The sequence below is a fragment of the Episyrphus balteatus genome, chromosome X (genome assembly GCF_945859705.1).
Source record: "Episyrphus balteatus chromosome X, idEpiBalt1.1, whole genome shotgun sequence".
Taxonomy (NCBI): domain Eukaryota; kingdom Metazoa; phylum Arthropoda; class Insecta; order Diptera; family Syrphidae; genus Episyrphus; species Episyrphus balteatus.
This window is the reverse complement of record NC_079138.1, coordinates 2,705,012-3,858,444: the sequence shown is the minus strand read 5'-3', so window position 1 is coordinate 3,858,444 and position 1,153,433 is coordinate 2,705,012. Positions and strand designations below refer to the sequence as shown.

At 30.0% G+C, this 1,153,433-nt stretch overlaps 40 protein-coding genes and 1 long non-coding RNA gene across 87 annotated transcripts; 21 read left to right on the top strand and 20 right to left on the bottom strand.

The window, feature by feature from the left end:
- The first annotated feature begins 15,242 nt into the window (after positions 1-15,242).
- On the top strand, positions 15,243-32,682 carry LOC129920581 (fibrillin-1). Its single transcript, XM_056001949.1, has 11 exons — positions 15,243-15,817; positions 24,641-25,081; positions 25,165-25,366; positions 25,454-25,650; positions 28,704-28,853; positions 28,920-29,018; positions 30,293-30,913; positions 30,981-31,118; positions 31,180-31,813; positions 32,169-32,399; positions 32,477-32,682. Exons 1-11 carry the CDS (start codon positions 15,715-15,717, stop codon positions 32,637-32,639), a joined length of 2,979 nt encoding a protein of 992 aa, XP_055857924.1. The 5' UTR covers positions 15,243-15,714; the 3' UTR covers positions 32,640-32,682.
- Positions 32,683-42,464: 9,782 nt separating this feature from the next.
- Positions 42,465-75,824, bottom strand: LOC129920473 (uncharacterized). The gene is made up of 5 exons (XM_056001685.1): positions 75,713-75,824; positions 49,231-50,674; positions 48,952-49,166; positions 46,832-47,716; positions 42,465-46,747 (listed from the first exon to the last, which is right to left on the bottom strand). The coding sequence occupies exons 2-5, from the start codon at positions 50,130-50,132 to the stop codon at positions 43,968-43,970; spliced, it is 4,782 nt and encodes a 1,593-aa protein (XP_055857660.1). The 5' UTR covers positions 50,133-50,674; positions 75,713-75,824; the 3' UTR covers positions 42,465-43,967.
- Positions 75,825-84,102: 8,278 nt separating this feature from the next.
- LOC129920656 (adapter molecule Crk) lies at positions 84,103-91,425 on the top strand. Of its 2 annotated transcripts, none has more exons than XM_056002093.1 (7): positions 84,103-84,217; positions 84,595-85,140; positions 87,478-87,600; positions 87,681-87,885; positions 90,351-90,479; positions 90,754-90,996; positions 91,060-91,425. In XM_056002093.1, the coding sequence occupies exons 2-7, from the start codon at positions 85,109-85,111 to the stop codon at positions 91,324-91,326; spliced, it is 999 nt and encodes a 332-aa protein (XP_055858068.1). In that variant the 5' UTR covers positions 84,103-84,217; positions 84,595-85,108; the 3' UTR covers positions 91,327-91,425. The 2 variants fall into 2 exon arrangements, with proteins under 2 accessions (XP_055858068.1, XP_055858069.1); XM_056002094.1 differs by lacking the exon at positions 84,103-84,217 and adding an exon at positions 84,255-84,470.
- Positions 91,426-95,056: 3,631 nt separating this feature from the next.
- LOC129920621 (uncharacterized protein K02A2.6-like) lies at positions 95,057-100,201 on the bottom strand. The gene is made up of 4 exons (XM_056002033.1): positions 100,037-100,201; positions 97,970-99,460; positions 97,692-97,892; positions 95,057-97,445 (listed from the first exon to the last, which is right to left on the bottom strand). Exons 2-4 carry the CDS (start codon positions 98,780-98,782, stop codon positions 95,070-95,072), a joined length of 3,390 nt encoding a protein of 1,129 aa, XP_055858008.1. The 5' UTR covers positions 98,783-99,460; positions 100,037-100,201; the 3' UTR covers positions 95,057-95,069.
- Positions 100,202-102,097: 1,896 nt separating this feature from the next.
- Positions 102,098-109,078, top strand: LOC129920695 (BLOC-1-related complex subunit 6). Its single transcript, XM_056002189.1, has 6 exons — positions 102,098-102,404; positions 102,465-102,587; positions 102,656-102,766; positions 108,497-108,690; positions 108,753-108,913; positions 108,975-109,078. Exons 1-6 carry the CDS (start codon positions 102,215-102,217, stop codon positions 109,018-109,020), a joined length of 825 nt encoding a protein of 274 aa, XP_055858164.1. The 5' UTR covers positions 102,098-102,214; the 3' UTR covers positions 109,021-109,078.
- Positions 109,079-116,839: 7,761 nt separating this feature from the next.
- On the top strand, positions 116,840-128,110 carry LOC129920582 (plasminogen activator inhibitor 1 RNA-binding protein-like). Its single transcript, XM_056001950.1, has 5 exons — positions 116,840-117,496; positions 126,823-127,218; positions 127,283-127,494; positions 127,565-127,897; positions 127,962-128,110. The coding sequence occupies exons 1-5, from the start codon at positions 117,046-117,048 to the stop codon at positions 128,046-128,048; spliced, it is 1,479 nt and encodes a 492-aa protein (XP_055857925.1). The 5' UTR covers positions 116,840-117,045; the 3' UTR covers positions 128,049-128,110.
- A 15,993-nt stretch (positions 128,111-144,103) lies between these two features.
- On the bottom strand, positions 144,104-187,632 carry LOC129920507 (uncharacterized). 4 transcript variants are annotated; one of them, XM_056001790.1, is made up of 13 exons: positions 187,307-187,632; positions 152,563-154,711; positions 152,307-152,449; positions 152,014-152,170; positions 151,126-151,224; positions 150,922-151,064; positions 150,468-150,860; positions 148,088-148,238; positions 147,711-147,996; positions 147,484-147,624; positions 147,149-147,439; positions 145,580-146,124; positions 144,104-144,989 (listed from the first exon to the last, which is right to left on the bottom strand). In XM_056001790.1, exons 2-13 carry the CDS (start codon positions 154,658-154,660, stop codon positions 144,322-144,324), a joined length of 5,115 nt encoding a protein of 1,704 aa, XP_055857765.1. In that variant the 5' UTR covers positions 154,661-154,711; positions 187,307-187,632; the 3' UTR covers positions 144,104-144,321. The 4 variants fall into 4 exon arrangements, with proteins under 4 accessions (XP_055857765.1, XP_055857763.1, XP_055857764.1 ...); XM_056001788.1 differs by having other exon boundaries at positions 144,105-144,989; positions 145,580-146,130; positions 187,307-187,631; XM_056001789.1 differs by having other exon boundaries at positions 144,105-144,989; positions 145,580-146,130; positions 187,490-187,631.
- LOC129920508 (uncharacterized) lies at positions 167,405-170,385 on the top strand. Its single transcript, XM_056001792.1, has 2 exons — positions 167,405-168,002; positions 170,237-170,385. The coding sequence occupies exons 1-2, from the start codon at positions 167,482-167,484 to the stop codon at positions 170,274-170,276; spliced, it is 561 nt and encodes a 186-aa protein (XP_055857767.1). The 5' UTR covers positions 167,405-167,481; the 3' UTR covers positions 170,277-170,385.
- Positions 187,633-233,994: 46,362 nt separating the features above from the next.
- Positions 233,995-735,656, top strand: LOC129920542 (vacuolar protein sorting-associated protein 29). Its single transcript, XM_056001862.1, has 5 exons — positions 233,995-234,006; positions 731,663-731,854; positions 731,957-732,028; positions 732,098-732,261; positions 735,471-735,656. The coding sequence occupies exons 1-5, from the start codon at positions 234,004-234,006 to the stop codon at positions 735,586-735,588; spliced, it is 549 nt and encodes a 182-aa protein (XP_055857837.1). The 5' UTR covers positions 233,995-234,003; the 3' UTR covers positions 735,589-735,656.
- Positions 390,308-400,092, bottom strand: LOC129920531 (neprilysin-3). Its single transcript, XM_056001838.1, has 11 exons — positions 399,979-400,092; positions 398,265-398,381; positions 397,086-397,245; positions 396,804-396,990; positions 396,627-396,730; positions 396,321-396,531; positions 394,822-395,084; positions 394,415-394,643; positions 393,120-393,949; positions 392,490-392,632; positions 390,308-390,563 (listed from the first exon to the last, which is right to left on the bottom strand). Exons 1-11 carry the CDS (start codon positions 400,012-400,014, stop codon positions 390,387-390,389), a joined length of 2,457 nt encoding a protein of 818 aa, XP_055857813.1. The 5' UTR covers positions 400,015-400,092; the 3' UTR covers positions 390,308-390,386.
- On the bottom strand, positions 414,270-473,047 carry LOC129920527 (voltage-dependent calcium channel type D subunit alpha-1). Of its 8 annotated transcripts, none has more exons than XM_056001822.1 (32): positions 472,745-473,047; positions 454,976-457,840; positions 453,234-453,465; positions 452,959-453,064; positions 452,730-452,869; positions 452,529-452,635; positions 452,287-452,439; positions 449,987-450,171; positions 449,376-449,892; positions 448,015-448,240; positions 447,724-447,934; positions 447,450-447,656; positions 447,277-447,383; positions 446,988-447,058; positions 446,599-446,716; positions 442,434-442,563; positions 442,200-442,366; positions 440,434-440,521; positions 439,566-439,673; positions 435,533-435,640; positions 432,319-432,371; positions 432,109-432,255; positions 430,786-431,257; positions 430,565-430,714; positions 429,574-429,645; positions 427,877-428,065; positions 427,532-427,786; positions 426,762-427,421; positions 424,378-424,766; positions 418,356-420,160; positions 415,744-415,877; positions 414,270-414,985 (listed from the first exon to the last, which is right to left on the bottom strand). In XM_056001822.1, the coding sequence occupies exons 1-32, from the start codon at positions 472,812-472,814 to the stop codon at positions 414,518-414,520; spliced, it is 10,710 nt and encodes a 3,569-aa protein (XP_055857797.1). In that variant the 5' UTR covers positions 472,815-473,047; the 3' UTR covers positions 414,270-414,517. The 8 variants fall into 8 exon arrangements, with proteins under 8 accessions (XP_055857797.1, XP_055857799.1, XP_055857800.1 ...); XM_056001824.1 differs by having other exon boundaries at positions 430,631-430,714; positions 472,745-473,046; XM_056001825.1 differs by lacking the exon at positions 429,574-429,645 and having other exon boundaries at positions 414,271-414,985; positions 472,745-473,046.
- LOC129920539 (protein gurken-like) lies at positions 483,494-489,915 on the bottom strand. Its single transcript, XM_056001856.1, has 3 exons — positions 489,506-489,915; positions 487,982-488,674; positions 483,494-483,939 (listed from the first exon to the last, which is right to left on the bottom strand). Exons 1-3 carry the CDS (start codon positions 489,558-489,560, stop codon positions 483,809-483,811), a joined length of 879 nt encoding a protein of 292 aa, XP_055857831.1. The 5' UTR covers positions 489,561-489,915; the 3' UTR covers positions 483,494-483,808.
- On the bottom strand, positions 495,927-510,470 carry LOC129920529 (ubiquitin carboxyl-terminal hydrolase 7-like). The gene is made up of 8 exons (XM_056001832.1): positions 510,156-510,470; positions 499,274-502,665; positions 499,094-499,201; positions 498,854-499,019; positions 498,508-498,697; positions 498,177-498,424; positions 498,010-498,103; positions 495,927-497,153 (listed from the first exon to the last, which is right to left on the bottom strand). The coding sequence occupies exons 2-8, from the start codon at positions 502,144-502,146 to the stop codon at positions 497,053-497,055; spliced, it is 3,780 nt and encodes a 1,259-aa protein (XP_055857807.1). The 5' UTR covers positions 502,147-502,665; positions 510,156-510,470; the 3' UTR covers positions 495,927-497,052.
- On the top strand, positions 525,045-534,543 carry LOC129920543 (uncharacterized). Its single transcript, XM_056001863.1, has 3 exons — positions 525,045-525,235; positions 534,039-534,159; positions 534,231-534,543. Exons 1-3 carry the CDS (start codon positions 525,088-525,090, stop codon positions 534,406-534,408), a joined length of 447 nt encoding a protein of 148 aa, XP_055857838.1. The 5' UTR covers positions 525,045-525,087; the 3' UTR covers positions 534,409-534,543.
- On the bottom strand, positions 538,528-555,331 carry LOC129920540 (allatostatins MIP). Of its 2 annotated transcripts, none has more exons than XM_056001858.1 (3): positions 545,813-545,974; positions 539,497-540,112; positions 538,528-538,865 (listed from the first exon to the last, which is right to left on the bottom strand). In XM_056001858.1, exons 1-3 carry the CDS (start codon positions 545,813-545,815, stop codon positions 538,738-538,740), a joined length of 747 nt encoding a protein of 248 aa, XP_055857833.1. In that variant the 5' UTR covers positions 545,816-545,974; the 3' UTR covers positions 538,528-538,737. The 2 variants fall into 2 exon arrangements, with proteins under 2 accessions (XP_055857833.1, XP_055857832.1); XM_056001857.1 differs by lacking the exon at positions 545,813-545,974 and adding an exon at positions 555,278-555,331 and having other exon boundaries at positions 538,676-538,865.
- LOC129920537 (chitinase-like protein Idgf4) lies at positions 555,518-564,046 on the top strand. Of its 2 annotated transcripts, none has more exons than XM_056001853.1 (3): positions 555,518-555,725; positions 562,728-563,279; positions 563,345-564,046. In XM_056001853.1, the coding sequence occupies exons 1-3, from the start codon at positions 555,602-555,604 to the stop codon at positions 563,989-563,991; spliced, it is 1,323 nt and encodes a 440-aa protein (XP_055857828.1). In that variant the 5' UTR covers positions 555,518-555,601; the 3' UTR covers positions 563,992-564,046. The 2 variants fall into 2 exon arrangements, with proteins under 2 accessions (XP_055857828.1, XP_055857827.1); XM_056001852.1 differs by lacking the exon at positions 555,518-555,725 and adding an exon at positions 558,985-559,168.
- Positions 567,988-583,899, bottom strand: LOC129920532 (lamin-C). The gene is made up of 4 exons (XM_056001839.1): positions 583,406-583,899; positions 574,922-575,516; positions 574,181-574,861; positions 567,988-568,355 (listed from the first exon to the last, which is right to left on the bottom strand). The coding sequence occupies exons 1-4, from the start codon at positions 583,789-583,791 to the stop codon at positions 568,218-568,220; spliced, it is 1,800 nt and encodes a 599-aa protein (XP_055857814.1). The 5' UTR covers positions 583,792-583,899; the 3' UTR covers positions 567,988-568,217.
- Positions 593,453-612,078, bottom strand: LOC129920541 (ras-related protein Rap1). 3 transcript variants are annotated; one of them, XM_056001859.1, is made up of 7 exons: positions 611,386-611,687; positions 603,679-603,950; positions 603,214-603,384; positions 599,832-599,939; positions 596,143-596,271; positions 595,900-596,052; positions 593,453-593,913 (listed from the first exon to the last, which is right to left on the bottom strand). In XM_056001859.1, the coding sequence occupies exons 3-7, from the start codon at positions 603,286-603,288 to the stop codon at positions 593,824-593,826; spliced, it is 555 nt and encodes a 184-aa protein (XP_055857834.1). In that variant the 5' UTR covers positions 603,289-603,384; positions 603,679-603,950; positions 611,386-611,687; the 3' UTR covers positions 593,453-593,823. The 3 variants fall into 3 exon arrangements, with proteins under 3 accessions (XP_055857834.1, XP_055857835.1, XP_055857836.1); XM_056001860.1 differs by having other exon boundaries at positions 603,214-603,337; XM_056001861.1 differs by lacking the exons at positions 603,679-603,950; positions 611,386-611,687 and adding an exon at positions 611,990-612,078 and having other exon boundaries at positions 603,214-603,337.
- Positions 613,944-627,070, top strand: LOC129920533 (TAR DNA-binding protein 43). 7 transcript variants are annotated; one of them, XM_056001846.1, is made up of 7 exons: positions 613,944-614,057; positions 621,864-622,158; positions 622,224-622,534; positions 623,860-624,067; positions 624,327-625,066; positions 625,126-625,281; positions 626,511-627,070. In XM_056001846.1, the coding sequence occupies exons 2-7, from the start codon at positions 621,918-621,920 to the stop codon at positions 626,586-626,588; spliced, it is 1,734 nt and encodes a 577-aa protein (XP_055857821.1). In that variant the 5' UTR covers positions 613,944-614,057; positions 621,864-621,917; the 3' UTR covers positions 626,589-627,070. The 7 variants fall into 7 exon arrangements, with proteins under 7 accessions (XP_055857821.1, XP_055857820.1, XP_055857819.1 ...); XM_056001845.1 differs by having other exon boundaries at positions 613,966-614,083; XM_056001844.1 differs by having other exon boundaries at positions 613,966-614,199.
- Positions 629,850-631,515, bottom strand: LOC129920535 (protein yellow). The gene is made up of 2 exons (XM_056001851.1): positions 631,077-631,515; positions 629,850-631,011 (listed from the first exon to the last, which is right to left on the bottom strand). Exons 1-2 carry the CDS (start codon positions 631,331-631,333, stop codon positions 629,865-629,867), a joined length of 1,404 nt encoding a protein of 467 aa, XP_055857826.1. The 5' UTR covers positions 631,334-631,515; the 3' UTR covers positions 629,850-629,864.
- On the top strand, positions 638,179-643,660 carry LOC129920538 (odorant receptor 45a-like). Its single transcript, XM_056001854.1, has 3 exons — positions 638,179-638,328; positions 640,040-640,754; positions 643,317-643,660. Exons 1-3 carry the CDS (start codon positions 638,179-638,181, stop codon positions 643,658-643,660), a joined length of 1,209 nt encoding a protein of 402 aa, XP_055857829.1.
- On the top strand, positions 660,447-689,999 carry LOC129920530 (G-box-binding factor). 4 transcript variants are annotated; one of them, XM_056001837.1, is made up of 4 exons: positions 660,447-661,116; positions 667,603-667,633; positions 685,418-685,636; positions 686,579-689,997. In XM_056001837.1, exons 3-4 carry the CDS (start codon positions 685,438-685,440, stop codon positions 688,696-688,698), a joined length of 2,319 nt encoding a protein of 772 aa, XP_055857812.1. In that variant the 5' UTR covers positions 660,447-661,116; positions 667,603-667,633; positions 685,418-685,437; the 3' UTR covers positions 688,699-689,997. The 4 variants fall into 4 exon arrangements, with proteins under 4 accessions (XP_055857812.1, XP_055857811.1, XP_055857810.1 ...); XM_056001836.1 differs by having other exon boundaries at positions 667,600-667,633; XM_056001835.1 differs by lacking the exon at positions 667,603-667,633 and having other exon boundaries at positions 686,579-689,998.
- LOC129920534 (acetylgalactosaminyl-O-glycosyl-glycoprotein beta-1,3-N-acetylglucosaminyltransferase) lies at positions 695,552-716,632 on the top strand. 3 transcript variants are annotated; one of them, XM_056001848.1, is made up of 5 exons: positions 695,552-695,932; positions 696,075-696,338; positions 712,319-713,546; positions 715,418-715,537; positions 715,597-716,632. In XM_056001848.1, the coding sequence occupies exons 3-5, from the start codon at positions 713,057-713,059 to the stop codon at positions 716,613-716,615; spliced, it is 1,629 nt and encodes a 542-aa protein (XP_055857823.1). In that variant the 5' UTR covers positions 695,552-695,932; positions 696,075-696,338; positions 712,319-713,056; the 3' UTR covers positions 716,616-716,632. The 3 variants fall into 3 exon arrangements, with proteins under 3 accessions (XP_055857823.1, XP_055857825.1, XP_055857824.1); XM_056001850.1 differs by lacking the exon at positions 696,075-696,338; XM_056001849.1 differs by lacking the exon at positions 695,552-695,932 and having other exon boundaries at positions 695,988-696,338.
- On the bottom strand, positions 717,566-728,583 carry LOC129920528 (contactin). Its single transcript, XM_056001831.1, has 7 exons — positions 728,408-728,583; positions 720,252-722,813; positions 720,025-720,185; positions 719,092-719,964; positions 718,730-719,032; positions 718,484-718,667; positions 717,566-718,299 (listed from the first exon to the last, which is right to left on the bottom strand). Exons 2-7 carry the CDS (start codon positions 722,704-722,706, stop codon positions 718,184-718,186), a joined length of 4,092 nt encoding a protein of 1,363 aa, XP_055857806.1. The 5' UTR covers positions 722,707-722,813; positions 728,408-728,583; the 3' UTR covers positions 717,566-718,183.
- A 1,628-nt stretch (positions 735,657-737,284) lies between the features above and the next one.
- LOC129920474 (apolipophorins) lies at positions 737,285-751,541 on the bottom strand. Its single transcript, XM_056001686.1, has 8 exons — positions 751,415-751,541; positions 751,189-751,282; positions 747,969-747,995; positions 746,394-747,478; positions 740,374-746,328; positions 738,001-740,304; positions 737,813-737,933; positions 737,285-737,741 (listed from the first exon to the last, which is right to left on the bottom strand). Exons 2-8 carry the CDS (start codon positions 751,271-751,273, stop codon positions 737,416-737,418), a joined length of 9,903 nt encoding a protein of 3,300 aa, XP_055857661.1. The 5' UTR covers positions 751,274-751,282; positions 751,415-751,541; the 3' UTR covers positions 737,285-737,415.
- A 7,523-nt stretch (positions 751,542-759,064) lies between these two features.
- Positions 759,065-787,933, bottom strand: LOC129920549 (Na(+)/H(+) exchange regulatory cofactor NHE-RF1). Its single transcript, XM_056001869.1, has 2 exons — positions 787,865-787,933; positions 759,065-760,571 (listed from the first exon to the last, which is right to left on the bottom strand). The coding sequence occupies exon 2, from the start codon at positions 760,513-760,515 to the stop codon at positions 759,523-759,525; it is 993 nt and encodes a 330-aa protein (XP_055857844.1). The 5' UTR covers positions 760,516-760,571; positions 787,865-787,933; the 3' UTR covers positions 759,065-759,522.
- Positions 787,934-793,240: 5,307 nt separating this feature from the next.
- On the bottom strand, positions 793,241-806,597 carry LOC129920518 (protein suppressor of sable). Of its 3 annotated transcripts, none has more exons than XM_056001810.1 (11): positions 806,198-806,597; positions 805,259-805,489; positions 799,290-799,829; positions 798,414-798,616; positions 797,961-798,350; positions 796,903-797,903; positions 796,375-796,625; positions 796,215-796,303; positions 795,345-796,143; positions 795,179-795,279; positions 793,241-795,109 (listed from the first exon to the last, which is right to left on the bottom strand). In XM_056001810.1, exons 3-11 carry the CDS (start codon positions 799,684-799,686, stop codon positions 793,730-793,732), a joined length of 4,611 nt encoding a protein of 1,536 aa, XP_055857785.1. In that variant the 5' UTR covers positions 799,687-799,829; positions 805,259-805,489; positions 806,198-806,597; the 3' UTR covers positions 793,241-793,729. The 3 variants fall into 3 exon arrangements, with proteins under 3 accessions (XP_055857785.1, XP_055857783.1, XP_055857784.1); XM_056001808.1 differs by having other exon boundaries at positions 793,243-795,109; positions 796,375-796,664; XM_056001809.1 differs by having other exon boundaries at positions 793,243-795,109; positions 796,375-796,664; positions 806,429-806,597.
- A 4,358-nt stretch (positions 806,598-810,955) lies between these two features.
- On the top strand, positions 810,956-820,973 carry LOC129920626 (myotrophin). Of its 3 annotated transcripts, none has more exons than XM_056002040.1 (5): positions 810,966-811,071; positions 811,354-811,426; positions 811,519-811,629; positions 811,817-811,900; positions 820,238-820,973. In XM_056002040.1, exons 2-5 carry the CDS (start codon positions 811,358-811,360, stop codon positions 820,322-820,324), a joined length of 351 nt encoding a protein of 116 aa, XP_055858015.1. In that variant the 5' UTR covers positions 810,966-811,071; positions 811,354-811,357; the 3' UTR covers positions 820,325-820,973. The 3 variants fall into 3 exon arrangements, with proteins under 3 accessions (XP_055858014.1, XP_055858015.1, XP_055858016.1); XM_056002041.1 differs by having other exon boundaries at positions 810,988-811,006; XM_056002039.1 differs by having other exon boundaries at positions 810,956-811,426.
- A 23,095-nt stretch (positions 820,974-844,068) lies between these two features.
- LOC129920743 (plexin-A4) lies at positions 844,069-896,739 on the bottom strand. 3 transcript variants are annotated; one of them, XM_056002341.1, is made up of 15 exons: positions 896,510-896,739; positions 895,697-896,227; positions 866,773-866,888; positions 850,765-852,041; positions 850,153-850,695; positions 849,897-850,059; positions 849,632-849,840; positions 849,221-849,551; positions 848,833-849,114; positions 846,394-848,436; positions 846,126-846,321; positions 845,660-846,046; positions 845,455-845,585; positions 844,368-844,513; positions 844,069-844,286 (listed from the first exon to the last, which is right to left on the bottom strand). In XM_056002341.1, exons 4-15 carry the CDS (start codon positions 852,022-852,024, stop codon positions 844,098-844,100), a joined length of 5,880 nt encoding a protein of 1,959 aa, XP_055858316.1. In that variant the 5' UTR covers positions 852,025-852,041; positions 866,773-866,888; positions 895,697-896,227; positions 896,510-896,739; the 3' UTR covers positions 844,069-844,097. The 3 variants fall into 3 exon arrangements, with proteins under 3 accessions (XP_055858316.1, XP_055858315.1, XP_055858317.1); XM_056002340.1 differs by lacking the exons at positions 895,697-896,227; positions 896,510-896,739 and adding an exon at positions 880,916-881,128; XM_056002342.1 differs by lacking the exons at positions 895,697-896,227; positions 896,510-896,739 and adding an exon at positions 880,916-881,127 and having other exon boundaries at positions 844,069-844,265.
- Positions 896,740-906,047: 9,308 nt separating this feature from the next.
- LOC129920653 (MATH and LRR domain-containing protein PFE0570w) lies at positions 906,048-919,717 on the bottom strand. The gene is made up of 4 exons (XM_056002091.1): positions 915,709-919,717; positions 913,528-914,130; positions 908,735-908,979; positions 906,048-907,301 (listed from the first exon to the last, which is right to left on the bottom strand). The coding sequence occupies exons 1-4, from the start codon at positions 919,010-919,012 to the stop codon at positions 906,063-906,065; spliced, it is 5,391 nt and encodes a 1,796-aa protein (XP_055858066.1). The 5' UTR covers positions 919,013-919,717; the 3' UTR covers positions 906,048-906,062.
- Positions 919,718-932,944: 13,227 nt separating this feature from the next.
- On the top strand, positions 932,945-949,104 carry LOC129920558 (sialin). 4 transcript variants are annotated; one of them, XM_056001880.1, is made up of 7 exons: positions 932,945-933,634; positions 944,227-944,459; positions 944,553-944,691; positions 944,759-945,162; positions 947,413-947,502; positions 947,572-948,555; positions 948,667-949,104. In XM_056001880.1, the coding sequence occupies exons 3-7, from the start codon at positions 944,628-944,630 to the stop codon at positions 948,856-948,858; spliced, it is 1,734 nt and encodes a 577-aa protein (XP_055857855.1). In that variant the 5' UTR covers positions 932,945-933,634; positions 944,227-944,459; positions 944,553-944,627; the 3' UTR covers positions 948,859-949,104. The 4 variants fall into 4 exon arrangements, with proteins under 4 accessions (XP_055857855.1, XP_055857857.1, XP_055857856.1 ...); XM_056001882.1 differs by lacking the exon at positions 932,945-933,634 and adding an exon at positions 937,564-937,750; XM_056001881.1 differs by lacking the exon at positions 932,945-933,634 and adding an exon at positions 937,854-937,983.
- Positions 949,105-952,527: 3,423 nt separating this feature from the next.
- Positions 952,528-962,247, bottom strand: LOC129920577 (uncharacterized). The gene is made up of 7 exons (XM_056001933.1): positions 961,907-962,247; positions 958,069-958,227; positions 957,629-958,001; positions 954,940-955,160; positions 954,692-954,862; positions 952,901-953,470; positions 952,528-952,828 (listed from the first exon to the last, which is right to left on the bottom strand). The coding sequence occupies exons 1-7, from the start codon at positions 962,157-962,159 to the stop codon at positions 952,587-952,589; spliced, it is 1,989 nt and encodes a 662-aa protein (XP_055857908.1). The 5' UTR covers positions 962,160-962,247; the 3' UTR covers positions 952,528-952,586.
- Positions 962,248-978,202: 15,955 nt separating this feature from the next.
- LOC129920576 (putative uncharacterized protein DDB_G0277255) lies at positions 978,203-995,412 on the top strand. Of its 2 annotated transcripts, none has more exons than XM_056001931.1 (4): positions 978,203-978,367; positions 983,205-985,284; positions 989,961-990,388; positions 994,966-995,412. In XM_056001931.1, the coding sequence occupies exons 2-4, from the start codon at positions 983,385-983,387 to the stop codon at positions 995,338-995,340; spliced, it is 2,703 nt and encodes a 900-aa protein (XP_055857906.1). In that variant the 5' UTR covers positions 978,203-978,367; positions 983,205-983,384; the 3' UTR covers positions 995,341-995,412. The 2 variants fall into 2 exon arrangements, with proteins under 2 accessions (XP_055857906.1, XP_055857907.1); XM_056001932.1 differs by having other exon boundaries at positions 994,970-995,121.
- Positions 995,413-1,008,576: 13,164 nt separating this feature from the next.
- On the bottom strand, positions 1,008,577-1,024,480 carry LOC129920575 (protein Gawky). 2 transcript variants are annotated; one of them, XM_056001929.1, is made up of 12 exons: positions 1,024,264-1,024,480; positions 1,019,342-1,019,593; positions 1,016,682-1,017,171; positions 1,015,181-1,016,601; positions 1,014,744-1,015,106; positions 1,014,395-1,014,685; positions 1,014,142-1,014,326; positions 1,013,933-1,014,080; positions 1,013,627-1,013,832; positions 1,013,257-1,013,548; positions 1,012,589-1,013,153; positions 1,008,577-1,008,837 (listed from the first exon to the last, which is right to left on the bottom strand). In XM_056001929.1, the coding sequence occupies exons 2-12, from the start codon at positions 1,019,381-1,019,383 to the stop codon at positions 1,008,692-1,008,694; spliced, it is 4,149 nt and encodes a 1,382-aa protein (XP_055857904.1). In that variant the 5' UTR covers positions 1,019,384-1,019,593; positions 1,024,264-1,024,480; the 3' UTR covers positions 1,008,577-1,008,691. The 2 variants fall into 2 exon arrangements, with proteins under 2 accessions (XP_055857904.1, XP_055857905.1); XM_056001930.1 differs by lacking the exon at positions 1,008,577-1,008,837 and having other exon boundaries at positions 1,012,483-1,013,153.
- Positions 1,024,481-1,052,892: 28,412 nt separating this feature from the next.
- On the top strand, positions 1,052,893-1,071,621 carry LOC129920574 (protein BCL9 homolog). Of its 7 annotated transcripts, XM_056001922.1 has the most exons (11): positions 1,052,893-1,053,028; positions 1,053,623-1,054,053; positions 1,060,598-1,061,563; positions 1,062,710-1,063,423; positions 1,063,485-1,063,793; positions 1,063,865-1,064,149; positions 1,064,226-1,066,544; positions 1,066,677-1,066,830; positions 1,066,935-1,067,179; positions 1,069,070-1,069,482; positions 1,069,549-1,071,621. In XM_056001922.1, the coding sequence occupies exons 3-11, from the start codon at positions 1,060,804-1,060,806 to the stop codon at positions 1,071,178-1,071,180; spliced, it is 6,831 nt and encodes a 2,276-aa protein (XP_055857897.1). In that variant the 5' UTR covers positions 1,052,893-1,053,028; positions 1,053,623-1,054,053; positions 1,060,598-1,060,803; the 3' UTR covers positions 1,071,181-1,071,621. The 7 variants fall into 7 exon arrangements, with proteins under 7 accessions (XP_055857897.1, XP_055857898.1, XP_055857902.1 ...); XM_056001923.1 differs by lacking the exon at positions 1,053,623-1,054,053; XM_056001927.1 differs by lacking the exon at positions 1,052,893-1,053,028 and having other exon boundaries at positions 1,053,069-1,054,053; positions 1,063,082-1,063,423.
- Positions 1,071,622-1,072,864: 1,243 nt separating this feature from the next.
- Positions 1,072,865-1,073,940, top strand: LOC129920522 (collagen alpha-1(X) chain-like). The gene has a single exon (XM_056001816.1). It carries the CDS (start codon positions 1,072,867-1,072,869, stop codon positions 1,073,938-1,073,940), a length of 1,074 nt encoding a protein of 357 aa, XP_055857791.1. The 5' UTR covers positions 1,072,865-1,072,866.
- A 3,621-nt stretch (positions 1,073,941-1,077,561) lies between these two features.
- Positions 1,077,562-1,102,743, top strand: LOC129920578 (uncharacterized). 2 transcript variants are annotated; one of them, XM_056001936.1, is made up of 5 exons: positions 1,077,562-1,077,617; positions 1,099,657-1,100,427; positions 1,100,501-1,100,648; positions 1,102,221-1,102,373; positions 1,102,444-1,102,743. In XM_056001936.1, exons 2-5 carry the CDS (start codon positions 1,099,673-1,099,675, stop codon positions 1,102,558-1,102,560), a joined length of 1,173 nt encoding a protein of 390 aa, XP_055857911.1. In that variant the 5' UTR covers positions 1,077,562-1,077,617; positions 1,099,657-1,099,672; the 3' UTR covers positions 1,102,561-1,102,743. The 2 variants fall into 2 exon arrangements, with proteins under 2 accessions (XP_055857911.1, XP_055857910.1); XM_056001935.1 differs by lacking the exon at positions 1,077,562-1,077,617 and adding an exon at positions 1,091,618-1,091,808.
- A 10,408-nt stretch (positions 1,102,744-1,113,151) lies between these two features.
- On the bottom strand, positions 1,113,152-1,125,933 carry LOC129920573 (uncharacterized). The gene is made up of 3 exons (XR_008773267.1): positions 1,125,780-1,125,933; positions 1,113,930-1,113,970; positions 1,113,152-1,113,866 (listed from the first exon to the last, which is right to left on the bottom strand). It is a non-coding gene; the product is annotated as an uncharacterized LOC129920573 (long non-coding RNA).
- LOC129920571 (uncharacterized) lies at positions 1,117,588-1,122,413 on the top strand. Its single transcript, XM_056001920.1, has 4 exons — positions 1,117,588-1,119,750; positions 1,121,195-1,121,710; positions 1,121,790-1,121,926; positions 1,122,017-1,122,413. The coding sequence occupies exons 1-4, from the start codon at positions 1,117,606-1,117,608 to the stop codon at positions 1,122,282-1,122,284; spliced, it is 3,066 nt and encodes a 1,021-aa protein (XP_055857895.1). The 5' UTR covers positions 1,117,588-1,117,605; the 3' UTR covers positions 1,122,285-1,122,413.
- Positions 1,125,934-1,128,990: 3,057 nt separating the features above from the next.
- On the top strand, positions 1,128,991-1,133,766 carry LOC129920570 (uncharacterized). Its single transcript, XM_056001919.1, has 4 exons — positions 1,128,991-1,129,240; positions 1,131,953-1,132,019; positions 1,132,075-1,132,263; positions 1,133,498-1,133,766. The coding sequence occupies exons 1-4, from the start codon at positions 1,129,099-1,129,101 to the stop codon at positions 1,133,658-1,133,660; spliced, it is 561 nt and encodes a 186-aa protein (XP_055857894.1). The 5' UTR covers positions 1,128,991-1,129,098; the 3' UTR covers positions 1,133,661-1,133,766.
- A 7,776-nt stretch (positions 1,133,767-1,141,542) lies between these two features.
- Positions 1,141,543-1,150,337, top strand: LOC129920569 (osmotic avoidance abnormal protein 3). Of its 3 annotated transcripts, none has more exons than XM_056001918.1 (7): positions 1,141,543-1,141,625; positions 1,144,168-1,145,966; positions 1,147,007-1,147,107; positions 1,149,275-1,149,354; positions 1,149,424-1,149,517; positions 1,149,580-1,149,840; positions 1,150,047-1,150,337. In XM_056001918.1, exons 1-7 carry the CDS (start codon positions 1,141,554-1,141,556, stop codon positions 1,150,160-1,150,162), a joined length of 2,523 nt encoding a protein of 840 aa, XP_055857893.1. In that variant the 5' UTR covers positions 1,141,543-1,141,553; the 3' UTR covers positions 1,150,163-1,150,337. The 3 variants fall into 3 exon arrangements, 2 of the variants coding, with proteins under 2 accessions (XP_055857893.1, XP_055857892.1); XM_056001917.1 differs by having other exon boundaries at positions 1,149,424-1,149,529; XR_008773266.1 differs by lacking the exons at positions 1,149,580-1,149,840; positions 1,150,047-1,150,337 and adding an exon at positions 1,147,694-1,147,934 and having other exon boundaries at positions 1,149,424-1,149,448.
- Positions 1,150,338-1,153,433: the final 3,096 nt, after the last annotated feature.

Sequence of the window (1,153,433 nt, the reverse complement as noted above, 5' to 3'; positions counted from 1 at the left end):
TGTGAGTCGATATCCTTCGCATACAATTCAATTGGAGTTGAAAAATTCACGTTTGGAGAAAATCACTTTTAAAAATGTTTAAATCGTCATATCTCGTTAACCGAGCGTCTAAACACATCAAAACTTGCAAAATTCAAAATTCTCTAAAAACAAAACTACAAGTCCAAAACTTATAGAAAATACATTTTTGTGCTCTGTGAGTCGATATCCTTCGCATACAATTCAATTGGAGTTGAAAAATTCACGTTTGAAGAAAATCACTTTTAAAAATGTTTAAATCGTCATATCTCGTTAACCGAGCGTCTAAACACATCAAAACTTGCAAAATTCAAAATTCTCTAAAAACAAAACTACAAGTCCAAAACTTATAGAAAATACATTTTTGTGCTCTGTGAGTCGATATCCTTCGCATACAATTCAATTGGAGTTGAAAAATTCACGTTTGGAGAAAATCACTTTTAAAAATGTTTAAATCGTCATATCTCGTTAACCGAGCGTCTAAACACATCAAAACTTGCAAAATTCAAAATTCTCTAAAAACAAAACTACAAGTCCAAAACTTATAGAAAATACATTTTTGTGCTCTGTGAGTCGATATCCTTCGCATACAATTCAATTGGAGTTGAAAAATTCACGTTTGGAGAAAATCACTTTTAAAAATGTTTAAATCGTCATATCTCGTTAACCGAGCGTCTAAACACATCAAAACTTGCAAAATTCAAAATTCTCTAAAAACAAAACTACAAGTCCAAAACTTATAGAAAATACATTTTTGTGCTCTGTGAGTCGATATCCTTCGCATACAATTCAATTGGAGTTGAAAAATTCACGTTTGAAGAAAATCACTTTTAAAAATGTTTAAATCGTCATATCTCGTTAACCGAGCGTCTAAACACATCAAAACTTGCAAAATTCAAAATTCTCTAAAAACAAAACTACAAGTCCAAAACTTATAGAAAATACATTTTTGTGCTCTGTGAGTCGATATCCTTCGCATACAATTCAATTGGAGTTGAAAAATTCACGTTTGGAGAAAATCACTTTTAAAAATGTTTAAATCGTCATATCTCGTTAACCGAGCGTCTAAACACATCAAAACTTGCAAAATTCAAAATTCTCTAAAAACAAAACTACAAGTCCAAAACTTATAGAAAATACATTTTTGTGCTCTGTGAGTCGATATCCTTCGCATACAATTCAATTGGAGTTGAAAAATTCACGTTTGGAGAAAATCACTTTTAAAAATGTTTAAATCGTCATATCTCGTTAACCGAGCGTCTAAACACATCAAAACTTGCAAAATTCAAAATTCTCTAAAAACAAAACTACAAGTCCAAAACTTATAGAAAATACATTTTTGTGCTCTGTGAGTCGATATCCTTCGCATAAAATTCAATTGGAGTTGAAAAATTCACGTTTGGAGAAAATCACTTTTAAAAATGTTTAAATCGTCATATCTCGTTAACCGAGCGTCTAAACACATCAAAACTTGCAAAATTCAAAATTCTCTAAAAACAAAACTACAAGTCCAAAACTTATAGAAAATACATTTTTGTGCTCTGTGAGTCGATATCCTTCGCATACAATTCAATTGGAGTTGAAAAATTCACGTTTGGAGAAAATCACTTTTAAAAATGTTTAAATCGTCATATCTCGTTAACCGAGCGTCTAAACACATCAAAACTTGCAAAATTCAAAATTCTCTAAAAACAAAACTACAAGTCCAAAACTTATAGAAAATACATTTTTGTGCTCTGTGAGTCGATATCCTTCGCATACAATTCAATTGGAGTTGAAAAATTCACGTTTGAAGAAAATCACTTTTAAAAATGTTTAAATCGTCATATCTCGTTAACCGAGCGTCTAAACACATCAAAACTTGCAAAATTCAAAATTCTCTAAAAACAAAACTACAAGTCCAAAACTTATAGAAAATACATTTTTGTGCTCTGTGAGTCGATATCCTTCGCATACAATTCAATTGGAGTTGAAAAATTCACGTTTGGAGAAAATCACTTTTAAAAATGTTTAAATCGTCATATCTCGTTAACCGAGCGTCTAAACACATCAAAACTTGCAAAATTCAAAATTCTCTAAAAACAAAACTACAAGTCCAAAACTTATAGAAAATACATTTTTGTGCTCTGTGAGTCGATATCCTTCGCATAAAATTCAATTGGAGTTGAAAAATTCACGTTTGGAGAAAATCACTTTTAAAAATGTTTAAATCGTCATATCTCGTTAACCGAGCGTCTAAACACATCAAAACTTGCAAAATTCAAAATTCTCTAAAAACAAAACTACAAGTCCAAAACTTATAGAAAATACATTTTTGTGCTCTGTGAGTCGATATCCTTCGCATAAAATTCAATTGGAGTTGAAAAATTCACGTTTGGAGAAAATCACTTTTAAAAATGTTTAAATCGTCGTATCTCGTTAACCGAGCGTCTAAACACATCAAAACTTGCAAAATTCAAAATTCTCTAAAAACAAAACTACAAGTCCAAAACTTATAGAAAATACATTTTTGTGCTCTGTGAGTCGATATCCTTCGCATACAATTCAATTGGAGTTGAAAAATTCACGTTTGGAGAAAATCACTTTTAAAAATGTTTAAATCGTCATATCTCGTTAACCGAGCGTCTAAACACATCAAAACTTGCAAAATTCAAAATTCTCTAAAAACAAAACTACAAGTCCAAAACTTATAGAAAATACATTTTTGTGCTCTGTGAGTCGATATCCTTCGCATAAAATTCAATTGGAGTTGAAAAATTCACGTTTGGAGAAAATCACTTTTAAAAATGTTTAAATCGTCATATCTCGTTAACCGAGCGTCTAAACACATCAAAACTTGCAAAATTCAAAATTCTCTAAAAACAAAACTACAAGTCCAAAACTTATAGAAAATACATTTTTGTGCTCTGTGAGTCGATATCCTTCGCATACAATTCAATTGGAGTTGAAAAATTCACGTTTGAAGAAAATCACTTTTAAAAATGTTTAAATCGTCATATCTCGTTAACCGAGCGTCTAAACACATCAAAACTTGCAAAATTCAAAATTCTCTAAAAACAAAACTACAAGTCCAAAACTTATAGAAAATACATTTTTGTGCTCTGTGAGTCGATATCCTTCGCATAAAATTCAATTGGAGTTGAAAAATTCACGTTTGGAGAAAATCACTTTTAAAAATGTTTAAATCGTCATATCTCGTTAACCGAGCGTCTAAACACATCAAAACTTGCAAAATTCAAAATTCTCTAAAAACAAAACTACAAGTCCAAAACTTATAGAAAATACATTTTTGTGCTCTGTGAGTCGATATCCTTCGCATACAATTCAATTGGAGTTGAAAAATTCACGTTTGGAGAAAATCACTTTTAAAAATGTTTAAATCGTCATATCTCGTTAACCGAGCGTCTAAACACATCAAAACTTGCAAAATTCAAAATTCTCTAAAAACAAAACTACAAGTCCAAAACTTATAGAAAATACATTTTTGTGCTCTGTGAGTCGATATCCTTCGCATACAATTCAATTGGAGTTGAAAAATTCACGTTTGGAGAAAATCACTTTTAAAAATGTTTAAATCGTCATATCTCGTTAACCGAGCGTCTAAACACATCAAAACTTGCAAAATTCAAAATTCTCTAAAAACAAAACTACAAGTCCAAAACTTATAAAAAATACATTTTTGTGCTCTGTGAGTCGATATCCTTCGCATACAATTCAATTGGAGTTGAAAAATTCACGTTTGAAGAAAATCACTTTTAAAAATGTTTAAATCGTCATATCTCGTTAACCGAGCGTCTAAACACATCAAAACTTGCAAAATTCAAAATTCTCTAAAAACAAAACTACAAGTCCAAAACTTATAGAAAATACATTTTTGTGCTCTGTGAGTCGATATCCTTCGCATACAATTCAATTGGAGTTGAAAAATTCACGTTTGGAGAAAATCACTTTTAAAAATGTTTAAATCGTCATATCTCGTTAACCGAGCGTCTAAACACATCAAAACTTGCAAAATTCAAAATTCTCTAAAAACAAAACTACAAGTCCAAAACTTATAGAAAATACATTTTTGTGCTCTGTGAGTCGACATCCTTCGCATACAATTCAATTGGAGTTGAAAAATTCACGTTTGGAGAAAATCACTTTTAAAAATGTTTAAATCGTCATATCTCGTTAACCGAGCGTCTAAACACATCAAAACTTGCAAAATTCAAAATTCTCTAAAAACAAAACTACAAGTCCAAAACTTATAGAAAATACATTTTTGTGCTCTGTGAGTCGACATCCTTCGCATACAATTCAATTGGAGTTGAAAAATTCACGTTTGGAGAAAATCACTTTTAAAAATGTTTAAATCGTCATATCTCGTTAACCGAGCGTCTAAACACATCAAAACTTGCAAAATTCAAAATTCTCTAAAAACAAAACTACAAGTCCAAAACTTATAGAAAATACATTTTTGTGCTCTGTGAGTCGATATCCTTCGCATACAATTCAACTGGAGTTGAAAAATTCACGTTTAGAGAAAATCACTTTTAAAAATGTTTAAATCGTCATATCTCGTTAACCAAGCGTCTTAACACATCAAAACTTGCAAGATTCAAAATTCTCTAAAAACAAAACTACAAGTCCAAAACTTATAGAAAATACATTTTTGTGCTCTGTGAGTCGATATCCTTCGCATACAATTCAATTGGAGTTGAAAAATTCACGTTTGGAGAAAATCACTTTTAAAAATGTTTAAATCGTCATATCTCGTTAACCGAGCGTCTAAACACATCAAAACTTGCAAAATTCAAAATTCTCTAAAAACAAAACTACAAGTCCGAAACTTATAGAAAATATATTTTTGTGCTCTGTGAGTCGACATCCTTCGCATACAATTCAATTGGAGTTGAAAAATTCACGTTTGGAGAAAATCACTTTTAAAAATGATTAAATCGTCATATCTCGTTAACCAAGCGTCTTAACACATCAAAACTTGCAAGATTCAAAATTCTCTAAAAACAAAACTACAAGTCCAAAACTTATAGAAAATACATTTTTGTGCTCTGTGAGTCGATATCCTTCGCATACAATTCAACTGGAGTTGAAAAATTCACGTTTAGAGAAAATCACTTTTAAAAATGTTTAAATCGTCATATCTCGTTAACCGAGCGTCGAAACACATCAAAACTTGCAAAATTCAAAATTCTCTAAAAACAAAACTACAAGTCCGAAACTTATAGAAAATATATTTTTGTGCTCTGTGAGTCGACATCCTTCGCATACAATTCAATTGGAGTTGAAAAATTCACGTTTGGAGAAAATCACTTTTAAAAATGATTAAATCGTCATATCTCGTTAACCAAGCGTCTTAACACATCAAAACTTGCAAGATTCAAAATTCTCTAAAAACAAAACTACAAGTCCAAAACTTATAGAAAATACATTTTTGTGCTCTGTGAGTCGATATCCTTCGCATACAATTCAATTGGAGTTGAAAAATTCACGTTTGGAGAAAATCACTTTTAAAAATGTTTAAATCGTCATATCTCGTTAATCGAGCGTCTAAACACATCAAAACTTGCAAAATTCAAAATTCTCTAAAAACAAAACTACAAGTCCAAAACTTATAGAAACTACATTTTTGTGCTCTGTGAGTCGATATCCTTCGCATACAATTCAATTGGAGTTGAAAAATTCACGTTTGGAGAAAATCACTTTTAAAAATGATTAAATCGTCATATCTCGTTAACCAAGCGTCTTAACACATCAAAACTTGCAAAATTCAAAATTCTCTAAAAACAAAACTACAAGTCCAAAACTTATAGAAAATACATTTTTGTGCTCTGTGAGTCGATATCCTTCGCATACAATTCAATTGGAGTTGAAAAATTCACGTTTGGATAAAATCACTTTTAAAAATGTTTAAATCGTCATATCTCGTTAACCGAGCGTCTAAACACATCAAAACTTGCAAAATTCAAAATTTTCTAAAAACAAAACTACAAGTCCAAAACTTATAGAAAATACGAAATTTTTTTTTATTAAAAAATTGTTAATTTTTTTTCAAAAATCGATTCCTTCAAAACGACTTAATGGATGTACTTTAAATTTTGTTTTTTATTGTAAATTAGTAGTGTCTATGAAACAAATAAGTTAAAGTAGCCATTGCACTTAAATTAAAGAAAATCATTTTTTTGGGTTTTTTCGCCAAAATTTAAGTTTGATTTTCAAAATTAAATTTTTTAAAATCGGCTCGTGGAAATTTCATATAATGTTAAGATGGATATTATCTACTAAACAAAGAATAGAGCTTAAAGAGACCTTTCTTTTGATGTCTCACCCGTTGGATTTGGAGAAAATTTTTAGAAATGTAAATTTTTTAGGAAAGGGGTTAACATTGATTTTTTCTCGAAAATCCGAAAAAAATAAAATTTAATTTTTTCTACCTTAATGCATAGGCCTAATTACTATGTACTCATATCAACACGAAGGCCTGATAGTTTCATTATTTTTAGAGGAAAAAAAATAGTACGCATACACCACAGTGACTTTTTTTTTTAAATCTATAATTTGGAAAAAGTAAATCCGCTGGTGTTGGCAATACACCTCAGATGTTATTTATTTGACCTAGAATTCTTTCTTGATTGCATGTAGTCCATATAAAATTCCTGTTAAGAAGTTAAAGCTGATTTGTTTTATTTTTTCGTAAAAACAACAAAATACAAATATTTTTTTAAGTGTAAAATCATTGAGGACCTACAAAAGCTACATACTTAGTATAATCTATCCAAACTATTCAGAAGGACAAACAAAAAAAAAAATGGAGTTTTATGTAGCTATTTCTTTTTTAAAATTTTCTCAACTAACCATGGCAATTCCAACAAATTCCATCATTATTTTTCGCTAGCCCATCCTTAACAAAAATACTTTTTTTTCAAATTACCAACCTCTTAAAAATTAAAATTTTTTTTTTTTAGTGTAAAAATTGTCCTTTTTACACATTTTCTCAATTAACCATGGTTATTTCAATATTCAATCAATTAAGAATTCTAATTCAAATAAATAATATTTGAGGCGCAGTGCCCACACCATTGAATTTACCTTTTCCAAATTGTAAATTAAAAAAAAAGGTCACTGTGGTGTATGCGTACTATTTTGTTTCTAAACAATTACTGAAACTATAGTTGGCCTTTGTAACAAATTATAGTTGGGTTTACGAAAATAAATGGTCGTTTAGTCTGGGCTAACCTTGGGCAAACAAACCAGATAGGTTTGAAAAAAAAATAACATTTGGGGTTCACATACCCCTACTAATATCAAGGGGCACGGTAGTGCCCAGCCGAGTTCTCCAGCAACTTTGGCACTACACCCTTATTTACAGGAAACAACTCAGGCCTTTTTCGACCCCCCTCTAACTTCCACACCAAAGATGCTAGAAATTTCAAACTCACTACACCTCAAAAAATTTCAGCCTCCTACGATGAGTAGTTTTTGAGATATAGGGCTTCAAAAATCGCAAAAACCGTAACTGACTCACTGACTCACTGACAGATCATCAAAATTATGGAGAACTTCCCGATATCGTAGAAACTTGAAATTTTACACGGTGATAGGACTTGTGGTGTATACAAAGGAAAAAATCGAAAATTTGAGATTTTCAATTCAATGGGCGTGGCATCCGCCCATTTCCGCTGAATTTTCATAAATTATTATAGAGCACTGCTGATTATCGTAGAATCTTGAAATTTGGTAGAATGGTGGAGCTGGTAGTTTACACAAAGGAAAAAAATTAAAGTTTGAGAATTTCAGCCAGGGGGCGTGGCAACCGCCCATTTCCGCTGAATTTTCATAAATTATTATAGAGCACTTCTGATTGTCGTAGAATCTTGAAATTTGGTAGAATGGTGGAGCTGGTAGTTTACACAAAGGAAAAAAATTAAAGTTTGAGAATTTCAGCCAGGGGGCGTGGCAACCGCCCATTCCCGCTGAATTTTCATCAAATATTAAAGAGCACTTCTGTATGTCGTAGAATCTTGAAATTTGGTAGAATGGTGGAGCTGGTAGTTTACACAAAGGAAAAAATTTAAAGTTTGAGAATTTCAGGCAGGGGGCGTGGCAACCACCCATTTTCACTGAATTTTCATCAAATAAAGATATTTTATATTCTACAGCCATGCCTTGCAAAAAGTAGTGAAATCACAACAAAAACATTGCTGTTAAAAAAAGAGCCAAGTTCTCCTATGTTGAAATTATGCTGGCACAAAAAGTACTGAGATGTAAAAGTGTACCAAGTTCTAAAGTTTGGGTTCAAATTCGTATCAATAAAATTTTGATTGTTTACTTGGCAATTTTAAAAATAACTTTTAAAATCGGTAATAAAAAGAAAAAATTGCCAGGAGAACAATCAAAGTTTATTGATACGAATTTGAGCCCAAACTTTAGAACTTGGTACACTTTTACATCTCAGTACTTTTTGTGCCAGCATAATTTCAACATAGGAGAACTTGGCTCTTTTTTTAACAGCAATGTTTTTGTTGTGATCCATTTAACAGTAGAAAATCATAACATGGATGATAGAAGCTAGGTTTATCAAAATGACAAAATTTGTTATTCTTGAATATAACAAACTTTACATGGAAAAGTGCAAAAAGTGCATGTTGTAAATGATTTTGTTAACCAGAATTCCTCTTAGTAAATTACCTATCTACCCGTGCCTCAAGGAAGTATGTTTTATTATTTTTCTTAATTTTCGTTCTTTTTTAGACCTAACATGTTAATAAGAAGAAAGAATAACATTAAAGTCTATGGCGTTATTCAAACAAACAAACGCATCGTGCAAAAAAGAATTATAAACTCAAACCATTTTTCAAGGTGAAATGTGACTTCTTCCGGAAGTTCTACTATATCGTATTGTCGAGGCCTTAAATGCTTGAGAGGTTTAAATTCAAATCCAAGGTGGGACAATAAAAACATACAAGAAAAAAAAAACTCAAAATCCGAGAGCAAACAAAATAAGATATTAATTACCTCCAGTAGTGTAATTTTAGATGGTGTCGTGCAAACCAAAAAAAAAAAAAGGAAAAGAAAAGAATGAAAAATATGTTGCTCTATAGGGATAGGGTAGAGGTACAACAATGATGCCTGAGAAAACATAGAGTTTATTATTTGTACAATATAAAGGTCTAAGTCTTAGATAAGCAAAGGTGACAACTACAATGCCCTGGATTGTTCTCCTCCACAAACTGCGCAATGATGTGTACGTATAGTTTACATACATATAAGTTTGCAAGTACAAATTTTATGATAAGTTTTGCAATCGTAAAAAAAATTTTATTTTGTTCAAATTTACAATACTGCAAGATTTAAGAAATTAATGGGAAAATTAATGATCCTGAACTTTGCAGACAATAATAAATGTTTGGTGTTTTTTGCGTTTTTTGGTCATAACTTTTTAGTTTTGACAAATAAAAAAAAAAAACTAAAAAATATCGCCCATAGATTTTGATTAATCAAAGTGATTGCCATTTATTTCTTAAAAATGGGTCCATTATTACAACAGTGGTGACGAAAGTCCAAAAATTTTTAAATTAATTTTTTGGTGTTTTTTGCGTTTTTTTTGCGTTTTTTGTTAAGACAAATAAAAAAAAAAACTAAAAAAATATCGCCCCTAGATTTTAATTTAACGAAGCGATTGGCGTTTAATTTTTCAAAATCAGACGAGTTTTGCGACTTTGGTGGCTGTCCAAACCTCAGCAGACAAATTGTCTTCAAAGTTCAGGATCATGAAAATTAGTAGGTACATTTCGATGAGATTTGAAAGTTTTTACCCAAAATCTAGATTTGGTAAAAAGGACATTTCTGCCACTTTTAAATGTTGATAAGCTACTAATTGCAGTATTCCGGAGCCATATTTCTACTTTGTTCGTTGTCGTTTTTTGTTTTACTTCCTTTGGAAGTTGTAGTTTACTCAAGAATAGATAAACTAGTACCGACGATCTAGATGACAATTATTGCATTGATTCCGTTAAAAGTGAATGCCATCTCCCACACTCAGGGAAAAAACAAATTAAAATCAACGAAAACCACATTAATTCAACTATTTTTTGGAATGATTTTGCGTTGAAGACGAAAATTTTAAAATCAAAGTAGAACATCGTTAGTTTAAAGTGATTTGCCGTTATAAAACAATTTTTAAATTTTTACAATGCGCAAAAAGTATAAAAATAATTTATTGAAAACAATCATTTTCATCAAAAATAGCTAAAAAAAAAAACATGAATTTTTATCTTCTCACGTCATTAATTCTATTTTTTTCCCTAACAACCTATACAAAATTTTATACCATCTGAACGCTTATTGTCTTGTCGATCAGGTCTATGAGACATCTACAAAAAGAGCTAGAATTTTTTGAACTCGGTCAAATTACATTAAAAAAAGCAAAAAAAAAATATTTATTTTTATGTCTTCACGCTATGGAAGCAATTTTTTTGTTTGCCAACCTATTTTATACCATGTGAAAGCTTATTATTTCACCTTTCATATAACGTATCAATCTCATTTCAAAGATGCCTATAAGAGAAGTTAGAATTTTTTAAAGTCAACCATGTCGAATTTCTAGACTGAGATAACGGTACTTCCCACACTGGTGGCTGTTCGGGGGGCAACAGATCTCCACTGGTGTTTTCAGGTTTTTAGCAAGTTTCTTGAATTAACATTGTGTAGCTTGTAGTTAGTCTATCGTTATGTGTGATATACCAAATGAAAGGTAATTGTATCAGAATGCTCATGAAAGTTTAATAAAATTTCTATCTGCTCTTGGTCGAAAGTTATAACCTATTGAATTCTAAAATCTTCCCAAAACTTTTATTTACTGCCATAATAGAAAACACACCTTTTATCTAAAATATACTCGTATTTCGTATATATTCTCGTATTTACAAATTTTTTTTTTAAGAGCAAATACATGCGACCTAGCAAAGTCGTTTAGTTTGATGAAATAAAGAATTCTTGAAGAGATACTTCCTGGCCAAACAACATTATCGCAAGATACCATTGCAAGCTACCACCAATTTGTCAAGGTGAACAAAAATAAAAATTCACAATGCATTTTATTCATCAATATTTGTGTTTTGCCAAACAATCAAATCAACTGTTTCATTTGAATTAAAATTTTATCACTTAAATCTACAAAAACTTCACCTTTTTAGTTTTGTCAATTATGAGTCTAAAAATTAGGTATTTTAACTGACAAAATTCGAGGTTAACATACATAATTCAGAATATGCTCGGATCATTTTTGGGCCCCTGAAAAAATGAAATGTATGGGGTTTCAGATAAATTAAATGGTGCAAAACTTCTATAAGACTCCAAAGGTGACGTTTTTCAATCCTATTGCATCTATAAGAAGTGCACTCTAACACTCCGATAAATATTCTTATTAAGTGTTATTGGATTAGAGCGTAGTGATGGGAACTATAGATAGTTAGTAACTGAATGATTTGAACTATCGAATAGTTCATTCATTAAATCGAATAAAACCTGACAAATAAAAACTATCGAATAAAAACTATCAAATAAAAACTATCGAATAAACTATCAAATAAAACAACTATTCGAATGAAAAACTATGGTTTAAAAAAAACTATTTGAATGAAAAGCTATTCGAATGAAAAAAACTATCGTATAAAAACTATTTGAATGAAAAAACTATCGAATAAAAAAACTATTCAAATGAAAAAAAACTATCGTTTAAAAAAACTATTCGAATTAAAAAACTATTCAAATGAAAAAAAAACTATCGTTTGAAAAAACTATTCGAATTAAAAAACTATCGAATAAAAAACTATTCAAATGAAAAAACTATCGCATAAAAAAACTATTTGAATGAAAAAACTATCGTTTAAAAAAAACTATTCAAATGAAAAAAAAACTATCGTTTGAAAAAACTATTCGAATGAAAAAACTATCGAATAAAAAAACTATTCAAATGAAAAAACTATCGTTTAAAAAAACTTTTCGAATGAAAAAACTATCGTTTGAAAAAAACTATTTGAATGAAAAAACCTTTTCGAATGAAACAACTATCGAATAAAAAAAAAACTATTCAAATGAAAAAAAAACTATCGTTTGAAAAAACTTTTCGAATGAAAAAACTATCGAATAAAAAAAACTATTCAAATGAAAAAAAACTATCGTTTAAAAAAACTATTCGAATTAAAAAACTATTCAAATGAAAAAAACTATCGTTTGAAAAAACTATTCGAATTAAAAAACTATCGAATAAAAAAACTATTCAAACGAAAAAACTATCGTATAAAAAAACTATTTGAATGAAAAAACCTTTTCGAATGAAAAAACTATCGAATAAATAAAACTATTCAAATGAAAAAACTATCGAATAAAAAAACTATTCAAACGAAGAAACTATAGTATAAAAAAACTATTTGAATGAAAAAACCTTTTCGAATGAAACAACTATTGAATAAAAAAAACTATTCGAATGAAAAAACTATCGAATAAAAAAACTATTCAAACGAAAAAACTATCGTATAAAAAAACTATTTGAATGAAAAAACCTTTTCGAATGAAAAAACTATCGAATAAAAAAACTATTCAAATGAAAAAAAACTATCGTTTGAAAAAACCTTTTCAAATGAAAAAACTATCGAATAAAAAAAAACTATCGTTTGAAAAACTATTCGAATCAAAAAACTATCGAATAAAAAAAACTATTCAAATGAAGAGAACTATCGTTTGAAAAAACCTTTTCGAATGAAAAAACTATCGAATAAAAAAAAACTATCGTTTGAAAAACTATTCGAATGAAAAAACTATCGAATGAAAAAAACTATTCAAATGAAAAGAACTATCGTTTGAAAAAACCTTTTCGAATGAAAAAACTATCGAATAAAAAAAAATATCGTTTGAAAAACTATTCGAATGAAAAAACTATCGAATGAAAATAGTAACTAAATGAATGAATGAATGAATGAATGAATGAATGAATGAATGAATGAATGAATGAATGAATGAATGAATGAATGAATGAATGAATGAATGAATGAATGAATGAATGAATGAATGAATGAATGAATGAATGAATGAATGATTTAAAACTATCGAATGAATGAATATTTTACAACTATCGATAGTTTGATAGTTTTTATTCGATAGTTCCCATCACTAATTAGAGGATATTTATTCCATATAATATGGAACTATTAATCCTTTCCAAAGAAGACGTAAGGAAGTGAATGAATGTCCTAAAAACACAAATTTTGCTTTTATAAAGCCTAACAGAATCTACACTTTTTAACTAAATAGAAGCAAAACTGTTATAGTAGTCAAGGTCACTACGACCATAAAGAATTGACCCCACCGTAAAGATATGCGGTAGCGGTAAGGTAATTAATTGTATGAAAAAAATTTCAAACTGAAACGTCAACGTTCAGATTTGGAATTTTGTTCATTATTTTATTTTGTATGTACACAAAATTTATCTATCGCAACACCGCTGCAGACGCACCCGCCTGCCTGCCGGCATTTTCATGTAACAACACAAACAATAACAAAAAAAAACATCAAAATCAGGATGCATTGTTTAAACTATACTTAACACCTTTTGCAGCATTCTTGAAGACCGACGCGACACAATCATGGAATATGTGGTAAGTAAACAAGGTGGTCATTAATGCCTGTGCACACAACCCATCAAGAATAAAATGCTGTTCAGTTTCGTAACTGCAACCGTCACTCAGGGACACAGTGGCCTAGGGCAGGGGTAGTTTCCGCTTTTGCAGTACAGTAGACAGCATTAAGTTCTTACGGCAAAAACTTGTGTGTGTTAATTTTATATTTTTTTTTTTTAGTTTTTTAAATTTTAGTATAGTCAAAAATACTAAAATTTTATCCCTAATAGGGACCAAATATTTCTTTGTTTTTTTTTTACTAAAAAAAACCTCATCATCAAAAAATTGATGTGTTTAACTAAGAAAAAAGAAGAGGGCTAAGTTGACATCCATGTTTATTTCCAGTCAACAGACGTTTTAAATTGTTAAGGTGAGTTATTTTCGACTGAAACTTCGGCGTTACTTACGTGCTGGTTTTCGGAGCAAAAAACTAGTTCTTCGAACTCAAAGAATTTCTCTCATACGAGGAACAGTAATCCTCTAATTTACCTTATATTGTAAATTTTTTTTTAATTGATAGCCCTTGGTTGGGGGGAATAAGTTATAGACAAATGAATAGCTCCAAAGTAACTGAAAGAGATGCAAGTGCTTATTACGTGACCACTAAGTTACCTCAGTAGTGAGATAAGTTTAGACGAAATTTTGTATTTTTATTATTCTTATCAAGAGTTTTTATGCTAAAAATGTTGACAGTGACATATTTTTTGCAGTTTATTTTGTTTTTAAATTCATATTTACCATATAAAAAGATATTTAAAATTGCGTTACTGATCCACTGCGTTACCCTATGTCACCAGTTTTTGAAAGCATTTTTGACTATTTTAAAAATTCACTTAACATCACCATAAGTTGATTTGTTTTGCTATTCTTCCTCCGTTTTTAGAAAAGTTGAAGCTTGTAAGTAAATTTTTTGGTTACGCAATGATACAAAATATTATGAATATTTAATTGAAATTTGTGTTTCTATGATTTAACTTTACGTTATTAATTTATTATTGTTTAAAATTGCCATATTTAAAAGTTTTATTATATAATTTAATAAAAAAAGAACTGAAATTTGTAGTAAAGTAACGCAATTTTATTTAGTATTTCGATCCCTATACTATCAGAAATATAGAAATATCATAGAAATATCAAATTTCACTGCTTTTATTAAGTAACAAAAAGTATTTTGGCCCATCTGTTTAATAGCTTAATTAGTTTTTTTTTTAGCCGTTTGTTCATACACCGGGCGCCACTGTGAACCATAGCACCGTTTGGCCACTATTACTTATCTGAAAAGGGTGAATCAAAGAGAGCTGTGGATACTTTTGTAATGAACAAAGAATCATATCTACATTATATCACTCCAGTCTGTCTGTTTGTCTGTCAGTCTTTCCATTAATTGTAAGAATTATACCAAACATATCATATAGATAGAAAGACACTGGCTTTGTGATCAACACTGTCGTTTTTTTTTTTTTTTTTTTTTAGTTTTAGATTTTGCTGTAAGTCTTCGTCTTCATTTCACTTCGTTTCAGTATCTTAAATCCCCGCGTGCGTTATCTATACCAAGTACAAACAAAAAAAAAAAAAAAAAAAAATACTCATATCCAACCCACATGATAACACATAGTCAGTTAGTGAACCAAATTAAAATCAAGACTCTAGATAGTGTCATTGCTATCGTAACGCTTCCCGAGAACACCAAGATATTCGGAAACACACTATATACGAAGGAAACAATCGACGACGTGTGTGAAATAACTGACAAAAAAAAAATTGCAAATTCTTCTAATTACAAAAACTGAAAAACACAAAAAAATGTCTAAAACGTAAACAAAAAAAAAAATATTTGAATAAAAATTTTAAAGACAACTCTGATAGAGTGATTTTTTTTTGTAACTCTTCTTGTTGTGTGGGACAAAATTAAAAAAAGTTCTTTGAAATATTTTGGGCGGCAAAAAGTATATATTTTTTTTTTGTTATTTTGATTTTGTGCGCTGCGTTGTTTTTTTGAAATTTTTGAAAAACTGTTGAGATGAAGCTGAAAACTTACCATAGTAAAAGCTGGATTTTTGTGAAAAAAGATGTAATTTGTTATTTGGGATTATTAGTGTTTTTGGATATAACTTTGGCTAATGGTGAGTTTTTTTTTTTTTTTTTCTTTAAGGTCATTATACCTACTTATCTCTTCAGAAGTAGGTAGATTTGTTCTTTAAGAGAAGTTAAACAAGATATATTCAAAATATTTAAAACTAGTCTTTGGAAAATGTCAGATAAAAAATTTGTATCAAAAACTGAAGGATTTACAATTAAATGAAATTAATTGCAAGGTTGAATATTTTCAAAAAGAGGTCAATTTTGATTTTATGAATGGGGTTTATTTTCCTTGAAATCAATTTTTCACTATCTATTGGAGATATCAAAAGTTTAAAAAAGTTGTATTAAAAATCTTTGGGAATGATAAGTTTCTTCTCAAGCATAGGAACGTACCGAAATGAATTTTTCGGTATTGGTATTTATTTTTCCAAAAGGATTTGACTGTCATTTCAAGCGACACCGATGTACGTTGAGCTGCTGCACAGTGCGTTGACCAGTGGACAAATGCAATACTGATCTCCTAAGCTTTCAGCTGGTCTAGCATTAAGTTGAATCAGTGTTTTCTTTAGAACAAGGTCAAATCTTTAAAAATCTAAAAAAAAATTTATAAAAATGGATTTTCGTGGACAATAATTAATTTTGTATGAATCGAAGATACCTAAAATAAATGTTCCATGCAAATTAAAAATGCTTTCAAATCCAAAATTTAGTTTTTTTTTTTGCACTTAAATTTTGAACGACGATGTTCAAGAAATCATGGTTTCTTTTAGAAGCGCCATTTGAAGCTAATCTTAACCCTTTGTTAAATTGTCTTTATAAGGGTGAAAATACATTTTTTTTGAATTGTGAATACCTACAATATTCGAATTCCTTGGAATATTCTACATCAGTTTCATATATGATTCTCTATAAAATAGTGGGATCAAAAAAAAGTTCTAGCGACATGAAAAATTATAAACCAAATTCGCAAAAAAGAGGTGTGTTTACAGAGGGTTTGAAAAAAGTTTTACACTTCTTGTTACCATTTTTAACTATATCTGCTTGATGATCCAAGGAACTATTTAGTCGAAGAAGACCCTTTACGCTATTTTTGAAGTTATAATTCTTTAGCGGCGTTTGGGTATATGCAAATTTTACTTTATTTTATTAGCAAGTAGCTCACTCTAGTCCTCATTATTGTATGTTGTATATAAAAAAAAATCCCCTAATTTTTTCAGATTTTTATTTTGACGCCAGATGGCGTCCCCGATAGTTAAATTTTGAAATGGGTAAATATTGACTTTTTTAAGAAGTCATTTTTTTCAGATATAGTTTTAAAGGAAAAAAGTTTGATGAGATCCTTTTCTACATTAAATACAGTTTTCAAAAAGGTATAAACTATTTTTCTAGGACCAAAAGTTCAGTTATATTTCATGCTTCTTCTAGTTTGTTTTAATAAAACCCAAAATAAACATGCATGTCCTGACTTAATTCCTGGTCCTAGAAAAATGGTTTATACCTTTTTCCAAACCCTATATACAAGAACCTTATCAAACTTTATCTTCTTAAAGCTATTTAAAATTCCTAAACAAATATGGTATTAAACTGAACCAAATCCTTACGTAAATACAACAAAAAAAATTCGTTGAGCCAACGAAAATTTAATTAATTTATTTGGCTCAACGAAATGGCTTTCATACGTTAATGAAGAAATTATCATCAATTGACGAAAACTGTCGTATTTTATAACGAAATTCTTTCATACAAATGTTTGATCGAGAATTAATGAATTTTTACATCAATTTACGAAATTTTTTCATCAATTAACGTAAAATTTAATTAAATTTCGGTGATATTTTTCGTTGGTCAATGTAATTTTTGATTAATTTATGCAAGGAACTTTCGTAAGATTTTATGAATATTTTAATTAAATTACGAAAATATATTCGTTAGCTAACGAAACTTTTCGATGTAGGTATTAATTATTCTTTTATTTTATTTTCGTAGACCTATGAATAAAAAACCCTGAAATTCAAAAAAGTCGAGTGGGGTGAAAATTTTTAACCATAAAAAAAAAAAAATATTTTGAATTTTAATTTTTGAATTTTTATTAATGGGGATATTCTAAATTAAATACATGGAATAAAAAAATCGAATTAAAATCATGAAAAACCTGGAAAAATATATCTACTCTTCTTAAGGAGGTACAGGAATCTGAAATAAAATAGAAATAAAAAAAAATTAGAATATTGTAAGAGACAAGAATACTTTATTTTATGAAATATAGAAAACAATAATAGAATGGTTATACATACTTACATTTCTCAATCTCATCGTTCATCCACTCTTCCCATATATTTGAGAAGGGTTGGGTTCGATATCCCGCTTTTTATATTCCCGTTTTTTAAATCCCGCTTTTAAAATCCCGTTTTTCATTATCCCGCTTTTTATAATCTCGCTTTTTAAAATCCCGATTTTTATAATCCCGTTTTTTATTTTAAAAAATCGCGCGATTTTTTTAAAATAAAACAACTAGTTTTGCTCGCAAAATCGGGATACTAAATTAAATTAAAAAATGAGAGATTGTTCTAAACGCATTTAATTAAAACCTTTAACAAAAAATATAATATATAAAAAGAAATGGTAACGGAGTTACGAATAACAGAGTTACGGCCGTCAAAGTTACGCAAAACCGAAGTTACGAAAAACTAGAGTTACGAATTCTAAAGTTATGTTAAGCTATGACATGTGATTTTTGGGTTGGCAACAATTGCGAGGAACGATATGGAATTATGGAAACATAAATAAGAGAATATCGATACGTAGGTGCAATATTAGTTGGACAAATAAGAAGTTAATTTCAATTATGTCCCCAAAACTTACATAATGTATATCGATACATATCCAATCAAAATTTTACAAGATTAAATGACACCCATTTTCGCTTTACTCATTTAGTTCTGACCAATGAGAAAAATGTTAATCTCTTGTTTCTATTTCCATAATTCCATATCGTTCCTCGCAATTGTTGCCAACCCAAAAATCACATGTCATAGCTTAACATAACTTTAGAATTCGTAACTCTAGTTTTTCGTAACTTCGGTTTTGCGTAACTTTGACGGCCGTAAGTAAGTAAGGAATGTGATACTAAAAAGAAATCAATATTTACTAATATTTACTTTAAAGTTTCAGAAGAAAATCAAATCGTGATAATCCCATAGATTAATTATAACATAAAATGATCACAACATCTTAAATTAAGTACACACTACATAATCAAAAGAAATTTCATATAAATATATTTCAACTTATATTTGGTATTTGGATGCATTTCAACAATTTTGATATTTAAATAAATGAAATTTCTTTTATTTGTGAACTCAATTTAAGGCTTTAATCATTTTATGTTTTTATAAAAGAAATACCGTTTTCATAATGTGTTGTGAATTAAGCATGTATTTTGTAAAAAAAAAAATCGGGATTTGACGGGATTTTAAAATGCGGGATTTCAGAAAACGGGATTTAAACAAGCGGTATTTTAGTAAACGGGATTTTGAAACTTTTTTTTCGGGATTTTCGAAAAACGGGATTTTAAAAATCGGGATTCCGATACGCTCCCATTTGAGAACGTTGACGTTTACCTTTAAATATTTTTGAAAAGATGAAGCGGAATCAAAATTATTGGAAGTCAGTTTACAATTTTACTTACCTATAAAATGCTAGAGTAAATGGCCCAAGTACAAGCTAAGAAGAAGTTTTTTTATGAGATTTTTGAGCGCTTGGTAATAAAAACACCACTTTTTTTTCTTACTGTTTGCAAACAATATTTTTTTTTATACCGCTTAATAAGTCTTCGCCCTTTCGAGGTTAAATTTAAACTACCAGAAATGCACGCAAGAAAAGAAAGTACGCAGTGCTCTCGTTAGTCTACTTTTTTTTTATGTAAGTTAACGATTTAATTTCGTTAACTAATGTATTTTTGCGTAGGCCGATGTAATTATTTCATTAGTCTAGTCTATTTTCATAAAACAATTATTTATTTTCATAAACTGATGAAAATTTTTGTTAGCTAATGTTGAGTTTCATAAGTTGATGAATTATTTCGTAACTGAATGAAAATTTTAATCAAAAAACGAAAAAATTCTTTTTTTAAACAATTTTTTTTCCGTAAAAAATGAGTATGAAATTTTTCGTTAAGTGATGAATATTTTCATTAAATTGGATTTCTTGACTCTAAAAAGGGAGGAAAGGTGTATAAAATGTTTTCATTACATATTTTCGTTGAGCCAACGAAAGTTTCGTTGGGCCAACAAAAATGTAGTTTATGAAACGATTTTCGTAATTTTACGAAATTTATTATTTTCAGTGTACCTTTTTATTACTTGTATAAGCTTATAAAATAACTCTATCGGTGCCAGTTTGACGACTACAATCGCAAGAGATTGTTAGGTCCTTTTCTGATTACGTCGATCGAATAACCTCTTAAGGAGTATAGGTACTATAGCGGCAGCTGAAAATATAGAGAAGGAGCCATCAAGAGACGCCAAATCTGCTATGCTGGATTTCAGCATAGCAGAAAGCTTACAAAGCGGGTCTGCAGAGAAAGAGCAGGGCTACAAATGATGAAAATCGGCTCTCATTAGAAAAAAGAAGCAACACGAGAGAGGAGCGATTAAGGAAATAATGGGATGCTATACCCGTAATAAGGCTCGGAAGATTTACCAAAAGGTAAAAAGAGCATCTCTCAAGGCTATCATGTCGAAACTTTTGAGCCCATACGACCATTCAAATTCAATAAATTTTCAAAATAAGGAACACCCTAATGTATAAACATACCTACTCGATTGTTTCGCAATCAAAACTACGAAAACAAACAATGTAGCAATATGAAACCCAAATCAATAGCTTGATCGCCCAAGTAATAAAATCATTTTACAAAAGTTCTAGTACAATGATTTGACATTTCTACAATAAACCTTTGCTATTCTCGGATCTCTGAGTAAATTCTTCTATCAGTAACTATAATGCCACCTTGAGCTAAAATCATAATTAGGTATGTGTCTAAAGGTCATCTAAAAAAATTCAAAAAAATTTAGTCAATACTTTGATATCAATCAACTTTGTTTATCAATCAATTCGTTAAGTACCTTACTTATACATACGTCACCAGTTGAGCGCCACTGCTTGGAGACAAGATATAGGTACAATTGAAGAAATACTGATTACAAAAGTAATACTAAAATTTTGAATTCAGAAGCAGATATAATAGAAAAACACTTAATTTTAAAATTTCATTTAAATAAGATATTAATATAGAAAAATTGAATTTTAATTCCATTTGGATAATTTTTCTATAGATAAGCATCGTTATTTTAGTACATTCAAGACACAACACATCTTAGGTCCAAGATATATTTAATTGGTCCCCACAGTTAAATCTTGTGGAATAAAAATGCTAGTGAAGATTTTTAAATGAAATTTTATATTTAATTTGGCCATAAGGAATACCTGTGCGTACCCGAAAGTCTATAAGCGACCGCTTTACAAGTTATTCAAGGTCAAACAAAATTCGAGGTTTTTATCAAAACCCAACATAGCTATGGTTACGGTGACCATCCGTCCCGGTTTACCCGGGACTGTCCCGTATTTCTACAGCTTTTCCCGGGTTTTTATTTAAGAAACCCGGGACGTATAAGTTTCCCGTATTTTGTAATTTGTCCCGTGATTGTCCCGTATTTTGGATATTCTCTGATTTTTGTTACCTAAGCTGCTTATTGTGCAACGAAAATCAAAATTGTGTGCTGGTTTTGTATGAAAATTTTCGTTTCGTCTCTAGACTAGTCTTAGTTTTTTTTTTTTAATTTTCGAAAATTATTTAGTTCCAGCTTCTGTTTGTCACCACGTAAAATGTTTTCGAATAAAGAACAGCATATGGAAGAGTAAAGAACCCAGATAAGTTTCAAAACTTTTAAGGAAATGTTAAAAGTTGTGTTAAAGATCATAGGTACAATTTCAAAATCATTTAAATAAAACAAAATTAAAATGTTAAAAAACAGCTCTCCCGATTTTGATTAAAAAAATATATTTTTAGATGTTATTAACGGACATTATTATAAAACCATTTTCTTGATTTCTGATTTCGTAAACGACTTAAATTATTACAACAAAAACGCTCCCATAAAATTGTTTAGGAAATCTTGATATCAAAATAAGGAAAAATTATGAAAACTCATTTAAAAAAATAAATTTTTTTGAAAAATCAATATTTTCAAAACGATCAAACGAATTTTTTATCTGTCCCGAGTTTTGCTTCGAAAAATAAGGTCACCGTAACTATGGTAGATAAGTTAAAAAAAAGTTTGGTTTTCGTCATGCCATGCGGGGGCCGTATGTGCGTTTAGGCGTCCATTTGTACATTTTCCCATGAGACATTTCCCGTGAGACATTTTACGTGAGACATTTCCCATGAGACATTTCCCGTGAGACATTTGCCGTGAGACATTTCCCGTGAGACATTTGCCGTGAGACATGTCACATGAGACATTTTCCGTGAGACATTTACAGTAGAACATTTGCCGTGAGACATTTACAGTGGAACATTTGCCGTGAGACATTTCCCGTGAGACATTTACCGTGAGACATTTGCCGTGAGACATGTCACATGAGACATTTTCCGTGAGACATTTACAGTAGAACATTTGCCGTGAGACATTTACAGTGGAACATTTGCCGTGAGACTTTTCTCGTGAGACATTTACCGTGAGACATTTGCCGTGAGACATTTGCCGTGAGACATTTCCCGTGAGACAAGTCTCGTGAGTCAAGTCCCATGAGACATTTCCCATGAGACATGTCTCATGAGACATTTCCCGTGAGAAATTTCCCGTGAGACATTTCCCTTGAGACACTTACCGTGAGACAGTTCAGCCAATATTTGAAGATTTACCAATCGTGATCGTGAATGAAGCTTTAGTAATTCCTCAAAACAAAATAAAAGTGATCGTTTTATCAACCACTTACATATGTCGTTTTCTTTCACTCCAATGAGAGTACCCTTTTAGTAATTATTTTTGCACATTTGAAGGTTTCGTGTTCTTTGACGCCACAAAAGTGTAAAAAAAAAATTACTCCGGAGTAATTTTAGTACTACGGAGTACCCCGAATTTACTCCACATTTTTAGTCAGATTTACACCGATTTGCACACACACTTATGAATTTGAAGTTTGACATTTTAAAATTTATTTGAAAATTGAAAAATGCGAAAAGTTTTTCTTTCAAACTCTTTTGTTATTAACAGAAAACAACCATTATGAATATATTTTCTACTGTATTATATTCCGTCAGATATATTTCTTCCATTTTTTCGTTTTTCCAAAATGAAATTGAAAACCGAATAAAAAAAATTTCCGCCAGTGTTCTTCATCAATAAAAAAAAATCCTGTGCCATATAACAAAAAAATTCCATTTTTTTCTGCGTTGATGGGATATTTTTAGTTTACAATTATAAAATCAAACTAAGGGTGTGTGTCAATTAGGCTGAAAAACCGATCAGAAGCATAATGAAAAATATACCAAAAGTAAAACTAAGTCCGCTTCTACACGAAGACGCAAAGCGCGAGGCGCACATAAGAGCAAAGGAGAAATAAAGTTCGAAAAAAAGGGAAGGAAGATTTTCTACCGTGAGTCTCCGGTAAAATATTTTGTGACTCTTTTTGACGTTTCCCTTTGATCTTGTTCTTTTTTTTTGCTGTTCTGTTTTATTTTATTTCATCGGTTGCGTAATCTGCTTCGTCGGTTGTGTATTATTTGCGTGTATAGTAACGTTTTCGTTGCAGATAGACCCCTCAGGTGAGTTGTTTTTTTTTTGTATATATTGGTGTTTTTTTTTTGGAACGAAAATACATAGTCCGCTTCTACACGAAGACGTAGACGCACAAGATGCACATAACAGCATGGGAGAAATCGATCTTTCTCTCTCTCTTGTTCTTATGTGCATCTCGTGCGTCTACGTCTTCTTGTAGAAGTCGTCATACGAAAACAAGAACAAAATAAAACCAAAGAAAATAACTGTCAAATTTGCGTCTTCAAAAAAATAATACGTGTAGAAGCGCGTTACGCACCGAAACGAAAATCAAAAAGAAATTGGAAGATGATTTCTGCTCCTTCCGTCTTCGTGTATTATGCTGCATATGTTCTTAATATTAATTTTTCTTTTCAATTCATAAAATGTTTTCCCTAGGCCTGTTATCACTGTTTTTTTTTCAAGGAAATTATCCATTTTTGCCTTGTCACACACACAATTAGATAAAAAAAAATTACTCTCATTATGTTCCTTCACTCCAGAAAAAGGAGTACAAATTTAGAGTACTCCTTGATAGAGTGAAAGAAAACGACATTGGATTTGGAAATATCCTAAATTTCTAATTCCAAAAAAAAATTAATGATCAAAAATGAGTATACAATCTGCATAAGTATAGTTTTGCAAAAACAAAAAATTTAAGTGTGATGCAATTCGAAGTACCCAAAAACCACGTTTTCGACCTGTTAATATTTCAAAAACGTGACATTTTGACCTCGGAATTGAACACGAAAACCCTTTAGAAACGTATGATTAGGTTCAAAGCCGATTTTCACTGCAGACCACAGTGTTATTTACAAAAAAAAGGACCGAAAATCAGCCTTCCCGAGATTATTTTTAGAATATGCGACGCAGGCAATTTAAATCTAATACGCTGATGCCGATATATTATATTTTATATTTTTTTTTTTTTTTTTTTTTTTTGAGAAAATTACAAAATATTTAATTCAGGATCCCTAAGAACAATTTATTAAATTAATTTCGAAATCATATTTCAACATTTTGAAAAATTTAATTTTACTTTAGCAAACATATCAAGTCACATAGCAAAGTGCTGTACAGCCGGCACCAATTATGCCAAAAAACTTGGCCACTGCAATGATCAGGACTACGAAGTTACAACAATACCACCCCTGTGGCGGGGTCTATGCCTATCAGCCCTTGGACTTTGTTGTTCTCGCGAAGAGGAGCACTTACATTGCATAGCTGGTCGTGAAGCGGCCAATATGGGATCAAAATGTGATGGCGATGGCAAATATAATACAGCTGCATACACGTCCTGTTGTAAATCATGCCAGATAGGGCTTGCTGTATCAGCTGGTGGTAATAATTGCAGTGATACTATTACCGATTTCTTTGCCAAAGACGAATCCTATACAATATGTTGTAATCATGCTCGTTCTGTTGCTGTTGCAGAAATTGAGGCCGAAGCAGATGAAGAGGGTACACTTGTGCTAGCAAATGATGGTAAAATAACAGATTTGATGAATTCTTATCATACACATGAAATTTTTTATGTTTTTTTTTTTTTTTTCTGGGGGCCATTATAGAAGATATATGTGAAAAATTTGGGGTAGGAAAACTTTGTGAGCAAATTTGTGAGAATACCAAATCTTCTTATGTTTGTAAATGCAACAAGGGCTATCAATTAAATGAAAACCGTGTGACTTGCTCTAAAATACCAACGGTTGATGAGTACGATACCGATGATGATGATGATCTCTTGGAAGAGGAAGAACCGGAAACACCCTCGTAAGTCCATTTTATTTATTTTAATATTTTTTTTTTTTTTTTTAGGTATCTAATAAAAATGAGATTAAACGAATTATTTTTACGTAGAAAGTGCCTACGAGGATTTGAAAAGGACAAAATAACTGGAGAATGCAAGGATATTGATGAATGTGCTAAAGGAACAACTAGCTGTTTGGATCATGAGTATTGTTCAAACACTCCTGGCAGCTACAAGTGTATATTTGTTAAGACATCACATTGTCAACGAGGATATCGTTTTAATACAAATACAGAAGAATGTGATGGTGAGTTATTTTGAGACGTTAAATTATCGATATCAATATTGTTGTCATCGACGCGATGACGACCGACCGACGCGACGCACGACAGGTCAGGTCAGAAATTTTGATCGGTAGTCGTTGGTTTAGGAGAGCATCTAAACCACACACACACACACACACACACACACACACACACACACACACACACACACACACACACACACACACACACACACACACACACACAAACACACATATACACACACACTCACATGTTGCACACATAAATTGTTGTGTGTACAATTAGTAATATGTGTACCAAATTTCATTAGTTTCTATTATTTCACAACTAAGATACAGTCATTTTAACAAAAAAAAGTACAAAATTTCATTTACTTATAACTTTTAACAAAATTGAAATTTTTCAAAAATACGTTGGAATATTGTTTTTAACATATAAATCATTCCATGTATGCAAAAAAAAGTATCAAATTCGAAAAGTCGGTTTTATGTGGCCCACTTGAGAAAATTTGACTCTTAACGAAAGTTGAACGAATCACGCATATGTGTACCTATTTGTATTATAGCTAGTCACATAAGACTTTTGTGGGTTCGCTTACACGCACATTCAGAGACCAGAAATAACAGTCAACCTTTATTTTCAATCGGTTTCTCTCTGAGAGTTACCATATTGCTTGAAATACGTTTCGGTTAAGGTTTGAGATTTTATTTTAAAAATCAAAAATAAAGGTTATCGGTTGAGATTTTTACAAAAAAAATAAATGGAAAAGGTCAACCTTTAACCGTTTTCGCTGAAAATAAATCAAAATTGGTCAATTCAAAGGAAAATGTCGAATATGTCAAGAATGTCTTTATTATTGCAAAAATAAATATGAAAAGGATGTTTTTTCTAAATTTATGTATTAAATAATGTTTGAACTAAATAGACTCTCAAAGTTCTTTAAAGTAAAATTTTAAGACCAAAATGTGTTTTAAACTGTGATTTGAGTCGCTGGGACCACAAGCACAACCAATGCAATTTCTAATATTTCAGGAGACCGGTGTTCTAATATCTAGGTCAAAGCGTTCAGCTTCCAGAAGCGTTTTCGCCCGCCCAACTTCAAACGGCTATATCTCGGAATTTTGAAAAAAAATGAAAAAAATGTTTTTGATGCCAAAAGGTAGCGGGGACTCCAACCTACATTTGGGTACAACTCTCATCCCTGTAGGTGCACGCGTTCTCAAACCGGGAGCACTTAAAGGTCAAAAAAAAGTTAAGCCCGATTCTGAAAAAATAGGCATGATGTGGCGGTTTAACATGGGAGATGATTTTTTTAAAATCTGACAATGTGCAAAGCGTAGGCCCATGACACAAGCTATCATTTGGCATCACTCCCAAAAATTGCTCTCAAGCGGTTTAGCTTCCATAAGCGTTCAAAGATTCGGGGATTTTTCGAAAAAAAATTTTACCCCAACTTTCAAACACGATTTTCTCGGAATTTTGACAAAAAAAAACCAAAAACCCGATTTTACCACTATCGGGTAGCTGAGAATATAAGCTTTCATATGGCACCACTCCCATGTCTCTAGGAATTGATACATTTGCAGATGAGATTTATGTTTTTCTCTCAGCGATAAATCTCACTGGTTGACCGAAACATAAAAAAATACAAAATAAAGATTTCTCTCAGAAATGAAAATGGCGACAAATAAGAGTTATTAAGGAACCTTTCAAAAGGTTGAGATTTATTTCTGATCTCTGCGCACCAGTGGCGTAGATAGGGGGGGGATCAGGGGGATATATCCCCCCCCATTGGGATCGATATAAACAGTCATGAATAAATAAGTTGAAGAAGTGCACTTTGAAAAAAAAAAACGCTATGGATTTCGAGTTCTTGATTAGCTTAAAGGTTATAAATATGGTTTACCAACTTTCGTTGCCATTAAGTCGGTGTTTCAAAGAGTGAATTTAGACTTGGTCCAAGCAATGGAGCTCGCTAAAGATTTAAGGGATCAACTAAAAATTAAACGGGCAGACTCATTTTCGAAAGTTTTTTGTATATGGGAAAAATTAGCTGAAATCCTTGACATATGCGTTAAACATAAGAGAATAGTGAAGCGACAAAAGAATCGTTCGAACCCTTCGGTTCAAAGTACAGTAAAGAATATTTTCGTGTTACTGTTTTCAATCTTTTTCTCGATTTCTATGTAATGGGCCTTGGAGAAAAATGTACAAACCATGAAAACACACTAGAAGGGTTTTCGGTTCCTTCTAAGGATTCTTCGTCTGAAATAGACAAAGCAGCTAAAAAATTTAATGAAACTGTTGAGTTTTACCAAAAACTAGACCACATAAAATTGAACAAAAACAATAAGATTTCCTTATAGTTTTCATCCAAGAAGGAAATATTATTTAAACAATCGGGATTTCCTAACTGTTTTACCGACTTCCAAAAAGGAGGAGTTATTCAATTCGTCTGTACTTTTTTTTGTGTTTGTCACCTCATAACTTTGGACCGAGTGAACCAGTTTTGATAATTCTTTTTGTAGGTATTGAAAAGCTGGTGCCTGTTCAGTACTATTAGAAAAACCATAAAACCCAGTTTTGATCCATGGAAGTCGGTTTTGTTTTTTTAATAAAAAAAATACGATCATGTACGGGATCACCTATTCCAACTTACTATAGAAATATTGGTCACAATTTTTGTTCTAGTGCCAAGTTGGAAAAAATATGAAATTTTTACAAAAAAAATTTGAAAGAAAAATACTTCCTCTATGAACTCATTGAAAGCGCTCGAAAGCTGCACCGAAAAAAGTTGTTATGGTATTTATATTTTATTAAAGATATTAGCTACACTGCTGGTTTCTACGTCAACTACCGAAAGAACTTTCTCCAATTTAAAGAGAATAAAAACAATACAAAGAAGCATTATTAAAACATAAACAAAAATTTGCGAACTAGATCTATCCCCCCCCTTAGCAAAAAGCTATCTACGCCACTGCTGCGCACATCCCATTTTGACATAAGACTATAGATTTTAAATATTTAATAAAAAAAATGCATGTTTTTTTTAAAGATATTAACGAATGTCTTGAAGAAACACATAACTGCAAGAAAGCTGATGAGACATGTTTCAATACACGTGGTAGTTACACATGTGAAAGCAGATTTTTGAAAAAGTGTGAAGATGGTTTTATATTTTCTGCTGAAACAGGAAAGTGTGAAGGTATGCGATATGTTTATTATTATTTTTTTTTTTCAAAATTTTGTACTCATTTATAATTTAAAACAGACTATGGACTTACTGAAGACAATTTAGGACGAACCGATTCAAATGGAAAAGCTGAAAAATGTGCTTCTGGATTTCGTTTGAAACATGGCAAATGCATTGGTGAGAATGATTCTTTAGCTTTATTTTATTCTTGTATTTTTAAACAAAACACAAATGCAGTCAATTCTATCTAAGTCAAATATTCCTCTAACCAGTGTTGCAAAAATATCAATTAAAAAAATACATTTGAAATTTAAAAAAAATATTTATTGCAAATAAAATAAATTTGTATTAAAAAAAGGATTCAGTAAAACTGAAAAATATTTACATTGAAAAAAAAAATTTTATTGCAAATAAAAATATTTAGCATTAAAAAAAATTTATTGCAACTAAAAAATATTTGCATTGAAAAAAAATATTTATTGCAACTAAAAATATTTTGCATTAAAAAAAAAATTTTCTGCAAATGAATAAAATTTGCATTTAAAAAAAAAAATTTTATTGCAAATAAAAATATTTTGCATTAAAAAAAAATTGTATTACAAATAAAAAATTTTCTGAAGTAAAAAAAAATTCCATGCAAAGTGTGTGCATTAAATATTCTTTTTTAAAATTCGTCCATTTTTCTACAACTTTGAATATTTGACCATACATTAGGTTCAATGTTATAGTTGAAATAGCAATATAATGGTCAAATAGTCAAAATTGTAAGAGATTCGACGAATATTAAAAGAAAAATATTTAATGCATGGAATTTTTTTCAATGTAGAAAATTTTTATTTTTAATACATTTTTTTTTTTTTTCAATGCAAAATATTTTGTATTTGCAAAAAAAAACTATTATCAATGCAATTTTTTTTTTCATTTGCAATAAATTTTTTTTAATGCAAATATTTTTCAGTTACAATAAATATTTTAATTTCAATGGTTTTTATTTTATTTCCAATAAATACCTTTTTTTATTTGTAATGGAGAGCAAATGCATTAATAATAAAATGATTTTTTACAACCCTGCCTCTTACACGATTTATTTTCACTATTTTCGATGAAAACGTTTAAAGAAATAAGATTATAGTTAGTCATCTAACTCGACCCAATTTTTGTGTCCCGCGATAATTCGACTTAGAGGGAGTCGACTGTATATATTAATAATAAATAATAATAATAATAAATTTATTATTTTTTTATCGTTTTCAAAAATAATAACCGGGTTCAATGCAAGCCACCTTAAATTAAGATCTGAATTTTTTGAGGCTCTGATTGGTCAAAACAAATGTCATCTAACATCTGACCAATCAAATCCTCTAGTGGTCTGTTGTGGTCTGCTCTGAACCTGAGGAATTTCCGTTGAAACCGGCAATTTCTAATCATGCGTGTCATATATTTCGTTACAGACATTGATGAATGTTTGACAGATAAAAACGCATGTGATAGCAATCAAATATGCACCAATGATATAGGCGGCTATCGATGCGATTGTAAAATAGGCTTCAACATGGACACAACAATGAATGCTTGCGTTGATGTAAACGAATGTGTAATTAATAATCATAAATGCTTGCCAACCCAGCGGTGCGATAATAGCATAGGATCATATCATTGTGTTAGACTGCAAAGCTGCGGTACCGGTTATACTTTGAATTCAGAGTTGGGCATTTGCGAAGACGACGATGAGTGTAAGTTGAGAATTGACACATGTACAGCTGGATTTGAGTGCCGAAATACAAAGGGCTCTTTTCGTTGTGACCGTAAACGTACAACAACAACAACAACTACAACTCTTGCCACGACCACAACAACAACTCCAGTACCAACAACTTCCACAATACCAAATGGATTCGTTGACCAGAGCCAGGGGCAGGGTCAAAGTTATAACTATCCAACGTATGTTTCATCCCAAACTTATAGTCAGCTTCAAAGATCCATTCCAAATTATCGCCCGAAAAAGTATTCAGGTGGCACAGATTTGCCATGTGGACTGGGTTTTCATAGGAATCATGTGGGAGCTTGTGTTGGTATGTATGATAATGTATCTGTATGCGAAAAAAATTGGCTTAATGTATAGTGCTCTTAAAAAATAAGACATCAACGAATGCCAAATACCATCCACATGTGGAACCCATCAGCGGTGTTTGAATACTAATGGTTCGTACCGATGTGAGAATCGTTTAAAATGCCGAGGAGGCTTTAAATCATCACCAGATGGAACCGCTTGTGTTGGTAAGACACATTTTATCTTTTTTTTTTCGCCAAATTTTACCTAAATGTTAAATCTTTCTAGATATTGACGAATGCTCAACAGGCGAACACAACTGTGTCAACAATCAAAATTGTATTAATCGCTCTGGTGGCTTTATATGCACTTGTCCTGCCGGCCACAAGCTAGACTCCAATAATCGTTGTGTTGACGTCAACGAATGCGAACAAGATAAGCCTCCAGTTTGTCCGATGACGTCAACATGCTTAAACACTATTGGATCGTTCTACTGCGAATGCAAGAACGGCTTCAAAAAAAATCACGCCAATTGTATTGACGTAGACGAATGCCAAGAGATACCCGGCTTGTGTCAGCAAAAATGCTTAAATTTCTGGGGTGGCTATCGCTGTACATGCAATCCTGGCTACGATTTGAGCGTTGATAATCGAACTTGTAGTGACATTGATGAGTGTGAAGTGCACAAGTCTTATGCTCTGTGCATGGGAATTTGTGTAAATGTACCTGGCTCATACATTTGTAGCTGTCCAAGGGGCTATCAATTGTCACAGGACAATCGATCTTGTGTAGATATAAATGAGTGCGAAACCGGAAATTATTGCACAGGACGTCATGATATTTGTACGAATATTCGAGGAAGTTACCGATGTACAACGATTCGTTGTCCTTATGGTTATGTCAATGATGCCGAACAAAAAAAGTATATTCATATTCAGCCCTATTGTGAATTTCATGTGAATAAGATTCCACCCGGAAAAATTGCATTTCACTTTTTCCCTATTGTGAGTTCCGGGCGAAAAGTTGTTCACGTTCGGACATCTTCCTTTTTTTCAAGTAATTTGAAAGGTATTCGACAGCTCTTCTCTCACTTAAATTTTAGTGCCGAACAAGAAACTAGTTTAGCGGAAAATGTAAATTCACTTCGGGCGAAACTGATGATAGTTTTTAATATTCCGGGCGAACAAAAATATTCCACGTGAAACTCACAATAGAGCTGATTTCAAATGACACAACGAGGGAGTATAATATCAATTTTTTTTTTTATTTACTTTCAGTCGATGTCGTTTAGCTAATAATATTTGCGAAGGTGATGAATGCTTTAATAAGCCCTCATCGTACAGTTACAATTTTATTACTCTTGTTTCGAAATTACCAATTGTACCTGAAGGTAGAGTCTTATTTACATTACGCGGTCCCGATTGGTATGAGAATATAGATTTTGATTTGAAAATTGTACGAATTCAAGCAGCAGCTAATATTGAAAAGGCAACCGAAAATCATTTTTCGTAAGCAAACATTTTAAAAAATAAGATCTAATTATTTTGCATTTATTATTTTTGTTTTCTATTATTTTCATCAACAGAACTAGAAAACTTGGCCATCAGGTTGAGTTAAGCCTAACCAGAGAATTAGAAGGTCCAACAGACATTGAGCTAGAGCTTAGTATGACTGTTTTTATGAATGGTCAACCGAGAGGCAAGAGTGTCGCAAAAATTTTTATAATTGTTTCCCAGTATACATTTTAAATAATAAATATAAAATAAAATAAAATAAAAAAAAAAGAAAACTAAAAAAAAAATTATACTTGTCTTTAAAGACTCTTCTTAACCATACGCCCGGTTCGTCACAAAACGAGACCAAAACAGGTGATTCTAATCTTCTTTGTAAGTTTGAGTAAGCCACCAAAATGCAAGAATTTAAGAGGCAGTAATATAGTAAGTTCGGGTAATGATTCCAAACCTTTCAAAATTTTCAACGGAGGGAAAGTAGAGCCGATTAATTCTTAAATCGTTCATTTGGCATCAAGGAAGAAAAAAATCAATTCCGGACTCAAAAACGAAATCGATAACTGCTTTGTTTTTTAAGACGAAATTTTTCTCAAACACTTCTTTTGATAATTTTGTTAAGAGGTAGAATACATTTTTTTTTTTTTTTTGTTAAATTCAAAGAACTTTTTATGTTCTTAAATAATTTACATATGTTTCACACTCATTAGTTTTGCTACTATCAGTCATTATTTCTACTTATTGTAAATTACATATGTCACTTATTCTTATGATCTAATTTATTTCCACATTCCACTTCTAATTTTCTCCTAGCAAACATTGTTATTTTGTCTTACAATTTTTTTTTAATAATTGTTTTGTTTTTTTTTTTATCCTAATTGTTGGGTTATCCTTATTTTTCGGATTATTGTCTTTTTACGACAAAAAAAGTATTTTTTTTTTATTCAAAAACATAGGTCAGCGAGAGCCATAGTGGTCTAACCGATTTTTGAAATGCAAAATTAAATTAATGATCTAATGAAATATCCATAAATATAACACTGCCCGACACAGAAAAATTTCCAGATCGTTGTTTATCATTACTTAATAACTGATTCCGAAAACAACATTAGTTTTTTTCAAGCAGCTCTAGTTTTCAAATTATTCATACATGAAAAGGCATAGAATTCTTAAATTTTTTTTTTACTTACTGAACCGAAATACATTACATTCGAAATAAAATTTTCCAGCTAAACTTAAAAAACACTTGTAATAACAAAATCTAAAAAAAAATAGTATGAAATTACCCCCAAAATTTGAAAAAGAAAATATCTAAAAAAAAAAAAAAAAAATAGAGCTCCTAGAAAGCAACCATGATTTTAAGACTTAGTGAACTTAAATCGGTACAAAATTGTTTGGAAACTGTTAACAAACAGTTAAAATAAACATAACTTTAAAATTGGTATGAAATTACCCCCCAAATTATGAAAAAATAAGATATTTCAAAAAATAGAGCTCCTAGAAATAAATGAATATAATTTTAAGATTTACTGACCCTAAACTAAACTAAATATTTCAAAAAACTAGAGCTGCTAGAAAGAAACCAATATGATTTTTGAGCTTACTGAACACAAATCTATAAAATGTGATATAAATCATTCTCGAAAATTTTAAAAAGTTCAAAATTGTTGGCCAGTATAGTCTTTACAAAAAAAAAAAAAAAAAAAAAAAACAGAGCACTGGCAGACTGGGACATTGAATATTAGATTTGGTGTGATAAAAATGAATGAAATTAATATATAGGTACCTTTTCAGTAAAAATGATTCTATTTCATAGAAACTACATCGATTTCAGCCAATGTATCATCGGTTTCAAAAATCAGTAGTTGAATGCCATTGAATCTTTGGAAACAATTTTTTGGGCAAATGTTCTTAAAAGTGGTTCTAGAAATCCAATAGACGAGATCTATTAATAAATTTAAGTTTAAGTGTAGTTTTAAATGAAGCAGCTTTGAAACAGGCCCCAGGTCATTTGAATACATGACTACAGCATGGTAATTATAATTTTTGTATAGTTAAATGAGGATTCCCTTTCTATTCCCTTTGTAATTTTTTAAAGTAATTTAAATAAATTAGAAGTTGACTAGATCCTATTTATTAAATTTTATCTTTGTTGCCAAAAAAATGAAATATTCAAATAGGTAGTTTAACTTTTTTGTTTGACAGATTTTAAACCTAACCCCCTCCGAAACAAAATCCTGGCTATTTTTTTTTTCTTTTTTTTTACATAGTCAAAGACTTAAAGATACAATTCGTGGATTAAAGTATGATAGAATTGAACAAAAATCATGAGTTACGTAGTGTCATACCGGAGGAGTCTATTAAATAAAACAATCAAGCGCGAATTTACATATTTTTTTTTTATTTTTACTTTTTTTCTCCGTGATTCGTCTTTTTTTTAATATATATATTTCATTTTGTCGATTTTTTGTATCCACACATTTTTTTTTTTTATTTTTATTTGTTTTAATATTAAACTTGAAGTTTGGTTTTCACTTTTTTTTTTTGTTGTAATTCAATATATCCTTATTTTTTTTTTTTTTTTCTTAAAATTGTTATGGATAATAATTATATTTATGATAATAACCAAAATAATGAAATACCTATGTAATGATAAATATCCTTTTGTTTTTCATTATCTATGAAACAATTCATTTTTTTTTTTTTTTTGTTTTTGTTATTTAATTTTTTTTTCTTTTGTTTTTGTTCGTAGCGTATTCTTATTTTTTAAATGTGAGTGTTTATATATTACCTAAATATATTTAACTTTTAAATTTAGATATTTTGTTTTTTTTTTTTTTAATTTAATTTTTGATGTATCAAAGTTTATGCTTATATAATTCATATTACATACAATATTTTTATTTACATACAATATTTTTTTTATAATAAAAGAAAAAAGAAATCGTTTTTTTTTTTTTTATTTATTTTATTTATAAATTTTGTTTTATCAAGGGGTTTTTTTTTATTGTTAAATAAAGAAAGAGAGACAGGGATGAGGAATATTTTGTTTGTTTTTAACGTATTTCATACATTTTTTTTTTTATATGCATGTTATTTCATTTTATAACATTTTTTGTGTCTTATTAAAATTGTGAGCATATGCTTTTTTATACGAAATATAAATAATTATAGATCAACTATTTTTACAGATTTTTGTCTTCTTGTAATCCAATTGATTTGACGTGGATGTTTTATTTTAATTTTTTTTTTTTTGTTCTTTCATTATTATTTTATATTTACAATGAGATTGTTTTTTTTTTTTTTTTGTTTTCTTTTGTTTAATACCAAATTTTTTAAAAATTAGAAACTACTCAGTTTTTGTATACCTAAAAAATAAATAAATATATAGTTTTAAAGTTTAGTGTGTAGGTACTTAGGCTTTTTCATCATATAAAATTATGTATAGTTTATTTTGTTTTTGTATGTAAAACTTTTTTACATTTGTTTAATTTTATTTTATTTATTTTATTTTATTTTTTTTTTTTTTTTGTAATTTATTATTATTATTATGCATTAGTGAAAAAATAAATTAAAAAAATTTAGAGATATATTATTTTTTTATTCAAGAATATATGTAAATAAATATCTCTTATATTTATTATATAAAAAGCGCATATTGATAGATATATATATATATATTTATATATGTTTATATATCGAAATTAATTTTGTTTGCTCTTTTTGTTTATATTTTTTTTTTTATTATTATGTTATTGAACAAGTGAAGAAATTCATGATTTTTGAAAAACTATTTACTATATGTTTTTTTTTTTGTGTGTTTTTGTATTATTATTTTTTAGTATTTATTTGAGTTAAAAATGTACAATCTCGATTTTTTTAATTATTATGTTTTTTTTTTATTGTACGAGTTTTTTTTGTGTTGTTTTTTGTATCTTCCACCATGGTTTTAATGGTGAACGATTAAGAGGGAAAGTATAAAATAAAATAAATAGACATGATTTTGTGCTTTATATGTATGTTAGTCTTAATTTTTTTTTTTTATATTCTTTTTAAGCAGCACTCAATTTTAAGTAAATATTTTTTTTTTTTTTTATTTATCGATCTTCTATTTTTTTTTTTTCTTTCATACAGTTTTGAAAAACTTTATATAATTTCTTGGAATATGTTTGTCAAAGTCTTAGAATGTTCTAAATAAAACCATGTTACACTTATTAGTCTTATTATTATTTATGTAGTTTCTTTAAGACTGAGAGAGATGTTTATAATAGAATTGGGCTGGGTGAGTGAATTGAATGAGTTGAATTGTTTTTTAAAAAGTTTCTTTTTTATGCTTGTACTTAATGCAAAGTTTTTGTTATATATTTTATTAAATTTTCTTTTTCGTTTTATATATATACATATATATATATATATGTAATTTAGATGTGTGAGAAAAGGCAGTTATATTTTTTTTTTTAGTTTATTACAGATATTTGTTTAAGTATCAAATATTTTCATAGTTTGAAAGAACTTTAATTACAGAGAATTTACATTAATACGTTTTAAACATTATGTACGTTTTTGAAACATTGACAGAAAAAAAAAATTAAATAAAAAATAAATTAAGAACGGATAACTTATTATAATATTTTGTAACTTTTTGAAAAAAAAAAAATATAAACAAGGAATCTGTTACCCAATATCCACTTTCCATCATTGCTTGCAATGATAGGTAATATTACAGCGGGAGCGGGAGTATAAATCCCAAACCAAATAAAACAACTCGAAGAAAGCTGTAATAACTCACCAGTATTGCGAATGTCAACTATCAAATTGATAATTGGTCAACTTTTAAATGGAATTTTTCAATTATTTTTCCAATTAAAAACGGTTGGCATTAAATTCTTTTGGGGGCAATCCTGATAAAAATTCCCCTGAAAATGTTCCCATGTTTTAAACATGGGAACGAAAATGATCATGAAAAGTTTCCCTCGGAATTAATTGGTATCGACAACAAAATTTTCAGGGAAATTTAGCTGTCATTTCATACGATTTTTTGTTTCCTGGAAATTAATTCCAAGGGAGATTCACGATTTTCAAAAAATTCCGAGGGAAAAAAATATTCCGAGGGAATTAAAATTTCCCTGGAGATTCAGGATAGAGCCCATTATGTACATATGTTGTATGTACATCAGAAAAAAAAAAATTATAAAGATGTTATTTCGATTTTTCCAAAGCTTTTTTTTTCTACGAATACTGTTGTTTATTCTTAGTAACCGTTTGTAATTGTTAACAATGCTACACGTATACATTTAGCAATGAGACACGGATTCTAAATGCAATAAGTGGGCCAAATTAAATTCATTTATCTTGGAAATTAATTAAAAATAATCTATACCAAATCTTAAGCAAAACAAACCGTTTAGGCCATAGGTCAAGGTACAGATGAACGTATACGGACAAACAGACCCACAGACACGCACGAACGGACGACCTACGCAAGCTTTATAACGAAAATCACGTTTTTTTTAACTTCTTCATCATTGTAATGTTAGTTTTGATTAAAACCTCGAAATTTACCAATGAAATTATAACAAAACTTGCAGAATAATTGTAATGAATTAGGTGACATTATTATTCTTATTGCATTTTACAACTATCAATAGCTTATCTATTAGTTATAGTTATAAAAATTAGATTTCGGTATGTTATTATTATAATTTACTAAGGTTGTATCTCAAAAACGGTTGGTTATATTCATTGAAATGTCATTGAAAAACTACATTAAATAGTTGACTAAATGTCTATCGTCCATCAATTGATAATTGACAATGATTGCAAAACGGGTGTAAAAGAAAGGTTCCATGATATATACTAAACATTTGAACTACAATACAAAATTATTAAATAAATATGACAAATTTAATTTTAAGAAAAAATGAAGGAGTTTTTTTTACAATGGTGGCTGAAATAAAATAATAAATCAAATAATTTTTGTAATTTTAATATCTTACCTATTCTTGTAACTGAAATTAAAAAAATACATGTTTGTATAAATTTTTTGAGTTTCTTTACTGATACTTTTACGAAAAAGGATGCTTAGTGTTTTCTGTGGACAAAAATGTTAACGAAATCTAATAAAAACAACTAGCCGACAAAGCCCGACGAAAAAAGAAACAAATTTAGGTATAATAAAACAGTTTGGTTTTTGGATGATCAATTTTTAAAATCTACCTCAATCTATCAAATTTGTCGTCTGGATATTAGGCGTCGAATGAAATGATTCGGAGATGCTTACAAAAAAAGAAATTTACACGGACACTCAAATGAAACATTAAGCAGTGCTATAGAATTTTGCGACATCAAAGCTTATTACATTGTAAAATTGTAGCTAAATAAATGTTTTTAGAAATATTTACTATTTTTTTTAATATTTTTGTTAGAAGTGTAGTTGTTTTTCACTATAAGTCGACAATATAAAAAAGTAACAAAGAATAAATGCAAATTAAGAATAAATCTTAACTCATATAATTTCACAATAAGGTTAAGTTAAATGAAGAAATAATGAAACGCTTAATAGGGGTGTCTAGGTCTACTTCCAACATTTAGGCAAGAAAGTCAATTTTTTAAAAGAAAATCAATTGTTTTAAGATAATGAAATGCAAAACTGGGTCCAATTACTTAATCTTATTTTAAAACTTGCTTAGAATATTATTTATTTTTTTTTTTTTTATCAATTCACAAAGAATTTTTTCAAGAAATAAAAAAAGGTTTCTCTTTAAATGATTTTGACCTACAAACAAAATACTATTTCATTTGATTTCTTGTATAACAAAGAATTTTTGAAGAAAAAAAAATTGAAAATCGTTAGAGCTGTTCTATGGCAAGCATAAATAAAAAACCCAACAAATATTTTTTTTTATTTCAAAAGTATTTTATTTGCAAAATTACTTTTTATTACGTTTTTTTTTTTTAATAAAAATCGTTAGAGCCATTTTTGAGAAAAACAAGCGTCTCCATTTGGTTGCCATAACAGGTGCTGTTAATTTTGGGTCTAAGAAAATTTCAATTTCCTCTCTAGGGAATCACAAAAAACTCTTAACTACCAAGTTTAAAACAAACCGGACCCACTTTTTGACATTTCCATCATCATAATCTCATATCTGATTATTATCTCGAGTTCGAATTTTTTTTAACGAATCCTAAACTTGCCCTAAAATCGCTTGACAACACTATTTTGCAATTCACGTAAATATCAGACCCAATACACTCTATCTTTTCCATTGGGTTAACTACACTATCATTCATTCTTTTTCTGCTATTCACGTGAATCTCAAGTTCGATTCACAAACTGAATTCACTTTTGACTCCACCTTCTCATATTCTTTACGCTTTGAATGAATTTTTGGCAATTTAAAAATGTGATGAATCAGACTCAGCCAATTATTTATTATTGTTATTTCTGTTTTTAAAAATTTCTGTGGATGAAATTAATTTTTAAATTAAAAAAAAAAAACAGTTGATACTAAATTAATATTAAGATATTTAAATATATCTTGTGTAAAAAAAAAAAAAACTTTAAAACAGAAAAGCCGTTTAGGAGAAATCTACACACTACACCATTATGATCATTCAAACCTAGCCCAATACCAGACTTTTTATTTATCTTTTATGATATATAAATGACTTTATTATATTTCTTGATTTATTATTTTAAAATTTTTTTTAAATAAATAATTGAAACCCAAAAAAAATCTTTAATAATTTTGTCTGGTTTTTGAGGTCAAATTCTCCTTGGTAGTTAGGCAATAAACGAAGTATATACGTTTTGTTTGTATGACAACATAATCCATTATTTATAATTCTTTTGCATTAACTTAAAAAAAAACTACGTTAAGTATTAATTACTTTGGGACATGCAGTAAAAAATAGCCAAGGTAATTAACCAACTACACTAGCCCAAAAAATTAGTACATACCAAATATGATTTTTCAAATGACGTAATTGCATGGTCATAAGAAATTTCCCAAAACCAAAATTTTCAAAATTGTTTTGTTTTTAGGCCTTTTAATGGTTTTTGCAAAATGTATACGACACTATGGACGATAAGATTAAAATTAGGCTTGATTTTGTAAATATAATCCACCTAAAATAAATCTACAAACTTACAGATAAAGTGATAGAAGTATCATGTAAGTAAACTGTACAACTCCAAAAATGCGGTGTTTAATTTCATCTAAATAACTTTATCATTGAATAATTACAAATAGAACTAACATCGCAGATTACTCATGCGCTAAAAGCACCGGAAGAAAGGTGAACTACATTATAGGATTGCGCCTTAACTAATCATTTTTTTTAACCTTCATTAAAAATTCCTTTTTTTTTTATTTATTTAATACACAAACCTCATCGGATGACACTTACGCCACCAACATAACTAGCGGCTGTTTTGCAGGGTGTCTTCTTCTATTTGTAATTATTCAATGTTTCTATCCCTCAAAACAGAAAAACTATTGCATATTTGCAGATTTTTTTTTTTTACCAAATGAGTCTTTTTTTAATCTTATCATCCATAGTTATGAAATAACTAATGGTACATTTTGCAAAAAAAAAAAACATAAAAAGTCCTATTTCTAAATTGATCTCAAATGTAAGAAACAATTTATGTATATATGACAAGAACAATAAAGAATGGATTTGCCACTTTAAAAAAATCCGTTGTTTTCAACAACTTTTTTTAAATTAATAAGTACCTAATTTTTTTTTTAAATAAATCGCCTAGACCCATATCATAAACTTTTTTTGTTGTTTCAACCCAATCTACACGCTTGAGCTTTTTGTCGCATCTCATAAAAATCACCCTGTTGATAGTTCAATTCGGCGCAAAAAAAAAAGAACGAAAAAAAAGGAAACAAAATTTAAAAAAATACTTAATAACTTTTATGTAGAAAAAAAAGTATAAAGTTTATTTTTTTTTTCTATTTTCTATGTTTGTTTTTTTTTCAGTTTTATACATACACTTTATTTAAAACATATAAAATAAACTGATCGTAAAATAAAATTAAATAAGCATTAAAAATAGCATATTAAACAGCGAATCAATATAATGAAATAAAAATATAAAGTATTATTAAAGAAATATATATATATACTTTCAGAGGCATGCCCGTTATATTTTTTTTCTTTTTTATACTTTTATATGTTATTAGCTTGATTTATTGTTATATATATAGATATATATATATATAAATATTATTTATTTTTTAATCTAAATAGCTATATATATTTGTCTTATGTTTTGTGTATTTTAATGTATATATTATCTCTAAAGCGAATTGTGTACTAAAAATTGTGTTTATTTATTTATTTATTTTTTTTTATTATTATTTACTTAATGCTAAGAATTTTTTTCTTATTTTTTCTTACAGTTGCAATAGGGGTTTTGTTCTTCTTTTTTTTTTGTATATATCAATACGTATAAATGCACTTCAAAAATATATATAAAAAAAGGATTTAAAAAACAACACAGTTTAAGATTAAAAAATATATTTTATAAAATAAGTATAAAAGTCCATAATAAATTGTATTTGTTTGTTTTCTTTTTTTTTTTTCTTTTTCGATAAATACAAAATAAAATATAAGTCAATTGCATCCATTTGTGTTTTTGTTTTTTGTTTTAATGTGCATTTTTGTATTCGAAAATCAACGGAAAATATACAAAACAATAATACCGGTGATGCCTTAACTAATCAGTTCGTTTATTTTTTTTTACCTTTTTTGTTTTTTGTTTTTTTTTTACCTCATAATAATGTTTATGTCCACCCTTGGATGATTTTATTTTATGAACATTTCTCTGTCTTCCCTGTCTCACTTTTTTTGTTTGTTAGTTTCTTTTAGAAATAATTTTTATTACATTTTACTTTACTGTAGGTGGACGTATGTATATTATTCCATAACGGTTTTTTTTTTTGTGGCGGTTAATACTGCAATGATAGGTTTATTTTTTGTTATAACATTCTTTTTTTTTTAACACTGCATTCGCGCGAAACAAATTTAAGCAAGAGATTTTTATAGATACGATTTCCTTTTTTTTTTTTTTGTAAAATGTAAATTAAAATAAAATTTATATAATGTTATTTTTTAATGGCAGTTATATACATTTTATTTACAATATATAGGTACTAATTAAAAATAAAATACGATTTTATCTATAATGAAGACGACGTATATGAACGAGTTCGAAAGATGCTTTTTTTTGGGGGGTACTTTCTTATGTGAGAGGAATCTTGTATTATGATTTTTCATTATTTTTTCCATTTAGGGCTAATTTTTCAGTCTTGAGCTTACTCAGTTAGTTAATCCTGCCAAATAATTCTAGTCCCAAGACTCAAGTAGTTTTTTTTTTCAGTTAAGGATGCATATGGAATAAGAAAAGGAAAGAAACAAAAACAAAACACTATCAATAAAAAATCAAAAGCACCTCTTCATCCTAACTTTAGTTAAATAATCAATTTTGGCAAGTTTAAATTTATCCTTGCATTGAAAAACTAAGCCTTTGTGAGTCTGAATTGACAATTTTGGTCTTCTAAAGTGCTCAAAAACAAGACCAATGATCAATGGACACTACATAAATTGAAATTGTTGTAATTCCTTCAAGCAATTTTCTATTGTTAAAACAATGACATGACAAATTAGCATATTCAATTGATAGCTCTAAAGTTACTCAGTGTTTTGGCAAAGAAAAATATCGCCTTCAAATGGAAGACAATTAATATTTTCCAACACGAAGAAGCACAATTGTTTATATTTCAAGTTTTGTTTTTAAAATGTGAAGCAATTCGCCTCAAATGTTGCTTTAAGAGCTGTAATGGAAGAAAAAAAACTTACAATAAGATTTGGATATGAAAGCATATTGGTTTGGATAAAAATCTTTCCATGAAACAACTTCCATTTTAAGGTACAAATAACTATATGCAGTTTTTTTTCAAATTCAATCACAACTGCACAAAATTTCTTGTTTTATCGATTTTGATTGATTGTCATCTAATTTTTCTTAAATTTAATTCTGATGATAAAAGTATTTGTTTTGATAAGGAGCATAAAATGTATATATATCCATGCGGGACTTTGACAACACTTACAGTTGGAATTAGATTTCAATGAAAATTAAATAAAGGTTTAAAACCTTGCATAATTTGGGGGAAAACTGATAATCTTGTCTCTAAAAATATAACACAGTTAGCTATCGCCAATTGTTATGATGTTCAAACAATATTGCTTTTTTTATGTCTTTAAAATAACATGCACCTTAAACATGTACAGAAAATTAATCGAATAATAAAATCAGTATCTCTATTAATTTTGTATCTTGTTTCACATAATCCGACCGTCTACACTACCAAATGATCTCATATTTTTTTTATAAATAAAAATATTATATCAACAAATAAAAAAGTATTCCTCTGTAAAAAAAGAAAGAAATGAAACAATGATTTCATACAAAAAATGTGTGTGTAAAAAAAAAGAAATAAAAAAATTAATAAAATATCCCTAAAACTAGTAACTAAAAACTACTAACTCCGACTATGTATTACTAGCATAACGCTGCTTTTCTTTACTCCTGCCGCCACCAGTCTTTGTTGTTCTAATTGATGCATTATGAATGCCAACACCTTGAGCATTATTTATATCATCTAATGCTCGAAAACGAACAAATCCATGTTCGGCAACTAACATACTACCACTATTGGCACTTTCGCCACTGCTGCTGCCCATACCTGAGCTGCCAGTTGTGCCGGTACCACAGTTATTGTTGCCACGATCGCCAGTAACTAGATTAGCGCTGCCATTGTCTGTTAAATTACCCCCACTGGTGCTACTTGTTATCCCAGAGGATGAACAGCCACCGCCACCCCCATTGCCACTGCCTCCCCCCGATGGGCCAATGCCCATATTCATGCCCATACCATCAACCCCTCCACCGCTCCGCGAACCACTGCTGTTTATCAAATTCGTACGCTCTGCATTACTACCAATCACCATGTCGTCGTCAGATTGTAAGATATACTGCTGCATTGCGGCACTATTGCTTCGTTCCAATTGACAATCGCGGTAATAATTCAAGGCTTTTATTGGTGCACCTCCACCACCGCCACGATGAGGATGAGATGGCATTTCCCGCTGGTCATCGGACGAATCACGTTGATGGTGGTTATGCGACGAATGGTTAGGATCGATCATCATTAGTTCGGCCGCACCGCCAACACCTGTTCGCAAGATGCGTGCCGAACCATTGATAACACCACCTCGAGGATGATGATTTGCTGTGCTTAGCGTCTGTACACCTGACGGACGTGACGAAGACGAAGCAGCTGATGAAGAGCTGCCATTTCGACCGGTTATTATACCACCAATATTGTTCAATGTTCCACTTTTTCGCACAACACCATGACGATCGAACGAGTTATAAGTTGCATAACGTGCACTTGTGCAGGAATGTGTTGAATTTGAACTTCTTCGTTCGGGATTTTCATAATTCGTTCGATCCAAATTCGCGCGATGGTGGTTTCGGCTCGAATTCGAAGTGCGATCATTGTTCCTAGACATAGGTCTGTCAAGCATCATATCGGCTGGGACATTGCCCTCACGAATTCCACCGCCGAATTTTGGTCTCTCAAAATTGGAGAAGTCGTAGCCGCTTGTGCTGCTGCCACCGCCATTCAATGGTTCTGAATAACAATTGTCTGAATACTGATGCTGGTCAGAAACTCGATTACCTGTTGATCGCAACTCAAAATTCGGATTCTCATAATGATCGGTTTGTGTTTCAGTTAGAAAATCAGAATGGTGGCCACTCTGGGCATCGATCTGCTGCCGTGAGTGCATGTGGCTGCCAATGCCGCTACCTGACTGCAAGGATCCTGTATCATAAGGACGCACAAAATTATTTGTTGATTGCAGCTGAAAATCGTTGCGTTGTGAGCCACCACCCATCGACCCTTGACCGCCTAGAGAATTTAACGCAAATGTGTCATCGTATATGGGCTTGCCCGTACGAAGTGTATACGTATGCAAATTTGTGTTGGCGTTGCAAATTGCTGGATAGTCTGTTTCAAATTGTTCTTGGCTAGAACTCGATGTGCAAGGCAAGAAAAAGCCGGCCACATTGTGACCACTGTCAGCATTTTTTTCACGCTGCATACCACCACCACCTGGAGCCATTCCGCCGACGCCAACACCAGCTCCGCCACCGCCACCACTAGTTTTTAAACCAGCCACCCACGACATTAAGGTGATTATGGCGATTTCTATTAAACGCAATGAAAACTGATAGCCCCACTGCAACCAGTCCATGTCAGATGATGATGTGATTAGCGGACGTGTTGTTGAAATACTTATGGCACCAAATATCTGCAAGGCTGCCAACAACACAAACAACAATGCCGTTGCAATTGTTATATGAATCGCATAAGAGAGATTTTGAAATCCATGAATATAATTTTGGCTTTTGCTTCGAAGAATTCTCTTCAAAATTCGATAAATGTACAAGTACAATAGTCCCAGGCTGAGACATATAAAAATATAAATGATCTGACATATAAGCGAGAGTACCCTGGGTGGTGGAGGCGGCGGAATGGTCAGCTGATGATGGTGATGCAGTAAAGGCTGTTGTAAATGATGCTGTTGTAATACCATATTGTTGGTGTTTGCCACTCGATGATACAGCCCATTGCGATAAAGTTGCTGATAGTAAAATTGTTGGCTGTGACTGGTTGTGTAGCTTTCGACATAATGTAGTGTAATGCAGAGGACGACATGAACGCCACTGCCAACAACCACAGTCAGTGGCCGAATCAGAGCGGAATAACGATTATTCTTATGATTGAGACTCTTAATCAGTAAAAATAATATTAAAACTGAAAATGAAATTGTCAAAAAAGTTGCCGGTAAATTGAGCAAAATTTCTGAGACGAATATATGAAATGTCGAATGAATGTTGTATGCATCATAGCACAAGTAGAAAATACGCGAACTACAAATAATTATCAAAATCAAATGGATGCAAATGAAATAGGATTGACTAAAGAGATGAGTAAGCTTATTATAAAAGATCATTTTAAATATTGAATAGACGCCTAAGATGGTGAAGAGAATTACCGACAGGTAGACATGGATATTCCATGCCACTGACCAGGTGGCTGTGTTGTGTTTTGTCGATGATGACGACGAGGACGAAGAAGATGATGAAGCTGTTGCTGAAGATACTGTTGTCGATGAAGTCGATGATGACGATGATGATGAGGACTGGCCATTTTGATGGAGGTGATGTTGCTTCTGTTGTGATTGTTGTTTACTACCACCACCTGTACAAACGGACACAAAAATTAAATTACATTTTTATTTGAATGTTGAATGAAATAATACTTATTTATTACTAAATTACTTACCACCGGAATTTGGTGTATCTGTCGACTTAGTACTCATTTTGATTTTGGGTTGTGTTTTCGGTTCATCTTGATCTTGACCGAGATCATCGGGTTCATTGGAATCTTCAATGTCATCACTACTATCACTTCCAACGCCACCCCCTGCCAAGTCGAAATTCTTACTCTGATTTATATTCGGATTTTGGCTGTTTCCACCTCGATTATCATCAGGCATATTCTCCGGAGAAGTCTGCACAACAACCACCGGCGACGATGGTGGCTGTGGATTATAAGCTGGTCTCGAGGTAACTTGTTTCAATAGTACCTCTGGAATATCTTCCTTTCGACCATTCGAACCGGATAAAATTCGCCTTATGCTGGGTAGATGTTCTTGTCTGGGGTTATGAATTGCATCGCTTATCTCAGATAATGGTACTGTATTAACCACACCATCACCATAAATATCAACACCATTGCCCAAACGATTATTTCCACCTTTCTGCGATGGTGTATTCAATGCCTTTTTACGCTGTCCCTCTTGGTCCAATGGTAGCTGTTGTGGCTTGTGACTAGTGGCTGGGAAATCACCACTACCAATTGGATTACTTGGAATAGCTATTGAACCACCACCAACGCCACCACCCAAATCAGGTGGTCTAAATGGTATTCGTTCGTGTCCAGGCATTAAACTAGGTGGTGGAATTGGACGTCGATTGATGTAAGTTCCTGTATTAACAATTACACCTTCGTTATTTGTGCCACGTAATGTGGGCTTATCAGCAAATGGATTTTGATATTCTGGCGGCAATGGCGGTGTAAAGAATGATCGTGCTGGTGGTGAATATGATGGCATATCTCCAGGATACATTGGAATTGTTGGTTGGCTCTTTTTTAGTATGTTTGGTACTTGAGTAGATTGATTATAAATAAAAAAAAAAAATAAAATAGAAAAAGGAATTTGACGTTTTTTTTTTTATAATATATGTTAAACAATAAAAATAAACCATATCGGAAAAAGCAGCAACTTTTGTTTTGATAATGCGAAAAAAACGATGATATTTGGCCAATTTCACAGACAGGTAATGACCGGGTAACCGATTTGGAGGTTTTATCAAAAAATGAAGATTATTTCAGGCATATCCGGCAGCCGACAGCTAAGAACGCGCACTTAGCAATACAAGAGATGAAATATATTTTTCAAATAACACAACCTCTCGCATGTAACAGATTCAAGGAAACTTTGAAAACTAAAATATGAAACACAAAACAAACCCATCTTGACTTAAGTGAAAAGTTTTGTTTTTAAATGGCTAAGTTAACATAACTTTATGTTTTTTTTTTATTACTGACGAGAATTCGGTCTCGTTTGTTGGCTAAGTGAATTAGTTTTAAAGATTCTCTCTTTACTCAAGAAGTGAATGGGGAAGAAAATAAAATATCGAGCCCTTCCTGCCAAATTATCATAAGCGACATGGCGCTTACGATGTTTTTGTTTACAGGAAGTTTTTATTATCTTTTTTTAATAGACTTATTAGAAACAAATTTGATGTACATATATCAGCCTTTTTGTGATTTACAACTATCAATCGATAGATTTGGGATTTTTAAACCTAGTTTATAGGAAAACTGGCCAACTTTTTAATGGAATTTTGTAATTAGATTTCATTTAATAAAGGTTAGGACCATTCTCGGCTTTCAAAACATTTCTTAATTAAGTAATAAGATATCGAAATTTAATTTTTATCAACCACCGTTTAGCTGAGGCAGTTCCGTTAAAGCCATAAATCGTTACAGAAGTATTAACTTCTTTTCAATGCAACTCCTCGTAGATCGAAAAATGAGTTACAATTTAAAACGGCAAGACACTTTCATGGCAACATTGGTCAGCGGGCCAATCGAATTTAATCGAATTTTGTAGTAGAAATATACAACTATTTTTAAAAATAGAGCTGCCAAAGGAATTGCCAAATTTCCATGCTGTAGGTAATCTTGTTTTGACTTTCCAAGTAAATGTTATAAAAGGTATAAAGAAGATAGAACAAATTACATAAATAGAACTGAAAATATTTTTTTGTATGCTGACACTTTTTTTTTTTGTTGTTGTTTTAAAACAGTAAGAATATAAAATATAATCAACTTACGCGATGGTGATGGTGTTGAGTTTAATAAATGTCGATGCCTATCACGATCATGATTATGATGTCTGTTGGGATTTGGATAAGTGGGATTACTATTGCTTTTTAAGATATCGGCATTTGGAGCTGATGTCGGAAGAGCATGATCCCGTTCCAGATCTAATTCATAATTCCGATGATGTAAATTGATTTGCTGTTGATGTGCTGATTTTTCTAAATACCTACAATTGAATAAAAAAAAAAACATTAAATTTTAATACAATTAATACAAAAAAAACAAATTACCGCAAAGTTGTTAATGGCGGTGTTGCAATAGTTGTTAGACTCGGTACATAGCTATTATCGGGTATGCTACGTTTTGTTGTGGATGTTGTACCATATGCAACTTTTATCAATACTGCTGCCACGCTGCGTTCCAAATTGTCTAATTTATCTAAATAATGGCCACCTCCACCTCCACCTCCTCCTGCATTGTTGTTATTATTACTGTTGCTACTACTACTGTTGTGAGAATGATGATGATGATTACTTATTCCACTACTGCTACTGCTGCTGCTGACAATATCACTATTTGAATTTGCAACGCCATCTAAGCTGATGGGATCAACAACTAGCAATCCACATACCGGCCGCACCGCATACAATTCGATAAGGATAAATATTATGAAGAAAAAGTTCAACGTTAAATATTTTCCTAAATACTTTGAAATTTTCAAATTTAATGAATTTTTAAATTTGCTCCTGCGAATTTTTGCTGTTGCAAATTCGTTTTTTGTTTTTGATATCGACATTGACATCGACGACGATGGTGCGGATGATAGTAGTAATGATGGCGTTGATGATTGGGGATTTCGGTCATTGGGTAAACCAGTAGTGGCGGCAATTAATAATGGCTGAAGACGCGGGGTCACTTCTCTTACTGTTTCGGATGTTATTGTTGTTGTTCTTGTTGTTGTTGCAAGTTGATTTTTATCATCATCCTGTATTATGGATTGTATTCTGAAGTTTGGTAACGCTGAAGAAGTTGCTGTTGTGGCAACATTGGGATTCTCATCATCATCGTCGTCCTTTTTCTTCTTCACCACCAACAGTCTGAGGCGTTTTTTAGCAACATCTCTTCGCTGACTTATACCACTAGTAGTACTATAATAATTGTTAAGATCACAGTTGATTTTAATAATCGACATTTTTGTTCAAGTTTTTTTTATTTTATTTTGTTTTGTTTTTCTTGTTTGCTTTTATTTTAACTGCTAGAATTGTTACTCTTGTATTGTATTTTTATGTATGCTTTATCTAAACTTAAGTTAAGCAAAACGACATTTTTTTTTTAAATTATTTTTCTCGTTGCATAACAATCTTTTTATATGATGATGCTGTCATTAAAGATGTTGATTGCCAAGGAATCACAGTTTTACTTCGTTGAAGAAATGCCTTCGTGACGAAGCTAAATTTGGAGCTGCTTGTAATAATAGTTGTAATATTGGTGATAATGGATTCAATAACAGTGCCTATTTGTGGCAATGAATTTCCTTTGAAAATTCTTAATTTTAGATGCATATTTTGAGAGTATTTTAGATTTTAATAAGATTTTTCTGCTTATTTTGCCATTAAATGTTTGGCTCTACATAGTTAGAGGCTTTTTTTTATTTCAAGTGTGTTGTAGAACTATTTTTTTTTTAATTTAAATGTGCAATATTAACACATTGACAATTGAGTTTAAAACGCGCATCTGCAAAAAGAAAATAAGAAAATAAATAAATGTTAATTTAATTGAAAAGATTTGAAATAACAAATTACAAATAAAAATAGCAAAAACTGGAAAAGCTCCAGGGGAAGAGCTCAAATAACTACTAAATTTTTGATCCCCTTTTCTAACTCCTATGGCATAACGAAAAAATCTACGCATTATTTGTGGATTTTAAAGCTGCTTTTTATATGCGTTAGATCTATCTAGGTGTTTGAACAAGATTCCTGCAAGTCCACGTTACAAGGTAAAAAAAAAATAAACTATATAAATCATTACTTCTATTATATTGCTAGACATATCAATACCAACATAATGCTGGCTAAAGCTAGCCCTCTTAGGTCATGAGCGCTCATTAGTTTTAAAGTATCAGATTTTGTAACATTTATTTTCTGATGATACCGTAATAGGACTTGACTTACAGTTGGAATTTGGCTTAAAAATGATTAGCCCACAAGATTTTGACTGCCAATTGAACAAATTCTTTCTTTCTTTCGCGTTGAATAACTCATTTTTTATTAATAAAAAAAAAAAAATTCAAAAAAATCAATTTTTCGGAAATGGGCATGTGCCTAGAACAGTATCTAATCAAAAACTTTGAACTTGTTGAGCGCCCAGTTCCACCTCAGCTAAAAAGCTGATACTTTACATGTTTAGTACAAAAAAAAAATAATGGAACAAGTTTTTAGGTGAGGAACAACGGAAATGTTAAATCCAAAAAAAAATGGACCACCCTTATGTATACAGACACAAAAGCAGAAGTTTCGGGTGCACCAGTCTTTTCGCATTGGTTTGGAACGAATTCTGGTGTTAAGCAAGGCTGTGTGTTAAAAGCCTTTCTTTTTTTAACGACAATATAATTAATCTTTCTGAAGGGTTTCGAATCTTAGGTATTTTCATTAATAAACTGTTGTAGCCTGATGATCTATTGATTGCACTTGTTTTTCTAAAAGTTTTCGGTGTGCTAAACTCGAATCCAAATTCAGAAATATTCGATGATTAACATAAGTATGGCAATGGTGACGTCCAATCCCTGAGTATAGATCTGTGAGCTTTAGAAAGGAGAGGGGTTCAAGGTTACACATTTTGGTATTCTATTAATATTTTGAAAAATCATGATGCACAAAAAAAAGAGGGTATAAAAATATTAAAAAAGTAAAGTTAGTTTTGACTCGGACAAACTATTTAATAACAATCTTGTGGGTGGGAATTGTTGACTTTTGGTCATATCCCAAAAGTCCAAACAAATCTCATTTGGCGTTTTTTATAACATTGTTGGTGTCAACAGTCAGTATCGAAGGATCGTATACAGAGAAATTGACGCGGGCTCTCGGAATTGATTGGGATCCCGGATTGGATCCGAGATTGGATGCCCCAGTTTCAACAAAATGTTTCAAAAAGCCACACAAACGGTGTAACAATAGATTTCTTTAAAACGCAATTCAATGAACCGTGTGTTATGTTTAAAAATGGTCCTGCCGATTTTTTGATAGTGTGGTTTCACACCTATAGATTGTTTCAATTAGACGTTATGAAAAGAGCTCAGAGCGGCCGTTTCCATACATACATGTTCTGATTATAATTCCAGATATATCAAGTAGTGTGTTTTTTTCCGAGCGACCAAAAAAAAAAATAGAATGCAGGGATTTAAATGCGAACGAACAAACATAAATGCAAAAACCATGTATGTTCTCCAAATTCAAACTTGTGTGTTCTATTTTTCGCGACTAAACTGTCATGCGACATAAATTGCATGTGAATTTCTAGTCTAAGAAGAGAGTGTCACCGCCCTGGATATATTCCAATTGAAAACAAAGCATACGAATATTTATTATTTAGGACGTATAGATTGAGGGCCGACTATATTACTTGCTTCTTAAAATACAAAACTAGAAATCAAAAACAATACGTTTTTTCTGAGGCAAGCATAAGCACTATGCTACCCCTTATACAACCCCACCTTACAAGTGATCTCTCTCTCATTTTGCCGTCAACTTTAATGCACATCCTTCACACATGAGCTGCACTTTTCTTTAACCCTTCCAATCCCAAACCCTCCCCCTATTATCATTATCATCGTCTTATAAGAGTTGTCCTTAGAGAGAGGTGGAGATGCTGGTGGATATTTTTTTTTGAATCCACATGAGCTTAAAAAGATTTCATTTTCTATTTAGTAAAAAAAAAAAAAAAATACTTGGCTCTGAACAAAAGTATTTTTTTTTTTGTCTCAGCTGTTGAAGATATACACGTTTGACAAACATTAAAAACGATACACAATGTGATGCTTCTCGAAGCGTGTGTACTTTTCGTGCACTCTTTTTTTTTTTGAGAAGGGTAGGTTGTTTGGAAAACCGTCATCATCCACAAAAAAAAAGGACTTTTCATTTTGCCTGTGGCGATGATGATAAACGTCTGATTTTCATGGAAATATGTGTATGTTAAACAACTTTTTAGAAAATGGTCGTTTCGTCGAAACAAAATTAATTTCAGATTATTTAAAAAGAGAAAAAATCATTTCCAATTTCGTCTCGAAATGTAAACCTCTAGAACTTAGCCATATCAATCTACAGAGTTAAGATGTATAATGAATAATTTATTAATAATAACAAAAGTGGCTGACACTACCAGAAATAAAAACAAAACAAAGAAGTAAGAAAATTAATTTCTCCTCATAATATTGTTTATTATTGCCTTCTTCTTTCCAAAACATGTTTTTATTTATTTTTCGACTATTTTGATTGAATTTTTTTTTTTTTTTGTAAAAATCTTTAAGAAAATTTGTGAATAAACCTGACTCAGTGACATCGATGAATCGTTCTCATGCAGCAACAAAACACACTAATTTAATTTTTCGTTGTTTAAGCAACAACAAGAACCACAAATTTATTTGTAGATGGGAGACTCTTTTCATGCTGCAGCAAAGCATCATCGAAAGCATTTTGATAGAATATAAAAAGATGATTTTAAAAAAGTGTTATATATTTTTTTTTTTTTAGATTCGATATAAGGATACACGATTTTTCATCAACAGTTGCTACTCTTGGACTTGCGTACAAGACTTTTGTTCTAAATTTGCGAAAATTGTCATCAAAGGCAATATTTTGCAAACTTAGTGAGCTAGATGAATACATAAAAGCATTTCATTTAGACACCTGTATCAAGACGAGCATTAGTTTGATGTAGATTATTATGAAGGAACATTTTTTACTCGCTAAGGTGACACTCTTAATAAATTAAATTTATGGTATTTTTAAACAAAATTTACAAAAAAAAAAATGTCACAATTTGAGTACACGATATTGCTGTGAAATGCCGGTTAATAAAGCCAGACAAATTTTAATTTTTTCATAAAAACTGAATATACAATGATAATGAATTATTTTCATTTTCTATGTATATAACAATACACAGTGCACGAAAAAAGTGTTGAACCAGAAGGGTAATTACATGAAAAAGTGAACACGAAATGTGAACAAATTATGCAGGTTTTTTTTGTTACTATTAGTTTTTGGAGTATTAGTTATTAGATTCACTTGTAAGCTTGTAACTAACAAACAATAATGTAATAAAATCTTGGAACTAAATTTTGACCCACTCTCAATTGAATCGTCAGTTGTAAGAACGGAATAAGTCCATTTTGCAAAATTGTTGGGAAAACGCAAAAAAACTGAATAGCTTCTATATTTTACTGTTTTCAGATGTTTGACCATGAGATAAAATAAAGATTATGTGGATTTGAGTCGAAGGAGGTTAAAATTTCATGTCTACCGGTTTCCGATAGACAGGTATAACGGTTTAAAAACGTTGGACTTATTCCGTTCTTAAAACTTACGGTTTGAAATTTCACTCAAAAGCCAAATTTTGAATGAAATAAACATATAATTTATTTAAAACAAAAGTTTTATTGATAGCAATAGATTAACTATTGATAGAGTTTGAGTAATCAAAACAAAAAAGTGTTATACATAGTAAAACAAAAAAAATTTGTTATGGTCTGTTTTTTACTTGAGTAAAACAAAAAATGGGAAAATAAAGATATGTTCGAATGGTCATTCTTCGGTTAATTTTGTAATAAAAAACTATGACTATATGACCGTTAAAAAAGCAAAAAAACTCAAAAATCGCTTTTCTTGACTTTTTTCGTGTTTTATTTTTAGACTGTTTTGGTATGATTTTTTTTTTTCAATTTTGAAAAAAAAAAACATATTTCCGATATTAAATTTGATTCTGTACAACAATTTTTAAAATCAATTTATCAAAATTATGCTTTCTTTACGAGATATATTTAAAAAAAAAAACAAAAAAGGGGCTTTTGCACCCCTATCTTTAATTTCAGCCCTCATTTAATAGCACTCCGCGGTTTTATCTTCCCTTATAACCCTTGAACATAATCAGTTGCCTGAAATCCTGGATCAAGCCCTGTAACTTCGACACCCAAAATATTTTTTGTTTTTTTTTTTCATTTTAGAAGATTTGTCTACGCCTAATGATAACATTTGCATCAAAAAGTCAATTTCGAAAAAAGGTGGACTGATTCCGTTCTTAAAAATGACGATTCAATTATCGTACTGAACTGAAACCTCGTACATGTATGAAGTTCGGAAGACAACACAATATTTTAATGGTCCGGACCCTAGGGGGAGGGGGGGGGGGGCATTGGGGGGTCGAATCACCCTAAATCAATTTTGGTCTACTACCAATTACCGTATCGAAATGAAACTTTGTAAATATATGTAGCTCAGATGACTACACAAAATTTAAGTGTCCCGGACCCTGGGAGGGGCTTTGGGGGCTAATACAACCTATGTCAAATTGAACCTATTTTCAATCATGATAACGAAAGAAAAGTAAAAAATAAAATTATATATTTTAAAAAATTAAAAATACGCCTTTATCACGCACTAAAAACTATAAAATAATTTAATTGACTTATTGGAAATGGTTAGATCAAAAAGCGTAGAGCGCATTTTTGTTGCGTGTATTTTTCAATAAAGTTTGAACAAAGTGCTCGGCGCTTTTTGATCTAACCATTTCCAATAAGTCGCGATAAAATCGTATTTTTAGTTTTTTTTAAACTATATATTTTATTAAAGCATAAACTCGGCAACTACTGAAGAATTCTACATGACAGTGATGGAAAAACAAGCCCACAGAAAGCAAGATGAATCTAATAGTGACATAATTGCTAAAATAAATTCATATTTTCTTATAACATAAATGGTTAAAATAAAAAAAAATTGTTTAACATTATTATAAAAGTAATAGGAATATTACATTCATGGAAAGTATTTTCGTATCAATTTATATTAAAATTGTATGTATTAGAAATTTTTTCTGAATGTAACATGAGTTATGGCCCATGCCCAAAAGTATTTTTAGAAATAATGAATGACTATCTTGAAAAGTTGTTGATTTTACCACAAAAAGTTATTAAAATTAGGTTATTAATTTCTTACAAGCTTTTCAAATTTTGCCTCTGCAAGTGCGAAATAAGTTTAGATCTAACCACTCAACTTTTTGTGCTAAATGTAAAGTTTTATTGAGAAATGAATGACTTAAGCTGTTTTCTTTTATTTTGCTTGTGCAGTTTTACAAGACCTACGACTCAGTTGTGTTCTTCAAATCAATCGATTAGGTTGCGGTAAACCATTGACTGACGATCTACGATCAGAAGAAAATATTTTGAGTAAATGCCAATCTAGAGAAGGTTCAGTCATGGTTTTTAAGGCGCTATTGGTTACGTGAAAAAGATGCCTTTGTCATTTATTACCACCAGATTGAAAGCAATACAATATCAGGATATCTTATTTTCCAGCACATCGGTACAAACGTGCTGGATTAAACCGGCAACTTAAACAAGATAACGCTGCAATTCACGTTGCCAGGTTTTGAGCATCTTGGAATCAATATTTTCACCAATTGGCCTGTCCGATAACCTTATATGGATATCATTGAAAATCTCTGGTCGATTTTAACTCGAGAAGTCTACAAGGAAGGTCGACAATAAAACAACAAAGTAGAATCGAAGGAAGCCATATTAACACTCTGGCAAAAGATCCTCAAGAAATAATCAGGTCGCTTTAGAACAGTCTACTACCACGAATCATTACATTACATGATGCCAAAGGCAAGTAGACAAAATATTGATTATGATCTTTCAGAAAATATGACTTTAAGACCAATAACAGAGAGAGAGATTCTAACTTTATTTCGCACTTCATTGAGTTCAGGGCAAAAATAAAACTTTAAAAAACGTTTTCTTATTTAAATGCAATAAACCTTTAATAAAATAAAAAACCAAGAAATTTACAAAAGTTTTATTCACATCATTTAAATTGTTATGTGGTTTTAATCTTTTTTCGTGCACTGTATTGAACGAAAATGTAAGTAAATTTAGTCAAATCTAATCTGTTTTGGCTCATAAGCAAGAAAAGAAAATTCTGTTTAAAACTATTAAAGACATTTTCAATGAACAGAAAACTAGAACAGTTCAGAACAGTTCAGAATAGACAAAAACCTCAATGAACAGCAAAAAAGTTGTAATTTCGTTTTCGGAATAGTTCAGAAGGAAATTTATAAATATTTTTTTCGTGCACTCCTTTTAGTACTTAAGACATTTTCAAATTTGTATTACCTATCAACTTTCAGTAAAAAAAAATTAAAGGTTTTTTCCTATATTCCAACCAATCTGCTTTGAAAGAATGCATATCTTCGAATTTGACACATTTATTAAATTTTCATTACAAAATTAATAAAAAATGATACATACAAAACAAAAAAAAACTTGTCAAATAGTCACAAAAAAAAAAATAAATAAATAAAATAATGATGCGTCAGCTTCATACATGCTTATGACACAAAAAGAAGACAAACAAAAATTACAAAAACTCGAAAGTTTACAAAAAAAAAAAAAATGTTTATGCAAATACATATACACGAAGAGAGAAGAAGAGGGAAAAGATATTTAAAAGCAGTAATATTTAAGAGGAAATATTTATCCAAAATATCTACAACTTGTAGCAAAACAAAACCTGTCAGATGAAACATATTCCAAGCTGTGCTCTGCCTGCCTGCCTGACTGCCTGCCTTATCTCTTGGATACTTATGTGTATTGTCATTATCAACCACGGAGAGCTAATGTTGCTCTTTTTTTTTATTTCTACCTCATAGTGTGGCCAACTGACGGACAAACGAAGGAATACAACGAAAAAATTATTATATGCGCTTAGTGCAGAAGAAGAAGTTAGTAAGACAAACATCCAGGTAACCCAACACGTTCATCTTACACTGTTGTGTATTTTAATAAAAAAACTTGATTAAACTTGTTTTTTTTTTTAGTTTTTTTTTTTTTTTAATTTTTAATCGTTTAATGTTTTCATTTTTATTTTAGTCAAAAAGCAAAGAAAAGAAACAAACAAAGCCATTTGCTTTAAAATATTGATTTAATTTGATTCTGCAGTTAATGCATTAAGTTTCCATGCATACATACATTCATGTCAATATGTGCAATAAAGACACATATTCAAAGCAATTCTTGAACGGCTAGGAATTTACAGTTATTAATGTATTGTTTTTTTTTTATTTTTTATTTTCTATTTTATTTCATTTTTTTATTTTTAATTTTTTTTAATTTTCAATTTTTTTTAATTTTCAATTTTTTTTAATTTTCAATTTTTTTTTAAATTTTTTTAATTTTATGTTTTTATTTTATTTATTTTTTATTTTGTTACTATTTTATTTATTTTTTAATTTTATGTTTTTATTTTATTTATTTTTTATTTTGTTACTATTTTATTTATTTTTAATTTTATGTTTTTATTTTATTTATTTTTTATTTTGTGACTATTTTATTTATTTTTTATTTTGTTATTATTTTATTTTGTATTTATTTTTTTTTTTATTTTTATTTTTATTTTTTTATTCTTTTTTTTTTATTTTTATTTTTGTATTCTTTTTTTTTTTTATTTTTATTTTTGTATTCTTTTTTTTTTATTTTTATTTTTGTATTCTTTTTTTTTTATTTTTATTTTTGTATTCTTTTTTTTTTATTTTTATTTTTGTATTCTTTTTTTTTTTATTTTTATTTTTATTTTTGTATTCTTTTTTTTTTTTTATTTTTATTTTTATTTTTGTATTCTTTTTTTTTTTTATTTTTATTTTTATTTTTGTATTCTTTTTTTTTTTTTATTTTTATTTTTATTTTTATTTATATTTTTATTTTTATTTTTTTTTTTTATTTTATTTTATTTTATTTTATTTTATTTTATTTTATTTTTTATTTTATTTTTTTATTTTATTTTTAAATCTATTTATTTTGATTTTTTTTTTATTTCGTTTTTTTTTTCATTTTGATTTTTTTTTATTTAAATTTTATTATATTTTTATTTTATTTTTATTTAAATTTTATTTTATTTTTATTTAAATTTTATTTTATTTTTATTTAAATTTTATTTATTTTTATTTTAATTTTATTTATTTTTATTTTAATTTTGTTATTCTAATAATTCAAAACAACAAGGTATCGATCCCAAAAATTTAATTACAATCGACTACATAGCAACGCAACGCACCATATCGCCTATAAGTTTGTGGTTTTAAGGATTTTATTGAAATATTTGTATGTCTCTTTTAGAAAATTTGACTCCAACATTACATTTTTTGGTTAGAAATTTTTCTTGAATTTGACTAGTCATAGTCGACTATTTTTCTTGTACTTTTTCTGCTTTAAATCTCTTGAAATGTTTTTTTTTTTACTAATTTGTAAATTTAAATTTGTATCAAGTTTTTAATTGAAATATCCCAATGTACGATGACGACCTCTTACCTTCGCAATCCCACCAGTGTGTAAAAAGGTTCTTTTTTTTTTCCTCTTGTTTTTTTTTGTTTTATTTTTGGTTCGTTAGCTGATCTTTTTTTTTTGTTTCGTTGTTGTATCTTATAATATAACAACTGTGAAAGTATAAAATATTAACATATACTGTTTTATATTTTTTTTTGTTGTTGTTCTTCATTATTTTTTTTAAGAATACCTATAACTTAGGTATTGAGGCGGAGGTCTCAGTTGTCATTTAAGAAACCTTATGTGCAATTTTACAACAGGGATTCACAGCACAAAATTAATTTTCAAAGATCGACCATCTTTTCAAAAAAAAAAAAAAAAACAACGTGACATCAAAAAAATGTTATAAATTCAGACAAAAATACAAATCTCCTTTGTTTTAGGCTATCATAATCTTTTATAGCTATATCTGTATTTTATCTTTTCTTCAAATTATGTATATTCTAAAAAATTGCAATTTCTGACTACAGAGAGTTTTGTTTTTTAATAAGTTTTCATCACATTTTGTACACATACATAAATCATCTTGATTTTCTATGATCGGCAAATATTTGAGGTGCAAGAGTATTGCACACTCTGGATGGTTTAAGTTGGTATTAGCAAAAGACTAGCTTAACAAGATTGAACTGTCTTGTTTATAAAGTTGGTACCTAGTTACTTTTTTGTCAAATGATGACGATTCTTTTGTTGAGATTATTTATTTAGCGATAGTTAGAGTAATGAACTATGATGCCAGAGGACTGGGTTAGGTTCCTAGCTTCCTCAATTTTTAATTGACAAAGTCTCCAAGAGCAAGTATCATTGTGATGAAAAAGTGCATCTCTGCTCGAGTCGTTCGGACTCGGATTGTAGACGCTCGATTCTTACAAATTTATTACACGCACACCAGAATGGTTAAGAATTCTTAGTCATTAAGTATTGCTCCTTCATGGGGTTTCGCATGTATAACAAGTTCGATACGACTTTTTGTACATCTTATGAGTCAGTTGTAAAAGTTATGTTGCCTAAATTGTTTTTATTGTGAAGGGCGTCTCTGATATCTAAGAATTAAATCTTGAAACTTAAGAACGAATGCGAATACGATATCATCAAGTTCACAAGAAATGTTAAAGTTTTTTCTCATTGTGACTTGATTATTTCGAAATTTCATTCTGAAAATAATTGCCAAACTATTAATAATGGCAAAATATTCTATCGAAAAACGTTACAAAGTAAATAAAACCCATTACAGCAATTCCGAGTCGATGACGGTAACACAACGCTAATTTTTGTTAATAATTTTCGGGAAATCTGGTAGGTAAATAAATTTGAGTCTAAATTTTATTGAAACTCGTTCTAATCCACTGATGGAAAATATAATCAGTAGCCCAAGACATCCAAACTGTCGATACGACGACGAGGACTTGATAAATTCCAATGACGCATTTTCCAAAACATAAGTTTTTGATTTGTACCGTTGCAATGCTTTTCAATGGAAAATCTTAAATTTGTTCCATCAATGTGCCAAATTACAATTTTTTACAATAACGAGAAGTTCTTCATAATTTTGATGATCGGTCAGTGAGTTAGTCAGTCAGTTATGGTTTTTGTGATTTTTAAAGCTCAGAAACTACTTATCTTAAGTAACTCAAATTTTGTAAAGAGTTTTTTTTTTTGCTTATCTAGCTGAACATATGAAGTTTGAAATATCTGGTATTTTTGGTATAGAAGTTAAAGCGGTGTCGAAAATGGCCTGAGTTATTTCCTATAAATGAGGGTGTAGTACCAAAGTTGTAAAAGAGAACTTGGCTGGGCCATACCGTGTCCCTTGATTACACTGGTCGGCAAAAAAAAACAAAAAAAAAGTCGGAAGCAAGAACTCTGTACGGTGAACGAGTGTGCTGAATTCAAAACTGTTAACAGATTTATTCCATCACGTCTAGTTTTTGAGCTCTGCTCATCACTATTTTCGCTATAAAGTCCCAAAAACTAATCTTGAATGAAAATGTTTTTTGACGTTTGATCTAAAATATATAATTTTCCGTAATATTTTGCTTCAGGAGTCCAAAACTGGAATTTACTTCAAATCTGCTTCAAAAAAAACCATAAGTTACCTTAATTACCAAGATTTTGAGATATCAAACATTTCTATACAAAAAAAAAAATAGTTTAAAAAAAAATAAAAATATTTAATACGATAAAATATGGCTTTTGGAGATTGCATAAGTAGCTTTGCAAAAAATTTAACAGTGATGAAATTCAACTCCAAAAGTACCAACAAAATGCGTTTTTGACCTGTTAAAATTTAAATATTTCGAAAACTTGTCGTGCCAGTGAAATTTTGACTTCGGAATCAGCACACAAAAATCCTTTAGAAATGTATGGTTTGGTTTAAGCTGTATTTTCGTTGCCGACCAGTGTTATTGAAAACTATTAAAGCGGTAACAAGTAAGATTTGCGGCTTGATATATTCGAAAATCTGTATAATGCATGTCCAAATAAGTGTAAATCTTGCTAAAAATTGAGATCAGGGAAATTTTATCTTGAATAAAATTAGATACAATTCAATCCTGTTGTTCAAGGCCAGAATCCTTTAGACAAATGAATTTCAAGTACATATTTAAAAAAAAATTTAAAAATATTAATAAGCATTTCAGTATTCCAGCAAAAGTCAGCCTTTCAGATTCATTCAGTCAAAGATTATAGGAAATTACAAAAAAAAAGGAATGCAAACAACAGACTAACTGTAATAATATTAACTTTCTTTAATATTTAAAATACAGAAATCAACTGTTTTTAAGTAGACAAAATACCCAGAAACAAAAAACGCCTAGTGTAAGTGTATTTTTATTTTTTATTTTTAACGGAAGTTTGTCCATTCCAACAATAAAGCAATATGGTGCCAGCCTTTATTGCAGATGTAAAACGTCTACTTAACCTCAAAAGCTATTTTAATTCTGTAGTCAGTCCTCTTAATCTCCATCCTGTTTTAGTTGCCTCTTGTAGGTCACTTTGGATCTCTTCATGTTCATTTTGTATGTTCTAAAAACTGCTAACCTATTTAACTTAATAAAACATTCAACCGAATATTATTTATCGTATTGCTTACAATATTCCATAAGCTGATCTATATCCTTTGAACAAAAAGGAAAAAAAAAACGAAAAAAAAAACAGACCCGGCTTTTGTTTCTAGTTCTTCTATTAATATACAAATGTATACCACCATGCTCTAGCTATTTTATTTTTAGTTCATGATTTCCATCCATCCATCCATCCATCTACTCTACTACTAGGCTCTGTAGCTGCTGCTGCTGCTACTGCTGTTGTGATATGTGTAGCACTTTTTCTACACAAAAGGACATTTCACAAAAAATAATTTACACATCCCCACCCACCACCATCTCCGCATGATGTGATGATGATGTGAATACATAATATGTGGGGAGACTAAAAAATGCTCAAGGGAAATGTTCCTTAGAAGAAAGGAAAAAAAAAAAAAAAAAGTCGATGGATAGAACGAGGACAAAACACATTTTTTTTTTTATAATGGCCGAAGAGAAACAAAAAAGAAAACACTTTTTTTTTTTACATAATAATTATAAAAAAAAAGAAGAAGAAAAAAAAATCTGGTGATTATGATTACTTAAAAACGAAAAATAATGAAAAGAAAGGAGTTTTTGGCATTTCGGTGTAAAGGTAGAAAAAGAAAGAACTCAATACTTTACCATCCGTCAAAACCAATCAAGTCTCAGCTTTCATTCTCTTTTGTCATATGTGTTGCATAGTTACAACAATGACAGGAATATTACCGTATGACCAAGGTGGTTTTTTTTAGTAGCTTAAGGTTTCCATCTATAATGACCTATAACTTTGCAATAGAAACCTAATTTTCCCCAATAAAAGTATCCAGAGTCTGTGTTTTATTAATCAAAAGAAGCGGTCGAGTCTATCGAGGGATGTTACGGCAAGGGGTTACATTAGAAAATTTCATTCAAATAATGTAAAACTATGTATCTACACAAGGATATAAAAATATCCAAAATAGAAGCCTGCCGTGATGTAAACGGGAATATAATAGGAGAAGTTGCTGAGGATTTGGAAAAAAAACCACTTTTCCCAAGTGCTTAACGGCCCACAATTCCGCTTTAGGGCAGAACAATCCATACTTCTTGAACAATGACTGCCAAAATATCCATCTACCCAATTTACGGTACAAGATGTGAAAACAGCGATCTCAAATCGCATGTGTACCATCAAAAGTTTAAAAAGTCTTTAGAATCTCTCAAATTTTGTTGTGATTTAATACTTCTTAAAATGTCCTTGACCAATTTCAATATGAAAAAAATCTGAATCGGGTCCCAAAAAAGATAAAGCGTATTTTTAGTTGTTTTTTTTTCGAAACTTTGTATATTCACATGAACTTTAGAATCTCCATGCAAATACAAATATAAAAAGAATGTTTTATCAATTTAAAAAAAGCATTTTAAGATATCTTTTCATTTAGAAATATGAATTGATAATAACTGACAATGATTACAGAGGATTTTATGATACTGTTAATTAAGGAACTGTTAGGAGACACTTGTCACACAATGAATATAGGCTGACCTTGAAGAACTTCACAAATAGACTACTTCAAAATAAAACGATTATCCCAAAAAAAACCCTTACAAGTCATCTTCGGACATAAAAATAGAACTTGAATTTTTCATTTTTTAAAAAAACGGAGACTAGAGGAAGAACATCTCTGCGGAAGAAGCCACAGGGAAGTTATACTCATCAGTCATCACCAAAAGGCATCACGTTTATATTGGAGTTGCCCAGACAGTGAAACAAAATGGTCAAGAGATGAGTTAGATGTCGAATTTTTTAAACCCTAATACACAAAATAAACAATTAAACATGGTTGTGAAAATATAATGGGGGTGAAACGGAAAAGGTTTAATTTTTTTTTAATAATAGCGAATTAAGATAAATAAAATTTACTAATCTAAATATTAAAGAAAACATGGGTCAGTATTTGTATGCCAAGATCTTAGAAGAAGTCATGCTTTCTTATGCGGATTGAGAATTGGCCCTAAATTAGCTGTTAATGCATGACACAATGACCCTTAACATACATTGCGTTCAATTAAAAGGTGTCTTGCCCAAGTCGCTGGACCTCAATCCAAATGAAAATTTGTTAAGAAGCCATTAATGAAACATGCATCAGCCCTAAATGCTGAAAGAAAACTCCCGACGAAATGTGTTCGGGAGAAGGGCTCCCAATTTTCGTTACTTAAACGAAAAGTCGAGCAAAATTTCAGGAAATATTTGACCAAATGAAGTGTGCTAGCCTAAATGTTAAAATAACTGAAAGTGTTGTCAAAATTTCGAAATGGGTTACGCTGCAGAACACTGCAAGAACTGCAATTGCAAGATATTCTAATTCTTAACTCTAACACTTCTTTGGCAGCAAACCGTCGACCCAATAGCTTCCTAAACGGATGAAGGTGTTTCGGCCGGGTTAGTAGTTAAACCATTTGTGAAAGATTGTTAACGAGGCAAAAAATAAGATTGATTCGTCTTTAAGGTGTTTTAAAATGGAGTTTTCGTACCAAGATTGTATTTTATGGTTTAAATTAACTTTTTTTATCCTCCTGGGGCCTGTTTCAATGCTTACTACATCAAATACATCAGAGACATCAAACAAAAAATTTTAGTCCGATCAAATGTCGGGAAGCACTTGTTATGGTCTAAATAGTGCAAATGTTCAGAAAAGTATTTCAGAAAGTTCACTAGATCGCACCAATTAATGTTTAAAAGCGTTGATGTAGCTGATGTATGTAACTGATGTAGTCAGTTGTAAAATAGGCCTATGATTTCGGGCCAAAATTAAGGCAGATATCCTTTAAATAACGTTTTAAAAAACGGAAGTGGCGTTTTAACTGATGTAAGGTGTTATTTTCAAAAAAGTATACAAATTTGGATTTTGTCACCAAAAAAGGTACCTTGCCTTCTGTTTATTAGCTGTATGCATGTGTTATATCGGAAATATTTGAATAACTCTATATTTTGTTATGTCAACTGATTTCGGAATATTTGATATAATAGAGCTGACAAGTTTTCCGATGAAGCACCAAAGTGTTTTTTATTTGTGTCCAGTTTATCCGGTCGTAATAAACAAAACACATCTATTATTACAATTTTGACCAACTTATTTATTTATTTATAAAATATTAATTCGATTTTTGTCTTCTTAGTAAAATTGTTTGATAAAAATATACATATATCACATTATTCATGGTTAAGACAATCTTCTCTTATGTTTATTTGAGCAGCTATAAGACAACAATAAACAAGGTTTTTAAACACATTTTCCAAAGTTGTTTAAATTTAAGCAACATTTATAAATCTTGTTCAAATTTCTGACGAATATAATCGTATCCAAACACCATAACAAACTGTATACATTTTGTTTATTATCCAAACAAAGAATTATACTCGTTCGCTAATTTCGTTGAGTAATGTTTATTTATGCAATTTTTATTTAGTGTCTTCTTAAACGCGAATCTGCATTTTTGGACATTTTCACTTAAATGCGTCATTTAACTTGTTATCGATCGGTCCAGTTCCACGATTTTGTATAAGTTTGCATGAGTTTCCAAAGCTTTGAAGCCGTTTTTCTCAAAACTACAATTTTGCTCATTTGTGGTTTTGGCTTTGTCATCACGATATTATACCTACCACAAAGAACAGTAGATACATGTTATATATTCAAATAATTAAAAAAAAATATTTTTTTGTTCATAGGTACATAGTTTTATCGAAAATATTGTTGCAAATGACGAAAAAAAAAATATTATTATATTATATTAATATTAGGAAAAAGGATCTGTGAAACCAACCAAAAAACAACATAGAACACAAAAAAATTCGGAAAATTTGCCAAATTTTTTGAAAAACCTAATAATTTCGTCAACAAAATTGAAAAAAAAAATTACATTTTATAATTTTAAGTTGAATAACTTCGAAACGGGGCGGTTTATAAAAAATAATAAGGGCTTTTTTGTAGAGCGTGATTAAATCTGGCTTTTTTGATGAACCATTAAAAAGTTATAAAATTCCAAACTGAAAAACACAATCCTTCCCATGTAAATCATATGGAGAATAGAAATTTGCGATGCGGCAGTACTTAATATTATTATTAAGGGCTGTAACTTTTACAGTACTTTTTTTTGGCCATTTCCAAAAATATTTTCGATATAACTATGTCTATTGTTTTGATGTTGCATTGCATTGTTATAGTTTAGTATTTTAAAAGAAAAGTTAAAACGTATCGAGTATTATAACAAATTGCAGAGCCTTGTAGACATTAATGACTTTTGTATTAGTTAATACATGTATGAGAAATACAACAGCAAAAAAGTTGAGTCTCCGCGTTGCTCTAGTATTTTATTTAATTTTTTTTTAGCAATGACTCCTAGAATCAAGTATTTGGAATTGTTTGAAGAATGGTTTAATTTCAAAAATTAAACTAAGGCGAAATATTTTAAATCATTGGCATTACATATTTATAATACCTACTTAGCACCTGAAAAACAAGAATATACAAAATAAGTTAGAAAATTTTGTGAAAAAGGTTGAATTACGTTGTAAAAAACGAAATAACTACAGAGCGAGACTTTTCGACGTTAATAAAACATGGCTGAAAACAGTAATACAATTTTCTATCACTAAGGCTGTGGATATTCAACCTGGACCCTCAAAAGCTGGGAGACCATCAAAAAATTTCTGTGGTTTTGGTATTACGATTCAACAAAAAAGAGAACAAATAATATGAATCTGTTAAGCGAGATCCCTACCGCTCATAATATAGTTGAAGAAGCTGTAGAAGAACAAATGACATCTGTTAAAAAAAAAAACCGGTGTCAGGTATATCAAAGTAAGCGTTTAGAGAAATCATAGAAAAATAATACATATGTATTTGGAGATAAAAACTTACTCCAGAACGATATTTTTCTTAGAATAAATCCAAGAATCAGCCGTTGAATTTTCCTTATCTTATTACGTGACACCCATTATAAGCATAAATTGATATGAATTGTTTCGGCCCAACCCCCTCCAATTATCCTACCCTGCTCCTGTGTTGTCAGCAGTTTGATTCGATAATTAGAAGTTGATAAAAATTGATTGGGGTGTTCTGATCCCCCAATGCCAACTCCCCTAGGTCCGGACTACGAAAATATTATGTTGTTTTAAGTTTATTTGAATCGGTGATTTCAAAAATGACTTAAGTTCATCAGTTAACAGCTGGACTTAAGTCGTTTTTGAAATGACTGATGCATTTGAAAGATCCAGGGGAAAAACGGCACATGTTCACTTTTTGTTAAAAATAAACTAAAGATGAGGTCTTGTAGTATTTACTAAGCACTATCTGATGCCTTTCTTACTTATATAAAACAAATGTAAGAATTGCTGAAAAAATAATTAAATTTTAGTACTAAGTTGTATGGAGATCAAAATTTTAAAATGCGTTTTTCTCGAAATGAATTGGAATAGACTTGTGCTGTTTTTCCCCTGGATCCTTTATTTGTTTTTGCTGCTGTTTTGTTTTGCCTCCAAAAGAAAAAATTGGAGACAAAACAAAAAAAGCAACAACTAAATTATCTCATTTTTCGGCAAAACAAAATCCCAAATTAATTTGTTTATTTGGCATACGAGAGTAAATGAATCATACAATATTTTACAATTATATTTTTGTGTTTACATTATTCTCAATAAATAAATTATATATAATAAGGATTTGTTAATTATACAAATAAAACAATTAAGATTCAAATTACAATTTTAAAGGTAGAGAAATTCTAAATAACAAAGTTGTTGTCATCCGAACTACATGAATTTACAAGTTTCAATTCGACAGAAGTGGAGTGATTTGGGGTATTTCGACCCCCAACTGCCCCTCCCTTAAGTCCGGACCACCCAAATATTGTATATATGTACAGTACATAGTTTCAGTTCGATCCGACAATTGGAAATGGGTCAAAACTGGCTTAAAGGATTTTATTACATTGCTAGTTTGTGAGTTAGTTTGTCACTTTCATTTGAAGCTAATAAAAGCGTATTAAAAAAAAACAGATTTCTTTTGTTATGGCAAAATGCAACTTCTATTTATACAAAAGACTATACTAAAGCTAATGAATTTGTGTAATTTTTTTAAGTTTTTACAAAGTCAGGAATTAATTCGCTTTAAATATGCATTCTGGACCACTGTGCGCCACCGGGTACAAAGGGATTAAGTCAAAAATTGCAATGGAAATCTCGTAACTCCAAAAATCTAACAATAACAAAAAATATAATTTGACATTTGAAGCTGTTTAGGTTGTTTAGTTTAGTTTTCTGACTTGAATTCATTTGGCAAGCCTTTGTAGAATAAACAATTTTGAGCAACACTTGATCGTACATATCTATGAAAATAAACGGATCAATGTTCAAAAACTCATTATAATTTTCATACAATACTCAAACTACAATTGCATTTTCTGGAAAACTATCATTTTTAATACGCTTTTATTAGCTTCACTTGTAACTGACATACTAACTAACTAACTAAGAATAATGTTATAAAATCATGGAACTAAATTTTGACCCACTTCCAATTACACTAGTTTACAAAAAAACTAAAAAATTTTTGGACACCAAGTGCCGTTATACTTTTCGTATAGATTTGAGCCGATAAAACTCGAAAATCTTATCTAAAAAAATATTTATGGATAGGTTTTCGAGATATGATTTTTCAAAGTTTTTTTTTCGTTGTTTTTCCCAGCATACTTAGTATTCGCGCTATATCTTGAGTAATAAACGACTAATCTCTGAGTAAACAAGCAAGAAATGCTAGAACAACTTTATAGACAAAAATTCAAAAAGTAACAGAAAAAGTCGAAAATATTGATCATTGCAATAATGCTCTTATCTTTATAATTTATCCATAGATTTTGAAGAAAATTATCTTTTTATCTTTGCAAGAAAGTTTCACTTTCACATGAAAATTTTGAAACTATGTTTTAATTCATTGCACTTAAACATCTGGAGTGACCCAGTTGTTCTAGCGTTTCTTGCTTATTTACTCAGCTTTCAGGAGCCGGCTTTTCTGTTCAGACTAGTCGTTTATTACTCAAGATATACCCCGAATACTAAGCATGCTGGAAAAAAACACAATGTCAAAAACATTTGAAAAATCATATCTCGAAAACGTATCCATCGTAATTTTTTTAAAAAGTGATTTCCGAGTCCCTCAGGTCAAAGTACGTAAGAAAAAAATAGTGTCCATTTTGGCTGAAACTTTGTACATAATCGTCGGCGTAAAGCAAAATTGTTCTAAATCAATTTTTTACGGAAAATGAGTTAATTATACAGTTTTACTAATTTCAGGGTGCTCTTTCCGAATTTGAAAACCGTTTTTGTCAAAAAAAAATTTCATTCCGCAGATAATATAATTTAATTGGACATAGAACAATAAAAACAGGGAAGTAGCCTTTTGAAAATGAGCCCGAGTATTCTTGATTGTTCTAAGTCCACTTTTTATTTAAGGAAAAAACGTACTTGTTCTATCTCCAATTTTGGGTTTTTAGTTTTTAAAAATATTTAAAAATAGTATACACCTACTAATGAGGTAAACTTGTATATTTTATTCAAGAGAAAAGAACAAACTTTATCAAAAAAAAAACATAACTTGAATGGCAAACGACAGAAAATTGTCGCTTTAAACCAATTTGAAACTTAAAAATCGTCCCTTGTAAAATTTGCTTTTTGTGACTTAGAACAATTTTGCTTTACGGCGACGATAGGGTAGAGTTGGCTATTTGCGGCAGTCTCCAGTTTCCGGCAACCTTTCGGAAAATCATTATAACTAGTGATTTCGTAGGCTTTATTCCAAAATTTTGCTATTATGCTGTTCATTTATATGTAAGAACAGCATAAGAGCGAAATTTTGGAATAAAGTCTACGAAATCACTAGTTATAACGATTTTCCGAAAGGTGGCCGGAAACTGGAGACGGCCGCAAATAGGCAACTCTACCCTATGTAGTTCAGATGACAACACAATATTTTTGTGGTCCGGAACCTGGGGAGGAGCAGTGGAGGATCGAAAAACCCCAAATCAATTTTAGCTTAATTCAAATTATCGTATCGAAATGAAACTTTGTACATATATGTAATTCAGATGACAACACATTATTTTGGTGGTCCGGACCCTGCAAAGGGGCATTAAAGGGTCGAAACACTCCAAATCAATTTTAACTTACTTGCAATTATCGTATATCGAAATGAACATTTGTACAAATATTTAGCTCAGATATGACTACAAAATATTTTAGTGGTCCGGAACCCACCTACAATCATGATTAGACTAAAAAGTAATAAAAAAAATAAATACATTAGTTAAAAAAAAAAAAAACTAAAAATACACTTTTATCACGCACTAAAAACTATAAAATAATTTAATTGACTTATTGGAAATGGTTAGAACAAAAAGAGTACAGCGCATTTTTGTTGCGTGTACTTTTATAAAATTGAACAAAGCGCTCGACGCTTTTTGAAAGTAACCATTTCCATTCATAGCCGTAGCTAGGATTTCATTTGGGGGGGGGGGGGGGGGGGGGTTAGCTCAGACCAAACAAAATTTTTTTTTACAAATCACAATACTTTGTATCAACTATATGTAACTGCAGTCGATTCTAAACACCCAAACCCCCCCCCCCCCCCCCCCCTAAATACGGCTATGTTTCCATTATATTATAGGTAGTTTTTAGTGCGTATTTTCAGTTTTTTGTTTAAACTACATATTTTATTTTTTATTACTTAACCCCTTTTTGTACCCGGCGGCAAAGAAATAAGATACCTACAGTGCTGCTAAAAACATTCCGGATTTTTTTGTCATTTTTATCAAATAAAATTTTATAACACAAAACTGAAACAAAATATTGCTTTAGTATTTTTTCTAGGTCGTTTATATATCAGTTAAGCAATTTCAACAGAAAATAAAGGCCTTTAACACATACAAAAAAATTAAAAATTGAAAAATGAAGTAAAGCCAGAATTTCGGCTGTGAAAAACTAACCGGATTTTTTAATGTTTATGCTTAAAGTTAATATTTTGTTCAGAAACCTTTGTTTTCTAAAACTGCTTGGCACCAACGAGGCTTGGACTCGGACAAATTAAATAAAATAGAACTAGGAATATGCTCCTAGTCATTTTTAAAAGCTACAAGAACCTTAGTTGCTGAGGTGTGCTATTCCTTCTCTACCTGTCACTTAAAGATGGCCCACAAATTTCGAATCGGGTTCAAGTCGGATAATTGTTCCGGCTATTCCAAGCCAGGAGTATTTTCTACCCCGAACTACTGTTTTTACGAGCTTTTAAGAATTTTTGGCATCATAACTTGCAGGAAGAGCCAATGTAAAGGCATTTCTTTCTCCTTTTATGGAGCCATTATCTACTCCAACATCTCTCCATTGTGGAAATGATCCATAATTCCGTTGATTTTGTGTAACGGGGTAGAGCCTGCAGCTAGAAAAACCCCAAACTGTCAATGATCCTCTGCTGTGCTTCACGGTAGGGAGCATATTGTTTTGGTTTCAAACATGTCCATGTTTGAGCGCCTGGCTGCCATTTTACAATCGGAATAGAACAAGTTAAAATTGCTTTTATCATTGAAAAACATATTTTTCCGTTTTGTTATCGAGCAATACAGATGATTTTTTGTAAATACAACCATGATGAAGTATTTTTATTTGAAAATTTAAAGTGTTTCTTAAGATCCTTTAATTGCCTACCTTTTTAGACAATGCTTAGTATTAAGGAATGACTTTTTTCCGAGCGGAAAGAGATTAAGACCAAATCTCTCAAAGCCTTTCTAACTGTACTTTATGTTGAAGGCAGATTAAGCTCCTCATAAATCGTTTAAGAAGTCGCAAACGAATCTTTTATCAAAGAACTCTTTATTCGCCTATCAGTTTTTAGAGATATTTTGTTATGGCATCCACCCAACTGATCTGCTTTAACTGATTTTTCTCTTTTCTACGTTTTGACGATATCATACTCACTTGACGTTGCAATTTACAACATCCCAATGGGATAACATTTTGTTTTATTTCGGTTTGAATGTGTTTTTCGACTAAGTAACGAATTTTATGACTACAATCCGTTATTCCATTAAATTATTTATACATTTCATAAAGCCAACAACTTTGTTCGTCACCACAAACAAAAATTTTACAGAAATGGCGCTTAAAACCGTTACCTCAACACCGAGAATCGAAATCCTTGAAAAATCCGGTTAGTTTTGCACATACGAAATTCTGACTTTCCTTCATTTTTCAATTTTTAAAATTTTTGAATGTATTTAAGAACATTTTTGTGTGTTAAAATTCCTTAACTGATATATTAACGATCTAGAAAAAATATTAAAACAATATTTTGATCCAGTTTTGTGTTATAAAATTTCATTTGATGAAAATGACAAAAAAATCCGGAATGTTTTTCACAGCACTGTATATAAAAAAAAATATTTAAAAAAAAATTGAATTTTAAGAAAAAGTGATCTTATTGTTTTGTTGTCCTTCACTGTGACATGGTTTGAAATCATCATCATCTTTTAATCCTGTTCTTTTTCGACATGTACTCCAACTAACTTAATAATACAAAAAAATAGGTACTCTACGCATAGGCGGATCCAGGGGGGGGGGGGGGCACGGGGACACGTGCCCCCCCCCCCCCCCCCCCCAGAACTTAAAGGAAATCAAACTATAAGAGTTTTAAAAATATATGAATAATAACAGAAAGAACTTGAGTGAAACTCTTGTCTATTTCTGGCTGAAAATGCGAATTTTGTTGATTGTTGCATCCCTTTCCCATGAAAAGCTCCACCTCACAAATAAATAAACGGCTATTTGTTGGGTACACAGGAATTTTTTTTTTCGTTGTTTTTTTTTTAACATTAGTGTTTTTAAAATAGCGGAACACGTCACAAAATTGCATAAACTATATATTATAGAACTGCTGGATATGTAGAACAAACTTGCATTTCAGAAGTTTGCCCAAGTTTGCACCCCGAAAATAAAGACCCCTTGAAAAAAAACTCCTCAAAAGCGACCCTTACTTATAGATTTTTATAAATATTATTTTATTGAGAAAATTTCTCCAGGGATACCTCTAAAAATATGTAAAAAAAATAGTGTTCCAAATTTCAAAAGAATCGTTGCAGTAGTTTTGAAGTTATGAGGAGCACCGGCGTTGAAAACATTAGTTGTGGGGATAACGATTTAAAGTTTTGAACTCTGGACTAAAAGACTAAAACGTTCCTAAGGGAAGTATGAAAATACTCATAACTTGGTCAATTTGGCTCCAAGAGACCTACAATTTGAACACAACATTCTTGAGGTATAAAACAATTTAACCCCTTGTAGCCTCATGTGACATTTCTGTAACAAACCGAAAAAGATTGCATAAAAGCTCTACAAACTATTTTTTTTTCTTTTGAAGCTTCTAATATTATAATCTTTAAGTATTGCTTTATCGAAATAGTACTTCAAATTTCTAATAAATAGTTTTTTCTAACCAATAGTTTTTAATTGACAGTTAATGTTGAAAGTTGGGTTTTTGTTTGAAAATAAGCAAATTTGTGTAAAAACTACGAAATTCAGAAAAAAAATAGTTTTTGTTAGTTTTTTGGATTTTAGGAAAGTGCCTAAAAATTAATATTAGATAGTTTTTTACTTGAATTTTTGCATTTTTATATAAAAATAAATTATTTAAACTTTTTTTTTACTCCCAAAATATCGAAATAACTAAGTAAATAATGAATTTATTGAATTTTTAAAAAAATGGAAATAAAGAAAAACAAAACTGGGTTTCCCGGCAAAAAAGTATGATTCAGTTTTTTTTTTGTTATTCTTAGGAACTTTAATATTTATTAGAATGAAGTCTTTAGTATTTGACTTAAAACTACTAGGTCATTAACTAATGGTATAATTATGTCCATAATATTGCAAAATTTAATACAAAATCAATTAAAAAACGTAAACATTTTTTTTTTCAAAATTTCATCTTTAAAACTTAATTTCTCAAAAACTATTTGGTGAAACAACTTAAGTCAAAAAATTAAATAAAGAATAGATTACTAACTTTAATATAGCACAGAATTGTACGTGCATTTTCTGGTTTTTTATATTTTTTTTTCTTCCGGCTAATCCAGGAGTAAGAGGGTTAGCACTTAAGTGGCTTTTACTGTAACAAGAAAATGAAAATTTTTCCTTCCGAATAAATTTTTGGTCATTTGGTACCTATTTGATGTGGGAAATGTGCCTAAATATTTTTGGCCAGGTTTTAGACCACTGTGGGTCGTTAAAATTTTCTGCTTGTTAGTCAGTCGTATGGTACTTCACTTTATTTCTAACTGTTATTGCTGTTTTTTTTGCCAATCCGTCCCTTGTGCCCCCCCAGAAAAAAATCCTGGATCCGCCCCTGACTCTACGTGTTATTTTAATGGAAAGCCGCTTTATGATTTATCCCAATCAACTAGTAGATAAATATTTCAATCGAATTTTTTTTCAATATTATTTGAAACTGATTAAAAGTTAAAAAATAAGTTTTTTACCCAAAAATCGTGTGTTTATTAAAGATAGGGATGCCTTTTTTTTAGTTATACTGCAATCATGATTTAAGGCAGTAGGTATACCTGGTAAAAAGATTTTTGTACATACATTTAAAATAACAGGAAGATACTGATCTCTCAAGTAGCCATTTGAGAAAGTATTAAGTTGAGCCAAAAACTTGACATTTTTTTAAGCAAGCAAAAAAAAATAAAAAAAAAAAAAAAAAGAAAGGATAAGACGACTTCTTGCTTGTTGGCATCGTTTCAACTTAAAAAAAGAAAATTGAAAAAAAAAAGGAAAATAATACACAAAAAAAAAAGGGTGTTTGGAAGTGCATTGTATTGTATTTTTTCTTTAGCAGTTTAATCTTAATATAAAGAAGCTATTTGGACAAACTTTTTCCAGGTTTCCTCATAAACTATAATAAACAAAAGCTCATCAGATTTTAAATATAACCAAAAATTAATAAACTTCTTTTTAGCCAGAACCTAGGGCAAAATTTGTAAAAAAAAAAATAAAAATGGTTAAAATGTAGTTTTCAAATTAATGTGCAAAAAAAAAAAACTCACCTTTAGATCTTTTTTCCGTTTTTTCTTTTTTTTTTTTTTGTTTGTAAGAAATTGAAATTCCTGGAAACTTATTTTTTTTTTTTTGTTATTTACACCACCACCCACACACACTCTTATATAGTTGTTTGTATTACAAAAAAAAAACGAGAGAAAAAAAAAACGAGTGATGCAACTTGAAATATACCAAAAAAATGTTAATTCATATACCAATGTATCCTTTTGTGTATGATGAATTGAATGGATGGAGGAATATTTCAAATTTGGATGAAGAAGAAAAAACAATTTTTACAACACATATGGGTTATTTGCAATGATATAAATGTTTTAAACATATTATCCAGTGGTTATTGGAGATATTTTTCACTTTTTCACAATTGAATTCGTTTGTATTTTATTTTTTAATTCGTTTTTCTTTTCGTTCTATTTTTTTTTTTGTAAACGAAAACGCTTTTTCGCCCAACACACTTCTTGTGCAGAGTTTCTTCTTTCTTTCACAGCAGAGTATAACAATGCACACCCAAATACTCTCTATACACAACGCGTTCCACTTTTACCATCTCGCTCTCTCTCTCGAATCTCTTTTATAGTTCTCTTCTCTTTGCTCTAACATCTCTATTCCGAATGGTATTTTCATATATTCATTCAAATAAGGTACTCAATTTTTTTTATTTTTTTTTTTTGTATTAAAGTTTGTTTTGATTGTGTTAGTGGAAAATCTTGTTTTCTTCCCACACACTTGAACCAGATTACACGGCGCACGACACACAGCACACAGCAGTAGACGAAGACAACGACGACAATTTCAAATATGAATGTAAGAGAGAGATGACAAAAATAGAGAGATGCAATCGCGGCGGGCACTGCCACTGGATTTTAGATTGTAAATTTTTTTTCGAGCTTGTTTTTGTCCTTTTCCAAAAAGGACACGAAACAAAATTATTTCGTGATGAATATAACCAGAATTTTGTTTGTACTTTCGGTAGTAAAAAAAAAAATTGGAAAAAAAATTATTAAAGCGAAGGCAAACACAGAATGATGAAAAATATTAATTAGACACAGAACAAAAAAAAGAAAACTAGGAAAATGAAAAAAAAAATATTACTAGATCCGATTAGGGTTGAATTCTGATCAACAACAAACAAATTTCATAAATATTAATGTTACACTTTGTTTCTTGAACAAAATTTAGTTATTTTTCTTTTATTTTCATTTATTTGAAAAATAAATTCGAAATTTCAATTTCAACAAAAACTAGTCCCATTTTATATTTAATCCGTGTTCCTTCTTCTCTGGGTTTGGTGAATATTGGTGGTGAGAAGAGCATTACAAAAAAAAAAAAAAAAAACTTGGGGATTTGGAGCTGAGCTGAGCAGCAGTGAAAATAAAAACTTGAATTTTCATCCACACATAATACACGGATAGAAATAAGAGAGCTGGAACAACTGGAATTCACTTTTCTTCTCCAGTTCATGCATGTGTATGTGCATTGTGAAGAAAACACACAAATTTCAAAATATTAACTATGGCCACTTCTATCTCTTTTTTTTGTCTTCTCTTCACTTCTTTTTTTTTTTTTCATTCGTTTTTGTTCTTATTTTCACAAAAAATCCCGTTATTAAGTAATGAATTTACTTATATTTTAGTCCTTTTTAATGAATTTAATCCATACAAACTTGTAAAAGTCCTAAAACATTACAATAAATATTATATTGTTTGTTGAAAACACACGGAGAAACAACAAACAACGGCATTTATATTAAACAAAAACAGTATGGGCGACGAACGAGAGACTTCGATTCGACCTGCGACCACACTGCACAACTATTCAATACTCACTCTTCTATGGCCCTGAGAATAAACGAACACACACTATAATAATATATACATTATTAATTCCTTTTGTGTGTGTGTGTGTGTGTTTTCTTAATATACATACATATATGTTAAGGATTTGAAACTCAAAATAGCGTTGCCACTTGAATAAAAAATTTTAAAAATCATACAAACAAATTACAATTAGGAGGCTAACACTAAGAAAAATAAAAGGTGTTAGTAGTTAATTGCTTTATAACATTGACCTACTATATATGGACTGCTAGTCGTTTGACTTTTCCATACAAAAATTGAAAAAAAATGATTCCACATCTTTCTAGCTCTACTAGCGGTATAACCTTAGACGGCGAAAAGAGGAAACTTTAAGTGAATGACATCTGTCGTTAAAAGGTAGTGCTTTCTCTGTTTTTCTATATTTGTTCCTTTCGCACTTCGTCAAAAATGTTGCACTTATTCTCCGCTTTTTTTTAGGGCGCTTGTATCGCGAAGAAACAAGTGGAACCAACCTGAATATGCTTCTAGCAGTTAATATATATTAAGTCAATGCTTTATAATTCTTGTCAAATACCTAGTAAATTTTCAATCTTTTAATGCCACAAAATAAGCATAACTTCTCAAAATATTATGCCGTAGGTATATTAAACACTCTTCCCTAATCCGTGCAATATTAATATAAAATTTTACTTGGATGAAGTTATCATAAATGCAAAAAAAAAAAGAATTTCTATGTCAATTAGTAAATTTTTTTCTATATTTAATTCATTCATTCAAGAAAATAAATGAAACGTACTATGCTAAAATTACCGACGGCATCGCTGCTTACAACCACTGTATACTGGAATAGAAGATTGTCCTGTCAGTGTTAATACCATTGGAAAAAAAAACCCTTTTTGAGGTAATTTTAAGTCCGAAGGTGACAAAAGGAAAATCGATGATTATTTTAAGAATTTCCGCGATTATTAGAAAATAAAATACAAGAATGGATAGCAAAGACTTGCTTTTATGGTAGAAAATTGCTTTAGATATCAAAATTTTGGACTTTTTGCAATGAGTGGCCGTTGTTGTTAGATATACCTACCATAAATCTGTCAAAATAATAAAATAGGATTTTCTAAGGTCTCAAAATAAGACTTGGATTAGGTACAGATACCTATTAGCTCACAATGAATAAGTCTATCAATTTATGGAAAAAAAAATTACAAATTAATTTTTTAGGATTTTCGAGAAAAAATCAAGGTTAACCCCTTGCCCAAAAATAATGCATTTTTGAAAAAGTATTCCAAATCAATCGAGTGATACATACAAAAAAAGGTCTTTTAAAGCTCTATTCATGGGTGAAAGCCAATAGTTTTTTGGAGGTCTGGTTGCTGAATTATTTGCAATCGAAATATTTTTTTTTTTCATAAATTCGGAAGCAAATATTTTCGAATGAAGGTCTTGAAATAAGATTTGATTTACAGATATGTGCTCAAAATGAATAGGCCTATCTATTAATGTAAAAAAAATTATTAATTTATTTATTTATTATTTATTTATTTATTTAGGAACAAAATAGGATATTTTTATTGTTAAAAGGGAATTTTCTTTTTTTAAAGCCCCCGAGTACTGCTTTAGATGCTTGAACTACTTTTCCAGTGAATATTTTCCAGTGTTTTTTACTCCACGATTTGCCAGGGTTTTTTCCATGACAGTTTGTGCTATTGGGAAGTTCGAACATTTGTCCTTGTCTTCTCTTTCTTTTTAAAGTTTTTATTTTGACATTTTAAGTCTTGACTAGAATTACCTAAAACCTACAAAAATTGTTTTTAAACCAAAAGCTAAGCTTTCTACATCATTAGCCGTATTTTTATTATCCCAATTGGCGATTGTTAAAGTTGAAATGCGCTACCGGTGGTCAGAACAAAAACTAAAATTAACAGGACGGAAGAAGCTAGCATCCGACATTTTACTTTTTTTTTTTGTTAGGACTTTTGACATGGACGCCATTTTTAGAAATACAAAATGTAAACATCCGTCCTGTTAAAATTAGTTCAAAAGTTCAAAAGGGGCTATTATTTTATATTTTTCTGTTGGAAAAACTATCACAAAATGCGTTTGAAAATTTTCACTTTTTTACTTTGTGTAAAAAGTGTAGTTGTAGTTATGCCTTTAAAAACACAAAACAAAACAAATTTATTAATAAATGCAGCATAGAAATATTTTTTAAATTTTGTAATTTTTTTTTAATTTTTATTTTTAAAGCCTGGTACGCTGCTCGCGCTAAATTTTAGCCAAGATAAAACTCCCATACAAGTTATCGATAATTTGTATGGGACTCATTTTAGCTCGGCTGAAATTTTTCGATAATTTGTATGGGAGCTAAAATTTAGCGCGAGCAGCGTACCAGGCTTTAAATAAAACAATTGAGCCCGTCTTTCAAAATTTGGTTCGTTTTTGTTTTCACCTAGTTTAAGAGATGTATTTTTTCTAATTTTTTTAAAATTTCATACAGCTCCCCGAGTCGGAACGGGTCAGTAGGTAATCCGTATTCAATTCGATCTTTGTATATATAGATCTAAATCCTGATTGAGTTCGGATTCAAATCGCCTTATAAACGGGGCGTCTGGAAAGGTTGGTAGATTTACAACCCGATTCTCCACCACAGTCAAAACTTCTAAGGCCTCAACTACATCGGCAACTTTTTGCAAAAGCAAAAAAGTGAAAATATTTTAGTTTAAAAAAAAAGAGAAATAATACAAATTCTTTTTTAGGCCAAACATATGCTTTCTGCATCATTTGTTTTAATATTTCAAAAAACTATACAAAATTGCATTTAAAAATGTTCACTTTTGTACATTTTCACTTTTTGAGCCAAAATGTAGTCAAGGATGGTACGCTGCTCGCTCTAAAATTTAGCTGAGATAAAATTCCCATACAAGTTATCGATAACTTGTATGGGATCCATTTTATCTCGGCTAAAAATTTTCGATAATTTGTATGGGAGCTAAAATTTAGCGCGAGCAGCGTACCAGGCTTTAGGCTTTAAGAGTCACGAAAACAATTTATAATTAAGATTGTTGTAATTATGACCTGATCTATAGGCAGGGGCGTACACACCATTATTGGGGTAATCGGGGCAGTGCCCCGGGGCCCGCGACACGCCACACAGTGCGACGACCAGTGGAAAAAAGTCAAAAAATTTGACCATCTAAAACCGGTTTTGAAGAATGCAAAATTATAGCCAGATGTCTAACTAGATGAACTGTAATTTTTTTTTGTAAAATGCAACTACCAGCAAGCTACACAACCTCTTAAAGGTAACATGTCAAAAGTAGGCCATTTAGTGATGATTTACGAATAGCTGCACCACGGAGTTAAATTGCTCCAATTAAACCTTAATATATTTTATTGGTTTTTTTTGCCGTCCAAAGTCTTAGATCGTTTTAATAACCGGTAAAGTAACGGTTTATTTCTCACAAAAAAAGCGTATTTTCAAAGTTCAGCATAATTTTTGATTCACGGGCATTCATCAAAAAAGTTAATAGGTTATAAAGTGGGACCTTTCCAAAAAGGTATCATTCATCCGCGTCCACCCGCGTCCCTGCTAGCTATGACTGATTGTTTCAAGCCTTTTTACACACAATTTGTATGAAAAACGCACTTTATTGAGTTATAAAAATAACAATCCTTAGTGTACTTATATGACAAAAACTTATAACCGATAACCGATAAAAAATGTTTTTATACACTATTTACTTGCCATGAGACTAAAAAATAATGTTAAAAGAAAAGATCATACAAATTAGGCTGTTTTGAATTTTTTCCATACTTTGCACTGAATCAACGCACTGTGCGCCAGGGCCCCGACTGGAGACAGTGCAGAAAGTTCCATACTTATAAAAAAAACAAAGCAAAAGATAAGATATTTGACATGAATCCCTTCGGACACAAGAGAGTCAAATTATATTCTTCAGTGTAATGCATAATGAATTGGTTGTCAGGCACACAATACAGCATCTCAAAAAAAAATATAGGTATTAAATCAGGGGCCCAAAAAATGTTACTTGAACAGTCTTAGCGACCAAAAAATGATACATCAGTAGCCTCAAAAAAAAAAAAAAATAGAGCGAATACGTACTTTTTTATTTGTTCTTATTTTCTATATCAAAAGAGTCCCAAAATTTAGTCTTGTCCCGGGGCCCCGGCAACTTAACGTACGCTTCTGTCTATAGGAGATAAAAAATGTCACAAGTTATGATAGTGGGGGCTTTTAGTGACAGTTGTACAAACGTGGATCAGCCTTGGTTCAGGAATTTAACCCACTGATTTCGACAGATTAGCTGCGGGTTAACTTCGGTTCAAGCATGAATGTGGCTTTTCTACATGAATCTTGCCTTGAACCAGTGCTAAAGTTGTTGATCCACGAATTAAATATTTTTACAACTGGCCCTTAGGGTATTTTTGGTATTTGTATCCTTTCGAACGCAAGCTACTGAAAATGTTAACAACTCTTAGATGAACTGAGTTTAAAACGAATTCATTCTTTTTTTTGAAAAATTAATTATTAGGGGTATTCACGATTCGATGCAAATGGTCTTGTATCGTTGCAAAAGTGCAAAAGTGTATCATTTTTTTAAACTTAAAGCCTGGTACGCTGCTCGCGCTAAATTTTAGCCGAGATAAAATTCCCATACAACCCAACTAGCACAACAGCTTCTATAAATTGAAATCTCGCAGGTTCTACTTTGTATACAGCTTGTATTGAGCTTGCTTCAGAATTTAACTGCTTATAGAAGTTCGGACTTGTTTAACAACTTCTAATAAGTTGTTTAAATACTATTAAAGAAACTTAAACGAAGAAAGCTTGTTTTTCTTATTAGCCTGTTTAATGAGTTTATAGAAGCTTTACAGAAATTACGAAGTTTTGTATTTGATTTTTGGTTTTGATATTAAATAATCTAGCTCGGACACTTTTTGGTTTTGACATTGAATAATTTAGCTCGGACATTTTTTTGCTATTTGAACTGATTAAGTTTTTGATTTCATTAATGAATATACTAGGATGGCCGAGTGAGTAGAGTGGTGGACTACGACCAAGAAGATACGAAGTTCGATTCCTGGGTGTGTTAAAAAAATTATATACTTTTAAAATTATTATTAATAGATATACTAAAAAATAATGGAATGTTATATATAATATCAGATCAAAAGATAAAATTCATGATTTAAAACCAGTTAAAAAAGAATTCTTTTTTGTTTTTGTAGTTGTTTTTTTAATTTCGATAAGACATGTATTAAAGAGCTATACAAGCTCTTCCGAATCTGTCAAATCTCAAGGTTTGTGTAGAGCTTCGGTAAAGCTTCGTTTAAGATCCTTTTAGAGGGTCAAACTTGTATAATGTTCTCCTTTTTCCATGCCCAACAACCTTACTAAAGTTTAAAAGAAGCTGAAATGTAGCTTTTGTAATACCTTAACCGAAGCTGAAATGTTAGTTGGGAAGTTATCGATAACTTGTATGGGATCCATTTTAGCTCAGATAAAATTTTTCGATAATTTGTATGGGAGCTAAAATTTAGCGCGAGCAGCGTACCAGGCTTAAACAGTTAAAATATACAGACTACAATTTTTTTACACTTTTGCACTTTTGATATACCCTTTAACCCTAATCCTATTGCAAAAATAAAATACAATGGTGCAAATGGTTGCACCGGATCGTGAATACCCCTAATATTTTTATAAACGCAGATCGTGCTATATTCTAGCTGAAATTTTTGTTCTTCATTTTTCTTGGCTAATAAAAATGTATAGTTGAAAAACGAATCTGTGACGTTTTAACTGAATGTACGCACAACTCGGCTGAAATAAATTTTAGCTCTGCTAAATTTTTAAGACTATTTTGTATGGGAACCGAATTTAGTTCGATCTACGTACTAGGCTGTAAAGTCAAAAACTGAACATTTTTAGACGCATATTTTGATTGAATCATACTGACAAATTTACAAAAATGATACAGAAATAATATTTTTCGGTACCTACTCTTTTTCATAAAGCCTGGTACGCTGTTCGCGCTAAATTTTAGCCGAGATAAAATTCCCATACAAGTTATCGATAATTTGTATGGGATCCATTTTAGCTCAGATAAAATATTTCGATAATTTGTATGGGAATTAATTTTAACTCCCATACAAATTATCGAAAAATTTTATCCGAACTAAAATGCATCCCATACAAATTATCGATAGCTTGTGTGGAAATTTTATCTTGGCTACTGCTACTTGTGCAAAAAGTGACCAATGTTAACAAACCTTTAATTTTTTTTTCTCTTGGAAAGAAAAAAGGGAGAGGTTTTCCAGTGTCATCTGTCATAAAATCTCTTGCTAAAACAACAACAACAAAATCTTTAATGGAATAATCTTTATATGTACACCTTGACTCCTGGAGTCGAGTTGAAATTCTCTTCTAAAATTCAACCCGATCACTCGATTAAGCATGAAAACGAATTAAGAGATTGTTTTTTTTTTTTTTAATTTCAATTTTCCACCCAAACAGTACAGTGAGGGAAGTAGTAGTAGGGTGAGGGAGAAAAGTATAGAAACAAATGAACAGTACCTCCAAATTATTTGCATGTGAAATATTTTTCTCTTTCAAAAAGTCGAAAGATTTTTTTCCGCATATCACACAAGAAAAAATCCGTCAGTTGTTTGTTTTTTTTTCTGGTCTCCTCTGAAAAATTTATTGTTTTTTTTTTTTATTAAACAAAAAAAAAAAAAAACGAAAATAACCCAGAAAAATTTATTTATTGTTTAAGTGGCAAGGCAATTTAAGCCGACGAATGACAACTACACTAATAAAGTGGACTTGGCTGGGCGGGGGTTCTATTTGAGATATTAAAAACAATTTTTTTTTTTGTTTTATTCGTTCGTTCGTTCGTTCGATCCCTCTGTGGTATTGTCTCGTCGTCCGTCGGGAATGACTTCGACTTGAAAATAATCATATACAAATTTGTCTATAATTTTATTTGTTAAATTGTTTTTAAATGTTTGCGTTCTTTTCTATTCTATTGACGCAGATTTCAATGTGAAAAAGACTTAATTAAGAGAGTTTTCCCCTCGATATACACAATATAATACACTCCCAAATGCACCTCCTAATATCATTGCCTTTGCCATTATTATCTTGTGACGACAGAGAATCTTCTCCTTTAATCAAATAAAAAGGTATCGATCATCTCAGTGGGGGAGGGAGTGGCGCTGGCTAGCGTAGAATTTCTTTAAAGAGATCATTTTTGGATCTTCAAAGTGAAGCTATAATCATCATCATCATCTTTATCATTATTCTACTAAAGTGCAGAAAGAAAGAATTTTCTTTTTGTTTAAATATACGAATAAAATCTGTCGATGCTTTGGAAAAAGTTGAATTAATTTTTCGGACTAAAACGACCCGACCCGGCTTCCCATTGCCCATTGGATGACAAGTTTCCTGATGTTTCTTCGTTTTATTTATTTAAAACTGTGAATTTGTTAGATTATTGTTATTATTTTTTTTTTTTTTGTTCAAAGCGCTTGTCTAGATAGTTCCATAATATGGCAACGTTTGATGCTTTTGATCGAAATAGGTAAGTTTATTGTCATTCTTTTTTTAAATTACAGCATTTTTTTTATACTTAAGATTCATTATTTATCTAAAAAATAAACAAAAAGGTTTTAGGACAAAAATCTGAATGTTTTGTTTGTATATTTTCGTTTGGAGAAATGTGATATTATTATTGTTAAAAAAAATAAACATCCGTGACTAATTTAAGATTGATTCAAACTTTTTTTTATTAACATGTTAATTGTTAAATCTTAAATGTTATTTAAAAACAAAAAAACAGTAAAGAAAAACAACAACTTCCTAGATTTAAAAAACAGTAGAAGAGCAAAATAATTTTAATTCTTCTAATTTTAATGACGGGGCAGTCTACTAACATATTTTTGGAATAACATTCAATTTTTTTTTTCAATTAGTAGGAAAATTAATCTTAATAGAGTAGGTTTAGGAAATATTTGCACTTGAATTTCTGATTTCTAAAAATGGACTTCTTTTTAATTTGCCTAATTTAAAAATTTTCAATGCTATGATCCTGGTCTCTTAATAATGGACTTTTTCTTAATTCCATTAAGTTCTAAGGCACCTATTACGGTTGTCAAATATCAATTGATAGATAAACGATAAACTTATCAATTGATAGACATTTTGGTATTACGGTTGTCCATTGATAAATTTTTCTCTATTGTGAACATTGATCAAAATACAATTGTGAATAGGCGCTATTTTTTGCTTTGACGTTTCATTTGGTACAAATGTGTGTTTCTAAGACGCTTAAGACTCCTTTAAGGATGACCGATACTTTTGGTTGTACCATACCAACGTTTAAATCATTTCCAACGCTAAACTAATAACTCCCTTGTTTACAAAATCGTAAGACAGTTGCTAGTTTAAGAACATTTAATATGGATTGTTTCATTTTTTTTAATATAGGTAAATATTTAGATTCACATTTATCTAAAAAAAACAAAGAGGTTTTATGAAAAAAATCTGAATGTTTTGTTTGTATATTTTCGTTTGGAGAAATGTGATATTATTAAAAAAAAAAAAGAAAAATAAACATCCGTGACTAAATTAAGATTGATTCAGACTTTTTTCATTAACATGTTAATTGTTAAATGTTATTTAAAAACAAAAAACAGTAAAGAAAAACAACAACTTCCTAGATTTAAAAAACATAGATGAAGAGCAAAATAATTTGTATTCTTCTAATTTTAATGACGGAATAAGATTCAATTTTTTTTTTAATTAGTAGCACTTTAATCTGGTGACGAGAAATAATGCCAAATGAAATAAGATCAAATTTGGTCTTATTTCGTTTTTCAAAACGAAATAAGACCAATTTTTTTTTAATTTTTTGTACAATATTACTGTTTCCGCTAATGTGTTATACTTACCATGCTCTAATGTGGTTTACTAAACTCCCTTAGAATATACCAACAGCAAAATTTATATTTTATCTTAAATTAAAAAAAAAACTCAAGTAATTTTTAATCTTTTGTTATTTTTTCTCCATTCTCAACAAAAACAAATAAAAACATCTAATACTGCTTATTTCAAAAATAAAGACACTCATAAAATATATATTATTATATTGGGGAAGAGTATACCACATTAGCAGACGTATGTGTACCACATTACCCTCCACTTTTCAAATGTGGCGTTTTCGAGACCAGCGCACATTTTGATACCAAACTTTTTATAGAAACAAAAAAAAAAAACACTGCAAAACATTAAAAACCTTCAGTTCGTGTGCCTTAACCATCATGCTACTTTACTATAGGATACTGCAAATTGAATCAAACATAATGTTTGAAGAAAGTTATTGCATATCAATATGATGCAAAAACAAATTAAGTCTTTTCAAAATTTCAGAAACAGATGTAGCTGTAATCTATAAAGCGTACATTCGACCAAAACTTGAATACAATTGTCACATCTGGACAGGTGCTCCGATTTTCTTTAAAAAAATACATGCTTTTAAAATGATAGATGATAGATGGAAAACTGAGATAATTGCATCCTTCGACAACCTACGTAATGTTTCATGTCTGTCTTTGTTTTATCACTATTTTTATAAACAACGTTCGGATGAAATAGCTAGTTGCATTCCTCCCCTGAATCATTTTTTTCCATCAATTTATAAAAACAATCCATGATTGTTAGTTAAGAGACTAGGGACAGTCAGAACATTTCAGATAATTGGAAGAAGGCTTGTAATATTTAGGAAGAGAGATGCATGAGAATGAAAATCGAAACTTATATGTGTCGATTTTCATTTTCACGCAAACCATTTAAACCGAGAACTCTATGGAATAGCAAAATTAATGTTATATACGAACAAATTTCTTCTCTTTTTTTTAAGTTGGTATTTTGGACCAATGTCACGACAAGATGCTACCGAAGTCCTTATGAATGAACGTGAAAGAGGTGTATTTCTAGTACGCGATAGTAATTCAATTCGCGGTGATTATGTGTTATGTGTTCGGTAAGAAAATTTCAAAATTTATAATAATAATACAAAAAAAAAAACCCATTTATAAATATTTATTTGTTTATCATTTATAGGGAAGATACCAAAGTCAGCAATTATATTATCAATAAAATTCAACAACAAGATCAAATAGTCTTTAGGATTGGTGATCAATCATTTGACGATTTACCCGAGCTATTGACGTTTTATAAATTACATTATTTGGATACCACACCATTGCGTCGACCAGCACCAAGAAAACAAGAAAAAGCCATAGGAAAATTTGACTTTGAAAGTAATGTAAGTTAGAATTTTGTATTGAAGTTTAATTAATTTTAAATATTTTAGTGTTGTATATTTAGAATTTTAAGATATCTAGCTTGCAAGTAGTTTTTTTTTTGTAAAAATATTAAAATTAGGATTTTTAAAAATATTGTATATGTAAGAACCTATTGCTTCCTCCGAAGATGCAAGAAATTTGTCTCCCCGTCTGATCTAGCAATTATTTATAAGGCGTATATTCGTCCAAAGCTTGATTATAACTCCCACATCTGGGCAGGTGCTCCAATAACCTCTTTGAGTTTCTTGAATAGAATACAAAATAGAGCTATAAAAGTGATGGGTGATAGATCAATAACTGATACAATTACGTCTCTCGAGCACCGTCGTAACGACTCATGTCTCACATTGTTGTATCTTTTTTTTATAAGCAGTGCTCCGATGAAATAGCTAATTGCATTCCTCCCCTGAAACAATTCAACCGTAATACTCGCCCTTCAAGGCATGCTCATCAGTTTACCCTAGAGTCCAACTTCAGACGTACAGTCAAATACGGAGATTTTTTCTTCAGCCGCACTACACGAATGTGGAACGCGTTACCCGCCTCTGTTTTCCCATCCCATTTTAAACTCAGAACATAAAAACTAATGCTCATCGGTATCTCCATTCAAACCCCTCCCTATTTTACTAATGCTCGTTCCCCATATTAAGTGTACACTAATCCTTTTAGGACGCGCTTATTATATAAAAAAAACATAACAATGCCAAAAAATTCAACTTTTGGTAATAATGGGGCAACCTATCGCTCACATTATTGTATCAAGAACCTGAACAAGGTACAGTGGTTAACCTTTACAGAAATAACAGAGGCACAAAGGTCTACGCTTCAAGCAGAGTTAGAAATGATTTTAGACATTCGGGTCCTTGACGAGCTCGAAATGAAAAAGTGAACAAAAATTAATGTCTGATCCAAATTCATTAAATTCGAAACAAATACAGAAACCAAAATGTACCGACAGTATGTCGGTAATATGGTTTGAATCTATACTAGATTTTTTGAATTTTTTAAATCACAGAACTAGAATCATTTTTTTAGACCAAATGTATCAAAAAAGTGAAAGCAATTTGTGAAAGCGAAAGTGAAAGTACTTTTTTCGATTCGCTTATTTACAGAACCAGAATAGGCCTCCTAGTCTGTTTTGTAAACCTATTTGACTGATTAATATCTGGGGTGTTATTTGCTCTATTGTGCCCCCTTTTTAAGCTAGCTGAGTTGGTTCCTCATGTTCTAGGTCCTCTTCTAGCTTAATTCCTTTTAGGAAATTGAATGTTTGGACATATCAATAAAGAAAAAAACTTAATAGTAGGTAAATAAGCAAGGAAATAGTCAGCATCAAATAGGAGTAGTAGCCAATTAATTATAGGACCAGATATTCCGATCGGCGTGCAAAAAAAAAGAGCCAAGAATGTCTGTGTTACCTATAGAAGTTTATGGCCTAACATTTATGAGACGATATTCCTGATTGAGATTATTTTTTTTTTTGATTTTTTTAATGACTCCTGAAATTTTTTTTTTGTAATCTTTATATTTCTTTCTTATCATTATCAAGGGGCACGGTAGTGCCCAGCCAAGTTCTCTAGCAACTTTGGCACTACACCCTTATTTACAGGAAACAACTCAGGCCATTTTCGACCCCCCTCTAATTTCCACACCAAAGATGCTAGAAATTTCAAACTCGCTACATTTGTTGAGCTGGTCAAAATCAAACTCCTCAATTGAAATAACTTTAAAAACCGGTAATTAAAAGAAAAATTGTCAAGAGAACAATCAACATCTTATTGATACGAATTTGAACCCAAACTTTAGAACTTGGTACACTTTTACATCTCAGTACTTTTTGTGCCAGCATAATTTCAACATAGGAGAACTTGGCTCTCTTTTTAACAGTAATGTTTTTGTTGTGATCTTTCTATCTCAATGGCTCATATTCAAAATGAATGAGCTTAAGCTCTATCTCACTCTTCAAGAAAACATACTGAAAAGTGAGATATGAGCTTAAGCTCATTTTTTTGCATACGAGCCAGAAAAGTTTATATCAAATTTTATGAATTTGATTTCTTTAAGCCCCTGAATTATAAATTTCAACGTTATAATAAACAGTTCGGTAGAAGCAAAGTTGCGAAAAAAAAAACGCGGAGCGGGTGTTATGTGTTATAACTAAAAAAGTACGGCTTTGAACGACAGAAGGCCGCAAAAAATATGTCTTTTGCCTTGTAAGCATTTCTATGTGTTGAGTTGTCTTCTGTGGGCTGCCCATGATGACTTGTCTTATGATTAGCTGTGTAATGATTTGTTGAGTTCTAACCATAAACAACATCTCTCGTTGCATCTTTTTTCAATTTATAGATTTTTGTTTAAGAAAAAAACCAAATAAATTATTACTATTAATTTTGTTGTTGTTTTTTTTGTTTTTTTGTTTAACTAGGACCATGATGATTTACCATTTCGACGTGGAGAGATATTAACAATAATTCGCAAAGATGAAGATCAATGGTGGACAGCAAGAAATGCTTTGGGACAAATTGGACAGATTCCAGTACCTTATGTACAAAAGGTTTGTAACCAAAAAAATGTTGTGGCAGCAAGCTTATAAATTATTTTACAGATTAATGACCTACATAATTAATTTGATTCATTATTATTGATTGCAAATTATAAATTATTTATTTCTTAAACAAACAAAAAAACTCCAATTATTCATCTATCTAAGAATTAAAAGTACTATGATGCTGGCGTTCTTAAAACTTTTGTTAATAATAGATTTTAATTTATTGTTAATTTTTACAAATAAATAATACAAAAATAAATATTTTCTTCCTATAATAAAGTATAATGAAAATGCGGAAGACAATAGTATAGAACGTCCAAGTTCTGGAGGAAGTGGCTGCGGCAATATCATAAGCGCAACAAATTCAATCTCAAGAACGAGAGTTTTAAGCGGATGTAGCACTGTAGGAGGTGGTGGCGGTGGTGGTGGTGGTGGAGGTGGTGTTGGTAGTGTTGGAAGTGCCGGTATTACTCTTCAAAGTTCACATCAATTGGGCAATGCCTTGAAGAAATCCGATTTAAACGTAAGTTTACGAAACAAAAGCTATATTTATTTTTATAATCATTTTTTTGTTTTTATTTTCTAGCGCAAGCTACCTGCTTATGCTCGTGTGAAACAAGCTCGAGTACCGAATGCCTATGATAAAACCGCCCTCAAACTAGAAGTTGATGACATTATTAAAGTAACCAAAACAAATATCAATGGTCAATGGGAAGGTGAACTGAAAGGCAAGAAAGGTCACTTTCCGTTTACTCATGTTGAATTCATTGACAACGAAGCTGATACGCTTAAATGTAGCACAAGTAATAACTGCAGCAATAATGTACCAAATTCTAATGATTGGGGTGAATAAGATATAAACAACTAGCAAGTGGCCGTTAAAACCAAAAATTTAAGAAAAAAATCAAAAAACAAAATAATTTCTTCAATGATTTTGCCTACATGATAAATGTTGTTTTAATTTCGATTAAATGTGTTGTCCACCTTTTTCGAAGTTTAAACTATACACAATATACATATATTACAAAATTATAATATTAGAGTGTACCTAAATGTAAAAAAAAAATCAAATACAAAATATTTAAGGGTGGTTAATTAATTTCTAAAAAAAAAAAAAAATACCCTCTCATCAACATGGTTTGACGATTATACATAAAAAAAAAAGAAAATAATTAAAAAGTTAACAATGTAATAATAATGTAAATAAATATATCTTTTTTAAAATTAGACAGAATTTAAAAATAAACAAACAAAATTGATTGTACATACAACGATGATTAAAAGAAAGTATAAGGGATATCAGAAGGCTTTTTGTTTGTTTGTTTGAAGCACAAAGTATTTTTTTTTTTTTATTAATTTAAGTTATTTAATTTAAGAAAATAAAGAGTTAATTATACATATGATTAAGCTTTGACAAAAAAAAAAGAAAACAAAAAATTATATAAATACAAATTCAGAACTGTTGTAAGCACTTTAACTGATATTCTTCAAAAAAAACAAGCTTTGAAATTATTAACTTCATAAATTTGATTGTTTGAAATAAAAAAAAAACTAAAAAAGCCTTTTTCTTAACTAATACAGTTTATATATAAATATATATAAATACATATAGGTTTTTTCTTTTAATTTTAACAACACAGACTCCTAAAAAATGTTGTGCAAAAATAAACGTTATATAAACAAAATATTGAGTTGCTATTGATCAATTATATATTTTCATCCGTGTTTTATTAGTAACTGTAGTTAGTTAATTTTTTTTTTAAACCCGTGATTGGAGAGAAAGATAATAACCTAGTTAAGGTGCAGCGCCTGAGATGGCTTGGTCACGTGGAGAACGAAGATAAGTTTTACAACTTTTAAGGACATGTTAAAAGTTGTGTTAAAGATCATACAATTTCAAAATCATTTGAAATAAAATTAAAATGTTAAAAAACAGCTCTCCCGATTTTGATTGAAAAAATATTTTTTAGAAGTTATTAACAGACATTTTTATAAAACCATTTTCTTGATTTCGGATTTCGTAAACGACTTAAATGATTGCAACAAAAACGCTCCCATAAAATCGTTTAGGAAATCTTGATATCAAAATAAGGAAAAATTATGAAAACTCATTTAAAAAAATTTAATTTTTTTTTGTTTTAAATCAATATTTTCAAAACGATCCAACGAATTTTTTATCTGTCCCGGGTTTCGCTTCCAGAAATATGGTCACCGTAGATATACCTACTAAAATTAATCCGGAATAAAACATTTTTTTTACACTTTTGTGGCGTGAAGGAACACAAAACCACAAGAAAAATGCAAGTGAAAAAATAAAAGAGTGAAAGAAAACGACATACACGCCCCCGCCCATGTTCCACAATTCGATCGAAAGTGAATTGAAATCACTTTTCAATTTCACGTGAAATTGCTTCGAACTGTCAGAACTGAAGGATCATCCTTTTCGATTTTGTTTACTGCCTGTGAAGCAAATATTTATAATATTATTGCAAATTTCAATTAAAAAAAACTATTGAAGTGTAAAATAGTGCATGAGGTGTTCCCAGTGGACCTACCCAAAAAATAAATGAATGATTATTTTGTATGGCTCATGTGTTTTATGTATATTTTGTGCTAAACTAAAAAAATATTACAAAATAATAAAAATATACGTTTTGATAATATTTTGCCCAAAAATTGCATATACTTTGAAAAAAGCACCAATTTAACGAACAGAAAAAAAGTGAATTTAATTCGATCAGAAAATGTAAATAAGTGAAATGCAGAACACCTAATTTCACTTTCGGCGAGTGAATTCGTATAAAGTGAAATGCAGAATATGTCCGGCAGGATCGATTTAGAAACAATGTGAAAATGTGGTACCTGGCTTTTAGTTCAAATTTGCCGGTTTTCGATTTTTGAAGTTAAACTTCTTTTTCGGCGTTTGTTCAAAGTGAAAATTTACTGGAAAAGGTTGTTTTGTTTTTTACTCAAAAACAGCTCTTACGATTTTGATAAAAAAAAAAAATACGTGTACTCTGGCATAGGTCCTACTTTTGATATAGAAAAAAGTATTTTTTGGAATGTTTATTAAAAGTACCTGTCATTTAATCGTTTTCTTAGATGACCTGCTTCAAAGCAGATCAAAAATTTAAAAGCTTTTGTCGTACAAAAACCTCACAAAATTAAATACAGCTCATCTTGTGAGGTTCATATGACTGTGAGGTTTGTCAGAATAGGGCTGTTAGTTTAAAAATTAAGAAAAAAAAAATCAAAAAAGTCAATTTTTGATTTTTTGTTTAAGATATGTATTTAAAAACATTTTTTTTTAAACGTATTGATGAAATTTTGTTTGAATATGTGGAAAAATAATTTCTTCAAAATGGCATGCCAAATTTTTTTTTTTTTAAAACTTTCGAAAATTTTTGTATAATTAAAAAAATACATCTCTAAAAAATCTTGGTCATATAAAAATAAAATGACATTATTATTACTTTACTTGGAGATTAAAAGACCATTTCAAAAGCGGTTTTCGTATTTTTAAAATCAACTTTTAATCCTATTTTGACATTTCTTTTATTAATTAATGATAAATTTAAATAAAAAATATTCTTGTACGAAGTTTTTAATAAGCTTTAACATTCTAAACGATTTTAACAATAAGAGCAAATACGTGCTACCCAGTCGTGCATTATATTAAAATTTGTAATGGAATACTAAAGTCATTTGAAAAAAAAAAAAATGATTTATTAAAACCCTCTAGCAGTGTTGCCGTTTGTCCCCTTGGCCCCCACTCTTTTAAAAATTATCAAAATGGCCCCTTCATATTTAAAGCTAAACTTGTAGTTCTCTTAAGAATTTTAAAAGATGAAGAATTATGGAGAATTTTAAAAGAAAGAACAATTGACTTCAATTAGGTACGCTGATCTGGGTCCCTGTTTTTTAACTTAAACATTTTCTTCCCATATATAAAGCAAAATTTTTTTCAAATTCAAAATTTATGAATCAAGAAATTATGATTTTGAATGAAATTTCTTCTATTTTGATGAGATAAAATGGATTTCATTCAAACTTTTTATCGCCAGCGATAAAAGTTATAGAACATGGGCACTGGTTTCTGATTTCCAGAATTTAGTCGAATTGAATTCCGAGAAAGTATAATTGATAAATATAAAAATGCTTGAGGCTGGATCTGCGGACAAGGTTTTTGAATTTTTTTTTTTTAATTCAGGGCGGATATTTAAAAATGGTTTGGATGAAATTATGTTTGAAAACTCCTCATGGCAGTATCTCAGCTGAGAGAGTATTTTTCAGACTGTAGAAGTCTGTCCGACTCTTCCGCGTTCTATCATTCAACTGCCCTCCTTTCTATATCTTATTTTCGTTCTTCATTTCTTAGGCCAGCATTGCCAGGTACAATATGTCATTTATTTCATTCGAATATTGAACAAGTGTTGCCAGACATTCTAGCCCGATACTACATCTACTTTCTTCCTTTTTTTTTTTTTAATAATAATAACGCAAAGTAAATATAATTTTATGTAAATTTATTACTCTTATAAAATTTCCATTTGTGGTTCAGTGACTAAGATACATTTTTTTTTTTTTTTTTTTTTTTTATTGTGTATAGTCCTGGAATTTGGCTGGTGCTTTTCTCTTTCGCGGTGGTAACTCATCCGTGGTCATGCTCGCAGTTGCTCTTTTATTCGCGGTTGGCCCTTGGTAGCTTAACGATCCTTGGTCCACACTTTGTTGATCATTTTGTTGTTGATGTTGTTTTTGTTCTTGCTCTGTAGGTATTTCTCTATTTCCATTTTGTAACGGAACTCGTATGGCATGTGTAACATTGCGTCGATAACGTACACCGGTTTCTAGGTTTTCAACCACTATCTCGGAGCCACTTCGTTCAACTACTTTAAAATCGATTGGTTCAAATGTTGCGGACAATTTATTTGTATTTATCAAGTTTTTCAACCACACCAAGTCCCCAACTGCTATTAAGTTACTTTTGGCATTTCGCTTTTCATCAGCATATTGTTTTTCTTTTTCTTTTTTTGTTTTGTCACGATCGTGAAGTTCTTCATCGTATTCAAATGGCTGGTTAATTTGTGGTAACTTGTCACTAACGGTTCTTCCAAACATCAATTCCGATGGCGATTTTAATGTGGTAGAGTGTGGTGTTGTACGATACATTAACAAGTAGTCCTGCAACTCTTTCTCCCAATCCTGGTGCAAATTCTGGCTTATTTTTAAACGCTTTAGAATAGAACGATTTTGGCGCTCCACTTCACCATTTTGCTGTGGCCAGAATGGTGTAGAATGCAAAATTTGTATACCGTTTTCAGTACAATAATCTTTGAATTCGGTGCTGGTAAATTGTGTACCATTGTCAGCTGTTATCACGTTAGGTCTACCAAATCGCGCAAAAATAGTTCTAAGTCTTTTAATTGTTTCCATTGTTGTAATTTTTGTCATAATTTCCACTTCGACAAACCTACTAAAATAGTCGACAACGACTAAAAGGTAATGGCTTGAAGGTAACGGACCCATAAAATCAATTGCTAAGTGAGACCACGGTTCAGAAGGTAGCTCCTTACGCTTCATTGGTTCCGGTGCTGATGGGGCCGCCACCATTGTGCAACCCAGACACTTTCTTACAAATACTTCTGCTTCAATGTCTATTTTTGGCCACCAAACTTTTGTTCGTAACCGGCGTTTCATGACTGTAATTCCCGGATGTCCCTCATGAGCCAATTCTATTGTACGGTTTCGCAAATTTTCCGGCATAACAATACGACTTCCTCGAAGTAGGATATTTCCAGCAAAGCATAATTCGGTTTCGAATAATTTAAACGGCCCAGCTCTATCAGACCAAATTCTTTCTGCGAGTCCAATTTTAACATCACGAATAGTTATGTCACTTGCAGACGCCTCTTCCACTTCTTTTAGTTTTAATGCGACTGGTACAGCATTTGCTACAACATAGTTGATATATTGTTCATTGTCTAAATCAAACAATTCTTCTGCCTTGTTGGTAACTACTAATCGAGACAACGGGTCAGCTATATTGTGTTTTCCTGGTTTGTATACGACCTTAAAATTATAAGATTGCAAACGGAGTACCCAGCGTTCTATCCGTGCACACGGCTTACTTGTTGGAGAAAATATCGTTTCCAATGCTTTATGATCGGTCACCAGTTCAAAGACTCGGCCAAATAAATAAAAGTGAAATCTCTCAACCGACCATACTAAAGCCAATGCTTCTTTTTCGGTTTGGCAGTATCGTTTCTCAGTATCGGTCAAACTTTTACTTGCATAAGTGATAACCCTCGGCTCATCACTGTCACTAATTTGGATTAACACTGCGCCCAAAGCAACTGGACTAGCATCAGCGTATACCTGAGTGCGTTTTTGAACATCGTAATACCCCAATACTACGTCACTAGTCAGACTTTCTTTTAAACGTTCAAATCTAATTTGTTGCTCTTTTTGCCACTTAAATGTTGCATTTTGCCTAGTTAAAGTACGAAGTGGTTCCGTTAGATTAGCTAAGTTTGGAATAAATTTTCCCACAAAGTTAACTAAGCCAAGAAAGCTACGCACTTCTGCAACACTCGATGGACAACGAAAATTCTTCACAGCTTCAACCTTACTTTGCGTAGGAGCTATGCCACATGCCGATAACTTATGGCCAAGAAATTCCAATTCTGTTACTCCAAAAATGCACTTTGCACGATTTAACATAACGTTATGGCTCTTAAGGGTTTCCAAAACTTTGGCGACACGTTTATTTAGATGTTCGATTGTTTCTCCGTAAATAATTATGTCGTCCATGTAGTTTAAACAACCTTTACATCCAACCAAAATTTGTTCCATTATTTTTTGAAATAATTCTGGGGCACAAGCTATTCCGAACATTAGTCTGGTGTAACGAAACAAGCCCTTTCTTGTTATGAATGTTGTTATCGGTCTAGACTCTTCTGAAATCTCTACCTGTAACCAGAAAATACTCATTAAATAAAGCACTCAAACTTTCAAACGATTAACTGAATTAGTTTATTGAATAAAACAAAAATAGTTCAAAACATAGTATTCCGGTTTATAATAATTTAAATTTTTTTTTTTTTTGTGTAGTCTGTCAAGCGATATGTGTTATATTTTTTTAGTAACAAATAATCAACTTTAATCAGAGCTACATTTGAACAAAAATAACAAGATTTGTAAACTCAAGTTTCACACCTGGTGGAAGGCGTCCTTAACATCCAACTTTGTGAAAAACCGCCCTTTTCCGATATGGGGAAGAAAGTCTTCCATAGTTGGAAGCGGATGATTTTCCCTTTGGACAGCCTCGTTCGCTCGGCGCATATCTATGCAAATTCGCACGTCATCGCCTTTAGGCACTGGTACCACTGGCGAAATCCATTGGGACGGCTCGTTCACCTGCGTGGTTTTCAAATTAAAATTGTATATGTTCAAGAAATGTGAAAATAATTTCTTTCTCTTTTTTTCTAGCTTACCTTCTCAATAATTCCTTCTTGGAGGAGTTTATTGATTTTATTGTCGACTGCCTCTTCTAATGGGACTGGAACCCGACGATACGGCTGCGCAACAGGTTTTACACCTTCCTTTAGTGGTATATCAACAACAAATCCTTTTATTTTGCTTGAGTTACAATGCTGGTCAATTTGGTTTATGACGTCTTCGCCTATTTTCATCACTCCCAATGGGATGCCTGTTTGGAAGCCAACTAATGCTTTTCCATAATCTTTCACCACATAAAAATCCGCCAAACAACACTTGTGCTTGGTCTCGATGCTGGATTCGAACACTCCCATTACAGTTAATGGATGGCCGCCGTATGCTTTGAACTCGTGATTTGCTTGTTGGCGTTGCTTTGATACTTTGATCCCATTGGTTTTAAGAAACTCCCAAGTTTTGCTGTCGATAATATTAAATTTTGACCCGGAGTCGACAACAACCTTGACTGCAACGCCACCAATTTTACAACGAATTTCGTTTCCAGCTGTGTCTCCGATGCAAAAAATGTATTCGACTTTTTTGTTTGCATCACTTGCATCGAGCAATTTAATGGTTTCTGATTCGTCCGGTTTAAGCTTTTTCAATTTATAATGTTCTTTAGAATCGCGTTTCATTTTTTTCTCGAAAGGTGTTTGTTGAAGATTTGTTTTCGAAGTTATGTATTCGTTTTTTACTTCGGCATTTCCGGATAAAATGATCCTTACCGCCACATTTATTACATAATTTGCCTCTTGCTGGGCACTTTTCTTCAAACGCTTGGTGTCCAGTATACCCACAACGAGAGCATTCATTTGGTTTGTCACTTTTCCAGTTCTTGTTTTGAACTTTGTGCTCAATTTTGTTTACATTTTCTGAGAAGTTATTGGTTTTTTCGTTCGAGTCGAATGTTTTGCATTGCTCCTCGATGGCTTCAAAAACTTTGGCCGCTCTCAAAATTTTTTCAAGATTGGAGTCACCCAGCTTTAGTAGTTCTCTGCGTAGTTTGGCCGAAAAACATTTTTCAATAATTTGGTCTTTGACATTGTCTTGGACTGCATCACCAAAATCACATTTTTCGGCTTGAATGTGAAGTTTCATAACGAAGCTGCCAATTTTTTCATTTTTGTCTTGCTTGAGAAGTCGAAATACGTGTCGTTCGTAGGTGGAGTTCTTTTTTGGCTCAAAAAAATCATTGAGCTTTAGTATAGCTGTGTCATAATCAGACAAATGTGGATTGCAACCGGTGGCAAGTGGTCCACGTGCTACTTCAGTGATACTAGTTGGTGTTGGTAACGACTCGTATAATTCTTGCACCTTTCGGCCAGCCAAGTGCATCAGTTTTACAAATTTGTCAGATTCATCCTGAATATGGTTCGCTTTAAGGTACCATTCGAATGACCGGTGCCAATTTGTCCATTCTAAACCACTATTTTCTTCATATAGTGTGAAGTCAAATGGCGGTAATTCAATGAATTTTGAATACATTGTTTCTAAAAGGAAAAAAAAGAATTTCATTAGGTACTTTCTTTTGTATGTTTGTAGGTGAAATTTCTTTTTTTTTCTAGACTTTCAAAGTTACTTCTTTATTACATTGGTATGCGATCATTTAAGTCACAGCAAATTATCTTTTCATTACTTGGCAATCATCAAAGTTGCTCTCTCATAGCATACCTTATGCGATCATTTAAGTCACAGCAAGTCATCTTTTCATTATTTAATATTTGGCAATCATTAAAGTCGCTCTCTTATAACATAAACCATATGCGATCATTTAAGTCACAACAAAAATTTGCTTGTTCGGCAAACATTTAAATTATATTTTGCAATCATTTAAGTTGCACTGGATTTATAACCTAACTTTTTCCCAAACAAACTGTCTGTTTTTTTTTTTTTTTTTTTTTTTTATACTTAACGTAACGAGACTATGTAGGTACATTCATGTATCCTTCACGCAACTGCATTGCATGGCGTGCCTTTTTCCGAATGTTTTTTTTTTCTTTTTTTTTTTTTAATGCACATGCCACAAACACTTGCTTGAATATTAATTGTATTTTATTTTAACTTACCAGTCATAACAATTTTCCTTTAATTTATTTGTTTTCCTGGATTCACCGATAATATTTTTTTTTTTTTATTTAATTTTGTTTTCTCCTCGTCGCCAATGTAGAAGTCTGTCCGACTCTTCCGCGTTCTATCATTCAACTGCCCTCCTTTCTATATCTTATTTTCGTTCTTCATTTCTTAGGCCAGCATTGCCAGGTACAATATGTCATTTATTTCATTCGAATATTGAACAAGTGTTGCCAGACATTCTAGCCCGATACTACACAGACTGACACTGATAAAAAATAATAAGCTTAGGGCCAGTTGTACAAACGTGGTTCAGCCTCGGATCAGGTTTTTGGTTTAAGCCTGGTACGCTGTTCGCGCTAAAGCCTGGTACGCTGCTCGCGCTAAATTTTAGCTCCCATACAAATTATCGAAAATTTTTAGCCGAGATAAAATGTATGGGAATTTTATCTCAGCTAAAATTTAGCGCGAGCAGCGTACCAGGCTTAAATTTTAGACGACATAAAATCCCCATACAAGTTGTCGATAATTTGTACGGGATCCATTTTAGCTCGGCTAAAAGTTATCGATAATTTGTATGGGAGCTAAAATTAAGAGCGAGCTCCGTACCAGGCTTTAAGAATGAATTTAGCTATTTTAATAGGTATGGACCTTGAACGAGTGCTAAATCGCAACTTTACCACTGACTTCAGAAGATAAAAGATGCTGAACCACGGATTAAATATTTGTACAACTGGCCATTATAAAAATAGATAAAATGTACCTAAACACTTGCAATTCCTTGATGTCAGCCCTTGATTTAATAAAAACCAAGAAAAAATCATGAAAACTGGGTAGGTATAAAAAAGTTCAAATTAGTGTGTATCAGGGTGGTCCTTATTTTACTCTTTTGCGAAAATTGAGTGCGACGCCCCCTAGATTGAAAATACCCTATTTTTCATATTTTTATCTCTTTAAGCCTGGTACGCTGCTCGCGCTAAATTTTAGCTCCCATACAAATTATCGAAAATTTTTAGCCGAGATAAAATGGATCCCATACAAGTTATCGATAACTTGTATGGGAATTTTATCTCGGCTAAAATTTAGCGCGAGCAGCGTACCAGGCTTAAGCCAGAACCATAATTGGCGGATGGAGTCGGAAGCTACTGTCAATTGATTGTTGTTGTTTTCTTTGTATTTTCCACAAGTTTTCATCTATCGAGTGCGGTTGCGAGCGCTGTTCCCCTCCGTTTGCTTTTAAGGCTTTTTATAGCAACAAAATTGCTTTTGTAGATTCTCGTCTAGTAAAATTGATTAATGTGGACAAAATTCTTCGAAAAAAAAACTAACAAAAGAGTTAAATGGTAAAAACCAATTCTGTAAATAAATAATAAGAACAACCTTTATATTTAAAAGATATAATAATATATTAATTTTTAGTCTTTTTTATCAAAATATTTAAAAAATTATAAGAAACTTTTAAAATATATATCCAAAGTAGAATGATAAAAATTATGCCTTTTTGGCAAAAAATAAGCCTCAATGCCTTAAGCCTGGTACGCTGCTCGCGCTAAAATTTAGCTGAGATAAAATTTCCATACAAGTTATCGATAACTTGTATGGGATCCATTTTATCTTGGCTAAAAATTTTCGATAATTTGTGTGGGAGCTAAAATTTAGCGCGAGCAGCGTACCAGGCTTCAGATAAAAATTTTCGATAATTTGTATGGGAGCTAAAATTTAGCGCGAGCAGCGTACCAGGCTTTAGCTAATAAAATTATGCCTAAAATTCATAATTATGCCTCAGTTGGCAACGCTGGTTGGCCCCTTTTTTTTTTTTGTCTCGGGCCCCTTTTTGGCCCCTTTTTGATTTTTTTCCAGCGGCCCTCTAGTTCAAAATCAATTCAAAATCCAACTCGATCTCTAGATCCTGCATGAAAACTAAGTAAGTGCCACCCTTTGCTTTTTACACATTTTACAGGAAAAATAACACAAGAAACAAACAAACAGTCTCGCATTGTTGTTGTTTTCAACCTCTTTCAAAAAAAAATTTAACATCTTTGAGTTAGAATTTGACGTCTGGCTGAAAAACCCAATTATATTGATTATTTTATTTTGGTAAGGTGTAAACAATCGCCAAATAAAAATTTAAAAAAAAAACTTCTTTTCAAATGTTTTAAATTAAAACTCAAACAATGAATGAATATCAATCGAATAAAATTCATAATAATCATCAATTAAATACCAAAGAAGATCATCATCATCAAATGGCTGCTTCTTATACTGAAATTGCATTTCAATCATCAAGTCGAAATAACCAAGAAGAAGAAGAAGAAGAAGAAGCCAATGATGACCATGACGACGACGGTGACAATGAGAATGATGGTGAGAATAAACAAATCGTCTTTGTCTTCAATTAATAATTAGAAACAATTTGTAATTTAGATAAATCCAACAAAGATAATTTAATTGAACGTTTCAATCAAATGAATAATGATGAATACAATAGCAATCATGTTAATGATATAAAACCACAAAAGAGACCGGTAACGTTACTATGTGAAAAATGTAAGTTACTGTGGCGTAGTCTCTTCTCTTTGTTGTCAATTTGATTTATTCAATTCACTTTTTTTTAGCTTTTCCATACGATTTGGAAGGAACGGTTCGTAGAGAAGGTGATATGACACATTTTGTTGCTGAAAATCTTGAATATAAAATCAAATTATCAAGTCCAATTGCTAAACGAGGTAGGTTTCGAAATATAGTCAATGTTGTTTTTTTCTAGCTGTCCACTTTAACTTAATAACACTGAACAACAAGGGTTTTGTTTTATTAAGTTTGATGAACGTTTCCGAAGGTTTTTGGAATCCGAAATCAGAATTTTTCTATCAGTTCGCGTTTTCGAGATATTCCTGTTATTTAAATTTAGTTATCGATTTTTTACTACTTTTTAAACATTTTGCCTAGCTTACAGTTCTGAAGCTAACAGTAGTTTTGTTTCAGTAACAAAAAAATATTTTTCTAAATGTTTTGAGTGTGTTGAACACATATCCAAAATCCAAATTTTTCTATCAGCTCAGGTTTTCGCGATATTTCTGGTACAAAATCTAAATAATCTATTTTTTTGCTACTTTTTAAACATTTCCTTAGCTTACAATGGTTTAGTTTCAAGGTCAAAATAATATATTTCTACAGGTTTTGGGTGTGTTGAACTCGAATCTGAAAAACAAAATTTTTCTATCAGCTCGCGTTTACAAGATATTGCTGTAACAAAATCTAAACAATCGATTTTTTGCAACTTTTTTAGCATTTCCCTAGCTTACACTGGTTTTGTTTAAGGAACAAAACAATTCTTTTCTAAAGGTTTTTGGTGTGTTGAATTAAAATCCTAAATCAGAATTTTTCTATCAGTTCGCGTTTTCGAGATATTCCTGTTATAAAAATTCAATTATCTATTTTTTACTACTTTTTAAACATTTCCCTAGCTTACAGTTGTTCTGAAGCTAACAGTAGTTTTGTTTCAGTAACAAAAAAATATTTTTCTAAATGTTTTGAGTGTGTTGAACATCCAAAATCCAAATTTTTCTATCACCTCGGGTTTTCGCGATATTTCTGGTACAAAATCTAAATAATCTATTTTGTTTGCTACTTTTTAAGCATTTCCTTAGCTTATAGTGGTTTAGTTTCAAGGTCAAAATAATATATTTCTAGAGGTTTTGGGTGTGTTGAACTCGAATCTGAAAAACAAAATTTTTCTATTAGCTCGCGTTTACAAGATATATTGCTGTAACAAAATCTAAACAATCGATTTTTTGCAACTTTTTTAGCATTTCCCTAGCTTACACTGGTTTTGTTTAAGGAACAAAACAATTCTTTTCTAAAGGTTTTTGGTGTGTTGAATTGAAATCCGAAATCAGAATTTTTCTATCAGCTCGCGTGTTCGAGATATTCCCGTTGTGAAATTTCAATAATCGATTTTTTGCTACTTTTTAAGCATTTCCCTAGCTTACAGTTGTTTTGTTTCAGGAGGTTTTGAGTGTATGAATTGAAATCCGAAATCAGAATTTTTCTATCAGCTCGGTTTTTTGAGATATTCCTGTTATAAAAATTCAATTATCTATTTATTACTACTTTTTAAGCATTTCCCTAGCTTACAGTTCTGAAGCGTACAGTAGTTTTGTTTCAGGAACGAACTTTTCTTTCAGCTTGCGTTTTTGAGATATTACCGTTATAAAATTTCCATAATCGATTTTTTGCTACTTTTTAAGCATTTCCATAGTACCTGTATCACCCAAACTAGAGCTTTTAGAAAAAAAAAAATGAAGGCAGATTTGAAATAAGCGATGCCAAATCAGTAAATGTAAGTTAAGAAAATTCATAAAACAAAAAAATTTTGCTTACCGTTACTCGATTATTGAAAAACGATATCGTTTCCACGATGGTTTGATTCCCTAAACTCGATTATCATCATAACGAATGTGCTCAAACGATTATTGGACGATTGCTAAATACGTATCGTCCTGAGTAAATTTTTAAATAAAATTAATCCTTTTTGTGAATTTTATCAATTTATAGAAACTGTCTAGAAATTATTAAGTTTTCCTTGTTTTGAGCATTTATTATAACTAGCCGACCCCGCACTCAAAATTCGAGTGCTAATTGTAACTTTTATTTATGCTCAAATAAGCACACTATATAAATCACTTTATTAACTACTAAGAATATGCAACACTTAATTTTATTCGAAATTCGAGAATGTCTTCGAAGGTTCTCGTCTTTACTTTTAGAAGTTTCTACTTCCAGAAGGGAGAGGGCGTGGTTCAGAACATTTTTTTTTGTTTTTTTCCTCAATTTTAATTTATTGTTTTTATCTATTTCGGTAAAAAAAAAAATAAATAATGTTTACATTCTGCACATCTAGATAAAATTTCCTATCTTTCGGTATATAATTTATGCCCCTTCGGTTTTTGTGGGCCGCGTATTTTGTACCACAAAATAAGTGTTTGCCGTTTTATTATATGATTTTCCAAAAAAAAATTATACTAAACTTAACGTATTTGAAGTATGTAGGTCTAAAAATCACATTCATTTCTTTCTAGGAGCTCTATTTAATAAAATATTTACGTTTTTTTACATTTTGGGGCTAATTTCATACTTATTTTAAAGATATGCTTATTTTAACTGTTTGGTAACAGTTGTTAACAGTGAGCCTAAAAACTATACTGGTTTCTTTCTAGGAGCTCTAATTTTTGAGATATTTTCATTTTTCACATTTTGGCCGTAATTTCATATTATTTTTTTTTTAGATCTTCTAATTGCTTGCGTTTTTTAATTAAAGCTTTACGTGAAATTTTTTTCGAGTTTAATGTATTTCGCTTCAGTAAGTAAAATAAAATAAATGAATTTGTATGCTTTTTTATGTATGAATAATTTAAAAACTAGAGCTGCTAGAAAAAACTAATGTTGTTTTCAGAACCACCACTCTCCATTTAGAAAGAAAGATTAACAACAGTCTGGAAAATTTTTGAGTGTTGGGCAGTGTAATTAACGTATAATTATATAGCCTTGATATTAACAAGTCAATTTATAAAAAGACTAGTCATCGAAGTTTACAGTGCCGGTGGTTTAGTAGAATAGGTTCACATTCAGCCCTAATCCCGGGTAAATGCGTTGGGTTAAGGCTTCCAATCGAAGTGATTCCATACATTTTACTCTTTTTACGTTATTTCATGACTATTAACGAAAAGAGACAACAATTCAAACGGAAAAAGAACGGGTTTCAGGGAATTTTACAATTTGGAGCCCTTATTTCGAACACATTTTCCCGTGACTTTTTATTCAGAATAGGCTGAAAAAAAGTCTTTACAAAAACCTTATTGTGGAATGCATTTTCAAAGCATTTCTTTCTTTTAAGCAAAAAAAGAACAGTTCGCAAGGTCAACATCTACATTAAATGGCATGATTCTATCTGCAATACTCGCCACTAGAGATCAAAAGATTCGATACTAAATTCATCTGTTTCAATGTTAATTATGTTGTTATTTTCTTCTCCTGAAAATCGTGTTTTTTTAGTTGTGACACTATCCGTGTCAACGTGCGGTATTTAAAAAAAAAAAACAAATTACACTACGAGAAAATAATAAAAATATGAAACTGCAGAAAAAAGATTTTTGTCAACATAAGCAAATTGTACAAAAAAATATTTATATAAACAATTATTTTAAACTTTTATGAGTTAACGAGTAATTTGGACTTAGTTTCAAGTCGATAGCTTCATTAGTTTTAGAATTACGTTGGTAAATTTAATTGTTAGTTGGATTCCGAAAAAGTAAAGGTCTATGTACGAGTATTACAGTTTAAACAAAAAATTTTAAATTACTTTGTATTGACAAAATAAGACTTGTTTTATTTAACTTTCAATTATAAAGGTTTTTGAATGAACAAAAAAATAACTTTGTATTTAAATGGTAAAAAAATAAGTTTAAACTTATTTTCAAAAACTTCTGGAGAAAAAGTTCTTTAAAAATGATATAGTAAATGTACTTCCCGATTTCTTTTATGTGCACATAGAACCTTTTTCTCTTCTTAATTCAACTAAGGATAATAATGGTCAAATTTTTTTTAAGACAAATTTATATTTTATTACAAGAAATTTACCATTTTTTATACATCTTTCAAAATTTGAGACCATTTTCTCAACAAAAAAAAAAAAATCATTTAGTTTACGAGGTTTGCCGAGAAGGGGAGAAAATTTAACATTTGGGCCATTCCGCTAGAGACAATCTTCGGCAAAATTTCTAAATTTCAATATTTGTTATTTTTTTTGTAATAATAACAAGTAAAATAACTGTATTTCATAAAAACAAGCAAAAATGAGTCCAAATTTAACAGAAAAATTTGTTTCTTTGCGCTTGGGAAGGCTTTAATGCAAAAGAGTCGTTAAAAACTGCTAATATCATGGCAGGTGATACAGGCTCAAAATTTCCATTACCGACAGCTTGTGGTTAAACTAACTTGTTGGACATGTGGTGACACATATAAGGTATTTGTTTGTATACAAGAAAATATTCTTTTGTTGTTGTATTCCTTACCGTTACTTACTTTCGGTTGCTTTGTAAACGTGTTGCACCCGCGATAGCTTCGAATTTAAATTCCTCTTTGTATTTTTTTCATTGTATTCTTTTTCTTATTTATTTGTTATGTTTTAAGATTATTGATTTAACGTCATTCGATGTATGTAAGTAAAAAATCAAAAGTGTTTGAAAATTAACAGACTTTTATGTTTTTGTACTTAGGTCTAAAAAGGAAGGGCCGATTTTGTTGCACCCGCGATAGCACTTTGAACCCTTCCTAGCGACGATTTACTTATTTATTTATAATTTTATACCTAAATCAAAAATAAACAGCTTTTAATGTACCCTTTCAAGTTATAGTTTGATTAAAATATCTTTGTATTTGTTTGTAAATAAGCTTCGAATGCGTATAAATGTTGCACCCGCGATAATGGAATTGCCCATTTTTTTATTTTTTCTAAACAATATATTTCATTTCTTAAGCCTGATTCATTTTTAATATTGGTACTATAAATACAGTCCAAGCTCTTTTAAATAAATTTAATAAACTTCTGGCTTTTTAAAATTATATATCTTAATATTGTAGGTGCTGCCATTCTGTTGATTTGAAACAAAGTCAATTTGTTAGAAAATTTCTTATACGACTTATACTATGGAAAATTGTCCCTCACTAAAATATATATATTTTTTTTTTCCAAATCTAGAGAATTTGATATCAATTTAATTCATGCAATTTAACCAAAGTTTAAAAAAACTGTTTTTGTTCACTCAAATCTTAATTTTAATTAAAAAAAAAAAACAATTCGGCAACGTCGACAACAATTTTAACCCATAGAGGTTAATGTTTTTATTTTTGTCCCTAGTCTTGACAAATTTTACTTTAATTTACTTTATTTTATTTTTTGCAGTAATACAACAACTAAGTAGTATTTTCCAAATGTTTAAATGATGTTGTTTTTGATACATTTTTTCACGTTATTACAGCTAAAAAGTTAGTTGATATTTCAAATATGAATTGATGTAATAAACAATAATAAATGTACAAATATACTAATAAAAAATAAAAAAAAAATGCTTAACTAAGCGAATACACACAAAAAGTCTTCCCTAACGTCAATGCTGAAAAGTTATTGCGTTAAGATTCCGGAATTTATGCCAAAAATTTTAAGACAGGCTTTACGTTTTTGCACAATCTTGTCAAAATTCGTTACTGTGAAAAATTAGATATGCTTAAGAAAACAATTTCAAAAAGGTACGTACGCATTCCTTTACAAATGCAGAATTCGAACTAAGAGACACGTTAGAAATTGGTAAAATTGTAAAAAATTAGGAAAAAAAATATCTTTTTATCCAATTGTATTATCTTCTCATATAATTTACCTTGTGATTCTATTTTTCTTGCAGACATGAGTCAACCAAACTTTTCCTCAAAAAATAGCACACCATCCACCTCAGCTGGAATTATACAAAAGCATTTTCTTCAATCGCAGCTAGCTCAAATCGATTCCAATGTTTTGACTGACATCGAAATCGATGCTCAATACTTAGCAGCTTCCGTTGATAATCTCACAGAAAATCTTTATAATTTACTACATTCAGTATGTTGTCCTTCATATCTCCCTTAACATTAATAAAATTCAGTTTTTTTTTTTCATGAAAGGTTTCATCAATTACAGCGGATAATGTTGAAATTCATAAAAATTCTGTTAATAAACTAACCGATAGCATGGATTCTAATATCAAATGTATGTACACAATAATGGCAAAAACGGAGGAAATATCCAAGTCAATGAAACCAACCGAACAACTAGCATTGCGAATGTATGTATTAATAAGATTTCAATTTTAAGTATTTTTTAAAAAAATATAGTTTCTTTAACAGTCGTGAAATCAAGAGGCTAGTGGACATGTTGGAAAATAGTTTGTAAAAGGCTAAAAAGCCTCGCTTTAAATGTTTTTTTCTTTATGTTTTTAAATTTTTACAGACAGATATTGAATCTGAGTTATTATTTGTGCTTAAGTTTAAAATAATCTTAAGCTTTATAGGTTAAGTGCAAAATCTAAAAGTTCAAATTACACGAAAAAAATATTAGTTAAAATTGATATAACAATGTTTTTCAGTGTTATATTTGTTTGTGTATTGTTTTCATTGATTGATAAAATAAAACAATTATGTTTAATGCTGTGACTTAAGATTCACGACTGATGATGAATTTCCAACTTGGTGTCGCATAAAATACAAATATTCGAATATCTAGATGAATAAAATGATGTAGCTACTACTGAAGCTTATAGTTAAGAATATGGTAATGTATTACAACGTTGTAATTGTAGCCTGTTACTGCATAAATAAATTCACTCTCAAATCATACAAATGCGATGTGCTATTTGTATGTTATCAGAATTTTTTGGTGAACGATCACACTTGGGGACACTTGGAAATGATTTTCACGTTATCCTTACTTCAGAGAGTTAAGTGGTTTGGTTGAATGTGTAATCCTAGCTTTACTCAATGCGCTGCAATGTTTATTAAAATATTTAAAAACAACTGTTGAAAGTATTTTACTAATTCATTTCAGTAAACTTTTAACCTGTGATCAATTTTTATTTTACTAATTTTGCAGGTTTGCGGGATATTGGCAAAAGGAACCCAAATTGAAAGTACATAATGGGTTTTTCCATGGGTAAATTCAGGGGTGACGTATGGAACATGATTGGATTCGATTTTATTGACGTTGTACTTCTTTTGCGACGTCGCCGTCGGAGTATGATTTACTTTTTGAAAAAGAAATGTCAAAGGGATGTGCGGTGAAGAAGTCAAAGTTCCAAGTAAACCAAATCGTTAAAAATTGCATCCACTTTTTGTTAATTTTTTTTAATACCATAAATAGAAGCAAACTCTTTCCGACCGAAATAAATTACATATAAAAAGAAAAAACCTTGTATCTGTATCAGGCGGAAAGTTCTATTAGTATCAGTTTTAAACAGCCATAATTTAACAGCCATAATTTAATAGTTTGCTTCGACTATGAATTAATTCAGAGAAATTTCAATTCGCTTGCCATTAGGTCCAAGCAAAAAAAATACATCTTTTTATATTACTCAATTTCGTAGCTTAAATTTTTTGATCTCATATAAATTTTGATTAAAAATAACATACAAGAAGGGAAATCAGCTCTTAGTGCCAGTTGTACAAACGCGGATCAGCCTTGGTTCAGGAATTTAACTCGCCGATTTCGGCGGATTAACTGCGGGTCAACTTCGGTTCAAGCATGGATGTGGTTATTTTTACTATTTTGTAACTATTTTCTGTCAAAAAATAGTTATTCGCCAAATTTCATTGGATTCTATAAAGTGACTATGCAAATAGTTACAAAATAACTATTTTTTTCCCTGCTTGTACGCATACTATTTTTGTTGTTGTATGCAATGCGGAATATAGTGTATATTATATTGTATTATATATGGGTACGGTGGACCAACTCGATCTATTCTCTTCTAGGTGTTTCTTAGGATGGGTCTTGCGCAGCAGAAGGAAAACAGAAAATTACCTAAGGGCCAGTTGTACAAATATTTAATCCGTGGATCTGCAACTTTTATCTTCTGAAATCGGTAGTAAATATAAGGTTTAGCACTGGTTCAAGGTTCATATATATGTACCTTGAACCAGCGCTTAACCTCAGCATTTGAATTCCTGAACCAAGGCTGAACCATGTTTGTACAGCTGGATCTTGAGGCATAAATACAACAACCACTTTTTGCAAAAAGTTGAAAATTTACATAAGTAAAATCACCATGTGATTTTGAAAAAAACCTGTCACAAAATGAGTTTGAAAATTTTGACTTTTTGAAGTTTTTGCAAAAAGTGCTCGTTGTAGTTTTGCCTCAATTTTCAACCTTAGAGGATATAATATATGGAGTGCTTGTTCTTATACCTAATACATTGTAACGCCATATGCATGGATAGGGGTCGCTGGCTTCGTTTTTCAATGAGAGTTCCGGATTGTTGATGACAGCCATCAAATAAAAATAAAATGGAGGCATGCACTCATCGAAAAACTTCAAGAAACTACAGCCCTCTATAAAAGCTTCAAGGAGCTAACAGCACAAGCACTCCATATATTATATCCTCTAAGTTTTCAACACATACAAAATACGTTAAAGAGATTATATTTCAACGAAATGAATACAAATCGTCGACTAGCATAAAGTAGTTCTAGTAGTCAATGTACTAGATCGTCTACTCATGAGTAAACTACCACCTCCAATGGAACGGGGCTAATAAGCCATACAAAAAACGTTAAAGATTGCTTAAATTATATACCACGTATCATATTCCCTTATTATTTCTAATAAACTATTAAATACTACTATCAAATATTAAATTAAGCATTAAAAATCAGAGATCAGAAATAAATCTCAACCTTTTGAAAGGTTCCTTAAAACTCTTATTTGTCTCCATTTTCAATAAAGGTCATAAAATAACCTTTATTTTTAAAAAAGAAAAATATCGGTCAAGGCCTTAGAGAAACCTTTATTTTGTATTTTTTTATGTTTCGGTCAACCAGTGAGATTTATCGCTGAGAGAAAAAAAATAAATCTCATCTGCAAATGTATCAATTCCTAGAGACATGAGAGTGGTGCCATGAAAGCTTATATTCTCAGCTACCCGACAGTGGTATAATCGGGTTTTTGGATTTTTTTCAAAATTCCGAGAAAATCGCGTTTGAAAGTTGGGGTAAAATTTTTTTTCGAAAAATCCCCGAATCTTTGGACGCTCCTGGAAGCTAAACCACTTTAGAGCAATTTTTGAGAGTGATGCCAAATGATAGCTTGTGTCATGGGCCTACGCTTTGCACATTGTCAGATTTTTAAAAAATCATCTTCCATGTTAAACCGCCGCATCATGCCTATTTTTCAGAATCGGGCTTAACTTTTTTTTGACCTTTAAGTGCTCCCGGTTTGAGAACGCGTGCACCTACAGGGATGGGAGTTGTACCCAAATGTAGGTTGGAGTCCCCGCTACCTTTTGGCATCAAAAACATTTTTTTCATTTTTTTCAAAATTCCGAGATATAGCCGTTTGAAGTTGGGCGGGCGAAAACGCTTCTGGAAGCTGAACGCTTTGACCTAGATATTAGAACATCGGTTTCCTGAAATATTCGAAATTGCATTGGTTGTGCTTGTCGTCCCAGCGACTCAAATCACAGTGGAAAACACATTTTCGTCTTTAGATTTTACTTTAAACGAAAAGAGGTATAATCTTGGGTCTAAAGAACTTTGAGAGTCTATTTAGTTCATACATTATTTAATACATAAACTTAGAAAAAAACAACCTTTTCATTTTTATTTTTGCAATATAAAGACATTCTTGACACATTCGACATTTTCCTTTGAATTGACCATTTTTGATTTATTTTCAGCGAAAACGGTTAAAGGTTGACCTTTTCCATTTATTTTTATGTAAAAATCTCAACCATTGAGAGATATTTAAAAAAATAAATCTCAACCGATAACCTTTATTTTTGATTTTTAAAAATAAATCTCAAACCTTAACCGAAACTATTTAAAGCAATGTGGTAACTCTCAGAGAGAAACCGATTGAAAATAAAGGTTGACTGTTATTTCTGGTCTCTGTTAAAAATCCTTCAAGTCTCGTTTGGTTCAGCATTAAACAGTTTTTATTGGTTCCTGTAAAATTCAAATTCTTGGACTTGGAAGTGGGGAACTTCAATTAGGGGAACTGTAGATGGTGATAAAAGATTACTAGTCAATTTTTTTGACAATCTTGTCAAAAAGTAATTTTTGTAACTTCAAAAAACTAAGAGGAGAATATAGTCAGTTTTGACATTCTTTCCAAAAAGACCTTTTAAATATTTATCAGGCTTTTACATCCTAAAATAACGTTTGTTTCATACAAAAAACGTCATTTAAGAGTAAAGTCTGTTAAATGGTAATGAAATCGACCATTAGTTTTTTTTTTTATGGGATTTTGAAAATCTGAGAGAATTTGAACCAGAATAGAAACTCGGGGTATCCTTTCAAGGTGTAATGTCGAGTGGTAAATGTACTAGATGGTCTACTCATGCGTAGTTTACCATCTCCGATTAAATGCGGCTTTGTTTTCATCTATTACTATTGAGGTGAAAAAAATATATTTCAGCTGTCAAAATGTAAATTACATAAACTAATTTCTTAAAATGTTTATATTTTTTCGATTGAGTGGGTCATCAATAGCCCTGTTCCATTTGAGGTGGTAGTTTACTCATAAGTAGATCTAGTACTACAATTAACACATGAGTCCCCGACTAACAAATTTGCTTTTATAAAGCTTTACAGGTGGTAATGTAGCTCCTGTAAGGCTTTATAGAAGGAATATTGTTTATTGGGTCCGACTCGAGAAAATAGGAATGAGAATTTGTTGTACTAGATTTCTACTCACAAGAAAGCTAATACCTTCAATGGAACATGGCATTTCTTTTGGACATTTTTTCTTTTGAAAAAGTAAGTAAAAATGCCGCAAATGAAAATTAACTTCAAAATTGAGCTTTGACAGAATCGTTGATGGAAATTCTGACAGTTCATTCATTTTTTTCTCATTTGTAGTAGATTGTAATAAACTAGCCTAGTTCCTTTGGAGGTGGTAGTCTACTAAAAGCCCTGTTTCTTTGGGATGTAGCAAAGTACTACTAGTAGATTACTATCGATTTTCAATGGAACGCACTGTCTACGAATTCAATACAAATCGTATCTACTCGGGAAGAAGAGCATGAGTAGATGATAGTACTAGATTAACCAAAACATCTACTATTAGCCCTGTTCCATTGGGGGTGGTGGTTTACTACTAGTAGATGTTTTGGTTAATCTAGTACTATCATCTACTCATGCTCTTCTTCCCGAGTAGATACGATTTGTATTGAATTCGTTGAAAGTGCGTTCCATTGAAAATCGCTAGTAAACTACTAGTAGTACTTTGCCACCTCCCAAAGGAACAGGGCTGATGAAGACGAACATGTTCGTTTTCGCCATAATCTTCTTATAATCTGCATTTGTGAAGATGTCTGCATTTTCATCTACTCTCTCTATCCAACTTCTGTGGTTTTTAAATACTGTGTCTCCTTTCAGATGCAGATCTGGAAATGCAGACGTATGTAAGACCCATGGTATAAAAAGACAAGGTATGATCATTAGAGCCGCCATCTTACAAAATGGGGTAATAAGGTTTTGACGTTTGGCATTTGGCAAAGTCAAAAACAACAACAATTTCCAAGACAAATTTGTTTACAACAACAGGTCCGTTCCACACTCAGTTTGCAACTGCCGAATTTAGTAATATTTGGTTATTTTTGGTCAGAGTCTGTTCCCAACTTCAAAAATTGTGTAGAAGAGAGCGCTCACGAGAGAGTAAAAAATTTCCCCACCCTGACAAATTTAGCCCAAAGAATTTCTTCCGGCAGAAATATGAGTTCTGTCAAATGAAAAGTTGACGTATGTCAAACAAATAAATAAAGAAGTAAACAAATTAAATTGTAGTGATTTTTAAATTGAATCGCGTTTACGTGTTTTTTGCATTAAAAAAGTGTTAATGTTTATCGAATTAAGCATAAAATATGAAATTGTATTGTATAATGGTGTTCAACTTGTTCCAGACTTTGGCAGTTTTTTGTAGTTTTATTTCCTACTGAGAGAATTCTCTCCCAACTCTCATCCATTTGACAGACTGCCTAATTGAGTGCACAAAAAGTCTGGAACAGACCTAACAATTTCAATGGGCTGGGCTTTCAAAACCTTAAGTAGCCATAAGTTTTGACAGTTCTCGATACTGAGTTTTTTCTAATGATCATACCTTCTCTTTTTATACCATGTGTAAGACCAGCATTAAACAAAAAAGGAGGTGTTCACTTCAGTAGTTTCGGAAAACGACACTAGAATTCCGAGTTCTGATTGATTTTTCCATTTGGACACGCCATTTTACTCACCCATTTACAACTTTTTGTGTATGAACACAAATTCGAAGCAGAAATCGTCCCAGCAAACATTTTCTGAAGATTCAGACTTTCATCACCAAAAATGATTCCAAATAAGTGAATGAATTGTGAATGTACTAAAAATTCCTACCCAAAACTCAGTTTTCATTTATTTTTCTGAATGAATGTGAATTTTTGAGTCTTTATATAAGGGGTATTCACGATGCGATGCAACTGATCTTGTATCATAGTTTTTTAAGTTTCTTGTGCGCATTTTTTTTTTTAACTATTTAATATGCATGTAGGTACTGTATATGTTAATATAATAGGGGTATTCACGATCCGATGCAAATGGTCTTGTATCATTGCAAAAGTGCAAAAGTGTAAAATCTTACATCACTACAACAACAAAATATACGGATTAAAATTTTACAACAGTCTTGCACTTCTGCTATACCCTAGACCTATTGCAAAATAAAAATACAATAGAGTAAAATTATTTTTACAGATGGCAGCTCAATGTCATCGCGTCGTCGCCCATGATAAACAGTTTGTCTTTTTTATTCTGTTTATTATGGTTGTCGGCTTGTCGGTACTCATTAGTAATCATCAGTAACTAATAATCAGTAATTTAGTTTCTTTTGATGTAAAATAATTTGTGAAAATTAATTAACCCGAACAAAACAAAGAATTAAATTATAAAAAATGGAAAAAAAAAAGAAGAAGCAACAGTGGAAGAACAACCCTGTTAAAAAAAAACATCATGGATTTCATAAATGCTTCAATATTTACTATAGATAAGAAAAGAGGCGTTCACGATCTATTGTAAAAAAATAAAATTTTACATTTTTACTAGGCCTGTTGCACCAGATCGTGAATACCCCTAATATGTACCTACGTTTGTTAGGACAAAATCGACATTTTAATTAACCAAGTAAGTAACCAAGTAACCACAATGTGATGTTTATTTTTTAATAACCAACCGACTCGAACCTAAAATTAAATTTGATCACAAAACTTAATAATAGAAAAAAAAAAAAACATTTAATTTGTCTAAACGTATGGAAAACGTGAGCTATTTAGCTATCGTCTGAACGTCAACGTTTTTGCGTCTACGTTTCGACGATTTTCGTCTTCCTTGAAGCAAACCAATTAAAGCGAAAACGTGATCGTCCAAACGATTGACGTTTTTAATTTTACATGAAGCAACTTTATCGTCCAAACGTTAACGTCTGACAATAATCGAGATACGAAATGACCCCCCAGAGGTAAAAGAATTCAAATTGCATCATAAGTGAATTCTTTTCCGGTCAGGTTCTTCACTTTTGTGATTTATTTATGATTCAATTCTGAATTAAAATGTTTGCTGGGATGGTGAAAATACCAATACATAATATGCAATCGGCTTATAATTTCCATACTAATTTGAGCCGACGCCGTGGGATCCGTTTCGTAGTCGAGATCGGACTCACTTAGGAGCCGATTCGGACTCGTTTGCTTGGAGGGTCATAGATACCTCTTGTGGTAAATTCGTTGTGAGCACACCTTTAATTTAAAAAAAATAAAAGTACTAGATTCTTATAAAACGAGTTAGCGGTTCTATGCGAGACAAGGAAAACCTATATCCATACCAGTTTCATGATTGTATAGAAAAGAACAAACATAGTTCAATAAGAAAGAGTCAACAATCTAAACCTATAATCTATATATACCTTTCCTTGTTCTTCCTCTATTCGACAAACCACTCATCTCACCTTCACCACACCATATAACGCGCACAGACGAAACGACGGCAACAGCCCTACAGCACTACACCAGAGTAATTTCGTTTTCCTGTTTCTCTGGTTGGTGGTCTCTCAAACTCAAATCGCCGTGTGGTTTTGTTGCTCTGCTGACAAAAATTTTTCCCGAAAGAAAATTTTAAATCCGATTAAATCACCTGTCATCGTTTGTGCGAAATTAAATTAAACTATCCATATTTATAAACATGGATAATTCGGGCAAGAATCGTTATGAATTATTATTCATGGACGACGATGTTAGTGATCCATTAGATAATATTATCAAGAAAAAGGTTAAGCAACCAGCTGCTGCTGCTGCTGCTGCTGGTGGTGGTGCTGCAGTAACAGCACCTCCAACTGCTGTCACTACATCAAACAAAGGACAAACTAACAACACAAATAAACAAAATGCTTCATCTGCCAATGATAGTTCAAAGAAAAACTCATCCGAAAAAGAAAATAAATCATTTGCCATGAATAAAAATGTGGATTTTAATAATCGCAAATCCAATGCTGCTTCTGGAAATAATACTGCTTCAGCTTCAGCTGGCGGTGGGGGTGGTAGTGGTGGTCTAAGCAAATCCAACAAATCCAATCAACAACAATTGAGCAACAATAATCAAAATTCAAATCGCACTAACAGAGATAATTTTAATGGTAAGAAATTAATTCGATATATCTAACATGTATTTTTTTTTTCTAAAAAATTTTATTTAATTTCTAACTTTTTGCATAAAGATCGTATTCGTATTCTTCTTCATTCTCACACACACCTTGCTATTGAACCGCCCTTACATATCTTATATTCATTCTGTCCCTTTCTATCTTTCATTCATTTTGTTATCGTTTTTTTTTTTTTTTCATTTGTACTCGCAAAAAAAAAAACAATTTGCAACTTTAAAATGGTTCATTTAACAAAAAAAAAAAAAATATATAAAACATGAACAAACGCGTCGTTATCAATAAGAAGAACCCACGAATTCTTTCTGTATTACTTTTCTTCTTCTTGTTTTCCAAAGATGCATGGGGGCATTAATTCTGAAAATGCCCAAATATTTGCAATTAACTTTTATATTGCTCCTGCTCCTAGTAATGCCCTTGGTTAGTAGTAGTGTGCCTTTGGTGCATATACTTAAAGCTTTGTTCACCTTGAACTGTAACAAATCTCGTTCCATGCTTGTTTAAATTTTTGTTTCTTTTTGGGCAATCAAAAAAAATCCATGTAGGAGACAAAAAAAAAACAAACAACCCCATCATTTTTTTTTTTATCGATTATATTATTTGTATGGAATGTTAAAATTTCGGTTCTTAACAAATTAATTAAAACATTTCCATCTAATATATATATATCCATTACATAGATAAATGTATATGTATATGAAGTTTATATATATAAAAAGATTTATATGGATATATAAACAGCATTTTTATGTTCTCTCGAGGAGATGATGATGATAACCATGTGCGTTTTGCGTTCTGCGTTGTGGGATACAAAATTAAACCAAAATGATTCTATTCTAAGGGTGTATGAAAGAAGGAGAGGGGAATATAAAATTAATGTAGATAGAGTAGAGAGACATGTTGTAGATTTCTGCAAAAAAAAAAAATTAAATATAATAAAAAGAAAAATAAAAAGAAAGAAATTATTCTCGACTGGACTTTTTTTTTTTTAAACAATTTTTAGGTATATTGTTAATAAGAAATATTGAAAAATAGAAAATATATGAAATAAGAAATTATTAACCATAGTAAAAAAGTTGCCTTTTTTTATTGGCATAGAATAACTTAGTTTTGAAACTCGTTTCAAATGTCATAAACTGTAGCAAAACGTCAGAATGTCCACCACGTTTTTTTTTTTTTTTTTTTTTGTAAGGCATTTTTAATGACCGTAGTTGTACTCTGTGAAATTTGATGAAGTTGGTATATTTTAGTATTCGAATTGTTTTGCGTAGTTCTTTATGATAAAACTTACTTAGAATAGGTACCTACTTAACTTTTCAAACTAACACAAATACCTACTTAATATTTATTTATTTTACTTTTTTTTTATTTATTTAACTTTATTTTGTTTATTTTTTTTTGATAATTGATAAAAGAAAAATTATTGGCATCAATTACCCAAAATTTTAAACTCATTTCAAAAAAATATTTTTATTTATTTATTTAAACGAAATACAAACAATCATAATTTATAATTCTGTATGTATTTCTGAAATAAGGCGTAGTAGCTAGCGAAAAGGCTCATATTACACCGTTTTTTTTTTTCAATTTTGTTTTTATTGAACTTGTTATTTTACAATTGACTTAAAATTAAATTATGTCTAAGATACATTGATAGATACAAAATTTTGTTGGTACAGAGGAGGCCTAACCTTATACAATGACTAAGTTATAAAATATAAATAAATATTATACATGGATAAACTTAATTTAAAAAGTCTGCTGACTAGGTTGTCCTCGGGGTGTTCAGACCCGGATGTCCAGTTTCATATTACACCGTCTTTTAAACCATTCATGTATGGGGCAAAATTTTTTTGCGAGTTTTGTTTATAACGTAAGAGGAATCAAAAGTTGCGTATTAATAAGTAGATTGATAATAGAGTTTTTGCATACCATCCTGGCTAAAGCCAAGAGTACCCATCTTCATAATGTTTGTAAGATTGGGATCTATTTAAATCCCTAGCCCTAGATTACAGTACCTTGCCATATTATTAGGCCCAAGCGAAAAAAAATACAATTTTTCGGTTCAGTTTTTGTCGAAATATCTTGAATTTTTTTGTCCCATTTACTTGCACATATCATGTAGATACGAATTGACTTGAAAAAAAGTTTAAAAATTCATACTTTTTGATAAAAATAACGTACAAAAGGGGATAAGCTCCAAAAAACGTACCCTGTGGAATTCACACCCGGATAATTACCAGACCGGCCCAATACTTAATTTCTTGTACCGAGGAATAACGTGACATTCTTAACTTTATGGCAAGGACCCAATCTTGCATAAATATAAAAGCTTAGAGGTTCGAGCCTATTCCGAAATCGTAGAATCAAAACGTTCCCAAGCTACTTTTTGTGTTGGTCTGCAGTTATGGCGTTTTCCACAATATAAAAAGAACTTCATCCTATCCCTGAGATAGTACAACAGCCAATAATGACCAGAGGATGTTTTTTTTATTGGAATAATGTAGGTACTTTGAATAGCTGTGCTCGTCTGGTCTTATAAAAAAGAAAAAAACTACCCCAAATCTAAGAACATTTTTTACTTTTCAGACGATCAGAGCTTCTATATTTATGCAAGATTGGGTCCTTGCAATAAAGTTAAGAATGTCACGTTATTCCTCGGTACAAGAAATTAAGTATTGGGCCGGTCTGGTAATTATCCGGGTGTGAATTCCACAGGGTACGTTTTTTGGAGCTTATCCCCTTTTGTACGTTATTTTTATCAAAAAGTATGAATTTTTAAACTTTTTTTCAAGTCAATCCGTATCTACATGATATGTGCAAGTAAATGGGACAAAAAAATTCAAGATATTTCGACAAAAACTGAACCGAAAAATTGTATTTTTTTTTCGCTTGGGCCTAATAATATGGCAAGGTACTGTAAGTAATGAAAGAAACAAAGATTATTAGTTATATAACTTTAAAATAAACGATTGCATATTGTCATGTAAATTGTATTTTTTGTATTTTTACCACGTGATATTAAGCTTTTTTTTGTAATTCGATTATTCTGTTTTCACTCTTTATAACGGTCGGGAGGTTGTTAAAATAATTAATTCCGTCATACATAATGGAATTTTGTGTTTTGGTTAAACGACAGCGTTCTGGCATCGTTACTATTCCGTAGACTGTACGGTTGAACTTCTGCTGCTTCTAAGATTCCATCCGAGATATATTCCGGTAGCATTCGTTTAACACTCATCCACTTCAAGCATTCAAGCATAGCACTAACAGGAGTGTAAATAATATTCATCTTTAAGATTATTCTCATACCTTTGTTTTGTAGTCTTTGGAGTCTCAATTTAACATCAGCATTCGAATCGAACATCAGAGTAGAGCAACAATCGAAGTGTGGTTTAACCAGGGTTTTATACAAAAGAACAGAAGCATCAAATGTTAAATTTTTTCGTATTCTACTCAAAAAATATGTTTTCTTGGAGATTTTTAAACAAATACGACTCGCATGTTCCTTGAAATTAAGTTTATCATCAATAATAACACCCAATTACTTTATACTCTCAACACAGCTCAACGACACACCATCCATACACACGTCAATATCATTGCTTACCCTAAATTTCATACATTAAGTCTTGCTCACATTCACCTTTAGTTTGTTCATTTTTAATCAAATATCAACTCTTCTCAAGTCCTCATTCAGTCTCTCGTACATTCTTTCACTATCATTTGCACAAAAATAACTAAGACTGTCATCCGCAAAAAGCTTAATACTACAATATTTGAGACATTTTTTAAAGTTATTCATATACAAAAGGAAAAGAAATACCCCCAACACTGAACCCTGGGGTACACCCAGATCATTACGGATTAGATTATATATTTCGTTATTTACTTTAGTTCTTTGATTTCTATTTGTTAAATAAGATTTAAACCATTCTATTTCACGCTCACGCACACCATACAACCATAGTTTTCTTATCAATATATTTCTGTCAATAGTTTCAAACGCTCTTTTTAAGTCCAAAAACAAAGCTATCACCGAATTTCCACAGTCAATTTGTCTTTTCCATTTCCACACAACAACATTAATCGCAGTCTCACATGAATGACCTCTCCTAAATCCCGATTTAAAATGAAAACAAAAAAAAAGATCCCGATTGTTCTTCAATCAACAAACTATTATCCTCCAAGTAATTTTGAAATTGTTCGGCAAACAATTTTTGTTCCAACACCTTTTCACACATTTGGCAACATATTCACTGGTCTAAATTTTTCACATTTATTTGTATAACTAATCTTTTCAACTGGAACAACCAGCGATTCCTTCAATGTTGCAGGAAATTTACATTATTATTTTCCAGCGAAGTGTTTATCAATTTCATAAGAACCGGACCGATGATTTCGATTGATTGAGGTATCATTTCTCTGTTGAGTCCAAATCTATCGTTTTTATTATTTAAATTTTTAATTACCGTGTGATTAAGAATATGCGCCCATGTTCTGCATTTCACTTTTTTTTTTGTCAAAATCATGGAGGTGGGAAATTCGATGTCCAGGCATTTAAAAAAAATCAAAATAACATTTTATTTAAGTTTTTTTTTCGCATTTACCAATTAAAATAGTAGGCACGCATCTAGGCATATATATGTTTCTTTTAGAAAATTTTCAAAAACAGCGTTCTCGGACATGTCCATAATTCAAAAACTAATATTCAAATGACTTAAGAAAACACATTAAAATCAATTATTTTTAAGTGTTTCTTTTCCTTACACCACTTATACACAATACTCTTTATAAATTTGTACATCTTTTACAAAAAATTATATTGTGTTATTTTTTATACAGTAATGAAAGTTGTCCCAAGTTGTACCATTGTACCAAGTTGTACCAACATTTCTTAAAGTGTCAATATTTTAATCATCTACCGGAAAAATGGTGCTGTAAGCTGTTTTTAAAATTGATATTAGATTTATCACTCATCATTTAGACCTAAAATCGAGGCGACTATAATATAATTTCAAAAATATTTTGCTTTACTTTGTGATATAAAAAATAATAATTTAAGGTAAAAACGTCATTTCCGGGAACCTTTTTTCCGGGAAAGCTCTCAGAATGTGAATAAATAATGTAGTCTGACACTCATAATTTTGCATTTTTTGAGTATTTTTAATCAGTATTCTATCTAAGTATGGCTGTAATATTATCAAAAATGTTACCAAAAAACAAAAGAAAAATTTGTTTATTGCCAAAGTATTTCGGACATGCATAAAAGCATTTTTTTTTTTTTAGAAATTAGTCTCTGAACCAAGAAATAAAGTTATAGGTACATATGTATTTGATTTATTTAAGACCTACTATCTTAATAAAATGATACATCATGTACATTGATAATACTTCATTTCGAGGAACGTTTTTCTAGTACTAATTTATGAGGTTTTGCGGTAAATTGAAAAATATACATTTTTGTGCTCTGCCCGTTCATGAACCGACAAATTTTAGTTAAAGCGAACATTTGAGCATGAAATTTTTATCATAAAACAAAGTTAATTTTTTAAGGTTCTCGAAATTTCCCACCTCCATGATTTTGACCCTTTTCTTAATTGAAATTAAGTGTTCTGCATTTCACTCATTTACATTTTCTCTTTGTGAAATATTGCATTTTCCAATTAATTTGCAATTTTTGGACAAAATATTATCAAAACTCATATTTTCATTGTTTTGTGAAGTTTATTTGTTTGGTTATTTTAGTACAAAATACATTAAATAAATACTTAAATTTTATAAATTATTAGACGAGAACAGGACTAGAACCCACGTGCGCAGAGCACGCCGAATTTTTAATACAAGAAAATAAACCGGGTTTTTCATATCTTCTTTTGCCAAGTAACCAGCAAGTAATTTTATTCAATTTGAGAGTAAACCTCAGCAATCATATCGTAAAAATTCGCACGCGTGTGTCTAAAATGTACATTCAAAAAGTTTAGGAATTTTCTTTTTGAAATTCGCAAATTATAATATGGGTTGGGTTCGATATCCCGCTTTTTATATTCCTGTTTTTTTAAAATCCCGATTTTTAAATCCTGTTTTTCATAATCCCGCTTTTTATAATCCCGCTTTTTTTATAATCCCGGTTTTTGTAATCCCGTTTCTTATAATCCCGATTTTTATAATCCAGTTTTTTTATTATCCCGATTTTGCAATCAAAACTAGTTGTTTTTTTTTTAATCGCGCGATTTTAAAACTAAACAACTAGTTTTGATTGCAAAATCGGGATGGTAAAAAATTAAAACAAATTAAAAAATGAGAGATTTTTCTAAACGAATTTAATTATAACCTTTTACGAAAAAATATAATATATAGAAAAAATATAAAAAAGAAAAGAATGTAATATTAAAAAGAAATCAATTAACAAACTAATATTTACTTTAAAGTTTTAGAAGAACAATCAAATCTTGATAATCCCATAGATTTATAATAACATAAAATGATCACAATTTAATTATATTTCAACTTATATTTGGATGCATTTCAACAGTTTTGTTATTTAATTAAATGAAATTTCTTTTACTTGTGAACTCAATTTAAGGTTGTAATCATTTTATGTTTTTAATTTATAAATGAAATACCGTGTTCATAATGGGTTGTAGGTACATAGTACATAATCTGTGGGCTATAATCTGTCAGTTTTACTAATTTTTTGTCTATTTCTCATGATTTTTTTTATTTATGCATTAAGCATTTGTTCAGTAAAAAAAAACAGGATTAAACGGGATTTTAAAATGCGGGATTATAATTGATCGGGATTTTAAATAAGCGGGATTTCAGAAGACGGAATTTAAAAAAACCGTATCCGTAGTAGGCGAGATTTTGAAAATTTTTTACGGGATTTTCGAAAAACGAGAATTTAAAAAGCGGGAATCCGATACGCTCCCTTATAATATACAGGGTGTCGCAAAATTTTACGTCGAAACGAAAACGGGAGATTGGGTAGGTGGTGACAGTTACCAGAAAAATAATTACAAAAATCGCAGCCATATATTTTTTTTTGAGTTATGGGCATTCGAAAAAAATAGAAAAAATGTTCACCCTGTGACCTCTCAATTTTTTCTTTTGCTACAAAACCTTTTACCTCAGCTGCATCAGTTTTAAAGCAAATATCACTTTTTTGCCCAACTAAATACTAAAAAAATTTACATGACCCCAATTCAATGAACCGTAGTGTAAAAAAAAATGCACTACGATGTTTCATTGCGACCGTAAAACACTGTGTCACAAATGGTCAAATTTTATAAATATAACCGTAAATTAAAAAAAAAATTACATCGTGTACGAGTACGTAGAATGAGCTGTTCCAATATTGAAAAAAATCAAACGACTTTTTTTCATTTATTTTAGTAATAAAAATGGAGGACCGGTATGATTTGTGGGGTACACATAAGTCATATTTTTATAATTCTCCATAAATTTTATACAAAACGTAATTTTTCACGTTTCTAATAAAATCACCTTTCAAGCAGCTATTAAAAATACATATGTTAACTGTAATTGAATCGTCAGTTGTAAGAACGGAATAAGTCCATCTTTTTCCGAAATTGCCATTTTGGTGCAAATGGCATCTTTAGGCGTAGACACATCTTCTAAGTTGAAAAAAAAAACAAAAAAATTATTTTGAGTGTCGAAGTTACAGAGGTTAAAAAATTTTATTAGTTTGAAGAACAGAATAAATCCACGATTTCAGGCTTTTGTATATGTGTTAACTAAGATGTTCACGGATTTCAATAACAGAAAACGTTGAATGGGTTATAAGAGAAGATAAAACCGCGGAGTGCTATTGAATGAAGATAGGGGTGCAATATATCTCGTAAACAAAGCATAATTTTGATATATTGATTTTTAAACTTGTAGAGAATCAAATTTAATATCGAAAAAAATGTTTTTTAAAAATTAAAAAAAAAAAAAATTCCATACAAAAACAGTCCAAACAAACATGAAAAGTAAAGAAAAACGATTTTTTGAGTTTTTTCTTTGCTTTTTTAACGGTTTTTTTTCGGACGGAGATAGTCATATGCATTGCGCTAAATAAAAACAGAAGATTAAATTTCCTTCAAAATGCTGGACTCAAAAAGTTTTTTCATTGAAAATTAACCTTAGAATGACCATTCGAACATATCTTTATTTTCCCATATTTTGTTTTACTCAAGTTAAAAAGAAACCAAACTAAAATTTTTTGTTTTACTATTTTCGTATGTGATGTTTGATTACTCAAACTCTATTAATAGTTCATGTATTGTTATCATTTAAACCTTTGTTTTAAATAAATTATAAGTTTATTTAATTCAAAATTTGGCTTTTAGGTTGAATTTCAAACGATAAGTTGTAAGAACGGAATAAGTCCAACATTTTTAAATCGTTATACTCTTGTCAACCAAAAACCAATTGAAATAAAAATGTGTCTCATTCGACTCAAATCCGCATAATCTCGAGAACATCTAAAAACAGTAAAATATAAAAGCTATTCCGTTTTTTTGCGTTTTCCCAACAACTTTGCAAAATAGACTTATTCCGTTCATACAACTTACGATGCAATTAAAATAACGGAATTATTTGTATGTTTTCATAATCATTTTTCTTCATTTTCCAATAAGTTTCATTATCTTATGTTCTTATTTCAAATAGTTATACTTTTTGGAAATAAATACGATATTTCAACAAAAAATTGTTCACAAAAAAGTCTCTTTACTATAATAGTGAATATATTTTTTTTAGGTTTTGGGAATAAAATATTCAAATTTCTCGGAAAATTCTACAATCTACATCATTTTCATACATCGACGGTTAAACTTCATAACCTCGTAAGTCGTTTTTGGCTTTTTTTTTAGAAATCGAAAAAAACCTCTTAAAATAATTTTTTAAAAATGAAAGAAATAAAAATATAGTTGATTTGAGTTTAAAAAAAAAACAATTTTTGTTATTTCTTTCATTTTTTTAAATGGTTTTAAGAGTTTTTTTTTCGATTTAAAAAAAAATCAAAAAAGACTTACGAGGTTATGAAGTTTAACCGTCGATATGTATGATGTACAAAAAAGAGGTGTGCCTACAGAGGGTTAAACAGCTATGTATTTAGTTCTTTGAAGCCAGAACTGCGACCTCTTGAACGAAACTAGTCGTTTGTCCAAGTTTTGTAACTTCTACTATCGCTATTTCTCATTAATTTCATATTATAAATTCTAGGGTGCAAAATATTTACTAAAATTTTGTTTGAGTTATAAGATTTTCTAATTTATTGTTTACCCATTTTAAAGGGCCAGCATCACAAAACCGCAATAGTACTTCCAAGCCTCAAAATGGTGAATCACGAGAACAACGTAACAATCGTCGTAATCGTGAAAATGGTGTTTCTGGATCGTTAGGTGGTAATGCTGGTGGAATTGGAGAATACAACAATGATTCATTACAACAAAATCAACAACAACAACAACGCATACGCCAAAATAACCAGCGCTTCAATGGACCACCACGCAATCGTAGTGGAGCTGACGGTAGCGGTAATGTACGCGGTGGTAAACGTGAATTTGATCGTCAATCTGGTTCAGATAAGACTGGAGTTAAGGCTGTTGATAAACGCGATGGAGCTGGTGCACATAATTGGGGTTCAGTTAAACAAGACATCGAAGATATTAATAAATCCAATGACGAAGGTATGAGCTCACCAATTTTCTTAAATGTTCTTCTTTTTTTTTATAATTTTATTTTGCCTTTAAGCTGGACTTACCGACAAAGAAGAATCAGGAAATGATCAAACAGCAGCAGAACAAAATGCTTCTATCGAAGAAGAAACCAAAGAATTGACCCTTGATGAATGGAAGGCACAAAGACAACAACGAGCCAAACCTCAATTCAATATTCGTAAAGCTGGCGAAGGTGAAGATGTTACACAATGGAAAAAAATGATTGCCTTGAACAATAAAAAGAAGGTTAGTTTATTCGGTTTGAAATTTAATAAAACTCTGAAATCTAATTAAAAATTTCTAAAAAAAAAAATAGGAAGGAGATAGCGAAGAAGAACTTGAATATGATCCATCAATGTATCCACAGCGTGTTGGGCGTTTGCAACGTGTTTTAGATATTCAATTCCACTTCAACGACGGTCGTCGGGGTGGTGGTGGAATGGGACGTGGTCGTGGACGTGGATCCAGACCAACTGGTGGCGCTGAGCGTCCAGTTGGTGGTGGTGGTGGTGGCGGTAGTGGTGGTGTTGGTAGTGGAAACGCTGGCGGCGCTAGTGGAGTTGGTGCCCCTGTTGCTCCACTTGGTGGTGGTCGTCCAGAAGGTCCACGCGTTAATGTCGGTCGACCAAGAAATGAAAATCCCAGAAGGGTAAATAATTTTAACTTTTTCTTTTTTAAAGTTTGATCTTATCAATCTTTTTTATCTTTTCCAGGAGGGCGGTGGTATGGATAAACAACAACGTGGAGGCCAACATGCACCAAAGGTTGATGACGAACGTCAGTTCCCAACCTTAAGCTAAAAATCTTTATAAGAACATACAAAACAAAATTTTAAAACAAAACCCCAGCAAAAAAAACAAAATTTAAAAGAAAACCTAAAACCAACCACAAAAGAACGACAAAAACACCTACAAACACTGAAACAACAATGTTTGTATCAATGTTTCAATACAAAAATGTCTTCTTTTTTGTATTTAGTTTCTTATGTTTATTTTATACATATCCTTATAAACAAAGAAAAAAAAAAAAAAAAACAAAACTCATGCATCTAATATACAAAATCCTTATATACCTACATGTAGATATGCTTATTTGTATACTAAAGTTTATGAATTAAAAAAAAAAAAAAATTGAAATACATTACATGAGCATATTTATAAATCTTACATAAATTTGGAGAAAATATGTGTGCATTTAAGTGTTCAACCATCATAAATAATTTTGAATTTGCATTTGAATGTATCTATATATAACATAAATACATATGTAATGTATGATCCTGATTTTTTTTTATTGCTCTTTGAGACTAGTTGTTCTTTTTTTTTTCTATTTCGTTATAGACAGCGGGTACATCGAAGCTTCATTTTTTATAGATATTTTTCAGTTACACAATATTAAGAGAATTCTTATCTCTTATGTGTCGTTCCATATTTATTAAAGAAACATCAACAATTTGAACGCACATTTTATGGTAAAACAACAAATAATAGAAATTGTTACTTAATTAATAATAAAAAAAACAACAAAAAAAAAAAACTGCATTGAGGAACAAAAAAAATAATTTCTTGTTTTGAAAAAAAAACAGTTTTTGGAACATGGAAAAACACTACATAGATAAAGTACATTGCTACAGATGAAAACTTTAATCCCCGAATTTTTTTTTTTAAATGAGGATATACATTTAGCCTCTACTTTTTATTTTCTTTCAAGAGATTTTATCACTTGAAAAGATTGTATAATATAAACAAAAGGAACATTTTCAAAAAATTGAGAACAAAATTTATTGAAAAACATTGAAACAAGACAAGAAGAAGGAAGGAAGAAGAAAACATTTAAAAAGAAAAAAAAAATATAAACAACAACTTGTCGATATGTGTATTTCACTATATACTTACACATATATTGCATATTTACATCTTATTAATTAATTAATTATTATTATTTTAAGTAAACAGAAAAACAAGAAAATAAATAAACAAAAAAAAAAAAAAAATAAAAAACAAGAACTTAAATTGTAATGCCTCTCGATGATGATGAAATAAAAACAATACAAAATAATTCAGAATTTTAATTGGTGTAAATAAGTGATTCCATAACACTGCCAACAAGAGTCTAAAATGCTTAGATTTTAGTGCCAGACTAAGAATAAGAAGTACAAGAGTGGAATCGGCTAAGGTGATTGTTGATTGTTGATCATCACAATAAATACTTATGCTATTTAGGTGTCACATTCACTTTCTATTTTGATTGAAATCCTCAACGGCGAACTACATTATATTCTAAACTAATACGAACATTTTAGTTCGTTGAGAAAAATATGGTTCCTTGTGACGAAAAAATATAAAATATTTAATATTGATTAAGAAATAAAAAAAAAAAAACGGCACCGGTAGGGATCGAACCTCGGTCTCCAACATGTAAGTCGAATGCTCATCAAAATGTCTGCACTTGAAGGGTTTTGGTGATCACTTTACTCAGAGCAACAACAGTGATGGTCAACATGGTATACATATATATTTCTATAGTACTATCATGAAGTCGAATTTAGTATTAATTCAAGTCACCACTATTTTGAGGTGGCGCTCAGTGTATTTATTTCATACAAATTCTGCTTTTTTAAGTTACCAGCAGAGTTCCTGAGATCGTTTCACTTCATGATAGTAATATGTAAATATATATACAATGATGGTCAAAAGTGACAATCAACTATCACCTTAACCCATTTCACCCCATATACACCCAATATCACATTTATAGTGTATTATAGCTTGGCATGAAAACTGTCAAAAATAAAACCAAAGCTGTCATTCGAGCCATTCTGATGTGTGATAGAATTAAAACCAATTCAAATTCAAAAACCATTTAAAAACATTCTTTTACACAATTGCAAGAACTTTTATAGAATTAAAAAGTGAGAAAATAAGACTTAGTTGTTAAAAAAAAAAAACAATAATGAATTGTTGGGTGAGAGACCCTTTCCTTTCACAGGTGAGTAAATGTATGTAAAATGAATGTATTCATATAAATAGATTATCGTAGAATAATTTAGAATTGGTTTCAGGTACAATTAAGTCATAATAATAATTTTTAACAAAAAAACAAAACCGATTACCATGGATCAAAACTGGGTTTTTTGGTTTTTCTCATAGTTTCTATAGCCATAACTATCCAAAAACAATTATCAAATTTGGTTCACTTTGTCTAAAGTTATGAGGTAACAAACATAAAAAAAAATACAGATTAATTGAACACCTCCTCCTTTTTGGAAGTCTGTAAAATTAATAAAATTTGTTATGTGAAATTATTCGTTCCATTTGTTATTTTTTTGCTCGCTAGCGCAAGTTTTTTGTGAAAAAGATTATATAAATTGTTTTTTAGACCAAAAAATTAAGCTTTCTGCATCATTTTTTAGGTTTTTCATACAGAAATACGTTTGAAAATGTTCACTTTTACACTTTTAAGCCAATGTGGTTAATGTTTAAATGCCAATATTTTATTTTTATTTAATTTTTAAAAAACCATAAATATTGTGTCCCTGGTTCAATGCATATGTGTTTGTGTAATTAACACAACTTTGTAAAAATGAAAAAAATGTCGCACTGGTTTCTTCAAACACCCATTCCTCTACTTCTTATTCTTAGGTGCTAGATAACAAAATGCATCAAGTTTTTGTGACAGGTTCGTTATTAGACAGCTTTAATAAGCGATAACGTTCGACTCGCGAGTCATAATAGAGCTCTCAGCCTTTTTATGAGTTTTAAGCTGGGAAAACTTTTCACTGGCAATATTTAAGTGTAAATTCAAACAAAATAAAAAGACTTCTTTCTCTTGGATACAATTATAGTCTAGGGTGAAAATCTGTATCGCATAAGTGAACAAACGTTTTCGCGAAAGATTTGCTTCATGGTTCTATTCATAACTGAAAACTAAACAATTCCAGGAATTCTAGGCGCTGAATTAGGTACCGTGAATTAAGGTTCATTATTGCAAAGATGGATAAACTGATGCGCAAATATGAAACAAAAAAGCATCAAGATATTTCTTGATAAGTTGTTGATGCCGACGCGATTTGGAGTAAAAATGGGCGAAAAGGAAAATGAAAAGTATTTAATTAAATTATAAATTGTTTATAAATTAATTAATTTGATGAATTCAGGGAATATTTTACCAGCGCACAAATTAAACTACTAATATAAACCAGATTAAAATATGAAGGTGAATTTATTGGAGACAGAAAATCGAAGTCAGTATTGTGGAGGAAAGTTCTGGAGGAGATAAAATGTGTGGCTCCAGATTTTATTTACAACAAAGAGTTTTAATTAGTCCATCATAAAGCAAAAATTGTGAATTGAAATAAAGTCGAATTTTACCTTTTTTCATAGTAGACTTTATTTCCGTACCAATGAGTAATTACGTCGAATAAAATGAGAAATTATGTCGAACATCAAAATGGTTACAAAGCAGAAATTTTGTATTCCAAGAAAAATGGAAATAAGAGATAGAAATTAAATGATAACAATATAGAAAATCTGGGAAAGAAAGTCGAAATAAAGTTCATTGCAACTAAACAGATAAACACCGTGTATGCTTCTCTAACTAGTCAAAAATGCAAACCAAATGTATATTTGATGCATTTTTATTATACTTCGAAAAGCAGTGGCAGTGGTTGTAAATAGCTTTAAAGTGTGTAAATAGGTTGGGGGTGGTGCAGGGCGGCGCGGTGCGGCGTGTGGGCCAACGCGACGTGCTAACGCGTCCGCCTCGCGCCGCACACTGGGGAAATTTGTATGGGAGTGCAGAAAAAATTAAATAAAAACTGAACCACTGAATAGATTTGGATGAAGTTTACTTCGTAAGAAATTATTATTTTTCATTTCCGCCCACTGCCACGCCCTTTTAAAAAATTTGTGAGAGTAATAAAGAATTCCGATTCACAATTTACTTGTAGGTACTTAAAGCATTTAAAAATTTTTTTTTTTGTATTATTGAAACCACCTTACCGATTTTTACTACATTAAATGGAAAAGAATAACTCATAGAAGGTACTGTTGTTGAGGTCCACGTCCAAGCAAAATAAAAAACCTGAATTAGGTGTAGTTAAAAATTATAAAAAAACACTTTTTTCATATTTTATACAAATTTTTCAAAAGTTTATTCTTTAAGAGAGCCATTTCTTCCTCAATTAAATGACTCTGATTCTTCTTAATAAAAGAAGGGGTCAGATGATCTGTATTTTTCAATAATAATTTCAATTTAAATCTTTAGACATTCCATTAGCTTCCCATTATTAATAAAATGTATAATAATAAGACGCATAATCCCTTTTCATTCGTATTTAATTTGAATAGTTTTCAATATATTATGTACCTACATTCATTTCAGTTACATATAACGATAATTAATTTTTCTGAGCCAAGGTAAAATAATCAAATGTAATTTTATTGTAATAGATTTGTAAAAAAATGTGTTGCGAATTAATTTTATTTTCTCTATTTGTCTTTTCGGATAAAAATTTCAAGCTTGCAGCCAAAAAAAAAAACAAAAGTCTGACAAAAAGGAGATTTTTTATTATTTAATTATCTCGAAAACTAGAAGGCATAGAAACATATGGTTTCCAGTGTTTGGTAAGATATTAATTAAGGCAGTTTTCTTCATCATTCAATTTGAATTCAAATCCCCAGTCTTGACAAAAATAGTATTGGATGTGTTTTTTTTTAAATTTTTTTTTTCAAAATTTTGACTTTGAAATCGATTATTTCAAAAACAATTAACTTAAAGAACCTAATTTCAAATTAAGCGTAATATTCTGGCTTTTAAAAAATTAATTTATATCTGTAAGTGTTACCATTGATTTTTAATATTTTTGTTGTTATTTTAAGTAATTTTTAAGAAAATCATTTTTGCGACCAAATGAAGTTTTCAATTGCCAATAAAAAACGCAGTGGCACCTGGTGGCACCCAAATTTGGCCTTTATCGAAAGGTAATTTCATAAGGAAAATGTTTTTAATAGTCTCTAACTGTAGGCAAGTGTAGCTAAAATTATATATACAAAAATATGGAAAAATCAAGCCATTTTGTTCTCTTTTCTTTAAATAATTATATAAAATAATTAACATCTTTAAAATTAATAATTTCTTCGATTTACAATAGACAAATGATGGCTTCTACGGAAAAATAAAAGTGTATGAGTCGACTCAAGCTAAAAAAATTACACAACTTTAATTTCAGGGTATTTTCAACTTGTCTTTTAACAAAGCTCTAAAAAGTAAACTACAAGTCCGATTTTAGTTATAATTTCTGATTTTGATTCAGATTTTATTCTAGAATTTAGAAATACTATTGAAAATATTCTCCGAGGAACTTTAAATTTTGGACTTTTTTCCGCAAAATCCCTGCACCTCCCGTCGCTCCCACACAATTCACACCTTCAGTATCATAATACTAAATTTTTTAATCATTAATTAACAAATTTCTACGTTTTTCAATATTATTTAAAGTTGGAAATTAAATTAATTATGTTCCTATGCTTAATTTTTCATTATGTGAAATTCATGATTGTTTGATTGAAAATTTATATTTTTTTAGTTTTGTTGGAAATAAAATATTATAGTTAATAATAAAATCGAAAATATCTTTTTCATTTAGGAAATAAAATCGAATACCCAAAATTCGAATTTAAATGGTCAAAATGGTAATCGATTATTACCATTTTATGTTTAATCTTTGGAAATAAAGTCGAATGCAGAAAATGGTAGAATTCGATATTATTTCTAATATAAAGTGGAAATAAAGTCGATTCTACCTTATTTCTCTCTACCTTAATTCACGGCACCGCTAAATTATCTGCATCCGAAATATTTTTTTTTTGAAACATCGATGCAGCTATTTCGAGATCAAAGGCTAGAAAAAAAGTTTTGGTTAACAGATATGAGTTTACAGGGGACAGGTGTATGCATTCAGGTTGAATGACAGTTTGGTGAAATTAATAAGAAAGTCTTTTCAGTGAAAATAAAGAACTTTTGTAAAGAGCTTTATATGTTTTAAGGGTTTATGTCTAGGATATCATCATTTTAACAATTAGTGAATTCAACCATGTTTCAGATTACTATTATTTTGAATACGCTTTCTGAACTGATAAGCTACTTGTTGTATTTTTTATAAAGTGCTTTTAGCTTTAAAGTTAATGAGGCTCATGGCTTAAATAACACCTTAATTGTCTTCATGAGAGTATTATAACAAGTGAAAATTTCATAACTAACATAAAATGACCTATGAAACCTTTGAAAAATATCAAGACTAATAAACAAAACACAATTTTTACTATTCACAAAATAGAAATACAAAAGTGCAAATGCAGAAATAATTCGCATAAACATCGATTGAAGTAAAATTACAAAATTCCCCAAAAATTCCATCAATATATAAAAAGTTATTCAAGGTTAAATGTCGAAAATGTTGGTTTGGCATGCACAACTTTGAAACGGGAGAAAATTGTGAAAAAGTTCGAGTTAGAGGGAAAATCGACTAAGAGGGAGTTCGACTTTGAGGGATTCGACTGTATTTTTTTTTTTTTTTTTTTTTGTTAAACGTGTCATTAAAAAAAAAAAACTTTTTAAGTTGATCAAAACTCAAAAATTGCGATTTTTTGTACTTAGCTGGTAAAATATGAGATTTCTTAAATGTATTTGACTCACTTCATAGACTCTAGTATTTTTCACAAAATAGCTTAAGATATGCTTTAGTGACATTTATCGATTGGACCATTTTCGTCAAATAGTCGATGTTATCGAAAAAAAAAACGTTTTTGAAGCATGTGCAACGTGTAGATTATGTACTCTTTTTCATTCATTTTTTATTTGTCAGAGCTACATATATAAAAAAAAATGTTTTTCCAATTGGACAAAAAATAAAAATTTTGGTTTTTCGTACTTAAAGCCTGGTACGCTGCTCGCGCTAAATTTTAGCTCCCATACAAAATATCGAAAATTTTTAGCCGAGATAAAATGGATCCCATACAAGTTATCGATAACTTGTATGGGAATTTTATCTCAGCTAAAATTTAGCGCGAGCAGCGTACCAGGCTTAACTCTTTAAAAACGTGGTTTTTGAAAAAAACATTTATTTAAATCAATGTTTCAATACTCTGTAAAAATTTTCAGCTCTATGCGAATTTTCTACAGGTTTTACGATAGCCTTAATCATAACCAAGTTTTATACATACCACTTTCTTAAGCGCACTACCTTCCAATCGATAAGTATTACCTACTAAATCATATCTTAAGCTATTTAGTGGAAAAAAACATTCAAGTCTATGAAGTGAGTTAAAAATACATTAAAAAAAAAAATCATATGTTACGAGGTAAGTTCAAAAATTCGCAATTTTTTAGTTTTGACAAAATAAAAAAAATTTTTTAATGACACCTTCAAAAAAAAAATCATGTGTGCAATTCACACAAAAAAAAAAATCGCAAAAGTCTACCTTTTTTTATTCTATCACCTTTGAATCCACCCACCATTAATAAATTTAATATCACCCGAAAGCTTATTGTTTCAGCTCAAAATATTTATATCGACCATGTCTATACAACATCTACAAAAAGAGCTAGAATTTTTTGAACCCAATCAATTTTTTCATCAAAAAAGTACAAAAATCAATCTTTTTTCTCTCATTAAATCTGTTTTTTTAAATGACAAGACAACCTTTGATAAATTTTATATCATCTGAAAGCTTATTTCACTTTTTATATGACGTATCAATCATATTTCTATCATGTCTACAAAAAAAGTAAGAATTTTTTAAAGGCAACTATGTCGAAATTTGACTGGTCATCGGCAACAGATCTCCATAGGTGTTTTGAGGTATTTTTCAATTTAAGATTGTGTAACTTGTAAAGCACGTACCGTTATGTGTGATATATCAAATAAAAGGTTATGTAATCAGCATGTGTATTAAAGTTAAATTAAATTTGTATGTGCACCAGATCAAAAGATATAACGTGTGTAGGAAAAGAAAATCTTTTTATCGTTATCTCAGAGTTTTGAATATGAATATAATATTATTGTACAATAATAATTTATTTTATTACCTATCTACAATACATTATTTCATTCATCTATCTATTAAAACAAAAAAGTTATAACAAGTTGAATGTTCGTGTCGCGTTTTCGTTTCATTTTGTTTCAAATCACTACGATACTAAAAAAGTTTTCACTTCAAAAGAAGCAAGCATATAATCTACAAACTTTTCGCAGAAAACTTTTCATACTGGCCATATATATTTTCGATAGCTCACCCCGTTTTTTAGTTATGTATGCAAAACCAACATTTTCGACATTTTACCTTGAATAACCTTTTATGCGCACAATAGATTTTTTGGGTTTTTTGACATTTCACTTTAATCGATGTTTCAATTTTCAGCTCTATGTGAATTATTTCTGGCTTGAATGTCTATTTTGACTGGACCATTAAAATTTCATCAAACATTTTGCAACTGGATATTACTGGATTATTGGTGATGAAATTGGAATTTGGGAGGAAGGATTTGCTTCTAGGTTTACAGATATTCATCGGTAGATGTCACTTTCTGACGGGCATCGACTTTTAACTTGCGATGCTTTTCGTAATGGGTGTCATTGTATATATATTTCTATAGTACTATCATGAAGTCGAATTTAGTATTAGTTGATGTCGCCACTTTTTTGAGGTGGCGCTCAGTGTGTTTTTTTCATACAAATTCTGCTTTTTCAAGTCACCACTAGAGTTCCTAAGATCGTTTTACTTCATGATAGTACTATGGAAATATATATACAATGATGGGTGTATCATGAATGGGTAGTGGAATTGAATAATTACAAAATAGAATTAGCAACCCCCTAATATACTTAGTTCATCTTTCTTTCGGTGCCGATTGCGCATGAGTAATCTGCAATTTCACTAATATTTTTAATTATTCAAGGGGATTGGGGATTTTGCAAATTATCTACTGCTTTTTATAAAATTACTCAATTAGTGATTGGAAAAGTTGAAATGCGTTACGGTATGTTTAAAATTTGTACTTAGTTACTAAAATGGAGAAACTAACGCGTTATTGTGATTTTTCCACATCGGTGCTTCGGGAATATTCACACGACCAATATAATCCATGTATAGTATTACAATGCAGGGTTCGAACCTCGCACATAGGGGTATTTACCAATTTTAGGCGGACAAAATTATTTTTCCGGTTTATCTTCATCACTAAGGTATTTAGTACTGGAATAAAGTGTTTTAAGTGTTGATTTCAACGAAAACATTTTTCTTCCTAAACCACTTTTTGATAAACAAAAAAGTGTCAAGAATGGATCCCAATGGTTTGTTAAAACGCTTATAAATGGAGTTCTATTAATGGTATCGCCAAGATAAAGGTCTTAAAATTTAGGAAAAATCATAAGGATTCAGGTTCTGTAATTCAAAAAGTTGAATCTTTAAAAAAACTTAAAATATGGATACTGAATACAAGGTAACCATTTTTCAAAACCTAAAACCTTTAAGAAGGGCAAATGTGTCGAAGTTGCACTTAGTTGCACCTATTTTTTACAGATTCAATTAAATAAAAGTTTAACCTTTAGAAAACATAAAATTTTATCACACAATAATGTGAAATTGTATAACTTATCTCCTTACTAACACAGAAATTTACTTTTTTTACGATTAATTTATATTAAGATTCAACATATCACTTTTTTATTTATAAAGTAATACAACATTTAGATACAACATCTAGTAGACAGTTTCGTATCTCCTTATCAATATTCCATAAAAACTTTTTTCTAAATCCACTTAAAAAAAAAAGTACTTACTTAAGCACAGACGGTAAATTACAAAAAAAAATTAATTTAATCTTTGGGCTGAAAACTTTGAACTCTAGACCGCTGCTGTTAGTCACCTGAAGTGATAATCAATTTTAAAACTATAAGAAAATGCTAAGCAAGTTATCTACTTTTAGTAGGATGTTGATTTTTTACGTTTGGATCAGTTTAAAATTTCGTGTTTTGTCCGCCTAAATTGACTAAATACCCCTATGTGCCTCGGTTATGAAATGCTGGAGCAAATTTGAAAAAAAAAGTTGAACAAATCCTAAATTTCCGGAGTAGATTTGAAACAAAAAAATATTTACCTACTTTTAAATAATTTTTTTTTAATAAAAAATTATAAAGTCGTAAATTAAATTCAATGGGGCCGGGACGGGAACTTTTATGAAGAATTCGAGTTTAGCCCATTTGAATTGCATTGGATAAACTCCAGTTTTAGTTAAACAACAACTATGAATTTGGCCCAATTTGGTTCATAAAATATAATTATTTTGAGATAAATTCACCTTGGACCAATTTATTTTGTTTTATAAATCTCATAAATGCAAGTAAAGGTTCAAAAATGTGTTTGTAATTCTAAAATAAATACAATTTCAATTTCAAACATTTCAATCCGGTTAGTTGGGTTAGTTTAGTAAAACAATTTTTCTGTGTGGAAAAAGTGGAGTAAATCTCGAAAAATCGGAGATTTGGAGTAGATTTCTTTTGTTCCTCAAAAGTGGAGCAAATTTGCTCCGATTGGAGCAAGGTATGAACCCTGTTACAATGTGAGTACAACTATTGACCACTACAGCGCTACAAGTATAGCCTTCATTCCCTAATTTTTATCGAATTGGTTATCGATTTTCCACGTGAAAAGCTTCATAATTAAAAGTTCAACTCATTTAGTGAATACGGTAGTTATAAGCTTTTATTTTAATGCAAAATAAAAAAGTTTAAAGTCTAGAAGTTGAGAGCAAATAGGTAGAAAACAAAACTAATACAATACTTACTGTTGCATCGCCGACGCCGAGTGACTATTGTTTGCCTCTGTCCCGACTTACAGTCTTTTTAACTTAAAAGCTCTTCTTTAATCATTTGATAGGTATAGCAGGGATGGAAAATTACATTTTTTAATTGTACTGAAAATTTAATTTGGATTGTACTGAAATGGATACAATTGTATTGATATATATTTTTCACAAGAGAAATTAATATAAAATTTAATCAAAATATTTTATTTGCAACAAATTTTGCTTATACATTACACTATTTTCTGCGTAAAAGAGTAATTTTTATTTAATTTCGGCATGAATAAATATGGAAAAAAGTGCATATTCACAAAATGCAAAATCGTAGGGACCAAAAGTGCAATTTTGGTTTTCAGGTAATGGCTCAGTTTTGAACTTAAAATTAGTTTTTAAAACTTAAATATTCGATAAATATCAAAACTCTATAAAAAGACATAAAGAATAACATTGTTTTCTTTGATTTTCATGAAATTTAATCTACACTAACATGCATTTTCCATATAAAAGTTTGCAGGTCTTCGGACTTAATGCTGTACTTTGAAAATTGTTTTCATTTTCTTTTCTAAATTTATAACAGAGTGAATTTAGTGTTTTGAATTTCGACTTTATTAGTCTCTAATTTGAACAGCATTTTCAATATTTGCTAATGAATAAAAAAAAAAAAAAACAAGTCACTATACTCAAATTGTAACATTTATTTTGGTTACAAAAAATCTGAAACTAAATTACAGTGGGTTGCCAAATTAATAGGGACAAACGAAATTTTTTTTTTTGGTTTACTTTACTAAATTATTTTCGTTTTTGCCAAAGTACCTGCAATTTATTTTGTCTTATTAAGTTATACTAATCAAGTAGATATGAATGAACATAAAAATAATAAATAAATCATAATTTTGGTAAAAAAAAAATAGGGGAAAAAGACGTTTCCTATGGAATTCATTCATGCCCGGAAAATTGCCAGACCGGTTCAATACTTATTTTTTCTTATCGAGGAATAACATGATATTTTGTACTTTATGGCAAGTACCCCATCTTGAATAAAAAAAATTAAGTATTGGACCGGTCTGGCAATTTTCCGGGCATGAATTCCATGGGAACATCTTTTTGTGCTTCTGTCGTATTCTCCCCTAGTTTTCAACCAAGATTATGATTTTTTTTACTTTTTTTAAGTCCTTTCATATCTACTTAATAAGTATAACTAAATGAGACAAAAAAAATTTCAGGTAGGTACTTCGAAACAAACGAAAAAAACTGAGCAAAGTAAAAAAAAAAAAAAAAAAAAAATTCGCTTGTCCCTATTAATTTGGCAACCCACTGTAAAACTTAAACAAAAAGATCTTTCGTTTTAAATACTTTCGATTTCCTCTTTTTTTTTAAATATTAGATTGCAAAAGAATTTTTAAGACACAGATTAAAAAATTGTATTGAATTTAGACAAATTGTATTTTTGTACTCGAGCAAACCCATTTGTATTGAATTCGATACAATTGTATTGACTTTACCATGCCTGAATTAGTTAGATGGACGGACTACTTCTAAAGCATTTATTTACAGTAGGAGGCGGTGGTCTTTGTGCCCCCTCTTAAGCGGGATGGGAAATTATATTAAAAAAACGACTAAAAATGGAAACTTAGTTATTAAGTTGATTTTTATACAGGGTATCACAAAAGTAATAGCTTCAAACGAAATATGCTGATAGGTAAATTAAAGGGCTCTAAGAATTCAGCTTGTTTATCCCAAATACTTACGGTTTTTGGATTAAATGCCAGTTCTTGTAAAATCTTCTGAATTCCTGCTGAAAAATCATTCATTAAATTAGGAACAATAAACTACTGAATAGAAATATTTTATTATATCCTTTACCATTTTGCTACAAATTAGTTAAAAATTGTATTCGAAAGTGATATAAGTCCATTTTTCATGCCGCCACCATCTTGGAAAAAAGATTGGTATCGTTTTTATTGAATAGCTCCATTGTTATTAATTTTAACAAAAAAAATGACTAAGGTAAGACTTATCAAACAATAAAATTATCTAAAAAATGATATACCTACAAAACAATTCCGTGAATTGATTAAATACAATTTTAAGTTAAGTAAGTAAGTTTTCCAGTTAATGTGAATGGGCTAAATTTATACTATTTCAAATTTAAAATATAACAGCTGGTGCTCTATCATTTTTCCCATTCACATAAACTGGAAAACTAACGTTATTTAACCCCCCGAAAACCACATGAAGCACAAAATCAGAGTTGTCAGCCTTTTGAATTCGATATAAAGACTTATATTTACGTTATACCTCTATCTACAGTGTATACCCAAAATTTGCCTTTATAGATAATTTTATTGTTAATGATGTAGAAATCTGAAAAAGTGGGTCTCGTAATTCTATCCGTTTGTCTGTGCGTCAGAGCTGGGCAAATCGTTCATTTCAAAAGATCGAATCGTTCAAAGATTGATTTCACCAAAGATTCAGTCTTTTCTATCAATCGTTCTTTCGTTCATTTAATCGAAACCATTTCTTTTTCACTCATTTCGTTCTGACAATTGAGAGAAGAAAGAAGGAATCGCGTATAACCTGAAATATTAACATTTCAATGCAACCATATAAAACAATTTTTCGTTTATATTTTCTATGAGAGTTTTTTAAAAATCTAATTATGTCCGCTTTTTTTTTAAATATATTTTTGGAAAATTTTAATGGTAAATTTGATTATTAGTAAGGCATTATGTCTCCGCCAAGTTCAAAACGTCGAAATAGATACATCAAACATAAAAAGAAGTCAAGGTCAGATATTCGATAGAAATTCCCAATCGAATCCGATTCAATTCAAACTCTGAACCTGCTTATATAAACTTGTATCAGTTGTATGCATGGAATCGAAATGATGATGGAGAATGAATGGAATGAACGAAATCCGAGTTCTAAAAGATTTTTTAGATGATTTTTGATTGTGAACGATTTGGATGAACAAAATGTTCTTTTCCACTTCGTGGTATTTGATTGTAAACGATTTGGATGAACGAAACGTACTTTTCTACTTCGTACTTTCTTATTTTATGAACGATATTGATATAAGGATTGATTGATTTGGTTTATAGTGATTGCAATCCCTCAGAATTTTCGGTGAACGGGTCAAAAAGACCGAATCAATCACGATTGACACAGCTCTAGTGCGTCCATCTGTACACATTTTCACAGGCTAAACGGATGGACGGATTTTCTTCAAATTTATTTCGATGATTTTTATTGAATTCTGGAACTTTTTTTTTTGTTTTTTTATTTTATATCTCGCTTAGAACGTGTACCTCCCATAAAAAATTTTCAAGCTATAGCGAATTACCCGAAAACGGCTAAAACAATGTTGATAAAACTTTGCATACGTAATATTAAAAGTAATTGCAATTTTTCGAGAAAAACTTCTCGAAAAAGTCAAATAAAAAATAAACTGAGCTCCATGTCGGCTCTTCCCCTGCATCAGCCAATTTTTTTTTTTTTTAATTTATTCACAAGTAATGTGTAGGTTGGGTAGAGACAAGAAAAAAATGGCCCCCGCTCTTTTAGGGAGGGGCAATTTAAAAAAAATTACTTAATTTAGAAAAAAATTATTAAAAATCAACGTGTTATACCTTTTTGTAAAGCCACTTTTACAAAAAATCTAAACTAAGCCAACATTTTATTACATAGCTTTTTAAAATTTTTTTTTCAAAATTTTATGTAATTTAGTACTGATTTAGTTTTTAAAATTCGATTCTCTTATTTGTTTTTAAATAAAAAAACAGAAAACTGGATCCAAGAATAACTTGTGATTTTCGAGAAATTAACCCCCCCTCCCATTCGATTTTTTTTTTTGTCTCGACCCAACCTACACTCTCTAGCTTTTTGGCACATTACTCCTGAATCACCCTGTATATAGGCAGCTCTTTTAATCTATACATCGTCGGTGAAACCAGAAAAGTGTGTAACTCCAAATTTTCGGAAAATTAGATTTGAATGCCATCTGTTAGACAAACCTTATATCCACCGTTCCTTAAACTCAGAATCCCCTTAAAGTTCATAGTTTTTATTTTATAAGCAAATTAGAAAATGAAAACTCATACAAATGCCTTCAAAACGATTTTGTATTTTTGCTCTCCTATAAAATTTGCTAAAATGGAGTTACACACTTTTCTGGTTTCACCGACGACATGTTTACTAACATTAAAGTGATTTGAAGCTAGTGATGGGAACTATCGAATAAAAACTATCAAACTATCGATAGTTGTAAAATATTCATTCATTCGATAGTTTTAAATCATTCATTCATTCATTTAGTTACTATTTGCATTCGAATAGTTTTTTCATTCGATAGGTTTTTATTCCATAGTTTTCGCATTCGAATAGTTTTCTTAAATGATAATTTTTCCATTCAAATCGTGTTTTTATACGATAGTTTTTTTCATTCAAATCGTTTTTTTTATACGATAGTTTTTATCCGATAGTTTATGCGATCGTTTATTCGATAGTTTTTATTCGAATGAATAAATGAATGAATGAATGAACTCTTCGATACTTCAAATCATTCAGTTACTAACTATCGATAGTTCAAATCATTCGATAGTTCCCATCACTAATTTGAACTGCAAGAGCAGGGACCCCGACCCAGTCGTGCATTTTCTTATTTAGTAGGTATTACAGTCGACAGCTTATGATATATTTTATTAAAATAAATCACAAAGCTTAACCTAAATATAAGTGGTGAATGTGGTTTCTTTCAGACCAAACCAAATACAAATAAAAGTGAAAACAAGGTTATTTTCGACTTGTGCAATTTATTAAAAGTCCTCATAAGAAACTGTTGTTGTTTTTGTTTTTTTTTATTTGAATCGAATTAAAAATTAAAAAAAAAAAAAAACCAAACGAAACTCCTTAAAATACACAACATTTTATTTTTAAATACATAATTAACATAATAAATAATGTTTTTTTTTTTTTAATTTTTATTTGTTAAAACAAATATCATAGCATACACATACAGAACTCATTTAAAACCTTATTTATTTTGTTGTATGTACAATTTATTTATTATTAATTTTATTTCTTTTTTATTAATATATTATTTAATAGAAAAATATATTATATAGGCCAACAATAATAATAATACAATTTAACATTTTTATCGATATAAACATAACAAAAGTTTAGCTTAACTTTTTTATATCAATGTTGATTCTACTTTCTCTTTGCACTAGATATTAATTCTTGTCGTTTATACAATTGTCCTCGTGGCAAAGGACTTTCCGATGGTCCTGGAGTTAAATTACGAGTTCCTCGGTCTGGTCGGTCGGTCGACGCCGCCGCCGATGAGGGAATTGGCTGTGCTGCGCTGGCTGACGTTGGTGCTGCTGCCATTCGTTCGAAATCAGCGGTCTTAGATCGCAGAATAGCGCCACCTATGTTTGATATGCTTGTCGGTAATCTTTGTTCCATGTGACCCGCCTGATTGTCGGAGCCGATTTGAGGAGGAGGCTGCTGAGCTTGCGGTAGATGTTGTTGGGATTTTGTTGATGTTGTTTGTTGTTGTTTTTGTTGAAGAATTGTACTGCTACTTAGCATAATAGTTTTCTTTTCTCTGGATTTGGATGCAGTCAACGATTGTTGTGGGGATGTTGTCGGTGATGATGATAGGAATGATGCTAGTTTCGATGTAGGTTCTCCTCCTGGTCCTGATGAAGACATTTCGTATGCAATAGGAATTTGATAGATTTGAGCACCTCCACCAGGCCTGGATGATGCCGACGACGATGGATGTTGTCTACCATCTGCGGATGCTGTCACAGTCCCCGTTCCAGTTGAAACTCCTCCGCCCCCAAATAATAGTGATCCAGTTATTTGGAAACCTTGTTTTGTTATTTTTTTTGATGATTTTTTAAATATGGTTCTAAATTGAAACAAAGGCATAACTGAAGCTTTAATTTTATGCAGCAGCAGTAACGTTCCAGAGCATAAATTATGTCAAATAAAAATATGAAGTTCCATTCTAGTGTTTTTTAGTGCAACATTTATAAAGTAGCAGAAGTTTATGTAATTATTAGAAAAAGAGGCAGCAGCTTTTTGTTGAAAAATTCATATTTCATTCGACATAACAGGGTGTTTTTTTTTTTTACTTAACCGACAAATAAAAAAGAGTTTGGAACTTTGAATTTTTATTATATTGAAAAAAATTGACTTATCTTTAAGAGAGAACAACAAAACATCCATTTTCAATATTGACTTTGTGCTTCTGGCAAATAGTGTATTCCATAAAAATATTTTAATAGCGGTAAGTAAAAAAAAAAAAATCTTAAGCAGGAACGTTACTTGGTAAACAAATTTTACCGCCGCATTAAATGCGTAGCAATATTATATTTTATTTTGATGAGACACAGAGAGATCCTTTTTGTTTTTTTTTTTTTTTAAACAAGGTTTCTTTAAATCCTTTTCTACTAACCTTCAATGCAATTTCCAAGTTCATTACCATAAGTTGTTGAATCTTCAATATATGGAATATTTGACAAATCAAATTGGCCAGATCCTCGATAGAATACTTCATCGTCATCATGAATATCACGTGCTGATGCTGCTCCTGCTCCACCACCTCCTACACTGCCACTATTGCTGCTGGTACTTCCTAGTGTCGTCGTTGTTGTTGTTGTTGTTTGTTGCATTTGTACTGGAATCTTCAAACTTGCCGTCACTACACCAGTTCGATCAAGAACGTATGGTGATGACAAACGTCTAGCTGATATTGTTGAAGCCGGACTTATGGTTGTGGATGATAGAATTGGTTGTTGTTGTTGTTGTTGTTGATGGTGCATGGAATGAAATTCGACTTTGGCTGTTGATGATGATTTGCTTATTGAAACTGCTGTTGTTGTTGTTGACGGAGTGTTGGAGCTATCACTATTATTTCCAGATTTATATTTTATCGATGAACTACTACTGCTTAGTAAACGCTGTTGTTGTGTATCGCTTTCTGGATGCTTTGATTTTGAGCTGCGACTTCAAATTGAAAATAAAAAAGAAATAATAAGTTGGAATTAAAAAAAAATATTAATTGTTATAATTTCATTCTCATTCTTATTCTCATTCTCATTCTCATTCTCATTCTCATTCTCATTCTCATTCTCATTCTCATTCTCATTCTCATTCTCATTCTCATTCTCATTCTCATTCTCATTCTCATTCTCATTCTCATTCTCATTCTCATTCTCATTCTCATTCTCATTCTCATTCTCATTCTCATTCTCATTCTCATTCTCATTCTCATTCTCATTCTCATTCTCATTCTCATTCTCATTCTCATTCTCATTCTCATTCTCATTCTCATTCTCATTCTCATTCTCATTCTCATTCTCATTCTCATTCTCATTCTCATTCTCATTCTCATTCTCATTCTCATTCTCATTCTCATTCTCATTCTCATTCTCATTCTCATTCTCATTCTCATTCTCATTCTCATTCTCATTCTCATTCTCATTCTCATTCTCATTCTCATTCTCATTCTCATTCTCATTCTCATTCTCATTCTCATTCTCATTCTCATTCTCATTCTCATTCTCATTCTCATTCTCATTCTCATTCTCATTCTCATTCTCATTCTCATTCTCATTCTCATTCTCATTCTCATTCTCATTCTCATTCTCATTCTCATTCTCATTCTCATTCTCATTCTCATTCTCATTCTCATTCTCATTCTCATTCTCATTCTCATTCTCATTCTCATTCTCATTCTCATTCTCATTCTCATTCTCATTCTCATTCTCATTCTCATTCTCATTCTCATTCTCATTCTCATTCTCATTCTCATTCTCATTCTCATTCTCATTCTCATTCTCATTCTCATTCTCATTCTCATTCTCATTCTCATTCTCATTCTCATTCTCATTCTCATTCTCATTCTCATTCTCATTCTCATTCTCATTCTCATTCTCATTCTCATTCTCATTCTCATTCTCATTCTCATTCTCATTCTCATTCCCATTCTCATTCTCATTCTCATTCTCATTCTAAATCTTACCGCCTTATTCCATCTTGAGGCGGATCACCTTTGGAAACAGCATTGCCATGCATTACATCTTCTCGAGTATAAATTCGCCTCGATGTTGGAATTGGTGGTACTCGAGATGCTGCTGAAGAATAAGAAGACTCACTATGAGTTCGACTATCAGGTGGGAGTTCATTGTTGAATTGATATTGGGTTTGCTGTGATCCTGTGCCTCTTAAAACATCATCACTACTTGTTTTCATTACACCAGTTGGTGGTGGTGAGTTAAGTGGTGTATTCGAACCTCCACTATCAATTTCTTCGCTAAATAAAGAAAATACAAACAAAAAAAATTAAATATTGCTTACTATGAAAACTTATCAGAAATATTTCTGCGTTCACATAAATAATTTAATTGTTCTGGAAATGTATCGATCATATTTGCATAAATCTCATCCATCAATTCAGCTTGAACTCTGAATAATTCTTCATAATGATCAATCATTGTTCTAAAGAAAAGCACCATCCAAAAATATATTAATATCCAGTTTTATTATAGAAACGGGTATTTAAAAAATAAAATTTTTTAAATTACCTTATCACATTAATGACATCACCCATTGATTCTTGTTCATTGTTTTCCTCGCCTGGCAACGAGGATCTTAATATATTTGGTGCAAAAACTGTTGCCAGATTATTGCTATCCATTTTATTACCAGCTACAATATTTGAACTACCATCGGATGGTACAATATCATCACAACACGATGCAACTTTAGCCAGGAACCTTAAGAGGACGAATAATGTATCACGATGAGCGGTGGGTAATAGTTGTACTAAATGCGAAATAGCTTCCAATTGGAGACGTCTATTTCGGATTTCTTGAAGAGAAAATTAGAAAATCAATTAATAAAATGTAAAAAGAAGATACAATTTTTGTAAATTTTAGAATAAAATTTCTTGAGTACTTACTTTGCGTTTTAATAAAGGCTTTGTACAGATTTCGACAGAGAAGAGGTTCGGGCAGATCTCTTAGGAATTCCTTAAGCAATGTTGCTACATCATGTGGGCAAGTTTCTGGATCAATGAATGTGCTTGAGCTTCGATCTAATTCTTCACGCATCTGAAATATGTTCGAATCAACAAAACATTTTTTTTTAGTATTGAAAATAAAATTTAAAAAAAATAAATGAATATCCTAAACAAATTCCTTGCAAAATTGCATACAAATTAAATGGTGGCAAAAATAATGTGAGGTCGTTTTTACTATCACGGGTGGAGAATAATAAAAATTATAGTTTTTGAATAGGGCCTTGGTCGATAATAGCTATGGCTTTTATAAAAAGAAGAACTTTAATTAAACAAAAACAACTAAATCTTTCAAAAACACTAGAAGACTGCGATATGGGGTATACATTGTCATCTATTTGCTACAATATAATTGTCTCTCAGTCCAGTTGCATGGTGCAGAAGCATGAACTCTATTGCAGGCTGATGAAAAAAGAAAGGAAACAAAATCACCAGAACACTAGTTAAAGGAGGTCTAAAAGTTTCGCGATCGAAATAACACCTCAAGATTTGGCTATGTATAATAATATGCTATATGCTAATTTTTTTTTCCAACATGCCTGGTTTGATTGTCCAAGATTAGCCCAGGATAGCCTTAAATTATTACGAAATTAATTAAAAAAAAAAAAAAATGGTACGCATACACCACAGTGACCTTTTTAATTTAAAATTAGGAAAAAGTATAAAAATTAGCATTTGCACTACTTTCATTAATTTTTTATAAAAAAAAACAGTACTCATACACCACAGTGACCTTTTAAATTTAAAATTTGGAAAAAGTATAAAAATTAGCATTTGCACTTTCATCAATTAAAAAAAAAAATAGTACGCATACACCACAGTGACATTTTTAATTTATAATTTGGAAAAAGTATAAAAATTACCATTTTTAAAAAATATAAAAATTAGCATTTGGACTACTTTCACTAATTTTTTATAAAAAAAAATAGTACTCATACACCACAGTGACATTTTTAATTTATAATTTGGAAAAAGTATAAAAATTAGCATTTGCACTACTTTCATTAATTTTTTTAAAGAAAAAAAAAAAAAAATAGTACGCATACACCACAGTGACCTTTTGAATTTATAATTTGGAAAAGGTAAAAAAATTACCATTTTTAAAAAATATAAAAATTAGCATTTGCACTACTTTCATCAATAAAAAAAAATAGTACGCATACACCACAGTGACCTTTTTAATTTATAATTTGGAAAAAGTATAAAAATTAGCATTTTTAAAAAGTATAAAAATTAGCATTTGCACTACTTTCATTAATTTTTTATAAAAAAAAATAGTACTCATACACCACAGTGACCTTTTTAATTTATAATTTGGAAAAAGTAAAAAAAAAATAGCAGAAGTGCCAACTTCACATAACCTCAAGATTTTATTAAAAAAAAAAAAAACCTAACAATTCACTGCAGGTTATAAAACTTGAACGCAAGTTCTTCGAAATATTGAAGATAATTTAGCCATCGAAAAACAGAGAATATCTAGTGAAAGTATGCAAGTGGCATTTTTAGAAGCTGCCTAGAGGAAATCATGTGGAGACCGATACAGGACAAGATAAAAGAACACGTCCAACCTCCAGTCCATGAAGATACAGTTCCATCATACAGGGAGGAAGGCGATTAAGAAAGTTGTTCGACTGCTAGTGAAATCTTTTTAATTGCCAGCAAAAGCCGTTTGATGTCAGCGAAAGCAACAGTTTCGAGGTACCTATGACTTAACAAACAAACTTGGAAGCCTTTAAAGAGTTTTGACATCTTTTTTTTTTTCCTACACAAACAAACTATAATAGATACCATGCCACTAAAAATAAAACATTCGCAAAGGTCGTCAATATTCAATTTTCCTGTAAAATATATTAAATAAAAATCTGGAATGCTTAAAAACAGAATTCATAATCCTCTTTAAATCAAATAAACCCAAATAAACCCAAAACAAATATATGTATAAATAAACAGAGAGTATCCTCAGGAACCCCGCTGGGGTCGGCAACATAACCGACACATGAACAGACATCCATTCTATAATATTGAATCATTGTCCTGGTCGATTTTTGTGAGAGATACGAAATATTGATTGAAAATAACAATTTTTGGGGATGAATTTAAATGAACTTTAAAATCACGATGAGTTATTAAATTTCGGTTGAGTTCATTAATTTGAAAATTTAATTTGAGCTCTGGTTAGTTAATTTAGTTCATCGATGTCTGAGATTTAATTGACTTGGACATTACAAATTAATGACATTCAAACAAATGTATATAAACTTACCTGCCTGACTCGCTTCTTTGACGTACTAACTCGAAATAATCCAACCGAATGCAGACCATACTTTTCCAAATGTTTGATGCATTCTTGAACAAATGTAGGTACCTGTCTATCAGCTTGTTCACCATTTGTTATTCCACCAGTCGTCATTGGTGGAGGAGCGCCCGCACCCGCGCTCCCAGATAAAATGGAATTATTATTGAGCTGTAATTCGTCAAAATCTTGACTTGAGCGTCGTACATCGGATTGGCTGCGTGACATTAGCATGGCAGCAGTCTTAACCAAATTACCATTACCACTACTTGTCCTATCAATATTACTACCACTATTGCTTGAATTAGTATCGGAATGAGGAATATTATAAGTGCCCGATGGTAAGCTTTCACACGATCGAACCTTTTGAAAAAAAAAAGATATAATATTTAATTTTTAAAGTAAGATTGGAGATGTTAAGTACCTTGCTACTCGAACCACCACGAAATAGAGATGTTATTGAATTTCTTGAGCCTCGATCGGATACAGCTGTCAGATTTGTTCGTCGTTTAAGATCATTTGCCACACAATCCTCTAGAGTATTACCGAATATACTTATATTTGATCCTTTAAACACACAAATATTAAATAATTTAAAAAAAAAAAAATAAAAAAAATATTTTCATACCTTTGTCTTCTTTTCTGCCAATATCAAAAAAACTTGTAGTCATAGCTTTTTTCTTCGCCAGAGGTCGACGTTTCTGAGCCTTTGCCATGCTATCAGAGTCTAAATGGAATAATTTCTTATTGAGTTTATTGATCTTTATAAATCACTGGATAGTAGGTATATTTATATAATTTTTTCTTATTCCAACTAAACTCAAGTAACCATTTGCTACCTCTCGGTTGCCAAATTACCGCGGTTAAAATATCACTTTTAATTACCGCGGTTGTAAACTGGTTATAAATCAACTATTTTGAAACTTTAGACAATTTTTCGGTCAAAAATCAATCAAAGTTTATTTCTGGTTATTTTGTACCTATACTTTTTTCTTGGTAATTTCAAAACCTAAGTTTAAAAATAGCTTTAAAAAATTTATCTTTGTCAAACCAAGGTTGAAAATAAGTTTTGCTTTTTGGTTAATTTATTACCAATTTTAACCATAAAGTTAAAAAATAACCAATAAGAAACCAATTTTAGAAATTTTTATTTATATAACTTTTTTTTACAATTTTACTACAATTTTCAAATAGTATAATAAATAGTAGTAAATTTCAGAGGTGAAATAGGTTTTAAAATAACTTATTTTACTGGTTAAGATTTTACTTATTTCATTTCAAGTGTAAAATTGGTTTTAAAAAAGCTAAGTTTTGTGGTAAATATATTTTCACTCTTCTTCTTTTTTAGGTTAAATAAAATAATTTCAAATCAAGTTTAAATAAGTTATTAAAATACTCATTTCTAACGCCTATTTTTATTTTTTTTTTTTATTAGAGAAATAAATTTAAGACTTTCATTATTCTAGTGTTTTATAAAGATCAATGCAATTAAATATACAAGTTTAAAGCTATTTACCTGAAGGAACTGCCACACTAACTCCAATATTTAATTGATTGATTTTTTCAATAGCTACTCGTTGTAGTATTTTGGCCTCAATTTCTGTCAAATTTTGGAGATGCGAATTTGTGAGTGTGACTTGACGCCCATTATCCGAAGTCCATGTGCAGTTGCCCTTGATTTATATATAAAAGAAAAATCGTAATCTGTGGCTACTTATAGGATATTTCAAGGTGAGAACACAAAACAAAAAAAAAAAAAAAAAAAAAACAAAAAAATTATACAAAATCGTTTTAAAATATCTTTCTCACCTGTGGCGTCCATTCCGCCTTCGTTGGCGATGATGTCCGTGTTTGACTCTTGGACCTCGTCTTAAAAATCTTCTTCGAAACAAACTGTCCGACATTAGAAGATGACTTGGACTTTTGCATAGCACTATTGTCACCCTTTGAATCTAAAAAAAAAACAAAGAGAATTTATAAGTTTTTTTTCAAGAAAGTTTTCTTTTTTGTTTGTTGTTGCGCTGGAAAATATTAATAAAAAAATTTAAAAGAAAAATTAAATTACTGTAACTGTGTCCAGAGGCAGTGGTTCCCACTGACATTATTGAACCAGTGCTGTTTGTATTGCTACCGGGAAGAGGGTAACCGTAATCTTGGCCCGATGATATTCTATCTGGATGATGACTTCCCGTTCCATGCCAGAGATTCGATAGAAATTGAGTGCTTGAGTGTAGAATTCCAGAAGCTGTTGGAACAGCACCATGTCCATGTGAGGCATTTGTTGGAGACGTTGGCGCCGATGACGATGAACTAGAATTAGTCGCATATTGCTTAGCTTTCGGGACAGTCGCTGGCACTGCTGTTGCATCATCATGTTGCTGTTGCAGTTTCATCTTATTTTCATATTCTTGCTTCTGTTGTATTCGCTGATCTAGACTCTTGCGCCAATCCAAGTGAGCTTCTTCGAGCGCACCATTATTTTCATGTCCTCTTATGAAATCCAACGAAATCACAGGCCAAGCATCTAGAGTCTGGATAGCTTTGTTGCAGCCATCGTCCATGCCAGGTGGATTAATCTCACCCTTAGCCCGAATGTTGCGCAAATTGCGATCATAGTTGACTCGCTTGAATCGATTGGCGTTGTCATCGTGGACGCTCTTCTTGCGCGCCATTCGCAAGTAACGTTTAATCGTATCACTGACCGACTGTGACACGTCCTCGTTGTCGATGCTGCTCTTACGGCGGTGACCTTGCCCGGCTGTGGCACCCTTGTCGCTTTCATCATCAGTTGGCTGGCCAGCAGTTGCCGCATTTGCAGCTGCTGCAGCCTCTTCCTGTTTCATTTCCTTGTATTCTTTAGCCAGGCGTTCGATTTCGTTTAGCTGAATGAAGTTGGTTTGAGTGCCGCAGGTAGCATAAGTGACCATCACTCGGGGGGATGGTTTCTTTATCACAGAAATCACATGAGCTGGAGGGGTTTGAAATTGCAGGGTGGATGACAGCGGTGCTGGAAGGTCTAAGGATGAGGGGGGTACACGCTTATTATATTCATGACCAGGCGAAAGTGGTGGGGGTGAGGTGGAATGGGTTGACGATGGAGGTGACTTGAGACCAAAGTGCGGGAGGAAATTGGGCTTGCCCGAAAAGGAACCTTTGGTACTACCGTCTCTCCGAAAGTGCCAAAGGCTAGATAGTGACGAAGCGTGAGGGAGACTGGCTCTGGGACCTGTGCTGCTGGAATGTTTGCCAATAATTCGATGAAGCTGTTGTTTTTTAAGCTCATTATAGATTTGCTTAAGCAGAACTTTATCTTCAAGAATTTCGGGAGTGATACGTTCTAAAGGGATTATAGTGCGGCAGGTGGAGCTACGGCTTAGCGTTCGCAGCCGTTCGAGCAGCTGATCGATCTCCGAGAGAGCATTAATACCTTTGGGAGGATGAGCGAGAGGCGGCAAAAATCCAGGGCCACGCGATGACATTGCCATCGATTGCGAGCTGAGTCCACCACGGCTTGCACTGCTCCCACCACCGGGTCGCTGGGCTGAAGGTGATGACGTTTGATCTGGTCGGACTGTCTTCGAACCCAGCAATGTTGTGATCTTCCTCGATTCGTCCAGTTTCAAATAACTCGATAGCAAATCGATTACCTGATCAGCATTGCGGGCCTCTTCCGTTTCAAAATCAAAACTCCCTATACCCTTGTGACTGTGCGAAAGTAAAAGTTTCAAGCGCCGTTTTGAATTTCTCGAAGCGCCAACAGCCCCTGGATATGAGGCCTTGCGTCGCCATAATATAAATCGAGGCTCATTGGCGCATAAATTATGAAAGTGTCGCTCGCATTTTTGAATATCTTCGGGACGATTTTGAGCGCCATCGGGAATAAGTTTTCGTCCCGCATCGGCCATGTATTTCCAGGTTTTTCTCGTCAGAAGCCATCTTTCTCGTTTTTTATCTTTCTTATCCTTAACCGACGGAATTCTGCGGCTGTGTACGTTTGGCTGTTGTTGTGTTGAATATGCTGCCGTCGTTGGTGGCGTTAAAGTTGATGTGGGTTGCGATGATGTCGGCCTAGCGTTTAATTCGGTTAAAACTTCGTCCGAAAATAGTGGGCCGGTACGTTTTTTTACTATAGCTCTTCTAGTTGCAGGTTTACGTCCATCCATTATTTAATAAGGCATATATATATTTGTGTTGTGAAGAAAATCTCGCTTAAACTTTTATGTGTTATGTTATGTGTCAATGAAATTTTCTTAAGAAATCATTAAACATTTTGTTTGTTTTTTTTTTTTTTTCTTTTTTTTTGTAAAGAATTTTATGAATTCTTTTCGTCGTTTACCATTTTATCTTTTCTTATAAATTTTTTTTAAGTAAAAATTATTCAATCTAACTTATGTATGCATAGGAGAAAAAAAATTATATAAGTATGAGGGAACTTGTATTAGCCTCATAGAAAAAGTTTTTGTCACTGCCTTTTACTCTCTAAAAAAATACCGCTAAATTACGTAAAATAATAAAAAAAAATAACGTAACGTAACGTGTTTTTTCGAGTTTTACAAAAACACAGATTCAGGCCAAGAGTTTTAAGCTTTGCTTCAAAAACACATTTCTGCATTTGACACAATCTAACAACTCTTTTACGGTTGTCAAATATCAATTGATTGACAAACGATAGAAACTATCAACTGAAGGTTGTGAGTAGATAAATTTAACCCTCTGTAGGCACATGTCTTTTTTGCGAATTTTGTTTATACTTTTTCATGTCGCTAGAACTTTTTTCGGTCTAACTATTTTTTAGAGAAGCATATATGAAATTGATGTAGAATTTTCCGAGGAATTCGAAAAAGACACTTTTTTGTGACCACTTTTTATTTTTGTCCTGCCAAATTCGACAGAAGGTTAAGATAGGGATAAAATGGAATTGTTAAAAAAAGGTAATGAAATCATAGAAGAATAGCAAAAGTATTGAACAAATTCTAAAAAAAAAAATCAGTACTGAGTTATGAACGATTTTTTAACTACTATGCAAATGGAAGGCCTTTGACAGTGTGGTTATTATTGGTAAGGGAAATTTTTTAGTAGAAATTTGAGTTACACAATGGCAATTAGGATTTTTTTCTAAGACCCCGATTTTCGAAATATGAATTTTTTAGAAAACAATTATTATTTATTAGAGTATTTTAGTGTGTTTTTTAAAAAATTTTTTAGACCAAATTTCTTAAATGAATTTTTACCGAAGAAAAGGATAAACTGTTTTTTCCAATTTTGTTTAACGTTTTTTATTTAAACCTTTAATAAATAGGTGGAAGAAATTTGTAGGAATAGTAGATAAAAGGCAAAGCTCTATTTCTAACGTCAATTACTTTCTTAGTCACATTACTGATATATCACTTAAAAATTTCGAAATCGATAAAAAAGTTTAATTATTGCAATCCACCCCGCACATGATTGGTCACATTTTCTTTGAAACTAACTTGATTTTAATATTGACGGTGTCAATAGAAAGGTAATATGACGTTTTAAATTAAAAATAAATTCAATTCTTGGAAATATTTAACATATCTAAGGCCAGAAAGACATCAATAACAAAAAATGTCACAATTTTACCTTCTTCAATGGATTATATATCTAATGCAAACAATCAATTAATTTGACTTAGGTATAAAACATAAGTGCACATTAATTGCAAAGTTCATGAAAATCAATAACAGCAACTATGCTTATATACGTAAATCTAAGCAAAAATTCAAAGCAATTTGCTTGGAATTAGAAAAAAATTCATAAAGGTAGAGGAAGTTGGGGTATTGTGGTATACATGTTTGTTTTTTTGACCTCACCAGAAGTTTAGTGAATGGTTTGCTTCCAAATTTTGTTGATGTCCACATAAACATATAAGCTTTTCAGTTACTTAGCAAGAAATTTAAAAAAACATTGATTTGACCCCGAAATTTTCATTTTTGAAAACTAGTTTGTAATGTGGTACACCCTGTCGTCTAATGTGGTATACTATACCAATTAACCCTTATAATGTTTTTTACATTATTTTGAATGAAAAAAAATTAAATATTTAAATAACTTTTGATTTGAAATATGAAATTATGTAGTGAAATAAAATAAAATTAATAAATAATGGACGAAGGAGCGGTATTAGCCTTAAGTGATGAAATAAGAATTTTTAACTGTGGAAAAATTATTTAGGTACATGAAGAATAAAACAAATAATGCACACTCTTTCAAACCCCATTCTGCTAATGTCTACCCGACAAAAAATGTTGATTCTATAACGCTTTACAGGTGCTACTGTTGCTTCTGTAAAGTATTATATAGGCAAAATTGTTAAAAGGGTAATTTGGTATACTATACCACATTAGCCAAAATTGCGACAGTTGAACAAAAAATTTAATAAAATATAAAATTATTTAGTTATGACAAAACTAACAATAATATCACTTAAATAACTGAATACTTTGTTTCGAAAAAATCAAATCCCGCCGAAAAACACAAAACTTGCCCAGCACTTTGCCCCGAGTAAACCGAGACGAGTTTAGTATCAAATGAAAGGTGGTATTGAGTTTGTAATATGTGCGAAATATTTAAAAAATCATTCATTCTAGTGTCGAGATATTTAAAGTTGAAATTGCTGATCTCAAAATAAAAATTAAAGCAGTTTTGATGCAATAACTAATAAATCGAAAAATGCCTGTCGGCTGCATTTAATTCAAAAATAACTCTGATTCATATCCCAGCCCTGAAAATATGGCCCTAAATTAAATAGCAAAGATGCGTATGTGTAGGTGAATTTTTCGTAGACAAAATACGTGGTTAGTTATACAGACAAAACCTATGTTACTTACAAAAGGATTAACTTCACCCACTGTTTGGAGTTAAGAACTTTCAAAAAGCACCCAAATATCTATAACTCTTTCCATTGCAAGCTTTTGCGTTGTGCAAATTAAGCCCACATCCTGAAGCATCTTCATCTGTTGCTATTGTGAACAGGTACCTGATGTGCTTTTTCTAATTTCTTTGTTTGTACTCGTTCTCCGGTTTACCAGTTTAATGCCAGTGCCAGGCATAGAGAAAGGAATATATTGGTATACGCTAGCGTTGCCAACCCATTCATTCAAAATTATGCTTAACTTGAAAAAAATTATGCCTCAATTTAGATTTCATAGTTTATGCAAAAAAAGATATAATAATATATTAATTTTTAGTCTTTTTTATCAAAATATTTAAAAAATTACACCGGCACACAAAAAAAAAAAAAGTGTCATGAACCAGAAACCAGACCTATCTTTCTATATGTTTTTGGGCACGCTGAATCCGAATTTGAAGTCCGTTTGGCCATATCACCGTCCAGTTTTGAGCTGTGAGTGCATTTTGTTTGAATTTTTATGACTTTTTTGGAGTTTTTTGCATTTTTCTCAAAACTGAAGGGTGACCAGGCAAAACGGACTTTAGCGGTCCCAAAAACATATAGAAAGATAGGTCTGCTTCCTGGTACATGAAACTTTTTTTTTTGTGTGCCGGGTATGACAGCGACATGTCGCGACAGTGCTAGCACACAACAAAAAAAAGTTGTATGAACCAGAAACCAGACCTATCTTTCTATATGTTTTTGGGACCGCTGAATCCGAATTTCAAGTCCGTTTTGCCCGGTCACCCTCCAGTTTTGAGAAAAGTGTAAAAAAGACCCCAAAATATACCTTTTTTTGAGTTTTTTGCATATTACTCAAAACTGGAGGGTGACAGGGCCAAATTGAAATTCGGATTCAGCGGTCCCAAAAACATATAGAAAGATAGGTCTGGTTTCTGGTTCATGACACTTTTTTTTTTTTGTGTGCCGGTGTTATTATAAGAATCTTTTAAAATATAAATCAAAAGTGGAATGAAAAAAAAAAAAATAAATTGCACGACTGGGGTCGCACGTACTTGCTTTTATGCTTAAAGTAACAATAATGTTAAAGCTTTTTATTCAAGAAATTTAAAATTTCATAAGTAGTATAAAAAAATTAAATCTGTTTTTATAATTAAACTCCGTTTTAAATTATCTTAAAAAAAAAAAATATGCCATTTTATTTCTTGTATAAAAAGGTATTTTAAGAAAAAAATTTTCGAAAATTGTATTAGCCTTTTTTTAAAAAAGTAATTTTTTATATATAAAATTTTTTGACCATTTTTAAAAAAAAAAGTTGGTATGCCATTTTGAAGAAATAATTAATTTACACATAAAAACTAAATTTCAAAATTTTTCATTGATCCGTTTTCAAAAAATTGATTTTTCGAAAAAAAATTTTGAACTATTTTTTAAAAAACCAAAAATGCGTTTTTTGAAAATTTTCTAAAATTTTATTATTATCTTTACTTACACACTTTTGTATAAAAATTTTCATTTAAATCGGGTTAATGTTGTACGAGATATTCAGAAACTAAAAAAACCGTTCTATGACAGGTACCGTTAATAACGGTACAAGAAATATTTTTTTTATTTCAGAAGTTGGCTCTTATGTGTAGTACTACACACAAAAATTTTAATCAAAATCGTTAGAGCCGTTTTTGAAAAAAATTAACTTTTCTATTTCCGTTATATGACAGGTACCTACCGTTAGTTTTGGTCATAAAAAAAAAATTTCAATTTCCCCTCTAGGGAATCACCAAAAACTGCTAACTACCAAGTTTGAAGAAAATCACTTCACTCGCTTAGGCTGCAGCTCCAGATAGAGACAGACACACAGCAGACAGACAGACAGACAGACAGACAGAATTGCCGGACCCACTTTTTTGGCATTCTCCATCATCGTAATGTCATGTAAAATTGTTATCTCGAGTTCGATTTGTTTTACGAATCCTAAACTTGCCCTATAGTACCTATATCGCAAGTAAAAATATGCCTTTTTGGCAAAAAATAAGCCTCAATGCCTTAGCTAATAAAATTATGCCTAAAAGGCATAATAATGCCTCAGTTGGCAACGCTGGGTATACCTCCTCTATACGGCCAGGTATGTATCATAAATGATAGTTCTTTGAGCTCGGTAGCCTTTGTTCTTATCTCTCATGCTTTCTTTTTACAGGACACAGACAGGGATGGAAAATGGCATTTTTTGAATTGTACTAAAAATTTCACTACACTCAAATTGTAACATTTATTTTGGTTCAAAAAATCCGAAATTTAAACTTCAAAAAATAGATCTGTCGTTTGTTAACACTTTCGGCTTTATTCGTTTTTTTGAAATCTTAGATTGCAAGAGAATTTTTAAGAATTAGATTGAAAAATTGTATTTTTGTACTATGTACAATTGTGTCGACTTTTTCATGTCTGGCACACAGAGTTCAGTCAATGAGAGTAGAGTTTATCTGGAAGAAAGTTGTGACTTCAGCAAATTTAAGTCAGCAGTATTGAAGAGGGTAATGTTTGGTCTTGCAGGGTATCGGCTATTTTGATGAAATGTGATATTTTCAATATCTCGACTACAGAAAATTTGGAATGCAATAGTTCCGATGACAACACAATATTTTGGTTGCTAAGACTTGGAAAGGAAATGGGGTTTCGAAATACCCGAATTCAATTATAGCATACTTCCTATTATCGTATAGAACTTTGTATATTATATATAAAGGCGTTCGTTATTTAGGTTTTTTTTCTAATTTTTTCAGATTTTTATTTTGACGCTAGATGGAACCCCAAGACGGTTTAATTTTTTTTTTTTTCATTTGAAATAGGTATATGTTTGATGAGGTTCTTGTCTAGATTAAACACCGTTCAAAAAGGTATTAACAATTTTTCTAGGTTAAGTCAGGCAGTGCAATCAAAAAGATTTGCGGCACATACTTCGCTTACGAATGTTTTATTCCAGAGTTCAAAACTTTAAATCGTTCTCCCCGCTTGAACCAAACCAAAGGATTTTTGTGTGCTGATTCTGAATCCAAAATCAAAATTTCACTGGAACGTCACGTTTTCGAAATATTTAAATATTTAACAGGTCAAAAACGCGTTTTTTGGTACGTTTGATGTTGAATTTCATAATCGTTAAATTTTTTTTTTGCCAAACTACTTATGCAATCTCCAAAAAGCATATTTTATCGTCTTAAATATGTAATTTTTTTTTTCAAAATAATTTTTTTCTAGAAGTAATCTTAAGTTAATTTTTTAAGTCAATTTCAGTTTTCGACTCCTGACTTAGATGAAAAAAAAAGTAAAATATTACCTAAAATATGTATTTTAAATCAAACGTCAAAAAATATTTCATTAAATATAAGTTTTTGGGACTTTATAGCGAAAATAGTGATGAGCAGAGCTATCAAAAACTAGACGTGATGAAACAATTCTATAAACAGTTTTGAATTCAGCTAATTAAAATTTTTTGTTTTTTGCCGACCAGTGTAATCAGACATACGTATGAAATATCTTCATCGTTTCCAACCTTTTACTATAAAAAAAAATACAAATTATTTTTCACATAAAAAATAAATATTTCATGAAAAAACGCAAAATTTAGAAGCCACTTATTTTATATTACAAGTGTTGTACAAAAACGGTCTTGCCCCCATTTCCTCTATATAAAGCTCAGATTCCTTAAAATAAATCAAGCTAATGAAAAATAGCTTTTGACAGCTCTTCTTTTCAATCAAATATACATTTGCAGGTGTAGGCACGGTAGAGTTCCATTAATCCGACTTGCAATATTAAAAAGTGGTATTTCCACCATTAAAAAAAAAAAAAAAACTATAAACGCTTATTGTGTAAAAGCAGATATATTAAATGTGGATTTTCACGCTTTTCGTCCAAAAATGTCCAACAACAATATTTGTTATATCAAAATTTAAAGACTGTAAATTTTAAAATTTGTCGTTAAATTAAATATGCTGTTAGGGGAAAAAAAAACTTAAAATCAACGAAAAATTACTTTGATTTAACTATTTTTCGGAATGATTTTGCGTTAAAGACGCCAGTATTATGCTTGTGCCACAAAATCTTTCTTCTGTATTCCTAAAGTAAATTTGAAGGCTAAGGGCCCTATGCAAAAATTTGGAATTTATCAAATTTTCTATCAATTTAAAATTTCTAGTTGAATAAAAATGAAAGGTTTGCAAATCGTTAACTCCGATTTAACCTATCAAAATTGTATGTGTTAACTCTGACAGACAAAAGGCAAGAATTGTCTCTGATTTGCAACAAAATCTTACCACGTAACTGAAGACACCTCTTTTTTGTGACGTGTGCGAATTTGGTTTATACTTTTTCATGTCGCTAGAACTTTTTTCGGTCACAATATTTTATAGAGAATCAAGTATGAAATTGATGTAGAATATTCCAAGGAATTCGAATATTGTATTCACAATTCCGAAAAAAAATATTTTCACCCTTATAAAGAGACTTTTTTGTGACCACTTTTTTTTAAAAAATCGTAATTTTTTTTATTTTTTTCCTGCCAAATTCACACCCGTGTGCCGACAGAGGGTTAATAAACCATAAGCTTGAGTTGGTATTATTATCGAAAGATGAGTTCGTATGAATTAGTGTAACAGCGCTATCTTAAAAAAAAATTATATTCGTTCTTGTTGATTCTCATGAATTCGAGTCACCTAACATATTTAAAAATGGATTGATTCATGTCATTAAAACTTTGAGTTTTTCTGCGGCGACATATTGTTATGCTGGATTTTTTAATGCCGTATTTTTACGTTATTTCCACTATATTATAAATTTCTATAACTTTTTTTTTTATTAAAAATTCGTATTCTGAAAAAAATGCAGTTAATGAGACTCATCTGTAGTATGTTCTAGTCCTATCTTATCAATGCAGAAATTGCTATTGCATATCCTTTTATTCCTTTGAAACTTTATGTGTCATGCGCAAAAAAAAGAAACAAAATTATAGAAGAGCGGGAATATTTGTTTGAAAGATTTTATGTGTTTGTTTTTGTTTTGAAAGTCCTTGTTTTAGTAGGTGCATATTTTCTGTATTAAATGCGTTGGAAGTTGGTAGAAAATTTCAGTTCATCTTTAGATATTGTTAAGTCAAGAAGTAAGTTAAAGTTTGAAAGTTTAAAAAAAAAATATCAGTTAATCCTTGATAGTTTCCTGGAATTTTTTTTTGAATTAATGAACTTTTAATTGAGAAATTATTGTGTTTTGTGACAAAAAAGTTTGTGCATTTGAAAAAAAATAGAAATAGCTAGTGAATTTTAAAAGCACATATAGCTATTAAAAATATTAGATATTGAAAATTTTTCTAACACTGTAAGTTGAAACAAAATTTAAATAATTTTTAATTATATTAAATCTTTGCAAAATGTTGATCTAGAAAAATTATTGCTTTTTTTTTTTTTAATTTGGTATTTTTGCTTTTTTATTTTTTTTTTTTTCAAATTTTCAATTAATTTTTTTGCATACTCGTACCTTAGAGCACTCAAATAATATTATCTACATATCTATAATATTCATATATAGAAAAAACATATACGCATTAATGAAATTTTGCCATTATTTAGGGAGTTAAATTCGGCGATAGAGTTTGGCTCTTGATATAATTATTGAACATATATCTGTTATTTGCCAGGATATAGGTATATCCAATTTGTGCAATAGATATGAGTTTAGGAATACTCTGTGATAACTGAGTTTGAATTCAATTTTGAATAGATACCCGAATGGCAGGAAGGCCTTCAGGGATGATTTGATTTCATCTCTTCATCCAGAAAATATGGTATAGATTGATTTTGTTTTTGTTTTTTTTTTTTTTAATTTTTCAGTAAAACAGTTTGATTTCTTGTTTTGAAAAAGCTTAAAGAGTTACAAATATAGCTCAGTAGGAATATGCACAGACAATGGGGTTGACTGGAAAAAAGGGGATTAAGCACGATAATTGTACGTGAGAAAGTCATAAGAAAAGAAACCAGGTTGTGTGCTTTAGATAAAAACAAATATTTAAAAAATAATTGTTTGTCAATAATTTTCTTGTATTTTAAATTAATAAGGTCATAAGACTTAAGAATAGTTTTTTAAAGTGAAAAAATTTATATTTAAAACAGAGATTACGATACTTTGTCCACTGGTAGGTTTGTCGTTGGCAAACGATTTCCACCGGAATTTTGTGCAAGTATTTTGTATGTACAGTTATGTATGCCATATCAAATGGAAGCTTATATTATTTGTATAAAGTCAAATTAAATTTACTAGTACTCTATGCAAAAAGATATTGAGTGTTAAAAAAAGACCATCTTTTTTGAACTTAATTAATAAAAAACAATTTTAAATAAAAAAAGAATAAAATAATAAATTTGAGGTTAAAAAAAATTTTCCATTTGTACCTATAACTTAGAATTCTGTTAAAAGTTTTCAACACTTCTGCAATTATTTTTCTATCGACTAAAAAATTTATGATATATAATTTCAAACAGGGTTGTAAAAAATCATTTTTTTAATGCATTTGTTTTTCATGCATATTAAAAATAAAATTTTGTTAGTGAAAAAAATTTCCAATAAAAAAAGTATTTAGTGCTAATAAAAAAAAAAAAATTAATTGAAAATAAAAGTAAAAATATTTTACATTAAAAAAAAGTTTTATTGCAAGTAAAAAATTTTCTTTATTGAAAAAAAAAAAAAAAAAAAAAATTAATTCAAAATGTGTGCATTAAATTTTTTTTTTTTTTTAATATTCGTTTAATTTCTTAAAATTTTTGCTATTTAACCACACATCAGCTATTTCAACTATGTATATATGTATAATATTAGCCTGATTTAAGGCCAAGTATAGTCAAAAATTGTAAAAAAATTCGGCGAATATTCAAAAAAAAAAAAAAATATTTTTCAAATCATTTTTTAATGCAATTTTTATTTCAGTTGCAATAAATATTTTGTTTTAATGCAAATTATTTTATTTGCAACAAATATTTTTTTTTTAATTGCAAATGCATTTTTTTTTGTTCAATTGATATTTTTACAATCTTGCTTTCAAATAAGCTATAGTAGATTTTTGTAAATAGTTCAAGCTGTACGTTGATTCAAAGTGAACTTTTTTTCGTGGATGTAGCAGAGGTTAATAAATATGAAAGGTTATATCCTCAGAGTGAACACTAAAAAAAAAGATTTCTATTTAAATGATATATGATACAAAAAAAATTATTTTCTAAACGGATAGTCGTAGAAAGTTGATTATTTTTTTGTATTTGTTTAATAAATTTGTAAAAAGAATTGGGTAATTTTTTTTTTAAACAATGCCGGGGGTAGATTTTCGACAATGTTGTAGGAGAAATTTTTAACAGAAACTTGGTATAACTCAAGTTGGAAAGATAATGATTTTTTTCTACGTCGCTGATTTTCGAAATATGATTTTTTTTTTAAAACAACTGTTTATTAGGGTGTTTTTTTATTTTTAGGAATTTTTGAAGTCTTGCAGAAAATTTCAAACTTACAAGTGCGATTCATTTACAAACGAGTGCCAAAAATTGGATATTTGAATATTATTTAACCGAAAAACTGGACGACACTTTACTTGACCTTTTTTTTAACCATTTTTTATTAATATTTTTTTTTTTTATTTTGATAAAGACAAAAGTGAAGTTTATAGAGGAGATAGATAATCGGCAGGACTATGCAAATTTTCTATTAATTTTATAGTCAAATTTCTGAGATAATGGTAAAAGGATTGTCTTTTTTTAACACATAAAAGTACTTTCAACTTCTTAAACGATCATTTTAATTTAACTTTTAATTGAAACAAAAAAAAAAAATCTTCTTTTCAAAATCAACATTTTGCCATATTATCTTTAAAAAGTTTGAAATAAAAACAATAAGCTTTATTATTTCTATTTCCAAAACCAAACCAAAGCGTCACTAGCTGCTATTTAAAAGAGAAAATATACCTTACGGAAATTTCTACTGTTTTGCTGAATTTTAACTTTGGATCTTGCTTTTGCAAGTTTAACAAAAACAAAAAATCTAGTTCTAAGAATTCATAAATAAAAAAAAAAATCTTAGCTTTACTGACAATAAATAACACTAAGTTAAATAAATATTTGTTAAAATAATAAAAAAAAATCACAACTAAAAATGAATAGATACTGTCCAACTTGTTTAAAAAGCTTTGACTCTACATCGATGAAATGTAGCGTTTGCCACAAATCTGCCCATTTAACTTGTGAGGGTTTTGCAGTTCATGCTGATTTTTATAGAAATGTTTGGAGAGACAATAATGTTAATTTTACTTGCATTGATTGCAAATTAGATATTTATAATATGGGCCGATCATCATCATTCACTAGACGTCAGCAAAGAAATCCAGATTTAGCGGAAATAATACCAATTCCGTTCCCAAATAGAAGAACTAGGATAATGCGGCAACAAAATTCGTCAAATACAAGATATTCATCCACAACAACAATACATCAAAGAATAACATCTGACGAACAACATAATAGATGCATATACACCGTTGCATCTACACACTTGAGGCAGCCGTCATATTTTGAAGAATATACAAGTAGTTTGGAAAATAGAAATTATTCTGCAATGTATGGTCAAAGGACGAATTTTTCAACAAATATTGAACCAAGGCAAACTAATAGAAGTTTATTTTCCAATGATTACCATGAAGACACAGCATTTAATCAAGATTTAGGATCGACTTCTTTAGGATTTTTAAGCTCTTTGGAACAACCAACACAATTTCTTGACAACATCACTTTTTTACCACCAACAACAACAGCAACAATAACAACAATAACAACAACAACAACAACAACAACATGTTATTCAACGCATGCAAACAATACCTTCCTCCAAGCGATGCTCAACACCTACATTGAACCAGAATTTACTTCACAACCACCGGCCACAAGCCCCACCTATACCCTGAGATTTTCACCAATAATTTCACCAATTATTTCACCCACAATTTCACCCATAATTTCACCCATACTTTCACCAACAATTTCTGAATCTGTCCGATATAGACGACCAATATCCTATTCTATTGACGATTGCCTGCGAACATTGACAAGTTCATTAGATACATTGAATTCGCAATCAATTGACACACCAAATGAGACAACAAATCAACAATCTGTGGCCTCGAATGTGTATGAAAATCCTAATTACTCAGCTCCATCAACAATAACATCAAGAATGAATGAATATCAAAGTATATCAACGCCTTCATTCGAAATGATGCAAAATGATGCATTAGATTTCTCTCAAAATATTATAACTCCACCAATTTCCAATCAGCCAATTTATGGAATACAAAATTACACACCATCCACATCAGCAATTCCATCTCCGAATTTTCCAGCTTTTTACCAATTTTCACCACCAATCCCAGAAATAACCCATTCAACAACCGAAACTGCATCAAGATATCGCAGTTTTGTCAGTGATATTTATGAAACAAGGAATACCGATGGATATCTCCATCAGGAAATTGGTGATGGACTTAATTCAGCAAATTTTAATTTAAATTTTGACTTGACAGAACAAAATCAGCCACCACAATCATTTAGTGATATGACACCTCAATATCCAAATACTTGCAACACGTCTACATTTACGTCACAGACTTGTACGACTGCAACAATTGGCAGTAGGGATCAAGGGTATCTTCCTTCTGCTTCAACAGAAATTGAGGAACCACCGACAAAATTCCGTAAAATAGGTAATAATCGAGAACACAACACTTCTGTAAATCAAAATAACAACAACAACAACGAAGAAGAAGAATTATCTCATCGAAATTCAATGCGCATTAATAATTTTAATGAGATACCAGTTCCAACACAAATTAATACATTTCCAATACCAAGGATATCAACTATCCCTAATTTAAGTGCCTTTTCATCACAAACTAGACAAAGACAACCATCATCCACACAAACATCCGCCACAGTCACAACAACAACATCATCATCATCATCATCATCATCATCATCAGAAAATTATTTAAGACTATCAAGTATTTCAGAAGATCCTAGCCGATATGTAGAGGACATTATGTCGAGATTGTGCTTTTGTTATAATTTTCAAAGAAGTTTAAGTGGCAGCATTTCCGATGAAGCGATCCAAGTAGAATTCTCACGATTCGGTCAGGGAATTCTCTGGATACCATTATTTATACCATCGTCAATAACGATTATTAACCAAATTTGTAGAACAAACAGATTGTTACAACCCCAACAAAGACATCAAACAATGTGTGCATTGAACATAAATGCGTTTGTACGATCAAAAAGTTCACGTTTAATTTGGGTTGCAGTTTCGCATCCGGCAAGTAATTTACCACCAATATTATTCAATACATCAGCAAATTTAATGCAATCATCCATAAATAATACATGGATGACCTCCATTATTTATGATTATGCTGAATCGATGTGTCCCATTCTAATGCGAAGGTTTCAGAATATGCCAAATTGTATTGGCAGACTTAGTATTTGGAGTAAGTTAATTACCTCAGCTGGAATGATTCATTTTTTAATGGATTGTTTTTTTTTACGTCGTCCTACTCCAAATAGGTAAATAACTAATCTTTATAGTAAAAATAAAGTCGCTTTTTGAGGTTATACATTTTTTTTTGTGGCGCACAGTGGGCCAGATTTTTATTTTTCGTTGCAAAATTTATGACTTTTGAATGTGTTAAGATATTTTAATATTTTTTTTTTTTTTTTGTAAATAGACGTAAAACATATAGCTTTGAATTTGATGAGTTTCAATAAAATGGAAGTTTTAAAAATTTTCTCCTGTACTCAATCCTACTATTCTACCAAATTTCAAGATTCTACAATATTTCAAAGTGCAAATGGGAGTATACCATGCCCCTTAAATGGAAAATTTATCATTAGAATACAGCTCAATTGCATTTTTAATGATATCTACAATAAAAAAAAAATATGAACAATAAATTAATAGAAATATCCTTTTTTAATAATGCAACAAATTTTAAAGAATTGGCTCACTGTACTTTATGACAGGAATGTCAAAGAAATTAACAAGTAATTTCGTTCTCATAATTGTGTGAATCAAAGTTGTTAAAACATCATTTAAAAAAATGCATTTATAACTTAAAAAAATATTTATTGCAAATAAAAATTTTTTTTTTTTAATATTCGTCGAATATCTTACAATTTCAACTATTTGACCATACATCAGCTATGTCAACTATAACATTGAGCCCAATGACGAATATTAGAAAAAAACATTTTTTTTTTGTCAGTGCAGAAAAGGGTTGGGGTCGAAATTCTGTATGGGCCAAAATTCGGATTCCAAAATTCTATATTCCAAAATTCTGTATTTTAAAATTCTATAAATTCAAAATTCTGTATTTTAAAATTCTGTAAATTCATAATTCTGTATTCTAAAGTTCTGTAAATACAAAATTCTGGATTTCAAAATTCTGTATTCCAAAATTCTGTAAATGATAAAAGAAAAATTGTTTTGATAATGAAAAAAGTGCGCACTTTTTTCATTATCAAAACAATGTTTCTGTTATCATTTACAGAATTTTGGATTACAGATTTTTTATATTTTCTATGCAGAACCTTGAAGCAGTTTGCGTTCGACAGCTTAAGTTAAGTGTTATGAGTTAATCGTGATATAAAATTAATTCAGAAAAATGTAAAATATTACATCATTAAAACCTAATAAAAACACATGGAAAATGAAAATATTTTTTTTAATGAAAAATCTCGGAAAATTTTTCGGAAAATAGGGTACTTAACTCAAATTAGTCATGCACTTAATAACTCCATTCGAATTTTTTCGAAAAAATTTTTTTGAGAAAAATGAATTTCAAGCCAGCAGAACACGAAAAAGCTAGCAGAACATGAAAATCTGGGAAAATTCATCGGAAAATGGAGCACTTATTTTTTCGAAAAAGTGGAATTTTTTGAAAAAAAAAAAAACAAATTTGTATGGAAAATGAAAATATTTTTTTTTTTAATTTTTCCATTAAAAAAAAAATATTTTCATTTTCCATACAAATTCATGTTCTACTAACTTGAATTTGTTTTTTTTCGAAAATTTTTTTCTAAAATTGGGTAATTAACTCAAATTAGTTAAGCACTTAATTATTCAAGATAATTTGAAAAAAAATTTTTTTCGAATAGGTGGTATCACAGAAAAAAAAAAAGAAATTTTTTTTTTTTTCCGAATTTTTGTTTGGCACCTAAATATTATACCAAACCCGAATTTTTTACTAACAGTTTAAGGCATTTTCTGGTAATTGCTCTGCTAAATTTAAATCGAGTTAGCAGAACATTAAGTTTTTCCAAAAGTAGGGGAGCACTTGATATAATTTTGGGGTACTTGCTCTGCTTACTTGTTTTAAAAGCAGAATATTGGATTTGCAGAATTTTGAAAAACAGAATTTTGGATTTACAGAATTTCAAAAAAACAGAATAATAGAAAAGCAGAACAATGAAATGCAGAATTTTGTTCATACAGAATTTTTTCTTCAGATACAGAATTTTGGTCATACAGAATTTTGGAATGCAGAAAATTTTTTAAAATAAAAAATATTTATATCCGCTTCTTCAGAAGCAATAAATTTTTTTTATTTGTAATTTTTTTTGTTGCAATAAATATGTTTTTAATTTGAAATAGAAAACAATAATGCATTAAAAAAATGATTTTTTACAACCCTGGTTTGAGTAAAAAGTATAACTTCAATTTTTGTTTCAATGTTTTTTTTTTTTTAAATAATTTTCAGAAATCATTAATTTTTTTCTTTAACTTTTTTTTTTCGCTTCAGCCTCGAATCATATTTCGATAATCTAGATCCACCTTTTTGATGAGGAAATACATATTGAATAAATCAATAAAGCGCTGCCACCTGTTGAAAAGTTTTATTTTGTTAAATTCTCATTCAACTTAATTTCGTATCCAAATCTTGAAAGTACCAGTTTTTATATACACAAATGAAAAAAAAAAAAAAAAAAAAAAAAAACTACAGATGAGACTACCAATCAATAAGAAATATTTTTTGTTATTAAAAATGTAAAATAAACATCTAAAATTTAAATGTTATATGTTTTTTTTTTTCAAAAAAACACAAAATATTTAACAAGATATTTAGTAAAATAAAAAAAAAAAATATCAACGAATACTCTTTTATGTATAAAAAAAATTAAAACATAATATATTTTACAAAAAAAAAAAAATATATTTATGTATGCATGCTGTAAATATGTGATGTTAATTTACTGCAATATGTCAGTTGCACCAATTGTCACAACGTAACTAAAGAGCCCTCAAACGGTTGTCAATTTATCAAAACGATATTTTTTGAAAAATAATACAAAATTTAATGGAATGGTATTGCCATTGTCGATTATCAATATTTTCGATAAACTTTGGAACTTGAGGATTATTGTAAAATAATTGTGTACTAGTTTGGCAAAAAAAAATTAGTATACCGACTCAGTATATCAAATTAGCAAGATGTTTTCTTGTAGGGGCTTAAACGTTCTATAAAAAGTTCCTTGGCAGCAAATTAATTGCTTTAACCGTTAAGAAGATATTCGTTCTTCGATTATCTTCTAAACGGTTAAAGTAATTAATTTGCTGCCTAGGAACTTTTTATAGAACGTTTAAGCCCCTACAAGAAAACATCTTGCTAGTTTGAAAATATTGAATTTTCAGTGAATTAGAAAATTTTGAAAAGTAAAAAAATGTTTTCATATTTTTTTTTAACTTTGACCTCGAATATCTTTAGAATGGTTAGATTATTGAAAAAAATTATTAAGACCTTTTTTGTGGACCAATCTGTTTCCTATAAGAATAAGTCTTGCGCGTTTGATTATTATAATTTTTCAATTTGTTACAAAATTAAGAACAAAAAACGAATTTTTAAAGATTTTCTCGATTTTTGGACCTCAAATATCTATTAAACGGTTAGATAAACGAAAAAAGAGTATGAGGTGTTTTTTTGTAGAGCGTTCAATTTCCTACAAGAATAAGCAAAGTAATTTGCAAAAAAGTCGATTTATAAAAAAAATATTTTTTTTTTGTAGAAGCTTGATGCAAAAATGGAAAATTTAAAAGCGGAGGACCTTCCCATTAATATAAAGAGCTCATATTTAGTGTGTATATTCTAGAGGTGTCTAGCAATCGATTTTTCGATTTTTTTTTGACCCACCGTAATACTGAGGGAAAAAATAAATTGAAGTTAAAACGTTGTTATTTCAAAGTTGAACTACTTTGAATTATGTGACTTTAAGATACGAAACCATCAAAAATTAACTTAATTTCCACGTTGATTTTAAAATGTTCATCTTCAACGCAAAATCATTGCGAAAAATAGTTAAATCAATGTGGTTTTCATTGTTTTATGGTGGTTTTTCCGTCAGTGTATTTAGAAACTTTTTCATCAATTAAAAATTTCTAGTTCATGAGTAATTGAGTATATTTCTGTCTCATTTAAAATTTAAATTAAACACTTTTTGGGATGAAAATTATCCACAGTGTTCTTTATTTCACTTTGAAAATGAATTAAGATATTTTGTTTTTCTAATTTTTGTCGAATACAAAAACTTTGATTCTGGTTTACAATAATCCTTAAATAATAGTTTCTATCGTTTTGTCCAGTTTAAAGTAAAAATTTCCCATCAATTTTATTGAAGAAAGATTTAAATTCTAAAATTTATTCTAGCATTAAAAATTTATAATTAATATCAATACTGTATTGTCGACAATTCCGAGCCGTTTATCAGTAGTTTATAACACAAAAACAAAAAAAAAAAAACGACATCTCTCTTCGAGATTTTTTTTTAGGACATATCGAATTTAAATTGATTTATAATGAATGAAAATGGCATTTTAAAACTATTTTTGAAAATTGAAAGTTGTGAACTTAATAAATATAAAAAGAAATTTTATAATGAACCTTTTTGGGGTAACTTGTTAAATAATAATGAAAAAAAAAAAAAAAAAATATCCAATATACAAAAATAAACTAAGGCTTAAAAAGACTGAGTCTATTTTGGATAAATCAACTATATATTTTCATTTCACTAAAATGTGTTCTGCACAAAAAACTAATAAATTGTATGTTCTTATACAAAATTTGGGGCTAATATTTCCAAAATAAAAAAAAAAAAAAAAAAAAATGTGATATGTGTTAATAAAAAAAAAAAATATATTATATCTATATTGTATATATATTTGGTGTTTTGGTATAAACATGATATCAACATGTAAAATCAACTAATTCGTTGATACTTTTTGTTTGTATTTTCACTATTTTTTTTATCACGAAACTGAACTTACATCACGAGGTGACTGCAATTATTAATTATTTATTAAACAAAAAATGTAAAAAGTTGTTAACCAACATTTTTTCATAACCATTTAATGAAAAATTCACATTTTTTTTATAAATCATGTTTATACAAACACTATACAGAAATAAATGTTATATATCTAACTATTATTATATAATTGCATATTTGTGTATTTATTTATTATAAAAATACTTTTGTATTTATGAATTTAAAAAAAAAAAACCCCTATATCAGAATCCATCCTTTAAAACTAATTGTAAGTTTTTAAAATTTAATGTACATTCAAATTAAAATCTAAAAAAAAAAAACAACCTTCTACAAATTAATATTAAATGTAAAAATATTCAATATTGAAGCGTAATTATTCTAAATTTGTATCAAATACAAAAATCCAAGGTTTTAAATAAACACCTTTGGTAGCCATTTAAGGACTTACTTAAGTTTTATAACAAAACACATACGAAAATAATTTCGAATAAATATGTAAGCAAAAAATGGTTTCATTTGTATAAAAAATATCAAAAATCACTAAATAATAATTAAACTATTTGTATAAAAAAAAAATATTTACTGTCATTATAGTCAACTATCAGATCAGATTATTTTATTAAAAAAAAAAATATAATTAAAAAATCGATTTCTTGAACCACCCTGATTATTATTGTGTGTTTAAAAATAAATAAAAAAAAAAAACAAAACAAATTAAATGTGATCAATGTATTAATAAAACGAATTTAAATAATAAATATGAAAATATTAGATGTACCTTCGCTTACATAAATTATATATGAATATTGAAAATTAAATAAATGTTTTATGTTAGATGTAAATTTAGTGTTTTATTATGTTGCTGTGCTCTACGCTAGATTTTATACAAAAGTTAAACAATTTGTAATGAATGATGTGAATTTTAGTTTTGAAACTGAGGTAAACTTGTCGGATTCAAGAATTTTTCCAAAGAAGTTACAGTAAAATTCAGACTTTAAAGAAAGAACTTTGTTCAGTTACTAATTTCTAAAACGATTTTTATTTATAAAATCATATTATAAGAACTGACGATGAAGTAACAAACGATTAACATAATGAAATAGACCACTTTATAAGCTTTCAAATAAAAATCAAATTATTGAAATCGGTTCATTTAGTCGAAAGTTCTTAGATAACAAACATACATTTGTTGTTATGCGTTTAAATTTCAAATAATTCTTTTCTAGTCTTTTTTTTTAAACATTAAAACTATTTTTAAAGCTTTTAAATTATTAAAATCAAATTATATTGAATTCCATAATATGTAAATGAACATGCATAAAGTTCTTGCATTAAAAATAATATACACCCAAGAGATTCATCACAAGCTTTAAAGTCAAATTAATAACTCAGCGATAAAATAATAATTATATTTTAAATCTGACTTCTCCCCTCAGCACGTGATGCGACTTTTTAATTTAATAAATCGTTTGCATGTCATAACTATTTAAACAACACATTATTATTATTATTATTGAAATCTATCTTGCTACATATAACTTTGATAAATCAAAATAGGATGATAAAATCACGCTTGACCAGAAATTGACAAATTGAAACTTCTATTTGAACTCAATGCAATCGAATTAAAATGCATAAATTTCTATATTTAGTAATAGTCCATTGAAATGTTACATTAACCTTGCATTTTGGGTGGGACAAGATTTATTTGTTTTGATTTGTAGGGGAGGTTAATGTGAGTATACAATCCAGTTTTCGGGGTTGTCCGCCATCTTGGAAAAAGGGATGTAAACTGTTTTTTATCGATATCTTGCGAACCGTAAGTCCCACAAAAAAATGTCTAAAACGATTTTGTAGATAATTTATTTCTCTACAATTTTGATTGAGGTACTTTTTTCTGTAAAATTGTAAATAAGAAAGTTATACTTGAAAATAGATGTACATTTTCAAGAAAAAATTCTTTGAAGGGCCATAGCTTTTTTTTTTTTGGGATTATGGTGTCTTCTTCATTTTTAGTAAAAACCATTCAATTAAGTTGTTTTTTGAGAAAAATGTACTTAGTGACTTTTTCCTCTTAAGAGATTTGAGATATCTTGTACTTAATGAAAAAAAAATTGATTTTTGTAAGACAATGTTTACTTTTGAACAAAAATATGTTAAATTAATATGCTTTTTATGCGTCATTTTTTAAATGGGTGACTTTCAGCGTCGTCAGATAAATTAGAAACGATTTCAAGGCACATTTGGCTTTTGGTCAAAGGTACAAGCATTGGGCTATCGACAGTAAACAAAATTTCTTGGCGGGGCAGCGATGATCAAATCAAATAAATTGACATTGTCAAATTTCAATGTTGCATATTTTAGGATTTTTATATTGCAGTTTGTTTCTTATTGCGTACAAGACCAGTTAAGTACCTTTGTTCAGTTTTTGTTTTCAATTTTTAAAATAACTCTCTTATTTTTAAAATAACTCTCTTTAGATTGAAACGTGTAAGTCGAAATACAAATAAAACAAAACCAATTTTACAAATTTTGTACTTAGTGAGTTTTTCCTTTGGACCGACGATATAAGCTTTTCAATTCCCACTTTTCGGCTAATTCTAAAAACTACCTACTTAGCAAGAAATTTAAAAAAAACATTGACTTGACCCAGAAATTGTGGTGTTTGTGTAATGTGGCACACCCTGTCGTCTAATGTGGTATACTATACCACTAAAAATATAATATTTTTTACATTGTTTTGAATGGAAAAAATTAAATATTTAAATTGATTTTAATATGAAATAAGTAATTATATAGTAAAATTTAAAAAAAAATTACTAAATAATGGACATAAGAACGTTCTTGGCCTTAAATGCATGAAGAAAAAAACAGATAATACACTCTTTCAGTCCTATTCTGCTAATGTCTACCCGACAAACAATTTTGATTCTATAACGCTTTACAGGCAGAGATTAGAAATAAATCTCATCCTTTTGAAAGGTTCCTTAATAACTGTTACTTGTCGCCATTTTCAATAAAGGTAATAAAATTACCTTTATTTAAAAAAAAAGAAAAATTTCGGTCAAGGCCTGAGAGAAACCTTTATTTTATATTTTTTTATGCTTCGGTCAACCAGTGAGATTTATCGTATCAATTCCTAGAGACATGGGAGTGGTGCCATATGAAAGCTTATATTCTCAGCTACCCGATAGTGGTAAAATCGGGTTTTTGGATTTTTTTTCCAAAATTCTGAGAAAATCGCGTTTGAAAGTTGGGGTAAAATTTTTTTTCCAAAAATCCCCTAATCTTTGAACGCTCCTGGAAGCTAAACCGCTTGAGAACAATTTTTGGGAGTAATGCCAAATGATAGCTTGTGTCATGGGCCTACTCTTTGCACATTATTAGATTTTTAAAAAATCATCTTCCATGTTAAACTTTCACATCATGCCTATTTTTTCAGAATCGGGCTTAACTTTTTTTTTGACCTTTAAGTTTTCCCGGTTTGAGAACGCGTGCACCTACAGGGATGGAAGTTGTACCCAAATGTAGGTTAGAGTCGTCGCCACCTTTTGGCATCAAAAACACTTTTTTTTTTCATTTTTTTCAAAATTTCGAGATATTGCCGTTTGAAGTTGGGCGGGCGAAAACGCTTCTGGAAGCTGAACGATTTGACCTAGATATTAGAACATTGGTCTTCTGAAATATTCGAAATTGCATTGGATGTGCTTGTCGGCTCAAATCACAGTGGAAAACACATTTTCGTCTTTAGATTTTACTTTAAACGAAAAGATATATAATCTTGGGTCTAAAGAACTTTGAGAGTCTATTTAGTTCATACATTATTTAATACATAAACTTAGAAAAAAACATTCCTTTCATATTTATTTTTGCAATATAAAGACATTCTTGACATATTCGACATTTTCCTTTGAATTGAGACCATTTTTGATTTATTTTCAGCGAAAACGGTTAAAGGTTGACCTTTTCCATTTATTTTTTTTTTGTAAAAATTTCAACCATTGAGAGATATTTAAAAAAAAATCATGTGTGCAATTCACACGTGGTAGAAGTGAAACCTTAAAAAATCATTTTTCTTGCAAAAAAAAAAAAAATAGAAAAAATCTACCTATTTTTATTCTATCACCTTCAAATCCATGTTTTTATATGACAACTTATATAAATTTTATATCATCTGAAAGCTTATTGTCTTAGCTCAAAATATATATATCGATCAGGTCTATGAGACATCTACAAAAAGAGCTCGATGAAATTTCATCCAAAAAGCAAAAAAAAACATTTATTTTTATGTTCTCATGCTATTAAATCAATTTTTTTGTTTCACAACCTTTAAGAAATTGTATACCATGTGAAAGCTTATTGTTTCACCTTGTATAATGATGTATGAATCTTATTTCAAAGATGTCTACAAGAGAAGTTAGAATTTTTTTTTTAGAGGTATTTTTCAATTTTTTTCAATTTAAGATTGTGTAACTTTTAGAGCACGTACCGTTATGTGTGATATATCAAATAAAAGGTTATGTTATCAGCATGCGTATTAAAGTTAAATCAAATTTGTATGTGCACTAGATCAAAAGATATAACGTGTGTTGGAAAAGAACATCTTTTTACCGTTATCTCCGAATTTTGAATATGAAATTAATTGCAATTTTGTACAATTATAATTCATTCATCTATCTATTAAAACAAAAAAGTTATAACAAGTTGAAGTCGTGTCGCGTTTTCGTTTCATCTTGTTTTAAATCACTACGATACGAAAGAAGTTTTCACTTCAAAAACTCGAATGCATCTAATTTTTAATTTTCAATACTTCGTCGAGTTGATTTGATATATTTGACATTTAAACATGCTTCTCTTTTCGTTGTCGCTTAACCTACTGGTTCAAAAATTAACGTAAATGCATGATTAGTTTTTGAGAAACCTGCCTATACCACATTAACCAATTCTCTAAATACTATACTGATGGTGAGAAGTGTTTGTCGCTTATTTGATTCTTTTAGGTTGTATACGAATTTTACACGGGTAAAGTTAATCATGAAAAGAAGCTTCTCTTGATCATAATAGAAGCAAACTGTGCCAAATCACTTATTATCCCACGGGGTAACACACAAATGGTGTTGCTCCACTTGACTTCAACTACAAAAGCGAGATTTATGTCTATATACAAAATATCGATTTTTCTTGTTCATGGTAAATATTAAATTTAAGTTGATACTAGCGGTGTATCGTTTAAGACTGGTTAATGTTCATGGCCAATGTCAACAAGTTCTCTTCTTTTGAATTGACAACCGTTTCAATGGAGTGCAAATCTTTTGTCGTGTTAAAGGCTTTGTATATAATATATCCACATCACATACATATATTTTAAAGCCATTAAGATGTGTGATGCTTTATTTGGCATAAGGTATTTTGATGATACTCATTTTAAACAAAACAACGTAAGTCTAATTGAGTGGTTAAAGGTACTTTTATCTTAAGACTGGTGGAGTGGTGGTGTTGGTGGTAGATGAATAAAAAAGAACATTTCTTTCATTTGTCAAAGCAATTATAAGGCACTTTGTAACGAAAATAAAAATAATGATAAGATAATCGGTTTATATTCTTATGATTTTAAGACTTAGCCAGACTTTGACTTTTTAGAATGAGAAGATATAAAATAAAACACACAGAGTAATTTTTAGAATTTGTTTGTGGGTGGGTTTAAATAGACTGGAAAATATTTAAATCCTGTATTAAGACAAGTGTATCTCTGTTCTTTTAAGAGAAAGTGGGAATATAAAAGTTAATAACTTGACTGCGTTACTTTACTATAAAATTGAGTTTTTACCTAAGTAAGCTCTCAAATATGGCAATTTTAAACTATATAATAAGTTTCCCATAAAATTAAATCACATAAATAATTATTAATTTCTATTAAATATGTGTTCTTAATAGCGAATGTATTGCGTTACCAAAAATTAAATAACAAACTTAAACTTTTAAACAAAAAATACAAAAATTAGTTCATATTACAATCAAGAGGTTTAAAGCTATAATCAAATATAATTAGAAACTCTATAAAAAAGTAGTAACATAAGGTTACGCATTGGTAATTATTAGTACCGGAATAATATCATATCTTCAAATAATTTGTACTTTCATAATAATAACGTAAATATCACCAAAGGACAATATTATTTATTTGATAGTGTATAGATATTAACCATGGAACCAAATACAATTTCCATAAGAATTCAATTAATAAATTAATCTTAATCGAAAACAAAATCTTTACTAAATTATTATTTACTGTAACGCAGTGGAGCAGTAAGGCAATTGTTAATATCTAATATTAAGTTTATGCTTGAATATAAACTTAATTGAATTTTTGCAAAATGCAAAAATGCTGTCACTCTTCAAATTAAATTAATGCACAAAAACTCTGCAAAAGAATAAAAGTAGGTAATACAAATTTCATTAATATTTATGTCATAATTGCTGTAACTCAGTCACGCAATAAACACCTATACACATCTTTCAGTGACATTGAAGTTATTGATTTGTCTAGCTTTTTTCCCCCTGGCCAATGGGGCTCTCATTTATTTAAAAAGTTACATCAATTTGAATTAAATTAAATTGCATTAACTTTAAGTTTGTTTCCAACATGGTAACGCAATGTAACTAAGATTTTATTCTTTGATTAAATATAATGCAAAATAAGTTAAAAGCGGTTACAAATTTTGGTGTAGATTTTACGAAAATTTGGGTTAGATCAAAATTTTATTTAAATTTAATACTTTGATTGCATACATTTTTGAGTCTAATACAAAATTTACTGAAATTTATATATTTTTTTATTATAGGTAAAAATCAAGTTTCAAATTTATTATAATGATATTTCTTTTTTTTCTTTTTTATTATTTTTAATTATTTTAAATATTTTCTGTCTTACTTCTTAAAAATTAAACAAAAACATTACTAAAATTGATTATAATTGATTTTTTCACTAATTCATACATTTTACTTCGAAAAAACACAAAGTGCCTTGAAAATAATGCAAATTCAGATTTTCTATTTTTGAAGTGAAAACTTCTTTAGTATCGTAGTGATTTGAAACAAGATGAAACGGGAAAAGTGACAGGAAAAATCAATTGATCATAACTTTTTTGTTTTAATAGATAGATGAATGAAATTTATACAGTAGATAGGTAATTAAATAAATTATAATTTGACAAAATTTCAATTAATTTAGTATTCAAAATTCTGAGATAACGGTGAAAAGATGTTATATCTTTTGAAATGGTTAGCTTTAAAAATTCTTACTTTTGTTTGTAGGCATGGTAGAAATATGATTGAAGCGTCATATCAAAGGTGAAATAATAGATAATTATATAAAATTTATTATAGGCTGTCATTTAAAAAAAAAACAGATTGATTGTTTGTTTTGCTTTTTTTATGAAAACTAATTGGGTTAAAAAATTCTAGATCTTTTTGTATATGTTGTATAGACATGGTCGATATAAATATTTTGAGCTGAAACAATAAGCTTTCAGATGGTATACAATTTATTGTAGGTTGTCATATAAAAAAAAGTGATGGAATAAAAAAAATGTTATATTTTTTCGATTTTTTTTTTTTGCAAGAAAAATGATTTTTAAGGTATTTCTTATCAGAAAAAAAGCTTACCAAATGCATTTTTTTGAACCCAAATTGTTTTATATATCCAGACGCAAAAAAAAAATTTCTTTCTTTTTTAAAATGGCTTCCATTTTCGTTTACGTTTTTAATACAGTTTGACTAAAATTTGATTTCCTAGTACATATTAAGAAAAAAGAAGACGAGTATTTTGTTTCAATTACTAACCAGATAAAGTTATAATTTTGGTGCAAAGGAATTAGTTTTAATTTTAAATTTTCTTATATTTCAATACTTTTGACTACATTTTAATTTTTTTGTATTTGAAATTAATACAAAAAATTATAAAAAAAACTGTGTAATAAAATCGTAATATTTTCTAAGCTAATAACACTGGTCTGCAAAATTTAACTTTTCTTTTCTCCTTCAAATATTTTTTTGATATTATGAAAGATTAGACTTTCCTGAATCTAAATCTGGTTTCAGAAAAATTCTATCAGGTACCATTTTTGTAAAAATGATTTTTGAAAAATGTGGGTAGTTTCTAAAAAATCAATCTTTTAGATTTATTTGAACTCGTGCAAAATTAAAACTATTTGTAGCATTGAGCTCAAATTTGGAGGACTTATTCCTCGTAATATGGCCTATCGATTGACACCAAATATGTCCTTTTACATTAATGTTTTCTCATATTTTAAAATACTGATTTATTAAAATTAGCAGAAATATCGAAATCCTTTACTTTTTAGTAAATCCTACAGGAACAAAAACACCTTAATTAAGGAAAATGTAAAATATCAACGCTCATTATATTTAAAAAAGTCAAATATGTAAAGAAAACCATAATAAAATACATTAAACAAAATTTTTACTTGTTTTGTAATTTTATATACTATTTATCTATTTAGAAATATCTTATTTGTAATAAACCATTCGATAAACTGCCTTGTAAAGCTTTAGACTTGTTTCTACTAGAAACAAAAGTTTTTTATGTGTTGAGTTAGAATCCGAAGTCAAAAAAATTCTATGAGGATTTTAAGATATTCGCATTAAAGTATCACAAAATCAAGTTTTTTCTTAGAAAATCTCAATAAAAACTACTATATCTCACAAACCAGAGCCGACCGAATTCTTTTGAGTTCGGATTCAAAATCAGCACACTAAAGTCCATTCGAAAAGTATATTTTAGCTCTAGGGAGAAAGATATATTAATTTTTAGAGATCATTTTTTTTATGATAAGATATGCCAAACCTACTAAACTTACTTAAATTAAGATATCTCGGAAAAGAAAAGAGATATTGAGAAGATTGAAACTGAATTTGAAAGAAAAAATAAGTTCTTTTATAAACCGTAACAATTTTAATTGAAAAATATTACATTATGCCAAAATATTTCTTCGAAAACAGCAAAAAAATGGGTTTTTGAGATTTTCTAACGGGAATATCTAAAAAACGTGACGTGCTAGATCAATTCTGACTTCGTATTCGGAATCAGCATACAAAAATCCTTTAGAAAAGTATAGTTTTATTTAAAGGGGGATTTCCTTGCAGACCAGTGTAATTTTTACACTGGCCACAATTTTTACATAAGCCACAATGTTACCGTGATTTCTAAATAAATTCAATTACAAATTAGGTTATATTCTATTTTGTTGTATATTTGTAAATAGTGTTCTATTTATAGCTCATTTGTATAGTTTTTCCTCCTGAAAAAAAGGATAATTTTAGGCATAAAGTAGTATTTTGGCTCAAATACTGGATAGGATACAAGCTTATCTGACTTCAATACTAAGTGACATTAGATTAAATGTAGTTTCTTCGATACAGATTACACTGATTTTATCACTATCCAGATTATTACAGATATCAGTGCTTTTATTAGAAAAGAATCATTTCCATATAGTTTTTGGTGTCGCATTGGGATAATTCTGAATTTGTAAATAGGAAGTTGACCTGCCTTTGACCTGCTTAATCTTCTTCTAATTCAATTTATTTGATCTCTCTTTGAGTTGAGGTGTAACGTAAAAACTAGGCACTCTCTTCTCAATTTTTACAAAATTGAGTCTTTTCAAACATAAAACATTCGAATATGTTTTTTTTTAAATATACATTTTATATACAAATTCTCACAATAGATTTTCACCCTGAAGAAGTAAATTAAAAAAAAAAAAAAAAAAAAAAATAACAAACAAAATTTTGAGAACATTCATGTGCAGGCATACCATACTACACACAGACATCGCATCTTAAAAATAGATCCCACAAAACTATTTTAATAACACGGACAAAATGTATTTAAATTTAATGCTTTTTTTTTTTTGTGGTGCTCACTTTAGAGCAGAAAATATTTTTTTTGAAAAGAAACAAAAAAAGGACGACCACGCGGGACGGTCGGTGGTGTTTAAGAGTCTTGAGAAAATTTTCAAAAAACAAAAAAGCGTTTTCGAGAGCAGAGATATTATAATGATGATGATATTTTTTTTTTTTTTTTTTCTGGGGCGCTGATTTTTTGGTGTGTATTTGCTTGTCTTCTTCTTTCTTTTTTTGGCGGTGTGTTGTAAACAGGTGGTTAAATTAAACACCTGAAAGCCTGCATGAGTGTGCGAGTATAACATTCTTGAGAGGTTCCTAATTTTATTTTATTTTGTTGTTGTTGTTGTTGTGTTTGCTGATCGTGTGTTCTTGTATTTCAAAAATGGTATAAATATATATTTTCCTTCTAAAGAATTATACAAAAAAAAAAAAGAAACAAAAATATAAAGAATAATGATGGAGGAATATCTTTGATTGAACTTAAGAAAGATATAAAAAAAAAAAATAATGTAAAAGAATTAAAACAGAAAAATAGGCTGCGGTGGATTGGGGAGGGTAGTTTCCAACAAATTTATTTAATTTTGGAGATTTGACTAATTTTGTTTTTAGTTTAAATTGAACAAAAAAGAAATGTCTAATTAAACTTTTTTCCAACAAAATTTGATTGAATTTTTCATCAAATACTTATGTTCCAGAGAGGACATAGCACCAAAGAGAAATAAAAATTAAAGTTTTTCTGATAGTTTGTAGATTTTTAAAAAAGGAAAAACAAGCTAATGCCTATGACATCAAAACCGTAATTTCAATAACCCATATTGCGAATGTCAACTATCAAATTGATAATTGACAATTTTTCAATTGAATTTTTCAAATAAATTTCAATCTAATAATCATTCTCTATTTTCAAAACTTTTCTGAATTAAGTTATAAGATATTGAAATTTTAAATTTATCAGTTTCAAGTTTTTACCGCCAAAGAAAAGGCGGAAAAATGTGAAACATAGACACCCCGAAATTTGTAGTTTGGTTGTTTTAGATGCTCGATAAAATTTATAGGCCTTGTGAACGGAGAAATAAGAACAACGAAAAATAAGCGGATTCCACATTAAAATAAGCGGATATCTGCTTGGTTTTATGCCGTCTTAAGTTAAGCGGACAAATCATCTTAATTTATTGAATGCGCAAATTTAAAAGATATCCTCTTAATTTAAGCGGAAGATCATGTTATTTTTATGTGGAAACATTTAAATTAAAAAAAATCTGGATCGAACCTACACCTGTTAGATCACTAGGCGAGTGCCCTACCATCTTGCTATTTCACTGTTGGAAATAAGCTAAAGCTAAAAGTCTGACTATAATTTTGAAATTTTAATTTTTCGTCGATTTTTTAAGATGAAAATTTACATTAAAATGAAATGAAGTTCATCTTAAATTTAACGGAAGAGTTTAAATGGAATCCACTTATTTTAATCGGACATCATATTGTTTTAAAATGGGCATCATCTTATTTTTAGATGCCCCTTTTTCTCCGTGTTAATATATTATACGAGTATCACTCACGCAACTTCGTTGCTCTATTCAGTTACCACATATAGGTCGTTTACAAAATGCAAAACCTAAGTTTTTTGTCGTATTTTCGTAATTTTGGTCTTTGAGTTTTGCAAATATACATTTCTCGAAAATTGATGTTAATACATTTTTCATTTTGTTATAAAGATTTTTCTGAAAAACCTTAAATCAAACAGAGGACAGAAAAAGAATCAAAATACTGCACTCATTTAAAATTTGTAAGTACTATAGTGAGGAATGTAATGTAGAAACTTTCTTAACCAATTTTAAAAGGCTTTGTCAGTTCCTCGCAAGTTAGTACCCTAGACAAGAGTCTTTTTAAACGTTATGTTATGGTTCGTTTGAGCTCTTACTGTGTTAGGTATAAAATGTACGAGTTTTAGTGATGGAAAGGGGATGTGGGAGTTGCAAGAAATAAGGAACGCCGCTACGGCCTTCGAAGAACGAAAGGTATATTAGCCAAAATACTATATTTGAGGTCCTAAAGTTTGGCCCTTTTGGTTGAATTTCACTTATTACACTGCACAACAAAGTTAAAGTTTTTGTATGATGAATAAATCAAACAATACTTTTTTAAAGGTTTTTGATGAGCTCGAATCCGAATTCAGAAATATTCTGTCAGCTCCCGTTTTTAAAATATTACCGTTAGAAAATGCAAAAACACCTGATTCTGAAGTTATGCTGCAATGTGAGGGCTAAAACTGGGTTTTATGGTTTTTCTAATAGTTAATATGGCCAGAACTGAATGGGACCACATGGCAGCCACCAGCTTTCCAATACAAAAAGAATTATCAAAATTGGTTCACTCAGTCCAAAGTTATGAGGTAACAAACAAAAAAAAATACAGTCGAATTGAATATCTCCTCCTTTTTGGAAGTCGATAATAAGCCAAAACACACGTACTTAAACTTCAAATATCTCGGATAATAAAACAGATATCGAAAAGATTTAAAAGAAGGAAAACAGTTAAAAATTGTGTTGTACCTCACATCATAGCATAACCTCAAAAACAGCCAAAATACGCTTTTTTCGCAAATTTGTACGGCAATATTTCAAGAACTAAGATTCATGGAATATTTCTGACTTCATATTCGAGTTAAGCATACCAAAAACTATTGCAAAAGTAAATCACGCCACGGTAACATTGTGGTCTATTTTGGTAACGCAGTTGCTTTGCATACAAAATTATTATTGAACCAGAGCATCAGTTTTCAACTTAAGTCTAATCCTATTAAATACTTATTTCTTAATAATAGGTATGAAGCAATTAAAATGATTTTACATTGTGTCTCGAGAAAGGAATTTAATCTCAGCCAAAATGCGTTACCATGTGAAAACAAATTTAAAGTAACTTTTTATATAAAGGAGACCCACTGATCAGGGGGAATAAGCTAGACAAATCAATAATCTTTAAAGTCACTGAAAGAGGTGTGTGTGTGTTTTTGTTTATTGCGTGACCACTGAGTTACCGCAATTATGAGATAAATATACATGAAATTTCTATTACTTTTATTCTTATACAGTGTTTTTATGCAAACAGTTTGAAGAGTGACAACATTTTTGCAGTTTGTTTTCACTTAAGTTAACTGCGTTACTGCTCCACTGCGTTACCATTAAGATTAATTTGGTAGAGATGTTGTTTTTTATATATATTTTTTTTTTGTTATTTAATTCAACAAATTTCATATAAATTAATTGAATTCAGTTTATTGTGGAGCGTTACATATATACGTAGGTCCGCTTTCAGAGGAGTTGAAGTTTTTAAATTAATTATTTGGTAACGAAACTTTTATTTATCTAAAATAATTGTTTCTTTGATATAACTTAATAGGAGACAAAACGTTTACCTATAATTGCTATATTAGAGAGCTTAATTATATCATTAAAAAAAAAAAAACTGAAATTTTAAGTAAAGTAACGCAGTTTTTTTAGAAGTAGAAAAAAATATTAATAAAATTACAAAATATGTTTTTTTTTCAAAATTTACTGCCATAATTAGGCATCAAAAATTATTTTGACCTAAACAAAAACACCTGTGGGGGTTGTTGAATTTGTTTTTTTATGATAAAAAAGTGTGATTTTAATACAAAAATTTTGTTTGGCTTGTTGATAAATACCAAAATTTGGTGTCTCAAAAACAAATTTATAGTAGGTAAAACTAGACAACTTTTTAATTGAATTCTTTCCATTTAATTTCATTTCAATTATTTGTAAATTAAGTATCAATTGCCAACCATAGAACGGTATTATTTTTTTTTTCTTAATTTTGACTTAGTAACTTCTTGGCAAAGAAATTTTTAACTAAAACAAAAAATGTTTAAAAACTGTTTGACTTTTTTTTCTTGAAAAATCAATTTTTTCTACTCGACTTATTTTTTAATTTAACATCCCACTGTATTTTTTTTTTGGGTCAAAAGTAAAGGCAGAATATTAAGGAGTGAAATTTGTCTTAGAAATTTAAATTATTCTTCTGCTCAGGTAGGTGTACTCGGAAAACCAAGGACACACTTAAGCAATTATAAAATGCAAACAAATTCACTACAAAAAAAAATATTTTTTTTTTTATGAGGCATTTACCTATACTGAAAAGTACAACATCAAAAAAAGAAGGGGAGAAAGTAAGATAACCTATCTTAAGAAATTTTTTTAAACTAATTTAGATAACATTGTTTAAGATTGCGTCTATTTGTTTTTTTTTTTCGTAACTTACAACATTTTCGCTTAATTCAATGAGGTAATATTCCATATAAGTGGTGTTTTTTTTTTTTGTTTAACCTTTATAATCTAAATCACTTTTGTTTAAATTATATTAATACATAAATATTTTATGTTTAAAAAAAAACGTCTATATGTCTATTTATTTCCCACAAAAAAAAAAAAAAATATAATCAATATTACCCAACACTAATAGAATTCTATTTTTCTTTTTTTTTTCTTGTTGTTGTTGTTGGTTTCATTATTTTTTCATATTTTTTTTTAGCGAATAACACTTGGGTAATTTACATATATAACTGCTCTATGCATACATAAGTGGTTTTCGGAGTTTAATTTCTTTACTACAAAAGACACCAATTTTAAGCATTTTCGAATTTCGAAATTGTATTGCTAATCAGATTGTGATTTGATATGAATTTTTTTTTTTTTTTTTTTTTAACTAAATTCGATTTTATTTTTGACACACAGATGTTTCGAAGAGATAATAAATTTCTTAATGATAAATTTTATTGACACTTTTATCACATTTTTAGAGAGTTGCACATATATTTTTGAGACTCCTAGATTTATGCTCTGTTTGGTTTGATTTTGGTACAGCTTTTTTTTTTTTTTTTTTTGTAATACCGAATCCGAATTTTTTTTTTTATGAAATCATATTAATTAATTTAATTTTGTTTTTTTGAAAAAACAAACTCAAAAAAGGCAACAAATTAAAAAAAAAAAAAAAAAAAAACAAGAAAAACATCAAATTTTATCCCGCGAACCAAACAATAAAATTTCTTCACAATAACCACGGTATCGTATCGGTCGTTTGAAGTACCCCATTTTTTTGTTTCGTGCCCCCCATAAGAGTTCTTGTATTGCACTGCGCGACGGCGGCTGAAAAATATTCTTGGCCGTTAAAAAAAAAAAAAAACAGAAAAAAACAACACGAGCCACCAACAGCCAACAACCAGCCAGCCATCAAGAACATCCAAACCACCAAAAACAAAACAACAACAACAACAATAGGTAGAGGCTATACCAAAATACAGTCAGTCGAAAATAAAATATATATTTATTTCAAAACCTATATTTTCTAAAATGAACGAAATATGGTTTTTCAAAGGAATAGACAAAATAAAAAAACAAAAAAAAAAAAATCAAAATCAAAAAAAGAAGAAGAAGAAAAAGCAAAGGCTTATAGAGAAGAGATCTCTTCGATCATCTTCTATATCTCTGTTGAGAGATGTTGATTCTATTTTACGTTTAACAACATATTTTTTATACACGTATAAAAATTTATATAGAAATAAAAAAAAAAAAAAACAAATTATTAAAATATATATTTTGAGTCCTCTTGCTCTCGATTTTTATTTTATTTCGAACACACTGTGCATTAGGGGCACTATACAAATTTTTATATATTTTTTTTAAACAACCCCAGGAGTAGTGTTGTGTTGGTTCTTGTGGAGATTTTTTTTTTAATGAGGGAACATAAGATGTTCAATTATTGTGTCTTGTGCTAAATATATTAATTTTTTTTTTCCAACTTAAGAGCTTATATACAATATTTTTTTTTTCAATCTTTGGTCGCCGCCACCGACTTTCAGGTGGAAATTATTTTATTTTTTGTATCTTTGTTTTTTTTTTTTTTTAATTTTTTTTTTGTGGGGTTTTCCGTGGGGGTTTGAGGAGCATGGTATATCTAGGTAATTACGAGAAAGAATTTTGTCGAGTGTCAGGTTTTTTTTCGATACCTGTTTTTCGTTTTTTTTTTTTTTTGTTATGGAAAGTTGAGTGGTTGACCTTAAAATATTGAGGTAAATAAAGCATTAATATATTTGTTTATAAAAATTTTGATAATTGTTTATGGTTCTTCATATAATCAAGATATATTTTTTTGGAACTAACGAAAATAAAGGTATCTGAGCTACGAAAAGGACAAAGGTAACACTGGTTGGCAAAAATACAAAAAAAAAGTCGGGAGCAAGAACTTTGTAAGGTGATTTTAATTAACTTTAGTGTGCTAAATTCAAAACTGTTTACAGTTTTGTTCTATCACGTCTGGTTTTTGAGCTATACTCATCTCTATTTTCATTATTAAGTCTCAAAAACTAATTTTCAATGAAGTTCTTTTTGATGTTTAAACGAAAAAATACATTTTTCCTTAAAACGTTGCTTTTTAAAATCCAAATCAGAAGTAGAAAACTGGAATTTGGATAAAAAAAAACCATTCATTATGATATGTACTAAGGTTTTGAGATATCATAAATTTCTTTTTGCAATATCTTTTGAAAAAAAATCAAATTTTGAAGAAATGTAAAATATATTTAGGACAATAAAATATTGCGTTTTGAAATTGCATAAGGAGATTTGCAGAAAAAATTTTTTTACAGTGGTGTAATTTGACGTCAAATGTACCCGAAAAACGCGTTTTTGACCTGTTTATATTCAAGTATTTCAAAAACGTGACTTGCCAGTGAAATTTTGACTTCGGATTTAGCATAAAAAAGTACCTATGGTTTGGTTCTAGCTCTATTTTCGTTCTCTCTAATCTCTAGCAGCAGATTTTTACGGATTCAAGTTTTGGTTTACAGATATGAGTTCACAGTAAACATGGAGGCAAACAAATTAAAAAGATATTTATTAAAGAATTTTCTGGAATTTTCAAAAATTTCATCCAAATCCATCAAGTGATACCATAAAAAGAAAAGCTCTATTTATAAGACCGAAATTAAAAAAAAATCCCTCTTTCGAAAATTAGATTTTTTTTTTTTCAAAAAAATAAATTTTTTTTTTACTTCAAAACTTATTTTTTTTGTAAAAATTCAATTTTTATTTATATAAAATCTATATAAGTGCTTTTGTGCAAAAAATATCTTGAACCAAAATCAGATGTAAATTTGTTAATAACGATTTCTGAAAAAAAAAGATTGTCTGCAAAGTCGGTTTACAGGTTGTGTGCTTTTGTTTAAAATGAGTCAAATTGAAGCGTTTACTTATTTCAAACAATCATAATTTACAAGAAAAAGCTCTAAAAAATACCTTTTTTATTTTCTCATTATATTAATTTTTTGGGAGCGGGTCATAATTCTGCTTGTCAAAATTCTGTACGACAAAATTCTGTGGGGTCAAAATACTGTAATACCATAATTCTGTGCGTCATTTTACTGTAAATACAAAATTCTGTACCTCAAAATACTGTATGAACAAAATACTGACATGCAAAATTCTGTTTTGTAAAATTCTGTACGGCAAAATACTGTATATCAAAATTCAGAAATTTACAGAATTTTGATGTACAGAATTTTGAAATACAGTATTTTGACCAACCAGAATTTTGCTATACAGAATTTTGACTTTCAGAATTTTGTTCCTACAGCATTTTGCACATAAAGAATTTTGACATACAGTATTTTGGCATACAGTATTTTGAATACAGAATTTTGCAACATACAGAATTTCGACCCCAACCCTAATTTTTTTTATTTTAAAAGCTTACAAAAAAAAGTATTTCTTCTTAAGAATAAAACAATTTTTAAATTTTTACAATGCGCAAAAAGTATAAAAATAATTTATTGAAAACAATCATTTTCATCAAAAAAAGCAAAAAAAAAAACATGAATTTTTATCTCCTCACGTCATTAATTCCATTTTTTTTCCCTAACAACCTATAAAAACTTTTATACCATTTGAAAGCTTATTGTCTTAGCTCTCAATATATATATATCGATCAGGCCTATGAGACATCTACAAAAAGAGAGAAATCGATCAAATTTCATTAAAAAAAGCAAAAAAAAACATGTATTTTTATGTTCTCAAGCTATGGAATCAATTTTTTTGTTTGACAACCTATAAAAATATATACCATGTGAAAGCTTATTTCACCTTTCATATGACGTATCAATCTCATTTCAAAGATGCCTACAAGAGAAGTTAGAATTTTTTAAAGTCAACCATGTCGAATTTCCAGACTGAGATTACGGTACTTCCCACACTGGTGGCTGTTCGGGGGGCAACAAATCTCCACTGGTGTTTTGAGGTTTTTCGCAAATTTCTTGATTTAACATTGTGTAGCTTGTAGTTAGTTTACCGTTATGTTTGATATACCAAATGAAAGGTAATTGTATCACGATGCTCATAAAAGTTTAACCAAATTTCTATCTGCTCTTGGTCAAAAGTTATAACCTATTGAATTCTAAAATTTTATTTTACCGTTATCTCAAAATTGTGCTTACGAAAATGACTGAAACTTCGCACTCATATAGTCGTAGTCGTATCATTACTCTATTCCTGTATCTATTAAAGAAAAAAGATAAAAAAAACGTGTTTTTTAAAAACTTGTTTCTTCCGTTATTCAGTCAAAACTCACTAAACGATTCCAAGTTTTTGCACATGTATGCATTAGGTCAAAACCTTGAGATTTTTTGAACGCTCCAAAAAAAAAAAGCTAAAAATCTAAAATTACCCAAAAATAACCTTAAATACAATTTGTTTTTCAAAAATTCATATTTCAAAACGCAGAGTGTTTTGGAAAAAAAATCCGTATCAGACGCCTAATTTTTTTTTCTCATCTTTCACCTGGCATCTTTAGAATTGTCAAAAAAAAAAAAATTCCTTTACCCAAAATCATCATTTTGTCACGTGTACAAAGTTCAAACAAAACAAAATTTTTTAGAATTTTTTCTTAAAATGCAGTATTCTTAAATTAATCTCATCTATCCATAGCAAAAAAAAAATCAATTCTCTACAACTTCGCGTTTAGATTTTAACCCAAATTTCATCTTTCCGTTTTACCTTTGTTTACCCTATTAAATGACGGAATTTTTTAAAATCCTTAATCCAAGACCGAAGAGGCTCATGTTTGATTGTTATCTCAACTTTTTTTCTATATCCATATCGCAAGTAAGAAACTTAATTTTCAATTAATTGGTCTTGAATTAACTGGTCTAAATATTACGGTCACGGGGATTATTATTTTTTTTTTTTGACAAAATTTAAATGGTGAAACATTTGGCCACAAAAAAAAAAAAACCATCCATTAGCGGAATTAACTATGGTTCATTGCAATGAGCAAATTGGATGAAAACATGGTCCTTTAAAGGACTTTATTGACAAGCTGTAAATTGATATAAGTACCTACTCGTTATATGAAGACCGATGATGGTTTCAGACTTGTTGCATGCACCATCCATTAGACTAAATAAAAAAAAAAAAATAAAAAGAATTGTTTTTATGGAGGCATTTAAATGGCCCGCATTCAGGCAGATTTTCTAGTGTCCTTTCACCGTGTTCCTATGTAAACAGAAACAGATTGTATCGATTTTTATTTTATGGCTACACAAAAGAATGGACAAATACAATATGCAATTCAATTTGTTCATCAATTTGAGAGTACGCGTATGCGAAATAATGGAAAATAGAAAACTATGAAGTAGACAATTTTAATGGAATTCAGATACACGAACGTACATAAGACTGGCCATGGATTTAATACCACGGCACGGTTATAAATTAAATCAATCAGCGTCATTTCTTAAAGATGGTTTGTACTTTATTTAAAATAGATCAATATCTACCAGGTATCGAAGATTTTCTATAGGTTAGTGGATTGGAATGGTCTTCTGGATTTAGAAGGAGGATGGTTGGGATGGTTCCTTTGCATCCTGTCGTTTTGCGTGCCATTACAGATTCACAACATTATTCGCGATTAACCATATTTATAGAAGCTATAGATGATAAAGTGCGTTTTTTATGACCCCAATAAATTACCTACAAACTTTTTAGCCTCAAATAGTATTTTTATCCACATAACTCAATTGCTTGTTCCTATAAAGAAACTCTTAAATTTGTTATCTGCAAGAAATTCAATCTCGTTTGCATAGCAAAAATCGCATTATTTCCTATCAAAACAGATGCAGAAAAAATTTGTTTACCAAACAGCCGCAGCTAATGTTACTCAAATTAATCAAAATCCAATAAAGTAATCCTAAATACTCATTCCATTTCCATTGAAAATAAAATGTGTCATCTTCTAATCAATCTTATAGCTAACCCAATTCCAAATAATTCCAAGCATTTTAAAAAATAATCAAAATCAATGATCTATTTAAGGTGTACTTTTGAAAAATGAAGTGTTATAAAAACTATTACCAATTTTTAAATCAAAACAACAACAAATTAATGTTATTGCTGTTATTTAATCATCAAATATCTCTTTAATGATAAAAATAACAAATAAACTTAAAATTCTCTATGTGTGTGGAATGCCATTGAGTTTAAACAAAACAAAGTGATTTTTGTATCATTTTCTTATTAAAATCAAAACATTAGCGTTTTTACACTGAAAGAAAAAAAAACTTAATCATTTCGATTTAAAAGGATAATTTTAAGAGCATAGGAGAACAACGTTATAGTTAAGTTAATGTTGTATAAACTTAAAAAAAAAGCACACAGTTAATTAACAAAAAATATACTACTTCTTTACTAATCGAATAAATTTCAAAAATGTTTAATGTAACTTTTTTCAACTTTGAATCGACATTAATCAAATTACATTTTGCATTGCTTTTTTTCTCCGTGTATTTGAAACTTGGTTGACAAAAAAATATATATATTTTGGACTTTTTTTTGCACAGGTCTAACGAGAAAGTGAAAAATGTTATGAAAACTCTACAAAACAAAAAAAAAACAAATTATATTCATGATAGAAAATGACTTTGGGGTACAATTTTGAGGAGTGACTTTTCAAAAATGAGTAAAATAACTTTTCACTTTTTTCAAACTTATCAGTTCTGTTTTCCACATTGCAACGCTTAATTAAAGTAGTCCAAGTTAAATGAAAACAGTAAATCGATCTCTGAAAAACTGTGAAAACTGAAAATCGTATATGAAAAATCACAGTTTTGCTTTTTTTTTTTTTGATTTTCTGAGGAATGACAAAAAGTATTTTTATCCCCTGTTGAAAAGTCACTATCCTCATTTGGTAAGTTACTAAGTCTGATTTTAAACTTAGCAACTAACTTAAATGGCTTAGAATTTTAGTTAATAGTTTAAAATTTTGAGCCCTTTTATTTAAAACACTCTGATATATCGATGTTAACTTACAACAAGGAATGGATTTGAAACATTTTGAGAGTCTTAACATCACTCACTTATAAAAAAGATACAATCTTTATTCACTGATCTCTGATAAACAACTGGATGGTGTATCCAGGAAAAAGAACTTTAAGCCGGTTGAAAAACTTTATAACAGTGGTAGTGCGCCTATTGTGAGTCGTAAATGTAGTTAGGTATAACAGTTTATAACAGAATCAGCAAATTCATACACGTTTAGGTGTACGTTTAGGAAGCTCGTGCTTCAAGCTTAAACTACTTTTCGACTCTTTTATAAGCCTTTATAAGGCTAGATCGAGTTGATATTTGGACTTGGTTATATTAGACTTGGATAATATTGCCATCTCATAGTAAGTATGATATTAAAGCTAAACATTAAGACTTTATTTATATTTATACACGTTTTTATAGAAAATAAGGTATATTTTTTTTATCGTTTTGTATACGAAAAGTAAACAAACAAGTTATAGTACTTAATACATTTTCAAAAAAAAAAAAAAAAAAAATGCAGGGTGTTTCAAAAGCAATGGATCAAAATAAATATGCCGATAGGCGAACTTTATGGTTCTCAAGAATTTGGTAAATTCTTCATCTCAAATCGTTACGGTTTTTCGATTTAATGCAATTCTTATGAAATTTCGAATAATCCCTACTTTGCAACAGTGTTTTGCTTTCTGCGCCCATTAATGATTTTTTTTTTACCAATTCTTTCACTTAAACATTGCCAAATAATTAGGAACAATTAATTAATAAAAATATTTTTTATTTCATACAGTATTTTGCTGCAAATTAATTAACAGTTCCATGTTTTATACAAATTCAGTTCAAACTTTTATTTGAAAGCAACCAACGCCGCGAAAAAAAATTGTAGGTACGGTGTGAGAATGGTTTAATATTTTAAAAAGTTGCCCTGTTATTGTAGTTTTCAAAAAAAGCATAGAAGTTTCCAAACCAAATTTGAGTACCAGTTTACATTAATGGTTAATACTCGAACGGTTAGACCACATCCAGTACGTTCTGAAGAGACTATAGCGGCTGTAGCTGAGAAATGAGAAACCAATTTAGTGATCACTTAGTTTTACGTTTTGCTACAGTGAATTGGTCGTCTAGATCCTGCGATATCAAAACTTTGGACTATTTTCACTAGAGGATGTTAAATCTTAGGTATTCAGAAATAAGCCAATATTACTCGTGTTATTGGTGAGATACCACCAGATATGCTTGAACGAATCGTCCAAAATTGGACCTTGCGTTGCCTTAGACGTAGCCATGATATAATTTTAAAAAAGCAAATGTCATAAATTGAAATTTAATGAACATTTTATGTTCGCTTTCAAATTTATTTGTTTTATTTTACATTATATATTGCGTTAAAAGTATAATAATGATTTTTTTAAATCACTAATTACACTGGTCAACAAGGTTTTTGCAACAACAAGCATAATATACTTTTCTGAAGGTTTTTGCTGGGCTAAAATGCAAAAAAAAAATTTATTTCATAACGCACATATTTAAAAATCGAGGCTAATACAATATTTCTGACCTCGGAATGAAAATTATACTTTGGTTATTGTGGCAAAATCTTGTGACCAGTGCAACTTTAGATAAAGTCAAGTTAATTTTTGGTTTATTAACATAAACTTAAGATATCTGGGGCAAGATGAGATATATCAGAAAGATTTAAACAGTTTTTGCAAGAGGAAGATCAGTTCTTATACGTATATTTAATAATTTGTTTATAATGAATTGCCTTACTTAAAAGCATAACCTCGAAAATAGCCAAAATAACGTTTCAAAATGTCGTGTCGAACAATGTCTGTACGACACGACATAAACAAAATACTGTAATTTTTCGAATGCAATCAGTTTTCATAAAAAATACGTTTTCTCTTTTCATTAACCTTTTGTCCAATGTTTTATATTATGAGGAAAGTAATATAAGTCTTAAGTCGCCAGAAAGCTTATTATTTCAGCTTTATTTAAGTGTCTCAATCATATAATGTACGATTCCACGTGATGCCTACAACAAAAGGTATTTTGTGGAATTTTTGCAATTTTTGAATTTAAGATTGTTAATTTTTTTTTTTTCAAACCTGCTTGGTTCGATTGCCCAAGGTTAGCCCAGGATAGGCCAAGATATTTTTTCGCTAGCCCACCCTTCGTTCTAAAATTATAATGGAATTATTATGAGGTGATACTACAAAATCAAAAGAAGTAATTTTTTTTAAGTGTAAAAATTGTTGGGTTTGCACTGTGATTCGTTTGCCCAACGTTAGCTCAGGATTGTCCATTTTTTATTTTCGCCATCCTATCCTTAGTTCAAAAATTATAGAAGCACTAGCTGACCCGGCGGACTTCGTTCCGCCATTTCTTGTATTTATTTCTAATTTTAGACTCTGTAATTAGTTAATTTTCAAAGTAAAAAGATTATCAAAACTTGAAAAGTTCATAAAATGAGTTTATAAATGTTAACTTTTAAACTTTTAGCAAAAGTGGCCTATGCAAAAAACTCATGCATGCGCATGATTAAAACCTATATTTCCTATAAATTTGAGATTTTTTGCAGACTTTTAAAAATTCCAAAAAAATAAAAGACTACTCAAAAATGTCCCTAAAAATTAGGTTGTTTTTCAAAAAATTTTATTTCAAAATACAGGGCCTATGAAAAAAATCCGTTTTAGACCCCTCATTTTTTTTTTTAAATATCTTTCTCATGGTGTAACTCAAATTTCTGTGCAAAATTTTGCGTACCTCTAATTAGTCTTTTGTCGAAGGTCTATGACTGCAAAAAAATCTTCACAACTTGGTTTTGAATTTTTTTTGAATTTTTTCAATACCTTTTTTAACTATTGAATAAATTTGTCTATCATTTAAAAAAAAGTCAACTCTTTACGACTTACCGTTTAGAAAATAGCCTCTTTTTTCAATGTCGTGTCACCCCTATTTACCCTATAAAATCTTGAATTTGTTTTGCCTTAAACCTTCTCCTCTTATGCCTCTTTGATTTAAAAAAAAAAATAAGAAAATGAGTCAGTCTGTGTGGCCGGTTAGCGAACGTACACAAAACCAAACTTTAATATATACATCTTATTTCTGAGATGACTACAAAAGAAGTTAGAATTTTTTAAAGCCAACCACGTCGAAATAACACACTGAGATTACGGTACTTCCCTCACTGCAACGCACTGGTGACTCCTCATGGGCAACAGATGCCCACAGGTATTTTGAGGTATTTCTGAAGTTTTTTAATGTACCATTGTAAGGCTTGTAGTTAATGTAGCGTTATGTGTGATATATCAAATGAAAGGTAATATTATCAGGATTCTCAATAAAGATAAATCAAATTTTTGTAAGCTCCAGATCAAAAGATGTAACGTGTTGAAAAATAGAGTTTTATTTTACCGATATTTCAAATTTGTCATTACAAAATTAATTGAAACTTTGTACAAATATAGTCTTGCCTATTATCTATCTACACTGTAAATTTCATTCATTTATCTATTGAAGAAAAAAAGATAAAAATAAAAAACTGTTAAAAACGGCCAAAAAACTTGGGACAAAAAAAAATTGTTTTTCCCGTTATTCGGTCAAAAATCGATTTAAAAATTCAAAAGTTTGTACATGCATGCGCATGATTAAAACCTATATTTCCTATAAATTTGAGATTTTTTGCAGACTTTTAAAAATTCCAAAAAAATAAAAGACTACTCAAAAATGTCCCTAAAAATTAGGTTGTTTTTCAAAAATTTTTATTTCAAAATACAGGGCCTATGAAAAAAATCCGTTTTAGACCCCTAATTTTTTTTTTAAATATCTTTCTCATGATGTAACTCAAATTTCTGTGCAAAATTTTGCGTACCTCTAATTAGTCTTTTGTCGAAGGTCTATGACTGCAAAAAAATCTTCACAACTTGGTTTTGAAATTTTTTTGAATTTTTTCAATACCTTTTTAAACTATTGAATAAATTTGTCTATCATTTAAAAAAAAAGTCAACTCTTTACGACTTACCGTTTAGAAAATAGCCTCTTTTTTCAATGTCGTGTTACCCCTATTTACCCTATAAAATCTTGAATTTTGTTTGCCTTAAACCTTCTCCTCTTATGTCTCTTTGATTTCAAAAAAAAAAATAAGAAAATGAGTCAGTCTGTGTGGCCGGTTAGCGAACGTACACAAAACCAAACTTTAATATATATAATAGATTATTTTTTATTCACCTTAAAAAAAAAAAAAAAAAACAAATAGTACGCATACACCACAGTGACCGTGTTAGTTTATGATTTAGAAAAAGTAAATGCCCACACCACTGCTTCTCAAATGTTTTTTTTTTTTAATAAGAATTCTTATTTGATTGAATGTAGTCCATAAAAAATTCCTGTTAAGAAGCTTAAGTTGTTTTGTTTTGAAATAAACCTTAAAAACCACAAAATACAAATATTTTTTCAACCAGCCAACCATCATCAAATAAGTTTGATAATTTTAATTTTTATGGCTAATGCTGTTGAGCCTTAAAGCAAATGTCATCTTCTGTTTAAGTCACAAAAACTGTTATACTGTTATACTGTGATACATTATCCAGTATATTAAATAGAAATCAATGTAAATATTCCATCAAGAGATAAATAAATTTCATCTACTTTTTAAGATCACTACATCTAAACCTAAAATACCGACCCCCAAAAATAATGTCGTTAGTACTTTTGACCGGACAAGGGTCAAAAGCAATTAACTTGTAATTTTGTGTATTTAGCCTTCCAGAAATTTTTGTTTTGTATTTTCAATTTTTTGTCAGTTCTTATTCATTGTTCGTAGTTTGTTCTTCACTGTTCGTTTATTAAAATCTTTTGTTTGTTATTTGTTTATATTATTTTATCCTAAAGCTAGCAGTCTTAAATAGAAAATCGTACTTTCTTAATACTAATATCGGTGAATTTTTAATAAATATCCATTTTCCGATCCATTTTTACAATTGTTTGATCATAAATTTAACTAAATTTTTAGTTATTCACTATTTTAAATTAATTTCATTGTCAATTGACTTTAATAATATTGATCTCGTAAGTATGCAATGTTTTTGAAATGAAATAAACAAATAACGAACAAAAGATTTAAGTTATCCAACAATGAAGAAATGAATAAGAACGAAAAAAATTGTAAAAATTCAAAAAAAAAAAAAAAAAAATGCTGGAGGGCCTTGCCTATTCTAAACTCGTACCTATTGGTAATTCAAAACTTTTTTTGAGACTTTGATTCCAATAAGTTATCTGCCTTCGAAGGTAAAAAATAAATTTTTGGTTACAAATTACTCAGACACCAAACCTCTAAGAAACTTTTGGTTTTGAATTTTTTTTTTTATTTAATTGATTGACTTGTAACACTGGTTTACAGCCCAAAATGGACACTCAATCCCACTATTTTTTCCTAACGTACTTTGACCTCAGGGACTTGGAAATCAATTTAAAAAAAATTACGATGGATACGTTTTCGAGATAGGATTTTTCAAAGTTTTTTGTCGTTGTTTTTTCCAGCCTACTTAGTATTCGGGCTATATCTTGAGAAATAAACGACTAGCAACAAACACTAGAACAACTTTTCTGGATCACTCCAGATTTTTAAGTGCAATGTACTAAAAAATTTTTAAAAAATCGATTTTTTAATGGAAATTTTTGCAAAAAAAAACTTTATTACCGAAAGAAAAAATCTAAATCTTTCGAATCCTCATAGTTTTAAATTTTGTATGTATAGTAAACTTTCTGGCAAAGATAAAAAAATAATAATTTTTTTTCAAAATCTATTGATAAATTATAAAGATATGACCATTTTTGTAACGATCAATATTTTCGACTTTTTCTGTTACTTTTTGATTTTTTTTATCTATAACTTGAAAAGCAAGCCGAATTTCAAAATTTTTATTATGTACTTTTTTGTAGATAATTAAATTTTCTATCAACATGTATCCTTTAAAAAAAAAAACTTAAAATTTAAATATTGTAAAAAACTTAAGAAAAACTATTTAGAAAAGAGAACAAAAACGAAATTTTTGATGTTTTTACTAAATGGTCTGTTTTTATCATTTGAGCATTTATAGATATTGAACATGTAAAGGAGAAAAGTAGATACTTTATCAACTCATATCTCTGTAAACCAAAACTTGTTTCGAAACATTTTATACAAAAATATCTGTTTTTCAAATTTAAGAATAAGAAGAGTCTACATTTGATTTTAGCGGCAGAAATCTGAACCATTTTTCTGATTTACTTCCTTTCATGATTTTTAAAGAGCATTTCTTGCAATACAGTCATTTTGTGATTAATTTATAGGTAATCGTGTGGATTGGCATTAGTGATGAGAACTATCGAACAAAACTATCAAACTATCGATAGTTGTAAAATATTCATTCATTCGATAGTTTTAAATCATTAAATCATTCATTCATCTAGTTTTTTTTTTTATTTGAATAGTTTTTTCATTTGATAGTTTTTATTCGATAGTTTTTTCATTCGAATAGTTTTTTTTATTCGATAGTTTTTTCATTCGAATAGTTTTTTATACGATAGTTTTTTCATTCGATTATTTTTTTATACGATAGTTTTCTCATTCGAATAGTTTTTTAATTTTTTATTCGATAGTTTATTCGATAGTTTTTATTCGATTGTTTATTCGATAGTTAAATCGATAGTTTGTATTCGATAGTTTTTAATTGAATAAATAAATGAATGAACTATTCGATAGCTCAAATCATTCAGTTACTAATTATCGATAGTTCAAATCATTCGATAGTTCCCATCACTAATTGGCATGTATACAACAACTATTTTGTTGTTAACTTTTTTTTCGATTTTGGATTTCTTATTTAAGCCCTAAATTCAACTTATCGTTAAGAACAAATTAAGTAAATATTCAAAAATAAAGCAATTGGATATTTTTGAAAATTGTGATTTTGAAATATACATATTTTTGTAACACGAAGGCTAAATAGTCCAAAATCAATCAATCAATCTGACTTACCCCATTGTAGGAGATTCAAAACTTCCATGTTTTTTTTTTTAATGTCTTCTGCCCCAATGAATAGGTAGTTTATTATTTTGGTTGCCACTTGCTCTATGCTCTTTATTTCTTCTCTTCATTCACTAGAACATTTTCATATAATTATTGCACTTTTTATTAAATTCTTTATGACTTTTTCAATTAAATTTGTATGAATTTTTATACAATTACACGAAATCCCGTTAGAACTCTTGACTTTCGAAAAAAAAAACATCAAATTAAAATTCAAACCAAAGACCCTGAATAATAGATCATAATACTCTTAACCCGAAATGAAATTTCAAAAAAAAAAAAAAAAAAAACAATAATAAAAACCAACAACTCACAAATCTAAAATAAACACTAGGACTAAAATTGTGACTAAGAGGGTTTTAACTTAGAAAAAAAAAAATAATAATATTAAACAAAAAAAAAAAAAAAAACTTTCGCAAATCACATGCAAAGTGAAATTAATTTATCTGTCTATACTTTCTTCATTCGTCTTCGATATTTAGTCTTTTTTTTTTCTGTTTTTGTATTTTGTTTGTTTTGCTTTATTTAAACATTGTTTTATTTTGCGCTTCCTACGTAATTAAAAGCTTAATTTAAATAAACTGTCTATTCTCATAGAAATACAAAAAAAAAAAAAAAAAAAAAAAACAAAGATGCAACTCAAGGAAGTCATCACAGCATGATTCGATTTTTTTTTTCTGTTTGGTTGACTCATTTATAGCTTCTTTATTTTTGATGATTTTTCTTTTTTTCGTGTCTACTTAAATTGTTATCATTACTTTTGTTATTTGGGTCAAGTGTATTGTAGGCCAAGGTTAAATTACAGAATATAATTGCAGGCAAATTTAATTATCAAAACCCATGCATTTTTTTTTTTTTTACATATAATCAATTTTACATGCGATGAGAAATTTTCACTCGAATAAATTACTTTTGATTTCATTTTAATTTTCACTCAATTAAATGGTAGCCCAGGAGAAGGATTTTCAAGGTGATAGTAATCATTTGGTCAGTATGCGCCAACCCCTTTTATAAAAATCAATTATTTTTGCTTAAATGCCTGGTAAGAGACTATCCTGACTATCCCAAAGGAATACAAAAAAAAAAAAAAAAGTTTAAACTAATAATTTGATTAATTAATTTTGATTTACACTTGTTTTCAGTTGATATGTGTTTTTGTAACGGGTTTAGCTGTGGTTTTGTTCGTCCTGTCATGTCGTCGTCGGTGTTGCCTCTTTCCAGGAATTTCACGAGAATAAATACGAAAACACTATATTTGATTAAAAAAGCAATATTTTGTGTGTGTCGTAATTGACTTTTGTTGGTTTAAATACTTCTGGGATTTATTACATGGGAATTTATGCACTATTACAGTTTCTCTTTATAAATAATAATTCAATAGAAAGGAGAGCTTTCGTTTTGTAATATCCATGATTGGACATAATAGATAAGGTTCTCTCTCGCTTATTTATGAATTGTTTCAAGAAATTAAAAAAAAAAAACAGTTCACTCGTAATTTAGGAATGGGATTTTCATGCACTTTAAAATACATACATCATTTACATAGCTTTAGGGGAGAGGTGCGGACAGTGAGACACCCTTTTTTTTTAAATTGGTATATCTTAGAATGTTTTCAAGATAGCTTAACGAAACTTTGAAGTCAGTTTAAGACATATTTTATCTTAATGTTGCAAAAAAACTTGTAGTTAAAGAATGAATGAGAGCATCACATTGGACTAAAATGTAGAAAAAGTCAAAACGTCTCACTGTTTGCAAGGGGTGCGATCAGTGAGACATTCTTAGGTGAAAACAAAATTAACGAAAACGTCAAATAATTAGGTAGGTAATTGACAAGTATATATGTAATTAATTTATTTATGTTACTTTAACCCATTTTTTCAAAAAAAATAACAAAAAGCCTCAAAAGTCTCACTGTTTGCTTTTTAATAATGTCTCACTGTTTACTTTTTGTCATTTTTCGGAAAAATATAAAATTACAAAAAAAGAGAAGGAATTCTAATTACATGATATTTTTTTATGAAAGAACATATAAATATAATACATATGTAAAAAAAAAAGTTCTGTCCACTAACCAGATTTTTTTATGTTATACACCCTTTTTATATTACTCCAAAAACTACTTTCACCTGATTTTGTGTGATATTTTACGGTGTAGGAAAATGGACAGCTTTAATTTAGTCGGAACAAAATTAAAAGACGCAGACGGGGAAATAAACGTTTTGACCCAAACTAGCGTTACTGGGCTTATTTTCAGAAAAGAGAAAAATGGATTGTCTCACTGTCTCACTGTTCGCACCTTTCCCCTACTTTTAACAAAATAAAAACTTTAAAGCAAGTTTCTTAGTGCTACCTATAGGTAAAAAGATGTCAAGTGCAAAAAAAATTACTGTTATTATTTATGAAAATTATTGAAAATTTAAATGAATATCAATATAGATCATTTGTTCCATTTGCTCCAAATTTCTTGCACACGCATGTCCATGCCTATGCTATACCTATGTCCTGTGATTTTGTGGTATTTTGGATGCTTTAAAAAATTCTAAGAAACTACTACAAAAAAAAAACGCTAAAAACAGCTGTTTTTCAAAAAATCATGTTTTAGAAAAAAATTCGTAAGAGATGCCTAATAACCACTTTGACAAAGGCTCACCTCATGCTTTTCATTTAGAAAACCATTCAAAACTTAATTTTGAAGCCGAATCCGAAGTCCATTTTGCCCCACCACGTCAGGTTTTTAAGATAACCTCAAAAAATGTCACAGCCCCAAAAACATTTTTTGTTTGAACTGGGAGTGCGACAGGGCTAAATATATGTTTTTCCGGTCGCTAAAACCAGATTCGAAGTCTATTTTGCCCTATCACATCAGGTTTTCGAGATAACATCAAAAAAGAAACGAACATCTTTTTTGGGCTTATTTCGAAAACCTGACGTGATGGGGCAAAATGGACTTCGGATTCGGTTTCAGCCACCCTAAAAACATATGAATTCCACTAAAAAAAGCGCAAAACACAATATAGAGATTTACAATCCCTTTTAAAAGGTCTGAAATAGTCATCGGAATAAACCCGTTATTTTGAAAACTGTCCATTTTTCGACTTTCTGCCCATATCGACTTTTGATCAAGGGCTTCAAGAGAACAACAACGGGGTCCTTTATGTATCGATTAAAAATTTTAAGGAAATAATTTTGTTAACCATCTCATTTTATCCCTATTTACCCTATTTAATAATGGATTTTTTTTTAAAATCCTTTCTTTGTGTTCACATAAGATCAAATAAGATCTAGATGATTTTTGTATTTATAGAAGTTTAATTTTGAATTGCAACCTATTATACAACACTGCCAACATGCTCAGGCGGAAAGGGAAAAAATGAGTCATCAGTTTTTTCGTGGAAAAAAAAAAAAAAAACAAAGGTCTGGATTCAATTCCAACCCTCCGTCACGGGTAGTACCTTTTGTGAGAAATTGGCTACATGGGTTTAAATAATAGGTCCCTTCCATTCGTGCAAGTTGATAACTAAAAACACAAGAATTGTTGAGAGTTCTTAGTCACTCTAGCACTCTAGGACTTGCTTCTTCATGCACTGTGGGAAAAGCCACCATAAAACTACGTAAAATCAATGAAAACCACATTGATTTAACTATTATTCGGAATGATTTTGCGTTGAAGATGAACATTTTAAAATCAACGTGAAAAAAGGTTAATTTTTGATGGTTTCGTATCTTAAAGTCACATAAATCAAAGTAGTTCATATATATATATAGATATACAGTAGCGAGCAAAAAAAATGCAAACAATAAAAACATTTACATTTTTTTGCTCGTCTAAAGACGCATATTTAGGTAGACTTTTGACCAAATAATGGTTTTGGAGTAAAATATTCCACAAATTGATTCTGTTTAATGAAAATAAAACAGTTTCAATATGCCAAATTTGGTAACTTAGTTCTTGTTGAAAACTCTTTAAACCTCTTTCGTTTGCATTTTTTTTGCTCGCTACTGTAGGTACCTACTATATGTATATCAAGTTATGCATTCGTAAAAAAAAAAGTTGAGATAACATTTTTCCATGACATTACGATGGTAGAGAATGCCAAAAAAGTGGGTCACGGAAGACCGTCTGTCTGTCTATATAAGGAGCTACAGCCTAAACGGATGGACCGATTGACTTCAAACTTGGTATGTAGCATTTTTTGGAGGCTCTCCAGAGGGGTTTTTGGAATTATTTTTTTTGGTCCAAAAATAACGGTACCTAACATACAAAAATTTCGGAAAAGTTTAATTTCACGAAAACGGCTCCAACGATTTTATTAAAAAAATTCAAATGTTAGTTTTGAAATTAGGTCTATCTTTCGAAGAAAAAAAATTTTGTTGAAAATCATTATTAACGGTACCTGCCATAGGACCGCTTTTTTCAAATCGGATTTTTTGCAAAACTGCTTACTGTATTTCAACGAAATTTTTTATACAAAAGCATTTATATACTTTAAATATAGGACAAAAATGAAATTCTGAAAAAAATAATTTTTGGATTTAAAAAAAAAATTTGAAATTTTTTTTTTTGAAAAATCAATTTTTCGAAAACGGGTAATTGAATTTTTTTGAAATTTTGCTTTAAATGTAGATTAGTAATTTCTACAAAATGGCATACCAATTTTATTTTAAAACTTTTTTTTCAAAAAATTATTTATAAAAAATTAGTTTTTTAAAAAACGGCTCTAACGATTTTGAAAATTTTTTTTCTAAAAATGCACTTTAATATATCAAATAAAACTGCGCATTTGTTTTGTTTGGTGATTTGACTTCAGATATTGTCCTATTTTTTTGAAAAATTAATTTTTTTTTTTTTATTTGTTATTTTTTGTTTTTGTTTTTATATACCTACATTTCCCAAGTTTCTATATAAAAAGTCTTAAAAACTTAAGCAACTTGAACTCTAAGAGCAAGTTCGTGCGACCCAGTCGTGCATTTTATTTTCCCTCAGTGTGGGGTATCGCATTTCTTACAACATGCGTCGTGCTCAAAAAATTATCTTAACCTACATCAATTAATGCATGAAAATATCCTTCACTAAACTCTCCAATGTCCTAAAACACAATCATACATTTATTACATCTAAAATTATGCTAAACATATATTTTTTTTTGAATTTTCCTTATTAGTATAAAAACGAAAGGGAGGAAGGTGACAAAAACAAAATGTGTAATTCTTTTGACCGAAACTCGGTTATAACGGTAAATTTAGCATTCGTGGTCAACCAGAGGGTAATATTTGGTGCTGCGTGCATACTTAAAGTGCTTGTGGTTACACCCAGAGAAAGCATTTTCGCGCCTTATCTCCATTCTTTTCCACCAAACGCAACAGGTCTTGAATGATGAATGTTTCATATAGCGCCTCCCTTGTTCTTCATGAAATTTTGTCAGCCTTTGAAATTCTGATAAAAAAAACTCAACATCTGGCTAAAGTCCTTAAATTTCACTCGATAAGTTCAAGTAAAATTTCTATAGAAAGTTGAAAAGGCTAATTGCTTAAACAGCTTACGATAATCAACAAGCTTCTGAAGTGTTATCAAGAGCCAACTTTAGTCATTTGTTAAGGGCTAATGTTACTTTTATTTTCCAAGTTTCATCAGTTTTTTTTTTTTTTATTATTAATTAATTAATAATAATATGGTAACCAATCTCAATTCTAAATCTTTCATTTTGTAAGTTTTGAAAATGAAAAATCAATAAAGTTAAAGGGCTTCCGTTTAGTACAAAAATGTTTACATTATCCTTTCTTTAGTGAATGTATACATATGAGTGAATGAGAGAAAAATACAAGTAAATATGGCGAGTAAAAGAGAGAAAACATCAGCCCAGTAGCGAATATTGCAAAGGCGGCCTTAGAAATGAAAATATCCGCAATAGTGTTGTGAATAAGGACATATAAAATTTATTAAGACGAGTTTTTTTTTTTTTTGATAATAGGAATTTTATGGTTGAAATATTAGGTCTGTTAGGGGTTACTGTCTTAAACGGAAATATTTCAACTTTCTTAAACTCTGAACAGAGACGTACGTGGAGCTACCGGGGCCCCGGGATAAGACTAAAATTCGGCACCCTTTTGAGTTTTCTTTTGAGTTTTCTTTTTAAGAAAATGTATAAAGTTTTTTTTTTTAATTTTTGTTTTGGATTTTGCTTTCGAAGTCAAAGTGATACTACACTATCTATAAACATTAGGATGGGTAAAAAAATCAAAATTCTTTTTTTTTATTTGGTACTCCAAAAAATCGATTGCTAGACACCTCTAGAATATACACACCAAATATGAGCTCTTAAAATTAATGGGAAGGTCCTCCGCTTTGCAATTTTCCATTTTTACATCAAGCTTCTATTAAAAAAAATCATTTTTTTTTTTAAATCGACTTTTTAGCAAATTTCTTCACATATTCTTGTAGGAAATTGAACGCTCTACATAAAAGGCCTCGTACACTTTTTTCGTTTATCGAACCGTTTAATAGATATTTGAGGTCCAAAAATTCGTTTTTTGTTCTTAATTTTGTAACAAATTGTAAAATTATAATAATTAAACACGCAAGACATATTCTTGTAGGAAATAGATTGTTTCACAAAAAAGGTCTTATTAAATTTTTTCATTAATCTAACCATTTTAAAGATATTCGAGGTCAAATTAAAAAAAAAAAAATTATAAAAACATTTTTTACTTTTCAAAATATTCTAATTCACTGAAAATTCATTATTATTTTCAAATTAACAAGGCTTAAACATTCTACAAAAAATTCCTTTGAATCAAATTGATTGCTTTAACCGTTTAAAAGATAATCGTATCAAAATCGCAATGCATACGAGTCATAAGAAAACTACTGAAATCAGTGGGCATTGGTTTGAAATAATGTATTTTATAATCTTTGGTTGTGCTATGTATTGAGTCGAGGTGTACAAAGTCGAGCTGTCCTGAGTCGGGCTATACCCTTTCTAACTTTTTTTTGTATCTTGTTTTCATGGCCTAAGGAAAAAATGGCCCCGGTTGCTGCATTGTTATGTACGGTGTACGCTCTTGACTCTCAAACAATGAAGGTTCAAATCACGAGTGTTTACGCATTAATTTTTTGTTTATGTTGCGGTTTCAAAGAGGAAGTTTTATGATTTGAAAATTGTCGCGTTTAGTTCGGATTTTACATTGAATTACAATGGTTTTTTATCATATCATACTTTTTCCCGTTATTCGATGAAAAATCATTTTAGAAATCCATTTTTTTGCACAGGTACGTGCAAAGTCCTTTCTAAAAGTAAAATTCCACTCCAAAATAGGTACATCTTAAAAATATCTGTTTTTCGAAGATTCATATTTTGAAAATCAAGGCCTTAAAAAAAATCCGCATAAGGCGTCTAATTTTGTTTATCTTATCTTTCCATTGGTCTAACTCAAATTTCTTTAAACATAAGTCTGATCTTGGATAAAAAGAGTTAAAAATGGGGGCTTCAACCTGGAATTACTACAGCTATTCGTTTCGAAGCCTCTTCACAATGGATCAATAATAATATTGGTCCCTCTATTATTCGGAACTCATTCGGATCAATCACACGTAAAGTAGACTTCACCTTCGAGTTAAATTATTCAATGTCGAAACCAAAAAGTGTCCGAGCTAGATTATTCAATATCAAAACCAAAAATTAAATACAAAACTTGGTAATATCTGTAAAGCTTCTATAAATTTATTAACCAAGCTTAACCGAAAAACAAGCTTTCTTCGGTTAAGTTTTTTTAACAGTATTTAAACAATTTATTAGAAGTTACAAATTAAATTCTGAAGCAAGCTCAATACAAGCTTTATAAAAAGTAGAACCTGCGAGATTTCAAGTTATAGAAGCTGTTGAGTTAGTTTACTTTATTAGTTTACTAAAAGGGTTCAATTACACAGCCACAAAAAATGTTCTGACCTGGGGGTGCAACTATGCTAATCATATGTTTTTTGGGTCGCTGAAACCGAATCCGATGTCCATTTTGCTCCATCGGGTCAGGTTTTCGAGATAATCTCAAAAAACGCCAAAGCTACACAGTTTTTTTTTTTTTTTGTATGTGCTGGTGTGACTTTGTTAATTATATGTTTTTTGGATCGTTGAAACCAGATTTGAAGTCTTTGATGATTTCCATTTAAGTTTTAAAATACATATTTTATATCCCTCTGTAGGCGCACCTCTTTTTTTGTGACGTGATAGGCACACGTGTGCGAATTTGGTTTATACTTTTTTATTTCGCTAGAACTTTTTTCGGTCATAATATATTATAAACAATCAAGTATGAAATTGATGTAGAATATTCCGAGGAATTCGAATATTGTATTCACAATTAGGAAAAAAAATTTTTCACCCTTAAAAAAGAGACCTTTTTGTGACCACTTTTTTGAAAAATCGTATTTTTTTTTATTTTTGTCCTGCCAAATTCACACCCGTGTGCCGACAGAGGGATATTGAATGATTTACAAAATTAGTTAATATAGATATAATTTTCTTCCCAAAGAAATTTTTGGGACCAAATTTGTTAGAATGGGGGAAATCTTTTACTGTCTCGTTTCTCATAAGAGCTCCCTTCTTCGAAAAATTGAAAATTTTTGAAATTTGGACCAGACTTAGAACAAAAATAACCAAATGTAATTAATTAAGAAGTCACAAGTTGGGCGTGGAAAAGACCTATTGTAAATTATCAAACTATTAACAAAATCCCAGACTTTCTTTCCGAACTAGTTGCTAAGTTATAATTTTTTTTACATAAACATGGTTCTTCGCTACATCCTCCAGCCCCATTTTTACAGTTCTTGTTTTTTTTGTTAGCCCACAAAAAAGTCCCTTTTATCTAGTGCTCGACTTTAAACATGGATTTCCTTGGATTAAACATTAAATCAAGGAGGAACCTTGCTAACGGCATTTAGGGTCTAAATTTTTTTTTTGTAAATTATACTGAAATTTTTCGCTACTGGGCTCGGATTTTATTCGAACTCCAGCCATTTGAATATACGAGAGCGAGAGAGAGGCAAAGTATCAAAGAAGGTCAGGGGAAGTCTTTTGAAACTCATGCATGTGCCCCACTTGTTGTTGGATTCATGCGCACAGAAAAAATTTCATGGAATATCCTTAAAATGTCCTTGATTTCTTTTGAAAACCTACCATTGTTTGTATTTTTATATGGCTAGTTTATTGAAATTCTACTTCTGTTTGGAGCTTTCTCAGATTAAAGGACGAAAAAGAGAGAAACAAATGGTTGCACGATATAGGGAAGTAGAGAGAGAAAACAATAGTGGTGGAGCAATGATATGAAAAGTTGCTTTATATTGAAATTCATGTCGCCCGTTTTTATTATTTATTCAACATTAATTAACAGTAATTATTTTTTATTCAACACGTTTAATACTAACGCAGTAATTGTTTTAGATTTAACAGTCACGTTATAGAAACTTATGAAAAAAAGTCGATAGAAAAAAAAAATAAAGATTGTAGCGAGAAGAGCTCGAAAAGGATATTTTTTTATCTGTTTAAGTCAAAATCGAAATGTTATTGGATTTTTGTTCTCAATAATTTTTTTTTTTTTTTTCAAAAATAAAAAATAATAATACAAATAAATTAATAAAAAATTAAAAAAAAAAAAACAGCTGTAAGTATTTTGGTATTCTCTTTTTTCTAACTGGATTTTAGTATAGAATAGAAGAGAGATAACTATCCCTTTTTCAGGGGTTCATTTACATAAAAAATTCATCGTTGTAACTAGGTACACAAACCAGAAAAGGGTTTACAAAATTCAACATTTTGTATACAGTTGCAAGCCCCTTTTCCAGGCCTGTAGCCAGGGGTTGGCATTGAGGGGCAATGCCCTACCTTAAATTTAAAAGGCCCTACCTTAAAATAGCCCTACTTTGGAAAATGCCCTACATTAAAAAATGCCCTAAAATCAGATAGGGATTACTTTCAAAAATGCACTACCTTCAAATATAACCTTCTTATAAAAATGCCGTACTTTCAATAATTCCCTGCCTTAAAAATGCCCTACCTTAAAACATGCCCTACTTATGAAAATGTTCTACTTTCAAGAATGCTCTAGCTCTCAAAATACCCTAAATTCCAAAAAGGCTGCCTTTATAAAAATGCACTACCATCAAAAAAGCTTTAGCCTTAAAAATGCCCTACTTATAAAGATGCCGTACCTTTAAAATTGCTCCAGCTTTAAAAATTCCTTGCCTGAAAACCGGACTACCTTCAAAAATGCCCTATTTATGAAAACATGCCTGAAAACCGGACTACCTTCAAAAATGCCCTATTTATGAAAACATTCGACTTTCAAAAATGCCCTATTTATGAAAATGCCCTTCTTCTAAAAATAAGCTTTTTATAAAAGAGGCGTTGTATTTATATTTTATACTTTATGATATTATAATACGCCAAAAAACTGAAGATATCTCAGACAATAAAAAAAAACTATCGAACAGATTTAAACAGTTTTGACAGAAGACAACTTTTTGTTTTAAAGAAATCGGTACATTAGAGCATAACCTCAAAAACCGTAAAAAAACGCTTTTTTTTTTGCATTTTCCAGCACAGCGTTAATATTTCAAAAACGAAAAAAGTACCTAAATATTTTGATTACGGACTCGAGGTCAGCGGTCTAGGATATAAGGCCGCAATAAAAAAAAAATCTAAAATAAGGTCATAATGAAAGAGAAAATTTGTAGTTTTATTTCATTTTGCCAAAAATGGTCAAAAAAAGTTGTGCTTTATTTCATTCATTATCGAGACATTTTTTTTAATTCGTTATATCCTTATTTCATTGGGGCATAATTTCATTATGAAGAACAAATACTCCAATTTGGGGCCTTATTCCCTATTTCCTGGGGCCTAATTTTTTCTAGTCGAGTTCATCACACAAAAAAAAACCTTTAGAAAAGTTTAGTTTAGTCTCAAATACAAAATTTAAATTTAATGTTGTTAATTTTTGTAATATATGTTCAAATTAAACGCATTTCCATAATTTTCAATTGATGTTTAAGGTCTAACAATTCCAACAAGAGAACAGTCTATGGTTTAACGTGTTGAATAAATAAATAAAAAAGATTACTTTAGTCACGACTAAGTACATCTTCTTTGGATGTTGGTGATGATTGAGATTCTCATCAAACTGAATAACAGCGGTGTCAAGGTTATAGCCTACGCAGACGATCTAGCTCTTCTAGCAACAGGTAAATACCTAACCACTGTAAGCGAACAATTAGAAAGCGCATTATCCAAGGTCTGTAACTGGACCAGGAGATGCGGTCTTAAAGTAAACCCCCTTAAAACAGAACTGGCACTTTTCACAAAAACGGAAGAAAAATTCCTCCTTTTGTAGTGCCAAAAATTGATGGCACCCCACTTAAGATTTTGAATAAAGCGAAATATCTCGGAGTGATCTTGGATAAGAAACTTAACAGGGGTCTTAACATTCAAGAAAGATATAAGAAAGCCACGTTTGCACTTTACTCATGTAATATAGAATTCTTGGCAGAAACTGGGGACCAAATCCTAAAATAATCATGTGGATGTATACCGCCATTGTCAGACCCATTCTGACTTATGGCAGCTTAGTCTGGTGGCAAGCTCTGGAGAAATCCACGAACTTGAAGACCCTAACCAAAGTACAAAGAACAGCATGCATTAGCACTGCGGGGGTGATGAGGCCTACTCCAACCGCAGGTTCTATCTATTTGTATTGTATTAGCAGCAAACAGTGCCCTACGACTCAGTCAAACCAACATTTGGAATACTAGTCAAAACGGCCATACTACAATCCGTTCTAACTACGTTGGCAACAACGTAAGTACAGATTACATGACCCCTTACTTAGACTTCAACAAGTCTTTTAATGTCAGTTTCCCTAACAGACCTTTCTCAAATGAGTCGACTATCGCCATTTTTACTGATGGCTCGAAAATGAACACTGGGGTTGGTATTCAGAAAACCTCAACCTTGCCAGTTCTTTCAGGCTCCCCGATCACAGCAGTGTCTTCCAAGCCGAGATATTGACAGTGAAAAATGCTGCTGAACAAATATCCATTATGGCGATATCACCTTTTTCATTGATAGCCAAGCGGCAATTTCTGCCACCTTAATCAATTCAAAGCTTGTTTCTTGCTGTCGCGAAGAGCTTAGGGTTCTTGGTATGCAGCATAATGTAAAGCCGGAACTATAATTGGCGGATGGAGTCGGAAGCTACTGTCAATTGTTGTTGTTTTCCATAAGTTTTCATCCGACGAGTGCCCTCGCAACCGCACTCGACGGATGGAAACTTATGGAAAACAACAACAATTGACATTAGCATCCGACTCCATCCGCCAATTACACTGTGATAGTTCAAAAAACCGACAGAGGGCTCTTATGTCTACTAAAGATAATTCGAGTATGCTGAACACGATGGCGTTCTTAGTTTTTCTGGATTAGGTCAAATAAGAAAGATTTTTGCGTTTGAAATTTTGTTTGCACATGCCAAAACTGAGGGTATAAAACACCATATATTTTCCAATTTTTGATTTTTTTTTTCGATGAAAAATGATGGAAAATCTATTTTTTTGGAAGTATTATTCGTAAAAGAAGTTATTTAAAAAAAAATCTGTCGAATAACTATTTAAATCATTATTTTTTGGCAAAAAAACGTCGATTTTTCTTCAATTTTTCTTACATTTTTTAAATATAAAGGTACAAATGTATGCGAAAACTCAACATTTTTTTGTACACATCTTGTATGTGTTAGTACTCTGGAATATTATACATATGTAGATGTAGATATTTAATTAAAAAATCAGGCATGGTATCAATATTTTTATTTAATTTTTGTTTAAGTTCAAAAAATCATTTTTCTTTCAATTTATTTTAAAATTAAAACATATTTACTATTACTTCCATCTGCATTATATGAGCTTACATACACAACACATAATATATTTGTCACAGTCCCCGTTTAACTGAAGAAAATATTTAAAGATCAGAAACGTGTTTCAGATAAGCGGGTTTTTCTCTTAAGAGGGTTTCTCTTAAGAGGGTTTTTATGCTACTTGAGCCCATGGGCGTTTTGCCCCCACTTCCCCTACATATGTATTGCATTTAAACTTTTTGTAATAATTTTATAAACTTAAAAATTAAATAAAAAAAAAACAGTGTTTTACTGCTACTTTTTCACTCTTAAGCTTAACCAATATTGTAGATAGGTAGGAACTGCCTATTCGTATTTGTAAACAAAGCCATATTCTATCCTGAAATACAACATCAAATCGTTGCCACCGAGTGCTGCATTTAAATTTAAGTAATACGAAAAATATTAGAAAAATTGAAGAAAAATCGACGTTTTTTTGCCATAAAATAATGATTTAAAATGTCATTCGGCAGATTTTTTTTTCAAATAACTTCTTTTACGAATAATACTTGCGAAAAAATAGATTTTTTATCATTTTTCATCGAAAAAATAGATTTTCCATCATTTTTCATCGAAAAAAAAAATCAAAAATTGGAAAATATATGGTGTTTTATACCCTCAGTTTTGGCATGTGCAAACAAAATTTCAAACGCAAAAATCTTTCTTATTTGACCTAATCCAGAAAAACTGAGTACGCCATCGTGTTCAGCATACTCGAATTATCTTTAGTAGATATGAGAGCCCTCTGTCGGAAAAAAAGTTCAATTTTCGAACACAGTGTTATAGTTCTGCCTTAAGACTCTGCTGGGTTCCCGGCCACAGTGATGTGTTTGGCAACGAAAAAGCGGATGAGCTTGCAAGGGAGGGCTCAGTTCTTGATCCCTCTCTCATAGACCATAACATCAGAATCCCACAATGTGAAATAAAACGAAATATCTTCAACAATATTTTACAAATAACCAATGAAAGATGGAACCTAGTAGATACCTCCTAGATACCTACACCAGGAAACTATGGACGAATTTCGACGAGAAAAAATCAAATAAGATCTTCCTTAAGATCCCTTATATGCGTCTTAACGGGACATAACCTACTAGGATACCAAAAAAAAAAAAAATGGGGCTTAGTACGGATGATCTATGCAGAGGCTGCGGCAATGAGGACGAACAGGAAAACACTGTTCACTTCCTCTGTCACTGCCCAGCACTCTGTCGCACTAGGAAAAAATTCTTAGGAAACTACTTCTTTAATGAATTAGAAGAACTATCGGAACTCTCAGGCAATAGCCTACTGAACTTTGTAAATTCCTCCAAATGGCTCGAACAACCATAGCATTCATAGGTTAACACTTTTTCATGAAGCTACAATACTTCAGGGTATCACAAGGGACCTACCTTGATCTAAGTGCAACGGTAACAAAATCAACTGTCAGCCCATATAACCTAATCTAACCTAAGTACAAAATGTGCAAAATTTGTAGTAGTAGAAAAATAAAATTTTGCAATGTGAATACCCCTAATTTTTTCGATTTTCGTTCAGCAATTGTAAAGGTCCTAGCGTTGTCAATTTTTACTGAGAAAAAAAAATTTAAACGATTACCAATGCCGTACCTGATAAGACCGTTGCCCTACCTTAAATTCAACACTGGCTACGAGCCTGCCCTGTTCTCCAACAAGCATCTACAATGCAACAATATTGCTATGCCAATGAAAGACGTTGAGTTTGCTGATTGGTTGCTGTGGCAACTTAAAATGTTTGTATTTGTGTGGGTGGTTACTGTAAATATTGGTTTCTAGATATGAAAAACAGTTAACAATATTAAGGAACTTATTATTTTTATATCATCCAAAGTTCATCATTGACAAGACTGATAACTATAAAAAAAAATTCAATTTTTGTCCAGACTGACAACTCCAAAGACTCCATGAAGCCATTAAGGGACAAGGCCTAGTGACTTATTTTATATTCCAAAAAGTCCTAAAGAATGCTATCAAGGTTATAAACCTAGAAGTGAAGATTGGAAAGTCGAAAAGAAATGGGTTTAACTGCCAATGATGATAGCATAACCAAGAAGGTATTGTATTGTTAAAAAGGACACCCAAGAGCATTGGGCAAAACGTCAGCAAGAACAGCTTTAAACATCGAGGTAGTAAATGACTTCATTTACCTTACTTTACTAATAAATTGATATTTGATATTTGATAAAATTTAAATTTAAATCTTATAACAATGATGCGAAAAATTTGACAATTTTTCCAATAAATAAGTTTTAAAATAAGAAATTTTATAGAATTTATCAAGAATCAATTGATAGTTGACAATTGCAAGACAATAATGAACAACGAAGAATGAGCTGGCCAAAGAAGTTTGGTAAAAAGGCTAAACATAATTTAAACAAAATTTTAGCTAATCAACAAAATTAAAAATTACTGCAGTTGATAAATAAATTAACTGTTTTAGAACACTATTTCTTAGCTGCAGTATAACAGTTAAAGTAAGTAAAAACTATATATTTTTTTGTCAATTGACTAAAGTGCCAAGAAAGCTGTAGTTTTTAAAACTTTTAAACTTATTTTACAAAATTACTGCAGTTGATAAATATAAAAACTGCTTTAAAATATTAAAACTGCAATATTTTTTTTGTCAATTGACTGCAGTTTTAAAAAATTGAAACTTAAGAACATACAAAAAAAAAAAAAACAATCAAAATCCTAAATGAACTGGCTAACTAAGTGCCGTTTAGTTTTTTTTTTTTTAATCTTAAAGATAAATAAAATAAAAATAAAAATGTATCACTCTCTCTCTCTCTCTTTCTATCTCTATTACTATACAGAGGGTCAATGTCATTTATTGAACAAGAAAATAGCCAAACAGTTTGTTGTTTTTTGTTTGGCGTTTTCATGTGAAAATAAATAAATAAATAAATAAAAATTAAATTTTTGTCTTCAAGGTTTTTTTTTTTGCACAGAATTAAGGAAATAAATTGTAAAATTCATTTTGTCAAAAAATCTGTTTTAAATTTAACATTTCATTTGACATTGAAATTGGATTTTTTTTTTTATTTTGCCGGAACGGAATTAGTCAAAATTTATCGTTCACACCTACCTTATGTGTATTTGATTGCATTCACTAGGCAATTAAGACCACAAGTGGCTTCGAAGTTTTTTTTTTTTTTTTTTTTTTTTTTTTTTAAAAAAAAAATGTTTTCTTATTTTTTTTTTTTTTTTGTCTTGGAAAATTAAAAAAGAAATATCAAGCAAAACAAAGCTGTCAACATACAATCGCGCGTTTTTTCATTTACTCGATTTTTTTTTTTTTTTTTTTAGATTATGGTCACATTTGTTGCGGTAATTTTTTTTTTTTTTTCTTGTTTTAAAACCTTAAAGACAGAACTACCGGCTAAGCTCAAAAACGAAAATAAAGAAGAACAAATATGATAACACGTCGAGCAAATAATCGGAAATTAGAATATTTCTTAAAAAAAAAAAAAAAAATTGATTTTTTGCAGGCTTGCCGTGTCGCGTCGCGGTCGGTTTAGCGTCGTCGTCGTCTTTCGTCGATAGAGATACAACGCGTGTGGAAGCATAGAAATTGAAAATTTTTGGATAAATTACGTCTGTTTTGCTCGATAATGACAAAACGATGATAGCACGAGAAACGCTATATAGGCGGCAACCAGAGCGGTGAGCGCCAGCGGTGGTGGTGGTAGCGGCAACGATTTTTCTTTTCAATTTTCGGTTGCGATCGCCATCAGCTAAGGCAACTAACGACGACGACGACGACGACGACGACGACGACGCACGGTTGGCGTCGTTAACGGGGCCGTGGAGATAATGACGGTTGTTTCCGGTTTGGAAATTTCGTTAAACGTCATCTTTTTTCCTTATTTTTGTTTTTTTTTTTCTAAATTCTACTTGTATCGCTTGATGTTTAAGCTCAAAGAAAATATACTTTTTTGTTGGATTTTCTTCTTTTCGTTGTGTGTTAATTTTCTTTTTTTTTTTTTTTTTTTTTTAATATTATTTCCGAATTTATGTAGATATTTTTTCTTCTTTTTCTCTCTTTAACAAAAAGAAATAAAATTTCAGTTGGTGCGGTGTATTCCGCCCGCAAAATTTTCAATAATTCTATCTTTGAATTTTTTGGTGGGTGGTTTCTTGTATTTTAAAATGAATAAACTATTCGAGAGCGTCGTATGAATTTGCTCGAAAAAATATTAAATTTATGAAATTCCAGGAATTTGGGAAAGGACAAATCATCACGGACAAGTCATCAACTAAGTTGAACTTTACTGGCCCATGATGAGTTGTCCTACTATGAGTTGTCTTATGAAGAATGATATGTTTGTTTGATTCAAAAATTCCCACTGTCTAATTAAAAAAAAAAAATGAATTATTCGAATAAAAATTTAGTTTTGAGTTGTATATTCCAAACGGAAAGGAGAGTTAATCGGGAGGCAAGGTAAATAGTGCAAGGGGCCCTATTGATAGCTGATAACCGCAATTTGGCTAAATATTTCAATTGATTGTCTCATGAGAAGGTTTCGTATAAATTTGCAAATTATTTTCATAGAAGTAATACAAACTAACAGGGTAACATTCAGACAGACCGAAAATATAGAAAAACTCAAAAAAACTAATTGTTTCACCATACTACTGTATTGTCAAACAAAAGTCATCTTATTGAACTATCTATCTTATCTTGTGAGATGAGGTTTCAAATTGTATCTTCTCATGTTATTTTTCTATAGTTTTTGAGAAAGTGTGAACCCACTTTAAAACTGTGATAAAAAAAAACAACTAAATTAAATTTGCACGATATTACAAAAATAAAGACGAAATGACTTTGTAAGTTCTTGAAATACAATTTTTTTTTCCTTGCTTCTTTCTTCTCTTCTCTTGTTGTGGCATTGGTGAATGATTTTCGACTGAAATTTTATTTTTGGATTTTTTTTTTTTTTTTGGTTTTGGGTTGTTTATCTCTCAAGATGACGTCAAAGATGATATTGAATGCATAGACAGTGCTTTTAAAATATACTCTCAGCGACCTAGAGTCTGAATTGAAATTTTAATTTTATTATTTATTTCGGGTTGTTGAGTTGAAAAATGAAAATATACACTGACTGAAAATTTGATGTTTTCGAGTGCGATTTTTTTTTTCTATATATATTTTTTTTTTTTTTGTTTTTATTTTGGAAAATAAAAATATAATAAATGTAATTAGGTAAAAATTATTTAGAAAAAAAAAAACACACACACACTTTTGACCTCATATCTCTTTTCAATCGAGTTTTGTTTGGTAGTGAATATGGAGTTGGCAGCATTTTCAATCATATTTATTTTTTTTTTTTTAATTTCAACACTAGTGTTTTTTTTTAGTGAAATTTCATAGAAAAATTCTAAATAGAAAGCCACAATGATTTCTAAACATTAAACACAAAATCTGTGTAAAGTTTATAAAAACTGATTGAACAATATTACAAAAAATGTGCTGCAACATAATATTGATTGTGTGTATACTTTTACCAAACTGCTAGGCAGAGGCGGATTTACGAATTTTCATAGAATAGGCTGCATAATTTTTTGCCGCCCTTGCACCTACAACTGTTATATCCTACCTTTCTTTTCATGCTCCTACTTTGGACTAAGAGAACAAATTTTGATATTTCTTTTTGTATTATAAAGCTGGTGTTTGCAGTGTAATCCTATTTCAATTTCGTCCAGTTATGGCCATAGAATTTATGAGAAAAACCATAAAACCCAGTTTTGAACCATGTAAGTCGGTTTTGTTTATTTTGATAAAAATGATTACTAATCAATGCAACAATTTCGTTGAAATTGCACAAACAATAACACTGGTCAACAAAATTAAACTTTTTTTTTGTTACAGAAACCAAGGTATACTTTTCTATAGGATTTTGGTGTGCTGAGCTCAAATCCGAAGTCAAAAAAATTCTATCACATCACGTTTTTGAGATAATCCCGTTAAAAAATCGAAAATGCCGCTTTTTACCAGTTTTCGAGATTATTTCTTAGCTTTTGGTTATTTGTTTTAAATAAATTTGTAACGGTTTCTAATAGAATTAAATCTTGTCTTTCTAAATCCGTTTAAATCTTTTAAAATTCTCTTATCTTCTTTGAGAAATCTGAAATTGAAATCAACGTGTTTGGTATATCTCATGTTTATTTACTTTTAATAGCGAATCTCGAAAAGTTCTTTGCCAATCGCTTTCAAATTTTGACACAACGTTCCATTTAGAATCTTGCAAGTTTTTATATTTGCGAAGGTGGTGAATCGCAGTGAGATACATCAAAGCGTGACCGTGTCAGATACTTATACTAAATAATTACTAGTGAGAAAAATATAATTTTTTTTCTTGTTAAAAACAAGATAAGAACTTACTGGAATATAAATGAAACGTTGTGTCAAAATTTTAAAGCGATTGGCAAAGAACATTTCGAGATTTACTATTAAAAGCAAATAAATATGAGATATACCAAACACGTTGATTTCAATTTCAGATTTCTCAAAGAAGATAAGAGATTTTTAAAAGATTTAAACGGATTTAGAAAGACAAGATTTAGTTCTATTAGAAACCGTTACAAATTTATTTAAAACAAATAACCAAAAGCTAAGAAATAATCTCGAAAACTGGTAAAAAGCGGCATTTTCGATTTTTTAACGGTATTATCTCAAAAACGTGATGTGATAGAATTTTTTTGACTTCGGATTCGAGCTCAGCACCCAAAAAACCTATAGAAAAGTATATCTTGGTGTCTGTAACAAAAACCTTGTTGACCAGTGTAATTATTTTTAGGTGAATCATCTATGAGAGGGTAATTTATACTATTTACGTGTGAGCCGAGTTCGGGAAGTGGGTGGGTTGATTTTTTAAGGGGGGAAATCTCTCTAGAAATTTTTATTTTTCCATTATTTTTTTTGCCTTATAAATTCATTTATCAACCGAAGTAACTATTTTCAGTGGTCTAAGCCTCAAAAGCCCCTAGATAGTCCCGAAACCCATGCCCACCGGACCTACTACAGTACGAAAACGATAACTTTAAACGCTATCCTCAAAACGCGTTTTTTTCCCCGCCGTGCAACGTAACTCAAAAACTAATTAAGCTATCGACTTGAAAAAAAATTGCAAACTACTCTTCAATATATTGGCCATTGCATTTGCATGAACCTAAAAGTTCAATAAATTTTTTACACTAAATAGTTTTTTAACAATTTGTTTATAAAAAACATGTGTTTTTTCGTTTTTTTTTTGGTATCTAATTTTTATTTTACACTTTTTTTTAACAAATTTAGGTTCATGCAATGCCTATAAATATATTTTACTGGAAAAAAAAAATTTCTTTTTTGATTATAAATAATTTTCTGGACCTGGGCATTGCAAGGCGCAAACTCGAGGCGTCAACTTTAAAGAGCTGTAGAGCCGCCATTTAGTTTTTTTTTTGTACTTCAAAAAAATTGTATCAATACTTCATTATGTCAATAATATCACATACTTTCCCAAATTTCAACAAATGCTTTCAGTTTTCCAAAAAAAATTATTGAAAAAGCTGTCGTCCAGAGGGATTTCCCCCCTTAATTGGAAAAAAATGGTATATCTCGACTTTTTGAAAAAAGCTGATATTTTGACATGTGAATTTTCGATTGAAAATTAAGGTGTTTTTTTTTGATATTAAGTCAAAATAAGGTGAAAAAAATAAATATTTTAAAACAGATAAATTACAGTGTATTTGGGAGATAACAAAGTAAGATGTCCCCAAATTTCGTAGAAAAAAAAAACTTTTTTTTTTGAAAAAGATAAAAATAAAAAACCAAAAACTCGGTTTTTTTTAATTGTTCACATAAATTTTGAGGTTATGTGAAAACATTGTTTATACAAAGGTTGTAGATCTTTTTATTACCTACAACTTGTAGTTTTGCCAGAAATCGAGTTATACCATATGGCAGACACTAGAAATGTGGCAGACACATTTGAAATTTTTTACTTTTGAAAGTGTAATTGACTGCCCACAAAAAAAAAAAAAAAAAAAAAAAAACAACCAAGAACATCTGGGAACCCATATTATTATTTAATTTATTATTTCGTTTTAAAAAAATTTAAAATGTACGAATTGATTATGTTTTTTTTTTTTTTTTTGTACTTCTATTTTGTTAAAAGCTGTGAACTATGAATTAAGGTTTGAAGACTGAATGAAAAACTGTCACAGTGGTATTTTTTTATCGTAATGGAGCTGGAAATTATCGCTAAAAATAAAAAAAATGTTTTAAATTAAGAATTTCTTGCAAAAAAAAAAAAATAATGTACATAAGAAAAAACACTTTTTATGGTGTTTTATCTTGAGTTAATTTTAATCAAAATAGTGCCAAAAAAAGTCCCATTTAACCCATTTTAACCCAATTAGCACAGCAAAAAAAATAAAATTGATCCCTTTTTTAACCAAACGTCAAAATTTTACCATGCTAGAAATTTAACCAAAATTTTAACCCAGTTCGCACACGGCCTTATTCACCAAATTTTTAATTTTACTTTTATATGAAAAGTGCGTATGTCTCAAAATATTAGCATTTCAATGCAACCATGTCAAAAAAGATTCCGCTTATTGTTTCCATGAGAGCTTTTATCAAATCGTACTTTCTCTCTCCGAGGGGCGGCGAACTAGCTGTTTTACTCTAGAAGTTTGCTGCTCTCTGAATGTGCAATAACAAGCGAGAGAGGAAAGTCTTCTATCTTCTATCTGTAAGACATCTGAAAGCCATCATGGATGAATCTTTTTTAACAAAAGGTAAAAAAAATCGGTCCCATACTTGCCGCCCCCAAAATCTGCCGCCCTAGGCTGAAGCCTACTCAGCCTTCTTTTAAATCCGCCTCTGCTGCTAGGATACGTATCGGCGCATTCTCTCTGCATCTGCATGCCTTCATAACGTTTATCTTGAACGATGTTAAATATTTAGTTAATTAATTGGAATTTCAAATTCGGACTCTTGGAAAATTTTCATAGTTTTGTGTTAAAATAGTTTAAAAGAATTACCAAAAAATCCCGAAGAATTCCATGTGGACAAAGAAAAAAAAAACTCTATTTTATCGACATCGATCTTCTTCGATATGAAAGATTGTATGGAGAACGTTTTAAGTTCGATGATATAAAATTTTTAGTAAATGTTAGGACTTTTGAAAAAGTCAATATGATATAGCCCGTATTTAAAAAAAAACATCTGTTATATTTTGCTCTTTTTTACGATGTCTTGTTGTTATTAGCCTTCTTACATATTTTTGGAATATTATTAAGAAATGATATTTGAATACGTTAATTGTTATATTTGCTTTAATTTGATACATTACGATAGTTTTAAATCGATAGAAATTTAGTTCACTGTGGCGTATACGTATTATTTTTCTGCATTAAAGATAATATCAATAAAAAGTAAGTTAAAATATTAAAATAAATTTGGAGAATATTGAAAATTTAAAGAAAACACAAAAAATATACTCACTCAAAGAGGTAAAATCCTTTATTTTCATTTTGAGTGATATCCTTTTCGTAAAAATAAAATCTTTTTCTTAAAACATTAAAGAAACAAAACTCACAATTTACATTTAATTAACTTTATTTTTTTTTTTTAATTAAACATCAAGATTTTTTTTGGAAGATTTAAGTTCATCAATCATCATCAAAACATCATTATTAAACATCAAGATTTTTTTTGAAGATTTAAGTTAAAACATTTTTTCACAATGTTTACTTTTTTTTTTTTTGGTGTGGATAGCAAAAATACTCCACATTTTTGTAAGTTTTTTTTTTTTTTTAACACATATATGTCATTTTTTTAAATGTTAAAATAATCATCCTTTTGGATTTAGATCTTTGTGGCTGCTATCCTTGATGGTTAGGTTGGATCTAAAAAAAAAAAAATAAGAAAATAAAAAAAAAAAAACAAATTAGTAATTATTCTTAAATGTGTTTTTTTTTTATTTAATTAGTAAGTAAGAAGAACAAACTTAGTAAAATAAATGAATTTCAATAAATCATAATAGTGGTTCTCGAAAAATTATTATTATTCCAGAATAATCATCGAAAAATGTCAGAAAATAGCAGTTTTTTATTTTGTCACACATCAAAAAGTTACAAAGATATCCAAAAAACCGAAGCTCACTTTTAAATCAGAATTGATTGTCAGCAATTCAAAGTAGAATGAAGTATTTTGTCGATATAATTTTCGGACATTCTTCACAATGGTTAACAGAATTTTTTTTTAGAACAAAAAAATAATTAAATAAATAAATAAATAAATTAAAAAAAAAAAATGTTTTTTTTTTTTTTTTTTTTTTTTTTTTTTTATTATTTCGTTAACGGATTTAAAGTAATATAACCTGTCTCCATGCGTGTTGATATCCGTATGAGTACACGGAATGTAAGTAATCTGCTAAAATTAATAAAATATTAAAATGCATTGTATTTTTTTTTTTTTTTTTTTTTTTTTTTTTTGACAGAGGTACAACATTCATATAATATTTTAAATATTTTAATTTTAATGATTATATATATTTTTTATTGAAGACTAAATTACAGTAATTTTATAATGTTTTATTTTTGGTAATGTTAAGGATTATTGATACGTTTGTTTGTAAGATAATTTTATTATTTTTTTAATTTTCTTAATTTTCAAAGATTAATATTATTTTTTTTTATTAAAGTTATGACACTAATATAATATTTTGTATTTTTGAAATGAGCCCCATATAGCCCAAATGAAATAATTTCGCATTAGAAACAATGTGCGACATTATTTCATTTAGACTGTAGTTTTTTTTTTCTTTATTTTAATGATTATTAATTTTTTTTTAATTGAAATTACAACATTTATATAATATTTTATATTTTATTATACTTTTTTGATGAAGTTTTTATAAACATGGCTAAGTTGTAAAACTTTTTATTCATTTTAATTTTAATGATTATTAATATTTTTATTTGAGTATAATATTCATATAATATTTAATATATATGTTAATTTTGATGATTATTATATATTTTATATTGGAATAATAATACTTGTTTAATATTTAATATTTCTGATATGATTATAATTTGCTTGTTTTTAATGATTATTTATAATTGTTATTTGAGTTTGAATATTCATATAATATTTTAATGATTATTAGTATAGGAAAAAAAAATTACTCCCTTCAAAAATAACGCAGGGATAGTTTTACTTCTTGTATATTTAACTAATTTTTAGTTTTATTATGATTAATTTATTATTATTATTATTTATTATTGGAAGAAGTAAAGTATTCCCTGACGTTATTTTTTCACACATTTTTATTATTCTCAAAAACGTTGTTATTTTTTTTATGCTTGATATGGCTTATAGTCTAGAAACCGTGCTCCCATCGATTTAAATCGATGTGTGATCAAATGTCTTGCTACCAAAACCATAAGGTTAATTGGAATCAAGTTTCAATATGATTTAATGCTAGTTTTTTTTTTGGTTTCTTTCAATGGTAACGTCCGTTAGTGGCAAATCTTATTGAAATGGTACACTGTAGCGTATGAGTAATATTTTTTTTTTTTTTAATATTTTATTTGTGTGCTACTAGTTTCAACATTTCAAGATGCCAAATGTCAATTCCAATGGAACACATCAGTGTGTTACACTTTATGTATTAATACATTTTATTTGTTTGCTACTAGTTTCAACAACTCCTATTATCATTATGCTGTCTTTAATCGAACTTTAAAGCGTATTACTAAGTCTAAGATATTATTGCTTAGAAACATCTAGTTCTTAAGATTAATGAACACAATTTAGTGATTGAAGGTAAGATTTTATAAAATAAATTGTTGAAACGTAACGCTGTGACGTATGACGATATTTGGCTGTTCACACTAGTCAAGTGTTAGATTGAGTACTACACAAATACATTAAGTTCTTACGATTAATGAACACTAGCTATGTGGCGGTTTAAGTCTGTATTGATATTAGCTTACAAAGCTTACAAATATGGCTTGACTTGTGGTGACGGTTAACCGTTACATTGGCCTAACAGTAGCTTCAATATTATAGTTGAAATAGCTAAAGTAAGGTTAATCAGCCAAAATCGTATGTAGCATCAAATATTTTTAAATCGGAGTGCAATTAGTATAAATGTTTTTTTTTTTTTTTTTTAATGCAAACATATTTTATTTGCAATAAAATCTTGTTTTTATTTTTAATATTAATTTGCAAAAAAATGTTTCCCAACAGTTTTTTATGCCTTTTTTTTTCATATTATTATAGTTTTTTATTATTATTTCCACCATCATTATTTATTATTTTTTTTAATTAATTATAAATAAAAAAAAAACTGCAAAAAAAATTATACAGTTAAAAACGAAGTGAAAAAGTCACCAGATACACTTTTAATTTTTAATTATATTTTTATTTTTAATTATATATTTATTTATTTTGTTTTAGTTTTGTGTGAATAAATAATTGCAACAAAAACGCATTGTAAACAGATTTTAGATGGGTAAATGATTTTTTGATAATTTGCTTTAAATGAACAGCGATAAAGAGATTAATATTTTAGGCCGCGGTACACACATGTTTTTTTTTTTGAGGCCATTGCATCAAATGGCGTAAAAAAAAAAAACGCATTTGTGCACCGGGTCTTATAAATATTGTTTAGAAAGAGGGACGGAAGAACGAAGGGGCTTTGGTTTGCTGTTTTCCTTCAGGTATGTATTTTAAATATGTTGCCAACATACTAGGCAGTTTGGACGAAGTGGATCAATGGTGCGTCCGACCAATTTTATTTTTATTTCTCTGATCCAAATTGGATTTTAGTCGCCTCCTACGACAGGCATGCCTTACCTCGGGAATATTCTAATCCCTTACCCGAAGGGGTATTTATTATTATTCTTATAAAATTCAAATGACAATCGACATCCACATCGATATTGAAGTCATAAAGAGCAAAAGTTAAGTTTATAGGGAACAGAACCACAGCGGACTTATCAAGACTGATGGCAAATGTCAGAGGCCAAAAACGAAGACTCGTGATATCTGTAACGCACCCAATTCTTCTTTAGGGAAGAGAAATATGGGCAGATGCTCTTTAACAAGAGAAGTACAGTAGAAAATGGTGGCAGTTTTAAGACTAAGTTCAGGAACAGAAAGAACTCGCTTATTAAACAGGATTCCCTTTTGAATGAGACAAACAATGGTCCCAAGGGGGGTGGCCGTCGAGAGAATTTTTGGAGGTTTAGCCATTATAAGGATGAAATCAATTGGATTTGGAGGTATAAATACCTTCCTATCATAACGCATTCCTCCGAAAGTTAGCCAGAAAAAAAAAAAAAATTATTCCCCTACTAGATATAATAAATTGGCTTTGATCGCTCTGATTCGATCCGCCACATTTTGAACAGACAGCTTTTGAGAAAGTTCAGGATACATTTGTATGAAATAAGCATGTTGCCTATTTCTATACCCAACGCTGCCACTTTCGCATTTTAATGCTCTACAATGGCAGCGTATAATATCTCTATTCATGACTCTCGACCATGATATTCGCTGTCTAGGGTATCCCAATCTTGTGATCCCAGGTATTGGAGCCTGTGGAACACTTGGGGCTGCCACAGAGTTAGATTGTACTTCTGTGTTGTTTGTACGCAGTTCCGCGCTTTTTCGGGTTATCCCGGTGTGCATTTCCTGCGAGTCTGCAACACCACTACCGGCTTGCATGCTGCTAACTTCAGCGGTAGCTCCAAAGTCAGCCCGGGCGCCCCCGGATGGCGGCATTTCAATTATGTTACTTACAAGTGTACTATCCATTTTTTTTTTTTTTGGTTTACTGTTTCCTTCAGATATGCATTTTATGATTGTAGCCAGCATATTAGGCTGTTTTGACGAAGAGAGGAGGATCACAGGAACGTCAGTCCTATAGTTTTCGATTGATCCGATTGGATTTAAGTCGCCTCATACGACAGGCATACCTTACCACGGGAATATTCTTACCCCTTACCCGTAGGGGTGTTGTACCTATTTTTATTATTAATAAGCGACACGGCTTCTGTTGACGACTACACATTTTATAGTTCTGTACGGTAGAGAAATCTGAATTTGGGTGGACGCACTTAAGCAAGAGAAGTACCAGAAACAGATGGTGGCAGGGCAAAAATGTGGAGCTCTACGTGTAGCAAGTTCTTAGCGAACGGTGTCAGAACCAGCCGTCCTTATAGTTGCTAGAGTGATCCCTAGCGAAGGAGAGGGAGTACGTCCAAAGCAAAAAAGTGGAAATGGAAGTAGAAGAGGCATCCGAGGATGTTAAAAAGCTGACGAAACAGAATTGACATCGAGGCTGATCAGGAATGTGGCTGAGTGCAACGAGCAGAAACACGGTTAACTATAACGTCACTCAGTTACTCATTGACACGGATTCTTAAACGCCTTTCTCTACAGGATCGGCCGAACTAAGAGTCCGCCTGACAGCACGGGGACTCTCAAGAAGACTGGAGAGAAACACTGCTATTAACATTCCAGAGAACATTGTCGAAAAGATGCAAGCCAGCGACCCGAACAGGAAGAAGATCTGCACCTCAGAAGGAAGAACACTGAGATGAACAGTGAGCCCAAAATGGGTACTACAAGAGGACCCCTTTGTCCTAAGGGGGGTGATCTTAGAAACACTTTTGGAGGTTTAGGCGGTATGCCAATATAAGGTTGAAATCCCTTGGAGAGTTCGGATATTGGTTGTTCCATGCGTACGTTAAGTATGATGGAAGCTTTCCCCTTCTATTGCTCAATTCTGCTCGAGAGTATTATTACTATCGAATTCACCTATCCCAGATATTTCTATCATAAGGATTAGGCTCGGACTGTAATAATGTTGTTATTTTTTTTACTTTCTTGCTTTATTTAAAGTTTAAAATAATTTGAAATGCCGATTTGAAGAAATTATTTTTTCACACATTTAAGCAAAATTTTGAGTATGTTCATTAATTTTGAAAAAAAAAATCGAAATATTTTTAACGAAAACTCTGAATTGAATTTTTTGAAAATTTTATCTCACTCAACCAAGTTTGAAGAAAATTGCTTTCAAAGTTTATTTTTATTTTTATTTTTATTTTTATTTTTATTTTTATTTTTATTTTTATTTTTATTTTTATTTTTATTTTTATTTTTATTTTTATTTTTATTTTTATTTTTATTTTTATTTTTATTTTTATTTTTATTTTTATTTTTATTTTTATTTTTATTTTTATTTTTATTTTTATTTTTATTTTTATTTTTATTTTTATTTTTATTTTTATTTTTATTTTTATTTTTATTTTTATTTTTATTTTTATTTTTATTTTTATTTTTATTTTTATTTTTATTTTTATTTTTATTTTTATTTTTATTTTTATTTTTATTTTTATTTTTATTTTTATTTTTATTTTTATTTTTATTTTTATTTTTATTTTTATTTTTATTTTTATTTTTATTTTTATTTTTATTTTTATTTTTATTTTTATTTTTATTTTTATTTTTATTTTTATTTTTATTTTTATTTTTATTTTTATTTTTATTTTTATTTTTATTTTTATTTTTATTTTTATTTTTATTTTTATTTTTATTTTTATTTTTATTTTTATTTTTATTTTTATTTTTATTTTTATTTTTATTTTTATTTTTATTTTTATTTTTATTTTTATTTTTATTTTTATTTTTATTTTTATTTTTATTTTTATTTTTATTTTTATTTTTATTTTTATTTTTATTTTTTTTTTTATTTTTATTTTTATTTTTATTTTTATTTTTATTTTTATTTTTATTTTTTGTTTGAAGCCTAAAAAGAAGTGAACCAGTAAACATCGTAAAAATGAACTCAGAAACCATGTGAAAAAATCACTTCTGCAATAAAGCGATGCCAAACTGAATTCGAACGCTTGGAAGATGAAGGCCAACAATGACATTATACCAATTTGACCGAAGTGAAAAAGTATTACATTTAAATCATATTCAAACTGTAGTCAAACCAAGCAATGATCTGGTTGCAAAACAAAACCCACCCGGATTGTTTTGAATAGAAACCCTAAAAAAAAGTCCGCACGCCAAAAATCCGTTATTGACTATTGACCCAATAGGGACAAAAACTCACACAAAATTTCTGTCTACTTATAGCCCATCGATTACCAACGAATGTCCCTAAGGCACTTAGGAGTGCCAAAATTCACATTTCTGTTTAACTCTCATTTTTTTTAATTCCTCACTCTGAAATAATAGTAACACAAAAAATGTTCAAAAAGATATTATAAGATTACGAGAATTTTTGAAAATATGTAGGGGAAGTGGGGGCAAGAAAGCCTATGGGGGCAAGACCGTTTTTTGTTAGATGTTTGATTTTCAATTTTAAGTGACTTTAACTCCAAAGCGTTTCGCCCAGGTACGACAGTGGGCTCATCAGTTAGATCTGTCGTACCCTTTTACAAAAAAACATTAAAATTATTGAATAACTTAATTTTAATTAAAAGATGTTTTTTTATTGTTTTTTTTTTAAGCCTGTTAAACACTAAAAAGGCCGTCTTGCCCCCACTTCCCCTACTTGAATTTTCAAATATTAGAAAAATTAACGCATGTTAAATTTAATTAAAAAAAAAAAATTAATAAAATAATTTTGAAATTTTGTTTTTAATAATTTTTCAAAACATGAAAATTTCTTTGTTAAGTTTTTAAAGCTTTCGCAAATTGACGCGTGTTCCATTTTTGAAAACTAAATAAAATAATTTAAAAAAAATTATAAAAATTTTAGAAAATTACATTTATGAGGTAAAAATGTGAATCGTTGATCAAAATAACTTAGAAAAATTGAAACTAGAGCCAGGGTCGCAGTTAAATCAAGGTGGCGATAGAAGAAATCCTCTTTTGGCAGTGCGGAAATAGCATTTCCAATTGAAAAAAAAGAAATTAAACTCCCTTCACTGAACACGAAAAGATAAATATATATATAATAAGACCATTAATAAACTATAATGAGTCATTACATAAAAAAATAAAAGAGAAAGAAAAAGTAAAAAATTTAAAAACGAATTTACCATTATCGACAATATATATTTGTTTCCAATTTCCAATCAATAAATTTGAATTTTTTTTTTATTACATTTATTAAATATTCTCATTATTTTTTTTTTTTTTATATAAAAAGTGATCTATTTAGATTGATATGAATTTATTTATTATTATATTCAAACACTTTTATTTTAAATAATTTATATTATTAATTTATTAATATTTATTTTTTATTGAAATAATTCATCATTATTCCATTAAAAATGTCATGAACTCGAAAACTTATAATAAATATCATTAGCAAGCATAAAAACAAAAGGCTTAGCATTACACCCATTTTAAATAAGTAGTGTGAGATGATTTAATGGAATATCTTGTTTTAACTCAAAATAAGCAGATTACAATAATAAGCAATATAACAAAGAATGTTTTCATTTTCAAATTTGTGACTTTTTTTTTTTTTTTTTTGTTATATTTTTTTATATTTTTGTCTGTATTTAGTTTTTTTTATTTTGTTTTGTTTTAGTTAAAAATTTAAACAGTATGTTTATTAACTTTATAATCTTATAAACATTTTAAAGTTTTTTCTTCTTAAATCTATTTCCTTGAATTAAAGGATTTGAGCTTTTATACGACTGCGGCTATTAAACTTTAAACATCGTTTAATTAACAAAAAAAAATATATATTATCAGAATTCACTTGTTTAGATAAAATTGTTTGTTTTTTTTTTTTAATTTTATTATTATTCTGAAAATAAATAAATATTATATAATTATTAATCGAAAAGTTTTTTATTTTTTATTCTCTGTTAGATATTAAATAGTTTTTCTATTTAAATATCAAGACAAACATTTTAGCTTCAAACGGCTTCACATAAGCTTAGAAAAAAAAATGAAATTCAGTGCCATTATATTTTAGGGTACTTGTAGTAAGTTATTAAAAGAAAAGGTAAGAAATAGGTTGTGCTAATGATTTCATGAAATCGAAATGATTTAAAAAAAAAATGTGAATATGATTTTTTTTTTTCAAAGTGTATTCAGACCATGTATTTTTTTTTATAATTCCCCGCCACTCTCCCCCCCAGATACCGCACGCGCTGGGGTCCATTTACACCGAGTACGAAAGCATTAACGGATGCATATCGTATCGGCACTTTTTTAGTGTTTTTTGAAGTGTTAAAAAAAAAAATACAAAAATGAGTTAAAAGTGATACGTATATCAAAGGAATTCCAAATCCATTGAGTTAGAATCAACAGAAAGGTATTTTTAAGCTGTATTCATACATGAAAAAAACCAAATGTTTCTTCGAGTTCTGGTTATGGAATTATTTGCAACAAAACATGTGTTTATTCCTTACAATCGGAAGAAGATATTTTCGGATCAAAGTGTGGAGACAAATTTTGGTTTAATTGAGGTAAAAATAAAATGCACGACTGGGACGCAAGTATAATAAATTTTTGTATAGGCTTAATAAAATAAAATGTTTGATTTCATTTTATTATTAATTTTATAAAAAGTGTAAAAATTTATTAAAAATTGTTTTTAAATAACAAAAACACTATTTTAAATAGTTTTAATATTCAAAATGAAAATACAATTTAATTTCTTTTATATGTCAAAGAATTTTTGGATTTGGAATTTTTTTCAAAAGTTGAAGGACCCTTTTTTTCCAAAAGTTTTTCAAAAATATATTAAGTGTGCAATTCTGAAGAAATAATTACATAATTGAAACATAAAAATAAATTTTTAAAAAATTGATTTTTCCAAAAACCAAAAAAAACTTTTTCAAAAAAGTAGGTACCGTAATTTAAAAAAAAAAAAAAAAAATGTATTTTTTTATAATTCCCCGCCTCTTTCCCCCCCAGATACCGCACGCGCTGGGGTCCATTTACACCGTGTACGAAAGCATTTGCGGATGCATATATCGTATCGGCACTTTTTTAGTGTTTTTTGAAGTGTTAAAAAAAAAATACAAAAAATAGTTAATAGTGATACGTATATCAAAGGAATTCCAAATCCATTGAGTTAGAATCAACAGAAAGGTATTTTTAAGCTCTATTCATACATGAAAAAAAACCAAATGTTTCTTCGAGTTCTGGTTATGGAATTATTTGCAACAAAACATGTGTTAATTCCTTACAATCGGAAGTAGATATTTTCGGATCAAAGTGTGGAGACAAATTTTGGTTTAATTAAGGTAAAAATAAAATGCACGACTGGGGCGCAAGTATAATAAATTTTTGTATAGGCTTAATAAAATAAAAATTATTAATTTAAAAAAGTGTAAAAAAACTATTAAGAATTGTTTTTAAATAACAAAAACACTCTTTTAAATGGTTTTAATATTTAAACTGAAAATACAATTTAATTTCTTATATATGTCAAAGAATTTTTGGATTTTTTTTTTCAAAACTTGAAGGACCCTTTTTTTCAAAAGTTTTTCAAAAATATATTAATTGTGCAATTCTGATGAAATAATTACATAATTGAAACATAAAAATAAATTTTTAAAAAATTGATTTTTCCAAAAACCAAAAAAAACTTTTCAAAAAAGTAGGTACCGTTAATTTTTTTTCAAAAAAAAAAAAATGTATTTTTTTTATAACTCCCCGCCACTTTCCCCCCCAGATACCGCACGCGCTGGGGTCCATTTACACCGAGTACGAAAGCATTTGCGGATGCATATATCGTATCGGCACTTTTTTAGTGTTTTTTGAAAACTGAAAATACATTTTAATTATATATCAAAGAATTTTTGGATTCTTTTTTTCAAAAGTTTTTCAAAAAAATATTAAGTGTGCTATTCTGAAGGAAACATGTTTGAAACATAAAAATAAATTTTCAAAAAATTTTATCAACACGTTTTCGAAAAATTGATTTTTTCAAAAAAAAAAAAAAATGGTTTTTGTTTTTTTTTTTAATGTCTTTAGTTAGTAGAAATGAATAGTAACCGGAATTATGTACAAATTAGTTCATCAAGTAGCACAATGATATGAAAATTGGTATGAATTTATTAATTTTGGTGAAAAATTAAAAAAAAACCGAAAAATATAAATATTAAATTTTAAATAAAAAAAAAATTATCCCACGCCCCTTTCCCCCCCAGATACCGCACGAGCTGGGGTCCATTAAAAAAGAAATAAAAATAAAAATGTAAAAATTTAGAAAAGAATTAAAATATGATGAAAAAGCATACAAAAGCACTTGTTAGATTAGTAATCTCGTCATTACTTTCAAGAGGATTATAAATGTATTTTATAAAAAGGGACTTCTAGCAATATTTTACCAAATGCATGCTGGGAACCTTAAGGCATCAGTTTGAAATTTCAGCATGGTTGGCTTTAAAAAATTGTAACTTTTTTTCTAGATGTTGTACAAATATGATTAAAACATCATATTAAAGCTTAAATAATAAACTTTTAGATGATACAGAATATCTTTATAGGTTGCGATATAAAATAATCGACTTTAAGGTGATGGAAGAAAAAAAAAAGGTTGATATTCTTGCTGTTTTGGATAAAAATTCAAAAAATTCCTTTTGGAATATTTAAAAACATTTATTATAGGTTGTCATATAAAAAAAAATGGATTCAAAGGTGATGGAAGAAAAGAGGACACAGTAACGAAAAAAGAGGACTGTCCTCTCTAAATAGATGGTCTCCATAGTTATGAAGTATACCATACAGAAGAATTTTTTATGTAATTTTGCTAGAAGTACAATCAAATGTGTTACAATTTTCAGTATTCTTAAAATAGTAGAATTACTTAGTCTTCTTACTTCTAGCCAATTCGCTTGCAAAAAGTGAAGTAATTTTCAAGGATTCAACAAAAAACAGTGAGATCAAATACAATTTATGATAACCAAAAAAAAAAAAATTCTTTATTTGCTCACTTCGAGTCAAATTTCTGAATCTTACAATATAAATGATTGGAGATTACAATAGAAAGACTTCCCCACCAGGTTGATCTATATAATAAAGATCCTAAACCCAGTTGATGTTAGTAAGAGTGTTGCGATCTACCAAAGGATATAATAGAGTAGTGTAAAAATTCCACTTTAAAAGTAAGAAGGATGCAAAAAGGGGAAGTTACGTTTACAAAGGGAATATGTGTATAACGGAATAGTTATACTTGTGGAACATGTTGTCGGCAATTCTCTTGAATTTAGTCAGAGAATATTATTTTAACATGAGAAAAACAATAAGATAAATGGTTTGTAACTGAAATCTAAAAACTTCTAAAAGTATATTAAAGAGATTTCAGAAAATATCAGAAGACTGCAAGAATCAATGATCTATTTTAGATCACTCAAAGAAAACATTATTCAATCGCAACCCATCGATAAGCAACAAACCATTGCACAGTTTTTTGATGGACTGATGGATGGTATTGAACGAAATGTGGCGAACAAATTTTCAAATATAAATGGCGACAAATTAGGCATTTTATAATAAGGTTTCCTTCGATATGTTAAAACAAAAACAAGTGACATGACGGCGAAATTAAAATTTTCTGAAGGCGAAAAAGTATTGTGTTTTCATGGGCCACTCATCTATGAAGCGAAGGCTCTTAAGAGCACAATTACAAAAGATAAACAAGTAAAATATTACATTCATTATGCCGGGTGGAATAAAAATTGGGACGGATGGGTACCCGAGAACAGAGTTCTTAAATGCAATGAAGCAAATGTACAGAGGCAAAAGGAGGTATCCAAACAACATTCTTCGTCGGCAGGAAGAAACAAGAAAGCAACACCAAAGGGAAAAAAGATCGACAACGGTGCAGTAGTAAGCAGCAGTTCTGGTGCATGTACACCAAAAGATGGAAACTTATACTAATTGTACAATGCTTAGTTGTTTTCGGAAGTGATATATTTTCTCATTTAGAGAAATATAACATTATATGACCAACGAAACTTCTCGAACTCACATTTCTTTACACTTAGCTAAAGAAATTTTGCAAAACATTTGTCTTAGCGATATAACTAAATCTAAGAGCAACACTGCAAATTATCCTTTAGCGAGTCAATCCACATGGAGACTCAAAAGACTAGCAATGATTTTGACAAGACTTAGTAGTATCTTAATTGGGGCATATGCGGAATGGATAACTGAAGTTTTTTTTTTGTTGAAGTTGTCCTTTAAATTTCATTTAGTTAAATTATAATTCATTTATGTGATACCTCCCCTCACATCCGAGGAGTGATAATAAACTTTAACCAGTGAGTGAAAATAAAAAATAAATAAATAATACTAAAGTGATTTTTTTAAAAGAAAAAATAATAATTAGTGAAAATGAGTGTGTTTGGTGCACCTCATTTATAAGCGTCTCGTCAGGCTGTGCAATGTCTAATATGCACAATTACAGAAATTCTTTGAATTCGGGACAAAAATATTGCCATTTCAAAAAATTGGTCCTACTATGTTGTGTATAGTTGAAGTAATGAAGTGCATTAAAGCTGTATTCGCTAAAGGATAAAAACTTCTGAACTGAAAAATTTAAAATAAGTACAAAACACCTTTGTATGATCTCAAAATAGATTCCCAAATAAATGCTCACTTGGAGAAAACAGGCCACTTTTCATGCATGGACATGAAAACTGCGAAGATGAACATAGTATTGAAATGCATTTGCCATAATAGCCAAAATTATGGAAGGTTTCAAAGAAATGTTCCTATTTTGGTGGGATCATCTTGAAAGCCTTTTAATTCCTCGCAAAAGGCAGTATGTACTTCTAGAGAAAAAAAAAAGTGCTAGAGGCTGGGAATCGAACCCAGACCTCTAGCGTCATAGCCCATCGCATCGCAAAGGTATATTTGAGGAGGGTAATCCCAAACAGGTATTCCAAAACAGACGGAATAATTCACTTGCACATAATAAAGATTTCAGGACGAATGTAACCGAAACCGCAAAAACTGCCTACACTGTTCTTCTTGCTTGCAGTTTATATAATATAATAGTTCTAGTACATTTTATCATCAATAGTCTTTTAAATAAAAATAATAAATTTCAATTATTCACATTGTGAATTTGGGTGAAGTCAGCTTTCAAGCGAAAAACCTAGGGCACAATCACAAAAAACAGCTACAAGTTCAACATTTCTTGGTTGGACGATTGGATTGAATTAGAACAAGATTATATTCATAATCACAAAGTTTGGTTGGGAGAAAAAAAAAATCTTCCTAATGACAAAAGAAGAGGAATCAAAAATGTTCTAGAAGATACACGAGGATATCGAAAAGGAAAAAAATCCAATTTTTAGGAGGACAGGATTAACGTGGAAAAATTCCAGAAATTTGTTTGTTTAAATCAAGGACAGAAAAAGACGGTACAGTTTATGAAGATCTCGTAATACAAAAATATTTTTGTAAAGATTAATGTTATTTTTCTTATATATATTTTTGAATTCATACCATGTTTGTATGAATGTAATATTAGACTATAAATGGACTTTGAATTTATGTTATTTTTCTTATATTTAAGAAATATAACATAAAAAAATTAACAGCGTTCAACGCTGTTAAAAAACAAAAAAAAAAAAAAACAATAAATCCAAGTCCAACTAAACTCAATCGACTTTATATTATTGCAACAGAAAAAAAAGGATATTCAGTGAGTGGTGATATTTGAAAAACGGTGGCAAATACAAATGATACGAAAAGCTTTATTTGTTGGTTTTCACCTATAGTTATTGCGGATGAGTTGGAAAATATCATCGAAATACAATTATACATAATGTACATTGTAATTCTTTTTTTTTATGAAATCTCTAAGAATTTTTGCTTCAGTGCCTGCAATCTTTGGCAACCAGGAAACACAATACTTGGATTTGATTAAATAAATGTTGCAAAAGAGTCTTGAGCCGACCGCCGATCCCGAACATGTTCCATTAACGAAAGTATCTTTGAAGGAATCTATCTATAACTAAAGACTTTTAAGTCAATTAGCTTTTCGAAATAAATTTAAGGATAGAATTTTAAATCGTTTGGTAATCTTTTGAAAGTTGATATTTCTTTCTTTCAGATGAGTCGTTTCAAACATGCAGACTTTCAAGATGACGATACAAGTCCAAACAAAGTTATTTCATTCATATCACAGAAATATGAAAAAAAACGCCCACACTTTCTCTACTATCTACCAAATTTATTAAAATTTGTTTATGTTTTCTTATTTTAACAGGTGAACTTACAAAAATTCACCAGGTTCATCAAGAGGTGGAGTGCAACACAATGAAGCAGTGTTTAAAATAATCTAAATACAATTTCAAATATAAATGGGGAACCATACCTATTACATTATTTATAGGGTTTCTAACTGGACACTGTCTAACAAAGAAGACGGCCGCAAATCTCAAAATATTTCTTCAGAAGTTGTTTTACTGAAAGATGTGATGAGGAGCGGCTTTCTTCTTTTCCAGATTCTCCTCCTAAAGGTACTCAATGTCATTGGAGTCGAATAGTCCGTCGACTACACCACCGCCTCCATTGCAGGCACATAAAAGAAGACGAATCTAATTGCGAGATTATCTCGCGAGCACAAAAAAATATGAACTTTTTCGCGCTTCAGATGAAGATTCAATCATCTCATCTGTGATACTCCAAAAATATATATCAAAACGTATTTTTTTATATATTTTATAAGTAATTGTTGTAAACCCCTTTAGGGTATACATTAGCGTATGAACACAAACCATTTACCAGCGAAGGACAACAAAAATGTATTAAATGAAATAAAAAGTTTGTGGCAAGACCGACAGACAATGAAGGTGCAAAGCCTAGTGAGTAGTGATAACAGATCCAAACCGCATTCCCATGTGTTATGATTTAATTTCAAAAGGACCAACTACAATTAACCGTTGAGTCCTTATATTCTTGGAAGCAAAAAGCAGTACCTGTAGAGAAAAATATAGAACTGGAGGCTGGGAATCCAACCAAGACCTCTAGCGTCATAGTCCATCAACGGTATACTTTCATACAGGAAATCCAACACAGACGGAATAATCCACTTGCACGTAATAAAATGCATCAATTTGTTGTGAGATAAATTTGGAACATTAAATTTAATTTCAAAAGTGATTTTTATTTCCTCTCGAAAAAGGAAAACAAAAAAAAATTAGTGCAAAGGTATTTTAGAATAAATATTAGAAATGTTAATAACAATGACAAAACAAAAAATTTAATTAGGTGATCGCAACACTGCACATCGGTGCGTACATTAAACACCTCAACACTCTGCAAGATTTCAGAACCAATGTAACGGATGCAGCAATTATTGCATACTCTGGTCCTCCTGCTTGCAATTTATGATAATAACTTTAGTTTAGATTTATTATCAATAAGAGTGTTCAAAGGAAAAAAAAAAAAAAAAACAAAATTAAATGTGAAAAACATAAACGAAAAAAAAGAAGCATTTTAGTCGCCTCCTACGACAGGCATGCCTACCTCGGGTATATTCTTCCACCCCGTACCCGAAGGGGGCGGATCAATTTTGTCTAGTGTCTTGAAAATTTGGATTTATCTTTAAACCAATAAATTTTCAATCCTTTTATTTAAATTATTTTAAAAAAATGAATGGAAAATGTAATTTCCTATACAAAATAGAGTCCCTTGAAATGATGAGAATCACAAAGAACGAACCTTTTCATTTACAAAAGAATAACAAGAATTTTTATGATGTTATGTGTATTTTCGATTGAAATTGTGAAAAAATAAAAATGAGGAGAATTTCTGAGTGAAATCACTTTCACTTTCAAATATTGTATTTGCATGATAAAATGAAAAAATATTTATAAAAAAATTATTTTTTGCAAAAACGGCTCTGACTTAGAAATATTATTTTTTTTTTCTAAAAATGCATCCTAATAAAAGAAATCAGATTGTTTACCACTTTTTTTGAAGCTCAGAAGATGTTGTTTTCTTGCTTTTAAAGGAAGAATTTTATATATTTTTAATAAGTTTAAGAATTTTAAGAAACTTGAAGTTCGAGTAACTTAGTCATGCATTCTATATTTTTTTTTGGTGGTTGGTAAAATTTTTGGGGTTCACTTTTGTATGAATTAATTTTAATTAACATTCTGAATATTTAAAACACTTTGAAGAAAAAACACATAAATCCATAAATTTTTGTTTGCGATGTGAATATTTTGCGTTTAACGAAAGAAAAACAATGATTCCCCGATATACTAACTGCCAGAAGAGTCGAAACATTCGAGGTTGAATTGGGGGTTTAAAATAAACTCTTGAAAATTAAAACTAGTGTGCTGGAGGACCAAATGATATTGTGATCTAATCTTAGCTTTGCAGAAGCATTAAAATCCGCTTCAACCCACATAGAAAGAAAGCTAACTTAGCTTCCATCAAATGATGCGTACAATGGAAATCGGAATTCACCAAAAACACATTATGGCATCTGTAGAAAATGAAAGTTTAAAAATATTTAGAATTCTCTCTGGATACATTTTTTACCAGCGATTCCGATACAAATAACAATAAAGGCTTCCTCAGTGGTAAAGATCAGATCATGAATAAATCCCAAGCCTAAATAAGCTTGGAACGTTGCATGCAGGTCTCCCATTTTAAGGGCGTCCATATTTTCACGGAAGGATAATAAACATTTTCCAATCGAGATTCTATGGATCTCAATCCATAGAATCAGTGGAGATGATAAAAGTGTTGCATTTCATGCAAAAGTGTAAGTGTATATCATTTTTCTAGGAATTATCAAACAAATAAATAGAATGGAAAATCTCATCGAAATACAATTATACATAATGTACGTTGTAATTTTTTTTTTTTTTTATGAAAGTAATAATAATTTTAAATTTAATTTAAGAAAGAAAAATAGTTAAAAACATTAAAAATGCTTAAATGTAGACCTGAATAGGAATTAACTGTTCCATACAGATCTATTTCGGACATTTTCGAATGTTTGGATCCAAGATGCTACGAGTAATGTTCACTGTTCAGAATCCATAGCATCATTGAAACGGTATAATTTTAGTGTATTTTTATCGATATGCGTCGTATTTATATGACAGGAGTAAAGAGATCTAGGCAAAAGAATGTAAAGGGAAGGAAAACAGTCAAATGTCTGACTGACGAACTAAACAAGACCGAGAGTGGAATCTAAGCTAAGAATTGCAGAAGCACTACAATCTGCTTCAACCCACATACCATGGCCGTTTTAAGGATAGTTAAGTTAAATTGACAAATATCCCCCAAAATCCATTATAAGACTTTTTCAGGGTATAGAAAATCATAAAATTTATAAAGTGCATAAAAAATTAATGTTGTATTTCCCCCACCAAAGTGACAAGAAAAAACATTAACATTTAACAAAAATAAAAATAAAAAAATGTGATGACTAAAATCCAAGTGTGAATATAAAATTATAAACCAGAAGGAACCAAATTATAACCTAGTTATGAAATCTATCGTAGCTATGATTCAAACATAACAAAAAACTTTCAATTTTTTTTTTTTTATTTTAAGTGAATTAATTTTTATTATGCTTATAAAACAATAATAATGGATATAAAGGGTATTTGTAGTTTAACATAATAATAATAAAAATAATAATAATAAATAATAACTAAGAGCTGTGTGAAAGTGTACATGTGCTGTAGAAATAATACTTTAACCTTAAGTTTATATGTCTTTTAACTCTTTTAACTCATTTTAAAACGTTAAATAAAAAAAACTCTGTTATTCATAAACAAAAAAGCGAAAATTAGTACAAAATTATTTTAAAATAAACATACTGAAAGGTGGAAATGGAAATTCTAACAGAAGAACATTGGAAATTATCCTTTAGAGAGTCAATCCACATGGAAACTCAAAATTCGTCCTATAATACAGTATAATGAAAATACGGAGGACAATAGGATTTAGAGAATATTTTATTTAGGCGAGGAATGTTCTTTAAAGTGATTTATTTAAAAAAATATAATTAGCAGCGGTGTTTCGTCAGGCTGTGCAATGTCTAATATGCACAATTACACAACCCCTTTGAATTTAGGAGGACAATATTGCCATTTAAAAAAATGGGTTCTACTATGTTGTGTTTAGTCGAAGTAATGACTTATACCATAGACTTGGCCATTAATTGAACTATGTAAAGAAAAAATTTCATACGGACTACTTGAGCTATATTCGCATAAGTAAGAATTGCTCAGGCGCTTAATCCACAAAGTATATCAAAACAATTGAGGACAGCTTCTTCGTGTGGAGAAAACTCCATTTTATATTTTTATTATTTATTATTATTAATTATTTATTATTATAAAAAAGAACTGGAATAGAGGACATGATGACCCTCGTTGATTTCAATTATTTTTATTCTTTTTTCTTTAATATTTTTTGAATTAATACCATTTAATAAATATTCAATTCAATAAAGGATAGAAAAAAGCGCAGAACGAGGATAAAAACAAGACAAACATAAAATTAAATTTACTATTAAATGTCCTTTTTCGGAAAAAGAATTATCTTATATTTTAACCAATTGAGAGGAAGAAAGTTACATGAAAGAAGGTATCTTAGGAATATTTTTAATATTATGAGTGAGGAATTGTGATTATATCCCCAGAAGAAGATTCGGGTAGGAACAATCTTCATAGTTACAATGTTTTGCATTTATGTGCAAAATCAAGCGTAGTGATTAGTTTTTTTTATGAAAGAAAAAGGACAGAAGACAAGAACACCTTTGCACAAGTCAAATGAATTGAACAAAGATTTGGGTGTTTTCGTCCTACAAAACAAGAATAGTTAAAAAAAAGACACCTTGCACACACATAGCTATTGTGGTGCTTGTGGAGCTTATGCTTACCGACAAGTCAGTCCTGCCGTTGTCAAACGAATATTAATTCATACACCATCAACATCCTATGAAGTGCATCAGAGCTGGATTCGCTCAAGGATAAAAACTTCCTCTTATATAGTATGCTGACGTCAGACCAGCCTCTTGCAAGTGAGTGCGAGAAAATGCTGTACGCTCACATTTACTCTTACGCCGATACGCAGTCGGCCTAATACCGCGGCTAAATGCCATACCACCCAACCCATCATAATCAATACCACAACTGGCAATGGCAACCGGGACGGAACACCCCGAGGATAACGTAGTCAGTAGACTTGTAAAATTAAGCCTATTCATGTACCTACTATATTTATTTATTTTTTATTTTTTATTCATTGTAAAAGGTTAGGCCCCGTGCCAACATATTTTATATCAATCAATTTATTTCACTAGAAATAAGTTCAGCTTAAGTCAGTTGTAAATAAATTGTCAATTATTCAATAAAACAAAATTGAAAAATTTAAAATAAGTACAAAACACCTTGATCGCAAAGTGTTACTTGATAATAATATTATGGACAGTCCAAACTCTTTAAGTGAGAAAATTAAAAATAATTATAAAAAAAAAAAAAACAGCGAGAACACCTTGAAACCCCATAGAGCTCAAACCGAGGCACGACTATATAAAAAACATCCACGAACAACCACCAGAGGACACCCAAATGAAGAGAGCGAGTACATGTCACATGCTCTCATCCTCGCCAAGGAGCCCCAGACAGCCAACAACTTCTGCAAGGACACACACATAGCTACAACTTGCAACCGGTTAGTTCGCGCCGAAACTGCAAGTCACTCTGCACTCCCAAAGCCCCATTAGACACAAAGAGCAGGCACCCCAATCCCCACATAATCCACTGCCATGACTCCAGTCCCAATGCCACTAAGTGCAACACCTAGGACAAAGGGCACCATCACCACAGCAGTCAAACACTTTGGGGTGATCCCATAGCAGGCAGCAAGAGAGTCAGAATGAGACCAACAAGGCCACAGTCCCACCCAATCATCTACCAACTATAGCCTCAAGGAGTTGCGAAAAATTAAACATAACCTGAAATTAGGCATCCCACTCCCCACATCTTCTCCTGCATATCCACAGATCCAGCCCATTAGACCAAAGTAAAAACTCAAGCCAAAAGGCGCCATCACTATGGACAAGAAAACACGTTAGGGTAATCCCACAACAGGCTTTTTCACCCGCTGTAGGATTTGGGGATTGCGAATTAATAATCTAACCTGCCAAAGCACCCAGAGACTTCAGACATGCACAGTCGCAGACCAACTAGTTCCGTGCAGATTCCGGGCGATTATTCTTGACTTCATGTAAACAAGCAGTCAAGTCCTGCCAACAAGAACCCGCAATGGAAGAACCCCTTGTTGCAAAGTAGTACATAAAAACAAGAACAAAATGCTAACGAATCTTGGAAACCCGTTCAGCGAAGATGGCTAGACTTCTAGCCTTTTCTCTTGTTAGGAGAACTCGACTAAAGTCCCAAGCGTCATCTACCCGCTCTACACCCATTGCAGTGAGATTCCTGAAGTGGGTATATCGCGGAAGCTCGCGGAGCACATGCCTCCAATCCTCCCTCTCATCTCGATCTCCACATGCACATTCCACCGACTGAGTCAAGGTTCTCTCATGCAAATATTTAAGTGAGCAAACAAAAAAATAAATAAAGTGATTTGAAATAAAGAAATAACTAGTGGAAATGAAAAGTGTGCTTGGGCACCCCATTAAACTGCTTCAGAATCCTGCTTCAAGATGGAGAAACTACTAGAATATGTAGTGCACCAAAGAATTTAATATTGACTCTAATTTAATGAGTGAAAATCCACACGCAGGTAGATCAATATTATTAAATGAATAAACTGTCTTTGGGGAAGATTAGAAAATTTCATACTGACTATTTGAGCTATATTCACATAAATGTAAGAATTTATCAGGCGATTCTCAAGCGACAAAGTATATCAAAACTATTTAGGACAGCTTCTTCGTGTGAAGACAACAACTGACAATAACCATCATAACAATAATAGCAGCAAATAATATTGTTTGCAGTCCATTAGAACATTATAACTGGGGGTCATTTTTTATTTTACTGTTTTATACCGGAAACCGAACCTTGCTTGAAATCTGGTGAAAGCAGGTCCGGCAAATTCCTTAAAGATGTTTATTTTATTTTATAGATTTGGCAAAAATATGCCTATTTTTCATAAAAGGTGAGTTTTATTCAAAAAAAAAAAACAGTGTCAACAAAAGTTGTAAATAATGAGATTTTTTACAAAATCTTAGGCAGATTGGGATCATTTTCGGAAACCTCAACCGAAATAGCATCGCTGTACAATCAGTAAACGAAGGTTTATACAAAGTATCAGTGAAACGTCATGATTCCGTCAGTCATTAAAAAGCTGAAGAACCTAAAACTATTAATGAACTATGAACCCACCCGGACTTTTAAGTCTATTAGCTTTTTAAATTCTTTAGTGATAGTGTGTTCCGGATTGAAAACTACAATTTTTAAAATATTTTGTTGGTTAGAAAATAATAATAATATGACGATAAAAGTAATTCGAAAAGTCAAAAACCATTGATGCTTTTATATCATTTCCTAAAGGAATATGACGAACTCCCAAAACTTTCAGGCAGTGAATTTTCCATCCACATGCTCTCTTATTTCTATATTTTCTTATTTTCACCGCACCTAACCTATAAATCTATCTTATTACGAGTTAATCCAGTGAAGGGTAATTATTACCAGTGAAGAACAACAAAAATTTATTAAATGAAATAAAAAGTTTGTGAAGGTGCAAGGCTTAGTGATAAAATATCCAGACCAAAATTCCCATGTGTACAAATTTAATTTCAATGAATGAAAAGGACCTAATACAATTAACCTTTGAGTCTTAATATTCTTAAAAACCTCGCAAGAGGCAGTACATGTCAAGAAGAATACAATGTGTAAGTGGTGGAGGCTAGGAATCGAACCCAGACCTCTAGAGGAGGGAAATCCCAAACAGGTATTCCAAAACAGACGGAATAATCCACTTAGGTTAGGTAGCAGTGGTTTTCAGGCAAATTACCCGACAAACTTAGACCCTTATGGATCCATTGTGATACCACAAAAGACTAGCAAGTTGGAACTCACTAGCTGAACCACTCGGGGCTTCTTAGGAATGAAGATAGACTTTTAACGTCCGTTTTCACTAGATCGCTAGTGTATTCATTCGTTTTGTATATTTGTTTCGTGTGAACTGAAAATTAATTGGTAGTGCTGGCAAAAGTGCTATTATGCAGGATATCGAAAAGGAAAAAATCGAATTTTTACGAGTACAGGATTAATGTGGAAAAATTCCAGAAATTTGTTTGTTTAAATCAAGGACAGAAAAAGACGGTACAGTTTATGAAGGACGGTACAGTTTATGAAGATCTCATAATACAAAAATATTTTTGTAAAGATTAATGTTATTTTTCTTATATGTATTTTTGTATTCATACTATGTTTGTATGAATGTAATATTAGACTCTAAATGGACTTTGAATTTATGCTATTTTTCTTATATTTAAGAAATATAACATAAAAAAATTAACAGCGTTCAACGCTGTTAAAAAAACAAAAAAAAACCTCCTCTCACCGCCGAGGAGTGATAATAAACTTTAACCAGTGAGTGAAAATAAAAAATAAATAAATAATACTAAAGTGATTTTTTTAAAAGAAAAAATAATTAGTGAAAATGAGTGTGTTTGGTGCACCTCATTAATAAGCGTCTCGTCAGGCTGTGCAATGTCTAATATGCACAATTACAGAAATTCTTTGAATTCGGGACAAAAATATTGCCATATAAAAAAATTGGTCCTACTATGTTGTGTATAGTTGAAGTAATGAAGTGCATCAAAGCTGTATTCGCTCAAGGATAAAAACTTCCTCTTATATAGTATCATAGTATTGAAATGCATTTGCCATACATAGCCAAAATTATGGAAGATTTCAAAGAAATGTTCCTATTTTGGTGGGATCATCTTGAAAGCCTTTTAATTTCTCGCAAAAGGCAGTATGTACTTGTAGAGAAAAAAAAAAAGTGCTGGAGGCTAGGAATCGAACCCAGACCTCTAGCGTCATAGCCCATCGCATTAATCACTGCGCAAAGGTTTTTACATGGAGTATGAATAAATTTTATTTGAGTATTTTTATGAAGAAATGAACTAAATAAAGATACACTGGGTAATAAAAGGTTGTTGAAAATAAAATAACAAAATTTATAATAAGTTATACATTATATTTTGATTTTTATGCTTACTAAGAAAGATTTTTTGTGTACTCATCGAAGCATTTTGTATATGAATCGAGATATTACATTTCTTGCAGGAAAAAACGTATTTTCTGGAACACTTGCGACATCCTTTTGATGACAGTGTGTTTGATGTTGTCAAAAAAATGATAAAAGTGACTACTTCATTCAATTCTTATCGTAGTGCAATTACCTTGTCATAACTTCTCTGAATTGATTCCTTTCAAAAATCGATAAACAAAATCAGCAGCAGCCAACAATGGACAATTTTTTTTAAGTCTCACAATTTGATTTATTCTTTGCAGAGCAAAAAACCAACTCTTGTGTTGTATTAACCTTCATAGTTCGTGAGAATAGAAGTGGTAAATCAGAGTTGACCGAACTCAAACAAATGAGAAAAAGTGATGGTTTCATTGATCTTGCATTCGATACCGAAAATGAAATTGCACCTGTTCGTTGGCACAACAATTGTAACAGTCTTATCAAATCATTTGATGGATCCACCAATATATCAGGCAAAACGGTTTGATCGAATATAGGGAAAACTTGTCAACATTCCAATGCCAAATTCAATTCGTGAAAACATCATAACGATGGGTGGAAACGGAAGGAAATCCCAATGAAGTGCTCCATTTTGACGTTGTAAGTGTTCTAGCCAAACTGCTTTTCCTGCAAGAGATGTTATATCAAAAATACGTTGATGAATACCGCACAAAATCCCTATCTTTGAAAGCATAAAATTGCCAAATATAATGTATAACTTATTACAAATTTTTTTATTTTATTTTTAACAATCCTTCATTACCCAGTGTATCTTTATTTGGTTAATTTCTTCATAAAAATACGCAAATAAAATTTATTCATACTCCATGTAAAAAAAAATTATTTCAAAAATTTAGAAAAATTATAATTTTGATTATATTTTTCAAAAGTTCAAAAATTTTATCTCAACATTTACAAAAACTCGAATTTTCATAGCACCAAAAAAGCTCGAAAAAAAAACTTTTTACAAAAAAATCCAAAAACAAGTCGATTAAATAATTTGACTATCATTCCAAATGATTTTTTAGTTTATTTAAAAATATAATCAGTTATGTTCCAGAAGTCTTCAAACATGAAAAACGCAACGTTAGCCGGAAATGGGTTAAGCAAATAACATGAAACGCTAAAAAAAAGAATTATTACTGTGAAATATATGAATAAAAAAGAAAAGAAGAGCAATAAGTGCTATTCACATTGTGAATTTGGGTGAAGTCAGCTTTCAAGCGAAAAACCTAAAGCACAATCACAGAAAACAGCTACAAGTTCAAAATTTCTTGGTTGGACGATTGGATTGAATTAGAACAAGATTATATTCATAATCACAAAGTTTGGTTGGGAGAAAACAAAAATCTTCCTAATGAAAAAGAAGAGGAATCAAAAATGTTCTAGAAGATACATGAGGACATCGAAAAGGAAAAAAATCCAATTTTTACGAGTACAGGATTAATGTGGAAAAATTCCAGAAATTTGTTTGTTCAAATCATAGGACAGAAAAAGACGGTACAGTTTATGAAGATCTCATAATACAAAAATATTTTTTGTAAAGAATAATGTTTATATTTAACTGATCTTGGAAACAAATTGGTTGAAATCCAAAGTGAAAACCCATGCAGTTTGATGGGTGTTGTGAAGTGAGTGCATAAAAATTATTCAAAACAATAAATCCAAGTCCAACTAAACTTGGAACGTGGAACACCGGAGGCATGGTCACCCAGGTTAAGGGCGTCCATAATGTCACGGAAGGATTGGAAACAGTTTTCAATCGAGATTCTATGGATCTCAACAATATTGTTCCAATGTCATGTGTTCCGATGTCATATACCAGAAGCAGTTAATCAAGTTTGCGGTAAGGTATCACCTTTATTTATTTTATTTTTTTCATATAATATAAATAATAATTTTAACTTTATGCCTGTAAGACCTAAGGTCTTTTAAAGAAGGAATAGAAAGATAGGAAAGAATTTTTTGTTGGTACAGTGAATTGAGAATAAGATGGTTGTTAAAAATGGATATCAAACAATTTTTTTAAAATTTGTTTATGTTTTCTTAGTGAACTTACAAAAATCCACCAGAATCGTAAAAAAGTTGTGTGTAAAACAATGAAATAGTGAATAAATTATTATAAATACCATTTCAAATATAAATGGAGACAAATTAGGCATTTTATAATAAGGTTTCCTTCCTGATGTTAAAACAATAAGAAAATGCAATAGCGATAAAACATTTCTTATATGTTGGTGAAGGATTCTTCCATCAAAATTTTAGCGGATTCAAAAAAAAAGGAGGTGAAGCCGCAGCAATCACCTAGGACTAAAGTATTTAGAGGACATCCAAAATCAGGTAATCTTGCTGATGCTCAAATATTTTATTGGATACATACTTTTGTATGTAAAGTAAATTTGTCAAGTAAATTTTTCAAAAATGTTATAACACGCCTTCTTCTTAAGCAATATGAATTGCATTTAAAAGTCAAAGTGTATTAAGTGTATAAAGTGTATTGTTGGAATAGCATTTCATTATTTCAAACGATTTTATATTAAAAACTCTGCCATGGATTTTCATGGTAGCTTGAACGGTGATAGGAATTGAGAAGAAACTTATACTAATTGTACAATGCTTAGTTGTTTTCGGAAGTGATATATTTAATAATTTTTAAAACATTATATGATATATGAGTTTTTCTCATTTCTTCCTATAGTACAGTATAATGAAAATACGGAGGACAATAGTATTTAGAGGACGTCCAAGATCTGGAGATCTTACTGATGCTCAAATATGATCTAAAAGTAGAAAAGTCCAGTCAATTATTTTATTAAAAATGCAAAAAGTGGGCGAGTGGCCTCCGAGGAGTGATAAAAAAGAAATTATTAGTGGAAATGAGTAGTGTGTTTGGGCACCTCATTAATAAGGATCAATTACATCGCCCATTAAATGCTTCAAGATGGAGAAACTACTAGAGTATGTAGTGCATCAAAGAATTTGATATTGACTCTAATTCAATAAGTGAAAATCCACACGCAGGTAGATCAATATTATTAAATAAATAAACTGTCTTTGGGGAAGATTAGAAAATTTCATACCGACTATTTGAGCTATATTCACATAAAAGTAAGAATTGCTCAGGAGTTTAATCCACAAAGTATATCAAGACTATTCAGGACAGCTAACATATAATATTGGTTGCAGTTCATTAGAACATTATAGCGAGAATCTATCAAAATTTATTATTATTTTATTTTACTGTTTTGATACCGGAAAAGGAAACCAGCCTGAAATCTGATGAAAACAGGTCCGGACAGTTCGTAAGAGGTGTCTTAAGTTTGGTTTATATGTAGATTTGACAAAAATATGATTTAAATACTGGGATTTAATAAAATATCTTAGTTGTCTTCGTGTGAAGACAATTACTGTGATAAAAACAAAAGTAATACCTATATAATGATTTCCAGTCCATTAGAACATTATACATCTTGTATTGCCTCCAAAATTTTTTTATTTTACTGTTTCATTTTTTCCTTCCTTCCAATCTCTATCATTTAATAATTATTTCCTCCAGGATTTAATCCAAAACATTTTCTCTTTTATTCTTTCGAACCCCAGACTCAGTATAAAAATGCATCAGGCAAATAGTTATTAATTTCGATTAAGTAAGTCAATGTTGTGTAAATTTCAAAAACAACTGTCAAAATCTTGTTTTTTCTTTTTGAAGGAACGAAAACTGTCAAGTGTCAATTGTAAAAGTGTAAAAAGACAAAGTGTAAAAAGTCAGAGTGCAAAAAGAATACACTCAATCGACTTTATATAGTGCATTAGCAACGGAAATTTGCTTTCACTTACCACAAATTGTATGTGGTTGGAATGAATACCTAAAATGAAAAAAATTGTCAAAAGAGCTGATTTGAGGTTATTACAACCACCTTGGTGGAACGAACTCAATGAAGTTGGAAATTGGACAGCAAAACACCGATATTCTAGAAGGACGAACTGAACAACGCATAATCAACAAAAAGCGGACACATTGTTATAAACAATTCTGTGTGAATTGCGTTAAATAGTTAAATTCGTGTTAAATTTTTGACACTATTGAGGTGAATACAAAATTTTTAGCTGTTAAAAATTTATTGGGCTCTGGGACCTGGTTAAATGTCAGTTAAATTTTTTTTGCAGATGGTTTTGTTTTTTTTTTTTTTATTAAAAAGGAGTATCATGGCAGAAAAAAGGCAGAAAACATTTTAAACAATAATCCATACAGCTGAAATTTTTTTTATTAACCTCAATAGTGTCAAAAATTTAACACGAATTTAACTATTTAACGCAATTCACACACGGCCTAAAATGAACTTGGAAATTGAAATCCATGTTAAATTATAAAGGTGACTTTATTTGTTTATTGATAGGAAAAATAAATGTAAATGTAGTGAATCAACATTTACTTTTGTTCTAAAAAGTTATGGAAAGTACGCAAAATTTACGAACATGTTCCATTAACGATAGTATCTTTGAAGGAATCTATCTATAACTAAATCAATTAGCTTTTCGATCGTAAAAGGTGTGGATTATTCATTGAGACAAATTTATTTATTGCCAACAACTCCATATTGTTTACTTGAAAATGTTTATTGCTTAGTAATTTTGTGAAATTCCTTTGCCATCATCAATTCTTCTAAGTCAAGGACCAAAAGTTAAAGGTGTAAAGTAACACATTGGACGATGCAGCGTCTATGTACATAAAGCATATGTACAAGACTCCACAAAATTTTACGGGTAAACGTAAATAAGTTGTTCAAATAAAAGCTCTGAGATATGTTTATTATTTTTATGTTTTTTTTTTTTTGTTGAAGTTGTCCTTTAAATTTCATTTAATTAAATTATAATTCATTTATGTGCTACCTCCCCTCACCCCCGAGGAGTGATAATAAGCTTTAACCAGTGAGTGAAAATAAAAAATAAATAAATAATACTAAAGTGATTTTTTTAAAAGAAAAAATAATTAATGAAAATGAGTGTGTTTGGTGCACCTCATTAATAAGCGTCTCGTCAGGCTGTGCAATGTCTAATATGCACAATTACAGAAATTCTTTGAATTCGGGACAAAAATATTGAAATTTCAAAAAATTGGTCCTACTATGTTGTGTATAGTTGAAGTAATGAAGTGCATCAAAGCTGTATTCGCTCAAGGATAAAAACTTCCTAATGAAAAAGAAGAGGAATCAAAAATGTTCTAGAAGATACATGAGGATATCGAAAAGGAAAAAAATCCAATTTTTACGAGGACAGGATTAACGTGGAAAAATTCCAGAAATTTGTTTGTTTAAATCAAGGACAGAAAAAGACGGTACAGTTTATGAAGATCTCATAATACAAAAATATTTTTGTAAAGATTAATGTTATTTTTCTTATATATATTTTTGTGTTCATACTATGTTTGTATGAATGTAATATTAGACTATAAATGGACTTTGAATTTATGTTATTTTTCTTATATTTAAGAAATATAACATAAAAAAATTAACAGCGTTCAACGCTGTTAAAAAACAAAAAACAAAAAAAAAAAAAAACAATAAATCCAAGTCCAACTAAACTTGGAACGTGGAACACCGGAGGCATGGTCACCCAGGTTAAGGGCATCCATATTGTCACGGAAGGATTGGAAACAGTTTCCCAAAGAGATTCTAAGGATCTCAACAATAAGATGATTAAATTGCATTCCATGCAAAAGTGTAAGTGTATATCATTTTTCTAGGAATTATCAAACAAATAAATAGAATGGAAAATCTCATCGAAATACAATTATACATAATGTACGTTGTAATTTTTTTTTTTTTTTTTATGAAAGTGATAATAATTTTAAATTTAATTTAAGAAAGAAAAATAGTTAAAAACATTAAAAATGCTTAAATGTAGACCTGAATAGGAATTAACTGTTCCATATAGATCTATTTGGGACATTTTCGAATGTTTGGATCCAAGATGCTACGAGTAATGTTCAATGTTCAGAATCAATAACTGAAGGATTATCCATAGCATCATTGAAACGGTATAATTTTAGTGTATTTTTATCGATATGCGTCGTACTTATACGACAGGAGTAAAGAAATATTTGACCCTTTTTCCATTTTTGTTAAAAGGTAATTCTAATATTTGAATTCACATTTTGTAGTATAATAGGTAAGTTAAGTGTAATAAGTTAACGAAAAGTGTATTATAGTCGCCTCTAACGACTGGAGAGTAATAATTTGTTTTAGTGTCTTAAAAATTCGTATAAAAAAAAAACCTATTGATTAAACTGTAGGAAGCATTAAGTTTGCTGGAAATGCAGCGAACGAGATTTAGGCAAACGGATGTAAAGGGAACTAAAAAGTTATGGACAGTACGCAAAATTTACGAACATGTTCCATTAACAATAGTATCATTGAAGGAATCTATATCTATAACTAAAGACTTTTAAGTCAATTAGCTTTTCGCAATAAATTTAAGGATAGAATTTTAAATCGTTTGGTAATCTTTTGAAAGTTGATATTTCTTTCTTTCAGATGAGTCGTTTCAAACATGCAGACTTTCAAGATGACGATACAAGTCCAAACAAAGTTATTTCATATCACAGAAATATGAAAAAAACGCCCACATTTTCTCTACTATCTACCAAATTTATTAAAATTTGTTTATGTTTTCTTATTTTCACAGGTGAACTTACAAAAATTCACCAGATTCGTCAAGAGGTGGAGTGCAACACAATGAAGCAGTGTTTAAAATAATCTAAATACAATTTCAAATATAAATGGGGAACCATACCTATTACATTATTTATAGGGTTTCTAACTGGACACTGTCTAACAAAGAAGACACGCCCCCGCCGGCCGCAAATCATAAAATATTTCTTCAGAAGTTGTTTTACTGAAAGATGTGATGAGGAGCGGCTTTCTTCTCATATGGTGCTCATATGGTGTTGCTGGAGGTGGATTTTTCCACCAAAATTTCAGTGGACTCCCAAAATAGGAGGTGAAGCCGCAGCAATCATTTAATAAATATAAACCCCTTTAGGGTATACATTAGCGTATGAACACAAACCATTTTCACCAGCGAAGGACAACAAAAATGTATTAAATGAAATAAAAAGTTTGTGGCAAGACCGACAGACAATGAAGGTGCAAAGCCTAGTGAGTAGTGATAACAGATCCAAACCGCATTCCCATGTGTTATGATTTAATTTCAAAAGGACAATTAACCGTTGAGTCCTTATATTGTTGGAAGCAAAAAGCAGTACCTGTAGAGAAAAATATAGTGCTGGAGGCTGGGAATCCAACCCAGACCTCTAGCGTCATAGTCCATCAACGGTATACTTTCATACAGGAAATCCAACACATACAGAATAATCCACTTGCACGTAATAAAATGCATTAATTTGTTGTGAGATAAATTTGGACCATCAAAGAGTATTTTAGAAATGTTCATAACAATGACAAATAAAAAATTTAATTAGGTGATCGCAACACTGCACAGTGGTGCGTACATTAAACACCTTAACACTCTGCAAGATTTCAGAACCAATGTAACGGATACAGCAATAATTTCATACACTGGTCTTCCTGCTTGCAATTTATGATAATAACATTAGTTTAGATTTATTATCAATAAGAGTGTTCAAAGGAAAAAAAAAAAAAAAAACAAAATTAAATGTGAAAAACATAAACGAAAAAAAAGAAGCATTTTAGTCGCCTCCTACGACAGGCATGCCTACCTCGGGTATATTCTTCCACCCCGTACCCGAAGGGGGCGGATCAATTTTGTCTAGTGTCTTGAAAATTTGGATTTATCTTTAAACCAATAAATTTTCAATCCTTTTATTTAAATTATTTTAAAAAAATGAATGGAAAATGTAATTTCCTATACAAAATAGAGTCCCTTGAAATGATGAGAATCACAAAGAACGAACCTTTTCATTTACAAAAGAATAACAAGAATTTTTATGATGTTATGTGTATTTTCGATTGAAATTGTGAAAAAATAAAAATGAGGAGAATTTCTGAGTGAAATCACTTTCACTTTCAAATATTGTATTTGCATGATAAAATGAAAAAATATTTATAAAAAAATTATTTTTTGCAAAAACGGCTCTGACTTAGAAATATTATTTTTTTTTTCTAAAAATGCATCCTAATAAAAGAAATCAGATTGTTTACCACTTTTTTTGAAGCTCAGAAGATGTTGTTTTCTTGCTTTTAAAGGAAGAATTTTATATATTTTTAATAAGTTTAAGAATTTTAAGAAACTTGAAGTTCGAGTAACTTAGTCATGCATTCTATATTTTTTTTTGGTGGTTGGTAAAATTTTTGGGGTTCACTTTTGTATGAATTAATTTTAATTAACATTCTGAATATTTAAAACACTTTGAAGAAAAAACACATAAATCCATAAATTTTTGTTTGCGATGTGAATATTTTGCGTTTAACGAAAGAAAAACAATGATTCCCCGATATACTAACTGCCAGAAGAGTCGAAACATTCGAGGTTGAATTGGGGGTTTAAAATAAACTCCTGAAAATTAAAACTAGTGTGCTGGAGGACCAAATGATATTGTGATCTAATCTTAGCTTTGCAGAAGCATTAAAATCCGCTTCAACCCACATAGAAAGAAAGCTAACTTAGCTTCCATCAAATGATGCGTACAATGGAAATCGGAATTCACCAAAAACACATTATGGCATCTGTAGAAAATGAAAGTTTAAAAATATTTAGAATTCTCTCTGGATACATTTTTTACCAGCGATTCCGATACAAATAACAATAAAGGCTTCCTCAGTGGTAAAGATCAGATCATGAATAAATCCCAAGCCTAAATAAGCTTGGAACGTTGCATGCAGGTCTCCCATTTTAAGGGCGTCCATATTTTCACGGAAGGATAATAAACATTTTCCAATCGAGATTCTATGGATCTCAATCCATAGAATCAGTGGAGATGATAAAAGTGTTGCATTTCATGCAAAAGTGTAAGTGTATATCATTTTTCTAGGAATTATCAAACAAATAAATAGAATGGAAAATCTCATCGAAATACAATTATACATAATGTACGTTGTAATTTTTTTTTTTTTTTATGAAAGTAATAATAATTTTAAATTTAATTTAAGAAAGAAAAATAGTTAAAAACATTAAAAATGCTTAAATGTAGACCTGAATAGGAATTAACTGTTCCATACAGATCTATTTCGGACATTTTCGAATGTTTGGATCCAAGATGCTACGAGTAATGTTCACTGTTCAGAATCCATAGCATCATTGAAACGGTATAATTTTAGTGTATTTTTATCGATATGCGTCGTATTTATATGACAGGAGTAAAGAGATCTAGGCAAAAGAATGTAAAGGGAAGGAAAACAGTCAAATGTCTGACTGACGAACTAAACAAGACCGAGAGTGGAATCTAAGCTAAGAATTGCAGAAGCACTACAATCTGCTTCAACCCACATACCATGGCCGTTTTAAGGATAGTTAAGTTAAATTGACAAATATCCCCCAAAATCCATTATAAGACTTTTTCAGGGTATAGAAAATCATAAAATTTATAAAGTGCATAAAAAATTAATGTTGTATTTCCCCCACCAAAGTGACAAGAAAAAACATTAACATTTAACAAAAATAAAAATAAAAAAATGTGATGACTAAAATCCAAGTGTGAATATAAAATTATAAACCAGAAGGAACCAAATTATAACCTAGTTATGAAATCTATCGTAGCTATGATTCAAACATAACAAAAAACTTTCAATTTTTTTTTTTTTATTTTAAGTGAATTAATTTTTATTATGCTTATAAAACAATAATAATGGATATAAAGGGTATTTGTAGTTTAACATAATAATAATAAAAATAATAATAATAAATAATAACTAAGAGCTGTGTGAAAGTGTACATGTGCTGTAGAAATAATACTTTAACCTTAAGTTTATATGTCTTTTAACTCTTTTAACTCATTTTAAAACGTTAAATAAAAAAAACTCTGTTATTCATAAACAAAAAAGCGAAAATTAGTACAAAATTATTTTAAAATAAACATACTGAAAGGTGGAAATGGAAATTCTAACAGAAGAACATTGGAAATTATCCTTTAGAGAGTCAATCCACATGGAAACTCAAAATTCGTCCTATAATACAGTATAATGAAAATACGGAGGACAATAGGATTTAGAGAATATTTTATTTAGGCGAGGAATGTTCTTTAAAGTGATTTATTTAAAAAAATATAATTAGCAGCGGTGTTTCGTCAGGCTGTGCAATGTCTAATATGCACAATTACACAACCCCTTTGAATTTAGGAGGACAATATTGCCATTTAAAAAAATGGGTTCTACTATGTTGTGTTTAGTCGAAGTAATGACTTATACCATAGACTTGGCCATTAATTGAACTATGTAAAGAAAAAATTTCATACGGACTACTTGAGCTATATTCGCATAAGTAAGAATTGCTCAGGCGCTTAATCCACAAAGTATATCAAAACAATTGAGGACAGCTTCTTCGTGTGGAGAAAACTCCATTTTATATTTTTATTATTTATTATTATTAATTATTTATTATTATAAAAAAGAACTGGAATAGAGGACATGATGACCCTCGTTGATTTCAATTATTTTTATTCTTTTTTCTTTAATATTTTTTGAATTAATACCATTTAATAAATATTCAATTCAATAAAGGATAGAAAAAAGCGCAGAACGAGGATAAAAACAAGACAAACATAAAATTAAATTTACTATTAAATGTCCTTTTTCGGAAAAAGAATTATCTTATATTTTAACCAATTGAGAGGAAGAAAGTTACATGAAAGAAGGTATCTTAGGAATATTTTTAATATTATGAGTGAGGAATTGTGATTATATCCCCAGAAGAAGATTCGGGTAGGAACAATCTTCATAGTTACAATGTTTTGCATTTATGTGCAAAATCAAGCGTAGTGATTAGTTTTTTTTATGAAAGAAAAAGGACAGAAGACAAGAACACCTTTGCACAAGTCAAATGAATTGAACAAAGATTTGGGTGTTTTCGTCCTACAAAACAAGAATAGTTAAAAAAAAGACACCTTGCACACACATAGCTATTGTGGTGCTTGTGGAGCTTATGCTTACCGACAAGTCAGTCCTGCCGTTGTCAAACGAATATTAATTCATACACCATCAACATCCTATGAAGTGCATCAGAGCTGGATTCGCTCAAGGATAAAAACTTCCTCTTATATAGTATGCTGACGTCAGACCAGCCTCTTGCAAGTGAGTGCGAGAAAATGCTGTACGCTCACATTTACTCTTACGCCGATACGCAGTCGGCCTAATACCGCGGCTAAATGCCATACCACCCAACCCATCATAATCAATACCACAACTGGCAATGGCAACCGGGACGGAACACCCCGAGGATAACGTAGTCAGTAGACTTGTAAAATTAAGCCTATTCATGTACCTACTATATTTATTTATTTTTTATTTTTTATTCATTGTAAAAGGTTAGGCCCCGTGCCAACATATTTTATATCAATCAATTTATTTCACTAGAAATAAGTTCAGCTTAAGTCAATTGTAAATAAATTGTCAATTATTCAATAAAACAAAATTGAAAAATTTTAAATAAGTACAAAACACCTTGATCGCAAAGTGTTACTTGATAATAATATTATGGACAGTCCAAACTCTTTAAGTGAGAAAATTAAAAATAATTATAAAAAAAAAAAAACAGCGAGAACACCTTGAAACCCCATAGAGCTCAAACCGAGGCACGACTATATAAAAAACATCCACGAACAACCACCAGAGGACACCCAAATGAAGAGAGCGAGTACATGTCACATGCTCTCATCCTCGCCAAGGAGCCCCAGACAGCCAACAACTTCTGCAAGGACACACACATAACTACAACTTGCAACCGGTTAGTTCGCGCCAAAACTGCAAGTCACTCTGCACCCCCAAAGCCCCATTAGACACAAAGAGCAGGCACCCCAATCCCCACATAATCCACTGCCATGACTCCAGTCCCAATGCCACTAAGTGCAACACCTAGGACAAAGGGCACCATCACCACAGCAGTCAAACACTTTGGGGTGATCCCATAGCAGGCAGCAAGAGAGTCAGAATGAGACCAACAAGGCCACAGTCCCACCCAATCATCTACCAACCATAGACTCAAGGAGTTGCGAAAAATTAAACATAACCTGAAATTAGGCATCCCACTCCCCACATCATTTCCTGCATATCCACAGATCCAGCCCATTAGACCAAAGTAAAAATTCAAGCCAAAAGGCGCCATCACTATGGACAAGAAAACACGTTAGGGTAATCCCACAACAGGCTTTTTCACCCGCTGTAGGATTTGGGGATTGCGAATTAATAATCTAACCTGCCAAAGCACCCATAGACTTCAGACATATGCACAGTCGCAGACCAACTAGTTCCGTGCAGATTCCGGGCGATTATTCTTGACTTCATGTAAACAAGCAGTCAAGTCCTGCCAACAAGAACCCACAGTGGAAGAACCCCTTGTTGCAAAGTAGTACATAAAAACAAGGACAAAATGCTAACGAATCTTGGAAACCCGTTCAGCGAAGATGGCTAGACTTCCAGCCTTTTCTCTTGTTAGGAGAACTCGACTAAAGTCCCAAGCGTCATCTACCCGCTCTACACCCATTGCAGTGAGATTCCTGAAGTGGGTATATCGCGGAAGCTCGCGGAGCACATGCCTCCAATCCTCCCTCTCATCTCGATCTCCACATGCACATTCCACCGACTGAGTCAAGGTTCTCTCATGCAAATATTTAAATGAACAAACAAAAAAAAATAAATAAAGTGATTTGAAATAGTAGAAATGAAAAGTGTGCTTGGGCACCCCATTAAACTGCTTCAGAATCCTGCTTCAAGATGGAGAAACTACTAGAATATGTAGTGCACCAAAGAATTTGATATTGACTCTAATTTAATAAGTGAAAATCCACACTCAGGTAGATCAATATTATTAAATGAAAATCACGTCAAGAGAAAATTTCATACCGACTATTTGAGCTATATTCACATAAAAGTAAGAATTTATCAGGCGATTCTCAAGCGACAAAGTATATCAAAACTATTTAGGACAGCTTCTTCGTGTGAAGACAACAACTGACAATAACCATCATAACAATAATAGTACCAAATAATATTGTTTGCAGTCCATTAGAACATTATAACTGGGGGTCATTTTGTATTTTACTGTTTTATAGCGGAAACCGAACCTTGCTTGAAATCTGGTGAAAGAAGGTCCGGACAATTCCTTAAAGATGTTTATTTTATTTTATAGATTTGGCAAAAATATGCCTATTTTTAATATGTGGTGAGTTTTATTAACAAAAACAAAACAAGTGTAAACAAAAGTTGTAAATAATGAGATTTTTTACAAAATCTTAGGCAGATTGGGATCATTTTCGGAAACCTCAACCGAAATAGCATCGCTGTACAATCAGTAAACGAAGGCTTATACAAAGTATCATTGAAACGTTATGATTCCGTCAGTCATTAAAAAGCTGAAGAACCTATATCTATTAATAAAACCACCCGGACTTGTAAGTCTATTAGCTTTTTAAATTCTTTAGTGATAGTGTGTTCCGGATTGAAAACTACAACTGTAAAAATATTTTGTTGGTTAGAAAATAATAATAATATGACGATAAAAGTAATTCGAAAAGTCAAAAACCATTGATGCTTTTATATCATTTCCTAAAGGAATATGACGAACTCCCAAAACTTTCAGGCAGTGAATTTTCCATCCACATGCTCTCTTATTTCTATATTTTCTTATTTTCACCGCACCTAACCTATAAATCTATCTTATTACGAGTTAATCCAGTGAAGGGTAGGTAATTATTACCAGTGAAGAACAACAAAAATTTATTAAATGAAATAAAAAGTTTGTGAAGGTGCAAGGCCTAGTGATAAATATCCAGACCAAAATTCCATGAGTAAAGATTTAATTTGAATGATTAAAAAGGACCTAATACAATTAACCGTTGAGTCTTAATATTCTTAAAAACCTCGCAAGAGGCAGTACATGTCAAGAAGAATACAATGTGTAAGTGGTGGAGGCTAGGAATCGAACCCAGACCTCTAGAGGAGGGAAATCCCAAACAGGTATTCCAAAACAGACGGAATAATCCACTTAGGTTAGGTAGCAGTGGTTTTCAGGCAAATTACCCGACAAACTTAGACCCTTATGGATCCATTGTGATACCACAAAAGACTAGCAAGTTGGAACTCACTAGCTGAACCACTCGGGGCTTCTTAGGAATGAAGATAGACTTTTAACGTCCGTTTTCACTAGATCGCTAGTGTATTCATTCGTTTTGTATATTTGTTTCGTGTGAACTGAAAATTAATTGGTAGTGCTGGCAAAAGTGCTATTATGCAGGATATCGAAAAGGAAAAAAATCCAATTTTTACGAGTACAGGATTAATGTGGAAAAATTCCAGAAATTTGTTTGTTTAAATCAAGGACAGAAAAAGACGGTACAGTTTATGAAGATCTCATAATACAAAAATAAAATCTCGTCAGGCTGTGCAATGTCTAATATGCACTATTACAGAAATTCTTTAATTCGGGACAAAAATATTGAAATTTCAAAAAATTGGTCCTACTATGTTGTGTATAGTTGAAGTAATGAAGTGCATTAAAGCTGTATTCGCTCAAGGATAAAAACTTCCTCTTATATAGTATCATAGTATTGAAATACATTTGCCATACATAGCCAAAATTATGGAAGATTTCAAAGAAATGTGCCTATTTTGGTGGGATCATCTTGAAAGCCTTTTAATTCCTCGCAAAAGGCAGTATGTACTTGTAGAGAAAAAAAAAAAGTGCTGGAGGCTGGGAATCGAACCCAAACCAGTCCATCGCATTAATCACTGCGCAAAGGTATATTTGAGGAGGGTAATCCCAAACAGGTATTCCAAAACAGACGGAATAATCCACTTGCACATAATAAAGATTTCAGGACCAATGTAACCGAAACCGATATAGTGTTTTAAATAAAAATAATAAATTTCAATTTGAATAGGTGATACATATTTAATTTTTAATTTTGTTAGATAGATTCAAATAGAGTTTCAGTTTTCAATTTAACCCATTTCCTGCGGCTACCAGTTCCAGTTGACATAGAAACTTGAAATTTTACACACTATCTGTTTTTGGTATAATTAGAGGAAATCTGAAAAAAAAAATTTGCAAAAGCTTTTGGTTTTCCAGAAAATTCACGTTGCGTTTTCGCAACGCTCGCCGAAATGGGTATCAAATTTTTTGAAATAATTTTGCTTTTACATGAATAAATTTTATTTGAGTATTTTTATGAAGAAATGAACTAATTACCCAGTGTATGGGTAATAAAAGGTTGTTGAAAATAAAATAACAAAATTTGTAATAAGTTATACATTATATTTTGATTTTTATGCTTACTAAGAAAGATTTTTTGTGTACTCATCGAAGCATTTTGTATATGAATCAAGATATTACATTTCTTGCAGGAAAAAACGTTTTTTTCTGGAACACTTGCGACATCGTTTTGATGGCAGTGTGTTTGATGTTGTCAAAAAAATGATAAAAGTGACTACTTCATTCAATTCTTATCGTAGTGCAATTACCTTGTCATAACTTCTCTGAATTGATTCCTTTCAAAAATCGATAAACAAAATCAGCAGCAGCCAACAATGGACAATTTTTTTTAAGTCTCACAATTTGATTTATTCTTTGCAGAGCAAAAAACCAACTCTTGTGTTGTATTAACCTTCATAGTTCGTGAGAATAGAAGTGGTAAATCAGAGTTGACCGAACTCAAACAAATGAGAAAAAGTGATGGTTTCATTGATCTTGCATTCGATACCGAAAATGAAATTGCACCTGTTCGTTGGCACAACAATTGTAACAGTCTTATCAAATCATTTGATGGATCCACCAATATATCAGGCAAAACGGTTTGATCGAATATAGGGAAAACTTGTCAACATTCCAATGCCAAATTCAATTCGTGAAAACATCATAACGATGGGTGGAAACGGAAGGAAATCCCAATGAAGTGCTCCATTTTGACGTTGTAAGTGTTCTAGCCAAACTGCTTTTCCTGCAAGAGATGTTATATCAAAAATACGTTGATGAATACCGCACAAAATCCCTATCTTTGAAAGCATAAAATTGCCAAATATAATGTATAACTTATTACAAATTTTTTTATTTTATTTTTAACAATCCTTCATTACCCAGTGTATCTTTATTTGGTTAATTTCTTCATAAAAATACGCAAATAAAATTTATTCATACTCCATGTAAAAAAAAATTATTTCAAAAATTTAGAAAAATTATAATTTTGATTATATTTTTCAAAAGTTCAAAAATTTTATCTCAACATTTACAAAAACTCGAATTTTCATAGCACCAAAAAAGCTCGAAAAAAAACTTTTTACAAAAAAAATCCAAAAACAAGTGATTTTTTAGTTTATTTAAAAATATAATCAGTTATGTTCCAGAAGTCTTCAAACATGAAAAACGCAACGTTAGCCGGAAATGGGTTAAGCAAATAACATGAAACGCTAAAAAAAAGAATTATTACTGTGAAATATATGAATAAAAAAGAAAAGAAGAGCAATAAGTGCTATTCACATTGTGAATTTGGGTGAAGTCAGCTTTCAAGCGAAAAACCTAAAGCACAATCACAGAAAACAGCTACAAGTTCAACATTTCTTGGTTGGACGATTGGATTGAATTAGAACAAGATTATATTCATAATCACAAAGTTTGGTTGGGAGAAAAAAAAAAAATCTTCCTAATGAAAAAGAAGAGGAATCAAAAATGTTCTAGAAGATACATGAGGACATCGAAAAGGAAAAAAATCCAATTTTTACGAGTACAGGATTAATGTGGAAAAATTCCAGAAATTTGTTTGTTCAAATCATAGGACAGAAAAAGACGGTACAGTTTATGAAGATCTCATAATACAAAAATATTTTTTGTAAAGAATAATGTTTATATTTAACTGATCTTGGAAACAAATTGGTTGAAATCCAAAGTGAAAACCCATGCAGTTTGATGGGTGTTGTGAAGTGAGTGCATAAAAATTATTCAAAACAATAAATCCAAGTCCAACTAAACTTGGAACGTGGAACACCGGAGGCATGGTCACCCAGGTTAAGGGCGTCCATAATGTCACGGAAGGATTGGAAACAGTTTTCAATCGAGATTCTATGGATCTCAACAATATTGTTCCAATGTCATGTGTTCCGATGTCATATACCAGAAGCAGTTAATCAAGTTTGCGGTAAGGTATCACCTTTATTTATTTTATTTTTTTCATATAATATAAATAATAATTTTAACTTTATGCCTGTAAGACCTAAGGTCTTTTAAAGAAGAAATAGAAAGATAGGAAAGAATTTTTTGGAATTTCTAATTTTCTAATTTTTTGTTGGTGCAGTGAATTGAGAATAAGATGGTTGTTAAAAATGGATAAGTGCACAGTTTGTGGCTATATACTTTTAAGATGACGATACAAGTTCAAACAAAGTTATTCCATTCACAGAAATATAAAAAAAAAAAACGGAATACGATGAATTTTCGCCGACACTTTCTCTAATATCAAACAATTTTTCTAAAAATTTGTTTATGTTTTCTTAGTGAACTTACAAAAATCCACCAGAATCGTAAAAAAGTTGTGTGTAAAACAATGAAATAGTGAATAAATTATTATAAATACCATTTCAAATATAAATGGAGACAAATTAGGCATTTTATAATAAGGTTTCCTTCGATATGTTAAAACAATAAGAAAATGCAATAGCGATAAAACATTTCTTATATGTTGGTGAAGGATTCTTCCATCAAAATTTTAGCGGATTCAAAAAAAAAAGGAGGTGAAGCCGCAGCAATCACGGAGGACTAAAGTATTTAGAGGACATCCAAAATCAGGTAATCTTGCTGATGCTCAAATATTTTATTCAGATACAACAGTAAATTTTTCAAAAATGTTATAACACTCCTTCTTCTTAAGCAATATGAATTGCATTTAAAAGTCAAAGTGTATAAAGTGTATTGTTGGAACAGCATTTCATTATTTCAAACGATTTTATATTAAAAACTCTGCCATGGATTTTCATGGTACCTTGAACGGTGATAGGAATTGAGAAGAAACTTATACTAATTGTACAATGCTTAGTTGTTTTCGGAAGTGATATATTTAATGATTTTTAAAACATTTTATGACCAACGAAACTTCTCGAACTCACATTTCTTTACACTTAGCTAAAGAAATTTTGCAAAACACTGCAAATTATCCTTTAGAGAGTCAATCCACATGGAGACTCAAAATTCATTTGCGACGGCTGATTTATAAGTTTTTCTAATTTCTAACTGTAGTACAGTATAATGAAAATACGGAGGACAATAGTATTTAGAGGACGTCCAAGATCTGGAGATCTTACTGATGCTCAAATATGATCTAAAAGTAGAAAAGTCCAGTCAATTAGTTTATTAAAAATGCAAAAAGTGGGCGAGTGGCCTCCGAGGAGTGATAAAAAAGAAATTATTAGTGGAAATGAGTAGTGTGTTTGGGCACCTCATTAATAAGGATCAATTACATCGCCCATTAAATGCTTCAAGATGGAGAAACTACTAGAATATGTAGTGCACCAAAGAATTTGATATTGACTCTAATTTAATAAGTGAAAATCCACACGCAGGTAGATCAATATTATTAAATGAATAAACTGTCTTTGGGGAAGATTAGAAAATTTCATACCGACTATTTGAGCTATATTCACATAAAAGTAAGAATTGCTCAGGAGTTTAATCCACAAAGTATATCAAGACTATTCAGGACAGCAAACATATAATATTGGTTGCAGTTCATTAGAACATTATAGCGAGAATCTATCAAAATTTATTATTATTTTATTTTACTGTTTTGATACCGGAAAAGGAAACCAGCCTGAAATCTGATGAAAACAGGTCCGGACAGTTCCTAAGAGGTGTTTTAAGTTTGGTTTATATGTAGAATTGAAAAAAATATGATTTTTTTTCCATAAAAGTTGTAAATACTGGGATTTAATAAAATATCTTAGTTGTCTTCGTGTGAAGACAATTACTGTGATAATAACAAAAGTAATACCTATATAATGATTTCCAGTCCATTAGAACATTATACATAGACATTTTTTATTTTATTGTTGCAATCTTGTATTGCCTCCAAAATTTTTTTATTTTACTGTTTCATTTTCTCCTTCCTTCCAATCTCTATCATTTAATAATAATAATAATAATTTATACCAGACTCAGTATAAAAATGCATCAGGCAAATAGTTATTAATTTCGATTAAGTAAGTCAATGTTGTGTAAATTTCAAAAACAACTGTCAAAATCTTGTTTTTTTTTTTGAAGGAACGAAAACTGTCAAGTGTCAATTGTAAAAGTGTAAAAAGTCATAGTGCAAAAAGAATACACTCAATCGACTTTATACAGTGCATTAGCAACGGAAACTTGCTTTCACTTACCACAAATTGTATGTGGTTGGAATGAATACCTAAAATGAAAAAAATTGTCAAAAGAGCTGATTTGAGGTTATTTCAACCACCTTGGTGGGGCGAACTCAATGAAGTTGAAAATTGGACAGCAAAACACCGATATTCTAGAAGGACGAACTGAACAACGCATAATCAACAAAAGCGGACACATTGTTATAAACAATTCTGTGTGAATTGCGTTAAATAGTTAAATTCGTGTTAAATTTTTGACACTATTGAGGTGAATAAAAAATTTTTAGCTGTTAAAAATTTATTGGGCTCTGGGAACTGGTTAAATGTGAGTTAAATTTTTTTTGCAGATGGTTTTGTTTTTTTTTTTTTTATTATTAGAAAGGAGTATCATGGCAGAAAAAAGGCAGAAAACATTTTAAACAATAATCCATACAGCTGAAATTTTTTTTATTAACCTCAATAGTGTCAAAAATTTAACACGAATTTAACTATTTAACGCAATTCACACACGGCCTAAAATGAACTTTGAAATTGAAATCCATGTTAAATTTTTTAGGGTCGAAGAGAACAACCCCCCGAAGTCGGTTCTCTAGGTATTCCTTCCTCTATGACCCGTAACGTGATTAGTAAGATACGGAAGACTAATAATAGCGTGAAGCAAGGACAGAATTATTGTGTCCATTTGCTGATCAATATAGATCTCTTCGGATTTTCTCGAATTTTTTACTAAATTCTTCGCGTGAATTCGTAACCAATGCTAGAAAAGGTATGAACCTTTTTAACCTTGATATGTAATTGTATATCAAACTTAAATATATCGCATACAAATTTACTTGCAAGGAGGTCTCATCCACGATATAGTGATGGTCATATTATAACTTGTAGATTTAGTGATTGTCGATAAAAATAAATTAAAATCATGCAGTGGTGACATATGTAAACGACTGCAAATACAAATGATAAAGGTGACTTTATTTGTTTATTGATAGGAAAAGTAAATGTAAATGTAGTGAATCAACATTTACTTTTGTTCTAAAAAGTTATGGAAAGTACGCAAAATTTACGAACATGTTCCATTAACGATAGTATCTTTGAAGGAATCTATCTATAACTAAAGACTTTTAAGTCAATTAGCTTTTCGCAATAAATTTAAGGATAGAATTTTAAATCGTTTGGTAATCTTTTGAAAGTTGATATTTCTTTCTTTCAGATGAATCGTTTCAAACATGCAGACTTTCAAGATGACGATACAAGTCCAAACAAAGTTATTTCATTTACAGAAATATGAAAAAAAACGCCCACACTTTCTCTACTATCTACCAAATTTATTAAAATTTGTTTATGTTTTCTTATTTTCACAGGTGAACTTACAAAAATTCACCAGATTCGTCAAGAGGTAGAGTGCAAAACAAAGAAGTAGTGAATAAATTAATATAAATACAATTTGAAATATAAATGGGGAACCATACCTATTACATTATTAATAGGGTTCCTAACTGGACACTGTATAACAAAGAAGACACGCCCCCGCCGCCGCAAATCTCAAAATATTTCTTCAGAAGTTGTTTTACTGAAAGATGTGATGAGGAGCGGCTTTCTTCTCATATGGTGCTCATATGGTGTTGCTGGAGGTGGATTTTTCCACCAAAATTTCAGTGGACTCCCAAAATAGGACGTGAAGCCGCAGCAATCATTTAATAAGCCCCTTTAGGGTATACATTAGCGTATGAACACAAACCATTTTCACCAGCGAAGGACAACAAAAATGTATTAAATGAAATAAAAAGTTTGTGGCAAGACCGACAGACAATGAAGGTGCAAAGCCTAGTGAGTAGTGATAACAGATCCAAACCACATTCCCATTTCAAAAGGACCAACTACAATTAACCGTTGAGTCCTTATATTGTTGGAAGCAAAAAGCAGTACCTGTAGAGAAAAATATAGTGCTGGAGGCTGGGAATCCAACCCAGACCTCTAGCGTCATAGTCCATCAACGGTATACTTTCATACAGGAAATCCAACACAGACGGAATAATCCACTTGCACGTAATAAAATGCATTAATTTGTTGTGAGATAAATTCGGACCATTAAATTTAATTTAAAAAGTGATTTTTATTTCCTCTCCTTTAGAATAAATATTAGAAATGTTAATAACAATGACAAAACAAAAAATTTAATTAGGTGATCGCAACACTGCACATCGGTGCGTACATTAAACACCTTAACACTCTGCAAGATTTCAGAACCAATGTAACGGATACAGCAATAATTTCATACCCTGGTCTTCCTGCTTGCAATTTATGATAATAACTTTAATTTATTTTATTATCAATAAGAGTGTGTATAGGAAAAAAAAAAACAAAATTAAATGTGAAAAACATAAACGAAAAAAAAAGAAGCATTTTAGTCGCCTCCTACGACAGGCATGCCTACCTCGGGTATATTCTTCCACCCCGTACCCGAAGGGGGCGGATCAATTTTGTCTAGTGTCTTGAAAATTTGGATTTATCTTTAAACCAATAAATCCTTTTATATAAATTATTTAAACAAAAATCGATGGAAAAAGTAATTTCCTATACAAAATAGAGTCCCTTGAAATGATGAGAATCACAAAGAACGAACATTTTCATTTACAAAAGAATAACAAGAATTTTTATGATGTTTTGTGTATTTTCGATTGAAATTGTGAAAAAAATGAGGAGAATTTCTGAGTGAAATCACTTTCACTTTCAAATATTGTATCTGCATGATAAAATGAAAAAACTATTTATAAAAAAAATTATTTTTTTGCAAAAACGGCTCTAACTAAGAAATTTTGGTTTTTGTTTTCTAAAAATGCATCCAAATAAAAGAAATCAGATTGTTTACTATTTTTTTTTGAAACTTAGAAGATGTCGTTTTCTTGCTTTTAAAGGAAGAATTTTACATTTTTTTTAATAAGTTTAAGAATTTTAAACAACTTGATCTCTAAGAGCAAGTTGGAGTAACTTAGTCGTGCATTCTATTTTTTTTTTTTTTTTGGTGGTTGGTAAAATTTTTAGGGTTCACTTTTGTTTGAATATTTAAAACACTTTGAAGAAAAAAACACATAAATCCATAAATTTTTGTTTGCGATGTGAATATTTTGAGTTTTACGAAAAAAAAAAATATAATGGCACAAGTTTTTAAACATTTAGTTGATAATATTACTTATATCACTTATTTATTTTTAAATATAATTTAAAAAATGCAATTGGTACTTTTTATTAAAACATATGCGCACTACATAACAAAAAAGCAAGTAGGTATATTATTTAGAAGAACAACAAATGCTTAATTTTTTGATTTAAATAAGAATTGCAATATAGATATAAATTTTTTGAAGTGAAAAATAAAATAAAAAAAAAGGAAATATTTTAAAAATATGGGGAATTGATTTGTGAAAATTGTTTCGGTGTTTCATTTCAGTTTCATCCGAAGCGATATCTTTCACTGTAGTTTACCTATCCAGTATCCTTTTGTTTTACAAAATAGTTGCCTGGATTTCGTTTAATAATATAACTTTCATAGTTTACGCCCGCAGCCTTTCGAATTTCATTTCCAGCTCAAATCATCTTTCACTGTTTTCTCAACACAATTAAGTATTGATTTTTTGTTATATTGCCTTATATTAATTCTATTTGTATTATAGGTTTACAGATCTGTGGTCGATTTCATGTAATATATTTGATCTGATTCATATTCTGGAGCACTATGAAATCCAGATCCAGATTCATCTTCCAATGTTGATGAATTAAGATGAGAGGATTCACCATCTTCAATGCGCAGTTTAAAGTTATCACTTAGAGTCACTGCTACATCTCTAACAGATGAATCAAAACTACTACTCTCTTCAGAATATGAAACCAACGACGGCAGGTCTTGTACACTTCCATCAAATAGAAAGTTACAAAAGTCTTTACGAGTAGGCTTTGGCAAAACAGGTAGATACCCAATTGTGCTGGCTTTTTCTATTTCCACAAAACTGTTGTTTATTGTTGGTGATGTGTTATCATTTCCTATTCGAATTGTCTCTTCTAAATCTTCTATTTCAATGAAATTGCTGATTATTTGCATTTCATCTAATTTTATTTCAACAATTGTCTCCTCTAAATTTTTTGTTTCCACAAAATTACTTATTGTTGGTGTATTATCATTTTCTATTTGACTTGTTTCTTCTAGATTAAAAAAAAATTTATAAATAAAACAAATCAAACAAAAAAATATAATCGAAATAAAAATAAAAAATTTATACAAAAACTTACCTTCTGGGAGGTGTAGAGTATTTTTTGTTTTCTGCGCTTGAATTTCGGGGTTCTTACCCCTATAGTGCCACCAGTTCGCACTGAATTTTTGTTGTAAAGCAGGGATATAAGGAAAAAAAAGAAAAACAAAATAAAAAATAATGAACAATCATCGAAAATGGGTTAATTGATTGATGATTTATGATTTGATGCGTATATTGTTTGATGGATGTTTTAACGATAATGATGATGAATCAATGAAAGAAAGGCTGAAGTTTCCATCAATTATAATGATACAAATGTGGGTACTTTAAACTAGTTAATCCATCAAACTGATGTTATCCTTTGGGAGTATTAAAAAAATTAAGAAAAAATCTTATGTTTTTTTTTTTGTCAAATATCAATATGATTGACAAACAATTGAAAATATCAATTGCAAGAAAATTTTGGTCAATTGGAAAGATTGAAGAATCATTGTGAATTTTAATCGTTTTGCCAAACTATTGTGAATGTATAATTTTTGTGTAATTTTTATTAGAAAATGTTGAAGACAATGAATCCGACAGAATAATTTTATAATTTAAGAAAAATTACAATTTTTCTCATCGATTTTTTTTTTTTAAATTGATATTTTTTCACAACTTCTAACTTTGTTCAATTTTTTACAAAATCAAAAAACTCCAACTTTTCTAAGTGATAATGAGTATTTTTTTGATTATAATGATTTTTTTTTTTTTTTTCAATGAACTTTATGAAATGTGATGAGATTTTTATAAGATGACAAAAATCTTACCAAGTAATGCAAAGCCAAAACAAGCATTGGCATTTGCATCGGTTTGAAGCATCCGAGGATGTTGAAGGCGTTATTTCAGCTTTGAAATAAAAACACAAAAATTAGTAATTTTTCAAAAAAGAAGTAGAAATTATGTTGGTATTAATTCAAGAAAGTGTATATGAGGATCTAAAATGTTTTTCTGTGTGATTGAATCAAAAAACCAATGAATCCATATAGACTTAATTCTACTATTTTGTTAACACGAACTTATTTCTATTTGATCTTAAATAAGTTTGGATACATTTGAAATCATTAAAATTAATTGTTGAATCCTGCATCTCTTATTGACTAATTTTTAAATAAAATTTTTAGCAATAATAACACATCACAAAAAACCGATTTGTCATCAGAAAGTAGATCTTTACACAGGCACACACAAAACTTGTTTGGAAATTTATTTAAACATACAAATTCAGTTGAAAATCGAATTTTTGAATTCAGAATGGGCTTAAGGCTACCTTTGCCATAGATTCGACCATTCGGATATTTGCCTTGGTCAATATAAAAAAACATGATGACTTTATTTTGAAGCTTCTTCGGCCAGTCTTAACTTTCTCTTCTTTTTCAGGTGAGCAAAACTTATAAGAGAATGGTATAGAAAGAGTGAACCGGGGTTTTCTACAACGTCGCGTCGGGTGAAAACTGAGAGGAGGTGTGTTTTTAATCTGATTAAAATGCTGGTTTAATTCTGACTGATTTTGACTGGAGGGACAGTAGGGTGGCACAAAAACAAAAAAATCAAATACAAAAAAGTGAAAAAATAGAAACAAAACAATTTTATTATTACCTCAGAGAAATAAATATAAATAAGAAAGATGTTTTTTTAAGAAAAGTTGTATAAAGTTGTGCGTGTTTTTTTATTAATAAGCTTGAAAAATAACACAATTGCAGGTATGAGTTAAGCAGTAATTTGAGTGAGGTGTTTTATGTGTATTTTTAGAATAAAGCAATATAACAGCTTTTATTGAAACGTTAAAATAGCAAAAATGTGGATTGGTTATTTATAAAAAAAAAAAAAACTGTTGAAACAGAGAAAGAATATCATGATAATCAAAGACTTATTTCCCGTCTGCTTTAGCTGATTAAATGATTAAATTAAATTTAAGCGGTCTAAGACATTTAAGAACTAATACCTTTATTTGTTCCGCTGCTTATGTATTGAAATAAAAGCAGGGACAATGACAAGAACGGATGAAAATTATTTAATTTGGTTTGAGAGTAAGGTTCGGTCCAGCCCGTTACGGAGAAGGCCCATTCCACACGAAGCTGAGAACTGCAGGACAATCAACCTCGCAACGCCACACAGTGGTGCCTTTGGTCCTTACTAACGTCAAAAATCATGCGTGACAAGAAATTTGGTACACTGCCACTGAAGGATATATGTGTGGAGAATACGAAAAGATGGTGGCTTCAAAAGCTAAAACATTAAACAAAATTGTAATAAAAAAAATGTAAAGTCATGGATTTAGGTATTACAATTTTTTTTTTTTTGAAATTTAAAATCAAAGTTCAAAAAGTGCTAAATTAACTAAATTTATAAAGATATTATGCTATTTCTTGAACTTTTTTAAGAAGATTTTACAATTTTGACAACATTCATATTTATTTTCTTTAAAAAATGCCTATTTTGGCGTTATATTGTTGCCAACTATGTTTTTAAATAAGACATAAAAACATGAAATAATACAAAATTAGGATGTTAAAAAAAAACTCAATATTTAGTTTTTCTTTGATTTGAAATATACTTTTCTTACAGATTTAATTATCCTTAATTTGAATTTGACGTAAAAATAAATCTATGACATCATGTTTATGAGATATGAGTTATTATTTTCGAAACCCGACGACAAAGATTTTTTTTTGACTTCGAATTCGAATTAGGGATATTTTAATCTAATAAAAAATGGATATATTTTGGTTGAAACACATTACATTTAAAGTTTTATTGAACATCGAAATTTTATATTATTTTATGTTTTTGAGTGTTTATATAAAAAAAAATTGTTGGCAATCATAGAATGTCCAAATAGTCATAATTTTTTAAAGGAAATAAGTATAAATGTTATCAAAATTATTCCTAATATTTAAAAAAAGTTCAAGATAGCATAATTACAGGTCTAAAAGTATGTTTTACTAATTTGGCACTTTTAAAACATTGTTTTCAATATTTTAGAAACGGCCGTGTAAATGATTTTTGAAACCAAAAAGTACCAAAGGAACCACTGTGCGCCGCGCGAAAAAATTTGCATGTGCTGTTTTCGATTGCAGTGCCACGTTCAGTTGTTAAGACAGATTATTTTCGAAAATTCAAAAATCCGAAGGACGCAGATATGCGTTGTTCAGAAAAACAATTCTAATTTGATCGAATTGAACAATAAATCAGACACAATGGGAAAACCCTCAAAAATAGATATTCCTTCAAATATTAAAAAAAAAAAAGGTAATTATAATAAACAATGAGCTTCAAGAACTTATTTGACAAATTTTAGAAAATATATTTGATATACATTTTTGAGATTTTTGAAAATATAGCTACTTAATCATAAAAATACATTTATTAATCTACTTAGCTTAAAAAAAAAATTTATGCAAATAGTGAATGAAATGCAAAATATGAAGCGAAACATCAAACGTGAATATAATAGAAACATGAATAAAATGAATTCTGATGATGTTTCTGAACTTACCACTATGAATTTTTTTCTATTAAAATTATATTTTATAATTTAATATAAAACTGAAATTATTTGTTTTTCCGACGAGTGATTCTCGGTGTGAATTTTGGTGTGAATTGAGGTTCTGTTGACTCTTATCCTTAAATTTGTTTATTTTCTTTAGTGTTTTCTTTTAAAACTCAGCAAGAAGGCCTGTGATGGATATGAAATGAAAATGAAATGCATGAAAAATGAAATATGTATGTATTGATGAATGAAATAAATGGTAAAATAAAATAGAGTTACTTAGTTACTTATACAATTTTGTATAAATTTATTTTTTGTTTGTCGCCTATTCTACATTCTATTCAGAGAAAGTCGAGTGTGCACAATTTTGAGAACTGACGCAACTATAATAATAATTGATTATAATTTTTTAGACCAATATCTAGTAAGATCTCCCACGATCCACAACTGAGTTCTTCTAAGAAAATTCAGTATTTTGCAAATTTTGTACAGATATTTGAAAAAATTACCAATGGAAAGATAATGTTAAAATTAATAATGCTTCTAATAACAATTTTTTTCTACGGCCCTATTTTTAGAAATGTGAATTTTTGAAAAATACCAATTTTCTTAGGGGTATTTTGAGATTTTTTTATTCTTAAGAATTTTCAAAGCTTAAACAAGTTTTCAAACATATAGAATTTATAAGTGATAAACGTACCGAATAAGGGGAAAAACTATTTTTTTGCTGAAAACTTTTTGACGTTTTCGAAATGTTTGGCTTAAACAAATTTTATCTGTTTTTGAAAACGATGTACATTTATTATTGAGGTACATAATTAAACCTGAAAAAATCAACTTTTCTTTGGAATCAAATTCATGGTAAAGTGTCACATAAAAAATGGACCAAAGGTTAATGCAAAGAAAAAAGTTTGTTTTATTTTGTTTTTTTTTTTTTGATGAATATTAATTGCATTTGAAAAATTTTAGCTCTTTTTTTAAATTTTATAAATGCATTATTGTGATTTTTAGCTGGAATAATAAGCTTTCAGATGACATCCAATTTACAGTAGATTGTTATGACAAAACGTTGACAAAATGTTGTGCAAAAAAAGGAGCAAAATTAGTAATTTCAAAAAAAAATATTATTATACTTTTTACGGTTCAAATTCGAAGACAGCCAAATTTTTAAAAATCATATGTTAATATATAAGAATGTCTTAATTAAGCTTAATTTGGTCTACTTTTATAAAAAAAAAAACCTTAATAATGAAAATGATTTGAGAAAAAAATTATTTAATGATTTTTTATCGATGGTGTTGAACCATCAAGTTTGTTATTTATAAATGCAAAACAAAACAGATTTTAGGCATCAACATTAAAGATAAAATATTGAACGATTAACCAGCAAAATTTTGTAGATGTATCGTCTTTTTATTCTCAAAATTAAAATGTTGGTTATTTATTACTTATTATAAATCTTATTTGTTTACTTTAGCAAAACAGTTACAAACATTAAATTGATGACCAATTTATTATTGCTTCATTTGTAAAATTGATCAACATTTAACGATAAGCAACGATTAGCCTAGATTCAAAAACTGTTCAACATTTGGTCGAAAAAAAGAATGTCCTTGACAAAAATCGTTTGTACTAAATGAAGTTTTTTTCTAATTTGAAAAGAGCAAAAAATTGTTGTCTGAGCAATAAAAAGCTTAAAAAATTGCTTTTCTATTTTATTTCAGTTTTTTTTGTCAACTTTCTTGTATCAAAAATTTATAAAAAAAAAAAATTACACCATTTGTTGTCAGATATTATTTGAGCCAAATATTAAGACTTTATCATAAGAAAATAGTCGAATAATTTTTTTAAGGAAATCAATTTTGTATTCGAAAAGTCTACAAAAAATTTATTTCATCTAAAAGCCTATTATATTTTTCTAAAGAAAAAAACTTTATCCAAGATATCATAACCCAACTATCATTTGAAAAAATTTATTTATGTTAAGTGTTTATCAAAAGAAATAAAAAAAGGTTAGGTACCCAACGAACAATTTTGCTTCTATAAAGCTTTATAGAGGCTACCGTTAGTTGTTAGTTGGGTACCTAACCTTTTTTTATTTCTTTTGATAAACACTTAACATAAATAAATTTTTTTGTTTAACAAGATTTTTATAGTGGATTTATAGGCGAAGTGAAAATAATCTCTATAAACTATGATGATGTTGAGAAGTGTTTGCTTCTATAGGAATCCGGGCAAATGTTCTTATAAGCTTTTAACACATCTAACAATTTTGCTTCTATAAGGTTTTACATTAGCCAACTTTTACTTATGTAAGGCCTTATATGAGCAAAATTTAGATTTATTGCAGTTAAATTATGTTTTTTTTTCCGGGATTTTTAAAGAACGTACAATGAACGTATAATGAAGTAAGTATTCTCTAAGCTTTCGTTTATAGGAGTGGTATATCGTATATTGAAGTGTACATGGAACGAACATCATTCTCATCTCTGGATAAGAATATTAATCGGAGTAAAAAAGTTTACTTCTTTCAGGTTAGGTGCAATATAAGTGAAAAAAATGGCGGATTTCGGGTAAAATTAATTATGACAAGAAGTTTCTATTGATCATTATAGAAGCAAAACGCTTCATTTTTAGGTTTATCTACAAATTTTCTAGTGAAAATTTCTATTTAAAAGAAATAAATAAAAAAAAAAAAAAATAGAATATTTGCTTAGAAATCAAGTTGAAACTTTCTGAGGAAAAAATAGAGGCTTGTCCCCAACAGGAGAATCTTGGAATAATATTTTATAACTTTAAATTTTTGATTTTCTTGGGAATTTCCAAGAAAAATGACAGAAAATTTTTCGCAAAACCATATAAATGTGTCTGTTTGTTTAAAATTTAAAACTTAATATATTTTTTAGGACCCCTATTTTTATAGTGCGATTTATAAATTAAATAAAGGTAAATAATGCTTATTTATATATTTAAAATTTAAAAATCCATTAAATTATTCTGAAGTCTAATACATATTGAATTTTTTTTTCACGGGCCCTCAGCAATTGTGCGGTTAGTCATGTATTTTATAAAAATTAGAAAGCTACATCTGTTTGCCTCGTTGTTTTATTTATATTAAAAGAATTCATCTCTTCATTATCTCCCGTAAGTTCTTAGATGTAAACATTCATTCACACGTCCAGTATCTCTTCTAATTCTAATGAAAGGGCCCTACAATAATTTTCAATTATCAATACGATTTTTGACAAATATCAATAATTTTAATGAATTATCGTTGCCAAATTATCACAATTTTGTGTGAAAATCTTGAAATTTGATTGATGTTGATTAATTTACACCTTTAACTGGCACAAGATATTCGTTTATTTGATTTTTATAAATTTACAATATCAACGAACAACTAGCCAAGTAACGATGTAAATGTTGACTGTTTTGTTTCTTTTGATAAACACTTTACACAAATTTATTATTTTTTTTTTTTTTTGTTGTTGTTTAAAATAAGCTCGAGATTTTTTTTTATAGTGTCTTTGTAGGCGTAGGTAAAATATTAATAAAAATTCCTCCAAATCCATCGATTTATGTATCAAAAGAAAGGTCTCCAAAAAAAAAAAAAGAGTGGACCTAATATTGATCCCTGAGGCACACCAGATTGAGTAGACAGACAATCGAATAGCTTAGAGTTCGCAAAAACTTTCCTAAGGGTTTTTGAGTTTTGTTCAAAATTGTGCCAAACAGTATCGAAAGCTTAAGAGAAATCCAATGAAACTAGTGAAGTAATATGGTTATTATCATTTTTCTGACGTATGTGGCCAATTTATCTATATTTTACATCCTTTATCTAAACAAACCACTGAAGAGTGGATTTAAAGCCTTTATTTAATTTAAAATAAAAATTCCAAATTTCTTGAGGTTTTTCAAATGACTGTATTTGACTTAAAAATGGTTGCAATGAAATTTTAAAAAGAGGATTTTAAAGTTTGAACTTTCAAGTTTAAAGAACTTACAGTGAAACAAATTTTTAAATACCGACATTTTTTTTTTAGAAATATTAAATGCAAAATATTTACGACACAAAAAAAAAAACTGCTCTGACACTTTTTCCTCTCAAATCTTAAATTCATCTTGTAAAAACACGATTCACTTACAGAGTGAAAATTATATGAAATTCATTTCTTATGATGATTTGGTATCGATGATGTTTTGCTGCAAAAACACTGTCCATTTTATAAATGAAAAAAATGAAACAATGGTTTTTCGACACAACATCATCGGTATAAATATATGAAGAAATTTGCATCATCTTGTAAAAACACGATTCACTTTCAGAGTCAGAACAAAATGAAATAAATTAAGAATTTTGATGATTTGGTATCGATAGTGTACTGCAATAATCCACCTGATATTATAAAAGAAATCACGTACATTTTTGTAATACACCATCGGTTTATATAATGGATGGATTTGCTTCATTCTGTAGAAAAGTGGTTGTCGATTTCAAAGTTCAACGGCGCTATTCCAGGCTATGTGAAGTTGGCACCCCGAAATGCTATTTTTTTCAAACTTTTTCGATTTCCCAAGGTTAGCCCAAGATTTTTTTTCCTGAGTCCACCCTAAAGCACTGTTTACATTCACTACGAGTAAAAGTTCGTAGGATCAATTGGTTTTCTCAAATTTTTCTTATTTTAGATATTTAAATTTTATAATTTTTTTTGAAAAAATGAGCCGCAGTTTAATACAGTTTTTGTTAAAAAATTAACTTCAAAAATATATTAAATTTCATTTGTTCGTTCATTCGCTCATTCGTTGGTGGCTATCATACAAAATAATTTTTTTTTTTATTCAGTGTAGAAATTGTTTGTTTTGCACTGTGGTTTGTTTGTCCAACGTAAGCCTAGGATAGCCCATTTTTTTCTTCTTTATTTCACTATTTTTTCAAAAGATTACAACAAAAAAACTTTTTTTCATATCAGAAACCGAAAAAATTGTCATTTTTTTTCTTCAGAAACCGTGGTTTGTTTGCCCAAGGTAAGCTCAGGATAGCCCAACTTTTATTTTTAAAATTAGAAGCATTAATTTTTATTCACCTAAAAAAAAAAAAATAGTACGTATACACCACAGTGACCTATTTAATTTATAATTAAAAAAAGTAAATCACTGGTGTGGACATGGGCATTTCGCCTGAAATGCTATTTTTTTTTTACTTAGAAATCAAAATTGATTTAGTCCATATAACAATTATGTTAAGAAGCTTAAGTTAAATTGTTTCATTTAATTTTAAAAACCACATAAAACAAAAAAATCATTAATTTTTTTGGTTCGCCATATAAGCACGTAGAAAAGCTACATGCTTAGTAAAATCTATGCAAACAAAAAACTTGGGATATCCTAGGCTTGCTATAAACCAGCAAATAAACCACAGTGCAAAACCAAAAATTTTTACACTGAATAAAAAAAATTATTTTTTGTGATTTTTGAAGTGAAAAAAAAAATAATTCCGTTTTAATTTTAGAAGAAAGGGTAGGATAGCGAAAAAAAAGTCTTAGACTATCCTGGGCTAATCGAACCAGGTAGGTTTGAAAAAAAAAAAAAATAGCATTTGCGGGTGCCAACTTCACATACCCGCAATTCCTCAAGGTTCAATTACCAAACTGGGTATGGGTGTATTAAATTCGTTATTGCTATGCTGATTTTCTAAGATTTTTTTTACTAGTATGAATCATTTTTTTCTGACACAGTTAAAATTTATTAAAATGAGCTATTTGATGATTTGGATCGACAGTGTTGTGTTAAAAGACATCATGTATTTTTATAAATGAAATACAAAGATGTATTTTAAACAACAACATCATCGGTACATGAAAGGATTTCTTTGATCCTATAAAAGCACGATACACAGTGAAAATTAAAAATAGTAGGTAACACTTCCAGGCTGCATTTAAACCCATCAGCAAAATGTATGGCCTCTTGATTAACCAGTCGGTAAATTCCACAAACACAGTTACTATGTCATCATGTCAAAATTTAGTCTTTAGTCTAAAAACCATACAAACCATACAATTTTTTTGCCGAAATTCCTCAAAATTTGTTGTATCTACAGATTCGAAGTTTTAAAAAAATCACATTTATCAGCAGGGTCATCGAACTAGAAAGGGGAAAAATTTATCTCCTAAGTTTTACTTTAGTTTGACAGAATCGGAAATTGAATTTTAGGAATTGCTTCTTTAATAACTCTTAGTAAATTAGTCCAGTCATTATAAACATTTGAGAATGTAAATGAAATGAGAAATTATATATTAATACTGGGATAGTCTCAAAATTGGAAAAAGGGAAGGACAAGAATAAACTGAAAATCGAAAAAAATGAAGTTATCTTAAAATTGAAAAAGAAAAACAAACGAATTTGAGCATCGAAAAGAGCACAAATTTCCTGTTTTCGGAAAATTGAATTTTGTTGAATAACGTTCATACTCTCAACCTCATGGGGAGAAACGCAGCATCCATTTAAAGTTCCAACATTGCTCTGTCAAAATCCTCAAACTCAAATAAAGAACAATTATTTTATTAATACTGGGATAGTCTCAAAATTGGAAAAAGGGAAGGACAAGAATAAACTGAAAATCGAAAAAAATGAAGTTATCTTAAAATTGAAAAAGAAAAACAAACGAATTTGAGCATCGAAAAGAGCACAGAGTTTCCTGTTTTCGGAAACTTCAATTTTGTTGAATAACGTTCATACTCTCAACCTCATGGGGAGAAACGCAGCGTCCAGTTTAAAGTTCCAACATTGCTCTGTCAAAATCCTCAAAATCAAATAAAGAACAATTATTATTTTATAAATACTGGGATAGTCTCAAAATTGGAAAAAGGGAAGGACAAGAATAAACTGAAAATCGGAAAAAATTAAGATATCTAAAAATTGAAAAGCAAAAACAAACGAATTTGAGCATCGAAAAGAGCACAGATTTCCTGTTTTCGGAAAATTGAATTTTGTTGAATAACGTTCATACTCTCAACCTCATGGGGAGAAACGCAGCATCCATTTAAAGTTCCAACATTGCTCTGTCAAAATCCTCAAACTCAAATAAAGAACAATTATTTTATTAATACTGGGATAGTCTCAAAATTGGAAAAAGGGAAGGACAAGAATAAACTGAAAATCGAAAAAAATGAAGTTATCTTAAAATTGAAAAAGAAAAACAAACGAATTTGAGCATCGAAAAGAGCACAGAGTTTCCTGTTTTCGGAAACTTCAATTTTGTTGAATAACGTTCATACTCTCAACCTCATGGGGAGAAACGCAGCGTCCAGTTTAAAGTTCCAACATTGCTCTGTCAAAATCCTCAAAATCAAATAAAGAACAATTATTATTTTATAAATACTGGGATAGTCTCAAAATTGGAAAAAGGGAAGGACAAGAATAAACTGAAAATCGGAAAAAATTAAGATATCTAAAAATTGAAAAGCAAAAACAAACGAATTTGAGCATCGAAAAGAGCACAGATTTCCTGTTTTCGGAAAATTGAATTTTGTTGAATAACGTTCATACTCTCAACCTCATGGGGAGAAACGCAGCATCCATTTAAAGTTCCAACATTGCTCTGTCAAAATCCTCAAACTCAAATAAAGAACAATTATTTTATTAATACTGGGATAGTCTCAAAATTGGAAAAAGGGAAGGACAAGAATAAACTGAAAATCGAAAAAAATGAAGTTATCTTAAAATTGAAAAAGAAAAACAAACGAATTTGAGCATCGAAAAGAGCACAGAGTTTCCTGTTTTCGGAAACTTCAATTTTGTTGAATAACGTTCATACTCTCAACCTCATGGGGAGAAACGCAGCGTCCAGTTTAAAGTTCCAACATTGCTCTGTCAAAATCCTCAAAATCAAATAAAGAACAATTATTATTTTATAAATACTGGGATAGTCTCAAAATTGGAAAAAGGGAAGGACAAGAATAAACTGAAAATCGGAAAAAATTAAGATATCTAAAAATTGAAAAGCAAAAACAAACGAATTTGAGCATCGAAAAGAGCACAGATTTCCTGTTTTCGGAAAATTGAATTTTGTTGAATAACGTTCATACTCTCAACCTCATGGGGAGAAACGCAGCGTCCAGTTTAAAGTTCCAACATTGCTCTGCCAAAATCCTCAAACTCAAATAAAGAACAATTATTTTATTAATACTGGGATAGTCTCAAAATTGGAAAAAGGGAAGGACAAGAATAAACTGAAAATCGAAAAAAATGAAGTTATCTTAAAATTGAAAAAGAAAAACAAACGAATTTGAGCATCGAAAAGAGCACAGAGTTTCCTGTTTTCGGAAACTTCAATTTTGTTGAATAACGTTCATACTCTCAACCTCATGGGGAGAAACGCAGCGTCCAGTTTAAAGTTCCAACATTGCTCTGTCAAAATCCTCAAAATCAAATAAAGAACAATTATTTTATTAATACTGGGATAGTCTCAAAATTGGAAAAAGGGAAGGACAAGAATAAACTGAAAATCGGAAAAAATTAAGATATCTAAAAATTGAAAAGCAAAAACAAACGAATTTGAGCATCGAAAAGAGCACAGATTTCCTGTTTTCGGAAAATTGAATTTTGTTGAATAACGTTCATACTCTCAACCTCATGGGGAGAAACGCAGCGTCCAGTTTAAAGTTCCAACATTGCTCTGTCAAAATCCTCAAACTCAAATAAAGAACAATTATTTTATTAATACTGGGATAGTCTCAAAATTGGAAAAAGGGAAGGACAAGAATAAACTGAAAATCGAAAAAAATGAAGTTATCTTAAAATTGAAAAAGAAAAACAAACGAATTTGAGCATCGAAAAGAGCACAGAGTTTCCTGTTTTCGGAAACTTCAATTTTGTTGAATAACGTTCATACTCTCAACCTCATGGGGAGAAACGCAGCATCCATTTAAAGTTCCAACATTGCTCTGTCAAAATCCTCAAACTCAAATAAAGAACAATTATTTTATTAATACTGGGATAGTCTCAAAATTGGAAAAAGGGAAGGACAAGAATAAACTGAAAATCGAAAAAAATGAAGTTATCTTAAAATTGAAAAAGAAAAACAAACGAATTTGAGCATCGAAAAGAGCACAGAGTTTCCTGTTTTCGGAAACTTCAATTTTGTTGAATAACGTTCATACTCTCAACCTCATGGGGAGAAACGCAGCGTCCAGTTTAAAGTTCCAACATTGCTCTGTCAAAATCCTCAAAATCAAATAAAGAACAATTATTATTTTATAAATACTGGGATAGTCTCAAAATTGGAAAAAGGGAAGGACAAGAATAAACTGAAAATCGGAAAAAATTAAGATATCTAAAAATTGAAAAGCAAAAACAAACGAATTTGAGCATCGAAAAGAGCACAGATTTCCTGTTTTCGGAAAATTGAATTTTGTTGAATAACGTTCATACTCTCAACCTCATGGGGAGAAACGCAGCGTCCAGTTTAAAGTTCCAACATTGCTCTGTCAAAATCCTCAAACTCAAATAAAGAACAATTATTTTATTAATACTGGGATAGTCTCAAAATTGGAAAAAGGGAAGGACAAGAATAAACTGAAAATCGAAAAAAATGAAGTTATCTTAAAATTGAAAAAGAAAAACAAACGAATTTGAGCATCGAAAAGAGCACAGAGTTTCCTGTTTTCGGAAACTTCAATTTTGTTGAATAACGTTCATACTCTCAACCTCATGGGGAGAAACGCAGCATCCATTTAAAGTTCCAACATTGCTCTGTCAAAATCCTCAAACTCAAATAAAGAACAATTATTTTATTAATACTGGGATAGTCTCAAAATTGGAAAAAGGGAAGGACAAGAATAAACTGAAAATCGAAAAAAATGAAGTTATCTTAAAATTGAAAAAGAAAAACAAACGAATTTGAGCATCGAAAAGAGCACAGAGTTTCCTGTTTTCGGAAATTCAATTTTGTTGAATAACGTTCATACTCTCAACCTCATGGGGAGAAACGCAGCGTCCAGTTTAAAGTTCCAACATTGCTCTGTCAAAATCCTCAAACTCAAATAAAGAACAATTATTTTATTAATACTGGGATAGTCTCAAAATTGGAAAAAGGGAAGGACAAGAATAAACTGAAAATCGGAGAAAAAAGGAGATTTAAAAATCGAAAAAGAAAAACAAACGAATTTGAGCATCGAAAAGAGCACAGAGTTTCCTGTTTTCGGAAAATTGAATTTTGTTGAATAACGTTCATACTCTCAACCTCATGGGGAGAAACGCAGCGTCCAGTTTAAAGTTCCAACATTGCTCTGTCAAAATCCTCAAACTCAAATAAAGAACAATTATTTTATTAATACTGGGATAGTCTCAAAATTGGAAAAAGGGAAGGACAAGAATAAACTGAAAATCGGAGAAAAAAGGAGATTTAAAAATCGAAAAAGAAAAACAAACGAATTTGAGCATCGAAAAGAGCACAGAGTTTCCTGTTTTCGGAAAATTGAATTTTGTTGAATAACGCTCATACTCTCAACCTCATGGGGAGAAACGCAGCGTCCAGTTTAAAGTTCCAACATTGCTCTGCCAAAATCCTCAAACTCAAATAAAGAACAATTATTTTATTAATACTGGGATAGTCTCAAAATTGGAAAAAGGGAAGGACAAGAATAAACTGAAAATCGGAAAAAATTAAGATATCTAAAAATTGAAAAGCAAAAACAAACGAATTTGAGCATCGAAAAGAGCACAAATTTCCTGTTTTCGGAAAATTGAATTTTGTTGAATAACGTTCATACTCTCAACCTCATGGGGAGAAACGCAGCGTCCAGTTTAAAGTTCCAACATTGCTCTGTCAAAATCCTCAAACTCAAATAAAGAACAATTATTTTATTAATACTGGGATAGTCTCAAAATTGGAAAAAGGGAAGGACAAGAATAAACTGAAAATCGGAGAAAAAAGGAGATTTAAAAATCGAAAAAGAAAAACAAACGAATTTGAGCATCGAAAAGAGCACAGAGTTTCCTGTTTTCGGAAATTCAATTTTGTTGAATAACGTTCATACTCTCAACCTCATGGGGAGAAACGCAGCGTCCAGTTTAAAGTTCCAACATTGCTCTGTCAAAATCCTCAAACTCAAATAAAGAACAATTATTTTATTAATACTGGGATAGTCTCAAAATTGGAAAAAGGGAAGGACAAGAATAAACTGAAAATCGGAGAAAAAAGGAGATTTAAAAATCGAAAAAGAAAAACAAACGAATTTGAGCATCGAAAAGAGCACAGAGTTTCCTGTTTTCGGAAAATTGAATTTTGTTGAATAACGTTCATACTCTCAACCTCATGGGGAGAAACGCAGCGTCCAGTTTAAAGTTCCAACATTGCTCTGCCAAAATCCTCAAACTCAAATAAAGAACAATTATTTTATTAATACTGGGATAGTCTCAAAATTGGAAAAAGGGAAGGACAAGAATAAACTGAAAATCGGAAAAAATTAAGATATCTAAAAATTGAAAAGCAAAAACAAACGAATTTGAGCATCGAAAAGAGCACAAATTTCCTGTTTTCGGAAAATTGAATTTTGTTGAATAACGTTCATACTCTCAACCTCATGGGGAGAAACGCAGCGTCCAGTTTAAAGTTCCAACATTGCTCTGCCAAAATCCTCAAACTCAAATAAAGAACAATTATTTTATTAATACTGGGATAGTCTCAAAATTGGAAAAAGGGAAGGACAAGAATAAACTGAAAATCGAAAAAAATGAAGTTATCTTAAAATTGAAAAAGAAAAACAAACGAATTTGAGCATCGAAAAGAGCACAGAGTTTCCTGTTTTCGGAAAATTGAATTTTGTTGAATAACGTTCATACTCTCAACCTCATGGGGAGAAACGCAGCGTCCAGTTTAAAGTTCCAACATTGCTCTGCCAAAATCCTCAAACTCAAATAAAGAACAATTATTTTATTAATACTGGGATAGTCTCAAAATTGGAAAAAGGGAAGGACAAGAATAAACTGAAAATCGAAAAAAATGAAGTTATCTTAAAATTGAAAAAGAAAAACAAACGAATTTGAGCATCGAAAAGAGCACAGAGTTTCCTGTTTTCGGAAAATTGAATTTTGTTGAATAACGTTCATACTCTCAACCTCATGGGGAGAAACGCAGCGTCCAGTTTAAAGTTCCAACATTGCTCTGTCAAAATCCTCAAACTCAAATAAAGAACAATTATTTTATTAATACTGGGATAGTCTCAAAATTGGAAAAAGGGAAGGACAAGAATAAACTGAAAATCGGAGAAAAAAGGAGATTTAAAAATCGAAAAAGAAAAACAAACGAATTTGAGCATCGAAAAGAGCACAGAGTTTCCTGTTTTCGGAAAATTGAATTTTGTTGAATAACGTTCATACTCTCAACCTCATGGGGAGAAACGCAGCGTCCAGTTTAAAGTTCCAACATTGCTCTGTCAAAATCCTCAAACTCAAATAAAGAACAATTATTTTATTAATACTGGGATAGTCTCAAAATTGGAAAAAGGGAAGGACAAGAATAAACTGAAAATCGGAGAAAAAAGGAGATTTAAAAATCGAAAAAGAAAAACAAACGAATTTGAGCATCGAAAAGAGCACAGAGTTTCCTGTTTTCGGAAAATTGAATTTTGTTGAATAACGTTCATACTCTCAACCTCATGGGGAGAAACGCAGCGTCCAGTTTAAAGTTCCAACATTGCTCTGCCAAAATCCTCAAACTCAAATAAAGAACAATTATTTTATTAATACTGGGATAGTCTCAAAATTGGAAAAAGGGAAGGACAAGAATAAACTGAAAATCGGAAAAAATTAAGATATCTAAAAATTGAAAAGCAAAAACAAACGAATTTGAGCATCGAAAAGAGCACAAATTTCCTGTTTTCGGAAAATTGAATTTTGTTGAATAACGTTCATACTCTCAACCTCATGGGGAGAAACGCAGCGTCCAGTTTAAAGTTCCAACATTGCTCTGCCAAAATCCTCAAACTCAAATAAAGAACAATTATTTTATTAATACTGGGATAGTCTCAAAATTGGAAAAAGGGAAGGACAAGAATAAACTGAAAATCGAAAAAAATGAAGTTATCTTAAAATTGAAAAAGAAAAACAAACGAATTTGAGCATCGAAAAGAGCACAGAGTTTCCTGTTTTCGGAAACTTCAATTTTGTTGAATAACGTTCATACTCTCAACCTCATGGGGAGAAACGCAGCGTCCAGTTTAAAGTTCCAACATTGCTCTGTCAAAATCCTCAAAATCAAATAAAGAACAATTATTATTTTATAAATACTGGGATAGTCTCAAAATTGGAAAAAGGGAAGGACAAGAATAAACTGAAAATCGGAAAAAATTAAGATATCTAAAAATTGAAAAGCAAAAACAAACGAATTTGAGCATCGAAAAGAGCACAAATTTCCTGTTTTCGGAAACTTCAATTTTGTTGAATAACGTTCATACTCTCAACCTCATGGGGAGAAACGCAGCGTCCAGTTTAAAGTTCCAACATTGCTCTGTCAAAATCCTCAAAATCAAATAAAGAACAATTATTATTTTATAAATACTGGGATAGTCTCAAAATTGGAAAAAGGGAAGGACAAGAATAAACTGAAAATCGGAAAAAATTAAGATATCTAAAAATTGAAAAGCAAAAACAAACGAATTTGAGCATCGAAAAGAGCACAAATTTCCTGTTTTCGGAAACTTCAATTTTGTTGAATAACGTTCATACTCTCAACCTCATGGGGAGAAACGCAGCGTCCAGTTTAAAGTTCCAACATTGCTCTGCCAAAATCCTCAAACTCAAATAAAGAACAATTATTTTATTAATACTGGGATAGTCTCAAAATTGGAAAAAGGGAAGGACAAGAATAAACTGAAAATCGAAAAAAATGAAGTTATCTTAAAATTGAAAAAGAAAAACAAACGAATTTGAGCATCGAAAAGAGCACAGAGTTTCCTGTTTTCGGAAACTTCAATTTTGTTGAATAACGTTCATACTCTCAACCTCATGGGGAGAAACGCAGCGTCCAGTTTAAAGTTCCAACATTGCTCTGTCAAAATCCTCAAAATCAAATAAAGAACAATTATTATTTTATAAATACTGGGATAGTCTCAAAATTGGAAAAAGGGAAGGACAAGAATAAACTGAAAATCGGAAAAAATTAAGATATCTAAAAATTGAAAAGCAAAAACAAACGAATTTGAGCATCGAAAAGAGCACAAATTTCCTGTTTTCGGAAACTTCAATTTTGTTGAATAACGTTCATACTCTCAACCTCATGGGGAGAAACGCAGCGTCCAGTTTAAAGTTCCAACATTGCTCTGTCAAAATCCTCAAAATCAAATAAAGAACAATTATTATTTTATAAATACTGGGATAGTCTCAAAATTGGAAAAAGGGAAGGACAAGAATAAACTGAAAATCGGAAAAAATTAAGATATCTAAAAATTGAAAAGCAAAAACAAACGAATTTGAGCATCGAAAAGAGCACAAATTTCCTGTTTTCGGAAAATTGAATTTTGTTGAATAACGTTCATACTCTCAACCTCATGGGGAGAAACGCAGCGTCCAGTTTAAAGTTCCAACATTGCTCTGCCAAAATCCTCAAACTCAAATAAAGAACAATTATTTTATTAATACTGGGATAGTCTCAAAATTGGAAAAAGGGAAGGACAAGAATAAACTGAAAATCGGAAAAAATTAAGATATCTAAAAATTGAAAAGCAAAAACAAACGAATTTGAGCATCGAAAAGAGCACAAATTTCCTGTTTTCGGAAACTTCAATTTTGTTGAATAACGTTCATACTCTCAACCTCATGGGGAGAAACGCAGCGTCCAGTTTAAAGTTCCAACATTGCTCTGTCAAAATCCTCAAAATCAAATAAAGAACAATTATTATTTTATAAATACTGGGATAGTCTCAAAATTGGAAAAAGGGAAGGACAAGAATAAACTGAAAATCGGAAAAAATTAAGATATCTAAAAATTGAAAAGCAAAAACAAACGAATTTGAGCATCGAAAAGAGCACAAATTTCCTGTTTTCGGAAAATTGAATTTTGTTGAATAACGTTCATACTCTCAACCTCATGGGGAGAAACGCAGCGTCCAGTTTAAAGTTCCAACATTGCTCTGCCAAAATCCTCAAACTCAAATAAAGAACAATTATTTTATTAATACTGGGATAGTCTCAAAATTGGAAAAAGGGAAGGACAAGAATAAACTGAAAATCGAAAAAAATGAAGTTATCTTAAAATTGAAAAAGAAAAACAAACGAATTTGAGCATCGAAAAGAGCACAGAGTTTCCTGTTTTCGGAAACTTCAATTTTGTTGAATAACGTTCATACTCTCAACCTCATGGGGAGAAACGCAGCGTCCAGTTTAAAGTTCCAACATTGCTCTGTCAAAATCCTCAAAATCAAATAAAGAACAATTATTATTTTATAAATACTGGGATAGTCTCAAAATTGGAAAAAGGGAAGGACAAGAATAAACTGAAAATCGGAAAAAATTAAGATATCTAAAAATTGAAAAGCAAAAACAAACGAATTTGAGCATCGAAAAGAGCACAAATTTCCTGTTTTCGGAAAATTGAATTTTGTTGAATAACGTTCATACTCTCAACCTCATGGGGAGAAACGCAGCGTCCAGTTTAAAGTTCCAACATTGCTCTGTCAAAATCCTCAAACTCAAATAAAGAACAATTATTTTATTAATACTGGGATAGTCTCAAAATTGGAAAAAGGGAAGGACAAGAATAAACTGAAAATCGAAAAAAATGAAGTTATCTTAAAATTGAAAAAGAAAAACAAACGAATTTGAGCATCGAAAAGAGCACAGAGTTTCCTGTTTTCGGAAACTTCAATTTTGTTGAATAACGTTCATACTCTCAACCTCATGGGGAGAAACGCAGCGTCCAGTTTAAAGTTCCAACATTGCTCTGTCAAAATCCTCAAAATCAAATAAAGAACAATTATTATTTTATAAATACTGGGATAGTCTCAAAATTGGAAAAAGGGAAGGACAAGAATAAACTGAAAATCGGAAAAAATTAAGATATCTAAAAATTGAAAAGCAAAAACAAACGAATTTGAGCATCGAAAAGAGCACAAATTTCCTGTTTTCGGAAAATTGAATTTTGTTGAATAACGTTCATACTCTCAACCTCATGGGGAGAAACGCAGCGTCCAGTTTAAAGTTCCAACATTGCTCTGCCAAAATCCTCAAACTCAAATAAAGAACAATTATTATTTTATAAATACTGGGATAGTCTCGAAATTGGAAAAAGGGAAGGACAAGAATAAACTGAAAATCAGAAAAAAGGACGAATCTAAAAATCGAAAAAGAAAAAACGAATTTGAGCATCGAAAAGAGCACAGAGTTTCCTGTTTTCGGAAAATTGAATTTTGTTGAATAACGTTCATACTCTCAACCTCATGGGGAGAAACGCAGCGTCCAGTTTAAAGTTCCAACATTGCTCTGTCAAAATCCTCAAACTCAAATAAAGAACAAATATTAATTAAATAATACTGGGATAGTCTCGAAATTGGAAAAAGGGAAGGACAAGAATAAACTGAAAATCAGAAAAAAGGACGAATCTAAAAATCGAAAAAGAAAAAACGAATTTGAGCATCGAAAAGAGCACAGAGTTTCCTGTTTTCGAAAAATTGAATTTTGTTGAATAACATTCATACTCTCAACCTTATCGGAGAAGCGTCCAGTTTAAAATTCCAACATTGCTCTGCCAAAATCCGCAAACTCAAATAAAGAACAATTATTATTTTATAAATACTGGGATAGTCTCGAAATTGGAAAAAGGGAAGGACAAGAATAAACTGAAAATCAGAAAAAAGGACGAATCTAAAAATCGAAAAAGAAAAAACGAATTTGAGCATCGAAAAGAGCACAGAGTTTCCTGTTTTCGAAAAATTGAATTTTGTTGAATAACATTCATACTCTCAACCTTATCGGAGAAGCGTCCAGTTTAAAATTCCAACATTGCTCTGCCAAAATCCGCAAACTCAAATAAAGAACAATTATTATTTTATAAATACTGGGATAGTCTCGAAATTGGAAAAAGGGAAGGACAAGAATAAACTGAAAATCAGAAAAAAGGACGAATCTAAAAATCGAAAAAGAAAAAACGAATTTGAGCATCGAAAAGAGCACAGAGTTTCCTGTTTTCGAAAAATTGAATTTTGTTGAATAACATTCATACTCTCAACCTTATCGGAGAAGCGTCCAGTTTAAAATTCCAACATTGCTCTGCCAAAATCCGCAAACTCAAATAAAGAACAATTATTATTTTATAAATACTGGGATAGTCTCGAAATTGGAAAAAGGGAAGGACAAGAATAAACTGAAAATCGGAAAAAATTAAGATATCTAAAAATTGAAAAGCAAAAACAAACGAATTTGAGCATCGAAAAGAGCACAGATTTCCTGTTTTCGGAAAATTGAATTTTGTTGAATAACGTTCATACTCTCAACCTCATGGGGAGAAACGCAGCATCCATTTAAAGTTCCAACATTGCTCTGCCAAAATCCGCAAACTCAAATAAAGAACAATTATTATTTTATAAATACTGGGATAGTCTCGAAATTGGAAAAAGGGAAGGACAAGAATAAACTGAAAATCAGAAAAAAGGACGAATCTAAAAATCGAAAAAGAAAAAACGAATTTGAGCATCGAAAAGAGCACAGAGTTTCCTGTTTTCGGAAAATTGAATTTTGTTGAATAACGTTCATACTCTCAACCTCATGGGGAGAAACGCAGCGTCCAGTTTAAAGTTCCAACATTGCTCTGTCAAAATCCTCAAACTCAAATAAAGAACAAATATTAATTAAATAATACTGGGATAGTCTCGAAATTGGAAAAAGGGAAGGACAAGAATAAACTGAAAATCAGAAAAAAGGACGAATCTAAAAATCGAAAAAGAAAAAACGAATTTGAGCATCGAAAAGAGCACAGAGTTTCCTGTTTTCGAAAAATTGAATTTTGTTGAATAACATTCATACTCTCAACCTTATCGGAGAAGCGTCCAGTTTAAAATTCCAAAATCCGCAAACTCAAATAAAGAACAATTATTATTTTATAAATACTGGGATAGTCTCGAAATTGGAAAAAGGGAAGGACAAGAATAAACTGAAAATCGAAAAAAATGAAGTTATCTTAAAATTGAAAAAGAAAAACAAACGAATTTGAGCATCGAAAAGAGCACAGAGTTTCCTGTTTTCGGAAAATTGAATTTTGTTGAATAACGTTCATACTCTCAACCTCATGGGGAGAAACGCAGCGTCCAGTTTAAAGTTCCAACATTGCTCTGTCAAAATCCTCAAACTCAAATAAAGAACAATTATTTTATTAATACTGGGATAGTCTCAAAATTGGAAAAAGGGAAGGACAAGAATAAACTGAAAATCGGAGAAAAAAGGAGATTTAAAAATCGAAAAAGAAAAACAAACGAATTTGAGCATCGAAAAGAGCACAGAGTTTCCTGTTTTCGGAAACTTCAATTTTGTTGAATAACGTTCATACTCTCAACCTCATGGGGAGAAACGCAGCGTCCAGTTTAAAGTTCCAACATTGCTCTGTCAAAATCCTCAAACTCAAATAAAGAACAAATATTAATTAAATAATACTGGGATAGTCTCGAAATTGGAAAAAGGGAAGGACAAGAATAAACTGAAAATCAGAAAAAAGGACGAATCTAAAAATCGAAAAAGAAAAAACGAATTTGAGCATCGAAAAGAGCACAGAGTTTCCTGTTTTCGAAAAATTGAATTTTGTTGAATAACATTCATACTCTCAACCTTATCGGAGAAGCGTCCAGTTTAAAATTCCAACATTGCTCTGCCAAAATCCGCAAACTCAAATAAAGAACAATTATTATTTTATAAATACTGGGATAGTCTCGAAATTGGAAAAAGGGAAGGACAAGAATAAACTGAAAATCGAAAAAAATGAAGTTATCTTAAAATTGAAAAAGAAAAACAAACGAATTTGAGCATCGAAAAGAGCACAGAGTTTCCTGTTTTCGGAAAATTGAATTTTGTTGAATAACGTTCATACTCTCAACCTCATGGGGAGAAACGCAGCGTCCAGTTTAAAGTTCCAACATTGCTCTGTCAAAATCCTCAAAATCAAATAAAGAACAATTATTATTTTATAAATACTGGGATAGTCTCAAAATTGGAAAAAGGGAAGGACAAGAATAAACTGAAAATCGGAAAAAATTAAGATATCTAAAAATTGAAAAGCAAAAACAAACGAATTTGAGCATCGAAAAGAGCACAGATTTCCTGTTTTCGGAAAATTGAATTTTGTTGAATAACGTTCATACTCTCAACCTCATGGGGAGAAACGCAGCGTCCAGTTTAAAGTTCCAACATTGCTCTGTCAAAATCCTCAAACTCAAATAAAGAACAAATATTAATTAAATAATACTGGGATAGTCTCGAAATTGGAAAAAGGGAAGGACAAGAATAAACTGAAAATCAGAAAAAAGGACGAATCTAAAAATCGAAAAAGAAAAAACGAATTTGAGCATCGAAAAGAGCACAGAGTTTCCTGTTTTCGGAAAATTGAATTTTGTTGAATAACGTTCATACTCTCAACCTCATGGGGAGAAACGCAGCGTCCAGTTTAAAGTTCCAACATTGCTCTGTCAAAATCCTCAAACTCAAATAAAGAACAAATATTAATTAAATAATACTGGGATAGTCTCGAAATTGGAAAAAGGGAAGGACAAGAATAAACTGAAAATCAGAAAAAAGGACGAATCTAAAAATCGAAAAAGAAAAAACGAATTTGAGCATCGAAAAGAGCACAGAGTTTCCTGTTTTCGAAAAATTGAATTTTGTTGAATAACATTCATACTCTCAACCTTATCGGAGAAGCGTCCAGTTTAAAATTCCAACATTGCTCTGCCAAAATCCGCAAACTCAAATAAAGAACAATTATTATTTTATAAATACTGGGATAGTCTCGAAATTGGAAAAAGGGAAGGACAAGAATAAACTGAAAATCGAAAAAAATGAAGTTATCTTAAAATTGAAAAAGAAAAACAAACGAATTTGAGCATCGAAAAGAGCACAGAGTTTCCTGTTTTCGAAAAATTGAATTTTGTTGAATAACATTCATACTCTCAACCTTATCGGAGAAGCGTCCAGTTTAAAATTCCAACATTGCTCTGCCAAAATCCGCAAACTCAAATAAAGAACAATTATTATTTTATAAATACTGGGATAGTCTCGAAATTGGAAAAAGGGAAGGACAAGAATAAACTGAAAATCGAAAAAAATGAAGTTATCTTAAAATTGAAAAAGAAAAACAAACGAATTTGAGCATCGAAAAGAGCACAGAGTTTCCTGTTTTCGGAAAATTGAATTTTGTTGAATAACGTTCATACTCTCAACCTCATGGGGAGAAACGCAGCGTCCAGTTTAAAGTTCCAACATTGCTCTGCCAAAATCCTCAAACTCAAATAAAGAACAATTATTTTATTAATACTGGGATAGTCTCAAAATTGGAAAAAGGGAAGGACAAGAATAAACTGAAAATCGGAAAAAATTAAGATATCTAAAAATTGAAAAGCAAAAACAAACGAATTTGAGCATCGAAAAGAGCACAGATTTCCTGTTTTCGGAAAATTGAATTTTGTTGAATAACGTTCATACTCTCAACCTCATGGGGAGAAACGCAGCGTCCAGTTTAAAGTTCCAACATTGCTCTGTCAAAATCCTCAAAATCAAATAAAGAACAATTATTATTTTATAAATACTGGGATAGTCTCAAAATTGGAAAAAGGGAAGGACAAGAATAAACTGAAAATCGAAAAAAATTAAGATATCTAAAAATTGAAAAGCAAAAACAAACGAATTTGAGCATCGAAAAGAGCACAGATTTCCTGTTTTCGGAAAATTGAATTTTGTTGAATAACGTTCATACTCTCAACCTCATGGGGAGAAACGTAGCGTCCAGTTTAAAGTTCCAACATTGCTCTGTCAAAATCCTCAAACTCAAATAAAGAACAAATATTAATTAAATAATACTGGGATAGTCTCGAAATTGGAAAAAGGGAAGGACAAGAATAAACTGAAAATCAGAAAAAAGGACGAATCTAAAAATCGAAAAAGAAAAAACGAATTTGAGCATCGAAAAGAGCACAGAGTTTCCTGTTTTCGAAAAATTGAATTTTGTTGAATAACATTCATACTCTCAACCTTATCGGAGAAGCGTCCAGTTTAAAATTCCAACATTGCTCTGCCAAAATCCGCAAACTCAAATAAAGAACAATTATTATTTTATAAATACTGGGATAGTCTCGAAATTGGAAAAAGGGAAGGACAAGAATAAACTGAAAATCGAAAAAAATGAAGTTATCTTAAAATTGAAAAAGAAAAACAAACGAATTTGAGCATCGAAAAGAGCACAGAGTTTCCTGTTTTCGGAAAATTGAATTTTGTTGAATAACGTTCATACTCTCAACCTCATGGGGAGAAACGCAGCGTCCAGTTTAAAGTTCCAACATTGCTCTGCCAAAATCCTCAAACTCAAATAAAGAACAATTATTTTATTAATACTGGGATAGTCTCAAAATTGGAAAAAGGGAAGGACAAGAATAAACTGAAAATCGGAAAAAATTAAGATATCTAAAAATTGAAAAGCAAAAACAAACGAATTTGAGCATCGAAAAGAGCACAGATTTCCTGTTTTCGGAAAATTGAATTTTGTTGAATAACGTTCATACTCTCAACCTCATGGGGAGAAACGTAGCGTCCAGTTTAAAGTTCCAACATTGCTCTGCCAAAATCCGCAAACTCAAATAAAGAACAATTATGTTATTAATACTGGGATAGTCTCGAAATTGGAAAAAGGGAAGGACAAGAATAAACTGAAAATCGGAAAAAATTAAGATATCTAAAAATTGAAAAGCAAAAACAAACGAATTTGAGCATCGAAAAGAGCACAGATTTCCTGTTTTCGGAAAATTGAATTTTGTTGAATAACGTTCATACTCTCAACCTCATGGGGAGAAACGCAGCGTCCAGTTTAAAGTTCCAACATTGCTCTGTCAAAATCCTCAAACTCAAATAAAGAACAATTATTTTATTAATACTGGGATAGTCTCAAAATTGGAAAAAGGGAAGGACAAGAATAAACTGAAAATCGGAAAAAAAGGAGATTTAAAAATCGAAAAAGAAAAACAAACGAATTTGAGCATCGAAAAGAGCACAGTGTTTCCTGTTTTCGGAAAATTGAATTTTGTTGAATAACCATCATACTCTCAACCTCATGGGGAGAAACGCAGCGTCCAGTTTAAAGTTCCAACATTGCTTTGTCAAAATCCTCAAACTCAAATAAAGAACAATTATTTTATTAATACTGGGATAGTCTCAAAATTGGAAAAAGGGAAGGACAAGAAAAAACTGAAAATCGGAAAAAAAGGAAATATCCAAAAATCGAAAAAGAAAAACGAATTTGAGCATCGAAAAGAGCACAGAGTTTCCTGTTTTCGTAAAATTGAATTTTGTTGAATAACACTCATACTCTCAACCTCATCGGGAGAAACGCAGCGTCCAGTTTAAAGTTCCAACATTGCTCTGCCAAAATCCGCAAACTCAAATAAAGAACAATTATTTTATTAATACTAGGATAGTCTTGAAGTTAAAAGAAAAAAGATGATGTAAGATTTTTGTAAAGAAAAAAAAAATCAAAGGAACACCGAAATATAAGCTCCGAAAAACCAAATTTGTTAGTTTTATTATGAAATTCAAATTCAAAAAATTCAAAATCAACAAGCCTGTAGTTTTTTGGTGTTGTTTTAAAGTTCTTGAGGGGCCAAGACATCTTAAACCAAACCCTTACATTGTACACCTCGCCTTTTAACTCTATTGTTATTGTTACTGTCCCCAAGAAGATTCAATTCAGATCACGAAGCCAAAGCAAATATTCATAGTTTATATAAAAATAAGTTGAATTCCCGAAAAATGCTAGAGCATCCTATGTCCCCCCCCCCAATGATATAGTACTGCCTGCGTTTAACAACTAATTAAGATCTTAAAACTTGAAAGTGCGAGCTTTTATATCCTCTTTTTAAAGTTCCAGTACGACTATTTTTAAGTGGACTAAATTCACTTGAAAAACCTCAAAAAATGTTGATTTTTATTTTATCCCTCATTTCTTTCGGCTTGTTTGTCTCCGACTTATCGTTTTTAAAAGTTATATAGTTTAACCTTTCTATTTTCCCTTATTAACCCTATTTTTTTATTGAATTTTTAAAAATCCTTTCTTAATGTTTATAAGACGCTGGGTGATATGAATAAAAAGTACTAAATACTTATACTTGAAAAATTGAAAGTATGAACTTTTTTCATCGAAACAAGTTTAAACTTTTTAATTGTTTTCTACAAGTATTAAGTATTTTTTATTCATACGGGCATAGTAGGTATTTATTTTGTTTTCATCAACAAAGTGTATTAAAGGTATTGAAATAGTACAGTCTACCGTTCCCAAATTATGCACACTCAACTATAACAACCTTGAAGGTATTCATTTTATTTTGTTATTCTATAAAATCTATCAAAAAATAAAAACACATTAAAAAAAAGTCTTCACCCCAGACTTTTCCCTAAACTATCTAAATTAAATTCATTTATTTCATAATATTTTGTTTTTCTACAAAAAAAAAATTGAAGCTGACAAAATTAAATCCTCTAAATATAACAGGGATTATTCTGCTGAGCCACAAGGATGTCATTCCAGTCCAGTTGATGATGAGAAGACGAAATTTATATTTTATTTCACGACAGTTTATTAGATCAAGTATGTAATTCAAAATTAAAATTAAATAAAATTCTTTCAAATAAACTTTAAAGTCTTCCAGTTATACAGCAAAAGTCAATTGTTGATTGATGATTATGTTGATTGAAGATTTGGTATAGTTGATTTTGTTGATTGTTGATTGATGATTGACATTTTTGCCATTTTGCCATTTTTTTTGCATTTAATTTACATTAACTTTAATTTAAAATTTTAACAAAAAACGCATTTCCACTCGAATAAAATTAATATATACTCGCGAGATATGAATTGAAATTCTACTTTGCATAAAATGAAAAATTTAATTTTTCATACAAACAATTAATTTTTTTTTTATAAAAGAAAAGTTGTTTGATTCAGTCAAGTGTATTCCTATATGAAATAATGATTTGTAAATGTATGAAAATATGGAATGTTTAAATATCATACACAATTAAAAGCACTTACCATTTGGCAAAATTTCGAACTGTTCGATTGTATTTTCGTTATTAGATTCGTTGGATGACATGTTTCTTTTTTTAAGAATTAAGTTAAAACTTGAGATTTATCTGAAAAAAAAAAAAAAATATATACAATTGGATCAAAAACATAGTACAAACAGAAATTAAAAATTATTTTTTAGTCTAATAAGAAGAATTTTTTTTACATTTTCTATAATTGATAAAAGAAAAGTAACACACTTCGAGAGAGAAGATAAGCGATGCACTTTTTACCTACATAATATATACATTAGGGCGTTCGTTACTTAGGTTTTTTTTTCGGGAATCAAGTTCCTAAGTGAAAAAATTGTTTCTAAATAATAAAAAAAAAATCCCCTAATTTTTTCAGATTTTTATTTTGACGCTAGATGACGCCCTAAGAGGGTCATAGTTTTTTCTAATTTGAAATAGGTATATGTTGACTTATGAGGCTATTATCATCAAAATTGGATCTGTAATTTGCTTTAGTTACTCCGCTAAAACATAAGAAAACGATAACAATGCAAAAAATCCAAATTTCTTGAATTTCTTCAACAAAAACTTGCTAAATTGTTAAATAAATTGCATTAAATTGTTTATTTGTCTTCATGCTGGTAGTAAATAACGAAAAAATAGCAATATAAACAAGAAAAATGACATTAAACCGGGCAAAATGCTTAAAATTATTGAAAAAGCTTCCGAAAAAAAATTTGTTCGAAGTCGTTCCGATAAATCGAAAAACTAATGATGCCAATCGATTTCTCAGGTCCGAAATAGGGGGGAAACAGTCAACAGCGCATTTGTCTCAAAATTTTTTTTCAAAAAACTTGCACAGTGTATTTAAGCAAATGTTTAAAAAAGAATAAATAAATCACTCTAACTATGAAAACAATTTGTCTGCTTAACTTTGGCCATCCACCAACCGACCATAAAAATGAACTAGTTTTCAGAAAGCAGTCGCTTTGTTGTGATAAAATCTAGATAAACTTTTTTATTTTTTACTTGGTCTATAGAGCAAGTATTGGTTTCGTGTCGAAAAAAAAAAATGGAGGTTTTAATCAAAACCAACATTACGATGATGGTGAAAAGTGGGTCTCGCAATTCCGTCCGTCCGTCTGTGCGTCTGTGCGTCCATCTGTACACATTTCCACAGCCTAAACGGGTGGACGGATTTTCTTCAAATTTGGTACAGAAGATTTTTATGGAATTCTAAAAGTTGGATTTTATTTTTTTATATCTCTTTTAGAACGTATACCTCCCATACAAAAAAATACGATATTGCGAATTTCTCGAAAACGGCTCTAAGGATTTTGATTAAACTTTGTATACGTAATATTTAAAGCAGTGGCAATAAAACTGCATTTTTATTTTTTCTCAAAAAAGTCAAATAACAAAAAAAAATTTTTTTCATTTAACAAAATTTTACCCTAAATGTCGGCTCTTTCCCAATATCAATTTTTTTAAAATTTAGAGCCAGCTTTTAAAATCTATAAGTAGACTAACATAAAAGTGCTTTGAACTGCAAGAGCAAGTACGTGCGACCCCAGTCGTGCATTTTATTTTTTTTTTAATTTACCGTTATACGAGTAGTGATCAGTTTTGACCAAAAGAGTTAGAAACACCCTTGAAAAAAACTATATAATTTTCAATTAGAATTTGTCTGCACATTTCCATATCAAACGTTTCTTATAGTTTTCATTTTCCAAATTGCCCTCCTTTTAGGATGTCCATATTACCCGCAGCACTTGATTGGCAATTAAAGCTTCTTTATAACAGAACGATGTCACTTTAAAAAGAGGCTGTGCGCTGGTTATTCAGCTGGTAACTGGACTACTCTAAGAGTTTGATCTAAAGAACAAAGTAGCAAAGTATTGTAACGCACGGTAACGCCAAATGTTTGTCTTATTTAACTCATAAATCAGACGAGATTAAAAAAAAATCAGATGAAGTTGAAATAATACCCTAGAAATACCTATTTGGTATTTTCAGAATGGTTATGCCAAATTTCATTAAATCTTCTGACTCTGAATTATTGCAGAATATTTTTAAAATTTTTATCTCATCCCGATTTATTATAGGAAAAATATTTAACGAATGTAAACAATACCTTTTATACATTATTATAAGTCTCTTTATTCCCAATTAAAAAAAATACATCAAGTTGCAACTGCAGCAAGAAGATAGACAGAATTTATATCAGGAATCAAGGAGTGGATATGAATGTTACATATGGGGGTTATATTGTAGGGGGATAAATTTTTTTTTTTTTTTCAAAATAAGAATATAAATGACCAACGAAGACCGTTACGCAACGCCACTTTATTGCCGTGTCAGAGGCAGTGGTTAACCTCTAATTGGAGAGCATGTAATCCATTATTATTCAGATTTTTTTTTTTTTATATTGATTGGAAAAGGATAATAATACTGATGATGAAAATGGAAGGAAGAAAGCTACACTCTTCCCATCACACATGCAGTTTGGGGTAAATCTCTCCACCACCACTCTATCTGCACCATGCAGTTTCATCAAGACTCATTGGCACGAATACAAAATATTTTTTTTTTCCTTTGCATTCTTTTAGGAGCTTGTTGATGAAAGAAGAGATCGAAACGTAACCCTTCCTCTATGACAAGGACTCCCAACTCCCATGTATGCACCGCAGCGCTCTGGTATGCGTTGCGGCGCCTCTAACATTAATATCATCGAAGAATCCGTGACATAGCTGATAATCTCAACTACAAATAGATTAATAGCATAAATTAAAGGGCAAGGATTCTGGTTTGTAACTTGATAAGGCTACTCTGATATGCACACACTGATGGACATCGTATTTGTTATCTAAACTAAAAGAGGGTGAAATGGCACATTGGTGGAGAATATAGTGCTAATAGCGTTTGATGCCATCTTACCCTCAAAAAATATTCTTTTTATGTAAGTAATTTAAGTAATTATTCAATTTTCATTTAAACACGCAAGTTGAGGATGAGTAAGTGGTAAATTAACTTTTCAAACGTTTCCATTAATTTAATTGTTAGGTATCTATAAGTTTGGTGACATTATAGGATTTAAAATTGTTTTGAATAGCTTTCAACTTAAAGATAAGATACCTTTTAACTTCAATATTTTAGAAAAAAAAAAAAAGAGGTGGTAAAGTCGGTTTACCGTCGATAATTGCATGTGATAACGTCATCGCTGCCGGCTGTATCTTAATTTCAACTCACGCTTTACTAATTTGTTTTAATTGCAAAAAAGCAAAAAAAGTTAGACAAAAAAAATTAAAAAATTGGCTGTTTTGGAAATTATTGCTTTTATATTTTATAAATTTTTTTTTTTTGTCAACTTCTATAAAAGTATTGAAATTACCTATTTTCTCTATGAATTTTACCCATTTATATATATCGCTCATTTACTTGAACACTGTCATAACTCAAAAAAATGTTTTTTTTTTTCAGAAAACGATTTTTAAATTTAGTATTGATCTATTTTTGAATGTAAAAAGCTAGTTTTTATATAAACTCCATCTTCGTCAATTTAAAGAAATGACTATTTGCAGGATAAAAGATTATTTTATTCCAATAACTTCTGCATTAATAAATTCAAAAATCAAGATTTTTCAGTTATGACAGTATTTAAGTAAATGAGCGATATATATCTAAATAAAAACGGTTGAGAGCGGTTAACAAATTTGGGACAGTAAAAATTTGTTATTCCCGTTTTTTCAATATAAAATTATTTTCTACACAGTTTAGTTTGTTTGAGATTTTTTCACTGTTTTTAAAGAATTCCTAAAAATAAAAAAAAACTTATTCAAATGTACCCTTTACAAAAAAAAGGTGTTTTTCAAAAACTCGTATTTCGAAATCGTGTTAGACACTTATTATTTTTGTCCACCAAAAATTAACAAAGTCACTGTGGTGTATACGTAATTTTTTTTTTATGTAATCTTAAAAAATATTATATTTTCTTTAAAATTATTACATACAAAAAAGTTACGTATACACCACAGTGACCTTGTTTATTTCCTCTGATTTAATCGATGACAGAATAGTAAAACCATCTAAATTTTTTGACCATTAAATAACGGTGAGAATTGTATGCTTGAAGATTCAAAATTTTTACTGTGGGGTGCACCTGCTTTGGAGAAATGCTTAAAATTAACATATAAATTACTTTAAGAATAAAATAAAAAACTTTGTATTTCTATGATCTTATTTAGTTAAGAGTAAATGGGGGAAAATACGTTCCCAAAAAAGAATTAAATGTTATAGCGGTGCTTCCCAAGTAAAAATTTAATTTGGAAAATTTCGACGTACCATAATAAATAATTTTGGATTGAAAACTAAAAAAAAAAAAAAAAAACGAAATATCGCAAAAGGATACGATGAATAAGTTTGAAAAGCTGAAGCTCGTTAAAGCACCCTAATTAAAAAAAAAAAATATTTAAATAAATATATTTTAAACAACAAAACCCATTTAAATCCCATAATATTTTATGTAACTTACCAGAAACAACTTTTTTTAAGTTAAATTGTAAAAAGCACTATATGAAAAAAATTTTTAAATAAATTTAAGTTTTCACTTAAACTGTATACACAAATAGATACAAAGTTAAAAGGAGTATTATAGAGAACTATGATTTTATATCTGCAGTAACACTTTAATTGAAAAAAAATTGCACCAAAGTTACAGCTGCAACGTGCAGTCACTAACACGGTTGATACTTGAATGCAAATTTTTCAGTGCACTAAAAGTCACGAGCTTAGCCCGGGAAGATCCACAGTAATATATTAGGTATATACATGTGCTCTAATGCGCATGTTCTATAGGTATTTCAATTTTGTTAATCCTTGAAAGATATTGGTGGATCGCAGAGCTACACCTACACCTTTTCAGAGAGATAGGAAACTTTTATTTTTTGTAAGAGGAGGAGGAGGAGTAGCTCCAAGGTTCAGATTATATATATGTAACTAAAATCTTTCCCGGATTTTCCCATGTTACAAATTTTCCACCCCCACCCTTTTTTGATTTTATACCGGCTCTATAATTTATATAACACTCAGATTTTTGGGGCGTTGATCCTAGCCCGGATATTCATAAAATTATGAATAGTTTACAGAATCTCAAAGCGCATGTTATATGCTCTGACGTATTCAACCTGGGACTTATAATAATGTTTGAGTTGGTAGGTAGGTGGAGCGCGGCTAAATCATAGTTTTTCATATCTCCAAAGTGCTTATGTATAATTGGTGGAAGAAAATTTACCTGTTTCACTATTAGAAATGTCCCTACTACCCCCTACCACCCTACCACCTACTATGCGAAATCTGCAAAACAGTTTTAAGAGTGATTCCCTCCCTACAATACCTCTTTCCCAGTTTAAGACAAAAATAGATAGAGAGGTGGATCTGAGCGCATATTCTAGGCTCTCTGACGTATGTATTTTTGACGTATAGTTTTTTTATTGCAAGTTAGAGACATTATTATATAATGAGAAATTAGTTGAAAGACATTGGTGGATAATATAGTTATGTAAATTAGATTTTTTGCAATGGAGCAATGGGAAAAAAGAGTGGGTGGATAAGGAAAAATTTAGAGAAATTCATATTTTCAAGGCGTTGCGATTTTTGAAATTAGCCCGGGAATTACCAAAGTTATATATTATAGAGAGATGGCTCAAAGCGCATGTTTTATGCTCTGAAGTAGGTAGGTGGAGCGCGGCTAAATCATAGTTTTTCTTAACTACAAAGTGCTTATGTATGTATAATTGATGCAAGAAAATCTACCTATTTCACTATTAGAAATATCCCTACCACCCCCTACCACTGACTATGAGAAATCTGCAAAAGGGTTATAGGAGTGATTCTCTCCCTGAATAACCAAATTCAAAAGTTAAGACAAAAAATAGATACAGCGGTGGCTCTCAGCGCATATTATAGGCTCTCTGACGTATGTATTTTTGACGTATAGTTTTTTTATTACGAGTACAAAAATTACATAGATACATTATTTTATAATAAGAAATCATTGGTGGATAATATAGTTATGTAAATTAGATTTTTTGCAATGGAGCAATGGGAAAAAAGAGTGGGTGGATAAGGAAAAATTTAGAGAAAATCAGATTTTTAAGGCGTTGCGATTTTTGAAATTATCCCGGGAATTACCAAGAGAGATGGCTCAAAGCGCATGTTAGATGCAGTCATGTAATGAACTTACCGCTTTTAATAAATGGTTTAATTGGTAAAAAAAGGTGGAGCGTAGCTACGTCATAATTTTGTTAGACAAGAAGATTTTGTGTGCATATTTTTTTTATCTACCCAATCTCTAAAAAAAACGAAAAATAAGTACCTCTTTAGGTAGGGAGAAAGAATATGTACATATATATATTTTAGATACACAATCCTGAGAATAGCGTTTTAGGTACAAAAAATATGGAAATATAAGGTTCCCTGTGGAAAGGGTAGATTTTTGAAAGGTTAACTCTACTAATTTTGGAGGATAGGCAAAAATTAGGCATCTACATAAATCAGAATTTTTCTAAGGCTATAATTTTCAAAATATGAATTTTTGAAAAAAGACATACGAATTTTTTGGGTGCAAATTTTGCAGGAAATAGGCCCTAATAGTCCCAGAGACACGAATTTTACCAAATTTATAAGAAAGTTTATCAATGCTAATCACTTGGGATTGGATTTCCATGCAAATGCATGTTTTTTAGGAACACCTTGGAAGCATGCCAACGAATTATGTATACGAATCAGAAAATTTTCCTTTAAAATGGCATTCAATCGTTTGTGCATTTTTTTTTGCATATTTTGCATTAATTTGCATTTTTTGTTTGCATATTTTGGCATATTTTGGAAATAAATGAATGTTTTTGGTGCATATTTTCGCAAAAATTGGCCGCTTTAAATTTTTGACTAAAAGTGACTTAAAGTCAATTGAAAAAATGTCAAAAATACGTAAGCAAATGCTGTGCAAAACTGACAAACCAACGTTGTCCAAACTCATAAAAAAACACGATAAAATATGATAAATTGGATTAATTAAGAGTAAATTTTCGGCAATTAAAAAAATTTTTTTTTTGTTTTTTAAGAAACCCCAATATTTCCAAAAATGTTACAACTTTGAACTCGGAAATGGTTTCGTTTTTATAATTATAAAAATATATTTAGCGATATCAATTTAGTGCCCTTTTAATTTAGCAACTTAGAGGCTTTTTCTTTTACTCAATATGCTGTAGGTGGCTTTGGTAACAAACGCTTTCTTAGGAGAATTACTCCCAAAAATAGCGTCTTTCGGAAAATCGGCGGCGGTGGTGCGGCTCTGGTACGGAGACCAAGAAATGTTTTTTATTTCTTTATTGGACTTGGATGTTACTTCCTTACTTCGCTTAGGTCCGACGCCGTATTGCCTCTTTTTCATCCCGAGAAAGTAATGTGTTTAAGTTGAAAAATCTTTATATGTATCAAAAATTCCTACTAAAAAAAAAATTGAATTCAAAACTCTCTTCTACCCATGTTTTGTTCTAGTTCTAGAACAATTTAGAACTTTTCCTGCGAAACACACCATATTTTGCCGCGAAAAACAATATATAAGCTTAAAAACAGAAAATTGAAAGGACATTTAAGCAAAGTTACAGTGCATCATTTTGTAAACAGTTGCTAATATTAGAATTTCAGGTTCAGCTATTTTAACCGAAGAAATAGTAAACTTGAATGAAAAATATCTAACGCAATTATTAATCTTAAAATTGCGAAAAAACGTTGCCAAAATTTCGAAAGTTTGTTCTTGAATTGCAAAAAGTATTGATCCAAAAATTATTGATGCAAAGAATACGAGTACATTGCATTAAACTTGTTTCAAAATGCATTTCCAATAATTATCCTAGTTCGATTAAAGAAAAATCAGAGTGCAGGAAGGAGAACTAGACTGTGGACTTGTTATAAGTATGTATTCGTTTATATTTTTTTGAATGCATTTTTGCTTTCCATTACCAATTAAAAATCAATACCTCTTGCCTGTGCTTTAAACAGTTTAACAAGTTATTAAGTTAATAAGAAAAAAAAAGAAACAATTTAAATTTTTGCAACCGACTCTTCATTTTTCGCAGATTCGGATTTAAAGTTGCATTTCTTTTTTTTCAGCTGAACTTAAAAAATGTGTCATATTTTCGTAGAAGAATTGATTCAGGAGTCAAATTAAACTGATTTCATTGTCGTCCTCTTAACTTAGTGCCAATTTGCACTTTATAAGCTTAATTATGCTCATTCAGTAGAAAATATAAGTGTTTCGCAGTAGCGCCAGGTAATTATTTAAATACGCACACTAGACGAACCATTATCTTCGTTCGCAACCAAAATGCAGCTCAATTGATCCCCAATTTCCACGAAAACACCGAAAGAGAACAAAATAAAATAAAATAAAATACCAGCACAAGAGTTTAATGGAATTTTGGAATATTGAAAGTGGGTAGATTTTTGAGCTTTGAATTCGATCAACACATTATCCTTAACTTTCGGTATAATTCAAAACTATATACAAAAGTAGATATACCTATGTTTTAAAATTAATTCAGATATCATTTCTCTATTCAAATATTAAATTTTGAAAATAAATTTAATTTGAGGAGTAAAAATCTTTAAAAAATAAATTAAACTTACCTGATTTTTAATTTATAATTTAATTTTAAGCGTTCAAATTTCTTTCACAGTGGTTTTGTTTGCTTATTTGAAACACGTCGGTAATTAACGATTTAAATTTATTTACGATGGAACACAAATCTGAAAAAATAAAATATATATTTTTTAGTTTTTTTTTCAGATAGAATTCTTTCAAAACAAAAGAATAATATTTTTTCCAAAAATCTCGAAATTAAAAATTGGGAAAAATCTTAAAAAAAAACGTTAACAAAGCAAAAATATTATATAAAATCGAAAATTTCGAAAGCAAATAATTTTGAAACTACCAAAATTTCGAACCTAAACTTAAAAAAAATGAAAATAATTTAGATAACAGCTCGAAATTAAATTTAAATTAAATTCTGAATTTCAAAAACAAAAACAAAAAATCTGGAAAAAAAATCTTGAAAACCTCGAAAGAAGGTTCTAAAAAAATAAACAAATCTCAAAAACGCAAACATCTGGAAAGAAAATTCTAAAAAAAAAACAATTTTAAAAACTCAAACAGCTCGAAAGTAAATCCTGGAAAAAATAAATATTGTAAAAGCAAACACCTCGAAAGAAACCACGGAGAAAACAAACTTGAAATATCGAATATAACGAAACTAGATTTTTTCAGAAAATAGTTTTGAAACAGCAAACAACTCGAAGGAAAACTCTGAAAAAAAAATCTTGAGAACGCAAAAACCTCGAAAGAAAATCTTGGAAAAAATAAATTTTAAAAATCAAACACATTTGAAAGAAAATCCTGGAAAAAACAAATCTTGGGAAATCAAAAATCTCGAACGAAAATTCTGCAAAAAAAAACTAAATCTTTAAAACACCTCCAAAGGAAATCTTGGAAAAACAATCATGAAGTAGCGGAAATCACAAAACTAAATTTTACTAGAAAATAGTGTTGAAAACACAAACACCTAGAAATAAAATTCGGAATAAAAAATTAATGTTAAAAAAGGTAGTATCTCAATATTAAATTCATTAACCTCTAAAAATTAGGAAAATTTAGAAATTCAGATTTTCAGCGCTTTTCTAGAATTTTTTGGTATTTTGAAACGAAATTTTTCGAAAAAAGTCTTGTAAACTAAAACATCGCGAAAGAATAATTTAAAAAAAAAAGGAATCTTAAAAACTGAAATACCTTGAAAGAAAATCTGGAAAAACTGCAAATATAATCTTGAAATGGCGAAAATCACGAAACTAAATTTTATGAGAAAATAATCTTAGTAACTCAAACAAGTCGAAAGAAAATACTGAAAAATTAAACCCTAAAAAAATAAATCTTTAGTTATTGAAAATCACAAAATTTAATTTTTCAAAAAAAAAATTAAATTGTCTTGAAAACGGAAACATCTTCAATGAAAATCCTGAAAAAAAAGTTGGAAGCTCAAAAACCTCTTAAAATAATCCTGAATATTGAAAACGCAAACACCTCGAATGAAAATGTTGAAAAAAAAATAAATCTCGAAAACACAAACAGCTCGATAAAAAATTCTGAAAACTAAATATTGAAAACACCAAACTTCTAAAATTAAAACCCTGGAAAAATTTCAAATCTTGAAATATCGAAAATTGCGAAACTAAATTTTATGAGAAAAAAATCTTAAAAACACAAACAATTCGAAAGAAAATCCTGAAAAAAATATCGAAAACGCAAACACCTGGAAAAATCACAAAACTTAATTTTTCAAAAAAAAAAATTGTCTTGAAAACGGAAACATCTTGAATGAAAATCCTAAAAAAATGTTGGAAACTCAAAAACCTCGAAAGAAAATAATTAATTTTGAAAACGCAAAAACCTCGAATAAAAATGTTGAAAAATAAATGAATCTCGAACACTCAAAAACCTCGATAAAAAATTCTAAAAACTAAATATCGAAAACGCCAAACACCTAAAAATAAAACCCTGGAAAAAAGCAAATCTTGAAATATCGAAAATCACGAAACTAAATTTTACGAGAAAATAGTCTTAGTAACGCAAACAACTCGAAAGAAAATCCTGAAAAAAATATCGAAAACGCAAACACCTGGAAAAATCACAAAACTTAATTTTTCAAAAAAAAAATTGTCTTGAAAACGGAAACATCTTGAATGAAAATCCTAAAAAAAAGTTGGAAACTCAAAAACGCCAAACTTCTAAAATTAAAATCCTGAAAAAAAAAAATTCAAATCTTGAAATATCGAAAATCACGAAACTAAATTTGATGAGAAAATTGTCTTGAAAACGCAAACACATCGAAAGAAAATTCCGAAAAAACACCTCGAAAGAAAATTCTGGAAAAAAAAACATATCTTTAAAAATTAAACATCTCGATTTAAATTCAGGAACCTCTAAAAATTAGAAAAATTTAGAAATTCAGGTTTTTAGTGATTTTCTTGAATTTTGTGGTATTTTGAATTTTTTATCGTATTTTCCTTAAATTATATGAAAGTATTGCTTGATTTTAGCTTAGGTAACTGAAAAATTTAAATAATTCACAGATAGACACAGAAATATTTTATTTCCAACACTGAAATTTTATTTTTCCATCGAAAAAAAAAAAAACACAATCTGATTTAAAGCCTCTATTATTTTCAAAGCAACCCAAATATTTTTAAATATTTAGTTAAAAATTCAAAAATTCTTAAATCTCTAAATATCAAACTTTAAACTTAAAATTTAACCAAAATTCAAATCAATTCTAAAATACTATGCAAATGATATCTATTTCCAACCATTTAAACAAAAAAAAAATTAAATTTAAACAGAAAAATAAATCAATTGTAACTTACATTTCAATTATATATTTTTTTATTTTCAATCTTTCACAAATATACACTGTTTGTACAATATATTAACTTATTCAATGTTTTAATTAATTTTTCAAATCAAATTTATTCACTTTAAAAGTTTCAAGGGAAAAACTTAAGTTTTTCAACCACACTTTACAGACTTCACAACACCACTAAGACTTTTAATTTGAAATGTAACGATATTTATAACTCAGGACGAACACAACCGTTTCGCACTAATTTGCACGTTCGAATGATTACAGATGAGTTTTGCAATCACATCAAAAGGTATGCAAAATTATATTCACCATACCAATGGGAGAGATTTGAATCCTATATGCATTGCTCACAGAAACAAATAAATGCATGAAATGCGCATGAAATTATACATGGTGGGATGCACGATGGACAGGGATCATGAAAAGGGACACCTGGGCTGAGTGTATATAGGCAAATTAAAGGATTTTCGTGGTGATGTGTGCTTGTTTATGTTTTTGTCAGTTGATTTTTTTTTATATTTATTTAAAAAAAAAAAAATCAAGAATGAAAAAATTACATATTGGCTTATTTCGTTTGTTGCATCGTACATATAAGGGAATACCTATGCCACCTGAGTGAGGGGTGGGGGGGAGAGTAATGGAGGGTCCGTGTAGCATCAATTTTTCTAGGATGAAAAATGTTGCAGGAATGAATGTTTTTTTTGGTTTTTTTTTTCTCTCAAAAAAATAAATAAAAAACCTATTTTAATCTAATCATCTAATTTATTGACTCTTTGACAGCGACATTTGAGAAATTCGTTGATTCTAGCTCTTTTTTTTTAAGTCCAGGATTATTATATTACCTGGTGTCGATATGATGATTTGGAGACCGCCAAGTCCCTTTGAAATACGGGAATCTTAATTACTCCTCAGGATGACCAGAGCCGTAAGGCTGCAACAATCCATTGGGCCTCAACCAACAAACTTCGCCAGCCTTATGTTTTCTAATTTTATCTAGTTTCTTCCATATTTTAGCTATGAGTTTCTAGGTTCTTAGTTATAGCCACTGTAGAAAGGCTCAACTCATCAGGGTAAAGAAAATTTAAAATTGGAAGAGAAAGAGGGCTTTTAGTAGTTACGAAAACAACAGATCTTCCCGCCCGCATTCAGGCACGTTTGGCGTGGTAAAGGGCATTGTGCATCTCATAGAGCTAAAAGACGATATTGGTGTCAAATTAAAGGTAATACCATTTTCTTCTCAAATTCAGACGTTTTTCGGGTCAAAGGCCTGTTTTAAGGTTAGAAGCGATGAAAGTGAGTTTTTTTTTATAAATTCTTGTTTTTTTTGGTTTGTTGGTCAGTTAGTTAAAAACTTTTTCGCTATAAAATGAAAATAAGAGTCGTTAGCATTTAAATACAAAACTGTGTTTAGAAATAAAATGCACGACTGGGGCCGCACGTACTTGCTCTTGCAGTTCAAAGCACTTTTATGTTAGCTTACTTGTAGGTTATTAGAGCTGCCTCCATATACATTTTTAAGAAATTTGGTTGAAGTAGGGGAAGAGCTGGCATGGAGGCCAAATGTTAGTTAAATAAAATTTTTTTTTATTTGACTTGACTTTTTTGAGAAAAACTAAAAACGCAGTTTTACTGCAATTACTTTGAATATTACGTATGCAAAATTTTATCAAAATCCTTAGAGCCATTTTTGAGAAAATTGCAATAACTCCATAATGATGTACGGGAAGAGCCGACATCCGCGATTTAAAAATATATTAAGACCATATTTCCACTATCCGTATTTTTTGAGAAAAACTAAAAATGCAGTTATGTAAGAACTATATACAATATTACGTGTGCTAAATTTAATCGAAATCGTTAGAGCCGTTTTCGAGAAAATTGCAATAACTCGAAAATTTTGTATGGGAAATTACGAAAAAAACATCCATACCAAATTTTAAAAAAATCCGTCCACTCGTTTAGTCTGTAGCTGCTTGTACAGATGGACGCACGGACGCACCGACGCACAGACCGACGGACGTCATGACGAAACCCACTTTTTTGGGCTTCTCCATCATCGTAATGTTAGTTTTGATTAAAACCTCGAATTTTTTGTTTACACGAAACCAATACTTGCCCTATTGAGCAAGTAAAAAGCTTAATAGATTCTTAACAACGACAGAAAGTATATGCAAAACTATGATTAATTTAGGAATAAGTCTCAAATAATACAATGCGAAACTTATCGAATGAAAAGGCAAAATTAATTTCAAATTAAAGCTTATAAAGTCTTCTTTTGAAAACCAGAGGTCTTCCAAGTCAGAAATTAGAGGTAAGGTCATGCAGCCTGTTTTAAGGTTAGGAGCGTTTTTCACTTTTAACGTTCCCACAGGTTTCGGAGTGAAATTTCAAGCTTTGTTCCGGCAGACCTCTACATTTTGAAAGAATATGTTATTACATTTATTTTGACATCACTGATTCTTTAATGTCTATATTAAAAACGTTTGTCTAATTTTCCCTTATATTTTAATAATTTTTAAAATACTTTGAATGGATAAAAAAATTAAACTGTCAACAAATGGCTTATAAAATTTCTAACCATTATTTATTGGAAATAAAAGAAAAATTTGCATTAAAAAAAAAAATTAATTACAACTGAAAAATATTTGCTAATTTTTTAGTGCAAAATTTTTATAGTTGCAACAAAACTTTTTTTGTAATGAAAATATTTTTAGTTGCAATAAAAATTTTTTTAACGAATAATTAAATAAAATATATTTTTTTTTCAATGCAAATTTTTTTTATTTGCAAAAAGTTCCTATTTTTACTTGCGATACAGGTACTATAGGGCAAGTTTAGGATTCGTAAAAAAAATCGAACTCGAGATAACAATTTTACGTGACATTACGATGATGGAGAATGCCAAAAAAGTGGGTCCGGCAATTCTGTTTGTCTATGTGTCTGTCTCTATCTTGAGCTGCAGCCTAAACGAGTGGAGTGATTTTCTTCAAACTTGGTATTTAGCAGTTTTGGTTAATTCCCTAGAGGGGAAATTGAAATTTTATTTTTATGACCAAAACTAACGGTACCTGCCATATAACGAAAATAGAAAAGTAAATTTTTTTCAAAAACGGCTCTAACGATATTGATTAAAATTTTTGTGTGTAGTATTACACATAAAAGCCAACTTTTGAAATAAAAAAAAAATATTTTTTGTACCGTTATTAACGGTACCTGTCATAGAACGGTTTTTTCGATTTATGAATATCTCGTACAAAACCAACTCACTTTCAACAAAAATTTTTATACAATAGCGTTTAAGTAAAGTTTAAAATTTAACAAAATTTTCAAAAAACACACTTTTGGATTTTTCAAAAATATTTCAAAATTTTTTTTATCGAAAAATCAATTTTTTGAAAACGGGTTGACGAAAAATTTTTTAAATTTCGTTTTTATGTGTAAATTAATTATTTCTTCAAAATGGCATAATATCAAATGTAAGAAAATTTTTATATATAAAAAAATTATTTTTTTAAAAAACGGCTCCAACGATTTTCGAAATTTTTTTTTCTAAAAATACCTTTTTATACAAGAAATAAAATGGCATAGTTGGTTTTTTGTAAAAGATCATTTAAAACGGTGTTTTATTAATTATAAAAACAGATTTTATTTTTACTTATGAAAATTCTTCAAAATATCAAAATATCAAAAACCCATCATAAGAACTTTTTGGGGTTGTATGATGGTCGTTTCTTCAGCTTTAATCTTCGGAGACCAACGAAAAACCATCCATCATCATCATCATCTTCTTCATCATCAAACACCCGGCACACAATTCTTGTTACTTAATTTTCGAAACGGTGCCGTCGTCGCACAGTGTGTCGTCCCCTTATGATAAATCATTTTTCTTTTTGTCAAAAATTAATATTTTTGCTATTAAAATATAATTTAGAAGTGTCAACTCATATGAAAACATATTTATCTAACAAAATAACCCAGGTTATGTATTCAAAATATGATCCGAAACATGAGTACCTCGGAAATCGGAAATATTTTCAGAAATTTATGCGAAGCTTTGAGAGTGTATATTTCACGTTTGGTGAATGTTTGAAAAATTTTGTAAATTTTATTTTGTTTATTCGAGTGTTGTAGTAAAACGTACAACAAAAAAAAAAAATTAAATTTATAAAATTATATATGAGTTATTAAAATTTCTGTGATAAATAGCCAAACAAATTTTTTTTAATTTTTAAACTTAATTTAAAAAAAAAAAACATTGAAAATCATATCGATAATTTTTTTATATTATTTTGCCTTAGGTCTATACTTAATATTGGCAAAGTCTGATCTGCTCCTGTTTGCGATTACCAGAGATATTTACATTTATGTGCTACCAGTCAAGTACTCAAAATAATTCATTTTTTGAGAAACAGCTTCAAGGGGATCACAAAAATAAAAATATCGATGTTTTTAATAATTTTTTAACCATAAACAAGTAACAAAAAGCTGTTTATGTAATTAAAAATATTTTACATATTGTTTTCAACAGGAAAAAAAATTATATTTTTCTGCATACTAAATTTTTAATTTAATAACTTGACCCGGCCGAACTCTACTGTGTATTATAGCGTATTCACCAACCTCGCCGATATAAGAAGTTACGAAAATGCCAATAAAATGTCATTTCAAAATTTGAAAGCGATTGACAAAAAACTATTCGAGATTTGCTATGAAACGCAAATATACACACGATTTTATTATATAGAGAAGATAAACAAAACAAGTTGACTTCCACTTATGTTTTCTCAAAGAAAAAAAAAAAGAGATATTGAAAAGAAAACATTTAGGTCTTTTAGAAACTGTCACAAATTTATTTAAAATAAATCACCACGTTCAAGAACATAACCTCAAAAACTATTAAAAAACGACATTTCAGATTTTCTAACGGGAATATTTCAAAAACGTGATATGATAGAATTTTTCTGACTTCGGATTCGAGTTCAGCACACCAAAAACCTTACGACAAGTATATATTGGTTTATATTAATTTTGCTCACCAGTGTCTTCTTCAAAAAATGTTAATTTCATAAATTATACAAAAAAAAAAAAAAGTTATAGGTTGTTCAATTTGTTAATTTTTTCTATTCCTGTGCGTGTCGTCTCCAAAATATGGAAAATGAACACAAACCACTAATAGCAAATAAAATGAAGAACTCAAAACATCCTGAGACTGACTCAATTAGAACCAATTAGAAAATCCCACTGATTAAGACAATCACAATACCTGAGTAAAAACAAAACTCTTCCCTACCATCCAACTCAATATAACGCCATCCCAACCCTAGATTCATATCCCTTTTATTGTCCCAGCTCGAGATCAGGAAAACAATCAGCAAAAACATCATGAAGTGAAAACGGTTAAAAGAAGCCCTCGCATCTAATTTTTCACCCAAGTTCCTTCTATTTTCCTCCCCTCCCACTCATCAAATTCCAACATTTCTCTGAAAATCCTAATGATGTGGTGCGACTAACGGAATCATCATCAACCCATCTAACCAAACCTATAATTTCCATAGATGCTCACACAGAGACTGCGAGTTCGATGAAAAAAAAGAAAGAAGAAAATCTCGTCTGTGGATGGAAAGGCTTTCGTCTTCACTGAGACTTTATCCGTTGGGGGTTCACCGACGACGCACCGCATAAATCCTTTAACAACATGCAACTTATCTGATTATCTGATAGTCAATAATAAGCTATTCCAAGTCCTTAGTATAGACAGAGTATCATGCGCCCCATCTGACTTCTTAAAACGAAGAAAGATAATTCCAAAAAATCCTGCTTTTCACTCCTCCTGCGAATGGATGAAAAAAGACGCACAAGTCCTTCGAGCAAGCAAGCAATCAAGCAATCAAGCAAGCACCTGGAATAAAACAGAACAATAAGATGAGCAATCTTGATGCTAATGATTCGGCTGAATTACCATGGCCGCAAAGACCCTTTTTTAATTCATTTGCACAAAGCAACGATTAAGCAATTAAATAGTTTTTCTTAAGTGGCGCCCAAGAAGGGACCCATTACAGATGCTTTTGCGAAGAAGAAAAACCCTTAAGTGCTATCTTAACACAAACTTTGATGGGTGCAAATTGAAAAATAAACATCGCGAATAATATTGCATTGGAAAACAATCAACACACAAGCAAGATGGATGGAAAGGAAGGTCGCGCATTAGAATACAGATACCTTCGTCGCACCAGTCGCCGTGCGTTGCTTCGTCGTCGTCGGCTGTGGTGCCTGTTTACCTATCCTGAATCGCGTAAAGGATTATAATTTACTTGAAAAACTGTTTGGTATGAGATTTCATACCCATTTAGCTGTTTGTATATATTTCGTCGTCGTTGCGTCGCGGTCGTGGCAAGCCGGCACCGTTCACGTCACCACTCCGTTTCGTGTCGTTGTTTTCATTGAAAGTACACTCATCAAACAACCTCAGCATATCCTTCTGAATCAACGCGTACTGCAAGTACAAATAAAATGCGACGACAAGGAATACCTACTGCGAAAAAAATACAAATAAAGAAACCTGGAACGTGAAAACACAAATTCATTGTTGGTGTTACTCCTATAACAGTAGCGTGTGGTAGATGGCAGATTAACGTTTGAGCTTCATAGGATAATGATGATGATGATGATGGGGGTTGGGTTTGAGGTTCAGTTTTTGGTTTTGGGTTTTGGGTCGGGGTTGTTGCTTATACAAAATCAAATGAAACAAATAAACTTTTTCGTTGTTGGCGTCAATGTTTTTTTTTTTTTTTTTTTGGTTTTATTTTAATTCTTTTACCTGTGCACAAGCTTATGTGTATTTATTTCGTCTGGAGAGATGGAGGATCATTATTAGTGGATTATACTTTTATGGCGATGTTGTTGTTGTTTTTTTTTTTGGTATATGAAAAGGATTCAACTAATGAAGAGATTTTATGAGAATGGGAAAAAAATACAGAGGATAGAAGGGTTATTGCAAAGACTCGAGGGTTGATCTGTGCCGGTTGTCAAGTTGACGGATGGCGTTAGGTTAGAATTGAGAGTGAGGGTGAGTTACAAGAGAGTTGTCGTATTCGGCGTTGTTTTTCGGATGCGGATCCACAGCATAGAGGTAGTTGGTATCGGGATGTTGTTTTTTTCTGGGTGGTCATTATTTTCATCAACAGGTTGGGGTGGCTTGTTGTAGTTTAGGTGGCGATGTGTTTTTTTTTAGGATATCAACCGCTTTCCTGAAGGATGATACAATTGAGGTTTGTCGATTGCTTCGCTTGATGTACTTTTGATGGAGGGGTTTCGCCATAAATAACAACTAGAATAAAAATTAAATTGGTTGACTGATGTAAAGTTGGTTTAGGGACGATAGATTTACGTGACAGCGTTATAATAACACATTATAACCAATTTGTCATTTTTTGCAAAAAAAAAAAAAAAAAACGGCAATGCCATATTTCCGTTCTCCGAATGTTTTGAGAAAAACTAAAAACGCAGTTTTGTTGGAATTAATAAGACTATTGCGTATACCAAATTTAATTGAAATCATTTAAGCCGTTTTCGAGAAAATTGCAATACACCAGAAAACGATATGTTGGAGATTTGACGGTTTGAGAGGAGATATTAAAAAACTAAAAACAAGCATTTTTAGGGAATTTTGCAAAACTCATCTGTATTAAATTTCAACCAAATCCATCCATCCGTTTAAGCCCTAGCTCAGTGTTTAGATGGACGCACAGACTTGCTCTTTTAGTTTCAAGTAACTTTTTTTGAGAAAAACTAAAAACGCAGTTTTGTTGGAATTTAAAAGCCTATTGCGTACACCAAATTTAATTGAAATCGTTTGAGCCGTTTTCGAGAAAATTGCAATACCTCAGAAAACGATATGTTGGAGTTATGACGATTTGAAAGGAGATATTAAAAAACTAAAAACAAGCATTTTTAGGGAATTTTGCAAAACTCATCTGTATTAAATTTCAACCAAATCCATCCATCCGTTTAAGCCCTAGCTCGGTGTTTAGATGGACGCACAGACTTGCTCTTTTAGTTCCAAGTATCTTTTTTTGAGAAAAACTAAAAACGCAGTTTTGTTGGAATTAATAAGACTATTACGTACACCAAATTTAATTGAAATCGTTTAAGTGGTTTTCGAGAAAATTGCAATACATTAGAAAACGATATGTTGGAGATTTGACGATTTGAAAGGAGATATTAAAAAACTAAAAACAAGCATTTTTAGGGAATTTTGTAAAACTCATCTGTATTAAATTTCAACCAAATCCATCCATCCGTTTAAGCCCTAGCTCGGTGTTTAGATGAAACACAGACTTGCTCTTTTAGTTCCAAGTATCTTTTTTTGAGAAAAACTAAAAACGCAGTTTTGTTGGAATTTAAAAGACTATTACGTACACCAAATTTAATTGAAATCGTTTAAGCGGTTTTCGAGAAAATTGCAATACATCAGAAAACGATATGTTGGAGATTTGACGGTTTGAAAGGAGATATTAAAAAACTAAAAACAAGCGTGTCTAGGAAGCTTTGCAACAATCATCTGTACCAAATTTCAACCAAATCCATCGATCCGTTTAGGCCCTACTGCGATGTACAGATGGACAAAAGACTGACTGACAGCATGCATGACGAAAACCACTTTTTTGATCTTCTCCATCATTGATTTTGATTAAAAAAATCGAGTTAGTAAAAAGGAAGGGAGAAAAGAAACAGAAAAATGATAGGGGAGAGGATAAATAGAGAGAAATGCAAGCTATAGCAATTTCAATTATCTAGTTCAACCCTTTGAAAGTTAAGAAAGACCTCTTGAAAGCAAGCCTTTTCATAGAGTTCTGAATGACTCTTGAATATTTAAATTACAAAAAGACTTCTTAAGAACAACTTAAAGATACTTATAACAAGATTTGTATGTTTAAAGGACTTCACCAAATACAAAACCCATTTCATCAACACCTTGGTAACAAAACTATTAAACGTTTGATAGAAATGTTTTCTTGTTTAATTTGTGACATTTTCAATTTGTAAATAAACGAAATGATGTTCAATTATATATTATTTTAATATCTTTTGTTCGTGAAGTAAATCTCTTTTTAGTATTTTTGAATGGTATTGTGGCAACTTGAAATGACAAAATTGTAATTAATAAAATATTACTCGGTTTTGCTGATATTCACAGTCGAATACCTCCATCACCAAACTTAACTTTAGAAAAGGAGTGGATATTTGAATGAATTATTTTTATATACGAACACGCACAATGACAGTGGTAAATGTGAATGAAAAATAGAAACAAAGGCTATAAATAAAAAGCCTACCCAATTTTATTTTCATTAAACAATTTTGTATTTTTATTTTTATTGTATCATAAATTTTACATTATTTACAGAATTGTGTTATTAAACTACCTTATTACTGACAATATAACATATTTTTTTCATAAATTAAGAAAACAAAAAAATATTTAAGAGTTTGAAGATAAAGCTATATAAAAACCTTGATGTAGGTATAAATTCAAAGTAGGGTGGATTTGATTCAAACCAAACAAAAAGTTTTACAAATGTGTACAAAATTTAACGATGTAATAAGTTAATTAAAAACATTCAAAAATAATGAAAAATATAACAATGATAAATCAATAAATACATACATATGTAACAGAAAATTAAATGACAATTGAATCGGTGATTGTTAAAACAACATAAGTGACAAATTTTTTGAAACCACTTTTATAACTGTTTTGTATTGCTTATGGGTAGAACTAGCGTTGAGAGCAAAACCAACATGATTTGATATTTGGATCATATAAAATTAAAATACGCATTGAGTGCTAAAACAACATATCTCTTCTGCCAATTTTGAAATTGAGTTTTAAAACACCTTAAGTACTTGATATTAATTTGTTTTTACATTCAACGCTTTAAAAACGAAGTAAGTAAACTGTTATTTCTTACAGTTTTTTCGATGCTTTACTGTTCAGTCAGTTGTTCGTGGTCATTTGAGTGGAATAGTATCTTTCAGAATGTTCTAGGTTTTTAAAATATGGATATAAATATACAGAAAATTCTGAGTTGGACGTTCGGCAGCTACAAATGAAAAAAAACTAAAACTAAGGAAAAGTTTTACTATGAACTTTTCACTGCATTGCATCAAGAATGTAAGATATTGCAATATTAGTATTGTTAATGCATCTTGCAATATGTGAAGGACATATTGAATTTAATTTTTATTTTGAATATGAAGTATCATGCTCTGTTATTTTACCTGAGCATAAAGGTAAAATCTTGAATATCATGCCAATAGAACTCTTAATATAAACTTTTTAAGCAATCAACTTAGAGATTTCGTTCGAGAGTTTTCAAGCGATTAAAACCAGCAAAGAATTGAAAATCCGAACTATAAAAAAAACACGTAGGGGAAAGGTGCGGACAGTGAGACAGTGCAAACAGTGAGACAATCCATTTTTCTCTTTTCTGAAAATAAGCACAGTAACGCTAGTTTGGGTCAAAACGTTTATTTCCCTGTCTGCGTCTTTTAATTTTGTCCCGACTTAATTAAAGCTGTCCATTTCCCTACACCGTAAAATATCACACAAAATCAGGTGAAAGTAGTTTTTGGAGTGTTATAAAAAGAGTGTATAACACAAAAAAATCTGATTAGTGGAGAGAACTTTTATTACATATGTATTATATTTATATGTTCTTTCATAAAAAAAATATCATGTAATTAGAATTCCTTCTCGTTTTTTATAATTTTAGATTTTTCCGAAAAATGACAAAAAGTAAACAGTGATACATAAGATTTTTAAAAAGCAAACAGTGAGACATATAGTTTTTAAAAAAATCTATTATTTTAGAATGTTCAATATGATTTCGAATTGTTTTTTCTTTCGTTTTTTTTTGGGCTTTTTGTTATTTTTATTTGAAAAAAATGGGTTAAAGTAACATAAATTAATTATTTATATACTTGTCAATTACCTAATTATTTGACGTTTTCGTAAATTTTTTGTTTTACCTAAGAATGTCTCACTGATCGCACCCCTTGCAAACTGTGAGACGTTTTGACTTTTTCTACATTTAAGTCAAATGTGATGCTCTCATTCATTCTTTAACTACAAGTTTTTTTGCAACATTAAGATAAAATGTGTCTTAAACTGTCTTCAAAGTTTTATTAAGCTATCTTGAAAACATTCTAAGATATACCAATTTAAAAAAAGGGTGTCTCACTGTCCGCACCTCTCCCCTAACTGTTTTCTTGAAAGGCTTCTAATTTGGGTTCTATTGGTTTGATATTCAAGATCAAGGTCTTCAAACTCAGGGAAAATTACAAACCATCATATTTTTCACTTCAAATAAACAATAAAATTACATCAATGAGGCAATCAATAAAAAGTGTTTAAAGCAAAAATGCATTTTATACTATTTTGAAGTACCTACGTCACAAGGATAAAACTTTTGCACAATATCAGTAAGACTTAACTACGTCAAAAAATAACAAATTCATTGCTGGCCGTGGAACGTCCACTTTCGCCTTTTTGTTTAATGTTCTTGTTTTTTAATATTAATTAAATAAGATTGCTAAATTATAATGGTCTTTTATTCATTTCCATTAAATTTGCTAATACTTTGGATGTAAGATGAGTGTCAAAACAACATTATTTTCAAGTAATTAAGTGGTTTTGACTCCCAACAAAACGTTGGGTGTTAAAACAATATATAAAAAATATTTATTTTTTGTTAAATCTTCTTTGATAAAGATATTTTTTTAAAACTTTTAGTTAGTTTCAACCCTCAACAAGGCCTCTAAACCGAATTTAAAGCTAAAATTGTCAATGCGGCCGCGTCGTCAAAAATACAGAGTTTTTTGTCTCTCCTGAAAAAAAATAAAAATGTTACACTGAAAATAATAAATTTCGTAAGATTATGAAAATCGTTTCATACACTACATTTTCGTTGGCCCAACGAAACTTTTGTTGGCTCAACGAAAATATGTAATGTTTCGTAATATGAAAACCTTCATCAATTAATGAAAACGTTTCATACACTTTTTCTTAATTTTTAGTGCCAAAAAATCCAATTCAATGAAAAGATTCATCAATTAACGAAAAATTTCATACTCATTTTAAAGAATAAAAATAAGAATTTTTTCCTTACTTTATTAAAGTTTTAATTAAGTAACGAAAAAATTCATTAACTTATGAAATTCAACATTTGCTAACGAAAATCTTCATAAGCTTATGAAAATTCTTCATATACTAATGAAATATTACATTGGCTTATGAAAAAATACATCAGTTAACGAAAAAAATCGTTGCCTTACAAAAAAAAAAACGTAGACTTGGGTGCATTTCTGTTTTAATGATTAAAAATTTAATCTTGCTTTATATAGTTCACATTAGGTTTTTGTTTAAAAATCTATGTAAGGAGCTGAATATAAAAAATATTTGCGTATTGACAGGGTGTCTCACGATAAGTCGGACTCATCAGTTGACTTAAGTGAGCTCAACCTTGTCGAAACGCCAATTTTTGGTTTGGACTATATTAAATCAATAGTTTAACAATTATAATAAAAAAATACAACTAATACAACGAAAAGTTTCGTTAGCTAACAAATATTTTTTCGTAATTTAATAAAAATGTTCATTAAATTTACGAAAAAATTCGTTAGCTAACGAAAGTTCTTTCATAAATTAATCAAAAAATACATTGACTAACGAAAAATATCACCGTGGTTAATTAAATTTTACGTTAATCGATGAAAAATTTCGTAAAGTGATGTAAAAATTCATTAACTCTCGATCAAAAATTTTTATGAAAAATTTAATTAAAATAGAAATACTACAGTTTTCGTTGATTGATGAAGTTCTTCATTAACGTATGAAAGCCATTTCGTTGAGCCAATTAAATTTTTCATCGGCTGAAAATTAATTAAATTTTCGTTGGCTCAACGAATTTTTTCGTTGTATTTACGTAAGGATTTGGTTCAGTGTACTTATGTCGTTTTAACAATCACACAAAATGAAGCTTAAAACGTTATCCGAACTCTAAAAAACGGTGAAAAAATGTTGTACTTTGAGATTCAGCCCATAAAATCTACACCCAATTTGGTGTTTGAGAATAATAAAAAAAAATATTTTCAAAAAGAACAAGTACTCTTATGTTTAAAACTGTAAAAAGATCTGAAATTGAGAGAAAAATGGCTAAGTACAAAATCGTTGAAATCTGAAAACATTGAAAAACTGTTTTTTGACGATAACTAGAAATTTTGAGGGTCTACGAAATAATTCAAGTGCCGAGATATGATGAACTCAGTAATACCTACAACCTCTGCTAGGTCATTTCCAAAGTAATTGAAATGATTTTTATTTTGTAACACAGTGTAATTAAGAGAATAAATAAATAAATACAAAAATAATACATAAATCAACACATAAATAAATTAATGAGTAAATAAAGAAAAAAATAAATAATAAATAAATAAATAAATGGAAGTTATATATGAAAATATGTTTCATTGTGTGTAATGATAGAATTTTAAATCAAATAACTTGTTCATTAAATTACCCTCAATGGTGGCTTTTTTACAAAAAAAAAAAATTTTAACTTTCTCGGTACTCATAGTTGGCTCTTCTATACCCATAAGTTCTTGCAACACTTAACCTGCAAAACAAATAAAAAAACACAATGGGGAGTTAAGAGGGATCAAATCAAATCAAAAAGTGTGTGTCCTTTGTTGCGGTCATGAGAAAGAGGTAACAAAAGCTATTTCCGCTTTTCAAATGCAGATTATGGAGTGAAGCTGTGATACCTACCCACCTGTTAACAACAGCCAACTTTGAATTGATCTTAGTCGGCATTATTGAAACAAAAAGAAGAAAACTAAGAAGAACTTCTTGCTTCTTTTGTTCTTCTTCAATCGAAACAGAATATTCCTCTTTGCTATTGCAAAAATGCCATATAAAGATGCGAAACCTTCGTATTGCTTTTGAGAATGTATTTAAACTCTCACAGAATGGCTATTCCGAATAAAAAAAAACAGAGAGTTCTTTCGTTAACCACAAAAAAAGGTCAACCAACAACCATATAATACATTCACAAGCATCGTCGCACACACGACCCTGAATTTTCGTGACTAGTCTGGATGATGGGCGAAAAATCGGTCGGGATACGGGAGAAGGTCTGTTTATGCTTGCTCATATAGTTAACTGTTTGTGTATACTTTCGAATTGGGGGTGTTTCTATTGTAACAAGTGGACACTGGGGTGACGAGTTTATTCCCTCATCGCACCACCACCGCTCCGTTTGTAATGTTTCACTCTTCATCATTATTACAATAAAATTGATAGGCAAAACATTGAAAAAGAAATCAATAAAATTCATGAGTTTGAAAATGGAAGGTCAAAATTCAGGTATTTAAAAATCGATGATGCCTGTTGAGAAAATTGGATTTAGAATTTTTTTTTGTACACATTTTTGTATTAAAGAAAGAGACATTAAGATTTTTGTTTGGTTTGAAAATAGATAAAGAAGAACTTTTTTAAGAAGGCATTAAAGTTGGCCTCATTTAAACAAAAGAGTTGAGCAGCGAACTTTGTTTTTATGCTTTTTTTTTACTATTAGTAAAAAAATATAACTTGAACAAATCTTAAAAAATATTAAAATATTAAAAATATTAGGTGCAAGCTTTTGATTTTTACAATAATTTCAAAAAAGAAAAGTTTGAAAGCTAAAATTGTTAACATTTTTAAGATTAAATTCGAAGGAAGGATGAATTCTCAGCAACAAAATAACAAAAATCATAGACTTATAAAAAAGAATAGCTAAATAAAAAGAAATGTATAAGGAAATTACAAAAATATTACAACAGAAATAAGGAAAGCAGAAAGAAAGTTTTAATTTTCAACCGACTTCCAAAAAGGATTAAGTTAGGTATTCGTCTGTATTTTTTGTATGTTTGTTACCTCATAACTTTAAAATGGGTGAACTAATTTTGATAATTCTTTTTGTAGTCGTTCAATTTCGACTTTATTCGAAGTACACTTGGAAGTACACTTCCTTGACTTTTTTGAGAAAAACTAAAAATGCAGTTTTATTGCAATTGTTTTGAATTTTACGTCTGCAAAGTTTAATCAAAATCGTTTGAGTCGTTTTCGAGTTATTTGGAGGTACACTTCCTTGACTTTTTGAGAAAAACTAAAAATGCAGTTTTATTGTAATTGTTTTGAATATTTCGTCTGCAAAGTTTAATCAAAATCGTTGAAGTCGTTTTTGAGTTATTTGGTACAGTTTGAAAAATTTGTATGGCAGGTACACTTTTTTGACTTTTTTGAGAAAAACTAAAAATGCAGTTTTATTGCAATTGCTTTGAATATTTTGTCTGCAAAGTTTAATCAAAATCGTTGAAATCATTTTTGAGTTATTTGGTACAGTTTGAAAAATTTGTATGGCAGGTACACTTTTTTGACTTTTTTGAAAAAAACTAAAAATGCAGTTTTATTGCAATTGTTTTGAATTTTACGTCTGCAAAGTTTAATCATAATCGTTTGAGTCGTTTTTGAGTTATTTGGTACAGTTTGAAAAATTTGTATGGCAGGTACACTTTTTTGACTATTTTGAGAAAAACTAAAAATGCAGTTTTATTGCAATTGTTTTGAATTTTACGTCTGCAAGGCTTAATCAAAATCGTTTGAGTCGTTTTCGATTTATTTGGAGGTACACTTCCTTGACTTTTTGAGAAAAACTAAAAATGCAGTTTTATTGCAATTGCTTTGAATTTTACGTCTGCAAAGTTTAATCAAAATCGTTAGAGCCGTTTTTGAGTTATTTAATGTAGTTTGAAAAATTTGTATGGGGGTACACTTTCTAAGTGAGATATAAAAAAAAACGAAAAAAAAAACAACTTTCAAAATTCTATAAAAATCATCTGTACCAAATTTGAAGAAAATTCATCCACGCGAAGCCATCTTTTTTTTCTTTCATCTGACAGTTCTCGATACAGACTTTCTTCGCCTGATCGTACCTACCTTCTTTTCTTTTACCATGGCTTATAGTCACTACTAAAACCTTAAAAGACATTGTTGTTAATATCAAGCCTATAGATAAACTAAATAGATTTTTTAAGAATTGCACAAAACTAACTTGAACCAAACGGTTTCTCTTCTAGCAAGATTGCCTCCTGTCTCACCCAAAAGTTCCACGCTTACGATTCCAAAGATTTACCTCTGAAAACGTCCATATCCTAATCCAATCCAAATGAATGCAGCTGACGTTGAATTTACATACTTGTATTGAGTTGAAATGTGTTGTATGCTTTAAAGCTATGTGCTTGGTTCTTAAATATATTCCCTCGGTTAACGTCGAGTTGCAGCTCGGGGATAAATTAAAAAATAATTCCTAAAACATGGTTCCCATACATTTCTCACCCGGCTAATAGTCCTGAACATTATGCTCAAAAAAAGCATAGTCTTATCCAAGAACAAACTTTGTTTTCAAATAAATTACCTCTAAACTAAAAAATGCACATCATATGTCCAGTCCAGTGCAGCTTTCAATGCAGATGCAATTTGTTAGTTGCACGTGTCCATGCAACCCTCATCAAATGTAAGGAAAATAATCGATGCCTCTAGTGCTTTTTTTTTTGTTAAATTTTTTACTACGGAATGGAAGCTTATGATGCCTTGCAAAGAGCGGTGGTAGATTAGACCATCGTTGCATGTCTTTCGGTAATCAAAGATACTCAGCTGCTGTCAACATGTTTGCAGAAAATAAAAAAGGGTGTTTATTGTTTTGTATGTTTTCGACCACTACAACTAACCAATCACCTGTGATAAGTACCACAACGTAAATGTTGTTCAAAAAGGACATTTTTATTTGTCCTTTCATCTCTAAGCAATGATCAACCGCACAAGTTCTTAAATTAGGATTGAAATGATTGCATTGAAGTTAGTTTGACCATTGGAATAGAGTGGGTCTGGAAACTTTCATGTCTCCGTATAACTAGGATATTCATTCCTATCCCCCTCCCCCAGCTGCACAAAATAATCAAAACTTATCAAACGCAGCTACTCCTACTAGCAATCAATAATATTCACACTCATCAAAAAATCACAAAAAAAAAATATATCATCATCAAATCCTAACTCTGTTCAATTTTTTTTTCGTCATCCTGCTTCTAATTATATTGTGTGTGTGGGCGAGAAGCCTGTTATAAGGGCATATCCGGTCCATCAAAACAAATAAATAAACCCACTAAAAATAATGTGCAACAGCAGCCGACTTCAAATGAAATAATATTTTCATTATTATGCATATCCTACCTCCTCGTGAATTGGATATTGATGCAATATTATGTCCTGCTAAAGCAAGGAAGGTAAAAATCATCAAAAATCAAATTTTCGCAGGCAGTAGCGGTTTATTGAACAACAAGAATAAAATTATCATTACATATCTCGCAAAATGCAAAAGGAACAGTATTATTGGATGAGTAACGCAACGCATAACGCACTTCTGGTAGTGTTTTGTTTTGTCTGATTTCTGGTTTTCAATCAATCTAATAAAAAAAAGGACTATGTTTTGAATAAATAAATATTTTATTGGGATGATTAGATTATTTCATCTTCATTCTCTTGCAAATTACCTAGTTTGTATATTAAAATAAATTTTAATATTCAAGGGTTTGCAGAGTAGGTACCTGCTTCAAGCCCCTTTCTCCACTAAGTTATAAGCTGGTTGCAATGAAATCATGGGAATGAATTTTTCATTTTATTTTTGAGTTCGATGAAAGTAATATCGACTGTCCTGATTTATTTGATTTTTTTTTTTTTTTTTATGATGAACTTAGTAAAAGGATATTGTATCGACATATCGTATTCTCAAAGCAACAAGGGGATACAAATTACAAAAAAGGGTGCCGGCCGGCCAGTGCAAATTTATATGATATGATGATTGTTGGACAGTCGAACGTTCAAGGTTTTAAAAGATTTCGTCTTAAGGCTTATCTTGCCATTAATGCTTTCGGAGCCTTTGAGTGAAAATGGAAAAATGGAATTTTTAAAAATGTACCTTTTTTTATTTAGGCCAAGCAGTATCCGTTTGACGAAAAAAAAAAATGAGAAGGCACACTGCGTGCGGCTGTGTTTAACAAGTTGTTTCTTGTGAATTGCTGATGCTTCAGTGGTAATTCAGCTCTCAAAGGCGTTGTTGGTTCGTTGAAAATCCATCTTCACTCGGAATACAACAGCACGCTGTGTCCGGATTCGGCCATATTGATTCGGCTAACACAAATTTTTTGATCATTGTGCGGTTATGGTTCGGTAATACTGCACCAAATAGCTCGAAAACGACTCCAACGATTTTGATTAAACTTTGCAGACGAAATATTCAAAGCAATTGCAATAAAACGGCATTTTTAGTTTTTCTCAAAAAGTCAAGGAAGTGTTCCTCCAAATAACTCGAAAACGACTCAAACGATTTTGATTAAACTTTGCAGACGAAATATTCAAAGCAATTGCAATAAAACTGCATTTTTAGTTTTTCTCAAAAAAAGTAAAATAATAAAAAAAAATTTGGCCCTATGTTAATGTCGCACAATGGGGCAAAATGGCAAAAAGGTGGCATTAAATCAACCAATAGAGCTAGACACTTGAAATTTGGAACAAGTATTACTGATACAAATGTTAGTTCATAGCCAAAATATCGAATGGCCACGCCCATTTTTAGGGTTACCACTAGGGTGGTCCAATTTTTTGGTTTTTACATTTCTGTTGTTCCCCACTCAAAAATTGGTTGCATATGTGTTTTGTATTACACACGTGAAATTTCAGCTTTTTAGGTGAAGTGTAAGTGGGCGCTCAACAAGCTCAAAGTTTTTGCTCACATGCTGTTATAGCTGGGTCCTCATGCCTAGTAATTAACTCTTGTTTTGATTTATCAAGTGGATTAAGTTATGATGTGGTAAAGTTTTTCATAAAAAACCAATAGTTAAGTGATATTTTCACAGATAATAATTTTTGTTCATTTAAATTCGTCTGTAAGTATTTTTTGCTTAAAGTTAACAAAACAGAATTAATCAATGAAATACGAGCTAGTGACTCAAAACCAAAGAAACATGAAAATCATTTACATGGTTGTCGGGAACATGCGTGCTTATCATGTTTAAGCCAAATTCCAACCTCAAGCCAAGTCCTAATACAATATAATCAGATATTAAGGGTAAGGTAAGGGTAACAAAATCTAACATTTCAAAGCCGATGAGCGCCCTCTTCCTTTTACTTTAGAGGGCTAAAACTTTCAGCATGTGTTGGTATTGATGTCTGAAGCAAAATAATGCGTGGGGAACTAATGAATTATATGGTTTATTTTTTTGCCTTATAACGTGGACCACACTAGTTACCACCCATACACTTTTTTAATATTTTCGAAATTTTTTGGAAAATCCTCAATCAGTTTCAATTAAACTTTGAATGCCATTTATAAAATAGTAATGCAATTGCAATTATATATAAAAAAAATTAAAATTAGGGTTGCCACTTTTGAAATTTTTTATGTTTTTTTTATTTTTATTATTTTATTTTTATTTTGTTTAAATAAATTTATTCAATTAATTTTTCTAAAAATTTTATTATACATAAGTACACATTTAATAAATGAACCAATTTAATAATTTAAATGTCTTTATCACTCTCAATTTCGACTAAAAAATGAGCATTTATGGAAAATGACGCCACCAACTAAAAATGAACAATTCTCGCAGGGTAGCAAAAAGTAGCAAGAAAACTTTTCATATTTTAAAACTAGATAAAACCCAGAACAAAATGACATCTAAAACTTATTGGCGTTTTACGGCGATCACAACTAAAAGACTAAGGTTTTCAGAAGAGTGCAGAAAACACATTATTTGTAGGTTATTTTTCATTTTTGGCTAGGAATTAAAATATTTTGAATACATATTTTTCATAAAAAGAAAATTTATTAGAACGTACCAGACCTCACTGATTCCATTTCAAAAAGATTCAACTTTGTACAAGTAATAAATAATAAACAGTACAAAATTTATTGAAACAACCCAAAATGATAGAACGTCGTAAAAATTCTACCCAGAAGTGATATTTCTCTTCCTTTGAGACAATCTCCTGAATTACACGTATTTTAAATTAATTTTTTCTCTCTCATTTCTGATTCTCTACTTTATGATTCGATTAAATGCCAGCTTTTTGGAATTTTGCCCCATTGTGTGTCGCCTCTTTCCCAACATCAACAAAATTTTTTTTTTTTAAATACCCCTAAAGTGAAATAACCCAGCCGATTGCTGGGACTAAATTGAAAAATATATCTAAGTTATCAAACAATGAAAAGGCTAAAAGCAGACGCATGGACATAAAGCCGATAGAAATAAAACTCAATTCTATACAATTTAAAAGATCATATAAGAAGACCATGGAAACTTGGGTAAAGCGTTACATTATGAAATATCAGTACGGTTTTCGTAGGAGGATTTAATAGCTTATCTTTCCGAAAAATGAAACCAAATTTAACACTGTTTTGGTGAAACTAAAAGATTTGCGCGTTGCGGCTTTTGTTAGCGTACCACAATTCTCCCTCTCATTACCTAACCTTTTTTCTTGTTTTCATTAACGACCTTTTAGAAATAACTTCTTATCTTCTTCAATGTTTTGCCGATGACAGCACTTTAAGTTTCTCATAACCTTTTTCCAAATTCATCCCCCAATTCCTCGAATGTGAAACTACAGCGACAACTTATGACCAACTAATTAAATTCCGACCTTGGCAGGATTGTTCAATGCTTCAAAAACTCAATACTGCCTCGTGTCACTCAGAGAGCTATGACTTCAAGTAAGTAAAGGAACAGTGTTAAAAACAAAATAGGGCTTACACTTTCCAAACGCTGCTTCTTTGGTTTGAGAAGGCTCTCGAGCACTGCCCAAAAAGCCAATGATTCACGTTAAAGAGTTAAGAACTTAAGTATAAACGTTCAATTTGTCATCGAAACGAATTATAGATTTTACTGTCTCTTTGGAAAAAAAAACACTCTTTCACCAAAATTATTTTTATAAAAACTCTTTATTCTTGTTTTTTATCCAAAAATACAATGTTTTTACCAAATTTCATTAGGGTGGCCCATCAATTTCGTTTTCACTAAAAAAAAAAAAAAAACACCCTTTTAACCATGATATTCTTTAAGTTGCTACAGATTCTTGTTTCTAATCTCAGAAGTAACATAATTGCTGAATTTCAATAGACTACCATTACTATTATACTTACATTAACTTACATTTAAAAAAAACACCCTTTCATATTCATATTAAAAAAAAAATGTATAGACTTATTTTATTCTTAATTCCTATGACAAAGACAACATTTTAAATAAATAACGTAAGTGTACCTTTTATACAATTGAATTTATTAGACTTACCGCAGATTTACCTTATGTCAAAAAAAACACCCTTTCACTTAAAATCTATTATATATATTAAAGTTTGGTTTTGTGTACGTTCGCTAACCGGCCACACCGACTGACTTATTTTCTTAATTTTTTTTTTTAAATCAAAGAGGCATAAGAGGAGAAGGTTTAAGGCAAAACAAAATTTAAGATTTTATAGGGTACATAGGGGTAGCAAGACATTGAAAAAAGAGGCTATTTTCTAAACGGTAAGTCGTAAAGAGTTGACTTTTTTAAATGATAGACAAATTTATTCAATAATTAAAAAAGGTATTGAAAAAATTCAAAAAAATTTCAAAACCAAGTTGTGAAGGTTTTTTTGCAGTCATAGACCTTCGACAAAAGACTAATTACAGGTACTCAAAATTTTGCACAGAAATTTGAGTTGCACCATGAGAAAGATATTTAAAAAAAAATTATGGGTCTAAAACTGATTTTTTTCATATGCCCTGTGTTTTGAAATAAAAATTTTTGAAAAACAACCTAATTTTTAGATACATTTTTGAGTAGTCTTTTATTTTTTTGGAATTTTTAAAAGTCTGCAAAAAATCTCAAACTTTTATAGGTTTTAGTTATGCGCATGCCTTAGTATTTTGCATAGGCCACTTCTGCTAAAAGTTTAAAAGCTTTGATCCTCTTTTTCATTTGAAAATTAACTAATTACAGAGTCGAAAACTAGAAATAAATACAAGAAATGGCGGAACAAAGTCCGCCGAGTCAGCTAGTATTTTTATAGATTGCTTAGATTCTTGTTTTCTGTTATAAAAAAAAAATATTTCAACCAATTTGTATTGCGGTACCATTTTTGACCTAGTTTTTGTGGTATACTGAATATCATGATTTCTTAAAAAAAATAAAATGCACGACTGGGGTCGCACGTACTTGCTCTTGCAGTTCAAAGCACTTTTATGTTAGTCTACTTGTAGATTTTAAAAGCTGGATCTAAATTAAAAAAAAAAATTGATATTGGGGAAGAGCCGACATTAAGGGCAAAATTTTGTTAAATGAAAAAAATTTTTTTTTTGTTATTTGACTTTTTTGAGAAAAAATAAAAATGCAGTTTTATTGCCACTGCTTTAAATATTGCGTATACAAAGTTTAATCAAAATCGTTAGAGCCGTTTTCGAGAAATTCGTAATATCGTATTTTTTTGTATGGGAGGTATACGTTCTAAACGAGATATAAAAAAACCAACTTTCAGAATTCCATAAAAATCATCTGTACCAAATTTGAAGAAAATCCATTCACCCGTTTAGGCTGTGGAAATGTGTACAGATGGACGCACAGACGCACAGACGCACGGACGGAATTGCGGGACCCACTTTTTCGGAATTCTCCATCATCGTAATGTTGGTTTTGATTAAAAACTCAATTTTTTTTTTCAACACGAAACCAATACTTGCCCTATAGAGCAAGTAAAAAACACCCTTTCACTCAAGATAATTTTGTAGACTCTTTAGATTCTTAGTTCTTATGACAAACGAAACTTTTTCACAGAGTTTAAAAAATTAACAAAATTTATGTCAGCTGCTATGATACCTTTCTTCAGTCCTTCAAAAAAAAAAACACTCTTTCACCAAAAATCTTTGTAAGAACTTTATGTATCCTTTGTTCCTATTTTATCCAAAAACCTTCATCATGATTTTCATCAGTGTGTCATGTTTTTTTTACATAACATGGGTTTCGGTTATATTTTACCTGTTGATGTCAAAAAACAAACAAAACGTTTAATCGGCTTAACTTTTCTTAGAGCAATCTAATTGGCTTTATTTTAAGGTCATTAGATTAAGCATAAAAAAATACCCTAAAAACATGTGTCACATCATTATATTCTAAAAAACAATTTATTTTATACTATGCCTCCGACGAAGAGGACTACAAGGCTGAAAACTGAAGTACCTGGCATTCAAAACACACTCTTGTTCTAACTTTAAATTACTCATATGGTGACACCTACTGTCCATGATGAATATCGTTCGGTCCTCAAAAAACCCAATTATGTCTTCAATGGCATTCCACCACCTGATTAAGAGAAGAAACGTGTTAAGCCAACTAACGAAACGGCTACAGCTTTGCGGTATGGTACACCATCCATCCATCACGACTGAAAGTTGTATTCAATTTGATTCAATGAGCTTATATGAGAAGGATGACTACCCAGAAAAACGTCATCCCAAACCTTTGTGCTCCGGTTATTCTAGATGAGCTCAAAATTTCAGTATAAACAACGATAACATAGGTACTGCCACTGTTAAACCAACCAATTTAACTAGCCCAAACCAGCAAAACAATCAACCCCACAGCAGCTTGACATCCGGGACGGAACACCCCGAGGACAAGCAATTCATCACTTAGCCATTGTATAAAGGTTATATAGGCCGCCTATGTAAGAGAAAAGTTTAATTTTAAGTCAAATTGCTAATAGCACGTTTGTCAATAAACCAAAATTGAATTGAAATTTAATTTGATGTGCAAGAGGGAGCTCTAGCAGCTGGCTAGCTTCGTGTGGCAACTTTCCACTTTTCTCCATCGATAAGCCAGCAAAGTAACAAATTTACTCTTATATAAATCCAGGCCTAGAGGTAAACTTGTGATAAAGAGCAATATTTGCAATGCGTTGTCTTTTCAACGGATGCATACAAGTTACAGGTACATGCTGCCTATCCGTGATAGGATTATAAAATATCAACCTTATTCCAATTAAATTTTAATTGGTTAACACTCTAGATTCTTCATCATCGGAGAACGTAAAACCGAGTCGAGAAACAAAAATCTATTCTATAATAGTCTAGTCATACAGACCGGGACCGAGGTCATTAAAATTGTCCCATTCTCCCATAACAAGTCCAAGTCCATCATGGTTATTCAAGTTATAAACAAATACCTACTCAATATCGGATTTGAGACACTATACGAGAGCGAGTAACACGTGTTTTAATATCCTTATTATGAGGGGGTGTAAACAATATGTGAATGTGGATACTTTTTCCAAATGCAGGCTTTCCACAACAAAAGCTAATTGAATTGCTCTTACTTAGTATCATGCCATGAAATACAAATTGGGAAAATTTCTATGGACGCACTTCTCTTCGCTTCGCACATCACCCGGCATTGACACGACACCGCTCCACACTTATTTCTATACATCACTGGCCGCCGCCATCGCCACCGGCCTTTACAGCAGATCTTTTGTATGTTTCGGGTGGGAAATTTTAATTCTTCTATATGAGTATTTGGGAAATGTTAATTAAGCTTAGAGAGTTTATTGGGGGCCGAAGTGTTATACAGTTTAAAAGCAGAAAATTTTGTGGTTGTGAGATATCAGGCCTGAAGTTCTGATGGTGGCTTTTGGTGTATTTGGGGTCTGATCTGGGTATGGTAAAACTTTATACTATGACTAAAGTTGATGGTTCTGTTGCAGACTTGGTTCAGTTTTGAAGTAAGTTGAAAAGGCTCAAATTACTACGAACACATAATGCCTGTTAAAAGTTGAATACGTCTTTTAATATGGGTTATATGAGGAATTCTGAGCTGCCTTAAAACCTCCACGTTTATAAGATCCTCTCTGCCGTAATATATGAACCCCCCGAAATTTTTTTTCAGAAAATCAAAAGATTCAGTATAAACAAATACAAATCTCATATGTGCAGTACTAAATGGTTTGTTTGTGTATTTTAGTAATTTAATTACCTATCTGAAAATCTCCCTAAAATTCTATACCAATTTCGTAACGTTAAAGAAGCTGTCGATGAAGTTTTTATAAGGAAAAACAACAATTTTGTGGTCCATTACAACGTTTGGAAAGAGATTTTTTCAACAAAAAAAAAACTAGTTTTTACCTCTTTGATCATTTCCTAAAGCACTATGTAAACACCTTAAAATGTTCTTTTTAGAACTCTTTAAATAACACAAGTATTTCTACAAGGTTTTTTGGGGTCGAGACTAAACTATACTTTTTCAAAGGGTTTGCTGAACTCGAATTCGAAGACAAAAATATTCGATCACATCTCGTTTTTGAAATATTACCGTTAAATTTATTTAAGTCTTTCCGACATCTTATCCTTTTATTTCAGAGAGTACCTATGTAAAATATTTCGTTATAGTTTTAGCTTTCTATTCACAGTGAGCCTGAACAAGTTTAAGGTTGACCTAAAATGACGACAAAAACTAAAGATGAGGCTTTGTTCCTGAAGGCTTCAGCAATAATAATCCGTTTTTACCAAAATCGAATTAGCTTCCTTTTTCGAGATACCCCCCGTAATCGTAACTTAGGCGCCGAGAATTGAAAACGGTTTTTGGTTTTGGGCGGGAGGGGCAATTTTCTAAAAAATTAAACAAAATATTATTAAAAAAACAATGGCAACACTTACAGTTATGAATGATACCTTTTTCAAAAGCTAGAATTGTACACTTAATTAAAGTTTTTGAACCAAGTTATTTTAAATAGTCGTTTTCGAAATAATCGATTTCAAAGTCAACAATTGTGAAAAAAAAGTTTAAAAAAATACATTGAATACTATTTTTGTCAAGACTTTGGGTTTCATTACGGGATAAATTGATAAAGTAAACTACCTCAATAAATTCCTTATCAAATACTGAAAACCATATGTTTCTATGCCTTCTAGTTTTTGAGAAAATTTAAAAATTGGAAAAATATATAAAATTGTGCGAAATAATTATTTGTATAAAGCCTAATAAATGGTTCAAATTTATTTCTTTAAAAAAATTTTCTTTTATACATATGTATACCAAACAACTTGTCATTCCTTGTACCAATTGAAAGATGCCGCCGAATATTTGGCCATTTTATATTCGGTACATTCTTAACATTCTTAAATTCTTCTACGGTAAGCAGAGCTATTTTAAACTTTTAACTATGAATTTCTCTAATAAAAAATACTTAAAAAGGATATTGGCAAGTTTTTAGCTCTGACCACAGTTCTAATGACCATTTGCTTTAGCGGAATTAAGAATCGACTGCAGTTACATAAAGTTGATAAAAAAGCTTTGTGATTCCTCAAAAAAAAAAATTTGTTCGGTCTTGTACATGTACTTGTACTTGTACATGTGCAACTAAAAGTACAAGGCTTTTACTTGTATAAGTAGAGAAGTTGCAACTTTGACGAAGACCAACATTGAGAGATACAACATCGAACTGTACAAGTTGTGCAAGGATATTAACCTTGCCAAATGAGTAAAGGTGCAGATTACTAGGTCATTTTTCACCCTGGAAAGTTCTTGCCTCCAACCCAGAGCGACGCTACGATATTGCACGAGATTAAGACCTGGGCCCTATTGCACCAACCACTTTGCACTTTGCATTTTGCAAATTTGCAGTTTAACTTTGCAAATTCTGTTGCACCAAACTTCAATTTGCAAAGAGGAAATAATTTTTTTGAAAAGTAAAACAAGAATTCCTTCTTTGCAAATTTTGTTGCACCAACCAAAAATTTGCAAAGCACAAAGTACTTTTCTGAAAAGTGCAAAGCTTTGCTAATTTGCAGAGAATTCTTCGATTTCGTTGCAATAACCAAAAAAACTTTGCACTTTCCATATCAAATTCTGCAAAGTTTTGCAATAATATGCAAAGACAAAATTTCATTTGCGGATGGCCATTTCTCGTGTAAAGTTTGGGTATATTAAATGATAATTTAAAATGAATCGATTTGAATGACTTTTTGAAGATAAAGAGTATAGTAATATAGGTACGTGAGTGATGTAAAATTAAGAATGAATTTTGAAATTAGGAATAATTAACTATTAGAAATATTTAACTATGGTTACTATGTGAAAAGAAGTTGAAGTGGCATTATTAGAATTTGTTGTGTTCTTTTAAAAAAAATCATTTAGGAACAAAATTAATTTTCTCCCATCATAAAAGTAATACAAATGTTTTGAATTGTCTTGAAAAAACCAAACATCTTATTTCTTAGATCAACAACTCACTTAACTCGTATCACGGAAGTGAGTTGGAAAAAGTTACGAATCGTGACTATTTGACGCTTCAAAAGGAGTTTATTAACCATTTCAAATTGTTAGAAAATGTAACTAAACAATAGACCATTTAGTTCGATAATATAAACATAAGTAAATTATGGTAAAATAAAGAACGCACCTCTGCCCTCTGCTTCATGGCCACATAGCCTCATCTAGAATTGCCAACCACCTTATTCAAAAGTATCCGTCATTCAAAGACTCATTCATTGACATTAAAAATTCTATTATTTTCTTCTCTAAACAAATTACAGCAAAGCAACAGTCTAAGTAACCATAACCAACAAAATTAAAAATGATAGAGTAAAGTACAACAAATTTTCAAAAGATATCGTTGTTTAAGTAAAAAAAGAAGATTTCAACCTTTTTTAGAAACGAAAAAATGTTGAAACTATTTATTGCTTTACTTTGCAAATTTTCAAATTACGCAAAGTTCCATTTTTAGTTGGTGCAACGCCCGCTCTTTTTTGCTTTGCAAAAAAACATCAAAAATTGCAAAGTGCAAAGTGAAGAACTTTTATTGTTTGGTGCAACACTTTGCACTTTTACTTTGCAGAAAAGTATTGATTTGCAAAGTTGCAAAATGCAAAGTGCAATGTAGTTGGTGCAATAGGGCCCTGGTCTTAAATGGCGCATTGAAGTAGAAGGGGACCTAATGAACTTGGCTATAGTGACAATTATAGTTTTTTCCTAACATTACATTAGTTGCCATAATAAAACCAATTTTTGGATCAGATTAAACGCTCAACAATTGTTCAACAAACTATGGCTGACAATAAGCCAAGATCGCATTCAAAACTTTATAAATGAAAGCCTCTCTCACATGTGTAGCGAGCATTATACGCAATTTCTATAAGTTATTTATCCAGCTGAATTTCTATCTAGTTTAATCTTTAAATTTGCATTTGCACAATTATTTAAATTTTCTATTAAATTAAATACATTTTCGATTTTAAATAGATAAAGAAGAAGAAACATCATCATCATTCCATTCCTTTTGCCATTTCCTTCCCAGTGCACCCACATGCATGTGGGCAAAAAAAAAAACCCACACCATAGCCAACAACCCATCAGCCTACCTCAAATCGAGTTGAATATTCTCAAATGTTTATACATAGGGTTGCAACTTGCAATTCGGGAGTAAAACTGTGGTAGAATAAATTTTGCTCTCTATGTTTCTTGCAACATTGTTGCATTGGATAGTGTTAAAGGAAGGAAATACATAAAGTTAAGGATAGATGAATTAAAATTTATCGTCGGATACATTTTTTATAGCCTCTAAAAAAATAGAATTTTTTTTTATAGATTTTTTAGTTAAATTTACAGTAGTTTTTTGAAGTACTTTTTTTCATAATTGAAAATAACTGGAATTCCTTTTTACATCCCACTTCTGATACTTGGTCACTTTGGTGAGTTCAATTCTTCAGTTAGTCCTAGTAATCATATTGGGTAGAAAATGTTGTCATAAAGAAATGGGTTCAGGAGGCTCTTGATCTTAATTAACTTTATTAGTGACAAAAAATTATTTATATAAATTTTAGATTTTTCTAGTAATCTGAAGATGGGAATTGTTATTCATTTATTAATAAATAATATTCTTGTATGAAGAAGTTTGTCTTTTGATTAATTTTATTAGTGACTTTAAAAAGTCGCCTTCTGGAACTCGTCACGCCAAAAATTTATTTTGACTAGGTTATCCTCGGGGTTTTCCTTCACAGTGGGAATTTAGACACGGTATTAAGACGAATGCGTGTCAGATTAAAGTTGAACTGCATTTTCGTTTTCGGTTGAAATTATTTGTTCATTGAGGATATCCAAGGCATTAAGTTAACTATAACTAGTTTTGGGATGTCGTGGTTGGGCATAGTTGATTGAGGTGACTGGCGATGCTTCCGACAAGTTTTTTTTGTTTGCAGATTGCAGTAGCTACTTGTCTGCTAACTGTCGAACGAAAAAAAAAAAAAATAAAAAAACACATAAAACTCCTTCAAATGAAAAGAAAAACAACATTTTAAATGAACTTATGAACATTTTTAGAAAAAAACATTTCAAAATCGTTATAGTCCAAGCGGCGACCGTCGAGTTACTTAGCTCATAAGGTTAGAGGTTAAAATTGGTGTCAAATGAAAGATAAGTTGATACTGAAAATAAAAAAATAGGGTTGCCACTTCTAAAATGGGAATTCCCATGTGGCAACCCTATACAAAATATGACATACAAAATATTTTTGCTTAGACCCTCTTCTATCTAAAAATGTCGAGTGCCACCTCGCAAATACAGACAAGTACTCGGCAACCCTACTCAAATGCTAAAAACCGCTTAAATCACTTGTTTTTTGGCTAAAGTGTATAATATTTGATGGAGTTGAAGGCTATGACATACAAAATATTTTAGCTTAGACCCTCTTCTATCTTAAAAATATCGAGTGCCACCTCGCAAATGCAGACAAGTACGCGGCAAACCTACTCAAATGCTAACAAAACGCTAAAATCACTTGTTTTTTGGCCAAAGTGTATAGTATTTGATAGAGTTAAAGGCTATGACATACAAAATATTTTAGCTTAGACCCTCTTCTATCTAAAAAATGTCGAGTGCCACCTCGCAAATGCAGACAAGTACGCGGCAAACCTACTCAAATGCTAAAAAAAACGCTAAAATCACTTGTTTTTTGGCCAAAGTGTATAATATTTGATAGAGTTAAAGGCTATGACATACATAATATTTTAGCTTAGACCCTCTTCTATCTAAAAAATGTCGAGTGCCACCTCGCAAATGCAGACAAGTACTCGGCAACCCTACTCAAATGCCTAAAAAAACGCTAAAATCACTTGTTTTTTGACCAAAGTGTATAATATTTGATAGAGTTAAAGGCTACGACATACAAAATATTTTAGCTTAGACCCTCTTCTATCTTAAAAATATCGAGTGCCACCTCGCAAATACAGACAAGTACTCGGCAACCCTACTCAAATTCTAAAAAACGCTAAAATCACTTGTTTTTTGGCCAAAGTGTATAATATTTGATAGAGTTGAAGGCCATGACATACAAAATATTTTAGCTTAGACCCTCTTCTATCTAAAAAATGTCGAGTGCCACCTCGCAAATGCAGACAAGTACGCGGCAAACCTACTCAAATGCTAAAAAAACGCTAAAATCACTTGTTTTTTGGCCAAAGTGTATATTATTTGATAGAGTTAAAGGCTATGACATACATAATATTTTAGCTTAGACCCTCTTCTATCTAAAAAAATATCTAGTGCCACCTCGCAAATGCAGAAAAGTACGCGGCAACCCTACTCAAATGCTAAAAAACGCTTAAATCACTTGTTTTTTTACCAAAGTGTATAATATTTGATAGAGTTAAAGGCTATGACATACAAAATATTTTAGCTTAGACCCTCTTCTATCTAAAAAATGTCGAGTGCCACCTCGCAAATGCAGACAAGTACGCGGCAAACCTACTCAAATGCTAAAAAAACGCTAAAATCACTTGTTTTTTGGCCAAAGTGTATAATATTTGATAGAGTTAAAGGCTATGACATACATAATATTTTAGCTTAGACCCTCTTCCATCTAAAAAATGTCGAGTGCCACCTCGCAAATGCAGACAAGTACGCGGCAAACCTACTCAAATGCTAAAAAAACGCTAAAATCACTTGTTTTTTGGCCAATATGTATAATATTTGATAGAGTTGAAGGCTATGACATACAAAATATTTTAGCTTAGACCCTCTTCCATCTAAAAAATGTCAAGTGCCACCTCGCAAATGCAGACAAGTACGCGGCAAACCTACTCAAATGCTAAAAAAAACGCTAAAATCACTTGTTTTTTGGCCAAAGTGTATAATATTTGATAGAGTTAAAGGCTATGACATACATAATATTTTAGCTTAGACCCTCTTCCATCTAAAAAATGTCGAGTGCCACCTCGCAAATGCAGACAAGCACTCGGCAACCCCACTCAAATTCTAAAAAACGCTAAAATCACTGGTTTTTTGGCCAAAGTGTATAATATTTGATAGAGTTAAAGGCTATGACATACATAATATTTTAGCTTAGACCCTCTTCTATCTAAAAAATGTCGAGTGCCACCTCGCAAATGCAGACAAGTACGCGGCAAACCTACTCAAATGCTAAAAAAACGCTAAAATCACTTGTTTTTTGGCCAAAGTGTATAATATTTGATAGAGTTAAAGGCTATGACATACATAATATTTTAGCTTAGACCCTCTTCTATCTAAAAAAATATCTAGTGCCACCTCGCAAATGCAGAAAAGTACGCGGCAACCCTACTCAAATGCTAAAAAACGCTTAAATCACTTGTTTTTTTACCAAAGTGTATAATATTTGATAGAGTTAAAGGCTATGACATACAAAATATTTTAGCTTAGACCCTCTTCTATCTAAAAAATGTCGAGTGCCACCTCGCAAATGCAGACAAGTACTCGGCAACCCTACTCAAATTCTAAAAAACGCTAAAATCACTTGTTTTTTGGCCAAAGTGTATAATATTTGATAGAGTTGAAGGCCATGACATACAAAATATTTTAGCTTAGACCCTCTTCTATCTAAAAAATGTCGAGTGCCACCTCGCAAATGCAGACAAGTACGCGGCAAACCTACTCAAATGCTAAAAAAACGCTAAAATCACTTGTTTTTTGGCCAAAGTGTATAATATTTGATAGAGTTAAAGGCTATGACATACATAATATTTTAGCTTAGACCCTCTTCTATCTAAAAAAATATCTAGTGCCACCTCGCAAATGCAGAAAAGTACGCGGCAACCCTACTCAAATGCTAAAAAACGCTTAAATCACTTGTTTTTTTACCAAAGTGTATAATATTTGATAGAGTTAAAGGCTATGACATACAAAATATTTTAGCTTAGACCCTCTTCTATCTAAAAAATGTCGAGTGCCACCTCGCAAATGCAGACAAGTACGCGGCAAACCTACTCAAATGCTAAAAAAAACGCTAAAATCACTTGTTTTTTGGCCAAAGTGTATAATATTTGATAGAGTTAAAGGCTATGACATACATAATATTTTAGCTTAGACCCTCTTCTATCCAAAAAATGTCGAGTGCCAGCCGCAAATGCAGACAAGTACTCGGCAACCCTACTCAAATGCTAAAAAACGGTTGCTAAAATAGGGTTGCAACATGGAAGTTGCCATTTTAGAAGTGGCAACCCTATTTTTTTTATTTTCAGTATCAACTTATCTTTCATTTGACACTAATTTTAACCTCTAAACTTATGAGCTAAGTAACTCGATGGTCGCATCTCCGACTATTACTGCAGTTTGTTAAAAAATCTTTTTTTTGTAAATAGTTTCTTGAAAAAAAAAATCTTTAAATAAAGTAGATAGCAACTAGTAGCAACTACCAACCAAAATTTTAAGCCAATATTAAAAAAAAAAATCAATGTCACGTTTTCGAAAATTTGATTAAAAAAAAAATTAAAACTTTTTGTTAAATCAAAAAAAAATGTTTTTTTTTTAAATTTTGTTTTTGATCTTAACATTTGAGCAGCAAGAGCAAGTACGTGCGACTCAGTTGTGCATTTTATGTTTGAATGCAAATATTTTTGAGTGGCATTACAAATTTATTGTATTAATGCAATTTTTTTCAGTTGAAATAAATACTTTTTCAATTTTAATTTTATTTGCAAGTTTTTGTTTTAATTTTTAATAAAAAACAAATTACATAAAAACATAAATTATTATTTACAACAACTCTGAATCTCACTATATTATTTAGTTGCCAGAGCCCCAACTCTGCTCAAGGTTTCGTCAAGCGTTGGTCTCAATAGTTTTCGGACGTTACCTATAACGTTACCAAATCTTTGTATACAGCCTTTGTGCGACCTTTGTTCGAATATGCAAGACAGGTATGGTCCCCTTAAATTTTGTTATTTTCTTTTGTTTAATCCATATCCGGCGCGCGGTGTTATCAGTGGCATGCTCGATCATAAAGTTGGCGATCAGTTTTATGAATGTCACCTTCTATTAATAGTTTGATATTAAATTCAATTAAAAACAATTTAAAATCAACGAAAACCACATTGATTCAACTATTTTTCGAAGACGAAAATTTTTAAATCAAAGTAGAATATGAATATGACGAAATGAATACCTCCTCCTTTTTGGAAGTCGGTAAAAAAAATTGGCAGCCACTGGGGATCGAGCCTAAAAATCTTGGGTCTCTAGGCGAATGCTTTACCAACGTGCTATCTCACTATTCCAACAAAAATTAAAATTTTTACTTGCGATATAGGTACTATATAGGCTATTGATTATGTCATTTAGAAAGGAACTAAGACGTTCACGGGTTTTAATTGCAGGAATCGTTCAATGAGCTATAAAAGAACATAAAACCGCGGAGTGCTATTAAATGAGAGGGTGGAAACTGAAGATTGGGGTGTAAAAGCCCCCTTTTTGGTTTTTTCAGTATATCTCGTAAGCCGAGCAAAATTTTAGTATATTGCTTTCAAAACTTTTTGTAGAGAATTGAATTTCCTACTAGAATAATGTTTTTTAAAAATTGAAAAAAAAAATTTCCATACCAAAATAGTCGAAACAATCATAAAAAAAATATCAAAAAAATCGATTTTTTGAGTTTTTTTGCTTTTTTGGTTGTACATTTTTTTTGGGTTGAGATAGACACAAACATTGCTCCAAAGAAAAAAAGAAGATTAAATTTCCTTCAAAACCCTGTACTCACTAAATTTTTTCATTGAAAATTAACCGAAGTATGGCCATTTTAATCTATCTTTTTTTCGCATTTTTAGTTTTACTCAAGTAAAACAGAAACATTTGAGGGGAAAGTACGATAACTTAAGCACCAAGAACTGATAATGAGATTTTGTAGAGGGGTTAAATACAATCATTGCTTACTATGGGAGGGGGGATCTATGTCCCCCCGTTTTGGCGGGAGGGACAATTTTCTAAAAAAAATACTTAAAATAAAAAAAAATTATTAAAAAACAACGGCAACACTCACAGTTTTGATTGATACTTTTTCCAAAAGCTAGAATTATAAACTTAATACTAATTTTAAAATGAAGTTATTTTAATCAATTGTTTTTGAAATACCCGTTTTCAAAGTCAAAACTTGTGAAAAAAAAGTTTAAAAAGCACATTGAGTACAATTTTCACAAAGACTGTGGACTTCAATACGAAATTGATCGACAAAGTAAACTGCCTTAATTGATTTCTTATCAAATCATGAAAATCATAATATTCCTATGCCTTCTACTTTTTGAGAAAATTGAAAAATAGACAAAATACTTTCATTATTGGAATCACTCGTTTATTTCAAAAACAATTGATTAAAATAACTTCATTTTAAAATTAATATTAAGTTTATAATTCCAGCTTTTGGAAAAAGTATCAATCAAAACTGTGAGTGTTGCCGTTGTTTTTTAATAATTTTTTTTTATATTAAGTATTTTATTTAGAAAATTGCCCCTCCCGCCAAAACGGGGGGACATAGATCCCCCCTCCCATAGTAAGCAATGATTGTATTTAACCCCTCTACAAAATCTCATTATCAGTTCTTGGTGCTTAAGTTATCGTACTTTCCCCTCAAATGTTTCTGTTTTACTTGAGTAAAACTAAAAATGCGAAAAAAAGATAGATTAAAATGGCCATACTTCGGTTAATTTTCAATGAAAAAATTTAGTGAGTACAGGGTTTTGAAGGAAATTTAATCTTCTTTTTTTCTTTGGAGCAATGTTTGTGTCTATCTCAACCCAAAAAAAATGTACAACTAAAAAAGCAAAAAAACTCAAAAAATCGATTTTTTTGATATTTTTTTTATGATTGTTTCGACTATTTTGGTATGGAAATTTTTTTTTCAATTTTTAGAAAACATTATTCTTATAGGAAATTCAATTCTCTACAAAAAGTTTTGAGAGCAATATACTAAAATTTTGCTCGGTTTACGAGATATATTGAAAAAACCAAAAAGGGGGCTTTTACACCCCTATCTTTAGTTTCCACCCTCTCATTTTATAGCACTCCGCGGTTTTATGTTCTTTTATAACCCATTGAACGATTCCTGCAATAAAAACCCGTGAACGTCTTAGTTCCTTATTGCTCTGTTTTTTTCGACATAATCAATAGCCTATATAGGGCAAGTTTAGGATTCGTAAAAAAAATCGAACTCGAGATAACAATTTTACATGACATTACGATGATGGAGAATGCCAAAAAAGTGGGTCCGGCAATTCTGTCTGTCTGTCTGTCTGTCTGTCTGTCTGTCCGTCTGTCTCTATCTGGAGCTGCAGCCTAAACGAGTGAAGTGATTTTCTTCAAACTTGGTAGTTAGCAGTTTTTGGTGATTCCCTAGAGGGGAAATTGAAATTTTTTTTTTATGACCAAAACTAACGGTACCTGCCATATAACGGAAATAGAAAAGTTAATTTTTTTCAAAAACGACTCTAACGATTTTGATTAAAATTTTTGTGTTTAATACTACACATAAGGGCCAACTTTTTAAATAAAAAAAATATTTTTTGTACCGTTATTAACGGTACCTGTCATAGAACGGTTTTTTTCGTTTCTGAATATCTCGTACAAAATTAACCCGATTTAAATGAAAATTTTTATACAAAAGTGTGTAAGTAAAGAAAATATTAAAATTTTAGAAAATTTTCAAAAAACGCATTTTTGGTTTTTTAAAAAATATTTCAAAAATTTTTTTTGAAAAATCAATTTTTTGAAAACGGATCAATGAAAAATTTTGAAATTTAGTTTTTATGTGTAAATTAATTATTTCTTCAAAATGGCATACCAACTTTTTTTTTGAAAAATGTTAAAAAATTTTATATATAAAAAATTATTTTTTTAAAAAACGGCTCCTACAATTTTCAAATTTTTTTTTCTAAAAATACCTTTTTATACGAGAAATAAAATGGCATATTTGTTTTTTTTTTAAGATATTTTAAAACGGAGTTTTATTAATTATAAAAACAGATTTTATTTTTTTTGTACTACTTATGAAATTTCTTCAAAATATCAAATTTTAAATTTCTTGAATAAAAAGCTTTAACATTATAGTTACTTTAAGCATAAGAGCAAGTACGTGCGACCCCAGTCGTGCAATTTATTTTTTACGTTTTTTTTTCCAATTTTAATTTAAATATGTTTCATGTTAGTTTGTTCAACATTAAATAAACGTTGACCATATTACATTTTACGTTGCGTTTTTTCCCTCAGTGAAAGAAGCATACTTTTTTTTGAAGTGAAAACTTCTTTAGTATCGTAGTGATTTGAAACAAGATGAAACGAAAAAGCGACATGAAAAATCAATTGACTACAACTTTTTTGTTTTAATAGATAGATTAATGAAATTTATATTGTAGATAGGTAATTAAATAAACTATAATTGTGCAAAATTTAAATTAATTTCATATTCAATATCCTGAGATAATATCTTTTGATCTACAGCAGATACAAATTGGATTTAACTTTTTAATACGCATGTTGATAGCCTTTCATTTGATATGTCACACATAATGGTACGATGGCCAGTGAAGAAAGTACCGTAATTTCAGTTTGTAATTTCAACATGGTTGACTTTAAAAAATTCTTACTTTTTTTGTAGGCATCGTAGAAATATAATTGAAACGTCATACGAAAGGTAAAATAATAAGATTTCAGATGATATAAAATGAATTATATTAATTAGAGAAAAAAGATTGGTTTTGTTGTTTTTTTTTTTGGTGAAAATTGATTGGCTTCAAAAAATTCTAGCTCTTTTTGCAGATGTCGGGCAGTCATGATTGAAGAAAATATTTAAAGCTTAAACAATAACCTTTCATATGAAATAAAATTAATTATATGTTGTCATATAAAAAAAAAATGGATTTAGAAGAAAATAAGTTAAATTTTGTTTTCAAGAAAAATAATTTTTTAAGGTTTCACTTGTACCACGTGTGAATTGCACACATGATTTCTTTTTTGTATTATTAAGCACGAATTCATTTGAAATAAAAAAATATGTATACCTTCCCATTACTAAATCAAAAGGAAATACCTATAAGGTTGCTCAAACAATTATAGCAACAACTGCCTCTGCCGCTAACAGCTTATCGTAAATGATTGAGTAACGAACCACTGATGACTCCTGACGACGCATAATGCTATAATTTTTTTTTTTTTAATTCAATATTAACTTGAGTTTTGTATAAGTGTTGTGTTTACCCTTGTTGAGTTTTGATGTTTTAACAAGTAGAATAGAAGAATCTCACTAATATTTAAAATTCAAGTGATGAGCCCGCTACTCTACTTACCTTTTACACCAATAGATAAATCGGGTAATACACAATTTAAATTATATTGTATCAAATTGTTTTCTAATTCATTAATTTTGTATTAAAGCAATCGTTTTTTTTTTTCGACTCGAATAAAATAAACAAAATTCACACACATTGGGACATGTTGACAAACATGTAAAAAAAAAATAAAATAAAAAAATGCAAAGAAAGTACGAAAGCACGAAGAAAAATTCATATAGCTTCTTTAGAAAATTACACAACATAATGATTAAAAGGATTTTAATTATAGTCCTTTTTCATCTCAGAAAATCCTTTTATTATGTTGTGTTTTTATTAGGGTTTTCTTAGCGAAAACCTCTCTCTTCCTCCCTTTAATGGCACAAAAATTTAGATTTGGAAGTCATCAAAAAACAAGTACCAGGTACTTGTGGATACAAAAAAAAAAAAAAAATCAAACTTCTTATAAGATTAAAATAAGCTCTTTGTAGAGAAATATTTTTTCAAATGAAAGTAAATAAAATTTAATTTTATCGATTTTTGAAAATTTTAATTTTTTTAAATTAATTTAAACACAAATAAAAAAGAGACAAACAACGCAATGCCTTGGAAGTTTTGCAAGAAAACACATAATTTTAATTCAATAAAACTCCAAACTGCATTTTTTTTTACAGAACAAACGAAAACACTTAACCTTTTTATTTCTTGGGATAAAAGTATCCTGTCACTCCTGTGAACTATTTTTTTTTTTTAATAATTTGAAAAAAAAAAAAAATTATAACTAAAATGAATATATCCAACTCAGGCGTCGATGTCGATGGTGTTCAATAACTAAATATGACAAATTCTTTTATAGACATGAGTTTTTATAGGTTGGTTTGGTTATCTGAAGTTGGACAATATTTCGTCGCACCTTATGATAAAGTTTTTTTTTTTATTTTTATTTTTTTTTTATTTGATTTGTTCATCGTTTATAAAGGTAGCTTGGTAAATACTTGACAAAATAAAATATCGATATCATCGATGATATCGCCTTTTATTATGCGCCTGTGTGACAAATTTATAAGTCTAAGTTGGGAAAGTGTGTAAGTAAGGTAGAGATATCCAGGTATGACTTTGGAGTTTCGTTTGGCATATTTCTTATAAAATTGATAAGAAAGTCCGTTATCTTCTTATATAGGCATGTATATGAGAGTAGAAAAATATTGACGACGACGACGATTACCTACATGTGATAGTTTGAAATAGTTTTTTTTTTTTTTTTTTTTTTTTTTTATTTGATTTGGAAATATTCGTTGACTGTAAGAGCGATAAGGGAAATTATTTTCACAGGTTTTTTTCCATTTTGATGATTTACTTTTTTTAATTTTTTGTTTGTAATAAAAGAGATCAATCTTTGAATTAAAAAAAAAAAGATTTTTATTTCAATCATTCTTTACAGTTAACATGCTTATTGCTAAATTATTGACTAATTTCTTACATTTTTGAATTCAATTAAAACTTTAATCATTGTCTGTAATGTCAGTAAAAAAAATAAACTTTTTTGTTCAAAAAATCTCCTAATTTTTGCAGCTTTTTATTTTGACGCTAGATGGCACGACAAGAGGGTCAAATTTTGTTCTCATTTGAAATGTTGACTTATGAGGCCATGTTTTTTTGTCACCATTCAATACTATTTTCAAAAAGGTATGAAACATCTTTCTAGGACCAGAGGTTTAATCAGGGCATGCATGTTTTTTTGGTTTCATAATAAAACAACCAACAACAAACTTTTTCTTTCCATTAACCTTTTTTCCAATTTTGTATACAAAAACGGTTCAAAGCGTTCAAAAAATTAGGGTGAACAACAACATATTTGGTGACAAAAATCGTTGGAAAAATCTAGTTTCTTGCACACGAACGTATATTAATTTCACTTATAAATACATATGGACCAAAACGCAGACTGTTACGTTACAGTCATACTCTACTCATGTTTTATCACAAAATTATCCGAAAATTCATTAAATTGAATAATTTTCATATTTTTTTTTTATACTTTAAGCTGAAAGTTTCATTCCTAATTAACATTTCTGATTAAAATAAAAAGATGGTGATCCTTGTAACTTAACCATTAAAACAGTTTTTAACATGGACTTTTACGTTACATAATTTTGGAAGAAGATTTTGAGGTTGCCCTACTTTATTAAAAAATTCTGCTCTTTTAGTGAACTGTTTTAAACGTATGATACACCATTCTTGAGATTAAGAATGGAACTATTTTAGTCCAGTGCATTTATAATTTGACCCTGCAGTTTGTACCACCCCAATTTTTTTTGCTCATTCGATAGAGCATTAGCTGAATATCATTACCCTGATTTTTCGCACTCGCGAAATTCACCTTTCGGTCGCCATCTTGGATTTTAGTTTTTGTTGAATATCTTGATTTCTATTTATCATACATAAAAGTTGTGTATACAAGAAACGTAGGCAATTAAATTTCGCGTTTTTTATGTTAAAAACACTTTTTCGATATTCTAAATATTAAAAAAGTTACAAGCCAAAAAAGTAAAAAAAAAAAACGAAAAAATGACAATTTTAAAGATTTGAGCACTTTTTATCAAAATTATGAAAAAACCTTCCGAGATAAGATTATTCTCCTTAAAATTCTCTACAACTCAGCTATACAACTTTTTTTTCTATCGCTATAAATACAAAAGTTACTAATACTTTTTTTTTTGTTAAAAATGCTCTTTTTTGTTTGTGTTTATCTTTACTTTTTTTTTAATTTTTTTTACCAAATCTTGAATTTTAAATGATTTGTGAGTATTTTATAGCTTTATGTTACAGGACCTGCAATTTTTTTTATATTTAAGTCTCTTCATTTCGTAAAAAAGGGGTATTTTTTGACAAAAAAGTATTAATAACTTTATTAATTACAGCGATACAAAAAAAAGTTGTATAGCAGAGTTGTAGAAAATTTTAAGGCGAATAATCTTTTCTCAATGCGTTTTTTCATAATTTTAATTAAAAGTGCTCAAATCTTTAAAATTGTCATTTTTTCGTTTTTTTTTTTTACTTTTTTGGCTTGTAACTCTTTCAATATTCAGAATATCGAAAAAGTGTTCTTAACATAAAAGACGCGAAATTTAATTTCCTACGTTTCTTATATACACAACTTTTATGTAGGATAAATAGAAATCGAGATATTCAACAAAAACAAAAAAAATCCAAGATGGCGGCCGAAAAGTGAATTTCGTGAGTGCGAAAAATCAGGGTAATGATATTCAGCCAATGCTCTATCGAATGAGCAAACAAAATTTGGGGGTGGTAGAAACTGCTGGGTCGCCCATATATGAAGATCATAAATGCACTGGACTATTTATCAAATTTGTATTACAACAAAAAATGTGTTTTTAAACCTATTGAGTGGAAAAATGTTCGGACTATTACGTTACATGTGCGATTTTAGGTCGTGTAAGGAGCTTAATTAAGCATTGAAAAAGACTCAAATTGTTCATTTTACAATATTTAATAATAATTTAAATATGGCCTTCTTGGCGATTAGAGCTTCAAGAAATTTCAACAAAATAGCATACATACTGAAATAACGAACAACGCTTTGATAAAATTTTGTATTTTTTTTTAGAAGATTATGTATTTTGAGTTATGGATTGAAATCAAAAACACTATATCACGATTATCGAGAAACTTAAAAATATCAAAAACTGTGATTTTGGAAAAAAATCTAATGATTTCTCTCATTAGGAGGTTCCATGTTAGTTTTACTATCTTATACAAAAATAAAATTATTTTCCTTCCAAGTTTATTTTAAATTTCTTCAAAATTCATTCATCTCTCTAAGATACACAGTAGTAACCTGAAATGTATGAGTTTATTATAGAAAGACATTTTTTTTGAATAATTTGGTGTCCAAAAAATGCTTATACAATTATCAAAATGATAAATACGCTTTTGAAAAGCTAAAAGTTATCATTAAAGAGATAAATTTAATTGTTCAGATGTAAAATATCCGAAATTTTGCACAAACAAATTTGTCCACGAATGAAAAATAACCTTAAAGGAATCTGAACTAATTTTTTGCATATACCTTATGGAAAAAAGACAGTTACGTGACAAAATGTTTTCTGCATTAACAAAGACATTTTTGAGCAATTAACTTGTTTCTTATTCGATTTATATTCTACACGTAAAACTCTCGAAAAAAATATGAAACATATTTTTTTGTAGGTAGTGAATGAATATTTAGCTTAATTAGCTTAAAATCTCAAATTTAGTTTGATGCTGTATTTCCATATTTTTTAAATTCAATTTTTAACTTAGAAACACTGACTAATTCTCGAAGTAGAAACCTTTTTTTCACTGTAGTTTGTGTAATTTGATCATTTGGAATGTGTGTAACCTACAAATAATCATAAACCCGATTTTAAATAAAATTTGTATCTTTGTGGTTTCGTTTTTCGCGTTTTGCAAGCAAAAGTTTCTAAAAATAAAAAAACACTCAAAAATATCTAAAAAAAAAATAGTTCTTCTTCTTCGAAATGGTAACGGAGTTACGAATAACAGAGTTACGGGCGACAGAGTTACGGCCGTCAAAGTTACGCGAAACCGAAGTTACGAAAAACTAAAGTTACGAATTCTAAAGTTATGTTAAGCTATGACATGTGATTTTTGGGTTGGTAACAATTGCGAGGAACGATATGGAATTATTTAAACATAAATAAGAGAATATCGATACGTAGGTGCAATATTAGTTGGACAAATAAGAAGTTAATTTCAATTATGTCCCCCAAACTTACATAAGTATACTTATGTTTTTTTTCTATTTCAACGTTTTTGCGATCTTCTCACAAAAACAAAACCATATATGTATATCTATACCTACCTATCCAATCAAAATTTTACAAGATTAAATAACACCCATTTTCGCTTTACTCATTTAGTTCTGACCAATGAGAAAAATGTTAATCTCTTGTTTGTATTTCCATAATTCCATATCGTTCTTCGCAATTGTTGCCAACCCAAAAATCACATGTCATAGCTTAACATAACTTTAGAATTCGTAACTCTAGTTTTTCGTAACTTCGGTTTCGCGTAACTTTGCCGCTCGTAACTCTGTCGCCCGTAACTCTGGTATTCGTAACTTCGTCGGTTTCCCCTTCTTCTTCTTCTTCTTCTTCCTTTTTTTCTCGGCGCTGTTATGATCTCGATGTCGAGGGGATCATAACCTTCCCACGTTACTGCTTCACACTAGTGATCCGCCTGTGGGGTTCGCCGGGTTGACCTCAGAAATCGGCGGCAAGCCTCCCGGTTTTGTATTGTTCCGTTTCTGAGGCCAACTGAATGCTGGTGTTTTTGCATTTGCTTGTACCAGGAGTTTTTAGGCCTACCTTTCTTTTTATTTCGTGTTGGAACGTTATATGATATTGCTTTTTTGACGGGGTTCTCAGGATCTCTCCTTTGAACATGGCAATACCAACTGAGTCGGTCGTGTTCAATTTTTTGGGAGATGGTATTTTTAACATGAAGGCTTCCTCGGATCTTCGTACTTCTAATTCTATCAAGCTTTGTTGTTGTTCTAAAATTCATATTTTTGAAATCAAAATTTAAAAAAGTCCATATTAGAATCTGAATGTTTTTTTTTACTATCTTTCCGTTTTGTATAAAAAATTCCATGCCTATATCTAATATAATCACTTTATTCACCCCTTGCATAGTTAAAAACCGTTCAAACTCAGTATGGATTTTGTTTCATATTTTTTTCAACCCTTTTGCTATTCTTTATACAATGTTTTCTATCCATTAAATATCAACTTTCTATGATCTTGTGTTTAGAAAATGAATTTATTTATAAAATGCCATTTCACCCCAATTTAATGATTGAATTTTTAATAATCCTTTCATTAAAATTGCAAATACCCGACTAGCATATAATCGAAACTGTTACACAATATAAATATTTTCACCTTGAAAATAAAAATATCAGCTGCCAAAAATCTCATAAATGCCTCCTTGACGAATAGTTCTGTCAATGAGCAGTCAAATGCAGGGGATATGAAAAAAGTTGTGAAGTCAGCAAAGTATGGATGCAGCATTGAAGAGGGGTTTGTTCTGAGTATAAATCTTATTTTGAGTATTAGTTGGCCTTGTTTTGAAAATGACGATATAATATCTCGATAACGACTTGTCGCACAGAAAAACTACAAGGACTTTTCTGATTGGATATATAAATATCTTTTTTTTCCTCTGATACTTTATTTTCTTATGTAATGTTTTTTTTATTTTTTTTTATTAACCATTAAAGTTATATTAAAAATAACTAAAAATCAAACATTTTACTATGATCTAACTTTGAAAATATAACTTTTATAACAATATGATGTAGGAGGGAAATAAAGATAGTTGCCGGTAATTATTTGCTTTTTTAATGAAGACATCCGCTCAACCGCCTCCAAATAAAACAGAAAAAATCCTCTAATTTTTGTTCAGATTTTGACTCGCCTTTTATCAAAGTGAAATTCTTGAACTTGGACTTAGCAACCTTGCAATTTTTGTTTACATGATGTTGCATTCCAAAAATTTTGATAATTGTTTTAATTTCCTTTTGTAGGTTTCAAAAATATTTGAAACTAATAAAAATTTTGTGTATTGAAAAACTCCTTATTCCAAAGGTTGTAGAGTAAAGTCGGGTATTATTGTGGTACACATGTTTCTTTTTGGAATATATTTTGGAAAATATTGAAGCAAACTCATCGAAAATTTGTGAAGATGTGCAATAGTATATTAGCTTTGTGTCTTGAATGTTTTTCAGTGTTTTTTTTTTTTGTGTCTGAAAAAAGTTTTGTATTAAAATGTGTGTTGGCCTCAAAAATGCCACATTTGGAAAGTGGAGGGTAATGTGGTATACTCTTCTCCAATATAATATTACATATGAGTTTCTTCATAGGTCATGCCAAAATTGTTTTTACAAAAGTTTTGATAGTAGCAGTAGGCATAAACTTGAAAATGTGCTATTTAAATTAAAAATATTAAAATTTGTTCGTTTTGCATTTCGAATCGAACAGTTCCGAAGAGTTCTAAGAATAACCAAACAAAAGCGTTGTGTGATTCGTTTGCTTTTATTTGTTTAGCCTTAAATCTTCACCAATTAAGACCATCCTGTTCTTAAAATACAGTGTAATGTACAAATACTTCGATTGAATAGTTTGCCTTTTAAACAACTCTGCATTGTTTTCCGGTAGTCAAGAATTATTTTACAAGTTAAAATAAAATCTTTTTAGTTTAATAACACTGATAACTTTCGAAATAATTGTCTTCCTAACCTCAGGCAAACTAATCGCAAGGTTTTGCAAAAAAAAAAATTGCATTTGAAAATACAATTTTTTTAAAATTTTGTTTTAAAATTGTATTGTAAATTTGCCTTTAGAAGAGGTTGCCTATATTCTTATCTATTCTCGGTTTAGTCAAAATTAAAAAAATTATTTGGATTTTAAATCCATACAAAGCTCTACAACACAGCTTAATTTGTAGCCTATCAATGCCTTATATTATCGAACAATCAAAATAATCCTAATCCAGAATAGCGTACGCTACAAAATATGACCACATTCCCAGATATGGCAAAAATATTCGGTTGAATTCCAAACATTTTTTTCACTTTTCATTTTTGTTCTTGTTCTATAACTTGGACATTTTGAAAATCATCGTACTCAAAAGAATTTAGTAGCTCACAACAATTTCTTGTTTAAGTTTTGAGTTCTTGGGGGAGGGTCATGACCCCGTGACCCCCTCCCCCTCTGTATACGCCGTTGCTTGGGAATGCATTTTTTAATGCTTATAAGAATTTATAAATTTTCTTAAAAATTATGGAATATTTTCGTGTTTTGAAGTAGGTAAGCATATTTCGTTACACAAAAGTTCCCATCTATTGCTTCAAAAGACGTCCTTCTATTACACTGGTCTGCAAAATTTAACTTTTTTTTTCTCCTTCAAATAATTTTTTGATATTATGAAAGATTAGACTTTTCTAAATCTAAATCTGGTTTCAGAAAAATTCTATCAGGTACCATTTTTGTAAAAATGATTTTTGAAAAATGTGGGTAGTTTCTAAAAAATCAACCTTTTAGATTCATTTGAACTCGTGCAAAATTAAAACTATTTGTGGCATTGAGCTCAAATTTGGAAGATTTATTCCTCGTAATATGGCCTATCGATTGACACCAAATATTTTTTTTACATTAATGTTTACTCATATTTTAAAATACTGATTTACAAAAAAAAAAAAAAACAGAAATATCGAAATTCTTCACTTTTTAGTAAATCCTACATGAACAAAAACACCTTAATTAAGGAAAATGTAAAATATCAACGCCCATTATATTTAAAAAGTCAAATATGTAAAGAAAACCATAATAAAATATATTAAACAAAATTTTTACGTGTTTTGTAATTTTATATACTATTTATCTATTTAGAAATATCTTGCCTTGTAAAGCTTCAGATTTGTTTCTCCTAGAAAAAAAAAGTATACTTTTCTTATAGATTTCGATGTGCTGAGTTAGAATCCGAAGTATATTCGCATTAAAGTATCACAAAATCAAAAAAAAAAAAAAACTACTATATCTCACAAACCAGAGCTGACCGAAATTTTTAGAGTTCTTATTCAAAATCAGCACACTAAAGTCCATTAAAAAAGTATATTTTTGTCCTAGGGAGAAAGATATATTAATTTTTAGAGATCAGTTTCTTTATGGTAAGATATGCCAAACCTACTAAACTTACTTAAATTAAGATATCTCGGAGAAGAAAAGAGATATTGAGAAGATTGAAACTGAATTTGAAAGAAAAAAAATAAGGTCTTTCATAAACCGTAACAATTTTAATTGGAAAATATTAAATTATGCCAAAATATTTCTTCGAAAACAGCAAAAAAATGGGTTTTTGAGATCTTCTAACGGGAATCGTGCTAGATCAATTCTGACTTCGGATTCGGAATCAGCATACAAAAATCCTTTAGAAAAGTATAGTTTTTTTTAAAGGAGGATTTCCTTGCAGACCAGTGTTATCGTTAGTTTCTTAAAAATCAATGTGTACCACATTACCCGCCTATACACTGAGGGAAAAAATAAATTGAAGTTGAAACGTCGTTGTTTCAAAGATACTTTGATTTATGTGACTTTAAGATACGAAACCATCGAAAATTAACCTTTTTTCCACGTTGATTTTAAAATGTTCATCTTCAACGCAAAATCATTTGGAATAGGTAATAGTTAAATCAATGTGGTTTTCATTGATTTTACGTTGTTTTATGGTGGCTTTTCCCTCAGTGTACCACATAACCCGAACTTACTCTATTAAAAACTCTATTAAAACTATTTGGCTACCTTCAAACGCTTATACATATGTAAAATAAGAACGTTTATGGCCTCAAAATGCAGCTAATGGTTTTTTTTTACGAATTAAACATACTAAAAATACCAAACATACAAAATACACGAAATGACCGAATCATACGAAGCAAACGAAAGTAACAAAATATACGAAATACACGAAACATACAAAAGTAACGAAAGTAAAAGTAATGATATTATTGATGCAGGTAATAGAACCAAAAGTAACGTGTACATGCGGGTACTCATTTTGTGTCATTATTTTCTATTATGAATAAATTAAACAAAATGAAATTGCAATCTAAACATATCGTTCCTCAAGCTAGTTTAATAAGCCTTATTTTTTGAATAAAATAATTAACTAGGCCCTATTCCAAGTTCCAAGTTCTAACTTTGAATTTATATCATTAAACCAAAACTCGTTTAGAGACTTGGATGCAAAAATATATGGGATTTGAAATCAGGCATCTGGCATCATATCCCATTCCACTAACCAGGCTAGGTAAGGTAGACATGTATTTTTTCATGACAATGATACTCTTGGACGCCTTTGCAATTCCTCGCAGGTGGCACTACCCCTTTTTTTAGATGCTGCAGGGTGGCACTCAAATCGCAGAGAACAACTGAATCCTATTTCTATTTCCTTCATATGTCATAACCCCTTGAGTGGGCGTGAGTTATAAATTTGAAAAAAAAAAGTTAGACCTAACTTAACTCTAACACCCATATTAATTATTCATGTTAGTTTATTTTGGCGGGAGGAAATTCAGATTGGCATAAACCAATAATTAGACACCAAATTTCCTTTCTCTCTCTAAAATTTAGAATCTCACTCTGGCATTGAATGATATAACCCCAGATTTCATATCCATCGTGTCGCGGGTGTACCCGACTACACCATGTTTTATTCTTGTAATTACTTGGTGTTACTTAGCAACTATTCGAAGCAAGAGTCATGCAGTACATACTCCTCTATAGTGGGCTTGTGATGATGGATGGAGTTGGTTTTGGTTCATCTCTTTTCCTTCCACAACTTCGCGTCCGTGGTCCTTTTCTCTTGTTTTTCTTTTTTCAATTGATTTACATACATCTCATATATGATTGGATTAACTGTAAATGTATATATCTATAAAGGAGTTTCAATCCGCGTGCAATCTACCACCTACACCTGACTGAGTGACCCCTACCCCTACCCAACGCAACCGTTATACCTCTGCTCTGTCTATTCATTACTATATTGTTATTTCAATCCATCGCGGATTTTAATCCTCTCTCATATCAAGAATTACATGCGCCAACTTTTACCAGGACGAGGAGGCCTCGCGAGGGGTTGAAAATTCAAGTTAAGTATGTTGATGCTTGTGTATTAACGTATTGTACCGTGAACCCACTTCCCACATCCTTCCTCAGTTCAAAAAAAAAAAACAAACACTGCAGCCTGCATAGAGACTAGCATGGTTTTGTGTGTTGAAAAATCCTATTCTGTCATTATGAGATTTAACAAAAAACCAACAAAAAGACGAACACGATTTTTTGGATGATGCAATCCTTCAATAGATAAAGAATACTATAGGACTAGGACTAGGAGTTGCCTTAACTGCTTATGTGAAGCGGTTTTCTATCCTTGGATTTTTTGAACGCTTATATGCAACATCTTTGGAGGTAGGTGGGTGGTTTGGGTACCTTTGAATTGGAGGTTAGGTAAGGGATAGGTTAGTATATAGAGACTCTGGACCTCGAGGCAATAATTGGAGTAAGTGGTAAGTATTGATTAAATTACAGCTACCAACACCATATCCAGGTTGGAAAAGATGGGGTGAGTGTGGGTTTTTGAGTCGGCCCTCGAGGCCATATTTGGTGATTCTATGTGCAATTGACAACACTGTCGTATAGAGTAGAAGGGTAGACGCGGGGTCAAACGATTGCTGAGAAGGCCTTTGATGTACCTTCTTACCTACCCTTACCATTCATAACCTTATCCTTATCTACTCTTACCTACCCTAACATAACCTTACCTACCCATCGACATCATTTAAATCAATTTTCGCACACACGAATAATTAGCGACAATTTTAAACTGTGGTAAGTAGGTATACCCTCGACCAACCATTGTTTTGTGTATCTCTGCAAACTGCGGATGTCTTTCTCTGGTATTCACATTGATGTCTTGCTCTTGTGTATATAACCCCCTTTTATAGTCTCTCAACAATGTTGTCATACAAACAATCACCTTTAACCACCAAAAACCACCCTAAATGTGTATGCCTCATCGAAGTAAGCCATGGTGGAAATTTAAATCTCTTTACTTTCTGATGTGACCAAAACATACACAGGTTAAGTATGGTCATTCGTTTTAAATATAAAAGGCTTCCCGAAAACTATTGAAACAAGGAGCCAGATTCACCCCGAATGTTATTCAGCTTCAATTCAGCGGAATAAATCTGCCTGCCGGATGATATTTTTCACTTAATTATAAAAACATCTGGTCATTTAGTCGATCGATATGGAGGAAAAGGTGTTGATATTGACCAGCTAGCTTTGCCAAGGGTTGAAGATATAGAGTATATTGAAAAGGATTTGTTTTGCTTTTGTGCTGGTGTTGTTTACGTGTCATTGTACTGGAGGATTTAAGGTTTATGCTGCTTGGGGAGGTTTTGAAGTAGCTTATTTGGTCGTAAGGGTACACATTTATATGAAGACTCAGATTAAGCTTATGTTTTACAATGAACTCTGTGCGGCACTTCAAATGGCCAACTGTAAACAGATTTTGTATTTGAAAACACTCGAATGCTATCAATGAATTTGGCTCAGCACTATTTTCCAACCTCTTCTCAGCTTGATCTGGGAAAATGAACGTTTGTGTAGAAACGTTTGGCCATCCTAAGCTTAAATACTTTTGAAGAATGAAAAATTAGGTTAGGTTAGGTTAGGTTAGGTTAGGTTAGGTTAGGTTAGGTTAGGTTAGGTTAGGTTAGGTTAGGTTAGGTTAGGTTAGGTTAGGTTAGGTTAGGTTAGGTTAGGTTAGGTTAGGTTAGGTTAGGTTAGGTTAGGTTAGGTTAGGTTAGGTTAGGTTAGGTTAGGTTAGGTTAGGTTAGGTTAGGTTAGGTTAGGTTAGGTTAGGTTAGGTTAGGTTAGGTTAGGTTAGGTTAGGTTAGGTTAGGTTAGGTCGTCTTTTCTTGCTGTAAGTTAAAAGTCAAGTCATTCTAACATTGAGTGACGGCTTGCAATTATTTCTTAAATATCAAAACATCAAGTCTTTTAAACATTTACTTTTTGACCTCCATACAATTTCTCAATTCCTGTACCGTACGTGACGTTTTATTAGTTTTTGTTTTGATTTTTTAATAAAGTAAACAAGGTTAATTATACGACAAAAGTTATTTAAATAATTTTAGATTTTGCTAAAAATCTGAAGATGGGAATTGTTATTCCCGAAAACGTTAATTATTAAAAAATAATATACTTGTATGAGTTAAGAAGTCTTTAATTAATTTTTTTAAGTAAACAAGAATTTGAATTTTTATGTTTACCAAAATAGAATGATGGCTTAGAAAGAAGAGAAACGAGACGCTCACAACACGTACATGAACCAGTAATAAGAGAGATTGGTTTGTTTTTTTTTTTACACATTTTTTTTTTGTGTAAAGGTTAGCTTGAAGTTTTCTTCTCAAAATTGAATTATTATTTTCAGATGAAACACCCAAAAGGGATCAGTTTTCACACAAAACAATTCAAATATATTTCCATTTAAAATTTCTTGAAAAATAAATAAAAGAATTCTCAAGACTTAAAAATTTTCACATAACCTCTTCCTCTATCTTTATCTTCAATCTGAAAAAAAAAAAAAAAAAATATCAAATCAAACCTACAAAGATAAGGTGTGTCTAATCTCTCCATTCTCCAACGTCCAATCCAATCAACCAAAGTGTTATAAAACCACCTCTATAATAAGTAGGTACACGAGTAGGGGTTTTCTAGATCGAACCACCATAGCTAGGTATTATTATTGGTTGTTATCAATTTTTCAATGACCTGATTTTTTGTTGTTTTCTATTTATTTAACTTATGAATTTAATGATTTTTAGTCATATTTTTGGTATATTGAACTTTCTTGAGACCTAGCAACACAAAATTCAAAAAAATAAAAAAATTGTTTATGATATAAACCTTTATCTATCATCGTTGTAAGTTAGTCATTTCTTGTACACTCAAACTGTCAATAAGTAAAAAATTAAAAAAAAAAAAGTAGGTATATTTAAAAGATTACAAATTTGATCAAGTGGTGCATTCGGTTTCCCCTCTTCAAATTTTTGAATTTACTTGTTCTTTTATTAAAAAACATTGAATTCAAACTACCTTTTTACGAACTTTTTGTTATTTGTCTGTTATCAGGTTTCAACTATATGACAGGTTGATATGGATCGCTTGCACAAATAATAATCCAGACTATTTTTTTTTTTTTATTATTGTTATTCTGAGTAAATTTAATCAGAAATTTGAAAATTTTATTTCCTAACATAGATAAGCTCGATGTGTTACTTTTTCATGGGATTACAAGCACTTGAGTTATAATTTTTTTTTTTTAGAATAGGAATTTTTATTTTATTGAAAATTTTTCGAAGAAATTTAGAAAAAAGAAAATCTTTAAAACCAAATGAAAAATTGAATTTACTTTACTAAAATCTTTTGAAATGTCTTTTATTATATTAAGAAAGGGCAGCTTTTGATTTTTTTCGAAAATCTCAAAATAATAGGTTTGTAATTTTTCTCAATATCTTTCGAATAGGATACAAATCTAGCTAAGAATTGCTAAACCAAGAGTCCTAGCACCATCAAAGTGGCAAAAATCAAAAAAACTGCTAACAAAAACTATAACCACCCAAAATTAATAAAATTCACATATTTGTGCTTCAGAGGGCAAAGTTGAAAAAATGATTAGCAGCATAAGGGTTGTGGGAAAATTTAAATTACTCACAAACAAATTGGGGGAAAATGGGTCGGTGAGTGGGCTGGGTGTCAAAAATCGTGTTTTTTTACGATTTCTGTCAAAAGTAGACCTCCTATCGAAAAAAGTTATAAATAGTAAAAATGCCTACAACTTCTACTCAAATCATTTTTTGTATAACCTCAAAATTATTGAGAAAAATCCAAAAATACGGTTTTTTTCATTTTTTATTTTTATCTTTTACAAAAATAGTTGAATTTTAACTCAACTCATAACTTTGCACTGAGTTAACCAATTTTTATAATTCTTTCTGTATTGAAAAGCTGGTGCAGTTCTATAGAAACTAATAAAAAAAAACAATTAAACCCAGTTTTGAACCATGAAAGTCGGTTTAGTTTTTTTGATAAAAATGACCTTTAACCTTCTTAATTTGAATCTTGCATTACAAAAGTATAATTTGGTTTCTATGGAAAAATATCTCTCGCCAATATTACTGTCATTTAAGGAAAAATCGATTTTAAAAATGGTTTATTTTGTTTTTTTTTTTCAATTTTTCTAAATATTTTCTAAAACAAAAGTATAGTTTTTCCACACAATCTTAAATAAATGGTTTTAATCCTGATATATTGCATTTCAAACTTTTGAAAAGTCAAAAATTTGTTCGGTAACATTTTTGATTGAAAAATAGACTATTATTTAAAAAAAAATTACTCACACAGACAACTGCCTCAATTGATTCCTTATCGAACCGTTTCCGTTATATGTTTCTGTGTCTTCTAGTTTTTGAGAAAATTGAAAAATTATTTTATCAGATTTTTCTTGTTTCAATTTTTTTTTTTTTGTTTTTATTTTTCAATTTTCTCAAAAACTAGAATCATATAGTTTTCACGTTTCGATAAGGAATCAATTGAGGCAGTTTTCTGTGTGAAAAACTATTTTTATTAAAATTTCATTCTGGAAAAAAATAGTATAAAATGAGTTTTTAAAAATTTTTTTCGCCTATTTTTAACTTTGAAATCGATTATTTCAAAAACTATTGGTTATAATATATTGATTTAAAAATTAGAATAAAATATTCAATTTTGCCTTTCGGAAATGGTATCATTTATTACTGTAAGTGTTGCCGTTGTTTTTTAATAATTTTTTTTTATTTTGATAATTTTTTTTACAAAACTGCCCTCCCACCTTAACAGGGGGAGATAGACCCCCCTCTCAAAGAAAAAATGTTTGTTCATTTGTTCTATACCTAAAAGTTCGAATTTCTATATCTGGGTTAAAATCGTAAATTTTTTTTTTCCAAGCCAATTTTAAACTGATTTTCATAAAAAAAAACTTCGTTTGATTTTTAAATAAATATTATTTTAGAATATATTTTTAAAACAGCATGTTTTTGTGAAAATATATACTTTAATTTGATGTCGAAGTTAAGTAAATGACGAAAAAAATGGAATTTTTGAAATTTGACAGCTTATAAATTCTAGGTGGTTTAACCGAGTTACATGTTTTATACATTGTTCAAAAGGTATATTTATCTCCTATCAGAAACTGTAAAAAAAATCGAAAATGGGTAAAAATTTGACGAAGCTAGATTTTTTTCAATGGGTGAAGGTCAAAATAACCGCTTTTTGCCCGTAACTCCAGATTTTGGGGGTGTTAGGGACTTTTTAAATACCGTTTCGTAATCAGTGCAACTAGCTCTACAAAACGTGATAGTTCTCTGCCCGCGTATATTTTTAAACCTCATTTTTGTAACACCGTGTGATTTAACAAAGTAAGTTTTGTTAAAATCCAACCATTTTTGTAAAAGATAAAAATAAAAAAATCGTATTTTTGCATTTTTCTCAATAATTTTGAGGTTATATAAAAAAATTATTTGAGTAAAAGTTGTAGACATTTTTACTATATACAACTTTTATATTTAACTTTTTTCAATAGGAGGTCTACCTTTGACAGAAATCGTAAAAAACCACGATTTTTGCCACCCAGCCCACTTTTCCGCCCACTCACCCCCTTTCCCCCGATTTGTTTGTGGGTAATTTATTTTTCCCCTTTCATATACCATTTATTCTAAATTTTCCAATTTTTTTTTTTCAAAAATTATTCGCACTGGTAGATGTCCTTCGAATGACTACAAATCCAGTTGAAAAATTTTAATAAAAAAAAAATCTGCATTTGCATACTTTAAATGGCTTTTCTGTCTAAACTAAGTCCTAGCACCCCCAAAACTTGCAAAATTTAAAAGTCTCTAAGACCCAAGTTACTTGTCCAAAACTAAAAAAATTCACATATTTGTGCTCTATTAATCGATATCCTTCGAATACACTATAAATGTATAGTTGAAAAATACACCTTTAAAAGAATCACCATTTGGACAGTTTGAATGGCTTTTCTGGCTCACCTCAGAGTCCTTAGTAGCAAGATTCAAAAGCCTCTAAAAACAAAATCTGGTACCTATTTCTTAGAATATATCAAAAAATCAACCCTTAAATTCGATGTAGCTACTTATCTAATTTTCACATTCCAAAAGATATTTCTTCGAATTCGATTACGTATTGTTTTTATGGCTGAACTCATGCATGTCACATCGGAATTTCAAACTTATCTTTACTCAAGGTAAAACGATTAAGGAAACTGACTCATAGCCCAATGAATAATAATGACAATCTGAATGTGTGCATGCATGTTCGAGACAAAAAAAAAAACATTGTAAGATCTACCACAGCTTAAAATCATGATACAGAACCTATTGTCTGCCTTGCTATAATTAGTCCAGTCATTTCGTTGGAAAAAATCCTTAGAAATGCAAAATAACCTAGAAAGCTAAATTTTGGATATGTTCTAGGGAATTTCTTATGACCTTTTTCCGCCATTTTGAAAAAAAAAGAATAAAATTGTTTTTTTTTTTGATAATAACTCGGGTATCCTTCGAGATATGAAAATTTAACAAGAATCTTTTTTGTAGCTTTTACCATGTTCTACAATTCATGCATACACACTTTTTGCGTATCATAAACCGTTTTCGAGATATCGATAAAAAAAAGCGTAAAAAACTCATAGGAAATCTTTGTCGAAAACTTCAAGTTAAGTCTTTTTAAACATTCCCTACAACATATCCAAAAATTTAGCTATCTCGGTCATTTTGCATTTTCAAATGTAGGTATAATAATGACTGGACTATATGGTGTAGGTGTATATGCCCAGTCAATTATTACAAAATTACGACCAGGTATGCCCATATGTTTATTTTTCACAAAATTAGCTCTTAATTGCCGCCTCCCTTTCTCGGTGCACTTGAAGGGCTTTTTTTTATTGATGTAATTTAATTTTTATGGTATTTTTAATTGCGAGTTAATTTCTCAGTTTCATTTCATACCTGTTGAATATTTAATGAAGTGATGTTATTAATGAACGTTTTGGTCACAACGTTAAGCGCAAAAAAAAATCAGTCATTTGAATGCAATATGATGGGGAGGTTGATTATGATTGACTGCAAAAATCTATGTAAAAAAAACTATATTTACTCTTAGGCCCGAGATAAATATTTAATGAAGTGCTGTGGGGGGTTATTAATAGCGTTTGGCATTAGAATCTATGAAAAAAAATCAGTCATTTGAGCTAGAATAATTAGAGTTTGATTATTATTATTTTCCGCATTGAAAAAAAAAATTTTAAACTTAACTTTGACATCTAGATAAATGATTCTATCATTATAGCTAGGATCTTTTGGTAAAAAAAAATAATGTTCCCATGAACTAGCCATGCAAGTTTGAGCCTTTCGTGTGTTTATTAAGCTGGAGAGGGTTGCAATCATCTGGGACTTGTGGAGGGCAAAATAAATATGAACACTATCTCTATCTCAATTAAAGCGAAGGTTGAAAAGTCTAACAAATTGCAAAATTTCAAGAATGATATAGGACACCCACAAAAAAAAATTTAAAGGATTTTATTAGCTAAATGCAGGTAGACAAAATACATTATAGCTTTAATCAAGAGGCACTGCTGACTTATATACGAACACGCAACTTAACTCTGTGTATGGAAAAGAGACAATGGTCAAAATCATGGAGGTGGAAAAATTGATGTCCAGGCATTTTTTTTTTAAATCAAAGGTTTTTTCTCATTTACCGATTGAAATTAGTGATGGGAACTATCGAATGATTTGAACTATCGAATAGTTCATTCATTCATTCATTTATTCATTCGAATAAAAACTATCGAATAAAACTATCGAATAAACTATCGGATACAAACTAACGAATAAAAACTATCGAATAAAACCTATCGAATGAAAAAACTGAAAAAATATATTCGAATGAAAATAGTAACTAAATGAATGAATGATTTAAAACTATCGAATGAATGAATATTTTACAACTATCGATAGTTTGATAGTTTTTATTCGATAATTCCCATCACTAATAGCAGGCACGCATCTACGACTACTTATTTATATTTTGGTTAGAAAAGTTTCTATTTCTTTTTTTCTTTCATCTAATATACTCAAAAATAGCATTCCCGTTGTCCTCTAAACGTTGTTGTCTTCTAAACGGTCAAAGCAATCAAAGTCAAGAAATTTTTTGTAGAACGTTCAAGCCTCTATAAGAATACATCTTGCTAGCTTGATAATAATGAACTTTCAGTGAATTGGAAAATTTTTAAAAGTAAAAAATGTTTTTATATTTTTTTTTTTAATTTGATTTCGAATATCTTTAGAATGGTTATATTAATGAAAAAAGTTAATAAGACCTTTTTTGTGAACCAATCAATTTCCTACAAGAATATGTCATGCGCGTTTGATTATTATAATTTTTCAATTTGTTACAAAATTAAGAACAAAAAACGAATTTTTCTGGATTTTTGGACCTCAAATATCTATTAAACGGTTAGATAAACGAAAAAAGTGTAGAAGGCCTTTTTTGTACAACGTTCAATTTACTACAAGAATATGTAAAGAAATTAGCCAAAAAGTCAATTAATAAAAAAATAATTTTTTTTTTTAGTAGAAGCTTTATGTACAAATGGAAAATTGCAAAGCGGATGACCTCCCCATTAATATAAAGAGCTCATATTTGGTGTGTATATTCTAGAGGTGTCTAGCAATCGATTTTTCGGAGTACCAAATCAAAAAAGAGAATTTTGATTTTTTTTTTACCCACCCTAATATCCATACTGTTTGAGTAAGGGACTTGTACATACGTTGGCGTTGGACGCACTTGTCAACCCGAGGTAAAATGGATTCTGCCAAACTATCGCCGCAGCCGTACCATTATCAAAACCACCACCAAATCTTCAAATCAATACCAATCAACTATTAATAAGTTTCAAGGCTGCATATGACTATATCTACAGAACTGAGCTGTTAAGAGGTATGTCTAGTTTTTACATCCCTGCCAAAATCTTCCGCTTGTGCAGGATGGCGTGATGGAAAATGCACGCTGTTCCGTCATGGTCATCAGCAAAGATATGTCCAATTTGTTTGATTACAAAATGTTAAAATGATTTCAACCGTCACTGAGGGCAAAACCAAGGATATGCTGTCTTCAAAAAAGGACTCTCAAGTCTCAACTATGACGTAATGGAAACAACGTCACTGTGATCAGCCATAACTTCGAGTTAGTAAGGACTTTATCTACCTAGCCTCCTTTATAAACAGCACCCGCGCTGAAATCAAACGAAGGTTTACTTTTGGCAACAGCTACTACTTTGATTTGAAAAGAAAATTCATCAGAAAAGCGTTCTTTCGAGCAACTAAGGTGTCCCGTGTCCCTATCCAAAACTCCTTTCTTCCCAGTCTCAGAAGTCTGATGAAAATATCTTGGATTGTTTCGAGAGAAACAGCTAAGGACAGAGCTATAGCTGGAGGAGCTCGTTGCTTGAAGCCCACATCTATAATAGAATGGTGCTGTCTTAAGGCGCTAATCACTTATTTTATAAACAATTAAGGTCAAAACCAGCTTTAATTAGACATTTCTGAGCCATTTCTAACTTCATTTGATTAATTTTTTTTTTCAACCTCTATTTTAAAACAAAAACCCTATAGCCTTTAAAACATTATGGATTCATAGCTTTATATCATTTACTTGAATTTTTTGTTTATTTTTTGACCATGTGAAAGCAATTCATTCCCAACACATTAGGAATTCAAATCCACTAGAGAATTTGTTTATATTTTAAAAAAATTATCAATATTGAAATAATTTCATATTTTCCATAATTTGAAAAACATAAAACAAAAAAATGTGAGTATCTACGTCATAATTTTTAATTCAAAGGGTTGAAATCACCACAGTGGTGAGTTTCAAAGTTCTCTCTTGCAACATTTTTTGCGAGAGCGCAGTATATAATGCATTGGGATGAGTGCATTCAGGTTGAATTGAGATGAGAAAGTGAGACAGGTGGAGCCACCAGTTGAAAATGTATATAAGAATGTATATAAGAATACTAACGCACTAATACTTGCATAGTTTTTGTTTCCTGTTCCTGCTTTAAGGACATGGTGGAGGATGGGGGTTGAGTAGAGAAAAAGTTGATTCCGTTTATAAGGAACTATACCTTCCTACTTCAAACCAGGCCCGTAGCCAGATAATCGTTTAATATTTTTTTTCTCATAAAAAGTACCTCGTTGAATTTAAAAATTATTATTATAGTGTGTATAAATTATATAATAAAAAAAAATTCAAAAATACAAAACATCGAAATTCTTTTTTTTTGATTTTGTACTCCTAAAATTTTATTGCTAAATACCTCTAGAATATACACACCAAATATGAGCTCTTTATAAATATTAATGGGAATTTTCCATTTTTACATCAAGCTTCTACTAAAAAAAAATTATTTTTTTATTAATTGACTTTTTAGCAAATTTATTTTCATATTCTTGTAGGAAATTGAAGGCTGTACAAAAAAGGCCTCATACACTTTTTTCGTTTATCTAACCGTTTAATAGATATTTGAGGTCCAAAAATCGAGAAAAATTCGTTTTTTGTTCTTAATTTTGTAACAAATTGAAAAATTATAATAATAATCAAACGCGCAAGACATATTCTTGTAGGAAATCGATTGGTTCACAAAAAAGGTCTTATTAACTTTTTTCATTAATCTAACCATTCTAAAGATATTCGAGGTCAAAGTAAAAAAAATTTTTTACTTTAAAAAATTTTCCAATTCACTGAAAATTCATTATTTTCAAATTAACAAGATGTACTCTTGTAGGGTCTTAAACGTTCTACAAAGAAGTCCTTGGCATCAAATTGATTGCTTTAACCGTTTAGAAGATATTCGTATCCAAACCAATGCCCACTGATTTCAATAGTTTTCTTATGATCCGTTTGCATTGCGATTTGGATACGAATATCTTCTAAACCTGTTAAAGCAATCAATATTATGTCAAGGAATTTTTTGTAGAACGTTTAACATTTTCACAAATAGGAAATTTTGAAAGTAGTGCATTTTTGAAGCAGGGAACTTTTAAAGCAAGATTAATTTTGAAGGAATGGCATCTTTATGAGTTGGGCATTTTTAAAGCTAGAACCTTTTTTGAAGAAAGAACATTTTCTTAAGTGCAGTCTTATTGAAGTTAGGGCATTTTAAAAGCTAAAGCGTTTTTTGTAAGACGTAAGTTCGGGCATGTTTTAAGGTAGGGCATTTTTAAGGAAGGGAATATTTAAAGTTAGATCATTTTTGAGGGTACTGCATTTTTATAAGGGTATTTTTGAAGGTAAGGCATTTCTGATGGTGTGGCATTTTTGGATGTAGGGCATTTTTCAAGGTAGCCCCCTCCCCCCCTGGCTACGGTCCTGCCTCAAACCGAACCAGAAACTCTGTTTGGTGGGTGTGGATGTGGGTATAGTTGCTAAGGCTTGCAAGTCATAGATATGTATATACCTACTTAAATGATACTGATGCGATATGGAAGGGATGATACCTATGCTTTATTCTAACAACAACTTCTAACTGATATGATAGAGAAGCTGCTAGAAAGAAGAGTTAGTAGCTATATGTAATTTTGTGGGACGATTTTAGGAGGACTTTAGATATATACGGCCGACCAATTGCATGTCATCAAGTCATTTATTTTATTATTTAGCTAAATTTGCCTGCAACTTATTATACTTCCTTTAATTTGTCTGTATCTTGTTCCTACCTTTGCATATCTTTTTGGGTGATTTTTGTTGCATGGGGGCAGGCCCACACTGCTTTTTATTCTTTTTGTGTATCTTAAATAAATGTTTAGTCAACACTACTTGCAACATTTATAAAGCCGTCGGCAAATCAATTTTCGGACTTCCGATGAATGTATTGTATCGGTTTGATGGAATAATACTAGAATTTGGGATAATTTGTGAGTCAAGGAAAAATGGAATTTCTCTGAATAACAGCCGCCGAACGGACTTTTCCATTTCCATTTAAACTCGGGTGACTGCGGAAGTGGCGAGGACCTGTGTTCCCCAGTTCTGTATAGACTTGTCACTACTTTATCCCACAAAAATAACAGGAATTTCGTTCAAAAAACATATAATTTTAATTCATCAATTCTGTATTGAATGAAATTCTGCTTATTTAATTTATAGTCATTCAAAGAAAATGTTTATTGAACAGGAGATACTCCTGCATTGAAATTATTTTACTATTGTTAAACGTTTATCGACAACATTAAAGCTTTATGGCTTTAGTAACCGGTTAGGGTTGTGCAGACAAATTTGATGGGGTATTCTTGGGCAGATTGGGCATTGGCTTCAATGGGATCATTCTTGCCGTTATTCATTGTTGATGCCTGTGCACGTGCTGGCGACAGTTTGGCTATGGATTCGGTGGCTGTTGTGGTAGATAGTGATGATGGTTAGGAATGTACCAATTCCAATTCAAGCTATAATATGATCCGGCTTCGTGTGAAATAGGCTCTATAGTTGATGGAGTCGATGTTGTTTCTCAGCTTTAAAGGTAAATTTTTTAACTACATAGGCAGAAGGTTAGTTAGAAATGACTGTCAGGTAAACGACTGACGGATTAAACCAGTTGAAGGTTTTAATGAAGCGGTGAAGGTTGAAGATGTCAGTATTGATTAGTTCACTTGTATCTTCTAAGAAATATTTTACCAAGTATTTTTTGCGTCTACTGGAAAGTGTCCTGTTAGGACACCTATTACAGAGCTGATATGCAATCTGCTGAGGGACATTTCATTTTTTGAACGTTTTGGATCTAGCCTAGGCCATTGGTATACCAATATTTGCTTTGTTGGATAGAATTGGTATTAGAGTTCCATTTCTGGCGAGTTTATCTGCTTCGCAGTTTCCCAAAATATCTCTGTGACCCGGCACCCAAAAGAGGTGAATGTTAAACTGTTCTGACATCTCCATGAGAGATAATCGACAGTCGTGGGCAGAGTTACGGAGTTTGTGGAAACAGAAGCTAGCGATTTAAGGGCGGCCTAGCTGTCAGAGAAGATGGGGATATCCGATGTAGATATCACGTGGCTTTGAGCCAAGTCAATACTTCTTTAATCGCCATTATTTCCGCTTGAAACACGCTGCAGTGATTAGGGAGACGGAGGGAGAGACTAACATTAAGTCTTTCTGAGTCAACCCCGCCACCTACTCCGTCATTGGTCTTAGAATCATCTGTGTAGAAATGAATTGAATCATCTCTCAGAAACTCAGCATTGTCCCATTCTGATCTATTTGGGATGGTTGCATTATAATTATTGCCAAAAATCAATTGTGGGGTGGTGTAATCAGAGCGACTGTGGATTGATCCGAATGAATTCAGAATATTTATGTGGTCCATTGAGAGATGGCTTCGAGACGAATGGCAGTGCTCGCGGCCACTTGCTAGCTGAATATATTTATGGGTGAAAGATTGAGTAATATACATATCTAAAGCGTCGGAAGGTGTCGATAAGCTTGTCACGATATGTTACTTTTTCCAGAGCAGTTGTGGAATTTTATAATTCTTTGTAAAGAGGACAAGTTCTGTTTTTTGAGGATTTACCCCCAATTTTAGCTTGATAATAATTCTTTTTAATAATTTTTCTTTATGAACATTTTATCTATATTCAACAAATAATTACAAAAAGAATCAAGATTTATTCCTCTTTTTGGAATCGAGAAATCTCGATTCCTTATGATAGATTTGAAACACACTTGAAAACATTCGGCTTGGCGAATTTGTACATTTTTGGACGTCCATTTACCCAGCCCGGATCTATCGCAAATTTAAAAAAACAAGTATGCCAAAGTTTTGTACAAGTTTTGTACAGTTTTGTACAAGCAAAGCCGAGTTTTGTACAAGCTTACAACGAAAGTTATAGCCAATTGAAAGGGGAAACGTTTCCCCAGCCCGGACATTTCTCAAAATAAAAATAAATTTAAAAAAAAGTATGCACAAGTTTTGTACAAGTTTTGTACAGTTTTGTACTTTCAATTGGCTATAACTTTCGTTGTAAGCTTGTACAAAACTCGGCTTTGCTTGTACAAAACTGTACAAAACTTGTACAAAACTTTGGCATACTTTTTTTTTTTTTAAATTTGCGGTAGGTCCGAGCTGGGGAAATGGACGTCTTTTTTGGCAATTTTTGAAAAATTTTGTATGAGAAAAGCCAACTTTTTTGAGAAAACCGAAAAATTGCCAAAAACGCGCATGGTTGCGGTCGAGTTTTACTGGGGTAATAAAAGCCAATTGCAACCAAGTATTCGACTTAGAAAAATATTAGATATACAATTTTTGGAAAAATTTTTTTTTGCTGACTAAACCCGAAAAATGGCCCAAAAACATACTTTCATGCGTTCGAGTTATACTAGGGTGATAAAACTCAATTTTCAATTTTGAAACAATTTTCGACTTGGCTGAGTTTCTTATGTTTGGGTTTTATATCGCTTTATGTTTTATGGTCTTCTTTTTGGAATCGAGAAACATCGATTCCTTACAATAGATTTTAAACACATTTGGATGCATTTGCTTCGGCGAAGTACACAAATTTTTCGGGACTAAGTGCAATTTCCGAAAAGTGTTGTATAGAAAAATTCAACTCTTTGGAGAAAACCGAAAAAAGACCCAAAAACGGACTTGAATGCGTTTGGACGCGATGTTGGACTTAGAAAAATTTTGTTAATTTATATAATATTGACTTGAGTGACGTATTTTCATGGATTTTCCATGTTTCAAATGTATCGAAGTGCGTTTTTTTCTATTACACAGATTCGCAGTATCACGAAAAATAATTTTAAAAATCTACTACCTGATTTTGGTTAGCTCTTTTAACTAGGAATTTGGTAGGTAATTTATTCTAAGTCCAAAAGTTAAGTTGCAGTTTTTTTTGAAAGATATTTTCAAGTCTCGGAGTGAAAGTAAGAAATTGAAAAATAATATTTTTTTGTACACTTATTTTGGATGTGAATTTTTTCCAAGTCTTTGGTTTTTTGGAATATTTTTTCCATTTGAATTAAGCTGAAGTCCACTTTATTTGAGGTGAAAATTTTCTCATATTTATGATAATAAGAAGATTGTCATCTTAAATTAAGTGGATATCCTCTTAATTTAAGACGGAATTGATCTTAGCAAAAACCCATGCAAAAACCTGACAAGAGGTCTTTTTCTAGGAAGGTGTGATTAGAATTTCTTTATTTAATAGAAATTTTGTTTTAAACATCTCTGGTTAATATTTCTTTCTTTTCTTATATTTAGCATGAGCATTTCGAGCATTTCCCGAAGATGTCCCGAGCATGTCCCGAGCATGTCCCGAAGATGTCCCGAGCATGTCCCGAGGATGTCCCGAAGATGTTCCCAGCATGTCCCGAAGATGTCCCGAGCATGTCCCGAAGATGTCCCGAGCGTGTCCCGAAGATGTCCCGAGCATGTCGCGAAGATGTCCCGAAGATGTCCCGAAGATGTCCCGAAGATGTCCCGAAGATGTCCCTAGCATGTCTCGAGCATGTCCCTAAGATGTCCCGAAGATGTCCCGAGCATGTCTCGAGCATGTCCCTAAGATGTCCCGAAGATGTCCCGAAGATGTCCCAAACATGTCCTGAAGATATTGGTAAAAACTTTTCTTTTGTTATAAGAACTAAGAATCTAAAGAGTCTACAAAATTATCTTAAAATGAAAGGGTGTTTTTTTAAAAGCAATTTTTAAAATACAGAATAAGTTAAACAAATACTAGGACGAAAATATCTACCTTAATGAAAATTGGAAAAAATATTTCATTTATAACAAAAACCAGGAATCTTAGCAGACCACACAAATATTTTAGGTGAAAGGGTGTGTTTTTTTTTTTTGGGAATAAGGGAAATCCGCTATAAGTCCGATATGGTATAAAAGGGACCTTTTCGAAATGTATTAAAAATGTTTTCTTTTCCATTAGAACTACCAATAAAATAAATTCATTAGAGACTGGTTATGGTTGAAACACATGACGTTAGTGATAGATGGATGGTGAAATGGGTGAAACGTTAAAGAAGCGGTAACAGGTTAATGCCATCCTCAGTCTTGTTTTTTAGCACTCTTCAGATCTGTCTTTAGTTTGGACAAAAAGTGTTACTTTAACTCGTTATATCTTCGAATTCACTTTTTCTGACTTGGTTCATTTCAGCTCTGAGCCCTTCAAATAAGGAAACATATTTTGTAATATTTTAAAGGATTCTTACTTCCAATTCACAATCAATTAGAAATCAAACTGAGCCTATAACCAGCAGCGGACGAGTAAGTGAAAGGTGCTTCCAACTTTACCTACCTCTCATTGTAAAATGGTAGATAACAAAATTATAGGGAAACACATGAATGATGAACACATGCACATAGATTAATATCAAACAAGCATTATAATCCTCCTTTACGCTACGCCACACTGTAATTCCGGTTATTATATAAATTGACATGACACGGCGACGGCGACACAAAACGGCCGGCTATGATCTTATTCTTGTTTTCGACCCTCTGTCACGCATCATCTTTCTTTCAACAGAATTTAATATTAAAATTCTCAAATTGAATTGCAAAAAGTTTTTAGTTAAACAAAGTAAAATACTCTGTCTTTTTTCTTTTTTCTAATGTTAACAAAATGCTAACCCTTGCATTTTTACAAATCCAAATCCATCGAGTGAGACATCAAATTAAAAAAAAAAGGTCTTTATGTTTTACAGATGCGCAAAACAGTTCCAAAGCCGGAACGAACATGGAACGGTTCTTTTTTCGGTCGGAACTAATTACTGGAAACATATCCGACAACCGAGGAACTATCAAAATTTAAACCATTGTTTTTGAAAGTAGTATAAGTCCATGAAAAAAAAATTAAAATTACGGGTATTCATGAAAAATCCAAACTAAAACTTTTTTTTTTTTTTGCCAGGAGGAAATCTTCAAAAGACACTTGGCAGTATTCGACACCACTAAAATAACCTCTTAATCAGGACCAATCTTGAAAGATCGACATCAGATTTTTCTTTCTTAACTTTGTAAAATCTCTTTGGGGGGAAGTTTAAACTTTAAATACTTTCCCATGCTTTTTTTAGACCATAAGCTCATGAGTCATGAGGCTTGGTTCTTCTTAATCTCCGAACATGATTCCTTATATTCAAGACGGACTCCATTTCAGAATTAGTATGACTTTGCAGTCTCTGATTATGCGATACAGAGTATTTTTTAACAACTTCTGTAAAACTAAATCCTAAATGTCCAATTTATAAGTCCGATTTAAAGATCGAATTGAATCAGAATCGAAATTTCAATCTAGTTCTATGGTTATACCAGATCGAGAAATCGAATTGCAAGACAATCGAAAACACAGTTTTCTTTTACATATCGCACATGTAGTACAAAAGTGTCACAACTCAAAAATCTTCATTTTTCAATAGAGGCGATAAACCAAATTACCGAGAATAGAATGAGTATATTTATTAATTAGTTAATTTTTAAAAGAGGAAATACACTTTTAACCAAATTCAGACAACCAGCATCATTTAAATTATCTTAAATTATCTTAAACGTACACAAAAAATAATGTATTATTTTGAGTTCAGCCACTTTAGACAAATTTTTTTTGAGCTGTGACAGTTATGATATGTACTTGATTCTAAATAATTAAATCAAGTTTTTTCACCGCTTTCATATTTTGTTAAGATTAAATTATTGAATATTATTTCAATACAATGTCGTTTATCCATTACACCTCTTTTGGAGCCTTTCCTTTTCTTAAACTGAAAACTTTAACTTTATTTGGTATAGGAAATTATTCAGAAATTCTCTTTGGTAGCACCATTTATCTTGAGGTCCTCATGGATCTCATTATAAACACCGTCGTAAAAAAAAAAAAACATAGGTTTTAGAAAACCATAAGACCGAAGCACAAAATCACATTATATAAGACATTTCGGTGAGATGAATCACAACAGGGATTTGAGATATTCACGTTAGGAAACCACAAACATTTTTTTTTTTGAGACTAGCTTAACCTATAAGCCGTTGAAATATTTTATTCACCTAACTCATGTCAAAATAGGGAAACCGGCGAAGTTACGAATACTAGAGTTACGGGCGACAGAGTTACGAGCGTCAAAGTTACGCGAAACCGAAGTTACGAAAAACTAGAGTAAGGAATTCTAAAGTTATGTTAAGCTATGACATGTGATTTTTGGGTTGGCAACAATTGCGAGGAACGACATGGAATTATGGAAATACAAACAAGAGATTAACATTTTTCTCATTGGTCAGAACTAAATGAGTAAAGCGAAAATGGGTGCTATTTAATCTTGTAAAATTTTGATTGGATAGGTATAGATATAGATCGCAAAAACGTTGAAATAGAAAAAAAACATGAGTATACTTATGTAAGTTTGGGGGAAATAATTGAATTTAACTTCTTATTTGTCCAACTAATATTACAAATACGTATTTTTTTTTTTCTATTAATTAATATAATTATTAATAGCGTATTTTGTAATACCCACTTTGTTATTATTTATATTAAAATAATAACCAAACCACCCCTTTTTTTTACAGACGTTATTTTGGTGTGGTGAACTGTTGTTGCAATTGTTGCCAACCCAAAAATCACATGTCATAGCTTAACATAACTTTAGAATTCCTTACTCTAGTTTTTCGTAACTTCGGTTTCGCGTAACTTTGACGGCCGTAACTCTGTCGTGCGTAACTCTGTTATTCGTAACTCTGTTATTCGTAACTCTGTTATTCGTAACTCCGTTACCATTTCAAAATATTGTTTAGAACACAACGAACGAAAAAAATTAATTTTGGATTTTTAGGCGAAGTGCTAAAAAATTTCAGACTTATTTGAAGTCAGCATGTTTTTTGTAGCTAGAAGTTTATTCGTCTAATGTGTCATAACTCGAAAACCATCAAAAAATGTATGAAAATAGGATTTGTTTTGAGTTGAAGTGTTTTTAAAATATCTGCCCTAGCTAGCTTAAGGTTTGATAAAAAAATTGGAAGCATATGTGATTTAATTGAGCTTTAAAAAGCAATATTTTTAAATAAACAACAACACTGAACCAAAAAGGTACATAAAATTAATGAATTTGTACATTAAATTAATGTAAAAATTCATGGCAAATGAGCCAATGTACAAATTCATTAAATTTAAGAATCTTTTTATGAACAAATTCATTAGCGAATGAATCTTTCTTAAAATTTAAGAATAAGTTCTTAAATTTTAAGAATTCTGTTCATAAAGGAATTCGAAAATTTTTGAACATGATTCAAAATAAGTTAAAGTGACCTCAACTCCAAAATGTATAAAGCGTTTCGCCCAGGTACGTCATGTTTAAGAAAAGTTTCTTAGATTTTAAGAATAGTTTCTTTGATTTTAAGAAAAATTCATACAATTCAAGAATTATTTCTTAAATCTTTTTTTTTTTTGCTATAATTTAAGAATAAAGTTTAAGAAAAGTTTCTTACATTTTAAGATTATTTCTTAAATTTTATGATTTTTTTCATAAATTTCGTAAAAATTTAAATGAAATTTTGCTTATATTTTATGAAAAAAATCATAAAAACTATGAATTTTTCTTAAAGTTTTATGATTGCTTTCATAAAATATAATACACTTTTCATTAAAATTTATGCAGTTATTTATATAAATGCATATAATACATTACCATTCCAAGCCTTTAATTTGTTCCTAAAAAATTGTATTCTAAACAAACAAACAGCAAAAGAAAACAACCCAAAATCTAAAACAAAAAAATGAAAATTGTTTTTAAAAATAAAAGAAATTATTAAGTGTTTAAACGTTATAAAAATGTTTTATTGATCACTATCACTATAAATTTCACTATAAATTGAATTTGATTTAACTTCTTTAATGGATGCATCATCTGGAAAGATAGAAAAAAGTTTGTATTAGTAAAATGAATATGTAGTATTTGGTTTAAAAAAATCGAAATAGCTAGAAGGTTAAATTATCTAATTCTTACCTTATTGTAATCGGCAGCATTAGACTCTGGAGCTGAAAAAAAAAAAAAACAATACAAAATTGAATAAGTTGGGGAAAGATATAAATATAAAGAATTTAGGTACCTATGAGAAATGTTGATAATATTAAGTTAAAACAAAATTTAAATATTTAGAGAAATAAAATAAAATGCAACACTTACTAAATTCAATGATTTGCTTTAGTTTGCAATGACAATTTCAAGTGTACAGGATTTGTTGAGAATCGCCTTTAATATGGTTTTTATTTTGTGTTGATTTTTCCTCTTTCGCCGGTCCAAAGCTGAAGATTACGTACGTGCCTCCATATTTCACAAAAATATAAAATTACGATTTTCAATTTTAAAATATGTTCCTATAACAAAAAAAAATATATGTATTTAATTAAAAGAAAGCAATTTTTAACATTATATGTTTTTATACTTATCTGAGTATATGGGAAAGATGCAACAGGAACCAACAATATTTTACACTTTTGAAATGTACTTATACTCTTGAAAATTGTCTACGTGGTTAAAATGCTTAACACTATAAACAATATTGTCTTTTATTCACAAACTTTTATAACTTGTTTCGGCAACGACCGTCCACTTTGAATATCAGATTTTAAATTAAATCCTCAAAGAAATCTTTCTAAGGCATATATTCAGAACAACAGTTATTATTTTCTAGATTGATGAAAAAGTACATAGACTTGAAGAAAACATACTTAAACAGTCAAAACGTAAGAATTTTTTCATTAATTATATGTATATTTTCATAATATTTAATGAATTAATTTTTAAATTTTGGATAAATATGAATTTCGAACATAAAAAGTATGAACAGATTCTTAAATTTTAAGAATAAGTTCTTAATACCGAATACAGGATAACGGTAAAATATTCCTTGTTTTTCGATTAATGAAAAAATACATTCATTTTAAGAAAAAATACATTCATTTTAAGAAAAAATACTTAAAAACACAAAATTTATGAACTTCTTACAAATGTAATTTTGAAAATAGAAGAAAAAAAGTCAATTTTAAAAATTATTTTAACTCAAAATACAACTGAATGGAAAATAATAGTGAATTTCATCCATAAAAGTATGTCCAGATTCTATGATTCAGCAAAATATTCTTTCAAATTGGAGCTAGAAGTTTATGAATTTATTCATAAACTTTCGTATTCGTTCTTAAAAAAAATTCATAAAAACATTTTCCATAGGAAAATTTTTATGAAAAATGATTCTTAAATTTTATGAATCTTTCTTAAAACTAAACTTTTTTTTTAAGAATTTGTGCTTAAATTTAATGAATTTTTCTTAAAAATGTATGAATTTTGGTTTATGAACGAGATTCATAGTTTTTAAGAATAATACTTTTTTCAGTGAAAAAATGGATTAACTCTAAATTACAACTTTTCATTTATCTAAAGTGTTGTAACTGAAAATAATACAAAGGGGATACGGTAACCTCAATCAACAAAAATGTCACAATTTAAAATGAAACAAATGCTTTTCCCCAGAAAATTCAGCAAAAGTGTTTCAATTCAAAATGCAACACTCGATTTTCTTGAAAATTTTATGTACAACTAAAATGACACAATTCAAATTAAGACACTTTTAATACTTATGAAACAATTTTTTCCAACAAGAATCACGTCACAACTAAAAATATGTCATTTTTGTCAAAGGACTTTTTATTTCAAATGAAACATCTAAAACCGACATTTTACCTTCTGGAATAAAAACTATTCAAATTATATCACTGGCAACTAGATAGATTTGTCCGGGAAAATTTCAAATATTTTTTTTTTGTCAAAAACTAAAAAAATGTGTTTTTTGAGTTGTGACACTTTTGTACTACATGTGCGATATGTATATTGACAGTAAAATAGAAAAATCTAACCAAAACACAAAGGTCAAAAGAAAATAGATAACATAATAGGTACACAGAGAAAAATAGACCACATAAAATAGAACAAAAACAATAAGATTTCTCTATGGTTTTCATCCAAGAAGGGAACCTTATTAAAACAATCGGGTTTTCCTTATTGTTTTAAAATCTGCAAAAAAATAAAAAAAAAACAAGACCAGGCTGGGAATCGAACTTAAGACTTCAAATCATTAGTCGCCCACCTTACCACCTGAACCAACCTGCCATGAAAATATTGATCGCGATTTTTGTTCTAGTGCTAAGTTGCAAAAAAAAAATCAACTTTTCAGTCAAATTTTAATAAGATTTTCTCTATAAAAATAATAAGAAATCTCTCCTTAAAAAAACCTTATTAATCGTTGATTTTAATAAGATTTCCTTATGAAATGTATGGACGGTAAAACAATATGGCAATCTGTTAGATTTTAGCGGGTCATATTTTTTTCTGTGTATGTATGTATATACAATAAGTTTGGAAATAGGTATATAATATGCATGTTTCCGATTGGATTCAGCTATCCGATTCGTATCTGAGAGTGTAAACCGAATTCAACTTGGGTTCAAATCGCCTTATAAACTAGGTAACTGCAAAAATATTCGTGCGAATGTGAACTCGAAAAGCCTACACTCATACTCCGTAAAAAAAAAAATACAATAACAAAAAAAGACATTAAACTACATTAAGGGAAAGAGACATGTTCCCTCTCGTTGTGTTTCTCGATCCTCTTGTTTTGTGTGTGTGGAACTATGTCCGAGTTAATAACTAGCCCCAGTAACTATTTGGCTCCGGAACAACCCATCTTTACTATGTTAATGATATGATATGGTAATGATTCGGACTCGAGACAACAGCCTAACCTAACCTAACCTAACTTAACCTAGCTAGAATCGATCGAAAGCATTCAACAAGGTGCTTCCATTCGCTTCTCGGAGTGAGTCCGGTCAACTTTTTCTTGTTATTTGATTGGATTTTTAAGAACGAAACAAACAAAAACACTTTCGCCTGAAGAAAGGATGATGGTAGAGGCCGATGAATTGTTACCTCTGCCCTGCCAACACCCAATATCCCACTTTTTTGAAACACTATTTAATCTTTTTATGATGTGACTTTTATTGGAGTATAATCGAGCAAATAAAACATCTTGAAAAGACATCTTTTGTGTGACCATAACACAGTAAAAAAAAAATAAAAGTAAAAAAAAAAAGTTCTTTCCGCTTTTCAGATTCAGCATAGAATAGAAAGTGTGTTTCTTCGTATGAGAGTGTAATGGCCACAGTGAACTTTTTCTTTGTAGTTTTATTGGTTTTATTGTGAGAAATAAAATGTCATATAAAGATCCGAAACCTGCGTTTGAGAATTCAATTTATCTAACACAAAGTTTTTATATAGACTTAACATATACGCACTTGCTACAAAATCAAAGAACAAAGTCCAAAGTTCACTACCCCCCATCAAGCACCACCACCACTATGCACATGAAACGGAAAGTCAAGGTTTTTCAGAATTGATTCTTTTTTTTTTTTTTTTCATAATAAAGAAGATATTCATATTTAATTAATTTCACCTTAGATTTTTTTAACTGGTAACGACGGTAACTAACTTTCCATAACTTGATGGTGTTGGTAATTGGCAGTCTTGGGGAATAACGCACTGAAAACAAATTAAAAACAGATTTGGTGTATAATTGTGTGTTTTGTCTTTTAAGCATTGCTGAAGAAAGAAAAATGATTGCGAGTTCTTAAGGGAGGCCTAATTTTATTTGAGACACAATCACTTTATACATATTAATTATAAATAGAAGTGCTTAAGAAACATCTTTCAAAAATGTTTGGTGAAAGTATGTTTTTTTTTTAAGGGTGTCCCGGAATGAGATAAGAAGATTTTGAGGGATAATTCTTGGGTATATTTTAAATAAAAAATTGTTCTACAGTAACTCTCTATCTGCAAAGTTGATACCCTTTAGCGATGATTTAAGAAATCTCTTACTTTGGTATGCCTTTACTCATGTTAATGTTAATAACTCCGTTAATACTTATGATAAAAACTTCATTAATATCTTGATTTTTGGAAGAAATGCTATTCTTTGTACCTGCATTTAAAAAATGTTAATATCTCTATTTATTTCTCAGATATTAATTTTTAAATGGAAATATTTTTTTCTTACCCATGATAATTTTTACTTGCGATATAGGTACTATAGGGCAAGTTTAGGATTCGTAAAAAAAATCGAACTCGAGATAACAATTTTACATGACATTACGATGATGGAGAATGCCAAAAAAGTGGGTCCGGCAATTCTGTCTGTCTGTCTGTCTGTCTGTCTGTCTGTCTCTATCTGGAGCTGCAGCCTAAACGAGTGAAGTGATTTTCTTCAAACTTGGTAGTTAGCAGTTTTTGGTGATTCCCTAGAGGGGAAATTGAAAATTTTTTTTTATGACCAAAACTAACGGTACCTGTCATATAACGGAAATAGAAAAGTTATTTTTTTTTTTCAAAAACGGCTCTAACGATTTTGATTAAAATTTTTGTGTGTAGTACTACACATAAGAGCCAACTTTTAAAATAAAAAAAATATTTTTTGTACAGTTATTAATGGTACCTGTCATAGAACGGTTTTTTTCGTTTCTGAATATCTCGTACAACATTAACCCGATTTAAATGAAAATTTTTATACAAACGTGTGTAAGTAAAGATAATATTAAGAATTTAGAAAATTTTCAAAAAACCCATTTTTGGATTTTTAAAAAATATTTCAAAATTTTTTTTTGAAAAATCAATTTTTTGAAAAATCAATTTTTTGAAAACGGATCAATGAAAAATTTTGAAATTTAGTTTTTATGTGTAAATTAATTATTTTTTCAAAATGGCATACCAACTTTTTTTTTGAAAAATTTTAAAACATTTTTATACATAAAAAATTATTTTTTTAAAAAACGGCTCCTACAATTTTCGAAAATTTTTTTCTAAAAATACCTTTTTATACAAGAAATAAAATGGCATATTTGTTTTTTGTTTTAAGATAATTTAAAACGGAGTTTAATTAATTATAAAAACAGATTTAATTTTTTTATACTACTTATAAAATTTCTTCAAAATATCAAATTTTAAATTTCTTGAATAAAAAGCTTTAACATTATAGTTACTTTAAGCATAAGAGCAAGTACGTGCGACCCCAGTCGTGCAATTTATTTTTTCTTCCGACTAATCCAGGAGTAAGAGGGTTAGCACTTAAGTGGCTTTTACTGTAACAAGAAAATGAAAATTTTTCCTTCCGAATAACTTTTTGGTCATTTGGTGCCTATTTAATGTGGGAAATGTGCCTAAATATTTTTGGCCAGGTTTTAGACCACTGTGGGTCGTTAAAATTTTCTGCTTGTTAGTCAGTCGTATGGTACTTCACTTTATTTCTAACTGTTATTGCTGTTTTTTTTTTGCCAATCCGTCCCTTGTGCCCCCCCCCCCCCCCCCCCAGAAAAAAATCCTGGATCCGCCCCTGAATAGCGCTATAAGGAAATAATAATTTTGAAAATCTATCACTTTTTCCAAAAAGTGGACATTTAGTTATACCTTTAATCTGAAATGTTGTTTTTTTTTATTAAAACGAACTATAATAATAAATCTGTTATTTTCAAATTTAAATTAATAGTTGTGTTTACAAATAAAACGCTGCGTAGTTTGAAATTAATTACTTTTGTTTCGAGTGGTCACAAAAAAAAAACTAGATTAAAACTGTATGGCACTCCAAAGGCACCTCAAATAAATATTTTTGTTTTAAATGACACGAGGCTCTAAAAAGGTTCGCCATCCCTGTACTAGGATTTGACGTATCAAAAATACTACGAAAAAAATCTAAACTATAAAATTGAATATTTCTTCCACAAAACATAGAGTTAATGCCGAATCATGTGAAAATGGAGGAAAGCGATTTCTATAAATTGACTCCGAAGTAAGTTCCAAATTCGTTGAAATGCCCGATTTTATAAGTATTTTTGTGCACTTGAAAACTGCCATATAAAATCGTTTGCAAATTTCACAGTAGGTACCTGTCGAAGCGAGCAGTTATTTCAGTCATTAAGAGTAATGAGTTACCTATAAAATCCTGAATAACTAATTTTGGTCTGAGGAAAAAAATTATAAATGAAAAAAAAAAAATAGTTTCATCATTTTTGCTGTTTTTTTTTTACAAAATTGTTTTACATATAAAAATTGTAGCTTAACATGTTCTGCGGCCCACAAAAAAGTTTTATCTCGTTGTTTTGGCCCCTTGTAACCATTGACATGCCTGGTGTACTTTTTTATTTTAAAATAAAATAAAAGCTTACATCTACCTACATCATTTATACATAAAATCCAAGTTGAAGCTGTTTTGGTATGGAAAAATCGATAACCAATCTTTAGGGCATATTGCATTTTACATTTTGAAGTAGTCAAGTCATCATGCCAAACGACAACTAGCGATATACAGGGTGTCCCAAAAGTTAACGTCGAAACGAAAACGGTAGATAGGGTTGGTGGTGACAGTTATCAGAAAAATAATAAAAAAAATCGCAGCCATATATTTTGGGAGTTATGGGCATTTGAAAAAAAGTCGAAAAAATTGTCACCCTGTGACGGTTTTTCATGTGCCGTGACTACAAATCTTAATTTTTCTCATTTTTTTCTTTTTTTGTTACGGAACCTTGAATAACCCTGCTATCAAATGCATTCAAAAATTTTAACTCAGCTGCATCAGTTTTAAAGAAAATATTACTTTTTTACCCAACTTAGTACTAAAAAATTTTACATGACTCTAATTCAATGAGCCGTAGTGTAAAAAAAATGCACTACGATGTTTCGGCAAGTTGCCTTAAAAGTTGGTGTGTTCAATTCTCTTTTCAAAATGGTGTAACATTATTGGTAATATTTCATAAATAACCGAGATAAAATTTTTTTTCTTAAAAAATCCGACTTTTTTATGAGGTAATTTTTCCATATTATTCAAGTTTTGTACCCTTTCAGAACCTTTCAGAATACAAAAACTTAAATAATATGGAAAAATTACTTCATAAAAAAGTCGGATTTGTTAAGAAAAAAATTTTTATCTCGGTTATTTATGAAATATTCCCAACAATGTTACACCATTTTGAAAAGAGAATTGAACACACCAACTTTTAAGGCAACTTGCCGAAACATCGTAGTGCATTTTTTTTACACTACGGCTCATATTTTCTTTAAAACTGATGCAGCTGAGTTAAAATTTTTGAATGCATTTGATAGCAGGGTTATTCAAGGTTCCGTAACAAAAAAAGAAAACAATGAGAAAAATTAAGATTTGTAGTCACGGCACATGAAAAACCGTCACAGGTTGACCATTTTTTCGACTTTTTTTCAAATGCCCATAACTCCCAAAATATATGGCTGCGATTTTTTTAATTATTTTTCTGATAACTGTCACCACCTACCCTATCTACCGTTTTCGTTTCGACGTTAACTTTTGGGACACCCTGTATAACTTTGAGGCCATCGCATCGGCAAGAGACATCTACCGACGAATGTCTGTAAATATACGAAAAGCAAATCCATCACCCAAATTCCCATTCTCATAACCAGAGTATAGTCTAGAAACTAAGGTTGTAAGTTTATAAAATAATTTCCAGCATTACTCCAGTCAAAGCGTCGGAAAAAAGGGCCTAACCCTGCGCACAGAGGCACTGTCAGTTTTTATTTCATGGATCGATAGGGGTATATTTGAAAGGCTTAAATCCAATTTCTCACCACCTGATCATTCTTTTTAGCGGAGTTATTCACAAAAATGCACATTTTGGGATATTTTACTTCTAAGCTAATATCTTTGCTCCAGATTGTCGTAGACCAAAAAATAAACATGCATTCTCTTCCTTATAATATTTTCTATCGTTTTATGTAATTTCATTGTATTTGAATGAGTAAATACAAAATGGCAGCCATTTAAAGTCAAATTTTAGTTGTTAAAAAACACATTTTTGTCATTATTTCGAAAAAAGCTTTTATCATGATTGATATTTTTCTAATCTATTTTGTAGCCCTATTCATGTTCTACATTTTAAAGAAAAAATCAGCTCTTTATCACCAAAGATGGCCGAGCAATTGATAAATGAACGCATGCAAAATCGGTGCGAAAACACCCAAAAATATCGTTTTTTGGGAATAACTCGGCTTCAGAATGTCCTACGACAAAAAATAAAGCGATATTTTTGGGTGTTTTCGCACCAATTTTTCGTGCGTTCATTTATCAATTGCTCGGTCATTTTTGGTGATAAAGAGTTTATTTTTTTTTTTGTAAAATGCAGGAAATTAAGAGGACTACAAAATAGGTTAGAAAATTTTAAAGAAATTTTGTTGAAGTTGTTGAAGAGTGAAGAAAATGGACCTTAGTTTATTTTATCATCAAAATTAAACATCAAAAGTTTTCCACATTAACCGGATTCCAGATGGTAAACTTTTCCATATTTTGGTTCTAGTATGTAATATTTCAAAGTTATCTTCCGGATAGAAGTGTGTCTATGCTAAAATTTAATGAAAAAGTTAACACCTAAAGCTGTTAAAAACCTTTTTTGAAAGCAAAGTCAGTAAGCTTTTACAAAATTCAACTTGCTCGTTCTGGGCAGAAATAAGCTTTTTGGTGTGTTCGAAGTGAAAGGTGAATTCTTTATGAATGCCAGGCATGATTGAAAATCATATCAGTGACGAGTTATTATTCTGCTGGGACTTGAAGCAAAGCATATACCTACTCCTAAATAAAAGTATAGTTGGTATTAGGGCTATTGGCAGCATGTCCTAGAAAAATGGTTTATACCTTTTTGAAAAGGGCGTTTAATATAGAATAGAACCTATTCAAAAAATTTTTACATTTAGGCTATATCTTAAAAAAAATGACCTAATAAGTCAACATATACCTATTTCAAATGAGAAAAAACTTTAACCCTCTTGGGGCGCAATCTAGCCTCAAAATAAAAATCTGAGAAAATTAGGAGATTCTTTTCTTATTATTTAGAAACAGTTTTTCCACTTATTAACTTGTACTCTACACGTAGGTACACGCGACTGAAGTTGTACTTCTCACTCAGTATATGGAAATGAATTGCATTTGATATTTTTAATTTTTGAGTATTTCCATTTTTGTTCTCCATTACACAGCCATGAAAAAAAAAAAGTTCTGAACTGGGGTTGCGACTATGTTTTTCATATAGTTTTTGGGTCGCTGAAACCGAGACCGAAGTCAATTTTCCCAATCACGTCAGCTTTTTGAGATAACCTCAAAAAATGTCACGAAAAAAAATTGTTTTTTTCTCTGATCTGGATGTGCGAATATGTTAATCATATAGTTTTTGGGTCGCTGAATCCAGATTCGAAGTCATTTTTGAACTATCACGCCAGGTTTTCGAGATATCCTCAAAAAAATGTCAAAACCAAAAAAACTAAAGTTCTTATCTGACATTTTTTGGTTATATCTCAAAAACCTGACGTGATACGGCAAAATTGACTTTGAATTCGGTTTTATCGACCCAAAAAAAGTACTATACAAAAAAAATCGTGTGTGTTATCATTTATTTTCGACATTTAACCTTAAATAACTTTTTATGCACACATGGGATTTTTGGGGACTTTTGACATTTTACTTTTATTGATGTTTCAATGCTCTGTACCTACTAGTTTCAGCTCTATGCGAATTTTTTCCAGTTTTTACGATAGACTTAACTGTTTAAGAATAAAATACAAAATACGTGATTTTTTCGTATAGTCCTCCTTTTGAAAGCTAATATCTTCTAAACAATGGCAACTATGAAAAAGCACATCTTGATATTTTTTTATGGAAAATATATATTTCAAAAACTACATTTTAGAAGAGTTAAAAGTATAAAAAACTGTCTAAATTTAAAAAAAATTTAACTATAGCTCTGAGAAATATAAACTGAATTGAAATATGTAAAAAAACACATAATCTACACATGCTATGAAAATTTGTTTTGATAACACTCACCATTTGACGAAAATACCTAGGCAAAAAAAAACGATATTTTCTATATATACCCCTCTTTTGAGCGCACTACCATTAAAACGATAAGTGTTACTAAAGCATATCTTCAGGTATTTTGTGGAAAACTTTATAGTCTATGATATGAGTTAAAAATGTATGTCAAAAAACTCATATTTTAGAATCTAGGTACAAAAATTCACAATTTTTTAATTTTGACCAAATTATAAAAAAAAATTTTCTTTTGAAAGACTACTTTAACAAAAAAAAACAAAAAAAGTATTTACATAAAGAAGCATATTATCTACCAGTTTTTCAAAGATAACTTTTCGATAGGACTCATCGTTTAAGAGTATTAGGCAAAAAATCGATACTTTCGACATTTTACATATTTTAAAATCACGATATCTCGTAGAAAAAAAAGTGTTACAACATTTTTTTTGGAAATTACAAACCTACAATTCATCCATATACAATTTTTGATAGCTGCTCCCGTTTCAAAGTTATATATGAAAAACCTACATTATCGACATTAAAACTTTAACTTTATTTTATGGATTTTTTTTTTGTACAAGATAATTATAATTCACATACAAAATTCACGAATGCAAATGAAAACTCAAAAAGAAACAAAAGTTATCTCAAATGCAAAAATCTCGAATTTTTTGTTATTTTAAATTAAAACAAAATAAAATTAGAGCAAAAAAAATGTACCTTCCTTTTAGTAAATTTTTGTTTAAATTTCTTTTTATTTCAAACATTAAAAACTTACCTTACCTCGTTGAAAAATTAAAACAAAAAACATCATTTTTTTTATTTTTATTTTATTCAAATATACAATTATTGTAAAATTTTCTTTCAAAAAATTCAAAGTTTTTTTTTTTATTTCTATAGTTAATCCTATTTACATTAAAAAAATACACATTTTTTGTATAATTTCAAAAAAACAAAAAAAATAATCATATAAAACGAAATGCACTCTCAAAATCGGAAATGCTTTGGCTTTCCCTTGACTCATTACACCTTTCCCTTCCCACCTATCACTTCTAATAAATTTAAAAATAAAAATAAAAATAATAATTAAAAAGTAAAAAATTATTAAAATTATTTCTTTCCTTATATATATTTGTATACACAGGTTTTACTATGATTTAATAATTTTTTTTTTTTTATTAATTTTATTTTAAAGTTTAAATATAAAAATAAAATAATTTAAAATAAATGTTATTTTTGTTGTTTCAAATATATAAAAATAATGCTGATCAAAAATCTTTTGTTCTTGTTGTTTTTGGTTTAAATTTTTGGTTCATTTTTAGTTTTTGTTTTTTTTTTTTTTCTGTTGTATATAATTAATAGTTAATTTGATATAGGTATATGTATTTTTGTTACACCAACACACATATAACATACACACATATACATCTACTTGTGCGAGATACATTTATTTCTTATTCTCATAGTTTGGTTTTAAAATTTATTTTTGATTTTATTCATTTTTTTTTTTTTGTTTCAAAGATTTTAATTGGACAAATTACACAAATATCGAAAAAAATAATTTTTTTTCCTTTTTTTTTTGTTATCATTTTGAATCAATTATGGTCATTTTTTTGATATATATATTTTGTTTTTTTTTTTTTTGTTGCTTTACCAAACTTCACATTTTTCTTTTGGATTCATTCGTGATCCAAGTGGACAATTGAATTCTCTGGAAAACTCTTTTAAATTCGATAGGGGCCCAATGACACGATATTCTGGTGGAGCATGGGGATCCTTTTCGATTTGCAATGTTGCTGCTTCGTCAGTGACCACAGAACACCAAACCTGTGTTTTTATTTAATAACTTATTATTATTTTTTTTTTTTATTTTTTTAATAGAAAAAGTTTTCCTAAGTTTTTAATATAATTTTTTGACTTTTTTTAAATTTTGATCAAAAATACATTTTTTGATTTTGGACCGAAAATTCTTTTTTTTTTTTTTGACTTTAACAAAAATTCCATTTTTTTTTTACTTTTGCCTCTGACCAAAATTCGATTTTTTGGCTTTTGACTAAATTCCATTTTTTTTTAATTTTTGGCCAAAATATCATTTTTTGACATTGACCAAAATTTCATTTTTTCGATTTTGTAATTTCATTTTTTTTTTACTTTGGACCAAAAGATAATTTTTTGACTTTTGACCAAAATTAAAAAAAAAAATATAGTTTTTCCAAAAGTAAGTACAAAGGTCAGGTTTGTTAAAGATTTTAAAAAGACCAAGGGCCAAGAAAAAAAAATAGATTCGCAATTATAATTATAAATGAAAAACCCTGTTCACTAAAAACAAATTTTCTATATTAGTACAGGTAAAATAGTACATAAAATCAAGAAATAACAATTCAACTCATGAAACTTGGCAAAAAGTTTGCCAAAAAAAAGTCTATAAAAAAAAGTTGAGTGGAAGGGTGTTTTTTCGCGGACAAGAGAGAAGGGGTGAAGGTCAAAAATATAATGAAAAAAATTGTTTGTCGAATATCATCATATGACACATGTTTTCAAGGTATTTTTTGATGATGCATCTAATGGCATTGGCTTTTTGGGGCCGATTGCAGATTTTACTTTCTCTTCGAAAAAAACACCCTTTCATCAAAATTTTTTCTATGAAAACTCTTTATTCTTGCTTTCTATCCTAAAATCAATGTTTTTACCAAATTTCATTAGGGTGAACCATCATTTTTGTTTTCACTCAAAAAAACACCCTTTTAACCATGATATTTTTATAGACACTAAAGATTCTTGTTTCTTATCTTAAAAGTAACATAATTGCTAAATTTCAACTAATATTACTCTAGTATTACAGACTTTTTCAAATATATATACATTTTCTTTACTTCTAAAAAAAACACCCTTTCACATAAAAAAAATTTATAAACTTACATTATTCGTAGTTCCCATGGGAAAGAGAACATATTTAATGAATTTCGTAAGGGTACCATTTATACCATTGATTTTATCGGACTTATCGCGGATTTTTCCCTATTTTACAAAAAAACACCCTTTAACCTAAAATATTTGTATAGACTGTTCGGGTTCTTGGTTTCTGTTATAAATGAAACATTTTTACCAATTTTCATTGGTGTAACAATTTTTTCCTAATTTTTGTGGTACTAATTCCGAATTTCATAATTTCTTAAAAAAAAAACACCCTTTCGCTCAAGATAATTTTGTATGTACACTTTATAGATTCTTAATTCTTATACCAACCAAAACATTTACAAAAAGTTTTAAAAATTAATAAAATTTAAGTCAGCTGTTATGATACCTTCCTCACACAAAACTTAACCCATCAAAAAAACACCCTTTCACTAAAAATAATTTTAAGAACTTTATGAATCTAAAACCTTCAACCCGAATTTTATCAGTGTAGCATGTTTTTCCCATGGATTTTGGTTATATTTTACCTGTTGTAGTCAAAAAAACAAGCACCCTTGTTTTTAATCGGCAATAACTTTTCTTAGAGCAATCGTATTGACTTTATTTTTATGTCATTAGATTTAGCATAAAAAAAATACCTTGAAAACATGTGTCATATGATGATATTCAACAAACAATTTCCTCCTCCCTCTTGTCCGCGAAAAAACACCTTTCCACCCAATTTTTTTTTATAGACTTTTTTTGTAAACTTTTTGCCAAGTTTCATGAGTGTAACAATTTTTTTTTTATAAATGCCTATTTTACCTGTACTATATTATATTTAACTTTAAAGCTTACCTGAGCAAACGACACAAAAAACAATTGCCTGTGTGTTAAATTTAACCCTGGCAATGAGAGATAATCAGCTTCCTTTTCATTTTTAGAATTAATATAAGCATTAAAAGCAGCCTTTAAACCTCCATTGTCTGCAATGTTTTCTCCTGAAAATATATAACTATTGTATAAAAAAGATCTGCGAATAAATGTGAGAAAAAAAAATTAAAGTTTGTACTCTTTGAATTTATTTAAAAGAATGAAATCGATGCCTTGAAATTAAGATTTATTTAAACTTTCTTATAAGGATTAACCAACTATCAATTGATAGTTGATTCAAATTTAAAAAAAAAAAATTAACAAAAATTTGGAAAACAGACAAAGTTGATCGATTAGTTTTTAAAACACCAAATTTCAATGATTTATCAACTATCAATTGATAGTTGACCTTCGTCATACGGGTGTAAGATTTCGGTACTTTCCATTTTTTGTTCACTCTTCTTTTAATATCAAGAAATATATAACATAAAAAAAGAGTTTAAATTTTCAAAAAAAAAAAATGATAAGAGCTTTTGCCACAACGACAAAATTTTCAAAATACTCAATTAATATTATTTGTTATTTTATTATTTTTTGTTATATTTAAAAACTCACCAACAGTCTGTTTGCCATTTAAATTCATTCCAATAACTTTAAATTTGCCATATTGCTTGATTATGCAATCCGTTTGTTCCACAAATCTCTCAATACTCTTCGGCTCCCACCATTTATTCAAATTACCATATTTATCATACTCCCTACCCTGATCGTCAAAGGCATGTGTCAATTCATGCCCCATCACCACACCCATAGCACCATAATTGAAACTCTTCGGATTATTCACATCATAAAATGGTTTTTGCAAAATCCCAGCGGGGAATACAATTTGGTTTTTAGTTGGCGTATAATAGGCATTCACCGTTGACGGTGTCATACCCCAGCCACTCTTATTAACCGGTGTATCTAATTTCTCCAAATTCTTCTTCAAATTGAACTGATTTATTCGTAAATTATTGTTAAAATATTCATTGGCATTCAATTGCAAGTCCTTGTACTTCTCATCCAATTGGGTTGTATTTAGAATATATTCGGGGAAACCAATCATATCGGTTATGGCATCAGCTTTTTCTTCAGCCATTTGTCGGGTCTTCACATCCATCCATTTGATGTTTCGCAAATTGTTTTTGAATGCATTGCGAACTTCTTCGATCATTTTCTCAGCCTGAGGCTTGGCTTTGCCCTGAAATGTTTGACGCACAAATATTGCCCCCACAGCAAATCCAATTACATTATTCGTATCGCTAACGCAATAGCGCCATGTTTCTTCGGTACCATCCGAACCGAGCAAAGCTTTGCGGACACCTTTGTAGGCATCACGAAATGGTTTTGACAGGCAAGTGGTTAGAGTTCGTACTCCCTGCCAAACCAGATAGTTGTTGAGAGCTCTGAAATTAAATTATAACAACAAAATCCAATTAACCGCACATATTTTTAGGAGCAGCTTTGAAGCCAACGACAACGAAATTGCAACAACTAAGTGCATATAATATTTGCTTTTAACAGTTTGGTCTTGATTATGAAGTTATTATCCTACTTCTAATGGCTTTTAATTAATAAAATTGAAAAGTGATCACCTCAAAGTGACTGAAACTAATTCAAAGCACTTAAAAGTATGCAACTCTGGTGTAATTAAATTAAAAACACCTTTATGATGCCTGCCTTTTAACTCTTGCCAAACAGTTTTTTAATTGAATTTAACTCCTGTTATCTAGGATAAACATGAAGACAAACTTTTGCATCCTCAGTCGTTGCAGAAAACCCTAAACATTTACCAATTAAAGAACATCCTAAGGTGTTGTTTGTTTTTTAAATTTTTTAAATAAAGAAAAAAAAGAAAAAAAAAAACTTACATTCTTCCTTTATCAGTTTTTTGATATTCCTGAACAAGGGTGGATAGGTTTTTCAAAAATTCCGGTGCATAGACGATAACCCTCTCGTCTTGGGTAACTTTTCTGTTGATTGTTTGTAGAGCATCGGCAAAGTGTGCGGTGAAATTTAAAAATGGAGCCATTGCATCGACTTCACGTAGTTTAATTGAGTTGTATAGAGCTTCTTCGTTTCGTCGTTCTTCGGGTGGCGCTGGATATATAATGTACGACAAAAATAGGAATGAAAATAAAATATCCATCACCATCATGTAAGGGTGACTTTTTAAAAGGGTAGGTATGGTAATAAACACTTTTATTTTTTTTTCATGGAAAATTGATTACATCCTTTTTTTGGAAAGTCACTCCACATTTAACCTAGTTTTCGTCACCTGTTATTCTGGCAATTTTTGTTTCAATCTCAAGAACATCCTGCATTTGTCGTTTGACATCAGCCTCATTGCCACCCAAAAGGACACCAGTTTTGGTCATATATTCCAGGTAAGCTGTAAGAACTTTTTCGTGTATGGTTTTATTTAAATAGTGTTCGCGCGTTGGCAAAGCTAGGCCGCCTTGATCGATTTGAATCACATGATTCGAGGAATTTTTATCATCCTCACCAACGGCCCAGGAAAAAAATCCACCCATATTGTATCTGGAAAACATGGATGAACGAAAAATAAAAAAAAAAATAAAAAAATATGTAAATCGATTCTGGATGCTGAACGATATATTTTATTTTATTTATTTAAATGTCAACAAAAGATATAAAAAATTCATTTAGATGAAAACAAATGGAATTCATGCCCTAAAAATGCCCTTTTTTGTGTTGGTTTGAGCTTCAACAAAGAATAACTGAGGCCCAAATTACGGTTGTCAAGGATTTTTAAAAATTCAATGATTAAAAATGAGATGTAAAGAAAAATGTATTAACTGAACGTTTGAATTTATAGATAAATTTGTTAGAAAAATGAAGTGTTGAAAAAATGTCTTAAGGAATTTCAATACTGACTGAGTTATGAACGATGTATTTTAAATCTTAAAAAAGGGGACGACCTTCCACAAAGTGGTTATTAAAGTATTGTTTTGTTAGAAATTTGAGTTAAACCAATCGAAAAAAAAATTAGATGTCATTTTTGAAATTTGAACTTGCGAATTATCAGAGATATTTTTTTTTTTTTAATTTTTAGAGTTTTTGAAAGCTTACAAGAAATCTGAAACTAACAAAACTTTAACGTACACGTGTGCATAAAATTGGACTTCTTAAATGATTTTTTTACCGAAAAACAAAAAAAAAAATTTTTATCGTTTTCAACCCTTTTTTTAATTAATATCATTTTTATTTGAAAAATAGACAAATGAAATTTATAAATAAAAAATAGATAATTTTAACGTAGAGTTAAAAAATTGTTAATAACGCTGGATACTTGCATAATTAATTATAGAGAAAAAAAAGTTGCGTATACGCCACAGGGATCCACTTTTTCATAAAAGCTCTAGATACTTAAAAAACACCTTTTCGGTCTTAGAGTTAAGAGTATAAAATGACGTAGAAAACGAATTTTTAAGAAAAAATTGCCTAGGTTTACTAAATTTCAAACAAACGTCCAAAAGAATATGGCTTTCAACAATATGTAAAAAATCAACCCTGAAATGTCAAATGAAAACATTCGCAATCGTTTGCAAAAGCATCTATCACACAATTATCACCAAAATTTCTTGCAAATTCCTAGTTCCAATAATTTATCAATCAATTGATATTTTGACAACCGTAATTTAGGGATGTGAGTTTTTCAAGGATATAAGAATTCCTGTTTATGTGTTATTAAGGTTCTTTTTCCAGAAATTAAAAAAAAAAAAAATTAATATAACGTAACTAAAAAAAATTTACCTATTCTGCAACATTTTCAATGTCAAGTCTAGTGACCATTTATCAATGCGAAAGCCAGGCGTCGAAATATTCCAACCACCAACTTTGCGTATAAATTCTAACATTGGTTTCCCACCCAACATGTCCATAGTTTCATCCTCATCCATGCATGATTGGTAATAAAGTTTTGCTTTTTTTTCAGCTTCCGAATTAAAATAACTAAATGGTTTTTCTGTTGATTGAAAGTAAATTAAAAAAAAAAATCGTGTTTTTTTTTTAGATACGAGTACACTTTGTACATTTTGTAAAAAAATATATATTATTTACCTAAAATGTTTTTTATAACCAATTGATTATGCATTTCTAATTTGCCAAATGTTCCCCAAACAGATTTACCATCGGGCAATGGGTTTTCCCGTATCCATTGGTTACTGACGGACAAGAACAAAAACAAAAAAAGATGGCATGTTTGACATATCAAAAATCGAAAAAAAAACAACTTACCATGCGAAACCATAAAAATCCTCACAAGGATCAATGTTCATGTCCAATGATTTAAGTATCTCACTTGCCGCAAAAATACAATACTTGTTGAGGCAGGGCCCTCCCGACGATGAAGGTAATGTTGTAGGCGATGGTGAATCAACAACTGCGTGGGGTTGCCTGAGTTTCGGTGGTGCAGTTTGTTGAACTGTTTGGGGATATTTTTTTTGTTTTTTTTTTTTTTTTGTTTTAGTTTGAAGGATACATGACGGCCAAAGCCATATCAAAAAAAATATGTCTTACTTTTTTCATTGTGCGGTTGGACGTGTAGAATGCGGGTTGTATTATCATGCGAATGAACTACTATCAATACAATTAAAACAAGAATTATCGAGGACATTAGACCTGTCGTTATAATAAGACAGCGTTCTAACTTGTTTCGGGACCGCCATTTTGATGTTGCCTTGAAAATATTCAAACCAAAACAATATTATTTTATTTAGAGTGAAATAGGTAGGTATATTTCAAAGTATTTAAAAAATTGAGATTGAAATTTGTTTGAATCTATGTATAGATAAATTTGTTAGAAGAATGGCAGAAGTGGTGATTTATAATTGTTGAAAAATTTCAATACTGAAAAATAATAAAAGGTTTTTTGTTTATCCTAAACTTTCTTCAAAAAGGTTAATATATGTAAAAGAATTTTTTTTACAAAAATTTAAGTTATATCATTTCATTTCATTTTATTTATTTATTTATTTTATTTTTTAAAAGACAATTTTTAAAATAAAACTATTTTATAAAGGGATTTAATTGAGGGTTTTTTTTAATTCTTATAATTTTTTAAAACTTACAAGAAATCTCAAACTTACTGAACTTTAAGGTGAAAAAATTGATTTTCTTAAATAATTTTGTTTACCGAAAAATGACAAACCTATTTTTTTTTTCTGACCAAAATTGTTTGACCGTTTTCAACAGTTTTTTTTGTTAATAATATCATTTGTATTTTGAAAGATTGACAAAATAAATTTATAAGGAAAATAAACAATTTTATTGTAAATTTAAAAATTGGTAACAAAGTTCAAAATCAATTGTAGACAAAAAAAGTTACGTATACGCCACAGGGATCCACTTTATCATAAAACTCTTTGATGGTATAATGATGTTGAAAAACAAAAGAATTTTTAAGAAAACATTGCGTATACGCCACAGTGATCCTAGATTTCCTACATTTCGATTTCAAATAATTCAGCAACCAAACGTTCAACCAACTTCAATTATTTTCATAGTCACATTTCTGGTTTTCTTTTTTTGACACATAATATCTTTTTACATGGAGTAAAAAAAAATGTAATTTAACTTTCTCTCGTGAGGAATTTAGGAATTTATAAAATTTTATTTGATATAATCACATATTAAAAATATTCACAAAATTATATTGATATTGATTATTTTATTGATACAAAAAACTCAAAAACTTACCCTAGCAGTATGATATCGTAGGTGATAACCAGAACTAGAATTAGTTTCTGTCAATTGAATTGCTCCGGTTGAACTTGTATCGTCATCTTGAAAATCTGCATGTTTGTAACGAGTCATCTGCAAATGAATAATTTTTAAACTGAAATATTTTTTACATTTGTAATGTTCAATCAGAAACCCAGCATTACGAAAGGATTTTAAAGGTTTTGATGATGGACTAAATTTAAGTTCTACCTCAAGTTAATAGTACAGTCAAAATAGATACCTTAACGAAACCCGCATAGAGTTGAAATTTGCTACGAAAAGATTAAAAGTATTGGGCCAAAGTACCTGCCTAGTGGTACTCCTTTAATAAGAATAAAATAAGTTTGATGAGCAGCGAAAAGCGTAAGGAGCTTTTATTAAATCTCAGAACTATTATTTGGTCTATAAACAATTTATCAAGTTTTTTTGGCAAGAGAAGACTACGTGTTGTCTGATATAATTTTTCAACTATATGAAGACCCCAACCAAACCTTTAACATTGTCAAATATTGTCTCGGAAATCAGAAATTTTAGGCAATGTCGTAGTTAACATAAGCCCCTGACCCAATTTGACTGAAAATATGTTGAAAATTTTGAAGAAATTCGAGGGGCAGTAAAAAAAAAACACAAGTCTAACAGTAATGAGCTTTGAGCTATCTTTTTTTTTATTTCTTCACAGATTGATAGATCCTATCTCGAGGCATTGTTAAAAGTGGTTAAAATTAATTCTAGTACAAAAAATATATTGAAACAAAAGCCTTATTCCAAAACGAGCAGAATTGGTCAAGTCCAAATACCCATTTGATACTCTCCATTTTTATACAATGAAGCATTATGGAAAAATAATAAAATTAAAACGATTTAATTTATGTAAAAATAAACAGCACTAAGTTTTAAACATCTTTTTCCAAAAAATGCAAAAACATTTGACCACTTTTGCTCGTCACTTTGAGCAAGCTTTAAATGCATTCAAACATTTTAAGGGTAGTAAATAACCTTGAATTTCGCGCTCTAAAAAAAACAAACAAAAAACTACCTTACATTGTCTCCAAAATAACTCTGCATAAATGTTTACGAAATTTCGCAAAATAACCAAATTTTGCAAAATTATGCAATACTGATACAAAAGTTAAACACACAATAGTTGAACTATATTCACTGTAATTTATTATAAGCAAATGGAATTTAGTACCTATATTAATGACTATCCTTGAAATTAATTATTTTTTAATTTTCTCACAAGCACCAAATACACACTAATTAAAAATAAAGTACCACAAACATCCGTTGTGTGTCAGAAAGTTGGAATTGGAATTAAACAAATCACAAAGCTTACCATAAACCAAAACAATACGTCACTCGGTGGTTGGTGTTTCGGTGAACGGTGTTTCTATAATAAATGATGCTCCCGAGGGGCGTTTCAATTTTTTGAATTTTTATACAAAAAATTCTTCACAAATTCATTTCAATAATTATTTTCTTTTTTTACAGATAAAAACAACCGCAAACTAAATAGTTCATATTAAATAAAAAAAAAATAAATCTCAAAGCTGCTCGCGCTAATCAATATTTTCACAGTCGACACCGACAACGACAATGCAAAGTACCCACATCTTTTTGTCTGCGTTCAAATCGCACTAAAGATAACTAAATTCATAATAAATTCATTGGGGGAGTATATTTTGCTTACAAACTTCGAGGTACAAGAACTACTTTTAGAAGACATTCCTTCAACGGTCCAACGGGAGTAATATTTAGCTAATTTAATAACGAATTACCGATGAAATATGAACAAAAAATATTACAAAAAAAAAAAGTAAACTTCTACTTTTAGCTAAAGCCAAGAAGCTTTGTGCCCTAACGATAAAAAAAAAAATAAGATACAATTGAATAAGAAGCGCGCGCATACATCAAATTTACATAGAGATTTATTTTTGTTTGTTTAATATCTTGTATTGTGTAGTATCCGCTATAAAGTACATATGGCTACATATATCTAGATTCTTTAGAGTACCCCCTTGTTTTGAAATTACAGAAAAATCTTATTTGCACTGATTAGGAGAAAATCTCTATTATTTTACACTCTTACCCTAACAAAAGGATTTAGGTTTTTTTTTTTTAATAAAATTAAGTATGAATTCGGAATTTTATTAATTTCTTTTTTCTCAATTTCGAATTTAACGGATTATTATTATTTTTGGTTTTTTTTTAATATGGAAACACAAGACACCCTAATAAGTAAAAGTTCAGTAGTTTTCAGCAAAGCTTTACCTTTATTTGACTTTTTTTCTCCTCATTCCAGCTTAAAAGATGCAATTTGATGTAGGGGAAGGTGGGCTTAAATGGCCCCCTGGTCCCATATCTCGGCAAAAAAGAACTTTCAAACTTTTCAAAGTTTAATATATTAGACTCACATTTTTGCGAGTTAAAAAAAAAAACCAAAAAAGTATTTAAATTTTGTAATTTTCAAGACGTCTCCAAATTTCACTGATCAATTTTACCCGGGTAAAATGGCACACTGTCCGAACATACGTGATTTTTCCAGATGATTTTTTCCAGATTTTTGACAGAATCAAGGGTTTTCTCAGTCCAGGACTGCCTTTCTGTAGATTTTTTATATTTAGCAACCATTTTCACTATAAAATGGCCATTTTACCCGAGTACTAAGTAGGCCATTTTGTGTTTTTTTTTTTTTAATTTAAGTTTTAAACCGAAAAATCTAAAATCTTTCTTAGCCAAATTATTTCAGTAAATTTTTCCAAAATACAATGTTTTTTATACTTTTTTTTTTGCAAAAAAAATATTTCACAAAATTTTAGCACCTGTACTTTTTGATGTGGCTAGAGACAGTTTGACCTTTCAAATTTCGGTCGGTTTTGCCAGATAAACTAAAGAATTGCATTCATAAAACCTTATAATTATGTTCCATTCTACGATTTCTAGCAAGGAGCCCATTTTACCTTGGGGTGCCATTTTATAGGCCACTATCCCCTTCGTAGGTATTTTGGAGAAAAGACGCAAAAATTTAAAACATGTCCGCAAAACGACAATACTGTCGAACAATTTGTTACAATATAGCAAGTTAATTTAAATAGAGTACTACCTATACAAACCGCACAAACTTGCTCTTAGGGTTCAAATTGCTTGAATTTTTAAAACTTTTCATATAGAAATTTTAGTAAATTTAATTATTATAAGTAGGTATATAATAAAAAATTAAAAACACACATAAAAATCGTTTTTTCAAAGGAATTAAACAACATTTGAAATCAAATTGCCCTCCAAAAAAAATATGCAGTTTTATTTGATATATTAAGGTGCATTTTTAGAAAAAAAAATTTTCAAATTCGTTAGAGCCGTTTTTAAAAAAACAAATTTTTTATAAATAATTTTTTGGAAAAAAAAAGTTTTAAAATAAAATTGGTATGGTATATAGTAGAAATCACTTAATCAGCATCTAAAACCAAAATTTCAAAAAAAAAAAAATCAATACCCCGTTTTAGAAAATTTGATTTTTCACAAAAAAAAATTTGTGAAAATTGCTTTAGTATAAAAAATTTCGTTGAAATTGAATAAGTAGTTTGGCAGTAGATCAAAATTTGGAAGAAACAAATTTTTTTTCATCGTAAGATAGATCTCACCAAAAAAACTAATATCTGACGGACCTACTTTTTTGGCATTCTCTACCATCGTAATGTCATGGAAAATTGTTATCTCAACTTTTTTTTACGAATGCTTAACTTATTGCATAGTACCTTTATTGCAAGTAAAAAAAAGAAAATATTTGTTAATCCGAAGCAAAATAAAATAAATATTCATATTCGTTCTTGTTGATTCTCATGAATTAGTGTGACCAAATGAACTTTATAAATCATTATTGTCTTATGCCAGATAAAAGACATTAGAGCAATTTTTCATACATTTTTAAACCCTACTCTAAATCTACTTAAAAACGGAGGTCGGTTCTAAAAGCATAATTTAAAACGAGAGTTTATTCTTGCTTTTATTTGTTGATGTTTGTCAATTAAAAGCAATAAAAGTAAAGAAAATTGGTTTTAGAAGTGAAAAATATTCTTTTGAATAAATTCTTTTCATATTTCAACACATAATTGAAAAAAATATATATGGAAAAAATTAAAAATTATGGCTCAGATCAACTTCACACAATTTATCCAATATGCGATTGGTCATTTTTGAAGCCAAGGCTAGTGTTTTCTTTTTTGTTTTTTTTTTTTTTGTAAATTTTAATTTTAATTTAATTTCAGTATCTTTTCATTTAATAAAAACAAGAAACAAAAATCACTTGAAGCTTAAATATTCTTTTTGCAAATTGTTTATTTTGTTTATTTTGTTTGTTTTTTTTTTGTAAGATTTGTTTGACTTCTTTATCTGTCAATTTTAGACGTTTTCTAATAAAAATTTGCCTACGTTACGTTAAGTGTACACTCTAGTTAGAAGAGTTGTATAAAGTGTTTGAAAATCAGAAAAAGTTAGAAGAAGATTTAGAACTAAACGAGTGCTCTAACTAGAGTAGCCTTAAAAAATAATTTTTCTTGCAAATAAAATTGAAAAATTCTACCTTGTTTTTATTCCATCACCTTTAAATCCATTTTTTTATATGACAACCAATAAAAAATTTTACATCATATGAAAGGTTATTGTTTCACCTGTTATATGACGCTTCAAACATATTTCTACCATGCCTACATAAAAAGGAAGAAATTTGTAAAGCCAACCATGACGAAATTTAAAACTGTGATTACAGTACTTACACTGGTGGCCGAGGTGTTTTGAGGTATTTTTCAAGTTTTTCAATTTGAAATTGTATAACTTGTAGTAGCAAGCACCGTTATGTCTGATAAATCAAATAAAAGGTTATATTATCACCATGCGTATTAAAGTTAAATTACATCTTTTCACAATTATCTCAGGATTTTTAATATAAAATAAATTGAAATTTTGCACAATTAAAGTTTATTTAATTACCTATCTACATTATAAATTTCATTCATTGAATTTTGTTGTCGCTTTTTCCTTTCATCGTGTTTCAAATCACTACGTTACTAAAGAAGTTTTCACTTCGAAAAATAGTTATTTTGTAACTACCTATTTGCATAGCCTTTTGATAGAATTTAATGAAATTTTGCGAATTACTATTTTCGAACAGAAAAAAAGTTACAAATAGTTAGAAATAACTAATATGATAGTCATATTTAGAATTGTTACTTATAATAACTTATTTGTAGAAGGAAATGTGCCAGTGCAAGTACAAGTTTGAAGGTGTTTCCTACAAAAATTTCGACTTTTGTTTAAATAGAATTAAACTTTTTTACAAAAGTATAGCTATTTTCCTCTTAAATAAAAGTAATAAAGTGCATTTTATTAAATTTTCTATTTGTTTACTAAGTTATAACAAAATGACGAAGGAAATAAAAAATTGTATTGATTAATTAATTGTTTCTAATTTTTAACCATTATTTTAGTAAAAAATATTTAAAAGCAGAGATTTTTCGAGATTTTACAAGAACTGAATTAAATCAAAAACCATAACTATTTGGGATAAACAAGCTAAATTGTGAGAGCCCTTTAGTTGAGCTATTAACATATATCGTTTAAACTATTATTTTTTGGTACCCTGTATAAAAAACGGTTTAAAATTAAAACAAAATAACTATTTATTCATTTTGGTGGTCCTACTATACAAAAATTCTTTGTATATAGTCCCTCTATCTGACTTTTTAAACAGTCACAAATAACCGTTTTTGACTAGGAAAATATTTTAAAAAAAATTCTCATATATGATTATTTTTTTCTCTGAGTGTATACAATGTTAAAAAAAAAATATTTTTTAAAATTTTCGCAAAAATACAAGGGCCCCCCAAAATCATCGAATCAGGCATCAAAAGAAAGGTCTCTTTAAACTATATTAATCAATGAACACCAAAAGTTCCTTCATGGTCTGGTTGCTGAATTATTTGCAATCCAAGTAGGTATGTTTTTGCTGTGGAAAATTTTATTATTTTTGCAAACCTCGCAAAAAAATCAACAAAAAAGAGCAAACAAAACTGCAATATAAACAAACAAGTATCTACAATACAAGACACGGCGCGTAGTCAAATAAAGGCTCCCAAGTTCAACGATTTATGAAATTAACCCTCCCCATAATATCATTGAACTTTAATTTTAAATAAATAAATGAAAAAAAAAATTAACAAAATCGATAATTAAAAAGAAAAATAGTAGCCTACTCCCAGGAGGCAGCAACATTAATTCAATCTTTTCCCGGAATTACTCGCCTAAATGAGGAATCAATGAACTCAATACCTAAAGACCTCAATAAAAATAAAAATATACCACACATACTCGACTTGTACTATACCATGCTTATAAATTGTACACATCTTTCTGAGAAAGATAACAATATTGCCTACTCTAAGGAGAATTTTTACACATTTCATTGAATTGGGGGGACAACAAAAATGTGGGTTTATGTAATCATATCAAGGCTAGAATTGTTTTGCTTTCTATTTTGAAAAATCAATATGTAAACAAAGTCGGTGTACGATTTCGACGACGACAACGAAAACGACAGGCAACACGGTTAATTTGTTAATCCTTATCATATCGAATGCAAAAGCTTCAAGCAGGCACAAGTTCACTACACTTTGTGACCGAGTTTTCGCCTTCCCGCTTCGATATATATGTCTCTTATACAGACACGATATATAATTTCCATATGGTCAAGTTTAGAAAACAAAAAAAATGAACAATTTTGGCTTTAAACTTACCTTAACTGCCATCATTGTTTTTTTTTTATTTTTTTTTTTTTAATTTTATCCTCGACTTAGTCAAGATGTAAGATACAATTATATTCTTAAGTCGAAAATCGATGCGAATAAATTTCACAAGAAACACGAGTACACAAAAATAAAAACAACAAAATTTTAACACTGAAAACTACTACCAGAGATCTAGACTAGGAAATATTTATCACATTTGTTTTTTTTTTTTTTTTTTAAACACAATCAAAAATATCCTTAAAAGCTTCTTTGAACAGTAAATAAATTTTATTTTGATTAAAACAATTTAATTTAACAGAAAAATCTTTGATTTTTAGTTAGTTTTTGAGGATGCTTAACTCCACCAAATACCGACGAATTTTGTTTTTTTTTTTTATTAATTTCGAAGATAACCTGCGAGCAGTTTACCAGCTTAGAGTTACTCCTAGGAGGAGTGAGTTCATTCTGAAATTTATCAATTGTAATTTTTGTATTTCAATAAGGATAAGGATTAATCATAAGAATCTGAAGCTTTAAGCTGAATGGAGCAATATTGAAAGAGAAATAGAGGAAGAGGAGCTTTTTATCGAAGAAAATATAAAATCAACAAAGCTTTGAAAATATTGCAAGTAAAAGCTTGAGGATGTATTGATTTTATATTTAACCTAGCTTTTTTTTGACATATTACACTGAGAGAAAAGACGCAACGTAAAATGTTCAACGTTGATTTAATGTTGAAAAAAATTAACATGAAACTTCTTTAAAATTAAATTGAAAACACGTAAGAAATTTTTTTTATTTTCGTCGGACTTCAGCTTTTATTGCATTTTAGCACTCTAATTTTCAACAGTGAGATAGCACGTTGGTAAAGCATTCGCCTTGTAACCCAAGAGTTGTAGGTTCGATCCCCAGCGGCTGCCCAATTTTTCTATTTTTTTTAATAAATTGATGCTTTTTTTTTAAGTTGAAAGAACTTTGATTTAAAGATGTTTTATAACGGTAAACCGTTTTAAACTAACGATGTTCTACCTTGATTCCAAAAAATAGTTGAATCAACGTGGTTTTCGTTGATTTTAAGTTTTTTTTTTACCTCAGTGTACTGGAGTTGTCGTTGAAACATAAAATTATTTAACATAATGCAAGCGTTGCTTTAGAAAATAAATTGCACGATTGGGGTCGCACGAAAAGGCTCTTAGAGTTCAAGTTGCTTATAAGAACAAAAAAAAAAAATTAAAAAAACATAAGATACGTTTTTAAAAAAAATTAAAACAAATTCTGAAATCAAATTACCCTCCAAAAAAAAGTATGCAGTGTTATTTGATATATTAATGTGCATTTTCAGAAAAAAAATTTCAAAATCGTTAGAGCCGTTTTTAAGAAAACTAATTTTTTATAAATATTTTTTTTGGAAAAAAAGTTTTAAAACAAAATTTGTATGCCATTTTGTAAAAATCACTAATCAACATCTAAAAACAAAATTTCAAAAAAATTCAATGTCAAGTTTTCGAAAATTTGATTTTTCAAAAAAAAATTTTCAAAATTTTCTTAAAAATCCAATAATTATTTTTTTCAAAGTTTTATTTTTGGCTTATATTAAATTTATGTAATTTATGGGAAAATGTTATCTCAACTTTTTTTTTACGAATGCATAACTTGATATATATAGTACCTATATCGCAAGTAAAAAATGCAAAACTGAGTCGCACGCACCTACTTGATCTTATGTCAAAAGCTGCTTGAAATATTAAAGCTTTTTAAAAATTCATAAAAGTTTATTTAAAAAAAAAAAAATAAAAAATAATATAAAATTGGTTTGAAGTTAAAAAAAAAACGTTTTTTTAAATGCATCACAAAGAATTTTTAGAAAAAAAAATTTGGAAATATAGAAATGTTTACAAATTTTTCAAAAAAATGGTATACCTACCTTTAAAAAGAAAATATTAATTTATAAATAGAGACAAAGTTTCAATAAAATTCACTGCGAGAATTCAAAATAGATTTATCATACAAAATTTCGATCTTATTTTTCAATCCAAAAATGATTTTATTGAAATTTTTGCTTTATTTTAACATTAAGGCCACTAAAACGTTTTTGTTCAAATTTCTTTTATATTGAAATCGGTGGTGTAGTTTACGAGAAAACGGTTCTAAATACCGTTAATTACGGTCCAAATTTTCCACATTACTTTTTTTTACAAAATCGTTAGGGCCGTCATGTCATGTCTGATTGTTATTGCTGCTGTTAAGCTGTTAAAAAACAAGGCATTCCATTTTTGTATGCCCTAGTCGATTTCACTGGTCAAAAATTTTTTTTAAAGAAATCAAAGTATATTTTTCTAATGGTTTTTTGTGCTCTGAGCTCGAATCCAAAGTCAGAAAAATTCTATCACATTACGTTTTTGAGATATTACCATGCCAAAACATTACAAGAATAGTGTTTTGGACGTTTAAAATTCAATATCTCAAAAACTTTTCATGTTAAAGCTATTCTAATGATAGATTCAATTTAAGAAGGTCAAAGAAAATTAGAAAAATATAATTTGGTTTCTATGGAAAATATTACTGTCATTTACGGAAAAATCGATCTTAAAAATCGTTTTTTTTTTTTCATTTTTTCTCAATATTTTCTAAACCAAAAGTATATTTTATCTACACAATTTTAAATAAAAGGTTTTGATCAAAATAACTGCATTCCAAACTTTTCATAAATCAAAAACCTTTTCGGTAACTTTTTTGATTGAAAATTTTTTTTTAAATCCAATAATTTTTGTAAAAGATAAAAATAAAAAATAAAAAATCGTATTTTTGAGGTTAAATAAAAAAAATTGCTTGAGTAAAAGTTGTAGACACTTTTATTATCTACAACTTTTGCATTTAACTTTTTTCGATAGGATGTCTATACTTTTGACAAAAATCATAAAAAACCACGATTTTCGACACCCACCCCCTTAATAAAGTCCAAAAATTGTTTAAAATTTATGTTCTTATTTTTAGCTTACGAAAATGCTGTTTTATAAAAATTTTCAACAAAATTAGTTGAATCTTTTGTGACTAAAACATTTCGCATCAAAACTCATAAAAAACTGTCAGTTTTAAAGGAAATCCTTTCCTTTAATTGAGGCTATATTTTTAAAAGGTAGATGCAGACAGACTTACATACACCGACACGTTTAGTCTAGAGGTTAAAATTGGTGACAAATGAAATTTAAGTTGGTAATGAAAATGAAAAAAAAGGGTTGCCACTACTAAAATGGGAACTTCTAGTTTAATGGAAAAATTGTAACATAACTTTTACTGGCATATCTTTGTTGTTTGGTCAGATAAAAAAATATTTGACTAAGACTCTCTTCTATCTGAAAAATGTCGGGTGCCACCTCTACCTCTATCAAATATCATACAATTTTGCTGAAAAAGAAGTGTTTTTAGTGTTTTTTTTGCATTTATGTAAGGTTCCGAACACTTGTTTGTATTTTAGAAGTGGCACTCGACATTTTTTAAAATAAGAGAGTATATAGCTTATAGCCATTTAGTATATACAAAATTGTATACTGTTTTGTTCAAAGAAATTTTTTTCTTTTAGTTTTTTTTTTTATAGGAAGTCTGAAAAATGAAAAAATCTCCTTAAACGCTCAAATTTTGAGCAAAGACAAAAACAATTGCAGTTCTTGATACATATATTAAATCATAGTTTGTCCACAATACGTTTAAAAAATATTAAAAATACAAAATTTGCACTAAACAATACTCAATACAATAGTCCTCAAAACTCACAAAAAAAATTACGCATACGCCACAGTGTACGTACTGAAAACTTCAAAGTCCTCTAAAATAGTTTGTTCTATACTAACAATCGACATTTGTCGGGCCGAACTTGACAAACAACAACCTTACATAAAATAAAATGCACGACTGGGTCGCACGAACTTGCTCTTAGTGTTCAAGTTGCTTAAATTTTTAAGACCTTTATAAAAAAAAAAAAATCAAATAAAAAAAACATAAAATTCTTTTTTTTTTAAAGAATAAAACAAAATCAGAAATCAAATTGTCCTCCAAAACAAGTATGCAGTATAATTTGATATCTTAAGGTGTTTTTTTAGAAAAAAAAATGAATTTTATATAAATATTTTTTTGGAAAAAAAGTTAAAAAAAAAAAAATTGGTATGCCATTTTGTAGAATTCACTGATCAACATCTAAAAACTAAGTTTCAAAAAAATCCAATGTCCCGTTTTCGAAAATTTAATTTTTAAAAAACAATTTTCAAAATTATTTTTTTCAAAATTTTATTTTTGGCTTATAATAAAATTATTTAGGTGCTTTTTTACAAAAAGTTTCGTTAAAATTGTATAAGTAGTTTCAGAGTTAATTGGATTTTTAAAAAACGGTTCTATGGCAGGTACCGTTAATAATGATTTTAAAAATAAAAATTTTTTATTGAAAGATAGACCTTGTCTTAAAACTTACATTTGATTTTTTTTTACAAAATCGTTGAAGAAATTTTCGAGATATTTCAGTTTTACTAAAATCAGTATATGACAAGTACCGTTATTTTTGGTCCAAAAAAATTAATTCCAAAAACTCCTCTGGAGAGTCGCAAAATAACGCTACATACCAAGTTTAACATCAATTGGTCTAACCGTTTAGATTGTAACTTCGTTTAATAAAATAATTAATGTCTTAAAAAATAAAAGAATTTATAAATAAATACCTACTTTTTTAGCTCTTGTTTGGATTTTATTGTAATTGCAGATACTTTTTTTGTAATTTGGTTCACAATCGTGTCATCATTTGTCCATTCCAATTCCAATGGTATACCTATATCAGGTACAATCCTTAAACATTGCGTTAAACGGAATAAAAATAAAACACAAGCTAATTTTATAACATTCAATAATATATATAAGATATATATTTTATATATATAATGATCTCTTTACAATTTATGGTTTCCAAAAATTTTATTTTTTTTTTTTTTTTTTAATTTATTTTATACTAACATCATGTTAATATTTTTGGAACTTCGACAGCTAATGGATTTTCAATTTTTTTTTTTTTTTTTGTTTTTGAATTTACTCCATTAGAGGTAAAACTAAATTTTCATTTTTACTCAATTTTAGTTAAAAATATGTTAACATTTAGTGTTTTTTTTTTTTTAATTTTTTTTTTTGTGAATTTAATTTTATTTAAATATTTACATTTGTCAATTAAATTTATAATTTATATTTAAGTGTTTTGCAAATAATTTTTATTCATTTACTTTTTGTTTGTTGTTGTTTTTTTTTTTTTTAATTTTGTTTTTATTTGTTATAAGAATTTTATTATAGAAAAAATATTAAAGAGATCTTAAGATAAAAAGTAATTGAGTATATTTATATGACACGTCTTAAGCTGTTGTTTCTTTTTACAGTTTTTTTTTTTTTTTTTTTTAATAGTTTGGTATTCGTTTTAAATTTATGAATATTTAAAAATGAATAATTAGAAAAAAAAATATTTTGTTTAGTATTATTTATGTAGTGTTAATTTTTTTTTTTTTTATTTTTGGCAAAAAATTTCAATAATGACTCATGAAAATAAAAATGACCATTGTGGTCTAGTAGATACTATATTCTTTTTATTTTTCATAAGTCAGGCTTAAAAGTTGCCGAAAATTCTCAATCGTTTATAGTAAATGTTTAACCTTGTTTTTTTTTTATTTATTTATGTATTTATTTTTTTATGAATGTGTGTTATTCTAAATATACATTGAGACTTATTTATAATTTTTTTTTTTTTTTATTTTGGGTCACGATTATTTCTCTGTAGGTATTCAAAAATTTACAATACATTTATTTTGTTGATGTGTTTCAGAAGAAAATTAAATTAAATTTTTGAATTTATATACATACATTGTTTTATTAAATGTTGTTAAAAAAATTAAAACAAGAAGGAAAATTTAAGTTTATGGAGTTTGTATCTATTTCTTATTATTTTTTTTTTTATTTTGCTGTGTTGTGCGCTTTTTTTGTTGTTCTTTTATTTATTTAAATTTTTTATTTTTATTGTATATGTACTGTACAATTCTTAAATAGTAAATTTTTTATGTATAATAAATACGCTTGGCCCCCCATAATCTTGAAACGTCCAGTAAAGATGTGTTTTTTTTTTTTTTTTTTTTTGGTTTTGTTATGAAATTGTATTCAGTTAAGTCCATTTAGATAAAATTTTCGTTTTCTTTTTTAAATTGTTGTTTTTACTTTGTGCTTCTGTCAATGTTAAGTTTTTTTTTTTGTTTTGTTTTTAGTGTAAGTATGCGATTCTGGGCACATTTGGTGGCGGTTCGTATGAATTTAGTATTTGTTTTATTTTTTATGGTTGTTAAATATAATATATTTTCGAGTTTTGAGGCGATTGGAAGAAATTTATTTAGAAAATAAAATAGTCGTATCAGTTAAAAAACGTTTTTTTCCTTTTTAAATTCCACTCAAACAATAAGACAACATTTTCCTAACGTTTTGTCTACTATTTGAAAGAGTCCATCGAAGTATAAATATTATTGAAGGAGAGACCAATTGAACAGAATTTATCAAAATTTTAAATTCGCAGTTAAGTTAAGATAGCACTTTTATTTATTTTATTCAGAAATTTAAAAATAATTGCAATATTTCCGAACTCACCTCTGGTATTGCAAATGTCAACTATCAATTGAAATTAATTTTTATCAACTATCAGTTGATAGTTGTTCATCGCAATAAGGTGGATTTACTAGCAAAATTCTACGTATTCTCTTATATCTTGTATTCAATGTGAAATGTGAACATTTTGAAGTGAAAACTTCTTTGTTATCGTAGACGTACACGACTTTAACTTGTTTAAACTGTTTTGTTTTAATAGATAGATGAATGAAATTTGTACTGTAGATAGGTATTATTGTACAAAATTTCAATTAATTTCATATTCAAAATTCGGAGATAACGGTAAAAAAATGTTCTTTTCCAACACACGTTATATCTTTTGATCTAGTGCACATACAAATTTGATTGAACTTTAATACGCATGCTGATAATATAACCTTTTATTTGATATATTACACATAACGTTACGTGCTCTACAAGTTAGACAATCTTAAATTGAAAAAAATTTAAAAATACCTCAAAACACCTGTGGAGATCTGTTCAACATGGTTGACTTTATAAAATTCTAACTTCTCTTGCAGACATCTTTGAAATAAGATTTATATATCATTATAAAAGGTGAAACAATAAGCTTTCACATGGTATAAATTTTTTAATAGGTTGTCAAACAAAAAAATTGATTTAATAGCATGAGAATATAAAAATAAATGTTTTTTTTTGCTTTTTGGATGAAATTTCATCGAATTTAAAAAATTCTAGCTCTTTTTGTAGATGTCTCATAGACTTGATCGATATATATATGTATATTGAGCTAAGACAATAAGCTTTCAGATGGTGTAAAAATTTGTATAGGTTGTTAGGTAAAAAATGCATTTAATAGCGTGAGAAGATAAAAATACGTGTTTTTTTTCGCTTTTTTTTTATGGAAATTGATCGAGTTCAAAAATTTTAGCTCTTTTTGTAGATGTCTCATAGACCTGATCGATATATATATTTTGAGCTAAGACAACAAGCTTTCAGATGATATGAAATTTATATAGGTTGTCATATAAAAAACATGGATTTGAAGGTGATAGAATAAAAATAGGTAGATTTTTTTTTTGCAAGAAAAATGATTTTTTTTACCTATACGAGATAAAATCGTACTCCCAACCCAATTCAGGCGAATTAAAAAAGCGCAATCTGGTAGAACTCAACATTTTTAAAGGAAAAATTATTTGAAAAAAATTAAATAAGTGCCCCTGTCAAAGTCTTAGCGTCCAAATGGTATTAAGAGGATATTTGGTAGCAGCGGCGGCGGTTATTCTGAGCAAAATACAACTAAACAACAAAAAAATCAATTTTGCAGCCCTTTATAATATGCCATAATTTTCCAACTGTCAAATTTAACTTCGTGTATGTTCGTTTGTTTTTTTTTTATTTTTTTTTTTTTAGATTATTTTTTTTTTTTTTTGTTTTACTGAATTATTTATTTATACAAGTTATGTACATACTTGGTTTAATTTTATAGATATACAAATACATACAGACATTGTGTAAAGCTTATTGAAGTGTTGTTTGTTTTTTCACGTTGATTCTAAATATAATCATAATAATATGAGTTTTTAAGAAATTTTACGTCAATTGCTATGGCATTTTTTGTTTCTTTTTTGAAAAAAAAAAAAAACGTCTAAGTTATGGTATTTTTTTTTTTTTTTTTACTTTATCTAGGGTATTTTACTGATGTTAATGTGTAGTGTGTTAGTGTTTTTTACTTCACTTCTTGTTTTTTTTAATTTGTTTTAGTTTTTTTTGTCTAATTTTTTGTTTATTATTTTGTCTTTAGGCACTTAGTTTCTGTTTTATCTTATCTTTTATTATCTCTTTTTATCAATTTTTTTTTGTTTTTTTTTTTTTTTAATTTTATTTCATTTTGTTAAACATAAATAAAAAAAATTATTTTTTTTCTTCTTCCTGTTGGTTAAGTCTCTCCTTTTAAGTTGTTTTTTTTTTTTTTTTTTTGTTTCAATATTACATATTATTTAAATTCTAGATCATCAACATATTTTTAATACCAAAGGACAATATAATTTAATTTATTAAATTTAAAAAAAATATAATTTTTTTTCCTCTTTATATAAGAATTTGTTAAAATTTTTTTTAATACATTTTTTTATAATAAATATCAATAGCTAATTAAAAATATATTTATATATATTTATATATAAGGACTTTAAGACAAAATCTATTAAACAATAAAATTGAAAAAGAATGTTTTGGCATTTTTATTTGTTTCATTTTGTTGTTTTTTTTTTTTTTTTGTGTAAGGTGGGATACTGTAAATTTATAAAACAAAAAAAAAAAATTATAATAAAATAATAGAATTAGATTAAAATAAAAACCAAGATAATTATATATAAAACAAAAACATCTTTTTCAGAGTTCTTTCAATATTTATATTTCTTTTTTTTTTTAGTTGTTGTATATAGATTTTGTTTTTACTTAATTAAAATTATATTTTACAGTTTATATTTGAAAAAAAAAATATATATATAATAATTTTATGTATTATACCTATTTTTTTTTTTTTTTTTTGTTTATTGTTAAGTTTAAGTATTTGGTTTTTTTTTTTATAATTCAAAAAGTTTCTTACAAAAAGTCTTATCTATTTTTTTTTTCCTAATTTTATTAATTAGTGCTAATTTTTTTAAAAATAAAATCTCTTTTTATTTTTTTTTTTTTAAGGTATATAGGAAACAACATTATATAATGTTTTACAATTTTTACTAAGATTTTTTTTTTCTATATAAATTTAAAAATAATAAAAAAAAGTCACAAATCCTTGTCAATACTCACCAACTGCTATGAGTTGTTGCGACTTCTGTTTCTAGATGGTTTTTGTGGAGATGATAATAAAGTTGATGGTGTTGGATCATTATTACCATTGCCGCTGCCAATGCTTCGTTTTTCAATACTTCCACTGGATGTTGCCAGTGATGGTTGTTGTAATTGTTGTTGTTGTTGTTGATAATGATAATTTGATGTTGGTGATGACATTGGTGATAGCAATTGATTAGATTGACGCCGATTTGAAGAACTTATGGGACTGAATTCAACCAATCCGCGACTACTACTATTGCTGTTGTCTTTGCTGGTAGCTTTGAGTCCATTACCGCTATGTATGCTTTTGGAACGTTCGTGTTGAAGAATTTGATGGGCAGCCATGTCCATTTCTTCACGAGTCATATCGAGAGCTTCTTGCATTTCACGTGAAGTATAAGCAACAAAATCTGGATCGCAATATTTTCCTAATCCTTCGGCAGCTAGAACCTGTAAATGAAATTAAAAAAAAAAAAAAAAAATTATATTCATATCAGCAGCTGCTAGAAGACCTACAGCTTTTTTACGGTTTTAAAATATCAATTTGATTGACAAACGATATAAACTATCAATTTCAATAAATGTCAATTGATAAATTTAAGAATCATTTTGAATTTTAATCGTTTATACACTTTTTTTTCAAAAGATTTCAAATTCACAAAGCAGGAACAATTTATTTTGAAAAAAAAAAAACATCTGGATTAATTTTAAAAGTGAAGTGCAAAACATTTTTGATAGATAATATTTGATAAAAACCAAAGATATTTCCAGCAAATGAAAGCTTTAGCGATTCAAGTGAATAGTGGTCTCGAACTAGTGATGGGAACTATCGAATAAAAACTATCAAACTATCGATAGTTGTAAGATATTCATTCATTCGATAGTTTTAAATCATTCATTCATTTAGTTACTATTTCCATTCGAATAGTTTTTTCATTCGATAGTTTTTATTCCAATGAATAAATGAATAAATGAATGAATGAACTATTCGATAGTTTAAATCATTCGATAGTTCAAATCATTCGATAGTTCTCAGTTTAGTAATACATCCATTGTATCACTGCCACCCCAATTTTTTCAAAAAAATGAGTGTCCTTAAAAGGAACGATACAAAAACTCCTAAAATTCCAAGCGGACAAAAATGATTCTGGCGGAGTAAACTCACAGCAAGACTGATAGCTATTTTGTCAACAAAAAAAAAAACTTACCCTTCCAACAAGACTCTCAGCCGATCCAATTACCTCAAACGAGGTTGGACGTCTTTGATCGAATGGACTACCCGGTGTTGATTGTACCATACGTTCCTGTCCAAGTCCACCGTTTGGTTCATTTTCCGTTGAAACTACATATACATTTGTTTAATTGTTGTTTTTTTTTTTTTTTTTATTTAAAAAAAAAAAATAAAATAAAAATATTAGTCCAATTCTCCAATTTTATGCAAAATAAACAATTTTTTAATAGCAAATTGTTTAAGGAAATAAGTTACTAAGCAAGCGGTAGAAGAATAAAACAAACAACAAAAATTATAAATGTGTCGTTTTAATTTTTTTTTTTTTCATGCAAGAATAGCGGGAACACATAAATAAAAAATATTCGAAAATTATAAATAAATATACAAAATAAAATCGTTTTGCGTTGAAAGCTGTGTATCTTATTAAAAAAAAAAAAAAAACAAAAAAACTATTGACATTTTTATTTGTTTGTTTTTTTTTTCTATTTTTTAATATTATTTTTTATTAAGAAAAAGTTTTTACAACAATTATATAAAGTTTACTTGACAAAAAAAAAATGAGTGGTGCTGTGCTCTATCTACACAAGGATGTTAAGTGGGTTTTTAATTTGTATATATACTTCGTCTTTCAGTCTCTCTTCTTTCTTATTATTTTTGCTTGTGGGCGATCAAGGGTGTTTGTGTAATCTTTATTGTGCATTTTGAGGCTTAAGAGTGGAAAAAAAACTTTGACACGAATTCCTCGTTCAATTAGAAATAATCGTACATAACAAATCCCCTTGAAAAAAGGACCCTATTACGGTTGTCAATATCAATGCGATATTTGACAAAAATCAGCAATTTCAATTATTACACTGGTTAACAAGGGTTCTGTTGCCGGAACAAAAATATACTTTTCTGAAGGTTTTTGGTGTGCTGAACTCGAATCCGAAGTCAAAAAAATTCTAGCAGCTCCCGTTTTTGAGATATTACCGTTAGAAAATGCAAAAAAAACGTTTTTTTGAGTTCTTCGGACCTTATTCTATTGTATAAGGAAAATTGTTTGAGCATATTTAGTAACGGTTTCTATAAGAACTATTTCCCATCTTTCGATACCTGTTTAAATCTTTTCAATATCTTATGTATTGCCCGAGATATCTCAAACTGAAGTCAGTGGGTTTGGCTTCATATATCATAAAGAAGATAATGACATTATAAAATTTTTAAAAATACCAAACAACTGAGGATATCTCGGGAAGTAAAAAAGATATCGGAGAGATTTAAACAGATTTAAAAAGGTGGTAAATAGTTCTTATAAAAACCGTTACTAAATATGCTCAAACAATTTTCCTTATATAAAAGAATAAGGTCCGAAGTGCTGCACTTTCTAACGGTAATATCTCAAAAACGAGAGCTGCTAGAATTTTTTTGACTTCGGATTCAAGTTCAGCACACCGAAAACCTTCAGAAAAGTATATTTTTGTTCCGGCAACAAAAAAAAAGTTTAATTTTGTAAACCAGTGTTATCAATATTTAAAAAAAAAACGTATCTAGTTAGCTTTTAGTCAATTAGGTAAGATTTTATTAACTTTTTTACTTTTAGCTATTGTTTTTTATTTTCAGAATTTGTAGTAGTTTCACATTTATTTTTAATTGAACAATAAATTTGTGGGAAATTTTTTTAACCAGCACAAAGGCGATGAGATTGTGCAACACCTTCAAGCCGGGTGGGGATATTTGAGGCATGATTAGAGAGCGCAGCGATTATCTCCTATGCTGAGATTGATGAATTGATGAAATTTGATTGATGATTGACGAATGATGATTGATCATAAAAAAAAAATGAGAATGAATTTGAATAATGACTTATGATAGCAAATGAAGATTATAATTAAAATAAATAGGCATGGTGTGATGAAGAATGAAATGGTAACGGAGTTACGAATAACAGAGTTACGCGCAACAGAGTTACGGCCGTCAAAGTTACGCGAAACCGAAGTTACGAAAAACTAGAGTATAATTCCATATCGTTCCTCGCAATTGTTGCCAACCCAAAAATCACATGTCATAGCTTAACATAACTTTAGAATTCGTAACTCTAGTTTTTCGTAACTTTGGTTTCGCGTAACTTTGACGCTCGTAACACTGTCGCCCATAACTCTGGTATTCGTAACTTCGTCGGTTTCCCATGAAGAATGGATGATAAAAGAATGTGCATCTATGATGTAAAATACTCAAAACATACTGCAACTGCGCAAAGCGTGAAAAGTCAGCTTGTATTGACTTTCGCCCCCAATCGCTTTACACAGATGTTTTATGTTTTTTAAATTTTTTTTTTTTTTTTCAAAAATATTACAAAATAAAATCAGAGAACATACACTTATTTTATTTTACAGAGAAGCTAAAAGAATGACATACGAAAGAGGAATAATAAGTGAGTAGGAATTGTTGATAAAGGAGATATACAGAATAATTACATCATGATTCTTTTATGGATTGAAATCTATTTATGAAAAGCAGATAGAAAGAGAGAGATTGAAAGAGAGTTGTATTTTTTTTTATGAAAAGAGAGAATAATATACAATAGTTAATTGATGGAAGAACCCTAACCTCCTTCGCCGTGGTAAGATGATCGGTGACGGACTTTATTTGTAATCTGGCAAATACTATTAGCGCTATGTTGCCGCAAATTTAATTTCATCAGTGGCAGCAATGTTGTTGTTGTTGTTGAAGAAGGTATTGGAATTATATTCATATCAGAACAGCAGGCAGTAGTAAGAAACTGCCCACTTCCACTGGTGTTGTTTTCGTCGTCGCCGCCTCCACCGCCGTTTAATTCTTGCGATAGTCGGCGATCTTCGCCGCCACCATCATTATCATCAACAACATCATCATTATCATTACAGCCATCACCACCGCTTGTACTAGCGCTGTTATTACTATCATATATACAAACAATGTCATCGAGATCCGCCATTGGCAAAGAACACACACTACTCATGTCAATTATATCACCACAATCACGATCATCCACATCAATAATTGTCCCCATTTCATCAACAAACACTTCAGATGGATCAACAACGACCGAGTGCGGAAGGAATCCAGCTACAGCCATAGCCTGAGACTGAGCCAAACGAAGGCCGCTAGCTATACGATTCATACCTGAATTTTGATCGCTCATAACTGGATTCGGCGTTATTAGATGAACCACTGGCATCGGTATGTTCGATGGCGGAATTATATCATCATCGGTGCCAAAAGCACTCCTGTGCACCACAGCCTGTGTAATTGTCACTTGATCATCTGTTATGCTGGAGCAAGGTTGTTGATATTTAAGGGGGGTCATAAATTGCCCCCCCAGCGAACCACTTTGATTATCCAAAGTTGTCGACTGTGTCATGCTGGTTATAACCGAACCAGCTCCGTCAGAATCCTCCACGCTGCCATTACGTCCGACAAATGGAACAAGGATGTCATCGGTCAGGCCGAAGGCGCAATCATCGCCGATAGTATTGCGGTGGTAGCTACTGCTGCTGCTGCTGCACATATCGATAAGGCGATTGGAGAAGCGCCGTGGAGGCGGAGTTGGTGGGATTAGTTCATCGCTCAGGCTGTCGGTCTTGAGTGACGTCATCATGGGAAGATATTGCTTGGTGTTGATGGTGTTATTCGAATTCGGTAGATTTGCCAGTGTCGCCGAAAATGGTGGCGACAAGGATAATGGTGACAATGTTGTGGTCGTTGTTGATATTGAACTTATCTGACTTCGTCTAACTCGACTCAGGGAATATGCAGATGCATTGACACTACTTATTGCTGCTGATTCAGCTGCAGCTGGTTTTTGTTGTTGTTCGTCTGTTATGATGGCTGATGGGCGAAGAGATTCTTCTTCCATTACTTCGTCGTCATCGAAGAATTTCCAATTAGGATCGTCCAAAGTCATCGAAGCCATGCCAATGCCAACTGCCCCAATCGAGGCTGTTGGCGGCGGCGGCGGCTCATGAAATTCCATCGACGATGATGAATTTTGAATCCAACGATTATGATACTCCGGTTGATGCATGACAACATCGAATTCTTCATCTTGATGTTGAACTACATCGGACTTGGAATTCAGAAGAAGAAGCTCATCTACTTTCGACTCGTTTTGATTATCCTTTGTTTGTTGTTGATGTTCCTGGCGTTGTTGTCCTGATGTCAAATTCTGCTGGCGATGTCTCGGTTGAAAATGATGATGGTGATGATGGAGTTTTTGTTGTTCTTGATGTTGATGATGGTGATGGTGGTGATGATGGTGGTGGTGGTGGTGGTGGTAGTGGTGATGTGGATAGTAGTAATATGATGATAAATCCTTTTCGTCTCCATTCTCTGATGAGGACGATGAGGACGACGTTACTAGTCCTTCTCTCATTCTAAAAAGTAAGTAACGAAAAAAAAAAAAAAAACGATTTTGCTGTCTATTTTTTTCTTACGAATTTTTGCATGGCTCTTTTAATTTTAATTTCTTTTTTTTTTTTTTGTCTTAATATATATAATATTATATCTTATAAAAAAAAAAAATTATACTAGAAAAAGTAAGTAAGCTTATATTTGAATATATATGGACAAAGTCCTGGGGAGTGAAAAAAATATTAAAAAATTAGTTCAAACAAAATTCTACTCTAAGTTTGTTTAATTTATTATTATTTTTTTTTCTTTTTTATGATTATAAATTGTATTTATAGTTTAAATGCATAATGTAACTTTATAAATTTAAGTTTTACAAATAATTACGAAAGAAAAATATGTATATAAGAAAATTATTTATAAAATTTATGCATTAAAATAAGATTACATAAATATTTTTTTGTATTTTTTTTACTCCAATACTATTTACTACTATATAACCGTTTTGTTAATGTTTTTTTTTTTTTTATTTTTTTATTTGGTAGCAAGTTTAATTTAAAAATTAATATTTTAAGACATGGAAAGTCAAAATAAAATTTTAAATTAAAAAAAAGTTAAAGAAGCTTTATATAGAATGTATATAAACAAACAAACAAAAAAAAAATCAATGTGAGTGTGTTGGAGAGAGATAAATCCATGTAAGAAAGAGAAGAAAAATGAAATATATTGACAAGTTTTATGGTGTAAGAAAAATGTTAAGAATTATGTAAAAAAAAAAACTTCCCAGTGTATGAGCAATTTTTATTTATAATTATTTTTTTTTTTGTATTATTATTTTGATGTGTTTTGTTTTGTAAGTGTTTTTTTTTTCCCCTAAAAGTGAAGAAAGCCGAAATAAAAACAAATTTCAACCTAACTAAGTTAAAAAAAAAAAAAATTCAAAAAGATTAACTCAAAATATGTACTCTGTGCAAAAATTATAACATTCAATAAGTTTTTTTCAAAAATTTATCAAATTTTTTGGAATTTATGCGTCTTTTTGCTATAATTTTTTTTTAATGAAATTAGTTGGAAGGACAATTTTATCAAAGTGAAAATGTTTTGGGCTAATTTTATACCTATTCTTTACAATTGAAAAATTTCAAAATTTTTGAATGTTTTTCAAAAACTAAAACAAAAACTACTCCTCTGTTGTAATTCAGGAAGTGGGAATCCATTTGGCAGATGGGCGTGATTTTTACCAAATTTTGTCAAGGCTTTTATTTTAGAAAAAAAAAAAAAAAAAAAAAAAAAACAATATCAAAATCGAAAATCGACTCGTACAGATTGAAGCCAACATTTAATTTTCTCATTTTCAATTTAAAATTTAGCAATAGGATAGTCCCTTTGCATCCGTTTTGCCAAAATTTTCAATTTACCAAAGTATATAAGGTATTGAATAAATGGGCCAAAATACTTTTTATTGCCTAAAAAGTTGTCACTTTGGTTAAATTAAATTTTTCTTGAAGAAAAATTACAAATTAGTAGAAAAACTATATTGAGTTATAAAATTAGCATTATTTACATCTACAAGTTTGAAACCCAAATTTGGATTGATTTGTTTGCAAATCACGGTAACATTGTGGTTTATCTTGGTAACGCAGTGGTATTTTAAGTTTTAAAGCTAATTTTTTGGAAATAAACTATTAAGAATATTTAATTGAAATTAATTTTTCATAGGAGACTTATGTTGTTCCTAACCAAACAGGAAAAGTAAAAAAATGCATAGATGAGGGTTTAGCGCATCCAATCCCTAATAAAATATCACTAGAAAACCAATTTACCTGTGAATTGATTTGTCGTAAACGCCAATTTTGGAATTTTGGGAAATCGCATTTTAAGGTTTCAGCTTCTATGAAAAAAAACCGTCCGATAGAACTTTTTTCAAATTTTTAATAGAATATTTTGTGCGATATCTTCTTCAAATTTATGTTGTCAAAATTGTCATAAATCTGTTTTGGTTTTCAAATTATCATAGTTTTTACATTTTTCGCAAATAGTGATGGGAACTATCGAATGATTTGAACTATCGATCGATAGTTAGTAACTGAATGATTTGAACTATCGAATAGTTCATTCATTCATTCATTTATTCATTCCAATAAAAACCATCGAATAAACTATCGGATGAAAACTATTTAATAAACTATCCAATAAAAAAACTATTCAAATGAAAAAACTATCGAATAAGCTATCGGAAAAAAACTATCGAATAAAAAAAACTATTCGAATGAAAAAACTATCGTTTAAGAAAACTATTCAAATGAAAAAACTATCGTTTAAGAAAACTATTCGAATGAAAAAACTATTCGAATGAAAATAGTAACTGAATGAATGATTTAAAACTATCGAATGAAAAAACTATTCGAATGAAAAAACTATCGTATAAAAAAACTATTCAAATGAAAAAACTATCGAATAAAAAACTATCGAATAAAAAAAAACTATTCGAATGAAAAAACTATCGTTTAAGAAAACTATTCAAATGATAAAAGTATCGTTTAAGAAAACTATTCGAATGAAAAAACTATCGTTTAAGAAAACTATTCAAATGAAAAAAAACTATCGAATGAAAACACTATCGTATAAAAAAACTATTCAAATGAAAAAACTATCGAATAAAAAACTATCGAATAAAAAAAACTATTCGAATGAAAAAACTATCGTTTAAGAAAACTATTCAAATGATAAAAGTATCGTTTAAGAAAACTATTCAAATGAAAAAATTATCGAATGAAAAAACTATCGTATAAAAAAACTATTCGAATGAAAAAACTATCGTATAAAAAAACTATCGTTTAAGAAAACTATTCGAATGCAAAAACTATCGTTTAAGAAAAATATTCGAATGAAAAAACTATTCGAATGAAAATAGTAACTGAATGAATGATTTAAAACTATCGAATGAATGAATATTTTACAACTATCGATAGTTTGATAGTTTTTATTCGATAGTTCCCATCACTAATCGTAAACGCCACCAAAATCAGCTATTTTTTCCATCCCATTAACGTACGACAAAGTAAGCGCACCTATGACATTCCAATATTAAGACTTTCTGTTTTTGGCAGCTGTAAAGTAATGGCCCCATCATACAAAACCATAACAAGGATAATGTTAAAGTCTTACAAATCATTTTTTTAGAAGGACACTGCCCAATTTCTCGCAAATTTATGGATAAAAACGTTTAAAGAAATTAAAATTAAAAAAAAAAAACTTGTTTCTACAACTTCAAATGTATAATGGTTAATGTGTTGGATTAACAAGACAATCAATTACCAACAAAATGGCATTTTTTGTATGATTTTTCCAAAATTTGTTTGAATTGAAAATTATTTCATCAAGATCAAATTCCCTTCAAATTTTTGTTTAACTCAAAAAAAAAAAATCGAACCATTCAACAAGAACCTAAATTCTAAACAAAATTAACTGAAATAAAATAATTTTAATTTTTTTTTTTATAAAAAGTGCATAACTCAAAGTTAGCGTATTAAGTTTTTTTTTTTTTTTTTTTGTGTAAATTTGTAAGTATTATGTGAAATGTGAAGATATTATAAAAATAATTAAATTAATCAATCAAACGTCTGTTAGTGAAAGCAAGAAACAAATATTATATACTGCCATTCACTTCACAAGAAAAATATAAATATTAAAAAAAAAAAAAACAAAAAATAGAACAAAAATTCAATTCCTCTTACAAAATCAAATGTTAACAAAAAAAAAAAATTATGAAATAAATCGAAAATCAAATAATTCATTATTATTATTAATTTTTTTTTTTTGTTTTGTTTTTAAAAGAATGAAAAAAAAAGAAAAAAACAAATAACAATTCCTAATACCTGTCGGCCTTCTATATTCTCTTACCGTTATAATAAGGATGTAATAAGATACCACGATTTGATTTGCTGAAAGGAAAATTTTATGTTTTACATCGAGTAAAAAAAATTAAAACTAAAAATTAAAACAAAAACTAAAATTAAAACTAAAATAAGAGTAAAATTTAAAGAAAATCTCAATAAGCAGTTTTGTTTTTATTTATGTTCTTATTTTTTTTTTTTGCCTGGAATTCTTGCGCCTTAAATAATTTATCTTTGTGAAATTTTTGATATATATCTATGTTATGGCTGTCCCACACTTTCATATCCCAAAAATACAAATATCATAATTTTTTCCTAATTTTTTTTTTTTTTTTTTTATAACTTACTCGTAAGATTGACTGCTAAGTGGATTTGAACTTCCTCCATCAGGATTGCCACCTAATAGACCACCACTACTGCTTCCATTTTTCATCATCAATGGCCTCATTGGAATGCTCTCGCTGAATGTTCGGAGTTCTCCACTGCCACTTATTTCGGTATTATAACCCAGGGGACCGCTACCCACTCGTGTTTGCATGATTGTTTTTGTAATGTGATTGATGCCATCGGCAACGCTGCGATGCATCGAGCTATACAATTGATCATTCGATATTGAATTGGGCAATTGGAGGCCATTGTTGCTGCCATTGCCTTGAGTTTTTCGATTTCGAGCAAATGGTCCTTTACCGTGGCGACGTAACGATGACCAAACACTTCCAAAAAGGGTGTGATTACGCTTCAAAAAAAAAAAGTTTAGAGAATAAGTTAAAATAATTAAAATAATTTATTTTTTTTTTATTGACATTCTAAACTTTCGGCCACATTTTTTTGATTTCTGCTTCATTTTTTTTTTTATTATACGGGTGCGATGCAACGGACTATCAAGCCCAGAGGTCTGGGTTCAAATCCCAGCCACATAACATTTTTGTTCAGGGGTATTGCCTCTTGTGAGGAATTGACAGAGTGAAAGTGCATCTCTGCATTACTAATTGGACTCAGAAATAAATAGTAAGTCCCTTCGATTCTTTACAAATTAATTACACTCACACAAGAATGGTTTAGGATTGTTAGTCTTACTTTTTCATTGGGATATTGCCAAGAAAAATAAATTTATTTAACGTCAACAAGTTCAAAAAGTAAGTCAATGTGATGATTAAAATAATAAGGAGGTTATGATTTTGACTAACACACATGAATGTATTTTCATATCAGGGTTGTAAAAATATCAATTTAAAAAAATCCATTTGAAACTAAAAAAAAAATATTTGTTGCAAATAAAAAAAATTTGCATTAAAAAAAAATTTTTATTTCAACTGAAAAATATTTGCATTAAAAAAAAAATTTGTATTGCAAATGAAAAAAAATTGCATTAAAAATAAAATTGTCATTGCAATAAAAATATTTTGCATTGAAAAAAAAATTTTTTTTTGCATTGAAAAAAAATTAAATGCAAAATGTGTGCAATTAATATTTTTTTTTCAATACTAGTCGAATTTCTTACAATTTTGGCAATTTGACCATACTTTAACTTTTACAAGTATAAAAAATTTAATTGAAAATGAAAAAAAATTGCATTAAAAATAAAATTGTCATTGCAATAAAAATATTTTGCATTGAAAAAAAAAAATTTGTTTGCATTGAAAAAAAATTAAATGCAAAATGTGTCCATTAAATATTTTTTTTTTCAATACTAGTCGAATTTCTTACAATTTTGGCAATTTTGCATTGAAAAAAAAAATTTATTGCAAATAAAAAATTTTTTGCATTGAAAAAAAAAATTAAATGCAAAATGTGTGCATTAAATATTTTTTTTTTCAATACTCGACGAATTTCTTACAATTTTGGCAATTTGACCATACTTTAACTTTTACAAGTATAAAAAATTTAATTGAAAATGAAAAAAAAAATTGCATTAAAAATAAAATTGTCATTGGAATAAAAATATTTTGCATTGAAAAAAAAAATTTATTGCAAATAAAAAATTTTTTGCATTAAAAAAAAATTCAATGCAAAATGTGTGCATTAAATATTTTTTTTTTTTTTTCAATACTCGTCGAATTTCTTACAATTTTGGTAATTTGACCATACAAGTATAATATTGAAGATTATATAAGGTCAAGAAGTAAAATTTGTAAGAAATTCGACGAGTATTAAAAAAAAAAAGTATTTAATGCACAAATTTTGCATTGAACTTTATTTTCAATGCAGAAAATTCTTTTATTTGCAATAAATTTTTTTTTTTTTCAATGCAAAATATTTTTATTTGCAATAAATTATTTTTTTTTTTTTTCAATGCAAAATATTTTTATTGCAAATTTTTTTTTTATCCAAATTATTTTTAGTTGCAACAAAATTTTTTTTTAATTGCAATAAATATTTCTTTGAAATGCAATTTTTTTTTATTTGCAATAAATATTTTTTTTTTAATTTGTAATGGAAGGCAAATGCATTGAAAATAAAATTATTTTTTACAACGCTGGTTCATATGTTCCCTTATAACTTCTGAATTATTTTGAAAAGTGTTGAAAGTTGAAAGCGATTTATTGATTATTTGGAGGTTAAGAATTTTGTAAAATTAAATTAAAATGTATATGATTAGCCCTGTAATGAACATAAATAGCCACTTATATATGACCAAATGAATTAACTATTTTCTAAAGGTAAGTGTAAGCTATAGGTTTTGTTAAGTGAAATAAAAAACAAAAAACTCATAAATAAATAATTTACTTACTCTATGCATTGGCTCGGGTTCCTCAAGCAACTCATCTAGATTGCCCGAAATGGCCCGCTTCAAAGCCGGACCAGCATCGTGTAATGTCCTTAAGCCTGCCTGTAAGCTTACTGTATTATTACTATCTTGCCCCTCCTTGCCCTCTTGCTCCTTGCGTTTTTTAAATCTTCTAAAATAGTCCTGAATCAAATAGGTTGCATAAAATTTGCCAACAGTAACTTCATCATCATTTCCCGGTGGTGGGACAACTTGATCCAATAATTTCGGACTTGTACGTTTCCAAATTTGTTTTATAACTGCCCGCAATTCGGAATTTGCATCATCAATATTACCATCGGTCTTAATGCTCAACGATGTTCGGACAACAGCAAACAATGTGGCATTAAATAGCACAGTTCCATCACTGTTCAACGGCATATTCATTGATACTAAACGTTTACATGCCATACGATGCGGACACAGCTTGCCAAAGCCCAATGGCGGCGAAATTTTTCTCAACAATGTCACAACATCTAGATGTTTGATGCGCCCTTTAGCATCCGGGTCATATTCACTCCATAACCGAATGAATTCGTCCAAATGATGCGGGCCCAGAATTGACCAATCCCGTGTCAAATAATCAAAGTTATCCATGATGACGGCAACAAATAAATTTATGATCTAAGCTCGGGATTGGTGAATTATTTCGTTCATTCTTATATCTCAAAATTTTAAGATAAATCGAACAAGAAAACCAAAAAAAAAAAGAAGGGAAACTTAAAACAACTTACCAAGAACGAACAGAGAACGTAAAACGATATGAAGTACGGAAATGCAATATTCGAGCCACAATTCTTGTTAGTGCTGTCATCCGATTTCGGATCACAAACAACTATATTCGGCCGAACTGAACAATCCATCATAATATCCTGCCATGCCTCGCCAGTTGCCGACCGGAATAGCACAAGGACCGCTTGTGGGAAAGTTTGGAAATTGTTGTTCCTTGTTATGGCTGAGTCATCGTTTAAGGCTATTTTTCCAAAAACCTTTTTTGTTGTTTTTGGTTGGGAATGTGTTTTGTTTATTTTTGATTTAAATTTTTGCAACTTAAAGTTGTGTTTGTGAAAAATTCATACCTGCATACCAATAACGGCATAAATAAAGAATAACATGACAATCAATAGGGCTACGTAGGGTAGCGCTTGAAATGATTTAATAAACGTCCAAAGAAGCGTTCGAATACCTTCGCCTTTGCTAAGTAGTTTAACCAAACGCATCACTCGAAATAGTCGAAAGAAATTTATCGAAATTAAATTCGATCCAGCCTGTAGGTAGAGTACGTGTACGTGTGCAGAGAATTCCCGAAAAATGTGTCAAGTAAAGTATTTTTTTTTTTTTTTTTTTTTGTTTTTTTGGAAAATAGAAAAAAATTGATTTTGTGTTTTTTTATTAAAAAAAAAAATAAATAATTTGTGTTTATAGATTAAGAAAATTGTTAAGAATATTGAGAAAAAAAAAGAGTAAAAAAGAGAGGTCAATTATTGTTTATGAAGAAAGAGAAATAAAAATAAAGAAACTATCAAGCACAATTAGAGTTAGATTTATTTATCACCCCTGTTATGATTGTCAATTATCAAATAATATTTGATAAATATTGAAATTTGTCAATTTAAATTTCAATGGGCCAACTCTTATAAGAATTTGTAATGATAATGGCCATTATCATTTTCATCAGGTTTTAAATATTGAATTTCAATTTTTATCAATTTTATTAGCAATTGTTAATTGACAACCGTAATAAGGGTGTATATATTATTTAATAAAAAAAAAAAAAAAATATAGTGTTAAAAACACAGAATTGGTCTATATTTATTGCCCTTCTATAACAGACAATTCCAGTTGAGGTGTTATTCAATAAGTATACGTTATTTATATTGCAAGTACAATTTTTCGCTATTTACTTTTTAACCTATTCAAACTTAACTACAGAAATAATATTTAAAAATTATATGTGAACAAATTATGGAAAATTAATTTAATTTACATTAAAGCTTTCGAAACAGAGATTTCAAAAAAGAAGAAACATTTCCAGAATGAAAAATAATAAGAATCAACAAGAATCTCAATTAACTATAACAATTTCGGTAACAATAGAAAAATTAAAACTTCTAAAAGGGTTTTATAGAGGAATATGAAAGTGTTACCGAACTGTGGTAGGACTTCGGTAGATAAGCTTTGACAGTTTTTTTTTTTTTTTTTTTGTGTGGAAGCTTTAAAGAGAAATTCAATGATTGTTAAAGAAACTTTCAAGAATTATGTACAAGATTTTATATAAAACAGTTTATAATATTCTTCTTGAATTCTTATCGAAACTTTACCGAAGTTAAAATTTGACATTTTTTGACAATAAATGTGATTTTAACAAAGATTTATCGAAATGAAACATACAAAGGCAGATGTACCACAACAAGGATATGATAAGAATCCTTTTAAAACAGAACTATTATTATCAGATCCAAAGAACACACTAGAATTAAAAAATTAAGTCATAATGCAATGTTCCCACTTTTAAGAAATATCAGAACTAAAATGAATAAAATTAATTATTTATTATAATTATTTATAAAAAAAAAAAAAAAGAAAACATTAACAAAACAAAATTTGGCAAATATGTTGAGAAGAGAAACAAAAGCTAGGTGAGATAGTGCAGGGAAAAAAAAATTAAAAAATTATAAGGCAAAAAAAATTCAAGCTAGATTTAATTGCACACACGCTTAAATTTGTGTTAGTATTATTTTTTTTTTTTTTTTTTGTAGAATATTTTGACTCTTACTTTGGTAACTTTTCCATAGTCTTCGATGTTTTCTAAATTTGCTATTTTATTTTTATGGTCTGGAGTAAGTGACTGATATATATTTTTTATATAATTTTGATTTTTTTGGTTTTGGAAAATGGATGAAGGAGGGAAAAAAATAAATAAAAAAATAACTTAATTTTTTTTTTTAATTTTTTTTTTTTTCTTATATCACCAATTTTTGATTAGTGATATAGATTTCCAATAAAATATTGTTTTGAAAAAAAAAAATATATAGTTTAATTGATTTTGAGCTGTTAAATCAGATGCGTGCTGTGGCGAAAGTGTGGGGGGGTGATCGTTTTTTTTTTTTTGTTTGTTTGTTTTTACTTACATTTATGTTTCTTAGTTCAGAGTATACCATTGAATTGTGAGAAATAAACATAAGGATGCAACAACATGCTTGGATATATTTTAAATCTTAACAAAAAAAAAAAAATAGAAAATCCCTTTTTCCAAATTGATTGATAGGCATTGCCATTTCATGAAATTTTGTGTTTATTTATTTTATGTGGCTTACACAGTTACACAGTAACCAAATAACACAAAACCACGGATTAAAACATAAAAGTTAAAATCTCTCTCTAAGTTGCTATAAGGCTTCTATAAAGCTCTTATTAGAACAAAGTTTCTATAATAGAAGTGTCTTTACTTTGTAGTTTATTAGTATAAAGTTGTTTTATAGAGTGTTTAAGAAAGTCAAGTCGATCTTTGCTAAGACTTGTGTAAGACTTCGGTTAAACTTCGAAAAGTTAGCAATATGTTGTCTTATAGAAGCTAAATGACTTTTAAAGTCAAAATTCATCAAACCATGCAAAAATACGATGAAAAGTTTTAATTTTTTTTGAAAAAAGGGATTTTGTTTTTGTTTCTAAACCATCTCAACAATAAAGTGAATCAATTCAAAATATGTAAATTATTAAAAAAAAAAAAAAAATATATCACAGAGATTCAGAGTATTGTTACAAACTTTCTTCGATGCTCCTCCAGCCCCACTTTCAGCCTCAGTAGTCTCTGATTGCAGACCTTTGCTTACTTTTATCTCCGAATATACAATATCAATAAAACTACCAAGAACGATTATGAAATCAAATACATTCCAAGCATCTCCAAAGTAATTCTGTGTGTAAAAAAAAGATGTTTTTGAAAAAAAAATTTAAAAGAAAAAAAAAATCTAAACACACAAATCACCTTAAATCTAAACGCAGCCAGTTTGAAAACAAATTCCAATGCAAAAACCGCTGTAAACATCATATTGAGCGCATCCAATAAATTCGTATACCACGGTGGTTGTTTATAAAATTTCATTGCCAATGTTATTGTATTTATCATAATCAATATAAATATCGTATATTCAAATGACGACGATGTCACAAACCACCAAACCTTATATTGAATTCCATGTTTTGGAATGTAACGTCGAACGGGTTTTGCTTTCAATGCAAACTCAATGCAATTCCTTTGATTTTTGTCCAATTCACAATTTTTATATTCTTGTTCGCCTTCATTTTGGAATGTTACAATGACAAAACCAACGAATATATTAACCATAAAAAATGCTATGATAATAATATAAATTATATAATAGGCGGCAACAATTGGTCGAAAATTGTGGATGGGTCCTTTGTTTTCGCCATGTGAATCAATCGATACATAAAGAAGTCTGCAAATAAGAGAAAATACATAATATTTTTTAATTTTTTTTTTTTTCTAAATTTGTTTTTAATATATTTTCGTATATGAATGTTGTTTTGAATCCTGCAAAACGTTTATGGTATTGATTTTATTTTATTTTATTGAATTTAACAACGAATTTGTTGCTCTAAAAATGAAGGAATCAAAAGAACCCGGTCTTCAAACAACGAAAATAGAAAATCAAATTGTTCGTTCTTGTTGATTCTCATGACTTCGTGTCTTGTACAAAATCGCCAATTTCATCAACTTAAAACAAAATCAGCTATAGCTTTTTTGAAAGTCAATAATAAGAAACGATTTCTAAAAATGCATTCATTAAATAGGGTAAATAGGGGTAAAATGGCATGGTAGAAAATAAATTATTTCTTAAACTGTGTGTTGTAGATTATTGAATTTGTATGTATGCATTTATGTATGGCAAAAGTGTTGACAAAATTCAAATACATTTCAATACTGAGTTAGAAATAGTTCTTTTTTTGCAAACTAGGCAAGTGGTAGACCTTCGACAGAAATTTGAGTTATACAAATTAAAAGTTAATTAAAATTAAAAGGTGGTTTTATATTTTTAAGAGTTTTTTTAAAGACAAAATCTCAAACTTATAGATGAGATTAATTTACGTACGTGTGCAAAAAATTGGACTTCTAAAACGATTTTTTACCGAATGACGGGAAAACTATTAATTCCCAAATGTTTTTTTATTTAATTCAATGACTACTTTTTGTATAAAAAATTATTTTGAAAATAGCTATTCTGGAATATTGGATCTTAAACTATAATGTTAAATATAAAAATGAAATTTATTAATAACTTAAACTTACGAAGGCCATCCCTCAAAAGTTGACACAGTAAATAGGGTAAGCATAGCTTTGGCCACATCATCAAAATGGAATTTATTTGGTAGCCACTGGCGCTCCTTGAGTCTTGGTTTTTGAACATCTCCATCATCATAAACCAGATATGTTCCACTAACAGAAAAAAAGATATTTGTCAAAAAAAAAAAATTAAAACAATAAATAAATAGAACTTACTGGCATTCAGTCTCAACCATTTTTGACCCATCTGTGCATTTGAAAAATTTTCCCTATTTCGTTTTTTTTTTTTTTTCATTAATTTAAACATAAATTTTTTATTAGTTAAAATGTAACATTAAATTGAAAATATTTTAATAATAACAATTTATACAAATAAATATAAATGATTCATAGTAAGTGAAACTATGTTAAAAATCTTATAGTTAACTTTTTTATTTTCATTTTCTTATAATTAAATTGGATTATACATATTTTTTTGTATTAAGAAAATCAAATAGATTGTTAAATAATTTCACTTACATTCAATTTATATATAAAATATGATTATGAGGACGGAAAACTCACAAAAAAAAAAAAATTGTTAGAATATTCTAGGAAAACACACTAAAATTTGTATATTTTATATAAATATGGTTTTGTTTTTTAAACTAATTTTTTATTTTTTTTTTTTTTTTAATTGTGAACAAAAAATAATAATCATTTATGCACAAACATTATGTATGCACAGTGTCATCATCAAAAAATAATTTACATATAGATCATCTATCTATGGATTGTTTGCTTGTATTATCTTTATTTTTCATAAATTTAAAAACTTTCAAGATAAAATTATCAATTTATTGTATACATCAAAGTGTTACAATTTTAAATGGTAATCTATCTTTTGACGGTATCATTATAGGTGTTGGATATTAATTGAAAAAAAAAAAAACAAACAAAACTTACAAATTGTTAAATACACGCAATGCTTAGAAAAGTTATTATGTACTTGTGTATTGAATTTGTAAAAAAAAACATAAAAGTATAATACAGTCCCGTATATGAAAACTGAGGTTGAATAAGGGTATATTAAAACATCTAATTGACACACGTTTGGACCAACACACGCTAGGAAGACAAAAATCAGTTTTAAGGAAAAAAGTGTCATGTGAAATTGGTAGGTTCTACTTAAAAAAAAAAAGAAGAACTTTTGATATGTACAAAACGAAGTATAATTTAGGCGTGTTCCAATAATGGTTGATTGTCTAAATCAAAATTTTTAACTTAACCCTCTGTCGGCACACGGGTGCGAATTTGGCAGGACAAAAATTAAAAGTGGTCACAAAAAAGTGTCTTTATAAGGATGAAAATACATTTTTTTTTAATTGTGAATACAATATTCGAATTCCTCGGAATATTCTACACCAATGATTCTCTATAAAATAGTGAGACCGAAAAAAGTTCTAGCGACATGAAAAAGTATAAACCAAATTCGCAAAAAAGAGGTGTGTCTACAGAGGATTAATCACAAATTTAGGGCCCTAATAATGTTGTCATTTATCAATATTGTATTTGACAAATGTCAAAAATTTTGATAAATTAATAGGTACTACCGTTGTTAACCAACTTGTGTAAAATGTGTTTTATGGTTTGTCAAAAAAATTGATATTTATCAATCAAAAATTTCTAGTTGATTTTTATGATTAAAACCTTTTTTTGACAATAATTACTTCAACATATGTTTTTTTTTTTTATTTTTGTCGAGTAAAAATATCAATGAAAATGAAGAACGCCCTGCCAGATTTTTAATCATGTAAAACTCTCTGCCCTATTCTGGCTATCAATCATCAAAAGGATATTTGAAAAATATTATTTCAATAAATTTGTATTATCGTTGTGAATAGTACCATCGAAAGACTTGTGTTTGTCAAAAATAATTGCTATTTATCAAAATTTCTATCAATTAAAAGTTCCAAGTTGATAAGTATTTCAACTAGGTAATTCTAATAACTTTCAAATACCAAAATTTCGTGCAATTAATAAAATTTTTATCATTTGTCAATCAAATTGATATTTGACAATATAGAAAATGTAGTAATGATTGGACTGCGTAAAAACTTTAAACTCTAAACAAACAAATAAAAAAAAAAAAAATTAATGTGTGTGTTGTGTGAAGTCTTTTTTTAGTATACAAAAAATGTTGTTATGAAAATTTTATGAAAATATTTAAAAAAAATTTAGAAAACAAAACAAAAACAATCAAAAGATCACACAAAAGAATTAGGAGAGTGTTGTTAAGATGAGAAATCCGTTAATATGCAAAAATTAAAAAAAAAAAAAATTAAAATAGTTAAACAATTTTCGTCTCAAATAGTTTATAAAAAAAATAATTTAAAAGAACTTTTTGTTTTTTTTTTAGAATAAATATTTATTCAAATTTTCTTTTTTTTTTAACTTCTTTTGTGTGTTAACAGAGAGAATAATTCAAAAAGGAAATTTTTTAACCGGACATTTTAAAACAATTTCAGTATATTTTTCCTAAATTTTTTCCAACAAAAAAGCTTATTGCTTCTAACAAATAATCATGCCTGTTAGCGAAGACGCAGTAATAAACTATCATTTTTTGTAAAAAAAAAAAAAAAGTTTATTCTTCTTTTTCGGTCTGAGATTTAAAACGTTTTTATTTTTATTAATGTCACAAAGTCTAAACACATTGCAAAAATTGAAATGGGATAAAATTAGTATCCTTTTCAAGGACTATCGATAGTAGGAGTGTATAATATTTTTTATATATTTTGGTGACTAAGATTTGTTTTTAGAAGCCTTTTTGCAATTTAAAGGATCCTAGGACGCTTATTGTAGCCAAAAAAAAAAACATAGATTTTATATCCTATTCGAAGGATATCGACTTAGAGCTCTTTCGAAAATGGTAATGCTGTAGGTTCAACCCAACTTATCATAGTACAACTCATCATGGACAATTGGGTGAAGGCGACGATTGGAACAAATTCATTTCGAGTTCATTTAACAATTTCAAAGTTCATCTTTTGAGCAAGGACTCTTTTCGGTGGTTTTTTTTTGTATTCAAAAAATAATTGTTTCTTTTGATGAGTTGTGTTTTGTAGTCATTTGTTGTATTCAAGAAAATAAAACTAAACCCCACCAACGCAACGCAACGGATGAATATATTAAAACGAAAATACAAAAAACGAGTGTTATTTGTCGACGCTTTAACGCACTGACGCACCACAACGAACAAATAAATGAAAGTTTAGATAACATTAACAAAAAAAAAAAATGTATACAAAACTTTGTTATATCAACAACACCTATGAAAAAAATAAATTATATTCAAATTCTATTTCATTGTATTTTCCCTTGACATCCTTTATATAAATAATATTCTTATTGTTAAATATTTAAAAAAAAAAAAAATATATATTACTATTACCTTAAATAGTTGCACTCCAATTACAGCAAACATGAATTGTAGCAAATAGGTAACCAACATTATATTGCCGATTGTTTTAATTGCAACTATCACACATTTTACAACATACTTTATATATTTACGTACATATATGTATATTTTTTTTTTTTACGGTTGTTTTGTTGGATTTTTAAATATAATTATATTTTGGTTTTTTTTTCAGTTTTCAATTTTCAATTTGATTTGATTAGAATTCATTCGTTGTTGATTAATATATGAAGGTAGGTAGGTGGTGGTATAGATTGTTTTTTTTTTTTATATATATATATATATATATTTGTTTTAATGAAAAAAAAGGGAAAAAGCATGTGATTTAAATGTAAGTTTTTACATGTATTAAATATATTTATTTAATTTTGATCAGGTGACGATTACGTGTGTGATCCAAAAATTGGGAAGACATAGTTTTTTTTTTTTTATTGAAATGCATTTAAAATATTATATATATATATTTTTTGTATTTTTTTTTTATTTTAATATATATAATGATTTTTTATTTTTTTTTTTAATTAAGTATTGATTGTGCATGTATGAAAAGAAACAAAAAAGGAAAATATATTTGTTTTTAATATAAAAAATTTAAATTTAAGAACAAAAGTTAACGCATTAAATTTCTTATAAGCATATTATTTTCTACGTATCGATTGTCTTGTATGATTTTTTTTTTTTAATGAAAGGTTTATTTTTTATTTTGTTTTTACTTTTAAAATTAAAAAAAAAAAAAATAATAATAAAGTTAACTGAAAAAAAAAACTAAATGCGTGGGGCTCACTTGAGTTGTGGGAAATACTTTTATGTATATTTAAAAACCAAAAAAAAAAAATTAATTAAGGATTTTCTACTCTAAAGAGATATGTGTAAAAACAATATAATAATGGATCTCTGGTGTTTTCAAAATATAGTAGATTTGGTTAGATGATTTTTATTTTAAGTTCTTTTTGTTTTTCTATATTTCAAAAAAAAGGGCGGTCATTTTTGTACTAGAATTTTATTTGTGTTTTTAGGATTTTGTTTTTATTTTTTTTTTTTTTTTTTTTTTGTAAGTTTATGTTATTCGTTGAAATATTTGTAATTGATTAGAAAAAAAAAACGACATTTAAAATAATATTTAGAACTTTTTTGTAAGTGTATGTTAGGGTGGCCCTTATTTTTGTTAGTAAAGGTAGATAATCATAGGTATTAATTTAACTACATTTATTTTTGACTTCTGTTGTGTATTTTAATTAATTATAATTTGATTACAGCAGTTAAAGGCTTTTAATGGTAAAAACGGTGTTGTACTTTCGTGTTTGGGTCATAAAACACAAATGTACAAATTTTTCAAAAATTCTGTACATATTTTACTACATATTCTGTATTCTAAAATTCTGTACTTCAAAATTTAGAATTCTGAATTACCCAATTCTATAAATCTTAAATTTTGAAAAAATAAATTTTCACCGATTTTGATTGTACTCTAATAAACTAAACTTAATACTCTCAATGGTACCAGATGCATTTCTGACTTTCACGTAATAGTTAAAAATGTATTTAAAACGTTTATATAACCAATATTGAAACTTAGTTAAATTTTCAAAAAAAAAAAAAAAAAAAGATTTTTTTTTAATTTTTGAAAAAAAAAAGTATTTTTGGAAAACTAAATTTGCTAAAAATAGATTATAGACTTTTTTTTCTTTGCATCAGGAACAAACAATAATTCACTGGTTGGTAACGAAAATAGAGCTTGAACTTGAACCAAACCATACTATTCTAAAGAAATTTAGTGTGCTGATTCTGAATCATCCAAAGTCAAAATCCTACCGGCTTTTCACATTTTAGAAATATTTGAATATTAACAGGTCAAAAATGGGTTTTTTGGTTACTTTTGGCGTCGAATTACATCACTATTAAAATTTTTTTTGCAAAACCACTTAAAAAAGTCATATTTTAATTTATTTATGATATCTCAAAATCTTAGTGGTAAAGATTTCGAATGGTTTTTTGAAGCAAATTTCAGGTAAATTCCAGTTTTTGCCTCCCGATTGGGATAAAATAAAGCAAAATATTGCGAAAAAATATATACACATTTTAGATCAAACATCATTAAGCATTTTATTAAAATTAATTTTCGAGACCTTAGCAAAAATAGTGATGAGCAGAGCTCAAAAACTAGACGTGATGGAATTAATCTTTAAACAGTTTTGAATTTAGCACACTCAAGTTAATTAAAATCGCCTTACAGAGTTCTTGCTCCCGACTTGTTTTTTTTTTTTTATGTTGTTTTCCGACCAGTATAATTAAGAAAATAAAGCGTACAAGAGACACAATTATTATTGTTTAAGAAAAAGTTCGTGTTCAAATATTTTTATATACCAAAATATAAAAATAACAAAACTATCAGGATATATAAGGACCACTCTAATTTTTGTATTATTATTATTTATATTCCCTACTTACAATTTTGCTTCTATAATGCTTTACAGAAGCAACAATTGCATCTGTAAAGCTTTATAGAACCAAAATTGTTTGTCGGGTTCACCCCTATTGCGATTTACAATTTATCAATTTATAGTTGATAAAAATTTAAGTTCAATATCTTATTTAAGCAAAAATTTTGAAAACAAATATTGAATGAACGGTTAGCGTTTTGAAATGTAATTGAAAAATTTCATTAAAAAGTTTACCGAATTTTTAACAAAAATCAGATTTTAAACAAACAAAATTTCTTCATTTGATAGTTGACATTCGCAATACGGGTGTATTTATAAGAAATTTGCGTATGATGATTATTTTTTTTTTTTTTTTTTTTCTTTCGCTAATAAATTACTTTTGATTGTTTTAGGTGTGATTTGAAGAAAGAATACAAAATTTTATTGTTGTGTATGGTTCATAGTTCAACGTAATTATTAAAAGAAAAAAAAAAAGTATTAAAAAGAATATTAACGTGCTGTTTTATTAAAAGTTAAAAAGAAAACTAAGGTCCAACTAAAACAACCATGTTTTTGCTATTTCATTTTTGTTTACTTTTCAAAAATATACTTGCTGCACATAAACTTTCCATAAACAAGATTCCTTTTTAGTTAACAAAAAAAACAAAAATTAATAAAACTTTCGAACACAAAATCAAAAAAATAACCACAGTTGCTTATCACAACTTTTCTTATTATTTTTTTTTTCTTTTTTAAATAAAAAAAAAAAAAAAAAACAATTGTTGTAAAACGAAAATTGCTTTTTTTTATTGAATACAAAAAAAAAATATATATAACAAAATGCAAGATAAATAAAAATAAAAATATAAACAATTAAAATATTCAAACATTTTAAACGAACAAACAAAAGAATACAATACTCAAATTATAAAAAATATATATAAATTAAATTAAACTAAGCTGATGCTTCAAAATGCCTTTGTTATTATGTGGGACTATTATATGGAACGATTTTGTGTAGTCTTTTGATTTTTTTTTTTACAAAGGTAAAATGTTAAACTTTAAAACAAAAATTAAACATTAATTCAAGTAAAATAAGACAAAAGTTAGTCCTCAATACTCTACACTACAAATGCGAGCGAATTAAGCAGTTTCTTTCACTTTTTTTTTTTTTGTTTGTTTTATTTATCAAAAAAAAAAAAAATAAATAAACAAAATAACACACTCTTGGCAATCATGGTAGATAAAACCAAAGAATAATAACACACGAATTCAAAAAAGATTACCAAGTATGGAGTATTATAAAGAAATAGGTATGATGTAGAATTAAGAAAAGAATTAAAAAAAAAAAAAAAAAAAAATCCTACGTCATTTTGGATTTTTGTTTTGTTTCTAAGCAAATTTTTATCGTTAAACTTTTGGAAAATACAAACAAACAAATAAGTGCAATAGAAAAAAAAAGAAGAAAAATAAACAACAAAATCAGAAAGCATAGGTAGAGAAAAGGGTTTATTGTGAAACGGTTTTTTTTTTTTTTTTTTTTTTTTGAAGAATACTCCACAAATTTGCTTGGATTATTTTTTTACCTTAAATAATTGGACTCCTATGACGGCGAACATGAATTGAAGAAGGCATGTCACTAGGACAATATTTCCGATAGTCTTTACAGCGACTATAACACATTGAACTACATGCTATAATATAATAGAATTTGTTTGTTGTTTGTTGTTGTAGATTGTTTTCGATATAAAAATAAACCAAAAAATAATATAAAATCAAAACAAACGTACACAAATTTTATAAAACAAAAATTAAATAAAATAAAATAAAATAAAAAGAAAAACAAAACAAAACAAACAATATAAAACAACAAATGGCCATTACAAAAAAAAAAAAAAAAAAAAAAAACTTAAAACAACAAATTGAATTTTTTTTTTCTTAGTTATTTTTCAGATGAAGAATCAAATTATTAAAAAAAAAAACAAACTTTGTTGTTGAGAGAAAACAAGAGAGAGAGAGATTAGGTATGTATGTTAGTTGTTGACCCCCTTAATTAATTTCATATTTAGAAAACAGGGGGATAAGAAGCAGGTTTTAGTAGGAAAAAAAAAAGTTTTTTTTTTGTATTAAATATTTTAGCCCTTTTGACAAATTTTGTTGTACAAGAACTATTTTTTTTTAATTAATTCAAAAAAAAAAAATACAAGTAGCCCCTTGCATCGTTTCCCATAGATTGGGTGTATTAATAAATAAAAGAAAAAATCAAGAAAAATATTTTTTTTATTTGCATTTGTTATTATTTTTCAAGTTAGTTTTCTGTTTCTTATGTTCTTTTCGATAAATGTATTTTTTTTTTTATTTTGTTTTGTAAAAAAAAAAAAAAACAAATAAGCTTTCAATTTTATAAAATCAAAAATAATTTTTTTTTTTTTTTTTTTTTTGAAAAAAACATACCTTTAATCCTTTGGCGCGATTGATAGCTCTTAGAGGTCTTAAGACTCGGAGAACACGAAGAATTTTCACGACCGAAATCGCATTCGAACTAGATATAAAAAAAAAAGAAAAAGAAAAGAGAGGGAGAAAATGAAAGAAAAAAAAAAGTATAAGAAATATGTTTGAATTTATTTAACAAAATATATGTTTTTATTTTATAATGAACATTTGTACACAAAATTAATTGAAATGTCCTTTTTATGTTAATATTTTTACACCAGCAGTGTATTTATGTGAAATGTGTACAATTTGTATGGCTTTAAGTGTGAAAATAGCGGAAATAAAAAAAAGGAAGTGATCGTCTACCATTGTATAACCTACAAAGAGGCGTTTTTTTAAATCGATATAAACATACATAATCTGTAGTACGAGAAACATTTTGATCAGATAGGTACCTTACATCAATCTATAACATAGAAAGTTTGTTAGCAGAGTTTGCACCTCAGCTCTTTTTTTAAGGTCAGATTTTTTAAGTAAGACTAAACAAATTTATCATTTGAATTATGTGTAAAAACACTATACCTTTAATTTAATATATAAAAAGTGAAAATAGCTCGATCTTCGCAAAACAGTGAAAAAACAGGAATTTTTGGAACTTTGAACGGGTGTAGGTACCATTTAGCTTTACCATTTAGCTTTATTCAATAAATTTTGACACACTCTTTTTGGAGACTCTCCAGAGGGGTTTTTGGTATTAATTTTTTTTTGACCAAAAATAACGGTACCTGCCATATACTAATTTCGGAAATGTTTAATTTTCTCGAAAACGGCTCCAACGAAATTGTGAAAAAAAAAATTCAAATGTTAGTTTTTAAACAAGGTATATTTTTTAATGAAAAAAAAAAAAAATTGAAAATCATTATAAACGGTGTGAGTTTAAACTGAGTTACAGTGAGTTTTTTTTTTCTCAAAATTTGGACTTTCTTGGTGATCGGGTAGCCCGTATCCCCTTCTACTATTGCCCCTCTTTTACATTTTCTTGAATTTTTTTTTGTTTTTTTTTTTTTGCTTTGTGATGAAAATAAATTCGAAACATAACTACAATCACCCTTATTGCGACTTAAAACTATCATTTGATAAGTTGATACAAATTAAATTTCGATATCTTATCTAAGCAAACATTTTGAGAATCGATATTGATTTCAAAATACCAAATTTCATTATTTATCAATTATCAATTGATAATTGACATTCGCAATACGGGTGAATATAACATCAATTTTTTCAACTATACACCGAGACAAAAACACATAAACGTTGTTGTTCTGTTTCATAACTTAACAAAATAGTTTTTTGTACATCAGAAAAAAATATAAACAAAAAAAAAATATAAAAAAAAGTTTAAATTTTTTAAATTTTGTTTTAAATTTTCTGTACAGTGGTTTATGAAATACCTGCGTGAGCAGTTTTCGTCACTCAGTTCACATTTTCGCCTTTAAATAAATAAAATAAAGAACATAGTTTAAACCGCATAAAAATATAATATCCGATTCGTATCGTTTTTATAAAAAAAAAAAAAAAAAAAAAACACCACTGCTGAAATTGTGTACCTATGCAAAAAATCCTAAGTAACTCTTTGTACATATTCAATCATCTTCCTAGTTTTTAACCTTTACCCATTAATTAATTCTATTTTAAATTACATAAATAATTCGGTTAGAACTTTAGAATGCAGTGGTGGAATATATTATATGTAAATATTTTAGGAAAGACTATTTTACACTTACCTGAAACCAATTGATATTAAAGAAACGCAGACCACAAGTAAATCTAATAGATTAAACGCGGATCTGCAAAAGGCTCCGTTATGAATAACAAAGCCATATGAAATCAATTTGAGAACCAGTTCCATTGTAAAAACAGCCGTGAAAAAATAATCAAAATAATTTAAGATCTAAAAAAAAAAAATTTTTTTTTCAAAAAAAATTTGAAAAAACAAAAAAAATTTATATTTTTCGTACCAAATTTCTAGGTGCCACCGAGTCCAGTGGATCCTCTGCAGCTAACATAGCTGATGAAAACATAATGCAGCACAGTATAACATTTCCAAAATGACTATGGTTGCACAACCAATGGCAGAACACTCGAAACCTTGTAAAATTATTTTTTTTTTGTTTTTTTTTTTTGTGGTTTTCAGAAACAAAAAAAAAATAAACAGAAAAGAATGAGTAAGTTTTGACGTAAAACATATAAAGTTGCATGTTTTTTTTTTTTTTTTTGTCTTTAATTTATAAATTTATTTAATTTAATACCTTCAATAGAATTTTGCAACTTAAAATTACAGATTTTTCATTTGTAATTTATTAATTTATTCTATACAAATAAGCACGATTTTTTTTTTTTTGTTTTTTTTGTTTTAGTATGCGCAGCGTTGATTTTGATAAAAAACCAAAAAAAAAATAAATGAAGTTTAAACAAAAATTACATAATAAAAACAAAAGCAACATGCTTTTTTTATACATTTCATGCATGGTTTCAACTCAACTTATCACTGCACAAGTGATAGAATATCACGGCCAGTCTATCAAAGGAAAATTCAACCCAAGGAACATTCCATCAAGAACAACAGTTAAAACAAAATTTAAATAAATATTTATAAATAAAATTAACTCAAATGAATATGTTCAAATCGAACCTTGCAATAAATTAAATTATGATCAGTTGTCAAATGATGAGTTTTCCTATGATATTATATGCTGTGATATATTGAAGTGATTATTTCATGCATGATATACGAATAAACTCATAAATATGAGGATAGGAATGAGTAACAAAAATTATACATAGTTAAGAGACAAATAAGAACCAAGTCTTTTTGCTACGGAAAAATTCCTATAAATCTCCAAAAATGTTCTCCTTAACATTTAGTTTAGTAAAAACCAGCGTGTTTGTTAAATATAAAAACCTATATTGAGAGCAATAGCTTTGGTTTCAAACTCTTGTGGCGGTGGATTGGATACGGGTAACCGAGCAGTTTGTACTATCCCCAAATTTGTAAAGCAAAATAATTGTTAGTTCGTTAAGAATACTTTTTAGGACTTTTGCCCGAATTTCTGTAGGAACAAACACTTCTCAACATAGTTAAATTATAGAATGTTTATAGAGATTTTTCAAAAACACTAAAAAGAACTCCAGATATTAACCCAAGAAGAATTATAATTATGGACTAATGTCCCAAATTAATAGTTCACAAAAAAAAAAAAATTGGGTGTTAAAGTTATGTTCCGGGATTGGGTCAAAATTCTGGCTTAAAATTCTGCTTTTCAAAATTCTGCTTTTTTAACGAAAATTTTGTTTTTTCAAAATTCTGTTTTTTTTTTCTATTCTGCTTTTCAAGATTCAGCTTTTTAAAATTCTGCTTTTCAAAATTCTGCCATTATTATACTTAACCAAAAAAATTCTGCCAATTCTGTTTTTTTTTTTTTTATAGCATATTAATTAATGTACTTCAACATTGGTAGTTTCCAAAATTTTTTTGTTCAAGTGTCGCAAATATTTTTTAAAATGCATAGACTGATTTTCTTTAAATAAATTCTATAAATTATTGGAACCGATGTTGTTTGATACAAAATATTCCTTTTCTTATTCAAATTTTTGAATATTCATCTTTATTTGATAAATTAAAAAATTTTGAATTATTTTCGAAAATTTTTAGTATTAAAAACCTTTTCTTAATATTTTCAAATTTATTAATTTATAAAATAAAAATTAATATGCATTCAAAGAATGACAAATTACTAAGGTAAGTAATCAAATAAGCAGATCATTTTTCAAGAAGATGATTTTACAGAATTCTGCAAAAAATTAAAGAAGGGTTTGGAAAATGTTAAAAAACGCGCGCTTTTTTAATTTTTTGCAGAATTTTGAAAAACAGAAAATTGAAATACAGAATTTTGACAAAAGAATTTTGACCCCGGCAGAAATTTGACCCCAACCCTTATGTTCCACCTGAAAATATTATTTTTACTTGCTCTATAGGGCAAGTATTGGTTTCGTGTCGAAAAAAAAAATTGAGGTTTTAATCAAAACCAACATTACGATGATGGAGAATTCCGAAAAAGTGGGTCCCGCAATTCCGTCCGTGCGTCTGTGCGTCCATCTGTACACATTTCCACAGCCTAAACGGGTGGATGGATTTTCTTCAAATTTGGTACAGATGATTTTTATGGAATTCTGAAAGTTGGTTTTTTTTTTGTTTTTTTTTTTATATCTCGTTTAGAACGTATACCTCCCATACGAAAAAATACTATATTACGAATTTCTCGAAAACGGCTCTAACGATTTTGATTAAACTTTGTATACGTAATATTTAAAGCAGTGGCAATAAAACTGCATTTTTATTTTTTCTCAAAAAAGTCAAATAAAAAAAAAAAATTGTTTTCATTTAACAAAATTTTGCCTTAAATGTCGGCTCTTCCCCAATATCAATTTTTTTTTTGATTTAGATCCAGCTTTTAAAATCTACAAGTAGACTAACATAAAAGTGCTTTGAACTGCAAGAGCAAGTACGTGCGACCCCAGTCGTGCACTTTATTTTTTAAGGAATGCATTCAACAAAAGTAGGTGTTACCGTCCAATTTTGGCCCCAAGTCTGAATGTGGTGGAACATAACTCATAACATATTGTTCTGTGAACTTATTTCCCTGCTCCGGAATATCGAAACAATTGAGGATTGTACATACCGCTGGCTGGGTCGTATTAAAAATGCATAAGACTATAAGCTGATGTTATAAATATGGCAATATAACCCTCAAAAAGGAAACAAATTCTAACTAAATGTCATTGACCATTTGGCTTTTGGTAATGATTTTTCAAATCAACCTCGTAGCAAAGCGAATTTGGTTAGGAATATTTTTTGTTTTTTTTTTTTTTTTTTTTTTTTGTATTAATGTCGATGATGTAGTATTAAACATTGAAAATATAATAATAACAAATTAAAATTCCACATCCAATCATGCTCCATATTTAAATGCATCCAAATATAAGGAATTTCTCTTGCGAAATAAGGACGTTTTTTTTTTTAAGGAATATCAATAATTATGCCAATGCTGAGATTTTTGAGTGCCAAATTTGATGATCTTTATAGATTTAATATATATAATATTTTGAAATAAATTTAATTTTAAATTGATATCCCGCAACAGATTTTTAATACAAGAAGGTTGGATGGATATTATCCACATCAAAAAACAAGGCTTTTAAAATTAACACAAACGAATGAAATTTATTTAAACAAAAAATGCTACCACAATAAAAAATATTACTGCTTTTTTTTTTTTTTTTTTAATTAAATATACAAACAAAAATATATAATTAACTAAAAACCTGTTTGTTTGCGACATAATGAAGAAAGACGACCCTGGCGGGATTGGCAGAATTTTTGTTGGAGCATTATTTAAATCAGATATACGCCTTGGTCGAGCTGAAACAATTCCGTCTTCTGCTCGTTTTTTTTTTTTATAATTTTTTTTTTTTTTTTTTTTTTTTTTTAGATTTAGAACACAGCGTGTTTTTATAGAGCCATTTTGAGAATGAAATTATAGAAGAAATTGAAGGCACAATGAAGGTAAGAAAATATGAAAAACAAATAAAACGAACATAATAAAAGAGAAAGAGAGAGAGAGAGAATAAAAAAAAAAAACATAAGTAAAATAATGTTAAATACTTTTTAATTAATTAAAAGAAAAACAAAAATAATTAAAAGTTTTAAAGATTGGTCTGAATTGTCTGGATGCTTTTTGAATGTAGCCCTTGGACTTTCACAAAAAGCCAAATTCAATCTTGAGCGCTTACTCTTACATAAAATAAATAAATATGTTGAAAAATAATAAAACAAAATTAGAAATGAAAAAAAAAATGAAATTATTCTAAATTCCAAACCAAACGAACGCCTTTTGTTTTTTTTTTGTGCTTTTTAAATTTTTTTTTAAGATACAAGGAAATAATGTTAAAATATATATATATATATATTTTTTAGTTTTATATTAATTTTTTTTTGATTTACATATTTTATGAATAATTTGTTGCAAAAAAATTGTGTTTTTTATTTAAAAAAAAAAAAAAAAGTTTTGTATTTTTTGTTTTGTTGTTTTTTTTTTTTTTTTTGTGATGTTTTAAAATTTTTACCTGTTCTTATGTGAAAATATAAAAAACGCCGAGCCACGTGGTATTGGTTTTTTAGTCTTCTTAACGCTGATTTCAGATATTCGCCGTGGACGTGCTGTTATTTGGTCGTGAACTACTTCTGAATTGTTGTAATTTATTAATTTTTTTTTTATTCAAAGTGTAATTTTGCAACAAATTTTGTGAATAAAATTTATTTATTTTTATGTTTAGTTTGGATATTTTTTTTATTTATTTATTTTTGTTTTTTTTTTTTTTTTTTTTAAGACTATAATATAGGGCTTGGGTTTTTTTTTATTGAATATTTTTTTTTATTTATAAAAAAATAAATCAAAATAAAAAAAAAAATAAAAATATTTGAAAATTAAAGATAGTTGAAAAATAAACATTACCTTCTTGCTCTTCTTCGTAGTCTTCGTTGTCTAAGCGAATTTTCATTTCTGATAGAGTTTCTTCGTCATCCCTGTGAATTAAAGATAACAGTTTTATAAGCTTAGTTACTTGAGCGAAAGGCTGTCCAATTTTCTATAAATTTTTCCCTGTTAAAATTGTTAATAAACTGAAATAGTATGAGCTTATTTTGCTAATTTTCCTAAATTTGCCCAAAATGAACTAAAACTAAATCCGGAACATGGGTTTGATTTTTTTTTTTTTGTTATAAAAAATCGTTTGAAAACTCACATATTTTCTTCATCGTCGATATCTCGACCATCCTCATCCATGCCGTCTTCATCATCCCCATCCATATTTGGCGATGGACTATGTGACTTTTGTTTATTTTCTTCAGTCTAACAAGAAACAAAAAAAAAAAAAAAAAAATCAATCAAAATAATAAAAAAAATTTTTTTTTCTACCTCTTCTTCTTTATCAACCGTTGTTAATGAATCAGCGTCAGCTAAGTTATCCACAGCAATGGCCAAGAACACATTCAAAAGGATATAATTACCGCAAATGAATAGGATAATGAAATAAATGCATGCTAATATGCCAATTGATGCAACACCCCCGTAGGCTCGTATACCGTCATACATAACAGCATTCCAATCCTCACCAGTAAGTATCTGAAACCGTTCCGGTTTTTTTTTTTTTTTTTTTGTATATTCAATGATAAATGGAGATTAAACTCACTTGAAACACAGTTAAAAGACTCTGGACGAAACTATCAAAATTCGCCCGAGGTTTTTCCTCTTCGGGAGCGAAATTAAACTTTCCACCAAATACTTGCATTCCTAATAAGGCAAAAATAACAATGAACAAAAACAATAGCAACAAAAGTGAGGCAATGGATTGAATTGAATTCAATAATGAAGCCACCAAATTCGACAAAGAACGCCAGTACCTATAATAAAATAAAAAAAAAAAAATTAATAAAAAAAAACAAATTCTTCGAAAAAAAAATGCTAGAATTTGTGTACAAACTTTGTGACTTTGAAGACTCGCAGCAAACGAACACAACGTAGCACGGACACACCTAAAGGTGGCATTATTTTCGTGTTGGTCAATAACATCTCTGTTATACTACCGATCACAACAAAACAATCAAAACGATTAAATAGCGAAACAAAATATCCTTGAAAACCTAAGCTGTACATCTTGAGGACCATTTCACATGTAAACAAAGCCACGAAAAATACGTTTGTATTATCTGAAATTAATTAAAAATTTATCATTTGCAATATTATGTCAATTAATTAGATTAGAAAAATCGAAGCTTGTGAGAGTCGAATTAGTGCCGAGTCACCGCACCACCGCCGCCCGCCGACCGCCACCACTGAACCAAGACCGCACCACGATCAAAAATGACTTCTTTTTTGCCAAACCACCACCGTAGTTCAACCAAAATATTACTTTTTCGCTGAACCAAAGTTGGGTGGTGGTTCAGCGGTAGTTCTGCGGTGGTTCTGCGGTGGTTCGACGGGCAAACAAAATGTATGGTCTTTATTCGGGGCCTATCATTAAAAAATAATAGAAAAAATGTAAGTTCACCGAACCTCCGCTAAAGAGCGCCACATGCCTTTCTAAACGCCGAACAACGAACAGAAATTACTTGTTTGCCGGATAATATCCGAACGAGTGATGAGAACTATCAAATGATAGATATCGAATAAATTCATTCTAATAAGAAATATCGAATAAAACTATCGAATAAAAGCTATCAACCATTCAGTTTACTTATTACTAAATTTTTTTCACTTTTTATGAGTATTGGATTTGTAGAAAAAATTTGAGGATAATTTATTTCACTTTTTGCAGTTCTGAAACAAAAACAAAAAAAATATTCGAACCAAAAAAAACTAACGAATAAAAAAAAAAAAAAAAAAAAAAACCATCGAATCCAAAAATCATTTGAATTAAAAAAGTTATTCGAATGAAAATAGTTACTAAATCAATGAATTAATGGTTTTTTGAACTATCGAATGAATGAATATTCTGCAACGATAGAAAGTTCCCATCACTAATCCGAAGGCAGTGTGCGGCTGTACGGCGCAATTTTATAATCAAACGGTGGCGGTGTGGTCTGGCGCTCAACAAAAAAAAGATACATAATTTTATTTTTGAACGCTCTACAAAAATGTAAAAATAATTTTTGGTTGACAAAAAAAAAAAAATTAATCTGAATTTATTAAAAAATTCTATAGAATTTAACAGTTAAATAAAATAATCTGTAAAACAAAACAAAAAACTTTATATTAACAAAGAAATTGACTAAATTTTTTCAAAAACTTCTTCAATGAAAAAAAAAAAAATCAAAATGATTTTTTTTTGTGTTTTTCTGTTACCTTGAAAATCATCTAGCCATGAAGGTTGTTTGTAATGCTCTGTCGCCAACACACCAGTATTTAGAAAAACCAACAGTATAATTAACCAATAAAATGCTTGTGATTTAACAGCTTTTCGACATGCTCTACGCATTCGACGATTAACACGATCCATTTCTTTCTTTTTCTTTCGTACCCACGATTCAGTTATTTGCTCTTGACCTTCTTCGCCCAATTGATCATTTGAATCCATTTCATTTGGTTGTTTTTGTTTGCTATCTTGTATCAAATTTCCATCAGCTTCAGGTTCGATATCTTCGGCTTGTGTTATCCAATCCAAATAACCGCGTAAATCTTCTTCGATTTGTTGTTTTTCGCGTAGCTTTTGAAAGTCACCACGATTTTTTGCTTTTGTACGTTCTTTTGAAAACTCACCAGACAACACACCAAGAATTAGATTCATTACAAAAAATGCTCCCAATATTACCATGGATACAAAATATGTCCATTGCCAAGTACTGCCCATTGCATCTTGAATCTTTGAAAAAAAAAAAAAGACAAAAGCAAAAAAAAAAAAAAACATAAATTCAACAAAATAAAAATATAAAAAAAAATTTTTTTTTTTAATCTACATTATAGAGAACATCTGTCCATCCTTCAAGTGTGACACATTGAAACACCGTCAACATGGCTAGTCCAAAATTGTCAAAATTCGTTATTCCAAAGTTTGGACCTTCCCATTTGTCATAGCATTCAAATCCCGGTGGACAGTGGTATCCTGAACTACCACATGGATGTGCATCTTCCATATAATCTCCTTCCAAGTTCAAGCGGAATAAGAGTTAAAAGTGTTTACCAACCAGCAAAGAAGTCAGACGGATTTGAAGAGTTAAGATGAGAATGAGTGAGTTAGAAAAAAAAAATAAGTAAGAATCATGCATATTACAGGTATATATTTTAAAACAGAAAACAAAATGAAATTGGAGTTTTGGGAAAATAGAAATTTAGAAATTTTTTTTTAAATTTTTTATATCAAGCTTTCAAGACTTTAAGCCGTATTACGGTTGTCAAATAGCAATTGACTGACAAATGATAGAAATTACACAGGTCGACAAAAATAAAAATATTTTTTGTGCTTGGGTTTAATTTGCACTTTTTGGGTTTATGGTAAACCAAAACAATAGATAATCACCGTTTCAACTCCTAAGATTTGCTTTTGTAGTGTTGGGAGCAAAAATACAATTTTCATACCCTGTAAGTCTAACTCGAGTTTTATGAGCTGTAGTGCAAGAACCGTGCATTGTACAAAAAAAACTGTTAAGGTATAAAATGTAGATAATTAAAAGATCTACATTTTTGCTTGAGCACTTTATTCGACTTAAATTATAAGAAAAAAGTTATGATGAATACAAGGGTTTTTTGATCTGAAAACTCCTGTTTTTTGAGTTCAAACTGTAATATTTTTTGATCTAACTTCATCTTTGGAAACTTTTATACTTTTTTAAAAACTGCAATACCGGGATAAGTTTTAAAAATAATGAACCAGAGTCACACAATACAAATTTTTTTCGTCTTGTTGCTCTGAAATAAAAGTAAGATATTGAGTTTTTACGAAACTTAATAATAAGCAATGTTTTATTGAAAGAATTGTAAAAAAACAAAAATCAATTATGGGCAGAGGAAGCAAAATACTGTTGCAAAGTAGGGAAATTTCACAAGAACTGCATATTTGATCGAAAACCGTAAGGATTTGGGCTGAAGAAGCTACCAAATTCTGAGAGATCTTAAGTTTCGTTTCATCCATTACTTTCTAGACATCCGGTATATGCAACAAAATAATAAAAAAAATACTATGCAAAATTGCAAACAAATTAATTTAATTTTTCAATAAATAAAGAATTTCAATATGACTTAGTTTGACATTTGACTTAAATTCGAACAAAACGAAAATTTCGATTTAATTTTTTTTCTTTTTTCTTCTTAATTTTCTTCTTTTTTTTTATTTTTCTGAATATGAATATGAAAACAGCATTAAAATGAAGAAAACAAAACAAAAATCAGCCAAATCGGTTAAGACGTTCTCGAGTTTTTGCCAAAATTACGTCCGACTATTTTTGTAAAAAAGACAGATTTTCTTGAATACTGGAAATTGCTCTGCTGACTTCAAAAGCAAATTAAATTAAAAAAGGGAAATGTTTTCCAGATGAGTAGGTATCAATATATCTATCATAATTTCATAGTCACAACCCAAGCTCAAATTTCGTGTTGACCTGTGTAATAGTTGTCAAAAAAAATTGATATTTACCAATTTTTTTTATAAATTTAAAATTTCTAGTCGAAAAGTATTTCTTTTATGACGAATATTTCACTTTGAATTAAACATTTATTTTTGGTCAAAATATAATAATTACTGAAAAAAAAATATTATCATCAATGTTCTGCACTTCACTTTGAAAATGATGATGATGAAAAAAAGTTTGTTTTTGCTTTGTAAACATTTGAAGTCTTTTGGAACAATTGTGTCAAAATTCTCAATAATTTTTAAATCTTATCAATTGACAATTGTAATACCAAAATTTCGAGCAATTGATAGTTTCTATCGTTTGTCAATCAATTGATTTTTGACAACCGTTATTAGGCTTTTACTATATATCTTCATCAAAATATTCGTCTTATTCAGTTACTTCTGCTAAGTACTTTTGTGCCTCCGTTCTTTAAATCTCACATCGAGAAAAATTATCAAAAAACACTTAGATACAAAATCAAATAAAAAAATGGATCAATTTAGGTTGGATTTTAAAATACTTAAAAGCTTTAGTGGAAATTTTTTTTAATGAAAAGAAAAAAATCAAGTTGGTACAAAAAAAAGTCTTCCCAAAACTCCAATTCCTATCGTTGTTGTCTTGAAATCGTTTTTTTAAATTTTATTTACCTGTAACATTATTTTGGCAGGTTTTATGCATCTTTCCCGAAAATAATTCTAATCCAATTATAGCGTAAATAATAATCACAAACAAGACCAATAGAGCAATATGCAATAAAGGCACCATGGCACGAAGAATTGAATTTAGTACAACCTGAAGACCTATATTTCATTCATTTTCATTTATACATCATTTTTGTTCTACAGATATCTTTTTAATTTTTTAATTTTTTTTTAAATTTCAAACTTACTTGGCACACCCGATACCAATCTCAATGGCCTAAGTACTCTAAATGCTCTTAAAGCTTTAACATCAAATCCTTCCTTCATTAAATTTGATAACGCCGTACTTATCATACTGCGGGAAAATGATAGTGTAAAAATAGAAATAGTTAAGTAGGGTGAAATTAAGACACATGAATGGCATTTAATGATAATAAAATTGTATTTACCCTATAACAACAATGAAAAAATCTAATAAATTCCATCCATTTCTTAAATATGCGCCCTGATGCAACATAAATCCGTACGCTATGATTTTCATAACACATTCTGCAGTAAATATTACCAAAAAAACATATTCAATTTTTTCCTGTGGAAGGAGGAAAAAATTTTTTGACAAATTTTGTTTGAAATTGTACAGCGTTACCAGCGTTATTTGTTTGTTACTTGATAACTTACCAAATAGGCATTTGTTTGATTTGAATCACTAAAAGGATACGGCGTATAAACGGCTAAGGCAACACAGTTGGCAAATATGGTTAAAAGAATTAAATATTCGAATGGTCTGCGATGGAGGATGAATTAAGGTTTTTTTTTTGTTTTTTTTGATATTGGACACGAGTTAAGGAAAATTTTTTTTTTTGCTTACCAAAATTAAAAAAAAAAAACTTAAAAATATAGAAGAAAAAATAATAAATTAAAAAAAAAAAAAGTTATATTAAAAAAAAGGATACTTCCATTCAACAACACTTATGCATAAACTCCGGAGAGGATTTTTAACACCAAGACAAAATAACGCTCGTACGGGCCGATCGGGTTGGGCTTTGCCACCCCGTCGTACGGGCTTCTTTTGTGCTGTCGATGAAGTTGTCTTTTGTGCTGGCCCAATAGTTGTGCCATTTGTAGTTTCGGCAATATTAGGTGTACCGATGCCACCACCACCCATAACACTCGCTGTGCCCTCGCCTATATAGAAGAACATAAATATCGTTTTTTTTTCATAATAGTTATTCGATAAAAAAGGTCAGTAAAGGAAGGGGAGGGGTGGGTGGATAATATTGATATGGTTAATGTCAAAAAAGCAAAATTTGCAGAATAAACCATTTTGGCCACACTTAAAAAAAAACTGGTGGTGAAATTATTTTTTTTTGGGGGGGGGGGGGGGGGGAAGGGGGTTGGGAAGAACATTAATACAAGCTTCTTTTTTTTCACGAAATTTGGCAGCACAATAAAACACTTTTGGCCACTTAAAAAAAAACTGCTGGTGAAATTATTTTTTTTTTTTTGGGGGGGAAGGGGGTTGGGAAGAATAATAATACAAGCTTCTTTTTTTTCACGAAATTTGGCAGCACAATAAAACACTTTTGGCCACACTAAAGATACTGGGGATCAAAATAGTTTTGTCGCTTGAGAAAAAGAATTTGTACTACAAGAAATAAGAACAACATATTGCGGATTTGCACGGCGCACAAAGGGGCAAAATGGCAAAAAAGTGGCATTAAATCAACCAAACGAGCTATAGACACATGAAATTTGAAACAGATCTAAATGATACAAATTTTATTTCATAGCCAAAATTTCGAATGGCCACGCCTATTTTTAGGGTTACCACCCATACACTTTCTTAAGATTTTCGAAATTTCTCGGAAAATTTCAATCAGTTTGAATTAAACTTTAAATGCCTTTTATAAAATAGTAATACAATTGCAATTATAAAAAAAATAAAAAAAAAAAATTAGGGTTGCCACTTTTGAAATTTCTTATGTTTTTTTTACTATTTTATTTTTATTTTTTTTTTTTTTAATAAATTTATTCAATTTAATAATTTATATGTCTTTATCACTCTCAATTTGTACTAAAAATGGGCATTTATGGAAAATGACATCACCAACTAAAAATGAACAATTCTCACAGGATAGCAAAAAGTAGCAAGAAAACTTTTCATATTCTAAAACTAGACAAAATGCAGAACAAAATGACATATAAAAGTTATTGGTGTTTTACGGCAAACACAACTAAAAGAGTGCAGAAAACTCATTATTTTCAAGTTATTTTTCATTCATTTAATATTTTGAAAGTATATTTTTTACTGATTTTATTTCAAAAAGATTCAACTTAGTACAAATAATAAATACTCAACTTCATGATTTGATTAAATGCCAGCTTTTTTTTAGTTTTGTCCCATTGTGCGGCGTTTGCGTGTAGATATAAATGCTGTCGAAGATATAACCGAAAAGAGCGATAAACTATTTCGCCAAAGGTCTGGGTTCGATTCCCAGCCTCCAACAATTAAAATTTAAAAAAAAAATTCGCGGGTAGGTATTGCCCCTTACGAGGTATTGAAAAAAGACACCAAAAGTATCCTAGACTTGAAAAAATTCATATGATAGCGTGAAAAAAAAGAAGCTCGATTTGACATTAGAAAAAAAAAATCTCTGCAAAATAGGTAGGTAAATTTTGACACAAACAAACTCACCGATTCCTCCATTCATATGCTCAATATTATCACCACCTTGCGACATACCGCCATCATCGTTATTTCGATTACCCATCAATCCACCCCCTACGGCGCCATTATTGGCGCCGTTATTATTTGATGCGGCATTCATTGCTGCAGATACATTAATTGTTGTCTGCCATATACCAATTCCAACACTACCGACAACAGGCGGTGATAAATGTCTGCTTCGATTTGACGATAATGATGTTGATAAAAAGGACGAACGTCTTTGACGCGTATGTTGACAAACAACACCCGCACTTTTTGGTCTTTGTTGTTGACCACCGAAATTTGGTGGTTCTATTGAATCGTATTCGTGTATACACGGCAATGGTCGTTCTGTCGCGTTAACAACTAACTTTTTAGAATTTGTTCGATTTACACGACCTAATCCGATAGCACTACTTATATCTATATCACTTTGACATCGGCGACGAGGAATAGTTTGTTCTTCTTCGTCGTCGTCGTTGTCGTTATCGTCTTCTTCTTCTTCTTCTTCTTGTTCTAGATCGTCGTCGTCGTCAATAATGTCGTCAATAATATTATCGTCGTCGCCGTCTTCGTCTTCTTCTTCACCTAAAATATCATCAATTTGAGCATCTGAAAAATTATGCTGCTCACTTAAACTATCGCAATCAGTAACATCGTCCAGACGATTTGCGATTTTTTTCACACCGACAATATCATCGATAAAATCATCATCATCATCATTATAATAATCACTAACGATAAAGCTACTTATCACACCAACACCAAAACCACAAATAGTACTATTATTTTCACCAGTTATACTACAATTACTACTATTACTACTACTTGCTAATCCACCTCCGTCAGCAGTAGTTGCAACACTTTGACTAGCACTAGATCGTCTACGATGATGTTGTTGCGATTGTGAGGTTGAATAATCACCACTGTTATTTGTATTGGTACTTTTTACTGAACATTTGCGTTGTCCTAATGCCGATGCTGTTGTTGTATTAAGTAGAGCACTGTCAAAGTTGACACTTCGACTTGTTGGAATAGTACTTAGAACAGCACTGTTATTTATACTTTGTTTATTATTAGTACTTACAGTTAATCGACTATTACTATTAGTATTATTGTTGTAAAATTGTTGTTGTTGTTGTTGTTGTTGTTGTTGTTGATTGGTATTACTTTGGTTATTGTTAGCTAGAGTTCTTGCTGTATGAGGATAACATTGCAAACAAGATACTGATTTATTTTTACTACTACTTGTATTTGTAGTAGAAACTTTTTTCCTTTTTCTTCTTCTACTACAATTATTACCTGTTATAAATTGTCTATTATTACTACTGTAATCAGTTGGTGGTTGTTGTTGTTGTTGTTGTTGTTGATTAATTTCTTCATTAACTAGTACTTTTTCCTTGTGTTTGTCTTTATCATTATCTTTTAATTTATCATCAAATTCTTCTATAAATTCTTCAAAGTCTTCAATATTTTCTATCTTCACTTCATTAGGATTTGTTTCTTCTTCTACTTCTTCTTCTTCTTGATTAAATAGTAATGGACTTTTTGTCAAATGTAATAGATGAATTGGTATAATTGGTTCTAGCTCGGTATTGGTAATATGGGATGCAGTAGTGCTATTTTGTTCATTAATACAAACGTTACAATTGCATATGCAATCGCAATTGCTACTATTTGAACAGCAGCTAAAGCTGCTATTGCTAGAATTATTATATCTACTTTGGTGACTATTGCTAGTTTTGGCAAAAAGGGTTTTTTCGTCGTCGTCAACGTCGTCGTCGTCTGTATTTGTGGCGTCACTGATGATATTCTCTTCTTCTTCTTTTTCTTTATCAACACTGCTGATGTCTTCAAAGTCTTCGTAGTCCTTTTCGCTAAATTGTCTATCTTTTTTCTCAATATTACATTTGTGATGCTGTTTTCTCCGTTGTTGTTGTTGTTGTTGTTGATTAGAAACGTCTTCTTCACTTGCTTCGACTTTGGCTTTGGATTTGATGACTTCGACGTCGTTGTTGTCGTTGTCGTTTTTTGAATTTCGAAAATCGTTTTCAATACCAAATTCGGCAACAGCAACAGGACCAGGCTCGAAATACTGTCTTCTATGTGTGGCTTTAGTTTTCGTAGAAGTAGTAGTAACAGTAGCAGCACAAGTTGGTCGTTTCTCCTGACTTTGGCCACATTTACTCGTTGAATCGGTATCACGTTTTGGTGGTTTTTGACCCCCGCACCATTTGCATGGGATGTATTCCTCGGCAAGCTGCTGTGATTGAAACTGCTGAAGCTGATAGGTGGCTGTTGAGTCTGAACTGCGACGTTTGTGGTTCGGATCTCGGTGACGATAGTTTCTGTAAGGCCTTTTTGACAATGACGATGACGACACGCACAATAACGCTTCTTCAGTTTCAGTTGTGTTATTATTAATGGATTTTGTTGATTTGTTGTGAGTTTGGACGTCGGCTTCAGCGTCAGTGTTGACTGTTGCCGATGTTGTTGCTGTTTCTGTTTGTGTTTCTGTTTCTCCCCCACGGCGTGGACTTCCGTTTGAATTGATATTTTGCTGTCGATGAGATTGAAATTGGCGTTGCCTTTGTAATTGTTGACTAATGACACCACAACTTGTTTCTTGCTGTGATCTTGATAGCTCAAGTTCTTGTGTTGATTCTGATGTAAGTTGTTCTTGTTGTTCTTTTTGTTCTTTGCTAGTTGTGACTTTTCTAAATTTTGAAGTCGAAGTTGAACTTGAATTGATGGCACTTTTATTACTATTACACTTTTCTTCGTTATTAGTACTATTAGATTCCACTGTTGGGATTTTCTGAGCTTGGTTGAACTGAAGTTCATACTGGTCCCCTAGAAGTAAAAAGAAAAAATTTTTAAAAATTAAAAACTAATAAAGATTTCACTTTGCCTATAAAAAAATATATATAAAAAGTATCGGATTATGAATTCAATAAACCCCGAATAAAAAATCGAATTTTATCTAAACCACTGAAGCTTTTTTAAGCGCCAAACTACAGCTGAACCACGAGCAAAAGTTTCAAGTTCGCCGATCAATTGCCGCACCATGGCTAAAAACTTATTTGTCATTGAATCACCTTCGAGTCAACGCCAAACAAACAGAAATTACCGCCGCCAGTGGGGCAGAATAGGTCGATTTGTGATATTAATTACTTCTACTAATAAATAAGACATTTCTTGTCACTTTATTTGGTTTTGTAACTAAAGTTAACAGACTTCTTGAATTTTATGAACTTTTTTCATTGAAATTTTTATTTTTATCCAGGAAATTAAGTAAGGGGACAAAATATTAATACATTTGAAAAAACCTATAATTTTGAATTATGTTTTTTTTTTTTTGTTTAAAAAGTGAACTTTATTTTAAGAAATAGTTCTTCAGTATAACCTAAAAAAAAAATTGTATGTGAAGGTGGCTGTATCACCCCTCGTTCCGGTGGGAGGGGCGATTTTCTGAAAATTTAACCTTAAATAAGAAAAAAAATACATAAAATCAAGAAAAAGACATAGAATACTGTGCAATAGCTTTTTTGAAAGCTTATTTTGTATTCTTTCAAATGCTTTTCGATTTAAGTAGTTTTCGCGAATACTTTTTGTGAAATAAAATTTCAAAGTCAAAACTTTGAAAAAAATTGTCAAATTTCATGTTCAAGTTATTTTTTTTTTTTTCAAATTTGCTAAGTGAGGTGCGACTTTTTTTTAAAAAACCTTATAGCCGCATCAATTTGAATTCGAAAAAAATTAGCAATAAATTAAATTAAAAAATATTTTAATAAAAAAAGTAGAAAACAAAAGCACTAACTTTATATAACAAATCGCCCTGTTTCACGAAACTTCTTATAATAAAATAAAAAAAAAAAAACAACTTTTAAAAAGAAAAAAAAACATTGTTTATAAGTAATCAGTGCATGATTTTCAAAAAAGAATGATTTTGTAATTTATTTTAATAAAATCAAAAACGAACTTTTTTAAAAAAAAAATTTTGATGTTCAAAATTCATTAAAAATATTTTAGGCAAACATTTAGCAAAAGTGTTTATATGGGCTTATAGAGTAATTGCTCATCATGCTTTCTCTATTTTTAGACTTCCTAAATATTTACCTAAACAGAAGATTTTGAGAAAAAACTTTAAGGTGCGTTTCAAAAAATTCATTATTTTCTCATTAAATTTTTAAGTATAAGAAATTTTTTTTTCAGAAGAATAGTAATTAACATACTTTTATCTATGTGAGAAATTTGTATTTTATTTTTTTCTCAAATAATTTTGAGTTTAAACAAATAAACAAATTTTTTATTACTTATTAAAAACTGAATTTTTGCTCTAAAACTCTCAACTTCAACCGCATGAATAAAAATAAATCAAAATCTTTGAACAAAACAAATATGCTCATCTTATGAATTTTACTGTTAAGTTTAGAAATCGTGATCTTTTTTTCCCATAGCTTTAGTTTAAAAAATAACCTTTATATCACCACACTATATGGGGCTGCCCCACTGTGCGATGGGCCCTATAGCAACATAGACCTGATCAGAAAGCTAAAAGTTCAACGAATAAGATGGCTGAGACATATAAAATATCGTCGGCTTTGAGTGTAAACCTGCTAACTCCACTTTTACACTCGTGACAAAATTGTTTTTAGTACAAATTTTCTTTTATTTCAATACTTTTGATTATAATTTTAATATTTTGTATTTGAAACCAGAGATCAGAAATAAATCTCAACCTTTTGAAAGGTTCCTTAATAACTCTTATTTGTCGCCATTTTCAATAAAGGTCATAAAATAACCTTTATTTTTAAAAAAGAAAAATTTCGGTCAAGGTCTGAGAGAAACCTTTATTTTGTATTTTTTTATGTTTCAGTCAACCAGTGAGATTTATCGCTGAGAGAAAAAAATAAATCTCATCTGCAAATGTATCAATTCCTAGAGACATGGGAGTGGTGCCATATGAAAGCTTATATTCTCAGCTACCCGATAGTGGTATAATCCGGTTTTTCGTTTTTTTTTTTCAAAATTCCGAGAAAATCGCGTTTGAAAGTTGGGGTCAAATTTTTTTTCGAAAAATCCCCGAATTTTTTGAACGCTTCTGGAAGCTAAACCGCTTGAGAGCAATTTTTGGCAGTGATGCCAAATGATAGCTTGTGTTATGGGCCTACGCTTAGCACATTGTCAGATTTTTTAAAAATCATCTCCCATGTTAAACCGCCACATTATGACTATTTTTTCAGAATCAGGCTAAACTTTTTTTTTACCTTTAAGTTCTCCCGGTTTGAGAACGGGTGCACCTACAGGGACGGGAGTGGTACCCAGATGTAGGTTAGAGTCCCCGCTACCTTTTGGCATCAAACATTTTTTTTAATTTTTTTTTTTTTTTAATTTTTTTTTTTTTTTAATTCTGAGATATAGCCGTTTGAAGTTGGGCGGGCGAAAAAGCTTCTGGAAGCTGAACGCTTTGACCTAGATATTAGAACATCGGTCTCCTGAAATATTCGAAATTGCATTGGTTGTGCTTGTCGTCCCAGCGACTCAAATCACAGTGGAAAACACATTTTCGTCTTTAGATTTTACTTTAAACGAAAAGAGATATAATCATGGGCCTAAAGAACTTTGAAAGTCTATTTAGTTCATACATTATTTAATACATAAACTTAGAAAAAAACATCCTTTTCATATTTATTTTTGCAAAATAAAGACATTCTTGACATATTCGACATTTTTCTTTGAATTGACCATGTTTGATTTATTTTCGCCGAAAACGGTTAAAGGTTGACCTTTTCCATTTATTTTTTTTGTAAAAATGTCAACCATTGAGAGATATTTATTATTATTTATTTTTGATTTTTTAAAACAAATCTCAAACCTTAACCGAAACTATTTAAAGTAATGTGGTAACTCTCACAGAGAAACCGATTGAAAATAAAGGTTGACTGGTCTCTTTTTGAAACTAATACATTTAAATTCTTTGTGTTTGAAATTAATAAAAAAAAATTATTAAAAAACTGTGTAATTAAGTCGCAATATTAAAAACTGATAATTTTTGTTTTGAAAAAGGTCTAATTATAATATATACTAGGACAGAATTTTTAACCATGTCTTAGGGTGGGTCGAAAAAATCGAATATATTTTTTTTGATTTTTTACTCCGAAAAATCAATGGCATAGGTTTTTTTATTTATCGGCTTTTTAGTAAATTTACATATTCTTGTAGAAAATTGACTGCTCTAAAAAATAAATGTAATGCATTCGTTTACCTAACTATTTTAGGTCCAAAGATCACAAATTGTAAAAATATTCGAGGTCAAAGTTAAAAAAAAAAAAAACGTAGGTATAAAAACATTTTTACTTGTGTTCTTGTAGGGTTTTAAACATTCTGTTTGGTGAGTATGCTCTAGCGGGTGTCTAACAATCGATTTTTCGGAGTTTAAAATTAAAAAAAAAATATATCTATTCGATTTTTTTTTACCCACCCTAATGATGTATATGTAAAAATATACATTTTTATATATTTTTTATTTATTTAATCATATTTATTTATAAATTTAGGTAACACACAATTTGCTTTAAAATTTATTACACATAAAAAAAGTTACGCATACACCACAGTGACCTGTTTAATTTACCATAATTTAATCACTGACTGAAAAGTAAAACCATCTTTATTTTTTTTGAACTTTTATAATCTGAAAATTATACGTTTTAAAGTCTTAATTTTGACTGTGAGGCTTACATAGAGTTGCATAATTTGTTTTCTTTTTCATAGCTCCTTAGAAAAAGCTTCTCAAAGTTCAATAATGCACATTAGGGTGGGTCAAAAAAATCGAAATTCTTTTTTTTGAATTGGTACTCCGAAAAATCGATTGCTGGACCCCTCTAGAATATACACACCAAATATGAGCTCTTTATATTAATGGGAAGGTCCTCCGCTTTGCAATTTTCCATTTTTACATCAAGCTTCTACTAAAAAAAAATAATTTTTTTATTAATTGACTTTTTAGCAAATTTCTTTTCATATTCTTGTAGGAAATTGAACGCTCCACAAAAAAGGCCTAATACACTTTTTTTGTTTATCTAATCGTTGAATAGATATTTGAGGTCCAAAAATCGAGAAAATCTTTAAAAATTCGTTTTTTGTTCTTATTTTTTTAACAAATTGAAAAATTATAATGATCAAACGCGCAAGACATATTCTTGTTGGAAATTGATTGCTCCACAAAAAAGTTATTATTAACTTTTTTCATTAATCTAACCATTCTAAAGATATTCGAGGTCAAAGTTAAAAAAAAATATAAAAACATTTTATATTTTTAAAAAATTTCTAATTCACTAAAACTTCATTATTTTCAAATTAGCAAGATATATTCTTGTAGGGGCTTAAACGTTCTACAAAAAATTCCTTGGAATGAAATTGATTGCTTTAACCGTTTAGAAAATATTCGTCTCCAAATCGCAATGCATACGGGTCATAAGAAAACTATTGAAATCAGTGAGCATTGGTTTGGATACGAATATCTTCTAAACGGTTAAAGCAATCAATTTGATGCCAAGGGATTTTTTGTAGAACGTTTAAGCCCCTACAAGAATATATCTTGCTAATTTGAAAATAATGAAGTTTCAGTGAATTAGAAATTTTTTTAAAAATATAAAATGTTTTTATATATTTTTTTAACTTTGACCTCGAATATCTTTAGAATGGTTAGATATTATATTCTAGAGGGGTCTAGCAATCGATTTTTTGGAGTACCAAATCAAAAAAAAAATTTCGATTTTTTTGACCCACCCTAATGCACATAGTTCAAATGGACCTGACTTATTACACTGTGTTACAAAAACAAGGTTTTAAAAATATACGCGGACAGAGACCTATCGCGTTTTGTAGAGCTAGTTGCACTGATTACGAAACGTTATTTAAAAACTCCATAACACACCCAAAATCTGGAGTTTGGTTCAAGAAAACAATTTTTCACCCATTGAAAAAAAATCTAGCTTCGTCAAATTTGTACCCATTTTAGATAGACCCCCTTCCCATAGAAAAAAATGTTTGTATTGAACTCCTCTACAAAAACCCGTTATCAACATGTTGTTATCAAAACATATACTTTAAATTGATGTCGAAGTTGGGTAAATGACAAACAAAAAATGGAATTTTTGAACTTTGTCAGCTTATAAATTCTAGGTGGTTTAATCAAACCACATGTCTAAATGTCTTCTAAAACTGTAAAGATATCTAAAATGGGTACAAATTTGACGAAGCGCAAAAAACAAATTATAATTTTTGACGATATTAGGAAACTTTGAAATTTTCAGTAGGTACATAATTTGTTTTTTTTTTTTTTGGATATCTCCTAAATGAGTGGGTGGACAAGTGATAAATGTTGGTATGTGTAAAGAATTTGAGGTGGACAAATGATTTATACGTATATGTACCTCAAAATATGAGCGTCTTAGGCGATTTGTCATTTTTCAGACCAATAAAAAAATGAATTTTGAAGGGTGGACAAACGAAAATTTGGGGTGGAAAAATGTGGACAAAAAAAATGAACAAACGAATAAGACTAGTTAAGTGAACAAATTTTGAGGTCGCATTTCTGGCTTCACAGAGCTTACCTACAAATTTTTTATCAATTAATAGGATCAAAATACAGAAAATAAAATATTTCTTTCTTTTTGATTTTGTCTTTAAGATATATTATTTTCATTTTACTTTTTATACGTTTTTTCGTTTTGTACTACTTTTTTTTTGTTTTTTTGAAAGGGTCACCCTGCCCACTATCGTTTGTTATTGTAATAATATTTTGAAGGACCATTTAAATCAAATTGTTCTTAAATTAGAAAGTTTGTCAATAAATTGATATTTGGCCGATATGTCAATATGTCACACTAACTAAAAATATTCTCTTATAATATATTTTTTTTTTTTATAAAAAAAAAATACATTTTAATAAAAGCCTACAAAAAAGCCATCTCATTCATAACCTTGAAAAGTTTTCCTTGGCGATTTCTCACTACAACAAAAACCCAACCCATTTGATGACACAAAAGTTCAAATGTTTTGTAGTGGGGGGGGACGTGCACACAGTAAAGCAATCGCCTAACCCCTTCTCATATTGTTTTTTTTTTTCCACTTAGATAGTCAAAAAAAAAAAAAAATATATTAATTCGGGTGTGATTAACCGAATTACTCAAGTATTTTGAATGTACTCATTTCTCACATCATCTCAACACTCAACCCCACCACTCTCACTCCCAGTATCTCGTCATTACTCGTTGTGTGACATAAAAGGATACACCTCTATAGTCATAAAATACATATTGAAAATCTCTTAAGCCACCAATTTTTATAGACTAAAGTGTATCTATAAATTTTCATTATGGATTCTAGGTAGGTACATGTGCTTTTTGTGGATCGATTAATCATTACTTGGTGGGGGGCGGACAGACAATATTTTTATGTATGGCTTTTTATTAAATTTAACTCTTCGAAACAATATAACGAAGATTGCCTGCGCGCAACATCATCACTTAAAAGTTTAAATACTTTAAAAAAAAATTACCCAACGATATCAAAATATTTAAGAAAGTAACAGTTTTAAATTAAAATTTTTTTATTTGGCCTCAAAAAGTAAGTATTTTCTCTAAAAATAAACTCCGACCACACGAAAGAGAGTGATGAAATAAATAAATGTTAATACCGTCAATAGGTAAATGACTATTTTATGCCATAACATGTCTATAAGAATTTCAATTAACGTTCAAAGGACGACGACAAACAAGAGCATGCACTCATAACTTAAATCAGATTCCTAGGGTTATATTGTATTTATCGTAGTTGTACTCTTGCTCTCGAACAAAATGTAGACCATCTCGTTTTTCTTGTTTTTTTTTTTTTTTTTTGTACTTCACATTGATGACATAATTAAATTTCTGTCTCGATTTACAACAGGAGGGGGAAGGACATTTTAGATGGATAAAAGGATATACAACACAGTACAAGGCAATGGGATGTTTATTTTTTTTTGTTTTTTGTTATTCCAAGAGTATTTAAAGTTGAGAAACTGTTTATGATTTATTGTTTTCATGGACTTTATGCGTAATCAGTTGCAATTCATTAAAAAAAAACTACAAAAAAAGATAATGACTCTCCAAAATTTGTAACTCGAAAAAACAAAGAAGAGTATTTGATTTCCCGAGTAAAAATAGAACTCCGCCAAACCACCGCCAAAGCACCACCGCACCGCTTTTTTAATGTCGGATCACCGCTAAACCCCAGCTTCACCATGATCATTATGTACTATTTCGCCAAACCACAGCAGCACCGTGATCAAAAATTAATATTTTTACACCGCCGAAGAACATTTTTTCGGAAAACGGCTGTAGTTCGGCAGTCAAAAAAAGTTCAATTTCCAGTACAAATGGAATACCACCTAATCACTTTTTTTGCTAGCCGAACCACCGCTGAACCACAACCACACGCAACGTGCGGCCGTATTTTCCCGCTGAAAGACTGTCCTTCTGTGCGGTCAAAAAAAGATTAATTTTTCAAAATTTAATTTCCTTTTTTACTCAGGGTATATTTATGTTTGAGTAGAAAGGCCACACATTTTAACAAGGAGTCGGATAAAAATGGAATTCAGCAGCGTTTACAGCCCAAAAAGCCGTGCGGCAACCGTTGATTCTTCGGAATTACATTTTTACTCGAGTACCGATCGCTTAAAAAAAGTATGTGTGTATGACAAATATCTGTAGAAAAAAAAAGTGTGGCCATTTCCATTTTATGGATTTTTTTTTTTAAGTAGCACAACTTTGACATATCTTCTATTTATGTTTCATAAAAAATTTAATATTTTTGATGGTAAATAAGTAAATAAATATTAGAAAATATATTTAAATGAAAAATTTCAATGTTCGATAAAACTGAGAATTTATTTTTTTCTAATAGATTTTAATATTCTTAATTCAAATCCCAAGTCGAAAAAAAATCTTTGACGTCACGTTGCATAGATAAAAATCCATTTCGACCTTCTTATATCTCAAAAACGTGACATCATAGATTTTTTTCGATTTCAAATTTGAATTAAAAATATTAAAATCTATTAGAAACCAAACCAAAATGATAAATTCTCATTTTTATTGAACATTGAAATTTTTCATGTTTTCTAATATTTACTTAAAAACATATTTGGCAACCATATAATCAAAAAATATTAAGTTTTTTTTCTGAAACATAAAAGATGTCAAAATTATGCTAGTTAAAAAAAAAATCCATGAAACAGTGTAAAATAAGAGGTCTAAAATTGTGTTTTACTAGTTTGGCACTTTTTGGACTCAGTTGTTATAAATTTTTGATTTTTTGTATGAAATATGAATTTAGAAATCCTAAATCTAAGATTTTACACCTTTTTGACATGAATTTCACCAAATTTCTAGCTTATATGCTATTTAAAAAAAGAAAAATCAATTTAAAATTTCATGACATTTCGTCAAGAAACGGCCGTGCAAATTAATTTTGACGCCAAAAAGCACCAGAGGCACCACTGTGTGGCGGCGGCGACGAAGCACGCTGCGATGCAAATCGTGTTGAGTTTAATAAAATTAATTTGAGGCACACTTTTTCTGTTCGGGGTTAAAGTTAAACTCTCAAGCGTTGGATGAAACGGAGGGGAACAGCGCTGGCAACCGCACTCGACGGATGAAAACTGCTCGAAAAGTCAAAGAAAACAACAACAAAAACGTGAATTTGACATTAGCATCCGACTGCTTCCTCCAATTATAGTTCTGGCTTCAATTGACCCAGCACTGAAAAAATGTTGTTTACATATTTTGCCTTTGAAGTGCGAACCTTGTTGTTTTTTTTTTTTTTAAGTTTATATTTTCTTAATTTTTGAAATTTTACTTCTTTTCCGGCATTTTTAAAGACTAAAAAACTTAATTTTTGACAAGAATGTCAAAAGGATTACCTAGTGATCACCTAACTCAATCTAGCAGAGTCGTACGTTGAGTTGCCGGAGCCCCTTTGATATAGAAAATAAGAGAAACAAAAAAGTACGTATACGCCATACATTTTTTTTTTTTGTTTATGGTGCAAACATAAAAATGGCTGGCTACCTATGCATTACACACTACACTTCGTCGGCGTCGTTTGGGGGTTTCGGGGCACCAACCCGCTTGCCCTAATAATTAATTTTATAAAACACCGATAAAAACATCGCAAAATACATAGAATTTCATTATCTATATAAGCGATTGTACGTCCTACTCAGTCGCTTGGTTCTCGTAATAAAACTAATTTAATGATAAAAACATCGCAAAAAACATAGAATTTCATTTTCTACATAAGCTAATGTTATTGGAAGTGTAGGCCCAATTCAGCCGCTAGATCTTCTTACCAAAACTATTTTTATCCTGTTACACGCTTAGCCTCCATGAGCGTATTTACTATAATTCATAAGAATATCGCAAAAACATAGAATTTCCGAATGTAAACTTTAAACACATAAATTTGCTAGATTGCTTTAGGATATGCATATTTCATATAAATATAAACCTACATAAAACACATGCGATTTAATTTTCAACTTTCTAACTTAACATCTTTCAAGGGTCAAGGGTCTCGAACTTACAAAAGCCAACGTATCTCTCAACCTCTCAGGTCTCAGCCTCAAATACCTACATCATATATGTAAGAATATGAAATTAATGTCCTCATTGATGATGATGATGATGCTGGACTATGATAATGTTAATGACTATGATGACGCTATTCGTGGTGTAAGTGATGGAGAATGAGGGGGGATGGTGACATCGAATACACGTCCGTTGTCGTCGTTGTAGTCCTTTTTTTTTTTTTTTGTACGCGCTGCTTTTTCATCGATTTTCTTTCAAAAAGGATGATACGATACTTTAAATACACATTGATATAAATAAGATGATATACGAGTATCTACGAGTAAAAATATATATAAATATCTTTTTCGTGTGGGATTGCGGGAACGTGTATAAGGCTGGAACTTGGTACAAAAGTATGGTGTCTGTTTTTATTTGTTTTATATTTTGTAGGTTAGGGAAGAGACCTGTGACGACATGTTTACATACTAGATAGTGGGTATATGTTGTGTGGTAAACGTGTTATGATAATTTTCGAAACCTTAAGTTATAAGGATGAGTAATATGCTTGTTCCAGGCATATTAAAAAGAACAAATGAATCCTTTGTAATTGAACCATATAAACAATAGTATCAACTTTACACAATGGTTAAATTAAACAGATGTCATTGTCATGTGATGGGATGTGATCACCATAGAGACATAAAAGCTGTATTAAGACATGAAATGGGGAGATTTTTAGAGAATCTCGAGGTCAAATATAAATGTAGGCTTTCAGTGAGAATTTAAAAGTGATTTTTTTTTCTGTCTCAAAGTTTTTATAAGGCCCGGTGCACACATGACGCCATTTAATTCTATTGTAATCACACACAAGGTGACGCTGCGTCAATTTTCTGGTCTTGCGTTGACACTGTGGGGAAAAAAGACACGCAAACACCGCAGCGTCACCGCACTTGTGTATGATTTCTGTAGAATCAAATGGCATAAAAATGCATATGTTCACCGGGCCTATGATTTACATGCAACTAACAGAACTGTTTAATGTAAGATGGTGTTACTGACAGCCAATAAATAAGATCTAAGAAAACTGTCATATTTTAGATCAGATAAATTTTCATACTCTAACGCCGCAAAAGAAGTAGGTATAACTTAAAAAAAAACTGGTTAATCTTTGATATTAATCTCTCTGACATTCTTCACAAAAGTAAATTTTCTCTCTGGACAAACGCCGGAAAAGAATTATAAATCCGTGTGTGAATTGAATTAGATAGTTAACCACGTGTAAAATTTTTGGCGTTATTGAGGTGAATAAAAAAATTTCAGCTGTACCTGTATTGTTTAATATTTTTCTCTGCCTCTTTTCTGCCATTATACTTCTTTTTAATAAAAAAAAAAAACAATATGCATAAAAAATTTAACCTAAATTTAACCAGGTACCAGAGCCCATTAAATTTTTAAAAGCTGAAAATTTTTTATTCACCTCAATAGTGTCAAAAATTTTAGACGGGGTTAACTATTTAACGCAATTCAAACACGGCCTAAGTATAAGAAGTGAGTGCGTCCAGTCCAAAAAAAAAGTAGTAAAAATACTAGCCGTTAAGAAGATTTAAACGAGATTCATTTTTAAATCTTGATGATTTATACCAGATTTACAACATAAATTTGTATGGTAAATCTCGTGATTTAGAAAAGATTTAGCGAAAATCACTTAAAATCTAGATTTACCTATCTGGTTACACTGTGGTTAAACACGACTCATAGTTTCTACGATTTTTTACCAGACGACGTATTTAACTGTTATACAAGATTTATAAAAGTGTCAGCTAACGAAATCAATCGGACTTTGAGAAGATTTCGTAGTAATCTATAAACTAGATTACGAAAACTAAAAATGTTGGGGAAATGTAGTAGATTTCAATAAAATTTGGTGGTATTTTGCTGGGAATCTAGATTCTGAATCTGTGTGAAAAAGCTAGGAATTATATTCCTCTTGTTTTTCGAGAATAGAATTGAGAGAATAATAAAAAAATATTTCATTTTCTAGTTTATAATTTAGATTACGGGTAAATCTCCACAAAATTTACATTTATAACTCATTTATATGTTTTATATAACAGTTTAAAAACATAAAGTGTGAAAGTAGAAAAAGAGTTTTAATTTAATTATCAACTAACTTATTTATTATTTTAGTTATCAGAAAAAGACTTTTTAAAGTGCAAAAAAGATCAAACAAAATAAAAAAAGACTAAAGGCAGTAAAAGTTTCAGTTTAACCATCTCTTAAAATTTGTATTCATCCTAAAGTATTGAAATTTTAATCTGATTTTTGAAGAGCTGTCATAATGAATTTTCTAATGAACTTTAAATCCACTTAATTAAATTTGGATTAAGGTATAGTGAAAACGTAGCATTAGCAATTTAGAATAGGTTTATTAAATTATGGAGTGTAGTGATCTAATTCGCATTTAACACAATAAGGGTTTTTCTTTCTTTGTTTACAACAGAGTCTAAACTATCAAAAAAAATAAAATTTTTCTTTTTTGCTCAGAATATTCAGAGCCTCAAAATATACACGACTTTTTTGTTGGGAAATTGCTCTACTTCTAACAGTTTTGTTAGGGGTAGGGGGCCCACCAAGGTAAAATAGACCCCTCGCTAGAAATTGTAGAATCGAACAGAATTGGAACGATTTGTTAATAAAATTCTTTAGTTTATCTGGCAGCACCGACATATACGAAATGTTAGCAAATTTAAGCCATTTATTTGAAATTTTACTTGCCAAATTGTCTCTAGCCATTTTAAAAAGTAGACCCACTTAAATTTTGTGAAAAAAAAATGTATAAATAAAAAAATACCTAAATGGTCAAAATGGACTTCTTAGCACTCGGTCAAAATTGCATACTAAGCCGTTTTACATTTTCAATTTCTAACAAAGAAGAAACATTTTTTTTATAGCAAGTTATATACAAAATATCATTTTTTTTTTTCTAAAATCCCCAAATTTTTTTCAAAAGTTCAAAAAAATCATCTTTTGTCCATCCCACGTTGAGGAGATATTTAAAATACAAAATTGGTAATAAAAATTCAAAAGTCCTCAAATCCCCAAAAAAAAGTTACGCATACACCACAGTGTACATATGTACTGAAAATTTAAAAGTCCCCTAAAATCCCCAAAAATTACTGTTTTTTTTTCAAAAATTCAAACATTTCGAGTTCTTTACGTTTCGAGTTTACAAAAACAACACGCAGCTGCCGATATTAATAAAAGCTAAATCCATCTTTGAATAGAATTTTGACAATAAAACAATTTTTTTTTCAATATTAATATTTTGGAAATCTTACTGCGGATAGATTTGCGAAAAAAACACAGCTATTGATGAAACTTTAAAAAGTATATAACATTCTTAATCTTAGGGGGGTATTTTATGCCTTTTTTCTATAAATATTGTTATTAAAGATTTATGTACCAAAAAATTGATATTATTTAGATTTAACATTAAATATTTTTTGAATTGAACACGTTTTACAAATCATTTTTAACGGTGAATCAAAGATCAATCTTCTACTCAATTAACAACTAGCCTTTCAAAATCGAATCAACTAAATTGTTTTAGAATCTTTACACAACTCAATACTTCTTTTGAATGGCTTTGTTATCAACAAACTTTTGAACATTCATAAAAAATGCCGGCATCACACAAATTTAACAAAAAAAAAAAAGATTTTAAAACTAAACTTAATTTTAATTCATATTTAATTAATTTTTTTAATTTTAAAAAATTAAATTTTAAAATTATTTATAGCAAGAAAAAACCGCCTGCATTTTACATCCTTTTACAAAGTTTTTTTTTTTAGAAAAACAAAGCTTACCCCATACGGTTTAAGGGCCAATAACAACAACAACAACTAAAAAAAAAAAAAACACAACCAAAACAACAAATTTTATGAGTTCATTTTTGAAAGATCTTTCCGTCCGTTTTTGTATCTTAATCCTGTCTGAAGGTCCTTTATGATTTGCTTTTAACAGGATTCTCACAAAACAAAAACATCAAAAAACACTTTGTTTTTACTTTTATTTTTGATATGCATTTTATTGTCAGCTAGGTTAAATGGTTTAAGACCGACGGACGACGACACGATACGAAGAAAACGGACGAATGTTTGTCTGAAATTAATGAATTCTGTTTGGGATATCTAACTAAAATGATTCTACAAAAACAAATGTGGTTTTCATTATTGTTTTTCGACACACACTAAATCGTGTTGCGTATATAATAAGATTTTGTTGTTGTTATTGTGCTGCTGTTGTTGTTGTTGTTTTAAATTTTGGGTGGGGATTTTCTTCGCCTATATTATCATTTTTTTTTGAAATATAAGAATGAATGAAGATATACTTATTTTACTTGTTTTATTTCATCATTGAATAAATATATACACACACACAGTTAGTTGAATTTATATTAATTTTAAGTGAACAACAATACTCCCGCTCCTAAAAGTATATTTTGTTTTTCTTTTTTTTTTCTAATTTTGCGCACTGTAACTGAGTGAAATTAGGATGGTCAAACCCATTTGTGTCCTTAAAAAGGACAGCATGAATTTTCTTTTTTTTTTTTAGTTTGTAAAATTGAGAATTAGTCAGGGCGGCGGCATCTCAAGGAATTTTTTTTTTTTTTGTTGTTGTCATCTCTTAGACTAGGTTAGTTAAATGAACACACGCACGTACATACACTCACACACACACACACACATACACTATATTGAGAACAAACATGTAACGATGTAATTTTTGAATGAGATCAGAACAAATCGCATCATTGTTTCCCGATCACAAAAATCTATAACTTTTAAGCCTAAAAATATACTATTTTATATTTATATGAAAAAAAAAGGTACAATTCAAAATTAGTACTGATGTTTGAAACAAAACAATTGTCGCGCAATATCGTCATCAGCTCATTTACAAAAGAAAAAAATTAAAAAAAAAAAAAAAAAACTCCTTCGAAAATGTTGTATACTTTTAGGATAGCAGGATTATGTTACATAAAAACAACAACATAATAAAATCGGCTTTTGCACCTTTTTGATACACAAAAACACATAAACAAAAAAATAAGTATTTTTGATTTATTAGTAGGTACCTTCGTGGTCGTCGTTGTTATCGTGGTCAGAATAATTAGAACAAATAGAAGATCTACCGTACCGACTCATAGCGCAGAGAAGACTACAGCTTAGGGAATTTTATAAAACACTGTAAGCACAACATCCCATATTGTTTTTTTTTTTTTTTTTTTTTCTCAATCAAGGAGCAGGACTCTCGTGTAAGTAAAGGCTGCTTTGGTGAGAGCAATGAAAAAGCATCAACTTCGGCGGTCGGTGGCGGTGACAGCGGTGACAGTGATGGAGTGCTGTTATTATTTTGCTTGACTGTTTTTTTTTTATTATTTGTTATAAACTGATGGTTTTGTTTAAAGTTTTAATTATTTTATTTTTTTTATTTTTATGAGAATATTTGTTTAACTACATTATTATTTATTTAATTTTTGTGTATTTTGGAAACAAATCTGTGTATACAGATTTTATCACTCTATCAAATAGAAATGCAATTGATAGAGAGTGACCATCTGTATGGGGTTCCAAATTGGCTTTGTTTTAATAAATAAAATAAAATAAAATAAAATAAAATAAAATAAAATAAAATAAAATAAAAGTAAAATAAAATAAAATAAAATAAAATAAAATAAAATAAAATAAAATAAAATAAAATAAAATAAAATAAAATAAAATAAAATAAAATAAAATAAAATAAAATAAAATAAAATAAAATAAAATAAAATAAAATAAAATAAAATAAAATAAAATAAAATAAAGTAAAATACATTAAAAGAATATATGTATATACATTGAAAGAGTAACATTTAACCTTAGTTAATACTTCGATAAGATTTCTATGTTTGGAAAAAGTATAACACTATACAAAAGTAAGTGCTTCAAAAAACGACAACAAATCTTTGAAAATCATTTAAAGCTTTACAGACTTTTAAGAAGATGTTATAGAAATCTTACCGAAGAAACTGATTCATTTAACTTCTATAAGCAATAAAACAATAACTTCTATTAAGAAATTTATAATGGGGAGATTTTCTCAATTTTGGTAATATATTATCATTATTATTATTATTATTAACAAATTTGCTTCTGTAAAGCTTAATAAAAGAAACAGCAGCATCTATAAAACTTTATAGAAGCAATACGAGTACTTTCAAGTGGATTCTTACTACAGGTATGAGGGATATGTAATGTGTTCAAGTAAGGAATAAGAAAAAATAAGAAGATGGTCACAATAGATAGATTTTGATAGCAAACACACCCAAATTGTTAGGGATTCTGTGCAATATGAAATTATTATTCACTCTCTCACTCTCTTGTCTGGGTTCTCTCGATTAAAATATTTTCAAAAGCTTTTAAGGGAGTATAAGTTTTGTATACATCATTGATAATTTTGTTAAGTGTTCACATTCATTTCAAAAAGATTTAAAAAACCGCTGTATGTCTTATTCAATAACTCTAAGTTTAACCCTCTGAATATATCGAAGGACAATAAAATCGAGAGCTTTTAAGGCTCATGAAAGATGACACGTTGTCTCTTGGACATTTCTAATAAGTTTTATATTTATTTTAAGTGTGGGGATATAATGTGAACGGAGATTCTGTCAACCCCTTTTATTAATGTCTGTCCTTGATTTTTGCTATCAAAAAAATTAATAGTTTATATAAATTACTTTGCAATTAAAGTTACTTTAAGTGTTTTTTTTTTAATGAAATTATATCAATATCAATTCAAATGTACTGACTTTTGTTTAATTATATGAATCAAAAAAAAGCTAAGCTTTATAGCTTAGGAGAGAGGAAGAAAAGCTCGTCGTTTAAAAATCTAAAAATAGCAACTACCTATATTTCAATTTCAAAAAATTGAAGAAAAATGTATCGACAATATTTTTAATTTTAAAAGTTTTAGAATATTGGTTTTTAATTGATACTTGATAAATTTATGTTAAAGTAATGAGTTTTGACTTATTTTTTTTTTTTTTTTATGATTACACCGTTAACGAAATGGGTTTACACATTGACTCTCTGACGTCACCAGAAAACTTATTTTCACTTTGTCATATCGCTGTTGATGTCAAAAACCTAAAATTGTGTGTTGAAAACATTTCTTGGGAAAGATTTTAACGTCATTTTTAAGTCAAAGTGACACTCAACTTATGTACTGAGGCTCTGATTGGCATTGGTCAGATGTCATAAAAAGTTAGGTGACATTTAGATGACATTTGGTTCTGACCAATCAAAGCCTCTAAAAATTCAAAACTTAAGTTCAGTGGCCAGTGTTGAAAGCGGGAACTGTCAATTTTTGGTTCGCGTCAAATTCCGTTTTGAACTTTCAAGCAATTCAGTCTTAAAAATAAAGAAAATCTTTGGAATAACTTTGTTTGTTTAAAGTTTCTTAAATGATACCGTTTTTAATGCGTGCAAACCACTTTAAATACAATTTAGCTAGAGTACAAGTTAAATTTACTTTCAATAAGCGCAAATAAAATTTTACTAAAGGTTAAAGGTACCCGGTGTTCGAGTATCAAATTAGCTTAAGAGCTTCATAATTTGACAAAAATAAAAAAAAACGAAAAAAAAAAACCAATGGAGGTAAACACCTCTAGACAAACCTCGAAAAACCACTATTGACAAAATTAGGCGTGGTGAATGTAAAACGAAAACAATTAAATGAGGGAGTCTAATGGTAATAGAAAAAAAAAAATATACGACAAATGACAGCATTATACAATTTGAAGGTGTAGTTTATTTGGGGATAAATGATGGGTGTATTTTAGTCAAGGGATTATGATTTGGACAAGGCAACTTAATTAACAAAATTAACACAGTTTTATTGTTGATTTTATTTTGAGGACCAGATATATAGAGCTCGTCCTCCAGGGTATCTAAATGAGATAAGACATTTTAGCTCGCAATTGAATGGTTTTGTTAGTGAATGAAACAGACATTTGAGCGTTTACGAATTTGAAATAGTAAATCTGGGGCGTAATAAATAAATTCTCTATAATCTGGAACGTTCTCTATGATGTGGAACGTTTTATTTACCAGTAATTTTCATTATGAGGAAAATGAAAATGTAAAAAGAAGTATAAAATTTGACACTCTATCACACTTGTTCTGATTTTTATTCCGAATTGAATTGAACATTGTAATGGTATTCATAAACCCTTAATTATAAAAAAAAAATTTTTTTAAAGAGAAAAAGGGCCCTCAAGTTAAAGTAGGAGCAGGTGGTCTAAAATGGCCCAACTAGGTAAAATGGCCGCCTTGCTAGAAATCATAGAATCGAACAGAATTAGAAGGGTTCGGGAATATAATTCTTTAAACGAAATGAAAGAAACTTTAAGAAATTTGACAGTTCAAATTGTCTCTAGCCATTTCATAAAGTAGACCGACTTAAATTTTTTGTGAAAAATTCATTGACAAAAAAACATGGAACTTTGGGTAAGGCACGACTGGGTCGCATGAACTTGCTCTTAGAGTTCAATTTGCTTAAATTTTTAAGACTTTTTATATAGAAATTTCGTACCTACTATATGGGTACAAAAAAAATAATAATATTCGTTTTTTTTTTTAAATAAAATAAAATCTGCAATCAAATTGCCCCTCAAAACAAGTATGCAGTTTTGATTAATATATTAAGATGCATTTTTAGAAAAAAAAATTTTCAAAATCGTTAGAGGAGTTTTTTAAAAAACTAATTTTTTATAAATAATTTTTTGGAAAAAAAGTTTTAAAATAAAATTGGTATGCCATTTTGTAGAAATCACTAATCAACATCTGAAAATAAAATTTCAAAAAAATTCAATGTCACGTTTTCGAAAATTGGATTTTTCAAAAAAAAAATTTTCAAATTTTTTTTAAAAAATCCAAAAATTATTTTTTTTTTGAAATTTTATTTTTAGCTTATATTAAAATGTTATAAATTCATCTTCACAAAATTTCACAAATTTTTTTCATTAAAAGATAGACCTTGTCTTAAAACTTACATTTGAATTTTTTAAACAAAATCGTTGGAGCCGTTTTATTTATTTTTGGTCCAAAAAAATTAATTCCAAAAATCCCTCTGGAGGGTCCCCAAAAAATGCTGCATACCAAGTTTGAAGTCAATCATTTCATTCGTTTAGGCTGTAGCTCCTTATACAGACAGACGACGCGACGGACTTCCGGGACCCACTTTTTTGGCATTCTCTACCATCGTAATATCATGGAAAAATGTTATCTCAACTTTTTTTTTTTTTTATACGAATACATAACTTGATATTAAAGTACCTATGTATATCGCAAGTTAAAATAAATAAATGGGCTGGAAAAAAGCATCCAAAACATTCGGAGTTCCAAATGGAAACGTGCAACCAACAAAAACAAGATTTTTAATGACTCAGAGAAAGGTCTGAAGACATTGATCACCACTTTTTCCAAGCAAATTGAAAAAAAAGAGGCTCGTTGACTATATTTTGCTTTTAGTGTCATGTATGTTTGGACAGTATAGCATTTTACCCGGGAAAATTCGATCAGTGAAATTTGAAGACGTTTAGAAAATTAAATACACTTTAAATACTTTTTTGGAATTTTTTAACTTGTAAAGCAAAAAAATGTGAGAGTTATTGATAAATTTTTCAAGTTTAAAAATGTTACTTTTTTTCGAGTTATGGAATGTATTTTTTAGAAGTGGCATTTTAGGTCACCTTCCCCTGATCAAGCATAACACATAAACTGTATACAATTGACATCCGCTAGATATCCATTCATTTATTCGTCCATTCATTTATTCATTCATCAGTCATAATTCATTCATTCATCCATTCATTTATTTACACCTTCCCCCCCCCCCCCCTCACCCCTTTCCCCCTCTACCCACTCGCTCCATCTAGCGTTTTCAACATATAAGTAATCACATTTTTTGTTGACCTCCCGAATTACTTTTCAAAGTACCTATACTCTATTATTTCAAAATTCAAAAAATTTGTTTATTCATCATGTTTTACTCACCACATTACTGTAGGAACAAAAATCGCCATATCCAATGATTCACCTGCTGAATACAATTGATTATTATCATCACTTTCAGTATTTATATTAAATGATTGTATCTCGAAGTCACTTCATATAAATTCATCATAACGCACATTCACTGTTGCACATTTTTATTTTCATTTTCATTTTGATTATGGTTTTACAAGGCAAGGCAATTTTTCAAAAAAAATTTTCAACTCTGACTAATCCTCAAAGAATCAACAACAAAATACAATTTTTGTCCATTGATGATGATGATGATTTTGATGATGACTAAAAACAGAAAAAGAGCATTTCTACAACTATAATTTATAACCTACAAAGTTTTTTTTTTTTTCTTTTCTTCTTTCAAGACACACAAAAATACACTAAGTTTTACATTTTTATTTATTATGTGCCGCTATGCAACAATACATAAATTGTAAATAAAATTTGACGTATTTTTAAATTCGAAATCACAACAACAACACACGAGAACAATCTTTATCCACCAAGAACAATATAAAGAGTTCTTGTTAACAAAACTAAAACAATAAAAAAAAATATTGATTTTCGAAAACTTGTCGAGTGTGAGATTTCAAATTAAAAAAAAAAAAAAAAAAATAATTACAAGTTTTTTTTTTATTATTTATTTCGTTTCCCGGATTTGTGTGCTATGATTAATTTAGAATTATTCGCTCGATATTTCATATATTTTTTTTTTTTTTATTTAGGCAGATTTTGTATTTTTTTTTTTTTTAATTTTAAGTAATGTTATTTTTTTTTTTTTGTTTTATTTAACTTTCGTTACCATTTTTATTTACAGTTATATAGTAAAGTATTAAGTTTAAATTAAAAAAAAAAAAAAAAAATTATGCAAAAATTACAAAAAAGTGGTTTTGTGTTTTTTTTTTTTTTTGACAGTAGGAGAATTGTCAAATTTTGTCTACGTGGTGTATTCTGTCACAGAATTGTTAGTTACCCCTCGTTTTCTCAACATACGGGAACAAAAAAAAAATAATTGAGCGACAAAAAACCGGTGAGATCTGATACCGAGATTTGCTGATGATATTGGCCCAAACTGCCCATCAACTAGTCGAAAACGTACTGAGAATCGTAGTGTTTCTTCCTTTTTTGCTCAAAAGATCTCTAAAATTATCAGAGAAGGAGAGTATTTGGCTGTTATTTACAGTAGAACATTTTGTTAAAAAATTTGGACTGAATTCACAATCTGGCAAAAAATCGAAGTAACTTTAAAGATCTTTAAATACATACATTCGTGCGAGACAGTAGTAAAAAGGCTTAAAGTGACTATAACAAATCTCAACTATTCTTGTGAACGTGATGTAAGTATAATATGAGCCCCTCAAAGCACAAGTTTGTAGGTGGTGGAGGCACTTGGATTCGAATCCAGACCGCTCAGGTCATTTTCCATCGCAGGGCCTTTAATTGTGAGGTTAGACATCATTAACAAAAAAAAAAGATTGCAAAATGTCACAATCACATTTAAAAAAATATTATTCAAGGTCGAAAATGTCGTATTTTCATAGGAGAAGGTGGTGGAAGGTGGCTACAGACGTTTTGACCTGTTAAATTTCAAAAAATCTTATAAAGTTGCTACCATTTCGTATATTTCGGTGCTGCCAGATAAACTATAAAATTGTATTCACAAAACCTTCTAATTCTGTTCGATTTTGCGATTTTTAGAAAAAGAACCATGTCCCCCTTTTAATTTTTTTAGGCCTGCATACAAAACTGTGCTTCTATTTAATATTTAATAAAAAAAAATCATAAAAATTATTCAAAAATCTACTAATTTAGAGGTTTTATTTTTTAAAAAAACTGCTGTTTTTGACCCTCAAATGGGTCCTGGGTTTGGTAAGTAATAATTTTGCATTCCAAATTTTTTAACCATTATTTGTTTTATCGCAAATTCTAAGGATTAAGCAACTTCGACATTTAATTAAGTATAGGCGACTTTACCGTAGCGCATTTCAACTTTACCAATCCCTAATAAGGTTTTTTTTCTGTGGCATGGGGAATTTTTAAACAATATTTGGTACCAATTTTTAGCTCTGTGCGAATTTCGACTGAACCGGCATTAAAAACAAGATAAGATTCTGAACAAATCGTTCTACTGTGAAACTGCAAAAAAAAAAAAACTATTGAGAAGCTTCAAAGCGTGTATTGGCGTCGCGTCGTCGTTTTCTAGGATTCATATTGAATTTGTTTCGGTACTTAATTGTTCATTAAAATTATACTAAATTTTTGATAGATTCTGTTTAGGAAAATATTTAATTTACAAATGTAATATTTCCTTTTAAGTTTGATATTTGAAAATAAAGTTAGGTACCGATGATAAAAAAAGAACATCAGCAAATTTCGGAGAGAAAAAAGAGAGTGAGAGCGAGAGAGAATATCAGAGAAGACGTTGAACTAAAATCAGAGCAACGAGCGATTTTTCTATGAGATAAAATACGACTAAAAATAGATCGTTTAAAATTTCTCGTCGGGGGAAATGTAAAATCGAGTAGGTACCACACGTAGCACCTTACTATACGTGTACAATGTACATTGTGTACCGCACCTCACCGCTGCGGGCGCGTTGGTTCAGGTCAAGAACTCAGAGACTCAAAAAAACACAATAACTTGCACGGAGTTTGATATTCACTTTTTTTTTTTTTTTCTTATTTTTGAATTAAATAAGAGGTCGATTGCTCTCATAAAATTATCATCCATTCACATTTCATTCAATAAAAACAGGAAAAATGTTCATTGGATTGGAAAATTTACCAAAAACACATGTGGGTTGTGTTGTTGTTGTAGTTTTTTCAATACTTGGAATGTTAATGGTTTTTCTGAAACAAAAATGTTTGTTTTTATTTTTATTTTTTTTTTTTTCCAAAAACGATCGAAAAAACATGAGAAAAATAATTGATGATTGTGATTGGGAGTCTTTTGATGTTCAATTCCATTGAATAAATAAATGTTTTCAAATTCAATAAATTTTTATATGTTTTCAAATTTATTTTAGAATTGTTATAAAAATTTAGATTTGTTTTTCGAGGTACTACTTAAACTTTGCCCATGTTTAACTCAAATTGATGTATCTAGCAAAAATATTCTTTGATTTTGTACACAAAATTTTGTTTAAAAGAATGATGTAGTGATAAAAATTTTGATGGTGAACATTTATTATGGAAGTACTGCTGCATACCAAACTATTAAAAAAAGTGTAAGTACCTATTGCGAGAAAGCCTTTATGTTAAAAATACCTTTCCGTGGCTTCTGGGGTCAACCCGGCGAACCCCACATGCAGATCAATAGTGTGAAGCTGATACGTAGGAGAGTTATCAACCCCTCAACATCGAGATCATAAAATCGCTGAAATACAGGAAGAATATTCCATTTGCTTAACATTGGCCACAGCATAGGTTTGCAATCCAAACCAATCATCTTCGAGTACAAACTTTTATTTATTAAGTTAATTCTCGGATGGTTTTTTTTTACTTTTGGTGGTCTAAAACTTTTGACCGGCAGTGTATAAAGGTTCCATTATTGATTAAAACGACGTATTACTTATTTTGTTTTATTTTATTTAATTTTTTGTTTTTTTTTTATTTTATTTTATTTTTTTTTATTTTATTTTTTTATTTAATTTTTTTTTTTTAATTTTTTTTTTTAATTTATTTTACCTATTTTATTTTATTTTATTTTATTTTATTTTATTTTGTTTATTTTATTTTATTTTATTTTATTTTATTTTATTTTATTTTATTTTATTTTATTTTATTTGAATTTATTTTATTTTATTTGAATTTATTTTATTTTATTTTATTTTATTTTATTTTATTTTATTTTATTTTATTTTATTTTATTTTATTTTATTTTATTTGAATTTATTTTATTTTATTTGAATTTATTTTATTTTATTTTATTTTATTTTATTTTATTTTATTTTATTTTATTTTATTTTATTTTATTTTATTTGAATTTATTTTATTTTATTTGAATTTATTTTATTTTATTTTATTTTATTTTATTTTATTTTATTTTATTTTATTTTATTTTATTTGAATTTATTTTATTTTATTTGAATTTATTTTATTTTATTTTATTTTATTTTATTTTATTTTATTTTATTTTATTTTATTTTATTTTATTTTATTTTATTTTATTTTATTTTATTTTATTTTATTTTTTTTTATTTTATTTTTTTTTTTTTTTTTTTTTTTAATTTTTTTTTTTAATTTATTTTACCTATTTTATTTTATTTTATTTTATTTTATTTTATTTTGTTTATTTTATTTTATTTTATTTTATTTTATTTTATTTTATTTTATTTTATTTGAATTTATTTTATTTTATTTGAATTTATTTTATTTTATTTTATTTTATTTTATTTTATTTTATTTTATTTTATTTTATTTTATTTTATTTTATTTGAATTTATTTTATTTTATTTGAATTTATTTTATTTTATTTTATTTTATTTTATTTTATTTTATTTTATTTTATTTTATTTTATTTTATTTTATTTTATTTGAATTTATTTTATTTTATTTGAATTTATTTTATTTTATTTTATTTTATTTTATTTTATTTTATTTTATTTTATTTTATTTTATTTGAATTTATTTTATTTTATTTGAATTTATTTTATTTTATTTTATTTTATTTTATTTTATTTTATTTTATTTTATTTTATTTTATTTTATTTTATTTTATTTTATTTTATTTTATTTGAATTTATTTTATTTTATTTGAATTTATTTTATTTTATTTTATTTTATTTTATTTTATTTTATTTTATTTTATTTTATTTTATTTTATTTTATTTTATTTGAATTTATTTTATTTTATTTGAATTTATTTTATTTTATTTTATTTTATTTTATTTTATTTTATTTTATTTTATTTTATTTTATTTTATTTTATTTTATTTTATTTTATTTTATTTTTTTTTATTTTATTTTATTTTTTAATTTTTTTTTTTAATTTTTTTTTTTAATTTATTTTACCTATTTTATTTTATTTTATTTTATTTTATTTTATTTTGTTTATTTTATTTTATTTTATTTTATTTTATTTTATTTTATTTTATTTTATTTTATTTGAATTTATTTTATTTTATTTGAATTTATTTTATTTTATTTTATTTTATTTTATTTTATTTTATTTTATTTTATTTTATTTTATTTTATTTGAATTTATTTTATTTTATTTGAATTTATTTTATTTTATTTTATTTTATTTTATTTTATTTTTTATTTATGTTTCGATGTAGTTGAAGCTCTTTTTGGTCCGGTCCTATATCTATTAAAATTAACTTTAGGGACCGGTTATAATCAGACCCTTAACCTATAACCGGCCTCTTAGCATTGTGTATTAACTTGTACCTTCTACTTACAAAAAATACTCACCTTCACATACTAATTTGTTTGGGATACAATCAAAACATTTATGAATTATTGAATTCAATATTATGGATCTATTGAATTTAGCCTGATAAAAAAGTCCCAAGGTGCCTCGTTTCCAATTTAGCCGTTCACTACGCGACGATCCAACTATTTTCAGAGAAGTCAAATTGTTTTGGTTTTAGTGCCATGAGATCCATCATCGAAATTTTTTTTAATTTTTTTTTTTATTTATTTATGCAAAATGCAAAATGATGGACTAAGTACTTATAACCATTATGTGAATCTGGGTGATACCATAAAATAATTGCTATCTTGGATGGATGGGTCAATAAAATTAATATTGATGTGAAAAATAATAAAAAGTCATTTACCGATCGACAAATTTTTCTTTTATTTACAAAAATGTTTCTTTCAAGTACATAATTTCAATTTACCAAAAAAATTAAATAAAACAAAAAACAAAATAAACTATGACGCGCTTTTTAGATTTTTAATTTCTTTTAGATAAATACAAAATTAAATTTGTATGTCTTAATGTTTATGTTACAATAAATTAGAAAATTAAATACAACGATATAAAAAAAAAAAATAAGAATAAATTTAAGGAAGAAATACCGGTAATCTTCGCTTAGTTAGAAGAATATTTTCGTTAAATTTATAATACAAGTAATACATACGTTTTTAGTCTCTATTATAGTTTTTGCATAACAAAAACAAAAGAAATAGTACGTCCACGATAGCTAATCCATAAACCAATGGTCCACCTTTAGTCTTTGCTAAGACCAATCGGGGACGAATCCGAGGAATGAATTCTGTAGAAATAGAAAACAAGTATTTTTTTTTTAAATTTTTGACACCTTTACAATCAATCTTTTTAAAACATATATTTGGTCCTATATTCATAGACGTATTTTAAAATTATTACTCTCTTACAACTATAGAAATATCTTCAAACTAAAATTATGTTTCAAATTTTCTTAATTTTAAATTAAGAAGTATATCTATTTTTTTCATTTACAGGGAGACAATTTTCAAAAGATGGGCGCAATTTGCCACCAAAGAATTCTGAAAAAGTAGTTTTAATTCACTTACTTACCATTAGTAAGTATTGTTTACTAAAATAATAATTTTAGAAAATATGTTTTGTAAGATAAAAGTCTTTTTTGTTCTCCATTTTTGATAATCGGTATTCGGCCGAATGTGGTTAGCTATTCGGCTGATACCGAATATCAAAAAACTATGCTGAATACCGAATATCAAAAAACTATGCTGAATACCGAATATTGGCCGAATATTTGCGGTATCACGGTAGATACAGTGTTGCTAGAGGTGGCTATTTATCGCCAAACAGGCTCCTTGAATTTTTAACTCGCTCCTTAAAATTTTGATTTGCGATTTATCGGATTTCGGCTCTTTTAATTTTTCGCTCATTTTTCATATGAATTTTCATTTAAAATTTAATAAACCAGAATTATATCAACAAAATGAAAACAAAATTATGGGTGCCTACTTGAAGTCTGATAAGTATTTGAAAATTTAAAAAAAAATTTAAATCTCATGTCACAACATTTTTTTTGACCATTTTTGAAGGCGGCTATTTTTGGCTCCAAGATTTTTCAAAATCGGCTCCTTGCCTCGAAAATATTCTGGCGAAATGGCACACTAAAGAATACTATACTCTGCTCAAAAAAGATAGTCCAGTACAGTACTGCTCTTATGGGAAAGTCTTTTTTTTTCAAATTAGTGGGACCTTCCGCTTGCCTAAAGCATTGCACGAAATAATATTGCCCTGAAATACACAAGAAAACCACAGAAGCACCACAACATTTTGTTGTATTTTATTTATGAAGCTTGATGACGTACATCCAAGTATGGATCATGGTATAATGAGACTGATTCTGCAAATCAGTGCAAAATGGCGTCGTAAGTGTTTGGACATTTGATTTGTCAAAGACAAAAGCAACAACAAAATTTCAATAAAGCAACTGCCAAAAACTTTTGGAGCCATCTTTCATCTGACAGTTCTTGTTTTTGACAATCTACCCATGATATTCAACCTAATCACGAAATCCATTCGTTTCGGAAATTTGCTACGATTCCCGAAAAAAAAAAACAATCACAGAATCCGTTCGTAATTGAAAATTTCATACAAATCGTCACTACGATTGGATTTTGTGTTTGTTTTTTTTTTTTGTTGGTAATCGTAGAAAATTTCCCATACGAATGGAATTCTTGTTAAGGCCGATAATAATATCTCCTCATAACATAACTATTAGGCCAGTCATTATGTCGGAAAAAACGGCTTAGAAATGCAAAATGACCGAGAAAGCTAAATTTTGGATATGTTGTAGGGGATGTTTAAAATAATAATAACTCGGCTATCCTTCGAGATACGAAAATTTTACAAGGTGCTTTTTTGTAGCTTTTACTTTGTTCTACAATTCATACATACACATTTTTTGCGTATCATGAACCGATTTCGAGATATCGATCAAAAAAGTCAAAAAATTACGATATGCGATTTGTTTTTTGACATTATCTATTTTTTGGTGATGAATATCCAAAAAAATATTAAAATCAAATTTGTCGACCCTGTTCAGACCTAGAATTTCGTCAAGCACAACCAATGCAATTTCGAATATTTCAGGAGACCGATGTTCTAATATCTAGGTCAAAGCGTTCAGCTTCCAGAAGCCCGCCCAACTTCAAACGGCTATATCTCGGAATTTGGAAAAAAAAATGAAAAAACTTTTTGATGCCAGCGGTAGCGGGGACTCTAACCTACATTTGGGTACAACTCCCGTCCCTGTAGGTGCACGCGTTCTCAAACCAGGAGAACTTAAAGGTAAAAAAAAAGTTAAGCCCGATTTTGAAAAAATAGGCATGATGTGGCAGTTTAACATAGAAGATGATTTTTTAAAAATCTGACAATGTGCAAAGCGTAGGCCCATGACTACGGTGACCATCCGTCCCGGTTTACCCGGGACTGTCCCGTTTTTCTACAGCTTGTCCCGGGTTTTTATTCAAGAAACCCGGGACGTATAAGTGTCCCGTATTTTGTAATTTGTCCCGTGATTGTCCCGTATTTGGATATTCTCTGATCTTTGTATTCAATATTTTAAATACTTTGCACGGAAAATAAGAAAACATTGGGTGGAAATTAAAATTTTTCTAATTTTTCGGATAAAGCATTAAGCCTAGTACGTTGCTGAAGCAAAACGAAAATTTTTCTAAGTCTCCAAAGTCAAAAAACTTTTGCTGCAAGAAAAATTGCCTGGACAAATAATAAATGGGAGTGACAAAGTATTAAAAATTCTCCATATATTCTAGCACAGGTAAGAATTTCGTTACCTAAGCTGCGTATTGTACAACGAAAATCAAAATTTGGTGCTGGTTTTGTATGAAAATTTTCGTTTCGTCTCTAGACTAGGCTAGTTTTTTTTTTTAATGTTCGTCAATCATTTAGTTCCAGCTTCTGTTTGTCAGGTTGCTACACCAGGTAAAATGTTTTCGAATAAAGAACAACATATGGAAGAGTAAAGAACTTAGATAAGTTTCAAAACTTTTAAGGACATGTTAAAAGTTGTGTATCTTAAACACACATACAATTTCAAAATCATTTAAAATTAAATGAAAATGTTAAAAAACAACTCTCCCGACTTGATCAAAAAAATATTTTTTTATAAGTTTTTAACAGACATTCTTATAAAACCCCTTTCTAGATTTCTGATTTCGTAAACGACTTAAATGATTTCAACAAAAAAGCTCCCATAAAATCGTTTAGGAAATCTTGATATCAAAATAAGGAAAAATTATGAAAACTCATTTAAATTTTTTTTTTTTTTTGAAAAATCAATATTTTCAAAACGATCCAACGAATTTTTTATCTGTCCCGGGTTTCGCTTCCAGAAATATGGTCACCGTACCCATGACACAAGCTATCATCATCAAGAGCGTTCAAAAAATTCGGGGATTTTTCGAAAAAAAAATTGACCCCAACTTTCAAACGCGAGTTTCTCGGAATTTTGAAAAAAAAATCCAAAACCCGATTATACCACTATCGGGTAGCTGAGAATATAAGCTTTCATATGGCACCACTCCCATGTCTCTAGGAATTGATACATTTGCAGATGAGATTTATTTATTTCTCTCAGTGATAAATCTCACTGGTTGATCGAAACATAAAAAAATAAAAAAATTAAGGTTTCTCTCAAACCTTGACCGAAATTTTTCTTTTTTAAAAATAAAGGTTATTTTATGGCCTTTATTGAAAATGGCGACAAATAAGAGTTATTAAGGAACCTTTCAAAAGGTTGAGATTTATTTCTGATCTCTGGTTCTAGTCTTTGATTGGTTTAATGTTAGGTTAGAGGTGAAATTTAGTTGCCATTAGTGTTTATCGAGCGATTTCAGAATTACTCGAAGATACTCCGGACAATTTGGAACGACCAAACGGAAACACTAAAAGAATACATCAACATTTGAATACAAAAAAAAAACTTGGGTATGATTCTGAAGAAGGAGCTAATTTTAGGTTAGGTCTATGAATTATGGTCACAGCCCTATCGTGAGTTTCACGTGGAAATTTTTCCAACCCAAATATTTTTGTTCGCCTGGAATTTGAATAGCTATTGTGTTAGTTCCCCCCGAAGGGAATTAACATTTTCCGCTAAAAAATAAGTTCAAAATACGAGGAGTTGCTCGAAAGTGAGCAAATTTTCGTAAGTAACTTACAATAGGGGAAAATTCAATTTTTTCGGGTGGAATCTTGTTCACGTGAAAATCACAATAAGGCTTATTATGATTTAATTTTTGAAATTTTTCGAGTCATGAGTTAACGCAAACAAAACTTACCATAGCTTTTAGCTTCACATCGTTCTCCTACAAATCCTTCAGCACATTCACATGATGTTAGACTATGATTCAAAATTGGATAAAGAAAACATCGTCCTCCATTCAAGCAAAATTCTAATTTCAAAATATCAACACATTCTAATGAAACAATTTCACTTATTAATTTGAATTGAACATCATCTTGTTGTTCATATTGGTGTTGTGATTTTGTTGTTGTTGTCGCTTTTGTTGTTGTTGTTGTTGATGGTGGTCCGGTGGTGGTAGGCGGTTCACCTACCACCGGATCAGTGGTTATTGTTGAAATCGACAACGGTGAAAATTGCCCCTGTTGCTGCTGATCATATACAAATAAATGTTCCAACGTTTGTTCCCTTTGATTTTGAATATCTAACGTCAACGATTTATTTGGCTTATGAGCATGAGAAGAAGGCTCATCTGATTGTTTAGTTTTTGAATATTTTTTCAAATCTAAAAATTTAAAGTATTTATGCCAGAAGCTTGTTCTGATATTTTCATTTAAACCTCCATCTTCATTTTGAGGTGTTAATTGTGAGGTTTGTTGTTGAAGTAGCAGATGATGATTATGAATATTCTGTTGATATTGCATTGATTTATGAATTGAAAGCTCTATGCCAGAGGCAGGATAGAGATGAATAGATTTTCGATTGAAAATTTTAAAGCTCGAACAACAATCTATAAATAAGAAGAACAAGAAAGAAAGAGAGAGAGAGAGAGAGACAAGAATGGCACATGATGATAATTATCTTGAGAGGCATATACAGTTGACTCCCTCTAAGTCGAACTTTCACGGAACACGAAAATTGGTCATCCCTCTAGATTAATTTAATCTTTTTGCTTCAAATGTTTCCATTAAAAATGGTAAAAAAAAGTTCGAGTTAGAGGGAAATTAGATTTAAAGAGAGTTCGACATAGAGGGAGTCAACTGTATATGCATATAGGATAAAGAAAAAGCTTTGAAAAACAAAAGAACAGGAATAGGTATTGATAAGCCATACGTAAAAAAATTATTTTATGTGCCGCACGAATGGTGGTTTCGTTTGGTAAAAAAATCAGTTTATTTTTTGATCTTAATCTGTCAAAAAAACACCAGACAGACTTAGATCAAAAAATAAATTGATTTTTTTACCAAACGAAAATACCATAAATTTAAAAACTTAAAAGACAGTGACCGGGTTCAAAATCTGAACTTAAGTTCTGATAACAAAGAGGCTTTGATTGGTCAGATTTCATAAGAAGTTAGGTGACATTTGGTTCAGACCAATTAAATTCAAAACCTAAGTTCAGATGGCATACGTTGAAACTGGCCTGCATTGTCACAACGCGTGTATAAAAAAGTTTTGACGCTTAATTTTACAAATACTAACGTCAAATATCATGTAAAAAAAAAAACAAACAGATAGGCACCGCATTTAATTCTCATATAACCTATCCTGTAAATCTTTTTCAAACAGGGGGGGGGGGGCGGGGGATGGTTGGGGGAAAGTATGCATTTAAAAGTCCAACCTAAATCAGGAATGATTGTTGACAGCATTAAAATAATATTTATTCTAAACATCATTCTTTGTTTTTTTGCTCGAAAAATCAATTGTACGACGAAAAATTGAAAAAAATTAAGAGGTCCAAGAGCAAAAACATTTTGAAAGAGGGAGAGCAAGAGAAAACAACAAAATATATGTTGTGTAGCAAATTTTAGGGAAAAAAAAATAAACAAAAAAAAAAGTTTTTACGCGATTTATTAATTTTACAAAAAAAGCCGGGATATAGCCATTTCAGCCCGGCTGAAATGACGAAAAAAACGCGAAATCACGACGACGACGCTGACGATAAGTCGAACCGAAAAAAAAACCCGGACAATCAAACGGAGTTTGTTGTTTGCTTGTCACACATCGACTGAAATTCGAATTATAAATGAGAGAAAAAAAATTTTCGTAACGGATCATTTTCATTCAGAATCAGGCTTAACAAAGTTATAGAATTCAACAGTGGAACAATACTCATGAATTATTATCCAAAAAAAGACAATAATGTTTTGGTATGGATTTAGAGCTCAAGTTAAAATGCTTAGGAGTTTTGTAAAATAAAATTTGGTCTTAAATGTAAAGAACAGTTGTTGCCAGGAACATAGGTTAACAAAATTACTTCTTACAAACGAAATCATTCGAAAAAAGAAATTTAATTACTTATTGCATTTGAAGATCAAATAGAAATAGCAATTTAAGAACTCAGCCAGCGATTCAAATAATAACACCGCCACTCGTTTTGGCATTCTGAATCGGGTATTTCGGGACAGTTCTAAGAATTATCAAACAAAAGCAAAAAAAATTTCTTCTTCAAATTATAAATCCCTAAAATTATAACATGAAATTTTGTGTCTAACATTTCGAGACATTTGTGTCCTTATAAATAAATATTATGAATAAAAACTTCATCGTCCTAACAAAATATCTTTGGACAAAATTCGCACCAGGCTAAAAATTGGTACATCTTGAATAAATGGGTTGGAATACTCTTATACTCTTGATTTTAAAAAAGCAAATTTCGAGTTGCTTTCTGAAAACATATCTAGTTCAGGGATAGAAAATATACTTACATTATCTAATATTGATGAAGCAGTTACAAATTTTAATAACATCCTTAACAGCTGCCTTGTTATTGTATTACCGTTCTTGATTACCTGCTTGAAGGCAAAGTGACGGACCCAAAAGTGCATCAGTTATTCTTTGCTGACGATGGAGCCATCATAAGTGAAGACCCGATATCCCTGCAACGAGCACTTGATGTATGGGTGGATGTTCTAGAAGGTAGTGGGTACCGCATAAGCGCGAAAAAGACAGAATACCTATGCTGCCCATTTTCTGATCCACACAGGCCTATTCCTGACATTTATTTGAATGGTGTAGTGCTTCCCAAGTGTGAAAAGTTTAAATATCTGGGGTCTATGATAAATAACGAAGGTACTTGTGATGACGATATCAATCATCGCGTAAGCGTAGGGTGGATGAAGTGGCGGGAAAATTCTGCCATCTTCTGTGATCGAAAAATGCCCCCTAAGCTGAAAGGAAGACTCTACACCGCAGTTGTGCGTCCAGCACTCACATACGGTTCACAATGTTGGACAATGTACAAAAAGTATGAGAGTAAGTTAACGGCAGCTGAGATGAAGATGCTTCGTATGACAGCAGGAGTAACAAAGCTTGATAGAATTAGAAGTACGAAGATCCGAGGAAGCCTTCATGTTAAAAACACCATCTCCCAAAAAATTGAACACGACCGACTCAGTTGGTATTGCCATGTTCAAAGGAGAGATCCTGAGAACCCCGTCAAAAAAGCAATATCATACAACGTTCCAACACGAAATAGAAAGAAAGGTAGGCCTAAAAACTCCTGGTACAAGCAAATGCAAAACCACCAGCATTCAGTTGGCCTTAGAAATGGAACAATACAAAACCGGGAGGCTTGCCGCCGATTTCTGAGGTCAACCCGGCGAACCCCACAGGCGGATCACTAGTGTGAAGCAGTTACGTGGGATAGTTATGATCCCCTCGACATCGAGATCATAACAGCGCCGAGAAAAAGGAAGAAGAAGAACAGCTGCCTTGTAAATTCCATTTCCATGAAAAAATCAAATAATAATAATAATAATTTTAGTCACCCTTGGTACACAAAAGACCTAAAAATACTAAGAAATAAACGAAATAAAGCATGGAAACTTTTTTTAAGAACCCTTTCACCAGTTGATCACGCTTCTTACGTTGAACTATTTGAAGAATTCAAAACTCATTCAAAAAATTTGTACACCGACTATATGATTGAGAAAGGAAATTCCCTAAGAAAAGATCCAAAGTCATTTTGGAACCTTGTTAACTCAAAGAAAAACTCAGATGGATATCCGGCAAACTTCATTCATGACGATATTACATTACATCAAACATTTGACATTTGCAATGCTTTCGCCAATAACTTTCGTAATTCATTTGTTAATGAGACTGTTGATGTTGACGAAATCTATTTCAAAAATTTACATTCATATTCCGAAACGAGTTGTACGAACATCCCTGTACTGCAAAGTACCGTGTTAGACCTTCTTTCATCCTTAAATGATGATTGTTCTGCTGGCCCAGACGGTGTGCCACCAATAGTATTAAAAAACTGTAGAAACTCCCTAGTTCAGCCTCTAACATTTTTATTCAAACTTTCCATCAAGTCATTCCTCACTCCTGTTTTCAAGAAGGGTGATAAGACAGATATAAAGAATTATAGGCCTAATTCGAAACAATCCTGCATTCCAAAGGTTTTTGAGCAAGTTGTTTGTGATAGTCTAGCATTTTATAGTAAAAATCTGATAAGTGAAAAGCAGCATGGCTTTGTAAGAAAAAGATCTACTACAACTAATCTTCTTAGCTTCTTAAATAAATGTTCAAATGCATTAGAAAAAGGTAATGAAGTTGACTGCGTTTACACTGACTTTTCAAAGGCCTTTGATCAACTTAGTCATAAAATAATAATCTTCAAATTAAAAGCTTTTGGTTTTCCACGTATTTTTATTGCCTGGGTAGAATCTTATCTTAACCAAAGATCCTATCAGGTCAAATTTAGAAACTGTCTTTCAGATCTTTTTATAGCCAACTCTGGCGTCCCTCAGGGAAGTCACCTAGGCCCATTTTTATTCATTTTAGCTATAAACGACGTAATCTCGTGCATAACTTCAAGTGATTGATATTCTAATATTTGCTGATGATATGAAGATTTTTAAAGAAATTAAGTCTGACAATGACCGTATCCTTCTTCAAAGCGATATTAACAGTTTTAATGTTTGGTGTGGTAAAAATGGCCTTTCACTTAACCCAGCTAAATGCCAAACAATTACATTCTCGAGAAAACGAGTCATTAATATTTTTGATTACTACATCTTGCAACATAAGCTATGTCGAGTATTTAGCTTCAAAGACTTAGGTGTCCAATTTAGTTCAAATTTAGGATTTACTGAACACATCAATTTTATAGTAAATAAAGCGAGCTCAATGCTTGGTTTTATTAAACGTTGGGCAAAGGAATTTGATGATCCATTTGTTACTCTATCTTTGTACAACTGCTACGTTCGACCCCATCTTAAGTACGCTTCTCAAGTATGGAGTCCTTTTTATGAAGTTCATAAAAACCGAATCGAATCTATTCAACACAATTTTGTACGCTTCGCTCTAAAAGGTCTTCCTTGGACCGACCCTTTCAACTTGCCACCTTATGAACATCGCATTCAACTTCTTCAGATACAAACTTTAGCACAGAGACGTGTAAATAATGATTTAATCTTTCTTCATCAGCTTATTAATTCCCAAATTGACGCCCCTGATCTATTAGCTTGTATTGGTATAAATTATCCGGGTGGATCTCACCTCCTACGAAGATTTGAACCTTTGCATATCGACTTTCATAGAACAAACTATGGTATTAATGAGCCTCTTAGTCGCATGAGTAAACTTTTTAACTTGAACCATTCATCCTTAGACTTTTATTTGACGAAAATGGGTTTAAAAACATTGTTTCGAACCAGTGCTCCACAATCGTGACTGTTAATCAATGTTTTAAGTAAATTATACATGTTGGATTTTTTGTACTTATAATTTTATAACTTGTAAATTTGTTCGTAATTATTTTGTTTTATATTGTGCATGTGGGAGGTTGTATTTTTTGTCTACTAACCACTAACATGCACTTATGATGACCCTCTGATTGTAATTAAAAGCTTGTTCTAAGCTTACTACATCAAAGAATCTGAAGTGAAAAAAAAAAAGGAATAGGTTGAATATGGTCCTCTTAGAATCGGGACTTTAACGTTGTAGGTGCTGCAACCGTTTATCAATTTTTTGGCAATCATAAGCAGTTCTTCAAGTAAAATAATTTATCAATGTGAAATTTTTAGGGCCTCAATTTAATTCATAATAAATCTGTCATAATGATCTAAATAAAGAGTTGATTGAAAAAATAAATAAAACGACAAACGACTTTTTTTAGAGAGTTTTTTTTATTTTCCTGGACACAAATATATTTAATACTTCATTTACTTTTCATTTATTTGTAATTTAAAATTCTTTTTTGTATAAAGATATTGTTTTTTTTTTTAGAAAATGCTTTTGACATCTGTGTGATCAGAAGCGCACAGTTTTTTTCTATTGTTCGTTTAACATTTATAATATTTTTTTTTTTATAAATAAATATATATAGTTTTCTTTATCCATAAGAATTTTTGTTATTACTATTTAACTATTTTTTATTGAATAATAAATTCAAGAATCACAAAAAATATTTTTATATCCCTCAAAATTGTTTTTTTTTTTTTTCAAGGAGAGATTAATATAATTTTAAGTTTGTACAATGAATTAAAAAAAAATATATATTTAACAAAATCGTCTTGAAAAGAATTTGTATGTTAAATTTTGTTATGAAATTTTCGTCAAAATGTAAGAAATTGTTTTATTTTTATTTGTTTTTTTTTAATAATTAAAGAGCGTGTAGAATAAATAATCCTTGGGGTTTGACTTTTCAAAGGGGGATACAATCAATCAAGATATTATGCAGTCCTATTATCCACATTTCGATATTCTATTTAACCGGTTAAAGTTATGTTAAAACAGTTCTAATTCGAAATCAAAATGAAAAATTACAATTCCGCTATTAGTTTCTTTTTTTCCTTTCTCTTTTGAAAAGTCACCACTCAATTAACATTGTGATACAAAGGTGAAAATTTAAAAGAAAATATACAAAATGTTTATACCCACCTTTTCTTGTTACATATTTGTAATTTTTTGTATTAAGAAGTTACGTCGCATTATATTGCACGATCAAAACGAAGTTTCTCTTGTTTTTGAAAAACATTGACCTCCTTTGTTTGCCGAGAAACAGATATATTCGGGGAAACTTCTAAACCCAGAAATGGAACTATGGCCCCTCGTGAATCGTGATCGTGAATCTCTCTCGGAATCTATTTTCAGGAAAGAAAACATCATATAAAATGATAGTTAAATTCCCCTGAGAATTTATTGTTCATACCATAATTCAAAAACTTTTTATGATTATTTTCGTTAAAACATGGGAAGTATTCCCAGAAAAATTTGTATTCACGATACCAAATGACACTATAAAACAAATTTTACCTAATAAAGTGAATACGGGCCAACCAAAGCAAGAAGTATTACAGGCAACAAACAAGAGATGGCCAACTATTAAAATTTGTCAAACGACTAAGAAGATCTTTTCTATGCTGGATCTGAAGCTTTTCAATGAGGTGTCTTATAAATTTCGACGATTAAGTCCGCAATGAGACAAATTTAGATCGTCACTTTCGAGAAACTATACTTTGTGGTTCGGTTAGGCAAATAGCTTCAAAATTGTAAAATAATCAGGAACTTAAAACACATAAAATAACTTCGTGGAAGATAGAAATTGCTAGATAGATGACTTTTTTTAAGAATAACAAATCGGGGAGAATGAGTTTAGATTTTAAAGGACTACCATAAGACCCGAAGAATTTAAATTTCTCTCTGTCACATATAGTTATTTATTTTGATTTTAAATTTATTTCTAAATTAACAGGGAAAATTATAGTTAATAAGTTAATTGGGCATACTTTGATTTTTTTTTTTTAATTAAAATTCAATATTTTTATTCTTTTCTTTTAAGATAAATACCAAGTATATAATTTCTTTTCATTTTTTATTTTTAATTGTGATATTTAACTTAGCATGCATTTCTTCAGTGTAATTTTAATTTTTTTAGAGAATGAGCTTCAAATCTCAAATTTTTTTTAAGTCCAAAATGCCAAATTTAATAGAAAATCACTGATATCAAATGAACTTTTGTGAAAGGTCTTGTATAAGGATTTTTTGTTTGAAAAGTTAAAATGCTTACCGTGGATTATAATTGTCAGTTGTTTTTTTATTTCTTCTTTTTTTTAACACATATAAACATCGATACACATAAATACATTCAAGTACATATTTTTTTTTCAATTTTATTGTTTGTTTTTGTTTTTTCTTCTTATGTTTTATTAATTCAGTTGTGTGTGAAGAAATGAAATAAAAATATGATAACAACAAATGAGTATGTGATGTGTTGTTGGTACATTGACCCAAAACAATAACTTAAGTACATTCACAGTTATAAATCCAAGTTTGTTTTAATTCATTCCGAATACAGAAATTTTTTTGTTTTTAAAAAAATTGTTCTCTTATAAAATTAAATATCTTTTCTTTGATTTTGTCTTAGCCTGATAAAGTCCAGAAGCCTTAAGAAGAATAATCAGGCGATATTGTTTTAACAATAGCAAGCAGTTCCATATGCTTATCTATAAACATGATGTTATAGAAATTTATTGTTATAACAATACCGTTCAATTATTTTCGTTTCACGTAATAAGGCACCAGGATTATTTGATTTATTTTTGATTGAAAAATAAAAACCAAAATACAAAATTGAGTTCTTCTGAGAACAAGGATTAATATTTTCTTTAAGTTTTACAGAGTAATAAATTTTTTCTTATATAAAACGTATAGTATTTATAAACAAATATAATTCATTCTTTCAGTCTTAAAATTAACATTCTTATCTTTTTTGTTCAAATAGAAGAGAGATAAAAAAAAATTAAATTAAAATCTTTGTTTTATATTATAATAAATATTTTATGGATTCAATCAAAAACCAAGTGAAACAAAAAAAAAAAAACATAAAAGCAATAACATTACTAATATTCTCATATGGCAAGGAATATTGTTTTCTTTATAAGAAACCAGCTTTAGGGTTATTTTTTTTTTTTATTTTCTTATTTAATTTTAGTTTTAGATTTATTTATTCTTTGACTTAAAAACTATACAGTTTATAGTTTTGTAAATTTTTTATTTTATTTGGACTTTTTTTACTGCACTTTTAAATTTTTTTTTTTTTAAATTTAAAATTTCAATCCTTGATTTGTTTTTCTTTGTTCCCTCGTAATTTATTTGTCTCTTTTTAAGAACAAATGTACAACAAATAGAACGTCGAATTGAAATTATATGAAGCTAATTATAGATCTTTATAGCTTTCTCAAGATAGTTGTATCGGGTACGTTTTTGAGATTTGTTGACATGCTCTAGTCCAAAGAATGGTAATGGTGAGCCACCTGTTTGGATAAAAACAAAATTTAAAAAGACATACATCATTTCCTGTCTTTTAAGACTTTTTGCAGACTTTATTTCTAATGGAAATTTATTGCTGGTTCAAAAGCTATGATAGAAGATTTCTCAAGACCACATATAAACTAACATCGTCTCTAATAAAAGTTTGAACAAAAGCTAATACAGGCAGGAAAGCCTTGATATGATTTGGTATTGGTCTTAGTTTGTTTTGATACACAAATAACCTCTTAAGCGCAGTACGTAGATCACTCTAAAATTTCTCTTCTTTTTTTTCTATCGGAAACTTCTCTGAATGTTATATGAGTCATCATGGAATTTTCCTATACACTTAGGAAAATGGGATAAAAAAATACTTTGACTCGCAAAACTTGGTTGAATTTGTATGAACAGGACTAAGAGCGGTATAATAAAGAAGAGCAATTCAACAAAATACTGAAACAAGCTAAAACTGAAACTACAGTTCTCAAACTCGATTTTGGAGTTTTTGGCCAATATTTTTGTGGTGTGATAAACTAAGTTTCACTGTTATTTTTTTAAGAAAAAAATATATTGTTTGATTTTGAAAAAGGTTTTAAAATCATACAAATACATATCTATGCATTTTTCTGCTGCTAGATTGAAGTTTTTAATAATAAATAAAATTAATAAATATCAAACCGAGTCATAATTCAATAGACCGTGTAATAATGCATCAGTTCAAAGAAATAAAAATAATCATCATATCAAAATTTTCCCATAGTATCCTTATAACTTATTTCCAAATAAATGGTATAAAATCCACGCATTCAATAAAGTAAAAGGAATGATTTTCAATTTTTATAGCAAATAAAAAAATCTCACCTTGAGTAGTGTGCTTAAAAATATCCAAGTTTATAGCTAGATTGTCATCAGCAATATATTCTATTCGTCCCAATGCAACAGTTGCAAATTTGAACTTAAGAACAATAAAAACAAAAATAGTTATTAAAAGAATGAAATATTTTAACATTAAGCATTTTCTTATATACCTTTTCCCATTCCTTTTCGGGAATATTCAACTTTATTTGAATGCGCTCTTTCAACGCACTAAATGGTTCTCCATGGCGGGCTTTAATGAAAAACGGTATACCAAATGAACTATAAATATCCTTGCTAAAATGCGCTACTGGAATTAACATTTCTGTATCCATTAATAGAAGCTCATCACGTGGTACCTCTTCGATACGATAGATTTTATGATGTGATTGATTGGCCATTGTGTCTGGTGGTTGTAAGGCTGTAGAATATCAGAAACAAACAACAACAAGAAAACTTCTGATATTTTTTTTTTTTTGCTCTTAAATGTCTTTCCGTTCTTACATTCAAGTGTTGTGTCTTCACGTGGACGTGGTAAAAGCTTATGATTAGCCACTTCAACCAGGCGCAATTTTCTGGTACTTTCATCAGAAAATTGTATCTGTTTAGCTGCTTCTTCGAGCAGGTTTTTAATAGTCCCACTTTTGTTTGGATATAAAATTAATTCACGTTCTTCTTTTAGATTCGATGAGAGCTAAATATGTACAATAATTAGTTTTTATATGAAAAAAAAAAAGATAATTAAGAAAAAAAATCATAACACTTAAATTCGTTGAATCGTTCAATCCTATAATCTTGGTAGAAAAAATTCAAAATCCTAATTTAGTTAAGAAAAAAATTGAAAATTTACCCATTGACATTTAAATTGTCTCTTATTTTCCAATTCGTGAATATTCATTGACAGTCTTTGATAAAAGAGTTTCTTTGGTGTTCTAGGCTTGGTAAAGCATAATAGATCTTTGATAGTGCAATCATATAAACAACGTAATGCATTTCCTGGAGTGTCTTTGTAGTTTCTTTATAAATTATATATAAAATCAAATTGTTATTTTTGATTCAACCAATTCAAACATAAACATTGAAAACCTACGGAATGCATTTAAAGAATTGGATTCTATTAGGATCGGTATTTATACGGATTGCCACAGCATGAGCCATCTGATCATACGTGTTGCGATTTGAGAGTTCCAAAAGAAATCTTTAAAAAAATAAAGGAACTCATTAAGTTAAACACAAATTTAAGAAAAGCAAGAAAAAAATAATAACTTACCCTGGATCATTGGGATTTGATTTGTCGCAAAAGGTCAATTCAATGCGTGATAATAAATCTCGAAAATAATCTTCAACTGTGGGTAGCTCCAATTTCTCATCGACATGTTTTTTTTCGAATATCAAAATGTTTCCATGTAAACTATCATGATTTGATAGATTGAGCGTCCTACCAAGAGTTTCAGATTGATTGGTCAAACGTTGCATTGGATTGTTACCACATTCCTCATACACAGTCAATTCGGTGGAGGGATCGAAGCCGAGAAGTAAATTAACTTGTGGAACGAGATCACTAATTCTGAATGACAAAGCATATTGTCCGCAATTTAAATAATGCAAACGTTTATTTGCCGGATCGTAGTATTTAAAAAAGAGCAAGATGTCACGTTTTTTTTCGAATATAGGTAATGGACCGATATGGAGTGGACTGGCCAGCTCAAGAAACACCACCCAGGGTCCTTGTAATTCAATAACACTACTCAATGTCCGATTGTATTCTTCTGCAATATTAAAGTAGGTAAATCTCTGAGCCTGGGAACGCTGAGCCAATGGCCAAATTCGAATACGCTTCTCATGCACACGGAATGCCAGCACAAAGGTTTGGATTAAATCGGCAACGGTTTGAGTTTTTTTGAGTTTAAAAGCCCTCACTGTAACTTTTTCCAAATCAAATATTTCAGTTCCTTGATTACCTTCGAAGTACTCTTCGAGAATAACATGAATAGCTAAATACAATCCAGCTTCAGCACGATCTTTGCGGCGAACTTGCTCCATACGCTTTTCCTCATTTAAACGTTCTACCAAATCTGATGGAATATCATTCTCTGTAAGCTCCTGTAAAACACGTGGTAATTCAGAAACACGAATGTACACTAACATGTAGGCATTGCTGCAATTTTTTGCATTGGCAATTTCATCATCGGCTCCGCCATAATTTTGTTCGATGGCCTCCGTCTTTGTGCAACTCGAGACGACATCATCGTCAAATTTACACCATTTACCCTCAGCATTGGTATTAATATAGACGACATAATGGCCACCATGATTGTCACCCGAATGTACCAATACTGCATGTAATTTATAGGTAGCCGGGGTTAATTCTTTCTCAGCTAAATAGCTATCCAAATTGATTTCATCATAGAACTCAAAACGATCATTGAATTTAACTGAATTATCAGTAAACGGATCATATTGGAATCGCATCAAATGCAAATGCAAAACCGGCGGGAAAGAAGTAAATATAACACCTTTTTCTGCTTCCTGCAAGCCATGTATACCCGCGTCATATTTATTATCGCCCTCCAAAGTCTCTGGATCGATATAGTCATGGAACGATTCATATATGTTCTTTTTGTTCTTAATATTGAGTTGAATATCATAGAAAGTCTCACAGCGAGTACTATTGCAATCCACATTTTTGCATTTAATGTACGATGACATTTTGCCTTCAAATAAATGAGGAACAGTACCCTCAACGCATGTGCCCTTCATTTTAGATTCAAGTTTGTCAAGTAAAACACGCAAAAATTCTTGCACATCATGCTGCATAAAGGAATCCAATGTCTCCCATCCAAAGCTTTTGGTCAATTTCTTAGTACCAACTGGTTTGTCGGCAAATTGCAAATCATGGAATACTCTTTGCAATGCCAAGCCAACACTCTTCGAACTATCATCGGCCTCGGTGGGCATTTTATAAACAGACTTTCTAAGCTGACAAGTAAAGTAGAGCGTTTGCAATAATGAATTCATATAGCAAGTAGCTCCTTGATTTTTTAGTCCAACATAACCTGTGTGCTTCTTTGAATCCCAAAATACTCCGTGTGGTGCTTCAGCCATAACATGAACTTCCAACACAATACAATCGTTCTGAACGTAACCCTTATCCGGATTGAATATATCATTCCAGGCTATGAAAATCGAGAATCCCCAATCGTTCTCCTTGCTATAAAAGAGATGTTTGATTTTCTGCACAAAAGCCTCTTGACCAGCTTTGAATGACTTTAAACGCAATTCAGCCGAAGCATTACATGACCATGTAGTTGAATCACTTTCGCCATTGCACTGCAAAAAGAATCCTAGTGACTTGGCTTCTGGTTGATTGCGAGGATTTCGCACCATAACCATAATTCGCCATGGCAAATTGCGTACATATGTTGGTGGTGATAGTTCGGTTTCTTTTAGTTTTGAAATATTTCGCACAATGTAAGAAAAAGTCGCCTCGGAACGAACTTCATCTTCTAATTTTGGTCCTGTTGTTGAACTTACTTTTGCAACATCAACTACTTGTTGTTGTTGTTGTTGTTTTTGTTGCTGTTCTTGTTGTTGTTGTTTTTCTTGTTGAATTTTTTGTTCGATTGCCGTAGCAGCAATAGCGGCATCGTCCTCATCGGCTTGTAGGGGGCTTGTGGTTGTATCCATACTGGCTAATATTTCATTTGGTGTCGTCAATGAATCTACTACAATTGGTGATGCTGGTTTCATATTTGCATCATCATCAATATCAGCCACTTGGCGTGTTTCCGCTTCCTCTTCTAGATGAGGTTGCGGTTTTTCTAAGATTTGCACTGGTTTGGTTAGATCTGACTTAATGAGCTGCTGCTGCTGTTCCTCCTGCTGCGGTTGCTGATTTAATCCAGCTGGTTCTGGACTATCAGGCGGTGTTTCGGGAGGAGTTGGTGGTTCAATGGGAGGCGGTATTATTAAGCTATTATCAGCCTCTTGAGTGTCCATAGCTTCTTCTTCCTGATGTTCACCAACCATGTATGCGAGTTGTCTATCTGAGATTATTGTTGTTGAAACACATATTGTTTTATCAATAGCATCAGCCGGAGGCGAAGTTATCATTGCAAAATTAGCTGCATTATCAGTTTCCATAGTTGTTCCTGTTTCTGTTCCTGTTCCAGTTTCTTCTTCTGTTTGTGTTTGAGTTTCTGTTTCTGTCTGTGTTTGGGTTTCAGTTTGTGTATCAGATTGTGTAACTGTTTGTGTTTCGGTTTCTGTTTGTGTTTGTGTTTGTATTGATGTTGTTGTTGATGATATAAATGATGGTGTGGTAGCTGGTGCTACTGTTGTTGGTATTTGTGGTGGTGCTGCTATTGCTGCTGCTGGTGTTGTTGTTGTTGTGTTTGTTGTTTGAGTTGCTGTTGCTGCGGTTAGGGGACGGGCTGCTAATTGTAATACTAATTCAACTATAGTATTGATTTCTTCTTGAACAATATCGTCACGAAGATCAATACCTTGCTGTAGGCTAATATGTTCGTAGAGGGTATCGACGTCGTCGTCACCGTCCCCCTCGCCGCGGTCGCCGACGCCGTTAGCTGTAATATTGTTACCGGGCAGGGTGCTGGTTTTCTGGACACCTTCTTCTTTTTATATATATGATAGATCGCCGTGCTGCAAATTGAACATAAAAATATGTTTTCAAAATTTTAGTGTTAAGGAATCATACTAATGATGATTAACAAATTCTTATAATTGAGGCTATGACATCAAAGCCATAAAATTCAGTTTTGAGCTACGAAAGATTTATGAAACCGGGTTTTTTAAAACAACACTTTTTTTATTGTCATCTAGTTTTGAGTGAAGCAAGCTGCATAAATCTATTTTTTTTATTAAAATAGATATATTAAGAGACCCATTTTTATGAAAAACTCATTTTTGAAAAAAAAAAAAAATGAGTTACGCCACTATTGTTCTCATAGCCTCAGTAAGTATTTATCATAAGGTTTTTTAAACACATGAAATCGATGTAAAAGTTAAAAAAAAAAGAATGGAAATAACCAAGAATAAAAAAAAATAAGAAGTTCTTTATTCTAATGGAGTAAACAATATTTTTGAATTCTTGAGATTTAATAATTGGAAAAACTAAAACCAAGCAGGTTAATTTCCGTTTCGTAATCAATGTAACAAGTCCTACAATCTGTGATAGGTCTCAAGAAAAAAAAAACCATTGAATCATTCATTTTTGGCAGTAATTTTGAAAAACTTGAGATAATACAGTAAATTTAATTTATTAAATTAATACGGTTTTTTGCATATTGGTATCAATAACATCCCAATTACTTTAGATACGATGAAAACTATAACAATTTTCAAATTCCCTTTTTGTACCACAAGTATTAAAAATTGTTCAAACATTTTTTTTTTAACATTTTGCATCGAAAAATAAATCAAATTTCTTTAAACAAAAGGTGCTACAGTATGAATACGTTTAACAGCATTAAGAATTGAGTCAACAGTTGTAGAAAATTATTTAAAAAAAAAACGAAATTGATTCGTGGTTGTGGTGCACAGAATATTTTTGTATTGATTTTTTGAATCGTCATAATTTTATGTATAATTTTTTACCGGACAACCTCTATATAAGACTCTAGTTTCCTTTGGACTAATCTTTAAAAGATGAAAACTATAAAGTTTATAATGAAGACTGAATTTTTTATCGAATTAAAAAATGATTTTGTATAGGCATTATTGTACATGTAATTTACAGCCCGACACGTTACTTTTTATTCACTAATTCTTTGGCGATTTTGGAAAGCGAGTTTTTTGACAGTGTCATTTTAGTAAATGAGCGACAAGCTATTCATTCGGTCCAGATCTTAGAACCTCTGAGTAGTCTACCATTTTCAAATTCTTAAACTTTCTTGTTACTTACTGACTAAAACTGATTAAGACCGCAAAAGGTGATTTCCGAAACAGAAAGCTGTTCTTTTCTCTAGCCGCTTGTATGATTTATTAAAAAGTATGTTCTTGTTCAGTCGTAGGACTTAACTGCATTAATCTGTTCCATTCTAAAACTTTAAAAGGTTGACAGTTACCACTTTGAACTTGAAATCGATATATTATCAGCTATGATTTCTCATGTTTAAAAATTAAAACGAATATTGCGACATAAATTACAAATATCTACTTTGAAATAAATACTTAGCCAAACGCTTTAATCTTTTTCCTATAATTATACTATATTCCGCCCAATAAATATTGTCAGTAAAATATTATGAATGAATAGTCAGTACAGGTATATCTGCGCAAATAAATGTAATCAAAAATGCATCTACGAGAAACAATTAAATATAATTATAACAATTTAACAAATGCACCAGATGACATCAGTAAAACAACCACGCGTGTAATTCAAAATCAATAACACTAAAAAAATTACACCCCCCGCCCCGATTGGGGTGGAATCGTTTAATTTTATATCATAGTTGATCGTCATATTGCACTATTTTGTTGTTGCTTTATGAAATATATAGCATGCAAAACAAAAGTGCAATGTAACTAATAATTATCACAAGTGATTTTAGCTAATTGGTTTTTTGATTAAAGAGAAAAAAACGGGTTTTTGGATCTTAAGTAATTGCAAAAATTCTGACTTTGTCAATTTTCTATAGATTTTAGAAAGAAAAATTCAAACTTTTCAACGATGTATAAAACATGTTCAAAAGTACTGTTTTTTTTTTAGATAAGTTTCTTCTTTGATATAGGTTTTTAACGTGTTAAATTATATTAATATTTCAAGATATTATTCATTTCCAATTAAAAAAAAGAATTTAAAAGAGTACACAACAGAAATAGATTTAGGTCGAGTTGTAGAAATATTTGAATCGTAGTTTACCAAGTTTTAACTTGTTAAATCGGTAGTATTACTGAGGTTCCGCTAAATGTTTATTATTAGTATTATTTAAGTTAAGTATCATCGGCTTAGAGAGAAAAAAAACAGCTAACATCACTCATAACAAAATTGTTAAAAAAAAATCAAAGTGTTTGAATACATTCAAAAAAGCATAGTGTTAGATCTCATACTATTAAATTAATAAGATATGAAAACCTTTTTAAATTTTTAATCTATATTTGAAATCATTTTTATGAGACCCTAGCAGGTGTGAGTTAAAAGGTTTGCACTTTTAGCTGACGGTATTCTCTTGTAGCCGAGTTGAACCATAGTTATTCTGTCGAAATGAATGAGTTAAAAACTTCAACCACAACTTAAACAGGAGAATTTCAAACTTCTTTTTTGTGAAATGAGATTTAAAGGACCTACTTAGGTACTATAAATTCAATGTAGTACAATAAAACAAAAACAAAAAAATTTTTAACTTACTAGTGATCTCGTCCTTAGTTTTAAAAACCAAAAATGTTTTTTTTATTATTTTAAGTACAAACAAACAAAAAATAAAAAAGGAAATTCTTCCAACACATAAACTAGAAAAATTAAAATTATTGAATGTTTAACTTACATTTTTGAAAAGCTAGATTTGTTTTGAAAAATAAAAAGACACTATTTTCACTATAGAGAAACACGATGGGTCTGCCCAGGCTGACTCTCAAGATTGGAATAAGATTACTTACTGGTTACTTGCGAAAAAGAAGCTATGAAATACTATATGTTGATTTTCACAAGACAGGATAATACTTGCTGTGCGTCAGCGTCAAAAACATTCACGCTATATTATGCATGTAACTACGTTACATGTTTATACGCTGCTGTGTTCTTTCATATATGTAAATGACAATAGTTATTTTTGAATCTACATATAGAATTCATTTGAAAAACTTGGTTAACAATTTTTTTTTGTAATCATTTGATTGACGTATACATTATGCCTGTTTACGAAACGATTTCATGCTGGGTTGATTGGATTTGATAGCTTATAACAAAATACGAAATTTATATTTTGGTTGTATTTTAAACTACGCAAATGAATGTTTTAAGATTTTCATGGAATTGACATAAGATTCCTTTAAATTTCCAACCATTTTGTAAAAAAGAACCTGAATCGTAAGTTGTAAGAACGGAATAAGTCCATTTTGCAAAAGTGTTGGGACAAAAAACTGTTTAGCTTCTGTAATTTACTGTTTTCAGATGTTTGAGCTTCAGATAAAATAAAGATTATGTAGATATGAGTAGAATGAGACAAAATTTTTATTTCTATCGGTTTCTGGTAGACAGGTATAACGGTTTAAAATCGTTCTTATTCCGTTCTTTACAACTTACGGTTTGAAATTTCACCCAAAAGCCAAATTTTGAATAAAATAAACATATAATATATTTAAAACAAAAAATTTAATGATAGCAATCGATTAACTATTGATAGAGTTTGAGTAATCAAAACAAAAAAAGTGTTATAAATAATAAAACAAAAATTTTTGTTGTGGTCTATTTTTTACTTGAGTAAAACAAAAAATGGGAAAATAAAGATATGTTCGAATGGTCATTATTTGGTTAATTTTCAATGAAAAAACTTTCATTTTGAAGGAAATTTAATCTGTTTTTATTTTGAGCAATGCATAGGACTATCTCAGCCCGAAAAAAAAAATACCGTTAATAATGCAAAAAAAAACTCAAAAAATCGCTTTTGTTAATTTTAAAATCAATTTATCAAAATTATGCTCTGTTTACGAGATATATTGAAAAAACCAAAAAGGGGGCTTTTGCACCCTATCTTCAATTTCCACCCTCTCATTTAATAGAACTCCGCGACTTCGCGGTATTATCTTCTCTTATAACCCATTCAACGTTTTCTGAAATCAAAACTTGTGAAGGTCTTAGTTAAGACATAATCAATAGCTTGAAATTCTGGATTTATTCTGTTCTTCAAACTTATAAAATTTTTCAACCCCTGTAACTTCGACACCCAAAATAATTTTTTTGTTTTTTTCAACTTGGAAGATGTGTCTACGCCTAAGGATGAAATTTGCATCAAAAAGTCAATTTTGGGAAAAAATGGACTTATTCCGATCTTACAACTGACGATCCAACTAAGCAATGTATATGTATTTTTGAAAGGTAAGCTTTTAAGTTTTTTTTTCGAAATCTAATCGTGTTCTATTTAATGCCCATACTTCAAATCTTGACGACGTCAACCCAATGCGCGACACCATCAGTTGCAACTATTTGGGAAAACACGATTTTGAAGGCCCCTTGAAAAAAAAACTCCTCAAAAACATTCCTTTGAATTTTATTGAGAAAATTTCTCAACGGATACCTTTAAAAATATTTACAGAAATAGTGTTAAAAATTTCAAAGAATCATGCTTTGAAAACGTTAGTTGTGGGGAGAGCGATTTAAAGTTTTGAACTCTGGAATAAAACATTCGTAAGCGAAGTATTAAAATACTCATAACTTGGATCCAATCGATCTAAAATTTTGACATAATATTCTTGAGATATAAAATTCAGTTGAAAATTAAAAAAAATTGCAAATAAAAAATTTGAATGCAAAAAAAAAAACAGGGTTTCACTGAAAAAATTATGTTTCTATTTTTTTTTTTTTATTTATTCATTAGGAACTTGGATATTATGTATTAGAATAAATTCTTTGGTATTTGATTAAAAACCACCAGGTCATTAAATAATGATAAAAAAGGTGTATAATATTGCAAAATCTTACATAGAATCAATTAAAAAACTTGAGTCAAAAAGCAAAATAAAGAATAAACTACTACCTTTAAGAAAAGTTATATCACAGGGCTGTACGTGCATTGTTTGATTTTTAATAATTTTTTTTTAACGACTAATATGGAGGTAAGCTTTATTGTAGGTGGGTTTTATTGTACCAAGAAAATGAAAAATGTTTCCTTTCAAATAACTTTTTAGTCATTTGGTACTTATTTGGTGTGAAAAATGTGCCCAAATATTTTTGGCCAGGTTTAAGACCAAAATACCGCACTGTGCGTGGTAGGAATTCAGCACAAGATAAAGTTTTAAGGATGACTCAACTCAGGGTTCCCAGGTTGAGGGGAAAATCATCATTTTTGCCGATTTTTTTTGAATGAAAGAGATCAAATAGGGGAAGGGGATAACAAAGGGGAAAAAATATCTAAAAGGGGAAAAATCTAAACTTACAAAAACATTAAACACAATTTCTGAACAATGGAATCTATTTAAATAAAACTCAATTTCGAAATAACCTATCGTATTTCACACTGAGTGGATTTTTGAATTCCTCAGCTCTATTAAAGAATAAGGTGCTTTAATTTTGTATTCACTCCTCAAAATACTTAATATTACATTTTATTTTTTTTTTTTTTTGTATATCAAACAGATTTGAGCCTGCTGCGCGGCGGCAGCCCAAAAAAAGACTAATAAATTGTTACAACACATCGTGGTTGAAGAAGCCAGCCTTATACTGTATGTTTCCACCTACCGTAAATCCGAGATTTAGCTAAGTAGATTTAGAACAAATGTCGAGATTTATTTTAAATCTATTTAGGTAGCTAAATCCCGGATTTACGGTAGGATTTCTCCTCAAAATAAGATTTATATGTACCTACATTATAAAGTTTTTATTTTTATGAATAAATTAAATAGGTACAAAATTTATATTTTTTTAAAAAAGTTTTTAAATACTTGCATTTTTACTTGCGATATAGGTACTATATATCAAGTTATGCATTCGTACAAAAAAAAAAGTTTCTGTCAGTCTGTCTGTCTGTATAAGGAGCTACAGCCTAAACGGATGGACCGATTAATGTCAAACTTGGGATGTAGCGTTATTTGGCGACTCTCCAGAGGGGTTTTTGGAATTATTTTTTTTTGACCAAAAATAACGGTACTTGTCATATACCGATTTTAGTAAAATTGAAATATCTCAAAAACGGCTCCAACGATTTTGTTTAAAAAATTCAAATGTTAGTTTTAAAAAATGGTCTATCTTCTAATGAAAATTTTGTTTTTGGAAAATCATTATTAACGGTACCTGCCATAGAACCGTTTTTTTTAAATCCGATTATCTCCGAAACTGCTTATTCGATTTCAACGAAGCTTTTTGTGAGGAAGCATTTTTAGAATTTAAATATAAACCAAAAAACAAATTTCCAAAAAAATAATTTTTGGATTTTTAAAAAAATTTTGAAAATTTTTTTTTGAATTTTTTTGAAATTTTGTTTTTAGATGTTGATTAGTGATTTCTACAGAATGGCATACCAATTTTATTTTAAAACATTTTTTTTTTCAAAAAATTACTTATAAAAAAATTAGTTTTTTAAAAAACGGCTCTAACGATTTTGAAAATTTTTTTTCTAAAAATGCATCTTAACATATCAATCAAAACTGCATACTTGTTTTGGAGGGCAATTTGATTTCAGATTTTATTTTATTTTTTAAGAAAACGAATTTTATTTTTATTTCCAAATTTCTATATAAAAAGTCTTAAAAATTAAAGCAACTTTAACTCTAAGAGCAAGTTCGTGCGACCCAGTCGTGCATTTTATTTTCTTCAGGAAAAAAAGGTGAATTTTTTTACGAAAAAGGGGAAACAAAAACGTTTTGGTGTTAAAAAAAGGGGATTTTTATTTTGAAAACCTGGGAACCCTGACTCAACTCCTTGCTGTTTGTGTAAAATTTTTGGGATAAAAAAATTTTTTTTCTGGATACGTTACTGAGAGGGAGTTCTCGACTAACGAGAGAATCGACTGTAGGTATTTGGAAAATCCTACTGAGAAAAGCTATATCAAAAACATACAAAATATTAAAATCACTGTAAACCTACAAGAACGACCACTAGAAAACCCTTTTTGGTATTAAAATTCTTTCCTATTGAATTGCAACGAGAAGATTCTCTCTACCTTTTTATTGCGAATTGGTAGGTAGGTGGGCAGTGGAACAAATTAATTTTGCATTATGGTAATGCAACTTGTGTTGAAAAAAAAAAAAAAAAACATTATCTAAAGTGAAAACTAATGAACCTTGAACCTAAAACAAATGATGCAGTTAAAATCAAACAAGATCACCAACAAAATAATTAATAATAGGTTTAGTGGAAAATGTTGTAGGTATCCGGATGTACAAAATGTACTTAATACAAATAAAAAAAAAAACAATGATTTCCTATTATACAAATGTTAAAAGCTTTTAAACATCAATTATAATCTGGTACATACCCTTGATTGGTTGGATCAATCGAATAAAATCACAATTAACATTTATTTATTAACCGAGAAATGTTTTAAGTTCAAAACAAGAAAATATAAACAGGACCAATATGCAAATTATTGCACTTTTTGCATTAAATACAAAATTACGACGAGTACGAAGAGCATCGGTAATATCTATTTTCACCTTTGGAAGACAAGAGACAGCATGATTTGTCATATAATACAGAACAGAAAACAGAACCGTACGACGGACGACGATGCAAAAGTACAACAAAAATAAAAACAAAAATACAGAAAAACACAAAAACAACAACAAAGGATAGTAAATAAAAAACAAGAGTAACCAACTGAGAAAAGATGAAGAGAAGACGATGGCGATGGGAGAAGAGGACGAGTATAGAAATGCAATACACAAAATGAAAACAAAAAAAAAAATAACAAATTTTCTTTGGCATTGCCCGGCTATGAAAAATGTTTTTATTTATCAATAAAATACAAATATATTTCAATTCCATGCAAATTTAACAATACTTACATTAAATTTAGTGTAAACTATTTGAATTTGAAGCAATTAGCACTTGAAGCTTTTGCACAAAATACGGCCGATTAATCAGAGAAAAAAAAAGATGAAAAAATAAAATTGCAATGCAAAGTAATCAGGGCTAGATTTCTTTAGAGGATTTTTGCAAAATTCTAATTCATGTAGATTTTCTGCAAAAAAAAATATAAAACAAAAAACACAAGGACAAATCAATTAAAGTGTGACTTAATAAATTTTCCTTTTAATTTTTTCATATACGTGACCGAAACAATGGACGTTCGACGGGATGAGTTTTCCTGTGTGTTTTGTTTCTCTTTTGGTCTTTTTGCTTTTTATTGGAATTGAACAGTGAACAGCTGGAAAGCCAGTGGAATTACAGGTCGATTCCACATGATTTGTACTAGGGTTGTTTAAATATCGATATTCCATCGATAGTAAAAAAAACTATCGCGTACATCGATAGCTTAAAAATAAACTATCGATTTACATTCCACAAGTTTATTTAGTTCTAATAAATGTCATTATCAATCACAAATTTTTGTTTTTATGAAAATCACCACCAGATTTTCATCAAAATATCATTTTCCTTCACTCCACTCAGGATTATATTCGGATTTATCCTTTTTTCTAGAATGATAGAACGAAAATGAAAAAAAACTTGCCTAACAAATACTAAAACAAATGTCAAGTACTTAGGTGTGCAAAAATAAGTACTAAAAAGGTACCTACTCTCATTGGAGAGGAGGAAAGCGACACAGTCTCTGTCTCTGAAGCCTGGTACGCAGCTCAAGCCTGGTACGCTGCTCGTGCTAAATTTTAGCTCCCATACAAATTATCGAAAATTTTTATCTGAAGCCTGGTACGCTGCTCGCGCTAAATTTTAGCCGAGATAAAATTCCCATACAAGTTATCGATAATTTGTATGGGATCCATTTTAGCTCAGCTAAAATGTATTGATAATTTGTATGGGAGCTAAAATTTAGCGCGAGCAGCGTACCAGGCTTGAGCTAAAATGGATTCCATACAAATTATCGATAACTTGTATGGGAATTTTATCTCAGGCTTGACCTAAAGTAAAATTGTGTTGTGTCTTTTTACTCCAGTCAAAGCGTCATTTGACCTTGCGCACAGAGGCACTGTCAGTTTTTATTTCATGGATCGATAGGGGTATATTTAAAAGGCTTAACCCCAATTTCTCACCACCTGATCGTTCTTTTTAGCGGAGTTATTCACAAAAATGCATTTTGTTGGGATATTTTACTTCCAAGCTAATATCTTTGCTCCAGTATGTCGTAGACCAAAAAATGAACATACATTCTCTTCCTTATAATATTTTCTATCGTTGTATGTAATTTCATTGTATTAAAGTGAGTTACTACAAAATGGCAGCCAGTTAAAGTCAAATTCTAGTTGTTAAAAAACACATTTTCGTTTTTATTTCGAAAAAAAGCTTATATTATGGTTAACATTTTTCTAAACTATTTTGTAGTCCTCTTAATTTCCTGCATTTTACAGAAAAAATCAATCATCAATCAAAATCAATCAAAAAATCTTTATCATCAAGGATGACCGAGCAATTGATAAATTAACGCACGAAAAACCGGTGCGAAAACACCCAAAAATATCGTTTTTTGGGAATAACTTGGCTTCAGAGTGTCCTACGACAAAAAATAAAGCTATTAATTGTTCGTTACAAAATTTTCTATCGATTTAGTGCACATTCTTTTCTTCGCGCTAAATTTTAGCCGAGATAAAATTCCCATAGTTATCGATAATTTGAATTATCGAAAAATTTTATCTGAGCTAAAATGGATCCCATACAAATTATCGATAACTTGTATGGGAATTTTATCTCAGCTAAAATTTAGCGCGAGCAGCGTACCAGGCTTTAGCTCAGATTAAATTTTTCGATAATTTGTATGGGAGCTAAAATTTAGCGCGAGCAGCGTACCATGGCTTAAAGAAGTACAAGAAAAAACCAACCAATCAAATCAAATTAATTCTGAGGAAAACAAAAGCATACATGCATAATACACGCCACTTTTCCTAAAAATTGAAATGTCAAAACTTTTTTTTTTCTTCGACACTGACGTTTGGCTTAGAAGCCCAATAGTATCGATATTTTTTTTTTTTTTTTGAAAAATATCGATACTATCGAATCAGCTGACTATCGATGTTTAAGCCACCCTAATTTTTGTACCATATAAAATACGCTTTTACTCGAAGACACACAAAGCAGGGTTCGAACCTTGTTCCGATTGGAGCAAATTTGATACACTTGTGGCAAAAAACGGGGTTCGAAGAACGAAAAGATTAATTCGTTCGCGATAGAAAAATTAAACCGAAATTTAATTTTCAATTCGACCGCGAATTGTATTTTTCGGATAGTTGAAAATAAAATTTCTGTTTGCATAAGCCTGGTACGCTGCTCGCGCTAAATTTTAGCCAATATAAAATTCCCATACAAGTTATTACAAGGGATCCATTTTAGCTCAGATAAAATTTTTCGATAATTTGTATGGGAGCTAAAATTTAGCGCGAGCAGCGTACCAGGCTTAAAATGGATCCCATACAAATTATCGATAACTTGTATGGGAATTTTATCTCGGCTAAAATTTACCGCGAGCAGCGTACCAGGCCTTACCGAAAAAAGTATCTGTATGAAAATTTTATTATTTTTTTTTTCGGATCGTGAGAAGATCGAAAAAATGTGAGAATTATCTATATTTTACGAACCCTGAAAAAAAACAGTCTACTACAACACGCTCCGATTTTCCTACATTTACTCCACTTTTTCAACACAGAAATATGGTTTTCCTAAACTAACCAAATTTACGAATTTAATTGACTTTAATTTAAGACTTTATTATTTTTGATTACAAAAATTCCTGAAAAGTATTTTTTTTTTTGCAAATTTGCTCCAAAGTTTTATGACTGAGGTTCGAACCCTAAATAAGCATATAGTCTTCTTTTACACGACGACGCACAGCTCGTGACGCATATAAGAGCAAGGGAGAAAGAAATGATGAAAAGGAAGATTTTCTACCCTCATCCGGTTTATAAGTCCAATTCAAAGATCGAATTGAATCGGAATCGAAATTTCGATCCAGGTATATGATTATACCAGATCGAGGAATCGAATTGAAATAGAATCTAAAAGACAATTTTTCTTTTAAATAAAATAAAAAAATCTAACAATAAAAACAAAGGGCAGAAGAAACTAAATAGTTCTTTCATAAGCCGTAACTTTCTTGCTTCTAAGATAGACTGAGGTTAAAATGTATCTTTTATATACATGTTATTGGACATCTGAAATTCATTTAGTTTTCAAAATATTTAAGTTTTTATCCAAAATGAGTGTGCCGAATACGCCATGAAAATCAGAAGTTTCTTTTATTCATACACGTACGTCAAAAAAAAAAAAAAACAAAAACGATGTAAGACGTACGTCAAAACAATTCTCAAAATGTTCGTAAATTGCATGAAAAATTTGACGTAAATGCCAAAATTTGTTGTTTTTGTCAACAAAATAGTGAATATCTCTGCAACGAAAAAAGATATAAAAAAACGGATAACAGATTTGAAAAGAGCAACCTCGAAAACATAAGACTGCATACCTAGTTCAAAAAGTGCATTAAATCGTTATTTGTCTGAGAGCTAGCTCCCATACAAAAAATAAAAATGGCCTTTGGATTTGAAATGTCAACTTCCGGTTTAAATTTCATATTTGAAAAGAACGTCTTTAATTTTAAATCAAATCCATCATTAAAAGAATATCGTTACCTCTTCGTTCAATTTATTTAACTTTTTCAAATGCACTCAACCCCACACTTTTCCAAAACTTTAAAAGCCCATTACAGATGTATGTTAAGAGAGAAGAATATGTATACCAAATATGAACAAATTTGAAATATGAACAAAGAGTTAACACCGCCCGACAAACAAAATTGCTAGTAGGGAGTTGCATGAATACCCATATTATTTTTAGTTAACAAGAATGTCAAAGGGATTTACTAGCGAGCACTAATAGAGCAACATCTTTACTTCTCATAATTATAAAACAGTTTTATTTGCTATGGTATGAATGTACTAAATGAATTTCTGTGAGTGAGAAATATAACTTCAATTGCATCTACATGTGTACTTCACTGTACACAGACTCTTCTTTTGGATATGGATCTGGTAGTTTACTCATGAGTAGATCTAGTACTAGAATTAACACATAATCTTCTACTCGAGGAGATAGGAATGAGTAGTTTTGTTGTACTAGATTTCTAATCACGAGTAAACTACCACCTCCAATGGAACAGGGCTAACGTTATCACACGTAAAATTTATCATCCATAAACTGATTTTACATTGCTACACACAATTATTATTTTTTTTTTCCAAAATTTGTCGTAGACCTTGAACAAAATTGCTACTCTCGTGTAACATTATGTATTATTTCTTAAATTTAATGTACCAAATCAAGTGAACAGCAATGTATAAAATTTTACTTTCATTTTTAGTTTACCCAACTCTAAAGAATCGTAAACAAAGAGAGGTTTGTTTTTTTTTTTTGTTTTGCCACAAAGCAGATACTTACTTTTGGACTCTTGCTGCGGTTGAATTGTCCCATAGCCCTCATTAGCAATTGTTGACCAAGTAATATGATTTATTGAAGGTTTTTTGAGTTGGTTTTTGTCAACTGTGTTTAATATCAAGATCAAAATAAACAAAAAAAAAAAAAAACCTGAAAATGTCATCATCCAGGGACGCTTTTTAAGTGTATATGCATATCAAATGGATTGGACACACATATTATTTTATGAGTCAACATACTGATTCACAGAATCGGAGTACCTATCTACCAAGAAGAGTGTTAATTTAGTTTAGCTTTATGCAAATACAATTTTAAGTCAATCAAATAGAATGTCAATATTTCAGCAGGTACCTACGATCTTTTTGGTAAAAATGGGTAGATTTAGGTAAATAAATAAATTACGGCAAGTGTCATAGCATTCGAAGAAATTTTGGTGATAATTAAAGTCACATTTTGAAAGAATTATTGTGTACCTAATGTTTAAGAATTAAGATTTAAATTATTATTCGAAGGTTATGTCCCTCACTTGATTTATATCCTATATCGCGTTACTCGACTCGTCTTTGTTGGTCTTGTAATCCTTATCACCTTTATTGCCCTTAACACCCTTTATTTTTCCCATATCAGGCCACTAATACAAAAAACTGATAACTTTAAAAAAAAAATGTCGGTTAAAATAATAAGTCCTCTTTTCGGCATATAAGTATTTCCATAATTTTCCCCATAGGGCCATATTCATAAAGATTTACTATAGTTAAAACTTCTAAGTCCACAGTTTAAGCTAAATAAGTTAAATAAACTCGGCTGCTATTAGCCCTGTTCCATTGGAGGTGGTATATAGTTTACTAGTGAGTAGAAATCTAGTACAACAACTACACATTCCTATTTCCTCGTGTAGAAGATTTATCTGTTAATTCTAGTACTAGATCTACTCATGATTAAACTACCACCTCCAATGGAACGGGGCTATTCATAGACGTTTCTTTGCAAACTCGGTTCCTTTATTGAAAAAAATCTATTACAATTATACTTCAAATAATGACATTTGATATCATAAATTTCAGAATTGTTTTATGGTATTTTCCTCTGTTATATCAAAATCTTATTGTTTTGAAATATCCATCGACATTTTATTTGAGAGAATTAAATTGATTTAAAATAATAATATTTGTTGGCTTCATTTTACGTTTGCTCGCATTAGTAACTGCTTAAACACAGCATTTCTTGTGTTGAAAGTTAGACCACAGGTTTAGTCTAAAATTGTTTATGAATAAGCTAAACTTTGGACTTCCTAAGTAATAGCTTAGAATAAGCTTAATAGACAACTATGAATATAGCCTTATTTTTAATCATTTAAATAATATTATAATTTAACCCCCCTTCAAAGACAGAAAAAAAGTCGTGTACACGAAGAAGTTTCACATCTTTAGCCATAGAGGAAAGAATACCTTTCCTTTTCTTTCTCTATGACCTAAGTTCTGAATTTTTAGCCCTACTAACAATTTCGCTTCTATAATGCTTTACAGAAGCAACAATTGCACCTGTAAAGCTTTATAGAACCAAAATTGTTTGTCGGGAGAGGCTCTCATAGGTCAGGTCAGATGTCAAAAAAGGAAAGTGACTATTAGGATTTAACATTTGGTTCTGATCAATAAAAGCCTCTAAAAATTCAGAACTCCCGAAAAGAAGTATATAACTTAAAAAAATCATCCTTGTACCTGGACTGCTCAGACACTTATGGGATGAGTTTATGGGAAAGAGGGACGAGAAGTGAAGTTTGAAGATAGTCGCTTGTAAATCTGATGGGCTCGAAAGCAGGTCACGTGTAGCCACCACACTAGCTTGCAAGCGTAGCATAGTAAACATTTGTATTTAAAGAGTCTATCTTGAATAGTTAAAAACAGGTGTGTTTGTTATTACCACCGGGCTAAACTGGACTGTACATTTTAGAAGTGGCCAGTGAGTTTTGGAAACGTTTTTCAAATTCCCAAATTTCAGATAAGTAAAATTTCTCTTTTTAAGAATTAACAATTGAGACAATTCTATTATAATTACAATTATACATACAATAATAATATTCTGCATTGTAATGAAGTGAGTCTTTAATTGCTATAAAATTAATCAGCAGCCTTTTACAAAAAGAGAAAAAACTTGAAGTAAAGAGTAAATCCGTGCGACCCATTAGTGGTTTTCATTTATCATGTACGTAATTAGATCATCTACCTTTCTTTTATGTACAGTTTTATTATTTTAAAACTGGTTTATTTGTGTCTGATTATTTTGCTACCAGTTGGCACTAAAAGGGAGTTGTAGTTTGCAATTTATACAGTGGTGTAGATTAGTAAATTATTAAGCGAATGGGCATACGTTCAGGACTAAATATTTAGTCAACGTTATTTTCTGAACGAAAAGCTAGGTGGACGAGTTAATCGAGTTGGATATTATTCTTGCCTTACTTTTCAGTCAACTTTCGAATAAAATTGCCTTAATTTGAAAAACTTTTTGACAGCTAAATAAAATCTGTGACTCGAAATATGACTAAATATTCAATCTTTAAATTTTCTGAACCTGCACATTGTCTCTGCAATACATTAGGGATATTCAATGCAACGGTGTAAACTCCGAGTTAACCTGGTAAAATGGTAAATGTCAAACTCATAGAAAATTTTGACATTTACCACTTTACCACGTTTACCTAGAGCTTACACCGTTGACCGTTGCATGAAAACCTATATAAATTATTTAGGTTTTCGATTGAAATCAATTCAGCATCCAGCAAAATTCAGATTTTATTTTTAATTGATTCTTAACCGATGTGTATCAAAAATGTTAATTATAGTAGGCAAAGAGAAACACCTGAAGTTTTCCAACACAATCTGTCATCAATATAAATACTTCATAAAACTAAGTTGCAAAAACTGTTTTCGATAGGTATACAACCAAAATAATAATTGTAATAATCATTCATCATTCTGACTTACAATTTTGCTTCTATAAAGCTTTACAGATGCTATCGTTGCTTCTGTAAGATTTTGAGAATTAATTTCGTCTTAGCGAATATGCTAACTACGCCACTGAAACAGAGGTTCAAACTAAAAAAAAAATAAACCTTGAGCCATTGTATTTAATAAGCCTTTGGGTAAATGGAAAAAAAAAGCAAACAAACAAACTTGTTCAGGAAGCAAACAAAATCAACTTAGCGTTGGAAAAACTACCATCCACACAAGTAGGTACGCTTAAATTTATTTATGAATGACTTGCCAATCTTTCATATATGGTTTAAGTATATTAATTCCTATATAAAATCTATATACAAAGATAAAGCATATGAAAAATAAATATATACCTAAACTAACAACTCTGGAGATATGCTCGAATGAAAAAGGATACACATGAACTTTTGAACTTAAATGCCAGATTCTGATGCACAATGCACTATTTATTTCGCTTAGTCTATACAAGCATTTTAACTTTTCCTTTAAAACTCCAGCATGGATATAATCACAAAAGATCCACTTTATTCCAAATGGGTTTAAAACTGAAAGACAATTTGATTCCGACTGCAACGATGTAATCAGGGTTTAAGAGGTAGGTAGTTTCCGTTGTTATAAAGCCAACCCTTCTTAGGTAAACCATGGACAAAAATTACACAAGCTAGAAAGGCTATAGCAACCTTATTTTTGCATGATCAAGAATTAACCAAACAATACAAAAGGTTGTACAAATATTTAATCTATGGTTCAGCAACTTTTATCTTTTGAAATCGGTGGTAAATCTGACGTTTAGCGCTTGTCCATGCTTGAACCAAAGTTCAACAACAGCTAATCCACCGAAATCGGCAGGTTAAATACCTGAAACAAGGATCAACCACGTTTGTACAATTGGCCCAAAACGTTCAACAGTAAGAATGTTTGGTCATTTTTAAATAAAATATTCTAAACAGTAAATCATCTTTGGTTATAACTCTTACTATAATGACACTCCCTTTCTTAGCTCTCTTCATTTAACCCTCTGCCTTGGTAGTTTGCTGCGATTTCTACGGTACTAGATAAATAAAATATAATACAAAAATTGTCAAATAATTTCCTTTCCAACTTTCTTTTTTACGTGGACTTAAACGTATTGACTAAAAGTTTCTTCTTTTTGAAGTTATAGGTAGGTATACTCCTTTTGGCGCGTTATGGACGAGTAAAATTTGCAATTTTTTCATATTAGCCCTGTTCCATAGGAGGTGGTAGTTTACTCGTGAGTAGAAATCTAGTACAACAACTACACATTCCTATCTCCTCGAGTAGAAGATTATGTGTTAATTCTAGTACTAGATCTACTCATGACTCATGAGTAAACTACTACCTCCAATGGAACGGGGCTATTTTTGTATTTCCCAGCATTGTATATATATTTCTATAGTACTATCATGAAGTCGAATTTAGTATTAGTTGATGTCGCCACTTTTTTGAGGTGGCGCTCAGTGTGGTTTTTTCATACAAATTCTGCTTTTTCAAGTCACCACTAGAGTTCCTAGGATCGTTTTACTTCATGATAGTACTATGGAAATATATATACAATGTTTCCCAGTCTTGAATAAGTTCTGTTTGTTTACCCATTTTAAACAAAGATAAGTAAGTAGGAATATCTTCTAACTCATCTTTTTGAAGTTTTACTTTTTTCCGTCGTTTGAATAGAGTGAAAATGAACGCCCTTCAAGCAAACGAGTCCGACCTCGGTCCGAATCGGCTCCGACGTGAGTCCGAACTCGACTACGAAACGGGTCCCACGGCGGCTCAAATTAGTATGGTAATTATAATCACCGCGGAGCCGATTTTTTATGTATTGGTTTTTTTTTACCACGATTTCTCCTTCGACTTTGTGTTCATACACAAAAAGTTGCAAGTGTGTGAGTGCAACCTCGTTTTTCGCATTTTGAGGTCGGAGTGTCTTTTCTGAGCTCGGTTTTCTTGCTTGAAGGGCGTTTTGATAAGAATGTCAAATAGATTGCATTGTGATCTTAGCACCATCTAGTTCTCATAATTGTAAAACAGTTTCGTTTGGTTATATTGTAAGCCTCCTTAAATGAATTTTTGTGATTTTTTCGCATTTTGACATTATTTAGACTCAAATTTTTCGATTTAATGAAAATCAACCATTTATTTTACCACATCACCGGACAGACTATGTGTTGAAGCTACTGTGTGTGAGTCACGCTGCCACTGGCTGGCACCGCAACTGCCGCTCCTGTCTCGTCTCACAAGAACGAGATTATAACTTGCACCCACTTGGCGGGTAGCACATGTCAGTACGTATAGTAACTAGGAAAGAGGTTTTTAAAAAAATAAAGCCATGATGGTAAGCGAATACAAAACGATACAACGATGATACAGATGACATAAAGCTGTCGCTAATCGCAGCCACAGCCATTTCACTTCGTGAAAGGCGACTTATGTATATATAACACTGCGACTGCATCCACCTTTTTACCCGGTAATTAATTACCTAACAGACACTTACGCACGAAAATATGTTGACTTGATTTGAAAAAAAAAAAAAAAAATAAAAACAAAGTAGATCAATCCTAATAAACAAATATGAAAATCACATAACGACGACAAAAAACATTTCATCTAATAACTGAAATCCAAAACTAGGCCATCATTATACTAAACAAAAACTTAAACTATTGAAATAAGATAGAATGACCAAGTTCGCATCTCTGTATCTAAAATAAATCAATCTTCCTTCAATCAGTATTTCTTGTCTTCAGGTGTATTGAATAAGAAAGTAAAGCAACATCCGGTCGGCATTTGAAAACAGAAAACAAAAAAAAAAAAAAAACATTTAGCTATAAACAAAAAAGATATAACTCAATTCCAACTCGACTGATGAGTTTTATTTTGTTCATTTGCATTATTCACGTATGAGATGAGTTCCACTTAAAACTGATTTGTTAATATGGCGATTTACCAGAAATAAACAAAACGAACACGCAACATGATGACTCGGCGGTGAGGTCGAAATAAAATTTTGAGCAAACTATAGGTATATTGACATGAGATATACATATGTTGTTTGTACAGTTTACACCACTTACTCGTTGACTTGTGAACTCTTGTCTTATGATATAAATTTATGATTTTATCTACCATCTATTCCAATTTTTATGTTGCACATTTGTATGACACACCTCTCATCAGATTGCTTAATTAGGTTTTTTTTTTTTAAATAACTTGTGAACTTTGGCTTCTTTTTTATTTCGCGAGAAATAAGCCTTAATTTTTTCGAACCAAATGCTTCAATATTTCTTTATTTTTTTCAATTAATTTCGGTTTCCGTTTCGAAGAGTTTTCACTCTATACAAACGCCGAAAAAGAAGAATAACTAAAAAAATCCCTTTTTTCTATACATCGACCTTTTAACGTATTTCCTTAAAGAGGACAGTACATTGTCCTTCTAAGGTCCTGCTTTTTTCTGACAATAAATTTCTTAATTATTTAAATTATGAAGAAAATACAAATACTTAGACAAATTAGAATGGTGTTGTTCTCCATGGTATAAAAAGAGAAGGTATGATCATTAGAAAAAACTCAGTATCGAGAACTGTCAAAACTTATGGCTACTTAAGGTTTTGACAGCCCAGCCCATTGAAATTGTTGTTGTAAACAAATTTGTCTTGAAAATTGTTGTTGCTTTTGACTTTGCCAAATGCCAAACGTCAAAACCTTATTACCTCATTTTGTAAGATGGCGGCTCTAATGATCATACCTTGTCTTTTTATACCATGGTTGTTCACAACATTTGTAATATATGAATTAGAACGTGTGTATTTTATTGAGCTGTCAGTTAAATCCGTCAAATACGTAATTTGTCTGATGTGTTTCCATTTTCATTCTCGGAACGAAAAGTTCCGGAATTGGCAACTTTTGTGTAAAAGAACAAAAGTGTTAAAATTACAATTAGTTTGTAAAGAAAGGGGATACAAATTGCTTTTCTTTTACCGAAAACTAAGCTTTTTGTATCATTTCCGGGATCTTCAATAAGATCTGTTTATTTACTCATTTTTTAAAAAAATGAAAAGGAAGCATAACTTCTAACGCATCTTTTTAAAGTTATACTTTTATCTAGCGTTTGTATGGAGTGACGAGAATGTCAAAGGGATTATTTAGTGATCCTAGCGCCATCTACCTCTCATAATTTCAAAACAGTGTTGTGTGTTAAGGTGTGAACCTACTAGGTGAATTTCTGTGAGTGAGAAGTATAAATTCAATCGTTTGCACATTTTTTAATGGTGCCAAACCAAATCCTCTATTTGGGGGATAATCACCAAATCTGACCATGATTTTGGCATTATAATTTCAATTTCGTTCAATTCAAAATGTAAATTTATGGTAACATCACCTGTTACCATAAATTTTAATTCACTTTAACTCATTTCTCTCTGTAGCAGGTGAATGCCCAAAATTCAATACACAAAACCAGCGGCTGACCCTTTTTAAGCAACATTATATTAAAACATTATAAAAACAGTCAATTGCATTTGTTGTGTTTTTTCACTTAATCAACACAAACAGTACCATATTTTATTATTATTTGTTAAGGCCATTCTTCTCGTATACCTAATATTTATGTTTGTGGCATATAAGTCTCTTTTGTTAAATAAAAACACGCTAACTAGCGTGTGCATTTACATGAATTCAACGGAAACAACAAACACTCACCTTTTTTGCCTGCCTTACAATCTTTGATTTACGCAACCGACAAATTGTTATTATCTATTTCTTTCATTTCATAAGCATATTACTTGCTCTATAGGGCAAGTATTGGTTTCGTGTCAAAAAAAAAATTCGAGGTTTTAATCAAAACTAACATTACGATGATGGAGAAGTCCAAAAAAGTGGGTTTCGTCATGACGTCCGTCGGTCTGTGCGTCTGTGCGTCTGTGCGTCGGTGCGTCCATCTGTACAAGTGGCTACAGCCTAAACGGGTAGACGGATTTTTTTGAAATTTGGTATGGATGTTTTTTTCGTAATTTCCAAGGTTGGTTTTTTTTTGTTTTTTAATATCTCGCTTAGAACGTATACCTCCCATACAAAATTTTCGAGTTATTGCAATTTTCTCGAAAACGGCTCTAACGATTTTGATTAAATTTAACACACGTAATGCTGTATATAGTTCTAACATAACTGCGTTTTTAGTTTTTCTCAAAAAATGCGGATAGTGGAAATATGGTCTTTACGATTTTTTAAATCGCGGATGTCGGCTCTTCCCGTACATCATTATGGAGTTATTGCAATTTTCTCAAAAATGGCTCTAATGATTTTGATAAAATTTAGCATACGTAATATTCGAAGTAATTGCAGTAAAACTGCCGTTTTAGTTTTTCTCAAAAAAGTCAAGTCAAATAAAAACTAAATTTTATTTTTTCCCCAACCAAATTTCTTAAAAAGTATATAGAGGCAGCTCTTATAATCTACAAGTAAGCTAACATAAAAGTGCTTTGAACTGCAAGAGCAAGTACGTGCGGCCCCAGTCGTGCATTTTATTTTTTTATGATTTCATCAAATATTCTAAAATTTGTTTCATGTGGATGAACTTTAAAACTGATTCCACACTAAGTTAATACAACATATACGTTCCAAATCGACTTACTTAATAGCTTAACTTTAACAAACTAACTCAACTGATGTGTAGGCGTATTATTATGCCTCATATCTATACATCAGGTAGGAAAAGTTTAAGTTTTCAATATTTCAATTTGAATCGTAAGTTTAAAGCGTTTGATAAACTCTAATGCGACTCATTTAACGTTACATAGTAGTTTGGTAGGTAGTAGGAAAGAGTGAATGAACTGTCAAAATTTGTAGAAATGTCAAAATCTTTCCATCAAATATTGAATTTTACTATTATTTGTTATTTAAAGGGGATCTTCATAAAACACTTATATCATAAACATTACAGTCTTCCAATGTTTGAATGTTTATACAAAGTTGCATGTGGAACTCGTTCATCATGTTTTAAGAAAAATTAAAATTTAATACATGAAATATGAATTATTTGCAAAGAAACTTCAATTTAAGGTATAACGATTGGTATGGAAGATATATAGGTACGCAATTAACCAACTTCTAGTTTACTTTGTATTATTCGGCAAGTTTAAATTTACGTCATTGAACTCCCCCCCCCCCCCCAAATCCCCCCTTTTCCACATCACAACCCTTCCCAAAAGGAGAAAATCAAAGATCCGTGCTTGGGCATTAAACAACACAAAAACCAAAACCAAACCAACCATCATCTAGGTATCACAGTGCAGTCATCGTCATGGCAAAACACTAATTCCACGCTTAGCAAACAGCAACAGCAATCCAAAAAGATAAAAAAAAAAAAAAAACAATACCCAGTTATATGTTTTTTTTTTTTTTTTGTAGCTTCAATCTTGTTTCCTTTCTCTGTGTATAAATACCGGTGCTGTTGGTTGTATTTAACTCAATTCAGTACTTACTTTCACTACCCTCAGATCGCGTTAGCTACTCGCCTTCGTTTTTGTTGTGTTTTTGATGTTAATGTTTGTGGTTTTTTATATTTTTTATTAAAGCTTAAAAAAAAATTTTTCCACCTGAATTCAATTTACACTTAAAAAAAATTATATATATTTTTTTTAAAGGAAAATTTCGAGCTTAAAAAAAAAATAGTTTAAAAAAATTCATCTAGGACTCTTGAAACTGTGTGCGTTTTTTTTTTTTTGTTTACTGCGAAAATTTTTTTTGTGATAACTTATATATTTGTGATTATAATATAAATCAAATTTAATTATTAAAAAAATGAAAGCTCAAATTGCATTTGTTTGTATTGCATTTCTTTTTGCTTCCGTCTTTGTAAACTGCGAGGACGATAAGGACAATAAGAAGGATGATAAAAGCGAAGAAATCAAAGTGTATAAGCGCTTGATTCCAGCTGATGTTCTAAGAGGTAAAAATTATAGTTTTTACTTGAATGTAAACAGTGCCTTAAGTGTTATAGTAATTATAACAAATTATTTTAACTCAGGAAACCGACAATTAACATAAATTAATCAATCAACTAAATGAACAAATAGCGGGGGATTTTTTTCTTGGTTTAACTATATATATATTTTTTTTTTTTCGATTTTTTGTTTTATTTTAATTTTAAGATTAATCCGTAAGATTCAATTTTTATTACCATCATCTGTCAGAAACGTCAAATTAAACCAATTAAAAATACAAGTGTGACAGGGCCTTAAAATCCTAAATGTATAAACTAGAAAAAAAAAAAACAACTTCTCTCCATGTAAATGACAAAATTACACAAAGTTTTTTATAGCCAAATAGCGAAACAAAACATGTAACAAAGTTTAAAAAATAAAATTATTGTTGGGTCGTATTAACTTACTCTTGAAATAGGTATATACATTTTATGGATATGTTCGTGTGCACGTTGCTGGTAAAAGGAGAAAGCGATTCGAGAAGCAAGCGCAATGCATTAAACGATGCAAAATGCAAAAAGGTGCGCAAGCGCACGGTGTTTATTTAATTTTTGAATTGATGAAAGCAATGATGCAAATGTGACAGTAGTTTGTGTACGTATTCTATGTTTAACCTGCAGCAGGGGTACAAGTTAACATTCCTTTGGTTTGCTCTAAAGCCTACACCATTGTATTCAGGGGATAAAGCAAGGCATTAAGGCCTAACTATAATGGCAGTTAGAGTTTGTACTGCGCCTTAAGAAAATAAACGAATATAATAAAATTATATGACACTTCTATAATAGCTTATTGCTTAGTTTCAATTGGTACATTTCTATTCCATTTCCAAGCTCATTAAAATTCAACTTAAAAAAAAGAGTTTGTGTACATAAGTAAACTCGATTAAAGTTATACTTTTCACTCACAGCAATTCACTTAGTTGGTTCATACCATTACAAAAAAAAACTGTTTTACAATAATTATGACAACTAGATGGTGCCACTAGTGCATCCCTTTGAAATTCTTGTCAAAAAGTAAATTTTCGTTTTGTTCAAACACCGCCGGAAAAGAAGTAGGTACAACTTTAAAAAAGTAACGTTCTCATGTACAGAGTTCAGAATTTGGTCTAAAGGACATACAACTTTCACAGCCGACTTTGAGTAGTTTTCTTATTTTGAGAAGTGTGGTGAATTATCTTATGACCACTCTTAAATATTGAGTGATGGAAAAATACTGGAATTAGTTTTATTTTCTAAGCTCATAAATTTGGTGGTAACAAATATTAAAGTCTAGAATAAAATGGTTGTAAAATATTGAGATTAGAATTTTGTTTTCATGGTACCAATACATGGTCTCTTGAGGTATTAAAAAAGAATCAATTAAGATTTGTTCATTGGGTTGATTTTTTTAATTATTCATACGTTATATTATTATGCAACATTTTTTCAGCCTTATAAGTTAGTCATCGTCAATCTTGTTTTTTCTTTTTTTTTTTAATAAATGCAATTAATTGAATAAGTAAATTGTTGTTTTAAGAACAAGAATATTAAGTTGATATGTTAAATGTATTGCGTAATCTGAGCGAGCAAGTAACCTTTTCAAATGACTTTTCTCCTTATTAAATTATTTGGAAAAATTCTAGATTTTATTTTAAACAACTTCAGACCTGTCAAATTTTAAAGAGTCGGGTTAAAAATTTTCTCAGAGAAAAGAAAAATTGACCAAAAGTATATTCAACACAAGAAATGGCTTCCTTTTAATGTAAACTGTAAAATTTTTGACACTACTGGGGTGAATAATAAAAATTTAAATTGTTTAATATTTTTCTCTGCCTCTTTTCTGCCATGAAACTTCTTTTTAATAAAATTTTTTATTCACCTCAATAGTGTCACGGTGTTAACTATTTAACGCAATTCACACACGGCCTCAATTTCAAAAGCTTGAATGTAAAAAGCGAGAAAATGATTAAATTCATTTGAATTCAGAAAACATATAAAACTAAACAGCTTCACAACTATTTGTAAACTATTTGTATTTGTAAACAAATAGTTTTATCTCTTTTCTGGTAGGTCTTCCGCATAAGCAGCTTTATTTGACCCCTGTCTGAGGCACTTAGCCGAAAAAAAAAGTATGGGAAAACCTAAATTGACAAATGGTTAAAACTAAAATACCTAGAATAAGTCTACTCTTTCTTTTTAGACAACAACTGACTCGAATGCGTTTCGAAAACTAGAAGATGAATACGTTGAAATAACCATATTACCAAAAATGCACAGATGCACTGTGGCGGGAGTGAGAGTTAAGCCAGAACTATAATTGGCGGATGGAATAGGAAGCTACTGTCAATTGTTGTTGTTTTCCATAAGTTTTCATCCGACGAGTGCGCTCGCAACCGCACTCGACGGATGAAAACTTATGGAAAACAACAACAATTGACAGTAGCTTCCGATTCCATCCGCCAATTATAGTTCTGGCTTTACTTTTGCCAGATTTTCTATTACCGAACCCACACGGTGCGGAACTGATAGAATGACATTTGACTTTTTAAATGTCAAAAATGACATAATGCCGGTAGGCAGTTTATTGGTTTCGTGGAGTTCACAGATTGAAATTTGATGCGGTTGCGGATTGAGTAGATATCCGGGAATTCGGGAGTGAATAACTGCATCTTCAGTAATTTGACTTAGTGAATGTGACGGTTTCTATACAGATATTCCTTAATTCGAGCGCTTGGATCTTTTTTCACGAGAAAAAAAAACAAAAAAAAATCTATAACAAATTTACTTAAATGTCAGCTTTCATATTTACTGACATTTGAAGCTAAACACATCAAACATTCGAAGCATGACCAATGACAATTGTGATCGGAACGACTCTTGAATATTAAATCTGACAGATATGATTAGGGGTATTCACAATTCTATGCAAAGAAAATGGTGTTAAATTGCGAAATGTAAAAGAACAATTTTGTACGTTCTTCCTATTAACCTTCAATTAAATTGTATACCTTTTTATATTTTCAAGGTCAAATTGCCTCCAAAACTCAATTTAGTATTATTAACATAAATACGTATTTTATTTATTTTTTCAAGTCAATTAGCAAATATTTAAGAAGAAGTATGTTTACTTTGAATATTAAATAATAATATCTGAGAATCGAAGTAAATTTTTTTTGTCAACATACTTTGACTTTGTTCATTTATTTAATTTACAAAATTAAGTCACGTATATTTTAAATTATTTTTTAAAAAATAAATATTACCAAATTTTTCTCACATAGGTAATAATTTTGTTTTAAACGGCAAGAAAAAAATCATATTTGAATATTAGGACAGTTTGAGTGTTTGAAAAAAGAAATTTGATATGATGAAAAAAATCCTTTCCTTTCTTAATATTTGTCATGCAAAAAGTTTCCACGAATACAAACTTGCCTTTTTCGTTTATCAGACTACTATAACTTAATTCGTTAGTAGTTTGGTAGAAGATAGTTAAAATTTTTATAATTTTTTTATATAATTTTTTTTTTTTAATTGAAAATAAAAAAAAAGCAAAGATAAACCAGTTTGGTTTGAAGTATTGTATCATATGTAACGATTTACCAACTTTAAACTTTTAAAATGAGTAGAAATTGATGGCATTTATACTAACGGCCAATACCCTCGAGGTCCCAATTTCCATTTATAATGAATGTAGTTTGTGCACTCATGTTACCTAATTTGAGCAGATATGTGTATTGTAACGTTGACTATTTTGGTCTTTAATTTTGTTTATGGCTTACCGTCGAAATACAGTGTCAGACAAATGCAAACCTTCAATTTTTTGTTTTGTTGTCAGTTGTTTTTTTGAGGATATGTAGGAAAAATTGATTGATTTTGTAAACATAATATGCTTCCTTAAAAATGTGCTAAGACTAGTGTTCTTCATCGCAAAACTTAGGAGTAGTATAGACCAATTTATAAGTTCTATGAATAAGTATAAGTGTCTTGAAAAGTCTTGTGAGTGCTATTATAAGTTATGAGCGCTGAAGAATAGCGGCATAGGTTGCCTTTTGCTTAAATAATCTAAGTTAAATAAGAATAGCTGTGTTTTGTTCACTTTTATAATTTCGGTTTTAGTACAAATTACTTCCCATCGCTAATTGCAAGACTTGTAATCGGAATAACCAATATTTTCTATCTCTTTCATCCATAATTGAAAACAAACAGATCCTAATATCAAAAATGAAAGCAATAGAAATCCTTTAGAGATGGAAGATGCAAAAACAAATGACAGTTCGTTGTTATTTAAAAATAAATTCAAATATTCTTATCAACCGGTAGTGCATTCCCGATTTATCAATCCTCAATATAATCAAAAAGACGTTAAATGCATTGTTATTATAATCTCTCTTTGAAACTTTAATATGTTTATTTTTGTGCAAGTCAATTTACCCGCTATTAAAAAAAGTTTTGTTTGTTTACACACTTTTTTAAACGGTCACATGAGGCAAAAGTAAGAGGCTACAAGCCCCGTTCCGTTGGAGGTGGTAGTTTACTCATGAGTAGATCTAGTACCTACTACAATTAACCCATGATCTTCTACTCGAGGAGAAAGAAATGTGTAGTTATTGTACTAGATTTCTACTCACGAGTAAACTACCAGTAAAGAAGTAACTTTAATGCGTGTACGTTAGTGCACACTACACACACAAAACTGTTTAATACTCTTGTTATAAAATTGGCAAGTTAGTTTTGTATGGCAGCATGCAATTTAATAAAAGAAAAGAGTGATTGAAGTAGTAAGTTCATACTATAACAAAATTGTTTTCCAATTATGAGAGCTAGATGGTGCTAGGATCACTAGTTAATCCCTTTGACATTCTTGTCAAAAAGTAAATTCTCACTCTATACAAACACCGGAAAAGAAGTGTAACTTCAAAAAATGGCATAAATTTAGATCAATCTTCATACTACTTATTATTTAATAAAATTAGGTTTAACTGAGCCGTTGACATTTCTTTCTCAAAAAATAAATTTTATAAAGAAATATAACTTTAAAAACTACCGCACAAGAACAACGGTTGACAACTTTTGTGTCACCCTGTATTATACTCTTTTTTTCATACCTACCTTCACTTTCTTAAAAACAAAAATGATAAATAAAATTAAATAAAATACAAGTATAAAAGATAATCAAACCGGACCATGCGTTTAAAGTATCTATACCAATTAAAGAGATTTCAAGTATTTCAACCAACTTAAAACCAAAATTATAAACGACATGCGATTGCGTTTAAAATTGCAATTTTTGTATTTTTTATTTGCAGCAAGAGAAGAATAGGTAACAACAAAAGTTATTAAGCATGCAATAGCAGTAGTTTACAGCCTTCAATATGTGTACATAGGTTCATGTTGTGCATATTTATGAATATGTAGGTAGGTATAAAGTTAACGTGTTATATGTTCAGTGGACCATTAAGTGACCCAGATTTTTTTTTTCCCTAGTGTAGCAGATGGTTTTAAATTTAAAGTGAGTGGTAGGTTAGGAGCGATTTGCATAAATTGCGTTGTTGACTTACTAAAATAGTGGCCTTCAATGATTTTATTATTATTAGACCTTTTAACTACTTTTGCTTTTTATTCATTGTTTTATGTACAAAAACTCTCATCACGACTCATTTTATCGCTACCTGAGATCGTATTGTTTTATACGTAACCAGGTTTTTTTTTTTTTAAGATAGGATCGGTAGTGTCTACCATTTAAACTATGACGAGGGATAGTATTTTTTATTTTAGGTTTACTCTTTGTATGCAGGTGCTGAGGTACTGAGGGCTTAAAGCTGTTGTGAATCAATAAACAATAGGATTTCCGCTTAAAATAAGAGGAATTTCAGATTAATTTAAAGTGAATTTTAATCCATTTTACTATGAATTTTCATCTTAAAAACACCGACTTAATATTAAAAGATTTTCTTAAAAAATTTTTTTTTTTTTTTTTTTTTTTTTTTTTTTTTTTTTTTTTTTTTTTTTTTTTTTGACGGGAGGAAATCTTCAAAAGACACTTGGCAGTATTCGACACCAAGTGGTGTGGGACTCTTAACCACTAAAACCACCTCTTTATCAGGACCAATCTTGAGAGATCGACATCAGATTTTTCTTTCTTAACTTTGTAAAATCACTTTGGGGGAAGTTTAAACTTTTAATACTTTCCCATGTTTTTTTAGACCATAAGCTCATGAGGCTTGGTTCTTCTTAATCTCCGAACATGGTTTCTTGTATTCAAGACGGACACCATTTCAGAATTGGTATGACTTTGCAGTCTCTGATTATGCGATACAGCGTATTTTTTAACAACTTCTGTAACCGTTTCTATTTGTAGGTCACGATGTAGATCGCTATTTCTTATGTACCAAGGTGCATTAACTATTCCACGAAGGACTTTGTTTTGGAATTTTTGGATGATTTCGGTATTTGTTTTCTTTGTACAGCCCCATAATTGGATACCATAGGTCCAAACAGGCTTTAGTACTTGATTATACAGCATTATTTTGTTTTGGGTTGATAAATCAGAGTTGTTACCAAGTAACCAGTACATTTTTCTATATTTCAAGTTTAGTTCTTCTCTTTTCTTTTTGATGTGCTCTTTCCACTTTAGCTTTGCATCCAAAGTCATTCCAAGGTATTTGGCCGTATTGGCGTAAGGTACAGCTTGATTATTAATGAATATTGGAATATTGTTTATCTTTTTATTTGTAAAGTTTATATGTGAAGATTTTGTTTCATTGAGTTTGATACGCCATTTTTCGGTCCAATCTCTGACTGTGTCGACGGCATATTGCAGCTTTACTGCTCCCCTAGAGACACATTTGTCGGGTACCAAAATTGCGGTATCATCTGCAAAAGTAGCCATTATGGTGTGATTCCCAACTGGGATATCCCTTGTGTATAGTAAATACAGGGTAGGACCTAGGACACTTCCTTGTGGTACACCGGCTTCTATTTTCTTCAATTCCGAATATTCTTGATCGTACCTTACTCTAAACAATCGGTCTGAGATGTACGATTTTAATATTTCATAGTACTGTCTGGGAAGATCCCTTTGCAGTTTGTACTCAAGTCCCTCATGCCAAACCTTGTCAAAGGCTTGAGCAACATCTAAGAAAATAGCTGAACATACTTGTTTTTCTTCTAATGCTTTTTCTATTACATCAGTTATTCTATGAACTTGGTCTATCGTGGAATGTTTATTTCTAAAGCCAAACTGATGATTTGGGATTAACCTTCTTTCTTCTATAATTTTGCTAAGTCTCTTCAGAAGCAGTTTTTCAAAAACTTTTGCCATAATTGGTATAAGCGATATTGGTCTGTAAGACGTCACTTCTGTAGGTGGCTTACCTTGCTTGGGTATGACAATAACTTCAGCAATTTTCCAATGGTGTGGGACATACCGTTGCTTAAGGCATGCATTTATTATATATTGGAGTTTTATGAAGGCTTTCAAAGGCATTTCTTTCATAACCTGAGCAGTAATTAGATCGTAACCTGGTGATTTTTTATTTGATAGTTGATGTAAACACATACTTTTTATTTCTTTTAATCTTACAATTGGTATTTCACTTTCATCTATCTTATCAACTAACTGTAAGCTATTTTCAGCCGCGTTTGTTGGGTATGGCTTAAAAACATTCGCAAGATGCTCCGCGAAAAAAATGAAATCATTAAAAATTAATGTGGAAATCTTCTTAATATTTGGTAATTGAAATAATTTAAAAGTGTTTTTAAATTTTTGTGACAGTTGCAGTTTATCATACCAATTTTCAACGGTGAAATAGCCTGCTCGTAAAGCACTCTCTTATAGTCACCCAAGAGTTGTAGGATCCACCCCCAGCGACAACCAGTTTTGTTTTTAATTAAAATGTCTCCGCATATAAAAATAATAAGATTTTCATCTTAAATTAAGTGGATATCTTTTAAATTAGCACAATCAAGAAATTAAGAGGATTTGCTCGCTTAAGACGGAAGTTATCTTGGCAAAATATTCGCTTGTTTTTATGGTCTTTTTTCTCTGTATACGAGCTTCTTATGAGCGCTGGAAGAATAAAGGCATAACTACAACGGCCACTTTTTGAAAAAAGTCAAAAAGTGAAAATTTTCAAACTCATTTTGTGACAGTTTTTCCGATGACAAAATTAAAAATAATGATGCAGAATTTTTGTAGTTTTTTTTCCAAAAACAAATAGCGCTAAAAAGAAATAAAAAACTTTTATTTTTCGGTCATTCCATTTGCATATCTCGTTGAAGAAGCAATCTTTTTTCTTGAAACTTGGTAGGTCTTAAGGGATCATTATAAAGTTGAAGTTCTAGAAGTTTCAAGAAAAACTAATTCGAAATAGCTGAATTATTACCAGTCAAAGACGGTAACGGAGAAGATTTGTACGCGTCTTCTCCGTTACCGCTTTATCTGTGAATAATTTGGCTACGTTTAGTTAGTGTTTCGTCAAACTTCTAGAACATCAACTTTATCATGAGCCCTTAAGGCCAACCAAGTTTCAAGAAAAAAGATTGCTTTTTCAACGAGATAAACTGGAAACAAGGTCAATATGTCTTCTCCGTTACTTTTGAATGGCCGTTTTGTAAATTTCCCACTTTTTCACTTTTTAGGTCATTGTAGTTATGGCTTAATGGCCTTAATTGTTTTTTCAAATAAGCATACCTACTTTTAAAAAATTTAAAACCTAGACAACTTCAACCTTAAGTCCAAGTACCTACGTGCATTTTATTAAAAAAAAAAACTTTTTTTTTTCTATTTTAGATTTTCCTGGGATGTGTTTTGCTTCAACACGGTGTGCAACAGTTGAACCTGGAAAAACATGGGATCTAACACCATTCTGTGGACGTTCAACATGTGTTCTCGATGAATCAAATCCAGCCAAGTACCTATATATAAAAAATTGAAACTCTAAAAACTTGTATTATAATTTCTTTTCTTTTTTTTTTTAAATAGATTGCTCGAATTGGTAGAAGATTGTGGTCCACTTCCATTGGCAAATGATAAATGCAAATTGGACACTGAAAAAACCAACAAAACTGCTCCATTCCCATACTGTTGTCCGACATTCAAGTGTGAGCCAGGTGTTAAATTAGAATATCCAGAGATCAAAGAAGAACCCAAAAAGGAATAAAACAACACTAAATTCCTAAAAAATAGAGACGAGAAACATATATTTATGTATATATAATTTTTTTCCAAAATAATCTCATCTTATAAACACAAGTTATGGTTGCAAAATGAAAACAGTCGCAGCATTTTAAACAGAACATACATCAAGTTATGAAATTCAAAAAAAAAAAAAAAAAAATCAATATAAATTGTTACATTGAAAATAATTAAATGGATTATTTATTAATTTGGATATCTTGTTATAATTGTTTTCAAATTACACACTTCATTTTGTATGACCTTTATAATACATTTTATCCCATCCAACAATACTCTAAATTTTTTTTTTGTTTATTTTTTGATCTTTATGTTCATAATTGTAAAATAGTGTTATATTTCGAAATAAATATAATGATTTAACAGAACTACAAAACTGTTATACCAGTCCAATCTTATTCATTTAATACTTAAGGCCCCAACCCATAGAATCCGTTGCGTCCGTTCCGTCAATCCATCCGTTGAAGTTGAAGGATGGGACAGAAAAGGGTGACCCATAGAATACGTCGTATGACGGATTGCTTTTTGACAGCTCACTTCAAATTCCAAGTTGTGTTCGATATTTTATCGCTGAATGTGCACTAAGGAAGTTCTGATGCAAGAAATTTTCAACTATTATTGTTGTTCTTTTTTTTAATAAAATAAAATGCACGACTAGATTTCCTCTAGGTACTTGCTCTTCAGTTAAAAACAATTTTTTATAACAAATTATGAGTTGTAGGTATGACTTTGGCATAGTAAAATTGAACTCTACAACAGAATTTGAGTATTTAATTGATATAATTTATTAGATATATCATCAAATGTTACTTTTAATACATTTTCTTCAGAAACAAACAATTAAAATTCACAATTCATAAATTCGGTGAAGAAAAGAACACAGTTCTTAGTTCTGAAATTCCCCGGTGTGCACTCAGAAACAGAAAATCGAACTGATCTATTGTTGACAACCAATGTCAAAGGATACGACGGATGAAAAAGTAGAAAGTTGGGCTACTTCTTCCGTCGATTCCGTCCGTCTCCGTCCGATCCATCGCTTATGGGTCGGTTCCCATAAGAACGTGTGTATTTTATCGAGCTGTCAGTTGAAAACTTCGACGGAACGGACGCAACGGATTCTATGGGTTGGGCCCTTTAGGCCGTTTGTGAATTGCGTTAAATAGTAAAGCCCGTGTAAAATGTTTGACACTATTGAGGTGAATAAAAAAATGTCAGCTGTTAAAAATTTAATGGGCTTTGGGACCTGGTTAAATTAGGTTAAATTTTTTTTGCAGATGGTTTTGTTTTGTTTTTTTTTTTTTTCTGTATTAAAAAGGAGTTTCATGGCAGAAACTCAATAGTGTCATTTTACACGGGGTTCACTATTTAACGCAATGAATTGGGTTAAATATCTAGCCGAGGATACATTTTTGACACTATTGAGGTGAAAAGTTAAATTTCCAGCTGTCAAAAATGAAGCCTGCTATTTAACTGTGTTAATTGACATAGATTTTAGACGTCCCTAAATAATTTATTTAAGCTTCAAAACAAAAGAATTAATGGTGTATAAATCTTTATAATATAAAAACTCCCAACAGGCGTTGTTCTGTGAATTTTATTTTTGATTCTCATGCACTACCAATTTTTTCATCATCAATAAAGTGAAATATATCAAAGAATATATTTTTCCTTGATGTTCACTCATAATGTTGTATTTCTCTCTAAATTTCCATTTTTTATTTGCGGGCGCTCTGAGGGATGTCAATCAATTGTCAAAAAAAAACAGAGCTACAAGAAACGCTTCAGGGCAAGTTAAGACCACTGATCTCCATAAAGCACTGGATTGTGGATTCTCTACGAATTATTACAATCTTGCTGCTCAAATTTAAGTTGTCATTAGGTTGTACCTGCCCTCTAAGCAAACGAGTCCGACCTCCGAAATGAGCTCGGCCTCGAAACGCGCTCCATTTCTCAAAAATCTTGAAAAAATTTTTTTAATTCTTTTAACATAAATGCAAAGGACTGCTCATTGTGAACTCATCTCTGTAAAAGAAAACATTTTTCGAGACCTTGATCCGAAAATATCTGCTTTCGAATTACCGAAAAAAAAATATTTCGAATGCAAATAATTCAGCAACCAGACGTCCAAGAAACTTTTGGTTTTCGGTTAAGAATAGAGCTTAAAGAGGCCTTTCTTTTGATGTATCATTCGATGGATTTGGAGAACATTTTTGAAAATACGATTTTTTTAGGCAAGGGGTTAACCTTGATTTTTTTCTCAAAAATCTTGAAAAAAAAATTGTAATTTTTTTTACATAAATGCAAAGGACTGCTCATTGTGAACTCATCTCTATAAACCAAAACATTTTTCGAGACCTTGATCCGAAAATATCTGCTTTCGAATTAAAAAAAAAAAAAATTTCGATTGCAAATAATTCAGCAACCAGACGTCCAAGAAACTTTTGGTTTTCGGTTAAGAATAGAGCTTAAAGAGGCCTTTCTTTTGATGTATCATTCGATGGATTTGGAGAACATTTTTGAAAATACGATTTTTTTCTCAAAAATCTTGAAAAAAAAATTGTAATTTTTTTTACATAAATGCAAAGGACTGCTCATTGTGAACTCATCCCTGTAATCCAAAAAATTTTTCGAGACCTTGATCCGAAAATATCTGCTTTCGAATTACCGAAAAAAAATATTTCGAGTGCAAATAATTCAGCAACCAGACGTCCAAGAAACTTTTGGTTTTCGGTTAAGAATAGAGCTTAAAGAGGCCTTTCTTTTGATGTATCATTCGATGGATTTGGAGAACATTTGTGAAAATACGATTTTTTTAGGCAAGGGGTTAACCTTGATTTTTTTCTCAAAAATCTTGAAAAAAAAATTGTAATTTTTTTTACATAAATGCAAAGGACTGCTCATTGTGAACTCATCCCTGTAATCCAAAAAATTTTTCGAGACCTTGATCCGAAAATATCTGCTTTCGAATTACCGAAAAAAAATATTTCGAGTGCAAATAATTCAGCAACCAGACGTCCAAGAAACTTTTGGTTTTCGGTTAAGAATAGAGCTTAAAGAGGCCTTTCTTTTGATGTATCATTCGATGGATTTGGAGAACATTTTTGAAAATACGATTTTTTTAGGCAAGGGGTTAACCTTGATTTTTTTCTCAAAAATCTTGAAAAAAAAATTGTAATTTTTTTTACATAAATGCAAAGGACTGCTCATTGTGAAGTCATCCCTGTAAACCAAAACATTTTTCGAGACCTTGTACCGAAAATATCTGCTTTCGAATTAAAAAAAAAAAATATTTCGATTGCAAATAATTCAGCAACCAGACGTCCAAGAAACTTTTGGTTTTCGGTTAAGAATAGAGCTTAAAGAGGCCTTTCTTTTGATGTATCATTCGATGGATTTGGAGAACATTTTTGAAAATACGATTTTTTTAGGCAAGGGGTTAACCTTGATTTTTTTCTCAAAAATCTTGAAAAAAAAATTGTAATTTTTTTTACATAAATGCAAAGGACTGCTCATTGTGAACTCATCTCTATAAACCAAAACATTTTTCGAGACCTTGATCCGAAAATATCTGCTTTCGAATTAAAAAAAAAAAAAATTTCGATTGCAAATAATTCAGCAACCAGACGTCCAAGAAACTTTTGGTTTTCGGTTAAGAATAGAGCTTAAAGAGGCCTTTCTGTTGATTTGGAGACTTTGATCTAAAAAAAAAAATTATAATTTTTTCACCCGAATGCATAGGTCTGTTTGCTGTTGACTCAAATCTTTAAAACAAAACTGTTTCGAGAACTCGATCCAAATATATCTGCTTCCGAAAAAAAAAAAAAAAAAAAAACATTTCGATGGCAGCTTATTCAGCAACCAGTATCCGAAGTTACTTTTGGGTTTTAGTTATGGTTAGAGCCTAAACCCCTTCGGAATTTAATCTCGAAAAATTATATTTAAATGCAACTTCAGCAAAGTTTTTAGAATAATACACATAATATTTATCGGTGGTAAGAATAATAATTTTATTATTTTGTCTTCAGCTAAAATACATAATAATTTATTTCTTATACATTTAATTATTTTTAAATTTTAATTTCTTGTTTTTTTTTTTTAAGTTTTCTTTTCATTTTAAACGATAGTTAGTCCAAAAGTTATCAGTACATTATATTATTTAATAAATTCAAACAAAACAAATGTAATAATAATAATTTAATTTTTTTTTTTATATATTATAACGTATAGGTACTATTATTTTATTTTAGTTTTTATTAGCTATGGGAATTTGGTATGGAGATATTTTTGTTTGTATTTATTTGTCTTTTTGTTGTTGACTACGTTTTCCCCAAGCAGATTGAAGCTTTTTCCAGTCTTTTGTTGATCGTTTGCCCCACATTCCTTTGAGATTATTCCATGCAGGTTCTCGTTTTCCCCAAGCTCCTATGAACAAGAGAAAATTATAACAGAGTTAACACTATTTTGTTTTAAAAATTTGTCAAGTTCTAAATAAAGATAAATCTATAAGAATTAGTGATGGGAACTATCGAATAAAAACTATCAAATGATCGATAATTGTAAAATATTCATTCATTCGATAGTTTGAAATTATTCGTTCATTCATTTATTTAGTTACTATTTTCATTCGAATAGTTTTTTCATTCGATGGTTTTTTATTCGATAGTTTTTTTCATTCGAATAGTTATTTTTATTTGATAGTTTTTTCATTCGAATAGTTTTTTTATACTATAGTTTTTTCATTCGAATAGTATTTTTATTCTATAGTTTTTATTCAATACTTTATTGATAGTTTTTATCCGATAGTTTATTCGATAGTTCTTATTCGATAGTTCTTATTCGATAGTTTTATTCGATAGTTTTTATTTGAATGAATAAATGAATAAACTATTCGATAGTTCAAATCATTCGATAGTTCCCATCACTAATAAGAATGCAATGAAATTTCGGAGTTTTTAAATTCCGTGTTAAAATGTTATAAAACAAGGTTTCTGAAATCATTTTCTATTGAAAATTTATTAATTTTGATTCGTCTTAATAATCTAGCTCGAATTACCTCTAAATTTATTCCATACTGCCGAACGTCGTTTGCCCCAAGCTACATTCATGTTTTTCCAGCTTTTCTTTTCAAAGTTTGAAGCTGTTGGCTCTTCTTCCAAATTATCCCCCATAACTGGTAAATTATTTGTCGAAGTTGCACCAATAGTTTCAGCCAAATTATTTGGATTAGAAGCATACAAAACAAAATATTTCATTGCCTCCGGTTCTGTTTCAGTTTCAGGCTCCAATTCAGATTCTCGACTATTTTCACTAGCCTTAACCAAAGTCCATTCTGGTTCATTTTCATAATAATCTACAGCATTTGGATCATCGGATCGTTTACCCCATGATCCTTGTAATGATTTCCAGGAACGTTTTAATTTATCCATTATGTCAGATGCATCAACATCGTCTATGAACTTATCATTGTCATTATCTGCTCTTCGTTGAGGGTTAACATTGTCGAATAGTTCTTTGGATTCAGCATTAACAAATAATCCAAAATGGGCACTTAAAAATGCTACAGCTAGTAAATGTAGAAGACGTAGATTTGTTAAATGAGGAAGAAAAACATTTGTTCGTATTCTTGTTTCCAATTGATTTTGTTTTTGTAAAGATGTCCTCTGTTGGACCTAAAATTAATAAAAAAAATAAAAAAAATGTTAAGTTCATGACTTTTGACTATGAGGACTTATAGCTTATAACCAGCAAATTATAAAGACGATTCAAATGATATCTCGTTTGTTAAATTATAATAAATAGTTTAGAAGTTATGATGGAACAGATGAACATACTTAACTCTGTTTCTGTTGTCACCATAGTTTGTAAAAATGTAAAAAAAATGTTTATTCTATAACTTTAAATTTAAAATGTATTAAAATTAAAGACATATTTTGTATAAAATTGTTTCGTTTGCATATGACGAGTTTATAAATAGATTCAAACTGGTGAAGTCCATGGGAATTGCTCCGCGTGATACGAGTTTTCAATTACCGAAATTTCATTCAATTCATTTGTTATGGTTTTTTTTTTTTTTTTTCTTATTAAAGTCTCAATCAATATCATCATCAACATCATCGTCATCAGAACCTATAACCATCATCGGCCATGAAACTTCCCTCTTTATTCGACCTTATACCCATCAGCAGCCTACCGCATAAATGTTTTTATGTAGCAAATAAAAATATAAAATCGATTACTTTATTTTTTAGAAAAGAAAAAAAAAAAAAAAAAAAAATTCAGTTTTTATCAAGAGCATCCAAAATCAACATTTGGTTTTGGGTTTTGGTATAAATGTACAAAGCCATGCACAACAAACACCTCTTGTAGCTGAGAACATAAGACATCATATACAAGGAATTGGATATTTATTCGATGCTTCTTTAAAATTCTAAAGAACGAATCCTCTCTGTGTGATAATGTATAGGTTGTTGAAGAGAAAAAAAAAGAAATCATTACTGGGGTTAAACACGTTCATGCCCTTCGAAATATTTGTGTATTTGTTTATTCAAAATGATTTTTTTTTATTATGTTGAAATCAAATTTTTCAGCAAACAGATGTATAACTTAAAAGGAACTTACAGACTATTTAAAGGAATTGGTTCTTCGAACTAACTCCCACTTGCCTACAAAGTAACTTATTCCCTACCAATTTGAAATCGCTCGTACTGCGGATAATCTTATTTGAGGAGTATCGAGGTTTGGAGAGTTACTCGGAGTTGTCTGCAAAAATATTTGATAGCCACCAAATTTGTTCAGACTCGTTCAAAAAATTTTAAAATCGTAAAATAGTATTTGTGGAACTAAAAACACTTAACCCTCTGTCGGCACACGGGTGTGAATTTGGCAGGACAAAAATAAAAAGTGGTCACAAAAAAGTGTCTTTATAAGGGTGATAATATATTTTTTTGAAATTGTAAATACAATATTTGAATTCCTCGGAATATTCTACATCAATTTCATATATGATTCTCTATCAAATAGAGAGACCGAAAAAAGTTCTAGCGACATGAAAAAGTATAAACCAAATTCGCAAAACAGAGGTGTGCCTACAGAGGGTTAATGTCAAAAATCAAATTGGTGAGTTTCTCATAACGCATGAATCTTCATTTATTAAAAATTGGGTAGCGATGGCGTATACGTAACATATTTTTTTTTTTTTTTTCAGAAAAGTGTAAGCACACACGAACTTCATTTGATTCTTTTGTCTTCAAAATGTCAATAAAACTCTAAGCAAAAACAAATCAAAGTCGGACTTCATGGTCAATATAAATAATACACCCATATGAGAAACTTTGGTTGTTGCCAAAGGACACTTGGCAAAGTAATGTCAATATAATGTCAATTTTTCTCATCTCTGGAAATAAATAAAATCATAAGCGGAATTCAGAGTCGTTACTCAAGTAAATATTTTTCTCAAGGATAAGTCTGACAAGAATTTTCTGAGTTTTTGGCCAAGCATTTACGTCAGGATTTCCTCAGTTGCTATTCTTGAGCTTAAGTTAAAGAAACGCTTACGTTTTCTTAACGTATAGAGTAGCTGAAGTGGCCAAACGCAAAATGTTCACTTGAGAAATTTTTTTTACTTGAGCGACGACTCTGAATTTCGCTCTCAGTCACTTAAAAATTCAAACTCTAAGTCTTGTGACAATATTTCAAGCGGTGTTTAAAAAAATATATCTTATTTTGTTTCGAATGAAGCTATTAAGCTTGCATTTTCAATTTGAGCTTAGAAAAAGGTTTGTTTCCGGGTTTACTTAGAGAAGCCGTAGTATTACCATAACATAGAAGCGGCATGTCAGGCATCCGACTGGAGACAATGCAGAGAAGGCAACATATTATAAAAGTAACGAAGCAAAAAGATAAGATATTTGACATTAATCAGTTCGGGCACAAGATTGCCAAATCTTCATGATGTGCATGCATTATGCATGCCCTCAGGGGCCCCAAAAAATTAAATAATATATTGTCTTAGGGAACCAAAAAATGTTACTTGAATAACCTTAGCGACCAACAAATGATACATCAGGAGCCTCAAAAAAAAAGTAGGGCGTATACGTACTTTTTTATTTGTTCTTATTTTCTATATCAAAGGAATGGGAATCCCAAATTTTAGTCTTGCCCCGAAGCCCCGGCAACTCAACTAACCCCTCTAATCTTTAGGCACCAATGTAAAGGTCTTTAGTTTTTTGGGAGAATTGATATTTTTACTTGCGTCATAGGCACTCTATAGAATTTGAAAAAAAAAAATCGAACTCGAGATAGCAATCAGACATGACATAACGATGATAAGGAATGCTTTAAAAGTGAAAAAGTGGGTCCGGCAATTCTGTAGAGCGATTTTATTTATGTTTATTTTTTTATTGGTAGTTAACAGTTTTGGGGAAATTGAAATTTATTTTTTTACGACCAAAACTAACGGTACCTACCATATAAAGGAAATAGAAAAGTAGGTACATTTTTTTTCAAAAACGGCTCTACGGATTTTGATTGAGATTTGTGTATGTAATCCTACTAACAAGACCCAAATTTTAATTTAAAAAAATAGTTTTTGAACAGTTATTAACAGTACCTGCCATATAAGGTTTTTTTGTTTGGTTTCTGAATATCTCGCATAGTACTAACCCGATCTAAACAAAAATTTTTACACAAAAGCATTTAGGTAACCGTAATATTAAAATTTAAAAAAATTTAGAAAAACAAACACACTTTTTGATTAAAAACAAAAAAAACATTTTGCAATTTTCTTGCAATCGGGAAAGTGAAATATTTTCGTTTTTAAGTATTAATTAAATGTTTCTTCAAATAAGCATATTCCAACTTTTTTTTATGTTAGAAAATGTTCATATAAAAAATTATTTTTTTTAAAACGGCTTTAACGATTTTCAATTTTTTTTTCAAAAAAATTCTTTCATTAATTAAAAAAAAAGGTTTTATATTTTTTTACATTACTTGTGAAATTCCCTTTTTAAATTAAATTATGATTTTCCCTAATTTGTATAGAAAGCCTTAAGATAAAGAGCTACTTTACCATAAGAGCAAGTATACGTGCGACCCAATTGTGCATTTTATTTTTAATTGCATTTAAAAATTTATTGAAATCTTCTTTGATTGCTCAGATTTAAAAATTTAAATGCTGCTATATTTTTTTCTTGCACTTAGAAATTTTTGTTTTTTTTTTTCAGAAATGCTTGATAACTTTTTTATTATGCAACACATCATTTTTTTTTCAATTTGAATATGTATCTTGTTTTTGATTCGTTTTCAAATTTTTTTCCATCATCAAAATTGCATAAATAATGTTTCAAATTAAAAATTTAAATTTATTGTTTTATTTTCATGTGTAGTAATTATGTAGTTTGGCAAAGAACTTGGATTATTTAAATTTTTTTTAAAGTATTCCCGATTTAGTTTAAAACTTAATGAATTTTTTCTGACGAAACCCCAATAAGAGAAAAAGAATATTTTGCAATTTATTATATAAAATTTAATGAAATAATTTTTTTGTATGAGGCCTAAAAATGGTCCAATTTATATCAACCAACTTCTTACACTTTGTACCATACTCTTTAAAAACTTTTCTTTGATCAAGTACGTTTTCACATTAGTTTACGGAAAACAGAGCTACTTCAAACTCTCAACTGCAAATTTCTCTCATGAAAATTGCTTAAAAAGGGCATCGACAGGTAAAAAACAAATTTGTATCCATTTAATAATTGAATTAGTAACTTTATGGATGGATGTTCGCAATATACAAAACAGAATATACTACTCAATGCAAGGCTTTTATCAGGGGTTAAAATTTTTAAATTGAATATTATTTTTCAATTTTTTTACCAGGAACTGGTTGATGTATTTTGATTAAACTATTTATCCTACGTTAAATCAGAGATTTTGTTTGTTTTTTAATTTTTTTTATAGCTTGAGGAAAAAAAAACTGCTTACTCCTTAAGCTCTTCTTTACGGCAAGTATATGTATCGAAACAATTTTTTTTGGAGTTTCAATCAAAGCAGCATTGAATGAGATAGTAAAAAAAATGTGTTCTCGTTTGTCAGAGAAATAATGTAATGCATACATTTTGGGAGCCAATTGGTCCATATTCATAGTTGTTGTTTAACTTAAACTAAATTTTATTAAATGCAATTCAAATGGGATAAGCTCGCTTTTTTTTTTTTTGAAACAGCTTAGAATATGCCCCATTGAGTTGAAACGTACTTCATTATGAACTACTCATATATGTTTTCAAATGTATTACAGAATTAATTTGGTACCTATAAAGTTTATTTTGCATTATATGAATAAATGAAAAATGACGACCCGATTTGAAAACAATTATTGTGAAATTACTTTATATTTAATAAAATTTAGGCTACAAAACTAAGCTATTAAATTTTCAGAATTTGGTTTATTTTGTGTTTGTTATTAAAAATAAAAAAGATAGTGAATTTAACTCATAATAATAATATTGTCTTTTACCTTTTATTGAGCGTTGGGAAATTACAAAAAATTTCAAATTTTCTTATTTAATTTAAATAAAATTGCATACTTTTAGGCTATACATAACATGATAATGAAAGGTTGAAGAGGTGATAAATTAACGGTGAGTGACGCAGAACAAAATTTAAATGCAATCACAAGAAAAATTAGCTTATCTACAACCTTTAACCTTTTGTATTAAAGATATAAGTTTTTTTTTTTGGTTTTCTTTGATCCCTTATACCGGCCCAAGAAAAAAAAACTGTAGAAAACTGGGCTGTAATTCCCAAAATGAAATAAGCCTTAATTTTATATTAAATGTGGAGAGGTCCTATTTATTTAATTGAATGACGAATTGTTCTTAGAGAATTTTTAGATTTGTTCATTTTCGAGATGATTTTCATGATGAAAATTTTTTGAAAATTGTTCTATAATTAAAATGATGAATTTTTTTATTAAAAAAAAAAAAAAACAATTTAAATTTGCTCAAAATCATAAAAAAAACTATTTTCAAACTAAATTTAAAACAAAAGCAATTTTAAAGAAAACGATTCTGAAATTCTTAAGAATGTTCTCTATAATTTTACTGCCATATTTTGATAAAATTTTCAGGCTTAAAAAAATTGCTTTAGAACATTTTAACCTAAATCAAAAAAAACCTTCTTGGAATTTGATTATTTCGTAAATCTAAAGAAATAAAAAGAACTAATACCACTTTTTTTCCATTTTTCTTAAACAATAATAATAATTTTATATATGAATTTTATGAGACCACTTCAAGTATCTATTCTTTATTCATGGCAAATTCATACAGCATGCTTATTAGGAGAAAAAATATATAACTATATGCACTTACCATTTTGATTAGTTTTTTTTTTATATTATTCAAAAGTTTATACAAAACAAAATAAAATCAATCTGCACAAAGATATTTTATATTAATAATTTAACTATTTTTCACTAAAGATATATATATTATATCTAATAATATTGAATAGCAAAGACCGAACGAACACTCTTATAATAGTAGCAACTTCAAGACCTGTTGATCGACTGCAAGCATTTGAAAAATGGTCTCCATACTTATATAGATGGTAAGGAAAAAAAAAGAAGTATCCATCCACTTTCAACAGTTGATGGTATATTACCAATTGGCATCGCATGAAAGAATGCGTTGCGATGCGATGTTTCTTCCTGTGAAAAAGAACAAATGTAAGCAGCTATAGGCTTGTTATGTGAGAGAGCTTCCATCATCATCCATTCAAGATGGATTGTAGGGGTTTGGGATTCGTTTACTATTGGGGTTGTATAGAGAAGGGTGAGTAAAATGGGTTTTAAGATTTTTTTGCAAAAAAAAAAAAATACAATATACCCATGGTCACGGAAAAGAAGAAGACTGTGCGACGTATTCTTGTATCTTTGGTTAACATCGGAAGTAACCACAATGTGGTATTTGTGTATTGGCCTGGCAGTGCGGTGGGTGGTGGTATTACATTTGAAAGGGTAATATAGTGGGTGTTGAAATGTTGTTGGTTAAACGGTGATTTTGGATTAGAGGCACTCGGAAAGGTGGCACCGCGATGCAAGTAATAAAATGATGCAGATGCTGGCAGTTCGCAAGAAATTACCACCAAAACCTATTCATTCAATTGCTAATGATTGGTATGGAAAAAAGAAGAAGAAGACCAGAGGATGTGTAAAATAAAAGATAGCAGAATTGCACTTCTGTTGATATTAGTCCTTAAAAATAAAAGAAGAATAAAAAAAACAACAACAAGCTTATGCTTCCAGAGACGATTTACATCTCAGAATGTTGACACATTTATATGTACTTACTTATGCCATCGTCATTCCATCATTAGTTTATTTTATTTTTGTATTGAAATGTTATGGGTTTAGAAGTATATATTGAGACTTGAGGGTAATTTAAACAGTGGATATATTGTGAGTGGGGTTTTCTTCCAGGCATATGATGTGTTTGTTGTATGAAAACATTTTAAATTGTATGCATTCTGAATTTAGGAGGATTTTTTTTTTTTTAATTTATTAAAATTTAGTTGTCTGTCGTTGCTAGAGATCAAAATATAAAAATAATTTGCCGGAAAAAAAGGATGAAAATTTTATTTTATTTATAAGACAGATGGATAGATTTAATTTTTAATTTGAGGATTTAAATCCCATTTTAGTATGACATAGAAAAAAACCAAAAATCAAATAGAGCGCCTGGTAATTTTCCACTGTGCTTTTAGGTTTCAGGAGGACGGACACAAAACACAATCCCGAAATTTTGAATCCTTAAAAACCCAGAATCCCGAAAGTCCAAAATCTCGAAAACCCAGAATCCCGAAAAACAAAAATCCCAAAGATAAATTGAAACTTGAATAAAAATAAAATAAAACACAAATTTAATAACGATTTAAACATACAATTTATTATAACTTAAATATTTAAACTCACAATTTTAGTTCAACGATTTTTTCCCACTTAACTCAATTACAACACAACACTGCTGAAATCACAATAAGAATATGAAATCATGTTCAAAGGGGTTGGGGTCAAAATTCTGCCGGGGTCAAAATTCCTTTGTCACAATTCTGCTTTACGAAATTCAGCTTTCAAAATTCTGCTTTTCAAAATTCTGTTTTTCAAAATTCTGTTTTTTAAAATTCTGCTTTTCAAAATTCTGTTTTTCAAAATTCTGCAAAAATTAAAAAAGGGTTTGGAAAATGTTAAAATGTCAAAAAAGCGCGAGCTTTTTAACATTTTCCAAACCCTTTTTTAATTTTTTGCAGAATTCTGTAAAATCATCTTCTTGAAAAATTTTATCTGCATATTTGATTACATTCCTTAGTAATTTGTCATTCTTTGAATGCATATTAATTTTTGTTTTATAAGTGAATAAATTTGAAAATATTAAGAAAAGGTTCTTAATACTAAACATTTCCGAAAATAATTCAAAATTTTTTAATTTATCAAATAAAGATGAATATTCAAAAATTTGAATAAGAAAAGGAATATATTGTATCAAACAACATCGGTTCCAATAATTTATAGAATTTATTTGAAAGAAAGTCAGTCTTTGCATTTTAAAAAATATTTGCGACACTTAAACAAAGAAATTTAGGAAACTACCAATGTTGAAGTACATTAATGAGGTGTATTTTTCTTTAGTCAACACAAATGCTATAAAAAAAAAAAACAGAATTGGCAGAATTTTTTTGTTCAAGTTTATCTAATGCTAGCAGAATTTTGTAAAACAGAATTTTGAAAATCAAAATTTTGAAAAACAGAATTTTGAAAGCAGAATTTTGACAAAAAATTTTGACCCCGGCAGAATTTTGACCCCAACCCATGTTTTACGTGTTAGCTTTTTAACTTCACACTTAGAAATTTATTTTAATATCGAAAACCTTAAAAATTATGTTTTCGAGATTTTGGATTTTCAGGATTCTGCATTTTCGGGATTTTGGATTTTCGGGATTTTGGGTTTTCGGGGCTTAAATTCAGACCGCAAAACAATTTTTTTTTTTCGAAATAAGACCTTTCGTTTTACTTTTTATGTTTACTCTATAGATTTTTAGGAATTTTTTTTAAACGTCTTTTCGAAAATCTGAAAATGCATTTTTGAGGCTAGAGGTTATTCTTGTTTATTTTTTTTTCGAAAATTGAAAAAAAGTAAATCAGGATTCTTGCATTTGCGGGATTTTGGATTTTCGGGGGCTAAGTTCAGACCACAAAACAATTTTTTTTTTTTGAAAACGAACTTTGTATAAACTATAACTGCAGTCGATTCTTAACCCCGTTGAAAGCAAAAAAAAAAGAGTAGAAAATATTGACCATTCCTTAACCAAAGCTCTTTCTTCACAAAACCTTGTGCCAAAAATGTATCCTCTGAAGATAATAATTTATCCTTCTCTAAGCCAGTTTACTTTTTATGTGATTTTACGTCAGTTTAAGTTTCAAATATGAATATTATTAGAGAGTTAAAAAATATTGAGGCTTACTATCTACAAAAAAAAACTCAACTCAAACTGACTGTAAGGAAGTTTAAAAATGAAAGCTTTAAAGATTCAGGCGAAAGGATTTATTTTTGCATTCTCGTTTCTTGTTCATATTCAGCTTATTTTTCTGAGTTGCCGAAAACTTAAAAAAGTCACTCGACCTAATAGGCATGTTAAAGTTTTGAAAAAAAGCCGCTACAAAATTTCCATGTCCAGCCAATCATGTCGCCGCTTCCTTATCGCGACATGTCGCTTCTTTATCGCGACAAAATTCGAAAACACAGATTTTCGCTTTATCACTAAAAACAAAACATCAAGTCTTGGATAATTAGGCTTGTGTTTGTTAAAATTCTTATCATTTGCTTTTTTGATAAGAATTTTGACTAGAATAAGGGCGGCATATATAAACCATGTGTCTAATATGGACCACAAGATTAACTCCACACACACAAATGCAATCGAGGTGACAATTGTTTGCATTAATGCGCAAAACGTTCTCACCTTACATCTGTGTAATCTCACTAGCTAAATAGGACGTGTTGACTCGTAGTGCGATAAAAAGTTAAATCAGATGTGGTATAAGTAAGTTTTTCCTTTAAGAAAATACGTACGTGGTCCAAATTACCCCCTACTTTTAATTTTTAACATTTTTGAGTTTCTTCAGTTTGAATTTTTTTTATAAACTGAATTTTATTTGCGTTTTTAATTATTCAGAAAAATATCTACGGCAAAACCTTAAATTTATCGGTTTCATTAGCAAAAATATGATTGGTGGGCCATATTCACCGACCTGACTCTACTATAGTAGCACATATGAACGTTACAAATTCCCAAAAAGTTCATAGAGATCTGTTAAATCATTTGACTTACTATAATAAATTATCTTATTATGTATATCGGAGTTCGATTTGTCAAACAATTCAAATTCAAAACCAAAAACAGAAATCAACATCTGAAGAAATGCTATGTATGCACATGAGTACGAAAATAATTTCGAATATCCTTGATATCCTTTTATAAAAATTACATTACAATTTACTTTATAGAAACAACGATAAATAATTATCCCCATTTTCAACATTGACCTGTTTAACCCACCTACGGAAGGAACCACAACAGCAGCGCTTTATCTGAGTGTTTCATAAAAGTAGTTAAGTATGTACTTGAAAGTGTCTAAATTCAATGAAATCACTTAAGAACTTCGCCCGCCCACAGGGAGGGTTAAATAATAATAATAATAAATGATGAAGATGTATTGCATTGTTTGTTATGAATTATAATAAATGAAAATGTAAGTAGCAATTAAAACGAGGTACACAATTGGGTAGTGTTATATAGAAAATAATAACAATAAACTACAAAGATATGAATTGGAAGTGAGCAGCATTAAAAGAAAAAAAAAAAAAAAATCATGTACGCAATTCACACGTGGTAGAAGTGAAACCTTAAAAAATTATTTTCTTGCAAAAAAAAATCCATCACCTTTAAATACATATTTTTTATACGACAACCTATAATAAATTTCAAATCATATGAAAGCTTATTATTTCACCTTTAATATGGTGCTTCAATCATATTTCTACCATGCCTACAAAAAAAGTAAGAATTTTTTAAAGCCAATCATGTTGAAATTTCAAACATCGCACATAGGGGTATTTAGTCAATTTAGGCGGACAAAACACGAAATTTTAAACTGATCCAAACGTAAAAAATCAACATCCTACTAAAAGTAGATAACTTGCTTAGCATTTTCTTATAGTTTTAAAATTGATTATTCCTTCAGGTGACTAACAGCAGCGGTCTAGAGTTCAAAGTTGTAAGCCCAAATATAAAATTAGTTTTTTTTTTTGTAATTTAGCGACTGTGCTTAAGTAAGTATTTTTTTTTTTGAAGTGGATGTAGAAAAAAGTTTTTATGGAATATTGATAAGGAGATACGAAACTGTCTACTAGATGTTGTATCTAAATGTTGTATTATTTTATAAATAAAAAAGTGATATGTTGAATTTTATTATAAATTAATTGTAAAAAAACTAAATTTCTGTGTTGGTAAGGAGATAAGTTATACAATTTCACATTATTGTGTGATAAAATTTAATGTTTTCTAAAGGTTAAACTCTTATCTAATTGAATATGTAAAAAAAATGTGCAACTAAGTGCAACTTCTACACATTTGCCCTTCTTAAAGATCTTAGGTTTTGAAAAATGGGTACCTTGTATTCAGCATCCATATTTTAAGTTTTTTTTTAAGATTCAACTTGTTGAGTTACAGAACCTGAATCCTTATGATTTTTCCTAAATTTTAAGACCTTTATCTTGGCGATACCATTAATAGAACTCCATTTATAAGCGCTTTAACAAACCATTGGGATCCATTCTTGACACTTTTTTGTTTGATCAAAAAGTGGTTTAGGAAGAAAAATGTTTTTATGGAAATCAACACTTAAAACACTTTATTCCAGTACTAAATACAAGCTTTTACCTTGTTGATGAAGATAAACCGGAAAAATAATTTTGTCCGCGTAAAATTGGCAAATACCCCTATGTGCATCGGCTAGTCATCGGCAATAGATTCCCGCAGGTGTTTTAAAGTATTTTTCAATTTAAGATTGTGTAACTTCTAGAGCACGTACCGTTATGTATGATATATCAAATAAAAGGTTACACAACAAAAACATTACTGTTAAAAAAAGAGCCAAGTTCTCCTATGTTGAAATTATGCTGGCACAAAAAGTACTGAGATGTAAAAGTGTACCAAGTTCTAAAGTTTGGGTTCAAATTCGTATCAATAAAATTTTGATTGTTCTCTTGACAATTTTTCTTTTATCGATTTTTAAAGTTATTTCAAAAATTGCCAAGTAAACAATCAAAATTTTATTGATACAAATTTGAACCCAAACTTTAGAACTTGGTACACTTTTACATCTCAGTACTTTTTGTGCCAGCATAATTTCAACATAGGAGAACTTGGCTCTTTTTTTAACAGTAATGTTTTTGTTGTGATTTCACTACTTTTTGCAAGGTATGGCTGTAGAATATAAAATCTCTATATTTGATGAAAATTCAGTGAAAATGGGTGGTTGCCACGCCCCCTGGCTGAAATTCTCAAACTTTAAATTTTTTCCTTTGTGTAAACTACCAGCTCCAACATTCTACCAAATTTCAAGATTCTACGACAATCAGAAGTGCTCTATAATATTTGATGAAAATTCAGCGAGAATGCCGGTTGCCACGCCCCCTGGCTGAAATTCTCAAATTTAAAATTTTTTCCTTTGTATAAACTACCAGCTCTACCATTCTACCAAATTTCAAGATTCTACGACAATCAGAAGTGCTCTATAATAATTTATGAAAATTCAGCGGAAATGGGAGGTTGCCACGCCCCCTGGCTGAAATTCTCAAATTTTAAATTTATTCCTTTGTAAAAACTACCAGCTCTACTATTCTACCAAATTTCAAGATTCTACGACAATCAGAAGTGCTCTATAATAATTTATGAAAATTCAGCGGAAATGGGCGGTTGCCACGCCCCCTGGCTGAAATTCTCAAACTTTAAATTTTTTCCTTTGTGTAAACTACCAGCTCCAACATTCTACCAAATTTCAAGATTCTACGACAATCAGAAGTGCTCTATAATATTTGATGAAAATTCAGCGAGAATGCCGGTTGCCACGCCCCCTGGCTGAAATTCTCAAATTTAAAATTTTTTCCTTTGTATAAACTACCAGCTCTACCATTCTACCAAATTTCAAGATTCTACGACAATCAGAAGTGCTCTATAATAATTTATGAAAATTCAGCGGAAATGGGAGGTTGCCACGCCCCCTGGCTGAAATTCTCAAATTTTAAATTTATTCCTTTGTAAAAACTACCAGCTCTACTATTCTACCAAATTTCAAGATTCTACGACAATCAGAAGTGCTCTATAATAATTTATGAAAATTCAGCGGAAATGGGCGGTTGCCACGCCCCCTGGCTGAAATTCTCAAATTTTAAATTTTTTCCTTTGTATAAACTACCAGCTCTACCATTCTACCAAGTTTCAAGATTCTACGACTATCAGAAGTGCTCTATAATATTTGGTGAAAATTCAGCGGAAATGGGCGGATGCCACGCCCCCTGGCTGAAATTCTCAAATTTTAAATTTTTTCCTTTGTATAAACTACTAGCTCTACTATTCTACTAAATTTCAAGATTCTACGACAATCAGAAGTGCTCTATAATAATTTATGAAAATTCAGCGGAAATGGGCGGTTGCCACGCCCCCTGGCTGAAATTCTCAAATTTTAAATTTTTTCCTTTGTATAAACTACCAGCTCTACCATTCTACCAAGTTTCAAGATTCTACGACTATCAGAAGTGCTCTATAATATTTGGTGAAAATTCAGCGGAAATGGGCGGATGCCACTCCCCCTGAATTGAAAATCTCAAATTTTCGATTTTTTCCTTTGTATACACCACAAGTCCTATCACCGTGTAAAATTTCTAGTTTCTACGACATCGGGAAGTACTCCATAATTTTGATGATCTGTCAGTGAGTCAGTGAGTCAGTGAATCAGTGAGTCAGTGAGTCAGTGAGTCAGTTACGGTTTTTGCGATTTTTGAAGCCCTATATCTCAGTAACTACTCATCGTAGGAGGCTGAAATTTTGTGAGGTGTTTGGTTTCGACCAGCTCAACAAATGTAGTGAGTTTGAAATTTCTAGCATCTTTGGTGTAGGAGTTAGAGGGGGGTCGAAAATGGCCTGAGTTGTTTCCTGTAAATAAGGGTGTAGTGCCAAAGTTGCTAGAGAACTTGGCTGGGCACTACCGTGCCCCTTGATATTATCAGCATGCGTATTAAAGTTAAATCAAGTTTGTATGTGCACTAGATCAAAAGATATAACGTGTGTAGAAAAAGAACATCTTTTTATCGTTATCTCAGAATTTTGAATATGAAATTAATTGAAATTTTCATTCATTCATCCATCTATCTATTAAAACAAAAAAGCTATAACAAGTTGAATGTTCATGTCGCGTTTTCGTTACATCTTGTTTCAAATCACTAAGATACTAAAGAAGTTTTCACTTAAAAAAAAATTATTTCGATTGCAAATAATTCAGCAAAAACACATCCAAGAAACTTTTGGTTTTCAGCTATTAAAGACATTTCTTTTTAAGAATTTTGTTAAACTTCTTTTCGAAAATCTTAAAATGCCTTTTTTAGGCTAGAGGTTAACCTTGATTTTTTTTTCGAAAATTAGAAAAAAGTAAATCTGTACAAATTTGCATATCAGTAAACCAAAACTTTTTTCGAGGCTTCGATCCGAAAATATCTGAGTGCAAATAATTCAACCAGACCTCCAAGAAACATTTGATTTTCAGCTTTGAGTAAAGCTTAAAGAGACCTTACTTTTGTCTTTTCTCATTCAAAGGGTACTCCTTGAATTTTTTCGAAAACCTTTAAAAAATATAGATTTGTAATTTTTATACTAAATGTATAATCCTGCTCACTATGAACTCATATCTAAACCAAAACTTGTTTAGAGATCTGAATCAAAAACCTATCTGCTTTTGAATATTTGAAAAAAAAAACATACATATTTGGAGTGCAATTTCTCTGGAACCAGACCACGGCGGAACTTATGAATTTCATTTGAAAGCTGAAACTTCCAGTATGGCTCCATTTCAATTTGATCCAGTTCTGACAATGGCATGAGAAAGAAGTCGGTTGTTGCAAGAAATAAGAAAATTGTCTCATCTGAAAGTGTCGGATTTTAGTTTTTGAACTTGATTTTTTTTTAAATTTCGATTTTATTTTGAAACAATGTTACAAGTGTAAGAAAATGTCTGTATTTAGTTTTCTGGGGCTTTTTGTGTTTTTTTTTTCCCAGACGTCCCTATTACCTATTACTATGAAAACTTCTCATATTGACCCCAGAATCTATCAATGAACAATAATGATAACTCTTATCAATTTAGAACACAAGAAATTCAAAAAAAAATATATTTCTTTTTTATAAAAAAAAAAAAAAAAAAACAAAATCTGAAAAAATCTATAGAATTAAATTTTTATGTACACATTTATTTTAACAATTCAATGAATCGTAAACTATTTATACTCTCCAGGAAGTTAACAATTAACTGCAAAAATAATTAGGTCAATCTAAATACCTGAAACTGGAATTATAATTCTATACATTTTTTCCTTTTTTTTTTTAATATTAAGCCCAGGTCAGATTCAAGCGTTTTTTTCTAACGAAAAATATATATTGTTGTTGTAAATTTATATAGATCCAGTGAGTAATAGTTATTGGGAAATATTATTGTTTTGCAAACTTACATACACTCCCTTTTCCCTTATCATCATCTCAACTAACATCTTCGCTTCATTATAAAACCTCTATCATCGCTTTGTGCGTCCGTTGTCGGTCGTTTCAGTTTAGATTTCGGTGATTTTTTGTCTTGTGAATAACAACAACAACAATAAAATAAATAATAAATAACTATATATGCCGACCACAAACAAAAGCAATTATCGCCTTCAGATTCCCAAGCCAAGAGGCTATCCTAAACGACAGAGGCGTTGTTTAAAATCAGTCTTAATTGAGTCGCGATTGAGTACGTTTGCTAAATCTAGTGATTGTTACTGTTTTATTTGGTCAAAATGAAACTCTTCATTTTGTTCGCTACTCTGCTAGTAGGCGTAATAGGTGTTAACGTTTCTACCGCAGATAATCCTGCACCAAGATTAATCTGCTATTATGATTCAACTAGTTTGATTCGTGAAGGTAAGAAAAATAGTTTGTTTTGTTTATTTTTATATATTCATATAATTGGCAACTTTTGCTGAAAACTATTAAAATTTTATGTTCGAAAAAAAAAACGTGCATGTGTTTCGGTTTGGGTCACAAGGTCTTTGAAAAATTTATTCTCATTTAATGGTTTCTAGGAAATGTGCTCAGAATAAAATAGTAATAAAAACTGATCCCTGACCTTGACGTCGGATTTTGTTTTTTTTTTTTTTTTAATAAGTTAAGTCGATTTGTGATAAAGCGATTAAATATTGCCCAATAAGCGGATCTGGATCTGATTGGATTCTGTTAATTTTCGTCACATTTTTATTTCAGTTTGATAAACATTTTATTAATATTTTATATTTTTATATATTTTTCAAATTCAATTTAATTTTTTGTTAAAAGAATTTTGTACCTATTTTTCAATCAAAGAAGTAGTTCAAATAATCCACTGGCCTTAATAGAAGAATCTATTCGTCTATCAAGACTATTAAAAACAAACACACACAGACACACAAATTGTCATGATTAGGTCAAAATCAGATGATAACCTTTTAGTTAGTTGAAATGATATTTCTTGCAAGATTCTGTAAAATATCAAATCAAAAATAACTTACTTCTGCAATTTTTTTATATAATTTTAAATAATTAAGAGATGATTCTGAATACATACATTAATAAGTAGTCATAAACACCTTTAATGCGATTTTGGTCCTGCGAATATTTAATTGCAAAATATTTCTTCATTTCCCTAAAAAAAAATAGATTTTATCTTTTCTTAGATATTAAATTAATCCTTGGCTTTTGTGCAAAATCATACAACATATCAACCAAATAACACGCAAATACACGCAGGTTGTGAAAATTCATGAAATAATTTTTCAAGCTTTCTCAGCTTTAAGGCTAGGCGCACACATGCGATTTTAGTCGCGCGATTATTCAGTCGCAAAAATGGATCACAAGGATTTTTAATGACTGTGAACACACATGCTTCTCGCGATTAAAAATTTGAAAATTGTGTCTAAAGTCATTAAAATTCTAGTCATCTAATTTGCGACTGAATAATCGCGCGATCAAAATCGCATGTGTGCACTTAGCCTAAAGGTCGAATCAGTAAAAATTTTATTAAGAGGTTATACCTAGTTGTAATTTTGATAAAAATCAAATATTTTTGTTTGCATATTTTAAATGTACAGATATATAAGAATGTTGTCCGAAAATTTCCCATTGATACGGGAATTAGTTTCCTAGAAAATACGTATTTGTGAAGAATTTTTAACTAAGTTTACATGGTTCCCAAAATTTTTAAACGCGTTTTTCTAGAAACTATGTTTTCAAAGTCGGTGAGCAAAATTTCTCCGAAACGACTGGAGTGATCGGCTTGAAATTTGTACACAATTTTCTTAGATACTTTTGTCAGGTAATGAACGAAGGAATAAGGTTTTTGACAATAATTCGATTTTTAAGCCACTTTAAAGAGTGTAAATTTTCGTGAAAAAAACCGATTTTTTTCTTCGTAAAGCCGCCATTTTGTCAAAAATCAAAATTTTGCTTATTCCTTCGTTCATTACCTGCATTCGTCTATCCTGGAAGTGAATATTTTGGATTTTTTAATTTTAAGTGATTTGAATCAGAGATATCTTGCTCACCGCCAGACAACTTTTTTTGGAGGTCGGAACCCAATATTTTTTTAAATACACATCGAATTCTTTTAATACATAAAATTTGCTATATGTACATACATGTATTCTTTATGTTTATATAATTAAATGTCTCTCACAAAAAATCCACAAAAAAGAACGTTTTTGCGCACTTACAACTAGATATAACCACTTAAATGGGTAACTGTGGCGTATACGTATCATTTATTTGTATTAAACAAACAAAAATATATAAAAAATAAATATTAAATTTGTACTATATCGTTCTTAGATTAAAAGGTATTCATTTGTGTTGCTTCAAAATATTACATTCAAATATTATGTCAGCAAGAACAGTCTTGAATGCTATTCCAAGAGCTCGTTATTTATGATTGATTTGTGTATTTGTGCATATGAAACAAGAACTTGCCATGACAAAGATCGTTTGTGTATCGCAGATCCTTACACAATATCTCCAACACAATATCCCCCAACACACAATTTCCAAAACTACAAAACAAAAATCCCCAAACTTAGTGTATATCCCCAAATTTCAAATTTTTAAGCAAAGTTCAGGGCAAAACTGAATTTCTTTAGTACCTTTAGTTTTATGTAGTTTTGCAGATTTGTTGTTTAGATTATGTGCTCGGGGATTTTGTGTCTCCGGTTTTTTTTGTTGCTGACAATTTTTTGCTTGGGGATAGTAAATTTGTGGACTTTGGTTAATGGGACTTTGAAGTTGGGTATTACGAAGCTAAACCAAATTTCAAATACGTAAGTGTTCAAAATAGAGTAAATCTAACTAAATTTCTGGAGTAAATCCGGAGTCCTCCGTAGTACTAAAATTACTTCAAATTAAAAAAAAAAAATGTACCCTTTTGTGACTTGAAGGAACGGAAGCGGGTCATAATTCTGCTTGTCAAAATTCTGTACAACAAAATTCTGTGGGGTCGAAATACTGTAATACCATAATTCTGTACGTCATTATACTGTAAATACAAAATTCTGTACGTCAAAATAATGTATGAACAAAATACTGACATGCAAAATTCTGTTTTGTAAAATTCTGTACGGCAAAATACTGTATATCAAAATTCTGTAAAAATGCTTTACATTATCAAAACGATATTTTTTTACAGCATTTTTACAGAATTTTGATTTTAGACTTTTGATGTACAGAATTTTGAAATACAGTATTTTGACCAACCAGAATTTTGCTATAGAGAATTTTGACTTTCAGAATTTTGTTCCTACAGCATTTTGCACATACAGAATTTTGACATACAGTATTTTTGCATACAGTATTTTGAATACAGAATTTTGCAACATACAGAATTTCGACCCCAACCCTTGAAGGAACCCATATTCTTCAAAACTACATAAACAAGTACTAAAAGAATTATCTCACTGAAGTGAAGAAAAACTACACCGTTTTTTGTATAAATTTTTGTGATTTTTCTTTCTTGTGAATTACAACGACAAAAAAATTAATAAATTAATGACTTTAATGAATCACAAACAATATGCAATTATATCGCCTTCAGATTGCAAGCTATCCTAAACGCCAGAGTCGTTGTTTTAAATCAGTCTTAATTTAGTCGTGATTCAGTACGTTTGCTTAACCAAGCAAAATTTTGTGGTTATTACTCTTATTTATTCACAAAATGAAATTCTTCATTTTGTTCACTACTTTACTAGTAGGCGTATTAGGTGCAAATATTTCAAATATTTCCATAGCCAATAATCCTGCAGCAAGATTAATCTGTTATTATGATTCAAGTAGTTTCAGTCGTGAAGGTAAGATTTTTTTTTTTTTGTTCTATTAAAAAAATATTTGCTGGAAATTATTAAATTTTAATATTCTAAAAACGTTCATATTGCACATGTTGTGTATATCTTGTGGGTCAGAAGGTCTTTCAAAAGTAGTTATTCTTATTTAATTGTTTCTAGGAAATGTGATTAGAATAAAAATGTTATAATATAAACTGATGATTAATTTTTTTAAATTAAATGATTTAAATCAATATGTCAAGAGAATAGTGAATAGTCACAGCAATAACTTCGAGACATGAATATTGTTTTTAACTTCGCTAGTTTAAAGTAATGAAAGTGTCAACATTAGAGTGTGATGTGTAAAGCAGACTCAAGAACCATTGATAAGACACATTTGTGATGCTTTGGCCGACTGTAAAGTTCGAGTATTCTCAATGGTCATCCTGAAGAAGCGTCAGGGACATTTGTATCGATAAAGAGATGTTGTGTATCGATTTGGTATTCTAAGATTTTTTTTATGTCGAAATGTGATATATTTCCCACAATTTTTTGAAAAAATAAAATGAATATCGTTAGAGTCGTTTTTTTTTTAACCTACCAACGACGCCGACGGAGGTTCTCAACTTGATTGTATTTTTTTTAAATATTTTTACGTTTGCTATTTAAGAATTTTTTTATCTAGAAGAATCGATTTTAAAGATTCTTTTTTTTATTTAAGCTGGTACTTCTAGATTGATATTATTGCAATTTGATCCAGTTTTGACAATATAATCTATGAGAAACAGCCTTCTTTCTCTTTTTTTTTTTGTTAAAATTAGATTATTATAATAATATCATTTTATAAGAAAGTGTCAAAATTCGATTTGGAAAATTCTGTTTACCATATTTCTGTATTTTAAAATTTATTTACAAAATTTTTTGTTTAAAACATTCTACAAATTAAAAAGTCTGTTTTTCAAAATTCCGTTAATCCACAATTCTGTATTCGAAAATTCTGTACTTGGTAATGAAAAATAGTTTACCCTTTGTTTTATTATCAAAAACCTTTTATTTTTTTTCATTCTATCCAAAATTTAGAAATTACTGTATTTTTTAATGCATACTTCTGAATTTACAGAATTTGGAAAAACACTGTAATAAAAAAGCAGAATAATGGAAAATAGAATTTTTAGCAATGCAAATTTTTGAAATACAAAAATTATACGGGAGCGGGTCATAATTCTGCTTGTCAAAATTCTGTACGACAAAATTCTGTGGGGTCAAAATACTGTAATACTATAATTCTGTACGTCATTATACTGTAAATACAAAATTCTGTATGTCAAAATACTGTATCAACAAAATACTGACATGCAAAATTCTGTTTTGTAAAATTCTGTACGGCAAAATACTGTATATCAAAATTCTGTAAAAATGCTGTAAAAAAATATCGTTTTGATAATGTAAAAAAGTGCGCGCGCACTTTTTTACATTATCAAAACGATATTTTTTTACAGCATTTTTACAGAATTTTGATATACAGAATTTTGATGTACAGAATTTTGAAATACAGTATTTTGACCAACCAGAATTTTGCTAAACAGAATTTTGACTTTCAGAATTTTGTTCCTACAGCATTTTGCACATACAGAATTTTGACATACAGTATTTTGGCATACAGTATTTTGAATACAGAATTTTGCAACATACAGAATTTCGACCCCAACCCTTGTCAAAATTCTGAACGACAAAATTCTGTGGGTTCAAAATACTGTAAGACCACAATTCTGTATGTCACTATACTGTAAATACGAAATTCTGTATGTTAAAATACTGTATGCAAAATACTGACTTGCAAAATTCTGTTTTGAAAAATTCTGTACGGCAAAATACTGTATTTTCAATACAGTATTTTTTAAGAAATTTCCTTTGATAAAAAACACTAAATATAGTAACTTTAAATATAATTATTGACAGTATTTATACAAACATAATTATTAAAGTAAAAAAGTAAATCAATTCTAGGAACACAAATCAAACTTTTCTTAAACATACAAAATACATTTTACAAAAAAAAAAAAATGTCAAAATCATTATAAATTTAATTTTTCTGCAAATCCGTTTAAGGTATGCAACGTGGTTTAATTCAGATTGTTTTTGAAATAAGTGTAGAGTTTTCTCTCTCCTTTTTCCGTAGCTCCTAATAAGGTACCTAGGTTAATCAGCATTAGTAGCTTGCCTCTTTTTAAGTTGATCTTTTAAAAATTCATAATAAAACCTCTTTAAAATAAATCTGTATTTCAAAGTTCTGTAAAAATGCTTTTAAAAAATATCGTTTACATAATGTTAAAAGTGCGCGCGCATTTTTACAGAATTTTGATGTACAGAATTTTGACATACAGTTTTTTGGCATACAGTATTTTGAATACAGAATTTTGCAACACTTACCAAAACCGCTAACATAAAATTAAAAAAAAAAATCATCAAATAGTTATCATAAAAATAAATTTTCGTTTAAATCCGAAAATATGTTTTTGGAAATTTTTAAAAAACTCCACATAACACTTTTTATATAATATTTTCGTTGAAATCGCCTTAGTCGGCTACGAGAAATCAAGAAATAAAAAAAAAAACAGCTTCTAAGGCAGAATCAAAATCGTTGGAGGTGTTTTTGAAATACAAAAAATTATACTTTTTTAATTTGATTATATCACAGCTTTGATTTTAAAACAAATAATTTTCCTCTCTGGGGAAAGGGGCATTCTCTATTTTTTTTTAAATTCTAAACTTACCCTAAAGTACCTATGTCTCAAGTTGAAATTTAAGAATTTTCCTGAGATTTTTGAGAAGTTCTCGTGCATAAAAGTTACAATATAACTTGTTGTATAAATTATTACAAGTTTATATTAAGTACCTTGTTAATAGAGTTAGATAGCTTAAAGCCAGTGTGTATTTCACTGAAAAGAATCGTAAATGATATTTATGCTTATAAGCAAATTTATCATTCACCATAAGTTGAATTGTTTAATTTATTTAAAACTAACTCAAGAGTAAGTCAGGGTTGTTTGCGTTTGAAAATAATTCAAACTTTTCGTGGAAAAAAACAAATTTCAAAACTAAAATGCATATATGCAAATTAAAGTCAATCACCACTTTAATGAAAAGTAGTATGTTAAAAAAAGAAGAAAATGATATCATCTTTGAATCACATTTATTTGTACGTTCACCAAGAATAATGCTTTCATTTATTTTTTTTGTTGTTACATTTAATTGGATGATTACATTTCGCACAACAAGTTATATGGTTAGGCAGAGAAGTGGAATTGATTTTTATTTTTGTATTTTTATTTTTTTTAATGCATTTGAATCATTAACAATGATGTGACTCAAAGTTGTTGTCAACAAAATTGTGATAAGTTTATGTGGTGGCGGACGTGATACTCATTTAAGGTTTTATCTTACATAACTTTGAAATGAAATTGTAATTCAGACTTGCTTTGAGGGGTTGAAAATGTTTTATTTTCAGATTAATTTTATTTTGAAATTTTATTGTTTTTCTTCTTAATTTTATGACCATACCAATTTTTTTTATTTTTTTGTTAAGGTCTTGGTAAACTTACCACAACCGATTTGGAACCAGCATTACAATTCTGTTCGCACATGGTTTATGGTTATGCTGGTCTACATAATGACAACAGCAAACTTATCAGTTTGAATCAAAATCTAGACTTGGACGCTGGAAAAGGACATTTCCGTACAATAACCAATTTCAAGAAAAAATACCCCCATTTGAAGATCCTGCTAGGTGTTGGTGGTGGACGCGATGAAAATCCAGAAAAATATCTTTCCATGTTGGAAGCAAGTGTGAATCGTATGGCTTTCATAAATAGTGCACATGCTTTGGTGAAAACTTACAATTTCGATGGCATTGATTTGGGTTGGCAATTCCCTCCAAATAAGCCAAAGAAGATTCGTGGTAGCATTGGTAAATTCTGGAAGGGATTTAAGAAAATTTTCAGCGGAGACTCTGTGTTGGACGAGAAGGCCGAAGAACATAAAGAAGAATTCACAGCATTGGTTAGAGAGTTGAAGAATGCTTTCCGTCCTGAAGGATTTTCAGTGTCATTGACTGTTTTGCCAAATGTAAACAGTTCAAGTAAGATAAACTTTGAATTTATATGAATTTTTTGTACTTATATTTTTTTATTTTTTTGTTAAAAGTTTTCATTGATGTTAACGCCATCGTCAACTACTTGGACTTTGTTACCCTGGCTGCATTTGATTTCCAAACACCCACCCGTAATCCCAAGGAAGCTGATTTCCCTGCACCTTTGTATGAACTCAACGAACGTAACCCTGAACATAACGTCAACTATCAAGTGCAATACTGGTTGAATGGTCATTGCCCAGCTACTAAAATCAATGTGGGAATTGCAGCTTATGGTCGCGCATGGAAAATGTCATCGGACTCTGGCATCACTGGAGTGCCTCCAATTCCAGAAACCGAAGGCGAAGCCCCAGCTGGTCTTTCAAGTCTTACGCCAGGATTTTTGAGCTGGCCAGAGGTGTGTTCTAAATTACCTAATCCATCGAATTCACATCTTAAGGGTGCAGATGCTCCTTTGCGTCGTGTTGGCGATCCAACTAAACGTTTTGGTACTTATGCTTATCGTATCCCTGATGACAATGGTGAGCATGGTATGTGGGTGGGTTACGAGGACGCTGATACAGCTGGCAATAAGGCAAGCTATGTTCGCGCCAAGGGACTTGGTGGAATAGCTCTGTTCGATTTATCTCATGATGATTTCGGTGGAAGATGCACTGGCGACAGATATCCTCTATTGAGGGCAGCTAAAGCTAGATTGTAAAATATTCTTTTGTAATTATTAAAAAAAAAATAAAATAAAAATTTTTTAAAGACAAGTTAAGTTTCTCTCTTTAATTGAATTAATTTTCTTTTTTGATTAAATAAGAATATAGGGGAAGTGGGGGCAAGACCGCTTCTTTAGTGTTTGATTGTCTTAAGAACCAATTTTAATTGAAATAAATTCTTTATTCACTAAGTTAATTGTTCACTGTATGAAAAATTAAAAATATTGAACAAAAGATAAAAAGTTTTGAAAAAAACGGTCTTGCCCCCACTTCCCCTATACGTATCTGGTACTTCTAAGTGGTCAAGTGGTTCTGACAATGGCATCTCTAAGAAAGAAGTCAGTTTTCAGAGGGCAAAAGGTGAAATTATTAGCAGCATAACGCATAAGGATGTTTAGAAAATATAGGATAAATGGTATATTAAAGGGGAAAAATAAATTGCCCAAAAACAAATCGGGGGATGGTGATCGAAAACATGGGTTTTTTTCCGATTTCTGTTAGTACAGGTAAAATAGTACAAATTAAAAAGAGATTGTCTGTAGCTAAAAGCTTATTGTCTTAGCTCAAAATATATATATCGATCAGGTCTATGAGACATCTACAAAAAAAAGCTAGAATTTTTTGAACTCGATCAAATTTCATTAAAAAAAAAAACAAAAAAACATTTATTTTTATGTTCTCAGGCTATGGAATCAATTTTTTTGTTTGACAACCTATAAAAAATATATACCATGTAAAAGCTTATTATTTAACCTTTCATATGACGTATCAATCTCATTTCAAAGATGCCTACAAGAGAAGTTAGAATTATTTAAAGTCAACCATGTCGAATTTCCAGACTGAGATTACGGTACTTCCCGCACTGGTGGCTGTTCGGGGGGCAACAGATCTCCACTGGTGTTTTGAGGTTTTTCGCAAGTTTCTTGATTTAACATTGTGTAGCTTGTAGTTAGTCTACCGTTATGTGTGATATACCAAATGAAAGGTAATTGTATTAGGATGCTCACAAAAGTTTAATAAAATTTATATCTGCTCTTGGTCAAAAGTTATAACTTGTTGAATTCTAAAACTTTATTTTACCGTTATTTCAAAATTATGATGATTAAAACTTCGCACACATATAGTCGTAGTCATGGTCTGTCATTACTTTATATACCTTATTCCTGTATCTATTAAAGAAAAAAAGATAAAAATAAAAAACGATGAAAATCGGTTGAAAACTGTCAAAAAACGTGTTTTTTAAAAACTTGTTTCGTCCGTTATTCAGTAAAAAAAGGCCAAAACCTACATGTCCTATAAGTGTGAGGTTTTTTGAAAGCTCAAAAAAAAAAAAGGCTAAAAATCAAAAACTACCCAAAAATACCCCTAAAAAACAAGGTGTTTTTCAAAAATTCATATTTCGAAACACAGAGTGTTGGAAAAAAATCCGTATCAGACGCCTAATTTTTTTTTCTCATCTTTCAACTGGCATCTTTAGAATTGTCAAAAAAAAATTCCTTTACCCAAAATCATCATTTTGTCATAGCCCTAACACGTGTACAACGTTCAAACAAAACGTTATAGCTTAGTTTCAAATTTTTTAGAATTTTTTCTTAAACGCAGTTATTATTAAATTAGGCTCATCTATCTATAGGGTTTAGATTTAAGCCTAAATTTCATCTTTCCGTTTTACCTCTGTTTACCCTATTAAATGACGGAATTTTTAAAAATCCTTCATTTGGATTAAGCTTTAGGTTAATATCTTTCAAATAAGCTATAGAAGATTTTTGTATAGTTTATTTTTAATTTTTAATTGAAATTTTTTGCCGCACTGCGAAAGTGCGAGAGTGTAACTTTAGAAAATGGCGTCACTTTTTTGTGGTGGCTGCCATGGTTCATCGATTTATAAGACGTCAAAAAAAAAAATTGTAACACTCATGACACTTCGTAATAAGTTTGCTTTTGGGATAAGAACCAAGGATCAAAAAAGTCTATACAAAAAAATTGGGTGGGAAGGTGTTTGTTTTTACGGGAGGGACGTAAAAAATTAGTGAAAAAATGTTTTTATGGAATATCATCATAATGACACATTATTTTAAGGTATTTTTTGATGGTGAATCTAATGACATAAAAATAAATTCAATACAATTTGTCTTAGAAAAGTTATTGCCGATTAAAAACAAGAGTGCTTGTTTTTTTACTTCAACAGATAAAATATAACAGAAATCCATGTGAAAAGCATGATACACTGATAAAATTTTAAAAGAATTTATAAAGTTCTTAAAAATATTTTTGGTTAAAGGGTGCGTTTTTTTATGGGTTGCGTTATGTGTAAGAAAGGATTCATAGCAGCTGACACAAATTTTTTTTTTTTTTTTTAATTGGTGAAAAAGTTTCGTTTGCTATAAGAACTTAGAAATGATGAAACTCAGAATAAGTACCTACCAAAACTGGGACAAAAATGTTACACCGATGAAAATTGGTACAAATGTTTCGAAAATCTAAGCCGTCTAAACAAATTACACTGGTCGGCAACGGGTATAGAGTAAGAACCAAACCCTACTTTTCGAGAGGAATTTTGTGTGCTTAGTCCGAATCTGAAGTAAAAATTTCACTGGAACGTCACGTTTTTGAAATAATTGAATATTAATAGGTCAAAAACGCGTTTTTTTTTGGGTACATTTGACATCGAATTACATCACCGTTAATTTTTTTTTTGGTAAAACTACTTATGCAATCTCAAAACGCCATATTAACACGTCCTAAAGGTATTTATATTTTTTCAAAATTATTTTTTTTTTCTCAAAGATATTGAAAAAAGAAATTTATGATAGATATCTCAAAATCTTGATTATTTTTTTCAAAGTAATGAATGGTTTTTTGAATCAAATTCCATCTTTCGTCTTTTGATTTGGACTTATAAAGAGCAACATATTACGGAAAATATATATTTTTGACTAAAAATTAGTTTTTGAAGCTTTATAGCGAAATTAGTGATGAGTATAGCTCAAAAACTAGACGTGATAGAAAAAATCTGTAAATAGTTTTGATTTCAGCACACTAAAGTCAATCAAAATCACCTTATAAAGTTCTTGCTCCCGACTTTTTTTAAGTTTTTTGCCTACCAGTGTTATTTAGATGAAAGGGTTTGTTTTTTTTTTTAATTAGGAGAATCCGCGTTAAATCCGATAAAATCAATGGCATAAAGGGTACCTTTTTTGATGAAAAATAGGCTATTTTTTCAAAATAAATTCGTCAAAAATTAATATTTTACTCAAAAAAACATTTAAAATAGGTAAAAGAATATAACAAAGTAATTTTTAAGCAAGTGTTGTTAAAATTTAACCAATTTTGTAGAAGATAAAAATAAAAAAGTCAAAATGTCGTATTTCTCAATATTTTTTAGGTTATAGAAAAACATGGTTTGAGTAAAAGTTGTTTATATACCTTTTTACTATATCTTGTACTTTTGAATTTAATTTTTTTCGATATGAGGTTCGTTTTTGTGATATGTACTTACCTTACCTTTTTTTACAACGCAAATTTATTTTAGACATTTTTTTTTTTTCGTCTAAGACGAAGTTTATTTTTTGTTATAGGTATTATTTAATTTACATTTCATTGTTTTTTAAATAAAAAAAATTAACAATCTAAGTAACTTAAACCTTTTAACATTGAGAGCAAGTACGTGCGACTCGATTGTGCATTTTCTTTTATTTTCTGTGCACATTGAAACTATTTTGTGATGAGCGCATAATTTCTTGCAAACAATATAAATATGAGGTAGGTTGATTTTTTTATAATCTTATTTATTTTTAAGTTGAGTTTTTGTTTAACCAAAAATCTTATAGAATTTCTGAAAAAAAAAACTGTTTTTGTAAGTTTAATTTAAGTGTTTGTATTTTGAATGTTGTGTTTTTATTTTTTTGCTTTTTTTTTTTTATTTTAACGTACATGTATTAAAAAAGTGAAATGCAATGTGTTGCGCTTTAAGTCTCTTTTTTTTTTGTTTATTGAGTTTAATTAATAGAAAGCAATGTTTTGAAGTGTTTTAATTTTCCAAACCTTTCAAATATACACCTGCCTTTTGAAACTATATCATTTAAACAACTGTCTTCTTTGTTTTTTTTTTTTTTTTTAGAATTTTTGAAAAATGAAAAACAGATTTTTTTGATTTGTTTTTCATTTCTGTTGATATTTAACATTCTTATTCTATATATTATAAGTAAGGCATTTTTTCTTCTTAGAACAGCATCGAGAAAAGACTACGAACTCCAGTTGAGGTTGCAGATGATCCTAAAGTAAAACCACTGCCCGTTGTCCTATGACGTGATGCATGACTCGAAACATTGGATTTTATCCGTTCGTATGCTGCAACATCCTACAAAAAAAAAAATTAGAGTTAATATTTGATTATTTCGAAGAACAATTTTATATGAACATGAAAATGGGATTTAAAGCTATAATTTATTTTTATTTCACCCCGAAATCAGCATGCCTTGTGTTTAATTAATAAATAAATTGATGATTGACAAAAACTTAAAACATGAAATCGATGAAAAGCAGTTTTCTATTCTAGTCCAATTTTTTTTTTTTGATTTATTTAAAAAGAATGAAATTATTCCAGAATTAAACAAGCTAGAAACGTCAGGCAGTTCTAAATTTTTGATATTTTATTAGACATAGCTTTAACATTAATAAAAAAAAATGTTCAATTCGACACATTCATACTCCATTTCCTAAGCATCCTCCACGAAACTTGAAAATGTATGACCCCGAACTTTGCAGAACATTTTACTAATAAGAGTATTGGGCACTGATATTGACAATGCAAGTTACATCGATTTGTCCCAGCGCGCTGTGGGCCAGAACGCTATTTTAGCTGGAATTAATTAAAAATGTCAACTTCTTCCAAAATTGATAATTTTGGTCTCATTCGATAGATAAATGGACTAGTTATAATTTCTCATTAAAAGTTGAGGTCAAAACATTCATTGGCTACCTAAAAAACACAGTCGTAAGCAATTTTTCGAAAAAAAACAAAAAAGGCCACTTTTTCCTCTATACAGATATTCGTTTACTGAGTTTGTTTTAAAACGAATGTTCCTAAGCTTTAAAAAAAAAAGCACGCGTAGGCACACTCTAGAAATAATTTTAAAAAGTAACTAGCCTATATGGCTTTATGTTTTATATAAAACTATGTCCTACAAGAGCAAACTTTTTTCGCTGTAACTCCGAAAGTATAGGGAGCAAAATATTCAGAAAAAAACTACTTACGATGAAAAGAAAACGAGTTGAATGTTTTCAAATAACGATTTTGTTATTTCCATTAACATTTTATATTCCATAATAAGCAATGATACCATTTTCGAATTTGATGCGTTCAAACTTCAAAGAACCCATTTTTTTTGTTTTTTTAGACCAATTATAATGTGTTGGAAATTTGAAAACCTCATTTTACATTATAACTCGCTTATTTTTGGTGTTGTTCTTACCATTAGAATCTGTTGGGGCATAAAATTATCATTATTATATCATTCGACACCATTTTAATGCCTTAAATTGCAATTTTAGACGATTTCGTGAATTTCTATAATTAATTTTAGCTAAAATAGCGTTCTAACCCACAGTGCAGCGTTTCGAAATTTTATGCTATGGATTTTTCTTAAAAATACTTGTTAAAAAAATCAATTATTTTTTGTTATTTTATTACCTTCTTAATAAGAAACAAAATCATCATCTTCACTTACAAATCTCTAATAAAAAGTTGTTTTGTAAAGAGCGATTTGTAAAGAGCAGTGATAACAGTGAGCAGCATATAAAAAGAACAGCTACTAATAGCTGCTATTTAATCACTATTTAAATCAGTAATCGCCGCAAGTCACTCTTTAAATTTTTTTTCTGATTTGAAATATGATTGAAAATATGGAAATAAAAAAATAAATTGGAAAAAGTAACCATTTCCGAATTTTTACTTGCTCTATAGGGCAAGTATTGGTTTGATGTAGAAAAAAAATTTGAGGTTTACATCGAGCTAGGGCCTAAACGGATGGATGGATTTGCTTAAAACTTGGTACAGATGACTTTTACGTAATTCCCTAGACCCGTTTTATTTTATTTTTTTAATATCTCCGTTTTAAAGCATATCTCCCATATAACGTTTTCGAGGTATTGCAATTTTCTCGAAAACGGCTCTAACGATTTTGATTAAATTTAGTGTATGTAATACTCTTACTGTTTCTAACAAAACTGCGTTTTTAGTTTTTTCTCAAAAAATGCGGAGAACGGAAATATGTCGTTGCCATTTTTACAAAAATTGACATATTTTTAAAGTTCATAAATTTCATCAAAGCATAAGTCAATTTTATTCAAAATTTATAGACATAATTTTGAACTGGCGAATGTAAAAAAAAATTAAAAAGAAGTTTTTGAAAAAAAATTTTTTAAAAGATTTTTGAAAAAAATAAATTTAAATGTAATTTTTTTAACTTTCATTTTTTTTTTCTTGTATTTTTTCTCAACACTAAACAAAATCTTAAATTTCCAATAGATATTTAAGATAACGATACTTTGAACTACAAGAGCAAGTACGTGCGACCCAGTCGTGCATTTTATTTTGAAAGGAACAGGGCAACCACTGCTGGATCAGTAATTTTTAAATAAAAACTTTTAGCAATCAACGAAACTTTATATTGAGCGCAAGTTCGTAGATTGTAGACCCATTATAAGATGTGAATTATAATAGGTGTGAAATATATTGAATTTCCGAATTACACCAAAGAACATATGAAAAATTTAGAATTGCCCGACCATTTTGAATGCAAGTTTTCTTCGTTTACTGAACTAACACATTTATTGCGATTGTCAATTATCAATTGAAGGTTGATAAATATTAAAATTTAGTATTTTAAAATCTAATTTATGGAAAAAATGATCAACCATTTAATGTTTTTTTTTTCAATAACATTTCAAAAAATACTATAATCAACTATCAATTAGTAATTGCAATTGGCAATAAGGGTGTTAATAAAACCCAGTCAAATTGTATTTCTGGTATATAATTCTTAATGACTTTATGGTTTGTTCAGCATACCACAAAAATTATAAAGTTAATCTTTAAAAACAGTGGCACAAAATTTTAAACGATTTAGTAAAATGCTAAACTATCCCTGACTTACTTAAATAGCTTTAGCATTTTATACTAGATCGTTTAAGACTTTGCCTCAATAACATCAGAAATTTGTATTTTTATATGAATCTTCAATTTGACTGGACTAAATAATATAGTTCCCAAAAAAAAAAAATGACGACTTGATGATTAGTAAATTTGTTTTTTTTTTTGCAAAATTATGATGATTTTTTTTATGAATGTATCTTTATAAAATTTTCGTTACAAACTTTGATTGGAAAATAATTTCGTGAGTTTTTGTATTGAATTTTTTTTTCAATGAGACAAACAAAAAAAAAAAAAAAAAATACATACAAGTTTGAAAATATATTTTGAACAATCTACGTCTGCCTGTTACGTAAACTATAATGCGAAATTATTTTCTCTGGATTTGTTTTTGGTTTTGGTTTATTCGTCGTGATGGCTGTTAATTTTTCTTCATTAACGATTATTTTATCAATTTTAATTTTGGACGGCGATGACGTTTTAATTGACTTCATACGAGTTTGCTGCAAATAACAATATTTTGTTAGAGCAAATCGAGAAATTATGAAAGTTAGTTACGCGTGAGCAAAAATCGAAATTTTTTTATATAATAATCTGTCTGGAAGATGTTTTAATTTGTTAGAGGAAAAAAAATTAACCTTTCAACATCACAATATTTCAATCGAATTTCTTTTCTCTTTGCCAATTCATTTAAAATAAATTTAAAAAAAAAAATTAAATTTTTTACGTAGCCTGGTAAATAAGTAGATTTGTCGTTTACATATGATATAATTTATTGAAGAATGATAATAGTTTTAAATTAATACTTACATCAGTCAAATTAACAAAATGACAAATTCCAATATATATCGCAAAAATTTTGGTACACACTTTTGCTATGTTTTATTTATCATAACAAAAATCTGACACCGCAGCGTTAAAAGTTATTCAAGGTAAAGTGTCGAAAATAAATGTTTTTCACAGCAAATTTGTTCACTGCATTTGAAATCGATTTCATTTTCGAAAATGTCAATATATCGAATATATAAGTTTTTTGTACATTGAAAATAGCCCAAAAACACTTTGAAAGTATACCAATATTTTATCAAATTTTAGTCGTACTCAGTTTTTGTGACCATCATGTTAAAAGATAAAGTATCTTCTTTTCTCCTTCACATTTTCAATGTCTATAAATAAGCTATTTAGTAAAAACATAAAAAATCTCGTTTTTTATAATTTTTTTTTATAAGTTTTTTTAAAGTTTATGACAATACTTTAATTTTTAAAATTTAAGAAAAAGAATCTATATCGGTTGGAAATTAAATTATCTACAAAAAGTTACTTAATAAAAATTTTCAAATTCGACTTGCTTTTCAAGTTATACAGGGTGTCCCAAAAGTTAACGTCGAAACGAAAACGAAAGATAGGGTAGGTGGTGACAGCTATCAGAAAAATAATAAAAAAAATCGCAGCCATATATTTTGGGAGTTATGGGCATTTGAAAAAAAAGTCGAAAAAATGGTCACCCTGTGACGGTTTTTCATGTGCCGTGACTACAAATCTTAATTTTGCTCATTTTTTTCTTTTGTTACGGAACCTTGAATAACCCTGCTATCAAATGCATTCAAAAATTTTAACTCAGCCTCATCAGTTTTAAAGAAAATATTACTTTTTTACCCAACTTAGTACTAAAAAATTTTACATGACTCTAATTCAATGAGCCGTAGTGTACAAAAAATGCACTACAATGTTTCGGCAAGTTTCCTTAAAAGTTAGTGTGTTCAATTCGCTTTTCAAATTGGTATAACATTGTTGGGAATATTCCATAAATAACCGAGATAAATTTTTTTTTCTTAAGAAATCCGACTTTTTTATGAGGTAATTTTTGCATATTATTCAAGTTTTGTACCCTTTCAGAACCTTTCAGAATACAAAAACTTAAATAATATGGAAAAATTACCTCATAAAAAAGCCCCAAAAGCTCTCCGAACATACCACAGTATGAAAACGAAAACTTTAAATGCTTTTTCCTCGAAACACTTTTTTTTCCACGCCGTGCAAGGTTACTCAAAAACTAATGAAGCTATCGATTTGAAATAAATTGCAAATTACTCTTTAATTTGCATGAACCTAAAAGTTCAATAAAATTTGTACAATAAAAATTTTTTTTAACAATTTGTTTATAAAAAATCATTGTGTTTTTTCGTTTTTTTGGTGTCTAATTTTTATTTTACACTTTTTTTTACAAAATTTAGGTTCATGCAATGCGTATAAATATATTTTATTGGAAAAAAATTCCTTTTTTGATTATATGTAAATAATTTTCTAGACCTGGGCATTGCACGGCGCAAACTCGAGACGTCAACTTTAAAGAGCTATAGATCCTCCATTTTGTTTTTTTTTCGTACTTCAAAAAAATTGTATCAATGTCAAAAATATCACATACTTTTCCAAATTTCAATAAATGCTTTCAGTTTTCCAAAAAAAATTATTAAAAAAGCTGTCGTCCAGAGGGATTTCCCCCCTTAAACATCTGAAGTAACACGGAAAAGCTATTCTAATGTTTTTTGCTTATTTATTTAGCTTTTCGGTTCTGGTTCATTTGTTTAGATTGGTCATTTATTACTCAAGATATAACCTGAATATTAATAATGCTTAGAAAAACAATGACAACAAATTTTGAAATATTAGACATATCTCGAAAACGTATATATTGTAAATTTTTTTAATGTAATTTTCGAGTCCCTGAGGTCAAAGTACTTTAGAAAAAAATAGTGGTAGATATTGAGTGTTTATTTTGGCTGTAAACCCGTGTAATCTAACCAATATTTGTAGAAAAGAAGGTTTTCTAAAATGTTGGATTAGTTATATATTTTTAACAAAAAAAAAAAAAAAGTGAAAACCAGTAATTTTCGACACTCGACCTTGAACTTCAGAGGTGTCTGTGAATATTTCAAACTTTTTGTCGGAATTTGTCAAAAAGTTAATATATATATATCTAATTTGACTGTAATAAATTATATCATTATTAAATCATGTATATATGTACTCACTTCTCGATCTGTATTCATTAGAATCGTCTTCATAGTATCACTAGTTGGCCATTTTTTCTTCATTTGAATACTTAATGGTGGCTCATGACTTCCTGCATCTACAGACCAAATGGTAAGCGTTGCTCCGCCATCAATTTTCGTTCCACGTCCAAATTTATAAGCAAGCTCATTATCACCAGCAAAACGAATCAATTGCCATCCAGTTAAATTAACTTCATCGTTGCTTTTGTTTTGAAGTTTAATAAAACGACCTTCACTATCAGCTTCCAATATTTGAATATCACCTTTAGATGTTGCATTTACTGAGTACTCGGAGACACTTCGATCTTCAGATTCATCGACTACGGTACGACGACGTTTAACGCCAGCCGATAATTGACTACCAGATGGAGCTGCTGACGAAATAAGACGACTTGAACGCATTGCTGATGAATTTGAAGAAGTTGTTGCAGTTCCGCCAGGGGACATATTTAGACGATGTTCCTCGCCGCGTAATAGCTTGTCATAAGCAGCTATCTCCAAGTCAAGTGATACTTTGATATCCATAAGATCCTGGTATTCTTGAAGTTGCTGAGCCATTTCCTCGCGCATACGATTAAGTTCAGCTTCGAGAAGGGAAGTTTCTTGATTGTGACGAGCACGTTCATGGTCAAAAAGTTTTTCCATATCACGAAGGCGACCCTATAATTATAATAACACTTATTAAAACAAATATACTATAAGATATTAAGTAACACTTACGTTAAGAGTAGCATTCTGAGACTCTAATTCACCAATACGTGAATTTAAAGAATCAATTTTTGTACGACTAATACGTAATTCTTCAGACATTTGAGAGGCAGCATTGGCATTGCGAGTTGCAGCACTTTGCAAATTTTTAGCTTTATTATCATATAACAAAATAATATCATTTCTATTAGCTTGCATTTGTTGTTCGTATTGATCACGAAGTTCTTGCAATGATTGCTGCAATTTAGCTTCATATTGTTGCGATAAGCGACCATCAATTTCACTAATTTCAACTTGTCGCCGACTGCGTGTTTCGGTTAATTCTTGCGAATGAATTTGATCCTTGAAGGATAATTCCTCGCGTAGACTTTGATTGGCATTTTCAAGGTCAACACGGGCTAGCGTTTCTTGTTCAAGTTGTTTGCGCAAATCTTCGAGCAATGCACGCAACCTTTCGTTTTCTTTGAGTAATTCTCTGGCTTCGTCTTGAGCCTTTTTACGATCGGCATTGGCATTGTTGTATTTGCCAGTTAATTCACTGCAACGAGATTCATATACGCGAGCACTATTCTCAGCAACATTAAGATCTTTTGTTTTTTTGTCGAGTCTGGAAATATTATAATTGTTAAATTAAAACAACAATAACAAAAACATGTTTATCAGTTTAAACATAAAGTCGATATGAGTAAATCGTTGGTCGTTGTCATATAAATTTTGTATAAAATGATTTAAAGCAAAGCTTTAGTGCAGTTTTAATAAAAATATATCGAGTGAGAAATCAAAAGTAAGATCCCTTTAAGCTCTATTCATGTTGAAAACTAAAAGACTTTTGGTGGCCCGGTTAATGAGTTATTTGAAACCAAATATTTGTTTGTTAGCTTCGAAGGCAGAAAACTTGGAAACAAGTTTTATAACAGGGTTTTAAAAATATCAATTGAAAAAAAGTGCATTTGAAATTCAACAAAAAAAAATTAAATTAAAAAAATAAAAAATATTTAATGCTACTAAAAAAAAAAAAATCGCATTAAAAATAAAAAAAAATTGCATTGAATATAAAATTTTTATTTCAAATAAATATTTTTTGCATAAAAACAAAATGTACCTATTGCAAATAAAAAAATTTTCTGCATTGAAAAAAAAATCAATGCAAAATGTGTGCATTAAATATTTTTTTTTTATTATTCGTCGAATTTCTTACAATTTTGGATATTTGAACATACATAAGCTATTTTAACTATAGTATTGAACCTGATATATGGTCTCATTGCCAAAATTGTAAGAAATTCGACGTATATTTAAAGAAAAATATTTAATCACACATTTTGCATTGATTTTTTTTTTTTTTTCAATGCAGAGTATTTTTTATTTGCAATACAAATTTTATTTTCAATGCAAAATATTTTTATTTGCAGTAAAAATTTATTTTCAATGCAGATATATTTCAGTTGCAATACAATTTTTTTTTAATGCAAACATTTTACATTGATTTTTTTTTAATGCAGAGTATTTTTCAGTTGCAATTTTGTATTTGCAAAAAATATTTTTTTTTAATTTGTTATGAAAAACAAATGTATTACAAAAAAATAATTTTTACAACCCTGTTTTATAACAAATTGACACAATATTCTTGAAATATTACAATCAGTTGAAATTTCAATTAAAAATCAAAGTTTCAAAAAAAAATTAAGTCCATCTATTAAAATTAGTGATGGGAACTATCGAATGATTCCAACTATCGATAGTTAGTAACTGAATGATTTGAACTATCGAATAGTTCATTCATTCATTCATTTATTCATTCGAACAAAAACTATCGAATAAAAACTATTCAAATGAAAAAACTATCGTTTAAGAAAACTATTCGAATTAAAAAAACTATCGAATAAAAATACTATTCGAATGAAAAAACTATCGTTTAAGAAAACTATTCGAATAAAAAAACTATCGAATAAAAATACTATTCGAATGAAAAAACTATCGTTTAAGAAAACTATTCGAATTAAAAAACTATCGAATAAAAATACTATTCGAATGAAAAAACTATCGTTTAAGAAAACTATTCGAATGAGAAAACTATCGTATAAAAAAACTATTCGAATGAGAAAACTATTGTTTAAGAAAACTATTCGAATGAAAAAAACTATCAAATGAAAAACCTATTCAAATGAAAATAGTAACTAAATGAATGAGTAAATGATTTCAAACTATCGAATGAATGAATATTTTACAACTATCGATTATTTGATAGTTTTTATTCGATAGTTCCTATCACTAATTAAAATAGTGATTTTTCAACAAAAAAAATCCAAAAATCATTTAATTTTATTATTTCTTAATTTTAAAATTAGGAGTATAAAAACGTTTTCTAACACAAAATTAGCATTCTCAAATTTTATTATATACAAAGAATCCTAAACATCCCCTTTATCTATAGGTAAGGTTCTACTTATGCCATCATATTGCAAATGAGCATGTCCCTACGACCCAGTTGTGTATTTTATTTATATTCTATTGACACATTGACGAAAAAATATAAATGACATCACATATATACATATGTTCTAAATTCATATTTTTTTTTTCTACAAGTTCAGGTTTACTATAATTGCCTTGAATTATTTTATTTGAAAGCTTAGTGGTAAGCAGTAAACATCCGAGACTAAAATTAGATATTTTTCCTAAATGAAATAGATGAGCTCATCATCACGCATAGAAACTTATAATGCGAGGGCTAAATAGAACACTAAAAAAAAAAAAATTAATTCATTCTATGACAAAAATTTATCAGTGTATGTATACAACTACACTTCCTTCTTGGAGAGAAAGGAGGTATATGGTCGTTGTCATACTGAGCACTATCAGTAATATTTTTTTTTTTCTTATTGATTTTGACCGACGACATGGAAATATAAAATAAACTTAACACATTAAAAAAAAAAAAAAAAACCATTCAAAGTTTGCAAATTTTGTTTAGGTAGAATGGTAAGGTAAAATGGACTAACTATTTGTACAGTGCGATTCACTTGATTAGACACACATCAGAATTACATTCTGTTTATTTAAAGTGTTAGGCTTTTCTAAACATATTTTTTTTTATAATATTAATCAGAAAAAGCGTTAATTGGGCGCCACTTTTGTAATTTTCTTCAAACTTTGTAGTTAAGGATTTTTGAATATTCCTTAGAAGGCAAATATAAATTTTTTTAAGAGTCAAAATTAACGTTACATGGCAAGTACCAAAAATGATAAAGGTTATTTTTTTTCTCCAAAACGATTCTAACGATAATGGTAAAAAAAATACATGTATCTTACCTTTATTTTATTTTTAGTTTAATATTTGTTTGTTTTTTGAAAAAAAAAAAAAAAAACAATTTTTCAAAACAGTCCAATGATTTCTTAAAACTATGTTTTTATACGTCGATTAATATTTAATTTCTAATGCATAAGATTTCTGTTGTTTCTTGAAATATGTTTGAAAGGTCTATATAAAATATACAGGGTGTCCCACAGTCACCGCCCCAAATGAAAACCATGGATTCCTGAGGTCATTTTAAGTCGAAAAACTTAAGAGGTAATTTTCTCGTTTTCGTCCCGTTTTCGAGTTACCACGGTTTTTATGATTTTTGCTCTCTTGTGCTTTAACTGGCCTTAGCTTTGCCAAACTAAGTTTCATTTGAAAGATTTTTTTTACAACCAATCAAGAATTTATTACAGTTTAAGTTTGTCTCAAAACTTTTTTTTCTGTGGACAACCGTTTTTCCACAATTTTACATCAAACACAATTTTCTTCGTTTTTTAAGTTGTTTTTTACACTTTCATATTATTTAAGTCAAAAAAACACGTTAATGAGTATTAATTTTTTGTCCTTTTTATTAAAGCCCAGTTTATTTTCATAAAAAAAATAAGTTTTATTTCATAAAAAAGGCTACTGAAAGTAATTAAAAAAAATAAACAAACTGAGTGAAATAAAAAAAAAAAATATTTTTTAAATAAAAATTTGATTTAAATGAACTAAAAACTTTTTCTGAGCTATTGTGGTTAAGAAAAGAACAAATATTTAAAGCTCAGAAAAAATTTTAATTCATATAAATCAATTTTGTATTTAAAAATTATTTTTTTTTTAATTCACTCAGTTTGTTTATTTTTTTTAATTACTTTCAGTAGCCTTTTTTATGAAATAAAACTTATTTTTTTATGAAAATAAACTGGGCTTTAATAAAAAGGACAAAAAATTAATACTCATTAACGTGTTTTTTTGACTTAAATGATATGAAAGTGTAAAAAACAATTAAAAACGAAGAAAATTGTGTTTGATGTAAAATTGTGGAAAAACGGTTGTCCACAGAAAAAAAAGTTTTGAGACAAACTTAAACTGTAATAAATTCTTGATTGGTTGTAAAAAAAACCTTTCAAATGAAACTTAGTTTGGCAAAGCTAAGGCCAGTTAAAGCACAAGAGAGCAAAAATCATAAAAACCGTGGTAACTCGAAAACGGGACGAAAACGAGAAAATTACCTCTTAAGTTTTTCGACTTAAAATGACCTCAGGAATCCATGGTTTTCATTTGGGGCGGTGACTGTGGGACACCCTGTATATGTTTGTAGGTCTATATAAAAAAGAGAATAGATCCCAAAAACGTTGGTCACTTGAGTTCGTCTGTCTATCAATCTGCCTGTCTGGGTAACAAGCTACAGCCTAAACGGATGAACCGATTAATATCAAACTTGGTATACATATAGCGATTTTTGCTGACTAGAAAGGTTTTTGGAATTATTTTTTTTTTTTTTGTACCAAAAATAACGGTACCTGTTATATACCGATTTTGAAAAAAAAATTAAATTTTCTCAAAACAGGCTCCAACGCTTTTAAAAAAAAATTTGAAATGATAGTTATAAGAAAAGATCTACACCGAAAAAAAAAATTTGATAATAACAGCTATCAAATTAACATTTTTCAGTGACAAAAGTCGTCCAACAATTAAAATATCAATTTTGATATTTTATCATATCATTTTGACATTTTTTAATTTCAGGTGGGATAGTGAAAATTTCACTTTGACAATTAAAATATCATTTTGACATTTTTTTAAGTTTAAGTGGATAGTGAAAATTTCACTTTGACAATTAAAATATCAATGTTGACTAGATTTTACGTTTTATTTTATTAAAATGAAACCTATTTCTTTCCTTTTCATTTTTATTATTTTTATTATTTTAAGAATTTTCTTTCTTTTTTCAAAACATTACTGAAAGGGAATATTCTTTACAAAATAATGGTGATATTATTTTTTTCTATTATAGGTGATATAATTGTTTTGTTATTTTATCCCAAACTATGTGAAGTAAAATCTTAGTGCCGATCAAATTTTCTCAGTAAATCATACATTTTACTTCGAAAAAACACAAAGCGCCTTTAAATTAGTACACATTAAGAGTTTTTTATTAAATATTTTTCAATAATTTGGATGAGAAATTGATATGAAAAAATAATAATAAAATATCAAAAAAAATTTCCAAAATGTGACATTTAAATATCATCCTGATAATAAAAATGTTGTTTTAACATTTTAAAAATCATAAAACACATTTTATAGAGCATTTTTGGCTGATATTTAAAAAATGTTAATTTGATATTTAAAAAAATGTTAAATTGATATTGGTTTTTTTTCGGTGGTATTTTTAAATGAAAACGTTTTTCGAAAATCATTATTAACGGTACCTGCCATTTTTTTTTTTTTTAATCAGATTTTTTTCCCAAACTACCTACTACAAAAGCATTTACTTAATTTTAATATAAAACAAAAATTAATTTAAAAAAAAAGTTTTTTGAAATTTTGATTTTAAGAGAAAATTAATAAAATTGCTACAAAATGGCCTACCAATTTTATTTCAAAACTTTTTTTCTTCAAAAATTTAATTATAAAAAATTAGTTTTTTTTTTCAAAAACTTGTTTTGGAGATCAATTTCATGTAAAGAGTTGTTTTTTTTTTTTGCATTTGAAGACATTTTTGCATATTTTTTTTTCTTAAATATTTGTTTGTTGTGCATTTTATTTTTTGAACAGCTCCATGGATTTTAATATTTTTTTTCCTTGCTCTGAAAATTCTTTGCCGCCCAAGAAACTATCCTTTAGGAATTCAAAGATATAATTTTAAAAACAAATTTCATCTTATTTTCTCTAGTTTTAATCTAATTTCTTATAACAATTTTTTAAAATATTTTTTTTTTTATGAATTTTTACAAATTTTTACAAACAAAAAACCCGGGACAGTCCCGTATTTCTACAGCTTGTCCCGGGTTTTTATTTAGGAAAACCGGGACGCATAAGTGTCCCGTATTTTGTTATTTGTCCCGTGATTGTCACGTATTTGCAAATTCTCTGATTTTTGTATTCAAAATTTTAAATAGCTATTTTGTACGGAAAACAAGAAAACAGTGGTTAAAAACTAAAAGTTTTTCTAATTTTTCGGATAAAATCATTAAGCCTAATACGCTGCTGAAGCAAAACGAAAATTTGTCTAACTCTCCAAAATCAAAAAAAAAACTCTTTTGGATCAGAAAAATTTACCAGGACAATTAAATGTGAGTGACAAACTATTGAATACACTCCAAATAGTCTAGCACGGGTAAGAATTTCGTTGGTTAGGCAGCGTAATGTGTAACGAAAAGCAAAAATTTCGTTTATGATTTCGTTGAGTTGGTTTTGTAAAAAAGGTCGAAAAGTTTTTTTTTTTCGAATAATGAGCAACATATATGAACCTAGCTGAATTTTAAAACTTTTAAGCATGTTAAAAGTTGAATTAAAAGATTATAAAATTTCAAATCTTTCAAATAAAATGTTAGAAAACAGCTCTTAAGATTTTTAAAACATATTTTGTTTAGAAGTTATTAACAATATTTATCACTAATTGAACCGTGTTCTAGATTTCTGATTTCGTAAACGATTTAAATGATTTCAACGAAAATGCTCCAGCTCCTATAAAATAGTTTAAGAAATTCAATATTAAAATAAGGAAACATTATGAAAAATCATTTTAAAAATATTCAATTTTTTTATTTTGAAAAATCGTTTTTTTTTCAAAAATATCCAATGAATTTTTATCTGTCCCGGGTTTCGCTTCTAGAAATATGGTCACCGTAATCATACTTAATAATCTTATTACTGCAGAAACACGAAATATTTATGTCAAACCCGAAAGTTCAAAGTTTTTCTATTTCTTCAGTACAACTAAATAAAAACTACACACATTTTATTATTACTTGTAAAATTTGAGATGTGTTACATCCAAAAAATGTTAAAAAAATGTGTCAAATAATTCCACAATATTTCAAAATCAAATCAAATCGAAACACAATATTTGTTTTTATTTTTTAAAATTTCAATTTGAAACCTTATACGAGTAAGTTTATGCGACTCAGTTGTGCACTTTATTTGACTAGAAACCATTTATTTATTTTGAATAAGCCGACAGTAATAGGAATAACTTTTCTATGGAAAACACCCCACACATTATGTATGACTTTTGGTCACGATATTTCTTCGGTATTTAGGTCAAGTATTGATTTCTTGAAATATTCTTTTATTATGCTACTAAAAGGATCTGAAACAATTTAATAGTGACAAGAAAATAAGATATTATTATTTTTGATGTTTTGAAAATCAAAAACTTTACCCAGTTTGTCTAAAAAAAAAAAAAACGGTCCTATGAATTAAAATTCAGATAATAAATTTTGAATAAAAGATCATTTTTGAAGTATTTAATTTTAAAAATTGATCTTTTCAAACTAAATTACATCTAAATAAGAAATTAGCCATTTCTTCAACTCGAGGTCGATGTACAACAGTATGACGCATAGCAAAATATAGCAAAGCAAAACTGACATCTTCATACCGGTATTCCTGCTGTTTGACTCAAATTTTGTTTCTTTAACACGAAAATAATTCCTAAGTTTATTCATTCATTAACATAACAAGAGATTGAAAAGATTGAAATATTTTACAGTTAAGAAAAAAAGAAAAAAAAAATGCTACAACAACTTTCATCCGCCGCCCGCCATCACCGCGTCATGTCACTAAGTTAAACAATTCTTGAATTTCTGTGAGTGACGTAATTTTCCAAAAAAAAAAAAACAACACTCATTTCATTATCATTCATACACCTGCGTTTATAAGCTATTCAAAAAACAACAGTGACAACAAGTAGGTACGACCGACGACGAGTATGTTAAAATTGTTGAGATTTTTAAAGAAAAGAAAATAAAAAAGGTATGAATTGGTATTGGATATTATGCCTGTTTCGGGTTTTCGGTTAGAACTTTAAGCTAACTGATCTCAATGTGACTATAGAACAGTAGAAATGATGTCACCACGAATGTAGAAGACCACCAAACATTTTTTGAACTACATATATTGAAATCAATTGCTTAAAAAAAAACCTAATGTAAACAAACTAATAGATACAATTTGAATTTTGAGAAAATCCCATATCCACATACCTGATTTTAAGATCATCATTCTCATCCCAAAGTCGTTTGTTTTCAATTTCTAATTTAGCCTTATCACGAGCCGTTTCGTCTAAAAGTTTTCGTGCAGCTGACAATTCATGTTCATATATGGCTTTAATATTTGAAACTTCTCGAGTGACCGTTTCACGTGCCGTATGTACTTCAACGGTCAATCGGGAATTTTCATTTTCCAAATTTCGAACACGATCGATATAACATGCAAGACGATCATTGAGATTCTGAAGTTCTGCCTTCTCCTGAAGGCGACTTGTGCGTGTTGGACTTCTTGGACTGGAGGACCTATTTCCAGCACTGCCAGCCCCTGTTGGGGTTGGAGTTGATGTGCTGGTTCTTGATACACGTTTTGCAGAAGACATTATTTATTTTTTTTTTTTTTTTATAAGACTAACAAATTTCACAAAATAAATAGATATGTTAGGTACAAAAATACCGAGTATTTATTACTATTTTCGGTACTTATTTTGAATAAAATTGAATGAAATCAACTAAAAACAAAAAAAAAACGGAGCTAGCACAACCGTCCGTCTTGTGAACAAAATACAATCTGAATTTGTCAATAGGCTTTATCAAAATCCAAACATAGTTACAATACCTTACCTACTACAACAATTGAATAAATATTTAGAAAAAAAAAAAGAGGCAGCGCGAGTATTCATTAATCAAAGAGAACAACGCTCTCTATAAACAAGGTATAAATTTAATATATGTACGTACAAGTTTAGATACACAGTTCAAATAGAAAAGCTTTTAATTTATGCCGCTACAAAAAAGTATACAGGCGCATTATAAACAAGTGAGAAACATATAAAATGTACCCTATTTTCTGAAAAAAATATAAATACAAAATGTATTTTAAGAAATTTCCTACAAATCCATCAAAGTGATTCAAAAGAAAGGTCTCTGGTTTTTTTTCAAATTCAATCAATAAATAGGGTAAATAAAGGTAAAAAGAAATTACAAAAAATCGGCTGATTTCGCGATGTTGTAAAATGTTGAATTTTTTTTTATCGCTCAAAAATTATTGAGAAAATTAAGAAATCAAATTATGAAGGTTTTTTTTTTAAACACCTTCGACAAAGTGGTTATTTAAGTTATACCAATGAAAAGTTCAAAAAAAAAAAATTAAGAGTCTAAAACGGTTTTTTTTTCCGAAGCTCTGCGTTTTGAATTTTTTTTTTAAACACCTACTTTTTTAAGTGTTTTTATATTTTTAAGAATCTTTTTTATAGAACATAAATAGGTATTTGCCATGCGCAGCGCATGCATGTGTAAAAAATTGAATTTCTAAAATAATTTCTGACCGAATAATGAGAAAAGCAAGTTTTTTAAACCAAATTTTGGCTGTTTTTAAATGATTTCTTATTTTTATAATTTTTTCTTAAACAGAAAAATGAATGAAATTAATAATGTAGATAGATTACATTGGTCTGCAAGAAAATCCTCCTTTAAATAAAACTATACTTTTCTAAAGGATTTTTGTATGCTGATTCTGAATCCGAAGTCAGAATTGACCTAGCACGTCACGTTTTTAAAATATTCCCGTTAGAAAATCTCAAAAACCCATTTTTTTGCTGTTTTCGAAGAAATATTTTGGCATAATGTAATCTTTTTCAATTGAAATTGATACGGTTTATGAAAGAACTTATTTTTTTCTTTCAAATTCAAATTTTAATCTTCTCAATATCTCTTTTCTTCTCCGAGATATCTTAATTGAAGTAAGTTTAGAAGGTTTGGCATATCTTACCATAAAAAAACTGATCTCTAAATATTAATATATCTTTGTCCCTAGAACAAAAGTATACTTTTCTAATGGACTTTAGTGTGCTAATTTTGAATCCAAGCTCACAAAATTTCGGCCAGCTCCAGTTTTTGTGATATAGTAGTTTTTTTTTGAGATTTTCTAAAAAAAACTTGATTTTGTGACACTTTAATGCGAATATCTTAAAATCCTGACGTGATAGAATTTTTTTGACTTCGGATTCTAGCATATCAAAAACAAAAAAAGTGTACTATTGTTTCTAGGAGAAACAAATCTAAAGCTTTACTAGGCAGTTTATCGAATAGTTTATTAAAAATAAGATATTTCTAAATAGAAAAATAGTATATAAAATTACAAAACACGTAAAAATTTTGTTTAATGTTTTTTATTTTGGTTTTCTTTACATATTAGACTTTTTAAATAAAATGGGCATTGATATTTTATATTTTCCTAAATTAAGGTGCTTTTGTTCATGTAGGATTTACTAAAAAGTGAAGGATTTCCAAATGTCTGTTTTTTTTTGTCAATCAGTATTTTAAAAAATGAGTAAACATGAATGTAAAAGAACATATTTGGTGTCAATCGATCGATCAATCGGTCATATAATGAAGAATAAGTCCTCTAAATTTGAGCTCAATACGACAAATAGTTTTAATTATATACAAGTTCAAATGAATCTAAAAGAGGGATTTTTTTAGAAACTACTCACATTTTTCAAAAATCATTTTTACAAAAATGGTACCAGATAGAATTTTTCTGATACCAGATTTAGATTCAGGAAAGTCTAATCTTTTATAATATCAAAAAATTATTTGAAGAAGAAAAAAAAAGTTAAATTTTGCAGACCAGTGTTATAGGCAGGACACAATTTTGAGATAATGGTAAAATAAAGTTATTTTTTTAACATGATATGTCTTTGGATTTAGAACAGATACAAAATTGATTTAACTTTATTGAGCATTAGTGTGGTCCACGTTATAAGGCAAAAAAATAAACCATATAATTCATTACTTCCCCACCCATTATTTTGCTACAGACATCTATACCAACATATGCTGAGAGTTTTAGCTCTCAAAAGTAAAAGAAAGAGGGCGCTCATCAGCTTTGAAATATTAGACTTTGTTACCCTTAATATCTGATTATATCGTAATAGGACTTGGCTTTGAGTTGGAATTTGGCTTAAATATGATAAGCACGCATGCTTCCGACAGCCAAGTTAATGATTTAAATGTTTCTTTGGTTTTGAGTCATTCATATTTCATTGATCAATTCTGTTTTGTTTGAACTTCAAGCAAAAAATACTTACAGACGAATTTAAATGAACAAAAAAAATCGGTGAAAATATCACTTAACTAGTGTTTTTTATGAAAGAAAAAACATTTCATGAAAAATTTGACCACTTCGCAACTTAATTCACTTGATAAATTAAAAAAAAAGTTATTTATTAGTCATGAGTACCTAGCTAGAACAGCATCTGAGGAAAAATTTTGAGCCTGTTGAGCGCCCACTTACACTTCACCTAAAAAGCTGAAATTTCACGTGAGTAATACAAAACACATATGCAACCAATTTTTGAGTGGGGAACAACGGAAATTTAAAAACCAAAAAATTGGACCACTCTATTGAGCATGCATGGATAATATTATCTTTCATTTGATATATTACACATAACCGTACATTCAATAAAAGTATACACAATCTTAATTAGAAAAATTTGAAAATTACCACAAAACACCTTTGGAGATCTGTTGGTTGGCTTTAAAAAATTGTAACTTTTTTTTTTTGTAGAAGTCGTATTGATATGATTGATGCATATTATTAAAGCTGAAATAATAAGCTTTCAGATAATATTAAATTTACTATAGGTTGTTATATAAAAAAAGGATTTAAGGTTGATGTAAAAAATGGAAATTAGGGTGAGGGAAGAAAAAAAGGAAATTATCGTCCGCAAACCGACTTTACAGACAACCCATTATTTTTTTATTTTCCCCTGGGAAATCATAGAAACATTTTTTTAATATATAAAAGAAATAGATTCTTCTCTAAAAGAAAATTAAATTGTTAAAATAGTCAAGCAAACAAATAGCACCTTATACAAAATATAAACTTGAGAGACGGAAAAGTAAAAGCTTGTGTGTAAAAGTCTAATGGATTTAGTGAAGGAGGGGTTATGTCTATTATAGATTTTTGGAGGCATAGACCAAAGAGAATACAAACTATTGTTTATTTGTTTTTTTTTTTTTGTTAATATGTAAGTCTAACACATTTTTCTTAACCCTAATAAATGCTGACATCATACTACCAAAAAACATTCTGACGTCTAATGCAAAGTTAATTCTCAAGGTTCACTTAAAGTAAGTACAGTCAATGAGGAGTCAAATGTAGAGGATCTGAAAACAAGTTATGTTGTCAGTGAAATTTGGATATTTGATTTAGTAGGTATTAAAGATTAGTTTGGTCCGAGTATAAATGTGAGTCTTGTGGAGCGTCAACCCTTTTAAAAAAAATGCATAGGTCTCAATATTTCGAGAACAAGTCACACAGAAAATTACGAAAGATCTTTCTCATTAGGCACATAATTACCTATCTTTCTTTCTCTCTTACCTCATTTTTCTATAAGCTTAACTTTATTTAAAATTAACTTTTACTTTGCTTTGAATTTAGTTTGGTTTAAAGTTAATTTTAAATCCTAGGATTTAATTTTTTTTTTTCATATTATTCACTCAAAAAAAAAATTATGTGATTATTCAATAAATTTTGTATAATTTCCATTTTTCTTTATTTAACCTTCGCAAAATACTTGACAAAGCAACTGAACACTGTGAAAATGAATTTTACATTTTACAGATCTCCAGAGAGCAGTTTAAATTTATTTGGATTTAACGAGATTGGATTTAAAAATTGGATTCAAGTAGTGAATATTATGGATTTGGATTTATTTTCGACATTTCAATTTCTTTTCATCTAGATGTATTTTTTTAACAAGTGAATTATATGGCCGTGAAAGTTTAGAATCCTACGTTTCTGAATAAAACTCAGTTAAAAAAATGTATCTAAACTTAGCCAAAGATACAAATTTTTTTTTCAGATTTTTGCCTCATTGACTGGACCAATTACTAATTTGTATTTTGTATCTTTTTGGGAAAATAAGTTGGTATGAGTAGAAATGCCCATCATATACAAATAAATCTACACACGTTGAACAAGTTCCAAATTGAATATGGAACTTGATGTGGTTGGAAGCAAGAGCAGCTGTTTATCCTACATTATAGGTAGGTATGTAATACTGAATTACAACGCGCTCATCCAAAAAATGACATCATATTTTGCTTATGGAAATGATGTAATAATAAAATATATGCTCTTGGAACAAAACATGAGCAGGTAGGATTAATTTTCTTAGCAAAGTTAAGACAATTCTTGAATCAATCGATAATCCCAGTTTCATGTGATCAAATTAAAATTAATTAAATCAGCAGCAGTATGCCAGTTGCCAGTGTAATTCTATGCTTCCTTAAAACTGGAATAATGAATTATGATTCTTTAAATACAATACCTACCTACACTGAAAAAAAAATTGATAATAACAGCTATTAAATTAACATTTTTGAGTCACAAACGTCGACCAACAATTAAACAAATGTGTTAAAGTAGCCATTACACTAAAATTAAAGAAAACACATTTTTATGATTTCTTCAAAAATATTTAAGTTTGATTTTCAAAAATCAAAATCGACTCGTGGAAATTTCTTTAAATTTTGTTTTTTGAGTAACCATTAATTAAAAATTTAACAAAATTTTCATAACAAACATTTTTTTATTAAAAATAAATAATTTTTTTTTTTTTTCAAAAATCGATTCTTTCAAAACAAAATTTAAGTTTATTCATAACTGAAAACCAAAAGTTTCTTGGACGTCTGGTTGCTGAATTATTTGCATTCGAAATATTTTTTTTTCTTCGGAAGCAGATATTTTCGGATCAAAGTCTTGAAAAATGTTTTGGTTTACTGAGATGAGTTCACAATGAGCAGTCCTTTGCATTTATGTGAAAAAAAATTACAATTTTTTTTTCAAGATTTTTGAGAAAAAAATCAAGGTTAACCCCTCCTAAAAAAATCGTATTTTCAAAAATGTTCTCCAAATCCATCGAATGATACATCAAAAGAAAGGCCTTTTTAAGCTCTATTCATAACCGAAAACCAAAAGTTTCTTGGACGTCTGGTTGCTGAATTATTTGCATTCGAAATATATATGTATATATTTTTTTTTTTTCTAAAATTCGGAAACAGATATTTTCGGATCAAGGTCTCGAAAATTGTTTTGGTTCACAGAGATGAGTTCACAATGAGCAGTCCTTTGCATTTATGTAAAAAAAATTACAATTTTTTTTTTCAATATTTTTGAGAAAAAAATCAAGGTTAACCCCTTTCCTAAAAAAATCGTATTTTCAAAAAAGTTCTCCAAATCCATCGAATGATACATCAAAAGAAAGGCCTCTTTAAGCTCTATTCATAACCGAAAACCAAAAGTTTCTTGGACGTGTGGTTGCTGAATTATTTGCATTCGAAATATTTTTTTTTTTTTTTTCTTAAATTCGGAAGCGAATATTTTCGGATCAAAGTCTTGAAAAATGTTTTGGTTCACAGAGATGAGTTCACAATGAGCAGTCCTTTGCATTTATGTAAAAAAAATTACAATTTTTTTACTTGCTCTATAGGGCAAGTATTGGTTTCGTGTCGAAAAAAAAAATTGAGGTTTTAATCAAAACCAACATTACGATGATGGAGAATTCCGAAAAAGTGGGTCTCGCAATTCCGTCCGTGCGTCTGTGCGTCTGTGCGTCTGTGCGTCTGTGCGTCTGTGCGTCCATCTGTACACATTTCCACAGCCTAAACGGGTGGACGGATTTTCTTCAAATTTGGTACAGATGATTTTTATGAAATTCTGAAAGTTGGTTTTTTTTTGTTTTTTTCTATCTCGTTTAGAACGTATACCTCCCATACAAAAAAATACGATATTGCAAATTTCTCGAAAACGGCTCTAACGATTTTGATTAAACTTTGTATACGTAATATTTAGTGCAGTGGCAATAAAACTGCATTTTTATTTTTTCTCAAAAAAGTCAAATAACAAAAAAAATTTTTTTCATTTCACAAAATTTTTGCCCTAAATGTCGGCTCTTCCCCAATATCATTTTTTTTTTTTTAATTTAGAGGCAGCTTTTAATATCTACAAGTAGACTAACATAAAAGTGCTTTGAACTGCAAGAGCAAGTACGTGCGACCCCAGTCGTGCATTTTATTTTTCAAGATTTTTGAGAAAAAAATCAAGGTTAACCCCTTTCCTAAAAAAATCGTATTTTCAAAAAAGTTCTCCAAATCCATCGAATGATACATCAAAAGAAAGGCCTCTTTAAGCTCTATTCATAACCGAAAACCAAAAGTTTCTTGGACGTCTGGTTGCTGAATTATTTGCATTCGAAATATTTTTTTTTTTTTCTAAAATTCGGAAGTAGATATTTTCGGATTTCGAAAATTGTTTTGGTTTACTGAGATGAGTTCACAATGAGCAGTCCTTTGCATTTATGTAAAAAAAGTTACAATTTTTTTTCAAGATTTTTGAGAAAAAAATCAAGGTTAACCCCTTTCCTAAAAAAATCGTATTTTCAAAAATGTTCTCCAAATCCATCGAATGATACATCAAAAGAAAGGCCTCTTTAAGCTCTATTCATAACCGAAAACCAAAAGTTTCTTGGACGTCTGGTTGCTGAATTATTTGCATTCGAAATATATATATTTTTTTTTTTTTTTTTTCTAAAATTCGGAAGCAGATATTTTCGGATCAAGGTCTCGAAAATTGTTTTGGTTTACTGAGATGAGTTCACAATGAGCAGTCCTTTGCATTTATGTAAAAAAAATTGTAATTTTTTTTCAAGATTTTTGAGAAAAAAATCAAGGTTAACCCCTTTCCTAAAAAAATCGTACTTTCAAAAATGTTCTCCAAATCCATCGAATGATACATCAAAAGAAAGGCCTCTTTAAGCTCTATTCATAACCGAAAACCAAAAGTTTCTTGGACGTCTGGTTGCTGCATTATTTGCATTCGAAATATTTTTTTTTTCTTAAATTCGGAAGCGAATATTTTCGGATCAAAGTCTTGAAAAATGTTTTGGTTCACAGAGATGAGTTCACAATGAGCAGTCCTTTGCATTTATGTAAAAAAAATTACAATTTTTTTTTTCAAGATTTTTGAGAAAAAAATCAAGGTTAACCCCTTGCCTAAAAAAATCATATTTTCAAAAATGTTCTCCAAATCCATCGAATGATACATCAAAAGAAAGGTCTCTTTAAGCTCTATTCATAACTGAAAACCAAAAGTTTCTTGGACGTCTGGTTGCTGAATTATTTGCATTCGAAATATTTTTTTTTTTTTTTTTTTCTAAAATTCGGAAGTAGATATTTTCGGATCAAGGTCTCGAAAATTGTTTTGGTTTACTGAGATGAGTTCACAATGAGCAGTCCTTTGCATTTATGTAAAAAAAAGTTACAATTTTTTTTTTCAAGATTTTTGAGAAAAAAATCAAGGTTAACCCCTTTCCTAAAAAAATCGTATTTTCAAAAATGTTCTCCAAATCCATCGAATGATACATCAAAAGAAAGGCCTCTTTAAGCTCTATTCATAACCGAAAACCAAAAGTTTCTTGGACGTCTGGTTGCTGAATTATTTGCATTCGAAATATATATATTTTTTTTTTTTTTTTTTCTAAAATTCGGAAGCAGATATTTTCGGATCAAGGTCTCGAAAATTGTTTTGGTTTACTGAGATGAGTTCACAATGAGCAGTCCTTTGCATTTATGTAAAAAAAATTGTAATTTTTTTTCAAGATTTTTGAGAAAAAAATCAAGGTTAACCCCTTTCCTAAAAAAATCGTACTTTCAAAAATGTTCTCCAAATCCATCGAATGATACATCAAAAGAAAGGCCTCTTTAAGCTCTATTCATAACCACGTCTGGTTGCTGAATTATTTGCAATCGAAATATTTTGTTTTCTTCTTTTCTTAAATATATTTTTTAATTAATTGCTGATATTTATAGGTTGTAGTAAAGGCCCTAGGTGTTGAAGCATTTATCTGAAACAAACCCCATTATCAAACCCGAAAAATAAAAAAAAACACACATTCCACATAATACAGTTCTGTTTGCTTTATTCTTTTACTTTTTTGTTTTCTTTTTAATTGAATTTACTTTTTAAGAAAGACGTTAACATGTTTCTTAATAAATTGTTTGTTTAGTTTTTTTTTTTTGCATTTTTTAAATGTATTTTTATTTTATGGAGAAAATTTAGTTTTTTTTTTTTTAATTTTTAATTTTTTTATATAACTATTTCGCTATTATTTTGCACGACTTTTTTTTTTTTTGTTAATACATACAATTATTATATATATATATTTATTTATTTATATAAAAAACGTATATAACATTAAAATATAAGTAAAAACTTATAATAGAAGAAAAAAATAATAATATTTGTGTTTTGTTTGCTTTCTCTAAGAAGAAGAAATTCATTCATATTATTTGATTTTCATTAAAATTTGAAACAAATAAATGTGTATAATATTAATAACTATACAAAAATAAACGTCATTTTTTTTTTCTTTATACCTTTATCAACTTAATTTTTTAGCTGAGAAAAATATAGTTTTTTTTTTTTTTTGTTAAATTAAAATAATTGTTTATTTAGATGGTTTTTTTTTTTTGGAAGAGAATGTGAGTGAAATTTTTCTTTTATGTACCTGTTTTTTTTTTTTTTTAGATTAAAAAAAATATTTTTTTCCCAAAAGTTATCTATGCTAATAATAATAATGATTTTTTTGTTTTTTCTTTATTTTAATTTATATATATATAACGTTTAACTATAAGGTTTCACCTTTATACCCACTCTAGGATGAAGGAGATCCAATTTGCTTTAAATTACTATTTTTGAGGAATTATATTTTTTGCTTTGTTTTATCATATCATTTTATTTGGAATCCTTGTTTGCAACAAAAATTTTTTCATTTTTGTTGTTTGAAATTTAAATTTTGTGATTTTGGAATATTTTTTGTTTGTTTGACAATTACACAAATATTTAAGGTCACATATACACATCATGAATAATAATATATGTTGGTTATTATTTTTTTTTTTAATTATTTTTTAAAAATTATTTTTTAAATTTTATTTTGGGGGACATTTTGAGTGTAAACACTGATTTATATCTTGTTTTGTTTTTTTTTTTAATGGTTGGAATTAACATTTAACCGTCATTTTTTGTATTCTTTTGTTACGGATTTATTTTTAATAGTTTACTATCATCATATACAATTAGTTTTATTACTTTTTCTATTTCTTTTTTTTTTTTGTATTTATTTTAGTTTGCACTTAACATTAAGACGGCCACAAAATAATGCTTGTATATGCATATAACATGTATATTTGTTTGTGTTTTGTGTTAAATTATACATTTGTAAGTTTCAAAAAAAAAAAAAAAAAAAAAAATCTGATTCTGTTTCTGTTGCATTTTTATTTTGTTTACAAATTATTGATATTGATTTAATATTTAAATACGTAAATTTTAGTGTGAAAATGATTTATAGGAGGACACAAATAGATTTTTTCTTTTGTTTAAGTTTCTTCTCGGGTGATTTCTTATTTATTTGTCGAACTAAATCATAGAATATCTGAAAGAACAGAAACAAAAATATTAATACATACAAATATGTTTAAAAAATAAGCATAAAAGGATAGACAGTGTATGGCTACCAATCGAGCAATAAGAGTGAATAATACAGTGCCCGACGAAATTATTCACAAATATGGTATAAAATTAATATTTTTATCTTAAGCACAAGTGAAATGCTATTGACTCTTTTATTTTGTCTCTTCTTTGAATATTACAGTTTTTAACTAAGTGATGTTTAAAGGTTTTTATTTTTTGTACGAAAAACTATGTCGACCAGTGTATCCTTAGATGGCACCGAAGTATTCTTATCAATTGATTTTTTTTGCTTAGAGGTCAATCAATTTAAGTTTAACCAGCTTTTGTCTGTACCGTCCAGAGGCCCTTCTCTGTATTTCGTTCCGAAAGTCAATTCTATTCGAAAATGATTTCCGTTTCGCTTTTGAATTGGTACTCTGTTGAACTTTCGAAATGGAAAAAAATAGTACTCAATACTATTTCCATTTACGGATTAGTTTTTTTTTTTGTCGAATTACGAATTATTTGCTATGTAATTTGTCAAATGAAGTGGTCAAAACAAATATTTGTTCAAATTGTTTAGCATCATTAAGATTTTCTTTCAAAAAATAACATTTTGAGATATTCCTTGTGCATTCTGCTATCACATTTGTTGAAGAAACAAATTTTCTGCATTCGAATGCTTTTCCCATTCGAAAACGAGTTACAGGATACGAAAATTCTACTTTAGGAATTCTCATTTCATTTAAGAAATTTTATACTTTCGGAACGAAATAGAGAGTAGGGCCCCAGGCCTTACGGGAAAGCTTTCAAGTGGGACCTACTGTATGCTAAAATATAGATCTGATTTACATAATAAACAAGTTACCACAAACACAGCATGATCAATTTGAGCAAACAGACTACTGGAACCCATTTTTTGTGGACGATTAGTTAACCTACGTCAGCCTGAGAATACGAGAGTCGAGGTTCAGATCACCTGAATTTTTCACTACTATAGATAAAAAAAAAACAATATGGAAATTTTATGCATTAGGACACCGATAACCTGCAGAAATGACACATCCTTATATGGATACTTTGAGCTACGAAAGCAATCAATGGCAATCCAGTCTTTTTGACTGTCGAAAATCTTTTAAATTGTTTAGATCTTTAAAATATATAAAAAACAAAATCATAACTTCGTGTCTTTTGATTGGAAAAGACTATTTTCTGCAAGCCTACCTGATCAGATTTCACATGTGGGCCATTTTATTTTAACTTTTATAAGCAATATTTTTTCTTGAAACTTGGTGAGTCGCAGGGGCTCATGATAAAGTTGATGTGCTATTCAACGATATAAACTGGAAACAAAGGTCAATATGTGCTCTCCGTTACTTTAGAATGGCCGACCTGAGGTAGGTTACTAAGAAAGGGCCAGACTTCAAAAATTTATTATATGGTGAGATTTAGGATAAATAGTTCGATAAATTGCACGATAAATTGCATTTTAAAAATAGTATTAGAGGCCTTCCGGCATTTTCTGAGGTTAACTAGTGTAAAACAGGTACGAAAGATTTTTGTTACCCTCGACGACCGAAATCGTGATCATAACAGCGCCGAATAAAAGGAAGAAGAAGAAATTTTCGAAGATTTTCAATTATTATAGATCTCTGTAACCGGAATTTGTTAGTCTAGTCTAGATTTACACCTCAAAATAAGATAAAAACAGGGGCTTGCTATTTCAGAGCTACTACATTTACAACTACATCAATTGCATCGGCTAAATTAGTGATTCTTAGCATCAATATGTGCGATCCATTGGATTCTTCGAACCACTTTTTTGAAGATTTGCACTATTAAGACCTTAAAAAGAGTTTCCATTGGTTCAATGTCACACAACAACTTAGATCGATGATGTAGTTGCTCTAGGTCTTAGTTTAAGTACATATCCAAGTGTTTTAAACATAGAAGGAAACAAAAAACTTACTTCGTTTACATTAACTTTTGCTTTGGCAGATGTTTCCATGAAAGCACAGTTAAATTGTGCTGCAAGACTTTTTCCCAATTCTTTGCCAACTACTCGCTCGTCTTCCAAATCGCATTTGTTCCCTACCAGTACCATTGGAACATCATCTGTATCCTATATTTTTTTTTAAAGGAAAAAGAAAAAAAAAATAAATACAATATTCAAAGATTTTTTCATATTTAAAAAAAAAAAAAAAATACTAACCTTAACTCTTAAAATTTGTTCCCGAAGATCTTGAAGATCATTAAATGTTGATTGTGCTGTTATTGAATAAACTAAAACAAAACCTTGACCGTTTTTCATGTACAAATCTCTCATGGCGGTAAATTGTTCCTAGCGCGAGTTTTTAATTATATGAGATAAATAAATGTTGATTTTTTTTTTTGTAATTTATGCAAATAAAAAGATAAAAGAGAAAACAAAATAAAATATAAATAAATAAATAAATATTGATGTGTAAAATTATAAAATTATTTCTGTGTTATTGTTTTTATGTATGAACGTAAAGCAGGGAGGAGAGGAGGGTATAGTTGTTTTTGTTAAACGGTTACAAACGATTTTTCAAGGTAACGTAATTTTATCTCAAAAAGTATTAAAATAGAAAACCCATGATTAATCGAAGGACTTTCAAAATAGCAAACATGACCGAATAAACAGAGCTTGCAACTGTACAGGACCAAGCCGCGAAAAGTGATATGGTGTTTTAAATAAATGTTAATGGAATAGGTTTAACCTATAAACGATAAAGAATTGTTCACCTACAAAAAAAGAGAGAAAACTTTTATCTAATACATATTCAGGGATATCCCTTTTTCTGACTCATTTATAAGAAAAAAAGCTGATTGATTACTATTAAAACAATAAATAAACACAGTTTATTACAATAGAATTGTTTTAATTGTCTTTTTAAAAGTTTAATTTAATTTAAAATTATCTCAAAAACTCTATTAGTTTTCGGGTAACATAACTTTTTTCATAAAATTTAAGTTTACTTTTATTAGGATTCTTTTATTGCATTTTTTGATTATTTTTTATTTGAAAATATATATCCACACCAATAGAATTCATGAACAAGGCATTCCCGACCTTTTCCAACAAGTTTAATAGTAAAAAGACTATTCCAAAATTGCGAGGTTTTACTCGTTTATTCACAGTAAAACTGTTCTGACGCGTCACACGGTCCACGGTGTGAATATCTCGTAATCCAGCGAAAAAGTATACTAAAGGGGTCCGAATAAATCACTTAACTCTGAAAAAGTTTTTTCGATTGTGAGTTTGCACGACTTCACAGTGATACGTGACGATGAAAAATCAAGACCATTCTTATCAAAATATGGAACATCGACTATAACTATTACTTCGGACTTATGGCTATAATGTCGCAGAAAGACTAAGAAAAATTATAGGGAAAGATTTAATTCTAGTTCTAGCACGAAATATTCGAATGAAAACCAGAGGATATTGCGCTTTTCTGTTAATTTTTAAGATTTTTCCCCTCAAATCATATTAAGATTATAGTTTTTTGGTTAATGTTCACTAAATTCCACGATTTTTATTTCTTTTTTCTCGATTTTACACACGAACCTTAGTTTTGTTCGGTTTACAAATTGATTTTTATTTTTTATTTTAAAATAAGTACTTGAAATGTCCCTTTAAACATGTTTAAATACACCACTTTATTTCACCAAAAAAACCCGCTCACTGATCTAACCTCTGAACCTATTCTATTGATCCATCTTTCCCTTTTTTAGAAACATTCAAAAACAGGATATTCATTTACCGCTACAATAGTTCTTCAACTACATCTTTCTGATTTATAGTTAGGAAATAAAAACAAGCTTTGAAACTGCATTCATGCAAAGGTTTTTATAGAACTATGTTAAGAAAAAAAAAGCTCTCCTTTGCCGTTTACATGGTGAATCTATTCTATTGACCGGCAGCGTATGTATGTCTCGACAGTTTTACCCTAATAAATCCTAACCTTTCACAGAGTTTAGAGAAGTGAAGTGAAGGCAGTGGCATATGCTAATCATCTGGTTATTCTAGTATCGGTACGGTGACCATCCGTCCCGGTTTACCCGGGACTGTCCCGTATTTCTACAGCTTGTCCCGTGTTTTTATTTAAGAAACCCGGGACGTATAAGTGTCCCGTATTTTGTTATTTGTCCCGTGATTGTCCCGTATTTCCACATTCTATTTTCAATATTTGTACAGAAAACAAGAAAACAGTGGTTGGAAATTAAATTTTTTTTATAATTTTTCGGATAAAGCATTCAGCTCAGTACGCTGATGAAGCAAAACGAAAATTTTTCTATGTCTCCAAAGTTAAAAAAATTTTGGAGCCAGAAAAATTGACTGGACAAATAAATGGGAGTCTAGCACAGCTAAGAATTTCGTTGGCTAAACTGCGTAATGAGCAACGAAAAGAAAAAATTTCCCTTACGATTTCGTTGTGCTGGTTAAGTATGAACATTTTCTCTAGAATAGGTTTTAGTTCTTAAAATTGTTAGTCAATTAATTAGTTCCAGGTTCTGTTTGTCAGGCTACACCAGGTTCGAATAATGAACAACAAATGAAAGAGTAAAGAAGAAGAGTTTATAAACTTTTAAGGACAAGTTAAAAGTTGAATTAAGGATCATAAAATTTAAAATCATTTTTTTTGAAAAATTAATACTTTCAAAATGATCTACGATTTTTTTATCTGTCCCGGGTTTCGCTTCCAGAAATATGGTCACCGTAAGTATCGGTAAAGTTTTAACCCATGATCAGCGAAATCATTGACACGGCTTTGAAGTTAGCATGCGTGCTGCAAGCTGAAGTCTAGGAGTTAACCAAAGTAAAATGGAACTGATGCTTTTCCAACAAAAAATTCCTACCTTCCCTCTATAACCGCTTAACGTCAAGTATTAACACATTTAGCACAAAGATCCAAATGAGTTAATAAGAATAACTAACTTAAAACGAATATTTCTGAACAAATGGCAATGTACTTGTTTAAAATACTGCCCAAAAACTAAAACAAGACGTTTCGAAGCAAGTTAAAATTTTTTTCTGATACAATTTTAAACTAAGCGCTGACCAAATGATGATTAATTAGGGATTTTGTTTTGCCTGACCCCTGACCTGAAAAATGTTTATGTATTTATGTATACTTTGTGGATATCTCTTAGATTAGAGTTCTTTTCGTTTTATTTTTTTTTTTGTTTTGCCTTTTGTGGATACAAAGAAAAGTTATAGATAGAAAACTAAGCCGCAAACCCCAACAACAAGTTGTTCTTCTGGAAATGACATTGATTGAATAGCCTTGATTTATTTATAATAAATCTCATCATGATACACCTACACCTCACGTTGAATAAAATGCATTTTTAAATCATCATCACACATGTCTCCTGCTTTATTTTCTATATCACCACATTAACCCTCTTTTGCAAGGCTTATTATCCCTCTATTATACATGTGCTTGATGCTCGTGTGTGGAGACGTGGAGCAGATATATCTATCGTCGTCGTTAAATGGATTAATTTTAATAATAGAAATATGTATATAGAATGAAAATGGGTGGTTGGTGGTAGTGGCAGTAGCAGTGAATGTACAATGTACAGTACAGAAATAGTATAATTTGACAGTTAACAAAAAGCAATTTAATTATAACAATTATGGATTTCGATAGATGGTTGATGGTTGATTATAAATATCTTCTTTTCTATTCATAAATTGATAAAATTTGTTGCAAATAAATTTGATGTGATTAAACATTTACGTTGTCAAGAAAAATGAATTGAATATAAAAATGAAGTTAAAAGAAAAAAAAAAACAAAAAGACATGACAAATGGGGATATATGTAGAAACAAAGAAATTAAAAAATGATTGATTAGAATTTTATACTCACAGTTCCAGCAGTGTCCAAAATTTCCAACATACACTGTTGGCCCTCCACTTCGACTTGTTTTCTGTAACTGTCTTCGATGGTGGGATCATATTTTTCCACGAAAATACCCTAAAATAAAAAAAAAACAAAATCAAATAAACAATTGCAATAATATTTATTTTAGTCTAATTTTTTAAGGCGATATGATGAAAATGTGCCCTCCTTATAAATGAGGGCTGCAAGGAAATTGTTTTGAGCACGGAAAGCAAGAATATTTTATGAACACAAAAAAGGAGTATAAGCAAATATTTTTAGGAAAAACTTGTCCCGACTTGAAAACTAATAGTTTGTTTGGACATCGCACCTAGATCTAAAGATAGTATTCGCGTGTTTTTGTTTTTTCAGCGAAGGGCGGATAGCATCGAATGTGAACTGGACTATATGTAGATATGCATAATTAGGTTCAAATAAACGAAACCGATATTGCTGACAAAAAGACTTGAGTTTCCGAAGAATTGCTTCTCATGTAAGTAACACCTACTTGGACAACTATCTGAGCTAAGCGTACCCAATTAAATTCGAAAACGAACAAAACCCCCGGTGAGATATTTTAAACGTTGAAAAATCGAATCCTACGTCGGAAATCTGTCTGTACAAAACTTATAATCAAAATATCACACTGAAAGAATTTGCCAAATTACCATCCGGAGTGTTGCATTCATTATCTCATTTGTAAAATATTATCGAACAAAAGTATGTTTGATAAGTGGAAGCAATTCGCAAAAAAGGCTAAAATATTTTCTCCGATCCAACTATAGAAAAATTTTTAAACGCTAGATGGGAATATCTCAAGTTGTTTATTGATGATTTAATTTGAGAATGTAAATAATTTTTTAAGCCACAAATGAGATTGATTTTATGTAAACAAAATCCGGATATTGCTACTCGATTTTACAAAAAGGGCAAAGAGGAAGTAATATAAAAAATAAAACATAAGAAAACCTTAAAATAAAGCATGGAACTGGAAGAGTACGACCATTCCGAGAGTATGAGTTTGCTTAGTTTGGGCGAAGAAATGATCAAATTATCAAATTATCATCCTAAAAAAAAACAAAGCTTAGGAAACCAAAAATGAAGAAATTTTTAATGTCTGTGGTCGACGACTCCAGGCATATAATGGAACCATAAGTGATTCTTTCATTAAAATAACAATGCTAATTTCATGTCCATCTGCAGAAACACAAAGGACTGCTCAATTTTTGGAAAGAGAACTTGAACAAGTAATAAGTTGGGCAAGTTATAGCAAAACTTATTGAGTAAAAAATCAACACCAACGAAATGTGTTAAATTTTTTGACTATTAAACATTTTAATTATTTTACTTTTAAATTTTTGTACCAAATACAATCAAATTAGAGTTATCAAAATTTTGAAAGAAATGTTTTCGAAGGTTTTTTTTTTTTTTGGAAAGTTGGTTTTATTTCTTTCCTGAAAACGAAATTCCGATGGAGGTTCCCGATGATGAGCAAATAGATGAGAAAATCTACTCCCAGAGAAGATTTCTCACGTGAGATTGCCTATAGGGCTGAATATCTTTGATTTGTTGATTATATTGAAGTGACAATTAGAAGCGAACCAACTGGATTTTATATTAAATGAGGAGACGAGAATGTATGTGAATCTCGTAATCCAAGCCGCAGAAAGTAATTGATACTTATAAAATCGAATCTTTGCTAAACTATACGTCATTTGATATTATTTTGTTCTCTTTATTTATTTACGTTTAACTTTAAATATTGTTTATGTAATTCAAACCAATTTTAATCGATTAATTTCATAACTTGTTCTAATTTTTGTTACTTAACATTAATCATATATCGTTATTTATGTAATATGTCCATTGCAGAGATCAGAAATAACAGTCAACCTTTATTTTCAATTGGTTTCTCTCTGAGAATTACCACATTACTTTAAATAGTTTCGGTTAAGGTTTGAGATTTATTTTTAAAAATCAAAAATAAAGGTTATCGGTTGAGATTTATTTTTTATTTCTTAAAATATCTCTCAATGGTTGAGATTTTTACCAGAAAATAAATGGAAACGGTCAACCTTTGACCGTTTGCGCTGAAAATAAATCAAAAATGGTCAATTCATAGGAAAATGTCGAATAGGTCAAGAATGTCTTTATTTTGCAAAAATAAATATATCTCGGAATTTTGAAAAAAAAAAATGAAAAAAAAATTGTTTTGATGCCAAGGTAGCGGGGACTCTAACCTACATTTATGTACAACTCCCATCCCTGTAGGTGCACGCGTTCTCAAACAGGGAGAACTTAAAGTTAAAAAAAAAGTTAAGCCTGATTCTGAAAAAATAGGCATGATGTGGCGGTTTAACATGGAAGATGATTTTTTAAAAATCTGACAATGTGCAAAGCGTAGGCCCATGACACAAGCTATCATTTGGCATAACTCCCAAAAATTGCTCTCAAGCGGTTTAGCTTTCAGGAGAGTTCAAAGATTCGGGGATTTTGCGAAAAAAAATTTAACCCCAACTTTCAAACGCGATTTTCTCGGATTTTTGAAAAAAATCCAAAAACCCGACTATACCAGTATCGGGTAGCTGAGAATATAAGCTTTCATATGGCACCCGCTATGTCTCTAGGAATTGATACATTGCAGATGAGATTTAGTTTTTTCTCTCAGCGATAAATCCCACTGGTTGACCTGACCGAAACATAAAAAAATACAAAATAAAGGTTTCTCTCAGACCTTGACCGAAATTTTTCTGTTTTAAAATAAGACAAATAAGAGTTATTAAGGAACCTTTCAAAAGGTTGAGATTTATTTCTGATCTCTGGTCCATTGTCCAAACCCACAATAAAATAAAATCTGTACATGTGGCATTATTTTAATTTAAATTTAAATGCTACAAACTATTCTCATTAACACACTGTACAAATTTAAACAGAAATAAGATATTAACAAATTTTTAAAGAGAATATGATATTGATAAATAAATTTAAAAAAAATAAAAATAAATATTCTATCACCCCAGTTCTGTTGTATAGTGCAGGAGCACGATTTTCGGCCAGTTTGATAAAAGGAAGGTTCTACGATGTATGTTCCGAGTTGTGTTAAACATCTGACAAAGATTTACGAACTCTACGAGAGATTCAAAATTCAATGGCGTATCACACTTAACTTTTAGAAGTTGCATTCATACTTGAAAAATATTTTTAAAATTTTCAAACGTTCGACCTCTCGAAAATTACAAACAACAAGCAACAAGTCAAACGGGAGACGGCTGGATTTATCAACTAATTAATTAACAATTATTACTTAAATAATTTTTAATGGAAAAATGAGCAAATAAAAAAAAAATAATAATCAATTGTATATACTCACTTGAACAAATTGCACTGTCAATGCTGATTTTCCAACACCCCCACTGCCAAGGACAACAATTTTGTATTCACGCATCTTATTTGATTTTGTTGTTGCAGTTGTTACTGCACTGCACTGTTAATGCCTAAAGTTTTTGTTTTGGTTGTTTTTTTTTTGTTTTAATTTAATTTACTACTAAATTTAATTTTATATTAAAATTAATTTTAATTTTGTTTGTTTGTTTGTTTGTAAATACTTATTTGTAATTAAATAATTGTTTTGAACATAAATATAGATAAAATATATGTAAAATATACTTTTTTTGTTTGTTTTTAATTTAGACTTAGAGACCGAATGAACAAAAAAAAAATATTTAAAAATATTTCTGTAGTATTTTTTTCTTTTTAAATAAATTAATGTTCTTTATCAATTAATAATGATTTGATAGAAAAAAGAAAAACAAATATATATTAAATAAGAACCTGCCTGTTTTATTTACACAAAAACAACAACTAAAATATTGTTGTTTTTTTTTTCAAAATATTTTCTATCTACTAGTATCGTACTTTCTGTGTTTAATACTTTTTTTTTTTTTTAATTAATTTGAAAGTAAAAAAGTTTGTATTCGAAATAAAGAAACAGTTTTAAACTTTGTAAATCCTTGTATTTTGTTACGACGACGACACTATAAATCCTAGTAGTGGTGATGGTATCATAGTGTGGATTTGTTACAACTTCAGTTGGCTTATTGTGTTTCGCTGTAATAAAACAAACAAACAAAAAACAAATACATTTAATTAAATTTGAAAGAACGTGTATACATGTAGAAATAAATTTTTTAAAAATTGTAAAACCTTATTGCGATTTACAACTAAATGCGGTTGATCAAAAAATCACAATTTTGCAATGCTTCGTTAATTTGGGGCTAGCTACACCCAGCGACAAAAAAAAAAAACCTGCTTTGTAAAACAATGTCTGTTATCAGACAATTTTAGGAGGTAATTTTCATTGGCCATTATTTTTATTAATTCTGTTTTTTGACCTGGAGCCTGCTAAAAAGTTGTTCATATATACATTATTTTTATTTAATTCTATATTTATTCCAAATAAAAACAAGGGCCTTAATGTTTTTTTTTAATTATTATTAATTATCAAGATATTTCCAAATTTGAACAAATCAACAGAAACTCGATTAATTTTTACCAACTCAAGGTATTTTTTTGAATTTTGGAAGGTTTTCCTTATGAAAGGCTACAGTTTAAGATTTTTGCTCTTAAAAAACGGGCCAGATAAATAGATCAAACTGCGAGTTAAAACTGATTCTATGAAAGTCAAATAAATAGTACAAGAAAGGTTAAAGATAAATGCGAGGGTTTTTTTTTTGTCGCTAAGTTTACCTCCCCAACATATTTTTAAGTCAAGAAACACTTTTTTTCTGTGGAGGATGCATGCAAAACGATCTAAAAGATATATCTTAATAAGGAACTAAAACTTTAGAATATTGTTTAAAGAATTTAAATGACCAAAAAGAAAAAAAATTTAATAGATACGAAGAAGGACCAAAAAAAAAGGATCTTGAAGAACAATTTTGTGTACCGGTAGTGTAATCTTCTGCCTGTACTGTGAAAAGTGTTATCTTCAAAAGACCTAATGAAACATTGTTATACCCAAAGAGTATCTCCCAGGATAAGATGTAGTCAAACCAAATATTATGGAACAACTTAAAAGTGCATAACCTCGTTATTAGATTTATAAAGTAAAAGTTACAGTACGCCAAAGACTCTTTTTGCAGTATCTAGAGCAAAAAGGAGGAGAACACTAAGACCTAAATTATTCTAATGTTCTATTCTATTTAAATTTTTTTGTTTTTTATAATTTTCTACTAAGGCAAAAAAGTTCTAAGATTGATTAAAACACCAACGATTTCAGTTTCACGTTAATTTAGCAGTTTACTAAAACGAAGATTCATCAAGTGAATTGAAATAAGCTTATAGAATCTTTCTATTGGGCGTGTTTTACCTACACTGATTTAAAAAAAACGCAACGTAAAATGTAATATGGTCAACGTTGATTTAATGTTAAATTAAAATTGAACAAATTTTAATTTTTGTCGGACTTTAGCTTCTGTTGTATTTTATCACCCTAATTTCTATCAGTGAGCACGTTGGTAAACCGTCAAATTCAATTTGAGCAAGGCCTAGTGGCTTACAACTCGCAACCATACTAATGTGTGTGTAATTGAATTGCAAGATTGGAAGAGACCTACAATTTACAGCCAAGAGGTAGTACCTTTGAGGAAAAATTGAACTTGAACCTAGATTCTAAGGACTTATTAAAAGTGTTCTAAATTGAGAAGTGTTGGAAAATGATCACTGTTATATAAAGCCTTTAAGAGACTTCCAAATAATGGTTGTGCATAATTCGTGTGTGGAACAAGTTAAACCAAAAGTGTGTCAGAGATTTGTGTATGTGAGTACGTAAGACTAAATCATTGGCTCTAAATATTGGATTTTATTTCATTCCTTCGGTCAGTCACTCAATCTTTCATTGCTTATGTACCGTAAGGATAGATATCATATAAGCTTAATATAGACTTGGACATGAACAATAGGACTTGGTTGGTATTCTCTTCTATGGTTACAACTACTCCAAAAAATGTCTTTGAAATACTTTTGGACTATATGTTTAATGCCCTTTCGGACTTTCTCATATTGTTTGAGGATGGAGTTTTTGCTTTCACCTTCACAGAAAATTTTTTTAGTATTTACTAAGCACCAAGGATGCCATACATCTTTACTTTTAGCAAACAAATTTAAGCCTTGCTAAATAAGTTACGTGCCTTTTTTTTATTTATGATTTACGTGCCTTTATTAATAAGTTGTATGAAGAACTAAATTTTAATATACGTTTTTTTGGATTTGTGGTGTTATATCCTTTGGACACTTCATTTGTATATGAGTATTTGCGTGAAGCAAAGAAGACTTTTTTTTTTTTGATAAATCCTGCTAAAAATTAGTCAACATCAAATCGAAACAATATTTAAAACTAGCAACTTTATGTCTTTAAAAATAAAATTTTTTTTCTTACTGACAAGACAAGATCAAAAGCAAAAGGGAAAAGGAAAAACCTGCACACCTGCATGGAGAAAAAAGACCACCTAAAACAAACCGATTTCACATTAAATAAAGCGGATGCCTGCATGGTTTTTGTTAAATGAAGTTCCTTCTTAAATTAAGCGGACAAATCATCTTAATTTGTTGAAATTGCAAATTTAAAAGAAATCCACTTAATTTAAGCGGGAAATTATCTTGTTTTTATGTGGAAACATTTTAATAAAAAAAAAAATAAATAGAACAGGCTGGGGAACGAACCTACAACTGTTGGGTCATGAGGCGAAGGCCTTAGGCCCATTTCAGACATAGCCGGTATCCGGATAAACGGTTGCTAGGTACACGTTCTTTCCAATAAGGTTGAACGATCCGAAACAATGGTCCGAAATGCAATCAAGTATTTACAACAACAACAAAATACCATTTTCTATGTGACACACTAATCTAGATCCAGAAAACAACACCTAGAATTTTGTTGAAAAGGGACAAAAATAAAAGTTGTGCTGATATTCATCGCAAAATAACTGCCAAATATGAGGATGAATTGCATGGGCGAATTTCCCGAAAGAAGTCTTTAGTTCATCCAAGCAGCTCAAAATACGTGTTATATTCGCTCGATTTCATTCTACATTCTTCACACTGAACTAATAGAAAATTTATCCTTTGGAGCGATGAAACAAAAATTAATCGCTTGGGATCTGATGCCAGCCGTTTTGTGCGAAGTCGGGTGCCTAGGTAAATATACCTAGGTACTCTAAATCGTGGTGCTGCCGTGAGCTAAGGAGAATTTGCTTGTAATATAAAAATTCCAACAGGATAAAATTGAGTCCAGGACAATTTTATTAATGTCATTGAATGGACTTTCTTGTAGACAAGATCTGAAACCTATAGAGCACATTTGGCGCAACTTTAAGTGTAATGAAATGCTTACTTTTTAAGAGTAGATCTTTGTGAACGTGAGCCTACGGTGACTGAAGTGACAATACCCATGTAGAAGAATCCTAGTCTATCTTAGCCGTTCGACATATTGTGTGGCTAAAATAGACTCATGAAAAGTCGGCATGCAGCCATGGACAGAGAAATAGCAGACAAATCGAAATAAAGTGATAAAGACAAAAAAAAATCTTAAAAGTACCGTTATTTTCTATATTTATTTGCACTAGCATTATAATGCTTTTCCAGTCTCTTTCGCTAGTGGACACAGAAATAGCACACATTTGTTTAACCGTTAAATTTTTATTCCGCGTTCAAAAGTTGTAAACGAAAATGCATTTATTTTATTGCTACCATTTAATTAACAAGTATTTTTTTTGAAAAAAATTGGCAAACAAAATCATTAAACTGAGAAAAAAGAGAGAATTACTTTCAATCTTATTAGCTTAAAATCAAAATTTTTCAAATAAATGGTGGAAAACGCAATTTATTTAAAAAGAGCAAATAGAAATTTAAACTCTAAAATTAAATTGCGTTTACATCTTCCCCGCAAAACTTCTATACGAGTGGATAGAGCGATCACAAAGGGTCTTTTAAGTCATCTCGCTCGATTTTGGTCGAAGTAAATATAGAATTCGTTAAAAAAAAGTGTCATGCAGACTTTTAAGAAGTATACTTAACGATGCTGAGTTGTATAGACGGATAAGCAAGAAAAATCTAATGATATAAAAAGACACATCAAAGATCGCCTAACATTACCTTAAAAAACATCTGAATAAAAACATGCAGTTTTGAATGGAAGTCTTTTGGAGTGATGAAATAAAGATTAACCGCATTGAAACCGATGAAAAAACATTTGTCCATCGCTCTAAATGTAAAAAGTACAAGCCAAAGCCAAAGCCAAAAAAAACTAGGAGGGTAGGATTTGATGGTCTGGGGCGTATTTTCCTGGCCTTGAAAGGACCCATTGGTTAGATAGATGGCAGAATTGATAAATCCTTTTGTCTTAATATTACATTAGAATACTAAAGAACCATATTTCTTACCAGTTAATTAGATTTTCATACATGACAATGACAAAAACATGCATCAAATATAGTATAAAATAGGTTTTCGAACGAAATCAAATTCACGATCTTAACCCCATAGAAAATTTATAAATTAATATCAAGGTTAAGCTTGGGGAAAAAAAATTCGAAAATTCAAACGAGTAAGTAAGTAAGTAAGTAATTAATTCATTTTATTAATTTGTTCCTTTTAGATACAAGTTAACAATTTAAAGAATTTTAAGCTATGGTTAGCTCGGTTAGCAAATTTATATATAAATGTATCTTTTCTTTATAAAATAATAAATAAATGCAACTATTAAAATTCTGTGATTATTAAATATCTTTCAAGAATGAGGCGAGAGGATTCCAATCAGGTCCGTTCGACAGCTTTATTTTTTTCCTCCATTGATAGGGTTCTTTTTCCAAAGTATGAACATCGCTGTGATGCAAAAATGGGACATACATATGCTCATAAAATGAAAACAGTCTTCATTGGACTTAAGGTTACAAAGGGTGCAGAATTGGTTAAAACTTCCATTGTAAGGTGTTCCGTTGAGTTAACGTAATCGAAAGAAAATTCAAACGATCTTTGGGCCAGTATCAAAGAAACTCCACAAAGTGGATCCCTACCAGACATTAGTTGAAAGTTTACCAAAGACGTGCCAAGGAACTTTGAAAAACCTAGGTCAACTAACAAGTTACTAACTTAGTAATATTGAATTTATTGGAAATTTTAAGAATTTTTGCTTACAAATGATTACACCGGCACACAAAAAAAAAAGTGTCATGAACCAGAAACCAGACCTATCTTTCTATATGTTTTTGGGCACGCTGAATCCGAATTTGAAGTCCGTTTGGCCCCATCACCCTCCAGTTTTGAGCTGTGAGTGCATTTTGTTTGAATTTGTATGACTTTTTTGGAGTTTTTTGCATTTTTCTCAAAACTGAAGGGTGACCGGGCAAAACGGACTTGAAAATCAATTTCAGCGGTCCCAAAAACATATCGAAAGATAGGTCTGCTTCCTGGTACATGAAACTTTTTTTTTTTGTGTGCCGGGTATGACAGCGACATGTCGCGACAGTGCTAGCACACAAAAAAAAAAGTTGTATGAACCAGAAACCAGACCTATCTTTCTATATGTTTTTGGGACCGCTGAATCCGAATTTCAAGTCCGTTTTGCCCGGTCACCCTCCAGTTTTTAGAAAAGTGTAAAAAAGACCCCAAAAACTACCTTTTTTTGAGTTTTTTGCATATTACTCAAAACTGGAGGGTGACAGGGCCAAACGGACTTGAAATTCGGATTCAGCGGGTCCAAAAACATATAGAAAGATAGGTCTGGTTTCTGGTTCATGACACTTTTTTTTTTTTGTGTGCCGGTGTTATTTTTTATGATTTTCAGAATGTCCACAAGAAAAAAATGTACCTATTCTCTACATCATGATTTCCCATAAGCTAATGCATGTCCTAATATAAAAATTATAATATATAAGTTAAAAGGTCCCAAATAAATTCAATTTTTGTGTGCTATTTCTTTGCCCATAGCTGTATAAACGGCATGTTTACTTCACTGACGAATTCAAAGGTGTCTTAATGATGTTTTCATACCTATCGGCAGGTTACAAGAGTTATTTCAAAGAAATCATCAAAATTAGAACAAACCACCAACAGAATAAGTACCAACGATCGACAAAAAAAGCAAACAAAAAAAAAAAAAAAAACAAAAACAAAACTAGGGAAGCCACTCCCTTCCGTGAAACCACAAAATTCATTTCATGTCAGTTAGTTGTCATCAATTTAGGTACGCTACTGAATAAACCGCCAACCCTCATTGATGTTTATTTAACGAAACTACAATTGCAATTTATTAATATAAAAAAAAATTCTCATTCATTTCAATTAATTAGGTAATTAAAGCAGTAATTCCAACAACAAAAAAAAAACACGTCATCATCCAATTCATCAAAAAAAAAAAATGTTCCCAAGAGGAACACCACTCAAAAGTTAAGCAGCAAAATGACGATGACTTTCAAGAAGCACCTCGAATCAACATTGGCTTGACTCACTAAAATTCTATTCACAATTTTAGTAGATTTTCAAACAAACAAAAAAAAAAGGCGTTACTCACAAAAGAGGAGAAAATAAAATTAAATTAAAAAAAAAAAACAAGAGTTGAGTCCGTGTCCCCGAGACAAATAACCGACAACAGAGTAAAACGACGACGATGAAATAAATTCCAATTGTTGTCTCGTCGTCGTCTCATGACCTGACCCTATGCATAACTTAGTCAATAGTCACAACCATATATAAATCTATTGTAGGTACTTTGTACACTTAAGTGAAACATTGAAAACTGGGGTTGATTTTAGATTCTAGCCAAATAACAATTGCATATTTTTTTGTTGTTTTTTTTTTGACAGCTTCCATGAATGATAAGAGTCTAACAAGAATTTATTACAATGATTTCTCATAAAAATTGACATTTTTATACCTATTTTATAAGATACTCTTGATGAGCGCTAACAAAAGAAATGTCATATACAAGTGCAAATGCTTGTAAGATCGGTTTTTTCAAAATTCCAAAAAATTCCAACAATTGATCTTAGATCGAATGGAATTTGATTTTTTTTTTTTTTTCGTTTTAAAAAGAAATAACTCAGTTAAAAATGTTAACCATATAAAACAATTTTTTTGAATCTATATAATGTGTCTACCTTTTAAGAGGGCGGAAATGGGGAGGTGCACAGTACTTATTTTTATATTTACACAAAAAAAAAAAAAATGAAATGAAATGAAATGAAATTTCTGAGGAAAATTAAAAAATTAAGGAAGCATTCACATGTCAACAAGTCAACGCTAGAAAGAGTAGCAATTATAGATAATTTGAATAGAAAAGAAAGAGACACAAATAGGAGAAAGGACAAAAATTAGAAAGAGCAGCAAACTAAGGGAAAAACGTTCACCTTTGGACTTGGGTGAACAAAATAAAATGTATAAAAAAAAAAAAACATGAACAAAGAAGTTTTTTTTTTTTATTAATTATGTTTTTATTTGAAATAATTTTCTTATAAAATGATTTTTTTTTTTAATTATTAAAACTTACGTTTTCAGTTCTTATTTCTCCGATGAAAAACAATGATAATTTTTAGTTTAATTTACGTCATTTGATTCTTTTACCGTTACAATTACAAAATGAAAACCGAAAATTGTAGAGAGATATTAAAGTCCATAGGTTTTTTTTTTTTTTTTTTTTCTCTTTTATATTTTATCTGATGTCAATCACACTAAACCGTTCACTTGGTATCTCTTTCTATTTCACTCTTACTTGTTGTCCTACACTGATAAAAATTGAGAGAAGAGAAGATGGAGATGTACTTCTTTTTTTTTTTTTTTTTTTGCGTTTTTCTGTGAAAAAGTTAATTTTCAAGATAAAATTGATTAAAAAAGAAACACAAATAATAATATTAGACAAAAAAATGAAAATAGTTTCAAATACGTTTGTGTTTTTTTTTTTTTTCTTCTTTTAAAATTTATTTAGAAATAACCAAAAAAAAAACACAGCCTTGCAACGAACCAACACACACTAAATAAGCATCCCACACTACTGAAATTTAATAAAAAATTTAAATGTATAACAACGAATAAATTAAAAGAGAGAACGCAGAACAAACCAAATAATTAAAGTACATAAATGAAGAACCACTTACTAAATCACACACACGCACACAAATACCATCCAAACTCACAAGGCACTAGGAGATATAGAATAGTCAGAGAGACAGAGAGAGTCGAACAAAAAAAAAAAACAAAAAAAAAAAGTCGGAATGAGAAAGGGAGATGTCAAAAAAAGTTGTTTTAAGCAACAAGAAAAACCAAAACGAAAACCTCGTTTTATTGGTAAACTTTGGTCATTGGATTTTTCACACTCTTGTAATTTAAATTTATTTATTTGTGTTAGCAATTTGTGTACAAAAAAAGATTGATAAATATAAATTTTTATTTAAACACGGCGAAAGGTCGCGTTTGCCTTCTCTTACTCGTACTTTGTGTATGATACCGATACGATATGAAAAAAAAAGTGAGACCAATAGGACACACACACGATGGAATGGATAGAATGTAGATGAGTGAGTGCAATGTGCAATCCGTTGTGTGACACATGGGGGCACGGCGAATCAGAATTTTTTTAATATCGAAAAATGTTGATGTTGCTTTTATTTTCGATATCGAATAAAAAGTGATGCCTATTTTGTATAGTGATGCCAAATTGAATAGCGGGGTTCACATTGGCAGACCAATTGTCATTTGGTCGGATGATGTTATGCGTTCACACATATCTGATAGTTTGCATCAAAACTCGCATTTTTCTGCAAATATTTAATAGGCGCGTCCCACAAAGAAACATTTCTGAGGCATAAATGCAATTTTTTTTTCAAATCCAACACATCAACTGCAACTTTTCTTCAAATATTCAATTACGAAACAAATTATTTCATGAAGCAAGCTCAAAATAATAATATAAATTCTTCTAATTTTCATTTAATTTTTGCATGTTTTTTAGAACTTTTATATCTGCACAACACCAAAAAACAAATGTCAAAATAATAAGAAAAAATAAATAAAAGACAGAGAAAGAAAACTGAGAAATGAATCCAAAAAATTTTCGTCTCCGAAAAAAAGTGAGTGTCCAGCTGAGATTTTTCATCTCACTTAAAAAATCTCTGAGCACTCAGAGATCTCTCTTGGTGGGACGCACCTAATTTTTCTTGCACCTCCTCTGGGTCTCTCTGTTCTGTAACTTTATCACTGGCGATAAACATTTTTCAACGTCTCTAAAATCAATTTTATTGCATAAATAAAACGAAATTTCTTTCAAATTCAGAATTTATGAATTAAGAAGCTGACTTTGAATGAAATTTCTATTTTTTTTTATGAGATATAATGGATTTTAAAGGTATAACTACAATGGCCTAAAAAGTGAAAAATTTACAAAAGTAAAAATTTTTTATTTCTTTCTAACGATATCATTTTTTCGAAAAAAAACTACAAAAAATTTTTTTTTAAACCAAAAAATTATCTTTCTGCATCATTATTTTTAATTTGGTGTTCGGAATAACTGTCACAAAATGAGTTTGAAAATTTTCACTTTTTGACTTTTTGCAAAATGTGGCCGTTGTTGTAGTTATACCTTAAAGACAATTTGTATGTATACTCTTTTCTTTATAAACAAATTGGTTAGAGAGAACAAAAAATGTTCACTTTGTACTTTTTGCAATAATTGGCCAATGTAGTTACGGCTTAATATTCTATACAAATATGAACGCACCGAGACTTCACACAGTGTAGAAAATCTTCCTTTCTATCTTTTCGAACTTTCTTTCTCTTTTGCACACATGTGCGTCTGGCGCTTTGCGTCTTCGTGTAAAAAGCAGAAATTCCAATTCTGATTGTTCCCATTTCAGTGGAACTGGAACCTGAGACATCTCATTCTCTCATTCCTTTTTTGTCCCTTTCTATCTTCTGTATTTATCTATCTATTTATCGCAACGCCTCTACTGTGAATTATCAAATCGGTGTCCATTTTCCATTTCCAAATTCCAATTTGTCTCTTGATCTACTTATTCCAAAATGTAGAAGAAAAGAAAGAAGAGTGTAGAGTTTATATCATTCAGATAAAGTACCTAAAACGCGATATAACACACACAAAAATAAAAAAAAAAAAGAAAATAGAATTAATTTTGTTTCAAAATTTATTTTGCAAAACCACAAAACCATGTACTTGAGCGCATTAACTAAAAATTGTAATCCTCTTGAAAACATTCATTAAAACAAAACAAAAAAAAAAAATACAAAATAATAAAAAAAAAAACACACAAAACTTGTGCCGAATGCGAAAGCGAGAATATGTGATGAGATTGTACTAGTGTGATTCTCAATAAATATAATAAATAAATTGAAAAAGAAAATACAGTTCTGAATTCTGAAAGAGTGGTGGTGAATGCAAGTGAAGAAGGATTTTTATATTCTTTTCAATTTCAATTAATTTTATATATATTTTTTTTTTTTCATTATTATACATATCTATATTTGTGTCCTTGCTTTAGCTGGGTTCTTTCTCCTATAATTGTGTAATTCTTTTTTGTGTGATGTGGAATATATAAATATATATATATACATATACATATATATTTAAAAAAAAAAAAGGCTTAAGAAAAAATAAATAAATGTATAAATATATATACGTATATAGAGCGAATTAAGAGAGTATTTTCTAAAATAAAAGAAAGAAAGGTGAAGAGAGATTGAATTTTGAACTATACAAATGTGACTTTTTTTTTTTATTCTTATTGAATTTGTTTATAAATTTTATTCAAAGAATTTATATACATTTTTTTTTTAAAACAATTTTTTTTATATATTTTTGTTTGAAAGCTTTAATCTTTTTTTTGTTTATTTTTAATTAATAATTAATTTGGTGTTCCTTCTCGAGGGTATTTTGCAAATTTCTTTTAAGATTCTTTTTGAATTTCTTAAGACTCTTTCTCACTTGCTTACTTTTTTTTTGTTTTTTTTTTTTATATTCTATAAACTAGTAGGTTCAAACATGATAGAAGGATATTACTTACTAGGACATACAGGCCCGTAGCCAGGATTTTGTTTCGGAGGGGGCTTGGTTTAATTCTGAGCTGTGTTCTTTTTTTTTCTAACAATTCGCTGGCTGAGAATTATAAGAATTACAATGTGAGGAATATCGAGTTGATGTTGATGAGCAGTGGCGTATTGAGGGGGGCAGGCTCAGGGGACTCAAGCCCCCCCCCCCAAGCCTTCAAGATCATGTTATTATTTAGCTGATTTCATCATAATGTACATGATAAACTAAAACTTGTTCGTAAATCTTAGAGATTTAGAGGCAGCAAAGATGCTCGAGCCCCCTCCAAATTCTGAAACGGCTGTTTGTGACGTTGAGGGTTGGGGTAATTTTTTTTTCGGAATTTAGTCCAATTCGGAATTCTTCAGATCATTTTTTTTTAAATATTTTGACGTTGAATTACATCACCGTTTAATTTTGCAAGACTTCTTATGAAATCTCAAAATGCCGTTATTTTATCGTCTTATGAATATTTACTTTTTTTTCAAAATTAACATTTTTCTCAAAGATATTGGAAATAGAAATTTTTGATGTTTTAAAATCTTAGGGGCAATTCCATAGTAACTCACGTTACATTCACAAAAATCTCCAACACATAAATAATTTTTTTTTTTTTTTCAATTTTAATGTAAATTGATAAGAAATTACTATCCATGAATGGAGCATAACTATTACTTTCATAATTAACTAAAAAAATTGTCATTATTTTTAACATTTGCTTGGGAAAAATAAAAGTTTGATGGTAACTCACGTTACAAAAATCGGACACGAATCTTAAGAGTCCGACAGTATGAAGTTTTTATGTGAAATTAAGAATCTCAATTTGTTTTCAATGAAGATTCCATACATACAAAATTACAAGCTTTTAATATGAGTGACAAAACCAAACATTTTTTCAATATTTCGAGGAAAAATTTTAAAATATTTAGGTAACTCACGTTACATTATTTTGATAACTCATGTTACCTGCGATTTGTGGTTCCAAAAGTAAAGAAAAGATGCATTTTCACTCAAGTTTTTTTTCAACCGAATAGTGTGTAACGAAGCTCGTTTAAATGTTAACTTATTTTAGCACTCACGAGAGGCTATTGCCATCGTCACTATAAGACTCGTCATATTTTCAGTTTGCTTGTTTTTTCGTCATTTTCATGTGAAATTCTTTTGTTGTTGGCAAGCTTATGCTATAAAAATGCTTTTAGATTATTAAACTCCCTGAATTTTATGTCTATCCATAAGGGAATACAACAAAGAATCTTTTCTTGCAACTTGCATAAAGAGTTGCCGTTTGTAAATAGTAATTTGCTAATAAAAAAAGTAAAAAAGACTGCATAATTTGTTCAAAATTCGTCAACATAACTAATGGTTTCTTTAAGAACATTCCCGTTTGCGCTACTGATTTTTATTAAAAAAGCAACATATTACGAAAAAATAGGGTAGAGTTGCTAGTAGCCGGCCCCTTAAGGATTTTGTCTCAAAAAATAAAGCACAGAAACGTCAAATATCAACATTTTCGAATAATTCTTGAAATAAAATGTACTTTATTTATTAATTTTTCGGTATGGTTAAAAAAAAGTTAATAATATTTCCCAAAAATATTTTATTTAAGTTTTTGTCTAAAAAAGTCCGATTCTCCTAAATCCGGCCTTTGTTTCCTATTTTCGGCCATCTAGTGTCCTATTTCCGGCCACTGACTTTATTAGGTCAAGCTTGAATAAATTGAATTATTTTTAGTTAAATCATTGTGTTTTAAGAATTTAGAAACAATTTTGATTGTTAATAAGTTATTAACATTAAATGATTAAAAAATGTATCTATTTTTTCCCATTTTTTAAACTTTTATCAATAAAAGGGGGCCGAATACAGGAAACTCTTGAATTTCAAAGCTTTTTTTTTGTGTTCTATCTCCGGCCCCCCCTTAAAATTAACAAAATTAGCATCTTTTTCCTGTTTAAAACCTATTTTATTTCAAGAATAATATATATTTAATTAGAAAAACAACATTTCAAAGCATTAGCTCGAAAATTGTTTCCACAAAACACTAATTACGATAGCGGGTTTCGGCAGTAAAATTACAAAAAAACCATACGCGATTGGATCACTTCACAAAAAGTTATTTTTTCTAAGAAAACTGAATAACAAGAATAATAAGAATATTGTTATTTTAGGAGGGACATTTAAAAGAACAGCATAAGAGCAAAAATTTTGAATAAATCCTAAAAAATCACTAGTTATAACGATTTTTCTAAAAGGTGGCCGGCTACTGGAGACGGCCGGAATTAGGCAACTCTACCCTATATACATACTTCGGATTTCATTGAAAATTAGTTTTTGAGACTTCACGTTCTGCATTTCACTTTTTGCCCATTCACTTGCCTAAAGTGAAACTAGGTGTTCTGTCTGCATTTTTTCACTCATTTAGATTTTCTGATCGAATTCAATTCATTTTCATTTCATTTTTTGATTCTGAAATGTTTGGACAAAATATTGTCAAAACTTATATATTTACTATTTTGTAATGTTTATATTTTGTTAATTTAATACAAAATACACAAAACACATGAGCAGGGATAGGATCTTGTGGACCTAAAAAATTAAAAAAAGGCAAAATAAAACTCCCAAAAAGGCAAAAAAAGGCATTTAATGAGAGAAAGAATGAAATATAAAATTTAATTGCAGTAATTTTGAACAATCATGAGTTTTTTTTTAATTTTCAGTTAACAAGGGCCTGCGATTGTCCCTTAAGAGTTCTCTACATCTGTAGAGGCGACTACTGGACCCCAATTAAAGCACTCGACATTGGCGATTGGTAAAGTTGAAATGCGCTACCGGTGGTCAAAACAAAAACTAAAATTAACAGGACGGAAGGAGCTGGCATCCGACATTTTAATTTTTTTTTTGTAAGGACTTTTGACATGGACGCCATTTTTAGAAATACAAAATGTAAACATCCGTTAAAATTAGTTCAAAAGTTGAAACTACGGCGCTAGTAGTATGTGCTCCAATCGCCAATAACCCACTTCAACATTTGCCGGGAGCTCTTGATTTGTGTTCCCATGCATTACGCAATTTATTTGTTCAACTCTCTCGAGTCCCTCATTTGCCAAAAAAATTGATCTGTACTTCTCAAAAACATCTTTTGCGACTGCCCCTTTCGCAGCTTCCAAATCTCTCTTGATTATGTCCAAAATCTGGAGAACTTCTTCAATGGAGTATTGTAAATTGAGTAAGTTAGCTTTTGAACCCTGATACGTGTCGGTTGTCGGCCGCGCAATAGAACGTAGAAGACAATAAATGGTAGCAATAGCAGACAAACAAGTTGCATATTTAGACCTTTTCACTCAAATTTTGTTTGTGTGGGGTAATTAATGAATTTTTTATATGGATATAAGTACCTATTGAGTAAGTAATGTACTGAGTAGGTTAGACCCGTTTGCTGAGTAAGTTAGATCTGTTTGCTGAATCAAAACTTAAGCATTTTAGTTCTACATAAATCCTTATGTGACAGTTTAAGCAGAGGAAAAAGTAGGGAATAAAAGTTAATGTTCAACATAAATTATTTAAGTTTCGATTCAGCAAATATCCCTTAGCTTTTTGTTTGTATATTTGAGTTTTTTGTGTGTAGGCATTACCTTAAAGACGCTAAAAAGATAAAAAAAAAAAACATAGGAAAAGACATAAAAAGGCAATAACAAGAGAAAAGGCAAAAAAGGCAATAACGAAAGAAAAGGCAAAATAAAATACATATATTTGGCACGAGGGGGATGTGAAACGTGTTTGTTTTTAATCTATAATGTCGCACGATTGAGCAAGAAAAAAAGGCAAATTCCACAACATCCTATCCATGCACATGAGGCATGAAATATTATAATTCATCACTACCTTGCCTGTGTTTGCAGTGCGCAATTCTCCAATTTCAATTCACTTTCGGTCGAATCGCGGAACATTGGCGTTTATATGGAAAATAGTGATGAGATTAGCTCAAAAACTTGACGTGGTAGGAATAAATCTGTAAACTGTTTTGAATTTAAGAAGTACATATGACTCAACTCCTTGCTGTTTGTGTAAAATGTTTGGGACACAAAAACTTTGATGAAACACGACTTTGAATGTGAAAGGAGGAGACAGTAGTACGAAGCTGTCGAGATCAGTAAAATGCTCTACTATATCACTTTCAGTACCTCAGCACTTCGCTCTCGATCAAAGATGAATAAAAAAGAGACAAATTTTTGGTACATTTACCCCCTAAACATTTTTTTAAACATTTTCCAGCCCCCTCCAAATTTTTTTTCTGGATACGCCACGTTGATGAGCGTTTGGTTTGGTTGAGTTTTGCTAGATTGATGTTGGAAAATATTTGAGTTTTCATTTGTTTCGAATGGCCTCCTAATATTCACTAAGCAAAAATAAATATTTGTTCGGTATTTAATATTTAATATTTGACTGGATCGTAGATAGGCTGAATTCATTAATGCAGTGATGCTTTGCATCAAAAATATTTTCTTTCCATACAAAAAATTGTTATGCAAAAGCGGAGATGTGTTTATGAATTCAAACATAAATATTGTGGATATATTTCTTTCCCAGAGACTTAACTATAATAAAATTCTTCTATTTCTTGTTATTTCGATGTTTTATTCTCTGTAAACTTGTTATTTTCTTTGTTTGTATTTAGTTATGTTCAATTTATATGGATTTGTTTTGTTAAATGTATTAGACTCCTTCAACGACCATATGAAAATGGCCTATCAATTTAAGTGATTATTATAAATGTTAAGTTATTATAAATTCAACTTTGTAGTATAAATTTCTTAATTTGCTCATCATTTTGTGATCTGTATGATGATGGACAAATCTGCTCTTTAAAAACATTAGCCCTTAGTAATTGTTCCGAATTTAGCAAAACTCGATTTTAACAAAAAAAAAAAAAAAATAGTAATAATAATAACAAGAGAAAGGATTTTTATGACCTAAAAAATTCAAAAAATGCTAACAAAAATCAAATAAAAATCAAAAATGTTATTATGAAAGTATTGAACTACTGTCAGTTTTTTAAAGTTTTCAGGAAACAACCTCCTGCGATTGTCTCTAAGTGTCTTAAATGAGCTGAAAGACCTCTTTACTTGAACAGAAACGAGTAGACCCGAATTAAAACTGTCGATGTTATTTACATCAGTTTTTTTTTTGGGAAGTCTAGAGTTGATGTCCACATTAATTACAGAATTTATTTGTTCAACTATTTTAAGTCCCTGATTGAAAATGAAAACAGTAGTGAATTTTCAACAATTCACTTTCTTTGATATTCTTAGAAAAGGGGAATGCTTGTCCAATCCGTGTCTTATTTAAAAATAAAATTTAATATGCACATTTACAGTCTCTCAAAACTACCTAATTTTTGGGTTTTAATGTCCTTATCAATCTCTATACTTTCTTTTTCTATATTTCAAGCAAATTTGTTATCTTAAGATTATGTAACGGCCATATTTTTAAGGGAAATAATCTCAACTGAAGTGAACGCAATTTCAAGCTATTATGGTTTATAGAAATTAAGATTTAAGATTTTTTTTCGATTTAAAAAAGCATACAAAACTAACAAAATTGCCAAAAATAGACAAAAAATGGCACTGATGAGTAAAAAAAAAGGCAAAACTAAAAACATATGCATATTTGAAATAAAGAGGACATTAATCGTAATTGTATAAAGTCTATACTTTCTTACAATAACGCAAAAAAGGCAAAGTTAGGAAAATCAGTGGGTCTATTACTAAGGGCCATTGAATTCAAAGGTTAAAATCTTTTGTCCCTCCAAAAATTTTGACTCAGTAGTTCTACTCTTTTGTTTGTGGCCTTGACATTATTCTTAACCACATTAAGTTGTATAGTTTACATATCCCCAATGCTACTATAAATGTTTGTCATATTTTTGTTTCAATTACGTATTTGGGTAATATGTACATATTTGAATTTATAATGAAAAGGAACCAATAAATAAATAAATAATTAGACCACAAGGTACATTTTCATATTTATTCTTTGATTATGTCCATCCTGTTCTTCTTAATTCTACCAAGTCCTGTGTATATAGACTTACCAGTTAATACCCTTTAATCACGTACTAACCCAAAAGGTTCATGCGTTCATGAATTCCCTGAGGGCCAATATTCTGCTGTTATATAACTTGAAAAATTGGACCCTAGTGATTTCTGCTTGGTTTTGACTTTTTATTACAGAAACAAAGTACATGTTCTACGAAAAATCTACCAAAGTTCATTAGTAAGTAAGAAAATGGATAGTAAGTTTTGTGAAAATTGCATCTGTTGTGGGTGGTGATTATACATACAATCATGAGGAGAACAGTTAGTATGGTCAAGAAGTCAATGAAATAAAGCAAAACGGTTCTGTGCTGATTTTATAGGAAGAAAATAAAATTGAAATTGATGATAAAAAGCATGAATAATTTAGGTAAAAATGGCAGTTTAAATAATTGATGAGAATAAGTTGGTAATAATGTGCGAAAATTGATTCAAAGTTGAGAATGTATGCGAAGCGCCATGTGAAATTGATTCCTGAAATTTTCGTTGTTAGAATCTGATTGAAAGAGTAAGAAAATGATTATTTGCAAAACTATGAATGTTTTTTCTTAATAAAAATTAACGCAGTTTATATTTATTTTCTTTTCTCTTGGTTGTTCGATATAAATTTAAAAAAAAAAGAAAATAAAAACTTAGGTGTTTTTTGTGTGATTCTTGGAAATTGTTTATGATGTTTTGTGTTAAAGCCACAATTTATATATATTTTGCTATAAGAGTGTTAATTTTTTTTTTTAAATAAATTTTTAACTTTTTTTTTAATGTACCTAATTTAAGAAACTATATGTATCTTGTTATTTATTTGAAAAAAATCTTGTTTTTTTCTGTATTTCGATTTATATTTAGTTGTGAAGCAGAAGAGAGCAAAAAGAAGTAGAAACAAAGAAATAAATTATAAGAATGGATTTTGTTCAAGTTGCCGAAGACGAAGGAGAAGAACCAATTGAGTTGCCAACCGAAGAAGATGGCACTTTATTGCAATCAACTTTGCAAGCACAATATCCCGGATCGTGTGGTCTTAAATATCGCAATGAAGATACAAAAGCTGTACGTGGAGTTCGATTGAATGAAGGACGATTTTATCCTCCAACGTCTGATGCTGGTTGGGGCACTCAAATATTTTTCTGTGTTTTTCCAAAAGGTTTTTTAGTAAATTTTTATTTTAATTATTTTGTATTGATTATTATTATTATTTTTTTATTTAAGAAAACAAACGGAAGAGTGATGATAATTTAGAAAATTCAACGGCAAAAACAAAACGCGTTGAATCGCGAGCCCGATGCACAGATTTAATTGTGCTCGGATTGCCATGGAAGACAACCGAAGAAAGTTTACGTGAACATTTTGAGGAATTCGGTGATGTCTTAATGGCACAAGTTAAAAAAGATATGGACTCTGGCCAATCGAAGGGATTTGGTTTTGTTCGATTTGCTTATTATGAAGCCCAGAAGCGTGTTTTGTCCACACGTCATTTGATCGATGGGCGATGGTGTGAGGTTAAAGTACCAAATTCTAAGGTAAGTTGTTGCTTCTCCGTCTCACATACGTCGATTTGTAATATTTAAGCGGTCATAATTAAAAAAAAAAATGAAAATCTTTGAATAGGAAAACCAATGACTCTATGAGTAAATAGACACTTGAAGGAATAGCTCCCCCATCCTTTTTATCCCTCTAAGTATGTTTGCGCCAATTATTAGGGCGTTGGAACTCGATCTTTACTCGCATTGTAGTTATTAATTAAAATTAATAATGTCAATCGATTGGCCTTTACCTATAATAAACGTATTTTTTAAAAATTCAATAAATTCATAATTTACTTAGTTAAAAAAAAAAGTTTAAATAATTTATTTTTATATAAAAAAGCAAAAATTCAAGCAAAAAACTATCTAATATTTATCTTCAGACACGTTCCTAAAATCCAAAAATAAAACCCCGTTGTTTTTTCCAGAAAAACTATTTTTTTTTTTTTTTTAATTTCGTAGTTTTTACACAAATTTGCTTATTTCCGAAAAAAAGCCCAACTTTCATCATTACCTGCCAATTAAAAACATGGTGCCATTTATTAGAAATATGGCGTACTTTTTCGATTAAGCAATACTTAAAGATTATTTAAGAAACTTCAAAAGAAAAAAATACATATGATCAAAAACCAATATACAAAAAAATATAGTTTGTACAGTTTTTGTACGATCTTTTTCGGTTTGTTACAGAAATGTCAAATTAAATTTTTGCAAGGTTGCTTAGCGAAGTGAAAATTCATGTAAGCTTTCAAATAAATTAAAATTTTATTTATTTTTTACTTCGTCATATTTTTAAGTCATTTAAAAAAAAAAAACACTTTTTTTCAAGTAAAAAACCATGCTTTTTTATTTTGAAAACTATTTTGTTATCTTATGATTTTTTTTATTTACTCAATAAAATATATATTTAGCGCTATTCTGCAAAAAAAATCAACCGCTGAAACCCCCTTATTTCTGATTGGGAGCAGTTCAAAGTGACACATTTTTTTTTTGTTGTTAATACATTCAAACCTGCTTAAGTGAAACACGATAAAATATTTGGGTTTATTTCTTTTAAACTGGTTTTTCACTTATGCTAACGAAAACAAATTTCAAAGGAATAACATGTAATATATGTATGTATTTGGTTTTTTTTTCTGTTGAACGGGTTCTACTGTACATACTAATTTTAAGACGAAGACTATTTTCCATTAAAGTATACATGGTTTAAAGACAAAATAAATCCTAAAATAATTTTGGCCGCCTAAATCTGTCAAATCGACCTATGTGCGTCTGCACTGAATTTATTTATTTAAAGAATAAAATTTTAACTTTATAAACAGCAAGGAATGGTGCATCAAGTACCTTGTAAGGTATTTGTTGGACGTTGCACTGAGGATATGACCGCAGAGGATCTTCGTGAATATTTTTCAAAATTCGGCGAAGTAACCGATGTATTTATACCAAAACCATTTAGAGCATTTAGCTTTGTTACATTTTTGGACCCAGATGTAGCTCAATCATTGTGTGGTGAAGATCATATTGTTAAAGGTAAATAAAATATAAAATAATTACCCTCTATCAGAGTTGTAAAAATATTAATTTAAATAAAAAAATGCATTTGAACAAATTAAAAAAAATTGCAGCTGAAAATAAAAATTTTATTGCAACTGAAAAATATTTTTTGCAAATAAAAAAATAAATATTTATTTTAAAATCGAAAACAGATGCATTAAAAAAATGATTTTTTATAACCCTGCCCTCTATAGAAGAAAAAAAAGTAAAACTTTGTTTTTTTTATGTGGAATAGGTATTTCTGTGCATGTTTCGAATGCAGCACCAAAAACTGAACAAATTCGAAATAATGGCGGCAACAATAACGGTGGCAATTTCAACAACTATAATAGATATGGTGGTGGAAATGGTAACCATGGAGGAGGCAATATGCATGGTCTATCACAGCACGGACAACGTGGCAATCATAATAATGGTTATGGAAATAATATGAACGGAGTTGTTGGCAGTGGATTGGGTATTGGTGGGGGACATTGTCTCGGAGGGGGATCAAATGGCGGTATGATGGGCAATGGTCTTGGAGGCTCCGGCATGGGAATGGGTGGTCTGGGTAATAATTCACTTGGTGGAATTGGTGGCGGTAATGGAGGAGGTGGCTTAATTGGAACATCAAATTCTGGATCGAGTAGATTAGATAATTCAATGCAACCATACAATCCACAGAATCGTGGTGGCGGAGGTGGTGGTGGTAATGGTGGTGGTGGAAATGTTTATATGCAAGGCCAAGCTATGCCACCACAACAGCACAATGGCGGTTGGAATAATCAAAATCGTGGCAATCTAGATATGCCTAATTTGCAAGCTTTGGGCATTAATCCGCAAGGACAAAATCCATCAAATCAAGGCCAGAATCTTAATAATCCGCTTGGAGTTGGTTTGAATTTGAATCAAATTTCAATGAATCCAGCTATAGTAGCTGCTGCTCTCAACCAATGGGGCTTAATTGGAAACTTACAAAATCAATCTCAAGATCAAGTAAATTTGATTTGTTTTTAGATGTTTTTAATATGACAACAAAATATTTTCTTACGCAGGGGTTCGGAGGTGGAGGTGGACAAAATAGCCAAAGTGGATCTGGCAATCAGGGGGGTGGCTTTTTATCATGGATGACCCAAGGCGGAGGTGGAGGCGGAAATAGTAGTGGTGGACAAGGCTCAACAACTGCTGCCGTGACTAATGATACGCAGCAGGTAAGACGAAGAAACAACTTTTAGTGAATTTATGAAATTAGTCAAATTTTTTTTTTTATTAAAATTGTATTTTTTAATACTCCAAGAAAATTATTATTTTTTGTTTTAAATTGGTCTTGTTCTGTTGTATGAAAAAAAAAAAATGAAAGTTGTCAAGAATGGATCCCGCACATTTTCTATGGGAAGTGGCCCTCGGTGAAATTGCCTGAAATTTTAGTATGTTGTTCTCCTGAAACTCCAGATCAAAAGTCGATATAGGCAGAAAGTCGAAATATGTGTATCAAAGCCAAAAAAAAAAAGATACAGCCAAAAAAGCAAAACAACTCAAAAATTAGAATATTTTGATTTTTTTTTGTTATATTTGTTTCGACTGTTTTGGTATGAAAAAAAATTTTTTTCAATTTTTAAAAACATTATTCCGAAAGGAAAATTCACTCTCTACAAAAAGTTTTGAGTGCAATTTTTCAAAATTTTGCTTTGTTTATTATATATATTGAAAAAAAAAACAAAAAAGGGGGCTTTTGGCCCATATCTTCAATTTTCACCCCTCATTTAATGGCACTTCACGGTTTTATCTTCTTTTATAACCCATTGAACGATTCCTGCAATTAAAACCCATGAACGTCTTTGTTCCTTATTGCTATGATTTTTATGACATAATCAATAGCCTATTTCCTATACAAATAAGAGTAGGGGCGTAAACAAAAATGGACCACAAAATTGACCGGCAAGATCCACATTATTAATCTTTGACTTCTTCTGAACTCAAATCTATTGATGAAACTCGGTCCTCATATTTTGCATACTCAACTATCTCTAGCGACCGGTCTATTGATTTTTTCAAGACTTTAAGACAATAGTGCAAGTTAATAAGAAAATCCTAAAGATGAAAAAGCTACTCCTACTAAGCGTTGTGTGATAATTTTACATTTAAAACGAGCACTTTGAACAGCGAAATTTGGGTGAGGACTCAATGGCCTGAGCGGTGAAGGCAAAATGGTTGGACCTGGCTGATAGTTTGGTTTCATTTATAGAATATTCTTGACCATAAATTCTATAATTTATAGATTTCATTAACTAAAAGCTTAAACTTTACTATAAAAAAACCTTATTATAACTTAAATTTTATTGAAGGCATAGTTTGCTTCTATGATTTATTTTGTGCAATGGATTTTTATTGTTTTTGTTTTAAATTTGTATCCATGTAATTTTTTTCTTTCTATTTTTAGAATAATCATCAGAGTTGGCCTCGAAAAAATAATGCATCCAATGAGAACCCGGGTGACCAGAAACCCAACATGATATAATTTGTTATCATCAACAAAGTGTTTCAGTTATAATTTTTTTTTTTTTTTTTAATTTTAAATTAAGTTTAAAAATAAACCGCATTATTTCGTTTAACATTTTTTAACACACTTCTAAGTAGTTTTTAAGCTTAAACAAAAAAATTGAAAAAAAACATGACTAAATATTAAATCATTGTCAGCTTGATATATTTTATTTTCGTTTTTATGAATGATTATTGTTCTTTTCATAAAAGTGTCCTTTTTTTATATTTATTTAATTTTTCGTTACATATTTCTTAATAATAGAAAAAAAAAAGAAAAAAAAAATGAAAGAAATGTTATGAAAAAAAAAAACTATTATTATCTGAGTATATATTTTCTTCTTATAGTTTTCACAATAGTATGGAAACAAGAAAAAAAAAAAATAACCGACCATAGAGGATTTATATAGTTTGCATCTTGACTTATTAGAATATTTGTGTGTAATTAAGATGAATTTGGACAAGAAAATTTGGATATGAAACAAAATGAATTATAGTGAATCTGATCAAACAGATAAATAGTATGATTATGTGGTTGATAATGTAACTGAAACTTAACCATGTTCTGAAATATAAAATTAAGTATAAAAAACGGAGTTTTTTTTATAGGTCTTATTGCTTAACTATGGGTGTTTTCACAAACGTCTGCCTAACTTAGGCCTGCGTTAGACGTGTTTATAAAGTCAGATCTGCGATTGTCCCAACTTTGTCTAACTGCTGAATTTGCTGTTCAAAAACGTCATTATGTCGTCAAAAAGCGTCGGGCAGATTGCGCAACAAAGATTTGATGACTGCAGAACTCACGAAGACATTTATTTTGCTCTTGATTCGATGTTTTTATTGTTCAAATGTTAATATTGTAAAAAAAAAATTGGGAAGAAAAAATGTTACTTGGGGTGGTGCAAAAAATGTTTCTTTTTTCATTTTTCGAAAAATTTGAACTTTAATAATTTATTCTTAATTTTGAATTGCAATCTATACCTCACTCCTAACAGCCTCAGGCGCAACGGGAGAAAATCGTTTTTTCGTGAATGGAGCCGGGGTTCATCGATTTATAAGACGTTTACGTTATTACTAAATGCGGATGCGGATTTTTGAAAGTTAACATCTACAGATGCGGATGTTTAAGATCTTATATATGCAAAATATAAATTAAATAAAATAATGATTCATATTACAAACATTTTTATTATTTGGATGATTTGCATGTCGTATTGGTTGATTTTGAAAAAGCATTCCATCGACATTGGACAATGTACAAAAAGTATGTGAGTAAGTTAACGGCAACTGAGATGAAGATGCATTCGTATGACAGCAGGAGTAAAAAAGCTTGATAGAATTAGAAGTACGAAGATCCGAGGAAGCCTTCATGTTAAAAATACCATCTCCCAGTTGGTATTGCCATGTTCAAAGGAGAGATCATGAGAACCCCGTCAAAAAGGCAATATCATATTATGTTCCAACACGAAATAAAAAGAAAAGTAGGCCTAAAAACTCCTGGTACAAGCAAATGCAAAAACACTAGCATTCAGTTGGCCTCAGAATTGGAACAATTCAAAACTGGGAGGGTTGTCGCCGATTTCTAAAAACAACCCGGCGAACCCCACAAGCGGATCACTAATGTGAAGCAGAAACGTGGGATAGTAGTTATGATCCCCTCAACATCGAGATCAAAACAGTGCCGAGAAAAGTAATAGGAAGAATAAGAGAAATTAAAAACAGGTGCATTAGAGTTAATAAAAACTAATACCGCCACCTTCTTTGTATCAAGTCAGTTACACAGAGATTGGTTAGGTAATTGTTCCCTAGGAACACTGCCTTGTAGAGTAGGTAGGAATTGTCGTTAAAGTCTTCTTTATGAAGAGGGTTTTCCTCCAGGTTGGCTCTTTTTTTTGTCCGGGTATAAAGATCTCTATTATTAGCCTTTTTTTGTTTTGATAATTTCAAATCAGGTCAGTTCGAATTCCAAATTCTAAAAATTTCCTATAAGATTTGAAATTCCAAACGAGATAATTTGAGAAATTATCTCATTTTGGCTCTAGTGAAAACGGGCTATAAAAGTAAGACTTTTTGCATTTTTTCTGTGTGTAAAAAAAAAAAATAAAAAAAAAAATATTAAATACATTCGTAGAGTGATTTGGCTCAGAATTAAAAGAGGGCAAATAACCAGTCTTGTTTTTCTCTGTGGGTGCTAATGCTTAATATTTTTTTTACAGAATATTTCTAATTGAATGCATTTACTTGTCATTTCTTATAAACGCCTACTTAAAACATGCATCATATACTTGTTTTATATTTTCACCACCAATCATATCAATATTTCTTAATACAAACTAGTATCCCAACAGTTGCTTGGATATAAAGTTATTACCTACTTATCAATTTGTCTTGTTATTTTCCATTTTTTTTTATGCTAGCCTCATTAATTTGACCACTTTTCGTTTTTCTTCGTTTGTTCCTCTTGATCAAGACAACTTGTTAGCGGTCGATTAAAATTCAAAAAATGAAGCAAAAAAAAAATATATCATATAGCTAGATGTGATTAAAATTATGTAAAAACAAACTTAAGCTAAGTACGTCTTTGTGGGGGGTTGAATGGGAATAAATTTTTAATTAGAGCTGCAAAAAATAAGTCGTAATATATTTATTCTAAACCAGTCACCAGAATTAAAAAGTCATGTTAACGTGTGTTATGTCACAACAAATAGAGTATGCGTCTGTTAATACATTTATTTTGAGAAGTTATAGTCAGATTATATCGTTACTTGAAGGCCATATAGATCTTTCATAAGAGTTGCTTTTAAAATATATTGTTTACAGATTTCAAATTTTATTGTAAATCTTGAGTAAAGTTATGTGGAAGAAAAGAAACCCTACACAAGTTAGCAAAAAACATATTTATTTTAGGAGATGATGTAGTTACTTAGTTACTGTGCCCTAAAAACTCCCACGTAGCTCAGAGTACTACTTCAAAAGATTTTAAAGTTCATGGTCTTAAAATGAACCTTTTTTTATAGAAGAGGCGCTGCTCTGTCAACCACTCGATTCAGCCAACAAAACCCTAAGGAAATCAACATTCATCGATGAAACCAAATTGTTACCCCACAAATCATTCCATCAAACTAATGCATCTTTCACATTTTCCCCCAAAAATATAAAAAAAAAAAATCCCATCACAGAAAGACGACTATTTCAATAAAACAAAACCAAAATTTTAAGATTAAACAAAATATAGAAAAAAAAAAAATATCTTTATTTAATAACACTCATCATCATCTCCTTTTGAACCACCGACATTTATCGGTGAACCTAAATTGGCATCACAAATCGTCCCAGCAACAGCATCCTCCACATTTGCCCTCAAAATTCTAAAATTTACATCACTGTAATCGAGTTTCGAATACAAATAGATTGGCAATCGATTACTCATCACCCACACACCCTGCCTAACTTGTCGGTCGACTTTCAAATCATTCGGAAATTGAATTAACGAACTATTTGCAGCAATCTGTCCAAGATTCGATTGTCTATAGGGCTTGCGTGTGTCCCAACATCCAATTGCATCCCGATGAACTTGTGTATAAAACATTACTTGATTACGATCGATTCCTGATGTCGATGACTGCCCATCACGCCCACGACTACCAATTGACGAAAACATTTTGGCCACATCCTGAGCTTTATTTGGCCAATTGTTTTCATCCCTCAAAATAGCCGTCGATACAGTGAATTCCTTATAACTAGCCATCGGATGAAAGAATAAAATTCGATCATTCAATTCATTCAATGGCGATAAGCTCAAACCGAAAACACCATCCAACCATTGAAAATTCAATCCATACACATTGAAATCCGATGCAATGGGATTCGGATTGAAATTATAATTGGTTGTTCGCCAACTGCGATTCTTTGCCAAGCTATAAACGACAATGCCAAAACGCCACACATCCGTCACATAAACATGGGCATCTTCGCACTTGCCATTGCGCACATCGACCAGTATATTCGAATGCAATGATTCCTGTTTGACTTGATCGGCGGGCAATTCATACGAGAGGATTCTTTTGTTCGTATTCAAATCGTAGGCCAAGATTTTCGGTGGACAAATTTGATTCAAGCTAACAGTGGCATTTACCACACCGGCATCGATTAGCCACATTCGTGAGCACTCATCAATCGAAACTCGATAAACGGACATGAGTTTTCGACAGTCTGGATTATAAGGATCTCCGTGCTCCTCCCAATTGGGATATGGCTGAAGTGCTGGACTAAGTTCCTTGGATGGGAATGGCAGTACACTTAAACTAGCAGGAACTCCATCCTTCCAACGGGGAGTAGTCACAAATATTCGATCGCCATAGACATCGATACCCAAAGGCAAATTATTTTCGGGAATAAATTCGCTATAGAGATAAATAAAGTGAAATTATTATAGGAATTATGTTTTTTTGTATTCAAAATGATGTACTTTTTAGCGATGGCTGATCTCCTTCGTGCAAAAGTTGGATATTCAAAGTCCAAATATTTCCATTCGTTAACTACTTGAAAAGGATTCGAATTTGAATTCGACAAAGGCGGGATAAAATCTCCTCCTCCTCCTCCTCTAATATTTAGACCAATTGGTGGTAAATAGTTATTGTTAATGCTTGAAAAGAGTGTTCCATTAATTGCAACTATATGAAATAAGCCCAAAATCGTAAATTTAAGATAATTTAATGGTGACATCTTGGTGTAAGATTTTAAATCACTACTATGCTGTCCCAGACAGACTTCCTGCTCAACTGATCACTAATTAAAAATGTTAAATTCAAAGTACCTAATCATACCAAATGGTATGAGAACTAACAAACGAATAATGTGGATGGAATGGCCAATCTTATTGGCTCCAAGAGACCTGCTTGAGAAATTAAATGTATCGCTGCAGAGTGCATATAGTGGGGCAGGTGTAATAGTTTTTTAATTGAATTTTCGATTTTGTTTTTTTTATTTGGCAACAGGTAGAATTGTATAGATAATTTATAAGTGATTAGTAAAAACTTAGCTCACACCAAAGCAATCGGAGTAGAGTTTAGGATAGAGAAAATTAGGGGTTGAGATTGAGACTCTGCAAAGATTTTGTTTTTTTTTGGTTGGCCTAATGGCGGATTGCTAGTTTCGTTCGGTTTTATTTTCGGACGTCAAGTGCGATCCCAACCGAACTTTACGGACGTAGTTGTGAAAGCTGATTGCATGTTAGACTCTTTTGAAAGAACAGAAAGAAACGCTTGTTTATTTTTGACACTAGCATCCGTTTGCTTCTGTCTATTAGAGTTAGGTCTTAGGCTAGTAGCGAGAAAAAACGCTCTAACACGAATTCGTCAATCAATTCAAATTAAAGCCTTAAGCCTGGTACGCTGCTCGCGCTAAATTTTAGCCGAGATAAAATTCTCATACAAGTTATCTATAATTTGTATGGGATCCCATTTTAGCTCGGCTAAAAATTTTCGATAATTTGTATGGGAACTAAAATTTAGCGCGAGCTGCGCACCAGGCTTTTTTGGAAAACCGAAAGCATTTATTGAAATTTGGAAAAGTATATGATATTATTGACATTATGAAGTATTGATACAATTTTTTTTTTTAAGTAAAATAAAAACAAAATGGCGGGCCTACAGCTCTTTAAAGTTGGCGTCTACAATTTGCGCCGTGCAATACCCAAGTCCAGAAAATTATTTATAATCAAAAAAGAAATTTTATTCCAATAAAATATATTTATACGCATTGCATGAACCTAAATTCAGTAAAAAAAAGTATACAACAAAAATTAGAGACAAAAAAATTGTTAGAAAAAATATGTATTGTAAAAATTATATTGAACTTTTAGGTTCATGCAATGGCCAATAAATTAACGAGTAATTTGCATTTTATTTCAAGTCGATAGCTTCATTACTTTTTGAGTGACGTTTCACGGCGAGGAAAAAAACGGGATACGAGAAAAATGCATTTAAAGTTTTCGTTTTCGTACTGTGGTAGGTTCGGAGCGCGTAGGTTTCGGGACTATCTAGGGACTTTTGAGGCTCTTTTAAGGCTAATACCACTGAAAATAGTTCTTCGGTTGATAAATGAATTTATTACCTACGCAAAAAAAAAAAAATAATGCAAAAATAAAAAATCCAGAGGGATTTCCCCCCTTAACTACATTGACCACTTTTTGCAAGTGTGCAAAAGTGAAAATATTTTTTTCTCGCTAGCTCAATTTAATTGTAAAAACTTGTTTTTTAAGACCAAAAAATAAGCTTTCTGCATCATTTTTGTAATATTACTATTTCACGAAATCGTTTAAAATCAATTTGAACATTTTCACTTTTCTATTTTGTACTTTTTAGGTCAATTTAGTTAAGGCTTTAAGGTATAACTGCAATGGCCACTTTTAGCAAAAAATGGGAAATTTACAAAAATAAATTTTTTTTTCTTTCTTTTGTGAGGGAAAAACTACAAAATTTGTTTTTTTACATCAAAAAATAAGCTTTCTGGATCATTATTTTGAATTTGTCCGTCTAAAAAACTATCACAAAATGCGTTTGAAAATTTTCACTTTTTGCAAAAAGTGGCCATTGTAGTTATGCCTTAACAATGCGAAATCAGTTATGAAAACTTTAAGTATACTTGCTAAAAGCCAACATTAAGACTTATTTGGTCCACTGTGTATTTGTATACAGCTCTTGTTAGATAAACAATTTCATGTACATAGTTTGTTTTTTTTTTTTTTTTTTTTTTTGCAGTTTCTGGTTGCCAATAAATTCAATCAACCAAGTTATACCAGTTTAAGTGATTGTTTTTGTTGGTCTATTTGTGGTAAATTGAAAATGAAAACAAAAATAACAAACATAACAATAATTTGAAGAGGTTAATGATTTTAATGGTAACAGTTATTCATAAAGTATTCATACCAGTTTGTTTAAAAATAAAAATGTCTTTCGAACAACGCATTCATCTAACTTCGGAATCGTATTTTATGATATGGTACATTTTTAGGGGGATTTCAGGGGCCCAATTCCGCAAGAGTGAGTGCCTTGTTCGCAAGGCAATTTTCACTCTTGCGGAATTGGGCTCTAAAATTTTGAACGCGTATGGGCTTACGTCAAAATTGTAAGCAAACACACGTTAGTTGAAGCGCTTGGAGGATGAAAGTATTGGGTGACATTTTTAAAAATTTGAGAAAACAGTGTTTTGATTTCTATTGCTCCCATAAAAAAAGTTCTGAATAAACCGGAATATAAATTGATAATGTAAGCTCTTGATATGTGAGAAAAAAAAAAACACAAAATTTCAAAAAAATGTCACTTAACACCTTTGTCCTCAAAGCGCTTCAACTATTACCCTTATTGTGATTTACAACTATCAATAAGTTTGATAAAAATTAAATTTCGATAGTAAATTAATAAACAAAAGATTTTTAAATAGTGCATAAAGGAGCACTGTTATAAATTGAAATATTATATAAAACCATTAAATTAGGTTTTAAAATAGGGGAAGGTGGCCTAAAATGGCCCCCCTAAATAAAATGTCCTATATCTCGAAAAACAGCTGCATTAAAACTTAAATGCTATATACTTTTCAAAGTTTAATATGTTACTCTCACATTTTTTTCATTTGCGAGTTAAAAAAGTTCACTGATCAAATTTACCCGGGTAAAATGGCACACTGTCCAAACATACGTGATTTTAAATGCAAAATTGAGTCAAAGGGCTCCTTTTGCATTTTCTTGGAACAAGTGGTGCTTAATCCCCCCAGATCTTTCTACGAGTCACTCAAAACCCAGTTCATGTTGGTTGCTCGTCTCGTTTTTGTAGTTTTTGAAACTTTTGAATGTTTTTGATGCTTTTTTCCAGGTTTTTGACGGAATCAAGGGCTTTCCTCAGTCCAGGACTTCCACTTTGTACATCGTTCATAAATAGCAACTATTTTCACTTTAAAAAATGAAAATGTGAAAAAAAATTTAAAATTACATGTGAAATAGGTATGCCATTTTACCCGAGCACTAAGTAGGCCATTTTGCCCATTTTGAGTTCTTTTCAATTTAATTTTTACACCAAAAAATTTAAAATCGTTTTAAACCAACTTATTTCAGTAAATTAATAAGAAATACTTCATGCGTACATACATTAACTGCTTTTTCCAAAATACAATGTTTTTTATACTTTTTTTTTTGCAAAAAAAATTTCACAAACTTTTAACGAGTGTACTTTTTGAGGTGGATAGAGACAGTTTGACCTGTCAAATTTCAAATAATGGCTTGAAGTTGCTGAAATTTCGTATATGTTGGTTTCGCCAGATAAACTAAAGACTCGCGTTCATAAAACTTTCTAATTGTTTTCGATTCTAGGATTACTAGCAAGGGGGCAATTTTACCTTGGGGTGCCATTTTAGGCCACTTTCCCCTACCAATTTTTTTTTTATTTTGCAAATATTTCAAAATTAAAAAAAAATTAAAAAGAATTAAGAGTGTTACCACGTCCGAAATCACAAAATTAAATCACAGCAAGATAAACCACTTAGAAGATCATAATTTTGATTAAAAAAGTTCACGGAAATAGGATAAATTGATATTTCCATCATCTTATTTTGGTTACTATTCACAAATTAAAAATAAGATTATTATAATTTTTTTTTAATGAAGTCCAATTTTGACTTTATTTTACAAACTCAATAGTAAAATCAGTTCCTCATGAACTTGATTTGATTATTAAAAACAGAAATTATTTTTAATTTGTTTCTACTATCAACCCCTTGTAACCTAAGATCGTACATTTTAACCCTCTACTGCATGAATTAATATTAGCGGACGAAAAAATTAAAAAATGCTTTACATGGGTTCTTTGGGTTATTTCAAAACGGTTTTCATTAAAAAAATTTGTTTAAATTAATTTGTTTAAAAAATTTGTTTATAAGCCAAATTTGGCTTCGTATGCATTAAGGGGTAAGAAATCTTACAAATTTTATTTATTCAGATTATGTAAAAAATACAATTAAAAACATCAAAAGATAAATATTTATCATTTAAAAACAAAATAAAGTAAAAAAAATACATTGTATTACAAAAGGTTACGAATTAATTCAAATTTGGCTCATTTTAAGACATGGAACCGAGAAAAGCAATTTGTTTTCGTCCGTTTTAAACATTTCTTCTGGTTCACATTCTTTCCACTGTCGAAGTTAGTCTTGCTCCAACATTTTCACCCACTCCCAGATCTTACAAAAACTATAAAGTAATAAAATTATTGAAAAATATTATTGGTGAGCCCCCCTCCCCCTAAAATTTTAAAGGTTACGCCGCTGGAAATATGGTTAACATGAGAAAAATGTCTCTAAAGGCGAAGGGGCTCCATTTCTGAAGCAAAACATAACTTCCAAGCAAAATAACAATGTAAAGAAACAAAATTTTCCAACAAAAAAATTTAACAAATTGTGTAGATTTACAACCCCTTAATGCATACGAAGCCAAATATGGCTTCCGTACTTTTTGCCCTCCCAAGACCAGGCCAATAATTTTTTTTCAACAAAAATTGGTTCATAGCATACACAATTAGACAATCGATCAAAAATAAATTTTTAATTCCACTTTACTTTCCAAACAAACGCAATAATTAACACTTAAAGTATGGATATATTCTACATTTTCGATTTCAATGCACACGACTGATCGACTCACCTGTGATCATAAAATACACATTTATTTTGTGTCGGACACACGAAAAAACTATCTCTATGGGTTCTCAGAAACTTAAAGAAGAGGATTGTATTTAATCTTTACCATTTTTTTGTGACAGAGAAGAGAAAAGTGCATACAAACAGACAAAACCATATTTGGCTTCGTATGCAGTAGAGGGTTAAAACTAATAATGTCAAACAACTGGCCTTTACCTATAATAAAAGACGTATTTTTTAAAAAATTAATAAATTCATTATTTACTTAGTTATTTCGATATTTAGGGAGTAAAAAAATAAGCTTAAATAATTTCTTTTTATATACAAATACAAAAAATCTAACAAAAAACTATCAAATATTTATTTTTAGGCACTTTCCTAAAATTCAAAAATAAAAAACCGTTGTTTTATCCAGAAAAACTATTTTTTCGGTTCGGAATTTCGTAGTTTTTACACAAATTTGCTTATTTTCCAAAAAATAAGCCCAACTTTCAACATTAACTGCTAATTTAAAATAATTCGGCTTTTTTGCCCAAGGAAGAGCATAGTTCTCATCATAAAGCAATACTCAAAGATTATGTTAGAAGCTTCAAAAAGAAAAAAAATATAGTTTCTACAGCTTTTGTGCGATCTTTTTCGGTTTGTTACAGAAATGTCACAAGGGGCTACAAGGGGTTAACACTTAAAAAACCCTAAATATGAACTTATACTTAAGTTTTGTTTTTTTTTTATTTTTTATAATTTTTATTATTAATGAGAGTAGTACAAGTACATTTGGGGGTAAAAACCGTTAACTTTAATTAATTTAATTAATTTTGATAAATTTAATTGCATTTCCAAATTTTGACATTTTAATAATCTAAAATGCATATCCTATCATTTAGTTATATTTTTAAAAACTTAAAAATGCAAATCCTTAAATATCTCAAAACATGAAAAAATTACCCTATTCCACTTTCAAATACAATGGCTATAAATTGATAGTTAACAATCGCAATATCTGCTATTACTTTTAACATCTACTGTCTTTAAATTATTTTACCTTTATATTATTGCATTGCCTTGAGATTTTATATGTTTTTCATTTATTTTACATACAATTAAATTTCATAAGTGAAATCAACGCTGAATTACTATTAAATAAGTTCATACTTAGATGTGATAGACATCAATCAGTTTTATATCTTTTATATCCAAGGTCTAATTGTGAAATTATCTTCATGCATAGATTAATTATTTATGCTTGGTGTCGAGGAAAAACAAAAAGAAATTCGTTAATTATCAAGTTTTGCAAATTGTTTTGGTTTCCATGGATGAGTAAATAATGAAAACACCTTTCATTTCATACAAATATAATTATTAGGTGGATTTGACGTACAATATAGATGTGGCGTGCACCATTTTTTTCTTCTTAATTTTTCAGACAACTTTCTGTTTTTTTTTCGTGTAACTCTTCAGAACCTTGTCCATTGGAATTTTTAAAAGATCTTATTGTTTTTTTTTTTAGAGAATTATATATGGTTTTTTATGACTTTGAAAAAAAAAATCCCATGCAATCGATCAATAAAAATAGTTAAAAAAAGAAGCTCTTTGTTAAAAAGGTTTATAAATTTTTTAATATTAATAATTCGGTTCTTAGCCTCAACACTATCATCAGGACTCACTTTAAAAACCTCCCTTTTTAAAAACTTGGCACTTTCAAACTTTTTTATAAAACTAAAAGTTTGTGGGTGGAATATATATTTCCTATCACAGGTGCAAAAATGCACACTTTCTGCGAGAGCAAAAATAAAATTAATAAATAGACCAGCCATGACAATAATTTGAACATTTACTGTAAGAGTATTTTGAAATTTTGTACTAACGAAAAAAAACTTCAAAAAATGGAAGACATTATTCGTGACATGGATTGGAATAAGGATACAATTTATGCAATCGGTCATTATAGACGATTTTGCACCTATTTTGGAATTTGGCCGTCGGCTGAACGAATATCATCCGGGTTAAGAGTGGCATTTTATGTAGTTCTACAGGTACTCTTGCTTAAATAATTCAAGAGGTTAAAAATAATTTTTTGGTAAAATTAAAAATCCTTTGAAAACAGAATTCTTCTTTAATTTTATGATATTTGATGAAAGTTTTCAAATACTTTTTTTTATATCAAATACGAGCATTTTCGACTAAGAAACAATCATAAAATTTGTTTTCTTACTTTTCCTTTACTTTTTAAATCAAATTAATGATTCATCATTTCCCACGATTAACAAAATAATATCCTTTAAAGAGTTTTTTTTTTTTTTTAAAGACTGCGTTTCTTGGTAAAAAATGTTTTTTTAGTAAAATTCAAAAGCATTTGAAAACATTGAATTCTTCTTTAATTTTATGATATTTGATGAAAGTTTTCAAATACTTTTTTTTGTATATCAAATACGAGCATTTTCGACTAAGAAACAATCTCAAAATTTTTTTATTTCCTTTACTTTTTAAATCAAAATAATCATTCATCATTTCCCGGGTATTCATGAAACGGTGTAAATTCTGGGTAAGAGTGGTAAAGTGCTAAATATGTAATATAAACCAGGTTTACCCAGAGTTAACACCGTTGCTAGTCCAGTGCATTTATGATGTTCATATATGGGCGACCCAGCAGTTTGTACCACCCCCAAATTTTTTTTGCTCATTCGATAGAGCATTGGCTGAATATCATTACCCTGATTTTCCGCACTCGCGAAATTCACCTTTAGGCCGCCATCTTGGATTTTAGTTTTTGTTGAATATCTCGATTTCTATTTATCCTACATACAAGTTGTGTATACAAGAAACGTAGGTAATTAAATTTCGCGTCTTTTATGTTAAATAAGAAAATTTTTTCGATATTCTGAATATTAAAAAAGTAACAAGCCAAAAAAGTAAAAAAAACGAAAAAAATGACAATTTTAAAGATTTGAGCACTTTTTATCAAAATTATGAAAAAACGTATCGAGAAAAGATTATTTGCCTTAAAATTCTCTACAACTCTGCTATACAACTTTTTTTTTTGTATCGCTATAATTAATAAAGTTATTAATACTTTTTTGTTAAAAAATAAATTTTAAAAATTTTTACGAAATAAAGAGACTTAAATATAAAAAAATTGCAGGTCCTGAATTTTCTCTTGTAACATAAACCTATAAAATACTCACTAATCATTTAAAATTCAAGATTTGGTAAAAAAAAAATAAGAAAAAAGTAAAGATAAAAAACACAAACAAAAAAGAGCATTTTTAACAAAAAAGTATTAATAACTTTTGTATTGTATAGCAGAGTTGTAGAAAATTTTAAGGTGAATAATCTTATCTCGGAAGGTTTTTTCATAATTTTGATAAAAAGTGCTCAAAACTTTAAAATTGTCACTTTTTTCTGTTTTTTTTTTTTAATTTATTCGCTTGTAACTTTTTTAATATTCAGAATATCGAAAAAGTGTTCAAAACATAAAAGACGCGAAATTTAATTTCCTACGTTTCTTATATACACAACTTTTATGTAGGATAAATAGAAATCGAGATATTCAACAAAAACTAAAATCCAAGATGGCGGCCGAAAGGTAAATTTCTCGAGTGCGAAAAATCAGGGTAATGATAGGTATTCAGCCAATGCTCTATGAAATGAGCAAACAAAATTTGGGGGTGGTACAAACTGGTGGGTCAAATTATAAATGCACTGGACTATGCATGAAACCTTTTTTCAATTTCTATTTTCATATAGTCATTGACAGTAGGAATTTTCCTACAAAGACTCATCGTTTATGGAAGCTGTGGAACAACTCAAGAAATTGTCGATACATTTACTGTTAGTATGTCATCTACACAAATTGGTCTAAAATGCATATTCATCTATATGCAACAAGAACGATTTAAAAATATTTTAGACGCTACCGTTGAAGATTGGGCTTTAACTACTGACAAAAAACCCAAAGCAATAATGCTAAAATATGCCCGCATTGGAAGAAAAATATTTTACTGTCAGTGTTTTTTGGGATTATTTACGGCAGTACCATTGATATTAGGTGAAGTACCACATCCAATAGAAGTATTCAACGAATTTGATAATAGTACAACTTTGGTTAGAAATTTGATTTTGGCACCAAATTGCTGGGTCCTTCAGTCATCGTCAAATACAATGTATTATGCTTTTTGGTGTTTATTGGCATTATATGTGTTTTGTGTAGCTATGGCAACAGTAGCTTGTAATTTGATTGTCTATGGATTTGGCCTTCATGTTTATGTTCAATTTGAGTTATTGTGTCTTAGTGTAGAAGAATTGGATGTTAGTAAGACTTTTAAAGAACAACAAGAGTTTATGAAGAAATTCATCAAACGTCACAATCGAATGTTGGATATGGCCAGCGAACTTGAAGACGCATCGACGGCAGTTATATTTTCGGAAGTTTCAGCTATCGTTATAGTTGGATGTGTTGCTGGTAAGAATCTAAACATGTTTCATTAAAATTTAAAATTTAGATTAATTAACCTAGGAGTTCACTTCTTGTAGTTTAAAGTATCTATCTTAAGTAAATATTGAAAATTAAAGATTTTGGCTAAGTTTTGAAAAAAAAAATCGAAGGTAAAAAAAATTAAATTTTTTAATCTCTTTTTTCAAAAACTTTTTTTTTCAATTTTTTTACATTTTAAACTTCAAAACAATTAAAAATATCTGTGTGTAAATTTCGAATATGCACGACTGGGTCGCACGTACTTGCTCTTGTAGTCCAAAGAACCGTTATCTTAAATATCTATTGGAAATTTAAGATTTTGTTTAGTGTCGAAAAAAAAAATTTAAAGTTAAAAAAATAAAATTTAAATTTTTGTTTTCAAAAAAAAAAAAAAAAAACTTTTTTTTAAATTTTTCTTACATTTGACACTTGAAAATAGGGCTGTAAAAGTAACGACAAAACGAGTACCCGCATGTATACGTTACTTTTGATACTAGTATCCGCATCAATAATATCGTTACTCGTTACTTTCGTATGTTTCGCATTTTTCGTATATTTCGTATGTTTTGTGTGTTTCACATGTTTCGTTACTTTCGCATGCTTCGTATGTTTCGTACATTTCGTATATTTCATGTATTTGATACGTTTCGTATGTTTGGTATTTTAAGTATGTTTCGTACGTTGGTATAAGGGTGTAAGCATTTTTTTTTTTTTTGAAAAAAACAAAAACAATTTGCATAATCTAAGCTACATTTTAAAGCCATAAACATTAATTTAAGTTGCTTCGGTCTCATGTTATAAGAGTTTGAAGGTAGCTATACTAATTTTTTCGATTTTTTTTAATCAAAGGTGGAAACTTTTTTTGATTTTTTTTCTAAATTTTCCACAAAACTTTGGTAATTTTTTATTTATATTCGTTCCGTAATCTTATCACAATTCTTTAGAGTCCTTTATTTCAAAAGTACATCGCGTAGATCTCGGAATATTAACACTTCAATACAACCATGTCGAACAATTTTTCATTTTTTTTTTCTATTGAGAGTGATTTTCAAACCTCGTTTTCTCTGCTTTTTTTAAGTTGAAAATTTTGCACTGGAAATAAACAAATTTTTTGATAAACCAAAAAACTTTTGTAAATTTTTAACTACATTTCAAGACCATTAACAAAAAGGTCATAAAAACATTAGTTGCGGCGTGGGTATATTTCGGCCACATAGAGAAAATACCAAAAACATCTCTATTGATATTTCTGTATAAATTATTTATTATCGATAACACAAAGATACCTTGGAACTACTGTTTTTAACGAGACAAAAGTAAACTCCAGATAATTATCTGGAGTTAGCATTCTGACTACGGTAACGATATCGATACGAGATGCTAAATGCGACAAATTGAGTGTATCATTTCTTTTCTTATCTCATGTATCGGATGATTTAGTATTGAAATTGGAATGGGGTCGTTGCTCGTGTGTTTCGTATTTCGTATGTTTCGTTACTTCAGTACCCAGTAACGAAACATACGAGTGACGATACTATTTAGAAAGTAACGTTTCGTTACTCGTTACTGAATCAAATACCCGCAAATTAAATCGAAATCGTTAAAGCCGTTTTCGAGAAAATTGCAATACCTCGAAATCGTTATATGGGAGATATGCGTTAAAAAGGAGATATTAAAAAATAAATTTTTTTTCTACACGAAACCAATACTTGCCCTATAGAGCAAGTAAAAAAATATGTCAGTTTTTGCTAAAAAAGGGCAACACCTTCGTTCTCCGAATTTTTGTTTTGTTAGAATCACTAAGACACACCAAATTTAATACCAAAACTTCAATACCTTGAATAATACCAAAATTAAGCTAGAACTCTCAAAGTAATTTTAACCTTTTTAAGTAAGTTCGGGCGACCCAATCGTGTGTTTTTTTTTTCTCTTAATTGTAACCATGGTATAAAAAGACAAGGTATGACCATTAGAGCCGCCATCTTACAAAATGGGGTAATAGTGTTTTGACGTTTGGCATTTGGCAAAGTCAAAAGCAACAACAATTTCCAAGACAAATTTGTTTACAACAACAATTTCAATGGGCTGGGCTGTCAAAACCTTAAGTAGCCATCTTTTTTTCTTTCATTTGACAGTTCTCGATACTGAGTTTTTTCTAATGATCATACCTTCTCTTCTTATACCATGAATTGTAACTGAGTTTTGTTTGTTATGTTATAATCTCACTAAGTGAATTTCTGTAAGTGAGAACTATAACTTAAATGTGCACAGATATACTTTTTTTATTTTTAAATTTTGCAGTCCTCACAAACCGCCAGGCTATACATTATTTAAAATTCATTGATGTATATTTTTTTTGTTACCTGATATTAGGCGTTTGAAATGATTACCTTTTTCGTGTTTAAAAGTATGCAACAGGAAATTCGCTAGAAAAAAAAAACATTTTATTTCAATAAAAGTCAAATAGGAGCTGAATTTCACCATTTCATTTTTAAACAACGAATAATGACGACTTTTATTTACCCTTTTTTTTTTAATTTTCTTTTTTAGGTACTCTATTTTTGCTAGCAATGCAAAGCGGTGACCGAGCAATTCTAACTGCAATGGCTGGACGTATTTTTCTGGTTTTCATTCAATTATTCATTTTCTGTTTTATGGGTGAAAAACTATCAAATCAAGCTGATAAAGTTCAAGTTGCTGTCTATAATAATATCCCGTGGTATGAATTTCCACCAGAAATTGGCAAGGATATTAAACTTATAATGATGCGTAGTGACTATCCGTTTTTTATAACAGCTGGGAAATTTTACATAATGAACTTATTGAACTTTAAAGAAGTTGTTAAATCGATGTTTTCGTTTTTTTCTGTTTTAAGATTAATGTTACAAAATTGAAATTTCTAATATCTCACACTTTGTTGCACTGTTTTACAATATTTTAATTGACACTTGGGAGTTTGAAATAAAAAAAATAACCATCTTGGCAGTTATCATTTCTTTAATTAAAAGATACGCACTACAGAAAAATATTATAATAATATATTATTGTTTATTGTTTTTCCTTTCTTACTTCTATAAAGCCTTAAAGATGCTACTGTTGCGACTATAGTGCTTTACAGAAGCAAAATTGTTAGTTGGCGCCTCTAAAAAGTGTTTTTTCCTTTTTTTATCATTTAATCTACTTACCCTCCACTTTCTTAAAATTATCCAAAAACAATTTTTGTACACTCAGAGAAAAAATATCTATTTTAATAGTTAAAACCGGGATAACTATTTTAAATAGTGATTATTAACTATTTAAATAGTCTCATACACATAACTATTTTATTCTACAAATTGACCAAATTAACAATTAAAATATTATTATATTAAAATAGTTATATGTGTCTATTTAAATAGTCAAACTATTAAAATAGTTATTTTTTCTTTTTCCTCGTTTTTAGAATATTTGCTCTACAACGTTTAGTTTTTTTTTTTTCATTTACATTTGAGGCGATGAATGACTTTCACTTTTTTCAAACTAAGTACGAAATTCTATTTTCCACATTGCAGCTAAAGCAAAGTGAACAAAGAACAAACCCCTTCAAATCGAGCTCGGAAAACTCGTGAAAATTGGAATTACGTTTTTTTTTTAATTTTCTGAAAAATATAATAAACAGTGTTTTTATCCATTTTTGAAAGTTACTTTGCATTTATGGTTATCACAAACCAAAAACGACGGCCACCAAAAAACGCTGCTGACAGTTTTTTTTTGTATGGAAAACGCTATCAACAGTAGGTACTTTTTGGTTTGGTGTAACTAAAATTTCACACCTGAACGTCGGCAACAAAAAAACGTTATTGGACAGGACCGAAAGTCTCCAACTCATAAATATCCAGAATTAAATTTTATTTTCAGAATTTTTAGCGATGTTTATTTTTTTGCAACTTCCAAGGTTGTTTTTTGTTTTGTTTTTTAATATCTCTTAGAACGTATGCACAGTCCGTAACTCTAGTACTGTTAAAAATCATCTGTTTTTTATACTTTTTAGACGCGAACATATTGTTATTTTAACTGAGCAGCAAGTTGACACTACTGAGTCAGGAATACAGACAAGTTTCAATAAATTTCTTGAAGTTAACGGTGTTTTTTTTAGAACTTTTTGCTGAATGTCAATAAAATAGACGTTTTTTTTGTAACATCAGGATAGCCTCACCCCATTTATTTATTATTTGATAACTTTTTTAACAAAAACAATTTTTTATTATTTTACAAAGTTAAACAAATAATTTTAAAGCTTTTAGCGCCCCCTATTTTATAGAAAAACGACTATTTTAAGAATAATCAAGAAATTTCAACAGATCTGATGAAAAGTTATCCCAGGGGGCTTGGATGCCATCATTTAACGTCACTTTCTTTAGATACAGCTTTCTATATTTATAAACGGTCCATTTTAATTGATTTCACACATGTACCGTTACATTTGAAGCTGTAGGAACAAGATTGCCAACTTAGTTTTTTTACCCATATTTTGTGAGAAACGGGGCAGTGTCCTTTTAAAAAAAATGATTGGTAGGACTTTAATAATATCCTGGCATTAATATTAAGGCCATTTAAATTTGGTTTGATAAGGTGGGTCCATTAACCCTACTAACAATTTTGCTTCTATAATGCTTTACAGAAGCAACAATTGCATCTGTAAAGCTTTATAGAACCAAAATTGTTTGTCGGGTACTTTACAACTGACAAACTGGAGTTTGAACAATTTTAGTTTGGGATTTTTGTTTTGCCGGAAAAAGAGTTGAACAATTTTGCTTTCCGCAAGCAATGTGTTTTAGATAATATTTATAAGACCACTGTCCTGAACCCATCAGGTCTTCTTATTATCTAACAGGCAGTAAAATCAAGTTAGAAATGAATATCTACCCAGACCAGAGATTCATCTAATTTGAGTTCTCTATTATTTAATTCATGAATATCCACATGAAAAACTTTCTCTCACAAGAACTATACCTACCTTCTATTTCTACTTCTACTTCTACCCACATGAGAGGCCACCTTATCAATAAATTTATTTTAACGTCGCATTTTTTCACACGACCACGACACCATATTATTATTATTAAATATTCTAGCTACGTCATAATAAAATATATAACTTGAATTTTATTGTTCGTTGAACCTTTGTATAAAACAGAATCAAATCGACTTATATAAAATTCACCTACAATGGTTGAACTCAATTTCTTGGTTCAAAGTTGGTTGTGTGTGCTGTAAGCTTTTGTTATTTGCGATATATGTTATGTAGGTAGGTATTAAGGGCATGTATAATATTAGAGAAAAAAATACGAGCATACAAATTATGAGAAAAAATGGGTTTCTATTTTTTTGTAATATTGTTAAATTAATATTTCAAAAGATTTTTGAAGTTATACTGCTTTTGGTGCGTTATACACGAAGAAAATTTAAATTTCAGCGGCCATTTTGAAAGTTCAATTTTTTTCCCAATATTTCAATTTCCATTTGAACCAAAGGCATCCGATCTGTCATTTTTTCTATTTCCCAGTTTTAAATAAATACGATTTGACCATTGTATACGTATTTTAATAGTACTATCATGAAGTCGAATCTAGTATTAGTTCATGTCACCACTTTTTTGAGGTGGCGCTCAGTGTATTTATTTCATACAAATTCTGCTTTTTGAAGTCACCACCAGAGTTCCTAAGATCGTTTCTTTTCATGATAGTACAATGGATTTATTCGGTTTTGTCATTTGAGTGGCCATTTTGAAAGTTTGTTGTTGTTGTTTTGCTTTGTCAATTTCTATATGTCACTTTAGGTCTGTTTGTTTTTTTTTTCTAGTATACAATTTGATTAAAATAATTTTTTACCTTCTAAGTGTTTTTATTCATATGAGCAAGTTTGTGAAACTCTAAACAAAAACAAGAAAATACAAGAAATCAAATGAATTCTTAATATAATCGTTTTTCAATTTGATTAGGTTCAGAGTACAGTAGCACCGAATACAAATTTATTTGGCAAAATAATAAAAAAAGAGAAAATTATTTACTAAGAAACATTATTATAAACCTTTTGAAGAGGACTCTCCCATCCCAAACCAAAGTGACTTTATACAAATGCTAGAGACAGTTGCAATTTACAGCTGAACCCTACCCAACCATCATCGTGGCTTCAGTGACGCTTTGGTTTGAGTGAAAGTTTTGTGATCAATCCGAATCCATTTCCTTGGTATTTGTCGATTGTCACTTTACACGAGTGACAGTTGCACTCTTACCGTTAATATTAATCACCTGCTACATATTAGGTCTGTTTGGGTTCATTTTGAACAAAAGTATGAAATCTGTCAAATTTTATGGAGTGGGGATGAAATTGTTCAAAAGTACTCAAATGCATTTAGGACAAAATTTTCTGCTACTTTTTCAATAAAAAGTATACATGAATTATTTGGGTAAAAAATGTGTCAAAATTTTGTATGGATTTGACAGTTCGTTTACCAAATTTACTAAGTTTACCTAGAGTTTACACCGTCCGCGCCGCCGACAACAATTACACAGCTGTAGTTTGTTCTTATTTTGTAATGCGACAAGAACAAAAACAACGAAAAATACAGAAAGCACTACCTACCCTTTGACAGATTTCAGAATTTTGTCCGAAGAAATTTTTTGGGCAGAAATTCGAACGGGAAATGCTTTTCTCTCTCGCAGCTCTTTTTTGTGAAAAGCTACGCATACACAGTTTCAGAGTACCCAACGATTTGGGTAAAAAAGCAGAATTATTTCTGTTTTAGGCAGTACTTAAATAGACCTTTTAAAAGCCCTATTATCCATTGATTTACTGACAAGTCATCAAAGTACGCGTTTCGGACGCGTTTTGCACGCATTTCAGACGCATTTTGCTCGCGTTTCAGGTGCGTTTTAGACGCGTTTCGGACGCCTTTCTGATGCATTTTGTACGCGTTTCAGATGCGTTTCGAACGCGATTCAGACGCGTTTCAGACGCGTTTCCGACTCGTTTCGGACTCGTTTCAGACACGTTTCAGACGCGTTTCAGACGCCATAACATAAACTATGCCGAGTTCTTGAAGTTTCGAAATGTTAGAATTTTTATTATTACCCAAAAAACTTGCTATATTTTCTCAATTTCTAAAATCAGATTTTCGACTTTGAGCCAATTTCATAATTAATTCTTTCACTCTGCGTGGTCGGGTGCGTTGGGTTGGTTGGTGAGGTGGGATAACGAGGCGGAGGAGGCACAAACAATGAATACTTTGCTTTATGTTTGTTCAAACCAACAAATTCAGTATATTGTGGTCAGTAGGTTGTTTGGTGTGTTTTCTTTGTTGAGTCAGAATTGAGAATTCAGAAAATGACTTGTTGCGTCGCGTCGCGTCTCATTTGTTGTCTCGGCTGTAAGAATTGTTGTTGTCTTTTGTCTGCATTTAGTCTGTGAATGTGAGAGCTTTATAGGTTCGAATTGACACACATTCATTTCCATTCAAACATGTTCGAATGATTTAAGCTCTAAATTGCATAGACTACACTTAACTGCGTATTGCTGCTACTGCTTCTACCAGCACCAGCACCAGACAAAAAGATACGAGAGAAAAAAAAAGAGATGACGACGACGACGACCAAGTACCAACGACCGACGACGAGTTTAAAGAGCGCAAATCGTATACATAATACAATACACAAACACGACCTTCAAATTTCTCAGCCGAAAATCTCAAGTTCTGGTTCAGACATTCGCTTTGCTGATCAATAAGTGCAAATAAAGGTTGATGACCCATTGCGTTGCGCCGCAAATTTCAACAAAATTTATGTCAAAATGGGTTTTGATTGTGTGATGTTGTTGTTGTTGTTGATGTTTGTTTTTTTTTTTTTTTTCTTCTTTTGATTTCTCCTTGAAATTGCTCTTGTAGATTAAATTGTACAAACAATATTGCATTCTTTTTTATTATTTTTTTTGTTTTTTGTTTAGCCTGATAAAAATAAATGGTAAGGGAGAAGGACTTGCAGTGGAGGTGATTGTTTTTCGTAAGAGATGCTGATAACTTGTTATGAAATTGATTGTACAATTCTGAATAAAGAATTACATTAGTGCAACTATATGGATTTATTTAGTTGATTGAATAGCAATTGATACAGTCATAAGTTCAAATCGTGCGATATCAGCTAATATGTCCCATATAAACGATTAGGAATATACAATTTGTTTGGTCAAATAATTGTATTCTGTCAATACTGTCAAATGAATGAGTTTGCTCAGTAACGATTTTCACATTAGTCAGGTTCAGAAACGTAAGAGACTAAAATATTTAGGTAAAATTCACGTCTCTGATTGGTTAGCTGTCAAAAAAAATCCTTTCAATTTAGGCAATTTTATTCGAAAGTTGACTGGAAAGTTTGGCAAAGAAATCTTTGTGCTCAACTGTCAAAATGAGTCGGTGGACTGAGACCAATATTAAAACCATCATTTTTAAAGTTAAAGTTATACTTCTTTTGCGGCATTGGAGTATGAAAATTTACTTTTTGAAAAAGAAATGTCAAAGAGATAAACAAGTAGCACCATCTAGTGTTCATAATATTGTAAAACAGTTTTACGAACCTACTAAGGAAATTTCTGTGAGTGAAAAGTGTATAACTTCAATCGCGTGTATACACACTCTTTTTTTAGAAATATCAGAGCAGACCAGAGCAGAAACTGGCATGAAACTGAAAAATATGAATATGAGTTCATTGATAAAATGCCCCATTGAAATGAGAGCGATGATTTTGACAGTATAATAGCAATTTGTCACTCTTGTAAATTGCCATAAAATATTCCTTTTGACACGTTCAAGACGCAGAGCGACTCAATTTTTAGTCAATATTATTTTCTGAACAGAAAGTTATCAACTTGATAGTATCAGAATTTTGTCAATCACTGTCAAAATTGTAATTAATTAAAAAAATGGTAACAATCTGGTGGAAATACCAGATACTTTTTGACAAGAATGTCAAAGAGATTAACCTAATGTAGTGATCCTAGCACCATCTAGTTCTCATAATTGTAAAAAAAATCTTTTGTTTGCTATTGGCGATTGGCAAAGTTGAAATGCGCTACCGCGCTACAAAAACTAAAATAAACAGGACGGAAGGAGCTAGCATCCGACATTTTACCTTTTTTTTTTGTTAGGACTTTTGACACGGACGCCATTTTTAGAAACACAAAATGTAAATATCCGTCCTGTTAAAATTAGTTCAAAAGTTGAAACTACGGCGCTAGTAGTATGTGCTCCAATCGCCAATGGTGGGAACTAAGTCGATTTCTGTAAGTGAGAAGTATAAGCCCGACCAACATTCCAGCTTCTATAAAGCTTTATAGAAGCAACTATTGCATTTGTAAAACTATAGAAGCAAAATTGTTAGTTGGGAGTTCAATAGCTCGTACGTTCATTCTTTTTTTTTAGGGCTAAACATAATCAATAGCGAAAAATTGACTTACTTTAGAATCCCTTAACGTTTCTGCTAAGAAAAAAAAAAAAATACCTCATTTGTCAAATTATTAAAAATTGTTTAAAAGTTATGATCATACTTTAAACCAAATTTAATAGCGGGCACGTTCAAGAAACATTAGGGACTAAATATTGAGTCAATGACATCTTCTGAACGGAAATTAAGTAAGATGTATAAAAATCGATCTTAGGAGATTGCCTAAATTCGAAACTTTTTTTTGGCAGCCAACAAACTTGTTACTCCCAAACGTTCTGCCTAGTGTGATTTTTAGGGATTCAGGCAAAAAGATTAGCACTCAGTTTTTCTACTTTATCTCACGGCTCTCAAAAAAACTAAGCTCATTTAGCTGCTTCGATAGATAGTTTAAAATCGCTCCGTCCGTATTAGTGGTACGGGAGTGCAATGTAAAAAGCAACGGTTAATAAATCAGACGTATATTTCCATTGTCTGCACTTGCAGTCTTAATACGTTACATTTAATATAAAAAGCTTTCCCAAATAAAGAAAATTCTGCCACCATACCCGATACCAAACCAGCCAGCCATTTTAAACCCCAATGAAGATGTTGAACTTATATCTTGGCAGCTTTTTTGTGTGGCTCTGAAATACACTAATAAATTGATTGGGTGAGAGAAAATTCTCGGAGAGCAACACAACAAGAATAATACGTAACCTTGAGCGAGTTCGTTAATATTAAAACATTCCGTTAGTAGGAAAGGGTAGTGAGTCACTTTTGATAGTCGTTCGTTTGTTGTTTATAAGTCGTTGTTTTTTTTTCTTTCATGTATTTGTGGTTCTTTTTGCTGTTTTTTTTTTTGTTCTTTCAATCTTCTATCTCCTTTTTATATTCAAACAACAAATAAAGTGAATGGGATGACGCAATTTATTTTATTTTATTTATTTTGTTTTATTTTTGTGTCTGTAGTCTGCGGAGAGACAACGAACCGAACCTACAACGTTCAATTTTATTTTTAGCTTTGGGATTTCTTTGTAGATTTTTTAGATTGTTTTCTGTGTTTTTATTGCAAGCAATATCTCTGCATTCAAACAAAAACTCATAACTGTAGTCCAAGAAAATCAGTAGTTCAAAAAACTTTCTTTCTAAACACCCACCTCTGTCGTCTTTCTTGTCAACAATTATAAATTTAAAATGAATAGACTTCTTAGAATGGATTTGTAATGATTTAAAAATTGACTGTGACTCGAGACTGTCAACAGCTTTACGCTACCGCTGCCGTGCGGTGTCCAGCAAGCGTAAATTAGATTTGTAATTAGTGTAATATTTAAGGAATTAAAGGAGTAGGTACTTGTTTCTAGACTTCAAACCAAAAATATCTGCTTCCTAGTGCAAATAATTGAGCAACCAGACTTCCTATAAATGTTTGATTTTCAGTTATGAACAGAATCCTTTATTTTGATGTCTCACTCGATGAATTTCGAGGACATTTTTGAAAATGTCTGTTTGAAAATTACTGTTTCTTACATTTTTTGCTAATAAGAAAAGTTCGATTTCCTGCATATTTTTATGCTTAAAACAGAAAAATTCAGCAGAGAATTTTAAAATTGTATTTTATAGGAAAAAAGGGGGTAACTGTAGCGTATAAGTAACTTTTATTCGATGTTTTTGGTTGCATGTTAAGTTTTAAAGCTTCGAAGAGGCTTCGAAGTGTGACATGGTGGCGTATACGTAATATTTTTGTTCAATCAAAAGTTGGAATTCCTGGACATTTTTTATTCCTATATTTTAAAAGTTCGAAAGAGAGTTTTCAATTTAATTAAAAAGTGGGTCAATGTGGCTTAAACGTAATATTATTTCAATAAAAAAGTTCGATTTCTTGAATATTTCTATACTTTAGGTCTAAAAGTTTGAAGGAGAAATTTCAACTTTTTTATTAACAATAAGTAGGTCACTATGCCGTAAACGCATACATTTTATAGTACTCCTACATAGTTAATGCCCTAGAGTTCGAAGAAAAATTTCCAACTGCATATTGTATCAAACAGGTGGTTCACTGCGGCGTATACGTCACATTTTTTTTTTTTTTAAGTTAAGTTTCCTGCATATTTTTAAATTTTTAGCTTAAGAGTTCGAAGGATAATTTTCAACACATACGTCCCGAGCATGTCTCGAAGATGTCCCGAAGATGTCCCGAGCATGTCCCGAAGATGTCCCAAGCATGTCCCGAGGATGTCCCGAGCAGGTCCCGAGCCTTTTTTATGAACTGGTACTTAATAAGAATATTTCCAAGTACTTGGGAATTTACAACATTTTGAAGACTCGTTTAAAAGAATAAACAATGGATAAGAAATAAAAGACATACGAATCATTTCATTCGTTTTCCTACATAGTTGCTGTCTTAGAATTCAAAGGAAAATTGCTAACTGCATCTCGTATCGAAAGTTCATTTTGGCGTATGCGTGATATTTTTTCCAGTGAAAAAAATTAAGTTTCCTGTATATTTTTTTATTTTTAGTTTAAGAGTTCGAAGCAGATTTTTCAACATACCTTTTATTTTAGGAAACAGTGGACGTAAACATATTTTTTTTATAAACTTTTTTCTTTGGAATAAGTAAGTCTTTCTTCCGTAGACGGAAACGAATAATTTTTTTTTGTTTTCCTATATATTTTTCTGACTTAGAGTTCGAAGGTAAATTTCCAGCTGCATCTTCTATCGAAAGTTCACTGAAGCGTATACGTGATATTTTTTTGCAGTAAAAAAAGTTAAGTTTTCTTTTTTTTTCTATTTTTAGATTAAGAGTTCGAAGCAGATTTTTCAACACAGGAAACAGTGGGAAGTAAACGTTATTTTTGTAAAAAAAAACTTTTTTCTAAGGAATAAGTCAGCCACTATGCCATAAAAGAATCATTTCTTTCGTTTTCCTACATAGTTGCTGTCTTAGAATTCAAAGGAAAACTGCTAACTGCATCTCGTATCGAAAGTTCATTGGGGGCGTATACGTGATATTTTTTCCAGTGAAAAAAGTTAAGTTTCCTGTATATTTTTATATTTTTAGTTTAAGAGTTCGAAGCAGATTTTTCATCATACCTTTTATTTTAGGAAAATAGTGGGCGTGAACATATTTTTTTTATAAACTTTTTTCTAAGGAATAAGTCAGCCACTATGCCATTAAAGAATCATTTCTTTCGTTTTCCTACATAGTTGCTGTCTTAGAATTCAAAGGAAAACTGCTAACTGCATCTCGTATCGAAAGTTCATTGGGGCGTATACGTGATATTTTTTCCAGTGAAAAAAGTTAAGTTTCCTGTATATTTTTATATTTTTAGTTTAAGAGTTCGAAGCAGATTTTTCAACATACCTTTTATTTTAGGAAATAGTGGACGTGAACATATTTTTTTTATAAACTTTTTTCTAAGGAATAAGTAAGTCTTTATTCCGTAGACTAGTGTTTTTCAAAGTGTGGGCCGTGACCCCCTGGGGGAGTTCCTAAGTCGGTCGTGGAAAATTTCCAACTGCATCTTGTATATAAAGTGGATCACTGGAGCGTATACGTGACATTTTTTCCAGTAAAAAAAGTAAAGTTTCCTGCATATTTTTATATTTTTAGTTTAAGAGTTCGCAGAAGGATTTTGAACACATTATTTTTTCTTATGAATAAGCCAGTCACTCTTTCGTTTTCCTACATAGTTTCCACAGTCTTATAGCTCGAAGGAAAATTGCCAATTGCACTTTCTTGTATTGAAAGTGGGTCACTGTGGCGTATACGTAACATTTTTTTTCCGGTAAAAAAGGTAAAGTTTCCTGCAAATTGTTATATTTTTAGTTTAAGAAAACAGTTTAAGGAAACAGTGAACGTAAAGGTAATATTTTTTATAAACTTTTTTCTTAGGAAAAAGTCAGCCACTAGACCGTAAACGAATAATTTCTTTCGTTTTCCTACATAGCTGCTGTCTTAGAGTTCGAAGGAAAATTTCCAGCTGCATCTTGTATCGAAAGTTCACTGGAGCGTATACGTGATATTTTTTTCCAGTAAAAAAAGTTAAGTTTTCTTTTTTTTTTCTATTTGTAGATTAAGAGTTCGAAGGAGATTTTTCAAGACATTATTATTTAAGGAAACAGTTATTTTTGTATAAACTTTTTTCTACGGAATAAGTCAGCCACTATGCCACAAAAGAATCATTTCTTTCGTTTTCCTACATAGTTGCTGTCTTAGAATTCAAAGGAAAATTGCTAACTGCATCTCGTATCGAAAGTTCATTGAGGCGTATACGTGATATTTTTTCCAGTGAAAAAAGTTAAGTTTTCTGCATATTTTTATATTTTTAGTTTAAGAAAACCGTGGACGTTTACGTAAAGGAAAATTTTCAACTGCATCTTGTATCGAAAGTGGTTCACTGGGGCATATACGTGACATGTTTTCCAGTTAAAAATGTTTGGTTTCCTGAAGGACAATTTTCATGTTATTTTTTAAGGAAACACTTTACTTCCTTATTTATAAACAAGTGCGTCACTGTGTTTCTATTGAAGATGTATGTGTGGAAAAGGCAGTAAATAACCATAGGAAGACAAATGAGGGCAAAACATCTCAGTACTGCAATCAATACTTAAATAATCAAATGTCTTTCGATTTAGCTGTTTTAGGTAATAAATATTTAAAAATAGCTATTCTTTAGTTCAGTATTTTTTAAACTTTTTGGGTTCATGACATCTTCCATAGGAAAAAACATTTTAGCTACCGCCACACATTATAATCTTCCTACAGATTTTCAGACATAGTCTGAAACAGATGTTTCAGACTATGTCCTTTTTGTGATACTTATCCGTTTTGAAGCAGATGACAACATTGAAGAAGAAATTTTAATTTGTAAAGCTCTTCTTATTAAATCTACTAACAACATGTTTTTTTGTTTTAAGTAGCTGTTACGACTACAATTCAACAAAAGTGGACACATTTCTAATCCCCATCCCACTTTATAACTATTTAAAGAGAATTTCAATATTGGAAATACTCGTACAAAAGAAAAGAAACATGTTCAACTTGGAAAACGATTTAATATTAAAAGTATCAAAGATCAATTCTAGATTTCAATATTGAATTATAAATATTTTGCACGGAGAAATGCTGTGTTTTTGCCGAACTCTTAAGTTAAAAATATGGACGGAAAATAAATTTGTTTTACTGGAAAAAAGTATCGTGATTCACTTTCGATACAACATGCAGCTGAAAATTTTCCTTCAAACTCTAAGACAGAAAGTATGTAGAAAAACGAAAGAAATTATTCGCTTACGGATTAAAGACCGACTTATTCCTAAGAAAAAAGTATATATAAAAAATTACTTTTACGTATTTTGTTGAATTCTCAAACTAAAAATATAAAATTATACAGGAAATTTATTTTATTTCAAAAAATACGTATACGCCACAGTGACCCAGTTTTTATACAAGATTCAGTTGGAAATTTTCCTTCGAGCTTTAAGACATAAACTGTGTAGGAGTGCGAAAGAAATTATTCGTTTACGGCTTAGTGAAATTTCACCTTCAAACTTTAATATCTCAAGTATAGAATTATTCGGGAAATAAAACTTATCTATTGAAAAAAATTTTACGTTTATGGCGTAGTTGTAACCCACTTTTTCCTGCAAAATAAATTGAAAATCTTTCTTCAAACTTTTAAACTACATTAAAATCAAAAATTGCAGGAAATCCAACTTTTGACTGAAAAAAAAATGTTACGTATACGCCACCAACGTACGTACTGCACAATAAAAAAAAATGTTCCAGAAAATAATTGAATAAATTTCTGACTATTCCCATCTTGTATATATTTAAAAAACAACCCATTTAGATATGTGCCTACTATAATTGCCTATAGGTGAAGTTTTTCAAGTGTTAATAACCACTGACCTAATTTCAAACTCTTCTTAAAACTGCATACATAGGCATTTAAATATATTTTTGTTTACAAAGTTAAACAATTAAAATATTGATAATCGTATTATTTAACTTTTAACTTTCTTATTCAAATTGTATTATGTCAAGATCAATCCTCCTTTGTTATTTGGATCTACCTATTTATTTGAATCAATCAATTACATATTTATTAAAACGCGATGAAATAATCACGTGAATAATTTTCTATTATTAAACTTCACCTTCATACTCTAACTCAGTGAAACGCCATTAAAAACGAAGTAGGTATGTACTCGGATACTTGTATTTCTGCCGTACTAACCCAATTAATAAGACTTCATACAAGAAAATACTATCAAATGATTGAAAAGAAAATATAAAAGAAAAAAAAAAAAAAAGATGTAAGGCAAATAGACACCAAAAGAAGTAAAAAAAAAAAAAAAACCCACACCGGAGAAAGTTATATTAAAGTTTATGCTTGGCGATTGAACGAGTAAACGTTCGCGTCTGTAAAAGAATGACCTAAAAAACAACCTCAAGTCTTTCTTCTTGTATGTTTTGCTTTATCCTGTTATTGGCAATAGCAAAACCATACCAGCAAAAGCGAACAACACTACGATCATGCCGTTTCAAAGGACACAAAAGTTCTGAATCAAACTCTCTCTTTTTATTTTTCTTGGTTAAGTACCTACCATCTTTTTGTCCGTTTTTTTGTTTTTTTTTTTTGTTTTATTCCACAGTTTAGTTCTCGCTAGACCTAGACCATTCCATGGCAATTGCTGAATCGCATCGAGTTGCGAATCTTTGAAAGGTATAGCAGTTTGTTGTTGTTCTTCTTGAAGTGAAAACTTCTTTAGTATCATAGTGATTTGAAACACAGGAAAAATCAATTGATTCTAACTTTTTTTTTTTTGTTTTAATAGCTAGATGAATAAAATTTATACTGTAGATAGGTAATAGAATGAACGATAATTGTACAAAATGTCAATTAATTTCATATTCACAATCCTGAGATAACGGTGAAAAGATATTCTTTTTCTTAAAACGTTATATCTTTTGATCCAGAGTACATATAAAATTGGTTTAGCTTTATTTCAAATAAAAATAATATGACCTTTAATTTGATATATCTCACATAACGGTATCTTTACTACAAGATACACAATCTTAATTCAAAAACTTCTTGGAAAATTATCTGAAAAATTACACAAGAAAAATCTCCCTAACTCGATTGACTGGTCTACATAAATTTTCATTCAGAAAATGACGTTGACTAGTCCCTAATATGTCCTGAAAGTGCCCATTGGAAAGGTTGGAAAAATTTTTGATTGTTCAACTTTCCAAAATATTCTTTCTTCCTAAAGACCATAATATCCCTAACTCTTTTTAAAAATCTAACTAAATTTTCGCTGAGAAAATGATGATATTTAGTCCCTAATGTTGAATAAATGTTCAGAATGTTTGGGACTGAAAAGATAATCGAACTTAGAGTTTCTAATTTGTTATGGAAAGTTGACTGAAGAAGTGGAAAGTAAAGAAAAGTCTTCCTTGAAAAATAAAAGCTGGGTGTTTTTAGTATAAAGGTCAACTTTAATAAAATTTGACTTAATTTTTTTAAACTTCTTCTTTGCAGAAAAAAAATCACACCTAGGTGAGAAGCACCCACAATGCACTTTTAAAAGTTGTTTCATAGTTGGCAAGAGCACACAGGAACTCTATAACAACCAATAGCAAGAAAAGTTGAAGCTAGAAATTGGAATGTGTACTTGTAGCCACAATCTTTCAATATGCTTAGGTTGTACTGTATACTCCGTTTCTTCTTATTTTTTTTTTTTTTCTTTTAAAGTTGTAACATACCGACCGCAACACTACTGGCTTACTCTTGTGTGTTAGATGATGTTATCTCTTGTACAATCTTCCAGTCGCGCTGAACTTTATGACGACAACAACGAGTAGTTCTGGTTTTGGCTTTGACCTAATTTCAAGATGTACACACGAGAGCATTATGTATGATTACTTGAACTTGTCTGTTTTCTTTTTTTTACTGAGTTTTTTTTTTTTTAATTCGAGTTTGTAATTGGCACTGGGTTACATATGAATGACAGAACCAAAAATAATGAAACAAAAATAAATGTTCTATAAGTAGGGCATCACGAAGTATAGGGTCTTAAATATTTTTAGCTGATTATTTAATGTTACTTCAAATATTTCATATGAAATAAATTTTGTAAGAGATTTTGGTAGAGTTTTAAAAGTGAAAGAAGATAGGATTAGGATTTATATAATTTACGGGTCACTGTAAAACTGTCACTAGCAAAATTGACAATTTGGGATTTTGTAAGGTTGTCTTGGTTTATTACGGTCTTGAAATAGTGTAATTAAATTTTTGAATCACTGGTATGAAAAACTCTTCGAATCCGGGTTCAGCGACCCAAAAAACATATAATTAATACAGGCGCACTCCCAAATCAAAAAAAAAAATTTGTTTGAGGCTGTGACACTTTTTGAGGTTCTCTTGAAAACCTGACCTGATGAGGCTAAATGGACTTCAGATTTGGATTCAGCGACCCTAAAAACCTATGAATTCCACTAAAAAATGAGATAGTCATCGGAAAAAAAACCCGTTATCTTAAAAACTGTCCATTTTTCGACTTTCTACCCATACCGCTTTCTGATCAAGAGCTTCAAGAGAACAACATACTCAAATTTCAGACAATTTCACCGAGGGCCACTTCCCATACAAAATGTGCGGGGTCCTATGTATTTTTTTATATAAATGCGTAGGCATATTCTTTTTAAGCTCAAAACCAATATTTTCAATTGCAAATAATTCAGCAACCAGACCATCCAAGAAACTTTATGGTGTTTTCGTTTGGTAAAAAAATCAATTTATTTTTTATCTAGATCTGTCAAAAAAACAATTTTTGATCTGTTCAACTCGAATTAAGTAGTAGCAACAACAGTTTTTTGACAGATTTAGATCAAAAAATAAATTGATTTTCTTACCAAACGAAAACACCATTCGTTTTTCAGTTATCAATAGAGCTCAAAGAGACCCTTTTTTGATGTATCACTTGATGTATTTGGAGGAAATTTTTGACAATGAGTTTTTTTTCCAAAAAATCTTTGAAAAATGAATGAGTCTGTTCACAGTGAATTCATATCTGTAAAAAATGAGTTTGAAAACTTGTTTCAAACCCAGAGGCGTACGTTGAGTTGCCAAGGCCCCGGGGTAAGATTTTATTTTGGGGCCCCTTTGGCTATAGAAAATAAAACAAATATAAAAAGTAAGTATACACCCTACATTTTTTTGGGGCCTCTGATATATCATTTGTTGATCGCTAAGATTATTCAAGTTATTGTTTTTATGGCCCTAACATTATTAATATTTTGGGCCCCTGAAGTACTATTTTTTTTTTTTGTTAAGTTGAAATATTATGTGGCTGGCTACCTGAAGAATATAATTTTTTTTTTTAAATTCTGTCAAATATCTTATATTTTAACTTCGTTACCTACCTACTTATATAATAAGTTGGCTTTTCTGCATTGTCTTCAGTTGGGACTCTGGCGTGTCGGAGGCCCCTTTTCAAACTCTGTTTCCTGAAATATCTCCATCCATCCCAACTGCCCAACAAACAATTTTGCTTGTATAAGACTTTACAGAAGCAATGGAAGCACCAATAAAGCTTTACAGAAGCATAATTGCTTGTTGGGTGGGATGAGCCGCTGTACACACGTGGGTACTAATTTAACCTATATTAGCTATTGCCAAAAAATAATAATTTTTATAAATCTCGAGAGAATTAACTTTCAAAAGAACTATTATAGAGCCTATTGCTTCATTATTAATACAAAATAAAAACAAAAAATGTCAGAAAAGAATCTTTTTGCTTTGACTCTACCACAACAACAACACTTGTCGTAACTCTTTGCCTACCTTTCCTTTAAAAGTGTAGATACACTGAGTAGACTTTCGTTCTGTAAAGACAAAATATCTATATTTTCTGAACTTGCATCTGTTTTTTTTGTTCAATACACAAGCCAGCAAACAGCACAACACAGAATTTCTCCATTTCATTTCATATGGCGGATTTGGCGTATGCTTTATCATAATACCTTTCGTATCGAACAACACACAGAAACCTATATTCTCTCTACTCGTACTCTGTATGATTGCTTTCAGCTCCGATTCGAACCGAACGAACCAAAAGCCAAGTGCCTGTGGTGCCTGCTGCTGCTGCTGCTGCCTGATGGCTGCTTGCTTGTGCTATGAGAAATGAGAGGCTATATGACTACGATGACTAAAGTCAAAATCAGCCAGCCGAACATCGTTGTTCGTCGTCGGCTACGTCTACGTCTCTAGTTAACTACAATACCTACATTCTGACAATAATAATTCTGTTTCTGTAGGGTGTAGGTCTCGCTGGTGTACTTTAGACTGAAGATATTTTGTTTGTGCTTTTTCTCAGTGCAAAAGTTGTTTGTATCGCACACGGTCGTGTTTCAACGAGAGACGAGATACTTCAAAAGTTCTTTCATCTCCTCGAATTCCATTGAATTATTATCCATATAGAGCAGACAAAACAAAGTGCAAGCAAAGATTTTTTTTTTTTTTTTATGAAATATATTATTTTGTAAATTATTCAATTAATAAAGATTTTATACAAAAGAATCTTCTCACAAAACGAAAAGGAAAATAAAGTGATTGTGACTGTGATTTGAATTGCAATTAAAATCGAAATCAGGAAATTAGTATTTAAAAAAAAAAAAATATTAACAACAACAATTTTTAACCTACCTAGGTACTTGCCGGCTTTAATATAATAAGTTAAAGCACCAAGTGATTTTGTGATTTATTTATAAATTTTCGAAAAAAAAACACCGCTTAAAAAATAAAACTTCTAGAAATTATAAAAAAAAAAAACAAACAAACAAAAGAACAAACATTTATGTCAATAAGCCGGCAAAATATAAGCAGATTCGGTAAGTACTTATCAATGAAGTTAGGTCTAACCGTGTAACTCTACGCTCTATCAACCTCAAACCTCTATCATATCTATATACAATACTTATATTATAATATCTACGAGCTGACATTATTTTTGTTTTCCTGATACTTTTTTGTATTTTTAAAAATTTTCATATGACGTTCTTTGTTTTGTATTTCCTGCCTGTCAAAAAAAAAACCTAGAAATTATTTCATCAGAATTTCAAACACGAAAACACAAAGCTAAAAACAAAGCAAAGCATCATGTGCAATGGCGTTGTAGAAAAAGCACACTCGAAAAAGCGTTGAACATTTTTTTTTTGTTTTTTTTTTGTTTTGTGCCGATGCCGATTGGTGTTTGTGACTTTGTGAGTAAGTAGTAGATAGTGGCGCTGCTGCACTTGTTTAAACTTTATTAGCAAGCAAAAGTGTAGTATATTCGGTTCACTAGATAGATATTTATAGGCATATATACCTTACCTACTATACTACTTGTCTCGATGATTCAATTTTGTTTTTTTTTTTTTTTTTGTAGGTAGGTACTTGTTTATTTACTAGCAATGATGGACTTGCGTTGCTTTGCATTGAAATCATATGAAAAAAAAAACCGCATGCATACTTACCATATTGCTCCTTTGTTAAAAGTTAACAATACGAATTGACGTTTTTTAAGTATTGAGTTGATTTTGATATATAATTTAATAAATTTAATATATATTTTAAGGACTTAACTTCATCATTTTATGTCCTCTACAGGTTGCTATTAGCAATATTACCATATCCTATAACTCAAGACTATTTCAACGCTGTCTCATTCTTCAGATTCTTAAAAATAGTTAAGAAGTTACAAAAGAACAGATGAACATACCTAACATTATGAAAAAATAAGAAATTTAAATCTTTTACGTGACGTGCATATCATGTAGCATCTAGATTAAATGCACATATAACTGCTGGGTTAATATAGGTAAATGTCATTTTGACATTAAAGAATAATTACAACTTTAAATAATCTGGAATATCATTAAAATTTATAACTTTTACTGTAAAAAATATAAGCATAAATTAGAGAAATAAATATTTTAAGGAAAGGAACATAGATCACAAATTTATATTAAATGTCACATAATAACTGTCACCCCAATGCAAACGTGACAGCAGAACAGAACACTTTGAATAGGTGGGAGAGACTTTATTTTTTTGAGAACATATACAAAAATTGACAGCTCTACAAACATACTTCAATATCTCTGATCAAGCATCGTTCTGTTTATTATTTTGTTGTTTCAATGTTGTATGTTGTTTTCCTCAGTTACGTTATCATAAGATTAAATAGTTACGGTTAAAGTTGTTTTGAGAGAAATATTGTGCAGTTTTGTTTTTTTTTTTTTGTCTGTCCAAAACTGCATTATTCTGTCAAAAATTACATCAGAATTTTCAACTTTTTTTGCTATTTTTTATAAAACTGTTGTCTCCTTCTGTTTGTAACGATTATCTTGTGTCTTTTCTTTGTTGTCGCTGACACACATTCTTCAAAGTCATTCTCATCGAAGAAAGATGAGACAACAAAGAATCTTCACCCAAAATATAAAAAAACCCTAGTCCGGTAAAAAGCTAGATTTTAGGTGGTACTTTTCACTACTACTTTACTATTTTAACTCTCCATTATAAAGCTATATTAAGTAATTTCCAAAAGATACTAGATCCCAAATTTCTACTACCTATTCTGAACAGAGAAGTTTGTCCCCTAAATCCTCCACCACAATTTGTATGCATTTATTTTTTTTTTTTTTTTTTTGACAGCAAGTAGGCAACTCCGTCGCCACCACTGTTCTGTATTTGTTTGTGCCCTTCATACATTTTTGTTGGTTTGTTTAAAAAAGCTCTGGCGGCTACCAACATTAATAGCATGATGATGATGATGATGATTATTATATAGTGGTAGTGGAAGTGTAGAAGAATTTATAGACGAGACGATATACCATTCACGTTCCATTAAATATGCTGCATGTCTGTTGTAAAAACTAAATTTCTCAACAACAACAAAAATAACGAACAACAAAAAAAAAAAACCGTCCGGTGCGGCCGGCAGCAATATAACTATCATACCAGTTGTGGTCTCTTGTTGTGAAGTGGTGACGATGACGGTCAATGGTTGGGGTCAGGGATTTTTCAAGTGAATTATTTTGGCATTAATATTGTTTTTACACTGTGGTTAGTTTAGTTAGGCACATGTTAAAATAATATTTGATGAATTCAATTTTCGTTTGGTCCTAATTTCATACGGTTACTGTTACCTTTTCTTCTAAGCACTGATCAGATGTGCTTGATTCTCAAAAAATTGTACATCATACAATGATATGATATTGTTCCCACTATTTGCCCTCAATACGTTTTAAAGGTTTGATAAGTTCCAACTTAGTTTTTGCTTAAAAAAAAATTAAGTTTATCTTATTCATGGAAAGTAACTGCTTAGCAAATTTAGACCCTAAATTCAGTAAAAGAAAAGGGTACATGCGATTGAAGTTATAATGTACCTACTTCTTTATTAGAGAAATACACTTAGTAGGTTCAAGCCATGATATACAAAATAAAAGGTTATCCTATCTCTTTCTGTTTTTGTGACGTCATCTGTATCATTAAAATTTTTTTTATATGATGTTTCCATAGATTAAACATATGCAAGTCTCCGATCTAGGTAGATATTTGTCTATGGTTGTGTGTTGGATTTGTTGCTCTCCATAGATAACACATTCAAGTATGCCCGCCTTTAATTTTTAAGCGGTGTTCACATTCGATTTATAATACACGTGACGTGATCAAAATGGCGGGTGTGTATATTACCTTGTATTCTGTATGAGTAAAAGTTAGTTCTTAGTTAATCCCTTTGACATTCTTGTCAAAAAGTAAATTTTCACTCCGTACAAACGCCGGATAAGAATTAAAACTTCAAAACAAAGCAGTTGTCGAATTATTGCGTCTCTGATTGGTTAGCTGTCAAAAATATCTTTCCAACTTAATTTTATTGGAAAGTTGACTGGGAAAGTTGTCAAGAAAATCTCCCTTACTCGATTTACTTGTCCAATTAAAATACTGTTCTTAATGTTCTCTGAATGTGTCATTATTATTTGAAAGGTTTTAAGGCCACACCACATGCAGCAAATATTTTATTTAATTAAAGGTGTTTACACAATAATTGCCTTATAGTAGTTTCTTTTTATTTATTCGTTCACAATTATTTTCGTGTTGCATTCGTAAGTTCTACAATATGAAATGTTTAAAATAAATTTAACTTGTTTATTTTATCTTTCAAATTGAGTAACAAAGAAAAAACAAAAATAACGGGTGTATATAATAATATGAACTGCATTGTATGTCTGCCGCTGTTGTTTGTTTTTATGTATTTCTGTTATATCAGCGCGTTCCGTCATGAAGTTAATGCGCTCTTACAGAAGTTCAAGGCTGCACAGTTTTCTTACTGTGGCGGGCTTGGTGGTTTGTTTCGGCAGCAGTGCGGCAGCGACAAAAAGAACACAGAAAGCAAAAAAAAAAAAAAAAAAACAAAAGAACTTGGAGCAAACCTTTTATAAAGGCGAGATATTAATTCAAAAAAAAAAACAACAACAACGAGTAGGCAAACTATAGGATAATTTTTCGCTCTGAAGGTGGAAGTGGATCAGTGCAGTTTTTTTTTTTTTTTTTTTTGTTCAGGTGATTTGTGTTTTAGTTATGTAGTGTAGGTAGGTAGATACATAAGTACACACATGTATATTGTATATGTTCTTTGGTTAATGTTTTTTTTTTTATTTTTTTATTAATTTTTTTTTTTTGTAGACTTTAAGGGGTATCTACCGGCGAACGAATGTGTCGTCGCCGTCGTCTCCAGGACTTAACTTTTTTTTTGTTGTCTGAAGGAACTCAGGTTCAGGGCCCTATGTTTATATTTGTATTTGTGAAGAAGAATCTAGGAATTGGTTATTCTTATAGATATAATTATTGTACAGTGTTATGTTCTTTTTTTTTATTAATAGACTTTTAGTGGTATTTAAATTTGGATCTTTTAAATTCTTTTTTTTTTTCAATTTTGGTTGTAAAAGATATCCTGATATCATCTTCCATTTTCAGACTACATCTGTTCTCGTTTAAAAATGGTTTAAAATACTCTAGCTCTTTTGTACGTGACGTAGCCAACAAAGGGGGTTTGCAGGCTATCCGAACTTAAAATGATTGCTTCTATAAATCGTTACAGATGCTGCTGTTGCTTCGGTAAAGCTTTATTAAAGCAAAGTTGTTATTATTGTTATTAAAATCCCGACCTCAGCGCCGTCTGTTCTTAGAAAATTGAAACAATTGCTTTTCATTTATTTTGTAGATACAAAGTGTAAAATAGCGGCGAATATAAAAATTTTTCAATTTTTGGCATGTCAAACTTTCCAATTCTCAATCAACTGTACTGAGAATTACAATGCCATAATACTTTCATGAAAAATATTATGATACACCACAAATAGAAAATCCAGCAATTTGTCAGTAATATTTTCATATAATTGACAGTGAATATGACAAGTATAGACTGATTGTCAGTTTAGAAGCAGTGAGTGTTTTTTTTTCTTTAATATTAAAACAAACATAACAGACAAACCGATCTTCTATTTTACATGTTTGTGTCTTTTTGTCACACACCTATCTCCGAGACCCCACCCTTCCATTCTTCAAATTCGTAGCACTAGGTGGCGCTCTCATCACCAGTTATCCAGTTGTGACAGATATGACATACATATGACAGCTTTATTATCTATCCGCCATTTTATATTTCTTTTGGTTATCTCTGTGCAATCGTCAATTTTTACACAGAAAATTTGATAAAACTTTTTTATGTTTGATTCTAGACACGATGACTCTAGAGGGGGCACCACACGCATATAACCCTCAATCACTTGGAAACTATTTTAAAATTTTAACATCCTAGACTGTTCGTTCATCATTTTGTATACAGTCCCTAATCCCAAATAAGAATGCAATGAGAACATTCGGCGTAGCCATCTTGGTTTCCTTATAAATAAAATATCAATATTTTAAAAAAGAAAAACACTTTTTACATGGCAACCCAGTGATGCCATTGAAATATATTTGTTGTCGTGTTGCCTTGACTTTGCCTGATGGTAAAGAAGCAATGAAGCAACGCGGCCGCGCGCGCTGCCACCATCACCGTCATCGTCGTCGCCCGTCACTGCTACTTTAGCCGTTAAGAAAGATCGGTTTAAGTACATGCTCCGCTTAATAAAGAAGAAGAAGAAGAAGAAAATAATGATGGTTTGGTTCGTTCGTTCGGTTGGTTACAAGAAACTTGGCTTGTTTATGCCTTTGTAGGCCAAGCCGAAAGACTTTATGCGCGATAAAATGCACATTTTCTGTGAGTTAGTTTTGGTCATAACACTTTCTCTTTGTGCATACACATATAAGTTAGTACGGGCAACGGGCAAACATGAAAAAATTTCTTGCATTTGTGTTTTGTATCTATGTGTTTTGTTTTTTTTTTTTTTTGTTTTTGTTTTTTCCTCTCTTCTCTGACCCACTGCTCGGGTTTGAACAGTGTACGTATTTGATGGTTTTCTCTTATCATTCTTCCATTTTTTTTTTTTTTAGTTGTGGTGGTGGGTAACATACTTTTTAGTTTGTTGTTGTTGTTATTGTTGTTGTAGGAAGTGAGTTCATTTTCTATTGTGACTTTCCACATTGGATTGTAGAGTATTTATAACGTTATTTGACCTAGTTCCTTTTTTGTATATTAAAGAAGCTTTAATACCTTTTTCCGATTGTTTCAACGAGTTAATATACGACAATTGTGTTGAAAATGTTTGTTGTTTTTTTTTTTTTTCTAGAAAACTTGTTATTTTTTATTTAGGAATTTTTTTTAGATCTATAAGAACTGATCATCTATAAGAACTGATCATGCCATTACATTGCACTGGTAACTTTTGATTTGCTAATTACTTGTTGCAGTTAAGCCACTTAGCTTTAAGTGTTATTCCTTAATGTCAGATGAAAGTTATATATGGCGCCCAATAGAGAATGTTAGGATATGAAAGCTCTTTAAAAAGTATGATTAAGAGGTATTAAATAAAAACGAAAGAAATATTGTCATCTGCTATTGTTATGTTCAAACTATTAAGTAAACAGCTTTCACATTATATACCTACCTATTTAAATGCATTTAGAATATGTTCATAGTGATTTTCAGATTATGCTCATTTACATACCTACCATATTCCAACTATGAATTTTGCTCCTATAAAGCTTTATAAAAGCTAAAGCAGCATCTTTAAGGTTCTATAGGACACAAATTTTATTAGTTGGAACTTTACACGAAGGTTAATGATCTCTGGAACATCATTATGTCATTATTTAACTTTTAAAGAGTAACAAAACTGCTTTGTAGTAACTTTTGGCTTTCTTTGTTTTTTTTTTTTTTATTCTAGTAGACTGTCTGCATCGTTTGAATATTCAATTTTGGTAAGAACTTTTTCAATTTATTTTGCATCACATTAACATGTTTTTTTTTTTTTTTTTTGTGTAATCGTTGCTAAGATTTATTACAACATTCTGTGAAATAAATATATTTAATGAATACCTCTCCTTACATAGCCACGGAGTGTTTATTAGATCTAGCTTTGTTTTGTAATAGTATATAACATTAATTTCATTTTTCATTTAATATTATTTAATGTAAATATTGACCTTAATTAAGTGCTTAAGTTGGTGGAATAAAACTTAGAGAATAGAAAAAGTATATAAAAACTACATTCTATTTCGGAAAATAAAAACAAATTACATACCTACTACGAACACGATTAAAAATATGAGCCGGATCTGCAACCTGGAACAGAAATTAGAAATGATAGGGATATTCATGAAATGGTGTAAACTCTGGGTAAACCTGGTAAAATGGTAAATGTGGTAAACTAACTGTCAAATTCATACAAAATTTTGACACATTTACCACTTTACCAGGTTTGCCAAGAGTTTACACCTTTACAAAAATACCCCTGCTGTCAAAACATGCCGTACGTTTTTCAGAAAGTGCGCACGTGGCTTAATATAATCTATATATTATTTAGCTAAAAACTTATTTTTATTCTAGCAAAATAAAAAAATCAAAATTTAAAAGATATAAAAAAGATAAACGTCAAAAGTGTTGTAAGTAAAAGTTAAAGTTAAATGTTGCAGCTCCGATTCTACATCTACTTCTTTCGAGACGTATTCATGCATTTGCATATACGTACAATATTTTGACAGCTATTCCAGTTCCGACTCATGTCATTCAAAAGTTGATTTAAAAACTAGGTGCACCTTGGGGCTTTGAGCCAGAACCATAATTGGCGGATGGAGTCGGAAGCTACTGTCAATTGTTGTTGTTTTCTTTGTATTTTCGACAAGTTTTCATCCGTCGAGTGCGCTGTTCCCCTCTGTTTGCATCCGACGATCCGACAATTATAGTTCTGGCTTTAAAGGGTATAGTAAAATAGGCTATTACTAGGGGTATTCATGAAACGGTGTAAACTTTATGTAAACCCGGTAAACGTGGTTAAGTGTGTTGCGGTAAATTTTACCACAACAAGTTTTACCTTCCCATTCCATTCCCTTTTAATTATTTCCTTGAATCCCATTCTTTTGCTGCTCCAAAATGCTCGAAGAGATTATTAGAGACCTGGTCCATCAGCCAGAAGCTTGTTCTTTGAGTATCTTGGAAAAGCAAACAAAACAGGTTTACATTACAACATATAGTGTGACGTGTGATTGATGGTTCACACAGACTATAAAGTCAGTATTGGACGGGCGGTCCATACTTTTTGAGAATTATATTATATCTATTTGGACGGGCGGTCCATAAAATTACTTGAAGAAAGATACATGTGATATGTTTGTGAGAGATGACTCACCCAGGATATAAAGGCATGAAGTATTTACCCATGCCCAACGTAAATGTGAATTATAATTCACCAACATAAATTTAGCATGGCCGAGTGCCCAACATAAGTGCCTTGCACAAAAAGTAAAACCACTTCGCGATGTGTTTCCCTTCCCCTAATTGTCTGCGCGAAGGTCTACGGTTTTAGTTTATTTAATTTTCGCGTTTGAATCCTTTCTCGCGGTTTAATTTGAAAATGTAAATGGTCGTGACTCCGTCTAGAAGAAATATTTTCCTCCAATTTATTAGTTCTGGGCCGGTTTGGGCTGGGGACTTTGCGTGATTTTTAAATAGTTTCTCGTTTAATTCTTTTTAAATGGAATTGGCGGAAGCGGGCTGAATGCGTCCACTGAGCCACTGTTGGTGAGAATATCACCAACGCATGAGATCGCATGCGATGGTTTTTCGACATCGGAGCAGGCCGCTAGCCAATAGGCAGGGTGCTGTTGCTAGACCGAGACAGAAAACCTCCATGCACTAAGATCAGAAGAGGATGACCATATGGTCGTGTCGGCATGTTCGTTTTGGCCCGCCATTATTACTTCACTTCTTGGAAGACTTTTAAGCGAGTTAGTGGTGAAAAGTTTAAACGAAAAATTATTACGATTTTTGCGATTTTATTTTTGAGAGTTAACTTGCGATTGAGAAAATATAAGTCCAGTTGGGGCGAATATTTTGTGGTAAAATTTTGGAGGAAAATTTTAATTCGGAGGAGGTCCGATAGAGCCATTTTAAGGGAGGAAATTTGTCGGGGATATTGACCAGGATAAAGGATTCAATTTTTGAGATAAGTATTTGGTTTTATTTGTGAAAATATTAGTTGGTTAAATTTCGTTTTTGAGTGGCCCTAAAGTGGGAATAATTTGTTGACCGATTAGGCCTTCGCTCCGTTTTGTTTTATCCCGATATTTTGCGGGACTCGCGACCGTTGTAACTTACAGTTGTCTTTCGGGATCTTTCCCAAAGTGGTTTTGCTTTGTGTCTTTTTGGCACAAAGGAATTGTAATTTTACTTTTGCTTTTGGTTTTCTTTTATTTTTTTGCATATCTACATTTTGAATTTCATTCTTCGTTTCAAATAAATTATTATTGTATTTTTTTCTTGTTTTCGAAAAGATACTGGGTTTTTGTCCAGGACTACCAAGGTTTCCCAGTCTTTAAAAATAAAATTTCTTAAATTCCAATTAGGAAATACCTAAATTCATTTCTTTTATTTTCAATTTTTGAAGATTACTTTTCAGTTTAGGTCTGGTTTTGGTAAACTTCCATTTAAAAAGTTTCCTGGCGCCCACCCTAGTAAGTAGAAGTAACACCCTGTGTTTACTTTTATTTAATTTCCATTTAGATAATTTTTTTTATTGTTGTGTATTTTTTTTATTGTTGTTTGATACATTTTATTAATCGGACGGATTAATAAAGTATATCAAAAAGTCTGAACCCACCCCATCACACTGAGCTACGGGATACAGCATAATTTTGTTGTATGTTTGCATATTTTATTTCATCGAACGCGCTCATTGTTTGACAGTTGTCATTTGCATCATAAAAATTAATTTCATAAAGTCGCGCTGCACGCAGGTGCTTTCGTTTGTTTGCTTTATAAAATAATTAATTAATTAGATTCGCGTTTCGTTTTGTTTTTCATTAAAGTTCAATTATAAAATAATAATAATAATAAAATAACGTAAAAGATCGGTGAAATAAAAATTGCAACAATTGGCGCCCAACGTGGGGCCAATTAATGTGTCAAAATTTTGCATGGATTTGACAGTTCATTTACCACATTTTTTATTATTTTACCAGGGTTACCAAGAGTTTACACCGTTCCATGAATACCCCTACTATTTTTTATTCGTGTGTTCTATTTTGCCTTACATACATGACCTAATAACAATAAATTAAATAATATTATATTCATAAACTTAAATGTAGAACGTCTTGAAATGACATCTGTGTGAGGAAGATATAATGAAAAGTTAACAAACAAAAAAATTACGTTACCTACCAACCCATAATGTAATAATCTCAAAAAAAAAAAAATCGGTGGGAGAGTTTTTTTTAAATATACACGAAAAAGAGGTAACACTAATACACTAACTTTATTCATGCAACCCAATTTCATTTCTTGAAAGAACTTTTTAAGTTCCTCTCATACAAACGAACAAACAAAAAAAAAAAAATATAAACAGAATGTTGATGGTCTTAAATATGTAATCGTTATACACTACAAAGTATCTCTCTGTTATGACACACTTTTAAACAAATAAAAAAGCGAAAAATAATAACAAAACAAAAAAGTTCGTCAACCTCATCCAGTTTTTTTTTTTTTTTTTTGTTTATTTCATTATTTTTCGGTTGTGGTTAAAGCCCTAGCACTGTGTTGCTTGCTACACATGAAAAAAAAAAAAAAAACAAGTTCATTGACACTGAAACTCTCAAAAAAAAAGTGTGTCATAACCACAAAATAGTTTTACGTATTCGTATTGCCATTGGAATAGTAAGAGCTAAGAGAATAAGAGGTGAAAAGTGCGCTTTTTTGGCAATCGCCAGACAGCGACCGTGAGTTAGAAACTTTGATGATGGTTGTGCTAGTTTTAAGCTTATTCTTTTTCTTTGAGAATTTTTGTGTGCATCGGTTGGCACTTGATCGTTTTTTTTTTTTTTTTTTTGTTTAATATTTATTAAACATAAACCTTTGACTATTTGAAACCGTATAATTTTGACATTTAAATTATGTGAGCGTGTAGGTGCGTCCAGGCTTTTATATCGCATTTACATACTGAACGAGTTTTTCTTCTTTTAAAAAGTAGAACTGTCATCTAGTGTCAAACGCAGAGTTGTAAAAGATTGCAATCTTTTTTGAATGCAATCTTTAATGACTTCAATCAAAAGATTGCATTCATTGACTTACATTTGAGACTTAGACTTCAAATTTTGCAATCACCAATCATTTTCCATGAAATGATTGCAATCTTTTTTTTTTCCCAATCAATTGACTGCATTCAAATGATTGCAGTCTTTTGGGACTGCATGCAGTCTTTGCATTCTTTTTGCAATCTTTCCATTCCTTGGCAGTCTTTGCATTCCTTGGCAGTCTTTTGCATTCATTTGCATTCCTTGGCAGTCTTTTGCATTCATTTGCATTCTTTTGCAGTCTTTTGCATTCTTTTTTAATTCTTTTGAATTCTTTTGCATTCTTTTGCATTCTTTTGAATTCTTTTGCATTCTTTTGCATTCTTTTGCATTCTTTTGCATTCTTTTGCATTCTTTTGCATTCTTTTGCATTCTTTTGCATTCTTTTGCATTCTTTTGCATTCTTTTGCATTCTTTTGCATTCTTTTTGCATTCTTTTGCCACACCCACACCAAACGTATGGATTTCACAAAAATTTTAACATTTTTTTAGTTCAAGGATGAACTATAGTATCATTGTCTGTGCAGGAGTAATAGTACAGTCAAATACAGTGAAAAAGGGGTATGCCTCGGAATGAATTCTAATAATAATATTTTTTTTGCTTAATATCTTCGTTTTGGCATTCTATAACTTACCTCAAAAATCTCATGTTCGGAGGTCGTGATTTTTAAGGCCAAACCACAAAATTAAGATTTTGGAAATAAGCAATAATAGACAATGGTATTATTCAATGATGAAAAAAAAACTGAAATCCAGGAAATCTGACGTCTCTAAAAAAAAGTTTTAACTCTTTTTCATCTTTCAACCTATATTATCAAAACACTTGCAAACTTACTACCAAAAAACCTTTAAAAATTATGGTAGAGTAACCAAATTTAGCATGAAGGCTTTTATATCCATTAATCATTAACAATCTTAACAAAAACATATCTCTGAAATCATGTATCATATGTTTATATAATACCATTGTGGTTAACTTAATTCTTAAAACTATCAAATTCATCCTTGAACTAAAAAAATGTTAAAATTTTTGTGAAATCCATACGTTTGGTGTGGGTGTGGCAAAAGAATGCAAAAAGAATGCAAAAGAATGCAAAAGAATTCAAAAGAATACAAAAGAATGCAAAAGAATGCAAAAGAATTCAAAAGAATGCAAAAGAATGCAAAAGAATTCAAAAGAATGCAAAAAGAATGCAAAAGAATGCAAAAGAATTCAAAAGAATTCAAAAGAATGCAAATGAATGCAAAAGACTGCAAATGAATGCAAAAGACTGCCAAGGAATGCAAAGACTGCCAAGGAATGGAAAGATTGCAAAAAGAATGCAAAGACTGCATGCAGTCCCAAAAGACTGCAATCATTTGAATGCAGTCAATTGATTGGGGAAAAAAAAAGATTGCAATCATTTCATGGAAAATGATTGGTGATTGCAAAATTTGAAGTCTAAGTCTCAAGTGTAAGTCAATGAATGCAATCTTTTGTTGGAATTGTGTAACTGAATGGCAATGACTGCATTCACAAAAGATTGCATTCTTTTACAAGCCTGCAAACGATGACAGTACGCGCTGGAAGTATTGGGAATAAGTACTTCTAGACCAAACGAAATTGGTATTAACTGCGCGATGAAAATGGGCACGTTCAGAAAACATTAGGGACAAAATATTTAGTCAACGTCATTTTCGGAACGGAAAATTAGGTACACGAGTAAATCGAGTTAGGGAGATTTTTATTGCCTAACTTTCCAGTCAACTTTTGAATATAAATGCCTAAATTGGAAGGATTTTTTAACAGCTATCCAATCAAAGATACGAAACTTGCATAATTTTTTTAACGTAACGTTAAAGGCACCACACCGGTTTAACTTTAAAAGTCTCTGAACGCTAAACTTCAACTTGTCTGAGTCAAAATGATTTTTTAGGACCAGTTTCTTAATCTTTTTTTTCACAAAACTTCGAAAAAAGGAAAAGCCATATTATTTGCCGTATTTGAAAAAAAAAAATTCTTAGAGATCTTCTACAGAATATATTACAAAAAATAGATCGTTTTTTACTCTTCTCCTGAAAAACTTAAAACCATTGACTTATCATGTTTTCAAAATAAATGATTCAATTAGGAAATATATCTAGTCCTAAAAAAAATTAATATGAATCTAATTTTTACTAGTTTTCTATTGTCAGTTACAATTCCTTCAAAATAATAGGTACTTGTCACTTTTGAATCGTGACTTGATTCGAGAATTTCTCTCCAATAATAATTTTCATAGTTTTGTTCACATTCCTTAAAACCGTTAAAACATTTGCTACCTAAAAAAAAAAATTCTCAATAGGTACCTACCTAAATACATTTATTTCCTTAATTCACGAAAACCAACACTAAACGATAGCCGTTTGAAATCTAGTCCAAGCCTTCTTTCTCTGGGCCAATCATCTGTTGAGAAAAGTTTCATTGCCTTTCACTTCTTTAGCATCAGCAAATTCGATCATACACTATCTATGTCAATATACCCACAATACAAATACAAAAAAAAAAAAAATGTTAAGGAATCAATTCAATCATGTTGTTGCAACCTTGATTTTTTTCTCGTTTTTCTCTCAATGAATATTATGTTAGTTGCAACTTGCAACATGCAACCAAAAAAAAAAACTAATGCCGGCCAACATGTGTCTATCTTTTTATAGAGAGGTGTGTAGATACAAAAACGGGAAGTGTCAAGAAATGTTTTGCATAAATTTCACTGACCTTAATTTTTATTAGAGGCAAAAGTTTTTTTTTTTTTTTTTTTTTTGTTTGCAAAACTCTAACTGAACTTCAAGTAAAACAGTGCCGGTAATTTGTCGCACACAAGATGAATGTATATGGTTAAATTGGTTAGATATAAGTAATAAGTGCTTTTGGTTAGCCTGGGTAAATTCAAATTACTTACAAAAAAAAATCTTTTTGATTTTTGAAGTTAAACTTCTTTTGGCGCGTTATACACAATTCAAATTTATATTTTTAAAACTTCAAAATATGGAGTATTTTTTTCATATGTCAATTATCGTTTGACAAGTAGATACTAGGTCTGTTTGCTTATTTATTGCCCAGTATTAAATTAGTTCTGTTTGTTAACCCATTCAGTTTCTTTTTTTCACTCAGATTTTGTTTTTTAATTGGTGATAAGATTTTTTTGATAATTAATAGGCCTCTACATTAGTCAATTATTAAGAAGTATAATTTCTAAAGCATGTTGTGTTCAAGTGTTCTAGATTTTGATATTGTATTTCCTTCTGACAGAATTTTCTCCCAAATCTTATGGATTTGAAAGATTTCATAATTAAGTGCACAAAAAGTATGGAACCAGTCTTAATGTATAAGTGTGTTCCAAAAGGCTTCAATAACTACCTGCATTTTTCTCTATTAAAACTTAGTTCGGAGATCGCGCCAAATTTAAGCTGGGCTAAATTGTGTAATGAAAGTGTAATTGATTAGTTCGATTTGCGCACAATTCGGCTGAAATTCTCCAAATTTTGCGCGGCTTAACTTTGGAGAGAATTTTGTATGACATCTTAATCTGCGTAATAAGCCTAAACATAAATAAAAAATCAGTCATCTTTTTGCCAGGTCCATGCACAAGTCAACTTTGTATCAAATTATGAAGCAAGTAGAGGGACAAGCATAAAAGAAAGTAATTTTAACGCTTTTATAAAATCAAAGAAAACTATTGGAAAATGTCAAATTCAAAAATTAAAATTTGGTTGTGAAAAATTCGACTTAATTTGACAATTTTTTCTACAAAAATCAATGTCAACGATTACTCCTAATTGAATTTTTGTTAAAAGTTGAGCCCTGTGCAAATAAATATGTCTAAAAGTCTAAAAACAAACATAGCAAACAAGTGCTAGTACATACTAAAAAAAAAAGTTGAAACAGAGAAAGAGTTGTAAAATCTATCTTGATAGATGTACACCAATGTTAAGCCATCAATGTGAATCTTTTTTATTCGAATTCAAAGAAAGAAACGAGTAAAAGTAAAAAAAATTAAAAATAGATATAGATATAGTTGTGCACTAAGTGTTACTAGAATGATAAAATTAGATCAAACAACAAAACAACAAAACTATACTTCATACTTTCTCCGTACGCTATGTTATAATGTTATATATCTACCTTTTCTGTGTTGAATTCAGAATCTCCCCCTGAACGTTGAATACTGAAAGTTTACTTCAAAGACAAATGAGATACGACAGTTAGGTATTATTGTGTGTTGTATAAGGTAAGGTAAAACAAATAGAATGTCTCTATTGCATATGAATTTAAAGCGTTGAGCATCTATTTAACTTAAGTGGAACTGATGGTGCTTGTTGCTTGCATTTGATTACAGCACACGGAATTACTGAATAGCGCTAAGTCAGAAGTCAGTAGAACTGCAGCGGCGTGTACACGTGAATACTGACAAGCACACAACCTGAACGTACGTTTTGAAAACGTGATTGCTGTTTTGTTCTTATTTGTTGTTCCAAGTTCGAGATAATTTTTTTTTATTAATATTTTTTTTTTTTTTTACTTTATTTTGCTTTACTAGTTAATTGCTGTTTGCATGTAATTTTTTTTAATAATTCTAGTAATATGTAATATGTAAATATAATTCGATGGACATAGTTCATATTTCAACGATAGAACGGACATTTATTGAATACTTGAATGCAGGACTTTTATTAGCACTCATTAGAAAAATTTCGTATTTTTCAATGTCAATGTCAAAAGTGTCAATCATAAGGTACTTTTGGTTTATAAGATATGGAAGTCTGACGACAACCTTGGGCCATATTCATATACACTGTCTAAGCTGCTTCTAAGAAAGACTGGAGTTTATCCTATTCAAATAACATTGGATACCCTACTAACAATTTTGCTTCTATAATGCTTTACAGAAGCAACAATTGCATCTGTAAAGCTTTATAGAACCAAAATTGTTTGTCGGGTATACCACAGTCTCCTATTTAATTCTCTATTCTTTTTCTAAAAGCTTGATGTGGGCGTTAGTTATGAAAAAAAAAGGTTTAAAAACGACTATGAATATTCCCTCCTTGCCTTTCATTTGATAAAACTCATACCAAGACAGTAAGATTTCTGAGCTTGTGAGCTTTTTATTTTGAAAACCAGAGCAGATTTAAAATTATCAAGTACATGCCTACATTATGACGGATTTATACTAAATGGCAGAGCATTTAAATGACGAAAAATAAAATTGCAAAATCCTCGCATAGATTAGGCATTGGAAAGAAAGGAAGATTTAAGATAGAACTATAATTGACGGAAGTTTCAGACGAAGTTGAGGCGACGGAAGAAAACTTATCAAAAAGTCAAAGAAAACGAGCATAAAAACTTTGAATCTGACATTTGCCTCCGACTGCTTGATCCAATTATAGTACTACCTTAAGAGTTTAATTATAAAAGATCATTTACATTTTACACAGCTATCCTTCTTGCTATAAGAATAAGAAAAGTGGTACCCTTCAAGCAAAAAAAACGGAGTTCTGTTTGATTTCTCCATTTGGTCGGACTCAATTCGGAGCCGATTCGGACCTAGGTCGGACTCGTTTGCTTGAAGAGTAGATTAGTAAATGTGTCAAAATTGTATATGGGGTAGACCTGTTTGTTTACACCGTTGCATGAATTCCACTATTAATTAAATCAAAGAGTTTGACATTTATGTAAGAGAGGTTCATATTGCTGTGTACTTAAAAGCACCTCAAATATAATAAATCAAAATATTATGCTGCCATTGAAAACTGAGAAAAGTTGAGAGTTAAAATGTTGCTAGGAACTATAAACTGTATTACTTCATAAACACAGTGAAAAATCGTAGCTGGAACTGGAGTTGAATTATGTCAAAACTACGTTTTTCAAAAAGTACACACAAATGACGAATGCAATGATTTTTGACGTTTAATAACATTTGGTCAGTAAAAAAGATGGCCTCCTAAGTTTTTGACAGCTGCCCTATTGAAATTGTTGTTGTGTCTTGGAAATTGTTGTTGCTTATGACTGACAAATTAAACTTCATAAACTTATGACGCCATCTTGCAAATTTATTATGTTTTGCCAAGGAATTTTCTGATCCAAAACCATAATGCCCCGTTTACACGATTGAAAGCTTGCCACTAATTATGAGAACAACTGTCATATAAAATGACAAAGAATGAGCAAGTTCATTCTTTTATGGCTGCTTGCCACTATTTAAAAAAAAATGCCAAAAATTTATACAGTGAAAAATAAAATGGCAGAATAAAAAATAAATTGAAGATCAAAATCTATGAGTGAGTTATTAAACCGACTTCCAAAATTTATGAACTAAGTTCTACCGTAAAATTTAGTGATTTCGCATTAACTTGCATTCCATTTATTTGATAAACAAATAATCCCACCCACATTCATTAACACACTCATCATATTAAAAAATACCTTAAAAAAAACTACTACAACAACAACAACGAGAACTATGTCAACAGAAAACACACAAACTTTATAATAATTATCATTATTCTAACGCTTTTACCTTTGTTATCTCTAGTTTACATTACATAATAGTTCTGACGTTCGACAGTCGGGTCGCAATCGCAATCGTAATAATGAGCGTCACAAACACCACCATTGTGTTGTGTATGCGCTGGCCCCCTTAATAAAACGATATAATTACTCGTATCGGCTCTGCGGCCGGCGCTCACGTGGCTCACGTGTTTATTTCTGATGGTTCAACCCCAAAGCCCACTGTGTTGTCAACAAATGCGCTCCATCAGTCAACTATTCATAATAGTGTTACCTATTTGTTGTTACAAAATAACACAAATTTCATAGGAACGAACAAAAAAAAAAAAAACTGAAAAACTTTCTGATCAACAAGTTTAATTGAATAACACAAATATAATTATAATTTGTATAGATATAGAAAAATCGAAATTTTGAGGGATGGTGGAAATTGTCACTGTCCGTCCAGGAGGAGGCGGTGGTGAATGCCTCGCATCACCCTTGACAGGTATGTAAATAAGACTTAGGCAACCCCATGCGAGTAGTTGAGAATATTATTTTGATTGAGAACCGTATGCATGGCGTTTGGCTTATATGTACGGAAATACAACAAAAAAAAAAAAATTACTTTGCGTATAAGAGAATACTAGTACTCGGACTACTGCCTGGTCGCTGCTGTCGAATGTCACGTTCCCAAGACGTATGTATTGCAGTTGTTTGTTAGTGGCGATGACGACGATGAATTATTATATTGGCGGTCTTTACTCAGACCCAAAGCAGCAGTGCCATCGTTGTGTTGTTAACTCAACAAAAAAAACAACAACAACAAAAAACAAAAATATACATATGTAGTTCTATTGGATTGAATAAGTGGATTAGAGATACTAAGTGCGTTGTTCCTTAAGCACTTTCATGGCTAGGCTATTACGATTAGAAAATCACATTGCCACATTTTAAATAATTTAAAATTGAATTTGGGTTTCCATTCCCATTTTTTCGATTTAATTTCCATTTTTATTAATAAATTGTTTTTATTTTCAGTCAAATGAAGGTACAGTTTATATTGTACAAAATTTGTTTAAACATTTGAGTAAATTTATTTTAAATGTTTATTCAAAATCAAAGTTGAAGAGAGTAATTTTTTCGAAAAAAACTTTTCGAAAGTAATTCTATACATTTACATGAGTGATGTTGCAATTGAACTGTCATTTTTTTTCTCGCCTATAAATGTTCTGACATATTCGAAATATACTTGTGTTTTGACAGAACTTATGTATATCAGAGTCGTAATATGACTTGCGCTAGAAAAATCTGGCGAATCGAAATTATTGAGGCTTTAACAAGCGATTTAGCATTTCAAAAATAATATTGGCACATCATTTTCTTTATTTTGACTGCATTACGGTGGTGTCCAGTCATAATAGGACCCTTAGCTACAAATACATCACGCAACTGTCAACAAAAAAAGTCGCTGAATATAGCTGGGGATACAGAACTAAGAGTTTTTCGTGTATTTAATGAAAAAAAAAAGTTATTTAGTGCGAACATGTTTGTTCCTTTACTAGATTTAGGTATAGGTTGAGAACACCCCAAAAGTCACAAAGATGAAGTTAATCCCAATTAGTTTATTTTTAATTTGGAATTTTGTTTTGCCGGAAAATGAGTTAATGTTATTGTTGCTGTTTTGTTTGCCTTCAATATTTTCCGAAATAAAACTCAATAGTTTTTTTCCGAAAGATCTATTTATATATTTTTTTTTTAGGATTCTTCGTTAAAGTTCTAGTGACTTATATCTTCGAAATGTCAAAAAATATGTTTGTAGTAAAAACAAAAGAACGAAAAACGTCAAACTCGTAGCGTGCCGATGTTGAAAAAAGTTTAACTTATGACCAAAAAGCGACTGTATTCTTTTTAGTACATAATTTTTCATTTTTAACATCATCTATCATTTTCGTCACTAAACGACCAGCGACAGATTCTTTTCAGTTCTAAGGATTTCAGTCAAGGCTTAATCAACTCCTTTCAAGGAGCAGTATCCTGAGAAAAAACTTTGTTGTCTAGATTGGATTTAAGACCATACCTAAGATGGCGCCCAACGTATCACTTTACATCACACTTAAGGCCCTCGAACATGAACTTCAAAGTACAAACTATGAACTATAGTAATGACGGATTTATACGAGTGAAAAAATGTCATTACTTTTGTAATGACATTTGACACTGTATTTTCCGTCGTATTAGTGTTCTGTCATTATTTTCAAAATAATGATAAGTCATAAAAGAATGAATGATATACATTTTGTGACATAATAATGACAACAACATTTGACAGATAAGTGACAAATTTTACTACAAGTTTTCACACTTATAAATCTATCATGAGTCACATATGTACATATAAAATAAATGTGTCATAGGTGTATATGTTAGGAAACAGCGATTCAGGGATATGAATTTAGAAAACAAAAAAATGGGATGTAAAATACAAAAACTTTTTGAAAATGTCATAAGTAGGAAATCACAGTGAAAGATAAACAATATGACTTTTTTTCAATAGATCACTGTGATTTCCTACTTATAAAAACTGCCATCTTCCTGAATATGTAGGTCTTCTGAGAAAAGCAAAGGAATTGATATTTTAAGGCAACGAAAACACTTTTGTTCTGGATTTGACATTTTCAAATACATTTTAAACCGTTACACTGTACTGTTTAGAATGTAGGTAGCTTCCATCTATTTATATTCTCTCCTTAAATTCAATTTTTAATTCATGTCAAATGCATTTCAACCACATGGTCTAACAATAACCTAAGTTTAGATTTATTGAAATATGTAGGTATCAACTTTTGCTGTCAAAAACAAAGAGATGAATACTGTTTGTTCAAAACCTATATAAATGGTTTCTAAGAATTTGTAACCTAGACTATAATAAAAGAGGAATCCTTTTAAATTCCTTTTAAATTTAAAATAATTGTTCGACCTTGAAAAATGCAACGATTCAAAAATGTAATGGTGGTTTAATCACCGTCAACGTGAACGTTGTCATAACCAAGCCAAGCCGGCTGGGTTCATAAAAAAATTAAAAAAAGTATAAAGTAATAAAATTGCAATAAAAAAAAAAATTATAACATCAGCGGCTAACAATTACTTTCCATATTCCACTACAAATCTCAAGCTCTCTCACATCACACTTCACGTTCACGTTCACACAACAACCAAAAAACTGGTCACATGTTGCATATTATACACACATTGACCTAAATCGCTTTTATATCAAGCTCCAACAAAATACAATAATTACAACGAGCAACGAAAGAGAAAATCCAATGCACCACGACGACCACACCACACCGCCAAGATGTTCGCTTCAAACCAATCCAACCAACACCAACCAACAATTCACATTGACATGAATTTGACGGCGGATTCTATTCGAATTTATTTCACACCGATTGTTAACGTGAAGCTGAAATAATCTCTCTGAGCCAGCACAGCTAATAGCGACATAGGCGACAACGACCAGCCAACTGCAACTGTTACTCGTTGGTATGGTCTTGGTCGTGTGGTAAAATCTATCTTCTCTCTCTCCGTTCCGTACATACAGTCAGTAATAATACACACACTCGTTTGCGTTTTGTTGGCCTATTTGGAAGACAAAAGCTCACTAAGTGAAAGCTTCCCCATTCAATACAGTTCTGACCGTTAACATTACTAGTTGGGATTATTTTCTCTCGGATCTTTGGGCTCTCGACTCGGTACTTTTTTGCCCGTGTGCAGCCCCGCTTATGATTGATCCTATTCGTATTAACTCCTTGTTAAGATTTCAAATATCCTGTGAAATATCTGTCTAACGAATTTGTGCCAAATTTATACATGTTAACAGCAATTTCGTTTGTCTATAAAAAAAAAATAATGAACAAATGTAGACCCTAAATGTGACCTCAAAAATTTCAAAGTTAAAAGTCGGTTACGTTTTGAACTTGAATTATAAAAAAAAGCCGCCTATCACCGCGCTCTGCCGGTTTGTGTGTCAGTGTGACAGAACGATCAACTGACGGTATATTACTTTCATTTAGTGTTTTAAAAAGTTACTATACCAGTTTAAGGTAGAGTTCGGCTCTGCGTTAAAGTGAAAATACATCAAAAAATTAGAACGTATTTTCTTTGCTTATAATTTTTTTAATTAATTAAACCAATATAAAATAATTAATTAAATAATGTCCGTTGTATATACGGTTGAAGGCGAACAACAACTTGTTATGCCAAAAATAAATAATATATTTAAAGGAGCATCAAAAAACTTACTATTATTGCAAGGTTCTGCAGAAACTGCTAAAATTAAAAGTATGTCATTTTTTCTTTTTTTGGAATATCTTGTATATTTTTTAAAATGTTTGTTTTTAATTATTATTGTTATGTTATTATTGACTCTAATAAATTAATTTCTTGCTCTTGTTTTGTCAAAAAATAAAAACTGTTTTGTAGTTCAGTCGTCTGGTGAAAGATGGCGTTGTGAAATTTAAAATCAGGAAAGAAATCTTTCAGGCTATTATTGGCATTTAGGAAGGTTAATTATTTGCTGTAAAAGTTGTCAAACTTAGAAAGATTGTCAACTTGGGATCCACCCGATTAGCTGTAATTATCATAATTTTTTGTAAAGAAGGGATGGGTAAATTGAGCTGTCAAAATTAAGATTAGTACTGTCATTTATTATTATTAGTTCTGTTTCCTTGCTCCACCCTTAACGTGTACGATTTAGGCTAAAATTTTAGTGGAGCTTAAATTTATTTAAGGGCCAGTTGTACAAATATTTAACCCGTGGATCAGCAACTTTTATCTTCTGAAATCGGTCGTAAACACATTCATGCTTGAACCGAAGTTGACCCGCAGCTAATCCGCCGAAATCGGTGGGTTAAATTCGTGATCCGAGGCTGATCCACGTTTTTACAACTGGCACTAAGTGTTCCAGCCGAATTGTGCACAATAATTGTGATTGATTTTTTTTTAGCTGGAATTATTCCAGCTAAAAAAAAATCACATTTGTACAACATTTGTTTCCAACTTTATATTTTTTATCGGTCACAAATAAGCGCACGCAAAAAATAAAAGGCTTCGAAGTATAACACTTTAAAAAGTTTTTTTGGAACCAAAATCTGAACTTTCTACATCATATCTTTTTTTTAAGTTTTCTAGCCGTGAAAAGCTTTTAAAAAATGAGTTTGAATAATTTCACTTTTGTACATTTTTAATTACAAGAAAATAGTTTATGACTTTATTTTAGTGTATCGATACTTTCCCGTTAGAATGTTTTAAGCACATTTTTTCCGAAAATGATTTTTGATGTGAAACTAGAAGGAAATTAAAATTGAGAAACCCATACATTTCCTCACTAGAACAATGTTGTTTTTTGCGTTTCCTGAACAATTTTAGAAATGTCGCTTAATACATTCTTACAGGAAGGTATCGATATATCCTTTCGTATTTTATTTCATGACATTTTGACGAAAATCAGCTGATGACAGCATATGCCAAGTTGTATTAAAAGTTAAGTTATTATTAGGATAATAAGGAATGAGCAATTCCTTAATGACGGTTTGTCATAGTTTAGAAAAAAAAAAATGGCATCGGAAAATACAAAATTACAAAATGAATGACATTTTGTCACTCGTGTAAACCCAGCATAAAAGAAAACGAAATAAATTAGGTCCCGACAAACAATTTTGGTTCTATAAAGCTTTACAGATGCAATTGTTTCTTCTGTAAAGCATTATAGAAGCAAAAATGTTAGTAGGGGTAGCAAATATAAGTTATATTTCGTCCTTAAATCAGCAATTACAATCGACGTTTTTAATTTGTTGTTGAAAAGAAAAAAGTAAAAAGTAAGTTGAAAAGAAAAGGGACAGATTCTTCCAATGAAAAAAAATCTCACGTGATTCCAAAACAATAAGGGATTCATGAAATGGTGTAATATCCACATAAACCTGGTGAACGTTTTAAGGTGGTAAATGTGTCAAAATTTTGTATGGATTTGACAATTCTTTAACCAAATTTACCAGGTTACACCGTTGCATGAAAAGGGACAGATTCTTCCAATGAAAAAAATCTCACGCGATTCCAACACAATAAGGGATTCATGAAATGGTGTAATATCCACATAAACCTGGTGAACGTTCTAAATGTAAATGTGTCAAAATTTTTGTATGGATTTGACGGTTCATTTACCACATTTACCATTTTACCAGGTTTACCCAGGGTTTACACCGTTGCATGGATACCCCTCAATTTGTCATTTGAAAAATTAATAACTACAAAACTAACTCGCATTCGATGGATGCAAACTTTTCAAAGAGTCAAAGAAAATGAGCAAAACACGTTGGATTTAACATTGCTTTCGACTGCTTCCTCCAATTTATTGTTCTGCTTCAAATGAAACTTCAAAATTAAAGTGCCTTTAATTTACGTTTATTGGCATTTTCGAGTTTCATTAATAGCCGTGAGAGAGTGCTGAAACTCATGAAAGTTCTATACATTGAAGCTTAACTTTTCTTTTATTTCATATATAAAATGTCAGCTGATTTAGATTGGAGAAGGTTCTGGATTTTGCTATATTTACAGGAATGACATCTTAATACCATTTTTTAGTATGTAGGTATAAAAAAAGCTTTGACATTTTTCAATACAAAAAAAAGTAAAGCACAATAAGATATGAGCTTTGTACATGTGGTGGAAATTGTTGAGGTGAATACAACTTCCCCATAGTAATTTGAACAGCTTTTCTCTAGTTACTACCCAAAATGAATCTAGTACAATTTTCTTACCAATAAATTTCAATAAAGTAATTTTAAAACCATGTGGTAATTCGGTCTTTTATTAACTGGTATATTTTTTTTTTTTATTATTTTCCTTTAAAGATGCATTAACACAACGAATAATGGTGGCAGAATTCATCGCTCGACAGCATTCGACTGGTTCTCCTGTTAACGGTGAGACACCGAATCAAAATCACACAACTTCAAATATGCCGGATACTCTTGGTTCAACAAATAACACAACAACAATGAATTCCAATAAATATAGCCTTCCACCTGTGTCACCATCACTTTCAGTTAGTGGCGGAAATTCCAATAGTGGTAAGAAATTTTTGTTTGTCTTTTATCCAAAATCTTTTTGTTATTATAGTCAAGTCTCTAATAACGGCATACGATAACGATCAAACGATAAAGAATTATTGGCGATATATGACTATCACCTTCTATTGATTAAAAGTTTTACCAAATTTGCTAAAATTCTAAGCAAGTGACGAATACTTTATTAGAAAATAGGCTCTAATGTTAGCTTTTTGCAAGCATTATAGAAGTCTTACCCTGTGATATTTTAGTTTTCATAAACTTCTATTTAAATCATTCTTTGGGACATGTTTTGTTTTTTAATTTTACCAATTTCCAGAGAAAAAAACGATGTCACTAGCCAAGAACCATTTTGCACGTTCAGTCAAAACGATTAAAGTAGGTATTTCTTGACTAACATTCCAGCCAGCTTCCAATAAAATTCGTAAACTTTAAAGATTTTTACTGGGCACGTTCATGAAATTTTAAGGAGTAGACATTTAGTCAACGTTATTTTCTGAACGGAAATTTCTGTAAACGAGTAAATCGAGTTAGGCAGGTTTTCTTGCCTAACTTTCCAATAAAATTTCCTAAATTGGAAGAATTTTTGTTTACAGTAAAGGGAATCCGTTACGTCGACGGATTTAAATGACAGCTCGAGAACCGACCCATAAAACGCATCCGTCGAGTCCGTCATGTATAGGTCGGTTCTCATAAGAACGTGTGTATTTTATCAGGCTGTCAGTTGAAAACTTCAACGTAAAGCACGTGACGGATTCTTGACTTGACATTAAGTCCCTAAAATTTTTTTTGAGCCTGTCCATTGCAAGCTAACCAATGAGAGACCAATCTTGACTAACTTTTAAGTCCCTGACTACATGACACAAGATCTTTTCAGTTAACATTAATTAATTATATATTTTTTTAAAACAATATTTGTTTACTTTTTTTTTTTTCTTCATTTAGGTCACAACAATTTTATGTTACAAGAACCTCTTAGCCCCCAATCAATGGATATGGATGGCAACTATTCTGCGTCATCATACGAGCTGGGCTTGAAACGCAAAGAATTATTCACTCAAAGAAAACAACGTGAATTCATACCGGACAATAAAAAAGATGACAGCTATTGGGACCGAAGAAGACGAAATAATGAAGCTGCAAAAAGGTCACGTGAAAAACGTCGTTATAATGACATGGTATTGGAACAGCGTGTTGTTGAACTTACAAAAGAGAATCACGTTCTCAAAGCACAGTTAGATGCAATTAAAGATAAATTCAATATAACTGGTGAAAATTTGGTAAGTGTCGATCAAATAATGGCCACACTCCCAACCACAGAACAAGTTTTAAGTATTACGAAACGTGCTAAGTTATCTTCGACCGTACCACCAACAATTGTCTATCCACCACACGCTGCGAGTCCAGTTCAAGCATCAGTGATACATCAAACAATGAATTGCATAGATGGAATGCCTCCATCAACATCACCCTCTATGCATCTCCATTATCCCCAGTCTAAAGCAAACGGCTTCAATAATATACCCCATTCTTCGTCCGCCGCGGGACAGCAACAGATACAACAAAATTCTAGCAGAACATCCCCGTCAACAGCAGTGCAAACGCATCACTCAAATGTTATTCACCCGCAACAGCAACAGACGACAGATCTGCAGCATGTATACCATCGTTCCTGTCAATCTTTGTCACCGCACAATAATAGTTCCCATAACAGCCACCACTCATTACAGGAGAGCCAGCAGCAACAACAGCATAATATACTACAACAAGCACCACAATCACACAAACAGCAACACCATCGTAACAGTTCCTTAGTTTCTCCTGTCTCATCCACTTCTTCCTCAGGTGGTGAACTCGACGAACAAAAATACCATGGATATACAAACAGCACAAATAGCAGTGGCACTAATAGTGATAACGATTGTGGTAACACGCTAGATCCAACACAGCATCACTACCACCAGATGCATCAAACTAACAATATTCCTCAAATCTATAAACACTTTCCAGCCCATCACCATCATCCACAACACCGTTCACCATTACAAATGGCCAATAATTCAAACCCTGCTCCAGCATTATGCCGCAGTGGTGTGCCTATAGATGATTTGGACAAAATTCGAAGTGTGGTGGCGGTCATTGGCAATGGTAATGGCGATTCACAAAACTCACCTCCGTCGTCTTCGACCACCTCCCAACAACAACCACTAAAAAGTTTTCAAATTCACCAAAACTCGCAACATCAAAATCAATTGACATCATCTACGTCTTCATCGCAGCATCAGTACCAGTTATGTCAACAAACGGCAACTTCATACAACAATCACAACTTGCCTCTTTCACAATACACAACAACTCATTTGTCTTTTACCAACTCTCCAACATCAGCAGCTGCAGCTGCTGCAGTTGCAGCTGTAATTGGCAGCACTTCCAATGGAGTGTCAAATCAATCAAGACCTGACAGCAATACACCCTCAGCTGCTCTAGCTTTGGCGGCCAACATTTCCTACAACGCCTCCGCCGTCTTTAGCACAAAAGAACAGCCCAGCTCAAGTACAAAGGCGACTACTGACACATACAATGAATTAGCTGGCAATGTGCTGAATCTGTCACGCAGAGCTTCTTCGCCGTTTGAACTGTCATGTAGTTTATCGGCTTCAGGGGCTTTGTCTGGTGATGATGAACAAGGTGATGCCCAACATCCGGCTGACCTCAATAACAGCCTCCCGCTTAAACTAAGACACAAGTCACATTTGGGTGATAAGGATGCTGCATCAGCATTGCTGGCCCTGCAGCATATTAAGCAAGAACCAAACAGCCGTGCTTCACCTCCCTGGGACGGTGAAGGTTCCAGTGATGAGCGTGATTCGGGTATATCTATTGGTGGTACGGAATGGACGGCGCAGCTACAACACAATATTATCGTACCAATAGCTACGGCTGAAAATCAAGAGGGGAACATTTTGAAGTCTCAAATAGCGAGACTCGAATCAGAAGTTGCCAATATTAAAAATATGATGATTTTAAGCTCGACTGGACCATGTGCTACTGCAACTGCGCAGTGAGTTCCTGACATTAAAATAAACAAAAACAAAAAAAAATTAAATCAATTTTCTACACGTTTGGATCTCATTTTGGGAATATTATATAGTGTGTGTGTGTGTGTGTTTGTAATGTTAAAAAGGGAAAGCTTATAAAAAGTCTTAAAATAAATGTCCTAATTAATTATTCTGACAGTTTTAAGCTCACAACTACTGTAAACTATATGTATATCGCATTGTTTTTTTTTTTTTTGTAATTATATATCTGAAATGGAACTAATCAAGGGTTAGGTTTTACATAAATTTTGTTTAAACTGTTCTTTGATATTCAGGCGCGATATTCTATTTTTTTTTACAAATAAAAGGTTTACTAAACAAGAGCAAAAGACAACAAATATAAAAATTCTGCGAAATGCAATATTCATCTCAACAGAAAAAGAGAGTTAGTGTACACGCGATTGAAGTTATACTTTTCACTAACAGAAATCCATTCAGTAGGTTCACACCATAACAAATAATTGCAATTATGAGAACCAGATGGCGCTACTAGTTAATCCCTTTGACATTCTTGTCAAAAAGTTAATTTTCACTCTGTACAAACGCCGGAAAAGAAGTGTAACTTCAAAAAGTTGATAAAACCGTTGCTTCTAGAAAGCCTATTAGAAACTACATAACTATTATGTAAAGCTTTATAGAAGCAAAACTTTTATTTTTTATCGATTTACTCTCAAACATAAAAAAAAATCGTGTCGATATGATATGACGGCTGATTTAATATTAAAACAGTAGTTTCTATCAAGTTTTTCACTTCCTTTGTAATTGTTTGTCATTACTTGTGATTACAAAAATCAACCTAAGGATTATTCCTATTAATAATATATACACATAATATACAACACCTACTTCAAGAATACAAAAAAAAACACATTCTTTGAATTCTTTATTTGTTTAGATTATAGATCATATATAAAAAAGCATTGACACAACAGAAATAAACATACTAAAAACATAGAAAAAAAAACAGTAATTATCGTACCTGCAAAAAAATAAACTACATATATACCGGATCATTTATAAAATAAAACAAAGCAAATCAAATTTTATTTATGTATAACTATACTATAGCGTTTTCTCAAAATAAAAATATTTTTATAAAAAAAAAAAACAAAAACAAAAACTTCATTCAAATTTTAAGGACTTTAAGCCAATCAAATTATGAATAAGGAATTTGTACTTTTACACCTAAATAAAGAAAAAATAAGGTCTATTACATATTATGTATATAAATATCTATTTTATATTTTTTAAAAGTATTTCGCGGTAGACATCCATTTTTTTATTCTGTATTGTTTAAAAATTACTACCTACTTTTTTTTTATATAAAATGAAAAAATAATAAAAAAAAATAATTATTCATGTCGGATGTTAAAGTGAAAATGAGATCAAAATTAGTTATATAAGATTTGTGTGTAGTATATGTTTCTCAATTAATTTATGCGTATATCTACGTTAAATACAATGTTTCCAATTCGTTTGTTATTATTTTATTTAAAACTAAAACTTAAAACAATTACACACGAAATATTTTAAATATTAGATATGTGTCAAACCATAAATAGTTTATTTTATATTTATAATTTTATTTTTCAGTGAAAAAAGTATTAGTTCGTTTTTTTTTATATAAATATATATATATAAACTATTATAAATAAATATATATTATAAAATGCAAAGCATGTAATTGGGTTTATATTAAAAAAAAAAAAAACAAACTTTAGTAATAATCCCAAGTAAAAAAAAATATATATATTTTTTCTTTAAATCTTTAAATTAAAATTTAAACAATATTTGCATAAATACAAGAAATTCAAAACATATTTTAAACATTTAAACTGTAAATATAAAAACAAAAAAAAAAAACTTTAAATATTATATCTATTATATTTTGTTACAATAATTTAAAGACAAAATGTTTATTATTATTTTTTTTTTATAGGAACTCGTTTTTCGTTTGTAAGCTTTTTTTTAATTCTTATTATTTTTTTTTTGTTTACCAAGAGTAGAAGACTTTCAATTAAAAAGAAAAATTAAAAAAAAAAATAAATATACACATATACATATATTTTAAAAGCTGTACGATTCATTAATATCTTCATTTAAAATATATATAAAATTGAAAATTATTAAAAAAAAAAAAATCATAAATGTGTTTCTTTGCTTTGTGTTTCAATTTTATGTGGCGGACAAACAAGAAGCTTGCAACGATATCTCACTTGTCAAACTACAGTAGTAGCTGAGGAAAAAAAAAAACTGAAAAATAAAACGAAAACAAACATATCTAATGTCTACGTGTCAAATGGAAATATAAACGTACCAAAACAAGTATAAAGACTCTCCCAACCCAACAATGACAGACTACAAAAAAACCAAACGACAGCGATTTATATGAAAAACGCAAATGACAGGGTGTTTTTAAAGTCCTATAGGACATCGGTAATAAAAATTTCATACCGGTAGTTGTTAGTTTGGTTGAGCCTTGAGGGCCAGTTGTACAAACAAGGGTCAGCCTCGGTTCAGGAATTTAGCCCTCCGATTTCGGCGGATTAGCAGTGGATCAACTTTGGTTCAAGCTATTTTAACATTAATGGGCCTTGAACCAGTGCTAAACTGCACCTTAAACATCGATTTCAGAAGGTAAAAGTTGCTGAACCACGGATTAAATATTTGTACAACTGGGCCTAAGTCTGTCATGAAACATGGTTTATGTACACATGTAAACGCGATTGAAGTTAAACTTCAATACTTAGGCCGTGTGTGAATTGCGTTAAATAGTTAACACCGTGTAAAATTTTTGACACTATTGAGGTGAATAAAAAAATTTTCAGCTGTTACAAATTTATTGGGCTCTGGGACCTGGTTAAATTTGAGTTAAATTTTTTTTGCAGATGGTTTTTTTTTTTTTTGTTTTTTTCTTTTATTAAAAAGGAGTAAAAGGCAGACAAAATTTTAAACAATAATCCATGTAGATGAAATTTTTTTTATGAACCTCAATAGTGTCAAAAATTTTACACGGTGTTAACTATTAAACGCAATTCACACACGGCCTTAGTTGGTTGAAACCATAACAAAACTGTTTTGCAATTTTGAGCACTAGATGGTGCTACTTGTCAATCCCTTTGACATTTCTTTTCAAAAAGTAAATTTTCATACCCAACGCCGGAAAAGAAGTATAACTTCAAAAAACCTTTGAGTTGGTTTCGTAAATAAAACATTCATTTTGACACATCACCAATCTCCTGATAAACAGAAAACAAGTTTTCTGCATCATTTTTTAAGTTTACCCCCCTATTCTGGCAAACCTCACAAGTCACAAAAACCTCACAAGGTGATCATAACTCTATTTTGTGAGGATTAATTTCTCACAAACTTATTACTAGCAAAAATCTAACTTGTGAGTTGTGACCTCCTTCAGAGCAGATCACAAATTCAAAAGTTTTTGTGACGCGAAAACCTCACAAAATCAAATTCAGCTCACCTTATGAGGTTCTCATAACTTGTGAGGTTTGCCAGAATAGGGCTGTTAAGCCCTGTTCCATTGGAGGTGGTAGTTTAGTCGTGAGTAGAAATCTAGTACAACAACTACACTTTCGTATCTCCTCGAGTAGAAGATCATAGAGGAAGGAATACCTAGAGACGCGACTTCGGTTGGTTTTTCTCTTCCACCCTACAAGCTGCAATGAGAGGAAAAACTCCACAGTGCTTATATGTGGTAGTTTTCCCGTGCATTTTAAATGGCACCAACTGTGGAGTTGAGCTCAAAACAATTAAAAACAATTTAAGTGCTCAGTAGGAAATAAATTCATAAAAAAATAATATAATAAATTCAAAACACGAACCTTTTTTTTTTATTTCTGTACATATTTATTGAAAGGTGGGTGTCTGGAGTGAGCTATTTGAGCTATTCAAGTTCATGTACAAACCAAAATCATGTTTAAATTCAAAATTTGTGAGGACATCTACTGGTGAAAGGAAGGTATTAAACGAATTGTACTTTTCACACGTATTCACAGATAGGAAAACAAGAGAAAAATAAGAGAGATTATCTGAAATTAAATTTGCGGGTGTTTTAGGTAAGGGGGGTACGAGTCGGCTCTCTAGGTATTCCTTCCTCTATGTAGAAGATCGTGTGTTATTTGTAGTACTAGATCTACTCATGAGTAAACTACCACCTCCAATGGAACAAGGCTATTAGGGGGGTTCACATTGACCAACTTACCGGACAGACTAGCCGCCATTTGGTCTGATCTGATGCTGTTTTGATAGTGTGAACACACATCCGAAGCATGGTATAAAAAGAGAAGGTATGGTCATTAGAAAAAACTCTGTATCGAGAATTGTCATAACTTAAAAATGGCTACTTAAGGTTTTGACAGCTGCCCATTGAAATTGTTGTTGTAAACAAATTTGTCTTGGAAATTGTTGTTGCTTTTGACTTTGCCAAATATTAAACGTCAAAACCTTACTACCCCATTTTGTAAGATGGCGGCTCTAATGATAATACCTTGTCTTTTTATACCATGCATCCGACGACGGCCTGTCCGGTTTGCCGGATGGTTTTCAAAAAATTTTGATTTTTTGGTGGTCGGACAGACAGGTCCGGCAGACAGTGATAATCCATTCTCTTTAATTTGAGAGCAGAATAGACAAAAGATACTTTAAATATAAGCTGAAAAATGGGTATTGATGAAAAAGTCTGATGAATGTGAACGAAAAATATAATTCCGCCATCAGGCCAAATGACAATCAGTCTGTCCGGTAAGTTGGTCAATGTGAACCCCCCTATTGTGAGAATTTACATAGATTTCGTATGGTTGTACTTTTGGCAGTTGTCAAAATCGACGGCAAAGCGTGATTGTGTTTCTGCTTTAAAAGTCTTTGGGTACTTTTACACAATTTTTCTTCCTCTGAGAGGATTTCATCCCCACTCCTTAAAATTTGACAGCTTTCATATTTTTGTCTAAAAAAAGAACCCAAACAGACCTAATGTGTATAAACCTTAATCTCCATCTCTCATAACCTGAACGCCATCAAAATGTTTCATTTCCACTTTATTTTTTGTATACATTTTTGTAGTAGTGTTCGTTAAACATCGATAGTTTAAGATTTCGATAGTATCGATAGTTTTGGGAAAACCCTATCGATACTATCGATAGTATCGATAGTTTTACCAAATTTCCTAAAAAGCTTTAAAAAGGCTTTTTTGAATAATAAAAAACGTTTAATAATCAGAACTTTGCAATTTAAAACTAATTTTTAGCAACTGGAAATGTATTATTTCAATTGTTAACTTGCAAAACATTTTGAAAAACAAAAAACCAGATGTATTGAGGACTGAAAAAAAAAATATTCGGTTCGATACGGCCTGCGGAAAGCTTGCCAAAGATAACAGACAATTATGTTAAATGAAAATATTTAACGCATACGTGCACGAGTTTATCGAGCACAAGAGAACATTTTTGTATAAATAGATATATGTACAATACATACATACATCTAGCAGTACTGCATACTCTTTTAGGTACATCAGCAAATAAGATAATGTAACCTTGTCGATTCCTACATATACATATTTATTTAACAAAGAGAATAAAGGTCCTACATTCTAGTAAGTGCATGTATAAATACTAAAAAAGGGCTCAAAAATAAAGTTTAGTCGTGTTTCCACCGACTGACCGGCTTGACAAAAATACTAAGTCAAAATTCTGCTTTCAAAATTCTGCTTTCAAAATTCTGCTTTTCAAAATTCTGTTTTTCAAAATTCTGCTTTTCAAAATTCTGTTTTTCAAAATTCTGGAAAATGTTAAAAAGCTCGCGCTTTTTAACATTTTCCAAACCCTTTTTTAATTTTTTGCAAAATTCTGTAAAATCATCTTCTTGATGATAAATTGTCTGCTTATTTGATTACTTACCTACATAATTTGTCATTCTTTGAATGCATATTAATTTTTGTTTTAATACTAAACATTTCCGAAAATAATTCAAATTTTTTTTAATTTATCAAATAAAGATGAATAATCAAAAATTTGAATAAGAAAAGGAATATTTTGTATCAAACAACATCGGTTCCAATAAGTTATAGATTTTATTCGAAAGAAAGTCAGTCTATGCATTTTAAAAAATATTTCCAACACTTAAACAAAAAAAATTAGGAAAGTACCAATGTTGAATTACATTAATGAGGTGTATTTTTCTTTAGTCAGCACATTATGCTATAAAAAAAAAAAGAATTGGCAGAATTTTTTTGTTTAAGTATAATGCTGGCAGAATTTTGAAAAGCAGAATTTTGAAAAAAAGAATTTTGAAAAACAGAATTTTCGTTAAAAAAGCAGAATTTTGAAAAGCAGAATTTTGAAGCCAGAATTTTGACCCGATCCCGAAGATTTCACTAAATTTTCAAAAGTTTTTCAGTGTTTTAGGAGTTCAAAATTAAAAAGCTGGTGCGTTTAGAACGAAAAGCTTGGGGTAAAGCCTGGTACGCTGCTCGCGCTAAATTTTAGCTGAGATAAAATTCCCATACAAGTTATCGATAACTTGTATGGGATCCATTTTATCTCGGCTAAAAATTTTCGATAATTTGTATGGGAGCTAAAATTTAGCGCGAGCAGCGTACCAGGCTTAAACTGTTAAACTTAAAACTATCGATAGTTTTGTCGATAGTTTTTTAGAACTATCGATGTACGCGATAGTTTTTTACTATCGATACTATCGATAGACTATCGATGTTTAACGAACACTATTTTGTAGACTTGTGTGTGTAGAATAGATTGTAGAGTGGTCATCATCAAAAAGTTGTGATTAATTTTGTAAACCCTCATTTTTTTTTTTTCTTCTTCATTTTGCGTTTTGGTTTTCGTCTTCGTTTGTTCGTGTTTCGTCTTTGTGTCTCCGTCATCATCCTTCATCGCTATTCTCCTTCTACGATTGTTTTTAATATAATAATTGATTTTGACTTGCATCATTTTTGTTTTTTATTTTCGTCTTTATTTGTTAATTAAATGTTTTTTAAGCTAATAAATAAATAAATTATTTGTTTATATTTATATATATATTAGTGTCTTTTCTTGTTGGTTAAGTTTATCTCGTATAGTAGTTAATCAATTGAAATTTAGTTATACTATAGTGTTCTTTCTACCTTCGGCTTCGATTCATATATCGTTCGTTATTCGTGTCGTCAGTCGTGACCACCAAAGTGATACAGGTTTAAAAATATTTCTCATATTTTTTTTTTTTTTTTTTGTATAATTTTAATCCAGGCAACCTCTTTTTTTTTTTTCTCTCTGACTCTCGTCTCGTAAAAAATACAAATACAAAAATTACAACATCCACATCGCAATCGTTAGCAAGGTGAACAACAACAACAACAACCAACAACAACAAAAAGAAGCTAACAAATATTGTGCGTTGAATATTAAATGGCTGTTGTGGTTGTTGCAAAATTGCAAGTTAAAATTAATTATAATAATCTTGTATGGATGGACGACAAAAGCCAGCAACCAGCAGCAGCATTAGCACCACAGCAAGAGACACCAACAATTTGCATTTCCATTCCCATAACTGGAAACCAGAAAAAGAAACAATAATCTTACTCTAGTATTTTATCGTTGGTATGAAGAATTACTTCTTTCAATTTTTTTATGTTCTTAAGTTAAGTTATTATTTTTCTCGTACAGGTAACCAAAGTTGTTTTAAGATAAATGACCAATCGTCTGTTGATTCGTTGTTAAGTTATTTTGAGCCTGAGGTCAAGATTCAATCTCGGTGAATTACCTTCAAAACGCATCATTTTATTTTTGGAAAAGATGATGACTTAACGTCAACACACAAAACACTTTATTATTATTTTAAAGAAACTGAGACTCTGAGACATTGGCAACAAGTTATTATTATTATTACCAATTCCAACTTGATTCGAAACGAGTTTTTTTTTTTTGTTTATTATCTTCTCCATTTGAGATCTTAATCAAATGATTCCTAACATTTACCGAAAAACTACTTTATTTCTCATTGTTTTGTTGTTTTTTTTTCTACTAGGTAGGGTAAAGGCACTAGTATCCGGACAGTTAAGGTACTTTTGAACTTTGACGTCGAATAGTTTTATTGCTATTCAAGCTATAGCAAATATTTTGGTAGTTTCTTAAAGTTTGGCATTTTTGTAATAATGTTACATTCATTCACATAATTTTTAAATAAAACATTATAATTAAAAATAAAAATAATAAAAAAAGTTCGATTTGTACTAGTGTCCGGACGCAAAATTTAGTTTCCGGACAAATTTATTTTAGTATCCGGACACGATAATTTTGTATGAAATTATGGTTCTTTTTTCGTTTTTATGAACTAAAACATCTTTTTTTTTGAAACAAATATGAACATAACTCTAATACACAAAAAAATTTATAAAATAATTATAAGTTGAAAAAACAATTTGGTAGGTACTTTTAAAGGTTAAAATTGTTTTTAATAAAAGTTATCACTAAGCTATTAACAACAAGGACACACTAACAGCTTATATTTGTTAAAAGAAAAGAGAATTGAAGCACGGAACGAATATTTCCAGAACTCATAATTACTGAAGGTGACAACAAAATTTAGGGGTCCTCATTCCTTAATAACATCACATTGTAAACACCATATCAATATTTTTCATTATTGCTTCATTTAAAAGTAGTGAAAAATTCAGTTTGTAAGTGCTTGCCCTACATTTTTTGCATCCTTATCATGAACTGTTATCTCCCAATCAGATTAGGGGGATTTAAAGACACTAACGTGAGTCAACAGCATGATGTGGGTTGTGTTCGGTGGCAATGCGTACAAAATAACTAGATTTTGGAACAAAATTCACTTAACTTTAGTGTTAAATGTGACTTTTGTCCATCACAGGATGTTCCACTTTGTCATCAAGCATAAGGGCTAACTTAACTTCTGGTATATTTAACTTTATTTCTGGTACATTTAACTGATTTCTAATATACTTAACTATATTATGATTAAATAAACCAGAAGTAAAGTTATCCCTGGAGTTATGTTTTCTCCGTGTATAATTTTGCTAGTCTTTGGGTAGAGACAAAAGCTGGTTTCATCGCCATTTAATATCATACTCGAGTCATAAATGGAAATATATTCCTGGCCAGTAATTTTCAAATAATTTTAGAGCTATTCAAACCATTTTATAATGCACTCTTTTTTAAAAACTACTGTTCCTTGCCTACTAATGTTTTCAGCTTCTCTCAAAGTTAGAATTGGATTTATATAAATCCTTGTATCCTGTATGGTCTTTGATATGTTTTCTGAATTCATTCATTAAAAGATAGCAAGTTTAAAGATACAAAAACACTTTAAATTACATTAGAAACAAGATTGTCCGGCAACTGAATCTAGTTTTTCAGTATCCGGACACACTTATTTTAACTTAGGTAACCCTGTCCGAACACTGAAACATTGAGAGAGAAATGCAATTCACTTGCATTAAAACCCAAAATATGAACCAAACTACAATTTAAGAGCTTAAAAATGCGATTTTTCCATTTCCCCCATATTTTCAGTATCCGGACACTGTGTCCGGGAACTAAAAAATGTCTTAAATTTTAGTTTTAGTATCCGGACACTAAAAAATATTATTAAAAAAAAACTTTTTGACTATTTTTTTGATTAATTATCAAAATGTATCATATTTACTCAAAACTAACAGTTTCATTTTGTTATAAAATTAATAAACAGGCCTCAATTTTCTTAGTTTTTGCAAACGCTTTCACTATTTTTTTCTTACAAAATATCATATTCACGAGCTCACACCTGATGTCGGACACTCAATTGAAGTATATCTCTTAATTTATTCAGGTTATCTGCTTGAAACTTTGCATTTATATGTGAAATACATCAGAGAAAGTATATTTGCGCTTTTATTCGAATTTATTAGGATGATTTACCTATTAATAGCAAAAAAGTCACAAAGTGTCCGGATACTGGTGCCTTTACCCTACTGCCTTTTTGTATATTTATTTGACGTGGATAACATTTAAACAAAATTAAGTTTAATCATAATCATTCTGAACTTTGCAGACAATTTGTCTGCTGAGGTTTGGACAGCCACCAAAGTCGCAAAACTCGTCTGATTTAAAAAAAAAATTAAACGGCAATAGCTTTGTTTAATCAAAATCTAGGGGCGATATTTTTTTTAGTTTTTTTCTATTTATCTTGACAAAAAAATTGTTTATTTATTTTTTATTTATTTATTTGAAATTTATTTGGCCAATGGCCATTAAGGTCTAAAAGAAATTTACAATTTTTTAAAGTTACATTCAAATTTTTATCAGTAATTGAGGAGCGTTTTTTCAAAACTCAACAAGTGCATTTTTCAAATTTTTCAGGAGAAGGTTTTTTCTTTCCCATTTGAATACAAAGTCGAATTTTCAAAAAGTAGAAATGAGGAGTTGTTCTTTCTTGAACAGCTAATCGACAGGCTTAATTGCTATTTCAATATTTGGGAAGATTCGTCCGTATTTTGAACACGAAAACACCGCGTTTTTTCAAAACGCAACAAATACAGGTTTTTGTTGAGTTTTGCAAAAACGTTTATTTTTCTTTTAAATAAATAAATAGATAAATTAGTATTAAAAATCTTATTTATTAAAGAAATATATACATTGCAATGAACTTATATTAATATTAACTAAAATAAATATTGAATAAAAAAAAACATTATTTTTAATCGCCATAGTGTCTTTCCATATCCTCTGTGGACTCTTTAGCGTTTGCGAAGAGAACAGTTTCATAGAAGTCCTTGGCATCATCCGGAATAATAAAAAATTTCATTAGCTTCTGTACGTCAGCCATCTTTTTTTCCGAAACTTTGCTTTCTGGGGCAACTTTTTTAAATTGGCAGTTTTTGGACACGCTGGAAAACTGGCTTTTCAGAGGTGCAACCGTTACAGGAGATCCGCTGAAGGTGTCACTGACAGATAATGCTACTTTATTTCCCGTCTTGTCGTAGTATATCACTCTAGCTGAACTTATTTTGAAAGGCAACTTTGACCTTATAAGTTTTTTTTTAAATCCAGCTTGTAGTCGCACACGGTCCAGTCTTTTCCGATTTTTCTTACGGTTCCAATATTTTGAAGAACGTTGTAATATTCTTCAAGAGAAATGATGACTTCTTTCTTCCTATATTCCTTTTCCACTCGTCCAAACACACGATCTGGTGGCATGTAGCTGTGACCTCTTATTGGAAAATAGTGGGTTATATTTTTGAACATTTTGCTTTTTTCCAGAAAAGAGCATGGTGCAATCATCAAAATCGTGTTTTTATTTTGAGACACAAGAGTCAGAAAAAGTTTTTTTGGCTTTGGCCCAGATTGAGTCTTCAGGCTTCCTTCAAGCTTTTTTAAGTATAGTCCACAACAATGGATGCTACTTCGTTTGCTCCTCTTGGGCCATCCGTCCTTAGCCAAGTATAAAACGTTACGTTTTCTTTATCTTGGCTTTCCATGTGGTTGACGATTCCCATGTTGTAAAGCCACACTTGTCTTGAATAAAAGACTTCTCCAACAGAAAGCTTCGGTAAGGGTTGATTCTGTTGAAGGTCGAATACTATGTCCAGTGTTCTTTCGATTGGGTTGTTCATTATTTCATGAAACTTCTTCGCTCTAAGTTGAAGAAGCTTTTTATTGTTCTTGTGTTCCTCCAGTTTTGTGATTCTTCTTTGCACGTTGATATCTGGACATCATACTCTTTGCATGCCGAACATGTGTCCGTGTGCAGATTAAATTCCGAGTAAAAAATCTTTTTATATTTGGATAGACTGCACTTTTGTTTTCCAGTTTTCTCTTGTTCCGATACAAAAGTATTGAACATTTTTTTAAGAGTCAGCTCTGGTGGTAGATAGCTTCTTTTGGATTTTTTTTCTGGAATAATGACTTTCGCGGCAGTAGAAAGATGAAATGTGAGTTCTAACAGCAGTTGTTATTTCAGAATCAACGGGGATAGCCCTGTTTCCTCCTCGTCGCTCTCTTGCGATGCCCATTTCATGCCCATATAATTCTAATTGCTTTCCAACCACAGGCAAACTTTGTGGAGTTTTGCAAAAACGAGCCATTTTGTTGAGTTTTGGAAAAACCTCCAATAATTTTGTTGAGTTTTGCAAAAACCTCCAGTAATTTTGTTGAGTTTTGAAAAAACGCTCGATTTTAAATATTTTTTAAATTAAAACTGTTCACTTTTTTAACATTTTTATTTTGTCATCTTGTGCGCCTAGTCGTGCCAATAACTCATTTACGCAAAAAATGCGTTTGTTGTGTTTTGAAAAAACGCTCCTCAATTTAAGTAAAATAAAAAGTATTTAACATTAAATATTTGATTTTGCATAAATGATTACTTGATTTTTAAATTGATCTAAATTGTTTATATTTCTTATATTCAGTGGAAGATTATTATATGCTTGTAGTCCCATATAGATTATACTAGATTGTGCTCTTGTCGTTCTCGTTCGAATGATGTTGAATTCTTCAATGTTTCGCAAACTATATTGTATATTTCTATTTTCAGGTATTATTGATTTAAGATATTCAGGACACATATTGTGTTTTATTTTGAAAACAAACACCATTGCCATCATGAAAAGTCTTTGATTTATATTTAACCAATTTAATGATTGTAGCATTGCAGTTGAAGAGGAATAACGATCACATTTTAATATAACACGCATGGCTTTGTTTTGAAGTTTTTGAATTCTCATTTTTTGTGTTATGTTACATGTAAAGAGGAGACTTGCACAGTATTCAAAATGAGGTTTTACAGTCACATTAAAAACTTTTATTGCACTATCTTTTGATATATTTCTTCGGGTTCTTCTAAGAACTCCTAGTTTTTGAGATACTTTATTGCATATTAAGTCTATATGTTCATTAAAAGATAATTTATTATCTAGCACAACACCAACATATTTGATAGATGATACTTCTTCTAAGTTTTGGTTATTGATTTGAATTTGAGAATTTAATTGGGACAGGGAGACAGGTTTATTGAGTATCATAAATTTTGTTTTTGAAGTATTAAGAATAAGTTTATTCATGTTAAGCCACGTAAAAATATTGTTTAAATCACTTTGAATTTGTTCAATCACAGTTTTGATATCTTTTCCACTTAAATCAATTAAACTATCGTCTGCAAATAGGACCAATTTGGAATACTTTTTCCATATCATTGATGTACAGAAGAAAAAGAAGCACTCCTAGGATTGTTCCTTGTGGAACTCCAGTAGCAACTGTTGCAGAGTCTGAAATGTTGTTATTTACAGACGTTTTTTTAGTTCTGTCATATATGAAATTTTTCAACCACTTTCGTTCTGTGTTTCGTATACCATATTTTTCTAATTTGTTTAACAATATTTTGTGGTCAACTGTTTCAAAGGCCCGTTTAAGATCTAAAAACACGGCAACCACACAGTTCTTGTCACTGCAGAGAGTTGAGCTTGCCAAAAACCACACTAAAACACCAAAAATGTATTCGAAAAATTTTGGACTTTCGTCACAACTGTAATAATGGACCGATTTTCATAAATTACATGAATACAATTTTGGTGTTTTTGCAGTTTTTGGCTATAACTTTTTTTTGTTAAGATAAATAGAAAAAAAAAAAATCAAAATATATCGCCCCTAGATTTTGATTGCCGTTCAATTTTAAAATCATTAATTTTATGATTAATCATCATTAATCATAATAATAATAAAATAACTACAGTGCTGCTAAAAACATTCCGGATTTTTTTTTTGTCATTCTCATCAAATAAAATTTTAAAACACAAAACTGGAACAAAATATTGTTTTAATATTTTTTCTAGGTCGTTCATAGTCATCAATTAAGCAATTTCAACAGATAATATCGATCTTTGACACATACAAAAAATTTAAAAATTGAAAAATGAAGTAAAGCCAGAATTGAGGCTGTGAAAAACTAACCGGATTTTTTAATGTTAATGTTTAAAGTTAATATTTTATTGAGAAACCTTTGTTTTCGAAAACTGCTTGGCACCAACGAGACTTGGACTCGGCCAAATTATATAAAGTAGAACGAAGAATATGCTCCTAGTCATTTTTCAAAGCTACAAGTACGTTAGTTGCTGAGGTGTGCTTTTCTTCTCTACCTGGCACTTAAAGATGACCCACAAATTTTCAATCGGGTTCAAGTCGGATAATTGTTGCTGCTTTGTCAAACCAGGAGTGTTTTCTACCCCGAAATACTGTTTTACGAGCTTTTAAGAATTTTTGGCATCTTAACCTGCAGGAAAAGCCAATGTAAAGGCATTTCTTTCTCCTTTTATGGAGCCATTATCGACTCCAACATCTCTCCATTCTGGAAATGACCCATAAATCCGTTGATTTAGTGTAACGGGGTAGAGCCTGCAGCTGAAAACACCACAAACCATCAATGATCCTCTCCTGTGCTTCACGGCAGGGAGCACATTTTTTTAGGTTTCAAACATGTCCATGTTTTAGCGCCTGGCTGCCATTTTACAATCGGAATAGAACAAGTTAAAATTGCTTTTAATCATTGAAAAAACATATTTTTCCGTTTTGTTATCGAGCAATTCAGATGATTTTTTGTAAATACAAGCATGATGAAGTATTTTCATTTTAAAATTTAAAGTTTTTCTTAAGATCCTTTCATTGCCTACTTTTTTAGACAATGCTTAGCATTAAGGAATGGCCTTTTTCGGAAAGAGATTAAGACCAAATCTCTCAAAGCCTTCCTTACTGTACTTGATGTTGAAGGCAGATTAATCTCCTCACAAATCGATTAAGAAGTCACAAAAGGATCTCTTATTAAAAACCTCTTTATTCGCATATCAGTTTTTAGGAATATATTTTGTTATGGCATCCACCCTAGTGATCTGCTTTAACTGATTTTTTTCCTTTTTACTGTTTGACGATATCATACTCGCTTGACGTTGCAATTTACAACATCCCAAAGGGGAAAACATTTGGTTTTATTTCGACTAAAAAGTGTTCTACGACTTAGTAACGAATTTTATGACTAGAATGCGTTTTTTCCGTTATTCCATTAAATAATTTATACAATTCACAAAGCTAACAACTTTGTTTGTCACTGCAAACAAAAAAATTTCAGAAGTGACGCTTAAACCCGTTACCTTAACACCGAGAATCGAAATCCTTGAAAAATCCGGTTAGTTTTGCACAGACGAAATTCTGACTTTCCTTCATTTTTCGATTTTTTAAATTTTTTAATTGTATTAAAGAACTTTATTATGTGTTCAAATTCCTTAACTGATATATTAAGGATCTAGAAAAAATATTAAAACAATATTTTGTTCTATTTTTGTGTTTTAAAATTTTATTTGATGAAAATGACAAAAAAATCCGGAATGTTGTATATAGTTTAAAAAACTAAAAATTTAATTGACTTATAGGAAATGGTTAGATCAAAAAGCGTCGAGCGCTTTATCAAAAACTTTATATAAGTACGCTCTACACTTTTTGATCTAACCATTTCCTTTAAGTCAATTAAATTATTTTATAGTTTTATTGCGCGATAAAAGCGTAGTTTTAGTTTTTTAAACTTTATATTTTATTTTTTACTTATTAGTCTTATGATGATCAAAAGTAGGTTCAATTCGACTTGGGTTCTATTAGCCTCCAAAGCCCCTCTCTTTCGCTCGTACCAGCAAAACCTACATTTTTGCATCCATACTGCATACTAGGCTGTGCCATTTTAAGGCAACTTTCGATTTTTCAAATAAAAAACAGGCTCAATATTTTTGAAAATACTAAGCAAATAGGTAGTTTTAATATTTAGAGGTGTCTTTTTCTAGTTTTCCATTTAAATAACATGAGAAAAAAATCATTTTTTTCTTCTAATTTTTGTAAGGCATTGTAAAAATAAACTGTAATATTATTCTTACAGTAAATTGAGCGCTCTACAAAAAAGCTCTTATTAAAGTTTTTCAACTTTAAAATATATAATGCGATTTTATCTTAATTTTTGTTGCGTTTTTTGACGAAATTACTTGGTTTTTTCAAAAAATTAGGCAAACTTTTCGAATTTTTTGTATTCTATAATGTTACAAAAATTAGAAAAAAAAAAGATTTTTTCCCATGTTATTTATATGGAAAATAGAAAATTAGAAAAAGGCACCTCTATATTAATATTAAGAGCTCATTTTTTGAGAGACTACCTATTTGCTTCATATTTTCGAAAATATTGAGCTCGTTTTTTATTTGAAAAACGAAAGTTTCCTCAAAATGGGGGGATGTTTCAACTAGTAATGGGAACTATCGAATGTTTTGAACTATCGATAGTTAGTAACTGAATGATTTGAACTATCGAATAGTTCATTCATTCATTCGTATAAAAGTTATCGAATAAACTATCCGATAAAAAAAACTATTCGAATGAAAAAACTATCGAATAAAAATAGTAACGAAATGAATGAATACCTATTTTACAACTATCGATAGTTTGATAGTTTTTATTCAATAGTTCCCATCACTAGTTTCAACCCCCCAATGCCCTTCCCCAGAGTCCGGACCACTAAAATATTGTATAGTCATCAGACCTACATATTTATACAAAGTTTCATTGCGATACGATAATTGAAAGTAGGCTGAAATTGATTTCGGGTATTTCGACCCCCCAATGCCGCTCCTCAGGATCCGGATTACCAAAATATTTTGTTGTCATCCATACTACATATATGTTTCAGTTCGATACGATCATTATTGGAAGTGAGTCAAAATTAAGTTCCAAGATTTTAGTACATTATTGTTAATTAGTTAGTTACAAGTGAAGCTAATAATAAAAAAAAGGGTATTAAGAAAGATAGCCATTTAGTAGGTAAATATTTGTTTTTAACTAGCACCCGCACCAACAGCAGATCAAGAGACACCAGTGCAAGCACCAACAATTCCCATTTCCATTCCCATAACTGGAAACCAGAAAAAGAAACAATAATCTTACTCTAGTATTTATCGTTGGTATGATGATGAATTTCTTTCAATTTTTTTACGTTGTCTTGTTTTTCTTTTTTGTTTAATTTGAATGATTTATTTCTCGTACAGGTATGAAGTTTGTTTTAAGATTAATGACCAATCGTCTGCCATTTGGTTGTTAAGTTATTTTGAGCCTGAGGCCAAGATTCAATCTCGGTGAATTACCTTCAAAACGCATCATTTTATTTTTGGAAAAGATGATGACTTAACGTCAACACACAAAACACATTATTATTATCTCAAAGAAACTGAGACTCTGAGACATTGGCAACAAGTTATTATCAGTAACGTATTGAGGGGAGGGGGGCTCAGGTCCCCCAAACCTCCAAGATCATGTTATTATTTAGCTGATTTCATCATAATGTACATTAGGGTGGAGTGAAACTTCAATTTTTTTTTTCTTGTACATACCAGGGACGGGTACCATTGGAGATCAAAAAAGAGCATAACAAATCTCAGTCCGATCAAAAAATCACAACGCCCTTGAAAATTTTCACCCTTAAATTTAGCAAAACTTCTTATCAATCTCAAAATGTCGTATTTTATCGTCATAAGTATATTTACTTATTTTTTCAAAAATAATATTTTGCTCAAAGATATTGGAAATAGAAATTTTTGATTTCTCAAAATCTTAGTAGTCAACATAACAATTAGTTTCTTTAAGCAAAAAGAATTTCATTGAAAATTAGTGTTTGAGACTTTCACGTTATGCATTTCACTTTTTGCGCCATTCAATTTCCGAAAGAGAAATTAGGTATTCTGCATTTTTTCTCACTCATTTAGATTTTCTGATCGAATTCAATTGACCTTGTTTCTGTTCGTGAATTTGGTGCTACTAAACCACTTTCAGTACAGCGCTTCACTCTCGATCAAAGATGAATAAAAAAGAGAGAACAATTTTTCATACACTTACCCTCTAAAAAATGTTTGAAAAATTTTCCAGCCCCCTACAAATTTTGTCTGCATACGCCACTGTCTGAGACATTCGCAACAAGTTGTTATTATTACCAATTCCAACTAAACGAGTTAAATTTTTTTTTTCTTTACTATCTTCTCCATTTGAGATCTTCATCAATGATTCCTTCCATTAACCGAAAAACTACTCTATCTCTCATTGTTTTGTTGTTTTGTCTACTGTCTTATTGTATATTTATTTGACGTGGATAACATTTAAACAGAAATTAAATTTAATCATAAAAAAGATAGCCATTTAGTTGATGGGTATTTTGTTTAACTAGTCCCAGCGGAAGGTGATTTCATTATACAATACAAGTCTTGTTTAGTTTAATAAATTGGTTGGTTACCAATGGCTCGTCTACAGTCGAAGTACTTAAAATTGAAGGTCAACTATATTGGGTTCTTCTATTAAAAGTTAAGGTGGCAGTAGGCAGTTGTTTTGCGTTATTCGAGTTAGTCATTTTTATTTATAATATCGTTTATCTCGTAGTTTAGTTTAGAAGTGAAATTTAAAACTTTTTAATATTTAAAACAAAAAGTGTATGTCTACATTCTCGAAAAATGTGTAAGGCATCTGTACAAATGGGACAAATGTATTTGATTACTGTAATTTGATGCAACAATAGCTAAGCTAATGATCATCGTGCGTCGCGCCGCAGCGATCTACTTAAAAAGTCAACAAACTAGAATAGTTAATTTATGATATTTATTTTCTTTTTAATTAAAAGTTAATATTAATAAAGTAAAATACATTCTAAATCGGTTATAAAAAAACCCCCATGAGAATAAAGTAAATATTATTTGTTTTTTTTTTTTTTTTTTTTACGATCCAGATCTGATACAGACTATTCTCTTTATTTACAAGCTGGCAATGAATTTTCAGATCTTTATAAATTGCTGTATGATTCCTATATTGAGAAAATGCAAAATGATATTATCGCAGACACCCAAATGTTTTTGCAGTTCATAAACTTAAAAAATAAAGCAGATAGTTATCCTACAATTTTTAAATATTTATTTTGCCTTGTTTTTTTCCAATGACAGTTTTGAACAAAATCTTTCCTATTTGTTTTTTTTTGATAATATTATATTATTTATATAAGGGGGTTCGTTATTTGGGTTTTTTTTTCGAGAATCAAGTTCCTTAGTGGAAAAACTGTTTCTAAATAATACAAACAAAATCCTTAATTTTTTCAGATTTTTATTTTAACACTAGATGGCGCCCCATGAGGGTTAAAGTTTTTTCTCATTTAAAATAGGTATGTGTTGACTTATGAGGCAAAAAATGGTTTATACCTTTTTGAAAACGTTGTTTAATGTAGACAAGAACCTCATCAAAAATTTTTGATTTAAGGCACGTCATTTCCTTTGATTTTTTTAAAGTAATTTTCTAATTTTATATGGGGTTTTCCGAATTGTACTGGGAGACTAGGCAGTTGAAATAAAAAATCGCAAAAATCAAAGAATTTTTTTTTTCGCTATTTAGAACAAAACAAATTGATGGCAATCCACAGTGATGAAATTTCGGCAAAAAGCATTATAAGGACCACCTTAATATACATATACTATTTGAATAATTGCAACCAAGCGTTTTTAATATCTATAAATATTAGTGTTGATGATATGGCCCAGACGATTAACAAATGTGCAATTAATTTGGCTAAACCTCTTTTTCAAAAATCTATATTTTCCAACGATGTGGAAAGATCCGCTTATAGGTGACCAAATATTTAATTTTTTAAGAACTAAAACATTAAACTAAGCACTTTAAATACAAATTTAGCAGATGTATTCGGCGGCACGAGTACGATAACTTAGGCGACAAGAATTAATAACGGTATTCTGTAGAGGAGATCAATACAATCATTTTTTGCTATGGGAGGGGGGTCTATCTCCCCCCGTTCAGGCGGGAGGGGCAATTTTCTAAAATATGACGAAAAAATAAAAAAAAATATTAAAAAACAAAGGCAACACTTACAGTTATGAATGAAACTTTTTTCAAAAACCAGAATTGTACACATAATTCTATCTTTTAAATCAATTGTTTTTGAAATAATCGATTTCAAAGTCAAAATTTGTGAAAAAAGTTTGAAAAAACACATTGAATACTATTTTTATCAAGACTGTAACTTTAAATATGAAATTAATCGATGAAATAAACTGACTCAATTAATTTCTTATCAAATAGGTACTGAATGTTTTTTTTTTTTTTTTTTTGTTTCAAAGTAAAAAATCTCAGCAGCGCGCAAATTTGCGCAGCTAAATATTTTGCACTTGGCTGAACAATTTTTTGGTGTAAATATCCTATTCGACTAAATGCATGGACTGGTATGAATTTTCTTGTAGCTATAACAAACAAAGCTGCAATAAACATAGGTTTTATTGTTCGAACAGGGAAGTTTCTAAAAACCCACAAACATTTATATCGTTGTTTAATTCACTGGTTCGAAGCACTCTTGAGTACGCATCTTCTGTTTGGAACCCTATTTATAAAACATCCTCCGATAAAATTGAAAAGCAACAAAAGAATTTTACCAGATATTTAGAATACAAAGTGTTTAGGCAACATTCGACTTATGAAATGAAATCCTTAACCGGTTCAAAATGATTTCTTTCAGAGATCAGAAATAACAGTCAACCTTTATTTTCAATTGGTTTCTCTCTGAGAGTTACCATGTTGCTTGAAATACGTTTCGGTTAAGGTTTGAGATTTATTTTTAAAAATAAAAAATAAAGGTTATCGGTTGACATTTTTACAAAAAAATAAATGGAAAAGGTCAACCATTAACCGTTTTCGCTGAAAATAAATCAAAAATGGTCAATTCAAAGGAAAATGTCGAATATGTCAAGAATGTCTTTATTTTGCAAAAATAAATATGAAAAGGATGTTTTTTTCTAAGTTTATGTATTAAATAATGTATGAACTAAATAGACTCTCAAAGTTCTTTAGACCCAAGATTATATCTCTTTTCGTTTAAAGCTGAAACACAATCACGCTTTGCCAGACGCGTCATTGCGTTACGTTGAGAAATCCTCAAAGCGCGCTTCTGTCACTTTGACTTCGAACAGCTGATTGAAACAAAAAATCTGCTGTCAAATAAAAAAAAAAACACAGTCACTAACAAAATTATTGGGCCAGGTCTTTATCTTGATTTAATTGTGGAAAAATGAAAAACAATATTAATGCGTTTAAAAAATGCATAGAAATTTGTTTATTCTTTAATCCTATAGTTATAAAAACAAAACCAATCAAAATAAATTGTTTTTAACAATAAAACTCAGTCTACAACATCATTTAACTATTTTTGTTTTCAATACGTAAATTGTTTTGATTTAAAATATCTCGATGTCGTTTTTTTGTGCATAATCTATATAGAGAAATTAAAAAACACACCTAGGTTTGCAATAATTTATTTGTTTTTATTCACATTTGGCGCAATAATAATGTGGGTGACTGTAACTATGTCTGATAAATGTCAGAAAGCGAGCAAAAGTTCAGTCTGGTTGAACTTTTGCTCGCTTTCTTACGTTTCCTTACGTTTGTCAAAAAAGCGTACGTAAGAAAAGCGTCATTGTGGGAGGTTACACAGATTTCGTATGGTTGAACTTTTGGCAGTTGTCAAAATCGACGGCAAAGCGTGATTGTGTTTCAGCTTTTAAAGTAAAATCTAAAGACGAAAATGTGTTTTCCACTGTGATTTGAGTCGCTGGGACGACAAGTACAACCAATGCAATTTCGAATATTTCAGGAGACCGATGTTCTAATATCTAGGTCAAAGCGTTCAGCTTCCAGAAGCGTTTTCGCCCGCCCAACTTCAAACGGCTATATCTCGGAATTTTGAAAAAAAAAAGAAAAACATTTTTTGATGCCAAAATGTAGCGGGGACTCTAACCTACATTTGGGTACCACTCCCGTCCCTGTAGGTGCACGCGTTCTCAAACCGGGAGAACTTAAAAGTAAAAAAAAAAGTTAAGTCCGATTCTGAAAAAATAGGCATGATGTGGCGGTTTAACATGGAAGAGGATTTTTTAAAAATCTGACAATGTGCAAAGCGTAGGCCCATGACACAAGCTATCATTTGGCATCACTCCCAAAAATTGCTCTCAAGTGGTTTAGCTTCCAGGAGCGATCAAAGATTCGGGGATTTTTCGAAAAAAAAAATTACCCCAACTTTCAAACGCGATTTTCTCGGAATTTTGAAAAAAATCCAAAAACCCGATTATACCACTATCGGGTAGCTGAGAATATAAGCTTTCATACGGAACCACTCCCCTGTCTCTAAGAATTGATACATTTGCAGATGAGATTTATTTTTTTCTCTCATCGATAAATCTCACTGGTTGACCGAAACAAAAAAAAATGCAAAATAAAGGTTTCTCTCAGACCTTGACCGAAATTTTTCTGTCTCCAAAGTCAGAAAACTCTTTTGGACCAAGAAAAATTGCCTAGACAAATAAATGGGAGTGACAAACGAATGAAAACTCTCCAAATATTCTGGCACAGGTAAGAATTTCGTTGCCTAAGCTGCGTAAGCAAAATTTTCATTTACGATTTCGTAGGCTTTAATTTTTAAAATGTTTCGTCAATTATTTAGTTCCAGCTTGTGTTTGTCATGCTGAAAAGCTACACCAGGAACATTTTTTTTTCGAATAATGAACAACATATGGAAGAGTAAAGAACCCAGCTAAGTTTCAAAACCTTTAAGGACATGTTAAAAGTTGACTTACAGATTATACAATTTCAAAATCATTTAAAATATAATTAAAATGTTAAAAAATAGCTCTCCCGATTTTGATTTAAAAAAAAATATTTTTTTTTTAAGTTATTAACAGTACTCAGAAACCGCTTTCTTGATTTCTGATTTCGTAAACGACTTAAATGGTTTCAACGAAAATGCTTCCATAAAATCGTTAAGGAAATCTTGATATCAAAACAAGGAAAAATCAATATTTTCAAAACGATCCAATGAGTTTTGTATTTGTCCAGGGTTTCTCTTCCAGAAATATGGTCACCGCATCTATAGGGCATGTATTGGTTTCATATAGAAACAAAAAAATTCGAGATTTTAATCAAAACCAACATTCATAACTGTAAGTGTTGATGATTAAGATAAAAAAAAGTGGTTTTCGTCATGCCGTCCGTCGGTCTGTGAGTCTGTGCGTGTGTGCGTCCATCTGTACACCGAGCTAGGGCCTAAACGGATGGATTTGCTTGAAACTTGGTAGCATAGGTACTCTTAGTGAGGTGGAGGAAAACGACATAAGTCAAAATAGTAAATACACTATCTCAAAAAGTATAAACCAATAGTGTGGAAACCATTATATGGAAATAGATTCAACAAAATCTATCATCTCGTTTACATATTCCAATAGTACCTATCATTGTTTGGGGTTGAAAATAAATTTCCATTACAGACATTTTGGCAGTAGGATGAAGATGAATAATGCAAATAAAAGCCCTAACTTAATCATTGCTCATTTGAATAAAAAACTATTATATGAGTCATTTTCTTAAAGCCTTTTGCTTGTTAACAAAATGAGTTTTATAATTATGGAATTATAAACATTATTTATATCAGAACTTTATAATTCTAATAATTTGTTTTTTTTTTTTTGTCTATTTCTAGGCTTTTATACACTCAATGCAATTGAATTGTAAGTGGTTATTAGTGTGTAAAACAAAAACAAAACATAAAATTAAATAATATACAATTCAACGCTATATTAAAGAATAATAATAAATAAATTATTTAATTACAATTAAATTAATAAATAAATAATTAAATATAAACAATAAGAACACATAAGAAAAAAACAATTTTAAATGAAGTGGCCAGAAGCTAACGTAATTTTGCAATTAAAACATCAGGAACCCAATTTCGAGAAGCTTTTAAATTCAAGTTTAGTTGGTGTCGAAAGTTATCGCCGACTGCATGAGTTTCTCTTAATTTATCACACCAACTATAGGCATCATCTTCTTCATCAGTATTTTAATCATCATAATCCAGAGCCAGAAAATAACAATAAAAACAACAACAACAACAACAACAACTGCTGCATACGCCTCAATCAAAAAAATATTAAACGAAAATCAACATTTTCAACACCAACAACAATTCTAGTTAACCAAGGGAACATAAATAATAATACAAGCTGCAACCGCCTCATCAATTTCAACCTTCATCAACATCAACATAAACATAAACAAACAAATAAACGACGACATTCTATTACGAATAGAAAATATTTTATTAAAAGACCTTGGATAAAATCTTTCAAATAAATACAAAGAGTATTCTTTAAATAAAAACCATAACAATATTAAAAACTAACAATCAAAAATTAAAATTCCAAAAAATACAAACATGGCAGGTCTTCAAAATGGACGAATTTTGAGATTTCTAATTGTAATTGGTGCTGTGGTATTGACAATTTTCGTTTACGCCTCCTATTATTCAAATACATCAATGGGAATGTCTAGCCATCTAAGGACATCGCCAGCAATTGTTTCTTCGTCTTTGTCCATGTCAGAGAAATATTTAATTCATAATTTAAGTGATCTGAATGCGAATGGAATTGCGAATGGCGTATCAAATAATTTACTTGTTAAAAATAATAATATTAATAATAATATATTTGTTGATGATTTAAACAAAGGCGGTGGCGGCATTGGCATTCGAATGATTGATGGCGATTTAAATACTCCAAACGATAAACTTAAATACTCGCATCTTAACAATAATAGTAATACCAATACTAATACCAGCAACCAAAACAAGAGCAAAAACATGACGAACGATAGCAAAAAAAATACTGATGCAGCACAAAAATCTATTGAAGGAGATTCAAGCTTTTGTAAGTAAAAAAAAAAACAAAAAAACCTCAATCTCACAGGGAAATGTATTTGGGAAAAGAGCTCCCAATCGAAAAATTTTTCAAAATATCCTTCCTTTTCCGTTTTAGTCTTGTTCCCTTTTTATTACTACTGATGAACAAGCGAAAAGAGAGCAACATTTTTGGAAGCTTTTTCCCAAACACATTTCCCTGTGAGTTTTCATTCAGACCAGGATTGATTACTAAATTAAAACAAAGTTTTTAGACCTGCTAAGAAGAGCACTGCAGTTAGCTAGCAAGGGTTGGGTGAATCCAAACATGGCCGCGTATTCCCATGGTTGAGGCCACACTGCACCAACATCTGCAGCATATAGTTTTTGTTAGTCAGGCCTGATTTATGTTTTTGTTGCAGACGAGGTTAAGTTTCGGGGGCAAGATCTGCCCTCGTCCTGGAACGTTCCTGGAACTTAACATTGATTCGATTTCAAACTTAATACTTTTCCCTACCAATCCATACCGCTTCTCTTGCTTCGTAACTACTTCTCTATTTCAATAAATGGCAGGAATATGCCTGTGTGGATCATTTCACAATATATTTTAGGAAATACATTGGAGCGTTAGTACAATCGTCTTTCTGCTTTGTTGCATTAATGAACGCATCAATTTTGCAGAATGTTTGCAATCTTAAGCAGGCAATTTCCAGGATTCAGAATTTTCACAAACGTCAGAAAAAATAATAAAAAATGACCATAGAATGAGTTTTGTTTAATAAGACAGAAAATTTGTAAACCGTGTAACATTAGGGTGGCGCATAGAAAATACTTTCTTCTACTTAAAATAGTGGAATAAAACACAAGCGTGGTTCACATTTGAAACAAATTTTATCTATAGAAAAAAAAAAATGTTTTTAATTAGGGTGTTCAGAAAAGTTTTTTTTTGCATTTAAAAAAAAATATTAGTTTTATGCAGAAGATGTTTTTTAAGTGCATTTTATGGCATAGTTATATTGAATTTATATCAAATTAATTTAATCGATTTTGGATGAAATCTTAGAGTATTCTGAGCCCACTAAAGAGAATATACTCAATTTTACATTACATATATTTCATAAACCATGTTTTCTCTGTGGTGAAAATCATTTTTTTTTTTTTTTCAATTACCTAATCAAAACAAAATTTGAACCAGCCTAATGGCAAATTTTTTTTCTTCTATAATTTGGTTAAATAATATTCACATTGATTTTTTTTTTTGGGAATTTCACAAGCAACTATAGAAGATAACATTTTTTAGAGCCACCCTAATGCGAAAATTTGCAATCAATTTTTTATCTCAAAAATCACTATTTAGAAATTTTCGGTGTAATTAAAATACAAATTTTTCGAAAAATGAAAAAGAAATATTTTTTGCACCACCCTAATTAACAGTTTTGTTTCCCAGTTTTTTTTTTTAACAATATTTACTTTTATTAACAACAAAAATATCGAATGAAGAGTCAAATAAATTTCTATCAAATTTTGGCTGTGCAATCTGCCCGACGACGTTGACGACATAATGACGTTTTTGAACAGCAGGAACTACAGATGGACTAAGTTAGTACGATCGCAGATCTGACTTTATAAAAACGTCTAACGCAGGTCTAAGTTAGGCAGACATTTATGAAAACACCCTTCAGTATAACGAACTATATAAAGTCCCCCTCTTGCCAAAGTGTAATAAGCAAGCACCCAGCATGAACTCTCAATTTTTTATTGAACTTATCATTAGCCTTAATATGACTACATTCCAGATTTCACCCTTTCCCAAAGCCTGCTTCAATTAAATAATGAATGAACTCTTAAACTGCTGAGTATCTCTTAAATAAGTTAAACCTTATTTTTCTCTCTTCGTTTCAGTCACTAATTCATCATTAGGCATACAAGACTCTGACACAATTTTGATACCAACCTCGAATATTCAGACGCTTATTCTGAACGCTGATAAAATTTTGAAAAATTTAACAACATCACCGACCGGTTTGTAAACTATCTAATATTCTTAACTTAAAATTATATTATAATTTGTTTGCCTCCAGGTAATCCAAATTTGCAACTGGTGGACTCGCAGTCGCAACAGCAACAAGAGCAGCAAAAAAATAAGCAACAGACAAATCATTCAAAGTCACTTGGTCAATCATCGCTTGCACAACCACCGTCCGTTCTAATACCAGCCAATCGTATGAAATCGTCGTCCGGAGGAGGAGGGCAAGCAGCAATTATTGATCCAACTCAAGGCATTCCAACGAGAGACATATACGAATCCGGACATCTGGATGTGAGCCCATTGCTCTGTCCTGACGAAGGTGAATCCATAAAATTATTGATAATAATAACATCGGCGCATTCCCATCAGGATGCTCGCCTATCAATTCGGCAAACATGGGGCCATTATGGTACACGCCGTGATGTTGCCATAGGATTTATTCTTGGTCGCACCAATAATCAAACACTAGAAAATGCTCTCAACCAAGAAAATTACATTTATGGAGATTTAATTAGAGGGCACTTTGTAGATAGTTACAATAATCTAACATTAAAAACAATTTCTGCCCTCGAATGGGTCGATCAAAATTGTCCACAAGCTAAATTTGTACTTAAAACTGATGACGATATGTTTATAAATGTTCCCAAATTAATGGCTTTCTTAGAAAAACACCAAAAAGACAAACGCGTTATATATGGTCGTCTCGCAAAAAAATGGAAGCCAATTCGTAATAAAAAATCAAAATATTATGTTTCCAGTGGACAATTCGCTGCAATGATATTTCCACCTTTTACAACGGGACCAGCCTATGTAATGAGTGCTGATGTTATACACGATTTGTATATTAAAGCACTGCAGCAGACTTATCTTAAGTTAGAGGATGTTTTTACAACGGGCATTGTTGCCCAGCAACTCGGCATCAAACGAATACACGTTAATGAGTTTCTTAATAGAAGGATCGCTTTCAATCCTTGCAATATTCGAAAAACTATAAGCGTGCATATGATTAAGTCAAATGAACAATTTGATCTGTGGAAGAAACTGCTTGATCAATCGACAAATTGTAAATAGTTATTATTATTATTATTATTATTGAAAAAAAAAACTGAAGTAATAAAACAATTATAAAAAAAATTTATATGTACTCCCTTTTATTTACTTACTTTTTTGCTTAACTCTTTTCGAAATTTTATTCCATGGACACAGTGATAGAAATACCTACTATAGCAACAGGCAACTCTACAAAGAAGCAAAAACCATGTAGGAAATATCGCCAACCATTCAAATAAGCTGACTATCCATCTACAACATCTCGAACCTTGGTACCTTTGGGCTTTGGATATTCTGGATAAGACTAATTAACCTTACCAACTCAACACAACCAATCACATAGCTGGACCTCTGGGACGGAACGCGACAAGTCTTTGCTTCCCAAAGAAAACAAAATTTATTTCGATTGCAAATAATTCAGCAACCATCCCTGCAAGAAACTTTTGGTTTTCAGTTATGAATAGAGCTCAAAGAAACCTTTCTTTTGATGTATCACTCGATGGATTTGAAGGACTTTTTTGAAAATGCAGGTTTCTTTCTCGAAAATCCTACAAAAATAATTTTATAATTTTTTTCCATAAATGGATAGGCGATTACAAATAATTCAGCTCAAAGTGCAAAATTAGTTAGAATAGATCAGCAGAATATAGCTTGTTGGTTTAGGTCCAAATCCATACCCACAATAGATGGCCGCTTTTAGGCATTGGTCACTCGAAAAAGAAGAAAAAGATCCGAAATAAAAAAAACGTGATTTCTTAAATCTTTATTAATTAAACTACAAAATCCATGTCATAGTATCGAATTTTTATTTTTGTGCAAGTTTCTGCAAACAAAATTACAAATTAAAAAAAAAAAAAAACTATTTATAAAATTTATAATCGATGACAAAAATCTTATTTTATTCAAGCTTAAAATTAATATTCGTTGAATAATAATAATTGTTGTTTTATTTTAAATTATTTTTGTTTATAGTTTCATCATATTAAAAATTACAATTATCATTTTTATCATTAAAAAAATACATTTTTTTATAAAATATGGACGAAATTACTCCTGATAAGGTTGTTTTCTTTTGAACTTTGATTTTTTTTTTTTGTTATTCTTTCTTATTATTTCTATTTGATTGTATTTTTTTTTCTTTTTATTAAAAAAAAGGACACTTATTTTCATTTTATATAACATTATAACGAAGATACAAAAAAGTATACTTCTTTAGTATGTGTGTGTTGTATACGCGTATATAAAAAAAAGTCAGTTTATTTTAGTGCTTGCATATTTATAAAAAAAAAAATTAAAATGAATAGAAACAAGATGCATTTATTTTGTTTGGTTTTCTAGCATCCATAGAGATTCACAGACCAGCAAGCAAAAAATATATGATGGTAACTTTATTTTTTAAAAGTTTGTTTCAAGAAATGTGCGTTTTTTTACAATAAATTTGGTTTATTCCAATCAAACAGAACACTAATTTTATAAAATTAAATACAAAATACTAACAAAATGGAATGTAAAATTATGTATGTATATGTCACGTTAACTTTTTTTTGCAAAATGAGATTTTTTGTTTTGCTTTCTTTTATTTTCTTTTGTTACACAAAGTTATAAACAAAGAAACGAGTGTTTAAATATATAACTGTTAAGAATCCAACAAAAAGGGCGTAATTGAGTTTTCTATTTTGAGATGAGTTTCGTGCATTCGTATTGCCTAAAAATTAAACAAAAAAACAAAAGAAGAAAGAAAATGTTGGTGTAAGTTTAAAATAAGAAATATTTTTTTTTTTGTAGGCATGCATTTACGCTTTGATAAAATCATGCTCTGATCGATGGAATATCTTTTTTATCTATTTTTTTTCTTTTTCAACCTTTGTCTTCTGTTGATGTTGTCTTACCCATTTGAAATCGAAGTGTTGGACTGGACATACGACCATCACCACCATTACTGAATGCTAGAACACGCATTTTATAACTCTGCCCTGGGGTGAGATTTGTAATGTAAGCTTCAAGAGTTTCACCAATTGGTATGACAGTGTCATTTGCAGTTATCATATCCTGATCTGATTCCCACACACGAACCTAAAATTAAATTTTTAAATTAAAATTAAGAAATAGAAAATAAAAACAAATAAAAAATATACCTTAAATCCTTGAATAGGTTCTTCCTCTTGTGAAGGAGAAACATATCGCCAAACGACACGCACAGTTGATGGATTAATACCTTTAACGTGAACCGATGAAGGTGGTTTCTGTGGAGCCTTGCGGAACGTCCTCTCAATATATCTCTCACTTTCTGGTCCTTCACCAGCCGCATTGTATGCCATAACTTTGACAAAATAATACGTATCTGGTTCGAGACCGACAATCAAGGCCCAATTACGTGTTGTTCGAGATAAATAATAAACCGAATCCTCTTCAGCTAAAACAGTTTTCCAATATTTCAGCTAAATTAAATAAGAAAAATTAGCATTTAGCATAACATCGAGTTTAAAACAATATTAACCCTGTGTCCAATAAGCTTGCCACGAATTTTTTCTCTAGTCATTTCAATAGGTTCCCAAGTTACATTCAAAGCAGTTGAATTAAATCCTAAAGCTATAGGCTGTTGGGGTGCAACTTGTGGCATATCTTCGGCCGAATAAATCGTAACAACTTCACTCTCAGGTCCAACATCAACGTTATTTATAGCCTGCACCTTAGCATCGTATTGAGTGTAATACTTATCCAGTGGTATATTCACGACAGCAATACCAACATTGCCCTGATTTTTCAAAATTTGTGTTGCCCATTCCAAAGTACCATGTAAACGCCACGAAACCTTATAATGAATTCCATGGCTATTTTGTTCTTGAGGCAGTAATGGTTCCCAAGTGATTGTCAAATCGCCAATTTTTCCACCTCCACCGCCAACATTTCGTGGTGCAATATATGGTTTATCCTCGATAGTACTATAAATCGGTGAAGGTGCCGATGGAGTTCCAATTCCAAGATCATTTACAGCCGCAACACTGAATTCATAAGAAGACCACGGTGTCAAATTATGCACTTCGGCTTGTTGACGACCCGTATAACGATCAATTTCACGTGCTTGCACATGTGTTGATACATTTGTCCATGTTCGATTCCAATTAGTTCGACCTAAAATGTTATAATAAAGTATTGCTCGTCCATTCGATGCTCCATTCACGAATTCAATTAAGGCTTTGGTTTTGCCAACTTCTATTACTGTTACCCCACCAGGAGCACCTGGTGGTCCTTCAACAATTACAGTTGTTTTGGAACTTATTTTATTAACAGCCGATTTGACAACACATTCATAGTCACCGGCATCAAGTAATGTTATGTTGTGAACAGTTAAACGATTTCTGTCCACACGCTGGAATATTTATACAAAATTTATTAAATTTTCTGTTTTATTTTGCTTTGCTTTACTTACGATTCTTTCATCTTCATCACTTCGAATTACTTCACCATTGTGTCGCCATATAAATGCAACGTCAAGAACTTCGTCATAGCTCACTTCACATTGAAGGTAAATTAATTCATGAATTTGTGATGTTATCCGTGGCGGTGGGGTTTGAGTAAATCGGAGTTCCTCTGTTAACAAAAATAAAATTTTTAATATAAGAAAGTCGAAGAGAGAGAAAGAGAAAAACAACTTACGCAATACAATAAGTCTAGCACGAGATTCATCAGTTCCACCTGTATTTGTAGCCACACATGTGTATATACCCTCATCGTCTCGAGAAGTCGGAGAAATCACTAAAGTACCGGATGGAAGAATCCTTCGATGTCCCCCACTCCCAATAACATTTCCATCTTTTTTCCATTGAAACTTTGGTCTAGGCGCCGCCTCAGGATCACAAACAATTGTTGTATTGCCATTATAAATAGCATAGATCTCCGATTCTAGGGGTCGTTTTTTAAACGAAGGTTTCATCGAAAGCACTCGTAATTGTGCCGACGAGTAGGCTGTCTTAAGTTGATTCGTAGCTCCACATTGATACATTCCATCATCCTTTTCCGGATCCAAATACTTGATGGTCATTACATTGTCTTGAATTGTATAACGATCCTTATCTAATCGCTCATAATCTAGCAGTTCAGCATTTTTATACCATGTATAATTCACATCTGGAATAGCTGAAGACTCACAAATAAAAGTCACATCACTGTTATAGTCTTTGATTTTGTCCTTCAAAGGTATTGTGAATTCTGGTTTCATTTGAATATTTATGAATATTGATTTTTCAATGGTCTTTCGAGGATTCGATATAGTACATACATATTCGCCATTATCATTTACCGTTGCATTTTGTATAATCAAAACTCGATTATAATTTGTTTGATAGGCATTTCTCTGAAGAGGCATACCTTTGCGAGTAATATTATAAGTCGGTATTGGATATCCAAATGCCACACATTCCAAACGAATATCTTCCCCAGCAACTGGAGCTTCGGGAAAAACTTTCGGAAATGAATTGGCAAAAATCAAAGCTTGATAATTACTATTCGGATGGACACGCAATTGGAAGAATGGACCATTGCGTCCGGTGTCACTAACAAAACTCTGAACTGTACATGAGTAGTTTGCTCGATCTACAGATTCAATAGAAGAAAAATAAAGAGCACCATCTCTCGACACGAAAACCCTTTGATCTTCTTCGACAAAATTTGGAAAATAATCTCTCGACCAGTAATACTTGACATCTGGATAATGTGATGGCGGGTCACAAAATATCGATTTACCCCAATTCATTTCTCCAGTTTCGGCTGATCTCTTCAAATTGAATTCCATTATGAAACCAAAATTAAGCTGAGCACTTTCTGATCGAATGCGGCCAAATCGATTTTCAGCTAGGCAATGATATAAACCTTGATCTTCAGATTGCTTTGGCGCATAGATAATCAAATTGCCTCCACTCAATGTATAACGATCATTTTTCAATGGTTCAATGAGGAAAAATTTCAATGTATCATTAACATATTCCTCTTTGAACCATCGGTAGACTGGCGTTGGATAGCCTCCTGCCAAACAGCTCAAAGTCACATCGTTGATTATACGTGTCTTGCTTGTATCGAAGGTAGTGTCGTTAGGTTGTCTCACAAAAAACGGTCCACGAGGAATTTTATCCAAATCCTTAACATCCAGTCCATAGTCAAATGGACGACGATCGTCATTTTTCAAATTGAAATTCTCCGGATCGAACAATTGACGTGATTCGCAAATGAATAGATTCATTTCGAAGTCATACGATGGCATAAACATCCATTTGTCATTTCTCCTCGAATATCCATAAACCAAACGATCTTTGGGACCATATTCACTCGAATACGTTTGACCATTGATCAAGACATTGCGATTTCTATTGTTGCCTGTCAGCTGATTATAATTGAAATTCTGTTCCGTGCCGTAGCGATTTTTATTTTGTGTCACCAAGAATCGATTGTCATGTAGATCCTCGTTCTCAATTGGATGATCTTCATACGAGAACGAATCTTCGGCAGCAATGAAATTCGAATTATCATCATTGACCCAGCTATTTGGACCCAATTGACGTGCTGATATCCAAAAACGATTCTGTTTTTGATTTTGCAAAATGAGTTGCTTCAAAATAAATGCATGTTTCTCGGTGCTTTCGATGTTTACCAAATAGGCATTGTAGGCTTTGCAAATTTTCTTTGCATCATTCCAATTACGTTTGGGCGATTTGATAAATCGATAACACGTTTGTCGATGTGATATCCAATGTTCTGGACAGAAGCTGCTTTCGTCCATAGATGGATCTATGGAATTGCTAGCGTAATTTGGCCTTGACGAGTAGGGCGAGGAGGAGTCGAAATTTGATGATACATCATTTAAATTTTGATTTAAGGAATTTTGATTATTATTTACACCTATTCCCCCTCCTCCGCTATCTGCGGTTTGTTTTTGCAATTCATTTTGTGATTGTAATAATGGATTGCCAAATTGTGTTTGCTGTTGATTAAGGGGATTTGTATTGGCATATTGGGGATTGTATCGCGCTTGATAGTCATTGTTTTGGTAAGAATTCTGATAGAGTTGGCCATTTGTCAACAAAATACCAAAAAGTAAGACAATCAATAAAAATTTCATTTTTCATAAAATATTTAATATATTTTGGTTTTCCAAAAAATTTTGTTGTTGTTATTTTGTATTGTTTTAATTTACAGGAAGGTACATTTTATTTTGCATCGAAACTTCTGAAAATAGAAATGAGATGGGACTTGTTTAGCTTGGTTTAGTTTATTTGGCATAGGAGAGCCGTTAAAGTAAATTAATTATACAATATTTTAAATTTGGTAATTATACAAATTACAATTAAAAAATAGAGAAATAATAAAGTTTTTAGCATTAGTTGAAATTATTCTTTTAAATATCGTCGCCCGAGAATTGTTTTGTCGTTAACCCCAATTTTTTGAATTTCGGCAAATAGCATTTCAAGGTTTGCGTTACTAAAAAAAAAACACAGCGAGGAAGTTTTTTCAATTTTTAACAGAATATTTTGTGAGATATCTTCTTTTTATTTGTGTATACAAGGTTTTTACCCAAAATGAGTTTGTCGTAAACTCATTTTTTTACTTTGTGAATTAACGACAAAATGGATACTAATTATCTCAGTAACGGTACACGAAAGGAAAAAATCTGATAACAGATTTGAAGCCTATTACTACATAAAACATATATGTACATTTTGGCTTTTACTACAAAACAACAAATCAAATAAAATTTTGATTGCTGACCTTTTGTTGTTCTTATTATTCGCACTACAAGGTCATCTCTATTTCGTAGAGTCCACTTGAGAATTCAGGACATATTTTATTTTTAATTTTGTAGTGGAACGTCATAGTCAGAATTTATCGCTCATTTACTTAAATACTGTTATAACTCAAAAATCACGAGTTTTGAGTTATTAATGCAAAAGTTATTGGAATAAAGTAATCTTTAATCTTGCAAAAAGTCATTTCTTTACTTCAAAAATTGACGGAGAAAGAGCACTTGCTTAGTTTTAGAAACTAATTTTTTACATACAAAACTTCTATTGCTATTTGCTATGCTTATTTTGTGAGTAAGATTTTCGATTCTGAGAAAAATAAATCCAATGAAATGACAAGAATTACTAATAAATAATCTTGACAAGCAACATGCGACTGCTGACTGCATCTAAACACAACTTGATGAAACCCTCTTTTAATGTATAGTAATTTTTATAACGTGCATTTGACTTTTTTGGGACAAATTTAAGAAATGTTGATCTTTTGGACAATATCCAAAATGACATTATATACTTTAATTGCACTATTTTTTCATAAGCTAGTTCTTATTTTTCGTGGCACTTTTTTGATACTTTTTTGCAAAGAAAATCTGTGTTGGAGATAGTACGATAACTAAGGCGGTGAAAATTAATAAGGGATTCTTGTAGAGGAGTAAAATACAAGCAGTTTTTACTATGGGAACGGAGGGTCTATCTCCCCCGTTTAAGAGTAAGGGGCAATTTTCTAAAAATAACTCAAAATAAAAAAAAAAATATTTAAAAATGACGGCAATACCTACAGTATTTCACACTTTATTTAAGTTTTTAAATCAAGTTATTTCAATTAATAGTTTTTTGAAATAAACGATTCCAAAGTAAAAATTTGGGAAAAAAAAAGTTAAAAAAATTCATTTAATACAATTGAATCATTTATTTGCAAAACATGATAAGTCCATGATTTTAAATTTTTCAGGAGAAGAAAAAAACGTTCTATTTTCTAGAAGAATTTATAAAAAATATATTCTCTAGAACTCTTGCCTAGCTACAAAATACCGTTTCGTTTTTAATTTTTGGAGCGATAGCTCAAAAGATAAAAAATAAAAACGCTTTTGGACTTATCATACTTTGGAAATAAACGGATGTGAAATTAGTTTTTAAATGGATATGTAATTTTGCTTTTAGCCCCAGTCTATCAAACAATTGTATTTGAGAATAAAATACAATGTCCGGACTGCTTATTTAACTTTAAAGAAGCTTTAAACTTAAGATTTTCAGCCATTACCATTACCATTACTAATATACCATTTACACAAAAAGAAGCTGTTGTTTATTTTCAAAAGATGATAAGTCCGGGACATATTCTGTTTTTGATACTAAAAAAATATTTCGCGTAGCTGTAAAATCGGATATAGATGGAGTAGATACTTCATATTTTAAAGACAGACGTGGTTATCCCTGGAGTACAAATTTAGTCAAAAAAACGAATTTTGAAAAAAAGTGGACTTATCATGTTTTGCAAATAAATGATTCAATTTTTGTAACGACTGTGGATTTCAATACAAAAGTTTTTTATAAAAAAAATTGAAAAAAAAAGGAAAACTACTTTTTTTGAGAAGAAATTTTATTGCACGTTTTTTAATGATGTTATTGTTAATGAGGGGGTTTAGTTCCTTTTTCTTGCTAAGGGGACTTTACATACCCTAAGCGGAGCAACCAAGTTGCGTTAGCGGGACTGAGGACTCAAAAAGTAAAGTTAAAATCCTGAGAACCCGCGAAGCGGGCCAGGCAAAGTACTTTTTAGATACTAAAAACTATTGACATTGGAGGTACACAAAGCTCTATCTATAAATTATTAAAGACCTTTTTAATGGTGGCAATGTAATGCCAAATTTATCGAAAACAATTGAAAAATTAAAAATCTGATAAAAAAGTAGTTTTCGTGGTTTTCAATTTTCTTAAAAACTATAAGGCAAAGAAATATAATGGTTTTCAATTTTTGATCAGGAATCAATTAAGGCAGTTTACTTTAACAATCAATTCAAGTATTGAAGTCTACAGTCTTAAGAAAAATAGTATTCAGTGCGTTTTTTAAGCTTTTTGCACAAATTTTGACTTTTTTAAAAAACTTTTTTAAAAAAACTTGATTTGAAAATTTTAAATTATAACGGCCATATTATTCACTAGTTTAAAAAATACATCTGGATGTAAACAATGTCAAATGTCAAAAATAAATCCAATTCCATAATATTCACTACTTAAATCCAATCTTAAATCCAAACAAATTTGAACTGCTCTCTGGAGGTCTGTTTAACTTTATAAATCCAGATGTAAAATTCATTTTCACAGTGTTCAGTTGTTTTTTTTAAGTATTTTGTGAAGGAAAAATAAAGATAAATGCAAATTATTCAAAATTAATTGAATAATCACATAATTTTTTTTTTGAGTGAATATGAACAAAAAATTAAATCCTTGGATTTATAAAATTTTGATTTAATGGATTGGATTTAAAATTTACTTTAATCCAAACCAAATCCAGAGTGAATAATATGGCCGTAAAAAACGATAGTTTTTTTTATTTAACAATTAACATCAAACCAAAATACTTTATATGGGGCACGATTTTATGGGGACAGTTTTCAACGTGAATGGACAATTGGAAATATCACGACCAAAAATACACAAAAGTCCATAATCTACAGAGTTTGAGCCAAGAATGTTTCAATAAGGGCCAGTTGTACAAACGTAGTTCAGCCTCGGATCAAGAATTTAACTCGCCGATTTCGGCGGATTAATAGTGGATCAACTTTGGTTCAAGGATGGATTTATCTATTTCAACCTACAACCTACCACCGAATTTAAAAGATAAAAGTTGCTGAACCACGGATTAAATATTTGTACAACTGGCCCTAAGGGTATTCACGTAACGAGATAATTTTCTACTTTGTAGAAAAATAGAAAATTCCACAAAAGGTTTAAATGAACACCCCAGCAAAAAATAATTGCGTAACCAAGGGAAACAAACAGCTGTTTTTTAAATGTCAAATTGAACTTATAAAATTTGTTGAATTAAAAAAATTAAGTCAAGCTAATTTTGCAAATACTATGCAACAATAAAAAAAAATGTAATTTGCTCAAATAAAATAATATTCTATTTTCAATATTAACATATTTTATTTGTGGTTATCTGAATAATAAGACATATAAATCGCTTTCAAAAAGATATTCCAGATACGGGAAATGGGGATCCCAGATAGCCTACTTGATAGGTGATTGAACACACCCAAAGTTTATCAGATTTTTACTTGCGATATAGGTACTATATATCAAGTTACGCATTCGTACAAAAAAAAAGTTGAGATAACATTTTTCCATGACATTACGATGGTAGACAATGCCAAAAAAGTGGGTCCCGGAAGTCCGTCTCTCTGTCTGTCTGTCTGTCAGTCTGTCTGTCAGTCTGTCTGTCTGTCTGTATAAGGACCTACAGCCTAAACGGATGGACCGATTAATGTCAAACTTGGTATGTAGCGTTATTTGGCGACTCTCCAGAGGGGTTTTTGGAATTAATTTTTTTGGACAAAAAATAACGGTACTTGTCATATATCGATTTTAGTAAAATTGAAATATCTTGAAAACGGCTCCAACGATTTTGTTTAAAAAATTCAACTGTTAATTTTAAGCTAAGGTCTATCTTTCAATGAAAATTTTTTTTTTTTCGAAAATCATTATTAACAGTACCTGCCATAGAACCGTTTTTTTCAAATCCGATTATCTCCGAAACCGCTAATTCGATTTCAACGAAACTTTTTGTGAAGAAGCATTTATATAATTTAAATATAAGCCAAAAATAAAATTTTGAAAAAAATAATTTTTGGATTTTTTTAAAAATTTTGAAATTTTTTTTTTGAAAAATCAAATTTTCGAAAACGGAACATTGAATTTTTTTGAAATTTTGTTTTTAGATGTTGACTAGTGATTTCTACAAAATGGCATACCAATTTTATTTTAAAACTTTTTTTCCAAAATATTATTTATAAAAAATTAGTTTTTTAAAAAACGGCTCTAACGATTTTGAAAATTTTTTTTTCTAAAAATGTATGTTAATATATCATCAAAACTGCATACTTGTTTTGGAGGGCGATTTAATTTCAGATTTTATTTTATTTTTTTTTTAAACAAATTTTATTTTATTTTTCCAAATTTCTATATAAAAAGTCTTAAAAATTTAAGCAACTTTAACTCTAAGAGCAAGTTCGTGCGACCCAGTCGTGCATTTTATTTTTTCTACGGTTTCTGCTTCAAATTTGTGAGATAAAATTCTATGATTTGCGGATTATTTTTCCCATACAAATTTTGACAGCTCATTTCTACCGATAGAAAATTCTACGGTTTCTATGGGTTTTCCGCGTTTACGTGAATAGCCCTAATACCCTCTTCTATCGTTGATATAAACAAGAAACAGTATAACTTGAAGTAAAGTTCCTTGGGAGATACCAATAGTAATTGGTATTGGCCCCCAGGTTACTCCATTCATTCTAGTTCACTGAGATCTGCCTTCAAGAAAACTTCGGAACCAATTTGGCATAATTTTTGAAGCAGGATGTTTATAATATTGTTTTTTTTTTAATGAAATTCTCAATTCCCGACTAGAAAAGGAATTTCACAGAAAACTGTGCTATTTGCCATGCTTATTTGGTGAGTAAGATTTTCGATTCTAAGAAGAAGAAAAAATGCAATGAGATGACAAAGATTCCTAATGAATTACTAATTAATAATCTTAACAAGCAACATTAGACTGCTGACTGCATCTAAGCAAGAAAATGATGACCCTCTTTAAATTTTATAGTAATTTAAATAACTTAACATGGAGATGAGAATAATGACAATAATTCTAATTAAATTTAGTTAATCAATGATTTTGAGAGATATTTCATTTTCAAGTCAAGTCGATAAATGAAGGAAGACAAGCCTAAAAGGTGTGGCTTATTTAGTTTATTGTTGGTTTTTGTGTTTTTTTTTTTTTTTGGAGAAACTCTTCTTTACCTTAACTATAAAGAATCAAATTCAGCATAAACAAAATTATTAAGATATTATATTTCAATTTCACACCATATCCTTGTTTATTTATTTATTTTTTTTTTTTAATAAAATAAGAAAACAAAACTTAAGAAAAACACAAAACAAAAATTTCAAAAAAGTCCAAAGCTAACAACGCTTGACAATCGTGACAGATAACAGGTTAACACAGAGAAATGAGAGAAATAATAAATAAAAAAAAAATATTGATGATGACACAAAGCCAAAGACTATGCAGAGAGAGAACGTAGTCAGTAGGTGTATCCATTTTTGTTGTATTATCTTTTTATTTCGATCTATGTGTGTGTGTAGATATGTGAATAAAATGCCGGCAAAATTGATCAGTATTTGAAGATACATATTTGAGTTTTCACACACACACACATATAGGCTGTGTTTCTTTGGGCTCAGCAAAGTACTTTTTAGTACTTCTGAATCCATTCAAAGACATTTTTTCTATAGAAGACATGGAGTTGAAAACAACCAGAAGTGCTTATAGCAGTAGGTACTAAAGCGTGGTACTCTGTTCGCGCTAAATTTTAGCCGAGATAAAATTCCCATACAAGTTATCGATAATTTGTATGGGATCCATTTTAGCAGAGATAAAATTTTTCGAGAATTTGTATGGGAGCTAAAATTTAGCGCGAGCTGTGTACCAGGCTAAATGTATAACTACAGCGGCTACTTGTTGCAAAAAGTTAAATTTTTCAAACTTATTTTGTGACAGTTTTTCCGACACCAAAATTTAAAATATGATACAGAAAGCTTATTTTTTGTCCAAAAATAAATTTTTACGGCCATATTATTCACTAGTTTAAAAAATACATCTGGATGTAAGGAAATTGAAATGTCAAAAATAAATCGAAATCCATGATATTCACTATCACACAGACAAAGAATAGTAATTTTTAACTATTTTTTAACTATTTAGATAGTTAAAATTGGGATAACTATTTTGGATTTGGATTTATTTTTGACATTTGACAATTTTACATCAAGATGGATTTTTTAAACTAGTGAATGATATGGCCGTTAAAGGCTTAACTACATTCACCACTTTTTGAAAAAGTACAAAAGTGAAAATATTTTTTTTTCGCGCTAGCGGGATTTTTTTGTAAAAAAGAGTTTACAAATTGATTTTTGGACGGAAAAATAAGCATTCTGCATCATTTATTTTAATTTTCTAGCCCGAAAAACCGTACAAAAATGCGTTTGAAAATTTCACTTTTGTACTTTTTCACTTTTTGAGCCAATGTAGTTAAGGCTTAAAGCCTGGTATGCTGCTCGCGCTAAATTTTAGCTCCCATACAAATTATCGAAAAATTTTATCTCAGCTAAAATGGATCCCATACAAATTATCGATAACTTGTATGGGAATTTTATCTCAGCTAAAATTTAGCGCGAGCAGCGTACCAGGCTTAAGGCTTAACTACATTGGCTCAAAAAGTGAAAAAGTACAAAAGTGAAAATTTTTAAATGCATTTTTGCATAGTTTTTCGGGCTGGAAAATTAAAACAAATTATGCAGAAAGCTTATTTTTTGGTCTAAAAAATAATTTGTATACTCTTTTTCATAAAACAATTGCACTAGCCAGAAAAAAAATATTTTTACTTTTGTATTTTTTCAAAAAGTGGTGTATGTAGTTAAGCCTTTAAACTCTTTCTTTACAACAAAATTCAGGTAGAGAGAAAAAAAATATTTTCACTTTTTCACTTTTTTGCAAAAAGTGGCCATTGTAGTCATACCTTTAACTACATTAGGGGTATTCACGATCCGATGCAACTGGTCTAGTATCATTGGGTGCGTTCACGTACCGATCCAAGGGTATCCAGATACCTTTGTGTTGTTGTAATCCCATATAAAATCTCAGCTGATCGAACACATGTTTTAACAAGCAAAAAAATCCAAAGGTATCCTAAAAATTTCTGGATTCTTGTGTATCTTATGGGAAATTTGAAGAACAGCTGATTCGTGTTCACAAACGTAGCGGATACTTAGGTATCTTGGATAGGGTATCTGTGCGTACGTGAACGCACCCATTGCAAAAGTGTAAAATCTTACAACACTACAACAACAAAATATATGGATTGAAATTTTACAATGGTCTTGCACTTTTGCTATACCCTAACCCTATTGCAAAATAAAAATACAATGGAGTAAAATCATTTTTGACAGATGGCAGCTCACCGTCGTAGCGTCGCCCATGATAAACAGTTTGTCTTTTTTATTCTGTTTATAATGGCTGTCGCTACTCATGTCCCGTAATTTAGTTTCTTTTGATGTAAAATAATCACAGTAAAACCCGTATAAGTACCTCACCTTAAATGCCCCATTTAGATAGGCACTAAAGCGTGTAAGGTACTTACAAGAACCCGCTTAAGTGCTCATAGGCACTTATCTCTATAATTATTTAATAATTAAAAAAAACATGTTTGATTACTAAAAACATAATCTTCACAAAACAAAATTAATTTGAAAGTTTAAAATAGCTAAAACTAGTTAATTTCTACCTTTAGTAGAATTTTTGAATTTTAAAGCGGTTTAGAAAACAAAGTTTTTCTTGCAGTTCAAACTTGTTTCAAATGGTACTTAAAAGAATTTTTTGCAAGTAAATTCAATTCTAAGTATTTGAAAAGCCAGGCAATTAAGCGGGGAAGGCAGTTAAGCGAAAGGTACTTAAAAGATTAATTTTATAGGAAAAAATTCTTAAAATTTTGGTTCTTAAAAAAAACATTTTCCGAAATAGAAAAATTTACAAAAATGATTTAGAAAATTTATTTGTTTGGTCTTAAAAAAAACAATGTTATACTCTTTTTTACAAACAAATTGCTCTAAGTGAGAAAAAAATATTTTTACTTTTTTGTACTTTTGCAAAAGTGTAGTTAGGCCTTAACATTCTTATTATTTTTCTTTGTATTCATTTCTGGCAACACTCTCCTCATTGGAAACTGGAAAGTTGGTTTTTATTTTGCCAAAATTCTTGGAAATATTTAATTAACGTCAAAAAAAATGTCATTTATTTGTAATTTGTCATTCTCTGTGTCAGTTTGAGAAGTTTTGTTATCGGCATTATCGTAATTAATTTCAAAACACCCCTCAAAAAAATAAATTAATTACACACAAAAAAAAAAATGGTAAGTTCACATAATTGACATTATATTATTTAAATATTATAAAAAGAATTTTAAACTAAACTAAAAATAATGAATGTGGCCATTGCAGTTGGTTTTAGTTCTTGGTGATTTGCATATACCACATCGATGTAGTAGTCTGCCACCAAAATTCAAGAAACTTCTTGTACCCGGAAGAATTCATCACATTCTATGCACCGGGAATTTATGCACAAAGGAATCATTTGATTACTTGAAAACTCTCGCCAATGATGTTCACATTGTCCGTGGTGATTTTGATGAGGTAATAAATAATAATAAATTGAGTCTTCTTTGGTTTTTTGGGAGTAATTTTTTATATAAATTTTTATTGTATTGGATTTTTGTATTTGTTAATTTTGAGTAGAATCTCAACTATCCGGAACAAAAAATTGTCACTGTAGGACAGTTTCGGATTGGCCTATCGCACGGTCATCAGGTAAGAATGCTTACAAAATAGTTTTAATCTGTTTTGTGTGAGAAATTTGAAATAAATCTATGAAAATAGGTTGTTCCACGGGGAGATCCTGAAGCTTTGGCACTGATTCAACGTCAACTTGATGTTGATATTCTAATATCCGGACACACTCATAAATTTGAAGCTTACGAGCATGGAAATAAGTTTTATATAAATCCAGGTTCGGCAACTGGAGCATTTAATCCATTGGATACGTAAGTTTGAAACAAATTTATGTTTAGATTAGCAATTTTTGATTTAAGTTTCATCTTCATTGTTTTCTTAAACAAGGGCGTACGCAAAGGAAGGCAGGGAGGGGCACTTGCCCCTCATACATTTGTATTCACAATAATACTTTAAGATTCTAATTTATGGAAAATATTGATGAAATAAATTAAAACAACTTTTTTACTAACTTTTTGAAAAAGAAGCAATGGATTTGTGAATTCAATTAAACACCAAAAGCATTGCTTCTTTTTGAAAAAAATAGTCTACTATAATAGGTGCGTTCCTTTGGAAATATTTATCTACTGCTTAGTACTTAAAGCTGCTCTGAACTACTTTTTCAGTATAGCAAAAGTAGTTTAAAGTAGTTTTTCGGGAACACGTTTTTTGAATATCGATGTACCTAAGTTAAAGTATGAATACACAACTAATTTATTATATAACTTTTAATTAAATATAAATTTTAAATATACATACCACGCTTATTTGTGATTAAAAATGTATTTTTTTTTTATTTTTTCTCATTAAACGATTTTTTGAAAAGTCTAAAAAAAATGATTTTCTTTACCAAGCTAATGTCTAAAATTATAACAATTTAAAATCTGAAAAATGTTCATAAATGATTGCTACACTTATAAAAATTGATTCTGTAAAGTTTTAAATTTTTTGAACAAATGGTTTGGCTGGAATTTAAAATTGATTGAACAAGGTCCAAAAAACTTAATGTTATTCCCATAAGAAACTTCAACCGCTTGGAGGCGTGGGTTAGAATTAAGTTCTTCTTCTTCTTTTTCTTCCTTTTTCTCGGCGCTGTTATGATCTCGATGTCGAGGGGATCATAACTATCCCACGTAACTGCTTCACACTAGTGATCCGCCTGTGGGGTTCGCCGGGTTGACCTCAGAAATCGGCGGCAAGCCTCCCGGTTTTGTATTGTTCCATTTCTAAGGCCAACTGAATGCTGGTGGTTTTGCATTTGCTTGTACCAGGAGTTTTTAGGCCTACCTTTCTTTCTATTTCGTGTTGGAACGTTGTATGATTTTGCTTTTTTGACGGGGTTCTCAGGATCTCTCCTTTGAACATGGCAATACCAACTGAGTCGGTCGTGTTCAATTTTTTGGGAGATGGTGTTTTTAACATGAAGGCTTCCTCGGATCTTCGTACTTCTAATTCTATCAAGCTTTGTTACTCCTGCTGTCATACGAAGCATCTTCATCTCAGCTGCCGTTAACTTATTCTCATACTTTTTGTACATTGTCCAACATTTTAAACCGTATGTGAGTGCTGGACGCACAACTGCGTTGTAGAGTCTTCCTTTCAGAATTAAGTTAGAGACTTGAAACTTGGGGAAGTTTTTTTTTTTAGTTTATTTCCAACCATATAAGATCTTAGGAGCATACAAATTCTAATTAATTGTTTAATTGTAATTTGTGCAATTAAAAATGGGTAAAGTTGAAAAAATTGAGGAAAAAATCACTTTTTCAAGATTTATAAAATAAAAACCTACAGTTTATTTATTTAAACAATAGACTTATGTACATCATTCATAAGGTCTGAGAACGCTCTTTCCAAAAATATATAACATATTGAGAATTATTAAACAAATGACTGACATATTCATAGATTACCTCGGAAAGTCTGTAAAAATGTTTTTTTGTAAATAAAAAAAAAAAAAATGGAGGGTTCCAAAAATATAACAAAAATATTGGTATGCATTATTCGAGCATATAAACAGGCTACATCATGTTACTTGTCGGGTTTATTTAATTTTTTTTTTATTTTGTAGCACAGTGTTATTCATATATCAAGATTTCTTAAACGATTTTATGTCATTATTTTTGTTGAAATCATTTAAGTCGTTAACGAGGAAGTCAGAAATCCAATACACGGGCTTATAACTTTTTAATTTGTTATGTAGTTTCTAAAAAAATATATTTTAGTCAAAATTTTGAGAGAGATGTTTTATAAAGTTTTAATTTTATTTTAAATGATTTTGAAATTGTTTAATCTTGAAATCAACTTTTAACAGGTTCTTAAAAATTTAGATGGGTTTGTTACTCTTCCACATGTTCATTATTAAAAAAAAAAATTTTTTCTGGTGTAGCTTTTCACCCTGACAAACACAAGCTGGGACTGAATAATTGAAGAAAAAATTGTAAAACTAATGCTTAGGACTCGTTAGGATTCTCATGAACGAATCTTAAGATTTTGATTAAACAAAATATAGGATAAATTGTCTTATTTTTTTAAATAAAAGTAATATTTTTTTTCAACCGTTATTAACTGTACCTTTTATAGAACCATTTTTTGCTTTCTTTAATTTCAATGAAAATTTTCATTCATACAGTTTTTGTAGGTAAACCATTTTAAAATTAAGAAAAAGTTTCTTAGTTTTAATTTTGGATTTCTTTAAAATATAACAATTCTTTTTATTTATTTATTTATTGAAAATTTAATTTTATCAAAAAGGATTAATGAAGATTCTTGAATTTTAGTTAAATATGTAAAAAATTATATCTTTAAAGCCACAAACTACATTTCTGAGAAAAATAAAAAACAAACAAAAATAAACACATTTTCCCAAACAAAATCTTCTATTTTTAGTTTGTTTAAAATTGTAATATTTTTCAATCTTTCTTTAACTTTGGAAACATTTATGCTCTTTTGAAAATTGTAATAACAGAGCAAGTTTTTAAAATAATAAACCATTGTCACATCATACAAATTTTTTCCGCGGTGTTGCTCTCGAATTAAATTAAGACATTGATTTCTTATAAAACTTGGAACTGTTAACTAATTTGCAGTCAAGTGACGTATGAAATAAAAAAAATATTATGATTAATTAATGGTTCCTTATTATTACGCAATGTTTTAGTGAAAGAATTGTATGGGCGAAGGAAGCAAAATACTGTTGCAAAGTAGGGAATTTTCGAAATATCACAAGAACTGCATTATTTAATCGTAAACCGTAAGGATTTGGAATAAGTTGAACGTTTGAACCATTAATTTTGGGATACCCTGTATAAAAATTCAGCTAAATTTGTTCTCGAATGAGTTTGCCCCTCCCTGATCAATATCTTGCGTACGCCCCTGTTTTCTTATCTATCTTGAAACTCATATGAATCTTCTTATTCATCCTGTGTATTTATTTATTTAATCAGAAATTGTTGATTTATTACTTTGTTTTTCTCATTTTTAGATCTGTCATTCCGTCGTTTCTTCTCATGGACATACAAAGTACAACAGTTGTCACATATGTGTACCAACTGATTGGAGATGAAGTCAAAGTCGAACGGATAGAATATAAGAAGAGTTAAATTATATATATAATTAAGGAAAGATATAAATAACTGGTGTTTTTATCATATTATTATTTTTATTATCATATTATTATTTCTTTTTTCTTTTTTTTTTTTTGAATTCTTATTAAAAATATATAAATACATTCTAATACTTTGTTGTTATTAAATTTAAAAAAAAAATTTATACAATTTTTTATTTGTTGTTGTTGTTGCTGTCGGATGTTGTTGAGTAGCGAGAGGAGAAGAGTGAAGGTGTGGGTAGGAAATTGAATAAGGTTGGAAATTGAGAAATTAAGTGCTTGGATAGGGAAGGAAGGAATGCTTGCGGAGTACGGCATTAAGTTCGTCGGATTGGGGGTAATCGAAATGTGTTCGCGGATTTCCATGGGTACCTTAAGGTGATAATAGTCCGTCTGGTGTCAATTCTTTTTTATGTCAAGTTTCGGTGGAAAATTCCACCACGATCCGGCGAGCTTAATACCGTGCTTCGTAAGCCAAGTTGCATTCCTGGAATTCAGCATTTAGCAACATGGTGTCATGGTGACAAGGCGACAGGGCAACAAAGCGACATGGTGACAAGGCGGCCGGCATGGGGACAAGGTGACAAGGTGACATGGCGACAAGGCGGCATGGGGATAAGGTGACATGGTGACAAGTCGGCATGCATGGCGACATGCTGACAAGGCGACATGGCGACAAGGTAATATGGCGACAAGGTGACATGGCGACAAGGCCGCATGGGGATAAGGTGACATGGTGACAAGGCGACATGGCGACAAAGCGACATATCGACATGTTGACATGGCGACAAGGCAGCATTGGGACAAGGTGATATAGTGACAAGGCGGCATGCATGGCGACAAAGCGAAATGCCGACGAGGCGAAAAAGCGACATGTCGACAAGGTGACATAGTGACATAACGACATGGCAGATATTTTCGGATCAAGGTCTCGAAAAAAGTTTTGGTTCACACAATTAAAAAAAATACATATTTTGTTTCTTTGGATTTTGAAAAAAAAAAAAATAATGATAAAGGATGCTTAAAAAAAAGGCAGTTTGAAAAAAATCCTCCAAGTCCATCGTGTGAGACATCAAAAGCAAGGGGTCTTGAAGCTCTATTCATAGCTGAAAACCCATAGTTTCTTAAAGGTCTGATTGCTGAATTATTTAAAATCAAATATTTGTTTTTTTTTCTAACATTTCGGATCAAAGTTAAAAAATAAAATTAATTAACTTTGTAATTTGTATCTGTTAGGTTCATCAAAGTATGGATTGTCACAATGGGCTCTGAAACATTCAAAAAAGTCCCTACATATTACCGATTTTACCTACGACGACGACGCGATGTCGAGATTTTGGAATCACCCCGATGAATAGAAGAATAAGGCTGTAAGACTTCAGGTAACAACAAAATTCAAAGTAGATCTTGTTAATAATATGATAATGTCAACACCTAGATGTTGACAGTATTATTACTGAATAGGCTCGAAATTACATTAGGTTGCTATACAAAATCCAACTATACGGTGGTTGAGTTTCAGTACCGTACCGTACCGTACCGTAACTTAAATTAATCAAAACATATGAGTTCTGCCAACAAATGTAACAATCATCACCTAATCCAATTCGGATCCCTCAATGTTTGCTTGGTGACCTTCCAAGGGTACCTACTTTTGTTTTTCTTCAAAACCATAAATGAATAAAAATACATTTTTACTTTATTATTAAATATCAGTTGGAGAATATTTATTTATTTGTCTGTACATAAGATTTAACTTTAATCAATCAGCAAATTCTTACTGTTGATTTGTTTGTTTGTTTTTATTGTGTTTTTGCCATGATTACGCTCCTTTTGGTCTTTTGTTAGGCATAAAGTTGGATGAAACAATTTTGCATTTGTGTTCAGCATGTAATCCGCGTGATTTCATGCATTTGCACTCGCTCACAATTTCAGTTTTGAAGAGAGTATCAGCAATAGAGCTTGTGACTTGGTTAAGATAGGCCTTCTTTTGATCGTCAGCAGTGATTGCATCAAAGTTCTGGGCAGCAAATACCCAACCGTTGTTCTGAAGGACAAAATCAACACCCATATCTTGCTTGAACTTAAGTTTTTGGCGTTTCTTGGCGTCTTTTCCTTCGGTTGTCGCAACTATGCGTGAATTAAATCCTAGTTTTTATGAAATAAAATTGTATATTGTTAAGAAACAATTTAAACAAAGACATTTTGATAAGACTTACCGACAAGTTTTTCTGAAGGCACACCTTCAACAGATATGTCCTTAACTGGCGCGACCAAATGTAGAGATGCCCCTTGGAATTCTGTCAAGGCAGCCATCAAATGGGACCTGAAGAATTTGAACTAGAAAAAAAAAAAACAAGATTAATAGAATTTACTTTCACTTATTTTTATAAATAAATCAACTTACAACATTGGAATATTCCAGTTGGTCACTTCGGACAGCAACAATAGCCTTGGCTGATCCAGAACGGAAGGGATATTGCATAGCAAGGCCAAATGCCGCTTCATCAGATTGTTCTTGAATTTCATGCTGGAATTTCTCAAGCCATTTCAAAATATCATTTACAACTCCAACACCAACATCGAGTGGTTCTGGTCGGCTTGGCCCATTTAGAGCCACTGAATTGAGCTTGCCATTGAAATTTATTTTACCACCATTGCTAGTCAACAAAGCTGGATATAACTGATCATCACTAAATGCAATTACAACAATATTGGCATCAGTCATTCCACGTAATTTCAATTGATTACGAATTTCCGAAATTGCTGGAGTAACTAAGTTATCAATGATATTCTTGCTTGAGCCCATATCCACAACAAAGACAATATCGGCTTTGTTTGTTGGCACCTTAGATGTGAATTCATCATTAATGTCACGTTGGCCAGCTGGACCAGTGCATTTTAGGCATCGATCGGGCACTGCAATTGGAATGTCTTCCAAACTAGCTGCAGAGGCATAAGTCATAGCAATATTGCAAGCTGCTTCTTCCTTATTATCTGGGCTAGCTAGCACAGCTTCATCACAAGCTTGACGGAATGGTGCGTGATCCATAAACAAATAGCCCAAAACTAGTGTAGAGTCGTAGGCGAAAAGCTCTGAGCAAACCGAGTCGTGTTCCAAGTTAGATACCTCTGGAGCCGATGCTGCTGGGCAGTTGCCTAATCCATAGTCATTGACAAATTCTGCACGAGTAGCAGCAATTTTACCCTCAACATTAATGAAATCGTCGTAGGGTTCAGCATTACCATTTCCTAACAAACCACGCATCCTGCTTGTGTAGAAGCCATCGACTGACACATGGCAAACCTTCAAATCGGACGTACAAATAACCTCGACACCATTTTCATTTCTCATTCGAAGAGTGTAGAATTTTCTCCAAGCATGAGCATTTGCTGAATGCACTGGATATTCTGCTGGCTTACCGTTGAATTTGAGTGCTCCATTATCAGAAATCTCAATGAAATTCTTTGAATCAATCAATGTCAATGATTTGAGTTTTCCATCCTTAAACTGTCCAATAAGGCTAAAGTCATTATTGTCGGCATCTTGGGCAATCACATATTTGCATGAACCTTGGAAAGCTAATTGGCGTCCATCGAAAGTAAATATGTTCTTGCCATCGGCAATATGACCAGTCAATACGAACGGTGCTCCCAAATCAAATGGTGGTTTCAATAACGCAGCTAAATCAGCAACTAAATCTAATTTTTCATTCATCAAGAAATTAAGCAAACTCAATCGGAACGAGATCCATGTGGGTAGATTACGTAGGAAATCTAGTGAAAATGGTACAGGAGTTAACAAGCTTGCAGATGAAGGTGCTTTCAAATCTGTCCAGCGCTTCCAAACAGAGTTCAATGCATTGAAAATTGCATTTACAATGCCTTCAAGAGCTTCGATATCATTTACTTTGGTACCACGCAATTTGGCTTCAATGTAATCGTAAAGTTTCTTGGCCAATTCAGTTGATTCATTGGTAGCTGAGAAACTATTCAATTGATCAATAATGTTGCGCAAGAAGTTGAGAATTTCATCGACAGTCTTCATTTCGGCTAATTTCTTCTTGATCTCATCGCGAATAGCATCGAAAGTTGGTAATTTGCTCCAGTATTCCTTCAAGTCTTTGACTAATTCATCGATGTCCTTGGACATTGTTTGCAGGAGTTCTTGAAGGCTATCAGCAATTGGCTTAATTGTTTCATAAAGTGATTTACCTAAAGCCTTCAAATCAACCTCAATTGATTTCAAACTCTTAAGTGCCTGTTCCAGTTGGCTGGTAATAAGTTTGACAGTTTCTACTTGCAAATCACCCAATAGTGCAGTTATTTTCTTGGCAAATTCTTCCCAAATTGGCAATATGGTATCCTTTACAACTGTTTGGATTTTCGATACTATTTCCTTGATTGAACTATGAATTTGTTTATAGGCTTCTAAAATAGTTTTTGACATGTCTTTGTACAATTTCATTGCGGTGTCGTAGTATTTGCGATAGTTTTCAATGATCTGTTGAATAGCGGGATCATTTTCGAGATCCTTCAAAATAGCGTTTAGGTTGTCTTCTAAGCTTGCTTGCAAAGCAGTAAAATCGGGAACACTGTTTTTGAGTAATTCTGTTTGATGATCAATAGCTTCACGGATCTTTTCGAAACGTTTCTGGAGTTGTTCCTTAGCGGCTTTAGTGTCCTCAGCAACTACTGATTCGACGGATTTCTGTTATAAATTTTTAAATAATTATAAACGAATTTTGACAAAAAAGTTAAAAAAAAAAATTAAACTTACCAAGAATGCCTTAACGTCATCTTCGTTACTTTCAAATGATGAAGCCAAGAAATGAGCAGAATCAAGAGCCACACGTCCAGTTAAAAGTTTCTTGTTACCATTATTGGCAACAAACTTGGCTTCCTTGCCCAATTTGATCTCAGCTGATGCATCAATGAGTCCAGCTCGTTTCAGAGATACCTTGGCGCTACTTTGTTCTAATTCAGCAGCCAAACTCAAAGGTTTCAATGAGAACACTTGCACATTGGCGTTAATTTTCGCTGAATGCTTGTTACCATTGAACTCTGCTAATAGATTCAATAATTGTTCATTCATGCCAGTTAAAATAATCTCAACACGATCCTTGCTACCGAAAATCAAACCACTTGACTTAATATCTGCAACGCCACTTTGTACATTGTATCCAGAGCTGAATTCAAGTTTATCCATGGACAAAGCTGAATGACCACTTGCTTCATACTGGAAGCCAAGACCTGCACTCTTGATAACATTTTCTGTTGTGATATTGAAGCCATGTCCCTTATCAGGATTTATGTCTCTAATATTACTGCTGACAATGATCTTTTGTTCTGGTGTCTTGAAAATATCACATTTAATTTCACTGTTGAGTGTACGCTGGTCATAGTTGGCATCAACCAGACCACTTATCGATAGAGCTCTGATGTGTGGATTTTCCAAACGAATTTCTCCTTTAGCATTGATTGCAACCTTTTCGACACCACTGATATCAGCACTGGCAATAAGCTTAGTAACATCGTTGGGTTTATTTTGACGATCGAAATAGAAAGTAGCTGAGCTTTGATAGTGTCCAAAGATATTTTGGGGCAAAACTTGTTCGGTTTCAATGAAAATCTCACGTGATGGTAGCTTAACTTGAACTTTGTTCAATGTTGGAGTCATACTAGCCACCAATTGATATTTAATATTACTATTTGAGATGATGTTGCTTTCGATTTCATGATTGAATTTAAGGCCCTTTCGACTGCTCTTTGATTGCAATTCAAATTCATGAGGATATCCCAATTCGCGCAAATCAATCAATACCATTAGATCGTGTTGAATGGAAGTTACATCATTAGGATCGACTGTAATAATTGAACGAACCTCAACATTGGTGCATTGTTTCTTCTCTTCACATACCGATAATTTAGCTTGGAAGTTCTTGTTGGTCATTTTCAAAGTCGATACGGCATTCTTTGGACCAAAAGTACCATTGAATGTCAATGAGCTACCGACTTCTTTGTCAGTTGCAATATCATATAATTCATGGATTATCTTGAAGTTGGCATTGTTAGTCTTTTGATAATACTGTACTTGTCCTTGGCCCTCAACAATGGTCTTTGTTTTTTCATGTTTAATAATGTACGTTGCAGATCCCGCTAGAATTACACCCTTTGCATTTTTGACATTTATCTCTACACCCTTTCCACCTGAGTTAGCTTGAGCTCGGATGTCCATATCCAAATTTTCAATTTTCAATTTCTTTGAATTGGTATGCGAACTAATGTAGAAATTATCAATAGCATTCAAGTTCACTTCATTATTATGTTCAAAATCTAGATCACCAAGGTTATCAATCTTAATAATAAGTTTTCCCTTGCGTTCGCCAAGTTTTTCGACAATTGCCGTAAATGATGTTGTCTGTTTGGGCAGAATAGCTTTAATTGCAACTCCTTTCTTATGTTCGTTTGTGAAAACCTCGCCTTCCGTACTGTACTTTTCTCCATTGAGCTGTAGATCATAGTTCACTTGAACTGAATCGTCGCCTTTAGCTATACGAACTACACAATCCAAATTAGTTTTAGATGCAATAGATGAGTCGAGAACATAGTGCAGAGTTGCTGATTTAGATTCAACATTACTCACGTCCAAGCCAGTTTTTATGTATTTTTGGCCGTAATTATAATTAAAGTTGTATTTAGATTTTCCAGTTCCTTCAGCGGTCTGAGGTTCAATGCTAAAACTACCATCTAGTTTCAATGGGGCTTCTAAATGACTACTTGTGAGATCAAAACTGCAGCTGCCATGATTATTGTTTCCTCGAACAAATGAGTTGAGTTTAATTGACTTATCGCTAGCACGCTGATCGAAATGAATTTCAACCGAACGAACACCGTTTTCAGTTTCAGGACGAAGGTATTTGCCGCTAGTGGTTAGACTGTATGCCTTTAAGTTAGTTTGAGGAGCCGCAACATTGACTTGAAGTTCATAAGTGGCTGGCTTGGCACGATCTCCCAAATCGTAATTTCCATTCAAATTGACATTGATTTGAGCACCATATTTACCAGTAAGGCGGAAAATAGCATGTTTGGGACAGTACTCGTCGACAATCAGAGACAATTGAATTGGCGATTGAAGAAGCTCACCATTAAGGTCCAAGCTATAATCAAGGGTTTTGAAATTACCTTTGAGTAAATGTTTGATATTCTGTACTGCTTCGAGTTTCTTTCCGGCAAAATTAGTGTAAACAAGTTTGTTACTGCCAATACCTTCGTTTGTTTTCATATTCAATTTCTCTACTGATCCAATTAACTCAATTGAGCGACGTTCATTGTTTGGCAATTTATCACCAATTGAAGCACTCATCGATCCATGTGAAATACCAGTTTTTGCTGTAGCAATTTTACGGGCTAACTGACCATCGAATTGGCGACCATTTGGCATGGTGAGACTAAGTTTAGCATCGACTTCTCCATTCGATCCCAATTCACCTTTCATGGCAGCATTTCCTTCAAGCAAATACTTATCACCATGGATGTCGAGTACGGTTTTAGTTGAGGTCTTTGACTTGTCCATAACATTCTCAGTCTTGATGTAGATCTTCTTATCGTTATCATAGCCAATAGTTGTTTCGACATCGTATTTAGGTGCAGCAATGTTGAATTTGGAATCAATAGTTAGCTTTCTCTGGGCCTTTTTCAAATTTACAACGGCAGTTAAATCACCTTTGCCACCCTTATTGATTTTGAAATCAGCCTTAGCAGTAAGTTGATCTTTAATCTGTAGATTTAGTTTTCCATTTGATATCTTATCCTGGGGATGTGTCTTTTCACCAGTGAAAACAATTAGTTCAGCATTATCACGGCTAAGTTTAAAGTCACAATTGGTCTTATCGGGTGTGCCAATTAATTTTAACAACCAGTTTCCTTGTTTGTCTTTTGGAGTTAGAACGAATGTACCTTGGAGATCAATGAACATATCTTGGGAGGTCATTCGTTGACCTACTTCACCTTTGGCTGTTAGCTGAGTTCCCCAGCTGGTGTGTAAACTGTTATCGGTGACATAGTGTGGTCCCTTAATATCAACATTCGATTTAATGTCGACATAGTGTTGGTTAAGTTTTGCATTCACGCTTAAACTATAGTCGCCAGGGGCGCGTTGATCTTGTGCGAAATTGAAATCAAGTGCAGCCTTCTTTGCCTCTTTGGCAGCTTCAATTTTGAACTGTACGAGTTTTGGGCCAGCTTCACCATTGAGGGTTCCCTGAAGAATTACAGAATTACCTTGTTTAAGTTTAAGTTCATTCTTGAATTTGGTTTCCTTAAGTTCTTTGTTTTCCTTGCGAGTGTAGTCGAATTCATTCTTCATTTCAAAGTTGAAATCCCCAAGTGCCACAACAATAGCATCATTAAATGAGTTGGGGGAGAGTTGCAAGTCAATACTGGCACCATTGCTGTGCGGTGAGTTCTTTTCTTTAACAAACAAACCGGCAGAATAACCATTTTCCAGCGAGAAGTGAGACTTGATATCGTACTCTTCTTTACCATGGCGAATTTTAAGTTCAGTCTTGAAGGGTTTCAAATCAGCCCAACCATTAAGTATGGTACGATCGTTGTCCTTGCTTATCACCTGGAGGTTTTCAAAAGTAAAACGAACATTGTTGCCATTTTCTTGTTTGATAATACGACCATCGGCGCGCATGCCATTGATTTCATTGCTCACACCATTGTTTGTTTGAACTTCAATGAGAGGACGATATGTGTTGCCGTTCTTAGTTAGACCGACTTTGTTTACAGTCTTCTCACCATTTACATCATACTGACCATAGAAGAAAATTTCCTTATCATTATTGAGAATTCCAGCTTCGGCACTCAAACGGATTTCAGGGTGTTCCAATGAACCACGAACAAAAGACTTTGGTGCAGTGCCCATTACTTCAAGATTCAATTCAGTGTCATGGGGAACTTTAGATCCAGGAGTAGAGTACTTCAATTTCCAGAGGAATGAGTCGGGTTTTTTGTCATATGAACCAATAAGATTGATTTTTTTCTCAGTTTGCAATCTAAGGGCAATGTGCATTGGTCGTGACAAAGTTAAATCTGCTGCATCACTAGTATCGGGAAGCACAGATGTAAAGCACACAGTCATTCCAATGTAATGTAATTGATCGAAACAATTCTCTTCGGGAGCGTTCTTCTTCTTCTTTTGTTTCAATGGCACAACTTTAGTTTCCTTATCTTGTTCGGCAATAATGAAGTCAACATTGTGCTTAACATCAATCAATTCAAGACTTTCACGTGGGAAAACAATATCCAGATTGAATCCATAACCACCGTTGGTTACTTCGAAGGTTTCATCATCTCCAATAGAAGAGTGCAAGCTACTTGATGTTCGGAGTCCTGCTGTCAATACCAAAGCATTGAATCGGAACTGTCCGTTGATGTTCACATCAACGCTAGGTACAAATTTGACACGATATTTGCTCTTTTGTGGATTAGCAATAATAGCTTCTAAATCAATTTCAGTGGCAATGTTCAATTTGGAGGCTGATGTTCCCTGAGCAGAAAGTTCCAATGGAATACCCATACCAGTGGGATAGACAAATTCGGTGTCAAGGAAAAGCGAATGACAGGCGTATTCGTGTTCGAAATTTTTCAAGCTGTTCTTAATACTGTCATATGATTCAGAGAATTTGCCCATAATTTCTTCAACAGTTTGTGGTAGGTCATCAGCCAAACTGAGGAAAAACATTTCAGATCCAAAAAGACGTACGGCTAGATCCAAGTTAATGTCCTTGGTTGGTTTGCTTCCATATGTTTTGTATTTTTTCGATAATTTATCGGCATCATCGACAATGGAACGCTTTGTTCGTGACTTGTTTATCAAGTTGCTGAGAATGTTACGGCCATCAGTTCTCAAAGCTCCCTTTGGTCCAAAATAGTGTCCCCATAGCTCTTCGAGATTTTCTTGGCGAGCATTGATCTCTAGAACATTGAAATTGGTTCCGAAAATTTCTGATGTTAAATTGAGGCGGGCTGAACGTGGCAAGAATCCCTTTTGAGAATAGATCAAAGAATAATCAGCACTAGCACCAAGTCCCAAAGAATCAATGGCGTATGAGAGCTCACTATTGAATGAATAACGGTTGGCATCGATAGGGAATTTTTTGGTTACGCGGACATTTCCGAGGAAATGACGAGCTGCTTCACGAGTGGGATCAGTTGAGTCTCGAATAGCCTTTAAACTGGATGCAATAAATCCACCGACCTGATAAACAGGTTCGCTATTAACAATTTCAGAAATTTCATTGGCAAGTTGGGCATTTGGACAAGCAATAGCTGCTAGATAAGCTTCAATACGAATTTCAGAATCTTCATTGCGATCTTTCAAAATGCCAAGTGCGGCTGATTGGAGTCCAGCATCACAAGCAGCAGCTGTAAATGCTTGAATAGCAGCAACCCGAAGGCGAGCTGATCGATCGGCTGAAGCACATTCAGCCAAAACTTGAGCTGAAGCATCAGCAATTTTATGAGTGTTACGAATACCTTTCAAGATATTAACATATCGGTCTTCATCTTTTTTGGTGTTGGCTTTGCAGTGTTTTAGACTGTCAGTAAATTTCTTTGAGACAACATTTACATCACTCTGGTCACAAGTTCCATGTTTGCAGTACTTATTGACGAGATTACCGATAGCTAAAAAGGCCTCTTTTGGAGAACTTGGATTTAAAAGTGTCTGCAAAAAATAGAGAAAATTATATATATTAATTTTTTTCTTTAAGAATGAAATAAAAAACTTACAGCTGCTTGATTGAGAGCGTCCTTCTCAATTGATTGGACCAAATTCAGCGACATAAATGCCAATTTCTTTTCAGTCTCTGAAAACTTGGAAATCTGTCGAATGATTGCCTTGACAGCGTTTGATGTACCTACACGGAAAAGTGCATCCAAATAGACCTTCCTGGCGAGATTCTTATTAACATGTGGGACTACTGAGAGTTCAATGAGTGTATCCAAATCCGATGAACGCATTAAACGGATTAATTCTGTGAAATGCTGAGCAGCATCACCTTGTACATGTTCGTTAACCAAATTAACGGTATTGGTGAAAACTTTCTTCAAAGCCGCAATATTCTTGGAAACTGGAGCAGAAGGTAATTCGAAAACAATCGATGTAGGCTCTCCATTACATTGTGGAGCATCAGCCTTGCCAGTGTTTTGCAATCGCAGGGTTGTCTTAACCTTAGCCTTAGCAATACCGGCTCCAGTTGACATTGGAGCAAATTTGTATTCTTCAACCAAATGTACATCTTCAGCAATACCCTTGTTAAGTTTCAATTCTTTCGAATAATCAGCCTTCAAGAGAGCACTTGACTTAATTCCAGCCTTGCTATTAACCACACCATTGATTAAACCATTGGATATTTGCTCCCGATAACTGCAGGCATTCAAATTACGTACTTTTGTAATTATATCACCTGAGACTGATGTCAATGTTGGACACACACCAAAAACATCAGTTTCATGAGACTTTTCAGCTGCTTGCAACAGAGAAATAATACCACGTTTAATGTTCAACGAAGCAGCGCTATCGCTACTTTCGGCACAAATTTCTGGTTGCAATTCTCCACTCACCATGGTGAATTTTATTGGTTTATTTAAATTCTGGGTTATTTGTTTCTCGATGGATTCTTTGACAGCACTTACAGAAATTCTATCCATTTGCAAAGTGTAGCCGCAATTACCATCGGCATATACTTTAGCTTGTCCGGATAATTTGAGAGCAATTTCTTCGGCATCATTGGCATCGGTACCTACAGTCATTAAACTTTCAACACTGTATGCATAAACGTTGCCTTGTGAATACTTTAAAAGGCCGTTATCAGCTGAAAAGTTGAAAGAAATATATAATATTTAATATTCTAAGCGGAGTAATTTTCAATGATTTAAAAATTAAATGTATTTTCGAAAATTTTTCGAAATCGCTTCAGCTGATTCTTCAGAAAGTAGGTAAGTGTGCGAGACGAATTTTGTATGGGAGATAAAATGTAGCGCGCTTTGCAATTTTTGTAAGTTCCTGACATCAGAACAAATAATGTACATGACTGGGTCGTAAGTACTTGCTTAGAATTTTCGAAGTTTTTAATTTAAAAATTTTATTTTATTTGAAAAAAAAAAACTAAAATAAATAAAAAAAAAAAATAAAACTTGTTTTAAGGCCCCTTATATAATTTAATTTATGTGAAAATTAAAAAAAAATAAAAATATTTTTTTAAAAATAAAAACCTTTTCGAAAATAAAGTTTTTAACTATTTTGTATGATATGAATTTTGTAATGTTTTGTGTCTGTAGAAGAAAGAATTCATTACTACTTACATTGTGGGCATCCTGCTTTACATTTTTCTGCAAAGAATAAAGAAACAAAAATTATTTTAATTTTTTTTTAATTTTTAAATAAAATTTAAAGTCTTAAAAATTATTTCGTTCTATTATAAAATGAGTCTTCAAAAGTTTCCCTAATCAAAGGTTATTAACATTAATCAAACTCATAAAATACAAAAAAGATCTTATCATAGCTGTAATACAAAATAAAAAAAAATCAAATCATGAATAATTTTCTTTTCAATTTCAATGTTATTCTAGACACCATAATTCTACTGATAAGAAAAGATGAACTTTCTCATCAGCTTATTTAATCCCTAATCAGTTAGTTATTTTTTTCAAGAGTTCGACTTGAAGGTCATCAACAACAACAACATCAACAGCAACAAAATATTCAAGTCCAAGTTGAATGTTTTTTCTCTTTGCAATTACTATGTTCCTCTTATCTCTTATCTCTCTAAGAAAATTTTTATTCAGTGGCGGATTGAGGGGAGGTCATAGGGTTCAAATTTTTCCTGATGTTTTCCTTATAGCATGTCTTATCGATTGTTCGGTAATTTTAAGTCCTATTTTTTTTTTTTTTTTTTTTTAAGAAATTAGTGAACAACAAAGGTTCAAAACTTTGATATGGTGATATTTTCATAATTAAAAGTTGAATATCTAGCAAAACAGTAATAGATCATTGTTGATTTATAATACCCCTGTTTTTTTTGGAGGTGGCAAAGTACTGCTAGTAGTTTGATTGCGATTTTCATCTACTCGATTATGAATACCTAGTTCTAGTAGTAAATCAACTAGAACATCTACTCATGAGTTAAAGTACCACCTCCAAAAGAATGGGGATAGACTACCCATGAGTAGATGATTAGTAGATCTAGTACAATAAATACATGATCTTCTGGTCAAGTAGATAGAATGTGTAGTTGGTAGTAATAGATTTCTACTCATGAATAGGATACCACCTCCAATGGAACGTGTTAACCTAACCCTTTTACAAATTTAGGCCGTATGCGAATTGCGTTAAAATGTTGGTTAAAATATGACGTTTGGTTAAAATTTGACACTAGCATGGTGAATAAAATGGGTTAAAATTTACCCAGCTGCGGAGCAGGGTAAAATTTGACACTAGTGGTTAAAATTTGACATTTCTCAAGATAGAAAGATCAAGATAGATTTGAAATTATTTTTGTTATAATGCGTTGATATTTTAAGAAATGTTAAAAGTATTAATACAAAGTACTTCCTCAAATTAATATTCATCTTAAAAAATTGAAAATCTACTAATTGTTTGTTTGTTTTTTATTTTTTATATTTCTACGAATTAGTGTTAGAAGACTGAATTAATAAATTTCTTTTTGATCATAATGAAATGAGAATTTATCGATAAAATAAAAAAAAAAGTATGTGAAATTGAGAATTTCTTACATTTTCATACTAGAATATTTAACTTGATATATTTTCAACTGGGTTTTGTTAAAAAAAATAGTTAATTGAATATAAGAAAAACCATTTTTGAGGGTAATTTTGTTTTATCTTGAGGGAATTTTATTCAAAGTAGTACCAAGAAAAAAGTCCCATTTAATACATTTTAACCCATTTCGCACAGCAAAAAAATAAATTTGATCCCTTTTTTTAACCAAACGTCAAATTTTAATCGTGGTAGAAATTTTAACCAACATTTTAACGCAATTCGCACACGGCTTAATTAATGCGCTTTTGACAGTTAAATTCACCATTTTGTTACTCAAATTCACCTTTTGTACTAGAATAAATATTTGTTTTTGACTACCTGCCATTAAATTCACATCATTTGATGCTTTTTTCCATATAACTAAATAATATTAAAAAAAATGTCTATATTTCCAAAGGATTGGAATTGATTGATTTGCAATGGAGGATTGTCAATATCAGAATCAACACCCCCAAAACCAAATTCTGGGGCCGAATCGAAAATATTTAATAGTTGACAGTCAAATTGCATTTTGTTGTATGGTCTACTGTCAACTATCAAATATCACCTTACCGATTTGACCCCTGGATCCGCTCCTGTCTGTTTGACCCCTAATAAAAATCTTTTGATAGTCTACTGAGAATTTACTTCATTTCTCATTATCAACATGATAATGTTGTTCAAAGATGCTGTTTTAAATTAAAAAAAAAAAAAAAGATCACAACACCTAATCTCTCAATGAAGCAAATACAAAATAGATCCCTTGGTAACCTATAACAATTTAAATCATAAATGGTATCTTTCATGAAACAACAACAAAAAAATGTTCTGAGAATAGAGGTCTGCTAAATTTTATTTATCATCTTAATTAAAACGTTTTTTTTTTTTTTGTTATTAAAGTTTTGCCTAAAGTTTTCCCACACTCTATTGTGCATATGTCCTTTTTTAAAAGTCGTTTTTTTTTTTCTCAAACGAAATTTTTAAACATTTTTAGTTGACCATACAATAATCATTTATGATGATTAAAGGGTAGATTAGGTACTTTTTGCTATATGCGATTTAAATCGAGACAAAATACAACACAAAAAACGCTTATCATATTGCAGTGCGTGTAATATTCATTGCTATTATTTATTTATTTGCTATGGTTAATTCTGAGCTATGTTATTTGTAAGTATAGGTATCTACACGATATTAAAGATACACAACAACTAGGAGTAGGTACTTACTTTAGTAATTCGAGCGAGGGTGAGTTTTATGAAGGAAAATAAATAAACAAATCGACCATATTATGTACCATCATATATGCCGGATGTAATGCTTTTCATTTGTTAAGTTCATTTTTTTTTTTAAGATTGGGTCAGAAAGTACATTGATCTCACTGATCTGTCAACCCCCCCGCATGGGGGATGGGATTCTAGAATTTTTTTTGGTAGTTAAAATGAAAATATTTATGTAAAGTCTTCTGGACTTGTAGGTTTTCGAGTTGAATTATTATGAAAAAATGCTTAATTAAAATTAAGGACAAAATATATTTCACTTAACTTAATTTTATTAAATATTATTTATTTTTTGTAATGGAAATCTTTTTTTAACTCAACTAATAAGCTGGGTTTTTTTTTTTTTGTAAGAACCCTTTTTGTCAGGATTCAAATTTTGATTTTTGATTATTTTTTTTTTTTTGTTTAATTCTAAAACATTTATAAATAAACCTTCACTGGTTTTAACAAAAAAAAAAAAATGCAAAATTAATTACAAACTCACCTGCATTTAATCCATTTAGAGCAATTAAACAAAAAACAATCCCACAAAAGAGTGTTATCCGAGAATAGGTTTCCCGCGACCGCATCCTTCTTCTAAAATAGAATAATTTATTCAGTTGATTTTTGTTTTTTCTCTTTTCTTTATATTTTCACAAAAATTTAATTTTTTTTTTGCATAAAAAGTTCGTTTTTATTAAAAAAAAATTTTTAAAAAAGAGCACTTTCCTTTGTTTTGAACAGGATTTTCACAATACGAGATTTCAAAAAAAAAAATCAAAAAAAAAAACAGAAAAAAATTTAAACCAAAAAATTATAACACTTGGCCGGGGTCTGATCCGTTGGTCATTCCACGAGAAGCGGTAATTGGAAAGTAAGTCATTGAAATGGCACCAGAACAGAGGCTTATATAGAATTCAAAAGTGTACCTACTGCTAAAACTCAGATACTACAATCAAATTTGTGTTTTTGTTGTTGTTTTTTTTTTTTTTTTTCAATAATCAAAATCAAGTGTTTAAGGAGGAGCATCATGTTGAATACACATTGTTGCTGCATGCTGCAGGAAGATAAGTGTCTTTTTTTTTTTTTTTTGATTTTTTTTTTTGTCTTTTTACATGCTGAGGATAGGTGAATAGGTAAAATCTATGGGAGAAGTTTTGGATTCGTAAAAAAGGTAGATGGGATTTTGAATTTGTATATCTGCTAATACTTTTCATGTATGATAGGTATAGCTTTTTAGAATTAAGGGGAAATACTTGCTTATTTGGAAATAAATTAATAACTTAAAATTAAACGTAGGATCATCAATTGATCTTTTTTTTTTTAGCTTTTTAATGATGTGCTTCAACGACTACGTTTTTTTTATTTCATATAAGTTGACTATTTCTCAAAATTAAATTTATTCACTTGCAAATGAGATATTTAAATTTTGCATAAGAAGTTTATTTTTCGTAAATAAATAATAATGCTATAACACCTATTTATTAAAAACAAAAACATTAATGATAATGATAAGGATTAAGAAAAACAAATATTTTTATTTAAGAAAAAAAAAAAAAAATTGTATTTAATGTGCAAAGTTGTGAAATTCATTTGCAAATTAATTAATTTAATTTGCAAAATAGTAAAATTAATTCAAAAAAAAGGTAGTTCAACGTGAACCAAAACTTATTTCAAAGATTGATTTCGAATACATTTGCACCAAAATAAAATTGGTAGCTTCGTTGTAAACTCATTGACATAAGGATTCTTAAAAAAAAAAAGTGTTGTAATGACGTATTGCATTTGTTTTTAACTTAAGTCTCATTCGGGGATTCACTCCTTTTGACATTCAATGCAACACGTTAAATCGTTTATATTTACATGTTTCTAAAGTTTTTCTTATCTATTTGATCGGTGCTTATGAATATTCTAGTAAAAATTATTGCAAGCTTTTAGTTTTGTTTAGGTTATCACAGGCGTAGCTAGCAAAAAAAAAAAAAATTGTAGTAGGGGAGATAAAATTTTTTTAATTATAATAGTTTTAATAATTAAAAAAAATAGTATTTTTCTGTTAAGGGGCAGTTATAGTGATCATTAAATATCATCAGTAAAAAATTTGTCTCTATCAGAGAGAATTTTCTTTTCTTTCACAAATTTGGACAGATGTTAAATAGTTTGTTACAAAAAGTTGGCAAACGTTTCTAAAATAAACGAACTTTTTTTTGGTAAAACTTTTGAACCCTGCGTCCAATTTTAATTATTTCAATAGCAGTTGATAGCATAGTTTCTTAACTTTTTATAGATGTTAAATATAATGGCGTGTGAGTCAAGATGACTTAACCGTCTTAACAGGTTTTAAAACCTTTAAAGTCGCTTTTTTTTCGAGGGTTTGTATTGGACATTTTTTCACATTCTTCCATATTTTTCACTATTTTTAATATACAAATCTTCTGTCAGAAAAATACTGGACCGTTATGTTTTAAGTTTTAAGGAAAAACAGAATCAGTCCACGAGTTATTTCGTTTCTTTTCACAATATTAAAAAAGTAGGTACTGTCAGTTTTTTCTATTTTGAGGGATCTGACATGCAACCGCACTCGACGTATGAAAACTTATGAAAAAAGTCAAAGAAAACAACAACAAAAACGTGAATTTCTGGCTTAACTAAACAAAAATGATAAATTTCCAAAAAAAAAAAGGAGAATTGGGAAGACCTGACTTACATATGTTGTTTCTGAATAAACAATACAATTAAAATTGGAGTAAAACTTTTTCCAATTGCAAATTCTGAGCGAAAAGTTGTTCAAGTTAAAAAATTCCTCATACCTATTTTGAACTGTTTTTTTTTTTTCTGTTCTGCTGATATAATCGACAGCTCTTTTTTCACTTAAATTTTGGTAGCAAACAGTAAGCCAGTTAGGAGAAACATGTTAATTCCATTCGTATGGCCGAACAAATATTCTACGGGTGAAATTTTTGTACTTGAAATACACACTTCTCAATCACAAAAATTCACTTAGTAGATTCACACCATAGCAAACAAAACTGTAATTGTAATACTACACTGGTCTGCAAGAAAATCCTCCTTTTAATAAAACTATATTTTTCTAAAGGGTTTTTGTATGCTTATTCTGAATTTGAAGTCAGAATTGGTCTAGCACGTCAAGTTTTTTAGATATTCCCGTTAGAAAATCTCAAAAACCCATTTTCTTGCTGTTTTCGAAGAAATATTTTGGCATAATGTAATCTTTTTCAATTAAAAATGTTACAATTTATGAAAGAATTTGATTTTTTCTTTCAAATTCAGTTTCAATTTTCTCAATATCTCTTTTCTTCTCCGTGATATTTTAATTTATGTATGTTTAGTAGGTTTGGCATATCTTAGCATAAAGAAACTGATCTCTAAAAATTCATATATTTTTCTCCCTAGAACAAAAGTATACTTTTCTATTATATTTTAGTGTGCTAATTTTGAATCCCAACTCAAAAAATTACTGTCAGCTCTGGTTTTTGAGATATAGTAGTTTTTTTTTTTTTGAGATTAAAAAAAAAAAAAAAACTTGATTTTGTGAATATCTCAAAATCCTGACGTGATAGAATTATTTTGACTTCGGATTCTAACTCAGCACATCAAAAACTTACTTTTGTTTCTAAGAGAAACAAGGCAATTTATCGAATGGTTTATTACAAATAAGATATTTCTAAATAGAAAATAGTATATAAAATTACAAAAAACGAACAAATTTTGTTTAATGTATTTTATTATGCTTTTCTTTACCTATTTTACTTTTTAAATATAATAGGCGTTGATATTTTACATTTTCCTTAATTAAGGTGTTTTTTTTTTCATGTGAGATTTACTAAAAACTGCATGATTTCGATATTTTTGCTGTTTTTGTCAATTAGTATCTTAAAATGTGTTTAAACTTTTCTTAATAAATGCATAATTTGGTGTCATATGACAGATCATGTTATTAGAAATAAGTGGTCCAAACTTGAGCTTAAGGGAGCGGGTCATAATTCTGCTTGTCAAAATTCTGTACGACAAAATTCTGTGGGGTCAAAATACTGTAATACCATAATTCTGTACGTCATTATACTGTAAATACAAAATTCTGTACGTCAAAATACTGTATGAACAAAATACTGACATGCAAAATTCTGTTTTGTAAAATTTTGTACGGCAAAATACTGTATATCAAAATTCTGTAAAAATGCTGTAAGAGAAACAGCATTTTTACAGAATTTTGATATACAGTATTTTGCCGTACAGAATTTTACAAAACAGAATTTTGACCAACCAGAATTTTGCTATACAGAATTTTGACTTTCAGAATTTTGTTCCTACAGCATTTTGCACATACCTACAGAATTTTGACATACAGTATTTTGGCATACAGTATTTTGAATACAGAATTTTGCAACATACAGAATTTCGACCCCAACCCTAATAGTTTTATTTTTGTACAAGGTCAACCGAATCTTTAAGGGTTATTTTCTACAATCTACTCATATTTTAAAAAAATCATTCAAAAAAAAAAATAATACGTGCTAGAATTTTTCGGAAACCAAATCTTTCATAGTTTCAAACAATTATTTGAAGGAGAAAAAAAAAAGATACATTTTGCAGACCAGTGATATTAAGAGAACTAGATGGTACTAAGATCTGTCGTTAATCCCTTTCACAGTCTTGTCAAATAATAAATTATTGCTCTATAAGCATAACTTTAAAATATTAACATTGGAGAGGTAGTGTTGCCAAATATTAAATTTGAAAAACTTTGCAGTCAGAAATAATCGGCTCTGCTAATCCCCCCCCCTCCTCATCCAATATATTTATTTTAGTTTTCGTAAATCCCGTCTATGTATAGTATTCAGAATTAGACATGAGACCAAATACGTGCGACCCAGTCGTGACCTTTGTTTTTTTTTTTGTTTCTTATCAACAATACATTGGTGTTGTTGATTGACTCAATGTATCTATACATTTGTGACCCCTTGTTTTTTTTTTTTTTTCTGACAAATTATATAATTTAGCTGTCTGCTGCGCTTGCTTTGTTTTGAAATTTTATTTTTTAGATCTAATAATAAAATAGTTAAGAAGTTAGATAAACATAAGTACACTTATAATCTGGGGTTGTTGGAAATTTTTTAAGCATCAGGGAGGATTTTTAAATGCTTCAGAAAAATATATGAAATATCTACTCTACTCATCTGGTCTTTATGAAAACATTGTTTTTCAAAAATCTATTTTCAAATTAAAGAAAACCATAATATTAATATTTTAAGTGGATTGAAATTGAACTTCATGAGTTCACAACTATATAAACAAAATCTCCCTGGGGGTTGATTGCAGGAACCAAAAATTTATTTTAAGTATAAATGCCTTGGGAGGGGTATTTTTTGAATGTTGAATATTTATGAAAACTCTGGTGTTGAAGTAGGTACCTAGCCAACCTGACAATCACATGAAACAGCATTTCGATATATATTATCAAACTAATGAGGTGGTGGTGGCTCTTAAGTTTTTGAAAAAGAAAGAAAAATAAAAGGTATTTTATATTGATTTGAATCTATCGAAAAAACTTATTTGACATTTTTTATAAAAGGTAGCCAAGCCCAAGTAACAATTTAACTTTCATAAGGGTCAATGCAAGCTATTTTTTGGCTTTCATAACAAGAAGGACAGGTCTTATGCAAATCATTTTGGCGCATTTGACCGAAATTGCATAGGACTTTCCTTCACAGGTAATCCACAAGCTAATAGCTTGTGACAAACAGCTTAAAATGGCCTTACGGAGGTCTTCCTGCAGAGGGTTTATCTTATGCACAAACCGGATTACTTGCGTAGGATGTTATAATAAGGCCTTATAGAAGTTGTTATAGGTGTTGTAGAAAATGCATAAAAATAAAGAATTAATTGAATTTTATTTCATTTTTTTTATTTTCTTTTGATTTTTTCTGTATTTTCTACATATTGTTTTATTTATTTTAATTTTTTCCTATTTTGTTTCTTTTCCTTTTTTGGAAATTCCACTGCTTTTTCTGTTGTTCTGAAATGATGAGAATATTATTTTAATTGAAAAGAACACATTTTTTTATTTTCATCACATGGCCCGGACAGGAATCGATCCCACGTACCTCTGCATACCAAGCCAGCACCTTACCAGTAGATAATACTCGAATATTAAAGATGAATGGAAAATTGGAAGCTAATTGAAACCTCACATAAAAATGCAATGTTTTTTCAAAAGCGTTACAAACATTGCATATCTGCATATATATAAAAGCTTTGCATACTTATTGGTGAAAAACATTGCATACTTGAGAGATGAAAACATTGCATACTTACAAGAACCTCTTGGAACAGGTCTTATGAAAGCCTTCTGTCACTTGAAAATAGAAGGCTTCTTTAGAACGGTTCAAACAGGTCTTATAAAGGTCTTCTTTAACTTATATTTACAAGGCTTCTTCTAAACACTTCCAGATAGCCTTAAGGAGACCTCCTTTTTTTCTAAAATGGATGACTTGCGTAAGTAAGCCTTAACCCCTTGTAACCCAACATCGTAAATTTTAAAATAAATAAAGTCAATCGAAAGGGCTTTAGCTATAATAAAACACGTATTTTTTAAAAATTCAATAAATTCATTATTTGCTTAGTTATTTCGAAATTTACGCAGTAAAAAAAAAAGTTTAAATAATTTATTTTTGTATATAAATGCAAAAATTCAAACAAAAAGCTATCTAATATTTATTTTTAAGCGCATTCCTAAAATCCCGTTAGTTTATGCACGAAAAATATTTTTTCTGAATTTCGTAGTTTTTATATAAATTTGCTTGTTTTCCAAAAAAAACCGAACTTTCAACATAAACTGCCAATTAAAAACTATTGGTGCTATTTATTAGAAATATGGCGCATTATTTCGATAAAGCAATTCTTAAAGATTGTGTAAGAAGCTTTAAAAGAATAAAAATATGTTTTTTACAGCTTTTGGGCGATCTTTTTCGGTTTGTTACAGAAATGTCACATGGGGCTACAAGGGGTTAAACTAAACGTATACAAACTATAGCTCGTCGAATCGAACAAAATGGACCTTATGCAAGTAAAATTGTTACTTGGGAGGGAAGTATGATTTTTTTTTAAATGCGTTTAAAATACGTGCAATTTTTTTTGTCAAACTCCTTATGATTTCAATGTAAACACCGTCCAAGGATTTTTTGTTTACTGTCAAAACGAGTTAATATGACACTATAGAGAAAAAAAAAGAGATGGCGCATTTTATCCTCATAATGTCCATTTCTGTACTTTTTGCGTTTTATTCTTTTTTATTGATGATATCTTGTGGGAAGAACAAAGGCATTATTTTCTTGTGTGAAATAAAATTTTCCATATAATCAAATAATAATGAAATAATTAATACAGAAAATTGAAGGATAAACTGTCAAATAATGTCACGCCCGTAACTTTTTCATTGATTGTTTTTTTTATTTATCGATTTATGACTCAACATAAACATTCATGTACTACACTCGAAAAATAATTAACACAAACAAGATTATTATTTAAAAAATTAGACGTTTAATAAAGTCACACCCGGAACACAATCAAGTTAAATTCACTTTATATTGAGTAATGCTTGAATAAATACTATAAAATTGTGAGTAAAAATATCACAATGATATCGTCCCTGATTTTCCTAACCGTTGAAATTTGCATTGTCTATTGATCGATTTTAGAAAATGATAAATGACAATTACAAAATGCAAGCCATTAAGAACGTGCAAAAATGTCTGAAAATGACGCGAACCGACGAACAAACGCACGTGTTAAAATACGGTTTATTTTGTATCTAAACAATTACTTGTTTCTTGTTTTATTATTATTTTATTTTTTTTTTTTTGTGAAAATAAATGGTTGTAAAAATTGATTGCTAATTATTATATTGACAATAAATAAATGTACTCACCCAAATGTTTAACACGTGTCACGTCATAAAGTAATATTAAAACAAATTGAAACACCTCAATCATATATATATTTTTGTTAAATTATATTTCACATTTTTATAACTGGTATAACTATTTTACAAATATATATATTTTTTTTTTCTTTCTTTATATCAGTTTGTGCTTTTTTATTTGATAGTTTCATTTTGTATTCATATTATGCGATATCATTGCTGAACATTCAAAAATTAAAAACAAAAAGAAAAAAACGTGTAAAAATATAATAACATACAAATTTATAGGATATATATTATATAAGAATAATGGAACAAAATGATTTCATTAATTTTTTTTTAATTACAGAATATAATTTAAATGGCAACTTGTTGCATTTTTTTCGAATTTTGTTTTTTTTTTTTTTACATATAATCGCTTTTTAAAAAAAAAGGAAAATTGTCTTAACTCAAAATTTTTGACAGTTGGTAATCGAAATGGACTTGAAATGAATTTCGAGAAAACATGTTTTTTTTGTAATGTGGTCGGAATTTTTCTTTATTCATTTTAAAATGGCAGGAAATCTAGATTTGTTTTTGTTTAATTTCATTTTTTTATAATAAATAATACTATTATAAGGGATTATCAAATATTTTGAGTTAAGATAAGCAATTTTTGAATGCGAATGCAAAATCTTTTTGAGATTACTTTGAAATTATAACTTTTTTTTTTATTATTTGTTTTAATTTCTTCTTTTTTTTGGACAAAAGAATGGATGAAATATATATATTCAAGTTTTATGCGAACTTTGTTTGAAACTAGATTTGGTGTAATACGAGAATAATCTTCAATATATGATTTTCAACTTAGGATTTCTCTCTCTCTCTCTCTCTCTCTCTTATTTTCTTTCTCTCCCTCTAAAGCTTTTGAATTATATCAAATTTCTTTTTTAAATCAACACTATCGTTTTTCGGATCGAATTTTTTCTTAGCTAACAGTTTTGCTCTCATTTCTGCAGCAGTTAAATTTAAATTTAGACCAGGTTTGTTTTGCGAAGGGACGACATCGGCATCGGTAACGGTATTTTGTGACTTGTTGTTTGATGAATCCATCATCATCATGTGCTGCTCAGAGGGCGGTGGTGGCGGCGGCGGTGACGATGTTGTTATTATTGTTGTTGGTGGGGCATCTTCTGAGGAAACCTTTGAAGTTGATAACTCAGATGATTTTCCATTGGCTATTGTTACAGGATGACCGTTATTAAGAATTTCTTCACTGGTATCGAAATCGGTAACATCGACTGTTGGATTATTGCTGTAAGTTGACTGAGTTTTCGTGCTAACCAGACTTATGCTGGTGACTTCATCTTTTTGATTTTCTCCGGAAGCCATAGTTGCTTCTACAATCATTGGAACTATTGTTACTGTTGATGATGTTGTTGTTGTTGTTGTTGGAGAGTTTGGTATCTGGGTTGTTGTAGAGTTTTTATTATGATTATTATGATTGTTAGATTTGTTACTATTAATTGATTGACTCTTAACATCTGCAACATTTTCCGTATTATCAATCAATAATAAACGAACTTCATTCGAAATTGCTTTGATCCTTTGGACAACTTGTTTGTGAGTCTCCACTCCAATATTAACACCATTTACTTCAATTATCTGATCACCTTCTCTTAATCCAGCTGCTTCGGCTGGTGAATCTGGATCAACTTTTCCAATATATTGACCAGGTTTAATTTTTTCCGAATGTAAATTAAATCCATATCCATCAAAATCAGGTCTCTTAACAATATGGCAATAGCGGCCGCCGCTAATTGTTGGTATTGGTGATACATTATTTTTTGTATTGCAATTTGAATTATTGCTCTTTGAACTTGGTGAATTTGGTTGTTGGATTTTTTCCATTTTGAAAAGTGGTTTTTTATTTTTTTTTTTGGATTGGTCAATGTAAGTTTGATTTTCTGCAAATGAAAAAAGAATTTTATAAATATCAATAGTAAAATTAGTTGTGAATTTTGTTTGTTTGTAAAATTATACAAAAAAAAAGAAGTCTAGAACCAAACTTTTACCCGACTAAGACTAAGCTTCTGTAAAGCTTTATAGAAGCAAAATTCTTAATTCAGATATCAAAATGATTCATTCGTCTTTTTTGATATGCTTTTGCTTTAGAAATTTTAATTAGGTCCTGATATAAAACCTTACAGGGGTTGGGGTCAAAATTCTTTTTTTTTCAAAATTCTGCAAAAAATTAGAAAGGGTTTTGAAAATGCTAATTTTTAATTTTCTGCAGAATTCTGTAAAATCATCTTCTCACAAAATGTTCTGCTTATTTGATTACTTACTTACTTTGTCATTTTTTTTAATGCATATAATTTTTTTTAATAAAAAATATTTCGAAAAAAAAATTGATTTATTAATTTATCAAATATGGATGTATCTTCAAAAATAAAGTAATGAAGCAGAAGTCAAAATACTGTATTTCAAAATTTTGTCTGCACAAAATACTGTATGATCAAAAAAATGTAATTCAAACTTCTTTTCAATTCTGGTTGGTCAAAATCCTGCATTTCAAAATTCTGTATTTAAAAATTCTGTATTTTGAAATGCTGTAAAATCGTTTTGGTAATGTAAAAAAGTATATTACAAAAACGATTTCTCAGCGTTTGTACGGTATTTCAAAATACAGTTTTTTTTATCAATTTTACATTATAGGTACATACATTACTTTGATCCATCACAAACTCCAAACCATATGATCATTCAAAACTTCCAAGAATATTTTGGTAGTTTGTTTAGTTTCTCTAAATTTTGATTACACAGTATTATGATCGTACAAAATTATACAGAATTTACATCATACAGAATTTTGACCCGCTTCCCCAGCAGAATTTTGAAAAGAAGAATTTTAAAAATCAGAATTTTAGAAATCAGAATTTTTATAGACAGAATAAAAAAAGCAGAATTTTGAAAACCAGAACTTTGAAGTCAGAATTTTGACCCGCTCCCACTTTACAGATATTATTAGCCAAATACGACCACTAATTGGACATTAGGGTGTGTCACTTTTGTATGGAAAAATAAAAGTACCCTAATTTTCAAATGTAATAGTGGTCAAAAGTTGTATTAGGGTCTGAAATTTAATAGTATGTAAACAAAAATTATAATATCGTTCGTCTTTGGCTCGCTCAAATCGGTTGAAGTTGTTAGGAAAAAAACGATTTTATATGAAAAAATGATTTTTTCCTTGACTTATTATTTTGCAGCTTCTTTACTAAGTGTTCAATTCCAACAAATATAAGCTTAAAAGTTTTTTCTTGGAATTATCTTTCAAGTGAAAGCCTAAAAATATTAAATATATATTTTTTGTATCCAAACGGTGCAGATTTGTATCCAATCGGTGCAGATTTCTTTCTATATTTTGAGCGAGCCAAAGATATTAATTAAAATGAAAACTGTAAACGCAGGATTTAATTTTGATAAGCAATGCAACTTTTAAAAGCTATATTACATTTGAAAATTCCATACTTTTGCATTTTGACACACCCTATTGGACATTGACCAGAAAAAAATAAGTCAACCTATTTTCTTTTTTCGATCGAATCGTCAGATAAGTCATAGCTCAAGGCATGTCTCATAATCGTCTAAACATTAACTTTCGTTCGTAAGCCTAAAGAACTATGTGAAGTTCAAACTTAATTCTGTACAGAAACTCTCCTTCCTATCAGTTTCAATTTAATTGATAACTTTTTTTTAACTTAATTGCGCTATTTCATGCGACTTCCACATGCACTTAATATTTTTTTTTTTTCAATGATATCAAATCAAGAGGTAAAAAACTTTGAACTAAAACCTTCTTATCGTGGTACCAGGGCGCTTGACATAAATTAAAAATTTTCTCCGACTCCATGAAGTCTTACTGATAGTGAGCGATCATAAAAGAAGAGAACCAGAATCATTTCAGCAGCTATCATCATCTTTCCCTCCCAGAAGTCCCTTAATGCTTAATCTCTTTTGTCTTTGTTCTTTTGTGATAGAGTCGACGAACGCAAATAAAGCAATATTTCAATATACATTTATTAATGCACATATAATATATATATAGAATGTAATGTATCTAGGTACATATTTAAATCTTTGTTTTAATTTTAATCAAGATGGCTTTAACATATTTATGGTAAATTATGAATTTGTTTTTGAAAAATTCAAATATTTTAACAGACATATCGCTGGCTGAGAATTATAGGGTTGTATGTCAACTCACCTTAGTTTTGAGAAAATCGATCTCAAAGTTTTTTAAGGCTGGTTTTTGGATAAAATAGTTACATAGCAGTAAAGTATTGATGCAATCTTATAAAGGACCCTAAAAAAATCATAAAACCATGAAAAAAAATATTAATTTCACCACAAAAAAGGATTCTATGAGCATTTTTAAAAAATGACATAGAACCTTTTTATGAAAAAATTTGTGAAAAAATTTGAAAAAGGTTCTATGTTCAACATAGAACCTTATAGTTATAAAGAGCTTACATGTAATAAATGCATTTTATATGAAAAAAGTGAATTCATCGTGAAATAGGCTTTGATTTAATTTAATTTTATTAAAGTTTTGCACAAAACAGTCAAAATCTATTTTAAATAACAGAACAAAATACCACAAATCACGTTGTTGCATTTATAGAAAACAACAATTCCTACTTTTGTTGAATTAGGTACACAGAAAAAAGACATGCTAAAAACATTTAGAATTTGTATTAAATCAATCGGATTTTTGCATGATTTTTTGCCAGAAAGACAGTCGTCATAAAACAATCATCTACGGTACAAAATGTATGCCAAAAAAAATTTAAAGTTTTTTTAATCTTTTTATTTTAATAAGTACATAAAATTAATGAAAAATCATTTCAATCTTAGCAGGTATCTACACATAAATTTTCTTAAGAAGAAAATTTTTATTAAAATGAAGTTCACTTTGATTTTAAAAATGTTTAAACAAATTTTACTTATTTTTATTAGAAATCTTATTAATTTAAGAGGATTGGGTTTTAGAGGAGTATCATCTTGATTCTAAGTTGCTTATTTGTCTCCATGTATAACGTAAGTAAATTAGCTTCAAGTTAAAAAAAAAGTTTTATTCGATGAAACTATTAATAGAAATAAACTAATATAATTGTAAAGATGAATAACGAAGAGTTCACTACGGTTAAAAGTAAAATCTTGACCTTTGAAAAAAAAAATACTCAATTTTCCAAATACTACTAAAAATTAGTTATTTTTTGTTTTTTTGGTTACTAAGGTGACTTCTTTTAATATGATGTAAGAATATCTAGGTTATTAGTTATTGCAAAAGTTAAGGTTGGATAGTACAAATTTTTTGGTTTAAAGAGTACAGAACGAGATACAAAAATTCTTTGCTGTTAAGCAAAAGCCCGTCCGCTAACTTGATAGTCGATAGTTGATAGTCAAAAACGACGAATTATGGAGCAAAATTGACTATCAAGTTAGCCGACTCCATCCCTGTTGTTCAATACCAGCAAAAACATCAAAAGATCTTTTATTTTTACTTTAGTTAGAAAAAAGATCATTTCCATAAGATTTCATGAAATGTAAAAATCATATGTAAAAATACCCTTATAATTCTCAGCCAGCGATATTACACTGGCCAACAATTTTCAAATTTTTAAGTTTTTCCAGAAAGATTTATATCTAATTTTGTAGATTTGGGTTCAGTGAGCTTAAAAATCATATTGGTTTCCTTCTAGCAGCTTCTAGTATTCATATTAATTTTGAAGTTTTTCTTATTTTGAGCGTTTATTCAAATTTTCCAGAACAATTTATATTAAATTTAATGTATTTAGGATCAGTAAACCTAAAAATCGCATGCATTTATTTCTTGGAGCTGCATTTTTTGAAATATTTATGTTTTCCACATTTTGGGGTTAATATCGTAATAATTTTAAAGTTATGCTTATTTTAACTGTTTGTTAACATTTTCCAGAAAATTTTTTGTCAAACCTAATGCATTTGGGTTCACTCTAATCACACTGGTTGCTTTCTAGGAGCTCTATTTTTTTTTAAAGATATTTTCATTTTTCACATTTTGGGGGTAAATTTCATAAAATTTTTTAGATTTTATTAGTACAAGCGTTTTTGCTGGAAAAATTTATTTGTAATATACCTAATGTATTTCGGTTCAGTTAGTAAAATAAAATTCAATAAAAAAAAATTTAACAAAAAAAAAATTGTATGAATTTCTATGCATTTTCAGGTATGATTATTTTAAAAACTAGAGCTGCTAGAAAAAATCAGAGACCAGAAATACAAGGATGTCTAGGATCTAGGTCAAAGCGTTCAGCTTCCAGAAGCATTTTCGCCCGCCCAACTTCAAACGGCTATAACTCGGAATTTTGAATAAAAAATGAAAAAAAGTTTTTTGATGCCAAAAGGTAGCGGGGACTCTAACCTACATTTGGGTACAACTCCCATCCCTGTAGGTGCACGCGTTCTCAAACCGGGAGAACTTAAAGGTAAAAAAAAAGTTAAGCCCGATTCTGAAAAAATAGGTATGATGTGGCAGTTTAACATGGAAGATGATTTTTTTAAAAATCTGACAATGTGCAAAGCGTAGGCTCATGACACAAGCTATCATTTGGCATCACTCCCAAAAATTGCTCTCAAGCGGTTTAGCTTCTAGGAGCGTTCAAAGATTCGGGGATTTTTCGAAAAAAAATTTTACCCCAACTTTCAAACGCGATTTTCTCGGAATTTTGAAAAAAATCCAAAAACCCGATTATACCACTATCGGGTAGCTGAGAATTCAGCTTTCACATGGCACCACTCCCCTGTCTCTAGGAATTGATATTTTTTTCTCTCAGCGATAAATCTCACTGGTTGACCGAAACATAAAAAAAAAATACAAAATAAAGGTTTCTCTCAGACCTTGACCGAAATTTTTCTTTTTTAAAAATAAAGGTTATTTTATGACCTTTATTAAAATTGGCAACAAATAAGAGTTATTAAGGAACCTTTCAAAAGGTTGAGATTTATTTCTGATCTCTGGAAAAAACTAATGAAGTTTTCGGAATCAACACCCTAAAATAAGTAAGAAATAATGATAAGCAACGGTCTGGAAAATTTTTGTATGTTGGGCAGTGTTATTATTATAAATAATGTCAAGTTACCCTAACCCTATTATTTGAAAAACTCAGAGTACGGGTCACAATAGCCATAAAAGGGTGCAAACATTAGCCCTGTTCCATTGGAGGCATTAGTTTACTCGTGAGTAGAAATATAGTACAACAACTATAGAGGACCATGTGTCAGTGGCGTAGATAGGGGGGGGATTAGGGGGATATATCCCCCCCCATTGATTGGGATCGATAATTGTACAACATAACCAGTCATGAACAAATAAGTTGAAGAAACACACTCTGAAAAAAAACGCTATGGATTTCGAGTTTTTGATTAGCTTAAAGGTTATAAATATGGTTTACCAACTCTCGTTGCCATTAAGTCGGAGTTTTAAAGAGTGAATTTAGACTTGGTCCAAGCTTTGGATCTCGCCAAAGATTTAAGGGATCAACTAAAAATTAAACGGGCAAAAGACGACTCATTTTCGAAAGTGTTTGTAGATTCCAAAAAAAAAAAAAATAACTGAAGTCCTTGACATAGGCTTCAAACATAAGAGAATAGTGAAGCGACAAAAGAATCGTTCGAACCCTTCGGTTCAAAGTACAGAAAAGAATATTTTCGTGTTACTGTTTTCAACCTTTTTCTCGATTTCTAAATAATGGGCCTTGAAGAAAAATTTAGAAACCATGAAAACATACTAGAAAGGATTTTGGTTCTTTCCAAGAATTCTTCGTCTGAAATAGACAAAGCAGCTAAAGAATTTAATGAAACTGTTGAGTTTTACCAAACATTTGGCTGCAGGACAATCTTCTATTCTTCCACCGAGAAAACAAGACCACGTAAAATAGAACAAGAACTATAAGATTTCCTTATGGTTTTCATCCAAGAAGGAAACATTATTTTAACAATCGGGTTTTCCTTATTGTTTTAAAATATGCACTTGTAGGGTCATACCATAAAAAAAATACGATCATGGTCGGGGATCGAACTGAAGACCTTAACTCTCTAGTCGCACATCTGCCACCTATACCAACTCACTATAGAAATATTGGTCACAATTTGTGTTCTAGTGCCAAGTTGAAAAATTTGAAATTATGAAATTTTTACTAAATTTCAAAAAGATTTTCTCCATGAAAATAATATTTAATAATAATTGCTGATTTTAATAAGATTTCTTCATAAAACAGTTCAATAAGAAAATCTGTTAGTTTTTAGGTGGTCCTGGTCATATTTTTCTCTGTGTGAAGAATTAAAAAATCAGAAGAGATATTTTATCAGAAGGAATAATACTTCCTCTATGAACTCATTGAAAGCCCTCGATAGCTGCCCTGAAGAAAGTTTTCCTAGTACCCTTATATATTTTATTAAAGATATAAGTTACACTGCTGGTTTCAACGTCAACCACCGAAAGAACTTTCTCCAATTTAAAGAGAATAAAAACAATACGAAGAAACATTATTAAAACTATAAAAAAAATTTGCGAACTAAATCCATCCCCCCCCTTAGCGAAAAGCTATCTACGCCACTGCCATGTGTTAATTAAAGTAACATACACCTTTATTTTAATTACAAGTAAATAGTTTTTAGATTAGTAACAAAATCAATGGATTGTATAAAATGTTAAGTACACGGTGAAAAATTCTATCGAAGTTTTTAAGGGCAAACTTTGGAATTAGGCCTTTCAATACTAAGCAAAAATTATTTTGAAATATTTCCATTTTAGTACGTTTTTTCCGATGACTGTCTCAAACCTTTTTTTTATCTGGGAGTGCGACTATGTTTATTAAATGTTTTTCAGGTCGCTGAAACTAGATTCGAAGTCTTTTTTGCCCTATCACGACAGGTTTTCAAGATAACTTAAAAAAATATGTTCGTTTCTTTTTTGATGTTATCTCGAAAACCTGACGTGATAGGACAAAATACACTTCGAATTTAGCGACCCGAAAAACATACTTCGGATTTGGTTTCAGCGACCCTAAAAAACTATGGATTCAACTAAAGAATTGTGCAAAACACAATATAGAGATTTGATATCCCTTTTAAAAGGTTTGAGACAGTCATCGGAAAAAAAAACGTTATTTTAAAAAATGTCCATTTTTCGACTTTCTGCCCATATCGACTTTTGTTCAAGGGCTTCAAGAGAACAACATACTAAAATTTCAGACAATTTCACTGAGGGCCAACAAAACAAAAATATTAAATTTAAAAGAAAATGTATATAAAAGCTGAAACACAATCACGCTTTGCCGTCGATTTTGACAACTGCGAAAAGTTCAACTATAGGAAATCTGTGTATCCTCACACAATGACGCTTTTCTTACGTACGCTTTTTTTGACAAACGTAAGGAAACGTAAGAAAGCGAGCAAAAGCTTTCTGACATTTAACAGACATAGTTACAGTCACCCACATTATTATTGCGCCAAATGTGAATAAAAAAAAAAATTAATTATTGCAATACTATGTGTGTTTTTTAATTTCTCTATATAGTTTTTGCACAAAAAAACGACATCGAGATATTTTAAATCAAAACAATTTACGTATTAAAAACAAAAAAAAAATTAATAATGTTTTAGACTGAGTTTTATTGTTAAAAACAATATATTTTGATTGGTTTTGTTTTTATAACTATAGGATTAAAGAATAAACAAATTTCTATGCATTTTTTAAACATATTAATATCCTTTTTCATTTTTCCACAATTAAATCAAGATAAAGACTTGGCCCAATAATTTTGTGAGTGACTGTGTTTTTTTTATTTGACAGCAGATTTTATGTTGCAATCAGCTGTTCAAAGTCAAAGTGACAGAAGCGCGCTTCGAGGATTTCTCAACGTAACGCAACGAAGCGACGCCCTAAAGCGTGATTGTGTTTCAGCTTTAAGGCTTAAAAATGTAATATATTTAAAGTACATATTCAGCCCTATCGGCAATACAATTTCCCTGGAAAAATTTCTCTATTCCGAAAAATCGGTATCGGCAATACTTTTTGAATGGAAAAATTTCCTAGGAAAAAATTCCCACACAAAAATACCTATCGGGAATGAAGTTTCTCCCCCGAAGTATTTCTATCATATTTTTTATGGGGAACAGATATTTTGAAGCCAAAATGTACGTGTTTTTCTTTCAAAATATTCTGTTAAAAATATTAAATTATTTACTTCCTTAATCCAACAAAAAGCAAATGATATTGCAACTGGATAACTCAAAATAGTAGACAAAAATAAAATATAAGAAAACCTTAAAAAAAAAAAGTATGGAACTAAAGGAGACCATTCCGAGAGCATTAGTTTGCTGCTTTGGTCGAAGAAATGATCAAATTATGTGGAATGCCTCAATTTATTTCAGTTATTTGTTTTTCATGTCAAAAAAAAAAAAAAAAAACAAAGCTTAAAAAACTTTATTGATTGATTCTTTAATTAAAATTAAAAACACAAAACTAATGGGCAAAAAATAAAAAAAATTATTGAATAAAAATCCACAAATCAACACCAAAGAAAAAAATTATATAAATATTGACTATTAAACATTTTAATTGTTTTTGTGCACTAAATACAATCAAATTAGAGTTGTAAAAATTTTCGAAAACGAAATTCCGATGGAGATTGCCGATAAGGAGAAAAATTTCCGGGAGAGAAAACCTACTCCCGGGGAAATTTCTCTAGTGAGATTGCCGATAGGGCTGATTAAATTTAAATAAAAGTTTAGTGTTGCCTGTTGCCTCATATGTAATTTGAATTTTGGTAGAATCTATGCCAACATTTTTAACAGTGTATAATCATAATCATGCTAAACATACCTGTAGCAAATTTTTTTTTCGTGAATCATATTTAAATGTCCCATAGGACACTGGTCAAGAAAAATAAATTAATTCTTATAAATAAATAAACTGATCCAGTCAAAATTTTGTTTTTTGAAATATGGATAAACAAAAACTGAGACTTGTAATTTTCTTTTTCTATAAAAAGGAGTTAAAACAAAAAAAAAAAAACTAAACTTAAATCAGATTGCTTTTCGTTTTGAAACTTGTAAGCAATTATAAACTTAAAGAAGCAATTTAATCATTTGAATTTGCATTGCACATCAGTGGCGTATCCAAAAAAATTTTTGGAGGGGGCTGGAAAATTTTTCAAAAATTTTTTAGAGGGTAAATGTGCGAAAAAATTTTCATTTCTTTTTATTAATCTTTGGTCGAGATTTAAACGCTGTGCTGCGGTACTGAAAGTGGTATTGTAGCATTATACTGCTCCCGACAGATTCGTACTACTGTCTCCTCCTTTCACATTCAGAGTACCAAGTGTTTTTTCAAGAGTTTTGGGCTATACTCATCAATATTTTCGTTATATACGGCCATGTTCCGCAATTCAAACGAAAGTGAATTCAAATCACTTTTCAATTTCACGTGAAATGAAATATCAATATTCTTCATTTCGATCGGTTTCGAAAACTTCGAATTGCTTCTAACTGTCAAAACTGAAGGATCTTCCATTTTTATTTTGTTTCTAAAGTGAAATTACTGCAATTGCAGATTCATTGAAAAAAGCCCCCAAATTCACGAACAGAAACATAGTGAATCGAATTCGATTAGAAAATCTAAATGAGTGAAAAAATGCAGAACACCTATTTCACTTTCGGCAAGTGAATACGCAAAAAGTGAAAGTCTCAAAAACTAATTTTGAATGAAATTCTTTTTGATGTTTAATCCGAAGTAAACATATATGTTTTTTCGTAATATGTTGCTCTTTAATCCAAATCGAAAGCGCAAACTGCAATTTTCTTAGAGAAACCTGTTGGCCACTTAGATTTTAAGATATCAAAAATTTTTTATTTCCAATAGATATCTTTGAGAAAAATATTATTTAAAAAAAAAAGGAAATGAGGCGATGAGAAACAAAACTCGCTATATCCATTTTTTTCAAAAATGAGATTTTGATGCACATTCATAGAGTATGTATCATTTAACAGTTTTGCAAACTAGTTTTGTAGAAAAATTATTAAAATCCCTTTCAAAATTCAAGATAAATATCGGGCTTTACTACTAGCCCCATATAAAACTAGAAATGTTTTTTCCGTTTTTCTCAAAATTAATGATTATAGATATAGCGAGTTTTGTTTCTCATCGCCTCAAATATATGATCAAATACGGCGTTTTGAGATTGCATAAGAAGTTTTGCAAACATTTAAAGGTGAAGTCACTGGACGTCAAAATACTAAAACAAATTATCTAAAGAATTCAGAATTGAACTAAAATCCAAAAAAAAAATTATCACAAATCTCATCGTCAGCTAAGGCTCTTACTCAAACAAACCCGTTCAAGAATTTGAAGGGGGCTCGAGCATCTGTGTTGACTCTAAATCTCTAAGATTTACGAACAAGTTTCAGTTAATCATGTACATTATGATGAAATCAGCTAAATAAAAACATGATCTTGAAGTCTTGGGGGGGGGCTTGAGCCCCCCCTCAATACGCCACTGTTGCACATAATTTTTTTGTTTTTACAAGTACAAACTTAATCGCCAAATTTCCTTCCCGGATATGGCTAAAAATACACTTTTCTTTAATAGGATATAGGAACCATGATTCCATGAAATGTATAGGTTTAATTTATACAAGGTTTGTATTCTGTTTTTCTACAAACAAAATTTTCTTAACTTTATTGTTTATTTTTCGAAAAGTGATTAAGAGCAAAATTAAACTCTAATGGCCAGTTTCATAAAGCCCCTTTAAATATTTATCAAGCTTTTAAATCCTAAAATGACGTTTGTTCCATACAAAAAACGTCATTTAAAAATTTAAAAGGCCATAAATCTTTAATGAGCTACTTACATACCTTTTTTAAACCTATTTCATGTTTAAATTATTATTTTTATTATTTCTCATACCCATCACATATGATTTCAAATTATTTTTATTTTCATAGTTATAATAATATAGAAAAAAAAATATGAATTCGTTTTAAAGATTAATATAGGTAATAACAAAATTGCATTCTGATTACATGACTATTTATACCTTAGTTGAATTTTCTATTGACTATTGAAATTACGTCAACCATGATGATGATGATTATAATGTGCGGTTTTAAATTCCAAGAAAAATGAAGGTAGGTATGATCACAAATTCACAATGCTACCTATACTTTAAAAGTTAAATGATTTTTTTGTTTTGTTTAGTGTTACCTTCATTTGTTTTATAATTATTAGGTCATTGTCGACTTAAATACAATATACTCAATTGCATATACAATTTATAATACATTCATATACATAAGTACATTACATATACATATTTCACTCTTAACAAACAAATGTCTATATAAATGTTTATCTTGAGGATAAATACAAAAAAGTTGTAGTTTATTTGTTTAAGCTATACATTTGTAGCATTGCAAAAAAAAAAACAAATAATTTATTTTCAATAAACAATGGGTATCTACTTATTTTTATTATTTTTGCAAGCAAAATTAGACCAGACTTAAAAAAAAAAAAGATCTAAAACTAAAAGATAAGAAATAGCTATACGAGGTAAAAATATTTTCTTTTTGAATCTTTCACTCATAGTATATTACAGGAAATAGGGAGCTGAAAATGGGTCATCTGAGAATTTTTTTAAAGGATTTGAATTTGATATTTCATATAAAGAGGCGCATTAAGACGAACATAAAAATATATTTTTTTTGTCTCAAAAACGTGTGGTTTGGCCGCCATTTTGAAAAATGCGTTTTTGCGATTTTCTCGACTTCTGTTTATCGTAGAATGGATTTTTTTGTCTTGTTTTATAGAAAAACGTATTCTTAAATTTTTTTATTAAATAATTTTTTTTTGTAAAGTTTCTCTATTAAAAGTTATTGACGAAAACATGTAAAATTTATTTTCAATAAACAATGGGTATCTACTTATTTTTATTATTTTTGCAAGCAAAATTAGACCAGACTTAAAAAAAAAAAGATCTAAAACTAAAAGATAAGAAATAGCTATACGAGGTAAAACTATTTTCTTTTTGAATCTTTCACTCATAGTATAGTTAATCATAATAATAATTAAAAAAAAAAAAAAAATTAATCATGAATAAAGTTCATCCCACAGAATTATCTTTTCGTGGAAAAAGACCTTAACAATGACATTCCTATTTATGATTAAGAATCATTTTGAAGAAGTTTTTTTTTTTTTCTGTTGCCTTGATAACAAAAAAAAAATGATAGAAAATAGTTTGATGATGTGTGAAAAAAAAAAGAAAATTATAGAAAAAAAAAAAAACCATAGAGCAACTCATTTAGCAAAAATTTTCCACGTGTAATCAGACATATTGATTAAAGAGCATTGACGCTGAGTCAACATATTGGAGGAGATAATATATAATCTCAGTTTAAGAGATATTATATTTTTTAAGTACTTTACAAGTATGATTTTAGAAGAAATTGTATTTAAATTTTTTTACAAAGAAATAAAGTTCAAAGTCCGTTTATGAACTAATTTTTTTGCATTCTATATAATCACCCACTAAAAAGGGTTGTTTAAAACTGCCAGCCATTTAAGTCTTTATATTTGAGAGTGAAATAAATGGGAGCGGGTCATAATTCTGCTTGTCAAAATTCTGTGGGGTCAAAATGCTGTAAGACCATAATTCCGTACGTCTTTATACTGTAAATACAAAATTCTGTACGTCAAAATACTGTATGAACAAAATACTGACTTGCAAAATTCTGTTTTGTAAAATTCTGTACGGCAAAATAATGTATTTTCAATACAGTATTTTTTAAGAAATTTCCTTTCATAAAAAAACACTAAATACTAGCTTTAAGTATAATTATTGACAGTAAAGTTGTAATTTTATACAAACAAAATTATTAAAGTAAAAAAGTAAATCAATTCTAGGAACACAAATCAAACTTTTCTTAAATATACAAAATACATTTTACAAAAAAAATGTCAAAATCAATATAAATTTATTTTTTTTTTTTCATCCGTTTTAGGTATGCAACGTGGTTTTATTCAGATTGTTTTTTTTTTAAATAAGTGTAGTTTTGTGTTCTCTCTCTTTTTTCCGTAGTTCCTAATAAAGTACCTAGATTAATCAGCATTAGAAGCTTGCCTCTTTATATATGTAGTTGATTTCTTAGAAATTCATAGTAAACCCTCTTTTAAATATATCTATATTTCAAAATTCTGTAAAAATGCTGTTAAAAATATCATTTTGATAATGTAAAAAAGTGTGCGCGCGCTTTTTTACATTGTCAAAACGATATTTTTTACAGCATTTTTACAGAATTTTGATGTACACAATTTTGAAATACAGTATTATGACCAACCAGAATTTTGCTATACAGAATTTTGACTTTTAGAATTTTGTTCGTACAGCACTTTGCACATACAGAATTTTGACATACAGTATTTTGGCATACAGTATTTTGGCATACAGTATTTTGACATACAGAATTTCGGCCCCAACCCGAAATAAATCACATTTAACATTATTTTTTTTAATAAAATATCAGTTTATTTAGTAAAAAACAATGCAGTTTAATGCCACAGTTCCATTGCACCTTAATCTAGATTTAAGATTATTTACGTCAAATCTTTTTTAACGGCCATATTATTCACAAGTTTAAAAATACATCTGGATGTAAAGAAATGTCAAATGTCAAAAATAAATCCAATGTCATAATATTCACTACTTAAATCCAATCTTAAATCCATTTTTTTTTTTAAGCCAATCTCGTTAAATCCAAATAAATTTAAATGCTCTCTGGAGGTCTGTTATCTGTTTAACTTTTTACAGAACAACGCTTGTTCTTTGTATATTTTTAAGATTTATAAAAGTTTTTAAAACCATTAATTCTTTTATCTTGAAACTTAAACAAATTATTTAGCCACGTCTAAAATTCACACAGCTAAAGAGCAGGTTAAATTTTGAACAGCTGAATTTTTTTTTGATTCACCTCGGTTAAATATTTAACCCAATTCACACACAGCCTTAATCTTCTTAAGAGCTAGTATTTTTACTTTTTGTTTTGGACTGGACGCACTCATTTCATGAAACTGTGAACATAAAAAAGAATTGTCAAAATGGAAAATTTTAAATTGCAATTTTCTCGCGATTTAGCGAAATATTGGAAACTTTTTGCATTAAATAAAGGTTAACGACAGTAAAAGAATCAATTAACATAGCTGAAAATTCAGAATCAGTAGGTTTTTTTTCATCCAGAAGTATTGAAAATCTAAACTGGTTTTTGTAGAACTGTCAAAATAAACCTCGTTTCCTTCGTCTAGATTAAGGTTTGGTGGAGCTGTGGCATAACAATTTTTTTAAAGCTCTACTCGGCCATTTTGAAACTTTATGTCGTTTTCTATTGACGAATCTCAGAATGAGGTTTGTGAATTTGACAGCTGAAAGGGGGGGTGAAGAGGGGAAATAGTGGAAAAATCTCAGATTTCATGATCTATTTGCGTCTTGAGATTCAAAAAAATGACAAAAAAATGAATCTGAGATTCAAGAATCTGATTCTGGATTTTTATCAAGATTCACGCATACAAACACACGCACTTTCACACACACTTCTCTGTTTGACATTTGTCTGAACATTTGTTGTTGTTTTATTTTTTTTATACGCACAGATTTCGCACACAATTACAAAACTAGATTTCATATTCTATTTGCAGTGGAAAATCTGAGAATTTTACACATAAATCTCAAAAGTCAATAGTAAACGACATTAACTTGCTTTTTTTTTAATATCAATTTTCATTTGACATGTAGACATTAGGTTTGTTCGTTGTGCGCTCTAAGGCACTCTGAGTCGCTCCGAATTCGTTGTCAAGCGTTTTTTGTAGCTCCTTTTTCAACCAGAGTTATTACCTCTGTGTTCGATGTTCACTCTGAACGCACCCTGAATAACTCTGGGTATTTTGTCAGAGCGCGGAATTCAGAGTTATCAAAATCAAATCAGCTGTTGTCATTTAAGAAAAAAAAAGTTGTTTGGAGTGCGAAAAGTGATTTGTCGTTTGTGGATACAAAATTTGTGTGGTATATATAAGATTCTTCACAAAATTCATGAAATAAGAAACTAAATAAAGTAAAAAATGTCAAAATATAAATCAGCTGATAAAACTAAGGCTCTGAAGTGTTCCATGTAAAATAAAACCCGAGAAACTCTGATTTTTGTGACAGTTGATTGACATGACTCAGAGTGCCCTGGAGCGGGAAAACAACGAACAGACCTATTAGTTTGTTTATTTCTTTCACATCCCAGTATTAAATAAATTCTGTTTGCTAACCCATTCGGTTGCTTTTGTCAGGACAATGGTAATTTTGACCTTCAGACCAATAACGATGATTCATTATGTCATTGGAAAGGTATTTTTGCCTAGATCAATCTTTTATGTGGCGACACGCCTCAATTATAGTCCGGTCAAAATAGACATTTAACCCAGTAAATAATTTGCATATAGCTGAAAATTGGTACAGAGCATTTAAATGTCGATTAAAGTAAAATGTCAAAAGTTATTCAAGTTTTAATGTCGAAAATTTAGGTTTTTCATATACATATAACTTTGAAACGGAAGAAGCTATCAAAAAAAGTATATGGATGACTTGTAGGTTTTGTAATTCTCTAAACAAATGTTAGTACACTTTTTTTCTACGAGATATCGTTTAGAAGATATCGTGGTTTTAAAATATGTCAAATGTCAAAAATATCGGTTTTTTTTTGCATATTGCTCTTAAATGATGAGTCCTATCGAGAAGTAGTTTTGGAAAATCTGGTAGATAATGTGCTCCTTTAGATGTGTACCTTGTTTTTTTTTTTTTGTTAAGGTAGTCAAAAAGAAAAAATAATTTTTTTTTTTGATTTGGTCAAAATTCAAAAATTGCAAATTTTTGTACCTAGCTTCTAAAATATGAGTTTTTTGACATACATTTTTAAGTCATATCGTAGACTACAACGTTTTCCACAAAAAAGCTGAAGATATGCTTTAGTAACACTTATCGTTTTAAAGGTAGTTCGTTCAAAAGAGTGGTATATACAGGGTGTCCCACAGTCACCGCCCCAAATGAAAACCATGGATTCCTGAGGTCATTTTAAGTCGAAAAACTTAAGAGGTAATTTTCTCTTTTTCGCCCCGTTTTCGAGTTACCACGGTTTTTATGATTTTTGCTCTCTTGTCCTTTAACTGGCCTTATCTTTGCCAAACTACGTTTGATTTGAAAGATTTTTTTTACAACCGATCAAAAATTTATTACAGTTTAAGTTTGTCTCAAAACTTTTTCTCCTGCGGACAACCGTTTCTCCACAATTTTGCATCAAACACAATTTTCTTTGTTTTTAAGTAATTTTTTACACTTTCATATCATTTAAGTCAAAAAAACACGTTAATGAGTATTAATTTATTGTGCTTTTTATTAAAGTCCAGTTTATTTCCATAAAAAAAAAATAAGTTTTATTTCATAAAAAAGGCTACTGAAAGTAATTAAAAAAAATAAACAAACTGAGTGAATTTAAAAAAAAAAATAATTTTTAAACAAAAAATTAATTTAAATGAATTAAAAAATTTTTCTAAGCTATTGTGGTTAAGAAAACAACAAATAGATAAAGCTCAGAAAAAGTTTTAATTCATTTAAATTAATTTTTTATTTAAAAATTATTTTTTTTTTAATTCACTCAGTTTGTTTATTTTTTTTTAATTACTTTCAGTAGCCTTTTTTATGAAATAAAACTTATTTTTTTTATGGAAATAAACTGGGCTTTAATAAAAAGCACAATAAATTAATACTCATTAACGTGTTTTTTTGACTTAAATGATATGAAAGTGTAAAAAACAACTTAAAAAACGAAGAAAATTACGTTTGATGCAAAATTGTGGAGAAACGGTTGTCCGCAGAAAAAAAAGTTTTGAGACAAATTTAAACCGTAATAAATTCTTGATTGGTTGTAAAAAAAATCTTTCAAATCAAACGTAGTTTGGCAAAGATAAGGCCAGTTAAAGAACAAGAGTGCAAAAATCATAAAAACCGTGGTAACTCGAAAACGGGGCGAAAAAGAGAAAATTACCTCTTAAGTTTTTCGACTTAAAATGACCTCAGGAATCCATGGTTTTCATTTGGGGCGGTGACTGTGGGACACCCTGTATAGAAATATAGAAATGGTCAGTGTTATCTAAGCAAATTTTGATAATATGTGTAGATTATGTGTTTTTTTTTACATATTTCAATTCAGTTTTTTTTTCTAAGAGCTGATTTTTTTTTTTTAATTTTGACAAATATCAAAAATAACAGTTTTTGAAATATATTTTAAATCACAAACTTATTTTTGTAACCTATTCTGTCAAAATTTAAAATTGCCAAAACTAACAAAACGCCAAAAATTTAGCCTGCTGAGGTTAAACTTGACATTTCTTTAACCTGTCCAAAAAGCTACGGCTACACTAGGATGGGTCAAAAATATCTTCTAAACGGTTAAAGCAATCAATTTGATTCCAAGTAATTTTTTTTAAAACGTTTAAGCCCCTACAAGAATATACCTTGTTAATTTAAAAATAATGAATTTTCAGTGAATTAGAAAATTTTGAAAAGTAAAAAAGGTTTTTATAATTTTTTTTTTTAAATTTGACCTCGAATATCTTTAGAATGGTTAGATAAATGAAAAAAGTTAATAAGACCTTTTTTGTGGTACAATCTATTTCCTACAAGAATATGTCTTGCGCGTTTGATTATTGTAATTTTTCAATTTGTTACAAAATTAAGAACAAAAAACGAGTTTTTAAAGATTTTCTTGATTTTTGGACCTCAAATATCTATTAAACGGTTAGATAAACGAAAAAAGTGTACAACGCCTTTTTTGTAGAGCGTTCAATTGCCTACAAGAATATGTAAAGAAATTTGCTAAAAAGTTAATTTGAAAAAAATGATTTTTTTTAGTAGAAGCTTGATGTAAAAATGGAAAATTGCGAAGCGGAGGACGTTCCCATTAATATTAAGAGCTCATATTTTGTGTGTATATTCTAGAGGTGTCTAGCAATCCCCTTTTTCGGAGTACCAAATCAAAAAAAAGAATTTCGATTTTTTTGACCCACCCTAGGCTACGCGCTATACAAACATTTTTCAGGAGGGGTTAACGTCTTATCCCTACATCTAGCTTTTGTTTTTCAATGTTAAACATTCAAAAATATCCTTGGGTCTTTCATTTCATGTATATAAATGAAAATGAAGTATAGAGCTAATGTTATCAATGAAAGACATAAGTGATTTGACAACTTTTATGTCTGATTTAAACTAATATACACATCGATTAGAATCAAAAACCCTATCTGTTAGAGGTTTTATATATTTTTTGTTCTGTATTATAAGAGTCACTAATGATATTCATTTCTATTTTTACTTTATCGCATTTTTAAAATGAAAAACACATCAAATCAAACCTATAAAATGCAAAACTGTCAATTTGTTGAGAAGAGCGTGGTGATCTTCGATGATCTGAATGCAAGTTTTGCATGCGCGATAAGAGATTAAATAATGAATTTATTTTTTAAAAAATATTTTCTAAGATCTAAAAGTAAAATATATTTTAAATTAGAGTAAAAAAAAAAAAAAATCAAGTTCAAGGTTCAAGCCATGGCATACGAAAACGAATTGAACGTAAACATTTTAACGATAGATGTCTCCCTATCTGTTTCTACAGATTAGATAGAAACAGTATAATTGTAAAAGCATTTATACGTTCAATCGTTTTTGGTGACCCTAAAGAGGTACTTATGAAACACTTTATTAGCGTTGCAGTTTTTTTTTTTTTTCTTGCTTGCACGACTTTAGAGCATACATTGTTTCCATAAAATAAATAAAAATGGGGAGTAAGAAAATTTCTGAATCTATTTAAATAAGAATGGGTGTTGATAAGACGGGGATAGTACGATAACTAAGGCGGTAAAAATTAGTAACGCATTCTTGTAGAGGAATCAAATACAAATACCTCCCGTTTAGGAGGTTAATTTTCTAAAAAAAACTTCAAATAAAAAAAAATTATTTAAAAATGACAGCAATATGTACAGTAATAAATGATACCTTTTTCAAAAGCCAGTATTTCACACTTTATTTTAGTTTTAAAATCAAGTTATTTCAATTAATAGTTTTTGAAATAATCAATTTCAAAACCAAAATTTTAGACCAGTACCAATAATTTTTGAAAATAAAAAAATTATTAGCAGCATATGGGTGGTTGGAAAATTTAGGATGAATGGTATATGAAAGGGGAAAAATAAATTGCCCACAAACAAATGGGGGAAAGGGGGTGGGTGGGGGAAAAAGTGGGGTGGGTGTCAAAAATCGAAATCCTATCGAAAAAAAGTTAAATGCAAAAGTTGTAGATAATAAAAATGTCTGCAACTTTTACTTAAACCATTTTTCTATACAACCTCAAAAATATTGAAAAAAATGCAAAAATACGTTTTTTTTTTTATTTTTTATTTTTGTCTTTTGCAAAAATGGTTGGATTAAAAAAAAACTTGGTAAAATATTATTTTGTTATGTTTTCGATCTATTTTAAATGTTTTTTGAACAAAAAGTTAATTTTTGGATTTTTTACGAATTTAATTTGAAAAAATAGCCTATTTTTCAATCAAAAAAGTTACCAAAAAAATTTTTGATTTTTGAAAAGTTTGGAACGCAGTTATTTAGATTAAAACCTTTTACTTAAGATTGTGTGGAAAAACTTTACTCTTGTTCTAGAAAATAATGAAAAAAAATTGAACAAAACAGAAAAACGATTTTTAAGATCGATTTTTCCGTAAATGATAGTAATATTGGCGAGAAATAATTTTCCATAGAAACCAAATTATACTTTTGTAATGGTCATTGACCTTCTTAATTTGAATCTAGCGTTAAAATAGCTCCAAAGTGCAGTTTTTGAGATATTGAATTTTGAACGTCCAAAACACTATTTTTGTAATGTAATGTTTTAATGCGTGGTAATATCTCAAAAACGTGATGTGATAGAATTTTTCTGACTTCGGATTCGAGTTAAGCGCACAAAAAACCATTAGAAAAATATACTTTTATTTCTGTAAAAAAAAAAAACTTTTTGACTAGTAAAATCGAACACTTTTGCTTCGGAACAACACATCTATCCACTGAGCCACAGTTGGCATAATGAAGGTGGATGTTTAAATTTTACTTTAATTCTCAAATTTTTTTTAGCCAAAGTAGAAATGATTTTCAATTCAAAAGGGAAATCCTTTTGTTTTAAATGTACATTGTTCAGATCAAAAATGTCATTTTAAAACGAAACCAGTACAAATTTTAAAAAACATCAATTTTTCCCTTTGATTTTACCTGTGTTTTTTTTTCTGTGTAGTACTTTGCCATATTCCAAAGAAACATAGCTTATGATCGAAAGACTACTCAAAATCATATTGTTTATGTTCATATTCGTTTTGTATGGAACTTTTCAAGAGTTTTTTAAAAATTAAATTTTATATTTTGCAAATTAAACGCATAAAAAAAAAAAACAAAATATGACGTTTGTAAAATTTGACGTTAAAAAAGTATGAATGTGTGAGTGCTTCTTATTCTGATTTCTAATCCAAAATCTCTTCTCTCTAGAAAAACACTGTCATCCAAATACAATTTCAATAAAACCCTTTTAGAAGCGTCCAGAAGAATTCCGGACGACCAACGGAAAACGAAATTAATTTTCAGGAGACGTCTTGACATTAGGACTGTTTTTTTTTTTTTTTTTTAATTTCCAATGTTCAATAAATTCAGTTTGTTAACCCATTCGGTTCAATGTAGGCTTCTTTTCTTTAGATTTTGAATGTTTTGTTATTAATTTATTGATGAATACATTAAAACCCCAACAAAGGAAGAGCAAATATGTGCGACCCCGTCGAGAAGCTTTTTGAATTCCTTGATAATTTTGGTTTTTTTTTTTTCTTTTTTTTCTTTTTTACAGAATTTCACAACACATATATGAACATTTAATTCAACTGATATATTATAGCTAAAATCAAGATGTCAAAACTTGGCTTAAGGTTATCAGAAACCCAAAAATAAAAAAAAAAAAAATATTTATGTGCGCTAGCTGTTCGTTTGCGATTTTTTTAATCGCCAAGCCCACAATCTGAAATTTTTTTTTATCAATATAAATATATACATTTATTATATTTAAACTGAATAAAGTAGCATAATATTTCCGGTTTGGTTTTACCTTCTCAAAGTTCCCAGAGAAAAGACCCAAGAAAAACTTTTTGAAAGTTCAAAAAGTTCGTTCTATAAACATTTAGAACTAAATTAACTGAATTTGGAAATTTGCACTTGTGTTTTCGATCAATTTAAATTAACTAGATTTTTTTTAATGTTACATAATTATGCACTCCAGCCTTAAATGTAGATTTATTGAAGTACAAGGAGAAAAAAAAACATCTTACAATTAAGCGGATTCTGTGTTAAATTAAGCGGATTTTTCCGAGATGACTTCTGTCTTAAATTAAGCGGAAAAAACTTCTTAATTTCTTGAAAAAAATCCACTTTATTTAGCGGAAAATTCTCTTATCTTTATCTGGAAACATTTTAATTTAAAAAAAAGCCAGCCACTAGAGACTAGTGGCGAGTGCTTAACCATCAACCTATCGCACCCTTGGAAAATGGAAATGATAAACTGCAAATAAAGCTGAAGTCTGAAAAATTGAAATTCTTATTTGAAGTGAAATTCATATTAAAATTAAATGAACTTTACCTTGAATTTAACAGAATTTGTTTACTTTTTTATACTTTTGTAGATACTTACTATAAAAGATGGTTTTGAGTTTTTATTAATTTTTTTTTTTAGAATAAACTTTAAAAAGAGCTCATTCAAAATACCTCAAATATATAAAAAAAAATCAGTTTTACCTAGATATGCACTGATTTTATTAACTTTTTTTTAGGTACATATGATCGAGCCAAAAACCTGTTCCCACTCATTTGGCATTTGACAAAAATCCTTAGGATATACATAAAGTTTATGCAGCTAATCTTTACGAAGATGTATCCAGCATGTGGCTTAGATGAATAGGGAAGATTTTATGAACAATTTAACAAAAAGTGGCTCAAGTGTCCCGCCTTATCCCTACATTGACTTTATTCCGCAAATATTTGCCTCCGATTGCAAATAATTCAGCAGCTAGAAATGCTACCTTACAGTTTTTGACCAATTAAATATTAAAAAAATTAAAATTTAAAAAAAAATATACAAAACCTTCTGTCAAAAATGTCCCGCAAGCAGATAAAGAAAATTTAAGGGATGATTTTTGGAAAAAAAATTCTTCAACAGAAACAGACAAAATTCAAAAATTATCACAAATAAGAAAAATGCAACAGTCTTAAAAAATATGAAAATATGAAAACTAAATTTTTTTTTAAACAGTGAAATAATTAAAAAATATCACTTTTTCGTTTGTGCAAAAGGGGGATACTCAAAATTATTTTTTTGTGAAAGAATGAGTCGTTAAGATACGATTTCAAATAAAATGCACGACTGCGGTCGCACGTACTTGCTCTTGCAGTTCAAAACATTTTTATGTTAGTCTACTTGTAGATTTTAAAAGCTGGCTCTCAATTAAAAAAAAAATTGATTTTTGGGAAAAGCCAACATTTAGGGCGAAATTTTGTTAAATGAAAAAATTTTTTTTTGTTGTTTGATTTTTTTGAGAAAAAATTAAAATGCAGTTTTATTGCCACTGCTTTAAATATTACGTATACAAAGTTTAATCAAAATCGTTACAGCTGTTTTCGAGAAATTTGCAATATCGCATTTTTTTGTATGGGAGGTATAAGTTCTAAACGAGATATAAAAAAATAAAAAAAAACTAACTTTTAGAATTCCATAAAAATCATCTGTACCAAATTTGAAGAAAATCCGTCCACCCGTTTAGGGTGTGGAAATGTGTACAGATGGACGCACAGACGGACGGACGGAATTGCGAGACGCACTTTTTCGGAATTCTGCATCATCGTAATGTTGGTTTTGATTAAAACCTCAAATTTTTTTTCGACACGAAACCAATACTTGCCCTATAGAGCAAGTAAAAAGTATTCAAGAACATCAAGTAAGATCTGAATTGGGAAAGACCGCCCATGGGCGGAATTTAAAGCTCTAGTAGGTAAAAAAAAAGAATGTTACTATTAAAGTAGTCAAAAAAGGTAAGGACAGGCGCAAAGTAGTACTAAAGTGGGGATTCTAAGGAAAAGGACGTCGCAAAATGTGTTTGAACCTTTTGCCGCAGCTGTATTTTTATACGAATTACAAAGATGGGAGGTATAAATGCACCAAAGTGTACCAAATGGTACCATGATGGTTGTGCTGGAGTGGGAACTAATGAAGATAAACTATTTGTTTAAGCCCCGTCACATTTTCGTAAATCTTAGAGATTTAGAGCTCCGATAGTCGAGCCTCCCTTTGCCAAGTTCTGAAACGGCTCTTTTTGTTTGTTTAAGTTAGTATCTTTGCTGACTTTGAGGGTTTGGGGTAAGATTTTAGGATTTTTGTATTTATCGACCGGCTATTGAGTCAAACCACACTGTACAATCAGAGAAAAACGTTGGTAGTCCTAAAAGTTTTATACTTTGTCCCAAGGGTTAAAAAATTCCCGACAACATATTTTTAATTTAAGAATGCAAAGTGTTATAACAAAATATTTACATTCTCATTTTAATAATAAAATGTTGAACCAACAACATATTTCTTTTAAAACCAAAAGTATCAACAGTAAAATTGTTGTAGTAACAAAATATTTTTGAAGCAAGCATTGAAGTCTTAATTTTATTAAAGAATGCATTGTTGAGCAAACAACAACTTTTTTCTCTGAGTGTATAATAAAACGTTGGGAAGTCTCAACATTAATATTATGCATGCAGAAAAAAAATGTATGTTAGTAAAGTGTGTTAAAAAAAATTGGCAAAACACTGATGCAATGCAGTGTTGCCAGAATATTTTAGAGGCAAGGAGCCGATTTTGAAAAATCTTGGAGCCAAAAATTACCGCTTTCAAAAATGGCCCAAAAAAACGTAAGTCAATTTTTTTTGTGGTATTAGATTTATGATTTTTTTTTTTAATTTTCAGATTACTTTTGTTTATCAGACTTCAAGTATAATTATTTGTTTTTCATTTTCTTGATATATTCTGTTTTTTAAGGTGTTAAATTGAATTTCTAATACATAAAAATGAAAAATGTATTCAAATTGGTTGTCTCTGTTCACATCTTTGGTGGATTTTTGTTGTAAAATCTTTTGATTTCAAAGGAACCTCAAATCGCCATGTTCAAAATTAAAAGAGCCAAATTACGATAAATCGTAAATAAAAATTTTAACAAGCGAGTCAAATGGGTGTTAAATTGAATTTCTAATACATAAAAATGAAAAATGTATTCAAATTGGTTGTCTCTGTTCACATCTTTGGTGGATTTTTGTTGTAAAATCTTTTGATTTCAAAGGAACCTCAAATCGCCATGTTCAAAATTAAAAGAGCCAAATTACGATAAATCGTAAATAAAAATTTTAAGAAGCGAGTCAAATGTTCAAGGAGCCTGTTTGGCGATAAATAGCCGGCAACGGTGGAATTTGAACTAACAAAAATAACAAATGATGATTTTTTTTGGAAATTGAGGACCTTTTAAATGCAAAACATATATTTCTGACCAATAGAAACATGTAAAATAAATCAGTTGGCATCATTAGGTCGTTTTAAGTGAAAATTGTACATAGTGAGTTTTGGTTGTCAATTGAAGAAATGCTCCAAAAATTATATTAAATTTCAAAGTGAAAAAAAGTTTTTTTTTTAAGCATGACTTAACATTTTTCTATTTATGTAAAATGTTTGGTTTATAAGATCTCTGAAAAAATAGTATTTTGAATATGAAAGGAGCAGATGGTAGTATGAATTTGACGAGAGCAGTAAAATGTTCACTCTTAAATGAAAAATACGAAAAAGAGGAATATGTTTTATAATTTTACACTTCAAAACCTATTTTCTATATTTTTTAATTGGATTCCGAAAACTGTTGAATAACAATTGAGAAAGCCAAAAACAAAATAAAATTGAGCAATAAATTAAGCTGAGAAGCTATTTCCGTAATGAGAAGATTAAAGACTTGGCTGATGACAACAACTTCCGATCCGAAGCTAGTCTAAATAAATAAGCTAGCATTCATAAATATTCACATTAGAGAAATCAATAAAGATCCTGTGAAAATTGAATGGATTTGATTTTTCCAAAAAAACAATAAATAAACATTTTATTTAACAAAGCTCATAATTATTTTTTCTTCGCTATATTATTAAAAAAAAAAAACAAAATAAAATTTTGCTCACAAAAAGTATAATTTTATGGATTATGCAAGTTTAAGTTTCTTAGTGGACACAAAAATGTTGGATTCACTTATTTTTATAACTTAGGTTAGGTTAGGTTAATGTGGCAAAGACCCGACACACTTATGGCCAGTTTCATAAAGCCCCTTTAAATTTTTATCAGGCTTTTACACTTTAAAATGACGTTTGTCCCATACAAAAAATAGGGATAGATTTTTAACGTCCGTTTTATTAACTTAAAAAATTAAAATGGCAACAAAAAATGACTCAATAATTTTACAGATGAGCCCCCTCCTATTTTTTTTTTTTTTCCGGATACACCACTGCCAAGAATCAACCCTTAAATTTTCCTTGACTAACTTTACAGGACTGGTATATATGAATTTTGTCAACTTTTTTTAAGTCAATTTTTGTATTAATTTTGAATCAATGCAATATTCAACTTTAAATATTCCTTATTCATATTTCGATACTTTTGTTCAGATCATGGTCATTGGCTCGAAAAAAGTTGAATGTAAAAGACAACAAAAAAACTGTAATTTTCAAGTTCTACCGGCTATAAAATCAATATGAAGACCAAATATATTTTTTTTTCTTATAAACTATTGTAACTATTATCTGTTCATAAATAAAAAAATCCCTTTTTCATACAAAACAATGCAACTTTAATTTTTTACCAAACTTAAAACATAAAGAAACACTTGTACAAACATCAATTAAATATATATTCATAAAATTAAAAATATATATTGCTAATTAAAAAAAAAACAAAAACATTTTTTTTTGTTTCTTTTACCTAATTACTAACAAATTCGAGAATATTCAATTGTTGTCCAAAAAACTCGTGTCTGTCGCATGTTTTTTTGTTTTATTATAAAGAAGCCAAGTTAAACAATTAGATAAGTTTTAGGGAAAATAAGATAAATGTTATTTGTTTACAGTCACTGTTTGGCTTCTTTTTTTTTTATCTACCTACTATTTGATTAATTAAGAGTATTTTTAGATACCTTACGTACCTACATTTTTTTTTAAAAACCTTGTAGATACTTGTATCTACTTTTACCTATTTTGCTATGAGAAATTATGAGTTTGTGTGATTTTTTTTTGCTACAATGTTTTATTTAATATAATTTTTGGTAGATAAAATCTTTTGTAAAAAAAATGTTTTATATTTTAGATAGGTTTCTCATATCAATGCATTTGATGTATGGTCTCAAGGATATTAGATTTAAATAAAAAAAAAACGTACTTCCTGTCTATAGAATAAAACCTAGATAAATGCACTTATCGAAATGTATACAATTAAATTACAATAAAAATACCATAGAAACAACCCCTATTTTAAAAATCTCGATTATGTAACATTTTTTTTTTAAATTTCTCACGTTAAGCCACTCAACAATTCTACCAAGAGACCTCCTCGTCTCAAGGTGCTTATTTTTCGCAGCAAACAAATAGCAAGCAAAATTGTATGTTTGGTTATGAATTTAAAATTAAAATATAAGTTGACTGTAGACATGCAAATGTCTGTCTGTTGTGTGTATGTAAGATGGTACATTATTAAGGAAAAAGAAACTCAAGCTTACATGCGAGATTCGATTTGGTTATTTTCGATTTTGATTTGATTCGATTCTTTTCGTTTCGTGTAGTTTAAGAATTTCGTTCTAGTCAAATTCCTGCCTCTCAACAATATTATTTAGTTATTTTATTTTAGTAAACTGAACATAAAAAAAAAACTTTAAGCAGGGAAAAAAATTTATGAAAAAGGTTTAACAAAAACAAAAAAGCGAGAGCTACTCACTCAAAAATTCCGGTTTTGAATGTTGTTTTTGTTTTATGTTGAAACGCCCTGGTACATAACTTGTATCTCTCCACTATTGGGCTTACTTATGTTATTTTTGATTTGTTTTTTTTTTTTTTTATCTTAATTTAAATCACAAGATCAAGGCACATTCGAAGAATCGAAATAAAAAAAATTAAAATAAAAAAGAAAAATGTTTATATAAAAAAAAAAAAAGAGTGTTCCTTGTTTAATTATTTTGCCAAGATTCCGCACTTTTTTTTGTAAATCAATGAAATGTTAGTATTTTTTTTTGGAATACTTGTTTTGGATATGCATGGGATTAGAGAAAATTAGGCAAAAAAAAAAAAGGGGGGACCGTGTCCGTACCCAAACGAATTTACTTTTACACTGAATGAATTCTGTGACAGGTGTCTTCTTTAGTTTTGTTGGAGGAACACGATTCTCCAAAAAAAAAAAAATGTGATATAGGTGTGGATCACCGTTTGCTTTTTAACCCCATCACAATTCCAGTAACAAAAAGCAAAAAAAAAAAAAAAAAACAGAAAAAAAAATCACGATCATTGGTTGGTAGTGAAGTTGTGCGGCGGCGGTCTTAGTTTGTAGAGGAAATATAATAGCCAGCTATAGTGAGCAAGCTGGAGTCAAAATCCATAGCTAGACTTATTGCGAGTTTTCCAGAGAACTTAGCGGTGCATATCTGAGACTAGTGGCTGAATTTTTTTTTTTTAATTTTATTTTATCTTGTTTTTTTATTTTTTTTTGTTTTACTCTCTTTTGAGTTGTAGTCAGTTAGAGTGTAATTTAATATCGTTTTAACAGGGTTACCGTTAAGAAATTTTCAAATAAATTTAAAATTAAAATTGATTTGGTTTGCACTGGTCGGGACTCTATGATTCTTATTTATTACCTGCGATATAGGTACTATAGGTACGGTGATCATATTCTTAGGAGCAAAACTCGGGACAGATAAAAAATTCGTTGGATCGTTTCGAAATTATTGGTTTTTCAAAAAAATAAAAAAAATAATGAGTTCTTATAATTTTTCCTAATTTTGTAGGTATTCGAAGATTTATTAAACGATTATGAGAACATTTTCTTTGAAATCGTTTAAGTCGTTAACGAAGAAGTCAGAAATCAATAAAAAAAAAGTCATTAAAAAACATTTTTTAAAATTTTAATTTTATTTTTAAACAATTTTGAAATTTTGTAGTATTGAATTCCATTTTTAAGGTTCCTTCCTCTTTCATAATGTTGTTTAATATTCGAAAAAAAAAAAATACTTCTTCTGGCGTAGCTTTTCAACCTGACAAACTCAAGCTGGATCTAAATAATTGACGTACATTTTTTTTAAACTAATGCTTTTATTCGAAAAATTTGAAAAAACTTTGGTTTTCCAACCACTGGCACTGTTTTTACAAAATATGGGACACTAATACGTCCCGGGTTTCTTAAATAAAAACCCGGGACAAGCTTAAGAAATACGGGACAGTCCCGGGTGAACCGGGACGGATGGTCACCGTAACTATAGGGCAAGTTTAGAAATCGGAAAAAAAAAATTTGGGGAGCGAGTCAAAATTCTGACTTCAAAATTCTGACTAACAAAATCCAGCTTTTTTCAAGAAAATTCTGTTTTTCAAAATTCTGCTTTTCAAAATTCTGCCAGCATTTTTTTCAACAAAACAGAGTCTGCTAATTATGCTTTTTTTTCAGAGCATATGCGTTTACTAAACCAAAATACACCTCATTAATGTTTTTTTTTCAGGTTTCACAAATAATAACTGCTTAGAGTACTGACTTTCTTATAACTCACATCTATACAAGTATACCGATGTTGTGTGATATATTCCTTTTCTTATTTATGGCCAATTTCATAAAGCCCTTTTAAATATTTATCAGGTTTTTACGTCCTAAAATGACATTTGTTCCATACAAAAAATGTCATTTAAAAGCCTTTTAAATGTTTATGAAATCGGCCATTAATATTTTGAATATCAATTTTTATTTGACTAATTAAATAATGTTCAATTATTATTTTTCGAAGGCATTTATCATTAAAAACAGAATTTCGACAAAAGAATTTTGACCCCAACCCAAAAAATCGAACTCGAGATAACAATCAGACATGATGGATGATGGAAAATGCCAAAAAAGTGGATCCGGCAATTCTTTCATCTGTCTGTCTGTCTGTCCGTCTGTATTTACCTACAGCTACAGCCTAAACTAACTAAACTATTGTCTTCAAACTTAGTATCAGTTTTGGATGATTCCCTAGAGGAGAAATTAATTTTTTTTAGGACCAAAACTAACGGTACCTGCCATATAACGGAAATAGAAAAGTAAATTCTTTTCAAAAACGGCTCTAACGATTTTGATTAAAATTTTGATAATATTTTTTGAACCGATACTAACGGTACCTGCGATAGAACCATTTTTTTTTTTTTTTTTTTTTTCAAAATATATCTTACAAGACTTACCCGATTTCAACGAATTTTTTTTTTACAAAAGCGTTCAAGTAAACGTAATATTGAAATTTTAGAAAACTTTTAAAAACACACTTTTCGAATTTTTTTTGAAAAATCAATTTTTCTAAAACGGGTTTGTGAAATGTTTCGAAACTTCGTTTTTTTAGTGTAAATTAATTTTTTCTTCAAAATGGAATTCCAACTTTTTTTTTTTGAAAAAATGTAAGAAAATTTGTATATATAAAAACTTTTTTTTTTTCAAATGCACAACTGGGTCGCACATACTACCTCTTATTGTAAAAGTAGCTCTTATCTTAAAGCTTTCTATGGAAAAATAAAATGCACGACTGGGTCGCACGAACTTGCCCTTAGGATTAAAGTTGTAAAAATGTTATATAAAAATTTAAAAAATGTATGATTTTTCAGAAAAAAATAATAAAATTCAAAATTTTTTTAAATATCCAAAAAAAAATTTGTTTAACATTTTATTTCTGATTTATATTAAAATTATATTTTTGTATAAACAATTTCCTTAAATTGAATAAGTAGTTTGGCAGAAAATCAGATTAAAAAAAAAATAATAATGATTTTCGAAAAAAAAAATGTTTCCATTGAAAGATAGACCTCTCCTAAAAACTTTTATTTTAATTTTTTAAACAAAATCGTTAGAGCCGTTTTCGTTATTTCTGGTTAAAAAAAAATAATCTCTAGAAAATGCTACATAACAAGTTTGTTGTAAATCGGTTAATCCATTTAGGCTGTAGCTCCTTATACAGACAGACAAAGGGACTTACGGGACCCACTTATTGCATTCTCTATTCTTTGTACGAAAACATAACTTGTTATTTATAGTAAGTAAAAATTAGGAAAAATTATAATTTAATTAAATAAAAGAATTTCACAAGTAATGTAAAAAATATATAAAATCTGCTTTTTAATTTAATGAAACTCCGTTTTAAAGGATTTTGATCACAAAACAAAGCATGCTATCTGATTTTTATGCATGTAAAAAAATTATTAGAAAAAAATAGAGCCGTCTTAAAAAAATTATTTTTTACAAAGGTATACAAATTTTCTAACATTTTTCAAAAACAAAAGTTTGTACCTATGCCATTTTGAAGAAATAATAAATAAACACTTAAAAACGAAATTTCGAAATATTTCACCGATCAGTTTTCAAAAAATTGATTTTTCAAAAAAAAAAAAAATTATATTTTTTAAAAAATCCAAAAATATGATTTTTGAAAATTTTATAAAATTTTAATATTACGGTTTTTTAAACGCTTTTGTATAAACATTTTCGTTGAAATCGGTTTAGTAGTGTACGAGGTATTCAGAAACCAAAAAATCGTTCTATGGAAGGTACCTTTCAAACGTTTCAAAAAATATTTTCTTATATGTGTAAAAAGTTGGGTCTTATTTGTAAAATTACACAAAAAATATAAATCAAAATCGTTGAAGCGGTTTTTGAAAAAAAATAACTTTTTATTTCCGTTATATGGCAGGTACCGTTAGTTTTGTTCCTAAAAAAATCAATTTCTCCTCTAGGGAATCACCCAAAACTGCATACTACCAAGTTTGAAAATAGCTTTGCTAGTTTAGGCTCTAGCTCGAGGTACAAATGTACATACAGACAGACATACAAAATTTCCGGCCCTTTTCCCGAACTCATTTCCCCGGGAGTTTTCATTCAGAATAGTGCTAAAAAAAGGCATATTAAAAAAATTTCCTTCTATCCATCGAGTGAGGCACCAAAAGAAAAGTAATTTTATAGACCATTGCCAATCCGGTTTTCATAAGCAAAAAAGGAATAATAAATTGCCTACAAAAAAAATTGGTGAAAAGGGGTGGGCAAAAAAGTGGGGTGGGTGTCAAAAATCGTGCTTTTTTACGATTTCTGTCAAAAGTAGATTTATAACCAAAAACTGAGTCTAAAAACATGGCATTTTAAAAAATTTTCTACAAATCTATTTGCGTTTGTTAATAAGTTTTACTTTTGGTATGTTTTTCATTATGCTCCTGATCGGTTTTGTTCAGCCTACATGAAACACACCCTTATTTGGTTTAATAATTTTCCAATAAAATATTCCATCGGCGTACATAGGGCTATTTATACCAAAAAGCTGATCAAAAGTCTAAAATAAAAAATGAAGCATATTAACCACGCTACTTTTTTATCGTGCGATTTTTTTAAAGGTGTTTTTTTTTTATAAGCTTGATTTCCTGTATTTTGGTTTTGCCCTTAAATATATTAAGGTATTAACTTTATTTAAGCATATTTTTTTCAAGTAAGCAAGTTTTTTTTTTAATTTTGTTGATTTAGGTAGTAGTACGTAGTACGAACATAAGTATCATAGGTCCCGTCGTCGTACTAAAAATATTTGCTACGCAATTCAGAATTTTGGAAAAATGGTATCACTAATAAATAGCAAGTTTGACAGATTTTTCTACGAAAGAGTTTTTCTGATCAGGGCTACATTCAAAGATAGATATCACAGTAAAATCTTTGGAATAGAATGAATAACACCAAAATAATAACGCTCGATGACTATCGTTTAAAAAATAATTGAAAAATAAAACCTTAAAAAGTGCAAAAATTGTTATTTAAAGGCTACTCTCATTGGAATAAAGGAAAACGACACAAGATTTTCCAGAAAAAAATCAAAGTGATATCGAGTGATAAAAGTCCTCTTTAAGATCTATTCGTAGCTGAAAACCAAAAGTTTCTTTGGACGTCTGGTCGCTGAATTATTTACAATCAAAATATTATTTTGAATAACAACACAAAATTTGTAACATTTAAAACTCTGTTTTATTTTGAAGTTATTACTTACCACATAATATTCTCATAATGTATGTTTTCATTTTTTTTTTTCATCATTTGTTTTCACATATATTTTTTGTTTAATTTTTTTTTTTTGTTAACTACATTTATATTTTAAGACTTTAAATTACATTTTACTATATCAAATAAAAAAATATATTCGTAATCTTAAATTAAATCTTCATGTTAAATATGAGTTAAACTTTTTTTTTTATTAATTATTTTTTCATCTTAAAACAAAGGGATATTCTTAAAAACGAAAAGTTAATTTTAATAGCAAATTCTATAACCTAGTTGTGTATATGTATGTATTTTGTTTGTTTTTTTTTTTATTATTTTGTAAAAAAAAATATATATATAAAAACAAATACTAAGTTTATAATCTAATAATGAGAAGAATACCTATATTTTAAATTAATTAAAACTAAAAATATTTTAACAAATAGGTTTTTTAAGGTTTTGCTTAAAATGTTTGCTTAAACACACTTATTACAATTATTTATTTTTTGTATTCACAATTATTGGATTAAAATTTATGTAAAACGATTAGTTTAGTGGATTTGCATTACAATTAGATTAATCATCCCATGATTCCTCAACATCATCGGCGGCATTAGCACTTTGATTGACGCCGGTAGTATTTGTATTGATTTCGAGCGTTGGGACATGAGGATCAGCACCTCCTAAAGAATTAGATTTTCCCATGCCACCAACTCTATTACCTCCACCACCGCGTCGATTTTTATCAAACATTCTTCTATTTTGACTATTCTGGTTTCGATTGTTTCCATTGTTCATCATCATGCCTCCACCACCTTGACGGTTCTGATTTCTATTATTACCACGATTCATTTGTTGATTACCAAAATTTCCCCCATTTGGAACAAAATTATTTGAATATGGATTATTGGGACCACAATAATTGGGGTCCATTAATCCACCACCTCCACTACCATTATTATCACCGGGATTTCCTGCAAATGGATTGAACCCAACTCCACCAGTGCCACCCCCACCCCCACCCACACCGCCATTACCAGGTGGTATTCCCATACCCATTCTTGGGTTTCGGCCGTAGGGAGGCATCATATTTCCTGGCCCACCATACATACCTTGTCCTCCAGGACCACCTCCTCCTGGACCCATTGGTCCCATCATATTATTCATATTAGGAGGAGGGCCACGCAGAAATTCCATTTGATTTTGCATTGCCATTCTTTGCTGCACATTTAAATTTGAATCATTCATCATCATCATTTGATTTGCAGCACTTCCATAATCCATGCCGGGTCCCATACCCATACCACCACCACCCATCATCATATTATCATTATCATTCTCAACATGTGCTACTTGTCCATTATCGTCAATATAAATTCCCAGACATGTAAGAATCTCCTGAAGACTTTGATTATTGACAATAAATTGTATGTCAAAGACTTTGTTTGCCGACGGATCTTGATGGTATCTCTTTAATTCGGTTGAAACCAATGCCAATTGTTGATTCACCATTATCTTGGCTTTTGAGTTCAAATTCTTGTACCAATCGGATTTTTGAAGTAACAACCGTATTTCGATATTTTGCTGTGGATTTCCAGCTGGTAGTTGAGGAACTTGTGCTTGATAAGAAACATTGGTTGCTGTAGCTGCTGATGCTGCTGCAGCGGCTGCACGTCGTGGATCGATTCGAGGACCGCGTGTTGCTGTTGGGACGGGAGCCGATATTCTTTCTCTTTCCTTTTCCCTTTCGCTTCGTGTCGGCGATGACGAAGATTCGACGCTAGATGGTGATGCAATAGTTGGACGACTGGGCCGTCCTAATCCTGCTAATGCCTTTGAATTTGACAACTCTGGCAAACCGAGTATACGTCGTAGTCTTGGATCGGCTGTATCTTCTGATTGAAAACTCTGTCGCAAATCACTATATTTTGGATCTGGAACATCAAGTTCATACACCTGAAATTGATAAACATACATGAATATAAAATTGAATTTTAGCTATTTGTAAAATGTTGTTTAACTCACTTTATATGTTATTGGCATAAGTGTGGACATTGAGCCATCAATCTCTTTAGCAATTTGTATATTCTTAACTGGTTGAAATGGTAGCCTTAAATCTATATCACCTGGTGAATATAAAATTTTATTATTAATAAAATAAAAAACAATTTAACTGTGCTTTAACTCTTACTATTCGAACTATCAAGAAATCCCGACAGTCTCATATCCTTATCAGCCTTTGTATTTCTTCTGCTATAATCTTGATCTTCTTGCAAACATTTTGGTGTCCAATCGTACATGCTTGGGCGTTCATAGAGCGGTTGAAAACGTTCTGCCTTATTAGTATGATGATGTGATTGTGGTGTTGGAGAACGAGATCGTGGTGATCGTGAACGTGACCGTGAATCTGAACGATCACGATCACTATCATCATCACTTCGAACTGTTGACTTATATGCATATGATGATTTCCTTCCTTTATTTATATCAGCTGATGTCGATGATGTTCTAGACGAGGTCATTAATCTTGGATCGCGATACTCATCTTTAGGTTCTGGTGGATGATGATGAGGATGATGATGATGTTGCTGCCTTGGATCACGATATTCATCGCGTGTTGTTTCTCTATGCTTTGCATCTCGATAATCGTCACGTGAATCTGTATCGCGCCAATCTCGGCTTTTAGATTTCATTTTTTTACCATAGAAATTATCCAAATCATCATTATCATTATCATGATCATCCTTCTTATCATGATAATGCATTGAATTTGGTTTTAAATCGGATGGATTATTGATTTTATCGGATGAATTTTCCTTCGATTTAACAAGATCCGACATATTCACTGTGTAAACATTACTTGGATCTTTAAGGATGTTTTGTAGTTTTTCAGATATGTGAATTGTAGGAGGAAGACGTGTATCATTTGCATCTGTGGCAACACCATATCCATATGATCCTTTCGATTCATTATCTGAACCGTTTTTAATCTAAATATAAAACAAAGATTAGTAGTTAGTTAGAAATGTTCAGCAAAATTACTAGAAGCTTCATGGCTCACCTCATGATCGTGTGTTTGTGAACTATCATCCAATCCCTCTAAATCTTGATCGTCTATTACAAGTTGTTCTTCATCTTTTTCATCGTCCACTAATAGAAAAAGATTTATTTTTATTTGATTTTTATCGAATAAAATCATAGAAAAGAATAGTAAAACTTACACATATCATTTTTATCATAACCCAAATTTGAATCTCTCAAATATTGAGAATAATCTATGCCACTGATATTACTTGTTCCTAAATGTGTATCTGAAGAAGAATTTGTTCCCGATTGAGTAGAAGGAAGTGGTGGAGGAGATAGTCTAGATTTGGATTGTGGTGGATCCGGTGAGGACAATCCAATATCGGTCATTGATTTATCTGAAGTTACTGTTGACGTTGTTATTGTTGTGGTTGTTAATGGCAAACAACTAGGGAGAAAACGCATATCAACATCTTGACTTGGTGGTCTACGATTTTTTTTTTTTTTTTTTTTTTTCAAGAAGTTTGAAAACATTCACACGCATGAAAAAAATAAGAGAAAAAGAAAAAATGATAAATAAATAAATAAGAAAAAAAAAATAGAAAATGAATATAAGGACAAATAATTTTACAAAACACAAACTGATTATGGTGTGTTGTTGGATTTTACTTTTACGTGTTTAATAAAAAAATAAAAAAAATATATAAATACTTATTAGTACTTACAGTGCACCTGATGCTGGTGTATTTGTATTATTTGGCCCAACATCTCCATGCATTCCCACCCCACCAACACCAAGCCTAGCCATGTTTCTGGCATTAAGCTGGATTTCACTTATTTCATTTATAGTTAGCCCAATGTTATTTAGCTGACTCAAAGTTAGCTGATTAATTTGTTCTAAATTGACGACACCGAATTTTGAAAGTTTTTCAATGCGGTCAGGTGATAGGATTCCTGTAAGATTTTTCAAATCTAAATAACTAGGTGCACTGGATGACGGTGGCTCAAGATTTGTCTGTTTAAGAATAGCAGCAGCAGTGGAAGCAACTGAATTAGCTGAAACTGAAGCTGAATCACACCAACGTGATTTTCGCTGTTTTTCTGTCTTATTTAGATTCAATGCAGCTCCTAGTGAGGCAGCAATTGAAGTTGTTGCTTGGGGATCACCACTTGGTCCTTTGATAACCATATCAAGCAGTGATGGAATGACTTCAGATTGTTGCTGCTGTTGTTGTGGTTGCTGCTGCTGGCTCTGTTGGCGTTGATTTTGTTGTTGTTGTTGTTGTTTTTGTTCTTGTTGTTGCTGTTGTGTGTGATCATTGTTTCTCATTCCTGCTTGTGACTGTACAACCGATTGTGTAGTTGCGGTTGGTGGTGTCATAGTATTTTCAACACCATGTTCTTGGCAAATTTTATCATGTGTTGCCATCATTAGATTGAGTGCATTTTCACGACTTATTCTGCGAAATGTTCCAAGAATCTCTTTGGGAGCGGTCTCAAGATGTTTGAGAAGAACATTTCGCAATTGATCAGATAGCGGCTTGCCATGTGAAAATTTACATGCTGCCCTGTATACACACTCCATACCAAGGTAGTAATATTTGCAAGGAAAATCCGAATGCATGTACGAACATTTATCTTTCTTGGCACAACATTCCATTAAATAGAACTTACACAGTTCTAGCTTGCGTGGTTGTTGCGGATGGCGATCCTGATATTTATCTTCCTATAAGAAAATACACAGTTAATATGTACAAAAGAAAATCTATTTTTGGATACTTACTCCACCAGATTCATCATAGTTTCGTCGACTTCTCTTCTCTGAACGGCGCTCATCATCTCTTCGGTTACGTTCTTTGCGTTTTGATGATCGCGAGCTTGACGACCCGCCTGCATTGGAATCCTTTTTTCGCGACGAAGAGTATCGTTGGTAGTTGGGAGCTGAATCATAACTATCGTATGACGTATACGAATCATCAGAATCATAGAGATCCTTTTTGGATGCACTTGGATCCATCGGTGGAAGAATTGGTAATAATCCGGCTGGTGGGGGACTACCGCCACGAACGCAAAGCATTTCATCGTCATCAAGGAGTTCGTCTTCAATAGCTGCTGCAGCCGCAGCCGCCAAAGCTGCTGCCTTGGTAGTATCAGGTGATGAACCTCGATGTTTCTGTTAATTTGTGATGGAAACAAATTGAAAATTTTCATTTTATTAAAAAGTATTATTACAAACCTTCTTATCTTTATCCTTTTCTCGATCATCACGGAGCTTCCTTCGTTTTCTCCTTCGACTACTTTTCGATAATGCTGATTCTTTGTCACCTTTTTTGTCGCTTTCCTCACGGGATTCTAAGATTTTTGGCATTGGTGGATTTATACCATCTTTCTTTAAAGCTGCTGCTATGGCGCTTTCAATTGTACCAGCAAAGTCATCTACTATAAATAAATAATATTTTTTTTCTCTTTATTATTCTGGACTAGCCAACAATTTTCAACGTTTTAAAATTTTCCAGAAAGATTTATATCTAGTTTTATAGAATCTCGAAAAACGCTCAAAATCATATTGGTTTTTTTTTTCTAGCTGCTCTAGTTTTTGAAATATTTAATTTTTCATATGAAGCTTTCCTTATTTTTAGCGTTTATTCAAATTTTAGGGTCAGTATAAACCTAAAAATCACATGCATTTATTTCTAGGAGCACTAGAGTAATATCGTACTAATTTTAAAGTTATGCTTATTTTAACTATTTGTTAACATTCTCGAACCTAATGCATTTGGGTTCACTTAGCCCAAAAATCATAATGGTTGCTTTCTAGGAGCTCTATTATTTTAGATATTTTCATTTTCCACATTTTGGGAGTAATTTCATACTATTTTTTTTTAGATTTTGTTATTACAAGCGTTTTTAAAGTTTTGCTAGACAAATTTATTTGTAATTTAATGTAGGTATTTCGGTTCATTAAGAACTAATTTAAAAACTAGAGCTGCTAGAAAAAAACTAATATTGTTTTCGGAATCAGCCCCTAAAAATTAGTAAGAATTGATAGGTAAACAACGGTCTGGAAAATTTGTGTGTGTTGGGCAATGTAATTTATATAAATATTATTTACCATCGACAATTTCATGTTTGCTTGGTTTGGTTTTAGATTTTTTGTCATTTATCATGTCCATCATCATCATATTTTTAGCAGGCAACGCTTGTGGCTGCACTTTATTTGTAACAATTGGTATTGGAGCTGCGGGTGGGGTGGCTCCAATAATTTTTGAATCCATAACAACAATTGGTTCATCATTGTCATCGTCGTCATCAATTTCACCATCTTCCAAATCATCATCGACATCATCTTGTGCTGCAGATTTTGGTGCAATTGCATTTTCAGACTTAATTACTTCTACCTCGTCTTCAGTTATTATAATACTGTTATTTTTTTCTTCTGATTCCTCTGTAACTGCTATTTCTATTGCTGCTTCTGCAGCTGGTGGTGCTGCTGCTTGATCTTCGGACATTGTTATTATTTGTTTTGTTTTTTTCTTGTCTTTAGAATTTATAATTTCTTGTATTTATGGATGGTATATATTTCTTTGATTTCTTTTTTTCTTCTTCTTCTTTTGATTTTAAAATGTATTGAGTCGCATTATATGTTCGGTTTCTGTAATTATTAAAAAAAATCTTGGTCAATTCGGTTATAATATTTAATTATCTATTTATTTTAAATTTAAATTCAAATATGTTTTGGCGGCTTAAAACAACTACACACACCTACACTCTTCTTAATCATAAATTCCATTGATATCTTAGATTTGCCAAGAAACTCGAAAAAATAATCGCAGAATTCATTGGTAATTGCAATTGATAGGAAATAGCTATTTTAGGGAATCGTGACAAATCTACGACAACAATGGAAGTGTTTTAGACTGTTTTTGATCATAGTGGCAACACCTTTTAAATGGTTAGTCTTGAATAATTTATTAGGAACAAATGAGATACATAGAGCAGTTATGTTAAAAGGTTCCTGATTACAAAGTTTCTGGTTTTTGATTGATTAGTTGAACTTTTATGCAATTTTATTGGGAAGTTGCAAGAAAAAATATGCACTTAAAAATTTCGCTTAGTTTCAAGTGAAGTCATTTTTTAGGAAAACACGTCGGTTTATGTATTTTTTTTTAATAAGAGCGCACTAAAGGGATTAATCTACCCTTAAAATGGTGAACACAGTACGAGCATTAGGAAAAAAGGGAGGGGTTTGAAAGGAGATGCCGATGAACATTAGTTTTAAAGTTCTTACTTTTGAAATGCGATGGAAAAACAAGGGGGGTAATGCGTTCCACATTCGTGTAGTGCGGCTGAAGAAAAAATCTCTGTATTTAACGGTACGTCCGAAATTGGACTCTAGGGTACACTGATGAGCATTCTTTTCATTGTGTATTATTTTGCAAATTAATTTTTCATTTCTAACAAATTGAGGTTCTCAAAAGAAATGTTACTTGTAATGAGAGACATTCTCACAAGAATTATTGAAACTTCTTTCTAATTCGTTTTCTTATCGCTTTAAAAGGCCTTTAGGCAATTTTATTTGAAAATTATTAGCCAAGTAAAATCTCTCTATTCTCTTCAAAAAATGATTTGTCTTAAAACTTAGTTTTTAATAGCTTACAAAACGTGTTTAATAACATTATTTAAGAAATTCACATTCACCTCAATTCTGAATAAAAATTCTCGGCAAAATGTGTTCGCGGGGGACAATGTTATGTTTTTGTTCCCTGTTTTGTTAATTATGACGAAAAACAAGCTTTTTGATTGCGAATCTATTCTGAACAAATTTCTTTGGGAGTTTTCATTCAAGCTCTAAAATTGAATAAGATTTAGTGTAGTTTTTTTTCCCAGAAAAAAAAGTAAAATTGTATCCTCCCACAGATTTCTTAAATTCATTGGCACTTAGAGGATAAAATAGGAGTTAGTTAAATAAATAAATAAATTTGTGGCACGCCATCGCCAACTCATGAATGAGCAAGGCCTAGAGAATAGGGACTAACAACTTTCAAATATTCTTGTGTGCGCGTTATTAATTTGCAAAAATGAAAGGGACCTACAATTTACCGCCGAGCCCCTGAACCCCTGAAAAAAAACCTGCAAAACCAATGGAAAAAGTCTCTGAATTATAAATAAAATTTTTTCTTTGTGGGATAGTCAATAGTTTCAGTAAGGCCATGATAGTGAAACACAAGTTCAATTAAAAACGCAAGTATTAGTAGTTCTTACAGGATAAAGATTCTCTATGCTACCCTCAAATGTCACCGGGGGACATCTACAGCAAATTCCTACTATCCACCATTGATTTAATCAAGAAGATTTATATTTGAGAAAGTGATTTCCAATAACAAAGTGTTATTTGCTCTGAATTTATTCTTTTTCAACTTTTAATTAAAAAAAAAACCTTGAGTTAAACAATGGCTTGAAGCGAAAGTGGAGCGCTAGCTTCAAATCGGAGCTCATTATTGTTGTATTTTGTGGAAATGTTTTTTAGACAAATTTGTTGAATCACTTGTCAATTTTAATGAGACAGCACACTGATCGTGAATGGATCAATCAGCCTCAAAGTCTATGTGTATGCATCTTTTGCATCTTCTTCCCAATTATTTAAATGGGGGGCTATCGTGAATCGAAGCAGTAAAGTGGGAAAGATGTGATCCCATTCGAGATAATGACTGTCGTCGATAATATTTCAAATATGGTAACGAAAATTACACTGCTCGGCAACGAAAATAGAGCTTGAACCAAACCATAAAGGATTTTTGTGTGCTGTTTCCGAATCTATTTTTTTTTTTCGAAATATTTGAATATTAACAGGTCAAAAACGCGATTTTTTTGTACTTTTGGCTTTGAATATTAACAGGTCAAAAACGCGATTTTTTTGTACTTTTGGCTTTGAATTTTATCACCGTAAAATATTTTTTTTTGCAAAACTTTTTATACAATCCCCAAAAGCCATATTTTATCGTCTCAAATATGTTAATATTTTTTTTTAATTATTTTTTTACTAAAAGATATTTGATATAGAAATGTATGGTATCTCAAAATCTTGGTGGTTAAGGTAACTTATGGTTTTTTGAAGCAGATTTGAAGTAAATTACAGTTTTCCAATCTTGATTTGGATAATAAATCACGGAAAATTATATATTTTACATCAAACGTCAAAAAACATTTCATACAAAATTAATTTTTGGGACTTTATATTGAAAATAGTGATGAGCAGAGCTCAAAAATTAGACGTGATGGAATAAATCTGTTAACAGTTTTCAGAATTCAGCACACTCAAGTTAATTAAAATCACCTTACAGAGTTCTTGCTCCCGACTTTTTTTGTTTTTTGCCGACCAGTGTTAGCATTGGTATCGGAATCATATTTTTATTTTTTCTTCGGAAGTTTTGGGGTCATTTCATAGAATTTTTTGTTCTTTGGAAATATATTTCGAGTGATATTAACAATTTTTTGGGGAAGAGAGAACAATATTCATCTGGAGTTTCACGAAAAGAAATTATAGCTCTATTTCAAAGTTGATTCAAAACTCATAAACTCATGTGTGACCAGATGGTCTTCTTCGAACATGAATAACATGAAATGCAATTTTCTAGCGTGAAATATTTTTCATGTTGTAATGTCATATATACAAGAGTGACAGCTTGCCATAATTTTCGCCATTTTATTTTTCATTCTATAAATCGCACCCTCAGTGCAAAAGAGCGAGAACTCAAAAAACTTCTTTTTGAGAAAACGCTTCTGCAAAATACTGACTCTAAACTTTCTCCTATAACTTTCAATGCGACAGCAATTTCCACAATGTCAAAGAGCTCTATTACATCAACCATTATGTTTATTTTGTATTTTTAATAAATTTATTTTTTAAATTTGTTTAAATAATATAAATAATAAGAAAAGAAAAATCTTTTTTCAACTATCGCTCTTTTGCAGGGAAACATTCAGAAAGAAAATGAGAACTATTTTGGTTTATCGCTCTTTAGCACTAAGAAAAATGAAATATTTTTGTTTTTTGTATTTGTTTTGCATTGGAACCAAGAATTTTTTGAAGTGGATTTTTTTTGGAATGGATCTGTCTTGCATAGGTTTTTTTTTTTTTCAAAATGAGAAAATCAGTGTGATTTATGCGACTATTTTGGATAATCTCTTTCTTTCATTGAAATTAATGAAGAGAAAAGGTGATCATTTTGTGTAAGCTCTATTTTGCACTGGAAATTACAAAAGAGTTTGATTTTTAATATAGCAGGAATTGCAAAAAAAACAGTCATAATCTTTTGAATTTTTCGTTCATGTAAACAACAAGCCCTTCAAAAGAAAGATAATTTAAAAAGCAACATTTCCTCATCATTATCTGAAAAATGTCAATTTTTGACTTATCGCTCTTTTGCACTCAGGGTGCGAAATGTACTACCGTCTTTTTTAAAAAAATAGAAAGCCGCCATAAATGAATTAACTTAGTCAGTTTTTCTCACAAGAGTATTTAAAAGTTGTCGTATTTACTGACAAGTTTTCATTCTTGTTAATGACCTCAATCAATGTTCTGAAACTTGGCTGCTCTCCTGGGAATGTTTTTGGGTTTATTATTCTCTTATTTTAGCGATATTTTGAAGTGTATACATATAATGGCTTAGGGATACTTCTCCTTCTATGGAGTTGGGTCAATATATCGCAACAACTCTGTTATTAACCAGCATACGTTGACTTCGAAATACAGTAAAACCCGCTTAAGAGAAACTGCAAAATGTCACACTTCTTCTTTCACTTAAGCCGATTTTGAACTTAAATGAACCCCGTTTAACTGAAAAAAAAATGTGTATAAGATAAACGGGTTTTTCTCTTAAGCGGATTTCTCTTAAGTGGGTTTTACTGTTTGGGCGAATACAAAAAAAGTTTCTAAAGCAAAACCTACAAATAACAAGAGTTATGGACCGTTGTTGAGCAGAATTGGTGATTTATCACACCTCAAATATATATCAAGGTCTTTTCGACTCTATAAAAGGTCGTTGCAAACATGTTATTAAAAATAAAGGTCATAAGAGCTAATACTAGACTTTTTCAAATAGAATACCGTTAAATTAAACTATCCTTTAACTATCCTTTTAAATTCCATTCATACTAAAAATTTAATTCAAATGAAACTTAAGGAGTTTTACTTAAAAATAATTTCAAATGAAATTTATGGTGTTTTCGTTTAGTAAAAAAAAATCAATTTATTTTTTGATCCAAATTTGTCAAAAAAACTTAATTGTAGTTAACAGATTAAAAATTGTTTTTTTTTTTTAGACAGATTTAGATCAAAAAATAAATTGATTTTTTTTACCAAACGAAAACACCATTAAAATAATTTTTCATGTAGGTATTGCTATTTTTTTGCTCGCCACTGTACAGTGTACATACAACTACCCATCAACTTGCATAAACAAACCAATACACATACAAATGATGCAATCGAATTGTTAAATAAGGGGAAAACAAGAAGAGTGTTAAATACAAAAAAAAAAAACTTATATTGTTTTTCTCTTTAAATTGCAATAACAAATCTGAGGGGGTGAAGAGGGGTAACAATTAGAATGTATAAATATGTATAGACCGAAAATAGAAGCTAAAACCACTTTCACAAAAACAATTAAATCATGTGTCACAAAATTGCGTGTACATTTTTCATATACATAAACACTTTTCTCTCTTTTTCAAGTTTCTCTCTAACACAAACAAACCAAAAAAAAATACTAATGACGATTAATTAAAAAAAAAAAAAAGATCCTATTAAAAAAAAAAATCACTGCACAATAATTAAGAAAAAAAAATCTGAAAAAATAAATTGATTGACAAAAAAAAAATAAACAAGGGCCAAAATTTCTTGATTGAGACATGACATCGAGCTGAAAAAAGAATTAAAAAAAAAAAAAAATACAAGACATCGAGAAAGACTGGAAAATAATTTATGTAGCATAGGATTTGGGATTTTTATGTTAAAAAAAAAAAAAATTAAGAAACAATTTGTTTATAAATTTAGTTTCAATAGTTTTTTGTGTAGCAAACCTTTTTCATTTTTTCTAGATTATCGCACTTTCTAACTTTAAAACATAAAATATGATCTCCCATCATATCAATATCAACGGATTTCATTTTCTGTTTCTGCTGCATCATTGAATTTCACGGCATAACATTTACATATACATATATATATTTTATACATAATATATTTCCCGAAAAGAACATGTACTCGCATATATACGTATATACTAGGTATTGTCTATATTTTTCGCAGATCTGTTATTTTGTTTTTTAGAAAATTGCAAAAATAAAAAAAATTGTTATTGATATATGATTTAATTTCTACAAATTGGCCTGATTGATTGGGAAAAAGTGGATTTATTAATCATAGAAGAATTTGGGAGCTTCGGTTTATTTCTTTTTTTTTTTCAAACAAAAAATTAAGATGTCCGTTCATTTAGTGTCGTCGCACGATATAAATAATTAGCGTAAGCATTCTCAATTTTCGAGAAAAAAAAATTGAGTGTAAAAGAAACACACTAACACAAACAAAATTACATATAGAGTAGGTAGGTAAGTCTCTCATTTTATCTCATTCGCACTTGTGCGCGCGATTCCCAAGAAATCGTTGTATATACAAAAAATATCTGCAAAACCCAACATTTTTTTCTCTCTCTGTATAGGTATACAGATTTTTTCCCCTCTCTCTGTGAATCACGACATATTTATCGATTTTGTATTATTTTTTTTTATCTCAATCTTTTGTAAAATAAATTTCTGTGATTCAATATTTGAAAAAAAAATGTAGGAAATTGCACGATATTGATGTTGTAATAGAAAAAAAAAAAGTATTAACTAAGCATTAGCTCTATCAATGTGCCATAAAAATATGGCAGTTCAAATTCTCCATGTATTAAGAATTCCCCTTTTTCACACCATCAGCCGTTATATTTTTTTTTTACAAATTCCTATAAAAATATTTACTTTTAACTTTTCCTATTTTTTTTGTTCTTATAACATATACATATGGATTCATGGACGTTTTTTTGTTGCAATAAACTCATATGTATATTGGACCTTTCTTTGTATATATATATATACTTCAGTTAAAAGTATATGTATGTGTCCATTTAAATAAAAGGTATTATATTATATTTTTTTTTTTAACAGGCGAAAAATAATCAATTTGAGATTTTTTTTGTTTTTGCTTTTTACTTCATATATGCTTTTGTGTTATGAATTGTTCAAAGATTTCTACTTGAATGAGAAGATGACGAAATAAGAGGGCCGTTGTCACCTCGACTAAAAATTTATTTGAAATTATTTTGAGGACGTGGCGTATTAGAAGAAAACACGAATATGGAATGCATGTGTGTGTGTTGAACAAGAGTTTGAAACTGAAAACTGAACGAAAAAGAGAAGTAGTAGAAGGAGGGAAGAATGCAGAAGTTTGTGGTAGCAGACGTTGTGACGTCAAACAATGTTCGTTCAAAATTAATTATGATGCTGCCAGGGTGAAAAAAGTTCTTTTATTTTATTAGGTTTATATGAACGATTTAAAAATCGAAATTTTATAATCGGAATTAAGGTAGTAGAATTATAATTGTTTTTTTTTTTTCGAGTGAATAATATGAACAAAAAATTAAATACTTTGATTTTTATTTAAAGTTAACTTAAATCCAAACTAAATCCAGAGTGAATAATATGGCCGTTAAATCTGAATATCATAAATCCAGGGATTTAATTTTTGTTCATATTAGCCGTTTTTTATTATCACTTGATCCATATAGATCATTAATTAAAACGTATTACAACAACTACATGAGATCCCGACTATTAATTTTGCTTTTGTAAAGCTTTATACATGCTTCTTTTGCTTCTATAAAGCTTTATAGAAGCAAAATTGTTAGTTGGGATCTTGAAAGATCACAATTCGTGATCCTGATGTAAAGCAAGATCTCATGAATTATGTGATTATTCAATAAATTTTGTAAAATTTGCATTTATCTTTATTTTACCTTGACAAAATACTTGACAAAACAATTGAACACTGTGAAAATGAATTTTATATCTGGGTTTATTGAGTTAAACAGACCTCCCCAAAGAGCAGTTTAACCCTCTGTAGGCACACCTCTTTTTTGTGACGTGATATAGGCACACGGGTGCGAATTTGGTTTATACTTTTTCATGTCGCTAGAACTTTTTTCGGTCTCAATGTTTTATAGAGAATCGTATATGAAATTGATGTAGATTTTCGAATTCGAATATTGTATTCACAATTCCGAAAAAAAAAAATATTTTCACCCTTATAAAGAGACTTTTTAGTGACCACTTTTTTGAAAAATCGTAATTTTTTTTTATTTTTGTCCTGCCAAATTTGCACCCTAATTTTGCTATGTTCCATATTGGAGGTAGTAGTAGTCTACAAAAAGTAGATGTTTTGCTGAATCTAGTACTATATCATCTACTCATGCTCTTTTTCCCGAGTACATACGTATTGATTTCGTCGAAAGTGTGTTCCAATGAAAATTCTATTCCTCATACAAATTTTTTCTAGGAACAAATTTTGTCTTGAATATTTTTCCAAGCATTACGCAGTTCACGCGTAAAATTTTAATATTTGGAGCCGCTGTAAAGAAAAAAATCTCCACTTCATTTTGCGTGGACAAATAAAATATTCGAAGCATTATTCTGCTGGCAAAATTGTGACAAGCAATAAAAATAAAGCAAAATTTAAAAAATAATATTCAAACAAAATTAAGTGGGAGAAATAAAATACTTGGAAAGTGAAGACGAAATAAATAAAACTCAGTATCAAATACAAAATTCAATTTAATTTGAAAGAAGAAAAAAATAGAATTTACTTGATTTCTCCAACTTCAAAATTTTGCGCGGGATAAAAAAATGTTTTAAAATTGTAGAGATAAAATTTGTTTTTTTTCCCGATCTACGTACTAGGCTTATGGCTAAAACAGATGTGCGGCACATCTGCACGCATCGCTGCATTCAGCGCTGCACCCAAAATACATGTGCATAACTTTTTAAGTTATTGATGCCAATTCCTGTCAAAAAAAAAATTCATAACCTTGAAAAATATTTTTTATTTTATTTTTTTAAGGAAACGATTATATGGGGTAAATATGGATTATATGCTGTTAAAATGGAAGAAATAATTGAATTTATAAAACAAAACAAGATGGTTATGTTTTGTTTTATAAATTCAATTAGTTCTTGCATTTTAACAAAATCAAAACAAACGTTATTTGAATTTTTGAATGATAGATTGTGTCAATTGCCAATATAAGTAGTGCCAAATAGCAAGTATTTTGAATTTTTGTTGTTTCTTGCTTGCTGCGGCTGCAATGAAACTTGGCATAGAATTTAGAAATAGAGAAATAATGCAGCTCTGAGGTGCGTTCTTTTTCTAAAGGCTTAACTACATACACCACTTTTTGAAAAAGTACAAAAGTGAAAATATTTTTTTTCTGGCTAGCGCAATTTTTTTGTGAAAAAGAGTATACAACCCAAGTAACAATTTAGCTTTCATAAGGGTCAATGCAAGCTATTTTTTGACTTGTTTAAGAAGAAGGACAAGTCTTATGCAAATCATTTTGGCGCACATTACCGAATTTCCCCAAGACCTTCCTCCACAGGCAATCCACAAGCTAATAGCTTGTGACGAACAGCGTAAAACGACCTTATACAGGCCTTTTTACAAAACAATGAAACATTTTAGGGAAACTATAGCTTCGCTAAGGAAACTATCATTTGCATTGGATGTTAGGTATAATAAGGCCTTATGGAGGTTGTTATAAGATGTTGAATTTATGAATAAAAAAAAAATACTTTATTGATTTTTTTTTCTTTTAATTTTTTCTATTTTGTTTTTTCTTCTTTTTTGGCCATGTCAATGCTTTTCCTGTCGTTCTGAAATGGGAAGAATTTTATTTTAATTGAAAAAGAACACATTTTTTTTATTTCACAAATGGCCCCGCCCAGGAATCGATCCCACGTACCTCTGCATACCAAGCCAGCACCTTGCCAGTAGACCATACTCGAATATTAAAGATGAGTGGCAAAAAGGGAGCTAATTGAAACCTCACATAAAAATGCAATGTTTTTTTCTAAAGTGTTACAAACATTGCATATCTGCAGGATAAAAGCTTTGCATACTTATTGGTGAAAAACATTGCATACTTGAGAGATGAAAACATGTCATACTTACAAGAACCTCTTGGAACAGGTCTTATGAAAGCCTTCTGTCACTTGAAAATAGAAGTCTTCTTTAAAACGGTTTAAACAGGTCTTATGAAGGTCTTCTTTAACTTATATTTACAAGGCTTCTTCTAAACACTTCCAGATAGCCTTAAGGAGACCTCCTTTATTTCCAAAATGGATGATTTGCGTAAGTAAGCCTTAAACAAAACTTATACAAACTATAGCTTGCCGAATCGAAGAAAATGGACCTTATGCAAGTAAAATTGTTACTTGGGAAATTGTTTTTTAAACCAAAAAATAAGCTTTCTGCATCATTTGTTTTAATTTTCAGCCCGAAAAACTATACAAAAATAAGTTTGAAAATTTTCACTTTTGTACTTTTTCACTTTTTGAGTCAATGTAGTTAAGCCTTAACAATAGTTAACTATTTGTTAACTATCGTTAACTTTTATCGTTCCTAAACTACAAAATAGTTACGATTTGTAACTATTTGACAGATGAACATCGTTCCTAAACTCGCTTTGAAGTGTCAAATAGTTACAAAGCGTAACTATTTCCAACTCACCTCCATGATTATGAGTTGGACATTCATGAGATTGTTGATGTGTCAAAGTGGATGTTTTGTTTACAAAACGAACACAATAGCGGATAAAATAAAAAGAGATTTTTGTAATTTTATGATGCGAGAGAATTTATTTTGATTAAAAAAACATGATTTTTTGTTACAATTATGCAAATAAAAAAATTCTCAAAACAATTTTTTTTATGCTTTGACAGTTTAACAATTGCGTTTAATAGTTAAATCCGTGTTAAATTTTTGACTCTATTGAGGTGAACAAAATAATTTCAAAAAAAGAATTTATTGTTTAAAATTTTGTCTGCCTTTTTTCTGCCATGATACTCCTTTTTAATAAAAAAAAACAAAACAAAACCATATGCAAAAAAAATTTAACTCATATTTAACCAGGTCCCGGAGCCCAATAAATTTTTAACAGATGAAAATTTTTTATTCACCTCAATAGTGTCAAAAATTTTACACGAATTTAACTATTTTTTAACGCAATTCACACACGGCCTAGATCGTTCCTAAATGATTTGTAAAAAAACCCAACAATTTCTAACAATGACACATCAACAATATTTTTTGACATAACAACTATAGTTGACTATTGTTAGAAAAAGAACGCAGCTCTGCGCTGCATGCAGATTTTTCTCCCATAAGAGCCCGTGTTATTTTATTTTGCTGCAGGGAGAAAACTGCACGTCTGTTTTGACCATTAAACTACTAGTAGTAGGTACTTTGCCACCTCCCAAAGGAAACAGGTCTAATGTGTACCAGGTGTAAGGTCCATAAGTTTACAATTCCTTTTCTGTTTTCTTTCTATCTTCTCATACTGTCATACTGATTTCTTCTCACTCATTTGACCAACAAAGACAGCATGTGATAAAAAACACAAAAAAAAAACGAATACACAATATATTTTATATATACAATGATATTTGCATTCATTTCATGTTTAATTTTCCAAAATACTTGCATAAGCCGGTCGGCTTCGGCAGCTAGAGAAAGAAAAAGTAAAGAGTTTTTTTTTAATAAAAACCCACACTCACAAATATTATATTTGCCTGTTTTCTGATGTGTAAGAAGATATAATACACTTTATATAGAGAAAGAACAAATATTAAAGAAACAACGACAACGACAAAATTTGTTCCGTACCATATTTCGGTACGGTTTCGTTTCGGCACTCTCTTGTTGGCTTATCATTTTTTTTTTGATAACGAACGAAAAAAAAAAAAAAACAGCAATTTGTTTATTTTTCATATTGTGTGTGTGTGTTGTTGTTGTTTGTGTCAAATTTTTGCACAAAATTTTGAATTGCAATCTGATTTTGATTTCTTTAATCACAATCAAACAATAGAACTATGGCTAATCTAGTGTGGAGTATTAAAAATGGCGAATTGGACCGAGTTCAAGAAGACATCGAAATCAAAGTAAGCCAGCAATTGCATTTTTTTTGTTTTTTCGTTTTACAAAAAAAAAAAAAACATGATTTTAATTAATGAATATTTGAATTGTTTTATAGCAAATTGATGTAAATAGTGAAATAAATGGAAGATATCCTTTGCATTATGCTGCAGATTTTGGACAAGTTGAGGTGCTGTCTTATTTAATTGAGAAGGGGGCTAAAGTTGATGTGAGTTTTCGTTTTCGTTTTTTTCTTCTTTACTTATTATTGCCACCCTTATTAGCTTTATATTCTGATTCACTTCACTTTTCTTTTTTTTTTTTTTTTTAACAATATTACGTATTTTGAATTTTGCTATATTTCTATTGAAATTGAATCATTTTTTTTTTTGTCTAATTTGATGATGATTTTGCAGGTGGCAGACAAACATGGAATTACACCCCTTCTAGCAGCTATTTGGGAGGGACACACCAAATGTGTTCAAATGTTACTAGAAAAGGTTCATATCTATTATTTTTTTTAACAAACAAAATTTATATTACCTACTTTTTCCTAAAACAGAGTATAGTTAAGTAAACAATATGAAAGGTTTTTTTTTGTTGCACATTTCAGTTCAGATATTGTAGAGCTTAGATAAGTTTGATATATAAGTTTTGCGCAACCAACGAAACGAGTGTTGCAACATCATCGTTATAGTAGGGGAGCCCGAGATGCTAAATTTGCAGTTACTCGAGCGTCATGGGGATCTTTTGGATTGCGAAGATTAGGTTCTAAAACGAAAAAAAGTATATGGAAGTTTTCCATTTAAGTGGGGAAAAGAGCTTATAAACACTCTAAAAAAATGTAAAAAAAAAAAACTGTCACATTGAAAAACTCGAGCGCGTCAGATATTAATAGAGTATACTCGCATTGGCTTTGTGATAAGATATATCACAACAAAAACATTACTGTTAAAAAAAGAGCCAAGTTCTCTTATATTGAAATTATGCTGGCACAAAAAGTACTGAGATGTAAAAGTGTACCAAGTTCTAAAGTTTGGGTTCAAATTCGTATCAATAAAATTTTGATTGTTCTCTTGACAATTTTTCTTAATTATCGATTTTTAAAGTTATTTCAAAAATTGCCAAGTAAACAATCAAAATTTTATTGATACGAATTTGAACCCAAACTTTAGAACTTGGTACACTTTTACATCTCAGTACTTTTTGTGCCAGCATAATTTCAATATAAGAGAACTTGGCTCTTTTTTTAACAGTAATGTTTTTGTTGTGATTTCACTACTTTTTGCAAGGTATGGCTGTAGAATATAAAATCTCTATATTTGATGAAAATTCAGTAAAAATGGGTGGTTGCCACGCCCCCTGCCTGAAATTCTCAAACTTTAAATTTTTTCCTTTGTGTAAACTACCAGCTCTACTATTCTACCAAATTTCAAGATTCTACGACAATCAGAAGTGCTCTATAATAACACTGGTTTACAAAATTAAACTTTTTTTTTGTTGCCGGAACAAAAATATACTTTTCTGAAGGTTTTCGGTGTGCTGAACTCGAATCTGAAGTCAAAAAAAATTAATCAGCTCCCTTTTTTGAAATATTACCGTTAGAAATTGCAGTACTTCGGACCTTATTCTTTTATATAAGGAAAATTTTTTGAGCATATTTAGTAACGGTTTTCATAAGTACTATTTACCACCTTTTTAAATCTGTTTAAATCTTTCCGATATCTTTTTTACTGCCCGAGATATCCTAAGTTGTTTGGTATTTTTATAAATTTTATAACGTCATTATCTTCTATATGATATATGAAGCCAAACCCACTTACTTCAGTTTGAGATATCTCGGGCAATATAAAAGATATTGAAAAGATTTAAACAGGTGTCGAAAGATGGAAAACAGTTCTTATAGAAACCGTTACTAAATATGTTCAAACAATTTTCTTTATACAAAAGAAGAAGGTCCGAAGAATTCAAAAAAACGTATTTTTGCATTTTCTAACGGTATGATCTCAAAAACGGGAGCTGATTAGTTGTTTCTGACTTCGGATTCGAGTTCAGCACACCAAAAACCTTCAGAAAAGTATATTTTTGTTTCGGCAACAAAACCCTTGTAAACCAGTGTAATTTATGAAAATTCAGCGGAAATGGGCGGTTGCCACGCCCCCTGGCTGAAATTCTCAAGTTTTAAATTTTTTCCTTTGTATAAACTACTAGCTCTACTATTCTACCAAATTTCAAGATTCTACGACATTCAGAAGTGCTCTATAATAATTTATGAAAATTCAGCGGAAATGGGCGGTTGCCACGCCCCCTGGCTGAAATTCTCAAGTTTTAAATTTTTTCCTTTGTATTAACTACCAGCTCTACTATTCTACCAAATTTCAAGATTCTACGATAATCAGAAGTGCTCTATAATATATGATGAAAATTCAGCGGAAATGGGCGGATGCCACGCCCCCTGAATTGAAAATCTCAAATTTTCGATTTTTTCCTTTGTATAAACCACAAGTCCTATCACCGTGTAAAATTTCAAGTTTTTACGATATAGGGAAGTTCTCCATAATTTTGATGATCTGTCAGTGAGTCAGTGAGTCAGTTACGGTTTTTGCGATTTTTGAAGCCCTATATCTCAGAAACTACTCATCGTAGAAGGCTGAAATTTTGTGAGGAGTTTGGTTTTTACGAGCTCAACAAATGTAGTGAGTTTGAAATTTCTAGCATCTTTGGTGTGGAAGTTAGAGGGGGGTCGAAAATGGCCTGAGTTGTTTCCTGTAAATAAGGGTGTAGTGCCAAAGTTGCTAGAGAACTTGGCTGGGCACTACCGTGCCCCTTGATATATTAATCTGACAATTAGACAGTGGTGGGTGGCTGAAAAAAGCGGTAGAAAATATTTAAAAAAAAAAGTTATTCAAGCGTGTCAGATTTTGAGAGGGCACGTTCAGTGAACTCCAAATAGTGTTCAATTTGAATAACTGACGATTTGGACGTGGCCTACACTTATAAATCATCTTTGAAAATGTAAAAAAAAATTGTTAACTTAAGTTACTTGAGCGCGTCAGATTTTTGTACTGTAGGCTCAGCTCGATGTCAGAGTCACCCTAAATGATAATCTGACAATTATGTTAAGGAGTATTGCTAATCTGACAATTTAAAAAAATAAATAATGAGACAGTTTTTGAATAAAACAATATTTTTCGTTTCTTCTGGTTATTACTGGATGTAATACAAAATTTACATTATATACAATACATATTATATACAAAGGTCAATCAATAATTTAATATTCATCATCACTGGATTCGTCTTCCAGGTTGGTTTCCACTTCTTCAACTTTGTCGTCATATCTCGTGTTTCTGTAAGCAAAAATGGTTGTGATAACTACTTGATAATCTTTCTTTCGTATGATATTATATTATTAAAAAGTAAACGTACCTAAATCATAAGTTTTGCTCGTCTGGTCTTTTACGAAAGAAAAAAATACTCCAAATCTAAGAACATTACGTAATGACCAGACGATCAGAGCTTCTATATTTACTGAAGATGGGGCTTTTGCTATAAAGTTAAGAATGTCACGTTATTCCTCGATACAAAAATTTGAGTATTGGACCGGTCTGGAAATTCTCCGATAATGAATTCAATATAAAACGTCTTTTAGGGTTTATTCCATTTGGCACGTTATTTTTTATCAAATTTAATGAATACTTTAGATTTTTTTAAGTCAATCCACATAATAAGTGTAAGTAAATAAGACAAAAAAAAAATTAAGATATTTCGACAAAAACGTTAAAAACTCACCAACATGAACCAAAAAATTGTATTTTTTTTTTTACTGTACGTGCATGCCTTATCGATAATTTTGGACATATTGCCCCATGAAAAGCGTCAGATTAAATGTTTTTCGTGTTCCTGATAAAATTCCCTTCAGAATAAAAAAAAAATTAATCGCGCTCGAGTATTTCGAGAGGTGACGTTTTTTTTTACAACTTTGTGCCTCTCCCATATTCTTATGCCACGCTCAAATTGTCAGATTATTGAAATATACACTTTTCTGGATGTACTTAACTTACCATTTCTTAATCTGACGCGCTCGAGTATTTCCGAGGATCGATTTTTTTTACTAATCTGACGGGCTGCCCACAAAGAACAGCACTGTGTCAAGCTTTTTTATTTAGTAAGAGTACATTACTGAGTACAAGCTTTCTCCCCATATGATTTTCTGACGCGCTCGAGTAACGCGCAAAATCCCTTCCTGGGCTCCCCTACTATTACGATATGGTTTCATTGTTGTTGTTGTTTCCACTTTCATTTGAATTCATTGAGATTTAATCAGTAGCGTAGCTAGCCCTTTTGGGGGGCCCTGTATCTAAATATTTTTCGGGGGCCCCCTCCGTCTCCTACACTTTGACACAGCCATTTCCGGCTAACGTTGCATTTTCGCAACGTCATATTTGAAGACTTCTGGAACCTAACTGATTATAATTTAAAATAAACTAAAAATAGATTTTGAAAGATAGTTCAATTACACTGGTTTACAAGGGTTTTGTTGCCGAAACAAAAATATACTTTTCTGTAGGTTTTTGGTGTGCTGAACTCGAATCCGAAGTCAGAAACAACTAATCAGCTCCCGTTTTTGAGATATTACCGTTAGAAAATGCAAAAATACGTTTTTTTGAATTCTTCGGACCTTCTTCTTTTGTTTGATGTTTGAGCATATTTAGTAACGGTTTCTATAAGAACTGTTTTCCATCTTTCGACACCTGTTTAAATCTTTTCAATATCTTTTATATTGCCCGAGATATCTCAAACTGAAGTAAGTGGGTTTGGCTTCATATATCATATAGAAGATAATGACGTTATAAAATTTATAAAAATACCAAAGAACTTAGGATATCTCGGGCAGTAAAAAAGATATCGGAAAAATTTAAACAGATTTAAAAAGGTGATAAATAGTACTTATGAAAACCGTTACTAAATATGCTCAAACAAATTTCCTTATATAAAAGAATAAGGTCCGAAGTACTGCATTTTCGAACGGTAATATTTCAAAAACGGGAGCTGATTATTTTTTTTTTTGACTTCAGATTCCAGTTCAGCACACCGAAAACCTTCAGAAAAATATATTTTTGTTTCGGCAACAAAAAAAAAAAGTTTAATTTTGTTAACTAATCGACCTGTTTTAGGATTTTTTGTGAAACAAATTTTTCGTGCTTTTTTTAGTACTTTCAAAATTCGAGCTCCTGAAAAATTTGAGGTAGAATTATGGAACGCAATTTGTCATTTTGTTTTCAACAATTTTTCAATACTTAGTGTATTTATATCTAGTTCATTTCTTCATGAAAATATTCAAATAAAACTGATTTATATCCATTTTCGGTGAGCATTGCGAAATTTTTCCAAAAATTCAGAAATTTTTTTTCACATTTCTTCTAATTAGATCAAAAACAATAAGTGTGTAAAATTTCATGTTTCTAAGTCAACTGTAACTGGTAGCCGCCGGAAATGGGTTAAGCCTTAACAACATTGACTCGAAAAGTGAAAATTTTCAAAAGCATTTTTGTATAGTTTTCCGAGCTGTTTTGCAGAAATTTGAAGCTACCCATATCCCAAATAAAATGCTAAAACCTCGATTTTGTAGCTCGATTAGCTTTCGGGAAATGTATGTAAGCGATTCATCTCAGTCTAGGTTACTTCAAAATCTGCAAAAAAAATTTAGAATTTTGCATATTTTCGAATTTTGAAAGCTAACTTGTATTTATAAAACCTTAAATATTTCAAAAAGAAGTGAGCTACAAAATTGGAGTTTGCACCGTAAAAGCTATAATTACCTACTAACAATTTTAACTATTGTTTCAATTTGCTTAGATTTAAATTTTAAAGAATTATTTCAGTACCAAATAAATTCTTTCTTGTTTATTCATTCATAAAATTGATCTCAAACAATTTTGTTTTGACAGATCAACAAAACGTAACTTAGGTCGTTCCTAAATAAAAGTTGAAATTTTCTAACAAAAACAACAGCAACGATTTTTTGGCAAAACAACCAGTTAGTTTACTTTATTTTAATAAAAGAACTAGCCGAAGGTATTTTTAAATAATTTTCCACTGCCCGAGCAAACTGGAAGTGTATTTTTTAAATCCCATATAGAATCTACAAAATTGATTTTTGAACAAGAAATTAGCATTTAACTAGCTACATTATCTAAGATTAGTTTTTCTTTGATTCCGCCAAAGTAAGGGACGTAATAATTTAGCAGGTTCTTTTATGGAATTATTTTATAGATTTTCGATTTAAGAACATTTTTAAAGCAACTAGTTCCTCGTAGATACCAACCGGAGATTCTTTATTTTAGTTTTCTACCAGTTTTGTTGATCCTTGTTTTACTACATCATTTTGAAAATGGATATAGTTTATCTGGTTCTAAGGTGTCGAACATGTTATTCAGACCATGAAGCATGAAGACTCTTAAATTCTTGTTGAATTTAACCCATCGAAATATCCCAGGTGGCAATTGTAATCGTTGACTTTAAAGTACGATTCCGAATTTGAAATTCTTACTTAATTACTTCTGCCAACTCATCAAAAAAGCGCTTCGTTATTTTACTGCTTTTAATTTTGAAAACATGTCTCACTTCCAAAAAAAAAAAATGTTTTCTTTCTCAAAGTCATGCTGAAGGACTTATAATTTCAAACACAGTAATCGTTACTTACATTTAAATTCCCAAAAACACATGCACTAAAAATGGTTATCTATCAGAAACTGTTTAATATTCAATTTTTTGGGGGCCCCTATATTTTTGGAGGCCCTGTTACATGGATACACCTGATACAGCGGTAGCTACGCCACTGCTTCTGACAGTTATCTCAACAGAAAACATTCAAAACGTTTATAAACTTATAAATATTCTAAAACTCGAAACCATTATACAGGGTGTTCCGTAATGAGATAAGAACATTTTAAGGGATGAATCTTGGGTATATTCTAGGAAAAAAAATTGTTCTACAGTAACTCTCTATCTGCAAATTTGATAGCCTTTAGCGATGATTTAAGAAAACGCTTAATTTGGTATGTCTTTACTCATGTTAATGTAAATATCTTCCGTAATACTTCTGATATAAACTTCAGTAATGTCTTGATTTTTAGAAGAAATGCTTTGTTGTTACTGCATTTAAAAAATGTAAATATCTGTTTTTATTGCTCAGATATTAATTTTTAAAGGGAATTATTTTTTTCTTACCCATGATAATTTTTGACTTTGGGGCAGATTTTCTTCTATAAATGCATAATAAACATATTGTTTTATAAATTTATTCTTATCAAGAAAACAATAATGAACAAAAAATTAATTTAAAAGTTTGCCAGAAAACTGATAAAACCAAGCAACAAAAATTAATTTCACCACAAAAAAGGATTCTATAAACATTTTTAATAAATGACATAGAAAAAGTTTGTAAAAAATTTTGAAAAAGGTTCTATGTTCAACATAGAACCTTATAGTTATAAAGAGCTTACATGTAGTAAATGGATTTTATATGAAAAAAGTGACTGCATCGTGAAATAGGCTTTGATATAATTTAAATTTTATTTAAGTTTTGCACTAAACAGTAAAAAGACTTGGCAAATTCTATTTTAAATATCAGAAAAAAATACCAAAAATCACTTTGTTGCATTAATAGAAAACAACAATTCCTACTTTTGTTGAATTAGGTACACTAAAAAAAAAGACAAGCTAAAAACAATTAGAATTTGTTTTAAATTAATCGGATTTTTGCATGCTTTGCCAAAAGACAGTCCAGTCGTCTTAAAACAATCATCTACGTTGCAAAATGTATGCCAAAAATAAAATTTAATTTCAATAAGAATGCACATAAAAATAATGAAAAATCATTTCAATCTTAGCAGGTACCTACACTTAAATTTTCTCAAGAAGAAGATTCTTGTTAAAATGAATTGAAGTTCACTTTAATTTTAACAAAGTATAAACGGATTCTACTTATTTTTATTAGAAATCTTATTAATTTAAGAAGATTTGATTTTAGAGGAGTATCATCTTGATTCTAAGTGCTTTATTTGTCTCCATCTCTAATGTTAGCATTTAACATATTAAAATAAATCTCGATCACCAATAAATATAACTAGAAATTAGTAAATTTATTGTTAATTATTTTTTTTTGGGTACCAAGGTGAAAGCTGAATCTTGTTTGCAATTGAACTTTAGGAAATTACCAACCTCGATTATGAAAATAAAGTTTTCAAAAAATCACTTCCGATTCTTGGCAAACAAGAAAACATTAGGTACTCTAAATTAATTAAGATGTAAGAATATTTAGGCAAAGTAACCCGAATGAATTATTTCAAAAATTTAGGTTGGATAGTACATTTATTTTGGTTTATAGAGTACAGAACGAGATAAAAAAAATCTTAATAAAGATCATTTCCATAATATTTTATTTTGAGAAATTTGTGCAAAAAAGTTCTATATAACCTAAATCAATGTATTTTTTTAGTTTGAAAAATCAGTAAAAGGGTTCTATCAAAAATCATATAACTACTACTAGTTAGGTGTATGATTTTTGGTAAAATCTAATGGTAGAAAATTTCAAGCACAGAAATTTGTTCTACGTGCGACATCTTTACTAGTTCTATGATTTTTGGTTGGATCCTTATTTGACTGAACTAAGTTAAGTTTTAAGATATTTTGAAACATATATTTTGCTAACAAACACATCACATATTCCATATTGTCAGCTCTGAAAATCGTCTATACAAGGCTTTATAATTTTAAAGCTTATACATTTTATTTTGTTTGTTGTCCTTAATGAGTTTTTTTTTTCTCTCTAGGGTGCCTCAAAATCAGGTGCAACACCAGATGGAATTCCATATATTGATGCAGCAGAAAAAGAAGACATTAAAACACTTCTTAAGTAATAACAAAAAAAAAGAAAATATTATTTAATTCCACAAAAAAGTTATAAAATAAAACACAATATATTGTGTCACAATAGAAATAAATAAAATGAGAATGCAAAATTATAAAAAGAAAACGCGTACCATCCAAATGCATCTTAATAAAGCATAAAGGCATACAGAAAAAAGTTATATAAATTTTTTTTTATGCGTGGGCTTGTATAACAAAATATATATCAATATAAAAAATGTATTTATATTGATGTGTCAAGCATATATAAACTCACGGGCGCATTTTTATTTATCAACATTTATTATATTCATTCACCTAAGCTATCGTAAACAAAAACATAAAAGTCAAAAAAGCAACTGTCATCTTTCGTAATTTGTAACAAAACAAAAATAAATTATATATACTCTTGAGTTTAAATTTTGTTGTATGGTATTCCAATAATTTATTTAAATTAAAACTAAAACGAAAAATAATAATCACAGGATGAGAGTGTAAAATTTCTGTTCACGTAGGAAGAGTGTTATTTATTTTTATTTATTAATATAAAATGGCGTGAATTAACGTATTAATTAAAATTATTAAGTAACAAACAGCATTATTTATTGATAATTTCTTTTTTTTTTATATTTTGTTTTAAATGAAACAAGTAAGACGGAATGTTTGAGTGTTTTATTTTTTTTTTTTTTTTTGGTTACCTATATCTATTAAAAAAATAATAACAAAAAATGACATTACTTTTTTTTTTAACAATGAATATATTTATAGCAAAACAGCAATAAAGAAATAAAAAACTAGAACAAAATCAGACAAACAGTCATTGCAATGAAAAAGTAATAATTTGATAGAAATAGCAAACGATAAGAGAAAAAATGATTTATTGCATTTATTTTTATATAATACATATAATACAAATGAAATAAAAATAAAAAAAATAATAACAAGTTCCCCAATGTATTCTTTTTCTTTAATATAAATGTATATAAGCCAACACTTTATTTGGTTTTGAAGATCCTTGATCCTTGGTTCGCTTAAAGATTATCAACACAAAGAGTCTATTTAAGCATTATTCATAACTGAAAAGCAGAAGTTTCTTGGATGTCTGGTTGCTGAATTATTTCCAATCGAAATATTTTTTTTTTCTTTCTTACATTCGGAAGCAGATATTTTCGGGTCAAGGTCGCGAAACAAGGTTTGGTAATGGATTTTCAAAAAAGTGCTCCAAATCCATCGAGTGATACATCAAAAGAAAGGTCTCTTTGAGTTCTATTCGTTACTGAAAACCAAAAGTTTCTAGGACGTCTGGTAGCTGAATTATTTGCTATCGAAATAATTTTATTTTTGTTCTTACATTCGAAAGCAAATATTTTCGGGTCAAGGTCGCGAATCAAGATTTGGTTTGCATATATCAGCTCACAATGAATAGGCCTGTCCATTTTTGTAAGAAAATTACAAGTTAATTTTTTTAGGATTTTCGCGAAAAAATCAAGGTTAACCCCTTGCCTGAAAATAATAGATTTTTAAAAAAGTGCTCCAAATCCATCGAGTGATACATCAAAAGAAAGGTCTCTTTGAGTTCTATTCGTTACTGAAAACCAAAAGTTTCTAGGACGTCTGGCTGCTGAATTATTTGCAATCGAAATATTTTTATTTTTGTTCTTACATCATTCGAAAGCAGATATTTTCGGATCAAGGTAGCGAATCAAGATTTGGTTTGCACATATCAGCTCACAATGAATAGGCCTGTCCATTTTTGTAAAAAAATTACAAGTTTATTTTTTTAGGATTTTCGCGAAAAAATCAAGGTTAACCCCTTGCCTGAAAATAATAGATTTTTAAAAAAGTGCTCCAAATCCATCGAGTGATACATCAAAAGAAAGGTCTCTTTGAGCTCTATTCGTTACTGAAAACCAAAAGTTTCTAGGACGTCTGGTTGCTGAATTATTTGCTATCGAAATAATTTTATTTTTGTTCTTACATCATTCGAAAGCAGATATTTTCGGATCAAGGTAGCGAATCAAGATTTGGTTTGCACATATCAGCTCACAATGAATAGGCCTATCCATTTTTGTAAGAAAATTACAAGTTAATTTTTTTAGGATTTTAGCGAAAAAATCAAGGTTAACCCCTTGCCTGAAAATTATAGATTTTTAAAAAAGTGCTCCAAATCCATCGAGTGATACATCAAAAGAAAGGTCTCTTTGAGCTCTATTTATAACTGAAAACCAAAAGTTTCTAGGACGTCTGGTTGCTGAATTATTTGCTATCGAAATATTTTTTAATTCAGTAACCCGACCTGCTGAAATATTTTGGTTTTCAGTTAGAGCTTAAATGGAGGAAATATTTGAAAATTAATTTTGTTATTTACAATGGATTGATTTTTTTTTCTAAAATCGAAATTTTTTTTGGAATTTCGAAATAAAATCAAGGTTAACTCCTTGACCCTTGTCAAAAAAAAAAAAAAAAATTAATTTTCAAAATTTTCTCCAAATCTATGGGGTGGGACAACTAGAATCTAAAATAATCTAGGTCTGTTTGCTGAATTACACTGGTCAACAAGGTTTTTGCTACAAAAGCCAGCATATACTTTTCTATAGGTTTTTTGTGTGCTAAGCTTGAATCCGAAGTTAGAAAAATTCGATAACATCATGTTTTTAAGATGTTCCCATTTAGGAAATCGATAATGCCACTTTTTACCAGTTTTCGAGGTATTTCTTAGAGTTTGGTGATTTTTTTTTTTAAATAAAATAAATTTTGTCTTTCTAAATCCGTTTAAATCTTTTTAATATCTCTTTTCTTCTTCCAGAAATCTTAGTTAAAATCAACGTGTTTTTTATATCTCTTGTTCATTTGCTTTCAATAGCAATTCTTGAAAGGCCACGCCTTTTGACACAAAGGTCTATTTCTATAAAGCACTCTTTCATTGGCCGCTACAAAATACAAAAAAAAAAAAAAATTAAACAAAGTTACTAATTTTTCTTCATTTTTTTTTTTATTATTTTCAAAAGAGTATTTTTTACACACATATACATATAAATACAATTACATTTATTTTATTAATAATATTCTTTTTCCAACTATATATCTTCAATTTGTGTTTTTTTTTTTTTTTATTCTGTTAAATTATTATTATTCATTACTCCCATGTATTTCATTCAGTGTGTCATTTTCTTTTGATAGGGATTTTTTCGTAGTTCAGTTTTCATTTTTTTTTTTGTTTTTGTTGAATTAATTATTATTTTAACATTTAATTTTCACACTTACGTTGCTCTCCTCAATCTAAACTCCTAGATATATATATATAAATATATATAGAACAGTTTACATATATAAACAAAAAATAAATTTTTAATTGTAATTCTTGATGTAGAATATTTTTGTTTGTTTTTTTTTTTTTTTTTTTTTCGTTAGTTTTGGTTTATGTACGTAAAATATTCTATAAGTTTGTTGTTTACATCATTACGTTGATTTTTTTTTTTATTTTGCTTTATTTATTTTAACGATAAAATGTACAGAAGCAGCCCCATTTCAAATTTCCACTTGTGTTTTTTGTTTTTTTGTATTGTTTTGGTATTTTTATTACAAGATATGTTCTTTTTCATGTTTTTTTTTTTTTTTTTTAAACATTCTATATTTTGTTTTTATCATTTTTCGGCAAATTAAATACAAAATAATAAAAATTACTGACAATTAGAATTAAGTATTTCTATATCCAAATATACGATTTAAATTTTTTTTTTATTTATTTATTTATTTTTACACACATACATTTTTTTTTTTTTTTCAAATATAAAAAATACAAAAAATTTTCGTTTTTGAAAAGTTTTTGTAAGTATTTTTATGATTTTTTTTTTGTTTTGCTTTTAGTTCGAGTATCTTGTAAATGTTTTCTTTTTTTTTTTTGCTTTTTACTATTTTTAACACATTAATTTTAAATAATAAAAAAAAAAAAAAAAAAAACTTTTAATCAAAATTTTTTTTTAGAATAGAAAAATATTTGGAGATTTTATTTATGTTTAAAGATTGGTGACATTTTTAATGTTTCAATAAAAATGTTGCTTTCGTAGAAATACTTAGAAGCGACGGAGAGGTGTGTGTTTTAGGGAAGTGTTTCGGTTTTTATTTTTTAAATAAATTTTGTTGTGTTTTTTAGTAAGGCAGAAAAAAAATCCGCTAGTTAGTATGAAAAAAAAAAAAAAAATACTTTAAATATAACGAAGGTGGCTTGAGTTGTATTTGCAATGTTTAAAACAATTTAAATAAAAAAATACTTTTCTAAAAACTAACGAATATGTGTTTCTTATTTGACAAAAGTATCTATTTCAAGTCATGATTTGTTTTGCGTAGTATTTGTCTAAAACAAAAATCGTATCCATCACTAAACGAATAATTTCGTTCTGCAGTACGCTGTTCGGCAAGCAAAATTGAAAAGTCTCCACTCCTTTTTCGGACACAAACAATTGCCGGAGCCTTACTGAAAGTTTTACAGAAGTTTAATTAGTGGAACAACTAAAGCTCAAAAATTGGCAATATTAGGGAACCCGGCCGAACAGCTTAGATTTTGATGATCTTTACGTCGGTAATTAAAAATACTTTAAAGTCTATAGATTAAAAATTGCCGGTGTTGCCGTTTTGATTTTTTAAATTTAATTGAAGATTTTTGTGAACAAAAACAAATTTTTTTCAAAAATTTTTCTTAAATTTCATAAATTAATTGATGCCAAAAGATTGTCTAGGAAATTCAAGGAAAAAAAAAAATATATGGGAGTGAGGGACAATCTTCCATAGTTCAAGCGATAGATGCAATTTTCTTTTCTTATGACTTCAAACACAAAAAAAAAATATTTGAACACAACGGCAACACCTACAATATTCAAATATACATTTTTTAAAAGCTAGAAGCTTAGTCATATATGTAAAATTAAAATTAATTTAATTGAATGAACGGCTTTTGAAAGAATGGTAATTGAACTCAGATTTTTGAAAAAAAAAAAAATTATTGAAAAAATTTGAACATGTCGTTTTTTTAAACTTGGTCGTAATATAAAATGCATTTATTTTCAAATTTTTGGCTTCGAAATTTAACTGATAATATTTATGGCCAAAAATTTTTTTTAAATAAATTCATATTTTATTAGAAAAAGTTTGGAAAATTCATTTTAAATTTTTCTAATAACATTTTTTTTTTAATTCTGAGTTTGAGGACCATTTTTTCAAAAAGTCTTGATTAAATTTAGTGGATTTAAATTTAAGAGATAAGAATGAGCTTTTGGCTTTTTTAAAATATTGTAGGTGTTGCCGTTGTTTTCAAAATATTTTTTTTGCGTTTGAGGTCAGAATGTTTGAAAATTGCATTTATCGCTTAAACTATGGAAGATTGTCCCTTACTGCCTTTTATATATTTTCCTTAAATTACCTAGAGAATCTTTTGCTATCATTTGTTTTATGAAATTTAAGCAAAAAAAATGATTTTGTTAAAAAAAAAAATTAATTTTAATTTTAAAAAACAATGCGGCAACACCGGCAATTTTTAATCTATAGACTTTAAAGTATTTTTAATTACCTACGTTTGAAAAAAAAAATCGTCAAAATCAGAGCTGTTCGGCCGGGTGCCCTTATAATTTGCTTTAGTTACTCTACTAAATTGCAGCTTAATAAAAGCTGAAATGTTAGTTCGGCATTGAATGAACTATTCCGCTAAGAGTTTCAAAAAAAAAAAAAAATGGTAGTACAAAATCCGATTATCAAAAAAGCGTTACCTTATTGAAAAAATAAGTGGGTCTGAATTTTGAAATCATTTGTCCTGTTCCACATTCAAATAAATCCCCATATTGGAAGCATAAATCGTAGATACCACCTTCTCGTGGTGATATTGAAAAGTTGGATTCATCGTATTCAGGAATTGTATTAGACTTTAGTTAGCTTTAAACGAATTAAGGCATCGCCTGTGATGAAATTAAAAAAAAAAAGACTCCCACAAAACTATTCACGTGTATGGCACTTGGAAGATTGGCAAGTCCAATCTCATTGGTATGACAGTGGGAGTAACATTGTATAAACAACCATCAGTTCTGGGAACGAGCTTCGTAACTGAAAAGAACATGGTACTAAGCAGTGCTAATTACCACCATTTCGATATTCACAGACACTTGGTTGTCCACTGCACATAAATCATCATAAGACAACTCATCATGTACAGCTTATCCATGAGAGTAGTCATCACAAGGTACGATTGGAACAAATTTCTTTATAGTTGAATTTATTTAGGTAAGAAACACTATTTGATGTTTGTTGTTTTTTATATGTTTTTATTTTTTAATTGTGTTTCTTCATTGAATTTCCACTGTAATGAATTGTCCGTTAATGGGATGTTCAGGATGACTTGTCGCCTATAATTACAGTGATTAGTTAAGTTAGTACTGAGTACTGATTTTTTTTTCTTGAAAATCACACATTTGTTCGTCAGTTTTAAAGGTAATAAAAAATTATGAATTTTCTTTGTGATTAAAAAATATATAAATTCATTTTTTTTTAAATAATAAACAGCAATTATAATTATTAATATTCTATTGTTTAAACTCCGCACCCAAACCCGCAACACTAGCATGAAATTAAAGAACGTTATCCTCATTCTCCGTAAGGAGTTGTAGAAAATTGTGTCAATCAAAATTTCTCATCACAAATTCAATGAAGAGTGAAAATGAAAAACAAACAAAAAGAAAAAAAAAAAAAACTATTTTAACAGTGTTTTTAGTGGTCTTTTAACGAAACAAGGAACATTATGATGATGACTCTGATTAATAAAATCAGTAGTTCGAAATATATTTCTATATTTCTAAAATAAATAATTTACAAAAAAAAGATTTTCTGATACGGCGTGAAAATCCTTACCGAAATATTCTTCTCGCCGATATCGGATTGATTTATTTAATAATTTCGTTTTTATTTTATTTTTTGTTTGTTATTTTTTTTTTTTGTGTTTTTTTTTTTTGTTTTCAGAGAAAACCGAATGTGCCTTCTCCTCGATTTCTAGTTTTATATTATAAAATCAAATATCTATGTTTGTTTCAACAAAGGATACATTACACATTTATAAATATAATTTATATATATATATAATTAAAGTTTGAAACAATTTAAATTTTTTAGTTAAAATAAAAAACCTATCAACTAATAGTTTTTGTGTTTAAGCAAATAAAAAAAGGAAAAATTTGTTTGCTTTAATCAAGTGTAATTAATTTTTTTTTTTTTTGTTTTTGTTATTATTAAGAACTTCTCTCAAAGAAATGAGTTTTTTTCTTTTGTATGTTTTTTTTTTTTTTCATTAAATTGGTATAAAAATAGTTATAAGATAATTTTATTTATACAAAAATAATAAAACATATTTTGAAAAATTAATAAAAATAATTATAATTTATAATCACTTTGTCATCGTTTTTTTTTTTTTTTTCATTTATATATAACTTTTCTAAAACACAAACTATATATTTTATAATAATTTCAATCCTATAGTGTTTTTTTTTTTTTTATTTTTATTTTTGTTTCTGTTTTCTTGTATTTTTTGTTTATTTTTTTTTTTTTACAATTTTTACGCACAACCACAAATATTACACAAAAAATATTTTTTTTAATTATAATTATTATTTATTTATTGTATATTACCTAAAATATTTAAAATTATGTTTTGTCGTTTTGGATAAATAATTATATGTAAGTTTTATGTTCATATAAATATTTATCCCAAATATATAAGAGTTCCTATATATTTTGTTTTTGTTTTTTTTTTTTTTTTTGTTTTAATTGGGTGTGGAAAATATTTCTGCAATTGACTTATGGTTGTCTTTAGTATGTTTAAATTATTTAAATAAAGCAATCATACATTAATGACACACAACAAAGAAAAATGTCTATTATTTGAAGACTATTCTATTGAGTAAATAAATAAACTCTGTACAGAATTTTAGTTTGAACAAAATGAACATAAAATTGAGTTATTGACGAAATTCGAATATTTTGGTAACAAATATTGTATCAGACATTAGGCAGAAAAAAAAAGAAAATATTGAAAGATATTATCAAATAAATGGCAAATAGACTTAATATTCATATTCTTAAACAAACCAACATATTTAACGTTTTTTTTTTTTACTGGCTTCATTAAGTCATTATGATAGCAATCATCTTAAGGAGATCTTTAATGATGCAATTCGCTGGAAGTATATGGACTGTTTAAAAGTGTTTCAGATATATTGCAAAACTTTGGGAAAATATGAAGATAAATAATAAATTAATATATAAAAGTTTTAGATAACTAAAAGATCTAAAACAGTTATTTTTAATTTTTTTTAAAGATTTTTATCTCTAACAGAAATAGTTTTGTTTTTATAAAATGTTATGAAAATGTACCAACTTAAATTTAAAATAATTTTTCTCAAATTATTTTACCATATTATGTTTCATAAATTTTGAGAACTGTGTGCTATGTCAAAATTAAATATTTAAAAAAAAATATACATTAAGTACCGCTCATTACTGTCATTGATTCAAAAATTGATTTGTTTTTTTTTTTTTTAGACAGCAAAGTTTTTTTTTTTTTTTTTTTATAAAAATGTTTCAATAGAAAAAATATTATAATGTATTTCTGTTATTAAAAAAAATAATAAAAATTACCCAAATCAATCAAATATTTTTTTTCATATTTTTTAATTTAAGACATTAAATTTATATTTTTAATTGAATCTAAGACTTAGTTAGTTTGCCACCATTTAATACAGTCTTGTTTTTTTTTTTTTGTTGGTCGTTCTCATATGTGCAATGCTTAAGGCTTGTATTTAAACTCGTATATAAACTCTTAAGGAAATAAATGCCTTAACAGAAATTTAATTTATTTAATTTTTAAGTAGTTGTTAGTTGTCGCATTAAGCTGTCAAGTATATTATCACAGCGACTCTTTAGGGTTATGGGGTAATTTCTTTTTATTTTTTTGTTATTAATGTAATACATTCAAATAATAAAAAAAAATACAGTTCATATTTGAATTTCGTCAAATTCACAATTTTTTTCTATTTTTCATACATTTTTTTGCATTATAAAAAAAAAAAAAATACACATTTATTATCTATGAAGTCTACAAATTTGTTTAATAAATATTATTCTTTTATTCTGATTATATTCAATACAAAAGAACTAATCTTGAAAAAAAAAAATATTTTTTTTTGGAAAGAGGAGAAAAGGAAGAGATAGATATAGAAATATAAAAATAAAAAATTATCACAAACTAAGTCTAAATTTTAAATAAAAAATGAAATTATTTTCGTTTCTTTTTTTTTTTTTTCATTAATTTAATACTTTGATGATATTATTTTTTTTTTTGCAATTTTATTTCTTTTATTTTTTTTTTTTTAATTGTTAGATTTGAAATCAGTCTTTGTATAAACAATTTTTATAGATACTTTTATTTATATTTCTTATATTACTTTTTTTTTATTATTATTTAACTTTACTTACTGCATTGTCAATTGTTTTTTGTTTTTAATTATAAATTAAGAGGTTATTCATAAGTATGGTTGTTTGTTTTTAATTTGTATTATTTGTTAAAATTATTATTATTATTATTTTTATAATTTTTTTTTCCACAACGACATTTTTGTATTGTTATTTCCATATATCAATACCTTCATTCTTTTCATTGATAAGAAAGATTTCTTACTGCGCGCTCTATTCAGTAATTCTAAATATCTTATGATAGTCAAAACACAGCACTTATCTTGACAAAACAAGTGTGGGATGATTTTTTCCCTCACCTGTAAATTCTGATTTTTTTCAGATAACTATTATTAGAATGAAGGTATCACTATATTTATATATATATATATATATTCACATATATATTTATGTATATATATATACACATATAAATATTATATACTTATGCATTGACATTTTATGTGACAAGAATTAAAAACTATTATAATTTTTTATCAAATAAAAAAAAACTTATACGACAAAAACGACACCTATTTTTTTTTTTTTTTTTTTTTTTTGTTTATTTAAAAACAAAAATGATTTTTCATTTGCTTTTAATTTAATAATTTTATTTAATTGTTTTTGGAACGGATTGATGATAAAATATTTACAAACTTAATGATAATTTGTAGCTTAATTTCTAAAATACTATACGTATTTGTTTTTTTTTTTTTTAATTTCTTTCTTGTTTTTTTTTTTTTTTTTTTTGTAATTAAGAAATGATTTGTTTTGTTATTTGTATTTTTTTTTTATCAAATGCTTGTCAAAAGTCGTTGTATTTTTAATGGAAGGAAAAAAGTTTGATAAGTAAACAAGAAACAAACAAAAAATAAAAATAAATAATTAAACAAAATTTTCAATAGAAAAAAAAAAAAAAATTAAAACATAATATATAATAAAATTTGATGGGTTTCTAGTTATGGTCCTTTAGTTTTGTGTTAGATTTATGACAAATTTCACTCATTTTACATATTTCTAAAAAAAATATTTCTTTTTTTTGAAAATTAAAATTTGTTTTCCATGAATCGAAAGGTAAAGTCAAATTGTTACGATTTCTTATCTTTTTTCTTGGTGAATGTGAATCACAAACACACACAGAATTTTTGTATCTATTAAGCTCCTCATTATTTTGATTTTTTTTTTAAACATATTTTTAAGTTGATTCCCGGCCAAAAAAGATTTAATAATATTATAATGTCATCTTCTATAACTGTAGGTACATCAAAGGGAACTAAATAAGATTGTATACCACAATTAAACATACACCCACACATACAAGATTAGTGAAACTTCTAAGTAAAAATCATGAGCTCCGAAATATTTTTAATAAAAATTATATTTCACCCTTATTGCGATTAACAATTCTCAATTGATGGTCGATAAAAATTAAATTTCAATATCTTTTTACCTATTTGAATAAAAAAAAGTTTTGAAAACTGAAAATGACAAAATTGAAAAAAAAAAAATTCATTAAAAAGTTGTCCTTATATGCCATAACTTAGGTTTAAAAATACCAAATTTTAGTATATATCAACAATCAACTGAAAGTTGATATTCGCAATATTGGTGATTTTTTGTTCTCTCTTCCAGAAATGTTTGTTCAATTCGAAAACTTCAATTTTTCAGTTTAATCGATGAAAGCCCAAAGGATCGTAGCTTGGGCCATTCCCTCTATAGCCTAATTAAGTGCGATTAATCTGAGCCAACTATACTAACGAGTCGTTAACCTATATAGCGCCAGCCTTAACACACAGAGTTGAAAATAAAATCAATGGAAAATTGATTTCAAATTGAATATTGACTTGATATTAAAAGTCCATATTCTGCATTTCACTCTCCAAAGTTAACCACGTAACTACACTTTGTTTTCTGCTAAAAACCAATTACCAAAGGATTCTGAAGTTAATTATTTGACATTTGGTTTTTCATGCCTAATGTTAAGTCTTGAAAAAAAACAAACATTTTTTTTAAGAACGAAAAATAAGTTTGTTATTTGCAGATACGTGGTTAACGCAAACAGAGCAAAATATACTCAATTTCGAAACTTTGTAGGCAATTTCGAAGTTTTCGAAATAGAACTCTGGCGAGTTTGAAACGGTGTAAACTCTGGGTAAATCTGTTTAACGTGGTAAAGTGGCAAATGTGTCAAAATTTTGTATGGGTTTGACAATTTGTTTACCATATCAGATTTCCTGTTACCAGTAATGTATATTTATTTTTGACATTTCGAAACAATTTCGAGGTTCGAAATGCATTATATGGGCATGAAGGCAAATTAGCAGCTCTATTACGGTTGTCAAATATCAATTGATTGACAAAAGATAGATATTATCAATTGCAAGAAATGTTGGTTTTACATTTATCAGAATTTTGACAGTTTTGTTGTGAATGTATGTTTTCTTTTGACATTTTAGTTTTTTTTTTGTGGTTTTGTTGGAAGCAATACTTTTTTTTTTATAGATTTTCAAAATTGTAGTTCTTTCAACAATTAAAAAAAACTACATTTGATTTGATCAACCGTATTGTAAATTTACAATTGCCATATTGATAAGTGTTGATAAATACTGAAATTTGGTACTTTGGTACTGGTCAGCTTTTTAGTGGAATGTTTTTTTTTCAACTACTTTTCAATTAATAAACGGTTGATAACATTTTCTGTTTTCAAAACATTTGTTAATTATGTAATAAGATATCGAAGTTTATATTTTTATCAACTATTGATAGTTCTAAACCGCATTAAGAGTAAAACAGTTCTTAAATTTGAATCTTTATCAAAAATATTGGTAATTGATGCCAAGTAATGTCAATTCATTAAAACTGTTGATATTTGCTAAATATCTTCTTGATAAATTAACAATCGTAATACATAGATTTATTGAGCGTAAAGAAGTTTCACTTCGAGCAATCATAAAGGGCAAAAAGAGAGAGAGTGAGAAATAGAGAAAAGAGAGAGAGAAAGAGAAAGAGAGAGGAGAATCAATAGATTTGATTTGTTTATATCATTTTGTTTTGTAGGTAAGTGACGAAAATTACCAAATAAAATATCATCAACATGAAAATATTGAAAACAATAGACGATGAATTATTATGGTATTTCATCGTATATTTGTTTTGTTTATGTTTTATTATTTTTTTTTTTTTTGTTTATTATGTTTTGTTTTTTTTTTTTTATTATTTTTGTTATAGACTATGGATTGATTATACGATGATACTACACAAATTTGTGAGTATATACAAAAAATTTGTCGAATTTCCACAAACCTGATTATTTATTAATAATTAAAAGACATTGGTTTTTCAATTTTAGTTATTTTTTTTTTGTTGTTTTTGTTTTCTTGCTTTGTATTTTGGTTATGTTTGGTTTTTGTTTGTTTCCTTTCAATATCCATTCGTGATTTTGTGGAAAATCGACATTTTATCGAAGGCACTATGAATGCCCTTAGTACTAAGAAAATTAAAAAATTAATTATTTATATAACTGGAAATTAAAAAAAAAAAAAAAAAAAACAACATTTAACCAAAAAAAAAAAAAATATAATAATATGTATTATTATTATGTGTATGGATTAATAAAGTTTTATTAATCATAAAAAATGAACCAAAATGAAATACCAACGTTTAATACTGCCATTTTGTGCTCTTTGAATAAAGTGTTTGGTTTGTTTTATGTTTATTGTTTTTTTTTTTATATTTATTTGTTTTTTTTTTTTTTTTTGTATTATTATTATTAAAATATTGTTCGCTTTTGACCACAGAAATATACACAGTTGAAAGAAAAATATCTCATTGAACATTCGAAGGTTTTTGATATTAATTAATTCTGTGATATGATTGTTTGTGATTTTGTAGCAAGGCTATGATAAAATTTCTAAAAAAAAAAAAAAAACTAGGAAAACCTTGTATGTAGTTTAAATTTGAGAAATGAAAAGTGTGCTTTCCAAAATTAAACTGCAATACAAAAATCATTGTTTTTTCTTCAAAAAAAAACTTCGAAAATAATTAAAACATTTCCATGAGTTAGTATGACTTTTTTTGTGAAAAAAAAGTTTGGAGGAGTTTGGGGATTGGTTAAGTTGAAATGCGTTACTTAGGTCAAAATTTGTATTGAGTTGCTAAGGCAGAAGTGCCAAGGCACGTCGTTGTTGTGAGAAATGTAAGCAGGCGTTAAGCCATCCGATATTTTGTTTTTTTTTTTTTTCAAACGGCCGTGGGGCGTACGTCAGAACGGAAGCGCAACGAATGTTCTGAAACTGACGCCATTTTAAGAAATACAAAAAAAAATTAAACAAAATTATTTCCCAACTTTGAAGGTTAGGATGCGCTAGTTTCTTCCGCCTCAGCAACTCAGTTCAACTGCTGACCATTACCTACAACGCTTCTACTAAAAATTCCTACATAAACCGAACGCACGACCGTCAATCCCAAATTTATCAAAACAAATATTTTAGTAAAAATAAAATTAGTTCTAGTCATTATCAGCCCTATAAAAATTTGAAAACGGCTCGTTCTAGAATTTACGTTGAAGTTTCAAGATGAATGAAATTTGAGTTGTACTTTTACATAAACACCATTCGCCAATTTTCGACATGAGTGATTTGCAATCTTGTCCTGACATTTATATACATTCAGATGTGAAATGAATTTACAACATCAGAAGTTATACAAAATTATTTGTGATAATTTCAAAAATTAAATATGATTTTGGACTAGTTTTTTTTTTATTGGTTTTTGTTTCTGGTTATATTGGTTATCAATTTAATATGTTGTGTACGTACATTTTTATTATGTTTCTGTTTATATTTATTTGTTTTTTTTTTATCTGCAACTAGAGTTTAAAAATTATCTTATTACCGTTTTGTATTTATGTTGTGTTTTAAAATCAACATCAAACTGAAACGCGTTATTTTTTTGTAGTATTAAAGTCGTATGTGTTTTTAGTTTTTTTTTTTGTATTATCGATTTTGTTTTTATTTTGTATTAAAATTATTTTTGGTTTCATAGAAGTATAAGAAACTAATGTCGGTTTTTTTTTTATTATTATTTTTAATTAAGAGGAAAATTAACTAGGAAGTTATATGAATTCTCGTCTCCTATGTTGATTGATTACCTAAAATTAGGAAAACAATGTTATTATTTTTGTGTATACAAATTCAAAAAAAGATGAATTTATAAAAATATGTATATGAGACCGTGAGAACCAAAGTGGCCTTATTAATTTTTTTTCAATTTAATTTTTACAGTAAAAAACATTAAGGAAAATCAATTTCCTCGCAAGGAACATTGATTAATCTAATCCTTTAAAAAAAAACACGCATAATATTGTTATACTAAATAATCACCCACCCGTATTTCAAATGTCAACTATCAATTGGTATTATATAAAAATACTGAAATTTAATGTGGAATTTTTCAATTATATTTTTCAATAAATAACGGTTGGCATCATTCTCTGTTTTCAAAACTTTTGTTAATTAAGTAATAAGATATCGAAATTTAATTTTCATCAACTACCAATTGATAGTTGTATTATTAATCACAATAAGGATAATAAGATTTTGTATCAAGAAAATAAAATGTTCAAATTCCATTAAGCCACTGTTGCTCTCATTTAAACAGATATCAGTTTGTCTTTCACGGCTGCAACTCATTTGAATAGAATTTGAATATTGTGTTTTGGTTTTACCATCGAGCTGTAGTAGAACATTCTCAGATATTGTTTCTTATCAAGGTTGATAATAGCAATTTACAGGTAGTCAAGGAGTTCCCCTTTTCGCTTCTGTATGGAAGAAGGGCACATGGAGGAGAAGATACGATAGTAATGAACTGCACGAGCTATAAAAAGATATTAATAGTATAAAAATCTTCAAATTCCAGTCTCAGATTCGAGTTTCTAGAGACGACTGAAATTTGGAACTAATATAAGACCCTCTCTTAAATCTCTCACGGATTTCTTATCATTTCGTATCTTTTCTTTAAAATTAATATATATCGATTTGATAGGCCGACAACCGATTATGGATATAGTATAACAATCAGATTCAAAATTTGTTAACACCTATAAAATTGAGTTCAAAACGTAAAAGTCCAATCAAGAAATGCTCCAATACTTTCAACAATGTGAAAGTCGTTAAACATAGTAGATGAAGACTGTTAGAGACTAGCTAGCAAAAATATGTAGGTCTCCAAACTAATCTCCTGTGTGCAGTCTTATGACTAAAAATTAAGAGAAAACAAAAACGCGACATCTATATTCTTTAAATGTTAATATATAACTAAAAACAAAAATAATAAAAATAAATTTAAAATAATTAAAATAAAAAAGAAATGAACAATTTTGTCATGTTTTTTTTTTTTGTGATTCTATTATTTTTTATATTTATCTTTTTTTGTTATGTTTTCAATTATTAATTCCTATCTACAAGATACAAAAAATATTCTTTTTCTTTTGTTTTAATTTTTACGAAAAATAATCTTTTTATTTATTTTAGCGAAAAATAAAAAAAAAAAAAAAAACATTTACAATAAAAATATGACGATGAATGGTAATATAATTAAAAAATAAAATAAAAAGAGAATTGTGAAGTTATTTAATTAATTACATACCCATCGTCGTCACAATAATAGTTAATAATAATAAAAAAAAAAAAAATGCGCACATCATATACACATATTTTCATATAATATATATATTTATATATATATATATATATATCTACGTTTACTTTACTTTATATATATTTATATACATAAACAAATCAAAATACAAAAAGAAAGTTTATTTTTGTTTTGTTTTGTTTCTTTCATTTAACAGACATTTAATTATTTTTGTTTTGTTATTTAATTAGTCACTATAATTCTTGTTTTTATACTGTTTTTTTTTTCACAATTACTAGACGTTGGGATTATTTCTATGTAGTATGATTTTTTTTTTTTAATTATTTTTTTTTTATTATTTCTTTGTATAAAAAGCTATTATCGTAAGTATTTTTTTTTTATCCTGCATTCGACTATAAATAATTCTCTTTGTTGTTTTGGTGTTTTTTTTTTTTATTTTTTTTATAATTGTATCGGCATTGGGGTTTTTTTTTGTTTTAACTTTTTGTTTTCATGATAATTTTTAAAAAAAAGTTCGTTTTTATTTTCCCTTTTTTTGTGCAAATTTATTTCCATTTTTTCATGTTGGATTTTTTTTTTCAAATCAATAGATTCATTGAACTGGATCCACATGCGATAAGAGAATTGAATAATTTACTATTTTTTCAACATTATATTTTGCAACAACCACATTATAATTATGATCTTTTTTTTTATATATGTATTTGAGAGAAAAAAATGACTTTACAAAAATAAAAATATTTATAACTAGATGATTTGTATATTTTTTTTTTTATCAGTTATTCCGCGCAAACTTAATTTATTGGTTTGAAAACATTCATCAAATTCATTAAAAAAAAAGATTAAATTCATGATTGGGTCAGACGTATACTTGCAATTGCAGCTCAAAGTTCCTACATAATATATATATTTGATAAGCATTAGAATTAAAGCTTTTAGAAATTAAAGTTATCAAAAGAAAAAATCAAAGAAAAAAAAATCGATCGAGTAAATAAAATAATTTTTTTTGTAGGTAATTTTAATTTAAAATTAATCCTTAAAAATGATAAAAATAGTTATCTCACTACGTAAATTTTTAATAAAATTGTTTCAGATTTTAAACGAGATAAAATAATAAAAACTGCAACGCCATATTTGTGTTATGCGATTTTTTTTATGGGAGGTATCAGTTTTAATGGAAATATAGAAAATTAAAAAAATGGGCCTCTGGACTCTACTAAAAAATCATCGATATTAAATTTCAAATAAATTCTATCAATCCGGCAGTTGGTTTTGGGTTTAAAATACCACGAAAGGGAAAATGTCATGTGTGAACGTTTCAACAACATTTTAGTATGTTAAATTAAAAAAAAATATTTACAGATTTATTCTACATATAACATATCACATCTAGTTTTGAGCTTTACTCATCACTATTTTCGCTATATTCTCAAAAACTAATTTTTAATGAAATTCTTTTTATGTTTCATCCTGAATGCATTTAATTTTGAATTTTCAATATTTCAATATCAATATTTCGAGTTGATTTCGTTGTCGCTTGACCTACTTGTTCAAAAAATTAAAGTAAATGCATGCTTAGTTTTTGAGAAACCTGCCTATACCACATTACCCAAGTGTACCACATTTACCTAAATTACTATAGTGAAGTGATGGTTTGGGGTTTTTCCAGTTGTAGGCGCTAGCCCGTTACACCAAATCAACGGAATTATGGATAGTTTTCAGAATAGAGAGATCTTTGGAGTGTTTCTCCATTAAAGAAGAAAGAAATACGTCGGCTCTTCCTACAAGCTGATGCAAAACATTCTTAAAAGCTCGTTAAACAGTAGCGATGGTTTGGGGTTTTTTTTTTCAGTCGTATGCTCTAGCCCGTTACCCCAAATCAACGGAATTATGGATCATTTCCAGAACAAAGAGATGTTTTGGAGTCTTTCTCCATTAAAGGAGAAAGAAATACGTCGGCTATTCCTACAAGCTGATGCCAAAAATTCTTAAAAGCTCGTTGTTAAACAGTAGCGATGGTTTGGGGTTTTGCCGAGCAGTCTTTAAAAACAAAATATAAACTTTGAACAATAACATTAAAAAATTCCGTTAGTTTTTCACAGCCGAAATTCTTAACTTAAAATTTTGTATGTATTTAAGATCATTATAAATGACTTAGAAAAAATATTAAAACAATATTTTGTTCCAGTTTTGTGTAATATAATTTCAATTAATGAAAATGACAAACAAATATGGAATGTTTTTAGCAGCACTGTAACAAATGTGAATTTTTATTTTAATGAATGCTGTTTTTTTTTTTTTTTTTTTTGTATTCATATATTGTATTTGAACTTAAATTCAATCCTAAGTGGGTCATGTTTGTAAATTTTTTGACTATCTTTTCTCCGACGGACGTTTCGACTGTGTTTACAGTATTCTTCAGGGCTAATTATAAAAAAAAAAAAAAAAATGGTTTGTCCCATCTCCTAAACATTTCATTTTATAGACTATGTTTGATTTCTCAATTTTAGAAAGCTTACTTTCAAATTCGAAAACAATGAAGTCATTATGATATTTACCGACTGAAAAGCAATACGAAAATTTTCTTTATTTTCTTATAGGAGCATTTAAAATTCTACTTAGGATTGAATTTAAGTTCAAAAAATTAAAAATTAAAAATACCTTTGTTCTGAAAATCCACAAAAAGAGCTGAAATCAATACAAATAAAAACAAAACGAAGCAAACCCCAAAATAAAAGAAAACCAATCTAAAATGGATAAAAATCTAAATAATAAAAAAAAAAAATAAATAAATAAAAAAAATTAAAATAAAAAAACAAACAATACGAATTTAAAATTGCATATTTATATGTATATATATTTAAATTATTGTCAATCTATACTCTGGGAATACTCTTTACAATATATTTAATATTTTTTTTTGTTTTCATCTTTGATTTAATTATTTTATATAATTTTTTTTTTCTCATTTTTGCATTTATACATTAAATAACAAGCTTGTGTTGCTTTAAGTTTAAATATTTTTTGTTTGTTGTATTTTTTAAAGACATCCTTTATAATATATATTTGTTCCGGTTTGTATAGTTTAACAGTTATGGATTATGATAAGGAAAATTAAATGAGTTTACATACATTATATACAGATTTTTTTTTATTTCAATTTAATCCTAAAGACATTTAAGAGATGACATCTTTGGTACTCAGACCAAATTACAGAAAATTTTGTGTACGAGTTTTTTTTTTGGTTTATTTATCAATCGCATAATTTGCAAGCCTAACTGTAAAATTTAATTTTAATGGCAATTGCTATTGATTTTAACCCATTGGCCGGCAAACTATTTAAAAAAAATTGGCTTATAAAATGCCAACATACACAAGTTATGCCCTGATCTATAATATAAACTATAAAGTGTTGCACGAACCACCTTCTCAATCGAATTTTCTTTCTATATTCTCTTTTGTTGAGGTCCTTTAACATAAATTTGTCTATTAATACCGAGTTTCTCGCCATATTATTAGAAACATTGGGGAAAGCAATTTTAAAGAAACATGGCATTCTTTAGGGAATAAGGCTCTAATCAGCCCTATCGTGAGTTTCACGTGAAATGTTTTCCACCCGGAATATATTTGTTCGCACGGAATTTTAAAAGGTATCGTGAGTTTCACCCGAAGGGTATTTACATTTTCCGCTAAACTAGTTTCTTGTTCCGCACCAAAATTTAAATGAGAAGAGCCGTCGACAAACTAGCATATTTCATGAAAAAAAAAGTTGAAAATACCGAGAGATGTCCGAACGTGAACAACTTTTCGCCCGAAACTCACAATAGGGGAATAGTGAAATTAAATTTTTCCGAGTGGAATTTTGTTCACGTGAAACCCCCGAAAGGGTTAATTAAGTTTTAAAAGTAGATTATATGGATAAAAGTGATTGAGTAGGATTTTTTCCTTGCGAAACATGGAAGGATGGACTGTTTTTTTTTTTTTTTTATTATTCGTTGAAATGTTAATTTTAGTATTGCCTCACTGAGTTGCTCTATTTTAAACAAATAAATTATATATTTGTAAAACAAGAAGATGCCTCTGCTGGAAGGTGGAAATAATGCATTGCATTCTGGCTAGACTTCTACAACATACTTGAGAATAATTTTTAAGAAAGAGCTTTTGTTGTGGTTGGGATCCGAAATTTCCAGATGAAGTAATCCTAAATCACATGGCCTCTTCTAAATTTGAAATGCTATGTTTGTAACAAACAAAGCCGGCACCTTATGTGATACACGAAACACTTTGAAACACTTTCCATATTTTAAACATTTTTGTTTTTTTTTTCGTGTGAGATGCGAATTAGTTGAAACTATCAGCTGTCAAATTTATCCTTTTCCCTAAAAACTATAAATGGGTTTTTCAATTTATAGAGAGAAAAAGAGACCTTTAGGAAGAGAGATAATATATCCTTAGTATAGGTGCTAGGCCACGGAAGCATTATCTAGGGCTACATTGGGGAAAAGACTTATGTGCAAAATTTAAAGAAAACAAAATAAGAGTCTTATGAATGAGGCACTCTAGATTTGCAAACATAAAAGTCTTTACGGTTAAATTGCAATTACCTGTATAATGTTTTTTTTTTTTATGTATATAAAATATTAAAAAGAAAACAAATAAATAAAATAATGTTAAATGGCGAGAGGAAAGTGTGTAAAAATAAATAAGAAAATGACCAATACCTTTTTTTTTAGTTTGAAAATATTTTGCTTCGATAAAAAATAAAAATTATTATAAAATATTGTTCTAATTTATTTCTCACAAACATTTTCTTATTTTATTTAATTTCTTTTTTTTGTTTTATTTTGTTTTATCAATTGTTTAAAGCTTTAAAGTAAAATTAGACAATAATTTACAATGGAGCAATATTTGTTTTTGAGTGTTTTTTTTTAATGATATATATAAACAATATGCTTAAAACATATAATAATTGTACAGTTAAAGACAAATTAAAAATAAGACAAATAAAAAATAATATTAAAATAAAATAAAATTGTATAAATCATTTTGAACATAATATTAAAACAAACAATTTAAAAAAAAAATAATAATAAAAATAATATTATTTATTCAACTATGTATTTATCATTAAATAATTATAATTATCTTTAAAATCAGTCAATTTATTATTCAGCTCTTTAGTATTTTTTTTTTCGTTTTTTTTTCTTAGTTAGTTTATTTAGTATAAATGAAATTTTTGTTCTTTTAATATTTAAGATAAAATACTTCTCTATGTATTTGTTTTTAAATTTATTTATTTATAGGAATAGTACTCATGGCCGCCTCCTTTTTTATCGATATTTTTTTTTCTCTTGGAATCTTGAAAAATGTGTGTACACTGTACATCCCTTCAAGCAGTTTTTGGAATGTGTATATTTTTTTTTTTCGTTTTTAAGATGTACAAAAAAGAAGAAATATTTCGTGGTTTGATGAACGATTTGATGTGAAAGCAAAGAAGTAGAGATAGGTACCAGAGTAAAATTAGTTTCTTATCATCAATGTCCATACAATGTATCTAGGGGAACAAAAAAAAAACACTGCCGCAAAATCCTTTAGTAATATCAATTAGAATGAGATTTTATATTGAACCCTTCCATATCTATCGGAGATATATATTCCACAAAACGATACTGTCGGTCGATACAGGTTCACCCTGATTTATGTTAATAATTTTTACGACAGCAAAAAACATTCTAAGTATCTCAAAATCAAAATCTAGTTGTGCATTGGAATAAAATTTGAGATCACAGAAGGTTATGTGGCTTGTTTTTAGAAAACAAATAAACGTGAAAGGAAAAAAAGCAGAAAAGAGACTTTTGCTTGCTATTAACTTAAATAAGATCTCTAGCTGCTAGTTCGGGAAAAGCCTTTCAAACCTTCGTCAGTCTTGGCTGGAAAGATTGAGAGAAATATTTGCAATTTATGGTTTTCTAGACATTACGAACTTTTGCAGCAGTGGAATAAATTAATAACATTAAAAGTGTGATAGTTTTAAAATTATTTTTTTTTGCTTAGTTAAAGGTTTTAAGACAAGTTATCAAGAAACGAGTCGACAATAAGATAATGTGCTGGACGAAACAGAATTTTCAGATCTGTTCTTTGGACCTTAAACATGACGATGATGGAAAGATAGAATTTATTATCTAATTATTAAGAATGTATATGCAAGAAATGAAAAAAATAAAATTTATTGTAGTTACTATCTATCGTTCAAGGATGGAAGTTTGTAAAACTTAAAAATTTAAAATTAAGAAACAATGAAAACGACGGAATAATCGAAAATGAAATGAAATTAAATAAAGTTTTTTTGTTTTTTGATAATAAATAAAATGTAAATTTAATAAAATTAAAGAACGAAAGACATTTACAACACATTAATGAACTAATGAATATTCTTTTTGAAGAGTAAAAAAAAAAAAAATACATTATTTTGCAGCAGCGGCCAAAAAAAAAAAACACATAAAAATACTTAAAACAAACAAAATCTAAATAAAAAAAGAGACTTTTGTTGCAGCTGGTTTTTCTAACTTTACTGCCAATTCTCTTTCATGAACATACATGTACAAATATATGTATAATTCTAACACTTAAAAATATATATATTATGTAATTAGACTTTTGAAATAATACACAAAAACAGTCACAATCGCAAACAGTATCAATTTATCAAAAAAGAAAACATATCATAGGTTTTTTGATACGTTAGCTTTTGAATATATGTTTTCCGTGTATGTGTGTTAAAATTTGATTAAAATAATGTAATATAATACAGAAAAAAAAACAAACAAAACAAAACAGAACAGAATTACTAAATGAAAAAAATTAAAACAAAAATGAAAATCATCTCTTAAATGACGAGAGTGAAATAAAAAAAGGGAGGAAGATGAGACAATTTTTTTTTACATTTTTCACACACAAACGTCTGTTTTATTTTGAAAATTTCACAGTATCATTTGTTAAATTAATTCAAAAGCTTTTTTGTTAATCTCTTTTTTGAAGAAAATAAAAAAGGACGAGGAGTCTGCAATTACTCAAAAAAAAAACTCATTTCAACAACATGAAATCTTTTCATTCTTTCTATTTGTTGTTGAACAAATAGTGTAACAGGTTTCAAGAGCCCAATATTCTTAACCTTGTTTCAAGATAATAACGGCTCTAGTAGTCAAGTCAAGAACACAACACTTGTTTTGTAATTAATAATATAAAAAAAAACAAACTCACTTGAAATTATTTCTTCGTGTTCTTGATTGTTGAATTGGTTTGTATTATTGAGTGAATGAGATATAACTTTGGGTTTTGGTGAGTTTATCACAATTTAAGGAAGAATTCAAAGAAAATAAGTCAATACTTGTTCAACATAAGTCTTGTTGTATTGTTTGTTTTTGCGGTGGACGCCTCAGTTGCAGATTATCATGAAACTTGAGAGACTTGATAAAAAAAATCCATCTTTTGTTTGTTCTTATTTTGTAAAGCTCCTCCCTCCCCTCCCATTATCGTTGTGTATCTTCCCTTTTTTTTTTGTTTGTTCGTTTTCTTCTATGTAAATTGTTTACTGTTTTTTTTTTTTGTTTTGTAGTTTTGTTTTTGTTTTTTTTTTTTTTTAACTTATTCAGCAGACATTATATTATGAACTTGTTCTAATTTAAAGGCAAGTCTTTGCTTTTGTGAGAATTCATCTTCTTCCAATGTTACAGTTAATTGTTCATTGTATTTCACAGCATATTCATATAATTCGTGGAGGGCACAATTTGTATTAAATTCTGTTGTGTGTAACTGTAATGAAAATATATCCAACTTAGTGTATTTTATAATAAATTACAAAATATTTTATTAAAATAAAAATATAAAAATTTATTGATTATTGTTTCAACTCACTCTTGATTCTTCAGCTAGCATTGCATTCATATCTTGATCGGATATAGCTGGCATTTCTCTAATATCACGATAATATCGATCCACCCATTTGCGATATTCAGGTATATCTTTTGCGTATAATAGCTTTGAGCTTGGAGAATCCTTACCTGTAAATAAAAAAGTATTAGAAAATAAATATTAGAATCAAAGAAAAATTTGTATTTATTTAATCATTTCAAATATGATTTGCTCAAGGAAACTAAAAGGAATGTCATTCTAAATTAAATTATAGTTCATGTTCAAAAGTGAAAAGAACGTTTAACAGACCATACTTGCTAGCCTATTTAGATTGTACAACTTGCAAAGGATGCAAACTAATGAACATTCATTTTTGCCCAAATTGTATTACTTTATACCTCAGTACCATGATTTTTTTTTTCTCAGCAGGGAAGAATCACCTTGAATTCAAGGATTGGAATGAAATGTTTGTGAAGAAGATTAGGGGAGAGAGAGATTTACTGAGGTCTGTCTGGCAACCCGCGAACCTTTTAGATATGTGTAACAAAATTTTTTCTAGGGTAAAATCTGCTTAACAACACGTACGGAATTAGTGAGCTTTACTAGACCTACGTTAAGTACCCAAAGATACGTGACCGACATCTTTAAACAGCAACCAGCTATAGAATTGGTCCACAGGTTATTCTAATGCAAGATTTTGCATGAGGTCAAAGTGCTAGACTCGTTTCAGAATATCTTCAAGACGTTTGTATACCAACTTTGGAGTGACCACTCAGAAATGTAGATTAAAATTCAATAGAACATGTCGGCACAGATGAAGAGAAAGAACTGGAACTTGGAAAGAACTGTCCATTGTTTCTAATTTTTTGAGGTCTAGGGTTCGAATCCAAATTTTTTTTTTTTTTTGCTTACAGATAAATAAATTTTCTTATGATGCTATCACGTAAATATATCGTCCGCAAACCAAGTTTACAGACAGCCAAATACTTTTTTTTTAATATGAAATATGGAAATATGGTAGATGTTTTATATTGTTCATGCTAATTTTTTTTTTTTTTTTTACAAACATTAAAATATTAAAAATTCTTACCTAATCTATGATCTGATGTGGAACATGAATCCATAAATGTTTGAGCAACTACTGATAAGCAGGAATCAACTATGTTCGACTTATGAATATCAAAAACAAAGTTTGGATTTTTAATTAAATTAACCCAAAACCTAAAATGATAGAAGAAAAAAAAAAAACATATAATAAGATTTGATTATTTCTTTAATTTTAAATTTATATTTACCTTAATGGCAAACTATTGCTCTTCCATGTATGCACAACTTCGGGATCAGTTATGCCATGCAATAATGCTTGATCATCCAAAAAATCAAACATATATTTTATTGCCAAAGGTAACGCTGAACCTCTGTGTGCTGTACTAAATATTGTCTCGAATAAATCATCGACAAATTTTTGTAGTGTACCCTTAGTGGCAAGCAGTCGTGTCAAATAAATTTCCGACACAAGTTTATTTACACGTTCACCTTCTTTTTGTAAATCACTATCGTGGTGTTTGACTAAATGCCAATATTTTAACCCATTCTCATGGATATCATTATTCAAGGGACTTCCAGCTCGACTAAATGTTGGGGATGATGATGTGTATTTTGATAAATTTAATGTTTCATATCTGCAAATAAAAATGATTTAATAATTAATAATTTTGTATACAATTGCTGCAACAAAAAAAAGATAGAAAAAAGACTAACTTGTGAGATTTTTCATTTTTATCTGAGAGTATTGAGAAATTATAAATCGAGCTTTGTTTGGGCACCAAGCTTAACCCGGCACCATCGGGAACATTATAGTGTTGTAGTGTATTGAGTTTCTTCCATTCGTTTTCCATCTTGGACGTAGTATCTTCATCATAGAGTATAACACGACCTGATGCTCCTGTTCGCCATTCTATCAACAAAAAATTAAACCGCATTAAATCACAATATCAATTTAATTTTAGCAAAAAAAAAAAACATATACCTAAATCTAAATCATCTTTTCTTGGGCGTTGACTGGATGGAATATTCCTATAGATAGTATCCAAACATTTTTCCTTAACTTGACCAATGGTATCACAATCGAGAACTTTGACTTGAACATTCTCCGTGTTAGTGGGCATCATTTCCATATTTGTACAAAACATTGGTTGTTGTGTAATGCTAGCAAAAACCGTCATTGGCCGGAATTCAATTAATTGGCGAATGAGTTTCTCTTCGCTTAACGAATATCTAGCTTCATGAGTGCATGCATCTACAGGACCTTTATCAACTTGGCCCTTAACAGCTCGGAATAACATATACAATGGTTCACCGGCACATTCTTTCAGAAATTTATACAACAAAAATGTGAACCAAGCCGATAGCATCTTTTCGGCAACACTTTCTGTGCGACGTAGTAACAATTTCGGATGACTCTTGCCTTCGATGCATTTTTCAATTAATTCAGCTAAAAGTGTTTTCAATATATCAGTGCAATATTCCAATTTGGATTGTAATGTAACCATGATAAGGGAAGCGACATTAACTCGTTCACGCATTGAAAAGTAGCGATTCGATTCTAAAGTGCGTATGAACAGTAAGAGGAATGTTTTATTCATAATCAATTGACCAAACAAGCGAAGACCTTTTTCTTTGCGCAACAATTCTGGTCGTTCCCATTGCAAAACATTGTGATCCTTATCATTGGGAAAGAGAATTTTCATGGCATAAGTACGGTAATCAAGGAATGGTATACCGCCTGATGTAAGGTCACCAGTTAGATCTGTCATTTCGGTTTGCAATTCAGCAAAAGCTTCTTTACATTCCGCAGCAACACGTAACTCTAGAATATCCATTTGTTCTTGCATGTTTCTCAGCACACGATTAGACTCGGATGTTTTCTTTTTATAGGCCACAAGTAAACAGACAAAGAATAGAAACAATGCTGCTACTCCAACAATTACACCGAACATTACATTCTTTCCCAGGCCATGCATGATATTTGGCGAGGCATAACTCAACACCCCAATGCGATATTCCAATGATTGACCAATTTTCACAACCACCTCAGGTACCTCACTGGAATCTGTAGACTCCGATGGGGGTCGGCAGGTCAATTGCTGACGGGATAGCGAAGTAATATTACATATCCCATTACCGATCATCACCAGCACATCGCTTTCCTTACACGCACGATCTAGATTCTTTCCATTTATTGTTAAGTATTCACTTTTATAGTATTTGACTCGATCTTCAAAACGATCATACACTGGATTGGGGTAAAGTTCAAATTTATTATTATGCTTAGTCGAAAGATTTTGCACTCCGATAACATTGTCCATCAAAAATCCATACTCTAGTTGTTCCGGTTTGTCAGCATCGAGAAACACTGAACCTGTGTCGATTATTGGTGAATTGCAGAGCATATCCGACGATGATAGCACCTCACATTCACTGAAGAACATTTTTTCGTTGTAATACACATACATGTTTGGACTCTGAATATAATCAAATTGACTTCCTCGAACAGCTATTTTAATACCACCCGCTGGTATACCCTTCGGAGATTTTGTACCTGATTGACCAGAACTAACATAATCAATTGTTGGATCTTCGACATATTTAAAATTATAATCGTTGAATTCTCGAATTCCATTATCAAAGTGCATTTTCAATCGACCCTCAATGATACCCGGCGATGAACTTGTCCGGCACAATGCCTGAGTTGCATTCGTACTCAATATTTCACAGGGCAAATGGTCATTGATAAACGATTGTATACGACTGCCTGCATTTAAATATTTTCCAAAAATCATAATTTGGGTACCACCGGAGACGGGACCAAATTTCGGACTGAAGTCATCAATTTTCGGATCGACAAATTCAAAATCTGTCTTCGATTCACCTCGATAATCACCAATTTGTACAACTATCCGACCATTTCGATAAAGCTGCACACCCGGACTGTCAACAGTGCAGACAATTTGTTTTGTATCCACATAGAATTGTTGAAATGGCATGCAGTTGATTCCGGCAATTCGAACACCTGTAATGAAAATGAATAAGAGATAGGATGTGAATTTAGAATTGAGATTGTGTATTCCAAGTCAAGAACGTTATATACACCCATCGCACTGTTTTCAGTTAAACCGGCATCGCAAAATATTGTAACAAAACATAAACAATTATTATTATAATCTTTATTAAAAAAATCTTATTAATTAAAAAATAAGTAAGGAAATAAATTGTTGTGTTTTTATATTTTTTTATGTTTGTTGGTATGTTGTTGCAATCGTCGGTACATAACTGAGTTTTTTTTAACCATGAATATAAAAATTAAAACTTTTTTATTTGGCAACCGATAGAACGCAGTTTGTTCTGAACGCTTTTACTCATAAACGCTGTTGGAGAAAATCAGATGAAAATTAAATTAAGTACATACCTGAATAGATGTCAGTAAAGTTCTTTCCCAAATTGATACCCTGTATTGTAATATTAGTTCCTCCTTCCCAAGGGCCAGTTTTTGGCGAGAATGATTGAATTTCTGGATTAGGACATGTTTCCATTCTATTAAGCCAATCAGTTTTGCCTTCATTATTCTTATTGCATTGCTCTTCAACTTCGCATGAATTTGTTGACGAACACCAACCGCAATTATATTTTTCTGCCAATGCCAAACATATACCACAACTGTCGGCCATATCACGACAACGATATATTACAACTGTAACGTAAAAAAAAAAAAAAATTCGACATAAAAACAGGGGTAAAATAGCAGGAAAAACTTAAGTTGAAAAATTGAAACACAAAAGAAAAAAAAAATAAAATACCATGAATATCATGAGGATTATCAAGTGGTTTGGATCCACCCCATATCACAGCAAATGTAGCTGTTAAATTTGGTGATCTTGAAGAATATTGAAATTCCATATTATCACAATAAATTGTATCGCCCAAGAGTTGAGCATTCAACGATGTTACACGTCCTTCGATATTAAATTGACACACAAAACGGGTTTGCACAATAAATTGCCCAATAATATGTACTTTGACTTTGATGGATTTGCTGGTACCGGCAGCAACAAGTACTTCACTACCATCACCTGTGGCATTGATTGTTGGACAAAATCCAGGTCCAGATCGATAGCTTGGTCCGATTCGCTGAAATAATTTTTATTAAATCAATTTGCAGATGATGCCAATGGGGAGAAGAAGAAGTAGAATAATCTGAATCAACTTACACTAACTCCAGTTACAAGAATATCATTGCGACAATTTTCGGCTGTATCGTGAGTGCAACGATGAGCTTCAACGCACCAATCACAAGGAAATTCTGACGATACACATCTGGTGCATGAGGAATGTGTACTACAATCGAAAAATGTAAAATCTGTTGATACCAAATCAGGGCCATTTTTCGTCCGAACTGATAATCTTGCCGTAAAGTGATCTAGAATTTGTAATTTTTCAAAATCACAGTATTTAGACTTTATATCTCAAACTTACGTCGTCCTTGTTCAATCTGTGGTAACATATCAGTTCGAGGTGTTGTACAATTAACACCATTTCGCTTTTTTGTTGCATTTGTAAATAGAGCCTTCTCTTCTGTTGTAAAGGCACACACAAGATTCTCCTTGAGTTGAGGTAGATGGTCAATTATCAGTTCCAACTGAAACACACCCAAAAATGTGTCATTCGGAACAACGCTGTCGGGGGGTGCATGAGTTTTTTCCCATCCCACCCCATCACTATTATTACTTACCGTTCTAGCTGTTGTTCGTTGTAATTGATGTGGCACAACACTTGTTATTGTCGTACATTTGCCAGTCTTATAGCTTACCCAATACAATGGATCATTGGCATCATCTTCGCATGTGGAACGTGGACTGCATTTATTTTCTAATGAACACCATCCACAATAGGGATCACGAGCGCCTAAACATTGCCCGCATGTCAAGTAATCGGAACAATCGTAAACTTTCACTTTTGATACGCCATGCCTGGACATAACGTATATGTGAAGTTTTTGATTATCAAAATGCATATCACTATTTATTGGTGAACCAATGTTGATGGGAATGTTGGCATATTCGATGGCTGAACTCGCTGATTCAACAACGATCTTTTTAAGATAACCATCAGCAGTGCCAATAAAAACAACCGTATAGCCACTTGTACGAGTTGCAGCAACAGATGTTAGACGTTTATTGAATATTGCAACTGGTACAGCAGCTATAGGGTGTTCACCACCCAATGGCGAATTGACATCTAGACCACAGAAATCCTCACCAATGGTTTGTAGTTTCTAGTGAAAGAGAAGAAAAATAGTTGTTGATAATATTAGACTTACTGATTAATAACACAAAACACATACAGTTGAAACACAATCCATATTCGGTGATATAAAGTCAAGCCCTCGAGCTCCATTGCCATTGAAGCAAGATTTGATGTTTTGCATGAATTTTCTGCGAATCGATTTCAGCGAATATATACATAATGCTGAGTTATCGGTTGACACGTTGCCTTTACCCTCCGAGAAGACCGCATACAACACATCATCTTGTTCGGTTATGGCTAAATTCGACGCTAAATCTGAGCCGGGCTTGCCCAAGAAACCAGCCTGAACTAGATTGTATTTGGTGCCACCTTGGGCATCAATACAATCCACTGGAATTTCTGTGTACGAATAGTAGTTGGAGTCCTCTTGGCAGATCCGCACCAATTTTGTAATGTACTCCTTGGGTGTGGAGTGATGGTTGTGTTTGAGTTGTGTCGTGAGGAAATACGAAAATTTCTCCGAACTAAAACCGTAAACATAATTCACCAGGTATGACTCGCGGGCATATGAATTGATGAAAATGCGTGTTCCAGTTGTCACCGCCGATGAGGCGATTTGAAATAATTTTTGATTTTCGAGACTGCGTGATGCCACAGCTGGAATTTCACTGCGATATGGTGAGTTGTTGGTGTACGTTACACCAACGTACATAACATTTGTAACTGGTGGCTGAGGTGGTCCTGGCGCTATAAATGCCACCGTCGACGAATTCGCATCGTTGGCAACAACTGCATCCGATACTTTGTGCTCGATAATGCTGACATTTTGTAAATTACGCACCGTACAAATGCCCTGGAACAATGAACCACAAGATATTAAACGTGATGTTGCCCTATCAATGAGCAACACTTTGTTAACGTTATCGGTTGGTTGTCGTACAGCATGGGCCGGGCAATCAAGCACCGTGCACTCGACAGAATCATTTTGTGGTCCGGTTATAACCGATTCGTGTAGTTCGAGTTCTGGCGAAAGTTGGAATAGCCGATTTATGCCGCCAACATAAACACGCCCGGTTATTGTGTCCACAACTAAGTGATTCAGAGTTGTGTCGAATTGTACTTGTCGAGTTATTATACTGCTGTAATTGTTATTATTGTTGTTGTTTTTTGAGGATGACGACGGTTGTTTAGATAAATTTCCACCGCTACTACTACTGCTATTTGGGCCACTGTTATTGTTTACGCCGCTGCTGCCACTACTGCTGCTACTGCTTGTGTTTATACTACTAGCACTGTTGTTACATGTGACATGGTGATATAATGTTGCCAGCAACAAGGCGTTGATTAGAAGCCTCATGTTTCACAACATAAGTACTGAAATAACAACAATAAAAATACAAATTTAATTAAAAAAAATTCAAAAAATTTATTTTTTAAATAAAAATCCAAAAATCCATAAAGCCTTTTACAGGAAAACCCTATCACTGCCGCCTCAAACTAAGAACTGAGAAAAATTCTACAAGTTGTTATTCCGTTCTTATCTTGAATGAAAAACAAAAAAATGTGCAAAGCCTAAATTTTATCATGATATTTATTTTTATGTTAGTTTGAAAAAAAAAAAGAATCATTATGTTATCAAGCCCGCCGGAATATGACTTTTTTCTCAAAATAGGTTTTGAATATCTCATCGTTCGAATAAGATACTTCAAATTTAATCTGAACTAAAAACGGGTCTTAGAAATCGGAATCACAAAAAATAAATATGGAAAGTCACAATGTTTTTATATCCACTCATCAAATAGTTGACTGATTAGGCAAATTATTTTAAATAAATTGAACGGCGCCGACTAAATTTTATTTAAAAAAAAAAACAAAAATCAGTCATTTCAAAATCTGTTTTCACGTAGGTACAAAAATCGCAATCGAAACCAAAAACTATTGAATAAAATTCATCTTACTTTTCGTATAAAAAACCAAACTCAATTTTTGATTTATTGATATAAAGGATTGACAAATAGCATCCGTACAAGTTGAATTTATAAACACAAATGAGAATGAAATGTCTGTTGTCGTCGTCATCATCTCGGATCGGACATTGAAATGTCAAAAACACCTGAACATAGTTTTTGTTTTTTTTGTTGTTGTTGTTGTTATTTTATTTCATACAGCTTTTGATAGTGTGGTACTGGTAATGGTGGTCTAGTAGTAAATATACCTTATAGAAATAAATTAATCATCTTGTAGATGATACGCAGGACAAGGAAATGCCGCGTTGCGCCCACCCATGTCATACATAAAAGCGCCTCCACAACCTGTGAACAATAAGTAAACCAATGCAACAAAAGCATTGGGTTTCTTTCAACTGCCTTAACGATTTCGTAGACTAGTAGCAGCATCATTTCAGGGATGAAAACGTTTTCGAATATTTTTGACTTGATACTTGCTTGCTAGGTCTCCTGTCATACTTATCATACAAAAAAAAATACAAAATATAAGACTGTAGCCTTTTTTGCTCGCTGAGTGTTAACCTTTCAACAGTTAAGATTTGTTACCGTATTTTGGGTATTGGTTGCTCTGAATGCAAACGCTTAAGAATAATGAAGTAGGTTAAAAGGAATTAAAAATGAATGGAGCAGAAATAGGAATGCCAATCAACAAATAGAAACAAATCAGTCAAATATTGCCTATAGTACTGAATAAGAGGCAAATAATGAAATACTTTAGGGATAGTTTCAAAGCTATTATTTCTAAGTCTTTCAATCCCGCTTTTATATGAAAGATACAATTTAACTATGTTATTATATTACTAATGGTTAGTTGATTACAAAATGTAGGTAGGTAGAAATGGCGGTCATAAGCAACCCCGCTTGATGACCGTTTTGATACAAACACATGAGTGATAAATGAATTTGAAAAAATTAATAAAAGTGGTATGGTCTAGACCCCAGTTGACTCGCGTTCACCGTATTTGAAAGCCTGCTGCCTCACAGCACTAGCCCAGTACCAGCAGGCTGTTCTAAAACCATTTTGTTGCATTAAGCATTAAGGAATAAGATCAAGTCTTTTACCTTTGATTCTGTGATTTTATCTGATGTCCTGTGCACATCGCAACGATCCTGCCTATCTTTTCTGGGTCTGGAGAGCATGACTGGAGAGCATGACTTAAGAAAATTACACTCATTTCAATGCGATATTGTGACGGAACAAGATAGATGTTAGAAGTCATGATAAATAACACTGTGATATTTTTTTTTTACTTTTTTTTGTAATAGAGGGGGCACGTCGATTCTAGTTGATTCAGGTGTCCTGAATTTATTGATGGCAACCGTTTTTAAAACTTGGGTCAGGTTTTAGAGATATTTTGAAAATAAAATTTTACATCGCCACTCTCACAATACTGATAATTTGGAATAATTTTCGTCATTTCTAACAGTTTTTGATTAGAGAAAAGCTATTCCTATAATATAGAAAGATATTCCAACCTAGATTATTATGAAAAGCAATTTTTTAAACAAAAACTTTAAATTATTTTCATTTTTTTACTTTCAACGCCCTTGCCCTTTAAGTTTAACATTGATTGATTGAATAACTAGAATCGATGTCTGCTACAGAATCGAACTACCACAGTATAATTAAAAAATATAGAAAAACTGAATGCAATTCTCGCCCTAGAATAATTAACCCTTTGTAGGTACACCTATTTTTTACGAATTTGGTTTATACTTTTTCATGCCGCTTGAACTTTTTTCGGTCTCACTATTTTATAGAGAATCATATATGAAATTGATGTAGAATTTTACGAGAAATTCGAATATTGTATTCACAATTCCTAAAATATGTACTTTCACCCTAAAAAAGACACTTTTTTGTGACCTTTATGACTTTTTATTTTTGTCCTGTCAAATTCGCACCCTTGTGCCGACAGAGGGTTAATTGAGTAAATAGTAAAATAAGATTCACACAGGAATATTTCGGACATTTATTTGAGTCAAGTTCAAATATCAACGGTGAATTCTCTCGTGATAACAACATCGTGTAAGCAAAGTTTATAAGATATGGCGTGAGTTTTACCATATTTTGTGACACAAAACAAAGATATTTACGAGGTTGGACTGCAAGCCGATGAAATGTGCTTTAAAACGATGTAATTGGAAGTAAATTTGTCATTTGTGTAAAAAATTCCAGCTATAAAACAGAGTCCCATAATTAAAAATAATTCTGACGTATTTGCAACACAGCTTGCTGCACTGGGAACTACCCACTCTACTTTTTATTTTGTCAAAAGAAAACAAAATCAGTAGTTATTGTTAACAGAGATGAAAAGAAAAAAACAAAAATATACACAATTAAACTATATAATTACTATGCTTTTATTTCTCATAATAACTATTCCTTTATAGCAACTACTATATAAATGTCAAAATTAAAATCAAAAGCTCAGATTAAGTCTAGCGGTGATGTCTATGTCGATATCGGTTGGAGGAGAAAAGAGACAAATTTAAGAAATAAAAGATTTTCACCACATATATCATTTGGAAGGATGTGTTGTAATATAAACCTCTGTCATATATTCTCTTATTAATACAGTCTAGTAGTTTTGTAATTTTCTGTGTCGATGTGTCGAGATTTTGTGGGAATGATGATGTCTCCACATCATCTTTACCATTAAGTTTCAACATTGCATCCCATTGTGGATCGATATACCTACGTGCCTGACAAAAAAAAAAATTTGTAAAAAAAAAAACCAACTTAAACAAAATCCTCCACCAACCCAACAAAAACCACCAATCACCCTAACCCCTCAACATGCATTGCTCGTCCGCCCGCAACCGCTCTCTGCCTATCGACCTAAGGTTGGTTTCATAGAAGTCTGATACAATAGGAACACGCTGGAGTACAAGGAAATGTATGGTATACATTTGGGCTCTGTGAAGCCGGTTTGATGGCACACTCTGCTTAAAACAAGGACTTATAGGAAGAATTATATTTTGAGGATGAGAAGGAGCATCCAGCCTGCGAACATAGACAACATATATTTGATGAACACAAAAGAATCGTTACTGTATGTTTGCACGAATAATTCCTGTAGTTAGGCGTTTTTTTTTTTTTTTGTTTCGTTTTAAGGAATTCCCCAGTGTTTGTGTGCCTCACACACACTCAGAGACAAAATGAAAAAAAAAAAAAGAACATAAAATTCAACTGGTGGTGTTTTGGATGCTGCTGACGCTTTTGTTTGGATATGTTCCTTTCATACGTTGACCAGCTTTTTTGAATTTTTTTTTTTTTACATAAGAATTCCATAAATATCCTTTTTTATATTTGTAAATCAGGTTGTTGCTCACACATGAGTCATTTTGATGTTTTCTGTTGTTGCTCTTATTATTTTAAAGGGGCAGACAAAGATGTTTTTATTTCCCATATGTGCGGGACGAGTACCATGTACATTCCAGGACTTAACTTGCTTTTATTTAATAACTATTGAATACAACATTTTTGTTTGTTGATAAAAATGGCTCTATCCAGAACTACAACTACAAAAAAAAAAGAGTCGAGTAGGCATGAAATTTTAATTTGCAAAAGATCAGCGTTTTTCAAATTGAATAACTAAAATAGTAGTATTGTTTATAGATAGTTTGTTCTCATTATCAAAAAAGTTCTATTAAAAAATGATTGAGATGGGTATTATTTTTTCATTCTCTCTTATTTTTAAAGCTGTAACTTATTTTTTTTTTTACTCCGTAGGTAAGTTCTTGATAAATAATAACAATGCACAACAAAATTAAGGTTTTTGTATGATGAATAAACCAAACAATACTTTTCCAAAGGTTTTTTCTATCAGCTCCCGTTTTTAAAATATTACCGCTAGAAAATGCAAAAACACCTGTTTCTGAAGCTATGCTGCAATGTGAGGGAATTTTTTTCAACACTCTTTTTGAAGGTTTGTATAAGAATTGCTTTTCTTTTTTAAAAATCTGTTTAAATCTTTGCGATATCTTTTTTTATATTCCGAGATATTTTAATTAATAAAATAAGCTACTTAAAATTAAGATATCTCGGATAATAAAACAGATATCGGAAAGATTTAAACAGATTTTCAAAGAAGAAAAACAGTTCTTATAGAACCCGTTAAAAATTATGTTGAAATAAGGTATCCCACATCATAGAATAACCTCAAAAACAGACAAAACACGTTTTTTTTTCGCAAATTCTAACGGCAATATTTCAAGAACTAAGATTGATAGAATATTTCTGGCTTCATATTCCAGTTAAGCACACCGAAAACTATTGCAAAAGTATTGTTTGGTTTATTCATAATAAAAATAGTCAAATTTTGTTGACCAGAGCTATCAGCCAAAAAACGTGTTTTTGCATTTTCTAATGACAATATTTCAAAAACTAGAGCTGATAGAATATTTCTGAAACCGGATTCGAGTTCAGCACACCAAAAACCCTTGGAAAAGTATTGTATAGTTTATTCATCCAAAACCTTTTTGTGCAGTGTAATTTGAAATTCAGTCATAATTCAGGTAATCATAATTTATTATTATTTTAAGAATTAAAATAAAAATGTTCATTCCACATTCCAAAATTGCATGTCTCTTTCCGCTCTGGGTTGAATTTTTTTTTGTTTTAAAATATCTTCGGTTTTTTGCAAACCCCATAAATTCGCTCAATAAATATCGATTACAGATCATTTCCTTTTGTTTAATCGAAGTAAGGAATGACCAAATTCATTTGTCCTTTAACAGCTACATTATTAAGAACTTAATGGAAGCCTAAATAACATATTCTTCAGATTTATTTACAGCTTCAAGGAGTTTATCGTGAAAGTTCGCAAGCACAAATTAGAAATTTAGGGTGGTAATTTTACATCATTATATTAAAAAATTTAAATCGCCCAAAATTCTTTTTTTCAGTCAATTTTCAACCGATTTTCATGAGAAAAATCATCGTTCGAATAAGAAATATGCATTGTTTTAAATTTTTTTCAGTATATAGTTTTAAAAACAATGTCAAAGTCAATTAAACTCAACAGTATTTTTGAAATTTTTGATTTTATGAAATCTATTTGGACCCGCTTATGACAATTTAAATGTTGTAGAGCTGAATCTTGTCATATCCTGTAACAAAATTGATACGCTTTATATGGATGACGCTGGGGAAAACTCAATGCTTCGTCAATATTGAGAGAAACTCAACATATACATTTGCACTACCAGAAAAGTGTGATACGGTGATGCATTGTCATGTTTTAATGTTGTTTTTGAAAAAAGATAAGGCACAATACAAAGGCCAACATAACCGGAAATATACGCATATATTTTTTTTTTAAATCCACATTATATCTGGGACTTGCTGATAATATCACCATGCTTAAAAAAAAGCAAGCAGCTATTACTATCTTGGATACAAACAAATAAGTTGATAAATTAAAGAGAAGACGAAGTTCATGTCTGTAAGAAGTTGTTGGTAAGGACTTTGCTAAAACTCTCTTGATACAAAAAAAGGAATCTAGAATTAGTGAAACATTTATATTCTGACTTAAATTTTTCATTTAATAAACAAACCATATTCAATATAGTAAGAGACTACTTCTATGCTAATTTTGTCTTTATTTTCCATATTTTTAAGGATGAAAACTGAACGTTCCATCGTTTCTTCGAAAGTGAATTCCATAAGCGAATAGAACTAACTAGAAATTGTCGTTTAGGGGTTGGGGTCAAAATTCTTTTATCAAAATTCTGCTTTACAAAATTCTGCTTTCAAAATTCTGCTCTTCAAAATTCTGTTTTACAAAATTCTGCTTTTCAACATTTTCCAAACCCTTTTTTAATTTATTGCAGAATTCTGTAAAATCAACTTTTTGAAAATTTGTCATATTTTAATTGCGTATTAATTTCTGTTTTATAAATGTTCAAATTTGAAAATATTAAGAAAAGGTTTTTAATATAAAACATTTCCGAAAATAATTAAAAATTTATTAATTAATCAAATAAAGATGAATATTCAAAAATTTGAATAAGAAAAGGAATATTTTGTATCAAACAACATCGGTTCCAATTAGTTTACATATTTTATTTGAAAGAAAGTCAGTATATGGAATTCAAAAAATATTTGCGACACTTAAATAAAAAAAAAATTAGGAAAGTACCAATGTTGAATTACATTAATGAGGTTTATTTTTCTTTAGCCAGTGCATATGCTATAGAAAAAAAAAAAAACAGAATTGGCAGAATTTTTTTGTTCAAATATAATGCTGGCAGAATTTTGAAAAGCAGAATTTTAAAAAGTAGAATTTTGAAAAACAGAAAAGAAAAAAAGCAGAATTTTGATAAACAGAATTTTCGCTAAAAAAAAGCAGCCAGAATTTTGACCCGATCCCGTCGTTTAAGTGCTAAGAACGTTAATCTTGGATAAATGAGTTTATGAGATCTGCTGGAGAATCCAAAGTGTAACCGGTTAGACAAGTTCAATCACATTCGAAAGTAATACCAGTGCCCTATGGACAAGGAGGTTATCAAATAGTGACATATTTAAAATTAACCTGAAATAGTTTGAAAACTCTTGGTGCAAGCAATTGCAAAAACACCAGCATTCAGTTGAGCTCAAAAATGGTACAATACAAAACCAGAAGACTTGCCGCCGATTTACTGGGTTAGGGAATATTGGAAGCTCCAAAAACTGAACAAAAAAAATTTAAAATCGGTCGAAGGACAAGGCTGATACAGGTATTAAGTTTTCTTATGAAAATTTTAAGAGTTCTGGTGTAAAAATCTTAAAACCTAGTTTTTTTTATTGAAGCTTGTATACAGGACTATTTTTATTGCAATTATGATACATTTTTTTTTCAAGAGTGCGAAATTTGAAAACTTTTGGACAGCTGTTTTTACAAAAGTTGAGTTGTCTTCCAAGGGGGCGTGATATAACGCCCATTTTCACTGAATCTATCACAAAACTGTTTCACGCAAAGGAAATATCGAAAACTTGGGATATTCAAAAAAGAAAAAAAAAAGAGTATAACCATCTGCAGCAAAAGCCACAAAAAGTAGTGAAATCACAACAAAAACAGAACTGTAAAAAAAGAGCGTTTTTAATGACAATAATGACAGTATTAAAACTCTACAAATTAGGTAGTCTTTTATCTTTTTTTTAATAAAACTTTTGCTCTCATTTAAACCCTTAATTTTTTCAAAAAATGATTTTTTTTTTTGATTTTTATAACAAATAAAAAATGAATTTCAAGACAAGATTCTAAAACACTCTGTGAACAAATTGAATTGAAACTCATCAAGTTTTAAGTTTATTTTAAAACAATTTAAAAAAAAACATCAACTTGAATTTTACAACGAAAAATGAAAATCTAGTCAACTGTGCGTCGCTCTTCGTAGTCTACCGTGGCAAGATCGTTAAATCTTTCCTACCTATTAAGTTCTTCTTAAATTAATCAATCTAAAACTTTACAAGTCTGTAGAGCTATAAACGATACTCTATTTATTCAACGTTGGGGTTCGTTTGAGCCATTAAATGGAACTTACTCGAATGTGGCAGAGTATTAACTGACTATGTTATTATTAAAACATCACCACGTCCATTCTTAAACACTGCCTTCGAAATTGCCCCCATTACCCTTCCTTGTTTAGTTTAATTTAGATTAAGTTATTGTAGCTTCACATAAGGCGGCTAAATATAAATGCATCCTCAACAAATTGTTCATAAAACATACATACACTTTTTATTTAAAAGGTTATTGCTGACTTTAAAAAAAAAAATTATATTATTTTTCAAGGAATTGTCCTTACAGCTACACCATTTCTATTGCACGTCAATAATGAATAGCTAGACTACAATAAGTTTATTCCAACAAAGACAAACAAAAATCCACTAATAGATTCCTTATACCTACTCCAATCAATGACCTTGATATATGTATGTAATGTATACCGCATTCTGTATGATTGCTTCCAACTAATTGCATATAATGTTGACTTGGTAAAACATTTCACAAATCGTCTATTTTATCAGGACTTGTCTCTCAATTGAGTAGAAAACTCCACCAAGCTCAATTGACTTAATCCTTTACCTCTTCTTAGCTACTTATTCAATTTTGTTGTTCCCTATAGCAAAAAATAAAACTCTCTAGTACTTTATTCTTTATAATAAGTGTCTTCAATACAAAAAAAAAAAAAAAAAAAAAATGAAATGATTGCGAAAAGGATTTTGCTGTACGTTCTTTTATTTTTTTTTTGTATATATATAAAATCCTTTTCAAGTAGGTTCGTGGATATCTTTCCATCAATCATAAATTTTACTTACGTACGTATTCTAATGACGATGATTTTTACTTGTTAAAGAAGCTTAGCGTTTTTTTTTTTTATAACGGTATGCGGTTCTATAAATGTCTCCGGAGCCACAACAAGTCCTTAAAGAAATTAAATTCGATTGATTGTACATAAACCTCGCAAATTATTATCATCTGCATTATAATAGGACTTTAGAGAGAACTCCTATGACAACCCCATGACGAATAGTTGTAATATTTTTTTTTTTTTTTAACCTCAACAATACAAATTATGATAGTAACATTTTTTTGTCACTCATAAATAGTTTAAAAATAAATATTTATAAAAAGAAAGTTTTGTGTCCGATTGGGCAAAGTAATTGGAGATAATAAATCATTCAGGTATGCATTTGGAAAAGAATTAACATAGTTATGGCCGATTTCAGGAAGGACTTTTAAAATAGCATAAGCAACAAGATGTTGTTGGATCATTCCGACTTTCCTGACATGGAAATGAATGGAATAAAAGAGTCTGATGATCGGATTGGCATCCGTAAAACAGCTGTAACTCTAGTCATAAGACTTGATGGTAGCACCTTCAAGTTCTTGTTTTTGTTGTTGTTTAAAGATAATTATTAAAACAAACACATTTGACGGGTATATGTATTTTATTTTGCCTGTTTTTTTCCTTTTCCAAAATTCTTTATCTTTTGAGCCTTTTAAAAGTAATACCTACATAAAAAAGGATACGTTTTACATGTATATTTCACGAGAAATCTGGGAGAGAAAGGAAGCCGAATACAAATCTAAAAAAAATAGGGAAATCGTTTCTAAACATTTCGAACCGGATGGTCGTTATCCATCTGCATGTCGCGGATAAGGACCACTCTAATGCATATGCATACGCATACAAAAGATTCAATAACACAGGTCAACACGAAATTTGTGCTTGGGTTGTGACTATGAAATTATGATAGATATATTGATACTCATCTGGAAAATATATTTTTTTTTTTTAATTTGCTTTTGAAGTCAGCAGAGCAATTTCCAGTTTTCAAGTTAATCTGTCTTTTACAAAAATTGTCGTGCGTAATTTTGGCAAAAAGTCGAGAATTTTAATGCTGTTTTCATATTCATATTCAGAAAAATAAAAAAAAAGGAAATTTAAGGAGAAAAAAAAAATTAAATCGATTGAAATGGGCTGATAGGCTAACTTAAGATCTCTCAGAATTTGGTAACTTGTTCATCCCAAATACTTACAGTTCTTGTGAAATTTCGAAAAATCCCTACTTTAGAACAGTATTTTGCTTCCTCTGCCCATAATTGATTTTTGTTTTTTACAATTCTTTCACTAAAACATTGCCTATCAATAAGAAACAATTAACTAATAAAAATATTTTTTATTTTATACGCCATTTTTTTGCAAATTAATTAACAGTTCCGAGTTTTATAAAAACTCAATTTCTTACTTTTATTTCAGAGCAACAAGACCAACAAAATTTTTATTGTGTGACTGTGGTTTTCAAAAAAGTATAAAAGTTTCCAAAGTTGAAGTTAGATAAAAAAATATTACAATTTGAACTCAACAAAACAGGCTTTTTCGGAGCAAAAAACCCTTGTATTCATCATAACTTTTCTCTTATAATTTAAGTCGAATAAAGATCTTTGGCAAAAATGTAGAGCTTTAAATTATCTACATTTTATACCTTGACAGTTTTTTTTGTACAATGCACAGTTCTTGCACTATAGCTCATAAGACTCGAGTTAGGCTCACAGGGTATGAAAATTGTATTTTTGCTCCCAACACTACAAAAGCAAATCTAAGGAGGGGAAAGGGTGATTATCTATTGTTTTGGTTTACCATGAACCCAAAAAGTGCAAATTAAACCCAAGCACAAAAAATATTTTTATTTTTGTCGACCTGTGTAATTAGCTCACTTTTTTTTTATTTAATTTAGGAAATACGATGGGAAATTTAAAGAATCAGGAACGACTTTAAAAGAAAGAGTAGAGGACAAAGAAGTTCAAATCCCTTTTTTTTCTGCGAAAGTATGCTTAACTACATTAATCACTTTTTGCAAAATTATAAAAGTAAACACATTTTTTTTTTGCTAGCGCAATAAGTATTCTAGCCTGTAAAAACTATCAAAAAATAGTTTTTAAAATTTTTCACTTTTTCAGCCAATGCAGTTAAGGCTTAAGGGACTTGGAGAGTATAGAGCAAATAAATTCAAATAAATTGCGTAATTAGTAAAGTGTTAAAAAAAAACGGTTTTTTAATGGCAGGAATTTTAAAGACAGGATTATGAAAATCGGAATATCGAACCCGAACCCAACAAATCCTTGCTTATAGTCCAGTGCATTTATGATGTTCATATGTATATGGGCGACCAAGCAGTTTGTACCACCCAAAATTTTTGTTTGCTCATTCGATAGAGCATTGGCTGAATATCATTACCCTGATTTTTTGTACTCGCGAAATTCACCTTACGGCCGCCATCTTGGATTTTAGTTTTTGTTTAATATCTCGATTTCTATTTATCCTACATAAAAGTTGTGTATACAAGAAACGTAGGCAATTAAATTTCGCGTCTTTTACGTTAGGAACACTTTTTCGATATTCTGAATATTAAAAAAGTTACAAGCCAAAAAAGTAAAAAAAAAAAAAACGAAAAAAATGACAATTTTAAAGATTTGAGCACTTTTTATCAAAACTATGAAAAAATGTATCGAGAAAAAATTACACTGGTCAACAAAATTAAACTTTTTTTTTGTTACAGAAACCAAGGTATACTTTTCTATAGGATTTTGGTGTGCTGAGCTCAAATCCGAAGTCAAAAAAATTCTATCACATCACGTTTTTGAGATAATCCCGTTAAAAAATCGAAAATGCCGCTTATTACCAGTTTTCGAGATTATTTCTTAGCTTTTGATTATTTGTTTTAAATAAATTTGTAACGGTTTCTAATAGAACTAAATCTTGTCTTTCTAAATCCGTTTAAATCTTTTAAAAATCTCTTATCTTCTTTGAGAAATCTGAAATTGAAATCAACGTGTTTGGTATATCTCATGTTTATTTACTTTTAATAGCGAATCTCGAAAAGTTCTTTGCCAATCGCTTTCAAAATTTGACACAACGTTCCATTTAGAATCATGCAAGTTTTTATATTTTCGAAGGTGGTGAATCGCAGTGAGATACATCAAAGCGTGACCGTGTCAGATACTTATACTAAATAATTACTAGTGAGAAAAATATAATTTTTTTCTTGTTAAAAACAAGATAAGAACTTACTGGAATGTAAATGAAACGTTGTGTCAAAATTTGAAAGCGATTGGCAAAGAACTTTTCGAGATTTACTATTAAAAGCAAATAAATATGAGATATACCAAACACGTTGATTTCAATTTCAGATTTCTCAAAGAAGATAAGAGATTTTTAAAAGATTTAAACGGATTTAGAAAGACAAGATTTAGTTCTATTAGAAACCGTTACAAATTTATTTAAAACAAATAACGAAAAGCTAAGAAATAATCTCGGAAACTGGTAAAAAAGCGGCATTTTCGATTTTCTAACGGGATTATCTCAAAAACGTGATGTGGTAGAATTGTTCTGACTTCGGATTCGAGCTCAGCACCCAAAAAACCTATAGAAAAGTATATCTTGGTGTCTGTAACAAAAACCTTGTTGACCAGTGTTATTTGCTTTAAAATTCTCTACAACTCTGCCATACAACTTTTTTTTTGTATCGATATAATTAATTAAGTTATTAATACTTTTTTGTTAAAAAATACTCCTTTTTTACGAAATGAAGAGACTTAAATATAAAAAAAAATTGCAAGTCCTGAATTTTGTCTTGTAACATAAAGCTATAAAATACTCACTAATCATTTAAAATTCAAGATTTGGTAAAAAATAAAATTAAGAAAAAAGTAAAGATAAAAAACACAAACAAAAAAGAGCATTTTTAACAAAAAAAAAAAAAAAGTAATAATAACTTTTGTATTTATAGCGATAGAAAAAAAAATTGTATAGCAGAGTTGTAGAAAATTTTAAGGTGAATAATCTTATCTCGAAAGGTTTTTTCATAATTTTGATAAAAAGTGCTCAAATCTTTAAAATTGTCACTTTTTTCTGTTTTTTTTTTTTACTTTGTTGGCTTGTAACTTTTTTAATATTCAGAATATCGAAAAAGTGTTCTGAACATAAAAGACGCGAAATTTAATTGCCTACGTTTCTTGTGTACACAACTTTTATGTAGGATAAATAGAAATCGAGATATTAAACAAAAACTAAAATCCAAGATGGCGGCCGTAAGGTGAATTTCGCGAGTGCGAAAAATCAGGGCAATGATATGCAGCCAATGTTCTATCGAATGAGCAAAAAAAAAATTTGGGGGTGGTACAAACTGCTGGGTCAACTTATAAATGCACTGGACTATTAAACCCTTTAAGTTCACGTTGGTTTAAATTTTTTTTTTTTTAAATTTTGATTACAACAAAGGTCATTGGCATGTTTGCATTGAATAACTCATCAGTCACCACCTTAGATAGCCGACTAATTAAGTAATTAAATCGAGTTCAATAACAAAGAAAAAGTTCACTCAATCCTATTTTGTTAAATAAAATAATAAATTGTTAAAAAAAAAATAAAAAACTACCCAACAACATTCTCTAGTTTATTGTCGGTCCATCACACATCCTGGAAAAAGTTAAAGGATTTACGATCAACTTATACCTACGACGTTCTTTCTTTTTATATTTTTTTTTTAACCTTTCTTATAAATTATAAGTTTTTTTTTTATAAATCATGTGGTTCGAGTGATATCTACTCATTCGGTTAAGATTAAATTCGAAGAAAACAAAGCAACGACCGCCTAACAACTCCCCACTTTCATACATATATTAGATGCATGTTTGGCATTTTCTACTTCGGTTCAATTCAATATGAACAAAAAAAAAAAAAAAAACCAATAACTACAACAAAAGTTGTAAAGGAAATAACCATGAAGAAGAAAGCATAATGAAAAGGAAAAATCTGCACCAACAAAACGATGCAAAAACTCATCTGTCATGTAGGCAGGCAGGCAGGAAGGCAAGCAGGCAGGCAGGCAACAAGCACCCTCTGTAATTTCTATCGCAGCAGTGCGTGGAATAGGAGGGTTAGCCGGCGGCGACGCGGCTGTTTGCTGCTGTTCGATGAAAGGATATTATTTTGTAAAACAAAAAAATGCGTTGGCGTAAAAATTATGATTATAAAAAGCCCCTGTGAGTTTTGTGGGCTTAATTTTCTAACTCACTTGACTCATAACAATACAACATGAAACCTTAAATCTATATCTGGACTATTGCAAACAGGTGAATGGATGAATGCCTCCTCACTGTCTATGTCTATCACGAGATCTGCCAAAGATAGGTAGACATAATATGTACATTGTACCAGTTGCCATAGTTAATTGTCAGACTAAAATGGGGGTGGCAATTTAATTGAACCCTCTATTTGGTATATTATTTTTTTTTTTTATGTCATAATAGCTCAAATTCGATCCGTTTATCGACATCGAGAAAAGGTAGATTTAAGCTAGAATATTGTAATAGCGAAACAAAAAATAAAATTTACGAATTTTTTGTACTAAAATATGGCGAATATTGCTTTTTGATTACGAAAAATGTTTTGTTTGATTTTACATTTAAAATACTTAAAAATCATCTCTTAATAACAGAGAGTAACAGTGAAATAGGGTTTTGAAGAGTGACTGTGGATATTAATATTGCATATTTAAAAAAAATATATATAAAATATTTAATAATAATATTTTAAACACTTACCAATATTAACTGCCGAATGTCGTCAGCGTTGAAATAGTTTCTAGTGTCCTGTTTATATGTTTATCTTTATTTTTGTATTGTTTTGATTTTTTTTTGTTTGTTTTTAATTTCAGGATCTAAAAATAAATTGAAATAAAAATAAAAACTTATAAAAATCAATATGCGATAAAAGTTGCATTTAATAATTATGTTTTCATTCGAAGTTTATTTAAAAAAAAGTTTCATAGATTTTTTGGGAAATGGTAACGGAGTTACGAATAACAGAGTTACGCGCGACAGAGTTACGGCCGTCAAAGTTACGAGAAACCGAAGTTACGAAAAACTAGAGTTACGAATTCTAAAGTTATGTTAAGCTATGACATGTGTTTTTGGGTTGGCAACAATTGCAACAACAGTTCACGACACCAAAATAACGTCTGTAAAAAAAAGGGGTGATTTGGTTATTATTTTAATATAAATAATAACAAAGTGGGTATTACAAAATACGCTATGAATAATTATATTAATTAATAGAAAAAAAATACGTATTTGCAATATTAGTTGGACAAATAAGAAGTTAAATTCAATTATGTCCTCCAAACTTATATAAGTAAAGTATACTCATGTTTTTTTTTTTCTATTTCAACGTTTTTGCGATCTTCTCACAAAAACAAAACCATATATGTATATCTATACCTATCTAATCAAAATTTTACAAGATTAAATAACTTTAAATAACTTTACTTTACGCTTTACTTATTTAGTTCTGACCAATGAGAAAAATGTTAATCTCTTGTTTGTATTTTCATAATTCCATGTCGCTCCTCGCAATTGTTGCCAACCCAAAAATCACATGTCATAGCTTAACATAACTTTAGAATTCGTAACTCTAGTTTTTCGTAACTTCGGTTTCGCGTAACTTTGACGCTCGTAACTCTGTCGCCCGTAACTCTGGTATTCGTAACTTCGTCGGTTTCCCATTTTTTGGAAGTGAATTTTTTTTAATACATAGGGAAAGTGGGGGCAAGACCGCCCACTTAGTGTTTGACTGTCTTAAAAACCAATAAAAAAACATCTTTTAAATAGAATAAAGTTTTTATTCATTAAGTTTAATGTTTTTTGTAGAAACTCTCATTATTATAAAAAAAATTAAAAAAAATACTGAACAAAAGATAATACGTTTAGAAAAAACATCAAACAAAAAACCGTTTTGCCCTTACATGGGGGCAAGAAAAACCGTTTCTTTTGCTTTAAATGCAGTCTACTTGCAATAATAATGCACTTATGATATATTTTCATTAGTTCTCACTCCAGCACAAGCTTTTTGGTACCATTTGGTACACATTTTGCACTTAATCCAACAATACTTTGGATTGGATCGAGAAAACAGTTGCAGATAGAAGGTACAAATACAATCTGCAAAGTCCTCTTCATCAGAATCATCAATTACAGTATTGTTTGTCGACTGTTGCTTAGCTTTTTGGAAGATTTAACGGTGAACTTCTTTTTTCACTTTGTTTAAGCTACCAGAGCTTCCAATTTCGCCAATGGGCGGTCTCTTGCCCCAGTCATATCATATTTGATGTTCTGTATTTTTTTTTTATTTATCTTTATGACATCTTCTTTCGTAGAAAATACTTTTTAATATTAATTTTCTATTATAAAAAAAGGAAAAGTTAAAAGTTTTAATTATTTCAGTGTCAAAAATACAACTGACTTTTTACATGAACGATAACAATTTGATGAAAAATCACAAAATTTAACGTAACTCTTCGGGGTCTTAACCGAAATTGCCTAAACTTACAAACGTGATCGATCGTACCAAAGGGCACCTATTTTCTATTGCAAGTGTTGAAAATTTTGAAAAATTGAAAATCTTGCCCCCACTTCCCCTATACATAATTTTATAAACTATTTACCATTAAATGATTTAATTTTTTTGTTTTCTATAGTAATTTTGTATATTATGATCTTAATAACAATAATAGCTTGAGGAAAAGTTTGAAACTTTTATAATTTACAGCTCTAATATGATTACCAAATAACAATTGTTTGATAAACGATAGAATCCAGAGACCAGAAATAACAGTCAACCTTTATTTTTAATCGGTTTCTCTCTGAGAGTTACCACATTACTTTAAATAGTTTCGGTTAAGGTTTGAGATTTATTTAAAAAAAAAAAAACAAAAATAAAGGTTATCGGTTGAGATTTATTTTTTATTTTTTTTTAAATATCTCTCAATGGTTGAGATTTTTACAAAAAAATAAATGGAAAAGGTCAACCTTTAATCGTTTTCGCTGAAAATAAATCAAAAATGGTCAATTCAATGGAAAATTTCGAATATGTCAAGAATATTGCAAAAATAAATATGAAAAGGATGAACTAAATAGACTCTCAACATTATTTAGACCCAAGATTATATCTCTTTTCGTTTAAAGTAAAATCTGAAGACGATAATGTGTTTTCCACTGTGATTTGAGTCGCTGGGACGACAAGCACAACCAATGCAATTTCGAATATTTCAGGAGACCGATGTTCTTATATCTAGGTCAAAGCGTTCAGCTTCCAGAAGCGTTTTCGCTATATCTTAAAACGGCTTTATCTCGAAATTTTGAAAAAAAAAATAAAAAAAAATTTTTTGATGCCAAAAGGTAGCGGGGACTCTAACCTACATTTGGGTACAACTCCCATCCCTGTAGGTGGACGCGTTCTCAAACCGGGAGAACTTAAAGGTAAAAAAAAAGTAAATGCCGATTCTGAAAAAATAGGCATGATGTGGCGGTTTAACATGGAAGATGATTTTTTAAAAATCTGACAATGTGCAACGCGTAGGCCCATGACACAAGCTATCATTTGGCATCACTCCCAAAAATTGCTCTCAGGCGGTTTAGCTTCTAGGAGCGTTCAAAGATTCGGGGATTTTTCGAAAAAAAATTTTACCCCAACTTTCAAATGCGATTTTTACGGAATTTTGAAAAAAAATCCAAAAACCCGATTATACCAGTACCAGTAGCTGAGAATATAAGCTTTCATATGGCACCACTCCCATGTCTCTAGGAAAAGAATTGATACATTTGCAGATGAGATTTATTTTTTTCTCTCAGCGATAAATCTCACTGGTTGACCGAAACATAAAAAAAAATACAAAATAAAGGTTTCTCTCAGACCTTGACCGAAATGTTTCTTTTTTAAAAATAAAGGTTATTTTATGACCTTTATTGAAAATGGCGACAAATAAGAGTTGTTATTAAGGAACCTTTCAAAAGGTTGAGATTTATTTCTGATCTCTGATAGAATCTATCAATTACAAGAAATTTTGGTATAACGATAGTTATCAATTGATAGATTAAAAAATTATTTGCGATAATTGTTGAATTGATATTTTCAGATAAAATTAATTAAAATTGTATTTTTTTCTGCTTTCAGTGTTCATAATAATATTTTATAAATTTTTTCAGTGACATATTTTATTTGAAACTATAGCGTTTTTTTTATGTTTATTTTGCTTTATGTTTCTTTAAAACAACTATACATTTTATCAACCATAAATAAACAAAAAATGGTAAAGTAATAAAAATAAGCATAAGAAGGACTAAAAGTATACTCCACGTCAGTTCTTCTTCTTATTCGAACAAACATTTCAGAGGGTCATAAAACTCTTAGTAATCGAATGATTCAGATTTATTCTCTTGCATTTCTTGGTATTTATAGCATGTTTAAAAGTTTTTCAAAGATTCTACTTATAAATAAATAAAAGCAACTGGATGGGTCTTTACTATCATTATTTCAAGGGTTTTTTTCTTTAAAAGAAGCTAATTGCTGCTTTTCTGTACATTTAGTAAATTCTGATTGACAGTTAAAATTTAGAATACAAATTTTTCACTTAACTACCGGTCAAAAATTACGAGCAAATATTGGCGTTTGTTAACTAAAAATTTTATTATAATATAAATAATAAATTTAAGATCTCAGGTACGATATTTAATAGTACTAATAATAATTATTTATTTTGTTTTGTGAAGTATCGATATACCTACTCGATATTTTTTTTGTTATCGATGCTATCGATAGACTGTCGAAGTTTAATCAACACTAAATTAACAGTTTGTGCAAAAGAGAACAAAAATAGCGAAAAAACGATAAACAATGTAAAAAAATTCGTTTTTTTTTTTTAATTTTTTTCAAAAAAATTACTAAACTTTCAAATAAATTGTTCAAAATTGTTTATAATATCTTTCTACTGGTAGGAAATAACGTTTGAGTAGAATTATTACCAATATAAATATTGTTTTTGGTTGAAAAATGACTAAAAACAGTGGGGAAACTCTCAAAATAATTGAAAAAAACTTTCAAAAAAAAATTAAGTCGTACCGATAAATCGAAAAACTAATGATGCCAATTGATTTCTCGGGTCCGAAATAGGGCGAATCAGTTATTCGCGCGCCTATCAAGAATTTCGACTTGCACAGTGTAGGTAATCGTCGAATCTTATTATAAAGAGTCATTAATGAAAAATCTATTTTAACAAAAATTAAATTGCAAAGCTTATATAAATATTTTGTTTTACTATCTGCAAACTGTGAATCAGAAGTTAAAATTCTACAACAACAAAATCTCGTAATGAAAACTTAAATTGCCCTTATTATAATTAAGAAGCAAAAAAACAAACTTCCTACGCAACAATACGTAGATGCATTTTTTGCACAAACAATAAACTAACCATATAAACCTCTAGCAGTCTAATGGGCTTAAAGGAAATAGGAAGCAAGAGCAAGTAAGATATTTGAAATTTACCCAAACTCATTTAAAAAAAAAATATATATTTATATATTTATGTATGTGGATAGATTATAAGTTCTACGAATAAAAACTCTGAAATCACTTAACCTATTTGTCATTATGCCACCACCACTAACACCACCACTATCATCATCATCATCATCATCATCATGAACCACCATGCTATAATATTGCGTATAGAACTACATACCTACTTGGGGAATCGCGAAACTGACGAATATACACGTATTTCAATTGAGAACTTCTTTAGTTTTTTTTTTTTTTTTTTTTTTTAATGGTTGCATTCACTGACATAGGAAGAAACACTACAAGGGTGTGCAATACTCACAATATAATATAACGCCCCTTTCAAGTAAAAGAAAAACTATACTGGAATTTTAAATAATATTAACACAAAAAAAAAAAAATCTTAATATTAAAAAAAAAAAATATTTACTGACCCGCAAATGATTTATATTTTTAATGGGACCTGAAGTAAGGATTCCTTTAACAAGACGCGTTTTCTTTTACTTTTGTTTAAGGGAAGGACAAAACAAATGTTCCTCCTGTGAATTTTGTTGCATGTGCTAAAGGGCAAGTATTGGTTTCGTATTTTGACTATTTAGAAGCTATCTGAAAGCTGTTTTATTATAAAGTACATACTAAAATGTTGTTAACACTGCTTTAAATAAACTTAAACATTACAGTCACTTATGTACGCGAAAAAAATATAGGCAAAAATTACACTGGTCTGCAAAAAACAAAAAAAAAGTCGGGAGCAAGAACTCTGTAAGGTGATTTTAATTAACTTGAGTGTGCTGAATTCAAAACTGTTAACAGATTTATTCCATCACGTCTAGTTTTTCCAAAAACTAATCTTGAATGAAATGTTTTTTTACTTTTGATCTAAAATATATAATTTTTCGTAATATTTTGTTTTTTTTTTTTTTATACAAATCTGCTTCAAAAAACCATAAGTTCACTTAACCACCAAGATTTTGAGATATCATAAATTTCTATACCAAATATCTTTTAGCAAAAAATAGTTTTGAAAAAAAAATAAACATATTTAAGACTATGAAATATGGCTTCTGGAGATTGCATAAGTAGTTTTGCAAAAAAAAATTTAACGGTAATGAAATTCAACGCCAGAAGTACCAACAAAATGCGTTTTTGACCTGTTAGTATTCAAATATTTCAAAAATGTGACGTGCCAGTGAAATTTTGACTTCGGATTCGGAATCAGCACACATAAATCCTTTAGAAAAGTATAGTTTCTTTTAAGCTCTATTTTCGTTGCCGACCAGTGTTATCAAAGGAGTACATCCCTATAACGATTGTCAAATATCAATTGTGATTATCAAACGATAGAAATTATCAATTGCAAAAAATTTTGTCATTTGATAAGAATGATTGTGAATTTTGATCGTTTTGCAACGATTGTGAATTTATATTTTCATTTGACATTTCGGTATAAGTTGGGGTTGAATTTTTGTTTGTGGTTTTGTTGGAACAAAAAACATATTATATTTTCACTAAAAAAGGGTTGAATTAAAAGTGAAAAAAAAAATATATACTAATAAACTAGGAATTTTTTAATTGATAGAAATTTGATAGCTAACATTTTAATAGTAATACCATGTTTTTCATTCACAATAGTTGTCAAATTTCAAGGTTTAACAAAAATATTGATTATTGATAACGGTTATAATACAAATTTATTAAAATTATTGGTATTTGTCAAATGTCGTATTGATAAATTGGAAACCGTAATAGGGCTCTTATACTTTCCCTAAAGAGCAGGTTCAATTTAAAGAAATAATTAAATAAATAAAAAAAATTTGTCAAATATTAATTTTGTATTTTTCTTATATTTTACTTTCGAAATAGGAAGAAAAAAAATAGATCCCAATAGTAATGATGCATATTTGTCTATATGTATTATAGACTTTAATAAAAACTTTTACTAGAAATTGTTTTAAATAAGACAAAGGTTCTATTTTATTATAAGAGCAAGAACGTATGACCCAGTCGTGCGTTTTATTTTATTCCTTTTTTATATACATCTTTGAGGGTGCCGTTTCAAGTTGATTTTGTTTGCTAGTAAAAAAAAAAAAATATATAAAAGGTTTCGTATTTCGTTGTCATCTTGTATTTAAGGAAAAAAAAATATATTAAGAAGCATTGAAAGTGTTTTTTTTTTAATATTATGCACATGCATATACAAGACTATGATCAAACATTCGTAAGGTGTGGGTAAAATAAACGATCTCATATAGACTCAAGAGTAGGCTTGTGCGTATTCTGATATAGGGGTGCGATTTCAACAATTTAACAACTATTACACTGAAAAAAAAGTGATACCAACCGGTGCGGTGTACGGAGATAAAAATGTCACCTTAAAATAAGATGATATGAACATTAAATTTCACCACCTTAAAATTTTAAGATATCCGCTTAAAATAAGGTGATTCCACTTAAACTCAGAAAAAGTTGTTTTAACTTTAGAATGGTTAGATTAATGTAAAAGTATGCAAGATCTTTCTTGTGGAGCAGAATATGTCTTGCTCGTTTGATTATTATAATTTTTTAATTTGTTACAAAATTATGAAAAAAAAAACGAATTTTTAAAGATTTTCTGTATTTTTGGACCTCAAATATCTTTTAAACGATTAGATAAACGAAAAAAGTTTGTATGGCCTTTTTTGTAGACCGTTCAATTATCTATAAGAATATGTAAAGAAATTTGCTAAAAAGTCGATTTATAAAAAAATTAAATTTTTTAAGAAGATGATTGATGTAAAAATGGAAAATTGCAAAGCTCATATTTGGTGAGTATATTCTAAAGTTGTCTAGTAATCGATATTTCGGAGTATAAAATAAAAAAAAGGCATTTCGATTTTGTTTTGACCCACCCTAATGTATATGAGATGAGATGAGAAAAATTAAAAATAATGATGAGGTCGATTTAGATTAGCTGTTTTATTTAATTTTATCTCCACTTAAAAACTTTTCAGTTTGGCTATTTGACTTTGTCAGCCAGTTTTTTGAAATTTCGGAATAAATTGTACAGCCTTTTGTTTATTCACTTCATCAGTTTAAAAAAAAATATCACTTTTTTGCCCAACTAAGTACTTAAAAAATTTTACACGACCCTAATTCAATGAACCGTAGTGTAAACAAAATGCACCACGATATTACGACAAGTTACCTTAAAAGTTGGGTGTCCTTTAAAAATGGTATAACATTGTATTCCATTAATAACGGAAATAAAAATGTTTTTCTTAAAAAATCCGACTTTTTATATTATGTAATTTTTCCATACTATTTAATTTTTACCCTTTCAGAATTTTTAAAGTATTAAAGTGTTGATTTTTTAAAAGATAAAAGAACTTTAATTAATACTCTAAAAGTAATAGTTCATAGACTACGTTTAAGCACAGGTTTATGAATGAAAATAGTGAAAAACCCTATTATATCGGTCTTTTGACCGGGAATGGCGACCATAAAACATGTCGTTCCCATAGCAGGTTCGTAATTAACTTTTTTCTAATGTTGAATTTAATGATTGCATGAATAACTGACTATGTACTATACCTACTATCTATCTACGAACTATTACTTTAAGAGTATTAATTAAATTACTTTTATCTTTTAAAAAATCAGCACTTTTTTGCTATTATTTTAATTTACCATAATTTGTTCGATATCATACAAACATATATCGAGAGGAAAGCGAATGTCAAATCCATCATAAATGTTATATTATCGATGGTATGCATAATATTTACCTACAGTTCTTCTCTTCCCAAATATAAACAAAATGATATACAACTACCTGTTATTTTTAATCTCATTTTATATGAAGAAAAATAAAACAAGTGAATGAAGCAAGCAGAGAAGAGTGGTGAATGTTTCATTAATACATGTTTTTTTTTTTTATTTTTATTTTTTTATGTTTGTTCATAATATGAAATATTTATGTCTTTCTACCCTTTAAGCGCAAAACCTATTGCCAACAAAAGGCCTTTGTCCTCTCTTGCTCTCATCATAGAGAATGCAGAGCTACTTAAAACCCCTAAGCCGTACATATACCTGACCTGTTTTAACTCAATGTTTTGTATTTTTATTTATTTTTTTTTTTTTTTACAAAAATATTTTTTCTCCATTTTTTTTTTTTTGCATTGAATAGTTTCCTTTTTCCAATGTTTTAATGGGCACTATCCCTAATGCGTTCATTTATGGATGGCATTCTTCCTGGTTGTAGTAAAAAACCACAAGTACACGGAAAAAAATTCTACTCATGTTGATTATTTGTGTTAATTTTTATTTTTATTTCATACAATGGTTTAGTTTCGCCAAAAAGATATCAGTAACAGTCGCTAGCAGTTAATTTATTTGTTTCTGTGTATCGGAGGGGATAAAATTCATACGGAATAAAAAGAAAGAAAAAAAAAAACAAAAATCTGATTATTCCATATGCTGCTCTAAAGTCTATGTGGGATAAGGATACAATCCCACTTCTGATCTGTCGTTTTCGATGTCAGAATAAAAACAGAACTCGCAATCAATTAAAACAAAACAAAACAAAACAAAAACAAAAAATTTCGCGAATGTGGAATTCATTTGTTATGATTTTTTATTCGTTTCAACAGTTTTTTTTTTTCTGCTGGCTGGCTTACATTTTGGGAGTGGTATTCTCTAATCTGTGCTCCATAAACTTTGTCGGAAAAAAAAAACTGATACACCGAATTGAGGATATGTTAAGCCAGATAAAAATAATTTGTTGTTTCTCCATTCTCCTTGTTTTTTTAGGTTCTAGGCTCGCGACTACTTTCGAAGATGAAAAGATAATGAGTTTTTTTTTTGTGACATTAAATAAAATCACTTTCAAGATGAGAATAACTAACGAATGACAAATATATGATTGAAAACATTACTTGAAGGGAGAGGGCAGTCATACCCAAAGTTAAGTAAAATGAAGCTGCTGGAGCTGACGGAGTATGCACCAACTCATCTGCCAAATATGGTCGGAAGAAAGCATGCCCGCAAAACGCTGAGGTCTGACGTCTCAGAAACCGTTTTTTTTTTCCCTTAATCCAGATTCTGGAGGTAAGTATATTGAATAAAAAAACAAAGTATGCAGTTTTAATATGTTCAATATACTTTGCAAAACTTATTAGTTCACGAGAAAAATATTTAAAAAACAATTTTTTTTGCTAAACAGTGTATTGAAATGTAAAAATCTGTAATTTGTCTAATAAACAAAGACGCCAAAAACTTAGTTAAATCAAAAAATTGGCAGATACGTATCAAGTTATTTTATTGTTGCTCTCTTTTGACATAAATGTTATTTCAAATACCTTTCATGCTGATTTTTTGGTGAATTATTTCTCAAACATCGATTTCCACGGTGACTTTTAAACTTTTTTACATTTTTTGTTTGTATGTGTGACTTTCATACATCAACAATATCTATCCATTCCAATATCAATCTTGTTTCTATCATTTTTTGTTAAGAAAATAGCTTTTGGATCTTTTTGTTAATTCACCTCTGTTTACCCTACTTACATTTAAAATTAAAAAAAAAAAACAACAATATACCTCCCACATTATATTTTTTTTACACTTCTACGACTTACCATACAAGCATGGTGGCGTAGTCGAAAAAGCTAAAAAAATATGAACTTTAAAGGGTGGCAACCCTATGTCTTGACCGGATGTCACTAGGCAACCCATGTGTAAACTGTTTCTTTCTTAAAAAAAAAAAATATTGCTCTCAACTGGAACTTAGACTATATAGACATAGAGCCATCTCTAGTTTTGGCATCCCTGCCAATTTCGCCCATCTGACAATGGAGAATGCTCGCAGCTCTGTCAGGGCTGGCAAAATCCTCACCGATATATTTAATGTCAAAAAAGGTCTTAGACAAAAGCGAATGAAAACGCCTTGAATTGTTTCGAGAGACAACTTCTTCGGGCACTGATTTCATCCCGTCTGCATTGATGGTGATTGGAGAAGAAGAACATCGAACTGTGAGGGTGTGTACAAGGACACTAACCTAGCCAAGAGAATAAAATTGCAAAGCCTGAGATGGTCATGGGGAGCGCTTGGACAATAATGCTCGGGCCCAGAAAGTTTTCGACTCCAACACTGAGGGACGGCGGCGTTAGAGTATGGAAAGACCACATTAAAAATGGTGCATGCAAGTTGAAGGTGAACTAACTAAAGAAAAAGCTGTGTGGAAAAGCTTGTTAATTGAGGCCTAGATCCACAATGGATTGTAGTCGAATTACGACGCTGGCTGGTCACCCTTAGTAAGTTATTAAGCACTTTCTTTCATTATAACATCAAAACACAAAATGCAAAACCATCCGACCTTTATTATTAAAAGGCAGCATCATAATTTTTGTCTTCTAATATAATACCGTGGGCTAGATGTTCTGTTTTTAAAACTGTCGTACACACTTTTATAAGGAGCTAAAAATGGTTTAACGAGTAGTGAATGACACTCCTCCTGGATCCGGATCTACATACGTGGTATCACAACGGACCAACATTTGGTCTTAGTGTGTCGATTTTCCGACGACAGCCCATTCATCCATGTGGTAAAATAAAAGAAAACAAAAAAATAATCAACACGAGGGCACAGTAAAATTTCTTTTATCGTCGTACTTAAAGCCCAGTTTAAACTTAATTCAAGCTTAATTAATTTATGTTGTATTTGTGGTTGTTGGTTGTGAAGACAACTTTTAATGAATTTTCGCTAAGAATTTGATAAGAAAAATAGATCTATAAAAATAATAATGGTGACAACGAGGAAACGACGATGAGTTAATATCTAGAATTTCTTAGGTAGCTTTCTCATAAAAAAAAAAAAAATACTTTAAGGTGTTATAAACGAGTTTTCATTCAAATAGAAGAATTTTTCTATGAGTGGAATTTAATATTTTTTTTTCTATTTTATTATTTTATTGCAATATCTTTTCTCATCCTTTCAACCAAAAAGATAGTGATCTGTGGGTAGCACCAAGATATTTATACTCCCACAAGTAGTTATGTCCATTGAAAAAAAAAAAAGAAGTTGATGCACATCGCAACAGGATGCATAGGTTATGATGTTGAGAGCAAAAACAAGCAATAATTTAAAACAATTGTGACGATGACAACGACAACGACGAGTATTAGGACGAGGACGAACATGGGGATTAAGATGAGTATGAGTCGTTCAACAGAAGTGAAAAAAAAACAACAAAAAATCGAAGTTGTCTCGTAAAGTGGACTCATAATTCTGTTTTCCTCTGTAAGGATACTCGTTCGAACGTTGGTTATCGTGACTGTAAGCCTATGCTCCGCATACTTTTGGCCAAATAAAAATATAAAGATACATTACCACGAGGATGAGATCGGAAAAAATTCAATGAACTAAAGCAAATAGATGTAAAACATGGAATTTTCACATGTCCAGTAGGCAAATACGAAAGATTACCTCTTTTTTTGGCCAGAAAATATTGAGAATGATAATAAAGACAGTGGAAAAAAATGATGAATATGATAATGATGTCGCTATGGAAAGGAGAGAATGAAGATAATTTCTTGAGCAAACATAACAATTAGGTGATGTTGCATCAATTTTATCATATTTGTTGCACTTTTGATAAAATTGTAAACTGTCAATGATAAACAAGGAAAAAAAAGATTTTGTAATCAGTTGAATTGAAAAATCGAACGATATTTGAGGCGTTCAGTATAATAAATGGGACAAGTCCATTCGAAATTTTTGCATTATTAACTTTGAGAAGCTTTATCTCAGGAACTAAAGGAACTTTTGAAATTGTAAATGTTTCACAGATCAATTGCTCTAATCTATAGAATTCCTTTCTTTCATTCTATATAAAAACCCTCAATTTTTAAGACCATTAAACATCCAACCTATAGAGAAGTGGAAATGACACATTATTATTCTGAACGCCTCATTTGTTTGTAAAATTACTTCTTCTATGAATCTTAGAAATATGGGATTCCGGAGCTTGTTCTGGAAAATCAGTTCTTATGGTCGAGGTAGACAACACATAATAAACGAACATCGCAGGACCCAGCATCGAAATCATGTACATTGAGTGAGTGAGCTTCTTAGAGACAACTTCCAAGTGGCGGTTGTAGATGAACTCTTCGCAGCTAGCAGAGTTTTGATGGCCGTATAGAAATCTCTGAGAATGTTTTTCTCTGCAACCTTACTCTAGCTTCAACTCTGACAAGATGCTCAAGAGACACAGTGTAAATAAGTGCGAGGACAGGTTTTCCAGGGATTATCTAAGTGAAAGCATTGCTTAGGTCAGCAATGACTGAAACTAAACGTGCTAAAACAGCCAACCATCGGCTGAAAACCAGAACAAATTATATGGTGTTATACCAAAACTGGCTGCAGATAACTTGGCTGATATCATTATGGACCCATAGCATCTCGACATCATTCCCAGATTCGGGATAATCATTGATAATTCTCACTACTCCATTAAAATCGATCAGAATCATCATGGACCTTAATGAAAAGAAAGGATAATAGGCTTTCATGCAATATATTTGACATACATACCATAAATACATTCAAAATTGTGCGAAATTAATAGTCAGACACGACTTATTAAGACCTATTGATTTACAACTCTCAGGCCCCTTATTGCGAGTGTCGTTTGTCAAGACGACTTTTGTCAATAGTCGATTACCAAAAATGATTTTGGTATTGTAAATCTTTATTGTGAACGATATTTTTTTGTTTTATCGTTCAATCTTTTTCGTTTACAATTTTGCTATCGACTCATATCAAATTCACAATGACACATGTCTTGTTGAAAAAGAAATACCAAAACAGATATTTATCCATTCGATGGACTTTTATCGCATCGAAAGTAGAACGATACTATAGCAATAAGAATTTGATATGTGCTTGTAACTACTTTGCAAGCGTAACGTTTAGATCGATGGGCTGTCACGTCAGGGATTTTGGGTTCAAATGCAGCCTCTTTCACCTAGACATTATATTTTAAAGGCCTCTTGCAAGTAATCCACAAAGCCTCCAAGAATATCGTTATGAATGCCAAAAATACAAGTGAAGAATAACTCTAGTCAATCGATGTTTCTTCGCACTAAGAAAGCAGTAAAGCTCATTTCAAAGAACGTTTTGACCTCATAAGTCAACATATATACCTATTTCAAATGAGAAAAAACTTTAACCCTCTTGGGGCGCCACCTAGTGTCAAAATAATAAACTGTGTTGTGTATTATGTTGTTTACACCATTTTAATATTTAAAACTCTGTTAAATTGTTGTTTTTGATTGTGAATTATTTTTGTTTTAATTATTAAATTCAAAAATGCACTTACCTCTTAAAAATAATACAGGAAGCTTTTACAATTATATCGTGCTCTTTTTGTTTTGTTGGGGTTTTGTTTTTTTTTTTTTCTTCTACTTCTTCTTTTTATTTATCTTCAAACAGTTGTGTATATGCAACCGTTTCTGTCGTTTTAACAATACAATTACCTAATACGATTTTTTGTTTAAAGGTCTTCTTTTTTTCTTGTTTTTTTTTTTTTTTTTTCTTTATAAAAAAAAAAAATAATTACATCTATCTAATTTAACTAATTTTTATACAAAATAACATAATAAAATTTACATAAAAACAACAATTTTTTATTTTAAAGATAGAAAAATAATTTTTAGTGTTTTTTGTTTTGTTTTGTGCGCGATATTTAATTTTAATTCTTTAGAGAGCAGAAGAGAATTCATATAAAAAGAGCAAGTAAATTTAACTGAAAAGAGAAAGATAGAAAGAAACAGAGAACAAATTACATACAAGTTGTGACTTTTTTTCAAAAAAAAAAAAAACTAAAAGAAATAAAATTTAATTTATTTTTTTTTTTTAATTTGAACTAAAAGTGCAATTGGAAAGGAATCATAACAAAATTATAAAAAAAAAAAGTAAATATTAAGACCTCATACATACACTGCCGCTAATCTGAATAGAAAAAGTACTTCTGTAATGCGTAGAATGAGTTTTCTTCGGACACGAGAGTAGTTAATGTTTATTTATTTATTTTTTGTATTTAAAATACAATTATAATATAAAATATAATAACATAACTTAAAACTAATTTATAATACTTGGCAGTTTGATTTTAAATTCAAATCTATTTAATATCAAGTTCTTATGAAATGCACACTGATTTCAAAGCATAAGGGTTAGGAAACTCCCAGCAGTTTCACTTCATGCATCGAATTAGCCCTTGATATTACATAGTCTATTTGTAACGAAAATGACAACTTCGAATTAAAAATAACTCTAAAATCACGAATCTCAGATTTGCGATCAAGAATCTGGTTGAACATCATAACATTTTGTGATATAATATACCTAATGAAAGGATATTGCTATCACACCAATCAAATTTTATTCTTTTTTACTTTTTACAACATATTGTCCTAAGCTGAGGGAAAAAATATCTAAAAACTTTTTTATACGCAGCTGAATGTTCAGTTCTGATGCATTGTATTCAATTGTATTTATGCAGGAATCATACCAATACCAAGTACATACATATAATCTCTAGTATTGCTAATAGCGTTATCTTACGAGTTTTTTTTTTTTGTGGAAACTCTCATTTTTATAAAAAAAAAAGAGATATACTGAATAAAAGATAACACGTTTTGAAAAAAAACACCTGACAAAAAGCCAATTATTTTATATTGCAAGTTTTGCCAATTTTATTATTGTTAATAAATTATAGTTCAAAAATGGTCTTGTTACCATAGGCGGCCTTGCCCCACTTCTCCTTCTTCTTTAATCAGAAAAAAAAAAATCTAAATGAGACACCATGTAAATAAATTCAATAACTAATTCATCAAGTTTATCATTTTTAAAAAGTGTTCGCAACGTCGGATTCAACGCAAAAAAAAACAGCACTTTTTAGTCTAGAGCAGGGATGGCGAAACTTTTTAGAGCCTAGTGCCATTTAAAAAAAAATAGTTATTTGAGGTGCCTTCGGCGTGCCATACAGTTTTGATCTAGTTTTTTTTTGTGACCACTAGAAGCAAAAATAATTAATTTTAAACTACGCAGCGTTTTATTTGTAAACACACCTATTAATTTAAATTTGAAAATAACAGATTATTATTGTAGTTCGTTTTAATAAAAAAAAAATTGCCACTTTTTGTAAAAAGTGGGAGATTTACAAAATTATTATATCTTTATAGCGCTATTTGTTTTTGAAAAAAAAACTACAAAAATTGTTTTTGGAACCAAAAAATAATCTTTCTGCATCATTGTTTCAAATTTTACGTTTGGAAAAATTGAGTTTGAAAAAAATGAATTTGAAATTTTTCAATTTTTAGATGAACCTCAACAAAATAAAACAAAGAAATAAAAAATAAAAAGTGAAAGAATTATTGTAGTATGATTTTTCTTGTTGTGAACTCGATGCCAAGTAGTTTATATCAGGGCTACGTTTCGTCACTTTAAGCAAAATGCAGGCTGAACTGAAAGATAAAGTTGGAATCATCTGACAATATACTTCTAAGCGAATCTTTAATGTTATTCATTTGACAAATTATGACTCACAGGCGTAAGTAGGTGAAAATATTTTCAAGATCTCCAACTTTTCCAATTTACATTACATTACATTACATTACATATTAATCTAATCCGAAGATAAATCTACGGACTAGACACACACTACAGCTTCGGAAACTTAGTCCAGCACAAGACATTAATACAACAAAGAGAAAGACAAAGAAAGAAAGAACAACAGAAACACATATAACACATAACTACGTGGCACAGAGGGGGAGACATCGTTGACAATTGTCTCATGTCTCATCGCACAGGTGGCTTCAGTTAAGCTGGCGATTTAGAAAAAACTTCAGAGTCGACCGTTGGGTTCGAACCCACGATGTCTGGCTCTGAAGTCATCTACTCATTCCTCTGTGCCATGGCCACCTGCAGATCTCCAACTTTTCCAATTTTATGTTTTCATTTATTTAGAATTGTTCATCGTATTGCGCTCCACCCTCTCTAGTTTGATTGATTCCAACTCTTTCCTCGTTTCGACTAATTTTTGAGTCGATATCGGACAAATTTGTTCAGCTACATTTCAATTTCTTCAATTTCCTACCAGTAAAATTTAGACATGTTAAGTTTTGTCGTATCAGGGTTCATAGTAGACCTAGCATTTTCGATAATTCTTTAACTTGTGAAAACCTAATTACCTACCGATAAAAAAATGTTCAGTTTATTTTACTTCGTCTCGTTTTTCATGTAAATTCAATCCGTTCTTCAGAACGTGGGTATCTTCTTCTGAAAAGGAGAGATTTTTACAGTTTTACAAAATCTCAAGAAAAAAATTTACTGGAAAAACCGTTGAATGCCGCTCAAATGGCAATCGAATTACTTAATTGGTGGCGTGCCGGAAATATTTTATGGCGTGCCACCAATGGCACGCGTGCCATTGGTTCGCCATCCCTGGTCTAGAGGTTGCGGAATTAAATCGCAAATTTGTTAGGTGTAGTAGCAATATCCCTTCAACTCAAAATGATGAATACCAATCTGATGATTTTGCAACATGATTTGGCCTTGAAGAAATAAGTGCAGGTGAGTGTACTGTTGGCTTAAAATGGAAGGCTGCTAATAACATTTTAAATATTTCAATATTTATTTACAACTTTCAGGCCCTTATTGCAAGTGTCGTTTGTCAATAGTCGATTACCAAAAATGATTTTGGTATTGTAAATCTCTATTGTGAACGATATTTTTTTGTTTTATCGTTTAATCTTTTTCGTTTACAATTTTGCCATCGACTCATATCAAATTCAAAATGACACATATCTTTGTTGAAAAAGAAATACCAAAACAAATATTTATCCATTCGATGGATTTTTATCGCATCGAAAGTAGAACGATACTATAGCAATAAGAATTTGATATGTGCTTGTAACTACTTTGCAAGCGTAACGTTTAGATTGATGGGCTGTCACGTCAGGAGTTTTGGGTTCAAATGCAGCCTCTTTCACCTGGACATTATATTTTAAAGGCAAGTAATCCACAAAGCCTCCAAGAATATCGTTATGAATGCCAAAAATACAAGTGAAGAATAACTCTAGCCAACCGATGTTTCTTCGCGCTAAGAAAGCAGTAAAGCAGTAAAGCTCATTTCAAAGAACGTTTTGACCTCATAAGTCAACATATTAGACCTATTTCAAATGAGAAAAAACTTTAACCCTCTTGGGGCGCCACCTAGAAGCAAAAATAATTAATTTTAAACTACGCAGCGTTTTATTTGTAAACACACCTATTAATTTAAATTTGAAAATAACAGATTATTATTGTAGTTCGTTTTAATAAAAAAAAAATTGCCACTTTTTGTAAAAAGTGGGAGATTTACAAAATTATTATATCTTTATAGCGCTATTTGTTTTTGAAAAAAAAACTACAAAAATTGTTTTTGGAACCAAAAAATAATCTTTCTGCATCATTGTTTCAAATTTTACGTTTGGAAAAATTGAGTTTGAAAAAAATGAATTTGAAATTTTTCAATTTTTAGATGAACCTCAACAAAATAAAACAAAGAAATAAAAAATAAAAAGTGAAAGAATTATTGTAGTATGATTTTTCTTGTTGTGAACTCGATGCCAAGTAGTTTATATCAGGGCTACGTTTCGTCACTTTAAGCAAAATGCAGGCTGAACTGAAAGATAAAGTTGGAATCATCTGACAATATACTTCTAAGCGAATCTTTAATGTTATTCATTTGACAAATTATGACTCACAGGCGTAAGTAGGTGAAAATATTTTCAAGATCTCCAACTTTTCCAATTTACATTACATTACATTACATTACATATTAATCTAATCCGAAGATAAATCTACGGACTAGACACACACTACAGCTTCGGAAACTTAGTCCAGCACAAGACATTAATACAACAAAGAGAAAGACAAAGAAAGAAAGAACAACAGAAACACATATAACACATAACTACGTGGCACAGAGGGGGAGACATCGTTGACAATTGTCTCATGTCTCATCGCACAGGTGGCTTCAGTTAAGCTGGCGATTTAGAAAAAACTTCAGAGTCGACCGTTGGGTTCGAACCCACGATGTCTGGCTCTGAAGTCATCTACTCATTCCTCTGTGCCATGGCCACCTGCAGATCTCCAACTTTTCCAATTTTATGTTTTCATTTATTTAGAATTGTTCATCGTATTGCGCTCCACCCTCTCTAGTTTGATTGATTCCAACTCTTTCCTCGTTTCGACTAATTTTTGAGTCGATATCGGACAAATTTGTTCAGCTACATTTCAATTTCTTCAATTTCCTACCAGTAAAATTTAGACATGTTAAGTTTTGTCGTATCAGGGTTCATAGTAGACCTAGCATTTTCGATAATTCTTTAACTTGTGAAAACCTAATTACCTACCGATAAAAAAATGTTCAGTTTATTTTACTTCGTCTCGTTTTTCATGTAAATTCAATCCGTTCTTCAGAACGTGGGTATCTTCTTCTGAAAAGGAGAGATTTTTACAGTTTTACAAAATCTCAAGAAAAAAATTTACTGGAAAAACCGTTGAATGCCGCTCAAATGGCAATCGAATTACTTAATTGGTGGCGTGCCGGAAATATTTTATGGCGTGCCACCAATGGCACGCGTGCCATTGGTTCGCCATCCCTGGTCTAGAGGTTGCGGAATTAAATCGCAAATTTGTTAGGTGTAGTAGCAATATCCCTTCAACTCAAAATGATGAATACCAATCTGATGATTTTGCAACATGATTTGGCCTTGAAGAAATAAGTGCAGGTGAGTGTACTGTTGGCTTAAAATGGAAGGCTGCTAATAACATTTTAAATATTTCTTCGTAAATTTGATGCGGCTCTGTTGATTTGTCATGTATCAATGGCTAACTACGTACCAAGTTTCATATTGTTTCTAGAGCTCAGATAATTTTTTTTTTTAACTACCTGTCAAAGGCATATAAGAACAATGCAATGCACAAAATCGAACGATCATAAACCTCCAAATCCACAAAAGGGGCAACAAAAAGTAACCTTCAAAGTAGAGGAATATTGGAATATTAGTTTTAGTCACTCATCCTTCATGATTTGTGTTTTGTTAATGCCAAAAATGAATGAATCGTTATTAAAAACTATAACCTAGAAATACTATAAAACAAGGCAAGGCAATAATAGAATATTAGTTCAATGAACTTTTAACAAAACCTTTTTTTATATAATATTGGAACGACGACTATCCTTTTTCACTATTTCACCTTAAAGATCAATCTCGATTTCACATCGGGTTTACCAATATCTGAGACTAAACTAAATGCAAGTGTTTCGTGATTGTGTTGAAACATCTGAACTTTTGAATTGGATTTTCAAGACATCAGTTTTGTATACCTGACAGTATCAGGCCATATTTTATTGCAGCTGCATTTATAAACTCAACTCTCAAACGTGTTGTACATTGTCTAACATTGTCGTTTTTTTTTCAGCTTAAATTGCATATTTCAATCAACCGAGAGGGCAAATTGATATCTTCAATACAAGACGATGCTCCTCTATTGATCATAGATCCTAGATAATTGAACTTTTCACACTTGCAAAATCATTATTCCATTAAATCAATTTTCTCCATCAAACAGGTCAGACCATTTAAGAGAAGAACTGGAGAGATACATTATACCAGCATCTTCGCTGCAGACAAAAATGCAAACCACCGAAAAGAACTGGAACAAGATGTGCACCTACACCAACCACCTTCTCAGAGGACAGAAACGAGAGGAAGAACAGTTCCTCCACACAATCTGAGATCAAAATGGCAACTACAAAAGGACCCACCAACCCCACCCACCTCTTGAAGTAATACGAACACTGGTCCCAAGGCGGATTATCTTTGAGACACTTTTAAAGGTTATGCTTTTATAATGCGTAACGCATTCCTCCAAAAAGTAAACAAAAATAAAAAAAAAGAAATCTTAGTTAGCATCTTAAAGCTTAGTAATTTTTGCAACCAAATTTCAAAATTATATTACTTACATCATTTTCAAAAGTCCGATTTATTGAACTTTCAAAAAAACCTGTGTGTGACAGGGGAAATTGAGAGAAATTTGTGTGAGTAGAAAATTATAATAAATACAACTATATTCGATTGCTTGTGCATTCGTGTCTAGGGCAGCTGAAAGGTTTTCCATTCAACATCCACCAACCACCATACTCCTATAATAATCTAAGCTTGTTGTAACCTCCCATTACTCTGCTGTGCAAAACATTTATTAATCCACGTATGCTTTTCCAGTTGCAGCTTCCATGGAAACTACCCTCTTCCCACCCCCACATACATAAATAAATACACACACACATACATATTTTGCACATTATTTGGCATCAATTCAATTTGAGTTTTTTTTTTTTTTGTCTGCTTAACACCGGGGGAGGAAATCCTGCCTACTCTATAAGTAATTGGCGAGTTTGCATCAATCAAATTTGACTGCCTTTTCCTTTTTTGTCTGCCTGCTTGATTATTTGATAAAAAGAGATATTTTTAGGTATAATTCTCAATTTCGATTTATTATTTCATCATTTCAATAAATCCCTTCAACAAAACAAAAAAATATATATACGACTTAATTAAGGGTCCAATCTACAGTTTTTTTTTTTATGTATTTTGAAATTCAAGCATCTCTCCATGTTTTTGGGAAGACAAATAAGAAAAGTCAAAGAAATACTACAGATCTTTTCGGCTTATTACAGAACAAAAAATCTTCGACTTGTTGAATTTATTTAGAATGGAGAAACTTTGGTTGATATTTTTGTTTCATTTGTTTAACAAATTCATTTAAATGTCTGCTTTGAAGCACATACACATTTGATGAATAGTTTGCTTAATTTGTGTTTATGAGTCTCAGTTTTTTTTAAGGACTTGCAATAATTGCCAACAGGAAGAGGCACAAAGTTAATTTAATAAATTAAGCAAAGCCAAACAAAAAAGGCTTCTCTGATATTCGAATAGAATTTTCTATTTCCGGCTTTTTGTTGGACAAGATAAGCTTATGAATTCTATTTTGATTGATTTAGTACAGCAGCTAGATGAATCTTTTTCAGCCGAGTACACAAGGTAAATTTCGAAAAAGCATGACAATTTTCGAAAAATCAAAAAAAAAAAAATTATATTAAAAAAACTGTATGGAAGGTGCGTCTGGTGCGAAAAAGTGGTTCTTTGAGAACAAATTGTGATGAAATAATATTATAGCCTATGTGAAAGTGAATTAGGGAAAAGTCCATAAGAGATTGAGAAAGAGAGCGAGAGCCAGAGTCAGAGGAAAAAAAAAAATTCAAAAAATGATTCGGCGCATTTAAAGGATTTGTTTTTAGTCTACTTTTCATCATTGTTGTGTTTAACGTTTTACATTCCTTTGAATGTGTGTGAGATAAATATGCGAACGAAAAATGCAAGCGAGGGTGGTGTTTTTTGTTTCGTTTTCGAAATTATGCTAGATTTATGTTACAAAATCCGTTTATAAAAAAAAAAAAAGAAGTTATTTGGTGGCACACACATGCGTATTAATTGCACTTACCTACATAAAAATATGCAACATATATACTTGAAAAAATGGCAACAGTTTGTTTGTAGAAAATCAGTCAACATGGTACAGTTAAAAAAAAAAAAACCTTAATGCTCGATTCCACGACACTAGACTAATCGGATTTTCTTCACACTACTTCTATGATATTATCTTGTCACTAATACATTATGCAAGTGATTGAAAAAGTGTCCTAAAAAGTCAAATTTTACCTTTAGGAATCAATTATAACTTTTAGAATGTCATGTTTTTAATTATAGTTCTGGGAAAATTTGGGGATTAAGATGTTTTGAGCTTGATAAAGTTTAAGAAGGTACTTGTTATCGATTCTAGATGTTTTTAATCTCTATAAAACAATGTTAACATGAGAGCTACCAACGAATGACCGAATTCTTAGTTTTTATTTCTCAGAAAAGAAATTCATTTTAATTTCTCAAATAAGAAAAACATTAGAAAATAAATTGGTCGTTACTAATTTTAAAATCTAGTAGTATAAATAATTCTTATTATGCCAACATAACTAGTAGAACTACAACAATAAAAGAATACAATAAATTAACCTGGCTATATTTTTGAGTCGACTTGCTATTATATAGTAAAAAGTTGTCGACTCACAGAGTTTTTTACTCCGCATTACTAAGAAGGCGCAGAAGAGGAAGACATTGTCTAAGGTGACAGGCGCACGTACCCTGGCATACTGAAAATCAGCTGGATAAGGATAGAGCTTCCCGGTTAAGCTTGTTGGTTGAGGCCCAAATCTATGTTTTGGCATTTTAAAAGAGACCAAAAGCCAAAATTTGGGTGTTTAAGTTACTTTTTTATACGGAACAACCGCACTTAGCTTTGGCATTTCACAACTTCGAAATGTCGGTTGGGTCTACCCACAATACTGTAAAATTTACATAAAAAAAGGTTTTGGCAACCACAAGGTCTTGTATAGTATTCGTTTTAACAAGGATTTAAACCACAAAATTCGCGTTTTGGTTATTTATGAAATTTCAAACCTAGGAAGGTACTTATTTAAGTAATACTGACCTACTGTTAAAATTGTTCAAAAATGTATATATAAAAAAAAAATGTTCCTCCAAAATAAACTATTGAGATAAACTATTTTCGGCGACCAACAAAAATCCTGTTAAAACTGTCGGTTTATCTTTCAAATGCAGATGGAGAATGAACATGAAATTCGAAAAAAAAAGAGATAAACAAATAATTGAGTAAATGTTTATAATAGCAAATTTCAATCCGTCATCATTGTTTAACCGAAAATTAAATGACTCAAGCCTTCTCTGTCAAATAAAATTTTATAATCTTGAATGTTTTAAGTTTTTTTTTTTTTTTGTTTTGTGTTAGTTTTTATCAACAAAAAGAATTTCGTTGTCTGCTGACGAATGAATGAACAGTAAACATGAAGTGCGTAGTTAAAGTCTTTTTCTTTTTTTCTACCCTGACGACCCACGATGCAATTTGACTCTTATCAACTTAAATTGATTTACTTGCCGCATATGAAATTCTGGAAAAGAATAAAATAACAAAAAAAAAAAAAATTATATAAAATGAGGAAAAGAATATTTGATATGAAACGATAATGCTTCCTGACTTTTCTTGTATACTAATTGTATCAGAGTTAGTATCACAGAAGGCAATTAAATACAATTGGAGTATTTTTTTATGCATCATTTATGCTAGTCAGGATTATTGATTACTCAAATTATATTTATTACATAAATCAGTCTATGGAATTTTTGGGCGAATAGTGAGGCTTGAGAAGTTTGTCCCAACACATAATCAAAAAACAAACTTAGGTCTAGTCTAACTGACTAGGGATTTGGGTTGTTTATTGAAAGCTTTCCAAAAATCTTGAACCGTAATTTTATTCAAATTTTCCTCTTCATATAATAATGATCAATGGTGTGTTCGTATTATCAATGGGGACACATCGATACAATATTGGATGGTGATCGGAAAGAAAGATAGCCTGTTTTAACTAAGTACAACCCAAATTTGATAATTTCGCATTTGCGGATGCGAAAATTCGCAACATCCCTAATCTAGATCAATCAATTGACAACCAGATTGATCATATTGAGATTAGATACTGACCAGAGAATTCAGATATTACCCTTTGCGTAGGCAGATAGGACCTGTTTTCTGTCTTCGACGAATATAAATCATTTTTTCTAAAATTTTTGAGTGTTTTGATAAACACCCTTCCTTACTTAGGCCTATCTTAGATGTTTTCATAAAGTCGGATCTGCGATTGTACTAACTTAGTCCAACGGAAGTAGCTGCTGTTTAAAAACATCATTATGTCGTCAATGTCCGTCGAACAGATTGCGCAGCCAAAATTTAATGGCTGCAGAGCTCACGAAGAAATTTATTTTGCTCTTGATTCGATGTATTGCATTGTATTGTTTCTTTTTTCATTTTTCGAAAAATTTGGATTTAAATGACACCGAAAATTTCTAAATCTTGTTTTCTGCTTGTGAAATAAAAACAAAATCAACATAGCTATTGTTTCAACCAAATTATCGAAGAAAAAAAATTGCCATCAGGGTGGTTCTAAATTGATATTCATTGCAGAAAAAGTTTGTAAATCTTTATTAGGCGGCTAAGAAAAATGCAAAATTTTGTATTTACTCTTGGAATTTAACAAAAATCGATTTGATATAAATTTAATATTACTGAACCAAAAAACGCACTTTACAAACTTTATTTTTTGTCAAAAACGCAAAAAATTACCATTATTCGGTAGTAATTCTTTTCAAATTTATTTTTTAATTCCAAAATTGAAAGATGAAAGTACTTTTTTTCTGCACCACCCTAATGTTATATGAGGTACAAATTTTCTGTAATATTTATTAAAAATAATTTTTGGATAATTCAAATTTTAGATAATTTCATTATGTTTTTTAGTGGCAGGGACGAGACGCCATCTATCTCGACAGTATTCTCCGAGAGTTGTTTTTCTGCTTTTAGCAAAAGAAGTGGTATGAGTCCTCCTCCACCTCTTCGTCTTGACACCCTCTAAACAAGTCAGATGAGACAATACCCATTCTGCTCATGAGGGTTCCCATTGAGTTGTGACTAGAGTTGTCAACTTTTTTTTGAAGAAAGAATATAGTATATTTGATTTCAGAAACGAAAAAAGAGAAAATTTGACAAAAGAAGAGCTAATTTTTGATGAATTTCAATGAAGCCCTATTCCTTTCAATTCTCGCCATGACCGAAAATACTCTCTCAGTGAATGTTGAAGTCGCAGGAACAGATAGTAGAATGGCTTACAATATTTTTTAAATCAATAAATTCATCGGGACACTTTTTAAAAAATGTATTGCAATTTTTCTGCACTTTTTAATAAATTCACTTTGAATTTTGTTCAATATTATCATTTCTGAATAAAAACTGACCATGTTTATATTAAGTTTTTGTAAATTAAGTTTCCCTTCAATTATTTTTGAATTTTAGGTTGGATTCACATCAACCGGTCCTTTTTATGCATGAGAAAGAATATACATCTTGTGACATTTGTTTACGCAAGTAGCAAATGGTACGGAAAAAAGTTAATTGCAAGTACTCTCGATGACTTAAAAGAGACGGAAGATTTATTTGTTGAAGTCTTTTTGTATATGGTGGCAAATCAATCCTACTAGACCAAGGAAGAAATCGTAAACAAAATCTCATAAAACTTATTTGAACACATTCTATTCTGTTGACTTGAACCGCCTAATATGGGGCCCATACAATACAACCGTATTCCAAAATAGACCCAACAAATGAAACATACAGAATTTTAAGGACATAAGGATCACGAAAGTCACGAGAAAATCTTTTAATGAAACCAAGCATCTTATTAGCTTTTTTTTTATAATATAATTGTAATGGTTAGTGAATGAAAGTTTTGAATCCAACACCACACCGAAGTCAGAGAAACTTGATAGACTACATAATTAAGACGTGTTCATTTGTTGAACTATATGACAGGCAATTGTGTTTGCGTGTAAAACGCATGATTTTACACTTGTCAATATTTAGAGAAAGACTATTAGTAGTTAAAGAATTGATACTTTTTCATACCAAATAACGTACAAAAGGGGAAAAGCTCCAAAAGACGTTTTCTATGGAATTAATGGCTAGAAATTTATAAGGCTGGTCTAATACTTAAATTTTTGTACCGAGGAATAACGCGACATTCTTAACTTTATGGCAAAGACCCCATCTTGCATAAATATATAAGCTTTGAGCCTCGAGCCTATTTCGAAATCGTAGAATTAAAACGTTTCCAAGCACTTTGTTGTATTGGTTTGGAATTAGGGCGTTTTGCACAATATAAAAGGAACCTTATCCTTTTCCTGAGATAGCAGAACAGCCAATAATGATAAGAGGATATTTTGTTATTTGAATAACGAACTGTGAATAGCTCTTCTCGTCTGATCTTACAAGAAAGAAAAAATACCACAAATCTTGGAATATTACGTACTGTCCAGACGATCAGAGCTTCTATATTTATGCAAGATGGGGTCCTTGCCATTAAGTTAAGAATGTCACGTTATTCCTCGATACAAAAATTTAAGTATTATTTGGAGCTTTTCCAATTTTGTACGTTATTTGGTATGAAAAAGTATCAATTCTTTAACTTTGTTTTAGTCAATCCGTATCTACATGGTAAGTGTAAGTAAATGAGACAAAAAAAAATTTGATATTATTCGACAAGTATTAAAAAAATGTATTTTTTTCGCTTGGGCCTAATAATATGGCAAGGTACTGTAGGTTATATGGGCTGACAGTTGATTTTGTTACCGTCACACTTAAATCAATGTACTAGATCCCTTGTGATACCCTAAAGTATTGTAACTTCATGAAAAAAGTGTGTAAACCTATGAATGCTATGGTTGGTCGAGCCACTTGGTGGACTTGAAAAAGTTCAGTCTTTCTGATAGTTCTTCTAATTCACTTAAGAAGTAGTTTCCTATGTTGATCCATGAACATGGAAGAAATTTTTCCGCTTTAGCTTAGTTTCTCTCTCGAAAGCCTATATAAAATCTATTTACATTTCTCAACAAATGTTTTATAGTAAATTAAATTTGATAAAGATATCAACACAAAGCAAGTCACTTAGTCATAACACAAAAGTTAACTGATTAATTATTGTAAATTATGATTCATCCTTGACAAAGAGCCATCATAACTACAAACATGTTGATGCTGATAAGAACACAATTCTTTTTGTCAATATTTCCATGCAATAATACAACAAAGTCGAGCTCATTTTTAAACCCCTCTCAAGTTGCGAATGTCCTCTCTTCGTTCAAAAAAAAAAACTTATCTGTTGATTGCTTCTATCGCTATTGTAATTTAATTAAGCTTCCAACGAAATAGTTAAAGAAAGAATGAGAGAGACAACCAAAGAGGAGACAGGGGAAAAAAAAAGAAACATCTTGCAGCATCAAAAATCTATCGAGTGGGTAATTAGGTACCTACTACTACTTCGTTTAGCCATTAATCTAGGTAGGTATTTGGACGACAAGAACGTAGGTTTTGGTTAGCTCTATCAGACACAAACTAGGAAACCTTAGGCTTTCCACGAAGGATCAACCAGAAAATCAAACTAACACCCCCTCAATTTTGGTCATCAAAAATACAAAAATAATAACAATATAATAATAAATTGTTAAGTTTGCTTTCTTTTTTCGATTTTATGCTAGTTTTGTAAAAATCAAAAGCATCAAAAATATTTATAATTTTGATTTTAAAACAATTTAAATTTTTATGTAGGCAGGTAACCAACCTTATGGTGAAAAAGAACAGAACAAAAAAAAAAAAAAACAAAAACAGAAATTCAACTTGCTGTTGCATACACTACATACAACTACAACCACACACCAAACAAAACGACTGTCTGCAGTTAATATTGTATGCGTTCGATGGTTGGGTTTGAAAAGCATCCAATACAAATAAAAAAAAAAAAATCTTCCAATAGGGGGCAAATATATATGCGAAATCAAGCAACAAATTAGCAATTTTAATGAAAATGTTGAATATTCAAATAAAATTACTAATTACCATCAAAATAATGCACTACAAAATTTAATTTTTTTGTTTTTATTATTTCAAATGGCTTCGTCAAGAAGAATGGTCCTCAAATACAAGAACAAGAATCTCAGGAATTTTTAACTTTTTTTTTTCTCAATTTTATTTTTTTTTTTGTTTGAATGTTTGCTGACCTCGCCTGTTTTAAAAAAAACAGAGATAGAAATAGATAACCAATGGATTCATCTTACTCTCTCTAATCAGTTTAAGAATTTTGATTTTAACCATACACACACACAGAAACAATGGAATAGAGGACTTCGACTCGACTTGTGTGTAAAAACACGATCTGACATGTACTGGAAATTTAATTTACACACACATACACAAATAAACAAAGAAGAAAAAAAATATGAAAGAAAAAAAATAAAATAGTGTAGGAAGGAATAAATTGGGTGTTGATTTTTTTTTTTTTGGATGATTTTTGTTGCTTTTTTTTACTTACATAGGAGATGAATTTGTTGAAAAATTGGTTTTTCACACAATTTAATCAAATGATTTCAGCATCTTCCTTATTCGAAACAAGCACAAATTATATAAAACACAAGTTTCACCACCACAAGTTTCATCATCACCGTCACCGCACTCTCAAAATGTTATTCTACTTTTTGGTGTATTTCTTCTTCGTTACTTGGTATTCCTCCGGGAGGGGAAATAAAATATTTTCTTTTTCACCACTCAGCAGCAGACTCACGCGGTGTTGTGGTGTTATACTTTCTAATTATTGTTGGAATTGTTATAATACATTGATGGGATGTGCTCTGATGTGTGTGTGTGAGTGAGTGTGCGTGCGTTTAGAGAGTGTACATTGGTCTTTTTCTATTTCTTTACTTTACTTTTTTTTTACATCACACACAAAAATATAAATTTTTTCGCATCATAAATTCACCACAATCATATTAACCACATTACACACAGTTAGCCGACCGAAGAGACCGATATGATGACAAGGAATTCCCCACGAAATTGATTGATTCTGCAGGAAAATGATGAAAAATTATTAAGAGAATAAAAAAAATTATTAATCAAATCGAATACAAAACCACAATTATTTGCAACAGAAGACGAAAACGACGGGGGAGCACTTTTGAATAAAAATTATTTCTTTCTTCTGCTTCTTTTTTTTTTGTGATTATGATTCAAGTTTGATTTTTTATTCTTCTATTTCACTCGCTCACTATTGTTTTTTTTTTTTTCTTTTTTTGTGTAGGTAAATGATGTTTTAATTTATGTTTTTTTTTTTTTTTTTTGTACACACCCGATATAGGATTTTTTATGTGTTAATTTTTGTTTGAAATCTAATTTAGTGATGTTCTAGAAATATTCGTCGAGCGAGAGGGGATAGAATAAACAATGGAACAACGAGTACCGAGAAATGCTAGATTAATTCACATTCACACTAAAATCACAAATTTTATTCATTACTTTTTCTCTCAAACACTCGGCTTGCAGTTGATAACCGGACTGAAATTTCAACCAAAAAAATACCATGAACATGAACCAGTATAAAATTTCTATATAAAAATGCTGATTAGAGAGAGAATAATAGATATGTTTTTTTTTTTTTTTGGATAAGAAAAGACAGTTGCACTCTTCATATAAACCAGTATTTTAGATAAGGACAGAATATAGAGAACATAACAAATAAATACTTTGATCTACTACGTTTTAGTGGCGATTTGTTGGGTAGTTTACATTAGGCGTTTTTTTCTTTTTGAGTTTGGAAAAAAAAAAGCTCTGAACATTCTGACGAGCATTGTATATATTAGGGTGTGTCAAAATGTTAAAATATGGAATTTTCACATGTAATAGCTTTTAAAAGTTACATTACTTATCAAAAATAAATCCTGCGTTTACAATTTTCATTTTAATTAAAATATAGAAAAGAAATCGAAGAAATTTGAATTTTTAGAGATTTTGGAAAAATATGTATGTTTTTTTTTTTAATTGCGCCGTTTGAATACAAAAACAAATATATTGAATATATATCTTCATAAAATAAAACTTTTGACCACTATTACATTGCAAAATTAGGGTACTTTTTTTTCGGCCATACAAAAGTGACACACCCTATTGTATATATATTTCTATAGTACTATCATGAAGTCGAATTTAGTGTTAGTTCATGTTGCCACTTTTTTGAGGTGGCGCTATATGTGTTTTTTTTCATACAAATTCTAATTTTTTCAAGTCACCACTAGAGTTCCTAAGATCGTTTCACTTCATGATAGTACTATGGAAACATTGACTTAATATATATGGACTGCTAGAAGCATATTCAGGTTGGTTCCACTTGTTTCTTCGCGATACTAGCGCCCTAAAAAAAAGCGGAGAATAAGTGCAACATTTTTGACGAAGTGCGAAAGGAACAAATATAGAAAAACAGAGAAAGCACTGCCTTTTAACGACAGATGTCATTAACTAAAAGTTTCCTCTTTTCGCCGTCTAAGGTTATACCGCTAGTAGAGCTAGAAAGATGTGGAATCATTTTTTTTTCAATTTTTGTATGGAAAAGTCAAACGACTAGCAGTCCATATATAGTAGGTCAATGTATGGAAATATATATACAATGCTGACGAGCACATCCTTTGTTAATAAAAGCCCTGTTCCATTTGAGGTGGTAGTTTACTCGTGAGTAGAAATCTAGTACAACAACTACACATTCCTATCTCCTCGAGTAGAAGATCACGTGTTAATTCTAGTACTAGATCTACTCATGAGTAAACTCCAATGGAACGGGGCTGATATATACTTTTTTGTTTGTAATTTGACATATTTTTTAGTTCGTTCGTTAGCTTACTCTTTTGGTGGCACTGTATTTTTTTTTGTTCATGATAGTACTATAGATTTTATATACAAATATTAGCCCTGTTCCCTTGGGAGGTGGCAAAGTACTACTAGTAGTTTACTAGCGATTTTCAAAGGAACGCACTTTCAACCAATTCAATACGAATCGTATCTACTCGGGAAGAAGAGGATGACCCGACAAACAATTTTGGTTCTATAAAGCTTTACAGATGCAATTGTTGCTTCTGTAAAGCATTATAGAAGCAAAATTGTTAGTAGGGGAGTAGATGGTGGTACTAGATTAACCAAAACATCTACTATTAGCCCTGTTCCATTAGAGGTGGTAGTTTAACTACTAGTAGATGTTTTGGTTAATCTAGTACTATTATCTACTCATGCTCTTCTTCCCGAGTAGATAAGTAGATTTGATAAGTTGATTTGAATTCGTTGAAAGTGCGTTCCATTCCATTGAAAATCGCTAGTAAACTACTACTTTGCCACCTCTTAAAGGAACACCCTACTAACAATTTTGATTCTATAATGCTTTACAGAAGCAACAATTGCATCTGTAAGGCTTTGTTCATCGGGCAGGGCTTATGGGAAATAAATAGTAGGTCTGTTTTGATTTATCTCTTTGAACAAAAATATGAAATCTGTAAAATTATAAGGAGTGAAGATGAAATCATCTCAGAGAAAGAAAAATTGAGCAAGAGTTCTCAAACGCTTTTAGGACAAAATGTTCTGATACTTTTTAACGTCATAAAAAGTAAACAACGAACGTAATTGAATAAAAAAGAAAATTATCAAAACATTTTACACATATGTACATTAGGGTGGTCCTTATTTTACTCTTTTGCGATAATGTAAATATTTGTAAACGTTTATTTTATTTGGATAACAATAAATGGATGAATGGAATGATCATGACGAAAGAATTTTTCTACAATCATCATTCTATTTTTTTACCATTTCTTCAGTCCTTTTAATTTTCTATCCATTCGATAATTTTTTCACGCAATCACAACTAAGAATAAGAATTACAGGAATAGGTGTACCTAACTATGTATAATTACACCTAGAGTGTTTCGGCATAAAAACTGTCAAAATTGGAGCCAGAACTGTCATTCTACTTGTGTATGTGCAATGTGCATATATGGATACACATGTCGTGCGCATTGATGTGTAATTAGAGCCAGAGCTGTCAAATTAGAGATCCCACAAACAAGAGCGTATTTATTTTTTTCTGAAGGGAAGGCGCTGTAATTTGTTGGCGCTCTTTTTGTGTGATTTATTGGTATTCAATTTGCATTTGAATAAGTCAGTCGTAATTAGTCACAGTAATTGAAATTAAGTAACCCTTTGCTGGGCTCCTTGCAAGTTACCACCAATCCCATCTAACAATTTTGCTCCTATAAAGCTTTATAGAAGCAAAAGAAGCATGTTAGTCGGGATCTTTAGTCCGACCCTGTTTCAATGCATATGAGTGTTTGTGTAACTAACACTATTTTGTAAAATTGCCGGACTGGTTTCTTCTTCAAACATCCATTTCTGTACTTCTTTTTCTTAGCGCAATCGTCATCTCCGAGTTCTAAAATCGACAAGTCAATTGTTTGACACTTGACTTTAGTTGAAAGCTTTCATAACATAGAAATACATTTTAATGCCATCTCTTAGTCAAAAAAAACTTTACAAAAGCGGATTGATTTCGGTATTTGCTATAATTCTGTGGCACTGCTTTTATAATGAAACTTAAAGTTTTCAATTTTGCTCATCCAATACAAATTTCAACTTCAAAGCTTTAAGTTGTTGTCTTTAGCATAAAGTTAAAATATTCTTACCTTTTGCGAATTCTACACACATATTCAAAACTTTGTATTTTTTTTGTCTTCAGGTTAACATTATTTTAACACCCATTAAAATTTAACCATAAATGCGTGTGGTGCTTTAAGCTCAAAGAACTTGTCAGCTCAAATTTCGATTTCCTGATGGAGCTTTAAAGGACTAACCCTTATATTTTCATGTTGATTGGTTTAGTTTTTGCGAAAAAAATAAAACGTTACAGTCAAGATATTTCCAAATAACACGTTTTGGTAGTCGTGATAGTCAGACTCATTTATTGCATTTATTTATGGGTCGAGTAATTTTTCATTTTTAAGTTTCATTAATTTTTTATAAGAAAAAAATAGTACGCATACACCACAGTGACCCTTTTTATTTAATTTATAATTTAAAAAAAAGTAAATCCACTACAAGAATTCTAAGTCAAATATTTAAGGATCGAGTAATTTTTCAATTTTAAGTTTCATTAATTTTATATAAGAAAAAATAGTACGCATACACCATAGTGACCCTTTTTTAAATTTATAATTTAAAAAAAGTAAATCCACTGTAAGAATTCCAAGTCAAATAAATAACACTTGGGCACTTAGAATTCTTACTTGATTGGATCTATCCAAACAACATTGATGTTAAAGAAGTTTAAGTTGATTTGTTTTATTTCACTTTAAAAACCACAAAACACAAATATTTTTTCAAGTGTAAAAATCATTGATTTTTGCCATATGAGTATCTAGAAAAGCTAGATGATTTGTATAATCTATATCCAAACTTTTTCATAAGTAATAACAAATATAAAATGGTGTGTGAGTTGATTTCTTTTTCACTACACGAATAATACTTTTTAAACCTATCTTAACTAACCGTGGTAATTCCAATAAATTCCATCACTTTTTTTCGTTAGCCTACTCTTATTTCAAAAATTATGACAAAAATCCTTTTTTCAAGTTACCAAACTTTTAAAAATCAAATTTTTTTTCAGTGTAAAAATAGTTTAGAGGCAAGAAGCCGATTTCGAAAAATCTTGGAGCTAAAAATAGCCGCTTCAAAATATGGTATGAGATCAAGTACAAATATAATTTTTTTTTGTCATTTTGTTGATATGTAGGTATATTCTGGTTTTTATGCTCATTGACGGGAGTGAAATTAAATTGAAACATGTACGCAAATTGGTTATGCTCAGCTCACATCTCTAATGGATTTTTGTTGTAAAATGCTTTGATTTCAAAGGAGCCTTAATTCGGCAAGTTCCGATAAATCGGAAATCAAAATTTTAACAAGCGAGTAAAATGTTCAAGGAGCCTATTTGGCGATAAAAATCCAGCTCTGGCAACACTGGTTACTATTGAAAAAAGCTTGGATATAAATTATACAAAGCTCATATGACAAACAAAAAAAAAAAAAAAAAAAATCAATGATTTTTACATTTGAAAAAAATATTTGTGTTTTGTGGTTTTTAATACAAATCAACTTAAGCTTTTCAACAGGAATGTTATATGGACTACATTCAATTAAGTACGAATTCTAAGTCAAATAAATAACATTTTAGGCGCAGCGCAGTGCCCAAACCAGTGGATTTACTTTTTACAAATTACAAATTAAAAAAAAGGTCACTGTGGTGTATGCGTACTATTTTTATTATTGAAACAAATTTGAAAAAAAAAAAAAAAATAATAATTCCGTTCTAATTTTAGAACAAGGGTGGGATTAACGAAAAAAATTTTGGGCTATCCTGGGCAATCGAATCAGATAGGTTTGAAACTACTAATGGCGCGTTACTCGTCTAAGCTCTAATCATTCTTTTGCGGCATTGGGGTATGAAAAATAACTTAATGAAAAGAAATGTCAAAGAGATTAGCAAGTAGCTCCATCTGCTGCTCATAATTGTAAAACATTTTTGTGTTTACTTCGTGATAAGATCATACTTACATGTTTATCCAAGCTTGTCACAAAACACTCAAACTTTTGTGGTAGGTATAACACATTTTCGCTTTTGATACTTGCATGTCAACTTTCATGCTTTTGAAAACTTATTTGACATTTTCTATTAAATCGAATAAAATCGTAGCAGTTTGATATGCAAGTGGATATGCAAATAAAATGCCAAGCAAACATCATATCAATCACTCAAAATTCATATAATTTTGAGATTTTGTTAGTGATTTCAATTTTCAATACTCACATAGAATTTTGCTTCTTTAAAGCTTTACAGTTGTTTTTATAGCTTTTGTAAAGCTATATAGAAGCAAAATTATTTTAAGTTTACCTAGGATATGGTACAAAAGTAACAACTTCCAGTAATTGTACTAGAATTTTGCTTCTATAAAGCTTTACACGTGCTTTTACAACGTTTGAAAAGCTTTACAAAATCAAGTTTGTCTACTTTTACACAGAGTTAATTGTGTTTCTTTTACTCGAGTAACAACTTCCAATAAGTACCAGAATTTTGCTTCTTTAAAGCTTTACAGGTGCTCCTATAACTTTTGTAAAGCTTTATAAAAGCAAAATTATTTCAAGTTTGGCTAGGATATGGTACTTTTACACAGAAGCCCCGTTCCATTGAAGGTGGTAGTTTACTCATGAGTAGATCTAGTACTAGAATTAACACATGATCTTCTACTCAAGGAGATAGGAATGTGTAGTTGTTGTACTAGATTTCTACTCACGAATAAACTACCACCTCCAATGGAACAGGGCTAGAGTTAATTGTGTTTCTTTTACTCGAGTAACAACTTCCAAAAAGTACCAGAATTTTGCTTCTTTAAAGCTTTACAGGTCCTCCTATAACTTTTGTAAAGCTTTATAAAAGCAAAATTATTTCAAGTTTGGCTAGGATATGTAACTTTTACACAGAATTAATTGTGTTCCTTTTACTCGAGTTACACAACTTCCCAGTAATTGTACCAGAATAAAAATACTTACAACACCAAATAAAAACAAAACACTCGACACAAAAATTGAATAAAATTTGTTTTCTTATGAAACGAATTATTTATTAGTCAAAACATATCTACTTAAATAGTTCGAAAATAATTTAACGATAAGAATATACAGCTGCTTGACGTCTCATCATATAATAATCATAATAATATTGATAGTTTCGATAAAAAAAACAATAATTTATTGAAGGCACTTGCCACCGATCCCGACAGAGCTCAGCGATTCCATTAATTTATCACATCAACATTGATTATATGGATAAAGGGTATTCTTGTACTCCCAAATAAATAATGACTATCTGAACCAGGTACAACACAAGAACGATGCAGGAATATTGTGCACCCGTCAAACATAATTTGTATGATCCAATTAATTAAAATAAAAAAAAAAATGCGTTTAAAAATTTTATAATTTGGCACATCTATAGAATTTAGAATTTACGAAATTTTGATTTTTTTTTTTTCAAAATGTAAGAATGGTATAATTAATAGTAGTATAGATACTATACACATTTGGTTAAAAACTACTCTTATAGCCGATTTCATAAACGTTTAACAGGCTTTTAAGATTTTAAATGACGTATTTTCTATGGAACAAATGTCATTTTAAAATGTAAAAACCTTATGAATATTTATTAAAAAAGCTTTATGAAATTGGCAATTAATATTTTTAACCACTTAGTGAAAAATGTCTCATACAAATTGTGACAATTTGTTTACAGCATTTATAACCTAACCTTAAACCCATATACAGGAGTGACAACTAGCAGTGTTTTTTTTTTAATAATGATAAGTCTTCATAAAAGAACGAACTTTCATTGCTAGTTTAATGACAAGAACGTTTGACAGTTGGTTGTTTTTTTTTTAAATAATGACAAGTCTTCATAAAAGAACGAACTTTCATTGCTAGTTTAATGACAAGAACGTTTGACAGTTGGTTGTTTTTTTTTTAAATAATGACAAGTCTTCATAAAAGAACGAACTTTCATTGCTAGTTTAATGACAAGAACGTTTGACAGTTGGTTGTCATAATTAGCCTTGTTCCTTTGGGAGGTGGTAAAGTACAAAAAGTAGTTTACTAACGATTTTCAATGGGACGCAATTCGTATCTACTCGGGTAGAAGAGAAGAGAATTTTAGTAGTAAATGTACTAGATTATCTACTAATGAGAAAACTACCACCTCCATCCAAACCAAACTAACAATTTTTGCTTGTATAAGGCCTTACAGATTTTACTGTTGCTTCTGTAAAGTTTCAAAGAATCATAAATACTAGTTGAGAAGGAATAGTAGGTACTATTAAAAAGTTTCAAGAGCATTCTATTAAACACCTCAAATGAGTGATGTATTTGTAAACGAAATAAAGTTGGTAGCAGCAAGTTTTTTTGTCATTTTGTGAAAAAGAAAGATTTGAGATTTTTTAATGTTTATTTATTGTCAAAGAATATCCTGCATGATCAGCTGATCTCTTTTTTTAAATCCAATTGATGATTGACTAAATATGAATAAATGAATAATGTAAAAAAAAAAAAAAACTCAGATAATGAGAGTTATTGACATCGTATATGGTCTAATTGAGTCCATATTTAAATCTTCCTGATACTAGCTTACATCCATATGTATCACACGTGCAAGTTTTGGTTAAGCATTCATTCTTTTGCTAGCTGCTTGGCAAACTTGCATCCTTATTTTAAAGGCAATACAGAAGCAAGTTATTTGACTGCTTTTAATAAAACAAAAACCAAATCGATCAAAAAATTCAACTTGCAAACAAGTTGCATGCAAGTGTCTTCCACATATTCTAGAACTTGCACGTGTGTTCTTCAACACTTTGCAATGAAAAAAAAACACGTCGATTCGAAAACGAAGAATTGAAATTTAGAATAATTTAATTGCTTTTCAACAAAACCAAGTTCATGATTATACCTGTAAGCTGTAGGATCATGTGCAAGTTCCTTCAGCAAAACCCAAAAGCCAAACATAAAAACTTTCAAAATTAACTTAAACTAACTAATAAAATTAGGTATATACTATAAATATTTTGTAGTCTGTAAGAGATGAAAATAAATAAATAAATAAATAAATAATCAATTTCAATTGCAATCGAAATTACTGCATACTTCTCGAGGGAAATTGACCTCAGCGCGAGCGGTAGCTGAAGGAGTAGATTAGGTTGGAAAGGGAGAGGAAGAGGCGTATGTGGAAATTATAATAATTGTTTAGTGTTTTTTTTTTTTTTTTTGTTTTTTTCGTTTTGTTTTGTTTTATATATGAAACTCTTATCAGCTATCGTATAAATAAAATAAAAGTACCTAACTAGATCGCCATTTATTAGAATAGAATGGCGGAGTTAAATTTTTGTTATATTTGTTTTTTTGTTTTTTTTTTTTTTTTTTCATTATCAAAGAATTTGCAATGCAATGAGAATAGATCACATTTTTTCCTTTTTTTGATTTTTATACAATTGTTCTTGTCTTTTTTTGTTTTTGTTTTTAATTTTATATTTTTATTTATTTTTATATATATTTATTTAAGTGTTTTTTCCTTTTCTTTTAGAATTTGTATTGTTCAACTTTTACGATTAATATCAATTAATATACACAATATATATATGTGTGCATATATATTTATATATATTGAAAAATAACATAAAAATATGCCTAACTAGTGTGCCATTTATTTAATATATAACGGCAAGTAAAACAAACAAAAAAAAGACATCAAAAATTTTAAAAACTAAAGAGAGAATATAAAATAAACTATGATAAATAGATTTTATATAAACAATCCAAGAAACTGGATTTATGTGATTTAATAATAATTGTTTTATTTTATTTTTATATTTATTTATTAATTTATTATTTTTATTATTATTATTTATTTTTTTTTGTTGTTTGTTTAAACTCCGTTTGTTTATATCTTACACGTTTTTTTTTTTCTTCTATTTTATTTTTGTCTAACTTATTATTTTACTTTTTTTTTCTATATTTTGATAAAAAAATATTCGTACTATTTTTTTTAATTTTACAAATTATTATTAAGTATTTGTATTTTTTAATATTTAATATTTTTTTGTTTTTTATTTATTTATTTACCCTCTATCACTGATACCTTTTGAACATAAAATGAGATTGAAAATATTAACATCAACAGCAAAGAAAAAATATAAACAAAAAAAAAAAAAAAAAACTATAAAATAACATAGAAAAGATGGCGCTGTTTTTTTTTTTTGTTTTTGTTTTTTCTTGCTTTATGGACATCCACATTCATCAACTACCATTTTTGGAAGATCTCGTTTAATAATACCATCATCGCCATAATATATAAGTGACATAGATGAAAACTTAACTGGAGCACAGCACGGTTGCATGCCATTTAAAAGTCCCATCTTTCGATATTCCTCAATGAAATGAGCATGAAAAGTTTGAAATGTGTCAGGTGTTCGAAATGGCCCCGTACAATCACCACGGCAATAATTTGCAAAATACCCACGTGGAGCAATAATCCAATCATCCCATCCGAGAGCTTTGAAACTGACATAAAACGATTCCTTACAGCATTGTCCATGAATTGCTCCAGAACAATCAACAGCACGTCGGCGAACACGTCTCGAACGCGATGGTTCGGTATGAAGGACCAAAAATGGTCGATTTGGATTTAGACGATCTTCGAGGTGAAATTCAGCAGCAGCAACTTCATATGATATACCTTCCAATTGTTCTTCATGTTGGTCTTGTTGTTGATGGTGATCTTTACCATGATGATCATGATCATGATCATGACTAATGTAGGGATTATTCTTATTAATTTCTCGACTTTTTCGATATGTTCTACTTTTAAGCCATAAAGATTGTGGATGGCTTATAATTTTGGTTTGATGTCCCGGCGGCGGTGGCGGCGGCATTAGCTGATTATTCAGCTGTACTTTGTTGTTGTTTAAATTGGATTTAGATTGTTTTGATTTTTCAGCTGAATCGGCTGACAATGACAATGACTTTGGTTGCCTGAGATTTTGCATTTGAATTGTGCGATTTTTTCGTCTATAGCGATGGTGGCTATATTGTCGATAATGATATAAATAACGAAGGCTGTCGCTGCTTTTATTACTATTATTATCTGCATGATGGTCACGTTCATTGTTGAACGATGAAAAATTATTATATATTGAATAATTTTGTTGTTGTTGTTGTTGTTGTTGTTCTAGTGTGTTATTATTATTAATGAATGTTTGACGGAACTTTGTTGGTATTGTTGTTTGTGTTGGTAGCGGTGTTCTTGGTAAAAACAACGAATGGTGAAATTTTCTATCGAACAAGTGTAAAATATATCGATTTCCGCAACCAGTGCAATCAATTAATAGTCTAAGTTTATCGTTTTGGTGTTTTCCATACCAAAATTGTACGGTTTCGGTAATATCGAGTTTTTGCCATCCCAAAACATTGTGGTCGACAGATAATGATGTACAAAGTCTAGCCACTTGATCAAAGCCCTGTTTATTATTATTTTTTTTTTTTTTATAAAAAATGTGTATTAAAATGTTAAGTGGTTTTCAAAAAGAATGTACTTAATGCAGTTTTGTAACAAAAAAAAAAATTAAGTCACTAATTAGAAAGTCAAATTTGTTTTTGCCTGCTATTATACACTAAAGAGATATTCTAGTAAAAATTATGATGTAAACGTTTCATATTGAAACACTACACAACTAACATCATCAGACGCAAACTTAAATCTGAATTGCTTCTATTATGGTTTTATAAAGCTTTTTTTCAGCAAGAAAACGGAGTTCAGAAACGACACTCCGACCTCCGACCGAGAAAAACGGGGTTGCACTCACACACTTGCAACTTTTTGTGTATGAACACAAAGTCGAAGGAGAAATCGTGGTGAAAAAACCAATACATATAAAATCGGCTCCGCGGTGATTATAATTTCCATACTAATTTGAGCTGCCTTCGGACCCGTTTCTGAGCCGAAGTCGGACTCAGCTACGCCTGAGGCGGAGCGGATTCGGACCGAGGTTGGACTTGTTTGCTTGAAGGGTTGTTTCGTTATGAAATTTATAATTTAATAGGGGTGTTGATGCAACGGTGTAAACTCTTAATAAACCTGGTAAAATGGTAAATATGATAAACAAACAGGTCTACCCCATATAAAATTTTGACACATTTACCACTTTACCAGGTTTACCAGCGTTTCATGAATATGTAACCCTTTCTTGAATTTTGGTAGAAGTTAAATGAGTCAAAGACTTTGAAAAAATTGCATTCGAAGATTTATAGAGTATACATAATTCAGTAAGATATTTCTCAAAACTGTTTAACAATTATGAGAACTAGATGGTGCTAATGTCACTAGTTTATCGTTTTCAAATTATTTGTGAAAAAGTAAATTTTCACTTTGGACAAACGCGTGTAAAGAAATATTACTTCAAAAAGGTGTTTGAACTAATATGTAAACGCCTTATTCATCATAATACGATTTGAGTAAAAAAGAGAAACACTTGTCAAATGTTACCGAATGAATTAACAAACAGAATTTACAAAGTAATCAAACAGACCTAATGTCTACTTGTCAAATGGAAATTTACATTGCAAGAAAATGCATATTAAAAGTTTTTTTTTTAAAAGCACACAAATAAGGCGTTTTTCTTTTTCAGTTGAGAACAGAGCCTGAACTGGGTACCAGGCTTAAGGCTAAAAATTTTTATTGATACAAGATTGCGTTGATTTTACGTTGCTTCTTGTCTCAGTATAACACACAAAAAAGGAGTAAAATTTCAAAAAAAAAAAAAAAAAAATTCTTCTAAAATGTTTACTAGAATATATTTTCCAGTGTATAACACACCAACTACATTCTTTTCTTTTTCAAAATTTGTTATAATAAATTAAATTTAATTTTTCATTTGAAAACAACACAACTTACTTTTTGTGAAAAATCACTGCCAATTAGTTGAAAAATCCATATTTTTAAACTGGGTTCCTTGGATGAGTCCAATTTATGATGGTGATTACGACGTTTTAATTGATTGATTTTTGCTTTTCCTGGAGATGGCGTTACCTTCTCAATTCGAATATGAATTTCAGCATTACGGATTTGAAGTTTTTGCTTTGGTATTTTATTCGAAGGTGGACTAAATTCCACAAGACGATGTTTTTTATATACCTTTCCTGAAATTTAATTTATTTTTGTTTAAGGCATTTAATATTAATTATATTAGAAAGAAATAAACAAACTTTTTATCAAATTAGATAAAGAATTATAAAAGTTAGAAATGTAATAGATTTTCACCCCCATCTAATTACCTACAAATTCCCTATCTCAGAAAACATGATGAATTTCCATTTTATTTATGTCGCAATTTTCGTTTGATTTGATCGCTTAATTTAAAACGAAATTCATCTTGGCAATAAAACCATGCAGAGATCCGCTTAAGGTATATTCCGCTTGACTTTAGGTGTTTTTTGTTTTTCTCCGTGTAGTACAATAACTACACATGAGCCTCATAAGCCCTGTTCAGTTGGAGGTGGTAGTTTACTCGTGAGTATAGAAAACTAGTACAATAACTACACATAAACTTTCCCACCTAAATGTCACCTAGCTTTTTATAACATCTGACCAATCAAAGCCCCTAAAAATTCAGAAATTATCTAAATTTAGGTGACCTCTGCGTTGAAAGAACTTATATTATACTCCTATAAAACTAACTTAGATTTCACACCAGAATACAACCTAGCCCCGTTCCATTGGAGGTGGTAGTTTATTAATGAGATCTAGTACATTTCCTTCTAGAACAACTCATGATCTTCTTCCCGAGTAGATACGAATTGCATTGATTTCATCAGCCCCGTTCTATTGGCGGTGGTAGCTAACTCATGAGTAGATGATTAGTAGATCTAGTAGATTCTGCTCTTCTGAATGTGTAGTTAATGTACTAGATTTCAACACACCACCTCCAAAAAAACGCGTCTATTGAAAGAGCGTTCCATTGAAAATCGTTAGTAAACTACTAGTGGTAATTTGCCACCTACCCTGTTGGAAGGTGGCAAATATCGCGAGTACAGAAACGTTTTTTACCGACTTCCAAAAATTAGGAGGTATTCAATTCGTCGGTATTTTATGTTTATTACCTCATAACTTTTGACTAAGTAAACCAATTTTGATAATTCTTTTTGAATTAGAAAGCTGGTGCCTTCAGTATGGTCCCATTTCAATTTCGTCAAGTTATTGCTATAGAAACTATGAGAAAACCCATAAAAAGCATTTTTGATCCATGGAAGTCGGTTTTTTTTTTTTTTGATAAAAATGATTATTGTTTGTTGAACCACTATTATAAACGAACCTATACGACGTGGCATAGATACTGTAATACATAAAATCAAACTATCATAAGTCGGAGTTGTGGAGGTGTAAAACCCCGCGAATCAAAATAATTCATAAATAGCTTTTTATCATAAAGTTTTCATCCACTCATGTTTTGGAAAAGCATTCTCAAGAGTTAATTATTTAGGTAAATTGACAGGTGTGGTGTAAGTCAAAGTTTGTTTTCATACCTACTCAAATTTATTATAGGGATGGGGTGACACTTTAGAAAGTTTTAGAAAGTAGAAAGTTTTTTTTTTTTTTTTATTTTAAACTGCAAAAACAACGCACTCTTCTTTTAGTTTTCTATTTCTAACAGATTTCTCTGGAAGAAATTCAATGCCCTACAAAAAAATCATCTCTGGAGCGAAAGATTTGCTCTATAATTGCCCAGAGCTATGAATGACATAATAGGTGACTTTTTTTTAAGATTCATGCGAAGAAACCGCAACGCTTGAAGTTGTATACAGAGAAGTGTCTATAAATAAAATGTACCTATTCAATGGTGATGATAATTCTAAGACACGCTGTAATAATAAATCATAAAACGTAAAAGCAAGAAGGTAGGTAGGATAGGAAGTTTTGTAATAAATTGATACTTACGTGTAGATATGGTATAAAATCATATAGGGTACCTACTTGACAATATTTCCTGCCCCATTCAAAAGGAATCTGTGTATTCTTATATTGTGCGTATGAAAGTTATTTCTTACACAAAAAAAAAAAAAAAAAACAGGACATATCAAATAGTTATCTTAACAGTACTTGAAAACTCAAAAGAAGGAGGTATAGATATGATAGAAGCTTTGATACATCAACAAGACTGAAAACACTGAGCACACGAATGTCATCCTAGTCAACTCCCCATTCCTTCTTAAAGAGCAAACAAAAAAAAAAAAATAGAAGACATAATAGGAAAAAAACTTTTTGATCCCAAGCAAATCCGTTTCACCAAGCATACTTATTCAGTGGCTGCGAGTATTACGTTTATCACACCACCCTACCGACAGTACTTTAAATGTGCTGAACACTTCAGCCTAAGTACCACTTGTCTGGCACGTTAGTCATACAACAGAGTGTACCGGCAACAGAAAGAAGAAGCACAAGCTAAAAAGCAAGAACGTTTCACATTTGAGAGCGCTGCACCAAACACCAAACAAGAACAACACATATGACACAATACACCATCGCCTAGCCTTAGCCATAGCCATAGCCGTAGCCAAGCCGAACTGAACCGAACCGAACCAAACTGAATCGAGCCGAGACGTGCTTAACGAGGGGGTGGTTGGTGGTGTGTGGTGTATCAGTATCGTGTATATGTCCTTCAATGCAAAAGAGACTTAGGTGCACATAGAAGACTTACGTGAATGAATATTTACGGTCTGGAGGGTGCAGGTGGTGTGTATGGACGTGAGTTTTGTTGCAGGAGAGGGTGCACCGTCGTCGTCACCGTGCATGGATATTATGCTTGCATACGTAAATTACATACATATTCAGTTTCATTTCATGATATACTTAATAACATACACTATAATCTTTAATACCCGTCTCTTCGTCTGCACAAACATAGATGAGTCGGGTGATGTTGTTTATATGAGGTGATTGCTTGAGTGAGAAGTCTGTGAATTTTTTTTTTTTTGTTTTTTTCTGTGTTATAACTTTACCCCGTACCCCTTCTTATCCTGTCTTACCATATAACTACACCTAAGTTCTAAACAAAACAAAAACAAACTAAAAATTAGAGAATAAAAAAAAAGACATCACTCTACCTCATATCTGTCTATAAACGTTACCTTTATGCGTAACAATGAATGGTGACATTAAGTAGGTGGGTAGTCTTAGTCTAGGACAATAATAACATAGAAAAAAGGGCTAATTTTGGGAAGTATACAAAAAAAAAAAAAAAATATTATAAGTCTGTTGTTATTGATTTTTCTCAATATGTTGACAGAAGAGTATTATTAAGAGGATATACCATACGTTGTTAAAGATGTTTTGACATACATATATTTTAAAACATGTCTCGAGGGCTTAATCTAAGAACGACGATATAAAACATATCTTTTAATTTTAAGTCTGGTACTGAATTTTTTTTTCTGCGCCACTGTAAAACTAACCTTTAGAAATTTGAAAGGCATTAAATTGGGTTTCTTTAGCCCCGTTCGTTTTCAGGTGGTAGTTCACTCATGAGTAGATGATCTAGTACATTCATGGTATAAAAAGACAAGGTATGATCATTAGAGCCTCCATCTTACAAAATAATAAGGTAATAAGGTTTTGACGTTTAAATTTGGCAAAGTCAAAAGCAACAACAATTTTCAAGACAAATTTATTTACAACAGCAATTTCAATGGGCAGCTGTCAAACCTTAAGTAGCCATTTTTAAGTTTTGACAGTTTTCGACGTTCCATTGAAAATCGCTAGTAAACTATTAGTAGTACTTTGACAACTTCTTTTAGAGGTTTGAAAGTAGGTATTCATAAGTAAAAAATCTAGTACTACAACTGCACATCCATATAAATTCATACTGGACCAGAAGATTATGAGCACGGTTGTTTTTTTTTCGATGTAAATAAACTAATTTTTTTAATCTGCTACATTTAAAGATAGAACTATCATTGACGGAAGTGACGGATGAAACGGACAGCGTTCGCAACCCCACGCGGCTGAAGAAAACTACTTATCAAAAAGTCAAATAATAAAAAAAAAAAAAATACAGACCTCCTCCTTTTTGGAAGTCGGTAATAAAATAAAACGAGCAAAAAAACGTAATATTTGACATTAGCTTTCGACTGATTCTTCCAATTATAGTTCTGCCTTTAGAAACTCATAACAAGCGAACACTTTTTTTATAACGGCAGGGACAGATATATAAAAAAAAAAAATGCAAAATAGATGACTGTAATATACAAGTTTTTTTGATTAGAAGATCTAGTACTACGAAAAAAAATAAGATCTTCTGATTGAGTTGATAGGAATGTGTAGTTGTTAAACTAGATTTTTACTCATTATTCATTAGTATTTATAAAGGCAGAGACAGATATAAAAAAAAAACTGCAACATGATGATAACTGTAATATTAGATTAGAAGATCTAGTACTACGAAAAAAGAAAAGAACTTCTGCTTGAGTTGATAGGAATAAGTAATTGTTGAACTAGATTTTTACTCATTAGTAGTTTACTAGCGATTTTCAATGGAACGCACTTTCAACGAATTCAATACAAATCGCATCTACTCGGGAAGAAGAGCATGAGTAGATGATAGTACTAGATTAACCAAAACATCTACTATTAGTAGACTACCACCTCCAATGGAACATTTCGAAAAAAAAGTACTTACTCAAATTCAAACTTACCTTTTTCAGCAAATGTTATAATTTCCTGAGTGCTGCCGAAAAAATCATCACCCTCCAAATAATCCGGATCGGAAAATCGATTTTTATTTCGGCTCACTATGTTTTTATTATTACGTAGTCTCTGTTGTTGTTGCCTATAGCCTAATAGAAATTTTTGATGAATTTTCTCTTGCTGCTCGAAAGTTAAATTAAATAATTTCCATTGTGAACCATCGCCATAAGTTCTTATTTCTTCATTATTTCTATTATGCGATCTCGGAGTTCGTGACTCTTTCATTTCATTTGTCATACTATTTCGATTGGTGAATTGATTCTTTTGATTGTGATTTGAATTCGATATTGATTTTTGACGTGATAAGAGTGGTGGAGTTTCTAGAGCACCAGTTGTGGTTTTCAATCGCATATGCTCTTGCATACGATGATTATTATCATTGAAATCAAAATCACTTACACTGCGAATGCCGTCGGCACGATAAATTGTATCCCAGATAAATTGTTTCGGTAATGGATGTGTTACATTGGGTTTTTCAGTGAGGCCAAGTTTAGTTAGAATTTGTCTTTTAATAGACTCCAAACGAGACAAATCACTCTGAGCACGATTCACTTTATTGATAAATGTAAAAATAAAAAAAATATATTTGTATGTATAAGTTTAAAATATTTATGTTTAATTTAACTATTAGTTTTTTTTATAACGAAATTTAAGAATTAAGTGGAAAACTATAAACTATTTCCTAAGTATCCCCTAATTTTTTTAGATTTTTATTTTGACGCTAGATGGCGCCCCAATATGGTCAAATTTCGAAATTGGTATATGTTGACTTCGCTTATTTTATTTGCATTCGACAAATTCAACTCGTGTTTAAGGCTACTTCTTGTGAGGAGAATTGTCAATTATCTACTTTGACGTTGACATTTGGCTGAAAAGCTCAATACTTGCATCTCGTATTTTGTTTCCATATCGACAAATCAAAAGCCATCTATTTATCAATAAAGAAACTAACCAAAGCCGAATAACATTTTTTACTATTAGGTGTGTTTTTTATTACCACTGGTCTTAAGTGGACAAAAAAAACCCCTCGGGGCTTAACCTGAAATCTTGGCAGCACTGTATATTGAATGTTCCGAAAACAGCTGACACAACAAAAATTTAGAGTTGTCATATTTTTCGCTTTCGTCCTTTTCTTGTAATTTTCATGTATGTTTTACAAAGAGATACAATAAATGTATGCTAGAAAAACTATTTTAATACATTTTGTCCTTCTAAACGTCAGTTTTCAAGTTTTTAAACAAATTCTAAACAATTTATAAAAAAGTTTGTTTGGTAGCACAGATTTAAAACTCTTCAAAAAGTTAAGCCCAGAGAAATCTCCGGGCTAAACAACTAAGCCCAAGGGGCTAAAGTGTTGTTGCATTTAACATGTAAATTGCTTAGCCCCGACTGCGTTTTTTTTGTCAAGTTAAGACCGATTGTAATAAAAAACACACCTATTGTTTCTGTTAATCGTAATTTGAAAAATGATTTATTGCACAATAAACAGAAAACAGGGTATGCTTTATAGATTTTTGACAGCTCGTTGTGACGTCATCATCATCTTACTAAGAATTAAGGTCTAAGTAACTTGAAAAGTGAAAAAGAATAAAAGTGATTTTTCTACAGATTAAGGTCGACCTTAAACAGATTAAATAGAGACAACAATTTATTGTGGAAAAGTTTACGTAATATCGTAATCGTATGCATTAATTTGACCTCTATATAATATTTAAGAAAACTAGATGGTACTACCCTTCAAGCAAGAAAACGGAGTTCAGAAAAGACACTCCAACCTCCGACCGAGAAAAACGGGGTTGCACTCACACACTTGCAACTTTTTGTGTATGAACACAAAGTCGAAGGAGAAATCGTGGTGAAAAAAACAATACATATAAAATCGGCTCAGCGGTGATTATAATTTCCATACTAATTTGAACCGCCTTCGGACCCGTTTCTGAGCCGAAGTCGGACTCAGCGGAGCAGATTCGGACCGAGGTCGGACTTGTTTGCTTGAAGGGTACCAGTTAATTTTTATATGACATTTTTGTCAAATAGTAAATTTTCACTCCGTAAATGTCGCAAAAAAAAGTATAACTTAAAAATGAAGCCTTATAAAATCCAACATTTTTTTTTTTTTTTTAACTTACCTTCTTCACTGACAAATAATGGTGGGCTGCTATCCCTATTCAATCGTTTTGGGCTCAATTTTATCCTCGATACAATATAAGATGATGATGGAGATGATGCTGATGAAGACGACGACGATGATGATGATGATGGTAATGATGTTGATGTTGATGAAGATGATAATAATGATGATTCGAATGATGGTTCTTCTTGATGAACAAATTTATCATCATATTGAAAGTCCTTCTCAAAATACAATGTTGGTCGTTCAATTGTTAATTGCGACGATGAGATTTGTGGTTGATTTTTATTGAAGATAAATTCATTAAGATTTTCATTATTGCTTGATTCCGATTCGAGTATTTTAAATGAACTACTACTTTTGCCTTTTTGTTCTTTGTTGTCATTGGTTTCAGCAGCAGGACCAGGACCATTGGTATTACTAGTACCTCCTTCATTATTATTTCGTGAATTACTATTCCGTGAACCACTGTTATTGCCATTACCACCCCCACCACCACCACTATTGTCACCATTTCTGTTCTGATTCTGACCACCACCACCACCACCACCAGCGCCACCTGCACTATTGCTGTCAATTTTATTCGTTGTTTCATTGCCATTTAATCCAGTTACATCGTTGTTATTATTATGATTAATACTACAATTGATAAGTTTCGGTCCTTCTAGCCATACTAATCCAATAAATAACCAAACTAGATTTTTTTTTAATTTTCTTTTATTATTATTTGTACGAGTATGTACAACAGACGATGTTATATCTTTAACAGAATTAACAGTTCGTAATAGATTTCCACTGTTATCATCTTCATGTTCGGTTGCATGATGTGATGACGTTTGTAGACACCATTTTCTTCTTCTTTGATCTTGATGATTATTATTTGACGTTTCTTTATTTAGTGTAGTTGTTGTAGTTGTTGTTGTAGTTTTATTGTATTGATTGTTTGTATTAAAAAATTTTAATTGCACACAAGAAGAATTATTTTTAAATGAACATTCATTAGAAGAAGTAGAAGAAGAAGTAGAAGAAGAAGAAGTAGAAGACGAAGAAGACGAAGAAGAAGAAGTAGTATTATTATTGTTATTGATTTGATAAATACAATGACAATGATGATAATGATAGTTAACGCATTTACTGCAACAATGGCAGCAACAATTATAGCAGCTACAATAATTAAATGACGTCGTCATTGTTGTCGTTGTTTTACAACATTTTATCAGAAAAATATTATTATTGGATGTATTTTGATCATAGAATACATTTTTCAAATAGCAGCAGCAACAGCAGCAGCAGCAGTAGTAGCAGCAACAACAGCTACAACAACAACAGTAACAATAACAGCAGTTGTGAGCGGTGAAAAATGTAAACGATCTAGCATTATAATAATCTCGTATATATTCATCATTATTATTTTTGCTATCCCAAATAAAACTGAATTTTCTTTTACGTCGTTTACGATTGGCCGATGTTGTTGTTGTTGTATTTCTCGTTGTTGTTGTTGTTGTTATTGTTGATGTTTTCCAACAATATATTGTTGACGATAATGATGTCAATGATGGTAGAATTATTGTTGAACGATAATAATTTGGTAAATTTTCAATACGATCTGCACAAGAACGTAACATTTTTTGCATAAATACAAATCCAATTAATTTTTTCTTCGGTTTGGATTTTGTATTTGTTGTTGTTGTTGTTGTTGTTTGAAGTTGTTTTGTTGTTGAAATTGAAATTGTTTTTAATTTCGTTGTTGTTGAATTATGTATTGAATCTGGATTTGTATTTAAATTTTTAGTTAAGTTTGTTTGAGTTTGAGAATTAGAAGTCGAAGTCGAAGCTAAAGAAGAATCACCAGCAGCAGCAGCAGCAGAATTAACAGCTGCTGAGACTGATATCGTAGAGGTTGCTGTATGTGCTAAGGCATTATGTCGTAGAAATAAACTATGATGCGATGATAATAGTTTAGTTTTCTTAAAATATAATTTTTCAATTAAAATACTTTTTGTTTTCGAATAGATACTTTGATTTATAATTGAATTTAGATTAAGTTTTGTTGTTGTTTTTGTTTTAGTTTTAGTTTTAGTTTTTGTTTTCGTTTTTGTTATGTTTTCTAATAATTGAAAAGAATTTTCTATGAATAAAAATTCATGATATTTAATATGACAACGATTATAACCATCAGAAAATTGAGATTGTTGTTGTTGTTGTTTTTTTAGTTGATAGAAACCATGATTTTTAAACGAATATTGATAATGATGATGATTATGATGATAAAATAATTGATTTGAGTTTAAATTTGAATTTGTTTCCAGCTTAAGCATATAGTTGTTATTATTGTTGTTATTATTGTTGTCCTTTTCTATTAAAGTATATTTTTGATCTGTCAATATTTTCGATATCGTTTGTTGTTGTTGTTGTTGATATTTTCTTTTACGATATTTGGTAATTTTTTCTATAAAATTATGTAATAAACTCAGAAATTGAAATTTTATATCGGATGGTTGTTGTTGTTGTTGCTGTAGTTGTGGTTGATGGTGGCGGTAATTTTGTTGATGTTGATTTTGATAATGTTGATGATGATGATTTTCTTCGACGTCTAGTCCATGACCAGATTTTAATAATTGTTGATATGGCCGTTGTTGGCTGCATACTAGTAAATCAAAATTCAAATTTTTTAAATGTTTATCGTAAAGATTTTGTATGATTATATAACCATTTTGTAAGAGTTGTTGATAAGCAAGTACAACAACAACAAATTTAACCAAAGTTATTGTTATCATAAAAGTTACTACCAAATATCTATTAGGAATTGTTGCTGCCTTTAATTTCTTCTTCTTCTTATTATTCTTTTGGTAATAACAATAACGTGGTTGTTGATGATGATGAAGATTTAATAGGTTATATTGAAAATTATTATTTTTGCTATATATCGTATTATTGTTATAATTATTTATATTTATGCTAATGTAGTTATTAAGAGAACTAGAATATATTTTAATTAAATTTCTTAACAAACGATTATTCGTATTATAATAATAATAATAATTGATGGTTTTTGTTGTCAATGTTGTTTTAATGTTTGTCGCTGTTGCACAGTTGTTTGAGTTGTTACTTAAAGCTGAGGTTTTAAAATTATGTTGGACCTTGAAATTGTTGTTGTTGTTGTATTTGTTATTGGTAATGTCATCGGATAATTTTGAAATATAATGTATCTCTAGAATGCTTGGAACGATAAAGCTTAGTTTGATTAAAATTATTAAGAGGAGAATAATTACTAATAGAATGAATATACATTTTTCTTTCATTACCGAATTAAAAATTTTTCGTTTTGATTATTTTGTTTTAATAATAATAATTTATAGAAGCTGATGATGGAAATCATTTTGTTTGAATTTTAATTTCTATCCTTGTTTTTGTTGTTGTGGTTGTTGTTCCAGTTGTATACATTATTTTTATTTATTTTTCAACTTTCAGTCTCAGCAGTTAAAAACATATACAATTATGATGAAATAAGTGAAATTTTATCCCGAAATTAACATACAAAAAAAAAACACAAAACTTCTCACAAACCTTTAAGCTCTTTTTTTTTGGTTTTTGTTTTTAAGTTAGTTGAATCTAAGCCATTGGCAATCTTGGATACAAATAGAAGACAAATTTTATAATTTTAAGTCTAATAAAAGAATTTTTCAGCTGAGGAATTTCCATAATTTAATTTCCATAATTTTATTTTTTATTCTCTTTTAGATGACGGACGTTTTAACGATTTAAAAAAAAATTCAATAATAATCCGTTTGATAGATTTTTGAATTTTTTTTTTTGAATTAAGAAACACTTCTTTGCATTTTCCATATAATAGTTTTTTTTTTGTTGTTTTTTTTTTATAATTTACTTGTTTACTATTGACTAAATATTATTGTTTTAAATTTTCGGTTTTTGTTAATTTTTTCTTACTGGACGGATAATTGTTGAGCAATTAGTTTATTTTTTTTTTACTTATAAATTAAACATTTTTTTTTTATTAAAGTCTTTGATTTTGGCAATTATGTTATGTAAATAACTTTGTTTTTTTTTTTTTTAATATTTTTTAAGTATAGCAATTAATTTTTTTTTTTTTTGTTGTTAAATTTATTATATTTTTAGAGCTGATGAGAATTATTTAAATTACGAATTAGGTTTTGCTTTGTTTTTTTTTTTTTTTTTAAGTCACACAATTTTTTTTTTATATATATAATTTATTTAATTTATATTTTTAATACTTAGGCACTCATTGATTAGTTTTCTTGTTTTCTTATCTTAATCAGTAAAAAATAAAGTCTGTGTTGTATATCTGAAAAGATATGAATAGTTAAAAAAATAAAAATAAGAAAATGTTCAGACCACATACAATTAGATTATATCTAAACTGAATTATGTAATTGAAATATTGTAATATTAGGGATTTTAGTCCTACATTGTGTCAATTGGATTAAAATGTTGTCATAGGTTAATCCGATTACACAGGGTGATTCAGGAGGAATGTACCAAAAAGCTAGAGCGTGTAGGCTTTACTTTATTTGGAAAAAAAAAATAAAAATAAATTTATTTCAGTTTTTAAAAAGAGATGTTTAATGAAAGCATTGAATTTGGAAAACGAAATTAATTTATTAAATAAATAAATAAAAAAAAAAAATAATTTTAATTATTTTTTCAAAATTTTAATTGTTGAAATAAATTTTTCACTGTTTTATTTAACAGTTTTATTTAAAAAAAAAATAAGAGATGAAGATTTTGGCTTTACAAAAAATATAGCACGTTTTTATTATTTAAAATTTGACAGGCCAAACTGTGGGATTTTTTTTTTCTTCGACAAAAAACTGAATTTTGAATAAAAAGTAGTTAATGTATATAAGTTATAACTGAAATAAGTTGGCCTTGAAGTATACAAGTTTTTTAAATATCAAAACTTGAATTTAAAAAAAAAATTACCCTTAACGGACAAAACGGCCTACTAAGCCCTAGGCTAAAATGGCATACTATTTTATATTTACTTTCACATTTTTATTTTCTTTAAAGTGAAAATTGTTGGTTGTTATAAAAATCCGAAACATTCAGAGTTCCAAAACTACAAAATCACATTTTTTTCTTTGAGCAAAAAATTTGTACTCCATGTCGACCTTACTTTTCATGAGGAAAAAAAAAAAAATACAAAACTGAGTTACAAAAAGCACACAATTTTCCTATACAACAAAATAGAATATAACTCAAATATTGTTTGAATTATTGGCAATTAACTGTAACTTTGTGGTCTATCGTAACGCAGTTGTTTTTTAAACAAAATACAGTAGGTACCTCTTTATATTATTAGGCCCAAGCGAAAAAAATACATATTTTTTGGTTCATGTTGCTGAATTTTTAAAGTGTTTGTCAATCATGTAGATACAGATTGACTTAAAAAAAAAAATTAAAGAATTCATACATTTTGATAAAAAAAATAACGTACAAAAGGGATAAGCTCCAAAAGACGTTTTCTATGGAATTCATACCCGAAGAATTACCAGACCGGTCCAATAGTTAAATTTTTGTACCGAGGAATAACGTGACATTACTAACTTTATGGCAAGGATTCATAAATATAAAGAAATTAATAGCTTAAAAGTCACTGACGGAGGGGTATGAAAGTGTTAATTGCGTTACCACTAAGTTACCGCATTTGTATTCTTATTTCAAGTGACAGCATTCTTGCAGTTTGTTTTCCAATCAAATTTTTATTTGCGATATAATTAGATTTTTACAACTGCGTTACTCATCCACCGCGTTACTATATTTTCTATTTTCAAGTTAATAAATTTATCCAAATTCAAATAAATTAATTGTATTTAGCTTTTTGTAGAGCGTTACTATGAATATATGATTAATTTATTACAATTTGAACAGTTGCTTTACATTATTATGCCATCAATCAACTATCTTAATCAATTTATAGAGCAGATGTGGAAAAATTTGATGGAACTTTCGCACCTTCACAAACTATGGATAAAACAAACAAACATTCATTTCATTGCGTTACATACCTACATAAATACTTTGAAGTCTAATTTTGTATATAATTTCTGGCTAAAATTGGTCTTCTGATTATTTGAAAATGTATATGTTTCACAAGCACCGATTTATCAACATGATAGTAGTTTGTTATTTTTTAGAAAAATTAAGGTTTGTAAGTCCAATTTTCCGGTAACGCAATGATATTATCGGTTCTGTAATTTAACTTCATGGCAGACTTACGATGTTACTAAAGTTTAAAATTGCCATACGACAAAGCTGATATGATTTTATAAATACAATTAAAATTTGTAGTAAAGTAACGCATTTGTTATAAGTTTTTCGATCGCTTTAAGTATAAAATGTCATAAATATAGAAATATTATTCAAAACATATTATATTATAAAAAAAAATTAATACAAACTTCAATATTTTTTGTTTTAAATTCACTGCCCTAAATTAGACATCAAAGAGTATTTCAAACCGAATCATTTCTAACTTTAACTTACATACAAATTTTAATCCAATTGACACTATTTTGATTTATTTTTTTCACTAAAGTGAAGACATCCACATAATTTATAAAGCACTTAACTTAAAATCAATCATTACTGAAAAAATAAAAAACTCAAAAACTTTTAAATTATTGAATTATACATATCAGTTAATTTCACATAAAAAATGTATGCAGCATCGAATTATTTATCGAATTATAGTAAAATATAGTGCCTACACATGGGATGAATTTATAGTAGAAATATAACTATAGAGATATTATACACATTCATATATAAATTTTGTATAAATTGTAGCCATTACTTATTTTTTAGTAGATAAATGAAAAAGGACTCTTTTCTCTGTAGATATATATTTTTGAGTTGGTGTATTTAACTCTGCATTGCGTTTTTTTTTTTTTTTGTATTTATTATGTTTGCATTTGTTTTCCATACACACACTATACGTACAACACAACTTTGATATCTAATCTATATCTATCTAACTACCTACATACAATCACAGATATTGCAACTATCTACAATATTTACATTTTTACTCTCATATGGATTTCTCGCTGTTGTTGTTGTTGTTGTTATTGTTGTTGGTTATTCTTTTAACATTAGTGGTGTCGTATTAACCAACCAAATGTCCTGCTGTATGAAATAAATCAAAAGTTGTTTTTGTTTTTTTTTGGAAGGACAACAAAAAGATGATCCTTTTTGTAGAGAAATAGCTTTAATTTTAGGGCCAACAACGACAGACAAATAATAGATTTTGAGAATAGAATTCATTAAATAGCGAAATAAAGTATTTGCTTATGCATGATGAATAAAAAAATTTTTACAATTTTACTTATATTGAAAAAAAAAAACGAAAAAACTTATTTTTGAAATTCAATAGTTATTTCAAAAAGGAACTATGTATGATATCTTTGAAGGATATAAGATAGATATAAGAAGATAAATAAAAAACACTCGTAAAAACATGTGGCACTTTGTATTAAATCGAAGAAATAATAAATTGTGTATGCATGTGAAAAGTACAAAAAAACAGAAATATTGAGATTTTATTTTTGTTTTTGATAAAAAATAGAAAAAAAAAATGTATTAATATTTTTTATTATATAATAATAAAATTATCTATAATTTAGAAAAGTTTATTTTTTTTTTTAAAACTATATAACAGCTATATGTACTATATAAATATATATATATATTTATGCATTCATACATAGATATTTATATATGTATATTAACATATATGTTCTTTGCGCATAAGTTAATATTTTATATTCTCAAAGAAGTACTTTTACACATATTCAAGGTAAGCACGTGGTTTTCATATTTCTACTCTCACATCTCATATGACCAATAATTTCCTTCGGTAGTTTAGTTATGTTCTGGCTTTAATTTTATTAATTTAACTAAATTCTAGAAACAATTTTCAACAACAATCTTAACAACACCACATACAATTTGTATCTACATGTTTTTTTTTTTTTTTTTAAAAAGATTGAAATCATGAGTTCTATTTTTTTTTTTTTGTCATATTCCTTTCATTTCTAAATTGCACACTTGATTTAATTTTTGATTGAAGAGAGACACTAAAATTATAATGACACTTGCTTTGTTCTTCTACCGATGTAGAACAACAATATAAGGACACCCGAGAAGTGGTGCTGGAGCTGGAACATAGTTGTAGAGTAGAGGCATAGAGAGAAAGAGATTCATTCGATTTATATTCACATCATTTCTGTTTTTTTTTTTTTTTTTTTGAGTTTTAATTTTAATAGATAATTGAAATAGATATTTTTTTCTTTTCGTTAATTTTAATATATATTTTTTTAAATATTAATACAAAAAAAAAAAACAATATCTATTTAACTATATACAGAATATTGTATATATAAAATTTAAAAAGATAAACTGTTTATTTTTATTATTATTATTATTTTTTTTAAATAATTAAGGACTTAACAATAATTAATTTTTGTTTTAATATAAAGTTTCCAAATAACGTATATTTTTTCCGTTTTATATTATTTTTTTTTTTTTTGTCGGAACTAACAACTGAATATACGACCGTACCGAAACTTTCTAAAAAGCTTTAACCGTATCCAATTGTAATCAACTATGCTGCACAAGCCGATAGAATCTTTTAACGCCGCAGTTCACCACCAATAGAATATATCTCTGTGTCTAGGGTTTTTTTTTTTTTTATTTTATTTTTTTTTTTTTCCAAGAAGAAGAACAACATGACAATAATTCTCAACAAAAACAAAATTATCACTTACTCTTTTGAAGGAGTAAGAAAAAAAAAAGAGGATAAACACAAAAACAAAAACATACACATAGTATTTTCACCACAAACTTGGGTGAAGATGAAGAGAAAAATTGGTATTCCACATAGGATAGGATATGTATGTTTTTTTTTTTTTTAATTTTTTTTTTTTTTTTGTAAGCTCTAAGCTTAAAGAGAAGAAGCTAATAGCATTAATTTTTTTTTTTTTTCTAAATTTTAATATTAAGAGATGAGTGGTGACTGTGGAAAACACGCACATAATTGGAAGACAAAATTTTTGCAGAGCCCATACCTGTATCATATTTGAAGTTCGGGAGGAGAGATAGATAGAAGTTGTTGAAGAAAATTTCGAAATTGGTTCATAGGCCAAAATATGATGCCTAATTGGGGCAGTGAATTTTGAAAAAAAAAAAAAAAATGCTAAAATTTGTATTATATTTTTTCATTTAGACTTTAATCTATAAAATATAATAACTTTTGCTGCAATGTTTTGAATGATAAATTGTATATTTATGACAGTTTATAGACGAAACGATCAAAAAACTAAACAACTGCGTTACTTTACTACAAATTTTGTATTTATTTATAAAATGATATATTTAAGCTCGTTCATATGGCATTTTTATTTAAGTGTCCCATAAAGTTCATAAATCACAAAAACAATAGTAAAATTCAGGAGGTCAGAAATGCCATACAAAACTGGTGACAAAAAGTAACGCAGGGGTAATCTTTGTACCAAAGCATTAGTACCTTAAAAATAGATCGCAAACAACTGTTTTACCAATTAATTCTTTATGGTAACGCAGTGGAGCAGTAACGCAGTTGTAAATATCTAGTTATATCGTAAATGTAAACTTATTTGAATAACTGCAAAAATGTCGTCACTGTCAAAATTGTTAGCATAGAAAAACTCTGTACAAAAATAAAAAATAATACAAATTTCGTCTAAACCTATACTTATTTCACAAAAGTAATAACTCAGTGGTAACGCAACAAATACTTTCGTACCCTCCGTCAGTGTTTAAGCTATTAATTTGTCTAGCTTATTCCTCTTGATCAATGACCAATGACCATTTGCAACAAGTCAAACTAAATGAGATATATTAATTTAAATTTAAGTAACTTTAAGTTTGTTTTCAAATGGTAACGCAGGGTAGCTAAATGCTATTAATATTATGTGAATAAAGTTGAAAACTTATTTTTTTATCAACAATGTTCAAGTACAATTCATTTTTTTCCTTAGGACAGCAATATTTTGTTTGAAAAACAACTACGTTTCATAAACATATGCATTCAAAAATATTTATATTAATATTTAATTGTATGCTATAAAAGTTATATATGAAAAAGGATTAAATTGTGACAAAAGAAACAAATTTTTTTTTTTATTTTTTCTTTAACTGATTTTTCACATTTTTCTATTTGAAAAAAAAAATGTTTTCCAAAAATTAAAGAGAATTTGATTTGTTAGAATAAAAATCTGTCTTATGCTACGTTTTAATTAAGAGTATAAATCCCTTTTTCACCCACCTTTGAGATAGACTCGTTAAACATAAGATGTGCTTTCAATGTTTTACAAATATAATAGTTCAGTCAATAAGGAGTCAAAATGTAGAGGATGTGAAAAAAAAAGTTGTAACGTGAGCAAAGTTTCTTCTCTCTACATAAAAATGTATTAAAAACATAAACAAAAATGGAAGCCATTTTAAGATAGAAATAAAATTTCTTGTTTCTGATTTAAGGGTTATCGCTGAAAAAGTACCTAAATATGAAACTATTTTGGTTAAAAAAATGCATTTGGTAACCTTTTTTTCTTCTGATTTGTGATTATTTGAAAGCGCTTTGTGTTTTTTTTTTTTCGAATTACTGACAAAATTTGATTAGCTATAAGATTTTCCATCACATTGTTTGTGAAAAAAAAAATCAAAGAGATAATTATATCACCATTATTATATTTATGCTGAATAATGACTTTTAGTAATTTTGTGTTTCATTTTTAAGAAGTATAAAATAATAAAAAGAAAAAGAATGAAATATAATCATTAAAATAAACTAAAACTTAATACACCGAAAAAAAAAAAACCAATGTCAATTTAACATTTTTTAAATATCAGCCAAAAATGCTCTTTAAAATGTGTTTTATGACATTTAAAATGTTAAAACAACATTTTTATTATCAGGATGATATTTAAATGTCACATTTTGGAAATTTTTTTTTGATATTTTATTATCATTTTTTCATATCAATTTCTCATTCCAAATTATCATTGAAAAATATTAAATAAAAAATTCTTAATGTGTATTAATTTAAAGGCGCTTTGTGTTTTTTTCGAAGTAAAATGTATGATTTACTGAGAAAATTTGATCGGCACTAAGATTTTACTTCACATAGTTTGGGAGAAAAATAACAAAACAATTATATCACCTATAATAGACAAAATAATATCACCATTATTTTGTAAAGAATATTCCCTTTCAGTAATGTTTTGAAAAAAGAAAGAAAATTCTTAAAATAATAAAAATAATAAAAATGAAAAGGAAAGAAATAGGTTTCATTATAATAAACTAAAACGTAAAATCTAGTCAACATTGATATTTTAATTGTCAAAGTGAAATTTTCACTATCCACTTGAACTTAAAAAAATGTCAAAATGATATTTTAATTGTCAAAGTGAAATTTTCACTATCCCACTTGAAATTAAAAAATGTCAAAATGATATGATAAAATATCAAAATTGATATTTTAACTGTTGGACGACTTTTGTCACTGAAAAATGTTAATTTGATAGCTGTTATTATCAATTTTGTTTTTCGGTGTATTTAACAGAACATCCTTATTTTTTATTACAAATATATTAAATTTCAATAAATATTGTATTAGATTTAAAAATGTAATGCTTTGATTACATTAAATTAAAATGTATTAAATTTTAATAAAATTTTGTAGAAACTACCCCAAAATTTTTAACAGTGTACGGTTTTCATCCTTATTTTCGATCTGCCTTCATAGGAACAAATTCAAGAAAACTTGAGACACTACCTATCATTTTTACAAAAAAAAAAAAATGTACAGGGGCTGCATTTTAATAATTTAAAATGGGGTGAAGTGTTCCCTTGAAAAAAACACATTATTTTTTTTTTGCAATTTCATTTTTCAAAGAAACCAAAAATGATTAAGTAAGCATTAAAAAAAAAATTGCTGAGCAGAAAATTGTTGGTTTTTTTTTTAGCTCTATACGCACAAAAAAAAAAAAAAGACAGACAAAAAGTTATGTATTTTATGTGTCAAGCTCCACACAAAATTTTTAACTCTCTTTGTTTAGTTTTTGCTGCAAAAGAACACACAAAAAATAATAAATAAAATGCTTTTTCATTCGATGTAAGAGTATTATTGACTCATCCGCAATAGAAAATGTTGATGGTCGTTGGTTCGCAAAAGCTTTTTTCCATTTGTGTATTACTCATTTTATAGTTTTGGCATAGAATTTTTCAACTTTTCTCAGTTTTTTTCTTATTTCTTCAAATTTGTATTTTAACCCCTAAATGCATTGCAAACATACCTACAATACAAATAACAACAAAAGACAAACCCAGCATCCCATTTTGCTTATAATTCGGTATACGCAGACGACTTTCTTCAAAATTTTATCTATAACTCATGCTGTATTGGGGTGTATTTAGTTTTAAATGAATGTGAAATCTATGGAAGTTTTAAATGTATTTTTTGTTAAACATTTTAAAAATAATAACAAAAAGAAATAAGTATTTAGGAACTTTCATGACCAAACTAACGGGTTGGACCTGTGCCTATTTTACATTTGGGACTAACCACTTAATCACAGTCGTGTCGGGTCAGCCAAAATGAACATCGTCGGCATGTGTAAACTTTAGCTTTTTTACCCCTCAAACTTTTGAGTTTTTGTTCCCATACAAATCAGGGACGTATACACGTACATACTATTGGGGCAGACGGGACGTGTCCCCCGACTGATACCAAATGTTCTCTTAACTTCCTATTCTTAATTTTTCTCGAGGACATGAATCACCAATAACACAACAGATAAAAACTATGGACTTTTTCGTCTAGTCCATTGTTTACAGGCTGCACAACTACTGGGGGCCTAACGCCCCTTAAAACTTAAATGAATTGGACCATATAAATAAGCGAAATATATTTAAGAATTAATAATTTCAAAACCAAACAAAGGGGGGCCCCAAAAAATAAATAAAGTGTTTAGAGACATATTTAATATTTATTTATATTTTATATGCCTGCAGTCTGGTAAAAAATTTTCTGTCCTATTTTCTTTCAGGAAGTTATTCTATTTTGAAGTGAAAACTTCTTTAGTATCGTAGTGATTTGAAACAAGATGAAACGAAAAGGCGACACGACTTCAACTTGTTATAACTTTTTTGTTTTAATAGATAGATGAATGAATAATTAAATAAATTATAATTGTACAAAATTTCAATTCATTTCATATTCAAAATTCGGAGATAACTATAAAAAGATGTTCTTTTCCAACACGCGTTATATCTTTTGATCTGGTGCACATACAAATTTGATTTAACTTTAATACGCATGCTGATAACATAACCTTTTATTTGATATATCACACATAACGGTACGTGCTCTACAAGTTACACAATCTTAAATTGAAAAAGTTGAAAAATACCTCAAAACACCTGTGGAGATCTGTTGGCGATGACCAGCTACCAGTGTAGGAAGTACCGTAATCTCAGCCTGGAAATTTGACATGGTTGACTTTAAAAAATTCTAACTTCTCTTATGGGAAGCCAAACTTTCAAAACGCTCTCCTGAAAAGTTGTAAAAACTGACTTATGTTGTTTTTCCTTGTTGCCACAGATATAATAAACATGGATTTGAAGGTGATAGAATAGGTATATTTTTTCTATTTTTTTTTTTTTTTTCAAGAAAAATGATTTTTTAAGGTTTCACTTCTACCACGTGTGAATTTCACACATGATTTTTTTTTTATTTTTGCATACAATTTTCAACTTGGTTTGTGAGAAAATTTTCGGAGCTGGTTTTTTCTTTATCCACTATCTACTGATTTTGAATTTAAAATTTTGAAAAAAGATAAAATGTACTACCTACACAGAAAACAATTTTGCTACTATAACGATCCAGAGAAGCTTCTTCGCATGATTATTTTTATCCGTGTAGAATTCCTCTAAGACTTCAAATGGTCAAAAAGTCTACATTTTTTTTATATTCTTACCAAGAGCCGATAGTGTTGTTCGTTCCTATAAGTGATTACTTAATATGTTTGTCGAAGACCAAAGAAGACCTAAAGGAGTCAATTTAAACTCCAGTAAAACTTTATTGAAGCAAAATTGTAAGTTGGCTAAGACGCTTTTTTATAATTTTGTTCCCGCATTCCTTAAACACTTTTCAACTTCATTAAAGTATGCTAATAAAGAATATTTTCACAGCGCCTATAAAGACACTTTAGAGAATATCTTCAGAAGAATTATATCATCACTGGAACGTTCAAGCAATTTGGGTTCAATAATAAAAGCAAAATTGTTACTTGAAATTGGGTAATTGAAAATATAATATCAAACTTTAAAAAACAAAACAAAAGTTAAGTCAAAAACTCTATACGTTTTTGGACGCTCGCTGACATGAATTCGTTGTTCAATTCATCATTATTTTGATGCTTTTCATTATTTTTTTCATCATTATTAGGTACTCAAGAAAAATAATAATAAAATACCCGACTTGGTCGCACGTACTTGCTCTAATGTTAAGAAGCTGCTTGGAATATAAAAGTTTTTCTTTTTGTTTTATTTCATAAAAGAATTTTTTTAAGAAATTTAAAATTAAAATAAAACTTAAAAAAGAATATAAGATTAAAAACTTTTCCTTAAATTGTTTAATTTCATGTATAAAAACAAAATTTTAGGCAAAAATATTTGAAAAACGTTAGATCCGTTTATTTTTTTAATAGTTTTTCAAAAAAAAATTGGTACCTTGGAAAAATTAATTGAAATATAAAAACAAAATTTGTCATACAATTGATTTATCCGTTTTCAAAAAATTGATATTTTTATAGCAAAAAATCAGACATCAACGGTTTAAAAAAATATTTTCTTTTGATTCAAAAGTACCACCTCTATTGCCATCGATAAGAAAGATAAAAAACACACAAAAAGGGTATTTTAAAAGTGTTCAAAACTTAAAAAATCTCAATTTTTTCTTTTTTTTTTATCTGTAGGTACCTTTTTTAATATTCAGAATATCAAAAGAGTGTTCTTAACATAAAAGATGCAAAATTTTATCGTCTACGTTTTTTGTATTACCAAATTTTTATCTACGATAAATAGAAATCGGGATATTTAATAAAAACTAAAATTCAAGATGGCGGCCAAAAGATGAATTTCACGAGTGCGAAAAATCAGTGTTTATGATATTCTCTATCGAATGTACAAATTGCTGAGTCAAATTATAAATCCACTAGACTAGTACTAAATCGCTTTAGTGGTTTAGGCTGGCATCACGGCAGACAGAAACGCACACACAACATACAGATAGACAGACAGGCATAGACCGAATTGAAATGCCCACTGCGCACTGCCCAGTGCCCACTTCTTTTTTTTGCATTTCATGTCTGATTGTCATCTCGACTCGACCCTGAGAATCCTGACAAACGCCAAACCACTTAACTCTCTCAACTCCAATATAAAATATTTAAGAATGTTTTCAATGATTACAGTTTTTGCAAAATATGCAAAAAATTCAAGACCATTTGCTGTTTTCTTACAAAACCATAAGCTGAGTTAATTGTTTTGTTAGTAATTAATATTTAATTGTTGTCCAATCATTATTTGTTGTTTCTTATCTTTCGCTTCTCTCGCTATCATTTTCAAACAACAACAACAACAATTACAACAACAACAACAAAAAAAACTATATCACAGGACAGAAAGTTGTCGCAAAAAAAAAAAAAACTTTAATAATAAAATAAACAATAATCATCCCGGCCGCAGCACGTTAGCTGCTTTGAGTTGTTGTGTTCAAGCGAGCATGGCATGGTGGATGATGAGAGGGTTCCATTCAGGGTTGTTGCTTTACAAAATAGATATTCTTTAAACTTTTAGTCCATTGAAATGTTACAAAATGTATTTGTAACTGTGTAAGGTACTTTAATGTGTTTCATACAGGGTTGTAAAAATCGTTTTTTTTAATGCATTTGTTTTTCATTAAAAATTAAAAAAAAATGTATTTTAATTAAAAAAAAAAAATTGCATGAAAAAATAATATGTTTTGCAACTGAAAAAAAATTGCCTATAAATAATTTAACTGCAACTGAAAAATATTTGCATTAAAAAAAATATTTTGCATTAAAAAAAAAATTTATTGTTTTCCATTAAAAATTAAAAAAAAAATGTATTTTAATTAAAAAAAAAAAATGCATTAAAAAATAATATTTTTTGCAACTGAAAAAAAAAATTGCCTAAAAAAAATTTAACTGCAACTGAAAAATATTTGCATTCAAAAAAAAAAATATTTTGCATTAAAAAAAAAATTTATTGTTTTCCATTAAAAATTAAAAAAAAATGTATTTTAATTTAAAAAAAAAATTGCATGAAAAAATAATATTTTTTGCAACTGAAAAAAAAAATTGCCTTAAAAAAATTTAACTGCAACTGAAAAATATTTGCATTAAAAAAAAAATATTTTGCATTAAAAAAAAATTTATTGCCAATAAAAAATTTTCTAATTTTTTTTTTAATGAAAATGGACGGATACCATGACGCCCTCTGGAGTGAAAATATTTAGTTTAAAAAATTGTTCCCTACACTAATTACCAATTCTACGATTCTAGCAGGTTTCAAGACTTAACAATAAAATCAGAAGTTCTCTGAAATATTTGATAATTTTCCAGCGGAAATCGGTGGTTATCACGCCCCCTGAATAGAAAATTTCATCATCAAGTTTCATCGATAATGTCAGTAGCTGTTTTTGTGATTTTTGCAGCTCTATATCTCAACAACTTCTTATGCAAAGTAGCTGGTTGTTTAAGAGAAGCTCTACAAATGTTACATGTTTGAAGTTTCTGCCAAAAATACCCTGATTTGTTTCCTGTCTTTAAATGGGTTGTGCCATATTTGCTAAAGAACTTGGCTTGATACAAAAACTAAGTGTCTAATTTTCTTCTTTATAAAAAAGTGTATCATCGAGAGAAATAAAGGACACCAAACGGACTTTCCATTTTATAAAATAAAAAAAAATAAAACTTTTTTTCTGCGACATTTTCAACCCCTGGCAACCCTTTTTTGAGGCGTTTTAGTGGTCATAGGGGCGGTATTTTAATACACAACAGACCAAAAAAAAAAATAAAAAATAAAACTGTCATTGAAGTTTACTTTCGCTGTTTCGCACATTTTGATTCTATCGTCAAGCTCTCCGAGTACTTTTTTAGTCGTGTGTTCTTTCAAAGGAGGATGAGTGGTGCTGGTGAACAGTGTGTGTGGTGCCATTCGTGCAACGAAACTTTAATATCAAAATAAGAAAAATCCGACATCTCACGTTTTTTTTTATTTTTCTTTTTAGTTTTTTTTTGGCTTTGTTTTTTTTTTCTTCGTTTGAAACTCAAATTGAAACTTTAAGTGATCTTTATTTAAATTAGTACTTAAACTTCTTTCAAAAAAAAAAATACCTATTTTTTTTTTTTTTTTTTTTGTATTTCATTCTTCTCAATATTGCTTGCATCATTTGGAGTAATATTGAACTTGTGGGTTGGAATCATTCAAAATTTGACACAAGAGTGCTAGATTGTTTTTTTTTTTCGTGAATCGATTTATTCAGCACAAACTCTTGGATATCACAACACACCGCACATAACGATACAAAAAAAAAGAACCATCGTTGCTAAACCTATTGTTATAAAGTTTAGAATTTCTGTTTGTGAACATTGTCAAATAATAAAGTAGTTTACTCTGTGAAAGAACAACAAAAGCAAGCATAAACAAAAGAATCAGACAAAAAAAAAAAAAAACAAAAAAACAACAGGAACAGCAACATTTAAATAAACAAATCTAGTTTTGATTATAAATTCCTCATGTCCAGGGATTAAGAGAGGTAAGCTACTTATTGTTTAGAAAAAAATCACACCTTGAACTTTGCACTTAATTCATTGTACTGTTTATTTCCGATTTATAAACAAAAACCAAAAGAAAAAAAAAAAAAAACAAACTTAAGTACTCGTAGTTGTTTTAATTTTTTTTTTTTTTTTATTATAAAATGTTTAATTTAAAAAATTTAAAAAAAAAAAAAAAAAATATATGTATAGATTATTCTCTTTGCTTCATTCGTTCCATCCTTCTTAAAACGGTTTTATTGGTCATGTTTTGATTGTAGGCCTTTTCCTTAGATGATGATGCACGTTTCGATTACTTTTTATTTGACACGTTGTTGGACTCGTTTGAATGTTTCAAGGTTATCAATTCTGTGTATCCGTATAGATATTTTGTTAATAAACAAAGAAAAACGAAGTTCTATTGCTTCGTAGATGATATTCAACAAAAAAAACAGTGTGACACTGACAAGAGGCAGTGTTGTTATATTTTTGTTTGTGATGAGTTAAAAGTTAGAATGCATAAAATTGTATGTTGATGAAGTCAGAACTTTTATTTTTGTGACTAAAGGTTAATTTACAGCTATACAAATTGCATTTAGGAAACATAGTTACAAAATTTACCACTGTGGTGCCATTCTGATGTAAGTTGCTTAAAACAACAAAAGTTACCATGTGTCTGCATAGTGTTTATTGAAGATTCATTTAAGTTAGACATTATGGCATAACAGATTGTTTAGTTACGGGTGTTACGCAACTGAGAAGAGCAGGAACGTAAACGTAAGAAGTTTGCAACAATTTTTTGTAATGATATTTCTATATTTATGACAGTTTAATACACAAAGCGATAAAAAAACTAAACAAATGCGTTACTTTACTACAAATTTTAATTTTATTTATAAAATTATAATATTAAGTTCACTCATATAGCAATTATAAACTAAACAATGTAAATCACAGTAACAATAATATTCCTAATAGTTTAATATCATTGCGTTACCAAAAAATTTAACTTGAAAAATTTCAACTTTTTCAAAATCAGAGGGAAAAAATAACATAAATCGGTACTTACCTATGAAACATAGAAATTTTTAAATAATCAAAAGTCCAAATATAGTCAGAAATGCCATAAAAAAACTGATGACATAAAGTAACGCATTAGACTTTTAAGTATGTATGTAATGAATGTTTAATATTATCCATAGCTTTGTGAAAAGGTTTCGTTCAACTATGCCAAATCTCTTCTTTTATTTGATTATATTGATTTCAAATAATTACTTTCGGTAACTGTTAAAATTGTAATAAATGTATGGTATTTATAGTAACGCTCCACCATAAGTTGATCAACTATATGAAATTTGTTGATTTAATAACGTAAAAATAGATCTTAAACATTTGCTTTATTAATTTCTGTATGGTAACGCAGTGAAGCAGTAACGCAGTTGTAAACAACTATAACGCAAATATAAACTTAACTGAACAAAAATGTTGTCACTCTTAAAATTGTAATAAATGTATGGTATTTATAGTAACGCTCCACCATAAGTTGATCAACTATATGAAATTTGTTGATTTAATAACGTAAAAATAGATCTTAAACATTTGCTTTATTAATTTCTGTATGGTAACGCAGTGAAGCAGTAACGCAGTTGTAAACAACTATAACGCAAATATAAACTTAATTGAACAAAAATGTTGTCACTCTTAAAATTGTAATAAATGTATGGTATTTATAGTAACGCTCCACCATAAGTTGATCAACTATATGAAATTTGTTGATTTAATAACGCAAAAATAGATCTTAAACATTGGCTTTATTAATTTCTGTATGGTAATGCAGTGAAGCAGTAACGCAGAGTTGTAAACAACTATAACGCAAAGTTCATACTTAACTGAAAAAATATGTCACTCAATTACAATACAAATTTTGTCTATACTTATCTTACAAATGCGGTAACTCAGTGGTCACGCAATATGTTAACCCTTTCGAACCCAAGCTATGAAAATCAATATTAAAAAATGTTTTTTAAGTATCATCGTGTCAAAAACATCACAACTAAGAAATATGAATAGCAAAAAGCTATTTTCTAAAATAATAAATAGCTAAAGTAATGTGTTACTCTCTTGTTGCATGTAAGTAACATGCACTGCCTACGACCACCAAAAAAAGTCGGACAACTGAGAAAATAATATTTTATAGAACAATAATGTATGCTACTTCTTCTAAGCCAAAAAACAAAGCACTTTCTCGATTAACATTTTTTATATTTTTTTTTCGAAATTATGACCATATATAAAAAATTTTTTTTTGCAAAAAAAAAGAAAAAAATGTGAATTTTTCAGTCCCTTTTTCTATAAACAAAAATTAAAGGTATGATATTTGAGTAACTTTTTGTAATAATCCAGTAACTAGGCATTATTATCTTTCAATTAAGCCATCGAAACCTAAAAAAATATTTAATGGAATATTTTTTACGAATTTTTAAAAATATGTTACATGAGAGTAACGCTGGGTCCGAAAGGGTTAACATCCTCGCATTCTCTTTCATTGACTTTGAAGCTATTATTTTCTCTAGTTTATTCCTCCTGGCCAATGGATATGATTATTATATATTTAATATGTTAAATGCTAACATTAGAAATGACTTAAACAAGACGAACTAAATAGAGTACACAAATTAAACTACTGTAACATTAGATTTGTTGGTAGCTAAGATTTTTTTCCTTGCTGAAGAAAAAAGAAAATATTTTTAATTGTTTAAATAGTATTTATGTGAATAAAGTTGAAAACTCATTACCTTATCAAAAATGTTCAAAAACAAAGCTTTTCTACGTGATATTATGAGAAATTCTCTGGGACAACAATATTTTGTATGAACACCAACTGCGTTACCTAAATAGACCACAATCTTACCGCTTTTTGGCAAAGAATTCAATCAAAATAGTGTTTTATTTATAAATCAATATAGTTTTCCCACTAATTTGCATGTTTATCCTTATGCGAAAGTTGAAATTCAACTAAAGGGATAAACTTTTATGCGTTACATAGTATTTTGGCTCATTTTTAAAACCTTCTGAACTGATATTCTATTATTTGATTCCTAGCAAGAGGGCTCTATTTTACCTTAGTGGGCCAATTTCAAAATTAAATGACTAAAGTATTAGAAAAATGATAACATTTCCGTCAAGTTTAAAGCAAAATTATTTCACGAATTATGTACAGAACCAGACGAATTGCGTGACCCACATTTTTCGTTACGTTTTGTTTTTTTATAATCATAAATGTCGTTACTGATTATTATCTCGAGTTCGATTTTTATTACGACCTTTAGTATCACAAGTAATGGTAAAATGAAAAAAAAATTACAATCGCAAAATCATTTATATGAGTAAGAACATTACTGGATGACCATGACATAGCCCATTCATTGGTTTTGTTTGTCATCATTTGGTTGCTATACATCATATTTCCTACTTTTTTGTAACCCACAACTCAATCAAAAAAAAAAAAAAAAAAAAACATTCAAATATTTCTTCTGATTAGATATTAGATAAAAGATAAATAAAAAAAGAGTTCATATAAATATGCCCCAATCAATTATAACATTCCTGTTAGTTAATAGGATAGCGCAACCGGTCAGGCCGTTTAATTATCAACTGAACAAATAATTTGAATCAGCCATCCATCATAATTCGCGGTTCTGTCTCAGCTGTCTGTTGGATGTGTATTGTTGTTGTTGTAATCCAAATTGGTTATCTTTAACGTTCAATTTATTATAAAAAAATAAAAAAAAAAAAAAAAATTGTAACTCATTAAAATTTAATTTTCTGACACAAGTTTTTATTTGTTTTTTTTTTTTTTTCCTGCAAAGAATATTAAAAATAAATAGCACTTTATGTGTATCTATCTCCCTAGTATATGTACCTATAGATACTTTTTAATGCAGTAAACGACACAAAATTAATTATTGTTTCATTTGTAATTCATAACATTGTGAAATAGAGGAGGAGATATATTACATATCCAACAGACAAATATAGAAAAAATACATATGCGACAATCATCAGGGAGTTGTTAATAGCAACTCTGGCGCTACTCTGACACAAACCAAACCAACACAGTGAGTGAAATCCAATCAAAATATAAATATTGAAAAAAAAAAAAAAAAAATAATAAAATAAACAAGAAATATGTTTATAAAAATTATGAAAAGTTGCGATTTTAGTTTCAGTACTTAGCGCGCCTTTGAAATTGATTATTCGATTTGTATTTCATTTTTGTACAATAAAATTCAAATGGTGTAAAGTCGTTGACAAAAAGTGTTCAATAAAATGCATAATTATACAGTTTATGGTAATAAATGCAAATAAATTATATTGCTATTGAATTAGGTCTAAAATCTAAAACCTGCTAACTAGAACACGCGTGTTAGGCACTCTTCAAGCAATGTGACTTTTGAAATTTAATTTGCGAATATTATTTTTGTCGGTTGTTTGAATATGGACGTAAAGTGCTGGAGAACATGAAATATAATTCAAAAAAGAATATCCTTTTAAATCCGATCGGCAGTTATTAGTTATTAAATTTTGGCAGTTACAAAACGGGGAATCAAATTATTACTTTTATCCTTGATATTCTGTCTTCTTAAGAGAAAATAAAATTAATATTTTGTGACACCTCCTTTAGTAGCATTAATATCCTCAAAAATTCTTTTTGTGTGATCTTTTTAAGTAAAATAAATTCTACTTTGTTTAGTTAGTTTTAGTTAGTACACCGAAAAAAAAAACAATATCAATTTAACATTTTTTAAATATCAGCCAAAAATGCTCTATAAAATGTGTTTTATGATATTTAAAATGTTAAAACAACATTTTTATTATCAGGATGATATTTAAATGTCACATTTTTTAAATTTTTTTTTGATATTTTATTATCATTTTTTCATATCAATTTCTCATTCCAAATTATTATTGAAAAATATTAAATAAAAAATTCTTAATGTGTACTAATTTAAAGGCGCTTTGTGTTTTTTCAAAGTAAAATGTATGATTTACTGAGAAAATTTGATCGACACTAAGATTTTACTTCACATAGTTTGGGAAAAAAAATAACAAAACAATTATATCACCTATAATAGAAAAAATAATATCACCATTATTTTGTAAAGAATATTTCCTTTCAGTAATGTTTTGAAAAAAGAAAGAAAATTCTTAAAATAATAAAAATAATAAAAATGAAAAGGAAAGAAATAGGTTTCATTATAATAAACTAAAACGTAAAATCTAGTCAACATTGATATTTTAATTGTCAAAGTGAAATTTTCACTATCCACTTAAACCTTAAAAAAATGTCAAAATGATATTTTAATTGTCAAAGTGAAATTTTCACTATCCCACTTGAAATTAAAAAAATGTCAAAATGATATGATAAAATATCAAAATTGATATTTTAATTGTTGGACGACTTTTGTCACTGAAAAATGTTAATTTGCTGTAATTATCAAATTTTTTTTTCGGTGTAGTCCAAAACACATAGTAGAATTTAATGTCTTTAATTAGCACTTTAAATGAATTTTAAAAACTTTTGTTTGATTTTTATTTAAGTAGGGGAAAGGTGGGAACAGTGAGACAGTGCAAACAGTGAGACAATCCATTTTTCTCATTCCTGAAAATAAGCACAGTAACGCTAGTTTGGGTCAAAACGTTTATTTCCCCGTCTGCGTCTTTTAATTTTGTCCCGACTAAATTAAAGTTGTCCATTTTCCTACACCGTAAAATATCACACAAAATCAGGTGAAAGTAGTTTTTGGAGTGTTATAAAAAGAGTGTATAACACGAAAAAATCTGGTTAGTGGACAGAACTTTTTTTACAGATGTATTATATTTATATGTACTTTCATAAAAAAATACATATCATGTAATTACAATTCCTTCTCTTTTTTTTTGTAATTTTATATTTTTCCGAAAAATGACAAAAAGTAAACAGTGAGACATAAGATTTAAAAAAAAATCTATTATTTTAGCATGACTTCAATATGATTTCGTAGTGTTTTTTCTTTAATTTTTTTTTAACATAAATTAATTAATTATATACTTGTCAATTACCTAATTATTTGACGTTTTCGTTAATTTTTTTTTCACCTAAGAATGTCTCACTGATCGCACCCTTTGCAAACAGTGAGACGTTTTGACTTTTTTTACATTTTAGTCCAATGTGATGCTTTCATTAATTCTTTAACTGTAAGTTTTTTTGCAACATTAAGATAAAATATGTCTTAAACTGACGTTAAAGTTTCGTTAAATTATCTTGATAACATTCTAAGATATAACAATTTAAAAAAGGGTGTCTCACTGTCCGCACCTCTCCCCTACTTATTTATTATTTTTTTATTTGCTTATCATAACTAATTTCATAGTTTTAAAATTATTTTCTCAAAGGTGTAAATTAAAATAATTGTAATCCACTAATTGCATGAATTAATTAAATTGATTATATTGTTCAATCAAATAAATTGTTGTACACATAACTACTTTACTACCTACTACTTTATACTATTTGATACCTATAAATTACTCCCTTTGATTGAATTTGTCTTTTAATAAGAAAAAACAGTACAAATTAGTGAAAAAAACTATACTGGGTCATAAATAACACAATATTTACTTATAAAACAAAATAGAATATAACCAAAATTTTGATTGAATTCTTCACGAAAAGCTGTAACGCAGTTACTTTTCATACAAAATATCACTGTCCTAGACGCCAGACTCAGAGAATTTCTGATAATATCTCGATATACGGGCGGTGTACTTGAACATTGTTGCAAAAAAAACTTTATTCACATAATATTTAAATAATTAAAAATGTTTTCCATTGTGTCTTCACCAAGAAATAAAATCTTAGTTACCCTGCCCTGCGTTACCATGTGAAAATAAACTTAACGTTACTGTGGTTAAATTTAATGTAGGTACATCATTCAGTTTGATTAGAATTTGTTTGGTCAGAAGAAATAAGCTATGGACAAATTTAACAGTTTAAAAGTCACTGAAAGATAATGCGAGAGTGTTAATTGCGTGACCACTGAGTTACCGCATTTGTGAGATAAGTATGGACGAAATTTGTATTATTGTTATTCTTTTACAGAGTTTTTATGAAAACAGATTTAAGAGTGATTCATAGAGATTCATAGTTACGATATAGCTAATTAGATATTTACAACTGAGTTTCTGCTCCACTGCGTTACTATAAAAAATTAATTGGTAAAACAGCTGTTTTAGATTTATTTTTAAGGTGTTTTTCATGACTATGATGGCAAGTCACCTAACTTAATCAATTTATGGCAAAATATAATGTGAACCTTTGCACAAAACATATGGATTTTACGAACAAAGTACATACATTCATACTGTGAGGTCTTATTAAAATTCTATTTGGTTCCATTTTTAATATAGGTACTATCCGCAATGTTTTCTTTTCGGTTTTAGTCGAATTTTGGTCTTATAAGACTAAGCGTTAAACTATAGATATACTTAAACATTAGAGAGAATGTTTCATAACTTGTTACTTGATGGTAAACGTGCTAATTATTGAATTATTTTTTTAAATACATTCTAGATTAGTTAAATTGAAGGTATTTAAGTTGTACTGTGTTAAGTGGAGTTTTGTGTAATTTTTTTTTTTTTTATTAAAAATGTCATTATCTGAAGCTTCTAACTGCTAAATGAACCTCTGTTGTCTGTTATTAGAAAAGTTGAAGTTTTCAAAGTTGAAGTTTTTGTAACGCAACGACATGAACTATTAAAAATATTATTGTTTCTGTGATTTGATTTTATGGGAAAGTTTGGTTGTTTAGTTTAAAATTTCCATATGATTGAGCTTAATATAATTTTATAAATAAAACAAAAATTTGTTGTTTAGTTTTTCGATCGATTTATGCATAAATTCAAATTTCCATTTATTAATTTTCTTGTTTTTATGGTAAAAGTGTCTTAGAAATGTATAAAAGGACTAAAAAAAACGCTTCTTTAAAATCTCCAAATAAGGTATGCCGTTTAATGTAATAATTAACAAAAATATTTTTTTATTTTTTTTTTCTTGCAATTTATAAAAATAAATAAATAAAAAATTTTAAGGAGGTATTTTTCAAACAAAAAAAAAATGGTATGCTATTCTTAAGAAACTATTATTCCACAAAAAAAAAAAACAAAGTTTCAAAAGAATTTATTAAACAGCTTTTCAAAAATATGATTTTACACAAAAATATGTATTTTGAAAAGTTTATTAAATAAAATGCACGACTGGGTCTCACGTACTTGCTGTTGTAGTTCACAGTATCTTTATCTTAAATATCTATTGGAAAAAAATAAAAAAAAAAAAAATCGAAAGTTTAAAAATTAAATTCAAATTTTTTTTTTTTTTCAAAAATGTTTTTAAAAATATTTTTTTTTATATTTTATACTTCAAAATGATGTCTGTAAATTTTTAATAAAATTGACTAATGCTGTGATGAAATTTATGAACTTAAAAAATATTTCAATTTTTGAAAAACGGCAACGCCATATTTCCGTTCTCCGCATTTTTTTGAGAAAAACTAAAAACGCAGTTTTGTTAGAATCCATAAGTCTATAACGTATACCAAATTTGATCAAAATCGTTAGAGCCGTTTTCGAGAAAGTTGCAATACCTCGAAAACGTTATATGGGAGATATGCGTTAAAAAGGTGATATTAAAAAAATAAAAAAAAAAACGGGTCTACGGAATAGCGTAAAAAGCATCTTTACCAAGTTTCAAGCAAATCCATCCATCCGTTTAGGATGTACAGATGGACGCACAGACGCACACACGCACAGACCGACGGACGGCATGACGAAAACCACTTTTTTGATATTCTCCATCATCGTAATGTTGGTTTTGATTCAAACCTTAATTTTTTTTTTCTACACGAAACCAATACTTGCCCTATAGAGCAAGTAAAAAATAAATGGAAAAGGTTAACCTTTAAGTGTTTTCGCTGAAAATAAATCAAAAATGGTCAATTCAAAGGAAAATGTCGAATATGTCAAGAATGTCTTTGTATTGCAAAAATAAATATGAAAAGGATGTTTTTTTCTTAGTTTATGTATTAAATAATGTATGAACTAAATAGACTCTTAAAGTTCTTTAGACCCAAGATTTTATGTCTTTTCGTTTAAAAATGAAAAAAATTGTTTGGTGCCAAAAGGTAGCGGGGACTCTAACCTACATTTGGGTACAACTCCCATCCCTGTAGGTGCACGCGTTCTCAAACCGGGAGAACTTAAAGGTAAAAAAAAAGTTAAGCCCGATTCTGAAAAAATCGGCATGATGTGGCGGTTTAACATGGAAGATGATTTTTTAAAAATCTGACAATGTGCAAAGCGTAGGGCGTAGGCCCATGACACAACCTATCATTTGGCATCACTCCCAAAAATTGCTCTCAAGCGGTTTAGCTTCCAGGAGCGTTTAACGATTCGGGGATTTTTCGAGCAAAAAATTTACCCCAACTTTCAAACGCGATTTTCTCGGGTTTTTGAAAAAAAAAATCCAAAAACCCGAAATAAAGGTTTCTCTCAGACCTTGACCGAAATTTTTCTTTTTTAAAAATAAAGGTTATTTTATGACCTTTATTGAAAATGGCGACAAAAATAAGAGTTATTAAGGAACCGTTCAAAAGGTTGAGATTTATTTCTGATCTCTGCAGAAATCTGATTTTTTTTTTAATCCGTTATATTTATTTGTTAGAATAATTGGAGAAGTGTTGAAAAAAAATCTAAAAACTTTCAATACTGAGTTCTGAACAGTTTTTTTTTCTAATTTTCTAAATTTTTCAATTTAAATTTAAATATGTATGTTTTATATTAGTTTTTTTTTTCAACATTAAATCAACGTTAACCATATTACATTTTATGTTGCGTTTTTTCTGACAGTGTATGTGTGACTAGGGTTGTAAAAAATCATTTTGTTAATTCATTTGTTTTCTATCACAAATTAAAAAAAAATATATATTGCAAATGAAAAAAAAATTGCATTTAAAATACAAATTTTATTGCAAATAAAAATATTTTGCATTAAAAAATTTTCTGCATTGAAAAAAAATTCATTGCAAAATGTGTGCATTAAATATTATTTTTTAATACTCGTCGAATTTCTTACAATATTTTTATTTACAAAAAAAAAATATTTTTTGCAATGTAAACATTTTTCGGTTATTGTAACGTTTTTTTTTAAATGCAAATATTTTTCAGTTCCAATAAATTTTTTTAATGCAATTTTTTTCATTTTTTTAATGCAATTTTTTTATTATTCCAATGCATTTTGTTCAAATGATATTTTTACAACCCTGTGTGTGTATTTTATTTTTTTCTAAAATGTATGTTAGCACAATGTAAAGAGCTTTAAATGATTTAAAAAGTTATTTCTGAAGAGCTACACTGCGACTGCTACAGTTGTTTTATTTCAAATTAATTTTTTTTTCTGTTAAAAAAAAAAAAAAATTAGTTATTTATGTGAGTTTTCTTATAGTAAAAAGAGACTCATTTAAATATATTATAATCAATCTATCTTATTTAATTATTTCAGATTTAGGACAAGAAGGACCACAATGCTTTTAAATGAGGTCTATGTGAAGAGGAACTATGACAAAAAGACAAAAGACCAATATTTTGGAATCAAAGACTTCTTCACTATCATCCTGGCAAATAAAGATAGTTGACGCATAAGATACTTAAAAATAAAAAAAAAAAAAACCAACAAAACATCCTTTTTTTTTATCATTGGGTCGGTTTAAATAAAGGATCATACAGAAATTACATGTAAGATAAAAATAAATAAATAAATTGCAAATGTAATTTTATTATTTTTTTTTTTTGTTTCATATTTGGCGTTTTCATTAAAAATAAAAAAAGAACCTGCAAACAACAAACAAATACCTATATAAAATAAAAATAAGATCTTCATCAACCTAACTTTAATCCATCATAATGTACTCCCCCGAAGATGGTTTGATTCATCAGCGAAAAACTAATTTCTGCTATGCACTTGGTGGTAAATAAAACTTTAATTATAAATTTAAAAAACTAAAAAAAATAAAATTTATCCTTATTATTTTCAGCCAAAGTTCCATCTCGAATGGTTCTTTATTTTTTGTCATGGTCAGGATTTTTAGTTTCGTTTATGATGCGAAATGATATAAATTTCGCTCTTGTAGCAATGGTTCGTGCAAATGATACTTCAACAACAACTACAACAATACCAAATGATGTCACAACACAAAGTTCATTTAAAAATTTTACAGATCAAATGTACTTACAAAATAATTTTTCAAATTTAAATAACAATTCCAATTTCGATGATTCCGAATCGAATACCAATTCCTTAATGTTTCTCAATGAAAATAATAATTATAATAATAATATTAACTTTAATAATATTTTAAACACAACAAGTACAAATAATAGCCGTTCCGTCAAAAATTTCACCAACATCGATGGATTCGATGGGAAATTTAAAAATAAGGTGAGTTTTAGTTTATTTTAATGCATTATTTAATTAATTTTATAATAAAAAAAATATGATTTTTTATTTTTATATAAAATTCAAATTATTGCAAATATATTCCACTATTGTTTTAAAAAATTAAATGCACGACTGGGTAGCACGAACTTGCTCTTAGAATTAAAGTTGCTTAAATTTTTAAGACTTTTTATATAGAAATTTGGAAAAAAAAAAAAAATAAAATTCGTTTTTTAAAAAAATAAAATAAAATCTGAAATCAAATTGCCCTCCAAAACAAGTATGCAGTTTTGATTGATATATTAAGATGCATTTTTAGAAAAAAAAAATTTTCAAAATCGTTAGAGCCGTTTTTTGAAAAAACTATTTTTTCATAAATAATTTTTTGGAAAAAAAGTTTTAAAATAAAATTGGTTTGCCATTTTGTAGAAATCACTAATCAACATCTAAAAACAAAATTTCAAAAAAATTCAATATCCCGTTTTCGAAAATTTGATTTTTCAAAAAATAAATTTTCAAATTTTTTTTTTAAATCCAAAAATTATTTTTTTCGAAATTTTATTTTTGGCTTATATTTAAATTAGTCGTTCGTTGAAATCGAATAAGCAGTTTCAGAGATAATCGGATTTGAAAAAAAAAAAAAACGGTTCTATGACAGGTACCGTTAATAATGATTTTCAAAAAAAAAAAAATTTTCATTAAAAGATAGACAAAAGATAGATAAATTAACATTTGAATTTTTTAACCAAAATTGTTGGAGCCGTTTTTGAGCAATTTCATCTTTACTAAAATCGGTATATGACAAGTACCGTTATTTTTGGTCCAAAAAAATTAATTCCAAAAACACCTCTGGAGAGTCTCCAAAAAAATGCTACATACCAAGTTTGAAGTCAATCGGTCCATCCGTTTAGGCTGTAGCTCCTTATACAGACTGACATCAGACAGACAGACTTCCGGGACCCAATTTTTTGGCATTCTCTACCATCGTAATGTCATGGAAAAATGTTATCTCAACTTTTTTTTTTGTACGAATGCATAATCAGCTCCCGTTTTTATTCTTTTATATAAGGAAAATTTTTTGATCATATTTAGTATAAGTACTATTTACCACCTTTTTAAATCTGTTTAAATCTTTCCGATATCTTTTTTACTGCCCGAGATATCCTAAGTTGTTTGGTATTTTTATAAATTGTATAACGTCATTATCTTCTTTATGATATATGAAGCCAAAACCACTTACTTCAGTTTGAGATATCTCGGGCAATATAAAAGATATTGAAAAGATTTAAACAGGTGTCGAAAGATGAAAAACAGTTCTTATAGAAACCGTTACTAAATATGCTCAAACAATTTTCTTTATACAAAAGAAGAAGGTCCGAAGAATTACAAAAAAAAAACGTATTTTTGCATTTTCTAACGGTAATATCTCAAAAACGGGAGCTGATTAGTTGTTTCTGACTTTGGATTCGAGTTCAGCACACCAAAAACCTTCAGAAAAGTATATTTTTGTTTCGGCAACAAAACCCTTGTAAACCAGTGTTATCAATACGATATTTGACAAATATTATCGTTGTCCAATTTTATCAATATTTCTGATAAAACTTGTTATTTGAGAACTAATTTGAATATGCAATTAAAAGACTTTGTATTATGGTTGTCAAAAAAATTGGTATTTTTAAAAATTCCTGATTTCATTTGACAGAAATAATTCTCTTTTCTCCAAACATTACTTTTCTAAAAGAGTTATTATCGCAAATCAGTCATTTTCAGTTTTTTTTTTCACTTAACTCTTAGGTCCGGTGCACACATGCATTTTTTACGCCATTTGATTCCACAGGAACGCTGCGTGAGTCTTTTGGTCTTGCGTTGACGCTGCGGTGATTGCGAGTTTTTTTCCGCATTGCACCGCAAGACCAATAGATTGCCGCAGCGTTCCCGCACTTATTCATATTTCCTGTAGAATTAAATCTCGTAGAAAAAAATACGCATGGGTTCACCGAGCCTTATATTACTGCATACATTGGGCAGTGACGCTGCACGAAAAAAAAAATCAAAGGATTCCAAATTCCCGCAGCGTCACCGCAGTGCCAACGCGATGTTACCGCACTTGTGCGGATTTGTAATTCTAAAAGTATAAATCCTATAATAAATTTAAAAAAAAAATCATCAGCAAGTTTAGTTTTTTCTGAATTTTTTTTGTTCATGATATTCTCAAAATATACAATTTTTGTTTTTATTTTTTTTTTTTGACAGAAAAATGTTACCTATCATCAGTATGACTGGGATTCAACAACAAAAGGCGCGATCTTAGGCTCATTTTACTGGTGCTATGTTCTATCCCAAGTAACAATATCTATTTTTTTTTTTAATTTTGATTTTCTTCTATTTGTATTTTTTTTTAATTAATTTCAGGTAGCTGGTGGCATTGCAACCCAATATTTTGGAACAAAAAAAGTATTTGGTTGGTCACAATTTGCTACAGGCTGCTGCAGCTTCCTAATACCATATGCTGCCGATTTTCATTACATTGCCGTTGTTATTTTACGTTCAATACAAGGTTTTGCCTCCGGTCTAACATGGCCAGCTATGTATGCATTGGTTGGATTTTGGATACCATTGGCCGAACGCAGTCGATTTATGTCTAGCTTTCAGGGATTTAGCATTGGTATTGGCCTTACTTACCCGTTGTGCGGTTTTATAATTGATCATTTTGGCTGGCCATATGTTTTTTACACAACTGGCAGTCTGGCAATGCTGTGGTGCATAATGTGGTATTTGTTAGCTTTCAATAGCCCCAAAGAACATCCACGAATTTCACCTAGCGAACTCGAATATATTGAAGTGAATGTTAGCCGTGAAGTTAAAGAATCCCAAGGGATGCGAGTGCCATGGAAGAGTATATTTACATCGTTACCAGTTTGGGCAATTGGTATAACAACATTCGGCCGAATATGGGTACACTATCAATTCATATTGTCCGGACCGATTTTTATGAAACAGATACTCGGTTTGCGTTATCAATCAAATGGACTACTCTCCGGTTTACCATTTTTATGCTCATATATATCGTCGGTGTTCTTTTGTTATGCCGCTGATAAGCTCGTATGCAAGCAAATAATGAGTTTGACAAATGTTCGTAAATTATTTACGGCTGCTTCGCAAATCATTCCAGGAGTTCTATTACTATTTATTGGTTATATTGATAATATAATACTTGTTTTGGTTGTGTGGTTTATAGCTGTGACATTTGTGACAGCTTCTTATGCTGGTGCAATGGCTAGTATTGTGGATATAGCACCTAATTTAGCTGGGCCAGTTTTGGCTTTTGCACAAACTATACATATGTCTGCTTCGTTTTTATCGCCTGTTATTACTGGACTTATTGTTGTTAATGAGGTAATTTTTTTTTTAAATTACTATATATCTTTATCATGTAACGCATATTAATTAACAAAAATTCTGTTTATTTTAACAATTTTTTTGTGTTTGTTTTAATTATTATTATAGAGGTCAATAGACGAATGGCGCCAGGTGTTCTGGGTTTCATGTATAATAGCGATTTGTACTTATTCCATGTTCCAAATCTATGGCACTGCCGATGTTCAGTCCTGGAATCGTATGAGAAAAAAAAATGCCTCATCCGAGGAAGAAAGTGATAAACTGAAAAAAACAGAAAGTGGTTCCAAAGATAGCGAATAGTATTAATTTTCATGCCTAAATATAAAAAAAAAAAAAAACAAAAATACAAAAAAAAAAAAAAAATTATTATATGTATATAAACATTAAATGTTTCTTATTAAAAAGTGTTACATTCAATTACAATTATATTATTAAATATTCAAATGAATTTTTTTATGTGTAGGTATATAATTTTGATGTTAAAGAATACAAATAAATAAATTCCTAATATATATTATACAAATATGGGAAAACAATTAAGTTAAATTATTAAAAGTTTTTTTTTTTAGGATTGATTGAAATTGCTTTATTGCATCAACTGGATAATGGAGTTTTAAAATGACGGAAGAAACTTCAAAGTTCTGCAACTTCAAATGGCGGCCTTAAAATTAAAAGTGAAAAAAACTTTGACAAAATTTTGTCTGCTTAAATATTTTAATAAGACTATAGCTTGAGAATTGAGTATTTCGACATTGAAACATGTTGCAAAAGCAAAATATGCTAACTAAACTTCTTGCGAAGAAGATGAGGCGACAAAGAGGACCCATTTTTCTAAATGCCTCGAAAATTCGGCAAGCAGCATCCGAAGGATTTTTTGTAAAATAATAAAAAAGCTTAGAGAAGAGAGGCTTTTCTTTTCAGTTCTATCTGAAGTAGTAGATAAATTTTGTAGAATTTTTTTTATTAATTTTTTCCAAAAATCCGGAATTTTATCAAGTTGAACTTAGTTTTTCTTCTTAATTTTTGAATGGCTCACCAAAAATTTAGTGCATACAAATGTAAATCAAAATTTAAGCACAGTCAACTCCTTTCAAGTCAAATTCTCACGGAACACGAAAATTGGTTCGAGTTAAATGGTGAAACAATTCGAGTGAGAGTGAAATTTGACTTAAGGGAATTTGAATTAGAGAGTGTTGACTGTGAGCAAAAACAAGAAACTTATTTAGTTTTTTTTTTTTTTAAACAAAAAAATATGATTTTTTTCAAAAACAAAGTTTATAGTTTTGGTCATTTGTTTTGTTTTTTCTTTCTTGCTGTTGATTAATAAATTACTTAAATATAGCATATCAACATTTTTTTTTTTTTTTTTCAATAATATTGCAAAATGGAACTCATGGTTTTAACCCGCACACGGGTGCGAATTTGGCCACGACAAAAATAAAATCTGGTCACAAAAAACTGTCTTTATAAGGGTGAAAGTACATTTTTGTGAATACAATATTCGGATTCCTCGGAAAATTCTACATCAATTTCATATATGATTCTCTATAAAATAGTGAGACCGAAAAAAGTTCTAGCGACATGAAAAAAGTATAAACCAAATTCGCAAAAAAGAGGTGTGCCTACAGAGGGTTAATGATGTTTTTTTTTTTGTTAATCAAATTGTGTCGTTTTTAAAGCTACCAAAACATTTTTTGGCCTCTTAAGAAAGTATTTGTTTTTTATTTACATGCATTTCAAACTTGTTGTAAGTGGCCAAAAAAGATCCGCTGAGGAAAATGTTCTATATCTTTTCAAAAGTTTTTCAAAACAGCTCTCATATTTTTTTTAGTTCCAAAAAGTACCTATTTCATTTTCAAACTTCACTGATCAAATTTTCCCGGGGGTAATATAGCATACCTTCTGTAAAAGCAAAATATAGTCAAAGAGCTTAAAGTTGTGCTAAATCTCCTCAGACCTTTCTGTGAATCATTGGTTGCTCGTCTCGTTACTCGTTAGCTTTTCGGAGTCGGAATGTTTTGCATGATTTTTGTGCCCATTTATTTATTTTTTTTTTTTTCAAGACATCTCTCTGTAAATTATATTTTCCAAACAAAATGAAAATGGTACTCTATGCCATTTTGCCAGGTGTCAAGTAGGCCATTTTGCCCGTTTTCAGTAGGTTAATTCTTTTTTTGAAATGGGGTTTCTTTTTTCTTAAAGAAATATAAACAAAATTTAAGAGATGGCTAGAAACAGATTGATTTTTTCAGATTTCAAATAATGGCTTTAAGTTACTAACATTTCATTAAGTTGTACCTTGGCGGGCCACCTTCACCTACGTGCTTGAAAAAAATTCTAGCAACGACTCTTGAAAATTTGCTTTTTCAAGCTTAGAAAATATCGTGGGTACAACGCCAAAACCACGAATCTGCAAAATTGTAGTTTTGAGAAAAACGGCTTCAAAGTTTTGGAAATGCATGCAATCTTATGGGAACTCGTGCTACGGAAATTGATATTTTAGGCTTTTAGGCAACAGGTGGATGATTGGGGTCGAAGCAGTGGATAGAGGGACCGATAACAAGTTAAATCACGCAATAAAGTGAAAATGTCCAAAAATGCAGATTCGCGGTTTTGGCTTTGTGCCGACGATATTATATCGTAAAAGATTTAGAATAAGAAATTGAAAAATAATATAAAATTCGATATATCGCACATGTACTACAAAAGTGTCACAACTCAAAAATCTTCATTTTTCAATAGAGACGATAAACCAATTTAAGGAGAATAGAACGAGTATATTTATTATTTACTTAATTTTTAGAATAGGAAACACACTTTTAACCAATTTTAGACAACCACCATCATTTTAACTATCTTAAACCTTGGAAATTCACGTTTTTAGAGTTGTGACAATTTTCGTGATCTTTGGACTAAAAATGTGTCATTTTTGTCAAAGTAGTTTTTATTTCAAATGAAACATCTAAAACGACATTTTACCTTCTGGAATAAAAACTATTCAAATTATATCAATGGCAACTAGATAGATTTGTCCGGGAAAATTTCAAATATTTTTTTTTGTCAATAACTAAAAAAATCTGTTTTTTGAGTTGTGACACTTTTGTAGTACATGTGCGATATGTAAAAAAATATTAACCTTCACAAAGTTTAAATGAAATTCATTTATATCCAATTTCAATAAATTGATTTTTCAGAAAAAAAAGAATGTTTTTTTTTGGGTAACTAAAAATGTTTTTGCGAAAAAATTTTCATTAAAATCGATCCTTTCGTTTAGGAGTCAAAAATCAAGAAAACTTTTTTTTTTATCGTTAATAACGGTCCAAAAAAATTATTTTTTAAATTGAATGGTACGAATTTTTTTGCCACATTACATGTATTTTTTATCAAAATCGTTTGGACCGTTTTTCCAGAAAACCTTAAAAATATTATTCTAAGCAATCAACAAAAATTCTTAACTATGTACGCAGTTTCTTGAGTTGTTTGGGAGAATTGTTGACAGGCAGAATTGGAGACCCACTTTTTTTTCGTATCTTCTATAATCGTAGTTTTTTTTACAAATCCTATAAACTTGCCCTATCCTAGTAGGTACCTGTATCGCAAGTAAGAAAAATTTAAGAAGATAAATTGATTGAAAGTTGAGGAAGCAAGTATTTTTGAAATTTGCTAAAGGTTCATAAAATCGCCTTTTACCCCAAATTTCAGATTTTGGGCGTAATCAATTCGCCATCCTCATAAAAAATGATTTGTGTGTAGAATTGTAAAAAATATTTTTTTTTAATAAAAAAACATAAAAAAATATTTATTGCAACTAAAAAAAAAAAATTTCTATTAAAAAAAAGTTCTTGCAATACATTTTTTTTTTTATGCAAATTTTTTTTCAATTGCAATAAATATTTTTTTCAATGCTATTTTTTTTCAGTTTTTTGTAGTGTTACACAGTTACATTTTTTAAACTCCAACTTAATAATTACAAATAAACAAAAAAGGAATGCTTTTATTCAAATTTATTTTTGTCTGCTTTTAAATCACTACAATAATTCGTCGTCTTGGTTGTAAATTAATACAGTAGCATCTTCGTGGTCTTTCTTCAAAAATCGATTAATATGACGTTGTTTAATATTTTTAATCAGTTTATAATGTTTGATTGCCAAAGAGACAATTAAAGTAATGACGACAAATAAAGTAAGATTTAATGTTATCGAATTTGAATCATTATTGTCCTTTTGTCTTTTAAATTTGTTTTTAGGGATTTGCCAGGTAATAATTTTATCTGAAAAAAAAAAAAAAATGTCAATTTTTTTTTAAATTTGAAGATTTTTAAAAAAATGATAATGTCTATAACCTTTTCGTGAAATCAAAACATTTTCTGTTGTTGGAATTGATTGTGATGTTATGATATTTAAATGAATTCTGTCATCCTGTGAATATGTAGGTTGAGCTGAAGTCGTTTCTAGAATCTTGGTGCTATTTTCGATGAGAATTGTGGGCTCTTCTTCTGCATTTCTGATTTTGGTTGATATTTTTCCCAGTTCTGTTGATATTAATAAAGTTGATGTTGAAGATTTTGCTGTTGTTGTTGTTATTGTTGTTGGTGTTGTTGTTGTTGTTCTTTCTGTTTCAGTTTCAGATTTTTTAGTTTTAACAAATGACGATGTCGAAAGCCTACTACCATCATCATTGTAGTATGTTGATACTTTTGTAGTTTTTGTAGTTTTAGTAGTAGATGTTGTGGGTGTTGTTGAAGAAGGTGTTGTTTTAGTTTGGGTGGTAGGTGGTGGTGTTGTTGTTGTTGTTGTTGTTGATGTTAAAGATGTTGTTATTGTTGTCGGGATGATTTTTGTGTAATTGAGCATTGACAAAGGAAGATTTGTTGCCGAATCTAGTGATTCACTTGTCGTTTCACCATTGCTGCCTTGAATTGTATTTGTTTTTTTTTTTTTAATTTTTAAATAAATTTTTAAATTAAAATATTTATATAAAAAATATTTTTAATAAATAAAATTCTATTTTAGCTGCTAATGTTCTGTTTCATGTAAAAGATGGGCTGGTAGGAATTGTCAAAAGTAATTTTGTAATTTTGAAAATGATATCAGAGCTTTTAACTTTTTTTTTACTGGCACATTTTTAGTACATTATAATAATGAGTGCATATTTAAGGCATTAAAAGAAAGGTCTTTTTAAGTTCTATTCATAACTGGAAACCAAAAATTTCTGGGAGGTCTGGTTGCTGAGATTTTGCAATCGAAAATGTTTTTAAAATTTTCGAAAAAAAAATTTGCGGGAGCGGGTCATAATTCTGCTTGTCAAAATTCTGTGCGACAAAATTCTGTGGGGTCAAAATACTGTAAGACCATAATTCTGTATGTCATTATACTGTAAATACAAAATTCTGTACGTCAAAATACTATATGACCAAAATACTGACATGCAAAATTCTGTTTTGTAAAATTCTGTACGGCAAAATACTGTATATCAAAATTCTGTAAAAATGCTGTAAAAAAATATCGTTTTGATAATGTAAAAAAGTGCGCACGACATTTTTGTACAGCATTTTTACAGAATTTTGATATACAGAATTTTGATGTACAGAATTTTAAAATACAGTATTTTGACCAACCAGAATTTTGCTATACAGAATTTTGACTTTCAGAATTTTGTTCGTACAGCATTTTGCACATACAGAATTTTGACATAGGTACAGTATTTTGGCATTTTGAATACAAAATTTTTCAACATACAGAATTTCGACCCCAACCCAAAAAACTTATTTTTGAAAATTCATCGAGCAATTTATTAAATGAAAGGTCTCTTTCAACTCTATTAATGGATAAAAACCAAAAGTTCTTTCGTGGTCTGGTTGCTGAGTTATTTACATCCAAATATGTATTTTTTTTTTTTTTTTCATAAATATTCGGGAGCAGATATCTTTGGATCCAATTCTCTAAACAAGTTTTGGTATAATTTTACGTGTTCTTAGTGAGATCTACTTTTTTCATATTTTCGAAAAAATATATTTTATAAATGAATGCAGTTCATAGAATATCAATTCAATATTCTTTGGATATTATACCAGAACTCACAGTAAATCTACATTATTTAATTTTATATTTATCTATTATTACAAATAAATTACCAAATTCACAAACTGATCGATAATTTGGACAGCATGTATTTAATGATTCACATTCTTCATGGCAATCACAAGATTTGTAAAAAACACCTTCCTTGTTTGTTATACCAAAATTTGAGGGACTAATTTCACTGCAACGGCCTTCACACGATTGCACATCATAAATTGCATAATCTAAAAAATATAATAAATATTTATTACAATTTTTTTTTTTTTTACAAAATAGATAATAATTCAAATTCATATCTAACCTGTAAAATCAGGTAATCTTGTTACTCCACCAGTTGATGATAATGAAGAGCATTTAGAATATTGCATTAATTCAATATCATCAATTGCAATATCGCTTAAGTGATTTATTCCAGCCGTACCTTCGATGATAATTTGAAAATCTTCTGGTAATTGTTTTATAATAAATAGACCTTCTTTCCATATATTTTTTTGATTGCCACTTATTCCAAAGTATTTATATCTGTTAATTTGAAAAGAAGATTAGACTCGAGTAAAAATTTATACACATTTAATTTGAGAAAGATATGTCTCAATTTGAACCTATTTTTTTTTTTTTCATAGAGAAACAACTGTAAATATGCGAAATATATTCGATATTTTATTATTCGACAAAAATTATTGCATATTTTTGGACAAAAGTATTTCACAGATTTTGATCATATGGTGGATTTTTGTAGAACTTGTAACGATATGTAAATATTAAAGTAACGAAACTATTTGTATACAAACACTGTGGTAAAAGAACAACTAGAATCACTTTGATTCAACAATTTTTTCGAAGACATTAAAAATTAACCTGAAAGCGATTGGGCATCGATTTTTCCTTCTTCAAAGTAACATCTAATACTATTTGATACGTATTGTGCATTTGGTTGATTATGACCTCAAAAATTCAAACTAGTTGAAAAATGATTGTGAGCTATGAATAGAAAATCACGGTGGTCTTGAAAACGCGGCAGGTTTTATAAAAATGGATCCCAAAAGTAATGATGCAGATTTGTTCGAAATGATCTCAGGATTCCAAATTTGTAATTTTCAAAATCGTACCTGATCCTTTTTTTGAGTTACAGGCATTATACATATATATACATTTGACTTAGAATGGGGGAAACAAAATTAAACAAAAAAAAAGCACATTATAATGTCCTATACCTTTTTGGAAAGCTAAAATATACTCCTTGAATTTGATGTTTATTTGAAGTTGATTGAGTAAATAGTTTTTGAGAAATTTAATTTTAAAGTTATTATTTAAAAAAAAAATATTTTATTTTCTTTTAGTTTATTTTATTCATTTGTTTTTAATAAAGGGTACATTTTTTTACACAAATCAGTGCTCTCATTGATTTTAAGTCAAAAACAAAAAAACGCATGTTTAAAAGTATCTTATTTTTTGAGATTTAAGGAAAAATGTATCTATCTTTTCTCTAAATTTTTTTGTAGCTATTTAAAAATTTTTTTTTTAAATAAAAAAGAATTAGCCTCAAATCAAATGGAAAAAAAGGTCACCATGGATTCATGGAAAATGGCTCTCACGATGAAAATCGAGAAACAATTTTGTGGTAACTGAGGACCTTAGCTGTCCTAAAATCTATGTTATGTGGGATATTATTTTCTGTTATACGTAATATATAACTCTAATATTTCAAAAATGGTCCTGAAATATTCAGAAAGTTATAAAAATAAATTTAAAAAATATAAAAATTAAAAAAAAAATACAAAACTCTAAAAATGGCAAAAAAAACATTTTAAAAAACACCAAAAATGAACAAATACCTCAAAAAAGGAGCCAAAATACCACTACGTTCACTTTGTGTGATTAGAACTTACAAATCTGTTGATTAAATAACCATTATACAATTTTTTCCTTAGGAACAAATAAAACAAATATAAAAGTGCCTATCTTTGTTTTCCATTTTTGAAAAACTAGAATAGTTTTTTGCATCTTTTTTTAAGGATTTGACTAAGAACTAAATAGAACAGTCAATTTTGAAAAAAAAACTTGCTACAAGGTTCAAATTAAAAAAAAAATTAACTTAAATACAAAAAATAATTTTCTTTTTAATTTTCACTTTGAAATTAAATTTCTCAAAAACTATTTACTCAATTAACTTCAAATAAACATCAAACTCAAGGAGTATATTTTAGCTTTCCAAAAAGGTATAGGACATTATAATGTGCTTTTTTTTTTTTGTTTAATTGTTTCCCCCCATTCTAAGTCAAATGTATATATATGTATAATGCCTGTAACTCAAAAAAGGGATCAGGTACGATTTTGAAAATTAAAAATTTGGAATCCTGAGATCATTTCGAACAAATCTGCATCATTACTTTTGGGATCCATTTTTATAAAACCTGCCGGGTTTTCAAGACCACCGTGAAATATTTACGTATACAAATAAATAAAGTGTAGGCAAAATTTGAATTAAATTGTGCGCAAATCACGGTATCATTGTAGTCTATCTTAGTAACGCTAGCCTGCGTTACAATGTGAAAACAAGCTCAATGTTACTGTAGTTTAATTTAATGTTCCTTATTTAGGTTGAATTTTTGTAGAATTTTTGTAGAATTTTATATAAATTTAAGCCAGTAGGAATAGGCTAGACAAATTAAGAGCTTAAATTCACTGAAAGAGGGTGAAAAAGTGTTTATTGCTATCGCATTTCTGAGATAAGTATAGACGACATTTGTAATACAGAGATTTTGTGTTAACAATTTTTACAGTGGTGATAATTATTTTGCAGTTTGTTTATCAATTAAATTAACATTTACGATATAACTATATATTAACAACTGCGTTACTAATTTATTATCATAAAAAAGTAATTGGTAAATTATTTGCTTTAGATCTATTTATCAGAAATATTTAAACAGTTGAAAAGAAAATCACTATAACGAATAAAATAAGCTCCTAAAAACACAACAAAATACCTCGTCTCCTGCAGCACTTCTTCAAGATCCACTGACACAGGTTTAACGTAGACATTTAAACTTCCAACCGCTGCTCCATACATAAAATAAAAAAATTTAAAACACCCATAGTTATTTGTTAGAGTTTTCGAATAAATTGGTGAGATTAAACGAGCAACATTATGTGGCTGCTGATCAAAACTTTCCATCAGCATATAATGTCCTGCATCAGCTGTGAATGTTGTATGATCATGCTGTGGACCAGTTCGAAGTTGTTGAAATAAATTTGCCGCCATAATACGTTTCCAATCGAAATTGTGTGTTTCATCGTGTGACCAACCACACAAATCATCTGATTCAAAATCACAAGCTAGTTGGATTTTATCGTTTGTTTCTAATTAAAAAAAAGACAACAATTATTTGAATATTCTTGTGGATAATTTTGTATTAATTTGTCATACCCTCACATTTGCCCAAAGGGCGATCCCAATGTGTTCCATTACAATAAGTAACTTTGCCTCCAACTAATTTGTATTTATCCGTACAGTAGAGATTCGCTTTATGACGAGTTGGCATTATTAAGCCATTTTGGGGAGTTTCATGTTTCGGACATCCTTCTTCTATAAAAAAAAAACATACAAACAAAAATTAGACCAATACAATTATTTTAATTCGTATGGAGTAGAATAGTAAATATTTTTGGATTTTATCTAATATATTTCTTTTCAATTTCACATTTTAATATCACTTTCACTCTGATTTTCATTCTAATTTTCATATTCAATTTCATATAACAGACATGAATAAAAAACTTTCTCGATCCCTGGATACAATTATAGTTAGTTTTTTAGAAATACGTGATTCTGATGGTACGTATACGCCCTAGTGCACCATGCACAATATTTATCACTTACCTATGAAAAAATAAATAGAATGGAATCATTTAAGGATTTCCATTGCATATGAAGTCTACGTCAAAAACTATTGTCAACATTTGCCGTTGGCATTGACACAAAAGAAGGCGACAAGGGAAAAGGGTGAAAAGGCGTTTTTTTTAGTTATTCATCAGAGAAGATAATTTAAGTTGTACCACTTAAAGGCTTGTAAATAAAAATGAAAAGTCATTTTTTTTTTTTCTTAGTGAAATTATAAACATAAAAAAAAAACAAACACACAAGAAAATGTGTTACGTCATGTTTTTTAAATTCAATGATTTTTGGTGAAAAATTTGTTTGGGATAAATACTTTACTTGAATTCACGTTATAAAAGTCGATGAGTTTCCATTTTTGGAGTTCTTGAATGTATTCGGAGGTTCTCGTCTTAGCTTCTAGAAACTTCCATTCCAGGAGGGGGCGCTGTATACTTGCAGTGGGATATTTTGGATGTTCCCAATACAAGTATGTTATTTATGATGTGCGTTCAGATATCACTGGTCGGCCAAAAATTAAAAAAATTCGGGAGCAAGAACTTTATAAGGTGATTTTGATTGACTTTAGTGTGCTGAATTTTGAGCTATACTCATCACTATTTTCGCTATAAAGCTTCAAAAACTAATTTTTAATTGAATTTTTTTTTATGTTTAGTCAAAAATATATATTTTCCGTCATATGTTGCTCTTTATAAGTCCAAATCAGATGGAATTTGATTCAAAAACCCATTCATTACTTTGAAAAAAATAATCAAGATTTTGAGATATCTATCATAAATTTCTCTTTTCAATATCTTTGAGAAAAAAAAAATAATTTTTAAAAAATATAAATACCTTTAGGACGTGTTGATATGGCGTTTTGAGATTGCATAAGTAGTTTTATAAAAAAAAATTAACGATGATGTGTAATTCGATGTCAAATGTACCCAAAAACACCCGTTTTTGACCTTTTAATATTCAATTATTTCAAAAACGTGACGTGCCAGTGAAATTTTGATTTCAGATTCGGACTCAGCACACAAAATTCCTCTCGAAAAGTAGGGTTTGGTTCTTGCTCTATATCCGTTGCCGACCAGTGTTTTTAGTAAAGATAGGTATTTCGTTCAGATGCTCATCAATTCAACACCTTTTTTACTTGCGATATAGGTACTATAGGGCAAGTTTAGGATTCGTTAAAAAAAATCGAACTCAAGATAATAATTTTACATGACATTACGATGATGAAGAATGCCAAAAAAGTGGGTCCGGCAATTCTGTCTCTCTGTCTGTTTGTCCGTCTGTAAGTACCTGGAGCTGCAGCCTAAACTAAAGAAGTGATTTTCTTCAAACTTGGTAGTTAGCAGTTTTTAGAGGAGAAATTGAAATTTTTTTATGGCCAAAACTAACGGTACCTGCCGTATAACGGAAATAGAAAAGTTAACTTTTTTCGATTTAACTATTTTGTTTAAAATTTTTGTGTATGCCAACTTTCGAAATAAAAAAAAAATATTTTTTGTACCGTTATTAACGGTACCTGTCATAGAACGGTTTTGTTGATTTATGAATATCTCGTACAAGACTAACACAATTTCAACGGAAATTTTTATACAAAAGCGTTCATGTAAAAATAATATTTAAATTTTAGAAAATTTTTTAAAAAAACACATTTTTGGATTTTTAAAAAATATTTCAAAATTTTTTTTTGAAAAATCAATTCTTTGAAAACAGGTTTATGAAAAATTTTTAAATTTCGTATTTATGTGTAAATTTATTATTTCTTCAAAATGGCATACCATTTTTTTTTTTTTTTTAATATTAGAAAATTTTTATATATAAAAAATTATTTTTTTTTTTTTTAAACGGCTCTAACAATTTCGGAATTTTTTTTTCTTAATATACCTTGTTATACAAGAAATAAAATGGCATACTTGGTTTTTTGTTAAAGATCATTTAAAACGGCGTTTATTTAATTAATTTATTTAATTAAGCCTGAATTGTATGCCACATTGCCCTGATCTGCCACAAATTTGTGGTTTGTGTAACAGACGAGAAACTGAAGACATATTCCACTTTATTGCTGTTTGTCCAATACTTCAAGAGATTAGAAGAGAGCTTTATTTCCCTAATTCGTCTATGCAAAATATTATATGGTGTTCTGGGTTGGTCTAGCCTATACGTGGCAGAATTGCCACGTCCTTATTCTTAACCCTCTGTAGGCACACCTCTTTTTTGCGAATTTGGTGTATACTTTTTCATGTCGCTAGAACTTTTTTCTGTCTCACTATTTTATAGAAAATCATATATGAAATTGATGTAGAATTTTCCGAGGAATTCGAATATTGTATTCACAATTTCAAAAAAAGTTATTTTCACCCTTATAAAGACACTTTTTTGTGAACACCTTTTATTTTTGTCCTGCCAAATTCGAAAATAAGGAATTTAAGAATCAATCTAATTCGTTCGAACACTTATCTAAATTACAAACTCGATAAATATTATCATTGTTAAAATTGTTAGCAGGAAAATCAGTATTAGAATAATTTCTCACAAAGGCGGTAGCTCAGTGGTCACGCAATAAGCACTCTCGCACCCTCGCTTAGTGATTTTGAAGCTATTATTTTGCCTAGCTTATTCACTTTGACCAATTTATCTATCGTTACAACAAGTTGATCTAAATAAAACTAAATAAACTTAAGGTTTTTTTATCACATAGTAACGCAGACATGCTAAGATTTTATTCCTTGCTGGGGAAATAACAAAGGATATTTTGAAAAAAAGTATTAACTGGGATTGAAAATAAGTTGAAAATTGATTACTTTGGCGGCTGCAACGTTCAAGTTCAGAAACTAATGCTCTGATAGGTGAAAAATATATATTTTGTATGAAAAACAATTGCGTTACCAAAATAGTCTACAATATGTTACCGTGATTTTTGAATAATTCAATCAAAATTAGGGTTATGTTCTATTTATTTGAATACATAAATAGTATTTTATTTATATATCCAGTGTAATTTTTCCACTAATTTGTATTTTTTTTCTTCATGTAAAAGGGACAAACTTTTAGGCATCAAATTAGCTTCAAAAATTTACACATTGTAAAAAAGAAATTGTACTAAAAGTTTCTTCTATCTTAAGGATTGAGTAAGTTGAATTTTCTAAACGGGTTCTCGAAACCGGAAACGATAAATTAAAAAGGAGATATCATTTTTATTTTTTGATTTTTTTTTTTATTGCTGACTAAGTATTTTACCACAGAAGATATCTTTTTGTTGTTTTAAGGCGACTTTGGATATTGTTTTTTTTTAATTATTTTTTCTTATCGAGTTGTTATAAATATAGTGAATTATTTTTTTTTTTTTTGTAAATATACACAAAAACAATTGTCTTACTAGTACAAACTGGAGTTTCAGCATTCCATTTGCCATTTTCACAAGCGACAATATTGCTTCCTTGTAAACTAAAACCTGTCACACAATTTATTCGCATTATTTTGAAATTATGTTTGAAACGTACTAAAGCATTTGGAACATTAACCATTGAGCATAAACGTAACCGATTGCGTTGGGATCGTTGCCCATTGATAACTGTAGTTAATAAATATGTTAAAATAATTATAATCACAAATCGAAATAGTGAAAACATTTTTTTTTTTAGTTTAATTTAATTTAATTTAATTTAATTTTATTATATTTAATTCAATATGGATTTACGACTTCTACTGGTCTGAATGATTGCTTGACTCGAACTATATGAACATTTTTTCATTGAGGGTCGTACCATTGATATCAAATAAAAAAATTGTATCTTTTTGTGATATAGGTTCAGGCTTTATCAACAGAATAAGAAAAAAAAAAAATAAATAAAACATGCTCAATGATTTCTGTAGAAAGAAATGAGCAACGACTTTGTGATTTTTGAAGAAGTGATGGAAAAACAAATCAACATTACACACAAATGCATATATGATATGTACTAGTAAATATTTTTATAGTTGGATAAACAAAAATTAAAACGGATACAAATATTTTAAAAGATTATAAAGTGACGGAATGGGATTTTTTCGAAAATTTGGATTGCAATTGCAAGAATTAGGTAACTGATTTTTAAAGAAAGGGTTTTAGCTACGAGGTATTTTTTTACAGTCCTGTTTCCAACTTGGTACCTTTGGAGTGTTACGAGAGATGGTAGTTTTCTATCGGGGCTTCTCAGAAGAAGCTGTTTTAGCAGGAATGAGGTACGGAAGTTTTATCAGAAGGTGAAAATCATATCTTAAGCTCATAAACATATGTAAAATGAAAGAAATTCTGAGAATTTGGAGAAATCACCTCTGCCATCTCTATAATGTCGATGATAAAGAAGCCCCAAGCAAAGGCAGATTGCACGTATTCACTTTTTTGGGGAAACCGACGAAGTTATGAATACCAGAGTTATGCACGACAAAGTTACGCGCGTCAAAGTTACGCAAAACCGAAGTTACGAAAAACCGAAGTTATGAAAGACCGAATTTATGAAAGACCGAAGTTACGAAAAACCGAAGTTATGAAAAACCAGAGTTATGAACACCAAAGCTATGAAACGATGTTTTTGGGTTGGCAACCATTGAGATGAACGATATACGGGGGGAACGTAGCAAAAAGCTAGAGCGTATAGGTTGAGTCAAGGCAAGAAAAAATTGTATGGGACGGGGGTGTCTTTCAACTCCGTTTAGCCAGGAGAGAGGATTTTCTAAACCTATACTCTCTAGCTTTTTAGTACGTTCCTCCCGTATATCGTTTATCTCAATGGTTGCCAACCCAAAATCATCGTTTCATAGCTTTGGTGTTCATAACTCTGGTTTTTCATAACTTCGGTTTTTCGTTACTTCGGTTTTTCAAAGCGCGTAACTTTGTCGTGCATAACTCTGGTATTCGTAACTCCGTTACCATTTCACTTTTTTGTATTTTGAGTGAGTAAGTTTGTCTTATTCCAGATATCTATGGTTCTAGTCTACAGCGCTCCATAGTAAGTTATCTCTTACACTGAGCAAAAAGCGTTTTGTTTTATTAAGTTTGATGAACTTTACCGAAGGTTTTTGGGGTGCTGAACTCGAATCCGAAGTCTACAGGTTTTGAGTGTGCTGAACTGAGATAATCCCATTAATCAATTTTTTTGCAACTTTTTAAGCTAAAGTGGTTTTTAGCTTAGAGAGATTTTGTTTCAAGAACAAAACAATACTTTAAAAAAGGTTGTGCTGAACTCGAATTTGAAGTCAAAAATTTTCTATCAACTTGCGTTTTTGAGATATTCCTGTGGTAAAATCTCAATTAGGTATAGATTTTTAGCTAATTTTTAAGCTACAGTGGTTTCAAGCTTGCACTTTTTTTTTCTTTAGGAATAAAACAATACTTTTTATGAGGTTATAGATTATTTTGTACTTTTTAAGCATTTCCATCGTCTCACCCAAACTACAGCTTCTAGAAAAAAAAAATGAGGGCAGATTTGAATTTATCGATGCCAAATTAGTAAAAAAAAAGAGGTTGTCTGTAAAGCCAGTTTACGGACGATGATTTTACGTGATAACGTCGTAAGTACTAAATTCTTGCCCATGCTAAATTTTTATTTCGAAGTCAAAATGGCGTAATAATTATACCGTTTAAAGATTTATTTTTATGAATTTAACAGTATTTAAAACAAAAGTTTGTGGAAAACAAAAGATTGTATGGTATTTAAGAAAACCGTCTGCAGGTAAAGTTAAAAAAAAAAAATTAAGCATGGGCAAGAATTATGGAAACACCTAAATGTCAAATATCTAAGGATTGAAATAAGATATCGACATAAATTAAATGCAGTTACAAAGGTTAGTGTTTTATATAAAAATTAAATTATTAACGAAGTTTTTAAAATTCTATTGAAATGGATCAGGGGATGTCAAAGTAGCATTTTTTTAAATCCCCCATAAACGACGTCATTATTACAGAAAAGTTCTCAGTTTGAGTGCTCCATAGCTAAATAAGGTTCAAATAGGTTCTAACAAATATAGCAAATACAAACAAGTTGTAAAAGAAATTTGTTTTGGTTGGGATTTTATACAATTTAAAAAATCTGAATTTTTGCGAAAATGTGCATTTTTCGGAGCCTTACCGATTTCGTTTTTTCCATTAAGCGACTCAAAATAGGGAATCAGATCTGGTTCTAGAGACCACTCAGTTATAAGTTATAAGCAGTTGGTAGTGAAATGAAAAAGATTAAGTCAATTCAGATGGGTTCTAACGCCTCATAAAATATCGATTTTCGTGAAATACGAGCAATCTTCAGAGGCTTCCCGATTTTTTATTTTTCCAAACGCTCCACTCAAATGCGCACAGTCATAGACTACATGTTCTATAAGCTTGAGATTTTTTGAATGCTACAAAAAATTTAAAAAAATAAAAACTCACCCAAAAATACCCCAAAATAAGTAGGTGTTTTTTCAAAAATTCATATTTCGAAACGGAGAGATTAAAAAAAAAAAGTCCGTATCAGAACCCTAACTTTTTTCTTTTATTATCTTTCAAATGATGTTTTTCAAATGATGTTTTTCAAATATCTATAATCACTACTTTGTCAAAGGTCTACCTCATGTTTTAGTTTTAGAAAACCATTAATTGGTTTTGAATTTTTTTTAGAATTTTTTTCAATACCATTGTCAGTCTTGCAATAAATTTATCTATTGATTAAAAGAAAATTCAACTCTTTACATTGTCGTGTTTAGAAAATAGCCATCAATTTTTTGAAATTTTGTTTTACCCCTATTTACCCTATTAAAAGATGGAATTTTTTAAAATCCTTCAAATGTATTTAACTTTAGATTTTTATAAAATATTTAAGAAATTTTCATAAAACAAAAAAGGTGCAATTTTGTCGACCAGTTTTATGTTCCGGTATTTCATCATGTTCCTTGCGGGTGCGAATTTGGCAGGACAAAAATAAAAAAATTACGATTTTTTAAAAAAATAAAATGCACGACTGGGTCGCACGAACTTGCTCTTAGAGTTAAAGTTGCTTAAATTTTTTGGAAAAAAAATAAAATTCGTTTTTTAAAAAAATAAAATAAAATCTAAAATTGAATTGCCCTCCAAAACAAGTATGCAGTTTTGATTGATATATTAACATGCATTTTTAGAAAAAAAATTTTCAAAATCGTTAGAGCCGTTTTTAAAAAAAATAATTTTTTATAAATAATTTTTTGGAAAAAAAGTTTTAAAATAAAATTGGTATGCCATTTTGTAGAAATCACTAATCAACATCTAAAAACAAAATTTCAAAAAAATTCAATGTCCCGTTTTCGAAAATTTGATTTTTCAAAAAAAAAATTTTCAAATTTTTTTTAAAAATCCAAAAATTATTTTTTTGGAAATTTTATTTATGCTTCTTCACAAAAAGTTTCGTTGAAATCGAATAATCAGTTTCGGAGATAATCGGATTTGAAAAAAACCGTTCTATGGCAGGTACCGTTAATAATGATTTTCAAAAAAAAAATTTTTCATTGAAAGATAGACCTTAGCTTAAAACTAACATTTAAATTTTTTAAACAAAATCGTTGGAGCTGTTTTCGAGATATTTCAATTTTACTTAAATCGGTGTATGACATGTACCGCTATTTTTGGTCCAAAAAAATTAATTCCAAAAACCCCTCTGGAGAGTCGCCAAATAACGCTACATACCAAGTTTGACATTAATCGGTCCATCCGTTTAGGCTGTAGCTCCTTATACAGACAGACAGACAGACAGACTGACAGACGGACTTCCGGGACCCACTTTTTTGGCATTGTCTACCATCGTAATGTCATGGAAAAATGTTATCTCAACTTTTTTTTTTTGTACGAATGCATAACTTGATATATAGTACCTATATCGCAAGTAAAAAGTGGTCACAAAAAAGTCTCTTTATAAGGGTGAAAATATTTTTTTTCGGAATTGTGAATACAATATTTGAATTCCTCGGAATATTCTACATCAATTTTATACTTGATTCTCTATAAAATATTGTGACCGAAAAAAGTTCTAGCGACATGAAAAAGTATAAACCAAATTCGCACCCGTGTGCCTATCACGTCACAAAAAAGAGGTGTGCCTAGAGAGGGTTAATAATCATATAGTTTTTAGTGCGTGATGAAAGCGTTTCTATATGTTTTTAAACTATGATTTTTTTTTTTTTTTTGAGAAAGTTTGTAGAGAGTAAACCTGCCAATGATGACACATGCAAATAAGACGTTTGCTCTTTTCATTATAACTTCAATTTCTGATAAATTTGCAACGTCCAACTTACCCCGCAATACCCTACCTTTCCTCCGAAAATTAACTTATGTAAATTCGCTCTTTGTACATAAATAAAAATTCCTGGTGTTAAATACAAATTATTGCTCTCAACTCAACAGAAAACATCTTTGATAAATACAAAGTTTTTTAGGGTAAACCATTAAATCCCATCTAATACACTAAAACTTAACCCTTTACCTGTACTCTCATTTTGTAACCACTGAAAATCGTTTATTCGTTAAAACACCTTATCAACAGTATTTCCATTTAAATATTTCTCATTCAAACGTAATATTTCTGGGTGAAAGATCTGTTAAGTAATTGGATATTCAATAAAAAAATAAAATAAAAAAAAAAAACAAAACAAAGAAGGTGATAGGTTTTCCACATATCCACACACAAAAACTAAATGAAAAAAAGGGTGAAGATTCGACAGATTATTCAAAAGCTCTGAAAACCCAATTACACGTGGACTGGACATATTAAAAAAAAATATATATATATATAAAGAGGGTAGCAATTGATGAGGAAGAATTGCGAAATGCAAATTAAAAAAAAATATAAAAAATAAACTTAGCACCTTAAGAAACCATTAAAGTGCGTATAAAGAAACATAACTCTGAATGAAATTAATTGAAACGGCATCGCCTCGGATTACCCTTTGTTTAACTGCGAACGGACACATCGAATTCCTTTTTTTTTTAACGCCTTAACGATATATGGAACCAGAACCAGAACCTCACCACCCACCATCACTCTGATGACGGTTCGGTTCTTTATGTGTATAATTACTCATATATATATAGCTAAGAACTATGAACCCCCATCAATCTTGTATTAATTCAGGAACTTGTTCTGAGTTATTATTGCTTTTTTTTTTTGTTTAATTCTTTTCGTTTTAACCGTTTTTTTTTTTACGAATATACTTAATAACCCTTTAAGCTCTCATTGTTCATTGGTACACTTACACTTTTTTTTTTTTTTGTTTCCATTGACGTATGATGATTATATTAAAACAGTTAAACCTAAAACCTGACCACTCTAAAAAGAAGCTATAATAAAAGTTTGAAACGAAGACAATTTTCACATCTGAAATTATCCATTACATATTCGTGGTCATATGTCATTTTATTATACTATTAGAATGTATCATATTGTTAGAGATTAGAGAAGATTCACATTTTCTTGTTTTATACTTTTTGGAGCTTGATTTAAGAGCAGTTAAAGTCAGGTTCTAGTTTTTGAAATTTAAGTTTTTTGGGGTCACTATAAACATATAAAAAAAATGAGACAGATATGAATTTATACTTTATACAAAGTCAGATAAATTTGATTGGAAATCTACAATACAAATACAAAATAGTTTCTTTCTTTGCATTTTAATAATAATTTAAAAACGGAGGCCAGTAAAATTTTTTTTGACTTTGCATTCTCATTTAGGCATACTTAAAACCTTCAGAAAAGTATATTTTGGTTTTTCTAGAAAAAATCTTGTCGATAAGGGTAAAAAATAATTTTTGTTTTAATGCATTTTGTTTTCTTAAAAAAAAAAAATATTTTTTGCAAATCAATTATTTATTTTACAACTGAAAAAACTTTTTTATTGCAACTGAAAAATATCACTGGTCTGCAAGGAAATCCTCCTTTAAATAAAACTATACTTTTCCAAAGAATTTTTGTATGCTGATTCCAAAGTCAGAAGTCAGAATTGATCTAGCACGTTACGTTTTTTAGATATTCCCGTTAGAAAATCTCAAAAACCCATTTTTTTGCTGTTTTCGAAGAAATATTTTGGCATAATGTAATATTTTTCAATTAAAATTGTAACGGTTTATAAAAGAACTTAGTTTTTTCTTTCAAATTCAGTTTCAATCTTCTCAATATCTCTTTTCTTCTCCGAGATATCTTAATTTAAATAAGTTTAGTAGGTTTGGCATATCTTATCATAAAAAAAATGATCTCTAAAAATTAATATACATATCTTTCTCCCTAGAACAAAAATATACTTTTCTAATGGACTTTAGTCTGCTGATTTTGAATCCGAACTCAAAAAATTTTGGTCAGCTCTGGTTTGTGAGATATAGTAGTTTTTATTAAGATTTTCTAAGAAATTTTGTTTTTGTGATACCTACTTTAACGCGAATATCTTAAAATCCTGACGTGATAGAATTTTTTTGACTTCGGATTCTAACTCAGCACATCAAAAACTATAAGAAAAGTATACTTTTGTTTCTAGAAACAAATCTGAAGCTTTACAAGGCAGTTTATCGAATGGTTTATTACAAATAAGATATTTCTAAATAGATAAATAGTATATAAAATTACAAAACACGTACAAATTTTGTTTAATGTATTTTATTATGGTTTTCTTTACATATTTGACTTTTTAAATATAATGAGCGTTGATATTTTACATTTTCCTTAATTAAGGTGTTTTTGTTCATGTTGGATTTACTAAAAAAGTAAAGGATTTCGATATTTCTGCTTTTTTTATAAATCAGTATTTTAAAATATGAGAAAACATTAATGTAAAAGGACATATTTGTCTATAAGTCCTCCAAATTTGAGCTCAATTCTACAAATAGTTTTAATTTTGCACGAGTTCAAATAAATCTAAAAGGTTGATTTTTTAGAAACTACACACATTTTTCAAAAGTCATTTTTACAAAAATGGTACCTGATAGAATTTTTCTGAAAACAGATTTAGATTCAAGAAAGTCTAATCTTTCATAATATCAAAAAAATATTTGAAGGAGAAAAAAAGTGATATTTGCATTGAAAATAAAATTTGCATACAAAAAATTTGTATTGCAAATAAAAAAATTTCTGCATTGAAAAAAAAAAAATTGCAATGCAAAATGTTTGCATTAATTTTTTTTTTAATATTCGTCGCATTTCTTACAATTTTGGCTATTTGGCCGTAGGTTCAAATTTATAGTTAAAATAGTTTATGTATTGTCAAATCTTCAAAATTAAATATTTAAAAAAAAATATACTTGAGAAGTATAATAAAAAAAAACAATCCATTAATTTTTTTTGTTGTGCGTAAAGCCCATACGTTGACTGACTCAAATTCGTTAAGCATCATTCGCCATGTTTTTTTGTTCATACATTGACGTTATTAAGACATTTTGCAATTTTACTGTTCGATTCATTAATCGTTTTGTCTGCTTCTAGTATTGCGGTATTGTCAGCAAAAGTAGAAGAAAGGATAAAGTAGAAGACCTACAAAACTACCTTGTGGTACACCATCCATTATTTCCCTAAAGCCTGAGTCTGAGTAATCATTTCCGTGTCTAATGCAGACAATTCTGTTCTCTTAATATTCTCTAAAATTGTATAGAGTCATTCAGGTAGTACTTGTTTAAATATGAATTAAAGGCCTTCATGTCATTCATCATACACATTTAAATAGACTGCTGTATAACTTTCTTTTCTTACTTCTAAAAATGGAGCTATTGTTCAGCAGTGTTACATTTCTCTTCTTTAATAAGCTGATATTATATCACGAAACTTTCGACATTATATCTTTTTGAGTACTACCAAAAACAGAAAAATTTCTACTTTTTTTAACCAAATTTTCTGCAACTGTGAAGTTTTTTTCACAAAAGAGAGCTCTCCCAGAGAGAAAACAATATACTCTTCTTTTGAATTTCTGCTCAAAAAATTTCGGACTTCGGACAAAAATCTGAAATCTGTCAAAAAAGGAGGGCTTTTAGTGTTTTTCTTTATTTATACCAATGAAAAAATTAATGAAAAAAAAAAATGCTTGAAAAAAAGAATAATTAAAAAGAAAAAACATGGATGAAAACGGAAAGATTCTTTCGCCAAGACTATTACATTCATCCAGTGTGGCAGACAATTTCGTCCTAAAAGAGTTTGGATACTTTTGTCCAAATCTCTGAGAAGATTTCATCTCCACTCCTTAAAATTTGACAGATCTTATATTTTTGTCCAAAAAGGCATGTACAATTTCTTTGTGATTATTTTAAGTTTTAAGTAGTTTTTAGGCCTTACTGGATACCAATTATGTAGCTTAGACTGATTCAAAAAAAAATTTTTTTTTGTTCAAAGCATTACCGAAAATATTATTGGAAATGACGAAAAAAAAAATACTGTAAAAGTTTCAGCCCTTAATATTAACATTTAGTACCGCCGCCGCATCGAAAATTTCTATTTCCCATTATGATTTACATGGGAAAGATTGTGTTTTTGAGTTTGGAATTTTATAACTTTTTAATGGTTCATCAAATAGGCTAGATTTAATCATTTTCTTGTATAAAATTGAACGCTCTACAAAATTGCAATTTATAAAATAAAAAAAAAAAAAAAACCACTCGAAAAATTAGTTAAAATAATTTTTAGTTGAAAAAAAATGAATAATTCGAATTTATTGAAAAATTCTAATTTAAAAGTATAAGGGGTTTGAGAGTTATATAAATGGACCTGTGAAACCAAAACACAACATATAGAATACAAATATTCCAAAAGTTTGCCAAATTTTTTGAAAAACCTAATAGTTTCGTCAAAAATTTGAAAAAAAAAAATGAAGAAAAAATCACATTTTATATTTTTAAGTTGAATAACTTCAAAACGGATCAGTTAATTAAAAAAAATTTAGAGGAGCTTTTTTGTAGAGCGTTCAATTTTATACCAGAAAATTATTATTATAAAATTCCAAACTCAAAAACACAATCTTTTCCCATGTAAATCATATGGGAAATAGAAATTTGCAATGCGGCGATACTAAATGTTAATATTAAGGGCTGAAACTTTTACAGTATTTTTTTTTCGTCATTTCCAACAATTTTTTCGGTAATGCTTTGAACAAAAAAAAAACAATTTTTTTTTTAATCAGTCTAATGTAGCTTCATATCTTTTAAGTGACCAAACTTTTATTTCAAAATAATCACATTACTGGACAGCTCCATTACAAAATTTTATATTTTTCTACCATAAAGTCACCAACCGTTTGGATTAGGATGACTTAAAGCTTAATTTTCTGCATCAAAAAACAATTTTCATCAAAAAGTGGAGTTACCCGGGTGCTTTCATTTATTTTCCATACCGATATCTTCGTATAACGCTCGGCCCATTTGAAATATGCATATGGGTCAAAATCATGAGGATGGGAAATTTCGATCTAGAGCCCCAAAATGCTTGTTTATTGCATTTAAATTACCAAAATGGTAATTAAAATCGTTCTAAGTGATAAAAGCAAGTTCGAAAATTCATTTTTTATCATGTCTTGCTCACTTTGAATTCAAATCTTTAAGGGGGGAAATCCCTCTGGACGACAGCTTTTTCAATAATTTTTTTTTGGAAAAACTGAAAGCATTTATTGAAATTTGGAAAAGTATGTGATATTATTGACATTATGAAGAATTGATAAAATATTTTTAAGTACAAAAAAAAACAAAATGGCGGCTCTACAGCTCTTTAAAGTTGACGCCTCGAGTTTGCGCCGTGCAATGCCGAGGTCAAGAAAACTATTTAAAATCAAAAAAGAATTTTTTTTCCAATAAAATATATTTATACACATTGCATGAACCTAAATTTAGTAAAAAAAAAGTGTAAAATAAAAATTAAATACCAAAAAAAACGAAAAAACACAATGTTTTTTTATAAACAAATTGTTAAAAAAAAATATTTATTGTAAACATTTTATTGAACTTTTAGTTTCATGCAATGGCCAATTAAAGAGTAATTTGCAATTTATTTCAAGTCGATAGCTTCATTAGTTTTTGAGTTACGTTGCAAGGCGCGGAAAAAAACGCGTTTCAAGGAAAAAGTCTTTAAAGTTTTCGTTTTCGTACTGTGGTAGGTTCGTAGGGCATCGAAAATTTCTATTTCCCATTATGATTTACATGGGAAAGATTGTGTTTTTGAGTTTGGAATTTTATAACTTTTTAATGGTTCATCAAATAGGCTAGATTTAATCATTTTCTTGTATAAAATTGAACGCTCTACAAAATTGCAATTTATAAAATAAAAAAAAAAAAAAAACCACTCGAAAAATTAGTTAAAATAATTTTTAGTTGAAAAAAAATGAATAACTCGAATTTATTGAAAAATTCTATTTTAAAAGTATAAGGGGTTTGAGAGTTAAATAAAAGGATCTGTGAAACCAAAACACAACATAGAATACAAATATTCCAAAAGTTTGCCAAATTTTTTAAAAAACCTAATAGTTTCGTCAAAAATTAAAAAAAAAAAAAATGAAGAAAAAATCACATTTTATATTTTTAAGTTGAATAACTTCAAAACGGATCAGTTAATTAAAAAAATTTAGAGGAGCTTTTCTGTAGAGCGTTCAATTTTATACCAGAAAATTACTATTATAAAATTCCAAACTCAAAAACACAATCTTTCCCATGTAAATCATATGGGAAATAGAAATTTGCAATGCGGCGATACTAAATGTTAATATTAAGGGCTGAAACTTTTACAGTATTTTTTTTTCGTCATTTCCAACAATATTTTCGGTAATGCTTTGAACAAAAAAAAAAATTTTTTTTTTGAATCTTTTGAATTTTTTGTAGCTTCATATCTTTTAAGTGACCAAACTTTTATTTCAAAATAATCACATTACTGAACAGCATCATTACAAAATTTTGCGTTTTTCTACCATAAAGTCACCAACCGTTTGGATTAGGATGACTTAAAGCTTAATTTTCTGCATCAAAAAACAATTTTCATCAAAAAGTGGAGTTACCCGGGTGCTTTCATTTATTTTCCATACCGATATCTTCGTTTAACGCTCGGCCCATTTGAAATATGCATATGGGTCAAAATCATGAGGATGGGAAATTTCGATCTAGAGCCCCAAAATGCTTGTTTATTTCATTAAAATTAACAAAATGGTAATTAAAGTTGTTCTAAGTGATAAAAGCAAGTTCGAAAATTCATTTTTTATCATTCCCAGTCCTACTCACTTTGAATTCAAATCTTTAAGGGAGAAAATCCCTCTGGACGACAGCTTTTTCAATAATTTTTTTTTGGAAAAACTGAAAGCATTTATTGAAATTTGGAAAAGTATGTGATATTATTGACATTATGAAGAATTGATACAATTTTTTTAAGTACAAAAAAAAAAAACAAAATGGCGGCTCTACAGCTCTTTAAAGTTGACGCCTCGAGTTTGCGCCGTGCAATGCCGAGGTCAAGAAAACTATTTAAAATCAAAAAAGAATTTTTTTTCCAATAAAATATATTTATACACATTGCATGAACCTAAATTTAGTAAAAAAAAAGTGTAAAATAAAAATTAAATACCAAAAAAAACGAAAAAACACAATGTTTTTTTATAAACAAATTGTTAAAAAAAAATATTTATTGTAAACATTTTATTGAACTTTTAGTTTCATGCAATGGCCAATTAAAGAGTAATTTGCAATTTATTTCAAGTCGATAGCTTCATTAGTTTTTGAGTTACGTTGCAAGGCGCGGAAAAAAACGCGTTTCAAGGAAAAAGTCTTTAAAGTTTTCGTTTTCGTACTGTGGTAGGTTCGTAGGGCATCGAAAATTTCTATTTCCCATTATGATTTACATGGGAAAGATTGTGTTTTTGAGTTTGGAATTTTATAACTTTTTAATGGTTCATCAAATAGGCTAGATTTAATCATTTTCTTGTATAAAATTGAACGCTCTACAAAATTGCAATTTATAAAATAAAAAAAAAAAAAAACCACTCGAAAAATTAGTTAAAATAATTTTTAGTTGAAAAAAAATGAATAACTCGAATTTATTGAAAAATTCTATTTTAAAAGTATAAGGGGTTTGAGAGTTAAATAAAAGGATCTGTGAAACCAAAACACAACATAGAATACAAATATTCCAAAAGTTTGCCAAATTTTTTAAAAAACCTAATAGTTTCGTCAAAAATTAAAAAAAAAAAAAATGAAGAAAAAATCACATTTTATATTTTTAAGTTGAATAACTTCAAAACGGATCAGTTAATTAAAAAAATTTAGAGGAGCTTTTCTGTAGAGCGTTCAATTTTATACCAGAAAATTACTATTATAAAATTCCAAACTCAAAAACACAATCTTTCCCATGTAAATCATATGGGAAATAGAAATTTGCAATGCGGCGATACTAAATGTTAATATTAAGGGCTGAAACTTTTACAGTATTTTTTTTTCGTCATTTCCAACAATATTTTCGGTAATGCTTTGAACAAAAAAAAAAATTTTTTTTTTGAATCTTTTGAATTTTTTGTAGCTTCATATCTTTTAAGTGACCAAACTTTTATTTCAAAATAATCACATTACTGAACAGCATCATTACAAAATTTTGCGTTTTTCTACCATAAAGTCACCAACCGTTTGGATTAGGATGACTTAAAGCTTAATTTTCTGCATCAAAAAACAATTTTCATCAAAAAGTGGAGTTACCCGGGTGCTTTCATTTATTTTCCATACCGATATCTTCGTTTAACGCTCGGCCCATTTGAAATATGCATATGGGTCAAAATCATGAGGATGGGAAATTTCGATCTAGAGCCCCAAAATGCTTGTTTATTTCATTAAAATTAACAAAATGGTAATTAAAGTTGTTCTAAGTGATAAAAGCAAGTTCGAAAATTCATTTTTTATCATTCCCAGTCCTACTCACTTTGAATTCAAATCTTTAAGGGAGAAAATCCCTCTGGACGACAGCTTTTTCAATAATTTTTTTTTGGAAAAACTGAAAGCATTTATTGAAATTTGGAAAAGTATGTGATATTATTGACATTATGAAGAATTGATAAAATTTTTTTAAGTACAAAAAAAAAACAAAATTGGCGGATCTACAGCTCTTTAAAGTTGACGCCTCGAGTTTGCGCCGTGCAATGCCGAGATCAAGAAAACTATTTAAAATCAAAAAAGAATTTTTTTTTCCAATAAAATATATTTATACACATTGCATGAACCTAAATTTAGTAAAAAAAAAAGTGTAAAATAAAAATTAGATACAACAAAAAAAACGAAAAAACACAATGTTTTTTTATAAACAAATTGTTAAAAAAAAATATTTATTGTAAACATTTTATTGAACTTTTAGTTTCATGCAATGGCCAATTAAAGAGTAATTTGCAATTTATTTCAAGTCGATAGCTTCATTAGTTTTTGAGTTACGTTGCACGGCGCGGAAAAAACGCGTTTCGTGGAAAAAGTCTTTAAGTTTTCGTTTTCGTACTGTGGTAGGTTCGTAGGTTCGTAGGGCATGGGTTTCGGGACTATCTAGAGTCTTTTGAGGCTTCATTTAAGGCTTAGACCACTGAAAATAGTTTCTTCGGTTGATAAGCCAAAAACTTGTTCAGAGACTTTGATCCAAAGATATCTCCTACCGAATACTTATTTAAGAAAAAAAACATAGAGCAATAGAGTCTAGAGACTTTAAAACGTGCGGGGCTGCGGTCGAAATTTTCAGTTCATTTTTGGCAAACCCCCATCAATAACAATAACATCCAATTGGGAGAAAATACAACAATATCAAAAGTATATTCCTATAAACTCCCTCCTTAACTACTCTTAACTCTATTGTATGAAAAAAAAAAATAGACGTCATCTTCGACGACGACGCGACAAAACGACCGCAGGTTAAAGGTGATCTATTTCCAATGACTTGTTGCGGAAAATTGTAGACCGCTGATGGTTGGAGGAGCGCTCGCTCCAGCACCAAATTGAAAGTGGCTGCTATTAAGTGCAACACTGACGCACACACACTCTTATATATTAGTGTCGTGCCATGCCATCATAAGTGTGAGATAACAATCTCAAATTTGTATCAAAATTACGGTCTATTTATACTCTCTTAATTAAATACCAGCAACCACACACGTTTTAACGACAAAGTATATTTGTTTTTTTTTTTTTTTTTTTTTTGTTTTTTTTTCAAAATGATTAAGAACATTTAAGTTCATTCTTGTACGAAAAAGAATCTTAAATAAAGGCTCAAATGTCTTGCAGAGTTACACACGATAAAGGTTTCTTATATCTTCTTATCACAAATTTCTGCAAGTTTTTTTAGATTAACAAGGAGTAAAATATATATTTCAAAATGCTATTTTTAATATTTGAAAGTTGCCAGTTTCAAAGATATATCTTAAAAAACTCAAAAAAATCTTAAAAATACAGCAGTCAAAAACTAAAAAAAAACCAAGGTTTTTAAGAGCTTACCAAAAATTTTAAACCCACATATATAATTCAAGAGATTCAATTTTTATCACTCATCTTTTGAATCAACTTTGACACCCAATAAAGCCCGCTGTGGAGGTACCTCTATAATCAGTAGTTTTTTTTTCAATAGAACTTGTTGTTGCAGCACCATGGATGAAGTTTTCATCTCATCAACTACAAAAAAAAAAAAAAAAAACAATATAGCAAGTTTGTTGCAAGTGTAAACAAAAAACAAAAAAAAAAAACACTTGCTATCAGTGCACAGGTTTTTTGCCTTTTTTTTTATTTTTTTTTTTTGTATTTTTTTTTTTTATTGTTTTTTGATTTTTTAGACGCGCTCTCTTGTAGCTAAGCAATAAAAGTCAGAGAGGAGCAGCAAGCAGCATTCAGCGTTCGCATTTATTGCTATGCTGCTGCTACTGCTGCTGCTGCTCTGCTCGCTGCTAAATGTCGTCCGCAAAAAATATACCCAGTAGCCAGCAAAAACCCAGCCCATCATCATCATCATCATCATCATGTTAATCTATTCGCAATTCGAATTCACATTGCCAGTTACCCCCGGCATTTCGAACCGATCGGTTGTGTTTCTTATACAAAAAAAATATTTGCTTTTATTTTTTCTTTTTGCAATCTCTTAAAACTTTTTACATTCAAGATACAAATAAAAACAATAAAACAAATTTTTAATCACCTATATATCTGTAAAATACAAAAAAAAAAAAAATAATAAGTTAAGATACTTTTAACTGCCGAAAATCCTTCCGCAATTTTTTTTTTTTTTTTTATATATTTTTTTTTTTTTTTTTTGAAATGATCGAAAACGGGGCAGAAATGTTTTATGTTTTAAAAATATAACACTTAATTAAATTTTGTTTTTTTTTTTTCTTCGTTTTTGTTGTTTCGAAGTAACAAATCAAGAGAAAAAAAAAAAAAAGAAAGACAAAATAACAACAAAAGTATTTTATGTCCATAGATACAATTTTAAATTTAAATCTGTCGCGCCTTTGAGCGATACCACACACATCTTGCGCAAAAAAAAGGCAACAAAAAAGAACAGAACCTCAGACAAAAAATTTAATTGTTCGAAATTTGTTTTAATGGTGTTTTTCTTTAGTTTTTTTTTTTTTTTTTTGTTTTTGCATTATTTTAATTTTAAATTGATTGTTTTGTTTTAATGGTTTCTGATTTCTTTCAATATAGCAAACTTTGAATTTAGTATTTTTTTATGTTTTTGAAATTAAAAAAAAAAACAGGATGATATACTTTTTTTTGGTCCAAATTTAATTGTTAAAAAAAAGTATATTATATACATTTATTTTTGATAGTGCACAAATTTGTGGATGGTTTTTTTTCTTGTTCTTCTTCGTTTTAAAGAACAAGGTCGGTCAATGAAAGAAAGGATCGTAAGTGGTGAGTCTGGGAGTATTTTTTTTTTTTGTATTTGTTTTTGTATTTGTTTGTATTTTAAATTTCTTCTTTTGTATGTGAATATGTGTATGATAAAATTGTGTGGATATATTGGTCAAATATAATTTTTATCTTGAACTCAATTTTTTTTCTTTTTTTTTTGGTTGTTTTCAATTGAATTCTCTACGAATTATGAAAGTTCCAAAAAAGTTCGTTACACTTGAATAAAAAAAAGGATTTTGAATTAGTTTATTATTATTTTTTTTTGTTATTTTATAAAAATAAACTTTAACTTCCTTTTTTTTTTAAATATAGTCAACATTTCTCTCCTTTAATGGAAAAAAAAAATATTCAACTGAATTCTAAAATCTTTGAAAATTGATATCGATTCGATGATTCAAAATTTTAATCAATAGTGTTTTTGTGCCCAATTTCTATGACGTATTTAAAAAAAAAAAAAAAAACAATAATTTTTGAAATATTTTAACTGATGCACCATTTATTTATTACTTTTGATATTAATTTTTATATATATTTAATTAATTTTTTGTTTTTAATAAATAAATAAAAATATATTTCAGAATGAAAGTTCTTCTTTACGACGAAATTTTAGATGGAAACATAAACATCTATTTATAATTCTAAGTAAGGTGCATTTTCAAAAGCTAAACTATTTAGTTAAAGATCGTGGTATTTCAAATTAAAAGAGCGATCTTGACAGAGAGCTGGTCACTTAAGTAAATTTGACAGCTGATGGTTGCAACTTAACTTTGTTTTTGTACCATAAATGTTATTTTTAATTTTTTTCCTCCTGAAGGTAGACTATAAAAGTCAGAAATATAGTTGAAAGTTTGTGCCAAAAAGTTAATATATTGATTTTGCCCATCACAGTTATGGTCTAAGTGGTTTGTGTTTATATGTAAACAATTATAGCCAGCCGATATTTTTTCAAATGCAGTTAAAAGCGTTGTTCCTACTGTATTAGATGTATTAACTAGGCCAAATAAACTATTTGATACCTAAAAATTGGCCTTTTAATTGAATTTCACCTTAACATGTAGAATTTATATTGAAATATAAATAAAACACTATTTATTATTTTAAATAAATAGAATAGAACCCAAAATTTTGATTCAATTGTTCACAAATCACGGTAACATTGTGGACTATCTTGGTAATGCAGTTATTTTACATGCAAAATATTGCTGTCGCAGAGCAGAGCATTTTAACATTATTCCAATCTCAACTAACACATATTTCACAGAACAAATTCTTAGCTACCCTGCGTTACCATGTGAAAACAAACTTAAAGTTAATGCAGTTTCTGAGTTACCACATTGGTTAAAATTTTTGTATGGTCACAATTTTGACAGTGACGATATTTTTGCAGTTTGTTTTTCAATTACATTCATATTTACGATATAATTAGATATTTACAAATGCGTTACTGTTCCACTGCGTTACCATAAAAAATAAATTAGTAAGGAAATTATTTTCGATTGATTTTTAAGTTATATTAAATTCAAAATATTTCATATAAATTAATTAATAAATAAATTAATCAAATTATAGAGGAGATGTTTGCAGAATTTAATGAATACAAAAGCTATACATATACGCATGCATACTTTTAAGTCTTATGAAAATTGGTTTCTGTGATTTATGAACTTGATGGCAGACTTATGTTGCAACTATAGTTTAAAATTTCCATATGAGGGAGCTTAATTAAATAATTTTATAAATAAAACGTAAAATTGTAGTAGAGTAACGCAATTGTTTAATATTTCGATTGTTTTGAATATAAACTGTCGTAAATGTAGAAATATTATTCAAAAAATAGCTGCAAATATGAATATATTAGAGATAAAAATACATATAACAATTCTATATCAATTAGAAAAAAAATCAAAACATGTTGATAAAAAATTTCAAACTTTTTTTTTTAAATTTCCTTGTCCTAATTAGGCATCAAAAAGTATTTTGGCCCTGCTGATAAAATTCTCCCAAGATATATACTATATGTATAAATGTACACAAATTATCATTTAGATCGGTTTTATTTGACGAAAAATTTGTGTACAAATTTAAGTACCAAGCCAATTTAAGTGAATTTATCTCTTTTTACCGACTTCCAAAAAGGAGGAGGTATTCTGTATTTTTTTTTTTTTATGTTTGTTACCTCATAACTTTGGACTGAGTGAACCAATTTTGATAATTCTTTTTGTATTAGAAAGCTGGTGGCTGCAATGTGGTCCCATTTCAATTTCGTACAGTTATAGCCATAGGAACTATTAGAAAAACCATAAACCCCAGTTTTGATCCATGGAAGTCGGTTTTGTTTTTTTGATAAAAAAAAATTATTTATTAATTGTATTTTGTGTATGAGTGTCCTTAAAATTCCCTAAAAAAAATTATCCGTATTAAAAAGATGAGCGCAAAAACTCACAAACCAGCCGACGCACTCGACGACACTCTAGCACGGACAACATGACTTAAACCAGTTTCTTACTTACAAGTATTTGTTTCATGCCGAAGAAAAATGTTCGAGATCTTAACCGTGACCAACATTACAATCATGGAGAAGCCCGAAAAAGTTGATTTTGTAAATCCTTCAAATTTGGTAAAAATCATTTTTCTATTTTAGAACGTAGAACCTCTCATTCAAAATATTCTAGTTTCTTGAATGTTCTCGTAAACGGCTCAAGCAATTGCAATAAAACTGCAATTAGTTTTAATCAAAATTTTCAACTAACTAATACATATTTTCAAGAAACAAAAAAATAATATAATATTTGATTTAAATTTACATAAACATCTCTTTAAAAGGTTTTGACCTCAAAACGGAGCAGACCATTTAATTTCTTGCATAATAAAGAACTTTTAGAAAAAAAAAATGGAAAATCATTTTTTTATAAATAATTTAAAAATATTGTATGCCATTAAATAAAAAATACTATTCGATACATAAAAACAAATATAAAACATGGATTTTAATTTTTAGTTAAACTGCTGTTTCTGAAAAATTATGATAGTCTTGCACCTGAAAACACATGTTACAATAATTCCTCAGCGATTACGGTCTGAATATTGGACATTGGACTTATAATTTGAAAACTCGTAAATTGCACAGGAAACAAAATCGATTGAAGCTTTCGTTTTAAGAGAAAGACCTTACAACTCGCTTTGAAAAACGAAGATAATTTATTATAACTTAGTAAGTCGTGAAAGAAAATAGTTTTCTTAGTTCAAATTGAAATAATTCTATCTGTATATTACCCGGCTTTCAGCCTCCCAAGCCCTTGAATATCTGTTAACAATCTTTTAAATTTGCCGTTTTATCTTTTAAGTCCATTGAAATGTTACATTAACCTTGCATTTTGGGTAGGACAAGATTTTTTTGTTTTGATCTGTAGGGGAGGTTAATGTGAGTATACAATCCAGTTTTCGGGGTTGAAAGCCCCCCCCCCCCCCCCCATTTGGCTGCCATCTTGGAAAAAGGGGTGTAAACTGTTTTTTGTAAGTCCCACAAAAAAAAATGTCTAAAGCGATTTTATAGATAATTTATTTCTCTACAATTTTGATTAAGCTACCATTGCAACAGCTTTATATAAACGAAATCTGCAAAATGAGCAAATTGTTGGAAATTAAATGATCTTTAAAAACTGTCATGAGTATTTTTTCAATAAAAATTGTAGAAAAAAAGCTACGGCCCTTCAAAGAATTTTTTCTTGAGAATGTACATCTATTTTCAAGCATAACTTTCTTATTTGCAATTTTACCCCTTTTTCCAAGATGGTGGCCAAATGCGGGGGGGGGGGGGCTTTCAACCCCGAAAACTGGATTGTATACTCATATTAACCTCCCCTACAGATCAAAACAAAAAATCTTGTCCTACCCAAAATGCAAGGTTCGGTCAAATTTTTGTAACATTTCAATGGACTACTTTGTTGTAACTTTAAAACATTTCGTATATGTTTTGCAACAGGTGCAAAAGTTTCTATATAATCTATTCTTTTGTAGAAAGCGATTTACAACTGACGTGCTTTGTATTCAGGACGGTTTTTCCATCTTCATTGGATTTAATTCGAAAAAAAAAGTTAAACACCGACAGTGTGAAAATTTGAGAGCGATTGGCAAAGAACTTTTCGTGATTTGCTATTAAAAGCAACCAACACGTTGATTTGAACTTAAGATTTCTCGAAGAAGAAACGAGATATTTAAAAGATTGAAACGGATTTAGAACGAACAAATTTAGAAATCTTTACAAATTTATTTAAAATAAATAACCAAACGCTAAGAAATAACCGCGAAAACTGGTAAAACGGGATTATTTCAAAAACGTGATATAATAGAATTTTTCTGACTTCGGATTCGAGGTCAGCACATAATTATTAAAAAATAAAAAATTAAATTATTTTTTAATCTTGGCTCTTAAATGCTACCAATTGGGGTAAAAATTTACTATTCGTTAAATATAAACTAAAAGTTACGCATACACCACGGTGTCCCCTGTTAATAATAATAATCACTGACTTTATTGACTATTATTGACAATTTAGATTGTGAAAATTCCACATGTGAAGGTTTAAGATCTCAGAGCTTTAAGTCACTTATGTTGCAAGGGAAAAAAATAATGTTTGGCCCGATCACCCTCCAATTTTGAGCTGTGGACTGCTGTTTTTTTTTGCAATTTTTTGCCTTTTTTGGGGGTTTTTGCATTTTGATTAAAACTGGAAGGTGATCGTTTCAATTATTTTTTTTAAACTCTTTTTTTTTAATAAAAATTTACTCACATGAAATTTTTATAATTTTTTTCAAAATTCCAAAAATGTATTTTCAGAAAAAATCGTGATGGATCACATCATTCAGGTTCAAAGCTTTCATAATAAACTATCTTTACCACTTTAAAAAATAAATTCTGTGCTTGAAAATAAGTAAAATAACATAAAACAAAAACAAAACAGAAAAGAAACAAAAAAAATAATAACCAAATAGGGGAAACAACAACAACAACAACAACATGGCCCTCACATCTGGTGGTAGTACGGACTGTTTTCAGTTCATTGATATCAAGTACAAGTGTAAACATTTTAAAACCATTCGAAGAAGAGACTTGAAGGAATACTATCAACATATTCTTGGATATCGTCATGTCAAAGAGGAAATCGTTCTACTAGAACAGGTTAAACATGGGTCTACGCATCTTGAACAAGAACAGCTTTCCGAACATCATCATCGTTTCGTTAAGTACAGTAAGAGACGATGTAATTGCAAAATTAAAAAAATATCTGCACCTGACAAGCACGCTGATGGGGCAAATAGTAATAGAGCCCAGAAAACGGACAGCGACCGTGACCGCAAAGATAGCAACAGTTGTCATTTTCGTGAGACAAGTTTGTTGACGTCATCGTTGTCTTCTTCTTCTTCTTCGTCGTTGCTATCTTCATCATCGTCATCAGAAACGTGTACATCAATTTTAGCAAGCGTGTGGCATTGGACGGCACTTGCGCCACCATTGGGTGTTCGAACAACAACAACAACAACAACAAATTCATATATTTTTAATCCATCACAACCACACGTCCAAAAAGTGTCATTTTTTTCTGATTCATCATTAGCTGAATCATTATTATCACATAAATTAGAATCTATGCCTCTAACTAGTTGTAGGCCTTCAGTTCCAGTTCCACCAAGGCCAAAACCAACAACACCAATCAAATTTCCTAATACAAAACTCGATGAAAATTTCAACTGGAGATCACGAAATCGAACAAAATCACCAACACAATTTAATTCAGCATTTTGTGATAATTTCAATTCGGATTATTCGAATAGTAATTCTAATAGTAAATTAAACGGACTGACGACCATAGCTTCAGCTCGAAAAAAGCAACAGCAGCCGCAGTCACCATCATCTTCGATTCTTAAATATCAACAGCAAACACATCCTAAACTAAGTTGTAGTTACATGCTTATGATATTGATTATGATTGTTAAAGAGCTTATTCGACACTTGAGCGATACCCTAAAACGCATGAGACGTAAAACTCAATTTGTTCTTCCTATACTTATACTCTTGCAACTACTTATTGCAGCACCATTAACACATTGTACTAGTCCTTCAAATCAGACTTTAGCTGCATTTATATCTGCATCGGCACAGTCAGCGCCATCTGTTGCATCATCAAATGCAGAATCTTCATCAACTACAGCAGCCTCATCATCGGCAACTGCACTGAACACTGAATCACAGTCAGTTTCGCCACAATCAGCAGCATCAAAAGTAGGTACAATATCAAATCGTCCAACAGGTGGCAGCAGTATCACAAGTTATATAAGCCATGAGGCGAAAATTCGCCGTGATCCTAGTTTAAGTTATATCAACAGTGGATGTCATTCATGTCAAATGCGTGAACAAGTGAAGGCTGATAATTTGGAATCGATAAAGAGACACATTTTGCTTCGACTTGAAATGCAAACTTTGCCCAATATCACAGCACCGCAGGTTCCACGAACTATAATTGAAAATTTTTATAAGAATCACAGTTTTAATGAAAATAATAAAAAAACAACTTCATCCTCTTCTTCATCTTCATCGTCATCATCGTCATCATCATCAGAAAATTCGCAATCATCTTCAGCAACAAAAAGTGATGATATTTACTCAACTTTATCGTTACCAGAGTCAAATATATTTCTTAATGGTAATAGCAATGATGGAACTAAAAGGAACGACAATATGCAAGGCGATGATCCCAATATATTCACAAATGATTATGATCAAAATGTTGGCGGACATGATCATAATGATGAAGAATTCAAAGATGATAATGATGATGATAATGATGAAGAAATGCATAAAAATGACTTGGAAGATGAATTTTTTTCTGTGATCAATAGCGTTTATGTTTTTCCAACAAGTAAGTATAAGTATAAAACATTAATTTTATTATGAATATTTTACAACAATTTTAATAAATCGGTATTACCGTTGCACAAAAAGGGTATTTCAACAATGGTTTTTTTCTTAAAAAATTTTTTTTTACTTCAAATTTTTTTGGACAAAAACTAAAAAAAAAATACCTTTTTTATGCCCAACAAAAATAATAATGGAAAAAAAAATAATTATTATTTATTATAATTTTCTAAGTGATAAAAATTCGCTAAAAGGTGCGGCCAAATATTTAATTTCCAAATAACTAAAACATTGAACTAACCACTGCACATAGGGGTATTTGCCAATTTTACGCGGACAAAATTATTTTTCCGATTTATCTTCATCTTCATCAAAGTGTTTTAAGTGTTGATTTCAATGAAAACATTTTTCTTCCTAAACCACTTTTTGATCAAACAAAAAAGTGTCAAGAATGGATCCCAATGGTTTGTTAAAACGCTTATAAATTGAGTTCTATTAATGGTATCGCCAAGATAAAGGTCTTAAAATTTAGGAAAATTCATAAGGATTCAGGTTCTGTAAGTTCAAAAAGTTGAATCTTCAAAAAAAAACTTAAAATATTGATGCTGAATACAAGGTAACCATTTTTCAAAACCTAAAACCTTTAAGAAGGGCAAATGTGTCGAAGTTGCACTTAGTTGCACTTATTTTTTACAGATTCAATTAGATAAGAGTTTAACCTTTAGAAAACATTAAATTTTATCACGCAATAATGTGAAATTGTATAACTTATCTCCTTACCAACACAGAAATTTACTTTTTTTACGATTAATTTATATAAAGATTCAACATATCACTTTTTTATTTATAAAGTAATACAACATTTAGATTCAACATCTAGTAGACAGTTTCGTATCTCCTTATCAATATTTCATAAAAACTTTTTTCTACATCCACTTAAAAAAAAGTACTTACTTAAACACAGTCGCTAAATTACAAAAAAAAAAAATTAATTTTATCTTTGAGCTGAAAACTTTGAACTCTAGACCGCTGCTGTTAGTCACCTGAAGTGATAATCAATTTTAAAACTATAAGAAAATGCTAAGCAAGTTTTCTATTTTTAGTAGGATATTGATTTTTTACATTTGGATCATTTTAAAATTTCGTGTTTTGTCCGCCTAAATTGACTAAATACCCCTATGTGCACTGCTTTGTTTACGGATTGTACTACAAACTAACTAAAAAAGTTAGTTTTTTTTTGCAAAAATCATAATCAAAAAAGGGTCTAACTGGTTGTCAAAATAATTATTGGTGTTTATCAAATTTTCTATTATTTATTTTTATATTTTTATGAGGAATATTGACTGATTTCAATTTAAATTAACACATTTTTTTGTTTAAAATATAATAATTACTGAAATGTAAAATAAACATATTTATTTACAAACGTTGCAAAACGATTAAATTTAAGTTAAACACTTTCTTGTTTCACCATATTTTTTGTTTCACCGCATTGATAACACTGGTCGGCAAAAAAAAAAACAAAAAAAGTCGAGAGCAAGAACTCTGTAAGGTGATTTTAATAAACTTGAGTGTGCTGAACTCAAAACAGTTTACAGATTTTTTTCATCACGTCTAGTTTTTGAGCTCTGCTCTTCACAATTTAAGGTATAAAGTCCCAAAAACTAATTTTTAATGAAATGTTTTTTGACATTTGACCAAAAATATTATTTTTCCGTAATATTTTGCTATTTTTTCAACCGAATCAGGAGTCGAAAACTGTAATTTACTTCAAATCTGCTTCAAAAACTATAAGTTACCTTAACCACCAAGCTTTTGAGATATCATACCTTTCTATACCAAATATCTTTTAGAAAAAAATAATTTTTAAAATAAAAATAAACGTATTTAAGATGATTAAATATGGCTTTTGAATATTGCATATGTAGTTTTGCGAAAAAAAAATTTAACGGTGATGAAATTCAACGTCAAAAGTACCACAAAAACTCGTTTTTGACCTATTAATATTTAAATATTTTGAAAACTTGACGTGCCAGTAAAATTTTGACGTCAGATTTGGAATCAGCACACAAAAGTCCTTTATTAGAAAAGTCCTTTATTAGAAAAGTATGGTTTGGTTCAAGCTCCATTTTCGTTGCCGACCAGTGTAATTGCAGTTGATAATTTCTATCGTTTGTCAATCAATTGATATTTACTTTTAAATTTTGCACTTGCATAATTACCACAGAAACACAAAACAAAACTTTTCTCAGAAACTAATTAGTTAAAGCGGCGCTCTGCGGATGGCCACAGTGGGGCAGCCCCATATAGTGTGGTGATATAAAGGTTATTTTTTTAAACTAAAGCTATGCGAAAAAAAGATCACGAGTTCTAAACTTAACAGTAAAATTGATAAAATGAGCATATTTTTATTTTGTTCAAAGTCTTTGATTTGAGAGTTTTAGAGCAAAAATTCAGTTTTTAATAAGTAATAAAAAAGGTGTTCTTTTGTTTTTTTTTTGTTCAAACTCAATATTATTTGAGAAAAAAATAAAATACAAATTTCTCGCATAGAAAAATGTATGTAAATTACTATTCTTTTGCAAAAAAAAAATTAAAAAAAAATTTCTTATATTTAAAAATTGAATGAGAAAATAATGAATTTTTTGAAACGCATCTTAAAGTTTTTTTCTCAAAATCTTCTGTTTAGGCAAATATTTGGCAAGTTTAAAAATGGAGAAAGTATGATAAGCAATTTCTCTATAAGCCCATATAAACACTTTTGCTAAATATTTGCCTAAAATATTTTTAATGAAATTTTAAACTTCAAAAAACGGTTGTTTTAAAGAAAGTGCTTTTTTGTTTTTATTAAAATATATTACAAAATCATTATTTTTTGACAATAATGCACTGATTAATTATAAACAATGTTTTTTTCTTTTTAAAAGTTGTTTTTTTTATTTTATTATAAGAAATTTTGTGAAACAGGGTGATTTGTTATTTTACTTTTTTTTTATTAAAATATTTTTTAATTAAATTTATTATTAATTTTTTTCCAATTAAAATTGATGCGGCTATAAGGTTTTTTAAAAAAAGTCCCACCTTACAAAGCGAATTTGAAAAAAAAAAAAAAATAACTTGGACAAAGTTTTGACTTTGAAATTATATTTCACAAAAAGTATTCGCGAAAACTACTTAAATCAAAAAGCATTGAAAATGAACACAAATAATGAAAAATAAGCTTTCAAAAAAGCTATTGCACAGTATGCTATGTCTTTTTCTTGATTGTATGTATTTTTTTTTTTTTTATTTAAGGTCAAATTTTCAGAAAATTGTAACGAGGGGTGATACAGCCCCCTTCCCATAAAATTATTTTCTTAGGTTAAACTGAAGAACTATTTCTTAAAATAAAGTTCACTTTTTAAACAAAAAAAACATAATTCAAAATTATAGGTTTTTTTTCAAATGTATTAATATTTTGTCCCCTTACTTAATTTCCTGGAGAAAAATAAAAATTTTAATGGATGAATTTAGTTACAAAACCAAATAAAGTGACAAAAAATGTCTTATTTATTAGTAGAAGTAATTAATATCACAAATCGACCTATTCTGCCCCACTGTGGGCCGGCGGCGTGAGGGCACTGCACAATGAAGCCTTTGGTTAGAGCTTCATAGATTATTATCACTGAAAAACGCATGAAATGCACCACTGTGCTGCTTTGGGTGGCGTAAAATGGATGATGGGTGGTTAAAATAATACGTGAAAGAGACAATTGATATTGAAAGAAACAAATGAGATTGCCAAATTTAAGAAAATAAGTGCAAAATCTATTCAATCAAAATACATCGAATATTATTCTGTTGTTAGGTAATATAAAATGCAACAAAAAAATACTTAAAAAATAAATAAACAATACCACTGTCTTTTATCTAAATTAAATACAACGAATATTAAAAAAATGCACACATTTTGCATTGAAATTTTTTTTTTAGTGCTGAAAATACATAGGTATTTTATTTGGAATAAAAATTTTTTCTAATGCAAAATATTTTTACTTGCTATAAAAAGTTTATTTTCAATGCAAATATTTTTTAGTTAAAATAACATTTTTTTTTAAATTTTAATTATAAAAAATTTTTTTAATGCAATTTTTTTTTTCAGTTGCAATAAATATTTTAATTTTAATGCAATTTTTTTTTATTTTCAATAAATATTTTTTTTCTTTTAATTTCAAATGCATTTTAGCCCCACATCAAAACATCTGGATTCATTTATATATTTTAACCAAAAAGTTTCAATTTAAAGTGAAATCAGTCAATAATAATTGTCCTCATAAAAATACTTATTAATTAGTAATTTGTAATTAAAAGAAAATAACAATTTTTTGACAACCATAATACCAAGTCTTATTATGGTACTATTCACAATAGTTATTAATTTACAAGGTTTATAAAAATATACATATATTGATAAATTGACAACAGTAATACCAATTCATTGAAATTGTTGATTTTTGTCACATATCGCATTGATAAATGACAACCGAAAAAGAGCCAATGAATTTTTTTATTCTACATAAAAAAAAAAATAAAAAATATCACAGGAAACTACAAAATGTACTAGTGTGACATTTGTTTCTGCAATTTGGTTTTTAAGATTTTATTTATTGTTTTTTTTTTTTTTTCTTTGGTTTTTCATAGTGCCCCGTATGAGACATAATCGCAAAGCTGAAATACTCAATTTTAAATTTAAAGGCAACGAACATTCAACAATATCACAAGCCCTATTGCATGTTTATATACGTGGTCGCGATTGGATACGTGAAAATGCACCAAATTTGTATGATGTCAAAAACCATATAAACGATGATCATCGTGAAATTGTCATAACTATACACCGAGTTATACGTCGTTCAAATAGCACAATAGCCACACACACTGTCAATGTGACTGAATCACAGCATAAAATTCCAAATGGGCCTGGACAATGGATATCGATTGATGTAACGCAATTAGTTCAAGGATGGGTTAGAAATACGACGACAAATCAAGGAATTGTGATAAAAGCTGCTGAAAGTTGGATGAAACCATTTATAATAACGGGTGATTTGCCCAACAATAAGGCATTCGTGAGTGTTTCTTTTTTTTTTTAACTATTTACTTTTTATTATTCACATTTATACTATTTAAGTTATATCGACGGTTTTGTTTAAGCCATCAAATATGTTATTAAGAAGACGTTAAGAAGGTAAGGGTGGGTGTCAAGCGAATAGCATGTTTGATCACATTAGATGGCTCATCTCTATAAATCACTTGATAGTAGGATTGTGGGTTTCCACTTAATAAAAATAAATTATTATATGTAGTTTTGAGAAAAAATGAAATTAAAGTTTCAATTTTTGTTTGTAAGGCTAGGCGCACACATGCGATTTTGATCGCGCGATTATTCAGTCGCAAATTAGATGACAACAATTTCAATGACTGTAGACACAATTTTCAAATTTTTAATCGCGGGAAGCATGTGTGTTCACAGCCATTGAAATCCTTGTGATCCATTTTTGCGACTGAATAATCGCGCGACTAAAATCGCATGTGTGCGCCTAGCCTAAATCTGAATATTATTATTTAGAAAAAGTAATGATGCAGAAACATCATTTATAAGATCTTTTTTAAATTCCATATGCTGTTGACCAGAAAATGAACGTTCTTTAAAAAAATAAATTGCACGACTGGGGTCGCACGTACTTGCTCTTATGCTTAAAGTAACTATAATGTTAAAGCTTTTTATTCAAGAAATTTAAAATTCGATATTTTGAAGAGATTTCATAAGTAGTATAAAAAAATTAAATCTGTTTTTATAATTAATAAAACTCCGTTTTAAAATATCTTAAAAAAAAAAAACAAATATGCCATTTTATTTCTCGTATAAAAAGGTATTTTTAGAAAAAAAATTTTGAAAATTGTAGGAGCCGTTTTTTAAAAAAATAATTTTTATATATAAAATTTTTTTAACATTTTTCAAAAAAAAAGTTGGTATGCCATTTTGAAGAAATAAATAATTTACACATAAAAACTAAATTTCAAAATTTTTCATTGATCCGTTTTCAAAAAATTGATTTTTCAAAAAAAAATTTTGAAATATTTTTTAAAAAAACCAAAAATGCGTTTTTTGAAAATTTTCTAAAATTTTAATATTATCTTTACTACCACACTTTTGTATAAAAATTTTCATTTAAATCGGGTTAATTTTGTACGAGATATTCAGAAACGAAAAAAACCGTTCTATGACAGGTACCGTTAATAACGGTACAAAAAATATTTTTTTTATTTAAAAAGTTGGCCCTTATGTGTAGTATTACACACAAAAATTTTAATCAAAATCGTTAGAGCCGTTTTTGAAAAAAATTAACTTTTCTATTTCCGTTATATGGCAGGTACCGTTAGTCTTGGTCATAAAAAAAAAATTTCAATTTCCCCTCTAGGGAATCACCAAAAACTGCTAACTACCAAGTTTGAAGAAAATCACTTCACTTGTTTAGGCTGCAGCTCCAGATAGAGACAGACGGACAGACAGACAGACAGACAGACAGACAGACAGACAAAATTGCCGGACCCACTTTTTTGGCATTCTCCATCATCGTAATGTCATGTAAAATTGTTATCTCGAGTTCGATTTTTTTTACGAATCCTAAACTTGCCCTATAGTACCTATATCGCAAGTAAAAATGTGTTGACTTAACACTTTAGAGCCATTTAGTCATCAAAAATAAACTTGATACAAAGGAGTTAAGTCAAGAAAAATCTTTGTTTACATTTGATAACAAAGTTTAATTTGTAAAAGAAATTTGGAAATATCAATGTGATTATTTACCAAATTTGAGAATTCTTTTTGAGCTAATATTATACTGTAGAAAAATGAATTTTAGTTTTATGTCTTCCTCTTGACTTAACGCATTAGGACCATTTTTTTTTTTTTTATTTTAAAATTAAAAATTAATGCAAAAACAAAGGAGTTAAGTCAACTTACGCACTTAAGCCTAGTATGCAGGGGCCCTATTTCGTATTACGAAACGAAAGTCAAAACAACGATAGTCACGACAGAGAGCGATTTCGTACAACGATAATGCATGGTTGAAAATATTGCCAGATAAAAATGAAAAAACAATTTTTTTTTCAAGCGTACCAACTTCACGCCAATGAAAAGCTGTCAAAAAATGGGAAAAAAATTTTCTTTTACTTTTCTTGTGCTATTTAATAATATTTTCTATTCAAAAACATAATAAAATTGAAGTTATGAACATAATTTGTGATTTCGACTATTTATTTTATGAATTTAAAGAAGAAAATCATCTTTCCGAGAACTTTATCTCTGCCATTGCCAATTGGCCATGAAGATTGAGATCAATTGTTTGTTTTATCGTTTTGTGGTGCTTTAATAATAATAAAAAATTTACTTCTTCGATTTAATAATTGAGTATGTTTATTGTTATTTCATTGCAATCAGTGGAAATAAAATTGGCTTCGAAGTTTGGCAAGTTTTTTTTTTTTTAACCAAGACAAACGATAGGGAAATAACAGTCGTAAGCATTAACGAGTATCGTTGAAATCAAACGATTAACGTAATAGCTAATCGCATTTGAACGAGAACGAAGTAGTTTCAACGATAATCGTTTTACAAAATAGGGCCCCAGATCGGGAAAAATTTTTTTTGCTTATACAAATTTTTTCTCGGAACAAATTTTGTCTTGAATATTATTCCAAGCAGTACGCAGTTCACGCGCAAAAATATTTGAAGCCGCTGTAAAGAAAAAGTCTCCACTTAATTTTGCGCGGACAAATAATGTTCGAAGCATTATTCTGCCGGCAAAAATTGTGACAAGGAAAAAAAATAAAACAAAATTGAAACAAATTCAAACAAATTTAATGTGAACTCCTTAATAAAATACTTGAAAATTAAAGACGAAGCAAATACAACTCAGAATCACATCAAAAACAAAAAAAAAAACAAAAAAAATTTATTTGAAAGGAGAAAAAACTATTGATAGAAATTACTTAGGGTAAATTGCCCCATTGTTGCGATTGGCACCTTGAGTTTAAAAACCATTTACAGCTACTATTTTTATTTTTTGTTTAAAAATTCACTCTTCCCGCCTTTTTTGGCATATTCTTAGCAAATTGATAATTAAAAAAAAGGTATTAATAATAGTTTTATGCTATACGGAAAAAAATGCGAACTAAAGTTGGTGCGACATTCGCTTAAGGTGCCAATGATTGGACAGTTTACCCTAGGTAATTTCTCCAACTTTAACAGCCCTATTCTGCTATTCACGTGAATCTCAGATCCGATTCACACATTCGATTCACTTTAGCTCTGCCTTGCCATTCTGCTATCCATCGGGTGGGTGAACTGCATTATCACACCCCTGTTTGACGTCCACGTCAACGTCAAAATAAAAAAAATGGCTATTCGACGTTCACGTCTACATCAAAATAAAAAAAAAAAAAATGGCGACGAGGTAAATTATTGAAAGAAAAATAAATCTTTTTTTGCTGTTTTTTGGCATAAAAAAAATAAAACAACCCATAACATACTAACAAATACATACTTATTATGAGAAATTGCATTTTGCTTTCATTTTAACAACTGAAATGTTCAGATCCGCAGAATTTTTATGCGAATTGCAAATGTATGGAGCGAGTTCATTCACGTGAATAGTGGAATACCGAACAACATTACCGATATTACCGACGAGTTTCGATTCACCCCGATCGATGGATAGCAGAATACTAATTGGTGAATATTTAGAAGTTATTCCCCCCGACGGATAGCAGAATAGGGCTGTAAAATTTTGCGCAGGATTAAAAAATGTTTTGTAGAGATTAAAATTGTAGAGAAAAAATTTGTTTTTTCCCGATCTGCGTATACTAGGCTTTAGTACCAAAATTTTTTTAAATTTTTTGACTTAAACCCTTTGTACCGAATCATTTCTAAAGGAAGGAGGTACACTAGAGCTATGGCGATAGAACCAAACGAAAGAGACAACAAAACTGACTAAAGTCTAATAAAAATCCGAAAATCGATTTTTTTTACTTAACCCCTTTGTACCCGGCAGAAAAGAGATTAGAAATGATGATACAAAAAAAGTTGAATATTTGATCATCGATAGAAAATTTTCAAACTGTTTTTATTCCGGAAAAAAAAAGTTACTCATACACCACAGTGAACCACAATATTTATTTATTTATTTCAGCTTTAACTTAAAATTGGTAGAACTGATCTGTCTAAGCAAATTTGTAATAGAGTCGAAGGTTCTAATACAGGATCGAATTACATATGTGATAGTTGTTTTTAAGAAATGAAAATTAGTTGCCGTAATTTCAGTTTGAATGAAAAAAACGAAAATTCCTGTTAAATGTATAGGAAACTAAAAATAAAATAGTGGCCCTTTAGAATCAAGCTACAGCGCCTAGTTTTCAGAAGGGTTCTTTTCTGAGTTGAAAAAAAAAAAGAAAATCAATTAGGTGAAGTGCAACTAAACACTAAGCTTTCAAAAAAAATTAGGTATATTTAAGAATTACTCTAATTTACTATCTTATCATTATGTTTATATTGTTAAAACTTATATCCTATTAATTCGTTTTTATATAAATATATATATATATATTTTTTTTTTTTTGTTTTCTTTATAATTTCTCTTCCCTTTAGACAGTTTATATTGAGATGCTAACAAAAGACAATAGAAAACGTCGAACCAAACGCAATACATCAATGAATTGTTCCGAAAGTGACAACGAAGAACGCTGCTGTCGCTATCCATTAGTTGTCAATTTTGTTGAATTCGATTGGACCTGGGTTGTTGCACCAACATCATTTAATGCATATTTTTGCAATGGTGAATGTAAGCTTGGTTTTTTAGAAAAATATCCACATACGCATTTAATGCAATTGAGTACAGCACCTCAGCCATGTTGTTCACCAACCAAAATGAGTCCATTAAATTTATTGTATTTTAATACAGAAAACACATTGGTTATGAGCACAATACCCAACATGGCTGTTGAGAAATGCAGTTGTTCGTAGTGTATTTTTGTTCATTTTTAAGAAGGTAAATAAAAAAAAAAAAATAATTTAAAAAAAAAAAAAAAAACTATGTGATGAGCACAATACCAAAACAAAAATGGTGATAGAAAAGACAATGCACTTTTTCTTAGTGTTGCCAACCAAAAAAAAAAAAAAAAAAAAAAATATCAATAACTATTAAGAAAAAAAAAAAAAAAAAAAAAAAAGATTATAGGTACATAAAACAATATACTCTCTCAGAAAATAAAAAAGTACTTTGTAAATGTGTACATAAATCTTAAGGTCGGCGTATACATTTAATTATGGATTGTACATAATTTTAATTTTAAATTTATTTTATTTTTCATTGTTAATTTCAAAAAAAAAAAAAAAAAAAAAAAATGTTGGTTATTTTGTAAGTTTTACTAAATTTTTAATTACTGGGGTTGGCTGATGAATTTTGTTTATTTAATAAACATACAAAAGCTTAGTTCTTTAATTCATCGACGGAAAAGGGAATATTCAAAATTGATGAAACTTAAACATGCAAAGACATTTTTTTATGAATTTTAAGAACTTAAAATTTTGTAAAACCGATTCAAGAAAAATAATTGCTTAAGGACCTTCCACAGTACATCACAAATACCCGTATTGCGATTGTCATCTATCAATTGATGGTTGATAAATATTAAAATTTGGTATTTCAAAATCTAATTTATGGGAAAAATGGTCAATTTAATATAGTTTTAATGACATTGACATTTGTTTTTTTCTGTGAAAGCATCTATCATTGTTTTTTATAAAACAAATTAATTTCAATCGGCAACTATTTAGGTTAGAAATTCATAAGAATAATAAATCAAAAACCGGTGTTTTATTAAATTTGAAATTTGTTTCTATCATATTAAGAATTATCACGTTTGATTTTGACAAATTCAGATGTTTTCCCTATAAATTAATTACAAAGAAAAATAGACACCAATTCATCAGCTATCCTTAAAATTGTAAATAGAATACAAATACTAACCGTATTATTTAACTCGAAAGCAGGCTTGCCAGATCGCAAACGTGGGAGTTTTTTTTTTTTTTATTCAAAATTACTATAATTTTTTAATTTATACTTCTTTTCCGGCATTTGTACAGATTGAAAATTTACTTTTTTGTCAAGAATGTCAAAAATTAATGATCTTAGCACCATCTAGTTTTCATAAATGTAAAACAATTTTGTTTGTTATGGTGTGTATACTTACTAAGTGAATTTCTGTGCGTTACACACTCTTTTTCTTGCAATATTATTTTTTCTTAAATTAGAGAATTTATATAAGATATCTAATTTAAAGAAAAAGCAGCCTTCCTTTTTTTATTCCTTTTTTTTTTTTGTTTGACACTCGAAACTCCCATTTTCAAATAAAATGAATGAATAATGGAAGCGTTAAAATACGTTTCAATTTAACTAATCACTGCACAGGACACAATCAAAGGACAATAAAACACAGAAAATATTTAATGAAAAGAAATAAAAAACAGCTTCCACTACCAAAAAGTGTCTAACCTTTTCAAAAATAAGAAGAATATTCAAATACATTGATCTCAAAATGAACTTGTGTGATGACTTTTCTCATCATAATGGCTGCCCATGATGAATTGTCCTATGATGAAATATGGTGATGTAATTTATGTTGCGTTTAACCCTTTAAGAGCAATTTGACCAATAATACGTCATTGTTTTGAAGTTTTTCCATAAAAAAATATGGTTTTTGAGCGAATCAAAATCTTCCAAACCTCCTCATTTGTGGTTTTATCTGTATATTATTCAACTTTGTTGTTTGTTCCATCCAGAGTTGATAAATATCAATAATAACTTAATCCGTCAAATGAAATTATCACCGTATTAAAAATTTTATATAATATAATGCATGATCACCTATAAATATAATCAATCATCTCTCTGCGTTGATGCGTTGAACCTTCCAAAGTACTCACATTAGTACTTTTGAATGAATTTTAAACATGACTTTTCTATCGGGTGGAATGTTATTTGAAGTAGATACTTTTAAGTACTTTGCAAGGTTCAAAGAAAAAACACTTTATTATCTTCTATAAACAAATGTCAAAGTCATGATTTTAATTTCATCAAAAATAGTGTCATGACTTTTTTGTCACACCTTGTACATAATTTTCATAATTCATTCAAAATGCTACCAGTAACATCTTAAAAAAAAAAAAAAAAAATACACATTCCCCATTTCGTATCTCGCTGTTTTGGCCGGGTTCAGCGCATTTGTTTGGTGTATTTAGTCTATAAATTGACTATAAATTTGAAAATGAATCTGGGCATTGTTCACTGCATACACTGCATTTATGCCAAAAAAAAAATATATATAAAAAAAAAAAAAAAACAAAAAAAAAAAAAATGGTATGATGACCTTCTACCACTAATGTAATGACTGTGTTGAGTTTAACCTAAGTTAAATGATATTATAATCATAATCAACAAAGGTATCTTCTATTGGTCTCATCTATCTAGCTTTTTATAATGTCAACCAGATTTTTGACATATCAGATGACATACAAAATTATAATTATGTATAACAATTTCTATATTACAAAAAAAAAAAAAAAAAAAAATATTAATTTATTAGGTAAATATCGCGTATTTTAATAATTATTTATTTTCTGTTTTGTATTCTTTTTTGTCAATTATATTGTTAATTATTTAGCATTTCAAATGCGTTTTTTTATCAAAATAAAACTTAACACTTGTATAAACAAAAAAGGCTTAAGCCAAGAAATAGAAATTAATGACCAAAGATATAAATTTATAAAATTTAGTTTATTAACAAATAAAAAAAAAAAAAACTTTATATTAACTTACAAAATGTTCTTAATTTTTTGTAAGATATAAGTCAATTGAAAACTATATATATTTTTTTTCTAATTTTTAAATCATATTTGTGCTAAAATATAATATTTTATTAAAAGTATTAATATCAGGAAGTGAACATGAGATAAATGTTATCTATCTTCATTGTCCTTCTTGTGAATAAAAATTACCAAAAAAAAAAATAAATCAAACACACATTAATGATGGTTTAGACTTTAAGTTTGTGGTAGAAATTTCTCATTTTAATTTATTAAATGGATAATATACTAAATAGTCGCAAAAATGAAAAAAAAAAAAATAAATAATCAAATTATGTATTTGAATTTGTCCTTTTTGCAATATAAATAAGTCCAAGTTATCCAAAAGTTGTAAGACTGAGAAACGATTTACCATAAAAAAAAAAAAACACAATTTTAAAATTGAAAAATAAAAAAAATCAATACGAACTTTGTAAAATATAAAAAAAGAATTATGAATATAGCTTTAACATATTAATTAAATGCATATTATATATATTTTTATTATGTAGACATATACTTTTACATATATATATATATATATATCAATAAATTTAAATGTATGTACATAAATGTATTTTTTTCTATCACTCCAGAAGCGAAATACTGTTCTTGATACAAAAAAAAAAAAAAAAAAAATTCATTTTTAGGAGGGATTTATTGAAAATTTCAAATTTTATTTTTCTCCTATAACTTTGTCAAGATTCATACATAAATTCACCGTCAATTCTGCACGATTTGGCTATGGATAACATTGAAGATTTCGAAGACAAGTCGAAAATGGTAAATCATTCACATCATTTTTGAGATAAACATAATAATTAAAAAAAAAAAAAAAAACATAAATCTCAAAAAATCAAAATTAAGAATAATTCTTGAGCTAGAACAATATTTCATCTGTTGAGTAAGAAAATAAATAAAAAGTTAAGAAAAAAAAAATTAATATATATATTTATGTATGTATAGTAGGTATATACGTATATATGCAACAAAATTATCCTTAAAAATGAAGGATTCCTAAAGTTCCTTTCTATAAAAAATTATTTTATTTAATAAAGAAAAGCTAGTTATAATAATAAGATATAAAAAAAAATTATAAACCAACGTCTGATTTGTGTTTTTTCTTATTTTTTTAAAGTTTTTTTTTTATAAATTACGGAGAAAAATTAATTTTATTTGAGCTACATACGGTAGGTATGATTTTAATTGATAATATTTAATAGTTTATTTTACAATTTTTTTAACTGTTAAAATGCGAGGTTAAAATGCCTCCTTTTTTTTGGCAAGGGTTGGTTTGGTTTTTTTTTTTTCAAATCTAGAAAAAAAAAATTGGGTTTGCAATTTGTATACCATTTATGTATAGGAAATAAAATGTACGACTGGATCGCACGTACTTGCTCTTGTAGTTCAAAGTATCTTTAACTTAAATATCTATTCGAAATTTAAGATTTTGTTTAGTGTCGAGAAACAAAGTTAAAAAATTTTTTTTTTTTTCAAAAACGTTATAGAAAAATTTTTTTTCAAAAACTTTTTTATTTTTTTTTTTACATTTGACACTTTAAAATGATTTCTGTAAATTTTGAATAAAATTGACTTATGCTTTGATGAAATATATGAACTTAAAAAATATGTCAATTTTTGAAAAATGGCAACGCCATATTGCCGTTCTCTGAATTTCTTGGGAAAAACTAAAAACGCAGTTTTGTTAGAATCAATAAGGTTATTACGTACACCAAATTTAATCGAAATCGTTAGAGCCGTTTTCGAGAAAGTTGCAATACCTCGAAAACGTTATATGGGAGATATGCGTTAAAAAAGTGATATTAAAAAAATAAAAAAACGGGTCTAGGGAATTACGTAAAAATCATCTGTACCAAGTAAAAATACAAATGTTTTTTTTTCGGACTTTGGAAAAAAAAAATCATCGTTCCCCAAATCGGATCCAAGTCTCGAAACAAGTTTTGGTTTACAGATTTAAGTTCACAATGAAATGTAAAAAAATTACAAATTTTCATTTTCGGATTTTTGAAAAAAAAAAAAAAATTGCCTAAAAAAAGCATTGTTAAAAAAAATTCCTCCAAATCCATCGAAGTGAGACATTTAAAGAAATCATAATAACTTAATGTCAAAAAACTTAGCTGAATGTCAACTTACTATTTTTTTTTTTTTTTTTTGACAACTGGGTTACTCTAACCGAGTAACTAGGCTACCCTTAAGAGGGTACTAACCGAGTAAGATAAGGTATCAACACAGTAAATAGGCTATCCTAATCGAAAAATGAATATAATAACCGATTAGATGGGCTATTTCAACCCATTTAAGTCAACTGAGTTATTTGGTTATTCCGTCCTAGAACTTTACCGAAAAAGTGTGCAAAATTAATCAATTTTTAATAACCGAGTCGACTCGTGTAATTTTTACCGGTTAGTTTGCAGGTGCAATATTAGCAAACTCCCTCTGTTTTTTTTTTTTTTTTCTTTATTCGAGTTTTACGTTGTTTTTTACTGCGTGTAGATTTTTCAGGCCAGATTCATGTTAGTTCAAGGGAGTAAAGAATTCATGATGAATGAAACAACAAATTTTTTTCTGATGATAATAATGAAAAAAAAAGTGATGTAATTTGTTGGAAATACCAAGATTACAATTTTCTATTTAGTGGCACTGTTGAAAAATGGACTACATTCAATCAAGTAAAAATTCTAAGTCAAATAAATAACATTTTTCTAAATTATAAATTAAAAAGGTCACTGTGGTGTATGCGTACTATTTTTTTTTTTTTTTTTTTTTTTTTTTTGTGAGGCGAAAATAAAATTTGGGCTATCCTTGGCTTACCTTGGGCAAACAAACCATGTTTTCAAAGTAACGATTTTTTCACAGTTTTTGTCTCTCTGGGTTAACCTTGGGCAAACGTACCACAGTGAAAAACCAACAATTTTTACACTGATTTTTGAGGTGAAAAAAATTCCATTACAAAGCATTAGGTTTTCTTGTAAATTTATTTTTTTTTTTATACAATTGTTGTTATTTAATTTTTAATTTATCATGAACAGAGCAAACAAATGTTTGCTTATATTTCCTGAAATTCACAACTCATGAGAATTTTTTTAAGTATATAACTAAATTTACATTAAAACTGAATGAAATGTGATTTGGCAAAAAATCTGAATCCCTAATAAATATTATATATTTTTTTTAGACAAACAAAATTTAAAATAAATCAAAACCGTTCGGGTTTATGGAAATAAATGCAACTGAAGGAGACTCAAATCTTCACTGGAACTGGAAGATAAATAAATTTCCTGAACTTAAACTCAAATTTCAAACATTTTACTTCACTATTTTTAGAATCATTATGCGTGACCTTCTTTCTCCACTAATTTTGTCATTATCACTTATTTATCTGCATTAGCCCGTCTTTGTTGTTGACCAATATTTTTTTGCATTTTTTTCATGACCTCCAATATGGAACGGAGCTATCATTAGAATGTGACTACAGATTTGTCGCGTCGAATAATTTATGGAATTCCATTTGAAAACGGACACCAAAAGGAAACGAGAGTTGTCGAAAAACTCCACGACATCGGTAAGAGACATGAATGCCTCTTCTTCTTTCAAATGGAAAAAAAAATACACTAGGGCACGGTGATCAAAGCCTTATTTTATGGGTGTTTATGGAAGCACTGGAAAATTGATTGCCGATAACAATTAAACTTAACTTTTTATGATCACTTTCGTTCCCAAGGAAATTTTTATTCACAGTAGTCCCTATTATCGGTCCTGTTATGAGTTTCACATGAACAAGATTATACCCTATTGTGAGATCCGGACGACAAATTGTTCACGTCCCGAAAACTCCTCGTATTTTTGAACTTTTTATTTTTTAGATAATATGCGAGGTTATAAACAACTTTTTCCACACTTAAATTTTTATACTTATCACTTTGCAGGACCAAAAATATTTCGGTTGGACACATTTCAATGTGAAACTCACAATAGGGCTGTATAGAAAGACGAGGAGTTATTTACAATATTTTCTTTAGCATGAATGGTCTAAAATTGAGCAAGACCCAAAAAGTGTTATAAATTAATTTTATTTTTTTTTTTAGTTACTTACTTACTTTTGTGATATGAAGCTTAGTTCAGTTCAGTTAATCGAAGAAATATAATTTTACTTGGAAATAATATCGCGAGCTGAGAGGTGCCAATGGTTGTTATGAAGTTATTATTTTGAGGTGGCGGTCAATGTATTTATTTCATACAAATGTTGCTTTTTCAAGTTACCACCAGAGTTTGTAAGATCGTTTCTCTTTATAATAGTAATATGGAAATATACATGTAAACAATGGTGCTAACTGCCTTTTGTGACTTATTGTAGCTCAACTTAAATGAATTCTGCGGTGAAATCGGCTAAGATGATAGTTGATTGTCTGTCACCTTTTTGATTGTCGCTTTTGACCATCAACTATTTTTTGCTCTGAGTAAAGTGATCACTAAAACCCTACAGTTGCAGAGATTTCGATGAGTGTTTGACTCACACGCTGGAGACCGAGAGGTTCGATCCCTACTGGTGCCCAGTTTTTTTTTTTTATTTATTTCTTAGTAAATATTTAAATATTCTATATTTTTTCTTCACAAGAAACCATATTTTACTCAACGAACTAAAATTTTCGTATTAGTTAAGAAGGATTCAATAAAATAGAAAGTGAAAGTGACACCTAAATAGCTGTCACCCACAAACCATAACAAAAAGGTGATCGTCACTTTGATAATCAACTTACGTGGAGCAAAAGTATTTATTGTGGTGATCAACAATCAACAATCACCTTAGCCGATTCCACCCCTGACGATCAGGTTGGTCCATGGTAACCGTGTTCACATGTGATCATCAAAATGAAACATTTATGTTATTGTTAAGCTGCGTTCACATTCTGCCTAAAGTATATGTTTTTTTGTATCCTTTATTTGATATTCGGTACTCTGCCGTGTGTTGTTATTCAGCCGATCACGAATATCAAAAAAACTTAAGGCCGAATACCGAATAGTGGCCAAATATTCGCAGCATCTCTAATGTGGACGTGTTGACCAATAGAATCAGTAAAGATGGCAATTGAATTAAAAAATGACATTTCAATGACAGTCAACACGAATAACAAAACTCGTCCAGCATCCTGGTAAAAAAAAAAATATATATAATGTGAACGCAGCTTTAAGTTATTCCCAATATTAACAATTAAATAAATTAGATTTTATGAATTTATACTTCTTTTTCGACGGTTGTACAGATTGAAAATGTCCTTTTTAACAAGAGTGACGAGTGTTGTTTTTGTTGAATGTCAGTGAAATGCAATTTTTGAATTCATTTCATTGCCATCTTGTTCTCATATTATTGTAAAACAGTTTTATTTGTTATGGTGTGAACACAGACACACACTCTTTTTTTCATTGTGGCGTAATTATTCGATCACTCACTGTAGTTAATACAGTGTTCTTCAAATGTCTTCCGACGATGCAAAATTTTCGATATTATTTGTACAATGTACATATTTTTGATTCAATTGTATTTTTCTTAACCCTTTCGGACCCAGCGTTACTCTCATGTAACACATTTTTAAAAATTCGTAAAAAATATTCCATTAAATAATTTTTTAGGTTTCGATGGATTAATCGAAAGATAATAATGTCTAGTTACTGGTTTATTACAAAAAGTTAGTCAAATATCATACCTTTAATTTTTTTTAATCGAAAAAGGGACACACAAAAAGGGATTCACAATTTTTTCTTTTTTTTGCAAAAATTTCTTGTTTTTATATAATATATAGTCATAATTTTGAAAAAAAAAAGATATAAAGAATGTTAATTCAGAAAGTATAACTTTTTGCTATTCATATTTCTTAGTTATTATGTTTTTGGCACGATAATACTGGAAAAAAAACATTTTTCAATATTGATTTTCATAGCTTGGGTCCGAAAGGGTTAAGCATAAATAACACATTCTTTTTTTTTTTGTTTCCCTTATTTAAATATTACAGTTCTTACAGCTTTATAGGAATGCTATACAACGTTTTTTGTTTTTTATTTGACGAAGAATTTTGGCGGCCAGTATAGTGTATCTATTTTGACGTGCTAGAATCTCAATCCATTCCACTGTACACCCATCATAAAAAGACAAACAAAACAAAATCACATTTTTTTTTTTTAAGATATATAAGTTAAATTAATTTATTATTGAATTGGATTCAAGTACACATTTTCATTTTATTTTTTTTTTTTATTTATTTTTTTTTTTTTTTTAATTAATGCTATTCCATTGTTTTAGTTTCTGTATATACTACACGCAATAATTGTCTATATTGTTGTGTTGAGATGTGATATAATTTTTAGTTTTTTTTTTTATTTATTTTATTTTAATTAATATTTTCTTACGAAGTTCTAGGAGGGTCTTTTCTATTACCTTATCTATTCTTTTTTTTTATCGTCATATTTTCTAAGTTACTTTTTTTTTAATTTGTGATTTTTTTTTAATTTTAAAATATATAAAACTTTTATTGTGTATTTTTTTTTTTTTTTTTGCTTTACACAAAATAATTCTTTTAACTTTGTTTTTTTTTTTTTTTTACAAGTCATAGTTATTTTGTAGTTGATACAATTTTTGTTGTATTAAATGGTTATACATATATATATATTTATATATATATGTATATAGACATATATATATACGTAATTTCTAAGTTTGTAGTTGAGTTTTTTTTTTCACAATAATATTGTTGATTGGTTGGTAAAGGTTCCATTTTTTGTCTTGTTTTTCCTTTGTGATAAAATAGTTCTGTGGTTTGATTTTTCTTTGTTTGCTTTTTTTTTTTTTGTTATACGATATATAATATAATTTTACTTATTTCTAATTAGACTTTAGTTCAGAGGCTTACATAAACTAATTACACATTATATATTACTTTTTTGCACCAACATTTTATTTCTATATACCTTAAATTGATTTTTTTGTTTTTTTTTTTATTTTTCTTAGTTCACTTTTGTTTCTTATTTTTATATTACTTTCTTTATGTATTTTAATTTTTCTGTTTCATTTAATGACTGACGCAAAATCTCATAGTTTTTTTTTTTCTTATCTGTTTTGTTCTTTTATTAAAATAAAATTTTCTTTTATTATATATATATATCTATATATATATAGATAAACATATATATATATATAAACATATATTTTTTACATCAATAAGCATATATCATATATACAGTCATGTTTGTATATAAATATGATAAATGTAAGTATACATTCACATTATGTACGTGATTTAAACATCAATCTTTGTTAGTTATTCTATTTTTTTTTTTTCTATTTTGTCTTGCTTTTGTTTTATCTTTTCTCTTTCATGGCTTCTCAATTTTTTTTTTTTTTTTTTTTATGAAAAAATATTTTTTTTTATTGATAATACATTTTTTTTTAAATTAATTTACAGTAATAGCAGCAGAAAGCTGTCATGGTTTTTTTGTTTTTATTTAAATTATTATTTTTTAATCAAATGGCGAAGTCTTAATTTTTGGTGTGTTTAAAACATATCTTCTTGTTTATGATTTTAAGTATAAAAAAAAAGCTTAATAAATAAGAATTTCATATTTGTTTGTTTTTGCTTTTTTATAAAAACAATTAATTTTGTACGAACACTTTTTTTTTATGATTATAAATTATTTATTAATTATTGGTTCAATCATAGATATTTGTCAACTGTTGTGTTATCACAATTGCTTGGATTTTTGCTTTTGTTTTATTTTTAGTCACTTTAACCTTTCTTTTAACAAAATGATCCTACCTTGCCCTCGTAGTGTTAAAAAAAAAAAAAAAAAAAAACTAGTAACTGGCTGTTTATTTTCAGACGGATTTGCCTTTGAGCAAAACAAAACTAATAATTATTTTGTTTACATAATTTATTTGTGTGTAAGTATTCCATTTTGAATTGATTTTTATTTTTCTATTATTTATTTTAAGTGACCAATTAAATAATTTTAATTTAATATAAATTTTCCCAGGTTAAATGTAATTTTTTTTTAATTCAATATTATGATACAATACAATATAAATAAACATAAATGTCAACATAAGTCTTATAATTCGATTTTAATTATTTTCAGTGGTTGATACAGTTTTCAGGATTATCCCAGAATCACTACCATTCGTGTAAGAGGTCGATTATTACATGCGAATTTCCGAGATATAATATTTAAAAAATGTATGCTGGGTGTTATAATTGAGCCCATTTTAAAACTAAACAAAATTGATCAAATTAAAATTGATATACATGGGACTGTAGTTTTATTGACAGAGATGTTACAATCAGGTTATACTAAATGTTGCATTTTTGTTTCAAACTCACATTTGAGAGTTGTTCTAACATTGTGTGAAGGAACTAAAGCCTTCATCCAAATGGAATATGAAGACATTTAAGAGTAATTTTGCATATAACGTTTCCTCTAACGATCTTAAAATTAAGATTTCTCAAAGTGTGATTCTAGGAACCCAAATCGCTTCTGAACAAATACCTATTTTTCATACATTCTTGTTATTCTCATATCCATTTGAAAGAAATAAAGTGTTTTCTGTGTGGGAAACAATGTTTGATAAATCAAAAAAACGATGATATAAAAAAGCTACATCCAACTATCACCTTACCCGATTTTACTTCTGAATCTATGCATATAGAATATTATTATAGAATTGCTGGAAAAATGTCCCACATGTCACTACTCAATAGTTAGAGTATTAAGAATTATATGAGAAATGTAATTGCCTTTCTTTGATATTTTAAATATAATTCATATAAGTCAATAATTAATATTATTAATTAAACAAATATATTTTTCACACATTTTACTAATTTTTAACAAAATTTGTTTCAGTGTAAAAATTTTTATTTTTTATGGAATATGGGAGTGGAATCGTAACCTTTGGCTTGCAATGTAAATGCACTAGCAAAATTATTCTATTAAAAAAAAAAAAAAACAAACAAAACGGAGTACCTATGTTGGGATAAAAATGCCCTCTTCATTTCGCGGTGTGATGATTTTGGGAAATCCTTCATAAAATAAAATTATAATTTATTGATCAAATAATTAATTCTATACACGTTACATAAACAAATATGTGTTATTATCTCATCATTATTTTATTTTGTTTTTGTTTTGTTTAATTTAAATCCATTACTAAATTATCACAATTATCAGTTTAGTTGAAATATTTAAAAAAGAAAAATGCAACACAAAAATTAGAAGAAAAAAAAATTGATATGTGTTTTACAACAAATTTTAAAAACAAATACAAATTTTTTTCCTACCAAATAAAATCAATCATAATTTAAAATTACATACATACTAAAGTTACGAACGCTGAAACTTTTTTTTATATGGAACGAATTTTGTGAAAAATTTTGGTCGTGAGTCTTAACATTAAACATATCACGAAATTATATATGCTATAGTTTTTTTTTTTCGAGATTCACGATTTTTTTTTTATTTAATTTTTTTTTTACAACTATACAATAAAAACGATTTCTGATCGGGCCGATTAAAAAAAAAAAAAAAAAACAATAAAATGAATTGTAAAGTTTGATTATTTTTAACGAAAAGCTGAATTTTTATCATGATATTCAGAAAAATTATATTTTTCAAAACGATTTCTGATCGGGCCAGTTAAAAAAAAATAACAATAAAATGAATTATAAAGTTTGATTATAACGAAAAACTGAATTTTGATCATAATATTTAACAAAAACCATTTCTGATTGGGCGATTAAAAAAAAAACAATAAAATGAATTATAAAGTTTGATTATAACGAAAATCTGAATTTTTATCATGATATTCAGAAAAATTAATAAATTTTTTAAACAAAAAAAAAAAACAAATCTTATACAATATATATAAAATTTCCATGTTTTTGAATATTAAAAAAAAAATTAAATAAAAAAAAAACAATTAAAATCATCGGAATCACTTATATTAAATATGTTAATACTTTATATTATAACAACAGCAATAATCTATTATCACACACACACAACGGCAAGATAGAGCATTTTCAAAAAAAAAAAAAAAATATTTATCATATAGTAGATTTTTATCATTTTCATCATGATCAAATGATAGTTACTCCTAAAGTATAACAAAAACAATCCCATCACAAAACAAAACAAAAAAATTAAATATGTCGATTGATTTTGTGATAGGGAAGAAAAACTAAAACAATATGTAAGAATTAAATATTTTCTGCTGTCGAAATATTACTGTAAATCAGTTTGAAGAAATAATTCAATATTTAAAAAAAAAAAAAAAAAAAACAACAGAAAAGCGAAGTTTTTAATATCATTCTCCTTCTCCTCCTCATCCTGCTGTTGTTGCCGCTGCATTGTTGTATTTTCTTCGATGTCTTTTATTATTATTATTATTATTATTATTATATTCGGTTCAGTTTAGCTCGAGAAGATTTTCCGGTAGGTATGATTTTAGATTTGACGGTGTGCCACGTTCAGTCGTCCCGTCTAATGATGTCCATAAACTGGCTGTTGTATTAGTAGTCTGCCACACAGATCCAGAGCCCCAAGCGTCGGTCCCTATTTTATTTTTATTATTTTTTTAATTTAATTCCATTATCCAGAATTATTTAGTTATTTTTAGATTTGTTTTAAGTTTTTTTTTTTTTTTTGTTTTTAAATTTATGTATGGTTTTTTTTATATTTATTAGTTGATTTACACGGATATAAACGGATTATTTTTATATATAGATATAAAAATATTTATAATTTACACGTTTGAAGAATTGGAGCAGCATAATCGGAAATATTGCGAAAAGAAAGTATACACCAGATAAGTTTTTTTTTATTTTATCAGTTATTTTGGTTTTTAAGTAAATATATGTATGTGTATTTATACAGAAAAAAGAGAGAAAATAACATGAAATTAAAGGAATTTTCTAAAAGAAAGTTTAAATCAATAAATAGATCTATTTTTTATTTAAATGATATTTTTTTTAATGATTTTTAACAAAAAAAAAAAAAAAAAAGTGTTTTGTTTGCATACGGCTGGTTTTTTTTTCACTTTTCTGTGTCAAGGTGATATAAAAACTTTATTAAGTTTTTTTTTATGTTCAGTTTTTTTCTTCTTCTTCAATTTAGAGGTTTATAAGCTCTAATGCCTTAAGTTCCTATTGATAAAAAAGAAATGCAATTGTTTCAATGTTTTCACTCATTTGCGATCCTAAACACAAAAAGTCGAAAACATTCAGACCAACAGCATACAACAATGTGATGGATGAGAGTTATAGCATAAAATGGTTCATATTTCTAGGAAAACCCTTGTGGGAAGTACATTTTTTGTTTTTAATTTTTGTAAGTTTCTATTTTACATTGTTTTTGAGCAAACCAAAAATAAAAGATACCTACATAATGAAATTACGATTCAAATTTCATTCTATTTATTATGGAAGAAATGTTGGGTTCTATGACAGTCTGCATGCATAATCCATGCAGAAATAAGGCCACAGAAAAGCATCTTCAAAAAGTCTTAGACCTCTGGCGTGATAGTACATCTCGCTCTACAAGAAAGACTACAATTATGAAGGTCCAATGCAAAATATGATTATAGTAAAATTTCAAACCGTTAAGGGACATTGAATTTTTGCCAAAGCCAGTTAATATTTTATTGTTTCTTAACAGAACAAAATTTAAATTAATAAATTAAAAAAAAAAAAAAAAAAGTTTGCGGAAATCATTAACGTCATGCCACTCCCAAAAGACCACAATTGCTCACTCATACATACGCAGTTTTGAATTATTTTCAATTCAAATCAATTTGTACATCGAAGTTGTATATTCTAATACCCTAAAATTACAAATAGCCCAGTTTATTCAATGTTTAAAATAATCGATTTTGAGACGGTTTGATGATGATGAAGATAATCTCAATGCGTTCTTTTATTTCCTTAATAAAATTTGAAAATCTTTACACATGTTGAAAATATAATACAAAATAATCCGATTTTGAAATAATATGAGCAAATAGCATAGTTCACAGTTTCTAGTGACATAGTGGAAGTCAGATAAAAGTTAGTTGTTGAATTTCAGTCAAGTTTCATTAATTTATTTTGTATTTCACAGCCTGAACCGGACATACATTTTCAAATGAAATCAGTTCAATTGACTTTTGTCGTCATATATACAACGAGTTTGATGGGATAATAATACTTCTATGCAAATCTGCTATTTTCTCAACTTTATCAATCTTAAAGGAATAAAATCACAGTATTTTGTGTTAATTAACAAAAAAAAAAAAATCAGAAAAAATTGCAATTAAATAGAAACAAATTACATTTGAAATTTTGTCTTTATTATTATTCCTTCAAAGAACGACATTTATTTTGAAAAAAAACTCAAATAAGTTTTCATTAAATTACACAAAAAATAATATGTTTTTTTTTTTTTTTTAATTTTAATGTAATAACTAGAAGACACAAATTATGAAGCTCTTGAGTCGATAATATACAAGTTTCGATAATCACATATAAGAATATGTTTATATGTATGTAATTTATATGTAATTTGTCAGGGTCATTTTGTTTTTTAAATTTACCTTAATTTCTTCGTCGTAAGGCAAACAAAGGCTTAAGTCATAAAAATTATAGCTTTTAAGATAATGAGATTTAACTTTGTTGTTGTTGTTGTTGTTACTTGTGATAGAATTTATTGAAGGAAACATTAAGAGGAGTAATGTAAAACTGAATGAATCCCACTTTAATTTTTTGACTTAAGCTCTTAATACCTCGGGAAGCGCAGAAGATATTATTAAAGAAGATAGTTGCAAAACACTTTTTTTTCTTAAATCTACTTATATCGACAGTTTTTTTTCCATTGAAAATTGATTTAGTTGAAGTAGTTGTTGTAGTTTGCTTGTGTTTTTTTTTTTCAAGTTTATAGCAATTTTTACACAAAGAATTTATATAACCTATTTTGTTGTTCAAATATTTAAAACAAAAAAAAAAGATCAAAACACGATGTAACAAAAAAAAAAAAAATATAGAGAAAAAATATGATAGTGAAAAGGAATCATACAAAACACAACATTGTACATACAATAATAGATAAATTCACAAATTTTGAACAAAATATATTAAAATACCAATAAAATGTAAAAATTGTACGGGAATTATAACTTGAAAACAACAGCATTTTTTTGTTTGTCTTTGAAAATTGCAATAATTATGAATAAAGTAAGAAAACTACTAAAATATTATAAATATTTTTTTTTTATCCTAAAAAAACGTGTTTTGTAAACTAAAACTAAAAAATTTAACAGAAAAATTAAAACCAATAAAATATGTTATTAAAATGTAAACTTAAATTGAGAAGAAGGAAAAGAAAAAGAAGTGTAAATTTAAGTATATTACACTTCGTTTTTCTATATTCATGGCCATAATATGATTGAAGTGAGTTTTTTCTTTTTTTGTTTATGTTTCATTAAATATTTTAATTTGTCGAATATTAAAAGAAACAACTTTTTTTTTTTGTTTTTGTTCCTACAAATATTATCTTAAAAGAAATTGCTCTTTTTATGCGTAGTATATTTAAAATAATAACAATAAACCTAACATCATTAAGCCTAAAAAAAATAATGCATAATATAAATAATTTATGATACTCGTATAGTAAAAATAATGTTAAGTAATAAAAATAGTGTATGATAACAAAAATAATGTATAGAACTAATGTCTAACGCATTAGCAATTTGGTAAAATATTTTTAACTATTTATTTATATATATGCAATAACACAGGTGGTATATGTGTGTGTAGATGAGGAGTTTGAATACATGCACATTTGTTTTAATTTAAAATTAAAGCTATTTGTGCTACTTGATCATTCTTTTTTTTATTGTTTTTGATTTTTTTTTTACCGCTGGAGTATCGTATGGAGATACATTTAAAAATAGCGCATTATTTTTTTTTTTTATTTTTTTTTTTTTTTTTTTTTTTTTGAGAAGTTTAAAATTCATAGATTAATTCATAGATATTAGTTCATAGATTAATTCACAGTTTAATTCATAGATATGAATGTATATATAAAGATATATATAATGAACTTTTACGCAACATAAAAAAGAGTGAAAAATCAGTTTCCATAATGAATGTATTGTTTTGCTCTTTTGGATATAAACATATATATATACAATTATGTATATATTTATGTTTTTAAAAATTATAACTATTTGTTTTTTTTTTCAATATTGTTTTTTTTTTTTCAAACAAGAAAACTCAGTCTTCAACTATAGAACGTACGTAATTCTTTATGTACTCGAAATCAGTTTCCCTACCTGTCGGTCTAGATTGATTTTGTGGATTTTGTTGTCGCCATGCTGAATTGCCAGCATTTCCACCGCTCGACACTACACCACCACCGCCAGATCCACCTGAATTATTTCCTGAGTTTTGAGGATTATTGGTACCATTACCACCTCCAACCCCAGAATTATTGCCATTATTATTATTTCCAGGGCCATTTGGACCAGAATTGTTCACACCACCAACAACATTAGCTACATTCGATGATACACCATTGCCACCGCCAACAACACCGCCGTTACCACCATTACTGCCACCAACACCGCCACCACTTACAGATACACCACTAACTGGTACATTGGCTTGGCCGACAGATGGTGGTAAATGCTGTAGAATACTCTGCACTTCGGTTTCGTTTGGTGATTCAGCACATATTGTTGTATTACCAAGAACACAATTATTTAACGTCATTTGTGCTTTGTTTGCTTCTTCTCTAGTTGCATATTTACATAAGGCAATTCCTTGATTCAAATACAAATGGAAATTTATAAGTGGACCATGTTGCATGCACAAGGTACGTAGTGTCGAACCATCAATCTAAAAAACAAATAATAAATTTGAAAAAAATAAGTCTCTAATAATACTTAAAGAGTTGGAAAAGGAGTTTGGAAATTTAAATTTATAGAAATCAATCGCTTACTTGAGTTGTTAGATTTTTCAGTAGCAGCCAATTTGAATTCCAACTAGAATTTGTTGTTGTCCAATTAGAATTAGCACTTGGAACACGACCAGCTAAACCACTACCTATCCAGCCATTTGAGTTACCAGATACAGCGGATGGATTAGTTACAGAGGCAACAGATACATTTACACCTCCTCCACTAGTTTTATTTGTACCTAAGCCTGGCGGTGGACCACGGGATGATTTATTTATAGGTGCAGCCCATAATTCTGATGATGTGGTGCATTGCTGTGATACATTATCTGACCAACTTTTATAAAACAATGAGAAAACAAAAATGTAGAAATGAATATTGAAAGCGAATTTTTGTATTGCGTTGTATTTTTACCTTGGAAAATTTTGATTACTTGTTGAAGGATTAAAACTCCATGTTGATGATGATAAACTTAATGGTGGTAAATCAGTCGGAGAATTTTTGCTTGTATTTGCAAAAATATCAGCTTCTTTTGGCGTCGGATTAATAGACAATGGAGATCTAGCTACACTACCAGGAGTTATGCTTGGGTCATCTTCTATACTCTTGATTTGCGAGCCCTTCTCAGAACAGACAAAAAAAAAAGAAATTTTAATGAATTAAGATCCAAATTTAACTCAAGAACTTAGTATAACAAGAGAAACAAAACAAAAAACAAACCTTCCACGGCTTTCCGGGTTCAAACTCTGGAACTAAATCAGTAAAAGCAGTTGCAGCTGAAGGTTGAGCAACTGGCCAGTCTTTATTCTCATTATCATTTGTCGAATCAGGCCATCCATCGCCAATATTTCGTCCCGTTGACCAGGTTCTTTTGAAAAAATACATCAATTTAATAACGAAAAAAATATAATAATAATAAGACTTTTTACCCATCTCCTTGCAATCCAAGGGCTCCCATATTATTAGCAGTTGATGACGAAATACTTGGCTTAGCTGTAGCACCTGGTGCACGTGAAAAATCAGTACTTTCTGATGGGACATCTTTTTCTAATACTGGAAGCTTCCATTGATTTAATCTGGACTGTTGATTAGGAGCACCTTGATATCCTCCAGGCTTGTTTTCAACAAAAAAAAAATAAATATTTAACAAATAAACACAATTTTCAGCAGATTAAAATATACCTTATTTAAATTAATTTCTGAGAAATTTCCTTGAAGTGCACTTATGGCATCATGCTGTCCTCTAAGGTATTCTACATTTGCACCTGTTACATGAGCAGCAGCCGGATGCGGTTGTTGTTGTTGTTGTGATTGTTGTTGCGGCTGTTGTTGCTTAACATAAACTGCTTGCTGTGCATTAATTTGGCTTTGAAGATTTGATATTTGTTGCTTATATTTAGCAACTGTCACATTTATTTGCATATTACTCGCATTATTGCCTCGACCTAAAGATGCTTGAGCTCCTTGGAGATGCTGTAACAAAATACAGTTAGTTATATGTCTATGTCATAATTATTTTTTAAGATAATACCTTAATATTGCTAAGTAATTGATTCAATAACACTAAAGTTGCCGGTGCAAGTGGTTGATTTAAAATTTGACTGGACAAATATCCACTTTGAACAGCAAGTTGTATTTGCTGAACAAGCATACGCAATTGCTGAGCTGTTGGTTGGCCAGAATTATGTGATGCTGCGGCCGCAGCAGCAGCTGCTGCTGCTGCATTTGAACCAAAAGCAGCCACAGCAGCCGCTGATTGTGGTCCAGCGACATTGTGCGGTCCACCTTGGTTTAAGTATTTTTGAACTTGAAGTGGTTGAATGTTATTGAGAGCTGCCAAATTTGGATTACCACCGACGTTGTTTCCTCCCATATTATTAAGTATATTAGTATTCTATTAAAAAAAAAAATAAATAAATAATTATTTAAAAAAACAAAAGAATCTACATAATTGATATCGATTCTTACCCTAACAGGTGGGAATGGCATTGATGGTTGTGCATTAGCTGAAGGAAAACGTCCTGGGAAACCACCCGAGTTCGAATGATCAAAACCTCCAAGTGTTGCCATTGATTCATCATGTCTTCGCCATGATTCTATTGCATTAGCACGGGAGTTTAGAATTTCAGCAGCTTCTTCAACATTTAGATTCGTTGCAATCAATGCACGTTCAACATCCTCCTTTTTAAAGCCAGTTTCAATTAACATGCGGTATTGTTTGCTTGATTTGATCATATCGCTATTTAAACCAACAAGTTTGGATTGGGGTTTTGTGATATTATGAACACCCCATTCATTGGCTATATCGTTGGAATCGCCCCACCCACCTGGACCTACACCACCTCCGGCAACTGAGATTTTGTTTTGATTTTTATTCCAAGCCGCTGCGGCTGTACTATCATTCCATGATCCACCGCCGCCACCGGCACCAGTTAAATTGGACATTCCGGGTGCTTTGTCATCACCCCAATTAGGACCTGAAGGTGTGTTATGATCGTCACCCCAAGCTCCATTATTGCGAGGTGCACTAGCAACTTGTGCTGCCGCTGCGGCTGCTGCTGCGGCTGCTGCCGCCGCTGCCGGATGCACCCACATTGTGTTGTCTGGCTTCAATTGTCCACCTACTGTTGGAACTCCACCAAGTCGACCTGGTGGACCACCACCACTATTCATTGGGGCTGAATTAGTGCTACCAGGATTACCACTTACTGGACCACCAACACCCACAGAATTGCTGACACCCGCATTACCATTACCGCCATTGCCTCCAACTACATTTGGATTGCCGATGGCTCCGCGAATGAGATGATTACGTGACATTGGATCAGACATGTCCTTCCAGTGCGAGCCACCTCCAGGTACACGAGATTGTTGTCCCCACAAAGACGTGCCATCATCATAATTTGGTATATTGCGACGTTGAGGTGGAGGCGATGGCTCTTCCCATCCGGTCGGCTGTTTTCCACCACCTACTTGACCACTCACTATACCTGTATTACCGGCACCCGTTCCCATCACTGCAGTCATATCCTTTGGTCCTACTACTGATTGTGCTGATCCCCATTGGGTGTTTGTGCTGGCTCCAGTTGCAACAGGTTGCACTGTCGCTGAAGCTGTTGCTACCATTTTATTAAGTGGTATTTGTCCATGTGGTGGAATCGGATGATGTTGTCCCCACATTTCTGACGTCCCATTCAGACGACCCGATATACCTCGGGGGTCACCGCGTATCGGATCACGTGGATCAATCATCCCGCGCATATCACGTGGGTCCGTGTTTGGTGTGCGCAATTCTCTTGGATCAACATTACGTATATCAATGGGACAAGGTCTCATATCACGTGGATCACCCCATGCATTTGTAGTTGCAGCTCCAGCATTACTACTGCCTGTAATTAACACAAGAAACAAAACAAAAATAATAATCGTTTAGTTAAAAAAAAAAAAAACAAAACGTAGCCCAACTAACCTCCTGCACCAGGACCTCCACTCGTTTGACCCCATTGTTGTCCGGTTTGATTTGCTGGTGCACCAGTCCAAACATTACTGGTATCCGTACCATCGTCATCTTCACCCCATGTTCCACCCAAATTTGTCGACGGTGTATGACCCCATGGGGTCTTTTGTACTGGTTGTGGTGGTGGCTGACCACCGTTGCGTAGGTTTGATTCCCATAAATCGGTACCATTATTTATATTTGGTTTCCATATCGGCGGTCCAGCCGATGGGTCTTTATTTGTTGGTTCTGGTGAACTGGGTACTTCCCAGTTTGTATCTTGATTAACGTGTTGGCATCCCCAGCCATCCTGAGAAAACAACGCCTCCCGCATTGTGTTTAACTGTTCGAGTTGATTTTTAGCAGCTGCAGCCGATGTTCCACCACCTACAAGTCCACCACCAGCAGCACCACTATTACTTCCATTACCAGTATTACCGTTATTATTATTTTGTCCTGGCTGCTAAAATAAGTAAAAACAAAAAAATAAACAAACAAACGAAACTACACAAAAAAAAATGTTTTTGTTTTTTTTTTTTTTTAATGAAAAAATGAACGAATAAATTTTCAATTTCTGATTTTATGCCCGAAAGAATTTTTTAAATCTTAAGTTAAAAAAAAAATGAAGAAATACTCAACCCTATTCTACTTTTATGTATTTGATGAAATTTTAATACAATTTTTGATTAAATTCGACATTTATAAATCAGGTGTCTTCCTTTCAAAGTTCTTCATAGTAGAATAAGGCTGATTTTGTATAATGTATGCCCCTTCTTTCTTTCACTATAGTTAATCACAGGGTGATTTAGATGATATAGCAAAAAGCCATGGCGTTTTTAAAGGTTTAGTTATATTTATATAAATTAATAAACTTATATTTATTTTGTGATAGCTTTTTGGTGATTTCTAACAAAATAAAAAAAAAAACATTATCTCATTGATCTTGAAAGAAAAATCAGGTTTCACCGAGTAATTTTGAATTGAAAATAAGAGATCATAATACATAATAAAATATTTGTATGATAAATTCAGCTGTGTAGAATAACTTATCCTATCACAAAATAAAGTTTTCTTAAATCTGTGAAACAAGAAATATAAATGATTGGTGTAATGATGAATGCAGTCACGACTTTTTATGGCTACGAAATATATCCTAGCTATAGTAAGTAATCATTTTTTTTTTAAATGTCACTAAAAACCTACATCCTCTAAGCGCTTAAAATGTCTCTTCTTCAATCTAAAGGCAAAGTTTGTTAGCCAAGGTTATAAAACACTTTCGAAATATCGATTTTCGGACTTTTTCAGAAAGCTGTTTTTAATTTTCGTTTGAATAAGTAATTTATTTTTTTTTTTTAATGGTGGTTATCATAAAATTTGATGAAATGTTCATTTTTTTTTAATACCGTTCTTAAGTTTTTGCTTAGAAAACTTAGCACTTTGCAACGCACAATGTGTGTATTAGTTTTTCGGTAATGGATGAAATTTTTCGGTTTTGTCTTTTAAGCCAGTACAACATTTTTGAAAATTAGTTCAGAAAAAAAAAGAAACTACTCACTGTCACAGGATTTCGGTCCGTTTAGTTTTTCTAAAAATTTAACGAGATTTGAGGAATTCTAGAAACAAATGTGCAGTTAATTATGCACATGTATGATTGAGCATTTACTAAAGTAAGATGTGCAAATTGGAGTTATCGAAGAATTCGAAATCAAAGTAGGTATAAACCAGAGAAACGTCTTGAGTCCTCTGTTCTTATTTGCTGCTTGAAGGCAAACTGACGAACCCAAAAGTTGTTCCTTGCTGACTATGGAGCTATCATAAGTGAAGATCCGATATCCCTGAAACGAACATTTGACGTATTGGTCGATGTTCTAGATGGAAGTGGATACTGCATAAGTGCGAAAAAGACAGAATACATATGGTAGCCATTTTTTGATCCACAAAGGCTTATTCCTGTAATTTAATTGAATGGAGTAGTACTTCCCAAGTGTAAAAACTTTAAATATCTGGGTTCTATGATAAATAGCAAAGCTTCTTGTGATGAAGATATCAATCATGGCATGAGGGTAGGGTGGATAAAGTGCCGGGAAAATAACTGGCTATCGATAAAAAGAAGATACAAAAATGGCCCCTAAGCTGTAAGGTAGGCGCTACACTTCTGTTGTGCACCCAGCACCGACAAACGGTTCACAATAATGAACAATTTACAAAAAGTTTGGGAGTAAGTTAACAGCAGCTTAAATGAAGATGCTCCGTATGACAGCAGGAGTTAAAAAACTTGAACTTGAATTAGAAGTACGAAGATCCGAGCAAGATCTCTAAAAAAAAATAAGACTTTTTGTTTTCTTTTAAAGTTGACGGACACTAAAACGTTTTACAAGGATATTCCCTAGAGTGGTAACTGCATTCATTATCACAACATTCAAGTTATTTCTTGTTTTGCATTGAAAAAAAAAATTGACTAAAAATAGATTTTGTGATTGTTTTCTGTTTACTATTTGAATAATAAAAAAAAAAAATTATAAAAAAAAACTTGTAAGTATTTTCCCCTCCTCTTAAAAAATTAACAAAAAAAAAAAAAAAAAGAAAGAAAATATGAAGCTTGTGTTTGATTGTTTTCTCAATTATTGTCTTACCATTCCAGCATATTGGCATACTGGTAAATTAGCAGCTAACATTGTGCAAATTTCGGCCAAGTCCGTACGGAATCAATTAAAATCCATGGAAAATTAGTTGATATACTTGTTTCTTCGGATATTATTTTTTGTAAACAATTTTCAAAAGTTTTTTTGTTTTGGATAACTCTACAAGTTTTTTCCCTTTTTTGTGTGTTTTTTTTTTTTTTTGTTGCAGTTTTTGAAACAGCAATTAGTTTTTAAATGCTAATACTGTAAGTCAGAGAAAAAAACAAGAGTCGAGAGAGCACCAACAAAAACAAAAAAAAAAAAGTATGAATTAGTAAGATAATCGCTATAAAATACGACAAATGTTATAAAAAAATATTTATTTAATTATTTTTATTATATGTATGTAGGAAAAAAAACGTTGTTATTTTTTTTTTTTTCCTTATTTATTGTAGGTATCATTAAATTTTGAACTATACAAATGTAATATGTATAAAAATACAGTTAATTGAAAAATATTTATGTTTATATGTATAAAAATATTAATGCTGGACAATCATATATTTTTGTGGAATATGAGAATAACATTTAAAGCGAAAAAGCGTTTTATTATTTTTTATCTTTGTTAAAAGTCATATCAAGTGACAAATAATTTATAGCAACAACCTTGCTAAATAGAAAAAAAAAAAAAGAAAACTAACTCAAAACAAATACAAAAAATATATTTTTTCGATATTTATACAGTGGGGTAGCTTACAAAATGCATAATGGTTCTAAATAATTTTTTCTCTTTGACCAATTACCGATGGTTTTTTTTTTTTTTTTTAATTTTATTATTCATTCATCACATTTATTATATGTATATTTAAAACAATGCTCTCAATAGGTACTCTTTAATTTGTTTATAAGTATATCTAAATGTATGAGAAAGAATTCTTCATAGCTGAATTGATTTGGGCTATCGACACTCAAGGGTTATTATGATCAACCTAAAATGATTCAACAAAGTGCGAGCGTTTATGAAAATTGGACAGGAGTTAAGAGGATTATATTGATGAATTTTCTGAATATCGGAATCAGAAGGACAAATAGAACCTTTAAGAAGGGAAGAATGCAATTGGCTGTTTGGCTGGATCTGAAACCTTTCTTCGGCATTCAAGAGAAACAAATCTCTCATAATTTGTAATGCTCCATATTTTTAACTATATTCAGAAGACATAATTTAGTTATAGGCAATCCTGGCAAGATAATTGTATAAATATTAGACTTCAATCAATCGAATATGAATTGTATCGAACAACGGTCCTAAACGTAGTGCCTCTATTCAACGAAACGACAAAATTGATATTTACATTAAGGGATTTTTCTGAGTTCTTTTTTCGCTACGTTTCTTCCATTTGCATGGAGAGGACTTTAGGCTTACTAAAGTGCGATTTTCATAAAACACAACGCAATATAATCGCATCAATATTATATACCAAATCATGCTTAGATTTGCGCAAACAAATTATGAAACAGAAGGATAGGCAAGATATTTCACTTCAATTTGATAAAAGCGTTGGTTCGAATTCCAAATTCGATTGCTCTTGCCATTGGCATCTTTAGGGGAGACACACTTAACACTCCAGCTTCCATTATTGTTTTGAATTAGACAAAAAAATTAACTTGCAGCAAAAACTACAATGCCTAAAAAGTGCATGCATTTTAGAGAATGAGATTTCGTTTCCTCATAAAAACTTCTGTCAAATACAACTGAATAATTTTAGTTCTTAACTTAGGCAACAATCATCGAATTCAAGCAGCTTGTATTTCCTTTTATCATCAACAAAGCACAAGACCAAATGTATTGACTAAATCCTAAATACCTAAATCCTTTTTTCCCTTTTTGTAAAATGATAAAAGACTATTCTTTTTCGTTAAATATATGTATTTTTTTTTTATGAATCAAAATTCTTAAAAAAGTTTCTACTAAATGCTAGTAAGATCCAAAAAGATTTTCTATGTCTTAGAATCGAATGAAAGTATGACAAAACAAAAACAAAACAAAGTCAAATAAGGAGCACCCTAACATACATTTTGATCAGTCGGATGTCATCATAAGAAAGTGATTTTTATCAATAAAACAACAAAAAAAAAATCGATTTTAGTTTTGTTGCATACTCAAATACAAAATCATATCAGAAAATTCCCAGAAAGCGCCTCATAATTGTAAACATTCAATACCTTTTCCTTTTCAATTTCAATGCAAAATACAAAATGCGTATAACTGATATCAAGTGCTTAAATTGTGGCGTCTTATTTTTTTTTTTTTAATTTTACAATTAAATAATTTATTTTATTTAAAAAAAAAAAAAAAATAATTTCAAAATACAAACAAAAAACTCGTTCACAAAATCAGAAAATAATGTCAGTGTTTCCAATAGAGTTTAATCAGTCTTTTATTAAATTTTCCTCAGTTATGATTTAAAAAAATAAATAATAATTTTGATCAAACCAAATAAAAAAACGCCATAGATTTCTTTTTAACCGTATTAAATCCGTATCATCATCCTGTGTATATTATTTTATAAAATAAATGAAATCTGTTTCTAACCTATTAGTTTAATTATGCAGAAAGCGGATTTAAAGAAATATATGTATATATTTTTAAAAAAAAATTAAATACATAATTTATATAAGAAAAATTATAGAATACCTAAAGAGGATAATTTTTTTTTTTTATATATTAAAATTTGTATTATGTTTGGTTTCATACGCGACGTCCACTGTATACTTTTGTGAAATGGATTTATTATTTACTAACATTCTCCGGTTTATACATTAATTTTACTTATAATACATATAAACTGTTGCAGTCACATTATTCAATAGATACCAAATACTCATATTAAAATAATAATTCATTATAAATAAAGAATTAAATTTAAAATCTAGCTATTTTGATAATCTCGCGATGATTTAAGCGAATTTTACTATAATTAAGGGAATCGAACATAAAATCTAGCGAATTTCTAATTTTATATTCAGAATGCCATTCACTAAAATTAATTTCGCTTCAATTTGAATACCAAATTGAACTTTAAATCTAGCCAATCAAAATCATTAGATTCATATTCATTAAATGTCATTGAAAACTGTCTCCATTGTCCCCAAAGGTAAAAAACGAGGCAGCACGAGGAGGAAGCGTTCGAGGAAATAGAAAAATGATATAGCAGAAATGAGGTTTAAAAGTTTTACCAAAAGGTCAAAAGAAAATCTCAAGGTTAGAAACCTTTTATTGAAGATTGCAAAGACGAACAAGGAAACATCGTATTAGTCATAGCATAAGCGATGCTGAGAATTTCAGGAAATCACTTCTGCAATCTTTACTCCGACCAAATGCTCTCATGAAAATGAAAGCAGCAAGCTAAAAATAAAGCTGGCTGGAAAAACTTGTCAATTGATTTGTTGCTGCTTTACGGTGCTGGGCATCCTAAGTAAATAATACATTGCCAAATCAGTTCAGACTTGGCTGCGAGAAAAATTAATTCAAATTTAAAGTTGCCCTCCAATCCTATTGAGAAGCTGTGGATCGCTATTGACATGGCCATGAAAAAAATCAAAAATTATAATGTATCCGAAAATTTACTGCCAAAATCTTATGGCTAGTTTTCCAAGAAGACATAAGCCAGTTTTGGAAAATAAAGGGTACCCTAATAAAACTAAATTCAAAAGCAGATAAGTTAGTTTTCCTTAAATTGTTTCCTCATATATTTATTACTTATGATTTTGTTTTGTAAGGAATTCTTGATAAGTTGATCTCATGTGGGAAGATATAAGGAATATTTCTTAGAAAAGTTATTGGTCTTTTTAAAACACTGTAGCATTGCGCTTAAAAACGTGATGCAGAAATTATCTTTTATCTATTAATGTCATTGATTTAATGCTTAATTACTGTCACTGGATAGTATTACTTTTTTGTTTTTTTTTTTAATAATATACAACCCGGAGAATGTAGATTCCATTCATGTTAACACACAGATATACTTAAAACAAAACAAAAACAAAGACAAATCAAATCAAACCAAAGATGAAAAAAAAAAACGAAATAAAATATATTTAAAAAAGAACATGCAGCAGTAATATATAAATGAATTGAAAATATCGATAATACCTTCCGGGAAGGATGTGCTAAGCGAGGCACACATATTTGTAACTTTATAAAATTTGTTTTAAATTTTTTTTTACATTTCATTTATGTTCTCTCATTTTAAATGCCTCTTACAATTTTTTTTTTTTAAATTTGCAACGCCATAATATAATAATACCACAATAATTAATAGAAAAGCTTTGAATGAGCCCGCCGAGCACATTTTTCCAGACAAATATAGACATTAGGGTGTTTCATTTTGATAAAAAATAAATAAACATATACAGAAAATATTAATTGGAAAATATTCATAGGTTGCCAATGTTGAGAAATCTAGATTTCTTAATTAATCAAAGGGACCTCAATCAACTTGACGTGCTAAACTCGAAACAGATAGAACTGACTTGTTGGTTGAGTTTCAAATCCACAATGGATTGCAGTCGCCTTAAGGCACTGGTCACCCTAAGCATTAAAGTAAGTATTAATTACAGAACAGGGTTATTATAAGGGACTATGAGCTATGTGATTTCTTGTTTTACCAATAAACTTAATTAACATATACAAAAAATTATATATTTGTTTTTATTTTAATCATCAAAATGTGCACCCTTCAAATACTTTCCATGGATATGGATATAATAATAAATCTGAAGCTTTTTTTTGAAACTTACAACTCACAGCATGAGCATATGAAATAAACATTTTTGAGAAAATGAAACACCCCAATAGACATAGAAAAAAAAAAAAATAATAAAAGACAAGAAAAAAAATTGATTTTCATTAATTTCTCAAATAAACAACTTACATTGTTTCCTTTAGGATCCAATACGACAGACAGTAGAAGTTAATAAAAGATGATGTTGCTGTTGTTGACCTGTAATGTAGTTTTATTCGTATTGAGATTGCTTTTTTTTTTATATGCTTTTTGTTTCTATCTGTATTAAATGATCAACACTAACCATGCCGATTTAACGATATCAACTTTATGTTTTTTTTTTGTTTAATTCGAGTTCGCACTTTTGATCTGCTATCAATTTAATTATTATTTTCCTAGTTTTGTATTGTTGTTGTTGTTGTTGTTGTTTTTTTTTTTTTTTATATACAATTTAATTTGTTTGTATATAAATTTGATGTTAATATTATTTTTATTTTCCAATGATGTTGGTATTTTATAAATTACCAAATGATTTTTCAAATTTGTTAAACTCCTATTATATTATATATTTTTTTCTTAAATATATATATAATTTTTTGTATAGAATTTTCTGTGTGTTTCAATGATGCTGATTTTATTTTCAAATTTGTTAAACTCCTATTAATTTATATTTTTGTTTTTTTTTTTTATATATACAATTTTTGTTGGTGTAGCAATCTTATCTTTTCAATGATGTAGATTATTTTGAAATTTATTAAACTCCTATTACTATCATTATAAATGTTTTTTTTTTTTTTTGTTTTCTTATTTGTGTTTTTTTTAAAAGTTTTTTCTTCACAACGAATTAAAGCGTATAACAATTTTTTTTTATTATTATTATTTTTTAAAATATATTAAGTCTTTCATAAATTTGTTCATTCAATAATGTCTGTTCTCATAACACACTAACACTTTTCAAACACTTTTCTTTTTTTTTTTTTGTGTTTAAGAAAAAGTGAATGTTACTTTTTTTTCGATAATGTTTTTATGCTTAAATCTATTTATGTATATATATATATTAAATATATATATATTTATAAAATAAAGAACATTAAGATAAAATTTGATTATTATTATTATTATTTTACTTATTCCATTGGCTAAGGTAATCACTTGTGTAGAAATATCTATCTCAACTAAAATTTAATACTATATGTATTTCTTTTTTTTTCGTTTTTTTTTTTATATTAGTTACACATTGATGTAAAGAAAATGTTTGTTGTTTTTTTTAAATTTAAGTTTAAAGCTGCTTCTTATAACTGTCTCTTTTCTTATCTACGTATTTATATTTTTATTATTTATTATTGTGATTTAAGTCTTAGTTTTTTTTTTTTGTTTTGTTTTAAATCTAAAATTTTATTCACTTCACACTTATCAATTTTGTTTGTTTTGTTTTTTTTTTTTGTTTTTCAAGCTTCTATTTTCTAAATTTGTTGCTGGACCACCTATATTATCACTATCAGTATTAAATTTTGTATAAGCTTGCGCATATCTTAAAAAAAAATTTTGTGTTTATATCAATAATATTTTTTTTTTTTTTAAATCGTGGTATGTTTAGTATTTTTTTTTTTATTGTGGGTTTAATAATTAGCTTATAAATTATTTAAGCACTCAGAATTATTGATATCGTTATCACAACTATTATTTTTAATTTTTTTTTTATTAATTTAAGATTTAAATGGCTTTCGTGTATCGGATTTTGTTATTATTTGAATGTTCGAGAACTATGTTTAAGTGAAACATGTTGAAAAATTAAAAATTAAAAAAAAAAAATTGTCGCTATCACTTTGCTTGTTTTGTTGTTTGCATTTAATTTATATGCAATAAATGTCATATTTTGTATTATTATATATATATTAAATATATTTTTTTTGTTTATTGACGAATTAATTATTTAGGATTTTTTGTTGTTGTTTATTATACCACACTTTTTTTCATTCTTATATTTTTATATTAAATTAAAAATGATTTTTATTTATTATTATATTATTATTATTTTATTTTTATTTTTTTGAAATTTGTTTAGATATTTGGTGTAGTTCTGATCAGTTGAAATATGGATTTTACCTGAAAATAAAGGAAAAAGCATATAAGACATTTGTTTCAAAAAAAAAAAAAAAACTCAAGTTTAAAAATAAGAAGCAAACAATTTTGTGTTTCACTTGAATGTATTGTTTAGTATTAAATTACTAAATGATATGCTATATGATTAATGTATGAAAGTCGTTACGATCAAAATAATCGTAATATAAATAAAAACATTGCATAGGTTGGGTTTTGTTTTGCTTTTATATTGAAAAACTGTTAAAATTTGACTTAATTTTAATTTCGTAGTTTTTTTTTTTGCTAAGGTAGTATGAAAAAACTAATTAAAGTTGAGAATTCTTCCGCGAGCTATTATGGAGTTCGATAAGCATAAGATGTGAAAAACTGATAAAATCTATGCAAACTTTTTTTTGATGCTGTTACATCTAACAAAGGACATGAAACTAAAAACTAATTAAAGATTCTTCTGGCAACTACATTTTATGATACAAATTTAAGCCCAACTTTGTCGTTTTGTAATAAACATTTAAAGGTGGATTTTTTATACGATACTATTTTTTTGACCGTTGCATTTTAACATCTCTTTCATAAATTCGCAATTATCGGATCAAATATCAAATTAAAAATTTTTGTTTTTTATATGTAAGTATATAAAAACTTTGCACACCACTTTGAATGTGTTTTGTGTTTAAAATTAATTTCAATTTATTCTAAAATTAAAGGTCAAAGGTTTATATCATAAGGTTTATTTATACTACTATTATTTTGACCGCAGTTATATGCCGAGTTACGAAATTAGCGAATGAGCGCTGTCCACTATTTTTTTTAACAAAATAAAATTCTCTGGCTTTCATTTCAATTTTAAATTTTTTCCTGACCGAAACATTAAGACAATATTCTCATTTTCATGAGAAGGTACATTTATTTGTAGAATTTCATAAAATGGTAACAAATGTACATATTTGAATGGAGTTCAAAACAACAAACCTAGCATTCAAAGAATTTGATTTTTGGGAACTAATTAACAACGCTCAATTTCTGTTTCACATTCATCCAACACAAGCATTCAAGCAAAACACGATTTGGAGTTACAACATTCATTCTTAAAATTATTCTCATACTCAACATATAATTACATTCACCTTAAGCTTGTTCATTTTCAATCATACATTAGTTCTTTTTAAGTCATCATTCAATTTCTCACACAGACTATCATCCGTAAAAAGCTTCATACTGCAATAATACAAACATTTTTTAAAGTCATTTATAAACAAAAGAAACAAGAACAAACCATTTCCATTCACGATGTAACACATCATATAAACTCAATTTTTTTTTTTAGTAGGTAATATTTGCCTATCAATTGTTTCAAACGCTCTTTTCAAATCAAAAAACACACACGAATGTCCACAATCAATCTTCCTTTTCCAGTTCCACACAACACAATTAATCGCCGTTTTATATGAGTGTCCATGTCCACTTCTAAATCCAGATTGTTCCTGTACATTATTACATTATAAATAAATTTTTAAATAAAAGTAGAACGACGTTATTAATAGTTCTTAATCATAAAACATCCTTAAATCAAAGTTTTTCAACTTTGAAAAACACAAAGCAAACGCTTTACCATTAGGCTAGCTCACTGTTGAAAATTAGTGTCACAAACAGCAACTAAAGTGAATTTTTTTTTTTAAGTAGTTTCAACTTTAATTTGAAGATGTTTCATATTAGTTTTTTTTTTAAACAGTGAATAAAGAATGAACATATTTTATTTTACATTGCATTTATTTTCCCTTAGTGACACGCATTTACGTACTGTTTCTTTGTCCTCTATAAGATTACAATCAAAGAGATTATGAAAAGAAAAACAGTTTTTTTGTGTAAAGGTCTATGTGTAAAGGTTACTTCTTTTTAAAATATTTTTCTATTGAACTATTTAACGAAATTTTTGTTTCAATAAAATGAATTACTTAATTACTTAAAGGCAAAATACAAACAAGACCACATAAAAAAAAAAGAAATGTGTCCAAAGTCAAGCAAAATATTAATGTATGATATCCGCAGACCACCAGCCCAAAAGAAAATGATGAATATTATTTAAGAATGTTTTTAAGAATTTCTATCTGACTGAAGTGCGTTATCCCCTTTCATATCTAAATTTCAGTCAGCCATATTTTGAATAAAAATTCCCGAGGGAAGTTTGGTCCGAAAAAGGGCTCCCAATAAAAAATCTTCCGGAATGTTTGCTCCCTTTTCGCTTTTTAATCCTAATTAACAAAAAGGGAACCAAATTTAAACGGAAAAACTACGATGTTCTGGTAATTTACGATAGTGAGCCCTTCTCCCGAACACATTCATTCAGAAAATGAAATTTTTTTATTTATCTGCTAGTTTTTGCATGTTCAATGTTTGCTGTGGTGTGATACGCAGTACAGTGGTATATTCATGAATTTTGGCATCAAAGATCATTTCCATGGTTATTTTGCAGCGAAAAGCAATAAAGTTTGTCATATATTTAACAAAATGCGGCCAAAACAAGTTTTTAAATTGAATTTTCTTTTCTAAATAACTATATCCATCGTATAAGAAAAATCATAATAAATACGATATCGGTTAGCGGTTAGGGATGGTAATCGTTTTACGGAATAGGCCTACACCTTATTCATAATTGTTGTGTACCCCTAAGATATTGCAATGGAATGCTAAATTATTGCAGGTGTATTTGAAATTATACATTTATCGAAATCAATACAAAACAAAAAACATTTACAAAAACCGAAATTGTAATTCTTAAAAGATTCTTTCACCAATATTCAATATTTCTTCTTTTTGGGTTGGCGGTATGCGCTGTATATATATAAAAAAAAAAAAATTAATACAAAATAAAAATACATAAATACAAACAAAAATTACCACTAAATACATTTGTAAATTGAATTCGTTGAACAAAATCGATGCGTACATTTTAAGTTTAATTGTAGATTAATAAATACTTGAAAATACAATAGGACTAAGTATTGCAGTACAAAGGAATCACATTTAGTTTAGATATATATGCACATTTGGACATTCTGTAAAGAAAAATAAAGAAAAACCAAAATCAAAAACATTGTTAATTAATTAAAAAAATAAAAATAAATAATATGTGTATTTTTTTTTAAAAGAGTTTTAAATACTAAAAACATGTGTACTTAAATGTTATGTTTATATCTTATATTTGGTCTGGATTCCTATCCATTGTGGTAATGATAGACTTTTCATATAGGTAACCAAGGCATCTAATTTTACACATACAGAGGTTTCAGAAAAACCTACTTAAAATTTTTAAAATTCTAGATAATAACATGAAGCAATTTTGAGGATCCGAAAAGAATTGGGAATTGAAAAAAAAAAAACCAGCAACATCAAACCGATCTGTTCATCGATTTTATATGACAGTATCTAAAGAAACGAGCTATATAGAGCCTTGTATAGTTTTGGCATCGCTGACAAGTTTGACCGATGACAATAGAGAATGCACGACGCTGCTGTGTCAGGGTCGGCAAAGACCTCACAAGTGCTTATGATGTCAAAAAGGGTTTTAGACAAGGCAACGCGCTGACAAAAATGGCAAAATGGGTTCAAAGGTTTATGAGGTCAAAACAAAGTATATGCTGTCCTTCAAATGTCAACATCGATGTATTGAACAAAACGTCACCATCGACAGCCATGACTTCCAGGTAGTAAAGAACTTCGTCTACCTAGGTTATTATGTTGCCCCGTCTGCTTTGATGGTGATTGGAGAAGAAGCACGGGCTGCACAAGGACATTTACTTAGCCAAGAGAGTATAAAGGTGTAGCAACTGAAATGGCTAAGTCATGTCGAGCACATGGACAACAATGCTTCGGTTCACTCTGGAAACTGGAAGCAGATAGAATTGGCTGGAGAAACTTGTTGGTTAAGGCCCAAATACAGAATGGATTGTAGCCGCCTTACGGCGTTGGTAACCCGAAATCAGTATTTCTGATGATAAATTAGGAAAGGTCAAGAAACAGTAACAATGACAACAAACCAACAATAAATCAAGTTTTGGGGCTCGTCTGCCAAAGTTAAACCTTGAATGGTTCTTTCATTTTTATAAGAAATGGTAGATAGCAGTAACAGAATTTGGTTGTAACAGTAATTTTGTTGTTTTTTTTTCGCCGCATATCATAGATAAATATTGTTGATAAATATCAAGATGTCAAAATCATTGATTGTATGAAAAGTATAGGTCGATGATTTTCGTTAATAAAAAACTTCATTTAATTTCTTCCTGGTGACGATACTAAAATCTTTAAAAGAAAAGCTTACGAGTTTATGATTTTCAGTATTTTTCAATAGTCTAGTTTTAATTAAATTTTAAGAAAATGAGAATACCTATATTTTTTATTTTTTTTTTTTCGCCAGCGCAAAATGAAAATTTTAGGGCAAACTTATGTTCAAATGTAAAAATGGCAAAATTGCGTTATACCTAGTAATTAAAAGAAAATTTTATAGCAAGTTCCAACTTTAACCGCTTTTAATATCGTCAAAAGGTTTAGAAGCTAAAATCGGTTGAAGCAGCTCATTTTTGCTGGACGCCCTTGCAAATCATCCATAAAAACTTATAAAAAGATCATTTTTCGACTTCAAATACGATTTGAGAGGACCTTAATCTGCCTATACTATTAAGTTCGGAAAAAAAAACGTTTAATAAAATTTAGATCACATTCCTTTCGACCCATAAAAAAAAATCAAATCCTTCCTTTCTTTACACTGAGGGAAAAACCACCATAAAACAACGTGAAATCAATGAAAACCACATTGATTTAACTATTATTCGGAATGATTTTGCGTTGAAGATGAACATTTTAAAAACAACGTGGAAAAAAGGTTGATTTTTGATGGTTTCGTTTCTTAAAGTCACATAAATCAAAGTAGTTCATCTTTGAAACAACGACGTTTCAACTTCAATTTATTTTTTCCCTCAGTGTACCAGGGTTGAAAATATCCAAACTGGCATTTTAGAAATCGTCACCACAAAATAAATTGTGAAAATCTCAGAAATCACAACTGGTTCAAAGTCTTAAATTTCCTTCTAAGTGACATCTTCAATACATTGAAGTAAGAAAGTTTGTTTTAGGGAATCCACTATCCACTGGATTATAGAAATCGATGCGCGTATTCAAATGAAATGCCGTCGAAATTAAGGCTTCGTTTTAAAGTTCAGAAGTAATAAGGAAAGCAAATACAAAAACTACCTGTTTGCATTGACTTGAATAAATGTGGTTTTCTTACAAACAAAAAAAAAAATAATTTTTGTTTAATTTCAAAAAAATATTGTTGTCAAAATAAATGATGCAATGTTAATACCTATGTTATTCTAAAATAAATAAATAAAAAATATATTTCAGCCTCAAAGACCTCACGAACCATAGTGAAGTGATTTACAACTCTTAACCATTCCTACAAATTTTCGTCGAAATTTTTAAGGGTTAGGGTGACCCTTTTTTTAATTTCAACGAAATGCCAATTACTTTGAAAATTTTAAAAATGTTAACAATTGAAGTATTTATTCTTCTTAGCTCTGTACAATGAACCGGCATTTGTACAGAGTGAGAATTTACATGTTGTCAAAAGGATTAAGTATAGTAGAATCATCTAGTTCTTATAATTATTGATTGTTAAACAATTTTGTTTGTTATATTGTGAGGCTACTAAGTGCATTTCTATGAGAAAGAAGTATAAACCTAACTTCAATCACTCTTTTTTTTATTTTTTATAATGTGAACACAAAATTTTTGTTTTCAAGTATCCACAAAATAATGTTTTTTTTTTTTTTTTTAATGAATTGAAATTAAAATTTGGACTTGAATTTTTCACTCTTTCGAAGTAAACATTTTTATTAACATTTAAAAACAGATAAATAGTATCTATTTACTAATAAGCAAAAAAGATTTATTTGAAATCAACAATGTCCTCAAGAATTTTGTTACAAAAAATAAAATTGATCCATAACACAAGTCAACAATGTTTTTGGTGCAGAGACTAAGATATACTTTTCTAAAGGTTTTTGTGTGTGCTGAACTCGAATCTGAAGTCAAAAACATCCTATCAGCTCCCGTTTTTTGAAATATTACCGTTAGAAGATGCAAACATAACTGCTTTTGAGGTTATGCTATTATGTGAAGAAATTTTTTTTTAAATACACTTTATTACGGTTTCTGTAAGAATTGTTTTCCTTCTTTCAAGAATTTTTTTTAAATCTTTTCGATATCTTTTTTATTGTTCGAGATATCGTCAGTTTTATGGCTTATTGTAATGTATCACGTTTTCATCTCCTTTTTTTGATAAATTAAGCCAAACATTCTTACTTCATTTTAAGATATCTCGCGCATTAAAAAAGATATTGCAAAGATTTAAACGGGTCTTGAAAGAACGAAAATAGTTCGTATAGAAACCGTTATGATTTATATTCAAATTAAGGCATAGCACCAAAGGTAGTAAAAAAACGTTTTTCTGCATTTTCTAACAAAAATATTTCAAAAACGTTCAGCACACCGGAAACCTTCAGAAAAGTAAAAGTATATTTTGGTTCACGTGGGGAAAATCTTGTTAAGTCAAAACACGATTTTTTTTTTAACTTTCAAACGGTAATATTTTAAAAAAAGGGTATTTCTGACTTCAGATTCGAGTTCAGCACATCAAAAACCTATAGAAAAGAATATTTAAGTGCCCGCACCAAAAAAAAATTAAATTTTGTAGACCAGTGTAATTTTAAATAGAGTTAGAGCAAGCTATGGCGTCTAATGCTTCGGCTAACACTCCATGCACAAGCTATTAATCTAGGTACTTACTTCATCAACAATACGACTATCTCTTCTATGTGGTGAAAATATAATAGGTATAAAGTAGAATTTACTTAAACGAATGAATTTTGTGCATCAAGTGGGTGCTTAACATATTATTATTTGTAAGTCATTCAACTTTTAATAGCAAAATAAATACCTACTAAAAACTATTAGTTAAAGGATTATGAATTAAATTATCATCTAGGTACTCCGAGAGTCCAAAATCCTATAAGGGTATCGCTATCATACGATCTGAGAATATTATTATTTTTCTAAAAATTGAAACTACATTACCTAACTACATTAAATACCTATCTAATTAAAGATCAAAATTACTAAAATTAAATTATTATAATTTTGTTCTTCACATTTTTTTTTAAATTTTCTGATTAAAAAAAAAAAATGAGAAAAATTCTAACAACGAACAAAGTGAAAGGCAACAGCGCGAATAGAAAAATTCAAACAGAATTTAAATATATATTTTTTTCTTCTAAATTTTAATGGTTTTAATATTTTTCTATTTAACTTTTCAAACAGAAAATATACTTCCTTTTTATTAATGAAAAACATGCAACAATTATGTGGAGGATTCCTATTATACCTACTCCTTTACAACAATGTCGCGGGAAATCAAATACCTTTTACAATATTTTGTATACAGGTTTTTTTTTTTTTTTTGGTAACGAAGAACAAATATTATCATTAGTTAACCTCATAAAAAAAAAAATAGAATACCTCTAGTAAATGCCGGCTTTATTTGTTTTTTAAATAAAAATAAACTTCCAATTTTCTAAATGAAACTTATTAGAAAATTGGTTTATTTATCTTAAAAAAAAAAAAAAAAATTAAATGGGAGAAAGTAAACCTTAAATAATTTTTTCTTTTCCCTCTTTTACGATGTAGGATAGAATAGGAATACCAATGCAAAACAGCAGTTGTTATCCCAGAGTAGGTACCTACTTTACCTTAGCAAGTAGGTAGGTACACAATACAGCTAACTCACTGAAACCACACTCTTTTTTTTTATTATATGTATATATATTATTCTTAGCATTATGTTTACTGCACAGTGCACAGTATCACACACAAATACTTCATATATTATTATATTACTATTTTAAGGCAGTAAAAGAAGGACAAAAGAGGGAAAAAGGTGACAAAATATTTATAAAAAAAAATATATAAAAAAAAAATGTGATTTCCAACAAGAAATCTTTATTTTTTGTCGACTCTCTTTTTTGTGCTTTTTGTCTCTGTCCGAAATATATATACATCTAAAATACATACGCACATTACATATATCTATCTATACAGATGTATATATATATATATATATTATTTTTTTTATATTTTAAGTGTTTTTTTAGCGGACAACGAGGTTATTCGAGAAAGAATAATTTCGAAAAAGAAAGCAATTGTTTTGAATTATATATTTCTAGAATTTTTGTATATAATCAAAGATTAATTTTTTAAACCCACGGATGTATTTTTTTTTTTAGATTCGTATATATTTTTTCAATGAAATAAAATCCACACCACACGGAGGAGAGAAAAAAACACTCGTACTTTCAGTCACACGAACGCAGATTATCGTGCAATGGCAACTTTTCAGCGGTCAGGCGCATTAACACACCACAACCAGCTAGCCTAACAGGAACAAGCAGAGCTAGCCTGATGATGGTTGGTGGTGTTCAAAAAACCGAACACAAATCCAAAAAACCCACCAGCGAGAACAGAACAGACAGAAGCAGCAATAACAGCAATATGTATCTGTCTGTCTGTCGTCTGGCTTTCGAAAAAGAAAAAAAAAAAAACAACAACAACAACATAGTTGAACCATTTAGGCACATTTGTAAAATGCTCTGGAAATAATATGCCTGTTGGTTTATTCTTACACATTCAATTATTCATTGCAGATACAACGTGTTGTCTCATGCTGCTTAGAGTTTTATATTAATTTTTTTTTTGGTGCGGTTTTCATTAAATAAAAAAAAAAAATAAATTTAATGAATCAATAAGTTGGTAGGGTGACCATCATAAATTTAAATTAAATTTCTTTCGTTTTTTTTTTTTAAATTGGATTCAAGAATGAAAACATTAATAGAGATCGAGATCGATTGCATTTGTTTTGGCGTTTTTCTTTTTTGGCTCTGAGGAAATTTTTGAGCGATCAGAGTAGATTATAATAATCGAAGCTCTCTCAGATTAGTTATGAAACACACCTAGAGCTGAGGTGCGTTCTTTTTCTAACAATAGTTAACTTTTATCGTTCATTTAATACAAAATAGTTACGACTTGTAACTATTTGACAGCTGAACATCGTTTCTCAAACTCGTTTTGAAATGTCAAATACACTCAGAGAATTAATAACTATTTAAATAGTTGAAACCGGGATTACTATTTTAAATAGTCATTATTATTAAATAGTTATATGTGACAATAAACAATAATTAAATAGTTATCCCATTTTTAACTATTAAAATAGTTATTTTTTCTCTGAGTGTAGTTACGATTCTCAACTATTTTCAACTCACCTCCATGATGTGAGTTGAACCCTCATGAGATTATATTGATGTGTCAAAGTGGATGTTTTGTTTACAAAAACAACTCAGATTTTTTTCTTTTGCGAATAAAGTTTCGCTAGATTTGCTCGGCCATTTCATTCTAAGCAAATCAATGAAGCTTAGATTTTAAAAAAAAGTATGCTCTGATATGTCTGAGCTAAAATTAAAACAAAGATACATTTTTGACAGTTCAGCGATCTGCTCTGAAGTAAAAATGAAACACGCCAAATATCTGTATGGATATTGCCTAAAACAGAAATATTTCTACTTTTTTCAACATTTTTAACCCAATTCCTGTTTTTCAAAAATACCTATTTTTTATTTTAGGCAGTATCCAAACAGACCTATAATATCTTGGTTTTTGGGACAGGAATATTGGATGCAGTAAAAATTTTATTTTAAAAGGATTTTTTTCAATTTTCAAACTATGCACCACTCTGACTTTGGTTTTCCCTGTGTTTATCGAACCAATTTAACGTACACTCGGCAATTGTTTAGTTAATAAATTCATAAAAAATCTGTCAGGTTCATCAAATTAAAGCAGATTTACAATTTTCCTTATATTAGGGGGTTTATATTGACCAACTTAATGGACAGATCAGCTGCCATTTGGTTTGATCGGAAGCAAATTTGATAGTGTAAACATTAGGGTGGACCAGAAAATCCCATTTTTAATTTCTTTTTGTTCTTCTTTTAATATGTTGTTCCTCTGAGAAAACCAAAGTTACTCAATTTTTTTTCAGATTTAAAGTCATTTTTTAAAGTCGCAAGTATTGATTTTATCAACAAAAAAACAAACAGTATTTTCGCGGTATTTTAGTTATCCGACTCAAAGATGTGATTTTGAATTGGACAGTTAAAGATAACATATATGATTTTATCCAGATACCAGTAAAAGTTCTGTTTGAGTACTCTGCCTGAAACAATAATATTTCTTATTTTCTCAACATTTTTAACATAAATTTAATTTTACTTCTACACTTCAAAAATTTCAAAAAAAGGTGGTATTCTCGGCTAAGCATTTATACAAATTCGCACATGGATTAAGTTCAAATAAAAGTTTCACTTATTTTAACCCTTTCATATGGTATTTTTATTAGTAACACTTATGCATTTTTTGTGAAGCATTCATAAAAGTGAACGAGTGTGAATGAGTACACAAACAGTTTTTTTTTTTAAGCTTAATAATGTGCGTTCAATAACACTTAGCCCTGGACTATTCGAAATAGAAAAGTACAGCCTTTTGCTATTCAATGAGGCTTTTCTGCTCTAAGCTGTTCCAATTTGCGGTTCAATGACGCTGACTAGATAAGTTTAAAACAGGAAAATATTCAGTTAGAATAGTTTAGAACGAATTCGTGAAAACTGTCAAATGAATATGTTGTTGTTTTCATTTCTCACGTTACTCCCGAAACTGTTCTGCGTTTAACAGAATTTTAAAGAATAAAGAAAAATAGTTGATTTATTTTAAACTTTATATAAAATCGCTCTAAATAACTTTTTAGCTCAGCTCAATCGCTTTCAATTGAATTATTTGCTTACTTCGGCTAGTAAAAATCGCTTTTATCGAAACCATAGCCTATTATTTTACATTCAACTGGTAGTGTGCCAGAATAAATACGAAAAAGAAAAAATAGTTTTGATGTGCCCTGCCTGGCGGCGGCGGCGACGAAATGAGCAAGTTTTTCGAAGTATTTAACTAATTCATTCAAAATTTAAAAAAATAATTAAATTCTACTGAGTAATAAAAGTCAAGTTGGTCACCTTAAGCATACAAAAAAAAATCAACGTTGCCACTTTTTATACATTTGAGGCACCTGTGTGCCTGTGTCGTCGTTTATTAAACAAAGACGTGTAAATATCGAATAGACTGAAAAGGTATTGCCAATATAAAGTTTTTAAACAACAATTAATATTTTTTGGGATGGGTTTACTGAAACAAATAATTATAGGCTAATATAGCGCTAACACTGATTACTACACTTATTTGTTTTATAAAGAAACATTTTATTTATAGACGTGGCCAGTCAAATTTTCTACGGTAAACAACAAAAAACGTTTGTTTACATGTTTTTGAAGTTATATTTTTGTTTGTTTGCGTGTGTAAATTTACTATTTGACAAGAATGTCAAAGGCATAAACTAGTAGCACCATCTAGTTTTCATAATTGTAAAACCTTTATGTTTTGTGTAAAAATATCAGCTTATCGATGATTTTAAAATCGTATTCACGTTTTTATAATAGGTGCATCCCACAAAGAGAGATCTTTGAGGGCTCAGAAATTTTTTAAGTGAAACAAAAAAATCTCAGCTTAGAGCTCACTTTTTTTTCGGAGATTTCTGAGACGAACATTTTTTGGATTCATTTCTCAGTTTTCTTTCTCTCTTTTATTTTTTTTTTGTTTTTTTTTTTTTTTGACGTTTGTTTGACAGTATCATTATGGAACCCTTCAAGCAAACAAGTCCAACCTTGCTCCGAATCCGATCCACCTCAGGCGGAGTTGAGTCCGACTTCGGCTCAGAAACTGGTCCGAAGGTGGCTCAAATTAGTATGGAAATTATAATCACCGCGGAGTCGATTTTATATTTATTGGTTTTTTCACCACGATTTCTCCTTCGACTATGTGTTCATACACAAAAAGTTGCAAGTGTGTGAGTGCAACCCCGCTTTTCTCGGTCGGAGGTCGGAGTGTCTTTTCTGAACTCCGTTTTCTTGCTTGAAGGGAAGATGTCGGGATTCCTTGGAGGATCGTATTGGTTGATTTTGAAAAAGCTTTCGACCGAAAACCACGAGATTTGATTTGATAAAAATAAAATGAATAAGCATACTTAAGCAAAAAAAAACAAACAATACAGTTTTAGTTTTTCTTTTATAAAAAGTACCATAAGAAGATTTTTTGTTTGATCTTGTCAAAAATATTACAACTGTTATTAAAATTCTAGTAATCGGTTAATTTCTGACATAATCATTTCTATGAAGAGTTCTAAGGGAATGGGAGCTTGCATTAAAACTAATTTGTTCAAGGAGGGTGGAGCTTTCAATTACATTAGATAAAATTTGGTGTATGAAAATAACATCGGCAACCTCGCGACGTTTTTCTAGAGATTGTAAGATAATGGCTCATATGCAAAAAGAATTAGCTTAAGCTCTATCTCACTTTTCAGTACAATTTCTTGAAATCTATCTCCAGAAAATGAGATAGATATCGATAAAACTTAGTAAAAATTGAGATAAGAGCTTTAGCTCATTTTTATGCGGCGGCAAGTTAAAATTGTCAGCCCACGGAAGTCCTTTTAAGGCAAAACGGAGGAATCTGTTAATAGTAAATGAATTTTCTAATAAGTTTTTATTTTTCCAAGCTAAACGGAGTTTTTTCCTGTCTCAATCCAACTTATAAATAAAGTTTAATATTCTCCGTCATCTGTCAAGAAAATTGTCTTCCAATGTGTCTACCAAGTTTTTGGTCTCTAAAGCCTTCCAACCATGTACACAGACGACGTGAAGTGGGAAACGAATAATGAGAAGCTAATAGTTGAGTCGTCGACGAAACAACTCACTGGATTAGTTGTTTTTGGATAAGAGATCATTTATGAATATAAGAAATAGAGTTGGAGACAAAACGGAACCTTGGGGCACATTACCATTTATGTAATGAATGTCAGATTTAAAACCATCCAACATAACTTATTGAACGATTAGAAAGGAAGTTACTAATCCAACGGAGAAGGCAATCATCGATATGAAAAGCACGCATTTTTTTTTTATATAAGAGCTTGATCCAGTGGCGTAGCTACCGCTGTATCTATGTAACAGGGCCCCCGAGATGTAGGAGCCTCCAAAAATTGAGTGTTTAAATTTTTTCTGATAACCATTTTTTGTACATGTGTCTTTGGGATAGTTTTTTTTCTTGTGTACCAATGAAACTAATGTAAAAATGTAAGTAAAATTTTAGAGACCTACGATTATTGTATTTTAAAAATTATAAATCCTGTTTCCAAACTTCTTCAGCATGAGCAAAATGACTTAGAGAAAGCTTTTTTTTTTGGAAGTAGGACATGTTTTCAAAACATACTACAAAATTTCATATTTTGACAACATTTTTGCTAAAGTCTACCTTTCTTCTCCTGGGACAAGTGTTTACAGCGAAAAACTATTTTTCGAAGCAGGAATAGACTATTCCGTAATGTATATAAACGTAATCGTTTACTACCAACAAATGCGGACAGTATCTCGGCTTGGAAGACGCTACTGTAATCGGGAAGTCTGAAGGAACTGGCAAGGTTGAGGTTTTCTGAGTAGAAACCTGCACCAACCCCAGTGTTCATTTTCGAGCCATCAGTGAAGATGAGACACTTTTAGACCTCTTTCTTGTAAGTGAATATAGCAATGTTGAAATTTATAGCCAATTATCTACTCCGGTATTTTCAAAGCACGATCTCATTTTCATGACGATAAAAAGTGATGTGCACCATTCACCTTCTACTTTTACTTATAGAGACTTCAAAAATATAAATGTTGCGTGTCTTGAAGATAACATTTTTCAAATAAATTGGCAAGAAGTTTATTTCATGGTATCTCCAGATGAACAAATTGAATTCTTGCAAAATAATATACGTAGTCTATACAATGCTCATGTACCGCTCAAGACAAAAATTGTAAGGTTTCAAAACAACTCTTGGTTTACACCTGAAATTTTAGATTTAAAAAATCAACGTGATTCCGCTTACAAAAGATGGAAAAAATTCAAATTGCCTGAGTTCTATGAAGATTTCCGTTTGTTAAGAAACGAGGCTAACTCGAAGATCAGGCAGGCCAAAAAGCTTTTTTATTCCAGGCGACTTGATAGTAGTCAACCATCGTCCGTGTTGTGGAAAAACTTGAGAGATTTAGGGGTCGGGCGAAATAAAACTCGGGACTTCGATGGAATCGATCCGGATAAACTTAATGCTACTTTTTTAAAATCTCAAAGATCATCCTCTGCAGTTCTGGTACCTTCTGAAAGGATCTACTCTGGTTCTTTTCAGTTTTCAAGAATTGAACAAACGGATGTTGTTAAAGCTATCTTGAGTATAAAATCCAAATCTGCTGGCCTTGATGATATCCATCCACTTTTTGTTAAAATCATTCTCCCACATATTCTTCCAGTTTTAACTCATGCTTTTAACACAATAATTCTTACGTCATGTTTCCCCACAGTATGGAAGGATGCTAAAGTAGTTCCAGTACTCAAAACAGCGGGTACTCGATTATGTGAGCCTGAATACAGACCAATTTCGATTTTACCTTACCTTTCAAAAGTAATGGAAAAACTTTTGCATTTTCAATTATCTGGTTTTTTGAAAACTAATAACCTTATTTGTAAAAATCAGTCTGGTTTCAGGCCTCAGCATAGTTGTGTATCCGCACTGTTAAAAGTATCTGATGATATAAGAATTGCTGTCAATAATGATTTGGTAACTTTTTTGACCCTGTTGGATTTTTCCAAGGCATTTGATACGGTTGACCATAAGCTTTTAGTATCTAAGCTCAAAAACAATTTTAGAATTTCTAATAATGCTGCTGATTTGGTTCAATCCTATCTGTCTGGTAGAAGGCAATCAGTGTATCTGGGCGAGCATTCAAAATCACAGTTTCTAGATATATTAAGCGGAGTTCCACAAGGATCTATTTTGGGCCCACTCCTTTTTACAGCTTTTATTAATGATTTACCTCAATGTGTCAGGGAAGCTAATATTCATATGTATGCAGACGACGTTCAACTTTATTTTTCCTGCAAGCTTGGTCTAATCGAAGATGGTGTTGTTAGGCTTAACTATGAGTTGCAAAATATTGTAGATTGGGCAGAGGACAATAGCTTACAATTAAATCCAAAAAAATCAAAATGTTTAGTCATCTATAGGAGTAAACTTGATGTTAGCTATTTCCCAGCTGTTTCCCTTGGCCAAAACCCAATCGAATATGTTAAAAAGGCCAAAAATCTAGGAATCGTATTTGATGGACTACTCAGATGGGATGATCATGTCAGTGGCGTTATTGGTAAAGTGTATGGGTGTCTTAGGTGTCTGTCAATGTCAAAACATTATACTCCCTTTGCCACAAGATTGATGCTTGTTAAAGCCTTAATTATTCCCATTATCACCTATGGATGTCAAATAACACAATATTGCTGCGCTGATACTAGAAGGAGGCTTAACGTGGCTTTTAATAATATTTGCCGCTATGTTTATGATCTTAAGCGCTTCGATCATGTTTCACGTTATACACAAAACATTCTTGGTTGTAATTTGGAAACGTTTATTAAATTTTGTAGCTTGAAATTTTTACATATGATTATGGTTACCAAAGAACCGACATACCTTTATGAAAAAATTAGTTTTTCTATTTCATCGCGTTCATTGGCTCTTATACAGCCCACATTCAACTCTTTATCTTCCGAGCGACAGTTTTTTGTAGTCACCATCCGCTTATGGAACTCTTTGCCCCTTAGTATAAGAAGACAGTACTGTACACCAAATTTTATTGATGTTTTGTTTTTGCATTTGAGTGGTGAATAATTTTGTATTATAAAATAATTTTAATATGTTCTTTTTTATATATATATATAATTAAACAGTTGCCTAGATTAAAGATTAAAGTAAATTTGAAATTTGAATTTTTGTTCAGCTTCATTGTTTAATTAAATACCTTTTATATACTTTTGCAACTTTAAAGATTTAGCGATCTAATGTAAAAGATTTGAATAAAATAAATAAAATGAAATGAAAATGGTGATAGTCGACTCATTTGAGAAAGGTACACTGTTTTCTCAATCTTGTCTGTTGGGGAAACTGACATTAAAAGACTTGTTGAAGTCTAAGTAAGGGGTCATGTAGTCTGTTCTTACGTTGTTACCAACGTAGTTAGAGAGGATCGTGGTATGACCGCTTTGACTAGTACTCCAAATGTTGGTTTGACTAAGTCGTAGATGTATATAAAAGTAGAAAATCTTGATCTTGTTCAGCTATGGAGGATTTAATCAGTGGATTTGCTGAAAAAATATCTAAAAGGGGAAAAATCTAAACTTACAAAAACATTAAACACAATCTTTGAACAATGAAATCTATTTAAATAAAACTTAATTTCGAAATAAACTATCGTATTCCACGCTAAGTGGATTTTTTAATTCCTCAGCTCTATTAAAGACTAGGGTGCTTTAATTTTGTATTCGATCCTCAAAATACTTAATATTACAGTAAAACCTGGATAAGTACCTCACCTTAAATGCCCCATTTAGATAGGCACTAAAGCGGGTAAAAGTACCTTACCCTTACAAGAATCCGCTAAAGTGCTCATAGGCACTTATCTCTATATTTATTTAATAATAAAAAAAAAACATATTTGATTACTAAAAACATAATCTTCACAAAACAAAATTACTTTGAAAGTTTAAAAATTGCTAACAAGTTAATTTCTACCTTTAGTAGGGTTTTTGAATTTTAAAGCGGTTTATGAAACGAAGTTTTTCTTACAGTTCAAACTTGTTTCAAATGTGTACCTACTTAAAAGAATTTTTTTGCAAGTAAATTCAATTCTAAGTATTTGAAAAGCCAGGCAATTAAGCGGGGAAGGCAGTTAAGCGAAAGGTACTTAAAAGATGAATTTTATATGAAAAGATCCTTAAAATTTTGGTTCTAAAAAAGCTAAGGTACTTATGCGGGTTAGGCACTTAAGCGAGATGCACTTATCCGGGTTTTACTGTACATTAGTTACATTTTATTTTTTTTTGATATACATATCAAACAAATTTGAGCCTTCTGCGCGGCGGCAGCCCCAAAAAAAGACTAATAAATTGTTACGACACATCGTGGTTGAAGAAGCCTGCCTTATACTATGTTTCCACCTACCGTAAATCCGAGATTTAGCTAAGTAGATTTCGAACAAATCTCGAGATTTATTTTAGCTAAATCTCGGATTTACGGTAGGATTTTTCCTCAAAATAAGATTTATATGTACCTAAATTATAAAGTTTTTATTTTTATGAATAAATTAAATATAAAATTAATATTTTTTAAAAAAAATTTTTAAATACTTGCAGTTTTTTCTTTAGGAAAAAAAAGGGGATTTTTTTTTAAGAAAAAGGGGAAACAAAAACGTTTTGGTGTTAAAAAAAGGGGATTTTTATTTTGAAATTATTTCCTGTCTCAATCCAACTTATAAATAAAGTTTAATATTCTCCGTCGTCTGTCAAGAAAATTGTCTTCCAATGTGTCTACCAAGTTTTTGGTCTCTAAAGCCTTCCAACCATGTACACAGACGACGTGAAGTGGGAAACGAATAATGAGAAGCTAATAGTTGAGTCGTCGACGAAACAACTCACTGGATTAGTTGTTTTTGGATAAGAGATCATTTATGAATATAAGAAATAGAGTTGGAGACAAAACGGAACCTTGGGGCACATTACCATTTATGTAATGAATGTCAGATTTAAAACCATCCAACATAACTTATTGAACGATTAGAAAGGAAGTTACTAATCCAACGGAGAAGGCAATCATCGATATGAAAAGCACGCATTTTTTTTTTATATAAGAGCTTGATCCAGTGGCGTAGCTACCGCTGTATCTATGTAACATGGGAAACAAAAACGTTTTGGTGTTAAAAAAAGGGGATTTTTATTTTGAAAACCTGGGAACCCTGTTGCCACCCGCAAAAATGGAAATGGAACAAAATACAAAAACCGGGAGGTTTGCCACCGCCGCCGCCGATTTCTGAGGTCAACCCCGGTGAACCCCAAAAAAGGATCACTCACTAGTGTTAATCAGATATACGTGGCGGGAGAGTTATGATCCTCTCTTCGACATCGAGATTATTAAATATTACCGCATTTTAAAAAAAAGGAAAAAGAAATATATAAAAATTATTAAATATAAATAAAAATAATATTTTTTACTTACATATCAATATCAGTTGAATTGACGATTCATGGCTATTTTTTTTTTTTTCTAAGCTTTTTGTTTTTGTTTTTTTTGTATTTTTTTTTGTTTTTGTATTACATTACACACGATCTTGTAAACGGTGCACTGGGATACTGGGATGTGGGTTTTGTTGTTTTTGTTGTTTGTCGTCGTTTGAACAAATGATGCTCTTCCCCTAACTTTATTAAAAGGGTTCTCTTACTTATAAAACTTGGGCAGATTTAATGTTTAACTGAATTAATACTTAATTTTTTTTCTTTTTTATTTTCTCACAGTCACAATACATTTTTGTACTAATTCTCTTTTTTTTCAATACAAACGACAAAAATAAAAAAAAATATATACAAAAAAAAAAGCTTATTTATGCTGCTCTCTGATACACATACATATATACTTTATTCTTTTTAAGTATTCCTTTCATTATGTTGGTTTTTGTATTATAGTTGTCGGAGGAGAGTTTTCTAGAGAAACAAAAATTGACAAAAAAAAAAAAAAAAACACAAAAATATTTTCAATTCCAAACCATTTTTTTTTTTTTAAGAATTTCTCTATTTTGATAAAAAAGAATCAGTTCATTTTTTGGAGAAATCGCGAATTGTTTTTGTATTTTAATGAAAACTTTGACTTGGAATTTCCCATTCCCATTTCCCACCCACCGCCAGAAAAGATTTTCTTAAACTCTTTTTTTTTTTTTGTCGAGTTTAAGATGTTATAAGAGATCTTTCTCTTAATTGTGGTGGTGATCGAGATCGAGATCAAAAAACTAAAAAAAAAAAAAAAAAACTAACGTTCGTTTCTCTATTTATCAACAAAGCTTTACAATTTTTTTTTTTGTAAATTGTTTTTAACCTTCTCACATTAAGTAACGAACAACACTAAATCATTCACACATATCTAAATTATATACCCGATGATCTCTCGCTATTTTTTTTAAATATATTTTTCTAAGAGTGTGAAACAAAATGAAACTTTTCTTTATTCTCTTTAGAAATTAAGCTAGGATTCATGAAAAAAAGAAAAACATTTTACCTTAAATAAAATTAAAAAAAAAAAATAATAATAATAAAAAACAATAAGGATTGGGGGGTCAGTATAAGAATTAAAAAAAAATAATAAATATAAATTTTAACTAGTAGATTTCCGGTGACGAGAGATGGTGACGACAGTGAATTTGTTCTGATTTGATTTTTTATTCTTTATTTTTATTCACTTTTTGTTTTTGCATCTAGCTTAAACGTTCCCTTTACTAGATTAGGTGGATTTTTTTTAAAGATATTATATGTATGTATATATGTAGAGAGGAGAGAGAGGTACTAGAGTACATATAATTGATATGTACTTAATCTTATGTGTATATATTAGATATTTTTTTTGTATCATTAAAAAAAAAAAATTATTATTTAAATAAGTTTGTATGAGTATTTGGGGTTCAACACACGGTTTAGTTTAGCTTATTTTCTATAATTGCAATTTTTTTTCTTTTATTTTTGTAATCATACTTTTTTAAACAAAACCTGTCAATTAAGTGCTGTTCCGTATTTTGTTATACCAACCGAACACACAATTCAACGTGCGAGAGAGAAGATACTAGAAAAATATATATATACATATGTATATTATATTTCTTATTTTTTTTTTTTGAATTGACAGAAAGAAAAGCAAAAATTCCAGTTTGGTTTAGCATTGGAAATTATTTCACTTCCAGTGTGGAAGCAAAAATCGTTAGTTGTTGTAAAATCAGAGTTTACATATGACGATTTTTCACGAAGATTTTTTTTTTTTAGATTGTTATTAGCCCTGTTCCATTGGGGAGGTGGCAAAGTACTATTATAGTAGTTTACTAGCGATTTTCAATGGAACGCACTTTCAACGAATTCAATACAAATCGTATCTATACTCTGGAAGAAGAGCATGAGTAGATGACTAGTACTAGATTAAGCCTGGTACGCTGCTCGCGCTAAATTTTAGCTCCCATACAAATTATCGAAAAGTTTTATCTGAGCTAAAATGGATCCCATACAAATTATCGATAACTTGTATGGGAGTTTTATCTCGGCTAAAATTTAGCGCGAGCAGCGTACCAGGCTTTAACCAAAACATCTACTATAGTAGTAAACTACCACCTCCAATGGAACAGAGGGATATTGGTAAAAAAAGAAAAACCATTAGGTGCGTCCCACCAAATAAAAATCTCTGAAGACTCAATGTCATTTTGAAATTGAGCAAAATAATTTTGTGGGACAAATTTCTCAGAGGAATCAAAAACATCAAAAAAATTAAAAAACAGAGAAAGAAAACTGAGAAATAAGGCCTTATTATAACATCCTACGCAAGTAGTCCGGTTTGTGCATTAGATAAACCCTCTGCAGGAAGACCTCCTTAAGGCAATTTTAAGCTGTTTGTCTCAACGTTTAAGCTTGTCCCAACTAACACAACGGCTTCTATAAATTGAAATCTCGCAGGTACTACTTTTTATACAACCTGTATTGAGCTTGCTTCAGAATTTAATTGCTTATATAAATTCTGACTTGTTTAACAACTTCTAATAAGTTGTTTAAATACTGTTAAAGGAAGCTTGTTTTTCGGATAAGCCTGTTTAATGAATTTATAGAAGCTTTAAAGAAAATTACCAAGTTTTGTATTTGATTTTTGGTTTTGATATTAAATAATCTAGCTCGGACACTTTTTGGTTTTTACATTGAATAACTTAGCTCAGACATTTTTTTTGACATTTCTGCTATTTGAACTGATTAAGTTCTTTATTTCATTAATGATTATACTAGGATGACCGAGTGGGTTGAGTGGCGGAGTTCTACGCATTGTACTTTTGAAATAAAGGTCTCTAAAGAATTGTGATAAGATTGCTGAACGAATATAAACAAAATATTACCAAAGTTTTTTTCGAAAAATGTAGCTTAGATTATACAAATTGTTTTTGTTTTTTTCAAAAAAAAAAAAAAAATTTACACCCTTATACCTACCAACGTACGAAAAATACTTTAAATACCAAATATACGAAACGTATCAAATACATGAAATATACGAAATGTACGAAACACACGAAGCATGCGAAAGTAACGAAAGTAACGAAACATGCGAAACACAGGAAACATACGAAATATACGAAAAATGCGAAACATACGAAAGTAACGAGTAACGATATTATTGATGCGGGTACTAGTATCAAAAGTAACGTATACATGCGGATACTCATTTTGTCGTTACTTTAGGGTTTTTTCCTTTTTTTTCAAGTGACTTGTGAACCATTTAAAACTTCTTCGATCGATCGGAAAATTTTTTGCAGTTATTTAAGTTCCAAATGGCACCCATCCTGGCTATGTATATCAAAAAATAGGACCACTTTTTTTTACTCCACCCTAGCGTTCACATCATTGGGGCAGCAACATAAAATTTAATCGTTGTGTCGCGTTGTGTCGCGTCGTGTCGCGTCGTGTTGCGTCGTGTCGCGTTGTGTCGCGTCGTGTCGCGTTGTGTCGCGTTGCGTCGCGTTGTGTCGCGTTGTGTCGCGTCGTGTCGCGTCGTGTCGCGTCGTGTCGTGTCGTGTCGAGTTGTGTCGCGTTGTTTCGCGTTGTGTCGCGTTGTGTCGCGTTGTGTCGCGTTGTGTCGCGTCGTGTCGCGTTGTGTCGCGTTGTGTGGTGTTGTGTCGCTTCGTGTCGTGTCGCGTTGTGTCGCGTCGTGTCGCGTTGTGTCGTGTCGCGTCGTGTCGCGTCGTGTCGCGGTGTGTCGCGTCGTGTCGCTTCGTGTCGTGTCGTGTCGCGTTGTGTCGCGTCGTGTCGCGTTGTGTGGTGTTGTGTCGCGTCGTGTCGTGTCGCGTTCGTTGTGTCGCGTTGTGTAGCGTTGTGTCGCGTAGTGTCGCGTTGTGTGGTGTTGTGTCGCGTCGTGTCGTGTCGCGTTCGTTGTGTCGCGTTGTGTAGCGTTGTGTCGCGTTGTGTCGCGTCGTGTCGCGTCGTGTCAAGTCGTGTCACGTTGTGTCACGTTGTGTCGCGTTGTGTCGCGTCGTGTCGCGTTGTGTCGCGTCGTGTCACGTTGTGTCGCGTCGTGTCGCGTCGTGTCACGTTGTGTCGCGTTGTTTCGCGTTGTGTCGCGTTGTGTCGCGTTGTGTCGCGTCGTGTCGCGTTGTGTCGCGTCGTGTCACGCAACATGCGTCATGGAACATACAACATGTAACATGCAACATGCAACTTGCAACTTGCAACATGAAATATACAACATGCTACATGTCTCATGAGACATGCGATCACTTACCGATCCCCAGGAGCTGCTTACCGATGTGCACTGGTCGACGACCACGGACAGACTGAATAATTTGTGTGTGGTGTGGCCCTTTTTATAGGAAAATATGACCCCTCCCCCCAGAGAAATATTTAAATGTTTAATTTAATTATGTTTTTATTTTTGTCTAGTAGTCCTGTCGTGTCGCGTTGTGTCGCGTCGTGTCAAGTCGTGTCACGTTGTGTCACGTTGTGTCGCGTTGTGTCGCGTCGTGTCGCGTTGTGTCGCGTCGTGTCGCGTTGTGTCGCGTCGTGTCGCGTCGTGTCACGTTGTGTCGCGTTGTTTCGCGTTGTGTCGCGTTGTGTCGCGTTGTGTCGCGTCGTGTCGCGTCGTGTCAAGTCGTGTCACGTTGTGTCACGTTGTGTCGCGTCGTGTAGCGTTGTGTCGTGTTGCGTCGTGTCGTATCGCGTTGTGTCGCGTTGTTTCGTGTTGTGTCGCGTTGTGTCACGTTGTGTCGCGTTGGGTCGCGTCGTGTCGCGTCGTGTCACGTTGTGTCGCGTTGTGTCGCGTTGTGTCGCGTCGTGTCGCGTTGTGTCGCGTCGTGTCACGCAACATGCGTCATGGAACATACAACATGTAACATGTAACATGCAACATGTTACATGCAACATGCAACTTGCAACATGAAATAAGGACCACCCTAATGTATATTATATTATACCAATTTTAGAAAAGTACCTAGAATTTACTCAAAAATTACTTACAATTTTATGCAAAAAGGAATCAAGTGCTAGTTTTTAATAGTTTCAATATTTTGATGAAGAAAGTTTGATTTTTTTTTTTAATAGTCAAATTTTAGATAATTTTTAATTAGGTAATTTTTTTCTGAAATTTGGAATGTAGATAAATAATTTCTGCAAAATTTCATAACAATTTCACTTAAAATAGTTTTTTTTCCGAAAAATGTTTATAACGATTTCTAACGGTTTTGATATTTTTTCTAAAAATGCGCCTTAAATCAAATTGCTCAAAATTCACTCAAGATTTTGTTAGGCCACTGCAGAAACGCTTAACTCATCGAGCTAAAGAAAATTTCAAATTTGAAGTGAAAGAGGGCTATTAGTAGTTACGAAAACCACAGGTCTTCCCGTCTGCATTAGGCACTGTTGGGCGTTGGCTTAATAAAGTGCATGGTGTATCTCATAGGTAGAGCTTAAAGACGATATTGGTGTTAAATTAAATGTAATGCCATCTTCTTCTCAAATTCATACGTTTTCCGGGTCAAAGGTTGTCAGTTTCATAACAGAGCTGGTTTTAAGGTTAGAAGCGATGGAAGTTTCATAAAGTCTTATGTTTTTTTAATTTGTTGGTCGACGAGTTAAGGAATTATTTCACAATAAAATAAAAAATAAAAGTCATTAGCATTTTAATACAAATGATAGATTCTTACGACCCAAAGTATGTATATGCGCAAACCTACGAATAATTCAGGAAAAAGTCTCATATAGTACGCTGCGTCCCTTTGAACTTATGCAGTTAAAAGGCAAATTTAATCTCAAATTAAAGCTAATAATGTCTACTTTTGAAAACCAAAGGTCTTTCAATCCAGAAATTGGAACTTAGGTCATGCAGCCTGTTAGGAGCGTTTTTCACTTCAAAGGTTCCCACAGGCTTGAGGGTAAAATGCCAAGCTTCGATCCGGTAGACCTCTTAATTTTGAAAGAAGATGTCATTAAATCCTATATTAATAACATTTGCATAGCACCTTTTGTCAAAGCTTTTTCTTGTATTTTAATGATTTTAAAAATACTTTGTATAGATAAAAAAAATTCGTTGAAGAACGATATCTACGTACATTTAACAAATCTTATTTATAAAAAAAAATTAAAGCAATTTGAAAGTTCGTGAGATCGAGTCGTGCATTTTGTTTTTCATCTACATTGAAATGAAACACCTATAAGTTTGCTATAAAAATTTTGAACTTGAACTTGGACGGAATATTTGATCCTTTTTTAAAATGATAATCCAAAATCATTTTCCTAGGGGCCCCGCAAATTTACTCTCGCACACGTCTCATTTTGGTCTAGCGCCGCCTCTGTGGCGGACCTGCCACCAAGTAGGTACGAAGTTCGATTCTTGGGTGTGGTAAGAAAATTATTTACTTTTAAAATTATTATCAATAAATATACTAAAAACTAATGGAATAATATATATATAATTTCAGGTCAAAAGATAAAATTCATGATTTAAAATCAAATAAAAACCAGTTTAAAAAGAATTCCTTTTTGTTTTTGTAGTTGTTTTTTTTTTTTAAATTTCGATAAGACATGTATTAAAGAGCTATACAAGCTCTTCCGAAGCTATCTGTCAAGTCTCAAAGCTTCGGTAGAGCTTCGGTAAAGCTTCGTTTAAAATCCTTATAGAGGGTCAAACTTGTATAACGTTCTCCTTTTTCCATGCCCAACAACCTTACTAAAGTTTAAAAGAAGCTGAAATAAAGCTTTTTTAATACCTTAACCGAAGCTGAAATGTTAGTTGGGGTGGATTACATGTGAAGGAAAAAGTCCTATGCAATTTCGGTAAAATGCGCCAAAATGATTTGTATAAGACTTGGGAGCTAAAATTTATCTCGAAAAGCGTAGCAGGTTTTAAGGTATAAAGCCTGGTACGCTGCTCGCGCTTAATTTTAGCTTCCATACAAATTATCGAAAAATTTTAGCGGAGCTAAAACAAGTCCCATACAAATTATCGATAACTTGTATGAGAATTTTACCTTGGCTAAAATTTAGCACGAACTGCGTACCAGCCCTTTAAGCAAGAAAAAGGAGAAATAGTGGTGAAAAAACCAATACATATAAAATCTGCTCCGCGGTGATTATAATTTCCATACTAATTTGTGCAGCCGTCGGACCCGTTTCGTAGTCGAGGTCGGACTCAGGCGGAGCGGATTCGGACCAAGGTCAGACTCGTTTGCTTGAAGGGAGGCTTAAGGCTTAAGCTATGCCTTAAATTTCCCACTTCTTGCAAAAAGTGGCCATATTATAATTATACCTTTATGTTTGGGATATTCAGCTTTCCCTGGAAATTCCAATGGATGTGCTCAGAAATTTACTAAAGGTATGTTCACATTTATTAAAGGTGCGCTCAGATGTTTATCTTTACAGCAGTAATTAGTGTGCTCAGACATTTATATTAAAAGTTAAAGCCTGGTACGCAGATCGCGCTAAATTTTAGCTCCCATACAAATTATCGAAAATTTTTATCTGAGCTAAAATGGATTCCATACAAATTATCGATAACTTGTATGGGAATTTTATCTCGGCTAAAATTTAGCGCAAACAGCGTACTGCAGGCTTTTGTGCAAAAAGTGGCAAATTCACAAAATGAGTTTCAAAATTTTCACTTTTTTTACTTTTTGCTATAAGTGCTCGTTGTAGTTATAACGAACAATCTCCCACTTCCAAAGGAACGACATCAAACCTTATTTTTTATGTCGCTTTCTATTGACGAATCTCAGAATGAGATTTGTGAATTTGACAGCTGAAAGGGGGGGGGGGGGGGGAAGAGGGGAAATAGTGAAAAAATCTCATATTTCATGATCTATTTGCATCTTGAGATTCAAAAAAATGACAAAAAAATTAATCTGAGAATCAGAAATCTGAATCTGGATTTTTATCAAGATTCACGCATACAAACACACATACAAACTCCTCTCTGTTTGACATTTGTTTGAACATTTGTTGTTGTTTTATTTTTTTTTTTATACGCTCGAATTTCGTACACATTTACAAAACTCGATTACATATTCTATTTGCAGTGGAAAATCTGAGAATTTTACACAAAAATCTCAAAAGTCAATAGAAAGAAAACGACATTATCGAATTGAATTCAACTCAACTTTGATGAGTTCAAAAATGTTCAGTCGAAACTTCAACTCAATTTTAACCACTGAACTACACCCCGACCACCATATACATGTAACAACAACCCCCTCCAATACATTTTCATTCCATTCCTTTCCTATTAATATGTAGTATTTACATATGCGTTTATGTAACAAATAACACACAAGCACAAGAGCCTTGTGAAACAGAAAAAAAAAATCTGACAAAATAAAATAATAAAAAAAAAAATTAAATTAAAACAAATAAGAAAATCAAATCTTAAAAAAAAAATAAATCTTGTGATAAAAAAAAAAACAAGCAAATATAATTCATAAAAAATTGTGTAAGATTGCTGAGGGAAAACACGTTCAAACAAATTTTTTTTTTTTTTTTTTCATCATCAAATATTATTTTTGTTTGAAGTGTGGCACTTAACCAATACTATCGCACACACCCACACACCTGTACAAATATTAAACCAATTGAAACAGAAATAGCTAAATAGAGTGAGACCAATTAAATAATCTGTCAAAAAGTTTATTTATTAAAAAGAGACAAACACAATCTTTTTTTTCTTCAAAATTTCCCCACATCCTCACTTAACAAGAAAGAGATAACAATTTTTAATTGACATTCAGCCCATTCCATTCTCACTTACTCAAAGCTAAGAGAAGAAGAAAAAAAAAATATATATACGAATGGCGAGTTGCAGTCCTTAGTACGCAAATACGTGTGTGTTGCTTTTTGATTAAATTCACCAAAAATCTAAAACTAAAAAATCCCAAATACAAAAAAACAGAAAATAAACACCAAAACATCTAAAATCCCCTAACTAACTGTCTTATTTATTTAGTTTTATACTCAATAAAACAAATATATACACCAACAAAAATATGTAATTTGTTGTTTTTTTTTTTTGTTTCTATTCTTCTCCCAGAAAATAAAAACGAAAACAATCCGCAAGGGAAGATGTATAAATGGTGTGCTGTGTGCCGAATGTGTGTACATGTGAATGGATAAATTAAATAATACAAAAAAATAAAAAAGAAGAAAGATTCCCACTTTAAGAGAACTGCAACATAAAATTTAATTAAAAAAAAAAAAAAAACCAAAAACATCCTGAATATTTATAATAAATTTAACAATTTGATTTGAAAGAAAATCAGTGAAACGGACAGAGTCTTGTCTTAACTTTTCGTGTGATTTTGAATTGATGAAGTTTTAACACACAAGACAAACGAAAAAAAACCTTAAAAAAATACCTGGAATTCTTTATTACAAAAATATGATGAGAGTTCTATCGTCATCATTATCATCAACATCATCTACATCACCACCATCAACTATAATAGGGCTCCTTGGGAAAAGGTAACACTAAAAAAATTTTTTTTTAATTGTTCACAAAAAGAACGACCCTTATGATAAAAAAAAAAAAGTTGTGCAGTTGATAGTCAGAAAAGGTGTGCATTAATCTGACTCGAATTATGTTTTTGCTAGAAAGTTGCATTCTTTTAGGTTTAGAAAATACAAAAATTGATAGGTTTTTGTATGATTTTGTATGATTTTGTATGATTTTGAAAAACCACAAATTTTAGTTTTGCCTTTTTGAGGGCTGACCGATCGACCTACGCACTGCACCTTTACCTTTTTAGTGAAAGTATAAAGCCTTTGACAAGTTGTGTCATAAAACATTGATCTTAAAATTAAGCAATCTTGGATTTAAAAATAGTCCTCGTATCTAAAAAAAAAGAAATAGGCTTTCGAATCAATTTGTTGTCAATTCAGGCATCCCTCAGGGCAGCCATTTAGGTCCAATTTTATTTATTTTATTTATAAATGACTTGATTTCGATCATTAAAAATTCGTCTTTTCTTATTTATGCTGATGACATTAAGCTTTTCAAAAGTATTAAATGTAACTACTTCAGACTGTTTACTGTAACAAGACTTAATTTTATTTAGGGAATAATGCAGTAAAAATAGTCTTGTTCTTAATGTCGACAAGTGTAAAACTATTGAGTTTTACGGCCATATTATTCACTAGTTTAAAAAATACATCTGGATGTAAAATTGTCAAATCGTCGCCTCAATAAAATAATGTCGTATGCTACATTCGGCTACTTTTGGGAAAACGCAATTAAAGTTCAGATTTTTTTTTCTCGAAAACTGTACGGTCAATTTTTTTAAAAATATCATGACGTATACAAAAAATATTTGTCTATTGAAATTTATTAGAATTATTTCAATATTCCAATCCAGAAACAAATAATAGTCAATTTTCTCCAATATGCCGATGTCGTATGTAACGTTTTCACAGAAACTATTTGTTAGCCAAACACATACGACAAATTTATGACACATACGACAAAAATAAGCAAAGTTTAATTCGGCACTTGTTTACGACATACGACAAAAAGATGTCAAATTCAATTCGAAAAAATATAGAAGAAGGTTTTTTCTTTTAGTAAAATAACCCTAGTTAAGCGAAACTCGATTTTAACAAAAACATCAATGTTAAATAACATACATCTAACTTTTAAACTTAGAATAATTGGTTTAGAAGCAGTTCACCTTTAAAATGATAGAACTTTTTTAATTTGGCAGTGAGATGTATGTATGTGTTATTTTTTTGTTAAAATCGAGGTTTCGCTAAATTCGGATATATTACTATGGGCTATACTTCACAACAAAATTCTTTCTTAAAGAGAAACTAACCTAAATAGAAAAAAAATAATAGGTACATTATTTTTAAAGCAATTTTAGAATTAATGAGATCACAGTTTACTAAAATTAAGTTACTGTTCAAGTTGAATTAAAATTATTACAGTTTAAAGATAGCACGATAAAAGCTTCATACAAATTTCGTAGGGCCAAGTTTGCATTGTCACTGGATTGGGAACATTGAGGGAACCTAAAGGAACGACATCAAGGAATTCATCTTACAATATGTAGTTACGTATGCTAAATTAATAAAATCATAAAACAACTATTTTATGCTCTTTGTATGCATAAAATAGAGCATAAAGCTCCTCGGACAAACTTGGCGCAGGTCCACTCGTCCAACCTGCTCGACATCTTGATTGCAACTGAAATTACACTCGTCAGTGTATGTCCTTATGGGACATACGACAAACGTTTACTGAAATTCCAGTAAAATATTGTTGTATGTGTAGCAAAAACAGCACATACGACAATTATTTACCGAACGAAGAAAAACACAGATTTTGTATGAAAAAATTGTAGTATGTGATAATTTTTGTCGTATGTGCACGTTTTCTGTGCACTTACGACAAAAAGCTACTGAAAATGTTTGTAAACCTACACATACGACAAAACTCATAGCGATTATCTCGGAAACGGATACAGATATCGAAAAACGGATTACACAGAATGAAAGAGAAAAAATCAATTAGCAAAACTGCATTCAAATCTCAAAACCTCAATTTTGCACATACGACAATATTTTATTGAGGCGACGAAATGTCAAAAATAAATCCAAACCCAAAATAGTTATCCAGATTTTAACTATGAAAATAGTTTAAAAAAATAGTTAAAAATTACTATTTTTTGTGTGTGTGATCGTGAATATCATGGATTTGGATTTACTTTTGACATTTTAATTTCTTTACATCCAGATGTATTTTTTAAACTAGTGAATAATATGGCCGTTACACGCAAAAAAGTCCCGTTTGTTTTTAACTATTCATTTGATTCATATCAGTTAGGGGTCAGTTATAGCTATCATTGGTTTTCATCATTGAAACTAATCATTGGAATTTTCATGACAGGTTGTTTATAGCCAGTGTTGCCAATAGTGCAGATTTATCTGCATTTTGCAGATTTCCAATACATTCCCAGACTTTTGAGAACCATAAATCTGCAGTGCAGATTTTATCTGCAACTGAAACTTAACGTTTCAATAACAACAATAGATTTGATTTCAAAAAACCCAGTAAAATGGTATAATTATTTAACTTTAGTTTTCAAATCAGCTGGAATTTGTTCATAACGTTCTATATTTTTCCTTCTTGATTTTATTTTCTAAAACTCAAATTGTAACAAAACTCAGTATGATTTTGATTTTATAGAGGAAAAGGAGTTACGATATAATTATTTACATATAAACACTTCCAGGGTTCCAGGGAAGAAGCTATTGATACAAATTTAACATTAATTTTAGCTGGCACCTGTTCGCATTTTTTTTTCAAATCGTGTCTCCCAAATTTTAAGAAATCTGCATTGCAGATTTTTCAAAATATTTTAATGGCAACACTGTTTATAGCAGCCATTGAAAATTTATCTTGGATAGGTACGGTGACCATATTTCTCGGACAAATACAAAATTCGTTGCATCGTTTTGAATACTTGGTTTTTCAAAAAAAAAAAAAAGAAAACAAAATTATAAGTTTTCATAATTTTTCCTAATTTTGATATCAAGATTTCTTAAACGATTTTATTTTATTGTACGATTTTATTTGAAATCAGTCGTTTACGAGGAAGTCAGAAATCAAGAAAACGGTTTTATAATAGGAACTGTTAATAACTTCTAAAAAAACATACTTTTTTAATCAAAATTGTGAGAGCAGGGGTCGAATTACGACATACTACTATTACGATCATACGTGAACGTTTTGACTATTGCTGTCTTTTTTTTAATCAGTAGAAAAAAAATAGAGACATAAAGCGTCAATACGTTAACGTATGATCGTAATCGTATGCCGTAATTCGACCACAGTTTTTTAACATTTAATTTTTATTTTAAATGATTTTGAAATTTTGTAATATTTAATTCAACTTTTAAATGTATCATTAAATGTTTTGAAATTTAGCTGGGTTCTTTCCTCTTTCATGTTGTTCATTAGACGAAAAAAAAAAAAAATTGGTATGGTGTAGTTTTGCAACCAGAAAAACACAAAAACAAATTTTTAAAAACTAATGCTTTTAATCGAAAAATTAGAAAAAACCGTACAAAATATTTAAAATTTTGAATACAAAAATCAGAGAGCATTGAAATACGGGACAATCCCGGGACAAATTACAAAATACGGGACACTTGTACGACTTGTACTCTAATTTCTTCTGTAGAAGTTTCCTTGATAAGGAAGAAGAAATAATCCAACATCTTCTCTGCTCATGTCCTGCCCTTTCCAGTTGGCGTAAAAAATACTTGGAAAAATATTTATTAGAAGATACTAGTGAACTAATTAATACTGACATCTTCAACCTTCACCGCTTCATTAAAAGATCCAACTGGTTTAATTAGTGAGAAATTTCCTTGCAAATCATGGTATCACAACGGACCAATAAGTGTGTCAGTCGTTTTCCTGACAGCCATTTCTACCTAAACTAACCTGACCTATGTATAAGTATTATTCACGTTAGTATTTAACGAATTTGAAATAAATAAGTATAACCAAGCCTTGTGCGTTAAGTAGTGTTTTCCTTATTGTTCACTTAACAATCATTTATATTAGGAATTAGTACCTGGTGTAAAATCTAACGAATTCAATGATTGGTACTCTTTTTGACCTTAGCGAAGATGGTACAGAATTAGAGAGTAAGGAACTTATTGATTTTGCCCCTATTACAGCTGTCAAATATACAGGTACTTTTCAAGTTTTTCAATTAAAGATTATATAACTTGTAGAGCACGTACCGTTATGTGTGATATATTAAATGAAAGGTAATATTATCAGCATGCGTATTAAAGTTAAATGAATTTGTTATGTGCTCTAGATCAAAAGATATAACGTGTTTAGAAAAAGAACATCTTTTCACCGTTATCTCTGAATTTTGAATATGAAATTAATTGAAATTTTGAAATTTTCTTGATAGACATTTTAGTATTACAGTTGTCAATTGATAAATTTTTCTCATTGATCAAAATACAATTGTAAATAGACGCTATTTTTGTTTTGACGTTTCTTTTCACATTAATTTATTTCGTCGTTGTTGAGTTGAAATTAAAAAAAATTAAAAACCACTCACAAGCTTTTCGTAAGTCCAATGGATTTGAAGCATCCCGTAGTTTTTTTTTTTTTTTTTCTTATAATCAAATCGAATTTCTTCATCATTTTCGCTCTTTCCTAAAAATATTTCCATCGACGATATTATTCACTGACACTTGAAAATAAACTTTTTTTTAATTGCAATAAGATTTTTTTTACAAAACCTATTTTATTTGACTGAAAATGTCCAACAGTAACGTTTTTTTAGTAAGAAAAAAATATGATTAGAAAAATCTATCGAGAAGAAATTTGCAATTGATGGAAAATTTGATACATAGCAAAATTGTTGACATCGAAAAACTTTATCAAATGAACTATGCACAATAGATGCCAAATTTATAGCAAGGACACAGTTTACCAAAAATTTTGATAGTCGATCACGGTAATACCGATTCATTCATTTTGTTGATAAATATGAAATATCGTGTTGATATTTGACAACTGTAATAGAAAGAGAATAACGTTGCATCTAAAAAGTCCCTGTCCAAGACGATATAAAAATATTTAAAGAAATATCTTCAGTTAGTGACTGTCTACACTCTACAGCTTCAAGAAGATCTTCAAAACTTCAGGAAATCGTGTATTACAAACTGCATATTTTACAATGTTTTATAATTACATGTTTGACTCTTGTCCATTAACTAGACCATCTGTTTTTTCCGGCTTGGGAATTATACTTGACACAAAACTTACATTCACTTATCACTATGATTATATTAAATAGCAGCTATTAAGAGCTGTTTTTTTTTGTATATGCTGCTCACTGCTATCGCTGCTCTTTAAAAATCGCTCCAAATTCATGAAAATTCATGATATTGTTATGGAATTTGGTATTTCAAAGCACCCAATGCGAAAACCACATACTTTGACAAAAAAATGATTTTTATTTGTGATGCAGAAATTACTAGAAAAAAATACCTCTTGCTCATACGGCGATTCTGAGATAGATACAATGCAATTTTGTACTGGAGTTATCGGAGTTTATTTTGCACTATAAAATATTTGATATTGTTCAGCCTTATTGTCAATATCAACTATCAATTGATAATAGACATTTATCAATCAATTTTAATCAATTGGTATTGAGACTGACCCATTGTAATCTCATTTGAATATAAACAAAAAATCGATATTGTGAACAAAAAACTTTACTCAATTTTCTTGTCAACTGACAATATTTGCTTTCAATCAAAAATTTAATGTCGATGAGTTTGGTGCTAGATTAAAAAAAAAAAAAAATAACTTAAATAATCTTAGTTTCGATTAGTTGATGGAATTCAAACGATTATGTTCTAAAATAGAAGTATTTAAGTCTTTACATTTGAGTGACCAATTCCAATGGATTGGATACATCCCTCAAATTTCTTCGCCTCCTAGCCATTTCAACATTACCATTCAACTCCTCATTTCCCTAAAAAAAAAGTTCAGTTGAAGCCATTTTGTATCTTACTCTCATTTGGCTCATTTAAAGGCTTGTTCTATGATACTTACTATTTCACTATTTAAATCATCAAAATTAATGAATGAGTGAAATTATTTTTAAAATCTGTTTTACAATAATTTAGTAAGATCCTTCAAAGACCCAAAACCAAGCACCACAGATTTTAACCGCCACTTCTCAGTTCTTTCATATTATGTTGTAATTTTGTCGGTTAATTTAATTCATAGAAAATTTAAACGCATTTTTAAATAAATTTTCTATTAAAAAAAGCTGTGTGTAAACTTAGGCATGGATTTAAAATATGAATATGACCAATTCATTATTATCTTATAAAACAGAATTTCTCTATGTATCGCTTTGTTCTTGATGTTATTAACTGCCACTTGTTATTTTGTTCTTAATTTATCCCATATAAGCCTTTTTTATCTGAACAAAATTGATTTTTTTGATTTCTTTATTTGCAGGACATACAGCAACAATGTTATCGAATATGATAATTAATTTACAACATAAACAACAACATTTTTCGACTAATTTTACCTCGTTGAAAATTCCAAAGTTGTAGATGAACACTTACACAGAAAAATTTATATATATATAAAAAATACAAAATAGAATAAGAAGAACTAAGGAAAAACAAACGTCATTCCAGCGATACAACCATTTAGCTATGAGCACATCATCATCATTGACAACATCATCGAGTGGTAGTAATTCATTATCATCTTCAGTATCATCTACACCATTTTTGCTATCCGCCGAAGGAGGAGTAACCACAGCATCAGTGGTTGAATCAGCATCAGCAGTGTCGCAGGTACAAACTCAAGGAGGAACTGGATCGCCACGTCAAGTACAAACTGGGGGGGCTACAACACCCCAGCAACAGCAACAGCAACAAGTGACACCAGGAGGAGGAATCTTTGCATCTGGATGCGAGACTTCAATAGGATTAAATGGTTTGCTGTTAGGAAGCAACAACACAAACAACAACAACAACGAAGAAGTTGCTATAAATCAAAATAGCAATAGCAACAGTAGCAATAGCAGTGTTAACAGTTGCAATAGCACCAACAATAGTACTGGTAGTAATAATAGCACTGGAACAATTGCGGCCAATCGTATTGTCGGCAATTGTATGTCATTAGTTGGTCCATTAACACCATCACAATTCAGTGGAGGGGAAGGCGTTGGTGGTGGATGTATTGGAAATTCAGGCGAAGCAGCTAATAATAATAATCAAAATAGCAACGACGGACAGTGTGGTATAGGGATAGGAGAGAATAATAACAATAATAACATAAATAACGAAGGCAACGGCTCACCAGGCGGTGGTGGCGGTGGAGACGAATCAGCAAATGTTGTTAGTTTGTCTCAATTGAATCAGCATCAACAGCAGGAGCATCCATTAACAGCACCTTCAAATGGAACAGGTAATTTTATTTTTTATTTCATATGCTCTACTACCAATTACTGCAAGTAGTTTTGGTTTTCATTGCTTACTTACTCTATTTATTGATGGAAATATTCTTTTATAAATATATAAAAAGCTAGAGGCCTCATTAAATTGTCGATCTTCTTTGGTTTGGTTTGATCGATTTAGTAACCTAATTAGATTACTAAAAATAGTCTGAGACGTTCCCACCTAATTTATGTTTAAATGATATTAGTTCGACAGTCTGAGGATTCCGCTCTTCTCAGTACTGTATGAGGTAAAAGTGATCAATTTGATCTATTTGAAATTTGATTTGATTTTTTTATTTAGATTCAGCTATTTGTTACAATTTTATGCTCAAAATGAATAAAAAGAAAAATCTAATTTACAATTAGTCTGAAACATGTAATATAAGCATGTTTTTAACTCACAATTACACTAATCGGCAAAAACAAAATAAAAGTCAGGAGCAAGAATTTTGCGAGGTGATTTTGATTGACTTTATATAGTGCTGAATTCAAAACTATTTACAAATTTATTCTATCACGTCTAGTTTTTGAGCTATACTCATCACTATTTTCGCTTTAAAGTCTCAAAAACTAATTTTCCAAGAAGATATTTTTGAAATGTAATCAAAAATATTTTCCGCAATATGTTGCTATTTTTAAATCAAAATCAAAAGTCGCAAACTGGAATTTGGTTTGAAAAACCGCTCAGTATGTAATGTACCAACATTTCCAATTTCTTTGAGAAATTGATTTTGAAAACAAAAATAAGCATATTCTAGATGATAAAATATTGTGTTTTGAGATTGCACAATTAGTTTTGCAAAGAAATATTTAACGGTGATGTAATTCGGCGCCGAAAGTGCCAAAAAAACGTTTTTTTAACCTGTAAATATTCAAGATTTTTGACTTCGAATTCGGACTCAGCACTAAAATCCTTTAGAAAAGTATGGATTGGTTCAAGCTCAAACTTATCAGACAATCTTAATACACTATCGCTGCAACACCTTACTTTAATTGAAGTGAAAGTCAAAGTGTATGGAGCATAAACAAAAAATGCAACTCTTGCGCTTTACAATCATTTAATGCATTTTGTTTTTTTGGTTTCTTTTCTCTATTTGTTTATCTATTTACGACAGCACTTAACACAACAATTACCACAAATGCATCATCATCACTGACACCAACCAACAACAACAACCCAACTGTGGGTGGTTCAGTTGTTGCTACACCAGCTGCAGTTCTATCATCTTTGTCAACTTCATTATCTTTAGCATTGGCATCATCATCGTCATCATCATCTTCATCGTCATCTTCATCATCGTCTTCTTCGTCATCTTCATCGTCGTCATCGTCATCATCACAGGCGGCTTCACCGCCACCAATTCATCCTCATCATCATCATCCTCATCCGTCGATAACACCACCAATATCTGTTTTGCCACACAATGCCGTTGTTGGTACCACTGCGGTAACACATCCGTCTCTAATTGGCTCTGTTTTACAATCAGCGACAGTGTCAACGCATAATCCAAATCAACTACTGGTGTCTCATCTTAGTACCAGCAATAGTAACCAAGGCATTGTCAAAATGAATGTAACGCCAAGTTCAGCGCCAAGCGGTGGCAGTGGCAGTGGTAGTGGTGGCAATGGTAGCACAAGTCAAGGAGCTACACCGCCACATGGTTTGAATACTCAAGGAGGACCTGGATCTGTTGGACAGACATCATTGTCATCACCATTACAACAACAACCATCCACTCCAATGGTTATAAAAGAGGAACTACACCCACAACATACCCCGCCATCATCTGCAAATGGATCGGAAGGTACATCATCAAACTTGTTTGGTGGTAAGCCAATGAGCATTTAGTATTGTGAACTAGATATCATTTTTCATCATATTTGTATAAGATTCTAGCAAAAAAGTGAAATTAGAGGACGATAGCACTGCTTTGGAAAGTGCTACTGGAAATAACAATTCCATTCCGACATTTGGTGATCCTCATAATTCACCCAACGGTTGTCTGACTTCCAATGCCTCCACACTGAGTACTGGTTCAATGGCAATATCAGCTGCTGGTGGAAGTGAGAACAGCAATGGCAGTAATGGTAGCGCTGGAGGTAATCCCAATGCAAATAGTGGTGTTGGAATAGGTTCAAACACTGTGCAACCAATGCATGTGGGAGACAAATCTGGAGCTGAAACAATGGATGAGAGTTGTAAGAAATCGATTTTTGTAAAGAAATAAAAATTCACGCTCATTGATATTTTTTATTTTTCATTCTTAAAGTTTTTTCTGTTGGTGCTGTTAAAGATGAGCTAATGTCAAGCGATAGTGGGATGCAAATGTCACTTGGATCATTGGGCAGCGTTAAGAAAGAAGAAGCAATCGATATGTCACCAGATGGCTTTGGTCCTCTGACGAGTACAATGCCTGGACCTGGTATGCCTGGTATGGTAAACAACAGTGGTTGCGGATCTGGTGGAATGAATATGGGACATTCACCGAGTATGATGGGAATAAACAGCTCTGGAGTTCCATCTTCAGTGGTGTCAAGTAGTGGCAGCGGGAGAGGTAATTTAAGCAGCGTATTCAAAATAACTTCAATACAATATGAAAAAAATGTTTCTTTTTTTATTTTTAATCTTAGGATCAAATATAAACAGTCTAAGTGATTTGAGTGGTGGAGGAGGGGGTGGCGCAAATTCAGGCAATATTTTGCCACCAAACATGAGCGGTGGAAATCTAGGTATTCTCGGTGGAAATGGCGGTTGTGGGATTGGAGGTAGTGGTGGACCTGGTGGAAAACCACCTACAAGCGGTGGAGGTCCAGGAAGTGGAAATTCTTCAATGGATTATATGCAACAACAGAATCATATCTTTGTATTTTCCACACAATTGGCTAACAAAGGTGCAGAATCTGTTCTAAATGGGCAATTTCCCACAATAATTGCATATCATTGCACCCAGCCGGCGACGAAAAAGTTTCTCGAAGAGTTCTTTCTCAAGAATCCAATGAAACTGTCAAAAATGAATAGACAAAATTCATCTGGTGGTGGTGGACCGAACGGGCCATGGGGAAATCCAAATCAGAATAATGGAAATATGTTATCAAAAATGTCACAACAAAATAACAAATCTGGGGGATCGAATAATAACAACAACCAAAGCAACAGTGGAAATGGTTCGTCAGGAAGTGCATCATCATCAAGTAGTCAGTCAACACCGGCAACAAATAACAGTATTGGAATGGATGTCAAGCCCCCTGCTGGGTTCCACGATGATCCTTTGGCGGGTGATAATGATTTGATGCCATGGGAACAGGCAACTGTTCATTTAGGTCTTGATGGGATTTCGAACGGAAGTAATTCTGTTTCGAATAATAATCGTGGTACGGCAAGTACAGCAGGCGGTTCAGATCCTAATGCAATGGACAGCAGTAGCTCACCGTCATCAGCTCCACAACAACGATCGTGTAGTGCTTCAACACCTCTGAGTGTAGGAATACAACAAAGTCCCAATAAAATGTCATCTGGCGGTCCAACATCCCCAGAAAGTATGCAGCCATCGCTTCAAGGGGTCAAAGTACCGGACGAAAATCTGACGCCACAACAAAGACAACACCGGGAGGAGCAACTTGCCAAGTTGAAAAAGATGAATCAATTTCTTTTCCCCGAACAAATGGCTGATTTTGTTGCGGGGCCTCATATGAATGCTGTTGATCCTTCGATTGGAGCACCAACTTCTTCAGGGGGACCAGGTACAGGGGGTCCTGGTAAAATGATGGACGTCAATCAAACGAGTGCCGCTGGAGCTATGAATATGCTAGGAGAACCTTTATCTAGTGGCGCTGGTGGACCAGGTCAAATGCCGTCGAACATGAATGTCCGAGGTGGTGTTATGGGTAATAATTCGGGTCCACGGGGGCCCATGAACCGTTCTTCACATGGCCAAGGATTAGGTGGTCCTATGGGACCTATGGGCGATGGCTCAATTATGGGAGGCGGGGGACCACATGGTGACATGGGAGGCATGCAATGTGGCATGATGATGTGCAATCAACCAGGTGGAGGTGGACCCGGAGGTGGTCCCCAGGGCATGGGCATGAGTAGCATGGGTGGCATGGGCCCAATGAATCCTTGCGGCATGGTGTTAGGAGGCGGTCCTGGTGGAATGCCGCCAGGCATGGCGCAAATGGAGTGGTCAAAACTTCAGCATCAATTCTACGAAGAACGCAAAGGAAAAAACCCACAGAGTATGGATATGATGAGCAGTAATATTGGTTTATGTCGCCAATTATCCGCTGGCAATGGTCCAATGGGTGGACGTGCTGTTATGAATTCCACAGGCGGAGTTCTTATGCCATCGAGTGGAGGAGGCAATTCGAATAGATCACAAGGCCCTCCACCTCCATATCACCAAACACCGCGTTCAGCGTCTGTGCCGATTGCGACACAAAGTCCAAATCCTGGTAGCCCAAATAATCCCACCTCAAATCTTTCACTTCCGTCACCAAGAACTGGTGGTGGTGGAGGATCAACACTCAACTCACCAGCCGGTGATTCAGGCTCAAATAGTGGTGGCGGCGGTGGTGGTTCTGGGCCAAATGGAAAATCTCAAATGCCATCATATAAACAACAAGATTCTCCGCTTACGCCTGGAGGCAGTAATACCGGTGGTGGTGGTGTCAATTCTGGTGGACCAGGAAACTCCTCTGGACAAGGGCAAACAGCTTCGAACTCTGCAAACAATGCAGGCAATAATAACAGTACTAATTCAGCAAATAGTAGTCAACAGAATAACAATGGAAATGCATCTAGAAATTCAATGAGTCATACTAGTAATCCTAGTACACCAGTTTCATCACACATGTCCCCCAATACAGCACTTAAAGATATTGAGTTAAGTGGACCAGGAGGAGGACCAGGAGGATTAGGAGGACCAGTTGGAAATAATAATGGAAATCAAGGTAATTTTTCTTATACTTTATTATTATTTTTATTATTATTTAATAAGCGGAGTTCTCTCAAGATTATAATTTTCGTCTAAGTTCTGCTCAGATTTTCCTTTTTAATTTAAAATACTTCTCTTGCAATCCAAGGTAAGGATATTGCAGTTAATTTGATGCCAGTACCGTCACCACAGCAAATTCAATATCTTAACACATTCGAAAGCCAAGAATTAACTATTCAAAAACAACCCAATACAACGGTTATAAGGGATTCATCCAATGCAGTTGGATTAATGTTAGCTTCGTAAGAAAATAGTTCTTTTGTTTTTTGTTTTGTTTAATATTTCTTTACGTTACTTTATTTATTTATTTTTTGTTTTGTTTGTTTGTTTTTGTTTGGAAAACCAGTCCTGGAAATCATAGATCTTGCAACAACAACAATAATTCTCCAAACAACTCTAATTTAGTTAATCTTTCATTATCTGCATCACCATCATCTTTGTGCGGAGGCGGTGGCGATTCAAGGTATCCTCAATCCTCTGGATCATCATCGGTACATCATAATCATAACAACAATGGTAGTAATAATAGTAATTACCCGCACATAACTTCGAGTCCTCATAATTCTATTTCTTCGATAACGGCTAATTGTAGTAAGTTTTTTTTTTTTGTGTTTAGTTTGTTGTTACCTCTTTTTTGGTGGGGGGATGGTGGTGGCTGATTAGATGTATCTTTTTCTTATATTTTTCTTTCTTTATCTTTGCATGATTGCACTTTTTTTCTGAATTTTCCCAAACTATTGTAGATTTATCATAATGACATTAAATTATCTATCACAGAATCAATCGTTCAAAGTTAACGAATCGATTATTGTGTTTGAATCTTTTAAAGGCTTATGAATTAAAATAAATTAAATAAATACATTTGTGGCACGAGGATTCCATGAAGGGAGATCTAAAAAAACTCCCAACGAATCATTTCTGTGGGTCTGACCGAATAAGTTGAGATGCAATTATTAATGATACTTTTGTTCAGGTGTAGGAGACTAGATTTGTGACCACTTGTGTCATTTGAGTTTCAAATTGTAAATAAACAATTAAAAAAATCCGTTTTCTTGATTGCTTAAACCTGTCTCTCTAAGAATTGTAGGTCCGTCAATTCATCCACACTAACTATACACACGGGCGTGTGTTACAGTTTTAAGATACTAGGCCTTTGTTCTCATTTAATTGTCGTAAACTTAATCTATGTATCTTCTCCCATTCCATTAAATCATATATTTTTATAATACATAGTTCAGTCAGTGACAAGTCAAATGCAGGGGATATGAAAAAAGTTGTGAAGTCATCTAAGTTTGGATGCAGTATTGAATAGGACTTTATTATTTGAGAGTTGTAAGTCACTAAGCATTGCTGGCGCATGTACATATAACATTTCGTGCTACAATATTTATTTAATTTAATAAAAAGAAATTATTTTCACATTCAAGGTTTAAACTTCAGTTCAACTTAAACTGATTCCGGTTAATGTAACGTAACATGATTGGTGTGTAACTTATATAAATTATAAATTAATCAATAGCACAAATATGAAATTCCTGATGAAGTAAATCAAAATTAGACGAAAGATTGAAGAACTTGGGTCTCTACTCACAATTGCGATTTTGTTGAGATATAATCATCTAAGAACCTCTAAAGTTCTCTATTAAATGGCAAATGTTTTTTTTTTTTTAATTTTAAAAACAGATGAAAGTCTGAAGATGCTAAATAGGCGGGATAGCCGAATAAATCATACCCCAAATCCTGTGGTGAAAAATTACTTTTCTTGTATAACGCCTTCTTTTTAATTTAAGTTGCATTTTTCGGTCATAGAAAGGGAATTTCCCCGTCTTTTCTCTCACCGTTCGCGATGATTGATACAGTCATCACAAGTAGCTTCGCTATTCATAGAGTCTTCCTTACTTACTTAAGGTGGTGCTCACAGTCGAGGATGGATCTCGACCTCAACCAACATGCCTCTCCAGCTAGTTCGGTCCCTAACTTGCTATCTCCAGTTACGCACATCTACTCAAACTGAGCGCGCCACATAAGATGAGGTCTTCTTCTTCCACGCTTTCTATTGGGGTTGGACACCGAAAATCTCTCTATCTTCTTACCGTTGTATCTTCTTCCAAATCATACATCCAGATATTTTCACACTTTTCACATTTGGGAAGCACTCTCCATTCGATTAAATGTCAGGAATAGGCCTGTCTGGATCAGAAAATAGACAAAATAAGTATTCTGTTTTTCTTTTTTCGTGCTTAGGAGGTACCTGCATCCTTCCAGAACATCCACCCATTTGTCAAATACTCGTTGAAGGGGTGATAATTAACAAGCAAATACAGGTTTATGCTCCGTTGACTTTTTATTTTTTCTTATAAATCACGAGCTCACTTTGGCTTCGATTCTTGTGCTTTAGAATTTTCAGTTAAAATAATAAAACTTAATGAAAAATTATCTGTTATGATATTGTTGTTTGTTTTTTTTTTTTTTTATTTGCAGTTGAAAAGAATTCCCGTCTCAATTCATCATCAAATCCAAGTCCGCAAAGTTCTAGAACTCCGAACATAGGTGAGCCAACAAATAACCCATCGAGTATAGATTCTCGATTCACGCCAGTTAGTCCTGCAATGAACTATCCTGGAAGTGGTGGCAATAACAGTGGACAACATGGTGTAAATGGTCCCGGCTCAGGTGCTTCAGGGAATAGTAGTGGAAATAGTAATTCAAATCAAAGCCAACAACACCAACATCACCAACAGCAGCAACAGCAGCAACAACAGCAACAACAACAACAACAGCAACAACAACAGCAACAACAACAACAACAGCAGCAACAACAACAGCAGCAGCAACAACAGCAGCAGCAGCAAGGTCTTAAAATGGGTGGATTTATGGATAGCAAATGTGGTGAAGTAGGTTTTTCTAAATTATTTCTGTATTTTTTCTAAAACTGGTCTGTTTTCTTTTGATTTCGCTAGCAATCACCAGCTGGACAATGTGTTAATTTTTGCGGCAGAACGGATAATTTACCCTTGAATCCAAACAGTAGTCGACCTCCACCAGTGAAAGCTTCACATTTCGATCCGATATCATCGTTGGCCCAAATGTCCCAACAACTGACTAGCAGTACGACAAATTCATTAAATGGTGGTCCTTCAGGCGGTGGTGGATCGAGTGGGCCAGGTGGTGGAAGTCTGATGAGTTCAGGATTTCCTAGCCATGCAGAAATGCAAATGGGAGGTGGAATGCCTGGAAGTGCAGGTTCGCATGGTATCGATAGTATGATGGGTGGTCCTGGGCCTGACACCATGGATCATTGCGGTATGGGAGGCTTACCACCCCATGTACTTGGTGGGCCTGGGGGTCAATATGGGGGAATGCATGGAGGAGGTAATGGTGGCCCAGGGGGTGGATCAATGGTTGGAAATCCGATGATGTTGGGTGGCCCACCAATGGGTTCACGGATGCTTTCCCCAAAAATGAACGTTGGTATGGTTGGATTTCATGGTGGACATGGAGGCATGGGCTTGCCACCACCGCCTCACAGAATGATGGGTCGAGCAGGAATGAGTGGCTGTCCATATAATGGTGCAAATATTCAAGTGAAAGCAAGCACCCCTAATACCATTCAGTATCTCCCAGTGAGGCCGCAAGTAAGCAATACTAATCCAAGAGTTCCGCCCAGTTTAGAATTTCTTCAACGTTTTGCAAATCCTCAAATGTCTCCAATGGATGTGAGTGGAGGAGGACCTAATGGTCCTGGTCCCGATGCAAACAAAATGCAACAACCTGGTGGGCCCGGTCAAGGCATGAACTTCTACCAAAATTGTAACCAAATGAGTGGAGCTGGACCAGGAGGTGGCCCTGGTCCAGGTCCAGGTGGCGGTATGAATACTCACATGGACACAAGTGGTCCTGATGGAATGATGGGACTTGGGGGTCCTCCGGTAGGAATGGTTGGTGGACCCAATGGTCCGATGGGAGGTGGCATGAACTCACAAATGATGCGAGGAATGCGACCTATGCGTCAGCCAGGTGGTGGTAATGGAATGCTACGCATGCAAGGTCCCAATCCGCATATGATTGGAGGTGGTGGTGTTCATCCGTTTGGCAATGGCCCACCTAACCTTGACGGTCCAAATGATCCATCAAATATTTTTCAAAACAATCAATTGTTTGGCGGCCCACCTGGTCCCAAAGGAAGTCCCATGGGCCATGGAAACGGTCCAAACGGGGCACCAAATGGACCTGGACTAGGTGGTAATTCATCACCAATGGGTGGCGGCCCACCTGGTGATCCATCACAGTCAATGCAACCTGGTCCAATGAATGGACCAGGTGGACCTGGATCAAATCCCGGTGGGCCAAATGGACCTGGCGGTGGACCTGGTGGTCCTGGTCCAAATTACAAATCATCGCCCTTTTTGGGCCCATCGACCAATGATCTTAAATACGCTCAACAGTATCACAATTTTCAACAACAACTTTACGCTACTTCAACTCGTAGTCAAATGAATTCACAACTTGGAGGACATAATGGTCCTCCCGGTGGTCAAAACTTACCTGGTATGCCACCCAATCAAAATCCATCGTTTTTCGTTTCAAAATAATTCAATCTCTGTTTGCCATGTCATATATATTTTTTTTTTATTATTATTATTATTATAAAACTTAAAATCTACGCGCATCTATACATCAATGTTTGCCGTTGCTGTTAGAATGTTTGTCTTTGCTTAGACTTGTTTGTTTTATTACATATATAATTTTAATTTTATTTTATTTCACGGTGTAATATAAGTAAGTCGATTTATATAAGTTAAATTTTCTTAAAATAGAATCATTTTTTTTATAAACAACACAAATTTATATGTGTGTTTTAATAATGAAGAAAGATGAAAGGTGTAGTATATATGTAATGCCTCTTAATAAAATATTACATCTTTAATAATTCTGTAGTACATTTTCTTTTAGTTAAGGTAATTATTTTAGAATATATTCAACAACTTTTAAAGCTTTTCATTAATTTTAATTAAGTAAAAAAAAAAACAAAACCACTATTGTTATATAATACATCGTAGCTATACATTATTAAATGCACAACACAAAGTTGATCAATAGAAAATAGAGAGAAAACAAAAATCATAAAGCAAACGAGTTCAATGTTGGTAACCAGCCCCCGTTTTAAAATGTTCAAAACGAAGAAATAAAAATCAATAATTTTATTTTTCCTTGTTTCTTTTTTACGTTATTTATAATTATGGTTTATTTCCTTGTTTGCTTTGATTTTGTTCGTTAATTTTGTTTAAGTTTTAAGAAAGCAAAAAACAAACGAAAAAAGAAAATAATTGCGTGTGATTTTATGAAAGATTATAAATATAAATTATAAGATTAAAAAAAAGCATAATTAAATTGAAAGCAAATATTTTTTAATAATTTTAAGAGTTTATTAGGTCTATATAAAAAAAAAATAAAATAAAACAAAACATTTTAACCTTTTTTTTGTCGATTGAGCAGTATATATAAATTTAAATAAAGAGATGTCAAATGTTTTCTTTAAAATGTGAAAAAAAAACTAAATATATGCATATACATATATATTTATTATATATATACAAAAATATGTATAAAAAATTAAAACAATAACCAATTTATGTACATTAAACGAAATCTAAAATGGTATTTAAAATTGATAATAAATTTATAAGTCATTAAACAGAAAAAAAAACGTTATTTTTTGTGTAGATTTTTGGCTACAATTCGTAACAACGAAAACAAAAAAAAAGAGGAAAAAGTCAAAGATATTCTTTTTAGTTTTAGGTAAACATCAAAAATATTCCAATTTTTTTTTTCAACCACTAGGAATCAAAATGTTTGCTATTTTGTTTTAACTGCAATCTACATTCGAATTTTTTAAAGAATTTTCTAAGTATGTCCTTTGCTCTTTTTGTGATTTTGATCTCATGTTGATAGTATGCACCTACTAATGAGGTAAGCTTGTATGGTTTATTCAAGAAAGAAAAAAGAACAAACTTTATAAAAAACATAACTTGAATGGCGAACGAGCATAAAAATGTCGCTTTAAACCAATTTGAAACTTTAAAATCGTCCCCTGTAAAATTTGCTTTTTCTGATTTAGAACAATTTTGCATTATGCCGACTACATATCAGCTCACAATGAATAGGCCTATCCATTTATGTAAAAAAATTACAAATTTATTTTTTGAGATTTTCGAGAAAAAATCAAGGTTAACCCCTTGCCTAAAAAAAATTGTATTTTCAAAAAAGACCCTCACAGAATGATGGGTCGAGCAGGAATGAGTGGCTGTCCATATAATGGTGCAAATATTCAAGTGAAAGCAAGCACCCCTAATACCATTCAGTATCTCCCAGTGAGGCCGCAAGTAAGCAATACTAATCCAAGAGTTCCGCCCAGTTTAGAATTTCTTCAACGTTTTGCAAATCCTCAAATGTCTCCAATGGATGTGAGTGGAGGAGGACCTAATGGTCCTGGTCCCGATGCAAACAAAATGCAACAACCTGGTGGGCCCGGTCAAGGCATGAACTTCTACCAAAATTGTAACCAAATGAGTGGAGCTGGACCAGGAGGTGGCCCTGGTCCAGGTCCAGGTGGCGGTATGAATTCTCACATGGACACAAGTGGTCCTGATGGAATGATGGGACTTGGGGGTCCACCGGTAGGAATGGTTGGTGGACCCAATGGTCCGATGGGAGGTGGCATGAACTCACAAATGATGCGAGGAATGCGACCTATGCGTCAGCCAGGTGGTGGTAATGGAATGCTACGCATGCAAGGTCCCAATCCGCATATGATTGGAGGTGGTGGTGTTCATCCGTTTGGCAATGGCCCACCTAACCTTGATGGTCCAAATGATCCATCAAATATTTTTCAAAACAATCAATTGTTTGGCGGCCCACCTGGTCCCAAAGGAAGTCCCATGGGCCATGGAAACGGTCCAAACGGGGCACCAAATGGACCTGGACTAGGTGGTAATTCATCACCAATGGGTGGCGGCCCACCTGGTGATCCATCACAGTCAATGCAGCCTGGTCCATTGAATGGACCAGGTGGACCTGGATCAAATCCCGGTGGGCCAAATGGACCTGGCGGTGGACCTGGTGGTCCTGGTCCAAATTACAAATCATCGCCCTTTTTGGGCCCATCGACCAATGATCTTAAATACGCTCAACAGTATCACAATTTTCAACAACAACTTTACGCTACTTCAACTCGTAGTCAAATGAATTCACAACTTGGAGGACATAATGGTCCTCCCGGTGGCCAAAACTTACCTGGTATCTTAATGGAATCAAACTTACTAGGAATCAAAATGTTTGCTATTTTGTTTTAACTGCAATCTACATTCGAATTTTTTAAAGAATTTTCTAAGTATGTCCTTTGCTCTTTTTGTGATTTTGATCTCATGTTGATAGTATGCACCTACTAATGAGGTAAGCTTGTATGGTTTATTCAAGAAAGAAAAAAGAACAAACTTTATAAAAAACATAACTTGAATGGCGAACGAGCATAAAAATGTCGCTTTAAACCAATTTGAAACTTTAAAATCGTCCCCTGTAAAATTTGCTTTTTCTGATTTAGAACAATTTTGCATTATGCCGACTACATATCAGCTCACAATGAATAGGCCTATCCATTTATGTAAAAAAATTACAAATTTATTTTTTGAGATTTTCGAGAAAAAATCAAGGTTAACCCCTTGCCTAAAAAAAATTGTATTTTCAAAAAAGTTCTCCAAATCCATCGAGTGATACATCAAAAGAAAGGTCTCTTTGAGCTCTATTTATAACTGAAAACCAAAAGTTTCTAGGACGCCTGGTTGCTGAATTATTTGCAATCGAAATATATTTTTTTTTTTTTCTTTCTAACATTCAGAAGCAGATATTTTTGGATCAAGGTCGCGAATCAAGATTTGGTTTGCACATATCAGCTCACGATGAATATGCCTACGCATTTATGTAAAAAAACACAAAATTTTTTTTTTGTTTTTTTTTTCGAGAAAAAATCAAGGTTAACCCCTTGCCTGAAAATATTAGATTTTCAAAAAAGTGCTCCAAATCCATCGAGTGAAACATCAAAAGAAAGGTCTCTTTGAGCCCTATTTATAAGTGAAAACCAAAAGTTTCTAGGACGCCTGGTTGCTGAATTATTTGCAATCGAAATATTTTTTTTTTTTTTTTTCTTTCTAACATTCAGAAGCAGATATTTTCGGATCAAGGTCGCGAATCAAGATTTGGTTTGCACATATCAGCTCACGATGAATATGCCTACGCATTTGTGTAAAAAAACACAACATTTTTTTTTTGGTTTTTTTCGAGAAAAAATCAAGGTTAACCCCTTGCCTGAAAATAATGGATTTTCAAAAAAGTGCTCCAAATCCATCGAGTGAAACATCAAAAGAAAGGTCTCTTTGAGCTCTATTTATAAGTGAAAACCAAAAGTTTCTAGGACGTCTGGTTGCTGAATTATTTGCAATCAAAATATTTTTTTTTTACATTCAAAAGGAATAGGGTAGAGTTGCCTATTTGCGGCCGTCTCCAGTTTCCGGCCACCTTTCGGAAAATCGTTATAACGTTCATTTATAACGTTCATTTATATGTAAGAACAGCATAAGAGCGAAATTTTGGAATAAAGCATACGAAATCACTAGTTATAACGATTATCCGAAAGGTGGCCGGAAACTGGAGACGGCCGCAAATAGGCAAATCTACCCTACTGAGCGGTGTTCACATTGGTCTCACAACAAAATCTTGACAGTTCTCAATCGAAGCCCTTCAAGCAAACAGGTCCGACCTCGGTCCGAATCCGCTCCGCCTGAGGCGGAGCTGAGTCCGACTTCGGATCAGAAACTGGTCCGAAGGCGGCTCAAATTAGTATGGAAATTATAATCACCGCGAAGTCGATTGCATATGTATTGGTGTGGTGAAAATCTCCATTCCGAGAAAACGGAGCCGAAGGCGGACCTGAGCCGGAGCAGCGAAAACCTACCAGAAAGAGGAATAAGAAAGGGATGACATTTCGCATTTGCGACCAAAAAAAGAACAAGATTTATTTTTTTTTTCACTGAAACTGTTTTATTTTTTATTTTATTTTGGCAAACGAAATTTTCACAATAAATACAATATAAAATACAATACATTTTTTTTTCATTTTATTTCATTTGATGCTGCTGCTGTTGTTGGTGTTTTTTTAGATACCCAATCGCATGTTTCACCTTCTAGATTTTTCTTCATCATTAGAGATTACATCTACAACACAAGAAGAAACAACATTTTAACCCAAACACTTTGAGCGATATATAAAACATACCTTTTTTGTTTTCCATATTGTTTATAATTTAATAAAATTGTTTATAATTAATAAACTAACATTATACAAACAACGACACGAGACACGACGCGACCAAACACTTCAACAAAAAATAACAAAATGACGCTTTGGCTCTTGTTGGCTATGTCTGTCTACTTTTTTTTCCTTTTCTCAGTTTTCACCACGATTCTTTTAGGCTTTGTGTTCATACACAAAAAGTTGCAAGTGTGTGAGTGCAACCCCGCTTTTCGCGGTCGGAGGTCGGACTGTCTTGTCTGGACTCCGTTTTCTTGCTTGAAGGGAGAAGCTTTCAAGGCGCGTATCGAATTATTAACTGGATAACTGGGCTTAACTGGATAAAAAAAAACGTTTCGGGACTTGGCAGCACTGCATATTGAATGTTGCGAAATCAACAGACCCAAATAAAATTCAGAGTTGTCATATTTTTCGCTTTCGGGTTTTTCTTGTATTTTTCTTGTATGTTTTACAAAGAGATACAAAAATATATGCTGGGAAAACTAGTTCAATACATTAGGTGTTTTTTATTAGCACCGGTCTTAACTGGACAAAAAAAAAACGCAGTCGGGGCTAAGCAATTTACATGTTAAATACAACAACACTTTAGCCCCTTGGGCTTAGTTGTTTAGCCCAGAGAATTCTCTGGACTTAACTTTTTCAACAGATTTAAATCTGTGCTACCAAATCAACTTGTTCGTAAATTGTTTGGAATTTGTTTAAAAACGTCAAAACTAATTTGTAATGACAATTATTGTTTTAAATATTTATTTAATAGTTAGTTAAACTTTTTTTTTCAAAAACACACCCAAAAGCGAAAAATATAACAACTTTATATTTAATATGCAGTGGTGCCAATTTTTCTCGCGTTTTTTTTTTGTCCAGTTAAGCCCGGTGGTAATAAAAAAACACACCTATTTTGTCATTTCAAACGTCAGTTTTCACGTTTGTAAACCAATTATAAACAATTTATGAAAAAAAAAAAATAGTTTGGTAGCACTGATTTAAAACTGTTCGCAAATGCGGTCAGTTCAGATTTCAAATTCAATTTTTTTTTCTACAGAATTTCACATTCGAAATGACATAATTTGCGTAATTATCTCATTTTGGGCTCTAGTGAAAACAAGCTATAACTTTCAAAAATCCACATTGTTTTCCTCAGAATTGCTTTGATTTGATTGGTTGGTTTTTTCTTGTACTTCTTTAATAAACAGTTATGATAGAAAGGAAAAAGACAAAGACAAATTGCTTAAAAGCCCAATAGAAAGGAAAAAGACAAAGACAGACTGCTAAAAAGCTCAATATATCCATTATCCGAAAGCTTTCGGATAAAAAAAAAAAACTTTCAAAGTTCTGTTTGATGAAACGTGCGACTTTCAAAAACTTAAGAAAATTGAGTACCATCGATGAGTAACGTAAAATATATACACATACAAACATATACGTATCAACAAACTCCCTTTTAGAACAAAAACATTGCAAAGAACTCTCGTCTTATAACCATCACATCCTTGGAAGCAATTTCATAGTTCAATTTTTCTGTGATTTCAAAGTCGTCTCTTCTGATTACATTGTTCGGTGAATTTTTACCGTGTGTTACTATTTTGTTTGTTTGTTTGATTTGCATAGTAATAAAAACAAAAAGTGCAACTTACAAGAAAAGGCATAACATAAGAAGAGAAATATGTAAATATTAACCTACTTATATTTTCTTATAATATATTTTATTTGAAAAGAATCATGTCATTTTCTAATATGTACGTGCCATGTCTTTGCCTCTGCCTATTCCAGCTAATATTTTTTTTCCAGGAATTTTTTTTTTTTTTGTTTATATTTTGTTCTTTCGTACAAATAAACACAAGCGGCTCAAATTGCATTCAAGTTAAATATTTTTATCCCTGTAATAAATACATAATAGAAGGCTATACAACAACAAATTTGGCTCCATATGTGTATATACTATCATTGTGTAAATAAACAAAAAAAAAAAAAAAATTAATATTTTGGTATACTTTGCATACTGCCACTGCCAGATACCACCCATACCCAATTCTATCACCACCCCATTTGCCTGCCATCTCTACATGCAAAAATGTATCGTGTTCTAATCAATGGACAAAATCATGTGCTAACTGCGTGATACTGAAAAAGGTATACCTACCTACCAAGACCTTTTTAGGGTTTTGCTTGCAGTTGAGTGGTTGAGTGAGCGGACGAGATGAGGAAGGAAACGAAGAATCTAAAATCCTATTTTCAAACGAAAGAAAACTAGGATTTTTTTTGTTGTTGGTTAAAAAATAGTACACGAAATAGCGTTGCATTTTCTGAAGAATTAGATTTTTTGACATTATAACGTTTTTTTTTATAAATCGATGAAGACTGACTGCATTCACCAAAAAAGGGTGACTCATTCCTCCGTTAACCTTTGAGCCTGTTAGCAGTTTGGTAAAATATATTGGCCGGGTTCAACGCAACATCTAAACTTAAGTTCAGATTTTTTTTTGACGTTGAACGCAAAAAATCATCTGAATTTCAGGTGACATTAGCCCCGTTCCATTCCATTGGAGGTGGTAGTTTACTCATGAGTAGATCTAGTACTAGAATTAACACATGATCTTCTACTCGAGGAGATAGGAATGTGTAGTTGTTGTACTAGAGTAAACTACCACATCCAATGGAACAGGGCTATTAACGAAGAATCTACTTTTTTTTCTTTACTTGGATTGACTTAAAAAAAAAAAACATTTTTTTTCTAGAATATCTAATAAAAATAGTTCAAGTGATTGTAAAAACAGAGTTATTAATAAATATTTTCAATGAGATCACTTTAGTACACATTTGTAAAAATTATGTAGTTGGGTTCATAACATACAGTTGTGTTCAAAATAATAGTAGTGCCTGCAAAAAAATAACATTTGTTATATATACGGTGCTTCTATGGTTAAAAATTTAATTTCTTTGATGTCAAAGTTTGTAACGGTCAATTACTAATAAATGTATCATAATTTTAAAATGAAAAAGAAGGTGCCAAATAATTTTTCATTGATTTTTGGTTGTTCTTTCGAATTTGACCTGTTCAAAATAATAGTAGTTAAAGTTATTTTTTTAAGAATTTAAAAGCGGTTTATAACTTAGAATATTTATTTTTGGTTTAAAAGTAAGTACTCATATAATTTGAACAATTTTTCAACAAAAAAACGGTTTGTTTCGGTTTTAATCTATTTAAAGTTTGAAGAGCAAAACACTGCAGTTCGGATAACGGAAACTTATACCAAAGCTGCTTGAAGAAGGGAAAACCTGCTTGGGAATTCATGTTTATATTAGGATGCTACCCTACAATGGTAGCCAATGCAATGAAGTCAACGAAAGACCCGAAACGCGCGGTAGAAAAAGAAAAAAGACCGCCGTAGATGACAGGCGTACTGTCCAGACGAGCAAAGTTGAGCCTTCTGCATCGTTGTTTCACATCCAGAAGGCTTTAAGTCTGGATTGCAGTGCAGTGAACATTCGGGGGCGAATGTTAGAGACTTATTTGTATGCTTGAAGTCCACGAAAAGTTCAGCGAAACATGTTAAAAAGCGTATCCAGTTTGTAAAAGACCACATAAACTGGCCAGCAAAGTAATGGCGTAACATATTGTTTACTGATGAGAGCAAATTTGTCCCCTTTGGTGGTACTGGATCTCCACAATACGTCCTACGTCCACCCAATACGGAATATGTTCCAAAGTATAAGATGGAAACAGTTAAACATGGAGGGTCGAAAATTTAAGTATTTTAACATATTTCTTTGTTAACAGCGGGATTTTTCCTGGACTCAAGCATACAAATAAGTCTCTAACATTCGCCCCCGAATGTTCACTGCACTGCAATCCAGACTTAAAGCCTTCTGGATGTGAAACAACGATGCAGAAGGCTCAACTTTGCTCGTCTGGACAGTACGCCTGTCATCTACGGCGGTCTTTTTTCTTTTTCTACCGCGCGTTTCGGGTCTTTCGTTGACTTCATTGCATTGGCTACCATTGTAGGGTAGCATCCTAATATACACATGAATTTCCAAGCAGGTTTTCCCTTCTTCAAGCAGCTTTGGTATAAGTTTCCGTTATCCGAACTGCAGTGTTTTGCTCTTCGAACTTTAAATAGATTAAAACCGAAACAAACCGTTTTTTGTTGAAAAATTGTTCAAATTATATGAGTACTTACTTTTAAACCAAAAATAAATATTCTAAGTTATAAACCGCTTTTAAATTCTTAAAAAATAACTTTAACTACTATTATTCTGAACAGGTCAAATTCGAAAGAACAACCAAAAATCAATGAAAAATTATTTGGCACCTTCTTTTTCATTTTAAAATTATGATACATTTATTAGTAATTGACCGTTACAAACTTTGACATCAAAGAAATTAAATTTTTAACCATAGAAGCACCGTAAATATAACAAATGTTATTTTTTTGCAGGCACTACTATTATTTTGAACACAGCTGTACCTTTCCCCAACTTCATTAATTTTTTTTTATTTCCTCATTTATTTTCATTATTCCTTTTTTGCGGAGGAAAAACACAAAATTATATTAATTACATATGGATTATAATATCATATCAACAAATAATAACAATAATACCGCAACAAATGTCCAAACACAAAAGAAATAACAAAACCATTTAGGTATAACTTGTATTAAAATCATAAAGTTCAATTTTGGTGTAGCACATTTGGCACATTTACCAACTTCACCAACACAAACACACCCATCTGAATTTTCAGATACAAATTTCCACCTGAATATCGTAACTAAATGTCACAAAACGTAACTAAATGTCACCTAAGTTTTTATGACATCTGACCAATCAGAGCCTCTGAAAATTCAGATCTTAAGTTCAGGTGGTCTGCGTTGAACGCGGGGATTGTAAATTTATCTTAACTGAGTTATTCAAAATCAACGCGTTCAGCTCAAACTATTACAGGTAGAAAAAAATCTAGGAACTATAGCTTATTTGAAAGTTTATATCCTGAAACATGAACTTGAACATGCCATTTTATTCACTCCTGGATTTAGTTTTAAATTCAATCTCTCCGAACTTCATAAATCCAAGGATTTATTTCTTTGTTTTTATTATTCACTCAAAATAAATTATTATGTGATTACTCAACAAATGGACCGTTGTATTTGAAAGTGGTACAATTCTATTTTTTTTTCATGTTTCGAGGTATTTAAGGGTTTGTGTTTTTAAGTTTTTAAATATGAAGCTTAAAGTTAGGGAATTCAGGTGAATGCATTTTAGATTATTAAAGTGTCAAATTTTAAAATGCAAAGAAACAAAAAGAAACTGAACGGTTTTTTAATTTTTTTCCGTGTCATTTTACCCCTAAATACCCTATTTAATTATTGAATATCACATTAAGGCCGTGTGTGAATTGCGTTAAATAGTTAACACAGCGTAAAATTTTTGACACTATTGAGGTGAATACCTACAAAATTTTCAACTGTTAAAAATTTAATGGGCTCTGGAACCTGGTTAAATTAGGTTAACTTTTTTTGGAGATAGTTTTGTTAGTTTTTTTTTATTAAAAAGGAGTTTAATGGCAGAAAAGAGGCAGAGAAAAAAATTAAAAAATATGAAATTTTTTTATTCACCTCAATAGTGTCAAAAATTTTACACGGTGTTAACTAACACGGCCTACTTGCAACGTAGGTCGATTTGAAGGGTTTAGGCGGCAAAAATTCAATTTTTCAAAGTGATGTTAAAAAAAATTTAAATAGTCAAAGTAAGAGAATAATGACAGCAATGAGTATCATCCAAACTTCTACACTCGCCAAATTAAAAGTGCAGGAGAGGTTAAAAACTGATGTTCCATTTTGAAATTTCACATTTTTAATGTTTTTTTTTTAATAAAACTTGTAATAAATAATGGTTTTTGTTTATATTTAATATATTTAATACTATTAGCGGACCTTTAAGTTAAAGGTCATTTTTCAATAAATTAGTTTAAAGTTTTCACTTTAATAAGAATTTTGTTTTATTATCGCCCCCGATTCGGCAATATTTTTATTTGTAGAGTAAACTTTATGTATTTGGTAAGGTAATGACGTATAGACTTGCTGCGGAAACGTGCAGATGGCCAATTTATTGAGTTTTGAAAAGTTTGAATTTTTTTTTACTGGGGGATATTACTGCAAAAGTAAGACGTTTTCAAAAAAAAAAAAAAAAAAAAACGACTTATGTGGAATGGAAGAGGAGAACATTACCAACATTTCATGTCTCACCTACTTGCTTATACAATTTATAGTTTTCACTAAAAAGAGCAAAAAAGCATGGAAAGTCTATAAAATCAGTAGGTACCTGGAAAATAGTATTTTGTGTGTTTTACTCATTTTTTCAACGAACTTTAATTCGATGGGCATAAGATGTACTCCATACATTAAATTGTGGGCTATTTTAACCTCTTTTATACCATACCTATACACCGAGAAAAGGCACTTTTCAAACAACAGTACCTACAACAATTTTTTTTTTTATTTTTTTCTATAATTTCTCATTATTTCCTTACAAAAACTTCTAATTCGTTATTAACTAGAACTTTCCACTTTTATATGAATCTGAATACAATTTGACTGGAATCAATATAGTTTTTAGATTAAAATAATAATTAACTCTGATTACCTACCTATTTTTTCAATTTTTGTCCTTTTACTTTTTCACGTTTTGGTTAGTAATACAGTCAAACCCGTTTAAGTGAAACGACAAAAAACATTTAAAGCAGGTTTTTCGGTTAAGCAAATTTTTCGATGAATAAAATTAAAATTTCGAAGGAAATAATATGTAACTTATGGGTTTTTCTGTTAAACGAGTTAATTCAAGCGGGTTCCACTGTACATGTTTATTTTAAGAAGTGAACTATTTTCTATTAACGTATATTTATGGTTTAAAGCCAAAATATAACATAAAATAATCGACCAAATCGACGCGTTGATTACAATCTTTACCAGACTGTTAACGAAAAGTGGAACGTCAGCATGAGTCACAATTTTTCTGTATGCAGCCAGTGTTCATAGCTTTACAAGACGTTTCATCAAAAATTAATTGAGGCACTATTTTCATTTGATTTTTCAAAATAGAGTTTCTTAAACTAAAATTAATCTACATCTACAACGTGAAAGTCTAAATCAGTCAAGTGTCTTAAGTTTTACTATAATTTAGCTATACTTTTTTATTGATATTATAGTAATTTTTTGATTCTGTTTTAAATTAACTTTAAAAACCTTATTCTTGCTAAGCACATTTTTTCCCACCCATGACAGTTGCAAAGATGTATCTATTTTCAAAATTGTTTTAATTGACACATATTTTGATAACATTGTCTAATTAATTAACAAGTTGGTATTATGCAAATTTCGTACAATTGATGAGTTACTTTTTAAGAGATGATAAAAAACACTTTTTGTAGTTTCTCAAAAAATCGAAAAAACAAAAATAAAACCAAAAATTGAGATTTTTCATACGATTTTCAATTTTCACCTTTATTTCAGAGCCCTATTTGTGGGATCAATTCGCTGTTTTCATTGAACTTGAACTGTTTAAATTAAGCATTTGAATGTGGAGAACAGAACTCCTCAATTATGACAAATACATATTTGAAATTCATTATTTAAATGCTCCACCCGTGACTATTGAATACCCAAAATGTTTACCATTAAGGCCCTCCAATAGTATTAACTAGTCCCTTTCAAAGTATCAAATAAAAAGCCAACTAATGTCATGTTTTGATTAAGTTCAAAATTTTTACCAGTTCACTCCTAAAATGAAAATAAAACAATAACACAGTCAAATTTGTAAACAAGATTATTAATACAAAAAACAAAAAAAACAAATTTTATTATTCCAATATTAACGTGACCTCACCATCATGATCATGAGTAAATAGCGTGCGTACAAAGAATATTACTTGTCCAAAAATAAAAAGAAACAAAATCAACCAACAACCCAAATAATTTATAATTAAATGCCAGTTGAGTTCTCTCTAGACTCTCTCTCTTTCTCTCTATATCCATGATAAGAATAAAACAAGGCAATGTATTCTTAATTTCTGTTTCAAATAGTCTATAGAAGGTATCTTTTGTTATAATTTTGCTGAGTATACTACATTAAATGCAATTCTTAATGGAACTTATCTTCCAAATGATTCTTACTCTGCAGCGTACATTCTAATTAAAGATATGAGAATATAAATAAAACAACGTTAATTTTGGATAAATAATGGAAGGTATTGAAACAAAAATAAATGTTTCACAAAGGAGCCTTTAATTGTAGATTTTTAATTGAAAACAAAAGACTTGAAAAACTTCAGATAAATTATATAGCCATTTGTTCTGCCTTCATAGTTTTGTAGATATAAAACAAAGAAATCACAAACAAAAACTTAACACAAAGTAAGGTACCACCTATTCATTCTACTTTAAACGCATGTATCTATTTCGATATAAGGCTTAACTACATTGGCTCAAAAAGTTAGTGAAAAAGTACAAAAATGAACATTTTCAAACGTATTTTTGTATAGTTTTTAAGGGTAGAAAACTTAAAATAGTGGCTGCACCATTACCTTATTTTTCTGCTTTAAAAAAAAAGTCATGTGTGCAATTCACACGTGGTAGAAGTGAAACCTTAAGAAAAAGAAAAAATCTACCTTTTTTTTTATTCTATCTCCTTTAAATACATGTTTTTTATATGACAACCTATATTAATTTTATATCATCTGAAAGCTTATTGTTTCAGCTCAAAATATTTATGTCGTCCATGTCTATACAACATCTACAAGAAGAGCTTATTTTTTTCAAACCAAATCACTTTTCATCAAAAAAGCAAAAAAAAACAATCTTTTTTCTCTTTTAACACTATTAAATATATTTTTTTAAATGACAACCTATAGTAAATTTTATATCATCTGAAAGGTTATTTCACCTTTTATATTACGTATGAATCATATTTCTACCATGCCTAGAAAAAAAAATAAGAATTTTTTAAAGCTGAGATTACGGTACTTCCTACACTGGTCATCGTCAACAGATCTCCACAGGTGTTTTGAGGTATTTTTCAAGTTTTTCAATTTAAAATTGTTTAACTTGTAGAGCTCGAACAGTTTTTGTTCATTTGTGATATATCAAATGAAAGGTTATGTTATCAGCATGCGTATTAAAGTTAAATCAAATTTGTATGTGCACTAGATCAAAAGATATAACGTGTGTAAAAAAATAACATTTTTTTTTACCGTTATCTCAGAATTTTGAATATATAATTAATTGAAATTTAGTACATTTATAGTTTACTTAATCACCTATCTATAGTTCAAATTTCATTCATCTATCTATTAAAACAAAAAAGTTATAACAAGTTGAATGTTCGTGTCGCGTTTTCGTTTCATCTTGTTTCAAATCACTACGATACTAAAGAAGTTTTCACTTCAAAAAACAATTTGTGTACTCATTTTAACAAAAATTTTGCACTAGTAAGAAAAAAAAAACAATATTTTCACTTTTGTATCCTATAATTTGTAAAAAGGATTGTTCCCTGATTAATAACAAAAAAACAAAAAAAAATAGGGTAAATGTCATTCTACAAGCAACGCCATAAAGCTACATTGATTCGTGCATTGCCCTCGTACATTTTTAAGTCAGCCTACTCAGACAGTCAGATGCCATATACCATCTAGCTGCACGCATCACGATAACTGTGAGTGATCAGATTGTTTACATGAAATTCTAAACAAATAAGTTGAGATTTTTGTATTTCTTGATTGTTGATGTTGTTTTTTTTTTTGTTTTTTTTTTTTTTTGTTTACTATCTACAGCAGATGTCTTTATTAAGTTAAGTAGGTATACTCGTACTCGTACCTAGCTATATTGAATTTGAATAGAGTATAACAAAATTTAAATTTATTGGATAAATACAAATTGCAAATTTTTGAGATGTCGTTTATTTGAGTGAACTTTGATGCCTAATCATATGAAAAATTCAAATGAGAAATGAGTCTAAATTGTTGAATAATGTAAATAATAAACAGGGTGTTGCAAAATAAATTAATAGAAATATTGATTTATTTAAGGTGCCTCTTTTATACAATCTCATAAAATATACAGATAAATGTGTAAAAAAAAAAGTCAAATGTAATTGAAAATAAAATAGTTTTTATCGGGTTAACTATTAAAATAGTTAAAACAAAAAAATAGTTATTTTGACTATTTTTATAGTCAATCGAAGTACTCGTATTCTTCAATAGTCAATAATGACTATTTTCTAGTCAATATTACCTATTTAAAATATTTATCCCGGTTTAAATGTTAAAATAGTTTTTTTTTTCTTCTCTGTGTAGTTTTCTGAAGAAGTGTAACATTGCGAATAAAGTTATCTTAATTTTAAATACTTTCTTTTTGACAGCTTACTAATTAGAGACATGAAACATGACTAAATTTTTGTCCCTGACTTTTCTTAAAGGGACCAACCCATAGAATCCGTTGCGTCCGTTCCGTCGAAGTTTTCAACTGACAGCTCGATAAAATACACATTTTCTTATGGGAAGTGACCCATAAGCGACGGATCGGATGGAGACGGACGGATTCGACGAAAGAAGTAGCCCAACTTTCTACTTTTTCATCCGTCGTATCCTTTGACATTTATTGTCAACAATAGACCAGTTCGATTTTCTTTTTCTGAGAGCACGCCGGGGAATTTCAGAACTAAGAACTGTGTTCTTTTCTTTTTCGATTTTATGAATTGTGAACTTTATTTGTTTATTTGTGAAGAAAATGTAATAATAGTTACATTTAATGATATATCTAATAAATTATATCAATTAAATACTAAAATTCTGTTGTAGAGTTCAATTTTACTATGCCAAAGTCATATCTAGCAATGATAATCTGTTATTAAAAATTGTTTTTAACTGAAGAGCAAGTACCTACATGAAATCTAGTGGCGCATTTTATTTTATTAAAAAAAGAACAACAATAATAGTTAAAAATTTCTTGCATCAGAACTTCCTTAGTGCACATTCAGCGATAAAATATCGAACACACCTCGGAATTTGAAGTGAGCTGTCAAAAAGCAATCCGTCATATGACGTAAGGGCCCAACCCATAGAATCCGTTGCGTCGAAGTTTTTGACTGACAGCTCGATAAAATACACACGTTCTTATGGGAAGTCCGTCTCCGTCCGATCCGTCGCTTATGGGTCGCTTCCCATAAGAACGTGTGTATTTTATTTTAAAACTTCGACGCAACGGACGCAACGGACGCAACGGATTCTATGGGTTGGGCCCTGTATTCTATGGGTCACCCCTTTCTGTCCCATCCTTCAACTTCAACGGATGGATTGACGGAACGGACGCAACGGATTCTATGGGTTGGGGCCTTAACCCGTCCATTCTGACAATTTTTTTTTTTTAATGTTATTTCATGCCCTGTTTCCCACCTCAACATTTTTTACATTTATGACATGTGTGAGATAGTATGGAGATTTTTTTTCTGACTCTCCCATTTTATTGAAATTTGTTTTTGTAATTGTGTGAGAAATTTGTTCATACCTTTTAAAAAAAAACATCAACAACACCAAATTTTGAGATAAAATGTCAAACAGAGGAGACAAATCCAGATTCAGAAATTTGAATCTCGATTCGATTTTTTTGAGTCTGAAGCTCTGAAGTGGCAAATAGATCATGAAATCTCAGCTGACTTTATGTGTCTTGATTTCGCATTGTTTGTTGTCTAGTTTCTTCAAAAATTGCTTATAAATTGTTGTTTTCTGCACAGAGAAAAATATGACCCGCTAAAAACTAACAGATTGCCATATTGTTTTACCGTCCATACATTTCATAAGGAAATCTTATTAAAATCAACGATTAATAAGGTTTTTTTAAGGAGATTTCTTATTATTTTTATAGAGAAAATCTTATTAAAATTTGACTGAAAAGTTGCAACTTAGCACTAGAACAAAAATCGCGATCAATATTTTCATGGCAGGTTGGTTCAGGTGGTAAGGTGGGCGACTAATGATTTAAAGTCTCCAGTTCGATTCCCAGCCTGGTCATCGTTTTTTTTATTTTTTTGCAGATTTTAAAACAATAAGGAAAACCCGATTGTTTTAATAAGGTTTCCTTATTGGATGAAAACCATAGAGAAATCTTATTGTTTTTGTTCTATTTTATGTGGTCTATTTTTCTCTGTGTGAGAGTAAAATTTTTAGAAAAAAAAATTTTAAATGCATATTTGTGTTATATAGAATCATACTATACAACACTAAATTGATGATTCCATGGAGATATTCGAAAATATATAAGTTCTCTTTTGTTATTGATAGATAATTTTGCCTATCCGATGTTAGTCCTTCAAAAACATATCGATTTCTCAAGTATCTCAGAGATAGCCTATCTGATTGATTCCTGATTAGTTTATGTAATATTTTTCTTGTTTTTGTTATTTATTTTACTAAGTAAATTAAATAAAACTAACAAATAAATAAACCATTTAATTTCGATATTTAAATTGGTTTAAAAACTGTTATTCAGAAGAGAATGAGCATTCAAAATGCTTCATAATGTTGATCGTATTACGCAAAAAGACTATCTCACGAAACACCATTTGATCTTTTTTTTTTATTAAAAACAATTAGATTAAACTATTCTTAACTCTTTCAAACAATGCAAAACCCTCAATCGATATACACAAATCTTGTAAAATCTTTTTGAGTAAGTAAGTATAAAGATGAGTGTTTTTATATCAAGCATGTATGAATATATGACTTGTCGTTGTCATTTGCATTTTTATGAACATTGACATGAAGCATTTATCGGAGCCTATAAATTGAGTGAACTTGACAGCCAGTACTACCGAAAGGGTCAATATTAAACAAATTAATTAATGTATTTATTTTTGGGTGATTTCATTTATTGTGAAATCCGATGAATCAGTTTAAATCGCCTCCGCTTGAATCTCAAATTTTATCAAATCAAAACAAAATAATCAAATGAAGTATTTTTTGCGCTCGCAATCTCTTCTGAAAAGCGTTCTAGATGTCATTTTCGTGCCAATGTAACAGTTTCAGAATTCTTTTGGATTTTTCTGAACTATCAAATGAATAACGATATAAAAACATAATTAGAATATTGTGCGGAAGAATTCTCGTTTAAACATTCGTACATTTAGTTATATCGAAATGCATCATTCTAATCATTATAAAACTAATCTTGCATTATTCAAGTTAAACTTATAATTTATGAATAATCTAATAATTTATTAATAAAGTGCTAAAATTAAGGCTATATAAAGTTTTCCACTTAAAATATTAAACTTTATTTATATTATTTTTTTTTTTACAAATATTTCTAACACATGGTTACTCTATCAGACACAGACTTAATGAACGTATTCTGTTCATTAACAGGGCCAGCACAAGCAGAGTTAGAACCCCGAGAAAAATTAATTATTAACATCTCTGTTGCGGTTGGTTTTAAACTCACAACCATATAATATTTCTTTAAAAAAAATTACACTACAAGAAAATACCACAGAAACTCCTCACGTTGATGAACCTCATGGTATAAAAAGAGAAGGTATGATCATTAGAAAAAACTCTGTATCGAGAACTGTCAAAACTTAAAAATGGCTACTTAAGGTTTTGACAGCTGCCCATTGAAATTGTTGTTGTAAACAAATTTGTCTTGGAAATTGTTGTTACTTTTGAATTTGCCAATAAATTAAACTTCAAAACCTTATTACCCCATTTTGTAAGATGGCGGCTCTAATGATCATACCTTGTCTTTTTATACCATGGATGAACCTGACATTATTGCTTATACATATCTATGGAGCATTCCCATCAAACAATATCCCTTCTATACAGCTTTACAGGAGCTACATTAACACCTGTAAAGCTTTATAGAAGCAAATTTGTTAGTCGGGTTGTATATATATTTCCATAGTACTATCATGAAGTGAAACGATCTTAGGAACTCTAGTGGTGACTTGAAAAAGCAGAATTTGTATGAAAAAAAAAACACACTGAGCGCCACCTTAAAAAAAGTGGCTACATGAACTAATACTAAATTCGACTTCATGATAGTACTATAGAAATATATATACAATGGGATGGATATCATTTAGTTCTAAATAGGGAAACAAAATACTCTAATTTTTGCGAATTTTTATTTTAACTGCCTAGTCTCCCGGTACAATTCGGAAACCCCCATACAAAATAAGAAAATTACGTACAAAATCAAGGAAAATTACCTCCGTGAAGCCAGAACTGCGACCTCAAAATTTTTGAACCAAACTTGTCTAATTTGTTTGTCTACCTTTTGTCCATGTTCGTGCAACCAAAATTTTCATTTGTCCACCCTTCAAAAAAAATTTAGAGCAAATTCGTTTTTTTTTAAGGAAGTCTGAAAAATGAAAAATCGTCTAGGATACTCGTTTGTCCACCTCGATTTCCACCAATTCCACCTTCCATTTAGTAGCAGTTAAAAAACAAATTTTGCACTGAAGATATTAAAACTCATTAAAATCCCCAAAAATCATTTTTTTTTTCAAAAACTCAAACTGAAAAATTCAAAGTTCCTTAAAATCCCCAAAAAGTATTTTTTTCAAAAATTCAAATTTCTGTCATTTGTCTACCTCGAGTTCTTTATGTTTACCAAAAATCCTCGTTTGCCCACCCTACGTTTAGGAATTATTCAAAAAACAAATTTTTGTACTGAAAAATTCAAAGTCCCATAAAATCCCCAAAAATTACCTACATTTTTCAAAAATTTAAGCTTCTGTTGTTTGTCTATCTCGAGGTGGACAGTAATTTAATTTTTTGAAAAAAGTAGATATTTTTTGGGGATTTTAGGGAAATTTAAATTTTTTAGAACAAAATTTATTTTTTTTTTGAATATCTCCTAAACGTAGGGTGGACAAATGATGATTTTGTGATGTACGAATACAATAAAATAGTGATGCTAAGATCACTAGTTAATCCCTTTTGACATTCTTGTCAAAAAGTTAATTTTCACTCTGTAAAACACCGAAATAGAATTTTTGGAATTATTTATTTGATTCATGTGAAATTCCAAAATAAGAACTATTTAAATGGGGGTTAAAATTAAACTTAAGAACATTATTTTTTTATCTTAAGAATTTCGTAAAAAGTTAGAGATTTTCAAAGCCAATTTGACGTGAAAAAGGAAGTAAATCTTTCAATTCACGTGAATCGAAAAGCAGAATAAGGCTATATTTCTTCAAAAATGATAAATTCAAAAATCGTACTGATTTAGAATTACAAATGCGCCCCATTAAGCTCTTTGGCCTGTGCATATGTTTCTCTTCCACATAATAAACAATCCGGCCCAGTGTCCATAGCATCATTATTATTCACAAAAAACAAAACAAATCAAAAAAATTACACTCAAGAAGATCAAAATATGATAAACAAAAAAATTGAACGAACTCGAACTTAAGTACGCTCGTAATGGAGAGTGAAGTGTTGTTTTGTTCTGTTCTGTTGATAAAAAAAAAAAAAAACAATCTTGAGTGAATATTCTTGGGTGGATCATGGGTATAAACTCATACGCGTATCAAAACATATTTTAGTTGAGGAAACAATATCAAACTTAAAGCATTGACAAAAAAGTTGATTAAAGATTTTTTTTTTTAATTTAATAAAAAAAAGTAATAGAGCAATATTTGTTTTTGTTGATTCAAAAGAAGAAAAATAATTTAATTGGCAATTTTGAAATAAAAAAAAAAAAAAGTGCGTGTAAAGTTTAACATAAACAAAAAAGTTTAACATATATACAGAAAAGTTTAAGAGAATGGCTGCCGAAATATATTCACAGTCGGAGTCTGGGTAAATTATATGCATTGTCATTATTATTTATTGTTTTTTTTTTTTTGTATTTATGTGTCGATCGATGGTACAATTACAATTTAATTAGAAATTTGTATATCAGTAAATGATACTTTAAAATACCAAGAAAATTTGATTTATTTTGACAGTTTGAAACTTTAAACCTGAAACGTCATCGTCAATTCAAATTGAATATATGACACTTTATTTTAATAAGAACTGTTACCCGATCCATTTCTTATGTTTTTAAAAGGTTTTGTTTATTTTAATGATGAATTATTTCACATGCTTCATGCATCTACATCTTATAAATAATATCTCTGTTGTATTGCTATTCGTATCCGCAGTTAAAGTTTAGAGTTTCCCATCCCATAGGATTAGAATTTAAGTCGAGCTGCGGATAGGATTTTGACAAATTGTAATAGTTTCTTTTTCTTTTTTGCTTTTTCATTTATCTTGGTGGGTGCATATAAAGCTTTGTTCAATGTTGATATTTGGGAAATCCTACTGCGGATATCTTTACCAAAAAAACACAGCTAATAACACTTTTAAACTGTCTTGAATCTACAAAGTTAAATAATAGAAACAGGTACTAGGCCCATGTGGCTTAGCATGATTAGGAATCTAAATTGTTATGATTGTATGTAACTAAGAAGAGATTAAGAAAATGATAAGTTTATTATTATTTTAAATAAAAAGTCAAATCTAGATGAACCAAAAAAAAAACGGAATAAAATGTTTAGTACATATATTAACGATATACAATTACCAAAGCTTTGTTTTTAATGTTGATTTACAAGGGCAACAACATTATTTAAATACAAATTATCTGTGACAATTTGAAATAAATTTAGTTTTGTAAACAAAATACTTGTAGGTATATAAAATCAAGATATGTTCTAAGAAAACCTTGTAGGCGAAATAAATTAAATAATAATAAATTTATTACCTAAGTTTAATCTCTTTTTTTTATTTATTATTTATTCTATGTGGTGTTTTTTTATTTTTTTGTTATTGTTTTTGTTTATTCAAGGTAACTTTTGGAGTACACTATAGTACACAAAGTTAAGATTAGTAAACACTCAGTTTAATTTTAAAGATAAAATCATGTTTTAATATACCGATCGATAATAATTGAATATTTAACTGATATGAACGTAGTCATCCTATTCACAGGTGATTCTGATTTCAATTTAAGATACAAATTATTATTATTTTTTTAGACTTTGTTTTGCTAGATTTTTATCTATCATGCGCACATTTACTCTTGTTTTCGTGAAATTTCATATCTAAGTTATAGTAAAACATAAAGTTTTAAATATCTCTAAGTAAGTAATAACTAATAAGTAATATTCATTTGTTTGTATACAACCGGTCTCGAATAAAAGAATAAAATTTAAAATAAAGCATTGAGGCCGATATCTCATAAATGAACTAGTTTTTATAAAACAAAAAAACACCTAAGAGTTTTCGTGACAGTTCAGAAGTTTTATGAGCGCTCATTAATTTTATAGAATCTGCCGCATCCTTTACTTTATAACGGATTCAATTGTCAGTTATTGTATAAAATTCACACAGGTTGGGGTCAAAATTCTGCCGGGGTCAAAATTCTTTTGTCAAAATTCTGCTTTCAAAATTCTGCTTTCAAAATTCTGCTTTTCAAAATTCTGTTTTTCAAAATTCTGTTTTTCAAAATTCTGCTTTTCAAAAATCTGTTTTTCAAAATACTGCAAAAAATTAAAAAAGGGTTTGGAAAATGTTAAAAAGCGCGAGCTTTCTTTTTTTTTCATCTTCTTGAAAAATGTTCTGCTTTAAGTAATCAAATAACATAAGCTCGCGCTTTTTAACATTTTCCAAACCCTTTTTTAATTTTTTGCAAAAATTTGTAAAATCATCTTCTTGAAAAATGTTCTGCTTATTTGATTACTTACCTTCATAATTTGTCATTCTTTGAAAGCAAACTAATTTTTGTTTTATAAATAAATAAATTTGAAAATATTAAGAAAAGGTTTTTAATACATTTCCGAAAATAATTAAAATTTTTTTAATTTATCAAATAAAGATGAATATTCAAAAATTTGAATAAGAAAAGGAATATTTTGTATCAAACAACATCGGTTCCAATAAGTTAAACATAGATTTTATTTGAAAGAAAGTCAGTCTATGCATTTTAAAAAATATTTGCGACACTTAAACAAAAAAATTTAGGAAAGTACCAATGTTGAATTACATAAATGAGGTGTATTTTTCTTTAGTCAGCGCATATGCTATAAAAAAAAACTGAATTGGCAGAATTTTTTTGTTCAATTATATTGCTGGCAGAATTTTGAAAAGCAGAATTTTAAAAAGCAGAATTTTGAAAAGCAGAATACAAAAAAAGCAAAATTTTGAAAAACAGAATTTTCGTTAAAAAAGCAGAATTTTGAAAAGCAGAATTTTGAAGCCAGAATTTTGACCCGATCCCAATTCACACATTCTTACCAAAGCCGACTTTAAACCGCATCCGTCATGTCCGTTAAGTATAATGATCTGTTAACTGTATTCAAGTAATAAAATAATCTTGATTTTGACAGATTCGGCAATTTTCATAGTTCCATATTTTCTTTTGATATATATCAACAATATCTTAAATCAATAATATTGAAGGGCTTTTGTTCAAAAATATAACAATGACAACCTACTTATTTATTAATAACAAAGATACCTATAAAAGTTTAAAAATAGATTTATTATTATTTTCAATTTTTACTTTTGTGCTTTACAAAGACACAATAATTTTGTTTTTAAGTTTTATAGATACCACAAAATTAATTTCTTTTATAATAATTGAGGTTTTTTTTGTTGTTGTTGAAATTCTTTTCCCAAAAATTTAGTTAAGAAACGCATTTGTGTAAGTAGATGTTAAGCCATCATTATAGATCTGTTTGGGTACTGCCTAAAATATGAATATTTCTAGGGCAGACCCAAACAGACTTTTTGTTGACCAACTCTGTTTTTTACCTGCTGTCAGTGAGAAGTATAGCTTCTATACATGTGTAGTACGCATCCTTTTTTTAAATGTTAGTTACATACGTCAGAAATTTCGATTAGTTGAACCGATTTTGATAATTTTTTTTATTTGAATCTGATGATTACCGTATGGTCCCATTTAAATTTGGTCCATTTCCTACTATGCCATCCATGAGAAAGAAGTCGTTTTTTTTTTTTTTTGTTAAAATTATAGGTATTATTTTAAATTGTTAAGCAGTATCAACAAACTCAATCGTCATTGTTGTGTGTCAGTCAATAGTGAAATATGAGTTTTAAATTTAACTGTCATTTTCCTCAACACAATATTGCGGGTTGCGTTTGAGCTGCGCTATTGATCAAAATGTTCACATTTATTTAGGGTTGCCAGATAAATTTTGACGAAACTAGTAATCGAGATGTGTAAAATCCCGGACTTTCCCGGATAAATAAGGACACAAAAAAGAGTACAAATCTAGGACAAAAGGAATGCATAGTTTTATAAAAACAAAAAAAAAATCGGAACAATCTTTTCAAAATTTAACTAAAAATCACATTTTTAACCCTTGTTCCCTTGTTTCACAAAAAAAAATAAAAGTAAAAATTTTAGCTAATATTACAAAAGTTGAAATGTACATAGTTACAGTAAAAAAAAAATTTTTAAATTCCATTAAAATCCAATTGCTCAAAATTTTAAACGATTAAGAGCCAATTTTTCAATCTTCTAATAAACAGTCAGTTAACTGTTCGACGAATAAAGTTATTAGGCTCATAAACAATCAGATAAAAACATTGAATTTTTCAATCAAGAATAATTTATTCTACAGAATAACAAAAAAAAAACTGTCAAATTCAAAAATATTTAAAATTAAACGTCATTTTTATTCATGATTGTTTTTGTTTTCTTGTGTTGCACTGTATTTTTTTCAAAATTCTTTCAAAACAGCTTTGACAACTGACACAATATTTTTGTTGAGATTATTCCTTAGAATAATTTTTATTCGTCTCTAAAAGAAGCAGATAGTTTTATTCTAAGGAATAAGCTATATCTGCTTGTTGAAAAATTGATTTTTTCTCTATCCTTATGAATAAGTACTAAATGACTGTTTAACTGACTATTGAATTGAAATTGGCCCTTAGTTAAATGCTAATAAAATTTTTAGTAAGTTACTATTTAAGTTAAGAAATGGTCTTTTTGACTTAGCAACTTACTTAAGCGGCCTTTGATTTTTCTTAATCGTTTAAAATTTTGCACCTTGAGTCTTACAATAAGGTACCTACTGTAATAAATAATAAAATTTAAATAAATTATTAAAATAAATTTTTGTTGGTCAGATAATTCACTAACCAGTACCTCATACGCACATTTTTTAGTTTTGATTATATTGGAACAGAACACAAAAAAGAATTGAGCAGATAATAGACCAAAATAAAAACGCCTCGCTTTTAATGAACTCGATTCGTTTTTTGAATAAGGAATGAATTAAGAGTGGCATACAAAAAGTGAGATTTTTAAAGGCTTTAAAAGAGTACAATCCTGGACAATTGATAGAAACTATCCCGGAAGTCCCCCAAACAGCCAAAAAAGAGTACATGTCCGGGAAAACCGGGACGCATGGCAACCCTACATTTATTCCACTTTGTTGATCAAGCGTGTTGATGACTACAAATCAAAATAATATGGACGCTGCTTAACAGTTGACAACAGATAGAGTCATTCAACGGTTCGATGGTCTAAATTTTTATCATTCATTATGTACCGAATCGACCCTTGCGACCTAAAATTCAAGAATTACAATAAATGTCCATTTGAATGTCGTATCTTGATATTCGACCGATTAAATTATCAATTTTTTTTTTTGTTGTATTTATCAGATCACTCACTTGGCGCTTATCGGATACGCAATTGATGATGTGTTACATCGCATGCAAAATACAGATTAAAGTTAAAAATTAAAACCAGATTTGGTTTTTTATGAACATGTTTTTGTCATGAAACGACACCATATACATTCACTTAAAGGAACGCTACCTTTTTAAATTTTCTAAATAGTCAAAAAGTATCAATTTTAGTAGCGATTGCAAGTGGTTGAAAGGAATTCGACATTCACCAGACTGTTTTTGACGCATTGCAAATTCTTATAATCCATTCACTGTATTTCAATCAAAACAAATCTGGTGAATGTTTTTTTACAAAACAAATTCTACACAAATTTTTGAAATGTCAAAAAGCTGATTTTGGGCAGAATAGTTGATTATTACACTGGTTAATAAGGGTTTTGTTGTCGAAACAAAAATTTTTTTTTTAGCTACACTCAAAACTAGATGGTAATCAAAAAAGTGTTGTTTAAAAAAAACCCTGTTTCTTAACCCTCTGCGAATTTGGCAGGACAAAAATTCAAAGTGGTCACAAAAAAGTATCTTTATAAGGGTGAAAATACATTTTTTTGAATTGTGAATACAATATTCGAATTCCTTGGAATATTCTACATCAATTTCATATATGATTCTCTATAAAATAGTGAGACCGAAAAAAGTTCTAGCGACATGAAAAAGTATAAACCAAATTCGCAAAAAAGAGGTATAGACCAGTGCCAATCCGGTTTTCAGAGGGCAAAAGTTGAACAAATTATTAGCAGCATAAGGGTGGTGGGAAAATTTAGGATAAATGGTATATGAAAGGGGAAAAATAAATTGCCCACAAAAAAATTGGGGGAAAGGGGGTGGGTCGGCGAAAAAGTGGGGTGGGTGTCAAAAATCATGGTTTTTTACGATTTCTGTCAAAACTAGACGTCCAATCGAAAAAAGTCAAATGCAAAAGTTGTAGGTAGTATAAATGTCTACAACTTTTACTCAAACAATTTTTTTCTATAACCTCAAAAATATTGGAAAAAATGCAAAAATACGATTTTTTGATTTTTTATTTTTATCTTTTACAAAAATGGTTGGATTTTAACAAAACTTGGTTAAAAACTACTTTGTTATGTTTTCTATCTATTAAAAATGTTTTTTGAGCAAAAAGTGAATTGTTGGATTTTTGACGAATTTAATTTGAAAAAATAGCCTATTTTTCAATCAAAAAAGTTACCGAAAAAATTTTTGATTTTTGAAAATTTTGGAATGCAATTATTTAGCTTAAAACCGTTTTTTAAAGATTGTGTGGAAAAACTATACTTTTGTTTTAGAAAATATTGAGAAAAATTGAAAAAGACAAAAAAAGGATTTTTAAGATTGATTTTTCCGTAAATGACAGTAATTTGGCTAGAAATAATTTTCCATAGAAACCAAATTATACTTTTCTAATGGTCATTGACCTTTTAAATTTGAATCAAGCACTAGAATAGCTCTTACGTGCAAAGTTTTTGAGATATTGAATTTTGAACGTATAAAACACTATTTTTCTGATTTTTGGCATGGTAATATGTCAAAAACTTGATGTGATAGAATTTTTCTGACTTCGGATTCGAGCTCAGCGCACAAAAAATTATTAGAAAAATATACTTTGATTTCTATAAAAAAAACTTTTTGACTGGTGAATTCGAACAGGGAAGAAAAAATCGAATGCCTTGTTCGAATTCACTAGTCAAAAAGTTTTTTTTTTATAGAATTAAAGTATATTTTTCTAATAGTTTTTTGTGCGCTGAGCTCGAATCCGAAGTCAGAAAAATTCTATCACATCAAGTTTTTGACATATTACCATGCCAAAAATCAGAAAAATAGTGTTTTGGACGTTCAAAATTCAATATCTCAAAAACTTTGCACGTAAGAGCTATTCTAGTGCTTGATTCAAATTTAAAAGGTCAATGACCATTAGAAAAGTATAATTTGGTTTCTATGGAAAATTATTTCTAGCCAAATTACTGTCATTTACGGAAAAATCAATCTTAAAAATCCTTTTTTTGTCTTTTTCAATTTTTCTCAATATTTTCTAAAACAAAAGTATAGTTTTTCCACACAATCTTTAAAAAACGGTTTTAAGCTAAATAATTGCATTCCAAAATTTTCAAAAATCAAAAATTTTTTCGGTAACTTTTTTGATTGAAAAATAGGCTATTTTTTCAAATTAAATTCGTCAAAAATCCAACAACTCACTTTTTGCTCAAAAAACATTTTTAATAGATAGAAAACATAACAAAGTAGTTTTTAACCAAGTTTTGTTAAAATCCAACCATTTTTGTAAAAGATAAAAATAAAAAATCAAAAAATCGTATTTTTGCATTTTTTCCAATATTTTTGAGGTTATAGAAAAAAATTGTTTGAGTAAAAGTTGTAGACATTTATACTACCTACAACTTTTGCATTTGACTTTTTTCGATTGGACGTCTAGTTTTGACAGAAATCGTAAAAAACCATGATTTTTGACACCCACCCCACTTTTTCGCCCACCCACCCCCTTTCCCCCAATTTTTTTGTGGGCAATTTATTTTTCCCCTTTCATATAACATTTATCCTAAATTTTCCAACCACCCATATGCTGCTAATAATTTTTTTATTTTCAAAAATTATTGGCACTGGTCTAGTATGCCTACAGAGGGTTAAATCTCTCGTAGCTCAAAACTGAATTTTATGGCTTACGCCACTATTGTTCTCAGAGCCTCATATATGGAAAATTGTTTCAACATAAATCGTAATGGTTTCTATAAGAACAGTTTTCCTTCTTTCGATATCTTTATCATTTCCCAAGATATTGTTTTTTTATTTAGATCTTGCATCGTTTAAATATTTTGCGCTTCTTAAACTTAATACGAACAAAACCTATAAATTCTTTTGAAAAACAACTTTTCTTTTCGAAATTCAAGTTCCAATTTTAATCGAAATTTTATTTTTTTTTTGAATTTACAGAAACGATCATTTCAAAATGAACAAATTGTGTCGTCAATTGTCAATTGAGTCACCTGGATCAATTGTCAAAAACTGCGTATTCAATTTCTATGTTCCGATTCAAGATACTCCAGTTAAAGGTGCTCGTGTTAAAATTGTTTGTGCTGGAGCATGTTACAAACGCAATCGATCTGCTTCGATCTCTTCAATGTCATCAGTTTCATCAGAGCTTAGTGATTATAATCCAACAACACCAGCAGCTCAACAGCAGCAACAGCAGCAGCAGCAACAATCATCGCCAGCACATCAAGGATTTCGAGAGGGATCACTTTTCCCAGGATTCGAAGTGGCTGGAGTAATTGAATGTTTGGGTGATGAGGTCGATTCAGATTGTCCTTTGAAAATTGGACAGCGTGTTATTGTCTATCCATTTGATGAGGATCCAGCTGGATATGCTGAATTAATGGTTGTTCCCGATTTAAAATATATCGTACCAATTCCTGATGAATTACCAATGAGTGTAGCTGCAATGTTGCCAACTGGCGCATTATTGGCTATGAATGCTGTATTTAAAGCTCATTCAGTTGTTACAAAGATTCTTGAAGATCGCAAAGAACGTTGCGTCGAAGATAAAAAATGTAAAATTCTAATTGTTGGCACAGGTGGTTTGGCATTGTGGGCAGTTAGAATTGCCTCATATCACTTTGCTACTTCGGGTGCAAACAATTTAGTTGACATAACTGTTGCCAGTTTGCGAGATGAAGGTTTTCGTTTGGCTACCGAGATAAAAAAGTAAGCTTTTATAATATTCAATTTTTTTATTTTTATGAAACTTAGTTTTTTTTTCTATTTATTTAAAATATAGTGTTAACGTTGTGCAATGGAATGAATGTTTGTACGAGCCACAATTAATTGAAAGAACAAAAAATGTATGCGGTGGAGCTGTTGACGTTGTCATTGATTTTGGAACAACATCAAGAAGTCTACATCGTTCTATAAATTGCTTGTCAATGGTATGTTTATTGTTCTTCACATTAAAATGCTTTTATTTGTTGGTTAATATTGAACTATAACGTAATCTTATGCAAACGATTAAACTTGCAGGAGTATAAAAATTAGTTTTATAGATTAACTAGATGCTATCGATGCTCCATTTTATTGTATTACTACGTGCAAGTTATGGTTTCTGTGTAATGGTCTTCTTAACTTATTCTGATCATTTTTTTTTTGCCAATAGGGTACCAAAATCGAAAAAATCATAATTTTCATGAATATCGACATTATTTGAATTTGATGCACTTATCTTCAATGTCTAATTCTTTCTCAATGGGTTGGGGTCAAAATTCTGCCGGGGTCAAAATTCTTTTGTCAAAATTCTGCTTTACAAAATTCTGCTTTTCAAAATTCTGTTTTTCAAAATTCTGTTAACATTTTCCAAACCCTTTTTTAATTTTTTGCAAAATTTTGTAAAATCTTCTTAAAAAATGAGCAGAATTTTTTTGTTCAAGTATAATGCTGGCAGAATTTTAAAAGGCAGGATTTTGAAAAGCAGAATTTGAGAATTTTCGTAAAAAAAGCAGGATTTTGAAAAGCAGAATTTTGAAAAACAGAATTTTCGTAAAATAAGCAGAATTTTGAAAAGCAGAATTTTAAAGCCAGAAGAGTACATTTGAAAATAGAAGAGTACCATTTATTTCAAGTCTTGAAGATGTATTTTTTTTTGTTTGCTTCTTACAGTACATAACAATTTTTTGATGTTTTTAAAATTTGTGTATGACTAAACGTTCAAATTCAAAATTCATGTACATTAAGAGCACATTTTTGATCAATTTCAACTAAGCCCTATTCCTCTCCTCTCGCCATTTCATATTCAAGACCGAAAATACTCTCTCATTGAATGCTGAAGTGGCAAGAACAGATAGAATATGGCTTACAATTTTTGCAGTTATCAATATAATTCATCGAAATAAAAATATATGTACATAAAAGGTTAACACAATTTTAAATACCTTGATATTTTACAAGAAAAAATCTAATATTTTAAGGTCTTAACAAAACAAAGTAAAATAGTGAACAAAATTTGAATACAAAAAAATTAAAACTTTAGTAAAAAAAATTAAATTTTAAGTTTGACTAAGAAACAAACACAAAACAAATAGGTCGTCCTAAAACAACGACAAAAATTATAGTGTTTTGTACTCTCTAAATTACAATTGTTCAAATTTAGAAATTATAAGGTCGAATAATTTAAGCCTCGTTTTTTTTTCATTCAATTCTATCTTTAGAAATATGAAAGTTATCCACCAATTTGTAAACGTTAAGATGCTTATGTTTATGTGGTGGTACACTCAGCCTTAAGTAAAAAAGAGTATTTTGACGTACTCTATCAGAGTTATGATTATAGAGTACACATACGTGAAATAGAGTACAATACTCTTTTAGAGTACGGTTGGCAACCCTAATTACATATCAGAAAACTTTGTTTTTTGTTTTGTTATGAGTTTCAAGTGTTTTATTAATTTTATTAAATTATATTAATATTTAATCTAACAAACATAACTAATAAATCATTTATATTCTTGCAGGGAGGAGTTGTTCTCATAAGCGAGGAAGTTGCTGAAAAACTTCTTCCCAAATTCGCACGTCTTGCAAGTGAAAACCAACAAGAAATAATACCAATATCAAATGGCAGTATACAACAACTACATGATCTTGTGCAATTGGTTGCTAATAACAAAGTACATATAAATTTTATTCAAATTATTAATATTATAATTATTATGATTACAAACTTTTTAATTTTTGCAGATTCAGCCACCGCCATATTCAGTATTTCCATGTGATCAAGCATCCGATGTTGTACAAAAACTTTGCAATTCAGAAATACCTGGACGGGCAATACTTCGCTTTCATGACATTGAATGAAAACACAATAAATACCTTAACTAAACATGAAAATCATGAAAACAAAAAAAAATAAATTTTAAAAAACATACTTATTATTCGGAAATGTAAACATTCTTCAATACCAAATCTTTTATCTTTAATGACATTATATATATTAGTTTTTATATTTATAACATAATAATAAAAAAGTAATTTATTCTATATTTTTTTTTTTTTGTTAAAAAAAAAAAAACAAAATTTTGACAGTAGAATTGTTTTTATTGAGAATTTTTTGAGAGCTAAAGAAGAATTTATTAATGAATTTTGAATAAGGTTATGTAATTTTTTTTTTTAAATAGCATTATGATACCAATAGTTTTCTTCCATTTAAATTTTGATCATAAATAAGAAATACTCATTACCCTTCAAAAATACCTCGACAATGACTTGCCAATAAAAATCAATTGAATCAAGTAACTTAGTAGAATTCTCAATAAAATAAACTCTTCCTGTTTTTGTCATAGATTTAATATTAACGTAAATGTGTCATAATTAAATTGCGAACTGAAAAGAACTAATTTTAATCAGCATATTAAACATTTGTGTGCTCTCAAAAATCATCTCGTATTTTATGAAAAAAAAAAAACCAACAAAAAGAAAAAAAAAATAATTTCATTCATTTTCTTTTTTTATATTATAATTTTTTATATTCATAATTATGTTTATTCAGATGTGTAGTAATATAAAAATATATAATTGTGTTAAATTTATATCATATATATAAATCAGAAAAATGTATTAAAAAAAATGTATTATGTATTAGCTTTTATTTTATTTTATTATATTTTTATTTATAGTTCAATTTGTTTTTACGTGATATTATATGAAACAAACAAACAAAAAAAAAAAAAAAAGTATGTTAATTATCTTTGCTCAGTGCACGTATTGATATAAAGAATAAATAAAATGAAAACCCGATACACTTAAACCGTGTTTATTATTTTTTTTTGTATTTGTTTAATATTTATCCCGCAGTGGTTTTTTACAACAAAATATGCCACAATTTAAAGTTTGTACAATCGAAGAAAACAGCGGCAGCAAACACATAGTTTTTTTTATGACGTTATGACATAAAATTACAATTATAAAATCACTTTTAAAAATGTTTAAATCGTAATATCTCCTTAACCAAGCGTCTAAACACCATCAAACTTGCAAAATTCAAAATTCTCTTAAAACAAAACCACAAGTCCAAAACTTTTAGAAAATACATTTTTGTGCTCTGTGAGTCGATATCCTTCGCATACAATTCAATTGGAGTTGAAAAATTCACGTTTGGAGAAAATCACTTTTAAAAATGTTTAAATCGTCATATCTCGTTAACCGAGCGTCTAAACACCATCAAACTTGCAAAATTCAAAATTCTCTAAAAACAAAACCACAAGTCCAAAACTTATAGAAAATACATTTTTGTGCTCTGTGAGTCGATATCCTTCGCATACAATTCAATTGGAGTTGAAAAATTCACGTTTGGAGAAAATCACTTTTAAAAATGTTTAAATCGTCATATCTCGTTAACCGAGCGTCTAAACACCATCAAACTTGCAAAATTCAAAATTCTCTAAAAACAAAACCACAAGTCCAAAACTTATAGAAAATACATTTTTGTGCTCTGTGAGTCGATATCCTTCGCATACAATTCAATTGGAGTTGAAAAATTCACGTTTGGAGAAAATCACTTTTAAAAATGTTTAAATCGTCATATCTCCTTAACCAAGCGTCTAAACACCATCAAACTTGCAAAATTCAAAATTCTCTAAAAACAAAAGATAACACAGGTCTACAAGGTTTTTGGTGCCGAGGCTATGATATACTTTTCTATAGGTTTTCGGTGTGCTGAATTCGAATCTGAAGTCAGAAATATCCTATCAGCTCCCGTTTTTGAAATAATACCGTTAGAAGATTTAAAAAAACTTCTTTTGAGGTTATGCTTTTATGTGAAGACATATTTTTTTAATATAAATTATAACGGTTTCTATAAGAACTATATTCCTTCTTTCAAGATCTTTTTAAATCTTTTCGATATCTTTTTTATTGTTCGAGATATCGTTAGTTTTTTGGGTTATTGTAATGTATCAAACAGATATCACGTTTTCATCTCCTTCTTGATAAAAACACACTTACTTCATTTTAAGATATCTCCGGCAGTAAAAAAGATATTGCAAAGATTTGAACAGGTTTTGAAAGAAAGAAAATAGTTCTTATAGAAACCGTTATGAATTATATTTTTTAAAAATTCCTCAAATTAAGGCATAACTTCAAAAGTGGTAAAAAAACGTTTTTTTGCATTTTCTAACGGTAATATTTCAAAAACGGGAGCTGATAGGATATTTATGACTTCAGATTCGAGTTCAGCACATCAAAAACTTATAGAAAAGTATATCATAGTCTCGGCACCAAAAAAAAAATTAAATTTTGTAGACCAGTGTAATAATCCATATTAAAATTATATCAAAATTTAAAGAAATTTCCACGAGCCTATTTTCTCGAAAATCTTAAAACAATAGATTTTTAATTTTTTGACCTGAATGCATAGACCTGTCCACTGTGAACTCATATCTGTCAACCAAAACTTTTTTCCGAAAATTTTTTTAAATCTAGTTATTTTTTTTAGGCAAGTCTCTTGAATTTTTACAAAATCTTAAAAAAAAAAATAGTTTTTTGTTCCCTGAAAAAATCTTTTCATACAACTTTGTATTTATTATTGCAAATTTTTATTTTGATGTTTAACACAATCATTCGTTGAATATGTTGCCAATTCAATTTGTTATTATATCTCAACTAAAAATACCACTAATCCACTTATCCATTACACTGCCAAGCATACAAATTAGAGATGCCGCGAACATTGGTTTGGCCGAATACCGAATATTCGGCCACGCTCCTCGGCCGAATAACGAATATTCGGCCGCCGAATATTCTGCCAAGGACACTCAGAAAAAAACTTTGGTAATTTCAAAAATTTTATAATTTGTTTCAAGAATAGATGTAGCTTCAAAAATTCCCAACAACATCGTATTGTATATTGTAACGATGAATAACTGAACTACTTTTAAGATAAATGTCTGAACACACTACCTAGTACTGCAAAGGTAGACATCTAAAATCGAATTATATATGAGGACTATTCGCCAAGATTGAACGGCGGACCCATACAAGTGGTGGTTGACCACCACATACTACAAAATTTCATATTTTGACAACATTTGAGGAGCTGATTTCCAGCTATCGGAAAAAAATTGGAAAATGAGATATGCATGTCATTTTTTAGGTCTTTTCAACGCGCGTCTGATTCAATCAAAAATAATTTTCTTAACAGCACACAGAGATAGTTATTCAATGTCAAAAAACGACTTTATTTCCAAAACAGCCTATTGAACACCAAATATTTTTCCCAAAATGGCCTACGCAAAATTTTCTTTCCAATAAGGCCTCTTCAGTAAAAAAAATATCAATTTGACGTATGATAAAATGCCTCATTACGATGATGAAGAAGTTACAAAAGTAGTTTTCGTCATCACTTAGTTCCGTTCGTCCATCTGTACAGCGTGCTAGGACCTAAACGGTCTAACGATTTTAATTAAATTTTGTGTACTTAAGGGTTTTAGTAGAATCTGTGTTTTTAGTTTTTCTCAAAAATTTGGATAATGCTTGTGTTTTTTTGCGAAAATTGACTTATTTTTTAGCTTATTTCGTACCAACTTTTTTCAAAATTTAGACTGTTATTTCTTATCATTTAAAAAAAAATTAAATATAGAGCTATTCAAATAACCAAAATAGACACTCCAAATTACAAGAGCAAATACGTGCGATCCAGAAACGCATTTTAATTCAATTTCATTTATAAAAATGTATTTTTGTTTCTTGTTATAAACTAAAATACTGATATTGATAAAGGTTTATTTAGAAAAAATTTAAAAAAAAAATCGTGATTTTACCTGCAAAAGAAGAATTTTTTAATAGTTTTACTTCCAAAAGAAGACATAACGCAATTATACTCGTACTTCCAAAAGCAGATATAAAGACTTTTTAATAAGGAATTTTCAATATAAAGACTTGAGATATATTTATTTTGAAAACTTTAATTTTATTAAAATTTCGTAAAGAATAAATTTGTAGAAGATTATTTTGCTCTACATCTTCTGTATTACGAAGTAAAGGTTTTTGGCATTTTACTCAAAACTTCCTTCAGGTCAGATAGCTGGTTTCAGAAATCACCTCCTCATTTCCTAAAGTTCTACCTTTCTTCTCCTGGGACAAGTGTTTACAGTGAAAGACTATTTTTCGAAGCAGGAATAGTCTACGAAGATAAACGTAATCGTTTACTACCAACAAATGCGGAACAAATAGTTTTCACAACACCACAACTTGCCTTTAGTAGATTTTAAGTGCTAAAATTAAAATTTTTTAATAAAACACACATTTTGGTATAATAACACTGTGCTACAAAATAAAAAAAAAAAAAAATACACCCGAGAAATAACATAGTGTAGGCTGTTCGTATGGTCGAATAATGCATAAAAATATTTTTGTTTTATTTTTGGAACCCTCCATTTTTTTTTATTTACAAAAAACCATTTTTACAGACCTTACGATGTAATCTATCAATATTTCAGTCATTTTTCTAACAAATCTCAATATGTTATATGTTTTTGGAAAGAAGATTTCAAGACCTTTTGAATGATGTATAGAAGTCTATTGTTTAAACAAATTAAGTGTAGGTTTTTATCCCACAAATCTTGAAAAAGTGATTTTTTTCCCAATTTTTTCAACTTTACACAATTTTTTTTGCAAAATAAAACAAACAAAAAAATAAAGTAAGGTTATATTCTGAAAGAATATACATTTAGGCACAAATTGGCGTATTTTTTTTTTTTTAATTTGACCAAAACTGGGGAATCTATGCTACTTTTTCGTAAATAGAAAATGTGGCTTTTCATGATGTGAATTGCAAAGTGCACAATAGGGTGTTCGTTATTTTAAAATAATTAGAATTTCTATGCTCCTAGGATCTTATATGGTTGAAAATTAACTAAAAAAAATATTCCCCAAATTTCAAGTCTCTAACTTAATTTTAACCCGTGCCGCCAAGCGGTTGAAGTTTCTTATGGGAATAACATGGAGTTTCTTGGACCTTGTTCCATCAATTTTAAATTCCAGCCAAACCATTCGTTTAAAAAATTTAAAACTTTACAGACTCAAATTTAATAAGTGTAGCTATCATGTGAAAATTTTTCAGATTTTTAATTGTTATAATTTTAGAGATTTAGCTTGGTAAAAAAGTCATTTTTTCAGACTTTTTCAAAAATCGCTTTTTACCCGTTTAATGTCAAAAAATTAAAAAAACATACATTTTTATTCACAAATAAGCTTAGTATGTATATTTAAAACTTATATTTAATTCAAAGTTATATAATAAACTAGTTTTTTATTTATTTACTACAGTACTTTTTCTTAAATCGGGAACACGTTTTTTGAATATCGATGTGACTTGAAGAATGAATACACAACAAATTTTTTTATATAACTATGAATTGAATTTGCATTTTAAATATACATGCTATGCTTATTTGTAATTAAAAATGTAAGTTTCTTAAATTTTTGGCATTAAACGATTAAAAAGCGATTTTTGAAAAAGTCTGAAAAAATGACTTTTTTACCAAGCTAAATCTCTAAAATTATAACAATTAAAAATCTGAAAAATTTTCACATGATAGCTACACTTATTAAATTTGAGTCTGTAAAGTTTTAAATTTTTTAAACGAATGGTTTGGCTGGAATTTAAAATTGATGGAACAAGGTCCAAGAAACTCCATGTTATTCCCATAAGAAACTTCAACCGCTTGGCGGCACGGGTTAAAATTAAGTTAGAGACTTGAAATTTGGGGAATATTTTTTTTAGTTAATTTTCAACCATATAAGATCCTAGGAGCATAGAAATTCTAATTATTTTAAAATAACGAACACCCTATTGTGCACTTTGCAATTCACATCATGAAAAGCCACATTTTCTATTTACGAAAAAGTAGCATAGATTCCCCAGTTTTGGTCAAATTAAAAAAAAAAATACGCCAATTTGTGCCTAAATGTATATTCTTTCAGAATATAACCTTACTTAATTTTTTTGTTTGTTTTATTTTGCAAAAAAAATTGGGTAAAGTTGAAAAAATTGGGAAAAAAATCACTTTTTCAAGATTTGTGGGATAAAAACCTGCACTTAATTTGTTTAAACAATAGACTTCTATACATCATTCAAAAGGTCTGGAAATCTTCTTTCCAAAAACATATAACATATTGAGATTTGTTAGAAAAATGACTGAAATATTGATAGATTACATCGTAAGGTCTGTAAAAATGGTTTTTTGTAAATAAAAAAAAAATGGAGGGTTCCAAAAATATAACAAAAATATTTTTATGCATTATTCGACCATACGAACAGCCTACACTATGTTATTTCTCGGGTGTATTTTCAGTGTCGCACCGTGTAATTTGTCTTTTTTCTTCTCCATTTGGTATTCGGTATTCGGCCGAATAGTTAAACTATTCGGCCAAATACCGAATACCAGAAAAATAGGCCGAATACCGAATAGTGGCCGAATGTTCGCGGCATCTCTAATACAAATACAATAAAATACCTACGACTACTTTAAGATATTGTAGTTTTACCAAACTTTGTAATCTTTTTCCACTTCTACTACTTAATCAGCTTACCTGTTATTGCAACTATGGCAACTCCTCTAATCAAATACCTTTTCACCTTAAAGTCAAGATTGAGAATTAAGAAGAGACACCGCAAATGGAATACCAAAGTAAACCTAAAACCTGAAACTGACTTTCAGTGAAAGATTCATTTTTACATCAAAAAGATTGCAGTGCTATGTGTTTTGGTTTTGGTTTCGTTTTTGTATTTTAAGAAACAAAAAAAAAAAAAAAAAAGAAAATGCATTTTGTTTTAGATAATTTTGTTTATAATTAAAATTTTAAATGAAATGTGATCAGCAAAATAATTTACTACTAATTTTCGTTGTTTTTTTTTTATTGTTACGAGAGAAAATAATATAGTCTCATTTTGTTGTTGCTCTTGTGGTGCAGTTAACCGTCAGAAAAGATTTTTACCTTCTTCGATCGCCGCCAAACCAGCACGATCACCAACTTTTTTTGTGTTAATATAGTTTATTGTTTTTTTTTTTTTTTTTTTTAATAATTGTTGGTGCCAGAGAAATTGTTTTTGTTTTCTTTTTTTTTTCATTGTAAACTTTCGCATTTTGTTTTCTTTTTAAATAGAAATTTTGTTGTGGATTTTCATTATTTTAAATTTATTTTAAAATAAATCGAAATTAATTGTTATTGCAGTGTGAGAAGATATCTTTAAAATTGAAGTTGTGGTAAGTATTTTTACTTCTGACCTTGGTACATTAAAAAATATTCATACTTCAAAAATCTATTAAAACCTTTCCAATTGTGATGGTGCATTGCTATATCCCTTCCTTTCACCATACCTTTCTTAAATCAAATAACTGTCACTAATGGAGAAAGCTGGTTTTGAAATGCAAATTAGCAAAGAATTTAAAATCAAATTATTAAAAATAAAAAAAAAAAATTAAATTAATTGCTGATAGGTTTATTGAAGAACCAAAAATGACAAACATTAAATTTTTGGATTCTAATTTTCGCGCCTTCGAATTACCGTTAATGATATAATTTGACGATATTTCTTAGTAAAATCTATATAAAGTTCGAATTAATTACAATTTTATTTAGTGCATAATTCATAATTTAGAGCTTTAAAAAAAAGTTATCCTGGAAAAGACAAATCATTTTATTAGTATGTATTTGATTAACTTTGGCATGGCAAAGTAGCTCACACAGAGAAAAATAGACCACATAAAATAGAACAAAAACAATAAGATTTCTCTATGGTTTTCATCCAAGAAGGAAACCTTATTAAAACAATCGGGTTTTCCTTATTGTTTTAAAATCTGCAAAAAAATAAAAAAAACGATGACCAGGCTGGGAATCGAACTGGAGACTTCAAATCATTAGTCGCCCACCTTACCACCTGAACCAACCTGCCATGAAATTATTGATCGCGATTTTTGTTCTAGTGCTAAGTTGCAAAAAAAATCAACTTTTCAGTCAAATTTTAATAAGATTTTTTCTATAAAAATAATAAGAAATCTCCTTAAAAAAACCTTATTAATCGTTGATTTTAATAAGATTTCCTTATGAAATGTATGGACGGTAAAACAATATGGCAATCTGTTAGTTTTTAGCGGGTCATATTTTTCTCTGTGCATATTCCGCTCTATTGTCATTGGCATAAATTGTGTATTTTTTTTTTTTTTAATTTTATGTCAGCAATTTGAAATGACATTTTTTTGAGCAGCATATTTTAATTTCGTTATCTATTTAGCTCGCAGATATGGTTCACCCGAACCTGTTAAATCTGAGTCCTATCATAAATTACTTAAACTTCAGTGAAATCTACCGAAAAAAATAAAAAAAAATTTAACAATGTCATCATGATAATTGGCAAATTATTTAATTTTTGTTAAAATTCATCCTCTTTTTCAACTAATATATGTACACTTAATCCGTAAAAATGTGTTATTTTTGTGAAGAGACTTTTTATTAAGTAAAAAATGTATAGTCTTATTCCTTAGCTCTTTGATTACATTGGTTTACAGCCAAAATTTACATATACACTTAATTTAATACCACTAATTTGTCTAATTTGTCAGGGACCGGAAATCACATAAAAAAAAGATATGATTTTTCAAAATATTGTATCGTTGTTTTGCACAAGCATACACTTAGAAAAAGATCACCTAAAATTAAGCGTATTTCGGCATGTTTTTTTGCCAAGATGACTCTCGTCTTAAGTTAAGCGGAAATCAACTAAATTTAAGATAAACTAAGTGGATATCCGTTTAATTTACGCAATTTTCGTTCTAGTGCCAAGATGAAAACTAAAATGAATGTTTCACTCAAATTTTAAGAAGATTTTCTCTATAAAAATAATAAGAAATCTCCTTAAAAAAAAATTTATTAACCCTCTGTAGGCACACCTCTTTTTTGCGAATTTGGTTTACACTTTTTTCACGTCGCACAGTGTGACCAATGGTATCAAAAGCTGGCAAAAATAGCTATTTTCAAATTGTACCGAACTGCCAAATACAAATTTACTTTAATAAAGGGATTAATAAGCTACACAAAACCGGTTTTTATTCCACGGTTTAAGTCTAACGCGGTGAGTAACTACACTTTAAAATTATTCGTTATTTACCTTTTTCTAGCTCCCGTCTGTGTTTCAAGTTTTAAGTGCTATTTCGTTAAATCAAAAGATAAAAATTTGAAATAAATATGGAATTACAAGCAAAAGGGAAAATTTCGATTCTCATTCCTCTTTTGAATTATGAGTGTCTAGTTTGTTTGAAAAAATTATTCGAATTCGGTGTCTTTAAAATCATTCGTTTTTTGTGTGCGTCATACAAACTCGTTAAGAAAAAGTTCACAAAGGTGTGAAGTGGCGCTTTGTTTTTGGTGTCCCTTTATTGTTGAGAGTGTCGTCTTTCGTGTCAATGAAAAAAGTGGTGCCCATGTTTGCCCCTTTTTGAGTAAACACTATGTGAAGTTATCTAAAAATAACGATTTTTTTGTATATATTTCTCAGATTCCGTAAGTACTGACAATACAGTTCAACAGAATTTTACTTTTCTGAAGGTGTTAGAAATTCTGAACTCGTATCCATTGTCAGAATTATTCTATTAGCCAAAACTGAAAGTGTGTACGGTTAGCATTGTGGCTAAAAATTTAAGGAAATAGTGTTGATCTACACAATGGAGACGCAGGCGATATCTCATACATGAAAAAAGATCGAAAAATTTGAAACGGTTCTCTGAAGAAGATGACCGCGTCAAACTATGCTTAAAGAAATTACCACACTTTTTTACCATTACCTCATAAACATTCAAAATAACGTGTTTTTTTGCATTTTATAACGGTAATATTTCAAAAAACGGAAGCTAATAGAATATTTCTTTCGTGGATTCGAGTTCAGCATCCCTAAATCTTTCAGAAAAGTATGTTTTGGTTCTTCGGACAAAAAAAGTTGAATTTTGTTGACCAGTGTATTTTTTCATTAAAAAGATTTTGTTATGACTAAACCGTTGAGTCAGGTCTAATATCTATTTTAAGAATAATCTTATTAAAAAAAAAAAAAAACAGTAAAATCTAAGTAGTTACTAAAGGTAACAGATACTTATGTCCTTATAATGTGCGTTTTTGATAATTTTTCATAGAATCACAAAAGTTGTCTCAGTTTTGTGCTTTAATATAGTATTTTTACCCATAACAAACTTAGAAACGAAGAAAAATAATTTTTGCCAACTTTTCCTACCATCGGCCACACTGTGCGTCGCTAGAACTTTTTTCGGGAGTAAGACGGGAGTCATCTTGGCAAAATATCATGCAGAAATCTGATTAATTTAAGGAGATCTTTTTCTGTGTACCTTGAGTAATAAATTACACTGGTCGGCAAAAAAAAAAAAAAAAAAACAAAAATAAGTCGGGAGCAAGAACTTGAGTGTGCTGAATTCAAAACTGTTAACAGAGCTCTGCTCATCACTATTTTCGCTATAATTACCTTTGATCTGAAGTATATATTTTTCTGTAATATTTTGCTTTTTTTTATCCAAATCAGGAGTCCAAATTTGCTTCAAAACAGAACAGAAGAATTGGTACCTGAATACAAGTAAGCTATTGAGTATGAACATAAAAAATTTGTTTTTTCGCTTTTTTTTTAAATAGTTAAGTTTTCTTCAATTTTAAATATGTAATATGTAGGATCCATATCGATGGAAAAGTTATAATTTTCAACAAAAAGTTATTTGAGTTCAAATTTCAAATTCAGCTTTCTGGTACCGGTTCTTCTGTTCATATTGGTTATTTATTACACAAGCTATAGCCCAAATATCTACTAATTATAATAAATTTTACTTGAAAAAAAACGAGAAAAAAATTGAAAAATCATGTATAAAAACATTTTACTTAAAATGCACTCCTGCTCAAAATTACGCACGAGTCTCTTCTTGTTCTTTCACTGCAGTTTTCACCTAAACAAGATTGCTTGGAGGTGGTTTGCAGTCGCGAACGTATCTCTTCAACATTTTCCAGTCATGTTCTTTGAATTTAAATTCGGATTTTTGGATTTCTTGAAGTAGGTATTTCTTTATCCGCCTCCGACCAGTCTCGTGTCCTTTTAAAGTTTTTTCTTTGTCGTTCATCTGTAATTACATGCTTATGAGTTAATTTTTTAAAATATCAAAAATATTTATAATTTTTCTTACAAAGTTTTCGTTTGCAAATTATTCCCCAGCGGCATCGACATCTTCAAAAATGAACACAATCAAAAAAAACAATAATAGATTATTCTTTGGACTAGTTTTTTTTTTTTTTAATTATGAAGAATTTGATCAATTAATTTAAAGTTAAACTGAGCTTTTTGACCTTAAACTTTTTTAAGCAATTAATAAAACAAATTAATCCATTTTGAAAATTTTTTCCCGATGTTACTTTCCAACTTCTTCAGAGGTTATTTTGTATTGGACTTTTAAATTAAACAGATATTTTGCATTTTATGAAATTATTGGAAAAACTAAACAATTAAAAAAATTAAAAAAAAAAACCAGGACAAAACAAAAAAAGTGTTTGTTTTACTAAACAGAGCTGACAAATTCTCTATGAAAAGCAGTCGTATTTAATCTCAATAATAACTTAAGACTCCAGTTCAGTTAGACTCGGGCTTAAAATATGACTATGAATAAGGCCTATTTTATTATAAACGGTATTTTTCATAGAAAGATTATTTTTAATGACTTTCTCCCTCACCACTAAGTCAATTTCAACGATTTTTGTTATACAACTGCTTTTATAGTTATTACATTTCGGTTATAACGACAAAGTGTTATAATTGTGAGTGGTCGTTATAACCAAATTCTTCTGTATCTTAAAAAAAAGTTGTTTTTTTTTTTTGAAGAATTAGTTTATTTTAATATATTTTTTAATTGGGGTATATTGGGACATAAGCCGCAAATTGAATGTGGTCTTATATCCCACTCATGTACCTACCTATAACATAAGCCCTATGCCGCTTTATAACAATCTTGTAATTATTCACAAACTTATAACAGGTTTTGTTCATTCACCAGATATTCTTAATTCTATCAGTGTAGTGGAGATGGTTACACTTTTTGTAGCTTAAATTTAATTTAAATTACACCATAGTGAATTAACCATTAACGTGCATGTGCAAACTTTAACACAAATGTTTTTGATTTTAAATAACTTATGACCAGTTTACCACGATCTAAAATCTTAAAGTAATTAGTCTTAGTTTTAGTTCTTTTTCTAAATAATTTTTATGTTTTCAGTTAGAAAATGTCCACTACCGATAAATTGTGTACCTATTTAAGGCCGTGTGTGAATTGCGTGTAAAATTTTTGACACTATTGAGGTGAATAAAAAATTTTCAACTGTTAAAAATTTAATGGGCTCTGGGACCTGGTTAAATGTAGATTAAATTTTTTTGCAGACGGTTTTGTTGTGTTGTTCTTACTTGCGATATAGGTACTATATATCAAGTTATGCATTCGTACAAAAAAAAAGTTGAGGTAACATTTGTCCATGACATTACGATGGTACACTGAGGGAAAAATCAACTTAAAATCAACGAAAACCACGTTGATTCAACTATTTTTCGGAATGATTTTGCGTTGAAGACGAAAATTTTAAAATCAAAGTAGAACTTCGTTAGTTTAAAGTGGTTTACCGTTATAAAATATCTTTAAATCAAAGTTGTTTCAACTTTAAAAAAAACATCAATTTATTACAAAAAAAAAGAAAAATGGGCAGCCGCTGGGGATCGAACCTACAACTCTTGGGTTACTAGGCGAATGCTTTACCAACGTGCTATCTCACTGTTGAAAATTAGAGTGATAAAATGCAACAAAAGCTGAAGTCCGACAAAAATAAAAATAAATTCTTACGTTGTTTCAATTTTATTTTGAAGAAGTTTCATGTTAATTTTTTCAACATTAAATCAACGTTGAACATTTTTCATTTTACGTTGCGTTTTTTCCCTCGGTGTAGATAATGCCAAAAAAGTGGGTCCCGGAAGTCCGTCTGTCTGTCTGTCTGTCTGTATAAGGAGCTACAGCCTAAACGGATGGACCGATTGACTTCAAATTTGGTATGTAGCATTTTTTGGAGACTCTCCAGAGGAGTTTTTGGAATTAATTTTTTTGGACAAAAATAACGGTACTTGTCATATACCGATTTTAGTAAAATTGAAATATCTCGAAAACGGCTCCAACGATTTTGTTTAAAAAAATTTAAATGTTAGTTTTAAGCTAAGTCTATATTTCAATGAAAGAAATTTTTTTTTAAATCATTACTAACGGTACCTGTCATAGAACCGTTTTTTTCAAATCCGATTATCTCCGAATCTGCTTATTCGACTTCAACGAAACTTTTTGTGAAAAAGCACTTATACAACTCAAATATAAGCCAAAAATAAATTTCGAAAAAAATAATTTTTGGATTTTTAAAAAAATTTTGAAAATGTTTTTATGAAAAATCAAATTTTCGAAAACGGGACATTGTATATTTTTTTAAATTTTTTTTTTAGATGTTGATTAGTGATTTCTACAAAATGGCATAACAATTTTATTTTAAAACTTTTTTTCCAAAAAATTATTTATAAAAAAAATTGTTTTTTTAAAAAACGGCTCTAACGATTTTGAAAATTTTTTTTCTAAGAATGCATCTTAATATATCAATAAAAAATGCATACTTGTTTTCTAGGGAAATTTGATTTCAGACTTTGTTTTATTTAAAAAAAAAAAAACGAATTTTATGTTTTTTTTTTGCACCTATATACAATATATGTACATTAGAGTGACCGCAACTCCCATAGAAAAAATTTTTTGTCGAATTTTTTTCGGGGGAACCCCAAAAAATTTTAGATTTCAGCTCGATTGGATAACTCTAAATGGTGCCGACACTCGCTCAAAGTATCAAAAATCTCTGTTTTTTCACTGTTTTTCCAAGAAAATTAGCTCTAGCTCCCAAACAAATCGGGTTATTTTCACTTTTTATATATTAAATTAAAGGTAGTGTTGTTACACATAATTCAGATGCTAAATTTGTTTAGTTTTACTAAAAATGAAAAATATTGTCATCAATTTAAATTTTCAGTACTTACCTCAAAAAGAGCTGAAGTGCAAACTCGATTTAAAATTAAACTTTTTTTTAACTGTTTTATTCTGCGGATTGGGATAGAATGGATGTTTCTCTATCTCTGGGCCCTCGGGTAGCAAAAGTATGAGGTATAGTCGTGGGGTGAAAGAGCTATTAACAATGAAACTTTCTATGTTATTGGATCGATGTAAGGCATCTGATAGAAATGTACATTGTACATAGTGCCTACATTTCCCAAATTTCTACATAAAATGTCTTAAAAATTTAAGCAACTTGAACTCTAAGAGCAAGTTCGTGCGACCCAGTCGTGCATTTTATTTTTGATTAAAAAGTAGTATCATGGCAGAAAAAAGGTAGAAAAAAATATTAAACAATAAACCATAGAGCTGAAATTTTTTTATTTACCCCAAAAGTGTCAATTTTACACGGGGTTAACTATTTAACGCAACTCACACACGGCCTAAAAAAAATTGATCTCTTGCATTATATTCAACTTTAAATTAATTTTTGATAAATATTGAAATTTGGTATTTTGGAATCTAATTCATGAGCAAAATGGAGAACAATAGAATTTTTTAATTTCTTTTTCAATTAATAACAGTTGGTGTCATTTTCTATTTTCAAAAAACTTTTATTAATTAAGTAATAACTTTTATCAATTGATAGTTTTTAATCAGGTGGTGTTTTTAATTCTCTTTGTTTAAGTTATTTATTCTTTTACAGATAAAAAAAAAAAAATATATATATATATAATTGCGGGGGAAAATGGGAAACTCTGGCAGTGTGAACCATATGCAATCGGCTGGTTTAAAGGAACTCCACAATTATTATCAAGCCCAATCGAACGACGATGATGGTGGTGGTGCTGGAATTAATGACTTCACATTTACAAGAGGTGAACAAAAGTACCCTGCAGGTGGTGGTAGACCGATGTCAATTCACCAATCACAAATCTCTCGCATACCATCGAGTAATCGGTTGACATCTTCTCCTTCTGGAGTAAATAATAATATAAATAATAATCAAATCAAAGTCTTGCCAAAATTAAATGAAAATCTTCGATTGAGATCAACAACAAATGGTGCTATTTTACATTCAGGTGGAACAATAAGTGGTCGTAGGGAATCATTGTTGCCATTGCCATTGACACAGCCGCTAGAAAGATCTAGAACATTTATAAGTGGAATTTCGGAAGATGACGAAGAGTCAAGAAATAAGAATCCCCCAGCTCATATGATGATGATGATGATGCAACGTCGCTCCCAGACTCAACTCGATATAGATGTACGAAAAAGAAATCCCATTAGCAGGAGCACTATGCTAGATGAAAATGTCCTCCCCAAACGATTTAGTTCAAATCTTGATTTGAGATCATCAGCTACTGCAAATATGGAGACTTATTCCAATGAGACATACCAAAAGCTATCAAAGGCAAAAATAAGAACTAAAAAGAGAAAAGCTCCTCAAATTCCGCCAACAGAGAAAGTACCAATTGTCGAACAAAACTTCGACTTGGACAGAAGACAAAGGTTATTCAAAACTAAAACCGAAACAAATGCAATTAATAATAGACAACAACAACCGATAAACAAACAAAGTGAACGGGAGAGGGAGCGGCGGCGATGTCAGGAACCTTCATCACCAGTTATGATGAGATCTAAATTGCATCCTGGATTTCGAAGAGAAAAATCATTTGATGCCAAATTGTTATCATCAGAGATGACAAGGCAAACAGAAGCAAACTCACAGCGAGAGTTTAATCCATTAGTTATTGATGCTGCAACCAAAAGAAAATCACTGCAAATAACAAAGCGAACTTTAGCAACATCAACATCACATTCACAGCACCCAATTGCTGTGAACGAAATAGAGAAATCTGATTTTAAAATGGAACTTGAAGCTGCTACAAAATTCCGTTTTTCTTCAATGACAACGGTGGCGAGAGCAACGACGACGACAGAGCCATCTGCTCGCCAAACTCGAGTGCTCAATGAAGACAAACCAAAACCATTGTTGCCATCTAGAGAAATTCAATCAAAGATTCCACAATTAAAAAAGACCTTCTACTTTGGAATGGAGAACTCTAAACGAAAATCATTGCCAGCAACAAGAATGACAAATACGACAACGACGACTGATTCTAGCCAAAAAATTGCCAAGCCATCATCATCATTATCATCACCATCACAATCACCATTAGACACGAATTTCACGCCAAAAGACAATGATGAAAATGAAAATGAAACTTATTCCTTAAAACATAAATGTGGTGATAGTAAAATAAGAAATGACAACGGAATTCAACTGAATGTCCGGCCTACGCTTCCACGTCGCCAATTGGAAATTCCTCGATTTAGCCCCGTTGCAGCTTGGAGGACTTTGTCTGCATCCGACGAACAACAACAACACCTAAAGGAACAAAATGCCGCAACATCTTTCAATAGCCCCTCACCATCCGTAAATACAGCCATCGCCATCGAAGCAACAAACAACACATTTCTAATAGAAGATCGAATTCATCGCACCTATCGTGATCCATGTCCGTTTTATCCGGATAATAAAAGCGGTGACAGCGGAATATCCGGTGATGATGGCTACATTGTGGAGAAACCAATCCAGCCAAGAAATTTGCAAAATTGCTGTAATCAATCAGATAATTTTGATAGTAAATACCCTACTCCGGTGATGGATGAGATGGTGGCGCCACCTATGAAAGTTGTGGGACCATTTTTGACAGCTTGGACACCAAAACAGGATTTAGATGAAGACGACACTAGTTCGGATGGTGATGGCAATGGCAATGAAATGACAATAAACATGCCAGATATCTATGACAGTCCTACTTCACCGCATGTATTTAGCCTATCATTGCCAAGAGAGAATCAACACTCTGCTGTCTATGGAGAAAAGGTAAATAAGAATATTTCTTAAACTTAGGATGTGTTTGAATTGCGTTAAGATTTTCTACCACTGGTTTAATTTTGACAATTGATTAAAATGGGTTAAATTTTTGGTTTTTGGTTTCCGAACTGCGTTAAAATAGAATGGGTTAAATGGGATTTTTAGTTAAAAATTTTGAAAAATTAAGGAAATTTTCCATAACCACTTTTGTATTTTGTTATTCAAGAAAATATATATTTTATTCAATATCCAGTTCCAAATGTATGAAAATACAAATTTGATATGAATAATGTACAAATTTCTTGATTTGATCGATTATATCCTCTATCATTACGAAAAAAAAAAAAATCCCTGCTTATGCAGTCTGCGAACACTAGTCAACAAACAGCTGTCAACAAACTATATAAAAAAAGCAAAATAAAACAAAACAAAGCAACTAATTCGCATTAATTTTCATCGAATTTCATTAATAAATAAACAAATTAAAAATAATTTCAAATGTAGTTTTTTCCCTTTTTTGAGAAACGTCAAAATTTAACCACTAAAGTTTCAAATTTTATCCTCTTCTGGGTAATTTTTAAACCATTTTATTCACATGTCCGAATTGCGTTAAAATGTTGGTTAAATCATGACGTTTGGTTAAATTTTGACACTAGCATGGTGAATAAAATGGATTAAAATTTAGCGAGCTGTGAAGCAGATTAAAATGGGTTAAAATTTGACGTTTCCAGTGAATGATTTTTATTTTAGTCAAACAGTTGAAAAAAAAAGTTGAACAATCAAGAAAAATAACGGAGACTCTCAGGAAAACCATGCAATAAATGTTAGTTTAAGTAAGAATTAATAGCGGTATTCATGAAACGATGTAAACTCTGGTAACCGTGGTAAAATTGTCAAAATTTTGTATGTTCGTTACCATTTTACCAGGTTTACCAAGAGTTTTCATTCATTCATGAATACCCTTAATTTAAATTACCCTCTTGAAAATGATGACATATCAGGTGTAAGAAAATAGTGTTCAGTGCTACTATACTGAATAAACCAATTATCCAAAAGGGGAATTTTCGTTTGAAGATATTTTACTGTAGTGGAAAAATCAAATTTTCACTTTTTAAAATCGAGAAAAACTGATTTTTGTTTTTGTTATTTTTGGAGACTTATTTACTTTGTTTTTTTTTTTTTTTTTTTTAAGTTTGGTTTTGTACGAGGAATTATTTTTTCTGGAAAAAGAAGATTATTCGTTGTTGAGGAAATTTTCTTAAATGATGAGGGAATTTTTTGTAATCTTCGCAGAAAAGTTAGTTCAAAAATCCTTTGGTTAAATTTGATCCCATTTTAGACGAAACGCTCAAATTTCAATTGTGGTAGAAATTTTAACCCAAATTTTAACGTAGATAATTCACTCACGGCCTTAAAATTACTTTTATATGTACTAATCTAAATATGCTTTTAGAATACACCACCAGACTTTAGAAGCTTGCAGAAGCTTAAGCGTACCACTTCGGGTGACTTAAATGACATCAATTGTGGCTGCACTAATTCATCAGACTCGCAACATAATTTGCTGCTGCATGCAAGTAGTGGCGGTGGGGGAGGGAAAGGGGCAGGAGATGTTTCTTTGAACAATTTTCGCAGTGATAATTGGGTTCTAAGTAAAACCACCCGAATGACAACAGCTTCCACATACCTTAACAATGATCCCAATAGTGCTAATCATCCAATGGATTGTTCTTCAAAAGTGATCGATGGCGGCAATAATTATTTTGATTTGTCTGTTTCCGTTCAACCAATGTCTTTGGGCAGTCTGGCTACTGGAAAGCACGTAATGTACTTGCCCAATAGGACTACGGGTGAAAGTGAATTCAAACGACAATCAATAGCACCAGTTGCGATTAGGCCGCCCCCTGGTGACAATTTAATGTCATCTAAATATGATAAAAGCTTTGAGGATTCATTATGTAATAGCAATGTAGGAGTTAAATTTTAGCTTTCAAAATTGTGTAAATGTTTTATATACGCTTTTTGCCTTTTTTTTTTGTTTGTTTTAGATTCCAATGCGAAATAAACGCTTTAGCTTTCAAAGTTCTGTAAGGCAAGTTGAACGTCGTCGCCTAGCAGAGAAGCTGTCAAAAGAAGCCGATCAAAAAGAAGCCCTTCGAAAGAGTGAACTTGAAGCAATGAGAAGGTACACATACAAACGCGTTTGTTTTGTGTTATGAAACAAAATTATCCATGAAACGTGATACACCATCTGGTTTATTTTTTTTTTTTACAGAGTTGAAGAAGAATTCCAGAAAAAACGTGCCTATGAAAAGGCATCTATTCGGCAACAACTACGATTATATTCCATGGATGATGACAATTTTATAAGTCTTCCAAACCTAAACGATTATCGAGCTGAGCCTGATGGTGCTGTATCAAGTGCTTCGGAGTCACCTCCTGCTCCCATATTCCATCAAACACCCACAACAATTAGAATTGGGAGAAATTTTGAATATCCTAATCGGGGGAGTGATTTAGAGATTGTATCTTCAAATTCATAAAAAGGCTACACGTGCATCTGCAGTTTGAATGCACATATCAGTTTTTAAGAAAAAAAAACAAAAAAAAAACAGCACTTTTACGGTGCGTTGCATTGCGTAATGCGTTATGTTTGCTCTTCTGTTAGTCATTTTTTTGTTTAATCTTTTTTATAGTTTATAAAATTGTTTGTTTTTATTTTATTAAATATATATATTATTTTATGTTTTATTTTTTAGTATTGTTTTTTTATTTTTTTGTTATATTATTTTTTGATGTTTTAAATTATTATATTTCTATAAAAAAAAATGTTGTTTGATTTAAATTTATTTTTGGATATTATGTCTCTGGACAGATATTTACCATCGAAGTAAGTCTCGTTGGAGGATATAAAAAAAATTGTTCGCTTTTTGTTCAAAGTTACATATATAGAAAATATTGTTGGAAATGATGAAAAAAAAAATCCTGTAAAAGTTACAGCCCTTAATATTAATATTAAATACTGTCGCATCGCAAATTTAAATTTCCCATATGGCTTTTGTATGTATATGAGTTTAGAATTTTATAACTTTTTAATGGTTCATCAAAAATGCCTGAATAAATCATTTCTGTATAAAATTAAACACTCTACAAAAAAAGATGTAGTTAAAGTTTTTGATAAACCATCGAAGTTATTCAACTTTAAAATATAAAATGTGATTTTTTTCTCATTTTTTGACAAAATTATTAGGTTTTTCAAAAAATGTTGTCAAATTTTTCACATAACCTTTTATTTAACTAAATTAATTAATTCAATAAGTTCAAATTATTTTATTTTTCAACTTAAAATCATTTTTATTAATTTTTCTCGTCGTTTTTTTTTTTTATTTAACTGATAAACCTTTTTAATAAACCATTAAAAAGTAATAAAATTCTAAACTCGCAAACACAATCTTTTCCATGTAAATCATATGGGAAATTGAAATTTGCACTATGCGGTAGTTTAAAATTAATATTAAATGTTGTAACTTTAACAGGATTTTTTTTTCATCATTTCCAACAATAATTTCAATGTCACTTTGAATCAGTCTACTATACCTACCTACATTATGTACCTGTAAGTGTGGCTTCGCTAAAGGTTGATGTACGAAGGAAACTGCTTAGTTTTTAATATTTTTTGTGTTAAAAAATCGTCAGTATGTAAAAAAGAAAACTTGCCAAGTGCTTTTTATGCCAGCAGAATTTCAACATTGTCCATTTTTCGAAAATTTAAATTTTTCAAAACAAAAAAATCTAAATTGTTTTAAAAATCCAAAATTGTATTTTTTTTTTTTTTTTTTTTTTTGATAACCGGAAAATTAAAAAAAATGTTCTATTGGAGGTACCGTTAATAAGAATTTTTGAAAAAAAAAAACACTTTTTTTTAACAAAAGAAATAGACGCTGTTTTTGCCGGTTTTTACAGGATTTTTCCTCTATGGAAACAACTTGAAAATTACATGTAAAAAACTAACTTGTAAAAATATGGTTAAAAAAAATTGCAAAACAAAAATAATAATCGATATGAAATTTCTTTCGTTATTGAAAAAATTATTACATAAATTCTAAAATTATAACAAATTAAATTTTTTTCATCTGAAAAACTAATTTTTTTTTTTTGTTCAGCGTAAAAATCAGAAAGTCGACAGTTTTTTTTTTATCTAAATCCCACCATTTTATCAATATATAAAAAAATTTTTTTTTTAATCATTAGTTTAAAACCTTGGTTTGTTTGTCCAAGGCTATCCGAGGATAGCCCAAGTTTTATTACTTACTTTAAAACTTATAGAAGTATTATTTTTTTTTTCGCTTCAAAAATCACAAAAAATATTTTTTTTTTGTTCAGTGTGAAAATCGTTGATTTATCACTGTGGTTCGTTTGCCCAATGTTAACCCAGGCTAAAACACTATTTTTTTTTTTTTTGTCATCACAACTTTAGTTGGTTACATAGGCCAACTAGTGTAATTATTTTTTTAGAAAAAAAAAAAAAAAAATAGTACGCATACACCACAGTGACCTTTTTAATTTATAATTTGGAAAATAAGTAAATCCAAATGTTATTTTTTTTTTCTTAAAATTCTTACTTGATTGAATGTAGTCAATATAACACTCCTGTTAAGAATCTTAAGCTGATTTGTTTTATTTCACTTTAAAAACCACAAAATACAAATATTTTGCCATATATGACCTAGACAACCTACTTTACTTTTTCCAAATTATAAATTTAAAAAAAAGACACTGTGGCGTATGCGTACTATTTTTTTGTTTTATTTTTTTTTTTTTTTTTCTAAAAAAATTAATGAAACTAGTTGGCCTTTTTAACCAACCCAAGTTGGGATGACGAAAATAAATATTATTATTGGACTAGCATTGACTAACCTTGGGCAAACGAGTCACAATGATATATCAACGATTTTTACACTAAACAAAAAAAAATATATTTTGTGGATTTTTAGGTAAAAAAAAATAATGCTTCTATAATTTTTAACCTAACCTTGGACAAACAAACCACGGTATTTAAACTCACGATATTTTCACAGGATAAAAAAATTTTGTATTTTCAGTTTCTGAAATGAAAATATTTTGAGAAGAAAAAAAAGAGATGAAAACAAATTAATAAAAATTTATTGAGTAATCACATAATTTATTTTGAGTGAATAATATGAACAAAAAAAAAAAAAAATAAATCCAATTGGATTTAAAATTCACTAAATCCAGAGTAAATAATATGGTCGTTGGAGTTAAATAAATTTTAGGATTTCTTTATAATTATGACTGGTTTATTTTTTTTTTCTGGTTAGCAACAACTAGCATATATTGAAATTAAACATGTTCTCAGACCACCTTCTCAGAGGTGGTCAGACAGAAGGAACTCATCAACTTTTGGTGGAAGCTATGCGCTACTAGTTATTTGCCCTAAACACAATGCTTTTTTTGCCTACCCAATTCAATTTCTATTTAAAGGCCTCAGATTTAATACTTGTTACGTTTTTATCGAATTAATCAAAATAATCCAAATCAAACATAGGGTTTACTGGAAATATAAGCAAATCCCCAAATAAGGTAAACTAGTTGAAGAGTCCAGGGAAAAAACAGCACAAGTTCATTCCAACTCATTCCGAGAAAAAAAAAAAAAAAAAAAAAACAATTTAAAATTTTGTTCTCCATGCAACTTAGTACTAAATGCACATCATTATTTAATTTTTTTTAGCAAATTTAAATTTGTTTTCTTAAAGTAAGGATGCCATGAGATAGTGCTCAATAAAAACAACAACCCTTATCATTAGATTATTTTTGACTAAAAGTGGACTTGGCCATGTACCGTTTTTCCTCTGGACCCTTCAGTTGATTTGAAAACCAACATTTTTCTTCAGTTTTCATTTTCGTTCATGTGATAAAAATTTTTAAAATCATCTTACTTTAACGAATTTAGTAAAACATAACAATTTAAGTTTTGTAAAATATCTGTAAATTGTCTGTTTTTCAACTTAGTAACTTACTTAAAGTCTTCAGCATTTGTTTACAATTTTGGCGTCAATGTATTTAGTCTCAGTTAGCCCGAAAATCACATTCGTTTCTTTAAAGGAGCTCTTTTTATTAATATTTTCGTTTTTTTTTTTTTTCCTTTTTTTATATAAACACTTTAAGAACTAGAGCCGCTAGAAAAAAAAAAACAATGTTGTTTTCGTAATCAGCCCTATTCATGTAACGATAAACAACTCTCTGGTAAATTTCTATGTGTTGGTCAGTGTTATTAATTAATTCTTTGAAACCGCTTTTTTTTTTTTCTTAGACAACCTACACAATTTCGTTAAACTTAAAAACATTTTTTTTTTATCACTCTTGAATTTAAATACCTACACAATTCATTCAATTAGGATTATAACGTTTATATAGCAAAATACCCCCAAGCCAATTATAGTGCGTAGGTTGATAGGTTGCAGAGCTTTGGCTGAAATATAGGAGCTTATGTTGAAATATCCTTATTGCTATTTTATATACTATATACATTGCACTCAACTTTCATAAAACTTTTTAGTTGAATTACCTTGAATATTATAATTGAAAACCCCTTTCTGGAAAAAAAAAAAAAAGGATATGAGTAGGAGTCAAACCTTAACTATTATGATACAGTTGTTGTGATTCTGTTTGGGGTGTATTGCGTGTGCAGTTTTTTTTTTTGCCATCTATATCAGGTATTGTGGATTGAAGCCAAACAATCAAACATGCGCGTGTAAAAATTCTAAAACTCACTGTGCACTTGAGGAAAGTTAAGAGCAACACGTTTTTTTGTTTTTTAAGTTATAAGTCTAGATAAGTTATTGGTGTTATTATTGGGTTATGGCACCGACAGGAAAATTTGCTGTCACGTGCAGACAAATCTGCCTTATAACTATTTGAATTTTCGGACTATTTCGTTTGAAATAATTCCTCTAGATTTTATTTGTAGAAAATATCATTAATCTTGGAAAAGCACACACAACATTTATTATGAGATCGAACAAACAAAAAATGGAAGTTACCGACAATCAAACTAATTGATTCGGCTGATATATCGCTCATTGACTTGAACACTGTCATAAGTAAAAAAAAAACTGTTTTTTTTTCAGGAAAAGAGTTTTAAATTTAGTATCCATATATTTTTGAATGTAAAATGTTAGTTTCTAAAACTAAAAAAGTGCTACTTTCTGCAGGATAAAATATTACTTTAATCCAATATCTTCTGCATTAATAATTCAAAATAAGTGATTTTTGAATTATGAAAGTATTCAAGTAAATTTGGGATATGTATGTATATAAAAAGTAATGTAATAATACTTAAAAAAAACTATTTTCATTGTTATAAAATTTTGTTGTTGCTGATTTGCATTTAAATGCTTTAACACCTATGCTAGTTGTAGTTTACTAACGATTTTCAATGGAATTCACTTTCAACGAAATTAATACAATTCATATCCAATCGGGACGAATACCATGAGTATTTCTACTAGTTAATGTAAACTACTACGAATGAGTAAACTACAACCTCCAAAGAAACGGGGCTAACGTTGTAATCCCTTAAGATGAACTGTAACGGGTGTGATGTAAGAAATTCGATTCAGTCTGCTTTTGTGACTTTAAGAAGCCAAATATTGTCGAAGATTTTATTACGTTTAGAGTAACCATTTATTTGAAGGGAATTTATAAAAAGCTGTGTTTATATATAAACAATTAAAAAATGCAACGGGTGTGACACTATATGAAACAAGGTACTTATACAATATATATGTATACATTAAAGAAAAAAATCAACAGCTTCGTATTTAAAAAAGGTATTTTTTGGATGGTAAATATTAATTTATTCACTAAGGGAAAAGCCACCATAAAACCACGTAAAATCAATGATAACCACATTGATTTAACTATTATTCGGAATGATTATGCGTTGAAGATGAACATTTTAAAATCAACGTGGAAAAAATGTTAATGTTTGATGGTTTCGTATCTTAAAGTCACATAAATCTTTGAAACAACTATGTTTCAACTTCAATTTATTTTTTCCCTCAGTGTTAGAGGTCACAATTTGAGTAAACATCAAAATTGTTTACTTGAAATTTTAGCGTTTTTAAACTAATGTTTTCTTTGAAAATGTTTTCCCATCTTTTAGTACAAAAACTCCTCAGCTTTTTTATACTTAATTTTAACATTATAAAATGTTTAAGTATGCATGCCATTTTCTAATTTTATTTTTATATAAAAAAGTGAACATTTCTCATCATAAGTGATAACGTTTCCGTTTAGAATTATAGGCGGCATTTATTGGATTACTAGGAATAACTTTTTTAAAAATAGAAAATTGTTATCAAATTCAAAGTTAAAATGAGAATAACTTATTTCCCATGAGAAATTCATATTATATACAAAAATAGAAATGAATATCGTGTTATTCTTTATCCGACCATCGGGAATTGCTATTTCTTAATCTTATCCCAAAAGAATGCAAATGGCCAATATTTTATAACAACCAATGTCTCATTAATAAATTGTATCGTTTTTCATCGAGCAGAAGAAGTCTCCTTAAGCCAACCAACCATTCTTCATCCACATAGCGCCAAGGTTATCTATCATTATATACAATACGAAGCAATACAAGGTCCTGATAATGTGTATAGGTATGTGCTGTGCATTCAACAACATTTTCAGAATACTATCAAGTTAAATATCAAAATTGACAAGCGAATCCCCATACATCGTTATCAATATATCAATAACAACATGTACGTAGATACCATTTGCTTCCTTGACGTTTTAAACAAATCCTATATCTGTATAGCCATATCCTTTATCTCATATTCATCCTCCTTTTTGTCCCGTCCAAAAGTTTGTTCCTTAAATGTCCCTGAACCTTAGAGCGCATAATCCAAAATAATCTATTTTTGAATAAAAATCTTCCAGATAAATGCAAGGGTACAGTCCTGAAAAATCACCAATCTTGACTTCATCAGTTTCGACACAACATCGCATCTTGAAAGTTGTCCTTTCTCAATTATTATTCAGTCCATATCCATACATAAATATTATCGAAAAATTCAAAGTAAAATTATAGTAAAACTAGATAAAGTGTTGTATTTTTTCTAATTTCCAATTTTAGAAAAAAAAAAAAAAAAGGTTTCAAAATATAGAATTTTAACTGACCAAACTCAAAAAAAAAAAAAAAAAAAAAAAAAACCGAATTTTAAATTTCTATAACCCGGTGTTAATAAAAAAAAAATAAAAATTAGTGCTAATATCTTATTATACCTGATTTTATTTCTGGTATTTTACTTTTTTACAAAACTAATGAAATATCAAAACCAACAACAGCGCCAATTAATCAACATGTCACAACGTCGCTCAGCATCACCAATTGTATTTATTTTACTTTTCGTTTTTATTTTCGATTCTCGGATGTTGGTAAAAAGCCAGCCGTTTTACCAAGGGGGTAAGTAAAATAAAAATTTCAAAAACTACTTTTAATTTCAACGGCAAAAGAGGGATTATACGTTTGCCGGCCTATTTGTTTTGACTGCAGTTACAGGTGGTTTCTAATGATTGCATTTGAACTTTATACCGATAGAAAAATATTTACCTCTAAGCTTTTTGATCTTAAAAAGTACTGAGAAAAAAATTGTATGTCGTTTTATTTCAAATTTTGTCTTTTTTTATACTTAAAAATTAAAATATAATTTGAAAAGAAAATTCATTTATCGGGTCGGGTCGGGTTTGATAAAAAAAAAAAACGTGGGCTGAAAATTTCAAGGTCGTATAAGGGAAAGTATGAACTTGAGATAGGTACAAAAAAAAAAAATGCATGAACTTGAAGTTATTGTTATTGTTATTTTTTTTTTTTTGGAAAAAGGGGAAATATGTCGATATAACATTGATGCAGCAAACATATAAAGTATTCAATTTTTGTATACAAATTTGATTAAAAGCTTCTGACAAAAAAAAACAACAATCGACTTCTTCCCCAAATTTTTTTTTTGATACAGCGATGCATTCAATTTTTGTATACAAATTTGATTAAAAGCTTCTTGACAAAAAAAAAAAAAACCAAAACAAAAACAACTGACTTCCTTAGAATGTTGGTAGAATTTTTTTGATACAGTGATGTATTGCAACTCAAACCACAAACAATTCTTTGTTCATTTTTACCGACTTCCAAAAAGGAAGAGGTATTTAATTCGTTTTTATTTTTGTTTTTTGTTTTTTTTCTTTTTGTTACCTCAAAACGTTGAACTAATTCCACACATTTTGGTAATTCTTTTTGTATTGGTGCCTGCAATAGTAACTATTAGAAAAACCATAAATAATAAAAGTGATTATTATATTTAAATTTTAATTAGACTTTCGTGTGTGCCTTGTGTTTTAAAAAGACATCGAATTGAATCTAATCGAACCTTGTTATTCCAAACTGACGTAGTTATAAATAAATAGCAAGAACTTGCTAGTGTTTTTGATGAAAGTGCATTTAAATTTTTTAACCACTAGTAATTTTTTTTTTTTTTTAACTAAATACTAGTAGAAATGTCCGTCTGTGAATTTTGAAATCGACTTAGTCATTTACAACATATGTGTTTTTTTTTTTTTTTTTATGGAAGAATTTCGAAAATAAAATTCCAAAAAATCTTGATTATGTTTTGTATAAATCATTAGTAAACATTTAAATACGAAAAATTACCCGCGCTTCTTTTAGCCATAGATCAAATATTGATGTTCTTAAAATATTTAAAATTTTGTTTTTAGATTATTTTCTAGAAATCTTAAATGTTTTTTTTTTTTTTTTATATTTTAAAAATATTTCGAAATAAAAGATAGAACAGTTTTTTTAACGTTCTATTACAACCGCCTTTTTTTCAAAATCTTATTAAGTAGCTTTTCTTCGTCTTGTAAGGGTTAATTTCTTTGACTTATTTCTTGTAAAACCAAAGTTATTATTCGTTTTCAAATTTAGTATATATTTGCATTAGTAAATATTTCCTTGAAGCTTTTAGCATGTTAGACTATTTCTGGTGAAAAAAAGGTTTGAAAGCTTACAGCTAAAATAGCTTTTTATTAAACTTCGAGGATTTTGCATAGGATTTTTTTTTTTTTTTTGTCTAATATAGTTTTTTTTTCATTGGTTTAAAATGAAAAGCTACCGCCTGAGGGCTTCCCAGCAAAAAGCATTCTAAAAATATCCCAAAATAAAAAAAAGCTTTCGTATCTCTGTTTTTATATTTGTGTCCTTCCCGGGATTTTTGTTTTCATTGATTTAGAATGAAAAGCTATTACCTGAGGGCTTCACCTTCACAGCAAAAAGCATTCTAAAATTACCTCAAAATACAAAAAAGCTATCATAGCTGTTTTATATTTTTCTCCTTCCCGGGATTTTTTTCCAAGGAATTTAAGCTTCAAAAAACCTAAGGCACTTTATAAACTTGCGATATATGTAGGAGCTATAGAGCAAGTTTAGGATTTGTGACTCGCTCAAGATAACAATCACACTAGACATTACGATGATGATGAAAATGTCTGTCTGTTTGCATATATCTATTTCGAGCTGCTAAACTGAAACGATTTGCTTTCATCATAGCAGCTTAGAGTTAAATATTTTGTTTTGTTGAGAGGTATCTCGTAAAGAACCGTATTGAACCGATTTCAACGAAAATTTTTTTACACAAAACGTTTATGAAACCTTAAAATGGGCCCCGGCGCCCCGCTTGCTTCAATAGTGTGTACGCCCCTGATACTGCCTGATTTTTGCTGAAGTTTTAGGGGCTTTGCGTTCCTGCACTTGTCGTGCGCACTTGTTTACTTTTAATAAAGAAACATTATACGTATAACAATTTTCAAAAAAGTCATTTTAAGAAAATAAAAAATATGAATCCGTTTAAATTCTTTTTTTTATTCAAAAATATGTTTTTTTTTGTTGAACATTTTAATATGGAACCGTTACTTTAACGTTTTTTTTTTTTTTACAAAAATCAGCTTAAACTTTTAGAACGTTCCTCCACGCTTAAATAATTTTTTTTAAATAAATTTTTAAGAACTTAAAATTCAATCAATTTTTTTTATGGTTTTTCAAATTTAATATTTAACTTAATATTTAACAAAATGATTAATTTTAATAAAAAATTTTTAATTTTTTTTTTCCATATTTTTTTTTTTTTAGCCAACGAGCTCATGCCACTGTCTTACCCGAACCAAAAAGATACCCTGCGAGATAACCCAATCGAAAAGTAAGTGCTTAATTATACATTTGCACACAAATGTTTTAAAAATCTCTAAATTCAGTTGTTTCAAACCGGACGACTTCTGCAACTACGGACCCAAAGGTTGCTGCTCAGGAGGACCCTGCAGGTGCAATCTTTGGGGTTACAACTGTAGGTGCTCATTCGATGAGAATGTGCCGGTGTCATATGATGAGGAAAAACCCGCAGTTGCGAACGCGAATGTACCAATGCACAATGATCCCACTGAAAAGTAAGAACAAATTATTTTAAAGTGAAATTTTTCAAAAAAAAAAAAAAAGATCATTTTACACCAACTATTTTTGACTTCCCCTATTTGAAGAACTTTCAAAGTTCAAAAAGTCTATGAAAGTGCCTCGCAAGAGGCAGTAGGTACCTCTTAAAAAATTCTTTTTATTTTAGGCAATGGATGTTGGGAATCCATCGCGCCACAGGATACTACCGTTTAGGTCATCAAATTATTTTAACATACACATTCACAAGTTGCAAAGAATAAATTATAATATTGGCAATTTTTACTTTGTTCTCCGCTGTTTAAAACCGTAAAATCTTCTCAAATTGACTGAAAAATGACTTAGTAAAAAAAAACATTGAAAAACGGTTTTTTGATTTGAAATTTTGAGCGCTACTAGCATAACCTACAATCCCAAATAATTGTGAATCAGTAAAAATAAAATGCACGACTGGGGCCGCACGTACTTGCTCTTGCAGTTCAAAGCACTTTTATGTTAGCTTACTTGTAGGTTATTAGAGCTGCCTCTATATACATTTTTAAGAAATTTGGTTGATGTGGGGGAAGAGCCGGCATGGAGGCCAAATGTTAGTTAAATAAAATTTTTTTTTATTTGACTTGACTTTTTTGAGAAAAACTAAAAACGCAGTTTTACTGCAATTACTTTGAATATTACGTATGCAAAATTTTATCAAAATCCTTAGAGCCATTTTTGAGAAAATTGCAATAACTCCATAATGATGTACGGGAAGAGCCAACATCAGCGATATAAAAAAATATAAAGACTATATTTCCACTATCCGTATTTTTTGAGAAAAACTAAAAACGCAGTTATGTTAAAACTATATACAGCATTACGTGTGCGCAATTTAATCGAAATCGTTAAAACCGTTTTCGAGAAAATTGCAATAACTCGAAAATTTTGTATGGGAGGTATACGTTCTAAGCGAGATATTAAAAAACAAAAAAAAATCAACCTTGGAAATTACGAAAAAAACATCCATACCAAATTTCAAGAAAATCCGTCCACTCGTTTAGGCTGTAGCTACTTGTACAGATGGACGCACGGACGCACCGACGCACCGACGCACAGACCGACAATTTTTTTTTTACACGAAACCAATACTTGCCCTATTGAGCAAGTAAAAATACAGTAAAACTTTTAAGAAACCTTTAACTTCTAGTTTTAGGAATTCGCATTTATGTTTCTTAATTTGAATATTTACCCTTTTAGGAGATCCTCGCAAGCCAAAGTCTACCAGCGAAGCTGCATTAAGCGTGGTGGCGCCTGTGATCACCGGCCGCATGACTGCTGTTACAGCAGCTCGTGTCGCTGTAATCTGTGGGGGTCAAACTGTAGATGCCAAAGAATGGGACTATTCCAGAAATGGGGCTAAGCGTCCAACACCATTTTTACTTAAATTTTTAAATATTTTTAGTCATTTTAAGAAAAAATTATTTTTTGTTTTTTAGTAAAAAAAAAAAAAAAAAAAACAAAACAAATATACTTCTTTTCCGTCGTTTGTACAGAGTGAAAAATAACTTTTTGACAAAAATGTCAAATTTATTGATAAGCGATTTAGTACCATCTAGATAGGATAATTATTGTAAAACAGTTTTGTAGGTGAATTTTTGTGAGTGAGAAGTATATAAATTCACACACTTTTTTTTTTTGTATACTTTAGAAACGATAGATCTACAACGAATGCATATAAGAAATGAATTAAACGAATTGGAATCAACACAATTAGTTAAATTTATACATATTAATAAATTTTTGTTTTTTTTAATATTTATTCTAATTTAACGGAATGATAAAATGAAAAACGATTCAGCACATGTCCAATGAAAAACGAATAAAACAACGCTATTCTATATTTTTGAAACATACAACTTGTAGCAAATAAAAAATATTTGCCATATATCTTTATAAAATATAAATATACATATATATGTGGAAAAAATACAATAAATAAAAAATATATACAGACTAAAATTCAACTTTTACAGGAGTTGGAAGCTATAGCTTTTAAGGCCTAAATTTTCAATTTTGAAAAAAAAATATATATTTATGGAACTATACACTATATAAATGTAAATGTTAGAAAAAATAAAAACACTTTAAATGCTTGTGAAGCTTAAAATATTTATAGATATGTATTTATATAAATGTTTACTATATGTTTACTGTATACAATTTTACTAACTTGAAACATAAACTTGAAGTTTAAATTGATGTAATGAATTTAAAAAAAAAAAAAAAAAATAAATGTGTAAATGGTTCTCTATACAAATTCTAAATATATAAAAAAAAAAAAAAAAAAAAAAAAAGAATGAATTAACTAATGAAAAAAAAAAAAATAATATATAAATGTACCTAACTGTACCTAAATGTTAATCAAGATGATTATTCTAAATGTTTGTGAAAGCATATATGTATACAAAAAAAAAGGTTTCGAATGAATTGTCTACACATTTATGCTGAAGGTAAAAAAAAAGAACAATAGCTATATTTAATAAAAAAAAAAAAAAAAACTTGTAACTTAAAACAAAAATATTTTGGAATAAACTGACAAGAGCTTTGGTAAACTGGAAAAAAATATGTGTTTCATTAAAAAAGATAAAAAAAAAATTGTTCACTAGTTTTGCACAATTCTAGACTTTTTTGTACCCAAATTCACAACTACTTAACACAAATTGGGTTTGGTTCGCAAATAACTTTCTTTTGAAATATCACTTGATGGATTTGGAGCTAATTTTGTTTTGAACTTTTAGACACAAAAATTACAAATTTATTATTTTCGTAACATCTATTGCCTTAAAAAACAGGCATTCATAGGACTATTCATAACTAAAAACCAAAAAAATTTTTTTAAAATTTTGGATGCAGAAATATTTAAATAAAATAAATCTCATCTGCAAATGTATCAATTCTTAGAGACAGGGGAGTGGTGCCGTATGAAAGCTTATATCCTCAGCTACCCGATAGTGGTATAATCGGGTTTTTGGATTTTTTTTTCAAAATACCGAGAAAATCGCGTTTGAAAGTTGGGGTAAATTTTTTTTTTCGAAAAATCCCCGAATCTTTGATCGCTCTTGGAAGCTATACCACTTGAAAGCAATTTTTGGGAATGATGCCAAATGATAGCTTGTGTTATGGGCCTACGCTTTGCACATTGTCAGATTTTTAAAAAATCATCTTCCATGTTAAACCGTAACATCATGCCTATTTTTTCAGAATCGGGCTTAACTTTTTTTTTACCTTTAAGTTCTCCCGGTTTGAGAACGCGTGCACCTACAGGGCAGGTAGTGGTACCCAAATGTAGGTTAGAGTCCCCGCTACCTTTTGGCATCAAAATTTTTTTTCTTTTTTTTTCAAAATTCCGAGTTTGAAGTTGGGCGGCCGAAATCGCTTCTGAAAGCTTTGACCTAGATATTAGAACATCGGTCTCCTGAAATATTCGAAATTGCATTGGTTGTACTTGTCGCCCCAGCGACTCAAATCACAGTGGAAAACTCATTTTCGTCTTTAGATCTTACTTTAAACGAAAAGAGATATAATCTTGGGTCTAAAGAACTTTGAGAGTCTATTTAGTTCATACATTATTTAATACATAAACTTAGAAAAAAAAACATCCTTTTCATATTTATTTTTGCAATATAAAGACATTCTTGACATATTCGACATTTTCCTTTGAATTGACCATGTTTGATTTATTTTCAGCGAAAACATTTAAAGGTTGACCTTTTCCATTTATTTTTTTTTTTTTTTTAAAAATGTCAACCGATAACCTTTATTTTTGATTTTTAAAAATAAATCTCAAACCTTAACCGAAACGTATTTTAAGCAATATGGTAACTCTCAGAGAGAAACCAATTGAAAATAAAGGTTGACTGTTATTTCTGATCTCTAGAATATTCTCCAAATCCAAGTAGAAATATATCAAAATGTAGGTTTATATTTCACAACAATTGTTTGAAAACGTCACGCTGAATTTTCTTGAAACCTTGTTTTCAAGTAAGGATAGGTATAATCGTATTATCTTCAGAACAAAAGCTTGGAAGTAACCATTATTTTGAAATTTTTTATTTGAAAAATCAATTTTTTCAAATTGATTCAGAAAATGTGTTTTTGTATAATTTTAATATAATGGCTACTTTAAGACCCCTGTTTTGAAGAAACTACTAATTTACACTTAAAAATAAAATTTCAAGTAAATCCACTGATGAAAAGTACCTACATCAATATTATGATTTTGATTGTACTCCAGTCAAAGCGTCATTTGACCTTGCTCTCTACGACCCACACGAGCTGAGAAATTAATTTTTTAAGTCCCAAATGACCAACGAAAAACATGAGACAAATTCTCTTATAACAAGAAACAATGACTTATAAACAAGGGAATTTTTTTAAATTTTCTTACGGAATGATGCTTTCTTAAAATTATAATAACTCGGCTGCCGTGGGCCGTAGAAGGCTATTTTTTTTTTAAATTGTAGATAATTTAAAGGACTACAACAGTATTTTATTTTGTTAGCTAATACTTGATATAAGGCAAGAGTTTGCTAAACAAAAAAACGTCTTTGACTTAATATTACTTATTTTTTATTTGTTTCAACAAAAACAAAGTGCACTAAATCGATAGAAAATGTTGTAACGAACAATTAATAGCTTTATTTTTTGTCGTAGGACATTCTGAAGTCAAGTTATTCCCAAAAAACGATATTTTTGGGTGTTTTCGCACCGGTTTTTCGTGCGTTAATTTATCAATTGGTCAATAGGCTAGAAAAATGTTAACCATAATATAAGCTTTTTTCGAAATAAAAACGAAAATGTGTTTTTTTTTACAACTAGAATTTGACTTTAACTGGCTGCCATTTTGTAGTAACTCACTTTAATACAATGAAATTACATATAACGATAGAAAATATTATAAGGAAGAGAATGTATGTTCATTTTTTGGTCTACAACATACTGGAGCAAAGATATTAGCTTGGAAGTAAAATATCCCAAAAAATGCATTTTTGTAAATAACTCCGCTAAGAAGAATGATCAAGTGGTGAGAAATTGAGTGTAAGCCATTTAAATATACCCCTATCGATCCATGAAATAAAAACTGACAGTGCCTCTGTGCGCAAGGTTAGGCCCTTTTTTCCGACGCTTTGACTGGAGTATTGGTGACGTCTTTTTTTCAGTGTTGTTTTGTTTTTAGAGGCTTTTGAAATTTGCAACTTTGGATCTCCTATAAAAAAAAAAAAAAACATACCCCACATTTTTCTGAAGAAAAACTAAAAACTTTTATTTCTTCCCTATAGTTTTTGCAATGAGGTGGGAATTTAGAATGAGAAAGATCTTGAATATAAGTTCGCGTGTCTAACTCATATTAAGGTAATTTGAAAACATTTAAAATAATTTGTTTAATGCGGGGTAGTGGAATAATATGAACATTGCTAACTTTCTTGACTATATTCATTTAATTTTTTATTTTACGTTACGAGAGTTTTGAAATCTATTTGCGTACGTTTGATATGATTTATATATGATGTTGTTATCAACAGCAAATGCAAAATAAAACAACAAAAACATTAAACACTTAAAAAAATACTCGGACGCAGCTAACAAGTCATCATCCACTCATCAAAGGATAATTTATATTAAAGTGAACATTTCATGAAGAGTCAGAGCCCTATCAGTAGAGCTGTAGCAAATCGTATGTATTCGTTACTAAAATGCGGGTATTTGCTTCAGTAACGAGTAACGAAACGTTACTTTCTAAACAGTATCGTTACTCGCATGTTTCGCTACTGGGTACTGAAGTAACGAAACATACGAGTAACGACCCCATTCCAATTTCAATACTAAATCATCCGATATATGAGATACGAAACGAAGTGATAAACTCAATTTGGCGCATTTAGCATCTCGTATTGATATCATTACCGTAGTCGGAATGCTAACTCCAGATAATTATCTGGAGTTTACTTTTGTCTCGATAAAAACAGTAGTGTTAAGGTATAGTTGAGTTATCGATAGTAATTTATACAGAAGTATTAAAAGAGAGGTTTTAGTATTTTCTCTATGTGGCCGAAATATACCCATGCCGAAACCAATGTGTTTATGACCTTTTTGTTAATGGTCTTGAAATGTAGCTTAAGAATGTACAAAAGTGTTTTGGTTTTTTAAAAAAATGTGTTAATATTCAGAGCAAAATTTTCAACTAAAAAAAAAAGCCGAGTAAACGAGGTTTGAAAATCACTGTCAATAGAAAAAAAAAATGAAAAATTGTTGGACATGGTTGTATTGAAGTGCTAATATTCCGAGATCTGCGCGATGTTCTTTTGAAATAAAGGTCTCTAAAGAATTGTGATAAGATTACGGAACGGATATAAACAAAAAATTACCAAAGTTTTGTTGAAAAAATAGAAAAAAATAAAAAAAAGTTTCCACGTTTGATTAAAAAAAATCGAAAAAATCAGTATAGCTACCTTCAAACTCTTAGAACATGAGAACGCCGCAACTTAAATTAATGTTTATGGCTTTAAAATGTAGCTTAGGTTATACAAATTGTTTTTGGTTTTTTTTTCAAAAAAAAAATTTTTTCACTCTTAAAATACCAAACATACGAAACGTATAAAATACATGAAATATACGAAAAGTACGAAGCATGCGAAAGTAACGAGTAACGATATTATTGATGCGGGTACTAGTATCAAAAGTAACGTATACATGCGGGTACTCATTTTGTCGTTACTTTTACAGCCCTACCTATCAGGGTTGTCAATAATTGACAAATACCAACAATGTAAATGCAACAAATTTGTCAAATTAGAATTAGCGTCTAAAACCCGTCCAAAACGCGTCTAAAACACGTCCACGCCGTTTAACTTTTCGGCGTGTTGCTCTGAAAAAAAGTACGAAATTGAGTTTTTATAAAACATGAAGCTGTTATTTAATTTGCATGACAATGGAGTATGAAATAAAAAATATTTTTATTAATTAATGTTTCATATTCAGGCAATGTTTAAGAGAAATAATAGTAAAAATAAAAAATTAGTTATGAGCGGAGGAAGAAAAATACTGTTGCAAAGTAGGGATTTTTCTAAATTTCACTCGAACTGCATTTAATCAAAAACCGTAAGGATTTGGGATGAACAAGTTACCAAATGAGAGCTCTTAAGTTGGCCTACTAGCATATTTCGTTTGATATATTACTTTTGGGACACCCTGTATATTTCTTAAAACTACTTATTTAAAATAAATTAATATAAAAAAGTAATGAGTTAATTTCTCTTAATTTTAGTTCTTCGAACAACCTACCCCGGTATTTGTTACACTTTGCCCCAAATGTAGGATAAGTTGAAACAACACGATATTTTGAAACTTTGTGATGGCTCTTTAAGCTAAAACATTGGTTTTTAATTTAAAAAAAAGTTTGGCTAACTTATTTTCAAATTTGTAAGAGGACCATCGGTTTAGGTAAAAATTGTTACTTTTTGGCCCACTCTCCCCTACTTCGTATCAAAATTTGACTCGATGTAATCATCAGGCATGACTTTCCGATGACAGAGAATGTGAAAAAAGTTAGTCCCGCAATTCCTTATGTCCGTCTATCTGTTGAGCTGCTGCCTAAATCAAACATCGTAGTTAAAGACTAGAGGACAAATCAAAATTTAATTTTTAGGACTAGGTATTTGCCATACAACTTAAAACGGATCTAATGATTTTGATTTAAAAAAAATGCATTTACTATTGCAAATAAGGTCTTAATTTTGATATAGATAAAACAAATATTTTTTGGACCATTCTGCCCATAATCTCGTAAAGGTCCTAACTACATGTTTTATAATTCTAAGTTATAGAGGAAAACACAAAATCAAATACCGCAATTTGCATATGAAAATGAAAAAAAAAAAATTCAAAAATATTTGGAATTTTCTGACTTATTTAAAGACCTAGGCTAAAAAACTAAATGCGAATAAATCAGAGAAAATGCCCTAACTACAAACATGCAAAAAAAAATCAAAATCGAAAATTTTGTAGTTAGGGCCTTTACGAGATTATGGACAGCATTATTAAAGGTACCTGTCATAGAACCGTTTTCTTGATATCTGACTTTTTTGAAAATGTTTGTACAAAAACGTTTTTGTAACACAATCATAATTTTTTAAAAAAGTTTATAAAAAAATAAATTTGGAATAAAAAAATTCAAATTTTAAAATCACAACCCTGATATGAGTAATGTTTAAGGCGTTTTGCAAAGTTTTCCCTTTTTTTTTTTTGATTATATAGCAATTACCGTTATTTTGGCCCAAAAGAAATAAAACTATAAATGAAACAAATATTTTTCTTAAGTGTAGCGTATGACAAATCGGTAATTATCTCTCACTCATATTAACATCCTTTCCCTCAATTTGAATATTGTATTTTTATTGACTGGCCTGGGGGTGGTTTGAGAGTAGAGACTTAATTTTTTTTTTCCCTTAGAGGTGAAATCATGTTTTGTAAAAACACGATTGCCTTAATTGTAATGGAACTTGGTTGATATTTTTTTTATTTTTCTCTCCATAAATTAATGTAGGTTCAAGGAGAGAAAAAAAAAATTGGAGTTTAATGGGTCAAAATTGCTCGGCCAGTGGTCAGTAGGGTTTTTTATATCTCGTTGATAGTGGCCGCGCGGAACATTTTTTTTTTTTTGTTTTGGTGACCCACTTCTTAATATTTGTTTATATTAATAATAATTGAGCTTCAGTAACTAGTTGAATATTTTGAAAAACCCAAAAAAATTAGCGGTATTTTTTTTTTTTAATATTGTTAAGTGTTGAATGTTTTAAAAACTTAAAGTCATATTTTAACATAACAATACACTTTGTCGATTAAAATACTAAATGTCAGATAAGCTGTTAATGACATTATTAGCGACAAACAAATTATCCTAATTGAGACATTTTACATATAAACTTTGAACAACTATAACTCTATATTATAGAATTGCGTCGGTCAATTTTAATCAATAATATTGGTATAAATTATCAGGATAATAAAATATACGTTGGCCGTGACCCGTGTGGCTTTGTTAAAACTAAAACAAACAATGTCATTAAGTATAAACGTGCAATCGATTGATAAATGTTATTTATTGGTTGTTTCTACACGATGACATTTTTTTTTTTTTTTTTTGTAATATAATTTATATAGCATTTGCATAAATCTCTTTTATGCCTCAACAATATCAAAAAGGTGTAAGGTTATTTTGAAATATTATCCCCCCCCCCCCCCCTGTGCCGAAAATATGGGTGAGAACGTGAGGGTGGTTGTTCGATGTCGTCCCATGAACAAAAGGGAGCAGAATACTAATTGTAAAGTAAGTATGAGTTAAATTGTTTGGTGAAATCTCCACACATGAATTTTAATCATAAAACAAAGATACGCCCCTTTTTTTAAATCCAGTTTATAGTTTAGAAGATAGTCTTTGGGTTTTTGCTAGCAATAGCTTAAATAGTGTTTATGAATACGCCCCCATAATGCAAATTGTATGGAATCAATTCAAAGCGATTCATCCAATCAAAATGAAATACGATAGATAGTCTTCCTTGCACCACGAAAATAAAAATAGAATATTGAAACAATCGTTTAAATTAGAACTAATTTGTTTTTTTTTTTTTTGCAAGTTGTGGGAGGTGTTAAAAACCTTTAGAAAAGACGAAATACTAGTTGGTTTCGTGTCAAAACAAAAATTTGAAATTTTAATCAAAACCAACATTACCTACATTACCATAATGGAGAAGTTCAAGAAAGTGGTTTTCGTCATGCCGTCCGTTCGTCTGTTCGTCCGTCTGTTCATCTTTACAACGAGCTTAGATCTAAATGGTTGAATGGATTATTTTGCCACTTGGTACAGATAATTTTTCGTAATTTCCAAAATCAATTTTTTTAATATCTCCTTTTTGACGCATATCTCTTATAGCGTTTTGGAATTATTTCAATTTTTCGAAAACGAATTTAATGATTTCGATTACATTTGTAGTTTCTCTTTAAAAAAATCTCGATAACAAAAATATGGCGTTGCCGTTTACTTGGTAAAATTGATACATTTTATAGTTAGTTTCGTATATTTCGTCATAGGGTGACACAATTTTTTTTAAATATATTCAAAATTTCATACAAATTTTTCCAAACAAAATTAAACCAAAAAAAATATATATTTTTGAAATAACTTTACCAAGAAGAAGCCAGAACTGAGACATCAAAATTTTTTAACCAAACTTGTTTGATTCATTTTTCCACCTTTTTGTCCATGTTTGTTTACCCAAAATTTTAGTTTGTCCATCCTTCAAAAAAATGTTAGACAAAATCCTTTATTTGTATAGGAAGTCTGCAAAATGAAATGAGATAGACCTATAGAAACAATTGCAATCGTTTGTCCACCTTGAGTTCTATAATACATACAAATATTATCGTTTTTCAACACTACGTTTAGGAGATATTCAAAAAAATAATTTTCAAAATTCCCAACAAAAGTTACTCATACACCAGAGTGTATGTACTGAAATCCCCAAAAATTATTTTTTTTTTTAAATTCCAACGGCAATTGTATGTCCACCTCGAGAAATGGATACAAACCAAAAATCATTTCGTTTGCCCATCCTACGTTTAGGAGATATTCAATAAACTAAATTTTTTACTGAAAATTCCCAACAAAAGTTACGTATACACCACCGTGTATGTATGTACTGAAAAGTTAAAAATTCCCAAAAATTACTTTTTTCAAAAATTCAAATGGCAATCGTTTGTCCGTCCATCTCGGTACGGTACCATACACGGTTAAAAATAAAATTCTGTCGTAGCTTATAAAACAACCTTCGGAAATAGGTCTTTTTCAATACAAAAAAAATAATTTTTAATAAATCGACTTTTTAAATAATTTTTTTATTTACTTCTAATATTTTTTTCGAAAAATAAACCTTATTTTAAATACAAAAAACAATGAAATGTATAAGAAATTTGAATTAAGAACTAAGAATTAAAATTAAATACTTACCTTCTTTTATTTTAATACAAGAATATTAAATTTAAATCAAACTGTATTAGCAGAGTTGTCAGAGCAAACTGACAGCAGAGTTGTATAAAAATACATTTGGTAATTCTCTTTTTTGACAAAAGAAAATCAAAAACGTTTAAAAGATACTAAAAAATAAAACAAATTTTGTACTGAAAAATTCAAAAACCCATAAAATCCCCAGACATTTTTCCCCCCAAAAATTCTATTGATAGAAACTTGAATTTTTGAAAAAAGGAATTTTTGGGGATGTTAGGACACTGAATATTTCAACACAAAATTTGTTTTTTGAATATGTGGATGGCCGTTTGAATTTTGAAAATAAAAAATAATTTTTTAGGATCTGAGTATCAGACTTTGAAATTTTTCAGTACATTCACTGTGGTGTATACGTAACTTTTATTGATAATTTTCAGCACAAAATTTTGTTTTTTTTTTTGAATATCTCTTAAACCTAGGGTGGAATATTTGATGAGTATGTAGAACTTGAGGTGTACAAAGTTGCAATTGGTTTTATACGTCTATCTCAAAATTTGACCGTTTTAGACTCTTTTTTTTATTTTTCAGACTTTGCTCTAAAATTTTGTTCAAGGTTATACAAACACAAATTTTGGGTGGACAAATGAATCAGACTAGTTTTGGTTCAAAGATTTTGAGGTCGCAGTTCTGGCTTTACGGAGCTGTACACAGTACGCATACCTAACGTTTTTTTCAAAACAAGTCCTTGAGCCTAGCTAGCCTTTTATGAAGCTTTAGAGGTTACACATTAAAAAATGATAACTTGTTCAAATTTAGCTTTTCTATTAATTTTTTTGTTCAATCTTTCTTTTTTTTTTTGTTATAAAAGGAAATAATAAAAATCGATGATTGCTCTGTTATGATCCAAAACCCCTCCGATTATACCGCACCAGCAAAAACATTTACATTTGACAATGCATATTCTCCAAACGCACCAACTGAAGCTCTTTACAATGACATTTGTTATGCCTTAGTCGAAAATGTCCTCGAAGGTTACAATGGAACTATATTTGCATACGGACAAACAGGCTGTGGTAAATCACACACAATGCAAGGACCCGATATCAATACCACTGTTGGCTTAGTTTCATCGTCAAACCATCAGCAACGTGGTATAATAACGCGATCTTTTGATCATATCTTTGAAGCAATTTCCGTTGCAAGTGGAGTACAATTTCTAGCTTTAGTTAGCTATTTGGAAATCTATAATGAAAATATAAGAGATCTATTGGCTTCGAATGAAAATATTCATGTGAATCATGCGTTAAAAGAAATACCAGGCGAAGGAGTATCAGTTCCGAGTTTATCAACGCACACCGTTCACAATGCAAAAGAATGTGATGAGCTATTGCAAATTGGAGCAAAAAATCGAATGGTTGGAGCAACTCTGATGAATGCTGGTAGTTCGCGATCGCATTCAATTTTTACAATAAGTTTAGAACAAATTAAAACAACAGAAATAACTGCAGCTGGTCAGAAAAATCCAGGAATTCGAAAGGGAAAGCTAAATTTGGTAGATTTAGCTGGTTCGGAGCGACAAAATAAAACTCAAGCAACTGGTGATAGACTGAAAGAGGCAACCAAAATCAATTTATCACTGTCAGCTTTGGGTAATGTGATTTCAGCACTTGTGGATGGAAAAACTAAACACGTTCCTTACAGAGACTCAAAGCTAACAAGACTTTTACAGGATTCTTTAGGAGGCAACACAAAGACACTTATGATTGCATGTATTTCACCGGCAGATTATAATTACGATGAGACTCTCTCGACTTTGCGATATGCCTCCAGAGCTAAGAACATATCGAATAAACCGAAAATCAACGAAGATCCGAAAGATGCGTTACTGCGTAACTATCAGGAAGAAATAATCAAATTAAAGAGAATGCTCGAAACAAGTCAAACGGGAACGGGTGAAAAATTGCTCTCGTCTGTGCTCTCTTCAGAAGATAACACACGATGGTTGGAAACTGAAAAAGCAAAGCTCCAGCAAGAATATGAAAGTAAAACAAATCGTTTGAGAGAAGTTCATGCTGTTCAGCAACGGGAAAAGGAAGAACTAGTACGCGACATGGAACGTTTAAAAACGCATTATGACAATCAATTGAAGGAACTTGCCAACAATGCCGAAACAAATAACAATCGCTTGGGCATAACTAATCTCAATGAACGTCCTTTTAATGCATTAAATGGTGCTGCTGGATCAGAAGAAATGCAACTGGAGGTGCAGAATCGAATTGAAATGATCAAAAATGCCCTAATAGGTGGTGAACGAGAAAATGATATTCAACTGAAGGAGAAACGTCATAAAAAAAAACTCGCCGCTCAGAGTAGATTGAGTGCTTTAGCTCACGCATTAAGTCGTGTTCAGCAATCGGATGATAGAAACTTGCTGCAAGGTCATTATAGCAGCATTCAACAGGAACTTAAAGTTAAAACTGAATCGCTTAAGGCTTATCGACAGAAAATACGAGCTTTGGAGCGAGAAGTTTCTGATTTACAGTCTGAATTTCAGTTGGATCGAGCCGATTATTTAGAGACGATACGGCGATTAGAGAGGAATATGAAGTTTTATCAACAAATCATTGAAATGGCATTGCCTATTCTAAGAAAAGATGGCAAATATTGGTAAGCTGGTTTTTCGAAATTTTCGTTCCGTTGATTATAGTCATATGCCTATTACCGAAGACGCAGATGCAATGCGGCGGGACGCGGGAGTGAGAGTCACTTTCGTTAGATGTTTTATTACCGATTCCGCTGGCCGGTACAAAAATGATAGATTGTCGATAAGATAGTTCATTTTTTTAAATTTTAAATCTCAGAGCAAAGAAGAAGAATAAAGCGGGTCCATATATATTCTCAGCTACCCGATAGTGGTATAATCGGGTTTTTGGATTTTTTTCAAAATTCCGAGAAAATCCAGTTTGAAAGTTCGGGTAAATTGTTTTTTTCGAAAAATCCCTGAACCTTTGAACGCTCCTGGAAGCTAAACCGCTTGAGAGAAATTTTTGGCAGTGATGCCAAATGCTAGCTTGTGTCATGGGCTTACGCATTGCACATTGTCAGATTTTTAAAAAGCTCATCTTCCATGTTAAACCACCAAATCATGCCTATTTTTTCAGCATCGGGCTTAACTTTTTTTTAACCTTTAAGTTCTCCCAGTTTGAGAACGCGTGGACCTACAGTGATGGGAGTTGTACCCAAATGTAGGTTAGAGTCCCCGTTACCTTTGGGTATCAAAAAATTTTTTTTACCCTCATAGAATCCGTCGCATCAAATCCGCATCCGTCGAGTCCGTTATGTATTTTATCGACATGTCAGTTGAATTTGGTGACGTAACGCATGTGACGGATTCTATGGATTGGCGCCTTAATCCATATGAGTAAAAAGTAAGAAAATGGCAAAGTTATTTCGTGGATCGATAAAACAGTTCATCAGCAGTTGTTGATTGAGTAGATTCCGGGAAAGTGAATCCCTGCGTCTTCGGTAATAGGCATGAATTGGTTTTTCACATTGTACATACACGCAGCTAACTAAATTGATAACACCAATATTAAAGCCTTAAATAAGTTCAGGCGATAGTGGCAAGTTTTTACGGCAAGATTCGACTCGTGAAAAGTTAAAATAATTTAACAACACCTTTTTATTCAAATTGTTATTTAATACAGGGATCCTGATGAAATAATGAGAATATCTTCATGGAATGATGATCTGAAAAACTGGAAGTTACCAGAAGAATCAATGAATAGTTTTAAATTACCATTGGCTGGTGAGTATAATGCCTTTAGTTTTAAGTCTTTGATGTGTAAACATCTATAGAGAGGAGTCTGCGCATATTTCTAAACTTTTTTCACTTGTTAATACTGAATAACCAAAATAAAAAATCCAAATTTAGTGCCAAAATGTGGGCAAGTTCTGCCATTGGTTTAGTCAAAAGGTGTTTCGTTTCAAATTGTCCTTTGTTCAAAAAAAAAACGTTCACAATAAATTAAAATGGTAACGTGTTTTCTTTAACTCGTTATATCTCCGAATTTTTTGTGACTTGGTTCAAATCAGCTTTTAGCTTTCTTAATAAAATTCAAAAAAGAGGCCTATAAGAAAACTGGGACACATTTTGCACTGATAGATCCAGCTTCGAGGTTTTTTTTCGGGAGTAAATTATTAGAATACAGTGATACTTGTTGCTGACTTTTACATGCCCGATCCCAATTACTATCGCACCAAGTCCTAAAGTATTTAAATATCTTACTTAAATTTATTGCTTATAATGACACAAATAAGAACCACTCTAATGTTTACACATCTTAACCATAAGTCCCAGCACTTACTAATATTTGTTTTGTTTTAAATTAAAGCTATACCTATAAATCTACAGATTATTTTTAATGTACAATTACTAGCACCAACGGCACACCATCATCGTCATCGTATTCACCAGCTCTGTATCCATTGAATTTTCACAGAACAATTACAATACGCCATCTGTCACTGTTTCAAAGATGTCACTATCAGCTGATGCACCTGAACAGGAAACTTGTTTTCGATTTCTTCCAAATGACTTTTAATTGTTATAATATGGACTGTTTATCATTTCGGGTTAGCCAAGTGTTAAATTTTGTATCACTTTATAATCTACCAATGTTATCAAGTTTTGCCATAAGTTCTATTGCAAATAATATATTACGATTTAAAACTATCAATTGTGTCGTTCATAATTAAAATGGTGTAACTTCATGTCACTATGTCACGGGTGTGAAACAGTTACTTCATTTTTGGTTCTAGCTTATGTAGGTATCTACTATTCGCCAAATAAAGTTGTTATTATACCTATGTTAAAATAACATTAAGTTAACCTGCCTTTCAACGTCACAAACTCTTAAGATTAGATGTAACGGGTGTGACGTAAGAAAATCGATTCAGAAACCATTATTGTAGATTTTTGAATGAAAAGTCGGGATATGAAAGGAGATTTAATAACGTGTCCAGTAAGCATTATATTTCAAGGAAATTCATTTTTTTTAAATTTTGTTTTTATAATAATTCGAAAAAGTATCGGGTGTGACATATTTTCGTCACGGGTGTGACATTGTAAGAACAAATTTATTTATAGTGTATACATATAAAGATAAAGTAAAAATCAATAACTTCAATTCTTTGAGAAAATTATTTCAATTTTATATAAATTGCACGTCCACCGTTAATGCAGTTTATTAAGATTTTGCTTTTTTTGAAAACTTTTAGAATATTAATTTTTCCCATTTTTTACTTAAAAATTCCCCATATTTTTTTTTAATTTGTAGATTAAGACACACACAAAAATTGAACTAATACGAAATAATTTAAGTACAAAGCATGAGTAATTAAAAACCATCATAAAATGTCTAATATTTTCTTTTTCATTTTTTTTTTCCTATTGATGATTAACTTCGTGGAGTTGCACCACTATAATTATGAACGTAACAATTGATGGCTAATAAAAATTAAATTTCGATATCTTATTACTTAATTAACAAAAGTTTTTATATTATAGAATAATGCCCACTGTTATTTATTGAAATGTAATTGAAAATTTACATTAAATAGTTGCCCAGTTTTCCCATAAATTAGGTTTTAAAATACCAAAATGTTCTGAACTTTTTTTAATCATAAGAACACTACAGAAAGCACGTTTTTTTTTAATAACTTCCACGTGTTTCGTTAAATAGAATAGATTCATGTAAATACATTTGCACTTTTGAGCAAGTCAAAAGCCTATGACTTTTTCGAAAGTGCCTCAAAACATGTAACAGAACTTATGGCCAGACTAAGTACATGTCTTCTAATAAACTCATTTTGATATTTGCGCATAGCTCCATTTGTTGTTTTTGTTTAGATTTTTGTTGTATAAGTTTCAATCACCTAGATGGACTTTTTGAACATTAGAACAATACTTTCAGTCTCGGCACCCTCTCCCCAAACCCAAAGATATTTGACTGATAATGAAAGTGAAGAAAATGATGGATCTGGAGAAGATCAGGTTCGTAGATATTTTAATTCTTAATTATTTTTGTTTGTTTGTAATAATGACTAACTCAACTCTTTCTAGAAACCGGATAGTTTAACAGATAACGATGATATTGCGAGTAACTATTTTCGACCGCGTCGCAACATCGAGCTTGTACACCAAAGAAAAGGCTTTAGTAATTGGAAAGGTAATGATATTCTATTACCTCTGAATAAACCAAGAATATTTTTGTTTTAGACTTTACCAAACGCAACAGACGCAGCACACCGCATCAGCATCAGTCGCCACAAATACCGCACAATTTAACGATAAGCAACAAAAACCTTAACAAATCCAACTGGATGAGTCTTAGTACAGCGGCTAGTAGTAGCAACAACAATCGGGTTCTATCATCCTGGCTGCCTCAGAATCATAGATCAATGAGTAAAACATGGTGTGGTCTGACCGGGCAATCGCCATTAGTCAATTCAATGTCACCAAATAGAGAAAGTGATTCTGGTAGGCTTTTTTTTAACTCTTATTTGCATTTTGGAAACATTTTGGTTTTTATTAACTTTACGAATTTCCAATCCCAACTGTCAATTTAGCTTCTTTAAAGCCTTACAGATGCAATTATAGCTTCTGTAAGCCATTTGTAGGAGCAAAATCATTTGTTGGAATGGATTTTCTTCTAATAACAAAATCAAAATTATTATTTTTTTCAGACAATTTCATGGAGAGATTTCCAGCATTATTATCACAATCAACGGCTAATCTTTCTCAAAATTCGAAATCCAGCATTAAACTATACCCAATACCATTGGACAATGGGCAGGAATAAACAATACGAGGCTATCATACCAAATAATAACAATTATGTACCAACAACGATGACTTCTTTTAACAGCTTTTATGTAAAAGCTCACATTAAGACAATATAGAATTTTTCGTTTTGTTTTTAAAATATTTTTAAGTAAAATGTAGTTAAAGTTTGATGTAATATGAGTAAAATTTAGTTCAACAAAAGATTTTTTTTTTTTGTTTTATAAAAGATAGTTATATTTCCAACCAGAAAGATCACAGCAAATTTTCTGTGCGACAAGTTGTTCTCCGTAATGCTGAATCCGAACCTTGCTGGCGTCACAACTTTTTTCAGATCTTCCGCATTTGACTCCTCAATGACTGAACCATCCAAGTCTTTAAAAAGTTTTGGTTCAAGGATAAAAGTTTGTAGTGAACAGGACTAGCCGTTTATATTCAAAAATTACAATTGTTTTCAGATTTTCGAAAAAAATCCAAGATCTACCCATAATCTAAAAAAACACATTTTCAAATCTATCGAGTGATACATCAAATGAAAGGCCAATTTCAGCTGTTCATGGCTGGAAACCAAAATTTTCCTGGATATCTGGTTGTTACAAATCAATTTTAAGATTTTTTTGATTTAATTTTCGAAAAAAAAACAAGTCTAAAAAAATGCATTTTAAAAAACTTCCTAAAAAATCCTACATACAACAACTGAACTTAGTGATTTTAACTCAAGTTATGAACAGAAGCCCTTCTCTGAATTTCATTCCGAATGTAAAAAAAATCTAAAGAGATTTGGATCAGAAATAAATGCGAAGGAACCGCATTCGAAACTAATTTTTGTCTACATATCGTCGCTGTTAAAGAAAGCATAACTCAAAAATCTAAATTCTCCAGAAAAACTGTTTTAAATTTCCAAGTTTGTCAATTTTTCATACTATTTTCATAAAATGAAGAAAAAGAATCAGCTGTGTGATAGGATGCAAATCCTTTAAATTTATACAAAGTTTACAAAAAATTAAGAATGTATCAATTGTTTCCAGTAGGTATACTGACAGTAATAGCTTAAAAAACAGGATTTTTGAGTTATGCCGGTTTTCTTTCACAGCAAAGATATCGTCCCCCTTCTGCTATGCTTTGAAAACCGACTTTACCAAGTTCTCAATTTTGAGGGGAACGATACGTGTCTTAATTATGAAAGATTGAACTAAATCAGTGCTAAAAAGCGTTAAAGACAGTCTAAAATTAATTATAATTTAACGGTTAAAATTCATTTGAAAGCAGAATTGTTATTAGACCTTCAATTGTTTCAAGAAAGAAATACAATTAAATCGTTATTATTAGGTTAGGTTTCATAATCAAGGGAACAAATCCCTGAAACCTTGGGAGTGTAGTTACATAAAAACAGTAATTTGTCAAAAACGAGGTTAAGAGAACGAATTGCAGCTAACCGCCTGTCGCGCATCAAACTTAAGGCATCTCAAATTCGATTGGCCTTTTATTCATTGTAGAAAAATGTAGGGATTTCATTTGAAAAAAAATTATACAATTTTTGTGTTTAATTTAAAATGTATTTTATTTTTTTTTTTGTAAATTATTCTTTCTTCTTTTCATAAATGTTTTTTGTTTAACAAATATATTTAAAACAACAAAACAAAATTAAAAAAAAAAAAAAAAACAGAACATATTTTATATGTAAATAATAATATATGAAGTGAAATACAATAATATCAATAAAAAGTATTTTTTACATAAAAGAACTCATATAATCTTTGTGGTAGACATTTTATATGTACCTATACAATCAACTTTTATTTGAAATTATTCGCCGAAAATCATCAGTATAATGCTCATGCTTTGAAATTCAATCGAAATCGAATTCAAATTCTTTTTAATTTTATAAATTGATGCCGATTTTAGATCGAACTTTCTTTTTTATCATGGTATTTGCATTTACTTACTTGTAGTGTTTTTTTAGATACATGTTAACTTCATAAAAATGTGATCGTTTAAGGACTAATTCAATGCGTGTTTTGAACATTATTGAATTTTGAGTACATTGAATGAAAAACGTACATTTTCGGTGTTATTATGTTTCTAACAAACACCACAGATATGTATTTAGAAAAATATCAAATTGTCAAACCGATGCGAAAGTAGACAACAAAATGCACTAATATCTTTATTAAGTTGTAAAAATATCTTTACACGAATCCCGAAAAAATGGAAACAATCACAAAACCTCTTTGTAATAATAATAGTTATAATGATAGCAATAATGATAATTGTAATAATAATAATGATAATAATTTATACTATATGCCTGTAAAGTCCTAAGTGCACGGCACTAGTTCGAAGGAATAGAATAATGGTTATTTGTATGAATTTTTCCATTAGGATGGATTCTGTGAAAGCTCTTTTTTTCGGGATTCATAACAAAAACACGATACAGTCAAGTGCAACCTCCAATAGATTGAACATTTTTACCATTCCGGCAATGAAAATTTAAATTCCAGATAAATTGTGGACCTGAATAGTTTATAAGGAACATATTCAAATTTCAATTCTATTTTGAATAAAAAAATGTAAGCCAATTGACTACAGCATTTAGGAAAGACAATGTCTTTATCACCTGATTATTGTTTGAGAGAAGGCATTTGAGCATTTTTTGTTTTCTCTCATTTAAACGATATTATAAAATGACAATGACTTAGAAATTGCACTCTATGTATAGATGTCGAGGAATATGTTTTCTTTTAGTGTTGTCTAATCAATCACGGTCCTAGACTGTTAAACATCTCTTATCTCTAAGGAGACGTCTCATCAGTTCAATAGCAGGGTCATAGACATTCCAGACAACTGTAAGGTGAACGAGCTCGCCAAGCAACGAACAGCCACTCCTCTATGACCAGAAAGGAACCATAAAGGTAAACCTATCGCTGCAAGCAAACTTATGCTAAAGCAGGACGCTTTAAGGTAAGCAAACCTTACATGAACTCAGAGCAATACTTGTCTTGTTACCAAACAAATAAAGCAATGTATAGACTTGAAACGTTCAATGTGTTTGTTGAATTTTAATTTAGTAGGAAGACACCCAAAACAACTGAGCGTGTTCTCTATTGACTTCTGCATGGACAGCAAAGAGATACACAATTTAAGAAAACTCCATCTAGTGAAAATAGACGTAAAAAGTCTATCCCTATTCATTGGAAGCTTGCCTAGTCTTTTGTGGTATCACAATGGACCTAAAGGGTCTAAGTGAGTCTTTGCCCGATAGCCACTTAAACCTAAACTAGGGCTGTCAT

What these genes read in the sequence shown, in the direction of transcription:
- LOC129920581 (XM_056001949.1), top strand. Translation starts at nt 15,715, where the DNA reads ATGAAGCTGAAAACTTACCATAGTAAAAGCTGGATTTTTGTGAAAAAA. An exon ending in AAATACAGAAGAATGTGATG is followed by an intron (nt 25,651 to 28,703) that starts GTGAGTTATTTT and finishes TTTTTTTTAAAG; the next exon opens with ATATTAACGAATGTCTTGAA. An exon ending in TGAAACAGGAAAGTGTGAAG is followed by an intron (nt 28,854 to 28,919) that starts GTATGCGATATG and finishes AATTTAAAACAG; the next exon opens with ACTATGGACTTACTGAAGAC.
- LOC129920473 (XM_056001685.1), bottom strand. Translation starts at nt 50,132, where the DNA reads ATGTCGATTATTAAAATCAACTGTGATCTTAACAATTATTATAGTACT. An exon ending in CTCAACACCATCACCATCGC is followed by an intron (nt 47,717 to 48,951) that starts GTAAGTTGATTA and finishes AATCTACTCAAG; the next exon opens with TACCAAACATACTAAAAAAG. An exon ending in AGATACACCAAATTCCGGTG is followed by an intron (nt 46,748 to 46,831) that starts GTAAGTAATTTA and finishes CCGTTTGTACAG; the next exon opens with GTGGTGGTAGTAAACAACAA.
- LOC129920656 (XM_056002093.1), top strand. Translation starts at nt 85,109, where the DNA reads ATGGCAACGTTTGATGCTTTTGATCGAAATAG. An exon ending in AATTTGACTTTGAAAGTAAT is followed by an intron (nt 87,886 to 90,350) that starts GTAAGTTAGAAT and finishes TTGTTTAACTAG; the next exon opens with GACCATGATGATTTACCATT. An exon ending in TGAAGAAATCCGATTTAAAC is followed by an intron (nt 90,997 to 91,059) that starts GTAAGTTTACGA and finishes TTTATTTTCTAG; the next exon opens with CGCAAGCTACCTGCTTATGC.
- LOC129920621 (XM_056002033.1), bottom strand. Translation starts at nt 98,782, where the DNA reads ATGAATGCTCTCGTTGTGGGTATACTGGACACCAAGCGTTTGAAGAAA. An exon ending in AAGAAGGAATTATTGAGAAG is followed by an intron (nt 97,893 to 97,969) that starts GTAAGCTAGAAA and finishes AAAACCACGCAG; the next exon opens with GTGAACGAGCCGTCCCAATG. An exon ending in TTAAGGACGCCTTCCACCAG is followed by an intron (nt 97,446 to 97,691) that starts GTGTGAAACTTG and finishes TTCTGGTTACAG; the next exon opens with GTAGAGATTTCAGAAGAGTC.
- LOC129920695 (XM_056002189.1), top strand. Translation starts at nt 102,215, where the DNA reads ATGAATGAATATCAATCGAATAAAATTCATAATAATCATCAATTAAAT. An exon ending in AACGTTACTATGTGAAAAAT is followed by an intron (nt 102,588 to 102,655) that starts GTAAGTTACTGT and finishes ACTTTTTTTTAG; the next exon opens with CTTTTCCATACGATTTGGAA. An exon ending in TTTATAATTTACTACATTCA is followed by an intron (nt 108,691 to 108,752) that starts GTATGTTGTCCT and finishes TTTTCATGAAAG; the next exon opens with GTTTCATCAATTACAGCGGA.
- LOC129920582 (XM_056001950.1), top strand. Translation starts at nt 117,046, where the DNA reads ATGGATAATTCGGGCAAGAATCGTTATGAATTATTATTCATGGACGAC. An exon ending in CCTTGAACAATAAAAAGAAG is followed by an intron (nt 127,495 to 127,564) that starts GTTAGTTTATTC and finishes AAAAAAAAATAG; the next exon opens with GAAGGAGATAGCGAAGAAGA. An exon ending in GAAATGAAAATCCCAGAAGG is followed by an intron (nt 127,898 to 127,961) that starts GTAAATAATTTT and finishes TATCTTTTCCAG; the next exon opens with GAGGGCGGTGGTATGGATAA.
- LOC129920507 (XM_056001788.1), bottom strand. Translation starts at nt 154,660, where the DNA reads ATGGATGGACGTAAACCTGCAACTAGAAGAGCTATAGTAAAAAAACGT. An exon ending in AGCCTTTATTAAAACGCAAA is followed by an intron (nt 147,997 to 148,087) that starts GTAAGTACTCAA and finishes TTTCTCTTCAAG; the next exon opens with AAATCCGAAATAGACGTCTC. An exon ending in ATTTCTGATAAGTTTTCATA is followed by an intron (nt 147,440 to 147,483) that starts GTAAGCAATATT and finishes TTCTTTATTTAG; the next exon opens with CGAAGAAATTGATAGTGGAG.
- LOC129920508 (XM_056001792.1), top strand. Translation starts at nt 167,482, where the DNA reads ATGTCGAGATTGTGCTTTTGTTATAATTTTCAAAGAAGTTTAAGTGGC. An exon ending in CGTCGTCCTACTCCAAATAG is followed by an intron (nt 168,003 to 170,236) that starts GTAAATAACTAA and finishes TTTTCGCTTCAG; the next exon opens with CCTCGAATCATATTTCGATA.
- LOC129920542 (XM_056001862.1), top strand. An exon ending in TCCGTGGTGATTTTGATGAG is followed by an intron (nt 731,855 to 731,956) that starts GTAATAAATAAT and finishes AATTTTGAGTAG; the next exon opens with AATCTCAACTATCCGGAACA. An exon ending in GCCTATCGCACGGTCATCAG is followed by an intron (nt 732,029 to 732,097) that starts GTAAGAATGCTT and finishes CTATGAAAATAG; the next exon opens with GTTGTTCCACGGGGAGATCC.
- LOC129920531 (XM_056001838.1), bottom strand. Translation starts at nt 400,014, where the DNA reads ATGTCTTCTAAAAGTAGTTCTTGTACCTCGAAGTTT. An exon ending in GTTCTTGTACCTCGAAGTTT is followed by an intron (nt 398,382 to 399,978) that starts GTAAGCAAAATA and finishes ATTCATTTGCAG; the next exon opens with ATGACTCGTTACAAACATGC. An exon ending in TTGAAAATGTTGCAGAATAG is followed by an intron (nt 395,085 to 396,320) that starts GTAAATTTTTTT and finishes CATGTTTTCCAG; the next exon opens with ATACAATATGGGTGGATTTT.
- LOC129920527 (XM_056001822.1), bottom strand. Translation starts at nt 472,814, where the DNA reads ATGAGTCGGTACGGTAGATCTTCTATTTGTTCTAATTATTCTGACCAC. An exon ending in TGGCTGCGTTTAGATTTAAG is followed by an intron (nt 430,715 to 430,785) that starts GTGATTTGTGTG and finishes TTTTACACACAG; the next exon opens with AATTACTTTGGAGATGCTTG. An exon ending in AACCCGAGCCAATGCATAGA is followed by an intron (nt 424,767 to 426,761) that starts GTAAGTAAATTA and finishes TTTTTTTTGAAG; the next exon opens with CGTAATCACACCCTTTTTGG.
- LOC129920539 (XM_056001856.1), bottom strand. Translation starts at nt 489,560, where the DNA reads ATGATGTTTAGAATAAATATTATTTTAATGCTGTCAACAATCATTCCT. An exon ending in AACAATCATTCCTGATTTAG is followed by an intron (nt 488,675 to 489,505) that starts GTTGGACTTTTA and finishes TCTTATTTATAG; the next exon opens with ATTGTTGTTCGAGCTTTAAA. An exon ending in ATGTGAAGCTAAAAGCTATG is followed by an intron (nt 483,940 to 487,981) that starts GTAAGTTTTGTT and finishes CTATTTCTACAG; the next exon opens with AATTCATTCCTCGGATTCGT.
- LOC129920529 (XM_056001832.1), bottom strand. Translation starts at nt 502,146, where the DNA reads ATGGAAACTGATAATGCAGCTAATTTTGCAATGATAACTTCGCCTCCG. An exon ending in CAATTCTTTAAATGCATTCC is followed by an intron (nt 499,020 to 499,093) that starts GTAGGTTTTCAA and finishes TAATTTATAAAG; the next exon opens with AAACTACAAAGACACTCCAG. An exon ending in GACAATTTAAATGTCAATGG is followed by an intron (nt 498,698 to 498,853) that starts GTAAATTTTCAA and finishes GTACATATTTAG; the next exon opens with CTCTCATCGAATCTAAAAGA.
- LOC129920543 (XM_056001863.1), top strand. Translation starts at nt 525,088, where the DNA reads ATGAAAGCTCAAATTGCATTTGTTTGTATTGCATTTCTTTTTGCTTCC. An exon ending in TCCAGCTGATGTTCTAAGAG is followed by an intron (nt 525,236 to 534,038) that starts GTAAAAATTATA and finishes TTTCTATTTTAG; the next exon opens with ATTTTCCTGGGATGTGTTTT. An exon ending in GATGAATCAAATCCAGCCAA is followed by an intron (nt 534,160 to 534,230) that starts GTACCTATATAT and finishes TTTTTTAAATAG; the next exon opens with ATTGCTCGAATTGGTAGAAG.
- LOC129920540 (XM_056001857.1), bottom strand. Translation starts at nt 555,316, where the DNA reads ATGTTAGTTGAGATGATGATAAGGGAAAAGGGAGTGTAT. An exon ending in TAAGGGAAAAGGGAGTGTAT is followed by an intron (nt 540,113 to 555,277) that starts GTAAGTTTGCAA and finishes TATTAATTTTAG; the next exon opens with GTCCAACAGAGGACATCTTT. An exon ending in AGTATGGAATAAATTTAGAG is followed by an intron (nt 538,866 to 539,496) that starts GTAATTCGAGCT and finishes TCTTGTTCATAG; the next exon opens with GAGCTTGGGGAAAACGAGAA.
- LOC129920537 (XM_056001852.1), top strand. Translation starts at nt 559,036, where the DNA reads ATGAAATTCTTCATTTTGTTCACTACTTTACTAGTAGGCGTATTAGGT. An exon ending in AAGTAGTTTCAGTCGTGAAG is followed by an intron (nt 559,169 to 562,727) that starts GTAAGATTTTTT and finishes TTTTTTGTTAAG; the next exon opens with GTCTTGGTAAACTTACCACA. An exon ending in GCCAAATGTAAACAGTTCAA is followed by an intron (nt 563,280 to 563,344) that starts GTAAGATAAACT and finishes TTTTGTTAAAAG; the next exon opens with TTTTCATTGATGTTAACGCC.
- LOC129920532 (XM_056001839.1), bottom strand. Translation starts at nt 583,791, where the DNA reads ATGTCTTCTGCAAAACGTGTATCAAGAACCAGCACATCAACTCCAACC. An exon ending in AATGATGATCTTAAAATCAG is followed by an intron (nt 575,517 to 583,405) that starts GTATGTGGATAT and finishes TAATATTTCCAG; the next exon opens with ACTCGACAAAAAAACAAAAG. An exon ending in TAATGAATACAGATCGAGAA is followed by an intron (nt 568,356 to 574,180) that starts GTGAGTACATAT and finishes TTTTTTTTGTAG; the next exon opens with GATGTTGCAGCATACGAACG.
- LOC129920541 (XM_056001861.1), bottom strand. Translation starts at nt 603,288, where the DNA reads ATGCGTGAATACAAAATTGTTGTCCTTGGCAGTGGGGGTGTTGGAAAA. An exon ending in AACAAATTTTAAGAGTTAAG is followed by an intron (nt 596,053 to 596,142) that starts GTTAGTATTTTT and finishes AAAAAAATATAG; the next exon opens with GATACAGATGATGTTCCAAT. An exon ending in CAAAAGTTAATGTAAACGAA is followed by an intron (nt 593,914 to 595,899) that starts GTAAGTTTTTTG and finishes CTGTTCTTTCAG; the next exon opens with ATATTCTATGATTTAGTTCG.
- LOC129920533 (XM_056001846.1), top strand. Translation starts at nt 621,918, where the DNA reads ATGGATTTTGTTCAAGTTGCCGAAGACGAAGGAGAAGAACCAATTGAG. An exon ending in TTAAAGTACCAAATTCTAAG is followed by an intron (nt 622,535 to 623,859) that starts GTAAGTTGTTGC and finishes CTTTATAAACAG; the next exon opens with CAAGGAATGGTGCATCAAGT. An exon ending in AAAATCAATCTCAAGATCAA is followed by an intron (nt 625,067 to 625,125) that starts GTAAATTTGATT and finishes TTTCTTACGCAG; the next exon opens with GGGTTCGGAGGTGGAGGTGG.
- LOC129920535 (XM_056001851.1), bottom strand. Translation starts at nt 631,333, where the DNA reads ATGTCACCATTAAATTATCTTAAATTTACGATTTTGGGCTTATTTCAT. An exon ending in AGATCAGCCATCGCTAAAAA is followed by an intron (nt 631,012 to 631,076) that starts GTACATCATTTT and finishes TTATCTCTATAG; the next exon opens with CGAATTTATTCCCGAAAATA.
- LOC129920538 (XM_056001854.1), top strand. Translation starts at nt 638,179, where the DNA reads ATGGAAGACATTATTCGTGACATGGATTGGAATAAGGATACAATTTAT. An exon ending in CATTTTATGTAGTTCTACAG is followed by an intron (nt 638,329 to 640,039) that starts GTACTCTTGCTT and finishes ATTTTCATATAG; the next exon opens with TCATTGACAGTAGGAATTTT. An exon ending in TATAGTTGGATGTGTTGCTG is followed by an intron (nt 640,755 to 643,316) that starts GTAAGAATCTAA and finishes TTTCTTTTTTAG; the next exon opens with GTACTCTATTTTTGCTAGCA.
- LOC129920530 (XM_056001834.1), top strand. Translation starts at nt 682,724, where the DNA reads ATGTCCGTTGTATATACGGTTGAAGGCGAACAACAACTTGTTATGCCA. An exon ending in AGAAACTGCTAAAATTAAAA is followed by an intron (nt 682,851 to 685,417) that starts GTATGTCATTTT and finishes TTTCCTTTAAAG; the next exon opens with ATGCATTAACACAACGAATA. An exon ending in TGGCGGAAATTCCAATAGTG is followed by an intron (nt 685,637 to 686,578) that starts GTAAGAAATTTT and finishes TTCTTCATTTAG; the next exon opens with GTCACAACAATTTTATGTTA.
- LOC129920534 (XM_056001850.1), top strand. Translation starts at nt 713,057, where the DNA reads ATGGCAGGTCTTCAAAATGGACGAATTTTGAGATTTCTAATTGTAATT. An exon ending in TGAAGGAGATTCAAGCTTTT is followed by an intron (nt 713,547 to 715,417) that starts GTAAGTAAAAAA and finishes TCTTCGTTTCAG; the next exon opens with TCACTAATTCATCATTAGGC. An exon ending in TTTAACAACATCACCGACCG is followed by an intron (nt 715,538 to 715,596) that starts GTTTGTAAACTA and finishes GTTTGCCTCCAG; the next exon opens with GTAATCCAAATTTGCAACTG.
- LOC129920528 (XM_056001831.1), bottom strand. Translation starts at nt 722,706, where the DNA reads ATGAAATTTTTATTGATTGTCTTACTTTTTGGTATTTTGTTGACAAAT. An exon ending in GTGATGAAGATGAAAGAATC is followed by an intron (nt 719,965 to 720,024) that starts GTAAGTAAAGCA and finishes TAAATATTCCAG; the next exon opens with CGTGTGGACAGAAATCGTTT. An exon ending in GCAAGCTTATTGGACACAGG is followed by an intron (nt 719,033 to 719,091) that starts GTTAATATTGTT and finishes TATTTAATTTAG; the next exon opens with CTGAAATATTGGAAAACTGT.
- LOC129920474 (XM_056001686.1), bottom strand. Translation starts at nt 751,273, where the DNA reads ATGCGGTCGCGGGAAACCTATTCTCGGATAACACTCTTTTGTGGGATT. An exon ending in TCTAAATGGATTAAATGCAG is followed by an intron (nt 747,996 to 751,188) that starts GTGAGTTTGTAA and finishes TATTCTTTGCAG; the next exon opens with AAAAATGTAAAGCAGGATGC. An exon ending in GCCTTCAGAAAAACTTGTCG is followed by an intron (nt 737,742 to 737,812) that starts GTAAGTCTTATC and finishes CATAAAAACTAG; the next exon opens with GATTTAATTCACGCATAGTT.
- LOC129920549 (XM_056001869.1), bottom strand. Translation starts at nt 760,515, where the DNA reads ATGGAAAAAATCCAACAACCAAATTCACCAAGTTCAAAGAGCAATAAT.
- LOC129920518 (XM_056001808.1), bottom strand. Translation starts at nt 799,686, where the DNA reads ATGTCCGAAGATCAAGCAGCAGCACCACCAGCTGCAGAAGCAGCAATA. An exon ending in TTATGATAAAAATGATATGT is followed by an intron (nt 796,304 to 796,374) that starts GTAAGTTTTACT and finishes TTTTTCTATTAG; the next exon opens with TGGACGATGAAAAAGATGAA. An exon ending in ATTTCTTGATAGTTCGAATA is followed by an intron (nt 795,280 to 795,344) that starts GTAAGAGTTAAA and finishes TATATTCACCAG; the next exon opens with GTGATATAGATTTAAGGCTA.
- LOC129920626 (XM_056002039.1), top strand. Translation starts at nt 811,358, where the DNA reads ATGGCTAATCTAGTGTGGAGTATTAAAAATGGCGAATTGGACCGAGTT. An exon ending in AAGAAGACATCGAAATCAAA is followed by an intron (nt 811,427 to 811,518) that starts GTAAGCCAGCAA and finishes ATTGTTTTATAG; the next exon opens with CAAATTGATGTAAATAGTGA. An exon ending in AGAAGGGGGCTAAAGTTGAT is followed by an intron (nt 811,630 to 811,816) that starts GTGAGTTTTCGT and finishes ATGATTTTGCAG; the next exon opens with GTGGCAGACAAACATGGAAT.
- LOC129920743 (XM_056002341.1), bottom strand. Translation starts at nt 852,024, where the DNA reads ATGAGGCTTCTAATCAACGCCTTGTTGCTGGCAACATTATATCACCAT. An exon ending in TAATCCTCATGATATTCATG is followed by an intron (nt 849,115 to 849,220) that starts GTATTTTATTTT and finishes TTTACGTTACAG; the next exon opens with TTGTAATATATCGTTGTCGT. An exon ending in AGCAATAGTTTGCCATTAAG is followed by an intron (nt 845,586 to 845,659) that starts GTAAATATAAAT and finishes CTATCATTTTAG; the next exon opens with GTTTTGGGTTAATTTAATTA.
- LOC129920653 (XM_056002091.1), bottom strand. Translation starts at nt 919,012, where the DNA reads ATGAAAGAAAAATGTATATTCATTCTATTAGTAATTATTCTCCTCTTA. An exon ending in TATAACATTTGCTGAAAAAG is followed by an intron (nt 908,980 to 913,527) that starts GTAAGTTTGAAT and finishes ATTAAATTTCAG; the next exon opens with GAAAGGTATATAAAAAACAT. An exon ending in GCAGTGATTTTTCACAAAAA is followed by an intron (nt 907,302 to 908,734) that starts GTAAGTTGTGTT and finishes AATAATAAACAG; the next exon opens with GGCTTTGATCAAGTGGCTAG.
- LOC129920558 (XM_056001880.1), top strand. Translation starts at nt 944,628, where the DNA reads ATGTACTCCCCCGAAGATGGTTTGATTCATCAGCGAAAAACTAATTTC. An exon ending in ATGGGAAATTTAAAAATAAG is followed by an intron (nt 945,163 to 947,412) that starts GTGAGTTTTAGT and finishes TTTTTTTGACAG; the next exon opens with AAAAATGTTACCTATCATCA. An exon ending in GGTGCTATGTTCTATCCCAA is followed by an intron (nt 947,503 to 947,571) that starts GTAACAATATCT and finishes AATTAATTTCAG; the next exon opens with GTAGCTGGTGGCATTGCAAC.
- LOC129920577 (XM_056001933.1), bottom strand. Translation starts at nt 962,159, where the DNA reads ATGTTTTCACTATTTCGATTTGTGATTATAATTATTTTAACATATTTA. An exon ending in TCGATCAGTTTGTGAATTTG is followed by an intron (nt 953,471 to 954,691) that starts GTAATTTATTTG and finishes ATACAATTCAAG; the next exon opens with GCAGCAATGGTGAAACGACA. An exon ending in TGTTTTGATTTCACGAAAAG is followed by an intron (nt 952,829 to 952,900) that starts GTTATAGACATT and finishes TTTTTTTTTCAG; the next exon opens with ATAAAATTATTACCTGGCAA.
- LOC129920576 (XM_056001931.1), top strand. Translation starts at nt 983,385, where the DNA reads ATGGCCCTCACATCTGGTGGTAGTACGGACTGTTTTCAGTTCATTGAT. An exon ending in CGTTTATGTTTTTCCAACAA is followed by an intron (nt 985,285 to 989,960) that starts GTAAGTATAAGT and finishes GGTTTTTCATAG; the next exon opens with TGCCCCGTATGAGACATAAT. An exon ending in TGCCCAACAATAAGGCATTC is followed by an intron (nt 990,389 to 994,965) that starts GTGAGTGTTTCT and finishes TCTTCCCTTTAG; the next exon opens with ACAGTTTATATTGAGATGCT.
- LOC129920575 (XM_056001929.1), bottom strand. Translation starts at nt 1,019,383, where the DNA reads ATGTTAGCTGCTAATTTACCAGTATGCCAATATGCTGGAATG. An exon ending in AATTACTTAGCAATATTAAG is followed by an intron (nt 1,014,686 to 1,014,743) that starts GTATTATCTTAA and finishes ATTTTGTTACAG; the next exon opens with CATCTCCAAGGAGCTCAAGC. An exon ending in AAATCAATCTAGACCGACAG is followed by an intron (nt 1,008,838 to 1,012,588) that starts GTAGGGAAACTG and finishes AAAATAAAATAG; the next exon opens with GGACCGACGCTTGGGGCTCT.
- LOC129920574 (XM_056001923.1), top strand. Translation starts at nt 1,060,804, where the DNA reads ATGAGCACATCATCATCATTGACAACATCATCGAGTGGTAGTAATTCA. An exon ending in AAGTAGTGGCAGCGGGAGAG is followed by an intron (nt 1,064,150 to 1,064,225) that starts GTAATTTAAGCA and finishes TTTTAATCTTAG; the next exon opens with GATCAAATATAAACAGTCTA. An exon ending in GTTGGATTAATGTTAGCTTC is followed by an intron (nt 1,066,831 to 1,066,934) that starts GTAAGAAAATAG and finishes TTGGAAAACCAG; the next exon opens with TCCTGGAAATCATAGATCTT.
- LOC129920522 (XM_056001816.1), top strand. Translation starts at nt 1,072,867, where the DNA reads ATGATGGGTCGAGCAGGAATGAGTGGCTGTCCATATAATGGTGCAAAT.
- LOC129920578 (XM_056001935.1), top strand. Translation starts at nt 1,091,774, where the DNA reads ATGGCTGCCGAAATATATTCACAGTCGGAGTCTGG. An exon ending in TATTCACAGTCGGAGTCTGG is followed by an intron (nt 1,091,809 to 1,099,656) that starts GTAAATTATATG and finishes TTGAATTTACAG; the next exon opens with AAACGATCATTTCAAAATGA. An exon ending in CTATAAATTGCTTGTCAATG is followed by an intron (nt 1,100,649 to 1,102,220) that starts GTATGTTTATTG and finishes ATATTCTTGCAG; the next exon opens with GGAGGAGTTGTTCTCATAAG.
- LOC129920571 (XM_056001920.1), top strand. Translation starts at nt 1,117,606, where the DNA reads ATGGGAAACTCTGGCAGTGTGAACCATATGCAATCGGCTGGTTTAAAG. An exon ending in CTGCTGTCTATGGAGAAAAG is followed by an intron (nt 1,119,751 to 1,121,194) that starts GTAAATAAGAAT and finishes ATATGCTTTTAG; the next exon opens with AATACACCACCAGACTTTAG. An exon ending in ATTCATTATGTAATAGCAAT is followed by an intron (nt 1,121,711 to 1,121,789) that starts GTAGGAGTTAAA and finishes TGTTTGTTTTAG; the next exon opens with ATTCCAATGCGAAATAAACG.
- LOC129920570 (XM_056001919.1), top strand. Translation starts at nt 1,129,099, where the DNA reads ATGAAATATCAAAACCAACAACAGCGCCAATTAATCAACATGTCACAA. An exon ending in CGAGATAACCCAATCGAAAA is followed by an intron (nt 1,132,020 to 1,132,074) that starts GTAAGTGCTTAA and finishes CTCTAAATTCAG; the next exon opens with TTGTTTCAAACCGGACGACT. An exon ending in CACAATGATCCCACTGAAAA is followed by an intron (nt 1,132,264 to 1,133,497) that starts GTAAGAACAAAT and finishes TTACCCTTTTAG; the next exon opens with GAGATCCTCGCAAGCCAAAG.
- LOC129920569 (XM_056001917.1), top strand. Translation starts at nt 1,141,554, where the DNA reads ATGGGTGAGAACGTGAGGGTGGTTGTTCGATGTCGTCCCATGAACAAA. An exon ending in AGCAGAATACTAATTGTAAA is followed by an intron (nt 1,141,626 to 1,144,167) that starts GTAAGTATGAGT and finishes TTGTTATAAAAG; the next exon opens with GAAATAATAAAAATCGATGA. An exon ending in AGAAAAGATGGCAAATATTG is followed by an intron (nt 1,145,967 to 1,147,006) that starts GTAAGCTGGTTT and finishes TATTTAATACAG; the next exon opens with GGATCCTGATGAAATAATGA.